The following is a 1075301-nucleotide window of genomic DNA, read 5'->3' on the forward strand; positions in this document are numbered from 1 at the left end:
TTAAAAATATGATCTGATAAAATGACACATAAATATTTTAGCAGGAATTTTGGTCCTAATGCCCAGGCTATTGCTGTAAATCTGCCTGTAATACAAAGCTTTCCTCCGTTTGACAACTTCAGAGAGCCAACTATTTGGGTATTAAAAGCTCCTGCCCAGATTACTATAAATGTCAATCCTGGTGGAATTGCTTAAAAAGCATGGCTGTTATTCTTTTTACAGTGTCATAGTTGTGTGAGTGTCCTGTGCATGTCTTCATTTCGACCGAGTACTGATTTCTTCCATCGTGCACGTGGAGAGAAATTATGGTCTATTTCATGTGCGGGTGGGCTTAGTTCTAATTCAGTGAACATTATAAAATAATCACTTCTTTTTAGTGAATGCCACTGTTGCGCCCATGTCCTTAAAAAAATTCTAAATTTTGTTTAGTCACAGAGACAGGGCAGTATTGTTAGATAAAAAAAATGAATGGTGATGAGAAACAGATTCAGTTCTGATCATCAAAGTTTCAATCACCAAAGTGGCTAAAGGATTTTAAGCACTCTCTAAAGTGCACTCATACCACACAACAGCAGTTGCTTTAGGAGAGGTGAAAACAATATAAACTTCCAGGAACTAGTGGGCCGGGATGAAATGTTCACAAATACACCAGTGGAGATTATCAGTGATTCTCCCCTCATCCCATTCCCACTCTCACACTTTTTTGAGTGAATAAAGGAGCCATTCTTTATTGTATCTTGCTGTCTGTGAAAAAAAAACACAGCATGTCATGTTTAGGTCACGGGTTATTCTGCAGATTAATAATCATATTAAAATACATTAAAATTTGTTCATATATGTTGAGATACAATGATAGTAATCCAGAGTGTCCAAATGCAATCATTGGATCAAAATGCCCCAGACCCAGTGCTTTCCTATTACTTTTCCATTAATCTTCATATTGCTTATGTGAGGGAGTAGAAGCTATGGTCTCCATGTGACAAACACTGATGCAAAGACAGAGCTGAAGATTTTCCAAATGTCACACACACACAAAAAAAATCTAGAGAAGAAAATGGCAGAAAAAGATAGATTTAAAGACTCCCTGAATCTTGCTAGGTCCATGATGGCACAACCCAATAAACTTTATGAGTGAATAATTTAGCTATCCAAGTAGAAATGGAATAGGTACTTTGGACTTATGTTGTCCTTCAGTGGGAATAATTTTGTTCTATTCTATACAGGGGACCCAAAAGTCTTCATTATGGAATCTAATTTTTAATTATGTAAAATATCAGCTTTTAGAGTCAAAATGTCCACAATTGGACAACTTAGGCAGTGTTGATTGTTAAGGTGACCCAGTGTGCATCCAAACCCTCATCCTTGCACCCAGTGCCACTGACCTCAATGCACAGAGTACCCACAGCTCCTCCAGTAATTCTTCTTAAACTGTTTCCAAGCTCAAGACCTTTTATAGATGGTTGATTGCAAAATGCTATGTCTTAACTAATAAATTTGGCCATCAGGACTCAGTAACATTCTTTGCCAAACTTCATTTTCATTCATTCATCCATTCATTAAATGAATAGTCATTGTCTGTCTATGTATTTGAGGTGCTGTGTTAGCTGCCTGTAATCCAAAGTCACATAAACCATCATCTTTTATCGCTTGAGGGAGTCACTCATTAAAATTGTTTAGTAAAAGACTAAACAATTATTTCACAATGTAAATAAGTGAAATAATGCATTGTGATATAATGAAAGGACTGTGCCTATATATTAAGAAAAAAGAATTAGAATTATCTTGAAAGGAATTTAACAATTGAAAGGAAAAAGGACTTGGAATAAATTTTAGAAATAGAGTTATCCATCACAGGCAGTTTGCCATAGAAAATCAGAAAAAAAGTATTGTAAGTAACTCCTACAATGGGAAATAGGTTAAATTATTATGATACATTTATAAATTGGAATATTAGGCAGTTTGAAATACACTGTTCCTGACCTCTTTACAACCTCTGTAGGAGTGAGGTGGAAGTTTTCTTCCCTTCATCTGGTACAACATATGGAGTGTCTGAGGATGGGTTTCTATGGGAGCTCTTTCTGGCATGCTGGACAGAGCCTTTCACAATGCCCCTACTTCCTACCTCCTTCCCAGGTGCTTTCTGGGAGTCATAGTTTTTTGACTGGTAGAAAGGTACTTAAGGGGAATCAGACATCAGGATGCACTGTTCTTTCCACACAGATACACACACACGAAGTATGTGGAGCAAGTATAGTTACTCAATTTTGTGTTTGAGTGTGCTTTATTTAGAGTGGACTGATAGTGGAAAACAGGAAAAAGGTCTCTTATTGACTCCTAGGTAGGTACAGCTTGATTATTCTTCCATCTAGTTCCATCAATCTTCTAATAGGTGGATATTCTTTTAAAATTTTGATAATAATACTGTTTGAATGATAGTACTGTTTTTTTCCTTTTACCATAGTTGTTTGTTTTCACATTGTCTTCCTCTTCTGAACCACCGTAAGTATTTAAAGGGAAGTTTAGGATAGTGTTTTCAGGGACCCAGCAATATTTAAAACCCACTGCTTTATTCTGTTTGTATAATTTTTTAAAATTCCTGCACATTAGACATTTATTCTCTGCTTCGTCACAGTTTCTACCACTTCCTACTATCTTCAAATGACTTAATAGCTACTTTTTAAAGTTCCCTTCCTGGCCATTAGTGCTGTATGTGTTTGCCATCCCATCCCTGTTTACAGGCCTAACAGAAATGGGGGTGGGGGCGGATCACCTGGACAGGGAGTATTCTGCTCTCAGGGACTTCTAACATTTCCGACTTAGAAATCAGCAGGGACCAACAATTAATTAATAGAGGGAATGCTAAATAGACCTTAGCAATTTCCCTTCATTCCTAGATACAGAGAGGGAACTCTTTTAGTCCTTGTAAAGTTTGTCTTTAGTACTTTTAGTACTAAATGGGAGAGAGGAATACGAGGCCTCAGAGAAGCGATGTATGAAGGGACTAGGAAATGCAAGCTGTAAGGAGTGACATGTAGCAGGAATCTGGCCAAGTCATAAAACATTTTGAGCTAGGCACTGGGCCCAAATCAACTAGCTGAATCCTTCATGGTTCAGATCCTCTTCATTTTCTAACTCTCCATCTTGCTAGTCAACTCTGATGTGTTCCAAACTTTCAGAAACTGGAATGAAATCCCAGAATGTGAGGGATTTCCTATGGGCAGTGACCTTAATTTTGGAAAGAAGCAACATTTGAGCTTCACACCCTTTCCTGAAAAGTCCGTTTAATATTCCTTTCTGAGAGCCGAGGGGAATGCAGATGGCACTGGGGAAGAGCTAACTCATCATGCAGAGGAACCCCAACAGTGAGCCCTCTGGTCTCTTTTGCTAGGATGTGTATTAGATTGAAATATTTAGGGAGGAACAGAAGACTCTATAATCTATAGTGACCAAATAATTCATTTTTATCTAAATTATTAATTCGGATAGGCTGTTAAAAAAAAAAACCAGAAAGCTTGGGATTTGTAGGTATTAGACAGGACCTGGTAGTGTGCACTTTTAACAAGAACCTCAGGGGATTCTGCTGCAGCGGGTCCACAAACTACACCTTAAGAAGCGCTAGAATTTATTCACACCTGAAATGTATTTTCAAACTTTTCACCATGACCTTTTTATTATCCTTGATTAAAGGGGACTGGTAATGTAAGTTTTGTAATAATTCAGACTGTATTTTACCCTTCAATTCCAACGTTTTCCCAAATCTCCACCCTGACAGAAAGAGTTCTTCCCTTGGACAAGGATCAGAAGCCAGTCTCATTGACCATCCATCCATCAACTGCATAATCAGTCCAAGTTCACTACTGATGTCAAGTTAGAATTCTTTGGTGTTAGAGTTTCAAAGGCACAAAAATGCAGAGGGAAAAATAATTTACTGAAATGCAACTTAATTCAGAATTTAATAAGTGGGAAAAATGTAGAAAGTAATTGGGGATGTAGTTTATTTGTTATAAAATTAGAAGAACAACAGCAAGAGATATATTACCTCTATGAAATCTGAGAGATTAAGTGGATTAAGTAAAACCACTTACAGAAATGTAAATATACAGTTGCCAAATGTATTTACACTTCCATGAAACTTGTATCAGTCCATAATGAATAATGCTGCATCCTAAATATAAGTATTTTAGAATAATAAAAACATTGCTCTTACCAAGGTCAATAAGGGCTGAAGTTTTGAATATATCGGATATTAACATGGTGCAGGTTAAAATTATTATTGTAACTAAATTATAATAATTAAAATTATAATTATAATTTTTGGAGTTTTTCTCAGTCTGTGTATTAATTTTGTTTGGAATCTTAAGGACCGAGCTCAAGAAGAAAATGAAATCTTGTTAAAATGTATGTGGAAATGTTTACAGAAGTGCAAATGTTGCTTAAATGAGCAAATTCCTGAAATAATTTACAACTTTTCCCCTTTTATAAGTATCTCTACAAGCCTCATACCTTATTTTCTCAAATAAGTCTAGAATTCACTTAAGATGACTGTTGGTAAGGAGATTTATAATCTCTGATAAGACTGTTTAGACTTTGAAAAGATTCCAAAAATGGCTCCATCAATGACTAAAGTAATGTGCCTTTGTTTGCACAGCCAACACTATAATTTGCACATGTAGCTTGATGAATACATTCATGTACTTTAAGTAGCAGTATCTGAGGCACAAATGTTTCAGGAGGTGCTGTTTGCTCTGTATATTTGCTCAGAAATTTATTTTTTTTCTTTTTCCCTTTTGAAAGAGGATGGAATCAGACAAAAATAGCATTTACTCCCAAAGTAAAGTTTTTGTATATCAGAGTTAAATAAAGATTGGGAGTTTAATATGTGCCTCCACTATATTTTAAAGTTATTCTCACATAGTGGCAAATAATATAAAAGCTTAAAGGCAAAAATGAAATCTAGTCTGTTCTCCCCCCGCCCCCGCATAAAGGTTCTTACATGAAAAAATTAGACATCACATTTCTGTAATTTACTTTCTAATTAATTTCTTATATAATTAAAAGACCGTAGCTAGTCTTTGTCTTCTGAAGTCTAAGAACTTTCTGAGTTCTTGGGCTTTTCCTCTCCATTTCTCCTTCTCCCCTTCACTTGCTCTCTGCTTCAGTGAATATGAATAAGCACCTCGTATGTGCCAGGCACCGTGGTTTGTTCTGGGGATGCAAGTGTGAAAAGATACAATTCTTGCTTTTGGGGGGCTTATGGCCTAGTTGGGAGTAAAAGAAGACAACAAACAGTTACAATCAAGTGTATGGTGGGCACCATGACGGGCTGGTGCAGGAGCAGAAGTAGAAGCGGAGTGGGAGCACCTGAGAAAGTGCCTAACCTTGAGCTGGGGGAACAGGAGGTAAAATACTGTTTTGGGGAGAATCTCCTTTAGGCTGTTGTTAATTTAGGACTATTTCAATATTTTAACTTTAAACAACAACATCATCCCTTGCTCTTTATAACAATGTTTAGTTTTCGCTGAAGGGATTTTTCACATATTTTAGTCACCATGGTATTAAGCAACATTTGCCTATTTATCTTAAACAGCTATTGTGTTATGCTGTTGAGATTTGGGGCTTTCTCTGTTCTAGCTGTTACAATTACCCACCCCTTGATTCTGATTCAGGCCAGCTGTGGGCCCCCCGTGGTACCCCTTTAACAATGAACACAGTGGAATTCCCAGATGAAGTCCTAGGACAAGACTCTTCTTCCCCTCCATTACCTATGCCCTTGGTGAGGGTTAAAATTTGCATTTCTTATTTAATTTATCTTTTCCAAACTTTAATTCTGAATTTATTCCTGTATGCCTTTGAAACACTTGAATATACAATATAAAGAGAAAAATACATATAGCAAAATTCTTGAATCTTATAGAAGATTTCAAAAAAAATTGCTACAAAGGTAGACACGAGGAATCACGATTATAGTTTCCTTTATTAATTATACTACTATATAATTTTCTCTGAATAACTATGTGCTAGTAAACCAGAGGGCATATGTAATTTTCTCAAGGCCCATAGTGCTTTGTCTACGCAGTGAGTCTGATTTTTTCCCAACATATGGGCACTGTAATTTATCAGGTTTCATGACTGCTTCAAAGTTGTGAGCCAAATCTGTGACTATAGCTTGTTATGGAATGTGCACTTGTATTAACTTCATCTCTGGCTCTATTTTAAAGCCATATCCTTGTTTTTCTTTCTCATCCAAATTTTTTCCCAAATGGAAATATCTTTATTGTTTAATTCAATAATGAAGTCAATTCATGCTCCAAGTACCAACACTCAAACATTATGGAAAAGCAAAGTAGAACCTGAAATATCCCAGTAATCTCTACCCCGACCCTTACTCCCAGAGAATGTTAATGTTTTCACCTAACCTTTAATTAGAAATCTCGATCTATCTTTTTTAAACGTATTTTAGTAAGCTGCCTGAAATTCTGGAACATAGCAATATACCCTTAAAGAATAAACATGCTTTTACTAGTGCTTCACAGTTTACAAAGCACTTTCTACAAGCTTTAGTTCATTTAATTTTATGGGCAAAAATCAACAGTGTATTCTGAAACATGTCCATTTTATTGTTGCCAAAAATTTTGTTGATTTGGTTGAATTTCAGTTTTTACCAGTGTCGTTTTTTTGCAAGTCCAGGAAAAAACCCTGTAAGTCATTCTTCAAACTTGGTTTCCAGTCTTCCCAGTGGATAGCCAGATCATTGGTAGTTGTATCTCAGAACAGGAAGACAAACAGGTATGAATGCATTAAGCAGTAGAACAGATAAAAGATATATGTCCTTAATTGGGAGTCGAAAGTAACAGTTACTTTCAAATTATGTTTTACATCACATTTTTAAAATTCTGCTATAAGGAATTGTTTTACTAAGTTGTTAATTAGAAACAAACAGAATTCTGTGTTCCCATGTGTTTATTCTCATGGTGTGATTTCCAGAGATACACAGAGATTAAGGGTTGTTTTCCATTTTTTTTCTAGTGAACTGAATTGTGTCTACACATACACTGCTATTTCTTTCAGAAGGAACCAACTAGAGGTATAACATCCCTCTGCCTTCTGTAGATACCTCTAGGGAAACAGAGGATGATAATACCAGGGAAAAGAGTGTGTTTTCCTTTCATTTGGACACTGGTATGAAGTAAAAAAAAAAGAAGGTGGTTGTAACAGGGAGAAACTCTTAATATTCAGCAATAGGCAACAACAGAAAAGTGGAATGTTGCTTTGTTCAGAGATGAAAGTACTTTGCTTTTCTTGAGTTTGCTAAAGTGATTTTATAAGACATGGAAACCCAGCTCTTGGGACTCACTTTGGAGGTTTTGTGACACAGACAAGGAAACTGAGGTGCTGAAGCAGAATAAGTACTGTACTTCATCCACCAGTGTTCTAGAGCACCTGAAGCGCCTGGGAGCAGAGAGAGCGTGACTGCGGGGTGATGGTGAAGTGAAGCAAAGGCATATCCAAACTCACAAAATACTTGAAATTCAAAAGGGCATCATTTTATGTGAGAACAAACTCCTCGCATAAAATATTGAATTAGCTGACTGAGAGCTACCTAGTAAATCACAAGTACTATCTTTATAATAAATTATATTTCAGAGTCTGCCATATCAGTACTTTAGAGAAATAAGGAAGGATTCTGATTATTGAAATATGCTGATAGGAGCTTTAGGAAGCTAGTTATAACTACAGAAGCAGTGTTCGCTTCTCATGATGCTCATTGATGTGGTTTGCATTAAAATATGTTCAGTGCAGTTCAGCAGACATTTATTGAGCACCTACTGTATGGCAGGTGGCAGGGATGCAAAAATGTCTGCAACAGGATACCATGTTTTCAACAGGCTTATGAAATAATAGAGAACAACTATTTTGGAGATATAAATAAATGGATTTTGCAAAACTTAACTGTGCATTTTAAAAGAACAAGGGAGCATATCTTATACATATTTTCATAATGGCTAAAACAAAATGAAAACTGAATATGATTGTTGACAGACTAACTGACTTATGAAAAAATGTTGCCAAGTTCAGGTAAACAGTGTCTGAGGTCTCCAGAGACAATGAATGGAATTGATATCTGTTTCTAAGTGTAATTTTTTTGATTCCTTGATAATCACTGTTGTCCTTTGCTGTATTATTTGGACAAATCCTTCAACACATGGAGAAAGAATGACAATTTTTTTAAAGGTTATTATTATATAAGATTTTCTGTGTGATAAAACCACACCCAATGGGCCTCACCCAGAGGAGCTTATATATGTTATTAAACTCAGGAATGTTAAGTGTGTTAGATTCGGTCCCTGTTGGGCAGTCATATGACGCAAATGGTGACTCTGAAATGAAGCCATAATATATGGTTTAACCTCTTAACAGTTTGTGATGTCATTTTTTATGTGGTAAGAAAAACAAATGCTGTCACTTTTTATATTTGAGACTCCCACAAGCCAACATCAAGAGATTAAGTATGTGCATTACTAACACACTATCGTGAATGCAGTTAGACATATGCCAGGAAATCGGAGTGACCTCAAACACTCCTCAGGAACTCAGTACTATAGAATAGATAGATAAGTCCGCTGATAAGTTATAGCCCTAATGAGATACTGAGAGTTCCCCTTAGAAGGAAATAGGGGTAATTTTAAATAATTTGATCTGAGTGTTAATTTATGTTCATCCAGTTTCAGCTCATTTGAATGTAGATAACTTAAAAATCCAGAAATACAGTAGCTAATGCTAAAGAAAAGTCTGTATTTTCGTAGAAAAGATAAACTAAGGACAGAGATTAAATTGGGGCAGAGATTCAGTAAAAATGTTGGTTTCTAGTGTTTACTTTCTTGAAATATGGTTTTGAGTCATTTCTGTGAGATATAAACATGCTACTTTATGTTTCCTATCATTTTTTATTATGCACATAATTTAACAGTTTGTAATAGTTGAAGCCACATGTCTCTATGGACTGGGATATTTTTGAAACAACTTCACTCAAGCAAGCAGACTTTTAACTGTATAATTCAGGTATGTATATTTTCTTTGAACAAAGTTTGTGACATTCAGCTTGTCAAAAAGGAACCTTTTACTCGACTGAACAGCTTTGCTCTGTGTTTTGCTTGTCTACTGAGGCAAATAAAGGCCAACAAGAAGCACATTCCCAACTAGTTCAAGAACGAGAGAAGAATGAGGCAGGATTTGAGCCAGTTATCAGAAAGTTGCTTTCTTACTGAACATTTGATAGAGTATACAATATGCTAACTAGAAATAATTTAGGTAAATCTTAACTCTGGGTAACAGAATGTGCATCTCTCCCCTTCCTCTTGTGTATGTATCTAGTGAAAAGTATAATTTGTATTGTAATGATTAGTCTATATAATATATTATTTACTTTTTGATTTCTCCTTATTGGGGAAACATCAAGGGGTTAATGTGGAATGTAATTGGCTCTATACTAAATTTCATTATACTCTTAGAAGAGGGAAGAGTTGTAATGTCTTATTGTCTGTTCAAGAATTATATAGCTTATATTTTTTATTTGGAGTTTGACTAGGAATTTACATGAGTAGAGAGTTGCCCATTTTTGTTAGTGGATTCTGTCCATTCATACAATCAGTCAGCTGGTCATTTATTTTTCTTTTAATATCTTCTGTGTTCCTAGGACTTTTGTAGAATTTGGATGAAGGTTGATAAAATACAACATCTTTCCTCAAAGAGCTTGCAGTTTGTGTCTTACTTGGTGGCTAAGTGTCTGGGTCAGTTCACTGAAAAATACAAAGTATGGTATAAATTCATCTGTTTATTAATTCAACCATTTTTATTTGGTCAAACATGATACACTAGACATTTGGGGTAGGCAGTTGCTGGAACCCTAATGGTGAACTGCTTTTATAGAATTTTCAACCTAGTGGGAGAGGGAAAGATGTTTTGGCAAATCAATCATGTTAAAAATCCAATTACAAGTTAGAATCAATTCTATGATGGAATATAATACAGATACATAATAAATGCATATAAATAAGGAATTCAACCCAATTATAGAAGCACTGTAGGAGTTAACTAGACAAGGAGATTGGGAGAGAAAGGGACAGCATGTACAAAAGTAGTGTTCCTAGGAATAGCATGCCAGTGTCTGAGGAACAGCCAAGAAGCAAGGAATGACTGCCCCTGCCACGTGGCTTTGCTGGGCAGGACAAGAAGAAAGGGAACCCACCAAGGTTCATTGGACAGGACAGAAAGGAGAAAACTGGTGACTGGAGCAAGTTCTGTCCCTGGAGAGTGATGGTGGCTGGATTCTGAGTGGAATGTGCTGAGGGTTAATTAGGAAGGGAAGAAGGCAATAGGGAGTATAAATAAAACCTTTAAGAATTGTGGTTGTAAAGGGAAAGAAGATGTAGGTGGTTGAAGGAGAGAGATTCATTTCTTTGTTTATTTATACATGGGAGAGGCCAGAGCATGTTTGAATATTGAGAGATAGGATAGAATTTGCAGGGAGCTGTGGACTCTACAGCAGAGACAAGGGAAAATTGTAGTAAGGTCTACTAGTTGAAAGCAAGAGGAAACTAGATTCAGAGCAGGTGGAGGGAGGGCTAGCCTTAGAAAACAAAAGGTGAAGATGGTTGTGGATATAAGTAGACTTGGTGGAAAAGGTAAAGCAGTAGGTGTTCCTATTTAACTGATTAGGTTTTCTCTGAAAAGCAGGAGTTCTGTATATTTGTTAAAAGGGTGGCAGAGGCGCTGGAGGTTTGAAGAATCATTGTAGAGGGTCAATAGCAAGATGAGAGAATGGACCAGGGAGATTGATGGGGAGTGTTGAGAGCCTGTTTGAGGCTGGTGAAAATCATGCATGGTGACACTTATCTAGTCTGATGTGTAGCTTCCCCAGCAGCATTTGGCTCCTGTAAGAGAAAGCAGCCATGGGCACTGAGAAAGCAGATCACAGTTTGTTTCGAACAGAAGAGTCAAGAAAAGATCAAGACATAAGGGAGTGTAGGGTATTAGAAAGAGTGTTATTGAAATGATGGGTTCTGAAAAAAAAGTATTCTGGATAAAAAGGGATGGGGAGAAAAGAAGGGGCTGAAGAAAGGATTGGGACAGAGTGAGCAGTCAATGGAATAGAAGTGCCACTGTCAACAACAGTTAGACTCAGAGTTAGCCTCAGAATGGTGCGTTCTAATATTTCAATGGAACGATACTTTCATAGGTGTGATTTGTGATGCTGAGACACATCCGATGCCAGTCTCAGATGAAAGGGTTTATGGTCCAGAGCAGAGGCTCTGGCAAGACTGGGACAGGGGTTCGATGAAGAGCCATCAGTGGTTACTGGAGTATTCTGATACTCCATGTGGATTCTAGTACCTGAGGAATGTGACATTTCTTGGTCCTTGTGTCACGGTGAGGTCATTAAGCTGTTAACTAAAGCCATCTGTTTTAAAGCATCCTCCCTCTGTTTTTTGCAGCACTGAGGAAACTTGATCTTCGGTGGATAATGACAATACTTTCTTCCACCTCATTTGTTTCTTAAACTCTCAGCAATGTATATTATTTGGAAGGTAGTTTAAGAACCTGTAGATTTATAAGCAAACAATGCACAGCCAACAAAACCAGACTATTTGGTAACATTGGAATCTGGTGTCAAACACGAGGATCTGGAGGTGGACCTCTGGCATGAAGATACTGTAAGATGGTGCCGTCTTCCCCTATAATATAGAATAAATAATGCTTTCCTTCCTTGCTCTGGTTTTCCCAACACCTACTTTGTTCTTTGGTAGCTAGAGCACATCTCTAGTAATGGAAGTCTTCATCCTCGTGGCTGGTTTACAGCAGCATCTTCTTAGCTGGTCTCCCTCCTTTAGTTCTTTCTACCCCCTTTCTACTCTACACTTAACTGCCCCATTAATTAAGCTTTAAACTCTTGTTTCCTTTTGTCACCTCATTGTTCGACGAATAGAAGCTCACCTTTTCCTTACATTGAGGTAGAAATAAAGTCCTCTCTGTGTTAAAGTGTGAGACATTGGACAAGTCAGTAATTTCACCCATTTATAAATAAAAGTGTGGCTACTGAACTAGACTGAAATCCTCTTAAAGGTTTGGAGTATATGGTTGGGCTGGAGTTCCCTTCCAACCCTGAAATTCTGTTACTACGTTCCCCGCCAGGGCCTTGTTTCAATTTTTGTGATAATGCCCTTGAGCCTCAGGATTCTTGAATGTTAATTAATTGGGGGCGATCTGTACCTATTTTGAGGGTTGTTTGAAGATTTGATTCAGCTGATGTTACCTAGCTCTGCCACCTGGCACACCTGTGTGGGTTCCTTTCTTCCTTCCATCCTGGTGCATTTTCCTCCCCACCCCACCAAGCTCAGCATTGCCTTTTGCTGATCAATGTTGTGGCTCAAATGAGACAAGCCATTTGCAATCCTCCAAAGGAACACTTTCCTATTTCCAAATCCTGCGGTATTTATTCACGTTTTAAGGGTAATATCTTACCCTTTCTTCTTTACCAATTCAAGTTGGAAAATTGGCCTAAGACCCCTTAAAAAATGTCTCTAAAATTTTGACCTTTCAACTTTGACTTACTGGGAGTTTAAGATCAAAGGGAGATTTACTTTTTATCTACTTTTTTTTCATTTTTGTTCACACTTTAGGAATTCAGTAATTATGCACAGAATGAGTAAAAGGAAGACTTCTGAGAAGTAGCTCCTTTACCATATAGAAAAACAAAACCCCCCTATTCTGGACACAAACGCTGCTGCTGGCAATATATACATTCACTTTCTGAAAACATTTCTGCCCTGACTGTGCCTCTCACTGTCAGCAGACAGTCTGTGTCTGTTCTGTTTACGCAATTGAAATGGGCAAGATCCACCTCTGTCTAGGTCACTGATGGGCTGCAACGTTTAAGTACAGCATTTGGCTTTAGGAATATGTGGACTGAATGAATGGTTGCTAGGGAGTATGGCGGCGTCTTCATTTTAGGCTGGGCTCACTCCAATGCTTGCACGTGGGAACTTCACAAAAGTTATTTCACCAGCGCTGCGCTGAATCCTCTTATCGTAAGGAGTTTACTGAAGTGGGGCCAGCTCCCCGCCTCTGCTTGCTTCCCTGCCAAAGTTCCAGAGGGGTGGAGTGGCCGGGAAGGCCGTTGGAAGAAGGGTGGGGTATTTGCTTTCTTATAAAGATGCTTTGGGAAACTGGCTCTGGAGCGCCAGGTTTTGACGAAGAAATAAGCTTGGGTCCCAATGGCAAAGAAAGGGGCATGAAGACTTGTTTGCTGTTAAGGAGAAAGCCTGAAAGTTCCAGTATAATTTATAAGAGGGTGGCCCACACCCAGAGAAGCGGAGCCCCGGCTTGCCCCAGAAACTCATTGGCACAAGACATCAAGAGAAGTCAGTCTCACTGAACCCATTTCTTGGTTTCCCTATGCTTGGCGCTGACTCCTGGTTCCCTGCACCCTGCTTAGCTGTCATAGGTCCCCGCTGATCGTGAACGAAGTCCTCTTTCCCTAGATTCAGGTTGTAAACAAATCATCTCACAGGAGAATCTGTGCGCCCAAGGGACTGGTCCCCAGGGACAGACTCACAGAGCATAAAGTTCAGTTCTGCCCCACTGTATGGGGTCGCGAGTTTCCTAGTCATCGCCCCCTCCGCATGTGCACACACTCCCCCCCCCCCCCAGTTGCTGTAGGCCTTTGCGTGGCTTCCAGGGCTCCGAGTTCCAGGCAAAACGCGCAGGGAATGGCCCCGGGGACTCATTCCAGGGAAAGCTCCAGAGTCCTGGAAGGGCTTTTCCTTCTCATCTGGCATTTACGCAGGGCAGGCAGGATGGCATTCCAAAGGCAAGTGAGATGTGTAGCACCGGACCCTTCCTTTTAAAAAGTATAAATAAAGAGAAGCCAGCAGGTAGCCCCGGTCCCCAAAAGGCGCAATGCGGTCCCTGCCCGGGCGGGCGGCTGGGTGTCTGCGCTCTCCGCCTTCGCTGGGCTGACCCAGGAGGGGAGGAGCAGGAGCCGGAGCGGGTGCTGGGGGTGTGGGGGTTGGAGCGCGAACCATCCCGAGCCAAGACAAGCAGCACATTCACAAATAAGGCCCCCACCCCCAGCGCACGCGCTCCCATTTAAAGCAGCCGGACTCCACCGCGGCAGGACAGTTCAGAGAACACTGCTGCCGGACACAACCCTGCCCCGCAGGCTCAGGTCAGGAGTCCGTTCCCGGCAGCAGCCACCGAGCCTCCGCAGCCTCCCGGGAAGCGGCTACAGCCTTCAAGAAAAGGTCCCGCCTGGGACTGCCACCTCTTCCTTCGGTGGGGGACCATGGCACGGCGACTGGCTGCGCCCTGGCACTGTGCACTCTTGGTTCACATTTTCGGCAGCACCTGGTACCTGCTCTTTGTCGCCGGACAGGTAGGGCATTAAGTGTGGCTTGCGTCCCTTCCCTCTCCCGGCTCTTTTCTAGTCTGTGCCAGAAAAGCACGCAATGGAGAGCGCTAGAGTTGGGGTGCGCCCTCTCCAGCAAGGGACTGCCCTGCGACTGCGCTGCCATCAGAGCTAGGACAGGTGGCACGGGGTTGGGGTAAAGGCGGCCCCTCGCGGTGAGCTCTGGGCCGGCTGGGTCAAATCTGCGCCGAATCTCATCGCAGCCTCCTGGGGCCCGGTCCCACCTTCCCACCCTCGCCGGGTCCTGCCTCCAGCTGGGCAGAGTCAAGGCGTGTAGGCGGTGCTTCAACCGGGGTGCGGCCTTCTCCCGGGGAGCCGGAGACCCTGCACCTCTTCTCTCCTCCCCCGTCGTGGCTTGGGCGGCACCGGGGAAGCTCCCGTGCTGGTACACTCCCCCTTACTTTTGTCCTTTCCTTGACCGGTGAACTCTGACATCGTCACCTCACGGCCCGTGTGGCAAGTCGTGGCGGAGCATCCTAAGACGCGCAGATGCCGGATCAGGTGGGCGCTCTGGTGCCTCTGCAGCAGAGCAAAGGGTGGTTCTGCCGCTGCTCGCTCGAAGTCTCCTCCTCAGCATGCCCCCTTTGAATTCTCCTAGGGGTGTTTCTGGAGCCAGAAGAGGGTGTGGGTATTAGGGAGTTCTCCTTAGTGGGTGGCTCAGGCCCCAAAGTGGCACAGCAGGGCCCTGGGAGAGTCTCTAATTCACAGTCAGCTTGGCTACGGTTTATTCCTGAAGGACTCGGGAGGGAGCTGCTCGGGGAAGGGGCAGGTGTTAATCAAACCCACGATGCACGTGGTGTCTTTGGCATTCAGACTTTTCAGAGTCAGGTAACTTTTGATTAAACCTCACGATTTAGGCAGTTTGTACATCATTTAACCTACATAGATTTGCTGTTCGCAGTATTTCTTGGGTAATTCTGGCAAAGTGCCCAAATCCTCTTGGCGGGAATTATCACCAGATAGCCTCCCTTTCCTCTGTTTGCTTATGGAGGCTTGTTCAAATCAAGGTATTTCCTTCTCTTTTACTTAGTGTTCGAAACTTGTTTTGGATCTTTATTTTAGTGGTCATTTTGATTGCAATGGTGTACTTTTTGACACTGAGCGAGGATCAAGAATCGTGGTTAAGAAGGGCCAGGGCAGGCTGACCAGCAAGAAATGTTCAACAGGGAACACCTGCTTAGATTGGAGTGTGGAATAGCATTGCAAAAGCTTGCCTTAATCATCCGAAAACTGCATTCCCAATATGCTCTGCTCTATAGCAGAGCTTCTCAGAGGTGGCCGCACATCAGGGTGGCCTGGGGGAGCTGTAGAACTCCCTGTGCCAGGGCCACACCTTAGCTCCTTTGCATCAGAATCCTTGGGGGCATGGGGTGAGGCTCTTGCACCAGAATTTATAAAGCTCCAGGTGATTCTACGGTGCAGCTGGGTTGAAAGCCCCTGTGCAAAAATCTGTTCTTGTGGAATCATGATCCTGGAAAGAAACTCAAAGGAGAACAGTAGAGAGAGCCCGAGAGAAAGGCTTGGGAGACCATCTTAACATGGAGCTTCCAATGTGACTCTGTCCCTAACTAGCTGTGTCATATTGGTCAGGGCTCCCCAAAGCTCCATTTCCTCATCTGTAAAATGAGAGTGTTGGCCTATGTTCCTGGAGGTACTGCCAGCTTCAAGAACACCAGGCAGGTTGATATCGAACCCAAATCAAGATAGAGTGCCTCGCCTTGTTTTTAAATATCTGCAGAGGTAGAAATTCTCCCTTACCCTTGAGATTTTGTTAAAATATCTGGTAATATTTAAATATAGCAAAGATGCATAATGTAGTTTCTTAGACTTGTGGGGTATTTTTGTTTTTTATTATACTTGATAACTCTGCCTTTTCAGACCTATTTCAAGTCACTGGGTACTTTCTGGATGTTCAGGACAAACTGATTTTTGTAGCACCACACACCTGTTCTTCCTTGCTCTGCTTGTCAACCAACTTTCCTCTGGATGAAGATGATGAAAGCAGGTTTGAGCTGTGTGTGTGCGCGTGTATGCGTTGGAAGTGGTTTATTGTTTAACTCCAAATGACTCTTTCTAGTTCATTCGGCAGGGCTGCTCTGCACATGTGAGGAGTCTGACTAAATTTGTCAGGGAAGGGATAGAAAAGAGTTTAAAGTGGTAGAGGGTTCTGTCTTCTGATAGAAGACAATACAGTTAACTTACTCAGGTGTTGGTCAGAAGCCGCTGATCTTGCAACACTTTCTAATGTCCTCGCTTTGTTCGTTTTAAAACCCCATGTGTGTTATATATCTAATCAGTGATTTAACTGACCAGAAACTTGAGGATACTTAATGTCAAGAAGAAGTCATTATTTGGCAATAGCCGATGCCAAATAATTTGAAATTGTTTGGAATTTATACATTCTTTAAACAGTTTTTAAGTCAAAGCATTCACACATGAAGTCATGGCTACCAGAGACATCAGACCATGTACATATATCAGTTATTCTAAAGGGGGGGGTCTGTGTCTAAGAGTTTCTGGCTCCCTCAACTGAATTACTCCTGAGCTTTAGTCTCCAAAAGTCCAAAGAATGATTTAAATGCAAATAAAACTCTCACCACTTCTCCATTCTTCTCACTTTCTGCTTTGTTCTGGCTAAATTACACCCTGGCCACTCCCAACTTGTAGGATTCTTTTCTTTCCTTGTGAAACTTGAAGGTAGCTCAATGCTTAGATTCTTATGAAACTGATTATTTTATTGATATCAAGTTCAGTCCATCAGCTGCATCCAAATCCATCCTATTGCCCATATGGCTCCCAGGTAAGGAACTAGATAATTAGGGTTTTAAGCACTAGGAGTTATCACCTACTCAATGATGCCTATAACCCATCTGTAGCAATCCCCTGTAAAAAAATAAATAAGGTTATAGGAGAGAGTTGGGGCTAGATCAGTGCAAAGCCCCTGCTAGCACTTAAAAAATGTCACTCAGTGGCAATTCATGTTCTTTTGGTGAGGTATCAGTGACAGCTCATTCAAACATTAAGGTTGAATATTTTCACGTGCTTTGTATTCTAAATTGTATTCTTGTTAGGAAATCAGTAATGAAGTAAATTGTTTTAGAGTGGCTAGAAAGAATTCATGCCCTTACAGGCACTGATTTTCAGCTAAACATTTTGAAGAAAGGAAGCCTTGTTTGTTTTTGTATGTTCTTGCTCTCATTTTATTTTTATTTTCAGTTTTCATGTGATAATTATGCATGGTTAAAAAAATCTAAGGAAAAAAATTAAGGGCTTATGAGGAAACAAACTTCTTGTCCTGCTGTTTCTTCCAATCTCAGATATACAGCCCCCGGGCAACATTCTTTGTTTGTTTGTTTGTTTTGTGTTATTTTGAGGTATACTTGACACACAGTAAACAGCATGTATTTAAAGTAAACAGTTTGGTAGGTTTTGACATATGTAGACACATGGAAGCATCACTCAATTTTCTCATTACCCTTTGCAATCCCTTCCTGCCCTTCCTGGCACACAACATCACCAGGCAAACAGTGATGTCCTTTCTATCACTGTAGATTAATGTATCTTCTAGAATTTTATATAAATGCACTCATACAGTAGGTAATCCCCCCTTTTGATTTTTTTCTTTCATTCAACATAATTATTTTGAGGTTGTCCATGCTGTAGCATGTATTAATTTGTTCCTTTTTATTCCTGAGTATTACATTGTATGGATGCACTTGGGTTTGTTGTCCATCAACATTCCCTATTGATGGACAGGATGTTTCTAGTTTTTGCCAATTATGAATAAAGTTGCTCTGAAGGTTTGTACACAAGTCTATATGGACATGTGGTTTTATTTGTTTTAGGTACATACCAAGGAATGGAATAACTGGATCAAATAGGTATATGTTTAACTTTTAAGAAACTGTCAGTTTTCAGAAGGTTGTACCATTTTATTTTATTTTTTATTAAATTGAATGGGGTGACATTGTTTAATAGCATTACACACATACATTTCAGGTATACAACTTTACAGTACAACATCTGCATACTGTGTTGTGTGCTCACTACCTGAAACCTGGTCTCCTTCCATCACCACGTATTTGATCCCCGTGACCTCTTCACTCTCCCTGCAAACTCCTTCCCCTCTGGTAACCACCGTTCTGTTTGTATCTCTAATTTTTTTCATTGTTGTTTTCTTTGTCCATTTGTTGCTTTCTGTTTTTACCCCACATATGAGTAAAGTCATATCGTTCTTGTTCTTCTTCTGATTTATTTCGCTTAGCATAATACTCTCAAGATCCATCCAATCACAAATGTCACTATTTCACCTTTGTCATGGATGAGTAGTATTCCATTGTGCATGTGTGCCACATCTTCTTTAAACAGTCATCCATCAAAGGGCACTTAAGGTATTTCCATTGTAAATAATGCTGCAACAAACACAGGGCTACCTATATCTTTATGAATAAATACTTTCAATGACTTTCAGGTAGATACCTAAAAGACAGATTGCTGGGTTATATAGTAGCCCTATTTTTAATTTTTTGAGGAGCCTCCATACTCTTTTCCATAGTGGCTGCAACAATTTACATTTCTACCAGCAGTTTGTGATGGTTTTTTTTTTCCACATCCTCTCTAACACTTGTTATCTTGTCTTATGGATCATAGTTATTCTGACAGGTGTGAGGTGGCCCACTTTTCATTGTTACTGGCAGCATATGAGATTTGCAGTCCCTCTGTATCCTTGCCTACATCTGGTGAGGTCAGTCTTTTAGGGTAGCCATGCCTTTATGTATAGTAGTAGCTTTTTCTGGGTGTTAATTTGAAGTCCTCTGATGATTCGTGATGTTGAACACTTTTTTTTCATGGATTTATGTATAATCCATATATCTTTGGAAAAAATTTCTATGAAAACATTTCATCCATTACTTATTGGGTTTTTTTTTACTGAGTCCCTGAGAATTCTTTATGTATTCTGGTTTTATCAAATGTATCATTTGCAAATATTTTCTCCCACTATTTGGGTTGGCTCTTCATTTTCTTAGCAGTGTCTTTGGATGGGCAGGAGTTTTTAATTTTGATAAAGTTGAACTTACTGCCTTGTGGGTTTTTCTTTTCGTAGATTGTGCATTTACTCTTATTTTAAAGAACTATTTGTGTAACCTGGATCACAGAGCTTTTCTCTTAGGAGTTTTACAGTTTTATGTTTTACATTTAGTCTATGATTTATTTTTAATTATTTTTTGTATGTGGTACAGGATATGGAACAAAGTTGTTTTTTTTTTCCTTAGGATATTCAATTATTTTAGCACTTTTTTTTTTTTTTTTGGAAAAACCTGATTTTTCTCCATGGAATTGCCTTTGTGCCTTTGTTGGAAATAAATCACCACACATGTATGGGTCTTTTGGATTCTCTGTTCTATTCCAGTTGACTGTGTGTCTACTGCTCTGTTGGTACCACACTCTCTTTAATACTATGGCTCTACAGTGTGTCTTGAACTTAAAAAGTGTGATTCCTCCAATTTTGTCTGTCATTTTGAAGGACATTGATTTAGCTTTTCCATATGAGGTTTAGAATCACTTTGCTGATTCAAAAAAGATGTGTGCAGGGATTTGACTGGGGGTATTTTAACCTATATATTTAGTTTGAGAGAATTAGCCTCTTAATATTGAGCCTCATGATTCCTGAACATTATATAACTTTTTATTTAGGTCTTCTTTGATTTCTGTAAGCAATATTTGGTAGTTTTCAGTGTTTAGGTGTTACATATTTTGTGAGATCTATACTAAGTATTTCATATTTTTGATGCTTTTTAAAAAGATACTTTTTTTTTAAGATTTGTTCCTGATTATTTCTTGTCAGTATTTAAAAACAGTTGATTTTTATATGTTCTTATTTTCTTCAACCGTACTAAACACACTTATTAGTTGCAGTAGCTTTTCGGTGTATCCCACCAGATTTTCTACATATCTGGTCATGTCATATGGAAACAGAGTTCTTCTTTACTAATCTGGATGCTTCTTATTTGTTTAATAACACTGGCTAGCATCTCCAGTACAAGGCTGAATAGAAGTGGTGTGAGTGGATATACTTGCCTTGTTCTTGATCTTAGGAAAAAATAATTTGACTGTTTCACCATTAAGTATGGTGTCAAGTTTAGGTTTCTTTTGAGGAAGTTCCTTTTATTTTTTATTTCCTGAGAGTTGTTATCAGAAATGGATGTTGGATTTTTGTCAAATGCTTTATCTAAATCTAATTATCATATATATTTTATTATTTATTTATATTTTTATTATTTTAAAAAAAGATTGTATTTATTTATTTTTAGAGAAAGGGGAGTGGAAGGAGAAACAGAGGAAGAGAAACATCAATGTGTGGTTGTCTCTCTCTTACCCTCTACTGGGGACCTGGCCCACAACCTAGGCATGTGCTCTGACTGGGAATTGAACCAGTGACCCTTTGGTTTGCAGCCCTGCACCCAATCTACTGAGCTACACCAGCCGGGGCCATGTTTTTTTTATTATAGTTTGTTAATATGGTGAATTGATTAATTTTCAAATATTAAACCCACCTTGCATTCCTGGGATAAACTCAATTTGGTGATAATACATTATCACATTTTTCTACATTGTTGTATTCAGTTTACTAAATTTTGATTAGAATTTTTACAACTCTGTTTATGAAGGATATTGGTCTGTAGTTTTCTTGTGATGTCTTTGTCTGGTTTTAATATCAGAGTAATGCTGGCTTCATACAATAAGTTAGGAAATATTCCTTCTTTTTCAATTTTCTGGGAGAGTTTGTAAATGATTTTTCATGAAATATTTGGTAGAATTCATCAGCAAAGACATCCTGGAGTTGGCATCGGGTGAAGATTTTTAACTATAAATTTAAATTCTTGAATAAATATAGGATTATTCAGGTTATCTGTTTTGTCTTGAGTTAGCTTTGGCAGTTTGTGTCTTTCATGAATTTTTCTGTTTCATCTAAGTTGTTGAATTTATTACCATAAACTAGTTCATAATAGTTCCTTATTACCTTTTTAATATTATTAAAACATGTACTTATATCACCTGTATCATTCTTGGCATTGGGTGTTTATTTATTTTTTTCTGATCAGTCTGCTTAGGGGCTTATCAATTTTATAAATCTTTTCCAAGAAGCAGTTTTTGGTTTTACGGAATTTTCTCTATTGATTTGTTTTCTATTTTATTATTTTTCCCTCATCTCTATTTTCTTCTTCCTACTATTTCATGTTTTACTTGGTCTTATTTTTCTAGTTCCTTAAGCTGAGATCATTGATATGAGACATTTAATGTTTTCAGATATAAGCGTTTAATGATATAAAATCTTTCTCAGTGCTGTTTTAGTGGCACGCCGTAAATGTGTGTGTGTTTTAGTTCAATAAAACTTATTTCCCTTTGACTTCCTCTCTTACCCGTGGGTATTTTCAAATGAGTTGTTTAGTTTCTAAAAATTTAGAGATTTTCCAGATGTCTTGGGTTAGTTTTTTCTAATTAGTTCCAATGTGGTCAGATAAGCCAGTTTATATAATTTGAATTCTTTTAAATTTATTGATAGTTGTTTTATGGCCAAGAGTATGGTCTATCTTGATAAATATTCTATATATATTTGAAAAGAGTTAAACTTTCTACAAATTACTGTCTTCTAAATTTTCCTGCTCAGTTTGTTATTGAGTATTGTATGAAAGTTAATTAGGTCAAGTTGGTTGAGAGTGTTTTAAAAATATTCTGTTATTTAACTGGTTTTTGTCTACTTTATCAATTATTGAGAAGGGATCTTTCAATTTCCACCTACCATTGTGAATTTGTCCATAGCTCCTTGCAGTTCTATCAATCTTTGCTTTATTTATTTTGGCTCCATAATTGGATACATAAACATTTATTGTAGAATTATGTTTTTGGTGACTTGACCTTTTTTCATTATTAAATAAACTTCTCTATTCCTGGTAATCATCTGTGGTCTCAAATTGACTTTGTCTTTATTAATATTAGGTAATGTTTTTAATTCTTTGAGATTTTTTTATGAGATAGGTACTTCCATAGTTTTTTTTTCTTTTTGAATTGAGGTAACATTGGGTTATAACGTAAGTTTAAGGTACATACCATTGCACTTCAACATCTGTCTACACTGTAGTGTGCTGGCCACCCAAGGAGCAGTTTCCATCTGTCACCACACAACTGACCCCCTTTACTCATTTCACCCTCTTTCATAGTTCTTAGGACACATGCTTAATGCAATTTATCCTTTCCCATTAGATTTCCATTATAGTATGATTCCCTAAGTTTCTTTCACAGCCTATTTTTGTCAATCTTTCATTCTTTATCACATTATAAAGACTCAATAGTCGGTATTAACATACTGTAATGGCTACAGTGTGCCAAGCAATGTGTTATTATTCTATTTTTTCTAGTGTATTTTCTTTTTAAAGAAACAAACAAAAACTAAGACAACATTATGGTGATCACCAGAGGGAAAGAGTGGTTGGGGAAGGTAGTAAAGAGTAAAGCGGGTCAAATATTTGGTGACAGAAGGTGATTTGACTTTAGGTGATGAGCACACAATATGACATTATGGAATTATGGAGATATGTATTATGGAATTGTACACTTGAAACCTATATAATTATATTAACCAAAGTCACCTTGATAAATTTAATAAGAAAAGAAATAATAAAAATAATAAATAGCTTTCTTGAGATGTATTTCATATATCATACAATTTGTCCATTTAAAGTACACATTTAAGTGACTTATTATATTCACAGGTCTGTGCAATCACTACCACAATATTAGAAATGTTTTTCACTTCCAAATGAAACATTTACTCTTTAGCTATTACACTGCTTCTCTCTACTCACCCCTGCCCCAAGCTATCACTACTCTCTTTCTTTCTTTCTTTATAGATTTTCATACCCCAGATATTCATATGAATGGAATCGTGCAATCATGTAAACTTTAAGGATTGGTTTCTTAGTGTGTTTCCATGGTTCATCCAAATTGTAGCATATATCAGTACTCGATTCCATTTATGGCTGAAAAACATGTCATTATATGGATATACCACATTTTGTGTATCCATTTGTCTGTGGATGGACATGGGGATTGTTTTCACTCTTGGCTGTTGTGAGTAAGGATGCTCTTAACGTTCATGTGTAAGCATTTGTGTGGACGTATGTTTTCATTTCTCTTGGGTAAATATTTTAGGCTTTATACTGTACCTGTTACAACTCTGCTGTTATAGAACAAAAGTAGCAATAGACAATATGTAAATGGTTTAACCTGGCTGTGTTCCAATAAACTATTTACAAAAAAGTATTGGGCCCAAGTATTTGGCCCCCTGGACATAGTTTGCTCTGACCTAAAGTGTCCTGATGCTGTGCCTTGGTGTGGGTAATTTAAATTCAGTATGGTAAGTCCTGCATGGACTTTCAATGGATCTATGTTCTCTAGTTCATGGCAGATTTATTTTCAAATGTCTTTGATAATTTCCTTGCCTGCATTTTATATGTTTGCTTTTTGTGAAACTGCTGTTAGTAAGTTGTCAACCACCTATCTTTTCAAATCTTTTCTCTTGTTTTTGTTATATTTTGTAAAAGATTTTCTCAATTTTATTTTTCAAGTGTTCTTTAGACTGATTTTCAATGAATAGTCCTAGTTGTAGGTAAAATGTCACACACCCCTGCCCCCTTGTGCAATATCAGGGGCTCCAGGTCTGAAGCCTTTCTGGACTTCACGGACCAAACGGTCTTGCTTCTCACCATGATATCCCCCATGTAGGCACTATGCTGTTAAGGCCGGTACAGTTCTTGCACCAGTTTTCCACATTCTAAAAATCTATTGGCATCTTCTGTCTGTTGTCTCTGTTCCAATTCTCATCATCTTTATTTACTTAGTGTTATTTTAGTAGATGTTTGGGGGAGAATAGAGAAAATATGGCATTCAATCTGCCATGTTTAACTAGAGTTTACACTATTTATTCTTTTATTATTTCTATTTTCCTGTCTTAATTCATCTCTAAATCTCATTAAAGCTCTTTCTGGGTATTATGCACACTTTTCAGATAGTTATACATCCCCCCCAGAGTAAATGTAAATGTTGTTCTGTTTTACAAAAAAGACACAAGACTTGGATTCTAAAGACCTTGATTCTAGTTCTGGACTTACTTACCTTCTGTGCAATTAAGAGTTACATGTTCTTCAACAAAGGGGGTCGATGCTTACCACCTGCTCACCAATTGCCAAACATAATAAGTACTTTCTCTAGCCCCACTTTTGTGTTCTAGTTTTAAATCTTCCAGTAACTGTTTTCTGTTCTCTGCTTCAGTAGAGAGAGTCTAACCTATTTGCTCACAAATACAGCACAAAAACATTGTTCTACAAATTTTGATGTTAATATTTGGAAACAGTTTTATGAGAGAACATGGAGTTAACATGATGTAAAAATCTGGCCATAAAATATCATATGTGGTCTTAACATTTATTCTCTAAGGTGTGATTGAGGTTTAGGCTTTTTTGTGGTAAAATGAATGAGGAAATAATTGTGAATAGTTAGTAATTCTGTATCAGTTTTAGTATTTTACTTTGTAGTAGGATGATCTCTAAGTGGGGAATTGTGCGTTTTGGGGAGGGGTGGAGTGGGTGGTGCAGGAGCTGCAAATTTTCTTTTCAGCTCTGCTCATGACTAGGATTATAGAGCCAGAAGGAGCCTTAGAGATTCTTTAGTGTTTTGGTTCATAAACTTTACTGTGTGTAAGTCAGTTTGGCCATATCACACAATTCCAAAGGTCACCAGAGATAGAGCTGTCCAACTAAAAGCTGAGAAGCTTTTAAATGGCCCCTTTCATAGGAATTCTGACTCAATAGGGAAAGGATGGGTCCTAGGAATCTGCACTTGTTAGCTATCCCTTGCCCTCATCCACATATCCACAGAAGATTCAGACACAGTTGGACCACAGATCACATTTGGGGAAACACTGTCCTGACCTATCTTATTTATGGGTGTGAGAAATAATGTCCTAGGAAGTTGAGCGACATGTCCCAGTTTGTTAGTGGGAGAGGTGGGAGTGGACCACACGTCTCATAACTCTGTTCGGTGATTTTTCCCACCAGAGTATACACTGTTATTTTAGTGTCTAGTTACATCATGAACTAAAGATACGAACCACCAGCTTAAAGTGTCTGTATTTGTAGTAACCTCAGTTTTTTATAAATGGTTTTCAGATGTTTGCGAATAGCTTTAGCTCTCAGTCACTCTGCCTGCAGCAGAGGAATGATGGGGGGGGAAGGGAAGGAAAACCCTTAGCTTTCACCTCACCCCCCCTCACACACATAACCTGCTGGAAACTGGCTTCTGTGTATTTTCTTCTCGAGTCATCATGACCCTGGAAGATTAACAGATACTTATTTAGAAAACTGTCCAAGTCATCCAGAAACTTGACACTTGATGAAAGGGAGAGTACGTGCCGCGGAACACCTTCTCTCCTCAAGTGCGATGTAGCAACTGTTGCTACGTTCTTGGAGGAAAGGAAGGAAATGTTTCGTGTGCCTATTATTTAGATGTTCTCCCCATCTCTGTCACAAACCAGCCAAACAAAACACATGCTGTCTTCTGAGTCATGCACAGTCTACAGTGCAGGACTACTCATGGGAAGGAAAGTTTTCTTTATTGCTAATAGTCATTGTTAAACATCGTGTACATTGTATGAAAAATGATAATGGTGAATTTTCTTTCAGAAGCCAGTTGCACAGAAATAAAGGTCTTTGACGATTAAAGAGTATTTATAAATATAGGCTAAAATTCAAACTGTCATATTCTCATGTTCCCTTTAAAACTCTGTATTAGTCAGGATGGGCTAGACAATGCTGTAGGAACAAACAAGCCCCCAATCAGCGTCACTTACAAACAGCTTATTTCCCCATCGGGCCACATGTTCAGTGTGGATTTTCAGGAGGGGCTTGGCTCACTGTGTGTGCTCAGGAATCCACCCTGACAGCAGCTCCTTCTCAGCCCGTGTGCTCCCATAGCTGCCAGGGCAGGAAGGCCACCCTGCCCTCCACAGGCTGTCACATTCTTCTACTCAAAGTGGCAGGTATTATATCTGCTCACATTTTATTGGCCAAATTCAAGAGGGTTGAACGTGTACTGTTATCATGAACCCAGAATGTTCTCTTTCTTGCCTCGGTTTAAACATCCTTAGCTTTTCCAAATTTCCAGCCTTCCAAGATGTGGCCTGGATGTTTACCTTTTCTGACTGTGTGTATATATGTGAATAGAGGTTGGCTGACATTTCTGTAAAACAATTTAACATTTTCTTTGACTTACCCACTTTAATTTTTTAAAAGTTTATAATTGGTAAAATGCACATATAATTTACCACCTCACCCTTTTTTAGTGTACTGTTAATTAGTGTTAAGTGCGATGACATTGTTATGCAATCAGTCTCTGGTACTCTTTTCATCTTGCAAAGCTGAAACTCTATAGCCATTAAAGAATAAGTCCCCATTCCCCTTACCCCTGGTGACCACCATTCTACTTTTTATGAATTTGGCTCCTCTAGGTACCTCATTTAAGTGGGTTCGTAACAGTATTTGTCTTCTTGAGATTGGCTTATTTCTCTCAGCATAAGGTTCATCTATGTTACAACATGTGTCAGAATTTTCTCCCTGCCCTGGCTGGTGTAGCTCAGTGTTTTGAGCATGGGCTTGTGAAGCAAAGGGTCGCTGGTTCAATTCCCAGTCAGGGCACATGCCTGGGTTGCAGGCCAGGTCCCCAGTAGAGGACACATGAGAGGCAACCACACATTGATGTTTCTCTTCCACTCTTTCTCCTTCTCTTCCCCTCTCTCTAAAAATATAAATAAATTAAAAAAAAAGAATTTTCTTCCTGTTTAAGCCTGATTAATACTCTTATTTATTAGCAAAGTATTATATTAGTAATTATTACTAATTACCATTATTAGTAAATATCAACATATTATATTAATATGTGATAAGTAACAAAGTATTATATGAGTAATATGTCAGAATTTTTCTGTTTAAGGCTGATTAATACTCTTATTTATTAATAAGAGTATTATATTAGTAATTATTAATACAATAAGAGTATTATTAGTAATAATTACTATGATAATACTCTTATCATGTTAATAAGATGAATAAACACATGTTGTTTATTCATTCATCTGTCCATGGACACTTGAATTGCTTTTACTTTTTGGCCATTGTGAATAATGCTGCTCTGAACACTGGTATACCATTATGTTTCACCTGGGCTTATTCTGTATAAAAGAGAAGCAATACGTTCTTCAGACGTATCTGGTTTTACTATCTGAGAGGCCCAGAAAACAGTTATTTAAACGATGGACTAAGAGGCTCACTTTGGAATTCTTCTGCCAATGGTTACAATAAAAGTTGAGCAATATACCAGCCCCCTCCTGTGCATTTAACTATATCATCAGAGCCAATGGACTCTTGTGTTTGGTCTTGTATGTAACCTGCAAATCTTGACCTTTTCTAAGAAAGGACACAATATGTAGTTAGCACATTGATTTTCCTCTAAAGATCCAAGAGCATGGCAAAAAGAAATAATTTTTTTCCTCTTTTTACATCTGACTCAAACACTGTGTGAAGGGGGGTCAAATATGGATCAATGTGTAAAATGCAGGCATGCAAATTAATTGCATGCATAGCACAGATGCGTGGAGGGGCAGGGTGGAATTTTGGGAACAGTGTTGAAAGGAAAGGAAGTAGACCAAGATCCAAACCCTGCTTGCTACTTGCTAATTGCATAGTTTTGGACAAATTAGTTACATAGCCTTTCTGAGTTTCATCCCTGCCCCCCTCCTCAACCTCTGAAATGAAGAGCTTGAATTACATGATCTTAGTGGGTTAATACCACTCAATCATAACTTCTAAAATGAATAGGAGTTTCCAACCTTTTCTGATGTGAATGCTCTTTTAACACAGAAAAATATTAATAGGTCTGTTTGATGGATTTTTTAGAAGTGAAATCAGAATGTGGAAACTCCCCTGCTTAACGCCTTCAGCGACTTTCTGTTGCCTTTAGACTTGGATTTCTAAGCCTTTTTTTCATTATCGCCTCTCTTTTTAGACATTTTAAGACAATTTCCCCTAAGCCACTCCCACCTCCATGAGATTTTAATGCTGTAAACTGTTTACATGTGGCCCTTTGAAGGGCCTTAAGCCATTGTTATTTGAGCCCTCCCCTCTTGTACAAACCAATTTTTCAGCCCCTCTAGAGTATGGTCGCCCACACTGAGAATGTATGCGTTTAGACCAAGGTCGAAAATCCTTACTGGTCTTCAGGGCCTGGCAGCTACATCACCTGTTTAGCCCTCCATAGTCCCCGCCCCTCCTCCTCTCACTCACTACTGTCCTCTGGTCCACTGGCCTCCTTTCTGTTCCTCAAGGGCAAGCATCAAGCTTGTTTCTACATTGGGGTCTTGGTACAAGTTGTTCTTTTTGCTGGAGGCCCTTTCTGTATTTTTAATTAATCAGTTGATGCTCATCCATCCGTCCTCCAGCTTAAATATCACTTCCCCAGAAGAACAAGTTCCTCTAGCTCACCCTGCCCCAGTGCACATTAGATCTCTTCTAAGAGGCCCAGTTCCCTTTGAGCACTGGTAATTTGTAATGATAAACGTATTCGTATTTTTATTATATGTCTGCCATCCCCAATAGATTGCAAGCTCGAAGCCAGAGACTGGCTTACTTCTCGCTCTACATGCCACATCTAGTTCAGTGTCTGGAATTGTTGAAAAAAGAATTAATGAAGTGTTTTTGGGAAAATATGCAGTGACAAAAATTGCTGTGAACTTGGTATTGCTTTTTCAATGAATGTATACACTCATGTTAATTGTTTTCCACCAAGTAAAAGAAAATACATTTATACATTGCTAAGCAGAATAGCACATATGTTACATGGATTAGGTAAGGAAACACTAGCTGTTAAAGCAATAAAATCCTGAAATATCAGTGTTTTGATGAAATCGTTTATCTCTCGTTCACATAAAAGTCCAATTGGCAGAGCTGCAGTGCAGGTGAAGGATCCACTCCCAGTGGTTGTGCAGGGACCAGCCTGAGGAAGACCATCCTGTCTTGACCCATGACTTCCAGGGTCCCCCTGGTGCTGTTTCTGGATGACAGAAGGGGGGAAAATGTTGAAAATTGCCTGCAAGGTTTTCTTGGGGGTGGTCTTGGGAATGGAACGCATCATGCTACCCACACCCATTTTCTGCATTTCTGACCAGACTCAAATCTCCAGTTGGGTCCCAATTCCTATTATCCTACCACAAAAACTCAGTCACATAGCCTCACCTCCTCGCCAGGGAGGCTGGGCAGACTGCTGTGAACTCAGGAGGTGAGCTGGCTTCTTCCATAATACCCTTGGAAAGTCAGACACATGTGCGCAAGTTGATGTGTAGATGTATGTGAATTTACAAATCATCTTCAGTTGAAACACAGGCCCTGTGGAGTTCAAGACCCAGAGAATGGGAACCACTAAAAATAGGAGTATGTGAGTTTTATTTTAGGAGAGGTTTTTGTCTAGCTCATCATTTCTGATATTAAAAGGACAAAAAAAGGTGGACTAAAGTTGATGGAGTTTGGGAGTGGGATGTGCATTAAAAGTGCACTATATTTATCTATCTGAACAAAACAAATAATTGCCATAAAACAATGAATCTTCCCAGGCTCTTGTTGTGTGGCTATGTTCAGACAGTGCAGATTAGCATCTTGTCAACTGAATGTAAGCCCAGGTGGGACACTGACCGGGCTGCTGGCAGCACTGTCATTAATAAAAGGGAGTCTTTTTCTTTTCTTTCCCTTTTTTTTTTAACACCAATGGACTGTTTTCAGTTCCCAAATCACCTGATAAGCCCTATTCTTTTGATGAACTACAAATAAAAATGAGTCCTCCATCCCACGGGGTTGTTAATCAAATAGTGTCTGTTTGAAGAAAAAAAAAAGGCCTATTGCATGTCTGGCTCATAATACTACAAGGCAGTTGTAATTGAACTATGAAATCATGATACTGTGCTTTTACCTGGGCCAAACCTTACCTGGCCATCCTTCTGGTTTGTCATTCTCCCCTATGCTGTGGATGGGAGTGGAAATATGAGCCTGGGCATTTCTTTGTGCACACTTTGTGAGCCTTCTCAACTCCGCTCCTTAGCAGAAGGAAAATGAATTCTAAGCTTGGTGGGTTAGGTGGGCTGCTGTATTACTTCTCTTTCATTGTCTAAAGGAGCTTTTGAGACTTGCCCCTTTCTTTCCCCTTCTGTCATCCATCTAACTGTAATCTAGCGATCGCTTTAGAAAAGTTGGGAGAAAAAAATCAGCATCTGGTGACCGATGGTAACTATAAGTAGAAAAATGTTGTACATTTTAAACTCTACAATTTCAAATAAGTTCATTGGAAAAGTGGATTTTTTCAACAAGTATAAACATTTCCCACCCGCTGCCCCTTTCAGTTCTCTTGCTTTGCATTTTGCACAAGGTATGGTTTCAGATCAGTGTTGTCCTACTTTCTGTGCCTCTGATGAAGCTGAAAAGTGTTGGGTTGACATTAGCAGAAAATTGTGGCAGTTGTGAACATAAACTCAAAGCAGATTGGTGAGGTCACACTGGTGTCCTTTTTGGTGCCTTAGTAGAAATAGTAAAGAGGTTTATGCCAGTTCCAGCCAGGGCCAGAGCTGGACAAGGGGCCTCCCCAGGGCAAGAGCCTGCAGCTTGGCAAGCTTCGGAGTGGTGCTGACTTGCAGCAAACAGGATAATCTTCTCCTGTGTATTATGAAACATGGTCTTATTTACAGCAAGATGGCAATGTAGAAGCTGGGCAGAAACAGCTCTGCGGTACCCCTGCTACGGGAGCAGTATTGGAGTTACAATGCATTCAAATCCTCTTATGAAGAGCTTTAGGTGTCCCTGTATTTGGCAACATGGCAGTTCCTGCTGGATTTTGTGCTGGGTCTTCCCTCAAGTAGAAGATGGCTGTTCAGAGGAATGCTTATTGAGTGGGAATTGGGAACCTGTCAGCCAAGCGTGAGCTCAAGTACTTCTGCTTCCTTGCAGCTGGAGTTGATTATGTTTTTAGCTGCCACTGTTAATGAGTCAAAAGCAGCATCTGTGGAGAGCGGGGCTGGCACTTTCAGGGCGGTCTGCCACCTTGCCTTCGGTTGTTCCAGAGCGAGTCCTGGGTGTAGAACAGATAAAACTGGATGTTTGGTGGGTGGTTCTTTGAGGCTGTTTTTTGAGGAAAAATGGGAAATGATGGAATCTGACACTGAGTGACTTGCTAGTTCCAATTTATACCACTTAAGCTTTTTGTGTTCTTGTGGCTTTTGTTTTAATTAGAAGGTCTTCTAGTGGTAAACTTAGTTTTGGTTGAAGGTACAGTAGAGTTCTCTATAAATTTTAAAGGCACTTCCTATAGGCATCAATTTTGGGTGGTGATTTCTGAAGCTGAGACTCGAATAGATGACAGGAAGCCCTTCCATTCAATTTATTTCATTCATTTTGTAAGTATTTTCTCTGTGTTGGGTGGGAATAAATATATTCCCTTTGGTGCAGGCAATCCCAGAAAACATTCTTCTTTTAAATACAGTGATCTAAGTAATCAGGTTATTACAACAGATTATTCTCCATGTCGTATTTTAAAAAACAAATATAAGTAACATGCAAGCTCTTTGGAATTTATTTGGGAATCCATAGTCCAGATCATTCCTCTTTCCCCTGATACATGATCTTTCCCCTAAATTTTAGGACACATGTTTTCAAATGGGTTGACTTTATTTTCTGGATTTGACCAATCACTCCTTTCAGATCAAGTAGACTAGACAGTTAAAACCTTCAAGGAAAGGACTAATCCCTAGACATCTTAGGTTCTCCCCAAAGCTCAGTGTATCCATCGCCCTGCACAGTAGACTCTCCTTAGATTAAGTTGGATGCCTTTCTTTTGGCTGCTGTAATCAAGTACTACAAACCAGATGATAATTTAAAAGAGAGAAATTTATTCATTCACAGTTCTAGAGGCTAGGAATCAGAAATCAAGGTATCAGCAGGGTCACGCTTCCTCCAGAGGCCCTGGGACAGTATTTGTTCCTTGCCCCTTCTCACTTTTGGTGGCTGCCAGCAGTCCTTGGTATTTCTTGGCTCCAATCTCTGCCTCTGTCTTCATATTACCTTCTGTGTTAAACCTCTCTGCCTCTGTCTTGTGGTGGCAGTTAGAACTCACCTGGATAATCCAGGATAATCTCCTCATGTCAAAACTTAGCTTAATCACATCTGCAAAGACCATTTTCCCAGACATTGGGCATGGCATAGCTTTGGGAGTCATTATCAAGCCTACCATACCCATGTATGGTTTCTGCATATTCCTGTGGCCAGTCATTGGAGGTTCATCTAAAGCTCTTAACTGCAAGCATATACACTTCTGTTTTATTTTTGGAGGATGTTTGCTTCAAGTCACTTCTATTTTCATACCTGCTTGTTCTTTATTCTTTGCCTTTAGGGTATCAAATTATTTGCAGTGAAAATGGCTCTCACTGCAGTAAGAATGGCTTTGGCCTTGGCAGTCTGTGTCATTAATAGTGAGTTTCACATGCTGTTTGGGACTGAGGACACAGCATTATAGCTATCATCATTGAAACTAATGAAAAGCTGGGTGTGGTGTCCAGGGCAGGTTTATTGTGCCTACATAGGTTACAGAACATCAAAATCTTGTTAATAATATGTATAGTTCCCCCATTGTCTTAGTTATGAGCACTTTACTCTAAGATTCCCTCTGAGTTTTTTCACAATTCACTTCTTTTAGGATACCTAATTCATAATTCCTCAACTCTGCTGGGACCTACAAGCCATATTGCTACCACCTTTTCACTTACCTCACTCACCTTCCTTTCCTCCGTGGCCAGCTTAAATGACTTGGCCAACCACTATAATCATTCCCTCAATTTCTTTCTCTCCCTCTGCTTGGTGTCCTCCCTTGACTAAACCTTAACCAGAGTTAATCCCACCTATGCAGTTGAATGCAGTTACTCTAGATTCATGATCACTGTCCTCAAACAGGCCATTACACTGCTCAGCAATCATGCGATGTTTTCCTAGTGCATGCACTCTCTCACTGAATATTTTCTTTCTTTTCTCTGATCAAACCTCCCACTCACAACTTCTTATTTGAGAGGAAAAAAGCTTTCAGAAGAAAACTCCACATTTTCCCACTTACCTGCACCTAGTTCACATGCTCAAACTTCTCTCCAGTTATGAAGGGTAAACCATCCGCTCCCCTAACAACGGCCAATCTTTCCACCCGGTGTCCCAGACTCTGTCCCTGTTCGTCTGGTCAAGGATATTGCTCCTGAATAATTCTTACCCCCTTTTCTGTGCCCTCTTTAACCTTTCCCCTTTCTCTCCCGTGAATACTGAAATTTTGCCATCAGCCCACAAGCATACTCTCATTTCTGTTACCATAAAAACTTCTCTTGATACCATTTGCCCCTTCGTTTACCACTCCAGCTTTCAACTCTCTAATACACTGAAACTCTTTGAAAGAGTAGCCTATATTTGCTCTAATTATCTCTTGAATATAGTGTGCTCAGGCTTTTATACCAATATTCTTCTGACATCATTTTTATCAAGGCCATCAGTAACCTTCATACAACCAAATCCATTGGACAGTCCTCATTTTACGTGACTGACCACTTAACACAAATGGTCATTCCCTCTTCCTTTCCATGACTCGGCCTCCAGAATGCCACACTCTCCTTCTCTCCTGCCCTGCAGGTGGCTCCTCTTTTGTCTCCCCTGCTCCCCAAGGACCAGTCCTTGGACTCTGGGTTTCTCCACACTCAGTCCTTGGTAACCTCACTCAATATCAGGGTTTTAAGTACTCATTAGACTCTGATATCAGATTTGTATCTGCAACCCAGAACTTTCTAAACTCCAACCTCATATATTTATTTCCTAATTAGTATTCCTACATGGATATTGAATAAGCATCTCAAACATAACAGGTAAAAATGAGTTCCTGACTCCCCCCAAAACAAACTAAAAACAGTTTTCTCTTGTGTTATCCCCCACTTCCTTGAAAGGTAATTCAATCCTCCCTTTGCTCTGGCCAAACATTAGAGTTGTTCCTGATTCCTCTATTTCTGTCACACCTTATATCTAATTCAATGGCAATGCTCCAAGCTCCTCCATCTATAGGTACAGAAAAAAGCCACTTTCTGTAAATCTTCAATGTCACCATCTTGGTTCAGATGACCTACTTCTGGTCTGGATTATTGGAAAAGTGCTATCCAACTGATTTCAGCTTCTTTTATCTCCCTTTAGTTTGCTCAGTACAGCATCCTGGAAATCCGGTTAACCTGAGTCAGGTCACAGGACTCCCCTATTTAGTAACCTCCGATGTGGTCATCATTTGCTCCTTTTCTTCTTAAAGTAAAAACTACAGCTTTAAAATGGCTTAGGAACTGGAAAGCATTACGCTGAGTGAAATAGGCCAGGCATTGAAGGACAAATACCATATGATCTCACCTTTGACAGGAAGCTAAACAACAAAATGAACAAGCAAACAGAATAAAAACAAAGACACTGAAATAGAGAACAAGTGGGCAGTGACCAGAGGGGAGAGGGAAGGGAATTTAAGGGGAAAATGGGGAGGGATTTTGAGGAACAAGTATGAAAGACACAGGGATGAGGACTGGGGGGGAGGAAATGGGAGGGAGGTGGGGAGCATGGGGCGGGGGGGGGCTGGGATGGGAGAAATAGACAAAAAACTGTACTTGAAAGATAATTAAATTAAAAAAAATGGCTTATAATGCTCCATAAATATGGCCGCCTGTCTGACCCTCTCTCCTCTGGTCTCCTTACTGTGCACCAGCCGCATCAGCCTTCATGCTGTTCCTGGAACATGCCAGGCACGCCCCACCTCAAGGTTTTGCATTTAGTAGTCAGTACTTTGTAAAAACAAAACAAGATAAAAATGATATCTTTATATATGCTCATTTCTGCTCTAATTTGGGGGCCAATATGCATGTGGTTCTTCTAATCATAATTTCCTTGCTATTTGCCAAATAAAATCTAATTTTGTGTGAAATGAGTTTACATATAAGAACTGGTGCTTCATGTCATTTTACAGAATTGTTATCTCTCCCTTTTGCATCTCCACAAAATAGTTGAAATCCTCATTGTCTTATACATTTTTTAAAATGCTGTGGCTGATCTCTTAGGATTCTTTTATCTCTAACTACTGTGGTATACACAACACTCACTGGAACTATAGACTTAGAAGAGTGAAGTTACCCCTGACCTAAGTAGAAGCTCAGGGATGATAGATGACTTGTCTCATGACAAGGGCCTGTGAGGGAAAGAACACAAGCTGGGTGCTACCTCTACCACATAATTGGCAGCATGATCTCAGGCAAACCCAATAATCTCTGTGGCCTTTGTTTCCCTTCTGACAAGGGAAAGATGTTGAACCAGTGACTCTCTGAGGCCCTGTGTAGCCCTAGCAATCTGTGAATGTAGACAGGGGCACCACACAGGCCATAAATACCTGCTAGATTACTAGTACATCAGTGTCTTTCCCTTTTCTTACCTTTTTTTTTGTCAGCTTTCATGTTAAAATTTCCCAACAAACAGCAATACCAGAGGCAGAGGGCTTACAGAGGGTACCACCCCTGATGACGGCCAAATATCTTCCCAGCTTAGCCACTGCCCGCCTGGATGGACTTTGGCTAGAAATTGGCCAGCTTTAGTCCCCTTCCACAAATAAACTTTAAAGTACTCCCTTGAAGAGTGAGAAGCTGCCAGTGGTACTGGCAGTGAGTTTTATAATTATTTTTTGATGTTTTCCATGTGAGTTTTGGTCTGAGGGCTGTGCTTTTGGTTGGGTTGTATTGACAGGTTTCCCATGGACATGCTTCACACCTGCTGGCCATGCAGGCACGAGTGTGGTAGAATAGCTCCTTGCATCCCCAGGCCCTCTGCTAGCATCTGTATGTGTCTATTGCTCTCTCTGCAGCTGTAACTTATGCCAACCTGTCCATCTTGTGCCTCATGCATGGCTGCTGCCGAGGAAAGCCTGGGATGCCTCAGCTTAGACATGCTGAGTCAGGTCTTGGCAAGCATGTTCCATAAAATGCTGTTGCAGATAATGATGAGGGATAACCACACAAGCTCATTGCTGTGGGTCAGCCTCTGGCCCTTCCAGGGAGCCTTTATCTTCATGTTAGGAATGATGAAAGTGACGTAGGTATTAATTAGCAACCAATAAAGAGTTGAGATAAACTGGAACCCAGACCTTTTCCCACATCACGGTATGTGTTCTCTGTGCTGCTCGGAACTTTCTCTTAGGTGTAGCTAGTGCCAGTCCTACATCCTGTGTGGTCAGTAGGTTTTGACCAATTGATCAGAAAACCAGAGTTTAAATCCATATCATTGTTTTATAGATTTAAAACAATTTCTATGTTTAAACTAACTTAAAAACTTTGGTAATATTAACCCATTTTAGATTGGGGGGCTTGGACTTAATTTCACAATTACTTGTGAAATTACTTGTGAAATTAAGTGCCATTTTTTTTGTTAGTTGCTCAGATCTCTCTTATATTGAAAGATGAAGACAATTGAGGTTAGTTGAGAATTGGCCTCCTGTATATCATTGTCCATGTTATATTATCTTACAATAAACACTAAATCCTTACTTCCACTAACAAAATCACACAACTAGAAATTAGAAGAAAAAAAAGAAAGCTCTAATGCTTTCTTTTAAAACATGCATCTTGAGGTTTGAATCAAAATGATAGTGTTTTATAGTTCATATCTGTTTAATCGTGACACAGTGCACCTGCTTGCTTTTAAGGAGAGAAGTGATAGAAGGTTTAAGGAGGAGGGAAAGTGACATGGACACCCAATAACTCTTCGGTGGTATCCTGATGAGTTAAGCATAAATGAATCAGAAACAGATGGACCTTTTTTTTTTCTGCTTGAAATACACATGGGTTTAAAAACCAAGGGAAAATATGCTTGGGGAAAAGTATTTTTTTGTTGTTGAAGCCCAAATGTTTGAATTAAAACTGAAGATTTTCATAAGTTCCAGCTAATAGTTGTGTGCACTCATCTCTAATTTAGATGGGTGTGTGCGTAAGTTGAGCATTTAAACTATTCTGTGGAGCTGCTGTCAGAGAGGCATAGCAGTCCTATAAAATGACATAAGGCACAAGGGCCTTATGTGCAAACTCGTTTCACATGGGTTCTTGGGTATTGAGTAACACAAATTTCATGTAATTTGATTCTTGAAAATTTCATAAGGTTTACCTCAATCTTTGTGTGTGAAAGTGGAAACAGTTTCAAAGGGATACCTCCAGGTGCTGTGCTGGGCATCCGTACTCTTCATCCTTCTGCCAAGGGCGGAGTGTCATCTCCATGACCTTGTGCTTAACTGACTCTCCCTCAGTTTCTTTGGTCATTGTTTCAGGTTCCATCGAAGCCAGTATTCCCCATAATTTGTTCCACTAGCTGCAGGTGTTCCTATGAACTTTGACTTAACTTTGACTTTACTGTAAACTGGAAAATTGGAGAGAGGTGTTAGTTGGATGTCAGGAACCCCCTTGGCCATGCAAAAGCTGAGTGAGGACTAGAAGAGATTACCCAATCATCTTCCTCTGATAAGATCCTTCCTTGTTGACTGGCTTAACTTGCTGCGGTGTCTTTGAGGAACTGTGGGAATGGTGACCTTTTAAGAGCACATTTTTTCTGAATTATGAGTCTGTTAATGCTAAGCACACCCGTTGCTTTTCCTAGTGTCTGCCTGGTTATCTTGTCACCAAAATCTCTGTCTTATGCCTCGGTCCCTGCTAGGAAGGAAAATCTCACTTCTTATGCTTATGCTCACTCCACATTGAACTCTTACCAAATCCTTCCATTTTTTTCCTCACAAGTAGAGCTTGGTACCTTCTGTACATAGTTTAGTAATTTGGTTTCACAACTAATGTTTTACTTTAGTTCTATTTCTAGAAAATTCTGCATCTCCAAACAATTCTTATTTTGTTTCCTGTTACTTTTCTCTGGTAAACTTTTTTTAAAGCATAAATTTGATATTACCCAAAGTCTTCTCTCTACAAAGTCAGTATTATTACCCCATTTTACAGGAGAGAAAACAGGCTCGGGTAGAATAAGTACCTTATTTGGGACCATATAGCTTCTTAGAAACATCTGTATTATTCTAGGCTTTTATCCCACTATAAATCATAGCCATTCTAGTAACTGACAATCTTAAGTATACAATGAAGGTACAACGTTCAAGATGTTTGCTGTGAGATAGATATCTAACTAGTTTTTTTCCTGAGGAAAATTCAGTTAGTCCAACACCATTTATTGACTAGTCTATTGTTTCTCTCCCATTTACGATGCTTTCTCTCTCCTGCCCGAATTCTCACACAAGTACAGGATCATGTCTGGACTTTCTATTCTGCATTGATCTGCTTGGAATGTTCCTGCACAGGAACAACCATGTCTTCTTAGTCACTGCAGTTTAACGTGCAGTGATGTGTGGGTCTCGTTGTCTGAAAACAGTTTCCCTCCTTCACACTCTACTTCCTCCTCCTTTTTACTTTGGGATATCTTAGTTGTATTCAAATCTTGACTCTTTCCAATGAATTTTATTATCAATTTGTTTATATCCATAAGTTGTTTTGATTGGAATTGCACTGACTTATTTACATTAATTTGGGTAGGAATGACATCCATAAGGCCTTTTACGATCTTCTATATAGATTTGTAATTTTCTCCAAAGGCTCTTATACATCTTTGATTGGATTTCTTCCTAACTGCCTTATTATTACATTTGAGATGGGATGCTTTTTCTCCTTACATTTCTATTTGGTTGCCATCACTGAGGAGGAATGTTATTAAGTAGTTTAGGGAATGTTACATATTTTATCACTTTTGTATCAGATTATGTTACTCTTTGCTCAAAGTCTCTTACAGGCTATACCCAGGTTGTGGGTTTGATGCCTGGTCAGGGCGTATATGGGAAAGCAACCAGCGATGTTTCTCTCTCTCTCTCCCCTCCTGTCCTTCTAAAAGCAATGAAAAAAATTGTCTTCAGGTGAGAATTAAAAAAAAATAGGCTCTCACAGGCTTTCTCTCTGACCTACAGTGACATCCAAGGTCATTATGATGACCATTGCAGCCCTACTGTGATCCGGTCCCATGAGCTCCTTCTGCATTTGTCCCCTACCCTCAGCTTCCTTGTTCCCCTCACACATCTAAATGCCACCCTTGGCCTCACTTTCTCCTTTACTAAACTTTGAGTTCCTTCACAGTGCTTGTTACTAGTTGGCATTTTATTCTTTTCTAGTTCTTTTCCTGCTTCCCCACATTATAATTAAGGTCCATGACAAGGATTTTTGTTTTATTTACTATTGTGTTTTTAGTACCTAGAACATTGCCTGGCTCAGGGCAGGCTTTTAAAAATAGCTGTTTGTGTGAGTGAATAAATGAGTACAGCATGTTTGCTGAATTCTCTATTAGAAAATCCAATATAAACTATTAGAACTCTGTTGAAAGTCTGAAAATCATGACAGTATTGGGTCAGATGTACCCTTTAACATGGCCCCTTGTCCCCAAGACTCTGATGTGAGCACCCATTGTTGGCTAACAGGACACCTAAGTGGACATATCATGTTACTCCTGCATGCTTCTTCTCTAAAGTCTTCGAGCTTTCTTGCGTACTCCGGCCTTCTCTTGCCATCTGGTGAGCTTCTCCCCTAAAACTCCTCAGCACAGTGTGAAAGGACATCCCCGGTGAGCTTCGGTAATTGTCTTAAATGTACAAGGTCCAGCAGAAGTAAGGCCTGCCTGAGTGTGGTTGGTAGGGCAATAATATGGGTGTAATAATTCATGGTTTTAATTTGAACATTTCACCTAAAATGTCATATGTTATGCTTGAGTGTGACATTGTTATCTTACAGAATTACATGCTTATGATTTTGTAGTAAAATATTTTGCAATAAAAAGGGGTGTTATTTGTGCTGGACCCTGTATATTGTAGTCTCAGCATGTTCTTTGATTGTAGCCTTTATAAGCACTGAGCTATATGGCAATTTGGCCAAGAAATAAGAGCTACCCTTGAGAGAAAGCTTTGTCTAGTGACTTGCCACATGGCTAGGAGTTCAGCTTATTCTTACCACTGCTATTGGTGTTCACAGTACATTTGTCACATTGTGTACAAGCACACTTGTCCATGCATTCATTTATTCATTCCATAAGCTTTGATTGAACAAAAGCATACTTAAGGAACTCTGCATGGTGGGGTACATTGTATGACATCTGTGGCAAAAACCCTCCCCTTGCGGGGCTCATGCTCTACTCAGGGAAACAGTTAAAACACATGGTGCTCAGGGGTATGGGCAGAGGAGTAATACATTCTATCTGGCAGAGCCTTGGGAGATTTCACAGAGAAGGTGGCAATTGAGCTTGGTCTTGTTTATTACAGGATAGATAAGTTTCCTAGGGAGCATGAAAAACTAGCTTTAGGAAAGTGAACTGTTTTTAATCTAGACATTTTACTGATGGTAACTTGTCCTACAGATATACATGTACATATGTATAAGGATTTATCCATGAGAATGTTCATTTACTATTATTCATAAAAGCAAAATAATGAAAATTCAATGTTCATTATTATGGGGACTGGTTTAATTGTCTTCAAAGTAACAATGTTAAGACAGTCTGTATGCACTGCTTTAGATAGATATAACATTAAATTTGAAAAAAAAACTCGAGGCTCAGAATGATACATGTAGAAAGAAAGGAAAAGGGATAGGTTTATATATGCATAGGAAAATTCTGGAAGGATGTTTTAGTTATCTATTGCTGCAAAACAAACCAGACCAAATCGTAGTGGTTCAAAACAACCAAGCTGGGGTTTTTTTGTTGTTGTTTGTTTTAATGCTCTTGACTTTGTGCATGAGGAATTTGGTCAGGGTATAGTGGGGAAAGCTTACTTGTGCTCCAGAATAACTGGGGTCTCAGGTGAGGTAGCTTGAATGGCTGGAGATGGCTGGATTACTTGAAGGGGCCATATGTCTGGCTGTTGATTTGGTTTCTTGCTTCATTTCCATATCATATCCATATTTAACATGGCTTCTGCAGTCACAAGTCTGGTGCCTGGATTGGGAGAGTTGGAAGATCTGGGGCCAACCAGGGGGGTGTCTCTCTCTCTCCTCCCAAATGCCTCCAAGTGATATCTTCCTGTGGCAGGCAAGCATGGGCTTCCTAACGGCATGGCAGTCTCAGCGCAGTTAGATTTATAAGGCAGCCAGCCTCCTCCACAGTGAACATCCCAAAAGGTCCAGGTGGAAGGTGCAAGGCTTCTGACAACCTGGCCTTCCTTGGAGGTTCCAGAACAAAACCTCCATCAATCATGCAAGTCACTAAGACCAGCTTAGTTTCAAGGGTTGGGTACCACTTCTCAATGATGGGAGAGTGAAGAATTTGCAGGTATCTTTAATCTTTTTTAAATCTACATAAATTCAGATATATCAGAAGTTTGTTAATAGTAATGGCTTCTGAAGAGGAATTAAGAGGGATACTAGGGAGACTTAGAATTCATTGTGTATTTCCTAGGACTGTTTAATTAGGAAAAAAATCAACGTTGTATTTGTATGATGTTTTCAATTTAAAAAAAGCCTCCACACTTAGTTGTTATCATCAAGGTCAGGGGGCATAGAACTGTATGGCTTGTGGAGGCATGACAAGCAGCTGTGCTCATTTGTCTGAACTGTCCCTCTGTGTGCCTGGGAAGCATTTGCTCTGGCACAGGAAAGGGGGTTAGATCCGGAGAACAGGGAAAGTAGAGGGCTAGGCCTGTAGTCTAAGTTCACAACCTTAAGTTCTAGCAGGGGAAAAAGTTAGACACAGGTCTGTTTAGGGTTTTCACTTAAAATGGAAATCACTCTGTACAGGAAGGGTTCATATTTCCTCTAAACTTCCTGAATTCCCACCCCTTCCACTTGAGCCATCTGATGGTGCTAGACCTGGAGTCTGTCAGCAAAGGTGAAAGGTACTGGGCTGCTCTCAAATGCCTGAGGCCCCTTAGGAAGTGCGGCAGCAGCATCCAGGGGTTAGATGCAAATGGTTGTGGCCTCAGGCACAAATAGGGAAGAATGGGTAAATATACATATGCACATGTCTATTTTATGTCATATATGTATACTACATCATGTGGACAGAGTTAACATAAAAAACCTTTATCTGATGCCTTGCATATACGTGCCATGGCTTTGTCTTAACACTACAGAAGTCACCTCTCATGTGCCTGTAAAGCCATCTAGTTCTTGGCAACCTTTCCAGTTGTTTGGTCACCAAAGTGGCTCATCTCTTCCTAGGACCCAGAATAGAACCAGCAAAAAAAAAAAAAAAAAAAAGGAAGGCTTTTGTTTTCTTAATTTGCTTGGTTTGATGAAGCATGAGTCTATTGAAAAGTTCCAAATTTAGGTTCGTGGTTATATTATCTTGCAGGCTTCTTATTTTGTGTTTATTCAATTTTATTTTAGGATTTTTTTAAATTTTCAAGCTTTCAATAGAGAAAAGAACTTGAAAATACGTGCTGAAGTTCTTGTAAGTGACAACGAAATACCATGGAAATCTGAATACTTTATTTTTTAACCCAAATATGCAGTTATCCATGAGACTAATATGGTAAATCAAATATTTTATTAAATGGAAATTTTCATTATGCATGAATACACTTTAACCTATGTGTAAAAAAACAGTTTGAACAGTCAATTCTGATCTTGTTTGTTTGGCTAAACTTAGTGGTATAAATGCTATTGAAGTAATAATATTGATGGATTATTGGTAGTATTGCTAGAGTTGTCAGTATTGTTGGCAGTGTGCTCTTCTTTTGATATGAAATAATTAGAAATTCTAATGAGGTTTTATGTGATTTAAGCAACTAAAAAACACTTGAAAGAAAGTTTCAGAGAAAGTTTCAGAGTAAACTTATGACTGGAAACCCAGATGACTGTAACAGTTTCAGGGGGTTTAGGTGCTGGCAGGCCTTTGTGTCTGTAGCCTGACTCAGTTTCCCTGATCCTTCTCCATTTGGACTGCTGAAAAGCTCAGTGAGCTGTTGTCCTTCCCTTGGCTTGTTAAATATCAGGTTCACTGCTTTTCTTTATCATTACCCTTCAACAATGAAAATTATCCTAGTTCAGTACCTCTTAATTGTTAAATATCAGGTTCACTTCTTTTCTTTATCATTATCCTTCAACAATGAAAATTACTCTAGTTCAGTACCTCTTAATTGTTACCGCTAACATGCATGTTACAATTGCATAGCTCTCAGATGATCCATAATCTATATAATGAAAATAAAGAATGAACAAATGCTCTAATGGTTTCAAGAAAACCAGTATTAGAAAGATTGATTTTTGTTCAAAGATAGATCAAATGTGTATATGTGTGTGTATATATAATTCAATATATAAAAATATGCATACATATTTAAACATAGATTGATTTGAATTCAAAGATATACAGGGACTAGCACAAATAGCACTCCCTTTTTATTATAAAATTTTTTATTATAAAATCATAAGCACGTAATTCTGTAATATAACAATATCACACTCAAGCACACCATATGGCATTTTAAGTGAAATGTTCAAATTAAAACTATAAATTATTATACCCATATTATAACCCTACCAACCACACTTAAGCAGGCCTTACTTTTGCTGGACTCTATGTGTATATATAATATATAGTCTGTCCAGAAAAGGTCCAGCTGTTGTTAATATGAGAATGGTTTGTGTGACATCAATGTAACCTGGCAGCCAAGGAGAGTGGACTGGAATGTGCATGTGTGAACAATGATGACTTAATTGTACTCGTCAGTGGGGGCAGTAGACGACCTTGAGTAAGCCTGTGTACTGTGTGGCTGTCACATTCAAAATGACTGAGGGAGTAGAGCTTTGAATCTGCATCAAATTTTTCATTAAGTTTAACATTCCTCTGTAGAAACTATTTGGATGATTCAGAAGACCATGGCTATGGGCAACTGGTGATTGGCAGCTTCATCACAACAACATGCCTGCCCATGCATCATGTCTCTGTAGTTTTTTGGCAAAACATTAAATCACCCAGGTGACTCAGCCCTGCTACAGCCCAGATTTTGTGCTTTGTGACTTCTGGCTTTTCCCAAAACTAAAATCACCTTTGAAAGGGAAGAGATTTCAGACTGTCGATGAGATTCAGGAAAATATGACAGGGCAGCTGATGGCAATTGGGAGAACTGTGTGATGTCCCAAGGTGCCTACTTTGAAGGGGACTGAAGTGTCCTTGTTCTATGTACAGTGTTTCTCGTATCCTCTTAAATAAATATCTCTATTTCTCATATTATGTGGCTAGAAACCTTCTGAACAGACCTCATATATTTCCATATATATATATACACATATATACATATATACACACATACATACATATACATACATACTTAAAGATTTTATTTACTTATTTTTAGAGAGAGGGGAAGGGAAGGAGAAAGAGGGAGAGAAACATCAATGTGTGGTTGCCTATTGTGTGTCCCCTACCAGGAACCTGGCCTGACACCCAGGCATATGCTCTGACTGGGAATCAAACAGGCAGCCCTTCAGTTTGCAGGCTGGCACTCAATCCACTGAGCTATCCAGCCAGGGCTGGATATATATTTAAACATAGAAAAATAAATGGAATGTTCCAGAGAAACTCACCCACATACCTTCAGTTTGAGAAATGCTGGGAACACAGAGGAGCACATTGTAATTTCCTTAGAATTTTGTCCTCATTCCATTTCTGCCTTCCCGATACTGTTGTTGCTTCTTCTCTTTAACCCCATACTTACTGTTGCTGATCAGTGCGCCTTAGACACGCATGGACCCTGATAGATAATATGACCATGTCAGTGCTGATATCATCATCTTTACAGCTTTGAAGGCTTCTGACACCTCCGTCCTCAAGCTTTCTCATCATTTCTACTCTTCCAGCTACTGCTCTCTTGCAAACCTACTTTTTGGCTCTGCTAAGATCCATCTCCAATAGGAAGGGAAGCAGTCCTCAGATTGGCTTTGGTTCCCTACTATAGTGGGCTGAATAGTGTCCCCCACAAATTCATGTCCACCTAGAATCTTAGACTGTGACCCTATTTGAAATGAGGTCATATTCTTTTAGGGCAGGTCCTAAATCCAGGGACTGGTATCCTTATAAAAAGAGAAAAGGACAAAAGAGTCACAGAGAGGATGGCCATCTGACGAAGGAGACAGAGATTGGAACAATGCAATTACCAGTCAAGGAACACTAAGCATTGCTGCAAGCCCCCAGCACCTAGGAAAGGGACAAGGAGGGATCTTCTCCTACTTTCAGAGGAAGCATGGCCCTGCCAACACCTTGATTTCAGACTTCCAGCCCCCTGAGAGAATAAATTCCTGTTGTTAAGCCTCCAGTGTGTGGTAATTATGGCAGCCCTAAGAAACACATACCTACTCACCAACCAAAATGTAATGACATTACTACTTTGACTCTATTATTCTGCTTTTATTTCTAGTTCTCCTTACAACTGTCTTTCCTTTCATTATTTTTTCTCAAATCTTTTTACCTCCTTCTACTCAAGCTCCACTATTTAAGAAGGATAAATAAAATTTAACGGTAGAGTACAAGCCATACTTTCAGACAAAACCCCCTTCCTAGTTCCTATGAATGACAGTGTAGGTAATAGAGCCACAATAAAGGGTGTTAAGATTGTTTTTCCCACTAGACATTCAGATGAGATAATGGGGAAAAGAAGCAACTTGTAGAAACATTCCCTCCATCTTGGGAAACATTTAGCTGCCTTGTGTTCCAAAGGCTCAAGTTTTGTAAGTTTATCACATTAATTTTTGTTACAGGAAGATGATTTTAGCTGATGTTTTTCTTCCAAGTAAAATTCATGGAGTGCTAACGTTGTCTTAGGCTGGATCCTGAGCCAAAATAATTTGCTTATCCCTAGATGAAGAATGGCTCATTAAATGGGCATTGGGCGAAATGTTCTTTCCCTCTCTTTGTCCTTAATTACATTAAGTAGCTACGATTTCTGTGGCATTGTATGCTTGGCACATAACACATTCTAGGTCAGTTCAAACGAGGTGACTTTGGATTTGTGTATCAAAACCAAAAACTAAACCAAAACCCACATTTCTGCCATGCCAATGAAAAGGAAAGACTTAAAAATTACATTTGATAACAGATGAGATCTTGCTTGCTATAAACTGTGTACTTTTATAGAAAAGTAAAATTAAATTCCACAAGAAATTTGGATTTCTCATAATTCCAGGCAGAGGTTGAGGGGCAGGGCCCATATTAGTTTGTTATTAGTACTCTCATATTTTATTTTTTAACTTTTTTATTGTTGACAGTTCTACAGTTGTCTCCATTTCCCCCCCTTTTCCCATATCAACCAAGCCCCTGACCCTTCCTCTCTCAGGCCATCACCCCAGTTTTCTATGTCTGTGGGTTATCTACATATCTATTTTTGACTAACACCTTCACCTTCTTTCAAACATCCTGCTGCCCACCCACCCCCCATAGTGGTAAATATGTTTCATGTATCCATGCCTCCCATTGTCATATTTCAGATCAGGGCTAAAACAAATTCTGACTAGGGAGAAATTAATTTTTTTATTTTATTAGGACCCTAAACATACTGAGTTGAGTACTTTATTTATTTATTTTTTTAAAGTATTTATTTATTTTTAGAGAGAGGGGAAGGATGGAGAAAGAGTGGGAGAGAAACATCAGTGTGTGGTTGCCTCTCATGTGTCCCCTGATGGGAACTGGCCTGCAACCCAGGCATGTGCCCTGACTGAAAGTTGAACCACAATCCTTTGATTCGCAGGCCCATGCTCTCAATCCACTGAGCTACACCAGCCAGGGATGAGTTGAGTACTTTACAAATAGTTCTTTATTTCAGAGACTTTCTGGAAAAATTTCTTTTAAAACTATTGTGAAGTTTTCTGTGTGTGGGAATGTTAAAATAGTTACTACTATAATACATCATAATATTCCAGTTATAAAAAACTGTATCCCTAGTTTAAAATGTGGAAGGGAACATGACAGTGTTTCTAAACATCTTGACTATGTTTAAGTTCTTAAAGAAGTTAAAGAAAAGTTAAATTCATGTCTAGGATTTTTGCCGAACAGCATTAGATTTTTACTTATATATGATAAATGTTATTTTTCATTTAGTATATGACTTAATGTCATACTCTCTCATCTTGTACTTGCTACCTTTGGCTTTTCTGTGTGGTTACCTATTTGACACTGATAACAATGTCACCCCCTCTTTCACCACCCACAACTTTACCAAGTATTGAAATATATCATAGTCATGGTTAAAATTTTAACCTGACTTGTTTTTCTTTTCTATATTTTCTTCTTTCTCCTACCCTGACTCCTGCATCCTGTCCTAGAGTATGACTTTCTCAGTGTGATTTTTCCAGGTCCACGCTACCTGACCTATGAAATGGACCTTTTTAAAAAATATATATATTTTATTGATTATGCCATTACATTTGTTCTATTTCCTCCCTTCATTCTCCTCCACCCTGCATACCCCTCCCCCCATTCCCCCCTTTAGTTTATGACCACGTGTCTCAAGTTCTTTAGATTCTATATTTCCCCTACTATTCTTGCCCTCCCCCTATCTATTTTCTACCTACCATCTATGCTACTTATTTTCTGTACCTTCTCCCCATTTCTCCTTCTCCCACTCCCCTGTTGCTAACCCTCCATGTGATCTTAATCTCTATGGTTCTGCTCCTGATCTAGCTGTCCTCTTTGTTAGCTTTTGTTTTAGGTGTGGTTGTTAATAACTGTGAGTTTGCTGTCCTTTCACTGTTCATCTTCTTTTTCTTAGGTAAGTCCCTTTAACATTTCATATAGTAAGGGCTTGGTGATGATGTACTCCTTGAATTTGATCTTATCTGAGAAGCATTTATCTGTCCTTCCATTCTAAATGAAAGCTTTGCTGGATAGGTCAATTTTGGATGTAGGTCTTTGGATTTCATTACTTGGAATACTTCTTTCCAGGCCCTTCTTGCCTATAAGGTCTCTTTTGAGAAACCTGCTGACAGTCTGATGGGAAGTCCTTTGTAGGTGACTGTCCTCTTATCTCTTGCTGCTTCTAGAATTCTCTCCTTCATTTTAATCTTGGCTAATGTAATTATGATGTGCCTTGGTGTGTTCCTTCTTGAGTCCAACTTCTTTGGGACTCTCTGAGCTTCCTGGATTTCCTGGAAGTCTATTTCCTTTGCCAGATTGGGGAAATTCTCCTTTATTATTTGTTCAAATAAGTTTTCCACTCGTGGCTGTTCCTCTTCCCCTTCTGGTACCCCTATAATTTGGATGTTGGAACGTTTAAAGATGTCCTGGAGGTTCCTAACCCTCTCTTCATTTTTTTGAACTCTTGTTTCTTCATCCTTTTCTGTTTGGTCATTTTTTTCCTCTTTCTAGTCCTCTGATTTGAGTTCCAGTTTCCTTTCCATTACTATTGGTTTCCTGTGCATTTCCCTTCATTTCAATTAGTTTAGCCTTCATATTTCCCTCTAATATGTGACTAATATCAACCAGTTCTGTGAGCATCCTGATCACCAGTGTTTTGAACTGTGCATCTGCAAGTTTGGCTATTTCTTCATTGCTTAGATTTATTGGCTCTGGGGCTCTGAGTTGTTCTTGAGCCATGTTTTGATCTGTTCTCACCTGTTATGTATGAGGGGCGGAGCCTTAGGTGTCCACCAGGGCGGGGCTACCCAGGTTGCTGGTTTGTGAGGCTGTATGTGGGGGCGGGGTCAGAGAGGGAAAATGGTAGTCTCCTCTGCCGCTTCCCACCACTGGGGCCTGCACAGTCTGTCTCACCGCTCGCTTCTTCACTGGTTTATCTGCGTGCGAATGTGTGACCATGGTCAGCCCTCAGTGAGTCCACCGCCTTGCACCCTCAGTGGGTCTGCCTGCTGCTACTCCACACCTGGGATCCGCCCACTGCCTGCGCACCTGGGTTGGGCGCCTGGGTCCATCCAATGGATCTTTCCTGCCCGACCCCACCCTGCTGCTGATTCTGCCCCTCTTACCAGTTTGGCTGAAGGGTTCGTTGTTGCCAGACTTCCGTATGGTTCAATTTTCTGTGGTTTGGCTGTGTTTTTGTTGCTAAAACTTTGTTTTTAAACTTGGTTGTGCGAGAAGGCACAGTGCTTCCACCTATGCCTCCATCTTGTCGGAAGTCTCTGAAATGGATCTTTACAGCCTCTACTACCAGTGGTCTAGACACTGCTTCCCTTGTGGGGCCATCACATGAGTCACCAAGAGAAAGAGGAGTGCTTGTATTGAGATTAATTTCAGCTGTGACAGAGAATCCAAAGTTACAGAGCTTTAAACAAGATTCAAAAATGCATTTTTCTTTCTCATCAAACACTGATGGTCCAGGTCGATATCTGGGCTGCATGATTTTTGGCTTCTTCTTTCTTGATTTTCCTATGTATTGTCTTCAACACAGTTTTCAGGTTTGGTCCAACATGGCTGCTGTAGTTCCACACTCATGGCTACATTCCATCCAGCAAGCAGGCACAAAGGTATGAAGGAGGGCACGCTCCTCCCATGAAGGACACTTAGTGAAAGCTGTATGTATCATACCTGTTTGTGTCTTATCCGCCAAATCCTAGTCACATGGACACATTCAGCTTAGAGGGAGACTGGGAAATAGTCTTTACTCCAGGTAGCTGTGTGCCCAGCTAGTTGGAGTTCAATGACTATGCAGGAAGGGGAGAGGGAAAACAAAACAAAACAAAACAAAACAAAAACAGTAGCTAGTAGTCTTGGTCACTGTTATAGAAAGAAAAGTCAAGATGCCTTAGAGAAGGTCTCAAATTCTTTCATTGACTACGTGACCTTCTGAATGACACCCACTCTTGGTCTCAGTTTCTAATCATTATTCATTTGATAAACATCCGTTGATGTCTGCTTCCTGCATAGCACTGAACTCAGTACTAAGTGGATAAGAAAACACATAGTATTATCTTTCTCTCAAGGACTAATCACCGAAATAGATGAGAATGATGTTCTTTTCTCTCCATCCCCATGGTCATCGCAGATTTGTTAACATCCCATCTAGTGATACATCGCTACCTCCTCCTATACTTTATAGACTTTCTTTGCATTTTCACAGAGACCTTTACTTCCATTCTACAACCAGAGCTTGCACAGTGCCTGGCATGGTGTGAATATGCAGTGAACAATAGTTGTCAGGTATCTAATCTTTTCATCCCTTTTTTTTCTTCATCCTAAATTAGTGTGATTCTGGTTTACTTGTAGAAATCTTTACTAAGTTAATATTAGTCTGGAGATAAATAGTTCAACCAGGCTAGAAAATGGTTTTAAAGTGTACTTTAAATCACTTACTTTCCCTGTGTGTGTTTTAATTACCTTTGGAATTCAGAATTTCCAGGCAACTTAGCATAATACATCAAAAGTGACTTTGGAATTGTGTGGTCCCAGGTATGTCCTTGGGCTCTGCCAATTTCTCACTAAGCGAACTTAGACATATTTTCAATTTCTCTGAGCCTCTGTATTTTCATTTTTCTATTGGGTATAATAATAACTTTTCATGGATGTTGTAATTACTTATAAGAAGATAATGAAGGATGCTGGTGAAATATTCTTGCTATTTTATTTTATTCCAGCAGTTTTCAAATGATTACATGAAGTCTGCTCATTTGGTTTGAGCTGCAGATATGTTTGATCTGCAGCACCCTTTGTTGTGGTGTGAAGTGCCAGCAGTGAAGGAACATGCTCTGGGAACTTGCTCCATCGGCCTGTGACCCTTTGGAGGCTGTTCGCATTTCTGCCCTGTATAAGGGGGTCGTAGGGTGGTACAGCATGGGTGTGGTTACTCTGGCTCTAGACTACCCTGAGAGCCCCAAGAATTTGGGTTCCTTTTCAGCATTCCCTAGAGACAGAAGATTTAAAGTAGAATTCCCATGCTAATCTTAGAAACACAGCAACTCACTTTTATATGAGGCTTCATTATGTAAGGACAGGTTTCCTTGCAGCAAGGAGATTGGTTATCTTTTTATACAGATGACAAAGAGAGTTATCGTGGTTAAGTGAGGTAGCCAGGGGTCACAACTAACGGGCACAGATGCACATTGGATCCAGGTGTCCTAATTCCCAGTTCCACTTTATTAAGTGTGCCTGGATCTTCTGTTGGCAGACCAGGTGGAAATGAAAACCCAGGTGAGGCCTTACCAGCCATAGCTGGCACCTGAAGGACAATCATGAGACCCCAGTCTAGGGGAGGGCACCGAGAGTCTAACCCGAACATTTACTCTTCAAGTGAAGTTTCTTCACTGTGCATATTACAAGATACCTTCTGAACACTGTGCTCTTAGTCTTTTTACATTTGCAGCTTCTTGGTCTTTTTGTTCAATTTCAAGTGTTATGATCTTTGTCTAAGGGAAAAAGCCCTGGTTAGTGTCAATTTTCTGGCATTTCCCATGTCTTAGTAGTACTGTGCTTTACCTCATACTTCTGATGTTAGGGCAAAAATCCAGGACTTGCTTTACATGGGTGAATAAAACCTCTTACAGGGAATGTTATCTTAATCATTAGTGGCTGTAACGGTGACACTGCAGAAAATTATGAGCTCCTGGCACAAACAGTCTTAAAGTTCAGAAATTCTGAGTTCTAGAGCTGCTGTTGATCCTTTGTGGAGCTTCCTTTGATTAATTATACAATTTCCACCATAAAATATCATTTCCATATGATATTTTTTAAAATAATGATTCTTGATATAGTTGTATATTTTCAAATTTCAAGTATGTACTTATCTATTTTTTTAAAGAAATGTGTTCAGTTTCTTTTTTCCTTTGAGGTCAACCTTGCACAACATGTAGTTTCATTGGCTCAACAGTGATGTCATACCCAAAGTACACAGCCTTGTAGCCAAGTTTCCTGGTGAAGTCATTGTTGGTTGGTATTTAAGAACCCACATCAGTTGAAACTATTTCTCATGATGTCATTCTGCGTCAGGGCAGGGGTCCAGAAAATAGGATTCCCTCTGACCTTCGGGGCACAGAAATATGCACTTAGCTACTTTTTGGCAAATGCTCTTGGAGATAAGTAAATGAGGCCCATTTGAACAATTCTATAAAAAGTACTTTTTAATTTTAAAATTAGGATGATATTCCCAATTCTATCTAGCTTCCTTTCTGAGGCTGAATTTTTTTTCCTGTTAGTATAAATAACACTTTATACACACAAGAGTCAAACGTACAGGAGAGCACTGTGAAAACCCAAAGACCTCTGCATAAATTCTATAAATATAACATTGTGCCATGTTTGCTTTATCACAGATTTATTCATCTACCCATCTGTATGGATGGAGTTTTTTTTTTAAGCATCGTGAAATACTAAAGAAGCCTAGCTTTTAGACTGTAGACGTTTGGAAGTTTTAAGGGGAAAATTAGAACATGGCTACAAGTCCTTCAAGAAGATGCTTCATTAAAGAAAGTGATTTAAAGATAGTTATTGTTTAAGGAATAAAATATGGCAGCAGTTGTTGAAATTAAGATTAAAAGTGGAAAAAGTTCCATATGACAAGTAGTTGGGGGGGCAAAAGAAGAGGATGCATTTCGAGGGAGTCGCCATACTCTGATCACCTGCCTGTTGTTCCCTGTGGAGGGAAAGGCACTCAGTGCAGGGAGCTCACTGCTTTTTACCCCTGGTAAAAATACCTGGTAAATGGAGTTGAAATAAAGTAAAACTAAAAATTTAAGAATGGCATGATAGTTTTGACACGTAATGTTTCATCAGGACAGCCCCATTTTCATTGTGTAACAGCAAGTAGTCCAGACCGAGAGCCAAGTTGAAGGACACTAAGTGTTGTGGGTCTTTAGCCCTGTGGTCTAACAGAATCTTTGTTAGTAGATCCCCTCAGTTTTATTGTTGAAATATTCCCAGGAATAACAGAATTCTATACTCTGTCTCCTTATTTTCCTACTTAAGAGCCAAAATTTTAAGAAAGGAATCCTTCGTGATAGCCGAATAGTCATGCTGGCTCTCACTCTTCAATTCCCCTCAGTGATATTTAGCTGTGCCTTTGACATGCTAATAGATTTATGTCCCCTAAATTGTTATGTTTTAGTTTAAAATAAAAATTAGACAAACTTTTACAAAGTGTGGTTAAAAAAAATTGAAAAGAAAACTAAGAAAAGCGTGTTCCCTTGACTGCCTTGGACTTAGAAAATTGATCAAAAGGTTTACAAGGTTCATTATTAGTGACATAATGCAAAGAAAAAGAGCTCTTTCTGGGTAGTAAAAATATTTTGTTCATCTCTTAATGTGACACCATACGCTCTGGTGCCTTTAGTTAAAAATGGCTGCTGTCTTGTTTACCAGATAGGTCATCCCTCAATCTTCCTTCCCTAGATTTTTGCCTACGACTTTAAAACTTTTTACTGGAACCATATATTCTCCAAATTCTAAACACAATATTCCATATTGTATGATTCCATTTATATAACATTCTTGAAATGACACAACTGTAGAGATGAAGAACAGACTAGTGGTTGCTAGAGGCTGGGGAGAGGGAGAGAGGCAGGAGGCGGGTGTGGTTATAAAAGGGCTGCACAAGTGATCTTTGTGTGGTCATGAAAGTCTCCTGGGTCTCACTGTAGTGGCAGAGACATGAACATAGACATAAGACAAAATTGCACAGAACTAAATACACACAAATGATTATGAGTAGTACTGTGGGAATCTGAATAATATGGGTGGATTACATCAATGTTAATACCCTGGTTATGATATTGTACTATTGTTGTATAAGATGTGGGATATCTCCATTACCATATTTTGCCATGTATAATGCATTCCCATGTATCATGCTCACCCACATTTTTTGGCCCAAACTTTCAGGGAAAAAATTTTCCATTTTGATTTTTTAACTCAATTATTTACTTATTTATATTTAGAAACAAAACCAATGATCATATTCCAGGGTATTATTTTTCATGCAGATATTTTTATTGCTTTCTAGAGTTATACTTTTAACACATAAGCATAAATAAAAGAATTAAAACATTTATATAGATATAGAATTAGCACTACCCATGCATAATATCCATCCTTATTTTTCCCTCAAAAATTTGGGCAAAAAAGTATGCATTACACATGGCAAAATATGGTATTTCTTACAACTACCTGAGAATTTACAATGATCAAAAAATAAAAAGTTAAAACATTTTATTCAGTAGCTTTCTTTGGGGGGAAAGAATTCTCTTGTTTAAAAATAGAATTTAAGCATTCATTTCATGTAGCTTTTTTCCACTTAGCATTTTTATAATTACCATGCCATGTATAGGACATCTTAAAAATTAATTAGAATAATGATAAAGTACAACTTAAAATTTAAGAATGCCATGGCAATTTTTATTTTTTCTATTTTTGATGTGTAATATTTCATTAGGGTAGTCCATCTTTGCCTATAAACATTTCATAGTTGAAAATTTTATATCAGAAGAAAAGTGAATAACTTATTTTTAAAAAGAAGAAATATGATATAACTGAAATTTAGCATATTTTGTAATCTGTATTCATAGATATGAAATGGCAATGAATGATTATAGACCATAAAGGCATGCATATTGATCTCATTGATTAAATGCTATATTTTTTGAATCAGGAAATAAAAATATCTCATCCATGTTAATTACTAACTGATGTGCTATGTATAGCCTGATTTTTTAGAAAAATATATTCAAGCTAATCACATCATTTATTATTTTAAGTTTATCTAACCATTAGAGACAAACCAGATGAAGTCCTGGTATTGATTGCTATGGCATCCTTAAAGAATACTTCACTATACATGACAAATAGGGGTATTCAGGGTTTTGACAATTTCTATGACTGAAAGCAAATTATTTTCAGAACTTTAATTCAATGGGGCTTGAATAATTGATTCTGTGAGCGTTGGAGGCCCCAAGGAAATGAAAGTTACCCATCCAAGTACATGTGGTTGACTGTGCCTCCAGCATAGGAGATGCTAGATCGTTTTGGTCTGCTCAGCACTCTAAGATATCCCAGCCCTCTGGGTGAGCGGATCCTACAGCCCAGAACTGAAGCCAAGCAGATTTTTTTCTGATGACTGCACATCTACTAGCCAGGGATTGCTGCCGATCCAGTCATGTTTTTTGTCTGCTTTGTTCTTGTCTTGCCAAATTTTGAACTAGCGCAAAGAAGCGAATTACTCTCGTATTACTGAATATCAGTCCAGTAGGGTAAAAGTTGTTTGTTACATTGTTGCAAATGTAGTGTAAAGTATACACATTTCAGGCATGCAGAGGCCCATCCAGAGTTTGTAGGATAGACCCAGATTGAGATGGGTCCAACAGGCCTTGTGGGCATGTGAGATGAACACTGCAAGGCACAGTTTTTGCTTTAAGGGAAAGGAGTTTATAGAGAAGTCGGAGAATGAATAAGTAATTATAGTCATTGCCACATTAGTGTGCTATGATGGAAAAGGTTTATTTACTTATTGGCTAATTTTTGGTCATTGTTTTAACTTTTTACTATAACCACCCTTCCCCATGCCTGCAGATATATAAAACCACAGGAATCAAATTTATGGCTTAATAAACTTTTTAAAAGATTCTATTTACTTATCTTTAGAGGGAAAGGGAAGGAGAGAAGGAAAGAAATATTAATGTATAGTTGCCTCTTGTGCACCCCCTGCTGGGAACTGGCTTGCAACCCAGGCATGTGCCCTGACAGGGAATTGAACCACGATCCTTTGGTTCGCAGGCCTGCACTCAATCCACTAAGCTACACCAGTCAGGGCGGCTTAACGTGAACACCACCCAAGTCAGGAAATAGAATTTTGCCATCTGCTCAGAAGGCTCTTCCATGTGCCACATTCTTTTCTCAACCCCTTCCCTTCTCTAGTAAGTAACCATTATTTTGCCTTTCTGTAGTATTTTTTCTTCTTTTTGTTTTCCTTTTATAGTTTTATCATCCAAATGTGATTATGCAAAATGCGAGGTCTATCCGGAAGGTATCTGACCATGGAATATGAAAAATAGAGACATTTATTGAAGAAGATACAAGATACAAGAATTGTACATAGGATAATGATGCTTTAGTCCCCTTCAAAGTAGGCACCCTGGGACCGTGACAGTTCTCTCAATCACCATCAGCTACCCCATTGAATTTTCCTGAATCTTACTGACAGTCTGAAATCTCTTCCCTTTCAAAGGTAATTTTAATTTTGGGGAAAGCCAGAAGTCTCAGGGTGCCAAATCTGGGGTATAGGGGGAATGAGTTACCTGGGTGATTTGATGTTTTGCAAAAAAACTGCAGAGCCATGATGCATGGGCAGGCATGTTGTTGTGATGAAGCTACCGATCACCAATTGCTCATGGCCGTGGCCTTCTGAATCATCAGAATGGTTTACTCAGAGGAATGTTCAAGCTTAATGCAAAGTTTCATGCAGATTTTTTTCTCTGTCCACTCAGTCATTTGAATGCTAAGGCCACTGAGTATGCACACTCACTCAATGTCATCTACTACCCCCACTGATTAGTACAGTGAAGTCATCCTTGTTCATGCATGCACATTCCAGTGTATTCTCCTTGGCTGCCAGGTTACATCAGTGCCATGCAAACTGTTCTTATTGTGTTAACAATGGCTCAAGATTTTCCAGACAGACCTCATATGTATCCACAGATAATATAGTTTTTGGTCTTGCCCTTTTAGTTTTCTTTTTTATCTGTACATCCCATCCCCAAACCCCCACTCCTCTTATTTCCTTTCCCTACAATTTTTCATTATAAAACAGAACCATTTGACCAGAGAGTTTCTCACAGCTGGGTTGTATTGATTGCCCATTCATGATATAACCCACCATGGTCCTCTGTCCTTGGTATTTCTGCAAATTGAACACTAGACCCAGAGACTGGATCAGACTCTGGTGCTATATTTTTGTCATGATATCACTAGGAACCTACAACATTTTGTTTTCTGTTTTATAATTTTAGAAAATGTTGATATTTAAAGCTTATATGTCTTCATTCATTGAAGGTTACAAATGGTGATATCCTAATTCTAGCATTTCCTCCTCATTTATTACTCATATTACTTTTAAGAGAAATATTTTCTCTCATTCTTTTGTTTGATTACACAGTGGTACTGTTCATGCAAGAAAAAAAGTGTTTAATATTTCATTTAGCAGTTACCAAAATAATGGTAATTCATTATCTATTTTTAAAGTGATCAATATTTTCAAGTATCAATATGCACTCATGGATTTAAAGGTATTTGGGTTTCAATGCATTGAAATGTGTATTATTGAAATCCAGATTGACTGAATTCTGATATTTCTCTAAAAGCCCTGATTACTTTTAGTGAGAACGCTATTTCAGGATTATAATATAGGCACTAAAGGAAGCATATTGCTATGGGATTGATCTTTTTTTTTTTAGACTTTTTAGTAGATATAAGAAACAAATAAATAAAAACGCATACATTTATTCCTAGATTTGAAATTTATAGGAACTCCTTGTGTATTCCATTTTAAGACTCTATTTTTTTGCCAATTTCTTTCCAGACAGCTTATACCAACTTAGATTTCTACTACTACATTATTTATAATGCTATTGTAATTTGTTTCAATCATTTTGCTAAGTAAAATTGCCATGATTTGGCATTTTTAAAAAAATTTTATTTTAATAGTTGTTCAACTACAGTTTTCTGTCTTTTACTCCCATCCCAGCCCACACCTGCCTCAGTGCTCCCCACCTCCCTCCCAAATCCACCCCCTTAGTTTTTGTCCATGTGCCTTTATACTAGTTCCTGTAAACCCTTCCCCTTTTTTCCTGAAATTCCCTCCCCTCTCCTGGTCACTGTCAGCCTGTTCTCTATTTCAGTGTATTTGGTTATATTTTGCTTGCTTGTTTGTTTTCTTGTTTAGATTCCTGTTAAAAGTGAGATCATATGGTATTTATCTTTCACCTCCAGGCTTATTTCACTCAGCATAATGCTTTCCAGTTCCATCCATGCTGTTGCAAAGGGTAGGAGCTCCTTCTTTCTTTCTTGCTGCATAGAATTCCATTGTGTAAACGTACCATAATTTTCTTGCCAATGTTCTCCTCTAGGACTTTAATGGTGTCATGGCTTATATTTAAGTCTTTTATCCACCTTGAATTTATTTTTGTGTATGGTGTAGATTGGTACTCAAGTTTCATTTTTTTGCACGTAGCTGTCCAGTTCTCCCAACACCATTTGTCAAAGAGGCTATTTTTACTTTATTTTATGTTGCTGTCCCTTTTGTAGAATATTAATTGACTGTAGAGACCTGGTTTTATTTTTGGGCTCTCTGTTCTGTTCCAGTGGTCCATGTGCCTGTTTTTATGTCAGTACCAAGCTGTTTTGATTTCAGTGGCCTTGTAATACAGTTTGGTATCAGGTATTGTGATTCCTCCTACTTTGCTCTTCTTTCACAAAATTGCAGCTGCTATTTGGGGTCATTTATGATTCCATATAAATTTTTGAAGTGTTTGTTCTATGTCCGTGAAATATGTGATTGGTACTTTAATACGTATTGCATTGAATTCGTAAATTGCTTTGGGTAGTATGGACATTTTGATGATGTTAATTCTTCCAATCCATGAACATAGTATATGTTTCCATTTGTCTGTGTCTTTTTGATTTCTTTCTTCAGTGTTGTGTAGTTTTCTGCATACAGGCCTTTTATGTCTTTGGTTAGGTTTATTCCTAGGTATTTTATTTTTCTTTTTGCTATATCAAATAGAATTTATTATTTTTTTATTTCTGCTTCTACTGCTTTATTGTTAGTATTCAAAAATGCCTTTGATTTCTGGGTATTGACTTTATATCCTACTGTTTTGCCAAATTTATTTATTAGGTTGAACAGTTTTTGGGTAGAGCCTATAGGATTTTCTATGTACACTATTATGGCATCTGCAAACAGTGACAGTTTTGTTTCCTCCTTTCTGATTTAGATGCCTTTTATTTTGTTTTCTTGTCTGATTGCTATGGCTGAAACTTCCAATACTGTATTGAATAGAAGTGGTGAAAGTGGACAACCTTGTCTTGTTCCTGATCTTAGTGGAAAAGATTTTAGTTTTTGCCCACTGAGTATGACGTTGGCTGTAGGTCACTCATATATGGCCTTTATTACGTTGATGAATGCTTCCTCTATTCCCACTTTGTTGAGTGTTTTTATCATAAATGGGTGTTGTACCTTATCTTATCAAAAGCTTTTCCTGCATCTATTGATATGATCATGTGATTTTTGGCTTTGCTTTTGTTTATATAATGTATTACATTTACTGATTTGAGAATATTGAACCATCCTTGCATTCCCTGGGATGAATCCCACTTGGTCATTGTGTACGATCTTTTCAATGTAATGTTGGATGCGGTTTGCCAATATTTTGCTGAGGATTTTAGCGTCTGTGTTCATCAGCAATATTGGCCTGAAGTTTTTTTTCTTTGTTGTGTCTTTATCTGGTTTTGGGATTAGGATGTTGGCGGCTTCATAAAAAGAGTTTGAGAGTCTTCCATCATTTTTGATTTTTTGGGAATAGTTTGGGAAGGATAGGCATTAGCTCTTCCTTAAATACTTTGTAGAATTCTCCTGTGAAACCATCTGGTCCAGGGCTTTTGTGTGTCAGGAGTTTTTTGCTTCAATTTTGCACATTGAAATACTACTTCAATTTCATCTGCTGTTATTGGTCTGTTTAGGTTTTCTGCTTCTTCTTCATTGAGTTTTCGAAGATTATATTTTTCTAGAACTTTGTCCATTTCACCTAGGCTTTCAAATTTCTTGGCATACAGTTCTTCATAGTAATTTCTTACAGCCCTTTGTATTTCTGTGGTATCAGTTGTAATCTCCTCCCTTTAATTTCTGATCATGTTTATTTGGGTCCTGTCTCTTCTTTTCTTGATGAACCTGCTTAAAGGCTTGTCAGTTTTGTTTATCTTTTCAAAAAAAAACCAGCTCCTGGATTCATTGATCCTTAGAATTGTGCTTTTAATCTCTGTGTCATCCAATTCTGCTGTGATCTTGGTTATTTCCTTCCTTCTACTTGCACTGGGCTGTCTTTGTTTTTGTTCCTCGAGTTCTTGCAGGCATAGGGTTAGGTTGTTTGAAATGTTCCTATTTTTTTTTAATAGGCCTATATTGCTATGAACTTCCCACTCAGGACTGCCTTTGCTGTATCCCATAACTTTTGGGTTGTCGTGAGTTCAATTTCATTTGTTCTTAGAAACTTTTTAATTTATTCCCTAATTTTATTCTTGACCCATTCATTGTTTAATAGCATGTTATTCGATCTCCATGATTTTGAGTGTTTTGGGTTTTTTTGTCTTGGGGTTGGTTTCTAATTTCAGGTCCTTGTGGTCAAAGAAAATGCTTGGTATGATTTCAATTTTCTTGAATTTGTTGAGGCTTGTTTTGTGTACTATTATGTGGTCTATCTTTGAAAATGTTCCATGTACATTTGAAAGGAATGCATATTTAGCTTCTTTGGGATGAAGGGCTCCATATATATCAGTTAAGTCCATTTCATCTAGGATGTTGTTCAATTCCACAATATCTTTGTTGATATTTTGTTTGGAAGATCTGTCCATTTTTTTACAGTGGGGTGTTAAAATCCCCTACTATAATTGTGTTGCTATCAATATCTTTCTTGAAGTCCTCTAATATTTTCTTTATTTATTTGGGTGCTCTTATGTTGGGTGCATATATATTTACAATGTTTATGTCTTCTTGGTGGATTCTTCCCTTGAGTATTATGAAGTGACCTTCTGGGTATCCCTTTATGGCCCTTTTTTTGAAGTCTACTTTGTGTGATTTTGGAATTGCTACCCTGGCTTTTTTTTTTCCTGTCCATCTGCTTGGAAAATTTGTTTTCAGCCCTTCACTTTTAGTCTGTGTAGGTCTTTTGTCCTGAGGTGGGTCTCTTGTAGGCAGCATATGTGTGGGTAATACTTTCTTATCTATTTAGCTATTCTATGTCTTTTGATTGGAGCATTTGATCCATTTACATTTAAGGTTATTATTAATAGGTACTTATTCATTGCCATTTTTGTGCCTGTGTTCCTTTCTGTCTCTCTTTTCCTTCCTTTCCTTAGAGCAGTCCCTTTAGAATCTCTTGCAGAGCTGGTTTGGTGGAGGTGTTTTTTTTCAGATTTTTTTTTTGTCTTGGAAGCTCTTTGTTTGGCCTTCTATATTGATTGAGAGCCTTGCTGGTTGTGGCCTCTGCTTCTCATTATTTGAAATATTTCTTGCCATTCTCTTCTTGCTTGGAGTGTTTCTATTGAGAAGTCACCAGCTAACCTTTTCTGGGCTCCCTCGTATGTTACTTCCTATTTCTCCCTCGCTGCCTTTAAGATTCTCTCTTTGTCTTGGAATTTTGCCATTTTAATGATGATGTGTCTTGAAGTGGGCTTCTTTGGGTTCCTCTTGATTGGGACTCTCTGTGTTTCCCGGATTTGTGTGACTTTTCCTCTCATCAAATTAGGAAAGTTTTCTATCATTTCTTTTTCAAATAGGTTTTCTGTGTTTTTCTCTTCTTCTTCTCCTTCTGGTATCCCTATTATATGAATATTAGTACATTTCATATTGTCTTGCATTACTCTTAATTCCTCTTCGTTTTTTCTGAGCCTCTTTTCCTTTTATTGTTCTTTCTGGGTGTTTTTTTCTACTTTTTCCTCCAACTTGCTGATCTGATTTTCTGCTTCATTGATCCTGCTTTTGATTCCTTCCACTGTGTTCTTCAGTTCACAAATTGTATTCTTCATTTCCTCTTGGCCCTTGTTGATAGTTTCTATTTCCTTTTTCATGTTTATGTAGTTTGCAGTGAGTTCATTGTAGTTCCCCTGTAGTTTCTGGTAGCTCATTGTGAGCTCATTGAACTTCCTGATAACCAGTGAATTCAGTATCTGATAGCTGACTTGCCTCTATTTCATCTAGCATTCTTTCTGAGGCTTCCTCCTTTCCTTTCATTTGGGGATTGTTTCTTTGTCTCCCCATTGTTTGTGAGACTTTTCTTGTTAGCCTCAGCTTCTTAAATTGATCTGTTCTGACTCCCTGGGTGTATGGTGTGAACTTCTGTGGTATAATACCTGTGAGATTCAGTGGTGTAGTCTCCTCGATCTCCCAAGCTCATTGGTCTTGGGCTTTCCTTTACGTTGGCTCTGTATTTATCTTTGGGTTTTGATTGTTGTTTGGTCTTTCTTTGGTGGGTCCTTCCCACCAGTGGTTAACTTAGGGTCACTCTGTCCATCACCTCTTGTAATTTGTTGTGCTGGTGAGGGCAGGTTGTGTTGAAGCTAGTTCTTCCATGTGCACAAGATTCTGAGGATTCTCTTTTGCTCTTCTTCAGTTGTTTGTACTGGGTAGTTTCTCCACTATTTAGTTATATTTCCAGATAGGTCCTGGATTGAGGTTTGTGTGGTTTCCACTCCCTCCTTCTTCTATTTTTCACCTTCTTCTGTTGTTATCTCTTGGTGGTTCTTTTGTTGTTGCGTTTCCTTTTCCAGTGAGTATCCTGGTGTTCACTGCTTCCACCCACTCTTTTTTTTGTGATCAGTTGGAGGGGAAGGCAAAACGGTTTATGACAGGAGGAGAGTATTCAATGATATTTACAGTAGCATCTGGTAGAGTAGAGATAGGAGATCCTTTGGCTATGTATAGTGTTAACAGTGATCTTCAACCCAACTAGCCACTTTTAAGAAAGGATGGAAAGAAGGTAAGACTCTTGTTGGGGAGGGAAGGATTGTGAGTTGGATCTAGAAAGCAGTGAGGTTGTGGGAGGTCAGATTCTGAGATAAGGTGAGAGTAAAGGATAGTAAATAGGTGTTATGTGTGAGAGAATAGAGTTAACCCCTACAGTAATAGAGTTCAGGAAACTGTGAAGGGGGCTAAGATCCAGGAGGGGTATTGTGAAGTATTTACAATTGTGTGGAACAGCTATTATTTACAATAATATTAGAGCAAAAATCATATGACAGCATTTATGTGATCTGGATAACATGAGTAGGGGGTATAGAACTTTGAGTAGTGTGCTAAAGGTACACAAGTAATGTGAAGGATAGTAAATTATCAATACACTGTGGAAGAGAGAACAGGGAAAACCTGTCAAATGATACAATATAACCAGCCAAGCAAAGAAGACTATACAGAAAGAAGAGGGATACAAAATTACTATTAAAATAAAAGATGTAAGAATCATGAAAAAATAATACAAATATGCAGTAATTTGTCGTTTCTCTGCAATAGCAAAGTGAAATTTGTCTCACTGTCTCAACTGTTGGGAGGAGAAGAGATAAGATTGGAAAGAAAGGAAGAAGGGATAAAACAGGAAAGAAGGAAATAGAGGAAAAAGGTATTGAAATATAAAACAATAAAAATTAAAAAAAAATAAAAGATTACTTAAAAAAAAAACAAAAACCTCTTGTTGGTTTCAAACTGGCAAACTGGTTTTTCTGGTCTTGCTGGCTGAGGGGCAATTGGTGTGGCTTTTTTCCCTTCCCAATAGGTGCTCAGCCAATCTTGCAAGCACTCTTCTAAGAGCTAGTCTGGTGCCTGTCCCCAGAGCTCCACATGGAGATCCAGGTCTTCTCTAGAGCACTCTTTTCCTGGGGGTCATAGCCGTGGGCTGAGGTGCGGGTGCATCACCCAACCAGGCTTCCTCGGTCCTACAGGTTTGGGTGTGAACCCTCCCCAGTGCTATGGGGAAATGCAGGGCCTTCCACCAAACCTCGGGATCACTGCCGCCTGGCTGGATCGGGAGTAGGCTGGGTGCCTGTCACAGGAGAATTCCCCAAATAGTTTTACTTTTTGAGAAATTATTCCTACTCAAGCCTGCTGCTCAGTACAGCCCAAATCTCCAGCCAGACCCATGACTATCAGGGTCAATGCATTTCACTCTGGGGCTCTCAAGTCTCCCAAGCCAGTGTCCACAGACTCCGTGGGTGATCACATCCCTGTGTGTTTGTCTCTTTGTCCTTATTCCCCTCTCTGCAACTTCAAGCATCTGGGTCTCTCCTGGTGCTGCTCAAACCCTGCTTGGCTGGAAAGGGAGGGAGCAGTTGATTCAGCTCTCTCCCAAGGACTCTGTGGCAGGCCCACTGTTCCCAAGGAGTCCATGGTAGACCCAGTGCCGGGCTCTGCCTGAGGCCACAGCCACCTCTGTCCCTATGATGGTCCCTGGGACCTTATTGTCCTGTAGCAGCCTCCTTACTGTCTGGTTTTTCAGTATCCACTACAATTTTTGTTCTCCTATTTTCATATATGCTAGGGAACTGTTGGCTATCTGCTCTGTTCCTCCATAGATCGGCCAGGTTTTTCTCCCGTATGTAGGGGAGGTGGAATCTTCTCCCTCCTACTCCGTTGCCATCTCCAGGATCTGATTTGCCATTCTTATGTTCTTAGTTGAGATTTATTTCTAAGTTTCTCAGTAAATTTGCAATTCTTTAAACATAGACACTACTAGTAATAATGACAATGAGAACTAATTTTTCTTCAGCAACCACTATGAATCAGGTACTTGTGCAGCACTTTGCACACAGTCTGCAAAGCAATCCATTTCAGTAAACATATAAGGGTGGACAAAACTAGGTTTACAGTTATAAGTGAAACACAGACTTTATTCTTATATTCTTATATTATTTATTTGTACTATAACTTTGCCTACTCCTGCATTATATTGACTTTCTTGACAATGAGATTTAGGGAGGTTAAATACTTCCAATGTAGTTTAGAAATTTATAATTGCCTTTTTAGTTTTCTTGTCATCCTACTTTATCCTAGTTTACTTTTTTAAAATCTCAGTTTTTTCTTTCCTTTTAGATTTCAGTTCCTGATTCATAGAGATCTTTTTGTGTGCTATTGAGGACATCAACTGGTTTCCTGAAATACTCTTTTTTTCCTGTAGTAAATAATTTTTACATGTGTACACTTTCTACATTTTCTCCAAATGTCTAATTTTACCAGTTTTGCCAAATTCTTTTTATCCATCCTAGGACAATGAACATTCTATCTAGCCTTGGTATTTGCCAACAAACTGGGTGTGTAGCTTGTTCTTGGCCTTGCATACTGACCACTTGTGAACTGTCAGGCCTCTTAAAAATATATATGAATAAAAACCAGGGGGCGAATTGCCATGCACTGCTCTTACTGCAATCTTTATTGAACACACTTTTGTCTAATGTGGCTTTAGTTGTATGAGGAGGAATCTCCTCTTACTCTCTTCCTGGTTCTCTGAAACTGAACTGATTGCACTGAAGACCACAAACCTTACTGTGTCCCGACTTCATCATGTCTCTGCCCTACACCATCTCATACTGTGTGTATTGATTCTGCCTCCCAGAATGCACATGTCACCAGCAGTTCTATCCTTTATCTGACACATCTCTGTGTGTTGTCTCTGGGTGTATTTCCTTCCTGAGTACTGCAGTTTTTAAATACATATCAGAAGAGAAGAATGAGAGGATGGAATGAGAACAGCATGTGGCTATTTCAGATTGCTTACTCATGCTATAGAGGGATGGCTGCCCAACTTTCTGATTAGTTCAAATGGTAGGTCTCCTAGCCAAAGGCTAGGCAAAGAGGGGCAGATGAAATTATATCTCTATATTCATTAAAATGGGTGTGTGCTTTGTTTCAGATGGTAAAGCAGGCGTTGACTACTAAAGTTTGGTTCTTCATTTACCTCCATTAGTAATGATGTTAGTAGAATTTTCTTCAAGATTCTGGCAATGTGTTATTTTTATTTACTGGAGCTGGTTTGACTTCACTGTTTTTGAATCTTTATAGAGAGTTTAGTATAATGTTAGGGAAGTCTGAGTTATATACTAGCTAGCACTATGCCACTTTCAAACCAATATCCATAAATAAATTTTGATTACTAATTTTTTTTAAAGAGCTTTGGGAGATTTTAAATATAATGCCAGTTTTTAACTTGGGTTTTAGACATAATTTCTTCAAATAAAGAATGGTGTATAACTACCTCAGTGGTGTTTCAGATAGGATTCTTTTTTCTATTCTAAGTGCTACTAGTACTGGCTTTTGATTGCAGGGCCCCATGAGATAGTTCTGATGTGCTTCAAAGATCTGTTGTTCTGGGGCCTGTTTCTGAATCCTACTTCAGGAATTCTGTATGGTAAAATTCATTCCTCCTGCCATAGCGTCAGGCACTTATATCCTGATCGGATTATATTACTCACTGCCTAGAAATATTTTCCTTATGTGTGTGTATTAAGCCCAACTTTAATAATTTGCATAGACATCAACTCTGCATAAACATCAAGGAACAAATAAAACAGAAACATTTACTACATTGCCAGTTAAAATCAATTTCTCTCTTCTAGAGGAAGAAGTAAGCTTTACAGGAAACAGGAAGGAGATGTGATGTAAGAGAATGGTATTTGGTGGGCAGATTTTACCCTTCCTCAGCATGGAAGACAATGCGACTGTGCTTCCTGAAGAAGTCGATGACCCTGAGCGGTGGGAAAGGAAGCTCTGAGGCAGAGGCTGACTTTGCCTTCATGAGGTAGCTGGTCCAGACACACCATTCAGCCACATTGTAGTAAACTAAAGGAGTCAGTAAGTAAATTAACACTCTTTGGAAGGATTTAAGGTCTTATACAGTAATACTCTTTCCTTTACATGTTACCTTTTTTTTTTCAGACCTAAGATAATGTACATGAAATTCTTTTGAGTATTAAATGCTGTTTATTATCTAAGAAGATCAGAAAAAATACTTGAGTGCTATACTAAATGAAGTAGAACACATAGTTCTAAAACATGTTTTTAATTACACATGAATCAGTTATTAGAGTGTTTTTAATAAGCTGGTAGAGAGATTTTTGAAGTCTAATATTTATAAGAGTAATACAGTAGGATATAATTTTATAAAGAACTTATTTTAATCATATGCAAACTTTTGTTTGCATTGTGTCTTTATTATATGCTGTGTTAAAAATAAAAAATGGAATTCTTTGTAAAAGTAAAATCATGAAAATAATTCTTATAGCACAGCACTAAAATGAAGAGTCACAGGGCTCCATACTGGTATATGAAATAATAGATATGCTTCAGCCCATGGATAGTTTATATGGTTTCTGATAGAGCTCAATCTGGGTTCCAGTTTTATTTGTTGAATTAAAGGCACAATCACATACTCTTTTGCAAATGTACTTTAGAAACTATAAAACAATACAACAGATGATCATTCTATGTTATATCACACTATTACATTGTAAAGTACTATGTAAATAGAAAATTGGTAGGTGTCTAGTTCCTCAAATGCTTTTTAAAAAATATTTTATTTATTTATCTTTAGAGAGGAAGGGAAGAAGAGAAGGAGACAAATGTCAATGTATGGTTGCCTCTCATGGGTCCCCTGCTGGGAACTGGCCTGCAACCCAGGCATGTACCCTGACTGGGAATCCAACCTCAATCATATGGTTCACAGGCCCATGCTCAATTCACTGAGCTACACCAGCCAGGGCTCAAATGCCCTTTTTCATGCCTTTTGGTGAAGACCATTATGTTAACTCAAGGGCTGATCTCTTTTGTGAGCCCTCGAACCTTGGCTAATCTCCCAGTGGTGTATTCAGAGGCCTGTATAGATTTCCACATGGGTTTTCAGACTACTCAGACTAGTCTTACTGAATATGGCTTCATCATCTTTCCCCAGCTCCCATTTTAGGCCATTGGTGTTTTCTATTTCAACTAATATTTTACCATCTGTCTAATGACCTCAATGAAAACTATGGGAGCCATCTTAGACTCTTCCTACATGGGCCTATAATATCATATCAACAGGTACTCAAAACCATGCCCTCCTGGCTGCCCTGTCAGCTTTTACTCAGAATATGGCAATATCCTCCTTACCTGGTTAAGGTATTCACAGTGAACATCTGTGCCATTTTCCTGTTTAAAAGAAAAGGTGAAATCAGAGCACCTGGGCATTGAGTACAGGTCTCTGGTGACCTACCTTGTGCACCCAGGACAGCATGTCCTCCTCCCTTACCACCTTTAATTTACTGCTTCCATGTTTCTGAGCTGTGTATGTGTTCAGGCTACTGTTCTGATCTCCTTTCTTGGCTGTTGCTATTTTCTGTGTAGAAGATGAAATTCCCTTTTCTAGCCAATGTGCTCCTTCTCACCCTTCACGTCTCAGCTTCTGTATCTTCTCCAGGATGTTGTCCTCTCCACACCTTAGATCGGATTAGGCATTTCTGTGTCCAATAATACCAAGTGTTTAATCCTGTCTTTGCAATTGCCTGGATGTACCTTTAATTATATCATCTGCTTATATGTCTCCCATGTTTGAGGGATGAAATAAAATCTAATGTGTCTAGTACAGTTCCTGGAGCATAGAAGATAATAAGGTGAATGATATATACAATTATAAATGCACCATTCTTTAACTAATGCTTTACTATGAATCTGCACATATATTTTCTCTTTGGTAAATTTGGTTATTGGTACATGTATATCTATTTGACACATGCACATGTACACATCAATAACTAATTCTGTATATATACTAAGACTTTGATTTATAAAATATGACTTTGCTGCGTGAAGGGCAATCAGGTATGAGTGAATGAAAATGTACCATTAAAATACTATTTCCTTCAATTGGTCTTTTGGTGGATGGGGTACAGGTATAAAAACATAGTCAAACAAACTGCCAACTATCTTTTGAACATTAAAATAACCTTTTCTAGAGCTGGCTTTTGGCTTTGAAGAATAGGGCCTTATCTTCTCATCTGAAAAGAGAAAAACTTCATGATCTCCAAATTAGTGATATAAGTGTTTTAGCCTTTTAGCTTCCAAATGCCTGGTAACTATCAATGCTGGTTTAACTGTGACTTTAAATGGTCTTTTAAATCTAGCTTATACAAAGTCATAGATACAGACAGCCATAGATAATTAGAACCCTTAAGGTCTTAGAACTGGTCTGTAATGAAATTAACCTATGAGTATGAAATTTTAAAAAGAGAAAAATTTTCAATTCACAAGATAATTGTGCTGTTATTGGATAGGCAAATACTTACATGGCTTTATTTATTAAAGTAATGTTTTTCCATGTCAGTGGATGTTTTGAAAGTGTGACCAAGTGTAAGTAGCTCTACAAATTAAAATGGGACTTAAATTTTATTCTATAAAATTTACTTATATTTTAGTGCATACTCAAGTTTTGGACTGCATACTTAAATATGTCTGTCCAAAGGATACATTTTAAGTACTTAAATACGAACATTAATCAGGAGGAAATAATTTTTTGTTGCCTATTTCATGGGGGGAAAAGCCACTTCAAAGCATACTCTTATGCACTTTTTTCCTCGATTCTAACCAGAACTAGGTTAGACCTTTTCCCTATATCTTTCATATCTTTCTGTATTCTCTATTTTTCATCTTTTTATCTCTCTGTGCCACATTCTGGATAGTTTTTTCTGATTCTTTTTTTACTTTTCTACCTTCCAATTCACTCATTCTGTCCTCTCTTACCAAGCATGGCTATTGGATTTTAATTTTGATCTCTATCTTTTTCATATCTAGCACTTGCACTTGACTGTTTTTGAACCATCCACGTCACTTTTTGCCATTCTCTGTTCTCTGAAGACCTTTTCAAGCTTGTCCTTTATTTCCTTGAACATGAAACTCATGCTTATTTTGATAATTTTAATATTTTAGGTCTCTGCAGGACTCTTCCTGCTTGTTTTTTTTTGTTTGTTTGTTTTGTGCTGGGTTGTACTTCATTAATATTCACTGCTTATATGCCATCCACCTGGAAGTTGTCAAAGTTTATGGTATTCTTAAGAATGGTTATTAAAGACACAAAAAGGCCATCTGTGACTACTTTCAAAAATAATATTAACTAAAATTATAAATAAAAATTTTTAATATTCCTTAAGCACTTAAACTTATAAATCTCATTATCTACTTCTAAACCACATATATAATTTTAAAAGTCACCTTCAAGGGAGGATTTGGTTAGCACTTAGTCTCATTTCCAAATTGGATAATTAACCTCCTTAAACAATAAGGCACAAGTCAAAGGAATGAGAAGCAAGAATGTACACTTATATCATTCACTTCTGGTTGGTGGGGACAACTGGACTTCTAAGGGCCTGCTGACTCAGTGGTCAGCAGGTAGGGTTGTGGGACAAGAACAGTGGGTAGTTTTGGTTGGCTGACTCAGCAGGCAGAGTCATGGGATATGGCCAACAGTTGGAGTCATAAGACATGGTGAGCAGGGGAGGAGTGGGTCACAAGGCAGAGGCCAATGCCTCAGTTTCCCTTGGAGGCTGCAAAATAAACTAGTAAACAAGTTCGTAGTGAAATGTACAATGCAAGGAATGCAGTTTGTCAGGTAGCCAGAGTCAGAATTTAAACTCCTAGTCAACTGGAACAGGGGCAGAGACCAAATTGCAGAAGGTTCTAGATGTTCGATTACAAAATTTTGGTACTAGAATCTTCAGCAGCTAGGTGTTTTCAGATAACTTGGGTCTTTTTATTCTTTGGAAATAAGTTGGTGACTGTATTCTATTTAGTTCTCATTTAAAATATGCCTTAGTGGTAAGAGTCTGGAGGCCTGGATCAAACCCCTAGGATTCATCCCATCTACCTTTGTTATTTTAATTGCCACTTAAATTCTCAGTTTTATTTCATAAGATGAGGGTAATATTCATGTAAAACTATTTTTGTGAGAAGATAGTTTTTTGAAAGTAGCTAGAATAGAGAGCCTAACAAACAGGAAGAGCTCAGCAGTGTATATTAATTTTCATTACATTTGGACACGAAGAGCTGGAATTCAGCTCTTCCTAGTTAGCTCCTCCTAGTTCCATTACTCTTTGAATGGCATAAGGGGTACAATTTAATCTTTCAACTCTTGCTTGAGAATTCACTCTGACATTTTTCTATTTTCAGGTAAATGATATTTAGTACAATTTTGAATAAAGAGAAGTAATCACCCTATTTACTATAGAAGCTTCTTACATGTTTTTCATGACTGAAATGTATTTTCCCCATGTTAAAATTTCATTTGAAAAGATAACTAGCAAGACCATTTAAAATAGTTTCAACAGTATTTCATTTCTTCCATATATCATAAAGTTTAAATGGGCAGATTTGACCACAGGAAAAATAAAATCTTGAAAAACACTCTAATTCTGAGTATTGCACAAAGAAGTATTTGGGCTAAGATATCTGACAAGGATTGACTGGAGAAGCATTTTGCCTTACTAGGTTGAGTAGATGCAACTTAGGGAAAATAATTTTTCCTCTCAATGAACAACTTTACATTGTATAGTTGACACGGGACCCTATAACCTCTATGTATCACGTGGGAAGCAAGTTTAGAAATCACACAATCCATTCCTTCCATTTTGTAAGTGAGCAAAATGAGACTCAGGGAGGTTCTGATATATATTTGATAGTTTCTTTAAAGAGGAACTTCTGAATTTTTTGTTAGGATGAACTGCAGACACCAGTTTCTTCATTTCATGTGAGAGGAAACATACCTGGAGCCTCTGAAGTGCTCCGGCTGTGATACGCCAGAACCCAGGCCTCGGGGCCTCCTGCCAGCATTCCTCCGACAGAGGTCAACACACGTGCTAAATGGGCAAGAATAACATACAGCTTTTCTATCAGCCTGCAAATTGTGAAGGGAAATTGAAAATCATTTGAACTGTATAGGAAAGCAAACAAATAATCAGTCTGGCCAACACATAATCAGTTATTTGCACACAGTTTTGTTGATCCTTGGCTATTTCTTGGAGGCTCTGCGTTCTTGAGTGAAGAGAGGTTTTCATGGATATATTTTAAGGAACATTAGAATGTTAGTCTCACATTCCCAAGTGTTTCAATCTAAGGTGAATTTGTCCTGACAAGAGACACATTTCTTTAACTGCCAAGCTTCAGTGACTGTTGTCCTTAGAGACTCAGCTGCCAGCCCTCTCTGCTTCTCCATGTAAAGGTTGACCCATTCATTCAGCTCGCTCTCCACACAGTTGCAAGACCAGGAATCTGGGAAGAGAAGAACCCAAAAGGAATAGTTCTGAGTACTTACTATTCAGTAAAAAAGCAGCAGATGAAAGGGGAAAACTCAATGTGAACAAATATCAGGAAAACAAGAATGATTCGTAACCCATTGTCATTGTGTAACTCAGTGTCCTTAAGTCTTCTCTACTTTCGGTTACCTGGACTTTTCAACGAAAAGATGCATACCTAAGTTAAGACTATGTTGAATTTAAAGTGGATAAACCAGGAGAGACATTTAAAATTCTGCTGGTTGTCCCTTCAGAGGTGTGAGGTTTCAGGTGAGCCCTCCCTCTTGCCTGTGCTAGCAAACCCTAACCAAGAATGCGGCACTGCAGCATAATAACTTATTTCAAACTCCAGGTGTGTATGCAGAACCAGTATTTGGCCTTAAAAAAATTTATTACAGATGTCTGGAATCGAAGACTTGACTAGCTGCAAACATTACCTCATACTTCATTTGACACTAGCACAGTTGGGGGGAGATTATAAAGGTAAATAAAAATGTGCTAAAATGTAAACGTGTGCTATTTCTTTAGCAAATTGGGTTTTCTTGTTATAGCCATTTTAGTGTTTTATGAGTCAGATAATAGAAATCCTGAAATTAGGTACAGATTTACAGCTTGTTAGGGGAACAGTTCCCACTAATCCCTTGAATATTGATACTCTCGGTCTCTTTCTTGGACTTAATGAGAATAGCTTCTTTTATGTCATGTCTCTTTTAGAGTTTTCAGAGTCTGCAAGTTTTGATGACAGACAGAGACTAAATGCCTTGAGTTGAGATTTAAAGAGTGACTGTAGTGAGTGCACCAGGGCATTTAATAGATTGGTGTTCCTCTTGTGTCCATGTCATGTTTTCCTGCCCTGAGGACAGGTCCCCAGGTGGTGAGCACCAGACTGTAATTGTTTGGGGGGAGGCCAAGAAGGCAGAGCACAGAGAACAGTCAATACCGTTTGATGATTATCAGCAACAAGAAAAAGTGGCTAAAGGGAATGAAATATCCGAGCAATCTGACCTTATTGTCATATTAACTGGGTTGAAAAATGACATGCAGACCTGATCTGTGCAGCAAAAGCAGAGAGTATTTAAAAGAAATATTTAGATGAGGGAAGTGCTTGGGATATCTGGGTCATTTTTGGACTTGTGGACTTAGCATGTTTGTAATAGGTTACTAGGCAGCCTTTTTAAAGGGCTGGGCAAGGAGAGCTTATCCTGACCAATGAAACCACCTGAATGTGCCAGTAGAAGAATCTGATCATGAAATAATTGATTAACTATCAAATCCTTATAAAAGTCAGCTAGCAACACACTTGTGAGAGTTCCAAATGCCCTGCTTTTGCTTTGGGGCCATTGCAAACTTTTCTTGTCTCTATTCCAAAGGTCAGAATCAAGTTCCCTAAACATGTTTCTTGACTTTTGGAGTCAAGTGCAGACCCAGTCACCAAGAGTTGAGACAAGTGGCTCTTGAAAGAACTCCTGTATTCTTGTTAACTCTCCATGACAGCCCAGGATATACCTGCTTATCTGTGTGGAGAACCCAGGATCCCGGTTCATTTTGTATCTTTTTTTCAATTCACAGGCTCTGACAAGTATGTTTTGGTCCACTAGAACAGTCATTGCAAAAGTGTATTGTTAATTCAGTTCTGGGATTTTTGAATTGCTGTTGCCTAGTGTTAACTATTCTGACATTTATGGCTGTGTTTCATCTGGGAAACCATGTGCGGTTGTAACGGGGAGTTGGCAGGTGCAAGAAAAGCGTGAGTGAAGCTTTATTGGCATTGTTTAATTCCTCAAGACTCCTTTTAGAAAGTGAAATAAGAAATATTGACTGAATTGGAAGGACTGGCATGTTCAACCCTGTTAAAAATGTGACCCAATTCTGAGTTCACATGTTACTCTCTATTGACATCATTGCTGTAGAGACAAATACAATATTGGGTTTCAAAAAATTATTTTTTACTTCACCTCAATAATTATTTTTTCCACAATGAAGAGCAAGTAACCAGTTAATAAATAAATAGAGATCAGATGGCCTCTAACTGAATATATCATACGTTTCCCTAAGGGTTACTACACTGTTGTGAAAAGTCACAAGTGTTCACACCAGTCCATGTGTTATGAGTTACAGAATTCTTCTATATAAAATCCCTTATTGGTCTTAAAAAAATCAATTTATTGAAGAAGATGGCCAAGAGTATCATCATTTTAAAGTAAAATATCTGACTTCACCTGCCAACAGGAGCCAATTTGATATCAAGGTCTGTCAGTGATTTAACTTTTCTTTTGCTGATGTCAGTGTGAGTGTGATACTGCTTTCAGTTATCGGTGAGATCTTTGCATTTCTACAGAGTGAGAATATATACACACACACACACACACACATATACACACACATAAATATATAAAATATGTATAATATGTATTTTAGAATAATGACTTTGGCTTTTATGAATTATGATTTTATACTTCATGTGCATACATGTAATAGTTTCATGTTAGTCTACTTCAGTGTCTCTCATTTTTTTTCATGATTTTCACTAAGTAATTTATTTTTAGACATTTTCCCTCCTAATTGCTTCCCCTTCCCCTTGTTTGAAATTAAATACTAAAAAAAATTTCTTGGGTAGAGTTTTTTTATATGCTTCAAAACCCAATTTTTACCCTGTTGGGAGTAACATGGTCCTCACTGAAAATGAATAGTTAGTTTATTTAGAATGAACTTATGTATAATAAACTAATTTCTAATTTTTTACTTATTATAATACAATTATGTTCAGTGTAGAAAAATCAGGATACAAAGCAAAGATAACATAAAAGCTACCCACCAGCTCACTCTCCCAGACACACAATCACTGATAATTCTTTGATGTATACCCTTGCAAATATGCCTTGATATATCATGTTCAGTATTTTAGATAAACCAAAAACTAGATTGTTCCATATATATTGTTTTGTAACTTGCTTGACTCATTGAATAATATTCTGTGAACACCTTTTCAGGCCAAAAGTAGATATGTACAATATCATTTTCATTGCTTCATCATAATTTATTTAATTAGTATTCTATTCTTTCACATTTTGGTTATTTTAAAAATCATTTCATTGTTTCAAAGTTATTTGAAAAGTTACTGTACTATTTTGTAACTAAAACTATTTTGCACATTAATTCCTTAAAAATTTTCAGAAGCACAATTAAAACCCATGCACACTCTAAAGACTTTTTGCAAGAATTGTGTACAAGTTTACATTGCAACCAGCATAAGTGTCCCTGTTCCTGTACCTTAACCAACAAAAAACATTATTGATTTTTAAAATATTTTCCATTTCCATTATTATTTTAATAAGTATTTTATATTAGTTTCAGTTTATAGCATAATACATGGATTTTCAACCAAAGTATCACAAGAATTTCTAAAACATGCAATACTTGACTATTTAGTCAGGAGCACCAACCTCTTTTCTGTTAGGTTGTTAAATTAAAAAATGGCAACAGCCAATGCAACAATAGCTGTCCAGTGTAAACAAATAAAAAAATACTGCCAAAATGTTCAGCAAAAAATATATTTTTTGTTGTTCTGCAGTATGTTATCAATTAGTTTATATGTGCCATCAGATGAAAAAGGTTGAAAATTGCTGGCATAGTGGTTATATTTATCCTTTTTCTAACTTATAAAAATGAGTATCTGATTTCTTTTAACATGCAAGTGTACAAGGTCAATACATAAAAATTCTCGAAATGAAAACAAGCAATTTCTGAATATACATTCACAGTAAGGCAAAACTACTATTTGTATTTAAGATATAGACCAGTTCTAATCCTTAAGTAGGATATAGACACATGCTCTCACAGTCCGAACCAGGGCCATACCAGAAGGGAAGAAACTTTACCTTCATTAAGTCTTTCTCTTGTGCCAGGCGCTGTCATTATTCAGGTGCTCCTTGAATTTCACAGTTAGACGGCTTCACGTGCATGCTGCCCTTCCATGTAACTTCCTTTACTAAGTGGCGTGTAGTCTAATGAATGATTCAGCCACCTCGTGAGGATTTCTTTCTTACTTTTGGAGGTGCTATGATGGGAGCATGGGCAGGCCTCTACATCTCCAATGTCCCATGTCACTCCTCTCCCTGCCATTTCTCCATTTGGAAATGGAACCTTCACCTGACCACTCTGTGCTTTGTCTCTATCTCTGGAGAGGTCCAGATGCTGTGTTGCTTTTCTCTGTCCAGCTTCTGTGACACCAAATTGATGTTCATTCTTGCCCTTTCTATGGCATGAGGCCCCACTTGCTCACAAGATGGACAGATTGGGCATAGAAAGACCCTTTCCTTATACCCTGTTCTAGGTTATCCTTCCCTGGTTATGTTCTAGAAACCTGTGAAGAAGTGGGGAGAGCAGAGATAATGGCTGAAGGTGGCCACTTTCTGGGGGCTGTATCCTCTGAGAGTTTATCTCTACTTGCTGTGCTGTCTGCAGTTCTCGTTTTAAAAAAGTAGATGCCTTCTAGTATTTTGATGCTTGTATAATAAAGTACATTGAATGTCACTGATCTTGTTTAATCTTAGTGATTCCTTTTTTAAATGCTTTAAAATTTTTTGTCAGTTTTGGTTTTGCTAACTTCATCTATTTCTAGCAAAAATACTTGTACTTGGTCCCTTTAACCTATAGGAACTAAATGTTACTCTCTCATCTCTTGGGAGCACTAGACTGAGAAGTCATGTGGTCAGGGAGTGAAGGCAAGATTAACACCCAGGCTTGTGTAATTCTAAAGTCCTACTGGTTGTGTTGTCTGTGCTGCTCTCCCACATTTTACATGGCCCGTCGCTGGACTCGAAAATCAAATAGAATGGGAAATTCCAAATAGGGAGAGAGGGATATTTACTTATTTGAATTTACATATGATAAGTTTACTAAAGTGAAGAGCCAAGTAATGTGCCATAAATAATATATTTTATACCGATGTTATATTTTAAAGATGACAGAGGCAAATTATACATTCTTTCCAGCACTGGATTTGTTTCTGTAGAGATTTACATAGTGGCTCTTGAGGGAAAGGAAGAAAGACCGTAAGAATTCGGATAGGTTATCTCGTTGGGTGGGGTTGTGAGAATTATGAACTCATGCAGAAGGGTGCAGCACACATCTGGCTTTTTATGAAGTTAGGGGAAAGTGTGACATTCATTCCTATTCACATGTTAAATGACATATTTTGTCATGAATTGTTTCTCTGTTGTTTTAAAGATTTTTCTCCGTGTGTATTTTCTAAGGAGACATGGGTACCTGGAGTACTCTAGGGGAAGTAGTGACTGAAGTTGATGCCTTTCGGACTCCATGAATAATGTAAGAGGAGCCCGTCATAGCTCTGCGTACTGTTCAGATAGAAATTCTCTAGCTATTAGAAATGTTTACATTCATGTTTGTTGGTCTTAACTTTCCATGTTGGGGCAATCTGTTCTAATCTAATGATAAATGTCATGATTGCATCATTGTCAGCAATTTTAACTTGGTTGCCATTAGCCTTTCTCTTAGTTAATTTTCTCACAGGAATTACATAGTATGCTTACTAATGGTTACTCAGGGTATGGTTGATTCTTGAAGTTTTCTAAATCATAGTGCTGTTTAGCTCATCATTTTTATTAATGAAATTGACTGTAAAATGTGTTGAGCATCTTCAAGTTTCTGTTTCCTCAACTTCATGGTTAGAAAAGTGCACTCACATCTTTGGGATATGGATATGCCTCTGTTGAATGATTGAGTCTAAGATGTTTCCTAAAATGTGGATCTCTGGGTTAATGAGGAGTCATGCAGCCTTGTCTAACTTATCTTTGTCTATTTTTTTCTGAGACCTCAGAGAGGTCTTCAGAAACCAACTAACATTTGGATGAAAATTTTTTTAATTTGATTTTTATTTTGTTTCCATGTTTAGTCCCACAGTGTAAATTTTTGTCATGCTTCCTCTCAGATTACTGGTATTTCTCTACCTTGGCAGAAATAGCCTTTAAAATTTCTTTAAAATTTTTTGTCATTTTTTGTGGTTGGCAGGGGTGATACTCAAAATGTTTAGCCACTGGTTCCTCAAAGGCACTAGCGAACCTGCACAGCCACTCTGGCCAAACGCAAGGGACACCGGCTATTAACAGTGGGGGCGGCTGTGTTCGCACACAAGGACTGAGTGGTTGCTGGTCAGGGATATTTGTGGAGTATCTGTCCCAACGTTTCTGTCTTTTTGCTTTTTAGTCACTGCTCAGTTGATATCACAGATTGTCAAAAACATTGACAGAGAAACTGTTGTAGTAGCCATTTAAAGTGACACTGATGAAGGAGTAATTAGAAAACAGCTTCCATGCCATTTTCATGTGGACTGGTAATAATTAGGGGGTTCAGGGCAATTAAAATGTATTTATTATATTTCTGATGTGTTCATTTTACTTTTGTTTTATCCTTTTTCTGTGAATGCAACATACATCACAAATATTAATTTCCAGCATTTGCACCTACTCTGTGGGAGTTCACTCTCCTATATTTAAGATGAAGTTAACAAAGCAGAGAGATGAAATCTGAACACTGTCAGGTCAGTGGTAAAATCAAGGTCAAGGCTGAAAACAGGCAGTTCATTTCCAACCCTGATTTGTCATGTTTCTCTGAAGTCCAGGCTTGGGCCCTTCTAGGTAGACAGGCATGTTTATTTAAATACTTTCAAATGATTTATTAAAGTAGACATATCAGTATTTTCTCTATGCAAGTGAAATCCTTAAGAGATTACACAATTAAAAAGGCAGTAGATGAGACCGCTCCCTTTACAGGACCAAAATTCCCTTTAGCTGAAGGCACACTTGGAGAAAGAGAGTCACCATTTTTAAAGAGGAATGTAGTCTGTTTATGTTTGTTGCTCTTCTATACCAGAGATTTTTTTTTCTGACAGTCAAAATGTATTGCTTAGCATTATCCAGGGAATTGCATGCTCTTCTCCCTCCATTTGCTTCCTTACTTCACAGAGAAGGGAGAATGAAGTTAAGGGACAAGGGTGTCTTTTTAAAAATTAATTCATTAATTTAAGCTACACTTTGCATTAGGACTTGCCTCTCCCCTTTCTTGGTTAAGCCACAGGATGCGGCTTCTTTACCATACTTTCTTTCTGAAGGGCAGAGAAAGAGGAGATGAGAAACATCATGTTCAGGTCATCCTCTGTCAGGTCTGCCCAAGACATGGGAAATTGGAAGATATTCTTTGGATATCTTTGAATATCTGCTTTGACCAGATATATGCCACTAAGAAAAATATTATGTCATCTCTGTTGGCGAATGAAGCCAGCTAGTAAATGTAAGACAGCTAGGTTGAAGTGAAGAATTAAAATGAGCCAAAACACTCAGGTAAAACTTGCATTATTTTTTTGAACAAAAGGAAATTAAGTGCTTAAATATTGCAGTAGTATCACAAAATAATTTTATTGTAGATGAATTAGGAATAGTTTGATCTATAGGAATTAAAAGACTGAAGATAAAATTTTAAGTAATTTCAGCTTTATTATTTAAAAAATTGTACTAACTTGTCTTAATTCTTTTTATTCTGCTAATTCCTTGTCAAATTATTTCTTGACAGAAGGCATTCAAGAGAAAGCCTTTCCAGGAATTCTTAACTAAATAGAAAACATACTAGCAATATTTATATAATAGGAGTAGAGTGCTGAAAACTTAAACATGCCCTATTACATATAGCAGAGCAGATAAAAGTGCTGGTTTTGGAATTGAATGATCCAGGTTTCAATCCTGGCTCTCCACCTACTGGACTTTGGGCATGGATTTAACCCATCTCGGCCTCAGTTTCCCCATCTCTAAAATGACATATTACATATAGCTAAGTCACAGGGCTGGGGTGAGGACTGATGTCATGTAAGTATCTCAGAATAGTGCCCGGCCCAAAGTCAGTGCTCTAGAAATGTGAGTTGTTATTACTGAATACACATCAGACTCTTTGTACTGCTAATAATTTTATCACTCTCTCTCTTAAGGGGAAAACATTAGTCTCCTCTACATTAAATTGTCATCTTCTCAATTATTAGCGTCCAAAAAGTTTTTTTTCTTAACAAAATCTTTTACAAGCTCCACGTTGTGTTTCAACTCTCTCCCACTCCCCACCCACCTCAGCCCCCCAGCCTTCATTAAGGGATCAATTATGATGATGGGTACAAATCTTGCCTTGTTTTTCACTTGATTGCTTTTACTTCCCTGGCACATAAACCAAGATGTTAGACAAGATGAGTTTGGGGATAGCAGGGACCCTTTTACTGTAAGGTGGAGGTGATACTGATTGCACCACAATGTTATTTTCAGTTTAAGTAAATACCTGTTTTGTTGCTTGTTCAGAATGGGCACCGAGATTAAACACAGCAGTCATTGGGCAAGGCGGAATTAATTCTTGGGGAACTTTATAACACGCTGCACCATAGTTTTAAAAGGCCATCACAGTGCTACTTAATATTGTTAATGTACGGGGTATTGTTTTCCATATTGAATCCCAAAGTGCTTTCAGCTGCTTGTTAGCTGCCAACCCTTTTTTCCTCCCAGTGTTTTCTGTTCCTTTGCCTCCCTCACTGCCCCCACCCATCTCCTCTGCTTTATCCTTCCAGATCTTTGAGCTCCACATCTCATTCCCTGTGCTCCCCTCTTACCACCCCCCCCTGTTGTTTTTTTTAATGCTAAATAAAATAATGGTGCAATGCAAGCCTGCTGGGGGTAATGTAACATTGGTCTTTGCATATTTTTTATAACATAAGCCAGAGAAGGATGATGACTATTCTCTTATTTACAAACAATACATATATATAATTCCATTTAACTAAAGATAACAGCTTAGGCTGCCTTTTGATTTAGCCTACTTGCTACTTTAGATAAAGGACCTACACAGGCTTTCATTTGAGCGGGCATTTTGCCTAAAAATTGACCCTTTGATAGCAGAGCCTTGCAGGGCAGTTCTGCATTCCACTGGTGCCATTAGCCTTTCGTATGCATGTTGAGAAGCAGCATACAGAGTTGGATTTATCCCAATCAGTTTAGAGTCTAGCTGAAACTTGCACCGAGTATAAAAGAAACAAGTTAAGCCAATTGCTCTAAAAATAGGCTCCCCAGTCAGAATGTGCAGTTTTGGGCTAAGGGCCTTGAGTTCTGATATTAACTGTAACAAACTACGGTGTCAGTTACAATTTTATAGAGTCCAATTATCTTGTTGAATAAAGAATGGATTCGGTATTGGTTGTGATAAAGAATTACTGTCATATATTGGGTTGGCCAAAAAGTTCATTTGATTTTTAAGTAAAAATAAGAGACATTTTTCATTTTCACCACTAACTTTATTGAACAGCAGTAAAGTATTCACTGTTTTGTTCCACTACCTTCTGCCACCTTTGAGGCAACTGTATAATTCCGTCTTCCCAGAACTTTTCATCTTTCTGAGCAAATAACTGTTTCAGGTACCTTTTACAGTTTTCCAGGGAATTGATAATTTTTTCATTAAGAGAATTTTGTAAAAACTGAAATAAATGGAATTATGAAGGTAAAATGTTTGATGAATATGGTAGATGAATCAGAACTTCCCAGCCATGCTATAACAGTTTTTGCTTTGTAATCAAAGAAATATACAGTCTTGCATTATCCTGTTGGAAGATTATGCATTTTCTGTTGACTAAATCCAGACACTTTTTGTTGAGTGGGGCTTTCAGTTGGACTAATTGGAGAGCAGTGCTTTTTGGAATTATTTGTTTGGCATTCCAGAAGGAGCTCATGATACAAGACTCTTTTCCAATCCTGCCATATACACATCACTTTCTTTGGATAAAGACCAGTCTTTGGTGTGGTTAGTAGTGGTTCATTTGCATGCCCCATGATCTCGTCCATTCTATGTTATTATAAAGTATCCACTTTTCATTGCCCATCACAATACTTTTTAAAATGGAACATTTTCCTTACATTTAAGTAGAGAATTGCATGTAGAAATAAGGTCAAGAAAGTTATTTTTGCCTAACTTATGTGGAACCCAAACATCAAAGTGATTAACATAATCAAGTTGGTGCAAATGATTTTCAGTGCTTGATTCGGATATTTTGAATGTGTTGGCTATCTTCTGCATGTTTGCTATCTTCTGCATGGTATAACATTGATTGTTCTCAATTAATGTCTTGGTTTGATCATCATCAGTATCAACTGGTCTACCCCACCATGGAGCATTGTCCAGCAAGAAAATCTCCAGCAGGAAACTTCGCAAACCACTTTTGATACATTCAATCAGTCACACCACCTTCTCCATACACTGCAAAAATATTTTTTTTGCATTTCAGTTGCATTTTTACCTTTCTCAAAATAATAAAGCATAATATGCCAAAAATGTTCCTTATCTTCTTCCACCTTCAATATTGAAATGGCTACACAAAAATTTACCAGAGAGAATACATTGCCAGATTATAAATGAGAACAATTTGTCCCTCCAAATTAGTCTAGGCAGAAGACTAATTCATTGGAAATCTTATTTACACGTATGTTGGTAATGTGCATTACTTGTTAATTTTATAAGTGGCTCTACTTTTATTAAAGATAGGAACCTATTTGAAAAGAAAACTATTTCTCAGTAGAGTCTTCATCTCAGCAATGTCTATGCTTCATGAGCTTTATAAACAATTGCTGGCTCTCGAATTAATACATGAATTTTCCACAAGAAGTGCTAATATCTACCTTTAAGGGTTCTTTTGAAGAGCATACCTGTGATAATACATGGTAGAGGCTAGCACTTCACAAATGATAGTATTATTTTAAGAAAACAGATTTTCTGTAAAGATAGAGACTCATGTTGACAAAAGAGGCCTGTACAGAATTCTTATGAGTCTATTTGAGCCAAACTGATATGTAGTGGGGAGAAAGATCTCAAATGCAGTTTCTTTCATGCATTTGAGATTAGGGGGGCAATGTAAGGAAGATTACAAGAAGGTGGAAGAAAGCAAGGCAGGAATTGGATCACAGAATTTTTAAGATTTTGTGCTCTCTTGAGGGAGGTCATAACTTATTTCAAAGGTGTGTTAACCTAGATTCGCAAAAATGATGGGCAAGACTTGCTTAAGGCAGAGATAACTTTGACTGAAAAAGTTATATGCCTGGAGCATGACTATCCACTGGGACCTCCCAGTTAAGAATTTGTGATCAGATCACCCTGTGAAGTTCACTTTCCCTAGAACTCCCTTTGTCTCATCCATACATAGAAAAATCACATCTTTTATAGTGATCTCTGGTTTTCAAGCTCCTAATACTCCTTATATGTGCTGCTTTGAACTACTATCCCCTACAGAAAATGCCATACTAACATCTGTGCCTTAATGTTATCTGAGTGACTAGTACCATGGTATTCCCCATTGATGATTAAAATAGTATTTGCCATTGATAAAAATTGGACCACTTAGGCATCTCATGGAGTCTTAGCCTTTCCATTCTTAACAAGCTGAAAAAGTTGATTTAATCCAGTGTGTGGAAGCAGACATATGTTAAAAGGATATTTACTTATTATATGCACATATGCTTACAAACTTATGCCAACACATGTCCACATAGACCTATGCCTGTGGGAATTTAAGTACCATGGCATTTATTAATGGAAACAAATGTCTCCAGCAAAGACAAAGCATAGTACTAAAAAAGTAGTAAAAATGAGTAATGATGAAAAGAATATTGTGCACATACACACGAAAATGATAAGGGAGTCAGGGCTGGGGAACAAAGCTAGGTACATAGGGGAAGGCTGAAGAAACGAGAGGCTTGCTAGCAAAATCACTCAGACTGCTGGTTTGTGAAACCAATATATATGTAGGAATGGTAATAGACTCAGAGATGAAGCCGTAGTAACTGCAAGGCCTATTTTAGAAGGGAAGAAAGAGTCTTCTACACACTGAGGATTTCAGTAACATCAGAGTATGCTGAAATTATATATATAAAATCTGATATTCCCAGGTCATCTGGAGAAGAAAATACTTTTGAAAAGAAAGTGGCAATGAGAGGGGAAAGTCTTAGAAAGTCAGATTGTGGAGTGGGTTGGTGGGTTCATTATAAGTATTTAATTTTCAGTCTAGGAGGTAGATTTCTGATTTTGTGTCTTATGAATAAGGTGACCTATCAAGCTATAACTGTGACGTCCGCTGCTTTCCTGCCCGTTTTATCTCCTGGGTGCCTGGAATAATCTGAGGAGAGACAACAGAAAGCAAGCATATGTTTAATACAAAGGCTTCATGAAATCTGTGAGCCTGCTGTGCATCAAGTCAATGTAATTCATTTACTTTTTAAAGCGGTGATGATACACTCTTTCCTCTGGATGACAAATTACAGAGCACATCTGAAAAGCCCTCTCTTTGGGGAAAACATTCTGCCTCTTTTTTCCCCTGCATAGCATCTTTATTATGTATGATGAATAAAAAAGGCAACATTGACTGAATAGCACTAAAAAGAAAAAGAAACAGATAAAAGCAGGCAATTTGAATATGTGATTGTAATAATGAACACAAAGATAATACACATAGTGTATACATGGCTTTGAGCTAGAAGTAGTTCATTTATAATTTTTTGCTACTGTCTAAGATATAAATTTTGGCTCAGTCCTATTGTCTTTTCACTGTATCGGGACACGAGACTAGAACTGGCAAAGTCTATTGTAGCAGGGGCCACAGTGAATGATGATCTCTGTAGGCCCTACTGGATTAGACGCAAATTGTCATTGTTCCCTAAGAAGTACACCAAGAAAATACCTTTACTCTCATCAAAGAATGCCTTTACTAGTTATTACAAAGATTTTTGTTAGTCACTGTAGATTTTTGTTATACCTTCAATGGGAAAGATTTACCACTGATGTGTCAATATTGTGGTATAGTTATGTTTGTCTTCAAGTTTTTCAGTGTATTCCCACACATCCATTCCAGATACTTTCCTGTCTCCTGAAAATATCAGTATTGCTTTCTTCATGTAATTCTTTCTCTAATAGAAATCAAGGCCATCTAGCTTGCCCACCCCCATCTGCTTTTTTTGAGGTTAAATTCTCTCTCCTATGGACCCAGAATCATAGGAAAGAGAAGGATGTCTCCCCCTGAGCCAAGTCCTTTTGTCACCTGTGACTCAGGTCTTCTTTTTACCTGCCTCAGGAATCTTTTACGTCAACATCTTTCTTTCTGGAGTTCTTTGTATGGTATATATTTTCCCCAAACTATTATGCTTCTAGGAATTTCTAGCTCCCTTTTAACTTGGGGAAAACGTCCCTTTGGTTCAAATACTCATCATCATTCATCCAGTAAACATTTGTGAATACCTATGTATCACTTAGTGTTGGTTGTTTGTAAGTGACAAAAACAAATGTTGGTTTCCTAGAACAAAGAGAGAACATATTGGAAGGCTATGACAGTAACCCATGAAAAAATTATGGCTCTGGCTTTGGAAATGGCATAGGTCAGGACATCTCAGGATACTCCAGGTGGCAAGGACCATGTAAAAAACTCTATGGGATTAATCAACTTCAACCACTCTCAGCTTTACTATCACTCTTTCTGAAGTTTAAATTCCAGGGAGTGACTGTCTGATTGGCATGGAACACAATCCTATCCCTAGGCCTGAGAAGGGTATAAAACTTGAATTGACAGTCTCACTAGGACTGCACCCAGTGGGGAACGGAGGGTGGGTGGTTTCAAGATGCTTTTCCTAGGAGAAAGATAATGGGTATCAGTGATGCAAAAACAGTAGCAAGCCACTGAAGCCTACCATATGTCAGGCAGGCACCATGCTGGCCTTTAGGATAGAAAGACAAATAGAGGAAAGCTAGCATTTACTAAAGGTAAAATAGTATGATCAAAGTGGTAGAACTGAATATGATTGCATAGTAATGAGTCTAAAGACAAAAAGCTATTGTACACATATCATGAAATATATAGGAGAAATAGTCCCTTTTTAAAGATAAAGGAATGTAGCTGCCAAAACATGAATTATGGCCCATCAAACTATCTCATCCCAATGAGAATATAAGAGAATGGAACTGGCCCAAGATGAATAAGATAGTACCTGTCCTCAAGGAGCTTATAGTCAAAGTGGAGTCTGGTGTAGTAAGAGGTGATTTTTAGAAAATATAGAAAGCTCTACTGATAGGGGGACCCTGAGAGGGTACACCTGATCTTAGGATGGGCTGATTCTCTTTTATTTGTTTTTTACTCATTTGCCTTTGTTTTGTCTTTCTTTATTTTTTTAAAATTTTATTTACTTGAGTGGGGATGGCTGATTCTGAGGAGGCTTCCAGGAAGAAAACTATCTCTCATCCAGAATTTAAGATCCAGTTGTCTATGGTAGGTGGCATGGTGGAATGGTGGGAAGTGCATTTGGAGAGAATAGTCAGAGGAGAAGCAGAGGGGTGAGAAACAACATGTGTGTAACAAGAACTGTGGCAATTGTATGGAGAAAGAATTTGAGGGAGGAGAGTTTGGAGGTAGAATCTTTGGGGCACTGTTATACCGCCAGCTAGAGACATACTATGAGGGTTAGTAGAATGAGGACTGGGAAATGCCTGTTGGTTTTGGTAGGGAGGTAGCCAGCTGGTGAGCTGGGAGAGGGCAGTTTGAGGACAGCAGGGCAGGTGAACACCAGATGTAGTGACCTAGGAGTGAATTGGAGGTAAGGAGGTTGACAGGAAATGGAGGCTACTGTGCAAAGAGGTGTAGATGAGAAGGAACAAAAGCTGAGTGACTCACAGCTGGAGAGAATTGTGGAGTGAAGGCTTTCATACACTGCAAGGGTGAAGTCAGTAGAGAGGAAAAAATTGATCTTACAGAGGGAGAGTGATACTTAAAGATCAGAGAAAGAGGAAGGAATGTTGGCTTTAAATAGAAGAGATGACATTTGATACTAGAGGTCGGGACATAAAAATAGGTGTCAATATATGGAAATCTGTGAATAGGAGGATGAAGATGTTGAGGGAGGCTTTTATGGATAATCTCAATAGGTACTAGACATAGTTAAGAATTTTTAAAAAACTTGGTTCAAATTTTGGTTCCAAAATCTAATAGCTGGGTAACCTTTGGAAAGTTACTTAACCTTTCTCAGTTTCAGTATTTTCACTTGTAGAATGGAAACATTAAAAACTATCTCAAAGGATTGTGATAAGATTACAACACTGAGTATTGTCTCTGATACCGAGTAACTGTTTAATAATGGTTTCTATTTTTATAATTACTAAGTATATATGAACATAGCATTAGTGGTTTATGTTATAATATACATGATCTCATGTTTAAGAGAAGACTCTGGAGCTAGTGAGTCCTAACTTTGCCATATATCAGCTATGTGACTTTGCCATATATCAGCTATGTGAGGATGATAATAGTTTTTTATGCATATAAAACACTTACTGAGGATTCCAATAAGTGCTAGCAGTTATTAATATTTTAATTTTTATTCAAGATCCACAACAGGATTTTTAAATATATATTGTTATCCCTATTTTTTAAGGGAGGAACTCAAAGTGTAGATGAGTTAAATGACTTACCAGAGCCAGAGAACTAGTAAGTGGCAGAGCTGGACTAAAACCCAGATTCCTTGTGTCTCCACATTCTACCCACTTTGTATTAACTATGATTTTGACGAACTGTCTACCTTTGATCTTCAGTATTCACTGTTTCCTCAATTGCTTATCGCCACATACTCTGAGTTCATTTTGACCATTAGCTTCAAGATTCAACCTTGGGTCTAGCCAACCAATTTTTGGTTTTGCCTTTGTGAGCTGCTGTTCACATTCCAACTACTGACAGTATGTCTGTATTTAAAGAAGTGTGAGGGTAAATATAAATTAGCTTAATCCAAAGGTTTTCTAAAATTGCATGATGGAGGTTGCAAACATGTAAGAGAGGGAAGATGCTATAACACCTACAAATACCAAATGTTACATTTGTTTCTGTGAGTGTAGTCAAGGAAATTTGCCCTGCCAGTTTCAAAGATGCTGCACATCTGTGCATGTCTCTACTTACACGTGTCTGCATTTCTTTCTCATCAGCCAGCCCAGCCAGTTGTTTTACTGCAGTACGATTCAGCATGTTGGAAACACCCAAAGACTTACATTTGGACTGTAGTATATGGATGCTTGATGATAAAAGTCTGACCCTGTTTCTGCTCTTGTAGCAAATTTGATGGGAACCTCAGTTCCAAATGTTATATAACATCATGACCTTTCTTTGATGTATTGTGGTGTGGCAGACAGATGTACTTAAGCATCGACATCCAGTGTATTTCAAACTACCCTCATTCTTCATAACAGGATTAGGAGAGAGAATGGGCCTTCTGTGCAAGCCAGCCTTACCATATGAAAGAAAATGTATGTGAAAAGCAGATTCTCCTTATTTAGAAATGAGGTTCTTTAGGGTCAAGTTTTATTTAATTTAAATCCACTTAGGATTTACATTCAAAATGTATTCCCACTTCAAGCCTTAAAGAGTCAAACATTAAAGATTAAAAGAAGAATTCCAATAGCATTTTAAAACAATTAAGCTGCAAAGTGTCAATATTTGGACACCTCAGAAGAAATATTTCTTTTAATGAGTGTTAATGTAATCACAATATACTAAAGAAGGGGTTCATAGAGATCATTGAATTCACCAATGTTTTAGAGAAAGGCAGTTTTAGTTCAACTGCTGAGGAAATGTTTTATTTTGGCTAGGAATAAAAGTGTTTTATATACAAATGAAATGATTTTACAATATGAGAAGGATTTAGATAGAGCAGGAAAAATCCCACAGATCAAAAACGTTGAATAGAGAATGTGAAGCAAGGGAAGGGAGGCGAGAAAGAGGAGGGTGCTACCTGAAGGGGTTTTGTTTCAGATCTTGGGCTGCTTCTGTAGACTACAAATTGGAAGTTTCTTCTGTAATGGGTAAGGGGACCCACACAGATAGCCCAGGGACACCTCATACCTTGGTGTGAACCCTGAAAAACACAGGGCAAGGTAAAATAACAAAGTCCCTTCTTTAAGGCCTTCTTTGCAAGAGCTAGCCTGACTATGTAAAGCATGACTGACTTGTTTTAGCAACCTCTATCTCAGGGCTAGACAATTACTGGAAGCGCCTTGAAGGCTCAGAGATTCTAAGAACTTACAAAACAGGGCATACCAAATCACAGTGACTGGACCCTGCACCTAAAGATAACATCAAAGCAAACTGAACCTACCCAAAAACAACTGAAGCATCCTATTCTGAAAGTACAGTTATCACCCAACTGCAACCCTCTTGTCCTTTACAACCCAGTAAAAGCTCACAGCCCCAACCTTGTGGCACTAGTGCATTTCTCTATGCCTGGCCCCTTTCCTCCCTTGGAACGTAAGTAAACAGTGTTCTCTGTACTTCTCTTCCATTGTGAATTCTTCTATTGTGAATGTCACCGACTACCCTAATACAAGGAAAGACACAAAATGATGGGCAAGCAGAGCAGGGGACCTGCCACATGCTAGTGGAGAGCAGAAAGGTTCCTAGAGGTAAACTGCACATGTTCCACTTTTTAGGATATTCCATGATCTCAAACCCATAGAATAAGATGCCAGTTTTAGGCCAAATTTATAACCTGGAGTCCTAGGATTTTTTGACACCCTTTTAATCACCAGCAGGGAATTTTGGTGTTTGTTTATCTCAAAGGGGCTATGGAATGGTATGTTTCTGGATTACATAGTATGACTAAGGATTAGAACTTGGTACTTATGTTTTTTTTGAAAATGTGGAAAACTAGTAACATTTGTTAGAAGAAGGAACACTGAGACAAGAGGGCTTATAAAAGCATTGATTCAAGGAGAAAGCAAACAGAAACTTGGATGCCAAAAAGTGAAGAGATATACCAGTCTGTCTAAAAAGATCTAATAAGATTTTTTTTACATAGCACATATTTTTGAAATACCTGCTATGTGCTGAGCACTGAGCATTGTACTGGGCCCTTCATATACAATGGCAAGTAAGATAGGCATAATTCTAAACCTCATGATGTTTGATCTGTTTTCTGATGGAAGATTTTACCATTATGAGGCAAAGAGGAAGAGAACCTGACTCTATAGTGTTTCCTGGATGACTTCTAAGGGAATGGAACACTTATAACTGAAGGAGAAAAGATAGCCAGGGGAAAACAAGTATATCTGAAAGATGGCATGGCTGAGACCTACAGAATAACCCAAAGGCCTGCACAGTTCACTAGAGAAGTTGGCAGGAAAGGTAGTCCATTACTGTAGGAAGAAACTGAAGGTTGAGAAGTAACATTTATTGAGTACTCATGATGAGCGATTTGCTTTATATACATTATCATATATAATCTTAAAACATATTTTGCCTTATTTTTAAAGTATTTATTTATTTTTAGAGATAAAGGAAGGGAAGGAGAAAGAGAGGAAGAGAAATGTCAATGTGCAGTTGCCTCTCACACTCCCCATACTGGGGACCTGGCCTGCAACCTAGGCATGTGCCCTGACTGGAAATTGAACTTGTAACCCTTTGATTTGCAGTCCAGTGCTCAGTTCACTGAGCCACACAATCCAGGGCTATTTTGCTTTCTTTTTACCAATGAAGAAAAAAAGACATGAAGGGAGACTAAGCAACTTGGTCAAGGACATGCAGCTTAGTGAAAACCCACCTTTAACCCAGCTTTAACCATTTTGGTCTCTTAAACTCTGTTTCCTATGTACTACCTTGTCTCCCTTGGAGTTAAGGAAACAACAAGATATTCCTTGAAGATAGCTGTTTAAATTTCAAACCAAAGTGCTCCTAATCTTTAAATAATACCATTTTTTTTCTGTGAAAATTTTCATGTCTGGTACACAGTCACACCACCAATGAGTGATAAGAATATGGAATACATGGTATAAGGAGCACAAAGACAAGGATACACTGGAAACAAAATGGTCTTTCGTTTTGTTGGGTCTTCAGCATATCAACTCAGCTGTAGGTGAATTTTCTAAATCCAGATCAAGTAGCTTCTTTTTGTACCCTCTTAGCTGCCACGAGAATTCTGTGCTTCCTGCTTTGTTTATCTTGTGACCATAGGAATATTTTTGTATTATAGTTTTGCACAGGTCTGTGTTTTCTATGAGTCATAAAATCTGTCTCACAGACTTATTTGGAAGATTGTATGAGATTAAAGTATATGTGAATTCCTGCTCTTATAAACTACATGCCACAGTGAAGTGCCCTCCATGTATATTAGTTGAATGCAGTGGTGAGGTGGTGAATGTTGAACAGCACCTTTTAGAAAAAGAAAATTGCTCTGTGGTAGAATTCATGATTCCATAGTGTAAATGCTCCCCTGACTTCAAACTAACAATGTGATATCACTGAGTGTGAACTCGAGAAGTGAGGTGCCAGAGACTTTTTTACCTAGTTCTCCACTGTACACATATGCTAGATTTAAATAACCTCAGTAGCATAGAACTGTAGTAAGATAATTAGAAAGTACTGTGTTTGAGTACTTGTTACTTTTAATTTCAACATAATTTATTTAATTGCAATTTTATATAAATTAATTTTTACTAATGGCCATGCTTAGTAATTGGCTTACCAAGTTCCCGAGAATTTAACAATCAGCTCTTCTGAGCTGGTAACAGCTGGCTCCAGCACTCAGACTCATGAGCATCTAAGGCAGGACCTTTTGTAGTCACCTTTGTGTTTTCAGTGCTCAATCCATGCCCTGGAACTCAGATGTTTAGTACATCAATAAATAAATTTTAAAAATTAACAAATAGCTATATAAAACCAAGTTACGGCTGTACATAAAAAAGATCTTAGACATAGCCTGTAGCCTCTCTTGGCCTTGGTTAATTCATTTGTAAGGCAAGGAGCTTGGATGATTTTGACTGATACAAGACTCCCCTGGCTGTTCCAGTGACCAGAAGCAAATTCTGAGATTATGTCAACTATTTTCTTAGCTGTGTGATTACATTGTGATGACAACATTATAACTACCTCATTTAGGACTCAAGCACTAAGTGAATGGAAGGTTCAGAACTCATTTACTTTCTCTTGAACAAAAATTAAGACTATTAATTTGCTTTGGTACACTGCTGAATCATTAGACATTTGTCTAGATTTACTGTAACAGCATCATCGTGTACTCTTCTACATTTGGATTTAACAAAAAATGACTATTTCTTTAAATGATAGAAAACTAAAAACAGAAATGCCTTATTTTCAAATGTTTTATAAGGCTTAAGTGCCAACTTTTTGGAGCTGTGAGTTTAAGATTAATTTTGCCAAGCATTTCCTTTAAAGAGGAGATCAGAATAAACACTAAAGATAAAGTCTTAACAGAGTCATAAGACCTGTTCCTTAAACTCATTGGATTGTGCTGTAGAATCCCTTTTACCCGAAAAATGCAGTAACACCTCATGGGACATTGGTGGTTCATGGAACCCAGTTTGAGATAGGCTGCTGTCAATGCTTCTTTTTGACAACTAGCCCTGTGTTGGATCAGAAACAAATAACATCACTATTTGATTGTATATGTTGAATAATGTGTAATTTTGAAGTTTTATGTTTTCAATTATTAATTTAGAATTCCACATTTCCAGGTATCATATCACCAAATCCATTAACCTGATCTGTAGTAAAAAGCAAAAACTGATGGTATATGCTGTATTAATGTCAGAGTAAGGTCCAAAAGGCTAAGACATTTCCTCTTCCAGATTTCCTGAAGATGTTCAGTAAAACTTGTCACCTCAGTCACCTTGTTTGTAAAATGAGGCAGGTGGATAAGCCCCAGAGTCTATGATTTATGCTGTTAGCCCATGTGACCACTGCCTAGGGAGCTCTAGACATGGAGAGAATTTTGGTCCTAAAGGCTTAAACACGTTCAAAGAAGTGAAGGGGGACCAGAGAAGAGTTTAATTAAGCTAAATGTTCTGATGTTTGAATGTTGACACACTCAGTCATACTTAGGTCCAAGAGAATTTCTAAAAATTTCCCCCTTGGGAGAATAGACTTGATTTACATGGGACTTCTTTCATTAAATTCAGTGAAGCCTGCAAAACTTGCTAATGAAGGAAAATTATGAAGTATGCTGGCTCAATTTACTTGCTCTTTCCATTATAATTTGGCCTCAAACCATCTTACATAGACTCTAAAGCAATCAGATTTCAAAGAAATTTGCCTCACTCTTTAGCTTAAAATTCAGAGAAGCATGTTTTGCTCTTATCAGAAAGATTATGAAGATATGGCAAAACTGGATTGGTAATTTCATTGTGAGATAGGTTATGCTAGTCATGAGATTTTAAACATATTTAAAAATATTCTTAGATATCTTCATAGTACTTTTTAAGTTTTCTAAAGCAAGTTATTATTGTGTCAGCTCTTAGAAAATAGGTCTGGCCTTGGCCGAGTGGTTCCGTTGGTTGGAGGGTCATCCTGTACACCTAATGGTTGTGGGTTAGAACCCCAGTCAAGGCACATACCCATGTTGCAGGTTCAATCCCTGGTTGGGGAATGTGTGGGAGGCAACTGAATGATGTTTCTCACTCACATTGATGTTTGTTTCTCTCTCTTTCACCCTCCCTCCCTCCCTTACCCTCTCTCTCCCTTCCTCTCTCTCTAAAATCAATAAACATATCCACTAGTGAGTATTTAAAAAAAGAAAGAAAGGGAAATAAAAAAACAGGTTTGGATGAGATGCTATTCAGGAATTTGAGATTTTCATATCACCCCCTCCAATCCACTCTGGACTTTGCTGTCAGAGTGATCAATGTTAACATGTAAATTTTATTAAAACCTTCCTTAAAATCATTTAAAGCATTCCAGTGCTCTCAGCATATGATACATGCTCCTCAGCATGGCTAGGGGCATTTCTTGCCACTCTCATCCTGAATATGTTAGGACAGGCTTCATTTGGGTTGTTGGTTACTCCATATCAACAACCTGCACTCTCAGGAGTTCAACACAACACAAATGAATTGTCTTCCAAAAACAACTCAGCCTAGCAGTGGGGGTTTGCTCATTGTAGTCCACTCAGGACTCAGACTGCCTGGACACCTCCATCACAAGTATTGCTTATTGTCCAATCAGAGAGAAAAAGAGCTCTGAAGTGTCACACCTCAGCAATTAAGTGCTCTCTCCTGGAAGTGACACTTCAGCTCACAACTCATGACCATAACTAGTTATGTGGCTGCATCCAGCTACTGAGAGCCAGGATGACAACCCTGCTGTGTGTCCATGGGGAGAGAGGGGGACTGTCGGTGAGCAGCACTAATAGCTACTACAAGCTTCAGGTCTCTTGCTGTTTACTCTGCCCTGAAGAGCTACACTCCAGCTTCATGTATATTGACATTATAGCATCATTCATTTAGTCACTCTTGCTCTCCTCATGTCACCAGATTTGTTCACCCAGGCAGTTCTCTCATTCATTCATCTCTTTTCCTTTATCCTCCTCTACTTTGCACTGATGCTCAGAACATTCTTCCCCTTTTTTCCTTCATCTTTCTTTACAATTCAGTATTTTCATCACCTGGTTCAGGAGGTTTCTCTATCTGCACCCTGCAGGGCTGACTTATTGGTCCTTTCTCTATCTAATGTAAACCTTAACACACTGCATTATAAAAACTTATTTACCCACCTCTGCCTCACATCAGAGAGTAAGCTCTCTCTCTTACTGTTTTACTCTGAGTACCTTGCATAGTGCCTTGCAATGAGTCAATTAGTCGTGACTTAATTACCATTTGTTGTTTGAGTGAATTAGTTAGAAGAGCTTTTTCACAGCAGAGAACTTAGTATCATTATGGACATGAGAAATGCATTTTCCTCTGGTTTTCAGACTATTGCTCTAGTTTAAAAAATATGCAACTATAGGTCTAATGGTTGAATTTGATGAGAACAATTCAGAGAATGAATTTTGGATTGCTAAGTGGCTGACACTCTATAAGTAGCCACTGAAGCAGCCAAATAGGAAATAAGGTTGAACATCAATGTGCAAGACTGATTTTATTCCATTAATCTGTATGTATGTTCTTGTGCCAGTACCAGGCTGTTTTTATTACAGTGGCCTTATAGTGTAGTTTGATATCGGGAGTTGTGATGCCTCCAGGTTTGTTCTTCTGTAAGATTGCGGTGACTCTTCTGGGTCTTTTTTGGTTCAGTATAAATTTTTGCAGTGTTTGTTCTAGTTCTATGAAATATGCCATTGGTATTTTAATAGGTATTGCATTGAATGTATAGGTTGCTTTGGGTAGAATGGCCATTTTAATTATGTTGATTCTTTAATCCATGAACACAGTATATGCTTCTACTTATTTGTATCTTCCTTGATTTCCTTCTTTAGTAGCCTATAGTTTTCTGAGTACAGGTCTTTTATTTCCTTGGTTAAATTTATTCCTAGGTAGCATATTTGTTTTGGTTTTGTATTAGGAAATGGAATTGTTCCCTTAGTTTCTCTTTTCAATAGCTCATTATTGGTGTATGTAAATGTCATTGATTTCTGGGTATTAATTTTGTAACCTGCTACTTTGCCAAATTCATCTATTAGGTCTAGTAGTTTTTTGGTTGATTCTATAGGGTTTTCAATGTACAATATTATGCCATCTGCAAATAATGAGAGTTTTACTTCTTCCTTTCCAATTCAGATGCATTTTATTTCTTTTTCTTGTTTGATTGCTGTAGCTAGGACTTCCAGAACTATGTTGAATAAGAGTGGTGAAAGCAGACATCCTTGTCTTTTTTCTGATCTTAAGGGGAACACTTTTAGTTTTTCTCCCATTGAGAATGATGTTATCTGTAGGTTTTTCATAAATGGTCTTTATTATGATCCCTCTATTTCCACCCTGCTAAGAATTTTATCATAAGTGCTTGCTGGATTTTATCAAATGCTTTTTCTGTATCTATTGATATGATTATATGATTTTTGTCTTTCATTTTGTTTATGTGATGAATTACATTTATTGATTTATGAACATTGTACCAACCTTGCATCCCTGGGTACTGGCACAAGAACAGACATAGGTCAATGGAACAGAACAGAGAGACCAGAAATAAACCCACATCTGTATGCACAATTGATGTTTGACCAAGGTAGCAAAAGCATACAATGGAGCAAAGACAGTATCTTCAATAAGTAGTTTTGGGAAAACTGAACTGGTAACATGCAAAAAAATAAAATAAAACTAGACAACAAACTTAACATCATACACAAAAATAAACTCATAATGAATAAAAGACTTAGATGTAAATCATAAAATCATAAAAATCCTAGAAGAAAACATAGGGAGTAAAATCTCAGATATTTAACAAAAAATATTTTTGATGATATATCTCCTAAGGTACTGTAAATACAGCATAAAATAAACCAATAGGACTACTTTAAATCAAAAAGCTTTTGTAAAGCTAAAGAAACCATCAGCAAGATGAATAGGGAAATTACTCTATGGAAGAACATTTTTGCCTTGATATATCTGACAAAGATCTAATCTAAAAAATATACAAAGAGTAATATGACTCAGTGCCAGGAAGACAAACAACCCAATTCAGAAATGGGCAAAAGACCTGAATAGACACTTCTCCAAAGAGGACATATAGAGGACTTGTAGACATATGAAAAAATACCAAACATCACTAATCATCAAAGTGATGCAAATTAAAACCCTGATGAGATATCATCACTTTACACCTGTCAGAGTTGCTACCATCTATAAATCAGCAGATAGGTGTTGGTGAGGGTGTGAGAAAAGAGAACACTTATGCACTGTTGGTAGGAATGCAGATTGGTGCAGCTATTGTGGAAAACAGTATGGAATATCCTTAAAAAAATTAAAGATGAAACTCCCTTTTGACCCAGCATTTCCACTTCCAAGAATATACCCCAAAGATCCTGAAATAGTGATACAAAAATATATATGAACTCCTATGTTTATAGCAGCACTATTTACAATAGCCAAGATTTGGAAACAGCCTAAGTGCCCATCAGTAAATGAGTAGATTAAAAAACTGTGGTACACTTATACAGTGGAATACTATGCTGCAGTAGAAAAAAAGCAGAAACTCTTACATTTTGCAACATCATGGATGGACCTGGAGAAAATTATGCTAAGTGAGTTAAGCCAGTCAGTGAAAAAAAAACACATGATCTGTCTTGTGTGGAATATAACAAACACAATAAACTAATGAACAAGATAGTAGCACAAGCTTGAATACATAGAACAGACTGACAGCTGCCAGAAAGGGCTGGGATACAGGAAGAAAGATGGTGAAGAGATTAACCAAAGAATATTTATGCACAACCCAAGGACAGAGACAACAATGTGGAGATAGCCTGTGGTTGGGAGAGGGTGGGACTGGGAGTGAGAGGGGGAGGGGAGAAAAGTGGGAACAAATGTAACAGTTTAAACAATAATAAAAAATAAATAAAATAAAACTGAAAAAAGGAAGATAAAGTTTAAAGGTAAAATGTTCTAACTTAATGGCTCATAGGTACATAAAGCAAAAGGTCACCAAATAATCCTGCTTATTATTAAAATCCAGCCTTGAAAATATAGGTCCTTATCAGAAACATGTCAATTTTTAAAAATATTCCATTCATTTATCTTTAGAGAAGAGGGTAAGGGAGGGAGAAAAAGAGGGAGAGAAACATTGATGTGTGGTTGCCCCTCACACACCCCCATTAGGGACCTGGTCTGCAACCCAGGCATGTTCCCTTACTGGGAATCAAACTGGTGACCCTTTGGTTCACAAGCTGGTGCTCAGTCCACTGAGCCACACCAGCCAGGACAGAAACATGTCAATTTTCTTTAAATATTCAATTGGCCAAAAAATTTTTTTCTGTACAGTGGCTCTAGTAGTGCTTAGTTTTCTTTAACCTCATTAGAAACAACTTTGCTAGATTGCATTGTGACAGATGTCATATCAGTGTGTGTTTAAAAAAAGTTATCAAAATTGTTGAATTTTTGTGTAGCCATTTTAATACTGAAGATGGAAGGAAATAAGCAACATTTTTGGAGTATTATGCTTTATTATCTCAAGTAAGGTAAAAATGCAACTGAAATGCAAAAAAAAGATTTGTACAGTGTATGCAGAAGGAATTGTGACTGATCAAACATGTCAAAAGTGGTTTGTGAAGTTTCTTGGTTCTATTGACACTTTGGCCAAATAATTCTTTGCTGTGGGGCTGTCTTATGCATTGGAAGACATTTAGCATCTCCTCTGGCCTCTGCCCATAAGAAGCCAATAGTAGGAGATAGCCAAAATATTCAAACTATCCAAATCAATGAAGTTATTGGTGAAAATAAAAAAAATGTGTCTTTTATTCTACAGAAAAAAGTAAGTGGACTTTTTGGCCAACCCAATGCATTGTTTTTCTTCCCTGAATGTATAGAAAATGGAATAGAGAAAGAGTTATTACAAACATTTTTTTTTGCTCTGAACTTCACATTCTTCAAAAGAAACTTTCCACCTGTGCATCAATTATATGGGAAATTTTAACTCAGAGTAAGAATAATTCTGTTTCTCATATTCCATGATGGACATTATATGTGGTTAAATTCCCCGAGGGGATCGTTCAGAATGCCAGTCACTTACACTGGCCTGTTTTTTGTTTTTGTTTTTGTTTTTAATTCTGTCTCACAGTTTACCAGGTTTCTCAGATGAGGCTCAAGCAGTTCTGAGAATTAATAAAACTGCTAAGGCTGATTCTTACAGTAAAGCATTAGAGATTAGTTTTGAGCCTTATGTAGAAAATTCATCAGTAATCTAAGGGCATAATGGCATATAAGCAGAAAGTTAAATTTTCTCACTGTGTGCATGCATACATACAATATTATTTACACATTATATGCTTTGAAGTCTGGAGAGATTTTTATAAAAGCACTAAACCCTGAAGAAAGTAATTTTATGGAAAAGAATCACATCCAAACAAAGGATTAAAGAACAAATTGTCTAATTCTGTAGAATACTCAGATTGTGAGGATCTGTACTGGTTTCCCTCAAAACTGGAACTGTGAGCGATTAATAGTAAACTATAGTAGATAAATTCAAAGGCCAGAATTTAAATCTGCTAAGGATAGGTGTCATTTCCATGGGATGTTGTTGAAGAGGAAACCCCTGAATATCTCCAGTGATGCTTCTCTGTTTTCTCAACCCAGGAAATGCATGCAAACCCACTAGGGTGGGTGGAGAGCTAGCTTAGCCAAATAGGACTCCCAGGTCTACAGTTGTTCCATTTGGTCAGCATAATCCTAGACTTGAGGATATTCTCTGAATAATTACCAAATCTAAACACCACTTTGCAATGTACCCACATTCTTTCAACTTTATATGTCATACATAATAATGAACAATTAATTTTGCTGAAGAATTTGATGTGATCATTGGATCTTGATATATGGTAACTTTTGTATATCACATTTGCTTCAATTATTTTATAAACTCTTTAGTCAGTTCTTGAGGACATGGAACATGTGCAAAATGAAAACTGTAAAGTTTTTTAATAACATAGTATCAAGTATCTTATAAATAGTAAAAACATGCATAAAATAATAATGAGAAAAAATGATTAAAAAATGACATGAAAGTGCTGAAAAGTTCTCAAGAGTTTGTAGTAGCCTAAAATTAATGTTTGATTTGGGGACAAAAAAGAAACAAGTCAGAAAAGATATTTTCTCACTATGAAATTAAATTGAAGGTAATTTGAGAGGTTATGTTTTTGAAAAATAATACCTGAACTTTTGTTTGAATTATTGTCCCAATATAATCATCATCTCATTCATATATTCTCTAAGGATTTTACCAGAAAAGTGTTCAAAACTTAAATAAGCTCCTATTGAGTCAGAGAGTGGGATGGGCAAACAGCCTCTACACCCAGGGATGAGGAATGCTATACTTACTCCCCGAAAGGGGTGAAGGGATCACTTCCACGCCATGCGGGAAAGATGGGAGATGACAGACAGCTGCCCCTAGTGTTGAACTTGAATTCTCACAATGAAAGAAGGCAGATCTAGATGAAGTCACTGGCTCTGGGAATCAGATGTCTCCCTCTCTTGACTGCTTTGCTGCATAGATCCTGAACCTGCCAGAGTCCAGGACCTGGGTGATGCTGTCAAATAGGGAACATAATAAAAAAGCAGTGAAAATTCAGTGTTTATAACTCAAAGGAGTAGTCAAGTTTACTGAGCCCAACTCTTTCATTTTACAGATGAGAAACCTGAGGCCAGAGGGGATTCTGTGACTTGCCCAAGCTCACACAAATAACACAAAGCCAGACTCTTGATTTCTAGCCCAGTGTATTTTCCGTGACACAACACAACACATGAGCCATCTGGAGAAAGCAGCCTAGAATTATGAGGGTGGGGTAGTAATTGAAGAGAAATTTAGGTATGTAGCTTTGGCAGAGGGCTCCCTCTTAGACAAAAGGGCCCTTCTTGAGAAAATGTCCCCAGTGTTAGCACTCAGAAATCCAAAATACCCATTGTGTTTAAGCCATCAGGGTAAGAAGGTTCTCTCCTAGAGAAAGAAACAAGTTTGCCCTGGCAGACATCCATGCATAGCAGATGGTTTCTGTGGGACCTTGTTCCCAGAAGCTTGCCTTGGTTTGTCAAAGAGAACCCCACTGTGCAAGGATCTCCCAAGGCATCTGGCCTGTGAGCCCTTGTGGTACTTAAGATGGGTGGCTTTGGGTAGGGTGGTGCCTTGTCACAAATGGCTCCCATCTGACCACCAAGTGAGAGCTGCCTTATGAAAAGGCCACTGCTTTCCAGGGTTTCTAGCATGTGCATTCCAAACAGGATCAAGAACATCTGCAGAACTTGGAACCAGAAACACACTGAGGTCATGGCCTCTAGGCAAGTGATCAGCAAATTGAGTCACTGAAATCTCTTATGAAGCATTAGCTGTAGGTCTGGAAACAGCTCTTAGGCGAGCCCATGACAGTGGAATCGACTTACCTCCACCCATTTCCCTGGGTTGGGCTTGTAGTGGAGCCCAAGTTTCATATGTGAACTTTGCTTTCTCACTAAGGAGTTGAAAAGCATGAGGAGAATAGGCATGGATTCATGGGGGATGCTGAGACAGGTGGTAGAAGACCCAATGCTAGAGTCCTTACAAATGTCTGTGATGGGCATTCTGGGGGGAAATGTAGGGTGTGGGCTACTCCCAAGGGATTGAGAGTCCTGTGGAATACTTTGAATCTTTGTAGCATCTTCCACAGTTCATCAAATAAAAATCATGAAGTAGGGGCTTGTATTTCTTGATCCTCTTTGTATTTTCTATGCCTGGAAAGAAAGGAAAAAAGAATGACAGGAAACTTTATGTGCATAACATAAATTTTACTCAGAGATGGCATTTGTAGAAAAATATCTTTACAGTTAGGATCTGGAAGGCAAGATAGTTAATCTTAATCCAGGATAGCTGCCTACCACCAGCATTATTTAATCACACACCAGCACATGTGTGCGCACATATTACTTTGTGATTTTCTATTTCCTTGTTTCTGTGTCCCTTAGATTCTTAGGGGCTTTACTGCATAATTCTCTCATCCTGTCCCCTCAGCAGTTGGCATTGTACTTACTGAAAGAAAAGAAGTAATGAGATCAACAAAGTAATAATTTCCAGTGATGGTCACAATTAAAATAACAGTTATACATGTATAGCATTTTATATGTAGTTTGCAAAAGCATTTTCACATATATTATACCATTTTAAACTTTGACTAAGCCCATGAGGGAGAGAAGGATGGTTTCTTTTGAGGAAATTGAACCTCAGATGGAAGAACCTGCTCATGGGCTCTCCATTAACAATAGATGGGACTTCGATTCTAGCCCTGGTCATTTGACTCCAGATCAGATGCTTTTTTAATGGTCATTAGGTTATCAGATATCTAAACAATGTGTTCATCGGAGTATAGACTGACCATCACTGATAATTTTATATGTATGCATCATGAGAGATGGACATGTATACAGTCCTACTTTGAATATTAAGTAAAATTTAAGAGCAACAGACTTTTTGTGTTTATTTTTGATTTTTTGCATTTAAATTATTTTCATTTTTCAACTACAGTAGACATACAATATTATATTAGTTTCTGGTATACAACCCAATGATTAAACATTATATAACTTACTAAGTGATCATCACAATTTCTAAGTTTTTAAAGGAAAGATTTTTTATCATAGTAATTCAAAAACCAAACCAAATACACAAGAAGCAAAGGGACTCTAAAACCTTAAATGAGGAAATTTTTGAGTAAAAGATTGGTTTTCAGTCCCTATTTTAGTGGCACAAGAAATTGTGTGTTTAGCCATATCACTTAACTTTAATTTTTTCATCTGAGAAATGATAAGTTGAACCAAATTGTAGCTCCTTCACTTCTCTGAGTGTGTTCAGGCCAGTACAACAGAAACATCACAGACTGGGCAACCTAATGAGCAAACACTTATTTCTCGTAGTTTTGGAGGATTTGAAGTCTAAGGCAGCCTTGGTACCTGGTGAGGGACCTGGTTCATAGATGGCCATCGTCTCATTGTGTCATCACGTGTCAGAGTGTGAGAGCTCTCCAGGAAATTTTTTAGAAGGACACCAATCCCATTCATGACAGCTCTGCCCTCATGACCTAGTAATTGTCTTCCATAGTCTAGAGGCCCCACCTCCTAATACCATTATATTGGGGGTTAAATTTCATCACATGAATTTGTTGGGGGGGTGGGCACAAACATTCTGTCCATAACACTTCCCATGACAAAATTTCATGCTTCTGTTATTCTAATTACAAGAGTGGGAAGGTAAGCATTTAATTATAGCTATACAAAGCACAGTATTCATTTCTAGTTGGGAACTCACCTTGCCACCTGAGCACAGAGTTACTAAGATGCTGCTAATTAGGACTGAACGGGTAAAGTACTCCATTTACAAAATGGTTAGGAATTAGGAGCCAGGGTTTGAAAGGTCGCGTTTCATCAGTTTATAATTATGGAAAATAGAGAAATTGAAGATGTGTTCCTTAAGCATTTAAAACTCATGCCTCTAGCAAGTTTTCTTGTACTGTCTTCCACAGATTACCATCAGTCAAGGACATGGTCAAGGATATTTGGTGAAACTGAATTGAAGATCATATTCTAAAAAATAATTAAGTACACTTTTTTTTTACATTCTATTTATGCTATTGCCTCTCCTGAACCCAAGGATCTGAGGCTACAGGGCTGTGTGCCACCACTTGCCAATCAATTCAAGGAATCCACTTATAAGCAGAACCAGTACTTAATGGGCAAGACATAGTATTAATAAATCCCATGCAGAAACTGAAATCCAATGTCATGTGAAAATTCAGTACTGTTTGAGTAACCCCACAGAATGGATTTACAGTCCTATCATAGCATAATGTAGGAGTGGAAGTCCTGGTTATCTAGGAAATGTAAGCATAACAGTGGTTCTTGTTCACTCACAGAATTTTCTAAAGAGCATCTATTTAAATCCTCTGGTGAGAGAACTCAGAACCTAAAATTATTCTAACTATAAAATATTAAGATAGAATAGTGAAAATGAGGGCTAATACCTCATGCATTCAAAACTCAACAATTTTAAGGCATCCTGGGTGTATGCATGAAAGACCCAGAAAACTGCAGGCTGAGATGTTGACACAATCATCTCCGCATGCGATATCTTTTTAACTGTAGTTTTAAAAGCAAACACTGTTAATGCTAGAGGATCATGTTGAGTCAGTGGGAATTGCTTACAGAGGAATATAGCAGGGAGGCTGAGGCCATGGAGGCTGATGACAGCTTGGGCCGAATCATCCAGAATGACATCAGCAGATGTACCCAGATACATCAGAACCATTTTCTCTGAGTTTCAGAGTCATTTCTAGCAGTGTGTGGAGCTTGTGGAAAAATCACTTACTCTGTAGGACGTTCCCTTCTTTGTTAACATTTGTAGTGAATAAAACCCAAGTACAGTGAGCATCAAGAAAAACCAAGATAAAATTGATACAGGAACAGCCTGTATGTAGGTGGTAGTGGAACGAAAAACAGAAGCATCACACAGTGAATGTTTACTGTGATGCAGAAAGTATGTTGAAATATTATTTAATTTAACCTTACAACATCCCCAGTGGGCAGGTATTAGCGTTTCAGTTTTGCAGAATTCAGGAGCCGAGACTGGGAGAAAAGGAGCGGCATGCTCTAGTACCTGTGCCAGTGCGCTGAGTGGTCAGGCTTGGAACCCACATGTGTCTGTGCTGTTGTCTCACTCTCTTTGCTGGGAGGGATCTAACCAAAGGATGGTAAACAGCCTAAGGAACTTTCTAGCAGAAAGTGGGAAATTTACATGATAATGATGATCTCATTTCATATGTTAATTAGTTGAATTAAATTTTAGCTCCTATTAATAGCCCCCCTTTTTTCCTATTTGTGCTACTGCCTTGGGGTCCCCCAAAGCTTGGACATTAACTGTGGAGCAGAGGCCTTTGGATCCTAGAGCACATGTTAGTAGTGCCATTTATTCCAAACTTCTAGTGGTTCAAGGGACGTGTCTTTCACTGAACATGTGCTGTTGCTGGGAGCCTCACTATGACCCCAGAATGGGTATGGTTCCCATTTTATGGCTGATAGAACAGCCTCAGAAAGTTTACTGTCTAACATCCTGCACTGTTTAAGTAGTGAAGCAAGATAAGGACTGAGGGTTGCCAGACTGAGAATCTTCCCATAGCGTAGGGCATAGGACTGGTGCTTCTCAACCCAGGCTACTTATTAGAAACACCTAGGATTTCATAATAAAAATGCTTGCATCCCTCCCCAGACTAGTCAATTAGAACATCAGGATATTTCTCAGTATTTTGCAAAAGCCCCACAATAGATTCTAGTGTGAGGTCAAAATTGAGAATCATTGTCATATGTAGCCACTGATAAAGCTATTTTGCAGAAAATAATAATGTCATGATCTCTTTAAAAACTACAGTGACTGAATAATTAGCTATGTTAGGTTAGCTTTTTTCTAGCTACTATGACAGTTCTAATTTTTTCTGCATTTCCTGATATGCCACATAAATGGTATCTGATCATTGATATAATCTAGTAAATTCTTCAATGATTTGAACAGGCAGGAATTTTCCTGGTGTAGGACAAACAGAGGAGTCAGAAGAGGCACATCGAATGTCCACGCATTCTGATGGCTATTTCATCTCTCTAGCAGAAGTAGAATGAAGTCTTTCACCATTGAACTCAGGACTCATGTCCCTGTGAATGCCAGAGTACCCAGGTCCTAGGGCAGCTCACAGAACCTTAGGTAGACTGAGTTCTTGTCATTGTAAATGACCTTTTGCATCAGTGAGCTCCTACTCTTGATGTCAGTAGACACAGGTAACTCTTGTCATAGTTTTGAATATCAGTCTTCCTTCTGTAGGATGGTCTACATGGTATGGCATGGCCTTGGCATAAACTCTCTTAAACGCATGAGATTTTTAGAATCATGGAACAAGGCATCCTATGGGTAAATAATAGCCCTCAACAACATTTGCAAGATGTACAACTCCAGAAACTCTGATGTGCGCAGTATTTCTGCTATATCTCCCTTCCCACCCCTGACTCCCTTTACAACTCTTTAGCTCATAGCAAGTAATTATAAATTGTAATAAAAATTCTGGAATAAAACTATTCCAGAAGAGACACAGTTGTGGTTTTAAAGATTCCCTGAGATGATTATCCCATGTCCCATAAAAGTGCCATGTGAAAAATGTACCTAGTAGCCCTGGCTGGTGTAGCTCAGTGGATTGAGCGCGGGCCTGCAAACCAAAAGATTATGGTTCGATTCCCAATCAGGGCACATGCCTGGGTTGTAGACCAGTTCCTAGCAGGGGCCAGTTCTCAGCAGGGGGCACACCAGAAGCAACCATACATTGATATTTCTCCTCCTCTCTCCTTCCCTTCCCTTCTAAAGATAAATAAATAAAAAAATTTTAAAAATGTATCTCGTGATTTCTGTTGGTAATTATGGTGTTAAATTTAATTTTAGATTGGTCAATGGCCAGTAGAATGTGGTCTCTGAGTTTAAATGATCACTATTGTGTGTCAAATTTAAAATCAGCATTCTCAAACTGTGAAAGCTGGCTTTGCAGTAGAATTTATGATTGAAACAATAACAATTTTCTTCTGCGAATTAAATATAAGTATGTTGGAGGAAATAATTATACTGCACTTTTGCATACTAGTTGGATGGCAGCAGATACCTGGCATGTATACCCTGATTCCATGCCCCTGGAAGATGTTACAAATTGATCCTGGTACTTTATATCCTCCTTTTTGGGTTAAGCACAAGCATGGACTTGGAAACTTTTACCACACTGTGACTTATGCAGCTACTACCAATTGATCACACTTGGCACAAAAGATAAAACCTATTTTCCATCTCCATTAGAGCAAGTTGCAATTTGCAAATGATATTCTTGCCCAGTATCTTGTTAATATTGCTCTTTGCAAAGTTAAAAGCCCCGTGAGATACAAGGTGGTGGTGATTGTTTAAAAGACACAGAGTTCCTCATACTGGTTTTGAATGATAGGTGGAAACTGTAAGTTTCCTTGTTTTCGAACATGTGGCCATGTTCCTAAATCCAGCAGGGGGAGTATCCTGCTTTTCTAGACCCTGCTTTTAACACCTGCTTAGTTTCAGTGCTGACAGTTTATTTTATAATCCCCTAAAATTGGAAGAGCCAGTTGGGAAAAATCACATTGAGGCCTTACCGGATAGACCATCAAGGAAATTAGAGCTCAATACCTCACAACTCACAGAGTCCTACCTGCCGTACCTCTCACTCTTCCCATGGATTTGGCACCAAAGCCTCATACAGGTCTAATAATGTGGGCTGAAAGCATTTTTGTTGGAATTCTTGTTTTTATAATTGAATATGAAATCAGGATAAAATTTTGTCTTGAGTCTAGTAGGTTGCCTGACATTCTTCCCACCCCACTCCCTGTGCTGGCTGAATTTCAACTTCGGTAATTATATCCAACTTCCCAAATTCCATATAGTTTATATGGTTCTGTTTCTTTACTTTCTCCCATTAAGGCTGTACTGGCAAGGAAAGAGTGCGGCATTCCTTACAGGAACTGGCTGGGCTGCCTTCCCCTGGCGTGTAAAGTAATGTCCCTTTGCTAAATAGCATTATACCTGTCAGATCAGTGCACAGGTAATGGCATGCTGTATAACATAATCGCATGCTATGTAATACCAATCCCTCTGTAGCCCTCAAAATTGTGCCTTAATATCAGGAATTAGCAAACTATGGCCCATGGGCTAAATACAGTCTGTGACCTCTTTATGTACAACTCTGAAGCTAATAAAGGATTTAATATTTTAGAACATTGTTAAATAAAACAGGCACATAAGTAAGAATATGCAACAGACTGTATGTAGCCTGCAAAGCCTAAACTGTTTACTAACTAGCTCTTTACAGAATAAATTTGCTGAGTCTTGCTTAAGATGAACATCATCATCATCATCATCATCATCATCATCATCATCATCGTGGTATGGATAAGAGCCCACTTACAGAGTACTTCCTATGTACTGTCTTAAACATTTTTTATGTTTTAACTCAATTAATATTTACAGAGACTCTGTGAGGTAGTGTAGTAGGCAAGACTGTCTGCAATAATCCCTACCTCTGACATTCATGCCCTTAGTGCGATCCCTTCTCTTAACTAAGGGCTGTATTTAAGGACTGCCTTCTAATAAACAGAGATTACTCTCCTGGTGGAATATAGCATGGAATAAAGAATGTGTAGAAAATGATGATGGGATGTTGCATTGCAGGTTTGGTTCCAGACCATCCCAATAAAGCAAATCATAATCTTTTTGCTGGTGGAAGGTCTTGCCTTTAATTTATAAAAATCATGACATCCATGAAGTACAGTGAAAGAAACTGTGCCTGTACTGAGATTCGATTGCAGAAGACTGTGGCTTTTTTCCTGGATTTTCTCTTGGGCTCTCCCTTCTTTCCTCTCTCTCTTCCCCTTTCTCCCCCATTCATCTGGCCTCCTCCTCGTCTCCTTTTTTCCCTCTTGCTTTCCCCCCCCCTCCCTCTAATTGTCTGTTATGGGAGAAGCCATACACCATGTAGAGATGCCATGTGGTAAGGGACTGAAGCTTGACAACCCTCCGTTGTCAGGAATCAAATCCCTCCCTCTCTCACCTCATTTAAGCCTTCTGATGAGTCGCAACTTGACTGAAACCTTATGAGAACCTTGAGCCAGAGGTAGCCAGCTAAGTTGCACCCAGATTCACAGAAACTGAGGTAAAATGTTTGTTGTTTAAAGTCACTAGGCTTTGAGGCACCTTGGTAGGTAGCGATAGTTAAATACAGATTCTCATACCTAGAAGGGGGAGTATTGCTATAATGAATCCATAAAATGTGGGAGTGGCTCTGGAACTAGGTAGTGACAGAAGTTAGGAAAGATGTAAGATTTTTAGGAGAATGTTAATGAAAGTTTAAAGTACCTTGAATACATGAATTTGTGACTTTGAGGACAGAGGGTGAAAAATTGCAGGAAAGTGAAGAATATCGGAGAAAGGGAGCCCTTTGTTATTTAGAAGTCAAAATTTTTACAACACTTGGCCCAAAGTTACATGGACGATAGAAAAATATGGCTAACAAACTGGCTGATTGATAAGCAAAATGTTGAAGATGCTGCCTCATTTCTTCTTGATAATAGTAAACTGTGAGAGGAGAGACATAAATAGAGGGATAAACTAAAAGGAGTTAGGGATTGATGGTTTGGAAATTCTCCATCTCTTTAAATGGCAGAAGATTAAATTAAGAAATGGCTTCTAAGCAAAGATCAAATACAGAGCAAGAAAACATACTCCAAAGATGAACCTGAGGGTGTGACTGTAACCTTTTGTTAAGGCCTCAGAAAGATACAAGGTCATAGCAGAGCCTCAGAGTACTATTCAGCTACACAGAAAGCTCTTTAAAGAAGGTAAGGGTGTACCTAACACATCCTCTTAGTTAAACAATAGGGCTTGTGGAAACTTTAAGGCACAGTTGTCTCTTAGCCATCTCAGTAAGAGCCCAAGGATAGAGAGGGACTAATTTGTAAGAGATTTGTAGGTGTAACTTTTGTCTAGTGGAGTGAACTCAGATTCACAGGAGGCTCACTAAGTTCTTATAACAGTTACATATGCAGAAACATGAAAGATTGAATGGAGGAAAGACTAGGCAGATTGAAGAAAAGTCTTTGAATCCTCAGAATCCTACTGGCAGGAATCAGGAGGGGTGAACTCTTCAGCTGCAAACACATCCTTCTTTCCATTAATAAAAGGAAGGACGACTTGAAGACTGGAGCCAAAAGCCTGAAGGACATAGCTGAGAGCTATGGAGAATTATCCTCGGGCCTTGAGAGCCGATCTCAGAACTCTCAACAGTTTTTTGGCTAGATTTTAGAATTCCTATGGACCAGTGACCCACCCACCCCAAGCCTCCCAGTTATCCCCATTTGAACAGGAATGTGTATGGGAGTTATCCTCTGCTTGCCTTATCACTGCATTTCGGAGAGGAAACTTTGTGGGTTTTGAGGCTGGCATCTACACATGAAGAGCTGTACTCAGGAACTACATCTGAGGAAAATCTTCTGCACCTGGATCTGATTTAGATAAGATTCTGGGCTTGAGTTGATGCCATCATTAGATGACATTTGGGGGGTTCTTGGGAAGGGATGAGTGTCTTTCTATGTGGAACATTCACATCTGTTGGGGGTCAGAGAGTGGACTGTGATAAGCAGCTTCTAAGATGGTCCCTGAGACTTGCATTCATGCTCTTGAGTGTAAACAAGATTTAGTGACTTACTTTTAACAAATAGAATATCACAGAAGTGATGGGGTGTCACTTCTAATTAGAGGTTATGATAATTGTTCCTTTTATCCTGAGTACTATCCTCTTATTTTTTTTTGCATCACCAGTTCTGGGGAAAGCCAACCATTGTGAAGGAGCCCTGTGTGGAGGGGCCAAGGCCTGCCAACAACCAGCTCAGTGAGTCTGGAAGCAGGTCTTGCCCTTCCTCAGGGAAGCCTTCAAATGAGACCGTAGCCTAGACTGGCTGCTTGCCTGCTGAGTGACCATGAGCTAGAAGCTAAGTTAATAGCAACTGGATTGCTGACAAAATGAAACTTGCATGATCATAAATGTTTTTCTTTAATTGCTAAATTTTGAAATAATTTGTTACATATCCAAAGATAACTAATGCAGATAGGTACAATTATTATCTATGTTTTATAGAAGAACATGTTTCTATGTTTCTATGTTTCTACATTAGATATAGAAACCTATCCAATGCCATAGCACTAATGAGGGGTGGAACTCAGATTTGAACCCAGACCGTCTCCAGAGTCGGCATTGTTGAAACACAAAACTCATCAAGAGGCTGAAGTAGATGAGAGATGATGATGCATGTTTGTTAAATGAGTGAATAGGGCACTCAAGTGTCAAGAGCCCTTTTGCTGATGTGTGTTGTACGAGGGCATGTGAGCACACATGCACGGATAAGTCACTGTGAGCATCCCTAGAAAGCAGGATGCTGCCTTCTGGGAACTTCTTTTGTTGCCAGGTGGTGCTGGGTGTAAGCAGATCCTATTAAAATGGTCCTTGCTTTCTTTCAATACTTACTGAAAGTTCAGGCTAGCATTCTGCTGAAGCCTGGGGATTCCTGAAACAAGTCTTTGGCCTCAAAATTTAGGAAGAATATATGGGAGTAAGAAAGCTTAAAACACAGGGATAAGTCCTCTACCTGAGTCTTCCCCTCATCTCCCCCTTTTATATATATATGTTTATATAACATTGTAAACATTATAATGAGTAAGATATGGACTTCAAATTAGCAATTTATGTAACTTTTTGGCACATTTCAAAGATGATTGTTGTGAGGTATTGACTTGCTTTAAAAAGGAAGTCACAACATTAATCACGTTTGTATCTTTAAAATATTTTACTATAAACTTTATTTGTTAGTGCAGGTCTGGATTCACAGCACAACTGAGCAGAACATACGGAGGTTTTCCTTAGGTTTCCTGCCCCCTCGCCCCCGCCCCGCAGAGGCTCCAATTAATATCTTTTGAAAATAAAGTTGAGTCACCAAGAAATCTCCCTAAGAAATCTCCAATGGTACCATTGCATACAAATAATTCAGTCAGTTTATCAGGTATTAATATGCCAGGGACACATGTATTCTCTTTGGTTCCAGAGCTACAATAAACTGCTAGGTGATAACTTCAATTTGAAGAATTTAACAAACCACACTATTTTACTTTCCACATTCTATGTATTTCCTTTTATTTGTACAAAATGCTACCAGGAGTCCAAGATTTTGTAGACTCAGCTCCATAAATAGTTACACAGTTCCCATTCACTTCTCTTCTGAAGAGGTTGAGGGTGGGGGTGGCCAGCTCCTGGATGGGAATCAGGGGGGACACGACTCTTCACTAGGGGAGGCTGTCTCTGCCCGACCTCTGTGTGATATTAAAGGTGTGTGTCAGTTTTCGGTGAGCTTTCCCGGATGCCTTAGAATGCGTGTTGACTGACATGGAACGGACCACATGAAATGTGTATCTAGCTCACTATTGCTCCCGAGACAACATTGTGTTTGTATGCTGTCCAGGTACTGGTGAAGGAGTGAGCAGGCAGAATCAGTGTCTTTGAAACTCATTTGCACTATCACTTTTTCAAGGTCATGATTATATTAGAGAGAGAGGTACAGATGCTCCTGGCAGTATGACTTTGACCACAGCATGTCTTCTCAAAATGCCTAGTCAGCAGGATAGGTTCTTTGATGCTCAAAAGGAGGAACATACATCAGGAGTGTCCCTATCACCTGTGAGCTTGTCAAAAAAGCACAAATTCTGGAACCCACCCCTCCCCACCAGGTGTAATGAATCGGGATCTCTGGGGCTGGGACAGACAAGCTGTGCTTTAACAGGTGTTCGACACACAGAAGTTTGAGAAGTAAACTAGTGAGTCTGGACTGTAGATTTGATTCACATTGTCCATTTTCTGAAATCGAAAATACATGGTTTTAGTTCTCTGGCAAGTGTTCCTTTGTTCACAGTAAATTTCTATCTTAACACCTCATCTTTTCTCCTGTGTAGTAGTGATGCTTAAGATGTGGTTTGCAAGAAATTGTTTAAAAAGAGGAAAACTCCTTAACAAGTCAATACTCATATAACTCTATTTTTCCCAGTGGACCATCCTATAATGTTTTGTCTGCCTAGAGATTAATTTTTCTTTTCGTTTGGAAAATGTTGCTAAGTTCACTAATTGAAACAGCTTCAGAATGTAAATGTGTGGTTAGAACTGAAATCTCTCTCCTTAAATCCCTTCTTTACAAAACAAGCGGTTGTTGTCATGGTTCCGTGGGGCCAGCGCAAACTTTCAGGGCCATCAGAAAACAGTTATTAGCAAGCTCTGATAACCGTCTATTATAGATAAAAAGTCCTTTAGCTGTATAACTTCTCAGATAACTCTATTTAAAGGAAAGTAGAATCTCTTAATCGCTCTGGGGGTCTTCTCATTAATTGTCAGTTGAACCTCGCCAGGAAATTATTCTGCCATTTATTTACTATTTTAAGCCTATTGCAGATGTGGAGCCTCATGTCAAGGCTGGAACATTCTTAATCTTTCCTGTCTCCTCAGAACAAGGAGATAATAAACATTTCTGACAAACTGTAATCAGGAACTGGCCTGGTACTTAATGAACAGGTCAGAGGTGGCCATCAGGGAAGTTTCTTAAGAATGTTCATAACGAAAGCTTTTGGCCTGGACCTACATCTCCATAAAACTGGTGATAAAAGGCTTTGGGGGGAGGATTAAAGAGGACAGGATTTTACGTAGCCCCTAGAAGTCAGAGTACTCCCTTTCCTCTCATTTCACTCTCCTGATGTTGTAGAGGGGATGTGTTTAAACCACCCTTCCTGCTCAGTCACCATCTTGGAGAGAGAGGCTTGTTTCAGCACCTTCTCTGTGTCCCTGCAGAAAAGGCCACCTTAACTAGAAGGAAAGAATCTGAGGTTATCTGAGGTTGCATTTGGATTTAGGTAGCAACTGTGCCTCACAGTGACCTTCGGGAAGTCATAGGTGTCCGAGCAGCTAGCTGGCTGGGAGGGCTGCAGCACCTGGGCCCCGTAGGAGACAAGAGCTTTTGTCCTGCATTTTCCTCTCTTTAGCAGTCCCATTGCTGATCACTGATGCTCTGCTCTTTAACAGAGGCAAGCAGATAGTTCTACCATCTCTGCCTCCTAGGGCGGTCTTCAGTCCTGCAATATTTCCTGCTCCTTGCCCCACTTCCTGCAGATTGTATGTGATGAAGTCTGAATACATGCTGAATCTGATTTTTATGTATGTCACAGAAGGCTTATGAATTTCAACTACATTACATAGAAAAACACTCATTTACTAAGGGACATCATAATGTAAAAGCAATTTTTAAAAGCTAACAGACATTATAACCAAAATATGCACAGAACATGATTAATGCATATGCTAAAATATTTCCTACAGTGAACATGAACTAGAATTGTCTACTCTATTCATGTTTACTCTGAAAATATTTATTGAGCATCTACTAATGGACTGTTTTGGTTCTGGACTACTGCATGATTTGGGGAGATAGAAACTGATCAAGGTCATCAGTTCACAGTCTCCCCAGCCTCCTTGCCCTTCCTCTGTCCCCCTTCTCTGGTCCTCTTTCCCTCTTTCTAGAGCTTGTGTCCTTCACATCTTTTCCTGTGACTTAGTCAGTGATGTGATTGGTTTGGAAGTCATTCTAGAGTGGCTGCTTCTTGAAAGTAGTTCTTACACCCATAGAGCTCTAGACCTCTGCGTCAGGATAACTAACTGTGAGTGTAAGTTAGCAGTCTTTGTAGGACAGTGGCTCCCACTTTTCAGGGTGCATTGGAATCACATGGAGGGTAGTTAAAGCACACATTGCTGGGTCCCACTCCCAGAATGCCTGATTTAGTAAATCTGGAGAACAGCTCAAGAGTTTGAACTTTTAAGAAAATCCTCACCCAAGGATAAGTTTTTATTGATTTTAGAGAGAGAGGAGGGGACAGGGGATGGGGGAAGATGGAGAGGATGTGTGTTGAAGGAAGAGGGAGATAGAGAGAAACATTGATCGGTTGCCTCCCATAATTGAACCACATCTTAGGTATGTGCCCTGACCTGGTATTGAACCCACAACATTTTAGTGTTTGGGAACAATGCCACAACCAACTGAACCACCTGGCCAAGGCAAGACTTTGCTTTTCTAATAACTTTCCAGCTAATGCTGATGCTGCTGGTACTGGGACCACACTGATTGATTCCCAGTCGGGGGTCAGGGAATGTTGGAGAGGCAGCCAATCGATGTTTCTCACATTGATGTGTTCCACCTTCTGTGTCTCCTTCCCTTCCAGTCTCTTTAAATAAATAAATAAAATCTTAAAAATTAAATTATCATTTTTGTCTGATTACATCTTAAATTGATCAAATACTTTAATGTAGTTTACTGCTTAGTTTGTTATTGGTAAAAATGGATTGGTAATGTTCTTTGTCTTCATCATTGTTTTATGATTTCCATGGTAATTAAAACAAGGTAATTTTGTTACAATGAAAACAAAGGAAGAACAATGCTTTAAAATTGTACGAATATTATTGTTTCCTTATTCCCAATCCTCATAGCCTGTGATAAATTCTACATTTGACCCCTCCAAAATTAGTGAATAATATTCTTTCAGATTAAGTTAGCTATACTCTTCTCATGACCTAGGTCATGGTTTGGTAACAAGGCGGATTCATTCATATGGTACCACATTAAAGATAAGAAATCACTTACTGACATTTACTAAGTGATGCAAATGTAATTTTGGCACAGTTTCCTCTTCTTTCCAAAACTTCTTTAGTTGTCCAAAGTTGGCTTCATACGAAAGGAAAATAAGATTTTAGGGGAGGCCCTTTGCTCCTGCCTATTTCCTGGACATAGGACTAGAGGTACAACTCTTAACACTAACCACCTACTGAAGAAGAAATGAAAACAACCTCTCAACATGGTGTCCCAGGTTTGAACTCTGAGACAACCAAATTTCATATTTAGTCCTCAGTTATCTCTTTTTTGTTTAGTTATTTTTCAAGTACAGTTTTCTGTCTATTTCTCCCATCCCAGCCCACCCTGCCCTGTGCTCCCCACCTCCCTCCCACCTCCACCCCTCTTAGCTATTGTCCCTGCGTCTTCCATACTCATTCCTCCAAATCTCTCCCATTTCTTCCCCCCAAATTCCCTCCCCTCTTCCCTATGGTCACTGTCCCCCTGTTCTCCACTTCAGCACCTCTGTTTTTATTTTGCTCGCTTGTTTGTTTTGTTGTTTAGCTTCCTGTTAAAGGTGAGATCATGTGGTATTTGTCTTTCAATACCTGGTTTATTTCACTCAGCATAATGCTTTCCAGTTCCATCCATGTTGTTGCAAAGGGTAGGAGCTCCTTCTTTCTCTCTGCTGCATAGAATTCCATTGTGAATATGTACCACAATGTTCATAGCAGCACAATTTACAATAGCCAAGAGCTGGAAGCAACCTAGGTACCCGTCAGTAAATGAAAGGATCAAAAAATTGTAGTCCTCAGTTATCTCTTATTCTGTTGACCTTTGTTCCATCTTTGTACTTTGTACTATAATAAGCATTTCTCATTTGAACCTGTTACACACATCTATGAGCTTAAGTTTCTTTAAGGGGAGAGGCTAGCTTTTACTTATGTCCATATCCTTCATGTAGCACAGTGTAGGTGGGTTCAGTATGTTTTTATTGGTTATTTTCTTTGTTTCAATTCCACACAGGTTATCATAGGATTTTTCTCATCCAACTCATGCTGTGTCTGTGTTTTCACTTTTTGCATTTCTCTCTCAGAGTAGGAAGCTGGATATCAAAGCTATCAGCTCTTACAGGGTCCAGAGCACTCCAGTATTTTGTCTTTCTCTTCAATTGTGTTCTTATTTCTATCATTTATTTTTCTTTCCCACCTCGAAACAACCATAGAAACTTTTCTTTGACTCCCTAACACTTTCAGTTAACACTCCTATTTCTCACCCCTTTGACTGCCAATCCTCTGGAGAAAACAGCCTCCACTTTCTTACCTCCTGACCCTTCCACACTTCCACGTCTGCCACATGTCTCCGCTGAAGCTACTGTTTTTAAACATTGTTCTTGACTTTCTCATCCCCAAACTGGACTCTCTCAAGCCACTTTTTGTCTTTGTTGAAACTTCTTTCTTGGTTCTTTGGCATAGTGCCATGTTGATTATTCTCCTCTCTCTACAGGCCATTCTGCCTCTGATTTCATTGTCACCTTCTTTCTCTATTATTTAAATGTGAATGTGCTTCCAGCGTGTGCCTCCCATCTATTTCTGACGTTTCTTTCTGTTCTTTTTCTTCTGTTCATTTCATGTGCTCCCACAATTCAACTTTTTTTTTAATTTTTTAAATTTTATTTAGTTATTTTTCGATTATAGTTTCTGTCTATTTCTCCATCCCAGCCTACCCCGCCCCATGCTCCCTACCTCCCTCCCATTTCTACCCCCCTTAGTTATTGTCCCTGTGTCCTTTATACTTGTTCCTCTAAATCCCTCCCCTGTTTTTCCCCTTATGGATGGAACTCAACTTTTTCTTTGTAACAACTTCCACATCTTTATCTCAATCTCACAATTTTGTACCAAGCTCCTGTTCTCTATTTCTATCTGGCTCTTAGAAATATCCTTTGGGGTTTATCAACAGGATTTTCACTTAAGCATATATACCCAATTTTTCAGATAAGATGCACCTAGGTTTTAGAGGAGGAAAATAAGAAAAAAAGTTGGAGCAAAAAATGTGGCAAAATATTTAAGAACATAAATAACATAGTTTTTCACCAATATAAATGTAAACAGAACTCAACAGTAGCATTAACAACCATTATTCCTCCCAAATTTTGGGGGAAATGTGCATCTTACAGTCTGAAAAATTCTGTAGACATAAACTCATTATTTTTCCCCTTCCCTTCAACAGTTTTTTTCTTTTTGACTTCTATACATCTGTGAACAAATTGTCATTCTTCAAGTGACCTGCATTCAGAAGTTTAGTACCATTTTTGACAACTTCCTCCTCTTCTTCATCCAAATCAAGTCCTAGTAGTTTTCCCCTTGTCTCTCATGCCTTCATTTTCACTCCCACTCCTGGCCGAGTCCCACATTAGTTTACATTTGAAATATTGCTACCAAGATCGCATATGTGGTTTTGTTTCTATTTTGCCCTATTTTATGTTCATATGAGCTGTCCTGAAGACTTCTGTTGATTTTACTTTTATAAAATGACACAAAAGTAATATTCTGTGCTGCTTTGAAAGTGTTAGTCTCTAAAGACATTTGTTCAAAGGGCCACCTTCTCAGTTATACTTGCCATGGTCATCTTCTTTAAAATCACAACTTTTCTCCTTGGGTACTCCTATCCCCCTTCACCCTGCTATATTCCCCCCCCCCCACAGGCTCCCCACCTTGTAACATTCCTCACAGTTTACTTGTGTATTATGTTCATTGTCTGCTGTCCCCACTATTGTTTATGCTCCATAAGGACAGGTGTCATTGGCTATTTTATTATTATGATGCATCTAGAATAGATGCCTGACATCCAGTAGGTACTCAGTGAATATACATATATTGAATTAAGTAAGAACTTAACTTGTCCAACAAATAATTTTTGTCATGCCATGTACATGCTAAGAACTGTGCTAACTATGGGGACCTATGGTGGAAAACAACAGACTTGGTCTCTGCCTTTGCCTAGCTTCCAGTTTAGTCAGGAAAACCTACACCAACATGACAATGAAATGAGATGAATGTTTTGCTCTGAGAACACTGAGCTACCTTGTCCATACAAGGGACATTGTATGAGAGGTCAATGAAGACATCCCTAAGCCAATGTTGACCAAACTGTGACCTGAGAATGATTAGGAGTTGACTAAGTAAAGAATGACATTAAAAGGAGCAGACCTATTCTAGGCATAGTTTAAAACATTACTAGTTCAAGGAATTGCAATAAGCAAATGGCTGGATTACAGAAAGTGGAAGGAAGGCTGGTGCTGGAAAGAGAAGCAGGTAAGCGGTTGGAGAGTCTTTCTAAGCCCTTCTAAGGAGTTTTCACTTTTCCCAAAGGCCAGGGGGCTCTGGACACACATTCCATTACTGCATGTAACAGAATGCATTTTAGAGTATGAGCATCCTCCAGTTGACCTTCCTTGTCAACAGATTGGAAAAATACTTTGTAAAGAAGCATGCACTTGGTCAAAGTAATTCTAGGTATAATATCACATTTTTATTTTTAGCAATTGTGGCTGCAGAGCAGTCGCAATTCTGAGTATGGTATGTTTGCTTTGGCATTAGCCAACAGCTTGTTGTTTAAATAATATTCACATCTTGCTTGAAACAGCATAGCACAATTTAACATAATTCTCGGGAGTAATCAGTTCAGTGACACACATTGGGAAGGCAAAGAAAATAGTTTTAGGAGGTATCAAGTATCTTTCTTGGTAAAGATTTATTGTGATATAGGTCTCCTCTAATTAATTATGTGTTAAAATCCTGCATTCAATACATAGGCCAAAGCCCAGACAGTATTATTGACATGCGTAGAAGTTTGCTTCAAACTTTTTCCCTATTGCTTTCCTTTTAGACCCTTTCTCTTCTTTTAGAATTCCCTTATGGACACATTATTATCTTTCTTTGACTTTCTGATTTCCTGTAGGGGCACTCAATCCCCATCATTACATGGCATTATTGGTTATTCACCTGACTACTAGTCTGTGCTCTCTGCCACTGATAACCTCACAACTTACTCCCCTGTCCCATCCCTTTTGAGTCTTCTATAGGTGGTTTGTTAACTACAGTTGACACTTGAACAACTCAGGCAATAGGGGTATCAACTGCTCCTCTAGTGGAAAATCCACATGTAATTTAGCCCAACCCTGGATGATGCTTGAACATCTTGTTTCAGCTGAGTGGGTCAATTGAAAAAAAATCTGCAGATAAGTGGTCCCACAGAGTTCAAACCCACGTTGTTTAAGGGTCAACTATAATCTCCAGTAATGTTAATTTATTTTGAGGCTTTATGACTGCTGCACCTTTTGGAACTATTTACATTGTAAATGATGAAAGATGTGTTAAATCAGTTTGTACTGAAATTCAAGCTTCAGTGCTGCTGAGTTGGGTAAATCTTGTTTCTAGGGGAGAAATAAGAATACAAGGTGAGACTTGTGCACCCTTTAATTTGATCCTTGTGTGTCTGATGCTCGGTCTATCTCTAACACCTGTCAGTTCCCGAAGACTCCTATCTAGGTGATAAAATGTCACAAGAGCTTTATTGTCTCCTGAGTGTTTATGGCAAACTGCCCTATTTTGAGTGAGACTGCTTAGTTGTATAGAGCAAAAACACCAGTGTTGAAGGTGGAGGAGCTCTTGTGCCTGACAATCACAGAAATTATGTTGCCTGATTTCTTAAAAGCTTCTTAATTTTTCCTCCTTTTCTAAAATGCACTACTTCCTGCACAGAATTAAATAAGTATTAAATAATTATTAAAATATTTCAAAACTATGAAGTATATACAAATAGGCAGTGTTATCTAAATGCTTTCTTGTAGAATTCCAAAGCTTTTATTTGTGTAAGACTTAGGGTAGCAGCACAAATGAAGAATTCCAGCCTATTGCAACTCAGATACTGATATGTACAATTTTAAAGACATATATTTTTACTTATTTAACTGGAACTCACAGTTATAACTTCTTACTTGACTGAAGGAAAATTGTTTCATATAAGATAAATATATCCTCTCTAAATAGAATGTGCAGAAATGGCAACTGAAGATTTATTACAGAAACAAAAAAAATGGTACACAATGAAAATAATTATGTTCTCAAGGCGAATGTCCCTAGAGGTCTCAAAACTCTGACTCTCCTTTTGCATTTGTTTGGTCTGGTATATACAAAGAATCTAAAGTATTTTAAGGTAAGACAATCTTTTATTTTAGTGATCATGATATATGAAATCAAAGAGAACAGGAGAGTGTGATTCAAAACCTGGTCCAATAAGAGGTAGTGTCCATGGATGTCAGTGACCTTGCCTGACTGAATTCCTGGGTTGCCACCATCATGGCCTTAATCATGCCTATCCATCATTGGATGTGGCTGCCACACCTCTGTCATTGGGTAGACCATCTGGCCATGCTACTTGCCCATGTGGGCCTTGGTTATTCATTCTGAGGCAGTTTCAGGACATTTATTAGTGTGATTATTAATGGGTCAGCAGCTTAGGGACATTTCAAAATTGTGTTTTTGACTGTTGCCCTTTTCTAAGCTTCTGCGGTATCCTAAAATAGTCCATTCTTCACGCACCCCAAAGCCAAAACCAAAATCAAAACCTAAACTATTCCTGCCAGCATTTCAATTAATTAGGAAATCAAGAAGGCCCTAATCTCCCTGAAAGATCAACTTGGAAAGAGGTTTTTTTTAAAAAAAAATACATCTAATTTCAAAAGTATTAAATGCATTGGTAATCATAATAGCTTTCAACCTGATGGCAATTTAATATTTTATAGTAACCTGTCACTTTTATATCTGATATCTTGCCTACAGGATTTCAAAGTGAGGAGGTATAGAGGGATGCCAGAGAATAGAGAAGTCAGCTGAATGAAGTAACCTGACCCAGAGGAAAGAGAACTGGCATGGGGTCTGCCTGCCTTGGATTTGAACCCCAGATCCACTAGTTCCTAGCTCTCTGACATGAAAAGTTACCACTAACTTTTCACATCGAGTTTTGGATAGGATTGATTAAGTAAGGCACATAAAACACTTTACCGCAAGGTGTAGAATACATGTTAATTCTCCCTCTTCATAGGAATAAAAATGTTATGGAGAGAGAGGTCACTGGTTAACATTTACTGATACCATCACTTCCCACAGAGCAGAAGATCAGGTTGTGACAGTAATTGCTAATGGCAAAGCTGTGAACACATAAATTAAAGAGTAGATGAGTCACCTGCTATAAAACTCAGGAACTTCTCTTCATAGAAATAACAAACCACTACCCCTAGAGCCTAAGCAGACATTTGTGAACAGAAAGTGGAATCCCAAAGCCTCCAGGAGAACTGCAACAAGGAAAAGCTAACACCACATGAGAAAGAACTTTGCAGAAGAAAATATGACACCAAATTGTCTGGGTCATCATTTTAGGAAAAGTGTGTTGCTAAATTCAACAGAATAGTTTTCTCATGTCACTGAGAGAAGACAACTATGTTTAGTATATTTATTTTATACTATAATACCACGAAGAGATAAAGATTTGGGCACATAGAGGGTGGGGAAAAGAAGGTTCACAGTCATTCATATGAAAATAATACAAAAATTAGTGCACAATATAAGAATAAACTCTGTGGTTCATGTCCTCAAAATTGTAAACCTACTTTGCTCCACACTGTTTTTCTGGAAAATGTCACCATGTGCAACCCCACATTGACAGACTAATGAGATATTACTATATTTTATTTTTCTCTTAATGACAAATAATGTCTTCCTATAAGTTATATAAAAAATATTTCTCCCTCAAAGAATCATAATGAGTCAATAGAGCCTTCCAGTAATTTCTCTGGGTTCAAGAATTAGCAAGAGTATATTATATTTTATGAACTTTTCTTGTTATGGGATGGAGTTTCTGTAGAACAAACATTTCTCACAAGGAACTTTTCTTCTTATAATACATTGAGCTAGCTTAGTTTCCAAGCTATTACTGGTGGGAATTTAAAAAATTTATACTGGGAAAACTGTCAAGTTAACCCTATGGAGACACATACACATAAACACCCAGAAAAAAAAAAAACTTGATCATTTCATCCCAGTTCTCATAATTGCTGCTATAGATCAAATAGTCTTGTTAAAATTAAGATTTCAGGATGCCCATTTTAAAAAATAACTTTATTCCTGAGTCAGTGTAAAGATTAGGGAAGGAAGGTTGATTCTGAAGATGTTTGTATATTTAACTAACTAATCAGATATTAGAGTATGATTTTTCACTCTTCTTGGCACGTGGAAATGGGCGATTCCCCCCCTTAAGCATATGCTGCTATATATTGCTATGACAAAATATACATGTAAAGGGTAGGGTTACCATGTTCTTCATTTCCCTAGGGCAACCCTGATTTATGCCTTATGTCTTGGCACATAAGGCATTTGTTCAGTTTAGCATTTATGCAGAGTTTATTTTATTTTTTAACTGTTATTAATGTTATATTAAACATACACCAGGTTGGGTCCTACCACAGTCTAATTCAGTAGTGCATGTGATGCACTTTAAATTCTCCCTTTAAATTGTGATAAAATCTGAAAGACAACCAGTGAGGACCTGCTTCTTTTTCCCAACCCTTTTCAGAAGCAAGGTGAGTAAAATTTTCCTTTTAATGACAGAACAATCTGTGGTGAAAAATAAGACCTCATGGACATGCAGCTAAGGGCTTCTGCTTAACCTGTGATGGAAGAAATGCTGATGCTACCTACTGTCCCTGTTGGTCACTTGGTTTTCCATCTAGTTGGGCTGTAGCCCGGGCATGCAAAATACACACACTTTCAGGCCACCAGTATCCCAGGTCAGTGGGAAACAGAGTAAAGTACACATTCGGGGTACATGAAATATGTGTGGGAAATAGAGGTCAAGCAGTTCTGTCATAGAGTGTATAGAGAGAAATCTGAATGCTTCTGCTAGAGTGATTTTGTCATTTATTGTATACAACTCTATACCTAAGTGTTTGCTTTTTCCAGGTATTCAGAATTATTTTAGAGTAATCAGAGAAAGTTCCTATAACCTGAATAGCTCATTGTTTTAACCTTATTTGGTTGGTGTTTCTTTGTGGAAATCAAGTAAAATGGAAAATTAACTTTGGGGAGATTGGATTCATGAAAGCCTGAAAATGTAATTTCTATGTAGGTGTCAAAGGACTGCCCAATGAGATAATGCAAAAGTCTGAGGTTCAGTTTATGCTGTCATTTTGCTGTTGCTTTAAAACACTTTTATTTAAAATATTTCAGAAAATCATTTGACTCTGCTGAGTTTTAAGTAGAGTAATGAAAATATCAATTTCTCAAGCAATTCATAGTGAAAGGGAAACATATAGGAAATGCTTATTGACATGTACTACCAACTACTGGGACAGTAGTGATAGTTCAGTAACCACATGAAAACCAAAGACACAAATTTGCTGAAGGAGCATCAGAAGCTATTTCAGAAATTATTAGCTAAGAAGATTTAGCACATACAGCTGTGAGAAGGGCTTTTATCATCAGCCTGTGAAGTCTGCACTTTCATTTGGAATAAATGGCTGTTTTCTGAGTTAATTTAGCTCATTTCTTTCAAATTTCTTTGTGCAAAAAGTGAAGCAAAATGAGTCGACAATGTGTTAATTCCATCACCCAGAGAAGAATTTTTCAAATATTAAATGGTGCAAATTTTATATCAATGTCATCAGTTGCTTTAAATAGGAAAATATCAATTTAGTTAATTCTAGTAATGGTTTGATTATTTTCATTTGACTTGTGGAATAGAGATAATATTTGGAAATTCATTCTTTGAAGATCAAACACTTGACACTATTGTAAATACTGTTGTAGATTCAGTTAAAAATACAAACTTAGTAATGAGATGATTTTTCCCACTGTAATACAGTCACACATGTTGATGGGGGACTGAATCATCCTCAAAATGGCCTTGTCAACATCAGAAGCCTATGGAGCAAAACTAACTTGGAATTATCTGGGCATTTATATAATTCATAATCACATCCAAACAAGCTGATATTCTACCAGTTATTCTAGTCTACCAATTGATATGAAAATTGTAACTTATAAAAATATACATTTGTACATATCGAGTTAGAATAACTTGTATACAAAATCAACTAATGTTGAATAGAAAAAAACCCAAAACATTTTAGCATGGTACTACATGCTTTCTCTCTGTGCTGTCCATAAATCATAATTAGATATGTTAGAAACTTTGAAGAACCTTTTTGCATATCAACTTTAGGGTCCTATAATCACAGTGAAATTTTTTTGTAACTGAATATTTTGTTCAAAGTCAGTTTAATATAGCCTTTGATCAAATTATTTAATACATGAAATGCTATTTTTTACCTTTAAAGCTTTAAGTGAATTCCAATTACTAAAAAAATTAACTTATAAATAGAAGAAATCAGAATTTATTTTTCCACAAATATTGGAGGTACCAAATAAATTAAACCATGAAATAATATACAATTTATTGTTCCAATATTTGTAGCAATAGTTACAACTCAGAGGCAAAAGTCTATCTCTGTTGATCTGAGGAAAATCGCTTAATATAGCAAATACTAAAAACATTAGAATTCTCACTGTGATTAAACTTAGTAAAATCAATAAATTTATGACAAAGAAAACTAAAAAAATAACATTTACTGAGTATTTATTATGTGCCAGCAACTTTTCACAGACCTGCTCATTAATCCTCATGAAAGCTCCCTGAAGTGGGTTAACATGATTTTTCTCAATAAACACATGAAGAGTTGAGAGATCAAGTCATTTGTTCAAGATCATCTTAGATATGTGGTACCTGAAACCAGATCTGCTTGATAACAAATCACCTCTTTCCATTACTACTCTCTGCTACCTGTATTAGGATTATATCAGTTATCACAGAAAGCTGTTACAACCCCAATGGTTCACTGTTGTGGCACTAATTTAGTCTGTATTTCTTTCTGGAAGTTATGTTTTAGAGAGATTGGACTCATGAGAGGCTGGAACTATAGCTCCTACTTAGTTGCCAAAGATGTGACCGATGAGGGATCCTTTAAAACTTAGTTTAAGTTATGGTTAATGTGTAGTATAGAGGGATGAGATTGTGAGGTGACATCTTTCCAAGTTGGTCGTGGTCAAGGTCTCCTTAGCCTTAAAAATCTGGGGGGAAAAAAAACAGGAAAAAACCCTCACAGGATACCCATGTAACTGTTTTGTGGTAAGGAGTGATTGAAGCCAATGTTCATAGCTGGGTAATTATGTGAGAATTCCTTCTCTGTGGCAAAAACAGGAGAAAAGAAAGTCATGAAATAAGAACTTTTCCAGTCTAGAAAACTTGAGAGGCTGAAGGTTGTCATATTGGCCAGTCTTTTTCAAGTGATGTCATACATCACTTACCTGGGGCACTTCACAGTTCAAAACCATCACGTTTTGTACACATTCATGATGTCTTCCCCCTCCAAAGAAAACTGTGTCTAACCTTCTGTCAGTGGGATTTATGTATGTTTTAAGTGCTTCTAAGGTGATTTTATCAACCAGGGTTGGGAATTACTAGGTCAGAATACTCTCAAGTTGCTACACTTTGATTAGATGGGAAAAAAATAATTACCCTTGAAAAGTAGTTGAGCTCCTCCTAAAAAATGTATAGACTTTGGGGATATTTAGAACCAGAGAAACTTTCTAGACTAATTAGATAATTCAAATTATTTTGTCCCTTGTACTAGAGCAAGCAAAAAATAATTTATATATAATAATAATTCCAGATTTTAGTTAATCACCTGAATTATACATTTCAATGATAGATAAGAGAGGAATATAATTTAATGGTGATGAACCAGTTCACTGACACCAATACTAAGTAACCTAATGCTCATCTTCCTCCTTCATCCCCCTTCATCCTCCAGTCTCTAGTGAATTTTTACAACTCTATGATGCCTATCTTCACGTATGTGCCTCCTCCCACCCAGTAGCTGCCTATTATTTCCTCGATTTAAGGGTTCCTCAATGGTACCCTTGGGAACCACTGTTATCATCATGATCAACAACAAATATTTATTAGGCACCTGCTATGTGTAGGCTATTGCACAAGGTATAAAAATAGGTCTAAGTTATTTCCTGTAGAGAGCGGACTTTGATCTAGCTTGGGACAGAGGGCATTCACCAAGACCAAGTGCCAGGTGGCTAAGGACCAAACAAACAGTTGGTCCTCAGTAAAAAGAGATCGCAAGCATGAGACAGATGCAAGTGGAGGAGCTGGGGCTCACGTTGGGCCCTCAAGGAAAAAACAGCTCTTATGTTGATGGAAATGAAGAGGGTATTCAGCAAAGACCCAGAAGCAGGGAAGTTTATTGTTCTCTATGAAACAAGTAATAAACCATGTGGTAGAATGGTTTAGTTGTTTTCCTTAAGGGGAGGATCTGAGCTAGAGGGTTAGGACTAGGCTTTATAGCTTTTGATCTACGTTTTGGGTTTAGGGAGTTTAAGGTAAAGAACACTATTGATCATCAATTCAGCTAATTGGATTGGCTTTTTTATTTCTCTGCCTCTTTCTTTAGCATCTTATTACCATGTAGTGAAAGATTAGAAGACAGGGAAGATGGATAAATTTGAATTCAAACTGCAAGCCAAGTCAGGGTGTTCAGGACTCTTTCTCCCAATTCTAGAATTATAGAACCAGAGCATGTTAAAGGCCTTTAAATAGTAATCTGTCCCTTCATTTTACATTATTCGAACTGATCTAAGTCAACGTGGAAAGTTATTAGCAGAGTTATTCCTGGAAGAGATTGAATGGCTCACATTTCAAGGCCTTTCCCTGTGCAACGTGTAGCTTTCCTCAACTATGAACATTAGAAAGTTTTATTCTTTTTCCAATTGCCAAATTGTGATTAATGTGAAAATTCCAACTCATTTTTACTCATTGCATTTCTTTCTTGATCTTGAACGTAAAGCAGAGGGGAGTGGAGTTAAGAGCTCTGCTGTGACATGAGATGCTGGACTCCACTACGGGTTCTTCCTCCTGCTGGCCAACAGTCCCTTAGCTTAAGTCCCTACAGCCACAGAGGCTCTGGGGGCCTCATCAGCAAAGAAAGGAGGTTATATATGAAGGGCATTAAAGTACTATGAGTCTTTATTTGCTCTGAATTTAATTTTTTTTCATGTTGGAAGTGTCACTTGCCAGAAAGTTGGATTGTGTCACAACTGAGCATATGTAGTTTGAAAATTGCAAGATTTATTCTCTTGCTAAATGTATTCTGATGTGGTAGGTTATTCTACTACTTGTCAAGTATTTCTTAAATCAGCAGTTGGAGTTGGCATAAATGAAAGGGGCACCAATAAGTATAGCTCTGAAGTCTCAGCACAAAGAAAGCGATTTTGCCTTCTTTTGCTGACTCTAGGAAAATTCAGAAAAAAAGAAAAAATCTGCAGAGATGGTTTTGACGAAAACTTGGCATTTTGCTTCATCGGTCCACAAAGATACCCATTCATGATCAATGAATGCTTATTAAATTAGATGAATGGTTAAGTCCAGAGGGAATTTCATCGCCCAAATACAAAAGCATTGCCCTTCCAAGGAAATTCTCACGTGTAGTGATAGGTTGTAGCTTTTTAGAGTGAATTTAACTCTATTTTACCCTCATACATTGTTAGTATCATTTTGCATGGATCAGGCTATCTGCCTTTTTCTGCCTTGAATCTTTTTTTTATTTGTATGTTGCATTGTTCTTTGCTATTCTAGGTCCTGACACTTGGCTGTCACACTTATTTTCTCTGTGATGTCAATATAGCTAAGTTCAGATATGTTAATACTTCATCTCAATCAACTATTTTAGAGCCAAAAAATCCCTGTGCTAAAGAGAAGAGAAAAAGAAAACATAGAGATATTGGGGATGCCATTTGTAATTAAGGGGGTACTAATACCTAATAGCCATTGTGGAAAGAATCATCTTGTTCCTGGGTGATGATTCCTGGATAATTCTTTCTTTGTGTGTAATCCACCAAACAAAACTAACCACAACACAATTTGAAGGAAATGGCAAATTAAAGCTAAACCATGGGAGGTGTACATCATAAAGGAAAGATACTAGCTAAGATACAAGGTTGGCTGCTATAATGAAGAGACTCAAACAATAGTGGCTTAAATAAGACACTGATTTATTTATGTGTTACATAATAGTCAGATGGTTTCAGATTTCTGTGGTGGCCTCACAATCCTGAGGGACACAGGCTTTTTCTATCTTGTTGATCTACCAGGTTGACCAAAAAGTTCGTTTCGTTTTTTCCACAAAATAAAATACACATTTTTCATTTTCACCAATAACTGTTGATTTGGATATTTTGAGTATGCTCGCTATCTCCTGCATGGTAGAACATTGATTGTTCTCAGTTAATGTCTCAGTTTGATTGTTATCAACTTCAACTGGTCTACCCAACCAAGGAGCATTATCCAGCAAGAAATCTCAAACTTGAAACCTCGCAAACCGCTTCTGACATATTTGATCAGTCACACTACCTTCTCCACATACTGCACAAATTTTTTGTGTGCGTTTTCAATTGCATTTTTACTTTTCTTTAAATAACAAGGTATAATATGCTGAAAATGTGGCATATTTTCTTCCATCTTCAATATTAAAATGGCTACACAAAAATTCACCAATTTTGGTCAGTTTTTTTTTGAATATACACTGGTATGACAGCTGTCACAATACAGTCTAACAAAATTATTTTGAAAGAAGTTAAAGGTAACTAAGTGCTACTACAGCCATCTTATAAAAAAATAAAATAACTTTTTGTCTAACTAAATACAATACTCAAGGATTGACTTCCATCTAGTGGTTCAAGACAGCTGTTCTCATTCTGGTCATAACTTTCACACCTTCTCAATCTACAAAAAAAAAAAAAGCAGGCAAGCTTTTTCCTATTAAGAACTAGACCCAAAAGTTGCACTATCACTTTTATTTTTATCCCATTGGCTATACCTAGTGACATGCTTATATCTTGCTGCAAGGGAGGCTAGGAAATGTAGTGTTTAGCTGAGTAATTATATGATAGAAACAAAGCACTGTAGTGTCTGCCATGGGAAATAAAATTTATTGGACCCCTATTTTTTACATTTAGTTATTGACCTAAATAATGATGAAAACTAACAATAGAACCTACTATTTTAGAACCTACCTGCACCTGCTTCATTACTTACACTATATCTATTCTTACAATCTACAAGTTAGCAGTTATCTTAGAGAAAACTGAAGCTTGGAGAGGATAATCAATTTGCTGAAGAATACATAGCTACAGTAATGTCTATGGAATTGCAGGGAAATTCTTTGATTCCTGGGATTACCTCAAGGCTGAGTTAAAAAAGTTGGATTTTCTTCTGTACAATGTCAGAAATCACAGAAAATTGGATCAAACTTAGGTGAGGGATGTATTGTGGGGTTAAGATGGATTGCAGAAATGGAAGGCAGGAAAAAGGCTGAGGAGCTGACTATGTAGAATCATGACACTTAGGTCCAATTGGCAAGGATGAAAGTGAAGATACAGGGACGAATGCAGGACATGTTATTATAGAACACTCTGGTGGGGGGGTGGCCATAAAACTGAAACTACCCCAATTACCTGAGTGAGAGAATTTCATAACAGAAGTGTTAAGTGGGTACAAAATTATTAAACAGGCAACAAAATAGGTAAAAAGAAAAGTCTAAAATAGCGGTTCTTTACCCAGCGTGACTTTGCACCCCACCCTTATCCCCTCAGACATGTCTTTCAGGTTATGAGGAATTTGTGGAGTAGAGTTATTGGTATCCTGGGGATACAGGATGGGAATGCTGTTCCACATCTAAAAATATACAAAATGAGCCTCAATATCAAAGAAGTCCTGTGTTTTGCCACGTATAATGTGTATTTTTTGCTCAAATTGTTGAGGGAAAAATAAGGATGTGCATGATACATGGGTAGTACAAATTCTGTACCTATATAAATCTTTTTAATTCTTTTGTTTATGATTATACATTAAAAGTGTAACTCTAGAAAGCAATAATGACATTTGTATGTTCAAAAGAGAATCCTAAAATTCCTTTATGATACAAAAAATACATATCTAAATATAAATAAGTAAATAAATTAAAAATTTAAAGCAGTAGACTTTTTTCCTGAACAGTTGGGCCAAAAACGTGGGTGTGTATTATACGCCATTATACATGGCAAAATACAGGTATCCAGGCAAAATGTCAGTAGTGCTCAGGTGGAGACACCCTACTTTAAGGTATCAAAAGGTAGTGACTGCAGGAAGCAAGCAGCTACTATTCCTCGAGCTTTGGAAATAAAGCTAAAGGACTGGAATTATTACATTTAGGAGGTTAGAAAATCGGCTGTCTGTTGTAGAAACTTGGACCTTTGAGCAGGGGTCATTGGTTAGCTCATGTCTTGAAGGTGCAGGTGGGTCCATGGGGTTAATTTCCTAAGTGTTTAAGAAACTACCAACTGAATCCAGCTGAACTGACAGACTTAAAATTACATACCAGTATGTAATCAGAAGTGGGATGAAGGTAAAGGGGGATGAAAAACAACTTTGACGTCTAATGTTCAATATTACAATACTAACATTGAGAGAAGTATTTCCCTTCTCTACTTGATTTGGGTAAAAAGATGTGTTTAGTTTTTAGATTGTTGATTTTCAAGAGGAATCATCCAGCAGGCAGTGGGAAGATTGTGCAGGATATGGAGTGAAGATAAAGACATGAGTCTTTAACCAAACTTGAAGCCCCAAGAGGAGATGAGATCAGCAAGGGAAATGTGGCAAGAGGAACAGAGTGTTGAACACATGATTGTCATAATTGCTCCATTTAAGAACAGGGAGTAAACATCATGCTCATAGCATCATTATCTTGGAAGAGTTGATAGAATTTTTTTATTTAGAAATGTGGCTGCTCTAATAATGATTATTCTGTTATATTATGGTATTTTCCAGGGCACTAAAGCTCTTGTTTTTGAGTTACTCTTGGAACAAAAGTTTGTTTTCACATCCACCTACATTTTGTTTAGTTGTAGTATGTACATTCTTTTTGTGATCCCATTCTGCCTGTTTCTTTTATATGAAAATGTATGAATACACAAATGTCATGATAATTTTTATAACTATGTCTCTTCATTTTACAAAGATATTTAAAAATGGGTGGATTTCCAATATAACTATTGTTTACTGGAACAGAAAAAAAAGATATTAGGTAAAAGCTAAGGAAATCTGAATAAACTATGGGCATCAGATAATAATGTATAAATATCGGTCGATTACTTGTAACATTAATATAAGATGTTAATAATAGGAGAAACTCAGTATGGGGCATATGAGAACTTTTTGTACTACCTTCATAATTTTCTGTAAATCTACAACTATATTAAAATACAATATTTTGAAAAGGAATATTAGATGGAAATTCCTGTTTGAAAAACAGGAAGGTGTCTATCACAGCCACCATTAGTTGCCCACCTTCTTTCTTACCAGCTTTGTTCATGCATCCACTCTCTTCCATGCCAACATGTTCTTTAGAAAGGCTAGTCCAGCCCCAGAGGGTCAGTCCTGTATGTCACTTGCTAGGGCTGCTGTAACAGGGCACCATGAACTGGGCGACTTAAAATAATGGAAGTTTATTCCCTGATGGTTTAGGAATCCAGAAGTCGAAGACCAAATTGTTGGTAGGTTTGGTTCATTCTGGAGGAAGAATTCATTCTACCTCTTTCTTCCAGCTTCTGGTAGTTGCTGGGATCTTCAGTGCTCCTTGGCTTGCAGCCGTGTCACTGGATTCTCTGCTTTCATTCTCACTCGCCTTCTCTGAGTCTCTGCTTCCCCTCCTTGTTCCCTTAAGGACGGTAATCACCGAGTTTAGGGCCCGACCTAAATCCAGGATGATCTTGTCTGGAGATCCTTAACTTAATTATATCTTCAGGACCCTATTTCTAAATGTGGTTAAAATTAATAGTAGTGGCCAGTGATAAGATTCAGCTTGTACTAGTGAACATTTTCATCATTGGAATTTGTCACAATTCAGGCCGGTAAGATGGAAAGTGTGGGGTTTTCTAGAAACAATTTTACTGCTCTTAAAAAGTAACAGAGGTTGAAGACAGCCCCTCTTTTTCTTTGGGCATTGGTATGTGTGGATACAATGACTGGAATTACACAGCCACTTTAGGACCATGTGGGGATGATAAAGCCACAGTGTAGAGAAGGGCAGAGGCCAGAGTTGGAAAGGAACCAGGTTGAGTCCTGATTGTGCTGTACTTGAACCCTCTGATCCTTAGACTTCTTATTCTTTAGGAAAAAATGTTTTTATTTTGTAAGGCATGTGAGTTGGGAGCTTCTGTCAGTTGCAGCTAAAGGAAGGGCAACAGATACACATTACCTATATTTATACACTCCTCTCAAAATTTAATGGTTTTAGTCATCTCTTGAAAAAGTTTAGATAGTGTTTGAGTTTTTCTCACAACCTAATATGGCATTGAGTACAAATTAAATTGATGTTAAGATCTTATTATACAGAAGATATAAAATATCCTGTTTATTAAAACAAAAGACATGGTATCTTAACCATTCACTAGTAGATTTTAATATAACAAATACTTTAAGTTTGCCTTTATTATTTAAAAAAGTTTTTATTTATTTAACTTCAGAGAATGGGGAAGGGAAGGAAATAGAGAAAGAGAGATACATCAATGTGTGGTTGCCTCTTGCATGCCACTGACTGGAGACCTGACCTGCAACCCAGACATGTGCCCTGACTGAGAATTGAACCAGCACCCCTTTGGTTTGTAGGCTAGCACTCAACCACTAAGCCACACCAGCCAGGGCACTTTCATTAACTTACTTTTAAATTTTCTGATAAGTGGGTAATCCTTTCTGAAAGCAGTTATGGAGATCCATAAACTACTTAAGTTTTCTTATGTTCATATCAAATTATTAAGTACTTGGGTTGAGAGTCAGTGAATGCCACCTTCCAAAAGTGACTTTTTAATATAAATTTCAATGTAAGAAGAATGAAAGACAATTCCATTATTATCTAAAGGGTCCCAGCATCAATTTAGATGAAAAACCTCTAAACTGGTTCAGCTGCTTCCATATTGGAAGGATCTCCTTATTCCATAAAAATCAGCCCTCTGTAAAATGACACTGGAACTTGAAATATGTTTTCCCTAAATAAGATCGTTGCCCCAAAATGTTGCTTCTGTTGCTTTGGGGGAAACATGAGGCCAGTACAGCCTCCTTGCCGTGTTGTCCTGAGGAGTAAAGATGATCACATAGAGCAGTTTTCACAGTAGAAACTGAACTAGCATTATCATTTTCGTCACTATTTGTTTTAGTTAACCTTTCGAGGGATCTGCTTCATATCGTTTCAGAGTTAACCCAGTCATGTTTTGTACTGATGTCAGGGGAGTGGGGTGGGTGTCTTTTTGGAAGTCAGAGCAGGAAATCCTCTGTATATTTTGAAAACTATTAGAATTAGCACAAATCAAAGTAAAATCTTTACAGCTCTGTCGTGGCTACCTTTTAAGGATCTAATAGGTTTGAACATGGGAATCTCATGGAGAAATGGATTTTCCTTCTGCAAGCAGTATCCCTTCTGTTTCTTCAATCTTTTGAGTAAACTTTAATAAAACATTATTGCTTTGATTTTTGCCTTAGCACTACTTGGTCAAAATCAAAACTTCTAACACTAAGGGAACACCACATTTGCCATTCTGTTCTTGCACTTCTGAGTGGAAACGGGGCTTCGTGAATTTGCGGCCTGAGTGTGCAGACCCACCTTTATGGGGAGGGTCTTCGTGGGGGAAGTCGCACCTGCAGCGAACACTGCCCTGATGAGTACAGTTCTTGCTCTGAATTTTTAAAAACTTTCTTTTATTGTTGTTCAAGTACAGTTGTCTCCATTTTCTCCCCACTCCTCCACTCAACCCGCCTTTATCCTACCCCGCTTTGGTTTTGTCCATGTGTCCTTTGTACATGTTTCTGAAAACCCTTCCCCCTTTATCCTAGATCTTACCATGAGACGAAGAGGGCAGGAGAGGGAGGAGGCATCTACTTCATTGCTCCTTCTATTGCACTTCTATCTTCTAAAAAAAGTCCTTTCGGCGATTGAAACTTTTCATGCTCCTTCACAATAAAGAGATAAATTCACTCCCAGAAATTATAAGGAAATTGATTCAGTATGTTTCATGTGACACTATCTTAATCTTTAAAAATATGGGACATTTTCTGATTTCATGAAAAGTTGTATATAGTAGCAATCATATAATGTACTCCACCTTGATTGCCAACCATTCTTTTTTTTTACAACTTTTAATTAATTTTATTTAGTTATTTTTCAAGTACCATTCTTGACTCATTCTGAATACATTTCTTTGAACATTGCTTGTCCAAGTCTTTTTGTTAACAAGAAAAATCAAAACACAACACAAACCACTAAAGCCATTATGATTATCCATCACTCTCATGCTGCATCCATTTATCAGCTCTTTGAACAAATATTTACTGAGCATGGACAATATGCTGGCTCTGAGCAGGCTTCAGGGGTAAAACATGGCCAGACTCTGGTTACTTTGGTCTGTACCTTTTAAGTCCTAACATTTATCAGTTAATGTTTTTGGAAGTGGAGGTGTCTGTTTTTCCTTAAACTGTTGGTGTACAGTCTTCCGTATTTTTGACATTTTGGAGAATGTTCTGAGGTATTAAAAGTGTGAGATAATGGTATGCTCCCTGAAACAAGTAGCAGGTATATCTCCACATACAAAAGGGCACAGACATTTATAATAAAACTTTTTTCTTTTAAAAACATTTCAATTACAGTTGACATATATTAGTTTCAGGTGTACAACATAGCGATTATACATTTATATGCCTTATGACAGGGGTGTCAAACTCATTTTCACTGGGGGCCACATCAGCCTTGTTGTTGCCTTCAAAGGGCCAAATGTAAATTTAGGACTGTAAGAATGTAACTACTCTTTAACAGTTAAGTGAGGGCTCAGCACTGCCACTGGGTAGAAACCAGATGCCAGAACAGATAAAACAAGGTGGAATGCAGAATTTGGCCCACAGGTTCGTGTTTGCCACCTGTGCCTTAAAAATAATCACTCCATTAAGTGTAGTACCCATCTGACACCATTCATAGTTATTACAATATTGACTATATGTCCACATCTTTTATATAGAATTTTATCACACAAGATGTGTACTTTGTATACATGTAGATAAACAAATACATACACACATCATAGATAATTGAGAACTTCTGAAAAGTCCCAAAGAATACAATTCCATGCAATTCTATTTCCAAGAGTTATCCTCTTTTAATATTTTGGGTTATATTCTTCCACATTTTATTGTGTGCATATGTGTTATATGTATGTTGGGGAGAGGAACAAATATCTATTGAGTGTTTCTTACATTTTAGGTGTCATTATGCTACCTATGCATGTCTTCTCATTGAATTATTCCGACCACTGTGGGAATGCAGGAGCATTGTTGCAGCTAATATACAGATAAGGGGATTCTGATTTACCAAGAGTCTTTCAGCTATTATGTAAAAGAGTTGGGGTGGAGTGCATATAGGTAATATTTTTTTAAAACCCCTTTCATTATGTAGATAGTCCCATATGTATCTGGATGCTTGGCAGATTGAGGATAAAATTAGAAGTTGAAATGTCCTGGTGTTCACGGCAGGGAGTGCTTTAGAATATGTGAAGTTTTTCTGGGTTTTTGTTTGTTTGTTTGGTTGGTTGGTTGGTTGGGTTTTTTGCTTCCTTTTACTTAAGGAAGCTTTTTTTTAAAAACCAAGTTCTTCCACAGCAAAGGTAATGACACTTGTTCAGTTGTTATTTGGAACTTCCTACAAAGTTCTGAAGGACGTTTATATTGGCATCATGCCTGGTCCCTGCAGCACTGCAGAGGAGAAGAGAATGGACTGCAGGCGTGGGAGGCTCCAGAGCCCCACACCCCAGTGGGCTGGGGTCTGCTCTGGAGACCTGTCTCTCCCTGCCCCAGGGCTCAGATGCAGCCGTGTGTATCCTATGAATGGTCTCTATTGTGCCATTTTGCTAAAAAGCGCGATAAAAATGACAAGACTTTTGCTATGTCACCCCAAATCCTAAGGTAGTAACACTGTTCTTCTTAGCACCTATTTATAGTTAGTTTAATAAAAGCAGTTATACAGCTATTCTTGCACAGTTATAAAGGATAAGGCTTTGGGTCTCATCATCTCAGGCATTTTTATTGGTTCTGTTTTTAAAGCATTTGTTTATAATCATTGTACTTGTATTACCTTTCCTGCACGTGCTAAGTGTGGCCACACCCCAGTCAAAGGAAGTGTGTAAAAGTAGGGTCAGTCTCACTGTGCTTTCATGGATTAACATTTTTCTCATAGAAACTATAAAGGCTCATCTAAAAACCCTTCTATAAACTAGAAATGAGCCCTTAAGACCTACTTGGATGTCTACACATTAAATGCTTAATGTACGTACAAAGACCGAAGTGAGTTTTGCTTTTCTAATGTGCCTTCTAAAATTCTGCAGTCTTTCAAAGTTACAACCACAAGGCACCCTAGATGTATGCTTCACTGGTGTGTCACCTAATCGTGGGGGTGCTGTTTCTTAGAGCATGCAGTGCACGAAGTCAGTGAATCCACACATGCTTCTAGCAGCCTACAATATTTATGGTAGAGAAAGATAAAGAGGTGGATTAGGACAGAGCTCTGGCTTTGGTTTTAAATTTTCTAGATTTTACAAACCCAACTTATTCTTCACCATCCTGACAGGGTGTGTTACTCAAACATCAGCTTGAAGCCCTTGTGAGAGTAATCAGATATTATACCTATACATTCATGTTTAGTTCTTTTTTAATAGTCTTTTTTTCCTTTTTTATGTTTAGTTCCTAAAGAGTTTAAAAATGCATCCAGTAATCTGAATTGCTACTATAGCAACATACATGTTTTGAAAGTTTTACTGCCTGAGGTATTGACCAGGTAACCCTGGCAAAAGCCGGGTCCCAGGATCAGCTGTACATTTCACCCTGTAAGGGGAACAGGGCCATAGGAACTGTTGAATATTGAGGAGGGGGTGACATTTTTTTTTTCTCTCAGCTAGAGAAAAGAAAAAAAACCTCTTTTCTCCTTTGCTTTCCCCCTAAAATATCAATATTTAAAGCAGTCTCTTACACTTAAAAAAAGAATAAGACATTTTTTCAACGTTATGGAATGTTGTTGCTACGGAGATGAAATTTTTAGTGAGGAAAGGAAATGTAAATGTCTTCTTTTGCAAATATGGAGGCAGGCTTGGGTTCACTGGTTTTGATGGCCCGGACACGAGCTCGTTTTGGCTCCATCAGGGCTGCCTACAGCAGCTCAGAAGTTAATGTTACCCACAGCCTGGCTGCGAAAAGCAGATGAGTGATTCCACCTTCCGAGGGTGACCTGCTGGCACTTCCTCACACATTCTCAGTATAAACAATGCACAGGGAGCTGTGTTATTTGCTGGCAAGGTATATTTCTGTGGGAGGTAAGGAGTGAAAGAAGAGGCAATAAAAAGAGACTTAGATAGTTGAAAACTTCAAATCTCAACATGGCAAGCAGTTCAGAGCATGATAGCTGGCCAAGAGGAGGAATCTTAAGTGTAAAAACACACGTCTAATCTCTGAGACCCTCCAGGTAGATCTATAGCAGGGCAAGGTCCTGCTGTGTTTCATCTAGCATGTTCTCTAGACCCCACAGAGGAAACACCTCTGGGTTTCTGCTCATTTCTGCCTTCACTTCTCAGCCGTTTCTCTAATTCCCCTTCTCCACTTTTCCTCTGTCTCCCTATGGAAGACTGGAGCCTGACCTAGACACACCATTACTTTCTGATATGTGTGATTTTCTTTCCCATCTACTAGGAGTATCTCATGATGAACAGCTCTGAAGGGCATCTGAAAACACCCAGGGAGGCTTCACACCACTTATGCAGGGGAACTTTTACATCCATTAGAGGAGAGCCACCCCCTTGCCCCCAAATCAAAGGCAGGCAGTGGCCTCTCTAGAAATGCAGTATTTTTGAGAGCTTGCAGACCACAGACTTTGCATTTCTCCAATTAGTTTTCCTGTGTGTGGTACTAATGAGCAGTATTGAGTCAGATGATTTTTCCTCCATGAAGGAAAATCTTCTCAAAATACCATAAAGGAGACTTAACTATTTCCCCAAGTCGTTTTTTGGGAAATTTCATTATATGATGTTAGTCTAAGAAATGGTTTCACAAACATCATGTATGAAGTAATAAATTACATTTTTTTAAGAAAGAGCAGAGCTCATTCTGCTCTCCTGGCATGACAGTATGAAGCATATTCCTGTGAAGCATATTCCATGAGCCTGTGAAGACTCAGTGAGCATCAGCTACAGGTAGATTTGCAAATTCCTCACCCCAACAGAAGGGAATTTGGGACTCATGTATTAAAAACAATGGAAAGATCGTATAATCAAATTCAGTACCTTATTTCCTGACAGATCAGTTTCAGCAATATTTTTTAAGTGAAAATCTGATTGTGACCTGACCCTGGTCTATAGATCCTACGTGATTTAATGCTGGTTCAGAATCACATCTCATCACCACCACCCATGTTCTCTTGTACCTGCTGAGCCCACCAAGTTCCACGGCAGCTCAGATCCTTCACTGATATTGTTTCTTTTGTCCCTGATGGTCTTCCCAGCCACCCTTCATCTGCCAATTCTTTCTCACTACTGAGGATTCAATTTTAATATCACCTTTTTAAGCAGGCCATTTTATTTGAAACTTCAGTCTTGTTTAGATTCCCACATTATCCATCTTTATTGCCTACAGTATTTCTTCTTTAAAATATTTATCTCAGCTGTGAAGGCATGGCTGTCTGGGTGGTGGTTTTTTGTTGCTTCCCTCACTTGGCTATAATTATGAGGGCAGGGATCCTGACTCCTTGCCCATCATTGTGTCTTTAGCACACAGCACAAAGTATGGTACATAGGAGTACCTAAGCAAATATATACTGGATGAATGGGTAGAAGAATGAACAGCTGGAATAATGGATGGTTAGAACAGATAAATGGAAGAATGGGTGAAAGAATACAGGCATGTTTAGAAAAGTAATTTAGGATAATGCTTTGGTTTCTACCCAGTTAGCAGTCTGAATACAACCACCTTAATTACAGATTGGGAGATAGACCCTCCCATTTCTAGATGCCAGATGCATCTATCTTCTGGGTGCCTGAAAATAACATTTCTACAAAGAAAAGAGACCAAATGGGCACACTGCCTTCCTGGGAATCTTAGCTTAGTATATAATGGCCCTATTTACTTTAGTAATTGTTCAATCATAAGATTAGCCATTGAAGAGAAAATACCACATCTCATTGGTATGCATGCCATTTGTTACATTTTGGAATGTAATACTCCAACATTATGAATGTTGTGAATATATATTTTTTTCAATAAAAAGAACTATAAATGAGGATTTGGGGATGAATGGTCTTTCACTGATACACTATAAATACTGGCACTGCTCACATGAGGAAAACTATGTAAAACCCCACATCTTTGACCCATGAAATGGGTCTCACTGATTCTTTCTGAAACAGAGAACTTGCTTTGTCCTTGTGTTGTGAATGCACACAGAGACTATATGAAAACATTTTTGTCTGTTCATCTATTGTATTTCGGCACCATTTTATTTTATGAACAAGCCAAGGAGGGATGTTTGCCTCTCATAAATCTTTTACAAGAACAATTTCAGCAAAAGAAATTGCAGATGTATCTGCCAGTTTTAAGTTTCTAACAAATTACTCTGCCAGCCCCACATGAGCTTCCAAGTTGAAAACTTGCAATGCTGGGAAACCTCATGGAGATTCCTGCATTTTAGCTTTGGGGTGAACTTTGCCAGTGGTAAAGTCATGTTCTCATTTAAGCCTAAGGAATGACAGTGTTCAATGTTAATTTAAGATTAACCTCTGCTACTTTGGCCCTGTTCATTATCTTGCCCTACTTTGCTTCCTTCTCAAACATACCCAGTTTTCCACTAAATTCTGTGCTTCATTCTCTTGGAGGGTATCCCAAACACAAGCCCTGATATCAGATGGAACACTCACCATCTAGTCTCCCCAAGGTTAATTTTTCTACTGTACTGTCCACTCCTCCCCAAAATCCAGCACACATCACCTTTGCCCCTCTCAGTGCTGGGACAGTGGCTGGTGTCGTAAGGATGTCTGTCAAAAGTTTGTGGAATGAAGCTAACTTGAGTATCTTTTTTTTTGGTTGAGTCATTTATGGTACTAAGTTTGTGTCATATAGTTTGTAAGATTTTGACGTGTATGAAATTTTTACCTCTAAACATAGCGCAGACAATAGTGATGTAGAAGTGTGTTAAGTTTGGTAACATTCTGATATATTCATACATTGCGTACCATGTAATTTATGGAATGGCTTTGATAGACTTCAGCAGAACATGAAAATTTTTCTTACAGACAGTAATAAAGAAGTAGTTTTTCTATACACACACAACACTAGGTTCAAGGACTATACACACTAGGTCTACTCTTAAACGATTTCTCTCAACCTTGTGAAATCTTACCAAGAGATGTTTGTGTCCCATGTTTTTATAATTTTAAGCTATAAAAGTGAATTTCTACCTCACCTCATTAAATTTTGAAACATTACAGTTTGGAATTAAATAAAAATACAGAATTTGGCTCGATTTTTCAGCCTGTATTATAAATCTTACTTTGGTACCATTTTAAGTTCTTTATGTGCATTTTTTCCTCCTAACTGAAGGTCCTTAACAAATCTTTAAAAAAAAAAAAACTTCAATTTTATTCATTGACTAGCTAATTCAATCCCATAGCACAAAATTTAAAAGATTCAAATAACATATGAGTATTTCTTCTCATCTGTTGTCCCCCCCACCCCCAGCTGAGCATTTGGGAAATAACCACTGTTGACTGGGATCTTTCCAGAGCTGGTTGTGCGCGCACACACACACACACACACACACACACACACACTCCACGTGGATGAGGGTGTGCATGCATGTCTGTGCATTTTGTAAAATGCAAGTGGTAGAATAACATATACCCTACTCTGCTCTCAAGAGTATGTATTTAGTCCTTTTTTTAACTGTCAAATATTTGTGTTTACAAATGACTTTTCATTTGGGGGTTCATGCGAATGTTAGTTGCATGTCAGTTCAGTCACTGTTGAATGTAACTGTAAAATCTGTAAAATGACTCCACGGTGAACCACCTGGGATATTTTATTTTCTTTGTTTCAAAAATAAAAAGGCATCAGGCTTCTATCCACTGGGGGGTCACAGTCTCTGTGATTATTCTCATTACCACTTCCAGCTTCTGATAAGTTGGACGAGACTAACCACAAAACTACTTTAGTAAGCTGCCTGTCAAAGAAACAAGAAATGCCTGCTATTTATTTCTTATTATATTCTACCACCTTAAAAATATCTCCTTTTATTTTTGCTCTGATGTGTCTACCCTGATTTTAGTTACATTAACTCACTAATTCTTCTCACCACCTCCTTCCCTACTTGCAGAGGTCTTCTGTTTATGTGCTTAGAATCCCACTGCTGGCCTTTTCACACACTTTGTATATGTACATATTACCTTATTTATTAGCTTTCTGGATTGTGCTTGCTGGACTAGAAAATGTCAGTGATGGAAAAGCATGTCATTGTTTTTCTCCCTTAAATTTCCTTGCCACTGAAGTTCAACAGTTATTGTGTCACCTAAGATAACGACAAACCCAACTAGAATAGAATTCTAGCTAATTAATAATAATTAACATAATAACAGTTCTTTTGCAATGAGGGTATCCTAAGAGTGACTGTGTTCCTTTTTTCTTGTTGTTGTTCAGGAAATCCAAATTCTGTACCTCCCAAGGAAGGGAGTGGGGGTATTAGAGTGATGACTTAACAGCAGGAAGTCTTGATCAGATCTAAATAGTTGCACTTAACTAATTGTGTGATATCAGGCTAGTCAGTATCTTTGATGGGAGCAGTGTCAACTATTACAAGCAGAAGAAGGGATATTAAAGTGTTTATGAAATGCTTTGGTGGTTAAGGTGGGAGGGTTTTTCTTTCATGTAGCTTTCATAGGTTTTCTGTTAATTTTTCATTTTTTTATGATCTTCTGCTTGCACCAGAAATCAGAGTAGCTTCGGTTTTTACCCCCATGTAGAGTGGTGCCGCTAGTCCTTTCCCCGACTCTCTCACAGAACTGCCATGGAGATCAAACAAAGACAGTATCTGTTGAGATTGACCCATAACCTGCAAAGTACTCTGCAGATGTAAAGTATTAGCATGTTGTTTCCTCGCACGTGGACTGGAACTGGGTTCTGCCTGTTTCCTGTGAACCAGTCTTGTTTCCTCCATGAGGATCGGGTTAGGAGCCTCCAGAGAAGCTGGGATTGTGCTGGATGCACTGTACTCTATGCATTCAGTACTCTTTGAAATGAACTTGTCTGAAGTCGGTGACGTATCATTTGAAAACAAATTGCAGTTTTAAGTCTCTTATAAATCATTCTTTTTTTGTATTTCAAAGAGATCAGTTCCTGGTCAGTCTAGTTGAGTCTCTGCATAGATAAAATACATTAACTGTTTCAGAGTCTCTGATAACAGAAATGCTTCGAATTGTCAAGTGGCGTCTTCAGTATTCACTAGAAAAAGTGGCCAATCATTCATGGACAGAATCTCAGGACCAGTAAAAAGCTACACATATTTGCTTTGTCATTTACCAGGAGACCAGATGGAGAAATGCATGTTACAGAGAAGTGAGTCAGGGCCAGCCACAGCAAACACACAGCAATTTTATTCACTGCTTTTAGAACACCATCATGTTCTATGGTGGGTTTATAAAACAGGAAGAATGGGCATTTTATAAACCATATAGGCTCCCCAAAGAGACATGGTGAAGACAGGCTTCGTAGGGGTATCCAACCCACAGCCTACAGGCCACATGAGACCCAGAATGACTGTGAATATGGCCCAACACAAAATCGTAAATGTACTTAAAACATGAGATTTTTTGTTTTTGTTAGTGTCTGTGTATTTAATGTGTGGCCCAAGACAACTCTTCTTTGAGTGTAACCCAGAGACACTAAAAGTTTGGATAACCCTAGAGAGAAAAGCTAGTAATTTAGATTACTAACATATAAATAACACATAATAAATAATAAATAACATATATTATTTCATCCTTATTTTCTGAATATCTTAACCAACTGACTCCTCTTCTGAAACATTTCAGTTTTACAACATTTTCTTTTGAATGAAAATGTCTCAATTGGTTTGTGTATGAGTGTTAGAGGATATGTTCATTGTATGTGTCTCTTAGGATAAAAGCAAATCAAAATTTAACATTGGGTTAAATGATCAATTGCTGAACATTAAAATAGCTTGCAGAGCCTTGGTCAGCATGGCTCTGTTGGATGGAGCACTGTCCTGTGCACCAAAAGGTCACAGGCTGGATTCCTGGTCAGGGCACATACACCTAGGTTGTAGGTTCAGTCCTTGGTCCCTGGTCCCCAGTCATGGTGTGTATGGGAGTCAACCTATCGATGACGTGATTCTCTCTCATATTGATACTTCTCTCGCACGTTGATGTTTCTCTCTCTCCCTCCTCTGTAAAATCACTAAATGTATCCTTCAGTGAATATTTTTTTAAAAGCTTACACAATATCATAGTGTGTAGTTGAATGCTGTTGTTAACTTTATTGAATAAATACATAATAGACACAATATATAATATAGTAGGCAAAAAATAAAAATATGAGGGAAGTTTTACAATCAGTCCTTTTAGTCTATAAATACTTAACATTTACCATGTACAAACAACCTAATGTGCCTTAAGCCGTCTACCCTTAATTGTAAATGAATTAAAAAAGCAAGTAAGAATTTAATAAGAACAATAAAAGATGATTTTGGACAATCTGTAAGAAGAATCACAACATAAATATTTGGAATCTAAAGAGTTATACAAAATTCTAAACATGTATAGTGTCTAGTTGAATAATTGTAGTTTATTTCATCTACTGTGTATAGTGAAGGCACTTAAAAACAGTTCTTATGCTTTAAAATATTTAATGTTTAAAAAAACAAATTTTCAAGATTTTCTTGTTATTTGTGGCCAGATACCTTGATGAAATATTCCATTAACAGATACTTGTTAACATCACTTCCTCCTTGATTTTGCTAATTTTCTTAAATTTAGTATTATTTTCTTCTTAATTTGTCAACAAGAAACTATATAGCACATTATGCCAAGAAAATTCACTTTAGTGAATAAATTCAAATACATACTGTATTCTTACATAAGATTTCATGTTTTTAAAAAATAGGATGGTATGTCTATCACTTTATTTTCAAATGGTTAACTAAAGGCTGCCTTTAGAAACCAAGAGGAAAATAGTATATTCTGAAATGAATAATTTAAATCTGTTTTCTCTTTTATCTAAACATGTGTGTGAACTATTTTTTCAGTCCTTGAAGAGGCCACAGGGATACAAAGTGTTCAAAACAGGAAAAAATCAGTGTTCTTTTTTGTTGTGGAAGCCAGTGCAGGGGAAGGGCCGAGTTGAGTGGGTCGGGCAGAGTGCTGGGCCGTCACTCGAGGCAGGACAGCAATCCTCCTTCGTTCTGCCATGGGAAGAACTTGTGGGCAGTGTGCACAAATTGCATGTCCTCATCTTGTTCACTGAGATACATAATTGGAGAAAGTAAACCAGAATCATCTTCTGAGTATCCACTCAGGCATAACGTCTGTGGGCTGAGTGGTTTGGCTCTCACAAAACACCCTGTTTTCTCCCAGCTCCTGCCTGCCTCTGGCTGTTGCAGCCAGGCTTGACTCCGCACCACCTTCATGAGCGTGTGTTCCACGCCAGAGCCAGGACTCCAGCTTCCGTCCAGGTTCAGAATACGCAACTCCAGGACTCATATTTTATTCTTCCTTGCCTCCCTCCTGCCTTTTCATGTACAGTCTCATGTATATTTTTATGAGTCTTCTCCCTTTTTAAAGGTTAAAAAATAGGTAAGCACAGATGCTTCTGCTGTAGCTCCATATGGAAATCCACTTTCTGAATGAGCAAGCTGTAGATCTGGGAAGTGCACTGAGCCGTCTCAATCTTTCCCTCCTCGGGAATGTACAGCTGGAGGGGATTCTTAATTCAAAAGAGCAAAGACGACATTGTGTGCGTTGCAATGGAATGATCAATGTAGCCTGTAGGGACATGCAGGAGAAATCTGCAAAGTGTTCATCTCCATCCCAAATGGTTTGCAGCCTATCCAGTTTTAAGTTTACAGTAGCATTCTAGAGACACATGGAATTTGAGGAGTCATATTTAAATGAACTTTATATTTCTTTTAGAGTTCACAGTTTAGAAGGTCCATTTCATCAGAATTGACTCCAAAAGGCTATTTGTAGAAGCATAAAGTGAAAGTTCTTTTTTAATTTCCAGAGTTATAATCCTTTATTTTTTTAAAGTATTAAATGTATTGGAGTGACATTGGTTAGTAAAATTATATAGGTTTCAGGTGTACAATTTTATAATATTTCTATTATCCCCTTCTTGATCCATAATTTCTATATTTATTTTTAAGAATCCAATGCATTGATATAGATCTCTTCCCTTTTTATATGTCCTTTAGCATAAACCTCATAATACTGTGAATATTCATGAATGAATAGATGGATCAATTAAAAATTATTATACATTGCTTAAAATTAATGATCACACACAGTATCTGTAAAATTTTATTAGATTTTTAAAATTTATATGTTCATGCCCTTTTTAAGGTTTATAAGGGCTTAATTTTAAATCATATAATTTCAAGTATATATATGACATTTAATTTCAAATATCTACATTATATACACAATTTCAAATATATGTACATTTGAAAACTTTGTGGACATTAGCTAGGCTAATACTTCCTGGAGATATCTTTGAGTCATGACATTGGCACAAAATATCAAATGGCATTGTTCATTCCCGGCAGAATCGCACTGGTATTCGAAGGTTGATTTGTAAAATACTACTTGCTATAGATTTTGTTTGGTGGGTTCAGAATAAATCTGGGAATAAGGATAGGGTTGATAATAATAAAGATTTTTTAGTAAATATTATTGAAGCAATTCAGTACCTTGGGGAAAAAACAATTTCAAACTTCCAAGAGCTTCTCTGCAGCTGGGAAAGTACATTCCTATAAAACCTTTGTCATGGTTAACTCCAGAACACGAAGGCTGGCCCTCCACACTGCACTGACTCATGTCTTACCCGGAGGGACAGATTCCTATTTCTGTTGAGATGTGCCTGCAGGGATTTCCTGTGCACAGAGACAGAATAGCTATTGCCTTTGCTGGCCATTCTAAACACAGAGTAAGGAGACTGTATGTCTTTAAGGATTTAGGTTTTCATCCTTAATTACAGTGGGTTAACCATGGTCTTCATCGTTCCTTTCTCAAAGTTCAATCATTTGAATACCCACTTTATAATTATTGCCATTTTCATTGTAATGTTGATATATTTCATTAAATCAGATCACTTTGTAAATCAATTAACTTAAAAGTAAACTTTATGTCACTCCTATAAATGGAAAGTCAGCACCGCAGGCCATAGATCAAACGTAACTTAAAAACACACACACAAAAAACCAAAGCGATGTTATTAATTTCTACTAGGTACTGTCATCTGCCCAAGTCTCTGTGCTTGAGATCTGTTCACTGTACTTTTTTAAAAATAAAAAAAAATATTTATTAAACAATGAAATATTCGCTCTGTTCAATGCAAGATTACCAGTGTCTGAGGAGTTAAAGAAGAGGACCACCAGAATGACTCACTCACCTTTACTTCATCCGGATGCCCAGAAGAGATAGAAAAGAAGTGAGCGTATGTAATGTTATTTCCTACGGTCCTACAGAGTTCTTTCACATCATCTCGTACACTCACAAAACAGTAGGAGTGTACCTAAAGTCCTGGGCACCATCAGTGGTGAGGCATCCCGCATCCTGGGAAACACTGCTCTGTAATAAAGTAAGGATTTCAGCACAGAAATGGAAGTGGCAAAAATGAAGTCACTGAATGTATTTTTCTCATTTCCTGGGAGGCTAGCATCATTACATAACTAGTTCTGAGTTGCACTGAGACACAGAGGTACAAATGTTCATAGATTTAATATTCAGAATGTAGAATGAACTCTGATGAACTTTAAGATATATATACACATATACACATAATGATTTTATCTTAATTATTTTATGTATCTATACTCCATACTTTTAAAAAATAAATATGGTATCTTTACATAATATGTACCTATTGTACAGAATACATATGATTATTAAAAGAGTAGCTCTTTACTGAAATGCAGTGTCTATATTTTTAGGTAATTAGTGACTGCTATTCTTAGTAGGTATTTTGTTGGCGTATTTTGTTGGTGTTTATTCCTTTAATTTCAATAGCAATTGGAGATAAAATAATATGGCTGGGAGACCCTGATAAGCACATAGCAGTGGGTTCAGTAAACAAGCTGTCAGGTTAGAACGCAAAGTGTTTTTGAGTAAACCAGGTTCTTTGGACTCTAGTCCCAGATCTTCTACTTAATTACCATGTAACTCTGCTCAAGTCACTCAATCTTTTTGTTCCATTTTTTCAGTGGTAAGGTAACAACTATACTAGCGTCTACCTCATTTGTTTTACTTAAAGAATTAATACAAAGAACAGGGGTGTCAAACTCATTTTCGCCAGGGGCCACATCAACCTCGCGGTCGCCTTCAAGGAGCTGAATGCAATTTTAGGGCTGTATACATGTAACTACTCCTTAGCTAGGGGCAAGGAACTCAGCACTGCCGCCAGGCAGAAATAAGGTGCTGGGCCAGATAAAACAAGGTGGAGGGTGGGATTCAGCCCACGGGCCTTGTGTTTGCCCCCTGTGACAGAACGTGTGGAACAGTACCTGGCATGCAGTAAACACTCAAAAACATTAGCTGACATTACTGCTGCCAGTGCTCCTATTCATAGTAGATGCCATTTGCTATGATGGCAGATGATAAAAATGACAGCATAAAATACCACACATCTCCATGGAAACTGTACTCATTGTCATCCCATTACTGTCACATTTTAGTGAGCCTAAGCAGTGGGCAATTTAGGCTAAACAGAAAAAATTCCTGGTTTTGAGAACTGCCCTCACACGAGTTCAAGCTTTCTTGATGGCACTACATAATATGAAGAGGATGTTATTCCTGGTAAAGCTAGAGTAACACTCCGTGCACAGAGCTGTCGGCAGCGCTAAGCTTTACAACAGCAGCAGGACATCGGAACTTGGAGAGTCTAGTCTGGAGGCGAGCCATTGTGGTGATTAAAAGCTTGTAAAATAAGATCTATGGAGGAAGGCTAAAGAAATTTGGATTGTTTACCCTGGAGAAGGGAAGACTTACGAGTGATTTAATGCTGTTATTGAACCGTAAGAGGGTTCTTTTTCAGAGTCTCATGGTAAGCTCCTCCGTAGCTTTCCTGAGTCCAAACAGGAGGAGGTGGGCTGACATTGAAGCACAAAAAATTTAGGGTAGGTACAAGAAGCTTTTTAATGTTTTTTTTTAATCTGAAAGGAAGATTGTGCACATTTTTTCCCCAGAGGTGTTAATAATCATCCTCTAGAACCGTTAGGTCAGGTCCTGTGTGAGGCATGGTGGTGGGGTATGTGGCTAGAGAACATACCCTCTGAATCAGTGAAGGGCTGGCCCACCTGACTCTCAGAAATCGCTACTGTGGTAAGAGAGCAACTCTTTCCATTAGGAAGAACATAAGGAGAACCAAATAGTGAAGCCCACAAGGGAGGTCTGAAACCCAGGTTTATTAAGTAGAAATACAAACATATCAGTCCTGGAGACGATGGCTCTCAATTCAAGCCATGGCTTACTGTGTTTTCCCCTGGATCTTTCTATAAGTTTTCCATGTTATGAATCTAGAAATTTGAGAATATTTAACAAGTTTTCACTGAACAACCTCCATGTGGCAGGAACTGCGCTAAGTTCTAGGGATTTTTATAAAAGAAGTAAGATTCACTCTTTGCCTTCCAGAAGCCCAGACTCTAGGTAGGTGAGGCAGCATGTAAAAAAACAATGGCAGTACAGTGTAGCATTAGTGCCTCCAGAGCATTTTTCTCGAGGATCCTAGAGGACAGTGCCTTATTGGGTCAAGGCCATCTCCAGTGGATGTGGTCCTTAAGGCAAATATAAAAGATGAGTAGGAGCTACCAGATGGATTTAAAAACAAAGGGACAACACTGAAGGAGATTCCAGGCATTAACGAGCAGCGTGTGCAAAGACATGAAGGTATAGGGAACTACGCACTGGTTAATCGGGTGACTGTGTGTCTAGAACACACAGTCTATTATCGCAGCAGTCCCTAACCACATGTGGCCAGTGAGCACTTGAAATGTGGTATCCAAATTGAGATGTGCTTTAAGTGCAACATACACACAGATTTCAAAGACTTAGTACAAGAAAATATATTTCACTAATTTTTAAAATTTATTATGTGTTGAAATAATAATATTTTAGATATATTGAGTTAAACTATGTTACTAGAACTCATTTCACCCATTTTGTTTTCCTTTTTTCAAAATGTGGTTGGTAGAAAAATTTAAATTACACATATGGCTCACATTGGTGGTTTGCATTATATTTCTGTTGGAATCGCCTGGTCTAGAATATAAGGTTTTGGAAGAAGTAAGGAAAGTGGTGGGAGATGAAGCTGGAGAAGTATCCATGAATCAGATGACTTCAGAGCAGTAGACTTAGAATTCACTTTTTTGCTCTTTGCTACACTGTGACCTATTAGACATATAGATACATACATGCACAAGCATGAACATACATGGAAACATGAAAAAACTGAAAATGTTCACAAGTTTACTCTTCTGCATTGCCATGCACTCTGATATTATCTATTCTGCCCTATTTCATACTCTTTTAATGCTGGTTAAAACCTATTAAACTGATCTCAAAATCTACTAATGGGCCATAATTTACAGTTTTAAAAATACTGAAACACAATCTTATCTCTTAATCTGAGTTTTATCCTTTAGTTACTAAAATGTCTTCCTCACTATTGTGATATTATTGGATTTATCTTTAGAATTTGTCTATATGTGTAGGATGTATCGGGTAGAAGTAAGGAGATGACCAGAATGAGGACATAGATCTTTCCATGAGGAGGGCCAGGAGTCTTTAAACCACAGCTGTGGCATCGTGGTAAGAGAAGAGAGTCCATAAAAAGATGGGGAAGAGAAAGAGGAAGCTATTTAAAGGTGTATTAATTTGAGATTTGGTGAGTAATTGGATGTGGGAGAGGAGAGCATAGGAGTCTACAGCTGAGTCTTTGGTTTCTGGTTTTGAATAATGAGACATAGGTGGTACCATTTGCAGTGAGAAGGAAAGTTAATAGAGCCAGTATGGGAAAGGTGAGGAGTTCAGGTTGAGAAATACTGATTGGCGATGTCTACTTGGCATGTAGAGTAAACCACTGAGCAAAATCATCAGTGTTTAGCTTACATATGAGACTGAAAGTATAAATGGATGATCCAAAGAGAGTGTGTGGAGTGAGGAGACGAAGAAAGAGAACTGAATTCTGAAGAATATGAACATGTGAAATGCCAGGAGAGCCATCAACAGGATGGGGTAGGAGAGCATGGTCCCATAAAGCTAAGGAGGAGAGAGTATCAAGAAGGAGTGGACATGTAGTCATTCTACAGAATGGCCAGTGGTTGGAAAGGCTCATCTGACTTGATGTAGGAAGATATTGATAAGAAATGCTTCCATAGAGGCAGAGCAGGGCCTTGCATTTGGTTGAAAAATTAAAAGAAAAAGAAGAGAGATGATAGACTCTTACATAGTTTTTCAAGAATTTTGGCTGGGAAGGGAATTTGAGATACAGAGAGAAAAAGAGGTAGAGAATAAGAAAGTATAACAAACCAAAAGAGTGGAGAAGGTGGAAGATGCAACTTTGAGCAAGTGTTTTGGCCATTATTATTAATTTTTTAAGGAGAAAAAGAGTTGAGTATTTGTGTAAGCTGAACTAAATGAGTCTGTGGAGAAGGAGAATTTGAAGACCAATCATGGGAGAGGATAATGAAGCAAAGCCTCTCAGGAGATAAAGGGGTGTTACTGTAAATTAAGCAATGGAGTTCACTCCAGGTAAATGAAGAGTGAAGGTAGGACTAGATAGCAAGAAAATGAGAATGGGATGTTTGTGGGGATGTGTGATGGGCTGCTGAGCAGAATAGAAGAACCTCGCCCCCACTCTGGGCATCAGACACTCTGAACAGTGGTGGCATTAGATACAGAGATGTGCCTTTCTTCACAGGACTCATAGTCCAGGTTCAGGGGCAGAGAAGAAAGGGTGATTCAGGATGAGTGTCATGTCAGAGCTGTAGTACCTGAGCTAGACAGGGTAAGAAGGAAAGCAAAGCAAGAAGAGAAGTGAGGGGGTCATGGTACTAAAGACCTTACAGAGGTCAAGGATGAAGTCTTTTCAGCCCTGGCCATTGTGGCTCAGTTGGTAGGAAGGTCATCCCAAAACTGAAGGGTTGTAGGTTTGATTCTCCTTCCATGCACGCGTGATGGGAGGCAACCAATCTATATTTCTCTCGCACATCAGTGTTTCTCTCTCTCCATTCCTCTCTCTCTAAAAGCATTGCAAGAAAAAAAAGACTCAGTGTGTTTGGAATAAAAGAGGAAGAGAACAGAATGGACAAAAAATTGGTTAAGGAGAAATGCATGTGTACATCTGTGTCTGTCAGTCTGTCTGTGTGCTTCTCATTCTGTCCAGATACTTATAATGAAAGAAACTCCCGCCTTGTACAGAAGATCTCCATGGTGAAGACATAGTGAACTATAGTTCAGGATTCATTTAAAATATAAGTAATCGGTAGTGTTATTTTTATAAATTCTCAAAAATGACAAGTACTTCGTAAATTACTGGAATATGATAAAATGTAAGGAATGTTAATGGACTCAGAGAGCAGTAGCGATAAACCTAGTAGCAGGTACAATTTGTCAACTGCATTCTAATTTAAATCATTCACCTAGCAGAGCACAGATGAACATGTGAATGGAGTTTTGTCAAGAAGTGTTTCTATATCTGAGCGTTTCCTCAGAAGTAGGGCACTGTTGTAAGTATGTGCCCATACCTCAGAGTGCAGCCAGTGAATTAGTTGGTATACTCTGCACTCTAGGATAACTCAGTCCGAGAGCTTGGGAGTCAGTGCGGGAGATCTGGTGACGGTGCTGAGTAGTGAGACTCATCAGTCTCAGGTCCTGTGGGCTCCTCGCTAGAACATGATCCTCAACTTCCCCATCTGAGAAAAACAAAAAACAAACAAACAAACAAAAAAACCCTCTGAGTTCTGTTTTAATACAGAACAGTCTTAACAGTTCCAAGTCCCTGACAGTGCCAGAAGCTTCCTATGCCTCTTAACTATTCTGGCAACTGTGAGAAAGAGAACATTGCCCCTCACTTTGCCAAGCTTGTGTTTTCCGGGTGGTCCAAAAGCCATGGCCTTGGGAATCTCACTTTTGTGCTGTTTATGTCATTTTTTCTTGTTTTTCAGAGAAATGATAGTTGCAAAAGAAAAAAAGGACTCGGTGAAGGCTTTCCTGAGTATTTTTTATTTCTTTCAATGGCAACTGGTAGATTTTATGTTTTTAGTTACCGTTGTGCAAAGCATGATTTCAGTCACTCTGCTGAATTTGCAACAACAGGGATACAAGTAAATGTCACCCTCAAATGCGAGTTGCAATAGAACAAACCAAGCCTGGAGTGTTACACTGTTAGAAAATTAGCCCAAATTTTGTAGAGGTTCCTGGGTTTGTATTTGAGGAACTAAGTCCTACAGCTCTTGGCCCATTCTTCAAAACTAACACAGTGTGCTCGTATACCATGAAAGCTGTGCACAGTAACTCAGCCAGAGTGTGTTTTGTTTTTGTTTTTAAAGTAAAGAATGTTATTTTCCACCTTACAAATGATATGCGTTAAACATTGGTCACCAAGTTGATCCCTCAGAGTCAATATTGCTCAGCCAGGAAAAAGTAAAAATCTTAGACTACTTGTATGTTCATTCAGACAATTGTACAAAGTCCAGTTCTCTTGGAAAGGTTGGTAGCTATTAGGCTAATTTTCAGTGCCTGTGGGGGGCTAAGAAGGGTAATGAATAGAGCAGTCCCCCAGTTCAGTCCTCTGGATTACACAGTATCCTTTTCTCTTTTTTAAAGACAAAGGAATATTTTTCCTTTCCAGGACAAAATTTATCTGTTATCCCTTTCCAACTTTGGGCCAACGAAAAGGATATTTTTGTGTGCTGTTCAGTTCAGTGTTTGTTCCCTGCTTAGGACCTGAGATAATGAAGGTGATATGTAGATCATTGCCTCCTGGGGAAATTAATAGACTTGTCATCACAGTCACTGTTATCTTCATCAGTTCAATGTCCTTAAGGTCATTACATTAGAAGAGGTATGGGATAGGCAAACCTTGCCTGTTGCCATGTTATTTGTTCTTTTAACTTTTCAGATTCCTTGGAATTTATGGATTAAATATACTCACCCTTAACACATGAAGGTAACCCACAAAGTTCATGGCAAACAATTCATAACTTGAATTTGTGGGTTGTGTGGAGAAGGGTGATTCAGAGCCATGGGCTCCTGGAGTGATGAACTTTGCCATCCCCACTGGTTTTGCTGCCTTCTCCTCGGTTGTGTGAGGTCTTTTTGAAGAATTCCTTTATAAGTCAATGTAGGTGATATTCGTAGGGCCATTAAGATCTAATGGATTCATGTGTATTTTTCATTTGTATTTTGCACATTTGCAAAGGAAATTACCTGCCAGAGTGCTATTTGCAATCGGAGTGTTGCTGTGTCCAGAAGCAGCACAGTTCTGAAGAATATAATTGTTTTTTTCCTGAGTAAAAAATAGGAATACTTCACCCATAACTAAATTACACCGTTGTATTTTGAAAATATGCATGCATTTTTAATACACACGGGACCGTACAGAGATGAGAGACAACACAGTATACTTGAAAAAGCCCTGGCAAGGAACTAAAGATAATGAATGCTGATTCCCACTAAGTGAATGAACTTAAGGAAGTCATTTAGCTCCTAGGGTCTGGTTGTGTCATTTGCTAAATAAGGTAGTCTTAGCTATAACTTCAGATTATATTTGGGTACTAAGAATTCTACATCAGAAGCCTCAAGCTCTATTTTAGGTTAGTGCTCTAAGAGGTGGCTTTACAAAGGAGGTAAAGCTACCCTGTTTCATGCCTGGCTCATAAAACTCTGAATTTCTAACATTAAAAGGGGTGAGGGTGTAGGAGGAAGAAGGCTCATTTATTTTTTAGTGACTGGCATAAGTTTTTAGATTCCTTTTGCATTTCTTGGAGCATGTCAGAATTCCCTAAACTTTGAGCATTGGTGTCAGGAGATTAAAAGCAAAGTTTCCTCATTCTGGTGCAGGTCCCAGGTGCCCACCAGCTGACCCATGCCACACATGTTCTGTTGAGAGACAACTTGGCTTTCCTTTTGGGTTAATAAACAACTTCTGGAATCCCTAGGGTCATTTCCTTTTATAAAACTATAAACACAATGCAGGAAGCACCATCCAGGATGTCCATGGGCTGCCAGAAAATGTGATGCTTGAAAATAGATGTGACATAAGCAGAGAAACAAAGAGGAGAGTGCTCACCAGCAGTTGTAGGTATGGGGGGAAGGGCGCTGTTGGCCTTTTGGATGCCATGTCTCATGCGCTGCCCTTGACCTTGACTTGCAGGCTCTGGAGTTCATCCCTGGGCTCTGATGGTTCCTTCTTTGCTGCTTGCATTGCACAAACTCAAATTCCTCAGGTTCTCCAGGGTTCTGCTGTGTTTTCACAAGAAAGGTTCAAAGTGGCAATTAGCTTCCTTCATCTATAAGCCTTCTTTTGCCTCTTACTTTGGTCATATTTTTTTCTGGTCATAAATTTTTGGCAAATTTATTTATTTGACTCCTTTTTGTGTTCTCCATTTTCAGAGAGGGATATTATTCAGCCTGGCAGAATAAATTTATTTGACATGAATGTATATTTCTTGTTTCCCTCCCTCCCTGAATTCCTTCCTTTATAATGGTTCTGAGACAAAAATGTACTTCCCTCTGAGCCCTGAGACTAATGTCTTTACTATGGTAGTAATTGACATTTGTATAATTTCTTACTTATTCTAATGAAAATATTGCCATAGCTGTTACTATACATTAAATAAAACTCCTGTAACATGAAGAAGTATGTCTGGTACCCTTGTATGCATGGAAAAAAAAAACCTGCACCAAACCTGAGGTCATGGTCAATGTCCAAAAGTTTTATTTGATGCAAAAAGCCATGACAGTTTGACCTTCACAGAAGCCACTAAGAATTTGGGGCCCATGCTACCCTACCTCATCCTTCTCAAACTGTGTAGTTTATAGTTTATTACTATATAATAAAACTTGTTTAATGTGTTTAGTTTGAAGAAGTCAGTTTCAATATAAAGATTTTATAAATGTCAACTATTACTTTATAGCCCACCAAAATTATCAAGTTTTGGCATATACCCTCGTTGATTGCACTGATTATTTAAGAAGGAAAATAGTTTCATATCTAAAGGAAGAAAAGGCAAAATCATAGCCAGTATCAGAAAATGGGGTAGGGAAAGAGAGCAACATCCTTGGCTGTGAGCCCACCTGGGAGGCCTGTGCGACCCCACCAGGAGCCCATGGCTCTATAGTGCTGACCCAGCCTTTGAAGTGGTTGGTTCCAAGCTGAGGGCTGAGCTAACATGGGAAGTTCCCACTGAGGGTATCCTGTGCATATAAAAGGCGCTGATGGAATATTTATTGATCAAACTATTAATTAAATCCAAGGAGAACTAAATTGGCACTCAGTCCATCTGAATTCCAAGGGATGTAGTATAATGTTTACATAGATAAACTGACCTAAGTTATGAGCAAATAGAAATGTTGCACAATGTAAACATCACCTCAAGTTGAATTTGGACTCAAGTATGAGGATATTAGTTTTTCTCTCTTATTAGGTTTTATTTAAATGCCTTCAAAACAAAGTATGTTCTCATGGTTTGGCCTTTTTATTTATATCTTTTCCCCTTTCTTTATGTGGATGGCTGAGTCCTAATGCAATCATTGCTTAAGGTAGAAAAGACCTAGGCTATTTTATAAAATTGAGGCTATGGCTACCAGCTTAATATATTATTCTGCACATATGATTGAGAGCCTTCCATAGGCTGGTATTGGGCAGACACAGGTAAACAATACTGACACAGTCCATATTTTTAAAGGGCTTCAAGCTTGTAGGAAAAGGTAAGTAAATATATGCAGGCATGGTTACAAGTGGTTGTAAGTGCTATGACAGAAATGGTGGGGCACAGTGATAAAAATTAGTGCCTAGATGTGGTGATCAGGGAAGGCCTCTCTGAGGAGCTGGGAGTTAGGCAGAGTCTTGCAAAAGAATCGGAAGTAGCCTGTGTTTGGAAATGAGTGCTTTGACATGTGTTCCAACGAGAGGATGGGACATTTTGAGGGCACTGACAGGAGTGTACTGGCAACTAAGGTTGGCAGCATGGCTATATCACATGAGCAAGGATGTGAACTTGTGCTGGGAGACAGAATTTTGTTGAGTGAATTGAGAGCCTTTATGTGTGTGGTGAGCAGCTGGAGATATGTTCATTGTTGAATATCACTTTTGATAATGGGTGGAGTGTGGATCGGCAGAGAGTAGGAAGAAAATACAGGGGTAGTGAGGAAGCTTTTGCCCTAGTCCAGGTGAACTATTCCATGACAGGACTGATGGAGATGAGTGGCTAGGGGGTTGGGTAGAAAGGGGAGTGGATTAGGAAGTACAAATGGCCAGTTATAAAAGTAATCATGGGATGTGAAGTATGGCATTGGGAATATAGTCAGTAATATTCTAAGTGTCTATGGTGTCAGATGGGTACTAGACTTCTCGGGATGATCACTCCATAGATTATACAAATGTCTAGTCACTGTGTTGTATACCTGAAACTAATATAATATTATATATCAACTATAATTGAAAAATAAATAAATATTAATAAAAAAAGACATACTTGGAAAGCTTTTGATAGATTAGCTTGATAGATTGATATGGGAGATGAAGAAAAGAGAGAAATACAGAATGACTCCCAGTTTCCTGATATTTAAATGGTGGTGACATTTACTAATATGAAAAGTGTGAAAGGGAAGCAGTCTAGGAGGAAGAGGAGGAGGATGGAGAATCAGTTGCCTATTGTGGACAAGTGGAATTTCGCATGCCCGTGAACTGTCCAAATGGAGGTATAAAGTGGCTGTTTGCATATTAAAGTCTGAACTTTGCAGGAGAAATTTGAGATAAATGTTTTATTTATTAATATGCAGATGACAGTTAAAGTCATGGAGAGAAAGAGAGGGCAAAGAACAAAGATGCAAAGGCCCAGAGGCAAGCCCTGGATTCTTCCACATTAGGTCAAGTAGAAGAGGAGGAGGTTGCAAAGGAGACTGAGAAGCAGCAGCCAGAGAGTGAGGAGAACTAAAAGACAGTGATATCATGCAAGTCAATAGTAGAGAGTGTTTTGTGATTAGTGAGGAAGTGGTAATATCGTGGTAATGAGTCCCATGAAGTCAGTCACAGGGACCTTTTGAAGAGGGGAACAGTGGTCAGAAACCAGAGGGGAGGGGCTGAGGAGTAAATGGGAGGTAGGGAAGTACAAACATCAAGTAAATCCAGATTTGTGAGAAGATGAATTATGAAGAAAAGCCAAGAAATGAAAAAATATAGCTGAGAAGTAATAAGGGACCCAGGGAGGATTTTAAAAATGTGTTTGCCTTCAGTAGCTAAAGTGTGGTACATCCAGACAATGGAATATTGTTAAGCACCCAAAAGAGATGAGCTATCAAGCCATGGTAAGATTTAAAGGAACCTTAAAGGCATATTAGTAAGTGAAAGAAGCCTATCTAAGGAGGCTACATTCCGTAAAAGCCAAAACTATGAAGACAGTAAAAAGATCAGTGGTTTCAAGGTGGGGGATTTCAGTGCTGACTCGAGGCTGTAGAGATCCCTGGAACCCCTTTCTCTGTTGGGAGGGACTAGGGTCAGCATCCCAGCAGTTCCCACCAAACAAGTCCTCTCCTTACAATGCATTCTCAGTCTTTTACTACCACCTTCAGAGATGTGGAGTGTTTAAATGTCATGAAATCACTTTCACTCTTTTCTTTGAAAACTTGCATTGTGGTTAACAATTCACTTTGGAATTTTCAGTTCAATCATTTCCTGGTATCTCACATTAAAGTTCCAATTTTATATTTTTATATTCATCTCTTTTAAGGGGTGGACTTAACATTTTAAGTGAGCCTTGGCACATAACTGAGGCTCATCATGATGGAGAGCATCCAGATTTTGATTTTGTAGGCAAGTAGTAAAGGCACATGAGAATTGGATGTTTCCAAAGAGATGACTTTATGGAGGAGTTTAGGATCTCAGCTGGACAGTAAGAATGATTGAAGACAGAAGAATTCTTCTGGGATGTGAGGAAGTGAATGCATTAAAGGTCACAAGGAGGTTGAAGAATATTGTGATGGACTTGACCAGATAAGCTAGTTAGAGAGGAGGTGGTGGTTAGAGAAGATTGTTTATTGTTGATGGTATGGGCCAAAGGATGACCATAGGAGGCATGGCAGAGACAGAATCAAGAAAAAGGTGGTCAAGTAATGAGAAGCCAGAGTGATGGATGGCTCAGCTTCAGACTGTTGCAGTTGTGTGATTGCTGTGCTGGAAGTAAATAGAAAGACTGAATCAGAAGTAAACGTCCTGAGTGAACAGAGGTAGAAGCCACAAAGTTGGTAGAAACACCGAAGAGGTATGGGGTGGAGGATAAACTATTATTTACATGATGTGAACCTTAAAGGAGCATTGGCTTTTGTAAGGCTGAAGGGGAGAAATGATAGAAGTGAAAACAGAGGTGTTAGAGAGATACCAACAAGATGCCTCTGGAGAAATATTTTAAGATGCAATTATGCATTACAAATTGTGAAATGAGTATACAAAACAAGAGAGAAAGGTCCACTGTAGTGGAAAGGTCATGGATATAGACAGGAAACGAGATTACTACAAATGATGCTGTTTCTGCCAATAACTGGCTGTGTGTGATCTGAGACAAGTCAGTTAGCCCTGAATGCCCAAACCTTACATTGAAAGAGCAGCCTACAAAGCATTTTCATAGATCATTTTGTAGGAATAACTACCCTATGTGTTAGGCTCTATTTTCTCCTTTTTTCTAATTAGGAAATTAAGGTACTGAAGCATTAACTGATTTACCAAAAAGATGGGATTACACTTGAATGTAGCTATTTTGGTTCCAAGTCATGTGCCAACCATTTCCATTCTATGGCCATTCTGTTACCTTTCACTCTAGATCCAGCAATGCCCATTTGGATTAATAAAATTTGTCTTTGAGTGAAAAAATATATACCTTTATATTGTTAGCCCTAAAACATGTTTAACTGAAGTTTAAAAATACCTATTAATGATAGAACTGGAGAGCATTATGCTAAGTGAAATAAGCCAGGCAATGAAAGAAATACCATATGATCTCACCTATAAGTGGAACCTAATAAAAAAACAAACGAACAAGTGAGCTAAATAGAACCAGAAGCATTGAAATAAAGAACAAACTGACAATAACTAGAGGGAAGGTGGAAAGGGACAATGGGGAAAAACAGGGGAAAGTCCATCAAGGAACATGTATAAAGGACACATGGACAAAACCAAACGGGGAGAGTTTGAGGGTAGGAGGCAGGGATGGGTGGGTCAGAGGGCTGTGGTGGGGTGAAAATGGAGACAACTGCACTTGAACAACAATAAAAATGTGGAAAATTAATTTTAATTTTTTAAAAATAAAAATACATATTCATATTTAGTGTATTTGTGAGTCAAACTTTTTATGTTAATGATTTACCTGATCTTGTTCCTTGCACATGTAGATTACTTGATATCTTGAACTTACCACTCTCATGGGAAAAAGGAAAACTTTGCACAATTTGCTCATACTTCTGCAGCTTGCAGCTTTGAGTGTGAAGAAGGACTTTGAGAAGTCTAGTCTATCGGGATTAGTGGGCAGAGAGTTAATGTGGTCCCAGGGTAGAAACTGCTCTTCTAATTCTGAAGAGTACTGAGATGCCAGCCAATCTAGTGCTCATGGCTGCATGCCCCCAAATATACTTATCACTGTTTTTTCCACATTTACTGATGCTTTATTGTGAAAAGAATATGTTTCTCTTCAGTCTGTAACATGAATAATTCCTTTCCATTTTTCTGCTTTATATTACTCTCACTTTATAAAACATTCCCAATCTTTAAGAACTGTTAACCATCCCACAACTGACCTTGCACACAATAGTACTCAGTAGTCCTATTAGACATTTAACAGGACTTCATGAAAATTGTATACAGGTGGATCAGAGCAAAACTCCTTAAAATCAGTATATCTGAATTACACATTTTTGCATATTTTCTTAGACCCAGTGCGTTTGTCATTGGATCAAACTCATCTTTTTAAAGTAGCTAAAATAAGAAATAGAATTTAAAAAATGAGAAAACTACTTTATCATTTTGTTCCTATCTCTCCCAAACTGAAGAACAAAAATAAAATTTCTAATTTTTGTTTATTTGCATTTTTATGTAAGTTTAATCATCTCATATTTTAAAATTATGAAACATGATTATTTAAGTGATATATGTATAATTTAACCAATTGTTCTAATTCAGTGAAAAAAACTATACATCTGTGAAAATACAAGTGTATACTTGTCATGGATAAACTCTGGATGCATTTACTGAGTAAGTACAAGATTAGGATTATTGAAGAGTTTATTATATGGTAAAGTTTATAAAATGAATAACAATATATGTTAAACTGCTTTTACTGTCTTATGATATAAATCACTCTTTTAAAATACATTCATTGAAGAATTTTGAAACAAAAACATAATATGAGTAAGCACATTTTCAATTTTAGTTAATGTTGAAATTAAATTCACATTTTTTAGGACAGTAGGCTTGTATAAGGGCACAGAAATACCTTTATTATGTCAGATAACATATAAAGAAGAAAAAGGATAAAACTGAATATGTGCTCATTATAAGTTTTGAAGAAAGAGAAAATGCTTGGATACCAAGGTGGAGATTTCCAGTTTGATTAGTTCTGTTTACCTAGAGAAACCCCCCATTTTCAGCTTTGTAAGCACGCCTAAGACACACTCCAGCTTCACTGGCCCACTCTTTAAGCCTCCCCACAGCAGATGACCCTCAAAGTTGTTCACAAAGCTCTGCACCTCCACCTTTTTTCTACAAGGTCTCCTGCTGTAGGCTCAAACAGATGTTGGACTTGTTTTTCCAATGTCCCTCTGCTCTCCGAGGTGCAGGGGTGGCAGAAGAAGAGAAAGGAAAGAGATAGAGAAGGGAGAGAAAGAATGCTAGATTCCCATTATCTACAAATTTTTAAATGACTAAGGACATGGTAACATTGTGATAACAAAGGTAGAAGAGCCCATAATTAGGAGTGAAAACCAATGTGATCACTTGCAAATGAAAATATGTCACAACTTGTATTGCCAGGAACTTGGACTTTGATACAATCAAATACTAAGCAAAATATTAATTAATGGTTGAATAAATTGAGAAATTAAATGCATGTTTTTATTACAGTCATGTTTTATATAGATAAGTATATGTAACATAAGACTTGAGACCAATAAAAAACATTTTTCAGAGGGATTTGGGGCCAAATATGAAATTTTTTATTTTTTAGTTCAACTACTATTCAAGTCAATATATGAAGTCCTCAGAACCACTGAAACAATGATATTCTGAGGAGCCTGTGGGAATCTGAAAGACCTGAAAAAAATAAAACTTGACCACCAAATTACACCATAAACAACAATAAACTCAAGATAGATAAAAGACTTAAATATAAGCTACAACACCATAAAAGTCCTAGAGGAGAACATAGGTGGGGAAATCTCAGATACTCCATGTGACAATATTTTCACGGATATGTCCCCATAGAGCAAGGTATATAAAAGAAAGAATAAACAAATGGAACCTCATCAAAATAAAAAGCTTCTGCACAGTTAAAGGAAACACCAACAAAATGAAAAGGGAACCAACTGTGTGGGAAAATATATTTGCAAATGATACCTTGGACAAGGCTTTGATCTCTGAAATGTGTAAAGAGCTCATATGACTCAACACTAAGAAGACAAACCATCCAGTTAAAAAATGGGCAAAGGACTGAATAGACACATATCCAAGGAGGACATAGAGAGGGTCCAGAGACATATGAAAAGATGCCCAGCATCACTAGTCATTAGAGAGATGCAAATTAAAACCACAATGAGATACCACTTCACACTGGTCAGAATGGCCATCATAAACAAATCAACAAACAAGTGTTGGAGAGGTTCTGGACAAAGGGGAACCCTAGTGCACTGTTGGTGGGAATGCAGACTGGTGCAGCCACTGTGGGAAACAGTATGGAATTCCTCAGAAAACTAAAAATGAAGCTGCCTTTTGACCCAGCAATTCCACTGCTAGGACTATTCCCTAAGAATCCTGATATACCAATCCAAAAGAATGTATACACCCCAATGTTCATAGCAGCACAATTTACAACAGCCAAGTGTTGGAAGCAACCTAAATGCCCATTAGTAAATAAGTGGATAAACAAATCTATGGTACATTTACACAATGGAATACTATGTAGCAGAAAGAAAGAAGAACCTTCTATCCTTCATGACAGCATGGATGGATCTGGAAAGCATTATGCTAAGTGAAATAAGCCAGGCAGTGAAAGAAAAATACCCTATGATCTCACCTGTAACTGGAACCTAATCAATAAAACAAACAAGTGAGCAAAATATAACCAGAGTCATTGAAATAAAGAACAAACTGACAGTAACCAGAGGGGATGATGGAGGGAAAGTGGGAAGGGTTGTGAAGGAACACGTATAAAGGATACATGGATAAAGCCAAAGTGGGGGTAGGATTGAGGGTGGGAGGTGGGGATGGCTGGGATGGGGGGAGTGACAGGGGGTAAATGGAGACAACTGTACTTGAGCAACAATAAAAAATATTTTAAGAAAAGAATTGGAGCCCTGACTGGTGTAGCTCAGTGGATTGAGCACAGGCCTGTGAACCAAAAGATCACAGTTCGATTCCCAGTCAGGGTACATGGCTGAGTTGCAGGCCAGTTCCCAGCAGGGGACGACGCATGAGAGACAACCACACACATCTTTCCCTTCCCATCTAAAGATAAATAAATAAAATCTTTTTAAAAAGAATTGGAAAGACAGGGGTAACTGTAGGTTCAGGTGCTTTGAAAGCAGATTTTCCTTGTGTCACTTTAAGTCTCAAGAACTCTGAGACCATGTCTTAAGATACTCTCCTAAAACTCTCTAAAGTCATTGAAGATGAGAGTTACTGTGCTAGGACATTTTTCAGTGCCAAAGGGACTATGCTTTTCTGGATAAAAATGCCCATAAGCTTCACTAGGGCATACATCACCCAAGAAAAATCTATGTCTGGTTTTAATGTTGATATTTAGCCTTTGGCTTGGTTCAAATGCTGTAGGTAATTTCAGGCTTAAATCCTCACTTGTGTAAAGCTCTGAAAAATCTCACAGCACTTAAGAGTTATATGAAAGACAGACCTGCAGTCATATGGAATTCTCATTTTAAACCTGGTGCAACCAGGGCTCTGTATGAGAATCAATTTGCTGTTTTGTGCCTGCTATTTAGAATTGCGTGAATAACCTTGTCCATAAGACATTCATTTGAAACCATGTTTCTGGATATTTGGAATAACATGTAAATATTTTCCTGACATTAAGATTAATTTCTCCTCCCACTGAAATACAACATTCTTGCTCTAACTCTAATATTTGGGTCATCTCTTCTTTTTTTGGAGTGTTCACTACCTTAGATAGTGATTCTGAATTCTCTGTACTCGGAGAATTCTGCGTGGGAGTCAGTGAAAATGAAATAAAGCATTGTGAAAATTAAGGGACACCAATTAACATATTTACCATGGAAAAATACTTGCTTCTGATTCCTAAGGAGACTTTTCTCCTCCCATTTTCTATGAGTACCCCGCACCCTGCTTCCCTAACCATTTGACAGAATGAGTTCCAATACCTTGTTTTTGCTAATCCCAGGAGTCTTTTGTTGTTGTTTGTTGCTTTATTGATGACAGCCATTCTGACAGGTGTGATGTGATATCATATTGTGTTATCTTGTTAAATTTATTGGGATTACATTGGTTAATTACATAGGTTTCAACTGTACCACTATATAATACATCATCTGTACATTGTATTGTGTTTACCATGTATTTTCTATTCTTCCATTGCCATTTCCCTTTTACCCTCTTCTACTGGGCCCCACCGACTTCCCTCTGGTAATCATTGCACTGATGCCTGTATCTATGAGTTGTTTTTTTGTTTTGTTTAATCCCTTCCCATATTTCACCCACTCCCATCCCCACCCCCATGGACACCTGCCAGTCTGTTCACTGTGTCACTGAGTCTGTTTCTACTTTGTTTGGTTATTTTGTTCATTGGATTTCACATGAGTGAAATCATAAGGTATTTGTCTTTTTTTCTGAGTGGCTTATTCCACATAATACCCTCTAGGTCCATCATGTTGTCATGAAAGGTAAGATTTCCTTCTTTTTATGACTGAGTAGTATTCCATTGTGTAATCCACTCATATACTGATGAGCCCATAGACTGCTTCCAAATCTTGGCTATTGTAAATGCCTCTGCAATGAATACGGTCTTTGGAATGAGTGTTTTGAGTTTCTTTGGATATATTCTCTGAAGTGGAATTGTTGGGTCATAAGGCAATTCCATTTTTAATTTTTTGAGGAAACTCCAAACTGTGTTCCACAATGGCTACACTAATCTGCACTCCCACCAACAGTGCATCTATGTTCCCTTTTCTATGCATCCTTGCCAACACTTGTTATTTGTTGATTTATTGATAATAGCCATTCTGACCGGTGTAAGGTGGTATCTCATTGTGGTTTTAATTTGCATTTCTCTGATGAATAGTGATGTTGAGTATTTTTTCATATGTGTATTGCTCATTTGTATGTCCTCTTTGGAAAAGTGTCTGTTCAGGTAGGTCCTTTGCCCATTTTTTGATTGGATTTTTTTCATGTTGAGTTGTATAAGTTTTTTATAAATTTTGAATATTAACCCCTGATCTAATGTGCCATTAGCAAATATGTTCTCCCATTCAATTGGTGGTTTCTTTTGCTGTGCAAATACTTTTCAGTTCAATGTAACCCTATTTGTTTATTTTTCTTTTGTTTCTCTTGCCCCAGGAGTTACACACACACACACACATACACACACACACACACACACACACAAACACACACATACATATACAAGAAATATCTTGGAATTTACTGCCTGTATTTCCTTCTAGAATTTTTATGGTTTCAAATCTTACATTTAAGTCTTTAATCCATTTTGAGTTTATTCTTGTGTATGGTATAAGGAGGTGGCCTAGATTCATTTTTATCCAATTATATTTATCCAATTTTCTCAACATCATTTTAGACTATCTTTACCCCATTGTATGTCTTGCCTTCTTTGTCAAATATTAATTGACCATAAAGGCATGAGTTTATTTTTGGGCTTTCTATTCTGTTCCACTGATCTATACACCTACTCTTATGCCAGTGCCAATCCGTTTTTTATTATAATAGCCTTGTAGTATAGTTTGATATCAGGAGGTAGTGATACCTCCACCTGACAGTGTTCTTCTTTCTCAAGATTGCTGAGGCTATTTGGGTTTTTTGTCATTTCATAAAAATATTTGGAGTATGTGTTCTAGTTCTCTGAAATATACCACTGATATTTTGATAGGGATTGTATTGCATCTATCTATAGATTGCTTCAAGTAGTGTGGATATTTTAATTATGTTAATTTTTTCTATCCATAAACACAGCCTGTGCTTCCACTTATTTGTATCTTCCTCAGTTTCCTTCTTTAGTATTTTATAATTTTCTGAGTATAACTCTTTACATATTTGGTTAAATTTATTCCTAAGTACCTTGATATTTATCTTTTTTTTGCAATTGTAAATGGGATTGTTTTCTTAGTTTCTCTTTCTGATAGTTCATTCTTGGTGTATAAAAATGCCATTGATTTCTTAATATTGATTTTGTATCCTACTTTACTAAATTAATTTATAAATTCTAGTAGTTTTTTTGGTAGCACCTTTAGGGCTTTCTGTGTACAGTATATGTCATTTACATATAATGGCAACTTTACTTCTTCTTTTCTGATTTACAGGCCTTTTAGTTCTTTTTTTGTCTGATTGCTGTGGCTAGAACTTCCAGTACTAGTTGAATAAGAATGGTGAAAGCAGATATATGTGTCTTATCCCTGATCTTAAGGAAGACATTTAGTTTTTGCCCAATGAGTATGATATTGGTGTTGGGTTTGTCATATATAGCCATTATTATGCTGAACTATGTTTCATCTAATCCCACTTTGTTGATACTTATCTGGCAACACTACTTCTCATACAGGTTAGGTGAATGTGGTCAGCTCTTCATAGTCAGGTCAGGAGTCAGTGATGTGGTCCTAGCTTCTCATTAGTGTTCAATTCATAAACACATTGAAGTTTTGAAGAAAATTGGTTAATTACAGTATACAATTCAAGCTGTCTTCCTCACTCACTTATCCCACTCTCCTTTTCTCCCCCCTCCTGCTTTCCCTTCTTCTTTCCAAGTACCAAACACTGTTCTAGGTGTTGGAGATACAGGAGTGAACAAAAAATACAAGGTACAACCATTATGGAAAACAGTATGGAATTTTCTCAGAAAAATAAAAATCGACCTGCCTTTTGACCCAGCAATTCCACTGCTAGGATTATATCCTAAGAATCCTAAAACATCAATTTCAAAGAACCTATGCACCACAATGTTCATAGCAGCACAATTTACAACAGCCAAGAGTTGGAAGCAACCTAGGTGCCCGTCAGTAAATGAATGGATCAAAAAATTGTGGTACATATACACAATGAAATTCTATGCAGCAGAGAGAAAGAAGGAGCTACTACCCTTTGCAATAACATGGATGGAACTGGAAAGCATTATGCTGAGTGAAATAGGCCAGGGGTTGAAAGACAAATACCATATGATCTCACCTTTAACAGGAAGCTAAACAACAAAACAAACAAGCAAGCAGAATAAAAACCAAGACACTGAAATAGAGAACAGGCAGATAGTGACCAGAGGGGAGAGGGAAGGGAATTTAAGGTGATGGATTTGGAGGGACAAGTATGAAGGACACAGGGACAAGAACTAAGGGGGTGGAAATGGGAGGAAGGTGGGGAGCACAGGGCAGGGTGGGCTGGGATGGGAGAAATAGACAGAAAATTGTACTTGAAAAATAACTAAATAAAATTAAAAAATACAAGAATCTTTACCATCATGTAATTTACATCATCAAGAGGTGAGGCAGAAATATACACAAGTAAAATATGTATCTTGTCAGGGGATGATAAAATAAAAATAAATCAGGCAAGAGTAATGGAGAGTGAAGGGAGAAGAGGATTGAAGTTACAAATGGGGTAGTTCTCTAAGTCTCTACTAACAGCCTGATATTTGAGAAAACCATGCATGGAGTAAGAGTGTTCAAAGTTGGAGAAACAGGGCCTGCCCATATACTAAGCCAGAAGCATGCTGGTGTGTTTGAGAAAGAGCAATAAGGTGGTGAGACTGGGATGGATGAGAGGAAATTAATAGAAAATATGTTGATGGAGGGCCAGATTATATAGGACCTTGTAGACTTCGTTTTTCTCTGAATAAGATATGAACCCTCTGGAAACAATAGAAGAACTAGTGCCCAGACTGCCTGGGTTTGATTCCCAGCTTTACTAGCTGTATGACCTTGGGCACAATACTCAACTTTTCTTGACCTCAGTAGCCTCCTCTGCAAATAAGGATGATGATAGTACCTTTTTCATAGACTCATGATGATGAAATGAGTTAATATAAGTAAAAATACTTTGTATAGTCCCTGATATATCATAAGCATTCTATATGTGTTAAGTAGTTGGTTGGCCTTTGGAATCACTAGCTGCTGTTTAAAGAAGTCGCTACAGGGGCATCAGTGACAGAATCAGGGACAGCACTTAGGAGACTATTTGTGTAATGCAGTCAAGAGATGACAAAAGCTTACACCAGGGCAGTAGGAGGGGAGGTGGTAAGAACTGACTAGATTATGGATGTGGTTTGAAGGTAGACTCAATGAGATCAGCTGTGAGATTGGATGTAAAGTGGGAGAGGAAGAGCGGAGTGAAGGAGGCTCCAGGCTTTTGCCCGCAGCAAACTATCATTTACCAAAAGGGAGGAAGAATATGTGAGAAACTATTTGGGGGGGGCGTATGGGAAATTCCCTTTATAGGCACATTAAGTTTGATGTGCCTATTGATCATCTAAGTAGAGTTGAGTGGACAGAGGCTGCCTTTGTCACTAAGTAAAGCAGGCATCTTGTGGAGTCTAGACTGATGGAAGAGTGGATCTCCCCAGGGAAGAGGAAAGCCTGCAAGCATTTGGAAGCTACAGTTAATTTGAAGGAATAGAGTCTAACCTTAAATAAAACACAGTGACCAACCAATTGAATCCATTGCCTGTGGTTGGTACAAAGGAACTTACAATGAATAAAAAAAGCAAACAAACAGCCAAAATCAATTTCTTTAAGAGTCATCACCTAACCCTAAATCTCATTAAAAGTTAGATCAGAATCTCCCTAAGACTGCATCTCTGAATTCCATGACTATAATAACTACATTCTTCTACCTTCTGATTTATTGTTGTAAAAAGACATTATTAAATATTAAGATAAGAACTTGTACTGTATACTCTGATACACAGCATATTAAATACAATCTTAAGTGATTGGTAACTATGTTCCTGAATTGATTTATTTGTACTTTAGAAAGTTTTTAAATGACTTTATACAATAAGAAAAGCTATTGTTGATTAAAATGCTGCTTACAATTCTTTCTGTAAAAAGTTGGGAATTGGCCCTTAATTAGTGTTGACTATGTTATATTTTAATTTTTTATGTTTCAGCTTTATCTTTTTTATTTGATTTCAAGCACTTTAAAAACATTGACTATATTTTTCATATTCAGGACTTAAGATTTTGATGTCTCACAATTGTCGATTGCTTGCCATTTTAAGAAAACTCAAACACTAGCCTGTTATATAACTCTATAATCATTACCCAGTCAGAATTCTCTTGGAGTTATGCTATTAATTTTGCTAATAGATATTTCATTCTTGCCTTGCTTAATTTAGATTAGAGGATGCCGGCCCCAGCTTATGGGGTCTGCAACATTGTGAATGAGACAAAATAAATACACATGGACTACCAAATCCTATGGAGGACAAGGGATGGCATGGCTGGTCTCTAAAGAGGAGAAACAGCCTTGGCCCTTGCCTTGACAAGCTTTTAGTGCTTTTCTGGGTAAATGACATGATGGTCCCCATTTACTATGCACAGGTTTGCTTTAGGAGGTTACCTTTTACAGAAAACAAAGGGGAGGATGCCACTAATCACAGAAGAAGGATATTTGCAAATGCAAAGGGAAAACTGGTTGAACTGGTTATACTCATCCTTAGAAGGTTTAGCACAGACTTTAGGAAATTACTGTAAGCACTTTCTGCCTCAATTCAGGGTGAGGGAGTTTTAGCAAAAAGCAAGTCTCAAAGTGGCCTAGGTACAATGCAGGTCTGATTCCCCATGGAAGAACCTATCCATGGGTGTGGGTCCTATGCATCTCTGAGTGGGAGCTGGGCCCGTGCCACACAGAACAATCCCCTATAATTAGATACTTTGTTGTTTAAACTTTATTATTTTGCTTTTTTCTCACCATGCACTATAGTTCATTTCAGTCATAACCTTCTCTTCAATCCCTCCTGGAATATGTTAAAAAAAAAAAACCAAAAGGCTTTTGGCCCTAAATTGTTTTATGCTTAATTTCATCTCAAGACACTGTCTTCAGGAAAATTTTAGCAAAGTATGTTTAGCAGTGGGTATATGTTATAGAAGAAATACACTTTTTTAACTTAAAATATTTTTAAAGCAATTAAGTTTGTGCATGGAACAATTCTCAAATTGATGAACTATAGATTGAAAATATCCATGTGTTTGGATTGGAAATATCCATGTGTTTAGCTAATTTTTAATAAAGAATTGTGAGTTAGTTAAAGTGGAAAAATATGAAAGTGGTGAGTTCTACAAATTAGCCTGAAGTCACATAAATACCTATAAGAGGAACCTATGAACAAAATAAACTAACTAGCAAAATAGAACCAAAGGCATGGAAACAAGGAACAGACTGACAGTGAACAGAGGGGAGGGGGAAAGAAGATAAAGATGGAAAGAAGTGGAAAGGACTAGTCAAGGAACACGTATGAATCACTCATGGACAAAGACAGTGGTGTACGGATTGACTGTGGGAGCAGTGGGTGGGCTAGAGAGGAAGTTAAAGGAGGAAAAATTGGGACAACCCTAATAAAATGACAATAAAGTATTTAATAAAATAAATAAAATAAAACATTTTTACACATGTTTTTATAAAATGCACTTCCTTATTAATAAATGTAGAACTATATGTTATATAGTTTTTGACTTACATTTTAGGGTAGAAAATTTAAAGTGATGTAATGGTACAGCTTTGGAAAATGGTATGACAGTTTAAAAAAACTTAAATATAGAATTACTATTTAACCTAGCAATCTGTCTGAATATATATCCAAAACAATTGAAAGTAGGGATTCAAATAAATGTTTGTTCACCCATATTCATGACAGCATTATTCACAATAGCCAAAATGTGAAATCAAATCAGTGTTCATCAAAGGATGAATGGATTAACAAACAGTAAAATATTATTCAGTCTTAAAAGGGAAGGAAATTCTGGCTCAGGCTACAACATGGATGAGCCTTGAAGGCATTGTGAAATCACAGGAAAGAGAGAGATTATCTCCCTGGGGAAGCCAGGGAAGGCTTCAGAGAGGAAGCTACATTCATACTGGGTCATAAAGGGTGAGTGGGCATTGTCAGGCAGATGATAGTGACAAATCTTCCCAGGCAGAGAAAATGGCTTAAACAAAACCTGAATAGGGGAAATGCGTGTATGCACACACATATACATTTATTCCAAAATCAAACATAAATAATTTTGGAATTATTTGCTACTGTTGGTCCATACAACTAGTTTTTTTTAATATGGATAATTGACAAATGATTCTAATGACATAAGAACTTTCAGAACAAGCTTTATGCCTGGCATTCATATGCTGGATTTTCCCAGCCTTTCCCCAATGCTTATGGTCCAACAAGCTCCTAATAAGGAATTTTTCATTTGCTCTAGAATCATCCAGTCCACCTCCCACAAAGATGGTCTGGTCAAGATACTTTGGGGCCACCAACAGAATAGCAGGTTGCCAAAATAAATGTTTTCCATCAAGATTTCACACTTGTACTTAATGAAATAGACATTTTCCAAATGGTTTCTTTAGAGCTAAGTTTTTCTTTAAGATTTGTAATGAAAATATTTCATGACCTGTTGACATATTCATATGGTGATTTTCAAAAGGCAGATTTCGTTTACAAAATGGACTTGGCAACAAGTAGGAATATCTGGTAAGTTGAACAAGGCTGTTGACAGGGAAAATTAGGGCTGAATCATAACTGACATTGTTTTGCAGCTGTGCCATTTTTAAGACTGACCAATGAGACAGGCTTTATGGAGTCCTTGTGGTAATAACGACTAGATTGGCAGCTAATGGCCATTCATAATGGAATTTCATAGGTAGTAGCTGACAAGTACAGAAAAATTAGTTCCTGTAACTGATTTTTCTTGGTAAATGCCAAAGGAAAAAATTATTCCATTTAGAAGAATGATAGTACAGAAAAAAATTTGTAGTATTTTTCAAAGGAACTGATTAAAAATTATAAAATATTCTTTGTATTCTTTGTTCTATATTTTTTATATTGTGTTATCTCATTGTTAGCTCTTTTCCTGGTTAAACTAATTTACTGACATATATAATTTAAATTTATAGTTGCAATGAACTTTTCAGTCTAATATATTCTGTTCTCTCCTGTAGCTGAAGATTAATAAGTAATATTCAAATTCAGATCATATAAGTCAGTGTTTCCAATTAATTGCTTAATCAGTTTCATTTAGTCTTTTAGGCTTATGAAATTCATATTAGAGCTAGTGTCATTTTTATACGTTTCTGCTCCCCATATCTATAGGCTAAGAAGATATAAGAAAAATACAAATATACTTACAAAAATCTAATTAAATTCTATAGGGACTAAAAAACAAGTGTGTCTAAAGCTTGTAGTTATTCCTGAAAGTGGTATCATAAGATTTTGCAAAGAATGTGATATTTGAGCTTGGTCTTGGAAGAGAAAGGAATCATTCTTCAGCAAGAAAGAGATCATAGACAGCTTCTTGGAGAAAGTGGTATTTGAACCAGGCTTTACATGGGGAGAGTGGGACCAGGTGATGATGGGATTTACTAGGGAGAGACAAGAGAAGGTCACTGTGCAGTGTGGCAATTCCAAGAGGAAAGGAAAAGAGGCAGGTAGTTATAAAACATGAAGGGTAGCTGAAAAGGTAAGAAGGTCCCAGTTGGAATCTCAGGTTTGGACATTGATATAGTATTTTATTTTGTCAGATACTGGGGGATTGCGGAGAGTGTAGTTTTTCATTGGATAATGTACACAGTACATTTCAGAAGTTAGAAACTGGAGGTTAGGAAATTTATGAGTAATAGTTACCGTTTTGTTTGGCTATTAAATATCACTCACTGTGATACAAACTTTGAATGCATTTTTAAAAGCCTTCAAAGAATTTATTTTGATTTTACAGGTGAAAAATTTAAGGCCTACAGAGAATAGATCTCTAATCTATGGTCACTCAGCTAGTAGCTGACAGGCTGAGAAAGTAGCATTATCTGACTCTGTTGCCATGTGCCAGACTACCAAACACACAGAACTGCTTAGTTGTGAGCCGATTCATACTTCTCTGCTTACTTCCTTTCTTCTTCTCCCAGACATTTTTTACCTATCCATTTCATTTTTGTCCACCTGATTTTTTCCTAGGTTACTGAGATACAATTGACATAGAGCTTTGTATAAATTTAAAGTATACAGTATGATTTATTTTGTATATGTATATATGGTGAAATCATCACCACATAAAGTTAGTTAAATCCTTCATTACCTCATGTAATTTTACCTTTTCTGTGTATGTGTGTGTGGTGAGAATATTTAAGATGTACTCTCTTAGAATATAGAATATTTCAAGTATATAATATAATATTAACTATAGTTACCCTACTGTATATTATATCCTCAGAATTTACTCAGAATTTTATTTTTTTTAATTTTAATTTTTTATGTTTGAAAATACTGAGAGCAGCTTTATAATAACCAGAAACTGGAAACAACACAAAGGTCCATTAATACGTAAATGAACAGTCCATTTGGGGTATATCCATAGAATTAAATATTCTTTAACAATAAAAAGGAATAAACTGTTGGTATACCCAACAACATGGATGATTCTCAAAACATGTTTAGTAAAAGAAGATGGACACGAAAAAATAAATACTCTATGAAGTCCAAGATAAGAATAATAATAGAAATTTGATCAACAGGAGGAGGGAGACAGAGGATTGCTGGCTGTTGTTGACTGCTGAGGAGACTGGGGATGAGGGAAGTGTTCCATTTATTTATTTATTTGAATTTATTGGGGTAACATTGGTTAATAAAATTATATAGGTTTCAGTTGTATACTTCTATAGTGAGTCATCTGTATATTGTATTGTGTGTTTACCACCCTAAATCAGCTCTCCTTCCATCACCATTTATTCCCTGTATACCCTCTTCTACTTTCTTTACATCCTCTTTCTCTCTGGTAATTACCATATGCTGTCTGTGTCTATGAGGTTTTTTTTTTTTTTTTTTGTGCTTAATCCTTTACCTTTTCAACAAGCTCCCCAATACCCCTCCCTTCTGACAGCTGTCAACCTGCTTTCTGTCTTTGAGTGTGTTATTTTGCTTGTTAGTTCAATTTGTTCATTAGGTTCCACATATTAGTGAAATCATATGGTACTTCTCTACCTCTGACTGGCTTATTTTACTTAGCATAATACTCTTCAGGTTCATCCATGCTGTTACAAAGGGTAACATTTCCTTCTTTTTTATGGCCACATACTATTTCATTGAGTAAATGTACCACCGCCTCTTCATCTACTCACCTACTGATGGGCATTTGGGCTGCTTCCAAAAGTTGGCTATTGTAACTTGGCAATGAACATAGGGGTGTATTATATTCTTTTAAATTAGTGTTTTGGATTTCTTCAGATATATCCCTAGAAGTGAAATCACTGGGTCATAAGGCCATTCCATTTTTTAGGTTTTTGAGGTACATAACTTCAAACTGAGTTCCACAGTGGCTGCTGTACCAATTTGCATTCCCCCAACAGTGCATGAGTGCACTGTTGTGGAATCTTTAGATTCCATATAACATGAGTCATATAACCTTTTTTATCTTTCTCTGTTTGAGTTAACCACATTCAGCATAATGCTCTCGTGGTCCATTCATGTTGTCACAAATGGCAGGATTTCTTTCTTTATATGACTAAATAGTATTCTATTGTATATATATTGTACAACACATGTTCTTTGTATATTCATCATTGAATATACATATAAAGTGTTGAATATACATATAAACAACACTTAGGTTGTTTCATGTCTTGGCTGTTATAAATAATGTGGCAGTGACCATGAGCATATGGATATCTTTTCGAGAAAGTTAATTTCCTTCAATTATTTACCCAGAGGTGAAATTTCTGGGTCATATGGTAGTTATATTTTTCATTAGTTGACAAATTTCCATGTTTCCATAGGCATGGCAGCAACTCATATTCTGTCCAACAGTGCACAAGTGTTCCTTTTTTTCCATAGCCTTGCCAACATTTACTATCTTTGACTTTTTGATAATAATCATTCTAGTAGGGATGAAGTGACATCTTATTATGGTTTTGATTTGCATTTCCCTCATGATTAGTGATGTTGAGTACTTTTTTGTGTACTTGTTGGCTATTTGTATGTCTTTTTTGGAAAAATGTTCATTTATGTCCTTTACATACTTTTATTTGGGTTATTATTATTATTAATTTGTTATTGATTTGGACAAGATCCTTGTATATTTTGGTATTAGCCCCTTATCAGGTAAATTGTTTTCTGATATTTTCTCTCATTACATAGATTGCTGTTTCATTTCATTGACTGTTTTTTTTTAATATGCAGAATATTTTAAGTTTGATGTACTCCCACCTGTTTATTTTAGCTTGTGTTGTGTGTGCTTTTAGGGTCATATGCAAAAAATTTATTTCCAAGATTTGTGTCAAAGAGTTTTACTCCTATGTTGCCTTCTAGGAATCATGGTTTCAGGTATTAACTTTAAGTCTGATCCATTTCAAGTTAATTTTTGTGAGTAGTGTAATTTAGGGGTCCAATTTAATCTTTTTGCATGTGAATATCTAGTTTTGCCTTTGATTATTCTTGGCTTACTTATCAAATATGTGGGTCCTCAATTCTGTTCCATTGGTTTATGTGTCTATTTTATGCCAGTGGCATACTGTTTTGCTTACTATAGCTTTATAATATATTTTGAAATTAGAAAATCTGATGCCTCTAACTTTGTTCTTCTTTCTCAGGATTGCTTTGGCTAATCAGGGTCTTTTGTGACTCCATATTAATTTGGGGGTTCCCTTTCTGTTTTTTTTTAAATGCCATTAGAACATTGATAGAGATTACATTGAATATATAGATGGCTTTGCCTTGTATGGACATTTTAATAGTATTAATTCTTTAATTTATAAGGACAGAGTACTTCCACTTATTTGTGTCTTCTTCAGTTTCTTCCATCAATGTCTTATAGTTTTCAATGCACAGGTCTTTCACTTCCTTAGTTAAATTTATTTCCAGGTATTTTATTCTTTTTGATTATATTGTAAATGGGATTGTTTTCTTAATTTTTAAAAAATAGTTGGTCATTAGTGCATAGAAACACAACTGAATTTTTAATCCTAAAATTTTAATGAATTTATTAATTTAAACTTTTTTGGGTGAAGTCTTTTTTATGCCATCTGAAAATAGTGACAGTTTCACTTCTTTCTTTTTGATTTGGATGCCTTTTATTTCTTTTTCTTGCCTCATTGCTTTGGCTAGTACTTCCATTATTGTGACAAAAAAGGGCCTCCCTGTCTTGTTCCTAGCATTTAAGGTGAAGCTTTCAACATTTTACTATTGAGTATGATGTTAGCTGTGGGTTTTTCATATATGACCTTTATTATGTTGGGTATATTTCTTCTATTCCCAATTTGTTGAGAATTTTTAATCATTAAAAGATGGTGAATTTGTTAAATGTTTTTCTCCAACTAGTAAAATGATCATATGAGTTTTATATTTCATTCTATTAATGCAGTGCATCACATTCATTGGTTTCCATATGTTGAATCAACCTTGCATGCCAGGAATAAATCCCATTTGATCATATTTTGTGATCCTTTTAATGTGCTGTTAAACTAGATTTTCTAGCATTCTGTCTAGAATTGTTTGCATTTATATTCATCAGGAATATTGGCCTGTAATTTTCTTTTCTCTTAATGTCCTTATCTGGCTTTGTTATCATAGTAATGCTGGCCTTGTAAAATGAGTTTTGGAGTGTTCTGTCTTTTACAGTTTGGGGGAAGACTTTCAGAATTTCCATTAAATGTTTGGTAGAACTCACCAGTAAAACCATCTGATCAAGAGCTTTTCTATCTTGGAGGGTAGTGATTACTCAATCTCCTTACTCATTAATGGTCTGTTCAGATTTTCTATTTCTTTGTGATTTATTCTTGTTAAGCTGTATGTTTCTAGGAATTTATTCATTTCTTTAGGTTATCCAGTTTGTTGGGGTTTATTTTTTCATAGTAGTCTCATGATCCTTTGTATTTCTGTGTTACCAGTAATAGTATTTTCTCTTATGGTATTTCATTTCATTATTTACTTGAGTTTTTCTCTTGCTCATGAGAACAATAGTTCCCAAGATAAATTTAATCATTTTTTGAAGTATTATAAAATTTCATATTAAGAATTCATTTTAATGAGTTTTAACAAATGTATATATTGTATAATCTCTACCAAACCCAGGTTAGAAAATCTTTGTCACTCCAGAAATTTCCCAAGTGCCCCTTCCAACTAATTTCCTTTACCCTTGCTCCAAATAACAACTGATATGATTTCTATCACTATAGATTAGTTTTATCAGTTTTAGAGCTGTATATAAATAGAATAATATGGTATGTACTTATTTTGTGTCAGCTTCTTTTACTCAGCTTGTTTATAAATCAACTTTGTTGGGATATAATGTATATATAATTAAAGGCACTCATTTTAAGTATACAGTATGGTGAGTTTTAACAAATGTATCTACTTGTCTATTAAATATACTATTGAGATATATAACACTTCCATAATGAAAAAATATTTCCTTGTTCACCTTCCTAGTCAGTTACCTTTCCCTACCTAAAGCAAGCACTGATGTGTTGTGTCATTCTAGATTAGATTTTTTTCTAGAATTGCATATAAATGGAATCATGTGATATGTGTACTCTTTTGGGTCTGACCTCTTTGGCACAGCATAACGTTTTTGAAGATTATGTCTATCAGTATTGCTATGTAGCATTCCACTGTAGGCATATATTACAGTTTATTGATCCATTCACTTGTTGATAGATATTTGTGTGTTTTCTCATTTTTGGCTATTATAAGTAACACTGCTATGACCTTTACAATATTTTGGTAGTCATATATTTTCATTTCTCTTGGATAAATCCTTAGGAATAAAATTGCTGGGACATATGAAAATAGTGTATTGATCTTTATAAGAAACTTCTAGACCACTTTTCAAAGTGAGTACGTGATTGTATACTCTTACCAGAAATGTATAAAAGTTTGCTCCATATTCTTACTAACACTTTGTTGGTAATTCTTTCAAATTCTAGTCAAATTTTATGGTATTTCATTTTGGTTTTAGTTGGCATTTTCCTGATTAATGGCATTGAGCATTTTTTTGCATTATTATTTGACATTCATATATCTTTTATTAGTCTTTTACAGACTTTTTAAAATTTAGGGGTTTTTTCAATGAATAATTTGTAAGAATTCTTTACATATTCTGGATACATCCTTCATCAAATATATTTTGTATTTTATCTTTTTTCTTTTAAGATTAGTACATTTTTGTTTACTGAGAAATCTTTGTATACTTTCAGGTAGTAAAGTATTTCTCTTATACTTTTTCCATAAGTTTTAGAATTTTAGTTTTTAGATTTAGGTCTGTGATCCATTTTGAATAAATTTTTATATAGGATGTAAAGTACAGGTCAATGTTTATATTTTTCTCCCAATTGATATCTAGTTATTGCTAGATTTATTGAAAAGATTACCTGATCTCATATTGAATTACATTAGTGCCTTTGTCAAAAATTGTGTGGGTTATTCCTAAAGTTCCTTTTGCTCCATTTACATTTAATGTTCATCTTTATTCAAATACCAAACTGACTTGATAAATATTATTTTATAGTAAATCTTGAAACAAGGTAATATAACTTCTTCAACTTTGTTCTTCCCTTTTCAAGATTATTTTGACTACTCTAACTGTTACCGAACAAGAGGTCTGAGGGAGGGGCAATACAATATTTGGCCCACCTAGGAATGCCAAAAACTGCTATACAACAGGGGCCCCTCCCAAAAACAAAATACTAAAATCTACTGTCCGCCGCCAATTGGAAAGACATCTCTTAATGCCAGAGATTTGTGAAAAGGAAACAAAATGTTTATTTAATGCTATTCAGGCCTAATGCCACCACTAAAATATCAAAGTCCTTTAGGGTATACACCTACACCCACACAGCGCTCCCTTCTCCCACTGTCCCAACTCCGGGTACCGTAAATCAGGAAAAGAGCACACGTCTGTGTTGCAGGCCGCTGGCACCGTCAGCTGTGTCACCGTGCAGGCAGGATCTCGAGTTAATCCAAAGTACTGTGGTACCCTCTCATGGTCCACTGGCAAGAGTTCTTTGTACCCAGTTCCAGTCAAAGTCTCTCTTGCTTTTCCAGGCCACGCAGCCAAAGGGGGCACCCCAAAGCCACGTGGGCCTCTTCTACCAAAGCTGCGGGAGTCCGCACTCCACCAAAAGCATGTGGCTTTCTTCTTCACCTGGCTGCAGGGATCTCCATTCTGGCAAAGCTGCGTGGTTTTTCCCTTTCACCTGGGAAAGAGGGGGTCCGCACCCTGCCAAAACCACGTGGCTCCCTCTTTCACCTCACCAAGAGGGGGTCCTCACTCTGCTGAAACGGTGTGGCTCTCCCACAGGCCTTCTCACTCAGGAGCGCAGCCCCTCGTTACATCCTCCTGAGTCCCCAGCTCCGTCTTGAGTTTCCAAGCCCTTCTCACTCAGGAGTCCAGACCTTAGTTACATCCTCCTAGTCCCAGCTCACTCAGGAGTGCAGCCCCTAGTTCCATCCTGAGCCCCTAAGCCCTTCTCACTCAGGAGTGCCGCACCTCCTTACATTCTCAGTCCCAGCTACCTTCTCCCTGGCTCCAAACTTGGCCACTGCTATTTAACATATCTATGAAACCAGTTAAAGGTTATAGATATGTTAAATAATCATTCCAGAGGTTAGCTCCAAAACTGTTGCTATGCAAAACGGCTCTCAATGGCCTGGCTCTATTCGTTTCTTCCCCCTGGGGGGAGGTGTGAGGACATCTTATATGTCTCTCCAATATTCCTATACACTTTGAATTCTGGACACCATTCCAAATCTGTTTTTTTGGGGGCCTCCCCCTGGCTGCACCCTGTATCATAACTCTTTTGCATTTTCGTATAAGGTTTAGTTAGAATCAGCTTGTCAGTTTATGTAAGTCCTGCTGAGAATATAATTGGGATTGTGCTGAATCTACTGATAAATTTAAAGGAAAAGTATGTCTTAATACTTTTGAGTCTTCTAATTCATGAAGGTGATATAGCTATCTTTTAAAGTAGACCTTTAATTTATTGTAGTATTATATTGTAGTTTTCATTGCAGAGAACTTGGATATATTTTGATAAATTTATTCCTGATTATTTATCTTCGATGCTGCTATTATAAGTGGTATTGTGTTTTAAATTGAATTTTCCAGATGTTGTCGCTAGCCTAGAGACATACAACCAATTTCTGTATATTGACCTTGTATGATGCAGTTTTGCTGCATTAGCTTATTGAATCAAATAGTTTATTTTTATAGATTTCCTTGCTGTTATGCAGTCAATGATGTTATCTGCAAACAGTGACAGTTTAACAATGTCGGTTTTTAATATGAGCCTTTTATTTCTATATCTGGACTTATTGCATTGGTTGGAACCTCCAGAGTAGAATGTTGAATATTAATGTGGAGAGTAGATCATTCTTGCTTTGTTCTTTATCTTAGGGGAAAACAGTATTTCATCAAGTATGGCATTAGTTGTTGGTTTCTTTGGAGATTTATCAGGCTACAGGAAGTTTTCATTTATTCCAAGTTTGCTAGGATGTTTTTCAAAAAGAGGCATTGAATTTTCTTCCATTTTCATCTCTGTAATTGTTAAAAACGCTTTATTGAATTCTGATATGGTGAATTATCTAAATTAATTTTTAATTACTTTGCTTTTGTGCATTCCTGGGACAAACCTCATTTGGTCATGATGTATTTTTATATATATATAGTAAATTGTATTTACTAATTTTTAAAATATATTTTATTGATTATGCTATTGATGCAGGCACTGTCCCACAGTGTCATTATGGAAGAAATGAGACATTCACACAGACAACTGAGTCTAGTGGAGGAAAAGGGACAGCATGGCTTTTCTTTGAAGGGAAGCAAAAGCCATGGCCCTTGTGATGACTGGCCCTTATTAGGTTTCTCAGCACATTACGTGATAATCCTCATTTACTATGCACAGGTTGCTTTAGGTGGTTACCTTTTACAGAAAACAAAGGAGCCAATGCCTCTAATCACATCACAGAAGAGGGATATTTGCAAATGAAAAGGCAAAAGTGGTTATATTCTTCCTTAGAAGGTTTAGCATGGATTTTAGGAAGTTACTTTATAGTAAATGTTTGCCACTGGGGGTGGGGGCCCACACCACACAGAATGGTCTCCTACATGCTATTACAGTTGTCCCATTTCTCCACTTCATTCCCCTCCACTATGCACGCTCCCTCCCACCCACATTTACCCCCTTTAGTTCATGTCCACGTGTCATACTTATAAGTTCTTCGGCTTCTACATTTTTAATACTATTCTTACTCTCCCCCGTCTACTTTCTACCTACCATCTATGCTACTTATTGTCTATACCTTCCCCCTTCTTTCCCTCTCTGACTCCCCTATTGATAAACCCTCCATGTGATCTCCATTTCTGTGGTTCTGTTCCTGTTCTAGTTGTTTGCTTAGTTTGTTTTTGTTTTAGGTGAGGTTGTTAATAATTGTGAGCTTGCTGTCATTTTACTGTACATGTTTTTAATCTTCTTTTACTTAGATAAATCCCTTTAACATTTCATATAATAAGGGTTTGGTGATCATAAACTCCTTGAACTTGACCTTATCTGGGGAGCACTTTATCTGCCCTTCCATGCTAAATGAAAGCTTTGCTGAATAGAGGAATCTTGGATATAGGTCCTTGCCTTTCATGATTTGGAATACTTCTTTCCAGCCCCTTCTTGCCTATAAGGTCTCTTTTAGAAATCAGCTGATAGTCTGATGGGAAGTCCTTTGTAAGTAGCTGTCTTCTTTTCTCTTGCTGTTTCTAGGATTCTCTCCTTCATTTTAATCTTGGATAATATAATTATGATGTGCCATGGTGTGTTCCTCCTTGGGTCCAACTTCTTCAGGACTCTCTGAGCTTCCTGGACTTCCTGAAAGTCTATTTCCTTTGCCAGATTGGGAAAGTTCTCCATTATATGTTCAAATAAGTTTTCAATTTCTTGCTCTTCTTCTTTTCCTTCTGGTGCCCCTATAATTCGGATGTTGGAGTGTTTAAAGATTTCCTGGAGGTTCCTAAGCCTCTCCTCATTTTTTTCAGTTCTTGTTTCTTCATTATTTTCTGGTTGGATATTTCTTTCTTCCTTCTGGTTCACACATTGATTTGAGTCCCAGTTTCCTTCCCATCACTATTGGTTCCCTGTACATTTTCCTTTATTTTGCTTAACATAGCCTTCATTTTTTCATCTAATTTGTGACCAAATTCAACCAGTTCTGTGAGCTTACCGATTACCAGTGTTTTGAACTGTGCATGTGATAGGTTGGCTACCTCTTCATCACTTAGATGTATTGGCTCTGGATCTTTGGTCTGTTCTTTCATTTGGGCCATTTTTTTCTTTTGTCTTGATGCACCTGTTACGCAGTGAGAGGTGGAGCCTTAGGTATTCACTGAAGCGGGGTAACACACATCACTTTGTTGTGATGCCGTATGTGGCAGGGTAGGGGGAAGCAAAAAAAAAACAGTGGCTCTTGCTTAGCTTTCTGCCGGATTTCAGTCACCTTCCCTGCTTCCCACAAACTGGGCCCTTCTGATGCCGATTCCTGGGTGTGTGGGCTTGTGTACATTCTAGGACCCTGTGGATCTCTCCAACAAACTGTCCTGTGAGGCTGGGAGTTTCTCCTGGCTCCTCAACCCCCACAGGTGTTTTCAATTGGTGTTTCGAGGCTTTATTTCCCCATGCTGGGGCCCTGGGTTGATTGGTCTGTCCCACTACCCAGTTTCACCTGGTTTATCTATGCACAAATGTGGGACCGCCTGGTCCACCAGCCACCTCAGTTCTACACGCCCATGCCCAGTTCTACAATCTGCAGCTGCTGTTTGCATACCTGGGTCCGCCCCTCCTCCTGGATGTATGTGGCTTTTTTAACTCCTTGGTTGTCAGACTTCCATACAGTTCAATTTTCTGTCAGTTCTGGTTGTTTTTTGTTTTTAAATTATTGTTGTTCTTGTTTTAGTTGTTCAAGTCAGTATATTAGGTCTACCTATACCTCCATCTTGGCCGAAAGTTGTATTTACTAATTTTCTTAACTTTCCAACTCTTTTTTTTAAAGATTTTATTTATTCACTTTTAGAAAGAGGGGAAGAAAAGGAGAGAGAGACGGAGAGAAATATCAATGTGTGGTTGCCTCTTTTGCATCCCCTGCTGGAAACCGGCCTGCAACCCAGGCATGTGCCCTGACTGCGAATCGAACCACGGTTGTTTGGTTCACAGGCCTGTGCTCAATCCACTGAGCTAACCCAGCCAGGGCTGTATTTACTAATTTTTAAAAGAATTTTGTCATTGTTGTTCATGAGAGATATTTGTCTGTACATTTTATTTCTTTGCAGTGTCCTTTTCAGATGTGAGTTGGGATCCATCTCCTTTATTTTCTAGAAGAGTTTATATAAAGTTTAAGTATTTTATCAAATTCACTATGAAAATAATCTGGACCTAGAGTTTTTTTGGAGGAGCTCTTTGATTATGTGTTCAATTTTTTTTAGTAAATAGGGTTTGTATTTACTTCTAAGTATTTTTGTGTTTTCTCTTTCTTTTTTATTAATCTTGCTAGGGTTTATTAATTTTATTATCACTTTCAAATAATCCACCTTTGTTATATTTCTCCATTGAACTTTGTACTGAGTTCTGCTCTCATCTTTATTATGTTTACTTTTTTATGTTGGTCATAATTTGCTGTTTAAATTTACTGTCTAGTTTTTTATGGTAGCATCTTAAAAAGTTAACATGGAGATTATTAACTTAAAACTTGCTTTTCTAATATAAGTATTTTATAGTATATTTTACGACATGCCATTTTAGCCATGTCTTAAAAGTCTTGGTATTTTCCATTTTCATTAGGTCAGAATATTTTCAAATGTCCTCTATGAATTCTTCTTTAACTCATAGTAGAAGTATGTTATTTAATTCCCAGATATTTGAACATTTTCTATATACCTTATTTTTATTGATTTCTACTTTAATTCTGTTGTGATCAGAAATGTATCAAGACTCCAGTAACTTAAATGTATCAAAGTTACTGGATCAGAAATGTATTAAAAGTCCAGGAACTTAAAAAGCAACCAATGGGTGTTTCTCATATTTTAGGACTCAGCATATGGTCTATCTGGTATACATTCCTGGGCAAGCCTCATATAGTTTCTCTCCACACATGCACAGTGCAGCTCTTGGCCAAGAATGCTAGAGGAACCCCCTTCCCACCCCACCCCCACACATATACACCACATTTACAGAATTTTCGTCACCATCTTTGTGCCTCTCTCTTCTCTCTGGTTTTCTGCCTTGCAGATCCCAGCCAGTTTACCTACTGTGAACTCTGATCTCTATCTTCTAGTCTCTGCAGGACCCCAGTACTCAGCTGGGACTCCAGGTCACTGAACTGTAATAGGAAATTAAGAAATGTCTAAACAGAGTCAGGTCAATTCTGGGTCCATTGTCACTGGATAATGCCTGAAAATTGTTGCCTTATATAGATTTTCCCACTTTATTCTTTATTGTGGGAGGACTAATTCATTATTCCATCATACCTGGAAGTAGAAGTTCACTCATTTCACAACAGTTTTGTGTGTGTGTGCCCTTTATATTTGGAAGTCAGTTTTGCTTTATATGAAATCCCAGGCTCATATTTTCTGTCCTTGAGTATTTAAATGTTACTCCACTTTATTCTGGCATAATGTCTTGCTCTTGAAAAAGGTCTCATGATAATTTAATTCCCTTTCCCATATAAGTCACTGGATGTTTTTGCTTTGATGTCAAATGGATTTTTAACTTAAAAAGTCCAGTAATTTTATAAGTATATATCCTGGTTATGTTCATTCTGGAGTTTGATATTCTCCAATATGGGATATATTCTTTCAATATAAAGCTTCTATATTTTCCCTTAATTTCAGGAACAATTTTTTAAAGTATAGGTTTAGTATATTTTCTGTTCTTTTGTTCTTACCAGGAACTCATCTGCATTTTGGATTTTCCTTGTCTATCATTAATACTTGTCACTTTTTCTCAAATCCTTTTTATTTTCTTCTTTCTCTGTTTATTTTTAACTTTTCTCCTTTTCTCCTTCCATTTACATTAAGGCATTTATCTCTTGCAATTATATATTTGTATTCCTTTTAACTTATTTTCATTTCTGAGAAAAATTTTTCTCATATTTATAATTTTCTGATGTAATTTTATCTCTGAGTTTTTCTCATTCTGATTTATATTAACCTTTGTGTAGTATATCATTTTCTTAACATGCTTCAGCATAGTTAAATACATAGCCTTCTTTGCCACACAGGATGTCACAGTTTTAAACTGCTCTATGGGTATGTCTCCCAGGAATAATTTTTTTTGTTGGAGTGTCATTCAGTTCCTTTGTCCTTATTTCTATTTTCAATAACTGCATGAATTGACCTTAATATTTTTATAGTATTCATTTTCATGTGAAATTTATTTCCCCAGGCTTTAAAAGCAGCATCAAAGGCCTCGGCTAGTGTAGCTCAGTGGACTGAGGATGGGCCTGTGAATCAAAGGGTTGCTGGTTCAATTCCCAGTCAGGGCACATGCCTGGGATGTGGGCCATGTTCCCAGTAGGGGGTGCATGAGAGGCACCCATACATTGATATTCTCTCTTTCTCCTTCCCTCCCCCTTTCTCTAAAAGTAAATAAATAAAATCTTTTAAAAAAAAAGAGCATTGGGGTAGTCTTTCTAACCTCCAACAGCTCCTTCTTCTTTTTTAATGTGCTATTTACAAATATGGCAAAAGTACAAGTAATAGACAGGACTAGTAAACTGATCTGGGAGTTATTTACATAGAGGTATTGGCTGCAATGCTTGGGATGGATGGATGGATGCAATCTCTAAGAAACATTTGAAGAGAAGGAATAAAGTTCCATCCCTGGCTGGCATGACTCAGTTGGTTGAGCATCCTGAAAAGCAGAAGGTCACTGGTTCGATTCTGACCAGAGCACATATTTGGGTTGTAGGTTTTGTCCCCTCATCAGGGCACAAGTGAGAAGCAACCAATGGATGTTTCTTTCTTAGATGGATGTTTCTCTCCTTCTCTTTCTCCCTCCTTTCCCTTCTCTCTAAAATAAGTCAATAAATAAATATTTTAAAAGCCAAAAACAGGAATTGCTGAAAATCTACACTCCTTGGCAAAAGAAGAAAAAAAAAGCTTGAGAAAGAAAGAAGGCAGTCCTAAAGTTAAGAAGAAAAATAGGATGGTGCCCTGGAAGTTAAGAGAAGACTAAATAAAAAGAGAAGGCAATAGGATTTAAAAGGCCAGACAAATTAGGAAAATTAGGCTTCAGTAAAATCACTGATCTTGGTGATTACAAGAGGTGAGAATAGCAGATGTGAAATACTTATTTGACAAGTTTAGGGGAGGAGTTAATGTGAATGGGAGAGTTGAATAAAGCATTTTATTCCAAGATAATTAAAACCTGACTGTTTGAAAAGTAAAAAGACAAAGTAAGTGAGAAACAAAAAAAAGGGTGAGGAAATTTAGGGGAATTTTTTTTCTTTCGAAAAAAGGAAGAAAAAAATATACGAAGGGTAAAGTTACAATTAAGAAGAACAATAAAAACATTGAAAGATGCTTAATCTAAGAAAAATAGTTGAAAACTTAATTTTTGAAATTTCCTGACTCTTCCCTTCCTTCCCTTGTTCAGTACCTTCTCTTTTCTTCATTTTGGTTTTCCTTTTCCTTCTCAATTTTGATTGCACTCCCATTATTTTCTTTTCAGTATGGGGTCATGTCCTAGAAGGTAGTACTGCTGGTTGAGTGTTACATGTTCACAGGGGTCAACCTGCTATACCACCTCCTTAAGACTTTACAATGGGCCTCTGTACTCACTTACTTTGGATAGGCCAAACCTTTGTCAGTATCAGATTGTGTCCTCAAATTGACCTGCCATCTTTTACAGTAAATACCTGTTGGATATTTTGGAATTTTTCTCTTCTCTTGTATTTTGAATATCCCAATTTTCTCTCTGCTATCTCCACACAAACACTAATACCACGCCAGGTTTTACTGTTTTTGGTATCTTGTCATCTGCTTGTAGTTGCGGATTCATGGGGATTCCTTGTCTCCGGCATTTGTTGTATATGTTCTTTATGTTCTTTCTCCTTCCCAACCTCCCCCTCTCTTTCCCTCCCTTCCATTTGTTTCCTGTCTAGATTCATTGCCTTTTAAGACCACTATATTTTCACCATCTTTCTAGAACTCATTCACAGTTCTTTGATTTAAAAATGAATAATAGATTCAAACTAAAATCAAATACAGAGAAATTTATGAAATGTAGACTATGTTTCTCTAAAAGTTTGAAAACTTCTTGCCCTAGGTAGGACAATCCCATCAAAATCTGCTGCTTGAGCCCCTTTTCAGGGTCTCTATTTTGGTCCCACATAGGTCCTTGGAAGGAGAATCACTCTGAACTTGGATTTAAGGGCAATGGATGGAGGTTTAAGAGATGGCAGAGAGATGAGGCAAGGTACATAGGTATTATAATATATATATATATATTATATATATGAATACATATATATGAATATATATATGAATACATATTATATATATGAATTAATATACTACATTCAAGTAAGAAGCCATAGTTGAGATTCCAGCTGATCAGAAGAAGAAAGGAAGAACTAGCTGGGCCATAGTTCTTGAGCTGATATAAAAGACTATATGCCCTAACTGTAGATCTGAGAATGGGGGTCCTTGTCTCACATTGTTGTTTATTCGTATTAAGAAAGTTGTTTCTATGTATAGGTTAGATAGTAGCAATGGAGAGGTCAGAGGCACGTAAGCAAAACTTAAAACTTACTGTATTTAGGGAAAGGACAGAAATTTTCATTTAACCTCAGAATATATGGGAGTGTATTTTTATGTTTATCTTGCATTGTTCATTGTTTTTTGGGAAAGGTGTTACTTAATAGATTTCTAAAATGTATATTTTTAATATACTAAAAAATCATCTTGAAAGAATGCTGTTCTAAATCCTTGTAAATATAATTTGCTACCTTCTAACTTAAATTGGTCTTCTCACACACTCTGATTTCCTAAAGTGTTTGTGGATGTACACTGTTTATTTTTAAATTACTTTTTACTGGTACATGTTTTTATTGATTTTAGAGAGAGGGGAAGAGAGAGGGAAGGAGGAGAGAAGGAGAGAGAGACACACATAGAGAGAAAGAGAGAGGGAGAGAAACATTGAGCAGTTGCCTCCTGTGTGTGCCTCGACCAGGGATCAAACCCTCAACCTAGGTATGGGCCCTCAGGGAGTCAAACCACAGTCTTGTTGGTGTAGAGGATGACACTCCAACTGAGCCACCTGGCCAAGGCATGTATATACTGTATTTGATACAGAAGCCTTGAAATTCATTTACTTCTGAAAATATATGCCAAGTGCCTGAGGTAAAGACATGATATATCATGGTCTTTTTCCTATGAATCATATACAAACAGAATAGGTAATAAATGCTTCAAAAAAGAATTCAAATTGGGAAAGGAATATGGGTTCTGTTAGTTAGTGGTCACATCTGCATGAAGGAAACACTTCATAAAAGAATTATAAGTGAGGAATGCTTTAGATGATGAATAAGGTTTTGACCGGCAGGATATAAAAATGGGGTCTGAAGGAAGAATAGAGCAGCCTATCTAGCAAGAGGGGCTGGCTTGAGCAAAGCTACAGAAGAGGAAAGCATGGGGCATGCTGGGGCAATACCAAATGGACCAGTTTGGCTGGCATATATGCCATGTATATAGAATTTGTGAAAACTAGCCTAGAAAGCATATTCATGTTATTGAGGGATGAATGGAAGGTAGAGGACCCTGTACTCAATTTTGTAGATAAAGGAATTCTTCAAAAAAATTCAAATAATTAATGTTATCAGAGCTAGCAGATGACTCTGTGTGAAGGGTGGGTCAGGGAGCAGAGTGCAGGTAAGGAGCTCTCCCTTATGATATCTTTGGATTTGATTATGACAAAGCTGAATGTTTTCCTTAAATCTGAGCTGACACCCTTGACTCGTGTCCTCTTCTCCCTGTGCATACGTACATATGTCACTTTTACGTCTGTTGTCAGAAAAGTAGACTATTTAGTGAGAAATTGTTTCTATGTATCCCTAGGCCATTTCACAGTAAGTAAAGATGCCAAAAAATTTCCAGGATAAAGAGGTCTTTAATGGTATATAACAATTTAGATTGCAAGAAAGTCAGGAAAATACTTTTTTTTCCATTGAAAATTAAATACATCTGGGCTTTTCATTGTAAATATTTTATATGCTGAGGACTAGGCTAACTTATGATTTTGGGGACAATCTGAGGTAACACACAGGACATTTTAAGCTCATTACATGCTGCATATATTTTAAAAATCAGAGTTGGATGCCTTTAACTATGTTCTCTCCAGAGATGATAATCTTTTCTGAGGATTTTTATGTCAAGAACATGAATGTATTTTGAGAAAGAATCTAAGGAAGAAAGTAGACCTCAATGTTTTTCCCTTCTCCCTTAGGGCAATATTATGAATTTCTTAAAAGCAGAATACAAGATCATTCTCAGATTACCATGGAAAGTAGGTATTACAGGGATATATTCTCTGCTTGATCAGTAGTTTTAAAGTGGGACAATTACATATTTTAGGCTTATCAGCTATAAAATTTTTATCATTGTAGATTTATGGTAGCATGTAAGTGCCTTCTATAAAAAGAGCAATGTTGTATGTGATGTGGACATTTTTTTGAAATGCAGTCTGGATTCTTCAACCTACATTTACATGGAATAATATTTAAGAATTTAAGAGCTGGAAGGGACATTAGATATCTTCTAGGCCAGTGTTGCATGGAAACCGGTCCCATAGGTCATCTGTACACAAGAATTTCTGAGGGAAATTCCTGCAAACTACACCCCTCATCTTGGGGATGCTCATGCTTATTAACATATTGAATACTGGGATTTTCCTAGTGATGAAGCCAGTTCAATTTTTATAACCTACAGTTTCTCAAACTCATTTGATTGTATATGTATATATATATAGATGTATATGAACACATGCGTGTGTGTGCATGCATTCAATATATATTAATATCCTGTGGAACTTACATTGACTAAAATATCCTTTGGAAAATAACTGTTCAATGTCTTCGTTCTGGGGAAAACTGAGACCTAGGAAGATTATTCACTCTGTAGGTCACACAGCTCTTGACAGACTGTGTTTCCCCATTCCCATATTACTACTTCTTCTTTCAGGAATCTCATTGGTCCATATGTGATGTGCCATTAACAGTGTTATAATTTTCCTTTTTCTTTTTCCATAGTTCATATAACTTCCCTTCCACTGACAGCTTTTTCAGTAAAATAGAAGGTTGAATTCAGGGATGAGCAACTCCATCTTAATGACAAAGGCTTTGACTTGATTCCACAGTGCTTAGTGCTGAGGAGACTAGACTCTATCATCTCCATTTTGGTTCTTTTCCTGATCTGCCCTCTTCCAAATACCACCTGTACCCTGCGTGTGATCATAGTCACAGTATTGGGCTGCTTCTTTAATTGCTGAAATTAATAATCCACACCTTGCATGTCCTGTTTGTGAATCACCAGTACCCCATGCTTTCATTCTCCTGTGCCTGATTGTTATTTTGTCACATATATAATACTTCAAAGGAATGGAGAATAGGAGTTCAGTAAGGCAAATTAGTATTCCTAATTTGTACACTTGAAAGGATGTGTTAGGATTGACTCAGCAACTATGCCCCTAAGAAATTTTGCTCTTGGGAAAGAGGGCAAGGTTGTATGCTAAAATGAATGACTGAATGAACAACCTGTAAAAATAAGTAATGGGAGAGAGAAAAAATAGAGAAGTAAACTGAGGCAGAAACTCTATTCTAGGCTCTACCCCTTATTAAATATATAAATTTGTTCAGGACACTTAACCTCTCTGACCTTGGTTATCCCACCTGCAAAACATATGAATTGGCCTAAATGCCCCCTGACTCCCTGTCTAGCTTTAACTTTCTGTGATTCTATGATCTCTGAGTGTTAATTAGCCATGACTTGATTACTATGGATAATTAAGACTTGGCTGCCCTTGTTCAAACTGACAGTCTCTTAATGGGATACTCTGGAAAAAGAAGGAAAAGGAGAACCTCTGTTCATATTTTCACAGCCTTCCAAGCTATGCATTTTGACATTTCATTTGATATTATAAAATATCAAATGAACATTTGATAGTCCTTTATTTTAGAAGAACATTTTAAGCCCTTTATCTTAGAAGGTATTATCTTCTTAATTTTTGTGGTGTTTTTACTGAGAGAGACAAATATGGTGCTTGAAAGAATATTGTTGTACAGGCAACATCACATAGAAAGCAGAAAGTAAACTGGACTCCCAAATAGTTCTTTGCAGACCTCAGCCATAAGGCCAAGTGTAATAAAGGACATGGATTATTTCTATGGGGAAGATGTAGAAAGATACAACCCCAGTAGAATGTATACATAGACATAATTCTATTTAAGTTAGTGACATCTTATCCTGCATAGTCATTTTCTTTAAACTGCACTGACAAATTAGTCAAGTAATCCTCCCTGGAGATTAGAACAAAAACACAGGCCCTCTGGACAATGTCAGGGTTGTAAAAATTAGGGAAACTCATCAAACCTGTAGGTCAGGTTTTGTATAGCAGTCGGATGCTCATTTCCATAACCAACTCATGCACAATTCTGTAACATCGTTCAGGAGGTCCTTGATTTATTTTCTATCCAGGTATTTATCTTGGAAAATATCTAGGAGAGTTACTCCTAGGGTAACTCTCATTGCCCCTTTTTGGGAGGAACTTCTTGCAGTGCTTGTTCTAAACTGTCTGGTCTACCCATGGCCAGGCTAGTGGTGACAGGGTTGTGCTCGCAGGGAAGTGGAATCGCACTATTTATGGCTAGCTTCTCACTTGAGCCCCCTTGCTCCACATCTAGTTCTCCCAGCTCCTCAATGAAAGCAGTTAACTAGGAAAGAGAGTGAGTCTCACATGAATAGGCATTTGTTTTCACAGAGAATGCTAGACTGGAATTGCTGGCCCACACTGTTTTGCATCAGCGGATGCTTTAAGAACGCAGTGAAAACATCTTATAAAGTGAAAACCTATCATTTGTAAAGCTGCAAAGAGAGAGCTTTGTTTGCCCACACAGCATTTCTCAATGGAACCCCTGAGGCCATGAGTTTTTCAGGACAAGTTTCAACTCTGCTTAGTGCACATTCATTGTGCTAAGGAGAAAAGGCCCAAAGAAGCAGGGCTACTATTGTGAATCTTGTAAAGACTGCATGAGTTTAAGATCTCTGTCTGTCTTTGAACTAGAGCCAATTTATAATTACCTGTGATCAAAAAGAGTGTAGACAAATTAAAATGGAATCCACATAATCTCTTCTTGACTTTGAAAATGCCACCCTCACCTTTGCTTGTTAAGTTATTTGCAACAGAGCAGCTTGCAAGTAGCAACAATTGTACATTTGAGTTTTTGGATGAGGTTCTGGCCAACAGGAAAAAAGGTCTAAGTTTAGATAATAAGAATGGTTCTGGATATCCAATCCAAGTATAATCAAACAAAGCATATACTACCAGGGCCATTTTTTTAAAAGGAAGAAATTTCACAAAGATTTCTTGATTGGATAGCAAGAATGAGTTGTACACTACCTAGATTTGGAACTTTTTAATACAACTTCTCCCAGCCACTTAAGAATAGAATTTTATATTTGTTCACTATTTTTGTGCATGGTTTCTTTTATTTTTTTTGAAATATAAAGAAAAAAAATTATCGAAGATTTGAAAAACAACTCTTAAAAGGTTGGCTTTTTCAGAAAACTCTAGCTACACAATGTGTTGTGTCTATCATGTTAGAATGTTCATTAGACACAAATACAAACACCATAAACCAGCCACCACTCTTCAGTCTGAGAAAAGATAAAATGCCTAAGGAACAACATGGATGACCTGCAAAGGATAAACTCTTTGCTTTAAGCACCAATTTAAAAAAAGAGTCCATATGGATGAGTGTGATCAGTTACATACAATGAATTGAACATTTGGCACTAGGAATCAGAGCATTATTTTGTCAAAGGAATAGAACCAGCAGCATTCAAAAACAGCTTTGTCAACTAGGAAATAGAACATTCTGCAGTGTGTCTCTTTCCATTGTTCATTGATATGCTGGTAGCAACTTTGAAGTAAAAAAAGGGGGGGGAGAAGAAAAGAGCTATAGCCCCCTTTATTTTCTTTATTTAAAATCAGGCAGAAAACAAACATCAATTCTGTTACACATTAACATTTCCATAGTACATCATTTGTACAAGAGAAGAGCTAAGAACAGAAATCTGTTATAGAGATCCAAATGTAAGTATAAGTAAGTCCTCACACAGCTCTCTGGTGGTACCCAGGCGGAAACACTTCATAATTGCTGGTATTAAACAAAGTTGTAGAATTCTTGGTCAGGCATTTTAGGAAATTGTGAAGACAATTTGATAATAAAGCAAGGTTCTCCTCATCCAGAGGTGTATAGGGCAACACCACTCCAATTCATACCAATAATCCCAGTAGATGTTGTACTCCATACAAGGTACACCTGGAACACAGGTGCATCAGGGTGATCTGTGAGAATTTTCAGCATACAGCTCTCCCAAATTTGTAGAGTAGCTCAGTGCCTAACATTACATTGAAGTATTCCTTTGTCCCTACCACAACTTCATTAATAGCATACTCCTTATTGTCTGTGTTTCCTGAACATTTCTTGTAATTTGCATAATCCTCCAGAATGGAATCCACATTTAGCAGTAAGATAAAAGAGCTCTTTCTGCCCTAGCTGGGTGGTTCAGATGGTTAGAGTGTTGCCTTGTACACCAAAAGGCTGTGAGTTCAATCCCCAGTCAAGGCACATACCTAGGTTGTGGGTTTGGTCACTGGTTGGAGCACACATGGGAGGCAACTTATCAATGTTTCTCTCTCCCTTTCTCTCTCTAAAATCAATAAACATATCCTCGGGTGAGAAAAAATATAAATAAATAAAAGTTGTTTCTGCTGGGTGATTAAGTCCCAGTCATCAATGAGCTGTGGTTTTAGTTCTTCAGGAATCATTAACTTCAACTCTGTTCATGAATGTCTCCTCACTGTCAATAGTAGGAGCTACTTGAGCTTTTATGAGGAGGCTGAGGTGTCCCACTGGTACTGCCCCCTCTCCATTTCCAGGGGCTTTCTGTTTGTTCTTTTTTATTTTCACTTCAACATTTCTCTGTTGCAGACCAGATGTCTTCTTTCCTGGATGGCCAGTCTCATCTTTCCCTCTGCATACTCCTCCTTATTGCTTCCTGAAGTTCTCACTGTTTCTGCAGATTAGCAACCATGTGTTTGAGTACTCTGCTTTCTGGGACCAAGTCATCTCAATTTTTATTCTACTGTAATATATAAAACACATTTCACTTGTTTTTCCTTTATGGCAACCTTTACACACTTTGCTTCCTAAAGAAGAGGCCCATGGAAGCACAGCACTCACCCACCCTCCTGGAATTTAGGCTTCGGGTCCTGCTTAGGCACCATTTATAGGGATTGGCTGCTGCCTCCTCCTTCTCCCAACACCTGACTCCACCCCCCACTTACCATCCCACCCAGCTCTGTGTCAGATGTGTGGGCAACCTCTTCTATCCTTTATTAACTTCATATCTAATCATTCTTATATAACTGCAGTGTCATACCTATTCTAAATGATTAGATATTTGTAAGTTACTCTTGTGACATGGAGACAGAATTGATCCACACACATAGTGCTATGATACTTCTTTATTCCCCTTCATGATCTGCAAGTTGCTGACTCCCAGTCTAGCAGTTTTACGTTGATTGGCTCCATGTACATAAAATGCCTGTCTTTGAACATGTCTTTTGCAATTCCCAGGATCTAAATGCAGACTTGAATTATAATAGTATGAGAATTTACCTCTAACTCTCTGAGTAGAAGCATTTCCTTTGCATGCATCATGTTGAAACAAAACTTACTAATGAAAATTCACAGTGGGAGACACTATTAAATGAGATCAGTATTTTGCTGTGGCACTGAACATGGCAGTAACTTTGGACAAAAAGGCACTTAAGTTCTAGATGGATATGAAAATAATGAGATTTTTAGAGCCAAACTCTGGGACAGTGTGATTTTTATAGTCAAACTCTGGAACCTGAGAAGACTGTAGAATAAAAAAAAAATAATGACTAGAGCCCTGGCTGGTGTAGCTTAGCGTAGAGTATGGCCTGTGAACCAGAGGATGGTGGTTAGATACCCAATCAGGGCACATGCCTGGGTTGCAGGCCAATTCCCAGCAGAGGACACATGAAAGGCAATCATGCATTGATATTTCTCTCCCTCTCTCCTTTCCTTCCCTCTAAAGATAAATAAATTTAAAATCTTTATTTTTTTTAAACATAGTCACTATCTGACTCCCAGCATTTACTTTTTTTTTAAGATTTTATTTATTTATCTTTAGAGGGGAAGGAAAGGAGAGAGGAAGAGAAACATGACTGTATGGTTGCCTTTCGTGCGTCCCCTGGCTGGGAACTGGCCTGCAGGGAACGGGCCTGCAACCCTGGTATGTGCCCTGACTGAGAATTGTACCGCGATTGTCTGGTTTGCAGGCCTGTGCTTAATCCACTGAGCTACACCAGCCAGGGCATAAAATCTTTTAAAATATATTTTAAAAATGACTAGAAAAGATAATAGTCTGGAGACTCAAAATAATTTAAGCAAAAATATATAAAAACCCATTTCCTTGAGCTTCAGACCAAATTCACGAGGTCCAGACTATGTTCATGTGCTGCTTTCCCAAAGCCACCCCAACGAAAACATTAAATTATTATTGTGAATATGAAGTCTGTAGCATGCCTTATGACAATAATGGCAAGGCAATTATATCACCTGGTACAAATAAGAAAGTTTGCCATCAGGTATCAAATGGTGTGAGTGTGACTAGCCCAGCTCTACATACCCACAGTGCCAAGCTTCTGGTGCAGTTTCTGGCCACCAAACCACTGCCGATTCCTGGTGGGCAACAGAGTAAATTGATGCCTGAAAGAGCCCTGTCTCTAAAATACATAGGGAGTGGCTTTATACTTAGTGATTTTAGAAAGTTGATCTTTATTAGACTAGAACAAAGGATTTCCATAGCTAAAGCCTCTTTTGAAGAAAGAATTTGGGGTGTTTACATTCCTCCAAAGCCTCAAAATCTTAACTTTGAAAGAAGTGTGCAAAAAGTATTCATGTTCTCTTGAAGGCACGAGGTTTGAGAATAGTGATCTTACAGATTTTTGGAGGCCAGGTCATGGAGAATGTGAAAATAGAAAATATTGGTTTGTGTTTAGTATATAGGAGGTTGTAGAGCCCCTGGAGTCTACTCTAATTTCTTGCACTTATTTAAAAAATGAGTCCTCGATATCTAAGATATTTAGAGCTATTTTTAATTTTGTTCTTAAAATCTACTTGAACATTGAAAAGTAACAGTCAGTGGGGATGAGCTGTTTAATAGCTCCTGTCATAGACTTTGAATGAGAGGATTATCTAGATTTTTCTATCATATAATAATGTATCTCTCAAAATGAAACTCTTTCAGTATTAAAACAAAAATTGTAAGAAAGCATTTGCAATTTAAATTCACCAGCTACCCATGAAAGCATTGGTGTGTGCAGGTGGATAAGGGGGTACTTTTTATTGTTTTCCCTGACAGTGATAGAGAATTATTAAAAGTTTGAGGGCATGATTATTACTTTTAAAAGACTTTATTTATTTATTTATTTTAGAGAGACAGAAAGGAAGGGAGAAAGAGAGGGAGAGAAACATCAATGTGTGAGAGAAACAGCAGTCAGTTGCCTCTCACATGGGGACTGAATCCCCAACCCAGGTGTGTGGCCTGACCAGGAATCAAAGCAGTGACCTTTTGCTTTGCTGGAGGACAGCCAACCAACTGAGCCACACACAGTCAGGGCTTGAGGCCATAATTAATTGATAGTGCTCAATCCTGCAATCTTCACAACCCACCACCAATTTTATAAAATGACATAAGAGGGTGCATCATGAAAGGCTCTTCTCAATTGCCTACATAGAGTTTAGAAGTTTAGGGCTTGTTAAACACAAAATAAATTTTTGGGACACATTTATACCCCTCACTTAATTTGCAGTTTATTGGATGAAATAAATTCCTATTATAATCTTTTCTTTCTTATATTCTTAGATGTCTATTCCTATGTCTTGTACCTGTGTGTTCTCTCTTTCTCTTTTTTTAATCGGAAGAGGTCGGTGACTCCGTAGTTGCATAGTCATTAAGCACAGCTAGGGGTCACTTGGAAACATTCAGTTGTTTCCTCTTACACAACAGGTCATCCAGGAAGAGTTTGGACCATGGGCACATTAGCTTGGGCCACAGTTGACTGCAGTCTACCTTGAATCATATGGTTGGCCAATTTGGGGACAATCAAGAATGTAGGTGCCTTCGGTAATGAATCATCCTCCTGCCTTCTTTCATCTAACTTCAGTTTAGGACTCCTACTTCCTCCTCCCTGAGGGTAAATTTGAGGCATAGCCAGGTGGCCTCTTGACCAGGTCTTTAAAATTCAAAGGGTATGAATAAAAGGATGTGCTTGTCTCAGAACTTGGAGTCCTGGGACAAAACAGATCCTTGATAATAACAGTAAAACACACATCTGAAGTTTATACTGGACAATCTTATTGCCCCCCTTCACTAAAAACATGTAGCCAATTATGAGGCACTGTGAACCCCAGGTCCTACAGAATTCTTAGCTGTCGGCAGCATGGTACCGCTCTTGCAATTGTACAGTGTCTACAGTCCTCTGATATGTCAGTGGGAGATATGTCAGTCCTCTGATATGTCACAGTTGTTACTGCTTGTCCCTGCCCATAAACCCAAAGAGCAGAGTGAGTGATAGACTGATATTATATTTTCTCTCATTAGCAGTTTTACCTTTCACTGCTCTGTGCAAATTAATTTGGTTTATGAAAGGAGTAGAGAATAGTCTTGAAGAGAGAAGGAGAAACACGGGCAAGGGAGGAGGTTAAGCTGCTCCCCACTTCCAGCCAGTAAAGGCAGACAATGAACCCTGGCTTCCAAATGCCTTTTCTTTGTTCATTAACACTTTACTTTCCTCTTTTCCTAAAGTCTACTTTCAGTTACTGAGTTTTCCTTGAATTATGTTCTCCCCTTTGGTGTCTGAGGGCTCTATTTCTTTGAATATTTTCCACAGGCATTTGTTGTTTGTTTCTGACCTGGATCAAAGGATAGTTGGCCATAGAGTATCTAGTTCTCAGCTCCAGGCATCTCAAGGCCAGTGAAGACTTATCCATGATCATTCAATCTTCTTCAACTCACATTGGTTCTGGGTTGGTCAGAGGATTCTCAAGAAGGAATTGGTGCTGAGAACTGAGGCCCAGGAAATGCTGAAGGTAGGGAGGGTATTATTAGACTAAGGAGATGTAGAAAACCTCTGAGGGTCCAGGACACTAGGGTCTAGGATTAAAATCAAGATCCTCAGTTCAAGGGATGAAGCTTAAAAATAGACAACTTCCTTGGACCTCCTTCCTTTGCACTGTTTTCCAAACAGCCACAACTTCAGCTGGGACATCCTAAGCCAGAAGCTTTTAGGGGTACAAATGTGAACCAGACATTCTGTTGCAGAAGAAACACCCCGATGGAATGGAATTATGGCAGCGGCCATATTTTTCATGCCAACTACAGAGCTTTAGCACAGGCTTGAGGAGTCTCTAGGCTAAATGGAAATAGGCTCTTTATGCTTTTCCCAAAGCTACTAGTTTACATAAAAGCCACTTAGCCAAACCTTAGATCCCAGTTTATCTTTTGATCTTACTTTTGCTATGTTCACTCATAGGTTATCGTTAAGGAGAAAAGTGAGTCTGGACACCCATGAACAGGACAAGTTAACCAACACAACCCTCCCATAATGGGTACCAGTTGTTGACTTGGGGGTGTGGTTAACCTTAGTTTTTTTATCAACTTTGTTCAACAAACTTAAGCAAATACCCCTTTCATCTACTTCTAGAGTATAAAGTGAAAAAGGTAGCAACAATAACAGTTTCATTCTCTAAAATGATGCCCTTCCATGTGTTCATTTTTTTGGAGTGAAGTACAAAATATGTTCCTTTAAGCTTCCCTGGCTAAAAATAACATCTGATCTTTCTGCTTTTCAATGAGGAATTTTCTCTTTCCTAGGTCAAGGTTCAGTTCTCATAACTGTTTATCAATACTATCTTCTCTATCATTATGGGACAAGCATTATTTTATAAACCAAGAGCTTATACTCAAGCTAGACACACTGAATTGCAATGTGTTTTAATATCCAAATCTAAAAATAATTTTTCAGTGGGCAAAACCCAGATGTGTTTTGTCAGTCTCTTTTTCACTTAATGTCTAAAGCTTTATGTTTTTAAGGAAAATGTTATCCATGTGTTTCTCATTTATTTACACTTAACTCAGTATGTTCAGTATGAGTTATTTGATGTTCAAGAAGCCTTTTTAACTATTTTATGTGCTTATTGTATGCACCTATGAAATGGGAAGTTACTTATGCCAAGGAAGCAAACTATGCAAAGCTTATCACCATCACTGTCAACAACTATTTATCCTTAAGATTTCAAGATAGATTTAAAAACCTGAAGAATAAAATTGAGTTTTTCTAGACAAATCAGTGTAAAATTTAACAACTGTTTACAGGTGTCATTGGTGAGCCCATCTAACCCAGTAGTAGGAATTTTTTCAATGTGATTGTCTTAGTTGGGCTGGGCTACCAAACCAAAATACTTTACACTAGTGGCTTAAACAACTGAAATTTATTCCTCACAATTCTGGAGGCTGGAAAATCCAAATTCAAGGTATGATAAGATTGGCCTCTGATGAGGCCATTTCCTGGCTTGCAGACATCTGCCTGCTCACTGTGTCCTCACGTGGTAGAGAGGGAGCCAATGCAAGCTCTCTGGCATGATGTCTTATAAGGACACTACTCCTATTGGGTCAGAGCCCACCACTTTTATGACTTCATTTAACCTTAATTACCTCCATAAAGGCACTCTCCAAACACAGTCACTTTAGGCGGGGAGGTGTTGGAGCTTCAACATATTAGTCGGGGGACAGTACACAAATATTCAATCTGTAACAGTGGTCACTGGTTAGAAAGAAGAAAGGAAGGAAGGAAGGAAGGAAGGAAGGAAGGAAGGAAGGAAGGAAGGAAGGAAGGAAGGAAGGAAGGAAGGGAAAAAAGAAGGAAGGAAGGAAGGAAGAAAGAAAAAGGAGAGAGAAATAAATAAATAAAGAAATAAATCAATCAATAAATAAATAAATCTTTTCAGGCATATAATCAGTGAGTTTCATATCTTGTATTTCACCAAGAAAACTTACCTTACATGTATCCTCTTAGCCCTCAGTGTTACAGAGCAACAGAACCTGATGAAAGTATTTATTTTATCATGTTGATGTGGTGGAGATTTGTCTGTTCATTCAATACACTTCTCAAGCAGACACTGCCCTGGGTACTCTGATAAGTCCTCCAAATAGGAAGACTGGTAACATATAATTCCTTTGTTGCTCAGGCTGGTAGGGAAACTGGACAGTGCAATAGATGTTATTGAGGTCCCAACCATTGTTGCCTTGGCCTACTTGAATTGACCCACATGCAAGTGCAACCTGGAAATGCAGTGACCCAAGAGGTCACACTGGACTAGTAGAGATGGGGTGTGTCAGTTCTCATTTCATCTGGTCTGATGATTCTAAGATATGTTCCACACAGTCTCCCATAGAGATTCACAGGGGGTTGCCTGCAGCAGCCATCTACTTGTTAACATAGCCCTTATTGTGCTTCTTCCCTTGTCTTAATTCCCCTCATCTGTGCTTCCTGAGATCATCCACCAAATAACCACCTGCACTCAGATCCTTGCCCATCATTGGTTTTGAGGACAAGCCTAAAGCACACAGAAAGCCAGGAGTGGCAGCATAGTGATATGAGCTGTAACAGAAGTATGCACAGTAGGAAAAGGCAGTAGAGGAACACAGACTAGTTATTATTATTATTATTTTTTGGTAGAGACTTGCCAGGAATTTATTATTATTGACTTGTTGACTTAGCTCAAAGTCAACAAGTCACCATTCCCCCTACAGTACAAACCTTACAAAGGAAGGGGTACCATCTACTTAATATTCTATCTGTAGACTCTAGCACAGGTCTGGCATATAAGAGCTTAACATTTATTTGTTGACTCAATGATCCTTCTCTGACAGAGGAAAAATTAAGGGTTTTCAAAGGGTATTAAATCACACTTGGTCTAATGTTCAGTTCAGGTCTTATCCCCCAAACAGCTCTAAAATGAAAAAGAGTTAGCTTGAAGATTATGGGTATTAGAAAATGGGGTAAGATGTACTACGGCTGAATTCTGAGCTATTGTGGCATACTTGGGAAAAGAAAAGTCATTTAGATATGGTTGTATTGTAGAAGGTGAAGATTTGCTGAAAAAAAAAACAGAGATGAAGGACAATAAGTAGGTCAAGCAGGAGGACATGGTAAACCATGCTAATGCACATGGGGTCTCACTGGAAAATGATAGTGGTGGAGGTGGGGCATCAGGAAAGAATTTTCATGGGTGCAACATCTGATTAGAAAGAAGTCTTAGAAAGAAAACTCTAAGTTTCTTCCTTTGCAGTGAGGAAGATAGATGGGATTAGAAAATATTGGAGATACCGGGATGGAGTCCAAATAAGTCTAGGAAAATGAACGAACAGCATTGATGGTGAGATGTATATATTGAGGTAGAAAATACAGCCAAGGACTATGTCCTGGCATGGGCAGCCGGGTGCCAATTGTTGAGACAGAGCAGGTAAGGAGATACGATTATGAGAGCTGATGGATCTTAGTGTTTATGGAGCCTCCAGGTTAGAATATCTGGGTTCAAGAGAAAAAGATTTCAGTTGAAAATGTAGGTGTGGAGAGTCATCAGCTCATGGGTGATAATTTGAGGCCATGAGATTTAATGAAAAAGAAAAAAAACTTTAACAGTGGTTACCATACGTCAATCACTGATCTGAGTATGTATACATATTAACTCCAACTATTAAGTATACTTAATATTAAAGACTTAGTATTAAGTATTAAATAGCTCTACTTAACTGTTTATACTTCAAGATTAAGATACTAAATATTAACTCAGTATCAAATGGAACAACCTTATGTGGTAAATACTGTTATTCCACTTTGTAGATGAGAAAACTTAGGCACAAAGAAACTAAATAACTTTCTCAAAGTCACACAGCTACTAAGTAATGGAGCTGGGATTGCTCAGTTTGGTGAACTGAGAGAGAAAAGACAAGTGTCATAACTATAGGAAATCAAATAGGAGCCTGAACTGAGATCAATTAAGAACAATAGGGAGATTCAAGAGTGGTAAGAGAAATACGAGGGAAAAGGTGGAATTTTAGGAGCTCAAAAAGGGGAAGGCTTTACTTAGGTTACATGCCACTGAGAGATGAAGTTGCGAGAAGGCTAAGAAATATGCATTTTATTTCACATGAAAAAAGTCAACATTGATAGCTGTTTTAATGAAATGATGCAAGTTGGTCATTGAGCTGAATTACTCTGCATAGAAGATTTGATTCTAGAGAATGGTAAATTTTTGCTGCAGATATTGAAGGAGGAAATTAAAAGGAAGCCAAACTTTCTGGAGGCTGGAGCTACCTACCCTTGCTCATTTAATAACAAGCAAGTCTTAAACAGCAATAATGCTAAAAATGAAGGAAGAAGGGAGGAAGAAAAGGACAACCTGAGCAAAAAACACAGTAAAATATGAAAATTGAAGATTCTCCCACAAAGAATATTCTTAAAATTATTATTTTGAAGAACCCCCTTTTTTTGCATTTGATGTTGCTTATATGTGGAGAAATAAAAGTGTTACATCAGACTCTGGAGCTCAAAGTATCAAGAATACAAAGAAGATTCAAGTTAAGTCCCTTGCTGATGGGTATTGGCAGCCTACAAGAAACACGTGGGAGAAAGTTCTCAAGCTTAGAGTACAAGTGGAATGACTTTTGCACATGTCATTTGTCAAGCACGTCCAAAGACAGTGGTGAAGGCTGAAGGGACTGAGGGAGTTAGAAATCAGAGTAGGCAGGCCTAATGAGGTGGAGACAATTCTTTCCTCAGTCATGTTGGAAGGTAAGTCAGAAGTGTTTGGATGTAAGCTGCTGTGGTCAGCTCCGTCCGTAAGGGACTTTTGCTGATACCTACAGTGAATTCATTAGTTGTCAATGATAATTGAATCAATTTGGAGTGTTTGCCTGGAAGAGACTCCACTTTCATTCTGACTTGCCAGATTTTATAAAACGAAGCTTTAAATCGGTCAGCTGAAATTGGTTTATGAATTGCTGGAAATCCCTGGACAGATTTCCATCAATTCAAAACATCACAGACAATCCTGTATTTGCAGTGGGCTTTGAGTTATTCATGAAATCCTATTGAACATCTTTTTTGCATTAATTTAGTGATATTTCTCACTGACGTCAAGGTGATGAAAAATAACACTAAACCTTACTTGGCGGACTGTGGAGAACTTGGAACCCCACCAGGCATGCTGCAGGCAGTTTCTGGAAGGCAGGCAGAGGACCGGCATGCCTCGGAAACTACCTCAGAGATGAGCTGCAGAGAAGAACGAGTCTACAATTATGGGAATGAAATTCAGAAGTATGTAACTGCTGCCGGCAGTTTCTGAAAAGCTATAAAAAATATGAAAAACATGTACCAATGGCAGCGGTAAGCAGAAGGAGGTACACTTTCAAAAAGAAGAATCAGCATTTTACTTATGTATTTATCAAAAAGTTCTGTAGGGTTTACTGTTTTCCATGAACTTTTTAAATGACTTTATCAATGCTATTTTGTTTAACATTCTCAGCAACACTTATGAGGTAGGTTCTGTGGTTATACTCATTTTACAGACAATGGTGGTAGAGCACAGAGAGGTTAGGCAGCTTGTTCATGGTCACACAGCTGGTACTGAGCTGGCATTTAAACTTAGGGAGTCTGGCTGCAGAGTCCCTGCTTTTGGCTCCTAGACATGCTCCCCGTCAAAGCAAAGGAAACAGCTTTTCCTTTCAAGAATCTAAACCTATTTTCTCTAACAATACTCAGAATGACTTTCACACATGGTAGCTTCTCCTCGATTCTAGTTTTACTACACTGTACCTTATAAAACTGTTCTTGGTGGTGTGAGTTAGCCATCTACGACATCACACCAGCACTGCTGGAGACAGCAGAGACATGACGTTGAAAATCTTACTTAGTAGGGGGTCGGGGCTTCCCCCTCTGTGCAGTTGTGATCTTGACTCTAGGACATGTTGAAAGATTATGAATAGGAATAATTTCCACTGCATAAACTGTGAACACAGACATTTATGGACCATTTATGTACTACATAGTTCTACCAGATTGCCTTCAGAGAATCAGTAACTTCAAGAAATGGTAAAAAGCAGAAATTGAGAGAGGAAAAATTTAAATTGCTTCTGCGTAGCATTTTTCTCTTGACACACACATTTTTTAGGGCAAACTCACTTCATTTGCATCAGTTATATTGATTACTTTGAACAAAATTTGTGTTTGTGATATAAAGCCTATTGGTTAGTAGGTTTTTGTTTCACACAAATATCTGTCTATCTGATGGACACACGGTTAGAAACTATGCTCTTTATATGAAGTCTTTATTATAATCTCTATGAATTAATTCTTTCCATCCAGTGTGGTTCCCCCAGGAGTCATATGGCTCACGTGGAGAAGACTTACACTTTTCATGTGGATGTCTTATCTAGTGGCCAAAAAAATTGTCTATTTTTATTAAAATACCCTATTTCCAGTCCAGACTTCTCTCCTTAGTCTCTGGTGTCCAACTGTCTATTCAGTTCCAGTTGGACTTCTAACTGATGTTTCAAATTTAAAATGTCGAAAATGACCACCCTTTTACCTGCAGCCTTCCCATCTTAACTGAACAAAACTCAATTCTTCAGACTGCTGAAGCCTAACACCTTAAGATGCCTAATTGGCATCTTGATTTCTCTTTGTATCACACACATCAGCTAATGCAGTGAGTGCTGGCTCTACTTTCAGAAAGTCTAAAGCCCACTCAATCTTTATTTTACCTTGTGTACTACCTGTTTTGAATTACCATCTTCTCCACTTTGGATTGCTCCAATAGTCTGCTAATGGTCCCTGTGCTTTTCCCCATCTCTGTACAGCAGCCAAAGTGATCTAGTAAGAATACTTTTCTAAAAACCCTGTGGTAAGGGCCCCTTCAGAGGAAAGGTGGAAGTCCTTTGAAAGGCCACTGTTGCCTGCTCTTGGACTGCTGCCCCCCAGCTCCCCTGCCCCAGCCACTCTAACTCATTGCTGGTTCTCATATATCAGGCACACCCTTGCCTTGGGGGCCATGCGTTAGCTGTTTTCACCAACTGAAAGTTCTTCTGTCAGCTATTCCTACAGAAACTTCCTTCAGCCTCTTTTAAATCTTACCTGAAATGTCACTTTCTTAATAAGACTGACCATCTTATTTAAAATAGAACTCCTTCCCCCCTTTCCACCATGGCACTCGTCACCTAACAAATGGTAGAATTTACCTATTACATTTGTTATTTAGCATCTGTCTCCTCTGACTAGAAAGTAATTTCTCAGGGGCAGGGATCTCAGTCTGCTTTGTTCACTGAAACATCCTAAATGTCGAGAACAGAGTCTGACATGTAGTATATACACAATAAATACTTGCTGAGTAAATCAATGAAAGGATGAATTGAAAAATGCATATTACATTGGACCTCGCTAATGAAACCATCCTTGTCTACCCTGCTTCTCCATTTCCCCTCAGTGAGCCACACGAGTATTTCAAATATATACTAACTATGCATTTTGCTTTAAGACTTAACTATTTAAAACTTTCCATTCTTTAAACTTCCATTTAATGCACTTATTTACAACAGAGTCCTAAAATAGCACCCACAAATTTAATTAAATCCATCACAAATGTATCTTTTGTGATACAAATGTAAAACCTCAAAGTAAACTCTTAGAGAAACATCTGGCAGGTAGGTCTGGGTTTGCTATCACTGCATGAGTTTCCTAAATTGTTCTTCTATTCTGAGAGTCAAAAAGGATCATTTGCCTCTTGAATAAAATAAAAGAAGAGCTATCCCTGCTATTTAGAAATAGAGGAGATGGACAACAATTCTGGTCCACCTAATGATTCTTACTGAAGAACAGATTGGCTGTGAAAGCATTCTAATCTTACCTAAGGAAATGTGCACTGGAAACATAGTACCCAGGATAAAACCTCCTTCTATTTTGATTTAAGATGCTGAGCAATAAACAGTCGAAGCTACCAGTATCCAAGGACACAGATCTAGTGTTTTCCACCTTGTTTGAATGTTCAGTTTAGGCAACACATGGCAGCTGGACTCCATCCTGTTGTTAGTTAGGAGCTTCCCTGAAGGCAAGTGCCCAGTCATTATTCATGATCTGACTGGTATGCTTAGTGAAGTGAGCTAGCCAGTTTTCAGTCTGAGATCACCTTTAATCAGGGAGAGAGAGAAAACTTTGGAACTAAGAAGCAGAAAACAAAGATAAACATAGAAACAGCATGGCCAACTGTTAAAATCACAAAATGCAGATGGGACAAGTTTATCTTTCTATGCTCAGCACTTAGGACTAGGTGGGACTCAGAAAGCCACAGTGTCATTTGCACTGTCAGTTAGACACAGAGTGAAGGCAATTGCTCATAAACCCTCTGAACTCCTGTGCCTTTCTTCAAAATTGTAGTTGATCTGAAGGCATCACTATTCCCAAGATGTCTAGAATCCCTATATTTCCTAACAAAGAGAGTAAATAGTGAAAGCATGTCACTTCGACTTCACCTTTGTTTTTGAATCAATAATTGGTAAGGTAGTAGGTATATTTGGAGTTAATGACCAGTGTAGAGGGGTTGAGAGCTGGACTCTGGAGCCAAACCAGCCCCATCACCTAACCAGAGGTGGGACTTTGAGCAAGTTGTTTAACTCACAGTTTCTTCATCTATAAAATGGGAATGATCACTGCTCCTACTTCATGAATTTGTGAGAATGACTGGAGTTTATATATAAAAAGTAAAACCTTAGCTAAGCAGTTGATATTATTCCAATGAACAAATATCATCATAATCTCCCACTTTTGATGTATGCTAAACATTATTATTATTACCTAAGAATTAGGTCTTACCTTTATTTTATTTTTTAAGACTGTATTTTATTTTTAGAGAATGGGGAAGGGAAGAAAAAAGAGAGGGTGAGAAACTCCAGTTTGTGGTTGCCTCTTGCATACTCTCTACTGGGGACCTGGCCTGCAACCCAGGCACATGCCCTGAAGGGGAATTGAACCAGTGACCCTCTGCTTCATAGGCCCATGTGCAATCCACTGAGCTACACCAGCTGGGGCTACCATTCTAGATGACTTGAACATAAGATGGTTTTCCTTCTTGGTCACACTTTCACGGATAAGTTGGAGTGATGCTTCCTACTACATTAAGTCACAGTTTAGTTTCCCAAAGGGAAAGTGCAGACTGCTGAGCTGGGAGAAAGCACAGTGATAACGTTGCCAGGTGTGGAACTCAGGGCATGTGTGTGTGAGGAGGGGCTGGCTTCCCTCTCACTTTCTTCCAACACTGCTCTCTCTGTGAGTGACAGAGACAGACAGAGACTGAGAAGTCATCCATTAGATAACATGTTTTTTAAACCACAGGATGTCAAAAAACTTCCTAATCACTTTTTGATGACTTTAGTTTAATAATCTGTGAGTTTAGAAACACCAATTTTCTGTGGATTCATTACTCTATACATCATTTTTACCCATGTGTTTGTTAGTTATTGCCATGTAGGTACCCTACAACTTGGGAGCTTAAAATAACACATTTTCATGAACCTAAAGTTTCTGAAGGTGAAGAATCTAGCAGTAGCTGGGTGACTGTGGATCACAGCCGAGATGTAGGCTGGGGCCGTAGTTGTCTGCACGCTTGACTAGCTGAAGGATCTCCCTGCAAGTTCATGCATGTGGCTGTTGGCAGGAGATCTCAGCTTCTCACCATGTGGGCCTCTCTCCCTTGGACTGCTGATACCATGCCAGTTGGCTTCCCCCAGGGTGGGTGGTCCAGAGAACATGCAAGAGTGCCCAAGGTGGAAGCCCCATATCTTTTACAACCCAGTCGAAAAATGACTTAGCAGCAATTATGCTCCATCCCATTGATTGTGTACCAATCCTGCTACCATATGCCAGGGGACTACAGGAGGGTAACAGAGGCAGGGATCATTGGAGACTGTGTGCCACAGACATATTTAACTTTTTAAGAGGAATTTATATCTCCTTTTTTTAAATTAATCTGTAGCCATTGAATAGTCTGCATTAAAAATAAAATGGCAATACTTATATCTAATCCAGGTATTCTTCATTGAACATGACAATTTTGTCTGTATATGCATAACACTGTATATGTACATGTAACTCACACAAACTAGAAATGCAGAATATTAGCCCTGCCCAGACTTACTGACTCAGAATTTACATTTTAATCAAAGTCCAACAAGAGTGATAGGGACATTACATTTGAGAAACATCACAGAATATATTTTAAACTTTTTCAATCATAAAACCTAATATATCCTAAAAACTAATAAGGAAATGGCACTAACAAATTTGCTTATTTAATTAATGTTTGATACTGAAGCTCTCTGTTCTCTCTTCTTTCCGCTCAACCTACATGTTTTTTTGCTGTACCCACTCTATATAGAAACACAGTCTGCCCCCCCCCAGAACATGGAAGTCAACCAAAGCTTTGGGTTGTTTGTTTTTTTTTCCCCTTCACAGGATAATAGGTGGAGTACTGTAATGACATTTCAAACAACCATGTTTTGAGATAAGTTTTTTTTTATTGATGGCAGATGGGGATAGACTTCCAAAGAATACAGTTGGCTCTAGGAAAAAGAAATAGTTTTGAAAATCATCAACTGGTATTTGCAAAATGTCATCAGAGACTTTCTTTTCCCTTTGCCTAAAACAAATACAGACAATTCTACACAAAGAGCAAGCCTGTGTATAAAATTCAGCAATGTGTTTGAAATTATTCCATTTTTATAAGACAGCTCAAAGCACCGTGACAGTTGTGCAGACAAAAAGCTCAAACTAATTGGTTTTTGTGGTATTAATGAATTTGTATTGGTCTTGTTGCCATTGGCATTAATGCCCACCCACCAGTAAGTTCGAGTTCATCTCTAGAGGAGGGACCTTGAAGTAAAAGTAATTATGCAGCTTTCAGCTTGTTCAAAAAATCATTAAGATATATTTTTTCTGACTACAAAAAGAATACAAACTATAGAACATTTGAGAAGTACCCCAAAAAACTATAAGGAAAACAAAAGTCATCTGAAATCCCACTGAAAGATAACTACTGAAAAAGAGATAACTTCTGTCTTTCTTCCCTACAGTCTTTTTCTATGGTATACCTCCTATACATGTGTAGTATAGATGACTACATGTGTAGTATGGATGACATGTACACTCTGTACACATGTCATACAAGAAAGAAATGTGTAAGACTCCTGCAATGAGGAAAAACCTAAAATGATAGTATTTCTTTTTACATCTAAAACTGATGGGTTTCTGGGTGACCATTTCTTGCAATCTGCACACTGCCTGCCCACCTCTGCATACACCGTTGCAACCATCACCACTCTCAGAATTTTTCACAACATTTTCTTCACCTCAAAAAGAAATCTCATACCAATGAACAGTCATTCTCCACTGCCTGGTTCAAAGTAATTGGTAACTTGTTTTCTGTCTTTGTAGTTTTGCCTGTTCTGGACATTTCATTTTAATAGAATCGTGTGATACGATCTTTCATGTCAGGTTCCTTTCACTTCATGTGATATTCCAAGTTCACCCAAGTTATACCATGAATCAATGCTTCAGTCTTTTTTATGAATATTACACTATTGTATGGGTAGACCACATTTTGTAGATCCATTCATGAGTTTGTGGACCTGCAGGTTATTTTCACTTTTTTGGCTATCTAAAAAATAATGCTATGAATATTTATTTCTAAGTCTTGGTATGAGCCTAGGTTTTTAGTTCTCTCCTGTATATGCCTACAAATATGATGACTGTGTCCTACTCAACTCCATCTTTGAAAGAACTCTATGTTAAACTTCATGTTTAACTTTAAAGGAAACTGCCAAATTGTTTTTCCAAAGTGATTGCACAATTTTGTGTTCTCATCAGCAGTATGAAGTTTCCTATTTCTCCGTGTTCTTGCCAAGATTTGTTATTTTCTGTCTTTTTGATTTTAGCCATTCTACTGGGTATGTGGTATCTCGTGGTTTGGTTTGCATTTTCCTAATGACTAATTATCTTGGGCATCTTTACATGTGCTTACTGGCCATATGTATATTTTCTTTGGAAAAATACTGATTCCAATCTCCTACTGAATTTTATTTGTGTTTTTATTGTTGAGTTGTAATTGTTCTTTATACTATATTATAGATTCTAGGCTCTTATCAGATGTATGATTTGCAAGTATTTTCTTCTATTCTATGGAGTGTTTTTTTATGTTGATAGTAGAGTGGCCTTTAAACATTTTTAATTTTGATAAAGTTCAATTGCATATGCCTAATATATATAATATAGCATATGGGTGACACACATACATGTATATAAAATCAGGACCTTTAAAAAAGTAATTATTTTATTGAAATTAAGAACAAACTGACAGTGACCAGAGGGGAGGTGGGAGAGGATAATGAGGGGAAAAGGGGGGAGGGTTTTCAAAGAACATGTATAAAGAACACATGGACAAAGCCAAAGAGGGGTAGGATCGAGGGTGGAAGGTGGGGATGGCTGGGGTGGTGGGAAGGAGGGGGGGGAAATGGAGACAACTGTACTTGAACAACAATTAAGAAAAAGAAAAAGTAATTATTTGAAGTGAATTTCTGAGTGCTCTAAACTTATTTCAGAGAAAAAAATGGAAAGCCATTTTAAGGCAGTGCATACTTGATGCCTTTGCAATGCAAAAGGCAATTCAGTAAGTTCAAACATTTCCTAATTATTTCAATTTTTTGAAATAGTTTCCTGGTCCTCTCTCTCTCTATTCTCTCCTTTGGGTATATAAAAAGTAATTCCTAGTATCCAATGCTGAAAACACTGTTGAACTCCAGACAGGATATAGAACTTTCTTCTTTCTTACAAATGAGTTGGAGAGACTCATTATCCAGTTTGGTACTACGTGGAGAGAAAAATGCTTCAAATTATCAGAATAGGTTCCATCTCTTATTTTAAAAGAAGCAAATGGATATGTGAGTTATTTATTATTTATTTTGTTGCTTGTGCTTTTGGTGTCATATCTAATAAAGCATTGCCTAATCCAAGCTCATGAAGACTTACCCATATGTTTTCTTCTAAGAGTTTTATAGTTTAGTTCTTTAATCTATTTGAGGTAAATTTTCTATATGATAAGGTAGGCTTTCAAGTCCATGCTTTTGCATATGGATATTCAATTATCCCAACATTATTTGTTGAGAAGACTGTTATTAACCCATTTAAGTGTCTTGGTACCTTTGTTGAAAATCCATTGTCCATAAATGTAACTGCTCTTCTGTATTAAGTATTTTCTCCACACTGTTGCCAGTGGTTATTCTAAACTCTAGATGTGATCATGTTTTGCTGCTACTGAAATGTCTTCAATGGCTTTCACAGACTATAAGAAAAAGACTAAATCTGGCTGTGTGCAGTGTGCTAGAGAGAACAGGGGCTGCAGAGTTGGCACAGTTAGTTTTGAATCTGGCTCAGTCTTTTATGAAAAGTTTGACCTTATGGGACAAATTACTCAATGGCAGTTAGAGTGTGAACCTTACACTAGCAGGAACCTTGCCTGAATTGCTCTCCACCAAAAGTCTAGCATGATCACAGAGTCCAATATATCACCCACATCCAGATAATATTTGTTGAGTAGTGAATGAATCTCAGTTTCCTCATCTACAGAATAAAGATTACTACAACTATTTCATAATGTTCTTATCAATGATAAGTGTCAGAAGATACCCCAGTGATCTTTTAAAAATGTTTTTTACATGTAAAATACCTTCAGAAAACTACCTAAATCACAACTGTGATGAATTAAGTCAAAGTGAACACACTCCTGCCACCACCAACCACATCAAGCACCCCTGAGTCTCTCCCATAGACCCCTCTTATTGTTCCTCTTATTTCTCCTCTTATCCCTCTTTCCTGTTTGTAGCCGGGTACTTTTAAGATTTAGGTCCAGCATCATGTTTCACCTGGACATCCTTTGTGAGCTTTCCATATGGAGCACGGTACTTCTTTACATGCTTCCCAAGCGCCTTTGGCGTTGTCCTTATCACTCTGTATTGCAGCCATCTGTGTACTAGTCGGTCTCCCCAACATATTGTTGCGTTCACCACACACAGCAGAGTACCCACCCGTTATAGTAGGTATTCAATAAACACTTGGGGAGTGAAATCAGCTGATGTCATTTTGAGCCTGGGGACACAAAAACTATTTAATTTCAAGCTGTTATTATAATATTTTAGAAAACGTAAAGTACCAGGAGTTTGGCAGAATAACATAGAAATGGAAGAAGGTTGGATGAAATAATGATTTGGGTAAATCTAGTATTAACCAGTTATCCAAACAACTCATCATGGATTTTAATTAGTTATCTCTGAATCTTCTTAAAAATGTGTCTGTGGGGAAGCCTGTGCATGCACAAACAGCGCGTTGAAAGTCCAGATTGCAATAAATAGTTACAGTGTGAGAAGAGAGAGGGAGTTTCCTACATAAGCAATTTCAGTTTATCATCAGCAGCATACATGGTCATAACCCGACTGGCTTTTGCCAACCTGGGTGGGGAAGGCGGAGTGACAAGGCAGAGCTTCTAAACTGTGTGTCCACCAAAATGCAGTGCAGCCAGCAGGGAGGCATCTCTGAGTCGTAAAGACAGCTCTTTAGTGCGTAACCATCATTGTGGATAATGTGTGACACATGACACAGCTGTGGCAGTTTTTGTGCCAGGCAGGGTGAGTTAGTGGGAAAGCGTGTGGAGCAGCCAGACCATTTAGACCTGAAGGGAAGCCTGTGCAGCTAGTGGGAAGAAACAGGTGATAAAGCCATTTTCCTTCACTTTGTGATTCACTATCTAGACCACCAGATGGATTATACTGTACTTCTTCCCTGAGACAACATGTTCTGATGTAATAGCAATGTGAACTGGGTGTGGGTGTATGTGAATGGTGTGGGAGTAGACTGAGGAAAAATTGAGGGGGATTTTTAACAAATAGAGTGTGTGGAGTGTATGAAAATACACACACTTTAATAGAAGGAACATACAAACATTTCCACCGGAGCCAAAATGTTCCTCTAGGTTGGTGGGCTTGAAAAAGAATACATCTAGCTCAGAAGCTTGGCGTGCTGCATGTGGAAAGTTTTTACAGTTTGTCATCCTTGTTTTAAGGAGTCTTCACTGTCAACACTGAGAAGGTTAGTGACCTCGTGACTGCGTGGGGAGTCAGGAGAGGTGCCTGTCGGTTTGGCTGTAGACAGAGAGTACAGGAAGGGTTCCCAGGAAGCTCTCCATGGTCTTAGAAGTGCTGTTTAAAGAAAAGACTCTAACCACACCACCATCTCATTTTCTTTTTTCCCCCCAAAATGCAGGAGCCTTATGTATGTTTCCCTGGTGTTTCTATGGCAATAGTGTGGCAATTCAGTCTAGTAGAACTGGACCTTCACCTTTGTTTCAAAGAGGCATCTGCAGCTAGATTAGGGCTTAAGCAGATGATCGATTTGAGATGTTTTCATTAAGAGCTGACAAGTTGCCTGATGATTGCTGAGTCTGATGTAAATTTTTGGTCTATTGGATGACTAGATACATAAAGTTGTCAAGTGGCTTGTGTCATGGCAGAAGTTTAGTTAAGTAGAAAGACATCTAAGTATACAAAGTCTCAAATAGTGTTTAAATTTTGAGAGAATTCTATGAGGCTATGATTTTAGTGGGATGTGATCATGGAAAATCAGAAAATTGCTTTATACTTTCTGTGAAGCTATTAATGGGCCCCAAGAGTAGTGGGATTTGCATATATAAACACAGCGTCAGTGATAGTTTTCCTGGATATCTTCTGGGTTGGTAGAAACACACTCAGGTTGTAGAATTTGAACTAAAATATTGAATGTGATACATAAACCACTATATCTAGTGAAATCAGGAATCATGGGATTCCACAAATTCAGAAATTTAACTGTCAACAGAAGTTAAGGATTTCCATCTTTCCCTCTCCCCCTCCATCACTCTCCTTCCTCCCTTGCCCTATTTTCCTTCCCCAAATCCTAATCTCTCTTTCCTACATTGCCCTAGCAAATAACTAAGAGAGTGGGTATTTAGGCTACACACAGATAACCTTGACAAACAAGAGCAGAAGGAAGGTAACCAGAGATGACTTTTGTGGAAATTATTTTTAAAATGCCAAGTACAAAATAATTTATTTTTTAAAGAGAGAAAGCTACATTTTACATGAATTACAATAAAAACATAGAAATGATTTATACAAGTTTTTATAAAACTTACCACAAACACGTTAGGATTAGAGGTATGTCTCGCTATTGTTTTTTTCCCCAAAATAATGTGCAAATTTTTTCTTATTTTAATAATGCACTATTCTACTAGTGGTATAATCTGTTTTATATCTATATCCAGGGAAGAATAAATTCTGGTCAGCCTAGCATAATATTGTGATTAAAGGAGACAAAAGCTCACCTATAAATGTATTTTTTATTTTGAATGCCTTTCTTACTGGCGTTTAACTATGAAATCCTACATGCCTCTTGATTGCAAACTTATTTCCGCAAAGTTCATACTAGCACAGAAGTCAGACTGATCAGAATCACACACTGATAGAGCTAGAGGAGAATTGGATGCCTTTCTGCACTACACCCCTTTTACAGATGAGAACATTGCAGGCCAAAGAAGGAGGGTTTGTCCTGGGTCACGTGGTTTTCTGGGGCAGAGCTGGGTAACAGTTCCCTGAAAAAACTCAAAACATCCACAGAGACCTTCTCTCCTTTTGCATGTCCTTCCTCATTATCTTTTTAATCTCAGCCCTTTCCTGCCTGTGTTTGTCTTTTGCTCGGGTCAGTTTATATGTGAGGGCTGGGCCCATAGGCAAGAAAATATAAGGATGAATACAGTTTTAAACTTTTTAATTTTTATTAAGTTAATCTCATTTACAGTAAAATTAAATATATCATAATCAGAAAAGCATCTATCCTGCATTTAACACCAGCTTTTTATAAAAAAGGATGGATGACTGTGAGTTTCTTTTCAACCCTGGGATCCTGAAATTCTGCATCTGAACTGTAAAATGACTCCAGTACAGGATATCATCTGGTGTGTGGTTCACAGCCAGCAGGAACTGATTTGAGGTCTAGAAATCTTTCCTGTTCCCCATGGAAACAGAGAGAGGAAAGGAATGTTTATCTGAGGAGACACTTCCAGGTACTGTTTCTTATCTACACTCGTTACTCTGAGTTACCCCATTGCAGGTCCACATTGGCCTCTGTAAGTCCCATGCACTGGAGGACGTTGACAAGGCAGTGAGTGTGTCCCTGAACTTAAAGTGCTTGTACCCTCATCCTACCATAGGGCACTGGCTCGGAGAGAGGAACAGCCTCCTACCCTCCTGTGGAACTAACAGCCTCCTGCTAACCTCTCCCCATCAGAATAACCTGCACGGCTTCTCCCATTTGGCCTCATCTGGTGTATCTTTATCTTGTATCACCTCTTCTGGGAGAGCAGGAAGCAGCATGGCCAACAGGCAGCTTCTGCTTCTAGCCATCTTTTTGAAATAGAGAAAAGAAGTTTTTCAAAGAGAACAAACAGAAAATATTTAACAAGTGCTAGTGCATTCTCTTACTCTGCAGCTTTTATTTTCTTGTTTTAACCAGTTGTCATGCTGTACTCCTTATGAAAGCCTAACCAATTGTGTACATGTGCATACATGCCCTACTGGGTGGAACCAGGCTGACGGGCTGGTAGAGAGCATCATTCAGGTGTCCAACGAGGGTCCAGACTTTCATAGATCTAATTACATGATTTTTTTCTACTTCACAATTTATGTTTACAGAGAGAAGCTATCGTGTTTTTAAGGGACACTGGTTAAGTGGCCATTTTAGATAGTCAAGAAGATACATTGTTAAAGTGTTCAGAGAAATTAGGAATACAAACTGGTAAATAAGATATGAAACCCAGCACTGCCTCCAGACACATAGGGAACATTTTTCTTCCAATAGACAGCAGTCTTCTCCAACTCCCTTAGGCACCATGACTAGTGAGTTTCTCTACCACAACCTTAGACTGTGAGCAGAGATAGCACAAGCAAGGGCAGGCCCCCTATGGTTGTGCAGCTTCCATATCCATCAGCAACTTTTCTGGACTTTCTTGAAAAGTAGTTGCCATTCCTGGCTCATAGGTTTCCTCTGTTTCATCATGGGGCCTTTTAGTGAGGACACCAAACCCTGTAAGCCTCATGAGCGTGTTAAAAAAATAGAGAAACCAATGTCACCAAGGTGTAGCCAATCATAGAGTTAGAAAATGCCTTCTAAAGGGAGTTACTCTGGCACCCTGCCGTCCTCAAGAAAAGGCCCCTTTGGCTCTAAATCCTATATTCTATCCACAACACCACTTTACCTAAGGCATAAATCTTTACATCTGGCAATTCTGGGCTCTTATTTATTTTGACTAAGTTATTTAAGAAAGTTTTGATAAGTTATTTTAACTTTTCTCCCTACATTTTATGGTATACTGGTCATTTGGGGGTTCTCTGGGAACAAAACCCAAAATTATACCAATATTTCTATGGGAAAATGGTCTCTGAATAATACTGTTTTAAATAAACTGACATCTCCAAGAACATGACTGCAACATTATTAACATAAAGATTGTGTGAGTGCTGAGGGATCCTGAGCAGGGGTGTGGCCATCTTTTGTGAAGGCTTCTTGGAGAAGGGCAATGTCATGTGATGTGGTTGGCCACTGAGTGACTGCAGGGGTAGTAGACATGAGGCAGGAGGTTCTTTCCTGGGCTTTCACTTTGAACACCCAAGATCACTCACTTCAAGTTCTCTCTGCTAGTCTCCCATAGGTGCCCTAGGGTTTCTCATTCCCTCTTATCTTTCAGTGGCCTCTGAGGTGGGTGTTCTATATAGTGATTGTCACCTTTTCCATTCTCTCTATCATCTTTCTCAAGGAGTTTATGTTCCTAGCTAATCTAGGATAATCAGTCCTGAATAAACAAATACATAAACTAGGCTTCGGAAAGCCTAGTTTACCTGAGTGAACCTGTATGAGCCAGCTCATCTCCATTTCTTCATTTATAAAAATGAAGAGAGAAGATCAGATGACCATAATGAGTTCTTCAGGAGGAAGGTGAAGCATCTCAACTCTAGGCTTCCATTTTGTAACTTCAGTGATGATTTCTGAATTCCTAGAATCATTTCTGGTCCCCACTTTCATTTCCTAAGGAATAGGCGTGTTTTCCTTATGTGTCCTCCCAGCCCTAAATTACGGAATGCCCACTGTTGCAATCATGTTGTTCCCCACCAAACAAGATACCCCTGCTCACTCCCTAGTGGGGTGACTTCATCCTACAGATGGGATGAGTTTGATAGGAGTAGGGTAAGAGATACCTATAATATTAAGAAAAGAAGCAAATAAACAAAAATAATTCCTTAGATGATTCTAATGGTCAACTGAAATTGAGAACTTGGCCTTCATCATGATGCAACAAGTCATCTCTTTGGATCTTATTCAACAAATGCCTGATGTCCTCATCTATGAATGAAAAAGATATTTGTGGATAGGGTGGCACCTTGGAAAGGGTTAGGAGAATATTGAATAATAGTAACAATGTTGTACTGTTGAATACTAAAGAATGAAAATGGGACATGTAATTCTTTAAGTAACCTACATTTGCAAGCCATTATTTGAAATATCTTTGCAAGCCTAATTTGGTACAATGAAATAATGATCATTTAATAGGAACTCCACACATGGAAGTAAGTATCTGTAGGGAAAGGAAATAGACCTATGACCTGAGAGCTTTTAATGTAAAGATATGTGATGCTCTGAATGCAAGAATTGACAAGGACGTCCAGTGTGCAGCTACTTATTTGAACATCTGCAGGGGCGAGTTTGTTGTTGCTGCATGTCATGGGTATCACTTTATTATTAATATCATTAAGTTGATGTCTTGGGAGCACAGCCATTATCCTATTTTGGCTTTAGATTTAATTCTGGTTTTTGACAAATGGTGGGATGGGAGCAGAGATTGACTTCGCTGTAAGAAAGAGGCCAAAAAAATATGATGTCTTGAAGTGCCCTGAAAAAGTGCAGTTATATAATTTGTTGAGATGAGTTAAGTGGTAGTCATCTTAATGCTTGACGTTACAGATTCTTCCCATAGTACTAGATGTTCAATTTAAGCACACTTTTGACACTGAGGAAGTACTGTTCTGTGTAAGGTACTCAAAACTTGTCAATGTTTGATGGCTTTTTCCTTAATGTAATTAATTACCTGAGATTTACCCAAAGCCATTATAGAATACAAGGGTATGAATTCACTAAAGAAGTGAAGCCTGAGCATCAGAAATGATACTTGGATATTCAAGATAGAAAGCTGACTGGCAGGGTTTGTTGTAGAGACAGAGGCCTCTTTCAGCAATGACAGCAAGGGCATCAGCCAACATAGGGAGACTTGTTGAGGACAACCAGAAAGACTAAGTATGCCACAATCACACCAAAATCTGTAGGGAAGGCAGTGTCAGTATAAACTCACACCAATATTTCATCTAGTTAACTACACCAGTCTTTTCACCTAGAGAGAAGTCATGACCAGACAGAGGAAACAATGACATTTGTTCTTGCCTTTCCTATTATCATCACTGGGAATACCTGGTTTTCACCTGGGGCACATTCTGTCTCTGTTTATTGTCTGGTTAAATGAATATTTCAGTACTGCTGATTATGAACATCTGCCTTAAACCTGGCCTGCATGGATAACTCCATATATGGAATCTGCTCTGATTCATTGATAAAAATACACAGGAGGGAGACAGGTCACAACTGAATTGTTATGATGGAGCACTTCCTACATATTATACGTTCAGATCAAGTTTTCTAGGATAAACTTCAATACAAATACAGTGTTTAATAAGGTTCACAAGACTATCAGGAAAGCAACTATTGCAGAATATAATATCACAGACTAAAAATGTCAAGTGCCTCTGAAAAAATTTGTTTTCTAAGGAACTTTATTGTTTAGGAAAGAAAGGAGGGCAGTGCCCACTAGTGAGAATTTTATTAAAACAGTATATACAAGCAAATATCAGAAATCAGCTACCATTGAGATGGTTAAAAATAAACATCATTTAAAAACAGAATAGTGCATGTTTAAAATAATGGACTGAGTTTAAAGAATGCATTGCTTATTAACAGCATCTTACTTGATATTTTTTCCACTTAGGGGAAAAGCACTTAATCACTGCTTACAAAAATTTAAGATGTATTTTAGTTTGATTTGGGTTGTTACATTTCAGCTTGTCTTGTGGACTCTCTGCAGCTTATTAATGCATTTTCAATAGGCTTACCTGCAGTCTAATAGTACCCCATGCAGAGATTCTTGTTCACAGACAGGGGATAGTGGCAGCTGGGCCAGGTGACAGTATGGTCCTCCTTTTCCTCCTATTTTCATTGTCCTCTTCTTTATCTTCCTCTTTCACCTCTATCATCACTGCCTTTGTCACTTCCAGCTCTTGTATTATGTACAACTTTGTCAGATTTTACAGAAAATGTTACAGAATGAGACTGTCAGGGAAGCAACTATTGTGGAATACCACAATATTGTGGAAAACTATTGTGGAAACCAGTGACTCAAAATTCCATGCTTTTGAAAAAATTTATTTGCTGTGAGCTGTATTGTTGGAAGAAAGGAGAGTAGTGCTCACTAGCCAGAAGGTGCACCGTTACCACCTCTGTTACACGCCAAGAATGTAGGGCTTTCGTTTATATGGAGAGACCTTTCATACATATATAACCAACAGCAAAGCAGCAGCCTCAGTCACTCAAAAAAGGAAAGCTAGTGACACTCAGCAAGGGGGTGAGCATGGGCACACCTGGTGCTAAATTAGTACATCTCTAACAGTGTGATGAAATAATACATTTGAAAAGGGTGATTATGTTTGTCCATTAAAATGTTAAGGATGTATTGTTTTGTTACAACTTCCACTCTCTTTCTCTAACCATGGACATGTAGTGCTGTTCTCCAAAGGAGGGACCAATATTGTCAACACAGGTTACATATAATCGGTGCCCTCTATTTAGGAGATGCTACACTAAAGGCTGTGCCCTCACCAAAAGTCCCCTGAGAGATACAGAAGTTTTCTCATTTACCACAAAGAATCAGCCCTGGCTGGTGTGGCTCAGTGGATTGAGTGCCAGCCTGCAAACCAAAGGATCACTGGTTCCATTCCCAGTCAGAACACATGCCTGGGTTGCCATCCGGGTCCCCAAGTGAGAGGCAACCACACATTGATGTTTCTCTCCCTTTCTTTCTCTCTCCTTTCCCCTCTATCTAAAAATAAATAAACAAAATCTTTTAAAAACTAAAAAAGAATCAACGGCACAGATTAGTTCATTTATTTTCCCAGGATCACATAGCTAGGATGCACAGAGACAAGATTCAAACTGTCTGACTCCATAACCCAGCAGTCCCCAACCTTTTTAACACCAGGGACCAGTTTCATGGAAGACAGTTTTTCCATGGACTGGAGCAGGGCAAAGGATGTGGGATGGCTTTGGGATGATTCAAGCACATTACAGTCAAGCTCACCTCTTACAGTGCCTCCTCCTTCCTGGTTTCCAACAGGCCTGAACTAGTACCAGTCCATGGCTAGAAAGCTGGGGACCCCTGTTGTTATCCATGCCCTCCCATGTTATATGGCTGCTTCCCTCAGCCATATAACACGTACTGATGTAGATAAAGGTAGTAAGAGTATTTATAGGACTCAGCAAATTACGTAAGTTGCGCAGTGGTTCGCAAATCAGGCTACATCAGAATCACTTGGGAAGCTTATTAAGAATGAAGACCTCTTTCAGCAATGACAGTAAGGGCATCAGCCAACATAGGGAGACTTGTTGAAGACAACTCAAAAGGTTACCCTTAGAGAATCTGATTAAAAAGGTGGGACATCTGCCTTGGGAATTATTTTCATAATTGCTCCCAAGTAATTCAGATGTAGGCCATCAGCTCAGTATTCAGGAAGTTCCAGATTAGATTGTACATGTAAGCAAAGTGCCTTTAGGCAAGGAAACTGTATTCTTTAAAACTACTATATTCAAAAAGTATGTCAGTATTAGAGATATAAAGAGAATACTGGAAACAGCCCCTGACATGATAGTATGTTAGGAGAGACAGGTTGGTGAACAGAGAACCAGAGTGTGCAGGTAAAGTGCTTTAATGGAGGTAGACAGTAGCAAGGAAGACAGCCTGTATGTGTGGAAGTGAGCAAAGGCTTGGCAGAGAAGGGTAAGATTTAGGTAAAACTTTACATTGTCTCTCTATAGGGGAGAAAGGGAAGGAGGGAATGGCATTTGAAGCAGGAGGCTATGATATTTGGCCAGCAGCTGGGAGATGTAGTGTGGTCGGCCCTGTGTGCTGTGGCAAGAAGAGAGAACTTGTGGTATTAGCCAACAAACACTGGCATATTTAAATGTGGTTGTGGAGAAGAATGGCAGCATTTGAAAAATCGCTGATGGCTTAAAGGAGGTGAGGCTGGAGAAGTGGCAAATCAGTAGTTAAGATAAAAGAGGATATGGCTCTAACTGAGACAGGATGGATGAGTGTGAAGAAAAGGGCAGGGGTTAGAGCAACAATCTGAAACAACATATGCAGAAAGTGAGAATGAATTGGATGGGGTAGGAAGTGGAAAAAATAAGTAGGAGTCAAGGATGAGGCGGGGATTTCTACATCAGCACAGACAACACTCTTAGCCAAGGTTTCTGGGAAGAAGACCTGTTGTTGGAGATGCCAGGTCTAAACCTAGGGGGAGGTTTCTATTTTATTGTCAGAGTTCATCATTTCAAATAGAAAATTAATGTGAATTTGAGGACAAGTGAAAAAATAAACAATTTTATTATAGAAATAATTATAATTATTATTGAAAGAAGTGTGGTTCTTTATAATTTTATTCATGCTAATTTGGGATGGTGAAAGCCTTAGGCCTTTAATATCCACCTCTTAAAAATACATGGAGATATTTTTTAATTTTAGATATTTTCTGATAGATTAATATTGAAAACCCAGGCTCCATTAGTCCCAGTGGTCAAACTTAAATCTCTTAATGTGTAAGTCTTTCTGTACTTGCTTTCCAGTAATAAAGTGGGTGATGGAATTTTTAAGAAAACACTTTATGGCTCTGCAATAGATGAATTTGTCCACTGGGGTTTATATAATGACTTTGGAGAAAGCTAAAACAATGTATAAAATAAAACCCTGTGCAAGAAAAAATAATTATAAAGAATTCCCACCTGAAATGATGGAATGCCTATAGTTATACAGTTCTGTATTTTGTTTCAATATCTATTTAATAACAAAACTTATTAAACCCTTTAGTAACCAGAAGTCCCATTTTAAAGCACTTTATTCTAGGGTGTTAAGAATTCCACTAGTGGAGAGCAATAACTTTTTCCAAACATAGGGAGAGAAAGAGGCAAAAGAGGCATCCTTGGTCTGAGACTCACTCAAGTGAATAGAGACTGGGGGGGCGTCTTTCTTGTTGGATGGAAGATTTCTTGAGGTAGGATCACCAAGTGGACAGCTGGACCAAAAATCAGGAAGTTCTGATGTGCAAAACCTATGGCTCTGATTTGAAATACTAGAGTAGGACTTGGGTCCTTGCACTGCTACTTGCTGCCTACATGTTCTTAGGCAATCAGCTTACATTTTCTGAACCTCACTTGCCTAATGGGAGTATTGTCAAAACTATTAAATGAAATGTGGTAATGGTCAAATTGCTTTGTAAATTGGAGGGACTTATGTAATTTTAATTATTATAGTTTAAGAACTCTCTTAAAGTAAAACTGGATCGTGTTTATGTTTTTAAATACAAAACACACACACAGAAGAAACTCCCAAGTGTTTTTTTTTTAGCTGGATACTTCCCTGATTATTTCTTTCCCATGTACTTAGCAGCTAATGTTCTGCAGGCAGGGTATGTTCAATTTTGGTTTTAGTGCACGGGAGGAGGCTTTTGGTTTGTGTTATTTATTTTGCAAAATAAGTTATTTTCAATTTTTAATATAATTAGCAACCTCCAGCACTACAGTATATGAAGAAGCTGGTGTACTACCATGTATCTGGCTCCTAATGTGGACCATAGCTTCTGCTGTGCTGTTCCACCTATGGAAAACTGACTTTGAGAACAAGTGTTCTCATATTATGCATTTTCAACATTACCTGGAAGAAAAAAGGAAGCACTGGAGGGATGCAGCAAGCCAGTTAGGGGTCCCAGAGGAAAAAAGAGGGTGGAGTTGTGCTTTTTGCAGCATCCTCCTTAAGTCCTGCTGGAGTGCCAGCATTCTGATAAGATTATTTAGTTTAAAGTGATCTTGTCTGGGGTGGTGAAATTGCCAAAATTTAGACCTAACACTTTGCCTCAAATGGTTTGCACCATAGCCACAGGCCTCTTATATCTCCCCATGAGTATGGGGTGTGTTGATGAGAGTGTATAAGTGTGTACATGTGTGTGAGTACATGTAGTTATGTAGGGGCACTAGAAAGCCAGAGAATCTGGAGAAATGGACCCTACTGTAATATCTGTCACTAAGAAATCATGAGACCTTGGGAGAAATCATCTCACCTGTCTGAATCTCGTCTCATCTCTTCTCTCACCTGGAATATAAAGAGCAAGATAAGATGCCCTAACATTTTATGGTCTTTTGATCAACTGACTAAGTGTTTGATTCAGCAAATCTTGGACCTTATGGTTTTTTCATTCTAAGTGTATTATTGAAAGGGCAAACTTCTGTCAAGTGGGTTTCTGTGTTCTGTGTTCAGTGTTCAGAAGCCATAGACTGTTCCCTTAGTATTAGTCTCTCTTTTCCCTCCCAAGGCAGTAGAGGGCCCACTATGGCATATATACCTGATTCTACACAGCCCTTGGCTCTTCAAGCAAAACTGATGACATCACTTGTCAGAAGACTTAAAAGCATCAAGAATGTCTTCATTGTGATGGAGGAAAGCTTCCTAACTTGGCAATAGAAAGTAGAGTCAAATAAAGGTGAAGCTCACTTTTTTCTGTTGCCTTCTGCTTATCTCCCTATTCTGATAAGCCTCTTGAAAATCCAGAGAAGAGTGTTCAGTCCCGTTAGGAGAGAATCCTCCTAAGGAAAGAAATTCTGTCCAATTTTACATGACCAGGAAGTCATGATTTAATAGATAATGAGTGTATGTTACATAGCCTTTGTAAAAATGATAAATATAGTCACCTTATGTAATTGCTGTGTGGATAATACCTTAATGATATAAACTTCATGACTTAAGACCAGATCTACTCAGAAAATCACATTTTTTACCCACTGAGATTGGGCTGAAGTTTAAAGTTGAATTCTACATTAAAAATTTTAAAAACTATATCCTGCATTTCTTCCTCTAAATTGAAATATGATTCTTGTTGGTTTCTTATGTTCTTCAGCCCATTATGAAAGTTTGTATCTTCCTATGTCTCCAGAGACTTATGAAACTTTTAGGTTCTCAAAGTTTAGGGGATGCTAATTATCTCACATTCAAACAGATCAAATAAAAGTGTACAATATTTTGAACCAAGCATTATAACTGCAATAAATATCTAAGTGACATTCACCTATTCATGTGCCAACTTTTACTAGGTATATTATTTGTATAAGGCATTGGACTTGGTGATGCAAAGCTAAATCAAGGCACAACCTACTCTTAAGGAATTAAGAACCTTATAGGGAAGTTAGACTTAGACAATAATGACCAAAGTAAATTTGCTAAAGCCAAAGAGGAACACAGTTGACTCAGGAAAAGTTTCTAAGATTTTTAAAAAGTTGTAGTTTTTACCCTATGTATTGGGACTTCCCAACACCACTGTCAGATCTGATGATTTGCTAGAACTCACAGAACTCAGTATTTGATCATACCCACAGCTGTGCTACAAGTAAAATTAAAAAAGAGAAAAGGTGCATGTGGGAAAATCCAGAGGAAGTTAGGAGCAAGCTTCTAAGAGTCCTCTATCCCAATGGAGTCACACATGAGCTGAATTTGTCCAGCGACAAGTTGCAAAAATGTGAGATGTCATCTGCGAGGGAATCCCAGTAGATACTCAGTGCCAAAGGATTTTTACTGAGGTCTGGTCATGGAGGCTCCCTCTGCCTAGCACATACCAGAATTCCAAAGTCCCAGAAAGAAAGCAAGTATTCAATATAAATCACATTGTTTGTATAAACAACTGGGGCACAGTGAGCCCATTCTATCATGGCAGGGGTACAGCAAATCCATGATGAAATCTTGGGATGCCCAGCCTAGAGGTGTAACTCTTCTCTGTCTTTCAGACTGAAGCTAGGATTATGGTGATCTCTTATGACACAGTCCAGCCTTCATCCCTGAGAATGCTAGAGTTGTTTTCTGTTCCACTTGCTGCTGACACAACCAGCTTTTCCATGAGCAGGTGGATTAATAAATGGTGCAATCCTAGTTCATCTTCCCTGCAATGGTTCTCTATATAACCTAGAGAAGGAGATTGGATCCTCCAGACTGGTTCTGTGTAAGCATTCTTTTTTTTTTTTTTGCCATTTAAGAACATTTTTAATTTTAGTTTTTTTATTGTTGTTCAAGTTGTCTTCATTTTCCTGCCACCACTTCCCCATGTCCCACTTATCCCTACCTCCCACCCTCGATCCTACCTCCCTTTGCTTTGTCCATGGGTCCTTTATATATATTCCTTGATGACCCTTCCTCTTTTTCCCTTTTATCCCCCTCCTCCCTTCCCTCTGGTTACTGTCCATTCTTTATTTTAATGACTCTGGTTTTATTTTGCTCGCTCATTTGTTTTATTAATTAGGTTCCACTTATAGGTGAGATTATATGGTATTTTTCCCTTTTTCACCACCTGGCTTATTTCACTTAGCATAATGCTTTCCAGATCCATCCATGCTGTCAAGAAGGTTAGGAGCTCATTTTTTCTTTCTGCTGTGAGTATCACTGTGTAAATTTACTAGTTTTTTGGACCCACTTATTTACCGATGGGCACTTAGGTGGCTTCCAGCACTTGGCTATTGTAAATTGTGCTACCACGAACATTGGGTTGCATAGGTTCTTTTGAATTGATGTTTCAGGGTTCTTAGAGTATAATTCCAGCAGTGGAATTGCTGGGGCAAAAGGCAGTTCCATTTTTAGTTTTCTGAGGAAGTTCCAGACTGTTTTCCACAGTGACTGTACCAGTCTGAATCCCCAACAGTGTACTAGGGTTCCCTTTTCTCCACAACCTAGCCATCACTTATTGTTGATTTGTTTATGCTGGCCATTTTAACTGGTGTGAAGTGGTATCTCATTGTGGTTTTAATTTGCAGTTCTCTGACAGCTAGTGATGTCAAGAATCCTTTTCTCTCTTTGGTCCCTCTGTATGTCCTTGGAGAAGTGTCTGGTCAGGTCCTTTGCCCATTTTTAAATTGGGTTGTTTGTCTTCCTGGTGTAGAGTCATGTGAGTTCTTGATATATTTTGGAGATCAAAGTCTTGTCCAAGGTATCATTTGCAAGTATATTTCCCCCTATCATTGGTTCCCTTTACATTTTGTTGATGTTTTCTTTAGCTGTGCAGAAGCTTTTTATTTTGAGGAGGTTCCATTTGCTTATTCTTTCTTTTAAATCCCTTGCTCTAGGGGACATATTGGTAAAATATTGCTGTGTGGAATATCTGAGATTTTCCTACCTATGTTTTTCCTCTAGGACTTTTATGGTGTTGTGACTAATATTAAGTCTTTTATCCATCTTGAGTTTATTTTTGTATATGGTGTAAGTTGGTGGTTGTGTTTTATTTTTTTGCATGTAGCTGTCAAGATCTCCCAACACCATTTGTTGAAGAGGCCATTTTTACTCCATTTTATGCTTCTTCCCCCTTTGTCAAATATTAGTTGACCATAGAGGCATGGGTTTATTTCTGGGCTCTCTATTCTGTTTCATTGGTCTATGTGTCTATTCTTATGCCAGTTCAAGACTGTTTTGATTGTTATGACCTTGTAATACAGTTTGATATCAGGTATTGTGATCCCTCCTATTTTGTTCTTCTTTCTTAAAATTGCTGCAGCTATTTGGGGTTGTTTATGGTTCCATATAAATTTTTGAAATGTTTTTTCTATATCTGTGAAATGTGTCATTGGTATTTTAATAGGGGTTGCATTGAATCTATTAATTGCTTTGGGTAGTATGGATATTTTGATGATGTTTATTCTTCCAATCCATAAACATGGTATATGCTTCCATCTGGTTGTGTCTTCTTTAATTTCTTTCTTCAGTTTTATATAGTTTTCTGAGGACAGGTATTTTACCTCCTTGGTTAGGTTTATTCCTATGTACTTTATTTTTCTTGTTGCTATAACAAATGGGATATTTTTTCCTGATTTCCATTTTTGGTACTTCATTGTTGGTATACAAAAAAATGCCTTTAATATCTGAGTATTGACTTTGTATCCTGCTGTTTTGCCAAATTCATTTATTAGGTCAAGTAGTTTTTTGGTGGAGTCTATAGTGTTTTCTGTGTAAGCATTCTTAATCACAATTATTTGGGGGGGGCACTTGAGGCAGAGGGAAATGACGGGAAGAACAAGTACTTTGTTAAAGCCAAATTGGTAATATTTGTGAGCCTGCATGTATGCTTATCTTGATTAAGATAAATAAATAACAAACTAGCATGAATGTTACTTTTGGTTCAACTTGACCCAACAGGTGTATTTTTATGAATGATTTTCTGCCTCTCCTCCCCCAGTTTGATGTGTGACTGACTGGCTGTTCTTAAACATAGCTGGAATACACTCAAAAGAGAAGCATGACTCAAGAGGAAGAGGAGTGATTGAGCATTGGGAATTATGGGTTGTGTTTAGTCTAACTATCCATTTAACCTCTAAGTAAGTTACTTAACCTCTTGTCCTGAGGAACTCTTCCCTAACTCTTGTATAATAACTCTTGACTAACAGATGTTTTAACAACAACATAAATAAATTGGCCAGACAATTGACTGGCTCCAAATTGATTGGCTGTGTCCACAAGCATAGCTCAAGACTGTCAGACCTTCAGAATAATGACATGACAGATCTCAAAGCTGATGCTGGTATTTTCTAATGTTCTGTGAAATCTGTGCTTTTTTTTTTGGTTCCCTCTCAAAAAGCCCTGAGTGCCAGGAGTGATTTTTTCTGCTTTGCTCTGACATATCCCTTCTTCATCAGACTTGTATAAGGTAAGCAATAAGAATAAACACTTCATGAGGGCCTTCTCTGTGCCAAGTGCCCATCTAATAGCTTCAAATTTAGTCATTCATTGCAGTCTCATGTACAGCTTATGAAGTAGGTGCAGCTTGCCACTGAGGAAACTGAGGCACAAAGAAAATAAATAACTAGGCAAAGTTCCTCAGCTAGCAAGAGGCAGAGCTAGGTTTTGAAAGAAAGAAGTTGGAGTCTATGAACTTACCTATGACACTGTACTGCATGTCTAAAAAAGAAACAACATAGCCTTTTCAGGAAACCACAACAAAGCCACATCACCAAATCACCTTCCTAACAAGTGACCAAGGCCAGGTGTTCATGTAACAGTTATGCATGAGTTCAAATCCTGCCCTAGGTAGCCCTTACCCTAAACTTTCTGAGGATCAGTTTTGCAATCTACAACTAATGCTTACTTCTGGTACAATTTTGAAGATGAAATGAGCTAAGGTTCATGAAGCATTAGACTGAGTTCTGGAATCCAGCAGGGGCTCAGTAAATGCTAGCTGGGGTGAGGATGATTATGGTCTACACATGGCAGTTTCACTTCAACTTTGGGTAGCACTGAGCCTCGATAAAGTAGAACTGATGTGGTCAATCAAGCTGATCATCAGAGGGTTTAACCACCATCCCTTCTCTGCTGCCATCTAAGAGAATGGAGCCAGAGCCACAAGTTCACACTCATTATTTTCGTACTCAAGATTGCTGTCCGTCTTTCACCTACAGGGTTCGCTCAGAGGAACCCCTTGGTGCCTTGGGAGTAAGTTCCCTTCTCCTTCATTTAGCAATTATGGGCTTGCTCGGGTCAATGGGCTCTAAGTGAAAGATTTTAAAGGGCAGGTTTGCAGCTTCTCTCCATCCTCAGTACATCTTCTTTTCCCACACTCAGTAACTTCCACATCACTTTATTTTTTTATGGTGATGTGTGTTAGGGGCTGTGGAAGCAGGACAATGTTGCTTAGCAGCAAATCTTGGAGCCGTTGTGTGCTTTTGTGTTTTTTCAAGCCAGCATTTTGTCACCCTGGCCTATGGAATCATATTGGCCTTCTCCCTTGTCAGAACCCACAGGTCAAGTGTAGGCGTGTGCATGCTTTACAGAAGGGTCCCGTTCCTGCCTGGTGCCTGCTCAAGAGGATGGTTGCTGCTGGTTTTGTTTAACAGACACTTCATGCTGCAAATTCTCAAGTGCAAATCACCTTTTGTTTCTTTTATCCCTAACAATAATGAAGGGCTGAACTGGAGCTTAAATAATTCTTTCAATGAATACATTAAACAGACTCTTTCATTATAGATGTTAGAGGAATGAAAATAATCTGCACAAAGCCACATTTCCTTCACAAAGTTTTAAAAGAAGTGAGGGAACTGCCATTGAGGGAACAATTAATTTTGTTTCTGTAGGAAAATGGGGAGGGAGTAGATGAAATATGTTTCAGGACTTTCAAAAAGGTTTCTGGTGGGAACATTTAACAACTGAGTAACACATTCCCTGGGGAAAGACAGTGCTATTTGGATCTGTGTTTTGTGGCAATTTCTTATTATCTTGTAAGCAGATGAAGAATAGAATTCCTGCTGCTTTTGAGAGCTAAAACTTACTACAAAGACAAATTTTGACAATGGCTTTTCTGTAAAGGCTGTGGAAGTGACTTAACATGTCATAATATTGCATATATCTCTTTATGGCTGAACTCAGGCAAAGTCAGCTACTTAAACCCTCTCTCTTTTATTTTAATGTCATTTTTATCCTTCCTCCTGTTTTTTTTTTTTACTCCCCAGGTGCTTTACCATTATTTCCCTTAATTTTTAGTTGATTTAAAACTAATTTTTGAAAATGGATTAGCTACTTCAGAAGCAGAGAATTTGAAAACTTTGTCTTAAATGAATTAAGACTGATGAGTATAAAGTGCCTGCCACAGAATCACCCAGCTCAGACTGGTACCTCAATATCTTTCATTTAGTTAGTGCTCCTTCCAAGATATCAGGCCTGAGGATGGTCACTGTGTTTAAAAACGATGGGACTTTGGTGGCATTACATGGAGATGAACTCTGACTCAGCATGATAATGAAGATAATATTCCCCCCCTGATATTTGGAACTGTCAGGTCAATAGGCTGCCTCATGAGGAAACACCCCCATTGGTAATAGGAGTGTGTCCCAACAGAGGCTGTGAGAGTTGTCCTTCAAGTTAGGGAGGACATGAGCCTCATACTAGCTCATGTAGGGTTTACAAAGGGTTTACAGTGCTAAGTCATGTAGGTATATCCTAATTATTCTAACAACCAGAGAGGCAAAACCACTTGAAGTGGTAGGTGTATGTTAAAGGTGATTTATTGAAGATAAGAAAAAAAAGACTCTAGAAGCCAAACAAAACCATAAAGTGTAGTAGTAACAAAAGAGCTGACTCTAGAAGCCTGTCTGGTGTAGCTCAGTAGACTGAGTGTAGGCTTGTGCACCAAAGAGTCATTGGTTCGATTCCCGGTCAGAGCACATGCCTGGGCTGCAAGCTACAACCCCGGTTGGGGTGCATGAGAAGCAACCACACACTGATATTTCTCTCCCTGTCTTTCTCCTTCCCTCCCCCTCTCTCTCTAAAAAATAATGTAATAAAATATTTTTAAAATAATAAATACAATACTGTTGTCTTCATCACTCTGTAGCTCTCATCTCTAACTGCCCATACCTTCATAAAAAAAAAGAGCTGAGCCTTCCTGAATAATAGTCCATAGATACTATGTATTATGTAGAGTTACTGCTGCCATTTTTTCAGGTATTTTTTTTTAAGATGATGTATGGCTGACCTTAGTAAAACTATATTTACTGCGCTTCAGTTTCTTTGTAAATGGCTCATGTTAATGTCTCCTTCTGCTTTGCAAACTTAATGGCATTTTAATCATCATGTTGGTTTTATTTGTTAATCCATTAATAACCACTATAACCTACAACAATCTGTTCATTTTACTGATACTATAATTGCACAGTTATGGAGCTGGTACAATTATATGTCCATATGCAGCAAAGTGAACCCAGACACAGGGTTAATTTTTGAACTCACAAAAATTAACTCTAAAAGGGATCATAGACCTAAATGTAAAATGTAGGACTACAAATCTCTAGCTTAAAACTTCCAAGGAAATCTATGTGAACTGTGTTTGGTGATAAACTTATTATATATACAGAAAAGCATAGTCCATGAAAGAAAATATTGATGAGCTGGACTTTATTAAAATAAAAACTTCAGCTCTGCAAAATACACTGCTAAGTAAATCTAAAAGCAAGCTGAAGACTAAGAGAAAATAGTTTCAAACCACACATTTGGTAAAGGGCTTAAACCTAAAATATGCAAAGAGTACTTAAAACTCAACAATAAGAAAACAAATAAATGAGTCAAAAGATCTAAACAGACAATTCACAGAAAATGTATACAAATGGAAAATAAGCATATGAAAAGATTTTCGAAATTATTGGTCATTGGAGACATGCACATTAGAACCAACAAGTTATCACTACACACCTATTAGAATGACTGAAATCCAAAAATCTGACAGTACCAACTCTTGAGGAGCACACAAATCAACAGGAGCTCTCATTCTATGCTAGTAGGAATGCAAATATTAACAGCAATTTTGGAAGACAGGCAGTTTCTTACAAAACTAAACAGAGTCTTACTGTATGATCCAGTGATCATGCTCCTAGATATTTACCCACCAATCTAAAAATTTATGTCCATATAAAACCTACAGGTGACTCTTTACAGCAGCTTTACTCATAATTATTAAAAACTTGGAGCAACTGGTAAGTCCTTCAATAGGTGAATGGAAAACAATTCAGCAATAAAAAAATGAGCTTTTAAGTTATGCAAAAATATTGATGACTCTTAAATGCCCATTAGTAAGTGAAAGAGGGCCAATCTGAAAAGGCTAAATATTGTATGATTCCAATTTTATGATTATGCCATTCTCCAAAAGATAAAACTATAAAAATTGGTAGACAGATCAGTGTTTATTAGGTTGGAAGAGGAATGAAGGTTGAATAGGTGAAACACAGGGGATACTTCAGGGTGGCATATCCTATATAAAATTATAATGGTGGATATATTACATTGAGAACAAATATTTCCGATTACATGCTATGTGCAAAGCATGTGCTCAAAAATATTTGTTGAACATTTTAGTCTTTAATGTGTGTGATATTGTGCTCTTACAATAAAGATATAGGATTCAGGTCTTTAGGAGACTTTCATTTTATACTCTCTATATGCTTCTATATTATTGAAAACAACTTATAAGAATGTCTTCACATATTATTTAAAACAAAATTTAATATGTAGGTTTTAATGGTTATTTAGTACAAAACAAATTTGTAACAACTCCTTATCCCCCTCCCTCTATAGATTTGAATTCTTTAAGGGCAAAGGGATCTTGTCTTGAATTATTTGCAGCTTCTAGCAGTGTTTTCAGGTACTTAGATGCTCAGGAATATTTACGTGAGTATCATGCCTTAATTTCAAGAAAACATACTCCTGGATCAAATCCAGCTGTACTATTATGCAAGGTATATAACCTTTCCAAAAGTTGGTTTCATGAACTATAAAAGAAAAATAATAATAATGAATTTTTTTGACTGACTTGTGAGGACTTGAAAAGATTCTAATTGTACAACACTCAGACCAATTTTTGATAAGTTAGGAATCCAATAAATGAACTTGAAAAAAATAATGGCTAAAGATTGATAAAAATAGAGATGGCAAAGTATTTCATTTAATCAGGAGTAAAAAAAAGGTTCAGTAATCAGAATAAGAAAGATGGTAAGTAGTGTGGTGAGGGGGTGGATGGCTCATCTTGAAGCACCTATTGGGCATAGTGTTGGTTTCCATCAACCTACTCATTGCTTGTGACCAAGTTGTAGCCAGTCTCTCTCCATTATTGTAGGATGTGCATAATTGTTGTGAATTTCTTTTCATAGCTGCTGTTGAAACTGGTGAAGGTTCCCCAAAATGGAGGTAGTTGACCTTTTATAGGTCTCATTCTCACAGCCATCCATCAAGTGGAATAGGGTTTCCATAGAGCTTATGCACAGAATGGAGACTCAGTTGCTATATGTTGATTGATCCATCCCTGAGGTTGTCCTAAAAGACCAAAGCCACTGAAGAAGGCTTTGTCTAGAGGCTGTTATTTTTATAGACTGGATTCCAGGAATACTCATGAGCAGGCCTGAAAATGAACACAAGTTGTCCGCGGTTCTCGGAGCACATGTCACCATACTTTAAATTACTCTAATTCATTATTGTATGCAGATCTAAGGCATGGTGCTCACATCTCCATATAGCAGACATTCTTTCCTTTTTCTGGCATTTTGTTATTACTACCTTGCCTTAAGGAAATACAAATGAAAACCAATTTGTATTTCATTTGATATACAAATGAAAACCAATGAAATACAAATGAAAATCAATGAACTTCCTTCCATGGTCACCTACTAGGCTTTTTTCTTCTACTAGACTGTAAGGTTATGAAGATCGTGGTCCACCCCCTCCAGCACCTGGTGTAGCTCTCACAACATAGAAGAAGCTAAATAAATATTTGTTGAAATAAAATAAGGTAGCCAAAAACCAAAACCTGTTTCATCAATGCAATGAAGGCTTAAAAACCTTCAAAATATCAAATGTTTTCACAACAGCAAACCTGACAGACTTTAAGTCTAAAAAGTATAGTTTTGAAAGTGAAGGGAATGGGCTGCTTGAAACTAAAGGGGAAAAATAGGTCACAGTTTTTTTTTATGTTTACATAGTATAAACAAATGGAACATCCTATTTTCAGTTTGCATTTGAAAAAGAATGTTTACTTAACATTCAGTCACCCATACTTCACTAACAGAAAAAAAATGATTAACGGACTTCAGAAATTTATTTGGTAGTTATAAAACAAAAATGTCTCTTAAAGTCAAGATCAGATACTAAAGTTAAGTCAAATGGGAATCTGCAAAAACATAATCAAAATATGCAACATTTATGAAGAGCAAGCAAAATGTTGGAAGCATCCATGAATTCTGCTAGGAAAGACAAGAAAGGAAAGTCATGAAGTTCTAAGGAATCTTATTTTTAATAATTAAATATTTACTTTTTTATCTTTTTCTTGGATATTGATAACTGTTGATGATTAGGTTCTAGGCAATGAGGCTATAACAATTAATAAGCAAATCTGACTCATTAGCTAATCCTTCATTATTATCCATTTTGTAATGGATGACACATTTAACACATTTAGTAATATACTCAGGGGGCACATTTAAATGAAGAGTTTGATGAAGCAATTTGAAAAACCATGAAAATACTTTTACCAGTGATAAATTTGTCTAAATTCCAATTTATTAAATATAAGATGGGATCTAACTCTATGTGCAGTATGTGTTTATATTGTAGATCTTTTCCCCATCTACTCCCACTTTAGAATTTGTTTTACCTCTAAAAGGAAAAAATATACTTGTGTCACTGGAGCTTTTTAAATGATTATTAGCCAACATGTTCTCCACTAAGAATCATTTAAGGAGCAGTGGGAATTTTAAGAGGCTCCTGCTGTAGACAAATAGATCAAGTACTAGAGACTCATGCTGCTGGGCTGAGATACTCTACTAGGTTAGATCCTTGCATATGAACTCTGAAGGATCCTCTCTCAAGGATCTCATGGTCTGGTGGGGAGACAGATTTACCAAGTCAGAGTTCAAATGAGTAGGACTTAACCAATAGACTTCTGTAGGTGGGCATCAAAGAAGATGGAACTCACACTGTAGAGTCATAGAGGAGCAGATGATCATGGTGTGTTTGAACAGCCCCAAGCCTTTTACTGTTCCTGGAACATTAAAAGCAAAGAAGAGGATTGGAGAAGAGGCTGATGTGGTCATTACATGACAAACAAAAAGGCTTCATGGGACTTTAAAAGGAGGTTGGGTTATAATCCATAAAACTTGCTGAAACTGTAGTCTCAGGACCACAGAATCAAAATCATCAGATAATATGTTAGAAATACAGGACCTCAGGCCCCAACCCAGACATCCTAAACCTCCCATATTATAATGAGACCCCTGACTGACATTAAAATTGGAGGAACTACAGGTAGAATGTAAGGAATTGTGAAGCATGTCATGCCAGAGGGAAACATGCTCAGACTTGCAGGTGTTGGACTAAAGAAGAGATAAGATTAAAAACACAGAGACTACTGAGAACAGTGCTGTGGTAGTCTAGGGGGCAGGTAGCCAAAACTGGGGGTGGAGACACCAAGTAGGGAAAGACATTCACAAGACAGCAATGTCAGAATTTGGCAATCAGAAAGAGACATAATAAATATCTCTGAACACAGGAAAGAGTCAATTGGAGATAAATAATGACAATATGTATGGGCTAGGGGAGAGGAGAGAATAACAACTAATGGAACACAATCCCTACAGGGACTCCAGAGGTTGGCACTCAGTATAAGTGGAGGAGAGTCTTCTTAGCCAGTAGGAAAGACATGCTAATGAATGAGACCAACAGGGGCAAGGAGAGGGGTGCATGTAATTTTGGGAATGCAGTCATTTTACAGTATTCACATCTAAGGGACTTAATTTTTTTTGAGTAATAGGAGACAATGGCATTCACATAGAAGGGACAGTGACTAGTAGAAATGGGAGCCCCAGAGGAGAGAGAAAGCTGAGCAGAAATGAAATATGGGTTCGGGGGCCAGCATTAAATTACTCAACTCAGATTCTTTGAGTATAGAAAATGTATTATAGTAATATCTGCAATACCAAGTCCATGTATTTAATAAATAAGTAGATTCAAGTGTGTGCGAATTATCCATCGTGTGTGATACTAATGCATAATCAAAGAGGTCATTATTCAGATGCCTAGGAACTAGTATGTACTCCAAAGATGCTGAGAACAAACTAGAAGACCTTTGCACAATAGTTGTGTAGGGCAAGTAAATGTTGCCACCTGTTGCTAAACATCTATGCCTATTATTATAAATGAGGTAGGGAATGACAGCAAAAATAATAGCATACATTTCTGCTAATTAATCCACAGGTTTGCAGAGTGAGACTCTCAGAATTCACCTAGATGCTTTCTTCAGCTCCTATGTGGATGCTTATAGTGCTCATATTTGTAACTTAACAAGTAGTGAGCTCCATGCTCAAGACACCATATTTAATTGTTTGAAAAATCTATTTTATCAGGGTAAATTATGGCTGAATTTCATTTCCCTAAAACTAGATGTGCCAAATTTATTTTCATTCAACTCAGCAAATATTGTGCAAGTTTAAGGTATTGCTCTTGGGCTTGCATGTCAATCAAATAGGTCAGGATTCTTGACCTTAATATCTTTACAGCCCAGTAAAGGATGTAAGACAAGTTCCCAAATGACCACAGAGAGGTGAAAATGCATGCCATTTCAGAAGTAATAATATGCTGTTTTTGTTTAAAAATGAGGTGCCAGGACTCATATCTCAATAAATTATGACATGTGTCTCCTGCATCCCCTCCCCAATTGTGTTTATATTGGAATGTCCACATGTTTTTCCAGCCAAGTGAGTCATTCAAAATGAAAATGTTAATTTATTTGACTGGACACACTCTTCTAGCTCATACTGTCAAAAAAAGACAAACAAAAACCTTATAGAAATGATACTACCAAGCTTTGTATAGCAATTTATAGTCTACAAATCACATTTCCTATGTTAGTCTAGATAATAATCACAACTCTGTAAGATAAGTAGTAATGTTCTCCCCCATTTACACATGAAGGACCTAAGTCCAAGTTTAAGTAATTTACCCAGATCACAGAGCAAAAGGGTTAAGCTAAGACATTAATGTCTCATTATTCCATATCTCAACGACAAGAGCAGGACCTCTGTGGATTCAGTGGGATTACAGGTACTTAGAGGGGATGTGGAGGATGCATAAAAGAAGTCTTTAAGGATTGATGCAATTTTAGTACAAGGAGATGGAAGGAGGACATTCCAAGTAGAGGGCACAGCAAATTTCAAAGTATAGATGTAGGCAGTGCAAAACATTCTAAGTAACAGCCATGGTTCTATATATGGGTTTGAGATCATCTGTCCAGAAGTGATGGCTGACTCTCTGAGACCTAATCAGAATCCCAGGGCAAGAAACAAAATAGGGAAGATAAGATGCCCACAGACAGAACCCTGGGATCACCTATGATTACTGGGTGGGAGGAACAGAATGAGACACCAAATGAGAAAACAAAGGAATGACCAGCAGGTTAAAATCCAATTATCATAGAAACCAAAGGAAGAGACTTTCAAAGAGAACACATCATCGTAAGGGGTGAAGACAAGGAAAAATGGGTGAAAGAGCAGTGTTGGTGAGCTTGGAGAGAGCAGAAAATTCAGAAGTCAGGATGTAAGGAGCAAGTGAGTAGGAAGGAAATGAACCTGGAAAGTGAGTAAGGAAAACTGGACCTAGGCAAGTAAGTTTCCTGTCTCAGAACCACCTTTCAGGTACTTGAAGACAGCTCTCAAATATTCTCTTTCCTTTTGTCAGGCAAAATGCTCTTAATAAATTCAGCTAATTATCATATGTTTTACAGATAGTCACCATTATGTATTCTTTCTTTAGAAATTGTTGGTTTGTCAGTTGTCCTCTTAAATTTAGCATCTAAAAATTAACTTTATACCCCATGTTTGTGGTCTTTTGAGCATGCAGAAGAAAGCTATCATATGCTTTGTTTCCTGTACTGTATTTTTAATTGCAGCCCACATTTAAATTAGCCACATTTCATTGCTGATTTATTGAGCTTGCAGTCAGTTTTCATTCTACACGATTCCACATGATTCCAGCACTTGCCAATATAAAGGGAGATGACCCAAACAGGGAAAAGGACAGTGGAGCTATGAGGTGGAGAGGGCGCGGGACTAACACCCAGAAACCTATATTTTAGTCTGGGCTTTGACACTTATTAAATATATGTTCTTGGGAAAGTAAGTCTGCTTCTCTATGGGCTCCAGAGGGGGAAAGATTGGATGATTTCTAAGCTTCTTTCTAGATCTAAACATTCTGAAATTAATAAGCAAAAAAAGACCTTCATTAATTTACCACTCAGATATTTATAGAACTCAATCCTGTGCCAGGTATGGCTAGGATTTCAGGATATAGTTGAAAGTAAAACAGAGGTGGTCCTGATCCATGGGGTTAAATGGTGATATTTTCAGGCTGAAAAGTACTTGGTTAAATATAGGGAAGAGTAAGAGAAAAACAAAGTTGCAGATAGTACTGTCAAAGTATTACCTGCCAATAGGTTTGTGGAAGAGCAGTGGCTTGAGGACTTTTAAAATATGGAATGAAAAATAAAGTCTCTGTGTTTGTAATTATACCAAAAAGTTATCAATTTATGTCATTTTATAACTATAAAATTATATGTGGAATAACAGTGAACAAGAGAATAGAAGAGTATGGCACTAGAGCTTTTAATGGAAACTGGAGTTATGTCTATTGAGGAAGAAGAGGTTAATAAATACACCATCAGTGATACGGCAACATCATTATCTGATTTTTATGTTATCTACCCTACACATAAAATTAATGAAGCATACAAGAAAATTCTATCAGCAGATAATCTTGAAATTTATAGCCTGACGTAAAATTAAAGGGGCCAACTAAAAGATCATTATTTTTCCCCAAGGAGTGTCATTTGGAGATTAACATCTATGATGATCTTAAAATTCCATTTTTCGACAGGATGGCCAACTTAAAAAACAGCCCTCCCCTTTGTATGTTTCTGGAAGCAAATATAAGCTATGAAGATGAATTTCTCCCTTCCCCCTTTAACCTATGCTACCACAGCATTTCAGTTACCCATTGCTATTGTAATAAACTAACCTGAAACTTAATGGTTAAAAAGAACTAGGTTATTATTACTTCTCAGAATTTTGTGGATTGACTGAGCTCAACTGAATGATTTTCCTACTCAGTGTGATATCAGCCAGGATTGCACTCGTCTGGGAGCTTAATTAGCTAGAATGTCCAAGACAGTTTAGTCACATGTCTAATACCTTAGCAATGGCAGCTAGAAGACTAGGCTTAGTTGGGACACTGGGACACCTCTCTACATAAGGTGTTAGGACTGTTCCTATCTCATGTGGATTCTCTGTTTGGTTGCTTCATGTAGCCTCTTTAGCTGGGTGTTGGGCACTATTGTTGGTCTATGTCTGACATTTTACTACTTAAGGGCTCAGAGCTCCTACCTGGTGAAAGGAAAAAGCAGGTTTCCATGCTCTGTTAGAGGGGGTTTTAGCACATACCTTTTTCTTAACTTAAAGAATCTCCCACTGGCTGTAATCTGAATAATAACAACTATACTGAGGTAGAATTGCTCTTTTTTTCTTTGATATCCAAGGTTCTAGGACTAGACCAAGCTGGCATGGGTTCTCTTTCAAGAGGGCCCCCTATACCCTCATGCAAATAGACCCATCACCTAGACATGCCTAGTTCTCACAATTTAGGGTCACATTGGGATTTCCACTACTCATACAAACACTTACACACATACACATTCATATACTGATATACATGTACACATGTGTGCCTATAAAGTACTTTTATAAGATCATGCTTCTTTAACAGGAACAAGTTATTATTAATATAAAAGAATGACAAAGTAATAATACACAAATATATTCAGCATTCTACTTTTCTTTCCCCAAGAAACACTTGGGCCAAATTTGAGAAATAACTAGGAGTTGAGAGACAAAAAAAGTCTTGAAGAACCAGCTGCCCTCTGTGTGAAGTACATCAAGAATGACAGAAATGGGTGAAGAGGAAAGAGTGAACATTTAAGAATGCTAGCTATGCATTAAGTATAAACCTCCCCACTTCTTGGGCATTTTCTTGAAATACTGAGTAAATATTTGAAATTCTTTAAGTTACATATGAAATTTAAGTACTGATTACATTTCTCCCCAGTTTTTATGTTGACATTTTACAGAGATGAGGCCATGGGGTATGTGTGTTGGGGGCACAGGCATCGTGAGTTCACCTACATCTGAGTTCCATTGCTGATCTTATTAAAGCACTAGCTAAGCTATAGAATTGTACTTTGGATATTTTTAAACGGGCAATAAATTTTCATGGGTCCAAACTATTCTATTTTTTTTCTTTAAAATATTGGCCTATTTTGGTAAGCTCCAGCCATAGAGAAAAGAAACTTCTAGAGTTTGTGAAATAATAGAAGTTAACTTGCTAACTTGCCCATGAAATTATATAATTTATTACCTTGACTCTTTTGCATTTGTTTAAAACCACTGGGCCAACTGAAGAGAGTGAGTGTGTGATGTACATCTGCATTGCAGTGTTAGGATGAAGAGGCGTGCTAGGATAGGGGTGAATTTGGATTGAGGTATGGACAGTCTTGGCAAGAATCAAGGGAGCATATTCATAGCTATCTCTCAGCCAACATTTCTGACCACTGTTCCCCAGTACTGTAAAGAATTAAGAGAGATGTCAATGCAGAGAGAGGAGAGAAATGCACTCATGGTGTTCTTATTTCTTTGGCATCATGGAGACTGGGTGGCCCGTTGGTCAGTTAAGCTCCCTGTAGCATGAAATCTCGGTGGTACATCTTTATGGAGCTAATGTATATTAAGCAAGGGTGCTGAAAAAGCCTCCTGCCCTAATTAATTTTCATTCTAATTCAAAATATGAGAGGTATCCTGACTTCCAATTCTTCTTAGGTAAGCAACTCACTTTAGAAAAGATTAGACAATAATACTGATCTATGCAAACATTTGCCAACTATACAATCAAAAAAGGTTGATTTCTACCACTGCATGTGTACCTGGACATCTTTATGTTCTTCTCCCATTTTTTCTTCATCTCAAAATTTTCTAACTGTATAACACCCTCCCTTAATTTTTGACATTAGTGAGCATTTCATGTGGGATTTAAAGTGTGTACTCATGCAAGCATTTCTGTTTCTCTTTGTCATTAGAACATGTGACAATAATGAGCTCATCTATCTAGGAGCAGAGCACAAAGGATTGCATGTTTTCTGTTTCATATGTTCTTTCTTTGTCTAAGTGTAGATCTGAACCACAACTGTTAGGGGCTTTCTGAAGCTGAGTGTCTTTAGAACTCTGTTCCCCTTTTGATAGGAATGGTGTAAAATGTGTCTTAAAATACTTGAGGAAGACAAAGAAGAAGAGAATTGGATATATAGTTTGGGAAAGTTGCCACTTTGCTTGAGTTAGTTGGCTGCTTTGTCATCTAGGGAGATGTCTTAAAACCCACATGTTTTCTCTACCTATGCCTAGGAAGGCGTAGTTTGTTCTCCTTCATTGGAAAATACCAGAGCTTGGTGAGGAGTCTCTGAAGTTCTACTTCACACTGTCACTTCATTGCCTGTGTTTATGACACATTATGGAAATGCTACAGCTTATCTATAGATCAAGCCCACATTATACACAATGCTTACACTGATGGAATTCCTTTTGCTGTTTTATACATTGTTCTGTGAGGGTAAGCTTCTCTGTATGTTTTTTATTTTTCTTCATTTTCATTATTTTTTAAAGAATCTTTTTCTTGTCCAGGTAGCTGTCAATCTACTTTAAGGATAAAGTAGATATTTTTTAAGCATGACTCCTCCTCTGACCTCTTAAAGGTTTTTTTTGCTTGGGTAATGGAGTTTCTTTTCATTGACATTCTGGGACAAATCTTTAAGTTCAGCTACATCTGGTCACCTTGCCTCAAACTGTATTATAGCTGTTTCTCAAAATCAGACCTGAACTAAGCAGGAACATCTGTACCAAGAGTAATGGGGCCCGGCTGAACATTTTGGACCAGCATGTTCCATCTCAGTTCTTTCTGCTCCAACCCTTTAGCAATTATCTTTACAATCCTTAGAAATGGTAATGAAGGTTGGTTCAAGAACAAAAAGAATACTGAAATGTTTTCAAGCTCCAAACACCAGGTATATAAATGTCAGTGGCTTAAATATGGTTATAAGAATGTTTTTATTAACGACCCTCACCGATCTTCTGGGGGATCATATTCAGACTTTCCTACAGGGAAAATAACATTGCTAACCAGCTTGCAGAGTTGGTAGCTATTACTTGTGGACACATGAAGCTACTTCAAGAATTTTGTTACTTTCCCAATCAAGCCTGCTGAAGCAGCAGGTATGGATAGGTATATTGGCATTACAGACTCTGTCTAAAAAGATTTAGTCACTCACCAATACAACAACCAAAAATACTTTCAAAGATAAGCAGATAGTCTAAGTGGGTCCTTTCAACATTGAAAGCAGTTTATTCAGAGAATCCGCCTCTTAGCTCTCCATAAATTTGTGAATGTGTGCAGAATGGTTTGCTGATTCTCACATATGGTAAGCTGATTGAGCCTCTTCTGACTAGTGACTGTGAGTTTAGAGACATTTATAAATATTTTGGTACTTATTTTCATAAACCTCTGAAATACTTTTCTCTGCATTATAATGAAGAAATTTCTTTGATAAGATTATATGCTCATATTTTTTGCCTTTCAATTTACATTCTGGGACAAATCTTTAAGTTCAGCTAAATTCTTTCAATTTACAACTGAAATACTGTTCAATTATTTTCCATCTCATTACATTAGAAAATTCCAACTAGGAATGAAGAGTTCATGGAAAGGAGGATACTGAGAGCAGACTGAGTTTTTGTTTTCTCATAGTGCTTGCGTTCATTAGAATAGCCCTACTGGGATTATTTTCCTTCCAAAATTCAGGGACCCTTTTTTATTGCCAAGTGTAATTTACTAATATTAGGCAAATCAATTGTTGGGCCAAACATCAGGGCATTTAACAAAGTTTAAAGTATCTATATTTATTCTTTTTATTTAGAATCTATTTTTAAAGAAATTTAGATAATTAAAAAATTTCTTTTGGGACTATTCTCATTTTTGGCTTAGTATATCAATACTTTAAGGGCTAGTGATGCCATTTTGATACTTTGACTCGATTTCCTTCAAACCAGAAGTTACTTATACTTTCACATTGGAAACAGATTTTCTCTCCTTCCCTTAGTTTCTGAGTCACTTTGATTTTTAGGGTATGGAGGTAATGATATTGAATGGCAGGGCTACGTTTGAGCTTTTCAATCCCATATGAGTTCTCATCGTTTCCTCTTACTGTGTAGTAGCAATTCTCAGAACTGAAGCTAGAGAGTAGTTTTGGCTCCAAGAAAACTTTCTGTTCAGCTATTTATTCAATAAACATTTGATTGTCCCCTTGAACTCATAACTCTGACATCAATCATTTCACTTCCACTGGTTCTTAAATGTAGGTGTATATTCAAGTAACAGTGGCCAGTTATTTAAATTGTTTATTTTTTCTAATCTCATGAGCATTTACAGTTTCACAATCTTAATTCTTAGTAAACTATGAACCAAAATGTAGGCATAAATATACCTTTCAAAGCCCTTTGGCAGGAAATAAATTAACGATGTGGTTTTCAGCACTATACTTTGTTAAGTAATATTGAAACCTAAGTTCTACCCCGGAGACCTAAGCTTGGCTATATTTCAGTTTTCACAGAAAAACTAAATGAAGAACGAAGAACAATGAACTGATAATTTGAGGGCATGTTTGTTTAAGCTTCTATTGTTTCTACAGCCCTTTCATCCAGCCTGGCAGTAAATGGCCACTTCACCCAGAGTTATAAGAACATTACAGCTGCTGGAAAGCACCAGCCATAATCCATTTCCATCATCAGCATTACAATTTCTCTAGAAATTATGACTCTTCCTTAATGATAAGTAGAGATTCCAAAATATGAACTAGCTGCTTTGAATTTTAACTTTCCAAATTCTAGCCATGCATCACAGAGCATGCTCATAAGAAGTAGAAAATTCTGATGCATTTTTCTCTTTTCTTCCACCAAACGAGTTCACTGCGAGTAGATGAGTCAGAATCCTAACCAGTGTTCTCTGAAGCCACTCAAAGTCAAATCAATGAGGGAACAATTGGTGCCTTGTCATGACAGAACAAGTGTAAAGTAGAAGAGGAGACTGTTTTGTAGACATAGTTTGAGTTTGTGACTGTCTCCCAAAGCCAAATGCAAAAGCTTTTCTTATCATTCAGTGGCTTTTGTTTTGCTTTAGTTTTAAACTACTTTTGCCTGCGAATGGGGTAGAGAATAGAGAGTTATTTGAAAAATTCCCTTGTTTTCCTGTATTTACCTACATCCTTTTCCAAAATTTCTATATGGCTGATTGCTCGGTCCCATTAGAGAGAACATGTACCACAACAATAAATTGCTTCCATGCCTTCTGGAGTTCACAAGATCCTATTCTGAGATTGGGTATTTCTACATTCTTGGGTTGTCTAAGGAGTACTTTGGTGTGCCAGTGATCAAAAAGAGGAGCCACTGGTTGAAGCAGGATATCAGACTTTAATTGGAGATGCTATGTTCATCACAGGGTACAAATTCTCGCACATGTCAGTTTTCATGATTCCTGGTGAGCAGGCCTTCAGAGTATAGAAATCCTACAGAAATAGGTGTCTCGGTAATGATTACTTGTTTCTTGCTCTATTCCTATGGGAGAATATTTGGGTTTGAATTCAGCGGGGACTTTGAGTTTTTAAGAGGCACTGTCTGTAGTCACTAACATTAGAGCCACTGGCCATGTACAAAATCCCACCACTTCTCATAGTTCTGCTTTTCTATCTAGAAAACTAACACCACAGAACAGTAAGACACAATGATGGTGTTCTGGTTTTGATTCATTTTTATGCTATCCTAACTACCATATAACTGCAAGGGGAGTTTTGACATATCAAATGTAAAGTAACCAGGTCAGAACCAAAAGTCAGAGAACCAAAAGTCAGAAAACCTGGTCTGACCATGGGAAATAGAATTTTTTAAATCTAAGTTATACTGGAAATTTTCAAGTTTTAGTCAAAATTTAGTTGAATTCAGAGATTTCAACTGGGGTTAGATAGCCCCATGGGCCATGGTCTCTGTCTTCAGGCAATTAATTGCCTGGAACATATTTGCTGTAATGCTGTCATGAGTGTGTTTTCATAGGAAAACAATAAAAAGAGGACTAAGAATGATGAAAATCAGTGTAAGTCTGGGTTCTTCTTGTTAATATTTCCTGTCTGCATGAATAGGCCATTAGAGATGGATCCATGCTGTGTGCTCAGTATCAGTGCTCCCCAGGGTTCTCATATCTTTTCAATCTTCTTTCTTTCCGTTAGCAAATGTGCTCATGCCAAGTGTCATGTACTTCCCATGTGATGTTAAAACTTACTCATCATCTTGATAGTAGTCTTTTTTTTGTGCTTGAAACTCACCTTTCTCTCCTGAAAGCACTTTGGACTCCACTTCTCTAAAACCAAATTCCTCATCTAACCCACATACTTGTCCCTCCTCCTCTATTTCCTGTTTTGTGGAATGAACTACTGTTCACTCTGCTCTTCTACTCAAATCCAGGCAGGAAATATAGGCATAAACTGAGACTTGGCCCTGCATTCAGTTGGCCACCAAATCTTACAATCCTTTCCTTCCCTGTCGGCCCCTTGGGTTTTCACCTGAATAATTGCAGTGATCTGAAAACTGGTCACATCATCTCTAGTCTCACCTTCTCAGAACCACCAGAGTACCCTTCCAAAGTCACAAATCCAAGAAGAACTCTGGCTAAAGTCTTTCACTGACCCTGGTTCATAATCAGGTGCCTGCTCAGTATACAAATTCAGTTCCCTCACTTGTTCTCATGAACTTGGCAGTCTTGCCACTATAGACTAACTGAACACACCAAACAAAAGATGTCTCAAGCCTCCATGCCTTTGCCCCGGTTGTTAACCTCTCCCCGGAACAGCACTCTTCCCTTCCCTACTTATCTAGCTCCTCTTATCCAGCTGGTAAAGCCCACTCTCTCTCTAACCCCACTTTAAAGCCTTTCATAATCCTTCCTGGGAGAGTTAATCACCCTTGCTCTGTATTCCTGTAGCATTCTGCACTCACCTAGATGGTTTCGTTGTATTAATTGGAGCAGTTTAACTATAAACAAAGAGTCTCTAAAATAGATAATGGTTCAAACACAGAAGACTGTTACTTCTTCATCACTTAACAGTATTAGGTAATTGAACAGGCCATGGGGTCGCCTCTCTGTATGCAGTTATTCAGGGAGCCAAGCTAATGGGGCCTCTTCCACCTTTCACAACTGATTCCTGGATTCCCCTGATGCTCTCTTCATCCAAACAGACCTCGGGGCAAAAGAGCATGGGGGAGGGGATATGGGAGATTGCTATGGGCCAGGCCTGGTAGTAGCACCCCTTACTTCCACTGAGCTAACACTCAGTCTTGAACACCTTAACTGGAAAGGAGGCTTGGAAATCTACTTACTCTAGATGTACACCAAAGATAATGAGAAAACTATGGCTTTTGTTGAGCATCTAGAAATATGTCCTTATACTAAAGCTCCCAACAATTGATAGGAATTCAGTAACTATCTATACATAGTACTGAATAAAAGAATGAATGGGTAAATGTACTACTGTGGACTTAAATAATAATTTTTTTAAAATATAACAAATACTTTTATATATTTGTGTATCTTGACATCTCTCCTTTATTATAACAGTGTTTCTAAAACATACAAAATTATAGATATAGGTATTCAAAACTAACTTAATAGTGAACAAAGTAATTTGGGTATTTTAAATTGCCTAATTAGTAATAGTGTTCATGGATAGAAATTAAATGAGAAACAGATATGCATAAGGTATCCAGAGGGGTAAAATTGTTATAATTACATTAATCTAACTTTCACATTCTTATCTGTTTTCAGGATTAAATTAAATTTAGTTTAATTAAAACCTTCTGCCTTGATATTACATAAAGGTATTTGATAAATTGAGCATTTGGTGAGAATTGTGGACCTTATAAAATGTCAACATTCTTTGGAAAAACAAACAGGCAGAAATATTTTAAAACAAATACACGGTATGATTGAGAATTGAAGTATACACCAAACAGACAAAGTGCTGATTATCTTTCATTGTTGTGAGGGTCAGTGAGCATTCACTCCTTATATTTGACATCTTCCTATCTCTTCTGGAAGAGATTTGAATGATTTTTGTCTATTTCTCTAATCCAACAAAACATGTTTTCCACAGGCACAAAAGTTTTCACAAAGAAAATGCACCTAAGTTTATTAGCCTACTTTTTAGACTTTAGCTTTTAAGAACTCTGGCATTGGATGACTAAAGGTGACTATCCACCACTGTAATTTTTGGAGGAATGATTCATAAAATGTGATATTCAATAGTAATCACATGTTACTCCTTTTAAAACAACAAATTCCCTTGTTGGCAGACTTCATTTCCTCTCACACTTCCCACCTCTGTGGGAAGCCAGTGATGTGGCAGGTCAAGTCTTTCTCTGAATCCCTCTGACTTCCTCTTCTGCCTCTACCCCACTGAAATTTCTGCTTTTAAGGCCACATGTGATTACATTGGGCTCATCTGGATAACCCAAGATACCCCATCTTGAAGTCAACAATTAAGTCTGCAGAGTCTCTTTTGCCATGTTAGGCAGTATATTCACCAATATGATAATAGGAAGTAAAGGGGCCCAAGATTCTGTCTACTACAATGACACCAACTATACTGTATATCAACAGAGGCCATTTACTTATGAATTACAGAAAATTATATTCCTTTACAAAAAACTTAGGGTTTAAAATAATTTTAATTATTATGAATTAATGGTACAAATTAATGTGATGAACACCCACACAGTCATTATTTATATTACCAATACCATAAAAAGTATAAAATTAAAAATGTATAAAACTTGAAAATTAAAACAATATAAAGATAATGTGAAAATAATATAATACCTATTTGTAATATCCATTGAGATATAAATATGGTCAAAGAATTTTATATGTGTTAAAAGCTTAGATTTTTACTTGTTCCTTGAGCAAAATGTGCTTTTGTTAATATTGGCTACTATTTATTGAATACTTACTATATGCAAGGCACACACTAGGTACTTTACATATGTTATTTCTGTTTTTCTCAGTAACCCAATAATGCTGGTATCATTCCTATTTTATGATGAGTACATCGAGACTCAGAAAGGTAACAGGAGGCCTGGGTGAACTGATTAGTCCCTGAATTTATGGGAGTTACTAATAGTTTCTCCTTCACCAGAGGAGGTTTGAGTAGTTCAGTAGCAAAATGGTATAATGAAAAGGAAAGGGGTTTAGAGTCAGACCTGTATTTGAGTGCTGATTTCAACACTTACTAACTTGGCAAATTCCTGAAACCCTTTGTGCCTCCAGTTCCTAATTTGTAAAGTGTGACTAACAATAGACACCTCCTGGGTCTGGTGCAAGATAACACGTGTAAAGAACCTGTATGTGATAAGCTCCAGATAAAAGTTCTCCAGTATCTCCCTCCAGAGTAGCTAAAGTGCCTGTGGTTCTAATGCACTTGAATAACTCAGGACGTCAGTTCTGGACTCAGGCCAGCTCCCCTATCCCAGATATCCTATCCTCAATATTTAATAGGACATCAGGGTCCACCAGATGCTCAGATCTATGGGACTAGGGTTAGAGCCCTGTGGACCCAACGCCCCGTGTGATGCATCCCTATGGATAGATAGCCCAGTGGAAAGAGTCTAGGAGTCTGACCACACTGGACCTGGCCACAAAGATAACTTATAATCACCAAATTTTGACATGTGCACTAGTCAATTAAGAGGCACCAACGTAGCAGGGGACTTTCCTGGCATTCAACCAAAGCATAGCCACATGTCAGAATATTTTAGTGGCTCTCACATTAATATGTATTTGCACACATTGTTTTTGATTGCCCTAATCAGACTTGAAATGAATCCAAGGAGTCTCTCCAAGTCTGAGACATTAATTCTTCAATGCCCCCTCCCTCCAGTCTCTGTCTGAAGGCTTAACTCAGCTATTTTATCTCTCTAGGTACTTGGAGACCAAAATGAAGAGCTTGTTTTCCTGAGGGAATTTCCACTGATTCGAAGAGAGAACTCTTACGAAGATTTCCTGTCTGAGCTGTTGAATAGTCACAAAACTGAAGACCCGGTACAGTGTCTCTTCTTTTAATTCTTAGAAACACAAAAGTTAATTGTGAATTCTGACTTGTGGCGGTGGTTGGTTTGAGCAATTCTGAACAGGTTTGGATGGTATTACCTCTTATCTGTGAGGAGGGGGAAGCAATGTGATAAGGCAGTAGGCAGACTGTACGCGCACCTTTCTGACTTTTCCTGTGTCTGGCAAGCTTCAAACATCCTCCTCAAGCATTAAAGTTTGTTTGGGGCAGTATGTGGAGGATTCACATTAAAATAACTGATGTTTTGTCTGTGAGTCTAAACATGAAATGGTAATGATTTGAATGAGTGAAAAAAGTTGAGATTTGTATGTAAACCCAAAGTTGTTTTATGGGTCAATGGAAATTCAACCATCTTCCAATCCTAGCTTCTTTGTGGATATTTTCACTTCAAAGTGTTAGTCATATTTGTTTTATGAAAGTTTGTTTCTCTGGCAGTGGTTTTGAGGGGAAAACTAGAAAAATGAGCTCACAAATAAAAACAAGCAGTATCATTGACTAGAGAGGTCAAGATGCAGTTCCCTGTTACAGGCAAATGAAACTGTGATTTGTAATTTGTACTTCACTGTGAGAATCGGATTGGGGGTAATGTCTGAAAGTTCTACATGTGGCTCTTCATGGTGATGACCTCGTGCTCAGAAGTACTCACACTGTAATTAGAGGACATGTATTCACAAGAGAGTGGATTACTTGTCCAACCATGAAATGGTAGAACCACAGAAAAGACTGCCTTAGAATACTTCAAAGCAAACACATGTGTCTGTATTTATACCTCCTCTATTCTGCTTCTTTATAGTCCTCTCTCAAGTGGTTTTTTGCATATTTGTCTCATAAACTTCTCTTACAGACACTGAGTAAATTAGCTTTCTCAGACATGCACAGGCTACCTCTTACAGTTTTTGTCATTCCCATCCTTTCTGTGTTGGACATTCACATGCTTCTCTGAGTCTGTGCCCAGGATGAGCAGGAGCAGTGGCAAAGGTTCCTAAGGGCACCATAGTTGATTTTCACACAGTGTGTATGTGTGTATATGTGTGTGTCTATTTTCCTCAGTAAACTCTGGAAATGCAGAGCCTACCTTTTAAACTTTTGTTGTTCATTCAAGGCTTTTTTTGTGATTTACTATGGTACACACACATTGTCACCTAAGTTTTATGCCTCCTTTCTGTGAATAGTATTTTGTAGATATATTTTAATTTTTCCCATTTGATGTTATACAAAATCTGAAATATGTTAGTTCATTTTGGATTTGGTTTATTTAAAGTCCTGGAAAGTGCTGCTCTGTGGATACAATATTCAAACTTCATAAGCAAGTCTAATTATTGCATAATTTACACACCATGAAGGAAACTGAATAATATGAACTAATTATGAACATACTGGAATTGTTATAGTGGTGCCACTAAAAACAATTTTTGTCATTTGGCAAGCATTGAAGGGTGCCACAAATGTTGTTATTATGTAGTATTACATTGATTTACATCATAGTAAAAAACTGCATGCTGCTGAACTTCCTGAAACCTTCTGAGGTCACAAGAAATTGAGTGGGTAGAAGCATTAAACCTGAAAGAGGAATGACCTACCAACACAGTCAGAACTGGGGTGATCGGAGATAATGTGGGGGGGGGAAGATCAAAGCTTCCTGAATACCAGAAGCTAACTCAGCCTCCTAATATGTTTGTGAAATTCTAAAAATTTCTGTGGTAGGTGTGTCTCTATCTGAGCACTTCATTTGGGCCAGAGGATAGAAAACTTTTAAAGTGTAACTTTATTTTTTAAATAGACTTTGAAAGATGATTCACCATCATCTCTGTATTTGTCTAAGGGAAAGAATTTAAATATGAGTTGTTACTTGCATTAATAGCCAGAAAAGTGGAAATTCCTTTTGTGCCCCTTATTTGTGAGTTCCTGCTCTACTGGGAGGAGGCTCTTGAGCAGAATGGGAGAATCATCAAGAAACCTTCCTGGTATAGGTCACACAGAGCACTTGGCAAGTGCAGGTGGGGGAGAGAGGAAAAATAGTTGAGCAACATAATCTGTTTGCACAATTCCATCTGCTTTCAAATAAGTCCTCTCTAGTATCCTAAACATTCATGCACTTCTTTTGCCTCTCCTCTGCTCCGTGAGGTGGGGACCCATGTTGATTCTCACTTTCCTAGCAGCTAGTCCTGACCTTGAATATAATAGACGCTCAGCTGCATTAGGTGCATGGTGAAGGAAACCCACCATGACTATTCTCTGTTGCTCTGTTGTTGTTATTTTAGTTTGAAAACATGTAAGAACTCCTTCATATACTATGTATGAAAAGGAATTTATAAATGTGAAAACCCTTTTAAATGCAAATTATTATTGTTAAAATGGTACAAAGGACTTGTCTGAACAGAATATTGGGGATTATCTCCAGGATGTCCTTTCAAGGTAGGTTTATAGTAAAGCAGGTAAATTTGGGGCTGTTTGCCTACTTGTATAAGTAACAAATTTGCCACCAATACATATTACATTTTGGACAGAAGTAGCATCAGCTATAGGAAACATTTTGTCACATTTCTGGGTAAAATTATTATCCTCCTTTTAGATCTTTAATTTATCTTCTTTATACCATTTCAAGTCATTTTTTAAAAAAAGAACAGCCTAACTTATTTGTGAAATTCTCCTAATAGTTCAATTTTGGGGGGTTGGGGTCTTTTTTGACCTTTGAGTGACACTTCTTCAGCTCTTTCTTAATTAGGGCCTTTTGGCACAAAATTAACTTTTACATTGCATTAGAGAAACTTTCTAGTTAGCTTCCTCTCAGAGGGCTAATTCCATCCATTCTCCACACTGTGAATAGCAATATAAGTGAGCCATTTGTCTAGAATCCACAGCAGGCAACTGAACTTCTAATCATTGCCTGACACTCTGCATGTATATGATTTGCATTGTTCACCGAAATAGGATGTTTGTCAAAGGCTGTTATTCATTTTTGGAATAGTCAAGAAACAGATCACGTTGTTTTTGGTTGTCAGCCAGATACAAAATCAGGGTAATAATTAACATAAAATTCATTACAGAATGGAGTTTTCTTCAGTATGTAATTAGCACAAACTTCATTTGTCAGTAGCTTTGTGGTTCACAAAGCGGTTATTTAAGCCACAATGGTACTTTGGTAGAAAAGTTATTTAAATATTTATTCCAATTGGGAGTAGAGTGGTTCTTTCACTGACTGGTGAAATAGAAGTGCCCTTTGTGGCACTGAGGTGAGCTTTCAAGCATGGATCCTCAGAAATGCCTGACCTTAAAGGTTGAATATGAAAAGATAGAGTTTGTCTTCAAGGTCAAGTCAGTAATTCTCTGAAGTTCAACTAAAACAAAACATTCAATTATTAAGAAAGATGTTGCTTTCACTTGATTTTTTTCTCCCTTAGTTTTGTGTGGGGGGGGGTGTTGGGGGCAAGTATTATTTCTTTGAACTGAAAAATTAGTTCAATCAACACACATACACTTTTGTAAAATGGAATATAACTATTTCCATATGTTTTTGAGGTATTCACTAACCTCCCTCAGCAATCCTGCCAAGGGAAAGAAAACATTGGAACATAACTGATAACACCTGAAGATAATAACTTAATTAGTTTAATTATACTTCAGTGTTGGCTACTATATTGGAGTATGTAGTGGACATAAACACAAAGAAGTAGCAGTGTGTCAGGAACATTTATGTTACTGAAGAATGACTTACCTTGTTGCTCTCTCATTAGCAACTTCTCAACTGAACTCACTCAGCACACTGTCGACAGAATTACCTTCTCCCAAACAGAAGTTTGATCTATTTGTTTTTCATTTTGTAGAATAAAGAAAAGGAATTAACTTTTAATTGCAAAAGCACACATGCTGCAAGCCACTGAGAGCTTCATAAGCCTTTATTGATTAGTGGCCACTACATTTTTTATTAACTGACTTCATGAAAAAAAATGTGCTGCAGGTAATGAAGGAGGCAGATATTTTGAAAGTGAAGTACATTGTAATTCAGTCTTTGATTTTTGTGGCACATTTATAGTTATAACTTGAATTCGCTTCCAAAATTCCTCCTTGGGAAAATACATTGAGACAAAACTAGATTTGGTTTCCAGTACATTCGCTACTTCAGTTATATATCACAAATAAAAAAATCAGGGCACCCTACCAGGTATATATAATATGTCTGTCACTCTGTAAGGATTTTAAATGTCTTTACTTGCTTGTGTTTATAAGACTTTTCAAATGTATTATGACTCTACCAGCCACAAACTATTTTTTAAAATACTTTGGCATATAAATATTTTATATAAGTTAGATTTTCTGATTATCTTTTGGTACTTTAAAGTAAAACTCTACATTATTCCTACGTGTCTGTGGAAAGGACACAAGAAGCTCGGAGTGGGCCTAACATGCACCAAGCACTTACTAAAGTGTTTGTACCGATTTCTCAGAACAGCCCAAGATAGCCCATGATAGCTCCATTTGTAATAATAATCAATTGTACTAATAATCAATTGGAAATATAATTTTTGAAAGATCTCACTCATAATTATAACAAAACAATAAGAATGTATAGGTCTGAAAGAGGTACAAAATCTGAATGTGGTATCAATGAGTAACTCAAATAAACAAATATCTCAGGGCAAAATGATAAATCTTGACTAAAGGAATAAAAATGACTTAAGTGAGGCCCCGGATGGTGTAGCTCAGTGGATTGAGTGTGGGCCTGTGAACCACATGATCGTGGTTCGATTCCCAGTCAGGGCACATGCCTGGGTTGCAGGCCAATTCCCAGCAGGGGACTCAGGAGAGGCAACCATGCATTGATATTTCTCTCCTTTCCTTCTCTCCCCCTCTAAAGATGAATAAATTAAATCTTTTTTAAAAATGACTTAAGTGAAGAGACAGACAATGTACATGAATGGGAAATCATAATTTCATAAAGATGCCAACCTCCCCACAAATTAGTCCATGTATCCATATAAGCAGAATAATTTTGAAAGAGAAAAGAGATGGAGATGTACTCTACCAATAAAGATTTGTCACAAAACTATAAGAATTAAACAGTGTGATTTTAGAATATAGACAAAAAGACTAACATAGATGAATAAAGAACCTATAAAAAAACACATGTAAAAGAGAACTCAACATGTGACAAAGGTAGTGTTACAAACAGTTGAGAAAGGATGAGTAAATGGGTACTACAAAGAAAAATAAATTCTAGATGAATTAAAAACTTTTATGAGAATGGATAACTTTAAAACTTAGAGAAGAAAATGTAGAAGACTCCGTTTACACCCTGAGTTGGGCAGGTTTTCTTAAGACATAAAGAGTCCAAATTGTAAAGGAAAATATTAATTATTTAAATTATATGAAAATTTTAATGTTATTAAACATTTCATGTTTAAAAATTCCATGGACAAAGTAAAAATATAAGACACAGATGGGAAACATCATTTGCAATGTATAACTGGGGAAGTATTCTATACTATTTAAAGAACTCCTAGAAATTATGTTTAAAAAGACAAACAGCCCAGTGGGGAAAAAAATGGGTCATCAGACATAGATGGCTAAGACTAATTAAAGACTAATTAACCTTACTAGTCATCAGGGATTTATGAATTAAAATAATAAGGATATGCCATTGAATGACCATCTGGTAAAAAAATTAGAACTGACAAAAACAAGTGTCAGTGAGGGTGAGAACTAGTGAGAGACACTTCTTTGTTGCTGTTTAGTATAAATGGGTAGAACCACTTTAAAGAACAACTTGCCAATGTCTATGAAGCTGAATACATATGTGCGTGTCCTAAATCCCACCAGTGTTGCTTCAGGAATATATCCTAGAGAAACACTTACCCATATGTATACATTCAATGAAGGATTAAATGCTGTAGCCTCAAATTGAGAGAAAATTTTAACTAGCGATTAGAAGATAAATGGATAAACTTATGGTTTATTCATATAATAAAATATTATATAAGCAATTAAATAGCTATGTCTATATGCATTAGTATAGACATGTCTCAAAAGTATAATTTTGAGGTGAAAATGATACCATATTATAATATAGAAAATTTGTATCAATTTTAATATTATATATTTGTTTGTAGATAGATTACAGAAAATGACTAAACATAGAAATGGGTAGGAAAAATATGTTCCAGCTTTTTAATATTGGTTACCCAATGGACAGGCAGAGAAGTAGAGAAACTGGATTGGGGAGATGTACACAGTACACTCTAACCATATCTATAGTATGTTTTAAATATATGGTTAAATGTTAATAGTTTAAATAGCTAGTCACTACAGAAAAGTTTATTATTTACTGAGTTTTTTATGATTGCAATATTCTTAAATACATGCATAGTAAAACTTTCAGGTTAATGTCTGGCAAATAATCAGCACAAAATAAATGCTAATTTTATTAGTAGTGGTTGAACTGGCATAGAGTGACAACACTCAGTGCCCAAGATTTAGTACATACTCTCTTCACATTTTTGCCTCACAGAGTCGTTAAGGCATAGTCAGATGTCTGACAACAGAACACATGATCACGGGGCCTCCTATCAGTTCATGAACTGCAATTCTAGTAAATAATGTCAGGATGATGAATCTCAGTGTTTAAGGAGAGGGACTACTTTTTTACACTTGACCTTTTGGAATTTACTAAGAAAACTACTATCCTTTAAGAGGAAAATTTTTTTCTTTATCAAGTTCTAATTTCCTTACAAGCTTAGACAGTTCCTATCTGTTGTTTATGAGACATTCGCTATTTGCTAGGATTCTGTCATTTCCTCCAAATAACAAATAGATATCAAGATTAATTGTCTAAAAGACACTGGAAGTAATAAAATGTGAAGCATTAAAACTCCCAGCACTCATGCAAGTAGATTTTTAAGGTCAAACAATCTCTTAAAATATGTAGTTGTTAAACATTTAACATCAGTTAGAAATATATGGATAAACACATTGAATCTTAGGACTCTTTTTGAGCAGATTTTCAGGCTTCACATTGTGAGGTTCTGCCCAAAGAGAACTTTGTCAGTGATGGTGAAATTTCAGTACTGAACAAATTCTTTCTAGGTAAGAGCTCCAACTTTGTTCCTTTAAGTTGCCGTTTAAATTCCTGAGATAGTCCCCACTTATAGTTATCCTAAGGTAAGCTAGCATACTTCAAAGTAAATGTTGAATATCTTCAGTAAAGGTTATGAATATGAGGAGCTATTTGCTGCTTAACTTTCAAACTTTCCTAATAAGAATAAACTAACTCTAGAGATTGTGATTTAAGATTCATGTACTTTTCTCTATATACATTATACTTTGATAAAGTCCAAAAAATTATGCTCAGAAAATCATTTGGAGCTACAAAGAATAACTTACTGCTTCCTTGTACTAAATATCCTTAATATAAAGAACTAATTCGTCTCATGGAAAGACAAATAACTTTCAAAGGAGTCACTTAGTTGTTTACAAGGCAGAGCTGAAACGATCAGCCTTTGTGAGGAGTTTAAACACTTATGTTTAATAGGCCATTTGCAGCTTAGCTGTGCACAGAGGCGCCGTCCATCAGTAGCTGAAGGTGGCTGGAGAGAAGTGGTTGCTGACAACTCCAGCTACTAGCCAAGGCCATTTGGCACCTGACTTTGGGTGCCTGAATTTAAGAAAATGTAAGAAGGTATTATGGGTTGTAGGCATGGCAAAATGTTCCTTTGAGGCAGCACATTCTCTTAGAGTTAATTTTTTTAATCTTCTAATATGTACATATTATTTAATTTATTAATATGGATATATACATTTTTAGAGTAGGTGCTATTTCAGAGTAGGTAGAAATTTAGGCCTCTGAACTGAGATTATAATTGGGTTGGCTAATTGAAGCAAAACACTGAAAAGACATTCTTTACTTGCATAATATTATTAAATAGATATAATCTCTAAATGTTGATTTCAAAATTCTGTATGCATGTAAACTTTGTTAGTAGGAACTTGTAAGTAAGAAGAAGAATATCATATTTTGGTTCAGTTAAAAAAGTTATAGCATTATCACCAATGGAAAGTTTTGAAAAGTAGCACATTTTAGGGTTTTTTTTTCTGTTATTTTATTAAGCTTGATGTTAACTTGACTTCCTCAAAGAAGGAAATGACTATTTAAAAAGAAAGAATAAATATCTGGATTAGTTAAATATGCATATGTAACTTTTGCTAAGAGAAAATATCTCTATCTGCAATTAAGTTGTTTTACCAAAACTAGAAATGTGGGATCGGGTGTGAAACAGTCATCTGCAGAGCCTACAACCCGAGGAGGGTGGTGCCGTCAGGTGGGGGCTGTGTCTCCAGTTGGCTGTGAGATTTCAGGACAGTCGTACAATTGTCTGAATCTTATTTTCCTAGCCTTTAAAATAAATACATTCTGGATGATCTTACAGTCCTAGAATACTGTCTCGAATTAGATATTTAACAGAAACTCAAATTCCATAGAGTTACTATTTGATTAAACTTTTTGATTTCTATGCAAGTTATATTTTTGTTAAAACCAATTATATATGTTCCTGAAGTTAGGTCTTCCTACCAAAGTAGACTCACCTTCCTTTTCAATTCTCCACAAACATCGATTGGCCTCCCATTCATTCTATATGGACCTGTACTAACATAATGTTCCTAAAGCTCCACTTTGCCCTTCCTACAATGAGTGCTTGTATGTCAAGTCCAAATAGGTGTTTCTGGAAAATCACATTTCTCAAACAGTTTACTGTCAGAACCCCTTAATCTGGCCCCTATTTAACCCCAACCTTGTTTCTGACATCCACTTAGACCTTCTTCATTCCCACTTGCTGAGACCACACATTGTTCTCATATGAAATCACCAAGTCACAGGGCCTCTTCCACCTGGCGTATGTCTTCCTTTTCTCTTCTCTAAACCTCCCTTTATTAAGCCAACTCAAGTCCCACCAGGTCCATGGAGCTGCCCTCAGGCTGGTCCTGCAGGTGAGCTTGTCTCTCTGAACTCCTGCAGCAGCCACTGGCTTTGCTCAGGGAACCAGCCAGTGTCCTGCCTTCTTCTGCTGCCCAGAAGACCCTCCACAGTTGTGGACAGTCCAGCACTAGGCTCTTAATTTACAGAGGTGATCAGCTAAGAATGGAATATTAGAGAATGTCTAGGAAAGGAAGTGAGATATCAGAGGGTGGAATATGGTGGAGGAACCAAGAAGCGGGGACAAGGCAAGTAAGAGTGTGGATGGAGCTGCAGTGGGGGACAGGCAGTCCAAAAATTCAGACTAGGGATTCATTCTGGGGTCCTGTTCTAAGAATGTTGTGCAGTTGTTGTGGTATCTCATTCTTTCCATCTTTGTTTATCTTTTTATGCATATACACCATCTTCCCTGGACATTTTCACGCAAAACCTATTTTATTATACTTTGTTTTCCTAGTGTACAGCATAGACTCTTAACCAGAGCAATAATAATAATAATAATAATAATAATACCAACAATTGTAACAAGAATAGCAACTTTCATTTATTTTCTACCTCTTCTGTGCCAGGTGCTGCTAAGATATTTTATATACATATCTCATTAATCCTAGAAAAAGGATGATATCCCCTGCTAACAAATGAAGAGATAGAGAAGATGAGTTATTTTTCCTAGATCAAGCAACTAATTTTTACTTAAATTTTTTACTTTACTTAAAATGTTTTTGTTTTTACTTGAAAACTTAATTTTTTACTTAAATTTAAAACATTTAAAGAATACTGATTTGTCTCAACAACAATTTACTAAGCACCTATTATTTTCGACATACTGGTCTAGCTAGTAACTGAGGATATGAAGATACGTAATGTCTTTGCTTTCCAGTAGTTTAGGATATGAACATTTTAATTCTCATTGTTGAAATATTTTTGTTTTTATGTAAGTTTACCAGGATATGGCAGAGTATGTAGCTTACAAGTACCCTTTTTAGGATAGCTCATTCTTTTAATAGAAAATTCTTCAGAAATACCTTCTTTCCTTCCTTCCTTTCTTTCTTTCTCTCTCTTTATTTCTTTCTTTCTTTTCTTTTTTCTTTCTTCTTCCTCCCTCCCTCCCCCCTTCCTTCCTTCCTTCCTTCCTTCCTTCCTTCCTTCCTTCCTTCCTTCCTTCCTTCCTTCCTTCCTTCCTTCCTTCCTTCCTTCCTTTTCAGAAGGTTTAAATTGATTACATATGAAGCAGGTTTAAAGGAGCTGCTGAACACACTTCAGGTGGGCCTTATTTTACTTTGCAGTTAGATTCCTATATGAGTTATTGCTTTGCGCACTGCATTGATCTTCCATGGATTTAAGTGTGGATACATATGATCACCTGGCTGCTTGTCACCAATTTGAAATTACAAGTTAGTAGATTGGTTTGAAAGTATGACCAGTTGCCCCATAGGGAAGTGAGTGTCCCAAGTTCTTATGGGGATGATTGGTTATCATGAGTGGGTGTATAGAGAATATATGTAAGAAACTAAGTTACATAAATTGCTGAAACCTATGGCATTCTGTGATGAACTCCAATTTGGTATAATTCTTAAAGAGAGGGAAAAATTGGTCTTGGCTTTTCAAGTACTCTACCTTCTTGGTAACTCAAAATGTAAGGCACTGATGGGAATGTGGCTAACAGGTTATGCCATTTAGTATTAAGTCCATTGTGTGGGGCTGAAACCTCACCAAATAATGACATAAACACAGATTTTTTTATTTCTCTCCTATGTAGAAGATGTTTTCCAGAGATAGAAATTTCAGGGCCAGTATGATGAAAAGTTCTAGGGACCCAGGCTCATCCTAATTTTCTCGTAATTCATTCTAGCCTCTGACTCCCATTCTCAAGGGCACCTTGTGATCCAGAGTGGCCACCAGAACTCCAGCCATAACAGCCCGTTGCCTCGGCAGTGGGGTGGAGAGAGGGACCAATGGTAAGGGAGTAATGAAGAAAAAAGCAAATATCAACTGGCTTGTGGAGCTTTCCTGGCAGTAGTCACTCAGTATATCATTTAATAGTTCATTGGCAAGACCTTACTTACATAGCCATGCCTGGGTTCAGGGGTACCTGGACCATGCAGTTTTATCCTGGGTGGCCACATACCTAGTTTAAGGGAGAAAGGGGAGTAAATTTTGGAGTGAGCAGCTAACAGTCTCATCCATGCTAATAACTGCAATTGAACTAAATCCCCAAAGTTTGTATGCTGAATACAAAATTCATTTCCCAGTGGTTTGAAGATTTTGGGGGTGATGGAGGTGTTCTAGAATTAAGTAGTGGTGATGGTTGTACAATATACTGTGAACCATTGAAGTGCATACTATAAGAGAATGAATTTTATGGTTTGTGAATTACATATCAATGTAAAGAAAACAACTCTATGGTCCTACGAAGTTTCAATCTAAAAGAAGAGGACAGGATGCAAAAATCTTTCTTTTATTCCCATGAATGTAGAAGGATAGATCAAAAGAAAGAGTGAAGGTTATCATGACATATTTCAGTGGTTCTTTCATGTGAGGAGAACTGCCCCACCCATGCTCTCTGCTGATGCTGGCGTGTACGGGGAATGAATGCATGATAACTGGTTAGGCTGTGGAGCAACTGGTCATGGCAGTGAGGGCATGAGTACAAAAGCAGCAAACATTTACCATCTACTAAATTGGTTGCCTAGATGATAATTATAATAGCGAACACTTCAGATAATATCGAGATAATTTTATAAGAAAACTGAGGCACAGATTGGTTAATTAACTTGTGAAGGTCGTGCCCTTTGTAAGCAGTGGAGTCTGGCTATGAATCCAACAGTATGGCTACAGAGTCCATGCTCCTAGCTGCTCACTATACTTAACAGACTTTCTCTTACTATCAAAAGTGACCTCTCTGATTGGGAAGTAATAGTCATCTTTTATGGATTTTGTGGGCTTTATAACATGTAAATTTAAAATTGTTTGATTATAGTTATTCAAGTGATGTTATGGAGTAAGACTGGACATCTGTTCCCAGATTGCCTCATTCATTCACACTAAAACACTTTCATGGACTAATTGAAAACATAATGTCAATCATCAAGCCACATATGCACACACACACAGCTGAAGTAGGCAACCTGCTTCCTTAAGCTTACTTTTATTTAGATATTTAAAGCACATATTTGCTTTGTCAAATTTAATGTGATGCAATAAGACAAATTTCTTTCATTTTCCTCCCAAATGATCCCATATGGTCCTGGCAAGTATATGGCTTGCTTTTGACAGGCATAGCTTCTTTTTAAAAACTGGATTGAAGTTGTTTGCAGTTTTTGATCATTTAGGGGTATAGATGTTTATGTCACTCTCAATGTTGTAATTAAATAATACGTGTGAATAGGAAGAGTTTATTTTTCAAGACAATTCGAAGCTCGGGAAGTCATACCTTAGAGCAGAAATACGCTTTGTCACAATGTGTGTACATTAACCTCTGCATGTGATCAGTGCACATGATTTGTACATTGGAACTTAGCATTTGCCTGAATTTCCTCATTAAGCAAGTTCTACTTTATATCCATGAAAATAAGATGTTTTTGTGTAGTCATGGCATGTCTGATTCTATACCATTCTTTTACCTACTCTGTGACTATGGCAGGGTGGATATTGAGGCAAAAATCGTCCAAATCTTTTCATTGAAAAACCAAAAAATCACTCAGAGGAACATGTGGTCTCCAAAAGAGATGTAATAAAAGGCTGGTTTTAATGGGAAGACTAAGAATCTACCTGGCTTCGTAAAGTTTTATGAATATCCATTATCTCCAGAGAGATAGGACTGTTAGTGTACACTTCAAAAAGTCTTTTTAAAATTTTGTATTTCAGAATTTATAGTTTTGCCCACTCATACATAAATATGATGGATATAAATGTCACAGTCACACAATTAGTCGTGCAAAAGAGTGACTTTGGTGCCTTTTTGTAATCAAATATAATCTCTGTTTCACCCTACCCCCTGCCCCATTTGTCCTGATGCAGGAAGTTACTTTAGTTCCTTCCAGGTAAATTTAATCCATTAGTTATTTGGTTTTAAGATTGTTTGACTGTTGTAGATGCTCCTCACCAGCACCCCCACCTCCGCCACTTCTCTGGGAAGCATATGTAAATGCCGCCAGACAGAAGAGGGGAAAGGTGTGTGATTCTAACCTGGCCTCTCAAGGTGTTACTGATCCCACTCATTCTTGGCATAAATGAGATTTATGGTCACTCAAAAGGGAACTTGATGTGAAGGAAAATGCAGCTTGGACTTCCTGCCAATGATAACAGAGCTCTGGATCCTTGTTACCACCTACCTGCCAAGAAGCAGCCTCACCCATCAGACTCCTGGTGGGAACTGTCCAGGTCTTGTCCATCTGATCAAGCTTTATCAGCCATGCACATTCCGGCAGACAGGCTATCATTTTCTCTTTCTTTGATAATTCCTGAGTCACTCTAGAATCCATTGACTATCGCAAGCCAAGGGAAATCAGAGCTGAGGGTGTGGGCATGTGAGTTTGGAGTCTCTTTCATGCTAGATCCATGTGTCATGCCACCAGGGCACTGTAAACGATTTATCTCTGAAGCTTGATTTCCCCTTCCACTCATACAAAGTAGGTGATGTCTTCTCTACGATCCCAAAACATAAAACTTAAAGTAGGGGTCCATACTTTCCTTTTTCCCAAGAAAGACCCTTTCTGGTGAGTGAGAAGGGCGTATAGTTTCTAGACATACGGGGTCTGTCTTGAACCCTTTCCATACTCTACCACCTCAGCTTCTGTAGGTTCCTAACATGAAGGTAGTTAGGAGAAATGTGTATGGGGGAAAATGGTGTCATGTATCATGTCTGCTTTCAAAGAATTAATTTTTAAGCTTTTCCACATTTGAACTTGGAACTCAGTAATTCAACTTCCTTGTTCTCTGGCCTGGTCTGATCATCTCTTACTTGTGATTAATGGTGAATCCCATGTCTTGTGGAGTAAATGAAAAAAAAAAATCAATTAACATCTTAAATAATTACTCCACCATACTAACTATGTGCTACATTCAGTAAATTATACAGAAATGAATAATCCAGCCTTTCTTTACAGATTGGGTGACCTTGGGCATAATTTCAGTGTTTAAGTTGCGGTTTTGAAAATTTACGTACTGCTAAATTTTTAATCAGTTTGAATCTGCACTACAGAAATAAATTTTACATAGTTGTAACAAGCACAAGGTAATTAAATACAACTACTTAGGGAAAAATGTTTTAAGCATGATTTAAAATAAGAGCTATTGTTTTTCAGGTAAGATTTGGTCATAGAATAAACTCTCCCTCTTGCCTTATATCCCAGTGCTTTCTAAAGGAGGGAGAGATTATTTCATCATCCAAAAAACAATTCCTAAATGTAAGAAATGCTGACAGAAGTGACAAGCATTTGGTTTTCTTTGAATGGATTCCAAAGTTCATTCCACTTGCTGCATACATTTCTTGTTCTCCAAATAACTGCTCAAAAGACCTTAAATTCCGATTGCAACTTGGGTCTAAAGTAGTTAAACACACTAAACATGATGCCTACAACCTCTACTCACCCCACATCACTGAAGAAGGCATAGGGAGCTGACCTTTTGGTGCTCGAAAGAAGATACTAATTTAAACAAGTTCCAAACTAGTGGATATAGTGAAGGACATACGCATTTTGTTCAAGTTTACCTAGGATTGTAGAAGTATTCCCTATGAAGAACTTTAGCGAAGATTTTTAAAAATACATCAATATCAAAATATTCTATATGCAGTTAACCAACAGCACATGACTTAAGAGGATAAAGCTTCCTTTTCCCCAGGAGTCAGAGAAGAAGGAAGGTTCTCGTTTTCACTTTGCCTATCACCATGGGAATTTCCCCACATGAATGCTTAGTCCAAAACTACTCCAGGGGTTAGGCAGCCTTTAGTTATGGAGCAGTAGCCAGAGACAGACTCAACCTACTTAATAACAAACTATTTTAATGTAGGAATGACAATGAGTTGGCCAGCATTTTCCTAACCCGTCTAGAGACAAATGAAAAGAGGAGGCATTTTTATGCCTTGAAAGTTGCAACTTCTGGCTTGAAACTCATTTATGTATTTAAAAATCACATATCCAAGAGCTTGAACTATCCAGAACATGGCCAAAGTTCAGAAAGTGATTAAAATGGAACTCATAAAAATAGTTACAGGAAACTCTCAAAGGTCCCTTGGTCTCTTGTTCTGGGTTTATTACTCTAACTGTCATTCAGATCTATGTGAATTAGTATGGCTGACAGGTTGTAAGTTAGTCCCCCAATTCCCCACCCTCTGGTGTTTATGGGCTTAAATTTTGGGCAGAACCTGTGACTTGCTTCTAACCAATAGAATATGGTAAAAGGGAATGGGTGTCATTCCTGTAATTTCATTATGTTAAACTCCATCTTGCTAGGATATTTACTTGAGAGTCTTGTTTTTCTTCCTGTTGGCTTTGAAAGACAGACTACTGAGTCCTAAAGACACAGGAAATGAATTCTGCTAACAACCTCATAAGTGTACCCTTTCCTAAATGAGTCACCAGTGAGAACCCAGCCCTGGCTGGCACTCTGCTGCCTTGCAGAAGACCCAGATGGGTGTACTCAGACCCCCAGGTCTATAGAAACTGTGCAGTAATAAATGTGCATTGTTTTTTAGGCTTTGAGTTTGTGGTAATTTATTATGAAGCATAAATAATTAATACATTGGTTTTAAAGTATAAAAGAGAGCTATTGCCACTTGAATCAGGTATTGATTCAACAAGAAGAAGCAACAAGAGAAGATACTGAAAAGAAGATAGCTATGTTGTTAAAACAGAATATGTGAGTTAAAAAATCATATAGCTGTCTAAACCAATTCAGCATAGACACTAGTAGCTTCATATACCAATATAATCTCTCAGAGCATAGTCAGACAATAAAATGGTGCTCATAATTATGACTGAGTCCACAAGCAGTGGATATATCAGACAAAGTACATTCTGTGCTAGAAGGAAGAGACCTATGTAATACAACTGAAAAAAATTCATAATTATTGAGTTAGCATTAGACATGCTTGACCTTGCATCTTAGAATTGAGAGTTTGGTATTTATCCTATAATTAATTCAAAGGGATCATAAAATAACTAAATATTTATGATCAAAGGTTATACATGCCTTTCTTATAATGTCAGAATACTTATAGTATCTGAAGTGAGAATTTTTCAGTTGTAAATAAATACTTGCACTGAAAATTCAAGTATCACTTACTTCCATGCAGCTTGTAACAGCTCAGCCTCTGCTTCTGAGCAAGAAAGGCACCTAGAATTGGAAACAAAGAATAGCTTATAACCATATAAATATGCTTAAGGTTTCTTTTTCATGGTCTTCTCTGCATTTCATGAGGTTCAGAGTAGGAAGGGGTTATATGAGTAAATACTGGAAATGCCCTGGTTGCTACAGAAATTTGAAGCCCTATTGTCTAGTTCCAGTTCAATACTAGTCACAGTCATGTCACCTGCCCGAGACTTTGTTTTACCCATTGTAAAATGGGAATAATGTTTCTCACTATAAAAGCAGACTATGTACTATCAATCCCTTTGATAGACCTATTTACAGGAAAATTTTTTTGCAATAGTTTTTGTGACTGGTGCTGTTAAAAAAATATAGCTACCTAACATGTTTATGAGGTCCATAAGATTCTTTTTATGTGATTCGGATTTGGGATTTCATGTCACAATTTATGAATCACTTTTCCTTGCACGCAATTATATTATCTTCCTGGTCCTCCTGAGAGGTAGGCATTAGCATGTGTCAGCAGTACCTGCTCATTGCTATGCAGTACACCCTGTTCCCACATTATTGATCATTGAAAGACAGAGTTGCCCAGTGTCCCATAGCTGGTGAATGGCAGAAACAGAACTGAGGCCAAAGACTTTTTCCTCTAAATCCCATATTTAATTCTGTAATATTTTGATGGAAAGATACTGCTTACCTAGATGTAGCAGTAGACATCTCTTGAAAGCCAAGGTATTTCTGAATCACTATCCTGCCTTTTCATCAGCAACTATTATGTCATGTCCCCAGTAACTGGCTCCCATTTGGAGTGATGCAACAACTCAACAGCCTAACTCCTTTTTCACATTGAGTTCTAGGTAAACAAGGAAGCCCTTGTCCTCATCCACTTTCTAGTAACTCTTCTTAGTGGAGTCAATTCCTCATAGTAGATGAAAAAACATGGTTTTTATTCTTGTGTCTGGAGTCTTGAAGCTAACTCCTATTTAAAATATTGTTACTCCATGAAAAACTGCATTCAACTTTAAACAAAGAACAAAAGCTTAAACACAACCTGTTCGTATGTTCATATTGGAGATTATTCATTCTTTAACTTGTTTATTTAAAGATTTAAAGGTTTTAAGTAATAATAAGAAAGAAAGATAGATGGCAAAGAAAGAAAAGGAAAAGGAAGAGGAACAATCATTCTCACAGTGACATGGACCTCATTTGCTAACTCAGATATAATTTATTTGTCATTATGAAGGAAATAAGAATATGTTGTATATAATTATAATATTGTATCTTTATCCTGTACATAAATTTTTAAAATGTCATATACTTTCTGTGATATTCATTGCTTATGTTACCGAAATATGAGAATATGAGGTTTGGGTCAGTACTGGGGAATGTGTAAAATGTATGATAAAGCCATTCATTCATTGATTCAAGCAACGAGGTGCAAGGAAACACAGGATGGACACAATACAATCCCCATATCTTTGAGAGAAAAATGACCTAGAAGAACTCACAGGCTGTTTAACAGGGATGGTAAATAGTTGGCACTCTTACCACCTCCGCATGCCCACCCCTCAAGGAGAAGTCTCTAATTGACAGTGTTACTCTTCACAGCTGAGCCAGCGTCCGTCAGCTTCCTTCACCCTGGACAGGAGCAATTGTCAGGACTTGGTTGGCACTGGCATTCAGTCTGTTGTAGAATTTAAAAGTTCTCAGGAACTTGAAGTCTGCAGAGTCTTTTTGTTTGGCTTCTCACTGTTTTCTCACAGACACATAAAAACATAAGCCATACAAGTGAACTTCCATGAGAAGATATCTGGGAACAAGGTAACTGTCTACCAAATAGCCGTAATGTGAACAAATTTGACTTTACTGGATGAAAAGGGAGGATGAAAGGGTAAAAGTCAATAGAAGTTAACTTTTAGAGAAATTTACATTTTATTTTTAAGCAAAATAGTGAAATAATTAGAGCTGGCCTATGAGGTAGTAAGGTCTTTTTTGCCAAAGACATTCTAATGGATTCTGGTGATGCACTGCCAGGGATGTTGTAGAGGTGACATGAGGCTTAACCCTCCTTGGTTCTTTCTCTCTATCTTGCCCATACCCTTTAATGTGTCCTTATTTCCTTGTTTGGTAATTGTTTCTCTATTTACTTGTCCATTACATGGTAAAGATTAATTCACTGAACACTGTTATGAGCCAGTTATCCCTAAGTGTTAATGGCACATTTTTTAAATTTAACATTTATAGTAAGAGTGTAAAACAGAAATGATCCCTATTTGACAAGTGAGGAAACTGAGGTGCAAGAAGGTTAAATAACTTGCTTAGGTCATGATGTTGGCAACTCTGTGCTCTTGACACTGCACAGAACAGCTTCCCAAGACAATTAGTGGCTGAGTGATGCTTGGATGAGAATGGTAATAGGCTTGAATAAGTGGGAAAAGCTGTCTCTTAAGTAAATCATTTCTATTTCCCACCAGCTAATTGGAGACAGGCGTTAAGAGGAAGGAATTAGTTCCACTCCACAGTTCCAGGCTGAGCTCTGTTTTGCCTCCAACAGAGATGGGGTGTGGGGGGCATGAGAACATTGTTCTAATTGAGATCCTAGAGGAAATTGCTCTTGAAATGGCTGTGAATAGTTATATTGAAATCCAATTTGATATAACTTTGTTAATTAACAAAGCATAATTATTAGGTAAATTTTGCCATTGTAATTCACACAGCAGCAAACTTCCCAACTGATCCAAGCTTGCCTCACAGTGGACCAGGTGATGTCTGCATACAGTTTTCCTCAGATGCCAACCAAATACAAGTCTTTATATCAAGCCAGGTCCTGCAAACTAAGAAGTCTTTATACCACTCCAGAGGGCAGGCTTGAGTGCCTGTTTTTCCCCAATTTTATTTTATAAATCAATAAAAAAAACTAATGGATATGTCATAGTTCAGAATATGTATGCCTGTATCATTCCCCGTGCACACAAGTCCCTGCAACTCTACAGAGTAAAAGCTTGATGTAAACTAATTTTTGTTAGGAATTAACTCCTTTGGCTCCCTGAAGTAGCCATGGCTTTTACTCATTTATAGAACTGTTGGCAAGCTAAGTTGTTTTTTTTTCTTAACTTCTCAAGTTTCTTTCTTTTTTCAATGGAGGCTAGTTTTGTGGACTTTTCAACTCTCTGAGAACTGCCCCTTGAAAGGTTTTGTCCTCTTTCTCTATCAAGTATTATTCAATAAATCATTCTCAACAAGTTAGTCAAATAAGCATATTAGTCTATGTGTCACATATAAGCAGGCCTGTTAAGCTGGCTGCATTTTGGCAGTTTGCCCAATTAAAGGTTGTCATAATGCATCTATCTAGAACAGAAATGAGCCTGGTCAGGTTTCAAATGAAATGTATGTTTTTGTGTAAGTAACCTCTGAGGGACTCCAGCCCTGCAAATTGCATAACGTGATACAACAGTCACAGAAGCTCAGAAATTGAGGGGAACGAAGGGCAGCATAGTCTTCCAACTATGTCATATATTAATCACAATGGTTTAGTGTCAGCTTTGGCTTTCAAATTCCAGTGACTAAAAAGGCAGCTTATTTTCATAAGGATATCATGATGTGTATGTGTATTTTAAGAGGAATGTTACATGAATGAGTTACGCTTGTCCGACCAACTCCTTCTAATCCTTGACCGTTTAAATGGAAAATCCATCTAAGCTGACTTTATTCCATGGAAGTCACTTTTCAGTGAGGGAGATTAGGAACTGTCATTGTGACCAGCACACTCTTGCACTTGAAACAGAGAGCTGTTGTTATGCTGGCCTAAATGTTATCCTTTATTTTGTTAACTAGAGTAGCTATTTCAACCAGATTTCAAGCCTGGCTTTTAATGATTGTTCTCAAACAGGGAGAAAATTCAGCTATTTACAAACTAAGAATCCATTTCTGGTCCTGAGTATAGCAACAGCTTTCTTAGATTTGACCTCGTTAAATAAATTGTGAGGGTCCTGATGAAGAATTACAATTGCTATTTGAAATTTGGCCATAGGAATTTTTATTGCATGTTAATTTTTTTTAATTAAGCTTACTTTATTCAGTTTTCCCAACCCATCTCTGTGGTTTGAACAAACTACTCATACTTCTCATCAGTGTTCATAAATTTCTTGACAAAACTGAAAAAAAAAAAAAAAAACAACAGTTCTGATAACCTACCACGAGGTGGCGTTATGTCTTTGCCATTCCAGAGTAGTGGGTTTTGGTCTAACACACCCCTAGGGCAAATGAGCCTTCCCATTTTCTCATTAACCTGCCTGCAGGTGTCAAAATAATCCAAATTTCCACATGAAATCTGGGATGATGTTACAAATAAGCAGATGAAAATTATCCTCTTATAATCGTTTTTACAGTGGTAAAGGGAACAGGGGAGGATGCCAAAAGAAATATTTAGGTCATATATTTCTACTGGAAGGTGCCAGTTGGGGACTGGGTTCAGTGAGGAATGCTTATGAACAGGCCCTAATGGTTTGCCTGGGTGGCTGCCCGCCAGGCAGTCACCTGGCCTGACAGATGATGGTGAGAAGAAAAAGAAATTCGCTTGACCCTCCCTTCCATGAACCCTCTAAAAATTGCTAGTAGGAGCTTCTGTTGATACGCGTTGGAGCTCCAGAGTCCCTACTCCTCTGCTGGAGACTTCTTTGATAAGAGCCTCAAACAAGCCCGCTGAGAGAAAGGTGGCTTCTCTTAGCAACAGGGTGCATTAGTACAAGACCACTGTTTTCATTCCATCCCCAGAGGCACAAACCTCATGAGAGAGCCTGGCAGGTTTGGCCCACAACCCAGAGAAAGCAGACTGTTACCTGGGACCCTGAGCTCAAAAAAAGCTCCTTAATGGCTCTGCAGGAAGGCTTCTATTTTGAACCTAATTACCAGCTGAAAAGACACTTGCCAGCCCAAAGATCCAGCCTCTGTGAATTTCCAGGGCTGCTTATTAAGATGTCACTTCAGACTGCAAATAACTGTGGTAACTGGCATCAATTCTTAGAGGGCTTTGTGAAGATTATTATTCCAGAGCCTTGTCTTACTCTATTTCCTGACATATTTTATTATGCTCATATTCTCTTTCCATTTCTTAAGGTTATAATATACCATTTCAACGGAGGCTTTGAAAGAAGAAAGTAATAAAAAGGATTCTTAGGATCTTGCAATTGAAAGTTTATTATTATTTTAATCATAATTGCATGTGGGCCCTATGATAAATGCAATTAAGATGCACTTGTGATGAAGTAAACTGAGTATTGGAATCATGATGTTTGATATTAATAGTTTAGTCTTTCCTGAAAAGACTAAATACACCATACACCAAAAAATGGTGTCTTTTTAATGGTAATTTTGTTTTCTTGCTGTCTTCATGTTTAATATTAATTAATCCTGTTTAACTTTTTTAATAGGAATACTTAGATTCTTGATTACTGCCCTTTCTACTCTTATCATGATTTATTCTGTTGCATATCATCCTTCTATATTTTAATAAATTGATGCTATTCCTATAACCCTGTTTCCTCAGATTTGATTTGCTTGATGGTACCAGTTGGAGTATAGCAAAGAGACTAAATTCTAAACTGAGTTGCTCTCTAATCTGGGCAAGAACTGTTTATACTTCGGTTCCTTCAAATGCACTAAAGAAATAATATCAAGTTGACTGTCTGAATTATGATTATTAACAGATCAAATGTAATACAACTTGAGCATGTCAATGGGGAGGGCTCAGAAATTCTTGCTGTCATGTGGAGCTAATGTTGAGTAGAGTGTTAAGCTTGCTGAACCCTTTTACCATTTAATTTTCATAAGGATTTTGGAGAAAAAAATACAATTTTACAAACTATAATATTCTCCAGTGCCCTTCCATGATAAATGACAAAGACCTGTCATGATTGGAGAAGACATTTCTATATTCCTTTCTTGGTATAAGTTATGGATTACAAATGTGTGATGCTATGTTTTTACAAGCATAAGGAAATATTTAGAGTACTGTTTTGAAGACTCGATACAGAAGAAAATATGAAAACAAATAAAAATACTCATTTCAGAATTTTAAATAAAGGAGGCAAAGCTTGACCAGCTTAGTTTGTATGACTCCATTTCTAAGAGTTTTATTCATTCAATATACATTTATTGAGCACTGTACTAAGCACAAACTATAAAAGCAGAGTATTACTGATTTCTATAATTCTTATTTTAATGTTATATATAATATACATGAAAATTATATAGCTTGAGAAATAAAGCATATAAAGAATATGTAGACCAGATGTGCTGAAGAACTTGTAGTAAAGTAGGGTCAGTGGCCACTGAGTCATTGTACCAGAACTGGACTGCCTTTTCCAAGGATTTTGTTGAACAAAACAAATAAAACTACCGTTTAGGATATTCCTCTCAGAGCACATTCCCAGCAGATTCGAACTAACAACAATATTGTATTTGAACCTTACCACTCACTGTAGATTTCTCAAGTCAAAGTGAGAATGGTCTTAGGTTTCAAAATGGCCTCTCAAGAGGGAGCTGTGAGGTTCAGATAGACTGTGAGGTGACTAGGAATTGCTAGTGACCCAATCCTGAGTGGGTTAGGATAGTGGGGAAGGATCATACATGGTTGGCAAGAGGAGGTTTACAGTTGTTTGCATGGAAAATACTACAACAATTAATAAATAAGAGAAAAATAAACTCTGTGTTTTGCATACTCACAACTGTAAACCTACTTTCGCCCCACCCTGTAGAAACAGTGCATGGCAGACAAAGCAAGGGACCTGCTGGCACTCCACGTGCTGCGCAGAAGTAGTTTGGAGCAGTTGCAGGAGAGGTGACGGCGCCTTTGCCGGCAGTGGAGCTTCTGGGAAAACCTTCCTTGCCTGAAATGAAGCATCTCTCCCTTTCCTACACTCTACTACTATTCTTTTTACCTGTTAGGTTTCAGATATTGCTATCATGTCCAAATATAAATGTGAGGAACTAAAAGGAAGAGGGGCCAACATAACCGAAGAGTTGCTGGAGAAATAGAAGGAACAAGAGAACCACAATTGATCACACACCTCAAAAGAGAAGGAGCAGGCCTATTTGGACAGTCCTCTTGCACAGCAGCTTCCACAAGTTCCCTACCATTGTCTGGGGAGCCCCAGGATGGGATTCTGAAAGCAGCTCACTCTGCGCCATCACCCTATAGGATTTGGGGGGAAGGACTAACATCCCGTCTTCTTTTGCTCCTAATCTCACACTGTTTCAGTCCTGTATTAAAATTGTTTGCACTCACTTAACTTTTATCATCTCATTAATGTGAAAATGCAGAATATGCCTGAGTATTTGTTAGTGTCTCCTTTACTGAATACACTGTGTTTAATAGTATTCAATGGTTATACACTAGTACACTGGTATACTGGCTAGTATGATCCATAGCAATAAGTATATAGCCATACTAGCCACCATAATTATAGGTATTGGATCTGGCTAGGAAAAAGTGTGATTGCTAAATCTAGTGAAGAAAATAGTTAGAGAAATAGTGAAATTGTAATTGGAAAAAATAAGTTGCTAAGAAGTGAGGTGAATGGAAAGAAAAAAGACAACCATTCCTTTGACCATAGATTTCCACTTAGGTCAAGGTGGGGAACACACACACACACACACACACACACACACACACACACATCTTGGTATAAAAGGAGTAGAAGAGTCAGGCAATAATTTTAAAATAAGAGATTTGAGCCCTGGCTGGTGTAGCTCAGTGGATTGAGCATGAGCCTGTGAAGCAAAGGGTTGCAGGTTTGATTCCCAGTCAGAGCACATACCTGGGTTGCAGGCCAGGTCCCCAGTAGGGGACACACAAGAGGCAACCACACAATGATGTTTCTCTTCCACTCTTTCTCCTTCCCTTCCCCTCTCTCTAAAAATAAAAATATTTTTTAAATGTTGGCAGGGAAGTGAGTGGGTGTTATAGTGGGAGATGAACCAAATAGAAATTTAACAGCAGCAGCAAGCATACCCCCTAAGGCACTTCCTCTCCCTCTGACCCCACACATACCTAGTCCCTCTTTTGGGGCCAATAGTAATGTTGACATGTCTTGCTCTCTCACTCCACCTAGCCCCTCCCAAAATGCAGGTGGACAGGGCATGCTGACGGGGTGGGAAGCATGAGTTCAAAGGGATGAGAGAGTCCTGGAGAGCAGTAATGTTGCTGCCCCTGCTACAGAGGTTGCCCTTTCTGTGTTCTTCCTTCTCCATGCTTTTCCATCAGCCCTGGAAGTGTACAAAAATTATGTTGGTAGGACTAGAACCCTGGCACCTGAGCCAAAATGGCAAAAGAAAACCATGTTTCCCTTGTCCATCTTCCCTCTTCCCCTCTCCACCCCTCATCCTACACTGCCCACTCAGACTTCCCTTACACCCAACTTGGGCAAGTTCCCAAGTTGTACTGAGTTTACTCCCTGCCAAGTCTAAGTTTCTTTTTTTTTTAATTTTTTAATTCAATTTTTTACTTTTTTTTAATTAATTTTATTTAGTTATTTTTCAAGTACAGTTTTTTTGTCTATTTCTCCCATCCCACCCTGCCCTTTGCTCCCCACCTCCCTCCCATTTCCAACCCCCTTAGTTCTTGTCCCTGTGTCCTTCCTATTTGTTCCTCCAAATCCCTCCCCCTTTTTCTCCTTAACTTCCCTTCCTTCTCCTCTCTGGTCTCTGCCCCCTTGTTCTCTATTTCAGTGTCTTTGCCAAGTCTAAGTTTCTTATGACTCTCTCAGTGGGGGTGTTATTGGATTAATGTCTGACACTAAGAAGTGGGTGACAAATGAGCTTAATCTTCTCAGGAGTGAATGACTTCACCAAAAAATGACATTGCTTCTTCTTCACAGTGTCCAATTTTAGGATGCATAGAATACTAATAAGTACTTCATCCCTGTTTAACAATAGTACTTGTAAATTGTGAGAATTAAATAATATATACAAACACTTAATATGGTGCCCAGCATATAGTAAGTGCTCAATAAAAGTCACCTGTTATTATTTACATTACTATTGTTTATTTTTGGAGGGAGAGTGTTTAGCCATGGGTATCAGTCAAGGAGTAAAATACATAGTCAAAATACTGCAGTTCACTGGCTCTTCACTATGAAAGTGGTTCTACTCACCAGTAGCCTGTCTAGTCCTTTCTGTGGTTGGAACACACAACATTCAAGTTTGAGTCAAGAGGCCTCTGTTCAGGGACCACACTACCTTGGCTATGGTGCTCAGGATCAAGATTTCCCCTGGGAAGGCCTTCCATGCACCAGGCTGTGTGCCAGGCTGTGGCTCTCATGATTTCATTTTGTCCTCCTGACAACCTCAGCAACAGGTCTTCATAGCTGCATTTTAGGGATGAGGAACCAGGGTCAAAGGGCAGGGCTGGGAACAAACACAACTTTTCTAACTCTAAGTCTCATGCTATTTCTAAATGCATGGTTGAAAGTTTAAAAATGGTTCAGAAGAAATAAGGATGCATTCTCATGGAGACATTTGTCTCAGTGGTGTTTACTTTGGCTTTATAATCTCAAAAGAGCTGGTACTTGTTGATCTTTGTTTGATAGTTTAAAATCCATCACCATAAGACAATTTATGTACAGGCAAATGCTGCGAGCCATAAGCCTTATTTGTAGTGGGCATGAGACTTTAGCTTCACACTTGAAAACTTGTTTATCTCAATACCCTTTCAAGTTATTTCTATCTACTTTGCAGAAATGGAAGTCATATGTTGACTTGTTAAGATGTTTAACAGATTTTTAATTGAATGTCTATACAGGGTGATTTTTTCTGTATATGTCTGTCTTTATTCTTGGAAACAACTTTAGCTGATTCACATTTTCCCATAAAAAGTTAAAAGCATGTTTTTGAACCCTAGGAGGAAAAAATCATATATAACTTTTCATTTTCTATTTAGGAGCAGTCCAGTAAGTTTGTGTATTTTGGGGCATTGAATGTAACATGCCCCGGGTGTAAGTTTCGGAAAAAAAATCAGAACTCAGGGACTATGCCTTTCATAGAGCTTCAGTTCAGTTGCATGTTGTGTGAAGTCAGAGAACTGTCCAAATTTGCACTCCTCTTTCCACGCATCCCCTTTCAAACCAGCTCAGATAAATTCAGGCAGCTTGGGAAGTAGATGAACTATGGATGTGAATAACTTAAGAAATAATTTAAGAAATAACACGAGTTTATTTGCATTGCAGGTGAGCATGTGCATGTGTGTGATTTTATTCTTTGCTTTATCATAAAAGAAGAATTTGTGAAGTTAGAGTTCTGAGAAACTAAGCTCAGCGGTATTAATGGAATAGATGTACTCAAGCTCAAATGTAGAAACCTGGCTATGAAAGCCAACCAAACGGAGAAGATGGGCCTCTTTGGGGATTCCTTGAGAAAATTTTAGGGGAAGCAAAAAATGGCATTGTTTCCATCCCTGGAGGAAAAAAAATCCATCCCTGGTGGAATAGGAATGCAGAACTCTGAAACTGTAGAAAATATCTGTATGAGTGGTTCTGAGATGGTTTTCTTAAATCTTTTTACAAAACACTAGTGTGTATTTCATTTCAGTTTCTTCAACAGTCAAGATCTCTTTAATTACTCCTCTTAAAAATTTATAGAGGTCAGTGAATTATTTGTTAGTGTATATATATTATAATGAATGTTAATTTTATGCTGAGAAGTTAGCTATCTTGAGAAATAATAATCAAATATACCAAAAGTTATACCAAGGAGAACAAGTCCATATGCCTTTCTTGGTCTGAACTATTGTTTAACTTGAAGGAAGCGAAGATGGCTTATAGTACACATCACCTGACTTTGAATGATAGGCTACAATAATTGTTCACTCAGGTAATATTCCCTCTTTCATGCTCTTCAGGTAAACATCTCAGCATATAAATAAATGTAAATTAATGGAGTACTGCTTCAGGGCAGTTTCCAAATGAGTTATGTTTAAGTTGAGAATTTATAGGTTTAATGTATATAAAAATGTTCAGATAGCTCTTTTCCCACTTCTTCATGTGATCCTAGCAATAGAATAGAAAAGTAAATAAAATAGAAGAGCTAATTAAGGAGGAGTCATCATGATGTCTCCTTTCAATACACTTCTCTTATTCCCTAGAAATAAACACGATGGCCCTCAGAACCACATACTCTGCACAAATTGGAACCTATGCTATCTCTGATGCTAGAGTTGTAGTCTTCACCTCTGCTGATATTTTTCAACACTGAGAAACTTGACCAAACTATGAAATATTTAATCTGGAAAAATTCCTGATTGTGTTGTGTCCCTCTGAAATTTCATCTTTGTTGCTTGGTATACTATAACTTAAGATGTCTTTTTTTTTTTTTTTACTGAAAGCATAGACAGTTCATCAAACAGTGTTTTGGAATTTGAGGAAAGAAACTGATTTCCCACAGAGAGTAAAATTTGGTCCAGAAATGAATTCAGCACATTGGCTTTGTTAAGAAAATGCTTGGCCGTATGCATTTGGGAATTTCCCTGAGCAATAAATTTGATGATTTAGCTATGTACCTTCCAGTGTGTCTACTGTGTTGGATGATGTTGAGTTATCTCTGATTAAGGGGAACATGCTTTGTTATGCTAAGTTGCTTTCAGCATCATTCACTTTTTAACTGCTTTCATGTATTCTCTTGATAGTTTCTCATTAATAGCAAGAGTCAACTTGGATTTTGCCAGACATTTTTGGAAGTTTCCTAAAAGTGAAGGAAGGACATTCCTCCCTCACTTTTTCTCTGCCCCACCTTTTCTACTAGAGAATATACAATATCATATCCTTAGATAGAGCTGTGAACTCAAAATCTTTTCATCTTTTTAAATTAAGATAAGAACAATAATTCAAGGCTCCAGCCTAGGGCTCTGTATATATAAAATTAATCTAATAGGAAGAAGAACAATTTGCTCTACCCCAGTCTTGTTCTTGTAATGTAATATGCAACTATACGGGGTTTGGAATCTTGAAGACCTCAGTTTGAATTTTGGTTTTGTAACTTATTGCTTCTATACCTTGGGAAATGTTGTCAAACCTAATAATCCTTAGTTTCTTCATCTGTGAAACAAGAATAATAATATACATATCACTATTTTGCTTTGAGAAGTTACTGTAGAAAATATAAAAGAATTGCCTAGGAATACCTGACAGGTACTAATTTATCAAAAGTAAATTTTTTCTTTTTTGAAAATCTCACACATTAAGTTGATATACTTTCTAAGACTATTTTGGTTAGTGTGTGTAAAAAAATCATTCAGTATGATTTGCTGTTGCCATATTGTCAGGACCATGATTGTGATTGTTGGGTAGTTTTCAGTAATTATTACAATAGATGAAACAAAGTGGATTATAAAGAAAAATTAAAAATCCATGTGTTTCACAGACATGAAGTTATAGAGGAAAACCATGAATGTAGGTTCAGATAGAACTGGGTTAAAAATCTGCTTCTAACATATTATAGCTGTTTGACCAAGAGAAATTTCAACAGGTTTCTGCATTTCAAAAGAACAAAAAAATATAAAGCTGACTAAAATTCATTGAGTTGGTTTAAAGATAATGCATGTTCAACATCCAGTATTTGGGGTGATATTTGAGACTTTGTACAGAGCTCAGTTAATGTTAACACCCTTTCAATATATCCATTCAATCTTCAGTGGAGCCAGAATCTAGTCCTACAAATATGATCCCTAAAATATTTTAACTATCTTTCAAGATGGCCTCATCATTGTACTTTATATATTGCTTTAGACCCATCTTCCCACCAGAATATTCTCTGTTTTTCAAACTTCTCTTCATGCCCAATCTGCAGATACTACCTTTTTCATTAAGCAGACTAAGGCTTTTCTGACTCCCAATGGAATAGATGGCTCCTCCTCTATGCCTTCACTGTACCCTAAAAATACCCTGTTCTAGCACTTACAACACTTTTGGCCCTTATTCATTTGCATATATGCTTCCCTTCTCAAGGCTGAATGCATTCCTTGGAGGTCAGAATTATGTTTTATCTGGTTTTGGTTCAGGTGCTGGGCACAGAGTAGACATTCAGTCTCCTATTGAGTGGGTTAAGTGGATGGATGAATGGACCGATAAGTGCAATAAGCAGATTGTCAGTTAAATGACCCCAAGATCTCTTTCTATAATGCCTACAAATTAGCTAAATGGAACTTAGGTTGCTGCCTCCCAGCAGGAGTAGTGGTACACAAACTCAGTTCTCATAGTACACAGAGCTCTGGGGTAGCCATGGTCTCCAATTGGCCAGATTTCCCCTGACCAGGTTATATCTAAGCTCAGACTTTGGTTCTAAAGAAGTCCTTGAATTTCAAAAGGCCATACCAATCCTTGTCCTATGGAAAGAGGACAGTGAACTCAGCTGGAGGGCCCCTCCTAAAACATGGCACCATAATGCATCCAGCTGCACCTCAGCTAAGGTGCCTCTAATGATGCCAAGAGAATGAGGGAGACACTGGATTTGCCTGCCAGTGCTTCTTGGCAGACATAAATTCCAATCCGTACTAAGTAATGCTGTTGGTGCCCTCACCAAGTCCCTTTAAAGATGGACAAGTTGGTTTGACAAAGATGTACATAGGACATCTATTGAATGATAATTAAAGAATATAGGGTCTATTTAATTAAAGGGTTTGGGTAATTGTGTAGCAACCACTCAAGACCTGAAAGGTTCATGAGATTTGGGCAGATGGAAGAATATTCGTGAAGCCACGGGGATACTTGACATGCCTTTATTCATGGGTGGGCGAGCCACCCATGCTGTAAGCCATGTGTCCTCCTGCATATTTATGCATGTCTCTGCATGTCACCTGTCCCCTCTGTGTGGCACTCAGCATGGAGTCCCTACCCCCTTAAATACTAGAGACAAACAAAACCAGGAGGATGCCAACAGATCTTATGCAGCAGAGCTTCTTACCATGCATGGGAGCCTATTCAAGGCTCTGGGAACACTTTATCAGACTCAGTCTCAAGGCTATGAGAACACTACTTACCAAGCCCATTCAAGGTTATGGGAAATTGCTTCCTGTAGTTATTCAGACACCTGGGTAAGGAAATCCCACTGCCTCTACTTACCCTACAGTAATATGGAAAGGCAGGCAGATAATTGTACAAAAGAGCATAGACTCAGGATGAATACTAGATTGGAATAGAAATTTAAGCATTGGGATCCCTAAAACATGACGTCTAAGAGCTGAGCCCTCAAGAAAATGAAACATATCAAATTACATACTTTTTCACAGACATATATATTCACAAACAATTGGAAGAGGCTCACAAGTTGACATATACTAAGATAGAAAAACATGAAATAATAGAGAATCGACAGGAAAAGACCATTCTGAAAGGTAAGTATGGAGGAAATAAGGATGGAGTTCTGAAGGCCACAGGACCAGAGGTGACTCAGATCTGGCTCAAACTTCCCAAAGATTGTCAGTGGAAGAACATGACCTAAAAGGAGACAGTGTATTATTTACAGGTTAGAAATACTATTGAGGGAAAAGAAGACCTCTGTGTCCTCCAAGGTTGCCACATTAGCCAAAGAGACCCTGAGAATTGATTCTGGCAGGAGGGGAAGAGAAGCAGTGTGACTTACTGGAGGATTCTGTAGATGTAAGTAGGAGAATCTAAAACCCTGTCATCTTGGGATGGGCATTAACTATCATGTCATGTTATTTTAATAGAACACATAACAATATTAATAATACTATTTATTGTTTACTGCAGGCCAACTGTTCTTTGAAGTTTTCTCGTGTGTTCTTTAAACAGTCCTATGTGATAGGTGCAATATAAACTTGAGAAACTTAAGAAGTCCAGTGACTCCTGTGCATAGCAAGTAGATGTATAGAGATCTGCAAGACCATCAAGCCTTCCTGTTCACCATCATACCACACTGCTTCCTGGTAGACCCATCTGAATATCTAAAAATTGATTTGCCAGGAGCCTTATATTGCATAGCCTGATATAATTGGATTCACCCAGAAATTTACCAGGGAAAGAAAATCTAGTAGTGGTGTCCAACCTGCAGCCTGCGGATCACATGCAGCCCAGGATGGCTGTGAATGTAGCCCAACACAAAATCATAAATTTACTTAAAACATTAGGAGATTTTTTTTGTGATTATGTGTCATAATGAATTTAATGTGTGGCCCAAGACAACTATTCTTGGGTGTGGCACAGAGACACCAAAAGGATGTATACCCTTGGATGGGCTATAGTAAAACAAATGATGGCTAAAGCCAGGAGTCTGATTGCCCTGGACAATAGTCAACAGAAAACTTTAGAGGTACCATCTGTTCAAGCTTGTTTGTTCTAGAACAAGTTTATGAGAACATCTCTGTCCATTTTTATCCACTGTACATTGTGGCAGTGGTGAAGAGCAGTGAGTGTGGCAGGGCTGAGGTTGGAAACGGGCGTTACAACAGTCAAAGTGCCACAAGCACAGTCATGCCAGAATCATCTCTTGTAAGGTTCCCACAGGCTGAAGAGAGTGGATCTGAATCCACAGTGGAGACACCGACATGACTTGTGGACCTGCCTTGCCTCTCGTCATAGGGCTCTCTTCCAAAGAAAGATCAAGCTCAGGCCTGTTTCATAATGAGATCTGACAGAATTATTGCCTAGGGTGGTATATAAATACTGATTTTATTCTTTTAAAGCAATTAAAAATCCATCAAGAGACTATAAGCATTAGTTATAATTATATATACTGTAATGCTCTTAGAAATACGATTTACCAGTTTAATTGATCTCAGAACTAAAAAAAAAGTGAAAAAGAAAATACACAGCAACTTCTTAGGATATGATTTTACAGTTCCCAGAATTTGTATTTTCAAAACAAACTTATCTTTTATTGTTCTTTTTAAATAAATACAATAATGGATTTAGGTCCTCCCTTTCTGTTTTGAGTTAGCCTCAATGAAATGTTCTAGTGTCTCTTACATTTCATCTCTATTAAATGATTTACCATTACTGGACTTAATTCTTATGTCAACCTCGAGAAATCTGAGGCATAGAGGGGTCATGGTCCCACAGGGTAAAAACAAACCCAGGTTTCTCTGGTTCCAAAGCCCGTACTCTCTCTACACTCTGTTCTCTTCTCTCGTGAATTCACTCACATTTTCTGGAGCAAGTAAATACTGGCATTTACTTCTTAAATCATAGTCTCATGAGACTTGGGATCATGAGGCTTCTTCACAAAAGCCAAATTCTCACATTTTTACTTGAGAATAGCCCAGCATTAGTTTTATATTATCTTAGTGTTTCCAAAGAATCCCCTTTCCAGTGCAGAAGCCAAAAGGTGGAAGGAACATCTGTTGAGGAAAGTATTTGTCTGCACACACATTCTGTCCTTGACCTTGTCTTCTTTGGTTCACATCATTTGCATGCACACTATGTGATTTACTTTCTAAGAGCTATAGGTGTGATTGACACGAAGCCAAGGGAGCTGGGAGTCCAGGCGTGTGTTTGCTAGTCATGCATCCTGTGTTGCCCTCTTTCCTCCTCTCTGTTTCCTTCCCTCCTTTCTCAAGCCACTTCTCTTTAATAAAGTTCCCAGTAAAAAATCTTCTTTGTTCTCTTTTGACTTCACTGAGTTAAAATTATTTTATTTCCTTATAACTTTCTATCATCCCTCTCATCTCCATGCTCCAGAAATATTCTGTGAAGACTTAGCCTTGCATCCACTATATTGTGTTGTCAAAAGAATCTGTTCCCCAGGGTCTCTCTTTATATTGGTTTATCCATTCTCTTATTTATTTATTATAGGCATTAAAATTATATATATATATATATATATATATATATATATATATATTCACCCACTAGTTCACCCACTCTTTGTTAAGAACATAGATTTCTTTTTTAAAAGGAATTTTGCCCACTCTTTGTTAAGAATATAAATTCCTTTTTTAAAAAGCCATAATTACATATTTTACCCCAACTTTTTCTTAGATAGTATTTGGCTGTCTTAGGTAGTACTTTAAAGTCTATCCCTAAAATATTTAGAAATCTCTTCATCTGGGTGGAATTGAAATAAATCTTGAAGGTAACTAGCCAGGAAGGGAAAAGATGTAAGAGGAAGGGAAAGGAAAAAGGTGGAAGAGGGAAGAGAGGAACAAGAAGGAAAGAGAAGGAGACTTCTGGCCAAGATGGAGGCATAGGTGGAAACACTGTACCTCCTCACACAACCAAGTTTAAAGACAACAAAGTTTTAGTAACAAAAACGCAACCAAAACAAAGAAAATTGAACTGTACGGAAGTCCAACAACAATGAACCATTCATCCAGACCGGTAAGAGGGGCGGAGTCAGCGGCTGGTAGAGAAGGGTCCTGGCAGGAAAAATCAGTGGCTGCTGGACTGTCCCAGGTGTGCAGGCCGCGGTTGGCAGATCCCAGGTGTGGGGAGGCAATGGGCGGACCCGGTGGGGGCACAAGGTGGCTGGCTGACCGTGGTCACACATTCACACTCAGATAAACCAGGTGAAGAAGAGAGCAGTGAGACAGACTGCACAGGCTAGGGCCCCAGCGATGGGAATTACAGCCTAGAAGCACCAACTGGAAGAACTTTTGGGGTCAAGGTGCCAGAAGAAGCTCCTAGGCTCACAGAGAGTTTGTTGGAGAGACCCACATGGTCTTGGAGGGTGCACAAGCCCACACACCCAGGAGCTTGTACCAGGGGGGGCGGTCTGCTTGTGGGAAGCAGCAGAGGGGACCAAAATCTGAGAAAGAACAGAACAAACACCATTGACCCTCTCTGACCCCGCCCCCACATACAGCATCACAACCCAGTGACCTTGGTCGGCCCACCCTGGTGAACACCTAAGGCTCTGCCCCTCATACAGACAAAAGCAAACAGACCAAAACATTACGGCTCAAGAAGAACAGCTCAAAGCCCCAGAGCCAATAATTCTAAGTGACCAAGAGATAGTCAAACCTGTCAGATGCACAGTTCAAAACACTGGTTACCAGGATCCTCACAGAATTGGTTGATTTTAGTCATAAATTAGAGGGACATATGGAGGCTAAACTAATTGAAATGAATGGAAATGCACAGGAAACCAATAGTAATGGGAAGGACACTAGGACTCAAATCAAGGGAGCAGACCAGAAAGAGGAAAAAAATGACCAAACAGAAAAGGATGAAGAAACAAGAATTCAAAAAAATGAGGAGAGGCTTAGGAACCTCCAGGACATCTGTAAACCTTCCAACATCTGAATTATAGGGGTACCAGAAGGGGAAGAGGAACACCCACAAGTGGAACACTTATTTGAACAAATAATAAAGGAGAATTTTCCCAATCTGGCAAAGAAAATAGACTTCCAGGAAATCCAAGAAGCTCAGAGAGTCCCAAAGAAGCTGGATCCAAGAAGGAACACACCAAGGCACATTATCATTATATTAGCCAAGATTAAAATGAAGGAGAGAATCCTAGAAGCAGCAAGAGATAAGGGGACAGTCACTTACAAAGGAGTTCCTATCAGACTGTCAGTGGATTTCTCAAAAGAGACCTTACAGGCAAGAGGGGCTGGAAAGAGGTATTCCAAGTCATGAAAGGCAAGGACCTACATCCAAGACTACTCTATCCAGCAAAACTTTCATTTAGAATGGAAGGGCAGATAAAGTGCTTCTCAGATAAGGTCAAATTCAAGGAGTTCATCATCACCAAGCCCTTATTAATGAAATTTTAAAGGTACTTATCTAAGAAAAAGAAGATAAAAAAGATGAACAGTGAAAGGACAGCAAACTCACAGTTATTAACAACCACACCTAAAACAAAAACAAACTAAAAGGACAGCTAGATCAGGAGCAAAGCCACAGAAATGGAGATCACATGGAGGGTTAGCAAAAGGGAGTGGGAGGAGGAGAAGGGGGGAGAAGGTACAGAGAATAAATAGCATAGATGGTAGGTTGAAAATAGACAAGGGAGAGGGCAAGAATAGTATGGGAAATATAGAATCTAAAGAACTTGTGGCACATGGACATAAACTAAAGGGGGGATAGTAGGGGAGGGGTGTGCAGGGTGGAGGGGAATGAAGGGGAATGAAACAACTGTAATGGCATAATCAATAAAAAGAAAAAAGAAAGAGAAGATGAAATAAGAAATTGCAAGAATTACCATGATAACAATAGCTATGAAATACTGAGTTTTTAGTATGTTATTTGTTAGACAGTATACTTTACAATATGGTATCTCATTTAATGCTGTCAGTCACCATGTGAGATAAATATTAGGTGAAAAAATTAAACTTTTAAGTTCAGTAACTGCCTAAAATTACCCAGCAAGGTACTAGCCAAATTGAGATTAGAACTCAGGGTTTTTTTGGCTAATTAATGGTGGTTTTTTAATAATTCAATACCACTCTATTCAACAGTAATTAGTATGTGCCTAAATATATATCACCTTGGGGCTGTGCATAATCTTAATTTTGCATGATTCTCCCCCAGTAGAGGATAAGAAGTTAAACACTTGAATGCTGATGAGAAGTTAAATTCATGGCCCTGTGCCAGTCATTTCACATCCCTTATAGCACGTGTTTCTTAGGGTAACTTTTTATCTAGCCAAAATTCTACTTTCTCTTTCCTATTTTCATGCCCTTAAAATTTTTAAATTTAGTTTACATATTTGTTTAAGAGCTCTGAATTTGCTTTGAAACAATATAGAGTAAAACAAAACAAAGATAAATTGGGTTTTGTTTTAGGATAAAACAAGATAGGATATACAAGCATTGCATGAATGGGCCCTGGGAAGAAGCAGTGTGTGATGTCATAAGCCTAAGTTTTAGAATCAGACAGCACCTGTGAGTGATTTGAATGTTGCTTTTAGCACTTGCTCTGTGTCTCTGGATAAAGTAACTTCAGAATCTCACTCCTTAAATGGAGGTAGTGATGTATATTCTTTGTGAGGAGTATAAAAATTGTTGAACACAGCACAGAGTTTTGTGCATAGTAGGTGCTCAATAAGTGGTAGCTGCTGTTATTCACAACAAACGGAAATATAAAAGAATGTTGCTTCTTGAAATATAATCTATAATTATTATGCCAGGTTAGAAGAGACACAGCCTCTGTGTCCAAGAGACACAGTTTCTCTCTGTCCTGGGGTAGGATCCCATGAAATTGCTTGAAGAAATGTAGAGGAGGGTGCTCCCTAACCCCTGGGGGCAGGATTCCCTAGGACAGTGTGGGTATGGGTGCTGGGAGCTCTGCCCTATTGATGTGTGGGGTTTGCACCTGCAGCCCACAAGTCATCAGATGCATGGCCTTGAGCGAGTGTCCAGGCCATCAAGCAGGCCTGAGAATGCTAAGCTAAAATTTGAAGAATTTTACTTTTATTTGCTAAGTGACAGCCACTGTTTTAAGTGATTCATAAATCTTTAACTTCTTATGGCAATGCTATGAGATAGGTGATATTAGTATCCCCAGCACAGAGATGTCAAATAACTTGGCTAAGGTCACACAGCTAATAAGTAGTAGAGCTGGGACTTTTTCCAGCTGCGCAAATTGTTTTCATTGCAATAATGAATACCATATCATAATAATTTTTGTTTTACCTGGGTGAATTATATTTGAGAATAAAACATGAAAATTGGAAACGGAAGAACTGGACTGTGTTTAATTTTGCCTCTTTTCAGTTCTGTGGCCTCAAACCAGACTTCTAATTTTGATTTTATTATCTATAAAATGGGAATGGTAACAGTGGTGGATTGTTAGGGATGTTAGGAAGACAATGTACTGAAAGATGTTTTGCGAATTGTGACATGCTGTATAAAGGAAAGTATTACTTACTACTTATAATTTAGGTGCATGTTATGCCAAGATGTGTGTGCCTGTGTATGTTGCAAATTCAAATCTGCACTGTGTAAACTTTTAGGAACATTGCACGAGTTCCTTTTCTTTGCCTTTTTAAAATGCTTGTTACATTTTCTTACAATTGAACAAAATCTGTGAGATAAAAATGCATATAAAATTCATGCTAGACAGACTTGATTGTGATGACTGAAAGAAACCACTTGGGTCTATTATCATGCATTATATCATCATTAGAATCCTCACTTTTGTTCTGCTGAATATGTCACATTTATGCATTGTATGTCACTGCTGGAATGTGTAGTCTAATGCCTTTTGTTACTGACTCACCATCTATTCCTCAGAGGTATGTGAACACTCATTTGAGGCCTGTTATAAATATTTAGAGCATGGAAACAAAATGAAACTCTGCTCAAACTCTGTGTCCAGATTTAGTAAATGAAACTTAATGTTAGAAAGCTATAGAGCAGCCCTGGTTAACCTAATTGTTGCATCTAAATAAACCTCCTAAATTCAGTTTAATTATCTTAGCCATTCTAATTAATATAATAGGTTGGTGATCTTTCAGAAATGCAAATTTTAGCTTTGCTGATGTAATTTTTCATTGAAAGATATTCTTGTTCATTTAAACACACTTCCAGTTGCTTTTTGCTGGGCAATACTGACTTTTCACTCTATTACTTCTTCTATGCTCTATCTGAATGACATAAAACAGATCATTCATTTTGTTAGCTGGTGGTTTTGATGGTAACTGCACAGGGACACACACCAGTCTGCAAGTTGGCAATGGGGAAAATGCCCCCCACACACAAACTGAAATAAATATTTCACAAAATAACATCCTTTGTATGTGAGATATTCTCAGATATTTTCTTTCTATTTGTTATTCCCCCACTATATTTCATTCTAAAAATACCAATTTGAAGACCTACTAAATGGACTTCATAAACCAAATGGGCAGTCATTTAAATTTTGAACACCACTGTTCTAAAACGAAGGTTGTATTTTTTTTAATCTTTTAAAAAAACAGCAAACAAAACAAAAACCACTGTGGGGTCCCATTTGAACTCCGCCCACTGGTTCAGAGACTGAGAATCTTCTGATCCCTTACTTGCCAGTGTCCAGGCTGGACTGCCAAACTGAGCCTTCAGGCACACGTCACAGTCCCACACCCTGAGGCCAAAAATCTAACCTCGGTGCTGAAAGACCCTCTTTTAACTTTAACTTCCATTCCCCAGTAGTCTATGTGTATTCAAACGCCTGTGCGTGTGAAGGTGCCCTTCTGCTCTCCTGGGCCCTCCCTACCTGTCATCCCAGAGGACAGCTTCTACTCTCCCCTTCAAGTTCCAGCTCAGGTGCCTCTCCCCGCAAGACATCAGCTCCCTCTCGGATGCTCCTTCTGCCCTGTTGTAATAGAGCATCAGAGCCACCTTAATCTTCTACCTTAGATGTCAATGGGCAAGTTGTCTCCCTGCTAAGAGTTCAAATTTTCTGAGGACAAGAATCAGACCTACGTCCCAATACTATGGGAGAGGGGTGGGATGAAGGTCCCCTGGGCCAACCCTCACCAACTCGAAGGGTTTTAAATGACCTTGTAATTAACTACTGAGTTCTATACACAGCCTTGGAGATACAGTAGGAGAACTGAATGGTGTTAACAAAGTAACTGTAGATCTGTGCCTTTTACTAGGTAGGTCACACAGCCTTTTAGGGCACTTTAAGTTAATTTTTCTTACATTCTGTAATTTTCCCACACATAGCACAATTGCATTGTATTGTGTTTTTATACTTTTAATTTATGAAATGTAAAGACTTGAAATATACCACAATTTTGACATTATTCTTATTTCTTTATTTTTGAAAGTAGATGTGGGAGCTAAAATAAAAAGGTAGAAGTGGGCTGGGCCACTGTTCACCTTCTAACAGGGAGCACTATTGACTGATTGGGTGAATGATACATAGACCATATCAGTCTGATGTCAGGCAGAAAGTAAGGATTAGGGCAAAGATAGAGAAACATTAATGATGTTAACTTTCCTCTTTTATATATATGACAACATTTCTATGTTTTGAGGCTTATGGTTTGACCACCTGGACCAGTGTTCCTTGTCTGAGGTGACTAAATTCCCAGTGTAACCAAGATTTTAAACTTAGCAGAGATCCTATTTGACAAGTGTAGTGATGATTAACTCATGTTGGCCAACCAAGCTATAGAAGTAACATTTTACCTATCAATTTTCTCAAACATCAGATTCATCCTTCTTGCCTCAAAGAAGATTGGATTGATCAGGCTGAAGTGAAACTTAAAAAGTTGTCACTGTAATCACCCAGTCTAACCCTCCCTTTGCAATTTTACATACAATTGCAGTACACCTACAAATCGGCATTACTTCTTTTAAAAATGTGTGCATATCAAAAGCTCAAGAGGTCCTATCTATGCATTTTCTATAGCACGTAGTTAGTGAATGTGAGTCATCTTCCACTCAAACGGAAGACAACTTCTGGCTCTAGCGTGAGCTTCACATTCGTGATGTGGACGCTGCCCCTCAGTCAGGCCATGAATGCTGAGACCAGCTGAGACATGCTTCAACATTAAAGAAAAGTTTTACATTAGCCATAACACTAGAAAGATCCAGAAAGAATGACATCTGAAAGTCATAGTTCAATTTTGCCTTTTTTAAAATAGAATTTACAGCTCACGATCTAAGTGCAGTTTGCAGCTCATGATCCTAAATGCCCTTAGAGATGTTATTATCATGGACTTTTCTCTATGTATGCTAACAGTATTTCGAAACATCAACTCAGCCTGACTTTAAATAATGCAGTACTTGACATTTGCAAATGTGTTTAAAGGAAAATGACTGTGGCATTTTGGCAATAATTCTCTCTCTCTCTTCCTCTCTTCCTTTATCACCACACCAGAAATTATCTAATTTGCATGATTGAACGAAAGAAAGTGTGAACTATAGCCTCTGTTATTGTCCCTTTGCTCTTCTTGGAATCTACTATCTTTTTTAACCGGTTTGGATGATAGACTGTGAGATTCTGGTTCTCTCTCCTTCTGGGTTCAGGGAAAAAAGGAAAATACTTATATAGGTTCATGAGCCTGTTTCACTGGAGCTCTGGTGGTAAGTGATGTCTGGATCTGAGAGTTGATGTCTATCAGATAAAACAATGAATGATAAACCTTTAAATTGCAAATTGCTGGCGCCCTCTAGTGTTATTTTCCCTCAGCACTCTGCAGGAGAGAAAGCTATTGCTTTGACAAGATGCTGGAAAGGAAATTCCGGCTTGAACTCCTGGATCCAGTGGCTTGATAACAAAACATAAAGGTATCTTCTAATTTTCTGCTACTTCGTATGTACAACTAGAAATTGAGGGTATTCTTTTCACTTTTTTTGAACTGTAATGAGTAAAACAAGCTTTGTTATGTCCGTAAAAACTTACAAGTTTTAAAGAAAATACAAAGGAACACCAAGATTAGAGAAGGTTGTACTTGACAGACCTAAAAGATAGAATCTGGGTGCAAGGAAATTTAACTGGCATTTCAAATTTTTAATTTATTTAATATATTTAGACTATATTAGAAGACACATAGTTAGCTCTTAACGATCTATAGGCTAATTTTTCATGGTCAAATGATTCATCTGTATTTCCTTTTTCTTTTTATAACAACTAACTTCCTCTATTATGTCCATCAGTCAACCACAAGTCTTTACAAAGTAGATGTTAAGCCCTGGTCAGGGGGCTCCACTGGCTGGAGCTTTGTCCTATGCACCAAAACGTTACAGGTTCAGTTCCTGGTCAGGGCACATGCCTAGGCTGCACGTTCCACCCCAGTTGAAGCATGTGTGAGAGGCAAACGACTGATGTTTCTCACGTCACTGTCTTTCTCTCTCTCTCTCTGTATCTCTAAAAAGCTTCAATAACAAAACATAAAAAGAAACCCCAAAAAGATAATTATTAAAAAAGTAGATGTTAAATTTTAAAAATGAAATTAATGATGAGCCACAGTTGTATTACATGTTACCATAAAATATATTCAAAATTAAACACAATGTATTTTTAAGTAACTTTTTTGACATTACTTGGGTTATTTGTTATTGGCAGTTGTATCTTCTCATGTGCTCATAGTGGTGATAATCTTTGGAAAAACTCAGAGATAATGTATCATGTTTTTTGGATCTGTTCAAATATAGAACATCTTGCTGAAATAAACACCAAAGTTGACTTTCAAGCCATTTTTAGGTACCCCATGTCTGGCAGTGCAACTCAGCATTATTTAAATATCTAGGTTAAATCTAGGGAAAATACACTACAACAGTTGTGTGCCATCCCAAAAGTCCATGAATGAAGAGTGAATCATGATCTTTTGCAGAAACTACTTTTGAATTTTTTCTACCATTTGATGTGAACTGTTGCTAGCTATTAATAATGTTTGCACAACTTTTATTCCATAAAACCCCATTAATGTCAAAGTTTGAGTTTTCATTTGATAAAGGACTTAAATATTTGAAGACATTTTAGAAAAATGGTTTTACTAAGTAAAAAGAAACTAGGAAACAACAAAAGTGTCATTCCAATAGTGCCATAAACACTGTAAAAAAGCAGATTTATGGTATGTAATCCTGAGACTAATTTCTGTAGATACTTTTCCTCGCTACCATGGATCAAGCAGTAGTCATTACTGAAAGAAGATTTTAACAAATCCAGCAACATACTGCTGGTTTTTATTTTGTTCATAATAGCTCATTAAAATTTTTGAAAGAAGAAATCCTAAATGCTTTACAGATCTAGCTATTACTTTAAGAGACAGTGGAAGTTGAAATATGAGGTGGTGGTTTGAATTATGAAATTAAAATATTGCTGTTCTACACAAATAAAAAAGATCTTATATGATTCCATTACATTGTTTGAACATTAAAGTAATATGTAAAACTAATAAATCATTTTAAAATTTGTTTTACTGTAAGAATTTTATTAGTAATTCTAAAAGTTATATTGTATCAGTAAAAGGAAGTTGATCTAAATTAAAACTAATGACAAAAATATAAAAACTATGATGACTCAAGAAAGATTATCTACTTTAGCATTGCTGTCAATATAAGAATATCTATGTGAAAATCTTAACTATAATAACATAATTATTTTACAAAAATTAAGGCAAGGAAAATTAATTTTTTATGAAATTAACATATAATATCTATAAATTAAGTATGTATTTATTTTATGAGTCATCTAAACATTGCTGGCCTATCAACAGAAGCCTGATGCATTCACAATTATAATTAACATTAGTCATCTTTGATGTTCACTTGCTATAATTCATTAAAATAAAATCATAGCTTTATGCCTTTTTAAACTTTGGGGTCATGGAGGTTCATTCATTAAGGTGAGAAGGTAGACAATTTTTTTAACAGTTTAGTAACTTGACTTATAACCTTCGGACTATTTAGATTTTTGGCGTGAGAGCCCCAGGTGTGCCTTTGTTCCTGCTCTTGCAAACGCTGATCTGCAGAGAGAGGTACTGGGAGTGGCCCCCAGGCGGGGCACCTGCACCTGCTGCCCCCGCGGGGAATTCTGATTCACCAGTGTCCACATGAGAGAGCTGTCTCAGGAACGAGAGAGAGGCCACTTGCCGGTTTTGTCAGTTCACTGGATGTCCAGGCTTGTGACTGCTCTTCTTCCTGAGTGCGAGAGAGTCAATAATGGAAACAGAGCGAGGACCTCAAACCTGCATAAATACTAGGAAAAACTCTGACAGAGTTGTGTGATAGCTCCCGTCATGAAAACAGTACTCCGGGTAACACACTCTAATTTATATTTAAATACATTTTCGCCACATGTTCGATTGATTACTTGAACCGAAGGTTTATCTCTTTGGTAAATGGATACTCAATGCCACTACGTAGAAAAAAATACTAGGCTTGTACTACGTGAAAAAATGAGATCCAACTTTGGTTATTCCTTCTTAGAATTCCTTACACACCCTTAGGTGTGTCCTCTTTTGTAGAAAAGGTTGACTTTAATCTGAGCCAGGAACTTAGCACGAGGTGTAGTCCTACAGTATTGCCTTTTAAGTAACTGGCAGGTAGGGCTGGAGATAGAAACTTTGCCAGGTTATAATTGTTGATTGGGTGGGCAGTTTTCATCGCAACTAATTCTTTTACATTTGTGTTGGATGCCTCTGAAAGAAACACATACAGAGTATTAATAGGAGAAGATATTAGCATAGGCAGAAGAGGAGCAAACAGCATGCTGATTAGAAGGTTGGCAGCAACAGGGGCTTCACTCTGACAATTAAGACTCTAAAGCCAAGACAGTGAAGCCCGGACAAGCCAGGCCGCAGCAGGTGGTGGCAACCCGCTGTTTAACCTCTCAGGTGCTAAATCTGCATGCCCTCCCTTTTTAGAGTTCTTTTTTTTTTTCTAAGAACACAAGCATTTCATAATTCTTTTCCTGTTTCCTTCACTTCTTCTACCCCACCCTCTTGGTGAATGATGGGTCCAGATATTAACATTTTTGTTTTTGTTCATTTTAGTTTTTATTCAAATTCTAGATCATGTCGTGTAGCATGGGAGTTATGAGCAAGGGTGCTGGAGCCATGCTGGCTGGCTTTAGATCCTGGCTTCATCCCTTACTAGGTGCGTGGCCTGAGCTTTCCTGGGGTGCTGTTTTCTCACCTGTAAAATGGGAGTGCTGTAGCACCATCTCACGAGATTTCTGAGAGTTACGATAGAGCTCTGAGAGGAACAAACAAAAGGGCAGGTAGAGAATAGCAGAATTTACTCCAGGTAGGTGATCAGGGAAGACTCTCCCAGGAAATGATACTTAATCTGGGTCCTAATGGAGAAGGGAAGGGGCCAGTGTATCTGCCCTGAGGCGTTCTTGTCACCTTTCTGATTTTTTTCAAATTGCAAAGTTAGTCATAGAGCTCCACAGTCCTGAGAGCTATTAGGCTGCTTTCACATTATACCTGTGCACCATTTGTTCTTTCTAACAGCGCTGCGATGCTTAGAGGAGGAAGCTGAAGCTGAGAGTAGCTTGCTGATGTGAGCATGTGTCACTTCCATGACACCAGCATTGTAGTGAGGGAGTGCTCGCTTGCAAACGCTTCTTCAGGTTCTAAAAAAGCGGCACCACCCTCACTTCCCCTTCCCTTGTTTCACTTTAAAAGTCTTGGGATCTTATATTTTCTTCCCTGTTTTGGGGAACCAGCGAAGGATCCCATGGCTTGCTCATTTCAAAAGACTCAGTTGATCTCCAATCTCCCTACTTCTTACCATCACTTATCTCTGAGGACATGTGTGGACATGACCGGCGATGTCTAAAATGTCATTTGGGGTCATATGCATTCAAGTCTTGCTCTCTCGCCTAATCATTTGCACCTGACCCTTTGGTCATAACGCACCATGATCTTAGCCAAGATAGGTGATGGCTTCACTAGAAAAAATGAGGTTTCCAGAAAGTGTGGCTGATGACTGAATTCTTCACCACAGAAAAGGCTTCCCTTTGCTGCAGACACAGGAAAGGTTTCTTTCCTGTACCCTAAGGACATGCAGTGCTGAGAAGCATGGGGAGACCCTCAACTTCAGGGAATCATAATTGCTAGTGGTGGATGGATATTAAGGCCACTTATTTAGCTGGTAATTAAAAATTATTATAATTTTTCCATTACTATTTAGTCCCCTTATACTCCCTCCCACCACAATCACCCACTGGTGTCCATGTCTGTGAGTCCTTTTTCCTGTTTGCTCGGTCCCCCAACTCTCACACCTCCCCACCCCTTGGCTGCTAATTTTTTTGGAAGCATTTTTCTGTCACAAATATGTTGACAACTTGCTAAATTTTATGATAGAAATTAATCATTCCTGCAGTTTTTCAAAAAAGGTTCAAATGTTACAGAATGACATGAAATGAAAAGTGAACCTATAAAGACTTTCTTTGATTCCAAATGATGTCAGGAATTTTTATGACCATTTTCATTTGTGTTTTGGATTGCTTGTTTGTACCCTTTGCCTGTTTTTTAAATTACATTGGTTGTATTTATCTTAGTGATTTGCATCTACTCTTTATGTTTTCTGGGCACTAATCATTTTATCCATGCAAGATAGTTGTTTTAGGCTATGGCTCATTTTCTTTTTTCTTTGTAGCATTGGGTTATACAAATATTTCTAAATTTAATGGACTCAATTTTCATTCATTTCTCTTTTTTTGTCATTTTTCCCATTGAAACTTTGGTTTTCTTTTTATTTTTTAAATTAAAAAAATTTTTAATTAATTTATTTTAATTGTTGTTCCATACAGTTTTCTGCCTTTTACTCCCATCTTATCCCACCCCCTTCCAGTGCTATTATATTTTATGCTTTTATGTCTTGTTTGCAAAAACCCATCTTTAGTTTGGTTCATAAAAACATTCTGTATTTTCTTCCAAAACTTTAAAGTAGTGATTTTTACATTTTAATGTTCAATTAATCTAGAATTTACTTAATGAACAATTTAATATAAATATTTAATTTTACCTCTCGTAAGATACATTACCAACTTTCCTATCTTCTTGTCCACAGTATTATGAAATTCTAAATCTGTCAAAAAATAAGTTCCATATGCATATTTTCTGTTTAGTTGCATTATGCTATTAGTTTGTACTTATACCAGATTTACATAGTTTAGATTGCTATAGGTTTATTAAGTCATGCTATATTATTTTTTCTCAAATTTATCTCATCTCTTTACTGCTAAGTATGGCTTTTCAAGTTTTATAAAAACCCTGCTGTAATTAGCATAGGATGGCCTTTATCACTTAATATGTGGGTAATTGATATCTTTATAATATTTTATCCCTTTATCTATTAATCTAGCATATATATTCAGTTATATAAGATAATTTCATATCTTTTATCAACATTTATTAATTTCTTTCTATAATGACTTTGAAAACTTTATTATTTTGAAAAAAAGAAGATAGGTTGCACTTGAAATCCCATCCATCTCCCAGGGATAAGTGTCATTTATACCCTGATGACTTCCTCTGGCCTTTTAGCCTATGTGTGCTCAGTCTGCATGTCATTGACCTTTTGGGTGAGTGACAGGAAGAGTGAGCACTTCTCCCAGCAGACTGAAGACATCCCTCGGAGTCTTGTCAACTATAACACAGGACACCAGAAGATGGAAAATCTGTCCTTTCTGAAGCCATGGTGTTACCGAACAAGAGGAGGGGGTCCGAGGGAGGGGCAATACAATATTTGGCCCACGTAGGGATGCCTAAAACTGCTACACAACAGGGGCCCCTCCCGAAAACAAAATACTAAAATCTACTGGGCCCTTCTGTCCGCCGCCAATTGGAAAGACATCTCTTAATGCCAGAGATTTGTGAAAAGGAAACAAAATGTTTATTTAATGCTATTCAGGCCTAATGCCACCACTAAAATATCAAAGTCCTTTAGGGTATACACCTACACCCACACAGCACTCCCTTCTCCCACTATCCCAACTCCGGGTACCGTAAATTAGGAAAAGAGCACATGTCTGTGTTGCAGGCCACTGGCACCGTCAGCTGTGTCACTGTGCAGGATCTCGAGTTAATCCAAAGTACTGTGGTACCCTGTCCACTGGCAAGAGTCCTTTGTACCCAGTTCCAGTCAAAGTCTCTGTTGCTTTTCAGGCCCCGCAGCCAAAGGGGGCACCCCAAAGCCGCGTGGGCCTCTTCTACCAAAGCTGCAGGAGTCCGCACTCCACCAAAAGCATGTGGCTGTCTTCTTCACCTGGCCAAACGGGGGCCCTTCATGTCTTGGAGCCAGTCTTTTCCAAGCTCTCACCCAGGCGCTCTCACTCCGGAGCGCAGCCCCTAGTTACATTCTGAGTTCAAGCCCCTCTCACTCAGGAGAGCAGCTCCTAGTTTCCATCTTGAGTCCCCCAAGTTCCATCCTCAGTCCCTGCTAGTTTCATCTTGAGTCCCCATCCACTACCTTCTCCCTTCTTAGGGGCGCCGACCCTAGTTACATTCTCCTGAGTCCCCGTCCACTCAGGAGCGCAGCTCCTAGTTCCATCTTGAGTCCTCCCAGTTCCATCCTCAGTCCCTTCTGCTTCCTTCTCCCTTCTCCCTTCTGCTCCAAACTTGGCCACTGCTATTTAACATATCTATGAAACCAGTTAAAGGTTATAGATATGTTAAATAACCATTCCTCCAGAGGTTAGCTGCAAAACTGTTGCTATGCAAAACAGCTCTCAATGGCCTGGCTCCATTCATCCCTTCCCCCTGGGGGGGGGCGGTGAGGACATCTTATATGTCTCTCCAATATTTCTATACACTTTGAATTCTGGACACCTTTCTAAATCTTTTTTTTTTTGGGGGGGGGGCCCTGGCTGCACCCTGTATCAATGGTTCTTTCCACAAAGTAATCATCATAAAATGTATAAATAAGTGGAAAAATAATTAAGTCAATGGTAGACTCGTATGCTGGCAGGTCAAAAGTGCTTTTTATATTTAACTCCAATTTCCCAGCTTCCTCACAGTGTTCTTTGTAGTGCACTTCCCAGACCTTCCTGTGAGGTAGACTCCCTAGGATACAAGTAGTCGCTGCTCCAGTTACTGCCTTATTTGCATATGCACTTTTCTCATTATACATGGTCACATTCCTACTATTGGACACTGCATATAGTTGAAATGTTGCCACATTGACTGTCTTTTTACCTACTTTTAAAAAATTTAACAATATGTGACATAAGACTATTACCATTATAATTATTTTAATAAACATGTAGCACTTATTGTAGGTGTTCCATAATTTATTTCCATTTTCTTTTTGTTGAAATTTCCCCAATATTTTTACTATTGCAAAAACCTCATCATGAATATCTTCATGCACAAAACTTCCTCTAAATTCCAATCTCTAACAAATACGTAAAACAGTTCCTACCAACTCCTCATTTGCTGCTTCTCAGCTGCTCTGGAGTGGGAAACCTGGTAAAGAAGCTTGTTAGCAGTAAAAGTGGTTAAAAGTTAATACTCTTTGTGGGAAGAAGAAATCCATGGACTTTCTGCATTTTGAGTCACAGAAGCCTTTTGAGGGTTTTTTTTCCTGCTGTGAGGCTGGTCCATATGGTAAATGTGGCCTAAAATACCTTCCACCAAAAATGAGACACAATGTTGCTGTACACCTGGCTGAAAAGCAAAGGACATTTTGTAACTCAGATTGTTAATGTGATTTAGCAGAAACATAGACATAAAATGAAACCTCAACTGTAGAGATCCTATTATAAGGTCACTATTTATAAATCATTATGCTAGGCAGATATTTGCCTTATCCTAACAAATATCTTCATAATACAGATAAATCCTGTAAGTGAGAATTTGTAAAACTTGGTATTTGAAAATGGTACACATTTATCCCTTAGATTTATCTTTGTTAAACAACCTTCTCACCAATTACTTGTGAGCACAATTTAAATTATACTTTGTATTTGGAAGCAATAAAATCACATTTTCCTAAAGTGTTAAAACTTGCTGAACTATGACCCATTCAGATGATACTCAATTATTCTAATTACTGAGTTTCTATAATATTAGATTGGTAGAAAGATTACCTTGTTCAGAAACACTTTTAATAAAGCTGAGAATAATTAATGAGGAAAAACTGTTGAGTTTGGCTCCAAGATAGTTAAAGTTAAATATGATCATTTATGGAACAATTATAAATTTGCATAGCTTAACTAAAATCCCTAGATAGTTATTTTTGTGTGAGATATATGTTAAAATATGGATTTGTGAATTGAAGGAATACATTTCCGTTCTGTTTATGTCTGATCCATCTCCATTCTTTTTCTCTCTGCATTTAGTTGTTATCCCAGATAGGTAGAGGCTGATTTCATAGTAAAAGTTATGTTTTGAGAGTAAAAGTTGATGTATGGTAGGCATATACCTATGTTTTCTTTAGCGGTACCTGCATTTTATAAAGAGAGTGAAAGAGAGGTCAAAATAGCAACAGGAGCTAAAGAGAGTATTATTTTCTTTTTTAAGCATACTGTTTTCCTTTATTCCTTCTTTCTGTGGGCACACGCAAACAGTGAATAGAAGTTGAGAGGTATTTTTACTATTGATATGAGTGTTTTTTTCAAGGCAATGTAAATCAATAGTGTTTTTTTTTTATTTTGGAAATATATTTATACCCTGTATCATAGCAGATCCCTCAAATTCACTCATCCTCTTGTTTTTCTTCTCCTGACCTTGCTGTTCTTCCAGTCACCCAGGTTTAAATGACAGTTATCTTCTGACCTTTTGCCTTCTCACCCAGCCAGGCTTCGGTTGGCTCAGAGTATATCTCCTTCAAAATTCTTCTGTCCAACCTTTTCATACCATCTGCCCATGAAGGCTCTTTTACATCCCTGCTGATGGCTGCAATCCTATCCTAGTTAGTGGTTTTGTTTCCAGAACCTCCTATTTCTTTCTCAATATTTTCATTTCCATCCTTCCTTCTCGTGGTTCTGATCATGCCACTCCTGTCTGAGAACCCTTTATCTCCCACCTTTTGACCTCAGCCTGGCAGAGGCCAGTCCGCCTTTCTTTGTCTCTCCAGATTTATCTTCTCCTGATCTATTTACCCAGAGGGCCAACTTATCAACCACATGTATAGCACAGTGCCTTGGGCCGAAGCTATCTTTAAGAGTTTATTAATGTATTTCTATTTTAATTTTAAAATCAGAAGAAAAATGAATACAATTATAATAATGAATGATCACGAATCTAGCCTGAATGTATTTAGCTTTATACCTACACAATTACAAAATATAATTTTAATATGCTTTAATGGAGGAAAGGGTTCACAGATGTGAAAGTGCCAAGGGCCCATGAAAGTTATAATCCATCTCAACTTCAGTGTTAAATTCAAACCTGATTAGATTTCTCACTGTTTTTCACAAGCTGTCCTGCGTATTTGTTTTCATCACTGTCATTCTCTTTAACTGGAAGGCAAATCCAGACATAACCTGTCAATTTTTTCTAAAAAAAGCTGTACCCATACTTTGAAGCACAAATGGCTATTTTTCCCTCATCTTTCCTAATCTCTTATCTGTTTTATATCTATCCCAAATGATATGTATTCTTCACTGTCATCAATTTTTTAACTCAGTCATTATTTATTGAATGCCTACTATGTGCCAGGCTCTCTGCAAGACACTGGAGTCCCAGAGAAACAGACAGCCCTCTGGCTCTCCACAGTTTCTCAACAGGAGCAGCAGGACAAGAAAGCGGATGATAAATTATTAGGAGATCACGTGACAATGCTATAGGGGAGGAATATCTAGGGTGTTCCTTTTACGTTTTTGTACCTTTTAAACTCACCAAAGCAAGCCCGTCTTATTCATCTGGGTGGAGCTGGTCCTTACCCTGGAAACACTGTGTTCCAAGTTATTGTTAAGCCCCTACCTGGTTTACGTACTGGGCCTGACTCTATAGTAGGTGGCCTCTGTCCCCTGAATGGGCAGCAGATGTGCCTGTATCTTCAAACCTCTGTGTCCTTTTCATGCAGGAGTTTATACCTAAAATACCCTTCAGGTCCTTTACTGCCTATTAAAGACTTAGCTTGAAAGTTTCTTTAAATCCTGCTCTGACACTCCAGGCAGCAGATTGCTCCATCCCCTCCACTCCCACAGTAAGTTATACGGCATGTGTTGTAATACATTAGTCTGTCATGACTGTTTCAAAATGAGGATGAAAAAGGTGTGGTTAGTAGCTCCTTGAGAATACTGTATGTTCCTTCCGTTTTAAATCACTGAGCCTGACCTGTAGAGGGGGCTTAAGGCATCTTTATTAAGTAAGTTGCTGAAAGCATAATAAGGTCAGTTGTTTGGAACTCAGAATGTATTTTTCTGTTTATCTATAGAAACACATTATGCAAAGAGTTAGCTCTTCCAATCCAGTTTACAAGTGACCAACCAATAACAACCAAAATACAAAGCCAGTAGTCACGTTCCACCTGAATACCATGGATTGTGTAATAATGTTTCTATATGAAGGTTATTCAAAATGTTGGTGGAGAATACAAAAATCCATCATTGTCAGAGAGAGGATATTGGCTCCAGCACTTGCTATCTGGTGGAAGAGGAGAAATGTCTTCTAGATTTCCAGGTTTGATGACTGTTTCTGTGTGGTCTGGACCCAAAGTCTAGAAAGATTGGCTGTAGGAACAAGGGTAAAGAAGGAACAGAATGCTACAGTCTTGAAAAGGAGAAAATGGTGGGACATGAGACTCCTGTTATTTTATAAAAAGTCCCATCCCCACCAACAATACCACAGAGGCAAAGGTCAAGTCTCCTTTCTGCTCAAATCTGTGTTCTCAGATAGATGTTAATTCTACTGCTTCCATTCTTAGATCTCAACAGATGTATAATTATAATCAAATAGTTCCATTTTCCCCATGTTTTCTTAAGATTAAACCATCTGCTTCAAACAGCAAGCATTTGCCTCTTTCTTGGGTTACTTCCTTGATCTCAGCATAACAAATACAAAATTTTGAGTGTTCTTAGCACATTTTTGTAAATCTTAGTCATCTTTATGTGCTTCTAGATCCATGCCTGTTTTATGTACTCATATTTGATTATGAAACCCTTCTTCCATCCTCATTATGTGCCTCTTTGTATTAAGTTAACCACTGCCTCCCATGCCAGTATGTACTGGTTGGCATCACTGTTTTCACCATTAGAGCTGTTGTTTATGATGTGCTTACTGGAGACCCATGCTTAGCTGCCCAGCAAGGGTTCCCAGTGTGCCCTCTCATTTAACCCTCACTTCACAGCACAGACAGGTGTCCATTTTCTGGACAAATGTCAGCTCCCCTTAAAACTTTTCATAAGCCCCACACCTGCTTTATAGATTTATGTTTTATTGAGATATAGTTGATAAATAACATTATTAGTTTCAGGTGTACAACATAATGGTTCATTTTTTGTGTATCTTGATCACCACAATAAGTCTAGTTAATAGTCATCGCCACATGTAGTTACTTTCAAGATTTACTCTCTTAGCAATTTCAAATACATGATACAGTATTGTTAATTATAGTCACTGTGATACACACTACATCCTTAACACTTACTTACTCTAAAACTGGAAGTTTGAACCTTTTAACCTCATCCTCTGCTTTATATTTATCCTAAAGTGCTTATAATATTCTGCATTGTCATCCATCTTCAGAAAGTATTGCAGACATTAAGATTTAACGCACTCTGGATCTCAAAGTCTAGAAAGATTGATTGTGGGCACAGGAGAATAGAAGGGCCACGCCTTCCCGGGGCCTTGCTTGGGAAGGAGAAATGATGAGGACCAGTGCCTAATGTTGGCTTGCACCCCTATTCTTCTTCTCCATGCCAAGGACAAGTTCTGTCATCCTGGATGAAACTTTCCAGAGTTAGTGATGTTTTCATAGAGTCCAGGATGACAGCTGGAAGCTGACTGGGAGAAGACTGGAGAAAGGGCCCCTTGGGCCAAGGAAGAATGTGAGTAAAGTTCTGGAAGCCAGAGAGATAACATCATACTTGGGAAACTCCCCTCACATGGCTGAATGTAGAATCCAAGGAAGAAAATGGAGGTGGACAGAGTTCTGGCACACAATGGTAATGGGTGCTCAGTAAATATTAATATGAGTATGAATATATGAACATATAAATGAGAATGAAGAGAGACGACGTACTCTGAAATCTGCCTTCTTGACATCTAGGAGCAGTTATTGCAAGTGGGATCCTTAGAGCCATATGAATACCAAATGTTATCTGTAGACTGAAAAAATAATACAGAATGTCTCAAATGCATACAGACTGCTTTTCTTCCAGCAGTATTGTGATTAGTAAAACACAAATTCAAGTAAAAGAATTACTGAACTCAGGGTAGCTTTTTGTCATAAATTTTTAGGCAATAGATGTTAAAATTACATCTAGTTACCCACAAGGGACTGGGGGGTATATTTTGTATTAAACGAGAGTTGAAAGGCTGAAATTTACGAATCCATTGAGGTAATTTTCTTCTATTGCTAGTTTGTTGAGAGTTTTTATGATGAAAGGGTGGTGAATTTTGTCAATTGCTTTTTTTACATCTATTGGGATGATTATGTGTTGGGATGATATTTTATTTTTTCATTCTGTTAATGTGATATGTCACATCAATTGTTTTATGTATGTTGATGAAACTCATTAATCTGGATTATGCATTTGTGTATAATACTCTCCATCTTTGGGGCATTTTCTTATTTAACCATTTATCAATTTGTTTAAGTAGCTCTCTGCTTAATATACCACTTCCTTTCTCATATTCCTCATCCGGGCAGAGCTTTCTCCCACCAGACTTCCCATCACCAGCTCTACCTTCCTTGATGTCTTTTTGCAACCTCCAGACAATTTTGCTGCTTTTTGTCAAGGAAACTACTTGGAAACGACCACTGTCCATTCCACCCACTGTCCCCTTCTCTGTTCCCTTTGATACCAAACCTTCCAAACATTCTCTGTTCTCACTATTTTCATTCTTACTCTCCCCTTTCTCTCATCGCATTTTAGTCAGTCTTTCGCCCCCATCAATCCACCGCAACTGTCCTTGTGAGGTCGCCAATGATCCCCCATGCTGTTAAACCTGATGGACACTTTTAGGTATGTGTATTCTGTGACCTGGAGGTGTCCTTTGACCAGGTGACCAATAATCCTTCCTCTTTGGAATCCTTTCACACTTGGCTTCTAGGATGACACATTCTTATGGATTTTCTCCTCCCTGTGTCTGCTCCTTCAAATTTTCTTTTGCTTTTTCCTTCTCATATTCAGGGTTCAGAACTTGGATTATTTCTTTACCTATATTCATGCCTATGGGATCTCAGCCATTCCTGTGGCTCAAAATATGATCTATACAGTGAGATTCCTAAAATGCCTCTCTGCTCTGGATCTTCCCCCTGAGCTCCAGGCTAGCTCGCACACCTGCCTCCCTACCTGTCTATCTCCATGGGATCTCCAAACAAACCAAACTCTGGGCCTTCACTCCATGTCAGTTTGTGGCTACTTCTTCCAGTTACTTAGGCCAAAAGCCTTCAAATGATCTTTGACTCTTCTTAGCCAAGTCTACAGCAAATCCTGTTGGTTCTACCTTCAAAATATATCCCAAATCTTGCCACCTTTACCCATACCACTACCACTCTGGTCTAAGCCAACATCATCTCCGCTAGAAGGCAATAGCCTCCTAACTGGTTTCCATGCTTCTGCTCTCACCTTTGACTGCAAAGCTTGTTCTCAGTACCGCAGCAGAGTGTGACAGAGAGACGTTGTCAAAACACAAGACAGATCATGTCACCTTGCATCTCTGTTTCACTTAAAGTAGAAGCCAAGGTTGGAACCCTAGTGATAGGGCCATACAGGGGCTGGTTTCCTGTTTTCTCTCTGACTTTTCTTTCCTCCCATTCTTCCTCAGCCCACTCGGCTCTACCCAACTATTTTCTTTGATATTTTTTGAATGTGCCTGCCACTTCTTTTATATTTGCTGTTTCTTCTACTTGGACTACTCTTCCCCAGGTAGCCACATAGTTTGCCCCCCCTTACCCAATTCAGATCTTCTTTGGTAAGTCACCTTTTTGGTAAGACCCTCTCTGACTACTGTGTTTAAATTGCAGCTTCCTATCCCAGGCTAGAACTCTCCATCTCCTTACATTGTTTATATTTCTCTGTTTATCACTTCTGTATAATTTACTCAGTTATCTTGTTTACCCAATGGAAGTATAATGTTTGTACATTTTTTAAAACTGCTATATTTGTAGGGCCCAGAAAAGTGCCTAGTGCATAGTTAAAACTTACTAAATAAATATTTGTTGATTGAATGAATGAATTAGACAAAATAGATATTTGTAGTCAGAACTCTAGGGTTTGATGCATTCATATTCTTTTTATTTCTACTCTGAATCATCTTGCCAAATAAAATTTGGGGGTCTGCAAACCCATTTTTCTCTCTGAAAATTCATGACAGCAGCATCATTATTATTTATTTGGAGAAAGAACATTTTGCTCAAATGTATAGTACTAACTAACTGATGAAATAGCTTCTCTGGTTACAGAGAAAAACTTCTCTCTTAATATTTCAGTATATTAATATATTTTATATACAGAATATATTTCATTTCTTCTGGAAGATTTTGGTAGCATACAGAGTAAGCCAGAAAAGAATTGTAACAACTAAATTTTATTGTATTTTATAATTCACCAAAGACAAATATAGGGCAAGCATTATTATTGTCATCTTACTTGACAACAATCAAGTGGACTAGTCTGGTGGCAGGGCAGATGGAGAGAAGTGGGCAGGCCTGAGAGACATCTCCCAGATAAAAAAGAACAAGGCTTGCTGAAGGATCAGATGGCGCAGAGTGAGAGGGAGAAAAAGGATGGAGTCGAGGATAATCACTCCTACATCGCTGGCAGGAGCATCTGGGTGGCTGTGGGCTGATGGTCCATTTACTGAATCGGGGAAGTTTAGGAGAAAAACATGTTAGCAGGAGGAGTGTGTGAGGAGGCGTAAGATGAATCAGGAGCTTAGTTTGCAGCCTGTTAGATATGAGATATATGGAACACATCCAAGCAGAGATGTCAGAGCGGCAATTGGATGGTAGCAGCTGAAAATAGAAGTAGAAAGGGAGGAAACTGACATTTCTTGAGTGTCTGCAATGGTGGAGACTGCATGTATGTTATGTAATGCTTCTCAGAACCTTGAGAGATAAGTAAACCTGTTTAATAGACAGAGAAACGAAAATCAGAGTGGTTGACCGAACTTGTCCTAAACAGGACAGTGTGAGTGCCAGGGCCAACGCTTGGAGCCAAGCTTGCCTGGCTCCCAAATCCACTCTGTTTCCGCCCACCAAGATTGGCAGTTGTTTTTGTTTCATTAACATTTTATTGAACTAGCATTCACTAGGTGGACATTTAAGTAACCATGCATTAGGAGTATTTAAGAATATAGCAGTATATGTATTCCTTTAATACAGCAAATTATAACATGTCTGTCACATGTCTGTCTGTGGCTGATTTAGAAACAGATTCGTCCTCAGGCAGGTTTGTCACTTCACTTCCTGATCTATGATGGGTGTGAACTATGTTGCCACAATAGATTGAGCACCATATTTTTCATGGGGCTTATTTTAAAATAAATGTTTTATTTTAGAATAGTTTTACATTAATGAAAATGTTGCAAGTTAATACACAGTTTTAATATACCACACACCCAGATTCCCCTATTGTTACCACCTTCCATTTCTCTGGTGCATTTGTCACAAATAAGGAACCAACATTGGCTTATTATGATTATTAAATTTTAAACTTATTGAAATTTTAGTCATTTTCTTCTAATATATATATATTTTTCTGGTTCAGAATCCCAGCTAGGATACTACATTATATTTAGACATCCTCTTTCCTTAAGTTCCTTTGTCTGAGACAGGTTCTCAGACTTGCCTTGAGTTTTTTTTTTTTTTTAATGACCTTAATTGTTTTGAGGAGGATAGTCAGGTATTCCATAGAATTTATGCACTTTCGGTTTGTCTAGTGTTGGTGTTCTTGGAAGAAGACCACAGAGGGAAGTGCCCTCTTTATTACATCGGATCAGGACCTGCTACCAACAAGAATTGCCAGATTACATTCATTCTGACCATGTGGCTGAGGTAGTGTTCTCCAGGTTTCTCCACTGTTAAGTTACTACCTCCCCCTGATGGGGAATATTTTCATTGTCTTGAATTTTCTTTATGTGCTTCTGGAGCTGACATGTTGCATCTACATAGCTCTAATAATTAACAGAATATTGAGTACTTGTCAAGTACCTGGTGTTAGGCTAAGGGCTTACCTTGGAATATGTACCTAGGTGGTGTTGTAGACCACTCTGCCTGGTTCTAGGAATTGTATCTCGCTCGATCCCTTGTGGGTAAGGGCGAGGGATGACCTTTGGAATTAGAGCCACAGGAGACAAAGCTTGTCTCTGGTAGCAAATGCTGCCTCAGTTTCCTCTCCCTGCCCCCAAAGCTTGGTAGGAAGTCAATGATGGGTAAGACCCCTCACAGCGGGGGGCAACCTAAGCCAGACTCGATCACTTGGGAGGCCTTCATGGAAGGACTCGGGAGCTGCAACAAAGAGCAATGGACTCTCACCCCCGGCTTTGACATAGCCCGAGTCACCACGTTCTCTGGGAGAAGCGCTTCCTGGCTCTAATCCCCCTAAGCCTGAATACCTGTTGGGGAGGGGCGCAGCTCCTTGCCTTGCTAGAGCATGCCCTGGGGAAAAATCTGGCATCACAAAGATTTCCTGATAAACCTGTGAAATCTGCTCTGCTAAGAGTGCTTTCATTCATATGTTAAGAGTTCGAGCAAGAAATCCTAAAACTCTGTTCCTGACAGACTCTGACTCATAGTAAGCCCTCAGATTTCTTTGAAATGTTACCTACTGTTTGATCCTTGCCACCCTGTATTCCTGTGTATTACAACCCAATAAAAGGTCCTGGAGGAGGGGGCTCGAGGCCTTTTTCTCCTCGGAGAAACTGGCCACTGCTCACTTCTCCTCCCCAAACAGATCAAATCAAGTCTCAATCATATTTACTCTCATCCGTGGCACTTGGCGGGGCTTGCAAGGAAAGGGGCCCCACAAGGTGGTATTAATAGCTCTAGTTTAGATGTGTGGAAAAACACTTGCCCAGTTGCACAGCTGTCAGCTCCAGGCAGAGGGGCTCAATGCTGGTCTTGCAAGGGTGGGGCTCAGCAGAACCCAGGAGAGAGTGGAAAGGCCAACCGGAACATCCTGAAGACTTGACCACCCTCCTGCTGGGAATTTCTCCCTGTCTTTGGGGGAGTCTTAGCCTTTAGTTCTCTGTCCCTTTCCTCTTAGCTTCCCTTATTCATGGTCACATTGCTAAAAAGTAACCAAAAACGTGCACTCATGGAGGAGATGTAGTTTTGCTGGGCTTCCACTTTTGGAAGTCTCTTTCACATCTCTCTTCAGATTCTAAAGGAAATGATCTTTCAGAAGCCCCCTACATCTAGTGATTGTCACCCTTCTATTTAAATTCCAAGTAATCAGTACCTTCACCCCAAACCAATCAGTTGTGTTTTGACAGTCTTGTGCCTAGCTACTTCTATACATGCCAGATTCCAGGGCTCTGCTGAATGTCTCTGAAAAGGCTCACACTGTTCACATCAATTCTATTTCATCCTTAGCAACATGAAAACCTGCTTCCTTTTCCTGTGGTAACTATGGAAAATATGTTTGCACTTTTCATCAAGCTTGGGGAGAAATTCCATCCAGTTGTTATTTTTAGGTTTCTAAAAGAGATAAGAAGCTACAAGTCTCTCTACTAAATTCAATACCTATTCATACAGCCAAGATCAGATCTATTAATTTAATTTATCACAGCAGCACAGGAATTAAAGTTTTGATATATTTTCAAAGGACCGTGAAGATAAACACAGCTCATTTATATATATTCCTTTGGAAAATGCAATACAAATAATCAATATTCTTGACATTCCAGTGCTATTTGGTTTCTTATAATGTAATAAATCTCTTATCTTAAATAGTCATAAAGGATATGGTTCAGAAAACTTCCAGATTTACATGCATCTATAATTACAGAAATAATTTTATGTTGTTAAAATTTTCCTATTTTACTCCAGTGTGAGTGGTAGAATCTTCATACAGTTCATCTTTCTTCCAGAGGCTGACTCTTGCCTATACATTTTTAACTGCCTAAAAAAATATTTAGTAACATTTCAGTACATTCAGGTGGAAACAGGTCCAGATAGTAAACACATATCACTTTATGTTCATCTTTGACTTCGTACTCCTCAGATTTCCGAAATGATGTCAGGGGTCAGAAGGTGTACCCTGCAGGGCAGACCCTAAGCCCCTGAATCCATCCCTGGAATTGCAGCATTTTTCTCGTATCACTGCGCATTCCAGAAGAGTCATCCGGCTTGGCGTGTCTGTTCACTAGCTCAAAAGTGACAGTGTGACCGTGTGTTCACAGAGACTCTGTGCAGAAGGGCTTGATTGACTCCATGGTGCCTTATTTAGATCTATTTGAATCTACATTTCTCTTCGTATGTTCTCACTGTTCTCATATTCCGGGCTCTGCTGTTTACCTGAGTTGCTTTTGGCATTTTAGGAAATGTTTGGTGTTTTTTATATAAATGTTATGAATAAAGAAAGCACTTTTAGCTCTTAAGGAAAATCCCTATATAAATCTAATAAATCTAAAATATCCTCTTGTACTGAAACCTAATACAGACCACCTCTGAGATACATATATTTGATTTATTTCTTCAATGTCATATAAATAAAATGCAGATATTAGAAAAACCTAAGTAATCAACTGAATCTTGTGTTGTTGTTGTTGTATCCTGCTTGCTGCATTTGAAAAGATTCTATATAACTTCTATAAAGATTCTATAAAGATTCCAATAACTTATTTATTCCACTTTACATGGGGCATCGGTATTTAATAGTATACTGTTTTCTTCCTTTGTGAATATTTTTTATTTTACTTGTATTTGATTTATCCTTTGGTTAAAATAAAGCAAGATTAAATGTAATTGTTCTGACAAAGTTATAGTTTTCTTCCTTCCCTCATCCATTCTTTGAAACTTTTGTGCTCTAGGCTGTGAGCCAGACACACTAAAGCCTGTGTGAGAAGTGGTTGGAACGTAGGATTGGACCATTGCTCACACTGTACCTCCCTCTAGAGGCCAGAGGAAGGAGCTTCAGTCACCTACCCTGAAGAATTTACTTTTTCTCTAGGTTCTAAATTATTTCTCTGAAGAAAGTAGCTTTTCATCTACAATTCTGCTTTAGATTCAGAAGCCTAAGAGGTGGTGACTGTAGCCCTCCATGGGGATAAGTTTCACGCTGGTTGTTTAAAAGAGATGTTAAAGGAAGAGTTTTTAAGATTCTGTGTGAATTCTCTGAGGTATTCACATGTAATTTTGAAATGGGGTAACTGCAATAGGGAAGGAAAACAATTAGGACCCAGTCATTACACTCCATCCTCTACTGTTGGCGGTAAGGACGTGACTCATTTACAACACAGCACCTCTGGCGGGGAGGATGTGCACTTTGAAACCTGCCCTTTAGTGCAGGCAGCAGAGTGCAGGGGAAGGCGCTGGGCTTTGGAGCCATACGTGGGTGCCAGTCTTTTCTCTGCACTTTGGCTGTTAATCTCTCTGGGTGTATTTTTTCCTCTGTAAAATGTGGGTGAAATGGGGTTATTAGGAATGTTAGCTGAGATCTGTCAGCACAGTGCTTGATTAAAAAATTGATACTTTTCTTTCCCATCCCTTCTCTAATATTGTAGAAAAAGAGGGGGGAGTAAAAGAAAACCAATGATATGACTCTCTAGTGAAGAGAAACAGGGGAAAGGAGGCAGAAAGCCCCATAATGGTTGTCTTGAGATTACCAAGGCTGGACGTGTTCAGTGAGAAGCACATATTTGGAGAGAAGTTGTGATTGCATCAAGTGATAGAAAATATTTGTTCCAGATAAATCAAGTTTATCTGTATTGTTCCCTGATAACTGGTTTGTGTTTTGGAACTGGTCACATAGTATGAAATGATTAAGGAACACTTTGGGTGAGTATAGTTTTCTAATTCATTAAAACTTTAACACATTTGACTTTTTTAAATTGAGGTAATAATGGCTTATAACATTATAGAAGTCACAGGTGTATAGCATTATAATTTGATACCTGTAGCACTGTAGTATGCTTACCCACAAGTCTAGTTTTCATTATTAACCATACATTTGACCCCCTTTACCCATTCTGCCTCCCCACAACCGACCTTTTTAATTCTCAAGAGAGATAATAATTTCAGATAAGAATAAATGTCAATATTCTAACATAAAGGAGACAGAGAGGAATGTTCTGATTGAATTTAGGCAAACATTTAAAACATTGATCATAACTTGATAATAATGTTCATGTTTTTTTAACATTATAGATAAGTATGTTCTCCAGAGGAGCCAGGCAGTTACAGTAGAGTTGGTTAAGGCTGCCTTAAACCCTTGTGGAGTAAGTGATGATCCCAATAGTAAGATTTTAAGAGAACCAGATATGGCCTCTTTTTTCTATTATCTCCCCAAGTTAGGTATCAGAGTTATTTCCATTAGAGTCATTCCCCAATTTTTTCTTTTTAGCATACATTAAAAATGCAATAATTCTAGTGGGCATCAGTAAATTAGTGTAGAGCAAACTATTAGTGTTGGTGAGGAGTCTTCCAACTCACTTTCCTACAGCAAGTGAGATAGGGACCAGGAGTGGTCGACGAGACACACTTCAACCAAATAGACAAATGCTTTGTTAAAAGAGATAAAAACATCAAGATATTAAATTCATATTACATTGTGGAGTAACAGAATTGGCTCCATATAAACTCATCTGTTTTTACCTATAAAATTATTGCAAATAATTTCCCTTAGTCGTGTTTAGTGAGATAGCTCCTACATAATGTTCTTACTGCCAGTAAGTTTTATTGTTTTTACTATGAATAAAATAATATTCTGTTCCAGTGTTGCTAATAAATAGAAAATGTTTGGGAGAAGAATGGAAGAGAATTCATTATTCTATAATGTTTTCATTGAGCAGTATTTAAAACATTTTTAACCCATAAATCTTTATTTTCACCACCCTCCCTCTGAGAGCTATACAAGTTTCGTCGGCATGAAGACGTGGGTGGTTACAGCTTGAAACAAGCTGGTGAAGTAAATACAGTGGCGAAGGATAGACACGTTGAACTGAGCTCTTTTTCGGTCTAAATTATCATTTAGTATTGTAGACGGTACTTCCATATCATGTTCATTCTTTAAAAATTCAACAAAGTAGTCTGCCTTTTTGCCACACTTGGAAGCCTACGTGAAGCCACATGCTTTTGCTCACCAGGCAGTCCCGTGACTCAGCTGTGTTCAGGTGCTAGCTGATCATGTGCCAGGTTGGGCCCTTCCACCTGGTAGTCTGAGTAGGCCGGGGGCCTTGGGCCAGAGTCAATGGCCAGCATTTTGTGTGGCCAAAATGAGAAACCATTAAAGAATGGTATTTCCAGTGATTAATGAGTATGTTGCCCATTTTCCTATAACTTCTACATCTTAAGTATTGCACAATATGAACTGATATCCACTGTGACTTGGTCATTCATTAATTCACATACTCAGCAAACATTCATTTCTGTCTGCCGGGCTCTGTGACGGGGGAATGCAGTTCAGACCCCTGAAGACTAAAGGTAATGGCCATGAGCCTGGGTTTTAGAGCCAGGTAGATCTGAACTCGAGTCTCGGCTCCCAAACTTAAGTAGAGACAGGTGACAAGTTATTTACCTTCCCCAAGTTGTTAAGTATTCCTTTGTCATTATTCCCCCTTTCTTCCTTCATGACTTGTTCAGAGGGTCCACCTTCTGGCCTCCCCCAGGTTCGTCCCACTTGTGCCCTTGATCACATTCTCTTAAGCGTCCTGAGTCTTGCTCTGTCAATGACACCGTCTCCTGCTTAGCATTAACCCTGTTCTTCACAGCAAAGCTTTCCTTTTAGCCAATCGGTATACCCATTTGAAGTTTTCTGTTGCCTAAAAAAATCCAAAATGTAGTCTTCCCTATAACTTTTTCAAAAATAATACTCCTTTTCCTGTCCTTACCTATGCTCACTGTTTTTGTGCCCTTAATAATCACTGCATTGTAGACTTCCTTCCATTCCCACCATCTCTAACTCTGAGGACCCAGAGATTACCAGTGATCCCAATGAACGAATTGGATTATCTTTTTATCACCTCTATCCACCCTCCTGGCCTTTGAAACAAAGCACTTTATTCATCTTAAAATTCTCCTCTCAGTCTCTAAGGCTCTTTATGAGCTCTGTTCTCTCCGGGCCTCTATTATCTTGCGTATACAACCTCCACTCCTTCAGCTGGCCACGCACATGTAGACATGCTCTAAACTCTCTTCTCAGACCTTCCCCTTTGGCTCAATGTCAGTCCATGTCTTAAGAGGCTATGACTTTTGAGTAGAAGACTTTCCAATCAATGCGTTCTGACCATCTGCTTTCCACAGCTCCAGCTGCACATCCCAAGGCTTCCTGGGATTTCCTTCCTAAATTATCCACCATTAATTCATATACAACATGCCTAAGTCTCTAAGGGAAGACTGCAGTCTTCCTGAGGTCTTCTGTTTTGATCAGTGGCACCACTGCCATCCCAGTCCAGCAGCTGTGAGTGCTTTGGGCAAACCTAGTCCCTCTCTCCAGTAGGCTGCCAGATGATTACATGCCACCTCAAAGAGGATTTTGTATTTTTCCTCCTCTGTGAGTGTTGATACCACTCTAGTAGGGGTTCTAATACTTTTGATAACTGAAAGATAGAAAAGCAACTTTCTTCCTTGTGTTCATAGCCTTTTGCAACACTGTGTTGAGAGGAATTGAGAGATGGCTTTTGGGGAAGAACATGGTGACTGGCTGACGATGTGGACCAGGAGAATGATGGTCTCTCCAGCACAGACTCTCCCAGGACTTTCCTACTGGCCACCTCACTTCTAGCCTCTCCCTCATTTAACTTCATTCATAAAATATCATCGGTTATCCTCTTTAAAGCATAGAACTGATGGTTCACTAATGCCCAGCACATTAAATAAACACCCCCAGGTGGGGATCTAGTGTTCTCAAATTCTTGTGCCCTGAGCCTCCATCTGCCTCTCCAGCCAAACTCCATTACTTGTTCTTTCCTAAATACTCTCCACACCTCCCTGCCCCCTCCTTCACCTCAACTTTCAAGCATGAACTCCTTTATTATTTCTTTCTGGAGACTCCTCCTGATTTTCTTACTGACCTGGGTTTTCTCTCACCTCTAAATTCCTGTGGTACATTATGACTTTCTGATACAAACAAGCAGGGGGATAACAAGGGGATGTGTAACAACGAAGTCACCAGCTCCCTCCTGTGAAGCCTGCCTCCCTTCTCTCTGCTGGCTTAGCCCACTTGCCATTCCCCTTCCACTTGACTGTGAGCTCATTGCAGGCAGGAGCTGTACCCATACTGGTTCTGCTTCCTTGTAGTCCATGTGGTGTCTTGCACAGTGCATTGTGTGATGGCATTAGATTGAACTGTCACAGACAACTATTATAAAATAACACTGTGTTTTGCTTTTTATTTGCATTTCATTTAGACCATATGAAATGGAGCTTGCATCTGGCAAACAGCCTGACCATCAAGGTGGGAGTGAAAAATTGAGGTTGGGCAAACGGCAGGAGTCGGACCAGGGAGTTCCTACCAGGGAAGCACACAGCCTTAAACCATATGGAGAACTGAAATCCAAAATGCCGTTAAGGGGGTCTCGTGCAGAGCGGTCCAATGGAAATATAATGCAAGCCACATATGTAATTTAAAATTTTCTAGTTGATATGTTTTTAAAAAGTAAAATGAAACAAGTGAAATGAATTTTAATAGTAGGTTTTATTTAACCTAGTTTTAAAAATATTATTTTGGCATTTAAGCAATATAAAAACATATTAATGAAATATTTTATATTCTTCTTTGTCATAGTAAGGCTTAGATACCCAGTGTGTATGTTATGCCTAACAGCACATCTCCATTTGGACCGGACTCATCTCAGATGCTCCACAGCCACATGTGTCTTATGACAGCCTCGCTGGGCCATGCAAGTCTGGAGTGTCACACAACCAGAGGCGCTCTAGGTTAACCTAGAAACTGCAGTTCAGAACTAGGAGTCCGGGAATTGTGGGCATGTGAAAAAGCAGGTCAAGATATAATGGCGTCCTCCTAAAAAAGTCAGGGGCAGTGGGGGGAGAAGTGCGTAGGGTCTCACAGGCTCAGCTGTGGTATCTGAGTAACAGTTTGTTTTAGAATTGATATAGTGACCACAGAAGCAGCTCATTTGACTTTTGAGAGTCAAGAGACAAAATGGATCCCAAGCACCAATTGCAAAATCTCAGGCTCAGGGATGCTGCAGAACCAACCTTTTTGCAGCACTGGAAGATTGGAAGATTAAAGAAATTCAGTAGGCCATCATTATATGGGTTTCAGGGAACTTAGGACAGAGAATTTTTACAAGGGAACCTGGCCAAATCTTTGGTTGATTGGTTGAATTTTTAAGTAATTTAATGTATTGATTAATTTGCTTGTTTTGTTGCCAGCATATATTTATATATGATTGTAAGTCAGATTAAGAGAAAAGGAAATTCATTAAGGGAAATGAAAAGCAAAACCTTCATTTTTTTCTCACTACTGCCACTCTCTTCTTCCTAGCCCTCCCAAGTGAGGGTACGAACATCAGCTCTCCAAGGACAGAGCACATCTGTTTGTCTGCTCTCCACTGAGTCTGCAGGACCCAGAACAGTGTCTGGCACAAAGAAGAGCACAACCTTTTAAAATATATAAACATATATATATATATATACACACACACATATACATATATGTGTGTGTGTGTGTGTGTATTTAGTGAATGAATAACAAAACAAAGAAAAAACCTGTTCTAAAGTTCTTTCTTAGGCCACATTCTGAGTAGCAGGATGATTTATCATTCTGAGTTTTTAAACTTTCAATTGAGCATCTACAAACAAAATTTTATTTATCTCTTGTGCTTTGACATCAATTAGCACTCACCTTAGAAACCTGGGTGTCACCATCTTTTTGTTCTATGTTGACATCTTCAAATCTGTTTAGACTAATAACCCAGAGTCTTGTTCTGAAAAGAATGGCAAATTGTTGCTATTACCATAAATTAAACCATATTTCACTCCTGTGTCCCTCAATTGGTTGCTGTGGGTAAGTCACAGACACAGATTAGACACAGATTTTGCCCTTGGGGAAGCTATAAACAATCAGGACTTTAATTTTTCTTAATAGCCATGTTGCCCTAGAGCCGTCTGGTGTATATTTAAAGTAATGTAATTTCTACTCTTGTTTAATGATATTGATGTTATGAGGCAAATATATTGCCATTTTGAAGGATAATTGGGTTAATTTCTCCATGTAATGCAACAGTGATTTAATCTTTCATTCGTTGCGAACTGCAATAAATTCTGAATTAGTTCCATTTTTAGAAAAATCATAGAGAAAAGGGCACACTGAAAGATCAATGTGTATCATTACACAGCAACACAGAATGACCTTTAAAATAGGTTCACCTAGTAAATTGGCTTGAGTTCCCAGAGAGGAGGTAGGTGGGAACATCAGATTTAAAAAATGGTATCTAAGCAAAGATAGTAATAGTTATCTTTCGTTGCGTGTTTAGCTACACCAGGTACACAGTACCAAAGAGACTCTACCTACGTCTTCTTTTTTTTCTTGTAACAGTGCTCCAGTGTATATGTTATCTTCCTCTTGTTAAAGATAAAGAAAATTATCAAAGACAAATTACTGGCCTGCAGTCTGATGGCTGCAGTGACATAAGTGCCATGCAATCCAAGGCCCCCACCACTTCCCCATGGGTTTGAGTAGGTGAATCCTACAGGGAACACACATTCGCACCACCAACACCATGGCCGCCGTCATCAACCATATCAGAACACAGTAAACCCTCCAGAAATGGAATGAGTGATTCAGTAGTTTCAGCGTAATGGATATAGAGGGTTGTGGAAGAAGACTTTCTGCTACCTCAGCCAGACCATGCTCAGCCATACATATACCGCTCTTTCTAAAGCTCCAAGACAGAAACATCCTGCCTAAGCTATGGGCAGGGTGAGGAGAGTTCACGAACCCACACATGTTCTAGAGAATGTAGGTGTGTATGTATTTTTCTGGGTATAGAATCCTGTTGATTTAATCAGATTCTCAAAGAGACATGTGACAACAAAAAGATTAAAAACAGCCATGTTGACAAATGTAAGGAATGGAGAAGCATCACAGGCATGAGACACATTGCATGGCTTTTCTTGCCAACACAAAGTGACAAGGTATAACATCAGTTATCCCACGTTGTGATATTAATAGTAACTATAGTATCCACTGTAGGATGTTTAGCTAAGGTAGTTACTTACCTACGACATTTATAAAATGCTTTTTGGTGCCCTAATGGGAAGCAGAATATACTAATTATATTATTTACCTAAGTTTTGAGGAAATAGGAAGAAAAGGCTATTTATGCCTATTTCATTCATTTGTTCAGCAAATATATCCAGAGTGCTAATGCCCTAGGTGTTGGCAGCACAGTCCTCTCCGAGTTCTCTCTCACGTGCACTTTACGGTGGGGGAAGGGACTGGTAAAAACAATGCACAACTAATGACTGTTTGGTGGGAAGTGCTGAAATGGAAATCGAGCAAGTGAGGTGCAGAGTGTATGGTGAATGGTGGCTGAAACCATAAGTGTAGGACTTGCCAACTTGGTAAGAGATTTGTATTTTATGCTAAAAGAGGAAGGTTTCATGCAGAAGGATGGCTTGACCTGTCAGACTAGGTAGTAATTTTATTTTTCTTGGGAGATATTCCACAGGTGAGTTTCTTATAGGTGGATCATTTCAAAGGTTTCTCATTTGTACCGTGGGTGGGTGTGTTTTGGCTACAAGTAACATGCTCCTGTATGTAAGCCTCAGTTTAATTGAATAGAAAATCCAAGGGATGCAACTTTGAAAATCTCTAGATGCCACATGTCAGCGTTTTCAAGAGTAGCAAATCTAAGTACTCACACTGCTCACCATGGGCAGCAGTGCCACACGAAAGCTACCACTGTAAGGGCTGGGAGGCAGAGGCCAGCATGGAGCTGCCCCTTCTTTCTGAAGGCAGCGTCAGGATGTCACTGGTGCAGGACCACGGACTATGTCATATATAAAAGCTCAGCTTCCACATTGGCTGTTCCAGGTGGCTGCATTGGGACCAGTAAGCCAACATGTATCCAAAAGCCTGCAGGCGGTTTCCCAAACACTATTCTGTCTTATACTCAGAAATGCTTAATCTGAACTTTAAGGAAAGGCCTGACGGTGACAATGATGACCTTTAGTATGAAAAAGAAAACGTGGCAATTAACTCTTTAATTAAAGGGAAGGAAAGAAAGTGAACCAGTAGGATGTAAATATCACAGTTAGAAGGCTTCAGAGCAGCCGCAGGGCCTGGACTCCTTCACCATTCCATTGGGTTCCTGAGCTGCAGCAAACCTCCTCCAGTAGGGGGTGGCATGACCCTGCTGGGATCAGTGTGCCTTGCCATTACAGAGGTTCATGTTCATGTTCTCCCTCCCTCCCCACTCCCTCTTCTCTCCTGCTTCTCTGTCTCCTCTGTCATTGAAAAACAGGTTAGGAAGTGTGTGATGCGTATATATGTTTTCCTACATGGTTGTGTAATTGTCATCTTTTGAACAAAGAAAACGAAGTACTAGGTGACACCACAAGGAAAAATCATGAATGTGTCACCATGATCTATATGGTCTTACAATACACATTTATACCGTCATTGTTGACATGATCTCAGTACGGACTGAGAGATAATGAACTTGCCAGAGGAGCCTTGGGGACTGTAAGGAGCAGAGTGCTTGGGCCCCAGAGGGGCCTGACTCTAGGGTGGAGAGCCTCCCCTACCCGCTTCGCCTTCAGACACACGGCCAGGAAGCCACCTAAGTGGTTGCTTCATTAATCCTGAGATAAGCAGAGCGAGTCAAAAGCAAAAAATATAAATGATAGAATGTAGGTAGGACACTGAAAATATCCCTGTTTGCTCAAATCAAAAATGCACATTCTGACCCTTCCCCAGTACAAATTAACAGTTTATAAATATATCTTTAATTGTTTGATCCTCAGCTTATGACATGAGTCGACAGGAAAACACCACTTCCATCAGTAACAGCCTTTTAACTTAACACAACATACTTTAAACCAATAGAATAATATAGACAGGAACATTACAAGAACCAATCTAGCTATCCCTATTTAACAAATCTTACCATATTTTTAATATTTGTTTTAGATTTTCTTTTAATAAGACAAGGTTTCCAGAAAAAAATAGGCTACTTTGGCCTACTGCTAATGTTTCATGCCTAGTTAGAAGATTTTATATTTACTGGAAATTCTTATGTGGTATTGCTAAGGCACTGTGAATCAAGAGTAATCGAACATGATATTTCTTGAAAACCCTAAGGATGTATAGGTCTCAAGGCTCCTCATGTTACCCTTAACCAAAAGCCAAAACCAAAATGCATGCCTCAGAAACTATTAGACTGAAATATTCTTTGGAAGGAATAGTTCAGGCCGAGAGGTTGGCCTAGCTTCAGTGAGTAGTGAGGATGTAATTCACGGTCATGGCTGGGAGTCTCTCAGGGGCAGCTGCTGAGCTATTTGGAATCCATGACATAGACTCTGACAGATTCATGTATTGTGAGACTTCTCAAAAATATATACTTCTTACAAATAAAACAGCCTGCCCAGATGTATCTACATTAAACACTTAGCATCTGATCTCCTATCCATTTGTATAAAAGTATGAAATAATCATGTAGTAGAAAAACGTTACAGCTTAGCCTGTGTAAATTATCATTCCGTTTCTCTGTACCTGGAAGATAACCATCTGACAAGTAGCATAAACGTTCCCCATTTGCTCTGCTCAATTCCCGCAATGGGGCATGTGATAAAAGGACTGAATGCCCCTCCCTGTCTCGCTCTGCAAAGAGGGCTTGCAGGGTGATTCTGAGGGCTTGGTTTTCTTGGTATCTGCAGGGACTAAGCAGGCAGAGTCACATGGTTGTTCCTAGTGCCTAGTGACACTTAAAAACTGATGCAGAAGAAAAGAGCGTCCTCTCTTTTCTTCTGGCCTTAGAAACTACCTTCTGGGCCCCATGGAGCCTGAGGATTCTCTCACTTTGAGAAAAATCGTCATCTATGCAATTGCTCCCTATGACCTGGGAAGCGACACCAGAGGTAACCTCACTGGAAGAGAGAAGTGTGCCCAGGTCTAACCGGTGGAAAGAGAGCTGCCTGCCCTGGGGAGCCTGCGGACTGGAATGGCAGTTCTTCCTGTTCCTCAGAGTTAACTGTGCACGAACTGATTCACTGGCAGATAGTAGGAGAAGAAACTGTATGTCTTCCAATGCTGGCTGGCTTCTCACGCCTCAGGAGACTTTAAAAACTTGAGCCTGTGAGAGCCGAAGGAGCACAAAACCTGGTCAAGGGAGAAACATGACAACTCACTAAAGAGGAATACAATGTTGACAGCGAGTGACCACCTTAGAACCCCAAGTCTCAGTGAAATAGAACTGATGGGACAAATAGGAGAGAGCCTTATCAACAACAAAAAAGAGCAGAGAACCGTCAGGAAGATGTAACCAAGGTATCAAAATTAAACTTTAAAACAAACAAACAAGTGACCTGATTAGGAGGTTGGTTATTGCAGAGAACGGAGTTCCTTATGTAGCTGATCAAGAAACGGAAATCCCTTGTATGGAGTGAAGGCCTAAAAGGAGTGAAGTCATGAGAAAACAAATGGGAAACTTGGAGGACATATCTAAGAGACATAACATGCAATAATAGAAGTTCTGGAACAAAAACGGGGAACAGAAGGCAGAGAAATAATTAATAATAGAAAAACGTTTCCTGGGCTGAGGAATGTATTGAACATCTAGACTAGAAAAGTGTTTTGAATCCTGAAGGAAGGAATGTCTCAACATTTGCTAGTAACTTTCTAAACTCCATGGAGCATTAAGAAATCTCAAAATAAAACAACAACAACAACAAAAAAATAAATCTCACAGTTTTCCAGGCAGAAATCATAGGTCACTAACAATGGCATGTTTCTAAATGGCAGAAGATTATTATATGTGCTTGTACTTTTTAAATTAGTGTTTAAATTGAATTTATCTTTGGGGGGGCACTGGGCCCACTACTGGGGAAGCAGGGGGTGGTGGCCCCGAGAGGTGTGTAGTGGGGAGGGCACTGGAGAGGCACTGGGCGCCGTTAGCAACCTGGTATTGCTGTTTTGTTATTGGGTCATGAGTGTGCTTCTCTGCACACAGGCGCCACCACAGCCCAGGAGTTGTGTGGAGAGCTGACTTTTGGAGGGCTGAGTTGCAGGTGGAGGGCACATCCCAGAGATGGCGGGGCAGGGAGGGAGGGAAGGAGGGGAGCGGGAGGGAGGTGCAGATTTGCACAGCTGGCCTCAGCAGGAGGCATGAAAATGCAAGCGGAGCAAGCCTGTGTGAAAGCTCGTGAGGCTTGGCACCCCAAAAGACGACCCCCCCAGCTCAATCCTTGCCCCCATTGCCCAAGAGCTACCCCTCTTCCTCTTCCTTCAGCCATCCCACCCCGTTACCCACGGGGCTGATCCAAATTCAAAGCATTTTAAATAAATGAATGAATGAATGAATGAATGAATGAACAAACAAACATATATATATATATATTTTTTAAGTTAAACTTATTTTCTAGTAGAACATCACTTGGGGCTTTGTTTTGTTTGTAGGAAAGGGGTGCATAAATGATGCCAAGACTAACATAAAAGAAGAAGGGTGCAGCCCTGGCTAAGGGGTTTGGTAGGAGGGAGCCTTGTCCCATGCACCAAATGGCTGAGGGTCGACCTCCGGCCAGTGCACATACCTAGACTGCAGGTTTGATCCCCAGTTAGGGTGCATAGGGGAGGCAACCAATCTATGTTTCTGTCTCACATCCATGTCCCCCAACTTCCCAAAAAGGGTGTGAGAAGAACCAAGAAAATGATGGAAGAAGGAGTATGAAGGAATGCATCTCACTGGACATCAAATGTTTCTGTATAGCTACTAAAACCCAAATAGATTTGGTGTGGGCATAGACAGAGATGTTAGTGCAATACAGTAAATGTCCAGCAATGGACATGAACATATGTGAGAAATCACACTTGACAAAGGTGGCAGGCATTTTGGTTCAGCATGAAATGTGTGGTTCAGCTAGACGAACCTGGATGCCATGACACCATCCCTGGCATGACTGAGTGTGCAGCATCGGAGAACACGAAGGCTGAGTGCTGATCCATTGCACAAAATAAATCCACGGTAAATTAAAGGCTTAATTATAAAATGTGAAATAATTTAAATGTTACAATTTTTCCTAGAAAGACAGGAAACCCTAAATGCCCCCAAAATTAGACTGTGTGAATTTTATATTATATGAAACTATATTATAAGAAGAAAAATAGAAAAATGAGAGACTGGGAGAAAAGTTTCAATGCATATGAAAGAAGAAAAAGGGCTAATATCCCTTATAATAAAAGAATTTCTAAAATTAAAAATATATGTAACACAATGGAAGAATGAGCAAAGAATATGGATGCAGAATCCAAATAGCCCATAGATGTGAACATGCTTCACATTGTAGAAGAAAAGGATATTAAATAAGAGGTATTTTAAACGGGGTATTTTAAAGTCTGTCACATTGATAAAACTTAGAGTAAAATTACCCATTTACTGACAAGAATATTCAGAAATTGGAAGTCTTATACATTTCTGGTTGGATATCCAGTTGTAACCATTTTTGAGTTACCATGCACTATCAACTAAAATTTAAAATATACATATGCTTTGACTAAGCCATCCACTTGGTGGAATCTCTGGAAAGCAACACCAGGGGGTAGAGCTGTATAGTACAAGTCAGTTGCCTCAGTGTCTTCTAGGACTATAACCTGGAAACCCATACTATGGATTAGTGTGGTATAGTATGGAATAGTGTGCAGCTATTTAAAAACTATATTTGATTGGTATCTGTTTTCTTGGAAGGATACTCATGATGTAGTGATGGGTGAGAAAAGCAAGTTGCAGAACAATCCCTATAGTATGCTTCATTTTCCAAACATGAGATTTTGCATATTTCCGTGTATGGCTGCCTGGTCCAGAGAAAGAGGGGAAGATAGACATCGGATGTTTCTATTGGTTATCTTGGGGAATAATGGAGACTCTGGGTTGGTGAAGATGACTCATTTCCCCTTTATACATATATCTTTTGATGATTTTACTGACAACAATGACCGTGTATTAGTTTAGTAATAAAAATAATAATAAGTTTTTAAAAAATAAAACTGTCCAATTCTACCAAAGATAATATAAAAAGCTAGGCCTTTTTTTCTGGAATAAGAGCTGGGACTCTCACTTTCTCTATTACTATAGAAATTTGCATTGATTGCTCTAAGAATTCTAAGAATAGAAGTGGCGTACAAAGAAAAATCCAGAATATTCTCAATGATCAGGTCCATTATCTCTGGCTGTTCTTTGGCAAATCCAGAGAAACTGCCTATTTCTAGAGGCTTTCAAGCCTCTTTGTAGGTAGGGCTCAAATCTCCTCAACACAGGTAACGCAGGTCCGGCTGGCCCTTTGTTTCTAGCCAGAAAGGCCTGCTGTTCAGGCCTTTACATTAACCTGATGTTCTGCTTTAAAAATGCTAGCTGGTAGAAGCAGCCCTCAAATTTCCACAGAGTTCTCCGCCTAAATTACCACCCCACTGGAATCTCACCTTCAACAGAGCATTAGGGGAAGGGCCACAGCTGGATTTCTAGGTGGCGGATGAGGCAAGTGCCAGTGTACATAATGGAACCCCTTTTTGAAGGCTGATGTTCATGTACAACTTTTCAAACACATTAGCACCTGTATCAGGGGGCCCTGATAACAAAACTGCATGTCAGTTCACGTGCTGACTGATCTGTATAATCTTTCCCTGTAGACTCTATGTCGTTCAACTGCCTTTGAGAGACAGCATATCCCCAAGTGATTCAGCTCTAGAGTCAGACTCTCTGGGTTTGAATCTTATCTCAGCAGCCTCTGTGAGCTGTGTAGCCTTAGACTGAATTCTGTTCCCTATGAACTGGGGTAGGTAATATTGCCTCCATTACCGGTTTGTTATAAGATAATCTCTATAAAAATTCATGGATAATATGTAAGTCATCATCATATTCATCATCACATTCATCCTCCTCCTCCTCATAATGATTATTGTTATTTGAGGGCCAATATTCATTGAGAGGCAATGAATTTTTCATTAGTGTCTTAACCTGCTTCTGCTCTTATACTGTTATCTGCCAAAAATGTCCCAGAGACAGCCATACCCATCCTGACCTTACTCATACAATTTAGGAGAGAGCATTTTTTTATTCATTAGAAATTATTTCTTAATATCTGCAACTAATATTCCCCTCTCTCTACAGAAATGAAAAATAGATTATTTATATGTATAAAGTAACTGTAACTCCCTTTCTCCCCCTTCCCCAGCCCTAGTAAAGTCCATTCCACTTTTCGTTTCTCAGTTTGGCTGCTCTAGGTAGCTCTTTTAAGTGGAATCATATATTTGTTCCTTCAGATCAACCTTATTTTACTTAGCATAGTATTTTCAAATTTTATCCATGTTGTAGCACATGTCAGAATTTCATTCCTTTCACAGTCAAATAATATCTCCTGGGTGCATATACAGCTCATTTATTCATCTGTTCATGTGTCTGCCTTTTGGCTACTGTGAACATGGATGTGGAAGTGTCTGATTGAACCCCTGCTTTCAGTTCTGTGGGTATATACCTAGGAGGGGAACAGCTGGATTCTACGGTAATTCTGTTTAACATTTTGAGAACCCTTTAAACTGTTTTCTATAGTAGCTGCATCACTTTATGGTCCCACCAGCAATGCGTGACTGTTCCAGTTTCTGCACATCCTTACCAAAACTTATTAGCTACCCTGTTTTATAGGGGAGGAAATTGAGTTACGGACCTACACTTGACATTCTGATTATGAACTTGCAATAAGAACAAAATACAGGAAGAAGAAAAATGTGAGAGGAGCATTTTACAATCTAGCAGCATGCCTCATTTTAAAAATGAAAACAATCCATGGAGAAAACTGTACTTGAACAACATTAAAAAAAGAAAGAAAATGTTTAAAAAATTTAAAAATAATAAAAACAATCCACTTATAGATGTAATGTCAGTACCTCTGTGAAAAGAAGGAGAAAGTTTGATCAGACCTACTGACTGACTCTTTAATAAATTTAACTCCAACACAAAAAACTGAATTTATTACATTGCTTAGAGCAAGAATTAAATTCACTTGCCCTCTCCTGGTACCAGGGGCCCACTTTCTAAAAGCGACCTCACATTACCTCAGGTGTATACAGGTATGTGTTGCTCCTGTAACCCAAGTTTAACCTTACTGGGTCTGCGAGTGACATTGCATTGGCCATCATTGCTACAAAGTATTAGTAATTAGAGTGTTTAACTGGCAATGCATATTTTTGATTTGTATTCACTTTTTCTTTGAATAAAACTTCATCTTGTGTGAAGTTTGCTTTGGAATTGTAATGTTGACAAGACCAAGCTTTTGGTGGTTTGGTGCTCAGGCAGTCTAACAATGAAACTGGAAAGTACCATCTAACTGCACATTTGTGGACTGTAACTGGACTTGATGAACACCAGGGGGCGCTGCTACACTCTTTACCCTGTGTCGTGCCAGGAGGAGTAAGCTAGCATTTTTAAGCTTACAGCATGATGTGTGTATGCACATACTTAGACAAAAAGAATGAGGCTTTCAGAGTAAAAACAGATGAAACTCTCAGCAGGTTTCACATGTCAGTACTTAATTTTTGCAGAGTCAGAAAGAAGGCTTTGTGTTTTAGGCAGTACTCCTGTGACCAACCACTTATGTTAACTTCGAGCAAAGCTTTGAGCTTTTCTGAGAATCCCCAGTGCATTTTGCATTTCCGATGTAATAAGAAATAGGCCTTTTACATTACAGGATATGTATGAATAAAGGTGTGAAATATGAACCAATCATAAATATCATTGTTTCCTCACTAAAGGAAATATCTATGTTTGCAAATCCAAAGACAGGTGAAGATGAAGACTTTGCCTTTTTGTATTGTTATTAAATCTTATTTATTTGGGCACAATTCATTATTCTGCCAAAATCCCCCTGTCCCCCTGCCTAATCTCTCGCTCCCTGACCCTTTTCTGATCTCCTGAAAGCCTGACCATGCACTGTATTTGTCAGAAGACCTGTGAGTCTTTGACAACAAAATTGAGGAGAGATTATAAACTGTTTCTATATCTGTGTGTGGACTTGTTTCTCAGATGCCACTGACTTTTGCTTCATCAAAGGGTCCTCTTTTTTATTTTTCAAGTGTGGATAACTTGTAGCATTCTCTTTGGCCTTCCTCCTTTTCCCTATGCTGAAATGTCCTTCCAGCCAGACAGTATGATTTCTCTTGCTCTTATCATAAGATTCCATTTCTTAATTTTTCCTTGGTGACACTAAGCTTCTCTAACATAGCCTACATTCTGCATCTTTGTATTGAAGGTCCTATCCCCATCCAGCTTTTTCAAGTTCCATGTCAAAAAATGGCCTCCAGGATGATTTTCGTTGAGCTGGTACAAGGTCAGAATGTATCATGCAAGCTGGGAGATTTTGCTGAGTGTGAGGAGTTTGATAAAGATGGAAGATTATACAGAGGCAAGAAATTAGTTGTAACAAGAAGGAAGGACTTTAGCCCTTGAGATCTTGACAGGTTTCCTAGGAGTTCCACAGATGTAGGATGTGGACAGAAAGGAAGCTGAGTGTAAAGTCACATGGGCCACAAGGGTGGAGTATAGAGGTGCTTGAAGGAACTTCCAAAAGTTCATAGGGGACGCCTATTCTAGATGGTCAGTGATGTAATAATAAAAACGAGGTGGGCCTAGAAATGAAGAGAGCATGGTCCCTGACTTCCGAGGCGTTAACCCAGTGGGGAAGTCCTGAGAGCTGATACAGTGGGAGAGGAGGGGCAGGGAGGCTGAGAGCTGACTCTGAAAGCTACCGGCCTCGGGCAGTTTCACTTCTGGCCCCAGGACTCATTGCTTTCATGGGCACCTGATGGGCAGCGATGGTTCCCAGGAGCCACAGGAATGTATAGCTCGGGGACTGTGATGGTGACAGGTCCCTGCCAGCACTGCCTGTTCCCTGGAAATATTTTCTTTGATTCATCTCACTGGGAAATTCCATTCAGCCATGCCCAAAGTAAAGGAATAACCTCCCACTGACTTTTGGCCCACTTCTGCTCTTATGCTATACCTGAAAAAGTGTCCCAGAGACGGCTGTCCCTGTCCCGACCTTACCTGTACATGTTATGAGATGGCATTTTTACTCACTAAAAATATTTCTTGATATCTGCAACTTGTTTTGAAATGTACCCACAAAATAAGCTTTATTGATAGTAGATTGAATAGATTATGACAGGTATGAGATAAGTCAAATGTAATAATGTATTAAGTATAGGAACTAGGTATTAAGCAGAGTGATGTTCATAATATAATTGTTTCAACTTTTCTGAATATATGAATTTTTCATAACATCTTCGGAAAAATCAATTTTAATACTCTCATTTATCAAGAGCACCTTGCTATGGAATGAATGGGATCCAAAAAGGTAATGCAAAAGGCAAGGAGATTCACCAAAAAACAACTCAATTCAAACATGGGCAATGGACTTGAGCAGACAACTTCCCAAAGAAAAGATGTGCAAACAGGCAATAAGCACATGAAAGGATGCTCAGCATGATCAGTCAGTCAATAGAGAAATAAACATCAAAACCACAGTGAGGTGCCACTTCATGCTCATTACCACAGCTCTTTTCCAAAATCACAATACACAATAGTGATAACAAAATAAATTTTGGTGAGGATATGCCAAAACTAGAACAGTCACACATTGCTGGTGGGACCGTAAAGTGATGCAGCTACTATGGAAAATAGTTTAATGGGTTCTCAAAATGTTAAACAGAATTGCCATAGAATCCAGCTGTTCCCCTCCTAGGTATATACCCACAGAACTGAAAGCAGGGGTTCAATCAGACACTTCCACATCCATGTTCACAGTAGCCAAAAGGCGGACACATGAACAGATGAATAAATGAGCTGTATATGCACCCAGGAGATATTATTTGACTGTGAAAGGAATGAAATTCTGACATGTGCTACAACATGGGTAAGATTTGAAAATATTATGCTAAGCAAAATAGGTTGATCTGAAAGAACAAATATTATATGATTCCACTTGCATGAGTTTCCTAGAGTAGACAGATTCTGGGAGACAGGAAGTAGAATAAGGCTGCCAGGGCTGGGGGAGAGGGGTAAAGAGAGTTATTGTTTAATAGGCTCAGAGTTTCTGCTTGGGGGGGGGTCAAAACTTTTTGAAATAGATAATGGCTATGGTTGCATGACACTGAATTAATATACTCAATGTCGTTGAATTATATACTTTAAAATGGTTAAAATTGTAAATTATATGTTACATATATTTTACCACAATTTGTTAGAAAAACAAGGAGTTCCTTTTCCAAGCATAATGTGCACCTAAGAAAAAATTAAATAAAAAGGCAAGGCAATATGCTGTTATGCAAAATGAGGTAAATGAGTAATTATCTGTAAGATAGAAAGGAATTTAACTGGAGACACAGTGAAATACTGAGGAGGAGATGGTCCCATGCCAGTATCCAAGCAAAGGAACGGGACTGGGAAATGCAGGGAGAAACTTGCCAAATAAGCTTTTCATCTGCAGCTCTCCCATGTCCTCTTCTCTTCCCTTCATCTGCCTATTCTTGCCTCTTGCCATCCAGAGATCACACCTGGCAAACAGAAAATCCCTGTGTGTGGCCTGGATCTCCACTCAGTCCTCCTTAGGACCTTGGGCCCTCAGTGATTCTCTCCCATATCATCAGTTTCTCCTGCCTTCTGGATTCTTCACAACACTAAGTGGACTAAGGTCGCTCTCTCAAATGAGCAAAGCAGCAAAGCCTGCAAATCTTTTCTGGTCCCCACCTACCTTATTCTTTCATCATTCTTCTCCCCTTCATAACTCAGCATCTTCACTCGCCACCTACACTTGCTTAATGTTTAAGTATCCCGTAACCTATTCTAATCTGGTTTCTCCCCTGATCAGCCAGTGCAATTCCTATTGCCCAAGTCAGCAGTGACCCTCACCTCACTAAGTACAGTGAAGCCTTCTCAGTCCTTATCAAAACTGCCAAGAGTGCTCAGCACAGGTGATTACTCCCTTTTTGAAATATTCCTTGTTTTTGGCTTCCTGTGAGCCTCCTATCTTTCCTCTTGACTTCATTGCTAGCTTTTGTTTTCCCACATTTATCCTGGATCAATATTATGTCCTCTTCTCTCTACATTTACTTCACAGGCAATTTTATCCCCTTACATGGCTTAAAATACTATCCATATGCCTGCCAAAGTCATAGTCCCAACCCAAACCTTGGGTTGAATATGAAGCCAAGTAGCCAAACTGCCTGCTACCCACCTCTGTTTAAATCGCTCAGCTAACACCATGAATTCAGTGTACTCCAGTAAGGAAGGGCTGGGACCCCAAGTGAGCACAGCCCCACCCTTTCTGCCCAAGTCCTCCTCCATCACACCTTCCTGCACTCACTGGCTTTCTGCTGCCACGCCCATTCTCAGTCCCAAATGTGCCCAAGTCTAGTTGCCTTAGTAGAAGGAATCTAGTAACACCTAACCTGTATGATTTTGTTCAATGAAATAAGATAATATGTGGGGTGACAAAATTATTACTATTATTATTCAGTGCTGGTCTACTCTGGTAAAAAAAAAAAAAGTAGAACAATTAATATACCAAATCCATGATTATGAGAGAACAGATATTCTTGATAGCTACTTGGCATTTTTAACTCATTCAAGGAGTTGGAAATAATGTGTTCATACTACCCACTCTGCAAATCTTGGACATAAGTTTTTATCCATATTTTAAAATTGAGAAAACTGAGGCTGGCAATTAGGCCATCAAAGGAATCAGCCAACTCAGGGCACATAGTCACGCTATTATGTATTGTTTAGCCTTGGGAAAAGCTTTCATTCCATTTTGGCTTTCCAGCGAGCAATGCTGGCATTGTGCAGACACCACCGCAGATGCTAAAAATGGTGACTGGCCAATTACAGCCCCCTGCTGAGTCTTCCACCCACTGAACTAGATTCCTGACTCTCTCATGCGGCACAAAGCAAAAATGTTTCAAGTATCAAATCATTTGGCAGTCTTCAATGGCATTAAAAAACAACAACAACTGTTTGTATAGCAAAATGTTTTCCAGAGGTAGAAGCCCATAAAGATTATTGCCTTCTTTTTAGTACACAGAAATATTCCACAAACATGACTCTCTCAGCTTTTTGCGATATGGCACCCCGAGAGGAGAAGTCCCTCCCCTCCTCCGTGGTGGCACTCTCTGCTTTGCCATCTGCTCTTAGGCTCCTTGGGTCCAGGACCCTCCACGCTGCCTCCTCCCTTAGAACCCATCCTCCCACCAGTTGGGCCGCCTGCTGCTCATCCCACCTTAAGGGCAGAGAAAATCCAACTTGACGAGGTTGGCCCCTCCCTGCTGATGCTGGGGACTTGGCATTGCTTTTGTTGCCAGTCTGGTTGCTTCCTTGTTGCCTTTGGAAGCCTGTACTTTCTCTGTGGCTTTTGTGGTCGTTTCCATCCGCCAGTGTGGTCCCTCTCAGAGGCACTAGCATGCCAGACCAGCCTATTTGAATTGGTGCCAGGCCACTTACTGGGGAGGTGAAGCCAAACCCCATATATTTAAAACTGTAATGCTTTGCTTGTCCACCTAGCTCCTGTCTCCTGAAGTCATTAGTTGTGGTTTTACTTTACTGTTAAAACACTCTTCTTTTTTTTCCTTTCTCTCAGCTCTGGCTATTTTCAGCTCTATATATTTAGCAAGTTGTATGTAGGTAGAGATTCTGCTGTTCTACTTAAATCTCTTTGTTTTTTCTTTCCTTCTTCCTTTTGTGTGTGTGTGTGTATGTGTGTGTCCTAAGGAAAGAAAATGTGTTTCTTATTAAATGAGGGAGGAGGGGGAGAAGACAGAGAGAGCTGACATTTGACTAGAATAGAAAGTGAGACAACAGTGGCAGCCTGTCCAGTAACATGAGAGGAGGGGAAGCCCATTTATTTGGCCACAGGACAGATGTCATACCTTATCTTGAATTCCTTCAGGAAAATTGGCTGTGGTTGCTTGAGAGAGAAGTCTTTTGTGCTTCATTCCGCTTGGCAGATTTTCAGATCCTTAGAATGTCATGGGATTCCCTTTGCATCATGCCACGTCTAAGGCTTTGCAAAGATTGAGCATGATTGTGCAATTTGTAAATTAAGTGATTTTCCTGCAATCCCCAAGGAAGCTAGAGACACATCTAGGAACACACCATGTGGATTCTAGGTCTCAGACCTTTCAGCCATGGCCCCATCTCTCTGTCTTTATTTGCTCTAGAAACTGGCACATATGTTTTTCAAGTAAATATTTGGTTCTGGGAAGACTTAGGTTGGGACAGTCTCCTAACCTTTGCCAGTGGCAGGTGCTGGATTAACAGTGCTGTACACCAGAGTCTGCCATCCATCAATACGTAGCACAGTTTGACTAGCGGCTGTCCCAGCTCTCCAAGGGCCTGTACTGCAGTTCAAACAGAACACACATTTACCCATTTACCAAAAGCAAAATAGGTTTTCTGGAAGCACTCTCAATCAAGAATGGAACTCAGAATGTGAAAAACTACCATTCTTAGGGTAATAAAAAAATTAGTTTGCCCTTCATGGGTAAATGTGAGTGCTCCATAGAAAAAAGGTGGATTCATGAGTCTCTAACATAAACCTCTGAAACCCATCCTCATAAAAATATGTGACTCTTCCACTTGGCTTGAAAGATACCGTTACAATACATGTGGTAGTTTTAGACATGGCAGAATTTATAAAAAGTGAGAATGTGACCAATGTGTTTCATGATAAAGTCTAGCGAACACTACAATGTCATTTTGGATGGATCTTCCCAGAGTGAGGGTCACAAACCCAAATATTTTAAGAGCCCAGTAAGAACCATATGAGAGTAGTAGCTGGTAGAGTATGAAGTAGCTGTGAGCCTGATGTTAGGGAGTGGTGGAGACTGTGGCAAACTAGAGCACCTGGGATCCTTGCAAAGGGTGCAGTGCCCACAGCTCTAACCCATACTCATCAGGCATAATTGCAGACACAGTGTGATCAGATTATCTGATTTTTTCAAAAGAACATGGAAATTAGATTTTTATGTAAAACTACCCCAACTTTTAAATGTTATAAACTAATTTTAAAAAAATTTACAACACTGTCTGGCCAAAGAAAGCATATTCTACAAGACACATTCAATGACTAGACTGCCAGTGAATTTCTTTTTACTCTTAAAGGTGACGATTTATGTGATGAAATACGGGAGCTTAGGGAAGAGAGTAGGGAGTCTGAAAACCAGGGGAGAAAGGGATGCTTTGATACAAACCAGAGATTCTCATTTGACACCTATAAGAGTAGCGCATTGATGCACAAATAACAAATCCACCAAAAATACTTCACATAGAGGAAGAAAGCAAGCCCAGAGGAGCTCATCAAGGTATTTAGGATCAAAAGGCATACTGGTTTTGGCCAAGTTCTGCAGGTAGGAGAGTGAAAGACCATCTGGCATATTCAGGTGACTATAGAGAGACTGCTTTCCACCTGGGTACACCTGGGATCCATACTGAAAGAGCATTTTATTTGAGCAGGTTAAGAGCAAAACTTGGAACTAGGAAGTGAAATATTAGTCACAGCCTGTTATACATCTGATTAATGAGTTAGGCTGTGCCAGGCTAGTGAAACCAAAGACCCTGGGTCCAAGCACTGCAGCAGCACCCACAGATGCGAGCTCCGAGCTTTCTGACATCAAACAAGAAGGTGTTTCACTATTAAGATCTTTGAAAGCGAATGCTGTTTACCTTTTTTAACAGTGCCCATAGCTCACTGGTTGGATCAGGAATAGTTCAGTAAATGACTTCTCAGGAAAGAAACCAAAGCCACAGGACAGCACACACTGTGCTGAAGGGGACACAGGTTACCAATGACTCACTTGGTGCCAGATTGAATGGCCACTTCTCTGCACACGTACTACTCAAAGGAGGAGTTTTAACATCATTCTATTTCCAACCATCCTGTCCTTGAACGTCTTAGTGTCCCTTTATCCCAATAATACCATCACCTTTCTGGGTTTTTAAATTTTTTTCTTAATCTAATTTACTGGCTCCCGTGGCTTCCTCCACATGCTTCTTCAATGGTGGTGTCAACTGGGGTGTAGATTGTATCAGCTCTACTCTCTCTACGGTGACTTTCAGTAATCACATCAACTCCAACTGGCTCAGTTCCCATGGATATGTTGGCATCCCATATTCCAACCCAAACTCAAATTCTAGAACCAAATTTTTAGTTAATATTTTGAATGGTTGTGCCCTCCACCCACTTCATAGGTTGAAGTCTTAACTTCAGTGTGTCTGTCTTTGGAGATGAGGCCTATAAGGAAATAATTAAGATTAATTGGGTTATAGGGTGAGTCTCTGATCCACTAGGATTAGTACCCTTACAAGAAGAGACATCAGAAAGCTTGCCCACTCATGTGCACTTGCCCCACTCTGTCTCTGTCTCTCTCCCCTTGCACTCGTGGAGGAGATTCTATGTGAGCACACAGTGAGGTGGTCACATAGAAACCTACAAACCAAGAAGAGAGCTCTACAAACCAAGAAGAGAGCTCTCACCAGAAACCAAATTTGCTGGCACCTTGATCATGGACTTCTAGCCCCCAGAACTGTGAGAAAATAAATATATGTTGTTAAAGCCTCCTAATGTGGTATTTTGTTATAGCAGTCCATCTATGGGGCTAAAGTTCCCCGTCTATGTTTCAGGATCTCATTATTGCTTGCCTGAGATTTCTCTAAATTGATCACTAAGCTCCATTCTCTTCAGGTTCAAGTTCATCTTCCTTCCACCTTGTCTCTAGAGTTACCCTTCCAAAACATCTGACTATCTACAAGTCCTCATTAAAACACTGTCATTCCCACCTAAGTCTAAATTTCTTGGTGCAATACAGGGCAAGTTACAGTGACAGATGTGTGTCATCCAGAAGGAGTAACTGAAATGGTGGGAAGTGCCATCCACAAATGGAATGTGGAGTAAGTTGAAAGCCAGGAGCATTGCCTGAGAAATCCCCTTCCCAAGGAGCTTGAGGAAGTGAATGTTCCCTATTTCCTAGCCAACAGGCATGAGGTGATGGACACTAGAAAGTAGGATACTTGATTGGCATGGGGAATTTCCATTTCTAATGTAAGTGATAATGTTTTTGGATATTTTTCAAATGTTAATAATATTTTTATTTCACATAAAGAATTTTACTAACTTAAAAAATGCATCTTGTGGTAAGAATATTTAACATGAGATCAACCCTTTTGACAAATAAATTGTCTACATACAATATTGTTGACTATAGGTACAATGTTCATCAGGTGTCTGGAATTTATCTTGCATACCTGAAACTTTATGTCTATTAATTAGTAACCCATCAATCTTCCCTTCCCTGGTCCCTGGCAACCACCATGCTACTCTTTGGTTCTGTGATTTTGACTATATTAGATACCTTGTAAGTGAAATCATGCAGCTTTTATCCTTCTGTGACTTTATTTCAGTTAGCATAGTGCCCTCGAAGTTCACTCATGTTGTTGAATATTGCAGAATTTCCTTCTTTTTAAAGGGTGAATTGTATACCATTGTATGTATAGACCACATTTTCTTTATCCAGTGATGGACAATTGACTTAATGTTTATAACAGCTTATTTCATGATGATTAGCAAACATAGATACCAAAATTGACCTTGGCATACAAAGATAGAAGTGGACAAACTTTGAAACCTCTGTTTAGTACACACACACATACATACCCCCTAAATACAGAATATTAATTCAAATTTGAGACTCTGGACTCAGATTCAGACTGCCTAGGTTTAAATTCTTGCCCCACTACCCACTGTGTGACCTTGGGCAAATGAGTTTATTGTGTCAAACCTTTGCTTCTCTACCTGTTAAATGGCGATAATAATAGTATGTTTTGATAATAGTAATACAGATTAAATAAGGCAAAGTAATACTTAGCATAATGCCTGGTTGGTAGTAAGTTCTCAGAAATGTTTACACTGATACTAGTGATAACAACAGTCATAGTATTTTCTAATACTCCTTTAGCAAAAGTGCTAACAAAAGGCACTTTAGAATTCTAAGGCTCAAGGAACCCAGGTTGAAAAACACTGACTTAGGCTCCAGACACACTGGTCTCCTCTTGCTCCTTGAACATGTCGGGTATGCCCTACCTCAGGGCTTTTCCCCTTGCCATCCCTTCCTCCTGGATGCTCTGCTTCCAACCATCTGCATTTCTTACTCTCTTAGTTCATGTAAGTCTTTACTCAAGACTCACCTTAGAGAACTGCCTTGACCATCTCATCTGAATTTTAATACTGCTGCCAAGAGCAAACCTCTGTATCCCTCTTCATGATTCATTTCATTCATTTCTTCTCTGGAATACTGATTACTAGCATGTTATTTAATTTAAATACTCATTTTTGTCTTACCCAGTACAGGAAGCCAGGGATGTTTATCTATCTTGTTCCCTTGTATTAATAGGTTCTTAGTAAATGTTTATTGAATGATTGAATAACTAAGCTCTAGTAAAATATTAAACATAGTTTCGTATACTCTGTAAACATAATAAATTCATTTAACATTCTGCTAAAATAACTTTTTGCCATTCATTTAAAAACAAAAATAATATGCTAGCTATTGTATTTATATGAACACTGAGAAATTTTTGCCAAAATGCCTTTTAAAATAATCTAATATAGAATGATTTCACATACAGGGTGCACAACTCTAAAAGGCTGGAGGACACTTAAATGTTTAAAAATATGTAATTATGGAAAAACTAGGTTAAATTGTAACTTATTAGAAGTTTTCAGACACAGAACAGGACCAATCATGTTACCTGAACCATCACCATCAGCCAGAATGAAAACTCATATGGTGAAGGTGAGACCTCGTTGCTACCAGCAAGGACACTAGGAAGCTCGCTATGTTTTTAGAGGATTCAGCAGAAGTTAACACCTGCTTGAGTGTGGTTGGTAGGGTACATGAATGTCTCTCACAGGATGAACAGCAATTTGAGCATTTCACCTAAAATGTCATACGGTGTGCTTGAGTGTGATATTGTTATGTTATAGAATTACATGCTTATGGTTTTGTAATAAAAGACTTTTATGTAATAAAAAGGGGTGTTATTTGTGCCAGACACTTTATTTGCCATTGAAGGGAACTAATTTAAATTTAAAATAAACCTAATTAAAATTTGAAGTAAAAATAAGGTACTCATTTTATCATTAAAAACATTCAAATTTAAAATAGAAAAGCCTGGCTAATTGAATTATTATATTAGACATTGATATCCCAGAAACATAATTGATAAGGAGAGTAGGAGCCAATGCTATCTCTAATTGTGTGCTTTTAATTATCTCACCTTCCACCTAGAAAGCATTGATTTTTTAATTTGTATTTCTTTGCTAGCACAACTGTTACTGAGCTAAACTGTGATTCAGTGCGAGGGATGTTATGAGAGAGGTTAGGTTTGACCTTAGTGAAGTCACCGTGGACCATGGTCTGGTCGCTGGTCCAAAAACAATTGTGTCTGGTAATCCAATTCAATCGTCCAAGAGAACTAAGTGAGATTTACTAATCAAATTGATTTAAAGAGACAAAGATGAATGTAGCTATCTATTCAAAATAAATTTTAAAATAAACCTGACACTTCGTAAGTTCCTGGTGTCATAGAAACTACCAAGTAAGGGTCAGTTACTCTCCCTCTGGGAATGCTGAAATTAGAACCAGAGTTTGCTGAGTTTTTACAAAATAAGAAGCCAGGAGGGAAGAATCAGCTCTCCCTAAGGAGTCACCCTCAGGGAGGACAACTTGCTTCCATCTTCTCCACGGTGATGAAGGTCTCTCTTCAAGGGCCATTGTAATTGACTCCATTGGCCATGATTGAGTAAACATGACCAACCTCTGACTCTTTAGAATTTTTTCATATCTATGCTCCACAACACTGGTTCTCTTTTTTTTATTTTCTTTTATTTTGATTGTCAAGTTCAAGTACAGTTGCCTCCATTTTTCTGCTACCACTTTCCCCTGCCCCACCTACCCCCACCTCCCACCCTCAATTCTACCCCCTTTGACTTTGTCCATGTGTCCTTTATACATGTTTCTTAATGGACTTTCCCCTATTTCCCCCATCACCCCCTTCCACCTCCCCTCTGGTTACTGTCAGTTTGTTCTTTATTTCAATGTCTCTGGTTGTATTTTGTTTGCTTGCTTGTTTTGGTGATTAGGTTTCAGCTAAAGGTGAGATCATATAGTATTTCTCTTTCACTGCCTCACTTATTTCATTTAGCATAATGCTTTCCAGATCCATCCATGCTGTCACAAAAGGTAAGAGCTCCTTCTTTCTTTCTGTTGCATAGTATTTCATTGTGAAAATGTACCATAGTTTTTTGATCCATTCATTTACTGATAGGCACTTAGGTTGGTTCCAGCACTTGGCTATTGTAAATTGTGCTGCTATGAACATAGGAGTGCATAGGTTCTTTTGGATTGGTGTTTCAGGATTCTTAGGGTATAATCCCAGCAGTGGAATCACTGGATCAAAAGGCAGTTCCATTTTTAGCTTTCTGAGGAAATTCCATATTGTTTTCCACGGTGGCTGTACCAGTCTGCATTCCCACCAACAGCCCACTAGGGTTCCCTTTTCTCCACAACCTTGCCAGCACTTGTTTTTTGTTGATTTGTTTATGATGGCCATTCTGATTGGTGTGAAGTGGTATCACATTGTAGTTTTAATTTGCATATCTCTGATGACTAGTGATGCTGAGCATCCTTTCATATGTCTCTGGATCCTCTGTATGTTCTCCTTGGAGAAGTGTCTGTTCAGGTTCCCCCTCCCCCACTTTTTTTCATTAAACCTTTTCTCTGGACAAGTTAAATACAGTTGATTAAGCTTGAGCTCACTTCATTGCTCTCACACTCCAGGCACAGGATTCTTGAGAAGATGACCCCTGGGCCCTCACCATCAGAATTATTGGATTGCCTCTAATTTTTCCCAGTTTCTCACCTGCAGACACTTTGCACATCAGAAATGAACTTGCTCACATATGGATGGACTGCAGGTTATGGTATCTTGCCACTACTTCCCTTGGTCTGACTTCTATGTGCTTCATTGAAAAATTGCAATAGCATCTAGCTGGCCTACCCTGCAGAACCTTGTGATGTCACTTTATATTATAATACTAGTTTCCCAAGTATATTGAAGTTATTTTGAATCATGTCTGGGCTCTCAAGGCCAAGTTAGGTGCAGTGTCATTTGGGGACTGTTTTTAGAGGCAATATAGTCAGTCATGCGGTGATTTCTTACCTCATAGTATGGGTATCAGCCAAGCTCAGTTCCAGATGGTATTTAAAAGGTAATGTTTTGAGCTTTTATCTTTTATAGTTCTTACAGGTGAGAGAGCTGGTAAACAGAAGACCTGAGTCTAACAAGTGGTCAAATTGAATTCAGGTTATTTCATACTCAGAAAGTTATCAGAAACATGTTTGTCTTGCCACCAGAAGAGAGGACAAATGGCAGGAAATGTAAAATTTGTGCATTACCATGCTTCAGCACATGGCTTACAGAAATGAACCTGTCTTTGTATTCAGGTCCACAGGAGTTCTTAGTTAAGGGGCAAGCACTCTAGGAAAACTGAAGAAAGGATAGACAAAATTCAATCTACAAATGTAATAAATGTGAAGAACTCAATTCCTAAACCATCTTTTTTAAGCATGGTTGGTTTTTAAGTTTAGAAAAGTAGCAGGAAATTAAATTATGAATTTTAATTGCCTTTTTCAGATAAAGGCTATCTACCTTTCCTTTTTTATTTTATTTTAATTATTGTTCAAGTATAGTTTCTTGTCTTTTACCCCCATCCCAGCACCCCCAGCCCTCCCTCCCTCCCTCCCATTTCCACCCCCCTAGTTTTTGTCCATGTGTCCTTTATACTTATTCCTGTAAACCCTTCCCCTTTTCCCCTGAAATTCTATCCCCACTCCTCTCTGGTTACTGTCTCATAGCAGCACAATTTACAATAGCCAAGTATTGGAAGCAACCTAAGTGCCCATCAGTAAATGAATGGATCCAAAAACTATGGTACATTTACACAATGGAATTCTATGCAGCAGAAAGAAAGAGCTCCTACTCTTTGCGACAGCATGGATGGAACTGGAAAGCATTATGCTAAGTAAAATAAGTGAGGCAGTGAAAGACAAATACCATATCTAGCTTCCCTTTTAGAAAAAATTAATTCTGGAAAAGTAATACATTGAATCCAGAAGCCAAGATATTTCTTGTGATTTCTCTGGTCCATTCATTCCTCTTTGACTAAGGTTCCTTAGAAGTCTTTTGCCCTGAGTTCTGCTTTCTCATAACTTTCTCTCTCTCAAAGTAAATTCTGAAATCACTTTTATTTTTAAACATTTAGATTTAGCAATTTCTAAATTGTATTTTACAGACAAATGTGCAGATTTAAAAAATTATGTATTGTGCTGAGAACTAAAATTTATTTAAATAGGAGAGAGATGTTTTCATTAAATAAGAAAGCCCCAGAAATGTGAATCTTCTGTTGGTATAAGTTGTCCCATTAAATTATGTATCTTAGCATAAGCTTTGGAAGCTGAATATTCTGCTCAACATTTACAATGTAGTTTACTAGATGTATTCGGTTACTGTGTTTATTTTGACATCTCTTATTTCCTGTCACTGATATTTAAGAGATTAGGGTTGGAGGGACTGATACTTGTATTGATTATAAAAGCATACCTCATGAATAAAATAACTTTTTTGGTATATATTAATTCAAGGATTATTGACTTTTGCCCCTGTTGCTAGTTTCTACTTTGATTTAAATAATCAGTTTAAATGACAAAATCACAGCAGCTCCACAGATATATACAAGACAGGATTTCAGAATTGCTCTCTTATGTGATTTGGTAAAATATTAGTCATTTAAAAATATTTTGGGGCAGAAGGAGGAGGGGACTTTGAAAAGGAGTGGTACACGTGTGAAGCATTCTTCTCCTCTCCGGGTTAACAATGCCTCTATTCACTTCCCTGGGCCCTGGGGAATGTGTTCTTCCTTTCTTCTCGGACTGTGGGTTGGCCAGAGAGGAAGGGGAAGACAAAAGCGCAGTTGAGTCCTCTCTAAACCACCAAATACCTTTTCAGCCGACACACCAGCTCATTGTCAGTGTATACTTCAAAAGAAAGAAAGCTGAACTTGGTTCTTTATAAATAGCACGCGCTGATTCCTCTGCTAGTTAGATCTTTTCTCTATTCTTGACATTGTAAAACAAGGCAATTTGGTGATAGTTCACTAGGTATTTTCTCATGTTCTTTTTTTCCAGTGGTATATAAAATTGAATGTTAAACTGTCAAAATGGATACCTATCCCTTAATAAGCAAAACTTACAGTACCATCTCAAATGTCCAAAGGCCCCATAACCAGAAAATTTTCCACCTAAAAATGCTATAATATTTCTTATAATTCTGAGATTCTATAGAAAGCATTGTATATACTCTGGGCTATCTATATTATTACATAAATACAGGAGTAAAAGAAAACCAGATATGTGTTTAAGTGTTTTAGGTCAACATTTATATAACAATGATAAATCATCTTTCTTGTACTGTGAAAAATATTGTACAGAATGAGATAATGTGATTGGATATTATGCCAAACAAAATTTGTAGAATTTGCTTTACAGTTATTCCTATAAATATCATCCCTCTCCAGATATACTGTAAATTACTTGAGAGAAGGAATTTAGTTTTGTGTCTTTCAAAGACCTAAGCATAGAGTCTCTATATCCTAAGAGCTCAAAAACCATGTACCAAATGAAGGAATGAAATTCTAGGATCCCACTGCATGAATTTCTTGAGACCCTCTCTATAGGTACTTCCGAGAAACTTGAAACTTGGAATTCTATGAAAGTACATAAAATATCAAATAAAAATTCCTGACAATTAAATTCCAGTAAAAAAAATAACACCAAAAGGAGACTATATTATGGTTTTCTAAGAACCGATAAATGAGGTCTCATTATTGATAAACTTGGCAATGATTTCCCTTTAAAAATAGAAACAATTAGAGCATAATCATCTTGGTCACTAATTGGTTTTGAAAAAATGTCTCTTTTCATTTTATAATTGAGCTGTTTGAAAACGTGGTAAACCATAAAGGGCCATTTCCTTGGAAAGGAGTGTGGGTAAGCCCCTGCAGTTTTGTTTGGGTGATGTTCAAAGCCAAACCCTAAACCTTCCCCAGAACTTGAAACAAATGTGAATACTACCACAAACCAAAGTGAGAAAATTTGAGAAGAGATTGTTTTCACTTCATCTTCATCTTTTTTTAATTTGTGTGTTCACACTGCTTATCTAGATGTGTCCTGCTTTCTCACACTAGCTCCGGACGGTGAAATCTCGGGGGTCAGGATTTTGGAACAGCAGCTTTTGAGAGGTTTATATTCTGGTGCTGTCTACACAAGACTCCTTCCCATAAGAAGCCAGAGAGACTTTCAATGGGACAGTTTATCCAAAATAATAAAACCCACACAGACAGAATTATCTTATTATTCTTCCCTAGAACCAGAAAGCCTTTGTTGCTTAGCTAAATCTTTGATAAGATCTTCCTAGGATGATAATTGAATGGAATGAATGCTAGCTAAGAAATGAGTAGTAATCTAAGAGTGATTGACTCCTAGGTATTCCTTCTTAATATTTCTATGATGATCCATTTAAATTATTGCTTTGTTGGGTCTTTTATCCAAAAATACAAGATTGTTACTGTAATTACCTAAAACATACATACTTTTTAAAGAGGCACCAGGGACAAGTGGCTGACAATCAGAGTTTAGCATTCCCCTTTTACAGTATGGAGCTGTCATGGGGAGGTAACTGTCTGTCCTGCCAGGGGCCAGGGTTTCCAGCTTCCTTGCATCTGATTATGACATTGTGACTTGTTCTGCTGAAAGGAAATACGAGTAGAAGTGACACCTGTCATTCTAGAAAGTGTTGAAGAGTCAGATGTATCTTTTCCATGGTCTCGTTCCCTGCTCTAAATGAGGAAGGCTCCAAACCCTAGAAAGGGGAGGGATGCTAGAAGGAGCTAGTACCCAAGTTTCAAAATGCCCAGGTGGTGAGTAGGGGGAAGAGCACCAAACTGGGAGCATCTACATTAGTCTGGATCATACATGTTTATTGTGTTAATGAATTTGGGGGGGGGCTCATATCTGTTCTTACTACCACTTTAACAAATACTGAGATAAATAAAAACATCCCCAGGAAATGTCATTGTGAAATGGCAAATTTGTTTCTATCCTCTACTTATGCTAAAAGGTTAGGATTTGTACAGGTGAAGGCATCAGTTGAGAGTCATATCAAAACTGCAGGATTTATAGACAGAGAAAACACACACATTCTGTGAATGCTGACCCATTCCTATCTGCCCCTTCCCAGACAATGGTTTTCCTAGAAATCTTTAAGGCCATCCTAGATGCTCATCTTGCTTTAACCTACCTGTTCTCTTGCCCATATTTCCATTCAATTCTCATCTCTTCCATGAAGCTTTCCCTTATCACTAATGGGATCATTCTTTTCTTTGAGCTGATAGCAATTAAAATCTGTACAAGTCATTGTTCTGCCTCATGTGCAGCCTAATAAGAATGCTTCTTACATTATTTTTAATTACTAAAGGCATTATTTTTGTAAATTGTAAGTTAATGGAAAGGAGAGATAAGTTGTTTCAAAAAATAAATTAAGATACTGGAAATAGACACATTTCTGCTTTTATTTATAGCAAGATAGTTGCAGAGGGAGAGATGGTTTCAGGACATATCCCTCACTGTAATATTGACCTCTGTTGTAGAACGCTGTTTGTTTTATATCCCAGAAGGGACGTAGCAGTTACTGATCCTTTTACTCTCCCACAGTGATTAAGACATTTATTCATAAGTAGAGAAGTAGAAAATTGTTCAGGAGTAGTGTGGGCATCACCAGTAATTTTGGTTATTCAGGCCCCCTGGTTATAGTCATCTTACAAATTGGAGAGCATATTTTTAGCTAATTTAGTTCTTGGCATCAATCTTATTCTACCAGCAAGAGTGTCAATTGCAGTACCATTAGGTTGGCAAGTTTTATGCGTTGATCCTACCTGAAAGTTGAAACCAGATTCATTCCACCCACAATGCCAGCCATGTGGTAAACCCCATTAGTCTTAGATGGGACCTAGATTTCAATGGACAAAATGTAATGTGAAGGCTACACATCCTGTTACCCAATTCTGAGTGATCAGTTCTCCACGGTTGAGTATCAAATGTCTACATTTATCATACCAAATCTTAATCATTGTCAACTGTGCAGAAAGATCCTTAGAGACTTTTATATGCACTAAATTCAGGAAATTCTCATGTGTGCTTTTCACAACACTGTAAGCCATGTCCCTTGTGTGCACACATACAAATCACAATTTGAAAAACAATTTTACATTTAGGCTTAAATAATTTGGAGGGTGAGCCTAAGATGAAGCCATGGAAGAGAATCTTTGAGTGAAGGGTTTAAGGTATCTTATACTTGTATTGCAAAAGTAAGAACAATGGGTTCTCTTTCATGCATTTTAGGCCAATTATTTCAAGTAGTTATGGAAAACCTTGAATCATTAACCCTATCTGTAGACATGGTTTATCTGAGGCATTTTAAAAAGTGTACATATCTAGTGCTCTTTCCTTTCACACATTAAGCTTCAGTTTAACATATGGTAATAATGCAGCATCATTTAGTTGCCCAATTCTTCATATAGCATGAAATATAAAGTACAAAAGCACATACGTGCAAACCAAGCTAATATTTCTTTCCCACAAATAAATAAGTTATTCAACTAGATTCTTTTCAATTATAGAAATTGATGATATCTTCATGAAAGAAACTAGTAGTTTAAAAAGAATTATGCAATGCTTGAGTTATTTAATAGGACACCAGAAATGGGGCAAAATGAAAAGAAAATCTTTACTTGATGTAAAAAATGCCCATGTAAAGAGAAAAAGTTTGAAAATTTTTAGCCCCAAGGTTAATTTTTATTACATACTGAGTGTATAAAACAGAGTTTGGAAAAGATGTTGTTTTCAGTCACTTTTCTAGTATAATTCTGCAGTAACAACAAAAACTAAAGTGAGTTGAATTGTTGCAAAGGAAGGAGACTCTCAGAAGAATAGTAAGTGGATTTACCCACCATTTATTCTATCATCTTGTTTTCAGCGCTACATGCGTGACTGTGTCAGTACTTCCATTATAAGCCTGTACTTTAAGGAATTTGGAATTTGGCCAATAAAAGATCATTCTGAACTAAAAGTTGGCACAGAAAGTTTCCTCCCATGAGCAAAAGTTGTTTTCATTATTTCTTCATTTTTGTCTTCTCTTTTCCCCTCCTTTTACAAAATTCCATAAAACTTCATCTGGTTGCTTTTAAACCTGGATATTTGAAGAAAAAGTTAAGTAGAAGAGAGCCAACTCAGTGGTTTGAAGACAATACATCTTTTGTCCATCTGGGCAGAATTTGTATTTTGTATTTTATATAAAGAAACCAATACTCTTCAGTTGGAATGTTTTACAGAAGAGCAAAAACTAATTTCAAAAGACCTCTTAGTCATTGACTCTAATAATGAAGTTAAAAGCAAAGAAATGAGGGTGAAACAAAGCTTAGATACTCATTCCCATTATTGTGTACATTACTTTCTAGCTAGTTATGAAGACTGTTCTTCAGAGTATTCCTGCATACTTTCATGTCCATTTATAGCTTTATTGATGTATAATTTACATATGATAAAATTAACCCATTTTAAGTATAGTTCTATGAGTTTTGGTAAATGTATGTAGTCATTCGACTACCACTGACCACAATCAAATTTCAGAACAATTCCATCACCATAAAAACTTTTCTTGTTCCACTTGACCATTGTTTCCCACCCCTGGCCCCAGCCCAACCCCAGACAACCACTGATCTTCCTTCTTTCACTGTAGATTTGCCTTTTATAGAATTTAGAATTTTAAATAAATAGAATCAACTGATATATAAATTGTTGTACTATATCTGACTTTCACATAGCATGAAATTTTTCAGGATCATTCATGTTCTTGCAAGTATCAGTAGTCCATTTTTTATTGCTGAGTGGTATTCCATGGTATGGATATACCAGGATTTGTTAGTTCACTCATGAGTCATGTACATTTGACACTGTTTCCAGTTAGGGACTATTATTAATAACATTTCTGTACATATTTTCATGTAGGTCATTATGTAGGAATGTTTTCATTTCTCTTGGATAAATTCCTAGGAGTAGGATTGCTGGGTCTATGAAATTTGTGTTTAACTTTCTTTGGATTAACTGTGTTCCAAGTTGGGTGTGCCATTTTACTTTTTCACCAACAATGTGTGAGAATTTCAATTTCTCCACATGCTCACCAGCAGTCTTTTACTTTGAGCTGCTCTTCTGAGTATGTACTGATATGTCCTTGTGCTTATTTGCCATTTATATATTTTCTTGGGTGAGTTGTTTTTTCAAATCTATTCCCTCCCTTTTATATGGAATATTTGTGTTTTTGTTATTGAGGTATATATTTTGAAAGAGAATTCTCTGTCAGATATATGTTTAGCAGGTATTTTCTCCAAAAATGTGGTTTGCCTTTTTATATATGAATGGTATTTTTGATGAGCAAATTTTTTTTCATTTGAAATCCAGTATATAAATATTTTTTCACGTTTCATTTATCTTTCTCTCCTAAGAAACCTTTTCCTAACCCAAGGTCTCTAAGATTTTTTTCTATTTTTCTTTTAGAACTTTTATGGTTTTAGATGTGAGGTTTGGGTCCCTGTTCCATTTTAAGTTAATTTTCATGGTCTGAGGTAAGTAAGGATTGGAGTTTACTTCCCTCCCCATATGAACACACAGTTATTTCAGCAGCATTAATTGAAAAGACTGCCCTATCAACATTAAATTACCTTGGCATCATTCTCAGCAAAAATTTGATATAGCAAGTCAGCATGCATCTATTTTTCACTCTAATGTCTATTTCACTGATCTATATATGTCTTTACTATAAAGCCGCAGTGACTTGATTATAGCAATTTTATAATAAATCTTTAAATCAGGTAGTGCAAGTCCCCTGCCTCTGTTCTTTTTAAATATTATCTTGACTAATCTTATCTTCTGAATTTCCATATAAATTTTGGTCAAGTCATTTATTTCTACAAAAAGAAAAAGCCTCTTGGAATTCTAATTGGGATTACATTGTATCTGTAGATTAGTTTGTCAAGAAATGAACAATGTTGAGTCTTCCAATCCATGAATGTGGTATAACTTTTATTTATTTAAGTCTTTAATTTATCTCATTGATGATTAATAGATTTCAGTGTTCAGAGCTTATGCATCATTTGTTATTTATTCCTAAGTTTTTTGTTTGATGGTGTTATGAATGGATTTTTACATCTTTTTATCAGCTTGATCTTTCCTACTGGGTACAAATACTAGTGACTTGTTTATCAATCTTATATCCTGTTACCTCGCTAAATTCACTTGATAGTTCTAGTGAGTTTATGTTGGATTCCTTAAGATTTTCTAATATAAGCATTTAAGCAATATATTTCCCCACAGACACTGCTCTTGCTGAATAAATACCACAAATCTGATTTGCTGTTTTATATTCTGTCAATTTAATAATTTTCTTATTTCTTCTTTTCCCTATGGGTTAGTTTGAATTGGTGGAATACATGGAAATTTCCCAGATTTATTTCTAATTAAATTCTATTGTGATTAGAGAACTTAATTTCAGCTCTTTTAAATATATTCAGGCTTACTTTATGATCTAGCATATGATAATGTTCCATGTCCATTTCAAAAGACTATTTGTTGTTACCCGAAGTTTTCTACAGATGTCAGTTAGGTCAAGTGGTTTATAGAGTTTTACATCTTCTGTAGTTTTATTGACTCTCTGTCTACTTGTCCTAACAATTGCTTATAGAGGTTTGAAATATACAGCTATAGTAGCTGACTTAACTATTTTCATTTTATATTTGGTTTTTGCTTTATTTGTTTTGAAGCTCTTTTTTGGGGGGTACATAGGTGCATATACACTCAAAATTGGTATATGTTTAGTTGGCACTTTTTTATTATTATAAAATATTCCTCTTTTTCTCTAGCAATATTTTTTGTCTTAAAGTTTATTTTGTCTGATATTAAGACAGCCTCTCCAGCTATCCGTGCTTATCCTTTACATGGTATATTTCCCCATGGTAATCTCTTTTACTTAAAACGTGTCTTTTTTTTTATATTTAAACTATGTTTTAAACAACTTATATATGAGGATCTTGCTTTATAAAAATCCAGTCTAACAATATCTATTTGTTGGTTGAAATGTTTAGTTAATTCACATTTATATGTTATTACTGGTATGATTAGAGTTGTCTGACATTTTGATAATCTCTTTTATTGTCCTTCTGTTCCTCCTTCATATAATGTTTTCTGTTAAACATATATTTTTAGTTCTTTGATTTAGTTTTTGTGATTGCTCTAGAAATTATAATTTACATCTTTACTTGAAGTTAACTGACTTCTGCTAGAATACAAGAACTGTGGATCAGTATAGCTCTTCCCTCACTTTGTGTTATATTTGTTATTTTACTTCTATATAAATAATAAACCTAACAGTACAGACTATACTTATTAAACAGTAATATATTTTAAAATAAGCATTCTGTATATGTATGGATATACATATACATGTGCACACACACCCACACACATGCCATTTCTAGTGCTTTTCCTTCTTACCTGTAACTCTAAGTAACAATTTGTTGACACTTCCTTCCATTTTGAAAAATTCCTTTAACATTTCTCGTAGCACAGGTCTGCTAGTGACAAATTCTCTTATCTCGAAATGTCTGCATTTCACCTCCTCTTTCTAGGATGGATTTAATGAATACATTGTAGAATTCCTGGTTGACAGTTACTTTATCCTTAAGCAATTTGAATATGTAATTGCTAATGTGTCTGGCCATTGTTATGTCTGATGAAGAGTGAGCTTTAGTTATGTCATTGTTTCTTTTATATAATGTATTACTCTTCCCTACATGCTTCTAAGAACCATTTTATAATTTTTACTTTCAGAATTTTGCCTTCAGATGTCCAAATGTGTTTTCTGTTTAATATGCTCTTCTTGGGGACTGTTAGGCATCTCAGTTAATATTGATTTAACCAATTAACGGATATTATTTAGTTAATTAACATAGTTGATTTTATTCATTTACTCTTAGTTAATATTTTATAACATACTTGATAAGTTTTAGACATTTCATCAAATATTTTTCTGCCCCTTTGTATATATCTTCTCCTTTTGAGATTCCAATGACATGCATGTTGGAATACCCCAGGTCTGTGTTTGGTTTTCTTAAATATTTTGTCTCTGTGTTCTTCGAGTCAAATACTTCCTATTGCTGTGTCTTTAAGTTTACTGACCATTATTTTTTCTCAAATCTATTATTTAGCCCATTTAGGTTCAGGTTTAAAGTTTCTATTAGATTATTTTTATAATTTCTATTTCTTTTTTAGCACTCTTTGTGATTGCTTAGTAATAGCATATGTTTCTTTAATTCTTTGAATATATTTTTCTTTAAGTCTTTGAATATTTTTATAATGGCTGCTTAAAAGTTTTTGCTAAATCCAACATATAGACCAATTTGGAGTCAGTTTCTGTTGAGGGATTTTTTTTCACCCCTGATGAGTATGAATTGTTCTTTATGTTTTCTTAGAATATCTAGTGATTTTTGGTTGGGATGTAGACATTATATATGACATGCTGTAGAAATTCTGAATTCTATTTTGTATGTGAAGGATGGAGGTGATGGGTAGTTTTGCTTTGGTTGGTAAGTAATTAAATCCCCTAGACTGAAATATGTCTGAAATGAAATCTGTCTCCCACATGAGGTACAGTTGTTGATATCTCTGCTCAGTTTCTTTTTTTATACTTCTTTTTTAGCATGATTTCCTAAGCATCTCCCTTGTGCCTGTGCAATTTAGTGGTCACCCAGAGATAACTAGGCACAGGCTATGCTCATGTAGGACAGTAAAGTTTTTATTCCTGTTATTAAGCTGCAGGTGGTTTGGAGACAAACTCAATGGCACAGCATATTCTTATGTGTTCCCAGGATTTTAACTTCTGTCAGGCATGTATAGTTTAGCAGCCAGCCAAGTATGTGTGGGGAATGCATCATCACAGCACTTCAATAGCTCTCCCACTTCTAAAATCCCCTTTTTCTTAAATTTCTAGCTGCTCTGTCATCTTTTCCAACTCAAGTCCATCATCTTCAACTAGTAAAGCTCTGGCTTTTTAACCACCTAGCCTTGAAGGATATGGGAACACTTTGAAGTAAGGAAGCTACGAATTTGTAGTTCTTAATCAAATACAGTAGCAGGTTTTCATGAATAAACACTTAACAAACTGTTGCCAGCTTTTGGCTATTCCTGCCCCTGAAATGGCTGTTTTGAATAATTTCATCCAACTGCATACTTATTTTCCACTGAGAGAAATTGTCCAGCTTTATTACACTGCCTGTTCCCAGGGGCTGGACTCACATCTATTCTATAAAGGAAAGTAAAGTTAAGCAATCTTATCCTTTCCTTGATATTATTAGAGAATATTACACAGAAAAAAAGAAAATATATGCCTACTGCTATGTGAGAATGCAGGGAAACTGTAATACTGTACATGACTTTGACAAACTTTGTGAAGTTTTTTTGATATAGCCTTAAAATTTTATTTATACATATATATCCTTTGAGCTGACTTTTAGGTTGTAAATACCATTTAATCTATCTATTCCACTTCCAGGAATTATCCTAAAGATTAATTAGAAATGTGTCCCAAATTATAAATACATATATATTCACTATTTGGAACAGTGAGAAATTGGAAGAAACACAACATCCAACAATTGGGTTTTCAGTGTATCTATGTAATAAAATATCACTCTGTCAGTGTAAGTAATGGCATTGCAGTAGTAGATGTTTATTATTGTATGAGCAAAGCAGAAAACAATGAAACATATCAAAATTATTGTAGCATTATTCCACTTTTTAAAGTTCATATAAATAACATTGAAAAAATCTGAAAGAACATATATCAAAGGTTATTCTAGATACCAAGATTATAATCACCTGTTGCTAGTTTGCTGTTGTATTTTATCTGTATTTCATATTTATTTTCTATAATGAACTTCATTTATTGTATAATGAAAATGGTGACTTCACTAGTTCTATGATGTACCTTGTGGTTATTAAATCTTATTAAGTATTTAAATAGAATATCTGCTTGGTTTGCCTATTGTCTCAGAGTTGGGCTCTTCCTTGAAAGATGCTGTGCCAGAGGACTGACTTTGTCTGGTGCTGTGGAGGGTGCGGATATAGTTTGAAGAACAAAATGGCAAAGTCGTAATAACCAATAGCCAAGAGGAGGCCTGCACATCACCATTTGATGTGTTGAGGCTATGTAAGTTCACCATAGATTGTATGGATACCAAAGAAGATGTGTGCGGTTGAACCATCTTGCAAGAATCTCTTCTGCCTGCCTTAGTGGAGGCTTGGGATAGGGTAAGGAAGAGATCAAGCCTAAGATGGATTTCTCATACAGGGGTTGTGGAGCACAAAGCCAAAAGAACATCTTCAAAACCAACACACGCACCCCATAAAAGAGCCAGGATTCAGAAGCCAACCACACAACTAAAATCTATGTCATTCAATGTTAGAGCCGGAAATGATGACAACCAAATCACAACAAGCAGTGTTATCCCTTCTTCATACTCTACCGTATAGAGTGGAATGGGCCTGGAGTTGAAAGTTGATTTGTGAATTGAGTGAGAGATCAAATTTACTTCAGTCGTCGAGCTGAGCTATAAGGAAAGGTAGAAACAGGAGAACAGATCTTAGAACTAAATGAGTCTCAAGTTCTAAAATGAATGAGCCTAAGTTCTAAAAACCAGAATAAAGCATTGTACCCATGGGTAGTAATTACTAGAAAATTCAAACTGATTTCATTTATCTCTGAATAACTCTAGATGCTTCAATATCAAGTGGTTCCTCAGCCGACAGAACCCAGCTTACAAACCAGAGGCCCTTATGCTGTCGTCATATATTTACTCGGCGAATATTTACTAAGCACCTACAGTATGCCAGTCACTTTTTTAGGGGAAGAGACAGCAGCCAATATGGCTCCTAAGGACTGTCCTTATCAACTTACTTTCTTGAAATACCTACTATAGCCCCAGTGAGCTCAAACCATTTCACAAGCAGTTTATGTGGACCCTCTGTTTCCTGTCTTCATACTCACAAGTATCTGTGAGTATCTTCATACTCACTGAGTATCTGTCTGCTGGATTCTTGCTACTCGTACAGTCAAGTCCAAAAGACAACCTCCCCCATCCTCTGACAGTCAGGCACTTCATCTCTGAAGGAATATCATTAAAGTAATACCCATACCTCTAGATACTAAGAATTACTTTACTTTTCAGATGAAACTGTGCCTTCACACAGGATGTAACTTTACTCTTTACACCCAATAAGTATTGATCATACAAGATCTTGCATTCATGCTTCAAGAATGACATACGTAAAGTAGTATTAAGAACTATGAGAGGTAAGTTGTGGGCCAGGGAAACTGGAACAAATAGAAGAGAACAGTGGGGCTGAGACTCAGAAGCAGGACTTGGTCTGCTTAGGCCAGGCCAGTGTCAGGCACTGGAACATTATCCAAGGCGAGAACTGGTCACTTGATATGGTATATTAATACACAGGAAGATCAAGATTTAGATGAGAAGTCTCAAAAGAAGCTTTAATAACTCCCCAAGAACCATTGACTTAAAAGATCAAACCAAGTTCAGATCCTGGGCAGGGTTAGAGCAGGTGAATTGCAGGTAATCAGTAGACATCTAGCCCAGCTTGCCTTCTTGGGGGTTAGAGTTCCCTGAAAGAAGTAGGGTGCATAGCAAAATAATCAAATGGTAAGCAAAGCAGATAACAGGAAACCAGGGTAGCTGGCAAGTCTTAGGGATTCAAGGCCAGTCATTGTTGTTGAGGAACTGGAAGTGTCAGAACTGGGGTAGAACAAGCTGGAAAGAGAAAGTATATTTATTGAGAGAATAATAAGTGCCAGACATTCCCTTCTAACTTAGCTTATTTTTATCTTTCAGAAACTCTGTAAAGAAAGTGCTGTCATCCTTTCTCTCATCCTTTCTCAAACATGGCATAACTATGTGCCAAGCACTTTCTTTAGGGATGAGCAAACTGAGGCCCAGAGAGGTTACTAACTAAACAGAGGTCACACAGCAAGAAAATTACAGAGTCTGGAACAAAATTCGGGTCATTATGACCCCAGAGCCAATTTTACCACTTTACCATTCTGAAGAAAGATGAAAACAGGATGTAACTATCCTGTGAGTTCTTATTTTATGTGGATGAAAATGACACCCAGAAACTAGGACCAGACCATTCCCAATGGTGTCTAGGTTCACAGGACAGCATGTTCAGGAAGTGGGCAGGTTATTATAATCATATTACCGCACCAGCCTTCAAAGATGTCTACAGTTTCTGCCACTGGAATCACTCCTTTGAGTTGAGATATAGCAGGTGGTACACAGATATATTAGTGGGGAGGATGTACTGGTGAGGACAGAATCAGCTATGACCATCAAAATGCCAGATGGCTCCAGTACACAAAAAAGGAACAGAAGTTGTTTTGGATCACCATCGGCAGGGTTATTTTTTCTGTAAAGGGCCAGAGAGTAGGTATTGTGGGTTTTACAAGCCACGTGATATCTCTGACACAACTACTCATTCCCATTATTATGAAAGCATGAAAGCATTTCATTATATTATGAAAGCATATAGTATGAAAGCATCCCAGACAGTTTGTAAACAAATGGGTATTCCAATAAAACTTTATTTTTAAAAAATCAAGCTGCAAGCTGGATTTAGTCCACAGGTTGTAGTTTATAGTTTCCTCATCTAGAATGCCTACAGTGTCTGCCACAGTGGAAGCAGATGCATTTAATAACTAGGGACTAGTTAACTTGTAAAATGTTAATTTATTAGACAGGCAGTCATCATCTCAAAAGGAAGGTTGCCTGGGTCAGCACAGTGCACTGGGGCCCCAGGTGCCTGGCTCAGAGGGAAGCACTGAAAGGCACACATAAAGGGCTCTGTGGCTAAGAACGTGAACTCTGCTGACCTTACTGGTTTTCTCAGGTGGTGCCAGAGTGAGCAAATGAAGAATCACGGGGAAAATCAGATACAGAGAACCTCATGTGGTGTTTGGTTTCTCTTCCCCTGTCCAGGATTGTAATATGGGCTCTGGTTCATGCAGAGAGGGAAATAAACTTCTGTTTAACTAGTTATTGTCAAGATGAATTACCTTCTGCCCAGAGGGTGGGTCTTAGTTCTAGACACTGCATGAGTTACTTATATAGACTGTATAGCTGAAGGATTTTCAAGTACTAAAAAAGGAATAAGGCGCTTCCAACCGACTCCAAAATGGGTAGGGGTAGAGTGGAAGAGGAGGTGATATATTGTAATAGCCATATTAAACTGTACTAAACTTGAAATAATGGGGAAAATATTTCCTTAAAGCTAATAGGAAAAATCAGTTACCAGATTCAGAACAATGAATCTAAGTTGTCATCCAGCTGCATGGACTTAGGAGGAGAGTTCCTGTGCTGAGGTTTTCATTATAAAACACAGAGGCATTATTGGGGATAAATGAACCAATATGAATGAAATTCCTGTAATTGCCAGCTTGAAATTTCATGCCAAAAATCATCTGATTCCCAGGTTGATGTGGAGTGGTTTTTTTCTGAAAGTTCAAAAAGAATCCATTTTATTAGTGAAGTGGGATACTTAGCAGGAGTATGTTTATAAACTTGGATTCTTCAGGTTTTCTCTAATATTGAAAACAGAAGGAAAGGGAACTTCTTCATTGAATTTTTTTCCTGAATCTACTTACTGTGCTCTTTTTCTTTTGGGGGGATGTTAAAAATAACAGTAGTGGTATCCAACCACCAATCAGCAGAGAGCCAAGATCCTGCCAGGCTGTGGTGGCCAAACTGGGAACCAGTGGGACTGTCTGCCCAGGGTGTGCACTTTTGTCCAGTTCATCTGCTCCAATGGGTTGCCTTTCTCTGGATTTGTGCAAAGGAGCCTCATAGTTTTGTGGTAACTCTGCCCGGTGGTGACTGTTGGAAGGGTTGGCCTGTTGGACTTGCTCGGAGGGGAGGAGGCCATGGGAATGTTTGAGGCCTTTCTGGTGAAACCCCCCAGGAATAGTCACTGAGATCCAGAGGGGCATCTGAATTGAGCTCTGCACCCCTTTTCCCACATCCATAGAGCAGAACTTCACAGAATGATGTCACAGGATAAATAAGACTCAATGGAAGACTAATGACAGGATGAAGCTAAGCAAGTGTTTTTTGGGGAATCCCCTTCTCCCTTCTTCTGCCCTATTTACTTCTCCCTTCCCCTGCTCAGTGCCAAGATCAGCTTAGATCACAATATTTGGCTGACTCTCCCCCTCCTACTCCCCTCCTCTCATTCACTCACACACCCTAACTCCCCTCGATACATGTGTCATATTTCTGTTTCAATTAAGCTTTTAAATGACTTTATAAAATGTCAACCAATATGCTGTGCTATATATCATGGTCACAGTAAGAATGGGTCATGTAGCTTTATAGTCCAAGAGTGAGGAGTTCATTAATTTGGCCATCAGTCCTCATCAGTAAATCATTAGATTTATCGAAAGGTCCCAGTGTGGGGATCATCAAGTTGCCACAGTAAGAAGAGGGCAAAATGCGCAATATAAAAATATCACTCAACAACGAAGACTTTGGCTTAGTTGTTCTTCAGTTACTTTGTGTCTTTATCCCCTTTGAAAACTGCATGAATTTTATCTTCCTAGGCATAAGCATATATACACATAACATTTTACAAGCAATTTTAAAGAATTCATGTGCATCCTACAAGCTCATTCACAGATCTAAATTTAAAAATTCTTGAGCAATATGAATTTATAATGACATATATAATAAGTAACATCAAAATAGGTAAATTTTTAATGTGGTAAAAAGGAGAAATATACTTATCATAGGAATAGCTGTCATTTATCACTTAAATAAATGATTAAATTTATTACCACTAATAGTGATTCAACCTGGTATTATGTGTCTTCTGATAATGATGTAATATGAAGGCTATTGCATAACCAGTGAGGAATCCCAGCCAAAAATGTTTATTTACATCTAAATGCCCAGTTGACAGAAAATTTAGAAAATAAAAAAATTAAGGGATATTTATTTGAAGGAAACAGTCACACAAATTCAAAATGTGAAACATTCTAAAAGACTAGTTGGCCATCTTGAGAAAGCGAAGCTCTCTAAAAACAACAAATTCTTCAGCCTGACTGGTAAGAGGGGAGAAGCCAGCAGCTGGTGGAGCGGGGTTGCACAGGAAAACTCGGTCAGATGGACTTAGGTGCACAGATCCCAGGCATGGGGTTGCATCAGGCGGACCCAGTGAGCGACCCAGTGAGTGACCCAGTGAGCCACCGGGGGACCCAGCAAGTACGCAGGGCGGCAGGTTACTGTGGTCGCGCATTGGTGCGCAGATAGACCTGCGAGGGAGCAGGCAGTGAGATGTGACCGAGCAGGCCCCAGCTGTATGAGGCAGCAGAGGGGGCCGCCATTTCCCCGCTCTGACCCCACCCCCACATACAGCATCACAACCCAGTGACCTGGGCGGCCCCACCCTGGTGAACATCTAAGGCTCTGCTCCTCATACTTAACAGGCACGAACAGACCTAAAAATGGCTCAAGAAAATCTCAAAGGCAGAGCCCATAAATCTAAGTGACGAAGAAATAGCAAAACTTTCAGATGCACAGTTCAAAACACTGGTGATCAGGATGCTCACAGAACTGGTTGATTTTAGTCACAAATTAAAGAAACATATGAAGGCTAACTAATTAAAATGAAGGGAATTGCACAGGAAACCAATAGTGATGAAAAGGAAACTGGGACTCAAATCAAGGGAGTGAACCAGAAGGAAGAAAAAAATGGCTAAACAGGAAAATACGAAGAAACAAGAATTCAAAAAAGTGAGGAGAGACTTAGGAACCTCCAGGACTTCTTTAAATGCTCCAACATCCAAATTATAGGGGTACCAGAAGGGAAAAAGGAACAGCCACCAGTGGAAAACTTATTTGAACAAATAATAAAGGAGAATTTCCCCAATCTGGCAAAGGAAGTAGACTTCCAGAAAATCCAGGAAGCTCAGAGGGTCCCAAAGAAGCTGGACCCAAGAAGGAACACACCAAGGCACATCATCATTACATTAGCCAAGATTAAAATGAAGGAGACAATCCTAGAAGCAGCAAGAGATAAGGGGACAGTCACCTACAAAGGAGTTCCCATCAGACTGATTTCTCAAAAGAGACCTTACAGGCAAGAAGGGGCTAGAAAGAGGTATTCCAAGTCATGAAATCCAAAGACCTACAACCAAGATTACTCTATCCAGCAAAACTTTCATTTGGAATGGAAGGACAGATAAAGTGCTTCTCAGATAAGATCAAATTCAAGGAGTTCATCATCACCAAGTCCTTATTCTATGAAATGTTAAAGGGACTTATCTAAGGAAAAGAAAATAAAAAAGATGAACAGTGAAAGGACAGCAAACTCACAGTTATTAAGAACCACACCTAAAACAAAAGCAAACTAAAAGGACAGCTAGATCAGGAGTGGAAACATAGCAATGAAGATCACATGGAGGGTTAGCAACAGGGGAGTGGGAGGAGGAGAAGGGGGGAGAAGGTATGGAAGATAAGTAGCATAGACGGTACGTAGAAAATAGATGGGGGGGGCAAGAATAATATGGGAAATAAAGAATCTAAAGAACTTGAGACACATGGTCATGAACTAAAGGGGGGGAATGTGGGAGGTGGGAGGGGTGCAGGGTGGAGGGAAATGAAGGGGGGGAATAGAACAACTATAATGGTATAATCAATAAAATCAAAAAAACAGAAAACAAAAAACAAAAAAAACCCAAACTAATAAAACATCTTTGAGGACTGTTCTAAATTAAAAGAAACTATAGGAACCAAACAACCAAACACCCAATATGAACTTTAATTGGATTCTGGTTCACATAAATATACTATAAGCAAAGAAATATTTGGATAACAATTATGAAAAATTTAATGTCTAGATATTAGTTGATATTAGGAAATTATCATTATTGCCTTAAGTGTGGTAATGGTAGTTAATATATTTTATAATAAATATATGTATTTATATATTTGGTATATGTTCAATACAAGGAAGCAGATACAGGTTGGGCAAAAGTAGGTTTACAGTTTTTTGTACAGAAAATAATGTATTAGTTAATAAATAATAAGAGAATAAATTCTGTTTTGTATAATCATAAATGTAAACCTATTATTGTTCCACCCTGTACATATAGATAAAGTACATATGGCAAAAATCTTAATATACTGTTTCATTCTTTCAACTTCTCTATATATTTTAAATCTTCAAAAAATAGAGAAAAAAGAATTAAGTGTGAATTTTTAGAAAGGCAAATACTACAAGGAGTTATAGTTCTTAGTTGTGTGCTCTATCAACTTAAAATCTTTTGCAGGAATACTTGATTTTGAATAGCTTAGCTTCACAAAGCCAAGACTGAGCATTTTATGGCAGGCCATCCTTGACCAAGATATCAGTGAAGCTTCATCTTTGTTGCTCTCACTCTTACAAAAGTAGATATGATTAAGAATCTGTACTTTTAACACTAACATGCACCATTGCTTTGGGGAACTTTGCATCTCAGAGGCTTCAACAATGCTTTCTGGCAAACACTATTGTTGAATACTTTTTAAAGGAAAACACACCAGAACTGCCACTGGCCACCATGGTCACCACCACCAGCACTACCAGTCTGCTCTGCCGTAACACGAGGAGATATGGTATACTTAAAACTTAAGGAAATGTTATCACCTGAGATCATATTTTCCAACTGGAATTCATTGAGAAATAAGGAAGTTAGACATACAGAGTCACGATTTGCCGGCATCACCAAGTCTAGTTAAGTCAGCCCGTATTATCTCATGTCCTGTCTGGTGCAGCAGTATATAATGCTGCAGATTGCTGGGGACTGCCAAGAACTTACTGCGCAGTATTAAACTGTATAGATAATGGCTTTTGGCATTTTTGTTAGTAGGGACTGGTTTCAATATAAAGTAAGGAAACATCATTTTACTCTCAATGGTTAGTTCATCACCAGCTATTTTCCCCCTCTCTTTTCTTTTTTTTTTTTCTTAAGTCCTGAAAATAGCTTACCAAAGATTTGTCATTTCCTGCCTGAAGAAAGTTCTGGAGCATTTGTATTTTTATAAATATCAGATGTATAATCTCAAACATGAACTTATTATAACTGGCCCCAAGGCATCATGAGCTGCAAGTTGCCACATGAAAATTAAAGGGGTCAAATTCAAAAGGGATGTGTGTCAAAAGGCTCTGGAAAAAGGGCAGGAGCGTAATAAGCATCCCTGAGATGAACCTGTGATTGCCGTGGAAACTGCCATCTGTCTTTTGCTCTTGGTTAGATTCCCAAATACCTTTTATAGCCCCCCAATAGTGAATAGGGTCCTCTGGGCTCAATTGGAAGAAAAATATATTAAGTTGGCTTTTCTTAACTGAAGGAGAAGGGAGAGAAGTGTTTAAATGACTTACTATCTCTTGGGCTCTATTTATTCTGTTAAAAAATATTGTACCTAGTATTTCAGAAATGGCAATTCTTTGAACCTCAGTGAAAGCCTTTGGGAGATAATTTGGTATCCTTTTGGAACAGGGGACTTGATGCTATTTGTTTTATTGGCAGCATTTATCATCAGTCCCACTTAGTATTCTACCTTTTTCTGTAACATGGGGTGATAAAGTAGCATCATAAAAACAGACCTGCAGGTTTGAATTAGTCTCTGTTCAGCTAACCCATTGTTTCCCAATTGGAGTCTGCCACAACCAGGGACAGGGTCTCTGTGCTGGAATACATTCCCAGGGGAGTGAGCAGAGAGGATTTAACAAGCTGAGTGAGAGTGGTGATTAGAATAAAAAGCAAACTCCCAAGCAGCTGGAATTGAAGGAAGGGCATAGAGAACAACCATCAATTACATGCAGGAAAGGAGAGACCAACCACCAAAAGGGTCAAATATAAAAAGCATAAAAATAAAGAGATATGGTCCATGAGTCATCAAAAGAAACAGATTCTTCTCTTTTAATTAAAAGGGACACCAGAAAAAGATTAGATTACAAAAGGGGTCTTATCTAAATCCAGTGCCTTAGACCACTCGACCACGATACCTCCCCAAAGGGGACTTACCTAAAATAAAAGAAGGATGGAGTTTGCTTTGAAGCCAATAATCATGGGGCGCTGACTTTTGTCTGAATTTGAACTGAATTTTGTCTCTAAAGCACAATCTTGAGCCGGGTAGGTCAGCTCAAAACATTTGACTAAGGAGTAATGTGTGTGTGTGTGTGTGTGTGTGTGTGTGTGTGTGTGTGTGTGTGTGTGTACCTAAGTAACTTTTATTAAGTGCTTAATAGAAGTGCAGTCAGTGAGCAAGTGCTTTGTGATCATTTAAATCTTTGACTTCAGAATCACACTATGAAGCAAGCTCTCTATTCTCATTTTCCAAATTAAAAAAAAAAACAGAAGGTGAGCAATTTGCTTAGTCATGTAATTAGCAAGTGTCAGCTAAGGACAGCAGCGATAGCTGCCATTTGTGCATGCAAACCTCATTTCATCCTCACAATCATTGTATGATAGAAGTATTATTACTATCACTGTTTGACAGATGAGGAAACTGAGGCTTAGAGGAGCTAGGTAAATTTCATGAGATCCTGCAACTAGTAAGTGTGAAAGCCAGAACTCAGACCCAGGAGATTTGACTAGAGTGCCTGGCCTCAGAGCCACTGTGCTATTCTGTGTCTTTATGTATCTTCTAAGACACACAATATCTGTGTCTTCTCCATTGGTAGAGAAAAGGACTTTTGAATAAAAGTGTTTGGTACTTGATGTCTAAAATTAGTTAGGTTTTAAGGGAATACTATAAAATAACTACTGTCATCATTTAGAATGAAAATTAATGCTGCTGAGTAGAAAAAGGTATTAATAATATTAAAGGTATTGATAGACTTTATTACTATGAAATTATGAACTCCATAGATGAGATGAGGGATTTCAGGGACAGAAGACTGGTTTATTTCTGACTATTTCCATATTTATGTTCTCTTTGGAAAAGAGAAATCATGGGGCCATGTAATAAACTCATTATTTTCAAACCTGGAATTCTTAACTTGCATCAAAATTGGCTGAAAACCAAGGCTGCCAAATCTGGGAGATGGAGCAGAGTTCAAGGTGTGAGCATCTCCAAGGTTCACAGGTGACGGACCAGAAGCTGCAAAAACAGGTCTGTGGACACAGACCCAGGCCAAGAATAGTCTGAAAGTAACAGAAATCTGGGACCCATGAAATGAAAAAGAAATCCACACCAAAGCACTCTATCTGGTGGTATTTCAAAATAACAGGGAGATTGGAATAATTCCAAAGTAATTCAGAAACCTGAGAATCAGAATTATCTCAGACTTCTTATTAGCAACATTAGAAACTAGAAGACAGCAGAACAGTGCTTTCAAAGTTCCAAATGAAAATGATTTCTAGGGAAGCTATTAGTGTATACCACACACACACACAATATGAGATCCAGTGAGTAGATGACCCAATACTGCAGAAAGAAAATTTTTAAGACAGAGTCAAAGAGAAGTCCCAGGATGAGAGAAGAATATTAACCCTAGAACACCCAGCCTAGAGTGGAACAGGTATGAAGGGTTCCAGAGGGAAGCTTACAAAAATTAAACTAAAGATTACCTGAAAGTTTGGACCATATAAGGCAATTACATTGATAGGCATTTTGCAGATGTTTGGGATGAATTACATGTAGGTTAAAAATAAGCAAACACAAAGACTGAACAATTATGCAGTGGAGGAGAAAGTTGAAGAAAAGTGTAATCAGGTCACCACTTAGCTTCATAGCAAATACTATTTTTGTAATTATAATAAAAAAGTACTGCATATGGATTCCATCAAAAATTATCTCATCAATTCAATACACCTTGTAAAATGTACTATTATTTCATGTGTGAAAAAAAGCTGACACACGTTCATTATAAAGTGCATATCAGTTGCAGGGATATTAAACTGTGTAACACAGTGCATCTTACAACTGATGAAATACAGTTTATTAGAATAAAAAGAAGAAGGAAGGAGAAACTCATCATCTAACATATCAGAAGCCAATATATATTATTTTAAGTTGATGATTCTGGAGATTGCAAAACACATATCATTTTTTAAAATAGAGAAAATATCAGAAGAACTTGCTGAACAATAATGTTTGCCTTATTTGAGGAGAGTAGAGAATAAAGGGAGCTAACTGCTAGAGACTTTGGTTTGGGTTATGTCTCTAAGCACCTTTTATTGTTTTAAATGCTATACATATGTTATTCTTATAAATATAATTTCAATATTAACTGCTTTATATCCCACATTTCTGAAAAAAAGATTCTCATCCTGTGCTATTGGCAAGTCCCCTAAACTTCATATACGTGATTGTGAGGCCTCAGATTATGTTCCGAAGGAAAAATATGGAAGATGGTATTTATTTCCAAAGAGGTAAGGCTGTACCATCTCTGAAAGTTCCACAGAAGTCCCATTCATTAAAGGCTGTCTAAGCTCTTGACATTATGAGACCTCTCCATTTTCTGAGATCCTGTCTTACCTCAGCCCTTCCAGCAATTCTTCATGCCCGTGGCGGAGGGCAAAGTCTAGGCAAAGGCAGAGGGAGCTCCTCCTGCTGTAATGTGGGGGCTCTCTGATCACCCGTGGAGCATGTTCAAGCTATAACACTACCTGAATGAGATATTAATACTCTTCCAAGAGGATACTCTCCACCCCACCCCATCAGGGTCCTGCCATCTTCAGGCACTGCCACTGTTGCTGATAAAAATATTTCATGGTCCTCTAATATGCTGAGGTGGAAGAAAGTTGAAAGCCATACCACTTAGCCCTTCATTAAATGAGTTTCCTTTCTAAGTATATGAATAGGGAACTATTTCTCCTTTTTCCATATGTTTAGGTCTTTCCTCTGCAGCAAAACAGTAAAGTATTTGAAGGTCCTGACTTCTTAACGCTGGTACTAAACAGAGTGCTAGGCATATAGCAGGTACACTATAAAGATCCACTATTTTATTTTAATATAATTTAAATGCTTTTTCTTGCTTGAGGCTGATAAGAGTTAACTGCATACATAATACCCAAATAAATTGTTTATCCATATTGCCTTTTAATGTCTTTTTGTCAAGTTTCTTACTACTAATTAATAATAGCTCCATTTTTAAGCATCTTTTAAGCCCTGTACTTGGAAGGGTTTATAATGGGAAAATACTCTTTGAAACAAGACAATTTAATTTTTAACTTTAAAAGCTTGCTAGATACTTTTCTATTTTGGTTCTCACTTTTGTAATTGAGTGTGTGTTGTATATGTGAAGGAGAGAGATCCAGGTTAATGAGATGTCTTGGGCATGAAGTTCTCTGAATAACTTTCCCAAAATAATTGAATTAATAAGGCTGATTGGATACAAAAGGAAAGATACATAGAAACTCACACTTTTGTCTTCTTTATTCACCAAATATCTTCAATCAAGTAAAAAGAATAGAGTATGGGAAGTGTCTTGCATGACCTTGGTAGACAGTAGACACTTATGTAAAGGAAGTTATAAAACAGATATTGAATACCAGTTTTGACATTTGAAAGAACCAAGAAACAGTCAAGAAATGTGCATGTGCAAAGATAAAAAATATTTCCATTTCTTCTTTTGAGAAAGTTGCCAAGTTGCTCATCATAGGTTGGATTGCTTACCTTAGAGATCTTTTCCCAAACATCCACTCCTCTCAGGAGGCACAGCTTCTCTCGTATTCTAGCCCCTGCCAGGGAATGATACAGGCCTTCTTTCACTAATAAGCTCCCCCAGAGCATCATTGGTCTGGGATGCCCACTGTGAACTGTGAGTATTGGCTGTTGCTCTTTGTAGTATAAACAGTAGTGGTTTGTTCTGCTCAGCTCAGCCCTGAGGCCCAAGGCAGGTTTCTGCAGCTAACATGGTTAACAGAATCACCAGGGGTAGGTTTTACATGTAAGTACCTCTCTGTACTTCCTAGAATGTCCAGCTGAGGGTGCAAGGGAGCCCTATGGGATTTCAGTGAATGACAAGGAGAGGAAATGTCAGTAGAGGAAGAGAACTCCAGAGGCAAATGAGGGTGTGAAATAGCTGACATTGATGACACCAAAGAGTATAAAGAACGATCCTGTCTAATGAGGAGAGTTGTGATGTATTTATGACCATTAATGGATTTAGCAGCAAGACTTCACTTTTTAATAATCATGGAATCTATTTGCAATTTTGACCTGGGCTTCCCGCTTCCCCCCACCCCCAGCTAAGCTGCCTTCCAATCAGCCTACAGCCCCTAAGCTCTTCCTTCCTCTGCGGTCCTTCTGGAAGAGACCCATGGGGAGGTGGCCGCTTGCTCCCCACAGCTCTCTGCCCCTTGAGACAGTCACATTGCTCCACACCAGTAAAATGCATTTAACCTTGACCTGTGGAAGATGTAAATCTTTCAGGGTCTATTTATGAATCAGTTTAATATTTTTATTTTTCTGTCTAGATAGCTGCTATGTATTTGTCAGTGTAGTAAAACTGGCTTTCCAGCTTCTTTCCTGTTGTAGAACACTTTGTTCACACTTGTTCTCACATGGAACCCAGTGTGTTTGTACAGGGACATGAACCTAGGGCTCTCTGAAGTGATGGGGGAAGAAGGGGGTCTGGATGTTGGTCCACTTCTTCCACTCTCAGCCCTACCTCCAGCTGGTCACAAGAGGCCTGGAGGAGTAGGGTTTTGTAAAAGAGCCCTGAACATAGGAAATGTCTTATTTCCTCTGTCCTGTGCCCAGGGTTGCCTGCCACGTGCTATTGAAACAGCAAAACCTCAGCTGAAATGTGGAATTAATGATCCTTCCCAAAGGCTACAAGCTCAAATTTCCTTTACTGTCAGCAAAGCAATGGACTTCTTTTTTTCTAAAAACCCACAATTAAAAAATATGTATACAAGCAGACTGTTTACCTATAGCAAGAGAATAAACTACTTCCAAACACATTTGACGCTGCTAATATAGGTAAGCTTGATATCACAGGGCCTAAACTTTTGTCTTTGAGGACTCTTCAGTATGCTAATTATAAATCTTTTCAAATAAATAGCATAATTCCAAAATAGTCTTCTCTCTATTACTTATATGGATTTTAGAAACATTTTGTAAGTCATATTTGCATTAATTTAAAATGACTTTCAATTGAGTCTAAATTAGTGAAGTTTTGAATTACCTTTATAGGAAACATTCAGGAAAATATTTCTCTTTCATACATAATAAAATGTACACTATAAAAGTATAATCTTCCAGAATGGTATAGTTTTATTATTCTCTTTTTTGGAGCTGGTGGAATCAACCAGCATGCCAGCGTGTTTACTGATTCAGGCTATCAAGTTGCACAGGATAACAAGTTCTGTAGCTGTCACTATGCTGGGAAATAGCAGATGCTTTCAAAGCAGTACTTCCTGGCTTTCCCCTCAGTTCAGACCAAACTCAGCTCCAACATGTTTATTGTGTTGATCTGAACCCTCAGTGTCTCCCCAGCTCAGAACTACTGAACACCATAGCCAGTTAAGAATTCTTCTGAAGTCCAAGAAGACCACAGACCTAGATTCCTAATGGGATCCCATGCTGGAATCATTCACTGATGGCATCGTATTAAGGAAGAGTTGGTCCCTGCCTTCAGACCCTCACAGTCCCATGGGGGAGGTTACAATGAGAATACGTATAATACAGCTCAATAAAGAGCTCCCTCTGCCTACAGCAGGCTGGAAATATGACCTGAAGGCCAAGAAGACATTTGCCAATTGGGCAAGTGAGCAGAGTACATTCCAGGGACAGAACTGAATGAGGAAAGGCACAGAGAACTACGTATTTATTGAATGCTCTAATAGAAAACAGCAACTGAAGCCAAGCCCTAGCTCCATGAAGCTCACATTCTGGTAGAATGAGATTTGTGCCGTATCGGAGGGTGGCAGTTTAGTGTAAATGAGGGAAGTGCTGAAGATGAGGTTGGTGATACAGTTTAGCTCCCATTTGAAGGGTCTTGAAGGACAAACTTAGGAATTTGAACTTTAACCTACAGGTGGTTCCAGGAAGTGTGGACCACTTTAGTCTCTGGAGGACAGGATTGATGATGACTTTCTGTAGATGAAATTAAAACCACATGGTGTGTCGAAAAGCTCAACAGTGTTCATCCTGGCATTTGCTTCAGCGAAGTCCATGAGCTGATTTCATATCTTCTGTTGGGTGGGTATTAAACTGCCACACCATTGCACATAAGAGGATTTTAAAAGAAGAAAAACTAAAATGAGGGCAGGAGTCACAGGAAATGGATGCAAAGTGGTGGCCTCGTGCACTGGCCTTGGATTTGAACCTGAATTCCTGCAGCCTGCCAGTGGCTTGGAGTGTGCACATGGCTTCACCTGAGGTAGCCAGATGAATAACATAAAATGCCATGCCAAGATGTTCCCTCTGGGTACTTTAAACATTCCTGGAGTAACATAAGGCTTCTGTGCAAAGCCTGAAAATGTGTAATCTGGGAAAAAAATTTTCACCCTCAGTTTGAAAATACGATTCAAATGTGTTGACTCTTGTCTGCCCCCCTACACTGTAGTCTCCCCCACTGTCTTGAAGTTCCTTGAAAGTGACGCCCACACAAAGTTTGCAAGGAAATTGCAGTCCTCTAATAGCTTCGTCTCTACCAAAAAGAGTGTTCTTAAAGGTATTTATATGAGCGATGTGCTGCTTCTGGCCACCACCCACCAAAGCATGCACTTCTGTTCTTTAGAGTAGTAAAAAAGGGCAGTGATTCATTCAGGCTGCCTTTGACCAAAAACCTGGATTAACAATATAGCCTGTAGCAGCAGACACAGTGAAGGATCTTGTTTTATGCAGATTGACCCCATGACTTTGACCTGACACAGCTCCCTAACTGGGGGCTCTCACATTTCTGCTGTGCATCAGAATCACATGGGAATTTCTAAAACACAGATTGCTGGGCCACACTCCCAGAACTTCTGATCCAGTGGGTCTGGGGTGGGGCCCAAGAATTTGCTTTTTTAATAAGTTGTCAGGCAACGCTGATGCATTTCTGAACAACACTTCGAGACTCACTTACCTTGTATCCCAAATTTACCTGACCTACCAAAACAGAATCTTTGGAGGAGGGGCCCTCAGGTGTTTTTGTTTTCCCCAAAGTGTCTAGGTAATTTCAGTCACAAGATAAATTTGGAAAATAATGTTAACTCACTCCAGGTTAATCACATGATCATTATGTCTAACAACAACTTACTGTAGCAATCATTTACAGCAGGTGTGTCCAACCTGTGGCCCTTGGGCCACACACACCCCAGGATAACTGTGAATGCAGCCCAGCACAAAATTGGGTTTACTTAACATTATGAGATTTTTTGTGATTATATGTCACAATGTATTTAATGTGTGGCCCAAGAAACCCTTCTTCCTCCAGTGTGGCACGGAGACAACAAAAGGTTGCACACTCCTGATATGGAGTAATGGTTCTCAATTTTGGATGCATATTAGAGTCACTTGGGAAGGTTTTTAAAAGTACTGATCTCTCTGTCATATTTCAGGAGATTCTGAGTCAACCGGTCGAGGAAAACACCACCATCTGTATTGTTTAAAAGACCCCCAGGAATTCTCCTGTGTAGTTAGGGTTTGGCTGAAAGCCTATGAGAAGGCTGTAAGTCCCCTGCTTTCCTGGACTAATTACTCTAACACCCGGCCTGATCCCCTCCTTGGAAAGCCCTCCCTTATACCTCCATTCCCAGGGAGGGGACATGCAGTAGGTCTCCTCCTCTGCAGAGTCAGCAATTCCTTCAAAACAGCTGGCACAACCTTTATAATCATTGTGGACTTAATCAGCTTCCACTGTGAGAAAGCAAACTTCTTGGGGACAGACACCAGGTCTGAATGTCCTCTGCATCCCAGTGCCAGGATAATAGGACTCAGTCATTGTTTGAAAACAATGAGCAGAACTGTTATTTTCTTGATCACAAGAAGAGCAGAGGAGCAGAGGGCAGACCTGGCTTTGCCACTTAAAAGCCCTGGACATTGAACTTGTCATTTAGCCTTGTTTAGACTGTTTCCTTCCATGTAAAATGGACACCTTATGTGGTAGTTGTCCTGTTGAAATGAGATAACAGATGTAAAACATATCTCACAGTGCAAAACATGTAGTAAGAGATTTGGTCAATGTTAGTGATATTTATGTTACGCTCATTTGCATTGGTGAATTCACTTTATGTTCTTCAACATTATTACTGCTAGACCAGGTCATATTTCATTCATACCTAGCGATACTTTTGTGGCCCCAAAGTGTGCTTTATGGATGGACACACCTATTTTCATTCTGAAGTTTTAAGAGTTTAGTTCTCAAAGAGTGGTCCATACCTGGACTAGCAATATTAACTTCACCTGGGAACCTGTTAGACACGCAAACTACTGGGCATCACAACAGACCTACTGAATCAGAACCTCAGAATCAGTCCCAACCATCTATGGCCCCACCAGCCCTTTAGCTGGTCTTAATATACTTTGAATTTGAGAAACATTGAAGAATGACTGCTTAAAAACACTTTTAGCATCCTGCTACACATTCCTAGTTTACATGAACCTCTGGCTCCTAAACAGAGGGTAGAAGAATGGCTGGTGCCTCTTCGCTATGGTGGTGTATCAGCTTTCCAAGGGGAATGTGTGAGCTGAAAAAGTAATCCAGAGATTCTTAGTCTAGAGATTCTCTAGAGGCTGTGTTCCCTGTAGAAAAGATTGTTTTGTTTTTTTAATTTTTTTAAGTTGTAGTTTTGGAACTGATTCAGTTTCAGCCAATGTTTATATAAAGGATATTATATGTCAAGCTTTATGCTGAATGCTTTTACAAGTATAATTTTATTTAATGCATATTGATAACCTTATTATTGACACTTCACAAATAAAGAAACTGAGAGTCAGTGAATATAAGTCATGTGCACACTACTTATATAAGTATTTTGTATGGCCTTTGTCCATACACAATAATGATGGAGCTGGGGTTTAAGCCCTTTCTATTATTAATCACTTGGAAATTTCCCATTCAATTCTATTTGTATTTTCGATTTCTTTCATATGGCCTCAGTATATTGGTCTTTGGAATGAATTTATTTAAAATATAAAGTAATCTAATCATCGCATTATCACTACTATGTCTATAGCAGTACTATTTCTCTAACTTTAAAACTAAGATTAGAGAAAGCAGAAGTTCCAGTTCTTATAGCAGCAGACTCTCCCAATGATAAGTACATAAATCTCAATAACTATTTTTTAAAATCAAATATATAAACCTCCCCACAAATTAACAAGGACATATAAGATTCGATCAACACTATCAAACACAGTTAAGGAAAAAAATCAATATTACAAAAAATTATTCGGAAAATAGAAGAGAGAGTGCATCCCAATTTGTTTTGAGGGCAGCATAAATTTGTTTTTTGATATGTAATCTTTATTATACATTTTTTATCACCATTTAGTGCCCAGCAGTCACCACACTATTGTCCATGTCCATGAGTCCTTTTTCCTTTGAGACCAGTGCAATTGATACTAAAATCTGAAAAATGATATAAGAAAAGGAAATTGCAGATACATTTCCTAAATATCAATGCAAAATTCCCTAGCAATATATTAGCATATCAAATTGATCAACTAGATCAAGGGCCTAGAAAAGGCAAAAGAATTTGAAAAGGAAGAACAAGATTAAATACGACTCTTACTACATGATTTCAAGACTTATAACAGGCCACAGTAATAAAGACAGTGTGGTGTTGGTAAAAAGATATGCAAATAGATGAATGAAACAGAATTGAGACCAGAGATAGACCTGCACATAACTGGCTTTGACAAAACTGCCAAGTCAATGCAATGGAAAGTTTTTTAAAAGGTGTGCTAGAACACTGAGAGAAACACATGAAGAAAAAAAAGAACCTCAATTACTACCTCACACTACACACAAAACTTAATTCAAAAATGGATAATAGATAACCTTAGAAGCTAAAAATATAAGGCTTCTATTAAAGACATGCAGAAAATCTTAGATGTCTTTATCATCTAAGACCCCATCTGTCTTTGCCCCCTGGAGCGGGCAAAGATTTCTTAGGGGGACACAATACTACATGTAAAAAAAAAGAATGAATGATATTTTATCAAAGTTTTGATTTCATCCTCATCAAAAGACACCATTAAGAAAATGTAAAAGCAAGCCACATGCCAGGAGGAAATATTTGCAATACACATCTAACAAAAGCCTGACATCCAGAGTATAAAAAGTACTTCCACAATCAGTAACAAAGAGGCACTCCAGTTTTTCAAGTGGGCAAAAGGACTTGAACTGGAACATCACAAAGGGAGACATATGAATAGCCAATAAACACAAAAAAAGTTCTCAACATAATTATTCTTGAGGGAAATGCAAATTACAACCATAATAAAATATACTACGTACTTAGTCAAATGGATAAAATTAAAGACTTAGACAACAGTTGACAAGGATGTGGAGCAACCAGAAGCATCATCTTTTGATGATGACTGTAAATGAGTCAACCGCTTTGTAAAAGATTGGGCAGTTTTTTATAAAATTAAACACACTCCTACCCTATGACCCAGTGATGCTACTTCTTTGTATTTACCCAAAAGAAATTATAATATCCACAAAAAGATATGCACAGGAATATTTCTACCAGCTTTCCTTAAGCTCACTAACATGTAATCCTTTCAAATGTCCATCAACAGTAGAATGGATAACCATTGTGATATATTCATACTATAAAATATTACTTAACAATTTTAAGAAAACAAATACTAGCCCTGGCTGGTGTGGCTCAATGGACTGAGTGCTGGCCTGAAAACCAAAGGGTTGCCAGTTTCATTCCCAGTTACGGCACATGTCTGGGTTGCAGGCCAAGTCCCCAGTAGGGGGCATGTGAGAGACAACCACATGTTGATATTTTTCTACTTCTCTTTCTCCTTCCCTTTCCCTCTCTCTAAAAATACATAAATAAAGTCTTTTTAAAAAGTGAAGCAGTGTTACATATGACAATATGGATGAATCTCAGCATTATTTTGAGTGAAAGAAGTCAGACACAAAATAGTATTTGCTATGATGTAAAAGAACAGGCAAATCTATCTACCATAATAGAAATTAGAACAGTAGTTATATCTAAGAGGAGGGCTTAACTGGAAGGAGGTGTGGGGGAGTTTTCTGGGGAGATGGAAATGTTTGTATTAATCATGATGTTTATATTGGTATATTCTTTTATCAGAACTTAAGAAATTATACACTAAAGATGTGAGCATTTTTCCTGTATGTAATTTTCTACCTCAAAAAAAAAAACAAGGCTGGTTGCTAGATAATTAAAAGTTCATACTATGCTTTGAATTTTACTAACTCTAATAAAATATATTTTATTATACATTGGATATTTCATATAAATCGAGAATCTTACACGTTAATCAAAAACTGATTTAAAAACATTAGACTGTCAATATATTCCTCTGGTATAATGCATCTTCACACATTGGCCCTTCGCGGTTCCACTTGCCCCTTTCGTTTTGGTAGTAAATAAGTGAAGGCTATGGAGGCTTTTTGCAGATTCGAGCTCCACTTTCAAAATACTTGACCTGTTTATAGTGGTTCATTATTTCTAGAATGCATTTTTCCTTATGTGCAATGTTTATGTAAGCATGTCTCTAATATATAGAGCTACCTGTCAGTATGTAAGTTAAATATGACCTGTTGCTTGCAGTTGGATTTAAATGCAAAGTCAACCTTGAACAAAATATTGAGATTAGTCGATTTTTACCAAAAGCCCTATTTTAGCCAATACAAATGGGAAAAGTGGGTAAACAAAATTATATATTTAAAGTGTTTAGTAAATAAGGAATTTTTATTTGGTTTGGAATGTAGAGAAAACTTAGTAAAGCTGGTAACAACTTCAAATTACTGATCCTCCATTTTTACTGAGTTCTACAGTAGGTCGTTTTTAATTATATGCAGCTTCTTTCTAAACAGCAGTGACACTTCTGTTTCTATTATAACTGACTGGGCAAAAACCTTTGCTCTTCTGGTATTGCATTTTACAAAATCGACTGAAACATTAATGCAATTAGACTTACAGGTGTTAAACATGATGTCATAGTGTGGTTGTGTCGTGCTTGACTTGAATGACCTGTTCCAAACAGTGAACCAAAGAGGCCCACTAATGACCCTGTGTGGAGTCAGGCCCTATGGGTATACTTTCTCTTTTTACTTTAGGGATTTAGAAACTAACTCCCTAACCCAAAGCAGGGAGTTTGGACTCTTTCCTCAGCAGAATTGAAAGTAATCAACCTATATAAGAACTTCCCCCTCACCCATGGAAAATAGGATATAGATAAAAAGTTGTCTTTTTGTTTTTTGTAGATGCACATACTAAAGAGCCAATTGGCAGTGTGGAGTTTACAAAGCCACAGAACAAATCAGAGATGGGCAACAATTATACTTCATCTTCCTTGCTATCTTATTTTTCATTTTGTTAGGCAAATGTATTCTAGTCTGTTGATATGAGTGCCTTTGGGCTAATGTTAAAATCATTATGAAAGGTTCTGACCCTGCAATTAGAAAACAAGGAAAAGAGGTATATTTTTAGTTCAAATAAATGCAATGCAATTAGAAAAATGAGTGATGATATATATATATACATATACATATATATAACTTTCTTACTAATCAGGTTGACTTTTCAAACTATCACTCAACGAGTATTTTTAAGATGATCTTCCTGTTTTAAAGTAACTTTGAATCTAGTTATAAAGACAAAATATACACACTGGAGATCTTAAGTGAAGTTACAGTGTGAAGCTCAAATAACAGGACACGTCTGCAAAAGAGGTGTTCCTGATCAATATATGTGCAAAAGGTCGTCACTAATTAAGATGATCGTGTAAAATTTGAGAAGGAAACTGAAAATCTAGGAAGAATTGACTCTTGTTTTTAACAAGTGCCTGCTTAGGTGTTAGTCAGTTAACCAGTGTGTGAGTTTCCACTCTTGTGGAAAGCACACGCGTGCTCTCGGCAGTCTATAATAAGCTACAGCTCTTTTGTGAGTACACATGCTTAACCACCAAACCTACCTATAACTCTGATCCCAATGTATTTTAATCAGTTCTTTTCCTACTTTGTCTCTCTTTACTCTATGACTCTGAGGACATGAATTGTGAATTAACAATAATCAACTTTTATTAAGCCCTTGCTAATACCAAATATTTTAAATTTCAAGTTCTTTCCATAGATTAACTCATTCAGTCCTAGTAACCTAATAGCATAAGTATTACCCCACATTTACAGATGATAAAACTGAGGCATAAGGAACATATTCAGAAGGTGTATGTGGCAGATATGAGATATGAAAAGAGGCCATCTGCTTCTAAAGCTCATGTGTCAATCCTTACACTATACCATAGTTTGTCTTAGTATCATTTGTACCTAAAACAGTGGTCGACATAGTATCGCTGGCTAGATGAACACATGGATGACGAATAATTTCTGTAACTGTAAATTTTCTAGAGAGGTGTACCAGGATTAAGCCAACCATTAATGGAACAGCTCCAGAAAGAGTTACTTGATGCTGAAGGATACAGAATACAGGGATGCCCCCAGAAACTGCAACACATCCCCAATAAGCAGATGCCCTCAGACTTTCTGTCCCTCCTCTGTTCCCTCCGGTAGCTATGTCCTACCCTGTATTTTAGCCTGGATGATTGTTGAAGCTCCTTGAACGTCATAGAAACTCCTCAAACTTGCTCAAGTATTATTAACTTATCAAGAGAAATCTCATGGATACAAAGAGAAGAAAATGTATTGGGAGTGTAGGAAAAGCCAGTTCCCAGAGAATGGAGTGTGGCCCACAGAGTCCCCTCAAATGCGTCTGCTGTGAGGATGTTGAATTTATACTTTTAAATGTTATAAGGTAACTGTCACCTAAGGATTTATTTATTTGATCTTCATAAGAAGATGAATAGTACTCACAATGAATCAGTGCTTATAACTCCTCATTCAAACAGGCAGTAGTAGCCTGCCGGTGTCAGCAATACTCATCCAGTCGTGATCCCAAGAGCTCTGACCCAAACCAAAACTTTGTGCCTTTCTTTTGAATATGTTAATCATTGATTCATTTATTTATTTTCATATATATATATATATATGCATTCATTTAGAAACCTTCTGTTCTTTGCTTTCTGTTTGCCAAGGCAAGTCCTGGGCAGGGTACACAGTAGGAGCAGACAGGCTCAGACCAAGACATCTTGAAGTTTAGAGTTTAGTGATATCAATATATAAATGTGTCTTAGTGAATATTCATATATGTCACATGTAATTCTTAGGCCCTTAATTACTGAGAATTACTGAGGCCTGTTTTCTCATTTGTAATTAGCCTGGCCTTTCTCATGATGAAATGACACTTAATGTACATAAAGACCCCCTTTTTAAGTCCAAAAACTTAACTCAGAAATAGTTTGCAGTCATTTGCTCAGGTAACAGAAATAGATAGTGATGGTGGCTGGAGCAATGGAATTTTTCGGCAGCATTAGGAGGCAGTCTGGTAGGGCACAAGGGGCATGGCTTTTCAGAGACCGACATCTGAGTTTGAATTCAGACAATACCACATGCTAGTCAGGTCTTCTTGGGCAAGTTACACAACTGCCTTGAGCCTCATCTTCTTCATCTCTAAGAAGAAGAAAATCATACCTGCTTTGCAAGTATTTTTGAGGACCAGGGTGAGTTTGTAAACTACCTGACATAGTTCAGTCTTCAATGAATGCTGGCTGCTATTCTCAGACTCTTGAGCTATTCAGGAGTTAGGTATTAAGACTCTTAGCTTTCCTAGGCTTCCTCCTTCTTTCCTTTCCTCTCTTCCCCATGGTCTTACCACTCTCTGCATCTGCTTTGCCATTGCCTGGCCTTACAATCATCCACTACTGCTACACAGTCAAGGTGTGTCTTCCCAGCTGGTATTCTACATTCCATTGGTAGCCTTCTTGTTTTTTCCAATAAAAACCAATGTCTCTCATCCCATCCCCATGGGGTCCTATTTTCTGTGTGGGTGTGGAGGCCTGATATTATAATCCCAGGAATAAATCCAATTGGTTTATTTTGTTGAGCACTAAGCACATGTCAGGTATTTTATCACTACAATATTCCTACAAGGCAAATATAATTTCCATTTTATAGACAGGTATGTTATCCCAAATTCACAGAGTAGAAAGTGGTGAAACTGGCATCTGAACTCTTTCTGCCAAATCCAGCATCTAGTGACTCCCTACAGACAAGGTGAACCCCAGTTATAAAGAAATACAACCCTTCAGTTGTAGCAAGCAAGGATTTTTTAGAAACTTTAAGAAATGCATGACCTTGCTAAAAGTAAATTCATAAAATTTTCAATTAACCAACATTTACTGAGCACCAACATTTATGGAACAGTTACATGCCAGTGACTGTTCTAGATGTTTAGCATACACAGATGGATAAACATGGTTTTGACCAAAGGTGTTCATGTAAATGAGGAAGGGGAAGTAGGGGGAATAGGCAGGTGATTATGAACAGAAGGAAGAAATAGAGTGTTTTGGGTCTGTGGTCGGGAAACCACGTATGCGGAGGGCCGACTTAAATTATACATGGATTTTCTACTGCATGGGTGGTCTGTGCCCCTAACTCACTGTTGTTTAGGAGTCAATCCTAATTAGTTCAGACTGGGTAGAGGATGGCATAGTCAGGGCCTAGTTACATGTTGGCTTTGGAGGAACATGTCCACAGGTAGGAAGTGGAAGAGAGGTACATCAGATATAAACAGCATGATGAGGTGACAAAGCTATAAGAAGATAGAGGTTATTTGAAGGGACCCCAAGAAGGAATGTGGCTAGATAGAACAAAATATTCATGGGGAGAAATGAGAGATGAGAATAAGGAGGTGTGTTGGGATGAGGCAAGATGGTAGAAGTGTCTTCGATGCTATATTGAAGTACCTGGGCTTGGGCCTGTAACCTGCGAGCAGCCATAGAAAGTCTGTGTTTTCCAGTAATGATTCTGATGATGGATATGTTAACTCACCTTATTGTGGTAATCATTTTTCAGTCTCTATGTGTATCAAATCATCACATCATATACTTTAACTCACACAAGGTTACATGTCAATTATATCTCAACAAGACTGAAAAAATAAAAATGAAATAATGACTCTATAATAGTATCAGTTAACCCCATTGTGTTACTTTATAGTTCCTAAGATACCATGGATCAAATAATGGCTTTCTCAGGATCTGCCATAGGTAAAAGCTTGGTATAGTTCTATCTAAATGAATGACAGGACTTAGTTCTGAACCAAAGCTTGGTGTTATAAGGCACCATATTATGGACCCATAAATAATATGAATGAATTATTGTGGTCCCTATGCTAACTTTATCTATATTGTAGAAGTTGAACTATCCATTAAAGCAGTCCTAGAAAAAAAAAACAAGAAAGTCCCATTTGCCACAAGACACCAAATTTTCTTCCCCACTGCCATCAGTTTTTTTATTCATCACAAGTTCTATTTTAAGCTATAACTTTCCTAAATCAAATGCTAGTTTTAGGAGCTAAGCATCAGTAGCTTTGGCATGGCCTGGAGTCTTCCTCAACCCAGCAATGGAACTGAAATGAAAATAGAATTATGGAAAGGGCAGATGCAGTATCTTATATCACTTTTATTACATTATATTTTAGCAGCTGAGACAGGAGGGGAGAATATTATAGAATCAGCTTGCTGCAGTCGCGCCTATAATTATATTTTTCCTTGATAAGGCATGGGCAGGGGGCCCACCAAAATATTGATGTGAAACTTGATCTCCCAGTGCTGTGGAATTTCTCCAGGCCTTGGATTGAGACTGAGAGGTTTTGGAAGCGTTTGGCAGCTGCAGTAAATTCAGGAGCTGGAGGCAAGAAACAATTCCTCTAGCGCAAGCCCAAAGTCAATATATTATATAACTACAAAAGGCACACTCCTCACTGTACTTTTATACTCTTGATCGGCTCCTGTCCAGCACATGTGTCCTCTGTAGGTGTAAACATACACTTTATACAATATTTGGGGGGAAGGTTGGGAGCCCTATAAAGTTTTCATTTTTTTTATATATTTAAGGATGAGTATGTTCTTTCTAAAGAGAAATGCTCATTTTGAAGATCTCCATAAACAAGTGGCAATAAAAACTGTGTGCCCCATGTTATCATATATTTTGAGTTTTTTCTCTCTTGCTATCTTTTTTATAAGCACCAGTCCAATTTATCTTTTTCAAAAAAATTTGCTGCAATATGGACATATGAGGTAAATCCAGAAGGTATCCAGCCATGTAATATGAAAGACAGGAGCATTTATTGAAGAAGATACAAGGTACAAGAAACACTGTACATAGGACAATGATGCCTCAGTTCTCTGAAAGCTGGCACCTTGGGACATCACACAGTCCTCCCAGTCACCATCAGCTACCCTGTCATATTTTCCTGAATCTCATCGATGATCTGAAATCTCTTCCCTTTCAAAGGTGATTTTAGTTTTGGGAAAAGCCAGAAGTCCCAGGGTGCCAAATCTGCACTGTAGGGAGGTTGAGTCACCTGAGTGATTTGATGTTTCACCAAAATGCTCCACACAGGACATAATGCACAAGCAGGTGTATTGTTGTGATGAAGCTGCCAGTCACCAGTTGCCCATAGCTGTGGCCTTCTGAATCATCCAGATAGCTTCCCTGGAGGACTGTTCCAGCTTAGTGCAAAATCTGATGCAGATTGAAAGCTCTACTCACTCAGCCTTTTTGCATGTGATGGCCACACAGTGCACATGCTCACTTAATGGCATCTATTGCCCCCACTGACTAGTACAGTGAAGTCATCATTGTTCACAGATGCACATTCCAGCCCACTCTCCTTGGCTGCCAGGTTACATCAATGTCACAGACACCATTCTCATAATATTAACAATAGCTGGACTTTTCCCAACAGACCTCGTACAGCAAGAGCAGAGTTTGCTGAGGACTACACAGAATTATTACAAATTAGAGCTTCTATAGTTATTTCCGTAGGCAAAGCTATAAGACATTGTACACTCATGACATCATACAGCACATGGAAATGCTTGAGTTCACTGTGACAGACAGGAGGTTGCTGGCAGAGTGAAAGGAGCATAAGCTTAAGAACCAGACATACCTGAATTAAAAAATCCCATTGCTGGCACATCTGAGCTGCATTAGTTTTAATGAGTATCTGAGTTTCTTTCATCATCAATGAGAATGTGAGGAATAAAATGAGATTACACAGGTTCTGGCACAAATAATATCCCTTTTTATTACAAAATCTTTTATTACAAAATCGTAAGCACTTAATTCTGTAACATAACAACATCACACTCAAGCACACTATATGACATTTTAGGTGACATGTTCAAATTGCTGTTCACCTCCTGTGAGACATTCGTGTACTCTACCAACCAAACTCAAGCAAGCCTTCCTTCTGCCAGACCCTGTATACATGAAGCACCCAGCCACAGCTGGCACCTAGCAGGAGCCTCAGTAATACATTATTTTCCCCTAGCTTCCCTTCTTTTTTCCACCTGAGACTATAATTACTTATGCATGAATGGACAGGATGCCAGGAAATTTACATCACAAATTATCTAGCAAGTAAGGGATCTGGTTACTAAGGTTTATAATTAGCTTCAGGTGTGATTTTAAAAAATGTTGCCATCTGTTTATAGCATGCCATTTTTGCAAAAACAATTTAAGATAGCTTTCCAAAGTAGGTATGGAACAAACTTGATCAAATGATAGTAGAGAGAAAAGATAAGGAAACATGGACCAAATATTCTTAGTCACTATAACTGAGTACAGGATTTGGCCAGGAAAGATCCTTGGAAATTTCCATTATATGTACCCTCCATTATCAGAAAAAAGAAAAGATGAAAATTCATGCAAGGAGACAGGGGTTAGCCTGGTATTCAAAATTTTTCTTATTTGGGTAATTTTATTTAGAGGCATTGTTGATTTTAATATAATAGGTGACATTTTTAATTCATACCTTTGAGACTCCAGCTAGTTCAGTTAGACCAGACCAAGACAGTAGGATATGTAGACTCTGTGCAGATCCTAGATTGGAGGTCTTAACTCTGAGAATTAATTAGCTTCCTAACAAACCCATGGAAGACACTCTAGTAGAATGGAGATTTCCTATGCTTTGAAATGAAACCAACATATGTTCTCATATTCAGCTCTGCTACCTGTTATTCCTTGAATCCTTGTACATATTTGGTTAAGCTCTCAAATCATTGTAAAAAGGGAATAATGATACCTAATTCTTAGAGTATTAGTGAGTATTTAGTAAAACAAAATATATTAAAGGGAGGGGAATGTACCTGCCTCTGGTCCCAGAAGTGCCATTGCATTTCTTGTCTAAGTTTGTGTTGTAAACCCCTGATTCAGGCTCCAAGTGTCCTTCTGTTGGGGATCCCTCAAGACAGAGGTGCTGTGAAGTATTACCTCCTTAACAAATACTTATACAGATGCATACACACACATGCACAAAATTAGTCCTTGTATGTTCAAATCATGAAAATTTTATTTCTTTAAAATATTTTTTATTCAATTACAATTGTCCCCATTTCCCCCCATTACTCTCACCCACCCCCACTTCCCACATTCAAAAATTTATTTCTCTTTTTTTGTGTTATTTTTTTCAAGTACAGTTTTTTGTCTATTTCTCCCATCCAAGCCCACCCCCTGTCTCTTGCTCCCCACCTCTCCCCCCATCCCCACCCCCCAGCCCTCGTCCCTGTGTCCCTCACACTTGTTCCCCCAAATCCCTCCCCCCTTCCCTCTCCCCTCTGGTCACTGTCCCCTTGTTCTCTATCTCAGTGTCTTTGTTTTTCTTCTGCTTGCTTGTTCATTTTGTTGTTTAGCTTCCTGTTAAAGGTGAGATCATATGGTATTTGTCTTTCAACACCTGGCCTATTTCACTCAGCATAATGCTTTCCAGTTCCATCCATGTTGTTGCAAAGGGTAGTAGCTCCTTCTTTCTCTCTGCTGCATAGAATTCCATTGTGTATATGTACCACAATTTTTTGATCCATTCATTTACTGTTGGGCAATAAATCAAAAATTTATTTCTATTCTGCCTGTTTAAAGTGATGCTGTTTCTACTTTAATTCTGAAATTATACCCTGTATCATTGGCTAGTTTGTAACTTTGAAGTTCTTAGTCCTAATACCAGTAAATATCAAGTCAACATTTTGTTTTTTTAACATTTAACATGTTGACAAATTATTTTCTAAATAAACCAGTTTATCCAGCTAATTTCTTCTAAATCCACACTGCAGTCAGAATAATTTTTAACAAATAGAGTCTGTTATCAATTTGAGTTACAAGACTAAGGCTTAAAAAAACACAAGTCCAATAGAATTATATCACTTTGCTCTTTTATTTTTTATTTTGTTGTTATTTAAAGCTACTACTGCTAAGTGTTCTCTTCTCCAATTTTTTATTTAGAATATTTTCTATTTTTCTATTAGCCAAGGCAAATCCTCATGCATGTAACTCCACCTATAGATTTTACAGAATTGCTTATATATAATACATAATAAAAGATCTTAAATAACTGAAAAGATAACTTAAATACTCAGTAATCTGAAATTTCTATAACACATTTTGAAAATCTGTCAAGAGGTGATTCCCATAACAGACTTATAGAAGAAAAAAATTATTTGAAGCTGTGGTTCTAATGAACAATGGAATACATATTTATATATTTTTTGTGTTGAACATATTTTTGAAATTGTTGTGTTATTGGTTACTACAGCACAGTGAGAATATTCTAAGCAGATATTCAACTCACTTTACACTAGTTCTATGAGTATATTTCCTGAGCGCCTCGTGGTTACTGATTAGTTCCGAAGTGGGAATACAATATATTCCAGTCCTCATAATGGAGTCACCACACATTGTAATCTGTACAAAAGTGTTGCACAGGTTTGGTTACTGTAACCAAATTTTCTGAGGGCAGATGACCCTATGATAAAAAGAACAGATTCTGGACCCTTTGGGCATTGTAAGACCTAGTTCAAAGTTCACTATTACTGTTAAATAACCTCATAGCTTTCCCACTTTAGAACCAGGTATTTCAAAAACAAATCTTCAAAAATAAAAATCTGAACTATTGATGCTGTACCTCTCTGAGGTGGTATTAAAAATGCATCAATGCTATTAGACTTTCAAAGTATTTAGATATACTGCCATATTTTAAAAGATTTTTTGTACCTTCAGACTTTTTTAGAGTATATTTGATTGATTATACTATTATAGTCATCTCGTTTTTTCTCCCCCTTTCTCTCCTTCCACCCTGAACCCCCCTCCCTCCAGCATTCCCTCCTCTCTTAGTTCATGTCCATGGGTTCTACATATAAGTTCTTTGGCTTCTGCATTTCCTATACTATTCTTAACCTCCTCCTGTCTATTTTGTATCTACGAATTATGCTTCTTATTCCCTGTACCTTCCCCCCCATTCTTCCCCCCTCCCTTCCCATTGATAACCCTCCATGTGGTTCTGTTCCTGTTCTACTTGTTTGCTTAGTTTGGTTTTGTTTTTGTCTTTTAGGTTCTGTTCTCAATAATTGTGAGTTTGTTGTCAATTTACTGTGGATATTTTTGATTTTCATTTTCTTAAATAAGTCTCTTTAACATTTCATATAATAAGGACTTGGTGATAATGAACTCCTTGAAATTGACCTTATCTGGGAAGCACTTTATCTGCCCTTCCATTCTAAATGAAAGCTTTGATAGATAGAGTAATCTTGGATGTAGGTCCTTGCCTTTCATGACTTTAAATACTTCTTTCCAGCCCCTTCTTGCCTGTAAGATTTCTTTTGAGAAATCAGCTGATAGCCTCATGGAAACTCCTGCACCTTCAGACTTTTATAGAGTAATAGGATAGTTGACTGGAAGGTTTGCCTGAATAAATTTGGGAAGTTACAGAAGTTTTTCCACAAAAAGAAAATTCTGGTCCCTTGATTTTACCATCTGTAAAAATGATTAAATTGACTATAGATATGTGGTCAATAAGAGAGACCAGTCATTCTAGCATTAATGGGAAAATGTGTAAAGTCTTTAAGACACAGTCTCATATGATAAACAGGTTCAAGTTTACTACATCTTACAAACCATAATTAACTAGAATTTAGCAATTTACCTAAACCTTATACCAAAACTTATGTTATACAGTTTAAATAAATTCTGGTAAGATGCCTAAAGAATTTATGTTCTGGGTAGCTGGATCTGGAAAAGAATTTAGAGTTACCTTTGGAGAGATATTGTTTTATTTTGTAAGACAGGCTTTAGGAAATTTTAAGCAGCTTATAAGGATTAATCAAGATGTTTAAACATTTTGCTTTTAGGAGGAAGTCATAATTTCGCTTTTTTTTTTTACCACAAGCAACAGGTTTTCTGCTCAAAGAACTGTCAGCCTTGTGCACATTAACTAGACCTAAGCTGAAATGGAAAACAAATGGTTTGGATAACTGAAGTTATTCAAGAAACATACTTTGATATTTTAATTTTTAAAGTGTAATAAAATGGCTCTAGAATGGTCAGAAAAAACAGTACAAAATTTAATAAATTATCTGCATGGTTAAATATTTACAAGCAGAACCAAGTGGTTTATACCAAATTCTGAAGATGATACCATCTTTTATATCATAGAAGTTTTAATTTCTAATGCAGCTAAAGATCTCTTTTTATAGATAGTTGAAGTGATTTGACCAGACTTGCAAGTAAATGCAAATATTGGACTAATTTTATATTTCTAGCTTTGTCTATTTATAAATAAATAGAAGCCCTCGCTGGTGTGGCTTAGTGGATTGAGAGCTGGCCTATGAACCAAAAGGTCACCATTTCAATTCCCAGTCAGGGCACATGCCTGGGTTGCAGGCCAGGTCCCCAGTAGGGGGCAAGTGAGAGGCAACCACACATCGATGTTTCTTTCTCTCTCTTTTTCCCCTCCCCCTCTCTAAAAATCAATCAATCAATCAATTAAAAAACATAAATAAATAGGAGATTGTGTTTGTACAGATGCCTATCTTGTTGGAAATGTGTAAGAGCAACAGAAACTCTAATAATGTTGATAACACCACCACTTATATAAATCTCACTGTATGTCAGGCACTGTATTTCAAGCCCTTTATTTTATGCTTTTATGAGTTGAGGTAGAGGTTATACCCATTATTTCTCCTCTGTTAGTGTCCTCATTTTACACATGAGGAAATTGAAACACATTGAATTTATATAGTTAATCCAAGGTCACACGGCTATAAAGTAGCAAAATCAAAATTTAGACCCAGCCCAGCAAATTTTACAGTCTGTTTCACTCTTAACTATCATACTATGAGCCAAAGTTTAGAAACTGCTTTATAGGATGAATATACTTAGCAAATAGTTTTAGTATGGTGCTAATCACAGTGCTTCAGTTCATAGAATAACTTCCCTTTGGGTAGTTTGATTTGACTATAGTATCTTAGAGGGACATCTGAAAACATAATCACAGAGAGTGGTAGAAGTGCTGAGTATATTATTGAACATTGGGAAGTGACCAAATGGAAAGGTAGACTCCACCTGGGCTGGGCTCTAGAAACTCTAAGTGTGGGGATGGGCAACTCCCGATGTGATTTGGGGAGTGTGACAAAGGTGTGAGCACAAGAAGAAAGATTATTCAGGATACTGAGTCCCAATGGCAATAATCATACAACTATAATCACTATAAGTACAGGATTGACTCCCTCAACTGGACCCTCAATGCTACCTAGTGACTTTGTCATTTTCCATGGTCAGCTTTGTGTTCTACAGTGAGTATTTTGTTCTTTTTCTGATCTCTTCCAACTATTGACCCCCAACTCATCTACCTCATTGTCAGCACAGAGAAAATAACCATCAGCCAGAAACCCCATTGGTTTCTCGCCACCAACCCACAGATTTCCTCTACGAGTGTTCTCTCCAGCCTGTGTCCTCCCTCCTGTCAGCACCTGGCTTTCTATTTCCATTACCAATTCCTTCCTGCCTCCTCACAGACCTCATGTCGCTGACTATGCATATTTTCTTCTACCTAAATCTCTACTCTCTGCTGGCTCCTTCCCATCAGCATTTAAAGATGTTCAAGACTCTCTGCTTGTTTAAAAAGCCATCCCTTCTTTCACCTCACAGCTTCCTCCATCATATGCCCCAGAGTCTATCCATCACAATCAGAAATTTTTAGAGAATTGTCTTCACCTACTGTATCCACTACCCCACTTCCTAGCAGTAATCAACCCTTTAAAACCTGGATTTTCCCTCTCCCACATTGCTGAAATCCCCAAGCCAGGGTAGCAGTGCTCCTGCTTGATTTACCCAATGGGCATGTCAATGCTGATGTTACTCATCTTCCCTTCATGTGGCTGATCACTTCCTTTTTGAAATATATCAGTGACCTTGGAAGACAGACAAGTAAGTGGGAGTTTTACGCTTCCCAACACTACTGATTTCTTGATTTTATTCTGGTTTCTTCGTTGCATTCTTCTCATGTTATTGGCAGTAACTTCTTTGCCCCATTCTGGAAGAGCTTCTTAGATTCTGTCTGAGACTTCCTTCTCCTCTTACTCTACACTTTTCTTGTGTCAGTTTTATAAAGGTTTAATTATCACCTAGATGCTTATTATTCTTGAATCTATATATTTAACCTAGATATTGACCCTGAATTATAAATCCAAACGTATATCCTACCGACTCACAGTTCTAAGTATACATCACACTCATATATCCCAACCTTAAGTCATAATCTGCTCATACCTTTTTAAATCTTCTTCCTCTTCTGGTTTGCTATAACCCTAGTATTTAGCAAGTTCTATCAAGTCTAATTACCTGTCTTTCAAATCTGCTCACTTTTTCTCCATACCTACCATCTTTACTGTCATTACTCTAGGTCTGACTCCCACCATCTCTCAGCTGGCTGACTACTACAGTCTCCTGACCAATGTGGTGTGCTTAGCATCCATTCCAGCATTGCAGCCAGGACAGTCTGTTCGAAATACAAAATAGAGTATTTCATTTCCTATTTCAAACATTTTAGCAGCTGCAGATTGTCCTGCAGAATAAGCCCGTATTCCTTACATATTTGCAAAACTTCTCATGAGTTGATCTCTGCTCATGTCCCTGCTTTCATTCTCAGTACTCTTCTCTCAAGCTCTGCAGTCCAGTGAAAGCAACAAATTTTCCATCGTTGGAAGTCACATTCTGTTTCCCTATCTGGACTTTTGCTTATGCTGTTCCCTTTGCCTCTGCAATACTCTTCCCCATATTTTTTTTATTTTAAAAGATTTATTTATTTATTTTTAATATATTTTATTAATTATGCCATTACAGTTGTTCTATTCCCCCTTCATTCCCTTCCACCCTGCATACCCCTCCCTCATCATTCCCCCATTTAGTTTATGACCACATGTCTCAAGTTTATTAGATTCTATATTTCCCCTACTATTCTTGCCCTCCCCCCTATCTATTTTCCACCTTCCGTCTATGCTACTTATTTTCTATACCTTCTCCCCCCTTTTCCTTCTCCCACTCCCCTGTTGCTAATCCTCTGTGCTTCTCAGATAAGATCAAATTCAAGGAGTTCATCATCACCAAGCCCTTATTATATGAAATGTTAAAGGGACTTACCTAAGAAAAAGAAGATAAAAAAGATAAACAGTGAAAGGACGGCAAACTCACAGTTATTAACCACCACACCTAAAACAAAAGCAAACTAAGAGGACAGCTAGATCAGGAGCAGAACCATAGAAATGAAGTTCCCCATATTTTTTATCTTCTAAACTCTCATCCATCCTACAGGCTCCAGAGTCCAAAGGACTTCCTTTGGAGAGTATTTCTTGGCCTTCCACAATCTTCATAAACCTTTTGACTTTTTGTATCTTGGAATTATGTTTAAACAAATGATTTATATATTTAATAATAGTTAAATAATATAAACTGAGTAACATTTTATATTTTATCTCATTATTTTAGAAATTATGTCAGTTAAATGTGTCATCTATCACATCACAAAGTAACCCTGAACATGTTATAGTTTTGCATAATTTCATTCTGTAGTTTAATAGACTTTAATGAATAAGTGTTTCCCCACTGCTTTTATAGATATAGAACAAGATATACTAATACCAAAAGGGAGAAATAGCTGAACTAAGTGTACATAAAAGCAAACTGTGGTGAATGAAAAAAACCTCAATACTAAGGGGATACTAGGTACAGTATATACTTGGTTGAAGTCCATTTTGGTTCAGTTAATATTTATAGAGCATAGAACCATGTGATGCCATGCATGTTCTCTCTGTACTGAACTCTTTAGTGTGAAATACATATTGTATATAAAATAATGAAGTAAAATTCTATGCTGCCATACTTTCCTCCCTGCTGCCTGTGCCCAATTTTACTTTCATTCCCTTCATTCCTATGAAAGTCTTCTTCCTGAAAGTAACCAGAGGGAAGGTGGGAGTGGATAATGAGAGGAAAAGGGTGAAGGGTTTACAGGAGCAACTCTAAAAGACACATGGACAATAACAAGGGGAAGGGGAGAGAGATGGGGATGGCTGGAGTGGGGAGAGTTGGGGAAAGACAGACAACTGTACTTGAACAACAATAAAAAATAAATTATATATTTTATATTTAAAAAAAGAAAAAGTAGAATTGAAAATATTGACCATCTAGAAAATGTCAGGCAATACAAGTTTCAGTTTAATTCCAGTTCATTTTAAGAGTAAGGAATTTAAATAGCTAATTATATATGATTATAATAATAACAAACATCTATATTCCTTAAGTTTAACTTTTGTGCAGCATTTTCCCAAAATTTAAGCAATTTCTTCTTTCACCCTACAAATATCTATTCTTTGGTGCTTTGCTAATATGCCATATTTCATGAATCTCTAGACTCTTCCACTTCTTGAGGGCAGGCTTGTTCTCAGTACTACAAGAATAAGTTGTTGTTGAAGAAACAAAAACAAATGTGTTTCTTTCTGTGTGTCTGTCTACCTAGTCTTGGTCAAATCTAAATAAACTAGTTGCAGAGGAAAAAAACAACAACAAAAACCCTCTTATTCTAGTATGTACACCTAGGGTAGTCTCCAAAGGAAACAAGAGAGAAGATAAGGCATAAGCCCAGTAAAATTATAAGCTAATTACAACTTGGAAAAATTAGGATTTTTTTCTTTGATCTTCCTTTGAATATTTTTTATTACAGTGTATCTGTTGGTCCCTTTAACTCTTATCTCATGACTTTTATATTGGCTTAGTAAGTTTCAGACACTATTCACAAATATTACCTCAAACGGTAGTGACCATTAGGGCTATGGGAACAGCAGAGCAGAATCAGAATCATACGGCAAAAGGGACCCAGGAAGCAGGCACTTGTTTCTGCAGCTTATCTCCCTTTAGCTGTATCTGTTTAACTTAAATATTTATATTAGCCAATATCATCACTTTTTAACTTATTAAATTATTTTATATGTTTCAAGCTTTTATCCTTTAACCCTTAACAAACCTGACTATGGTTTGTGGGCTGATGTTTTTTTTGGTTAAGGAAGTGGCGAACACTGCCAGTCCCAACTAAACGTTCTCTTGCCCAAGTGGTTGTGCATGTTTGAAGATGTTAAGACCTCTGAAAATATGTGTACTGATTTTTTTCCTGAGCTGTCATCTGCTTTAACTTAAAATACTTAAAATAGTCTCAATCTTTTGTTAGCAAAGTTAGCTAGATATTAATAAAAGAAGGGAGCAAAGGGAATCAAACATTAAGAAGCCTAATAAACTGGGAAGTTGAATTCAATACTGGTCCTTCTTCACTAGGAAGTAATAGTGTCACAAACTCCCCAGGGCATCCTCCACCATTGGAACCTAATACCCTGAAGTAGGCAGAAAGGCTCATTACCAGGGGAGGAACAAAACATCAGGAGAAATTCGTTTGCTGAGTGCATGTCCAGTAAAATCTAGGATGGCACAGGTGGAGGTACTTCTATCAGGCATGCACAGAGAGAGTCAAGGTGGTGATCATAAAGGCCAGTCTCTCTAGCCTGGGAAAATGACCAAATTTCATAAGGGCCACAGGACCCCAGTTGATCTAGGAAGTGGATTGGTTAGGGAAAGACCTAGCAAGACTGTGAAAGATTGGGAAATTAATTGGTTAGTTTGAAAGAAGCATCTGGTCCTTCCCAAGACTGAGATAATATAACCCCAGCTTAACAAAAAAGTGCTCTCTCTTTCTTTCCTTCTCTCTCTCTCTCTCTCTCTCTCTCTCTCTCTCTCTCTCTCTCTCTCTCTCTCTCTCTCTCGCAGTCTTATGGCCCTAGTATCTACCTGAGGCCTATGGCAGACCATGTGGTCCTGGGCACAGAGCTACCTAGAGCATAGCCAAGCATACAGACTAAGCCAGCTGGATGGTGACAAAGACTGGACTGGAATGACCAATGGAAAAAATGTGTGGACACTGGCCCTATTTGTGGGTCTGATGAAGAGAAGGTTGACCTTTTTCTATGGTGAGATGGTCAGAGGTGGGACATTGGGAACCTGGGAATAGTCTTCTATTTCCATAAAAAAAATCTTACCACCAGACCTCATTCTCTAATGGATGAGTCTTCTGAAATGCTTTTCTTGTGACTCTGTGAAAAAGCCCCATTTCCACTGGCAACACCTTGACATACAAAAAATCCAGGACTAAGCAGGCTGAGCCTGAGAGCAGGAGCTGCTGTGTTTCAGGATTTTCTACCCCAAGTACTGCATCCAGTTATCAACTGAGAATCAACATCTTTTCCTATCATACGTTTAAAAAGAATTGCACTCAAGGAACATTAACATTCCACACTTCTGATCTCTAAACTTCTTCCCAGGATATCAATTATTTTCTATAATATGGTCACTGGAGCAGAGATAGTAAGCTACACTTACATTTTAATGGAAATGAGCAAAATTTGTATTAGAATGAACAACATTTTTCATTCTTTTTCAAAACATATTTTTCTTTAATATGTACATCAGCTGGGTAGATGGATTTGTAGGTCTTATGGATTTCAGTTCTTTTCTAAGAAAGTTTCCCCCATATAAATTTTTAAATAATGTTTCTTCTCCTTTCATTTTTCAAACTTGATCCTAAGCTTTTATTTCTTTGCCCCCCTTCTTTTTTCTCCCTCTTTCCTTTTCATGCTAATATCTAGAAATGAGGTTTCCTGCTCCTCTATCTGAACCCCAACAGTGATCAATGAAGTGAGTATCAGTTACAAGCACTCATCCAGCAGGAGCCAAATTGGCTTAAAATCAACCTCCCTGGGTAAACCAAGAAAATATGTAATCCTGATTGATTACTCCCAGAGAATATATTTGTGTCACTGACAGTCTGTGCAGTTGAACTAAGATCATTCTTAATTCTAAATGCTCCCTTGTATTTTTACCTTCTCACATGTCTATGCCACAGGTAAACAGTTTGGGTAAAGAATGAGGAGATGAAATTTTATTTCAAAGCTCTGTATGGTAGTGAATAGGTAACACCATCTGAAATCCTTAAGCTTCTTCAAATTTGTCTTAAAGGATATAATAAACTGTAATGCATTTGATCTGACCCAGGATCTTTGTGCATTTGTGCTTGAAAAATTTCACTTATTGAGACCTTGACTCTAATTCAGGTACTTCAAGCTCAATCTATTACTAAAACAGCTTTACCTCTGAAGGATGTGATGAACTTGGCTGCTCTTTGGGGAAACAAGGTTCATAATTCCCTGTATGGAAGCCTCTCCTGAGCCCCACTGGAATCCAACTTTATTTCTTCGTCTTCAGTACAGAGTACTAAATCATCACCTTCTGCCTAGAATTACATCATGTAATTCAAGGAAACATTAACTAACAGCCTTTAAGAGTGTCTATGTAACCTAGAACCCACTGTCCTTGATATGAGAGCAGAAAGTGACCAGAGGGGAGAGGGCAGGGAATTTCAGCAGAAAAGGGGAAGGGTTTACAGGAACAAGTATAAAGGACACATGGACAAAAACTAAAGGGGATGGAAATGGGAGGGAGTTGGGGAGGGCTGGGGTGGTGGGCTGGGATGGAAATAAAAGACAGAAAACTATACTTGAAAAACAGTTAAACAAATTTTTTAAAAAGTGTCTTAATAAAACTTAGGATTTTCCCTCAAAATACTGAATTTCCTTTGTTCAAATAAAATATATGAGGCTATAATGATTTATTTTTCATGTGTCCTTCTTATAATAACTTTTAGACCCCCAAAGGGGTAATCTAACTTGTCCTGACTTTCACTGTTTTATAACATTTTAATTATTTCTATTAACATCTTCTGAACCACATCTGAATATGTTTTTTTTAAGATTTTACTTATTTATTTTTACAAAAAAAGGAGAGTGAGGGAGAAAGAGAGGGAGAATAACATCTATATGAGAGAGAAACATCAGTGGTTGCCTCTCATACATGCCCCAACTGGGGACTGAACCCTCAACCCAGGCATGTGCCCTGACTGAGAATCAAACTGATGACCCTTTTGCTTTGTGAGATGATACCCCACCAACTGAGCCACAGCAGTCAGGCTGTACGTGTCTTTTAAATATGGAGCCTTTACTTTTAAATGCACGAAGAACGTGTGAGAGTCACAAAGAGGTTTGTGACTCACAAAGAGATCGAGAGAGTCAACAAAAGGTTTTGTTGATGTTACTGATGGCACAAACTTTGGCATTTGACATGAGGGGACCAGTGCTGAGTACTTTGGGTAATGAGGAATGGGGAGTGCTGAACCTCAGACTTTCCTTTGGCCATTAACAATGATGTAGAAATAGCAAGGTAAAAGCCAGGGAAGACAGAAGTGGATCCATAAGGCTGGAGAAATTAATAGCAGTGAGGTAGGGGTGGGAACTGCACCAATAGCAGCAGGTGCCAAGTCTGAGCACACCACATACTTGAAAGCTAACATCCAAGACTTGATCTGAGTTCAGAACCCAGGGTGCTGAGGAGGAAGCTCTGTAGACAGAGTCCTCTTCTGGAGGGCCTCTTTGAAGGCCTGGAGAACATGTCTCCACTCAGCTCAAAGCCATTGTCCTGGCTTCTGAAAGACATGGTAAGAGTGGCCAGGTGACTCAGACATTCTTTTCCCATCCCTGGAGATTTAGTCTCATCATCCAAAGATAGTGCTGGACTTTCCTCATGTACAACTTTGACTGACCTAGGTTTCCATACAGATCTGTGTCCCTGTCAAGAATATTCACAGGTCATGTGACACAATGACCACTGCTTAAATAAGGAGGACACACAAGTTAGTGAATGTGTATCTCAGAGGTGAGAGAAAGCTACTTCCATACTGGACACATGCAGAATTGGCCCCTTACCTCTATAAATCCAAGTGGTACATGAGACCCCATATCAGTGATAAGGAGAAAAGCCAGGAGACCCAACAGTACCACCTGCCCTGCAAAAACAAGTGAAGTCAGGGACTTCAGACTACTCAACAGCAGTTGGGCTGGTCCTCCCGCTTTGTTCCTATTGTACGTGTCTTGTCCTGCCCTGTTCTCGCACCCACCCAACTTCCAGTCCCCTCCCATCTGTATCTCCCCTCTGACTCTCTAAGACTACACATCTGCTAGCCTTCTGCTCCTTACTTATTGATTTAATTTAACAAACACATCTGTACTATTACCATGTGCCATATACTGGTCTAAATACTTCACAGGTATGAACTACTACTTTTAAAGAGGTCATCCAATCATTACCCCACTTTATAGATGAGTTTGTTCTCATTTTTGGTTTTTGTATTCCTGGACATTGTGTATGCCCAGCCCATTGGGGACCCAGCATGGCCAGTGTCAGCATTATCAGTACCCCGACAGTCCCTGTCTTAGAGCAGGGTTGGACATTGACCATTGTCTGGCAGCTAAAGGACTTGGGCTTTGCAGTTGGACAGTTTGAATACACATTCCAGGCCTGCCTCTTTCTAGCTGGGCAACTAGGCAAGTTAGAGTTTTCTCATCTGTACAATGGGAACCGTATCTACCACAGAGGATTCTGGGGGATTGGAGATCACACAGGAAACTCTAGCAGATGTTCAGGAACAGATGGCATTTAGGGAGTAATAGCCACTCTTATTCTCTCTGATTTCCCTAAGAGTGTAGAAAAGTTCTGCTTGATTAAACTGCATCCAGCAAAAACTTTAGAAGTGGATGTGACCTTAGTGTTTGGCTATTTGGAGCCTCTCCTTTATGAGTGAGGAAACTGAAGCCCAGAAAGCTTTAGATTATCTTGAAGTCTTCTAGTTAATTAACAAGAGGACAGGAAAACAACTGAGGATTCCTGATTCCTACCTGGGTCTTTAACCACAACCATACCCTGCTGCTTAAAGGGCCCGACCTAATACTGACAAAGCCTGGGACCTGAGATGATCTGTCAGAACACGGACCCCAACACATTCTTATACTTCCAGTCATTCCCAATAGAAGCAGCTTTTTCTCTCAGACCGCTCCCTTCAGGTTTCTAGAATAAGAAAACTATTGTTCACACAACCCCTGCTGGAGAAGCCTGCTTTTCAGCAGCAGTGGTTCTTTTGATTCAGTTCTTCTAAGTTTGTGGAGAATCAGCTGATTTGAAACAGAAACACACTCTAGGCTCTTTTGTCTTCCCCCCCCAACCCCCCTTCTAAGGCAACAGCATATATTCGGTATAATAGCATACTACATTAGCTAAGATCACTTTTAGTCTCTGCTGATAATGTAGAGATTAAAATTTACTCCTTAGGAAAAAGAAACTGTTCCTGGGTGGGGGGCTGAAACTGAACTATTTGATGTCTCTGGTAGCAGGAATTCGGTCGCAGTGATATTGTTACCATATGGATGGATGCGTAGCTATTGAACACGGGGATGAGAATTCCAGGGCACTTGACCGGGACCACCAGGATGATGAATGACATGTTTGATTCTAAGGAACTCATGTGAAGGAGAATTTCACATTTTAAATCTGAATATCATGTCAAAATGAAAACCTTATTATGAATAAAACTACATCCACACACAGGAACAGGGTCCCTTTGGCTCTGGGAAGGATCCACATGACACTGACACAGTTGGAATGTTTCAGAATTATTTTGAAAAACCAATGAATCAGCAGAGCTGTCACCATCATTTATTCTTTTCTTCCTCGGTTTTGCAGCACTGTTCTTTTTTCTTCCCTAGATGAAAATCGGTTGCCCTTCCTTGAAATATTGAGCGATTTGGGAGTGTTCAGGTCTTTTTGCTCATGATATTTATCACACTGGGGCCACTGATTAGTGAGCTGGGCTCATTGTACTCTGAGTAGCTTTTTGTTTCAAACCCTGCTTTGTTTTAAGCTAGGTGTTGAGCGCAGCATCAAAGGTAGGCAGGCAGACATTCAGAGGCAGATGTGGGCACGTTCCCAAAAGCTCAGTGCCAAGGGCCTTGTGTTTCTTAACAGAGGTGACCTGGAAAGGCTCCAAAAACAAGATGAAAAATACAAAGTTGAATTTAGTTAAAGGGAAGGAGAAAGGAAAGCATTGAAAGCTCGAATCCCGTTAACTTGAAAAGTTGAATTCTGGCCTTTTAAAAGCTTCCTTCCAAAATAGACGTGTGTTGGTTTAATCTCTGGCCAGTTGTAGATTTAAATTGAGCTTCTCACACTTATTAATCTTTTTAGGAGTGAAAATGGCCATTGTTGCTAATAGGGAGCTGATTTAGCATTTTCTGTTTATAATGGAGTTTTACTCTCTTGGATGGTTAAAACAGAGACCATCGAAATTATTTTTTATTAAGCGGGTCCCTGGCCAAACAGCTCCAGAGTGGAGCGCAGGGATCAGGGCAGCAAACGGCGTCAGCGCGGCCTGAAACCCAGCGTCCAGCACGGCCACTTGGGAACTTAGAGTGGCAGGCCAGGGGCTTAATACCTCTAAACCTCACGCCTGTCACCTATTAAATGGAAATGTTTTGTGACAGGTGAGTGAGCAAATGAATGTTATGTATAAGGCTTCCTACATAGTAATTAAATTCTATAGGTCACGAACCCATGACACTGAAAATCTTTAGAAAGAGTTGGAAGTGGTACCAAGTCTAACTGCTGACTGTGTTCATGAAAGAGCCTAGATAGAGCCGGCTGCCTCACCTGGCATCCGTGGCCCGGAAGGTGCAGAGCCAACATGAGAACCCCTGTCTTTACCTTCTCTCCATTGACGCTACTCTGTGTAAATGTAAAAGGCCATTTTAAATTTAATTACTGCAAAATAACAGCTCTATAAAATAATAACCATCTTATTAAGCACACATTGTTTTCCAGTCATTCTATTAAATCGGTACAGATATTATCTCATTTAATCCTCTGTATGACCTTATGAGGTTAACAACTGCTGTTGCACCTATTTTTTGAAGTTGAGGAGAGCCCAGCACAGGGAGTTTAAATAATTGGCCACATCCTACATTCACCAGAGGCAGAGGCAGGGTTTGAATGTAGGAAGTCTGTTCTGGGGTCAGCCCATTAAGCTCCACAGTGGCTGCACTTTAATAACTGTCCCAAGTAAACAAGACACACGCAGTCACCACTCTTCTCTCCACAGGCACCTTGAAAAACAGTGAGACCATGTCGCAAAGAGTGGTGAACTTGGACAGCCACACCTTGCCCATCACAACTTTATGCATTTATACAAATGACTGCCTAGAATATATACATAGATATAACTAATAAGAAAAATCATAAGTTTAGACGTCAGAATCTGTGTATTTCTGTTGCATTTCTGTGTCTTTCTAGAAGGCTAAACTTGCACCCTTGCCCTTGCTGAGCCTCAGGTACCTATTTTATTAAATGACAATGGTGACCTTCAAGGTACTGTTTTAATAGGGCGTACATGCAGTTACCTGCGGTCTAAAAGGGCCTCAAAAGAGGCCTTCGCTTCAGTGGAAAGTGCAGGTATTGACTATGTAGTACGCTTTTCTAATTTCTTCTATCAGCTTTAGAAAATTAAACTTAGCCAAACATTTACACAATTCCTTCTAGATGGAATACAATCATTGTAAAATTGTTCTCAGGTCAGCCTGCCCTGGGGTACAGGCCCTCTATACACTCCTGCAGACCAAGGACATTCACTGGGTTGACTTAACTCAGAGAATTGCTGCCTACGAGCTCCTTGGTGCATTGAGCTTTCAGGAGGATGCTGGGCCCAAATTTAGTCTGAGAGAAACTTTTGAACTCTCTATGAGCTTAGACCTCTGAAGACAGAAAGGTACAACGTGGGTGTTAGCCTGCAGCAACCTGGGCCCCAGCACGACCAGAAATGGAAAAATGCCCCCAAAGAGTTGAAAGAGCACATTTGCAAAGTTTTAAACTAGTGTGGCAAATGGTCCGTCACACACTCTCCTCTCCTAGTTTATTTTGATACATCCCCACCTGGTCCCCAGGTGTGTGAGAACCACACAACACTGTTCTTGCTGCTGCTGTGGACCAGACGTGTGCAGTGGAAGCAGGGCTGTAAGCCTTGGAACAATGGCTTTATTCTTTCAGGTGCCTGAACAGTGTATGGAAGGATCTGCTGCTGAAAAGGGCAAAGGAAGGAAGAAGGAAAGAAGAGAAATAAAAGAAATTGTACACTTTGAGGAATTGGTCTCCATGGAAAAGACCAGAAAACAGAAAAAAACTTTTGGGAAAATGTGAGGACAGTCCTACCCCTTTGACCCCCAACCTGTACCCGAGGCCTGAAAGAAATATCCAGGTGAATGAGCCGAATAGTTAGAAAGGAGAGGAGCAGGAAGAAATGTGTTTTCTTCGAAAACCCAGGAGTTTAAGTCTAGAAATACAAGACATTTGCCAGAATGGAAAGTTGGGAGTGTTCTTGATTACACATATGGATTTGTAGGGATAGAGAAAACTCCGGAGAGTTTGTTTTGGCGTTAATTATCTCACACTGGAAACCATTATAACAAAATGGTAAATTCTGGAATTTCCACTTTCCCTTCACCTGAAGAGGGTATACATTTTTGCTTCAGCCAGACAGAGACCTCACATTATATTAAAGACACAAGTGAATTGGAAAGAACAGTTTTCCACCTCGCTCTTTTATGGAATTGGCAGGAAAACTTTACTAGTCTCCAGGCGAAAATGCAGTCTGTGATATTCTCAAATTTTTCTATAAGGAGAAAAGGTGGCAAAAACTTCATAGAATTCTGTCTGAGGAGAATTGGCAAAGCACTGTTACGTACATTGATATATGAAATGAAATTTCTTATATGTGACTTTTAGCAATGGAGAAACAAGTCATATCTTACATCCATGGGATGAGTCTTATTAATCCATTTATAACCTCGTTGCCGTGAAATAACGAAAATTGAAAAAAGACATTAAGTAATAAGCATCCTGCTTAAACGCAGATTTTCTGGTTTGAAATGAATGCTTGTATCTAGATTAATAAGGTGATGCAAGACACTACATCATCTGGCAGAAGAAGATTTAGAGCAGTGCAGGTTCCTTGAAAGAAGAGAAAAATAACTTTCAGGATGAAAGACCAAGAAAGAAAAATCTGTGTGTGGTCCAAACCACTTTTATTTATTTTTAAAAACAATTTGCCAAAGATTTTTAAGCCGCATGGTGATAGTTTTCTTAAAGATTTAATGATTCACTTGCAAGGTATGATTAGTCATATCTTTGACCAGTTGAGATACACAAAAATAAAAACTTTCTTATCGTTGTTTGACTCTATGAGTATTGGGGAATTTGATGAAAGAAGGTGCACTTAATAATGTCTGCTCCCCATTATAGTTGTAAAACATAATAATAAATACTTAATAAGGTTAAACCAAAAGGGGAAAGAGGTCTGGCTGAAACAGAGGTCAGACCTCCCAGAAAGCTGAAACTTGACCTTCTATTTGTCAGCTCTTTCTAGTTCTAGACTTCCAATGGGCATACTGGGTTAACCTGTGGCTCAGTCAAAGCTTCTGAAAAGGAATATTTGCTATATTTATTGTCTTTTAAAAATACGTGTGCTGATCTTCTTGACAGCACATTCTGTGAAGGAACCAATGGAGTATAGGGTACCTTTGTCACAAGAAAATTAGATTGCTTTTAAAGAAAGAAATTTGTATACATTTTTTTAATTTCCCTTGGTAGTTAAGGGTCATAGACAGTGGTTTCAAATATCAAGGATTATGTAGTTGTTCAGTTATAGTCATCCTGTATTTGTAGCATCTGTGAGAACTGTGAAAAATAATGGACAAATTTCTTGTCCTGGCACCTATATACTTGGCAGGGTTTAACAATATCTTTTTATTATTTTGGTGAGAACACTTGCATCTAATATAAGATCTACCCTCTTAATTTTTTACATATATAATGTACAATTCATTGTTGTCATCTACAGGTGCAATGTTGTACAGCAGATCTCTGGAACTTACTCATCTTGCTTAACTGAAACTTTATATTCATTGATTAGTAACTCCTCATTTCCCCCCACCCAAGGCCCCCACCTCAGCCCCTGGTAACTACCATTCCACTCTTTGATTGTATGAATTTGGCCATTTTAGGTATTTCATGTAAGCTGAATCATTTAGTACTTATCTTTCTATTTCACCTAGCATCCTGTCCTCACGTTTCACCTATGTTGTTGCATATTGCAGAAGGTCCTTCTTTTTGGAGCTGAAGAGTGAGTATTCCATTATATGTGTATAACACATTTTCTTTACTCACTCATTCATCAATGTATCTTTAAGTTGTTTCCACATCTTGGCCATTTTTAATAGTGCTACAATTAACATGGGTGAACATGGGAGTGTTAATATCTCTTCAAGATCTTGATTTTCATTCTTTTAGATAAATACCCAGAAGTGGGATTGCTTTATCACATGGAAATTTAGTTTTCACTTTTTTAGTCATATCTATACAGTTTTCCATAGTTTCTGCACCATTTTGCATTCATACCAACAGTGAACAAGGGTTCCAATTTCTCCACATCATAGCTAGAACTTGTCATTAAGAAAAAAAATTTTTGGATAATAGCCATCCTGACAGGCATGTGGCAGTATATCACTGTGATTTTGATTTATATTTATGATCATCAGTGACACTGAGCATCTTTTCATATGCCAGTTGCCTATGTGTATACCTTATTTACAAAAGTGCCTACTCAAGACCTTAGCCCATTTTTTAGAATTTGGTTATTAGGTATTTGCTATTGAGTTTGCTATATATCTTGAAGATTAACTTTTTATCATATATATGGCTTGCAGATATTTTCTTCTGTTCCATAGGTGGACTTTACACTCCATTGATTGTTTCCCATACTGTGCCACCGCTTTTTAGTTTGATATATTCCCTCTTATTTAGGCTTGATTTATTACTTGTGCTTTTGGTGTCATATCCATAAAATCATTGTGAATGTCAATGTCATGAAGCTTTTTCCCTGTGTTTTTTTCCTGGGAGTTTCATAGTTTGAGGTCCTATGTTTATATCTCTAATCCATTTTCAGTGGATTTTTATGTACAGTATAAGAAAAAGATCCAATTTCATTCTTTTGCACATAGATATTTAGTTTTCCCCCCCCGAACCATTTGTTAAAGAGTGTAACCTTATCACTAATGATTCTAGATGTAAATGGATTAAACCTCCCAATCAAAAGATGTAGAGTGCCTGAATGGATTAAAACAAAACAAAAACCAAAAAAGCAAGACCCAATGTGGAGGCAACTTTGCCAACAAGTCCCCCGGTTTGCCATGGATGAAAGTAACTCTATCAAGACATAATCTGCTTAGAGGGGAGAGGTGGCCAATCTCTCAGAGGAGAAAAGGCCAAGAGCCCCTTCCTCCAGGGGATTTTATTGGGTTGTAATACACAGGAATACAGGTGGTAAGAATCAAACAGTAGATAAGTTATCAAAGGAATCTGGGGCTTAGTCTGAGTCAGTGTCTGTCAGGAAAGGTGGTTGCAGAAACTTTGGGAGACGTACTCATTTCCTGCTCAGACCCTTATCATATGAATGAAAGCACTCTTAGCAAAGCAGGCTTCACAGGACTTTGTGAATTCTTTCTTATGCCCGATCACCCTGGATCCCACTCTAGCCTACAAGGGGCTGCACCGCCTCCCCCAGCACAGGTTTTCAGATTTAAGTGAATTAGAGCCAGGAAGCACTTCTCCCAGAGGACCTGGGGACTCGGGCTGTGTCAGAATAGCCAGGGAAGACAAGGGTCTATCACCCCTCTTTGTTGCAGCCCCCCAAGTCCTTCCATGATGGCCTCCCAAGTGATCATGTCTGGCTTAGGTTGCCCTCCCTATGAGGGATCTTACCCGTCTCTGACTAACTGACCATGCATTGGGGGTTGGGGAGGAAGCAGAAGCAGTGTTTGCTACCAGAGACAAGCTTTTTCTCCTTAGTGGCTCACAGTCAGGAGGTCGCTCACTCAGCCTTAGCTATGGGGGGCAGTTACAACTCCTGAAACCAGGCAGAGCAGTTCCCAACAACCCAACATTTTCTTTAAATCTCAAGTTCATAATATATAAAATTGGATTTATTCTCTTTTTATTCTTATTTTAAAATATATGTTCTACCTTTTTGTCTTTAGTGCATCTTTAGAGAAACAAATAGCATACTATAGAGATTGATGCTAACCACATTCTTTTAAAATTGTAAGAGATGTTTGGAGGAGGAAATCACAGTGGACTTCATGAGATTGCAGGTTTTCCTATGTGAGAGAAATGGCTCAAAAGGTACTATAAGATTCTGAAATTGTTTATAAATACCCTATAAGGATATTGTTCTTTCTGCTGTCTACCCATGTCACAGATTAATATCCAGAGAGTAACATCCAGGTGCTAAGTCAGGTGGTTCCTCATCTGTACCATTCCCTGATAGGCCTGGTCATATGGTATATATTGTTACAGTGTCTGTCTTCTCTGGGCTGCCAATTTCTTTGGTCAGAGATTATGTTTAAATTTTCTTTATATCCCAGTACTTAGGGTAATTTTATGTGCAAGTCTTCAAGCCCCTTTGCCTTGTCCTTGGGTAATATAATACTCTACTTGCCATCTATATCTAAAAGTGTACTTCATATTAAGCAATTTCTATTCCCATAGAAAACCATGAAAATGTTTATTTTATTTTTGATCAGTCATAGGTACACAGGGTAAAAAAGCAAAAGTTAAAAAAAGGGCGTACAGAAAAAAAATAAGTCAAGTTTCACTACTATCCTTCAGTGACCTAACTTCCCTAGCAATTTGGAACCTTCATTGGATATCTTATTTCTTGTGAATGTTTTCCAGAGGCATTTAATGTATATATAAGCAAACACATATATTTAAAGCCTATGACCAATCACATAATAGGTCCTTAATGTGGGGAGAAATCAAATATGACAAGCTAATATTTCTTGTATGGTAGTAGATTTAACCCTTGAGTTTTAGCATGAAGTGGCCACCAGGCACTCCCAGAAAAGTAAGTCCTACGTTCTGGGTTCCTCTGATGTAGCAGTACTTCACTCCGTGGGGCCATCTCGACCACAGAATGTCAGACATGCTTACCTAGGGGGACAGAGAGATACCTTTACATTATATCATGGATATCCTTTTCAGTGCTTCTTTATCACAGACATAAAAAGAATAGAAGTAGTAAACTAGTTAATATTTATATAGTGCTTGCTACATACCAAACATGATTCCAAGGATTTACTTTCTCTGAACTAATTTACACTAATGTAACATGCACCTTAAACCTTGACTTAAGTATATTTTCTCTTTAGTGGCCAAATCAAAAGTAGACCTGAAGGTCTAACACACTGGCTGTAGGAATTTATCCCCAAGTGAGCAGGATTGATAGCTTTATATTAAGAGTTTGGTAAGTTTATGTATATTCATAATTGTTCACTAAGGATAAGGGGATGTTTCTTGGCATAATCCAGTAAATTAGGTTAGGGTGAAATGGGCAAGCATGCTTTTGATCATGAAGCTATCACTTACCTGACTTTAGATTTGAATATTTCATGGGTTGGATTTACCTAGCAAGGATGCCCATAAGATTCTTACCTTGCTCCACCAGGGGGCAATAGAAAGTCACAGTCATAGCTTTTGTTTTCACTGGTTGTAAGGCATAAACCAGTGGTTGCCATCTTTGTGTGTGTGCGTGAGTGTGTGTAAAATTCAATTTCCTTTTCCTCCAAAATAAAAACAGCCCTATTATTTTTCCTGATTATAAAAGTAATGTTGCCTATTGCAGAAAAACTTAAAAGATGTAGTCAAATATAAAAAAGTATTGAAAAATAGTTATAATCTAACCTCATGAAAATGGATATCACTGTTAATAGTTTAATGTATGTATGTCTTTACAGAGTATTTTCTGTACATGTATATACCTATAAATATTGATTTTCTCTTTTTATTAAACTAGGATAATATTTGGCATAATTCTCCTTCACAATATATCATGTACATCTGTTCCTATTATAAATAAATGTGTGCATTACCTTTTAAAATGGTTGTATAGCCCTGACTGGTGTGGCTCAGTGGTTTGAGCATGAGCCTGTGAACAAAAGGGTCACTGGTTTGATTCCCAGTCAGGGAACATGCCTGGTTGCAGGCCAGGTCCCTAGCAGGGGCATGCAACAAGCAACTACACATCGATGTTTCTCTCCCTCTCTTTCCATCTCTCTTCTCCTCTAAAAATAAGCAAATAAAATCTTTTAAAAAAAGAAAAAAGAAACTCTGCCTTAAAAAAAATTAGTTGTATAGTGTTTCCCTCTATGAATGTACTACATTTTAATTAGATAATTATCTACTGATATGCTTTTAGCTATAAAGGTTTTGATAGTATTTATTTATATTTGTATTACTATACATACATTTAAAAAACATTTTATTTAATTATTTATTTAGAGAGAGGGGAAGGGAAGGAGAAAGAGTGAGAGAGAAACATCAATGTGTGGTTGCCTCTCACATGTGCCCTACTGGGGACCTGACCTGCAACCCAGGCATGTGCCCTAATTGGGAATTGAACTGGCAACCCTTTGCTTCACAGGCACATGCTCAATCCACTGAGCTACACCAGCTGGGGCTATACATACATTTTTATATCTCTAGTAGTTTAATACGCATTTGGTTAACTTGTTAGACACATTCTTTAATGATAGCAAAACACATATTCCATAAGAAAGTTTATGTCTTCAGATGGAAAGACAGTTCAGAAACCTTGCTTCTGTGATGAACAGTTACTTCTTTCTGTTTTAAATGAGAATCTATTTCTCCTAACATAATGAGATTATTGTTACAATATAATATCCAACTTTTCACCATTCCTGTGTTCATTTTTGAAGAGGAATATGGAGGATAAAAAGTGATTGCAAAGAGGAGGCAACGCAGACATAAAAAGTAGGAAGTGGCATGTGTCTAATATGATTACGAGTTACAAATAGATGAGGGAAAGAGTCAAAGAACATTGTTATCGCTTCCTTGCCCATGCTGAGCTCCACAAAGCTCCAGGAAGACCAGGTTTGGAAATCCCTGGTTGAGAGCCTTGGCCTGGAAGACCCTCACTGGAGAGATCTCTGAATCCTGGTCTTTCACATCTTTGGAATTGCTGTCTATTTGTAGTATGGTAGCACTTCGCCATCTTTCTCAGGTGGTGCCATCAACATGAACTAAAATACAGATGTTTAAGCATTTTTTATTTATTTTTATTGTTTATGCTATATAGTTGTCCCCACATTTTTCCCCCTTTGTCCACCTCCACCTGCCCCTCTCAGTTGTCATTCCATAGCAAGAAACATTCCCCAAATCATAAAACCCCTTTTCAAATGTAATTGTGAGTGTGCTTCCAAAGCTATTTTGATATATTTCTGTAGTTAAGAGAAGACACTGATAAGATATTTATACAGTATCCAAAAATCTATTTTACTTTAGATAAATCTACAAATATTTCAAAAGGGGAACATTTCCTTAGCTTATTCAGTAAATGTTGAAATTTCCACTGTTGGCTCACCTTGTAGCACCAGAATTCAAAAGGGTTGTTTGGATTAAGCTTAATTTCTTTTACTTTCCCTAACTACAGTAAGTAATGGTTCACACTAAAAAAAAATCTATTATCTGAAATCTCATGCATCTACTCATTGCATATTTCCCATTAAAAAATTCTTCTATGCTCATTTATACTACTTTCCAGAGGTGTTAAATGAATCAATAAAACTGACACATACTAAGGTTAGGAGGTAGGGAATAAACTCCATCTACAGACAAAGTGACAAGAGTAGATAAAGAACTTAGTACCAGCTACTAATTGGCCTAGTAGAGAGAGAAAGATCTGTGACCCATTTATTTATGTTCCACAAAATAAAAAATTTTCATATAGTACACACATCACAGACAACTTAGTTGAGATGTACTTTGAATTTAAAAATCTGCCACTCAGAGCACAGTTTGCCCTGGTGATTCCTGCAACAATTTCTCAGTAATGTTCACATAGAGCTCTTTGAATACTTATCAAATGCCATTCCCAAAGCTGAGCAGTCTTAAATTTGCCATTGCCCCATCTCCCAAGCCTACATACATGTCAACCATACCAGGTCATTTTCTATCCAAATTAAGAAATTTGTTGAGTGTCTGAAATGGGTAAGGGAATGCATTTTATTTTTGGAAAAAATATTTTAATTGTTGTTCAAATACAGTTTTCTGTCTCTCACTCCCATCCCAGTCCACTCCCCTTCCCCTGGTGCTCCCCACCTCCCTCCCATTTCCACCCCCCTTAGTTTTTGTCCGTGTGTCCTTTATACTTGTTACTTTAAACCCTTCTCCTTTTCTCCTAAAATTCCCTCCCCTCTCCCCTCTGGTCACTGTCAGCCTGTTCTCTATTTCAGTGTCTTTGGTTATATTTTGCTTGCTTGTTTGTTTTGTTGTTTAGGTTCCTGTTAAAGGCTAGACCATATGGTATTTGTCTTTCACCACCTGGCTTATTTCACTCAGCATAATGCTTTCTAGTTCTGTCCATGCTGTTGCAAAGGGTGGGAGCTCCTTCTTTTTTTTCTGCTGCATAGAATTCCATTGTGTAAATGTATCATAGTTTTTTGATCCATTCATTTACCGATGGGCAGAAGGAAACCTGGAATACATGCCCTAATAAGAAAACTCACTTTTGGAGCCTTTTAATTGAAAATCTAAGTAGGGGCACAAAAAAAAATATTTTTTTCAATTAAATCAGAAGAAGCCTGTTGAGAAAACTGGAAGTTTTGATTAAGTGCTTTAATTAAAAATATGTTGAGATCTGACAGCTGGTAATCCCTTTGATATAAGCATTATTAACATATTCCATTTTACTTCAGCAGAAAGTTGAAAAAGGACAAGGATTGTGTCCCATGCCCCACGGATTACCAGAGGGAAGTGGTTCTAGATCAGGATTTTCTTGACCAGAGAGTACCTCAAATGCTTTCTAGAGTTTTTTGAGGTATCCTGGGGCATTGCTGGGTCTTTTCACTACTTCAAGTTCCCATAAGGATAATATTTCAAAATCTGAACCTAATTATCTTTCTTCATCTGCCTTTTATCCTCTAGTTATGCACATGTTCCTAAGTGTACTCAAATCTGATGACAAAAGCTCAAAATGTAAGTATTGCCAACTAGAGATAGAATATACAATTCATTTGTTTCCCCAGAACACAGAATAGGAAAACATAAAAATGAAGAATTGTCATTATGATCTTGCAACCTTCATCTCTAAGTTTACTACTCTAGTAGAATGACGCTGCTACCATGCAGACCCTAAATCCTCCCCAATCCCCACCCTCCCCCAACCCCAATCTATTGGACTCCAGAGAAGAACACATTTTCCTTCATTGTTGCTCAGTCTAAACCTCCCTCTCACTCTGTTTTCCATATTTAATAGTTAATGAGGGCATTAGGCTCTGGACCAAATAGACCTAAATAGTTCAAATCCCAACTCTGTCATTTACTAGAAAAATAATCTCGGTCACATCAGTTTAAGTTTTTTCATCTGTATAGTGAGGTTACCAATAGCACATTTAGAGTGGTTGTAGGAATTAAATGAGAAACGTATTAGGTACACTAGAGTGCCTCACATACAAAAGAGCCTAACAAATACTACTGAACCTCAGAACTATTATTCCTACATATTGAAGAGTAAAATATTAAAAAAATCATGGTTGACTTCAATGTTTTTTCTCTTCTTTGTTCCTGCTGTGGGAAAATTTGGAGGAATAAAATTATTTTTAATAACTTTTTATAAAGTTAACATAACAACACTTGCCATTTTAAACTATGAAATTTGGTGGTTTTTTAATATATTCCATAGGTTACATAACCATCACCACTAATTAATTCTGGAATGTTTTTATCACCCCAAAAGAAACTTCATGACTATTAAGTAGTCACTCTCAATTCCTTCCCTCCCCTGCCCTTAATCTACTGTTAGTAGCCTATCTCTATGAGCTGGCCTGTTCTGGACATTTAATATAAATAGAGGCATGTAATATATGGATTTTAGAATCTGTCTTCTTTCACTTAGCATGATAATCTCAATGTTCATCCACATGTCAATACTTCATTTCTTTTTATGCATGAATATTCATTGTATGCATTTACTACATTTACTTTTCCATTTATCATTTGATGGATGTTTGATTTGTTCTATGTCTTAACTATTATGAAAAATGCTGCCATGAACATTCATGTACAAGTTTTTGTGTGAACATGTTTTCAATCACAACCATTAAGAATTTGCTTACCAATATCACATGCTGAATAGTATAGATTATTGTAATTGTCTAAAGCAGATATTCAGATGTGGGGGGTATATTAAATTTCTATGACCTTTTTAATCAATATAAAATGGTAAAGTTTAACCCAATCACTATTTCATTTTTACAATAACTATATACAGTTATATAGAATGCATACTCATATCCATGCACACATTGAGATGTTGTGACTTTTCTAGTACAAAAATAAGGCCAAGCTGAGCTGTTAAGGAGTTTTATATGTGCCCTTTCCTCCATCTGAGCTCTTTCTGATTTCTTTATCTCCCACCTCTTCAATTCCTCTGCATCCAGAATCCGATGCTGACCTAAGAATGTTTGGCCTCCCATAATCTTTGATGAAAAGTCATGTGACTAAATCATTTACTGGTGATTTATAGCTTGACATTTGTGCTGCTTTTTCCAGAGATACTTCTACATTTGAGGACAACTAAGAGTAGGACAGTGTTTAACACAGAAGATGGTACTAATAATGGCATTTCACTCTGAAACAGATATTTGAATCAGGCTCCTTGTCACTGTTCACAGCTTTTCATCTGGGAAGTGACAGCATACTCTGCTTTCTTGTGCACCCATATTGTGTTTTCAGGACTTTTTTCATATTTTGGTGCCTGTAGCTATTCCAAATATGTATGTATGATATAAATTAAGCATAATTTATACTATTTTAACTATCTTAAGGGTGTTCCTCATTTACGTGTTGGTAATATATCAAAAGTCCCTAGCCAACAGGGTTAACATATTCCCACACCCTCTGTATACACCTTACTTTGACATTGGATATACCATGGCTCAATTGAAAAAGGTACTTCTCTGAGCCTTGGCTTTCTCATCTTTAAAGCAGTAGTCATAATAATATTACTCCTCTAGAATTATTGTGAGGGTTAGAGATAAAAGCATCTAGGGAAGCTTCTAGCAATTGATTAGTGCTCAGTAAGTAGTAACTTTTATTGTTGCTGTTCTTCACAGTGAGGGGAAGATGGACTGTGGTTTCCTAGGCCCTGTACTTCCAGGGATGGCTTACATATCTGGTGTAGCTTTCCTAGGACATGCTCTGCCCTCTTCTTAGCTCACTCCATGGTTCTAACTCCAGAACGAATTGCACTGAATTTAAGTAAGGTTGAAATAATAGTAACTTGAAGATGTCTAATCTAGGAGATACACGGAAGTATGTTGAAGAAATAAGAAGCCCATTTTAAGATTCCTGTTGTAGTTTCTATTTAGTGGGTTGTAGGGATTCAGAAACCTGGGTTCCAGTCTGGTTCATTTCCTACATAAAAGATTCCGAGCAAGATGATTAAACTCACTGGTCTTCAGTTTCTTCTATTGTGAGATGGAACTAATGATGTTGACACTATCAAGATTTCATGTTTTGGGGTAAATAAGTGAGAAACTGTATTAATAATATGCAAAGGGAGGCAACTTTAAAATTAGTGGAAATATTCTGCTCAATTTAGTGACTGGGAAGAAGGCAATACTGGTACTTTAGCAGGTAGGAGCAGGAACACTGAGCACTCTGCAGTAGGGCAGTCCCATGAAACAAACAGTCGTCCCATCCAAATGTCAACAGCACTGCTATTCGGAAACACTGCACCTCATGAATATGTTTTGGAGAATTTAACATCTAACATGGAAAAGTCACACTAATGCCCATTGATTAATTAGTGGATCTGAGTGATAGGAAATGGGTTCCACTTTCTATGCTCTGTGACTGGCAAGTCTTGGACATAATCCTAAACTTTTTATTTGCTCTTGGAAAAAAGGACAAGAAAATACAACATCTACTTTTAAATTTTCCATATTCTGCTTTCTGTGCCACCAATGAAATAAATCAGTCTCAATCGGAGTAAATCAGAGGAGTTAACAATTGATCAGAAATGTACCTTAGAAAAAAGTGTTTAGAATTATGAAGTTAAGCTTATTCAGTGTGTTTTTGCCCTTTGGAATGCAGGAGTTTCATACAACACAAGATGGTATTGTTTTTTCCCTGGATTTAGTGGCCTATACAAGTCATACTGTCGACAGGTTTACATTTTACAGCAGTATGTGAATGGCATGAGAAAAAATGAAACCATCTGTAAAATATCTAGGGTTCTTTTCCAATAAATGTATTCTTCTGTTATAAAGAATATTAAGGTCACTTTTGAAAATTTGGAAAATAGAGAAAAGAACAGAGAAATCATCTGTAATCAGTCCACTTCCAAAATAACCACTCTTAAAATGTTGGTGGATTTCCATTTGCTTTTTTACTTGATATATTCTCAATTTTTTAACTATCTTGTAATTACCAATGTGTACTTCTTTTTTTAAACTTTTTTGACTGTTATTCAAGTACAGTTACTTCCATTTTCCCACCACCACTTTCCCCTACCCCTCCCACCCCACCTCCTAATTTTTTCCTAAAAGTTTTTTCACTGAACGTTACATGTAATATTCACATAATTACTTTTAAAATTAGAAGTTGTTTTTCATAAATGTTTTTGTGGTTGTAGGCTTTGGGGTTGAGGATATTTTAGGGTCTTCCATTTAAATGACTTTGAACTTAATGATGTGTTGCTCCTTGAAGCAAATAATAAGGGAAATTTAATTTTTCAGCATCTAGAATTGTTTGTGTTAGACTCCAAAGCCACTTCTTTATATCCAGTTTTTAATCCCCTAGCGTACCTCAAGGAGCGTAACTCTGAAAAGCAACATCAAACTGATTTAGTTTTCGTGCAGAGAAAGATTCTAGTGCTGGACTCAGAAATTTTTTTGTGTGAGCAAATAAAAGCTCTAGAGACTTTGTAGCTTAGTGAATAAAGGATTGGACTCCAACCAAACCCAACTAAATGATTTTGGTGGTCTCAGCTGAGTTTCCAGCAAGTTTTAGGCTGCATTACAGATTCATCATGCACAATTATGTGCAATTTGGCACAATTTTCAATCCTTGCTTAGGAGAGGCCCTCTGTTTGGGGCTGAAGGGGAGAATAAAATACTTCTACCTAGAGAGAACAGTTCTCTTAGGTCAAGGTTGGGTTATAAATGAAAAGGAAAGGGGTAGAAGTGTGATCAAGCACAAAGAATTTCGGGGTAAGTAGGTACAGGACATCAACTGCACTTAGAATTTGAAATTCCTTACTCTAAGGGTCTTCATTCAAACAGATGATTTTGATAATTCCAACACTGATGGACATATAGATTCTCTCCTACCTGTAATTGGCACAGGTGAGTTAAGATCCAGGCAAATGTTCTGCTCACTTAACCCTGCAACATAGGAAAGGATGAAAATCAGTTTTGAATGTAGTTGGGGGAAAAATTTACAGACTTGATGAGGTGCCTAATAAGTTGGAACAAATACATTATGAATCTCTAGAAATCTCAAATATTTCTACTATTGCAGTAATGCACAATAATTGTTTGATTGAACATAGGCCAACTCAGGAAATGAAAATTCTAGCAATTAACTTTTTCTTTCCATGGTCCACTCCTCTTACATTCCATATATTCAACTTGGATTTGTTTTAATTATTTGGACAGAAGTATGCTTAACAGCACAACGTTCCTTGCTTTGTGTTCTAGTTTTTAAGAGTTGGCATTTTACTAGCAAGTTCAATATGTATGAGATGAAATAATTAGATTCCTGAACAATAATTATTATCCATAACCAGAGACTGGGCTATTAGAGTTCTTCCAAAGTCATTTGTCAGTTAAGTTTGAGCAGCAAGGTAAATCCAGGAGTTGATAAAATATCCAGGAGTTGATAAATATTGGGAGTTGATAAAATATTTTCTTATCCAAGTGAGTCCTGAATCAGTGGTTAAATTTACCAAAATGCTGGAACTACAGTTTGTTCATTTTTGGATGTAACCTAAAATAGCCCCTACTTATTGCCTTATAACTAATTAACACTTAAATAAATAAAAGCCACCAAAATGTGAATAAATCTGAGCAAAGAACTCTAACCAAGTAGCTAAAGGAAAATAACCAAACTAAACATGATGTTGACATTTCAATTCATTTCAAGAAGATACAGCATGGATATTAAACCAGATTGTCTTTCTAATTAAGAACAAAAGGGCTGGTGCCAGCCAGGGGTGGATAGGTTGATAACAGAACTCCCTCTCTTCAGCCTCCCACCTGGAAGTGATATTGGAGACCAAACAACTGATGATGGGAATATCCCATCAAAAATATCCCAGAGCAATGGTTGAATGGGAGCTCTAACCATTTTCTTTAGAAAAGTCAGCATCCTTCCTGTCTAGATGAGGTTTGGACTAAGGGAACCATACCACTCCCACCAACTCACTCCTCAGGCATCCCGCCACAAATTGTTGGCAAAAGCTGCTGTGATTCTTATGAGGTCTCTCCTAAGTAAATGATCATAAATTCAGTTTTGTAGGCAATCCAGTTTCTTATTTGCCTGTTAGAAGCCAACTAACATATACAGAGATTAATTAATTTTTGTTTGAAGGCAGCATAGAAATAACCTGGACTTAGAAATCAAATTAACATTCACTTTTGATTTGCCTCTCCCAAGCCGTGTGATTTTAAATCAAATTACTTAAGTTTTTGTCATTTGGTTTGTTCATTTGTAAGATAGGAATAGATAATGCCTCATGTTTTCAATAGAATGCCTATGAACCTATTAACATAGAACTTGGCATACAGCTGCGATTAACAGCAGATGATCTTTAAAATTTTACTATGGCACTTGTGGCGAGCCTGCACTATAGTTAAGGAAATATGTGACAAAGTCCTCCTGATTAATGCTTGAACAAGGAGAAAAGCAGAGTTAATGACTCCAATTTTGTAACATGTTACACCTCCAAGTAATACCTAGCTGCATGGATTCAAGAGCAAATGAGATGGGAACTTAAAGGAAGAAGTGAAGAAGTGTAAAAAGCAACATAAGGAGAATGCAGATGTATCTTCTGGAAACCACAGATAGAGGAAAAGCAGAATTAAAACCACCAAAAATAAAAGAAGGACTGTAGTTTCTAACAACATGGTGGTTTAGACACCCTAGATGGGATGCCCAATATACTAAAATTACATTTTTAAAGCATATTTAAGCTGAAATTAAAAGAAGTTCTTAGAAGCTAAAAATGAAGAGAAAGTTTTTATCCAGAGAAGAAAGCATAGGCTGGAGCCATCTGCCAAGTTCTGATGGTCATGTGTGCACTGGAAGGTGAGACATAGCCTGAGCGCCAGGGAAGAGATGGAGGTGGGAGTAGTCTCCACAATTCCAGGAAAGCGCCACCCACCAAATGACAGGACCCTAAGTGGAAGAAACCACTTGGCATAGAGATACCTTAATTCTCCTTGTCTTTACCTCGACTCTGAATTAAATGGGTGAAAATAATTCTCTAAAAAATATCTGCTTACAAACACTAATATGGGATCCCAAATAAAAACTCAGGTGACAATTTAAAGTGGGTCTCTGCTGATAATGCCCCAGGATAGAAGCAAACTTAAATTCTCTCCCAAATAATAATGTCAACCTCTGACCTTAAAGAATTCCTGAAGAGAAAGCTACAAGGAATATGAGTTCAAAGTCAAAGCTCTCTAAAACCATGTCTGTATCCATGAAGCATAATAAACAAAGACAATAAACTATGTTAACAGACCCTAAAACCCTACAGATAATGGAAATTTCAGAGGCAGAGTAACCTTCCCAGACTCTCTGGCCCAGATACACCCTCTAAATTGGCACTGGCATACACCCCCCAGTGTGGATATACAAGAAATTAATAGCAGCAATTTCTTTAATAGGTTTAAACTGGAATCAACCTAAATTTTCCATTAACAGTAAATGAGATAAGTAAAGTGTGGCATATTTATTCAATGAAATACCATAAAATCCCCTAAAATGAATGAATTATGTTGTAATTATGCTTATCAACATGGTTGTATAATAAAAACATTAAAGAGAAAAGGCAAGTCACAGAAAACTGTATCAAGTATGTTTCTATTCATATAAATTTCAAAAAGCAGGATATTATTTAGGAATGCATTCATATGTGTGTAAAAAAAAGGCAATGAATTGATTAAAACAAAATTTAGTGCAGTGGAAGAAAATCTTGGAGAAACCTGTAAGTCTGAGCGGAGGTACAGAGGTGTTCATTTATTAAGCTTTATTCAAACCATACATGTAATTGTATATATTCTTTAGATTTATGGTAATTTCAAAATAATAGGTAAATGCAAATAGCAATTAGAAGAAAAAGCCAAGAGAATTAAGATTTAGGCTGACTTTGAGGAAGAATTTGAGGGTCTTCTAGTGAAAAGGTAAAAGAGTTTGAGAGAGAGCAAACAGGATTTGACTTTGAGTATTCCCAAGTATTTTGAGGGTAATTTCTTTTTGGCATTTTCTTGGGAAATGACAATGATGTAATATATTCTTTATTTATTTTTGTTTGCTGAGTGAAGTTGCTCTGAATACAACCAAACAAGAAACAAGGAATTCAAATTTATATGGATTTGTGTTTTGTATTTGTTCACTTGCATAACTTTTTCATGGAAGGAAAAAATTGAACTTCTATCAGCTAGTTACATGCATGTGACTGAAGATATCACCATGGTTCCCCATTCCATCATGTTTTTGTTCTTTTTACATCTCATTTCTGTTCTCTCCCCTCAGTAGTCCTATGTGCTATAATTCTATAATATGCACATTCTAGGTTTCACCGTGTACTATTTCCTCATCCCTGAGAGACAGGTTTCTCATGTTATAACTCTTCAGAAAGTTAGTGGCACTGCATAATTAGCATGCACTTTCATTGTGGTGTAGTACTTTTCCTCAAAAAGTGAAAACAAAAACACCCTCTATGTTTAAATTGATGGATGGTGTCTTTTAAATCAACAACCATTGAGAGTAGAGAAAAAATAAGGAAAATCATTAAGTAACTCTTATTCCTTTGTCTGATTCAAGTGTGGATGAAGGCATTTCTCTTTCCCTGGATTCCCTGAGTTTTGAAGTGATGGCACTTCTTTATGTGAGCAGCCTTTGTTTTTGGACATTTTCCTTTTTAACCCTCTATTTATTCTACTCAGAAAAGTCTTTTTACCTGCCAGTGGGATCTCATTTAAAGACTTTTACCAAACTGAAAAGGTAACATCCAAAAAATTGAGATATAATAATTGAGTTATAACATATAAACATAGAGTTTTGTTTAAAAGAGATAGTTCCCAGGAATGCATGAAGTTCATGCTTATCCACTTATAATGAACCACAATGATTTAGTTATTGGAATTAAAGTATTTTGGGATAACTGAATCCTATAAATAATAGTCGAGTTTTTTTTTTCCCCAAGGAGATGGTATGAAAAAAACTACTGGGTCCCTAAAGCTGCCATTTGTTAGCAGTGAAACTTTGGGAAAGTCATAATAATTGAGTCTACTTCTTAATTACTGATAGTAATACTTTCGAACATTAATAAGTTAATGTAAAGTTACAAGGTACCAATCACAACTGTTCCCAGCACTTTACATGTATTAACTCTTAATTCTCAAAATAACCCTAGGAGTTGGGCACTCTTATTATTACCACTTTGAATGGTTACAAAATGTAAGCATGAAGAGTAAAACACTTTCAGAGACACAGGTGCAAGTTTAGTGTTAGAGCGAGGTTTTGAATCTAGGTGCTGGGTGAGTGGGTGGATGCGTGAATGGACGGAGAGGCAGGTCGTTTTTCTAAAATGTATCACATGCATTCCTATTCATAGATATGAAAGATCAGTTCATTTTTTTATTAACACTGTAGGATAGTCACCATGAGTGCATGTCATTGAACAGTACTGTACCATGGCACTACTCTCAATGGTGACAAGTTGGAAATGGCCTCCTAATCCCATGCTGTGCTGTGGTACTAGAATATGCCCTTGCAGAGAGATAGCTGCAGACCATGACTTGGAGAAAGGGCAGTGGAACTTATAGTTGTTCTATATGTATGACATATATGGCAGTGACCATTTTTCTATGTTTATTTAGGCAGATTTTACTGTCAGCATTTTATACAAGAGGAACTTGAGATTCAGAGAGGCAAAGAGATCCACCCAGTGGGATCAGAACTGGCTGCCTCCAAAGTTTGCCTCTGTTCTTTATGTCCAGATGGCACCTTCCGGGCCAAGGCCAGGCCTCTGGATGGAAAGAGAAATTCTTAATGATAAATGTGTTTGATTCTACTAACTATCAATATATAAGCCCATGCTGCATGGTATTTTGGTCACATTCATGTTATACATATACAGTAAAATTACAAACTTCAAGTAGAATGAAAAATTATTAGTACTCAGATGCTACAATTTGGCCCAAAATTTTATAGGAAAAACCCAACACAATATTTCTTTAATAGTTCAAACTGATATGTGTTCTTTGCACTTTACATCTGGACTAACTTTGTACCCCGAACAATGATTGCATTCCAAAGTTACTGTTCTTTGGTTGGATAAAAGGTCTAAATATGATTATGAGAAGCACTAAAACTGTGTTATGTCATAGGGTAATTTAGAAACTGATAAATTAACTGTAGTTCTGTGGAAGAGATAATTTCTAAGTCCAGTATTTTAAAAAGAGAGTTAGAAACTATTTTAGAAATAGTTCTGAATTCTCAGTACCACTTACTATTCATGAGATCTTGAGCAAGGTAACTGACCTCACTAAAACTCAGTTTTCTTAACTGTAAACTCAATATAAAATTGCATTTATGTCACAGTATTATTGTATTGAATGACATGTAAAGCACTTAATACAGCATGTGAGGGGCTTAGTAAATGATAGCAGCTTATATCAATATTGATAAGGTTCACAATAGAAATTTCAATATTCTTTGTTTTATTTCTCATTACTATGTATCTAAGCAATATTTCCTCTTTTGGGGGTGTGTGCATTTGTGTGTATTTCATACATAAATGCCATGTTTGTTTCAAAGACAGTACAGCACTTTCACATTGAATTCTGCAATGCCAATGTGAGCCAGAAACAGTTTTTCTAATTGGATATAAATGGAGATACAGGATATTGTTCTTTGTTTTTATTTCCAGATGCAGAAATTGAGGTACAGTGACCCCAATTTGTTATGTCAAGTCACAAGATTAGTATATGAGATAAGTACATGGTCTGGTTGGTACAGATGCTGCACTGAAGCTATTGCTTAAGAGAATAAAGGCTTTTTACAGGAGTTCCTAGTTGCCTTCATACATAATTCCTTTTATATATGTTATACTTGGGTAACATCATATTTAAATTTGGAAAATAATTTATTGCTTTCAGCAATACATTTATTGGATGAAATAAAGCCCTTAGCTTTGTAGTGCTCATAGAATTATTTTTAATTTTTAAAAATTTTATTGCATTTTGTTTCTATTATCATTCATCTCCCTTGTACCCTTTTCACCTCCACCCATTCCCCATCTCTCACAATCACCACACTGTTGTCAGTGTCCATGGGTCTTCGTCTTTTTTGGCTCAGTCCCTCCTTTCCCTAACGTCCCCTACCTCTAGAACTTTATGCTAAGTGAAATGAGCCAGTCAGAGAAAGACAAATACCATATGATTTTACTCATATATGGAATCTAATGAACAAACTGAACTAAGAAGCAAAATAGAGACAGATTCATACATAGAAATTTTATTCATGTTCTGATGCTTTGTATTTTGAGCCATATATGTTTATATGCATTATCTACACAGACCTTGGTCAAAGATCTTGATTTAAGTTTACTTTTTGACACAGCATAGCTATCACACATTCCATCATTAGAATAATACTTTATGACTATACAATAAGTGGCTTTTTCCTGAAGTTGGTATTTTAATAAGGGTGGAGTGCATCTAAAACATATATCACATTGCAAACTGCATATATTGCCAAGCATTAAGAACACACTAGGCACAAGAGGGAGGTTTTTCTTTTTAATGGAATATGATATTATCTGAATTGTTACTCTTAGGTTTACTGGGTATTTTTATTTGCTTTATAAATATATGTTTGCTAAAGCATTTTAGTTTTATTATTGTAATAGGTTTATGTAGTTCTTTGAACATACATTATTAAACACAAAAGGATAATAAAATCATATGAAATAGGGTTTTAGAATTATGAAATACACGTAAAATTTGTCAACTTTTTTGCATGCTGTCTGGAATTTTGGAAAATGTATCTCACAATCATAAGTACATGTGTGCATGAAGATGTGAAAGGCAAATCTTATTCTAGTTTAGAATCTCTTTCTGGAGCTAGCTGCAGTTTTGACAAATCCCAGAACTGGAAGGATAGATAGGTTATGTAAACAAAGCTAAGCTCCTTCTCCACAAGGGCTCTGGATTCAGCTCTAATTTCTGGACCTGTATGACCTATTCTCACCATCAGGTTCCACATAGGGAATGAGATTACAGATAATTCTAAAATAGACAACATTAAAAAAAATAAAAAAATAAAATAAAATAAAATAGACAACATTAGTTATATATTACTGACAATGGGAACTTTTAATCAACACAAGAATAGGCCTGGACAACAAAGCAACTTAAAAATCAATAACTAATCTTTTAATTGTACTTGCCCTATGACCGATTTAGGGAGCAAAAGTTAGGAATTTAGAAGTAGCAAAATAAGATTTATCTGGTATATAGCATTTAAAACAAGAGGGACTGCACTAAATAAAATAACCTATACCTGGCTGGTGTAGCTCAGTGGATTGAGCACGGGCCTGTGAACCAGACAATCGCAGTTCAATTCCCAGTCAGGGCACATGCCTCGGTTGCAGACCAGTTCCCTGCAGGCCAATTCCCAGCAGGGGACCCATGAAAGGCAACCATACATTGATGTTTCTCTCCCTCTCTCCTTCCCTTCCCCTCTAAAGATAAATAAATAAAATCTTTAAAAAAAATAACCTATAAACTGACTTAGAAATGGCAGCTCTCAGGAAGCTGTGCCAGCAAGAAAATTACTAAGTGTCATCACTGCAGTTTGAAGGAGAGAGAAGAGGCATGGGGAAGAATAGTAATGGGTAATCAGAAGATAAATAGCATGCCATGGCTCAGACTCTTTTTGGAATAATAATATTGCGTGTGTAAATAGCTCTTTGTCATTTATAAAGCCCATTCAAGTATCTCACTTGACTGCCATGATTACCTTATGAGAAGTAGAGCAGGAATTACCTATATTTTATAGCTTACAAAAAACTCGGGGAGAAAGAGGTGATACAGGCTGGCTCAAAGTCATGGTAGTGAACTTGAGGTCTTCAGATCCCTAGTCCAAGGCTCTTTCCATTACTACACATTCAAATTCCAAATTTCACAAGTCTCATTTTCCTATGTTTAAGTATGTTCACCAACACTATAAAAACACAATCACTAAGCACTATTATCAAGGCTTTTTGGTTTGGCTCTCAATGGAAGGCTTGCTCCCATCTATTACAGATATAATATAGTTCTGAAGGGTTTGGTTACATGTGGAGCTCTCTAAAATATATGCTTTCTGTACACACAACCACTTCCTGATTCCACATTGGAATATGGGACAAATCATAAGAAAACTATAACCATAGAAAAATAACAAAATGGTACAAAGCAGAAAACTACAGAACCATCTCACTTGCTTATTCATAATGCTTGGGCTGGAGGCATATTATAAATAAGATCCTGCTGGGGCATGTGGTGGTTTCTAAAGTTAGAGTGGACCTTGCAGTCAGGAATAGCCTGAAGGTTGTCAGCATGACCCTCATGGAATCCTTTGTCTTCTGAACTTATTGCTGTGTGTGATTTCTAAAATTAGAGGGTTACATTGGATTGCTAGAATCCCTCCCCAGCCTACTCTAGGATTCAATTACTTTTAGTTGAGCCTCTCATATCCCCCAAATTGATCATCATTTATTGTGTCACAAAATGAATTTCGGATTAACTGTCTCAGCTGCCATTTATTGAGAATTGGGTCTAGGCTAACCACTGGCCAAAGAGCTCTCTATTTTTCTGTGGGGTCTGCATTTTAACCTAGCATATATATGCAAAGAAAATGTTTTATGAAATTATTTAATCTTGACAATAAGTCCTCCACTCTTCTGGTATTTTATATGCGCCTTGTAGTACCCTAGTCACCTCCTTTCAGTTTACAACATTCATATATTATCTCCTTTTCTTCCCAAAATAATATCTAAGTGCAAAGTGGTTTAGCTCTGTCTTTGTGGGATTAGCAGAGGGGTCAGAAGTTTTGCAAGTTGATTCTCAGATTCCCATTGTTTGTTATTAGCCACCTCCACACTGCCAACAGGGGGTCCTCTAGAACCAAGGAAGGATTTGGGGATCTAAACTCAGCATAACTCCCAACCCCATTCTAACCAAGGTGTATGTGCACAACATAGCCAAGAATTTCATCATCATGCTCATGAGATAAGGTGAACAAGACATTCCTTAGCACCCCAAAGGCTGCTGGGCTGCCCCTACTACCATCATAGCATTCAGTCTGCAGTGAATCCCCTAAGTGGTGAGAGCATGAATCTTTCCCAGGAGAAAGGAACTTCTTTCTGCTCACATCAAAGCCCAATTAAATGCGAACAGGAGTTTGCAGCAAAGAAAGTTAAGGTATATTTAAGGAAATTGTGCCAAACCTGGAGTCACAGTTGAGCTATGGTTCTAAGCCCTGACTCCACAATGGCTTCTTGGACATGGGTTATATAAGGGAAAATTCATTAATCATAGTGACTAAGGGAGTTAGGGTCATGGTCTCTATTTATTGGTTTACACCGGAGTAAAGGGTAATTGATCATTGCATTTGGCCCTGATGTCAGCCATGGTGTTGCTCTCTCTGGTTTCACAAGGGGATGGTTAATAGGCTCATCCTCCTTTTCTGGGTCTGTAGCTGAAACACAACTGGAGCCTAAGTGTTATCTTTTGTTTGGCTAAATTGAGAAGCATTGTTCTTCGGATTATTCCATGCTGATGAGAACTTCACTGTCCTGAGGACTTAATGACTGAGGGAGTAGACATGCAAGGGAAAGGGAGGTGGCTGAGTCAGTTGCACTCTTAGGCTGAACAAGACCAGTTTGAATCAAAAGGAAAGAAGGAGAAAAGGTCAGATTAAAGTAATGAAGTTTCTTCATGGTTACATGCTTCTGAATGAGAATGATGAGAGGAGACAATAAAGATTGCTTTTGTGTGGGGGGCACACCTCAAGTACCCAGCTTGAGTGATAGGGGAGGCTGTGCCACTGGACCCTGCAGGATACCTACTACATGAGGCCACGCTACCAAGACCGGGAGTAATAGCATCTCTACCTAATACGTAGAAACAAACACAGGGAAGCTGCCAAAATGAAAAGACAAATAAACACAGCTCAAATAAAATAACAGTTCAAAACTCCAGAAAAAGAACTATACAAAATGGAGATAAGCAATCTATCAAATTCAGACTTCAAAACACTGGTTACAAGGATGCTTGAGCAATTTAAGAGGATCTCAACAGCATAAAATGATTCAGCCAGAAATAAGGATACACTAATTGAAATAAAGAAGCCAAGAATCAAATCAATTATTCAGAACATAATGAAGCAAAAAACAAAAAAAAATGAGGATAGTGTAAGGAGCCTCTGGGACAATGTCAAGTATTCCAACATTTACATCATAGGGGTGCTGGAAGGAGAAGGGAAGGATCAAGAAATTGGAAATCTATTTTTTAAAATGATCCTAATTTGGTGAAGGAAACAGACATGCAACTTGAGGAAGCACAGAGATTCCCAAATAAAATGGATTCAGTTGACCCACTCCAACACACATCAAATTAAAATGCCAAAGGTTAAAAATAGAGAATCTTAAAAGCAGCAAGAGAAAAGCAATCACCTACAGGGCCATTCCCATAAGGCTGTCAGCTGATTTCTAAATTAAAAAAACACTTTGCAGGCTAGAAGAGATTGGCAAGAAATATTCAGTCATGAAAAGCAGGGACCCACAGCTAAGAGTGTTCTACCCAGCAAAAATATCATTTAGAATTGAAGGGCAGATAAAGAGCTTCCCAGACAATAAAAAATTAAAGGACTCCATCACCACCAAACCATTATTAGATGAAATGGTAAAGACAGTTATTCAAGAAATAGAAGATCAAAACTATGAACAATGAAATGGCAATAAATACATATACTATCAACAACTGACTCTAAAAAACAAACTAAGCAAAGAAGAGCAGTGACAGAATCATAGATATGGAGAGGGTTTTGATGGTTGCCAGTTGGAAAGGGTTTGGGGAAGAATGAGTAAAGAGGTTAGGGGGTTAAGAAGTACAAATAGGTAGTTACAGAATAGCCATTTGAATATAAAGTATAGTATAGGAAATTGAATAGCCAAAGAACTTATATGCACGACCCAGGAACACATACAAAGGTTTGGGAATTGCCTAAGGGAGTGGGGGGTGTTGCTGGGGGGAGGATAGCAAAGGGGAAAAACTGGGACAACTGCAATAGAACAATCAATTAAATATAATTTAAAAAGAAAAGTTTGCTTTTGTATATGCATATCTGCTGACTCTGCCATATAGACATGGGGCCACTAAATTAGAAGATAAGGAACCTGCTTTGACTTCTGTCCTTTTGCCTAAGGAATGAATCTTTAACCAAATAAAAAATGCAAGGACTTTGATTTGAGGATTAAAAAACAATGTTTATGAAGCTCAGGTGTCAGGAATGTAGTAAATACTCAGTAAGTAGTGACTGTTTCAAGCTGTTTTTTTCAAAAATATAATGAGGATATGCAAGTAGAGACCTTGAGTAAAGAAATCTTTCCAGAATCTTGGCGATATAGCCAGAGAGGAATGTAGGATCAAGGTGGCTTTCTAAATTTTGTTTATTTTTGCTTTTATTTTAAAGATGGGGAGATACAAGAGTATAACTTCATGAAAGCCACATCTCACACTCCAACAAATTGTTTTATGTCACAGAAAAAGAAGCACATTCAAAAGAAATGTGTCTTTACTGACATCTTTTCTGTGATGTTAAAGCAGATCCATATCAGGCCTCTGGTACTAACTAACTCATTACTCACTGCCCATCCTCATTAGAACAAACTTCCCTCCTTTACCTTCTCTCTTAGTACTGTTCCTCCCTTTATCTCCCTTGTACCTCACTCAAGTTCTTTATCAAGTATACAACCTTCACCTCTTTTCATTAAGTCCTTTCCTTTTCCTTCCTTTCAGGTCAGGTCATCTCAACAATCCATAGTAATATATTTTTTTTCATCACAAAGGCTAGGAGGATCAACACAGGAGTAGGGGGTAAAAATAATTGGTGGAGCAGGGTCCTTGGAAAAACGAGATTGAGAGTTCAGGTGAAGAAATTAGCTTTGGGTGCAGAACACTTGGTCCTCTGAGACAAGAGCAAAGAAAAGAGGTAGCAGCTATTCACAAGGGGGCTGAGAACTTGAGGGGGCTGGTGACCAATGCCTCTAGTTTTTTCTGTGATGTTAGAGGCAGGGTCTTTTTAGAGAGTAAAGATGTTGATCACTGAGGTGAGAACATTGATGTGGATGAATTGAAGGACAGCCATAGAGAGCATGGAAGAGGAAGCTGATGGAGCTGCCCAGGAATAGAAAGCCTGCCCTGAAAACTCAGAAATAAAAAAAAAGGAAACTTCATTATAAGGGCTAGGAAGATAAGAACATAGAAAATGATGAATATGGGATAAAGGCAGGAAAAAAACAAAGTACGTCATAGAACAAAAAAGAGAAGGCATGGTTATTATAAGGAGTTGTAATTGTGAACAAGGAAATTAGGAAATGAGCAACATTTCCCATACTTGCATTCTTGGGCATTTCCTTCATCCCATCATTCTTTAAGGGATTAAGTGCTTTCATGTAAGTCCACCTTTCCATTTTCCCATTCCACTGACATAAAGAAATAAAGCACATGCTGAATGGGATAGCTTAGTATGGGGAGTACCCAGGGACTGCTGAAATAAGACATGGTAACTGTTTCCTACTTTCTCATTCTTCTTTTATCCTTGCTATTTTCTGTCCTTTTTTTTTCTTACTTAAAAAAAATAAAAATTTAATTTTCAATTACCATTTACATTCAGTATTATTTTATATTAGTTTCAAGTATACAGCATGGTGGTTAGATCATCATATACTTTAAAAAGTGTTCCCCCCAATATTTCCAGTACCCACCTGGCTCTACACATAATTATTACACTGTTATTGAGTATATACCCTATGCTGTACTTTACATCCCCAGGACTATTTCGTGACTACAAATTTGTAGTTCTTAATCTTTTTGCCTTTTCCACCTAGCCTCTTTATGTCCATGGAATGTTCTCTGTATCTGAGTTTGTTTCTATTTTGTTCATTTATTTTCTTCTTTAGATTCCACATATGAGTGAAAATATATGGTAGTTTTCTTTCTCTGTCTGACTTATTTCATTTAGCATAATGTCCTCTAGGTCCATCCAGGCTGTTGAAAATGATGAGTTCAGTCTTTTTTATACCCAAGTAATGCATAAGAATATATGCACCCCTATGTTCATTGAAGTATTATTTACAATAGCAAATATATGGAAGCAACCCATTAATAGATAAGTAGATAAAAAGTTGTGGTACATGTAAACAATGGGATATTACTTTGCTGTGTCCTTACCTTTTTACCCATTGTGTCTATTTTAAGATTTCTCACTATCCGTTTCTCTAATAGCCTTTCTCCATTTACTCATTCCCTAAATTTCTCTTTTTACTTACATTTGTTAGTATAAGGGTTCAGAAAGAGATATGGGGGAAGATAAATTGCAAAAGACAGAAAGTTATAAGAAATTAACTAAATGAGAAGTTTTAGATCGAATGTACAATCTATAAAACAGAAAGAGGCTGTATAATAAATTGGTTTGGTCCTGGCCAGTATGGCTCAGCTGGTAGGAACTTTGTCCCATAACCAAAAGGTTACGGGGTTGGTTTCCAGTCAAGGTATATACCTAGTTATGGGTTTGATCACAGGTTAGATCAGTACAATATCTGGTCCAGACATGTTCAGAAGGCAACCTCACATCAATGTTTCTCTCTCTCCCTCCTTCTCTCTCTAAAACAGGTGTGTCAAACTCATTTTAACCCGGGGGCCACATCAGCCTTATGGTTGCCTTCAAAGGGTTAAAATAATTTTATGACTGTATAACTGGAACTACTCCTTAACTGTTAAGGAGTTGAAATTACATTCAGCCCTTTGAAGACAACCACAAGGTTCATGTGACCCCCAGTGAAAATGACTTTGACACTCCTCCTCTAAAAGCAATGAAAAAAATTAAAATTACAATGTTCTCGGGTGAGGATAAAAATAAATAAATAAATTGGTTCAGGATTAAAATGAGTAAAAGAGATGAGATAAAGGTAGAAATAAAAACTTATATTAGGAAAATAAGGGAATGAGAAAGTTAAGGAATATGTGTTCTTTAAATTGATGCTATAAAGCAAATTTGGGTTTTATATTCCCATTCTCCACCAATAACCCTAATAGTTATTTTTCAATTATAAATAATTTTTTAATTGCTGATTTTACTTTTCTGGTTATCCCTTCTGGGACAAGAACATAAAATGTTGCTACTTTTTACATTAGACAAAGAGGAGTTTAATGAAAAACTTGGGAGAGGAAGAAAGTGTAGATTTTCATGATTAAACTTCCAAATGACTCAGACAATTTGGAAGGTTCACATTTTCTCTATTAGCTCTTCATCTAAAAACAAAAAGAATTTTCATGCTTTTCTCATTAAGGCTAAATTCACCTCTGTTACTATTCATCCTATTTTCCTCACTTATTACAGTGCTTCAGGTGAACACATACCAGGAACAAATGCAGCCTGAGCTGTTACCAAATAAAGTGAGACAGGTTGGTCATTTCCACCAAGAACAACCTTTACTCTGAAACAGCTCTAGACGTCCCCATCCGACTCGAGGGAAAATCCGTGTGGATAGCACATGGTTTCTGCTAGTCCAGCTCTTTGTCCCACAAAGTGTGCTAGCACATTTGAGTATTCGTTTAATATCCTCTGGACTGTTCAGTTCTCTACCTGGCCGAAATTATGTAAGTGGAATACTTGAATGGGTGGAGATCATTTGAGTGAAATGATAATGTTCATATGTTTAGCCTAAATAATGAATGATTACACTAAGCTTAAGTAGTTAAACATTTCCTAGAGTTTGGCCTTCAGGTCATCTTCTGACTAAAGGTTAATTCAATGTACTTCATATAAGTGGTTATAATATGTGAACAGGATAGAATACATGTTTAGGCTAGTCAATAAATTGTTATTTTTGTTTATTCATTCATCTTTACCCTCAAGCTTAAAGATTTATTTTGTTTCTGATGTGAAAAATTAATCACTTTTTGTGTCTGGTGTTTTATTAATAATAGCTACAAAATATTGAGTGCCTACTTTGAGCCAGGTACTATTTTAGATATCTTTTGTTTACTTTTTAAAGCAAATTTTGAGGCAGATGTCATTAGTTCTATGTTATAAATTATAAAGCTGAGGCTTGGAAAATTAAGGTTCTTGCCTAAAGTCACATGCTTACCTGGAATACAGCCATATTTGAATCCAGACCATTCTGACTCCTTCAACCCATGCTGTCTCTCCATGTGATGCAATCCCACTTTGCTGGGTGACAGTGAAAAGAGGAAAGAAGGCATCATATGGAAAAGAAAAAATGTTCTTCTCCTTCACAAAAAATGTGAAATTTCCTTTAATGAAATGTATGCAGAAATCTGGAACTTAACCTTGATGAAGGACTATGGTATTATTGGCTCTGTAAAGAAGGGAAAGAAAACTGAGCTCATTACAAAAAAAAATAACTGTACAAGTGTATCACAGAGCCTATTGAGAGTAAAGGAGGAGAGAATTGGACCTGGACTGTCTTCCCGTTCTTCTGGTGAAGTATTTCTCCATAATCAGTAAGGATCTTTTTAAAGACAGCCAAAGAATGAAAGAAAAGACAAGACATCAATGTTTGCACCTTTTATTTAAAATGTAGTGGGTTTTAGATGTTTCCTTTTTCCCTCCCATAGCCTGTAAAATACTATTTCTAGACAGCTCAATGAAATATTTTTCCTGTGCTATATCTTGGCTCCTTCCTGAGGGCTTCTGCTTTTCCAATGATTGCTGGCATATAAAGGCAATAAACCAGATTCAGGCAATGATTGTGTAGATTCTCAGCCTGCTGCCAGAGAAATGTGACAGGTGGCAGGTAGTTTGCTCCTCCTTACAAAGTGACTTGGAAAGGGACTGGCTTTTAAAACTAAGAACTTTCCATGACTGTGTTTTCTAAACTGGAAAATACTAAAGAGTAGCTCAAATTCAGAGTCTGTTAAGTCTTTAAGAAACTAGTGGAGAAGACGTCTCCCTGCTGTAAACTCCAGTGACGCTCATATTACCAGTTGCCACGCATCCTGCCACATAGCTCAGTCTTACCACATGTGACTAATTCAGAATTGTTTGGAAACTTTAATTATGCCAGAATCCTGGCGGGTGAGATGACTCCAAAACTTGTGTCTAAATTTAGCTACTTTCCCTTTCAACTGTGGTAATTGGCTTCTTCTTCTTCTTTTTTTAATAGCAAAAACTGTTTTAGATTGGGAAGAGTGGGAGGAATGTTTGTTTTGGAGAACCTCTATAGGCACATGGAATCTTACAGTACAGAAAGGAAAGAAATATCAGTATCTCCAAAGACACAAAGGAGCCATAAAACCCAGAGCCTGTTTAGGGACATGTTAATGACAGGAAGGAGATACTGCTTCTACATATAACCTGAATATGTGTGAAACTGGATTATGAACAACATCATAGTGCTCTTCTTGTGGTTTCCTTGAAATTACCTCCCAGCTCTGCTGAACACCAAGTAGGTAGAGATCTCCACTTATGAAGTTCTAAGTTATGAGGAACGGTGCTCATTATCACACAACTCTGTTAGGCAGGACCTCTTTATAGGATATATTTCTACCAGATGGTCAGATGCCAAGTAGAAGGATGGCAAATAATAGGCAGGGAGCATGTGAGACTGCAGTGGATAGGTACTTGAGAAAATCAAGCAACAGAACATAGATGGCTGAGGGTAAAAGCACAATTATAACCCTTGTGTTTTATCCTTAGATATTTTCTTAACTGCAGTAGAAAGGGCAAACTCAACTAGGTCTTGCTTCTGGTCCCCTCATGTACATACTGATTTGTGGGAAGGTACTTAACTAATACCTATGTTATACCTATGTAATACCTATGTTACAGGGTTGGAGAGGTTTTTTGGTGAGAGTGTATTAAATAATTTATGTTAATTTACAAAGTTATTGGGATGTTTTCAAATATTAAAATGTTGATGTTCTCCCATACTTCCATACATTCTTCTATCCATTGTCTTTCCCTCACTCTAAAGGCAGCTTGCTTGCTTGAGTCTTTTTGTTTTGTTTTGTTTTTTTCTTTTCTTTTCTTTTTTTTTTACTTTGAGAACATGAGGAAGGCCCTGAAATTGTGTCTTTTGCAAGAGCTAGGCCCAGGAGGGAGAAGTATTTGTCTGGCCATACGCATCAGATGACCAGAGTTTAGTTAAGCTACTCTAGGCTAGAACTGTCCAGTTGACTCAGAATCATCAAAAAGTACTAAAAAGTGATAGTTCATTTAAGCCACTGAGTTTCAGGGTCATTTTTCACTGAGCAATAATTAACAAATGTGAGACTTTAAGATGACGGAACTACCCTGATTGACTGTCCCATTTAACTGAGGTGGAACCTTGAATTAACCAAATATTTGTTCCCAGAAAGACTGTTTTAAACTGAAAAATATTGTCCCAAGTGACAATGATACATGTAAAGTAGCTATCATTTCCACCAGACCGAAGTTGAGGGCTTGCGATGCTGCTGAGTTCAGCTACAAAAGAATAAAGAAAATTACATTCCTGTGTTCCTCAAACTTCAGTGTGCTCATGAATCACCTGGGGTCTGGTTAGATGCAGATTCCCATTCAGTTAGGCCTAGATCTCCAGATCACACTTCAGATTCCACATTTCTACCAAGTTTCCAGGTATTGTGGATGCCACTGCTCAGTGGGCCAGACTTTGTGTAGTGTGATTACCAAGTGCTTGGTACCTGATCATGGTAAATGATAGTCAACAAATGTTGACTCCTTCTTCCTTCAGTGCCCTCCTCTCTCTTTATCCCACCTCCCCAAGAAATCTCAGATAAACAGATTTGACCCCGCCCCCAAATGCCCTCCTGTCCTTTGGGAATAAGTTTCCATCTTTGTCACATGTTTCCTTCCTCCAACCTTTGTAGTCTCATGAGCATCTCTGATATCCCCTAAACTGCTAGGATCTCTGATATCCATCTGGTCAAAACCAATGGACTATTTTTTCACTTCTTCCTCTTTTTGACATTTCTGCTCCATTTGTCAGCACTATTTCTTTACTCTTGGAATGTTCTCCTCCCATTGTTCTGCTAGTTGACTTCTGTTTCTGCTTGCACGTCTCCTTGATTTCATTACTCTCTCATCTTCTCTACCTCTCCCTTTCTCTCCATACACTCTTTCTAAACATCTTACCAAGACCCCCCTGTATTCACATCTAAATATTGCTTTGGGCTTTCATCCCCCACCCCACCCCTTTTTTGTCTACTCAGTAGCAAACATTCACAGAAGCCCCCCCCTGTTGTGCCAGACCAGGGAATACAGATATAAATCCTGCCCTCTAGGAGCATACATTCAGATGGGGACAGGCTGAAGGCAAAAGTTGGAAGGGGAAGGTCATTTAAATGATGATCTTATGGAGATTCTGGGTTATTATTCTCCTCTTTACCCACCATAAACAATATGATCCAACAAATTTCCCACCTAAAGGTTTCCTCAAAATCGACCTCTTGCCGGCATTTCTTGGGCAATTCCCTGGCCTGTGGCTTTATCATCTATCCAGATTCCCACATTCGCCTCCAAGATGTAGGGTTGCCAGACATCAATTGAGGGTGGGGATGGTATGACTCACTCTATGGGGAAATGAATCAAGTGTCTCCTCTGTAAATAATGAGGAAATTTCTTTCTATGGGTTTAAAAGATTTTACTTTTCTTTTATGTTACTTCTTGAATTTATTTTGAATAATGCATTAGTACAATGAAATTTTTAAATGTTCAAATGTTTTATCTGAATAACATGTAACAATAAATAATGAAGCTTCTTTTTAGCCTTTTATAATACCTCTTACATATAGGAGTCTCAAAAGCTTTTAGTAATGTTAGCTGTAATTTAGTAATGTTAGCTGTAAAATGAATGTTAAGTTTTAACTCCAAGTATAAAAAGAATAATTATCCATCTTCAAAATTTCAGCCTTTTAAAAAGCACAAAATTAATTTTCAAATTCTCGATATATGATGAACAGTGGTTTTCCCAACTCCAGTAGTACTTGGCTGACATTTCACTTTATGCTTGTCACATTTATAGGCCTAAACTAGCAACACATGGTGCAGGAAGGGAGTTATAGGCAACTGGTGGCAGGATTTGTTTTAAATGATGTGAGAATGTCATTTACTCATTCCTGTTCCTCAAGTAGCTTTCCCCTCACCTGTATCCTCTTTATTCCAGGCTGAAATGATAATAATAATTTTATGACAGCACATAAGTGCCAGTGAAGTCAAGGAATATATAATAAAACAAGTGTCTGAAAACCATTAATTTATAAGAGGTGTGCTTAACTATTATAATTTTTAAATCAGCAAAATATTATTTCAATTTTAAGTACTTTCCCCTAGGTTGTAGGAATAGTCTTCTTTTGGGATTCACTGTCTAAAATAATGGATTGAAAGAGAATGCTGAGAATATTATTTTAAACGACGTTGAATATAACACTGTTGGTTCGTGTAAGATGATCGCTAGTTCTGCCATTTCACAGTAATGCCAACAAAATGACACATTGCTGAGTGTTGAATCTTCAATTTGATATGGTTCCGCTTTTTAGCCTTCTGTGGTTTCTCAGCTATGATGGTTAGTGGTGAGGTAATTACCGAAGTCAGGAATAATTAGGGACTATATTACAATAAAGGTTCTGGAATACTAGGGTTCAGAATTCTTTCTCTGTTCCAGGGTAACAGTGTCCCTCCGCACAAATTTGCTATCAGACACGCTTATGACAAATTAAAATTTTTTTTCTTTCAGAGAATATTAAAATGTTTTTTAATTTAATAAAAGGCCTCTCTTTTCTCTTTTGGTTTTTATGGTGGCTACATGTTTATCTGAGCTCGTTCAGTAATTTTGCCTAACTTTATCTGAATTGGCTCTTACTTCTTATATACCTAATTCATAATCTGATCTAGTTCAACATTTCTTCTTCACTTTGTGGTGTTTTACATTGAATTATAGTGTACTCTGCATGCCGTCATTATATTTCCTTTGATATTTCCCTTTTATTCATTTTAGAACCCTCCAAACTGATTTTATAGGATTTCTTTGTTATTTCACACTTATTTTCAATAATGTTTCTCACTTATTGTTGAGCTGAATTAAAAAAAATAATGTTCTTAAGTACTTACCTTTCTGCTTTGTACGCCCCAAATACCTTTTATTGCACAGTTGCCCAAAGTTTCTGTGCTTCCATGAACAAAAACCAAGTTATCCAAAAAAACAATGTGTCAGCACACATCCAAGCTCCTATAAATTATGTGGGAGACATATATTTATTGATGTGGAAAGGATGTCCAGGAAATATCATTAGGTGAAGAAATAATTTTCTAAAACCAAAATATACAGTGGGATCTCATTTTTGTGTGTTTACATAGAACCTGTTAAATATTTTATATTGTGAATGTAACATGTAGAACGAAAACCCTTTAAGGATTGGCACCAACATAAAAAATAATTTTGTAAAATATTTTAAACATGTAAAATGTATAGAGTTAATGTAATATAAATAAATAGTATAATGGCCACATATCTCTGTGCCCACTACCAAGTTTCTTCAGCCTTAATATTTTGCCATATTTGTTGGAGATATAGTTTTAAGGATGTATAGCAGTGTTACCATTGAAGCTGCCTGTACAGCCCTCCTATATTGCATTAGCCTTTCTTTCTCACTCAGGCTATTCTCACCCATGTTTCTAAATTATTACTCAATTTGTAGACATCTGTGAATCACTTTAAATTTTATTTGAAATGTTTCAGGTCCTTTGCCCATTTTTAAATTGGATTATTTCTTTGTTTGTTTGTTTTGGTGTTAAGTTTTGTACGTTTTTTATAAATTTTAGATATCAAGCCCTTATCAGATGTATCGGAGAACACGTTCTCCCATTCCATGAGCTTTTTTATTTGTTGATGGTTTCCTTTGCTGTGCAAAAACTTTTTAGTTTTATGTAGTCTCATTTGTTTATTTTTTCTTTTGTTTCCCTTGCCTGTGAAGATATATCAGATAAAATATTGCTATGAGCAATGTCTGAGATTCTACTACCTATGTTATCTTCTATGATTTTTATGATTTGGGGTCTAATATTTAAGTATTTAATCCATCTTGAATTTAATCTTGTGTGTGGTGTAAGAAGATGGTCTAGTTTCATTTTTTTCTGCATGTGTCCAATTTTTCCAACATCATTTATTGAATAAACTATCTTTAGCCCATTGCATTTACATACAGATGGCCAATAGACATATGAAATTATGCTCAATGTCACTAATCATCAGAGAAATGTAAATTAAAACTACAGTGGGATATCACCTCACACCTATCAGAATACCTATCATCAATAAATCAGCAAACAAGTACTGGTGAGGATGTGGAGAAAAGGGAACCCCTTTGCACTATTAGTGGGAATGTAAATTGGTACAACTACTGTGGAAAGCAATATGGAGATATCTCAAAAAAATTAAAAATGGATCTGCCTTTTGACCCAGTGATCCCACTTCTGGGAATATATCTAAAGAAACCCAGAACACTAAGTCAAAATATCATAAGCACGCCTATGTTCATTGCAGTATTATTTACCATCACAAGATATAGAAGCAGCTGAAGTGTTCATCAGTAGATGAGTGGGTAAAACAACTATGGGGCATTTACACAATGGAATACTAGTTGGCTGTAAAAAAGAAGAAAATTTTATTCCTTGCAACAGATTGGATGGACCTGGAGAACATTATGCTAAGTGAAATAAGCCAGTCAGAGAAAGACAAATACCATATGATTTCACTCATATGTGCAAGCTAATGAACAAATTGAACTAACCAGCAAAATACTGACTGACTCATAGATAGAGCAGGATAACAGCTAAGGGGGAAGGGTCTGGGAAGGGACTGAGCAAAGAGGTAAAAGGACTCATGGATATGGATAGCAGTGTGGTGACTGTGGTGGGGAGGGAAGTGTAAGAGGAATAAATGGTGATGGAAAAATAAAATTTAAAAATTGTATTTTTTCTTAATGTGTCTCTCCAATTTTCCCAACATCATTTGTTGAATAAACTATCTTTAGCCTATTGTGTGTACATACAGATGGCCAATAGACATATGAGAAGATGCTCAATGTCACTAATCATCAGAGAAATACAAATTAAAACTACAATGAGATATCTTTTTTAAAAGAACTTTCCAATATAAAAAATAGTAAATAAATAAAGTGGTTCACTTAGAACATGATATTATACAACTTGCTTTTTTCCCTCTTAAAATTTTATTTTTTATATTTGTCCATGTTGACACATCATTTTAGCCCACTTATTTTAATTTCAGTATAGTATTTGAATGTATGAATATATGTTAGTGGTTTATCAGTTCTCCCATTGACAAGTATATGGGTTATTTCCAGTGTTGTGTTGGTTGTAAACATTGCAAATGAAGTTTTTAAATGTTAATATGTGTTTTTTATTATCTTTTTATTGATTTTGGATTTAATTGCATTATTGTGAGAGAACGTTATCTGTGTTATAATAATTCTTCAGATTTTCTCTGAGCCCTATTTCATGGTTATTTTCATAACTGTTCAATGTAGGTTTGAAAAGAATCTGTTAACAGTCTAGAAGTTGGTTGCAGGGGCATGAATTGGTTGTTCACATATTGCCTCTTCTACTTCTTTAGTTTGATTTATTCGTTAATGACATATTTTTAATTTTCTCCTAAAATTCTCAATTTCTAATAATTATGAAAACTCCTACTTTATATATTTTGAGGCTCTATTATTGAGTACATACACATTCAGAATTGCTATATCTTTCTACTAAAGAACTTGTGTTCTTTTTTATATGTAATGATCCTTTTCATGCCTATAAATAAATGCTTTTTGCTTTATTTTATCTAATGTTTATCATAACTAGGCCTATCTTATTTTGGCTAATACTTGCCAGCTAGTTTCTCATCTCTCTACTTTCAATCTTTCTATGTCCTTGAGTTTTACATGTCTCTTATAAAAATATATTAATTTATCTAATTTAATATCTGTCCATTTAATAAGTTTAGTCTTTATCATTTATTTTTATTTTTATTTATTTATTTTTCAAGTACAGTTTTTTGTCTATTTCTCCCATTCCAGCCCCCCCGCCCAGTGCTCCCCACCTCCCTCCCATTTCCACCCCCCTTAGTTCTCATCCCTGTATCCTTCATATTTGTTCCTCCAAATCCCTCCCCTTTTCCCCCTTAAATTCCCTTCCCTCTCCCCTCTGGTCACTGTCCCCTTGTTCTCTATTTCAGTGTCTTTGTTTTTATTTTGCTTGCTTGTTTGTTTTGTTGTTTAGCTTCCTGTTAAAGATGAGCCATTTATTTTTATTAATGACTTATTTGTACATATTTTTACACTCTTAATTTGTGTTTTATCTCTAATAGAGTTTTTGATGTGCTGCCTGCCTTTTTTGCTTCAGCCTTTTTGTTTTCTGCCTTTTGTTTTTCAACACTTTTACTATTCTCTTCCCTCTCACTGGTTTAGAATTTAAATTTTCTAGTTCAATTTTTTGTTGAGTAACATTAAATATTAACACTGACATTTGATTTCAATAAGTTAAAATTAATTAATAGTTTGATGCTTTGCCCAAGCAATACAAAGACCTTAGATTTCTTTTTACCCTAAACTACTGCTGCTCCTCCTCTTGTTCCTCCTCATCCTCCTCCTTCTTTTTAAGAAATTGAACAAAACTTCTTTTTTATTTTTGGCTTACTTACTAAGTAGAAAGACTTCTTCAGGGCTGCATGTTGGCCATGTCAATAAGTTATTCCAGGAATTGCTTTCTATGCATCTTCTGAGTAATTTACATAACCCAGTTGTAATCTAGTCACAAAATTAAAAATTTGTATTAAGCAACAAGTATATTTCCAGCAACAAGCCAACTGTACTGAAGTGTGAAATGAAACTACTCAGTTTTTTTCTTCTATCCTGTCAAAATAGATACACTACATTTTAATTGTGAAAATAATTTTGACAATCAGTTCAGCCAGTTCGTACTATAGTTCTTGTTAAGAATCTTAAGCTCTATAATTTTTATTACTCCACTTATGTCTTATATCCTAAGTCTGGGAGATTCATATGCACTATGTAGCAATAAAACTTTGGCAAGCCCTCATAGAAAAAAGATTTCATATTATACATTCTCCTCATCAATATATTAACTTTTGAACATAGGAGTTAATTCTTGGTGAGTACTTTGTAAATACAGATACAGATGAACACCGTGTTAATGTGACAAGAAAAAGTAAATGCTATAAGGAAAAAATGATTGAAATTATAACCTTTTATGATTGATTTTTAAGAGCACATAATTACAGACAGGTATAGCTAAAGATTCCCACTGAGAGGCACAAGTCACTTCTCCACAGCAGTAACTCTGACTTTCACGTGCATGCATAGTGTGCACTGTTCGAGAAAGGGCTTTTTAAAAAGAATACAAATGAATATGTGCAACGAAATACATTATAAATAAGTGGATAGTGAAATTTAGGTAAGTGAAAAATTCACAAAAAAATGTATTTAATTTAAAACAGAATTTAGCAGAATTTCTGCCATGAGCTCTTGTATACTTATTAGACACGGGGTGTAAATGTGGCCCCCTGCTTCTTAGCAGCTAACATAAAGTGGGGAGGGTGGATGGTTAAGTGATTCATAGTGTCCAAGAGATTTTTTAAAAATTGCTCAATGGAAGCATACCTCCTCTGGCATGGAGACCAAAAAGTAATTTTCCCTGTGGGTATTCATGAAGCCTGAAATGCAGGGTACAATAGTCTTGACAACAAGCATAGTCAATCCCATGATGAGATGCACAGACGTTTTCAGTGTAGGTGAGTACCATCATAAATCAGCAAATATAGTTCATGGTATTGAGTTTTAAAGTGATCTGAATTTTTGAACTATTCTTCATGCAACCTAAACGTCATTTCTCTCCATTAGCCTTTGCGTATGTACTGTATTGCAGTAAGCATGACATTCTTTACCCTGGTAAGCATCTGGAGTGCAGCTAGTCCTCCCTCTTAGTGATAGTGCAGAACCACATGCTGTAACAATCAGCTGCATTGGGTCTGGCCAATATCCTCTCAGAAGTGTTGACAAACTCCCAGCAAGAAAGCCTGAGAAGTCTTCCTCACTTCCCCACGGAGGAAACCAAGATACCTGTGTTCAGGACCAATATTTTCTCAGGAAGCAACTTGACACTCACTTTAGCACACAGATAAACACAGAAAAACTTCAAAGAACTCTCAATTGAAGCACCTACAGAACATGAACCTTTACTATGTAAGTAAGCCTGTCCCAGGGAGTTCTGCAAGATAAACAGGGCTGCATAACCGTAGGCTGAGATAACTGGAGGTGTTAATTTGTTTATGGTTGTTAATTATAGGCTAGATGCTGGGGTCATCTAGTGAAAACGATGGCTGATTGCTTTCCCTGTAAAGTGAGTGATCTACATGAGCCCTTCTTCCTGGCAGTGGTGAGAGAGTTGGGTCTTTCATCCTCGTCCACACCATTGCTAATTAACAACAGCAAAACCATGCTCAATGCCAGGGGATGAGAATCTCATTTATTCTATCGGATCTGAAACATGGTGTGCACTTTTGATAATTAGTCTCTTGTTTGATATCTTTCTCTGTCAAAGGTCTGGCATTTAAAAATCTGCTTTCTTTGCCTGTTCAGATTTTAAAAAGCCTTTTCAATATAATTCTTATCAAAAATACCAAAGAATACATTTTTATCGCAAATGACATTTTTGCCATATTTGCTAAAATTTATAAATTACACTGTGTTTATTTACTTTATAACTCTATCATTCTAATTATTTTAAATAATTAGCACTGAGAAAAATGTTACAAAGTATAGTTGGTCATTTTTTTAGAGATCCTGAATGTGGCATTTTTAAGACCCTATGAGAAATTGTTCTTGGTCATTGTATTTGCATGATTCAGTGTTAACATTTTATTTATACTGGGATGGAGAAGCTGGTTTATCAGGGCACCTCTAACAAGATATTTCTTTTATATGTTGCTATTATGATTAATGAAACCTTAACTGAGGTGCCCCTATAAGACAAACAGAAAACATTTTATTGTGTGCAAGCTGGAACTGTTCAGTTTTACTAGGGACTGTGATTTGATGGCCCTTCTTCAGAGAGGCGCACAATGTCTTCAAGAAGTTTTAACTCCAGGTCTGTATTTCTTTAGCAAAAGTAGAAATATTTTCTTAGAAATATTTTAATTCCTACCCAAACTTTAATATTAACAGGATTTTCTCAGATTTGCAGAAAGGAAAGTTACCCTGGGGTGGCTTGGATGAGAATATTCAGAAATTGTCTCCAACATAATCATATTAAAAAGTCAGATAATCCTGGCCAGTGTGGTTCAGTTGGTTGGAGTGTTGTCCCATAACCAAAAAGTTGCAGGTTCAATCCCCAGTCCAAAAGCATATGAGAGGCAACCAGTTGATACTTCTCTCTTGCATTGATATTTCTCTTTCTCTCTCTCTCTCTAAAAGCAATGAAGAAACAATGTCCTCAAGTGAGTGTAAAAACTAGTCAGATATAAATAATTGAAATATGGGCTTCTCTGACCATCATATTCATTGGCATAGTTATTACTTGCATACTTAATACTTTATGCCTCTTCCAAAATCTGTCCTATAAAAAGTACTGTTACTTTTGCATGCCACTTAATCATCCATGGATATATTCTTTTCTCTTCTTGTTCAGGACAGACCATGATGACTTGAACCTGGTAGGGATTAAAGGGCATCTGAAGGAGTAATAGGGTGAGCCACCTTCTTGACTTACTCAGGAGTCACCCACTTGTAGCATTAAAAATTTCACGCCTTGGGGAACCCCTCAGTTCTGGGCAAACGGGGGTGTTTAATCTTGTAGATAGTTGTCTTGGTCATATTCTTCTATTTTGCACCATTAAAACTTAGTAAAGATAACAGAGAAGAGGACATGGTGATCGCTGAGGTTGACTCCTGACACCCATTTCACCCCAGTATTCTCTCACCCTTTTGCAAATTTCCAGTGTTTGGTTAGAGGTGAAAATGTCTAAGCCAATTTGGGTAAAAAAAGACTTTAAAAAAAATTTGCTGGGGGCTTCTGGAAATGGCAGTTTCTTACTTCTAAGAGAAAAACACTTAAGAAGAGAGAGAAAGCCTCTCTCTCTTATTAAATGCCCTGATGTTCCTAGCAGCCACCTTACCACTTTGAAAGGTACAAGTCTTAGAATCAAACCAACCATGTAGACAAACAAAAAGAAACTGGGTTCCCTTTTGATATTGCTTAGCTTTAAAGTAAAGTAACCCTACCTCTGTCTACTGTTAGGTAAACAGATAAATATTCTAATGTAGAAGCCAGCTTTAATCCAGTTTCTGGTTTTTTTCCAGCTGAAGAAACTGCAGTGATATTTAATTCCTTACCTAGTGGCTGTCCTGGTCGAATGGGTGAAAAGGTTAGCTCATTGAAAGGCAATGATCAGGGAGGAGGAACAGAGCAGCCATGTACAGAGAAGCGATTTCTTCAGCTTTGAAAATACCACTAGGACAAAGAATTTTTTTAAAGAAGAAAGTGAAACAATTGGATGGACCACTGAACTATAAAAAATCATCTGGTGTTGCATTTTAAATCTGCAAGCTGAGTGCTAAAAGGAGCAAAAGGCTTTTAAAGTTTATATGCTCAAAGTTAAGATCCTTGACTCCAATAGCTGAATCTATCCACAGCATTCTTTTTAGTCCTATGCCGCAGGAAGTTCCGTTTTGCTTCTCAGATGTTACTTATTGAATGACTATAATGTCTGTGACATTAGAAATGTACAACCAGATAAAAAGATAGAAATATAAATAAAGGTGCTCATTCTACATGCATGTGCATGTGTGTGAGGGGGGTTTACTTTCTGTAAACTTATTACAGAAAGTTCATTTTATATTCTCAAGTTACAAAGCCAACAGGCTAAAATAATGGTTAAGAGGTAAAGGAAAGTTGATTAGAAAATCAACATGAATTTAATCATTCTATGTCTCCAGATTACATTCATCACAGAGACATACCAATCCAGAAAATAATTACCAAATCTTTTCTAGACAGCATGAGACAATATGAGAACAGCAGGTCTGAAGCAAAAGAAAGAATTCTTTGCATTACACTATTAAATGGAACACTTAATCAGCTTTTTTGCCAAGAAAGAACTTCCCATTATGTTAAGTTATAAATAGGGTTGTGGGAAAATATCTACAAACTGAGAAGATGTGGTTCTGTGTCTGTTGACATTGGTTGTTTTATAAAGTGTTATAGACTCAGTACTTGTCAGAAAGAGTAACTCATGAAGACTTTTGGAAATCTTGGTTTTAAGTAATTTCTTATTACTTAGTCTAAGGTTTGATGCACCAACTTGGTAAACAGTGTGTTTTTCAGGGCAGGTCTCTCAGAGCTTTCTCTTACCGCCACCCTCCCCTACTCCTGCTTTATCCATTTCCAGGTATGTGAGTATCGTTTCAGCTTTCCTGCATCATGGCATGGAAATGCAACAAGTTTTGTAAAATGCATTTCAGAGTAGTACTCTCCAGAAACCAGACTAAATTTGACTTAGGTTTTAAAGAAACAAGTATATGTTCAACAAGCAGTGGCTTTAAATCCTCCTTTTTCCACTAGAGATAAAATAAAAATGAAAAATATGAGTATTGGCTCTTGCTAGGCCAGACCATGACCTGAAGTGTATAGCATTCAGGATAGAATTCAATTACCATGCTTTATTCAGAAATCTTATCCATCGAGGAATGAGGTCATTTAGGTAATGGGACTAGTGGACTATACTTATTCTTTCTCCAAAGGAAGACTTTTGGAATTTGCACTTTAAGTTACATAATGGAAATGGGTCCTCTTTTTAACAGAGCATTTGGAAAAATTAGGTAAGTAGATGGTGGGAGAGTCAGTGCGGGATCAGTTCTGGAGTTTCAGTAGTAGCCCTAGACTAAATGACATTCTGATTTGGATCCATCCAGACTCGCATTTCTCAAGGGCAAACGAGCAAAGAACTCTGAGCCTATGTATAGAAACTCTGAGCAGTGGTGGGAAGGGCAGTTCAATTTGTTTTAATCCAGCTTGGTTGAAGTGGACCACATTTTAGTTTCTTAGGGTCTGTGACACAGATGCCTGTTGGATGCACAATATGCTAGAAGCTACACTAAAATTTACAAATGTGCCAGTTCTCTGAGGAGGTGATGTGTACATCAAAGAGAAAATGAAAGATGCCAATATGTTGTCTTCTGCTCTCCAGATGTTGCTGAAGTGACTTCCTTTCATAGTGGCCTTTCTCTAGAAGGAAACCTTTGCTGCTAATCAGCATTTGATCTAGACTTGAGGCTGAGAATTTCTAAAGCTGGATCTTGCCTCTGAGGAGGTCATTCATAGGTCATCTGTTCTAATCCATGATGCAGGCAGTATTGTTCTTTGTCCAGTCCTGAAAAAACTATTATCCTGTTCATTAAGCACTTGTCCTGTTTCCCAGGTGTTTCTGCCCTTGCAGAGTCTCAGGTGATGCTAAGACAGTTGATTCTTATGGCTGAGAGAATTTAGCTCAGTACGAAATTAGCCAGGAGGTTGACTGAATCCTGGAATGTCAGGTTAGGTCCTGGACTAATCCAACATAAACTTAGATTCTGGTTTAGACAAAGGAAATTTGCTGTCACTCCTTGAAATCTAAAACTCTAATGCTGAAGTTTTTAGTTGTACATTAACATTGTTCAGTGCAAATGTACTCATGCACTGCGTAATAACACAGTCAACGATGGACCGTGTATATAATGGTAGTCCCATAAGGTTATATTGGAGCTAAAAAACGTCAATTGCTGAGTGACATCATAGCCATCATGATGTTGTAGCACAATGCATTATTCACATGTTTACCATAATGCTTGTGTAAATAAACCTAATACTTGATCATGAACAACTATGTTACTGGTTTATGTATTTTCTATACTATACTTTTATTGTTATTTTAGATTATACTCTTTTTACTTATAAAACATTTGACATAAAACACTATGTGGTATTGTGCCAACAGCAACCTCATATATCACATGTTTCCTGAATCTCTTGACTACATCATTTTCTCTTGTGTTTGATTTAATCTCACATTATTTTGTTCAACACAGCCCTTAAGCATACAAAATCCACTGCTAACCTGGCCAGAAAGAGGCCACATAAGGTTACAGGCCTGGAGACAAAATTAAAAGTGCTAAGGACTATGAAGGTGGAGAATTAGGAATAGTAATTGCCTGCTAGTCAGGTATGACCTGTTCCATAGCTATGATCTTGAAAAGCAAAAACACAGTGACAGGATTTGTTAAAAAATCTGCTTTGTTGAAGGTAATGAGAGTAACAAAAATTTGAGAAGAGCCTATATCAGACAAGGAGAAACTTCTAATAACCTGAATTGAAGACCAGACCTAGAAGCATATCTGACTCAGCACCATGATGATCACGACCAAAGCAAAAAGTTTGTCTAAATTGTTGAAAAGAAAAGCTGGAGCTAACTATGATATTGAATTTACTGCTAGGTCTTGGTGGTTTAAATGATTCAAGAATCATTTTTCATTACATAATGTGAAAGTGAGGGGTGAGTCTGCAAGTGCTGATGTGAAGACAGCTGAAGAATTTTTGGAAACTCTAGATAAGCTGATTGTGGAGGAAAATTACTCCAGAGCAAATATTCAATATGGATGAAACTCCTCTATTCTGGAAATACAAACCTAAATGGACTTTCATCCATAATGAGGCCAAGTTCATGACAGATTTTAAGGCTCTCAAAAACAGGATAAGAGTCTTGCTTAGGGTCAATGTTGTAGACTATAAGTTGAAACCCTCTGCGTTCCGGCACAGTGAAAACCCCAGGAACTTCAAGCATTTCAATAAGCACACACTCCCAGTGCAGGATCAGTAAGAAGTCATGGATAACTCAGCTCCTCTTCAGATTTCTTCCTGAATTTCTATGCCAGTGAAATGAGGAAGTATGGAGAATAACATACCTTTAAGATTTTGCTTGTGGTAGTTCTATTTTTTAATTTTTGAGGAAGCTCCATGCTGTTTTCCATAGTGGCTATATCAGTTTAAATTCCCCCAACAGTACACAAGTGTTCCCTTTTATTCATTCACATGTTCACCAACACTTGTTATTTGTTGTCTTTTTGATACTAGCTTTCTGGAAGGTGTGAGGCGATATCTCATTATGGGTTCGATTTGCATTTTTCTGATGACAGTGGTGTTAAGCATCTTTCAATGTGTCTGTTGGTCATCTGTATGGCCAATGGAGAAATGTCTATTTAGAACCTCTGACCATCTTTTAATCAATTTGTTTTCTTTTATGTTGAGTTGTATAGATTTTAAATATATTTTGGATATTAAACCCTTGTATATCATTTGCAAATATCTTCTGCCATTTGGTTTTGCTGATGCCATTTTGTTTTGTTGATGGTTTTCTTCACTGTGCAAATTTTTACTTTGATGTATTCCCATTTACTTATTTTGCTTTTGTTGCCCTTGCCTGAGGAGATATATCCAAAAGAGTATTAATAAGACCAATGTCAAAAAGTTTACGACCCATGTTTTCTTCTAGGTGCTTTATGGTTTCAGATCATACATTTAAGTCTTTAATCCATTTTGAATTTATTTTTTGTATATTTGTGTAAGAAAGTGGTCCAGATTCATTTTTTTTGCATGTATCTGCTCAGTATTCCCAACACTATTTATTAAAGAGACCATCTTTTTCCCATTGTATATTTCTGCTCTCTTTGTCATCAATTAACTTACCATGTAAGTGTGTGTCAATTGCTGGGCTTAGTATTCTATTCCATTGATCTATGTGTCTGTTTTTATTTCAATACCATACTATTTTGATTTTATAGCTTTGTAGTGTAGTTTGAAATCACAGAGCAGATTACCTCAAACTTGTTCTTCTTTCTCCATATTGCTCTGGCTATTTAGGGTCTCTTGTGGTTCCACATAAATTTTAAGATTATTTGTTCTAGTTCTGAAAAATGCCATTGGTATTTTCATAGAGGTTGCGTTGATTCTGTAGATTTCTTTGGATAGTATGGTTATTTTAATTATGTTAATTCTTCTAATCTATGAACAAAGTATACTGTTTCATTTATTGTGTCTTATTCAATAAGAATAGGTTCTTATTTTATCAGGTTCTTATAGCTTCCAGAATTCAGGCATTTCATTTTCTTGGTTAAATTAATTTCTAGGTATTTTATACATTCCAATGCAATTGTAAATGAGATGGTTTTCTTAATTTCTCTGCTTTATAGTTCATTGTTAGTGTACAGAAACACCAAATCCTATATATTAATTTTATAGCCTGTAACTGAATGTATTACTTTTAATAGTATTTTTGGTGAAGTTTCTCAGGTTTTCCATATGTAGTATTGTGTTATCTGCAAATAAACAGTTTTACTTCTTCCTTTCCAATTCAGATGCCTTTTGGTACTTGTGTTCAATTAAATCAGTGTAACATATAACCCAGGTGTTTTTCAAACTGCTGCCTCTGCACTAGAACTCAGAGCAAGTGAATTTGTGTGAGTCCTTTAGGGTCATTCTTAACGATAATTGCTGTATATTTAGTTGTAGCTTTGGTGTGTCCATGGGAGAACATGAGCTTAGGATCATCCTACTCCATCATCTTGACTCCTTCTTCCTGCCATAATCATCTTAATTGGCCAGGTTTGAATCACTCACATTTTTCAAACCTTCATTTAGATTACTTTGTCATTCAAACCACAAGCATCGGAACTCAGCGCATTTCTAAAGACGGGTTTTAAGAAATGCATGTATTACTGTATTTGTAACTATAACTATTTGTATCTTAATATTGATCTAGCTCTTGTACATTCTCATAGAATCCCTGATAATACTTTTTATCTTTTGGCCATGTCATTCACTGTGATCTTGGGATCTCTTAATTTTTAACCCATATGAATAAATTATCATTATCACTAGGTTCAGGTTTGTTTAGATTTCTTATACAATATTTATTTCTCCCCTCTGATCCACAAATGTTGTTCTAAAATGATTTGCCAGTGGTCTATGAGGTTAAATTATAGACTTAGCCTGAGTGAAGAGTATCTTGCTTCCTTTACAATATGATGTCATCCCTCCAAAAGGAAATCCTGCCTCTGGTATTTACTGTTTCCAGGACAAGAAAGGGGAAAATTCTCTGTGCTTTTTAAGTATTATATTCCTTGAATCCATGATGTTTTGATGAAAGTTACACCATTCTATGATAGGCAACCCAAAAAGATTAAAGCTCAAGACAAGAATGTAATAATAATATAATATACTAATTTAAGAGAATTTAGTAATATAAGAGTTTCTTATATACAAGGGCTACATCCTTACTGTATGAGTAAATGAAAAGACAAACAAACAAACAAACAAAACCACTATATAAAAAAGGACAGCCAAAAAAGCTTGCATTTCTCAATGTTAGCACTGAGTGGAAAAAGCAAAAAAAATTTTCCCCTGATTATTTGAACTAAAAATCAATACAAACACTGGTTTGCCACCTGAATTCTCAAAAGTGATTGTAAGTTGCTATTGGATAAGACATATCTAAATTTCAAACATGTTAAAATATATTTTAAAAGTTTGCTTTAGAAACAGTGAAAGGAATTAATTGAAATTGTTTAGAGAGTGGTATTATTTATAGGTTTGCCTATATTTTCTTATCTTCTAATAAGTTTGGGAAGCACCTATATCTATACCTCATTGTTCTCCAAACAGCATTTCCAGATATCTCAAGGTCATTTATCACTGGATAAACCTCTCTGGGTTCAACTCCCATCCTCCACAAAGATAGAACAAGTTAGAGGCTAATATCCATGATGAGGTGTGTACACTTTAAAGACCCTCAGAGCAATACAGTATTGCCTTGCTCAAAGTAGTGTACATCAAAATGTAATTGTCAGATGTAAAATGACACCGAAAATATATTCAGGTTAACAGCTGGCTTTATGGTATTGGTTTGTAGCACTCTCTTTCCATCAGATACACAGTAGACTATCATCTTACTAAATTTCTCAAATTAAGTGGAATCATACTTCACATTCTCATTGCATGGTTGACTCTCAAGAAATACCCTGATTTTTCTTGTGATATATATGCAGTGGAATTACTTTGTCACTGACTCATATATCCTCCCATGGTGTTAGAAAAAAAATAATGTTGTCATAATGACAAAATAGAAGTATGAGACCATATGGGCTTAAAATACTTTGAAATGATTTTTTTCTTTACACTAAAAATGACCTGGAAGCTGTATTCATTAGGTACTAGTTATATGCAGATTTTTCTCAGATTGAGTTAGATCCGTTGTTTCTACTCCAGAGCATTAGTCCAGTGATTAATGTTAATTAAGTCTGGAAAACTCTGCACACTCTGTTCCTCTCTTAAAAAGTCACAGCACACGTTTGAGAATTAAATGCTCTGAGTGGCCTGGCAGTGCGGAAACCTAGTCAGCTTTTTACAGCCACTACCAAGAAACCATGACTTTCATATAAAATCTATTCTCCTTTGCACTGCACAGTTTAAGATTCTAGAGAACTGTCATTCATTTTGATTCTGTTAGCAATGATTAGAGAGGCAGACAGGATGCAGAATGGGTAGGACCCTATGGGCTGTTTTAATGGGAAGCTATTGAAGAATTTTAGGTAAGAGAGTAATCTAATTGGATGTGCTGTAGAGATGAAGAAATCAAATTTCCTTCATCAGTAAAGAGTTTATTTCTTTATTCAACAAATATTAATGAGTATATGTTATATGCCAGGCACTGTGTTAGATGCTAAAGAGTAAGATTCAAGAGATAAAGTGAATGTTAAATTCTAACATGACAAAATGATGGTCATCACCAGGGCCAGAATCTTAAGATAATATGTAGGAGAAATGTCATGATAGGGAACTTCAATTCAACACACATTCACTCGGTATTACTTGTGTGCTAGACAGCTGTTCCCTCTTAAAGTAACAGAGGTGCATCTAGTATATTCCAGGCTGCTGGGGAACCTATAAGATTGTGGGAGGAGCTACCTCCATTTGTTGTCAAGTGTCAAACATTTGCAGAGCAAGAACTAAAGAAAGCAGAATGTTCTTTCCTTTGCCCTGAGACACTTCATAAACTCCAGGATTGAAGGACAGTCTAGTTCCACTCTCCACTTACAATTGATCTAATATGTTTAAGTTTCCATTTTAGAATATACTATTCCATAACTAAAAAATAATGTAATGTATTATCAGAGACAATAGAAAAACATAAAAAATAAAATGTAAATTAGTCATAGTCATAGAGATGGCTCGCTCCAAGCCAGAGATCGCAAGGTTTTCTAGGGGTGTCTTGGTTCCTGACAGATTCCTACAGTTGCTCCCAGTCCACATATGTTCTTAAAATAAACTCTTTAATAAGCAGAGAAGTGTATCTGTTCATGTAGTGACAACCACGATAACAACAACCAAAAAACCTGATTAGTTGCACTATGGCAGTATAAATTAGGGGTGATCAATAACAATGGTTTACTTGGGAATGTGTTTTTTAGCTGTTGGTGCTCAAGATGGTGTTTTCCACTATGTTCTTTTACTTAAATCTAACTCTAGCAACTTCATATTTTCAAATTCTTGAAGTTATGATATTTTTATAACAAAGAAATAATACCTTCATTATTTATTGACATACTTCTATAAGACTTTTTCCTAAATGTGTGACCTATATATTATTTGATCACCCTATTGTATTTCAGCCAGTTGATGATATTTTTTATAGCAAGCGTAGAGACAAAATTTAGTCTTTTTCCCAGTGTGATTAGTCAGAACAATTTTTATTGATACTTTTAAAAAGCTTCTTTCAACTTCACATCTCAGTAGTGGTGATATAATGGAAGCTTTTGTGATAGTTGTCAAATGTGGAAAACCTTTATCAAGCTTCTTTCATATTGTGTTCCTGCAGGATACTTACTATAGCGTTGTGCCATCCAGGCAGAGGAATTCAAATAAAGTCTATTTTGTACTTCCCATAAAAATATATGATGTATTTATAATTGTATATAGAATATATTTCTAACAGGAGTGAATTTTCATTTTGACTTGGTGTCAATGAAAACCAAATTCTTAGCTTAAAATTTTTATATGTCTAATGAATAGAAGAATTCTCCACAAACAAGTTTCTGGTTGCATACATTCCAAACTTTGTTTCTACTCATTATTCACATACTTCTGGTGTTAAGTGCCCCTTACATCAGACTAAATCCCAGTGGGACCTCTGGCCTTGCACTTTGGCATCATGATGCTGGGTGAGTCAATACAGTGGGTAGTCAGAGTATTCCTGGAAGCCACTCATATACCAAGGCAGCTAGCAATAAGGGAACTATAAACAACATAAATACACCTCACTAAGTACAAACTAAATCTACCTTAATTTCAACTTCCCCTTAGCTGCGTTTCAAAAATGTTCTTGATCACTACAGTGAAACTTGACCAGAGACAAGTATAATGAAGGGGAAATTGAAGTGGAGAGAGGCAGCAGGCTTAACCAATTGTGGTTTGAATATTTTATTTCTGTAATTTTTTTGTAAAACCTAAACTCATATGAACACATTGGTAGGGCCCCTCCCAGGATCTTGGAAGGGGCTCAGCAGTTGAAGAATCTGAAGCTTAAATTTCATTAGCTTTCTACCTCTGAGTTTTATTTTTCTCTTGTTTCCAACTGACTTAGGCTTTTTCTACCCAACTATACCTTTTTTCTATTGCATGCCTTCCTCTTACAGTTTCTGCTGACTCCCATGAAGCCCAGTTCTACTTTCTAACTTCTTTTCCTACAGCCCTTCAGCTTCACTGCTTGCTTCTTTCCCCTCCAGAAGTGGTTGCCTTTGGTTTAAGTACCAATGCCTAGAACAGTTGCCTAGGGCAGGGCAGGGAAGACTGGAGAACAGTACCACACGTTTTGAATGGGACTGCCCCAAGGTATCACCAGATTCTGGCATCAGGAATGTGAGTCAAGGAAGTAGGCCCGCTGGGTGTTGAGACCCACCACTCTTGGTTAGTGGTGGATAGAGCACATTTAAAGAAATGCTACCTGCCCTGATTGGTATGGCTCTGTTGGTTGGGCATTGTTCTGTGAAGGGAAAGGTTGCTGGTTCAATTCCTGGTCTGGGCACATGCCTGGGTTACAGGTTCAGTCCTCAGTTGGGACACATTCAAGAGGCAGCCAAATAATGTTTCTCCCCCTCTCTTTCTCCCTCCCTTCCCTCCTCTCTAAGAATAAGTCAATCAAATCTTTAAAAAAATAAAGGAGTGCTACCTACCTCTTGATTACTATGTTTCTCATAGTCTTTCTATCACAATCAATTCTCTTCCTCAGAATATTGATTTATCACCTTTAAAATTCTCATAAATACACTACTTTGGAATAGTGTGTTCAGGGAGAGGGACATCAGATGTGCTCCTAAGGAGCTTCCCTTTAACGAAAAACAGAGGAATTTAGGGGGCAAGCAGGATCCATGACTGGCATTTCTAGTACAAGTATTTAATTTTGATGTAATATATGCATATGTAATATGGAATTTCTCATTTTTCAGAGTTGTTTACCTTTAAGTGAAAGCAGTATTACTACAAGTTATCTGGTGATAAGTGAAAAGTTATTCTCATTTGCGTGGACCTTTTGACAGATCTTTGCCTCCACCCAGATCCTCCTCCTCTTCCTTTGAGCTTCATGTGAAACCATGCAGAAGACCCACTTTTCTGAAGCCATCCTTACTCCAGATCTACTTTTGCTCCACTATTTATTTTCACAGTAAATACTACTACGTATTTCACCTGCCAGCTTCCCAAGGACAAAAAGATGCCCTTTGAACTTGATTTCTGTGTTGTCCTTCTCATGTAATTGGTCAATAAAATTTATCAATCCTAAGCTTGAATATCTCTCAATTCCTCCACTCTTCTCTGTCTTGCCACCATTATCATCAATGTGGCCCTCACTTCATGGTGAGCGAAGGCATCAGCCTCTAAATGGCCACTCTTTTCCTCATTGCGCCTCCCTCATTTCTGGTCTAAATCTTTTAAAATCAGTACCTAAATCAGCTCTAAATCACTAATCCCTTCTTGTCCTTCCTCTGCTTAGAGTTCCTCAGGATGAAGTTTAAATCTTTTAGTCCTTGTTTGTCAGCTTTTTCAAGCCACTCTTAACACCTTTCAGTCTATGACTGAATGTCATGCTCCTTCTCACCCTTAGGTCTTTGCATCTTTTGGCAATGCCCCCCAAAACACCTTTCTGCCATTCATTACTTAGCATGTTAATTGCGGTTGTTTGAACTTCATGCATGGTCTGGGGATTCCAATGTCCCTGAATATCTGGTCTCCAAACTGTGGGTTTTCTTTGCCTTTTAGTATGCCTCGTAATTCTTTATTGAAAGGTAGATATGATGTACTGAGTAAAGGGGACAACTGTAAGTAGGCTTTTAGAGATGTGATAGTAAGATATAGGGGAGAGGAAGCCTTCAACGGCCCTATAATTGGATCTCAGTCTTTTGGTGAGCCAGTGCCTCTGGACCCTGAACTCCACACATGCTTCTCAATCCTCCATCTCGTGGAATAGGATGGCTAGAGTGGGCTGGAGTAGGGTATTTTCCTTCCTCTGGGTCAGTTAGCTCTGATGTAACCTCAGTAGTTACTCCTGAGGGCAGATTTTGTTAAGAACAGAATGCTCTGGTATATTTTTATATGGTTTCTTTTTTTCCTTCCACCTCCAGAAGCATGAGAAGATTTTTCTCTGCTATTCATTATGAGGATCAAGATAAGCTTCTGGAGGTAAAACTCACAAAAGTGTGGGGACCACCCTGTGACTATGTCTTCCTGGAATTGTTGACTCTCAGAATTGTTCACACAGAGCCTCCAGCGAGTCTTCAGTTGCAGTTTAGCTCATCCTACCCTGGTTCTCGTGCTCATGGGTGTCTCTGCTCACAGATTCCTGTCCCACTCACTGAGCTCTGTCTGATTCTCTGGAACCACCTGCCTGCCTGTCTAATTTTGGGGACAGCATTTGCCCTTGACTGCACTTCTCTTACAGACCTAAGAAAAGTTGTTGATCAGTTCAGTTTGCTCAGCTTTTAACTTTTCAGGATGGAGTGGCAACCTCCAAACTCCTTACTTTGAGCTGCTCCTTGAGAAAGAGGGCCTTGCTTACTTTCTCTGCCTCACAGTAGCCCTTAGCAAGCCTCACACACAGAAGCTATCACAAAATGTGTTTGATACCTGGTTGCTGAATAACCAGTTAATGAATTAATGATGTTTGTAGTCTCACAACCTTGAGTTGAGGTCTGGACGTAGGTACAGCTTGCCTCTGTCTACCACACTGTCTTCTCCACCTCAGACTCCTATCTCCCAAGTTCACTGGCTCCAATCTGATCTTTATGTTGCTTCTGACAGTTTTCTTTCTTTACCTGCAGTTTAAGGACATTTATTAGGTTACCCAAAAAGATCTTTAATGAATACTTTTATTTTTACATGTATTTTTTACGTGTATTAACTTTGAGTGGTTTGGGGTTTTGTTGGTGGGGAGAAGTGATGATGGTTGTAATATCTAAGCCTTTCATGTAAAAATAAACTTCCAAGTAATTTCTCAAATGTAGCTCCCCATGAAAAGATCAATAGAAAGAAATAATGATGAGGTTATGGCCTTCTGTTCCATCACTTTATGGGTTGTAATAAAATCATGTCATATAATTTTCATAAGGGTGAGATTATTGTATTCTGTCTTTTCTCATAGGAACTTCTTTCAAGAATATTCTACTCTACCACAGTCTAGTTTTTCTCAATCTAAGTCAAGTAACTTTTCTTTTGTGTACCTGAGATAAGTTTATGCTTTTTTAAGTCATTATTATTTTATAAAAAACATTTTATTTTTTGCCTTATTCTTCATTTTTTTACTTGGTATGAATAACTCTTTAATATTTCAAAGCCCATTTCCCCCGCACTACCAAACAATGAAGTATGACCATTGCAGTGAACAGTTGTGAGGGATTTTGTGAATATTCGAATCTAAAAAAGCCTCATTCTCCCGTAGCTCAAAGGATGCAAATTTCATGTGTTTCTAGCTGCTTTGAACCCACAGGAGCCCAGGTCTAAATCATACCAGGGTTTTGTGCACCAGGCCCCTGTCAGCCTCTGAGGAGGTACCCTGCTGATCTTGACCTCTTTCAGAATGGCCAGATGATGAATGCACCCAGGCTTTCCTTTGCAGCTTCATTCCTCTCAACCCACCTAAGCACCTTTCAACAAATAGACTGAGTATCTTAATCAGTTGTTCTCCTCTCTCATCATTTCTCCTGTCAGGATCCTGGACTTGTGCCTAGTAGAGGAAATCACAGTAAATTTCCATTTACTCATCAGCGGGATTTCCGTTAGATTTCTAGGTGCCACCACTGAGAGTTGTGAAGTCTCCCATTACAGAAGCTGAACAAACTAGGTGTTCTCAGCACCCCTGCCTCCCTAGAATGGAAAACCATTTTTCACCTCTTTGTTCCACTTCTCTCTTTTCCATATTGTCTCCAATTGCTCTACATACCCCACTCCCATCTTCTTCGATTCATCTCTGCCCCACTTTGCCTTTGGCCCCTGGATTTAGTCTGCCGTCAAGTCTTGCCAGCTACTTTCCCGAGTAGAATTTCCTGAATCCCCCCTATCTCTTTATTTCCAGAGCCTGATTTCCCCTCCAGCCCCTAAGTGCCTCTAGTGTTTCCTCTCCTTCCAGCCTCAAGATGGAAGATTTAAGACTCAACTTTCATATTTTCTTCTTTTTCTCATGATCCTTTACACTTTCAACTATATTCAAACAGTGACAGAATTATTGTTTTTCATCTGAGGGCAAAGCTATTGCCTGATTTTCCAGTTGTATCAAGTACACCGAACACTTCTGATTCACTGGCCTTCAGCATTTGTTTCTCACCTTCAGATGCCTCCTGGGTTTTCTCCATTTGCTCACATAGGCAGCAGCTCAGCCATCTCCAAACTTTGGAGTTCAGGAAAGGGTGGACATGGAAGATGTTGACAATGACACAGGAAAGCCAGGCAGCAGATGTCAGGGACACTTTTCCAAACCTCCATGAACATGTACACTTTAAATGCCAGGATTAACTTTACAGTTTTGGCCTTGGACCACTCTGTGTGCTAGGATTGCAAGTGCCAGTCAGGCTAAGGAAAAGATGAGGGAAGAGAGGAAGGATTCTTCTTAGAAAATTGAAGCATGGAGAAAAGAGTTACATATGGCTCAATTTGACTTAAAACTGGTATAATATTATGAGTTGCCTTGAAGTGCATTTCTAGCAGTGGCTAAAATTTTTTTCAAAACAGTGTATTTCGTTTAGATAAAGGAGACTTAGAGAGAAAGAGGCAAAGTAGCATTTGTGTCCATTAATGTAATCTTGTGGGTATTCCTCCTTGCCTGATAATTTCATGGGCCCAAATAGCTGGGTTTGGCTCTATTTCTTTCTGAAAAATAACTGTTGGAAAACATTTTTGCTTTCCCTAAAAAATTATAAGCAGAAAAAGTTACAGAGAAGTTACCAAAATAATTTATCATATATCTTTAAACCTGGTTGTCTAGCCCTTGTTGGGAATGTTAAGTCTTGAAAAAATTATGTATCTGTTATCAAATTGACAAGACAAACAGATCGAAAACAACCCACTCATGTTTTAGATATTCCCTCAAACACTTCTTTTCTACACCAACTCATGGAGGTTTGGGTTAAAGAGCAATCCCCTTTTCCGTTACTGACAGCTCACTGAGGAGAGGAATCACACAGCCTTGGGTGGAGAATGTCCCATTCAGAGAGTTTGCTCATGAGAGTGACAGGGAAATGGCTCATTGTTCATTTCCATCCTCAGCAAAAAAACACTGTGATTGCCTTCACTCTTCCAAACGATCTGAAGTTGTTAACATTGGTATCTGTTGTATTATATTCGAGGTGCTCCATTGCATTGTGTCCCAATACAAGCACTAGGACCCTAGAGATACGGAGTGAAGGTCTGGGTCCATGTCCTTAGCCTGCTGTTTGGTAAATGCATACTAATGGGAAAGTTTTGTTTTTTTTTCATATCTGTAAAACAGAGGTCATAATACTAATAGCCACTTCTCAGGGAAGCTGTGAGAATCGAATTTGAGAAGCAAAGGGAAAAAGAAGATTTGAAACAAAAACAAAAGATTTATCTATTTACCCATTATTGAGTTCCTGATACGTATCAAATTTTCATATAGATACTGGAACTATAAAAATGGGAATTGAACCCCATCTCTATGGTTTTTTTGTCATCCAGTAGAAGCCATATTCAGACATTTAAACAAGGAGATAATTGCTTTAATTAAAGTGTATACAAAGCAAAAGAAGAGTGGAGAAATAATTCAAAGCTGCCTTGGGGAGTGGGGAAGAAAGCTTTACAGAGGAGAACAGCATTTGGGCTAACTTGAGGGTTGAGTAAAATGTTGCCAAATGAGCAAACAGTGGGAATTGATCCAGGGAGAAAACCCTGTGCAGACACAAAGGCTTGAGAGAGCCTGGCACATTTATAATCTGGAGCTGAAGGGAAAGAGCTGAGCTGGAAAGATTTGGAAATTCTCGTCTTATAGGAAACGAATCCACGATAGCATGAGAGGAGATGAGAGCTAAGGATGGTTTCAGGTGGATGACAGATGGGAAACCCATGAATGAGGAGTAGCAGCTAGAGAAGTGGATGGAAAAGTAGAAGAAACAAAGATTTTAAAATTAATGGGGAAGATAATTTTAAGAAGGTGTGGTAACAATGTCATATACAATGGACAAAGGTATCCACTGGATTAAAAAATCCCAGAGATCCTTAAAAATTCTTAGTGAAGATCAATGAAGAGATAGTTGTGAAAGCACCAGTGCCATGTTTTGAGGTATGGATAGGACGTCTGAAAATAGTAAGTATTTGCCCTTCATTGGCTGAGAAGAGGAAGAGAGGAACAGGACCATTGTCCAAGAAGAATGAGAAGGTCAAAGGTTGTCTCCTTTCCAGCAGCTAGGCAGGAGCTGTGTAGAGTTGTAACTAAGGAAGAAAGAACATTTTCTGTCTGCAGGGAACATTTTAATTTATACTCAAAAGACTGAAATTTTTTCTTGTCACTGTTGTTTTACATATATATAGCATACATATCTACACAATTTAGAATTTTGATTGGTGGTTTTATCAATTAAAATGTGAGTGCACTTATTGTAGGGTATGGCTAAAAAGTAAATTCTAGAAACATGAGTAATTTTCTTAAGCTGGGATGAAAAGCTAAAAATTCCTTCATTTAAGAAGTAAATTGAGCAACTAGTACGTGTCTGTCACTGCACTAGGCCCTAGTGATACAATCTGGGCAAGGCAGCTGCGGTTCCTGCCATGTTAGAACTGACAGTCTAATGAGGGAGTCAGACAATGAAAACAATGATAAAAACAGATATTAAAGCATAATTGTGTTTAATTTTTTCCTATTTAGGCAACCTCATGTTTTAATCTTTCACTTTTCTAATACTGCTGCCATCCACAAAGCTTCCTCATCTTATTGTAACAGGCAGTTTTCAGGCGTTGAATGCTATTGGGCAATAGACTAGGCATGAGAGGAAACAAGGATTTGGAAGAGATACATTCTGTCACGATGAGCTTATAACTGATTGTGCAAACTGGATCTAAGCCTTTTGAGTATAAAACATAATTTTAAAAATCACATATAAGTTTAAGTGAGTGATAAAACACTTTTTATAGGAGTTCTAAATTTTCTATTTCTAAAAAATAGAAATGGTTAAAAAAGCATACATTTTAATTAACTAAAATTATATGAAGTTAGAACTGTAAGGAATCCTAATTATCAGGCAGTCCATAAATTTGTTTTATAGTTGAGAAAACTGAGAGCCTGAGAAATGAGAAATTTGCCTAAGACCCCACAAACCTAATTTAAAAATTGTAAGTCTCATCAAATGCTTCCATTTTTGGTCATCAAACATTAATCAGAAGATATTTATGATATAGAGTTAAGATTTTTATTACCAATTTTCTGCAATATTCCTGATCCAAATGTTTTATTTCCTGTACTCTCTGTACCTGTGGTAGCCAATTCGTCTAAGTAGACAGTGATAACTTACACATGTGTATAACGAGAATGTGTTTCTTTCTTTCCAATTCCTCTATCTTACTTCTTTGACTCTTTTCAAATTGTACGGACCAGGACATACATTATAACGAGCTACTGATAACAGACTCATCCATGATTATTACTCACATGTATTTTTCATTAGGAGTTGTAAATTTTTTAAGTAAGAATGATTTGTTTCTATTATTATTTTTTCATGTGTTTAGAACTAAAGTCTTTTTCATAGAATTTTTTCTTATCAACATTTTAGAAACCATACAGAAAAGTCAGGATTTCTTACCTCTAATCAATGTTCAGACTTTGAGTTTTGGTCTTAACAACCACTGTCGATGATCAACAGGGTGGTTTTTTTGTTTTGGTGTTATCGATGTCGTTATGGACCTCTGGATTTTATATTCTTGCAGTATTTCAGTCCAATATGGTTATTGTTTTTATTCTCAAATTTTCCCAAATTAGGCCAGAGGAAGCCCCTTTACATTTTATGCTTTATCTTTTTTGACATGCTTTTATTTATCTTTAAAAGCCTCCTTCCTTTCTGACACAAGATTTCCCAAGCTAAGCTTACTTATTTCCTTCACTAGACATGCAATTAGCTATTTCTCCAAGAAACTCTGATTCCTTTATTAGCTAAGATTCATTAACATTTTGAATATGAGTTTTGCATCTATTTTCAAAGTGTAAATTTGGTCTTTTACACACACACACACACACACAGTACATTGTCTTGTTTTATTAGAATTTTAGTAGCCACACAGAAAATTTAAGGAGTGATTTATCTGTTTCTATACAGTAAAATAATTTGTGAGTGAAATTATTCATTCCTTAAGTATTTGGAGTACATTGAAAACCTTGTCAGGTTGGTAGTTTCTTTGTGTAAACATGTTTATCTAATAATTCCATTTAAAAAAATAATTAGTTTACCACCAGCTCAACAGTGATTTAAAGTATGAAAAGTATATTCTTAAAGAAAAAAAGTATGATTTTAAATGTTTTCTTATAGCATTTTTAGATGTTTTCTATTGGAAGAATTATCTCATCACATCTGGTCACAATATATTGACTCAAGATTCTTTTTTTCAAGTGAGGGAAAAATGGAAGAAAAAGTTTCAATTACCCCAGAGTCTAATTCTTCATCCCCTTTTATTATTGAAATGTTGCGGCTTCAAAGTATTGATTGTAAAATCTCTTTCCTCACAAAACTGCCTGTCCCATGTTCTTGCTTTCCATAATGGCAGAATTATTCAAGACATGTTTATGGGATTTCCAACAGAGCTTTAAAATAGAAGATTGGCCACAGTGTGATATCCTGGCCAAACATTTTGTTTCTCAGATACTGGTTTTAAAAAAATGGCAAAATTCTCTCTAAGCTACCAATTTTTTTTCTACAATTACAGAATCTGAAGTGTTAGAGCATTACAGTTAGTGGCGAAAAAGAAGAAAGAGTTGCTGGTTGATCAGAGTACTGAGATGTGAATACAGTTGGTATTTTTAATTAGTTTTACAAAACATATTCTCTCTGCACTTGACTATTCAAGTGTAAGTTCAATAAAGTCTCTAAAGCTTGTATCATAACATTCTGTCACCTCATTAATTTCAAACTCTATTTCTTTGAAAGAACTTTATACTTCAAAGAAACTAAATCTTAGATGTCACATAAAATATGCTGATTCATGCATTTATCGGCATCTGGAATATATAGCATATTCTCCCTATTGATTGGTTCTAAAGAGTTAAGTGTAGTCGAAACATAACTTTTCAATAAAATGAGAAATTTCTTTATTATATCCAGGTAACACATTGATTTTTAATATATTTCTTTAACATAAGCAGCTTCTATTAAGCATTTTTAAAAAGAAATAAGGACTTCTGCTTCTGGCCAAGATGAAGTGATGGAAGATGATTTACTCTCATGCCTGAACAACCCCAAATCATATAAAATATATGAAACAGCTATTTTCAAGACTAGATATCAGATAATGAAGGACATTGAACTCTCAAAGATGGTAAACAAGTTAGGTTTATTTGAGTTTGCTCCAGTTACCGCCTTGAAACAATTTCTAGGCTGTGGTGCAGGGAGAAGGAACCTGGGCAAAACCAGGCAAGTCCTTTGAGATGACCTTTGAACTGGGAAGACCAAGAGTGAGTTCACTGGACAGAGTACCAACGAGGTTAAAACTACATAGAGAAAGAACTCCAGAGACTTGCAGGGGATCCCCAATGTGTACCCAGCAGAGTAATGATGAAGGCATGCATATGAGAAAACCACTCCCTGGCAGGGAAAGAACTCCCTGAAAGAATTAGAAAGAATACCTGGCACTTATATAGGGTGGTTAGTCCCACAAGCCAAACTGAAAAACCTCACAATTTGCAGGGTTTTGGATAGAATTCTGGAACAGTCTTGCTTCAGTAATGGAGAATAGCTGACCCTAGGGGATGTAGAGCTCTTGTTCTTATATCTCAGAAGCAAGACTTAGAAGGAGCAAATAATTTCCAAGTATCTTAAAGCCAGAACAAAGCCTAAGAATGTAAGCATAAATACAAACATTTCGAGTACCCCGAAAAGTAAAATTCACAACGTCTGGTATCTAACAAAAAATTATGGGAAAAGGGGAAGGGTTTACAGGAACAAATAAAAAAGACACATGGACAAAAACTAGGGGGGTGGAAATGGGAGGGAGGCGGGAGGGTTGGGTGGTGGGCTAGGATGGGAGTAAAAGACAGAAAACTGTACTTCGAACAACAATTAAAATAAAAATTTTTAAAAAGAGAGAAAAAATTAACAGGTGTGGAAGGAAGAAAGAAAATGTAGTCCATAAAAGGGAAGCAAAATCAATCAATCAAAACTAATAGACAGTTGACACAGGTGATAGAATTAGCAAACAAAGACATTACAAGAATTATAATTTTACCCCTTGTGTTAAAAAAGTAAAGCAGACATACAGAAAATATTTAAAAGGAACTAAACTTCTAAAGATAAAAACTATGACATTCAAGGTATGAAATCCCCAGATGGTAACAGATTATGTATTGCAGAATAAAAGATTAGTCAATTTAAGATAGAAAGATCCCAAATGAAATATAGAAAGAATCAAAATTCAAAACATAAAGCATCAGTTAGCTGTGAAACAAATACTATTAATTGATTTTCCCTATGTATATGTGCAATTTTTACAAAATAAATGGGATTATTAAGCATAGGTTATTTATAATCTAATAATGCAATAATATATTACAAACACCTTTGCTTATACATATACAACTACTACAAAATATTTAGCAAATTTTACATTTTAACAATGTATAATGCCACATACCATGATAAAGTTGTTTTTAAAAATATGACTAATACCCCAGCTATGCTTACAAAATATATGCATGATTTCAAGAATGATGCAATAACACCTTTACTTCCCTCCCCAAATAAATGGATCAGATGTAGCATGCAGAAAGGTACCTATAGAATTTCCCAAGGTGCGTGTAGTTGGTAGTGGGGTGCCTGAGGACATGTGTGGTTGGAGGTGCAGAGAGCAGGGAAGGGAGGTAGGGAGATAGTAAAGAAACTGTGCTCAATGCAACCGAGACCCAAGGAGAAACAGAAGGTGGAATATGTGAGTGAGCTGGGTCAAGACTTTTGAAGCTTAAGTTCCAAGTGATAAAATTTAAATTCATTGCTACAAAATCCTTAGTTTGGGGGCAAGGAACTTGCCATTACAGAAGTGATGCTTTAAGACGAATCAACTGACTATATGTCCATATGTTCATTCATTTAATAAATATTGAGTGTCTAAGCTATGATGATTATAGTATGAGCTGGAGAAGAGAGTCCATTACAGTTATTCATGTGTATTATAAGGACTTGAACTAGAGTAGTTTATTGACCATGACTAGACCACTGTAGTCTCAGGATTAGCAAGAGAAGTATATGGGTAAAAATGATTTACATAGTGATAGGGTGGACTCCTGTGTGCTGACCTGGCCTCTCTATAAGCCTAGGTAAGAAAGGCAGCAAGCCAATAGCTCTGGGTTTCTCTGACCTGGTGGGTTACTTCTTTCTCTCAGACTGGAAGGACCTCCCAATTTTGGACAAGCCTCTACAAGAAACTAGGGAGGCACTGGAGAGAGCATCCACTCACCTGTGCTATTTGGTGTATATCAGCAAGTGCCTGATATTTGCTGGTTATCATTGATAGCAGTGGACATATTAAGTGGGAGAGGGTTTGGAGAGAGAGGATGTTGCATTCAGCACTCAGTACACAGAAATTCTTTATTGTTTGCAGAATGAATGGGGGAATGAAAACTTTTTCAGTTACGTATAATGGTGCATTTCGTAAGGTGCTTCAGAAGAAAGGACTAGATGCAGAAAAGAGCAAGATCTCATCTAGAATACCAATGCTTCAGTGATAATGACTGCCTGGAGCTCTGGGTTGAGAGAAAATTTGAGGTTGTGTCTGGGTTCTGTAAGAAACTGCACTGGACATCATCAATGTCTGTCTAGATCAAGGGAGAAAGAAGCCCCAGGAAGTGAGAATAGAGGGGTAAGCAGAAGTTGAGGAAGAGGGTAGACTGGGTACTGAGACCTTTTCAGCAGAGGTGAAGCTGAAGTCTAACAAATAGTTGCGCACCTGGAAGAGGAAATGCAGAGAGTGGTCACGTATCACTGAGGCTGTTCCCTGCCCCTGCACCAATTCCCAACCACCTTTCATCTGCGCTGCATGGGAAACGTGGCTGTAGCATATCATTTAGATGTATTTAGTATTATGAGCACAGACTGCCATTGATAACAGAAATAGCATGAACTTAGCAGTCCTAGCTTTGAATCCTAGCTCTACCACTTACTAGCTGTGCGATACTGGACAACTTTCTTAACCTTTTAGAGCTGGTTTTCTCACCTTCAAGAGTAGAATGATAGTAACCTGTGAGATTGTCATAATAATACAAGTAAAGTGCGTAATCAAATAAGTGTTTGATAAATGATAGTTATTAAAGTATCGCACAGGTGAATGCAGTATTTACCAATGGGATCCTACTTTATTATGAAAGTAGATTATTATAAATGGTCAAGGATTTGAGAATGTAATATTTGCAAGGTGTTCCTTTCTTTCAAATTCACTACATAATACTAGCAGAGTAATTTTAGTATTAATTAGCTGAATACTAAACTGGTGATAGCTTTGTGACACAGAACCAAGCATAATAATGGTAGCCACTTAAACATTATGCTGCCTAAATCTGTTAAACCGTGTCATAAAATCAACAACTTATAACTGCATCCGGCTCATCTCCATTTCATTTCTCCCTGGTCTCCTATAAACTCTCCCTGGTGGATTTTTTAGTTAAAAGTGCAGTATATTCTGGCTATTCGATGAAATCTTATGCACACACAAGTAACCTTAGGCACTGAAAAGTGTTTTTGGGATATTTGCCATCTTCTGAGTTCTGGTGAGGTCCCTAAAATTTTCAGTCCCATCAAAACAGTTTCTCTCTTCCCTAAAGGTAATCTCCTTGTGGATAAAGTCGTGATCCTTAACACCTACACCAGTGTTTCCTCAGAACAGATAGTATTTAAATGCTATTGAGAGACCAAATGAAATACCTTGCCCCTAATATTTATTGAAATATTTATTTCAATATTTCTTTATTTGACAAGAGTACAGAGTTATTAAATAGTGCCAATGGTAGAGTCTTCTGGAAGACTCTTGTGCCTACTAGACTTTGGTGCCTCCCACTTGTGCCTACTAGACTTTGGTGTGTCCTGGGCATACAAACACTGCTTCATGTCGTGGTGGCCAATTTCTTTACCCTTCCTGGAAATCTCTTTAATTAAAATTTCCAAGTCCTTTTGCTTTCGACCTGAAGGCCCCAAGGAATTACATGTGTGGAAACTAACCTGGCTTTGAGCCTAAAAATGGTTTATTGCTTCGGGGAGAGAAATTACTTTCCGGACAATTTAAACTGGATTTTCTTTCCATGTATGTTTTAGATAATAATGGGAAAAATCATAAATTTACCAGAACTTAGAAAAGAAGGCTTTTAACTTGTTGTATGGTGTAGGTCACCTGTATAGTAAATGTGCATTTTAACAGATGCCAACAAAGAATTGACTACCCTATATGTGGTCACTGGTCTGACTGACACCCCATAGATCCTTACTCCTGTCGCCATTAATAATTACACATGTAAACACATACACTAGATCTCCCTTTTTCTTTGATATTTCTTGAGAGAGACAGAAGTAACATCTGCAAATACATCAGTTTTTCATTCAACACACTTTATCTGAGAACCCGTTAGAGGTAAGGCCCTATACGAGGCACTTAGAGAGATACAGTTCCTTAAGGACAATATAGCTGTAACTACCAAGATAAGAAATATTTCTTTATTTTTATTTTTTAAAAATTGTTGTTCAATTACAGCTATCCCCATCTCCCCACTACTCTCCCCTGTTCTACCTATCCCCCACCTCCCACATTCAATCCTACCCCCACCCCCATTTTCTTTGTCCTTGGATCCTTCATACATGTTCTTTGACTTGACTCTTCCTCTTCTTTCCCCTGTTATTCTCCCTTCCCCATCCCCTCTCGTCACTGACAGTTTGTTCTTTATTTCCACATTTCTGGTTTTATTTTGTTCACTTGTTTGTTTTGTTGATTATGCTGCACTTATAGGTGAGATTATATAGTATTTGTCTTTCACTGCCTGGCTTATTTCTCTTAGCATAATATTCTCCAGTTTCATCCATGCTGTTGCAAAGGGCAGGAGTTCCTTTTTTCTTTCTGCTGTGTAGTAAAAAACATTGAAAAAACAAAGTAGAAATTGTGTTATGCCTTATGAGAAGCACAGGGGTGTGCTTTTGAAGGTCAGAGAAAGGGAAAGGCACATTTGTGAGCTGTATCGTTGAAGATTAGATGCTGAAACCAAATCTTGTTGCAAAATGAACAAGAAATCCATGTCTTATTTACAATGTAGAGACCAAGATCTGATGGTTTCCATGACCTTTTAAAAGAATTTAAAAATTTAAAACATACATGTCTTCGATCTTAAATCTCATATCTTCATTTTTCTAGGATAAGGTTAAGATAAACATATCCTTTAAGAGCATTCGTCTTCCAAGTTTTTATCCCACAGGCTAATGGGTACAGTTTGGTATGTTGATAATGCTTCTGAGTAAAGGGCAAAAATGTAGCTCCACATGAGAACATTGGAAGTCCTCATTCAATGATTTGCTAAATTTAACCTCAAAGAAATTATTACTTCACTGGTATCTCTGAATGTCTTCTAAAATAAGATCAATGTCCCGCAGTCTGGCATGTTTTAGATATGGCCTTGCTTAATGGTGAGGGAGTAAACAAGAAACTGAGCTATTAATGACCTTCCATTTCCAACACATTCAGCCAGTCAAAAGCACAGGAAAGTGAGGGTGAGAACAATTGTCCTGTTGAACTCCTGCTATGAGAAAATTCATGCAATGCCCAGCGACACATAAAGGGAATACCCAGGGCTAAGGGCTGTGCTACACTGAGGGACCTGAAAGATGAATCTGGTAGTCTCCAGGAGAGCATTAACTGTCTAGTGGTACAGCAGTGAGCAAACACTACCATATAACTTCATAAGCTCACAAAAAAAAGATGAAACAATTACTGTATAGTAGGTAATTCTTTGCGAAGATTTGCACAGAAATGATGGCACTAAATAGTATTGAATAGCAAGCCTTAAATCAGAAAACAAAAAATGGAAGAATCAGAACACCAAGCCTATATGAAGGGAGGATTGTCCTGTTTAGTACAAAGAACTAAGATGATTCACTCACTTATGGTCTAGAAAGAGATGCTTTTAGATTGTCTTTCTCGAGGTGGTTTTTCTTGAACTATTTAAGCACACCTACCCAGTCGCATGTACGGCCAGGGCTGTCCTCATTTTCAAGCAGGGTCTGGAGGTTTGTGAAGTAGTCTGTTGCCATCTCTTTCTGACCCACAATATTCTTTCACACTGTCATGATATTTGAAACTCCATCATTCAAAAATTATGCTTTAACCTTCAGATGAACTCCTATCCAAATATCCCTTCAGAAAATATCTGGTTGAACACCATGGTTTGGATATTAGTTGGCAACCACCTGAAAGCAAGGCTGAGGCAGACAATAATGTTAGAAAAGGAACTGCAACCTATGAAAATCACTATACTGTACAACTGAAACTAATATAATTAATATAATATTGTATATCAACTGCACTTAAATCTAAAAACTAAAATAAAAAATTATAAATGAAATAATGAATAAAAATTAGAAAGTGCTAAGAGGAGAGATGGGGGCTGAAACTGGGAATTGATAATATCTACTTTACATTTTTACTTTAGGGGTTCGAATTTGTGCTTGCTTGTTCTCTCTCACTCTCTCTTACCTAAGAAAGGAGTTGTAAAATGATTAGAGCTAAGGGAGTTTCCATACTGGAGTGGAATAACCTGGGCAAATATGCACACATTTGACCCTACTACTGCCCTTTCTTAACCAGATTTGCTACCCGATCTAAGAGTTCTCTTTTGCCAGTACCCTTCCCCAAAATATACTCTCACCCAAGCTCCAAAAGTTTATTAGTCCCCAAACATTGTCATAATATCTGAGAGAGATTCCAATGCCTAGGATAATTTGGAGAAGGGGGGAAAAAAACAGATACTTACCTCACTATGGTCCTGACAATGGTTGAGTATGGTTCTTAGTTTTATAGCAATATTTCTGTATGAGTTTAAGACTTCATGATTGATAGATTCTAAATGAAAAGAAGTAGGAGAAAAATGATTAGTACTGGAAGAGGAGACTATCACAAAAAATTCCCAGAAAAATTGTTTCCTATCTGAGATAGCATGAGCTTCACCACTGAGTGTGGGGATATGAGTATTTTCCCCTAGTAGACCGAGTGTATTCCATCAAAGTTGTGGCTACAGAAATCCTAATTAGAATGCTTTGGTGGAGCGATACTGATCCCTAAATTTCTGAGAATCATAGATAGATCATATAAGATAGCCTAATTCATGGCACCACTTGAGTAAGAACAAAAGCCCATAGATGGGAGGGGTGGTCCCCTTGCTGACCATGATACACCCAGGAACTCTTCATTACCCAAGATGGTAGAGAGCTAGAATAGAAGAAAACTTATTAGATAAAAACTTTCCATTTTTCATTCAGGTTATTTGACCTTCCTAAAGTAATACCTGCATTTTCCACTTCCATCACTATTTTTTATCATTTTTACTGATTTTATTAAGGTGACATTGGTTTATAAAATTACATAGGTTTCAGGTATAAAATTCTGTAATATATTATTTGTATATCATATTGTGTGTTCACCACCCAAGTCAAGTATCCTTTTATCACCACTTATCCCTCTATTATCCTTTCCAACCTCACCCCACCCCTCCAGTAATCGCCATACTATTGTCTGTCTAGGAGACTTTTTTTTTTTGCTTAATTTCCTCACCTTTTTCATCCAGCCCCTCAAACCATCCCCTCTGACAGCTGTTAGTCTGTTCTCTGTATCTGAATTTGTTTCTATTCTGTTTGTTGGTTTATTTTGTTCATTAGATTCCACATGAGTGAAATTACATGGTACTTCTATTTCTGATTGGCTTATTTTGCTTAGCATAATGTTCTGCAGGTCCATCAAGGCTGTTGCAAAGGGTAAGACTTTCTTCTTTCTTAAAGCCAATTAGTGTTCCATTGTGTAAATGTACCACAGCTTTTTTATCCACTCATCTACTGATGGGCATTTGGTCTACTTCCAAGTCTTGGCTGTTTTAAGTAACAACACAATGAACATAGGAGTGCATGTATCCTTTCAAATTAGTGTTTTAGGTTTCTTCAGTTAAACTCCCAGAAGTGGAATCTCTGGGTCACAGGCAGTTCTATTTTTAATTTTTGGAGGTATCTCCATACAGCTTTCCATACTGGCTGCACCAGCCTGCATTCCTACCAACAGTGCACAAGGGTTCCTTTTTCTCCATGTCCTCACCAACACTTGTTGTTTGTTGATTTTTTTTGGTGATAGCCATTCTAACAGGTGTAAAATGATGTCGTGTTGAGGTTTTAATTTACATTTCTCTGATGATTAGTAACATTGGGCATCTATTCATGTCTGTTGGCCAGCTGTATGTCTGCCCTCTTTGGAGAAGTATTTAGTCATGTTTTGCCCATTTTTAACAGGAATTTTTGGGTTTTTTGGTGTTGAGTTGTATAAGTGTTTTATAAGTTTTGGGTAAAGGAGGAAAGAACATTCAATGGGATAAAGATACTCTATTCAGTAAATGGCATTGGGGAAATTGAACAGATACATGCAAAAAAAAAGAGACTAGACTATCTTCTTATACCATACACAAGATTAAACTCAAAATGTACTAAATAGTTAAATGTTAGACTCAAAATCATAAAAATCCTACTAGAAAATATAGGCAGTAAATCTTACACATTTCTTGTAGCAGTATCTTTTATGATATGTCTCCTTGGGCAAGGGAAATGAAAAAAATTAAAAATGGGACTACATCAAACTACAAAGTTTTTGCACAGCAAAGGAAACCATCAAAAAATAAAAAGACAACCTGCTGAATGGAAGAATATATTCACCAGTGATACATCTGAGAAGGAGTTAATATCAATGTTCCTTAAAGTTAGATTGGTAAATAATTCCCTATGTATAAGAAAAGACCAGGGCAAAGAGATATAAGGTATTCAGTGTTTATTCTGCATTTTGGGACTCAGCTTCTTGATTTCCTGTTAGCAACTGTAATTGTGAAATTACCTACTAATAAGAGCTACTGTTTGTTGATTGTTTACTATAGTTTTGCTAAGTATTTTTAAACATATTTTTCTTTTGCCTCTGAGAGAATGATGATAGTTTAGGTAACCAGCCAAGGGTCACCGAGTTACTTAATGGAGGTACAGAGCTCTGAGCCACACTCGGTCACAAAGTTATGCTGTCTCCTGTGAGGAAACAGAGGCCCAGAAACATTTCCATCTGCCCAAGGTCACTTGACTAGCTGGATTCATACTCAGGCCCAAATCTAGAGCCTGCACACTTTCTTCTGATCTGTGCTGTTCGTCTGTCTGGGCAACACCAGGGCCTAACCAAGTGGAGAACGGAGAACAGTTTTTCTCTACTTTTTTCAAGGAGGCTATTCCTTAATCAATCAGGTCAGTACAATAAAAGGTCTTCTTACCAGGCTTGGAGAACAGTTGTATCTTAGAAAAATTTTTATTGCTTGATAGATACAACTGATAGAAGGCCTAGCACTGAAATTATAACTCTCTTGAAAAACTTTAAGCAAAACATGTTAATGCTTCCACTATTATTGTTCCCAAAAGGCTTTCCTCCACCAGCTGATCTAGTCATCTAAGACATATTTTGAAGCATATTAGAAAAACTTGGAATTAAATAAATCCAACTAAACCCCAATGCATGCAATTCTTAATTACTTGAGAATGGATTGGGTGACTATCAGTTTTGGTTTGTAAGATTTCAATTTAGATTGTATCAGTTGAGTTGCTGAATTGCTGAATAGGGATACACTCAGTTAAATATGCTTTCAGTAGATATTTCCATGGATTATTCTAGAGATAGTTCCTATATTTGGGGAGGAAAGCAATTTAATATGTAGCAAAAACAGGTTATCCAGTTTTCATATAAAAGGATGTTGATAAAATATTAGGGAGGTTACTTTTATATCAAAGTAAATAATAACAGTTACTGTAAGCAGCTATTAAATGATAGAAGGTTAAATAAAACAGTATACAGCAAACAGAAATGTGATTTCCAAAAATCTCCACAATTTCGTGCCTGTTGTCTTGGAAACTTGCTTCTTTTAGATCAATTAAACTGGAGTAGCTAACTGGCTTTGCCCACATTCTTCTCTTGTTTTCTTAAAATCTCAAGAGATGTTCATGCTCAGGGAGATGCCCAGGACCTGCCATGAGGCTTGAAGCTTCCAGAGCTAAGCCTTCCAGGTTATGTTTTCCTAAATTTTTCAATTAGCTAAAAAGTTTTGCTTTGGCTTGTGTCTGAAAGTTGCTTCTCCACTCGGGGACTGCTATGCTCTTCCAGATGGATTCTGAGATGAAACCCTCTCAGTCGCCACTTGTTCCTCATGTTCAAGTGGATGTGGTTGACATTTAGTAAACCTTAGTACGTGGTGGAGTGCAGAGTCCCTCATCCATCTTCTGTCCTTGTCCCAGTCTTTAATGCCTGCCATTGCATGAGCTGTCAGCCACTTTGCTGTCCTTCTGCTCTTGCCTGTCCCTGCCAAATTATACCATTTCTTCAGGGTCACCTTTTGTTTTCAACATCTTACAGTCATCCAAGCATGGGAAAGCGATTTTAGATCATTATATAATTTTCTCACAAAATTCAACAGGCTTTTATAAAGTCTGTTTTGTACCTGGCATTGTACTTGGCACTAAAGAAAATATATAAAAGTATGTAACAGATCCCCAAAGACTGCAAGGATTTCTCATTTGCAGAAGAAAAAAATCATATAAATACAATAGCAAAGACAACGTAAGTCAGAGCACAAACAGTAACAGGTAAACAGAAAGTAAAATGTGCTGTGTATAAATATGAGGTGATATTCATGATTTTTTACCATTCCCACTTATTTTTCTTTAATGTGCATAAGTCAAAAGTTTTAGGTTTTTGAAATGTCTTCTTTCTTACTCATTCTGATTTTTAGTGTGGAATCCATAAAAGGCCATTGCTCCCTCCATAAATCTTCTTTAATTCAAAGCACAATTCTTAGAGTTCAAGAAATGAGTGGATTAGCTTTTGCTGCTCCTCACTGAAACTGTCAGTATATCAACCTCTCCCTGGAGTCAACTACAGTTGGTGTCAAAGCAAACCAAGAGTCAGCTGCAAGTTCCAATGATTATCAATGAGTTCTTTAATGGTGTGTGTTAAAGCACACACCGTTATAGCATTATAGCATTTTTGCAAATTCCACCACAAAGTGCTATTTTCATTAGTTCATAATGTTTTTAGAGTTTACATATGTACATAAATATACATACACGCATGTGTATTTGCATCTGTAAATTTTGAATTTTATAATGGCATATTCTTTGCTACTAGATCAGCTATACTATTTTTGGAAACATTACGCTCTTTACTTGGAAATTATAACCTCTTATTCAATCTAAATATGACTTCATAACTTTTATAGCTTTTACCCCATGCTTTTGCAAAACCTTATTGTGATTGCAAAAGAGCTCTGTGTGGTTAAGAAAAAGAGGGGCTTCTCACAACATTCCCTAAAATGTGCTTTGGGTTTTGGTGTTGGAATCCTTAATGTGGCTGATGTATTTGTATATTAGCAGAAAAATCTAAAAGGTTAAAGGAATGTTCTTAAGTTAAACTGAAATTTTGACTCTCTTACCTCTTTAGTCACTAATTAAATTAAAGTTGAATCACCCAGAACAATGCTTGCAGGATTCTCTGTACCCTGGAAAAAAGATTAACATTAATTTAAAATGCAGGACCTCATTAATTTTATTCATTAGGCATAAGTAATTCTCTTACTAATTCATCATTCCACATTGGAGGGAGAAAGTCTAAAAAATCCATTCCTGTTTTAAAACACAAATTTTGTTTCTTTGTTTGTTTTTACTGAGTGAAATTTCATTTCATTTTAATTCTCTCTTGATCTAATTGTAGTAAGTTTTTGAGCAAGGCTTCTTAAAATTTTATATACATAGGAATCACCTGGGGATCTTATGAAACTGTGCATACCAGTTCAGAAGGCCTGGAGTGGGGCTTGAGATTCTGTATTCTTTCAAATCTCTAGGTGATTGGCCCCTGTGACCTGTCTGTAGACCACATTCTAAACTGCAAGATTTTAATGTATTTTAAGCATGTGTTATTCCAAGACTTAACCAATAGTGCTGTTTTTCTGTGAAACACAATGGATTCCCACAGTATATTTACCTGAGTTTTCCTCTGATGCTAGGTTCAGCATTTCTTACTCTTTGGGTTGCTTGTACTAGAAGTTTCCAATCCAGAAGAATATCCAAAAAACCTTCTTCGGTGTGTGTTTATATAGACTTTGAAAACATTCTAGCTGTGTGTAAAAACTAAAACATAATTTAGATATAGACATTTAAATGAAGTTAATATGATGCTTGCGGTCTCATTCCAATCTTATCTCCACGGTTTCTGTGGCCTCCAAGCATCTCAGAACTAAAAGCAGCTCAGCCAACTAACAGGAACACTGATGCAAGGCCAGACCATCCTCTTTCGGCTATTCTAGTCCCCAGAAACTCCTTGGACCAGGTGCACCACCCTCCAGCTGAAATGAAAAGTGTACATCTCAAAGGGAAAAGTAAATGTTTGTTGATTGAACTTGAATAAGAGAAACAAAAAGTTGATGTCACTTGTACCACTAACCAATATTTATAAATACTTTGAGTTGGGGAAGAAGGTGAGTTAAAATGGTTAATCCTGTAGTGACTTAGCTATAAATTATCTATACAGACATAAAACAACAGGCTGAATGGGCCATGTGACATTTGCATATTTTAGGTCCCCACAGAGATGGTGGGGAAATGCTGCCAAACTGTCCGGGTGGGTGCACTAATCATTGAATGCCAGGTGGGGTAGGCCAGAGATGCAAAACCATTATACCATGTATTGAATAGGTGTACAAACCTGTCCTACCTGTTGCCACTGGGTCCTAGTCACCTATTGGACAATATCAAAGAAGTAGATTTCTTTTTTAAAATAAATATTTTATTGTTGTTACAGTTGTCCCAAATTTTCCCCTTTGCTCTCCTCTGCCCAATAGATTTTTAATCAAGACAGACTTAATGTACCAACTCAGGTTTAAAAAGAACTTGAGACACATGGTCATAAACTAAAGGGGGGGAATGGTAGGGGTGGGGGGGTGCAGGGTGGAGGGGAATGAAGGGGAGAATAGAACAACTGTAATGGCATAATCAATAAAATAAAAATTTTTAAAAATGTCCCAGAGGTGTTTTTATTTGTTGAAATATTAAATTTATAGGTTTAGAATACAAACACAAAGGAATGCTGCTTAGATGACTTTCAAGAGTCTGGCTCTGTCAGAGGCAGATCCCATAAAACATCCCATTTGTGGAAGGAGCCAAAAGTGTATCAATGTGGCTCATTATTCACAAGTCTCTTTTGGACTAAGCTTGGATGTGTTCATTCAAAGATCATTATGAACATCCTCTGAGATATTCGAAGACCCAGATTCCTGCAATTTGGAACAAATTTCACAGGGTATAAGAATTTGTGTATAAGACACTGTTCTAAAAACTTCAAATCAGAGTTGGAAGCAATGTTAGAGGTCATTAGTCCAAACTCCCACTCAAAGCTGGAATCCTCTCTGCCACATTTCTTGGCAGATGGTCATCTTGCCTCTGCCTGAACATTTCCAGGGATGGGAAACACACCACTTTGAGAGAAGAACCATCCCCTAATGTTCACACATTCTCCCTAATTGAGTTCAACTATGATTTTCTTAAATTTCCACACATTAGTCCTATTTCTGCTACTTGGAACCATAAAGGACAAGTCTTCACCTTCTACCTTGATGAAGAAAAGTTCTCAGCTACCCCCAAGTATTCTCTGCTTCAGCTTACCAGCCCATCCAATGACCAGCCCTTACCCATGCAAGTGAGCAGATTATCAACACGCTGAAAATGTTATCCCTAGATCAGAACACAGCACTAAGAAGTGATAAATAAGTGCAGCCACAGCAGAACTAATGTGTTCATAAGCTGGAGTTTAGGTTTTATTCATGAGGCATATAATTGCAAAATTGTTCCACCAGCCACATGACCCTGACTTATACTGAGTTTATGGAAAACTAAAACTCCACAGCTCTTCCATATGAATAATGAGTAGTAAAACACTGGTCTCTTTCCCTTTCCATATTGGGTGATACATTTTTCCATTTAACCTAAATTAGGAATCTGACGTGTGTATAGAGGCCAGCTCATTAACTTTGGTCTGTTCTAGTTGATCAAAAATTTTTGATCATCACAGTACTCATCTGTTCATCACAGCTGAGTATTAACCACAGGTTACATTTTAAACAAATCTTCAAAATATTAATGAAAATGCCAAAGATGACCCAGTCTTTCACATCTCTCTTTGTGCTGGCATTGATTTACTATTTTTACTAGACCCAGCAGAGAGCCCAATACATAGTAACTGCTCAAGAAATGTTTGTTACCTTGAATTATAGGTTTTCAACCTCTTATGTTTCAACCAGAATCTCTCTTGCCCATTGAACATTACCAAATATTACCAAATGTTTTGCTAAAATCAATCACAGTGAAGAGTGAAAACAGGCACTAGACTGAGCAGACTTGATTCTAGTACTTACTTGCTATGGGCCTCAGATAACCATTTTTAGTCTTTGTTTCCACTTGTTTTTTAAATGGGAATTATTAGTATCTTCCTTGATACTCATGCAACTATTGTAAGGTGCAAATATAATAATATACACAAAGATAGCCTATAAATTACTAAGTCTTAACTACACATATGTTAGGGGTCATGAGTATATCAGGCCTGTGAGCTATCAGTCCACCTAGTATGGCTGAGGTAAAAGACAAATGACTGGTTCAATATCACTTATCCTTAATGGAGCCATGCTGGGTGCTACTGACCAGTACTTTATTTTTCTACAAGGTCTCAAAGGCTCTCACATATATTAAGTCTGGATGGGAAGATAGCTTTTACTGTGTCCTCAAGGCTAACTCTGATTTTAAAGCTTTTCTTCTTAGAGTCTTCCACTGCTTCTATTCCTTTCTCAAAACGTATGGTGACACTCACAGTTATATGTATATGAAATTGCTCAAGCAATCCGAGAAAGAACGCCTTATTTTACTTCTCTGATAATGCTTATCATTTGTACCATCTTCGATATCACAGTTTTCTATGAGTTGAAACAAATACCAGCATCTTTAGTTGTGAGGCTTAGTGTCTTCAGATACTAGTATATGTCCCTACCTTCCTTTTTCCAAGTCTGACTTAGCATCTGAGACTTTAACCATACTGGAAAATTGTTTTTGTTTGCATTTACTACAAATGTGCAACACTGTTTAGTGATCAGTAGGATTAGAATAAAAACATTTTTGATTTTTTACTCATAAATATTTCAAATATTGAAAAATAACTTTGGCTAAATTTTTTGAAACAGCAAACCTGCTGTTAATTATTTTTAAGATGAGGAAAGCACGAATCACACAAAATGAGACTAGTTGAGCAGGCCCTTGTATACCCTTACCATGCTGTCCCTGAACAGCAAAAACAAAAACTACATTTGTATGATTTCATCACCAAAAGGTTGGGAATAATTTTAATGACCATAAATTAGTTCTTAATATAGACTCTATTGGAGGACCATTCTAATAAATATAGTGTCAGTATATACTTATTTCCCCTAATAGTACAAATATCTTTGTGAAATGAAACATAAGATAATTTTTCTTTATTTCCTTTGAACTAAACTGGAGAATTTTACCCATGGGTTAAAATCTAAATTACTGGCATGTATCAAGGACAGCAATGAGTTGATTTAATTTAATACTGCATTACAAAAAAAATTAAAAAACACTTTGAACTTTGCTGATGGTGCTGAAATTAGGGAAGCCAACTCACTTTTAATAGCCCTGGTCTGGATGTGTGTACAGATGGTGATGCACCTCAGGAGAAACTGGGTAACTACTCATACAGGGCAACTTAAAGTCCCAATTTGAAAATGAAGCCATGATTTTATAACCAATTTTACATGAATCCCAGAGATCTGAACAGAAAACTCAATTTATTCACAGAAAGCTAATGAAGCCTGAATACTGGCTTGAATCTAAACTATATGTTTATAAGTAAAGGAGGAGAACTTTCAAATACTTCAAGTTTCAACAGAATAACTCATAAAACTCGAGCAGACATGCATCATAGCTTGTGTATGTCCTAACATGTAGAACACAGACTTCCCATGGGGTTCAACACAACATGTGTCCACATCATGCTTTGCTGTGTCAGGACTGTTGATTGCCATTCTCATATCTTCCTACCATACAAAGAATGGTTAGAAATGATAAATTTCAGTATTTCACACAGATTGGTTATGATAAGTTGTCTGGCAAAGAAACACTAAACCTTTATGTAACTTTTCCAACTCAGGAAAGGTAGTTGGTAGACCAACACTTTAGTAGCTTAGAAAAGAGTAATCACAGAGAAATGGTAAATTTATACTTAGCCCCATTGGTTCCACAAAGACAGAGCTTTTAAGAAGTTTGAAAAATCCCCTTGTTTAAAAATGTTTAGTGTCACAAGAGCTTTGGGCAAAATCCTATAAACCCATTTTCATGGAAAAACCAGGAGACTATGCTACATTGGTCAAGAAGAAATGACATTATTCCCAGAATCCTGAGTACATGTTGCTTCTGTCTCACCTCCCAGCAATAGAACTAAAAGTCAATGTTGGCAAAAGTTTATGGGCATCTATCATGTGCCAGGAACTATCCTGTGTAATCTATGGTAAAGAACAGGATAAACAAAGTTTCTGGCCTTCATGGAGCCTACAGTCTACTGGAGGAGAAGGTGGGGCAGGTGAGAATATAAAATTAGAAAAAATGAAAGAATATTCATTCTTTTGGATACTTTTCAATATTCAAAGGCTTTACTGAAAATAAAATAGGGTGATATAGGAGTGTCTGGGAAGTTTCTGTAAATTAGGGAGTGGTCAAAATTCTGTGAGGGAGGTGTCTCATTTCCAATCCATTCCCCTTTCTGAAGACAGTGATAGTTCAGAAATACAGTTGGTTAACATCACTTCCACCCTGACTCAAATGACTTCCCTTTACTAATAGGACCAAATCTGTACCTTTAACATGACCCTCTGGCTCTGCAATATCTGGTTCTACCTGTCTCTTCCACCTCACTTTGTCCCCTGCCTTGATGTGTTGTCATCACTCCATTCAGTACTCAGGTCTATGTGTCTTCATAATCATAGCATTGGAATTTTTCATTTGTTCACAAGATTCTTTGATTGGCATCATAGTTCATGACTAGACTGGAAACCCCATGAAGACAGGAGCTCATCACTGTATCCCCAGAACCAGAACAACTTCTGGTGCATGACAGACACTAAATACATGTTTTAGAATGTATGGATGGGTGAAAGAGTCTTGCAGGTTTCTCCAATATCCTGGCACAGCTGTCTCGGCGACCAGCCAGCCCCATGATCACAGTGATGCTTTGCAAATATAGTTTAAAAACTGCTGATTGCTCACTCAGCTAAGGTGAGCAATGGGTGACTACCTCCTTATATGTATGGGGACATGCACTAGATATTTAGGAAATAAAAAGATGTGAATTCATAGTCTCTGTCCTAATGTAATTTATTTAGTCTTTAAAATAGCTCTAAGGTAGACTGTCGCAGGCCTTCATTTATTTATCCAACCAAAAAAAATGTTCCAGGTACTACTCAATGGTGAGTCCCTGATCTTGCAAATTTGTAAAATATGGTCTAACGAGAACACCAGATTTAATCAAATATTCACAGAAATACATAACGGCTACTGTAGTATGTGCTATAAAGGAAAACACTACTATGAGAATGTGTGAGAGAACTTGAGAATAAGGGATCTGATCGATTGGGTTAGCTAGAAGAATTGAAGTCCAGGAAGGCATTCCTGAGGGGGAGTATATTACCTGGTGGTGGAAGTCACTTTCAACTTGAGAAGAGGTCTGTGAGGCCAGGACAGAGAGAAAAGAGGAATGTTTCAGACAATATTTGACCCTCTCCTTTGAAGAATAGGTAAAAATTTAAAAGCAGGTAATTATGGTTAAGTCCAGACGAGCAGGCTAAGCAAATGGCAAAGAACAAGGTTCAGTGGTAATAGGATTTGGCGAACCTTGGAGGGTTTGTAAGTGGTCTGGCCTGGTTGAAGATTGCAAGTCTGAAGGAAATTCATGGAAGATAAGAAATGGAGGTCAAAGAAGATCCTGCGGGACCTTAAGCACTAAGGGAGGGACTGGGGGTATGATGATGTAGGAGATGGCTGGCATACAGCCACAGCTGCCTCTTCGTTCTCCTCCACAGTTTCCTGCAGCCAGGGAACGACATGGCCCTAGATCACGTCCTATCCCTCCTCCTCAAGTACATCACTCCTTTAGGACTCTGCTCTTTCCCCAGTAACAGCATCCTCTTTCTTTCCATTAGCTATTTCCATTCAGCCCAGTTTTTTTCTATTCAGGGGAACCTTGATCTTGTAGCATTCTTTAACTTCCACAACCTTGTCTCTCTCTCTATGTCCACTGACAAGCTTCTTCAAACAGTAGCGTATACTGACTCTCTCCACTTCCCCATGTTACTCATTAGGGCTTCAACCCATTGCTGTGTTCTATGCTATTTTTCCTCTAAACTGCCCCTGCCATCATTTCCCACAGCCTATTGGTTGTTCAGAGCACAATTTTCAGCCCTTATTTTACAATGTCCCTCTTTGTGGTATTTGATACTATTGACTCCTGCCTGCTCCCGGAAAACTCCTCTTACATTAGTTTTCACAACCATATCTTTTCTGTTTTCTTAGCCATCCTCATGGAATCGTTTTCCTCTAACTATACCTTCCATACAGTGTTCCCTGGAAACAGACTGATGACGGAAAGGGCAATGTGGAGAGTTGCCTGATGAAGGATTGTTGGGATGTACTCTTGGGAGATATACCTGGAAGGAAGGAAGGAAGGAAGGAAGGAAGGAAGGAAGGAAGGAAGGAAGGAAGGAAGGAAGGAAGGAAGGAAGGAAGGAAGGAAGGAAGGAAGGAAGGAAAGCAGAAGTGAGTGAAGGGAAAAGCTGACTCATGAGGCTGTCGCTGAGCCCAGGGGAGCTCTAGAGCTGGAATAACCCTTCAGAGTTGTATCAATTTGAGACTGTGGAGCAGGCCTTTGTATCTGGGTCTCAGCCAGTCACTGGCTGTAGGCCCCCATCTGGGAGGGTTGTAATTTTGGGCAGAACAATTCCCTGTGGCTGAGAGAGGTTCCCACTGCAGGGGCATTGGCTGTTATGGGGACCTCACACTCTGCACATCAAAACCGAACTCACTACCTTCACTCCAATCCTCTTGAAAACCTACTTCTTAATTCCCCCATCTTTTTTTAATGGCAGTAGCATCCACATACCCAGGATTCTAGGGCCAGAAATGTTCTCCTTCTCCTCATGTCCCATTTCCATAAAGTCACCATGTCCTGTAAATTTTACCACATTAATATCTCTTGCATCTTTCAATTTCTGCTACTCATTCTTTAGTTCAGACTCTCATTTCTCCTTCCCATTTCCCCCAAGGGTACCTCTTTTTGCAGTTACGACAGCTTGCATTCTATTACTCTGTTTTGTACAAAGCTTAATTCCTCTAGCTGCCTTTTCACTGCTACAGGGTCAAGCCTGAACTTCTTAGGATGTCACAAAAGTCCTTTCTTGATCTGCCCTCCCCATCTACTTCATCCCTTTCTAAATTCTCCTTGAATACTCTTTGTAGCTAACTAGCTCTCTAGAGTCTGATTTAAGATAATTCCTGAGAGTTTAGGAAAGCAACTCACAACAAGGATCACATATTTAGAAGGGATTTCTTCTCAGTCAGAAATAAAGCCCTTCACCCAGAACAGTGATAAGGAAAGCATTTCATTAAATGCCAGTATTAATTCCAGGGGGGTCATGCGACCTTTTGAGCTGCCCAGTCTTGGCAAGAAGACAGCCCCTGCCTGCTGGCTGGGTTAATCTGAGATTGAATGTTGCCACTAAATCCTTATTGAGCATGATTTATGCACCCAGCTGTTAACACTGATACACACACAGTGCCAAGACCCAGTGCTATTCCTGGGCACTTACACATCTCTGCCTGCTAATCCCTGCCTGCCTTCAAGCTGGAATGGGAAGAAGAGGAGCAATGTCACCCCAAGTCAGTGAAGGGTAGTGCCACTCTTGCTACTGTGTGGCTGGTGATGGTATGCTGTGTCTTGTTTATTCTCCACATCACACCAGATAACATTTGGCAGAATATAAATTCTCTTCGTTGGCCTTGTGTGACAGGAAAGCATTCATTGCACATTTCTGGTCTTAATCACGTGTGGAGGAAAAAGGAGGAAGGGAGAGGGGTGGAGGGAGGGAGAAAGAAAAGAAAAAAGGAAAGGAAGGGGAAGGGAAAAGGGAAAGAGAATAATAGGAAAAAGAGAGACACTATCACTCCAAACTTTGTTACTTTTAAAAATAACTTTTGGTGAAAACAGACCCCTCTCTGAAAAGTGTGTGCCAAGTTTTGCTTTAAGAGTAGCAAGTTCCCCTTTTGATCCTTTGTGAGGAACCCAACCCCACCAGGGCAGCTACTCCCATGGATAGCTGAACTCAGCCTCCCAGCTCCTCAGGTGGTGAGGGATATTTTTGCTTTGGTGTCAGCAAGACCTGACAGCAGCATTCTGGAACCAAGGCTGGCTGGCTTCTTCCTCCTCTCCCTCAGCCCCAAGTCTTCGCTCGGGTTTCAAGCCCTGTCCCTTCCCAGCTGCCCTCTTGCATTTGCTTTCTTCTTGAGCTCCTGAAATGTTACCCTAGAGGGGGCTGCAGCACCGCAGGCTTCCTCCTAGCCGCCACCATTTGCTGTTGTTGGCTGAGAGTCCTGTGCCCGGTGCCAGCTCCTCGGCAGCCAGCGAGGACCCTGCGCTCAGCTTACCTAAACAGACAAGCCCGTGGCAGAGAGAGTCCGGGCGCCCCTCTCCCAGACCGCCCCTCCCTCCCCCTCTTCGGCATTCTGAATCTGATTTTTGCATTTCACCAAGTGTGCTGACCCAGGGCACCCCAGTAGCTACAAAGTCTCCAGAGCTCCCTGCCCCCTTCTCCCCCAGCCCTGTGCCTTGTCCCCCCTTCTACACACACTCCCCAGCTGTACATGATGGGGGTTGGCAAGTCTTTTTCTTCTTTCTTGCTTTTAAATGGATCCATATTGTTTTGCTGCAAAGTTCCTTTTAGAAGCTCCATGGGCATTGCATTGTGAAAGCATCCGAAGAAACAGTGTCTTCCTCACTAAGTCATGACCAGCCATCCCATCCAGCAAGGGCAAAGCCTATGTGCTTTAGGCAACATGGTCACTCCTGTCGTCACTTTCGTTAATGATCTGTTCCAGCAAGGCAGTGGAGAATACAATTTCCTAATGACTGAATTTGCTCATTGTTATTTCTTATTGAAGAAACTCAGTTTTTGGAAACATATGGTCGGTATAAGTACATGAGAAATGCCATCCTAAGAGCTAAAGTTTTGGGAAATTGAATACCTACATTGTACTTTGTTCAAAGCTGTATATTCTCAGACTTGCAAGCAGTGCTTGGCTCCCAGACACTTAATCAGTACTCACTGAAGAAGGCCAAGCAAGATGCGAAGCATTTACATTATTATCCCATTTCATCTTCATGAATAACCTATAGGCCTATAATTTGATAGATAATGAAACGGGATGTAAAAAGGAGAATCTGTATACCCAATGTTATATAATAAGTGGTCCACCTTCTGACCCCCAGTGTGGTTTGAGCCAAGACTTTTAATCATTACAGTATGCTGCTTTGTACCATACAGTAACATGCTATTTGTATTCCATTATAAATGTTCCCTCAAATCCTGAGATATCTTCATTGTAGCATCGACTAGCTAACCACCCCTGATCATCCTCAGAATTCTCTGTTTATAATATTCTCAAGTAGCCTTTTCCCCATTATACTTGTTATGCTCTGACATTTACAGGCAATTCTCCTATAGAGTGATAGGCCTCTCTGAAAAAATCTTGCATCCTGGGAAACATGCACTAAAATGAACACAATTTATAAGAAAATTTGATCAGAGCAAGCCACTGAACACCTAGGAAACTTTGTGAGCAGAACACCCACAAAAACAATAACAAACCTGTAAAAACACTAGCACCATTTCAAAGTTGTGCTAGATTCCTAACAAATACTACTAGCAATATAGAACTTTACTTTTAAGGCATGAAGTAAAGCTTAATGGAAGGGGAAATGTGGAAGAGTTGAGACCGCTGAGTAATGGAGAAAAGGCAAAAGACACCCAGATCAGAAAACCAGCAACAGTTTCTTTCCAGCAGAGCACATAGCCTGATAGCTGAGAGGAAGAAGATGGGTAGAATGGTGTTTGGCACAGACCTGCCATCCTCCACGGCTGGTCAACCACAAATGTGTTAGCATACCTTGTGTATAGCAAGTGTTGGGGAAATTGGATATCCACCAGCCAACTTCCATATGATTCTGACATCATTCCTCCACCAATCAGAGGAACATGTCTTACAACAGAACTCTTTCCCCCTCAAAGAGGGACAGAGAACATATTTTATTCTTTCTATATACCCAGCATTTAACACTTTCCATATTCCTAGTGCCTGGCACTTACTACCTTCTTCAAACATGTTAGTTTGCATTTTCCTCTCTCACCAAAGAACAAACACATATGCATATTTATGTACATGTTACTCTTATTATAAAAGTTTTATACATATTTTACATATAGAATTTATATAACTGTCTCTGATAAATATTTGGGTCCTTTCTTCAGAAAACATACAAGAGTTAGCAGTAGTATATTTTCCCTATATACTTCATACTTTGTATGTAGTGTTACTCAAAAAATATTTCAAACCATGACATAATGTATTCATATCACCACTAAAGATTACTTACTGTTAAGAGAGGCTATAGTTTGATTTCTAAATCATTATCCATCCATCGATCAATATATACATCCATTCATTCAACAAACACCTACAATGGGCTGGACACCACACTGAGAATTAGGCTAGAGGGATAAGTTTAATGGATTTACTTCATGAAAAATATCTGAGGCTAAATTTTTGGGATGAATAAAAATGACACTTTATGTTAGTAAACAATAGACTGTTTCAAAAATACCTTGTCTTTTTTTAAAGTACATTTTATGGATTATGCTATTACGTTTTCCCACCTTTGCTCCCTGTGTCTGCCTCTGCCCAGCACCCCCTCCCCACCAGCAGTACCCCCTTAGTTTATGTCCATGGGTCATGCATATAAGTGTTTGGCTTCGCCATTTCCTATACCATTCTTAACCTCCCCCTATTTTGTATCAACCAATTATGCTTCTTATTCCCAGCACCATTTCCTCACATCTTCCCCGTCCTCCTCCCTGCTGATAACCTTCCATGTGATCTCCACATCTTTGAATCTGTTCCTCTTCTGGTTGTTTGCTTAGTTGTTTCAGTTTTTATTTTTTTAGATTCAGTTGTTGATAGTTGCGAGTTTGTTATCATTTTAATGTTCATAGTTTTGATCTTCTTTTTCTTAAGTCCCTTTAACAGTTCATATAATAATGGTTTGATGATGATGAATTACTTTAATTTTTTCCTGTCTGGGAAGCTTTTTATCTGCCCTTCAATTCTAAATGATATATTTTCTGGGAAGAGCAGTCTTGCCTGTTGGTCCCTGCTTTTCATGACTTTAAATATTTCTTGCCAGTCCCTTCTAGCCTGCAAAGTTTTTTTGTTTTATTTTGAGAAATCAGCTAACAGTCTTATGGGAACTCCCTTGTAGGTAACTAACTGCTTTTCTCTTGCTACTTTTAAGATTCTCTCTTTATATTTAACCTTTGGCATTTTAATTATGACATGTCTTGGTGTGGACCTCTTTGCATCCATCTTGTTTGGGACTCTCTGTGCTTCCTAGACTTGTATGTTGATTTCCTTCACCAAATTAGTGAAGTTTCCTTTCATTATTTTTTCAAATAAATTTGTAGTTTCTTGCTCTTCCTATTCTCCTCCTGGCATCCCTGTGATTTGGACGTTGGCACTTTTGGAGATGTCCCAGAGTCTTCTTGTACTCTAGTCTTTTTTTTCTTGACTACTTGTTTCTTCTTTCTGTTCTGATTAACTGTTTATTTCTTCCTTCCTTATGTTCCAAATTGTTGATTTGAATTCCAGCTTTCTTCCCTTCATTCTTGGTTCCCTGTGGATTTTTTTTATTTCACTTAGTGTAACCTTCATTTCTTCCCTTATGCTTTTGCCATACTCACTGAGTTCTCTGAGCATCCTAATCAGCAGTGTTTTGAATTCTGCTTCTGATAGGTTGGCTGTCTCCATGTCATTTAGTTCTCTTTCTGGGGTTTTGTTCTGTTATTTCATTTGGGCCATGTTTCTTTGTCTCCTCAATTTGGCAGCCTCCCCATGTTTGTTTCTGTGAATTAGGTAGAGCTGCTTTGACTCCCTGTCTTAGCTCACCTGTTAAGCTATATGAGTTGGAACCTCAGACATTCACCTAAGCAGGATGGGGCAACCTGCTTCACTGCTTTGTGGCTCTGTGTGGTGGCAGGGGTTGGAGAAGAGACAATGCCACTACCTGGCTTATGGAGATTTGTCCAGCACTTGGCCCATTTCAGTCACTTCATCTACTTCCCATATACGACTGGCACCCTTCTAGCAGTTGCCCTGCTGGTGGGTTTGCATACTTCTAAGTCCATGAAGGCCTTTAAAAAATGGACTCTATTGAGAAACTGGCAGTTTCTTTCACTACCTCAACCTCCACTGGTTTTTATAGCCAGAAGTTAAGAGGCTTTATTTCCTTGGTACTTGAGCTCTCTGTGGTCTGGCCTGGGGCTGGGATCACTCACTCCCATGGTATTCCTCCCATTTTTTTCTACCACATGTGAATATGGGACCCCATTCTGCCACTGCCACCACCACCTCTTCATGCCACACTGGGTCTCTCTGCTCAGACAGAATCTCCACAACTCTGCCCCTCTGCCTGCTGGATAAATGTGGCTCCTTTAGATCCTCGATTGTTGGACTTCTATCCAATCTGATTTTCTGGCAGTTCTGCATGTTTTTTGTTTTGAGATCAGTTGTAATTCTTCTTGTGACTGCGTGAGGAGGCAGAGCATGTCTACTTATGCCTCCATCTTGTCTAGAAGTCTCCAAAATATATGTGTTTAATTCAAAGTCAAATGTTTCTTACTTATTGTATAATTAGACCTACCTTAAAAATGCTTAAAATTTAATATTAGACTTACCACCTTGAAAAGTTATCATATTTGGAGATTTTTCCAGTGAAAAGTTTTGTGGGTTTTTTTTAATCATTATTGAGAAGGTGAAATTAAAAGAAAGTTTGTTTTTTTTTAATTTACCAGGATGCTAGGAATTTTTAACTTCAAAATTAATTTCATTGAACTATTAATATTTTAACATGTAGTTTTAATATTCTCCACGAGAAAATTCAAAGAACCAGATTAGCTTCTCATGGGCAATTACAAAAGAAAATGTTGGAATACTATTGAGCCATAAAAAGGATGAGGTACTGATTATGCTACAATATGGATGAACCCTGAAAACACTATGCTAAACGACTGAAGCCAGACGTAAAAGTCAATATATTGTATGATTTCATTTATATTTAATGTCCAGAATAGGCAAATCTATAGAGACAGAGTTAGATTAATGGCTGTCAGGGGTGAGGTTAGGGAGGGAAGAATGGGGAGTGACTGCTCACATGTATGGGGTTTCTTTCTGGGGTGCTGGAAATATTCTGGCATTAAATGGTGGTGATAGGTGTACAGCATTGTAAATATAATAAAAACTACTGAATTACATACTTTAAAAGAATGAATTTTATATATGTAGATTATGACTCAATTTTTTTTAAAGAAAAAGAATACTGGTTACATTCATTCCTCTAATAGTTAAACTGTACGGTGGGGAAATCCAGACTAGCAAGGGATTCAAGTGGGATGGTGAATATTAGTTCTTACTCACAGGCTGCTATACATGTCTTGCTCCTAATCAGTTTTAAAATAAGACAGAATTTCAGACTCCATGCTTTCTTTTTGTTGGGGATAGAAAGGAAGATCTGGGAAATTCACCAAGGACTGGAAAAGAATTCACTACAGAAAATAAAAACAAATCTAAAGCCTCATGTGTAATGTCAGAAGATGAAGAATGGCATGATGCCTCTTCAAAGACCTGCTTAGTTTATAAAAGAAATCATTTTTTCTATAATAGGAGATGCTAAGAAGATTTTTTAAAAACCAGATATGCATGTCCCATGAGGCTTGGAGTGTAATGATCTCAGGCTGGGCGGAATAACATTTGAAATACAGTTTCTCCAAATGGCTGAACGTAGAGCTTTGAGTTATGTTACCTGAAACAAAAGGTCCTCAGTTCATTTTTTAACCAAGATTTTGGTACTGCTCAAGTATACAAAAATTTACTAGGAAAAAATGTAATAACAAATTTTGATAACCAATCAAAATCTATTCCAGTAAGTGGCTACTTTGGAATGGCTGGACAATAATGGACAGCCAGTAAATGGACAGTAATGAACATTATGTTAATATATACACCAATTGTGAATAAAATTTTTGCTATAGGAAGAAAGCTGCTGGCTTTTCTCGTGGCCTTGGGTATTAAAAATATCCCTTTCCTTAACACTCTTCATACATAGGACACACAATATATTTTGAAGGCATAGCTAAAGCCTTTTCTAAAATAAGCATTTTACCCAAGAGCTGGTTTAAATTTTACAGGGACTATTATACCTGTTAAGATGTGTGATAAATGTGTATTTTAAATCTTCAGAGCAGAATTTAAGCTTCAATCTTCTACAGTATGATTTCCAAAGTTTGAGGAAAGTAAGAGAGGAAGAAAACAAATATAATTTGCCATTCTCTGAAATTTTGCCAAGTGTTTATTAAAGGTTTAAGTCATCTCTGCCATGGAGATTTTCAAAGAGAGTTATTAAAGTTCAAAGTTGGGAGACACTGTATTTTCAAATGACTGCAGACATTAGCAGCTCAGTTGGATGCATGCTTTGTACTCTCTGAGAAGGAGGAAAAATCCTCAATTTAGTTGTCTTTTCCTTTAATAGATATTAAATCTCTGAAAGTTGCTAGATATTTGTTTTTACAGTCTCAGAGGAGGAGCTTAACTACACAATTCCAAAACAGGTTTCATAATTTACCTCCAGCTGCTGTGATAAGGAGAGGAACCTGACACTTCATTCTGTTCCCTTTAAACTTTTTAATAAGATGGAGCTCCTGACAGGTGGCTTTGCCATCACTGTAAACTTGGTAATACAACAAGTGCCCCTAGTGGCATGCCAATCATTTGTTTGAGGCTGCCTCCCAACCAGGGAAAAACAAATAGGAATTGTGTTTCGACAAGGCCTTCTCCTTTATGCCGCAAGTCAGCCAGAGTACCTGGTTTTATAGAATGGAGTAGTGTTTCTGGTTCCTTCCATGCCAGCCTCTCCATAGTCAGGCTGGTGTTTAACAGTGTCTTTACAAGCCTGTGCTCGCAATTTCTAACCTTGCCATTGACACAGCCATCTGCTTAAAATGAAGGCTTTGGGGGGCTGGATATACCTCTTCACAAATAGCCAGCTATGCAGGGCTTTGAAACTCTGGTCTTTGATGTATTTTATAGGGATAAGGAAACATATATTAAACTTAGCTCTGCTCTACACACTGGGCCACATAACTGAATCAATACTGAACTTGTAATTTCATCTTCAGTTTTTGTGGAGCTTAAATTAACTGTTCTAGCTTTTCTGTTGCTGATGACCTCATAGGAAGTCACTGATGAGCTGACAACTTTTTATGATCTATCTGAAGATGTATTTCTTTTGTCTTTCTCTTCGGTGTATAATGAATACCAGTGCCTGTATAAATGTTACTTATCTGCAGAACACTGAACCTTCTTAGAGTAGATTGAAGCCAAAGCCAATGAGCTATTCTTCCCATGGTTTTCTGTTTTGCTATTCAGCCATGCAAGTTGTAGGTATAGAACTCAGAGTTGGAAGGTGGACTCAAGGGAATGTTAGTAAGCAGATGATGACTGGAGATTGTGGGAAAGAAAATTAACTTATCAATGAATTTGGGGTAAATCAAAGGTCTGGTTAATTTGAAGTTGGTTTTTTTTTTCAATCTAGTTGTATACTGATTTTGAGTTTCTTGATGAGATACAAATATATATGTGCTATATATTTGTGACCCAAACTACTATGTTAAGGGGAAAAGTGCTAGGAATTTCTCCCTATATTGCCAATATTCATTTGAATACATTATCTCTCTATGCCACAAGTAGAAATGGCTCTGAAATATAAAGCAGCAAACTCTTTTTTCCTCACTAATGGATTGTGGCTTAGAAATAAATGGTTGGGAAATGGAGGTCATTTTGTGTTCTAATGACAGAGGTGTACTTTCAAATTTAGGGAAGAAGAGAAATTGGGTAACCTTTTCTGTTGAAATTATATTCTTAAGCAGGAGTATCTAGAAACCATTCTACTTGAGGATAAAATGGATTAAGAAAAGTTTGCAGGGAGTTACCATGGTATCAGTCATACAGGAGCATGGGTTCATGGTTTTAGAGAATTCTTATAATCCTTATTTTCTTGGTTATGCAGTTAATACAGGAAGGAAAATTACTGAGTACCTACTAAGGGTCAGTTACTGTGCTGAGTGCTTTACAAATGCCATTCCATTTAACCCTCACATTGGTTTTTTTTTTTGAGTTAACAGATAATATTTCTCTTTTGTGGAAAAAAATTAGAACACACAGAGACTTGCCCAAGTTCATGCAGCTACTGAACAATGGAGGTGGGATTTGAACTCAGTTATTTCTGATTCCAAAATCCATGCCCCTTCAACAATAATATAAATGCAAACAGAAGAAAAATATTATGTATATGTAAAAATCTACCAATATTCACCATTTTGAATTTTATTTAGCCTTAATGGATTAAAAAAAACTAGTTTTGAGCCTTGGCCTGTGTGCCTCACTTGGTTGGGCATCATCCTGCAAAGCAAAAGGTCACCAGGTGAATTGCTGGTCAGAGCACATGCCTGGATTGAGGGTTTAATCCCTTGTTCAGGGCAACCGATCAATATTTCTCTATCACATCCATACTTCTCTCCCTCTCTAAACATAAATTAATAAAATCTTTTTAATACAAGCTTTGAGGATTAGCCCTCCAGCAGATTTCCAGAATTTTACCTGTGTATACCTTTTCTCTATTGAAAGAATATTTACTCCCTGAGGCCAGGGTTATGGCTTGCTTCCTTTAGATATTTGGGAAAAGAAAAACAGATATAGGTTATGATGAAGAACAAATATAGGTCGCTGAGTGACAGCCAAAAGATATACACAGGCATGAGGATAGACAAATGTCCTTAAATTTTCATCCAAATGCAAAATACAATATTTAATGTCTTTCCTCCCACCAACTAAAAATAAAACTCTGAATTTTACCATGGGACTAATAATATCAACTGCTAATATTACTAAATATGGTCAAAAATATTATTGCATATATAATTAGCAACTGCTAATATTATTGAGTCGTTTCTTTGTGACAGGCACTTCTCCACTTCCCTTATATGTCTGACTTAATTTTCTCTCTATAATACAGTAGGGTGGGTACAATGATTAACCTCATCTGACACTCGAGGAAACTGATTCAGAGAGTCTAAGTAGATAATTTGCCTAAGGTCAGATAGATTGTTGTATATCCAGGATTAAAACCCATTCAGTTGGATTCCAAAGTTCAAGTTATTAAAAACTGTGCTGTTTGTCAATAAAATAAATGTATGCACTCATTTTCCTTGGTGGGGAATAGTTTATTCTCAAGATTAAAATTCTTATAGGACGGTTCTGATAGTTGATAAATACATTTTTTATTCACTGGCTCAGTTTGATGGTACCCAAACATATAAACTTTGTTTCCAAAGCTCGCCAATGGGTCACTACCATTAAGCATTAGATTTGTCTTTTCTCCTCAGGAAAAAACAATTAAAATTACCAATAATGAGTGCTTTGACCATGATTCTCTAATATGCAAAAATAAGTTGAAGGTTGGACTTGATAAAATCAAGTCTTCATTCTTCTACATTTCTAAGTATAAAAAAGATGTCCTTGGGTGTACATCTTTGAATCACAGAATATCTAAAATGGTTCACCAACTTCCATTATTTACATAATGGACAGTTAACAGTAATGTTGATATTGCTTTATTCTATGGTTTCAAAGTTGTTTTCTCATGTCATTTTATTGATGGGGAAAACTGAAGAATTAAGAGGTTTGCTATTAACAAACAGGTTACTGCATGATACCAAAGAAATATACTAACTCAGACTCATGCAAAATATCAGAAGTATTAGATGCCCTACTTGATTGGAGACATTTTGGGTTTTTTTGCTTTAGTTGAATTTTAATAAAACATTTTGCTTTACCATTACTTGCATTTATGTGAAAAGTCCAATGTTTTTCAAAACCTGCATTAAAAATTACTTTTATAAAACAATCAGAACAATGCACTAAGTAAGAATAATAATAAACTGCTTACTATACACCCAATACTCCATCAAATACTTTTAGACATTATTACACTTAATTCTTTTAGTTACTTTATGATATAAGTATTATTTTCCTTATTTTGTAAAAGAAACTGTGTTTGGGGAAAATCAGTAATTTACACAAAAGCATCAACCAGGGTAATGATAGAGCTGGGCTTTGATATCAGATGTAATCTCAAAGCCCCTAATTCTTTTTTCCTACTATACAACACTCAAATTAGCTCAGTCATATAAGCACTCTAGCAGGAAGGCCAATGTGTTATAAATGTCCTTTAAGGTAGAGAAAGAAAAAAACAACTCAAAGTGATCTGTTAGGATTAAAGTTCCAGACTCTAGATGTGGGCTTAAGTCTAGGACAGAAACTAAATCTCACTCTCAAACTCTCAGTGGGAAGATATGTCCAGAGGTTGAAGGGGGTGAGGGGCGGGGATGTTGACATAAATATTAATCTGGATTTGTGCCGGCATACGTGATTTTCTCAGCATTTAAAGATGTTCTGCTACTCGGGATTGATTTGTCTTTAAAAAAAACCAAAATGATAGGGGGTTTATGGGTGAGATTTAAAAATCAATCAAAAGTCTACCAAATTACAAAAAGTATTCATCACAAAATGTTGAAGAGCAAGGACACAGACAGCCTGGACTGACATGGTTTCATAAAATGCAAATGCACACACTACACCATACAGGAGGCTGAGTGGGCCCATTTTAAGTCTGGACAATCTTTCAGAGCAAATTTAAGTATACAAGGCAGGTTGGTCCTGGAACTAAATGTAATCAGCAAAGCCAGCTTTACGTATCTAAATATAGATAAAATGCATCTGGGCACACACACATTTCTAACAACACATGTTCTTACCCATGTCAGCTAAAAAGGAGCACTCTTGATGTTTGGGGCAATACTGCTTGCCTTAGAGCAGAATTAGACCTACTTTGGACTTTATCCAAAGAAAAGGTTTAGTTCCAAAAGTACCTTGAAAAGACTTCATTGTGAAATGACTTCCCATAAAAGGCAATCACCAGAATGGACGAAAGACAGTCCTGAGAGGAAAAAGTTGCTTTAAAATTTAAAATTGACATGAACTTAAAAAAAAAAGAAAAAATTTTTCTTTTTGCTGGAAAAGGAGGTGAGGCAATCACAAGATCTGGGCCACACAATCACTATGCTGATTGTTTACATAGTTTTTTGACTAGTTTGGAACAATGGTAGTAGAGAGTGTTTTGAACTCTGTTTACCACAAGTAACAAAAATCAAAATAAATATTCAGTTGGCTTCATAATGCAGCAAATATTTTCTGTATTATGTAGTAATAGAAGTCAGTGTGCACTGTAAATAAAGTTTGCTCAAGGTCTCTGAGAAAAAAAGCCAAATGTCTAATGACAGCCAGAATTCTACTACAGAGCACAGAGAGAGCTTAGAAATTAGTCACAATCCCTGAAGCTGACTCTTGCAGCATATTTGGGTTGGTTCTTCTTTATTTTGTAAAAAGGGGAAAGCATAAAGCCCTGGTAGGATTGGTGTCTTTACTCATTTAAATAATGGGGAAAATGAGTGCCAAACCTGTGGGAAGGAAGGGAGGATGGAGATGCCATTCAGACCTTAGTCCAGTATTTTAAAAAGGTAGGAAATAGTATCAAGGAGGAAAAGAAAGCAAAGGCATTTTCCTGAGGATCATCAATAAGAGGAACCAGCTGTTTGTTTCACCTGATGGAAAACAAAATGCCCTACAACGTTAAGTGTATTTGGGGGTGCTTCACAAGTCACGGGGTAGATGTGCCTATGAAGTGCTTTGCTAGACCCTCTCTGAATGTCTTTCTGTTCATTCTTTCTTGAAATAGAGCACCTTCATCCTAAGAGTTCGACACACCTCTCTTCCAAAGGAGTTTGCTTCCTTTCTCTACATGCAAGCCCTGGGGGCAAGGGCCGATGGCAGGAGCTCTTCCAATGTAGAAGAGCCCAGACTTTGAAGTACAAAAAAATGTAGGTGTCAAGTACACATGGTTGTGCATTTGTGGGATGTGAGCAATTCAGTTTCATTTATAGGTTTTAGTCCATAGCTTTGAAACTTTTGGAATTAAAGCTTTTCAAGACTCCAACCAAAAAAATCTCTGTCTCGCTCTCTCTCACAGAATTTGACCAGACAACAAAAGAGAATAAAAATTAATTAATAAACAAAACCCCAAGCCTTAATAATAAATCCTTTTATAAATCTCTGAATGCCCAGTTAAGAGTCACTCCGGGTGCTTTGTTCCATTATAATGCTTTTGTTGAGCTGCTCAGGAAGAATGTCAAGACTGAGAGCTCTGGAGAAAGAAGTTTGGCATGGACAGCTGAGGCTTTGCTGCCAGCCAGTGTGGGAAGGACACAGGGCACTGGGTGAGCGAGTCATCTACTCAGTGGCCCAGGAAGATTGTTGCTCTTGTAATTGCAAACTGAGAAGCTTCCAAACAAGAACAATGAGACCAGGGCCACATGTCACAACTGCCAGGAAGAAAGGGGAAGAAATTATAGAGGTCATGACCTTTCTTTCCAAATTTTTTCTTTTAAATGCCTTAAGAGAATTTAGAAAAATTGTCTATAATAGGCACATTTTAAGTTAATATTTAAAATTTATCATCATAAATTAAAATAGTTGCAAAGTATGTAATATCTGGAGAATTCTAAATAATGACAATTCTAGATGTTTCTACTGGAATCTTTACACTACACCAATTAGAGAGTCATAATTATCCACTCAAACATATACTGGACATTTATTCCATTCTCTTTTTTCTTTCAACTTATATTATCTTAAGATATTTTATGTTGTATTATATTTAAGATAAGTATAATTATCTTAATATATTATATTGTTAATATAATATATTGTGTTATCTTAATATATTTGATTCTTTTCTACAAAATAAAAAAGAACCAAAAGTATGATGACCAACAATCATATTTTTTCAAAAAGTTATGTTTATAAATTTTAATTTAATTTTTATTACATTTTTATGTTCACATGTTTAAGTTTTGAAAGAGAAGTTTTTCTGTGGGATGATATTATTTCAGTTGCTACCAATACACTAACATTAACACAAATAATACAAATTTTGATAAGTAACACACTTTACTGAAAATATTTCTCTAAATAAAACATAGGTGCTTTTTTACCCCAAGTAGTCCATCTATCATGGATAACATCATTTATTGCCAGAATATGACAGGGTTACTCATAAATCCTATTTCTAATTTCACATTTACTCATGTAAGTGCTAAGAAATGGTGATTATATAAAAGAAATGAATTTGTGGGTTAAGGTAAGTAGTTTTAAAATAGTGTAATTCAATTCTTTGAACTCCTTCTGAGTTATATGCCCAAAATCACTTTGCGATTAATCATCAAAAGTTATATTTAATAGTTTATCAGGTAATAACTCAAATATATCTTAAAAAACAGAAAGTATAAATAGCTTAGCCAGCAAAATGCTTCATAACACAATCACTGGAGCCATTTATCTTCTCTGTTTCTGCTTCACCAAAACGTAGCAAATGTCTGTTAGTTATACCTGTTGCTCTTTCTCTTGGTGATACCTCATTTAGCTTACTCAGGAGAATTTTGCTTATTCAGGAAAATTTAGGAAACTTGGAATATAGTTGTTAATATACCTTTGCCAATACAATATATTTTGATAAAATGGTATCATAAGCATCCCATGTTTTAAATGTACTTTTGTCAAAATCTTGTAATTGCAAAATGCATATCTGGTAACGGTCCTGTGTCCAAAATATATAAGGACCCCTCAAAGCTCAGTAATAGGAAAATAAATGACTCATAAATGGGACAAAGTATCTAAACAGACACTTCACCAGGGAATAGATACAAGTGGCATATTGGCACATGAAAATGTGTTCAACATGATTAGTCATTAGGAAAATGTATATGAAAATTGTAATGATATCTTACTTCATACCCAGTAGAATGACTAACATTTTAAAAACTGATAATACCAAGTGCTGACATGGATGCCGAGAAACAAACTTTTATGTTGTTGTAAAAATGCAAAATGGGACAGACACTTTGGAAAATAGCTTGGCAGTTGCTAATGTCGTAGTAATAACATATTTATGATAAAATGTAACAACCCCATTCCTGAGTACTTATGAGAGAAATGAAAATATATATTCAGGCAATTTTATGTACAGGAATGTTTGTAACAGCTTTATTCATAATCATCAAAAAACTGAAAACAACCCAAATGTCCATCAGCCAGTGTATGTATAAACTAATTATGATACATTCATACAATGGATATTCAGTGATAAAAAGTGGGAAGAGGATTAACTACAAAAGGACAACAAGAGAACTTGATGGAATGATGAAAATAATTCTATAAATCCCATTTGTACGGTGATAACACAACTGTATATATTTCTCAAAACGCTTAGAATTGCATATCTACAATGCATATAAGTTAAACCTCAATAAATGTGAAGTTTAAAAAACACAAAAACAGAGCATTTTATAGCTGCAGATTGTTAACTCAATCAACAGAAAAATATTTGCCATGTAATATAACCAGTAAAATAAGTCAGAAAAGTCCTGACTTCATTTTTTAATGGAAATGGGGATATACTCTACAACATCTAAACTGTATCACTTTTTAATTCTAAAAGACATATTAATACATATATTCATTTATTTATACATTCATACATACATAGATACACGTACACATACAAACCATAAAGAACTTTCTATGGACTTGATAAAATAAGTTGATGCCCTTTAATATTTCTTACTGGACTCTGTGTTGCTCTTGCTGAATGCCCTAGGAACTGATTCAGTCTTTGACAATAGCTGGAGAATGGAAGAAGCAATAATGGCTTAATGCTAATTATCATCACTCCCACTGCCCACTCTCGGTATATCTAGATTCAGAACAGCTTTACATAGACCAAAATATCTGTTGCTAAAGCCACACTTTGTCTTTGCAGAAAATAACATAAAACAGGGAAAGATAGCAATGCTAGTAAAGGTTTTATGGTGGCTTAATCAAAGGAAGCTTCACTGAAACCTATATTTTGAATCATTCTTTTGTTTGGTTCCCTAGTTTTATGCCATAGGGAATAAAACTTACACCATGTAAGTTTTTAATGCTTTTGAAAAGTTATAAAACATGCTTTAGAAAGGGGAACTGGGATAAGAGACCATCAAAACATTACAGATGCATAGGCATTTCCACAGTTTAGTTTTAGAAAAAAGTAAATATGGTTGAGAATATTCTCCCACTTAAAACAATCATGTTTGCATATACCTTGGAAAGGTTTTGTGTACCCTCATGCATAGGCATATCTCAACATGAAGGTCACACAGTGCATTGATTTTTATGGTAAAAGAACCCCATACAATAACCTGCTATGTTGTATGTGTGTTTGTGTGTAAAGAGAGAGAGAGAGGAGAAGAGAGAAAAATATATATATATACATACTGTCTGTGTTTTTATATATAGGTGTATGTGTGTGGGGGGCAAAAGTAGGTTTATAGTTATTCATATGAAAAATAATATAATAAAATAATAATACAAGAATAAACTCTGTGTTTTGGATATTCACAACTGTAAACCTACTTCTGCTCTACTCTGTATATATTTTTAACCCAGTTCATCATCAGTTCAGAGTTGATTTTATGTCTGTAATTTCCACTTGATTTTACACCTGTAAAATGAAGTAAAGCTTTACCAGCCTCAATAATGCTGTGTACCTCTAAGATGGTGATGTGAATGGGTAAAAAACAGGAATTATGCTACTGAAACCATTATTTGAGCAAATTTTGGAAAAGCCTTGCCACTTAGGTATGTACTAGCTTAGAATTTGTGTGACTGAAACAGCTTTTGTGTAAATACATTTGTTTATCTAGCCACCCCAGAAATAAAACCTTAAAATTTTCAGCTCCATGTGTTATTAATTTACTGTATCTGAAATCATTCTTTCATTGCATGCGATTTTTTAAATCTGAAAAGAATAGAGACCAAAGATTTCATGCTTATGTCTCAGATACGCTGCAAGAACGTGCACCTACCTCTCAGTTATTAGTCTGTTGACTGAGGCTGGCATTTCGTGCCACAGACCAAGAAACCAGAGAACAGAGCTGTAATTTCATTTTACTTCTCACTGTTTCTGGTTCTGTTTTGCTACTAGTTTGTCTGTTCCCCTTCCTTCATTATAATGGAACCAGAACTAATGAGAATTTAAGATTCTATTGTGTTTTATAAAAGAATTATTGCATACAAAAATAAAGCAAAAAAATAATAAAGTGATTACTGATGAGCAAATAAGAAAAACATTTGCAAATTTATGCAAAATCACATTTACTAAAAAAAATACACATGAGTTTTTAGGCTTCATAAACTTTTTACTTTTTATTACTGATTTAACCATGGAGGTAAGAACAAAGCAGAATTTGGGTTTCACCTGTTTCACTAATGCTACAATTTTTTCTGTTTGCACAATTCATAGGGGGTATATATGTGTGGATATTATCTATATGCTGATTGATTAGGATTTTTATTACATCACTTCCTGTGGATCTCTGAAATCTATACTATATTGAAAACTGTTTAGTCCATCAAGTTAAAATTACTGTTCTTTGCAAAGTAAGCTCTGGGTAAGAGAAATTTAATATGGAACCTGATAGCCCTCTACTTATTAACATTATGATTTCTTTCAGTGTTTTACTACTTGCTTATAAATACATTTTTTGTTAAAAAAGAATAGTGCATTCATAGTCACGATTGTATACAGGTACAAGTTGTTCACTTGTCTCAAATATTTGGAAGAAATACAAACAAAAACCATATGTTTTAAATATTCCACAGAATACCTTTCTCCCATTTGCTCATATGCTGCAAACATTTTTTTTCAACTGGTACTATTCCCAAGGAGTACCACTTGCCCTCTGGTTTTATGACAAGAGTGTATGTGTGTGTATGTATTCATAAATGCATTCTTCACTTAGAGGTAATTTTTAAATAACCAAACATTAAACTTCTAATATACATATTAGAAGTTTATAAATATATAATATATATAAATATATATATATTTAATCTTTACAGCAGCCATGTATGTGGGTCTCAAAGTCTTCTAAGTAATGTGTAAGATGCTAGGCAAACTAAAAAGGGCTTCTAGTTCATTTTTCTTCTTCAAACCAAAGTGTTCTTCAACTGATCCAAACAGATGAAAATACAATTGGTTTCTTAAAAGCAGTGATTTAAAAACATTTTTAGGCATCAACCCAATCTAATAAAAGCTGCCAGTCTTCTTCCCAGAAAAAAAATTACATGTGTATACATATACCCACAAAATTTTACATTGAACTTGGCAAGGATTACCAAATCCATCCATGTGGAATGGGTTCAAAGACCTTAAGTTAGTAGCCCCTATTGTAAAGTTTAAAGAAGGAAACACAAAATGCTTACTAGGTAACTTACATTGTTTTAGATATTTTATAAATCAAAAATTCTTATCTCTAAATAAAAGCTCTCCCATTTCAATTTATTCTCTTTGTGGAGGTCATAAAGAACATTTAGTCACCATTAGCTTTCACATTCTTGAAGGCTATATTAAGCCATACCTTGGATGTGTCCCCACCAAGATAAATAATTCCAGCTAAGTAATTCTAGTTTGGCTATACCTTTTCTCAGAGGCCGCATTATTCAATTCTTAATCATCTTTGTTGACTTCCTCTGAATAGTCTTCAAGTTTTTCATAGTCCTCTGAGGTTATTGAGCCTATAATTATTCCTTAGACTATAGCAAAGGTTCCCCAAATTGGCCTTAGCGCTTAACAAGACTTTTTAACCCACTGTTCTACCCTTTTTCTGCCAGATTGGAAATCCTGAGTTAACGAGATGCTGCAAATGGTATCACTGGTGCTGTTGAATGCTTGGTCTATCAAATTTTATCACAGATACTCTTGAATGCTTAGCCCACCAGATTTTATCACTGGTGTTCTTCAATGCTTGGTCTACCAGATTTTCCTTTTGGGATACATGGTATCTCAAGGTTGCAAGCCGCACCATTTACACATTCCATTTTCAGAACCCCAGGGTCATTATTTACAGCCCGTACCACAGTAAGTAAGGGCCCTTCCTTTAGTACTCAGTGGATCCACTGAAAACAAACTTGGACTTACCTGTATTTCTTTTTCTTTGGTCAACAGATCTCTATTCCATTTTCTTTTCAGGCCAGGAGATTTTTAAATACCAGCTAAGCAGATTCCAGTGCTTACACCTACTTACTTTCTTAATTTCTTAATATTTTCATTGAATTTACTGGGGTTACATTGCTTATAAAATCATGTAGGTTTCACATGTGGAGTTCTATACTTAACCTGTATGTCATATTGCGTGTTCACCGGCCCAGTTTCCTTCCACCACCACTTAGCCTCCCTTTACTCTCTTCAAACTGCCCACACCCTCCTTTCCCTCAGTAATCTTACTTTTGGCGGCAGCATGGATGGACCTGGAGAGCATTATGCTAAGTGAAATAAGCCAGTCAGAGAAAGACAAATACCATATGATTTTACTTATACGTGGAATCTAATGAACAAAATAAACAAATGAAATAGAAACAGACTGGTAGATACAGAGGACAGACTGACAGCTGCGGGGCGGGAGTTCAGGGCTGAGCTGGGTGAAATAGGTGAAGGGATTAAGCAAAGGAAAAAAGAACTCACAGACACAAACCACACCTACTTGCTTTAATCTCCCTGGAAACTCTGGCTCTTTTCTTCTTGTTTTTTTCAGATATTGGTTCAAAGGTCACCCTTCAGTAACTACCCCAGTCACAGTTTGTACCCCAGCTACACCATGAGGTCACTCCCCTTTTTGTCAGAATACTTACTACTATCTTAAATTACCCTTTTTACTTATCCATTTTATTTTTCTTTATACCTTCCTCCCTGACTAGAGAAAGCACCACAGAATCAGAGATCTTATTTGCCTGTCTCATTCTTTCCTATAGCATTCAGGACAGCTCCTAACATATGCCAGCCCTCAGCATACATAATATATTTGTGTGTGTGTTTTAAAAGAAACTGTCTCATCTCTCATTTATCAGACTTCAAGATCTTTAAACCCCATGTCCTTATGAAAAACTTTATTTTTTTTGGTGCATTTTACGCACTTAATTACTTATGTTAAAGTGCTGTGAATTGTCCAGTTATTGAACTAACTTTGAGGTTTTACTTTTAAAAACACCAAAAAAATGTTTTGATAAATGAAAGGAGATGAAAATACTGACTCATCCATTTAAGTAAAATCAAATTACAGGGGGAAAGAAGTTCTATAGACATAATCCAAGAAGAAAAGAGAAACCTTTATATAAGGTGTTTTCACTTCTAGAACACCCCTCCCTGTCCCCCAGAAGCCATAGTGAGTTCTGAGAAACCCCTTAGACAGAAATTAATGCAGGACAAAGACAGAAATCCTTTAGACAAGATGCCAAAGGAGGAAGAGGAGTTAGAGAAAGCTACAGTCCTCTCAGAACAGAAAAAGAACTCCTAGTTGCACTTTTCTGTGTGTATATTATGCTTCAATATTTTTTGGTAGATCCCTTGGCTGGCTCTTATTCTGTCTTAGCTCAGGCATAATCATATTTAGATGTAGCTGGCAGCTACTCCCCATCAGGGACAGAACAAGGGCTGTGCCTGTGTCTCCAATCAGATCCATTAGATGAAAGATGTTGGACTCATGACCTTGGCTTCTGATGATCAAAATCACTGGGTGACTTGGGTGCTGCTTTCCTTTAAAGAAAGAAACCTTCCCATTCAAATCCTACCTCTTTTCTTCATTCGTATAGGATGCCCATGAGAGCGTCAAGATTTCATAGAAATAATTATAGATTTAAATGGATTTTGAAAGGCCATTTTCATTTAAACCAATAGTTTTCAAACCTTTTTAATGTGTCCCACAGGAAAAAATACATTGTTTATTGATGAACAAGTATGTGTATACCTATGCTGAAACACACACACTCAATTACTCTTGAAATAAAACTTTTGTCAAACAATATTTGCCCTTACCATATGGGATACACTTGATATTTTCTCTTCTACTGTGAATGATTTCTTTTTTCCTTTTGTGTTTAGTGTTGGTTGTTATACGCTAAATTGACCTCTGGAGCTGTTAGCGAATGACTACCCACAGTTGAAAGTAATGCTATGACCATTTCACAAAATGGAGAATGTTTGATCTGAGCGCTTTATCTAGTTTTCCCTGACCTTCCATGACATTTGGTGTCTTCCCTCATTGGGGCACCAATCCCCAAACTCAGCTATGTTTCATGACAGGCTTTTCATGGCTTATCACACAAGATTTCCATAATGTCATTAAAAGAAAAAGACTTCATCCAGCTTAATACACTGTGAACAATATTCAAGCCAGAATATTGCTGAGTCAGTGAGAAGTCTCTGTCCAATGACAATGACAATTCTGAGTTACAAAGACACTGCTTCCCCATGGATAGATTTTTTTTAAGCCAGGGTCATAAAATTTTAGAGCCGGAAAAAATTTTAGCAAATCTAGTTCAGCATTTGGATTTGATGACAAAAATATTCCCATGCACATTGGGGGGAGTTCAGAGTGTGTGTTTGTTTCCTTTTCAGCATTATTTTTAAAAAGCAGTATTTACTGCCATGAGCAGATACACGTTGAATAAACGGAACTTTCATATTTTAAGAAATAACACAGGACTAATGATTTTTTTAGTAGTGTAGAAAGTACTGGAAATATTATTTCAAGTATTTAAAAGGGGAGAAGGTGGTATGTTAGCTATTTTTTAGAAGTTGCCATAATAACTGAGTTGTGGAAGCTTTATAATTATGACCCACACATCTGCTTGAGAAAATATTTCTGTAGGCATGGGCTTTCCATTTAGACATTCAGCAAATATCATTTGAGAACCTAGTATCTGCTCTCAAGCAGTTTATATTGTAGTGAAATACAAAATACTTGTTTTTCATATTACAAATTATGTTGTCCAGGAAATAATACATCATAAACAATGTATATTCCATGGTCAGACTCTATTGGTGCTGTATTAGGTATATTTGATCTACCACTCTGGATCCTAGTTTCTTGGTAGGGATCTAGATCTTTTGATTTGAGGTCCTGTTGCACTCAGCACCCTATCTCACTAGTTATTTTATTCATTCATTCAATAAATAGTTCTTGAATACCTAACAAACATTATCCTAGATACTGGAGTTTTCCAGATGTGGGAGGGGAAGGAAGGATAGAAGGAACATGGGAGGAAGGCAGGCTGCAGGGAAGGAAGCTATACTCAGAATGAGGGAGCAAGCAAGTTTAAAATTCAGGATTTACTGATTATATTTTCAGTGTCATGGTTAGACATAGTAATGACAAAACCTACTAATACTCCCATCCTGACTGGAGTTGAATCCAGCAGAAGTGGAAAAACTCTTGGCACTCTCCTTCCAGAATCGCATTATTTTGATGTTCTGACTCAAGTCTTAAGCATGACATTTCATGAGGGGCTAAGCAGTGGAGCAACCACACCCTATTCTTGACGAAAGTGCAGATCATATTACATTACCAAGGAAAGAACAATGGAAAGTTTTAAAAATAATAAATAAATAGCATATCTTATTTATAAATCTTGTCAAGATTTTCAAGGACTTGCCTAGCTCCACCGTGAACCCCCTGTTTGTATGCTGTGTAAGATGCCACATGCGGGGCAACTGCTTGAACAGCAGGCTCCTTTTCAATTTCAGCCTCTTCAGCCCTAACCATGGGGGGACTATCCTCTTTAGCAGTAAAAGTAGATCCAGGTTTTAGGTCTGGACAGAGTCCAGGGCACTCAAAGTGAAGCAGACGGTTTTGAAGAATTATTTATGACAGATTTTGTGATGCCTATGTCGTACTCTGATTTAATAGGGGGAAAAGTGAAATTTGAAGCAGAGTGAATTCAATTTCCAAATTTTACTAGGTGTACAGGCAGGTTTTTACACTGGGGTACTGTTGCTACACCCAGCTTCTTTTCATGGACTTCATTCTTTACACAAGTCAGTTCTTCCTTGAACAGACCCATGAAAAGACTACACTGGGTCACTCACAAGTAGCCTCCAACTAACACCTTGAAATCCACCCAATGACCTATTCTACCATAACACACACAGTGTATGCTGCCTCTGTCTGTGATGAGCAAACTCACATTTCAACAGAAATCACCCCACCAACAGAAGGGGAAATAGCTATAGAATTCTTAAGCAAATGGTACCACAGATTACTTTTATTGGTTGTTCATAAAGATATTATAGTGGCCTGTGGTGACACTGACCATTTGAAAACATCAAAACACTGTCATTTTGTAAGATAAAGTAAATACATATGTTCAATCAAGTTTTTAAGAAGTATAACTTTTAAAGCAAGTCTTGATTATTTTTTCACACCTCATCTTCAAAGAGAATATTGTGAATCCAAGAAAGCTGAATAGTTAAAGAATAAGCTATATAAATCTAAGAAGTATAACACATGACTATACAGATAAACATCAGTATCAAATTTTATTATAGATCAGATTTTAATATATATCCAAATTTTATTGTTGATAAGAATTTTGTATGCATCATCTTCTCTTTAATTTGGTAAGCAAATTATATCATTATATTTTTTAAATTGTTACATATAAACATGTTAAGTACATCACTTTTGTTCATGTGTAAAGCAGATGTAGATAAATTTCCCTTGCATTTTTATTTAATCTACCCAACTTCTTTCATTATTAAACTGGTATCTCAAAGTAAAATTTTTAAAAAAGAAATGAAATTGCATTTACTTGCAAAGCAATAAACTACTGGTACTTGCCTTACCTGTCTAACACAGACTTTTGGAATGAGAAAAGGGAGAAATAGAACAAAATGTTGAACCAATACTGGTCTTTGAGAAAGCAGGCTGGAAAGGAATTAGACATAAGGAAATAACATTTGACTTCCTTAGTCCATCTGGGAAATAATCACAAATACTATTTATAGATAGATAGATAGATAGATAGATAGATAGATAGATAGATAGATAGAAGGTCTCTCTGCATTTAATGTATACATGATATAATTTATATATGTGTGAATATATATAAAGTATTTTAAAAATAACAAAACAACTATTATCCATGACCTAGCTTAAGAAATTAACTGTTACCAATGTCTTTGAAGACTTTTTGTTTAGAAATTAATTTACTCATTCAACAAATATTTATTGAGCATGCACTATGAGTTTAGATCCTGTGCTAGACATTGGATACAGTAGTTAACAAAATTTTAACTGGCTCCCAGACTAATGAGGGAGGGAGACATTGAATATGCAATCACAAAAATGTAAGGACAATTACAAATGACTCACAGCTATGACTTTTGACACATTCTGTACAAGAAGGCATTGAAAATAAGTGACAAGAAAGGCCAATTTAGATTGACAGATCTACAAGTCATCTCCAGGGAACTCCTAAGATGAGACACAAGAACTGCTGTACTGTAATCAGTAGAAGCAGGAGAAGGGAGTGCATTCAGGGCAGCAGGAAGAGCTAGTGCTAAGCCCTGGGAGCATGGTCTCATTTACATATTAGTTGAAAGAAAGACATCAAATCTACATATGTGAATACTTAATCCAGAGAAATACTTCTCTAATGTTTGATTTCCTGTTGAGTAGGATGGCATTGTTGACATAACATGGTAAAAGTTTATTTATTTTTAACTTGTAAGAAATGTAGTCATCTGACATGGCAGCATACCCATTATCACAGGGAGTTCTGCAACTATTTGGCACAAGGACTACGAGTTCACATCAAGGGGTTTCATTGGGATTGCTTTTACACCGTTAAATTACTTATTTTATGTTCTCTTTCACTTCCTTAAACTTTTATATTGTAGTAAATATATAGTACATAAAATCTTACCATTTTATCTATTTTAAGTGTACAGCTCTGTGGCATTAAGTACATTCAAATTATTGTGCAACTATCACCACTATCCAACTCCAGACGTTTTTAAAATTCCCCAACTGAAACTGCATACACATTAAACATGCATTCTGCATTCCCTTTCTCCCCCAATCCCATTCGTATAGAAAAATTAGCTCTGTCATAATCAAATTTAAATACTAAGTAGAGTTCATATAATAATATTATAATTTCATTTGTATAGGCTCCATTAATCAAATTTCTAATTTATCTGCAGTGATTTTCACTTCAAGTTACTATTTCAGATGATGTATGTGAAGGGAGGTTGGAGGTGTTCCTAAGTCGCCTGATTTACAGGACAATGTGCTGTTTCCATTTGATTCTGGCTGACTCACTCGGAGCCTCTAGTTACTGAAGCTTAGAGTCAGGAGGGCGCTTTTGCCATACACTGTACACATATATTAGTTATCTCAAGAAGACTGGGAAAGGGAGTTAATGGATCAACTACAAATCATTACTACCATCAAAAAAGAGAATAGAGGGGATGGATTTCCCCCTGTGGCATCAGGGGGGAAAGGGGAGGGATTTACAGGAACTAGTATAAAGGACACATGGACAACAACTAAAGGAGGTCAAATGGGAGGGAGGTGGGGAGTACAGGGGGTGGGCTGGGATGGAAGTAAAAGACAGAATACTGTAGTTGAAAAATAATTAAATAAAAAAATTTAAAAAGAATTTAAAAAAATAGAATAGTAACACACTACTCAAATGTTAGACTGGAAGCCTTGAAGGCCATTTCTGTGTCTTGTCTGTTCATTCCCAACCATTGGTGTGGTTACCTGGCACACAGCATTAGCTGAAAGTATGAATTTAAAGAAAGCACAAGCTTGATTCCTTAAAAAGTTAAACATAGAATTACCATATGATCCAACAATTCTACTCCTGGATATATACCAAAAGGAATGAAAACAGAGACTCAAACTGATATTTGGATGCCCATGTTCATAGCAGCGTTATTCACAATAACCAAAATGTAGAAGCAACTCACGTGCCTACTGATGGATGAATGGATAAATGAAATGTGGTATTTAAACACAGTGGAATATTATTTAGCCTTAAAAAGGAAAGAAATTGTAATATATCATGGATGAGCCCTGGAGACTGTATGACTCTACTTATATAAGTAAGGTACCTAGAACAGTACAGGTCATAGAGACAAAGTAGAATAGTGGTTACTGGAGCTGGTGGGAGAAGGGGAATGCAGAATGCATGTTTAATGTGTATGCAGTTTCAGTTGGGGAATTTTAAAAACGTCTGGAGTTGGATAGTGGTGATAGTTGCACAATAATTTGAATGTACTTAATGCCACAGAGCTGTACACTTAAAATAGATAAAATGGTAAGATTTTATGTACTATATATTTACTGCAATATAAAAGTTTAAGGAAGTGAAAGAGAACATAAGATAAGTAATTTAACGGTGTAAAAGCAATCCCAATGAAACCCCTTGATGTGAACTCGTAGTCTTTGTGCCAAATAGTTGCAGAACTCCCTGTGATAATGGGTATGCTGCCATGTCAGATGACTACATTTCTTACAAGTTAAAAATAAATAAAGTTTTACCATGTTATATCAGCAATGCCATCCTACTCAACAGGAAAGCAAATATTAGAGAAGTATTTCTCTGGGTTAAGTTTTCAGATATATAGATTGGACATTTAAGAAAGAATAATCCAGTTTGAATACCTTTTCTTCAATAATTTTAAAGTTTCTCCAAATACCTAAAGATATCCTACTCTTAGCAAGGATATGTTAGGCTTGGGAAGTTTAATAAATCATGACAGCAATAAAAATGAGTTTAATTACAATAATAATAAAGAAAAATAGTGTTTTCATCAGTATGAAATCACTCTTTTCTTTTTTCATCTCCTTCATAGTGCCTCACAGCCAGCTCCCTTTTTATGATTAAGATGTTTTATGCCCTATCTTCATCCAAACATATTGAATGTTGTTTAGAGTAAAATTGCAGTGAAAAACAAAAAAACTGAACAACCTACATGAATTAAAAGGATGTGAAAATTAAGAAAGAGTGTAGAATTTTTTTAAAACCACAGACTAAGAGAATTTTACCCACTGAGCACAGACGTTTGTTCTGAGCTTCCTGGTAGCCAAAGCAAAGATGAATACTCAGAGAAATCTATGGTTCTCCTTCTATAAAAGACAAAACATACCAGCCTGTCAAACACATACTTTTTGTATTCAATTATTATGTCCTGAGAATTTGCCATAGGTATTCTTATATAAATGATTTACATAAGCAAAATCATTCTAGATAATTTCACAGTATCTCAAAAGTATTTCACATGCACATATTTCTATGTTGGCCATTACTCAAAGCCAGGGGCATAATGTTTATTCATAGATATGCTAAGGGAATTCTCTGAGAGGCCAGTTTGAAATGGGCTGGTCTTATAGCTTCCTAATGGTCTAATGTTGTTAGAGAAACATATAGCTTGCCTATTTAATAGTTTTGCTCAGTCTGGCCACTCATATATTATGTTAAGACACACATGTTATATTCAACACCTGTCTCTCATAAAATTCTGGAGGCAGGTAGTCCAGTAACATCATGATATTCCAGAGTGCCAGATGGCCGAGGCCCTTTCTGTGGTGTATAAAATCCAATTTCATGTTAGTTCATAGTAAAATTTGGCTGCTCCAGACTTCACATTATCATTATCAAGGAAAGGAGGAAAGAGTGAAGCAAGACATGTTCTTTTTTTTTTAAGGACATTTTTTGACATTGTATCTATACCATCACTTAAATTTCCTTAGGGAAAACTGTCATATGGTCATCACACATAGCTGCAAGAGAGTCTAGAAAATGTCTGCCTTCTGGGTGGCCACGTATGTATGTTACCTAGGCAAAAAAAAAAAAAGAATGATAGATTTGGGGAGACGGTTAATATTTCTGGCACAGGTATGTTTTTAAAACTTTTTTTTTCTTTTAAAATGCAAGCATAAGTTTAAAAACCAAGCTGTCAAATACAAAAAGTAAATGCACATGATTATAGTAAGCATTTTATGTACAAGGACATTTTGAGGCTGACAAGACCATTTCTATCTCAGTCCAGGTGATAGAAAAGTGAGGGGAACAAACAGGAAGAGATGGGGAGATGCAGAGGAAAGATTTGTAATCAAACACTGACACCAAACGCTAGGTCTGTGTGATTATTTGGACCCAGGTATAACTCTCTAACAAAGACCATGAGAAAACCATCATAGTCACATGCCTCGGGCTTTGCACACTGCAGACATGCCTCCACTGGTATTCAACCTAAAAGTATGCTCAGGTGATGCACAGCAAACTTAGCTTGCTGGACTTAAATGGAAGAAACCTCAAGGCAAGGACTTGTATCCCACCCAGCTGCTCCCCAAAGGTTTTTGTGATTGGCTCTGACCCTATAATCACATCTGAGGGCCAGGGGTTCTTCTCTTTATCCTAGGAACCTTATGCTTTCTATAACTACCAATTTCTGTGCTGTGAAACCAATATTTGATTTTAACTCCTAGGAAATGTATGTGTAAAAAAATAAATCTCTGGATTCTTTTACCTAGTTCTTGCAATTATACCTCATGTTTCCCCCTCAGGATACCTGCATACTGGTAATGTTTTTATTGTTGTTGGCTTATATTTAATCCTTTATGTTTTTATTCAATATAAATTTTCCCTTTTGCCATACTTACCAATTTCAAAATTTCTTCATGAAGTCTTTTCGAAAGAAAAGCCTACTACATGTTTGAATAAAAAAGATAAAACATCCAGTTTTACCCACAAACTCCATGTCCTTTTATGAACCTAAAAAAAAGCTATACTATACTATAAATTATTTTTAGTTGCAGGGCTTTTCTTCAGGATTTTATTATTTGACAGCTTTTGATATTTTTGACAATATTTATAATTGTGATATGAGATAATCTTTCTAACTTAACAGGGAAACTATTCATCCAGCTGGTGTTAGCAAATATAACCAGCATATAACAGGAATAAAACTGCATGCTCACAATGATATATTTTGTTTTAGAGTAAGAGAACTCTGATTTTCCATGGTTTAAGTGCTAGTTAAAAATTCAAATTTTATTTCAATTTCAAGTCACATTTTACCTTAGTTTTCAGAGGCCATGTTTTCTTTTGCTTGCTTTTTTTCCTCTTGCTTTTTTCCCCTGCTGCCATATCTGGCAGCAGGGAACACGGAGCATATGTTCATTAACTCATATGTTAATTTAACAAGTATTTAGCTAATGTCATTTATGTACAAGGCTTTGTGGAAGAACTGACATTAGAGCTACACTTTGAAGGTTAAAATGGACTTTAGTAAAGCAGAGACGGCAGGGAGGACCTTGCAGGCAGAAGCGACATGATGAACAGATATAGAGAAGTGAGGGGACTTGCAGTACTGGGACAATATCAGGTATTTCAATTGGGCTGGAGCGTGACTTTCTATTATCCTGGGACTGGAGGCAGATCTCGGAGGTCCTTGAATGCCAAGCTGAGGAATTTGGCTTTTGCATTTTAATCCCACTCTCTCTGTATTTTCTATAAATCTGTTAACACCCCTTCACCTTATTGTCTGGCTCTGGTATAATTATTTTATCTGTAGAGGGTGATGTCATGGAAATAGTACTCAACTAAGAATCAAGGGCCTTGGATTTATATATTCCATTTGGGTTTAATATATGAATATTGCAACCATAATTCAAACCTCAACATTTAAATTGGTGTCTCTCTATGTCAAAATGTCTACAAAATGCAGTTTATCTATTGCCAGAATTTTCTCCTTATCATGCCTTGCACACAGTAGGTGCTCTATATGTTTTTGTTGGATGTATTTCAATAAAAAAGTTCCAAGATCTGTGACATAACAGCCACAATGCAGAAAAATGGACATGGATCTCCAGTTTGAGGCTGGTGAACAATTCTGTTCTCCCAGTGTAGTTCAGGGCTCTGTTATATGTTTGTTTGTTTGTTTGTATGTTTATTTGTTTGTTAGTTTCTCTAGGAGAAGAAAAAGTTCTACAATTACCATCTAAATTATGGCAACGTTTTAAGGATTTTCCAGCACACAGAGACGTTGAAAGATGAGTGTAGTATACACTCACATACCCACTGTCTATCATGGTAATGATTTATTGATCTCTTACTTAGTATCAGGCTCTGAGCTACACTGCTCACACCAGCCCTTTGGTATTAAGCGTTATTCTCATCATTTAACAGCTCATAGCAAAAACAAAACAAGCAAAAGACTGGGCTCAGAGGCTTCCAGCAATGTATTCTTTTAAAGTTTTTCCAATAATCTGGGAAATGTAGAAGCTAAAGAACTTATGACACATAAATATGAACTAAAGGGCAGGGGGACTGTGAGTGGGAGGGGGTGTGCAGGGTGGAGGAGAATGAAGGAGGGGAAATGGGACAACTGTAATGGCATAATCAATAAAGTATATTTTTTAAAGTTTTTCCAATAACCAGTGGAACAGCTAGGATTTGAACTGACTGGCTCCAGAATCTGGGTTCTTTGCGCTACACCAAGCAGCCTTCAGAATTACTCTCTGCTATCAGCCAGCATCACAGATTCCAAGCAAGTATCTACAGTGTGAGAAGTCTTGAGTTAGAAATAGCAGGCACTAGGAAATAATGTGAGTTGAGGTTCTTAGTGCTTTGAGCAGCTAGACAAAAATCAAATCAAACCAAAATTTAAAACTTGTTGCGTTCCTTCCCTGTGGAACAAGCAGTGCTAAACACTTTGTAGGGAATGGGAGACAGTGGGACAAAGAATTTAAGAACATGCTTTCCCTCCCTTAAGTAGCCCAACATAGTGGGGGTCAGGGTGAGTAAAAGCTTAGGTCTCAAATGTTCCTGCTTTCTCTTTGCTTACTTTGTTCTACACACTTGCCGTCTTTCCCCTTTTCATCTCCTAAAAGACTCTGTGTAGATCAAGGTCTTTTTCAATTTCTATTTCTTCCCCTTGGGTCCTCCTCACTGAGTCCTCAAACTGGCAGCGACCTCTCCCTTCTTTAAATTCCCATGGCCCTTTGTTCTACAAAGAGGCAGTGTAGCATAATAGCTAGGAACACAGATGGTCTAGGTTCAGATCTTGGCCTTTCTCCTCTCTGGGTATGTGAGCTTAGGAAAGTTATTTAAATCTCTCGGCCTCAGTTTTCTCCCCTGTTAAAGAGGATATATCAGTCAAGGATTCTGTTGCAGAGAACAGAATTTATCCTTGCCATCTAAGCATAAGATGTTCTATTATGGGGTATTAATTAACTAACAAGAAATTGGAATCGCCAGTGGAAAAAGTCTCTAGTTTGAGCTTTCTGAAGACTCCCATGCTATTCTACAGCAACAGCTCACCACAGGGGCTGCTGCCTCTGTCATAAGCAGGAAGTCACCTGCTGAATGGAACTAGAAGGGCTGCAAGAACCATGCCCACATTCTCTGATCCATCCAGTCAACGGTGTGCCCCACGTCTACCTCTTGACACCCACAAAGGTAGTGGCTAGCTAGTATGGCCGCTGACAAACCATAATGCTCTATACAGTTATTTTTTAAAGATTTTATTTATTTATCTTTAGAGGGGAAGGGAAGGAGGGAGGGAGAGAAATATCAATGTGTGGTTGCCTCTCGTGCATCCCCTGCTGGGAACTGGCCTGCAACCAAGGCATGTGCCCTGACTGGGAATCAACTGCAATCCTCTGATTCCCAGGCCTGCGCTCAATCCACTGAGTACATAGATATTTTTACAAGCACAAACAGCAAAGTGTGGTCTCTAGCTCACTTCCACCTTCCAAATTTTATGGGAGTATCTCTAAGTGGCCAAACCTAATTTGTATCTAGTACCCTAGCTGCAAGGTGATCTGGGAAATGTAGTCCCCCAGTTTCAGCCTGTTTCAGGAAGGTGCTGGTTGGTATGAATGTTGATGGTGAATCTGTCGTAAATAACATTCATATGAGGTTAATAAATGTACCTACTCTGTCAGGTTGTTGTAAGAATTAAAATAAATAATAAATATAAGACTCAGTCATTGAGAGACTCAGTAAATGTAGCTATTTTCATTAACTTTAGAGAGTTGTACAGGGAAAAGTCAAACCACCTTAGATATGGCTCCAATTTTTTCACCTGGTAATAAGTAACTTTGCTGAGCCCACTTATTTAAAAAAGCACTAGTTTCCTCATCAGTAAAATGAGGATAAAAATTACTCTCTACCCTATAGAGTTTCTGTTCACATCACATTAGGTTAGGTGTGAGAGATGATTTGAAAATTTTAGCAAACACTCCAATCACTGAGATGTTACATGGGTATTAAGTGAATTAGAGAGCTAGACACCTGCTCAAATTCCAGCTCTGTCCCTGAGACCAGCAGTCGGCTTCCTGTAGTTTTATATTATTCATTCTCACACCACTTTTCCTCCCTTTAATTTTCAGAATTAGCCAGGGAAATCACACAACTTCCACATATGCTGGTGAGGATAGTAAGGCCCAGGCACCGCCATAACCACCTCTTTCAGGAGGGGAGATGAGGCCCAACCCAGAGCTAGTCAACACCCCCCACCCCTGAGTTACTTTCAGGAGACCATCTGTCCTTTCGACCCCAGTTCAACTGGAGGGCCACGCAAGAACGTCCAACCTCAGGAGGAGACAGGTGGCTCCATCGTGAACACTGTAACCTACTCTCCCCAGGGAGAGAAATTCCAAGAGTTTAGCTCACTCTTTCCTGCCATAAAGTACACTGAATGTTAACAGCTTGCTCCTGTCCAAGCTGGTGTTTTTTAAATTAAGTATTGTTAAATCCATACCATTTGGAATGATGCTTCAGACAGCCCTGACACTCTTGCTTCTGCTTTTATTTCACCTAATATATTGTGCAGGGAGCCGGTAACCAGTATTACAGCAGCCGAGGCTGCTGCTGCTGCTGCTGCTGCTCAGACACTGGCAGACAGCTTTAATTTAGATACCTGAAGAGGGAAAAAGGAACCCGACCAACGCCCTGCTCAGATGCCATAAGAGGCCTTTCCCAGCCTGCTGTTAGTATGGATCTAGATTACCTAGAGTTTGATGCTATTTGTCCTTGGCACTGATAAAGGTTTTAGAAATGGGCAAATAGGAGACAGAGAAGCTATATGCTGATATAAGATACTTTCCACTGTCAGGTAACATATACTCATAGTAAAACCTGGGTAGCCTGCCTCCTGCTCCTTTGCTTCATTATAAACTTCCCCTTTAACCACTATGACATCACTACCAACATCTGAATGTGTGTGAGTATGTATGCATACATATATATATACACATAGAAATGTGTGTGTGTGTGTGTGTGTGTGTGTGTACATATGAGACAAGAGTGACTTAAAGTCAGAAGACCTCGTTCAAAAGCCAGTTCTAGCCAGTGGTGCCTGAGGCAAGTCACTGCATTTCTCTGAGCCTCAGTTTTCACATAGCTAGAAGGGGGTGAGCTACTTAGCCAGCTTTACAGAGTGGTCACAAGGTCAAATGAGATTGTGGATGTAAAATTTTGTAAACTTTAATGCTATATCATATAAACTTTGCTAGTTATCAAAATTAGCTCATCCCCAAATTTTACCTGGATCACTCTAACCCCACTTGACCTTATTGTTCTATTTCTGAAGTTATGGTGAGCATGGGTTTGCCCTGCAGAGCGTAATGCTTGACTGCACCACTGACTTCCCTCGGTCCTCGGGCATCCTCAGCAAGAAAGGAAATGCTACCAGCATAGGGACCAGAAGCATGAGACACTGCAGTGGTCATCCTCCGGGCATTCAACAAATGATTTAGAGCTTAACTTAACAATAATGCACCAGTCAGTAGCTTGAGGTGACCAACTCGCTGTACACTGACGTGTGCTCAAAGCTCCAAGGCAGAAGTCTCAGACTCAGCATACCTAGACAGCATCTGTTTCCAAAGCAGGAAGGAACCTAGACTACCATACAAGTGGCTACCAGTTATTTTCTTACCAACCTTTTTTTTCCTAGTCTTCTACAAATGGTATTGTGTCATCACCATTTTTACCATTATTGCTTCTCCGGCATCTGTTCTTCCTTTTTGACCTACCCAATGAAAAATTTATGTGTGTGGAAGGAGAAAGTGGTGTGAGATTAAATATTCCATATTTTTACAGAACTGGTTGGAACTCTTCAGTTAATGACTCTGATAAAAGGAAAAAAACCCGGTAGCAGAAAACTCTAATGTGTAAAAGGGAGATATGCAACATAAATGAGGGTTTATTTCAATCAAATCATTTTTTAATATGATAAAGATTTCAGATAACACCAGTGAAGCGTTTTCACAGATAATCATGAACACTCTAGCTTATGAGCATTAGGGAGTTTTGGAGAGATTTGTTAAAAGAATCTCTGTGAAAGAGAAATGAATGCTTTAGGTACAGGCCTTCTGTTATGGATTTGTACTATCTACTTCTCTAGGTGAACAAAAGCTGGATTCTCATATGCTCTTGACTTTCCTCACAGATTTAAAATGGGAATTTTAAAGCTCTTCTGTCTTTAATTGCTATGCCATATGAAGAAAATAACCTGAAGTTGAACAACCTGCTTTTCTTCACCTTTTTGAAATGGAGCACTGCAGATACATATATAGGCAGACCTGCCTGTATTCACATGCCTGTATGGCTTCATCAGGTTTTCCATATTTGTGTGCTTCATGCCTCTTGTTGGTATTTTTTAATGAAAGGAAAGAACATTAATTGTAAGTATCTTCTACCTCAACCATATCTGTTTCTCAATTATCAGGAGACCTATAAAGAAAAAACTTCCTGGTGACACACCTATGGAAATGTAAGACCAAGTTTGCTCTTTCATTCTTTCAAAAACTCAATGATTTCCTTAGCAGATAAGGAGAAAGACGTCTTTGTTGGACGCTTGACACTTTTCTAGTACTGGAGTTAACTCCTCCTCTGGTAGAATGAAATTTTTGCTTGCTGGAGGGTTAACCTGACTCAGAAGCTCCCTGACCTTCTTTTGGCCTTGTCATCATTTCACTGCTCATTAGCACTTCCTCCAGGGCCGGGCTGGACCTGGGAGGTCATCTTTGCATCCAGCCCTGGCAGCAGTGGAAGGAAAACGGAGGCAAAACTCACTTCAACCTTTTCTGCTGTGGTGTAGCAGCTCTGATAAAGGACATGAAGAAGGAGGCTGAAACTGTCAGTTAAAAGGTTTGGGGATTAACTGAGGATTTAATTCACCCTTTTTTCCTTCTCCCCCGCTAAAGCAGATACTTGAGAGTTGGCAGTGTGTCAAAACCAGGCTGTTCCTCAACCCCAATTTTCAGTGCCACTCATCCCGAGTCTTTGTTAAGGGCTTCTTTTAAAACTAGTGGATTTAAATGTCTAATTGTGCATTTAGCCTTAGTAAACCTTGGATGTTTTAAATTGTCACTTTAGAAAGAATCAACTTCCCTTTCTTACAGATCAAGCCATTAATATACCAAGTAACTTATGCCACTATTCAGGTTTAGTGAGTAACTTTCAAAAATTTATATGGTCTCCCTTTTCCAAGTCAAGGGGGAAAATAAAGAGCAACTTTATGGAAGAGGAATAAAGCAGTTGTACAGAACACATTTAAAGGGCACATTAAGTCAGGTTTTGTCTGTGATTCTTTCCCTTTATGGCATATGTTATATATTGACAGGGATTAAGTTTCTCTCCTGAATGGAACAATACAGAGTCACAGGGAGCTACTGTACTTTACAAAGCAACAGGCATCAGCACACGTAAGTGGCAAAGAGAAGGATCTCACAAAGAACTAACCAGGTTAGTTAATAGCACAGGGCTTGGCTTCATCTCCTGCAAATCTGCATCTTTTGCATTTCTCTCCTCGCTCTGCTGCGTGCTCTGGTCTCCTTTCTTTTTCGTCTCCCCCCCCCCTTTTTTTTTTTTTTTTTTTTTTTTTTTTGCTCGCACTGTTACACTTTCTCTGTCCCCCTGGCTTTGTTATTCAGCATGTCTGATTAGCAGGAGCCTGATTGGCTGGCTGCCTGCTTTGAGAGAGATTCCATTCAGCTTACCCCCCACCCATCCACCTACCCACCCACCCCTAGTCAGGAAATGTGAGCGGGGCTGATGGAAGCTGATAGGCAGGGCTGGAGTGTTAGCACCGGGACTGGATGTGACAGCAGGCAGAGGAGCACTTAGCAGTTTATTCAGTGTCCGATTCGGATTCCGGCAAGGATCCAAGCATGGAATGCTGCCGTCGGGCAACTCCTGGCACACCGCTCCTCTTTCTGGCTTTCCTGCTCCTGGTAAATGCCTTTTCCTTTCTATACATTGCTATTGCCATGTAGTCTGGGTGCTGTGTATGTGTGCGGGGTATATCTTTATCTTCAAACTCCAGGTAAAATAGCCTACATGATTAAAAAAAAACTCTCTCAGAACTTTAATCCCAACTTCCCAAGCAAAATGAAGTCTGCCAGACTTTGTGGGATTAGTTAGAAGTCTATGATAATATCGAGACATGAACTTTGGGACAGACTGCACAGAGTTTCTGAGCTGGGGACTGTATAAAGGGTGGTGTGTATGCTTGGCATTTGGGTGACAGGCGTCCTCAAATCAAACTCACCCTCTGTGATTCCTGGAGTTTTTTGAAGAATGGGCTGTGAGGGGCTTTTCCCCACCGCCTTTTAAGAATTCTTCTCCCTCCGTGAGCATGTGCTATGGAACCAGGTAAAAGAGGGAATGAGAGCCTCTTTGCAGCCAACCCGGATTATAGCTCATAATTACTGCGAGTCATCTATGGATACAAGTTAATGCTGGTATTTATGAATTGAGGATTATGGTCTTTGATCTCAGATCTGCTTTTGAAGAAGAAGAAAATGCTGACTTTCTGTATGGCTGCTTTCCATAGTCACAGTGATAAGATGCTCCGCTCTTGAACATCAGCACACACTGCATTTTTGACTCAAAGTAAATGTTCCATTGTGACTCATACTTGGTTTTATGGGCAGAAAATGAACATTCACTGTCCAAAAAAATCTACACTCAAAATATTAATAGCAATGCACATTTTTTAAACCAGAGTGTTCTGGGCAGGCAGCTTAGTAAACCTCATCTGCAGGTTTGATTCCAAAACTTGCACACGCTGATTCCAAACAAACGTGATTGTAGCTCTCCCTGTCACATCGTGGCATGCCAGCACTTCCTCGGAAGGCGACCAGGCAAGAAGGGGACAAGGTAAAAACGCAGCAAATGTATAGGTTGCATTGATTCGTCAATAGTGAAGGAATGTTTTGTTCTGATTACACTCTGGCAAATTTGATCTGCACCATAATTATGAAGAAGGGAAGTAAGCCATTTGGTACAAATTGAAAAACTCCAGGAAGATTCATCAGATAGAGTAATCAGACAGTGATTAACTATTTTATACATTCCCACTTATTTGCATCATTGTAGCCAAGAAATCATAATGCTACATTGCAAATGCTGTAAATATAGAAATGTATTTTGTAAGTTTTCTTGAAAATTTAAAGTGAACTGAATTTTAGGCATGAATGGGCTGTGAGTCTTAGTTGCTCAGAGGAATATAAAAAGTAGAATGTTTAGGTGTGCTTTATGACTGACTACTAAAGCAAGCAATTTATGAAAGGCGCCTCATTTTTTCCATATGGGACGTGTTACTTATGTATAGACCATTAGGTTGCCTCATCTTTTTTTCTTTATGATTTAAAAAAACTGTGTGTTATTTTCCCATCTAATTATATCATAAAGCAAATTACCAGTGCACATGACTTGTTTGGTATCTTCCAGATGAAGTATGATCTCATTTTACTTTGGGAAAACTTCCCCATTTGGGAGCAGGTGGTGGTGTTACCCGTTTGGTAAACGCATCAACTCCCTCTGATATGTTGACTCTTCGTATGGGTATGTGAGCACAAAATGAGACATTTCAGATTTAAAACCTAAAACATACTCGGTTTAAATTACAATAATTGTAGTGAGGATAAAAGGAAATCAAACCCAGGTTTGTTTCATGCCTGTATTTAGATGAACAGGGATTCTGAGAATTGTGTTATGCTAGTAAAGTAAGAGAACAAGATACCAGTCCTGTGCAGAGTGATAACAGCACTGATAATACCTACCACGTGCTGGGTGTCCGGAAGGACCCAACATGAGGCCATTTGTTTGAAGAGCGTTATAAATCATCCACACAATACCCTTGCAAATAAGACATTTTTATACCCATTTTACAGATAAGAAAATATTAAGCTCATATTCAAGCCCCCAAATCAAATACATAATGAAGAGAAAATAACTTGTCTGCTTTGCACTGTGATTATAAAATATTTAGCAATGATGGAAGTAATGGCATAGGTTGGTATGCGGACTGTGAGATAGTTAGGCTTTTTGCATCATTTTGGCCCTTAAGGATAGGCACATATTATACGTAATTGTTACACTTTCTCATTAACTTTCACTTTAGCTTTGTAGCCAAAATTAAATTACTGGCCTAAGAGAAAGTGACCTTTAGTCTGTTCAGTAGTTGACTTAGAACTAGAATGTGCCTTGGCCAGGGTGGCTCAGTTGGTTGGAGTGTCCCTTACACCAAAAGGCTGTGGCTTCAGTTTCTGGTCAGGGCACATACCTAGGTTGTGGGTTCGATCCCTGGTCTGGGAGCCTACAACAGGCAACTAACTGATGTTTTTCTCTTGTATCAGTGCTTCTCTCTCTCGCTCCTTCTCTGTCTCTTCTCCCACCCTTGAACCTTCAGTCTAGATAGAGCAATTGAACTGGTCGGCTTGTTTTTTCTCTAGTTCTTTTACACATTATAAAAGTCTGTCTACTTCTATAATTAATTTAAGGAATTTTGAAAGATCTCTTTAACTTAATTGGAAAACATCCTGTTTGCTTAGTGGCAAGCCAGTTGCAACTTCAAAACAACCTTCATATCACTGATGGCCGAATCATCTGTATCTGACTTGGTTCGTGAGTGTGTACGAATATCTACTGTTGTTCACCAAAGTCTTCATTTGGAGCATTATTCCTGAGAAAAATGAGGTCCCTTTGTCTTCTGTAAAGCTGCCACCCATATTTTTATGCAAAGCTCACACCAGAGAGCTTTTATTTTTATTTTGGACACCTAGTAGTACTGATTGAGAGATTTTCACCCTGATATTCAGGTCAAATCAAGCCACATAACCCCAGTTTCCACATCTTCCCACCCCACTTCCCCTTTTCATTCTCCCCTTTTTGTCCCAATTGTTTAGCTCAAAAGGAATGTTGCAGAAACCATGACCAGCCATTGACATATGTGTCCATCCACATTTAAAGTCAAATCACTTCTTGTCAGAAAGGCATTTCATCAAATTTGCATTTGCTTTTTGTTTCTTTTAAGTGGTTTTAAGCTCTTTCTCCTGCTATTGTGGAAGTTGCAAGAGTAACACTTGGAATTATAATAAAGTACATGTGTTTTTCTGTTGAATTTCTTTTTCTTCTCTGCACTAATTTATACATGGAAACTAGTCAAACACAATAGCCCATTCCCTTCAGTCACTCTGGCAATCTCCTCCACTATTATCTAAGTGGATCTGTCTTGGATGGAGAAAAGCACCATTAGCCTGTGGAATGAATGTTAAATCCCTTATTTACAGCAGAATGTGGCCTGCCCCAAGGAGAGTGAGTGTTTGCATGTGTGCATGTGTGCATGCATGTGCGTGTACACACAGCACCTTTCTCTAAGTTTTCATTCTGCATCTTTTGTTTATTATCATGCCTAGATTGTCTTTAAATCAAACTTAAGGATCCTTTTACATAAATCTGCAAAGCATAGTGAGGCATTTCTTTTAACATTATTTTCTTCATGCTTTTGTGCAGTTTCTTGTCTAGACATGGTCAGCTGCATTTTTGTTTTCTCAGGCTCCTGTTTTTAGTGTTTCAGTCTGTTCAGGACCATTATCTGGCCTCCGTTAATATTTTCATGTGAGCCAGTGCTATTGCTTTATATAAGTTGAGAGAAGTATGTCCAATAGTGGTCACTAGTGAACTACAAAAGAATCCTGTTACACCAGGCATTTTTTTTCCTTGAAACACTACATGGATATTGAAGACTTTTCAGAGAAAGTGAGAGAATGAACATATGAATGCATTTGTGCATTTCAATGAGTGTTAATACATGTTGATTCATTTTTATCAATAGGTTCATAAACCAGAAAATAGTTCTCTAGCACATCACGGGATAAGCTGTTAGTCACATGTAGTAGTTGCACAAAGTTCATTCTTATATCCTTATAACTACATTAAAGGAGACTTGATTTGTGTAATTTTAATCAGTGAAGTGTGGTTAACCTCTGTACTCTGTACTAATTTTTTTTTAAAGAGAAGGAGAGAAACATCAATGTGTGGTTGCCTCTTCCCACACAACCCAGACTTTTGCCCTGACTGGGAATTGAACCCACGACCCTCTGGTTTGCAGGCTGGCACTCAATCCACTGAGCCACACCAGCCAGGGCTGTATTAAATTTTTTTAGCACAGTTATCTTTTTGCACTTTGCATAGGGTTCATGTTTGGATGAGAATCGATCTGGTGTTTTGGTTCTCCCCTTTATTATGACTTAATCATAATACAATTTAAAACTTTTTCAGGAAAATACAATTTCCTGTAAATTTCTGCATTTTCAGAAACATGTAGTAGAATGCCTCATATTCACAGGCACCATAACTGTTTGCGAACTAAACTAAGAGAAGAAAGAACTTCCGGAGACCATCACAGTTCTCTAATCCTCCATGTATGTGGTGTTTTCTAACTTCATGCGCCGAGTCTGGTTTCTCTGGTCAAGTAACAGCTCTGCTTTAAACTTGTCCATTTCAGGTTCCAGGTCTAAGTTTCTCACACCTAATTATTTTAAGTTCAATTCTACCCTTCCATCATTATGCCTATTCTACTGGATCTTGTGTTTTCATGAACCAGGTAACTCAAAAGTGACCCCTCCATAACATAAAAAGTGCACCCTTTTTTTCTTTTCTATTCTTTTTTTTTTGAGTGAGAGCATTCCTTGACTCATCCTGAGCTGAGATAATCACAGGAAAATGTGTCTAAGTTTTACAGTCTTGTCATTTTTACTAACTTTCTTCTTCTAGAGAGCTGGCTTCAAACTTTGTGTTTTCACCAGAATGAGACAAATTCATGTCATTTTCTATCTATATCATAACAACCATACCATGTGTTTGAACTTGGGCTTGATTGGCAGCACTGGCTCATAAGTAATGGAAGACTGGCATACCAGGGGTGACATCAGTCCTGAAGGATCCTAACTGAAACAGGCCGCACAGCTGTGGAGGGAGCCTGCCTGCTAACTGGGGGAAGCTGTTGCTATCAACCCCTTCTTTCCATGAGCTCAAAAATAAATGACTGTGTCTCCCCAATTCCCAAACTTCAAGATTAAAATCTACATTGAATAAAGCTTAACTGTTCCGATTTCCCCTCCCTGGGACTTTGCTGACTGGAGTACCCAGCATGCAGGACAAGTAGAGGTGTTCAGGCCATGTCACAAAGATGCCCCAATGGTAGCACCAGGTCACAAAGATGCCCCAATGGTAGCACCAGGTCACAAAGACGCCCCAATGGTAGCAGCCTGCAGCCAACAATGACCTCCGACTCTTTATTTGTTGTATTTCCAGAAGCTCAGTATTTATTAATCAGTTCAAATGTTTTCCTGTATTTATCAATGCCTCTACTTCAGTCATAGAAATATATCTTATCTTGTTAATTATTTAACCTTCATTAAAAGAAATACTGTAATTTCTCTGTTTGACTACCCCACCCCAAATTCCACCAATAATATATAGCTACATATAGTTAGCATTTAATAATTGTTTTTCCGAGGCATAAGTACTTAATTATATTCTCTATACTATTTCCAATTGTAACTTCATCCAATCCTTGTGCTTCCTTGCATTTCTCTGTCACTGTGCTTCTCAGACTGTGCTTACATGTCTGTCTGCCCCACAGAGTTGTGGGTGACAACACAAGGAATGACCTGTTCCTCCCACTTCTCTCAGACTATCTGGTGATTAGATCCCGATAATTTTTAATGAGTGTATGAATAAGAATAACTTGGCAAGAGAAGGTAAAGAGAAGGTAAAGTACATGTAACAAGGGAAAATGTGAACATGTATTTCACCTGAGGCATTTCACTAACTCTGATGTTGATAAGACCAAGTCAATAATCCTAATAAATTCCGAAGAGCAGACAGCTACTTTGCTTCTCTCTCTCAAACATACCCATCCACACAATGGACAACAACTGAACAACAATTCCTTCTGCTATCATTAATTAGAATGAATTTTTCACATTTCATATATTTTTAAAATTTATTTAGTTCTCAACTATTTTTTTATAAATGGATCCTCAAGAAAACAATGATATTTACATTAGCCGCAGTTTTATAGAAGTGGAAAGTAGTTATAAACTCTCATTTTATCAGAGATAGTACAATGAAATCACAAAAACTCACTTCTTTTTACTGCTCAGCACAAAGATAAACAATATTTACCAGGCTTCCCTATGAACGGATGCAGCGATATGAGTGACTTCTAGTCAGTGGATTATAGGTAGAACTGAAACACTGCACTTCTAGGCCTGATGTCTCTCATGTAATCCCCTAGGCACAAGGCACCCTTTCTTTTTCTGCCTGCTGAGTTCAGAGAATCCAATAATGAACTTCAAGGCCTTAGGGAATGGCAAAGTCACCAAATGGAAGGCCTCGGTTCCTGAATGACTATGTGGAACAGAGCCCCACACTGCATCTCTCGCAGAGTTACATTTGTGAACATGCATTTTACCATGAGCAAGAAATCAACCTTTGTTGTGCTAAAACACTGAGACTTGCAGGAAGGTGTTATTTGTTAAACTGCAAACCTTTTCAAATAACATATGCTTCCAATTTAGATAATAAGCATGCTAGTACTTCTCTATGCACTGATAAAGAAGTACTGATACTACTTTCCATTTATTATGTGGAAAAATTGAAATAAGAAGATGCTATGTTATCCTAATGGTGTTCTAATCTTTGTGGTTTGCAACTTATCACAGACCTAGAACATGTTAAGTACTTGGGGGTATGTGCCAGTACTGCAGGAAAAATAGGAAAATGGGTTCATTTCCATTTGTTTTAAAACACAAGGTCCAGAAGTGAGTGGAGCAACAAGAAATGAGGAAAGGAATAAAGAGAAGCAGGACTGTGGTGAACACTTCGAGTCTAATCTCCTGGAGCAGAGCAGGACACACCACCAACCTGGTCAAGGACACAGAACCATACAGACCTAAGGGGTGGGCAAAGAAAAAAATATGAAGACACAGGCACTGAGGCACAACACCCATGCAGAGACAGCTGTCAAAAACTAAAGGAGTGAACACGTGACAGAGAGGGAAACAGACTCACACAACCAAAGAAGACAAATGTTTCACACAGCAGCATGTGAAGTAAAATGCACTTCTGGAGTATCCCTAATCTCAAACCGTCTTTGATCCATTTTTCTAGGAGGTCATGAAAGTGGCACTAGTTTCAATGTGTAACCTATTTGGGTTATAGACCCGAGTCCCGCGCTGTGGTGGTGGCCCAGTCACATAACTCACTCCCACTTCTGTCTGCACATCCATGCACCGTCACTCATCCCTCCTGACTCTCCCAGATGCCGTGAGAGGCAAAGGCAGCATTCGATGTCGAAGTGTTTTGTAGATTTCCAAGTACTACAAAACTTCAAGTGATTACTTTAATTCATGTATAAAGCATTTATCTACCACCAGCTGTGTACCCAGCACAGAGCCAGGATCTGTGGAAGATAGATTAAGACACAGTCTTTACAATGAGGAGCTTGGTGGTTAATTGCACACTGTGGTGTCAGAGTTATTTTTTAGATATTTCAGAAAACTACTGTGCAAAGAATAGTTCTGTGATGGCTACTATTTTCAATTGTTCCACAAAAAGGCTCTTCTAGTAACTCTGCACCCATGCAGATTCTAGCTCTTTAATTCTCTTATCTATGTGTAAATGTGAATTATGGCTTCACACAGATTATTAATGTGTTATTTTATCTGTCAGTATCTGACTTCAAACATTAATGTTTTCCCAATTTCCATAGTTCAGAAAATCAATTTTTGCAACATAACACACTAGAATAATTTCTTACTTAAGATAAATTATTTAGGAAAAATTATCTCAAGGCAAATTCTTATCATTGTGAGAATTGCCATTTACTGTGTGTGGCCAATATCTAGGGTCCCCCTCTGACCCTTCTCACTGGGGTGCCATGCTGGCAAGCTTCAATCTAAGGCAGTTTCTACTATACTGTTCTTGCTTTGTAATAACTGAGCCATAAAAAAAACCATATTCCATTTGAAATTATGTTTCTGCAAGCATGATTACTGCAAGCATTATATTTCTGAAAGCATAGTAGGTTGCATCTCCCTTCATTCCTAGATTTTTCTCTAAAGTTCTTATTAAACATTAATTAATTACAATAAAACTCACAAGGCCTTGTCCATAGAAAGGGGGATAGTGGAGAGAAAGGAAATAGTAGAAAAATCACATGTATGAGCATACGCCATTTTTAATACAGGAGATTTATTCCACTTTTGAGGCAAGAAATTGCAGGACTCTAATAGTTTCACCACCTGTGAATTATTTGGGTGCACCTCATAAGCGGGTTCTTTCTTCTATTTGTTTAAAGAAATAAGTGGTATGTTCGCCAATTCTACACTACATTAATTTTCACAGAGTTTCCATTTTCATCTTCATTGCTTTTTCAGATTTTTTTCCAAAGCTTCTGCCATTCTTCAGCTAAAGCTTTGGGTAGTTTCCCCGTCAATTTTTGTCCGGGGACTTTCTCTAAGTCAATTCAGTCTGTTGGCATAAATGCTGGGACAAAGGAGGGACGGAGTGTGATAACCTAAGATATCCTGGCGTAAATTCCAAGAGCCCTGAAGAAATGAGACAGGAAATTATGAGCAACCTATAATAAATTCAAACTGTACAATAAAATAAATACACCTTACTTTGTTCTCGTAGTAAGGTGCAGTAGGGTGTCCGGTTTCTTAGCCTGCGTGGCCGCCTGTAATCTCAGTCACCATTTGAAATCTGCCAGAATATTGCTCAATAGTGTACCTCACCAATAGAACCAGAACTGAAAAAAAGGGTCATGGAAACAATAAGCACTCCTACTGCTCAGGTGCTGAAGTGAGATTTAAAGGAAAGATTTTAGAAGCAGTCTGTTTTTTCATTATAGTTGTTATTTATAACTATTGGTCATTGAGACCCAATATAATTCCCCTCATGTGCCACACACTCTTACTTTGGGGCTTGTTGCTGGCCTGACATGGCAAACATGGCTGGAAATGACTGTTACTGTAAGTTTAATGGACATGTGGAATCCCGAGATATACCTTTGTAATGTTTTAAAATTAAAAGGAATTTTTGAGGTAGCATAAAAATGAGATATCAATGAACTATAATTGCTTTGAAGGCAGGAGTTTGGTTTTGTCCTGTATTGGATATCTTTATATCTCCAGCACTAGGCAAAAAGGGGAATAAGTAAGTTAATTGCTTATTCCAGCCCTTTAAATGTGCAGATAACTGAACTTAAAATATAAATGCATGCAAAGAGACTTGAGACATATTTACCAGGAACACCTAAAAAGTAGGATCCCAATCCTGGAAGCTGGATCTCTCTCCTTTGAGTCCATACTCCTTTGAGAAAGAGTTTAGTCTCTGTTATACTGAGTAGATTCTAAGGCCCTTTATGTAAGAGCCAAAGGAGCTGGCCTTGGTGGAAAAAGGTTGAAATGTTGAAATGCCACATGCAGAAGCAACCAAGGGACCAATGAAGCTGATGAAAATCATCTTGAGTTAGAACTCAAGGACAGTTGTTGGCTTACCAACCTCAGGGTGACCAGGCAAGAACAAGAGACTGAACACTACGAAGCTTGTCTTTCATACTATACTTGTGTCATATCAATAAGCTTCATTTCTCTTGCTTTCCATATCAATGAAAATTTTAAAAATTTTGGTGATGTATTGAGTTGGCCAAAAAGTTCATTTAGTTTTTACTGTACTATGGCTCCAGTAGTGCTTAGTTGTCTCTAACTTCATGTGAAATGATTCTGTTAGATTGAACTGTGACAGCTGTCATATCATTATGCATTTAAAAAACTTACCAAAATTGGTGAATTTTTGTGCAGCCATTTTAATATTAAAGGTGCAAGGAAATACACATTTTTGTGTATTGTACTTTAATATTTCAAGAGAGGTAAAAATGCAATTGAAACACAGAAAATGATTTGTGCAGTATATGAAGAAGGTGCTGTGACTGATTAAATGTGTCAAAAGTGGTTTGCGAAGTTTCTTGGTTCTGTTGACTTTTTGGCCAAATAATTCTTTGCTGTGGGGCTGTCTTAGGCTCTGAAAGATGTTTAGCAGCAGCCCTGGCCTCTACCCACTCAAAGTTGATAGTGGGAGATAGCCAACATACTCAAAATATTCAAATCAATAAAGTTATTGGTGAAAGTGAATGTGTCTTTTATTTTACAAAAAATAAAAAAACAAACTAATGAACCTTTGTAGGCAACCCATATGTGTGACAATAACTTTATGCAGGACATTGCACAAAATAGGTCTCTGGGAAGTGTTCGCTTTCTTCCACCTGTGCAAAATAGCATATTTATTGAGAGTCTGCTATGTATGAGGCACTATGCTAAGTACTGGGTATACTGTGTTGAATAAAACAGACATGGTTCTAAAGATGGGTCTTTTCTACCTTTAATATCAGAAAGCACACGGGACAGGGAGCTAAGGAGGAGGCACAAATTAATTGGCTAGTACGTTCCACTGGTTTCATATTGCTGTCATGATATTACTTTCTTCAAACATACACAGTTTGAAGAAATAGTTAAGTATACCTTAACTATTGCTGATGTAAAGGGGTCTCTGCCTAAAAAAATAGACACATTATTCATTATTTATAGTGATTCAAGAAAGAATGTGTTAGAAAAACTCTAAAGCTCTAAAGATTTATATTTAAGGTCACTTGAGTTATGCTATTTTTTTCCTGGAATCCCTTTTTTTAAGTAATACTAAAAGCTAAGCTTAATGAGCATATTACTTTGTCTCTGTGTTTACTTGATACATAAACACCTGTCTTTTCCATGCAGGACTATGCTTAAGTAGTGTAATCTTTAAGCCGGCCCCTCATTCAAGAGAAAAAAAGGCCTCAGTGGCATATAGAACACTAGTGAAGGTAGGGTTTTCCTTAAAAGGCTTAGCTGGCTCTGTAGAAATCATTAGTAGGTAGGACCTTTACAATTTTTTGATCATCATCCCGATGACCATCAGCATGTTCTCAGCTCTCTGCTACGAGAGGCTCTGGTTTTTTAACACCTCTGCCATGTCTCTGTTATCCACCCCAAGCTGTCTTAATCATGGCAAGCCTTCCTACCCCCAGAAGTTCCACCTTGCTAAGTTCAGTTCAAGTATTGCTGGAACTCATATTGGTGAGACTATTTGGCTATCGACTCCAGAATCTTGATTTTGAGCAACCCATTTAGTGGTTCATGTTCACTTCAGAGCTCCAGAAAACTGAAAGCAGTGATTCCTGGTCTTTTGGATTTCACAGACAATTAATATTGCAAATGTAAACAAAGATATGTTTGCAAGTAGGTAGGAATTATGGAAAACATAAAGTTTCTAATTTTTCTACTGTTAAGGCAATAAGATAAACTTCTATCACCAGTTTTATGAATGAAATAATAGTTAATGCTCCAGGGGGCGTTTGCTTCAATGTGAGATGCACTTTCTATATATTAAATTATCTAATTCTCTAAACAACCCTATGGAGTAGTTATAATTATTGTCCTCATTGTACAGATGAGGAAACTAACGCGCAGAAAGGCTATATCACATGTTTCAGGTGGGTCTAGCAGTGGCAGAGTGCAAATTCAAACTCAGGCAGAGGTCAAGTCTGGTTCCCAGCTCTGCCATTTTGTTTCACTGCTGCAAATGCGAGGTTTTATGAGTAAGCCAAAAGTTTCAAGTCTGTAATTTCAGAAGATTTTCTAACTCAACACATCTAGCTTTATAAAAAGTTAACCTTTTTCCTCATTTTTCTCTTTATTTCCTCTTCGTGACAGTAGAAACTTTGTCATGGACTGGCCTGCTCTGTGCCAGAGCATTGGAACAGGAAGCTAGGCAAAACACAGTCATACCACCTAGGAAACTCACAGAGTCCAAACAAAGTTCTAAAAGGTAATACAGATGGAGGCTGAGTGTAGGAAATAAGATGTGCAGGAGAACAAGGAATGGCCCAGGTGAAGGAAACTGGCTTTCATTGTCTGCAGAGTCTCAAGCTCTGGGCTAGGCACAGAAGAGCTTAGCTTTGAGGTGGGTCACTGAAAGTGACACGAAAGTAGGGATAGCTACAGTGAGCCTTACAGGATCAATGGAAGTGCACCAGGCACACAAGAGAGGGAAAGGGGACCTTCCTGGCAGAGGCACCTGTGTGGGCAGAGGCACAGAGGAAGGAAAGGAGGGTGAGTTCACGGAGCACTGAGTAACTCCCATTGGCAGGAGCCTTGTATGCCATGCCCAGGGGCTTTAACCCAAGTCTGTTTTAGAAAGACTGCTATGGTGACCATGTGGAGTGGAGAGGCCCAAGACTAGAAGGCCAGTTAGAAGATTCCTGCTCCTCTCCCAGTGAGATGCCATGAAGACAGAGCATCTACAAAGTCCTGTGCAGGAAAAATTTCTTCATGTTACATCTTGCAGCCTCAGAGACTCTTAGAGCACTGGTTTTATACTGGGCTCTTTAGGTCCCACTGCTTAGTATCCACCTGCAGCCTTGCACTGAGTAGGTACTCAGATGTTTGCTGAATAAACATGTCATCAAGTGAATACTTTTATTGAAGACCTCCTTGTTCAAAATTGTGACCTACAGTGAGAATTCCCCACCCCCGCCATTATGGCAGGCCTTCTGGAGCAGCATCTTTATCAATATCCTAAAAAGTTAAGAACTTTCTGTCACTCTCTCAGGAAAGAGTTAATACAGGCCCAACCCTTCTAAAGAGATCGCTACACTGTGCGACTTAACCTATAGTGGCTATTTCAAGTGGGTTTGCTTGTGCTTTTTCAAAGCTTTACCACCTTCATGTAATACAAAGCCTATTGCATGGAGTCATTTGGGGATCTGGGGTGGTTATTGTAATCAGAGAATGCAGTATTTTCCTGTGGTTATTTATCTATCTATCTGTTTTCTCACCCAACAGTGCCCTAGTCAGCTCTTCAGATTCATGTCACATGTAGGAATCTTTCCATGAGAAGCCAGAGAGTATCTTTGCCCTAATTCTCGCAGTGCTCCACGTTGTATAATATGGACTCCACATGTGAAGTTCCCTTTGAAAGCAGCTGAAACTCCAATAAAAGATGCAGCATGAAGGGCCTAAATTTAAGTTATCTGCCCTGACCAAATATTAACTGTGGTCTCCAGAAGTAATCAAGCCATATCTAAAATCCATAAATTTAGTGTTTTATATTAAAAATACAACGCGACCCCCAAAATAGGCCACAAGTTTTATTAAAGAAAGTGGAAGTTAAATGTTATATTTTAAAACATTTAAGTTTTTTCTTTATGAATCCAAATGCTAAGGCATCAGATTTTTAATCAGGCATTGGAATCCTGCGGGTATATAATTTCTTCATCTCCTAATTATGAATAGTCTCCAGTGTGCACGGAGCTCTTTACTCAGCATTAGTACAAAATTGATTATAGCTTGGCCTCACCTCATAAAGTACATTTGCTTTGGAACAGCATCAAACAGGTATTTATGTCTGAAATCATATGGTCCTTCTGACTTTCATTCTAATTTTGGACACCTACCCCTTTAACTTTTCCTTCCTTCTTCTCCCAAATTGACTGCATACAACATAAAAATCTCTTCAGACTTAGTGAAGGGGAAAAACTGATTTTCAGTCTCCTTCTATGTGCCAAGTACTGAGCTATTTATTTATTGATGTTACCTCAGATAAGCCTTACCACAACCCATTTCACAGATAAGAAATCTGAGTACCAAAACCTAAAGGGCGGCATGAATTCCTCTGCTTTTAGTGTATGTGTATTCAATTTTCGTAGCAAACAAATCATATTAAAATATGCAGTACAGACTTTTTTTCCCATGTTGTTGGAACTGTGTTATTTGGACTCTGTCAGCAGGAACCTCCCCAATGTGCTGAGTGATTTCCACAGTTTCAGAACCAAGTTCATTAGAGTTCACTGCTTGTACCGTATTTCATCGATCCTAAGATACACAATTTTTTTCTTATTTTAGAAACTTGGATGCATCTTATAATTGATAGCAGGTTGCAGTTTAATGGGTGGCTTTTGTTATTCTTCATGGTACATAAAATAGCATGACTTCATTCTATGGCATCTTGGATTCTATGAAATACTGTCAGGGTCTCTTCCATAGCTGACCAGTGAGAGCACAGGTAGGCTTGAGAGTCAGCTGCAGAAACATGATTTATGGTCTCATCTCCTCCCTCCTTCCATCCATTCACCATTCCCTGGTGCAAATAGTTTCTGCCTTTGTTTGCCAATCTGCAACATTGCAAGTCTGTATATTGAGCTTACTTGCCTTCCAACTGGTCTGCGCCATAACCAGGTCAAATCCTGCTTGCCCAGGACCTTCTTTCTTTCTGTGTGTGTGTGTGTGTGTGTGTGTGTGTGTGTGTGTGTGTACACAGCTTTCTTATTTACAAGCATTACAGCAGTTGGCAAAAGTAAGTTTACAGTTGTGAGTTCACAAAACAGTTTATTCTTGTATTATTATTTATTCATCACATATATCCATATGAACAACTATAAACCTACTGTGCCCATCCCCTGTAGTATAATGCAGTAGTTCCCTATTTTTGGTCAGGATCAGGATCAGCTGAGAACTTGTTAAAATTATAAAGGTCCAGGCTCCCCCTACGTCAACAAGCCTGTGTCCCAGTGTATTTTATTAGCTCTGCAGGTGATTCTGATATACACCAGGTTGAGAACGTTTCTGGTGTGGTTGTTAAGAGCAGGAACTCTTGAGCCAGACTGCCTGGACTCAAATCCTGGCTCCTGCAGTGTAAACTTTCCGTGTCTCAGTTTCCTTGTCTGCAAACCAGGGACCAATAATAGCATCTACCTCAAAGGATTATTGTGAAATTTAATAAAACGAGTCATGCAACATACTTAACACAATAGCTCACACACGTAGCAAGTGCCCAATAAACATCAACAGTTATTACTCCCCTCCGACAGCCTAAATTCCTCTATCTCATTCCCAGAAACCAATCTGTTATCTTATCCCAGATTCAAGGCAGCTGATAGCTTTGTCCGGTCACTGAAGTCTCCCATACAATCTCACAGGAAGGAGCTGGGAGAAAAACTGGGATTTCCTTTTAATTTGGGTGGCGGTAAGGCAGATCCAGAGCCACTGAAGTCAGGGATTCTAAAACAGATAAAGGCTGGTTTTAGAAAGTCACCCAGTGAGTTCGCTCATAACCATTGTCTAATTTGGGATTCTAACTGTCCTCTGCATCAAAATCACCTTCTAGAACTTGGCACTGAAAATATCTGGGCAGCCACCAAACTCCCTCCCAGAGAGGCCCGACATTGGTGATTTTCTCTGAGTTCCCAGGTAATTTGAGAATGTAGCCACAGTTGATAAGAACTGATTTAACTATTGGAAAGACTCTAAACACCTCTCAACCTGTTAGGGATTTGTTTCATCGTTGAAGATGATTTATATAACACTTCCCACCTTAGCAACAACAACAAAAAGAATTCTTTTTAAAAAAAATAGAAATATTACTATACCAGTTCCAATACTCATATATTGATATTAATGCACTTTCTAAATTTTAAGTGTGTATGTGTGTGTGTGAGAGAGAGAGAGAGAGAAGAGACAGAGATAAAAGAGAGGGAGGATTATAGTGCATAATATGAAGATGATTATATCATTGGTTAGGTAGCATTCACAAAGTGTCCCGGAACTCTTTCAGTTAATAGTATGTAATGTAATCTGAGGTATAAGCTACCAGGCATTTAAATGTATGAACTTTTTATTCAAAAATAGGAACCATGCACATTTTCTACAAGATAGAAATTAGAACCATTCTGAGCCTGATTTGAAGAAACAAAATAAAACAAAACGGATACTCTGTAGATGTCCAGTCTTCTGCATATACCAGTCATCTAATCTTTTATTTTCTTTTTCTGGATGGTGATTGTGTCAGATTAAATATTTGGTCGTATTTCCCCCTGTTTTCCTAAGACAGCCGTGTTTAATCCCCATCCGGATGAGTGACATACTCTTATCCATCCTTACTTACCCCACTGACTTATTTAGTCATAAAGAGACTCTAAATTCCTCTTATCTGTTGGGGAAGTGGTTGTAAGATCAGTTCTTCTCTTGTCCTTTTTATAGCCACACTACTTTTTTCTGAAATGCCCATAAACCTGCTGTGTCTCATAGGGATATTATGAGGATCAAATGAATATGTGCAAGTACTTTGAAAACTGTAAAACTCAAATTAAATCATGCCCTGCTCCACAGCCTTCTTTGGCTTCAGCTATCAGCCTACTCAAGAACTAGCCCCTCAGCTGGAACTCAAGGCTCTATCTCAGAGCGCCAGCCCAACCTTATTGATAACTGTTGGGAGGCGCTGAGAGCTGAGCTACAGAGGAACCGACTGGCCACAACTAGAAGCACAAGGGACACCAGTTTTGTATCACGTAGGTGATGCTAAGAGTTCTGCTTAGGGCAGCAGATGGGATGGAAAAGAGGGAACAGAAAAGAAAAACACTGCAGAAGTAAAATAGAGTATCTAGTACAGGTGTGGGTCTGTGTGTGTGGATGGATGGCTTGGGGTGAGGTGGAGGACAGAATGGTTGGAGGGAGGGGAAACATTTCCTAGAAATGTTTATACAACTATGTCAAAGGAAGGACCGGTAAAGGGTTGGAGACCCAAACATTGAGTTCGGTCTCAGACATGTTGAGTTGAGGGAACTAAAACAAGCCACTCATGTGAGGGGAAATGGAAGCCTGGAGATTAGGGTGGAGATTGGTATTTTTGTCTATCATCTACAAAGAGAGGAGTTTGAGTGAGGAGAAGTACATAAGAAAACAGGACAGTAGAGAGAAGGAGCAGGAGCCCAAGGACGGAGTTTCGAGATTCCAGAATTCACTAGTCAGGATGAGTAAGACAAGGCGGAACAGAACAGGCCAGTAGTCACCGCCAGAGGAGCCAGGGCGGCATATCCCAGGGCAAGGCCGGAGGAAAGGTCATAGGATGTGGTGAATTCCAGGGTCCTGATGAATTTCAGAGGAGCTGTGTCACTCAAGTGGTAGGGCAAAAGCCAGATTGCAAAGCATTCAGGAATTTGGGGGCATTAAGGAAGTGGGTGCAGTGGATGTGGATTAGCCTTTCAAGAAGTTTAGAAGTGAAAGGGAAGGAGGCAGGAGACAGTTTAACTCTCACCACTGACACAGTGGAAAGTAAAGGCAGAAAGCACAGAGTGGGAGCTGTGAGATAAAAGTGGCCTTGGTCTTAGTGAAAAGAGGAGAAAGTGCTCTCTTCTCGACAGCTCAAAGAATGCTGATAGCAGCCGTGTGTGAAATTGATTTCTGAGGCCCAGCACCTGAGACAGAGGGCTGAGAGGCAAATGGAGCAGTAAACCATGATTTAGCACCTCCACTTTCTCTGCTTATTACAAAACAGGCTGGAAAAGAGACGCCTGTGGTGAGCCTCCACATTCCTGATAATGTCTGTGGCCAAGATTCATTTTAATTCATTCCCGAAGCATGTCAGTGATTATTTCGTTAATTTAAACATCAGTCGAATTACTTTTACTATTGTAAAACATGGTGGATGTGATGCGCAGAAATATTATTTCTACCATTAAGTAATATTAAGTGATTCTGGAGGAAAAAAAATTCTTCTTTGCTAAAACCAAAAGGGTGACAGACTCAAAATGCTTGCACATTGAAAGCAAAAATTAAGTTTTATTAATTCAGAGAGAAACAGTATTTGCTTCTACTTTATCAGGCACTGAGAGTCAGAGAAGGGCCCATAAAAATCACAAGAAAGATTTATATTTCACATGCTAATGAACACTTAATAAGTGCTTTTGCTAATGGCTCTTTGACATTGTTGTTTAATTTACAAATGAATGGAAGATGGTATTCTGATATGTAAAATACTGAATGATATTTTTCAACTATGATTTTAAATGCTAACAGTACAGGAAATTTAGCAAGGTCAAAAATATAAATACTTTTCATGAACTTGACTGGTGTATGTGTCTAATCACCAATATTATTTCCCATCTCAATACAAGTAGATCTGCACTATTTATGGTAATGATGAAAAATTATAACTTGCCGAAAAAGACCAGTTGTTTTAGAAAACCAGAGTCTTTCCTGCATTGTTTTAAAATAAGGACTTACACTATGGTCTATGCTGCACAATAGTAAAGAAAAATGCAGGCTGTTTAATTTGTGAAATTAAAAAATAATTTACAGAGTTCTTACCCTGATCTCTGTAGTTACAACACTACTAAAGCAACTGGCCCTCAAATGCTACTAACAAAGAACATAATAGTTTGAAAATATATCTGGAAATCTGAATATTTTTAACAATAACCACCGTAAGCTTTACCAGTAAAGAACCATAATAGCAAGAGTTTCTGTTTTGCTACAAAAGAAATGATGTCATGAAAATTATTGATATACCTACGAGTAGAAACATCATAAGACAAAAACATTCTTTATGAACACTTGGATAGGAAACAAGCCAAAATAGAAATTGAAAACCATTACATGAAGCAAACTTTTATTTATCATTTGGTAAACTTTTGCTTATATATATTCACTGATTTTCAAAGAATCAAATAGTACACATGTATCAATAAAAAATACAGAATATTATTTAGCATTTCTTTTTTTAATTCAGAGGCCCCTAGATTTGACAGAGTTTGTGGATGCTGGCAATTGTATTAGTAAAGAAAAGGAGTCCCATTACAGATTCTTCATTTCAAGAATTACTTTTTAATTAAACAATTCTTAGAGCTGAAGCAATAGGATTATCTCTACTTGAATTTCATTTAGCAATTGTACTAGTCAGCCCTTTCATATTTCAGCACTTTTATTTTTAAAATAATCACAAAGGTTCATTTCTCATTTTACAGATTAGAAATTGATGTGGTACTATGCTAATGAGATAAGGTAATTTAGAGTCCAGTCATAGACATTTTTCTGGCTAAAAATACCTTAGGAAAAGATCAGACCCAAGTTCTTTCCTGTAGAAGTGGCTGAACTGAGGCACAGAGAACTAAGTGGCCTAAAGTTACGTAATGGCCAAGTCCTGATCTCCATCCAGCCTGTGCCACTTTTTAGAAATGTTTGCCATCAATGTGATCCATGTCCATTCTCCAAAATATTTTAAAAGTAAAAATACAAAAAAAAATCAGTTAAACACTAAACATTCACTGAACAATGATCTTTGTATCAAGCCCTGTGTTAGATGTTAGGGGTATAAAGCTGAACATCCCATTTTCCCTATCTTCTGGGCTTGTGTCAATATTTTGCCTCTGTTAATTTTTTTAAGTACCAGAGCACTATGCTTTGATTTTTTAGATTTATTTTTATGTAGAATCTAATGAAAATATTCTACCCAGTCTAGAACACTTACTTTCAAACCTGTATTAAAACTTGCTTGTATTAAGGCATTTTTTCCTGATTAATTCTGCTCAACATTAAATTTTTCTGTGATCTATGATTATCTGTCCTGTACTTATATTTTTTGCATTCATAGAAATATGATTGGATAAATATTCTTCGCTTTTTTATTGGCAGTGAGTGGCCTATGCCTTTAAGTCAGGGCTTGCTCACCAGCCTATCTTCATTCCCTCCTAATTGCAGCACACGCATCTCCACAAAGCATGCTTCCCAAGAGTTGGAGAAGGACTGTTGTTTATTCAGTGCTGAGGGCTCTTTGGCAGATAGACATCTAGGACTTGGGTTAGGCTTGATTAAGGCAAGATGTGACAGGTTAAGAGTCATCTTTCAGCTTTAAATATTTGGGCAAATTTAAAGTTGGAATAAAACAACATGTGAATAAGCAGAAATCTGCTATTTTTATTTTATGCATCTGATTAATTTTATTCTCTTCTAGTCCCTGGCTTCTCTACAGCTTTTTAAAAGTATTTTTTATTGATTATGCTATTACGGTTTTCCCAGTTTTCCCCTTTCTATCCTCCCTCCATCCTGTACCGCCAACCTTCCCGCATCCCCCTCTTAGTTCACGTCCATGAGCTGTTCATGTCCATGGATTGTTCATGTAAGTTCTTTGAGTTCTCTTGTTTCCTTTACCAATTTTTATCTCTCCCCATCTATTTTATGCCTACTAATTATGCTTCTTCTTCCCTGTACCTTCCCCTCCCCATTCCTCCCTTCTCCCTCCACACTGAAATCCTTCCAAGTGATGTCCATTTCTCTGATTCTGTTCCTGTTCTGGTTGTTTGCTTAGTTTTTGTTTTCATTGCTTTTCTTTTCTTTTAGGTTCATTTGTTGATAGTTGTGAGTTTGCTGTTGTTTTACTGTTCTTATTTTTTATCTTGTTTTTCTTAGATAAGTCCCTTTAACATTTCATATAATAATGGCTTGGTGATGATGAACTCCTTGAACTTGACCTTATCTGGGAAGTACTGTTACTGAACAAGAGGTCCGAGGGAGGGGCAATACAATATTTGGCCCACCTAGGGATGCCCAAAACTGCTATACAACAGGGGCCCCTCCCAAAAACAAAATACTAAAATCTAGTGGGCCCTTCTGTCCGCCGCCAATTGGAAAGACATCTCTTAATGCCAGAGATTTGTGAAAAGGAAACAAAATGTTTATTTAATGCTATTCAGGCCTAATGCCACCACTAAAATATCAAAGTCCTTTAGGGTATACACCTACACCCACACAGCGCTCCCTTCTCCCACTGTCCCAACTCCAGGTACCGTAAATCAGGAAAAGAGCACACATCTGTATTGCAGGCTGCTGGCACCGTCAGCTGTATCACTGTGCAGGATCTCGAGTTAATCCAAAGTACTGTGGTACCCTCTCATGGTCCACTGGCAAGAGTCCTTTGTACCCAGTTCCAGTCAAAGTCTCTCTTGCTTTTTCAGGCCCCGCTGCCAAAGGGGGCACCCCAAAGCCGCGTGGGCCTCTTCTACCAAAGCTGCGGGAGTCCGCACTCCACCAAAAGCATGTGGCTTTCTTCTTCACCTGGCTGCAGGGATCTCCATTCTGGCAAAGCTGCGTGGTTTTTCCCTTTCACCTGGGAAGGAGGGGGGTCCGCACCCTGCCAAAACCACGTGGCTCCCTCTTTCACCTCACCAAGAGGGGGTCCTCACTCTGCTGAAACCGCGTGGCTCTCCCTTCATCTGGCCAAGCGGGGACCCTTCATGTCTTGGAGCCAGTCTTTTCCAAGCTCTCACCCAGGCCTTCTCACTCAGGAGTCCCTTGTTACCTTCTGAGTCCAAGCCCTTCTCACTCAGAAGAGCAGCCCCTAGTTACATCCTCCTGAGTCCCCACTACTCCCTACTCCCTCCCAGCTCCAAACTTGGCCACTGCTATTTAACATATCTATGAAACCAGTTAAATGTTATAAATATGTTAAATAATCATTCTAGAGGTTAGCTGCAAAACTATTGCTATGCAAAACAGTTCTCAATGGCCTGGCTCCATTGTCCCTTCCCCCTGGGGCAGGGGCGGTGAGGACATCCTATATGTCTCTCCAATATTCCTATACACTTTGAATTCTGGACACCATTCCAAATCTTTTTTTTGGGGGCCTCCCCCCCGGCTGCACCCTGTATCAGTACTTTATCTGCCCTTTCGTTCCAAATGAAAGCTGTGCTGGATGGATTAATCTTGGATGTAGGTCCTTGCCTTTCATGACTTCAAATACTTCTTTCCAGCCTCTTCTTGCTTGCAAGGTTTGCTTTGAGAAATCACCTGATAATCTAATGGGAACTTCTTTGTAGGTAACTGCCTCCTTTCCTCTTGCTTCTTTTAGGATTCTCTCTTTATCTTTGATCTTGGGTAACTTAATGATGATGTGCCTTGGTGTATTCCTCTTTGGGTCCAACATCTTTGGGACTCTCTGGGCTTCCTGGATTTCCTGGAAGTCTATTTCTTCCACTGACTTGGGGAAGTTTTCCTTCATTATTTGTTCAAATAAGTTTTCAATTTCTTGCTCTTATTCTTCTCCTTCTAGCACCCCTATAGTTCAGATATTGGAATGTTTCAGGTTGTCCCAGAGAATCCTCAGCCTTTCTTCATTTTTTTTATTCTTATTTCTTCATTCTGATCCGGTTTGATGTTTGTTTCTTCTTTTCATTCTGAATCGTTGCTTTGAGTCCTGGTTTCCTTCCTGTCACTGTTGATTCCCTGAATATTTTGCTTTATTTCATTTTGGGTACCTTTTATTTCTTCTTTTATTCTTTGACTAAGCTCAATCAGTTCTGTGAGCATTTTGATTACCAGGGCTTTAAATTCTCCAGATAGGTTGGCAATCTCCTCATTGCTTAGTTCTGAGGTTCTGCTCTGTTCTTTCATTTGGGCCATATTTCTTTGTCTGGGTGCAGCTGATAAATTGTAAGGGGCGGGGCCTTAGGTGTTCACCAGGGCAGGGCAACCCTCCTTGCTTTGCTGCTGTGCTGCCTATGTGTGAGGGGCCAGAGAGGGAACAGTGCACCTTGCCTACTCCTCTCTAGTGCACTTTTCAACAAACTCTCTCGTGTCAGACTGGGAGAAACTCCCACCGTGGCAGCCCAAGCCTTAGCCCACAGGCAGCTCGAGTCTCAATTTCCCCCTTAAGTCAGCCCCTCCTCGCACAGCCCACCAAGCTAGGCAGTCAGCCCCTCCCCTCAGCCACCTCACTGAGGTTTTTCTGAGTCGGCCCTCAAGGTCCGACTTACTGGTCTGGTTGTTCTGGTTGATTTTTTCTTTAATTCCTTGGTTGTCAGAGTTCCATGCAGTTTGATTTTCTCATGTTTTGGTTGTTTATTGATTTTAGTCTGGTCATTATCTTCCTTTTAGTTGTACGAGGACCTGAAGGGTTTCTACCTATGCCTCCATCTTGGCTGGAACTCATCCACAGGTTTTTATTCCTCTTCCTGTCTTTAGAGAATCTGAATGTATATGAACGCTTGAGAGTGACAGCTGACAGTCATTATGAATTAGACACTCAGCTACAACTTGCCCTAGCCTGCCTTGTGTTAATTATTTACTCAGTGAATATGCACTGAGATCTGGTGTTCTACAAGGCCCTGAGTACATCTTTGTCATGGCCCCTAAGAAACACAAAGTCCACTTCCTGGATAGATGTGTAAACAAGCAACTTCAGTACAGGGACTGACCAATTCTAAAACAGCCATGTGTAGAAAGTCCTAGCAACATGCTCAAAATACACAGGAGAGGCAGTGATCGATTCTACCTGGAGATTAGGGAGTGTTTCACTAGATGACATTGGAGTTGCATTCTAAAGCAGAAGCAGGAGCACACAAGACAAAGAAAGTAGAAAATGTGGGTGATGGAGAGGAGGAAAATCTAGGCAACAGCAGAAAGAATCAGGAACAGAATATCATGCAGCCTGTTTTACTGAGCAGTACCCAGTCACTGGAGTGTAGAGGACATGTGTGAGCATCAGCAGCAGAAATTAGTCTAGAATGTTAGGAAGGGTGTTGTATGACACCCTGATAATTTGGACTTTATCCTGTACCCAAATGGTTCTTAATCTTTTTTGAAGAATCTGACAAAAGCTATGAATCCTCTTTGCAGAAGTATGATAATAACACACATAAGCCCAAATGTTGCATGATTTCTGAGTCCTCGGAGCCCATCTGGAATCCATTACCAGGTACTACCAGCTAGAGGAAGTGGAACCGTAGAGAGTCTGTTAGGGAGTAAACAGTTTAGCTCTGTATTCTAGAAAGATAACTGGCAGCAATGTGGAAAATGCACTGGTGGGAGGAGAGGCTGCAGGTTAAAAAAAAGAAAGAAAGAAGAGAAATCAGATGAGAAGCCTACTGCAAAATGCCAGGCATGAAATCCTAGAACTTAGAATTGAGCCCTTGAGAGTAAGGATGGAGAGAGTGTGAATAAAAGACAAGCATTTCAAAATGGAATTGATAAGACTTACTGTGTGATTCAAGGTAGAGGATGTTGAGCAGTCAAGTATTTTGTTATTGTTTATCTTTATCTTATTTCCCCCATTAAATTATAAAAAGACTTGGAAAACTAATAGCATAATCAATGAAAATACAAAAAACCAACAAATCCTTTAAACAGTGTTGCTGCATCAGGCTGCACTCAAGGGACTGAACATAGCAGAAAGGTAAGGATTGAGGTATTAGACCTCAATTTTCATGAGAAAGCAACAAGCAGTTCCTTCTCTGAGCTGAAAGGCAGAATGCTAGGGGGCAGTGAGCTCTGGAGCTGATAGGCAATTACCAGTAGACACTGAGAATCAAAGAAGGAACTGTTCAAAATGGCAAATCTGGATGGGAGACAATCATTTCAAAGCAGCAAGTCAACTTTCTGGTTGCCATCTGTGCCTTACAAGGCTTCCTGCCCCAGAGCATCTAGCGGGGTATAGATACTAAAGAAATCTGTTACTTACCAGCATGAGTCTACACTAATCAAGTGGGATACTTCTGGGTTACTGGGACTCTTGGTTGGTTTGTTTTACATTGACGATGGGAAAATATTAAGACCATAAGCAGACCCTTAAAATGATCTCCTGCCAAAAGGCAAAACCTGTACAACTGTTTCAATTGTCAAGCTGCTGCCTACAGCTACAGCTACAGGTTTAAACTAGAGAGAAATGTTATCTACTGAAGACAGAGATATGGTAATTGAGAGAACTGTTGTTTTTTCACAAAATTTACCACCTAATAAGAAGGGGGGTGATACAGATTGTTGTAGAACCGGGAAAAAAGGTCTCAGAACTTGAAACTACTTGGAAATTTTTTTTTAAGATTTTATTTATTTATCTTTAGAGGGGAAGGGAAGGAGAGAGGGAGAGAAACATCAATGTATGGTTGCCTTTCGTGCGTCCCCTGCTGGGAACTGGCCTGCAGGGAACCTGCCTGCAACCCTGGCATGTGCCCTGACTGGGAATCGAACCACGATTGTACTACTTGGAAATTTTAAAGAACTAAATCTCCCTCTCCCTCTCTTCCTCTCTTTCTTTGCCTCTCCCACCTCACCATACCCCCGTGCTTATTCCATGACCCAGATATGTTTTTGAGAAACAAATGACAAACTTCTAAAGCATTTCACTCTCTAGTATATACAGAGTGGGGCCAAAGTAGGTTTACAGTTGTTCATATAGAAAGTAATACAATAAGTAATAAATAATAAAGAACAATACAAGAATAAACTGTATTTTGCATACTCACAACCGTGCCCCACCCTGTATTTGTCTAAATATATTCATTTTCTTCTAAATGACATGCATAAGAATAATTGTTACACACAATGACAATCCTGAAGAGTGACAAAGTTCTAAATTTCATTTATTCTGTACTACATCTTGCTACAGGATACAATTCTCCTGTAATTCCATTCTTCCTTCATGAAAGAAATGGAATTCTGGTTTCAGCCTTCTAAGTGAGCAGCCCCAAGTTTTATGAGCTTGGCTGTTATTGTTAATATAAAGCAAATTATTATAGTGAAAAAGCAAAACCAGGCTGACAAGCTATTTCTAGTATAACATTTCTAAATCTTCTAGACTAGGTATGTAGATAGATAGAAAGATAGATGATAGATAATAGTCTGTAATATATACCCCCCACAAGCATGTATAGATACCCAGTCATATATGTATGTATGTGTGTATATATATATGTTTTCATCCAAACTTGGAGTTTGAAATCTCTATCAGAAAAATGTATGGTGATATTTACATTAATATTCTATTAGTATTACAACAAAGTAGAGTATTTCTATTTGCTAAGTTTATGCTTTTAAAGTAATGGAAACTGACAGTGATAGAATATTTTACTACGCCTTTCCCTGAGATAAGCTAACTCAAAATATTCCATGGCCAGTTGCAAATTTCCTGAATACTAATCTTTGCTCATATCAGCAATTGATTTTAATTCATCTGGCTGTGGAATTATATTCTGGTGGAGCTCTCTAAAATGCCAGGAGGTTTCTTAGCAGTGCCCTTGATGAGCTATAATCCAGGCTTGTCCTTGGATAGAGTACAAAAAAAAGTCATTATAGTTCTGAAACGAAAATCTTACTGATGAATTTGACATTGAGCAGAGTCAGGTTTTTGTTTCCTAAAAGGTTATGAAGCTGTCTTGATTCCATGTCCAAGTAGTTACTCCTAGACTTGGGAAAAATTCTGAACAAAGTAATTTTTTAAAGAAAAAGCAGCAACATTTGTTGTTCTATTTTTAAAAATCATGTCCTGTTTAAGATGGAATGGAAAGTCAAAATTTGAAGGTAGGCAGCACAAAGGATTGTCAAATATGGGTAGAAAACCTGACTCCATCAGGTAGCAGCTGTGTGACAGGTGGGGGGTGGCTGTGGCATGAGGAGAGAGAGAGAAAAACTAATGTGCTGGAAACTATACCAAGTACTTTACATGTGCTCTCCCAGTTAATCTTCATAATCACCCTAGTAAGAGAAGTATCAATGTTCCCATTTTACAGGTGAAGAAACTAGCTCAGAGACCTATCAATGTGCCTAAGTCTAGTTTACTGGTATATGACTAGTAGGTCTGTCTGACTCCAAAGTCTGTGCTCTTCCTCCTGCACCATGATGTAGGCTGTTCAACTTTTGTTGTATGTAAAATTGGGGGGAAAATTCTAAGTTGACCTTGCCAGTATTAGATATGATAATTTGTATAAATTCTACATAATTCCTGGCACATGGGTCCTTAGTCAATCCCAGAATTTTTCCCTCATCGCCAGCCCTCCAGGTTTAGTGCCCATTAATTAGGTGCCCGGACAGGAATGTGAAGGGTGTGCTCATGTGCGCGTGTGCAAACACAGTGAAAGGGAAAGGAAGACAGGTACCCAGAGGCCTTCTGTGCCCAGAGAGCTTTTACACCGTGTTATGGGATTGACTTTTCTCCTCAGTAGCAAGGGACAGGCTTCAGGCAGTGGCCTCTGAAAGATCGTGCACTGTGTCACTGGCAGTTCATCATATCCCCCAGCAGTGCAGCTGTGATAAGAACCAGATGATCCGAATTTCCTCAGCAAAGCCAGCAGCAAATATCTGGGAAGGCTCATGCCTCAGTATCCATATACTTTGCTCTTCCAGAAAGTACATCAAAAAGCTAATGGACTTTTACAAGATCCCAGGTCCTGCTTAATGTCTGTAAGCTCTCAGGAGCAGGGAATCACAACCCCTACTATGTTTAGTTGGCAGCAGAACCAGTATTCCAAGTTGTTAAAGAAGCCAAGGATATAGATAAGATTTATAGAGACCTGATGTGTGTGTAGGGGAGCAACAAATGGAATCTGCAAATTCATTTCCAAAGCTTGGTCTGTGGACAGGATGTTTCTGTGAATAGATTTCTCCACCTTGCCTGGGCACACCGCAGGGAACACGGTTCTCTCATCACTGCAGGACTTGCCCCTCTCTTTAATTTAGAAGCGTGTGACATCCATTTCATACCGTCACAAGCACAGCTCCAGATGGCTTAGGCTAAATGCTGTCTGTCTGGGTGAGGAAAAAAGCCAGAGACTCAGGTGCCTTCTTGCTGATCTTGAAATAGTAAGAACGATTCCTTGCTTCTTCCCATAACCTATTTTGCTACCTTTGAGGATCTAGTGATGTCTGAAAAACACTTTGCTTGTAATATAACTTCATCTGTTGTGTGATTTCAATTTTACAAAACCTGTCATCCATTTCTTCAGCACCTACTTTCATGCTCATTTAGTTCTATGTAGCTTGACCTCTTGTTACAACATTTGGAAAAATATTTTCCAAGTGCTCTGTATATGTGTGTATGTGTGTGTGAGAGATAGAGGAAATATAACTGGAGTCTTTTTATTGCTAATTTGTCCTTAATTCTACAACCTCTTTCACAAGTCCTTGATAACCTGTCCAGGTGCCAGTGAAAGTGGTTTCTGGATAAAGTGGTTCATAAGAGGTCATTCTAAGGTTAAGTGTCTGCTGGGCAGTGGGGTGCAGGCAAACCATTGCTTCACGTGATTACTCAAAGTGTTTAACTACTTGTAGCTGTCAGGCTTAAAGCTGATCATCTGAGACTTAGTTGCTCCATTTGGCTCTGAAATCAACCACAAAACTATCAGATGAAAACCACGTTTAGATAAGCCAGTAATGGTGAGAAAATGACACCATTCTGGGGTTGATGGATTTAGAGGAGTTCTTTTAATCCTCTTTTAATATTCCTAGGAGGTATTTAAAGATCTGTGGTCACAGTCTTTGGCATACCTCATAGATACCTCAGTTCCAGACCATCTCAATGCAAAAGGTATGGCAATAAAGTGAGTCATAATCTTTTTGCTGGTGGAGAATCTTTTCCTTAATTTGCAAAAATAAAACAAAAACATCTGTGAAGTGCAATAAAGCACAGTGCAATAAAATAAGACATACCTGTATATTGCATGCAATTGTCATTGACTAAGGTATAGAGAGAATCTTACCTGACCGGGAGCAATGGATGGCTGAAACTGGGGAGTTGATTGAAGAGTTTTTAACAAATAGTTGATTTAGAAGTTGTCATCAGTGCTACATTCAAAGATTGTCATGTGGCACTAAAGACCTAAAAAATAGCTACACTCTTTCTAAATTGAATAACTCAAGGATAGTATTCAACTAAATTTTAATAGAATTTTAGAACCAAGACTCAGGCCTTATTTTCTCTCGGTGTTTGTTGGATTTCTGATGTGCTGGCTCAATGAGTTGCCAGGTGTCTATTCTAACCCATCCAATGGCTGTGAAGTAAACTAAGTGCTGCATTAATGTTACCGAATAAGAGGAGGTCCGAGGGAGGGGCAATACAATATTTGGCCCACCTAGGGATGCCCAAAACTGCTATACAACAGGGGCCCCTCCTGAAAACAAAATACTAAAATCTACTGGGCCCTTCTGTCCGCCGCCAATTGGAAAGACATCTCTTAATGCCAGAGATTTGTGAAAAGGAAACAAAATGTTTATTTAATGCTATTCAGGCCTAATGCCACCACTAAAATATCAAAGTCCTTTAGGGTATACACCTACACCCACACAGCGCTCCCCTTCTCCCACTGTCCCAACTCCGGGTACCGTAAATCAGGAAAAGAGCACACGTCTGTGTTGCAGGCCGCTGGCACTGTCAGCTGTGTCACTGTGCAGGCAGGATCTCGAGTTAATCCAAAGTACTGTGGTACCCTCTCATGGTCCACTGGCAAGAGTCCTTTGTACCCAGTCCCAGTCAAAGTCTCTGTTGCTTTTCAGGCCCCGCAGCCAAAGGGGCACCCCAAAGCCGCGTGGGCCTCTTCTACCAAAGCTGCAGAAGTCCTCACTCCACCAAAAGCATGTGGCTTTCTTCTTCACCTGGCTGCAGGGATCTCCACTCTGTCCCGGAGCCAGTCCTTTCCAAGCTCTCACACAGGCCTTCTCGCTCAGGAGTCCCTCGTTACCCTCCTGAGTCCAAACCCTTCTCATTCAGGAGTGCAGCCCCTCGTTACCATCCTGAGTCCAAGCCCTTCTCCCTCACTCCGGAGAGCAGCCCCTAGTTCCCATCTTGAGTGCCCGCCACAACCTTCTCCCTCGGCCCCAAACTTGGCCACTGCTATTTAACATATCTATGAAACCAGTTAAAGGTTATACATATGTTAAATAACCATTCCAGAGGTTAGCTCCAAAACTGTTGCTATGCAAAACAGTTCTCAATGGCCTGGCTCCATTCATCCCTTCCCCCTGGGGGGGGGCGGTGAGGACATCTTATATGTCTCTCCAATATTTCTATACACTTTGAATTCTGGACACCATTCCAAATCTTTTTTTGGGGGGCCCCCCTGGCTGCACCCTGTATCATTAAGACTGGGGTTTATAATGGACTCTTCCCTCAAGTTCAATATCAGTTGCAGTTTCTGATATGCCTCCTGCTGATGAAACATTGGCTTACATACAGAATTTTATGGATACTTTTTGTTCTTGGTCAATTAATAGGTCAGGACCATCACCTTCCCAGACACTGTCACTGGAATTGCCAGGAATGGGGTCTGGGGTGATCGCTTAATCACTGTGTTTTTATAACACCTGTGACTTTGTTTCTGAGCTATTGAGATTAGAATATTACATTTATGTGATGGAAATTAAATAGAGAAACATTGCCTTGGATGTGTTAGAAAACCTTAGAATTTTGGATTCAAAAGTAAGCATCATTGCTTTTAGACAACTCATTTTCCATTTGTTATTTTCTCCTGCCTCAGTTTCTCTTGCTAGATGCAATTAAGGGTTTACACTTTTAAAAAACACTACTGTAGAATGAAGAGGAGTGTGTTCCACCTGGACCAGGCACAAACAATGTTTTTATTGAAGGCCCTCTTAAAAACTGTAATAAACAAATACTTTTAGGTCTTCGATGACCTGAAAGGCATTGCTGAAATGTCTTCCTGGGTTATCGTTGTAAAAATCTGGCACACTTAAAGAGGAAGAAAATCACTTTACTTTCTCTGACATTAACCATAGATTTAGTTAGAATGAATTGTTTGTTCCAGTTTGGAAAATAGGTCCATGACTTGCTTCTGGATAGTGTGCAATCTCTTTCAGAGAAATGTGGGCCTTTGATATGTGTAATGGAGCTGAAAGTTGTAACTTGTGATGAGGTAAGATGTTTAGGCAGTGACATCTCACCTTGGCCATTTTAGTGCCTCTTGAAACAAGGCACATGAAAGATTTCAAGCAACTTTAGCCCAGAGTTTGAAACAATTTGGTTCTCTAGAAAAACAAGATCTCAATTATACATTTCCCCTAAGCGCCTTATCCACAGAGCAGCCAGAGAGAAACCTCCCAAGGATTTGGCCTCTGGTGTTCTTACCTCACATGGAAATGGGGCTCACATGTGAGTGCCTCATGTGGGATGTTTTTTGCAATTGTAGTAATTGGACAGTACCCCTCATCTTGTTCATTTTAATTACTTCACAAATTTTTGCATTTGTGATGTTGGTCTTCATCTCAATCGTATTTATTTTTTTAAGCATTTTATTTATTTATTTTTAGAGAGAGAGGAGGGAGGGAGAAAGAGAGGGAGAGAAACATCAGTGTGTGGTTGCGTTTCATGTGCCCCCAATCAGGGACCTGGCCCAAACACAGGCTTGTACCCTGACCAGCAATGGTGGAATCAAACCAGCAGTGACCCTTTGATTCACAGGCCAGCACTCAATCCGCTGAGCCACACCAGCCAGGGCTCAGTCGTATTTAATGTAATAAAGTGAAGGAAATTGTATTTTACAATGTATGTTTGTCACAAATAGGTACTATGTCAGGCAACTAGTCACTCAGCAGAACCATCTTCCAGTCACGCAGTGCGTGATTGTAAGGGAGTCAGGAGATGGACTATAAACTTTTTTAATATCTGAGGAATGATTTAATGGGTGTATGGAAAAGAGATTTGGTATACTTTGATGGCGAAGAGCTTTTCTTTTTGTCCAACTATTTAATTAAGCTCCAGAAACAGAGTGCCCCACATTGCCATGATTAGAGATTGATTTTATAAATCTTAAAAACTCAATAAATACTTCCTTTACAAAGGACAGACTTTGCAATAACCAATGTATTTCTGTTACCAATTCAATGCCACCCCAGCTTACTGGCAGGTCTTGTTACCAGGCCAGCCAATGTGCCAGGTTCCTGGGAGGTTCTGCTGCGGGAAAGCCAGTGTTCGCAGGGAGGTGATGCCTTGAGAGTTGAGTCTCAACTGAACTCAGCAGGGAGAAAAAAACACTTGCACCTTCCCACTACATCTCCTGGAACCTATCAAAGCCCATATATGTTTATAAATTATGTTAATAAGGAACCCACTGAACGGGATAGCATATATATTTGCCAACGATACATCTAATAAGGGGTTAATTTCCAAAATATATTAAAAAATTTATACAATTCAACACCAGGAAGACAAACATTCCAGTTAAAAAATGAGCAAAGGACCTGAATACACATTTTTCCATAGGGGACATATAGATGGCCCATAGACATATGGAAAGATACTCAATGTCACTAATCATCAGAGAGATGCAAATAAAAAACAAAATGAAGTATCACCTCACACCTGCCATGAAGGCTATCATCAGTAAATCAACAAACAACAAATGCTGGTGAGCATGTGGACAAAAGGGAACTGAGAGCACTGTTAGTAGGAATGCAGACTGCTGCAGCCACTGTGGAGTTTCCTCAAAGTTTTTAAAATGAAATGGCCTTCAACCCAGTGATCCCACTTCTGGGAATATATCCTAAAAATTCAGAAACACCAATTTGAAAGAATGTATGCACCCCTATGTTCATTGCAACAGTATTTACAATAGCCAAGATCTGGAAACAGCCTAAGAGTTTATCAGTAGATGAGTGGATTAAAAAAAGCTGTGGGGCATTTACACAAAGGAATATCACCTGGCCATGAAAAGGGGGGCAATCTTACCATTTGCAACATCAGGATAGACCTGAAAATTATTATGCTAAATGAAATAAGCCAATCCAAGAAAGGTATATGCCATATGATCTCACTTATATGTGGAATCTAATGAAAAAAATAAGTTGACAAAATAGAAACAGGGGCATAGACACATGGAACAGTCTAATAGCTGTTAGAAGGGGTGAGAGAAGGCTTGGGTGAAAGGAAATGAAGGGGTTAGTGAAAGATCATATATGCATAACCCATAGATACAGACAACAGTGGGGTTATGGCCAGAGGGAAGGGGCTGGGCGCTGGGTGGAAGTGGGCAAAGAGGAGGAAAATGGGGACATCTGTAATAGTGTCAACAATAAAAATAAAGTTAAAAAATAAGTAGTTAAATAATGTTAATAATAACTATAGCCACTGCTTACAAAGTGTTTATTATTTAGTCCCTATGAGCTTTTTAAAATGTATGTATTTACTTTTTTATGGTAGTATAGTATGCATAACATTAAATTTACCATTCTAATCACTTGTGTATAGTTCAGTGGCATTAAGTACATTCACACTATTGTGCAACCACCAAGCCCTTCTATCTCCAGCATTGGCTTCTGTTGGGAACCGCCCTGCCTGGTTGCAGGGATTGTAACTGCCTCCCATGGCTGAGTGAGTGAGTGGCCTCCATAATGTGAGCCACAGAAGACAGAGCTTGTCTCTGGCAGCAAGCACTGCTTCTGCTTCTTCCCCTGTCCCCAAAGTACAGTTGATGTCCATGGCAGGTATGACCCCTCAGAGAGGAGCAACCTAGGCCAGACATGATCCCTTGGGAGGCCATCATAGAAGGACTCAGGCTGCAACAAAGAGGGAGAGATGGACCCTCGTCCCCCCTGGCTATTGTGACACAGCCCGAGTCCCCATTTCCATCTGGGTGAAGTGCTCCCTGGCTCTAATCCACTTAAGCCTGAAAACTTATGATGGGGAAGGTAGTGCAGCCCTGTGCTAGAAAGGATGGCTATTGGGGTAGATCAGGCATAAGAAAGAATATCTAAAAACCCTGTGAAACCTGCTTTGTTTAGAATGCTTTCATTTAAATGATAAGGGTCCAAGCAAGAAGTTTGTTCCTCAAAGTTTTATGGCTCCTTAGCTATCTGACCCTGACTGAGAATAAACCCTCATAGTTCCTTGAATGCTATCTATTGTTTGATCTTTACCTGTATTCTTGCGCAAATGAGCACAATAAAAGCCCCTTGAGTGGTGGTGGTGGTGGGGAGGGGGGGCTCTTGGCCCTTCCTTTTTGAGGGATCGGCCACCTTTTCTCCCCAAGCAGATCATGTCTTAGTAATGTTTACTTTCATCCCTGGCACACAGGGGTACTTGCGAAGAAAGTCACCCCCACAATTTTCATCTTCTCAAACTGGAACTCTGTGTATCCGTCCCCTTTCCTCCCTTTTTCCAGCCCCTAGCAACCACCATTCTACTTCCTGTCTTTGAATTTGACTGCTCTGTGTACCTCATACAACTGGAATCATACAGTCTTTGCCCTTTTGTGTCAGGGTTACTTCCCTTAGCATAATGTCCTCCAAACTTCAGTCATGTGTAAGAATTTTCTTCCCTTTAAGGCTGAATAATATTCTTTTATATGTATATACCACAATTTGTTTATTCCTTTACCCACCCATGTACATTTGGGTTGTTTACATCTTACGCGCTTTTTATATATTAACTAGTTTAATTCTCACAATGTCATGGTGATGTTGGCGTCTTTATTATCCCCATTTCATTTTTTTTTTAAAAAACCCTGAATTGTAAAGAGATCTCAGCTAGGGCACTCTGGAGTCAATATTCCACCCCAGGCTGAGTAGGCCCACACTCCCTGCTCTCAACCACTATCTATCCCACTGCCCTTTCAGATGACTGAAGAATCTCAATACAGCATGCACCAATTAGCCAACCTTGATACAGCACTCTGAGGCCAGGTTTCTGACTTAATTTGTACCAGTTTTAAAACTTCCAAGAATTCATCAGTTTGACAACTGATTTATAAAGCCCAATAGCAATTGATTTATAAAAAATCTATTGGCCCCGGCTGGTGTGGATCAGTGAATTGAGTGCTGGCCTGCAAACCAAAGGGTTGCCACTTTGATTCCCAGTCAGGGCACATGCCTGGGTTGCAGGCCAGGTCCTTAGCAGGGCTCACTCAAGAAGCAACAATACATTGAAGTTTCTTCCTCTTCCCTCCCTTCCCCTCTCTCTAAAAATAAATAAATAAAAATCTTTAAAAATTTTTAAAAGAACCTATTAGTGCAAAATAAATAGTTTTCTGGGGACAAGAGTGTGTAATTTTCTCTTCCAGAGGTCCCTCCTGCTTGAATGATGTGACCCTAAGTATGACTATGTTGGGCATGAGAAAGTAATTTAAAATGCCAGTAAGAGCTACTGTTTGTGAGCCTTCTATATGCTGGTGACTTGCCTTACGTCGCTGCAAGTTTTCTCATGTTTTGGGAGAGGCTGCCCTTCTGTGGCTCCCTGTCCCATGCCTTCCCAGTACCCCACATCGCCTATGCTCTTTCTTTAGGGGAAAAACTGAACATGAAATTGTCATACTGCCTAACATGCACATTTTCTTAATGGTTTATTTTTTACAAACATTATTAGTTTTGGAATTTTACTACTTGTCATATGTATGTCTTTGATTGGCATGAGAAGATACCACCTTTAATCTTTAGATTATCACATTTGGCTCATTCGGTAAAATAATTTAGCCACAATTTACATCAGCTATTTGTGGAACTATTGCTATGGATGAATTGTGTCCCCCTTTCCCCACCTCATTCATACGATGAAGTCCGAATTCTCAATATGATAATATTTGGAGATGGAGCCTTTGAGAGGTCATTTGGTTTAGATGAGGTCATGAGGCTGGGGCCCTTGTGATGGGATTAGTGCCCTTATCAGAAGAGACATCAGCGTTTGCTCCCCCTCTTTCCTGCTATCTCAAAGTAGAGATCATGTGAGCACAGTGAGAAGGCAGCCATCTGCAGCCCCAGGGGAGAGCTCTCACCAGGGACTAACCACGATGGCACCTGAATCTTAAACTTTTAGCACTGAGAACTGTGAGAAAATTAATTTCTGTTGTTTTTAAGCTACAAGTCTGGTATTTGTTATTATAGCCTAGCAGACAAGTATAACTATATAAATACATATATGACATATTCTCAATTTATAATAACATAGTACTTATAGATAATATTTATTATTGTGTTACTCTGGAACCAGTCCTAGACCAAGTGCATTTAGCTAATCCTCCTATATGGTGTGTATATATGTGTATGCATGTGAGGTAGTGTATTTATAACATTATCTCCATTTTATAGAAAGAGAAATTGAAGTGTAAGGAAATATTAAGGTAATTGTTCAAGGACACATAGTAACAAACAGATTCCATACCCAAGCCAGATAGTTTCTAATTCTAAAGCCTGTTCTTTTAACTATGGCACAAAGTTTTTCTTCGTCTCTTCCATGTGAGAAGTGTGAGGCCTGTACGCAACAACTTTCCTCACAGCAGACACAGTTTTCACTACAAAACCTGTCGATGAAAAGTATGTCAATCTGTGTAAACTCAGTATCTACTAAAGTTACTTCAGGCAGTTATTCTAATGAACAAACCTGAAAACTGGGAACGATGTTGCTTCATTAAAAAAATTATCAATTGTGCCCTGGCTGGGGGGGCTTATTTTGTTGGAACGTTGTCCCATACACCAAAAGGTTATGGGGTTCTTTTCCCAGTCAGGGCACATACTTAGGTTATAAGTTCAGTCCCCATTTGGGGACAGGCGCAGGAGGCAACTGATTAATGTTTTACTCTCACATTGATATTTCTCTCCTTTACTCTCTCTCTTTCTCTCAAATCAATACACATATCCTCAGGTGGTGATTAAAAATATTGTCAGTTCAATAAACTATTGTTCTAGAAAACCATGCTGGTATGCACATGTCAATTTTAACAGAAAAAAAAGACATCTCTGAGAGCAGCTTCTTCCTTCACAGAGATAAAGAGTAGACTCCTAAACTGGGAAAAATAGTGATTTTATTGCAATTTCCTTTCCACCAACCCAGATTCCTATTTTGGGTCCCCTTCCCATTTGCTCCACAGTGCAATCCCTTACCACCATCAGTCGTGGCCCAGAGTCCTTGAGCTTAAATATTCTTCTCCCCACACATGCATACATTATTAAATTAGAAGGAATCCAATGAGTACTTTCATTCCCCCAAAGCCCACCATGTACAAACATACAGGCCATCGACAACTTAGGACATGTGTTTCAAGGTTCTCTGGGAACGTGATACTGACCATCCTCTTGTTTCTCCCAGAGCTCCAGGACAACGCGCTCTGAGGAGGACAGGGACAGCCTGTGGGATGCCTGGGGCCCATGGAGTGAGTGTTCACGCACCTGTGGTGGAGGGGCCTCCTACTCACTAAGGCGCTGTCTCAGCAGCAGGTAAGTCCTACCAGGGGCTTTTGTAAGACCCACACATAGCATGTTCAAGACCTGCTCTCGTAGTTGGGACTATGCAGAGCATTGTCTTGCATACAAATCTAGATGAAGGGAAGAAAGGAAGGTATAAATAATTAAATATGTGCATCTCCAGATAGGTATTTTATGCTCTTATATAATAAGCAATATTGAATTTATCCCTTTTACCAAGCAAATTTTGTTATGTTTTCACATTAGCACTGAAAGGAGAACTTATTAATAAAAATGAATCTAGTAGCCTTAGCCCCATAACACACCTTTTGCAGTGTCTTAACAATTATGATGACAATAACAATAATATGAGCATTAATAGCATATTGTTTACATTGAATTCCAGTGTTACCGAGACCTTTGCAAATGATTGGTATATTGGTTTCATTTTTCAGCTGTCATAATGGCCAGAAGGCCCCTAAGGCCATTTATTTTAATGACAGATGAATTCTGACTATAAGATTTTGAAGAGTAGACATGGATTGGGAATCAGTACATGAACAGTAAGAGTAATGATGAAGGTGGAAGAGTGGTTAATGGTTTCTAAGTTGAAGAGAAAGGCCTGAGGTGTCAGAATGGAAATTCTCTACTAACAATAATAATTCTTAACAACTTCTTCAGTTGTGTGATCTATGACTAGATTTTTCTCAAAACTGAAAAAAATTAAGTACCTGGGTAATACTTTTTGTTTTTTTAATATATCTTATTGATTATACTATTATAGTTGTCCCATTTTTTTCTTCCCTTGATCCCCCTCTGACCTGTACCCCAACTCCCACCAGCATCCCCCTATGTTAGTTCATGTCCATGGGTCGTATATATAAGTTCTTTGGCTTCTCCATTTCCCATACTATTCTTAGCCTCCCCCTGTCTGTTTTATACCTACCATTTATGTTTTTATTCCCTGTATTTTTCCTCCTTCTCCTCCCCCTCCCACTGATGACCCTCCATGTTATCTCCATTTCTGTGATTCTCTTCCTATTCTAGTTGTTCGCTTAGTTCATTTTTGTTTCTGTTTTTTTTTAGGTTCAGTTGTTGATAGTTTTGAGTTTGTTGTCATTTTACTGTTCATATTTTTATCTTTTTCTTAGATAAGTTCCTTTAACATTTCATATAATAAGGGCTTGGTGATGAGGAACTCCTTTAACTTTACTTTATCTGAGAAGCACTTTATCTGCCCTTCCATTCTAAATGAAAGTTCTGCTGGATAGAGCCATGTTGGATGCAGGTCCTTGCCTTTCATGACTTTGAATACTTCTTTCTAGCCTCTTCTTGCCTGCAAGATTTCTTTTGAGAAATCAGCTGACACTCTGATGGGAACTCCTTTGTAGGTGACTGTCTCCTTATCTCTTGCTGCTTTTAAGATTCTCACCTTATCTTTTATCTTGTGAAATATAATTATGATGTGCCTCAGTGTGTGCTTCCTTGGATCCAACTTGTTTGGGACTCTCTGAGCTTCCTGGACTTCCTGGAAGTCTGTTTCCCTTTGCCCGATTAGGGAAGTTCTCCCTCATTATGTTTTCAAATGAGTTTTCAATTTCTTGCTGTTCCTCCTCTTTTTCTGGCACTCTTATGATTCAGATGTTGGAATGTTTAAAGTTGTCCCAGAGGTTCCCAAGCCTTTCTTAATTTATTTGAATTCTTGTTTCTTCATTCTGTTCTGGTTGAATGTTTATTTCTTCCTTCTGGTCCAGACCATTGATTTAAGTCTTGGTTTCCTTCTTGTCACTGTTGGTTCTCTGTACATTTTCTTTATTTTACTTTTCATAGCCCTCACTTTTTCCTCTACTTTGCAACCATACTCAACTATTTCTGTGAGCATCCTGATTACCAGTGTTTTGAACTGTGCATCTGATAGGTTGGCTATCTCTTTGTCACTTAGTTGGTTTTTTTCTGGAGTTTTGATCTGTTCTCTCATTTGGGCCATTTTTTTGTCTTGGTGCACCTGTTATGTAGTAAGGGGTGGAGCCTTAAGTGTTCACTAGGAAAAGGCCACCCAGGTCACTGTGTTGTGGTGCTGTATGTGGAGGAGGGGTCAGAGAGGTAACAATGCCACTTGGTCAGCTCTTAGTTGGCTTTCAGTCACTTCCCTAACACCCATGAGTAAATTGGGCCTTTCTGGTGGTGATTTCCAGGTGGGTGGGTTTGTGTCTGTTCTAGGACCCTGTGGATCTCTCTAATGAACTCTCCTGTGAGTCTGGAAGTTTCTCCTGCTGCCTCAACACCCACAGGATTTTTTAATCACAGGTTTTGAGGTTTTATTTCCTCATACTGGAACCCTGGGTTGTGTGGTCTATGTTGCTTCCCAGTAGTTCCTCTTGGTTTATCCACATGCAAATATGGGACTGCCCAGTCTGCCAGCCACTGCCTCACCTGGTCCTCCGGCTGCCATCTTGCCTACCCTGGTCCTCCAGCTACCACCTTGCTGGGAATCCTCTCTACCCCTCCTACAAGTCTGGGTAAATGTTTCTTCTTTAATTCCTTGGTTGTTGGACTTTAGATTTTCTGGCAGGTCTGGCTATTTTCTGTTTTTAAATTTGTTGTTGTCCTTCTTTTGGTTGTGCAAAGAGGCAAAGTATAACTACCTATGCCTCCATCTTGGCTGGAAGTCCCTGAGTAATATTTTTAATAAAAGATTTTATTTGACTTTGCAAATAAAAGGTTTGGTCAAAATTATTACATATTATAAAACATGAAAAGAAAGAAGGAAATAAGATATACCTCTGATTCTTATGAACTTTTCATAAAGAGCAGAAGGTGGTGAGATGTACATTCACGAAAATGTCAACTTATTCTAATATAAGTGACTATTTCTTGAAATAAGAGTTTGAATCTTAGGCCTTCTGTATCTCCAGACCTGCACAGAGTCTGACAGATACTAGGAGCTCCATAGATGTTTCTTCACTGAATCCATTGATAACTACAGACCATTCTGGTTCCAGACACAGGTCTCAGTGGAATGGCATATCCTGGTGAAAATGGCCAGAGGGCATATCTTACAAGAAACCAGAGTGATTCTGGTATTTAGCTATTGCAGTGTTTGGTCTGCACTGAGGATGCATCTATAGGATTGTATTCAAGTTTGTTTATCATCTTTGAAAGCTAGCTTCATTATCAAACCAGATCCCTGAGCAAATAAGATAGAATAGGCCTTTCATTTTTATGTTTCACCTGTTTTCTTAACTTGAACATCACAAACTTTCTAAATCTGCATTACATGATGCTACATGGTGATAGCACTCTGAGGCATAACTGATAATAAACATACATCAGTAAAGCCAAAATGTACAAAACTGGAATGTTCCTATTATGCAGTTTTCTTAAATTAGCATGCTTGAGTGTTCTTTAGGGATGAGCCAAAACATGTGTCTCACAAAACTAGTAAGAAATGCATGGGAACCTTGAATGTTACATTGTGAGAAACTTTTATTGAGTGAGAGACTGAGAAGCCACTTAAGGAATAAATTAATATTACAAGTAAAATTCTGTCATTCAGCATTTTACCAAATATTGATGTTGTGTGAAATTTAAAAATACCATTTTTGTGACATGGCAAATTAAGGTTCCAGTTGTTAAGATTTTATTACAATACTACAGAAGATATCAGTTTTTACCTACTTATAATGAATTGCTGAATAGTATATAAATTTAAAAGTGTAAATGTATAGAATAAATGTCCCTGATCAACTTTCTAATACATTTAGTATACACATACTGTGCTGTAAATAAAGCTAAAAGATGGGGAGAGGGGTCGACCACCCATTTCTTTAGGGACTTGATGAAAGAAGGAAGCCTCCCAAAAGAGGGCATTTCCAAATCCAATGAGAACATAAAGAAGAATTAAAACAACAGACTGAGCCCTGGCCAGGTGGCTTAGTTGGTTGGAGCATCATCCTTTATACCGGAAAGTTGTGGGTTCAATCCTGGTCATCAGGTAACATACCTGAGTTGGGAGTTCAATCCCCAGTCAGGGCACATGGGGAGGTGACTGATCCATTGATGTTTCTCTCTCTCCCTCTTTCTCTCTTCCCCCACTTCCCTTCCTGTCTCTCTAAAAATCAATACACACATCCTCTGGTGAGGATTAAAAAAAAGAACAGACTGAATAGCTGAACTGAAATACCATATTTTTCCATGTATAATGCACACCCACATTTTTGTGCACATTATACACAGGATTAATACTCATGTACAATGCACATCCTAATTTTTTCCCTCAAAAATTTGGGCAAAAGCATGCATTATACATGGCAAAATATGGTATGTGTCATTTGCCTCAAGAGAACCAGAATAATACAGCTAAGCATACATTGACCTCACAATACTACCCCTATTGAAGAATGGTGCCAAAACATTCTGGGACACAGATTAATAATCCTGTCATGATTTTGGAAGAATCTACATTAGCCAAAGTAAGTCACTTGGCCAACCCTAGAGTCAAAGCAGGAAAGCAAAATTGTTACATGGAAAAGCATGCCATGTAGGGAGGGTGAAGAACTGGCATCATTTTCTGCAAATTACCATCAGTGGTCTTCTATGACTTTCTTATATTTTTTTAATGACTAATGAACTTAATGGGTTCCCCCTCATCTATGAACTGCAGATTTTGGTATCTGAATTCAATTCAGTCACCTTATACTCTTGGGAACGATCAGAGGCTATGAATGTGTATGTTCTTAGTACCCCATGGGTGACCAGGATGTATGTGTGGTAGTCTAATAGCAAGCATTCAAATTCAGCCCAAATATACCCCATTAACCTGCTGAATGAACCTGCCAGACTAATTTCTTAGTCCTGGTCATATGCTGTCTTAGGTAACATTTAGGTCTGATATATTTTTAAGTATATTAGCTAATAATTATTTTATTTCCAACATGATAGAACAGTACAGAGAGCTGAAATGCCCAAATTTGATTGAAGAGATAATGACTCAACTTCTGGAGTTAGTTGTTTCCTGATTGATCAGGAGCTTGTAAGGAGGCTTGGTTAACCTGAGTGGAGAACATCTTTTCTGACTGATTGTTTGATGGATACAGAGATCGACAAACAGTAGGGGCAAAGCAAAGTGAAATTACAGACAAGCATTAGATGTTAAATCCTTCACTCTCAGCAGGCAGTGCTGGGTGCTGGGGAAAACACGCTGATACAAGGAGTTACTGAGCAGAGCTCTTTCCTTGGCTTCTCCCCCTCTTTTTTTTTCTGAGGTTCACAGAAAGTAAGCAGTGCTTGATTTTCTGTTTCTGGTATTAGAGCATTGATAATTGTCTTTACCTACAATCTTGGTTTGAGCACTGAAGGAAGGCATTGTACAAATTTTTTTTCTATAATGTTTACTAACTTCTGTAACATTATATTTTATTGCATAACTCTGCTAATGCAACTATGGGTAATCTATCACTAAGTGGTACGTAATGTCTGCTTTTATTTTTTCCCAAATAGAAAACAGACTACACCTACTTGTACTTTATGATGGTTCCTTATTTCAAGTGAATTAAGTAATGTACCCACTACCTGAAAAACTGCTTCTTCTTTTTCCAGCTCTTCACCTTTGCCACTAAATATTCTAAAATAACAGTTTTAGCAAATTAATATTTCTAGTTAACCTATCTAGTGTATGTTTTTTAGTGGGAACCATCCTTTTCCAACCTAAATTACTTAAGAATATTTTAAAACATTTGATACTAAAGATCTGTCTCTGAGAGCTCTAGGTTTGTCTCCAACAGCTAATTTATTTTTGCCCATAAGAAGTTCCAGATGCATAAGGCACTTAAGAGCAGTGTGCTTTAATGTGACATATGCCCCCATTATAGGGCTATGCCAAGACCAAGGTCAAAAGGAAAAACTGCCCCTTATCTGAAATGGCAACTGGTCAGACCTCCAGAGGCTCTTAAATGTGATGTCAGACATAGCATTGGTGGCTGAAGAAGATTTTCTATTTTCTGAAATGCCTAGTTAATCTGCAGGTTAGTTAATAGTATAGATTAATAGATTCGTTAGTACATTTAAAATATAAGTATTTTATTAAATCCCAATGGATTAAATGAAGGGCTTGTCAAGTTTATATATATCCAAATAGCAAAAAACAACCTACCTAGACAAAAATAAAAGCACTTTTATAAAGTTAATACATTTTGAATTAAGTAAAATTTTTTGAGTTGAATTATTAGATAAACAAAGATAAACTCGGCATACTATGAAGGTACCTTAATAAAGTAAGATTATGATATTATTCCAAAGGGATATGACTGCCACAGTGGCATTGATATAAACACAGAAAAATTAAAATTACCGTAAGGAGTTTCATCTCACAGGAGTAAGGAAGATTATTTTAGCCATCTCATTTCATAATAATTGACCTAAGGGAAAGTGAGCTATAATCTCTGATTTTTTTTATTGCACATAATTTTTCTCCCATAAAAATATTGATACTTAACATTAATATAAGCTTTGGTTAGCAATTAATTTCTATACCATATAATAACAAATACCAAAAGAAAAATTAATTTTAAGATTTAGCTTATTAAAGAAACATTTTTTTCTTTTAGAATTATCTCATCTCTATCATAACATCTAATTAAGGCTCACAGAACTTGTTTTAAGACATTTTAGAACTTTCAGTTCAAGTGAGCCCCAAAGCAAGATTTATCTGTTTTTCTTCATCTGGTATTGCATGTTATCAGCCTTGTTTTCCTTGGAGATGTTTGAGTTTTTGTTTAAAGGAAAGATATACAAGTTTAGAGTGGGTCTGACTACTCATGCCTTTTATATGAGGTGGTCTTTTCATTGTGTTAAAGGAGAGTTCACATTTTGGGATTTATGTTTGAGAGTTTGCGGTTGCCTTCCTTTTACTTTTTGGGTCAAAGCCTAGACTAAATGTATTACAGGGACTTCTAATATTCCAGGTCATATATCTTAGAGGAATGTTTTGTTCCAAGATCTAATCTCCTTTCAAGGAGAAGAATTCACGAAGGCCAGTGACTGAATGTTTGGGACCAGTTTATGGCTTGGTTTATCCAATGAACCTGTGTGTTGGAATGAAAGATGGTTAAAAAATATGTTTGGTGTCCATAATCTTTAGTGGCCACATTGGGAATTTGTAACTCTTGGCTGTATTTTTCTGTTTACTTAAAAATTCCTTGTTTGGTTAGTTCAGTTGCCTTTCTGAAGTTTTTATTTCTCCAAATATTTTTTTCATTTTACTGCTTATTGAGATATCTTGGAAGTGTAAAAGTTATATATAGGGCATATAATTTGATGTTTTGATATGTGTGTACATTGTGAAAAGATCACCACAATCAAGCTAAATAATTTATCATCTCTTCATAGTTTCTGTGTGTGAGTGTGTAATGAAAAGATTTAATTTAAAATCTGTTTTCTTAGCAAATTTCAAGTATACAATAGTGTTGTTAACTATTGTCACTAGGCTATATATTAGATATCCAAAACTCTTTCATCTTGCACAACTGGAACTTGGTACCCTTTCACCAGCATCTCCTCATTTCCGCTCTCCTCTGCTCCTGGTAAACCACCATTCCACTTTCTGCTTCTATGAATTTCACAATTTTAGATTCTTCATACAAGTGAGATTATGCTGCATTTGTCTTTTTGTGTCTGGCTTATTTCATTTAGTGTAATGTTCTCCAGGTTCCTCCATGTTATCACACATGGCAGTATTTTCTTTTTTGTTAAGACTAAATAATATTCCATCTTTCTCTGTCTCTCCCCCTCTTCCCCTCCCACACCAACTATTCTTTATTCACTCATTTGTTGTCAGGGTGCATTTATGTTGTTTCCATGTCTTGGCAATAATGAATAATGCTGTAGTGAAGTTACTGGATTGTGTAGTTTTTAGTTTGGGGCAGGGGAACTTTAATACTCTTTTCCATATGGCTTTACAAATTTATATTTCCACCCACAGTGTGTAAAGTTTCACTTTTCTCACTATTGCTAGTTAATTAGTTTCACATTATCACTAACAAGTTGCCTTTGGTCTTTTTTACAGTAGCCATTCTAACGGGCATGAGCTGATATCTCATTGTGGTTTTGATTTGCATTTCCCTGATGCTTAGTGATGTTGTGCACTTTCCATGTGCATGTTGGCCCTCTGTATGTCACATTTGGGAAATATCTAGTCAGGTCCGTAGCCTTTTTTAATTGGAATATTTGAGTTTCCAACCATTGAAAACCCAACCATTGAGTTGTAGGAGTTTCTTTTATATTTTGGATATTAAGCCCTTATCAGATTGTATGGCTTGCAAATATATTCTTCCATTGTATAGGTTGTCTTTTCACTCTGCAAATGTTTCCTGTTGTACTTTTGCTGCCTGTGCTTTTAGTGTAATCACCAAAAGAAAATCATTGCCAAGACCAACACCAAGAAGTTTTTTCCACGTTTTCTTCTGGTAGTTTCACAGCTTGAGCTCTTCCATTTAATCTTTATTTTTATTTTTATTTTTATCATGACACTGTTAGAGATGTCCCCATTTTCCCCCATTTGCCCACCTCCTCCCAGCCCCCACCCTGCTTCCCTCTGGCTATCACCACACTATTGTCCATGGGTTATACAGATGTTCCTTGGCTAACCTCTTTTCCTTCTTTCATTCTGTACCCCTACCCCTCTGACAGCTGTCAGTCTGTTCCATGTATCCATGCCTCTGTTTCTATTTTGTTCATTAGATTCCACATATAAGTGAGATCATATGATATTTTTCTTCCTCGGACTGTCTTGTTTCACTTAGAATAATAATCTCCAGGTCTACCCTATCTGTTGCAAAAGGTAAAAGTTCCTTCTTTTTTTATAGCCATGTATTATTCCATTGTCTAAATGTACCACAGCTTTTTTATCCATTCATCTACTGATGGACACTTAGGCTGTTTCCACATCTTGGTTATTGTAAATAATGCTGCTATGAACATATATATTCTTTCTGATTAGTGTTTTGGGATTGTTAGGATATAGTCCCAGATGGATTACTAGGTAAAAAAAAACAGTTGTTTTTTTTCTTTTATTTTTATATTTTTATTTATTTTTTATTTTTTTAAATTTATTTATTTTTTTAAATTGATTATGCTGTTACAGTTGTTCTATTCCCCTCTTCATTCCCCTCCACCCTGCCCCCCAACCCCACCATTACCCCCCTTTAGTTTATGTCCATGTGTCTCAAGTCCTTTAGGTTCTATATTTCCCATGCTATTCTTGCCCCCCCATCTATTTTCTATCTACTGTCTATGCTACTTATTTTCTGTACCTTCTCCCCCCATCTCCTCCTCCCACTCCCCTATTGCTAACTCTCCTTGAGATCTTCATTTCTATATTTCCACTCCTGATCTAGCTGTTCTTTTAGTTTGCTTTCATTTTAGGTGTGGTTGTTAATAACTGTGAGCTTGTTGTTCTTTCACTGTTCATGTTTCTTTAACTTCTTTTTCTTAGATAAGTCCCTTTAACATTTCATATAATAAGGGCTTGGTGATGATGAACTCCTTGAATTTGGTCTTATCTGAGAGGCACCTTATCTGTCCTTCCATTCTAAATGAAAGTTTTGCTGGATAGAGCAATCTTGGTTGTAGGTCTTTAGATTTCATGACTTGGAATATTTCTTTCCAGCCCTTCTTGCCTGTAAGGTCTCTTTTGAGAAATCTGCTGACAGTCTGATGGGGACTCCTTTGTAGGTGATTGTCCCCTTAGCTCTTGCTGCTTCTAGGATTCTCTCCTTCATTTTAATTTTGGCTAATGTAATTATGATATGCCTTGGTGTGTTTCTTCTTGAGTCCAACTTTTTTGGTACTCTCTGGGCTTCTTGGATTTCTTGGAAGTCTGTTTCCTTTGCCAGATTGGGGAAATTTTCTTTTATTATTTGTTCAAATAGTTTTTCCACTGGTGGTTGTGTCTTTCCCCCTTCTGGTACCCCTATAATTCGGATATTGGAGCGTTTAAAGATGTCCTGGAGGTTCCTAAGACTCTCCTCATTTCTTTGAATTCTTGCTCCTTGACTCTTTTCTGTTTGGCCATTATTTGCTTTCTTCTGGTCCACTCCATTGATTTGAGTCCCAGTTTCCTTTTCATCTCTATGGGTTTCCTGTGGAATTCCATTCATTTCCCTTAATTTAGCCTTCATATGTTTCTCTAATTTGTGGCTATAATCAACCAGATCTGTGAGGAAGCTGATGACCAGTGTTTTAAACTGTGCGTCTGAGAGTTTTGCTATTTCTTCGTCGCCTAGATTTATCTCTGGGGCTTTGAGGTCTTCCTGCGACATTGTTGGTCTGTTCTGGCCCTTTAAGTGAGAGAAGCGGCGCCTTGGAGTCCCAGGTCCCTGGGTTGTGACGCTGTATGTGGAGGCGTGGTCAGAGCGGGGAAATGGCGGCGCCCTCTGTCGCAGCCCCGGCCAGTCCAACCGCCCACTCCCTCGCTAGCGCGCAATCAGGCAACCGCAGTCAACTCGCTGCACCGCCTCCCCACTGTCTCCTCTGCAGTCGCTCACCCGGTGGGTCACGGTCGCTCACTAGGTCCAATCCTGGGTTTGGAACCCGTGCGTCTGGATTCGCGTGTCTGGATTCCGAGCCCGGGTCCGACCGAGCCCTCCTTTGCAACTCCTCACCAGACGCCGGTTTCGCCCCTTACCGGTCAGGCTGAAGAATTTGTTGTTGGCGGACTTCCGAAAAGTTCAGTTTTCCGTGTTCTGGTTGTGTTTTCTGATGCTAATATTTAGTTGTCCCTAAACTTGGTTGTGTGAGGAGGCACGGCACATCCACCTAAACCTCCATCTTGGTGGAAGTCCAAAAAACAGTTTTATTTTTTGAGGAAACTCCATACTGTTTTCCACAGTGGCTGTATCAGTAGTACTGGAAGTCCTAGCCACAGCAATCATATAAGAAGAAGAAATAAAGGGCACTAAATTGGAAAGGAGTAAGTAAAACTGTCATTATTTGCAGATGACATAATATTGTACATAGAAAACCCTAAACACTCCACCAAAAAACCTACTAGATCTAATAAATGTATTCAGCAAAGTAGCAGGATACAAAATTAATATTCAGAAATCAGAAATATTCAGGCATTTTTATACAACAATAATGAACTACCCAAAAAAGAAACTGAGAAAACTATTTCATCTACTATTATAATAATAACAACAACAAAATAAAATACCTAGGAGTAAATTTAACCAAGGATGTAAATGACCTGTACTCAGAAAACTGTAAGACATTGAAAAAAGAAACTGAGATAAAAACAAATAAGTGGAAGCATATACTATGTCCAGTTAATCTTTCATCATTTTTTAGTTCATGTTCATATTTGATGTGAGAGAAGGGTCCAATTTCATTCTTCTTCATGTGGATATCTATCTTCCTGACATCTTTATTGAAGAGGTTATCTTTTCACAATATAAATTGTTGATGCCCTTTTCAAAGGTTAGTTAACAGTTACATATTAGTTAACCTAAACATATTTCTGGATTCTCCATTCTGCTCCATTGATCTGTATGTCTGTTTTTATGCAGTACCATACTGTTTTCTTCGCATCTATACTATATCTTTGCATCTTTTGCCATCAGGAAGTGTGATGCCTCCCTTTTTATTCTTCTTTCTCAGGATTGGTTTGGCTATTTGGGATCTTTTGAAATTCTGTATGAATTTTAGGATTTTTTTCTATTTCTATACATAATGTCATTGGTATTTTTGATAGAAAGTGCATTAAATCTGTAGATCGCTTTGAGAATATGGACATTTTAACAACATTAACTCTTCCAATCCATGAACATGGTGTCTATTTCTATCTATCTGTATCCTCTTTAATTTCCTTCATTAATGTTTTATAGTTTTGGGGGTATAATATATCTTCTACCTCACTGGTTAAGTTTATTTCTAAGTATTTAATTTTTTGATGCAATTATAATTGAGATTGCTTTCTTAATAGCCTTTTCATGTAGTTTGTTGTTAGTGTATAGAAATGCCACCAATTTTTATATGTTAATTTTTTATCCAGCAACTTTACTGAATTCATTTATTAGTTCTAACAAGTGTTTTATTATTGTTGTTGAGTCACTGTGGCTTTTTTGTATATGATAATGTCATCTGCAGAGATCATTTTTTTCTTTTCAATTTTAATTCTTTTTCTTGTGTAATTCTCTGGTATTATGTTAGATAGAAGTACTGGTAGCAGGCCTCTTTGCTTGCAATGGATATTAGAGAAAAGCTTTCAGTTTCCTTCCAATGATTATCATGTTGGCTGTGAACTTTTCACATCTGGCCTTTATTGTGTTGAGCTAAGTTCCTTTTACACTTATGTTGTTGAGAGTTTATTTTTTTAGTCATAAATGGATGTTGGATTTTGCCAACTGCTTTTTCTGAATCTAGTGAAATGATCAAGCATTTTTTATCTTTCAGGCTGCTAATGTGGTGTAACAGGTTGAGTGATTTGCATGTGTTGTATCGTCCTTGCATCATTGGGATAAATCCTGTTTGGTCATGGTGTATAATTCTTTTAATGTGTTGTTGGATTCATTTTTCTAGGATGTTATTGAAGTTTTTTGCATCCATGTTCTTTAGGGATATTGGCCTGCAGTTTTCTTTTCTCATGGTGTCTTTATCTGACTTTGGTATCAGAGTGAAACTGGCTTCATAAAATTAGTTTTGAAGTTTTTCCTCTTTTTGTATTTTTAAAAGAGTTTAATAAATATTGGTATTTCTTCATATTTAGTAGACTTATCAGTGATACCATTACGTCCTAGCTTTTTGTTGTTGGGGGTTTTGATTACTGCTTCAATTTTCTTACTGTTATTGTGTTATTCCTTTTTCTCATTGTGTGTTATTGGTCTGAACTAGGAAAAGAAGACCAAATAAATCCCAGAGTTAAGATATGGAAGAAAATAATAAAAATTAGAGTAGAAATCAAATAGGGAGTAAAAAAATGTTTTTAATCAATTAAACTAGAATGGGTGGTGGTAGTTGAAAAGATAAACAAAATTAACAAACCTCTGGCTAGCCTAAGGAAAAAAGAGAAGAGATACAAATAAATAAAATCTGAACTGTAAAATGAAAAGTTAGAATGGATAACTCAGAAATTAGAAAGATTACAAAGGACTGTTATAACAATTATATGCCAAAAAATTGGATCACCTAGAAAAAATGGATAAGTTCTTAGAAACACATAGCTTTTCAAGACTGGATCTTATCAATTTTTGTGCATTTATTTGATAAGTATTTCTTGAACATCAACTATGTATTAGGCAGGTTACCAGTTATCCGAGGATAAAAAAACCAAAAGGCAAGCTTCCGCTCTTGAGAATTTACCAAATTATTAAGTTTTCATAGATTTTTCTAAGTTTCTACAAATTATAGTAGAAACTTAATTGGAAGAGTTTTCTCCAGCTCTCTAAATAGATGATACATCTATAGCCATGATTCTCAACCCTTGCTGTACTTTAGAATCAACCTGGAAGCTTTTTAGAAAGTCAATAAAAATATCTGGGCCCCACTGAAAACCAGTTAAATTAAAATTCCTAGGTTTGGCTCCCTGACATCAATAATTTTTAAAAAGCTCTTCCAAATGATTTAAATGTGTATCTAGTATTAGAACCGCTGCTCCATTGGAGAGGGTAATAGTGAAATGATGAGGCTTATCTCTAGTTCTCTGGACATGTAGAGGTTTAGATAATGAAGAAAAGAATGTATCTTCTGATTAAAAACCTCTTTATGTTTAAATTTCTCACACTTCTACATAAGATGATCTGCATCCCGGGTGCCAGGGTGTAAAGATGTAGAAGTGCAGATTGCCCCTATACTACTGGGAGCCATGGCAGTAACTTTTCTGAGTTGTTATCCAATTGCCTAATATTCATCAAGGTCAGTCCTGCCCAAATTGGCAAATGGAGTAAGTGACTTCTGAAATTTTCTTCCATTCTATCATCAAGCCTATATACATAGGAGTAGGCAAAAGCAGATTTATAGTTGCGAGTTTGAGAAACAGAGTTTTTTCTTATATTATTATTTATTTACTAATTAGTGTATTGTTTGTATTACAGCTATAAACCTACTTTTCCCACCCATGTATATGACCCTCTAAGCCTCCATGTTGTTAGTAAATTATTAAGTTGATGCCCAGTATCTGAGGTGTTTAATGCAAATTCTGTAATATCCAGCTCCCTTCAAATTCATTAAATTTCTTATCCAGAGACTGGAGTTTAACTTTCCACCTTTAGTTCAGCATCTGTCATTACCCCTGTCCCTCTAAAAAAAGCAAATCTTCCTAATAGTACTTGAATTCTGTTATTTTCTCTGTTTGGGCCCAATTCATATAATAGAGTAGGAGTGTTTATCCAACCCTAACTGTTTTGCTTGGTTTCAACCACTGAGGTGTGTAGTGGTGTGTGGAGCCAGGAGAGAGAGAGCATGAGAGAGATTAAAATTATAAACAAGGGACACTAGGTATTGAGAGCTAAAAAAGAAGGATACCAGAATTGCATATAGTAGGGGGTAGATACTTTACCTGGAGGCAGAAAGAATAAGTATAGAATGCTAAGTACCATCATATTTCTGTGCGATCATCAGCCAAAGCCTGTGACTACCAGTGCCCACCTCGAATAGCTTCAGAGTCAATCCCTTCTTCTGGGCTTCAGTGTAGGACCCAGTGGCCAGGAAAGAGGTTCTTTCCCCATGGGAGAGTCACTGTTTGGGAACCAAGCTAACGGTGTGTTTCATTGCCTCTGAGAAAAGCCTGAGAAGCTTTTTGCTATTCTATGTATTATCCTTTTTATTATTTATCCAATTACTAAGTTTGAATCTTGCCCCTACTCCATTTCCTAACTTTGTTACAATTGAATGGGTTTTAGTTGCTCTGGGATTCTGTTTGCTCATCTGTGATATCATGTGGGCAGTACCTAGAACAGAATAGGTGTTCAATAGAGATTTATACCGAACAAATGTCAAATGTGCCCTTCAACTCTAAAATAGCATGTGTGACCCTGAGAGAGAATGTGTGTCTTTCTCCTGTACATATGCATTCAAAGCCCATTCTGCTGCTAGATAGGAAGAGGAGCAAAAGTTACTCTTAATATGAATGGTTTTCAAAGAAAAATGAGATTCTCCAGGCTCCCATTTTGCAACGGACATCTGGATGATATGGATGGATTGAAGAACTTTTTTCTCTAGCCAAAATAATTCATAAATTCCCAGCTCCAGGGTTGTATGGGGTGAGGTTGTGAGAGTCCTAGAGTTTCATAATATACATTTTCCTCATGGGGAAGATGGAAAAGTTGGACTTGATGTTGCTAAAACACATTTGTTTTTATTCTCATTCTTTTCCTCTTTTGGCTACTGAGCATATGTAAGATCATTTGCAAACCTTATGGCAGAGTGTATGTATTATAAAGTGCATGTCCTTCCTGCTGGTGGATCTTAAGCCAAAGGCAGCAAGTCCTCTGCCCCCACCCCTCACCATCTTTCAGAGGGACCAAATGCAGTGCCATGACAAATGCAATTTTGAGTAAACACGTGAAAATAAACACGTTCTCAGTGAAGAGCCAAAGTTTCTTTCCTTTGGTAGCTATTTAGTTTCATTTTAAACTGTTCATCTTTGGTTTATTATAGAAGGATTTTAACCCACCCTCAGGGTTCAAAAAGTAGAGCAAATTTGAGACCAGCAATTCTTCGTGGCCTGAAATTATTCTTATAGCATTTCCTTCTGGGTCTGTTGCTTCCCTCTTCTTTTGACCCTTCCTTCTTTCCTTCTCTCCCTCCTTTGTTTCCTTCCTTTTCTCCTGTTCACAATAAATAATTGTGGAGTCCTAGCAGTAAGCCAGGTACCTTGCTGGGCACTGAAGCTCAAGGATCAAACAAAAAGACTGTAGGAGAGAAAGGCAAATAAAGAAAACTATGTTTTCTAATAACCACCCAGTCCTGGCAGGATAGCCTTATACCATAGGTGTCCTGTGGGGCCCAGGGGCACAGTCTCCCTGGTCGCATGAGCCAGGTGCTCCAGGAGTTTCTTGTGAGGGCTGTGTACACCCTCCTGTTGTAGCTGGGCCTTGGTTGCTAATGGCCCAAAAGTGGGTGGGATTGCCCCTCAGGCTGCCTGTCTGTGAGGACTGACTGTGAACACAGCTGATGAGCTGACTGACATGTAAAGGCCGATCCCACAGAGCAGAACTCCCTGAGGAGGGGCTCTGGTGCCTGCCGAGACCACCCTGTGGGTGTGTCATTGGTGAAGCTAATTGGATAGTGTTCTGTAATTGAAATTAAAAAAATAAACTATAGCTGCGTCCCCATCAGATGGCATGAGAAGGGTGATGAAGATGTGTTTATACAGTTTGGCCCGAGCTGAATTTTAAAACTTATCTTTTTTGTATTCACACACATTTTGCTGAGTGAAATAAACCTTACATGAAAGAAAAGAAATGTTTTCTAAAAATGAAAAGAGTCCTGGGCAGCTACAGGACTGTGTTGTGGTTTGTCAAAGCACTGAGCTCTTGGCTGACTCTGTGCCTCTTCTCCTCCTGAGCCCTCTGCCCACAATGTCTCTTGCTGCCCACATCAGCCTGTCAGAATCCTAAATGTTATTTAAAGTTGCTTCCAGCAGGGGCCCTTAATGTCACTTTGCTGTATTTATAAGACATTTTATCCACACCAGTTTTAATCACACTTACATAGTCTCACTTGTGTTACAGTTATTTACATGGCACTGGCCCCCATTAGACTATCAGCACTGTGGATTCGGGTTTTATCTTTCTTTTTTTTATACCTCCCCACCTTGCACATAATAGGTACGTACCCAGTCAGTGTTGAGTGAATTGGCTGAATTGAGTACTAGGGCCAGGAACCTACTGTAGTACTTTGGGAAGCAGGAGTAAGAAGGGAAGGAAAGCTGTTTCTTGAATTCTCCTTTCTTCTATCACACTCTTGGGGCTCATATGGCCTGCATGGGGCACTCCACCTAAGATATCACTTCATCAATTACTTCCCTCTTATCCACCTGCCCCTTTATCCATTTCCCCCTGTTTAGTGCCCGGGCCGTGTGCAGCAGCTAACTATGTTTTATGCTGTTGCATGTGGTTTTTGGATCCATGTAGATTTTTTTCCAACTAAATTTTAACTTCGATAAGGGTACAGAAAGTCATTTTGTGTCTTTCACAATGCCTTGCTTAGTACTGGTTCAGATCTGATGCTCAATAAATGGGCTAAGTGACTGTAAATCAGAAAGCATTATGCAAAAACTTACCACAAAAGCCTGCACAGGGATTCATTTTCTCTTTCAGACTGTACCTACACATTGTCTCATTGGATTGTTTGAGCAGTACTCCCAGAAAAGACTCTGGCTTATTACATGCCGGGCATGATTATGATGGTTTGCAATGTCATTACTCTTGCTTTTCTCTTTATTGATTCCGTGAGCATAGTCCTCATTTTCCTCAGTCCATATTGGTGAGAATGTGATGCTCTGTTGTAGCATGTCTGTCTTTGAAGAGCAGGCAGAGATATGTAAAATCATACTTGTTTGGGGGAAAAAGTTGGCAGTGAGTTTTCTAGTTATAATTTAGAACACACCAAACACTCAGAATAGCAAATAAACCAATTTGAAACTCACAGAACAAACTCCAAAATTCGATCTGCAATATCCTTACATAGGTCTAAATTTTAATTTACCAGCTCTGCAGCCTCTTAGCTGATGCAAAAGAATCTGTAAAAGTACAGAGAAGCTTTCTTTAGTTACCTCTTCAGTTACCTTTGGTCGAGAGAACATCAAACAACCAGAAAAGATGTCATCTTAGAATGTTTTCCCTAAACCTACATTGTTTCCATTAATATCAAATTTGGTCTCCACATTAAGCTTTAGGAACTCTCTCTGTATACATAAATAAGAGTCTCCAAGCTGGGACAGCACCCAAAATGTTTTTATAATGAGAGATTAGTATAGAGCAGAGGTGTTGAATTATAAAACGGAGGTTACAAAAATATGTTACCTGTGCCAAAAAAACTCTTTTAAGTCAAGACCTCAACTTATGGCATTGTTTTGCAATGGAGGCCTCCACTAACCTGTATTCTGTTTCAAATTGCTTTGAAAATGCAGTTTTAACTCTCTCTCTCTTTTTCTCCCCCCCCCCCCGCACCTCTCAGCTGCCTCCGCCACGTTAGAGCCTCCGGCAGACTGAGAAAGCCTAGTGCGACACCAGGGTTAAGTCTGTTCCCAGGCAGCTCACCTACTGATGGATGATGCCTGGCAGCACGCCTCCTTGTTGTTTGTTGTATTATTACAACAGAAAGCATTTTCAAAAGCTACATTTATCAAGTTGTCATAATAGTTTGGCTTGTGTATCTATTACCCAGAAAAAAAAATAAACCTCTCCCTGAGCACTAATCTGAGCCACGTGACGCATCCCATGCAGAAGAGACTGTGCAGACGGAATGGGCATCCTGCTTGGGATTCGGGGACCTTCTGACTAATTATTTAAGGAGCAGAGGTATTGTTTATGTGTGCATCTGAAGTCCCGTAGCAGCAAAGCCTCTGTCTCTTCCTTAGTACAAAGGTGCTTTTCCGCTGGTGGTTGTATGTGCTGGGGATGCATTACTCCTAGCATTTTGGTGGCTTTGTCTAATGGAGGAGGTTTAAGCTCAAATGGGAAAAACTGTGAAGTTTGCCACAAAGAAGGTCAAAGACACCTTTCAATGTTAAAGATCAGGTTTTCACAGGCAAGGGTTACCAGATTAAACATTACTCGTTATGGAGAGTCTTTTTTTTTTGAATTTTTAAATATATTATATTAATTATGCCATTACAGTTGTTCTATTTTCCCCCTTCATTCCCCTCCACCCTACACACCCCCTCCGCCACCATTCCCCCCCTTTAGTTTATGACCACGTGTCTCAAGTTCTTTAGATTCTATATTTCCCATACTATTCTTGCCCTCCCCCCACCTATTTTTTACCTACTGTCTATGCTACTTATTTTCTGTACCTTCTCTATGAAGAGTCTTGTAAGTACCTTTTTACTGTTGAGGAATGGTGCTTGTATGGGAGCACTTGGCTTTGCTGAGGAGTGGAAGGGTGAAGGAGGATTCAAAATCATTGTCCAGAGTAAATGTATTCCCATTAAAGGCTTGTTAAAAAAAACTTCAAGTCTATTAATGTTAGTAAAGTTAATGCATACTTAAACACCTCCAGTTATGTAGAGGTGTAGTATATAATAAATATACAAAATACATATGGTTATCTGTCAATATATTTTTATTGAAATATAATTGACATATAACATTGTGTAAGTTTACACTGTAAAACATGTTGATTTGTTACATTTATGTATCGCATTGTGATGACACTGTAGTGTTAGCTAACGCCTCTATCACGTCACATGATTATCATTTCTATTTTCATGTAAGGAACAATTAAGACCTAGTCTCTTAGCCACTTTAAAGTTTATAGTACAGTATTGTTATCCATAATCACTATGCTATGCATTAGATCTTCAGGAATTATCTACTAATTGCAAATTTATGCCTTTAAACATCTCCTGATTCTTCCCACCCCTTCACCCCTGGTAACCATACAGTTTATGTGGATGCTTTTTGATGAAGGGACAGAGCTGAATGGACTTCTCTTGTTAGGAACAAGTACCATGCAAGTAAAGTTTCCAAGTGAACAAGGCTCATTTGATTCTCATGAAAGACACACTAAATTAGAATTAAAGAGTAACTATTTTAAACATGGAGTAAAATGCGGAGAATTAAAGGATGACTTTCTGAGCACAGAAGTAAAACAGAGAGCTAAGAGAAAGATGATCACACTGCACTTGCAAAGCCCACAGGGATGGCAGATCATCTAACTCCTTTCTTCTCCGCATGCATGGCAAGACCACCACTCACCGCCTGGTATGCATGGACTCCAGTTCTCGCCCCTAGGTTTTCAGTGTTCACTTGCACCCATGAATGAGGACAGTGAGCACCTGAGGATGGTTTTACACACAGGGTCCGGAGGTTTATATAACTTCCTTGTTGATGGTGAAGTTGATTGGTGTCAAGTGTTTCCTGAAAGAACCTCTCACAATAATGCATCTGTGGGAAATGAAAAGCAGCCCAACAATGCATTGGCATTTGGTTCTCTCAGGTTTTCTCAGAATTTGTTATTCCTCTAGAGGTCTTTGTAAAAAGCCCCAGAAATGTAGAAGTGTTTACCTGGCTCTTTAGGGATGTCCTCCTGCTAGATAACTCCGGTGAGCAGGACAGTGTGCCTTTCAGGTGAGGGAGGAAAACCGCACTTCAGTGCTACACAAAAGCCTGGCTGTGGCTGTAAACCCACTTGTCTAATTCATGATCATTTTAGGACCCATTCTAAAGGACCCTGGGTCCTTCTGGCCAGAATTGCTGATGTGATTTTATGTCTGCTCTCATAAAGAATTTGGTTCGCTTTTGGATGACTAAAAGAAGGGAGATTTATAAGCAGATGAACTGTCCTATTTTAGAATTTTTTGCCCATGAGTTTATATTTAAAAATAGGAGATATTCAAAGAAATACAAAAACTTGTTCTTACTTAGCTGGACTCTTTGCTTTTTTGGAAATCAAAAGCAAAGCTTCCTGAGACTAATACAAGTACAGTTGTCCTTAAGAACTGGAGTTTTAGAACCGTAGTTATCAGATTTTCTTAAAACTGTTCATTGACACCAAGGATGAGTCTAGATATGTTCCAGAAGGATATTTGTTTAGGCATGAAATGAGGAGAATTTTAAGGTAAAAATTGATGTTAGTTTACCAGAATCTTTTATTCTTAATTGGAAAGTAAATATATTATGCTCTGCTCTTTTAAAGATGTAACATATAAATAGGGGTCCAAGGGGTGGTGATGAAGCCAACAAATTGCTAAAGCCTGAAAAGAAAGCTATTAATTTCTTATGACAATTCATCTCTTCTCATGTTGTTAAATTATGGCAATTGAAACTAAGATAATATCAGGACTTAGGTATTGGAAGACTTTGGATAGCTTGTTACGTGTTGAGAGACCAATAAAAATGCCTTAATCCTATGGTGATCTTATTAAGAGTGAATTAAAGTCTGGATAATTCACAAAAAACTTCTGATTGAGGTGATTTCCATTTCTGAGAGGTGGAATTAGTCAAAATTAATAAGTGACTGGCTATGAGTAAAGTGCTGAAAAAATAAGGAACTTTTTGTACAAATTTGGTTTGGAATATATTTTTATTTATATCTTTTTCTTTCATACTTGAACCAGTTTCTGAGTCCTTAATTAGTATAGTGCTGAACTCTCTAAACACAGTGCTGTAACTATTTTACAGTTTTCGCTGAGAGGATACATTGACTTAAATTCTCTGTTATCATGGTCTATAACTTTCCTCAGAAACCATCTTGGACTAAAATTTCTAATGTTTGCTTTAATTCCCAGAGGCAAATTTTATTTTGTTTAAATGTGAAGGAAACTATTCAGCTGTTTTATATTATGAAGTATTTTAAAAAGAAAAAGAAGAAAAAGAAAATATATTTTACTGCTTAATTCTCAGTTGAGGCTTTTGTGCTTAAATAAATGCCTTGGATGAAGAAATTCACACTTGGCAAGAATTAAAATTCTTGTGGTGGAAGAGTCACTTCATTTCTTAAGTAAAATTTATATTCAGATTTAATAAACTTGAACTTTCAAAAAATACGAGCTTCTCTGCCCTGAAGTTCTTTCACATCACATTTTACTGACAAGTGTGGTTCTCTTGGAGATGGTCCAAGTGTACAATGTCTGTCTAGGTATCCTTTACTTACCAGAAGTGGATTTACCAGAACTGAGAAGCAGCTGATGTATTGATGTAGTAATAATAAAGTACAGTTAACCCCCAGGCCAACTCTCTGCCCAACCTCCCAGGTTTAATGCAGTGTTGGTATTTTACACATCTTAAGCATATCTTGTTTCTTTATTTTTATTATTGTTTTATATGCTTTGGAGTTAGACAAACCTGGGCTTCGATCTGTAGTTCTCTCCTTTCTGTGTATGATATTAAGCCTCCTAATTTTTCTCAGCCTCAGTTTCTCATCTGTTAAGTGGGAATAATAAAAACTTGCAGAGTTGTTGGAAGATGAGCAATAATGTACACAAAATAGTTGACACTGAGCTGTGCATCTACAGCAGACACATAATACAAAGTAAAGCCTGATCTTACCATCATTATCCACAACTTGTTAATGTCTTTCAATAATGAGAATCTTTCCAAGCTCAAGCACTTCAATATGATATTTCAGTCAATTAAATTGCATAAGCTCCCACTAACTAATACAATCTAGCAAATGGAAGAATTAACTCAGGGAAAGAATTAAATTATTGGCAAATTAGTGCTAGATATTAGACAATTACAAGACAGTCTTTGGAAGTTGCAGCAAGTGTTTCTCTTTGCTTCTTTTATTTTACTGGAGCATTTAAATCAGTATTTTAAATTGTATGCTTACATCTCCTATTATCTAAGGGAGCTTTTCAAACATGTAGGAATTTATAATTCAAAATATTTGGCAAAGGCTCATTTAAATGATTGATGCAGACATTTTTCTGCTTTTGAGGTTTTTGATCATTTTTGTTTTTAGTAAAAAACATCTCTGTGCACGTACCCCTAGGCACATGGACAGAGCTTTTGTAAATTATCTCATTTGTGACCATAACCTTATGCACTGCCGTTCCAATAGCTATTTGACTGATGAAAAATCTAATACTCTCCTGAGAAGGCAAAAGGCGTATTCAAGGAAAAGAGCAAAATCTAGCACCAAGATCTCCAAACTCCAAATTCGGATTTCTTTCCATTCTTCCTTTTAGGGGGATAAGGTTAGGAAAAGAAAGTAAAAGAAAATGAAATACAGGGATTTCAATCATTAACACCGTGGTTCACTTTTTATTTATTTATTTATTTTTATTTTTTTTAAGATTTTATTTATTTATCTTTAGAGGGGAAGGGAAGGAGAGAGGGAGAGAAACATCAATGTATGGTTGCCTTTCATGTGTCCCCTGCTGGGAACTGGCCTGCAGGGAACCTGCCTGCAACCCCAGTGTGTGCCCTGACTGGGATCGAACCGCGATTGTCTGGTTCGCAGGCCCGCGCTCAATCCACTGAGCTACACCAGCCAGGGCCGTGGTTCACTTTTTAAAAGCAAGAAGTCATCATTGTATCTTCTCTGCTTTAAAACCTTCATTGGGTTCCCTTGGCCTATTGCCAAGTTCAAATTTAGAAGATATTTAATCTCATCTCCTACAATTCCTCATATAAACCCAAAACTCAAAAAAAAAACAAAGCTGCTTGAAAATTTGCACATATATTGTATCATTTTATGCCTCTGGGACTCTGCCTACAATTTCTTGTCCAAATATTCTTTACCCCCTTTCAGAATCTATTATATTGCTACATCTATTATGCATTTAATTAATGTCAAACATCTACACAATGCTAACTATGTGCTAGGCACTGTTGGAAGTGTATCATAAATATTGGCTTGGCCAAAAAGTTCATTTGGTATTTTAGTAAAAAGATATTTTTCATTTTCACCAATAACTTCATTGAACAATGTACTCATCATTTTGTCCCACTACCTTCTGCCATTTTTTGGGCAACTTAATAATTCAATTTTCTCAAAACATTTTATCTTTTTGAACAAAGAACTCTTCCAGGTACCTTTGGCAGTCTTCCAGAGAATTAACATTTATTTCTATTAGGAGAATTTTGTAAAGACCAAAATAAATGGAGATCCAAAGGTGCAATTTGGTGAATATGGCAGATGAATCAGAAATTCCCAGCCCAGCTGTAACAGGTTTTGCCTGGTCATCAAAGAAACATGCAGTGTTGCATTATCCTGATGGAAGATTATGCATTTTCTATTGACTAATTCTGGATGCTTTTCATTGAGTGCTGCTTTCAATAGGTCTAATTGGAAGCAGTATTTGTTGGTATTAATCATTTGGTTTTCTGGAAGGAGCTCATAATAGAGGACTCCCTTCCAGTCCCACCATATACACATTGCCTCCTTTGGATGAAGACCAGCCTTTTCAGTGGTTGGTGGTTGTTTGTTTTGATTGCCCCATGATCTCGTCCATTCCACATTATTGTAAAGTATCCACTTTTCATTGCCTGTCACAACTTGTTTTAAAAAATGGAACATTTTCATTGGATGTCAGTAGAGAATCACATACAGAAATATGGTCAAGATTTTTTTTCACTTAATTTATGAGGAACCAAAACATCAAAGTTATGAACATAACCAAGCTGGTGCAAATGATTTTCCAGGCTTGATTTGGACATTTTGAATATGTTGGCTATCTCCTGTGTGGTATAACGTTGATGGCTCTTAATTAATGTCTCAATTTAATCACTCAGCTTCAACTGGTCTACCCAATGCTGGAGCATCATTCAGTGAGAAATCTCTAGCACAAAACTTCACAAACCATTTTTGACATGTTCTATCAGTTATAGTACCTTTTCCATATACTGTACAAATAGTATTTTTGCATTTCAGTTATATTTTACCTTTCTTGAAATAATAAAGTATAGCATCCTGAAAATGTTGCTTATTTTCTTCCATCTTCAATATTATAGTGGCTACAAAAAATTCACCAATTTGATGTTTTTTAAAATGCATGCTGATATCACAGCTATCACAATACAGTCTAATAAAATTGTTTCAAATGTTGTTAAAAACAACTAAGCACCACTAGACCCATCTAACAGAGAAAAACCGAACAAACTTTTTGGCCAATCCAGTATTAACTAATAATCCTAGAAGATAAGTAATACTGTCCCATTTTACAGATGACAAACTGACATATAAAAACAGAGGAATAGCCCTGGCTGGTGTAGCTCAGTGGATTGAGTGCGGGCCTGTGAACCAGAGTATTGCAGTTCGATTCCCAGTCAGGGCACATGCCTGGGTTGCAGGCCAGTTCCCAGCAGGGGACGCATAAGAGGCAACCATACATTGATATTTCTCTCCCACTCTTTCTCCTTCCCTTCCCCTTTCTTGAAAAATAAATAAATAAAATATTTTTAAAAAACAGAGGAATAAAGTCAGAATTGCAGACAGAGGATTCTAGTTTCAAACTATGTACTCTAATCCATTACACTATGTCACATATGCATTTGGAATTTCAAAATTAAAAAACATATCACATTCTGCCAACACTGATGTCTAAGTGGTACGCTATTAAAGGCCTCTGGGTTGTAGAATTAATTACCTGTGTACCATCAACTGGTAGGCTCCAACCTACCTTGAATCTTTTCAGAACCAGAAACTGATATTTTTCAGCAATCACACCAAAAACAGATCCTTGTCTTGCAAGTGGACTCACGATTACTTGGCCCATGACACTAATGTTTCAAATTAAATGCCAATTTATTAACTTACAGCTAATAATAGAACTATCTGTCACATGGACCAGAATATTCATGTCAGCATGACCAGGACATTAATCTCTTAGCAGTCATGAAAAGCCAGATCTCTCTTGGCAAGATGCTTAGTCCATATGTTATCCTAATGAGGGGTATTTCTGGGATGAGCAGAATGTTCATTGGCCTCATTTCAGTTAGTGTAAGACATCTGTACATCGTGGGAGCAAAAGTCTTGCCAGTGGGACCTGGAGGACTTCAAGTTTATTGGTCCCTTACCTGGGACACTTTTGGGCTTGGCACTGACAACTACGTACTGTCATTCTTCTCTTTTCCATGATTATTTTCTTTGCTACATTTCATGTTTAATGTATATATAGTCAATCTTAATATCTCGATTAGGACCTTTCTATCTCTTTAAGATAGGTTTTTTCTGCAATTTTTTTCAGACAACATATTTGTTTAGATAACATTCTCAAGACTGAGCACAAAATCTATCTAGTATTTCTTTCACTGAATATAATTCAGTGATTTTCTTAACAGCAAAAATGAAGTCATATTCATTACCCAAAGTAAATGCATTGCCCAGCATGTAAAGAGAGCTCAATGAACATTTCTTGAATAAGCAAGTGAATTAGGAGGCAGTAAAGCATTATAGTTATGAGTGTAAGCACTGAACCCAGATTGTCTGGTCTCAAATCGTAGCTCCATTACTTAATAGTTGTGTGATTTTCACAGTTTACTTAACCTCCCTAAACTTCAGTTTTCTTATTTGTAAAATGGGCATAATGATGGTACCCTGTCTCCCAGGGTTGCTGAGATGATTAAATAAGTAAATACGATACAACAAACCTAAAAACGTACCTTAAATTTCATAACTATTTGTTATTAGTGTAATCATTCTCTCAGAATTTTGTATTGGATTTTACTCATTTTTTAAAATGTAATTTATTTCTTTGTTTTTTATTGAATATATTGAGATGACATTGGTTAATGAAATTATATCAGCTTCAGGTATACAATTCTACAATACATCTGTGTATTATATTGTGTGTTCACCACTCAAAGTCAAATCTCTCTCCATCATCATTTATTCCCCCCATACCCTGTTCTACCTCCCCCTTTTGCCCTTTTCCTCTGGTTATCACCATGCTGTTGTGTCTATGAGGTTTTTATTTTTCTTAACCCTTCATCTTTATCACCCAACACCCCAACCCCCCTCCCCTCTGATAGCTGCCAGTCTGTTCTCTATATCCATGAGCCTGTTTCTATTTTGCTTGTTAGCTTATTTTGTTCATTAGATTCCACATGCTAGTGAGATTATATGGTACTTGTCTTTCTCTGACTGGCTAATTTCACTTAGCATAATGCTCCCCAGGTCCATCTATACTGTTACAAAAGGTGATTTCCTTCTTTTTTGTGGCCAAATAGTATTCCACTATGTAAATATATCACAGCTTTTTATCCACTCACCTAGTGGTGGGCACTTGGGCTGCTTCCAAAGCTTGGATATTATAAATAATGCTGCAGTGAACATAGGGGTACTCATGTTCTTTCAAATTAGCGTTTTGGGTTTCTTAAAATATATTCCCACAAGTAGGATTGCTGAGTCATAAGGGAGTTCCATTTTTAATTTTTTGAGGTAACTTCATAGTGCCTTCCACATTGACTATACCAATCTGTATTCCCACCAACGGTGCACAAGGGTTCCCCTTTCTCCACATCCTTACAAACACTTATTTGTTGATTTATTGTTTTTTTGTTTGTTTGTTGTTTGTTTGTTTTTTGTTTTTTAAATTTTTTTATTGATTATGCTGTTATAGTTGTTCTATTACCCCCTTCATTCCCCTCCACCCTACCCCCCCATCCCCACCATTACCCCCCCTTTAGTTTATGACCATGTGTCTCAAGTCCTTTAGATTCTATATTTCCCATGCTATTCTTGTCCCCCTTCTATTTTGTCCCCCTATGCTACTATTTCTAAGTAGCATACTGTCTATGCTACTTATTTTCTGTACCTTCTCCCCCCTTCTCCTCTTCCCACTCCCCTGTTGCTAACCCTCCTTGAGATATTCATTTCTATGTTTCCACTCCTGATCTAGCTGTCCTTTCAGTTTGCTTTCATTTTAGGTGTGGTTGTTAATAACTGTGAGTTTGTTGTCTTTTCACTGTTCATGTTTCTTTAACTTCTTTTTCTTAGATAAGTCCCTTTAACATTTCATATAATAAGGGCTTGGCGACGATGAACTCCTTGAATTTGATCTTATCTGAGAAGCACCTTATCTGTCCTTCCATTCTAAATGAAAGTTTTGCTGGATAGAGCAATCTTGGTTGTAGGTCTTTGGATTTCATGACTTGGAATACTTCTTTCCAGCCCCTTCTTGCCTGTAAGGTCTCTTTTGAGAAATCCGCTGACAGTCTGATGGGAACTCCTTTGTAGGTGACTGTCCCCTTAGCTCTTGCTGCTTCTAGGATTCTCTCCTTCATTTGAATCTTGGCTAATGTAATGATGATGTGCCTTGGTGTGTTTCTTCTTGGGTCCAACTTCTTTGGGACTCTCTGAGCTTCCTGGATTTCCTGGAAGTCTATTTCCTTTGCCAGATTGGGGAAGATCTTTTTTATTATTTGTTCAAATAAGTTTTCCACTGGTGGCTGTGCCTTTCCCCCTTCTGGTACTCCTATAATTCAGATGTTGGAGCGTTTAAAGATGTCCCGGAGGTTCCTAAGACTCTCCTCATTTCTTCGAATTCTTGCTTCTTGACTCTTTTCTGTTTGGCCGTTATTTGCTTTCTTCTGGTCCACTCCATTGATTTGAGTCCCAGTTTCCTTTTCACTGCTATTGGTGTCCTGTGCATTTCCATTCATTTCAATTAGTTTCGCCTTCATATATTTGTCTAATTTGTGGCTATAATCAACCAGTTCTGTGAGCATCCTGATCACCAGTGTTTTAAACTGTGTGTCTGAGAGTTTTGCTATTTCTTCCTGGCTTAGATTTATAGGCTCTGGGGCTTTGAGATCTTCTCGCACCATTTTTGGTCTGTTCGAGCCCTTTAAGTGTGAGAAGCGTGCCTTGGACTCCCAGGTCGCTGGGTTGTGACGCTGTATGTGGGGGCGTGGTCAGAGCGGGGAAATGGCAACCCCCTCTGCTGTTTCTCACAGCTGGGTGAGGAGCAGCGCGTTAGGTGGTTCCCCTGGGCTGGGCCACTCAGAGTCGCTGGGTTATGACGCTGTATGTGGAGGTGGGGTCAGAGCAGGGAAATGGCAACGCCCTCTACTGCCGCTGGCGAGGGGACCCGCAGGGCCCTGGTCCAACTGCCCACTCCCTCGCCTGTCCACCCGCGCACAAATGCGTGACCACAGTCAACACACAGCACCACTCCCCCGCTGTCTCCCCCGCAGCTGCTCGCCTGGTCGCTCACTCGGTCGCTGACTAGGTCCAACCCTGCGCCTGGATTCCGTGCGTCTGAGTCTGTCTGCCCGAGACCTCCTGTGCAACCCTGCTTCACCAGCCGCTGGTTTCACCCCTTACCGGTCAGGCTGAAGAATTTGTTGTTAACGGACTTCCAAAAAGTTCAATTTTCCGTGTCCTGGCTGTGTTTTCTGTTGCTAATATTTAGTTGTCTCTAAACTTGGTTGTGTGAGAAGGCACGGCACATCCACCTATGCCTCCACCTTGGCGGAAGTCCCCTGATTTATTGTTGAGAGCCATTTGGACAGATGTGAGATGATATCTCATTGTGGTTCTAATTTGCATTTCTCTTATGAGTACTGATCTTGAACGTCTTTTCATATGTCTATTAACCATCTATATGGTCTCTTTGGAGAAGTGTCTATTCAGGTCCTTTGCCTATGTTTTAATTGGATTGTTTGTTTTTTTGGCGTTTGGTTGTGTGAGTTCTTTATACATTTTGGATATTAACCACTTATCAGATGTGTCATTGCTGAATATGTTCTCTCATTCAGTGGGGTATCTTTTCATTTTGTTGATGGTTTCCTTTGCTGGGCAAAAATATTTTATTTTGATGTAGTTCACTTTTTCTTTTGTAACCTTTGCCCAAAAAGATATATCAGAAGTTTGACACTTTACTGCCTCTATTTTCTTCTAGAATTTTTATGATTTGGGGTCTAATATTTAAGTCAAAGTGACTTATTTTGAAAAGAGCAGAGTACTGCTGTTCTTGTGTCATCACTGAATGTTTAATCAAAAATTGATTGTTTTTGTTCACAAGAGTTCAGTGAAATGAAAACTCCCATGTATGGCTGGTGGGAGTATGTAATGGTACAAATTTTGTGGAATGTAATTTATCAAGAGCTTATAAAAGTTCATTCCCTTTAGCCCAACATTCTTCTAGAAATTTATCTATCCTAAAGCCATAGTCAGAAATTTGGATAAAGCGTATGCATGGATATGGTTCATTACACTCCCATTTATCAAACCTCAAATTGGAAATTACTTAAATAAGTAATAGAAGGATGATTATACAAATTGTATTCTTTGATGGAATATTAGTTAACTCTAAAAATGTTAACATTAAAGGTATATAATAGTGTGGGAAAATACCTCTAAAATTATAAGTAGAATAAAACAAGCTACAAAATTGTATAAGTAATGTGATTTTTTTTCCACATTGGAGAGAAATCAGTAAATCAAAATAATAGTGATTATCTTTAGATGAGGTAACTATGAGAGATTTTTTTCTTCCTTGTAGTCTCTTTTCTAAAATTTCTACAATGAACATGTATCTCAGAGACAAAAATAATTCTTTCAGAATTATGACTTTTTATATCCATTTTGTAATTTTATAAGACATTGAGTATTAAGTCCAATTTTTATCATACTCATGATCTTTTTTTCTATAAAATATCTCCAGTTTTAGAGCAGAAATAATTGAAACAAGATTCACTTAATGTTAAAGTTCCAAAAAACCTTGGATTTATATATTTGGTTAAATAAGAACTAATTATAAGTACTTATTTTGACAACTTTAGAAGCAAAATAAATGCTTAATTTCAATCTTCATGGAATAATCAATTTATGTGTACAATTTTAGATCTCAATTTAGTATTTGATAGTAACTCTTTTAAGAACATATGCAGAAGAAAGAAAGGCTGTTATATGAGTATTAAGAGAAAATTCTTTTATAAGAAAATAGTTTAAATATTGAGCCTTTCATTAGTACTAATGAGGTGTTTCTTTTTTTCTTTTTGTCACAGGAGCTGTGAGGGAAGAAATATTCGCTATAGAACATGCAGTAATGTGGTAAGTTTTGAGGTTATATGATTGTAGTAATGTATTTTTAATTGTTTTTGTATATTTGTTACTTATTATTTTTTGATCCTTTTGTTTCCTTTTTATTGAATTTATTGGGATGGTGCACATTAACAGATTTTTACAGGATTCATGTGCACACTCTGCAACACATCATCTGTGCACTGTATTGTGTGCTCACCACTCCAAATCAAGTCTCCGTCCATCACTATTTATGCCCCTACACTCTCTTCTACCTCTTCCCACATCCTGCCCCCTGGAAATCACCACACTTTGTCAATGTCCATGAGTTCATCTATTTATTTTTTTGCTCTATCCCTCTAACCATCCCGATTCCCCCAACCCTTGATGGCTATTTAAATAATGCTTCAATAAACATAAGGGTGCATATATTCTTTCAAACTAGTTTTTCAAGTTTCTTCAGATAAATGCCAAGAAATGGATTCACTCGGTCATAAGGCAGTCCCATCTTTAGTTTTTTTAGGAAATTCTGTACTATTTTCTGCAGTGACTGCACCAGTCTGCATTCCCACCAATAGTGCAATGAAGGATCCCTTTTCTTCACATCTTCGCCAGCACTTGTTTGTTGATTTATTAATGACGGCCATTTTGACAGGTGTGAGGTGATATCTCATTGTGGCTTTAATTTGCATTTCTCTGATGATTAGTGATGTTGAACATCTTCTCATATACCTATTAACCATCTGTATGTCCTCTTTGGAGAAGTGTCTTTTCAGGTCCTTTGCCCATGTTTCCTTTGGATTGTTTTTGTTGTTTTGTGTTTGAGGCTATTTTTGGGTGGGGCGTTGAATTGTGTGAATTGTTTCTAAATTTTGGATATTAAACATTTATTTCCCTTTGCTGTGCAAAATAAATTTTTATGTAGTTCATTTTTTCCTTTGTTATGCTTGCACAAGGAGATATATCAGAAAATAATACTGCTATGAGAAATGTTCAAGATTTTATTGCTTATATTTTCTTCTAGGATTTTTATGGTTTTGAGTTTAATGTTTAAGTCTTTAATTCATTTTGACTTTATTATTGTGTATGGTGTAAGAAGGTGGTTTAGTTTCTTTTCTTTCTTTTTTCTCTCTTTTTTTTTTTTTACCTGTATGGTCTAATTTTCCCACCACCATTTATTGAATAGACTGTCTTTACCCCATTGTATGTTCTTGCCTTCTTTGTCAAATATTAATTGACTATAAAGACAAGGATTTATTTCTGAGCTCTTTATCCAATGTCATGGATGTATATGTCTGTTTTTATGCCAGTACTATGCTCTTTTGATTACTATGGCCTTCAAGTATGGTTTGATATTAGGTAGCATAATTCCTCCAGCTTTGTTCTTTCTCAAGATTGTTCTGGCTTTTTGGGGTCTTTGTGGTTTCATATACATAATATATTTTTTCTATCTCTGTGAAATATACTCTTGGTATCTTCATAGGAATTATATTGAATCTATAGATTGCTTTAGGCAGTTTGGACTTTTCTAAAAAAAAGATTTTTATTTATTTACTTTTAGAGAGTGTGGAAGGGAAGGAGAAAGAGAGACAGGAAAATCAATGTGTGAGAGAAACATTGGTCATTTGCCCCTCACACATCCCCAACCAGGAATCAAAGCACTCACCTTTCAGTTTACAGGCTGGTGTTCAATCCACTGAGCCACCCCAGCCAGGGCTGGGTAGCAAGTACATCTTAACAATGGTAATTGTTCCTATCCATGATTATGGTATATGCTTCTGCTTATTTGTGTCTTCTTCAATTTTTTTCTTCAGTGTCCTATAATTTTCTGAGTACAAGTCTTTTACATCCTTGGTTAAATTTATTCCTAGGGTCATCAGAAACATATAGAAAGGACACATGGACAAAGCCAAAGGGAGCTAGGATTGAGGGTAGGAGGTGGGGGTGGCTGGGGTGGAGGAAAAATGGAAACAACTGTACTTGAACAATAATTAAAAAACAGAGAAAAGTATTCCTAGGATTTTTAATCTTTCTGAAGCAATTGTGAGTGCTGTTGTTTTTTGAGTTTCTGTTTCTGATAGTTTATCGTTGGTATATAAAATGCAACTGATTTCTGGATATTTATTTTCATTTATCATAAAATACTAAATTCATTACTTACGAAATTCATTTATCAGTTCTAGTAGTCTTTTGGTAGAATCTTTAGTTTTCTATATACAGCATTATGTCATCTGCAAATAATGACAGCTTTACTTCTTCCTTTCCAATTTGTATGACTTTACTTCTTCTTCTTGTCTAATTGCTGTGGCAAGAACTTCCAGTACTATGTTGAATAACAGTGGTGAAAGTGGATATCCCTGTATGGTTCCCCATCTTAAGGGAAATGCTTGAAGTGTTTAGCCATTAAGTATGATGTTAACTAGGGGTTTTGTCACATATGGCCTTTATTTTGTTGAGGTATGTTCCCTCTTTCCCAATTTTAGTAAGTGTTTTTATCATGAACTGTTGCTAAATTTTATCAAACACTTTTTCTGCATCTATTTTTATGACAATGTGGTTTTTATTCTTAATTTTGTTTATGTAGTATATCACATTTATTGATTTTTCCCAGGTTGGGAAGGAGGGCATGATAGCCAGTCCAAATGGAAGAGGCATAGTGGGCAACTCTAGAGACAGAAATATTTAAGGTGTGTACTGAACACTAATTTGAATAGATTGTGCTTAGCAGTATAGAAGAGAAGAATTGAAAGATATTTTGAGATTACATCATGAATAGATTTGAATGCCATACTTCCACGTTGACATTATTTCAATGAATAATGGGGGGGTCACTAGAGGCTTTAGAGCAAGGGTATTATATTATAGTTTAACTTTAGGAATGTTAATTATGTAGTGATAGGTGGGGATGCACTAAAACAGGAAATCAGTGGGGAGCAAGAAGTAATGAGAACGTAACCAGGAAGAAATAAACACTAAAGAGATCAAAATTGAGAGCACGCTGCAAGACTCAGGTGATTAAAATTAGAGTGATGTTAAAATGGGATTAAAGAAAACAGAGGCATGTTTATATTTACAGCTCTCACACTTGCTGATCTCACTGTTAGAGAAGCTCTTGCACAATGCATATTTTCTTTCGTCTACTCTCAGCTCTAATGCCACCTCCTGAAAGAGGTTTCCTGGGTTGTTTAATCTAATTTGGTTGTGCCACTGCCCAAACTCATCCCCCACAATAGTATCAATCCCATTTTACTCTTCTTATAGCCCTTATCTCTACCAAATTTATACAATATAATTACTTACTTGTTTTCTGTTTTTCCAGTCTAGAATGTAAATTTCACAAGGACAGGAGCTTCATCCATCTTGTGCACTCCTGTATCTCCAACACCCAGAACTATTAACTTACATATAGTAAGCATACAGTAGATATTTGCCAAATGCAAAAGAACTATCCAGCTTTGGGGGAGAATTTCAAGTGTCATTGTCAAATGTAAGAAAGCTGGGAGGACATTTGGAAGAATAAAATAATAAATTTGAGTTAGGGATACCACTGAGTTAGACTTGCAGGCTGGGCTTACACATGATATATTCAACTAGACAATAGGTGTTTCATCTAAGGAAAGAGATCGGCACGCAATCCATAGTTACCCAAAGTAAATACAGAATTTGAAGATTTGGTAGCAGCTTGTTTGGTAGAGTGTATAGAATGATGACAGAAGGGAATCTCAAAACTCTGGTGAATGTCTGCATTCAGGAGGAATGGGAACACAGTGTCAGGTAAGCCATCAAAGTCACCATGACAGAAGTAACAAAAGAAATAAGAGAGAATTCCTTAAGATACTCAATAGGATAAACATTGCAGAGGTTTAAGTATGAAAAAGGGCCAGTGGGGAAGTAGTTTTACAGTATATTAGGAACAGAATCATGATTGCAAGGGATTAAAGAAATGGATTCATGAGGAGATGGGTATAAACTCTTCTTATGAAGTATTAACAGAGATATCATCACTCTTGGGGGTCACAGAAGGATGGGTAAACTGTTTGTTTACAGTGAGAGACTCTTGAGAGTTGAGTTGATCGAGAGCAGCAATTTGCAACCCTTTTCATCCATGGCGCACATAAACTACCCAAATTCTGCAGCACAGTAAAAAGTATATTTTTTGCCATGCTGACAAAAAATAGGCATAATTCTGATTCATTCACACTGAATAACTACTGTTGTGTTGGCTTTTGCCATTTTTTAATTTGGCAATCTAAGAGAAAAAAGGTCAGTGCCCCTGAGAACATAGTCAGGTATTGCACATTTTAAAAATTCTTGCAGCACACCAGTGTGCTACAGCATACCAGTTGAAAATCACTAAACTACTAGAATAAGGACTTGATTATGGGAAAATTATCCTTCCTCCTATAATAGGTGTGGCTCTTGGTTGGAAAAAGGCCCTGCATTCAGGCTTCTGACTGACTCTTGCAGTTGTTATTTATTAAGGCATCACACTAGTCAGCAGGGGTATTTTCACTGGTCTGAATGTTGTTCCAGCAGCTTTGTGTTTGTGTGTGTGATTTCAAGTTCAGACCAGGGAAAGTCAGTAGTAGAATGTTCACTCCTTCCATGTGTTGCTATCTGACTCTTGAAATAAAGCATAACTCTGCCCTGACTTTGTGCTGAATGAAGGCCCTATGAGAAAAAAATGGATATAGGAGTCAAATAGGAATCTATCTTGTATCAACCATTAAGAAAAATGTGATGAACTCTATGATGCCATAAACCTTTACAACCTCAATGATGAGAATTTCTGATTAAGGTAGATGGTCAAGGTCTGTAGCAAGGATGGGAACTTCACTTCTATCCACAATGGCTGTCTTCACTCTGACCCTGTTGCTGATGGCAAATCTTTTCACTAAGTGTTGCCAGTTACTAAGCCATCATAGATATCTTCATCGGTCTGTGTTCAGATCCAAATCCAGTATAGACTAGACATAATACTTGTGAAGAAGTACAGAATTTTAGAGCTAGAAGGGACCTGTGAATTATCCAGTTCACCCTCTCATAGTCTGGGCGTGTAAATTGAGCCCCCCTCCAAAGAATTATAAACTTGCCCAGGATCATTCTGTTATTTCTGGCCATCTGTCTGCTGCCTTTGTCTCTTGTTGGAATGCTGCAACCTAGAACATTCCATAATAACAATGCTAGAAATCATAAAAGTGAATTGTATCAAATTGAGAATGAAGTGAAGTAGCCTAAGAAAAGACATCATACTTTTAAAACGCATCTCCAATTTTCTCACCAGTGCCAGCAACAATTAGCACCCACTTGAACTACTGCTACAGCCTCCTAACTGGCATTTCTGTTTCCACTCCCTTCTTTGCCACCCATCTGCAGAGTATCACTGCAGACAAGTCCATCTTTTGTAATGAGTCCAGCTTTCTTCTCTCTTCCTCAAAGTCCTCCAATAATTTCTCTTTGCACTTAAACTGTACCACGCTACAATGTCTGCATGATCTAGCTCCTTCTACCTTTGGCTACATATTTTCTTATCTTCTAATACCCTTCCATTTGCACACTATACTCTAGACATACTGGGCTTTATTTTCTTTGAATACACCAATTTCCTTCATAGACCAGAGCCTTTCCAGTAGGTGTTCCTTCTCTCTAGTTTGATCACCCTGTGGTATTCACAGAGCTGGTTCCTTCCTGTCATTCGAATGTCACTTCACAAGTGAATTTCCCAGACCATCCATGTCAGAGTCGCCACTAATCATCCAGTTCTCTGCAGAGCACTGATCACTACCTGATGTATATAGATACAAATATATTTTAAATAATTTGTTTGCGTATTTGTTCATAATCTAGTTTCCTCCACTAGAATGAAAGATTCAGGAAAACTAGGTCCTCACCAGTCTGTCCCAGTACTTAGAGCAATTCTTATGCTCAATTATTTTTGAAATGAATGCAGAATCTTTTGCCTCCATGTGCTAAAAACATTTTTAGTTGTTTCAACCATCCCTTAGCAGACAGAAAAACCTTGCCCACTCATCTCCCTTGGAGTTCTAGAAGAAAAATAGAAATCTGGCCAGCTTTTTTTTTTAGAACAGTAACATTTTATAGCGGAGAAATACAATCTTTTTTTTTTAAATTACTTTATTGTTGTTCAATTACAGTTGTCCATATTTTCTTTCCCCCACTCTCCCCCATCCCAGCCAAACCAACCTCCCTCCCTTGCGTTCTCCACTCCCCCCTGGTTTTGTCCATGTGTCCTTTATAGTAGTTCCTGAAAACCCTTCTCCCTACCTTTCCCCTCTGGCTATTGTTAGATTGTTCTTAATTTCAGTGTCGATGGTTATATTTTGTTTGCTTTCTTCTTTTATTGATTATGTTCCAGTTAAAGGTGAGATCGTATGGTGTTTGTCCCTCACTACCTGGCTTATTTCACTTAGCATAATGCTCTCCAGTTCCATCCACACCGTCAGAAAGGGTCAGAGCTTATTCTTTCTCCCTGCTGCATAGAATTCCATTGTGTAAATGTACCATAGTTTTTTTGACCCACTCATTTACTGATGGGAACTTAGGTTGCTTCCAGCACTTGGCTATTGTAAATTGTGCTGCTATGAACATTGGGGTGCATAGGTTCCTTTGGTTTGGTGTTTCAGTGTTCTTAGGGTATAATCTCAGCAGTGGAATTTCTGGGTCAAAAGGCAGTTCCATTTTTAGTTTTCTGAGGAAATTCCTTCCCGTTTTCTACAGTGGCTGCACCAGTCTGCATTCCCATGAACAATGCACTAGGGTTCCCTATTCTCTGTATCCTCTCCAACACTTGTTTATTGATTTGCTTATGATGGCCATTCTGAGTGGTATGCGGTGGTATCTCATTGTGGTTTTAATTTGAATCTCTCTGATGGCTAGTGATGCTGACTGTCTTTTCATTTATATAGAACTATAAGCAACCCCAAATAGCTGTGGCAATTTCAAGAAAGAAGAACAAAGCAGGAGGAATCACAATACTTGATTTCAAACTGTATTACGAGGCTACTGTAATAGCCTGGTATTGGGATAAAAACAGACACATAGACCAATGGAACAGAACAGAGAGCCCAGGAATAAAGTCTCGACAGTCCATTGATATTAGACAAAGGGTGAAGAGGCACAAAATAGAATAAAAATAGCCTCTTCAACAAATGGTGTTGGAAGATCTGGACAGCTACATGCAAAAAAATGAAACAGTCACCAACTTATACCACACACAAAAATAAATTCAAGGTAGATAAAAGACTTAAATATAAATTGTGACACCATAAAAGTCCTATAGGAAAACATTGGCAGCAATACAATCTTAATAAAGAACCTAAGAGCACCATCAGCTACCACAGGCACCTTGGCCTATCATGTTGCTAATTGTGATGACTGTCTCCTGAATCTCAAATCTTGTCAAGATTAAGGACAGTGACCAAAAACAAAACAAACAAACAAAACAAGTGTATGAGTAACAGCATTAGTCTAAACACTTTGGAAGTCAATTTAAAATGCCTAATTAAGATCAGGGGGTTCAGGTTAGAGAATGAACATGAAGATGTGACCTAAGGAGAGCTTTCTCAGGGGCCCCAGGGAAGATCCCTGATACCTAAATGACTTGTGTGATTGGTTTGCCAGTTCACATGTATTGCTTCTCCTAACAGTATCTTTAGTATTTACTTCCAAAAAGAGAGAAACTTGCAACTTTCCTGAAAAAAAAAAGCAAGGAGTGTAAATAAGGAAATGTTAGATGAACTGTGTTCTTAAGAATGAAAATATCTACTTGGACCAGCTAGAAATAGTATAAGAAAGTATTCTGGCTATAATAACTATGCAAACATCATGGAAACTTTAATGTTCTTCTGTTGATTTACTCTGTAGAATGATAAACAATAAAATCTTAAAACTTATGAACTAATTTTTCAGGCAAGCCAGAAAAACTGGGAAAATGAGATGTGTTCTCCTCCTTGGCCTTGATGAATAAGAGCCCCCTGACATGTTATACAAATAGTAGCCCTACAAATAGAAAAACTGTGGCCCTGGCTGGTGTAGCTCAGTGGAATGAGCACAGGCCCGAGAACCAGACAATCGCGGTTCAATTCCCAGTCAGGGCACATGCCTGGGTTGCAGGCCAGTTCTCATCAGGGGACACATGACAGGCAACCATACATTGATATTTCTCTCCCTCTCTCCTTCCCTTCCCCTCTAAAGATAAATAAATAAAAATTTTAAAAAAAAGAAAAAAAAACTGTGAATCTTTGGGAGATGCAGTTTAGAAGAGCCCAAGGAAGCTCTCCAGGGATTATGGAGTGACCCTGGAAGCTTAGCTAGCAAAAGACCCTTAAGTTGGGACTTCTGCCAAGATGGAGGCATAGGTGGAAGCACTGCATCTTCTCCCACAACCAGGTTTAAAGACAACTAAGTTTTAGCAACAAAAATGCAGCCAAACCACAGAAAATTGAACTACATGGAAGTCTGACAACAACGAACCCTTCTGCCAAACCGGTAAGAGGGGCAGAGCCAGCAGCACAGCAGGGTCAGGCAGGAAAGATCCACCAGACCAACCCGGGTGCATGACCCAGGTGTGCCAGCAGCCGTGGGCGGATCCCAGGTGTGGAGAAGCGGGCGGACCCACTGAGGGGGCAAGGCGGTAGACCCACTGAGGGCTGATCGCAGTCACACATTCACGTGCAAATAAACTGGTGAAGGAGCTAGCAGTGAGGCAGACCGAGCAGGCCCCAGCAGCAGGAAGCAGCAGAGGGAACCACCATTGTCCCTCTCTGACCCCGCCCCCACATACAGCATCACAACACAGCGACCTGGGTGGCCCCACCCTGGTGAACATCTAAGGCTCCACTCCTCATACCTAACAGGCACAAACAGATCAAAACATGGCTCAAGAACAACTCAGAGCCCCAGAGCCAATAAATCTAAGCAATGAAGAAATAGCCAAACTTTCAGATGCACAGTTCAAAACACTGGTGATCAGGATGCTCACAAAACTGGTTGATTTTAGTCACAAATTACAGGAACATATGAAGGCTAAACTAACTGAAATAAAGGGAAATGCACAGGAAACCAATAGTAATGGAAAGGAAACTGGGACTCAAATCAAAGGAGTGGACCAGAAGGAGGAAAAAAATGACCAAACAGAAAAAGATGAAGAAACAAGAACAAAAAAAAAAAAATGAGGAGAGGCTTAGGAATCTCCAGGACATCTTTAAACATTCCAACATGCGAATTATAGGGGTACCAGAAGGAGGAAGAGGAACAGCAACAAGTGGAAAACTTACTTGAACAAATAATAAAGGAGAACTTCCCCAATCTGGCAAAGGAAATAGACTTCCAGGAAATCCAGGAAGCTCAGAGAGTCCCAAAGAAGTTGGACCCAAGGAGGAACACACCAAGGCACATCATCATTACATTAGCCAAGATTAAAATGAAGGAGAGAATCCTAGAAGCAGCAAGAGCTAAGGGGACAGTCACCTACAATGGAGTTCCCATCAGACTGTCAGTGGATTTTTCAAAAGAGACCTTACAGGCAAGAAGGGGCTGGAAAGAAGTATTCCAAGTCATGAAATCAAAAACCTACATCCAAGATTGCTCTATCCAGCAAAGCTTTCATTTAGAATGGAAGGACAGATAAAGTGCTTCTCAGATAAGATCAAATTCAAGGAGTTCATCATCACCAAGCCCTTATTATATGAAATGTTAAAGTGACTTACCTAAGAAAAAGAAGATAAAAAAGATGAACAGTGAAAGGACAGCAAACCCACAATTATTAACAACCACACCTAAAACAAAAGCAAACTAAGTGAACAACTAGATCAGGAGCAGAACCACAGAAATGAAGATCACATGGAGGGTTAGCAACAGGGGAGTGGGAGAAGGAGAAGGGGGGAGAAAATACAGAAAATAAGTAGCATAGATGGTAGGTATAAAATAGGGGGGAGGGCAAGAATAGTGTGGGAAATATAGAATCTAAAGAGTTTGAGACACATGGTCATAAACTAAAGGGGGGGGAATGGTGGGGGAGAGGGTGTGCAGGGGGGAGGGTTATGAAGGGGGAAAATAGAACAACTGTAATGGCATAATTAATAAAATATATTTTTAAAAGACCCTTATGTTTATTCAAACAAGTATCTAAAATGAGAATATTGAAGAGAATATTTTAGAAGTTCTTAGTTTGAAAAATGGGAATGCGACTATGAAAATATCCTATCTTATGAGATTTTTTATTTGTGTTTTTGGCAATATTGTTTCTGTCATGGCCAAAAGTGAGAAAAAAAGCTTCAAATTACTTAAAGCCTCTAGTTTATCAAAAAAAGAAATAAGAACTCAATGTCAGTTTGATTCTACAAGTTATGAAGAGTTGGCTTGTGTAATGCCATTGGTTTTAAGTTGTATTAGGTCAGAGGCTTAGCCTGCATTTATTTGTGAAAATTCTCAATGATAGCAAGGAATTGTGGGATGTTTCTGAAGAGCTTTAAGGAAATGGCAGACAAACATCTGTTCATGATGCTTTAGGCATTCATCCACTTAGTATAGCTTAGACCCTTCCACTATTCCAAAAGCTCGAAAGAAAAGGATAAGTTAAAAAACTCTTTGATAACATCATGGAGTCTTTTTAAACTAATATGTAAGATATCATTATAATAAAAAAAGATAGTAAAGAAAACCAATAGGCTAAAGTATATTTCAATCAAAAAAGATTTTTATAATATTTATGAAGCAAATTTGGTCAATACCATTTTTAAATTTTAAAAAATCTAAGCAATGTAGTCCTTTTAATGAGCTACAGTTGAGTGAGGGTTGTGCATGTGTGTGTGTGTGTGTGTGTGTGTGTGTGTGTGTGTTGAGAGCAATGATATGCCACGTTACCTGACACCTAGTGTCCCAGATGTAAATAGAGAAATGAACTCTAAAATGGCAAATTTTTCCATTGAACAAATTACTCTTATTTTCAGTGATTATGCTTTCTAGTTCCTTATGTTCTCCCTGGTCAGGTGCTAAATAATGTATACTTTCATTTATTTTAGGTTTGCTTATCTGTATTCTGCCCATAGATCCCTCCCGTATCCATTTTATCTATTACTGCTTCACTGCAAGAATGACCAGACTAAGTCCTAACCCCCGTTGACCATGAACTCGGTCAACCTAAGCTCTCTAACCTCAGTCAGGTCCTTTTGGCTACTCTAAAATTCTTGTGCTTTGTTTCCACTCAATTTCCTCAGTGGTTCTTCTAGTCCTCTATGTTGACTTTACCAAGTCCAACTCCCTTTCTTCACTTTCAGCAGATGAGTCAGAAAATTTTTCACAGAAAATCTTGAGCCTGTTCTTCATGTGCAGTCTCAGCTTTTCTCTCCTTCAGAAATCTTTCTATACCCTTGCCATTTCTTTCTCAGTTTGTGTCTGCCTTCTAAGAATAAAGTATAGTTGTATGTCCTTTTCCTTTATCAAGATTCCTCTTCTTGTCACCCACAACCTTCTTTGACATCAAGCGTATGCTTGCCTCCACCTATCTTCAGTCTCTCCCTCTAGATCAGCAATTTTCAACCGGTGATCCACAAGACTTATTAAAACTTTCACTAACTGACTATTTAGTAAGGGGCATTGACCTCTTCCCCTTAATATTGTCAAATAAAAAAATGACAGCAGCCAACACAGCAACAGTCATCCAGTGTGAATGCTTAACAATTCTACTTATTTTTGTCATATTGGTAAAAAATATATATTTTTGGTATGACACATAATTCTAGTAATTAGTTTATGTGTGTCATGGGATAAAAAAGGTTGAAAATCACTGTAGTAGCTGAAAATAAGCCATGGTGCTCCTTGTCTGGGCTATTTATTTGCTCACTTATTCATTCTCTTGTTTAATTTTTCAGTTATTTAACAACCAACACTTACTGAGCACTCAGCTCTTATTGTGCTTTAAAGATGTGAGGAGCTGCTTCTATTAAGAGATCAGGGTACCATTGCCCAGGGAAATGAGAGTCTAGTAGAAAATACAAATATACATCACATAATTAATTAAATGTGGTGAACACAGTCAGGGTGGAGGCGAGCACAGAGTCCTAAGAGGTTGTGAAAGGATCATGTCTGATTCTCTCACCACAGTACCCCCAATGACTAAGATGAAGAGTCCAACACTGTGCTTCTGAAACCGCATCCGGGGAAACACAGCAAACACACATGGCAGCTGTGGGATGTTTTAATAGTCACAGCAAATACAATACTTGCATCTGTTGGACACTCTGTGAGCTCCGACATCATGCTGTATTTCTTTCCATGAGATCTTTATGAACTTGGGTTTGCTTTGATAAAAAGGCAAGTGCTCTGAGGAAACCAGTATAGGACAGGAAGTAAGGGTGTCATTGTCCAATTTGACTTCAGGCTTTAAGAAGTGTGGACCAACAGGTCCACACATGCCATTAGTGAGTAAAGATGATTATTTATGAATAAAATAAAATTTTATTCTTCTTTCAAGTCATATGTATTTTTCTTTCATATTGCTGCTAAGTTGCTAGAAAACAAACGCTTATTAAGTTGTTTGGAACTAACTACTTGCTAAGTGGAACTGGTAGACCTAAGGGGCACCATAAGAATAATGACTGAGACTTTAAAAGGGCTGTGAACAGATGCAGTTTGATAAACTCTTCACAGGGTAAACATTCAACACACATGATGAATTAAAGAATGAATGACATCCTAGGTGAGGCGCCATTTGAGCAAAGCCTTTCAAGATGATAGAAACTTTTTTCCCAGGCTACGTTGAGAGTGTTGTGAAAAATAGAAATGGCATTCATTCATCAGTTTCTATTTGGACCTACTATGTACCCGGTACTTTTTCTTAGCACTGAGGTAAAATTGTGACAGAGAAAGAGAATGTACTGGTCTCAAGAAGCTTATATTCTCATGGCAAAAGGCAAATAATAAGTAAATAAAGAAAAGTATGACAATTTCAGGTACTGAAGGATTCTGAAGGAAACGAGGCAGGAAAATGGGAGGGAAAGCAACACCAGTGAAGTTCCTCTATATGGGGTGGTCAGGAATTCTCTCTGAGGCCACAATGGGTCCTCTTAGCGTGTGTGAAAGCTAAGGCCATTGAAGTAGCCTGGCTTACCATATAGGCCCTGGTCGGTCATCTTATGAGGTGTGGTGTAAGGTATGTTTTGGGGAAAGAAGTTTTTATTTGTGCAAAACATATGAACTTAACCCCAAATGTCATTTCGTAAGGAGCTTTCTCAGCCTCTCAGAAAGGGTGGTGGGCATCCTTTGGAAGAACAGAGGCTGACAGGAAGCAGGCCCTCCTACCCCTGTGTCTGTGCATTTCTCTTCTCTCATTTCCACAGACTGAAATGTACAAATTGCAGGAGAGAGATTTCTTAACCTCAAGTAGGAAGTCTCTTAAATGGGAAAAATAATCTGAGGGAAAGATGATGATTTCTTCTTAATAACTATTCAAAATCCCCCACCTACTAAAGGGGGCTTTCTGAGGACAGCCTAGGCAGCCTGGGTGTGTCTCCACAAAGCTGATTCAGCTCTCCATTAGTGCTTCTTGCCAGAGCTACCCATGCCTCTCTCCTTATTGAGCCATCAATCTGAAAACCATGAATTCTCCTTATACTTTACTTTTCACTGAGAAAGAGAGTGCTCCTGTTTTAACATCTGGTTGGACATGTCTTTTTCATGTAACTTTATTATGACTTCAATTTGCACTTTTGTGTATGAAAGGGAAACCCAAAAAACTAAACTTATTTATAAAAAATTATGTATTTATTCTTACATGTTTAAACCTCAGTCACCTTCAAAGTACCCTCCATTTGATGCAATACACCTATCAAGATGATTTTTTTTCGCAGCTCAAAACAGTTTTTGAACTCATTGATTTTGATGCCTTTTAGTGCTTCTGCTGTTTTTTCTTTCACCTCTTCCACATCAGCAAAATGTTTGTCTTTGAGGACTTTTTTCATCAGGGAAACAACAAACAAACAAAAAAGTTGTTCAAGGCAAGATCAGGTGAATAGGGAGGGTGGAATATGAGGTCACAGACTAGGATAGAATAGAGTAGAATAGAATAGAATGGGGGGGATTTATACGTATAACCTATAAAGTTCTTCCAAGACACATTAAGTACAAAAAGAACAGTAAGTTGTGGAGTAATATCGTTACTATCACAGTCAGTTTTATCAAAACCCTTACAAGAAGTATATCTGTCTGTGCGACATATCACAAGCCTTGAAGGACACACATCGCACTGATCACATTGATTACATATGTATGCAAGTCATTGAGTAATATTTATTTTATAAATTGAAAAAATATTACCAACTCACAGGGCTTTTTCGAGGATTAAATGAAAAAATATAAAGAATGCTCAGCCTGGTACCCAACTCAGTCCCTTTCTTCAATTTTCCCCTTTTATGGCAAAATGCTCTTTCTAAGAGAATATACTAGTTGAAACAAAGTAAAATTAGATACTAAATTTTGGAAGGTCAACCTTACTGTGTGGCATCATGGGATACTCCTCCTGATTGTTTTACCAAAACACAGGTTTCAGGTATTTTGGAACAAAAACATTGCACCTTGTCTCTAGCAGAAGCGCAGGCTTATAATGACCCTTCCTTTGGATGAACTATAGAAAAACAGACTTTCTATGCAATGCCCAGTCCTTAGTTAGGTCTCTGGCAGCTATAAAGCTTGACTGTACTCTGGCCAGACAAACCCTTGGTCAGAATGGCTATATATTCTCAGAAACATGTCCCAAGAGACCAGTCAATATCCCCCATAATGAGTCTAACTTCTAACAAAGCCAGAACGAATGTAGGATGGTGACTTAACTACTTGAAGGGTTATGTGGTTTGCGTGAGTGTGTTTTTCCCTTCCAGCTTTGAGAAGAATTGCTGTTGCTATAATAAAAGGATGTTCTTTAGGGAACACATTTTCAAAAGCATCCCAATTTCCCTGACTTGGGCCACGGTTCTTTTTATCCATACTGAAATTAGATGACAAAGAAAAATAATTTTTAGAGAGTAGGAAATGATAAATGACTTTTATTGTTTCTCTGAGGACACAGTTCCTCTCCAACCTATGATAGCACTAACACTAACTAAGCTTGAACCATCTTGCAAATAAATTAATTTCTAAATGCAAGTATACAACATGCCATGTGGATAACCGTAGGTTGATTTTGGTTCAAAATACATTATTTCTTTTTTAATAGTTAAACACTGAGCATTCAGAATAATGGTTTAAAATATTTCCAGCAATTATTCTGGGAAAACAAAAACCCTCATATTTTATGACTAACTGTTTTATCATTTGTGGCATAAAGAAATAAACATTTTTTTAATGATTCACAGATTCCTTCATTTGGTGGATCTGGTGGATATAGATCTCTCTACAGTGCTTGCTGCCAGGCAGCTGGCCAAGTTTTTTGGTTTTTTTCCTCCCCAGTGGGTTGGGCCCTTCTGCTTTTCTTCTCCCCTAGGCCTTTTTCTGACTGCTGCGCACATTTCTTTTCTGTTTTAATGCTTTTTCTGACATGTCTTTATTGGACCCCTCCTAAGTCTCTCTGCTTTTTCTTTCTCCTTAATGTGTTCTCTATTTCTTATCCTCTGCCTCAACTTTTTACTCTCTTGGGGTGGTGTGTCATGGACATGACTTTGTGGAGAGGACACGGGCTTGCAAGCTCTGCTGCTCACTCACTTTGTGGTTGGGCAACCTCTCTAACTTCCCAGAGCCTCAGTTTCCTCAGTCATGAAGGGGAGGCAAGAGTAATACTCACTTTACAGTATTCCTTTACAGGAATCGGTACAGAGATGTAAACACAGGGAGGGCACTGTATTTCACAGTTCCTTCTCCCTCCTTGGGCAGAGATAAGTAAGGGATGGTCTTCTGGAAGAACCAAACTCCCCAGCTAAGGACACTTTTACCTTGTCCATTACTCAAATTGATGAACTCCAGATTTTTGAGGAAGATAGAAAAGGAGATATATTTGATATATTTCCAGTATGTTTAAAAGTCCATATGGGATTTTCACCCAAAGTTGATCATAGTTTTTTCTAAGCCAGCATCATCCCATGGAGAATGTCAGCGAGAATGTTGGCAACACTTGTAAATGGCCTTTGAGTGATGTGAGCTGGGCTTCCTGAACTGAAGAGTCACATGGTCCAGTTCACACATGTGATGTTGACTGATAAGAAAGCAAATTGCCTCACGCAACAGCTGTGTCCTTTTCTTGTCGGTTGATAGCTAATGTCTAGCAATTGCTTTCCAAAGGCTGTTATTATGAACAGGAATACCAACTTGGTCAACCCAGAATTTGTTTCCTTTAATGTTACCATGATCATTGCTGTTTCAAAACTCAGAAGAAAAAGTTCAGCTAGACTTTTAGTGAGTATATTTTGTTAATGACACAGTACTGCCTTGACAGATTTTTAAAGAAAAAAAATCCTGCATTGATTCAACTGATGAAAAGGATTCAGGATGAGTCTATCATTTTCTAGAGTATTAGGACTTTTAGATGGAGAAAAGCTGAGACTCCCAGCTAGTTCCATGACCTTAGACCGGGGTGTCAAACTCATTTTCACTGGGGCCACATCAGCCTCACCATTGCCTTCCAAGGGCCAAATGTAAATTTAAGGCTATATAAATGTAACTAATCCTTAACTGGGGCAAGGAGCTCGGTGCTCCGTGCTTGGTGCTCGGTGCTCGGTGCTCGGTGCTGGGTAGAAACATGGTGCTGGGCCAGATAAAACAAGGTGGGGGACTGATTCCGCCCACCGGTTTTGTGTTTGCCACTTGTGCCTTAGGCACAAAAAACTTTAACCTCTGTGTGCTAAGATCCTTCCTATTGAAGATGACTAGAATGCTGATCATATAGACTTCTAAGGGAGCCTGGCAAAGTCATAGACTTACAGAATATTAGCATTAAAAAGGCACTAGTATATTCTGAGTATGTCCTGTGCCAGGCATGGTGGTAATGATGTAAGTCCCTAATTCATTTGGTTCTTACAATCACCTGTAAAAGTGAGTATTACCTTGATTTTAAAGATAAAGAAATTTGTACATTTAAAGAGATGAAATACTTTATTTAGGTTAACAGCTAAAGACTGGTGTTGTATAAGCTTGTATAATACCTAAAACCTATGCTCATTTCTCCATAACACAGAGGGTTATAGATTATCTAACCCCTTTAACAACTAATAAAACTGAGATACAAAAAGTTGAAGGTGCAAAGATCTTTACAACATATGCTTTTTTAAAGAAAAGAGATATTCCAATGAGTTTACTGTAGCAATTATAATTTTTCCAGGCTAGTAGTGCATGGATTGCTGAGAATTTTAATTGTATAATTAAATACCACAGAAAAGGCAAATCCAAGAATCCTTCCTGAAAACATCACAAATTCCCTCCCCTTTGAGCTTCTCCACTGTTGTGAAGATATAAATTTACTGAGTCAGTAGTCCTCAAATGCTACTTTCCCAAGTCCTCATTCCTGAATTGCATAAAATGTATGTTGGCCTCTAGTGACCTAGAAAGAAGCTTGCAGCAGGGATCTGACAGTGACTTTGAAAGAAATTACTGCCGCAGCTCTTCCCTTGGCAGAGTGCCCCTTGGAATGAAACCAAACGAGCTGCCATGCACAGGCTGCTAACGTGAAAATACTTGTCTACATTCAGCCTTGTTTCCATGAAGCTAGAAATGATAGGCAGCATCAAACCGTCCAATTAACACCAAGATGTGTTGAAACTCAGCAACATAAACTTATATGTCTTTCCCTCTAAGAAATCACAATCCTTTGTGCTGAGTCCTATGAGCTTGGGCCATTATTTGATTAGTTAACTCACTTTTGTACTATATTGTACTTCTAGGAATCTTGTTCTATGTGTGTTTTTCTTTTCATTTTAAACATTTTCTTACTTTCCAAAGAAGATTGTAAAATTTAAAGAGGTTATCTTTGAGGTTTGGTTATATTTTTCTTGATAATTTTACCATGAGCAGAAGCTACACATGGCTCAGAGTATATTTAGTTTGGGTTTCAAATTTAGTTTAGTGTTTTAAGTGAAATATGATCATTATAGGAAGAAGGGTAAAGGTCATTATTTAGGTTTCTTTTCCTTTGAATGTTCACTGAGCAAATATGCTTCAAAACGTATTCAACACCAGTGCTATATTGATATAGTGCACCATCACACTTCTCCCCAGACATATATTCATTACAAAGCTCCCCTTCCCAAACAGCAGTTTCTAAATAGCATCTCCATTTCATGCGTAACTTATAATGTGTTGGTTTTTATTTTTCTTCATTTAAAATGTTGCTGGGAATGGTTTACTTTGAGTTTTTAAAGATATTAAAAGTATTTCAGACAAACCTCTCAATTCATATAGGACTTAGTTTGAAAAATGATTATTAAACTCCTTTCTCTGAAGCCACCTGACATCGTCACTGGGTGACGAAGGCTAAGCAGCCAGGACTCCAGGTGCACCATCACCGCTTTGTCCAGAACTGCTCTGCTCTTCCTGCTTTATTAGTGAACACCCATTTAACAATATTTGAGGGGAGGATAGTTCTGCAATAAAAAAGCTTGAAAACCCCTCTTTATCTTATCCCTTCTAAGAGGTCTTCTAGTTTCTGCCTGATTATTTCTAGGGAAGACAATTCTCCATCTTATATATATTTTTTATATAATGTTAATTGCCAGGAGCAAAACAGAACCAGAGACATGGAAATAAGGAGCAAACTGATAGTCACCAGAGGGGAGGAGGGGATAATGTGGGGGAGAAGAGGAAGGGTCAAGTCAAGGAACATGTATAAAGGATCCATGGACAAAGACAACGAGGTAGGGGAAGGATAGAATGTTGGAGGTGAGGGGAGGGTAGGGCAGGGGAGAGTAATGGGAAGAAAATGGGGACAACTGTAATTGAACAACAATAAATTTTTTTAAGTGAAAGCAAAAAACCCCAACTAATGACATAGCCAAGTTCAAAAGCAAGATTAAAATGTCCATGGACCAAAAATGGAGTATAAATGCAAGGTGGTAAGCAGTGCAGATATCACAAGCTTTGGGGCTCCATGATTAGAAGTAAGCAAAAATTAGCAGCAGGCCAGCTCCTCTGGGATAACGAGCACTAAACGTAGGGGCGCCTGAGTCGGGTAGAGAACTCCATGTCAGGGACTTGGATGGGGCTCTCTGTGAGTAGAGAAGCTGAAGGTTGTTGTCATTGTTGTTTTAATAAAGACCATTCTGCTGGGACGCGAGCTTCATCTTAAACAGTGGGTCTAGAGAGGCTGGTAGACATAGCACATTATGAACAGATGGACTTGCAATTTCCTCATTATGAATTAAAATAAAAATAACAGTATAGTAATCTGATTCTGAACTGGGAGCTGTGTAAACCACCTGGAGGTAATCACAAAACTATTAGGTTACAGAACTTAAAACAGGAAACCCTGGACTACCCAGGTGGGCCTTATCTAATCATGCAATGCCTTAAAAGCAAAGACCTTTCTGCAGCTGGAGACAGAAAAGACATGGTAAATAAAAGTAGAGAGACTTTAAGCATCCAAGCCCAAGAAAACTTTCATGCACTATTTCTGGCTCTGAGATTGAAGGAGCCATGGGTGAGGACCAGAGAGGCCTCTAGGAGCATGGTGGTTCCCAGCTGACAGCCAACAAGGAAAGGGGGACATCATCCTGCAACCCCCCAAACTGAGTTTGACCAACAACCCAAATGAGTGTGGGTTCATCTCCTGACTCCTGAAAGCAACCTAGCTCTTCTAACTCCTTGATTTTGGTTGGCCTTGTGAAAGAAGCTGTAAGCAAAGGACCTAGTTGAGCCACAGTGTATCTGGACTTCTTTCTGTCTCAGAGAAATGTGAGATCATCAATTTAGCACTTCAGTTTGTGGTAATTTGTTAAGGCAGCAATGGAACACAAATAGTAAACCAACTATTGACCATAACTTTGTTTTCATTTAATGTATTATATTAATAGCATTTTAATGTTTTAAATGTACTAAGATCCATGGTGTATTTGGGAAGAGGACATGTTATAAAGTGAGATTTTTAGAAAATTTAAAAAATATTTTTAAAACTTAACATCCATTAAAAGAATAAAAATACAATCTATACTTTTTAAACTAGCAGAGGAAATAAAAGACAATCTTACCAATTTACTAGAAGTTAGATAACAAAGAAATAGGATAGTAAATAGAAAATGCAAAGTAGTGTGTATTCAAACTTTACAAGATAATACCAAAATTTTCTACAATGAGCATTTCAGTTCACACTTCCACCACAATTATATCTGTTCTCTGTGCCATATCCTTACCAATTGTTGCTGGTATAAGACTTTTTAATTTTTGTCTAATTTTGCTGGTGCACTCTTGGAATATACCCAATTTGGTCATATATATTATATTTTTTGCATACATCTGGTTTTGGTTTGCTATTTTGTTTAGGACTTTGCATCTGTGTTGATGAGTAATTTTCATTCCTTTACAATCTTTATCTGGTTTTAATAGAATGAATTGGGCAGTATTTTCTCTTTCTAGTCTTTGAAAGAGTTTATTTTAGACTGTATTGATAGTATTTAGTGGACTTTGCTTATAAAATTATGAGAAAGTTTTTTTTCCTTCATGGGGAGATTTTTAACTACTGGTTGGGTATTTTAAAGGGCTATATATACAAAGTACATCATAGTGGGCATCTATGGAGCCAAACTATTCAGATTCAACCTCAACTTTGACTCTTGTAAAAGTCATTTAACCTCAGTGTACCTCAGTTTTCTCATCTGTAAAATGGAGCACAGGATTGTTTTGAGTAGTAAATTAGTTAATATATGTAAACTTTAAGACAATGCCTGCTAAATAGTCAAGTCTATGTACATATTTACTTTCATTGTTGTTACTTGTGTTTCTTCTTGAATGGTTGTTTATTTTCTCTTGAATAGTTGTTTCTAACACTGTTTTCTAATTTGTTGTCTTAAAGCAGGTCATACTTTTCTGTTACTATCTTTTCATCTCTGGCTGTAACCTGCAGCTGTCTCCCTTTTGCATCATTAATAGTGTTTGGGGTTTCTTTTTTCTTAATATTATAATTCAACGAAGTTTGTCAGGAGTTTATTTTAATAGTCTTTCAAGTAACCAACTTTTGGCTTTGTTGAGTCTATGGTTTCTGTATTTTCTGTTTCATTGACACTTGTATTATTTTCTTTTGTCTACTTCAAATTTATTGTACTTTTTTTCTAATTTCTTAGGTTTGAGGCTTACTATATTAAGATTTAGCTTTTTTTGCTTGCACATATATCATTTACTTTTTGTTTTTGTTGATCTCGACTTTTTACTGATAGGTTATGAATCTCTGTACATAAGGTCTTGGTTTGAATGTTTTGCATGATGTATAAATGTTAAACTAAATACAACTCTGCTTGAGTCCCACAGTATGATAGAGAGAATTTTTATTATCATTTAGTCCTAGGTGTTCTAAAATTTTTATTATGATTTCATCAAGTCATAAATTATTCACAAGTCTGTTTATAAACATCAAAATATATAGCATTTTTTAAATGATTTTGCTTTATTAGTGGCTAACAATTGCACTGTGATTTATTAAAAATTCATTTTTCATTCTATTTTTTGGAAGTTTGTTGACACTTGCTTTATGACCTAATATCCATGTGATCTTGGAGAGAGTGTGAGTATAGCAGGCATTTAAAATGTGTTTGTCTAACACTCTTCTTCAATGATTCTTTTAACCTGCTTGAGAAAAGGATTTAAAAATATAGTTTATAAGTTAATATGCCAATTTTACTTTGTGGTGTGTTGAACTATTTGAACCTGTCTTGTTAGATAGATAGACATTTTATAATAGTCTCATCTTCCTAGGAATTTAACCTTTATAATGTAGTGACCATCTTTATCGATAGTTTTTTGCCTTAACATCTGTTTGACCTGATATTAATATAGCTAATCCACCTTTTATTTAGTTAGATTTGTTTTATGCATCTTCTGTACTTTTACTTTCAACTTTTATGTTTAAGGTTAGAAGTATATAATACAAATATTTTTCTTTGCAATCTGATAAACCTTGACTTTGTTCATCTCAATTGCATTCACCATAATTATTTGTCCTGCTTTTCCAGTGTTTCTTTTTTCCTTTCTTGACTTCTTTAAATTACTTAGGTCCTGACTTTCTTATTATATTTTGTCCTCTCCTAGTGTTAAAGTTATACATCTATTTATATTATTTTAATGTTTATTTTAAATTTTAATATGTGCACTTGAAGTCTATATTTCAGTAGTATCTCTGCTTGCCTATCAAAGAAGTCAAGCCTCTGAGAACTCTTTAGTTATCATTACCCTCCTTCACTCACATGTACTTTTGCAGTCAAGTTTTTTAGCTCTATTTTTATTAACCCCCCAGATTAGATATTTTATATAGTCAATGCTTTATATAGTAAGTTCATGTTTATTAATCCCACAGATTAGATACCTTATATGATCATTGTTTATTTAGAAAAACCTGAAAATATTCCATTTTTGTCTATTTCTCTCTTAAACTATAGATTATCTTCAATGTACTTTTTCCCCTATTTGGAATACATCTATTAGAAGTTCTTTTAGTGAGAATTCAATGAAAATAAGTGTTCTTGGTTGTTTATTTTTGTAGAATATCTGTATTTGGTTCTCTTAAAAGTTAGTTTTAGTGCGGAAGAAAATCTAGAGTGATAGTTACCTTCTCTCAACACTTTAAAGGTAACTGTTCACTGACTTCCAATTGCTGTTATTGCTATTGAGATGTCAGCTGTCATTCTAATTGTGCTTTGTCTTTTCCTTTATGATTTTGTCTTTATCACTGGCATTCTACAGTTATCTATGATCTGTGTAGAACAGATCACTTATTTATTCTGTTTGATTTTCATTTGACTTTTTGACTCCAGGGGTATGTATTCCGTATTATTTCTGGAAAATTATTTTTCTCTATATAATCCATATATTAGTCTGTTCTTCATATTTTCTATAGCTTTGTGTCATTCCGCTATGTTTTAAATAATCTCTTATTTGTCTCTCTCATTGTACCTAATATGCTTTTTATTTCACCTAGTTTCTAAAGACATTTGTATTTTATTTATGTAAGTTTTATTTGATTTTTCTAAAGTACACATTATTATACTTGTTCTTTTAATATACTTTCAGCATCCTTTTTAAACATTTTCTTAAGCACATTAAATTTTCTTTTTTTCCTGCACCTGACAATTTCACTTATATGAGTTTTATGTAGGGCTGACTTTGGTTTTGCTGTCTCTTTTTCATTCTATATTGTTTCCTCATATGCTTCATGATATTTCTACTTACTTTTATGATTATTGGAATTTAAGAGAGAGTTCCTTGAACCTGAGTTTATATGTGCACTTCCTGGGGGAATTTGCATTTGCTTTTGAGGAAGATTATGTTGTGACGTGGTAGTGATCTGTACTAATCAAGACCATTTTAAACTAGATTTTCTACTGTTCACATTCTGTGAATTGTGTCCCAAACTCCCATGAGTCCTGTTAAGAATTCTGAAGGAGATTTCTTTCCCCACGCTTCACTCATAGCCCAACCAAGAAATAATAATAATTTCCTTATTATTTCTCTCTATGAAGTGTAGTGGGTGTTATTTTGTTATCATCCTACTTTATTTTTTAAATAAACTCCATTTTTATAGCAGCTTTAGATACACAGCACGATTAAGCAGTAAGTACAGAGATTGTTTTATATGCCCCATGTCCACCACATGCATGGCCTCCCCCACACTTAACTTCTCCCACCAGAGAAGTACATGTATTACAATCAGTAAGCTTACATTGACACATTGTTGTCACCTAAAGTTCATAGCTTACATTAGGGTTCACCATTGGTGTTGCATATTCTCTGGGTTTGGACAAGTGTATAATGATACATATACACCATTAAGGTAGCATACAGAGTATGATAGTTCCTGCCTGAACTGCCTAAACGCCCTCTGTGCTCCACTTTTATTCCTACCTCCACCTCCCAGAAACCACTAATCTTTTTTCTGGCTCAATTTTTTGGCCTTTTCCACTAGCTAATTGCTTTTTCTCTTCCTGCTTTACCCTTAGGATCTGGGTACTTTGAGGGGATCTTAATCCTTGTTCAAAACTTGCAGTTTATAGATTTTACTTCTTGTTCCCTGATCTTATGGACTGTAAAAATGCAAAGCTCTGAACCACTAGGAACCAGCAGATCCTTCTAGGAGATTTATCAATTTCCTTTCTGGATTTATGCTTTCTCATTGTTTTTGTCTCTGAGGAAAGATTCTTGCCAGATCAGCTGTGCATGCAACAATCTTTTAAATTTTTATTTTTAGTTCAATGTAGGATTTTCAGATATTCTGTAGTGGGAAGCTTTTTGAAAAGTCTTTGGTTCTACATCTTGTTGCATGTGAAGGTCTCTCAATTTATCAATAATTCTTAACATATATTTATGTAGCATTAATGTTGTGTCAGACTTGTACTAGGCCCTTACATGACACTCTCCTTCATGTTTTCCTCATTTTGGAGGAAACACACCAAAAAAACCAACAAACACTATGCAGTATGGTAAGTCCAAGAATGAAAGTATATACAGGGTGCTATGGCGCCTCAAGGGAGTTGCCTCCCACAGGCTGAGGATAGGAAGTTGTCTGAGAAGAAGTCAGGAAGTGATACGCAAGCTTTAAGGATTCAGCCAGGTGAGAACAGGAAGGCCATATGGGGTAATGTCAGCCAGAGGAGTGAGGCATTGACAGAACAGCAAATACTGTGATGTCAAGTGTGGTGGGTCGGGAGAAGTGGGGAGAACCGAGGATACAGAACAGGCAAAAACAGGTCATTCCTTACATTGCCACACCACGCAGAAGAGAGAACACAGTCTGACATGGCTCTATAACAGGTATGTCACTCGGGGTGAGAAATAGTCTGGGCAGCCCTTTTCCTTTACTATTCTACTTTGTTTAGATTCAGCCTTAAAGAGAGACAAAATAGGAAGTGAGGTCACCTCTGTTCAAAAATTATCCTCCAATTTTGAATTGTCTTCCTTTCTTCCTGTAATCCCATTGTTAGAATAAAATGGCCTCCATACCTATCTACCCCCTTTAAGTTGAGAAAATCATGCAGGCAGGAAGTGTATCTGACCGCACTATTGCCTAGTGTTTGGCAAATGCGTCTCTTATCAAACATATGTAATTACAAGTTAATGAGAGTGATTAAGTAGAAAACACTGTCAGCCATTCAAACCTTATTCTAGATAGGTTGAATGAGTTGGCTTTCTTCTCTCCTCTCATCTCGTGCAGCCCATTGAAGGAAATGGAGGTTTTCCTGGAAGACGAAGGGAAAAGCAACTTGGGAGCAAACCACTCCTCAGGATGAGGCTGCTGCTCAGAGGCTATGCTTTAAGTTGCAAAGGACAACCTGAAAGCACTTGGCTTTTAGGGGTCAGAAGATAAATTTCTCTAATTCTTTTTTGGTTTCTTAAAATATGTCCATGGTCCAAGATCAACAAACTAAGAAGTATGAGCACATATGAACTAAGCTGAGTGTTGTCATCCATTAAACTTATAACCTAGTAAATTTGGCACATGATATTCTTTGATTAGACTCATATGTTAAGACATTCATATAAGTCACTTTAATTAAAATTATGTTCAAACAACTAAATAAAGTACTCCTAGAGGCAGCAAGGCAGTGAGAAAGACAGAACTAGATGAAGCAAGTGCAGTCTCAGATTCCTCTGAAGGCCCCTAGAGCGGTGTAACTCCAGCTAGCCCCTCTGTGGCATTGGTAATAATAGTAATACCTCACATTTATTGAGTGTTTACTATGTGCAGTACTGATTTAAACATTTCACTTATATTAACTCATGTCATGGCTCCACAGAGCCACCACATAACAATGCCAGGAACCTTTAAGTCAGGATGACTACTGAGGCCCTAGAGAGGTCTTTTTCTCTTTTTAGGAGTTGACTTCTTTCACTGTTGTCTGAAAGTAGTACCCAGGAGTCTGATGTATGGCTGTAAGCTGAAAGCTGGTGGAAGTGGTTACAGACCCATTCCCTTGTGCAGGGTTAAGAGGAGGTGTGACTAGGGATATCATGTAGGTTTTATGCCCCTAGGAAGGAGAAAGCGGGAAAGGAAGGAAGTTTAGAAAGGGATCTGGGAAAAGATAGCAAACAATGTCTAGGTCCTGCTCAGCCACAGGACCTGGATGAAAGGAAGGGCGGACTCCTTTCTCTGGTTATGTAAGGGAAGCTTTTACTCTTCCCTACAACAAACCATGGAGGGTCTCCCTTCCACACAGGTCCGCTGCCTGTACCCATCGGAGGAGAATCTCCCTCTACTGCTTCTTTGTTTTACTTGCTGCTTTGTTCTGGTTCCATGGCTATCAAATTTTTCTAAAATAATCCATTTTCAGTATTATCCGGCTGTTACCATACATACAGCCGGATGGTATGAGTACAGCTCTAATTTATCAAGTATGAGTTCTGATGTTTGCTTTGGAAAGTTTCACAGCCATACCCATGATGAAGCTTCCAGAAACCTGAGGATACTTCTTTTACAGGATTGGTTTATATAATATCAACCGTGAAGTCGGTTGTTGCAATAGGAATTCTGATCTAGAAGTTGAAAAGAGACTAAGTAAGGAAGAGAGAGGGTCATTAAACTTTTCAAACATTTTATCTACGGTAACCCCTATCTCTTTCCCCTCATTCCAAAGTCTTTAGGGAAAGACCCACGTAATCTTTGCTGATACTGTGGACAGTCTGAGAACACCTTGTTTTCTCTCTTTGGAAATTGTGACACGAGAGCATCGTGAATATTGCCAGGATGATTTACATTAGTGGTCAGGGTCCCCCATCCAGAATCCTGAGAGGAGGCTCTATTCCATTCCATTGATTGAAGGACAGACATCTTCCTTCTTCACCCATTGACCTGGTGCCCTCTCCCAGTGCACAGTGCTTTCAGCCCTGCTATCATTCTTCAGTGAACTGCCTGGATAATCAATTCAAGTACAAGCCTGACCTCTGCTCTGCAGGAGAAACCAACTGGGATGAACCTTATATATGAACCTTATAAGATCAAAAGATCTTACCAAAAGAATGCTCAGATATATTTCAAGTCATTTATGGGACTGTATTCCATGCCTCTGAAAAGGAACACTAATTAGATACAGTGCCAGGAAAACAAACAGCTGTCAGGATACAAAGAGAGCCAAAAAGGAGTTAAGCCTGCAGCCAGCGTCGGACAGTTGGTTATACACTAACAGGGAGAGAAGGTGAAGAGACAATGCTAGGATCCTCTTTGAATCATCTGACGTGGTATTTACCTTTGAATTGCTTAGACAGTGTCTCTTTCCATTTCCCTCTAAGCGAGCACCACATGTTCCAGGAGACAACTTCAGTCCACATATTTGTTCCTTTATAATATGTCAAGCTTTATTACCCTTTCCCACTCATAAATAGAAACACAATGAACTTGTTATGCAACAGAACTAAGCAATGGTAACAGTTTAAGAATTAATATGCTAAAATATTTCTTCTATACTAGTCCTTCCTCTAACCTGGCTCTCCACCACCATTATATTGGGAAATGCAGTCTGACAACAAACTAAGTGGGTAATTGTGTGCTTATAAATTGAAATTGTATGCCATGCTTCAAAAAGGACTACAAATTACCACTTTAAATATGCTAATTTGGGGAAATGGCTGGACATTTATTTTAGACTAGACGAAAAATAATGAAAAGTCATAAATGCTGATTTCAGAAAAGATACCGCTAAATTGGAACTAATTCAAGGAAAGGGACTAAAAATAATAAAAGGCCTCAAGGAATGAATATTTTCAAAATTGGGAGAATTTAATAGTCTAACATGACAAACTCAACCAATCCTACAAATACCTCTGGGGAATTAGATTCCAAACATCTACATTGTTCAAAAGAGAAAAAAAATGAAGTCATAGCTATCCCCCCTCCCGATAAATGAACTCTTAAATTGTTTAAATGTTTTTACTTAGGCCATCTTTCAGATGCCAGGAGATATTAAAAACTAGCCAGGCAGAGCATTTATTTTCATATAACAAGCTTATTAGGTAAGGAGGGTGGGGTTAATGATTTATTATATCGTACATTTTGAATCTCTTATGTCTGGACCTGAATAAACACATCAGAATGGTTTGGAGCTGTTTAATATTCCTGTTACCAGGTATATTAGTAGGCACAGAGAAGGACACACCTGAAGTTGAATAAACCAGAGAGTTGCATATTATTTTACAGGGTCAAAAATCTATAAAGATGTTATTTCACTGAACACAAGCCTGATCCATAGGAAAGTGTTAAAGTGATTAACAATTAATTTTAATGGGCACTTATTTTCCTTAAACTTGTTATTTTCCACAAGTATTTACCATTTAGAAGGAAAGTAAAGAAAATCTGTGAATCTATTATAGCAGGAAAAAAGGAAACAAAAAGAAGGACCCTTTAATATATCTCGTATATGTAAAAATGAAGTGTCCCAACAACTAACTGTTCCAACAACCAGCTTCACGGTTAATGCTACATAAACTGATCCCATCAAACAGGAGGATGACGAGCCAAGAGTGACTGGCACCACCCTCCAAATGGACTCCGCTTTTTGTTCTTTGCACTTACAGTGATGTGTTAGAGATTTAAATATTACGCTCTTGAAACATAATAGAGTTGTCTACACATAGACTGTCTAGACAGGGCAGGGACTATGTCTGTTTCATTTCATTTTCATAGCAGCTAGCAGTCTTGCACAAATAAATGCTTTTGATGATGATGATGTTGATGTTAGTATAAGCAGGTGGCCAAAATTGGGAGGATAAAGCTTGATACCTTAACATTAGTGCTTGATAGTGTATGCATGCACTGGGTGTTGTATAAAATTTATGAATGTCTGGCTGTTTATTGAATAATAAATTATTTCAGCATATTTGATATTTATGAATATTCCCCTGTTAAACTTGTTTCCATGAAAGAGAAAATATCAATCTGCTTATTGAGAAAGTAGGCAAGAATCCCTACTCAACTTTCCTAGTGTGTGAAATGAAAAGTTTTCTTGTAAATCTGTATTTTAGAAATAGAAACAAATTAGATATCCCATTAAGATTTTCTAAGATTTCTTGCTTAGACAGCTGTCAAGATTCAGATTTCCTGCAAAATTTAAGAAAACAGAATTGGCATTTATACGATGGAAACATGACTTCTGTTTCATTTATTCAATGTGTTAGTTGTTCGTTTTCAAAAATAAATATTGGAGTTAAAAACTTGTATATAACAGCAAGCCAAACAATCAAAGATCTTTGTCCTCCTGGAGCTTATGCTTTAGTGAAGAAGACAGAAGATGAAAAAATACAAGTATAAAAATTAAGTTATATATTGTACTTGAAGGTGATTAAGTGCTATGGAAAAAAAAGCCAAGAGGATAAAAAAGAATTCGTATGGGAGTGGTGTCACAGCGGTACACAGGGAAGTCAGAGTGAGAAGGTGTATTTGAGCAAAGACTTGATAGAGGTGAGGTCATCCACCACTTGGAATCTGGGCAAAGAAAATTCTGAGCAGGAGGGATTTATAATGCATGTGTCCCAAAGTAAGTGTATTCCTGGAGTCTTTGAGAGGTAGCTGGGAATCCAGTGTGGCTGAAGCCAAGTGAACAAGGAGGAGACTAGGAGAGAGCAGGGCCAGTCTTTGCCTGTCTATTTTAGATGAGGATTTTGCTTTTAATCTGAGTGAAGTAGGGAGCCATTGCAGAGTTAAAGCAGAAAGGTGACAAGATCTACCTTGTGCTCTAATAAGATCAGTGTGGCTGCTTTGTTGACAGAAGTCTGTGAGAGAACAAGGGCAGGAGAAGGAAGATCAGGCAGGGGGCAGGCAAGACATGATAGTGGCTTGGACTAGACTGTGGTCAGATTCTGCATACTTTTGTATGTAGAGCTAACCTTTCCTGATGGATTGAATATAGGAGGCATCTTTCATTCTATAGCAGTGGTTCTCGAAGCATGACCACCAAAACATCAACAGCAGCACTGTCTGGAAACTTGTTATAAATGCAAATTCTTGAATCTCAGTCTAGATCTACTGAATCAGAAATGAGACAGTGGGGCCCTAGCAATCTTGAATTTTAATAGGCCTTCAGATGATTCAGATACACATTCAAGTGTGAGGACTACTGCTTTAAGGTTGGGGGCCTGAAAGGATAGAGTTGACATTGGCAGTGATGGGGAAGGCTGCAGAGAGAGCATATTTGGGGAAGGGGGAGGAACAAGGGTTCACGTTTGGAAATGTTGAGTTTGTGGTACCTTAGGTATCCAGATGGTAAGGAAGCAGTTGTATATATGAATCTGGAGTTCAGGAGAGAGGGTCTGAGTTGGAAATAAAAACTGAAACATTGATTATGTTTCTGAGAACAAAAATTATATCAGTGAATATTTACGGTTCAGTGGTTTCACTTAACTTTGAATAAAAGAAGCAGAAAAACAAGTAATAAAGGCCAAAGCATATAAAAGAGGCAGCCTGCCTTTTACTCAAGTGTGCTAAGAGATTTGAGAGCTTTAGGAAGTCTGTTTCCAGAGCCTTCAGCCATTTATCATATAGAAACCTTTTATGGTAATCTTTTCCTATGTGATCATCAGTACAGAGAGTTTCTAATATTTTGAGGGTAAAACTTAGAACCAATAAGATTTTTTAAAGTAACCAAGAAGCTAATAAATGTCTAATATATTTACATCATAAACTGGCAATCCAGATTGCTGGAGGATGGAGTAGGTGCCTTACTAAACAATTCTAATTTTGTTTTTTTTGCACAGTAACTCTTGCAGAGGGTGACCGATAAGGGCAGGATCGAGGAGACAGAAATTAGAACAGTGGTAGGATGGGGAAATACAGGGAGCAGAATAGATCCTCTTGTTACTATATGTGGTCTCCTCGTATATAATGTCCAGTGTTTTCTTAATACTATCAGATATTAGTAGCTACTCTACAAATAGAAGTATAGAATCAGAATATGACATTTATACCAAGGTACTCATAATAATTTCAACTGAACAGCAAAATTAGCAGAAAAGACCAACTAGTGAATATTTAAGAGTATAGGTAAAACAGAGGGACATCCCTCAGGAAGGAGACTGTCTTCTTCAAAAAGAGCAAAAATAAAAAGTAATATTTCTTCTGACCCTGAATTTACATTCTGTATACTTTTTCAAAACCATTTTAAAGGCCTTTCAGATGATGCCACTTCAGCTGCTGAGTGAGATATAGTCTTCTACATTTCACCCAGAGAGTCCCCTTTTGCCCCACAGTGTAATCTGACCTACCTGTCATCATCAGGGGACATCTGGGACCCATCTTATCTTCCCCACTGGCTAGTTGATTAACCAGAAAATATTTTGAATTGGACTCATATATGGCAGGACTCCACAGATTTTATGAATTATAAAAAGAGCGTATAAAAGGTCAGATTTATTTTTGTGTTTTTAAAGAAGATACTCTGACACAGTTAGGATAGAGTTCTTGAAATTTGGAGATAAAAATATTGTGTCAAATGGCTAAATACAGTAAGAAATGGGATCATATGACTATTTTAAATAAAATATATTTTTTTCAGAGTGAAAAGTCCTAGCTCAGTAGCCTGACACAGAGTTCTCAACCTACAGCGCTATAATTATTAGTTGGAAATAGACAGAAAGCCAATAAATATTTTTTGCTTTCTCTTGCTCTATTTCTGCTAGATGGTATATCTGGAGATGTATGAGAGGCTGGAAGTTGGGATCTTTAGTCCAGTACATCCTTCCCACAGCATGTTTTCTGCCAGGCTCTTGTGAGGGGTGGGCGGTGGGGAAGAATGTGTTTGGTTCATTCTGCATTTGCTATACCCTAAGGAATACCACCTGTCTTAGTCAGAACTGATGACATGGTATCATAAATCATCTCTCCAGAAGCTGACATTTCGAAGATGATGCCAGGACAAGATCCAAAATATTCTTCAAAGCAGTTAGGACATCATTTTCTAAGTATGACTTTTAGGAGGATCAGGAAGCATAGTGGTTTCATGGGCAAAATTATCATTAAAAACTTTGTACATGGTGAATCACTATACAAATAAGAGTTTTTCTGTTGTAGTTACTATTATGATGAATGTTGGACAAGAGTCTATGATGACTTTGCTTGAGTTTCCACCCCTGCAGCTGGGTGATCCCAGATGCATCAGGAGTTTGGTGAGTGTCATGAACTATGCTTGAGATGTTTTGGATTCAACAAAAAAGAAACTTTGCCAAATCCTCTCTCCTTAATTTTTAAACGTGTATTTTAAGGGAAATTTGATTCATATGTTTCTAATTCATTTACACTTAAATCATCAAAATATTATTTTGTAAGAGCCATTTGATGTCCAAGAAGCTTTCTAAACTCATTTTATAAGTCTTCATAAGTCCTTTTTCTTAAAACAGGAAGTTGCATTTTGCCAAGTATAAATAAACTCAAATTTTAAAAAGGTTCAAGTTCAGTTTCTGACTTGGAACTCCAGGTTTTAAGTACATTCTCAAATTAGCAAACTATAGTTCCCCACCCCTATAAAAATACAGGTGGAAGAAAAGACAGTAGTGACAAAGGTGAGTAAAAGTATTCAAAAAATTATTCTCAGAAATATATGTCCAGTTATGAAAGTTCACAAAACCTATAACAGATGTTCTTATAGCTAGTAGATACAGGTGAATTTTGAGCAGGTACAATCTGCTTGCTGTTCTGTGTGATGTGTTTAAATAAGTTTACTGCTTTTGTCACAGAAAAGAAAACCTAAAAGTTCCAATATTTAACTTCACTTTTTACTGATCTTACCTCTGAGTCTCATGTATTTTAGTAAAGATGGGAAGACTCGTCACATTTTATTGCACAGAAAGGACTCATAAGAGACTCTGGGAGTTCGTCTGCACTAAAATGATGTAACATCAACTTAAAAATGGAATCAACCCTGTTTTCTTCTAATTGGGTAAATGCAGGACATTACCTCTGATGCATACTAAGACCTCTCTTAATTATATATTGTCCATATCATTTTAATGCAGAGGCAAGTCAACCTAACCCTGAATTCCCTGTAGTTGGTTCACATATTTATAATGAAGGTAAAGGTAATTATGAGAGGGGTGTGAGACCACTCTATATGATTTGTTCAATGTTATGTTTTACTGAGTCCACTGCAGTATTTCTTCTTTACCACTAAGTAATCAAGTGACTCTTGTGATGAAGGATAATATACACCTGAATACACTTTATTTAAACATCATTAATAAAGCTCTCAGTTCACTGTGGAAGCTCTCTCTGTGCAATGGCCAGCAGGGAAACCTGCTGACTGTGTGAAGCTGGCTTTGTTAAACTAGCTAAACAAGGGCGAGCAGCATCTTGACAGTCTCTGTAGAGTCTCAGATGGCAGAATTTCGGGAAGAGGATGGGTAGCATTTGAGGGCTGTGGTTAGTCATAGGGTTATTTTAGGATGGAAGCTGGTAAGTGAGGTCTAGGAAATTTGTCACCTAGGAAAGTTGCATTCTTTTTTTTTAATTTTATTTAGTTATTTTTCAAGTACAGTTTTTTTTGTCTATATGGGATGGGAGAAATAGAAAGTTGCACTCTTATTTTTGGAATGTAAATCCAAGAGTTAATGTTAAATCAGTTTGTTTGTACTTTTATGTTGGAACACATGGTTTGAAAGCAGCTGTATTAAAACATTTAAGTTCATAGTTGTGTTGCCTATCTCAGAATTTTTTTTAACATTTTTTATTGATTACGCCATTACATTTGTTCTATTTCCCCCATCCATTCCCCTCCACCCTGCACACCCCTCCTCCACCATTCTCCCCCCTTTAGTTCATGAACATGTGTCTCAAGTTCTATAGACTCTATATTTCCCCTACTATTCTTACCCTCCCCCTATCTATTTTCTATCTAATGTCTATGCTACTTATTTTCTGTACTTTCTACCCTCTTCTCCTTCTCCCACTCCCCTGTTGCTAACCCTCCATGTGATCTTCATTTGTATGGTTCACTCTGATCTAGCTGTCCTCTTAGTTTGCTTTTGTTTTAGGTGTGGTTATTAATAACTGTGAGTTTGCTGTCCTTTAACTGTTCATCTTTTTTATCTTCTTTTTCTTAGGTAAGTCCCTTTAACATTTCATATAATAAGGGCTTGGTGATGATGAACTCCTTGAATTTGGTCTTATCTGAGAAGCACTTTATCTGTCCTTCTATTCTAAATGAAAGCTTTGCTGGATAGAGCAATCTTGGATGTGGGTCCTTGCCTTTCATGACTTGGAATACTTCTTTCCAGCCCCTTCTTGCCTGTAAGGTCTCTTTTGAGAAATCAGCTGACAGACTGCTGTGAACTCCTTTGTAGGTGACTGTCCCCTTATCTCTTGCTGCTTCTAGAATTCTCTCCTTCATTTTAATCTTGGCTAATATAATGATGATGTGCCTTGGTGTGTTCCTTCTTGGATCCAACTTCTTTGGGACTCTCTGAGCTTCTTGGATTTCCTGGAAGTCTATTTTCTTTGCCAGATTGGGGAAATTCTCCTTTATTATTTGTTCAAATAAGTGTTCCACTCGTGGGTGTTCCTCTTCCCCTTCTGGTACCCCTATAATTCAGATGTTGGAGTGTTTACAGATGTCCTGGAGGTTCCTAAGCCTCTCCTCATTTTTTTGATTTCTTGTTTCTTCATATTTTTTCTGTTTGGTCATTTTTTCCTTCCTTCTGGTCTGCTCCCTTGATTTGAGTCCTAGTGTCCTTCCCATTACTATTGGTTTCCTGTGCATTTCCCTTCATTTCAATTAGTTTAGCCTTCATATGTTCCTCTAATTTATGACTAAAATCAACCAGTTCTGTGAGCATCCTGATCACCAGTGTTTTGAACTGTGCATCTGAAAGTTTGGCTATTTCTTGGTTGCTTAGATTTATTGGCTCTGGGGCTCTGAGTTGTTCTTAAGCCATGTTTTGATCTGTTCATGCCTGTTAAGTAGGAGGAGAGGTGCCTTAGGTTTTTACCGGGGCTGGGCCACCCAGGTCACCAGTTTGTGACACTGTATGTGGGGGCAGGGTCAGAGAGGGAGCAATGGCGGTCCTCTTTGCTCGCCCAGTCCGCCTCACTGCTCGCCCCCGCCTGCTTATCCAAGCGCAAATGTGCAAGTCTGCAGCCCTCCGCCAGTCACTGGGGACTGGGGGATCTGTCTCAACGCTGGCCTCTTCACTGGTTTATTTGCGTGCAGATGCTTGACTGAGTACAGACAGCCAGCAGCGCCTCTTCCCTGGGTTTTGCCTATAGCTAGCCCACACCTGGAATCTGCGCCCTCGGCTGCCTGTGCACCACCAGGATCTTTTTTGCCCGACTGGCTCTGCTGCTGGTTTCACCCCTCTCACCGGTTTAGCTGAGTGGTCCATTGTTTCTGGACTCTGTATTTGCTTTTCTGTGTGGTTTGATTGTGTTTATTGCTGTTAAAACTTTATTGTTTTTAGATTGGGTTGTGCGAGGATGAAAAGTGTTCCCACCTATACCTCTATCTTGGTGGAACTCCCTATCTCAGAATATACATGTTTTCTGATTCATAGGATAGTTTCATAGGCTGTGGTTTTTGTTTTATTTCTTACAACAAGCAAGTGAACATCACAACAAAGTATAACATGTGTTTATTATTATTCTTTTAAAATTTAAGAAATTAATAAGTAATATATTTTAATTTTGCTTTTTCTAACCATCTTCAAAATCACATAACCTTATTGGGTACCTATATCTATGTACATATCTATGTTATAGAAATTATTCTTTTCTTTTAATACTATGTTTTAACTCTGAGAACTTATAGAACACTAACAATAAAATGCCTTTGAGAGTTTATGATTGTATTTGGGAACTATTTGTGTTCATTCTAAATAAGTGTTTAATTTTTTATATTTCATCTTGTTGAAAAAATTATGCTTCCCAACTACTAGAGCCTTATATGCTACTTATGTACCACTAAAATTGGATAAAGTTGTCGGAAATTCTATTTTATAAAATAGAGTAATGCTATTCTCAGGATGCTTACTTAAATGTGAAGAGATTTTCAGAACAAGAAAATTTGTGTAAGAGAACTCTCAAAAATAATGTGTAGTAACCAAGAATTGCTAAAGGCCATATGCTAATTCTTTATTTGAGGTAAAAACTATAATAAAAGCCTTTCCAAAAATAAATATTCTATGTAATACATCCTAATCTGAACACATGGCAAAAAAATAGACCTATCAAAAACCCCATACAAGGGACAGGATGTATTTGCCTTTTTGAAATGAAGTCATATCTGCTTTCACTGAAGCTTATTATTCATTAGATAATTGCCATGTTGGGTACAGTTTTACATTTCAAAATGCCTTTCATGAAATGTACATTTAAAGCACATTCTTCTTTTCCACTGGTCTCTGCCAACATTATTTAAAATTCAAATTCAGAAAATCTCCTTATTCTCCAACTCTTCCTCTTCAGTGACTTTGTTAAATTGTAATATCTACCAGGTACTACTGTGTCAGTATTTGGCTGACATAAGGTCATGAAATTCTCACCTGGAGACCTTGAGAGCTGGATGTTATTCTTGCCTCTGCTCTAGACATAGGCAACCTAGGCTCAGAGAGACCCACAGCAGGGCAGCCACACTCCCATCTGCGGAGGAGATCTGTACTGGACCGTTCCCCTCAGCCATGCTGCCTTAAGCTAAAGGAATTCATGTATAAATGCTGTTTTCTCTTTTTTGTCCCTTATGTTTAGTTCTAGATACTGTGGTCCTAAGTTTTTTTTTAAAAAAAACCTCATGAACAACCCCACAAAAACTTTTTGAATGAAATCGTCATAATTATTTGCTGTTGTTGGCTAAAATATTGTCATCAACAGAGATGCTATCAACTAATCCTGTGATTTTACTAAGTTCTATTTAAGTTATAAGGAGATAAAAATGATATTACAATGTGGACCATTAAACATCTTTCAGAAAATACTTCTTTCAAAGTTACTTTCTCAAATATATTCATTCTGAGGACCAAATAATCATGTGGCCTCTCAGATGACATGGGAGAGTCCATGTGTAATGACCAGGATATTTGCTTTGTTTTCTAAGACCTTGAAAGACCACATACCTGTTCTTCTCAACCTGTGTTTGTCCCTCCCCACTTTCTTCTCCAGGACTGCCCACCAGAAGCAGGTGATTTCCGAGCTCAACAATGCTCAGCTCATAATGATGTCAAGCACCATGACCAATTTTATGAATGGCTTCCTGTGTCTAATGACCCTGAGAACCCATGTTCCCTCAAGTGCCAGGCCAAAGGAACAACCCTGGTTGTTGAACTTGCACCAAAGGTCTTAGATGGGACTCGTTGCAACACAGACTCTTTGGATATGTGCATCAGTGGTTTATGCCAGGTAAGTAATGGCTTCTTTTCATTCTGTTTTTCCAAAAGGTCTTAGTGTCTTTCTATAAATAACTTTTCTATCATTCTGCTCTCTGAATCACTCAGTGCTGCTTTTTATTGTGCTTATAAATAATGACAGATTCTAGAATTGAGGTTTAATTTCAGTTAAAGCTACAAGTGTTGTATTTTGTGTTGGAGAAAAATAGGCTAGACTTTTTTTTTCCTTTCCTTGAGTCTCATCAAATACCGAAGAATTAAAATCCTTGAATATTGTGTATCATTTTTTAACTATACTCTGAAATTATCTCTACCTTGGTTGTCCCTGAAATGTGTTTTATGTCTGTGTGTATGTGCATTCAGAAGCATCTATTTTCATTTACTTAGAACTTTCATTTACTTTGAGTCAGATGAGGTTGACTCTAAAATCACACTGTAGAGAAACTTGTTTCTTTATCATATCTGTAATTTTGTTGAAAGTTCATACAGACTGTCTGAATGACATGGCAGTGTCAGCGAGATCAGATTCCAGCCAGTAAACCTTTAAAATAGGACAGCAAAAAGTATGATTTCTGATAACTATTATTGTCTACTTTGGGAAGGGAGTTAGTACATTTGCCATCTTGATTTTAAATTCTATTTTTTATTGTTGACACCTTTTCAGGTGGCCCCCATTTTATACCCCCTTTGCTCACCCCCTGCCAGCCCCACCCCAGTCTTTACCATAGTATTGTCTGTGTCTATGGGCTATGCATATATATTCTTTCTCTAATAGTCTTCACCTTCTTTTATTTAGTACCCTACCCCCTACCCTCTGAGCTCTGAAGTCTGTTCCATGTATACAATCCTCTAATTCTATTTTGTTTTTCAATTTATCTTTTTTTATAATGTATTTTATTGATTATACCATTAAAGTCATCCCCTCTTCCCCCCTTCATTCCCCTCCAACCTGCACACATCCTTCCACCCACATCCCCCCTTTACTTAATGTCCATGGGTCATAAGTTCTTTAGCTTCTACATTTTCCATACTACTCTTGCCCTTCCCCTGTCTATTTTCTCCCCACTGTCTATGCTACTTATTCTCTGTACCTTCTCCCCGCCTCTCCTCCTCCCACTCCCCTGTTGCTAACCCTCCATGTGATCCCCATTTCTGTGGCTTTGCTCCTGATCTAGCTGTCCTCTTAGTTAGTTTTTGTTTTAGGTGTGGTTGTTAATAACTGTGAGTTTGCTGTCCTTTCACTGTTCATATTTTTATCTTCTTTTTCTTAGATAAGTACCTTTAACATTTCATATAGTAAGGGCTTGGTGATGAGGAACTCCTTGAACTTGACCTTATCTGAGAAGCACTTTATCTGCCCTTCCATTCTAAATGAAAGCTTCTCTGGATAGAGCAATCTTGGATGTAGGTCCTTGCATTTCATGACTTGGAATACTTCTTTCCGGCCCCATCTTGCCTGTAAGGTCTCTTTTGAGAAATCAGCTGACAGACTGCTGTGAACTCCTTTGTAGGTGACTGTCCCCTTATCTCTTGCTGCTTCTAGGATTCTTTCCTTCATTTTAATCTTGGCTAATCTAATTATGATGTACCTTGGTGTGTTTCTTCTTGGGTTCAACTTGTTTGGGACTCTCTGAGCTTCCTGGACTTCCTGGAAGTCTATTTTCTTTGCCAGATTGGGGAAATTCTCCTTTATTATTTGTTCAAATAAGTTTTCCACTTGTTTCTTTTCCTCTTTCTCCTCCTGGTATACCTATAATTCAGATGTTGAAACATTTAAAGATGTCCCGGAGGTTCCTAAGCCTCTCCTCATTTTTTTGAATTCTTGTCTCTTCCTTCTTGTTTCTTTCTTACTTCTGGTCCACTCCATTGATTTGAGTCCCAGTTTTCTTTCCATTGCTATTGTTTCCCTGTGCATTTTCCTTCATTTCACTTAGCATAGCCTTTGTTTTTTCATCTGATTTGCAACCAAAATCAACCAGTTCCATGGGCATGCTGATCACAAGTGTTTTGAACTGTGCATCTGATATGTTGGTTATCTCTTGGTCACTTAAATATACTGGCTCTGGGGTTTTGATCTATTCTTTCATTTGGCCTTTTTTTTTTTTGGTCTTGTCGAGCCTCTTATTTAGTGATGGGCGGAGCCTTAGGTGTTCACCAGGGCAGGGCAACCCAGTGGCTGGTTTGTGATGCTGTATGTGGGAGCAGGGTCAGAGGGAAGAATGGCACTTGTTTCACTCTCTCTTGGATTTCAGTCCCCTCTGCTGCTCCCCACAAGCAAATTGGACCCTTCTGAATCTGGTTCTCTACCAGGTGGGCTTGTGTATGTTCTAGGACCTTGTGGATCTCTCCAGTGAATTCTCCTGTGAGGCTAGGAGTCTCTGCCTGCACTTTTTCAATCAGTGCTTTTAGGCTTTATTTCCCAGCATGGGAGCCCTGGGTTGCCTGGTCTGTCTCACTGCCTGTTTTTGCCTAGTTTATCTGCACGAGAATATATGGCCGTGGTCAGCCCTGGGCTGCGTATACTCTGGGTCTGGCAACCACCACTTTTACCTGCTGCAACCCCTCTCCACCAGCTGCCAACTCCATCCCTCTTACCAGTCTGGTTGAATGGTTGTCAGACTTTCGTACAGTTCAATTCTCTGTCTATTATGGTTGTGTTTTTGTTCCTATATTTTTGTTGTCCTTAATTTTGGTTATGTCAGGAGGCACAGTATTCCCACCTATGCCTCCATCTTGGCCAGAAGTCTGTTTGTCAATTTATCTTGCTCATTAGATTCCACATATAAGTGAGATCATAGGGCATTTTTCTTTCTCTGACTGGCTTATTTCCATTAGGATGACCAGCATAGGTTTTGAAGCAAGCAGTTGCTATAATTTCCTGTGTGCTATATCTCCATATATTTTTATATCTCATAAAGTAGACATTTTAAGAATTTTTGCATCTCCTTCACAAGAAAACATTGGTGGGAATTTATCTTCCTTCAGAATCTCTAATATCACAACTAACAATATAAAAATGAACATAAAATTAAAATAAAACAATACAAAAATTAACATGTCTCAGTATTTTTCCAATTCACATGTTTATTTAAAACAAATCTGTATTCAGATATAAAAGAAATAACTGTAGTGTGAAGTACTACAAGAGATGTGATATGTCCTGAAAGTTTTTATGTCAAGAGGGAGGAGACATTCTCAACCTTCATGAAGTCTAGAATCATGAGACAGGGAAATTTTGGCATGTCCAAGCACTTCTCAGTTAGGAGGATGGGATGATATTTACATATCTGAAGTTTTCTTTACATATAAAATATGTGAATTTCAGATATAAATTTGAATTTAGAACCTTACTATTTTTTTATTTAATCTTTTTTTAGCATTTCTTTATTTTTCAGTTAGAAAATTAGAACATATTTGTTTTTTTTTAAAGGTAACAAATCCAAAATTTTAATAAAACTTGGCAATTAAAAATACTGAAATAGCTCTTTATTGTATTTTTCCATTACCATTTAGTCCCCTTATACTCCTCTTCCTGCAGCAATCACCACACTGTTGTCCATGTCCATGAGTCCTTTTTCCTTACTATTTCAAAACTAAGAAGGCCTTAGAGATGATCCAATCTAAAAGCAATATATTTGAACATTATTTGTGACATTTGGTATTTGCTTCCTTCTGTAGGACTCTCAGTGGCATTGAAATGAAATCATGGAGTCTTTAAAAGTTTTGGGCATCATAGAAAATTTAAAAACAAATAGATACAGAAAAGGTAGTATGTTGTAGGGAATGGCAAATAAAATAATAATAATTCTTTATGCATGTATACTGTTTGAATGAAGCAAGACAGAGTTCCTTTTTATGAAGAAAATGAGGACAGAGAAGTTGTATGATTTTTCTGGAAGTTATATGGTTGGGTGTGGCAGAAATGGGACTAAATTCCAGGTATCTTGATATCTACTTTAAAGTGATTTGTACTATATGTTACACTGAGACGAAGGAACCAAAACAAACAAGACAGGTCTGCAAACTAGGTTTCATTTGTTTCTGTTGTGTGGCAGTTCAACATGGCCTGTTTTTTTCCCTTGTCCAATCCTGCCAGCTGGCCTCCTGTACCTTGGCAACTAAAAGGAAATCCTATATCAGCAGTGAAAGAATAAATTATATATATATATATTAAATATGAAATGACAGTGCTGGATTTTTGGTTATAAGTACAAGCATACCTCCTTAAGTTACATTGTTATGTGTGACTTGTGAGATTTAGTGGCCAATGTAAACTCTATAATATCTGTAAAGAGTTGTGGCCTTTTGTACATAGAAATTGTATGTGGTTATTATTATCTTCATTTATCTGTCTTATTAGAGGCAACAGTATGGTAAAAAAGATGAAAAGCTCAGATTTGACTTGGTCACTGACAAGCAGTTGGGCTGGAGAGCAGGGTACCCCCAAGCATACAGTAACAAGAGTGGGTTCATGAGAAAATCATGGAAGCTTGAATGGTACACAGGACTCTCATAAAGTGAGTGGCTGGGAAAAAGTTTTGGGGGAGAAGACATAATCATAGGTCTGCTATAGAAAAATTAATATAGGAGACTTCCGTCAAGATGGAGGCGTAGGTGGGAATACTTTGCGTCCTCACATAACCAAATCTAAAAACAATAAAGTTTTAACAATAATAAACGCAACCAAACCACACAGAAAATTGAATACGGAGTCCGAAAACAACAAACCGCTCAGCTAAACCGGTGAGAGGGGTGAAGCCAGCAGCAGAGCGGGTGGGGCAAAAAAGATTCTCTGACCTGGGCGGTGCACAGGCAGCTGAGGGCGAGGTTCCCAGGTGTGGGCTAGCTATAGGCGGAACCCAGGGAAGAGGCGCTGCTGGCTGTCTGCAGTCGGTCGCGCATTTGCAAGAAGATAAACCAGCGCTTGCTCAGGCAAGCGTTGAGACAGATCACGTGGGTCCTGGCAGCCGGCCCAGGGTGGTGGGCTGGCACATTTGCACTTGGATAAGCAGGTGGGGGCGAGCAGTGAGGCAGACTGGGCAAGCAGAGAGGACCACATTGCTCCCTCTCTGACCATGCCCCCACATACAGCATTACAACACAGTGACCAGGGTGGCCCCACCCTGGTGAACAACCAAGGCTCCACTCCTCATACATAACAGGCACAAACAGATCAAAACACGGCTCAAGAACAACTCAGAGCCCCAGAGCCGATAAATCTAAATGATGAAGAAATAGCCAAACTTTCAGATGCACAGTTCAAAACACTGGTGATCAGGATGCTCACAGAACTGGTTGATTTTAGTCACAAATTAGAGGAACATATGAAGGCTAAACTAATTGAAATGAATGGAAATGCACAGGAAACCAATAGTAATGGAAAGGAAACTGGGACTCAAATCAAGGGAGCAGACCAGAAGGAAGGAAAAAATGACCAAACAAAAATATGAAGAAACAAGAATTAAAAAAAAATGAGGAGAGGCTTAGGAACCTCCAGGACATCTTTAAACGCTCCAATATTCAAATTATAGGGGTACCAGGAGGGGAAGAGGAACAGTTACAAATGGAAACCTTATTTGTACAAATAATAAAGGAGAACTTCCTCAATCTGGCAAAGGAAATAGACTTCCAGGAAATCCAGGAAGCTCAGAGAGTCCCAAAGAAGTTGGACCCAAGGAGGAACACACCAAGGCTCATCATCATTACATTAGCCAAGATTAAAATGAAGGAGAGAATTCTAGAAGCAGCAAGAGCTAAGGGGACAGTCACCTACAAAGGAGTTCCCATCACTGTCAGATTTCTCAAAAGAGACCTTACAGGCAAGAAGGGGCTGGAAAGAGGTATTCCAAGTCATGAAAACCAGAGACCTACAACCAAGATTGCTCTATCCAGCAAAGCTTTCATTTAGAATGGAAGGACAGATAAAGTGCTTCTCAGATAATATCAAATTCAAGGAGTTCATCATCACCAAGTGCTTATTATATGAAATGTTAAAGGGACTTACCTAAGTAAAAGAAGATAAAAAAGATGAACAGTGAAAGGACAGCAAACTCACAGTTATTAAGAACCACACCTAAAACAAAAGCAAACTAAGAGGACAGCTAGATCAGAGTGAACCATAGAAATGAAGATCATGTAGAGGGTTAGCAACAGGGGAGTGGAAAAGGAGAAGGGGTGAGAAGGTACAGAAAATAAGTAGCATAGATGGTAGGTAGAAAATAGATGGGGGGAGGGTAAGAATAGTAGGGGAAATACAGAATCTAAAGAACTTGAAACACGTGTTCATGAACTAAAGGGGGGGATGGTGGGGGAGGGGTGTGCGGGGTGGAGGGGAACGGATGGGGGAAAATAGAACAAATGTAATGGCATAATCAATAAAAGAAAAAAAAATTAATATAGCTGCATTTACAGGATGCCTGCATTTATAGGATGTCTGGAGACAAAGGGACCAGTGAGAAGGCTCTCAGAGCAGCCAAGGTGGAGGCAACCATGTGCCCTGGCCAGGCAGGGACAGCAAGAGCAGAAAGGAAACTAGGTCTGGAGCCAGGGGAGAGTTTTTGTTTTGATTATAACTGAGGCAGAGGGTAGGAAGCAATCAATAAAATTAATCATGCTCAGGGGATCAAAAACAACCTTTTAATATGAATGGATAATGGGTATAAGTTTTAATCCTTGCTCCTATTACCATAATAGCCTTGTGTTTTCCTGATTAAAACCTACTTGAATTTTATAAAACAATGGAAGGAACAGAAAATAGCAAGATGAGAGTGGAATGAAGGTGGACTACTTCAGTACAACTTTTTCAGAAGGACAAGAGTGAAGTCAGTCACCAAAAGAAGAGCACTCACTACTACCCTGAAAGGGTTTAAATGCATACATTTTATTCTTAGAAAACTGTCTATGTTTAAGTTTTATCTGTATATTAGCAATTAGTATGTTCCATCTTTGGTAAAAATATTAAGAAAAAGCCATATTTTCATATTCTTAAACTGCCAAAGAAATCTTCATGCTAGCTTAAATGTGCTATTTTAATGAATAGCTTTTCCTAGTTTCCTGAAAAAAACTCCCTGTCCTATTTTTTTATCTTTTCCATTTCTACTCCATTGTTGGGGATTCTTAGCTTTTTTTTTCTGGCTTTATTTTAGTCATCTTATAATTTTTTTGTACGTTGCATTCTATATTTTTGAAGGAGTATATAACACAATTTTTTATAATTAGCAAGTGGCTGAACACAGTCATCAGTCAGCACAGATGAAGCTTATGGGAAGTGTACAGCTGGTCTGTTGGCTTGTGATAGCGGCACGTGAAGAGTGCCATGGTAGACTGCAATGCATGCATAATAACACACAGACCAAAATCTGGAAGCAGATATCTCTGAGTGTTATGTGTACTTCAGGGGCATTAGGTATCATACATTTCTGCATTTGAATATTGCTTCAAATATTTTTGAGGCTAAGCAGATAAAATCATACACTATAAAGAAGCAAATGTTTAGCTTTGGACATAGTCTGACCTTGATAGAAAATGACAGCATAATTATAGAGATCTGTTAGTTATAAGTACCAATTATTTCAATATACATGTTTAATACTCGACTAAGAACCACTATTTCAAAAATGGGCTTTTAACTCAACCAAAACTATGGAGCCCTAGACTTTCAAGCCAGGAGAGACTTTAGCAATAAATGGACACAGCTATTTCACAGAGGAAGTAATTGAGACCTGGAGGCCATCCCAGGGTCACAAATGAGTGTATTATCTGTATTTGTTGTGAAGGTGCTTCAGGAACATTCTAGACTCATCGCTATTTATAATATAGACCTTATTATTATTCAGTAATATTAGAGAATCATATTAGGCAGTAAAATAGGTTCCATTGTTTATTCACATAAAACATCATATTAGTTTCAGGTATACAACATAATGATTCCATATCTGTATATGTTGCATAATGACCACTATATCTAGTTAATTCATCACCACACATAGAAAATTTTTCTCTTGTGATGGGAACTTTGAAGATATACTCCCTTAGCAACTTTTAAAGTACAATAAAGTATTGTTAACTATAATCATCATTCTATACATTACATCCCCAGAACTTGTTTTATAACTGGAAGTTTGTAATTTCATGCCACCTTCACTCATCTTCCCCACTCCACCCACCACCACTCCCCACCTGTATCAACCTCCACATGGCTTTCACAGTGACATTGATTTACATTCCACAAACAGTGCACAAATGTTCCCTTTTCTCCACATCCTTGCCAACACTTCTTATCATTTTATTCATAGCCATTCTGACACAATAAGGTGATTGACATCTCACTGTAGTTTTGACTTGCATTTCCCTCATGATTAGTGATGTCAGGCATCTTTCATGTATATTTTCCATTTGCATGTCTTCTTTGGAAATATGTCCAATTAGGTTGTTTTCTTTGCTATTGAATTATATGAATTCCCCATATATTTTGAATATTAACCCCTTATCAAATATATGATCTACAGATATGTTCTCCTATTCTGTAGGTTGCCTTTTCACTTTGTTGATGTTTTCCTTTGGTGTCAAATCCAAAAAATCATCACCAAGACCAACATCAAGGAGATTTCCCTCTATATTTTCTTCCATGAGTTTAATGGTTTTAAGTCTCACATTTAACTCTTTAATCCATTTTGGGTTTATTCTTGTATATAGTGTAAGATACAGGTCCAGTATAATTCTTTTGCATGTGGCTGTCCAGTTTCCAACCCCATTTATTGAAGAGACTGTCCTCTCTGCATTTTATATTCTTGGCTTCTTTGTTGTAAATTACAGTAATTGACTGTATTCATGTGGGCTTATTTCTGGGCTCTCTGTTCTGTTTTTATGCCAGTAACATACATTGTATTACTGTTGCTTTGTAATATGGCTTGGAATCAGGGAGGGTGGTACCTTGAGTTTTGTTCTTCTTTCTTAAGATTGCTTTGGCTCTTCAGGATTTTTTCTGGTTCCATACAAATTTTATGATTGCTTGTTCTATTTTTGTGCAAAATTCTACTGGAATTTTGATAGGGATTGCATTAAATCTATGGATCACTTTGTGTAGTGTAAACATTTTAACAATATTAATTCTTTCAATCCACAAGTGCAAAAATATCTCTCCATCACTGTGTGCTTTCTTCAGATACTTTTAGGAAGGCCTTATGGTTTTCTGTGTACAGGTTTTTTATCTCCTTGGGTATTTCTGGGTATTTTATTCTTTTTAATGCAACTGTGTAATAAATGAGATTGTTTTCTTAATCTGTCTGATAGTTTGTTATTAGCTATAGAAATACAGAACATTTTTCTATATTGATTTTGTATTCTGCAACTCTATTGAATTTATTAGTTCTAATAGTTTTTTGTTGGAGTCTTTAATGTTTTCTATGTATAATATGGTATCTACAAATAATGATAGTTTTACTTCTTTCTTTTAGATTTGGATACCTTTTATTTCTTTTTCTTGCCTAATTGATTAGGGTAGAACTTCCAATAATGTGTTGAATAAAGGAGGCAAGACCATGCATCCTTGTCCAGCTCCTGATATTAGCAGAAGTGCTTTCAGCTCTTCACTACTAAGTATGACATTAGCTGTGGGATTGTCATAGATGGCCTTTATTGTGTTGAGGTATGTTCCCTCTTTACCCACGTGGTTGAACATTTTTATCATAAATGAATGCTAAATTTTATAAATGCTTTATCTGCATCTATTGAGATGATCATATGATTTTTTTTTAAGATTTTATTTATTTAGAGGGGAAGGGAAGGAGAGAGGGAGAGAAACATCAATGTATGGTTGCTTCTCATGCGTTCCCTGCTGGGAACTGGCCTGCAGGGAACTGGCCTGCAACCCAGGCATGTGCCCTGACTGGGAATCGAACCGCAATTGTCTGGTTTGCAAGCCTGCGCTCAATCCACTGAGCTACACCAGCCAGGGCAAGATGATCATATGATTTTTATCTTTCATTTTGTTAATGTGGTGTAGCACATTGACTGATTTGTGGATATTGAACCATCTCTGCATATCTGGAATAAATTCAGCTCGATCAAGGTGTATGATTCTTTCAGTGTATTGTTAAATTCAGTTTACTATTTTATTGAGCATTTTTGCATCTGTTCATCAGAGGTATTGGCCCATAATTTTCTTTTCTTATAGCATTTTTGTCTGGTTTGGCTATCAGGGTAACTTTGTCTTGTAGAATGAGTTTGGAAGTATTCCCTTCTTAACTCTTTTATGGAAGAGTTGGAAAAAGTAGGTATTAATTCTCCTTTAAAAGTCTGTAGAATTCACTAGTGAAACTTTCTGGCCCTGGACTTTTGTTTACTGAGACAAAATAGCTTCCAATTTTCGATGACTACCATATCTAGGCCCTTTACATGTACTTTTTCTAATGCTTACAACTCATTAGGCAGCATTAGCCTCACTTCGCAGATGACGAACTGAGGCTTGGGCAGATTATAAGACTTGCTTAGAGATGCCCAGTTATGTGTGACTTCAAAGCTTTTATTTCTTCTAGTGAGTCTGGGTGGACAGAAGCAGGTACTGTTTGGTGTTGAGCAGTGGTCTTCAAACATGTCTGCATACCAGAATCATCTGGAGAATTCTCAAAAGATAAAACTCTTGTCCCTCAGCCCCCAGATATCAGATTTATTAGTTCTGTGTTTTGAGAACACTCTCCTTATGATTATGAACCACTTATGCATTAAAAGGCAGATAGTATCTGAAGTCAAATGACACATATTGGAATCTAGCCGCTCTTTAATGATCTGTACTCTTGAGCAAATTACTTAACCATCCTAAATTCCGTTTTTCAACCTGTGAAAAATGAGTTTGCCTCATAAACTATAGAGCAGGAAGAGAGAAAATCATATGAAAATGCTTAAGAAACTGTAAAGTGCTGTGGTCATGTAAAAAAAAAAGCCTGAACATTTGGACTTCCAAATATATATTAAAGTAGTGGTTCCCTGTGTGGGATTTCATAACCCTGTAACAATTCAAAAAAGTTTATGGAATGAGCTAAAGTAACCAATCTATTCTGCTAAGTAAGGACATTGAAATTTATTTTAAAAACCTGCTGCCATGGACTTTTACCATGATCATTTTGTTACTGAAATATTAACAAGAAAGAAGTAAAAACCTGATTTTAGGAATAAAGGACAATTCTCTAAACTGGATTCAGCTTGCTTAATGAGAATGTTGCTACCCTGTACTTATCTTACTTTTTTTTCTCCAGAGTATAGAGATTGTCACCACTAGCGTTTCACAGACCAGCATATCTGGTCCAGCCACGAGGAATGTTGCTGCTTTAGGTTGTGCCATTTCCCCCAGGATCTTACAGCTAGTTGATGACAGACTAGAGGTCAGAGGATGTCAATGTTTATCCACCTTTTCTAACTATGCCTCCTACGTTATTTCTTTGCCATCACCCATGGGACAATATTTTTGCCCAGACTTAACTCTGCCATTTATATGTGAAAACAAAAGGTTTGGTGAATATATCTTTTCCTACAACATTCTGTCTCTTCTCTCCCTCTTGGAATCTGATCATTGTCCCCAGAGGGTACTGTATCTCTCCCCACCTTTGGTAACTCAGACTAAATGGGGATTTTTACTTGTTCATTATTATATAGCCTAGGTGAGGCTGGTGACAAGGCTGGTGACTAGGAAGGCAGTTTGTCACAGTAGGACTAGTTAGGAGCAAAAGCTTTGGAGTCCTGCTACTCATTGGAATCCAAAGTTCACCACTCATTGACATGTGACTTGAAGCAAGTCCCTAAACCTCAGCTTCCTCATCTGAAAAATGAGGTTAATATTTTTAACTACATGATAGGATTGATGTGATGATTAAATTAAGTAATCAAATGCATTAAAGTGCTTACTAGCTTTACTAGTGCATACTACTAGTAATACCCAAATTACTGCTTTTCTTTGGCTTTTTCTCTTCATGGCCTTTTTGAGTATGTGACTCAATGTGGTTATACATTCAAAAGGGGATACTGACTTCTCAATGAATGAACAGCCCTTCTGTTAATTTCCTATTGAAACCTTCTTTTGCTAATAGCTCCATGATGTACCATTATTAACCCTTGATCCAGGGTAGTGAATTGCATCCTGTAGAGTTAATGAGCCATCACAAGTAGGATCAGCTCTATTAGTACTGCTGTTATTCATTTATTCTGATTATCCAAATTGCCCCATTTATATTTGTTGTAAAGCACAAAGCTGGTTTCTGTTTTAAATATATATAAAAAGAGTAGCATAAATTTACAGGTAGAACATGTGCTGCTGATAAAAGTAATTCTGAGGTTATTTTGAAGTCAAATACAGAAAAGTGTGTTTTATTTTTATACTTAATGCAATTCGTCAGTTGATACATTAAATGTTGATGAAAAAGACCAAGAACAATTATAAACCACATCTTTTGTAACGAATCTACATATTTATAACAATACTTACCGCTATTTCAGAAAATAAGACATTTCAAAAAGGAAAAAGAGTCTTCCTTTCTAGTAATTCTTTACATATTATTGTTTTAAATGAATAATACAATAAAAAATAGGCAACAAATTGCATCATGGAGTTTTTATATTAATTCCGCAGCAACATTAAAATGAACCATACTTCTAACAAAGAAGGTCTTTCCATTTTTAATAATTCTTGTGGTGAGTAGTTTGAAATGAACTGAATGGAATAATTATTTCTCCATCTCTGCCTGTGACCTAAGTCACTGGTATCAAATATCTCCCAGCGATTCTAAAGGTGGTGATGTCAGAAACAAGGAGTCAGCCATTTTTCCTTCTGTGTTTTGTAATCTAACTGCACATGGAAGCATATGTTGCTTATAAGATTTAGTGCACAATCTTTTCTTTCTTTTTTCCATGATAAAGTAAAGATGAAATAAAGTATTAATACTTTATAGTTGAATTTTGGCAAATTACTTAGTCTCTAAACATTGTTTATTTGTTCTTTCTGCTGTGTATTGGGTACCGAGGATACTAAGTTGAATAGGATCCCTCAGGGATGATACATTTACTAGCATCATTGTCAAAAATTCATTCATTCATGCACTTAACAAATATTTACTTAGCTATTAGCAGTGGTGTACTAAATACCGAAAATACATGAATGGACAGAAAAATGCACAGTGCTTACCCTCCCAGAACTTACACTCTGATGAAAGATAGGACAAGTATACAGGAAAGTATACTATCTTCACTGTGCTACATTCCTGTCACCTGAAACAATAAAGTATACACTGTAGTCACTATGCTATATTCTCCTTACTGTAAACAGAGTGCTTTTTCTAAAATACAGATTTACTTTATTTTTACCTGCTTGAATCATTCCAACTGCAGTCTTTTTTTTTTTCAGGGTAAAAAAAGCCCAAATTACTTTACATGGTGATTTCTTTACTGGATAGGTTTAAAACAAGAAAAATGTATTCTCCCACAGTTCCAGAGGATAGATGTCCAAAACCAATGTGCCATCAGAGCCACGCTTCCACCGAGGCTCCTGGTACAAACTTTCTTTGCCTCTTTTTAGCTTCTAGTTGGAGGAATCAGTCCCTGCTTTCACCCTCACATGACCAGCTTCCCTCTGTGTCTGTGTGTCTCTATGTCTTAACATGACATTTTCCTCCCAGTGTCTCTTCTCTTCTTACAAAAACAACAGGGATACTGGATTGGAGCCCGTTCTAATTGAGTATGACCTCATCTTAACTTGATTATGTCTACAAAGACCCTTCCAAATAAGATCACATTCACAGGCAGGTACAGTGGGTTAGAACTTTAGTGTATCTTTTTGGGAGACATGATTCAACCCACAATAAGCATATATTCCTGTTTATTTGCAAATAGTACAAATATGTATATTTGTACTATTTGTACTATAGATACACACACACACACATATGTGTATAAATATATTTTTGAGTTGTGTGTGGGAGTCACTGTGGAAGAAATTTAGACTGGTAAATCATAGGACTGTTGAACTACGACGTGGGATCAAAAATGTTCAGAGGAAGAGAGAGCTGGAGAAACCTAATTGTGCCTGGATTTGAAGAGAGAGAGTGAAGAGATGGCAGGTTAAAGAGGCTGTCAGGGCCCATGTCATGAGAAGACATGTAAGTTATATTAAGAGTGTTGGGGACTTGGAATATTGAGGGCAAAAAAGTGCTGTTGAAGAAATTCAAGCAGATGAACGATGTTAAGATACTTAATTTAGAAAAGTACTGTGCAATGAGGGCAATGGATTGGAAAGGGCAAAACTGGGAGTGGAATGAAAAGAAGAGATTTGCAAACAAACCAAGGTACGGAATCCGTGGATTTGGTTATTGCTTAAATGTAGTAGGAGAGAAAAATTGAAAGGTAAAAATGATGCCCAGGTTTCTCATTTAAGCAAAGTATGGTGCTACCATTCCTTGGGATGCAGAACATAGGCAAAGGGTCTGACTCTGGATTGGGGGAATGGTGAGGGATGAGAAGATAATGTATGTACAGTGTACTGCCAACCACCACTCAGTGAGTTTGTATCCTTTCTTCCTCATTATATCTGTCTTCTCAATTGAAAGGTGTGTTTCCAGTAAATTCGTGTAGTCACAGGCCGACTTATGTATGATTAATATTTGTCAATTTAATCTTTTCTAAGACCATGTTCCTGTTAGATAACAAGCCAACTGAAATGTTTTTTTCTTTTAGGAAAAAACTGTATAGTTTTAAAATCTTTGAGCTCCTCTCTCTCTTTGAAATAGCTAAGAGATCTAGAAAGTGACATTCCATGAGGACTCTTCCCCCCACCTTTTTGCTCAGACTGAAACACTGGAATGTTTATTTTTATTTCCTTCTCTGCTTTTCAGTGGGAGAACTTTTTTTCTATACTTCTCGTAGAAAAACTTTTTTGAAACTTATATATATATATATGTTTCTATATATATATATATTAAAGTAATCATGGGTTGGGATGGACAAAATCATTGATTTTATTTTCCCAAAGAAATTCAGTAAAGTGTATAAAGGCAGAGTGAATCTAATTTAGAAATTTTTATGAATTTTATTAGTTTTCATGCTGCATAGTTTGCAGAAGGCACTATGCATATTATCATGTGCTTCTTGTGCCAATCCTTTGGGGTATCTTTATCATTTGCACTTTATAAATGAGGAGACGGAGGCTCACAGAAGGTCCTGCAACTAGAGAAAGGCACACTACCATTCAAATCCTATAATGTTTATTATATGTCACCCTTTCCTCTGGGAAAAATATGTTAATAATGAAGCATGAGTATCAGTAAGCACAACACCTCTTTGTTAATACAAGTATGAATAGTTAATAAAACTAGAAGTAGCTCAGGAAAGGAACTCTGTGGCCTAAGATTTTCACATTTGATTAAATGAAAGCTCTAGCAAGATCCAACAACTTTCTTGATTTACTCTATGATTTCTTATCTGATGAATGATTCTGTAGGCCATTTGTTTGGAGAAATACTGAATGTGCTAATTTTACTTAATTATCTTTAAGAATGTTTGACATTGTTAGTAACTACAAACTTTGAGATCACCTAAACCACCCTTACTTCTGATACTAACTTCAAGTTCAAGATCTCCAAGGTTTCTCAGGTTTGATAACTCACTAGAAGGACACACTATTATACTCACAGTTACAGTTTACTGCAGCAAAAAGATACTAATTAAAATCAGCCAAAAGAAGGTGCATAGATTAGGGTCCAGGAGAATTCAAGTGCAGATCTTCCAGCTGTCCTCTACCTGTAGAGTTGTGTGGATTGCACTTAACTTTTCCCAGAAGCAATGTGTGAAAACATACATGGAGTATTGCTAACCAGGGAAACTCATCCATGTCTTGGCATCCAGAGTTTTTACTGAGGCTCAGTCACATAGGCATATTTGATTACCTGCAGGGCTGACCTTAGTGTCCATCCTCCCTAAAGATTGTGGCCCAAAGACTTCAGCATAAATCATATTGTTAGTAGACTATCGGACATGGCCTAAGGCCCTCAGACAAACAAAGACACTCTTATTGGTCAGGAAATTATTTACAAGGGCTCAGAGTTACCTCCCAGGAGTCAAGGGCAAAGGCCAGACATGTCTTTGAGCAAAGTTTACCCTTCACTGCACAGTGACTTTTGGGGGCTTCTTATTCACTCAACAAATATTGAATACTTACTATTGGTCATTAGAATATCCTGTGGGGTATATAGCAGTGAACAGGACTCAAGTCGTTCCCTCAAAGAGCATCATAACTGAAGAAAAAAGATGCTCAATTTTTTCCTCATTTACTATTTCTAACTTTGGAGAATCACCTTATTATCTGAGAGGACTGCATGAGAATGGCTGCAACAATAACACCAAATAGTCATTCTGTGTGTGTCTGTGTGTGTATGTGCCTGTCTGTCTGTCTGTTTGTCCATCTCTTCTTAAAATGTGCATAATGCTGCAGCTGCTTTGGAAAATAGTCTGGTAGTTTCCCAAAATGCTCAACATAGTTAACCTATGTACCAGCAATTCCACTCCTGGGTTTATACCCAAGAGAAATGAAAGCATATGGTCCCACCCTCCCCAAAAAAACTTGTGTTCAGGCATTAATGTTTGGATATTCATAACAGCCAAAAGGCAGAAACGACCCAAATGTCTATCAACTGATAAATGGATAAATAAAATGTGGGCTATCCATACTACGAAATATTATCCCACAATAAAAAGGGATGAAGAACTGATACATGAATGAATCTCTAAAAGAATATGCCAAGGGAGAGAGGCCAGTCACAAAAGGCCACATATTCTATTATTTCATTTTTATAAAATGTCCAGAATAGGCAATTTTCTAGGGACAAAAAGTAAGGGAATAACCATTCCCTTACTGGGAATGGTTGCCCAGGGCTGGGGGTTAGAGTGGAATGGGAAGTGACTGCTAATGAGCATGAGGTTTATTCTGAGGCTGACAAAGATGTTCTAAACAGATTTTGGCGATGATCTCACAATTCTATTAATATACTAAAATCAATGAATTATCTACTTTAAATGGACATATTTTATAGGATATGAATTATCTCAAGGAAATTGTTTTTTGAATGAAGTACAAAGTCTCTGTACTAAATCTGAAGACTGTTTTAGCAGACTGTTTTAGAGTACTCTGAGAATACTCTTTGACAAAGTTACTGTGACTGACCCACTGGTTTAGGTGAGTGTCCTCTTTATTCACTATATTCAAATAACTCATTTCCGACCCTAAATATTTGTGTGTATTAAAAGTGATTTAGAAACCAATACACAACAAATCTTTACTGAATATATGCGGAATGAATGGATAATGATAACAGAAGTTGAACATCTTTTTTTAAGGGAAATAAGTTTGAATTTGAGAGGTTTTTTTCCCTACTATATTAAATTCTCAAAGCATTATTTATTTAGCTACATTATATATTAACTCTGTACTTAATTCATTGAGTGATTTCACAGAAGACTGTTTTGAAACGGAGAAGGGAATTTGAAGTCTTACAGTTGAATCCTTTCATTTTACATTTGAGATATTTGAGGCCTAGATAGTTTCAGTCAGATTTTAAAATAGGGTTGCCACATGGTTCTGAATTAGACTCCATGGGGATATGAAAGTCAATGTGATGATCCCTGTCTTCCAGAAGCTTATGGTCTTAGTGAGATGAGGCTCAGACACAAATAACTGCGTATAATCAGCAGCATGAAATGGAGAAGGACCTTGAGTTTTGGACTCAGTTTGATATCTGACTTCTAAACTTACCATCTGTGTGATCATGGACTATTTGGTTCTTTAATTCTCATTTTTTTCATTTCTAAAAATAGAGGTAAAAATACCTAATATTAGTAGTAATATCTGATCTTTATTGAGCACTTATGTGCCAGCAACTATGCTATATAAACATTTTACATATGTTATCTTCTTTAATCCTGACATGAATCCATGAGAGGTTGTTAATATTTTTATAGAGGAGAAAAGTGAGGTTTAAAGAGATGAAGTACTGTAGATTCATTCATTCAACAAATGTTTACTGAGCATTTATTGCTAGGGATTATGCTAAGTACTAGGAATGCAACTCTAAGTACAGGGCACAGCCAGAGCAGAGAGGAGGAGCACTGTGATTCAGTTCTGGGGGCGTCGGAAGTCTTTCCTGTTCAGCTCTCAGATCACCCTCTTCTCCAGAATGCAGTTTTTCAATGAAACTCCCCAGGGCAAGTAATGCTCATTCCCATCTCTTGTACCTGTTTCTCTCTTGTTTCCTTTGTCTTATGTTAACTTCCATGACCACCTAGCTAACCCATTTGACTGAGATGTCTTGATTGGCAGAGACCTCATTTTACTTGTCTTTAGTTTCTTTATATTGAGTTGCACATCAAACTGTTTCATGGATGCATCAAGGCATCAATACATCTCTCTGCTATTTTTGTCTCTTGATGATTGAGCCCTCTCTAAATCAGATAAATGATTTATCCTAAATGTCTTTTTCATCTTTTAATCTATTTAGACCTTGTTCTTTTTTCCTTCAAGCTATAAAACAAAGTCCATTTATGTGCATTTAATTATTTTGCTATTGTTTTATGATAATTGGCCAGAAATAATTTAGAAATTTGGATCTACTGCTGTCTACATTTTTTAATTTTATTTTTCAATTAAAGTTTACATTCACTATTATTTTGTATTAGTTTCAGGTGTACAGCATAATGGTTAGACAATCATATACTTTACAAAGTGGTCCCCCAGATATTTCAAGTACCAATCTGACACCATACATACTTATTATAATATTATTGATTATATTCCCTATGCTGCACTTTACTTTCCCTGGGACTGTTGTGTGACTACCAATTTGTAATTCTTTACTTACCATGGGAGATGGCTCAGATCAACCTAGAAGCCTCTCCATCAAGATAACTGTTGGTTTGCTCAGTGTATCAACCAGATTCTCTGGATGAACTCTCATTGCTGAAGCCATTAGATCCTTCCTGGGATTAAATTCAAAAAATGCAAAGTAGGTTTCCAAAGGCCATAAATATCCATCAGGATTCCAGTGTGATGTAGTTCCTAACTGTATGTTAGAAAATGGATCTGGACCTTGTTTACACTTACAGGATGTTTCATGGTTAAATTGGATGATCTTCAGATGTGTTTTTAATTAGTTCGACTTACTCCATAATTCACGTGGTTATCAAATTTTGGGCCATAAAATACTAGTGTTCCAAGAAACTTGAAATGCAAGGGTTCAGTGTATCAGGAATTGAAAGATTTGAAAGTTTGCTTTAGGTTAAAAAAAATAAAATACCATAGTCCAATTAAAATAAAGTAGGATCGAGCTAACATTTTTCAAATTGGGTATCTTAAGACACTTCATATAATTGTTTTAAAATGTTAAAAATCAAGTCCAAATATAAAAAATAATTAGTAAGTAATTATACATTAACTGATTAGCATATTTCCAAGAAAATACGAAATTAGGTAAAGGGGTCAGATTTTTAAATGTTGTAGCTATTTAACTGTCAAATTCTTAATGAAAACAATTTAAAGCATCATGTACCTTCCAGCTTTTGAGCCATGAACATACTTTTACCCAACTTTTAACACACTCATGTTTACCAAAGACTCACCTGGAACACTCTGAGGGAGAGCTGCTTGCCAGCATCAAGAAAATCTACCCAAGCACCTAAAATTAGCATAATAAACCCCACCTGTCCTTCCTATTGCCTTTTGGTTAGACTTCCCTGAGGAGCTCAAATCAAGAAGGAACAAAGTGTTTTTGCTGTGGACTGATTACTTGTGATCCATGAGGACACTTAAGAATCTGAGACAGAACAGGGAGGCCAAGACAAATTCAGAGACCTCAGGAGATATTTTGAACCTCTTTCAAAGCTAATCATAAAATAATGTCTTCAGAAGGAACTTGGGGATCACCAGCTGAGTCTTCTTCTTCTATTTCTAAAGACACTGAGCATAGAAGTATATACTCAAGGTGTCTCAATTAGCGAGCAGCAGAGCCAAAAAAACCCCAAACTCAGTTCTCTGGCGCCAAGTCCTGTACTCTAATCTGTACTAAGTGCAAATGCTTTTTGTATGTGTGTTTTTAAGAACCTGTAAGAGGAGTTTAAAGTATTTTCTTTTGATTAGTATTATTTATTCATTTTGTTAGTCTCTTTCATTATTACTAAGTGCATTTTAGTCCCTGAGCTAAAGTCCCCTCCCTTGAGGCTAAATTATCACAAGCATTCCATTCACTTAAAAACAGTTGTACTATAAAAGAAAATACAAGTGGAAAACCTTGCCAACAATAAACATTCTAAAAAACTTAATATACACCACTTTTATTCCTGCAGAAATGCCAAGCGCAAACCTGCTGCACCTGCAAGCTGTGGCCAGGAGCGGGTGGCTGGCTAGCCCACGTGCACTTAGGTTTATGACTGCACTTGGGTACCAGCTTCATTTCTTTGCCGGTGGAGACAGGTGATTTAAAGGAACAAACAGATATTTCAGGGAAAGGGGAACAGCATAGGGAAGCCTGGAATAAGTAACCAGTGATATTAAAATGAAAGAACAAAGACAGTGTTTTGTTTTTTCAAGTTGTCAACTGTATTTGACTACTGTTCTTCTTCCTGTCCCCTAGGTTCTCCTGGTGGGGAGGAATTCTTCCCATTGGTTGATTCTCAGTTCCTCAGGAAGAAAGCTTAGTATTCCTGTTGGCTGACAGAAAGATATGTTAATTTGCTGATTCATTCATCCACACAATGATCTTTTATTGAACGCCATGATATGATGTCTGTGCAGCCATTAACACTCTTGACTTGTATGTGATCTAGCTTGGGATGAAAGTCTGTTTTCTCTTTTTTTGAATAGAGTTGTCAGGGATTTACATACTTTACTTGGGTGAAGAATATAATCTGGCTAGTTAAGGTGGTCACACTCGGTGGCTTAACGGGTACAGCTCTTCTGGCACCTGTGTTTTCCCTCCCCAAGGTATGCCCTGGGTCAGCATATGTGGTGTGTGCAGAAGCAGTGAGTGTTTAGAACATTCGTTGGGTAGGGCATAGGAGCACTGAGTCTCTTTGGGCTTCTGATTTTAGTTCACAAAAATAATTTTATGCTCATTTAAAACATACCCTCATAGGCAATGTATGTGTAGAATGGCTCCATCAAGGATTCATAGCTCTAGCCTTCTATATTTTTCCCAAGTATTCTTCAAGTTTTCTGTCCATAATTCAGAGTAGAGAGTTTTTTTGTTTTGTTTTGTTTTTTTAATTTTTGCCCCAGATGTGTTTCATGGCTCTAAGGCAGAGGCTGCAAACCAGCAATCCTTCAGCCAACTATATCCCACTGACACTTTTGTTTGGTACCCATAGTGTGGTTTTGTAAAAATTTGAATCAGTTGCCAGTATTTAAAAATAATATTTCCAGTAAAAATCCAGATTTATAACATATCCTTTAAAAAATCAGATCTGAAACATTTGGTCTGTACTTCGACACAGCAATCATTTGATAAAGTTGAACAAGTCACTGTAGCCTTGAGATGGTGTGAACACTTTCAAGCCCATGTCCTTACCTACACCATTTGGATTCTGTAGCTCTTAGCATTTCTGACCCTTCCCCAAAGGATATGTAGGCTAGGTGATTCCTTAGAGGAGGAAGAAAGAGTTAAAGTTATCATCATGGTAATGATAAGAATAATAAAGTAATACACTTCATACAAGGTCTGCCCAAGAAAAGTCCAGCTATTGTTAATATAGTGAAAATGGTTTGTGCCACATCAGTGTAACCTGACAACTAAGGAGATTGGACTGGAATGCTCATGCGTGAACAATGACAACTTCACTGTACTAATCGGCGGGGTGGTAGATGCCATTGAGTGAGCATATGTACTGCATGGCTGTCATGTTCAAAATCACTGAGTGAATGGAGCAATAAATCTGCATCAAATTTTCCATTAAGCTCAAACATTCCTCCATGGAAACTATTCTGATGATTCAGAAGACTGCAGCTATGGACAACTGGTGATTGGCATCTTCATCAGGACAGTGCACCCACTCATGCATCATGTCTTATGCAGACGTTTTTGGCAAAACATCAAATCGCTCAGGTGATTAAGCCTCCCCTACAGCCCAGATTTAGAGCCCCGCGACTTCTGGCTTCTCCCAAAACTAAAATTACCTTTGAAAGGGAAGAGGTTTTAGACCACCAATGAGATTCAGGAAAATATGATAGAGCAGCAGATGGTAACTGGGAAAATTGTGTGAGGTCCCATGGTATGTACTTTAAAAGGGACTGAGGTGTCAAATTGTCCTCTGTATAATGTTTCTTGTATCTTGTATCTTCTTTAAGAAATGTTTCTTTTTCATATTCCATGGCTGGACAGACCTCTTATATTAAATGTTAACCATGCCAGGTACTTGACATACCTTTTAAGCCTCACAGGAACCTCATCTACAACCCAAAAAGTTATATTTGCTTACCCAAAGTCATATATCTTGTATGTGGCTGAGTTGGAAATTGAACTCCAGATCCATCTGACTCTGAAGCCGATACTTTTCATTTTATTCATATTCATATTGCCTCTCAAAATCACACCTCCTCCCAAGTAAGCTCCCTGAATCTTAGGCCTACAAGAATCTATGATTAAGTGCCAAGAATTAGGGCCCTATTGCCCACTGGTTTTTCAGCTTCTGTCAGAAGGAGGAGAAGAGAGAAGCTTGGTTATCATTGGTGAGGCTCCTTCTACTCTGTCTTATCCTCCAGCTGAGGACCTGCTCTAGGTACTGATGCGTATAGCCATTTTCCTGGGTAAAAGGAACACTTGTGAAATATTCTAAATCAACTAGAATCAACATGAAAGTTTTCTAAAACTGGGTAGAAAAAATGAATAGAGTTCAATAATTGAAACAGCACATTGCAGGTATAATAATACTCAGACTAATGATAGCTCTGAATCAAACCAGAGGATAAATAATCCCTTACTGTATGAAAAGGGTAAAATTCTAAAGCAACAGGGAATAATACTTTATTTAATAAACCTGACCAATGTTCCTACCAAGGGCAACATGAGAATGAATAAATGAATGAATAAATAAATAAATAAATATGAATATCAGGTGAGGGGTAACTCTTACTATGTAAAAATGTAAAATCTTGACCTGTAGGCAGATGGTTATTGTAAAAGGGAAAAAATGAAATTCCTTATTCTTGAAATTATATATTTTATTATCATTTTTCCCTTTATCTCAGCCTTGTACTATGTTTTGAGCCTAGTGCTTTTCAAATCCAGAATATTGTAGATTTACTGTTGGATTCCTTTGGCATTATCTCCTTCACTTCTGTGTCTTTTCTTCTGGACTTCTCAAAACCTTAAACTAAATCCTTTGTTTTTTTCCATCTCCTTTAAAAAATGCTGGGAATACCAAGAGTAACACAATCTTCTGTACATTTCATTTTAGGGTAGGAAAATAAATGCCCCTCCTAGCAAAATACATATGCTGTATGCTAAAATTATTTTGGTTTCAAGTAATAGAAATGTAACTTGTTCAACAAAAGTTAAGAAGGGCAGATTAGTGAAAGGATAGGAATCAATGATGGAAAACTCAACTATTTGTTTAGAAAACACCTACTGAGTGACTAGAATCAAGGGACACACTAATGGGCCAGGCTTCACACTAATGGGTCAGAGAAACTAGGGCAGCTTTGAGGTCCTCCACTACAGATGTGCCTAGATCTTCAAAGATAACTCTGCTCCAACCATATTCTGTCTCTCTCCATCTCCAGGCAGTTTTCAGATCCCAGGGAGGACAATCTGGCTTAGTCTAGGTGTCTCTACTATTGAACTCATTAGCCATGGCCAGAGGGTGGAGCAACACCCACAGTCATGGACACTGGGGCAACTTTGGGCTGCTGTACAGGACTCTGAATATGACAACAGGCTTGCAATTTTTGGTTTACTTGTATATTTATTTCTAAATCAAACCTTTAGTGTATGTAAAAGTAGAGTTTATTCAGTGTGTGTAGTTTCCATGAAATATAGCAAAATTATTTGACAGAAGCATTTTGAACTTTTAAAAGCCTTGAATTTCAGTTGTTTAGAGATTCAGCCTGAGAAATATCCCAGACCTTTTCCTGTAATTGGAAATAATTTATAATGACAATGTTTGTAAGTTGCATTATAGTCCTACTCTCTTCATGATTATTAATAGTTGTAGCTAGGTATTGCAGCATGGGCTCATGGTTAAGAAGTGTCTTACTGGTTAATAAATGAATATGATACTGCCTGCTGTCTACAAAAAAAGTGGTTACATCTTGAGTGGTTCTTCTCTTCCCTGGAGAGTAAGCAGCATCATTCATCCTTTGGTGGGTGAATCTTGTGGCCTGGGAATGTTCAGAAGTTAATACTGATAGACAAGCCATGGAAAACTGTCTTGGTTCGTACTAAAATCTTTTTTGTACTAGGACAAGATGAACTTTCTGCTGTGAGCGTGAGCCTTCTCTCTTCTTCAGCCAAAAGTTCACTGGGGTCCAAACAATGTCTTAATGGATTCCAGCAAGATTTTTGTGGGGCTGTAAGAAAGAAGCTTCTCCTTTGCAAGCCAGAGGAATGTATCCAGCACAGTGCTAGCTCTGAAATCAGTGCCCCCCTGGATTCAAGCCCCCAGCCAATCTTCTAGTCTGCTTCCGATTTGGGGCGACTTGGCAGCCTGCCTTTATTGTTCCAAAGTGTTGCTGCCATTTCTTAGTGGACAGCTCACATCTCACCTCCTCCATCAATCCTCCCCTGGTTGATGAGGAATTCAATCCCATCTGTACCCCAAACCTGGTCCATAAGACCCTTTCACTCTCCCATTCAAGCAAATAGAGACAGACAATTCTCAGTTCATATTGCTAAAGGAGTATGTTCCTATAGATAATCTGCTATTATATCTAGCCTCTTGAGACTTTTCTTTCTCATAGAGAAGTGCATGACACATGGAAATAACTAGCTCAGATAGTGAGAAGTGGCAGGAATGGAAGGCTGACTTAGAGTGCAGCCAATGTGATTGTGATGGTGAATTCTCTTTGAATTTTTGGTGACTACTGTCTGAATAACCTCATGTTTTCCCCTTATTTTAGATCAGTGAGCAACTTCTGAAACGGCATTTAAGTCATTTGAATAATAAGTAACAATTTTTATGTAAAATAATTTCATTTTTGAGTTTTTAAGAACAGAAAACAATTTTTGTTGTTCAAGTACAGTTTAGCACCTACTTCCTTTTTTATTTAACTTCCACAGTTGTACTTGTTATTATAATTAGAGTAGTAATAGCTACTCCCATTAGTAAACTGCCAGAATATTACATTCTTACAATGCTCACATTTGGAGGTATGCTTGGTACTATGTTACAGAAGAAACCAAGGCATCCAAGAGTTTCATGGACAACCTCATACAGTAACATAGCCTGTATTCAAATTCTGACCCTTCTGTCTCCAAAGATGTTATGCAATGCTATGCCATGCTTTACTATGCTACTCTATAGTACACTGTTCTATACTACACTACACTACACTACACTACACTACACTACACTACACTACACTACACAATGCAATGCAATGCAGTATGGTTGCAGTGCTTGTAACACTTGCTTAGTGGAAGAACAGGAAGTACAAATGCAAGATACTTCACCCATGTCCAGATAGAAGGAGGCCTTAGGGCCAGCTGGTGTTGGAATAATGACATCATGACAAGTCCCTCAACAACAAAAAACAAACATCAGAGCATACATTTAGTTATGTATTTCTTATCCAGCTCCATCTATGTGTTAATATCTGCATATATTCTTTTTCTACCTCCTATTTTTCATGTTGTGCTAAAATATATATAACATAAAAATCAGCATTTTAACCATTTGTAGATCTATAGTTCACTGACATTAAGAACATATACATGATATGTAAGCATCACCATCATTTGCCAGAACTCTGTCATCTTCCTAAATAGAAATACACTCATTAAAAAGTAGCTTGTAAGTCCTGCCTTCTCTCGGCCCCTGGTAACTCTTTTTCTACTTCCTGTCTCTATGAATTTGACTATTTTAAGTACCTTATATAACTGGAATCACACAAAATAATTGTCCTTTTGTGGCTCATTTATTTGGCTTAGCATAATGTGTTTAAGTCTGTGCCTGTTGCATTATGCATCAGAATTCCATTCCTTTTTATAGATTGAATACTATTCCCTCGTAGGAACTATTAAGATAAACTGAGGCATATTACAAATTTTAAGAGTTTATTTGAGCATCTGTCAACTACAACAGAGCAGCATCAAACTGGAAGTAGTTAGGAGAGCTCCCCCAAGGCCCGGGAAAGACTTATTTAGAGCAAGTGCCAAAGCAAAAAAAAGATCATTTGATTGGCAATAGCTTAAAGCCTAGCTGGCTGGCTGTAATTGGTTGTCCTTAATGTTTTGATTTTGTAACCTCGAGGCATTTACGGGTTTGGATTTTGGTTTCCTTACCTAGGGCCACAGTGCATTAGAGCTACATCAGTCTAATGGCCTCCTTGATTAATTTAACAGTATGTATTTTATTTATTCATCTGTTGGTGGACACTTGGGTTGTCTATTGTGAATACTGCTAGTGTGAACATGGGCCTACAAATATTTGTTCAAGTCTTCACATTCAATCCTTTTAGCTATATAGCCAGAACTGGAATTTCTAGATCATATGGTAATTCTTGGTTTCATTTTTTGAGGAATCTCTCTATGGCTCTCCACAGCAGCTGCACCCTTTTTCTTGCCCACCACCTCTGCCTCTTCCTTTTACACCCATACTTACAAAGCCCTCCACAGCCTGGCTGTGACTTTTTCACTCAGTCTTTTGTCCTCTATCAACTAGTACAATGCCATCCACATGAAGGATGTTGAATTAAGGACTTGATCATTGTGATGGAGATGGTGATGCTGAAACTTTTTCAGAAATTTACAAATGTTTGGACATGAAATCCTCTAGTCTGTATTCTTTCCTACTTATTCTCCCCTTGCAGCTCCTAACCTCAGAGAATGACCATGAAAATAGTGAGATGCTGTCTGCAGGAAAGAAAGAAAAGTGTAGCTATGCTTCTTTGCATAGCAATGAGGTGTTTCAGAGAGTGGCAGCCTGCTCTGTATTCGGGTGTTGATTTGTGATGGCAAGTACTTGTTTGGCAGGCTAAATCCACATCTGCAATTTAAATGACTACTTATAAAATACAGCTTTTTTTCCCCTTAATAGCTAATTAGAACCAATGGCCAGCATTGTAGTATTGTAGTTGAAAAAGCAATTACGTCCAGAAGTTCTAATTCCATTGCAAAAGAAGTTATCACTTGTGGAGCTATCAAAAGACACTTGGTGCAGGAATGTAACCTTGACAGTATACCCATTGTAAAGCAAAGCGTGATCACATTCAGCATTGGATTCTGCCTTCACTTTCGGAAATTTGAGCAGAGCTGGGTAGACAGCTTTTGGTTCAGGCCGGAGACAGAATTGCACCTTCAGGGATACGAACTTCTCAGACAAGATCAGGCGCGTTCAGGATGGTATGGCCGAATGAGCTCCTCAATAACTCTTCCCGTGGTCCTGTGTTGTATTTGCATCACTCCTGCTACTATCCCTTGAACAATTTTTGGAACCAAATCTGCAAATTTTCCTGCTGTTTACAATTTATGAGTTCCTCAAATAAAAGCTAATATGAAAATATTCTGTTCACATGCTTTCCAAACGTTTTTCTTTTACCTTTGACAGAGAAAGTCAGAGGTGAGTGTAAAGGTTCTTTGATATTGGTCTACACTCTTATTGTCGCTTGCCCTGGCCCTCAACCCAGGCTGGGTGGAAGAAGCAGAGGCAGGTACTATTTGTAAGAACCATGTGATGAAGTCAGTGTGGTGTGCAGTGGAACTGACGGTGTCTTATTCTGGGTTTTCTTCTCCTTCCTGATGCTGCATCGTGCAAATCAGAAGTTCATGTGGAGGTCACAATCCCTGGCCATTGGCTGGGTTTGTAAGGTCTCCGCTGGGTCAGGCTGCCCAGATGTGAGCTGCGCTTAGGCTGAGTTCCCTTTGTTTCCATTTTCTCACTCCTCACTCCTCCCTTCTCCTTAGTCTTGCCAACTGCTACTGGAGATGTTTTTCCCTCTGCTTTAGGTAATAACTAACTTAGTGCTGAAGCCAAGCTACAGACAAACATTGAAAATAAATTTGCAGGGGCTTATATTCATACCATTAGAAAAAGGCTTGGAGGCTTTTTTGGAAGTTCTTGTCTCTCAAGAAACTGTTTCAGGAGCATCTTTATCTCTAGACTGCACTTCACTGGGTACTAAAATACGAAAAGTGATAACGTTATTGAGGTATGTTGGGCTACGTTTGGAAGCCAAGTGGTACAAACATTCCCTCCAGCACTATTTCTTACAACAGTGTGCTCTCGAGTGAGTGGCTGCTGCATACATGTGGCACGACTCCACTCTTCTGAACACGCACACTGTTGACTTCAAAGTCTCCAGGTACGTTCAGACGATTCGGAGTGATAAGGATGACGATGTACTAGGAAGAGGCTGGCATTCCAATTCTGTCATTTTTTACGTAGGTGACATAGGACGTTGCTTTGGTGTTGTCATCTGTGCAGTGAGTGTGTGTGCAGGCTTCACGAACTCTGCACAACACAAACAGTACTTGGCCCATAGCATGTGCTTCACAAGAACCGCAATTCCTTTCCTCTTCATAATTTATTACTGCCTCCTCCTGATTTCAAACTTGATAAGGGAGAACTCTCTGTTGCCACAGTCTATAATTTCCTAATAAAATTTCCCACCCTTCAGAATAACTGTGGCTAAGAGTATTTACTTCATACCTTCCTGCCGATTCAGTGCAGCTGTCATTCACTAGCCACAACAGTGGGTGAAGGGGGTCAAAGGGGGAAAAATTGGGACAACTGTAATAGCCTAACCAATAAAATGTACTAAAAATAAAAAATTAAAAAAAATTTTTTTAAAACAGGAGGCTTCGTGGACTTCAGCGGGGAAGACCACACCTCGCTGAGACGAGAAACAACTCTTAGAAAAATGCATGTGTCCTTACTTGACAAATTTGTTAGGAATAATTAAATCATGGTTGAAAATCACCTGAGAACTCAATGTACAGATTTCTGGGGAGCACTATGTTCATCAAAATTCTCATGTCAATACTAACAAATGTTTTCATCTTCTCTTTGATATATACCCTAGTAAGGGAGTCCTTGTAACACACCTGCTCCTAGAGAAAATAGTTGACTTCAATTAGTGGAATTTTAATGTGGAAAACAATGGCATGAAGACTACATCATAACCATGTGAAGAATTCATTTGAAAGGACAACACTTAAAAACCTTAAAATCAAAAGTTAAATCATGTTTTTTTTGTTTTGTTTTCTAGCAAATATAGTGTTGATAGAGCCAGCCTTGTAAAATTGGGAACTTTTCTGTTTAGATTCACATAAAATCTAAATCTATATTGACAAGGACATATTACATATTTTAAAAAGATAAACTTCTTATCTCATATTACATGCCTCATACATAGTACATGCAAAAGAAATGTTACATAGTTTAGTATAACCAAGTTATGATTGTTGCATCAGCCATAAAAATTTCTTCTCTTCTTTGTCAATGGTCCACCAGGAAGTGTTCAGGTGAGGGCAATGAGGCAGGTGATGTGGGCACCTGACAAGAGATCAGAAGGTAGCACATATATCATCATTCTGTCTTAACTCTTTTTAGGTAGTTTTAGAAAACTGACTAAAATTCAGTTATAACTATCACAAAAATCTAAATTTTAAAATATTTCTAAATTTAAATGTTAATTTTATTCCAAAATTAGACATATACTGAGTATTGAATTTTTTTCATCTTTGAAATTTATAGTTTCAGCTAATTTTAAACTAGGACTATGATAGGAAAGAATAAGAATTCATTTTTAACTATGTGAGTGGGTGACTAGTGGAATTTTCCCATCTTTCTGAATGGGAAAAATGCATGCAGTCAGTTCTTTTTATCTCAGGGCCTTTGAGTGAATGTGTTGTTGTCTAAAATGAAAGAAGCAGCAGTTCCTTTTGCAACTGTCAATACTGCAGTGATTCAGCAAAATGCAACTGATTGCCCTGCAGGCACAAGCCTAGAGATTGAAAGGGTGGCCAAGGTGGTGGGCGTCACCCTTCTTCCAGCCCAGGGCAATCACCAGATCCAGCATCTGGCTTCGGATTTTTTTGGCCCGTTAAAAATCATCCAGTCCACTTTTCTCTTAGGACTTTGTTACTACTTTGACTGGTTTATTGCAAATTCTGATTAATAAGCAATTCAAATTCCCAGTTTCAGCAAGGTTCTATTTTTTAAAAAAATTTTTTCCAGGGCTACACTGCCCTGGCTGGTGTAGCTCAGTGGACTGAGCGTGAGCCTGTGAACCAAAGGTTCGATTCCCAGTCAGGGCACATTCGTGGGTTGCTGGCCAGTTCCCAGCAGGGGATGCACAAACGCAACCATACATTGATATCTTTCTCTCCCTCTCTCCTTCCCTTCTCTTCTAAAGATAAATAAATAAAATCTTAAAAACAAAAATTGAACTGATTAGTTTTCATCTTACACATTCTGATTCAAAGTCTCCTCCTCATTAAAACAAACAAACTTTGAATATTCTAACAAAGATGGATTTCCTAAATACTTACTTTTTTCATTAAATTCAACTGTTATGTTAACACATTCATAGGGGTGCAGGCTTCCATGGCAAAAACAGGACCCCAAGTTCTTACTCCAGCCCTGGAAAACATCTTTTCTCAGACTTCAGGCATTAGAAGAATGACTTTGAGAAATCTTTATCTTGTGTTGATAAATATATTTAGAGATTTTTACTAATATACACATATTTGAAAGTGGTGCATAATTAACTCTGAATTAGTGGTCTAGAATTGGAGAGCTAAGGAATGATATTTTAAGAATCCTAAGCATTCCTCTCTCATTTGAGTGGGCTGCAGAGGAGATGATTTACTACAACATAATGATTTCAGAGTGTTTTTTTCAATTCTAACGGAATCCTTAGAAACGCTCCGCTGTCATTTCCCAAAGAGCAAAGCAGGTGTACCTCCATTTCATTGGCTACTTTAGCAGGATAGAGGGCAGTTAAAAACTGTTCCCCAGTGAAGCTCCATCCCTTCTTAAGGAGTCTATTTTTTCTGCAGTCTACTTTTACTTTGATTTGCTGTTGTCAAATCCAGAGGAATTGGAATAGATCTGAACTTTTGCAAACCTGAGCCTGCACCTAGAGCTCTGAGACAAGCCTCTAGGGGCTCAGGTCACTGAGGCAACCTTTACAGATCCAGATAAATTTTCATGTTTAGGAGCCAATACCTCCTATTTGCACAATGACCACATACCCCGCTGAAGTAATTGGCATATATGACCTGACAGTTGTGATGACTGTGAAGTAGGTTTGAAAATAGAATTGTCCCAGAAATTCCAGAATATGTGGTCATAGTTCTTATATGGTAGGCCCTGTACTACACTTTTTAATACTCATGCAAGATATCACATCAAATTCTTACAAAGAGTATATAAAGTAGATCTGATTATCCTCTTGTAACTTATGAGAACTGGATCTCATACTGACAGTGTGTGAGGTATTCAAGCAAATGGTAATAAATCATCACATCCAGGTTGAGCTGTGTGTTCAGCCCACAATGTTATGCTGCCCCTTTCATGGCCTAGTATAAGGGCTGTGAAAATCATAGGGCCATATACCTAGTAAATAATTTTTTTCAGTAAAAGATGTTTACTATCCCACCCAAATGTTTTATAATATGACTTATTCCTCTGGGAATAATATTAAATTAAACCTTTCATTTCTTAAACTAATCTGAAAATTTTCCACCTAGAGCAGGCATTAGGGCCACATGGAACAGAAGTTTGAAGTTATTTTACCGATGGTATTTTTGCAAAAACTCTGTTTTGAGCAATTTTCTCAGACTGTACTCTGAGACGGAAATGGCAGGAAAGAACTCAGGAAAAGAAAAGAAATACATTAACTGAGGACATCTTTTACTGACTTTGAGGCAGAATGATAATAGCACCAATAGCTTTGTATAAAAAATAGCAAAGTATAAAGTAGTATGTTTGGGGAAATAACTAGGAATTGACTTGAGAGCCAGAAGCCCTCCTGGTTTGGTGATCTGAAGCACTTGAACAATTGCACTGAGAGGAGAAGGACCCAGAAGACGATGCATCCCTCTTTACCTCTGCTTTTTCTTCACTTCTAGCTTGACACTCACATACAGCCAGCATACTACTGCTTTGGGAGTATTGACTTCAGATAACATGTTCAGACAGGTAAATGAGAGCTTTACTATGTGCAGAAATTTGCTGACTTATGGCCCATATCTGAATTTTGAACTCTTTAGATGTAAACTTTACAAAGTTTTCCAGAGCTGTGTGTGTGAATGAGTTCCAGCATTGTAGCAGAATGGCTACTTTGTGGTGACTTACTGAGCAGACACATTCCATGCAGTCCATGTTTGCACCAGGGCAGAAGACCAGCTGCCATCCTTTCTTCTCAACAAAGGACTCTTGTGTTTGCACAAAAATGATGCACTGTATGCCCAGCAGCAGAAGGGAGTCTGAACAGTGATGTCAAAGTATACCATGATGTCACCACAATTCACAAAGAATTACAGTTAATGCCATGTGAAGTAAGGCCAAGTTCAACACTTTCCCTCTTGGGTACTTCATAGTCTGAGAGACAGAAGCAAGGGCAGAGGTCAGGCCTTTGTATAATTTTGTTTCACATTCTCCAGACACCCTAATTTTGGAAGCAGGGAAGGGAGAAGACAGCTTGTTAAAGAAAAGTCTCCTGACAATATGCTGAGAATGAATTCTAGTGTCTGTATGCACACATTTCTATACGAGGTTAATTCTTAGGATTTCTGCTGAAGACTACCAGACAAACACATTTAACTAAAAACAGACCCTGAAATAAATAAGAAAGGAGCAAAAAAATCAGACTGGTAGCACCTAAGAAGTTTAATATGTGAGTTAGAAATAAAGACTTAGCAATTCTCCTTTTCCCTTTTAAGGTATTTATCCAGCTATTAAATAGATCAGATTCTCAATTTCCAGGAAGGCAGCACTGGAAAAACTCTTAAAAATGTTTGCAATCAAATAAGTTCACTGCTTTTTCTATCAGCGGTCTTATATCCCTACCATTGGCATTTCCCTTTTCTCCCATTTACTTTATAATATAAAGAGAGAAGAACCACAGAAGAAGGGGTGATCCCTCAGCATCTCTAGAACTGCAGGGTAAGCAAGCTAATGAGGAGCACGGGAAATTATCTCTAGCTCAAACGATAAAAAAGATAGAAATGGTCCCCTTTTATAAAGCACCTGGTAAAATCTCATTCCTATGGAACCAGGTCCTTCTATAGACTAACCACAGAGGTGATTGAAGTCCCTACCCTTTGGTGTAGGGGTAGGTAGGGAAAGACCATGGCTCTAGTCCAGACAGATGACCAGCCAAAAGGCTAAATCTCACACAGAGGAATGGGAAGAGTCAGGCCAGGGGGCTGTCCAAACTAAAATCCCTTAGGAAGAGCCAAGAATCAGGCACTAAGGAGATCAAGTACAAAGTAAATTTCCAGGTCCAGAGTTGGTGTCAGAGCTAGGGCGTGATGCCCAGAGCACTGTGCCTAGTGGAAAAGAGGTCAGAGGGAGACTTGCTTGGAAATGATAAGCATTTATACCCCAAGGCAGTTCTGGAGTAATGGATGAAGGACTAAAGACATAACAGGCAAAGTGACAAGTAGAAGTTAAACTCTCAGATTACAGTGCTAAAAACTGATTCACTCAGAGATTGTTTGTTTGTTTGTTTGTTTCACAGAGAGCTGTGTTCTGGTCTTTGGAACTAGTGGCAGAGAGTTTAAGTGGTAGAAGCTGCGATGTTTTAGATTGGGACAAAGGGGAAATTTTTTTTGAAATTATGATAAATCATAATAAATCATTTGTAGCAGTACCTATACAGTGGGCCCCCCTTATCCACAAGGGATATGTTCTAAGACCCCCCAGTGGAGGGCAAAAATCTCAGATAGTTCTGAACCCTATACATGCTATGTTTTTTCTATATAAACATGCCTGTGACAAGGTTTAATTTATAAATTAAGCATGGTAGTAAGTTAAAAAAAGTAAATAATAAAAAATATAATTATAACAATATACTGTAATAAAAGATATGTGAATGTGGTCACTTATTTCAGGGGACCCCTTGTTGAAATCTTCATGTAATCTCAATGCTTTCTGGTGCAACACATTGTCATCAACAGGAGCTCCTTTCCACCCCAAAATTTGCTGCCTTTTCCATCTTAACTGAGCACTTATCACACACTAGGGCCATAATTTTTGCAGTTTGAGTTGCAACAGCAAAACTAGCTGTTTTCTTTTCCCTTCTTCACGCTTTCATGAATAAAAGATTTATTCTTACCCTATATCATAACAAACTCAGCCTATGATTTTTTTCTTTCCTTATTAACTTGATAATATTCATCTTTGGTCTTAAAGACAGCACTTCATGGCTTCCATTTGGCATTTCTGAATTGCCAGCATTGTACTTTAGGGCCACTATTAAGTATGACAAGTGTTACTTGAACATGAGCACTGCGATATCTGGATAGTATCTGATAGCTGAGCTGGCTAATGGGTAGGAAGCATTTTATAGGTTGGAGATGCTGGACAAAGGGGTAACTGATGTCCCAGGTGTGACAAAGCAGGATAGTGGGAGATTTCATCACACAACTCAGAACAGCAGGCCATTTCAAACTTATGAATTGTTTATTTCTGGAATTTTTTATTTAATATTTTCAGGCCACAGTTGATTGTAACTAAAACTGCAGAAAGTGAAGCAGCAGATTAGGTGGAGGTAACTATACTTCATTCATTCATTCAACAAATTTTTACTAGTCACTTGTTTTTAGATATTTATGGTATTATTAGTATATCAAACATAAACGTCAAACTTAATAACTAGGTGAATTTTGTTGTATTATAAAATAAGTGTCACAGAATAATAGGACAAAAAGGGACAGAGTAAGAGAACTTGGATCTGGGGAGGGAATCATGCTTAAATAGTTTGGACTAAGTAGGCCTTATTGAGAAGATGAAAGTTTGCCAAAGACTTAAATCTGCTGTAGAGGTGTCTAAGGAAGGAAGAATGTTTCAGTCAGAGGTAACAGCTGTGCTGTTCTGAGACAAGAAGGTGCTTGTTTGAAGACAGCAAGGAAAGTGAGCCAGAGGGAGATGAGGTCAGAGAGGTAATTCAGTTAAGTGATACAGGTCCTTGTGGGCCATTGTAAAGACTCCGGTGAATCCAGGAGGAAGCTGAGCAGTACTACCAGGGGAGGGCAACCCGGCAGTGGAGGAATGTCATCTATGGGGAGCATTTCTTTGGAAAATCATTGCCTGAAGGAAAAGGAGTTTATGCTTTCACATAATTTTTTTTTCATGTTGCGGTAGATTACACAAGTAACAGAGCTACATCTCATCATCTAGCCTAATCATGGTGGGTGTTTACTAGAATTTCCCTGTGGCATGTATGTACCTATGGAACAAAAGTAACTAATTTTTTAAATACATTCACTTGCTTCCTAAAAAAAAAATAAAAAGCCTGTCTATGAGGACATACTTTCAAAGCTCCCGAATGCAAAGATCCCGCTTTTTCCTGCTGCTCAATCTTAGTACCTAGAACTGTGAGACTGCTGTTGCTTTGCCAACAATGTATGGCTGACAGAAGCATGTTCATCCTCTTCCTTCTTGTCTCTTCACTGCACTGTAACCCCCAAGAGACACATAATACATCATAGACTTAAGAGATCACTCATCTATGCCAGAGCCTGGATTGCAACTCCAGCACTGATTGCTGGTATGTGATCTTGGGCAGGTTGATGAGCCTTTCTGAGCCTCCATTTTATTTTTGTGAAATAGACATAACTGTAGCTAATTTCCAGGGATATTATAAGAATTAATTGAGAAGATATGCATTGTACTCAAATAGAGCAAGTGCTTGGCAAACACTTCTTTTTTTAAAAACGTATTTTATTGATTATGCCATCACAGTTGTCCCATCCCCCCCCTTCATTCCCCTCCACCCGGCACACCTGCTCCTGCCCTCATTCCCATGTATCATAAGTTCTTTAGCCCACACTACTCTTGCCCTCCCCCTATTTTTCTCCCCACCATCAATGCTACTTATTTTCTGTACCTTCTCTCCTCTTCTCCTCCTCCCACTCCCCTGTTGCTAACCCTCCTTGTGATCTCCATTTCTATGGTTCCACTCCTGATCTAGCTGTCCTCTTCAGTTTGCTTTTGTTTTAAGTGTGGTTGTTAATAAGTGTGAGTTTGCTGTCCTTTCACTGTTCATCTTTTTTATCTTCTTTTTCTTAGGTAAGTCCCTTTAACATTTCATATAATAAGGGCCTGGTGATGATGAACTCCTTCAACTTGACCTTATCTGAGAAGCACTTTATCTGCCCTTCCATTCTAAATGAAAGCTTTGCTGGGTAGAGCAGTCTTGGATGTAGGTCCTTGCCTTTCATGACTTGGAATACTTCTTTCCAGCCCCTTCTTGCCTGTAAGGTCTCTTTTGAGAAATCCAGCTGACAGTCTGATGGGAACTCCTTTGTGGGTGACTGTCCCCTTATCTCTTGCTGCTTCTAGAATTCTCTCCTTCATTTTAATCTTGGCTAATGTAATTATGATGTGCCTCGGTGTGTTCCTTCTTGGGTCCCACTTCTTTGGGACTCTCTGAGCTTCCTGAACTTCCTGAAAGTCTATTTCCTTTGCCAGATTGGGCAAGTTCTCCTTTATTATTTGTTCAAATAAGTTTTCCACTTGTTGCTGTTCCTCTTCCCCTTCTGGTACCCCTATAATTCAGATGTTGGAGCATTTAAAGATGTCCTGGAGGTTCCTAAGGCTCTCCTCATTTTTGTGAATTTTTGTTTCTTCCTTCTTTTCTGTTTAATTGTTTCTTTCTTCCTTCTGGTCCACTCCCTTGATCTGAGTCCCAGTTTCCTTCCCATCACTATTAGTTCCCTGTGTATTTTCCCTCATTTTGCTTAGCATAGCCTTCATTTTTTTCATCTAATTTGCTACCAAAACCAATCAGTTCTGTGAGCATCCTGATCACCAGTGTTTTGAACTGTGCAACTGATAGGTTGGCTATCTCTTGATTGCTTAAAAGTATTGGCTCTGGGACTTTGATTTGTTCTTCTCATTGAACCATTTTTGGTCTGGTCACCCCTGTTATGAATGAGTGGCAGAGCCTTAGGTGTTCACCAGGGCAGAGCAACCCGGTGGCTGGTTTGTGATGCAGTATGTGGGGGCGGGGTCAGAGAGGGAACAATGGCACTTGTTTCACTGTCTCTTGGATTTCAGTTCGCTCTGTTGCTTCCCACAAGCCAGCACCTTTTCAATCAGTGCTTTTAGGCTTTGTTTCCTGTCACTGGGGCCCTGGGTTGCACGGTCTGTCTTACTGTTTTTGCCTAGTTTATCTGCACATAAATGTGTGACCACTGTCACACTGTCAGCCCTCCACCACCTTCACTCCTGGGTCTGGCTGCCACTGCCTTTTCCTGCTGGGATCCCTCTCTGCTGGTCACCAAGTCTGGTTGAATGGTTGTTGAACTTCCATACAGTTCAATTTTCTGTCTGTTCTGGTTGTGTTTTTGTTTCTAAATCTTTGTCATCCTTAATTTTGGTTGTAGGAGGAGGCACAGTATTTCCACCTGCACCTCCATCTTGGCCAGAAGTATGTATAAATTCTTTAGCTACTTCTTTTCCTATACTGTACTTTACATCCCCAAGGCTATTCTGTGACTGCAAATACTTCTTTACTTTCCCTTTTGCAGGTGGCTTACCACTCTGCTTTCTCCTCCTCCATGCCATTTTGACCTTTAGTCACAGTACTTTCTTTCTGTTCCCACCTATTTTGAGGGAGTGATCTGCTCAAGCCCGTTCACCCTCAATTGGGACCATGCCCACTACTACTTACGTGTATTCCCCATAGTACCATAATGGCCAGCACAATGCCTCATGCTTCCTTGATTTGATTTAATTTCAGTATTGTATAATCAACAGTTTCACGTGTTAATCCTCCCAAAGGTATTTGAACAACAAACCAAGGACTATAGCAGTGGTTTGCAACTTTTTCAAACAAAGAAGTGCTTTATTATTTTGTTCCTGTGGGCCTTATGTTTTGGAAGTTTCCATTCACTCATAACACTGAATGTATTAAGTAATAATTTGCTCTCCCGTTTTATGGCTTGAAGTCCTGAGTACAATTAAGAATTAAACAATAAATATTAGGATTCAGCTTATTTGTATGATGAGATGGTTGGTGTGTTGGTGACCTTATGTGGTTTTATTATAGATTAATATATTTCCATTAGGCTTTTGAAATACTAAACATAGCCTATGGACCACTATTGGCGCCTTTGTGAATGACCAGAGATCTTGTTTTCTCATATTGAAAACCATATTTGGAAAGAAACAAGTCTCTAAAGGAGGAAATTTAGGCATCCATAGCAAACCATGAGAGACATAACTTACATATACGCATATGTAAGTGAGGGTGGGGGAGGGGATACTCAGGGAGGTGTGGAGCAGAGGTATAGATGATGAGTGATACCTTCTCATTTACTTTCTATATGTGATTCCAAATCACAATGCACAGATGAAGCCATCTGTTCATCCCTGGGCATATGTCTGTCTCTAGTGGTAGAGATCTGGATAGAAATATTCAACCTTGTTATCACTGTTCCCCATTGCCTTAATAAAAACTTCATAGTGTGTTTTCATGATTCACAGGCATCCTAGTATACTTAGGAATCCCAAGGTAGAATTTTGGTTGTGTTAGTTACCAGCTATGTAACCTTAGGTGAGTTGTTTATATTCTGTAAACCACAGTGTTATAATCTGTACTTCAATCATTCATATCTTAAGAGAATGTTAATCTCAGGAGAAATACTGGAGAATTGCCTAAAAGATAGTCAGCCAACTCATTTCTCTGACTCTGGGATGGTATATTGGTTTAGTCTCCTTGTATGATAGCTATCATCTATTGGATTTGGCTTCAAGGGCAGAATGTAGTAGAGGATCTGGGGCCACATGAAATCTCAGTGGCAAGGAGTGCTGCCCTTGATTAGCAATGTCTGCTGTGGATCCTGCCAGGAGAAGCAGCTGAATGTGGGCCGTGTTTTTGCCAGCACAGCTCTAAGTTTATCCTTTTTAAAAATCAAACTATCACCACACTCTATGCCTGGATGATTTGCTTTGGCTTCTTAAATTTGCTTTTACCCAACGTTCCCTGACCATTAGGGTTCATAAAAGGTTATTGAAAAACAAGTTATTTAAAAATTTTTGTACTTATTTGCTCAGATGTTATTGAGACATTGCTATGTGACACTCTTTCAGGCATCACAGCACTTGTATATCCAGACCTCCAGTACTCTCTGTTCTCCTGAGCCACTTTGTCATTTATTAATTACATAAACATTTAATATGCATCTACTGCAATGAATGCATTACCCTATCCAAGTACATTTTCTGAAAGATCTGGTAGGTGCTACCAGTCTTGTAAATCCTGATGTTCTCATTTCTAGGAAGCTCACATCAACCTATGTGACCCCCTTTAGCAAACATATAGGACTTTACAGTGTGCGTTCTATGCCATTGTCTCATTTATGGCTTTATTCATCTTTCTTACCATCATATTCTCTTTTCCTCATTTTTCCATTTCATTCAAGAATTACATCATATTACATCATATGTATATGTTAGAAACCTTCTTACATATACATAAAGTAAGGCATAAGCAAATCAATCAATATGTAAATCTTTTGAAGATAATGTTGGAGATATACTATCTTCTCTGTTAACAAATATAGTGAGTTATAATGTGTGTAAAAGCACACTCTTCCCCATAAAGTTCTATCTGAATTAAATAATTATAAATAAGACCAGCTGTGATCAGATTTGCAAAGTTTAGTTTCCATATTTGTCTTTCCCAGTGATGAAAATAAAGGGATTTAAAATTTTCTTACCTCATGGTGTTGGACCAAGAAAAGCTTGACATCACTGGCTCAGTATTTAATGCTAGAAATTGAGGTCCTTATGGGAAACCATTTGAAATGTGGCCAGTGTGAACCTACCGAAGCATGTCAGTCTGGGGCATGGTATCTGCTTATGGGTTGTGTTTATTTACATTCTCCAAATTATTTATGTGATGATCCTTTCTTCTCCTGTGGCTCTTAGTGAAGACATTTTATTATACATATTTCAGTGTCTAGAGAGTTTCCCTCTTGTGTTCTGCCTGTTCACTTGCTATCAGCTGTGTGAAGTGAAGGAAGAAAGCCCTATCAGCACATACTGCAGGCCTGATGCCTGAAATCTGCACGACATGCTAAATGTCTGTGAGCCAACTTGGACTGGATGTGATAGTCCTACTTTTCTGTTTGGAGAGAGGATTTTCCCCCTACATATAGTAAACCCTGAAGAAGAATGAAGGAAAATAAGCACTGCTAAGTGTATGTGTGTTCTGCTCAAAAGACAGAAGAGAGCATGTCTGTGTGCATATATGTATGCAAAAGGCATATATTTAAGATAGAAAAGCAAAAGTTGATGTCCTTGCTAAGGGTGTTTAAGCCATAAAAACATCTTAGAGTTTCTCACATTTTATGTTGCCAGAGACAAAAACTTTGTTGAAGGAAGGAAAACAACACTGTGCAATCATCTTAAATGGGTGTGGAAGGGGTTAGACCACAGTATTGAGCCGTCACCCAACAGCAGAATACTAATGAGCTGCATTAGGCCAAAACATCCATATCCAAAATATCCAGTTAGTTTTCCATTCTTTACAAAAGAATTCTATGCAATTGCCAAAGTTATGAGTGGTCATTATCTCACTTTAATGTTTGGTCCAGAGTGGGGTGGGTTTGGGAACTCAGTGACCTCAACATTGCCTTCCATGACATTTCACTAGTAACAAGCGTAGGTGCTTCGGAAATAGTCTCTTAAAAAGTGTACCTCTTCACAGTAATTCTTTTCTGTAAGATTTTATTCATTTACTTTTAGAGAGAAGGGAAGGGAAGGAGAAAAAGAGGTAGAGAAACATCAATGTGCGGTTGCCTCTCATGCAGCTGCTGCTGGGGACCTGGCCTGCAACCCAGGCATATGTCCTGACTGGGAATCAAACTGGCAACCCTTTGATATGCAGGCTGGCACTCAGTCCACTGAGCCACACCAGCCAGGGCTCTTCACAGTAATTCTTGTTCATGCATCAGGATAGAGAGTCAAGTATGTCTCCTTAATGATATATCTGTTTCTCTGTGCACACAGATACAAGCAAACACATATAAACATACAACATATACATTTCATATACATGTGTGTCATCAGTGATTGCAATCTCAGGTCACCTCTCTGTGGCCTTCATTGAAATTATTAGCAAATTATTCTATTTGGTGTTATGTTTTCCTCTGATTCAACAACATTCACTGTGCATTTCAAATGACAAATGCTGATTAGTGGCAGAAATAACAAACATTAATACAACAGGGGCTCTCAGCCCACAATCTTGTGCGGAGACAGACATCTTAATAGATTAAACTCAGTGTAAGTTATATAACTATTTGTATTGAGAATATATAAATGAAACCCCCAAAGAATACTGGCTTACAGAATTTACTCTCTCACAAAAGTCAAGGCAAGATATGATCAGTCCAAGAAGGGTTCTAGTACCAGGCTCTGTCTCTTTCTGCTCTGCCTACCTTAAAGCAAGGTTCCGGTTTCAGGATTGTCTCATTCTTCCAGACAGCAACTGGAGTCAACAGGAAGGGAGGGACAGAGTGAGGAAGGGAGGTGAAAGACAGAAGAGACCTTCCCCAGCTAGGTTGACTTGTGTAAGTTGCCTTCCCAGGAATCCCACATACTTCTATTTTTATTTCACTAATTACACTTCATCACATAGTCAATGAGCAATATATTCTTTTTTAATATAGTTTATTGATTATGCTATTACAGTAGTCCCATTCCCCCCTTCACTCCCCTCTAACCTGCACACACTCTCCCACCCACATCCCCCCTTTAGTTCATGTCTGTGTGTCATGCTGTTAAGTTCTTTAGCTTCTACATTTCCCACACTACTCTTGCCCTCCCCCTGTCTAGTTTTTACCTACCATTGATGCTATTTATTCTTTGTACCTTTTCCCCTCTCTCTTCCACCCCCTCCCCTGTTGCTAACCCTCCATGTGATCTCCATTTCTGTGGTTCTGTTCCTGTTCTAGTTGTTTGCTTAGTTTTTCTTTTTGTTTTAGGTATGGTTGTTAATAATTGTGAGTTTGCTGTCCTTTCACTGTCCATATTTTTTATCTTCTTTTTTTAGATAAGTCCCTTTAACATTTCATATAATAAGGGCCTGGTGATGATGAACTCCTTCAACTTGACCTTATCTGAGAAGCGCTTTATCTGCCCTTCCATTCTAAATGAAAGCTTTGCTGGGTAGAGCAATCTTGGATGTAGGTCCTTGCCTTTCATGACTTGGAATACTTCTTTCCAGCCCCTTCTTGCCTGTAAGGTCTCTTTTGAGAAATCCGCTGACAGTCTGATGGAAACTCCTTTGTAGGTGACTGTTCCTTTATCTCTTGCTGCTTCTAGAATTCTCTCCTTCATTTTTATCTTGGCTAATATAATTATGATGTGCCTTGGTGTGTTCTTCCTTGGGTCCCACTTCTTTGGGATTCTCCGAGCTTCCTGGACTTCCTGGAAGTCTATTTCCTTTGCCAGATTGGGGAAATTCTCCTTTATTATTTGGTCAAATAACTTTTCTACTTGTTGTTCTTCCTCTTCTCCTTCTGGTTGGTACCCCTATAATTCAGCTGTTGGAATGTTTAAAGATGTCCTGGAGGTTCCTAAGCCTCTCCTCATTTTTGTGAATTCTTGTTTCTTCCTTCTTTTCTGTTTAATTGTTTCTTTCTTCCTTCTGGTCCACTCCATTGATCTGAATCCCAGTTTCCTTCCAAGAACTATTGGTTCCCTGTGCATTTTTTTTTGTTTTACTTAGTGTAGCCTTCATTTGTTCATCTAATTTGTGGCCAAATTCAACCAATTCTGTGAGCATCCTGATCACCAGTGCTTTGAACTGTACATCTGATAGCTTGGCTATCTCTTCATCATTTGGTTGTATTATTTCTGGAGCTTTGATCTGTTCTTTCATTTGGGCCATTTTTTTGTCTTGATGTACCTGTTATGTCGTGAGGGGCAGAGCCTTAGGTGTTCACCAGGGCGGGGCAACCCACATCACTGGGTTGTGATGCTGTATGTGGGGGAGTGGTCAGAGAGGGACCAATGGTGTTTGCTCTGCTCTCTGCTGGATTTCAGTCACTTCCGCTGGTCCTGCCAAGCAAACTGGGCCTTTCTGGTGCTGATTCCCATATGGGTGGGCTTGTGTATGTTCTAGGACCCTGTGGGTCTCTCCAATGAACTCCCCTGTGAAGCTGGGAGTCTCTCCTGGAACCTCAACTCCCCACAGGTGTTTTCAATTGGTGTTTTGAGGCTTTATTTCCCCACTCTGGAACCCTGAGTTGTGCATTCTGTCTTGCTCCCCAGTTTTGCCTAGTTTATTTGTGTGTGATGTGGGACCACCTAGTCCACCAGCCACCTTGTGTGCCACGCCCCTCCATGATCCACTACCTCACTGGGTTCACCAGCTGCTGCCTTGCAGGCACTGGGTTCACTAGCCACCACTCTACCCTGAGTTGTCTCCACCCATCTGGCCAAGTCCGCCCCTCCTACTGGGCTGGATGAGTATGTCTTCTTTAAGTCCTTGGTTGTCAGATTTCCATACAGTTCAATTTTCTGTCAGTACTGGTTGGTTTTTTGTTTCTAAATTTTTGTTGTCCTTATTTTGGTTGTGCAAGGAAGCACAGTGTGTCTACTTACGCCTCCGCCTTAACCGGAAGCTGCAATATATTCTTCTAACTGGATATATCACAACCCAAAATAAAATTGAAGTTTTATTACTGAGAAAAATAAAGAAGATGGGTATTGAATAGCAACCATTATCTCTCCCACATGGAGTTATGAGCAAAAGGCTATAAGGGATCATGAAGCAATAAAACAGTTAACTTTGGAATCTGGAAAATGCTATTTTGAGATGATTTGAGGTTTGAAGGATGGATAGGAGTTTGCCAAATGCAGAACTGGGAAAGTTTGCCAAATAAAGAATTCTTTCCAGGCAGAAGTATTAGCATGTGCAAAGGTACAGAGGGTCTGACATTATACTTGCTGATTAAGCCCAGTTCTGTGTTTCTATTTTTTCTCTGTTATTAATGATAGCTGTTAAAATAAATTCAATTAGTTTTTAATTAATCTAACAGTTATACAAAATCAAAAGATTAAGATATGTCAACAATAATGTTCCTGATATAACTGCAAATAATTTTCCACTTGGACCTAAATAAGAACACTTTATCTGATGATAAAGTATTCCACACTTTAAAAGTAATTAATTGAGTGAGAAATTTCTGGCATCTTCAAAAGGAATTGATATTGGGTGGGAGGGAGGAATTGTGTCAGGGTGATGTTTGTCTTTTCAATTCTGAAGTTAAACAAAGCCCAGTTAGAACTGATTTGGTTCATGTCCTGAGGTCCACAAGCCTGCATTGAGAGCTGTTGGTGGTCTGCCCGAGTCAACCTTTAAATATGTCACCTTCTATTTAGCTATCCCTAACATGACTGTTACTTTGGATCTGTGCAGCTGGATTGTTCTTTTCTTAAAAGAGGTTTAGAAGCACAAGAAGTCTTTGGGATTAGAGAGATTTTCATGATTATCTTCTTTGGGGCTCCTTTAGAGACATTGAAACCATTTAAAAACTTTCAAAAAAAAAAACCTTACATCTTTTGAGAAACCTAAAATTTTTTTAATTAAAAAAAAAAACTTAGCTTTGAGATACCTAAGAGTTTGTTCCCATGCCCACTGCCCATCTCATCTTGCTCAGAGTTGAGTATCTTGTAAGATAAAGTTCATCTCTTTCCAAATCCAAACAACAACAGCAGAGTGAAAGATTCTTTGATTTCTGCTTAAATTAACATTGTCATGTTTCCTCTAAGGATTTGACCCCACTAAGGCACTCAGATGATTTAATTTTCAGATATTTTGTTGTGATTTTTTTTCCTTTGCCAACTTTGCTTTTTGCTTACTTTCTAATTAGCTAGAATCTAGGCAAGACTAAAGTATGCTCTAAACCTCCCAGCAACACCTCCCCTTTGCCTCATTACCTCTGAGTCCTTATTCACATGTCAGCTCAAGAGACACTTCCTTAGGGATATCTCTTCTGGCCTCTGAAACCAGATCAAATTCTCTATATTTTATATCCAATTCTCTATATCTCAGACTACCACATATCTTGTTTTATAGCTTGTATAATAATTATTGTTTTACATTTACTGTGTTTGATGATTGGAGTGATAATGACTATCCGCCACTGGACTCAGGAGAGTGGGCCCCTGTGTGCTTAAACTCACCATTGGATTTTGTTCTTTGCACAGTGCCTGGCCCATAGCAGACCTTGAATCATTGTTGCCTGAATAATTAAATGATTTTTTGTAAGCAAATTACTTCTGCACTCCCATTTCACACTGTGCTCAGGACATAAGAGTGAGTACAGAAGTTGTTCAGCTCAGGTGTGGGTTCTTTTTGAAAACGACTTTATTACAGTCATCTAGAAGCACATCAAACAAGTCTTAAACCAGCATGCGCTTGGCTCTGTGTGGATGAGTGTTGGTTGAATTCTGACGTGGCCTCACTTCAGCCTCTGAACCTGCTGAGGGGCGTTGCTGCTTCACCACAGTGAACCTTTCCAGATGAAGTTAGCCTACCTTTGCTCCCGACCTAAGAGCTGGGCACTGTGTTTTCTAAATGGCATCTTCACATTTCAAAAAAGGAACAAGTGTTGAAGGAGTGGGTGCTTTGTCAGGCTATTTTAAAAGCCTATGTGCTTTTAATGAAAAAAAATACGCATTAACACTTTTTAAAACATTGTACATTTAAACATAATGTTAAATAATTGTATTTTCTACCCTTTGTCTAAACATTTGTTTGCAATTATTAAAGGTACAGAAAGGAAAAATCAGGCCTCAAAGAAAGGTCATATTAACAACTAAATTTTTGAAAGGACAAATTATGGGGACTTTGTGGAGATAAATGTCATTTGTCTCCCTTTAAATGTCATTACAGTTCCAGTTTATTTCATCAAACACAGTAGTTCAAATAGGTTGGGAGTGAAATCTCATTCGATACTAGACCGAATGAGAACTAGAGAGACACAATGGTAGAGTTTGGATCAGATTTGAATCTTTTTTTTAACTTGAACATTGGGAAGGAAGGAGTAAAAATATAAATGAGTTTGCCCATATACTTGATAAATGCTTGTGATTTTGTTAAGCCTGACTTGAACTAACTATAAATATTTTGTTAGATGCATTTAGAACTTGACTGCTTATTAACTAAGTGACCTTGGAAAGACAACTAAGTGACCTTAGCAGCCTTCATGACCTCACCTATAAAATGGGGCTATCTTACATGACTTTTGAATTAATGAGCTACATGCATTGTGTCCGATACAGTGCAGGCACGTAGCAGATTCTCAGTGTTGGGTATCTCTGCTGCCCTCCGTCCCAAGCCCCCTGGTCTACCACACGCATGTACAGCAACCTTGTTTCTTTCAGCTGATTGTGTGATTCTGTTTCTCTTCTTGTAGCTAGAAAAAAAGAAGTATTTTCATTACCATTCAGAAAATATTTATTAAGTCTTACAATTTGCTGGGCACTGTTCATCTTCCCCCTGTGCATCTTACATTCTGAGGAACATTATGAAACATGGAGATTATTCATTAAGTTTTTCCTGTAACAGTTACCTCATGCTGTATTTGTGTGTGTGTGGTGTGGGTGAATCATAACTATGAACAATGGGAATTATTGTCGAATTAAGTTTCTACACTATCAACAGTGCAGTATCCTCCTCTCTTCTTCACCTTCTCACCCTGTGTGTTTCCCTTATTCCCATTCTCTTTCTCTGCCCTCCCTCCCCCACCCCAACTATCTTTCTGTTTGTGTTTTTGAACTATAAAACACCTTTACCCCTGCTGTTTCTTTTCTTCAGCTTGATCCAACTAAATGCAGTGCCCTTTATGGGAAACATGTTTTATTCCTCTTCAAGGATGATGGGGAGATCTGTGGTCCAGCAGCAGGGACCTGGTTGAATTACACATCTTTGTCTCTTTTTAGATTGTTGGCTGTGATCACCAGCTTGGGAGCATCGCCAAGGAAGATAACTGTGGAGTTTGCAATGGAGATGGGTCCACCTGCAGGCTGGTCCGAGGGCAGTATAAATCCCAGCCATCCGCAACCAAATGTAAGACACCACAGAGATAGGGCGATCTTCATGCCTTTTGACTTATCTCCTTTCCCTCCCACCCATGCTTAGCTCCCCTCAGCAACTAGTGAATAATACCTTCACCAAAATGAACACAAACCTGAAAATGTTGTGGAAAAATTCATGACCCTGCTTTGTGGATTAGTTTAGGCGGGGCAAGTCAGGTCCACATTGCAAACCCAAAGTGGAAACCTTTCCTTTTGAGGCACATTAGGACTAAACTAGACATGGGTCTACATGCAGGCATGAGCTTCTTTCCCGGCGTGAGGACAGACTGCATCCCAGCTGCTACCTCGCACGTAGTCAGATGTGTGTGGTGGAATACAGTAGGGAGCCTGGGCAGATCCGAGGAAATTCACTCACACTGTGGTGAAACTGTGTGGTCTTCATTATACAAACTGACCTTGGATCAGTGCTGGTCACAGGTTTTTTTCAGAATTAACATCAGGCGTGATTTTGGAAGCCATTCAGTGACTTTTTGTGCTACACCAGCACAATAAATGTATGCTTTCTGTGTTCATGTATGTGCTGGAAACTGTACATGATCATCTCATTTAATCCTTATACCAATCTTTTAGCGAGGTCCTGTTTATCTCCATGTTACAATGAGATAACTGAGACTTAGATTATGTGACTTGCTCAGAGTCTTACAACTATAAAGCAGCAGACTCAATATGTAAGCTCAGAGTCTGATTCCAGAGCCTAAGCACATATTTATTCCTCTGAACTGTCCCACAATTCCATCCACGGTGGGATATTTATAAAGCAGCTAGATGGATCAAGGCAAGGTAGCTCATATATATCTGCCTAGCTGGGTCCTGCTAGGGTGGCATATGTTCTCATAGTACCTAACCCAACAGTGGAGTCACATATCAATCTAGTTCACTTTAGAACACACTGTTCTCTGTGACAGTCACTGTGCTAGGTGCTGCAGCACATGCAGAAATAAGACAGCCCTTTGTAACCAAGGACCTGAATTTTTAGAATAATTTGACTTTGCTTGGCATATTGTCTCCAGATTTTGCCAAAATCCAGAATCCTTCAATAGGTCCTTGATTGAGGCTTCTCTGCTTTGGAAAATGAGAATGAATGTCTTTACTGAATGTAGTTTGTGCACTATACTTGGTGAGAAGATGAAGGAAAACAATTGACATATGAGAGGTTTGTGGCTTTAAATGGACTTGCAGGTCAAGAAAAAAGGCAGTGTGTACTAGAGAACTATTCCGAGAAGTCATGAAAAGCCAACTTGCCGAAAAAACTAGGCTCTAGGGGAGAAGAGGTGGCAGGAGAACAGGCGAGGGCCTTTTAAATAAACGAAACATTGGAGGTGCCAGTTTCGGGGACTCTCCACATTCTGACACCCCTGCAGGCAGTGAAAAATGGGATTGTGAGAAAAAAAATTTTAAATACTCTGGCAGAGAGAGTGAACAATGAGGTAAGTTAGACATTGATATAGTACATTCATGCAAGATTTTTTCCTTTGGTCATGTGTCAGTAGTGTTTTCTGTAAGATGAAAAATTAAAGAATTTAGACGATGGAAACCAGAAAAGGCATAATTCTTTCATAAATCTCTGAAATCATGGTGGGATATATTTGAAAAATGATATATTTAGAAGGTCACTTTTATAGAACTCTTTAAGGAATACTGGAAGGGTTAATTTTCATTTACTTATTTGTGTCACATAACTGAGTAAGTGCTCTTCTCTAGGAATCTAGAATTTTCCATTAGTCACAAAAAGATGGTGGGCACGTGTGCAGTACCTGCTGTATCACATCTTCTGAGGGCCTGTTTTTTCTTTATTCCTTCTCATTTCCCACCCCCTACCCCCATTCCAGTCCTCATTCATAGAGGAGCCTGAACACACTGCTCCAATAGAAAATATCTATTACCCTCTTACCCTCCTGTTGGAGGGTGACCGGGGACCTATGGGGCCTGAATCGCTGGAGGAAAGGTGGAGAAACTATGAAGGAAGAGACTGGAGCAAATTGAGAGTCATAAGTCATCTCAGGGTCTGTAAATATGATAAATACCTCAGTGCAAAGTGCTCTATTCAAAACTGACAGTGGGTAAATTATAGAACACACAACCTGATGATTTTCCCTAATGACAAAATGCAATCGATTCATTTACCTTAGTGCTGATGATGCCTCATGACAAAATGATTTACATCAATAAAGCCCAGCATATGCATGCACCTCACCACAATCTATAGCAGATGCTGAACAAACTGTCTCGTTTATGTTTTCTCCACCCCAGAAGAAACTTCCACCCAAATTTACAGACTGTGGGGTGACCCACAGGCTGGGAAGATTAGGCTGCTCTGCGGGGCCCAGTGTATGAGCCAGGTGTGCAGCCCTCCACCCGTGAAGGCCTGGAGGACCTCTGCCAGGTCTCCCCCCAGGCTCTGCCAAAAGAACTGTGAGCCAGCCACATGCTCTTTCGAACTCCTAGCACTCTGAATCTCCACATTGAACTCATTTTCTGCTAAACTTATATCCAACTTTTTTTCTTATGTTATCAAGACTTGGGGGAACAAAGGAAAAACAGGAGAGTGGAGAAAGACCATGCTGGAAAGTGCCAGAAGGAAAGGAGAGTAGGAGGAACTTATCAAATGGCTGCCATTCACTGTCAAGTAAAAAAGAGACCATCTTTCTATTAACAGACATTATTTTTGCCTAATACAAATACAGACAACAGAAAAGAGCTCAATCCAGCCCTTTCTCCCTTTTTAAAATAAAAAGTAGTCCACCAATAGCACTCACTGTTTCCATTTTCCTCTGATCACTTCATTTCTACTTCCCCAACCTAATATCAAATAATCAAATTTAGCTAACATTAACCAACTTTTGATTCTTGGTATTAAAAACTCATTTTCTCCTAAATTTTAGTGGTTTGTACCATATTGCATGTTTTCTAAATCTATAGAGACCTACTCAAATGTAGAGCCAGCCTATTTGCTCTCAGTTTGGTGTATCCAGCTTTGCAAACCTCTTATATGTTTCTGCGTGTTTTGAAATTTCTTGGGAATCCTAAAGCTCTCTCTCTACCTCTCTTGAGTGGCAAGAGCTGGATAAATGAATTTATATTAAGATAAAATGAAGTTCTTAATGCTTGGCTTTGCTTCTCAGACTGTGGCATATGCTGATTTAGAAGAAGTATGAGTAAATATATTCCTGGACTATTATTCTGCCTCAAAGATTTTGAGATAAAGGATGTTCATAATAAAATATAGATATGCATATATAAAGTGAATAATACATATGCATACTTTAAAGAAAGCACAAAATTTTAAAGAAATTTTTACCTTGAACTTCAGGTTGTACTACAAGCTACTCATCAATCCATTCATTTATTCAGCAGCAGTTCACTCATTTATTCAACAACAAATATGTCTTGGGTATGTGCTATGTGTTGAAGACCTGTTTTAAGTACTGGAAACACAGGAAAGAGCAAAACAGATAAAAATCCATTTTTCTCATGGGGGTTACATATTGGTGTAAGGGAAAGACAAATAAAAGGACAAAACACACAACTAAATAAAATATATATGTATCATATGGGGACAGGAGAAAAGTAAGGCAGAGAAGAAGATTGGAAAAAAGTAAGGTAGGTTTAGAATGTCCCAACCAACCCAATTAAAAAATGGGAAAAGGACTTGAACAAACACTTCTCCAAGGAGGACATACAGAACATTCAGAGACACATGAAGAGATGCTCAATATCGTTAGCTATCAGAGAGATGCAAATTAAAACCACAATGAGATACCACTTTACACCAGTCAGGATGGCTATCATAAACAAAGCAACAAACAACAAATGTTAGAGGGGTTGTGGGGAAAAGGGGTCCTTAGTCCACTGTTGGTGGGATTGCAGACTGGTACAACCATTATGGAAAACAGTATGGAATTTTCTCAAAAAAATAAAAATCGACCTGCCTTTTGACCCAGCAATTCCACTGCTGGGATTATATCCTAAGAATCCTAAAACATCAATTTCAAAGAACCTATGCACCACAATGTTCATAGCAGCACAATTTACAATAGCCAAAAGTTGGAAGCAACCTAGATGCCCATCAGTAAATGAATGGATCAGAAAATTGTGGTACATATACACAATGGAATTCTATGCAGCAGAGAGAAAGAAGGAGCTACTACCTTTTGCAACAACATGGATGGAACTGGAAAGCATTATGCTGAGTGAAATAGGCCAGGTGCTGAAAGACAAATACCATATGATCTCACCTTTAACAGGAAGCTAAACAACAAAACAAACAAGCAAGCAGAGAAAAAAAAAGACACTGAAATAGAGAACAAGGGGACAGAGACCAGAGGGGAGAAGGAAGGGAAGTTAAGGGGAAAAAGAGGGAGGGATTTGGAGGAACAAATAGGAAGGACACAGGGACGAGAACTAAGGGGGGTGGAAATGGGAGGGAGGTGGGGACCAAGGGGCGGGGGAGGCTGGGATGGGAGAAATAGACAAAAAACTGTACTTGAAAAATAACTAAATAAAATTAATTTTTAAAAAAAAGGTAGGGAAGAAGAACCAGAGGTTGGGCTGCTAGCCAAGGACGTTGGAAGGGAATTGCAATGGTAAATAGGTTATAAAGAAAGATTCACTTATTGGATGACATTTAAACAACCATCCAAGGGAGTTACAGGTGGCACACCATGCAAAAGTCAAGGTGGAAGAATTTCAGACATCAAGATCAGCAGGTGCAAAAGCCCTGAGGTAGATGCATTCTAAACATACTTCTTGGAAAGCAAAGAAGCTGGTGTGTGGTGAAGAACAGCACAGATATTGCAGGATTTTGTAAGGATTTTGGCTTTCAATCTCAATGATATAAATCACAGGAGAATTTTGAGCAGGGAAAGTACTTGATTTGATTTACTTTTTAAAGGGATCACTCTATTTACTATGCCGAGAACAGATCACAGGGGTCCAACTGTGAGACTAAGAAAAGCATGTAGGAGGCTATTACACTAAGCCAGGGCAGGGATAAAAAGGGCTTGGACCACGGTAATAGCCCTGAATGTAATGAGAAGATCCAATCTGGGATATGCTACATGTCTTTGAATCTAAGACATCATTGGCTGAAAGATACACTATTATTTCCCACTAAGAGAGAGAAAAAGAGAGAGAGAGAAGCTGCCATTAAAATTAAACTACTGACACAATGCCCTCTGACCACTCAGGGCTTTTACTTGATAGCTATTAATAGATCTATTTTAGACATAGATATATTTTTATCCTACACTGCATTACTCTTACACATCCAGAAAAGGAAAATAAAACTGAAACAAATTGATAAATAAAATTAAAGTTTTTCTCAAACTTTGATTTTTTTTTATCATTTGGATTCATTCTATTTCCACGTGTCATCAGAGTACTTATGATACAGGATTTTTTTAAGAATTCACAAAAGAAATAAAATCCCATTGGTATTGGGCTCTTTTTTAACAGCTCTGTTGAAATATAAATGATATAGCATAAGCTGGATATTTAAAGTGTACAGTTTAGTAAGTTTTAACATAATACATACACTTGTGAAACCATCACCATGGTCAAGATCATGAACATACCCGGCACCTGCAAAGTTTTCTCATTTCTCTTGTAATCCTTTCCTTCTGTTCCCTCCTGCCCTGTTTCTGTCACTATAGATTACATTGCATTTTCTAGAATTTTATACAAATTCTAGAAGGTAGGGAAGAAGATTTATAAGGTATACATGGATTTATAAGGTATACACTCTTTTTCATCTGTTTTTTTCATTCAGCATAATTATTTTGAGGTTCATTAATATTGTAGCATGTATCAGTAATTTATTTTATTACTGTGATAATTGCACTGTATGGACATACCAGTTTGTTTATTCATCCACCTGTTGATAGATAGTTGGGGTATCTCTACTTTGCAGCTCTTACAAGTAAAGTTGAAATGAACATTCATGACTTTAGACAGACAAATGCTTTCATTTCTCCTGGGTAAATTTCTGAGATTAGAATGGCTGGATTATATAGTAGGTGTATATTTAGCATTTTAAGAACAGACCAAGCTGTTTTTCCGAGTGTCTTATTATATTGCATTTCCACCAGCAAGTCTGAGAGTTTCAGATGCTCGGCACTCTTACCATCACTTGATATTGTCAGTAAATTTTTACTTGAGACATCCTAATTGGTGTGTAGTGGTATCTCCTCATTGCTTTAATTTGCCTGTTTCCCATTGCTAATGATATTGAACCCCTTTTCATGTTGTAGTCCAGTTGCTGCCATAGTAAATTACCACAAACTTAGTGGCTTAAAGCGATGCATTTATTTTACAGTTCCAGAGCATCAGAAGTCTAAAATGGGTCTCCCTGAGCTAAAATCAAGGTGCTGGTAGAGCTATGTTCCTCCTGGAAGCTTTGGAGAAGAATTCATTTTCTTTTATTTTGATTGTCCAGCTTCTGGAGGCTATCTTCTTTCCCTTGACATCTTCAAAGCCCAGCAGCATAGCATCTCCAGATCTCTGTGACTCTAACTTCTTCCACCTCCCTCTTCCAATTAGAAGGACGCTCATGACTACACTGTGTCTGTCTCGATAAGCCAGGGTAATACAACATATTCATGGGTCTGGGGGACATCTTTAGCAGGAGGAAGGAGGTAGGAGTTATTTTGCCTATCATGTGTGTGTTTATTTCATTTTTGGTGTAATGTTAGATCAAGTATTGTGCCCATTTAAAAAAATGATTATTAGGTTTCCTCCTGTGGAGTTTTGAGAGTTCTTGATATATTCTGGGTGCAAGTCCTTTGTCAGATACATGATTTGAAAACATTTCCTCTCAGTAGGTAACCTTTAAAATGTTTTTTAAAAATGTCTTAATATTATCTTTCACAGAGCCAAAACTTTTTACTTTGATAAAGAACAGTTTCTTTTTCTTTCATGGATTGTGCATGTCCTTGCCTAACCCAAGGTCACAAAGTTTTCTTCTATGAAATTTTCTTTTAAAAGTGTTGAGGTTCTACATTTTACCTTTAGACCTATGACCCATTTTGAGTTAATTTTTGTGTATCTAGGCTAATTTTTATAAGGATGTCCAATTTCTTCAGCTCTACTTGTTTAAAAGATAAACTTTCCCCTCAAATTGCCTTTAAAAATGTCAAAAATGCATTGGCCATTTCTGTGTGAAACTGTTTCTAGAGTCCATTCTGATCTTTCATTGTACATACCACATTGTCTTTGTTACTTAGCTGGAAAGTAAATCTTAAAATCAGGTACCTTGATTCCTCCAACTTTATCCTTCTTTTCAAACTTATTTTGGCTATTCTATTTTAAGTTCTTTGCCTTTTCACATAAGATTTAAAATTTGTTGTTCCATATGTACCAAAATTCTTGCTAGGATTTTAATTAAAATTATTATAATTCTACAGGTTGGTTTGGGGGGGGGAATTGACATCTCTTAATATGTTAAGTTATTCAACCTACAAACACATGATGTGTTTGCATTTATTTAGGTCTTCTTTAATTTTTTTCATTTGTCTACATTAGTTTTATTTTATTTATTTATTTATTTATTTTATTCAGTTATAGTTGTCTTACCTTTTCCCCCATTGCTCTCTCTTACCCTAGCCCCCTCAACTCCCACAGCCAATCCCCCCATTGTCCATGCCCATGAGTCCTCTATTTGTGTTCCTTTGCTTTCCCCTTTCCCTTCTTTCCCCCATTATCCCCCTACCCCCTCTCCTCTGGTCATGGTCAGTTTGTTCTTTATTTTCAAGTCTCTGGTTATATTTTGCTCATTTGTTTGTTTTGTTGATTAGGTTCCAATTATAGGTGAAACTACATGGTATTTGTCTTTCATCACCTGGCTTATTTCACTTAGTGTAATGATCTCCAGTTCCATCCATGCTGTTGTGAAGGGAAGGGGTTTCTTCTTACTTTCTGCTGTGTAGTATTCCATTGTGTAAATCTACCACAGTTTTTTAATTCCCTCATTTACTGATGGGCATTTAGGCTGTTTCCAGCACTTGACTATTGTAAATTGTGCTGCTCTGAACATAGGGGTGTATAGGTTCTTTTGATTTGGTGATTCAGGATCCCAGCAGTGTGATCACTGGATTGAAAGGCAGTTCCAGCTTTAGTTTTTTGAAGAAATTCCATCCTGTTTTTCACAGTCACTGCACCAGTCTGCATTCCCACCAACAATGTACTAATAGAAAGGGAACCAACTGCACGGGAAAACATATTTGCCAACGATGCCTTGGAGAAGGGTTTGATTTCCAAAATATATAAAGAAGTCACACAACTCCACACCAGGAAGACAAATAATCCAATGAAAAAAATTGGCAATGGACCTGAACAGACACTTCTCCAAGGATGACTTACAGAGGGCCCAGAGACACACGAGAAGATGTTCAACATCACTAGCCATTAGAGAGATACAAATTAAAGCCACAATGATACCATTTCACACCAGTCAGAATGACCATCATTAATAAATCAACAAACATCAAGTGCTGCAAGATTGTGTAGGGGAAAAGTCTTTATAAGTTTTAATCATACATACCCCATATGTTTTAATTGGATTTATACCTCTTTCAAATGGCATTGTATTTTTATTTCAGTTTTTTTGGGAATTCCTGGTTTATTCTTGGCCACATATTTTGCAAAATTGCCAAACTCATTTATTAATTCTGTGAGGTTTTGGATTTTCTACATAAACAATCATGTTATTTATAAATCAGGATGATTTTGCTTTTTTTTTCAATTTATAAACCACTTGTTATTTTTATGGCTTTACTATACTGGCAAGGATGTTAAATACAATGCTGAACAGAAGTGAGAGTGGATATCCTTGCCTTATTTTCATTCTTAGGAGAAAAGCATTCAATTTTTCTTTATAGAGTATGATGTTAGCTATAGGTTGTTTTTTTACAGATACTCTATCACCTTAAGGAAGTTCTCATCTATTGTTAATTTGCTGATAGTGTCATAAATGGATGTTGAATTTTGTCAAATGCTTCTTCTGTCTCAATTGATATGATCATGTGGTTTTGCTAAGACTTTTGTGATGGATGATATTAATTTCAAATAGCCTTGCATTCTGGGAGTAAATTCTACTTGATCATAGTGTATTATTCTTTACATATATTCTTGAACTTGATTTCTAGCATTTTGTTGGAGGGTTTTTTACATCTATGTTTATGAGAGATAGTTGTTTCTAGTGTCCTGTGCTTATACTGTCTTTGGTTTTCATGTAGGTATATTATTAGCCTCATACAATGAATTGGAAAATGATTCTTCTCTGTTTACTGAAAGAGATTGTATAGAATTTGTTGTTCTTTAAATTCCTGGCACCACTCATCTGTGAAATTTCCTGGGCCTGAAGTTGTTTTTTTCTGTTTTGTTTTGCTCTGATACTTAATTTTTTAACAATATAGAATATAGCTGTCACTATTTTAATGTTTATTCTGTGTTTTGATTACTTTTTCTCTTCAATGTGGGCTTATTTTTGCTGCTGCTATTGTTGTTGTTTAATTTGCATGTCTGGTAATTTTTGAACTGGCTCCAGACATTGCAAAATTTATCCTGCTGATTGCTAGATATTTTTGTATTCCCATAAATATTCTTGAGTTTTGTTCCAGAAGCAGTAAAAGTACTTGAAATCACTTTGATCCTTTTGGTTCTTAAAATTTGGTGGCAGGAACCATAGTCACGTTTGGACTAGTGCTAAATGGGCCTTGCTGCTAAGTCAAGACACTTCTGAGCACTCCATGTCCAATGATATGAAGTTTTCCAGCCTGGCTGGTGGGGTAAGGTATTATTCAGGCCCTGTATGCATGGCAGATACTCATCCCTATAATCCTTTTATGTGACGTGGTTCTTTTCCTAGCCTCAGGTAGCTTCTTCAAATAGATGTACTGATTGATTGGTGTGAGTGTGCTGCTGGATATCTGAAGGAAGTGTTACAGGAACAGCCCCCCACCCCGGGGTCTTTTGTTACTCCAGGTTCTTTATGCCCCCCACTATATTCACTGTGGCTCTCAATGCCAGAATTTAGTAAAAAGAAAAGGAATTATTTAATTAAAAGTTATACAGGTTTATAATAATGACTAAATTCTACCATTAAATCTTACCCATTTAGAAATAAAGATATATCCACAAACACACCATCCTGCCTTTCCACCTTTGCCCAGTCAGGCCAGTCTCAGAGCATGCCAGTAAGAAGCACTGTCCTCCAGAAGACAAAAAAAAAAAAAAAAAAAAAATCAGACGCCCGCAGCTCACCTCCCCTGGTTCCTCTCAGTAATGAATGCTGGACTGGACAGTTCTCCTGTGCTTCCCAACACCATCAGCTGTGTCACTGTGATCTCTAGTTCTTAATCCAAAACCATGTGGCACCTCCGCATGGGCAGCCAGTGAGAGTCCTTTCACCCCTTTATTTCCTACATGGTCCCGCTGATCCCGCAGTCTCCCATTGTCCCACATTGTACCACATTGCCTCCTATCCCACATGGCTGCCTGCCTTTTTTATTAAATCCGAACCTGGAACCTTCTCCGTAACCTCATTTCCAAATCCTCCCACAATTGGCTACACATGCTAGCACTCCCACATTTTCTACCTTTCTTGGCTGCCATAGTTAGTCCAGGCAGGTGTGGCTCCCTGTTTCAGAAGCCAGCACCAAGCCACTCTCACAGGTGCAGGAAGCCCCTCCAGCTACAACACATCATGGGTTAGAGTCACACCCATCTCTCTGGCTCCCAGCACAGGTGCAGTGTTTTAACATTATCAAAAGACTGGCCAGGTTCTTCAGATGCACCCTGTTACAGAAGCACTCAAATCTCTAGAGTTGTCTCTTTGTGCAGCTTTTCTCTCTGTGGTAATTTGTCCTCCTTCTAACTCTAGCCACCTTGATCTCCTTGAACTCTTAGCTTTGCCTCCTCAACTCAGGGAACCCAGAAAGTTCCCACTTTCTGAGCCACCACCTGGAAAGCCTTACGAGGCAGTAAACTGAAGCAATGTTAAGGCATACCAACTTTGTTTCCATACTCTCAAGAATCGCTGACCTTCTTTGCTTTATATCCTGTGTCTTTAAAGCCATGGTTTCATTTTTTTTCTGACCTTTTGTTTGTTTGAGGGAGGAGATTAAGCCTGGACCCTACTACTCCATCTTGACAGAAAGCAGAAATTTTAGTGCTGGTCTCTTAATTCAGAGTTCCAGTTACATAGACCTAGCCAGCTTTTGACTCCCATTTTGATGTTCTATAGCCCTTTTTCACACATCTCCCTACAGCCCTCATAACAATTTGATTCCCAGCAGTTAAATTAGTGTGCTCTACTATTATCTTGGAATTTTCTTCCATGTCCCTGCTGATACCAATTTGCAAGTTTGATACTGGGTGTTTTGGTGTTAGTGCCTGTGCAGTCAAAGATAACTATGGCAGGGTTACTGCCTTGGTGAGAAAGAATGTAAGGCACCAGTGATTGGGAGATGCATTCTGATTTTACATATCTTAAAATATGAAATATGGTAGAATCAGTGAAATACAACTTTTAAATTCAAGTGACAATAGGACTTTCAAATTGATTGAGTGCAGGCATGAAGTCAAGGATGGCTCCAGGGTTTCTGATCTATACAAAATGGGGGCCTGGGGCCGGGAGGGGAAGCATCTTATCTGACCTATTCAGTATACATCCTCCTTTGTGCAATTACTGATAAACTAGGGGCAGGGGAGGTGGGAAAGGCTCATCTTATTTTATTGGATATATTTTAAGAGTAATAAAGTTGGCATGAAGATTTTAAAATATAGCATTTTTATTGGTATATTTGAGGATACCAGTAAAATCTTGAGAATACCATATATCCTCAAGATTGGTGGACTATTTTTATATGTAACCAATTGCATTAACAATAGCTCTTTCATTTAAAAAATAATACTAATGATAAGACTGAGTATCAGCCCCAAACTCTTAGAGCAAAAGAGATTTTAAAAACATGAACTTATCAACAAGTCTAAAAATAGGATAAGTTCAGGTATCAGAATAGATAACCCTGTCTTTTCAAAATTTATCATTATTATTCTTACCTTTATTTGATACAGCAATGAATCACATAGAAAAATTCACATATGACAAGATTAAAAATTGAATCTAAAATGCTCAATAGAAAGATGTGGAATATACATTTATATGTATGTATATGTGTGTGTGTGTGTATGTGTGTAGAGGGAGAGTATACACACTGTAGACTTTTTTTGACAAAATCCTGTAGGTATAATTCTTGAGTACAATTTTCTTGAAAAATGGAATTTGCAAACCACATATGTGAAATAACAAGATTTATGATTCCCATGGAAACCTTGTCATTTTAACAGAGAAAGAGGTTACCTGATCTCTGAAGCAGGTCTTTTAGAATTGTTGATTCATAACCTGGAAATATCTCTTGAAGATTGACATCCTGGTTGTGTCAAGAAAGCCAGAATAGATGAGCACGGATGCGCTTGGTCACAGAGCAGTGTGTCTTTGTGGGAAAGGGGTCCTAGGGGGTTGTGCAGCACAGCAGGAGAGGACATGGCCACCTGCCTTGCCAGCCATGCCCACTGAATTAATTACCAAGGGGCAAGTGATGAAACCAGACTGCTTGCACATTCGTGGTGTCTTAAATGCCTCGCTATGCACAAGTGTAGTAGTTCCAAATAGAAGACTCCCCAACCCATCCCTAGTCACTGAGTGTTTATCATCAAATGAGACAATTTCTAATACATATACAGCTCAAAAGCTGGCTTTTTATCAACTTTCAGAAAGTGAAAATAATTTTTTTCACCTTTTTGTCAAATTATAAGCGTCATATATTGAACTGTATTCTGAGGTGTATCTTCTGGTGTTAACAGATGATACATAAGAAAAGTTTTCCCTGCATGAACACATTGAGGACACACTGGGTTAAATAGAGTAAAGTGGGTTTTTTGGTTCAGGGCTTCTAAGAAACTAAGTAATGTGCTTTGGGAATTTCCATGAACAGGGAATAATATGCAATATTTTCAACACTTTTAATTGTAGTCCCTTTTTCAGGGGCCATCTGTAGGACTGTTTTTTTTTTTTTGTCTTGTTCGTTACTGAATCTTAAGTACCTAGTATGGAACCTGACACTAGGAGACATTCAAAACCGTTTGTGAAATAAATGAATGAATTTGCTGGTTGCCTGGTGACCTGCCAGTTGTCTGTTAGCCCTTTACAGAACCATAGAAGAATAGGTCATGACTATCCTACCTCTGTTGCTATGTGCTGCTGATGGTTCAGGTTTGCACCAGCTCAATTTGCTTCATATTTTTCTTTGACCAGGCAAATGGACAAGGGCATCAGGAGACATTCCATTCTTGCCAGGTCTACTCTCTCCATCCCACCCTCTTCCCCCAACAACTTTGGCAGTTCTTCCCCATCTTCCTCAGGGAGCATGCAAAGGTTACTGCATCAGCCAAAAGCTAGATCAATGCCCCAGCATGTGGAATGTGAGTCACTTAGCAGAACAAGAGGGAGGCCCCCTGAGCAGTGTGTGGGTCAGAAGACTGCCGGAGAGCTTTGCAGACCAAACAGAAAGCAATCCTTTTTTTTTGCTTGCACTTTATTTGACCTGTGGATAAACAAAGACTTTCTATTTCTAGAAATCCCATTGTTTTAACTGCTTTGAGTTACTTTTGTAAACTTAAACATCCATGTCTTTATGCGAGGCCATTAGAGGTCTGTGGGCCCGGTCTGAATATTCTTTGTCCCTTTTCTATATTCCCTTTACGCATTTTGTTCTCACAAGCCACAAACTCTTAGCTATCTAAAATTCAGCCTTTTCTTTAACAATGTATGACATTAAAAACAATGAGAAGGTTGTAGTGTGAGTAGAATATTCAATGTTATAGAGAACTTGATAAATGTAACCTCTTTGGGGAAGAAATTGAGGGCATGTGATTCTTCTTTCTCATTCAGCTGGCTACGTGGAAGGGGTCTTGAGGTGTTAAAAAACATCATAAAAATAAATCTTTGTTTTTTAAAGAGATTTGGAATAGAGGGAAGAAAATAATATTTACCAAATACTGTGTTCCAGGCTGTACATCTATCTTTATATCTATATCTGTAGCCATACCTATATCTCTTCACAGCAATATTATGAAGTGTTTTTTTCCCATTTTACAAAGAGAATAACTAAGGATCAGGGAAGTTACAGAACTTTTGAGATTCATTTATTGAAATTAAATTCACCCCAAAACAAGATCATACATTGCAATTCAGAGAAATTGGCTGCCTTTGGAGAATCTTTCATTTAAACTACATTTTTTCAGTGATAGGATAATAATGTACAATATTGAAAATATATTTGTGAAACAGGGGATCCCTTGGAGCTCCTGAATATGCTGGTGAGTTCAAAATACCTGCTGTCCCTTGTCTTTTGTTCTTTGACCTTGGACTACTCATTAAGCTTCTCAAAGACATCATTTATTCATAAAGTGGAGATTGTAGCAAATTCTTTGCCTATATTAACAAGTTTTGAATGAAGGAATAAATAGTACAATTTAGGTGAAAGTGAAACTTTTCAGTGCCATGTAAGTATGAGGTACTGTTGTCGCAAATGGGGTGCTAAATGTCAGTGATGTGTTTGGGGTACATGCAATATACCTTCAATGTTTTTAATGTAGGTTTTGGGACTGCTTCCAATGAGTTGAGGCTCAATTTTAAGCACAGTAGAAAGTAATCTATTTATAAATGATCTGCAATTCAGCCATATTTTTTTCAAAACATGCAGTATGGGGGGGATATAAATAACCATTTATGGGACACTCACTATACATAGGATTTAATGCAGAGTAAAGGATATTGAAGAACTGAAAGACAAGATTTTTGCTGTAGAGAGGCTTAAAGAACATAAGCAAATATTTATTTCCTCTATTTTTATCTGTCCTACTTATCCAAGACAGTTACTTTGCTAGAAAGAAATCCAGACTTTGATATAATAAAGTCATCCTTGGAAGATCAGAATTTCCTTTTGTAATGTAACACAGTTGCTCTAATTTAAAGAAATGTGGCAATATAAGCCCAGGACTTAAAATTGGAGATGAAAACTTGCAAATCCATTTTTTTCATATATCAAAATTCATGTATTTTTTAAAGATCAGGTTCCTCTTGAGCTAGCTAGTGAGTGACCAGCTCTTTGGGCATATTTTATTTTGAGGAAAGTAAAAATTTTGATGCCCAAATATTGGTGTTCACATTTTAAAGACCTAAAAAAAAAGATTTTCCCAAAACAGTAATTCAAAAGAACCTATGTACCCCAATGTTCATAGCAGTGTATTTACAATAGCCAAGTGCTAAAAACAGCCTAAGTGCCCATCAATAAATGCGTGGATCAAAAAACTGTGGTACATTTGCACAATGGAATACTATACAGCAGAAAAAAAACCAGAAAGAACTCCTACCCTTTGCGACAGCATGAATGGAACTGGAGAGCAGTATGTTAAGTGAAATAAATCAGACAGTAAAAGGCAAATACCATGTGATATCACCTGTAATTGGAACATAATCAACAAAACAAACAAGTGAACAAAATAGAACCAGAATCATGGAAATAAAGAACAAGCTGACAGTGAGCAGAGGGAAGGGGGATAACAGGGGAAAGAAGGATAAGGGTCAAGTCAAGGAGCATGTATAAAGGATTCATGGATAAATACAATGGGGGAGGGGAGAAAGGATTGAATGTGGGAGGGGGAGGGGGTAGGACTGGGGAGAGTAATGGGGGAGGGATGAGGACAACTGTAATTGAACAACAATAAAAAAAATGTCCTTTTGCAGAGTTAGGGGTGGTATTTCAGTGCCTGTATAGGAGACAATCAGTAACTTTGTATCAAACTATGTGCTTTTAAGACTTTGCTTTGTTTCTCTCTAGTGGATGACACTGTGGTTGCTATTCCCTATGGAAGCAGACAAGTTCGCCTTTTCTTAAGAGGAACTGATCACTTGTGTAAGTAAACTTGGTTGTTTTCCTTTGGGTATTGAGAATTTGGGGCATTATTATTTATTTACTTCTTGCTCCCAGAATAGATTAAAATCCAGAAGTACAAATCTTTCCACTTCATCATAATATATTTTGAATGCTTCCATTTATCTTTTGGTTGCCTGATAAGATAGCAAAAAACTGTGGTAATTATCTCTAACCACAGTCATCCTGAAAGAAACACAAAATAGATGCTCCCTATAGATTGTTCATGAGTTAAACACATGTTTATGCTTTTGTGAATATTATTTCTCACTTCTTCTCTTCCAATCAAACTCAATCTTTTTCTTGCCTCCCTCTCATTTTTTTCTTCCTTCCAAAATTTCCTCCCTCTCCTTCCTTCTTTCTTTTATTCTTCCTACTTTTATGTTTCCTTATTTTATCAATTCAGAAGATCATATAGAAACACCAAACAACTTCTAACCATGTGGCATTTAATGAAAACCATTTTGGTATAATTAAGCATCCCACATACTAAAGACAATATAAGGTCCTAATGTCTTGAAGATAACTCTTGGATTCAGGATCACTAAAGGGATGATCATAACCCAGAGATCAAAGGGTAGCATGCCCCCACCAGAGTTTGTAGACTAACTGACCTTCAGACATGCCAAGTCAGCAGTATGCAGCCATATCTTTTTTTAAAAAAATACCATTTAGTGCTGCTTAGACATAGGCCTGTAAATTATAAACAAAAAAATTATGGGCTACGAACCAGAGAGGAGGTAGGAGAGGATATGCATTTCCTGCAATAGTCAATTTCCCTGAAACATTTCACTTCAGTTGATCCCTTGAGCATTTCTGTGATTTTTCCCTTGAGCATTTCTGTGATTGTTCCTGGGTTTCTACAAAGCTATCTAACATCTTTTGCTCTTTTTTATTTTTTCCTCCCACACATACCTAAGAAACCAGTTTAGGTAGCAAGCAGTATCTTTTGGAAATTGGATTATGACTGAAATCATTCCAGAAAGACAAATAAATGAAGACAAATTACAGCCTGGGAAAGTTCAGATAGCCTACTATAGTCTTTCTAAAAATAAAAATGAATACATTTCATGGGAGAGGTGGGGTTTGAAGGGTCATGTGAAGTAAAGGAATAAGTAAGGTACAGTTCAGGCAAAGCCAAAAGATGCTGATAAGACACCTTATATGGATCCAAGTTCTTTTCTGGCCCTGAACAACCCCCCAAATATAGTATTCACATGTCAAAGGATGATATATGTGTGTACACTATTACCATTTAAGTGATTCACTTTTCCTCTTGAGAACTGGACCACGGTAACTGCTGGTGTAACAACCCCACTCAGAAACAGGGGCAGGCTACAGTGGAACATTAGACAGACCATCACCAGGTTGAGGACTGACTCCTCATTGCCGAAGAAAGAACCCAAAGGAGTGTAGATAGATACGAGAGAAAAATCACCTTATAAATTTATTAGCTTCCCAGACTTTCTAATTGTCCCAAGGATTTGTAAAATCGCAAATGGTACTCATAGATGAATAAAAAGCAAACTGGAATCTGTTTTCCCCCCCAACAGACATACTGTTCATAACGTATGTATACCTAAGGAAGTTTTTGTTTTGTTTTTGTATTTGGAATATAATTCAAAATAAATGTGTGAGTAAATGATACCTAGATTCTCTTGCAACCCTTTTGTCCTTCACTCCCTGCATCTAGTCCAATGTGGAATGGATCCTAAATAGTTAGGGCCAAACTAGAACAAGGCTATGCAGTCTGGTGCAGCTCATCTTTAATCAGAAGCACCTTGCAACGGACACCTGGGAGACATGGAGATAAAATTGAATCACATGCTCAGGTTAGGCTTTGATCTCCAAAATTTTTTCAAAACTAAATTAACTTATATTCTGAAGAGATCTCCACAAATTCATGTAAATACATATAAGGCAACCAGAAGAATGAAGCCTAGAGGAAGGAGATTCAGGGCTATTATGTTTCTCCGATGACAACAACTGGTTCGCACACTCAGATATTTCCTTGGTGTGGCTTTGCTCTTCTGTGAGGTCCCCACGAGTCTGGGAGATGGGAAGGAAGCCTGACCTACCCCCACAGAAGGGCTGCACAGACTTCACCTGAGGGTCATGGGCACTTCATTAAACACCAATATTTCCACCTGTTGCTATTCCTTGTCATAGAGAACTTGATTTAGACAATATTGAGAATAATTTATTACAAATACTTGAGGCACTTTATTACCTCCAGGGACCTTAAAATTATCCCTAACCACAGAACCACAATCTGTAAAACATAGGAGGGGAGTCAGTCTCACTAAATGTAGGAAGGAAGGCCTAGGGCTTCACCCAGGCTCCCCATTTTTCTTCTAAAGACCTTCACCAAAATCAAGGGCTCTGGTTAGATTTCTTCTTTCCTCTATGCAGGGACCAGTTACTTTAAACTATCTCTCTAGCACATGAAAAATTCACGTGCTCTGAAATACGCATTATAATTGCCATCTTCCCAGCACTTTGATTTCCTACAACAAAAGATGCTTCACAGGCTTTGTCATTGGCCAAATTCAAATTGGAATGTTCCAGGAACCAGAAGTTCCTCTTTCTGTCTTAAGTTCTTTTTTTTAATTTTTTTAATGATTATGCTGTTCCAGTTGTTCTATTCCCCCTTTCGTTCCCCTCCACCCTACCCCCCATCCCCACCATTACCCCCCCTTTAGTTTATGAACATGTGTCTTAAGTCCTTTAGATTCTATATTTCCCATACTATTCTTGCCTCCCCATCTATTTTCTATCTACCGTCTATGCTACTTATTTTCTGTACCTTCTCCCCCCTTCTCCTCCTCCCACTCCCCTGTTGCTAACCCTCCTTGAGATCTTCATTTCTATGTTTCCACTCCTGATCTAGCTGTCCTTTTAGTTTGCTTTCATTTTAGGTGTGGTTGTTAATGTCTGTGAGTTTGTTGTCCTTTCACTGTTCATGTTTCTTTAACTTCTTTTTCTTAGGTAAGTCCCTTTAACATTTCATAAAAAGGGCTTGGCGATGATGAACTTCTTGAATTTGATCTTATCTGAGAAGCACCTTATCTGTCCTTCCAGTCTAAATGAAAGTTTTGCTGGATAGAGCAATCTTGGTTGTAGGTCTTTGGATTTCATGAGTTGGAATACCTCTTTCCAGCCCCTTCTTGCCTGTAAGGTCTCTTTTGAGAAATCCGCTGACAGTCTGATGGGGACTCTTTTGTAGGTGACTGTCCCCTTAGCTCTTGCTGCTTCTAGGATTCTCTCCTTCATTTTAATTTTGGCTAATATAATTACGATGTGCCTTGGTGTGTTCCTTCTTGGGTCCAACTTCTTTGGGACTCTCTGAGCTTCCTGGATTTCCTGGAAGTCTATTTCCTTTCCCAGATTGGGGGAAATTCTCCTTTATTATTTGTTCAAATAAGTTTTCCACTGGTGGCTGTGCCTTTCCCCCTTCTGGTACCCCTATAATTCAGATGTTGGAGCATTTAAAGATGTCCTGGAGGTTCCTAAGACTCTCCTCATTTCTTTGAATTCTTGCTTCTTGACTCTTTTTTGTTTGGCCATTATCTGTCTTAAGTTCTTATGAAATATAATATATGTACACAATACTGAATGAAGTACCAAAAATGATTTTAAAGTGAAAGAGGATTAAAAAGACAGTTAGTTAGTTCTCTGTCCTTAAATCACTATACTTTCTTCATTTTTAACAATAGCACACATGCAATAAGTAACCAGAAAGTATAAATAAATGCAAGGCAATGCATAAATATGAAGTCGCACAGGTGCTAAGGAAATTCAGACCTGCACCCTGGATCTCACAGAGCAAAAAGAAAAGTATAGGGTATTCTAGGCCAAGGGCCATAAACACTGAAGTCAGTAAAATGTGTATGGGAGGTTTAGTCAAGGGAACAGGATTGTGATAAAACAGTCCAGGGAAACAAAGATTCTTTGACAGGGAGGTTTGAATGTTTGGATAGTAAGTTCTAAAACAATTTCATCCGCAGCATAAACTCCAATGTGATCCAAAGTACCTATGCATTTTGTTTACATCATAATTTTAATTGTGTCACATATAAAGAATTCTTATCTCTTACTTATATAGTTCTAGACTCTGTTCCAAGGAAAGTACTTGCATGTGGTCTGTCCTAGCCCTGTGAACATCTTTCTCTTCTCTCCATATGTTTGATTATATAGATCTGGAAACCAAAACCCTCCAGGGGGCTAAAGGGGAAAACAGTCTCAGCTCTACAGGCATCTTTCTTGTGGACAATTCTAGTGTGGACTTCCAGAAATTTCCAGACAAAGAGATCCTGAAAATGGTTGGACCACTCACAGCGGATTTCATTGTTAAGGTAAGCCCATTTAGTTACCTTGTTTTCAAACCACCTCCACATTGGTGGTATTTATATCTCCTAAAGAGAAAGACTTTAAGTTTTGACATAGATTTGGAAAGCCTATTATCCAAGATATGTTAATTCAAGGGTGTTGAGCTACATCCCAGGACTTTACAAGAACACATGATTTTCTTTAAAGATCCTAGGCAAAATCCTAATTGTGTGTGTATTTAATTTAATAAAAGGACCCCAATTACAAAGCCAATGTATCATTAGTTATATATGATATAAACATTTTTTCAAACAAGTTAGGATGCAGTCACTGGCTCATAAAAGGTGTCCTCAGTCAAAGAGAAAGACAAACTAATGATCCATAGAGTTGGTCGTGCTTCCTTCCAATTCAAGTTCTGTTTTCTCTTGTACTGGCAACAAGACAAAGTTGTTTCCTTCTATCAGAGCTTCCCTTACTCTTCAAGGTAATATAAAACACATTGCTGGAAGCAATATACATATTCTGTAGGAAAAAAATGTACACACTAGAAGAACATTTGGGAATCACAATAAAATAAAACATATTTTTTCCCTCAGTAGGTCAGAAGGACCTGAAAGATTTCAGCTGTAAAGCTGTAAAACTTGTAATGTGTCCAGGACTCCATAAATTTTTCATCATGGGACCTGAAGCCAGAGGACATTTGATTTAAGCTAAGGCTTGATGACCCCATGGCAGCTGGAAGTAAGAATGCATATAGGAAAATGTGATAGGCAGTGAGGTAGGATGGAAGAAGGGTTCCAGAATACTGTTCTGTCTCCATCTGCATGGTAGTTTTTTTAATCCAGTCCACCTGCCAGCCACATGAACATGAGCAAGAAGCTATAAGCCATCAGAGATAGCTCACAATAGAGATGATGCTGTGGGTAGTTAAGTAATTTCAGTTAAGCAAACAAAGGCATGCCTCAGAGATATTGCTGTTTTGGATACAGACCACCCCAATAAGCATTGCAATAAAGCAAGTTGTAATTCTCTTGCTGGTGGAGGGTCTTGCCTTCAATTTGTAAAAAGCACAACACCTGTGAAGCAAAATAAAGCAAAGCACAATATAACATGGTAATGCCTGCATAGTAAAAAGTCAAAAGATGTCTTTTTTGTTTTTTTTTATTTTATTTAGTTATTTTCAAGTACAGTTTTTTGTCTATTTCTCCCATCCCAGCCCCCCCCCTGCCCTGTGCTCCCCACCTCCCTCCCATTTCCTCCCCCCCAGTCCTCATCCCTGTGTCCTTCATACTTGTTCCCCCAAATCCCTCCCCCCTTCCCCCTTAAATTCCCTTCCCTCTCCCCTCTGGTCACTGCCCCCTTGTTCTCTATTTCAGTGTCTTTGTTTTTATTCTGCTTGCTTGTTTGTTTTGTTATTTAGCTTCCTGTTAAAGGTGTCTTTATGTTTTGAAGCCCTTAGCATACTGTTGAACAAACCATTTATATTAATTTCCCTAGTGCACTAGGGACCTTGCAAGAACTAATATACATACTAATAATATACAATTGAATTCAAGCAATATTATTCACATTTGAATAGATCACTGCATTGTTGGATGCATTTCATAAATCCAGCTGCCTTCTACACATCACCACTTGGATGTCCCACAGACACAATGAGCTCAACATATCCAAAACTGGACCTGTCTGTCCCCAGACACCTACTTTCTTTTCTTTCTTTTTTAAACCTACCTCATTTTCTTTCATATCTTGTGAAATAATACACTGTTTACCCTACCAAGTCAGAAAACTTTGATTCACACCAATTTCCCCATCTCCTGTACATCCCTCATTACACATTAAACTTTGTCAGTTCTACCTCTATATCATCTTTTAAAACTATTCTTTCTTCTGCATCTTTAATCCTTTTTATTTCTCACCTGAACTAATGCCATTGACTCAATTCGTTTCTCAGCCTCTGATCCACTGCCCATGTTGCACTCAAAGTAAGTTTTCTAAAACCAGAACTCTTCTCCTCATAATGCTGCATTGCTCCTCACCTCCATCCATTGCTTTGGGGTTAAAATGCAGATCTGTAGTACAGCATGCATTGCCTTCAATAATCTGGGTTTTTCCTACCCTTCCAATCTCACCTTTGACATTTCCTCTCCTGTTTCAATCACCGGAATGGCTCACAGATCCCCCAACATCTTGCAATTCCATGGCTAATTATCTCTGCATAACGCCATGCCCTCTGTCTGCAATGCCCTTATCTTTTCTTCTTCCATTTACTTCACTAACTTATCATTGTTCTTCAAGATTTTCTCCACCCGAAAGCATTCTGTAACTCAACCCAACATTCTTCTTTACATTACACCTTCGTACTGTGTGTCCCATGAGGGCAGGGACAGAATCGTATTTGTCTTCATTTCTTCTTAAGAAAACACAATAGACACTTCCAAGTGTTAGATGAATAACAAATTTTAGCCACAAGCCAATTGCTGAAGTGAGACAGATGCTGACACCTTCATGTTACCTCCAAGGAAACTGAGCTTTAGGGAAGTTAAGGTAGTTGAGTGATGGGACCAAGCTCATCCTGATGACAAACCAGGACCAAAACCACATCTCTTTATTTCTGGCCCAGAATGCTTTTCAGTATTCTCTGTTGCTTCTAAAACTATTTTTTCCTTCTCCATATAACACACATATTTTTTAAAGATGGACTTTAAAGAAGGTTCTTATACTTTCAAATGCCTGCCACCTGTAAATATTTTCATTCAGAAACAAGCTATCATTTTAGTGATTTTTGCATTATGTGTCCTGTTTGATGACCTAATTTCAGGTTGCAGCTGAGAGAAAACTAAGGTTTCATTAGAAAATATCGGGATCAAATAAATGTAAAGTTATTCTAAAATTGATTATATAATTTTAAAAAAATCAGTATTCACTCTTAAAAAATGAGTCAGGTAGTTTAAGAAGATAAGAAAAAATTACCTTTTTTCTAGTGATTCATAATGAAGCAACTTTCTCTTCCCTAATTTTCCCTAGGAAATAAGTGAAAATAAAAGATTACCATTTGATTTATTTGTCTTTTATAACTTAGGTGCTTAGAATTTATACACGTAGTTTATAATTCATTTTCAGCATCAAAGTATAGTCTCTTTTGCATAATATATATTAATTTAAGCAATCACTTCCTTTTTGAATGAGATACATAGGAATCAAAATAGAAATGGTTATTCATCAACATCTTTATGAAATTTTATTTCCAAAATACAATTTTTTTATTTAAAAGGGAAAAACCATTTTTTTTGCATGAAAGGAAAATTTTTCACAGTGAGAATCATTATATATTGCCATTGGTTCCAAAATTATGTTTTGAAATCTTCTTTAAAAGTTAAAACCAGACTAAATTATTATCTTGCTTCCTAGGAAAGCATGTCTTCCAAAAATTTAAACTTTATGCATTGGCTGTACAAAAATTTTTGGCAATGCTAGCATGGAGTGGTACAAAGCACTTCAAGCTCTCTAATGTTTGGTGTTCTGTCCTACTTACTGGATATGTAACCTCTAGCACATTGTTTTACCTCACTGAACCTGTTTAATCATTTGAAAAAATAGTAATAAAATACTCCCCCATAGTCTTTGTGAGGAATTAAGTCAGATAGTGTATAAGAGGTCTGTCCAGAAAAAGTCTAACCATTGCTAATATAACAAGAATAGTTTTCACAATATCAATGTAACCTGGCAGCCAATAAGAGTTGACTGGAATGTGCATGTGTGAACAATGCCAACTTCACTGTACTAGTCAGTGGGGGCAGTAGATGCTGTTGAATGAGCATGTGTACTGCGTGGCCATTGCATTCAAAATGACTGAGTAGAACAATGAGTCTGCATCGAATTTTGCATGAAATTTGAACCTTCCTCTGCAGAAACTATCTGATAATTCAGAATGCCACAGCTATGGGCAACTAGTGATTGGCATCTTCATCACAACAGTGCACCTGCTCATGCATCATGTCTCCTGCAGAATTTTTGATGAAACATTAAATCACCACCCTGCAACTACAGCATGGATTTGGTGCCCTGCAACTCTCACTTTTTACAAAACTAAAATCACCTTTGAAAGGGAAGAGATTTCAGACCATTGATGAGATTCAGGAAAACACAACAGGGCAGCTGATGGCAATGGGAGAACTCTATAAGCTCCCAAGATGCCTACTTTGAAGGGAACTGAGGCATCATTGTCCTATGGTCAATGTTTCTTATATCTTGTATCTTTGATAAATGCCTCTATTTTTCATATTACATGGCTGGATACCTTCTGGACAGACCTTGTATAAAAGCAGATAAATGCAAATCATTTCCTTTCCATCTTTTTGAAATGCTTTAACTTCTGGTCCAATTTATCACAATACTCTATTCTAGAGCATAATGCAGCTTCTCTGAAGATGGTCCATTTACAAATTGTATATCCAAGAACAATTTAGCAGGTGTAAGACAAATGGCTGTGAAAACATACTGGCTGTGACATCTGTCATCACATTAATTGTAAGGGGCAATTGGCTATTGGCTGAACGACTGACTGGCTTAGTATCTTCTTCCTCCTACCATGCCATTTGCATCTTTTGGACACAGCTGGCCCAACAAAAGATAATGAGAAGATAGAAGGGAATGAGGAGAGTGCAAGAATTTTCCCAGATAGAAGAAGGTCTTTTTCAGTTATGGTTGGGGGTGGGTAGGGCAGGGGAAAGTGGTGGTGGGAAAATTGAGACAATTATACTTGAACAATAAGAAAAAAATATCACTTAAAAAAAAACCTTCCAACTTAGCTCTGCTTGTGCAAGTTACTTGGATATATTTATACATGTTCAGTTTGTGCCCATGTTTAAAATTTAAGAAGAAAGCCATATCAGATAGATAGAGAAGTGACTGCTGAGAGTACCTAAGCCACCAGCGTAGCAGAAATATTCAGCAGAATAGTAAACAATAAGTGTACTTAAAGCTTAGAACACTGACAATTCATGCGTACATAACTGGAGAAGAGTTATTTTCTACAGAGGATAATTTACTAAATACATTATATTTTTATAGTTGAGGAATTTGGTTAGAAAGATTGGCATCATTCTAATTGTTGCATGAGTAGCTTGTCTGAGCAGTCTCAGGAATAGAAATGCCATGGTTTCCATTTGTATCACTTAGAGTGTTAGGCAAATATGATGCCTTCATATTTCTTTTTGGACATCCTTGAGGATAATCCTGTACATAATTCTACACCCAGTAATGGTATCTGCCTTTTTCTATATTATAATGCCATTTGAGAGATAACACACTGGATAGGAAATGTTGAAATAGTGAGGCATATTATGCAGTGTAAAATAAAACAGAGTAAAATCTATAGATACTTGCTACAGGCTAATGTGATTAAGAAAGCCTTTGTGAGACTTGGGCAGCCATGAATCTTGGGTAGGATTCAAACAATCCATTCTTTTCTCCACTGGAGGCTGAGCTTTGGCAAACATTTCTGCCCAGGTTGGTTTTGCCTCCCTCCCAGCCTCACTGTGCCAGTCAACCCGTGCTCGTGCAAAGGAAAAACCATTGTAAGGCCAACATTCTTGAGAGGAAAAGTTGAAATTACTGTAGGAAATACAAGAAGCATGTAATACATAGTGATTCTTTTTCTTACCCAACTTTTACAGGTAGCGATTCACCTAATACATATGCTTCTTTATGCTGATAGAGTGCAAGAATTTAGGACTGGGTTCATTACCATATACTGACTTTCTAATTGGATTTCTTATGTGGGGGAGGGAGAAACTTTCCTCTACCCTCCTAGTTTTTGTCAGCTGGTCTAATAGTTAAATCTGCATGAGGTAGATTAGATTAATAAGAGAAAATAGACAAGTTTAATTACATATGTACACATGGGAACTTCACTTACATGAGATAGCCTGAGGCCCCCCCACACATCAGCAGAGACAGGAAGTTAAAGTGAGGTACGTGGCATTCTGAACTAAGGATCAGATAAGGCATCCTGGGGCTTTAGAGAGGAGAGCAGTCATTTCGGGATGAAAAGAAGAGCAGATGTTCAGTAACTAATAGTTTTTCCTGCTATATAGATATGTCAAAAGGTTATCTTTGATAATCTTTTATTATGGGCATAGCCCCTAATTTAAACATTTTGAAGTAGTTGTGGCAAGGCACAGGAGTTTCTCTTGAGCTTGCAGGGTTTCAGTTACCTTTAGTTCAAAATAATCCATATACCACAGACAGACATCTTGGGGCAGCTCCTTCTGTGCCCCGACACCAATTATTTTACCAACTGCACAGCTAACTTAAAGATGCAGAATCAGAGAACCAATGTTGAGAGTGGCAGACCTTTGCCCAATCCTAGCCCCCATGGTTCCACTCTCATCATTTGTTTTCTGCTGTCCTTTTCCCCCTGATACTGAGGTCATCCTTCCAGCAGACTCAAGCCTGCTCAGCCTCTCAGCACGTCCTTCCTGACATACTCTTCCATGTTTTTGTTCCTTAGCCAGCATTATACCCATAGGGCATCTCTGATCTACTGCCCTACTCAAGGGCTGTGTGCAGTAAAACCATAACCAACATCTCTCATGCAACCCTGAGCCAGGGACTGAGGGGCTAAACTGCTGAGCTCCCAGTATCAATGTCTGGAATTCTAGAAGGACTAGAAAACCCTATAAAAGTATAAATGTAAAGTTACATGTTAATAATTTTTTATCATTATTTTTACTGAATAATGCATAATCTTAGTATTTCCAACTGTTGAAAGTATTAGGTATTTCAAACAGTAGAGTGGTTGAATTTCATTCCAGTAGTAACTAGCAATTTTATAAGCCCTTTCCACTCTACTGTACTACTATACCATCAAAGGGGGGTGGAAAGTGCTATTGGGTAAGTGGTATAACAGTACTGCTTCTTTCCATGAACTTTAGCAGCATTGTATTAGCATTGTCAATTTTATCAATAAGAAATGGTCAATAACATCTTCAAGAAAACTGGTAGATATATACAAAAACATGCAAATTATTCTAAGGATTTGTTACAAATAGTATTTGAAAGGGCCTTATCATTATATAATGCATTTGTTCATTCAGTCCTGGGTTCATTTACTGAGCATTGTTTGAACTCTTATTATGTGCCAAACATTGTAGATGATGCTGAAGAAAGAGTGGTGAGCAAGATAAATGGTACCTGCTTTCCTGGAGCTTTCGGAATATGGTAGAGAAAGGCGATGAAATAACAATTACATCAATATTAATATTTGTAAATATTTAACTGCTCTAAGGAAGACCTTGTTGTTGCTGCATATTTTGAAAGCCCATAAAAGCATTTTAAAATGTTTTTGCAGTTCCTTCAGGATTCACCATCACCACCAAAAACCAAAACAGCCCCAAATTTACTATAGTAGACTGAGATATTTAATAAATAAATTCACCTGTTTTCTGTTTTATTCCCTTCTGAGCCGGCATATTGATTGATTTCTACCGTCTTTGAGCACAACCTGGTCATGACAATGCTGGCGGCCCTGAGGCCTGTGTGTACAAGGTGAATACTGTTGTGGATCCAGCTCAGAGGCTCTAGGGGGCAGGTCACCCCCCAGCCCCCTTCTGTCGTCCTCAGGCCAGAGCAGCAACTTGACGGTAGCCAACGGGAGGTGGGAGGGCCTCTGAGCACCAGCCCCGCTGCCCACCCTTCTAGGGGGACAATTTCTATATCAGGGAGAGAAAGGAACCTGGTTGAAGAACATTCCAAGGTTCACAACTGACCCTCTTCCCAGATAAGAAGAAAAAGGTATAGCATTTATTAATGTTTCATGTGGGAGAGGCTTTTTGTTCTTGATACCTGTCATGTATTCGAAATTTCTCCTTAATTCCTTTGATTTTACATGGACTTAAAGGCCATTACCCACATACGCACTTGTACTGCCCTGCAGTTCTATTATGACAGCACAGTCCCTCACTATGGAAAGTGACCGCTTTTTGTCTCCTTCACTTTCAATGTGACAGGTGATTAAATCGAATTAGAAACACTGAATCATTTTAGGTACAGGAAGAAAAGCTTGGTTCAGAACATTCTTTTTGCTTATTAACTTAAGGAGATCAAAATTGCATATGCCAGATGTACTTAGCTCCTTTAAACAAAATTCTAATCTGTCAAACTGAAGCTTTCACACTAGGACATGATTAATATTTAAGTATTTAAGGTTCATGAAGCTTCAAAACTAATGATAACAATGGTCTCAGCATCCCAGAATTAATAAAACCTGAATTAATTAGTTGTGGCTCACCTATGTAAACAATAATTAGGCCATCTAAGTTAGACATTAGGTTAGCCTCTTTTTTATTTTTAAATGTTTTTTCAATGTTAAAATGAAAAATTAACACACTGAGAAAAGAGGTGCAAGGATACTGCTCAAGATAAATGCCTGTATCTTTACACCACTACTAACAAAGACAGTTTGGTACCATGAGAAGAATGGCAGCTTTAGAGCCAAGCACACCTGCATTCAAATACCAGCTGCTTTTTTCCCAGCTGTGGAGCCTTGACCATGATGCTTAACCTCTCTGAGCCTCATTTTTTCTCATTTTTATGCTAATGTGGAAGATAATATGAAATAGTGTTTAGATTTAATATAAACAAAATGTACCCTGAACCAGGTAGGAATGTGTTTATGCTGATTCCTGGGGTTGGTGCAGCTGTTATTAAAGGAAGAAGATGGTGACAGAGAAGCAGACGCAGGAATGTTACCTGAGGGAACACAATACCAGTCTGGGGCTTCGGACCTGTCTCCCATTTTTTCAGGGTTCCTGTTATCCTCCACATCCTAGGAGTTTAATCCAGTTATCGATTTCTTTTCAAATCTGAACACACAGTCTCAGCACTTGCTGTCATTATACATCACTTTCATTGAATTCATTAAGAATAATATTCTTTCTAAAATGATGGTTCTTTTTTTCTTCTTGCTTCAACATGGTGTTTAGTTACCCTCTCTCTTGACACCAGATCTTCCTGTCATTCACAAGGTGCTTTTACTAGCAACCAACAGGGAGCTGAAAAAAGACTTGCTCCTTTTTTTTTTTTTTGCCTCCTTAACTGTCCCCAAAAATCAGCCCAAACACTATACAAGTATTCTGAACTTAGGTATCTGCAAGTACTTTGGTGTTATACCCTGCTCATTTTGGTCCCCACCCCCCAACTTTCTAGGACTTACTTTAATTTTTAGCATCCCAAAAGGACCCCTGCTAAACAATTCATCTTTCAGGATCTAAACAAATTTCCTGGCCTTTTTTATTTTTCATGCAGTTTTTGTTCAAATGAGAGCCTTCTTCTAATAGCTTTCCAGCATGATAACCACACATCCCTGGAGAGCTATAGACTTTATAAGCTTAAAAAAAAACTTTCCTAAGAATGTGATTAATACTACATCCCTAAGCAAGCAATTAGATATCCTGTATCTGACACACTAGACTGAAAAATATTCATCTGTAGGCCACGCTTCCCTTTTCTGAAAGACACTATATTGCTTCAGCTGTTTTTGCTTTAAAGTAGGGAATTGTATCACCGTTTATTCTAATTAGGAAAGACCTGGATGCACTATGGGTCAGAACCCCAGCATAATATGAGATATTCTATAGATTTTCTTCTTTCTCCTTCCCAGCTTTTCCAGATTACTGAGGAGTATTTCCATATTCTCATCAAAACTCTAAACACCATCTAGGGGCTAGGATCTACTCCTATTTATTCGGTGTCCCTGTTATCCTGTACATTCCTAGGTGCTCAATCCACTTGTTAAATTCAGCAACAGAAAAATAAGGCTCTCTTTTCAAAAAATCTGAAGGCCAAATCTATCTCTTTCCCCTAGATAAAAGGAAGTTGGGACAGTGGTAAGGCCTGAAAACATTAATAAAGGCTTTGACCACATGATTCAGTTGATGATACTCCTCTCATTCCTGTAATGGATTTGGGGTGAAAGGTGGTCCTCTCAATTGTGCACGGACCTTCCTTTAGTGCAATAAATAGACCCTGCTTTGCCCTTACCCAACTGTCTAAATGTTGTATCACATGTCAATCTGTCTTCATGAGATCAATCCATTGTTCCTCTTGGGTACTTTTTTCTTCTTTCAGTTTATGTTCTCTCATGGTGTACTCTCTCAATGGTTCTCTCAATGCTGTACTTTTAAGAACCATTAAAGAATTATTGTCTCACATCTTCTCTTTAAAAAAAAAACAAAGGAGTTAGAATTTCCATAAGCACATGTTTTATTTGATGTATTTTATTTCATACAGTAAGTTGGTGTTTTTCAAACTTTGGTTCTTGGACTATCGACATTGGAACTGCCTGGATCTCTGGACTTGAGCCCAGGAATTTGCATTTCAGCAAGATTCAAGTTGGTAACTTTGCACATTAAACTATAGAAATCATCAAGTTGTCAGGAAACTTCATGTATGTCTCTGAGTGAGAAGAGCTACTTAATTCTTTAACTCTTATGTTTCTTTAAAAATTTTTTATTTTAATTGTTCAAGTACAGTTTTCTGTCTTTTACTCCCACCCCAGCCCACCCACCCAGCCCTCCCCACCTCCCTCCCATTTCCCCCGCCCCCTAGTTTTTGTCCATGTGTCTTTTATACTTGTTCCTGTAAACCCTTCCTCTTTTCCCCTTAACTCTTATGTTTCTTAACCAAAGACAATTATCTTTCACTTTTTGCAGCATATGGCATTTAAAATTTTTTTAGAACAAGTTGTCTGTTTCTGATCCTACATTTTAAAATCCACATAATTTTTTCTGTTCTACCAGAGAGGATGGAAATAAAAGCGGGTGAGGGACTAAGTGGCTTGGGATGAGACTGTACTGGAATCACAACAGAACTAGAAAGGTGATGATAGCCACAGTTTATGCAACGAACATTCACTGGTAAAATGGCAAGATAGATGATGTGGCTGGTGCCACTTCTCTCCCAAAGCATCCTTCACACAGCCAAAGACCACCAGTGCTACCACACTTTCTTGTTCAAAGTTACTAGGGACCCATCGAGCCCCTCTCTGTCTCACTAGTTCCTCTCTTTTGCTATTGTCTCCTACAGATCCGCAACTCGGGACCTGCTAACAGCACAGTCCAGTTCATCTTCTACCAGCCTATCATCCACCGATGGAGGGAGACAGATTTCTTTCCTTGTTCAGCAACCTGTGGAGGAGGTAACTGTGTTGTTCACTTAACCTAGGAACTGCTGGCTTCTATGAGGGAAGCCTTGGCTATTATAAGGATAGAGTCACTTCAGCATAGAAGAAATTTAGTGCTGTGGTGGATCAAATTCTTCTGAATGGGGCCAAATCCTCAAGCTCTTCTGTAAGGCAGCTACATCAGCCTAGATGCACCATAAATATTTTCTGGCTTTATGGAGTCCCATTAAAGGCAGCAGTCTTTACTCCTTCCCTTGATTCCATGGAAAAACAGGACAAGAAATATTACAGCTTGGCAAGAGCATGGTCTGGAATAAACTACTCATCTGGTTGAAGTAAACTTCCTTGTTCAAAAATTAAGTGAAGAGTATGTGGCCTATGGGTCCAAAAAGGACCAGAGATTAATTTAATTTAAGCAAGTACTTTATTCTCAGGGGGGAAAAATCACTCTGCTGTAGACTTAAGCTCAGTTATTTTTCAGCTCTACCTCCTCATCCATGCATTAGAAGGAATGCCATTTGCCTTATTTATTCATAAAAACATCTCTTTTGAGAAGTCACCAAATGAGTTTCTGCCTCTGTGCCATTGCATCCGTGATATGAACAACATTGTGTGCTACTGTACAAAGCCCCCCATTTTCTGTTCTTCAGAATTATAAAGGTTACACAATAATTTCTTTGAATTATTTCATAATTATTTAGCCATATCCCTATAAATAATAATTTAGTTCATCTAAAATTCTCTATTATGATGTAAAGAATAACTTAATGCCTAAGTATTTTTCTCCTTTGAAATTATTTCCTTGCAAATAATTTCTTAAGAGTGAGTTGCAGAATTTTTGTGGCTATTGGCATATATTACCAAAATTTTTTCCAGAAGTATGATAACCAATCTACAAATATTTTAGTTTTATTTCCAAATGAGCCAGTATTTTTGGATTATCATTTTTTTAAGTTTTGGTAGTTTATTGGATATAAAATTATATGTATATTTCTTTTAAAATGGGCACAACAAATAAATTATGGCTCCAGCTTCATGGAAGCCTGTTAATTGTCTGGCTTTAAGTAACTAATCCATATAGGTCTCACTAGATTATATTTTGACAAGTGAAAATAATGATGGTACCTCAAAATGAAGACAAATGATTACCCATTAATTCTTGTAAAACGGTGAAGAACACGTGTATTTCCCCTTTGGCTGTTTAGTCTGCATCCACATAATGTGAACAGACCACGGAGCATGAGGTTTTCTATACAGCAGTGTTGGATTTTAGCTTAAAAGCAATTAATCAAAAATAGATCAAGTGCTTTTAACTTGATTATTAAATAACTATTCTCTCAACATCTTAAGCATTTCAATAAAATAGTGTTTCCAGTTGTTCCATATGCCCTGAATTGAAAATCACTTTGTTTAAGAGTGAACTGCCAATTGTGTTTATGTATCATAAGAATATGTTATTTTGAGTCACCTATGAATGACTGTCATAGGCAGTGGTTTCAAAAAAATCAGAGAACATATATTTTTATTCTTTCCATTTATGTGGAAACCAGGTTTTGAGAGAAGTAGCAATTCAACAATAAGCCCATGATGCCAGTTTTTCATACAGCTGCTGTTGGAATGTATTTCAGTAACCTTGACAATGGATTGGTATATAATAAGGGAATTAATGTTAGATTCTTGCACATCCCACCCCCTTGGGCCTTAATTTGCTTTCACATCCAAGGGAAGAAGTAGAACCATCAGAGGTTCTCCAATGTTTTGAGTTATGAAACCCTTTCTTTAAAAAAAAAAACTTCCTTGGAAGCCCAGATAAAAGGAATACATACTACTCAGAATGAAGATGTATGGGATATGGAAACCAACCTTCATGGACCACAGTTTAAAACTACTCAAGAAATGGCCCTAGCTGGTGTAGCTCAGTGGATTGAGCATGGGCCTGTGAAGCAAAGGGTCACTGGTTCGATTCCCAGTCAGGGCACATGTCTGGGTTGCAGGCCAGGTCCCCACTAGGGGACCCATGAGAGGCAACCACACATTGATATTTCTGTCTCACTCTTTCTGCTTTCCTTCCCCTCTCTCTAAAAGTAAATAAAATATTTTAAAAATTAAAAGAAACTACTCAAGAAATTATCTCTAAATTCTTTTTATATTTCTGGTTCCAAATTTAACTGGTTAACCATTTTCCTAAGTGCAAAATACCTTGTGAAACTTAAGAAAACACAATTATCTGATGACTTTGGGTCATTTATTTAATATTTGTTCTAAACTTTAATTTCATATGCTCTAGCTTCAAAGCAACATTTTATGCTGATAAATTATGATTTTTAAAAATCACAATCTCTAACTTATAATGTATGACTTGTGCTCACATTTTAGTACATGATAATTCTGTTCCTGAGCCCAAATTATTTCATGGAAAATTATAAAATGATTAGCTTATCATGAACTTATTGCCATTTGAGTATAAAGTAATTGAAAATTAAAGCTATATTTACTTGTATAAAAATCATTTTTGCTCTTTGATTTTCTTGTAAAGCAAAAAATTAAATGCAACATATGTTCTTACCCATTAACTTTTTGTGCTTTTCATCTTTACAGTAAAAGTGTTAAAAGATTTTTTTAGCTCTTTAATGAACATTTAATTTTTGTGGGTGGTCTGAGAAAATAGCCTCAAGCCAGTAAATCTGGTCTATAAACCTCCCGCTGATTTCCTAAAATTTTTTGCAAGACTTTTAAATACTCTAAACCTACCTTTCTAACACATATTTAGCAACAATATTCAACCACCTGCTAGAGGGCATATATCGTGGTGTTAGTTAGGGTTAGAATGATACCAAAAATCTAATTTTTAGAAAAATTCTCTATGTACATTTATTCTCCACCCCAAGAATCTAAGTACTCATCAGCACCCCACCAGAAATCCATAAGACAAGAAAGAGACAGGTAAAAGTGGTAAAACACATTATAAATAAAATTAAGTATTACTCAGCGCCACTTCTTTTTCCAACAGGATTCTCTAAAAAGTGGAAATTAATGCATGACAACTAAGAAATATTGGCTAAAAATTTAAACAGAAGTTATGGAGGATTTGGGGTGAAGCAGAAATCACACAGTTGGAGAGTTTTTTCTTTCTGTTTACTTTTTAATTGGTAGGAGACTTTGGGATTCATGATGGCTACTGTTAAGGCCTTAATCATCCATGCATTCAGTTTATCCCCGTCTGGGTTGAATTTCAGCAAAAATAATGTCAGGCAGCTGACAGGACCTGATCCCGCACTATATTCCATTGTCCCCATTGACCACGGGGAGCAGTACTGGGATTTTTTTATTATTTACTTACTCACTTATTTATGAATTTTTTTCTGGTGCCTTATGTACCATAGAGTCAATTTTGCATCCTTGCATGAGAGAATCAGTAAATAAATAACTGATGATCTCTTTGGGATACAGAATCGGTGTTAGATTTTTAGATTTTACAAAACAGATTAATAAGAATAGTTCTTATGACAGTTTCTTAGAAGCTAGTTGTGCCCTTATGTAGTTCCAGCTCTACAGTATAATTTGAGAGGAAAAACACAGTATTTGAGGCCTGTAAAAATCAACGAGCCTTCCATTTATGTCTTTTGTCTTCAAAATGAGTGGCACATTGGGGAAGAATTTCCTTCATGTGAGATAGCCAAAAAGCATAAAGAAATATATTGACATGTATCTTTAAACTCACCTGTATGGTTTGATACTGCAGGTTACCAGCTGACATCGGCTGAGTGTTATGATCTGCGGAGCAATCGTGTGGTTGCAGATCAGTACTGTCACTATTACCCAGAGAACGTCAAACCCAAGCCCAAACTTCAGGAGTGCAACTTGGATCCTTGTCCAGCCAGGTCAGTCAAATTTACCACTTCATCTATCGTAAACATAAACAAGTTTCAAATAAGCTTCTTAAATTAATTTTTCATTAAAAGTAAGTAAATGTTGTTATCTAGTGTCCATTCCTAACCATGTGTTATTAGTAGACATGCTCCTTGTTCTTGTGGCGGTCTAATGCCATCCCATAGTCTACAGATTTTCCATCTGCAAAGCTACAAATGAAGCACTCTCAGTCATTTTCTCTCCTGACTTTTCTCATCGTGGTTACTTGTTTCTCTCCTTAATAATGTCCAGGCCAATGGACCTTACAAATGTGGTGGCATAATGTTCTCAGGATTCTTTCCATTTCAACTTGGTCACCTAATGGTAACCTGATCACTGCAAACCCATTCAGAGTCACAGCTGACCCATTTTCCACACTGTTTAACTAGAATCAAAGCCAGTCTTAGAACAGTTCTACATTTCAACAAACTCAGCCCTTGTTAAAGAGAAGGCAGGACTCATTTCCAACAGCCAAACATTTTTAAGGCCTTTTCAATTAGGAGCTTTGAAGAGACACTTGATACTTTCACATATTGTTTGCTTTTTGGAAACCGTAATTGGCCCTCAGCTATTTGCAGGATCAAGCATCAGACTGACAAATGAAATATCTCAGAGGAGTAGTCATTGTAGTACAAGTCAAGAATCTTATCATGAATGTAATATGTGCCTTTGTAGTTGTAACACTTCCTGGTAAATCTCTTTTTTAGCTTATTCATCCCCAATATATGAGAGAGGATATAAGAAAATACTTCTCCTACAAAACTAATAAAAACCAAAAGACAAAGAATTCTTTCCCAAGCTCCTTCAATTTCTGAGAAACACCTCAATGTTGTTTTTTTAAAGCATGGTTTACCAAATGCATATGCATAAAACAAAACTTGGAATAGTTAATACTATGTGAACAATGCGGATGAAAATCATTCTATCTTTGAACTATAGCATTGAAAATATAGGTTTTGCTTTTTGTTTTTTAAAGTTTACATGTGCTCTCTCTGCCTCACATTCATGAATTCTAAATTCTGCATGTGAGGTGAAATTGTTTCATATACCTAACTCATGAATATGAACTCAGAATGACAGGTTTTTATGCAAGAAACAGAAAGAGTAGATATTTTATAATTATATAATTCAGGCACAGATTAATTTAGCTCATATGACACCAGAAAATTATGTATTAAAAATCATATATGGTATAAAAATTGAATGAGGTATCAGAAGTTTGCTTGGATGTCTTTATTTTGTAAATATTAAGGTATGAAGTATTATTAATGAAGATAATTATACCTAAGGTAATTCAACCCTAGTTTAAATCATTCTACCTATTATACATCTTTATGCATATCTATACCAGAAAGACTGTGCATGAAAAGCGTAATTAACCCAACTCAGAGAGTTGGCTCACCTGTAGAGAGATTTTGAAAGTCTTATACACACTTCCATAAAAATGTGTGTGTGTTTCTAGGAGAAATGAGAGATGCACCCCCATAACTGTATAAAGCTTTTCACTATTGGAAAAAAACAAACTTCAACAAAGAGATGACCATGAAAGACAGTTGTAAAATAAAAACATTATGTTAGCCATCTTAAGAAAATGTTCATAATCAGAAAAAAATGATTTCTGGCTTTTGATTTTTTACTTATATTCTCTGTTAGAATAATATTTCTGGCCTATTTCTTTTATCTAAAAGCAAAAGGCCATTCTGCATTGAAAGACATTTGCCTGTGAAATGTGTGCTTTTTCTGCATCCCATGTTATTTTAAAACATCTAATACAGCACATGTGTAAATGTTGGGACAGGTGGCTATTTAAAAAAGAGAGAGAAAATAAGTTAGAGGCACATGTCAAGAAGCTGGTTTTTTATATCACATGTAATTAAACAAAGCTGTAAAGATTATTACTTAGCAGTAGGCCAAGTTTGAGAGGAATCTGCTTTAGGAAATATAGATACACTAAGGTTAGGATACTTCAGGATTGCTGTGACACTCACTGAACTCATTTGCATGCCTGCAATCAAAACAGCCTTTCTGAATTCAAAGAGAAAATAAGAAGTGATGGTCTGAGAAAAGAAGATAAATAGACTATAGAATGAATAGGTCTGCCCTCTAATCAGACAGAGCAGAATCAAGCCTGCAAGGAACTGTTTGCTAACTACAGATTTAACTAAGTGAACTCGGGAGTGACACAATGATATTAAAACAGTGCCTTCATGTCCAAAATTAGAAGTTCCCTAAAGGGAAAACATAGACAACCTTAGTACAAATAAAGTCACATATATTTGAATTTGGAAAGAAATTTATTTTACCTAGCCAATAAAATATTCACTTTACATCTACTAGACTAGGATTTTGAGACTATTACATATTATTTGAGAACAAATGTCACTCAGATAGCCACGTTTATTCCCTGTCAAGATTGGAAGGACCACAGACAACAAAAAGGTCCCTAAGTAATTAAGTTTGTAACCCTAGGTTTATTATTTTACCCTTGTTGGCCTCATTTTTCTCTCCCACAAAATGAGGGTAAGAAGATTATTTATTGCATTAAGTTAGTGGTTTTCAAACTGTGCCTTCAGAACCTGTTGTTCCACAGAGTTTCTTTGTTAAATTTCATTTTATATACTTTGAACTACCTAAGCAATAACTCATAACATGATTCAAACATGTCAAACTGGTGTTAACTTATTTGAGCTAAGTTTTGAAAATTGTTGTAACTGTAAAATGTTTTACTATCAAACTAAGTACTTTTTGCCCTCATTGTTAAGTTCTTCAATTACATCAGTTTAATTGAAAGATTAAGTGTCCTAAGATTGCAAGGTGAGCTGTGAAAATTATGACCATTAGCAACTCCTTCTCTGTGTTAATGAGAATTTTTCATTACTACGTGTCTAAAACCAAAACTAACTGGACATGACAACTATTAACCATAATCCTTGATATCCAATTTTCTATTTACCAAATAGCCTCGCTGTTGTCATTAATTTTCGCTAAAATAGGTAAGGGTTATGTATTTGAACTGATAAATGACATCAATTACTCCTTCATCACCAACCACATCCACTGGCCTTCATGGTTGTGGATTGGTTTATCTAGAGGTTCTCAGGGCTAAAAAGATCATTGGCATCTATCTAGCCTATTCTTTTCCAAGTAATGTCTATGTTTTTATGGCTTTTTTCTGATTCTTAATGTTAACTTAGAAATATTGATGTGTTTTTAAAAAGCTATGTTGAAAACAGTAAAACTCACTGATAATCTCCAGTGCTCACAAATAACTCTGGTTGAGGCTTTTGCTATATTTTTATACTGTCTATAGCTCATAACACAGATGAAACCACACTGTGTACAAACCACACTGTGTTCATTTGGAATTCAGTGACTTAGTGTTCTTCGTTTCTACTCCTCTAAAGTGAGCTTGCATGTCCACGACAGGTAGTGAGTTGACAGTTTGCTAAGGCAGGAATGTGAGTCCCTTACACTACAAGACGAACAACTGAGCCTACCTGGCAGCCAGTAGTTCCACCCCAGAGAGCTTTGTTCCTCTTTGCTGGTATCATATAGGCAAGTCATTTTTATGAAGTGATAAAACACTTCGTTTCCTAGCCAAAAAGGTCTCAAAAAAGAAACCAAAACTTAATGCTTGTAATGGGAAGAAAGAGAAAGTTAAGTTAACATTTATTGGCTTTTAGCTAAAATTAAGAATATTTTCACTGTTGACTTGGAGCTATGACATCATGAATCCCATCATATGATCTGTCTACACAGTGTAGCATGTATTCTGGTGGCATGCCAACTTGGGCACTCCCAGAAGTCCAGAGGCGTGCCCCGGCCCCGCATGTCTGGGATCTACAGCATGTTTAACTTGTTTTCTGCTTCATTAATTTAATACTATAGTAGAAGCCTTTTCCCAAGTAGCTAAGTCACTTGAAATCTAATCAAACATAATATTCCCTTCTTGTGCTTGCTGCGCTACAGTCATAGCTCTGTCTTACACTGGGAGCATGTTTTTAATGCAGCGCCTGCTGTTTTGTGCAATTGTTCGTGTAATTTTTGCCTCTTGGGTGAAGGGTAAAGTCCATCATGTGGCCAAAAAGTCTCAAAATGCATGCCTTTGCCTCAACAACTAAACAGGCATAGCTGTAAGTCAGCTAATAAGCACCTTGCATTTTCGGAGTGGCCCCTTTTGGCCTTACGTATCTCAGTCAAGGAGGCTGGTAAGATGGTTCAGGCTGCCCCAGGAATAATAGTGCAGACATTGTTCGTGAAAAGACCAGAGAACCGCCTTTTCAGATTTTTTCCGAAGAGGGCCTAAATTGGCAAGGGTTGGACAAGTGAGGAAAGCTCTCACTCATCACACTATCATGGTATCAGTTATTAGCAAATAAATCTGTTTCTAGCAAAACTGCCTCCAGGTTCCCCCTGCCCTCAAGGAACTCAGAGCTTCAGTCCTAAGCAAATGCGCACACTTGTATGCCCCACGTGGCAGTGCGTTGGGAGTTCCAATGGATTTATTTCATCCAGCTATATTTAATTTGACAGAAAATTGTATAAATCATCCTGGCCAGGGACCAAATCATGAACAAAATCTCAGAATTGAATCCTAATGGAACTTCAAGGAAATCATCTGCATCAGGAGAGGCAAGATGGGTAGTGGGCACAGATCAACAAAGACCTGGTCACATTCACTAGGTGCCTAGCTAGTCCAATGGTGATGCGGCCTGGTGGTTAGGGGGGGAGCCTTGGAGTAGAGCAATCTGGCTTGGGATCCTGGTTCTGCCGCTGACTAGTTGAACAGCCTTTGGCAAATTGCTTTTCACACTAAGCCTCAGTTTTTTCATCCTATAAACTGAGGATAATAGCAGTTCTTACCTCATAGAGTTGTCATGTGGAATAAATGGCACAGTACATTTAAAGAGCTCAGCAGAGGGCCTGGCGCATGATAAGCACTCAATAAATGTTCATTGCTGCAGCGATTGTGACTAGAATCATGATTATGATAATGTTACCTCAGAGAAACTTCTAAACTCCAGAAATCGGTTTTCTCCTCCATGAAAGGAAAAGATAAAACTCTAGAATTACCTACGGGTCTAAAAAGGTAGTTCTTTAACTCTCGTTTTTACAATAAGAGACAGGCATCCCTAGGGAATATCTATATGAAAGTAAATCTCACTTATCAGATTTTTAAAATACATATAATACCATGAAAAATTAAGAAAATTACCATCTCCTGAAATCTCAGGGTGCAGTTGTCTATATCCCCCTAAATCAGCTGTGAGACATTGTCATGTAATTCACATGGGGTCTATGCTATGTCCTCTCCCAAACAGGAGAACTTGATGTAAGCTCTAGAATATGGTTTTCAGTAAAAATACAATAAAATATTTTCCTAATCACAGAAGCCTTTGTGTGTTATTATAATAGGTGAGTGATCAACCTCAGTTAAATATACTGCTTTGAGCAGCTAATGAGTAAACAATAAGAAAGACCACCACAAAACCTCATTTCCCCTTTCCCACATTATTGGTATTGAGATAAACAAGGCAGAGTCCTGGGGCTTTTTAGAGTGCATGGTCCTATCCCTCCTCAGTATGGGGACCTGACATACATTATCAGACAATCAGTTACTCAATTTGGGAACTCAATTACTGGGGAAATTCAGTTCTTCTACCAAGCTAGCTCATCACTAATAATAGTAATCACTTGTTATATTACATTTAAAATAGTTAAGTATAATTATTTGTGCAATTCTTTTAATGAACATGTGAGTTAATAGGACAGATATTAACATCATCCTCATTTTTAACTTCAATCTATCAGTTTGACTTTTCTACCTAAGTAACTTCTTTACTTAACATCTCTAGGCTTGAGTTTTTCCATCTATAAAATGAGTCAGAGAGTAGCTATTAAGTGAGAATTAAGTGAGATAATGTACATAAAGCTTTAGCAAAGTGGCAAACACTCAACAAAAGTCAGCTATTATACTTAACTTAGAGCCAAACCTACAAAATGACTTTTCCACTGTTACTTCTATTTGAAGCTTATAAAGGGCTTTCACATCCATTATCTCAATTCAGTTTTACGATCCCGAGGATGTTAGCAGGACAGAGATCATCATCTATACTTACAGGTGAAAAAGCTGAGCCCAAAGAGGGTAAGTGACCTGCTCCAAGTTACTCAAGGTGGGCAAAAGAAAGCCAGCTCATGGACTCAAGTGCTCCCAATTCCAAAGCATCTCTGATGCTATTACATGAATGCAGGTAACCTGATCCCTGCTGCGGCATTTGTGCCACAGGTACCTTTGCCTTTCATGATGCCTTCAGCAATGTGTGAGATCTGGTTTAAACCCAACTTAGACACCCTGGGGCAGCACAGAACTACCAACTATATCACTGCAAAGTAGGTGCCACAGGTCTTTGAATTAACCCCACACCCAGGTTAAGCAAGCCCCTCTCGTATAATCGTAAATACTGATGTTTACTCAAACCAAGCAATGACCAAATCCCTTGGGACAGTACAGGAAGAGATAAAGCTCAAGGCTACTTTAGTCCCACTTATTTAAAAGCAGTTCAGAAAGTACATTCATTAACATTAAGAATGTTTAACTATAGAAATACATATGTGAGGATATTTTAACATTTTGGGTCAAATGATCAAAAACTCTCCAGTAGTCGGTGTGTAGCAAAAAATAAACATAGGCCTTAAAAAATGTTTTCAAACCCTAGACAATAAAAGCAGGGTTGTTGTAGTCTGGTTTCAGAAAGATAAATGAATTTATCATAGTTGCCTAGTAAGTACTATGGTTTAAGAAAATTGTGCCTTACTTACAGAATATTTTCTCATTTACTGGCTCCCACCTTGGCTCTTTAAATAATAGGGAAACTCACTGTGTTTCATCAAGTCACCAAATGTTAGAGTTGGAGAGCTTTCTAGATGATCACCTAGTTCAGTGGTTTTCAATCCGTGGTGCATGGACTCTGAGTTCCGTCCTCAGCAGCCACTTGGAAGGGGACAGGTATGACAGAGCTCCATGAGATGGTTTTCCAGGCACCCATTCTTACTTTATCTTAAAGCTCCCGATTTTGTCCAATGCTTGGATTTTGCTGGAGACCAAAGTATAAGTCCTGATGCGTAAGTACCACACTCAAGGTCACGCCGCAGGAGACTGGCAGACAGAACTGACCTTCCACCTCCCAGCTCCTCATTAGGTCCTTTTCCTCATTAGCCCATGAGCCTTTGTGCTCTGCCACTCATGAAAAAGCAAATGCCTATGTCTCTTCCAGCTTTTCATTAGTTCTTTCTTCCCCCTTTTTAAACCATTGCTTAGGAAGAGACTAGTTTCTATTGCCCTGGAGTTGTCAAAAGAAGACGAACTACTCTTCTGTACCACAACTGCTTCCACCACTCACAATTTCATTCATTTTTTAATTGTGTACCTACCCTGTGGCAAGTTCAGTACTTGGTACCATGGCAAAGACAAAGACTCAGCCAGAGTCTGAGCCCTGAGACTGCCCTGGAGAAGTTGGGTTGTACAGTTACCAAAAAGCCTGGTATCTGAGAGACACATGAGTCAGAAGGGGAAGAGATGGTTTTTATGAAGCTGTCATGGCTATTTCTGGGAGATATCCAGTGGAAGAGATGCAGAGCTAAGCCAAGTACACTAGAAGCACAACTGCCATTAATCCTTCCTTTTTCTGCCTCAGATCAGCCAAACCACGTCTGTCTGCCAGGGCTGCCCTTCCTAAACTGCCAAACTACCCTCCCTCGCACATGTCAGAGCCAGCGAAAGGCAAGCAGGGGAACTAAAGATGTGCACAGTGGGGTGCAATTTGGGAGTTTCTTTAACTTTGTTTTTGTTTGTTTGCTTTATATCTAGATGGTAGTTGTACTGCTTGGCTTTGAGTCTGCACAGCAGTGACATGCCTTTAATGAATGTTTACTAATTGCCTCTGTGAAGAGCAATGCATCAAGAAATATGGTAAAGAACCAATATGGATTCTGTTGCTTAGTGTTTAAAGAAAACATATTCATAGTTAGAAGTTAATGTAGAGTTAAAAGTGATGAGAACAATTAGTGTTATGGATGTTTGCAAGGGGAAGAGAGAGTCTCTGGGTAGATGTTGAGAGGGAAAATAATAATGACAGGCTTAGAGAAGGGAGCACTTGACTAAGAAGTTTCACTGGGTATTACAGAGCCACTGAAGACTTGTGAGTTGGGAAGTAATGCATCAGTTGCTATCGCAGCAAAGGGCAGCCTGTACTGGAGGAGGCAAGGCCTGCAGGCAGGGAGACCTGTTGGGAGATGGCTGCAAAAGAGCCCAAACTCAGGTCACAAGGAGCAGTGCTTGGCAGACATTGCAGCTGGAAGAACCAAGTGCCTCTCGAGAACACAGGAAAGAGAAAAAGCCAAGTCCCATGGTATCTAGCTGGTGGATGGGAGGATGGCAGTGCTCTGAACAGTAAACTGATCACAGGAGAAGCAGCAGTTTGCAGAGGGAGACAATGAGCTGTCTGGACACTGAGCTTGACAAACCTGGAGCTCGTCCAGCTGCCAGGAAGTCGGAAATGAGGCTCTGCAGCCCCAGAGAAAAGGCAAGTGGTCCTGAGAAAGTCACTAAAAGGGGCAGCTGAAACCAGGAAAGGGAGTCTTTATGGTTCATCCCCAGTATAAAAAGAACCCCACAAATTAGGCATCCATATAGTTATAGTGGGATTTTTCTTGGAGAGAGAGATGTATCACTGTATATAAATTTCATAGCTGAGTGGTGTCAGCCTGCACAGGGCTTGACTTTTAAAGTTGGGGATATTGTTCTAAAGTAACTCCTGAGATGATTTTAGGACAAAGACTCAAGAGTCTGTAAGCGACACATAGAATTTGAGGTGACAGACTCTTTTATATTTAGTATTTCCAAACATCTCTTCTCATACGTTCTCTGAGTTGAATTTTTATTTTATCTCAATATTCTAATTTCTGTGACTGTACATTATGCAAAAGTTAGAAAACAGAAACATTTAAAAAAGAGAGAAAACCACCAGTAATTTAAACACCAGGAAGTAACTACTGTTTTTGCCCTTTTTCCAATATATCTGTCTATATATACATGTACGTGATATATATATATACACACACATAAACTTGATGAAAAGGGTACAGATAGTATATGAACATATGATGTGATATGCATATTCTATTTTATATTGAATTTTTTTAAGTTGGCATTACATATGAACATTTTCCGTGTCTTTAAAAATGGTCCAAAAGGCTTCAGGTTTATATGCTGCCTAGTATTTCACTACATGAGCCTATGAGAACTGAAGTGCTCTCCTGCCACTGGGCAGTTCAGCAAGGCGTGTGCTGTGACAGGATCCAGTGTGGTATCTTTCACCCACTGACACCGCATGAGCGGAGAATGGCCATTCATCGTCATCTTCTCTGCTTCCCACTACAGCCCCTGACATTAGGGACTTAAAGGGAGTCAGTTTGCTCCTCGGTGTAGAAAGTGCATGAGTAGTCACAACAGTTAAGGCAATGGAGGAGCAGTTTTAGCTCCAAACCACCGTATCTTGTGTCTTCCCTTTGTAACTGCTTTTCAAGTCATTTTTGCCTCATTCATCACTCTCACACATTCAGGCACATGTAAGAATACACACATGTGCATACACGTACAAATCAAGGATTAAACATGGGAAGAACTTCTTAAAGTCCCTGAATGACTTTTTTTTTCATCATGATTCACTGTGTACACTTTGCCTAAGATAAAAGACCAGTGTCTGAAAGGCAGGCAAAAGAAGGTTAAGTTTGGGCAACATTGCCTGGCCCTCGGTGACTGCATGGTGAAAGGCCAGGGTCACGGCATGAACCCCGGGAGAGAGCAGAGCCCATGCACAAGAATATGCATGAATAGGACCGGACAGAGCACCACTGTTTTGATATCTTTCTGTTTTTACAGGTGCCATAGAGTCACTTTATGAGTCTTCGCTATGACCCATGCCACAGAAAGACAAATATAGCTATAGTTTTGCTGAGCCCAGGTTTAAACCTCCTTGTTTAAACAAAAACGTAATTTCTAAATCAGTTGAAAGCAAAGCCCAACATCTTGAATTGTATATATTCCCTTTTCTTTTCTAGCCCATCTCCTTCAGTATGACTGCCTTCATTTTAAATATCATCAGCTGATAAATCAGTTGGCAAAGATCTCCAACAGTTCATGCTAATATTGAAAATGACAAATTATAGCTATAAATTGTTTCAGAAGAGAAGGCAACCATATGCATTTCTGCATTTCAAAGTTGATGTAGGCATACTAGGGTTAGCTAAAACATAACTGCAAAGTCAATTTAATTTATTTCCTAATTAACTACTAGTAGGTTATGTCCCAAGTTATTAGAAGAACTTTGGAAGGTTGGAATTCATTAAAATACAGTTCTTTTAAAAAGAAATTTTCTTTAATTATTGAATGTGAGAATTGTTATAAAGACATCACATGATTCTGATAGCAGACAGGATTAGCATTTCACATCTGATTTCTTGTCTCTTAGAAGGTAGAAAACGACAAGAAATTTCTCTAACTTGGAAATGGGGAGAAAAGTTTAATTTTGGTATTCACTCCATTTTTAAAGGTGTGAGATTTTTAGCTTCTTCAAAAGGCAACAGTTAGTCTCATGAACACTGTTACTTAAGGATCATACACATAAGCATAAAAATTGAGTCATACAAATGAGTACAAAAACTTTATTCATACATAGAAAATGTAGTCATATAAGATAAATAAGTAAATTAGTACCCCTGTAGTTGTCCCTCCTGGGAACAGAAATTTATAGTCATAGTTTTGTTTCCCACTTTCTTCCAAATTTAATTTTTCTCTAGTAGCTCCTTACCTTTCAGTAATTTCTTCAGGAACTACCTTCTTCTTTTTTTTTTTTATTTTCACCCAAAGACATGCTCACTGATTTCAGAGAGAAGGGAGGGGAGAGTGAGAGAGAGAGAGAAACATCAATGTGAGAGAGAAAAATCGATCAGCTGCCACTCCTATCCATCCTGACTGGGGACCAAACAAGCAACCTAGACATGTGCCCTGACTGGGAATCAAACCCCTGACCTTTTGGTTTATGGGATGACACTTTAACCAACCGAGCCACACCAGCCTGGGCAAGAACTACCCTCTTCATTACTCCCTTTTCTCCTATGATCTGCATGTCCTCACAATTGCCATTTAGTGCTATTTTTTTCTTTCTGATCCTCAGTATAGCCAGTTTACTTTTTCTACCCTCAAGCTTAGGTTTATATGCCAAATATTTTTTTAAAAACATACTAATTCAGCCCTGACCAGTGTGGCTCAGTTGGTTGGGCATCATCCTGCAAGGCCAGTTGGACTCCCAGTCAGGGTACACGCCTGGGTTGTGGGCTTGGTGCCTAGTTGGGGCAACATGCGAGAGGCAAGTAGTCAATGTTTCTGTCTCCTATTCATGTTTCTCTCATTCTCTTTCTCCCTCCCTTCCTCTCTCTCTAAAAATAAAAATTTAAAATACTACATCATTCTATTTCAGAGAATGGAATCAAAACAAAAGTCTTATTTATTTAATATAAATATAAACATTTATATTGGGTATCGATATACATGCCTAGATATATACTCATCCATCCAGGAATACATATAGAACGCATGAGTTCCTTCAGCATTCAAAAGAGGGACTTCCTGTCATTTGTCATTTGCACATTAAGCACCTGCTGCTCCCTTGGTACCATGGTCTGTCCCAGGGTAACAACTTTGTATTGAGCTCTGTGTCCCATTCTTGATGGAGGGTCTGTTGTACTATCCTTTTTATCTAAGCCCCATGAGTCATGAATCTTCCACAAGCCAGGAGACTCAGGAATAAGAAAATCTTGCCAATTGGAGACTTTAGTTGAATTCATTGAGGTAGGCTAGTGTAGTTCCTTGGAGTCCTGAAGGCCTCAGCTGCCTTCTACACAACCTATAAAATTATTTCTTGTGAACCCATTATTCGTGCAACCTGTCATGTCATTTCTAATAGTGTCTTTAGTTTCCATCTCTAAATCGTACAGGTTTCCCAGGGAACCTAGTGTTGGTACTAGGTATACCAACACCAGTCACGAAGATCACAACCACCCCTGTAATAGCAGTTAAGACCATGTCACGTTGTATAGACCACAAAAAAGAGCTTTCATACTTGTCTCATTTTAACTGCCCTACCTTTATTTTGGTGGGGATCTTGCTTTTGTGGATAGTTGCCTACTATATTCACCAGTTCTCCTTCCTTTTATAAAGTAATCAAGTGGCTGCTTTCCAGATATTATTAAAATCTTTAGATCTGCCAAGAGATGAAACCTATTTATGTATCACATTATATAGCATTGTCAATTCCCAGGTACATGCTTTTATATATAGCTCTCTCTTTCATCAGAAGGGATACAGTAACTATAATTGCTTGGTGAGCATCTGGAAGTAACATTAATAATGATGATAATAATGACCTCATAGGATATATAATTTGGGGGATTAAAGAACATTTACAAGCTTATTTTATCATAGTTAATGATGAGGTGCCAAGTTTTCTTGCCATCACCCTTTCCAATGGTATTTCCTGCTTGGATCAGAGAACTAATTATAGTAAATGGTGCCCTTTCAAAGAACTTGCCCCATCCTAAACCATATGCTAGCATAAAGATGTTGAACTGTTCTTGTGTTGTTTTCAGAGGTAATTTATTAATGTTGTTTTGCATTTGTCTAAAAAATGTATAATGTCATTATTTAGTGTTTATTTTATTGTGTGTACCTTCTACTCAGAGGGTTGGCATTGTTGTTCCTAACAGTGACGGATACAAGCAGATCATGCCTTATGACCTCTACCATCCCCTTCCTCGGTACGTAAATCAATCATCCTGATGCTAGAAGTAGTCAATCAGTCTCTTGCTTCTTGTGTATGTGCATAGAGATTTTGTGTTTTGCTGTAAAAATAAGACAGTAGATAGTATATTTTGCAGTCTACTCTGAGCTCTGCTTTTGAATAATACTGGCGTGCTCAGACTGGAAGCTTGTCATTCAAAAACCGTTCTTAAGATTGGGTCATATTACATTAGAGTGGACACAGCAATTCATTCTGATTAGATACAGTGTATGGGTTTATGTTATGTCTTTCACTCTCTTTGTCCTTTTCTATGTTTCCTCTGCAATTGGACCCTAGTCATTAAAGCACAATTGGTAACTGTTAAACAAACACTGCCTGAAGTATTATCGCAATACCATAGATGTGGAATTCCAGATGTGCTATTACTCTGAATAGGGCCTTGAGATATTCTCCTTTTGTTCCAAAGAAATTTAAGTACAAAAAGGCAGGTTTTTTTTATAACCTTATTGTTCAAAACATTTGGGGGAACTTTTATACAGAACATTTTAAAATTCCATACTGTGTTGCTTTTTTTGTAAAATACAGTGTTCTTTAAAACTAGAAAAAATAAGGAAAGTTCTTTTAAAATAACTTGTTCTCTTTATTAATATATTTATAAGAAGTCTGGAGAAGCTGAAAAATATGCTAGCCACTGAGAGTATTGTCAGCCACACTGGAAACAGCTCCGCAGAGAGCAGAAATTAGAATTGGGTCTGAAATAACCACTGTGCCGAGGGACAGATTTGCTCTATTCTCTGGACTCACTAGGACTTCAGGGAGTCAGCTATTTGGAACCTGGGTTTTAAATCAGATCGCAAACACAGTAGTTGAAATGAATACACAATAGTTTGCTCAACCTCAAATTAAACAAAGCTCAAAAATTAATTTTGTTCTAAACTATGAAGTAAAGCAAAATTTAATTGAAAATCTCAATGCTTGATGAATTGGAATCCAAATACAGGCACTGAGGTCATGTAGTTCAGCTTCCCAGTGATGCTTCATTCTCCCATTCCTTCCCCCCAAATCACACCAATACGTATGTACACGTGTGTGCTTATACAAATGTGCATATATGTATATATAATGTGCATGTGTTCACACATGTATATACACACATATAGATATTTGTATAACCTGTATACAAGTACACTAGAGCAAGTTTTTATTCCATCTCTGCTTAAATACTTCCAGTGATTGACAGGGAACCCACTTTTCCCCATTCTAATGGGAGGTGTAGAGAGGGGCCTTTATACTATACACAGTTGTTTGTTTGTTTGTTTTTAAGTTCTTCCACTAAATGTTTACCTCAGTAGTCAGCGCCCTCCCACTTTCCTATAACTGTAATGATAATGGTGAATGACTGTAGAAAGCTACTGATGTATCATTTTGCTGGGGTGATCTAGAACCAAACTTACATAGTAAACGCTTCTTCTTGAAAAAATAATGGAATGAAAATATAAAAAGATCATTTAACTGAACCACAATTTCATTTGATTTCAGTTTCTGTGTCTACAAAATAAGTATCAAGATAAAGGCAAAGCCTGGGTATCAGGGTGGACAACATCAAGTTTATATTCTTCCTGTAATGGCACTTTTAAATTTCTTGAAGATCTATGACCTCTTTTGTTCATATTTCTGTGGTATAACTAATGCTTGTCTTAGGTTAAACTTGATTTCCTCTGTATTCGGCTTTCCCCCAAATGCCTGAAGCCAGTATTCCCAACAACAGATTGCAACAGGCCTCCTCCATGTCCATTTGCACCTGTCCTGCGCACACACTGGCCATACCTGACAGTGGGAAAGGATAACTAGCAAACAGCTATACATTTCTCACTCCTTGCACTTCTGTTACTGAACTACTTCTAAGGTTATTCTGCTTCATAGATAAAGTCTCACTAAATGGAAGCTACTTCAACAAATATGTTTTATTTTTTAAAGATTTTATTTATTTATTTTTAGGGAGAGAAGAAGGGAGGGAGAAAGAAAGGGAGAGAAACATCCATGTGTGGTTACCTCTTGTGTGTCCCCTACTGGGGACTTTGCCTGCACCCCAGACCTGACTGGGAATCGAACCAGTGAGCTTTGGTTCGCAAGCCAGCACTCAATCCACTGAGCCACACCAGCTAGGGCAGATGTGTTTTTATTTTATTAAAAGAATTGAGGCCCAAAAATGGTTCTCAAATGTCAGCTACTACTGATCAAAGCAGAAAGCCTTAGTTACTGAAATTATTTAAACGAGCTTAAGACCACAGTATAGATATAAAACACAATTAATGAATTTTTAGATTGTTTTTTCTTGCTTTCCATTTTGACTATAACATTTTATGAATATAAGAATGTAATCTGATAAGTTATCTTTAATTCATAATTAATACATGCAGATTTTTCACATCACTCTTAATTTTAAGAATTTCTTTTTAAATAATTTTTAGCATTTTTATCCTCACCTGGGGATACATTTATTGATTTTTTTATAAAGAAAGAAAGAGCAAGAGAGAGAGAGAGAGAGAGAGACACCAATCCGAGAGAGAAACATCAATCATTGCCTCCCATATAAACCCTGACTAGGGATTGAACCCACAACCTATATATGTGCCCAAACCAGGAATCAAACCTACAACCTTTCGGTATACAGGATGATGCTCCAACAAACTGAGCCATCTGGCCAGGGCGAGAATTTCTTAAACTAAACTCATGGTGTATTTAAAAATTAAAAGCCAAAGGAGTTAAAATATATGATATGTGAACTCATTTCTTATTTTTCCAGGAAAAGATTCTTAGATATGCTTTTTTTTAATCCAAGCACTTACCTGATCCCTGTATAAAGATATCCTAACTGATGCCCTGTCTCATCTTTTGTTACACTTTCTGTAAAGCTCACAGGCATGTTTTGCTTTGCAAGTCCTCAGAACCCTATTATTATGCAAGGATTCATGTGATAATTTTTCACATACAGAACCAGAGTTGCATGCTGTTACCATACTATAAATTCTTTGAACAGTATTAGCATCATTTGTCTTTCTGTGATTACTGACATGAAAAAACATACTTATTACTGTTTATGAAATTACACCATGGGTCAGGCCCAAGAGTGAGACAAAAATTAATCACTCTCTCTTTGGAAGGGTCAAGTTTAGGGATGTTAAAGTACCAATTAAAAAATGTGCTCTTTTTATGGCATCTTAATGTTCTAAGAGATTAAAGTACATTCAGAAACATATTCCCACTTCACTGTCAGGTCAAATCCAAGGCAAGTGTGTATTTACATATTCATCCCAGTTTCAGTCTGAAACTGTTCTCCACCCCCAGAGGGAAGCTCTCCAGAGGTTTGTGGAGACAAAGGAGAATCGATCTTACCTCTCTGGAAGAGAAACACTCTACAGAGCTGCTTCGTTCTCTTGAAAGGGATCAGAAAGTTGCCTAAGGGCTAAACAGAGAGCCTCAGTTTCCCCATAATAATGTTTTCTTTTGTGTATCTCCTGGGGGAAATACGCATAGGAAAACATTGTGTTTGGCAACAAGCTTGGATTGTTGGCAGTGGAGATAACAGTTGTTGCCTAGACCAAAGCAGTACAAAGAAAGTGTGGAGGAAAATTCTCAAACTGTGAAGCACACATTATACAACCTTGTGCACAAGACAAGTCGGGATCACGATGTACACGAAATCCTACTTACAAAAGAATTACTGTCTCCATGGTACACCCGTGCAATATTTTTAAATTGAACTACTCAAATGGATCAACTTGGTGATACTTTTCCTGTCATTAAAATGATATCCCTCCTAACCCTAAGAGAAATCTTAAACTTCCTCAGCGACCCTCATCAACAAACAGAACATATGCAAGAAAGACAAGCTCATTTCCAATGTTTCTATTTTATAAAATTCTACATTCACTAAATTTGTGGGAGGAGAGAAAAGAGTCAGGCAAAAATACCTCTCTGCACCTTCCCCAAATGCTTCAGAGCTATGTAGAGATCTGAAAAAATCAATGGGATTCCCTTAAGTGTTATTGATAATATTGTCATTTTTCTCCCTTAGCTGTATTTCTGGATTCTAATGCCATTAGCCTTCCAACCAAAACCAAACTTCTTCACAATTCCAGGAGTTCTTTATGGGGGGAATGCTAACCAATAATCTCCCTCAACATTAGGGAACAAGTGGGTAATGTCTGTACTGACGTGTTTGTTCCTTAGTGTAACAATGGCACGGTTTGAACTGCAGAATTGTGCTGAATCCACGCAGTCCCAAAGCTGATGATTGTAGAAGCAAAAGTATCCACAAACTAAGTGATAAAGCATTGCATTGAAAATGAAAAGTATCAGCCCAGGTGCAAACTATTAGTGTTAACTGACTAAACAAGTTTTAGTCTTGACATAATATTTAATGATTTCATAAAAAACATATATGTAATATTATATATGCAGAATATATATTTATAAAACATAATATACACATACAAAGCATGTATGTATATTAAAACTAGATGAAGAGGGATTGAACAGCCTTTTTTTGAGTAAGTTAAAGACAGCACAAATATCTTTGTGGACAGCTCTCAAAACAGTAATTTCTCACATTTGTGTAGAGCTTCAAGGTTTCCAGAGCACTTTTGCCAACGCTGACTCCTTCTCTCTTACTCATCAGGTTTCAGGCAATAGATGATATTTAGCTCTATGGACAATAGCCTCTCAGAACCTGATGGCCCCAATAGGCATGCAAAGGGGTTGGTTTGGAAAGGTCACTAAGGAGGTTTGGCAATGTGCATGTCTGCCCTGATAACTCCCCTTGCTTCTGTAGATGGGATGCCACCCCGTGGACTGCGTGCTCCTCCTCCTGTGGGGGGGGCATCCAGAGCCGGTCAGTTTCCTGTGTGGAGGAGGACATCCAAGGGCATGTCACCTCCGTGGAAGAGTGGAAATGCATGTACACCCCGAAGATGCCCATCATGCAGCCCTGCAACATTTTTGACTGCCCTAAATGGCTGGCGCAGGAGTGGTCTCCGGTAACTGTGCTGTCTTCCTTTGTTCCTTAGGACAATAAGTCCACTCTTGCCTCTCATCATCATGCCCCCACCAGCTATCCTGTGCAGCTCCCTGCTTCTCCTCTTGAGGTGTCTAGAAGTCTGCCAGTTTAGCTCCTGGAGTAGATGTGTCCCGTGATGGCCAAACATCTGAGTAAACCTACCTCCACTTCTCTCTCAGTTTTCTTCAGGAAGCTTTTAGCACCCCCACCTTCCCTCAAGGACAAGGGGAGGCCCATGTCTGTCAATTTTGGTCCATTAGTTGAGGCCAAATGATTAATCCTGAATCTGTGAAAGGTCCTCTGGTGCTCTGGTGATAGAACTCAGTAAACTGGAAGTTGGTTTCATTTTTTATTCCTGATTCTTTCTCTATATCCAAAAAGGGTCTGAGTAGATTAAAAGTAAAGCTATGTATACTGTTCACTGAAAAAAAAAAAAAAGATGCAATGAAACCACAAAATAATTAGAATGGGATGAAGTAAAATAACTAAAACTAACACATTCTAGACTTTAGGGGAGCTGCTGCCACAGCTTAAACATAAAATGATTTTGATTTCAGATGTCCTGCCTGCCAGTGCAAAAAGTTTTGAAATAGCAAAGGAGATAGATGAGAAGAAAAACATTATGTCCTCAGCCACAGAGATGGCAAGAGAATTTCCACTTTGGCTATGCAGCCATCATTAGCAAAGTGACTTAATAGTATTAAAATGTAGTGTTGGTCATCAAAATTGAGCACACTCTCCAGTTTCATTTGGTTTCTTCTTTTTGCTGTTTGGTTTGGGATTTCACACATAATGGGTGTTGAAGAAACACTGATTGTGTAATCCAAAACTGAGAAATCAGAAGTGATTTAATTTTCAGCTAGCTGCACCCTAAATAGTCAAGTAGAAGAAAGATCCCATGATGAGTAAGGAGTGGTATAAATCCATCAGGAGTCCTCTTATGCAAAAGCAACCCCTCAAAAAGTCTCAGGCAGGAAATGAAGAAGAGTGAACAAAGCTTTGCCTGTGAGTTTCCTCTCTCTTTCGTTCCCCTTCTAGTGCACGGTGACGTGTGGCCAGGGCCTCAGGTATCGTGTGGTTCTCTGCATCAACCATCGAGGAATGCACACAGGAGGCTGCAGCCCCAAAACCAAGCCCCACATAAAAGAGGAATGCATCGTACCCACCCCCTGCTATAAGCCCAAAGGTAACTTGGCATGTGCTCTGTTACCAGGTTTTTTATTATGTGTACTTGGGTGCTGTTTTAACTCCTTAGAAAAATTTTAAGTATCCCATGTGTTCTTAGCAACTTTTCTTAGATTCTACTAAATGGACTTAACTTTGCTTTAAATCTTTCAAATAGGTTTGCTTGCAAATTGTTTTAAAGCACTACATATTTATATGATGCTCTCCTGAGTTATAAAGTTGTTTGAAGCCTGTTGCTGAAAAATATTAGATATATCTGCATGAAAGGAGATATTACAGAGATACTGTAGAGGTATTGAATATACATGTGATTGACTATCCACATTTCTTGCTGTTAAAAACAAGGCAGTGACTCCAAAAGTGTCTGCTCTGCAAAATATGAAATGTGTTGGAAAGCCTCATATCTCAGACTGATGAACCAGAAAGCTGTTGCTGCTTATACTGAAAATTAGAACAATATTATGAGGCTGGATTCCAGAAGCATGATTTCAAATGAAGCATTGAAATAAACTAGAATTTAATAGATACTGCAAATAATTTTTTTTAAAATAGACTTTAGAAAAGTTCTAATTAGTGAGCAAGATTTATTTTAATTATGCTGGGCCTCTCAGATTAGCATAAATACTAACCCCATTTCTCTGCTAATATTGTTAGAGTCTATGTCAATGAAACGGAAAATTCCAAAGTTACAAACCGTTCAGAAGTACTTTTATTATAAGCTTTCTCCAATTTTTAATATTCACTATGATTCCTATTTGCTTCTTAACTTACTTTCTTAAACCATTAAATTTCTCCAAAAATCAGCCACAGTATAGCTCTTTATTATATTGTAGTGTGCCCTGGGTTAGAGTGAATGGCATAAATCTAAATTAATAATGTAAAAATATCTAAATTAATAGTGTAAAAAATCTAAATTAGTAATGTAAAAAAAAAGGGCATACCAGAAATCCTGGTTAATTTTAATGTGTTATATATCTCTCTAGTCCTCATTTTCATCATCTGTAAAATGGGAAAAATAACAGTAACTCCCTCAGAGATCATGTAAAGATTAAATGAGATATCATGCAAATAGAGTACCTAGCATATAATAACTTTTCCCCAAATTTCATCTGGACTATCATTAGCATCCTCAAATATGGAAGAGGCCACTGGTACATCTGACACAATTCCATTCAAACAGACAGTCAAGTATTACAAGCCTACTCTCAGAGCCAAGCTGGATGGTTTGCTTCCAAAAGACGGAGATGGCTCGTGCTCTCAGCAGTGACACCATTGAGTCAAGGAATTGGGAGAGGGGGACTAGTTCTAAAAGGATATCTGTGGGTACCGTATTGCTGTGTCTAAATGTTAGTGAACCTATTTGGCTTTGGCAGGTTTATATTTCACACTCACTTTGTTTTCTGACTATAAACAATTGCCACTCATAGAAGACATAAGTGATGCCCCTAACCCAAAATAGTCAATTATTCATTAGTTCTGTCTTTATCAAACCACTTCAGAAAAAGAAAAGCAGTTTGTGGTTAACTATCAAAAATACAATCTGGATTTTCACAACCAAGTAGTGAGTCTGGCTCTACTTAAACATCATTAAAATGCCATATAATCCTATGGTGTATGCGTACATAGACATATCTCTTTCATCTTTGCAATTACATGTTATAAAATGGTGATAGAGCTTCACTGGCTTATACTATAAAGCAAATATGCCTGCAAATGACTCTAATAAAATATGTCAGAATGGAAATCTTGGCAGTTAATTCTGTAGGAGCAGTTATAATCTACCTCTTTCTTTTTCTCCTCCACTTTTTTTCCAGGAAGTAGTTAGGAAGCTTGTTCTGAATTGTTTGGCCAAAGCTACATAAATAGGTGAAACAAGTCAAATTATGGATTATGGGCCTTCAGTTGCTCAATCTCCATTGTCAGTGAAACTTGGGGTGGTATAGTGAATAAATCAGATATCTAAAGCAATGTTTTACAAATATCATTAAAGGCAGGTTTGTTTGTTTTGGGCAATATTGCATAGACCACACTCAGCCGAAAGTCAAAGGAAAAACAAGTTGGAATTTATGACAGTATCACAGTATAATGCTTGTTTTAAAAGGTAAACATTGCTGTATCTTTTTAACAGGAAATACCGAAAAGGTACTTTGATGACATATTGAGCTAGTGCTCCCAGAGTTATAACTTTCATAATAAAAAGACCTTTTCTTGCTCTTCAGCATAATAAAGGGGGAACCAGTTTTATTAAACATATTAAAGTCTCATTCTTTGTTTTCTTGGTAGAGTTATCATCAGAGGCAGAAATTTACCTAAAAACTTATTATCTGCAGTTATCAACAGAGCTGATAGGTAGCACAGGAGCAAGAACTGGTGAGGGCGTCGGGGGAGAATTTCCCTGCAACCCCACATTGATTCTAACCTCTTCTCTTTTATGTGCATGCATTTAATTCTCAGAGAAAATTCCGGTAGAGGCCAGGGGGCCACGATACAAACAAGCTCAAGAGCTAGAAGAAGGAGCTTCTGTGTCAGAGGAGCCCTCGTAAGTTTTCAAACCACAAGTTGTTTTCCTTTTGAGGGTGATTGGTTTAAAGAAAGCAGTGTCTCGCTGGTTGTGCTTTCACAGGTTCTGAACTAAGTACAGTCCTCTTACCAAGGGTGAGATGAGACTTGGTGACTGTCACATTGGGGATTTAAAAGTTTCAAAGTGCTTCTCAAACCCGACTGCTCTCCAAACACTTTTCAATTTTTAAGTAAGAAAATGAAGGTGTATGCCTACTCTAATCTCCAAAAGCTGATGTCCTCTTTTCTAAGAGGCCAAAGGTGAGCAGGCCCAGGCTGCATCTGATGATGATGTAGATTTGATGTGGAAGTCTGGGCACCTTTTCACAGTCCTCATCTCTCAGCTTGGCAATATAGCCACTCACAAAAGTAAGAGGGTAAGTAAAGTGTATCTGAGGGCAAAATTTCCTACTGGAATTGGTATCAGATAGATACCAGGTCTTTGCCTTACTTAATCATGGTCTCGTAGATGCTCAGTTTTACCAAGGCTGTGAAATTTGTAACAGCACTAGGCACAGATTTTCTAGATGCTTCATAAGAAGAAACAAACATAGATTAATTGACTGATCGATCAATAATTCTATGTTGATTCTACTAAAAAACACTGATAGATGTCTCTGTTACATCACTTTAAAAAATAAGGGAATGCACTTATTGGTGAATTTTATTTATGAGCAAAGCAGTTTCTCTTATTTCCTACATTAATTTATTTACTACTAGTACTAGGCTCTGTGCTATGTGTTGGTGCATGTAACCCACCCTCCAGGAGCTCAGAACGCAGCATGTAAGATATGAAATGGTTTCCAACTTCAGTCCATAGTCTAAATTTTGAGATATAAATTAACAATATAATCTATATATTCAAAGGCAATTTACAATTTTCTCTGACTCATCCTATTTGAATCTAAATGTGGTATGGTTTCCCAGAACACAAATCCTGTTCCTGAGTCACACCATAACCAACAAGAATTGAAAAAGAAATCCAAAATACAGCTAGGTACAATGACCAAAGCTCATTTGTAAAGAAACAGTATTCAGTCACTTGGCTTCACAGAAAAACAGCTCGGACATTGGGTAACACGTTTCATACTTAACAGGACAAGAAGCAAAACATAGATTATTTCTGTACTATGGAGTCACACCAGCACCTTTTTCTACTCCTGTGAGAAAAGCCTTTAAAAAAAATGACTAACCATTGCAGAACTTTGGGTGAAAGGCAGTGGTTAAAGACCACGGTGCCACGTTCACATGAACATATGAAGGCGTGAAACTTCTCTCCCCCCAGCGCCTGGCTTGACAGGCCTCCTCGCTGCTGGAGAGGGAGTAAGCGTATCAGATGGGTGTGAACTCACTAATCTACTAGGGTCCCAGTCAAGACACAGAAAGATGCCATGTAACTGGAGCCAGTTACTCTTTCTATGTTTAAAACCTAATATGTGTTATTTACCTAAAAAACTCTGTTCCCCCATACACTACCTTTTGTTGTCTGGTCTAAACCGTAGCCCTATTGTATTTTGACCGATGTTAAATAATACAACAAAGTTAAAATTAAATCAAAACATCTTACACCGGTAAACATCTTTCCCATTATTAGATGCCCCTCAGATAAAAGCTGTTTAAGTGGAGTTTAATGCTTCTGCAGGAACATTACATAGACCACAGTCAACCATATTTTGTAGTGAGGATTTTCCAGTAAAAGTCTGATTAAAGTACATTATATTTAACTTTAATCTTACTAAAATTTCTAAAGCAGTTAAACACATACTTTCAGCCACTGAAACTATAGCCATATTTTGGATTATTAAATTTTATTCTTGGTGTAATGGAATGGCCATCTTGGCATGATTAATCTGAACTGAAGTAGGTTGTAATTGGAGCACTGGTGCTGGGTAAAGGACATGTATACCATTATGCTCAGAACAATTACCTTTATACCAAAATGAAATAAATGACAGCTTTAGAATAATGTAATGAAAGGTATATGGTTTCCACATTTTAATACACTTTACATGTTTAGTGCACTGAACCCTAGCAAAGTCCTACATGTCATATTATATTTTTTTATTGATTTTGAATGTAAAAAACATAATTCTGCATGGTCTTAATTCTGTCTTTTTTTTAAACCACATAGACTAGTTTCTAAATGTATGTAGCAACCTATAATTATTCTCCATAGTGTAATGAAAAAATGATAGACTGTCAGCAAGCCTTTTCTTCTCCCACTAGAGCAACTCACATTGCTTGAATTAAACAGTCATGTTTAGGAGCAGTGGCTGTCACTTCTGAACTGCTTCAGAGAAGCAGGGACAGTGGCCCAGAACTATTATCTCTCACTTTGGCTCCAGATAAGATGGAGAGTTGTCTAGTGAAACAGAGAATATCATTTATTTTCCCCTACTTAAAAGAAAAGCATTATCACTAGCCTGTCTCATTAAATAAGATAGGAAATCAGGAGCTTAAAGTTTTTAGCATATGGTGATACTATTACTGAGTATTAGAAATTTTTGGTAACCCCCAAATGAAAAAAAATAAATAACTGGTTAGCACTCTGGCCAAAAATGTGTTGGAAAGCAACTACTGTAAAATATGTTTAGAAGAAAACCATGATATTAAAGACCAAAAACTGACCTGCCAAGAAATAACGAAAGCTTTTAGCACAGAAGTATGTACTGGTGGTATGGTTTCACTAAACTAAGTGCTATACAGAGGATACAATACAGACATCGTCTCCAAATGGCTGGAGCAAGTATTGAGATTGGGTCGCCTTGTGGTAAGGTACTTAATACATTGAGATTCATTGTGTAAACCTGCAACTTTATTTGGAAAGTCTTTTAGATATTGGTTGCTTTTTTCTCAGCAACAAACTGGTTTATTTATGATTTATTTGATTTATGTGATACCAAGGTAGGAGTATAGTGATGAATATATTTTCTTGTTATAAAAATTGATTTTCTAACCCACTTGCGGGACTTGTACCCTCTAAACTGATTTTTTACTGGCAGCCATGGTTTGTCTTAATTCTGGCACATTTTTACCAGGTTTTCCTGACACCCATCACCAAGAAGTGTTAAAGTAAGGATTTTTGTCTCTCTCCACTGAACAGGATCTAACTCAAACCAAGCCTAAGCAATGTGGGGCTTTAGCCTATAAAGTTCCTTAAGCACAGACAATCTTCTAAATAAAGTCAACTTGCTTCCAAGGATGTCAGTTGAGGAATCCATAGAAATCCCTATTATCCAATTCACACAGAAAGAATTATGATTAGAGATACATTACTAAAAATAATCAGATTCTGGAGAGTTGCATTTTTCTGAAGGAAAGAGCATGCCATGCTAGCTCTAGAAAGAGGGAGATGGAAAATGACTAATGGAATTCTCTTCTGCTGGTATTTGATCTGTCTTTCTGAATTTGCCTCCAGCTGATGACAGTGTTGTTAGGTCAGAACGAGTCCTTTAAATGCCAGAATGAGTCCAGTTGTCTGCTCCCACCAACAAATGTATGGGAGTTGCTTTCTAGGTATTTTTTAAACCCTCAAAATTTTAGTTTTATTTGGTGAGGGATCAGAACTACAATGCAGTGGCAGAATTTATTAATCAGGTAGATGGTAAAGAAATTATCAATGTGATTTCCAATCTCCTCTTTTTTTCCTTACTTTCAGTCTTTGTTGAGATGTATGTGTAAACATCCTGACCACTTCAAGAACATTATGAACACTTTGTGTGCTTAATTTCTTGAGCAAACATGATACTTTGGTGACCCCTAGGACATGTAAAGACAGCTCATCTACAATTGCTATATAGGAAGTTAATAAACTGGTCTTCTCTGAAAGCCTGATCTAACTTGGAATAGAAAGGAAATTATTCATTTCCTTAATTCTTCAGACCACTAAAAGGCCACCCAATGCCCTAGACAGTGTAATCTGTTAAGAGAGGTGGGCATAGAGAAAAGGTGTGGCCTGCATACCCAAAGGCTCTGCCTCTCTCTTCCTAGACTTTCTGCTCTGCCAGTGAGGTCACTCAGGGAGAGGAAGGGAGAACTGAGAATCATTGGGCATCTAGGGTAGCAAGGTTCTCCCCAGATTTATTTCAGTTGCTGGGAGTTCTGCTTGGATGGCTCTGAACAAGCAACAGGTGATTCCTTTGGGCACTGCATGACCAACAGAGCCATTTTAACCAAGTAGCATCCCTCCACCGAACCCTGGCACACAGGTGGGGAGCCTAAATGGTGCTGCTCTCTCAGAGGTAGGATTGGGTGGTCCTCTGTGCCTTGACCCTGCGTTTAAGATATCTTGAGTTACCTTATTCAATTTTCAGTTAACAACCTTATTACAGGGTTAAGAAAACATTTCATGCTTTGACACAATACTCAGGCCTTAGACATAATACCATAAATAACCTTGGTGTAAACCATTTCAAAAAGGAAGAAGGAGGAGGAGAGCAAGCAGTCAGAAAGCAGCAGTAATATCTGGATGCCAGATGGCATCAGCTTAGTGATGGGGCTGATTCAGTAAGAAGCAAAGGGAAATTCCTGTTATGGATCTGTGTCAACAGAACCCACAAAGAATTAGGTACAGAAAGAAAAGCCAATACAAGTCACCACGGTGATCCTATAGTCACTAAATGCCTTGTTTACCTTGTTGGAAATAGTATTTAGATATAGAATATTTAAGAATATGTTTATATCTATATCCAGTAAGTTTTCTGAGAATATGAATGCCTTAACTAAGTGCTTGAGAATGTGGATTCATATTTTAAGAAAAAAGTGGCTAGAAATGTTAATTATATGACGTGTTTTTCCCTTAAAGAATACTTAGGGAGTCAAAGAGCAGCAATGGATCAGATAGTTTCGTTGTTTATATCCTCAATACAAGGTGCCCGAATTACATTCGTATGTGCCCTTTGTGTATTTCAGGCCACAGGAAATAAAAGGAATATCTTGTGTGTATGTGTATGTATGTGTATATGTATATGTATATGTTTGTATATATACATATATATATTTCTTTTTTAAGCATTTTTTATTTAATTATTATTTAAGTACAGTTTTTGGTCTTTTACTCCCATCCCAGCCCATCCCCCCAGTGCTCCCCACCTCCCTCCCATTTCCACCCCCCTTAGTTTTTGTCCACGTGTCCTTTATACTGGTTTCTGTGAATCCTTCCCCCTTTCCTCTGAAATTCTCTCCCCTTTCCCCTCTGGTCCCTGTCAGTCTGTTCTGTATTTCAGTATCTTTGGTTATATATTTCTTAAGAATCAAGAGTCATCTCACCTAAGATCGAGAAATTTAAACACTAGTTGCCAATCATTAGATCAGTATAAAGGATGTTTGAGCAGAACAGGGTTGAACATTAGACTTACAAGATAAAAGTACACAAAAGCATTTTATTTGAGACCTGGCACATCACAGAGCTAAAGCCTCCCACTGGCCACGATGAATCAGCCTTTATACCTACAATCATTGTGACCTCTCTCTCTTCCAATGCCTTCCTTACTGGCCTCCTCCTCATCTACTCAAATCATTCTTATCCAGTATATCCTGGGCAACAGTAGTATGCTTAGGATAAGTTCTCTGGCTGATAATGTTTTAGATAACTCAAGAGAGTCACTGGACCTGCTAATTGTTCACGCCTCCTAATGAAAGAAGCCAAATTTGCTCATATGTCACCTGCCCTCTGCCATGCTTTCTGCCAGGTGCAGATACTATAACAATAAACCCAATAGTCCTTGTCCTCAAGAAACTGGAGTCCATTCTGACCCACAGAATGATAGGACTATGATGGAAGTGTTGAGTGTTGGGCAGTTATCTACAGGTGGAACAAATGACCCAGTTGTTTTTAAGAAATGCCATTTGATGTTTCAGTATGCACAGCATGATCATGTTATTAATTTTAAAAAGAATGTGGAAAAATTATTTATTGAATTTTCAAATTATCTTCATTACAATATATCCTTCTGAGGTAAAATATCAGGATAGTTAAGCTAAAACAGGGTAATTCACACATACAAGAAATAAATGAGAGAAGAATGTAATACACACTGAGAGGGCTTAGGAGAGATATTCATGTGAACTGATGTTCAGCAGAATGTGATAGAATTTATATGAATGTGACTGATTCCAAACCTGGCACTTGAGGAAATCGTATTGGGTCTTTTTACATAGTAAATGATGAAATATTTTGTGTCAATACATGTACCTCAGTGATTCCTACCTATCTGTCGATTGTGGATACTTTCCTAAATTTTGAATTTTTTTTTCAGATACACCCACCTGCCAGCTCTGTGAGTTGGTGAGGGATGAGTCTGTGTGTTTGTGTGCTCAGACAAGGAGACAGCCCCACCGGGATCAAAGTAACACGCAGTGTAATGGTAGATCACACCTGCACACAGGGCAGCAGTGAGCACAGTGGTGAAAGTGTGGGTCCCACCCCCCCACGGTCACTCACTCCTGCCGTCACCACACAATGCAAGATGCAGATGATGTATCATAGAACTGTATACTGCAGGCCTAATATCACCTCAAAAAATTTAGTAAAAAATTTAAAAAGAGCTTATGTAATATATCCAAGACATTTAGATATTTAATAATTTCCTTCATAAATTATTTTTATGAATAAATAAGTAATTTGCTTGAAAAAAAGTGTGGGCTTCAGTAACACACTGCCTGGGCATTAACCTCAAATTCCCCACTAACAACAGGGGACCCTGAGCAAGTTGTTTAACCATATAGGCTACAGTTTCCTCATTTGTGAAATGAACATAATAGTGCCTTCATGATAGGCTTAGTGTCAGAATTAAGTTAATATATGTAAAATGCCTGGCATGCAGGAAGCTCTCTCTGTGTGTTAACTGTGGTTATGATTGAGCTCTTTCCAGCAGCATCTTCTTAGAGAACTTTTAAGGCAGTAAAAATGTGTAATAATCACCAATTATAAATGATGCAGTCAAAGCAGATGTACCTTCTTCACACATATTGTATGTAATGGCATGTGAGAGAGAAGTATAATCAATTTAACCCAACAGTTATTTAGTAGTTCCCCAGCTAATACCACCACCCTGTTTTTCTTCTATACTTCCGAGGGTCTTCAAAGACCCACTTTTAAGGATCACATCTTGAATTTAGCCCATAGGTGGTTCTAAGGGACTAAGGTTAGTTTCCTTCATTAAAATAAAAATGGATCTATAGGTAAGTATAAACATTAATAAGGAAAGTTTAGAAAATGCTTGAGCGGAAAGGCATCCTCTTAACTCTGAGTTAAATACAGTTGATCCCCACAGATTGCTCCCAGCATGCACCAAGACAGAAAAATCAATCAAAAGCCCAAGAGAGCAGACAGGGCCATTTTTATGTAGTCATTAGAAAAGCCTTTAATGCAAACCAAAAAGTTCTAAATTTGTCAGCCCCTCCTACTGTCTCCACTTATTGCTCATTCTTTAGCTACTTTCAGAAAGCTAAATCTGAACTATTGCTCAGCTTAGCCCTAAAGAATGACAAAGACAAATTAATGGGATCCTTGTGTGCCAAAATAAAGTATGGACCCTGTCACCACGAATATATGTTAGGTCCATAAGGTCATTTTTAATGAACTGAACTTTTCATTGCGAAGCTTTGCCAAACTTGTTGAATTAACAGAAAGGACCCTTTACTAAGTTGCGAAATAAACTAATTTCACTCCATGCCAAGAAGAAATGGTTCATTAAAAGTATTGTTTATAATGTTTTAGATTTTTATCAAAGTCAGGGGAAATGATATGCCTTAAAAAAAACTACATTACGAGTTTAGAAGATATGGATTTAGACATTACCCTAACCTCCTCCCACGACTAAACTGGAATTACAACTAAAATATGGAAAAATCAGCCTGCATAACCAACTGAAGACTAGCTGAACAGAAGTCTTATAACCAAAGATTTATACAAGAAGCCACATCGAGACTGGTAAGAAGTGCTGAGATGCAAAAGGGACTGGCCCTGCTCCCACAAGTAACAGCTGAGAATTTTTAGGGATATCTCAACTACAAATATTCTTCCTGAGAAGCAAGAGGTCTCAACTCCACACTGAGATCCCCAGCTAAGAGCACCATCACAGGAAAGAGGTGCCCACATAACATATGTCACTGAAAATCAGGGGCGTGGTTCTGTCTGCTGGAGAGAAATAGGCACACTGTTAAAGGGCCAGTGTACAAAATTTCATTCCCAGGCACTCACCCTGGGCTTTGACAGAGGGAGGGTGGAGTGGACTAAAGTTCTGTGAGGAGACACTGGGATTTGTGACTCCAGGGAGAGAGCTGAAAGGACAGCTTGCCCAGGTCCCTATGCCGACTCCCTCTCCCACACCACAGACACTATCTTTCTTGAGCGGAGCATTCCCCTCCTTATAGCATCAGCCTGGGGGAAGGCAACGGCCACACCCCCAGACTCTCTGTGCTCCCGACCCTGGGAAGCTCACACCTCACCAAGGAGTCAGCTGCCTGGGCTCGAGGTATATAAATCAAGGCAGATTAATGGGGCATCAGTGACTGAGGTGTGTGGTTCTGGGGCAGAGGCTATCCATCCCCACTTTTCTGTGCCCCTGACCAGCGCCTGCTCCTCACTGATGATTCTCTAGCTAGCTCCACCCTATGGATACATGGTGGCCCTGCCCAGTTGAGCTCAGGCCTTCCAGGAGGTCTGGAAAGAATCCAGAACAGATTGAGTTGTGTGGCTCTAGACCATGGCCATTTATCCCTCACACACCCAACTGATGCAAAGCCCTTCCTTCACACAGCCAAATCTTGGTCCGTCTGGGCCTGATAAACTCTGTTGACCTCACCCTGACAACTCTCTGAGACCCCATACCACCACAAAGTCTACAGGTACCCAATGGGTGGCAGCTAGCTTTGATATGCCCTGGAACTGTTGCTGAGTGGCAGTGAGTTTGAACCTGTATCAGTCTGGTGAACACCACTTACCTCTAGCTGGTGACTCCCTGAGAGCCTACCTCACGCAACTCTCCATTCACCAGAGGCTCTTTCAGTGACTGAGCCTAAAAGGCAGCCAGCAAGCAGAAGCAGGCTAAGGCAGATCTTGGGGTTCCTTGAGCCTTGTGCTGACCTGCTGCTCCCTGGCTCAGTGCTGGTTAGGGATAAGGTGGAGGGAATGAAGGGGGGGAAGTGGAACAACTGTAATAGCATAAACAATAAAATACTTTTTAAAAAGAAAATGAATAAATTGAAGAAGAGCTTCCCAGACAAGAGAAACCTGAAGAAATTCATTGCCAACAAACCAATATTACAAGAAATGTTAAAGGGTCTTCTTTAAGGGAAATAAAAACTGGAATATAGTTATAGAGAATAAAATAGCAACAAATACATACCTATCAATACTCACTTTAAATTTAAATGTCTTAAATAAATACTTCAATCAAAAGTCATTGAGTAGCTGAATGGATAAGAAAACAAAACCCATATATATTCTGTCCACAAGAGACCCAGTATTGAATGAAAAACACAGACATGCAAATGGAAAGAGGAGAAAAAAGCTGGGGCAGCAATACTTAGAAAAAATGGACTTTAAAACAAAGACTTCTAGCCAAGATGGAGGCATAGGTTGAAACACTGTACCTTCTAGAACAACCAAAATTTAGGACAGCAAAGATTTAGAAACAAAAACACAACAAGAACAAAAAGAAAACTCAACTGTATGGAAGTCAACAACCATTCATGCAGACCAGTAAGAGGGGCGAAGTCAGCGGTCAGCAGCGAGGGGTCTTGGCAGGAAAAAGCAGTGGCTGGCTGACTGGGTCACACATTCGCATGCAGATATACCAGACAAAAACTGGCAGCAAGACAGACCTTGCAATGCAGGGCCCCAACACCAGGAAAGAAAGCTTAAAAGCACAAATTGAAAACACTTGTAGGGGCTGAGGTGCCGGGAGAGACTCACAGCCTCACAGGAAAACTCGTTGGAGAGACCCACTGGGTCCTAGAACATACACGATTCCACCCACATGGGAATCAGAACCAGAAGGGCCCAGTTTGCTTGGGGGAAACAGCAGAAGGGACTGAAATACAAGCAAAGCAAGTGCCATTGTTCCCTCTCTGACCCTGCCCCCACATACAGCATCACAACCCAGCCACTGGGTTGCCCCAACCTGGTGAACACCAAAGTCTCTGTCCCTCACTATGTTACAGATGTGACCAGACCAAAAAATTCTGCCTCAAACAGAAGAACAAATCAAAGCCCCAGAGCCAATATTTTTAACTGACCAAGAGATAGCCAACATATCAGATGCACAGTTCAAAACACTGGTGATCGAACTGAACAGCTACATGCAAAAAAATGAAACTTGAGCACCAACTTACACCATACACCAAAATAAATTCAAGGTGGATAAAAGACTTAAATATAAGCTGTGACACCATTAAAGTCCTAGAGGAGAACATTGGCAGGAAAATCTCAGATATTTCACGCAGCAACTTTTTTACCGATATGTCCCCTAGAGCAAGGGACATAAAGAAAAGAATAAACAAATGGGATCAAAATAAAAAGCTGCATGGCTAAAAAAAATAGTATTAAGATAAAAAGAGAACCAACCATATGGGAAAACATATTTGCCAATGATACCTCAGACAAAGGTTTAATATCCAAAATATATAAAGAACTCACACGACTCCACTCTAAGAAGACAAGCAACCTAATTAAAAAATGGGCAAAGGACTTGAACAGACACTTCTCTAAGGAGGACATACAGAGGATCCAGAGACACATGAAAAGATGCTCAATATCACTAGCTGTCTGAGAGATGCAAATTAAAACCACAATGAGATACAACTTTACACTGGTCAGAATGGCCATCATGAACACAGCAACCAACAACAAATGTTGGAGAGGTTTTGGGGAAAAGGGGACCCTAGTTAACTGTTGGTGAGATTGCAGACTGGTACAACCATTATGGAAAACAGTATGGAATTTTCTCTGTAAAATAAAATGAATATGCCTTTTGACCCAGCAATTCCACTGTTAGGAGTATATCCTAAGAACCCTGAAACACCAATCCAAAAGAACCTATGCACCCCAGTGTTCATAGAAGCACAATTTACAATAGCCAAGTGCTGGAAGCAACCTAGGCGCCCATCAGTAAATGAATGGAACCAAAAATTGTACATTTACACAATGGAATTCTATGCAGCAGAAAGAAAGAAGGAACTCCTACCCTTTGCAACAGCATGGATGGAACTGGAAAGCATTATGCTGAGTGAAATAAGCCGGGCAGTGAAAGACAAATACCATATGATCTCACCTTTAACAGAAAGCTAAACAACAAAACAAACAAGCAAGTAAAATATAACCAAAAACATTGAAATACAGAACAGGCTGACAGGGACCAGAGGGAAGAGGGGAGGAAATTTCAGGGGAAAAGGGGAAGGATTCATAGGAACAAGTATAAAGGACACATGGACAACAACTAAGGGGGGTGGAAATGGGAGGAAGGTGGGGAGCATTGCTGGGGCAGGCTGGGATGGGAGTAAAACACAGAAAACTGTACTTAAACAATAATGAAAAAATGCTTTATAAATAAATAAATAAATAATAAAAACACTGGTGATCAGGATACTCACAGAATTGGTTGATTTTTGTCGCAAATTATATGAAGAAATGAAGGCTACACTAAGTGAAATGAAGGAAAATTCACAGGGAACCAATAGTGATGTAAAAAAAAAACTGGGACTCAAATCAATGGAGTGGACAAGAAGGAAGAAACAAGAATTTGAAAAAATGAGGAGAGGCTTAGGAACCTCCAGGACATCTTTAAATGTTCCAACATCTGAATTACATGGGTACCAGAAGGGGAAGAAGAAGAGCAACAAGTAGAAAACTTATTTGAACAAATAATAAAAGAATTTCCCCAATCTAGCAAAGGAAATAGACTTCCAGGAAGTCCAGGAAGCTCAGAGAGTCCCAAAGAAGGTGGACCCAAGGAGGAACACACCAAAGCACATCATAATTACATTACCTAAGATAGAAATGAAGGAGAGACTCCTAGAAGCAGCAAGAGATAAGGGAACAGTCATCTACAAAGGAGTTCACATCAGACTGTCAGCAGATTTCTCAAAAGAGGCCTTGCAGGCAAGAAGAGGCTGGAAAGAAGTATTCCAAGTCGTGAAATGCAAGGACCTACATCCAAGATTGCTCTATCCAGCAAAGCTTTCATTTAGAATGGAAGGGCAGATAAAGTGCTTCTCAGATAAGGTCAAGTTAAAGGAGTTCATCATCACCAAGCCCTTACTATATGAAATGTTAAAGGGACTTATCTAAGAAAAAGAAGATAAAAAATATGAACAGTGAAAGGACAGCAAACTCACAGTTATTAACAACCATACCTAAAACAAAAGCAAACTAAGTGGACACCTAAAACAGGAGAAGAGCCACAGAAATGGAGATCACATGGATGGTTAGGAAGAGGGGAATGGGAGGAGGAGAGAGGGAGAGAAGGTACAGAGAATAAGTAGCATAGATGGTGGGGAGAAAATAGGGGGAGGGGAAGAGTAGTGTGGGAAATGTAGAAGCTAAAGAACTTATGACACATGGACATGAACTAAAGAGAGGGAATGTGAGTGGGAGTGGGTGTGCAGGTTGGAGGGGAATGAGGGGAGAAATGGGACAACTGTAATGGCATAATCAATAAAATATTATTTTAAAAAGCCTATAATAACAAAGAAGAACACTATATAACAATAAAGGGGTCAATCCAGTGAGAAGATATAACCCTTGACAACATCTATGCACCCAACATAGGAGCTCTTAAATACATAAAGCAAATTTTGATGGACATAAATGGAGATATCAACAGTAATACAGTCATAGTAGGGGATTTTAATATCTTTTTGACATCAGTGGATCTTCTATACAGAAAATCAACCAGGAAACAGTGGCCTTATATGACACATTAAATTAGATCAATTTAATTGATATCATCAGAGCATTTCACCCCAAAGCAGCAAATACACATTCTTTTCAAGTGCACATGGAATATTTTCTAGAATAGATACATGTTAGAACACAGTTTCAATACATTTAAGAAGACAGAAATTGCATTAAGCATCTTTTCTCACTATAATGGTATAAAACTAGAAATGAATTGCGGGAAAAATAAAACTGAAAAACACCCAAACACATGTAGGCTATATAACGTGTTACTAAACGATGAATAGGTTAACAATGAGAGCAAGAAAGAAATCAAAAGATACCTTGAAACAAATGAAAATGAGAACACACAACCCAAAACCTATGGGACACAATGGAAGCAGTCCTAAGAGTGAAATTCATAACATTACAGGCCTAACTAAAGAAACAACAACAACAAAAGAACTCAAATAAGTAATCTAACCTTACACTTAAAGGACCTAGAAAGAAAATAACAAACAAGGCCCAAAGTGAGTAGAATAAAGGAAATAATAAAGATCATAGTAGAAATAAATGAAATAGAGTCTTAAAAAAACAATACAAAAGATCAGTGAAACCAAGAGCTGGTTCTTTGAAAAGATAATCAAGATTAACAAACCTTTAACTAGACCCACCAAAGAAGAAAAAAAGGACTCAAATAAATAAAATAAGAACTAAAACAGGGGAAGTAAAAAACACCACAGAAACACAAAGGATTTTTAAAAAACATTATGAACAACTGTTAATAAATTGGACAATCTGGAAAAAACTGATAAATTTCTAAAAAACATACATTGTCTCAAAGCCAAGTCAAAGAGAAACAGAAAATCGAACAGACCCATTCAAACTAATGAAATTGAATCAGTAATCAAAAAACTTCCAACAGACAAGAGTCCTGGACCAGGTGGATTCATGGGTAAATTCTACCAACATTCAAAAAGAATTAACACCTATTCTCAAACTATTCAAAAAAATTCAAGAGAAAGGAAGACTCTCAAGCTCATTTTATAAGGCCAGCAGTATCCCAATTCCAAAACCAGATAGATACACTACCAAGAAAAAAAATTATAGGCTGCTATCCCTGATGAACACAGATGCAAAATTCCTCAACAAAATATTAGCAAACTTAGTCCAGCAATACGATCACACATGATCAAGTGAGATTTATTCCCGGGATGCAAGGTTGGTACAATATCCACAATCAATTAAAGATACATACCACATTAAAAAAATGAAAGATAAAAATCATATGATCATATCAATAGCTACAGAAAAAGCATTTGATAAAATCCAGCACCTATTTATCATAAAAACTCAGCAAAGTGGAAACAAAGGGAACATATACAACATAATAAAGGCTATATATGAGAACCCACAGCTAACATCTTTCTCAATGAGAAAAAACTAAAAGCATTTCTCTTAAGATCAGGAACAAAACCGCGATGGATGTCCACTTTCACCATACTTACTCAACATAGTACTGGAAGTCCTAGGCACAGCAATCAGACAAGAAGAAGAAATAAAAGGTATTCAAATTAGAAAGGAAAACTAAAACAGTATTTGCACATGTCATGATACCATATATAGAGAACTCTAAAGATTCCACTAAAATACTATTAGAACTGATCAATGAATTCACTAAAGTAGCAGTAAACAAAATAAACACCCAGAAACCAGTTTCATTTTTATACACCACTAATGAACTATCAGAAATGGAAACTGAGACTTCTAGCCAAGATGGAGGCATAGGTACATATACTGTCCCCCCTCACACAATCAAAAGAAGGACAAAACAAACTTAAAAGCAAAAAACATCCAGAAATGCCAGGAAATCAAACTGTATGGCAGTCTAACAACCAAGGAATTAAAGAAGAAACATCATCCAGACTGGTAGAAGAGACAGACATGGGCAGCCGGGGTGGAGAGGACTTGAGTCAGGGTGGCGGCTGGAAGACCAGGGCAGTTAAGGTGGTGGCTCACAAACCAGGTGGTCCCACATTTGTGTGCAGATAAACTAGGAGGCACAACTGGGGAGTGAGACAGATTGCACAACCTGGGGTTCCAGCATGGAAAATAAAGCCTCAATATCTCTGACTCAAAAAACCTGTGGGGATTTTGGCAGTGGAAGAAACCCAGCCTCAGAGAAGTGTTCATTGGAGGGACCCACAGGGTCCTAGAACATACACAAACCCACACACCTGGGAATAAACATCAGAAGGGCCCAATTTGCTTATGGGTAGCAGAGGAAGTCACTGAAAGCCTGCGAGAGCTCAGCGAGTGGCATTGTTCCCTTTTGGACCCCTCCCCCACATATAGCACCACAACGCAGCAACATGGGTTGCCCTGCCTTGGCAAATACCTAATGTTCCACCCCTTCCTACATAACAAGAACACAAAGACAAAAAAAATGTGGCCCAAATGAAAGAGCAGATCTAAGCTCCAGAAAATATACAACTAAGCAATGAAGAGATAGCCAACCTATCAGATGCACAGTTGAAAACAATGGTGATCTGGTGATCAGGATGCTCACAGAAATGGTTGAATATAGTTGGAAAATAGAGGAAAGAGTGAAGGCTATGAAAGGAAAATGCACAAAGAACCAACAATGACAAGAAAGAAACTGGAGCTGAAATCAATGGTTTGGACCAGAAGGAAGAAATAAACATTCAACCAAAACAGAATCAAAAATCAAGAATTCAAAAAAAATGAGAGGCTTAGGAACCTCCAGGACAACTTTAAAAATTCCAACATCTGAATCATAGGGATGCCAGAAGGAGAAGAGAAAAAGCAAGAAGTTGGAAATTTTATTTGAACAAATAATGAAGGAAAACTCCCCCAATCTGCCAAAGTAAATAGACTTCCAGGAAGTACAGGAAGCTCAGAGAGTCCCAAAGAAGTTGGACCCAAGGAAACACACACCAAGGCACATCATAATTATATTACCCAAGATGAAAGATAAGAAGAGAATCAAAAGCAGCAAGAGAAAAGGAGACAGTTACCTACAAAGGAGTGCCCATAAGACTATCAGCTGATTTCTTAAAATAAAACTTGCAGGCAAGAAGGGGCTACACAGCCATATTCAAAGTCATGAAAGGCAAGGGTCTACATCCAAGATTACTCTCTCCTGCACAGCTATCATTTAGGATGAAAGGGCAGATAAAGTCCTTCCCAGATAAGATCAAGTTAAGAGTTCATCATCACCAAGCTCTTATAATATGAAATGTTAAAGGGACGTAGCTAAAGAAAAGAAGATCAAAAACTATGAACAGTAAAAGGATAACAAACTCACAACTATTAAGAACTGAACCTAAAAATGTAAAAACTAAGCAAACAACTACAACACGAACAGAATCACAGAAATGGAGATCACATGGATGTTTATAAGCAGGTAGTGGGAGGGGGAAGAAGGGGGGAAAGGTATAGGGAATAAGAGGCTTAAATAGTAGGTACAAAATAGATGGAGAGGATAATAATAGTTGAGGATATGTAGAAGCCAAAGAACTTATATGTATGACCCATGGACATGAACGAAAGCAGGGGAATGCAGGTGGAAGGAATGGTGCAGGGTAGAGGGGAATAAACAGGGGAAAATAGTACAACTATAATAGCATAATCAATAAAATATATTTTTAAAAAAGAAACAAAAACCAAGGGATTAACCAAAGAACATATATTAACTGAAGAATAACAGTGTGACGATGGCCTGAGGGAAGTGGGCCAAGGGCCGGGTGGAGGTGGGCAAAGTGGAAGAAATGAGAACATCTGTAATAGTGTGAACAATAAAAATAAAGTTAAAAAACATGAATTGGAAAAAACACGAATAGTTTAATAAACAATTCTATTCATAATTCCATCAAAATAATACCTAGGAATAAATTTAACCAAGGAGGTAAAAGACCTGTGCTCAGAAAACTATAAGACACTGAAGAAAGAAATTGAAAACAAACAAATGGAAGCCTATACTATGCTCATGGATAGGAAGAATTAACATTGTTTCTTTAGAAAATTTTTTCATCTTCACTCAACACTTTTTTTCATTGTTTTTTAGAGAGGGAGAAAGGGAGGGAAAGAGAAACACTGATGCAAGAGAGGTACATGGATTGGTTGCCTCCTATAGACATGCGGACTGGGTATTGTATGCATCTGGACCTGGTATGGAACCTACACCCTAGGTATATGCTTTGACCAGAAATTGAACCCACAACATTTTGGTCACAGGACAGTGCTCCAACCAACTGAGCTACACCAGCTAGGGCTAGAATTATATTGCTAAAATATCTATACTATCCAACACAATCTATAGATTCAGTGCAATTTTTATCAAAATACCAATGGCATATTTCACAGAACTAGGTCCAATAATCCAAAAACATATGAAACCACAAAAGGCCCTGAATAGCCACAGCAATCTTGAGAAGGAAGAACAAAGTTGGAGGGATCACGCTTCCTAATATCAACAAGGCCATAGTAATCAAAAGGGCATGGTACTGGCATAAAAACAGACATATAGATCAATGGAACAGAATAAGGAGCCCAGAAAAAAAACCCACACCTATTTGGTTAATTATATTTGACAAAGATGGCAAGAACATAGAGTAGCATGAGCAGTCTGTTCAATAAATGGTGTTGGTTAATTTGGACAGATACGTGCAAAAGAATGAAACTAGACCACCTTCTGAGAACATATAAAGAATAATCTCAAAATGGATTAAAGATTTAAATGTCAGACTCAGTACCATAAAAATTCTAGAAGAAAATGTAGGCAGTAAAATATCAGATGTTTCTTAAAGCAATATTTTTCTTGATATATTCCCTAGGGCAAGAGAAACAAAGGGAGAAAAGGAACGAATGGGACTACATCAAACTAAAAAGGTTTACACGGCAAAGGAAACCATCAACAAAATGAAAAGAGAATCCACTGAATGGGAGAATATGTTCACCAGTGATACATCTGATGAGGGATTGGTATCCAAAATTTGTAAAGAACTGATACAACTCTATATCAAAAAACAAACAATCCAGTTAAATGATGAGCAAAGAATCTGAATAGACACTTCTCCAAAGAGGGAATACAGATAGCAAATAAACATGTGAAAAAATGCTCAATGTCACTAATCAGCAGACAGATGCAAATTGAAACCACAGTAAGATATCATCTCACACCTGTCAGAATGGCTATCATCAACAAATCAGCGAACAACAAGTGTGGGCAAAGATGTGAAAAAAAGGGAACCCTTATAAACTGGTGGGAATGTAGACTGGTGGGACCACTATGGAAAACACAATGGAGTTTCCTCAAAAAATTAAAAGTGGAACTGCCTTATAACTCAGTGATTCTGCTTCTGGGAACTTATGGATAGGAATCAAAATTTTTGACAAAATTTGAAACACTAATTCAAAAGAACATATGCACTCCTATGCTCGTTGCAGCATTATTTACAATACCCATCAGTAGGCAAGTGGATAAAAAGTAGTGATGCATGTATACAATGGAATATTACTCAGCCATAAAAGGGAATGAAATCTTTTTTTTAATTTTTATTTTTTTAATTGATTATGCTGTTACAGTTGTTCTATTCCCCCCTTCATTCCCCTCCACCCTACCCCCCCATCCCCACCATTACCCCCCTTTAGTTTATGACCATGTGTCTCCAGTCCTTTAGATTCTATATTTCCCATGCTATTCTTGCCACCCCCATCTATTTTCTTTCTACTGTCTATGCTACTTATTTTCTGTACCTTCTCCCCCCATCTCCTCCTCCCACTCCCCTGTTGCTAACCCTCCTTGAGATCTTCATTTCTATGTCTCCACTCCTGATCTAGCTGTCCTTTTAGTTTGCTTTCGTTTTAGGTGTGGTTGTTAATAACTGTGAGTTTGCTGTCCTTTCACTGTTCATGTTTCTTTAACTTCTTTTTCTTAGATAAGTCCCTTTAACATTTCATATAATAAGGGCTTGGTGATGATGAACTCCTTGAATTTGATCTTATCTGAGAAGCACCTTATCTGTCCTTCCATTCTAAATGAAAGTTTTGCTGGATAGAGCAATCTTGGTTGTAGGTCTTTGGATTTCATGACTTGGAATACCTCTTTCCAGCCCCTTCTTGCCTGTAAGGTCTCTTTTGAGAAATCTGCTGACAGTCTGATGGGGACTCCTTTGTAGGTGACTGTCCCCTTAGCTCTTGCTGCTTCTAGGATTCTCTCCTTCATTTTAATTTTGGCTAATGTAATTATGATGTGCCTTGGTGTGTTCCTTCTTGGGTCCAACTTCTTTGGTACTCTCTGAGCTTCTTGGATTTCCTGGAAGTCTATTTCCTTTGCCAAATTGGGGAAATTTTCCTTTATTATTTGTGCAAATAAGTTTTCCACTGGTGGCTGTGCCTTTCCCCTTTCTGGTACCCCTATAATTCAGATATTGGAGCGTTTAAAGATGTCCTGGAGGGTCCTAAGACTCTCCTCATTTCTTTGAATTCTTGCTTCTTGACTCTTTTCTGTTTGGTCATTATTTGCTTTCTTCTGGTCCACTCCATTGATTTGAGTCCCAGTTTCCTTTCCACCGTTATTGGTTTCCTATGCAATTCCGTTCATTTCAATTAGTTTCGCCTTCATATGTTTCTCTAATTTGTGGCTATAATCAACCAGTTCTGTGAGGATCCTGATCACCAGTGTTTTAAACTGTGCGTCTGAGAGTTTTGCTATTTCTTCATCGCTTAGGTCTATGGGCTCAGGGATTTTGAGAATTTGCGACATTTTTGGTCTGTTCTGGCCCTTTAAGTGTGAGAAGCGGCGCCTTGGACTCCCAGGTCGCTGGGTTGTGACGCTGTATGTGGGGGCGTGGTCAGAGCGGGGAAATGGCGGTGCCCTCTACTGCTGCTCGCCGCGGGGACACCGGGCCCCGGTCCAACGGCCCACTCCCTCACCTGTCCGCTCTGGCACAAATAGGTGACCCCAGTCAACACGCAGCACCGCTTCCCCGCTGTCTCCTCCGCGGTCGCTCGCCTGGTCACTCGCTCGGTTGCTCACTAGGTCCAACCCTGCGCCTGGATTCCGAGTCTGGATTCCGCGCCTGAGCCCGTCTGATCGAGTCCTCCTGTGCAGTCCCGCTCCACCAGCCATTGGTTTCGCCCCTTACCGGTGAGGCTGCAGAATTTGTTGTTAACGGACTTACGAAAAGTTCAATTTTCCGTGTTCTGGCTGTGTTTTGTGTTGCTAATATTTAGTTGTCCCTAAACTTGGTTGTGTGAGAAGGCACGGCACATCCACCTATACCTCCATCTTGGCGGAAGTCGGGAATGAAATCTTACCATTGCAACAGCATGGATGGATCTAGAGGGTATTATGCTAAATGAAATAAGTCATTCAGAGAAAAGACAAATACAATATGATTTCACTTAAGTGTGGGATCTAAAGAATAATATAAATGAAAAACAGAAAAGGACTCAACTATACAAAGAAAAGATTGATGGTTCTCAGAGGGGAGAGGTTTGGGGGTCTGGGTGAAAAAAGCTGAGAGATTGAGAAGTACAAATTGGTAGTTACAAAAGAGTCGTGGGGATGTAATATACAACAGAGGAAATATAGTCAATAATATTATAATTTGGAATAACTATGTATGGTGCCAGTTGGGTACTGAAAATATCACTATGCTATACACCTAAAACTAATACAAAATAATATTGAATATAAACTGTAATTGAAAAAATTAATTAAAAAGTAAACTACATTTTTGTATTAATCTTAACACTACAAATGTACTAATAGAATTATAAGCTATAATGGCATTTTAGTCCCTGGTATGTGGCTATTTAAATGACCATTCTAGCCTCAATGAAAGATCAAAATTTTAAATAATGTTTCCTTCACATAGGCCGGAAAAGCAATGGGAAAGAAAGATGAACTGAAACAAGTGTATATTCCCACTTTTCTCTTGTGAAGAGTAATTTGGTTCCATTTGCATCTGCTACATACCATTAGTGATTTCTCTTTTTCCCAAAACTCTGTGCATATTGAGTTTTAAAGAGCAAATAGAAAAAGAACTCTCCTTGGGTGTCTCAAATGTAGAAAAAAATCCAAATGCTCCAGAGCCTTTGCTGTTGGGTAGCTGCTGGTTTGATAAGGCAATGCTAGAACAGAGTCATGTATAAGTTACTGAAGGCAGCCTCAGGCTCGAAGTTGTCTGAAAATCCTTTTCTTTTAGAAAATGTCATTTTTATTAATATTAAGTTGAAGTGTGATGGACACAGTATTTAAACTCGCCCTAAGCTACATTTGTTTTGTAATAACCCAACACCCCATCAAGATGAAATGAGGCCAGCACATCTGCCTGAAGACAGCTATAAAAAATACAAAACAAATTAAGTCCACCACACAGTTACTAAGTTTTGTCACTTAAAGAATTTCATACAACAGGAAAAAGGGTTTGTTTTTTCATGCCAATGCTCAGAACTAAGAGGCATGATTTAACTTCTTGGAGTTTCAAAGCCATTGCCTCCTTAGCTAGCTTGCTTTCAGTCTTTGAGCCCAAGAAGAAGCCCCATACCAGCCACTGATAATATTAACTTTTCCCCTCCTGTTTATCCATTTCGGAAAAAAAGAGGTTTATTAAGTATTATGTGAAGTTCTATCTTCACAGAGGTTTGGTCCACTGAGGGAGACAATTATTACAGAAAGATTCACACGGTTCTCGAAGACTAATAACAGCTATCAGAAAATTAAGAGGTACTCTCTGAGAGTCTGATGGGAGCCCCAGTGGGTCTCAGGGCCAGGGAAGTTTTTTTTAGAAGGGACGTGTCAGCTGAGACCTGAAGGACAAGTGAGAATTATCCCAAGCTGAGCAGAGGGAGAAGCGGACCCCCCACATGCTGACATCTTGGGTCAGGAAAGAATGACACACATTTAAGGAGGTGAAGGAAGACAAGAGGCTGGGGATTAGGGGCTGCAGTGGGAATGAAAGATGGAGATGGAGAATGGCACAATTTTACCTTGGTAAGGAGTTTGGCTTTTTTCTGGCTATAATAAACAATTAAAAGCTTTACATTTTAAGAACCCCCTGACTACAGCATGAAGAATGGATTGGAAAGGGCTAACAGAGAAAGAAAACTGACCAGCAGCTATATGTAGTCCAGGAGAGAGAGATAAGCTTCAAGGATCATAGCGCATGTGGCAGCCTGAGAGGTAGGATGGTGAGGGGGTGGAGAGCATGGATTCTGGAGTCGCCACCATCTGAAATTTGACTTTGCCTGTGTGAGCTTGGCAATCTGTGTGTTTCGATTGTATCATCTAGAAGTCAGGGTGGAAATAGTACTATTAATGTTTGCCAGCATAGGAAATACAGTCAGTAATAATGTAATAACTATGGACGGTGCCAGGTGGGTACTGGAATTACCAGGGAGAACACTTTGTAAAGTATAGGGTGTACTATGCTGTACACCTGAAATTAATACAAAATAATACTGTATGTAAATTGTAATTGATAAAATTTTTAAAAATACATTTCAAAAGGGTAACATCAAGACTCATATAAATATAAAATGAGCACACACCAAAATTTTTATTTAATTCATAAATTATTGAGGGACCCAGTTAGATCTTAAAAGTAGTACAAAGGAGAATTGCATTTAGAAAAGCCTATATTTTCTACCACACAAATTCATTTCCATTGGCATGGACAGAAACAATATTTCATCACTATCGACAAGAAACATTTGTGTCATCACTGTCCCTCTACAAGGAAACTTCTCTCTATATGAAGTTGCAAAATAGACTAGCCAAAGACAAAGACTCCACTTCCACTGAGTGAAACAAGGCCTGAAAGTCTGCTGAGCAATGCCAGCCTTCCATTTGAAGGAATCAGTAATCTCTTCCACCCATTTCAGAATATTTCTGACAGTACTCTTTCCTAACTACAGTATAATAAGTTAATATATTCAAAGTGCTTAAAACACATAAGTAAGTATTAGCTGTTATTATTTTTGTATCAGTGTGATGGTACTGGAGATGGAGAAAAGCAAATAAATTTCCGATACATTTTTGAGGGAGAATTGATAGAATTTGGGAATCCTTTAGGACTAAGCAGTCGGAGAACAAGGGGTTGAGAATAACTTCTAATTTTCTACCTGAGCAATTGGATGGTCAGTAGAATAATGTGCTGTGATGGAATAAAATACTAAGGAGGGAATCGAGAGTTAAATTTTGGACATTTTAAGTTGAATATACCTTTGAAATATCAAAGTAAAAATGTCAAGCAGACATTAAGAGCATAAAACCTTACTAGTTGTGTGACTGACTTATACTTCACTTTCCCCAACTATACATGAAATGAAGATAATAATAGTTCTTATCAAATTGTCAAGATTTAACAACTTTTTATAAAGATTTTATTTCTTTATCTTTAGAGGGGAAGGGAAGGAGAGAGGGAGAGAAATATCAATGTATAGTTGCCTCTCATGCATCCCCCCACTGGGAACTGGCCTGCAACCCAGGCACGTGCCCTCACTGGGAAGTGAACTGCAGTTGTTGGTTCACAGGTCCATGCAGATTTAATAACTTTTTATCTAAAGCACTTAAAATAGTGTTTGGCACATAAGAAGCACTATATAAGTTTTTGATAACTAGATTAATTAAATTAGTGTTTACTTTTTTCAAAAAGTAATATACCTCCCTAAGTAAAATCTTAACAACAATAGCAAAAACACTGCTTGGGTGTGAAGCTCAGATAAAAGGTCTGGACTGAAGATTAAATACAGTTGTCCCTCAGTGTCCACAGGGAACCGGCTCTAGGACCTTTCACAGATACCAAAATCCATGAATGCTCAAGTTCCTTACATAAAATGGCATAGTATTTGCCTATAACCTACCCGCAACCTCCTGTATACTGTAAATAATCTCTAGATTACTTATTATATCTAATACAACATAATTGTTATATAAATAGTGATACTATATTACTTAGGGAATGATGACCAAAAAAGTCTGTACGTGTTTAGTACACACGTGACCATCATAGACCTAAGTACATAGTACATGCCATCAAAACTTAACAATGTTTTTCAAATATTTTATATCCACAATTGGAAAAATCCATGGATTCTGAGAGTTGACTATACTTAGAAGTTACCTTCACATTGGCGGTATTTGAAACCAAGAATCATTGATGAACACATCAAAAGAAAGCACAAAACTGAGCCCAGGGCACTGCAATATATAGTTTGAGGAGAGGAGAAGGATCTAGAAAAGGAGACTGATAAGGAAGTGACCAGAAAAGAAAACCAGGAGAGTCTGGTGTCGTGTAAATCAAGATGGGGAAGTAATTCAAGAAGAAAGGTGTGGTCAGTCCCACTGAATACCACTGAGAGCAAGGGCGGTGAGGGCTGAATTTGTTGGGAATAGCAGACAATGTGGGGCCACCACTCTTAGAAACTGATTATTAGCTATCATCCTGTTGGCTCCTGTCTTAAAGAGTGACACCATTGTGTTGGTCAACAGGGTCCCTCCTTTAGTAAGACTCGTTCTAATATCTTATCTGGAGCCATATCAGACAGAGCTAGGTCAGAACTGCAGGATGAGTTTAACAGAGAATCAAATTAGAGCACCTAGCTCTTAAAAGAGCCAGTAGTCTGACTCATTGAAACAGTGAAAGAACTTTATTTTTTTATTAAATTTATTGAGGTAACATGGGTTGATAACAGTATATGAATTTCAGTTGTAAAGCTTTATAATATGATATAACAGTCCATATACACCATTATCTCCTATGACTATGTATTTGAGTTTTTTACCCTCTGTGTTCTCCCCACAAACCCTCCCCCACCCCAGCCAATCTCTTTCCCCTCTGTAACCACCATACTATTGTGTGTATCTATGATTTGTTTTCTTTGTTCATTGGTGCTTTTTGTTTAATATCTCATATATAAGTGAAATCATACAGTTCTTATCCTTTTCTGTCTGAGTTATTTTACTTAGCATGACTCTCAATATCCATCCGTGTTGTGGCAAATGGCAGTAATTTCTTTTTTATAGCTAAGTAATATTCTATTGTATGTATGCACCACATCTTCTTTATCCAGTCATCCCCTGAAGGACAATTAGGTTGTTTCTACTTCTTGACTATTGTGAATAATGCTGAAGTGAACATGGGAGTACATATACATTTTATGCATAAAAGTATTTTTAAATCTTTCAGGTAGATTCCCAGAAAAAGGATTGATGGGTCATTTTATAGTTCTGTAATTAATTTTTTGAGGAACTTCCATACTGTTTTTCATAGTGGCTGTACCAATTTACCTTCCATTCCCACCAACAGTGTGCAAGGTTCCCTTTTCTCCATATCCTCTCCAGCACTTGTCCTTTCTTGTCTTATTGATAATAGCCATTCTAACAGGTGTGAGGTGGTATCTCATTGTGTGGTTTGGATTTGCATGTGTCTTATATGGAAAGTGTCTATTCAAGTCCTCTGACCATTCTTAAACAAAGTATTTGTTTTTTTGTTTTTGAATTTGTAATATATTTTGGATGTTAGCCCCTTATCAGAGGTCTCATTTGCAAATATCTTCTCCCATTCTGTTGGTTGCCTTTTTGTTATGTTGATGGCTTCTTTTGCTGTGCAGAAACTTTTTTGTTCGATATGCTCCTGCTCATTTTTAATTTTACTTCCCTTGCCTTTGGGATCCAGTTCACAAAAACTCCCATCTAAGACCAAGGTCCATAAGTCTACTGCCTATGTTTTTTTCCGTGATTTTATTATTTTAGGTCTTGTATTCAAATCTTTAATCCATTTTGAGTTAATTTCTGTGTATGGTGTCAGATAGCAGTCTAGTTTTATTCTTTTACATGTGGCTTTCCAGTGTTCCCAATAGCACTATTGAGAGAATTTTCTCTTCGTTACATGTTTTTGACTCCTTTGTTGAAAATTAGTTGCCCATCTATAATAAGTGTAGGTTTACTTCTGGGCTCTCAGATCTGTTCCATTGGTCCGTGTGTCTGTTTTACTGCCAGTCTATACTGCTTTGATTATTGTAGCCTTGTAGTATAATTTGAAGTCAAGGAATGTGATACTTTCGGCTCTGCCCTCTTTCTCAGGATTGTTTTGGTTATTCAGGGTCTTCTGTGGTCCCGTACAAATGTGAGGATCTTTTATTCTACAATATTTCTGTGACAAAGGCCATTGGAATTTGATAGGGATTGCATCGAATCTGTAGATTGCACTGGGTAATGTGGGCATTTAAACAATATTTATTCTTCCAATCCATAACAGAATATCTTTCCATTTCTTTGTGCTCTCTTCAATTTCTTTTAACAGTGTCTTCTAGTTTTCCGTGCACAGGTCCTTCACTTCATTTGTGAAGTTTATTCCAATGCATTTTATCTTTTTTGATGTAAATGTAAATTAAATTGTTTTTTTTTTCATTTCCTTTTCTTAAATTTCGTTGTTCGTGTATGAGAACACAACAGATTTCTGTATGCCACTTTTGTATCCTGCAACCCTACTGTATTTGTTTATTGTTTTATAACTGCACTATTCAGTTTATTTCCTCCTCTCTTCTTACTCTGAGATAATGCCACCACTTTTATACACAAACATATGCCAAAGGAAAGAGAAAAAATCTAGAACCTCTGTTGACTTGTAACTCATATGTGATGAGATTGAAAACTAACCCAAAATTAAGTATCCCTAATTAATTTTCTGCAAGTTTCAATTTGCATTTTTGAAACCAGAGCATGAGGTGAGGCTAGTAACAGCTTCAAAGTAACAAACCTATAAAGCTACCCTTATTTTGAATAATCCCATCTACGGCCATACCACCCTGAACGCGCCCGATCTCATCTGAATAATCCCAATGATTTTTTTAAACAAATATGTATGTAAGGGGAGAGGGACATAAAAGGAGAAAAAGAAAAGTTAAATATCATAGTCACAGACTATGTAATGGTGGGTTACAATCAGAGCCTAACTCTGGCTCAGATTTGCAGTGACATGAGACTAATGAACCCAAAGTGAATTGGGTCTGTTAACATTATACAGAGTCTGGCAGAAGTAAGGCCTGCTTGAGTGTTGTTGGGAGGGTAATAATATGGGTGTAATAATTTATAGTTTTAATTTGACCATTTCACCTAAAATGTCATATGGTGTGCTTGTGTGTGATATTGTTATGTTACAGATTTACATGCTTATGATTTTGTAATAAAAGATTTTATGACAAAAAGGGGGTGTTATTTGTGCCGAACTCTGAATTTTAAAAAACGATTATTTTTATTATTTTAGCCCATGCTCCTGACTTTGTAATAGCCACTAAGAAACTAAACCACTTGGGGTTTTACAAGTGAATTTCATTATCACTGTTTTCTATTTTGTGTAAAGGACAATGGTAACAACTAAATAAAGAATATACTTTTTGTTAATGAAATGAACAATTAAGCTTAGAAACCAAAGGCTACACAGAAGCATAAATTATTTGCTAGGATTTTTTTAAAATTTCCTGGAGATAAAAAGATTAAATGCAGAAATCCTATCAGTCCTTTCTGAAGTTTAAGCCTATCTTTTAAAGAACTCACTTCTCTAGCCATTTTTATTCATTCCACAATAGTGCTGCTAACAAAAAGAATTTTTAAATTACTCAAATTAAACTTCAGTAAGAGTTTTTTATTTATACTTGTATATTAAAATGATTTTTAAATACCTATTGACTTCACTTTTAAGACCCCCATGTTAAAGGGTCTAACTCAGTAAGTACTGTTAAAATTGAGTCATGGAACCATCACACTGAAACCTCTGAGCTCACTTGCCTGGCCTCTCCCTGACCTTGTTTCCTCCACTTGTGGCCAGAAAGCTCAAGATGGTAAATACAGAGTTGGGAGACTTTGGTGTGTGGGGGAAAGTTTCATATGAAAAAGTTATTATTCATTTGACCATTTGCACTATTATGTATTTATCTTTTGAAATATAATATTGTGACTTCAATGAGAAACAGTATATTATATCATACAGTGTGTGCATTAGAAAAATTAAGATGATTGCTAGTCGACAGCACTGCCTAAAAGCCAAATTGTTTTTAATTGGTGTGAGCTTGATGAAGACTTTAGGGTAGAGGATTGGGAGATAAGCCAGCAAGGCTACTTGACATTTGATAAGACTCTCACTGGGGAGACATAAAGTAGATGTTTATTGTTCTTGCTATTAACCCTGAATATTCAGATAGTCAAAACTGCACACATATATATATATGCATACTCACTTTCATTTTTCATTTAGATGCTTTAAAATAAACATTTCAACCATTGTATCAAGTTCATGGGGCTTCAGTAGCATGCCCTTTCTACTTTGTGGGTTTTTGGCATATCTTCTTGGTCCTGGAAAGAGATCAAATGCAAAGTGATTCACGTTATATGCAAGGAGAGCTGAATGTTTAGTTAGTTCGTGTATATTCTAGAATTTATCTGGGACTCACTCTGGAAGATAAAATGTAGATCAGTGTAGCTACTTGTCATTTCCATAAGCTTCTATATGTGGGCAAATATGGAAAGTAACACATAAAATGAGTTTGGAGATTATTTATGAATCTCAGTGTGTTTGGCATCTCCACTAAATGTTCTGAAGCAGAAGTTGGTAAACTATAGCCCACAGGCCAAATTCAGGCCCTTCTACCCCCTTTCCCACCCACAGCCCCAGTTTTTATAAATAAAGTTTTATTGGAACACAGCTGAATCAATCTGTTTACATATTGTCTACAGCTGCTTTTACACTATATTGGCAGAGCTGAGTAGTTGCAACAACAAAGACCTACAATCATGGCCCACAAATTCTAAAATATTTTCCATCTGGCCCTTTACAGGAAAAGCTAGCTGACCCTTGTCCTTTCGTAATGGTTACTAAGGAGGACCATGGTAGGTGATAGAACAATAATCCTTACCACACAGGAGCAGCTAAGAGGGTGAAGTTCTTTTTGAGAGCTTGTCATCTTTTCGTATCTGAAAACAAAATTCAGCACATTATTAAAGAAGCATTATTCATCACATACGGTCAACTTGGCACATCTATCACGTGCTTTTGGTTTTCCTTATATACAAAATAGTTTAGTATTTTGCATTAGTTTTGCATTTTCCTTTACATTTACACCTGGATTGTGAAATTCAGTGTTTGTGTGTTTGTCATGATTCTTGTTCCAGGAGCAAGGCGTAATATATGGATCTGTAAGAAGAGGGATAAGATTATTTTGACTGCAGATTTTGGTTTCATCTTTCTAACAAGTTTTTATAGGTAGCATTATTTAAAGAGACAGAGACTTTTTAAATGTTTTAGGATACTGTTTTCTCCCAAGTTCTCTAGGTGCCAAAAGATGAAGTCAAGAATTCAAAAACAAGAGAGGGAGGTAACAATGTAATAAGAATTTCTTGGGAATAATCCTGGGGGGCCCTTCCTCCCTCACCCACCTTCCTGACAAGATTGTGTGTGACTTTCAATCTCTCCATGAGGACAACTCCTCAAGGGTAACAGATGTCAGACCTTCCCTGAAGGGACGTCTTCCATGCTTCAGACCCATGCCAGACCTTCTGCTCCACACACAGCCCAGGCTCAGGCCCGGCAACATCTTGCTTTATTCCTTCCAGTTTGAAAACTGTGATTGGTTTCCTATTAGAATTTCAATCTCTCTAAACTAGCTATGAACCATTTGCACTTACTAGAGTTTAATGCTATAACTGTCTTATCAGTTCTTTCGTTTTCTGCCAAAGTCAAGGTTAAGGAGCCAGGTTTGCATGCCTCCTCAGCACGATTCTCTGTGAGAAAGCAGTAGGATCATGGAAAAATAAAAAAGTTTTAGTCTGTCTTCAGTTTATTTTACTAACTTTTTGAAAATGTTAGTGGTTCCTTCTGGGCTTTTTGCCCTAGGCCTCCTCAAGGTCATTGCAGTTATGGCCATTGTTGATTAGTGGGAGAGGGAAAAAGTCTTTTTTTTAAAATTTGGAAAATTCTAGAAAAACTTAGAGGAAAACTAAGTTCTTACTATTGTGGCTTTTCTCTTGGGGGCTAGGGAGTGGAGACTGTCGGATAAAGTTATGTGAATGTCCAGCTTCATTTACTGTCACATGCCTGCAGGCTTAACTTCGTAGCACAGATTTTCCTCTGATATAAAAAGAACTGTAGTCCAGACTAATTCAAAGAATGTGTGAGGAATAAGACTTTGCTTCATTTGTGGAAACTTAAAAAAAAAAGAGCAACAACCAAACACAAAACTCTTTCTACATATAAATAAATCTTGGGAAGCACATTGTGCAGAAAAGCAACAAAAGTTACAGAATATGAGATCCAGACTAAAAAGAAATACTTCCTTAAATATCTCCAAGGGCTTGTTTGTTATAGTTTTTAGTATCAGTATTAGTCTGCGGCAAGAATAGCCAGCATTTTGCAGCAGGCACAAGTGCTGGGATTTAGAGAGAGAGAGAGAGAGAAGAAACCACCAATTCCCTGTTCCGAAGAGCTACCACTGTGGGTGCGAAGCAGGGGGAAAGCAGGTGGTCTGTGGCTGGAATGTCTTACAGCTGGGAGCTCCTACGACACTAGAAGAAACCAATCCAGAAACAGTGGCAAATGAGCTTATGAACTACACTGAAGCGTGCATTAAAGGACAGGGTGGCAGATCCTTGAGCACATCCTGGGACAGCACTGGGCCATGCCTGCAGGTGGGATGTGGCCCCTTACAATGCCCAGGCTCTCCTACCTGGGGCTTCTCATTCTGTCCTCTTGTTTGCTTGCCGACTGCAGGTTCATCCCCGAGGCCTGGTCGGCCTGCACAGTTACCTGTGGTGTGGGGACCCAGGTGCGAATAGTCAAATGCCAGGTGCTCCTGTCCTTCTCTCAGTCTGTGGCTGACCTGCCTGTGGACGAATGTGAAGGACCCAAGCCGGCCTCCCAGCGAGCCTGTTATGCAGGACCGTGCCACGGAGAACTTCCTGAGTTTAACCCGGGACAGACAGATGGCCTCCTCGGTGGCCTGCAGGATTTTGATGAGCTGTATGACTGGGAGTATGGGGGCTTCACCAAGTGCTCTGAATCATGTGGAGGAGGTAAGAAGGGGGAATCTGGCTCGGATCCCCTCCATCTTCTTGTCCTTTTTCTGCATCCTCTCTCCTTGTGTGCAACTGTGTCATGTGACTGCCTCTTGTCCAAGAATGATAAGCAGGGGGAGGTGGAGGAGGGGAGGAAGCCTTTCTAAATGTAAAGCATACGGAATGAAACACAGATGTATTTCTCCTGGGGCTTGAGCAGCTCGCAGACTGTCAGCCGTGAGTGGCCAACACAACTGATTCTTTTACTTTCAGTTGTGATTCTGGTGTTTTGCAGTGTATCCTGGTGTTTCTGACCGGGAAACACAGTTGACACTGACCCGGCCATGCCCACAACGTTCAGTTTCATTTATCCATGCCTTTGCCTTTGCGCACGGGACGAGCCAGAACCCAAGGTGGCAAAACGCTCTGCTATTCCGTAGAATAAGTTATAGTCCCGCTGAGTTACTCAGCTGATTTCCCGAAGTGATATCTATTTACAAAGGGAAGATGTGTGTAAAGGGCAATTAACACTGTGGTTACCCAGGACTGGAAAGGAGTTTAAAGATTCAAGTCTGGCCCTGCCACCATTTTACAGATAAGAAAACTAAGATACAAAGAAGCCGAGTGACTTATTCAACATCACACGACTAGTGAGTGACAGCTGGGACTAGGCTTGCCGTTTATTTACTTCTCTGTCTAGAGACCTAGGGAATTTCTGAAGCTTTCTCACTGTGAATGTTATTTAGCTCATGTTCAGTGTTCTGTGTATTTTGACCTGGTTCTCATAGGTGTATTCCACGGTCATCACACAGAGCCAATGATTCTGTATTGCAGGTGGGATCTGAACAAGACTGCAGTGGGAGGAAAAGGCATTTAAATCAACAATTAAGCCTTTGAGAAGATTACAGCCTTCCTTCCACCGTAGAAAACACATTAGATTGGTGTTGTCACGGCCTCCGTGTGCCCGCTCCCAAGGGAGGTTCTGACGGGGCGGAAACACTGGCTGATTTGCTGCCAAGTGCCCTCACTGGCTGGAGTGCCCCTTCAGGCACGATAAGGTTCCACATTCCCGGCAAAGCTTCCTACTTAAGTGATATAAAAAACTATATATACATATTAAAATTATTTCCCGAAGCTGTTTTAGAAAACTTTTAAAAAGGCGTTTTTGTCATTATTGAAAGTGTACAGATAAATGTGCTCGAATTGTTCCCATGGAGTTGAAAAGGAATGGGTAGTGGAGCAAGTACTAGTGAAGAGTCAGTTTTCCCCATCAGGTCTTTTAGTAAGCATTTAATAGTTCTGACCTTGAGGTTCTTGTTTGTTTCTAAGTTTTCCAGTTTCAAACTGTGAAATTCTTAAGAGGTTTAATGGAGAGCCCTGTTCTTTTAAAACCTAAATTTTTCCATCTGATGCTGTAAGAGTTTCCTGGAACTAAGCTAATCTGCATTCTTATGGTGTTCTACACTCACACTGAGGACACCTTTTCATACATGCTTGGTGAGAGAGAAGTGTCAAAAAAGCTGTGGTGGTCTCTGAGTGGGGCAGGAGCTCTGAGGTCATGTGGAAAGGCCACAGCTGGTGGCTGCAGTTGCTTCTTTCCAACAAAACAAATGACTCAAGAGTTCAGACCGTGTATGTTTATCCCCAATTTCCGTGATCACCTGAACTGAATGATCATTATCTCTAGTCTAAAACAAATGTGCTTTGAAAAAAGATTACTTATGGCCTCTCGGTTATGGTTCACAGTTATAAGTCAAGCCTGGAACTTTAGAAACAGATGGAAAAAATAGATGCAGTAATGGAATAAATAAATAAGCAGATACCTTTATCTTTAAGGGTCTAACTATTCTGCTGATCAGCCAGGGGTATAAAATTCAAAGTGTAGAGAGTACATAGAATGTGTTTCATTTAAAATGTTTTCAGGAGATATTGACTTAGAAATAAGATCTGGATGTTTGAAAAACAATTGATCTTTGCATGTAGGAACTGAGTATCTTTGCACAACACAGATTGCACATCCTTTATATCCAGGGCAGGATGAAGTTGCTGAAATGTTTTAGGTCTTAACTGTCAACAACTGTGCATACTTACCTACAGTGAATGTCCCTGTGCCAAGGTCATATATTTACACCTAAAATGTTGGAGTTGAAAATTCCAAAGTGGTGAAAATATTCTTGGGATATATGGGGCCATATGATGCCCATATGCACTAAAAAATTATTTTGTCACATGGGACATGTACATTTTGAAGTCAGTGTTTGGCAGTAATATTTCACCATATTATCAACTTTGATCTTTCACCAAAATACACCCCCACATTCTATATATTTTTAGTCATTCTTGCTGAAGGCTACCAAAGTGTGCAAGATTAACGGATAAATTTTAAATCAATTTTGGATTATAAGGCTAGTCAGGCTAAGTTTATTGTTTTTGTAATCTCAAGAGACGAAATTGGATAGGTTACAAAAGTAACCTTTCACCTAGCAGAGGTAGCAACCAGAAGGAACTGGTTAGTAGTTTAGGCTGTAGTTGGTGACTGCAGTTCCTCAAACTGCCATCGAATGTCATGGAACCATGGTGCCGTCCTGAGAGAGATCAACGATGAAAATCCTGTGTTCTGGAACATTAAAAGTGACCCTAACTTGTTTGTATCTGTGTCCTGTGTCCTACTCTCACCTTCGTTGCATTTTAATTTCCTTTCTGTGCACTGATGGTGTGGTCCAGGAGAGCAGTTTTGAACTGAACGACTTTATGACATTGAACTCCTAGATGGTAAAATTAATATTAAACCCTAGCTGAGGGAAAACTGGAAATTTACTTCGGCAAGAGTGAAGAATTCTTGTACCTCTTATTCCCTTTTCCTTATGACTGCTCTTTCTTTTTGCTTCTGTCAAGAAAGGAAAACTCGAAATCATAAAGTACTGTACTTAAACATATGTTCTGTGTTGGTTTAGAATGTCCTTCTAAGTGCATATATTAGCCTGTTTGGAAAGAGCACAAACTGGATGAGCTAACTTCTCACTTCCTGGCCTCACTCCCCTGGGCCAAGTGGACTATGAACTTGCAGGTGAAGTCCTCACATTTCCTCCCTGCTCCAACTTCCCGCACTCCCTATTCCGAGGCAGCTCCCTCGCTCCACTTTCCTCCCTCCAGGCATCCCTTCCCACCTCCCCCTAGCCTGAATTGCACACTATGCTTAAAATGCCCTGCCCTTTAGGCATTTCATTTGTCAGGCCACAAAAATGTATTGTGTTGACCACAGGGCTGGTCCCAGATACTTCATTATGACAGAGCTCTGTCCTTTGTTTCACCCCCCACCCGAACCCCACCTAAAAACGTTGCTGGGACAACTGGCCCCTCTGGCAATAGACATTTAACTCATAGTGTCAAGGGGGCCTAGTGTATTGTTTTATAATATACTAACTTAAAACTGAGTAACTCTAAAATGCTGCTTAATCTCAGCACTTAACCATACTGAAGGTGATTGTTATCTTTGAGCTATTATTAACATTTTAGTTTAATGTAAATTTGTGTTCTACATATCCAAGAAAGAAGATCATTAATGTTTTTGTAGAAACCTTAACCCTTGCTACACCCATTCCTTGAAGTCTTAGAGGGACCTCAGTTCCACAAACAAGGAGTTCACAAAGTGAAAATGGGTGACTTTCTACATGCATACCCCACACAAAAACACACACCTGAAATATTTTCAAGGCAAATGATAATGTGTGTATAGATCAAAACACCAAAACATATTTTATTGTAGAGCAACACACAGTATCTCTTAAATATTACACCATAGGTGAATGAATTGAAAACTTCATTTCTTAGTGTACTTTTTAATATAACCACAGCTCTAGATTCTGCATGAAATAGCCTCATCCAGTGCCTTGTGGTCATTATCTTAATAATGTCAGACTATTCCAGTGGGAAGGATCAGTGATGATATCAACCATTTCTTATGAAATGTTTTGCTATCTCATCATACCATGAATTTCAAAAGGCTTATCCTAGCTGGAACCCAGAGAAACACCCTGTAGTCAGCATTACAGAATATAACAGAGTGGCTTGAATGTCCCCTATGCATCCCAAATTTCCCACTCCGAACTGGCCATGATATATTTAAATGAAATTTTGGAGTTCATAAAAAGCTTAGAAAAAAGTCAATTTACATTCATGGCCACAGGGTAAATATTGTAACTGATTTTTTTAAATGTTTGATTTATGAAACTAACTAGGAAAAAAGAAAGGTGATATAGATTCTGGCTTTCAAATGTCACTTTTTGACTGATGGTCTTGCTGAGTGACCTAAGCCAGTACTGCATCATCTTAGGAAGCATTAGCCTGTTGATTAGGTTGATAACTTCTTGGAGAAACATAGGTAGACAGGAGGGGGAAAGCAACAGGGCTAAGAAGTGACAGGTCAGTTGTACTATATCAGGTACTAATTACAAAGCAGAGAATAAAAATAAGAAAATATATGTGTATTTATATGTAAAACAAATCATATCTATTGTCCCACACTCTGCTGTAACTATACAAATATTTAACTACAGATTGGTATCTTTAGATGTACGGATCTTTATATACATAGCTATGGATGACTGAAAACATATCACCAAGAATGTCTCGCCTGTCCCTTAAACTGAACTCCGCTGCAATGACTCCTGACAAATGTCTGAGCTATTTCTGCAGATCTCCAGCAGATGTGATGGCCTGTTCGTATTTTTAAATGTTAGCACTGCCAGCCATTAAAGCCCCAGGGTTAAGGCACCACTTCACTGTTTGTTCAAGTGACCTTAGCAAGTCTTTGCAGCCTTTTAAGCTTCCATTTTCTTAGCTGTAAACTGAGGATAAATATAGTACTTTCCTCATGGAGTTGTTGAGAAGATTGAGTGGTATATTCCAAGCTCTTAGCCTTATACCTGGCAATAATGTGAACCTGTGGATTTTGACTATCATGACCAGACAGTCACGACATGACTTTCGGAACCAGAATGAAAAGTCTGGTCATTTCCTTACCCAGTTAGATGCTTCCTTGCTTCATGAAAGGCAGTGGATCCTGCCCACCACCCCATAAGGCCTGCCAAGTCATCTGTGCCCATCACAGCTACAACTCCTGTTTTCCCAGCTCTGAGTCAGGGGCATGCAGATGTCAGTGGGAACATTGTATGCAGGGATGTAGAGAAAGATTGTCTGCTGTTGATGTGGTCATTATGCATCTTGTTCTCTTTTTTCTAAAAGAACTGCCTGAGGTCACTAAAGAAATGAACCCAAATCCAAAGGGAACCAACCAGAATAGGAGTCCTGGATGCAAGGCCCCAGAAGAACAGCAGTGTACAGATTGTTGAGTATTCAAACATGGCTCTTGGCCTCCCTTCCAAATACAACAATCTCCTGTTGATTAAAATGTAACATGTGAAGATCTTTGGGCCATTTTTTTCTGTCACCCTGCTCTCCTTCTGCATTAAATTATCACATGTCAACATTGGCAGCTATAGACTTGGTGGTGTTTTTTTTTAAAGCATTTCAACAGTTCTGGTACCAGCCTGTCCTCTTGAAAAAAAATTGTGCTCTTCAAGGGGCACGCTTCACCCCAGTTCCAGCGATGTTTGACAAGATGGGCAGTCCTGGACTGCAAACTGCTGTCTCTGATATGCAGTGAGAGTCCTACCAATCACAGAGACCTCCCACTAGCTGCCTTGTCTACACTTCATCACCCCTCACACGCCCACTCTGGCCTGACAGTGTGATTTGTATGCAGGTGTCCAGGAGGCTGTGGTGAGCTGCCTGAACAAACAGACTCAGGAGCCTGTTGATGAGAACCTGTGCGTGACCAGCCGTCGGCCTCCGAAGTTCCTGAAAACCTGCAGTTTGGATCCCTGCCCATCAAGGTAACAGGCATGTTGCCTGCCCTGCTCCCCAGGAGCATGTTCGGAACTGGGTGCGCCTGCCCGTGGGCAAGACCAGAACGCTTATTGTTACACAGTGTTTTGAAAACCAATTAGCATCAGTTCAAACTTTGAGTCAAATCCACTTAAATTTAATTGAAACCAGGGCTTTGGAATTCCAGCCCAATGGTCATGCACAGGGTCCAGAAGGCTCCGTGCACTGAAGCGAGTCTCATAACATGGCCGGTATGTGCACATGCCACACGGCTGCTTTCTCCAGAGGGAGTCTGAACTGACCACAGACTTCACGGTCTCTGCCACCCTGTAGCCTATGCCCCAAGCCCTCACGGCACAGGAACAGACTGGCTCGTGGGGCATCTGGGTGGTATAATTGATCCAATGTAAACCTGTATGCAAAGCACGCAGATTCATTAGAGTGTTCTCTGGGGTATGTGTGTGTCATTCCACTTGCGTAAAATCAGTTAGAGCATTTTATTGTTCAGCCCTGCCTGGGTCTCATTATTACCCAACCTTGAGTCTTAGCTAACCAATCCAATCACTCTTTCAGTCCACACAATTTTATGGTGTCTTGAGAGATTTGCCTTCAGACACTTCTTTAGAGCAAATCTGTGTAGAAGCTAAACCATCTCATCTACGATTCTGGTTTCAAAGGGAGGTGTTTAAAGAACCAAAGCCAGATTTCCAAGTCGAGTAGTGGAATGAAGACTGTTTCCAGATAAGGTCAAAGCTTAGATGTAAAGGGGAATGAATGCTATTTCTGAATGATATCTCTTCTGTTTCTGCAAAGTATCCTGTACGAAGCCAGTGTCGCCTTCAGGCATTAACAATAATTTGCTGGTCAAGCTGATGCTCCTTGTCTTATATATTTCTCAGCCAACTAGATGCCTTTCTTTGGGACTTAGATTAGAGGCCTCCTCCAATCAGATCAGAGTGTAATCTCACAGTGACACTTCTGCTCTAGTCACCCAAGTTGTTCCATATATTGATCTGAATGGTGGTCCTGGCTTTACTTTCAAAGGCAGAAGTGAGGAGGGCCACCAGTGCCATATTCTCTAATGGAACCAGAGAGTTAGTCAGTCACTGCTTGGAGCAGCACCCCACCCATAAGAACAGCAGCCAGTAACACAGAGAAAAGGGCTGGACCCAGAAAAGCTAAATCCAGTGCATGGAATACTGAGAAACCCCTTTTCTGTTTCTGTCTGACCCGATTTTCATCTTTGTCCTCACTGTACTGTTCAGTGGTAGGGCGAACCCAAGACCCAATTACATGGTTAAGGGGCACAAACCCCTTCTTTTTGACAGTGCTGTCCCCGTATAGGAAGAAGCTGAGTGGTTGCAGCATGGACGGCCTGCTAGGGCCTTGGCTAAGAGGCCCAGAGGCCCAGCTTCCCGTCCTAGGTCGGTCACCACTAGCCGTGTGGCATTGGGCAAGGCGCCTGCCCTTTGTATTTCCACATCTGCGGAGTGATCTGAGGTCACCACATCCTGCTCAAATATCCCCTGACTCTTCGTTTTCCCGACTCTTCTACAGACAGAAGAATGAGGACTACTACTGCTGCTTTATTGTGCTGATAATAGATGTCATTTCTGTCTGCTTATTTACTATTACTTTAAAAACAAACATAAGAGCCTTCCTAACCACAATCTAGTATTGTAATGACATGCAAATGCTAGGATGAGTGGAGGCAATGTCGAGGAGTCAGTACCTGGGACTAGCTCAGAATCTCCTGGGGTTTGAAGCCACTAAACCCATTCCTCCCTGGAGGAATAGGACCCAAGGTGTTACTTCTCAGCCTCAAGGTATTGACAATGGCTAAGTTGGATGAGTTCAATTTACTCTATGATGTTTATGTTGACCCTGGGCAAGGACTGTTTTTAATGCTTAGTTTTGTTTCATTGCTACAGAGACACTCACTGCTTTGATTTCGCACTAGCCAGTTGTCAGACAGGCAAGACCTCCCTTACTGGGTGCAGCCAAGGATTTCTTGGGCCAACCATAAACATATGCACATTTGTAGGTTGACGCTAATTAAAACAGCAAAGTGGGCACATGTACAGTGGGTCGGTATGACTAGGTCTCTTCACCCTGCCAAAGAGCCACAGCAGATTTTCATGTTAAAAATGAGAAATGTATGGAGGTGAAGTCCTATGGAATATTTCACTATGGTATCAAGGGGGAAAATATATCCTTTGTAAAAGGTTGGTGTAAAATGTATAGGAAAGAGAAGGTGTGTTTTTGGTAGAGGTGTAGTAGTGTGGTAGTGTTTTCTCGTGCACCCTCTGTTTAGGTGGGAGAATTTAAATTTTTCATTCACAGAAATTCTTATTGTGCATGGATCAGTGTTTCCCACATGTTTTAGGGTGTTCTCTGCTCAGACTCAAGTTTCTATACACCGGGCCCTTGGTCTGTGCTGATGTCCATGTGTTCAGAAAGCAGCGTTTTTCATGGGACATCAGAAATGATGTTCCAGGTCTTGGTCCCTGGGCTTATATGTCTCTGAGAGGAGGCCGCTGGTTACATAGCCTTTCTGGACAGCAGTGAGTTCTACTGAACACCAGTTGGGGAGTCACTTCTCCTCTTATGTGTGGTCAGAGTTCTCAGATCACCGGGTGAATACCAGAGGCCCCAGGGCATGGCCTACCCAGGTGGTCTTTCTAGCATTACACGTCCCTTCTGCTAACTCAGACTGTGTGAATGGCAGAGCTGGTATCAGAAGCACACGTCCAACTTTCACCACGTCTACACAGATATGTTCTCGCGCTAGCTACTCACAGCGGGAAGGGCATCTTCTGAAGCTAGAGAGACTGTCCTATTGTTCCCATCTGTGTTCCCATTTATGTCTGTATATGTTCATGAGCAAGAACTGCCTGCATTTTCAAAGGCGCTTAAAAAAAATACTAGTTATCAACTGAAGAGAACTATATTTTAAAGTCTTTGCTATCAGCTTTATGTCTTCTCCTCCGTCTGCAGCCAGTGCCTAGTCTGATGTCTGACACAGAGTGGGCTCTTGTTTAGTGTGTACTGAACTAATGAGTATGAAAGACGAGGGCCAAATGTATAAGTATTAGTGTGTAGGCCCTGTTATTAATGACAGCTGGGAGGACCCTAGTGCTGTCTGCTCTCAGTCCCCCTAACCCCTTCTGTCCCACCTACCCAATGGTCCTAAAATGCTAGAGTCCTTGCCTTAAGTTGAAGCTTTAAATACCAATTTAAAATATAACTATCCTTCGGATAAGTAACCCTTTATGTTATCAGTCACATATGGCAAAGTATCCTCAAAATAAGAACAGGAAGGCAAGCTGTAATACAGGGGATGTAGACAGGATTGTTGAATAAATTGTTAGCCTTGTCCAGAAAGGGGTTTGCTCACTGGGGGAGATGGAAGGTGGTGTGCATCATGAGGACAGGTATTAATCCCTTATTAACCTGGCCTAAAATTGGCCAGAAGAAGTCAGGATGATTTTTGCTTGTGAGCAGACAGTGAGAATTTTGCATCAAAGTGGACAGCAAAGAAGTTATCATCACAAGGAAGAAAAATCAGTATAGGCATCTCTACCACCACCTGAGTGATTTGCATCTGGAAGCTTCACCACCCTGCCAATCTTCACTTGTGGATTAGACCAGTTTATGGGAGAAATATTCAAAAATGAATTAAGAACAGTCATTAAGAAAGAGGTCAGCCTCCTGCTCCCAGCGAGGAAGCTTTCTGAGTAGTAACTACACAAGCACTTCATGAGTATTCTCATTCTTTGAGTCAGGCCCAGCAGAAGCAATCAAGGAAGAAAGGCACCAGGCTCTACAGCTCCACCCCCTTCTTCTGCACAGAGATAACCACTGTCAGTGGGTTGGTATGTGCCTTTCCAGACCTTCATTCTAGTAGTTTATATACACACATGAGCATATGTAAATACATAAGGTTTTCTTCCCTTTTACACATGGGGATCATATTTATATCTTGTTTGGCAACTTGATTTTTCACTTAATTAATATGCGCTAAGCATCTTTCCCATCCCTAAGGCCACTAAAATAAAGCCATCAGACAGGTTTATACCTATGTTCAAATTCTGCTCTGTCCCATTTAGCTACGTGATCTTCAAGAGGTCATGTACCTTTTTGGGTCTTCCGATTCTTCTTCTCTAAAAGAGGATCATAGTAGGTGCTCAAAAAAATTAATTTTCTCCTCCTCCCCTTTCATTTTGTGGTGAGGGGGAGATATTTTTAAAATAAAACAATGTTTTATATTGGGGACTTAAATTTGATTAGATTTTTCTCTCTTATTCAACTACAGCTTCACTGACCATCTCCCTGGTTTATAGTAGCAATGACATGAGCAGCCCGAGGAAAGCCAGAAACCACTACCTTAAAAGAGAAAAAAAAAAGGGAGCATGGCTGTTATTAATTATAAGCATTTGATAGCTTGGCCAGTGTGTGTTGAAAAGATTTGGTAAACGTACCTGGAGGAGGGGAAAGAAGTAAGCAATGAAAGCCAGATGGCTGAAAATGAAGGAAATTCCAGGCAATTTCTGCAGCTTTGTTCTAACATACTTTTTAAACTAAACTTTTATTTCTCTGCAACAGAGAACAGCTGAGTGGTGCAAAACAGATAAACAGTGAAGGGGAGGGGAAGCTCATAATTCCAGGAACAGTACTTGCCCCAACCCTAGGCTCTTTTCTCAGACCTAGGGTGGTTCCTAGAATTATCAAGAACTATAAAAGAAGTTTGGGAATCCTAATTTGAGAGGAGAGAGTTAAGAAAATCATCTTAAAGGTCACAGAGTCTCCTCTTTAAAAGCAAACTTCAGAACGCCTATTTTATTGTACACTAACAAAAGCCATGCGCACGAGCACCAAATGATTTCCAATTTCCATTTTTTAATATTAACCTAAAATGGCTAGAGCAGAAGGTGCTGCCTTTTTATACAGCCACATTTTAATTTATTTGTTGGAACTTTCAAAGCTTTGCAGGCATCTTGCCCTTTGACAACTTATTTTAAGGTTACTGTTTCAACATGCTCTCTAAATATTGGTTTATCTTCTGCTGTGTTTCCAAAGTTTCCATATGCTGCCTTTTGGCTCTGTCCATACTAACTTTTAAGTGCTAAAAGCAAAGCACACCAAAGCTCACTGGCGTCCACAGAAATTGAGTCCAGATTTGGAGGCCATACTCAGGCGCCGTTGGAGAACTAATGCTATTACTACAGTCATTCTTTTTGGTAAATCCAGATACATAATTACATTGCCTCTCTCTTTCTTCCACTGATGGACAAGTTACAACAGAGGAACCTGCCAAGACCTGTTTCTTAACTCTTGGACCTGATTGGCCCGGTGGCAGCCTCTGTTCTTTCTCTACCCAGGAATGTGTTGGCCCATTGAGCAGAATTGTCCCCAGCAGCATTTTGACATCAACAAGGGTAAACGTCACATGTGCACTTGCCTCAGGCCTTAAATCTTTATTTCTCCTAAAGACAGCCTTTTCCCTGGTTACACATCACCTATCAGATCAACTCAAACCTCTGTGAAGTCAGCTTTGATCATATTAGACACCACTTTGCAGGCACAGAGTCGGCTGTTGCACGAATCTGGGGTAAAAATCAAAGGGACTGGATCTACCTTCCCATCATGTCACCCGAAAGCACAAATGACTTGTTCTAAAAAGGTAGAAACATCAGCCTTGAGGCAAACCCATTCAATTAAGTCCTGAGAGGGAAGCTTTCCTGGTTTTTAACACCTATGTAAGGACCGACAGCCCATCACATAATGCTGCCTGGACCCTGGGAAAGTCCTTACACAGACCATTGACTGAAGTTCAACCTATGCAGAAAAAATATGGCAGGAAATGTTTTACATCTCAATTCAGTAAAAAGTAAAAATGCACTGGCATTTTCATGTGCACAGTCTGCTTGTATTTGGTTCTCTGGTGTGCTTAGAAGACAAAACCCTGTTCTAAAGGAGTTTGCAGTTAATGGAGAAGGAAGATTTCAAAATAGTAACTGCTGTAAACGAGGCAAGCACGGGACTCTGTGGGAGTGTGAGGCTGAGGGAAGGCTTCCTGGAGGAGGCAATGACTGTGCTGAATCAAAAGGCAGAAGCAGGGGTTCCCCGGGTGAAGAAGGGAGAGGACTGACTCCCATTGCAGGAGAAAAGAAAAGCATGAACACAAAGGAAAGGACAAGAAGTGGAAGCTTGCGTCAGAGGGTGGGCAGGGACCAGATCAAGGGTAGCCCAGTATGTTAAATTACGTTATTTGGGCTTTATGTCCTTTATGACAAACCATTGAAAGGAGTTAAACAGGGATGTGGAAGAGCAGATTTGCTTGGAGAACGTTGCCTCTGGGTGCTCATCCAACAGAGCTACAGTGGTAATGGTTGCTAATTCTCATACTGTAGGCATCCACACTTTTTCTCACGCAGAGTCACAGATAAATAGTGTGCTCTGTGTGATGCACACCATTATATTTTCATTGACATTAGTAATGACTCTTGCCCTAGGTATGCTAGCATTTTGTGTGCTCCCACAATCAACCCAGTGTGCTGTGGACTCGGTCTGTCCACCTGGCAGGAGAAGGGAGCCCCCAGGAGGGTATCACGAAGGAAGTAATGAGAGGTGCAGCTGGATGATCCCTGGGGCCTTTCCAGCTCTAATATTCTGCAATTCTTTGAAGGTAATGATAATTATCTACAGAGCCAAAGCTTTTCAAGAGAAAAAGAAAAAGCAAATTCTATTAGAAAAATAGCTTGAGTCAGATTTAAGTCCTGAAGACAAAGCACCTCTATTAGTCACAAAACAGGAACTGGCTTTAACTATAAATTAAGAAGCCATGAGAAGTCTACAGGGAACCAGACTTACATTTTCATAAGAAAATTTTAGGCAAGAGCATTCAGGCAGCAGGGATAGTAAAACATTGAAATGATGGACGTATTTATAATACCTTAATAGTCTTGTTGACATGTAAAAGGATACAGAATATTCCGCATCTCTCGATTTAGAATTTTATAGTGCCTTTAATACTGGAATTTCTCTTCATTCAGCCTCCATTGAACAAATATTTATTGAAGGACTACTTCGTTGCCAGGCATTGTGCTGGGGATTCACTGATAAACAAACCCACTTTGTTCCCTGAATCAGGGTTTTGGGGATGGTCCTGGAGAAGACATTGCATTTTTTATCATGGACGCTTTAAGTGCTGCCCTTATAAAGACAGTTATTGAACTAAACCACCCCCTGAGCTCTTCGCTGCCCCCAAAGCTGACACCTCTGTACCATGCATCAGTGCCCTCACCACAGGGAGGGAAACAGCCCCACCACACAGCTTTCTGCTGTGGATGTCGTGAGAAGACATTGGCGTCTTACAGTTCAAAAACCTTCCAGCTTACAAATCAATCAACAGAAATGGAGTGGAGACTCCCAAAGTAAATCTTCTCTACTTTTTTTGTTTTACTTTCTCTATAAGCCAGTGTTTCCGATGTCCTGAAGTAGTGAGTTAATGGCAAATAATGGCTTGGCAAAAGCTTTGAGATGAAAATTATTGCTGCCTAAGTGTACCCAGTGACTTGTTTGGAAATGGTGAAGGAAGGCCTCATGCACACTTTGAGATGTAGAGCTTTTCTGGGACTTAGTGTGAGGAATCTGCTATGTTGCTAAGTGCCTTAAACTTGAAAAACAAGGAAGGAGGAAAAAGACTTGAGAAAGATGAAAAAGAGAGAGATTTAAGAAGCATAAAAGTGAGGGAGGGAAAAAGGAAGTGCTCTACTTTGTGCCCAATAACCTGAGGATGCAGTTCAGAAGCAGTTCATGCTTCTGAAAATATTATTCCTGTCATGGTGCCAGCCTGAGGTCAGGCAGTTCTCAGGTTATCTGCCACGGTGACAGAAAGATCTGTCACAAAGCAGAGCCCAGCCAACTGCTGCCTTTCCTGTGGTGAATCAGCATTCTCCCTTTATTCTTGTCCTTACTACTTGTGTGTGTGTGTGTGTGTGTGTGTGTGTGTGTGTGTGTGTGTGTGTGGTTTTGTCTAATTATCTTTACCAGGGCTACAGGACACTTTGGGGGTTGTGTTAGTGGCACAATAAAGGCCTGAATGATTGCTGCTAGATTAACGCAGCTCCCAGACCCACCAGATGCACTCTGCTTTCTCAAGGGACTCCTGATTTCACTTGGGGCCTAGACAGACGTGGACACGGGTCAGAGCCTGTCTGTGAAAACAGCTGCAGGTGGCACATTCTCTGAAATATCCAGCTGTTGACTCTGATTCCTGAGTGGGTAAAACATAACCACCTTTCCCACTGGCCAGATGTAGCTGTTCATGTGACTCAAACAGCTAAATGTGGTCTTCTATCCCTGGTACATAGAGCTGGACAGGTCACTATTAGCAGCGGTGTGATACCGAAGCCATTGTTTACTTCAATGGTACACATGCCTCTGGGAGAGGTAGCTCATTATCATCTTAGCATATTTTTTTAATGAGGCGCCATATTTTTCCTAATAGGAATCTTGGCAACACTTGGAAATAGGGCAACTTCACAACAAGAACCTAAAGGGGGCTTGGCAATGACAAAGCTAAATATTCCCCACCAAGAATAGGGCCTATTGCCCAGAATAAAGGAGGAATCATGGACTTTGAAGTCAAACAGATAGTGGCTCTCCCAATTGCTTTGTGGCCTTAGGCTGGCTACTTTAGCCTCTCCAGGACTCCACTGTCCTTACCTGTAGAACAGAGACAATTGTTGGAACCACACAGAGGGGTTGTAAGGATGATCATGTGAAGTAAAACCCTGAACCAGTTCCTACCTCATACAGTAGCTGCTCAACACAAGAGGAGTCTGCCATCCCTCTGAGTTCACGAGGCAGGAAACCACATGACAGAAGAAGACCTTTATATTCATTTCATAGTCATTGTACCTCATTCCTAAATTTTCATGACCATCTTGTGTGGGGGTGGAATGAAGGGGAGGCCGTGGACAGAACCTAGCTTTGAGCCAGAGTCCTGTCCAGCCCGCCAGACCCCGGAGGCCATTGTAGCACAGGAAGCGGAGCAGCTGCTTCCCTTGGATTCCAGCAAGCCTGTAAAAGGTAGCTGTTGTTGGGACACTCGGTTTGACTTTAACACCTAATCCAATAAGGTGTGTTTTTTTTAAGAACAGTAATGGGATGATGAAGTGGGATCGAGGGAGACAAAGTCCACATATTCCTAGAAAGTTAATATCCTGTGTGACATGACTGAAGGAAGTCGGGCCCGTGGGCAAGTGAGGTGTGAGTCCGAGAAGAGAGCAGCTGTGTCTCCGGTGGTCGGGAAAGCCTGCGATGCGTCAGGAAGAAATCAGAAAGCTTATGTAAATAATGTTATTCCTAGCCAGTTGTCTCCTCAAATACTTGCAAGAGAGAGGAGAAAAGGGAGGAAGGAAAGAGGTAAAATCCAACCCAGGTGCAGATAAAATCTAGGGCATCCTGCACCCACACTCCTGCTAACCTTCGCAGGCCGTCTTTGAGCAAGGTAGGGTTTCCTTAATAGCTTCCATTTATTGGGAACTCCTAACATGCCAGTCCCTTTACACACAGTATTCTGTTTAATCTTCCCCTCAGTTTCTGAGGATTTACTATTCCTATCCTAACTTTATAGCTGAGGAAGCAGAATCTTTAAGGGGATCATGTAATTATCCAGTGGCAGATGCAGATTTGGAGTAAGGTATGTTTACTTGTAGAGTTGTTACTAAAGAGTTTGTGTTTCAGTCTTTGCCTCTGTTGATGTATTTATACATCCTCCCTCCCTTCTTCCATCCCTCTCTCTCTGCATCCCCTGTCCTAGGCACCAAACTCAAAGCATGGGGATTACCACAGTGAAAAGAACAATCATCTTAGTCTCTTGGTAGTGAACAACCTAGTGAAAATCACAAGCAGGTTAACAGGCTCTTCTTTTTTTCATCTCCATCAGATAAGCTTCATTTCATACTCTCAGTTGCCGAGAGTAGCACTAGACTCTTGGTAAAATCTAGTGCTTAAGGGATAGTGAAAATATCATTCGAGTACACACCTTTCAGGGCAAAGCCAAGCATGTAGGAAATGAACTGTGCTAAAAGACAAACTGAACAGACCTAAGTGAATGTCTTAAAACCCAATGCTGAGTCATTAGGCAAAGCACTCAGTTCCTAAGAAAACATTGTTATAAAGAAATACTCAGTCATCCAGAGAGATGTAGCCTGGGCTTATGAATCTGGAAGACGGTGGTGGTTGTCCCGGAGCTTTGCATCGTTGCCACTGCTAACAACCAGTGGCTTAGTTTTGGCCTCACTGATGACCTGTTTATGTTGTAAATTACAAACACCACTTCTCCCCGCCACACACACGTACACACTTCTCTTTCCCCAGCTTCCCCAGTGCAACCCTGGGCCACTGCCTTCTTTATTGTGCCACACTATTCTCTAACTCTCCTAGTACCCCACTTCTCTGTGCCTCCGAGACTTAATCCTAGTCACCTTGCCCTCTGACTACCCAAATTCCTTACTTTCCTACCACTTGAGCAGGACCCAAACTCTTTCAACCCTTTTTCTCCCACCTATCCCCCATTTATTCAGTTCAACTCAATTAAGAATTAGGAAAATGAAACTACCTAAGCACATTCACTCTAAGGTGTAAGAGATGATCCCCAGTCCTTCGTTCCAACCTTAAGAGCATGGGCTTGGCAGTCATACAAACCTCGGGTAAAATCCAGTTCATACAATGTCTTTGTTGGTCTTGGGGAGATGGTTTAACTTTTCAGAGCTTCAGTTTCTTCATCTTTAGCACTGATAATTCTTGTGAGGGTTTGTCTCTTAAGTGCTTGGCATATTACCTAGTACATATTAAGTGATCAGGAAACACTAACAGGTATTAGCTGTGATTTTTGTGTGATTTTTTAAAAAGTCTTTAAAAAGCTGTGCCTGGGTCGAGGGTGTGGATGATTTGTGTACACTTAGGCAGCTGCAGCTCTTGACTTTTTTCCTGAAGGGAGGAGACACAAGCTCCATGACAGAGGAAAGGGGCAGCCGGTCTCAGCCAAGGACAACTGGCCCCTAATTATCTCCTTCCGTAAATGCTAGCCCCTGGCAGAACCAGGGGGCACAGGGGCATTTTCTACTGGTTAAGGGAAGATCCAGCTCAGCTCAGCAAACATTTATTAAATTCTTGCTGTGTTTTAGGCTCTGAAGAAACAAATCTAGTACACAGATAGTCACAATGCATAGTCAAAATGGCCATAGCAGATACCAATGACTGTCTCCTGGAAACACTGAGATGAGTCACCTAATACACATGAGGGAAGGGGACTCAAAGAAGGTGATTACTGGGCTGAGTCTCTTGTTATTATAAATGTCAAAGTATTTTCCCTAAAATTCTAGTCAAATGTGCTACTACTTACTAATTCCTCCCAAGGGCTCAGACCAAGTGTTTCAAAGGCCCCTGGGGCAAGTTTATATCCTGCCTTCTGTCCCTTCTCAATCTGATGAGCCTGAAAATGCTTAACTCCCCTGTATTATAAGAGTACCTCTGGTTGCTCTCAGTTAATTTCTAGGAAGCTGATACATTTATGTCCCTTAAGCACGTAATCCAATAACAATTGTGACAACCATTTTAAATGGGTCAGATTAATTTACTACCAGATATATTGGATCTCTGTTCCAATGGGTTATTCTGAAACTCAAAGTCTGATCATTCATCTGTAACTTCCCTGTCCTCTCCAAGGGACCATGCTGCCTGCAGGCAGCTCTGATGGCACAGAGCTAGGAAAATGAAACTACCTAAGCAAATTCACACTATGGCACAGGAAATTAAAGAGGGACGTGGAGTATGGGGCAATGTATTGTGTTGCATCTTCAGGCAACGCTGGAGAACTATGGAAAACAGAAGGACCACTTGTCTCATACATTCCCGATGTCCTGCCATTTCCCTCATCTGCAAACTTAGGGTCAACAGCTCTTAGGCAGTTTTGTGAGGGTCTCTGAGTTCTGTGAAACTTAGTGGTTTGTAAATATAAGATATTGAATAATTACATTTACTTCATTTCTCCTTTTAAGCTATCACTTCATCTCTTGCCACATGACATACTTCAGAGGGTTGGTTTTCAGGGCCGCCCTCTCTAATCAGTCTTCCAAGTACTTGCTCACTGCGCAGACATCGTTGGAAGATTTGCTTAACACACACAGGGACAGCACAGAGAAATCTCAGCTTGGGCACAGACATACAAGTTGTTTTGAAGTTTAAAGATTAAAAAAAAATGGAAATTTATACTCTGGCCTTGGTAAAAGCCCCACATGTCCAACACAAGTATCTCTTTTCTTAAAGTCAAAGTGTGTGGGAGGATTCTGTAGGTCATTGCTGAATGTGCCCAGGATGCTCTTTGAGAAATGAATTAAAGTTGTTAATGATAGAATATAAAGTGTATGGTTCACACATGCATTTACTGGGGAAATTTTCTGAAATTTTATATGTGTGTATTTTATATTTTATATATTTATATATTTTTCCATGGGTAGTCTACTGCCCACCACACTCCCACCCATCCGTGACCCTTTTCCTGCCCCAGCTCCTTTCCCAGAATAGCAAGCCTGCAAAATGAAAGACTGTGATGCCCAGAGCTTATATGGTTTTAAGCTTCTCAAGCTCTGGAAAATCACAGAAGGAAACTGTTATAAGCAAGGTATTTATTGATGTAGAATCCACCACAACTAGACAGATACCATTTATCAATGCTCTTTTTGTAAGGGAAATAATGCCAGAATTATGATGTGGGGAGAGGCTGATAGTGGAGCCAGATCTTCCTCACAAGGTGCACCCCACTGTCAAGCTTGCATTTGTGGCTTTTTTGGCACTAGTGGTGGGTTGTTTGTTTGCAACTGAGGGGAGACAGTAAGATGACACTTTGGGGGCCAGAAAAGCTTCCATTCTCTCCTCTTTACTGTCACCTGCTAGGCACTTCCATAGCCCTTCCCAAGGCACATTCTAGGGACACCTAGAAACACCTTATGTGAAAATGGGCACTGTCATGTACTTTATCTTTCATTTAATGGAGGTTGACGATATAACTGACCCATAGCGGAATGAAATGAAACCACATGTAGGCTGGATTGACCTTCCCTTGATCTAGAAAAGACACTTGTGCTTTCCAGCTCACCCTTGCATACTTAACTCCTCCAGGAGGGCAGTTCTGTAGAACAAGGTTGGCAAGAAGTAGACTGCTTTCTACCGCACATGGTCTTGCTGCAGCTGTGTATCTATCTGGGTCTAGAAAGTAGACCCATTCATTGTATTCCTTTCTTTTGACATATAGAATGATAGTTGTGTTAAAGTCTTAGGTACTTAGTTGTGGAGTCTTTCTGCATCTTTTCATCCTCAACTCTAAAATTCCCCTTCCATTGTCTCTCCAAGTATAGATAATCCCTAAATGTAAGCCTGTCCCAACACTGATTCCAGTTCCATAATTGTTTGTGTGTTACTTATCACATTTGGGACCCCCAAACCCTCCTCTATAGACAGACTATTGTTTGAAACAGATGAATTTTCTGTACATCAAATGTACCTATGTGTTCAAGAGAACTCTCTCTACCTGAAAAGTCAATTTAACAGGTGAAGCACAAGGGGATTTCCACTCCAAATCCCTATGCTTGTGTCCATTGAAAGATAATGCTGATGGATGAAGAGACTTCACCTAGAATCTACAGTCCTCAAGTAGCATTGGGAATCCATGGTTTGTCATGAGCAACAATTTTGCCAGCCAGTTACTGCAAGCTGGATTCATTTACTTCTGGTGCTTGATAGATCATGGCCACATGAAGAACTTGGATACCAAATTCTCATCACTTCCCTATCAGCTCTATCAGCACTATTAATTTACTACCAGATGTATTGGTAGTGCTATGAACAACAAAAGATCATAGGGATTTATTCTTTACACTCTAAAAAGCCAGGGATGGCAAGGAGTTTGGCTGACTGACTTGCCTGGATTCTAAAACATCAGTACATGAATCTCCCTCAATGACTGCGGTTGTAGAATCCCAGGATGTAACTTTGTCTAATTCTCTCATTTTATTTTTGAAGAAAGAGAGATACCTTTCTTCAAATACCTTTTGAAAAAAGGTATTAAGTGACTTGCCCAAGGAACCATGGCTAGCAGAGCTCAAACTAAAAGCCTAATAAGTAATGTTCTGCAGCTTCAGTATGTATCGTAAACGGTGGACTCTAGAACCTTGTATAGTGAATCAGATTGTGGGATCTGAAGCCAGAGCTCCTGAGTTCAAATCTCGGCTCCACCATTTATCAAGTGCGTGTCCTTGAGCAAGTTACTTAACCCCACTTTGTCCTTGGTTCCTTATCTGTAAGACAGAGATTGAATAATATTTTCCTCCTAAGGTTTCTGTGTAGATTAATGAGTTAATATAGGTCAGGCACTTACATGCGTGCCTGGTTATTGAAGAATATACTCTGTATCAAAGTTTTCCCATGGTAAAGAGCTGGAATCAGGAGACAGGATAGGGGACCCAGTGGCCAAAGCAGACATAATATACTCTTAAGGATAAGTAAGGATTTTCTTACCAATACTGAAAGATATTTTTATAACTTTCTCTATACCTCATTATCACTATAAAAATGAATTGAGTATTTTATGTACAGCTGGCAAGTACAGTTACTTCAGGTAGTTTATCCTTCCCAAAGATATGCGTGTTGATCAATGAGAAGAGCATGTCTTACTCTTTAAGAGTGAAGAGTGGGAGGTAGGAGGTCAAGTAGGACATGAAAGGGAAAGATGCATTCATGGAGCATGAGAATTTTTCTAGTAATTTACTATGAATAAATGATAGTCAAGAATTAGGAATTCAGCTGACCTCCATGTGGCATGGGGTAGAAACCATCTCCACAGTTTTTTGGAAGTCATATGGATTCCACAGTTCTTGTTCAGAATTACCAGTAAGTTACTGCGTTGCTACACTGTTTCTGTGTGGCTAACTGGGAAATGGATGATGTGCTCTGAGGATAAGTGGGCAGCTAGAAAGTTTTCTGTGGCTTGGAGAATGTTGGGCTACATGAAACTAAACTGCTCATTATTGTAACTATAAGAGAAAACAAGCAAAATGGAATAGCAAAACAGTTCCCCTAGTTTTGGTATAATCATAGCAGTAATTCCAAGGAACCACAAACAGGAGAAAAGGAACCCCAGGGACCCACACTTTCTGTTGGCCTCTCTTGTATATGAGAAATCATATACCAACAATGGCAACAATAATAATGATGGCAGCTGCCATATGATACTTTGCTCCCAGAACATATACAAGGTAGAAGCTAGCAGGTAAGAACACAGTTAAGAATTCTGGAGGCAGACCACTTAGGATTGAATTCTGGGTCTCTTACTGACTCACTGTGTGACCTTAGTCACATTACTCCAGTTAACCCGTATGGGAAAATGGCATAATAATAGTACCTCTATCTTAGGATGGCAAGAGAATTAGTACATACCAAGTTCTTACAATACCTAGTACTTAACAAGCATCAAGTAACTGTTGGAAGCTATTATTGTAATTGTCCCATTTTTATAAATAAAGAAGTTGACATGCAAAGTAGGTAACTTTCTCAAGGTTATAAAACATAGGTGGGAGTAGATTCCAGTCCTAGTCTGTAGGAATCTAAGTTCTGGGTCAGTCTGACTCTTCAATGTCATGCTCATGTATCTCCTGCTTGAGGAACACAACTTAGGGATTTAGAGCACTTCATCAGTATTATTCAGATCCAACTGTGTATAAAATAGTGTTCCAGAGTTAAAAGTGCTAGCAATAAATGAGCATCATGGATAATCAAAAGCAAATGAGAGATTTAATAAGGCAATATAAATGCTAATATGAAGGTTTAAATTTATTCAGACTTTAGCCTGCCAATAATCCCCCAACTCACCCTGAGATAACAAAATATCAAAGAGTAAAACATTAAAGAGATCTTTGAACCTAATTTGAAAAATAATTTTAGGTCATTTTTGTGTAGTCACATATGAAAACATTTGTGCAAGGCCTCACTCTTACTCCTCAAACACCCTCAGGACTGGAGAGTACTGGGCTGCTGCTCTCCATGTCCTGTGGATAGAACATCTGTGTGAATAGACTCCTAGTCTGTGAAGAGCAGGTGTGTGTGTGCACATGTCCCGGCACTGATGGATGAATCACACCCTGCATCAATAGCTAGCTTCTCTCTCTGCTGACACCACATATCAAACTCTTGAGACTAAGACAGGGAGATCTCTCTAAGAGAAACAGTTCTGTCTTTTGTTTTCCTCTGCCAAGCCAGGTTTGGATTGAATATATGGTCTGATTAAACATAGTGGAAGACTTGCTTGAAGCATTGTGTCTCCCTTTGCCAACGACCTATTGGAATTCTCACCGAAGCCCAGAACCCCTTGTGATGGACAGGATGGGAACATGCTGAGCATTCAGCCCTCACCTGATGAGAGGAGTGCCACTCAGCAGTGTGCTAGGGACCATGAGTTTGAACTGTACTAAGCTTAAGTGACCTTTGTCATTAGAGCTTTGACAGCCCACAGTGCCTCTGTTTCCAAGGCTCCCTTACCCACCCATAATTACATTAAAGAAAACAGAGAGGAATGAGAACCAGAATTTTCCAAGGTCTTACTAAGCTTTCTACTCAATATTCTTTCCAGCCTCAAGCAGGGAAGTAGATAAATTAGAATTCCCCAAATGCCTCTTGCTTTCTTATACTTCACTCTGTCTGATACCTTCTCTTTATTATTTCTTTGCCTTGCCACCTGTTAGTGACCCTTCAGGACTCAGACCAGATGTTACCAACTCCAGAAAGCCTTCCATGACTGTAACTCCTTCCTCTTGACTTGTGGTCTATGTCTTTATGCTTCCTTAACACCTCATGCTTATCTGTCCCATAGACTAAACTGTAAGCCCCACAGGAATGGGTTCATATCTGTCTCATTTACTACTCTGTTCCTCCTTCACCCAGAGTCTGGCCACAAAAAATGCTCAATAAACACTAGATGAATGAATAAATAAATGAATGGAACTTACTACAGTGTCTTGTAGTTTTCTCTGAAGGCCCTTACAATCAAGAATTTTTCTTAACAATCTCTGGGTCCCTATCATTCAGTATACTACTTGGTGTATAGTAAATGTCCAACAAGTCAGTGAATGGTTGTGGGCACATATACATATATGAGTGGCTAAATACACAGGTGTATGGAAAAGTTAAGTGTACAAAGCTGCAAAACAGTTACCTTGCAGGAGATAACAGAATCGGATCTGTTAGGGCTACAACATATCTTTCTGGGAGGACATTATCAGTCCATAACAAGGAGAAATTCTTAGGCCTATAGGGTTTCTGAGGAATGCCACCTGCAAATCAACAAGTAGATGGAGCTTTTAATGGCTTTATTTGATGGATGCCAAACAATTTCCTTTTAAAATTTGATCCCACCCTGGCAGAATGGCTCAGTTGGTGGGCTATCATCCCATACACCAAAAAGTTTGCAGGTTCAATTCCAGGTCAGGGCACATACCCAGGTTGTGTGTTCGATTCTGAGTCAGGGCATGTGTGGAAGGCAACTAATTGATGTTTCTCTCTCACATCTAAGATACTCTAACCTTGGCTTAGAACAGCTATGTGGTCAGTGATGTACAATACAAATACAATCCAATAACAGTAAACCAAATAGAATGACAAAGAGGGTGTAGTTAATGTAGGTTAGATGTGAGGGAAACCTTCATAGAAGAAGAAGGGCTTGAATCAATCAGATCATGAGGTAGGAACACAGAGAGCATTCCAGGCAGGAAAAGTTGGAATCAAATTCACAGATGTGGAAAAGAGAAATGGTGTGTTGGGAAGCCAACAGTAGCTGAGCTTGGCAGAAGCTTCCTCTGTTTGAGGAAGTTGATTCTGGAAAAGGCAAGAAGTTCATTTAGTGGAAGACCATTTGTGTGAGAATGCTAGTCAGTTGGGATAAAGTGGACTTCTGGCCAAGATGGAGGCGTAGGTGGAAATACTGTTCCTCCTCTCACAACCAAAATTAAGGACAACAAAGATTTAGAAACAAAAACACAACCAGAACAGAAAGAAAATTGAGCCATATGGAAGTTCGACAACCATTCAACCAGACCAGTAAGAGGGGCAGAGTTGGTGGCCAGTGGAGAGGGATCGTGGCAGGAAAAGGCAGTGGCAGCCAGACCCAGGAGCACAGGGGGTGTGGGGCTGACTATGGTCACACATTCGCACACAGATAAACTAGGCAAAAACAGGCAGCAAGACAGACCGTGCAACCTAGGGCCCCAGGGACAGGAAATAAAGCCTAAAAGCACCGATTGAAAAGGTGCTGGCTTGTGGTAAGTGGCAGAGTGGACTGAAACCCAAGAGAGAGCAGAACAAGTGCCATTGTTCCCTCTCTGACCCCACCCTCACATACAGCATTACAACACAGCAACTGGGTCACCCCATCCTGGTGAACACTTAAGGCTCTTCCACTCCTATGTAACAGGTGCAACCTGACTAAAAATGGCTCAGACAGAAGAACAAATCAAAACCCCAGAGCCAATACTTTTAAGTGACCAAGAGATAGCCAACCTATCAGATGCACAGTTCAAAGCACTGGTGATCAGGATGCTCACAGAACTGGTTGATTTTAGTCACAAATTAGATGAAAAAATGAAGGCTACACTAAGTAAAATGAAGAAAAATGCACAGGGAACCAATAGTGATGGGAAGGAAACTGGGACTCAAATCAACGGTGTGGACCAGAAGGAAGAACGAAACAACCGAACAGAGAAGAAGAAAGAAACAAGAATTCACAAAAATGAGGAGAGGCTTAGGAACCTCCAGGACATCTTTAAACGCTCCAACATCCAAATTATAAGGGTACCAGAAGGGGAAGAGGAAGAGCAACAAGTGGAAAACTTATTTCAACAAATAATAAAGGAGAACTTCCTCAATCTGGCAAAGGAAATAGACTTCCAGGAAATCCAGGAAGCTCAGAGAGTCCCAAAGAAGTTGGACCCAAGGAGGAACACACCAAGGCACATCATCATTACATTAGCCAAGATTAAAATGAAGGAGAGAATTCTAGAAGCAGCAAGAGATAAGGAGACAGTCACCTACAAAGGAGTTCCCATCAGACTGTCAGCAGATTTCTCAAAAGAGACCTTCCAGGCAAGAAGGGGCTGGAAAGAAGTATTCCAAGTCATGAAATCCAAAGACCTACATCCAAGATTGCTCTATCCAGCAAAGCTTTCATTTAGAATGGAAGGGCAGATAAATGGCTTCTCAGATAAGGTCAAGTTCAAGGAGTACATCATCACCAAGCTCTTACTATATGAAATGTTAAAGGGACTTATCTAAGAAAAAGAAGATAAAAAATATGAACAGTGAAAGGACAGCAAACTCAGTTATTAACAACCACACCTAAAACAAAACCAAACTAAGTGGACACCTAAAACAGGAGCAGAACCATAGAAATGGAGAGCACATGGATGGTTAGCAACCAGTTAGTGGGAGGAGGAGAAGGGGGGAGAAGGTACAGAGAATAAGTAGCATAGATGGTGGGGGAAAAATAGAGAGGGGGAGGGCAAGAGTAGTGTGGGAAATGTAGAAGCTAAAGAAGTTATGACACATGGACGGGAACAAAAGCTGGGGAATGTGGGTGGCAGGGGGTGTGAAGAGTAGAGGGGAATGAAGCAGGGGGAAATAGAACTGTAATGGCATTATCAATAAAATATATTTTTTAAAAAGGAAAGATTAAAAAAAGATAAAGTAGAGGAAAACTAGAATAAAAAACAAAAAATGGTGTTAGAGGGAGAAAAACAACAGATGACACAGATTTATCATCGACATCATTTCTTCAATGATCTTGGCCATAAGGAGAAAAAACCTGCAACTATTTTTAACAAGAAATTTTCACCTATAATTCTAGGCAAGTCAACTAAAATCTTGACTTCCTAAGGGCAAAAGTGATTTTGCATATTATCTACCCTACTATCAGGATGTTCATATCTGAATTCTAATAGCCAGTGGGAATTCCATATCATTTTAATGTGCTGTCATCTAGAAGATGGGGTGATTAGAAAATAGGAGCCAGAATTTAAACATTGTAATTAAGTCAAGCTGCCTGTAAGTAAACAGGCATCTGGGTATTTGTGCCAGTGAGATGTCACAAAGAAGAGGGGGCAGTGGTGAGGGAGGGAGGGCAGAAGATATTCTGTATAACTACGCCTAGTTTTGTTGTCATTCTGCTCTTTGACATGTTCTGTGAAGGAAGTAGGCTTAAAGCAAATGGATCAAAAAGATAATAGATAAACAGTCTTTGTGCACTGCAATAAGTCACAACAATGCAAGTACTTGGAAACACACTGCCTGCTTCTGAAATTCTCAGCACTCATTGGTTACTTCTATATCTGTCACAGTGCTTAGCAGTGAATGCTTAAATAGTAAAGTTAACATGGATGTGCCACAGATGTTTTCTCCCAGTTTCCATATACCATAGCTACTTTGTCTGACTCAGTCCAAAGAGAATTCTCACCCTTCTCATCTCACCCTTCTCATCTAATCTCCTCATAGTAATATCCATGGATTTAACAAATATTTACTGAGTGCCCAGGAATAACACTTCATATTAGCTAATGTTATAGAGCCCTTAACCTGTGCCAGGCACAGTGCTTCAGCCCTTGACCTAGATGTTCTCACATGAGCCTCATAACAGCCCTTTGAAGTAGGTATTGTTATTATCCCCGCTTTAAATGTAAATGTTAAGTAGCTTGCCCAGATTATGCAATTAGAGTGGCAGAGCACAGTTCATTCACAGATAATTCAATTCCAGAGCCCAGGGTCTTCCACATTATGTCACAGTGCCACCCAGAGCATCTGTGATGGGCCAGGCACTGGAGTAGGTGCCAGAGATAGGAGGACGAATAGGGCTTTGCTGCCCTTGTGGGTGCAGAGTCTAGTGAGAGAGACAGACTGTAGACCAGTAACTGGAGTGTAATGAGAGTGAGCCTGAGGGGAGAAAAGAATGCCCTTAGGAGGAAGGAGAGGGTAGTGTGCAGAGAGAAAGGTCTAGCTTGGCTTGGTGGGAGGGAATCAGAGAAGTACTCAGAGAGAAGGGAGGTGTTTAGGATCCAACCTGAGAGGCAGAGGAGTTTACAAGCCAGAGAAGTGGGATACTCTTCTGTTGGGTACTCAGCCAAGTTGAATATATGGGTGACCTGAGATTAAACCAGAAAGATAAATTCAAACTTTGCTCTGAAGCACATTACAGGCCAGCCAAGGATTTGAACCTTGGCCTGTGGGTTACTAGGAGGCAATAGATGTTTTTTTCATAACCTTTATCTTTTTTTTTTAATTTATTTATTTTTTTGAATTGATTATGCTGTTACAGTTGTTCTATTCCCCCCTTCATTCCCCTCCACCCTGCCCCCCCAACCCCACCAATACCCCCCTTTAGTTTATGTCCATGTGTCTCAAGTCCTTTAGGTTCTATATTTCCCATACTATTCTCCATCTATTTTCTATCTACTGTCTATGCTACTTGTTTTCTCTGCCTCTCCCCCATCTCCTCCTCTCACTCCCCTGTTGCTAACCCTCCATGAGATCTTCATTTCATGTTTTCACTCCTGATCTGGCTGTCCTTTTAGTTTGCTTTCGTTTTAGGTGTGGTTGTTAATAACTGTGAGTTTGTTGTCCTTTCACTGTTCATGTTTCTTTAACTTCTTTTTCTTAGATAAGTCCCTTTAACATTTCATATAATAAGGGCTTGATGATGATGAACTCCTTGAATTTGACCTTATCTGAGAAGCACCTTATCTGTCCTTCCGTTCTAAATGAAAGTTTTGCTGGGTAGAGCAATCTTGGTTGTAGGTCTTTAGATTTCATGACTTGGAATATTTCTTTCCAGCCCCTTCTTGCCTGTAAGGTCTCTTTTGAGAAATCTGCTGACAGCCTGATGGGGACTTCTTTGTAGGTGATTGTCCCTTTAGCTCTTGCTGCTTCCAGGATTCTTTCCTTCATTTTAATTTTGGCTAATGTAATTATGATATGCCTTGGTGTGTTTCTTCTTGAGTCCAACTTTTTTGGTACTCTCTGACTTCTTGGTTTCTTGAAGTCTATTTCCTTTGCCAGATTGGGGAAATTTTCTTTTTATTATTTGTTCAAATAGTTTTTCCACTGGTGGTTGTGTCTTTCCCCCCTTCTGGTACCCCTATAATTCGGATATTGGAGCGTTTAAAGATGTCCTGGAGGTTCCTAAGCTTCTCCTCATTTTTCTGAATTCTTATTTCTTCATTCCTTTCTGTTTGTTCATTTTTTTTCTTCCTTCTGGTCCACTTCATTGATTTGAGTCCCAGTTTCCTTTTCATCTCTATGGGTTTCCTGTGGAATTCCATTCATTTCCCTTAATTTAGCCTTCATATGTTTCTCTAATTTGTGGCTATAATCCACCAGATCTATGAGGAAGGTGATGACCAGTGTTTTAAACTGTGCGTCTGAGAGTTTTGCTATTTCTTCGTCATTTAGATTTATCTCTGGGGCTTTGAGTTCTGCCTGCGACATTTTTGGTCTGTTCTGGCCCTTTAAGTGGGAAAAGCGGCGCCTTGGAGTCCCAGGTCGCTGGGTTGTGACGCTGTATGTGGGGGCGTGGTCAGAGCGGGGAAATGGCGCGCCGCCGCCGGGCGGTCCAACCGCTCACTCCCTTACTCCGCGCGCAACCAGGCAACCACAGTCAACTCGCTGCCACTGCCTCCCCACTGTGTCCTCTGTAGTCGCTCACCCGGTGGGCTGCTCGGTCGCTCACTAGGTCCAATCCTGGGTTTGGAACCCACGCGACTGGTCTGGATTCCGCGCCCGGGTCCGACCGAGCCCTCCTTTGTAAGTCCTCACCCAACGCCGGTTTCGCCCCTTACCGGTAGGGCTGAAGAATTTGTTGTTAGCGGACTTCCGAAAAGTTCAGTTTTCCGTGTTCTGGTTGTGTTTTGTGTTGCTAATATTTAGTTGTCCCTAAACTTGGTTGTGTGAGGAGGCACGGCACATCCAGCTAAACCTCCATCTTGGCGGAAGTCCATAACCTTTATCTTGAAATAATTGCAGATTTTAAATAGTTGCAAAAGTAATACACAGAGCTTCCTTATCCATCCCCTCAATTTATAGTTGTTAATATTTTTTAATTTTTTAAATTTTTTAAAATTTTTTTTTAATTTTTAGACAGAGAGGAAGGGAGAAAGAGGAGGGAGTGAAACATCAATGTGTGGTTGCCCATTTCTGGGGACCTGGCCCACAACCCAGGCATGTGCCCTGACTGGGAATCAAACCAGCAACCCTTTGGTTTGTAGGCCAGTGTTCAATCCACTAAGCCATACCAGCCAGGGCCATTTTGGGACCAATTTAGAGAATAATGTCAGGAGATAACCTATTGTATCATAACACTTCAGTGTGTATTCCCTAAGTATGAGGATGCTGTCATAAAAAAACGCAGTCTAACCATCAAAATCAAGAGATGATATTAAATCAGTATCACCATCTCAACCACAGACTCTGTTCAAATGTTTCCAATTGTCCCAACAATGTCCTTTGGAAGTCCAAGATTTGGTTGTCATTGCTTTTTAGATTCCTTCAATCTGGCAGTCTTTTCTTGTCTTTCATATATCCTGGACAGTTTTGAAAATATAGGTCAGTTACATTGTAAAGTGTCACTCAGTTTGGGTTCGCTTAATGTTTCCTCATGAGTTTTGAGTTTTTGACAGAAATACTGCAGAGGTATACTATTGATACACTCTTTTAGTGCATGTATCAGGAGACAATGAATGATGTTCTGTTCCATTCACTACTGATGACATTCACTCTTCTTACTTGGTTAAAGAGATGTCAGCCCGTTTTTCCACCGTAAAATTATTGCATATGTTGCACTTATTAATAGTAAGTAACAGATAAGTATTTTATGGGGAGATAATATGAAATTAAGTAAATACCCTATTCCTCATCAAACTTTGACCTAGTGTTTGCATTCACTGATGAATCTTGCCTGAATCAATTTTTATTATGGTTGACAAGTGGTGACTTTCTAAATTCTGTCATTTCTTCTAGATTATTAATAGACATGCTACTACAGGGCAGAGAGCTTTCTTCTTATTTATTTATGCATTTCTATTTTCCTCACAGTTAAAATTCATCACTATCAAATTGTCCCAGATGTGGCTAGTGGGAGCCCCTTCAAACTGGCCCTTGTGTCCTTTTGACACACACCTCGTTATTTTTTGAGAAATTCCTAGTTTTTTGGTACAAGGTGTTCCAGGGTTGGTTTTCATTTTCCCAGCCCCTGCTATAGCCATTTCTACCAGTACTGGTTCCTTAGTGGAGAATGATATTTAGAATTCAAGATATGGGTACTTGATATGCTTGGTTCTATTGCTTTTAGGCCTCTCAGCAGAGAAAGGTAGGAAATCATATATATATATATATTTATTTATTTGCATATAACCATTTATATCTGTTGATATATGTATGTCTGTCTAGGAATCTGTCTATTAAAAACCATGAATTCACAGAGAAATGCAATCTAAAACTACAATGAAATATCACCTTACTCCCATCAGAATGGCTACTATCAGTAAATCAACAAACAACAAGTGCTGGTGAGGATGTGAAGAAAAGGGGACCCTCATGCACTATTTGTGGGACTACAGATTAATGCAGCCACTGTGAAAAACAGTGTGGAGTTTCCTCAAAAAATAAAACTAACTTATGACTCAGCAATTCCACTTCTAGAAATACATTTGAAGGAATTCAAAACACTAATTTGAAAAGATATATGCACCCCTCTGTTCACTGCAGCATTTTTTATTATGGATAAGATATGAAAGCAACCTAAGTGCCCATTAATAGGTGATTGAATAAAGAATATGTGGTACATATACACAATGAAATGTTGCTTGGACATAAAAAAGAATGAAACCCTACCATTGGTGATGCATGAATGGACACAGAGGGTATTATGCTAAGTGAAATAAGCCAGACAGAGAAAGAGGGTATTATGCTAAAACTCAATCGAAGAAAGACAAAAAAGGGTACTATACTAAGTGAAATAAGTCAGACAGAAAAAGACAAATAAGTGACTTCACATATATGTGGAATCTAAAGAACAAAGTAAATGAACAAACAAAACAGAAGCAGTCTCAGTACAGGGAACAAATTGATGGTTGGCAAATGGGAGGGGGGTTGAGGGGCTGAGCAAAAAAGGTGAAGTGATTAAGAAGCACAAATTGGTGGCTAAAAAATAGCCATAGGGTTGTAAAGTACAGCATAAGAAATATAGTCAGTAACATGTATGGTGCCAGGTGGGTACTAGGCTTCTTAGGGGGATCACTTCATAAATTTTATAAATTTCCAACCACTGTGCTGTACACATGAAACTAATAAAAAACAATATTTAATCTCAATTATAATTGAAAAATTAAAAAAAGAAAACACAAGTTTACACTATTTTCTACCAATCTAATTCCACTTTCTGACGGTAAGAAATCTGATTCTCATTATTCTTCATATATTTATATTTGTTTAATCCTCCCTGAATGTTTGATTCCCAGCTACCCTGGCCCTGTGCTGAGCCTTGTCACATCCATGGACCGTTGCCCATTGAGGCTTAGGCTACAGTTTAGTCTACAAAGGGAAAGGAGGAAGGAAAGGGAAGGGAAGAAAAGCAAATGAGAAAGTTCAGCTGCAGCCATGCAAAGCCCCCTCACCCCCAGTGGGTGCCCTGGACCAAGTCTGGGCCCCAGGCACACTGGTCCTCACCCTCCTGAAAACTCAGCTTGGACTCCAATGGGGGTTTGTAATCAGAGGAAGTAAAATGACCAGATTTGCATTTTGCAAGCTTCAGGCCATGGATAAAATTGGAAACGTGGAGATGTAGAGATAAATTGGGAGCTACTAGCAATGATCCAAAAACCTTAAAGTGGAACAGAATCCTAGACAGTGTCCCAGATGCCCTGCCTCAGGCATCCCAGGGCTGGCTGTGCTCCATGGTGTCTGATTGATTTTTGCCTGATTGCTGTCTACCTCCTGACCTCAGAGGCATTCTAAAGGAAACAGATATCTTTGGAGGACTTGAAAAAATCATGGGATAGAAATGTTGGGCAGAAATGCCGGGTTGGAGGATTAAATGCAAGTTTTTAAAGCATGCTTCTGATAAATAACTGAAATTTACAGTGGTGTTTTGCCTCCCAACAAAAACTCCATTTTAAAATTTTGAGTAAAGCAACAAGCTATACTTTGCTGCAAAACCCAGGGTAGGCGAAGGTTCTTAGGGCAAATAACTTGGGGTAGGAGGAATCTGCCTTTAGAAATTACATACATTTATACCGGCAACAAGCAGTGAGTTACTAGAGACAACAGAGCACTACCTTCTCTGAAAAAGTGGGGGAGGAAAACCTTCGCAACTCACATACTGAGCCCTCAGCCAAAGGAAGGCAAGAATTCCTCCTTGCATGTAGCTAATGCAAGCACAAGCTGCTAATGAAGTGCCAACCACCACGAGTTCTTGATTGACCACATTATCTCTGATGGCCACCTTTGCAAAAACAAACCTGCCCTTGGAGGGGAACCACACTCTGCCTTTGCCCATTGGACTGTCAAGTACCACTGCTATGTTACTGAAATAACTCCAAGTATATTTCTAGCCTTTGATGGCATCTGTGTGTGTGTTTCTTTTATGTCAGAACAGAGCTGTCATTTTGTCATTTGTCATTTTCTGAAGTTGTAAGCACCAGAGATCCTAGCATGTGCCTCTGAGATATACTTTGTACTGCTGTATCCGCCATCCTGTCCTGATGAGGCAGGACAATATAATTAAGCATATAGGAGCCAGACCACCTGAATTTGAATCCCAATTCTCTTGTTTACTAGTTGTGTGATTTGGACAAGCTGATTGGCCTCTGAGAGCCTCTATTATGTCACCCTCATAATGGGGGAGCTTTCCCTGGCTGGTGTGGCTCATCTGGTTGGAGTGTCATCCCATAGCCCAAACGTTGCAGGTTCAGTTACAGGACAGGGCACATACCTACATTGTGGATTCTGTTCCTGGGCGGGCACCTATGATACCCAATCCAGGCACACTCAGGAGGCAACCAATCAATGTTTCTCTCACATCAATGTTTCTCTCTCTTCCTTCCTCTCTCCCTTCCTGTCTCTCTAAAAGCAATGAAAAACATGTCATTGGGTGGGATATAAGAAAAGGAGGGAGCTTAACAGTGCCCTCTTCATAGGGCTGATGCAAATACATATCCCATGCCTTGTATGAGCCCTGAGTTTTTCTGGAACTCAGGGATGCTGAGCTGGCACTTATAAATCCACAGCACTGGCCTCTGTGATATGGAGTAACACCATTCTCAGCGCCCATGCATCCAAGTCTTAGTAGGCTTGGATATGATGCCAGTGGAATTGACATCTGTGTGAGTGTTGGCAGCAGGCATTCTGGGCCGTGACTAATTAATCATTTAACTTCTCCAGACATTAGCTCCTTGTTGGTGAAATGCAAATAAAATTAGTGTCTATTTCCCAGGGGTGTAGAAAGGATTACAGAAGACAGTGCACACAAAGCAATTAGCAAAGTATCTGGCTCATTGTAAGCTTCGTGGAAATGTCAGGACTACTATTTTCATTAGCAATAATGTGTGGTGTCAGCTAGGTTGCTGTCACATTATAGCATATAGAGCTCAAGGCTAAGGGTCTCTGCCAAGCCCAAGGCCAGGGGCTGGCCAGATCCAGACAGAGTGACAGGGTGACAATCTAATAGGCTTGGCTTTGGGCAGAACTCCAGCACCATCGGGAAATTGGGAATTCAAGGCTAAAACCTAAAATCCAGTTTTAAAGACAAGCCAACTTGAGTATACCTGATGCTGGGCAAAGGGCAAAAAGATTAATCCCAGCCTTGGGGGGTGGGAGGCAACCCTCTGTCTCCTGCCTGCCAGGGATGGAGAGTCAATCACTCAGGACCTGGCCAGGGTCCAGCCTGAAGCTACAAAGCATCAGCCCTGACCTGTCAGCTCAAAGAGCCTTCCCTGAAAGCAGGTTTTGACAAAAGGGACAGGAATGTGCAGAAGAATGGCTGGGGGGAAACAAAGCAGTAGAAAGAGAATTCTGAGGGAACCAGAGTCTCCCTAACATTCTGGCCAAGGGCCCAGCTGTAGAGCTAAACACCTGAAGCCTAGAGGCCAAAAGAAACCATAGTGATCGTGTTTACCATCCTCCTAATGCAGCACCACGATCCTTTAGCCAAAATCACTGCGGCACATGTGTTTTGGAATTCAGGACTTTGGTATTTTAGGAATATGTTCAGATTACTAAGACATAAGTTGTATAACACCCCTAGTTAGTTCACAGCATTGGGGGAAGGGGATGCCATAATCCAACAGGCTAATATTATTGTAGTAAAACGTGTGAATATTTACATCAACCGGGACATGACCTATAAAGGCATGATCTCACTTAGGGTCCAGTGTTGTCACCAAGTAGTTTACCTGACACTGAAGAAAACTTTGTGGTGTTCAGAGCTTTTTGGTCTTTGAAAGTGGTGGTGGCGGTTCTTTAGTGGACATGATTGACATGGTTGACCGGTCAGGTGACTAATCCAAAGGCGCCCGCACAGTCGGCGGGGTCCCACTCAGTCTGAGCCACCTCGTACGCATGGAGCACCGGCTGCGTTCCAGGCACCGTGATCGGCACCGAGCTTACAGGGTGTGTTGGCTTCCTGGCACTGCTGTAACAAAGTACCACAAATAGGGTGGTTTAAAACAACAGAAATGTATCCTCTGTGGTTCTAGAGGCAAAAATCAAGCTCAGTGTCAAAGTGTCAGCAGGGTTGTGCTCCTTTTGAAACCCGTGAGGAAGAATTCCTCCTCACCTCTTCTGGCTTCCACCTTCTGCCGACCACCCTTGACATCCCTTAGCTTACAGACACATCACTGCAGCCTCTGTCTCTGCATTACATGGTGGTCTCTCTGGGGTTTCCCTCCCACCTTATGAGGACCGCAGTCATATTGGATTAAGGACCCACCCTACTAGTATGACCTCAGCTTAAGTGATTACGGCTGCAGTGACCCTACTTCCAAACAAGGTCACATCCTGAAGTACTGGGGTTAGGACTCCAGCGGGAGATCTGTGCCAACCCATGACGAGTGGTAAACCAGAACGGTCACAGCCCCATACTCTCCTCCGCACGTCGATTACCTACGCTGAGCACAGCAAAGGAAACAACCACCAGAATGAAAAGGCAACTATCTGATAAGGAGTTAATCCCTAAAAGATATAAGGAACTCCTACAACTCAATAACAAAGAAAAGAAGAGAAGAGAAGAGAAGAGAAGAGAAGAGAAGAGAAGAAAAGAAAAGAAAAGAAAGAAAAAAAGAAAAGAAAAGAAAAGAAAAGAAAAGAAAAAGAAAAAGAAAAGAAAAGAAAAAAGAAAAGAAAAGAAAAGAAAAGAAACACAAAACCGTTTTTAGAATTGCAACATGGTACAGCCATTACAAAAAATAATATGGTTTCTCAGGTAGTTCCTCATAAAATTAAGAATAGAGTCACCATATTTTCTAGGAGTCCCACTTCTGGGTATTTATCTAAAAAAAAAAAATGAAGTCAGAACCTTGAAGGGATATGAGCACGCTCATGTTTACTGCAGCACTCACTATTCACAATAGGAAGACCTGGAAATAACGTAAAAGCCCATAGACAGATAGGTGGATAAAGGAAATGTGATATATACATACAATGGAATATTATTCAGCCTTAAATACAAACTAAATTTGCAACGTAAGTGAAATAAGCCAGTCACAGAAGAACAGATACTGCATGATTCCACTTATGGGAGGTACATAAAACAGTCAAATTCATAGATTCAAAGGGTGGAATGGTGGTTGCCAGGGGTTGGGGCAAAGGGAAATAGGGAGTTACTAACTATGTGTTAGTAATTATGTGTTCAATGCACATAAATTTTCTGTTGTACAAGGTGAATAAGCTCTAGAGATCTGCTGTACAACATTGTAACTATAGTCAACAATGGCATATTATAGTAAACTTAAATTTTTGTGAAGGGTAGATCCTGTGTTAAGTGTTCTTACCACAATAAAAATAAAGAAAAATAAAATAATAAAATGGTGTGTTGAGAATTTCCAAATGGGAAAGTATTAATGGGACCATAAAATTAAGGAGGATTTTTTCCCAGCTGAAGGCTTCCTCCCTTAGGAAGTACCATTTCCAATGATAATGAAAAGATGAGTAAAAGTCAAGCAGGCAAAGTGGGGGAAGAAACACTAATGCCCTCACCCTCTAACGCCCCGGGCAGAGCTCCTGTCCTCCTCAACGCAGGGCTGACATGGCAGCTGGGCCCCAGAATCCCAGGGAAGGCCCGTAAGTGTCTCATTGCTGCCAGCCATGGCCAGTCTTGCCCACTCAGGCTGGCCCCACCCTGGGCTGCGGTCCTATCCTCGTAAACAGCCAAAGGCACAATTATCAGGGAAGCCCAAGGCTCACATACCCAGGCTTGATGCAGGAGAAGGTAGGCAGGGAATCTCTGCTTTCTCTTTTTATGCCTAAGTTAATTTAACCCCAACTATGGATGGTGAAAGGTGGGTACTGGAGATATCAGGGTGAACACTTTGTAAAGTATATGATTCTCTAACCCCTATGCTTTATACCTGAAACTAATACAAAATAATATTGAGTATAAACTATAATTGAAAACAAAATAAGAGTAAAAAAAAGTACTTTCAACCCAGAACCAGCAAAGTGTTTCCTACACAGACAGCTTCTGCTGACCTCTGCCCTTGAGAATGTAATGTACTTTTATCGTGGGTAGGCAGCTATATCTGTTTACAAGTTTCTCTGAACAGTGTTGAAGTGGCTTCAGGGCTGGCAAATTACCTCTGCTTCAAGGTCTCAGTGGCTGAATTTTCCAAAGGTGGGTGCAGGGAAGGGACAACACAGTGTAGAGCCTCAAGTGTGACACATTTTAACCTTGGGACAGCATTTACTATGTAGGCATACACAGAAGGTTCATAGCATTGGGCATAGTGGTTAGATTTGGTTTCCCATCCACAACATTTAGTACTTCACTTAGTACAAGTGGGAATGAAACACTCTCTTTCGAAGTATAGCAAGTATAGAGAAATGTGCACAAACTCTATGTGTCTGGCTTTGTTATTTCTCACAAAGAGAACCCAGATCCAGCACCCTGATCGAGACCTCATCCCAGAAACTTCCCCCTGTGCCTCTCTTCTAGTTACTGCCCACCAAGGGTACCACCATCCTGATCTCTAACACTATAGCTGAGTGTTGTGTTTTGAGCTTTAGATCAGTGAAAGCACGGTATGATTTTTGCCTTTGTAATTTCTTTTACTCAATTTTATGTTTGTGAGATTCATCAATGTTGGTTGTTGTTATAGTTTATTCTTATTGTTTGATAGTGTTGTAGAAACATATAACTTTTTATCCGTTTCATTGTCGATCCACATTTGTGCTATTCCCTGATGGAGTATGTAGAGTGCTGCTTTGGATATTTTTCTACATGTCTTTTGGTGAGCATGTGCACACTTTGGAAGGAGAGTATATTCTTGTATTAGTTGTCTACTTTTGCATAACAAATTTCCCCCAAAACTGGTAGCTCACAACAAAAATGAACGTTTGTTACCTCTCATAGTTTAAGAATTTGGGACCAGCTTGCAAAGCCATTCTGGCTCAGTCTCATGAGGTCGGAGTCATCTGAAGGCTAGACTGGGCCCAGTAGATCTGCTTTCGAGGTAGTCCACTCACGTGACTGGAAAGATGGTGCTGACTGTTGGTGACCAGCCTCAGTTTCTTTGCATGTGGATTTCTCATGCGGCATTAAGTGTCCTTACGACATTATTATTGTCAGGCGAGCAATCAAAGTGACTTCCTCCAGAATGAGAAGTCACAGAGAGAGAGAAGTGGAAACTACATTCTATCATTGAGCCTTGGAAGTCACATAGCATCACTTCTGCCTCATTCTCTTCATTACAAGTGAGCCACTAAGTTCAGCCCTGACTCAAGACTCCATCTTTAAAAGGAAGGAGTGACCAAGAATACATGGATATAGTTTAAACCAATAACCCTATGGCATTTTAAGCTTGGGTTTAACCCATACTAGAGATTGAAAAGTGAGTTTATAGAAATTTATACAGTATCTAAAAGAAGTATATTCAACCCACCTTCTCCTCTTCTATTGATTTAAAATGTCATGAATGTTGATAGGGCAATTGCCAAGGCATTTTCTGGAGACAGCATGGTACAATAGAAAGCACAAAGGCTTTGGAGAAAGACACACTCAAGTATGAATCCTGGATTCACTAATTACTCATTGTGGGTATTAGGGCAAGTCAGCCTCTTGCCCAGCTGGGATATGGAAAATCAGTAGAGCCTGTTTTATGTTGTTACAGAGGTAGTTAATGACATAACATGTACAAAGCACCCACTATGATGACAGGTCCCTCCATTTGCTAATTTATCAGGAAATAGTTAACCACAGACATTAACTATTCAGAAGATGCTGTGATGAACCCTATGAGAGATACAAAACTGACTCACACATAGACCTTGCCTTTAAGAGGTGCATCCTTCTCTATGGCTCTTAACAGGCAGAATAATTGTAATACAGTTGAGAAAATGATAAATGTCTGCTGCAATTATAAATATAATCCTTAAAATATGGATCAAATTTGAATATATACAAATGGAATAATTTTGATGGGCAAAAAAAGGACAAAAATTATTCCAAATCAGGAGTAACGACTTGAGTAAAGACAGAACTAGAAAGCCAGGGGTGGGCATGAGTTGAGAATAACAGTAATTCACTACAAATACAGCTTAAACATAGCATAGACAGAAGGAGGTTGTGGAAATGAGGGCTAGAAAGGTAGTTGCATATCAGAGTGTCAGGAAAAGATTGAGTATGCACTCAGTTTTACAGTCTGACAAAAAAGAATTTAAACCAATTTTCAGAGCTGGATATGGAAGGTAGGGGGCCTAGGTACTGAAGAATCTACTTGTGATGCTTTTCTTGGCTAGGTCTTATTTGTAGACTCTTTCTGCCTTGCATTGTAAACAGAACTTTCTAAAACTGATCACTAAAGAACACTTCTGACTCAGAACCCAAGCAACAGACCTTTTTCCTTATTGTTTCCATTTAGGAGGCTGCAGCAATAGAGAAATGCAGTGGGAATGTTTTTATAGGCCCTTAGCTGACTATAGATGTACTTCTCAAGACTGGGCCATTTGGAATGGCCGATTTATGCATGCAACTCATCTGTCGGTATTTGACTTCCACTTCCAGATAATGAGCAATTCTCTCCACTTATTTTCCCTCAAGCAGACTGATCTATTTAGGAACTGTTACTTTTGTTACATTCTCCAGTCCCGGGCAGTGATAAGATTTATACATAGGACAGAAATGTTTCTATGCTATAATGGAAGTTTGAAAGGATTTGGAGCCAATGACCTATCGCTTTGAAGCCAAAGAAAAGCAAGCACAACTTTGTTCAGTCTTGCTAAAAATGGTTGCTGGAGAGATGAGCAGAAAGGCTTCTTCTAAACCCACTATTCAGTATGTGGTGGCCAAGGCCATTACGCGTTCCATCTATGTCTTACCTAGCACGCCTTCTTTTTTGATGGAGTTTATGTTTCATCAAAATAAACATGATTGTGTCCATTCTTGATGATTTTGTGGATAAAAATTGGATGTTCCATTATATCACCCCCTTTGTTTTATCTGAAATAAATGCTAGCGCATAAAGGGAAAGGATAGATTTGAAGCTTAGGATAGAACTCCTAGCCAATCTTATATTGGAACTTCCCACATTTCCAGTTAGGTGTTTTTACTCTATTCCCAGTTAGATGTTTTACTTCAGAACATTTCATATCATGGGAAGTGTTCTCTGCACAGGTGCTCAGGGCATCCTCTTTCTTCTTTGATTTCTTCCCAGGTGGGAAATTGGCAAGTGGAGTCCATGCAGTCTCACCTGTGGAGTTGGCCTGCAGACCAGAGATGTCTTCTGCTCCCAAATACGCTCCAGAGAGATGAATGAAACAGTGATCCTGGCTGATGATCTGTGTCGTCAGCAAAAGCCCAACACAGTGCAAGCTTGTAACCGCTTCAACTGCCCCCCAGACTGGTACCCTGTGCAGTGGCAGCCGGTGAGTTCTGAGGTTCTCAGCATTGGAGTTTGTGATTTCATCAGTGGTTCAGAACAGGGGACACTCTCTTCAGGTAGTTTTGTCCCCTTAAAGCAATGTTCAAGTTTAGTTCATTTTCCCTTCTTAGTACTCCCCCACCTTATTCAAATCCAGATGTTTTCATTACACACCATGTTTTTTCTACTGTGCCACGCCATGTAACCTCCAAAAGCAACTCAAATGAACCATCTAGTAACCTGACAAAGTTCATCAGGCTCATAAAAAGTTCATCAGGCTTCATGACAAAGTTCATCAGGCTCATAAAAAATTTTAGAAATAAGGACAATGTGGTAGGTTTTTTATAAAGCTAAATTTGTTCTGAATTTGTGCCATCTAGACTTTTGCTAATTAAAATTCTAAGAGATAAAGGTACTAAGCAATGATTTTTTTCCTTTTTTAACCTAATTACTTAGTAAAATAAAAATTTATAAATCTTGAGTTTATTTCAGACTTTTTAAATTACTTTTTTGGACATACAAATTCCAAAAGTCTGGGAACCATTGTTTTAGAGCAGGGGTTGGCAACTGCAGCCCAAAGCCCAACCCAGCGCATGGCCAGGTACTATAACTGAAGTTTAATTGGGACACAACAACACCCATTCTTTCATGCGTATTGTCTATGGCTGCTTTCACCCTGCAAGGGCAGAGCTGTGTGGTTGTGACAGAGACCATGTGACCCACCAAACCTAAAGTATTTGCTCTGTCCTTTTACAGAAAACTTTGCACTCTAAAGCACACATAATAATAAAAGCAAAACTATTTTATGATAGTATCTTATCTAAAATTATATTTATCAAACTTAATGTTTATGCCTTTAAAAATGCAGAATAATTTTAGATTATTTGGGTAGAATCTTATTTTGCAGTTTCCTCCCCAATGGGACATTATACATAGTTCCAGCCCCAGGACCTTTAAGTGACATCAAAGGTCACAAAAAGTAAGCCTGAAATGTGAGGGGGACATTGATCCCAGTTTCACTGAAACAGTGTTTTACTCTCAAAAGTGTCCCAATGAGAATGATAAATTATGTGGTTATCCAGCTGACAGGGGTAGAGGACAGCGGCTTCCATCCCCTTCCTCCGTGCTGCCCTTTCCACACGTCCTCTCTGCTTTTCACAATCAGGTGCCGGAGCCCCCGCCTGCTCCCAGCCCATGTCGGGGCTGTGATTTAGCAAAGTGCTCAAAAAAAATCAAATAGTAATGAGTGAGCAAAATGCTAAAATGTAAAGCATCTGGAAACAGACATTGACTATATATTTTCTTTTAGAGCTTAAATGTCTATGGCTAAATTCCATGCAATCATGTAATGGTTTATGGAAGTCAAGAGGATGTTACATATTTTGAACATCAATGTAACAGCATTCTATTAAGAAATATAGTACAGCCCGGGCCAGGTGGCCCAGTCCATTGGAATGTCATCCATGTACCAAAAAATGTTACAGTCTGATTCCTGGTCAGGGCACATACCTAGGTTGTGGGTTTAATCCCCAGTCAGGGTGCACATGGGAGGCAACCAATGTTTCTCTTTCACATCAGTGTCTCTCTCTCTCTCCCCCTCTCCCTTTCTCTCTAAAAAAAATCAATAAGCATATCATTGGGTGAGGATTTTTTTAGAAAAAGAAATATATATTATATACCTCATTGAATCCTCACAGCAATCCTTAGAATCCAGTGAAAAGTAGATTTCATTATCTTCATTTGGGGGTTTGAGGAAACTGAGGCTCACACAGCTAGCAAATTTAGGGTTGACCATCAAGCCAGGTTTATGTGATCCTTCCCACCATACCCCTTTGTTGGAGATCACCATGACCGAAAGTGCCCTCAAGAACTGTGTATGAGCCCTTTTGTTTTACAGATGAGGTAGCTGTGGCCTAGATATGGCCTTGCTCAAGATCATAAAGCCTGGTCTAGAAACCCCTGGTTTCTAGTGTATTTATACTTTTGCCTTTAACCAGAGTGAATCCATGGTCTAAAACTGCACCAATAACCTATGCCAACCCTCAGATAAGATGGAGAATCAACCAAATGAACCTTCACTGGTGATACTATTAAGTCCCTGTATTATTAGCTTGTTTTGCCATTAAGTACATAGTAAATTCTGGATAGAATGTTTATTGAATGACAAAATGAATAAATAAATCAAGAATACTGCCCACAAGCCCTGAAAATTCTGACTTTATGTCTTACTGCTCTGTTTGTTATGTGGTTATAGGTCACACTGACCTAGCAGTAAGGGCGTGTGAAACCCCAGCCTCTTTTCAATGGCCACATGTGTTGGAGAATAATGGCGGTAACCTCTGGTGCTCTAAGTTTTTAGAGCACTTCCACATGCAGGATCTTTATTGGTCTTTTGCTACCACCGCCACCTCCGTGTCCAGTCTCCCTATTAAAAAGAGTGAATTTCCAAAGATTTAATTATTCTTCCACTTTTCATCTACCTCAGGCCTGTTAAGACATGTATTTATTTTAAAAACCTCTCATTTCCTTCCATTAGTCAGAAGCCTTTGGGATAAGTTGGGTACAGGTACACCTTGTTCCATTGCATTTCACAGATAGTGTACTTTTTGGTTTTGTTCTTCTTTTTCTAAAACAAATTGAAGGCAAAGCCCTCCACCAGCAAAAAATATTACAACTTGCTTTATTGTGGTGATCTGGAATGAAATCTGCAATATCTCCAAGGTATGCTTGTATAAGTACAGTTTTCAAATCAGGAAACTAATAAACAGCTCTTTAAAATTCATCCAGTGAGCCACTGACTACATTTTCATTAGGACCTTTAAAAATATCTTATTTCCTACTCAGTACATAATAATTGTGGAAAATATTAAAACATAACAAGAAATAAAGAACATAGAAAGTGAAAGCCACCAGAGAGTCTATCCTCTGGGGGGTGGGAATGCCCTGTTAAATATTTGGAGCACAGGGTCTGTTTAAAGGATCTTTGGTCACTTCTAGGAATCTCTCTGAACCTAGTGGAAGAAATAGACTATTTTTCTTACATTATTTTATAGAACCCTACTTCTTTGGTTAAGTTTTTTAGGCAAAACCAGCTATTACTACCACTTATTAAAAGAAAGGAAGCCATTGTTTATGCTACATGGACTAAGTCAAGAGTAACATGTGCCTCCAGGCCAACTGACTGTTGCCTGAGGAAAGTAGTCAGTCAGGACAGCAGCTGTTGATCAGTCCATCTGCCCGGTGAGCCCTGGTGTTCTTGGCAGTCCTGCTGAGACAAGGAGACCTGCTGTGTACTCACAGGGTCTTTTCCATTTAGCTGCTTGAATCTAGCAGAGGATGTGCTGAGGTCTCTAATCCTTCAACACCCAGTTTTCAGTCTTTTTTCATGTGAAAGGAAAGGAGAATGGGGACCAAATGCTTCATTTCAAGAAGACCCGATTACCCTGTAGATGGTGGATTTGGGCCCACTCAAAGGCAGAAACTCCCCCTCTTCCCTGTTTGAACTGACTTCACGCAGTATGCTTTTCTTTCAGGGGGAAAAGGGCATAAGTAAGTTTAATCATCATTTACCTGCTAAGAATGCAACCTTCTCTGTACTTTGTAGAACATTTGCCTGACAAATGGCAAATAGCCAATATTTACACATTCTGCAGGTCTGAAGGGGCTTAGCATAAAGTCCAAGTACTTCTGTTAAAATTTTATTTTAGAAACAATTAGGCAGATATGAAGCAGAAATCTAATTCTACGTTTGGTTTTCAGAGGGCCTTTATTTCAGTTCTACCTATTAGTATTTTGTCCCTTGTTTTTTAACTCTGGTTTTATTGAAGGACTCATTAAATACTTAGCTTTACCCATTTAGCTTTAATATATTGTTGTTTATTGTTCAGTTTTCTTTTGAAACACATATTTAGTGTATTAGTCTCCCGAATCTTCTCTAAAAATTTTTAAATATACTTCATCATCATTAACGTATCACATACACCTCACAAGGGACTCTCTCACACTGGTGTGTCAGACTGGTGTGTCACAACACCATAATTGGGGACCACTTTATATATGTCAAAAGTCAGTCTGACACACCTTGACCATGACAATCTTGTACTAGGATTTATTTCAGTGATACTCTATGGTCATGTAATAAAACCCAGTGGTTTAGTCAGGCCTCCACCCCCCTGCAACCTGCCCCTGCCCCTGCCCATCTCCAGTCTCACTTCTCCCACACACAGTTCCCCTCCCCTCTGCCCGTCAAAGTTGGGCAGGACTCCTATCACTTCTACCAGGACTCCTCCACTATTCTCCACACTGAAGTCCTATGCTGCTCATGATCAGTGCTGCTCATTTAACAGTCATCTACCACCATACCTGGACAGGTGCTTTCCTGTGACTTCTGAGTTAGACCATCACCAAGTTTCGGTGAGACCCCCATATCCCTCGGTGCAGGTGTGGAAAGCATACAGGGTGGTGCTGAAAGGTACATGGGAAGACTGCCAGTCCACTTGTTGGGTACCTGCTTCATTTCAGGAGCTGCTTCTCTTTAATAAGAGCAGCACTCACTATGTACCAAACACTATCCTTAGGGATAGTTACTACGATCATCCCCATTTTACTAATGAGGAACCTGAAGCACTTAGAGGCTGAATTTATACTTCATATGGTAGAACAAATTCTACTACTATTTCATTTTCTCTTATAATCTCCACAGCAAACTGATGCAGACACCATCAGTGTCTGCATCATTATGGATGAAATGAGACATTCACACGGCCTATCAAATCCAGTGGAGGAAAAGGGACAGCATGGCTTTTCTCTCAAGGGGAGCAAAAGCCTTGGCCCTTGCCATGACCAGCCTTTTTTGGGTTTCTTGGCACATTACATGATGGTCCTCATTTACTATGCACAGGTTCCTTTTATAGAAAACAAAGGAGCCAATGCTGGTAATCACATCACAGAAGAGGAATATTTGCAAATGAAAAGGCAAAAGTGGTTGAACTGGTTACCCTCTTCCTTGGAAGGTTTAGCATGGATTTTAAGAAGTTATTTTGCAGTAAATGTTTGCCACAAATCCAGGTGAGGGAGTTTTTAGCAAAAAGCAAGACTCAAAGCGGCCTAGGCATATTGCAGGCCTGATTCCCACAAGAGAGAACCTATCCATGCGTGTGGGTCCTGTGCATCTTCGAGTGGGAGCTGGGCCCATGCCACACAGAACAGTCTCCCACAGCAACCCTGTAAGGAAAGGCTCAGAGAGGTTGTGCTTTCCCTGGGTCACTTAGCCAGTGAATGAAACAGGGGACCTGTATGCTTCAAGAGCCCTTCTCTTTTCCCTACACAACGCAGCTTTCCAAGACCTGTTTACCATGTATGTACATTTAATGCTTTGCTCTAAAGCATTAAATTGTGAGGAAATCTGATGCCAATTCCAAAATAAGCCATTTACATACAATTCAGTATTTTCTGCCTATATCCAGGGCAGTTAACCTGTGTATTAGTTTCCCATTGCTGCTATAACAAAATACTACACAGAAAGTGGCTTGAAACAACACAGATTTACTGTCTTATAGGTCTGGAGGTCACAAGTCTGAAATCAGTCTCACTTGGCTAAAATCAAGATGTTTATTAGCAAGCCTGAATTCCTTCTGGAGATTCTAGGGGAGAATCTGTTACCTTGCCTCTTCCAGTTTCTGGAGACTCCTTGTTTTCTTGGCTTATGGCCCCTTCAAAGTGCTTCACTTCAACCTCTGATTCTGTCCTTACATCCTCTCTGGCTCTGAACTTCCCACCTCCCTCTTATAAGGTCCACTGTGATTACATCAAGCCCACATGGATAATCCAGGTCATCTCCCCTTCAAACTGCTTAACTTAATCACATCTGCAAAGTTCTTTTTACCGTGTGAGGTAGCATACCCAAAGGTTTCAAGGATTAATTCATAGATATCTTTGGGTATATCTACAAATATAATCTGCTATATTGTGGGATGACTAAGCATCAATCTCTAATAACACAAGGTACTTGAGATTCAAAATCTGCCTTCTACCATCACATTCCTCATCATTGTCTATGAGCTTTGTATGCATCAATCTTTCTGTGTTCATTTTTATTCTAAAAATCTTAAGAGAAATGAGAAAAAAGAGAAAGGTGATAGATAGATAAGTTAAACTGAAAGAAGTAGAGAGTCCACTCGGAAACATAACTTATATTTCTCTACATCGCATATGTCTTATGTTCAGAATAATGTGCACCCAACTGTACATACATACCACACACATCTGTGCAGAGACTGCAATATTCACCACAGCCCCTATTTTAATCCTTGCTTAAAACTGTGGTTATGCAGCCATTTCCCTATATACCTTATTTTTTAAATCAGAGTTATAATTCAAAATGCCTGTAGTTCAGCTGCATAAAAAGATGTATGAGAGAAAAGTCCCTACCGGTAATATTAAGAAAAACAGATAATTTTATGACAATTATAGATGCTTAAGTATCAATACCTTCATTTTCTAGATTTAAACACACACATGGAAAAGAATAACTTTGGTCTAGATTAGAGAAGTGACTTTTGGCAGGAGTCAATTTAGCCATCACTTTTGTTATATTCCAGTGACTAAAATACAAATCCTCAGTAGATAGAGACCACGTTTATTTAAAATACTGTATCAGGAAAGAAAAAAAATCTCTTAGGATGTTTATCTCAGTTTCAGTAGTATCTTTCATAAGAAAGTGGGGACCTCATCCTACCTTTAGAATCAACAATAAATGTAAGGAAAACAGAGATCAGAAGTCAACTTTCACATTGGCAGGGCTTTTGCTGTTATTAACGTTACTAGCGGGAAGCTTTTTGTAAAAATTGCTCTGAATTTTAGTGGGTTTGCAACCCCATGCTTCACCTAGTAACAGGAATTTTAAACCCAGAAGATATCTTCTGAAGCCCTTGTACTTCCTAATTTAAGCAATTAGATGATTGAGGACATTCTAATCCACAAAATTGTGGGCTGGAAATTTTATTCCCATTTTTAACTTTACTTAGTGAGATTCAGTCCTCATTTTCTTTGTGTCTCTGGGCCCTGATTTGTTTTGGGCTCAGTTTCCACTTCTGTTATATACCAAGCACTGCCTCTGACTGCTGTTTGAATCTCTCAGCCTCAAGTACAGCATGGTTACCTCAAATTCCAAAGGTCTAACAACATGCTTGGTAACATGCCTACCTGCCACTTTCCCCAGCAGACCCACCCCTCTTCATGGCTCCTACGGTTTGGGTGACAGCACTGTCTGCCTATTCTGTAGCTAGTAACCAGAGCCATTTCAGCCTTGTTTGTCCTTCACACTCAGTCACCTCAGATCCTGTGAATTCCACCTCCTATACCTCCCCAACCACAAGTGTTCTCTTCTTTACCAGTCCTTCTCCTACTGGGTTGGTTCTAGTCTTCACAACTAACCAAACCACTACAAACAGCCTTTTTACTTGGTCTCTCTGTGTTGTCTTGGCTTCACCCTCATTCACTGTTTCCCAATCTTGTATGGATGGTTTCTGACTATAGGCCCTCTGTCGAGTCTTTAAAATATTAATATGTGCTGAGAATGAGGGTGAAACCCCCAAATAGGAGTAACATGTGTGGTGTTATTTAAACTCACTTGACCTGGAAGGCTTTTCTCCATGGCACAACTATTAACATCTCAAAGGGCAGTTGTCTTTGGAACCCATTGGCCTTTGCTGCCTGAGTCATTTTGTACAAATTGAATCACATAACCCACCCCTTCAAAACTCTTAATGATGCCCCATAGTCTTGAGATTATGCCCAAGACCCTTCATAGTCTGCCTTTTATCTGCCTTCTCAGTCTCATTTCCCAAATACCCTTCCCTGTGAAACCTATGCTCTACCTTCTCAGGACCCCTCAGAGTTATTTAACATGACATGTCCTCCATACCCTGGGTCTATGAACATGTAACCTGACTCTGATGGACTGCTTATCTCCCTGGCCAACCTCCTCTGTTGGGCCTTCCCCAACTTTTCTGTAAAGACTTAATTTAGAGTAATTTTTCCCCCTAACTGGACTGAATAAATACCTGAGGCATAGTAACCATTTATTAATCATCTTAAATCCTCAGCACCTAATAGAGTGCCTGGCACTCAGCTAGTGCCCAATAAAATGTTTAGTGAAAGAATGAATGAGTGAATGAAAAACTGAATGAAATGAGTTAGAAGCTATAAGCAAGAGCGTATTATGTTAAAACCGCAAAGTTGACCTTAGAAAGAGAACATAAATGTCACTTTGCATTGGGCTCAATATTATGACTTGAGGTATCAAGGAAATGAACTTGGCTCTCAGTAAATTAAACTACCAAGATGAGACCAAAAGTGTCAATATGAGAAGAATTTATTAATGTGATGATTACAGGAAAAACTTAAAAAATACAAGTCCCTTGAGCCATTGTATTTTCGTATGGAATCATAACTTTTAAGCATCCTCCTTATTGTATATATTTTTTTACTTTTCTTATAAGACTAATGAATCCATGACCTTATATAATGAACATGTATGGCAGCTAAGATAAGCAATATAATACTATTTTTGTTATTTATTCTGTTTATGGCACATATTTAAAAATAATACCCCTTACCAGAGATCTACTTTTATATACCACAATATTATTTTAAATGATTTATAAAGGCAAACATTTTTATTTATTTTTATTAAATTTCTCTTGCTGTTTCTTTTAAAAATTTGTTCTTTGCAGTCTGCCTCTCATGGCAGAGCTTTCACCCTGACCAGGGCCTCTCAACGGGTCCACAAAGTCCTCACAGACCTCGGAACCTTTATTAACTTGAAATTTCATCTTCTACAATACGAAACATCTAAAAACACCTTTTTACCAGTATAGGGTGGGTCAAAAGTAGGTTTACAGTTGTTTGTATGGAAAATAATACAATAATAAACACTAATACGAGAAAAAGCTGTGTTTTTAGTACTCATAAGTGTACATCTACTTTTGTCCACTGCTATATAAACACACCAGGGAAACTTTCTGAGCAAAGATGAGAGAGGCTTTTAAGAAACACTGACCAATATTCCTGAGAATATTAACTCAGCTAGGAGGTTGTCTACCATACCTGGAGGGTCAGGGCACCCAAAGGAGCACATGCTGCCCCAGCTGAAACTCACTGCTGACTTACTTAGAAGTAGGTTCTGGCTGATGATAAAACAGCTCAATAAAAGGTGAATGTTCAGCCCATCATCTGGATGTTTGTTTTACGTGTTTTAAACATCTGGATTTGGGGCTCTTTTATTCATCCAATCATAGATTCAACAAACATTAATGAAGTGAATGCTCTTTGGCAGAATCTATACAAAACACTGGGGAATAGAAAGATTAATACATCCCCTTTCTTCAAAAGATGCCTAATTTTGCGTGCCTGCAGGGAAGCAGAGAAAGATAGCAAGACACAAACAACTAGTCCTAACAAAAGAGAGGCAGTGCCTTTCCAGGTCCTGGTGGGTGGGAAGTGACTGATTGGCCATGAGGCAGAGGCTCTAAGGAGGCAATCCTGAAAAAGCAGCTTTTGAGTTAGGCCTTCAAGGATGTCTTAGGAGTTTCTAGATGGACAAAGAAATGCAAGGCATTGCTCACAGAGTGAAGGCCTGAGCAGAGAAGGCATCTGTGTGCCTAGAAACAAGTAAATTGCATTGCATTGTAGCTAAAGCTCTGCCCATGGCAAGTTGGCAGGGAATGAGTCAGAAGTTCCAGACACCGAGGATTTCCTAAGGGCTTCTTGTGTATAGTAGCCTCCATCATTAGCAGGGGATAAGTTCCAAGACTCACAGTAGACCCTGAAACTGCAAATAGTGCTGAACTCTACAAGGTGGCACCCAAAAAAGGGAATTTATTTATAAAACATTGTGTATTTATTCTTAAGTTTAAACTTCAGTCACCTTCAAAGCACTCTCCATTTGATGCAATATACCTATTGAGACATGTTTTTCCACTGATCAAAACAGGTTTTGAACTCATCGATTTTGATGCCTTTTACTGCTTCTTCCATTTTTTTCATCTCTTTCACATCAGCAACATGTTTCCCTTTGAGGACATTTTTTCATTCAGGGAAACAAAACAAACAAAAAAAAGTCACTCGGGGCAAGATCCAGTAAATAGGAAAGGTGGGGCATGGAGTCATGCCATTTTTGGTCAAAAACTGCTCAACACCCAGTGCAGCGTGGGCAGGTGCACCCTTCATGAAATGGGCAAATGCTTTGAAGGAGCTTCAAAAAAATATTCACTGAAGCTGAACGCAGACTCTCACCACAGTGCCAGCTGGTACACTTGATAAAGATGGGTTTCTAGAACACTCACTTAGTGGTAGAAGCCTGTACTACAAGGGTCCCACCCTCAGAAGATAATTCCAGTTTTGGGGGGGTCCCCCCCTCATATATACACTATGTTTTTTCCTGTACATACATACCTATGATAATGTTTAATTTATAAATTAGGCACATTAAGGTATTAACAATAACTAATGTTAAAACAGGATAATTATAATAATATACTATGAGAAAAGTTATGTGAATGTGGGGTCTCTCTCTCTTCCTCTCCCTCTGTCTCTCTCTCATTGTATTGGTCCCACCTTTTGACTTAAAGGAAGCACTTTATAGTTTCTCTTTGGCATTAAGTAAAACAAGGATTACTTGAACACAAGTGCTGTGACACCACCATGGTGAGTTTGATGACCCAAATGCTACTGGGCAGGGAGTTTATACATCATAATGAGTCTGGACAAAGGGATGATTTACATCCCAAGCAGGACAAAGTGGGTCGTGCAAGATTTTATTATGCTACTCAGAATAACAGAAAATTTAAAACTTATGGATTGTTTATATCTGGAATTTTCCATTTGATATTTTTGTAGCATTTCAGTGAGTAACTGAATCTGTGGAAAGTGGAACGGCAGATAAAAGGAGACTACTGTAGATCAAACTTCAGATACACTGGTTTTTGGTTTTGTTTTTTGTTTTTTACTTTCTGGCAGCTGTTTTGTCATCATAATGTCACAGACTTTTGTACCATTTCAAGCAATTATCGAAGGTCTGTCCCTTAAGTCAGATCCTATCTACAAGTCAATAACCCAGCTATGTTATTTTAAGTGAGTGGTCACACTCTATAGCACAATTTTATTACATCTCTACCCTTGAAGTAAGACCAATTATTTTCGTCATCTACTTCCTCAATTTGAAAGAGAAAATTAACCCCAATTTTTCCTTATTGACACATTTGTTAAAGGGCTCTAACTGACAGCTTGAATTTGAGAACAGTTTTTATTCAACTACTTGTTTATTTTTTGGAGCATTTATTCAAACTGAATAGAAGCCCATGTGCCTCAGAAGGCACTTTTAGCCATCAAGCACTGAAGAGATCTGTACTACTACAAATCTGACATCACTAGTGAAGTGTCTAAAGTGTCAGTCACAGGTAACAGAAACTTCAAGAGCATGTTCTTTATGCCTAACAAACTCAGTAGGACCCACGGGGGAATTTACTATGAGTTACAATCAAAGAATTAGAAGAAAAGTGGTTTGATGTCATTTTGAGGTTTAGGGGATAATGATTTTATGAACCAGTCATTACTTCTGTCATAGAAAAATACACTGCATTTTCACTAGAGTGTATGTATTTATGGATCATTTCAAAATATCACATACTTCCAGCATCTGTTATGAAATGTCATTCTATAGTTTAGCTCATATCCTGACCATTTCTTTACTGGGAAACAAACAAATCATTAACTTTAAAGAGAAAAAAATGAGGAAGGATGTGGATTAAAAAAAAACTAGAGATGAAGTCATCTAATCTTAAAGTCTCTTATTAAAGATGTAACAATATTATACTGGGGGAAAGTTTTGAATGTTATTCTTAAACACTAATATGAGCTATAAGAGAAGCAGAATTGCTTCCTTCATAGAGCTAGTAAATTACAACTTCTGAAAGAGATGACAGCTACTTGAAAGGACTATTTTAAAAATAAAATAAAATAAGGTAAACAGATAGAGACTGCTTTGGCTACTCTAGGGAGGAGGTTAGAGATGGCCTCTCCAAGCATGAGAGAATAGAATTGAACCTGAATGATAGGAAATTCTCAGCTACATGGAGATATAAGAGAAAAATAGTCCAATTAGAGAGAAAAGCAAGTGTGGAAGGTTCAGTGGAGAAACAAGCTTGGCATTGGAGCAACAATGACAGCAGGGAAGAAGAATTGTATGAGACAAAATTGGAGAGGTGTGTGAGGCTTCTTGTTCATTGCTAGAACCTAGAACCCTACTTGGTACATGATTGGTATTTTATAACTTTGTGTGGAGTGAATGAATGAAGTTGGAAGGATTTGAGTTAGTGTTAAAGGTCCATCAGAGCAGAGACTAGAATATGTAGGGCTTTGCAGGGTGGGGTTAGAGGAGTAACATGTTATTCTAATCACTAGGGGAAGCCATTGGAGTTTTTTAAGGAGGGGGTTTATGAAATATGATTTATGCTTCAAAAACATCACTCTTGCTAACAAGTGGAGAAGAGACTGTAGGAAATAAGATGATATGCTCAATATCTTCCATTGTTTCTCTACATCCCCTCTCAATCTTTTTCACCTGTGTCCAGGAAGCTGACCTAGGTAGACTTTCCACTCTGGCTCCTCGTTGTGTTCAGCCAATGGGGTTTTCATAAGACCATCAGGGAGAGAGGGGAGCTCTGTCCAAATTGAGTACGCTATCTCTACCGTGTGAGGAGCTAACTGAAAAAACTGGAAACTGAAAGACCCATTAGGAAGCTTACTAATAGGGCTAGACAAGAAATGATGGTATCCCAACTTGTTACTTATTGTGGAGAAAAATCTTCCTTATTTTAGAGGCATATCTGAAAGTATTTCTCACAGATTGGGCATCAAGGGCAGAGGGAATGAGAAAAAAAGAAAAATCAAGAACTTCTAAGTCTTTGTCTTGAATATAGCATCATTAAATGAGTGGGGGAGACTGAGGAGAGAGAAGATTTGAGGTGATATTGGAGGGGCAGACTCATAAAGTCCATTTTAGACATGTTTAGGTCAAGATGCCTGTTTGCATGTAAGTGGACACGTTTAGTATGGATAGGGGAGAGATCAGAGCTTGAGATTTAAAATTTTCAACTCCTCAGTATAAACTTCTTCAGAAAATAATGATTTAAACAAAATTACATTAAGTTCACGAAAGAAATTTAGTAATTCATGGAATAAAAAGAATTGTGTGGAACACAACCCCAGAGTTTAAGGAATCCTTAGGAATCAGTAATCCACATGGTTTGTTGTCTAGTTATAAAAGAGTTCTGAAGATGGGCTGAACAATGAAAGTTATAATGAATCTGATAATAGAATAACTGGTTGGTTGGAAGTGAGAATTTTACAGAAATAAGAAAAGGCTGAACTTAAGAAATCATGCAAAAGGCTGTAATAACAAGAAGGGTTATTCTAAGTAAATGGAATTCTTACCTGTTAATTTAAATTTCCTCCAACCCACCACTTCAATTCAATCCCACAAATATTTATTGAGGGTTTACATTCACAGAAGGCACTGTGCAAAACAGTGTGGGTACGAATGCATTCAAGATAAGTTCCTTTAAGAGTTTATTGAACTACTGCTAAACAAAAACTAAAATGAAAGTTGGTGTCTCTGATAAATAAAAAGGCCAGGGAATCAACAAAATGAGACAGAGAAGCCAAAAGCCTGGGCCACTCCAAGCTTGAAGCATTAGCTTCAAAACCATAGATTTCTCCTCAATTAAGGCTAAATGACATGCTAGGCAAATCTTTGGAAGAAACTGTTTGAATCTGTGATGAGAAACAATTGGCTGTAGAGCACTGCATGTAGTCTACCCACCCACCTGACTTTTGGCACAGCCTAGAAACTACATTGAGATGTAGACTTGCAGCATAGAAATCCAAGGGTCTAGGGAAAAGACATTTCCAGGGCCTCCACAATGCAGAGAAGTCGTTTTAGATAGTTGGCCCCCAACCTGGATCATGGGCTGGCTCCTACCAGTCAGGGACAGTCACAGAGTGGAGGCTGAGGATTGAACTTCAAAGCACTGCCCCTTCAGTGAGTGTGTGAGGGAGACCAGGCTCTTTGCAGGCTTAGGGCTCTCAAGGCCTGGAGCCCTCAGCATGAAGCAGCAGTCAGAGTACCCTCCATTGTAAGCAAAGAGTGGTTCCCACGAGCACAGAAAAGAGAAACCAAGTTTGGGCTCATTCTTCAGCTGTGTCTACCACCCCACCCAGACAACATGCTCAGCATGGGACCCTAATTCAGGAACTTCACCTGTCTAGCCTCAGCTTCTTCATCTATAAAGTACGGACAAAACCTACCCCATAGGGTGGTTCCACCTCATAGCCTTCTTTTATTTAGTGAGTAAGTAGTTGAATCCAGCCATAAGAAAAATACATTTTTCCCTTATGGGACTCAATAAGGTTATTTTCATTTCAAAAATTTTTAATTTAAAATGCCAATGGGGAAAAGGGATTGAACAAAAAAGAGAAGGAAAAAACTCATGGATACATACAAGAGTGTGGTAATTGCTGGGGAGAAGGGAAGTGGGGGAGGTGGAAGAGGGTATAGTGACAATAAATGGTGATGGATAGAGATTTGACTTGGGGTGGTGAGCACACATCACAGTGTACAGATAATGTGTTGTAGAATTGTGCACCCAAAACTTACATAATTTTGTTTTGTTTTTTAATGTAGTATTATTACGGTTGTCCCAGTCCCCCCTGCTTTATTCCTCTCTGCCCTGCACACCCCCTCCCACCCATATTGACCTTACTCCCCCTTAGTTCATGTCCATGGGTTCTACATATAAGTTCTTTGGCTTCTACATTTCCTATACTATTCTTAACCTCTCTTTGTCTATTTTCTACCTACCATTTATGCTACTTATTCCCTGTACTTATCCCCCTTCCTCACTCTTCCCCTGCTGATAACCCTCCATGTGACCTCCATTTCTGTGATTCTGTCCCTGTTCTAGTTGTTTCCTTAATTTGTTTTTGTTTGTTTTTTAAGTGCAGTTGTTGATAGTTGTGAGTGTGTTGTCATTTTACTGTTCACAGTTTTTATTTTATTTTTCTTAGATAAGTCCCTTTAACATTTCAAATAATGAGGGCTTGGTGATGATGAACTGCTTTACTTGACCTTATCTGGGAAGCACTTTATCTGCCCTCCCATTCTAAATTATGGCTTTGCTGGATAGAGTAATCTTGTATGTAGGTCCTTGCCTTTCATTACTTTGAATATGGCTATGCAACCCCTTCTTGCCTACAAGATTTCTTTTAAGAAATCAACTGATAGTCTTATGGACACTCCTTTGTGGAGATAGTTACCTACAAAGGTAGGTAACTTGCTGTTACCTACCTTTTCTCTTGCTGTTTTTAAGATTCTCTCCTTATCTTTCATCTTGGCTAATGTAATTATAATGTGTCTTGGTGTATGCTTCCTTGGGTCCAACTTCTTTGGGACTCTCTGAGCTTCCTGGACTTCCTGGAAGTCTGTTTCCTTTGCCAGATTAGGGAAGTTCTCCTTCATTCTGTTTTTGAATAAGTTTTTCACTTTTTGTTCTTTCTCCTCTCCTTCTGGCACCCCTGATTCAGATGTTGGAAAATTTAAAGTCTGTCCCAAAGGTCTTTAAGCCTCTCCTCATGTTTTTAAATTTTGTTTCTTTATTCTGTTCTGGTTCCATGTTTATTTTTTCCTTCTGGTCCAAATCATTGATGAGTCCCAGTTTTTTTCCCTTCACTATTGATTCCCTGCATGTTTTTCTCTATTTCACTTTGCGTAGCTTTCACTTCTTCCTTTATTTTGCAACCATACTCAACCAATTCTGTGAGCATCCTGGTTACCAGGGTTTTGAACTCTGCATCTGATAGATTGGCTCTTCATTGCTTAGTTCTATTTTTGGAGATTTGATCTGTTCTTTCATTTGGGCCATATTTTTTTGTCTCAGTGCACCTGTTACATAATAAGGAGAGGAGCCTTGATATTTGCCCATGTGGAACAGCTGTGTTGTGGTACTGTATGTGGGGGAGGAGTCCAAGAGGGAACAATGCCACTTGCTCCGCTCTCTCACTAGTTTTCAGTCCCTTCCCCCACTACCCACAAGCAAATTGGGCCCTTCTGGTGCTGATTCCAAGGTGGGTGAGTTTGTGAACATTTTCAGACCCTGTGAGTCTCTCTAACAAACTCTCCTATGAGGCTGGGAATTTCTCCCACCTCCTCAACCCCCATAGATTTTTTTCAGTCAGAGGTTTTGAGGCTTTCTTTCTCCACACTGGAATCCTGGGTTGCGCACTTTGTCTCACTCCCCAGTTGTTCCTCCTGGTTTATCTGCATGCAAATGTGGTACTGCCCACTTCACCAGCCACCACCCAGCTCCGAATCCTCTCCACCCTGTTGCCTGTCTTCACCCCTCCTACGGGTCTGGATGAATGTTTCTTCTTTTACTGCTTGGTTGTCAAACTTCCATATAGTTTGATTTTCTTTCAGTTCTGATTGTTTTTTGTTGTTTTTTTTTAATTTGTTGTCATCCTTCTTTTGGTTGTGCGAGGAGGCACTGTGTGTCTACCTGTGCCTCCATCTTGGCCTAAAGTCCTAACTTAAAACCTGTATAATTTTGTTAACCAGTGTCACCCCAAGAAATTCAATAGAAAAAGGAATGAATGAGTGAATGAATGAACTAATAAATAAATGCAAATGAAGGTTGTTCACCATTGCCTTGAATGGCTTGAAAGGTATAAGCTTAAAAGACCTAACAAGTCTAAGTTGATAGCTTCTCTAACTTTATTATTGAGAAGCTCTGTGATCTCAAGCCATTCACAACTGCAGATAAAAGGTTCTTTTTCTCCAGTGGGATCCAAATAACCAGCGGTCCTGACAGAGTCCTCCCTGGGTCCCAGGATGTCCCCTCTATGTTTACCTTATTCCCATTGGACATGGTTGAGGGACATTCTTTAAAAGATGGTTCTCAACCCTGGTTTCAGAATTCCCTGGGAGAATTTTTTTTTTAAATTTAAAAAACTGATGTATGTAACCCATCTCCCAGTTTCTGATTGGGCGAGATTCTGACTGTACTCAAGGACATTGTATCAACATCCTAACCTGAGCCAGAGTCACGAATGTTCCTTGCAGTTCTGAATAGAATGTGTCAGCATTCACCACTGCCTCATAAGTTAGGGATATATCCCCCAACTAATATGTTTATCTAAGTCATTTTGGTTCTAAGAGGCCGTTGCTGCAGCAGGCACAGTACTTGGTCACCTGGGCATTTCTACCTTCCAGGGAGGTGGGCAAATCTGGTCTATGGACTAAAAAGTCATGTACCCAACTAAAAATTGAAGGCCTCTTTGCTATTGTAATGGAGGGGGCAAATATTTGTAATAACAGCCAACACTCTGTGCTGCTGCAGGCCTCTCTCCCTCCTCATGCAAGTGGATTATAACTATTAAGTTACAAGTAGACAGTGTGTTTGGGATCCTGCTGAAAACCACTGAAATAGGGCTATTTTTCTTGTATCCCAAATTTCAATGGCTCTTGCTCCCACTGCCCTAAGAAATCACAAATTCTGTAAGAAAAGCATTCCAGAGGAGTTCTTCAGAAAACCAGGCTCATATTTAATGCCCCTCCGACGTGGTAGAGTTGGGAGTTTACACTTAGAGAGGGCTGCCTTCTCTGCAGGTTAACTTCTCCAGACTTACACTGATGGCAGGGGCTCTCTCTTGTTCATTCAGGAAACAACACAGACTTATTTCACTGGATCCTAAATATGTTTATCACTCCATTATACTAACCTTTTGAATGAGTTGTCTTGGGTGGCTGCAAATCATCATTTAGAAGCAACTTTCTAAGATTTCAATGCTCTTGAAATCTTGAGCACTCTAGTTAAATACTTGAGATTAAGAGTCATGGTTATAATAGGTCTTGCTACAAAATTTATTTCAAGAAGAAAAAGCAAAATCCTTTGGGGTGGTTCCTGGTTTTTCTTCTTTTTCTGGTTTTTTTTTCCTTCTCCTTTTTTCACTCTTTACTCATGAAGGTGAAGGTAAAAATTGGCACTTAAACACATGACTTTCTTACTTTGGGTTGACTTTCCTTCCTTCCCCAGTGTTCCAGGACCTGTGGAGGGGGTATTCAGAAGCGTGAGGTTCTTTGCAAGCAGCGCATGGCTGATGGCAGCTTCCTGGAGCTTCCTGAGACCTTCTGTTCAGCCCCAAAACTGGCCGCCCAGCAAGCCTGCAAGAAAGATGACTGTCCCAGTGAGTGGTTTCTCTCTGAATGGACAGAGGTATGTATGGTCCTCAGGAAGAGTTAATAAAAGAGACATAAATAAAGATGAAAAGAAGGCACCCTAAATGGATATAGACAGAAGGCAAGAACAAAATGAAATAATCCTCCTAACATTATGGAGCAGTATTTTTGTAACCGTTTATACCATACCATGTGACTAACTTTTAACTAGGCTGCAGGGACACAAGTTAAGTAGCCAGCCCTTATTCAGCAATCCAAAGCATGTGATTGTAAACAGGTTCCTCGTGGAACAAAACCAGGCCTTGCTCATGCTATTTGGGCCCAGGATTCTTCTTGGAACACAGGGTTCTTCTCCCTCTATCTCCAAATGTGCCTTCCTGACCTCCCAGAACCTCTTATTCCCAGATGTTTCTAGTCTCTACTTAGTAAGGGCCAAGCCTCTCAAGTTCTTCTCTTCCAAGTTACTGGACAATAAGGAGCATGACTTATGAGGAAAAGAAGGCCAAGGAAATCTTGCCTCTTTACTGTCAGTTTTCTGGCTCCAAAACTTCAACAACTTCCCAGCAAGAGAGCTTGATTTCCTCTCTTGTCTTGCATGTAGGAAGATGATTGTATCAGCATTCACAGTTGCCTTATAATTAGGGATGTATGACCCAACTAATCTATTTGTCTCTATCATTCCCATTCTAACACTAGCATCAGTTCATTCATTTACATCAAGCTTCAGTTGATTAATTTTCAGCCCCTACACTTTTCTGAATTACCTACATATCTTCCATAGAGAAGCCCCCCCCACCTCCAATTATTGCCTCACAAACCAATTTAGCCAAGAACAAAATCACTAGGCCTGAAGTGATGTGTCAAAACCAGATTCAAGACCTTCCCTAGCATATGGTAGCATTCAAACTGGCTTTGCTGATTCCACTGCCTTCACTGTTTGATATACAGCTCACAGAATGGACTGCTGCTTGTTGAAATACAACACAGGACACTTGCTTCCACAGAGGGGGAAGCTGCCTCTGAAAATTAAGATGCCAGCTCTATCAACATAGATTCTTAGAATTCTTGTGCAATATTTAGAGGAGCTCCATCAGATGGGCCTGCTAAGGGCATTGCAATCGAGAGTTAACTTACATTGTCATATGTTTTATTTTTTATTATTTAATTGTTGTTCAAGTATAGCTGTCTCCATTTATCCCCACCACTCCCCCTCAGCCCAGCCATCCCCTCTCCCCACCCTTGATCCAACCCCTCTTTGATTTTGTCCATGTGTCCTTTGTACATGTTCCTGAAAACCCTTCCCCTTCCCCCCTTTATCCCCTCCCACCTCCCCTCTGGTTACTGTCAGTTTGTTCTTAATTTCAGTGTCTCTGGTTGTATTTTTCTTTCTTGTTTGTTTTGTTGATTAGGTTCTACTTATAGGTAATATCACATGGTAGATTTTATAATTTAGCAGTAAAATTGCCTTCTAGTGGTATCTTACCCCAACATGTCTCAGAAGAGTAAATGTCATGTTTCAGAAACAGGATAAAAGAAAAAAGTGTGTAGAATGAGCATATGTGTGTGTGCATGTGTGCATACATGAACATGGCAGTGACAGTTTTTTCATGGAATGTTGATTTGGGGTATGGCATTATATATGAAAACAAAACAAATATAGCAGTGCAGGATGGAGCCCACATGTATTTAGCAAGTAAGTGGCTCTAGATGAAGACCCCCTCCCAGGGTGTATTGCAAAAGGCATTGCTTTCCCACATCCACCGGTGATAGTCTGCCATGAGTGGGATGCTGCCTGTGTGATTATAATTGTCCTCCCCTATTCCTGGACTTTGTAATCTCTGAGCATATGGGACACAATTGAGAAAACATTATTCTTGGCCTGCAGATTTGAAGGATGGACGCTTATGGTTAGGCATTCAGGAAAGGAGACTGCTGGAATGAGGTCCCATGGGACCCATTAAGTAAAGCAGACCCTTAGTACAGTGCCATGTCTGGTGAAGAGTTGAGGCTGACAGGCAAACTTAGGTTCTAATGCTGACTCTGCTCCTGTACTTACTGGTTGTACTATTTTGCATTCCCACCAGCAATGTATGGAGTCTCTAATATAACCTCTCAATCATTCCTGTTCCTGTTGGCCTAGTTACTTGACCTTTTTGAGATAATAATAATGTCTACCTTGACGGTTATCAGGAGGCTTAAATTAAGTGATGCATATAAAGTACTTTGTGCCTAGTAAAAGTTAACCATAATTATTGTTATGATTCTCTTCCATCCTCCTGCTCCTTGTGAGGGAGAGTTCATAAAAGGAAGACTTATCTTAATGGGCCGGAAGCAGGGTCCTGATGGAGACCGCCCCAGCCTTTGCCAGTCTTCCTAAGAAAAGGAACTTGCATTTGAGAAACTAGGAATAGTTAAGCCCTTACCCAAGGAGTGTTATTATGTTTTGAGTTATCTGGGTTGATGACTGGAAATTCCAAACACTGTTGAGGAGCTGAGAATGACAGGAAGTAGCATCACTGATTTGCTGGGATGAAACTCACACTGGTGCTGGACGAGAGTGCTCCTGCAGAGGTTCAGAGGCTCCAGTTGGCCCTGTCATCCCAACAGCCCTTCTCTGGGCCCTGTGGCTGAGATAAGACATGCATTCCACACCCCCACAAGACCCCTTGGAGAAAGGAAGACCTGGATGATCTACGAGCACTTTTATCCTCCACTATCTGGCTCAGTCTCATGGTTACTGCACAGAATCCCTGAGAGACAGAGTTAAGCCAAAGGTTTAGACACTTCAAATAAAATTACTCTCAGATTCTATTCTGAGCGTAAGACACTCAGAAGACCTTACATTTTTTAATTTAAAAGAAACCCTCCCATCTCCCGAAAGAGTTGCCTAGTAAATATTTTAAGTCATATATTTAAGAAAGTTTTCCCCCACCAAAAAAAAAAAAAGAAAAGAAATTAAATCCTAGTAGTAAATTTCAAAGCTAGAAGGAACATAGAAGCTCCTATAGCCTAGTTGTTCTTTTAAAAATTAAAGTCACAGAACTTTGTTTTAGGTTGACATGTTACTGTGAAGCCAAAATTCTAAAGCATATGAAATCAGAGTTGTTTTGGTTGAAGTGTGGGTAGGGAGGTCCCAGATTTCCAATGGTTGAGTCTTCAGCACCCCTGAGAAGCCCCTGAATCACTTCCTCGACATAGTTATGGAACACAGTTTGAAAATCCCTGCTCTCACTTTGTTTCCCTATTTTAGAAATGTGGACGTTGAGCCCAGAGAAAGATCTAGACTTGAACAAAATTATATATCAATCTCCTGACATGTGCTCTATTTTCCTATTTTTCTACGTAGCAGCACTAACATGACCACGCTTTCAAAAAGCCCAGGCCCTTTACCTCCTTCCCACCTGACCCTTGGATTTGTGCTGCCACCCACAATAAAATCAGGGCCAGTGGGTCTGGAGTCTACGATCAGTGGGGAATACCACCACTGGGTTTGACTCTCGTCTCTGTTTTTTGCATTTTAAATGTCTTCTAGGGTAGTGTGTATCATAGAACTTTGCATGGACTAGTTTGTTTCAACAGGCTAGCATATAATACTTTAAAAGGTAATATTTGGGGGGGTTACTGTCATTTTTCAAGTTAACGTGGCACATTGCCATGACCCCAGTTCAGGCCTTTATCATCTCTAGCCTGGACTACTGTGGCAGCCTCCTTAACTGATAGCCCTACCTGCCATCCATCTCCTTCTCCCATCCCTCCCAGACACTGGTGCCAGATTAACCTTCTCAAAACACCTCTTTCATCATTCCCTTCAGTGGCTCCTCATTGCTTTATGGACCAATTCCAAACCTCCTGTCTGAAAATTAAAAATCTCCAATGTCTCTCCCAAACTACCTCTTGAACGCCTGACACTCTCCATGTGATCCTTCTGCTCTAAGAGGTTTAGCTCTGCTCCCAAACCTGCCCTGGGCTTCTGCACTGAACTGTTCTCTTTGTTCTGGATGTCCCCCTGACTCCCGTGCTTACTCCTGGTCCTCTACACCCATCCAGACTCCACCCATCTTCAAGACCTAGTAGGAAATCCCCAGTGTACCAGAAGCACTCAACAGCTGTTAGTATTAATTTTATAATACTTCACTTGCCTTTTAGTTTCGTATGTTTACTTAAATTTTTATTACTATTTAACTCTTTAAACAGCTTCACTGAGGTATAATTTGAATACTATAAAATTTAATTTAGCATAATGTTTCCAAGGTTTATTGATGTTGTAGCACATAGACCTAGATTCCTTTTTATAATAGAATGACATTCCATTGTACAGACACACCGCATTTTGTTTATCCACTTGCCAATTGGTGGATATTTGAGTTATCTCCCCCTTTTGCCTGTTATGAATATGCTGCTATGAATATTCACATACAAGTCTTTGTGTGGATCTGTGTTCTTATTTCTCTTGCATAGCTATTAGGAGTGAAATTACTGGGTCTCATGGTAAATTTATATTTAACTTTTTAAGAAATACTAAACTGTTTTTCAAGCGGGCTGTCCTGTTTATGTTTCTACCAGCAATATATGAAGGCTCTAATTTTTTCTACTTCCTCTTCAATACTTATTATTATCTGTCTTTTTTATCATGACCATTCTGGTGAATATGAAGTGGTATCTCATGGTTTTGATTTCCATTTCCCTAATATACTCTTTCATTTAAATAATGCACTTGGATTTTTTCCCTTCATTTGATAACAGTTCCTTATCATAAGGAACTACCTTGCACATCTTTTTTCTTTAGTATTTAGCACCCCACCACAGACAAAATAGATATGTGACAATTATCTGAGGCTTGACATTAAAATATTTTATTTGTGAAGAAAGGAGCCCTGGCTGGTGTAGTGCAGTGGATTGAGCATGGGCCTGAGAACCAAACGATCGTGGTTCAATTCCCAGTCAGGGCACATGCCTGGGTTGCAGGCCAGTTCCCAGCAGGGGCGCACAAGAGGCAACCATACATTGATATTTCTCTCCCTCTCTCCTTCCCTTCCCCTCTAAAGATAAATAAATAATTTTTTAAAGGAGAAAAAATTGGCATTGTCATTTCTGTGTGTAATATTTAAAACATATGATCTCATTTAATTCCCAACCTTTCAAAGCACATGAAGTGAAAATAGCCTCCAAGAGTTTAAGTAACGTGCCAGGTACTGAAATACTGAACTACATGTGAACACAGGACTCTCCAACCCTGCACTCTAGAGCCTAGGCAATACAAGTAAAACTAGTACAATATCTACGGGAAACCTAGAGTAGAATGTGGCCACATTATAGACATGTCTTTCCACATTGTCAAGTAATGAATATTTCTCTAAGTGGCTGCTTCTTTTTCATACAGCTTTCCTCAGTGATTTTGAGAACTATACAAAAGCCCATAGTCTATAGTGTCCTGCACTTACATGCACTTGGCCTTTCTTTCCCCATCAGTGTTCCACGACCTGTGGCGAAGGCACCCAGACGCGAAGTGCCGTTTGCAAGAAGGTGCTGAAAACCGGGGTCTCAACTATTGTCAATTCCTCCCTGTGCCCACCCCTGCCCTTCTCTTCATCAATTAGGCCATGCATGCTGGCAACCTGTACAAGTGAGTACCCCAGAGCTTTTGGGATGGGCAGATGAAGCCCCATGGAAGCAGGCGTAGCCACACAGGAACCTTCCCTAAACCCAGGCCAGTGGGAGATTGTTAAGCCCTGGAGGGCAGGCAGTAGGCTGGTGAGCTCAGCTGGAGATGGAAAAGGAATCTTAATTACATGTGACCAGGTGGAATTCTCTTCTCTCCTGGAGAAATAGTTTGCGAGAGGGAGAGCAGAGTTCACTTGCTGGCATATGGAGGTCTGGAAGCTGGAGGCAGCATATTACTAATGAAATCTAATGTTATCCACTCTGGGGTTTTAAACTACTCTGAACAGATTTGTTCTCTCCAGTTTTAATCCCTAGAATTATAACGCTTCTGGGCTCTCCTCCCCAGTGTAACCAGGGCCCTGGTGCTCTGCAGATGCAAAGGACAAACATTGAAAGGGGGATATTTTCCTTCCCTTTGTCCTCTGCTTCTTTTTTATGATGCTGATTTTATTAAGTCCTTTCAATGAGAGGAACTGCCTTTCCCCAGGGACCTCCCTTCATCTACAACCTTGCATCTCAGCTGCTTAGGGGCAGAAAAAGCCAGCAGGGTGAAAGCAGGTTGTACTTTAGTTTGGGACTGTGGCAGCACCTTGATGGCCCATAGCTGGTAGCCAGCTCCTCCAGGAAAACACAGGAGGTCAATGAAGGCCCAGCCAAAATCAACTCTGAAGCACTTCCATCCCCTCTTCTGCCCCTTCATCTCTCTTCCTATTCTCTTTCCCCTCACTTTTTTCCCTCTTTCTTGTCGCTGCACCTCACTCTTATTTTTCTCTTCTCTCCATTTGTCTGTCTGTCTGTCTGCCTTTTCATTCCAGGGCCCGGGCGGCCATCCACAAAGCATAGCCCACACATTGAGGCCGCAAGGAAGATATACATCCAGACCCGCAAGCAGAGGAAGCTGCACTTCGTCGTGGGTGGGTTCGCGTACCTGCTCCCCAAGACTGCTGTGGTGCTCCGGTGCCCCACACGGCGCTTCCGCAAGCCCCTCATCACCTGGGAGAAAGACGGCCAGCACCTCATCAGCTCTGCCCACGTCACCGTGGCCCCTTTTGGCTACTTAAAGATCCACCGCCTCAAGCCCTCTGATGCGGGTATCTACACCTGCTCTGCAGGACCAGCCCGGGAGCAGTTCGTGATTAAGCTCATTGGAGGCAACCAGAAGCTTGTGGCCCGGCCCACGAGTCTAAGGAACGAGGAAGAGGCCCTCCGGGTGAGGAAGGCCAACCCCAAGGAGGCCCTGCAGACCCACAAACACCAGAACGGAATCTTTTCTAATGGCAGCAAGGCTGAGAAGCGGGGCCTCACTGCGGACCCAGGGAGCCACTATGACGACCTTGTCTCTCGGCTGCTAGAGCAGGGGGGCTGGCCTGGAGAGCTCCTGGCCTCCTGGGAGGTCCAGGACTCTACAGAGAGGAACACGTCCTCGGAGGAGGATCCGAATGCTGAGCAGGCCCTCCTGCACCTGCCCTTCACCATCGTGACTGAGCAGCAGCGCCTAGACGACATCCTCCGGAACCTCTCCCAACAGCCAGATGAGCTTCGTGATGTCTACAGCAAGCACCTGGTGGCCCAGCTGGCCCAGGAGATCTTCCGCAGCCATGTGGAGCACCAGGACACACTCCTCAAGCCATCTGAGCAGAGGATTCCCCCCGTGGCCATCCCACCTCGAAAACCTGTGTCCAGCTTTGCCAGCATGCTCCGGTCCTCCTCCTCTGGAGAGGCAGGGGGTGGCTCCCGCCGGCCACACCGCAAGCCCACCATCTTGCGGAAGATCTCAGCTGCCCAGCAGCTCTCTGCCTCAGAAGTGGTCACCCATCTTGGGCAGACTGTGGCCCTGGCCAGCGGGACGCTGAGTGTGCTTCTACACTGTGAAGCCATAGGCAATCCCCGACCTACTATCAGCTGGGCCAGGAATGGAGAAGAGGTTCAGTTCAGTGACAGGTAAGCCTTACAGTTACCTGGCCTAGGAAGGGAAGGGGGGAAAAGGGCCACATCTTTCCAAGGCACCTTATTCACTCTTCTTTCAAGGTGTTTCTGAGGGTAGGACTCAGAGCCCTGGGCTCAGGGATCACAAACTGGGTTTCAAACCCTCTGTCTGCAATTACAGACTGTTGGAGCAGACAGGTATTTAATTTCTCGAAACTGTACAGTCCCATCTTTATAAGGAAATAGCAACAATGCCTACCCACCCTGATCGCTGTAGGATCCCAAAGATTAATGAGATACTCATGGGATAGCTTTGAACTTTTGGTAGAAAGTGATAGTTTCAGGACAAGGCATTGTTACATTGCCACCTTGTGAGATGAACTACTGGGTTGGCCAAAAAGTCTGTTACATTTTTTTCTAAAAAGTAAAAGACACTTTTTTATTTTCACCAGTAACTTTATTGATTTGGATAGTTTGAGTATGTTGGCTATCTCCCGTGATTGGCTTTTAGTGGATAGAGCTCAGGGCTGCTGCTAAACATCTTCCAATGCATAAGACAGCCCCACACCAAAGAATTATTTGGCCAAACTGCCAATAGTACCAAGAAACCTCACAAACCACTTTTCACATGTTCAAACAGTCACACCACCTTCTCCATACACTGCACAAATCTTTTTTTGTATTTCAGTTGCATTTTTACCTTTCTTGAAATAATAGGCATAACACACCAAAAATGTCGCTAATCTTCTTCCATCTTCAATATTAAAATGGCTGCACAAAAATTCACCAATTTTTTTAAATGCATGAGGATATGACAACTGTCACAATACAATCTAACAAAATTGTTCCAACTGTAGTTAAAGCAACTTAGCACTACTGGAGCCATCATATGGGGGGAAAAATGCAATGAACTTTTTGGCCAACCCAGTATTGTCCATCCAGACCTTGTCTTCGTGTGTGTGGTCTCCAGGGCTGGGGAAAGTGCAGCCAGCACTTGCTGCTCCTCATGGGTGAGCCTGTCCTCTGTTCGGGCTGGGCAAGGCTGTTTGTTCCAGAAAGCTTTTATTCCCATCGGACCTGTGGTTAATTATCTTGGTATCTCTTGGTGTCTCTGTTCTGATGGGGTGACAGAATGTATTACTTATGGGTTTCCTTGAGCCATAGCCGTTGGCAATGTAAGGTCAAGAGCAGTGTTAGAAGTAATGATAATAATATTTTTGAATACCATGTGCCAAGCACTCTGCCATGCTTTCTACATATATTGCCTCTTTTAATGTTTACAGTGACCCTGATGACAATAATTATAGCTACCATTAATTAAGTAGTGATTACCTGCCACACAAGTGTGAACTCTTTTTTTTAAGATTTTATTTATTTATCTTTAGAGGGGAAGGGAAGGAGAGAGGGAGAGAAATATCAATGTATGGTTGCCTCTCCTGTGTCCCCTGCTGGGAACTGGCCTGCAACCCAGGCATGTGCCCTGACTGGGAATTGAACCTGGATACTCTGGTTCTCAGGCCCATGCTCAATCCACTGAGCTACACCAGCCAGGGCAAGTGTGATATGTGCCCCATGTCACTGAATTTTAACAGTAGCCCTGAGTAGTGGGTACAATTTTTATCCACACTTTACAGAAGAGAACACAAAGTCAAGCAACCTGCCAAAGATCATATTTATTAGTTGGTAGAGCCAAGATATATGACAAAAGTAGAATAAATAATTACTTGAAGAACCATAGACTATGGATGGAAGAGGAGCCTTTAAGGTCCTCCAGTTCAGAGTCCTCAATTCAACTTCTTATTATCTCTGAATCCATATAGAATGCTCTTTTCATTAAATATATTTCTAAACACTATTGTTTGGCTACCCTCTTCTCTGGTTTGCTAGCTTTAGGTGGAAAAGGAAACAAGCCAGGATTTATGGTGCCAGGCAATGTGCTGGGTTTATTTCTGTGTAACTGCACTTGTTATTTCAACAATCTGCAACATTGACATACATTATCCTCTGGTTTTGCATAGAAAACCAAAATACAATGACTAACCCAAGATCATGTTAGTCTGACCTTAGAGCCTGACTGAGGATATGATATCAAGTTTATATGATTCCAAAGAGTAGTGATTTGATGAACTAAAGTGACGTCTACCCTGACTGCATCTTTTGTGCCTTTAATTTGTCAATATTGCCTCTCTGCCTTACTACTTACAAATAGCTTTAATAACAATGCTAAGTGTTTTTCTATGTGCTCTTACTATATACCAGACCACTGTGCTTAGTGTTTCTAAGACATTGTCACTTAATATTTTTTTTAAAGCCTATGGAGCAAGTCCTACTATTGTTACCACACATTGATAAGAAAGCTGAGGTGCAGATGGTGGACCCACACAGAAGCACAGAGACAAGGCGGGAACACAGGCAGCATGTTGGAGAGCTTGTGCTCCTAACATCACCATTGCTTGTAGCTGGGTCCTCCCCAGCTCGTACTTTCCGTGATCAGCTTAACTGCTATGATCCCTGCAATTCTTTCCAGAAATCTTTATAACAAATTTGTGGGTCAAGCTAAAGTTGCAGTAGATTCCCCAGAGGCCACTGGGACACTGAGAGGCAGCTCATGTCAGGTCTCCAGAATGATGGGGGCTGGCTGGGAGTGGTGCCCTGGTGCTCAGGGTGGAGTCCGGGGGTGGAACTCCACTGGAACTCACCTCTGTCAGTGCACTCGTCTTGCCCAAATCATGTCATGTCCTCCACCAGCAAGCCAGTTTCTCAAGTGTAAGTACCATTTTATTCATATCCCCTGGGCTTGTTGCCCAGGTTTGCTGCCAGTAGGATCGAAGGGAGTAGTGACTGGCTATGTAGGGAAAAGGTGAGAATTAACATTTCTTGACTAAATATTGATATGCACACTGTGCCTCACAGGTTAGCAACTTTCATGGCCATCATCTTAGTTAATGTCTGTGTGAGATATAAGCTGTGATCCCTACTTCAGAGATGGGGAAACCAAGGCCCCTGGAGTTAAGAAACTTGACAATATTAGATAAACTAGTGAAAGGCAGAATCTAGAGGTCAGATTCAAAGCCAGTTCTGCCCAACCCAAGCCCATGCTATTTGAGCAAATGAGTACATTTATACTTTTATGTATCGGTACTTTGCCAGAGATCCCAAGTTTCCTCAAGACCCTTGTTGATTTCTGTCCTTTATTTTCAGGACCCTTTCCTTTGAATAGCACCTACCTCCTGTTAGAAAGCTGTAGAACAAGACAGGCCATTAGGAAGAAGGAGTGGGTCCTTCGGACTCCCCTGTGCTGTGCCTGGAACTGCAGGGCTGACTCAGAAGTCCCGACAATTCCCTTGAGTGCTGCAGAATTTTTAATGATTTTTTTTTAATTTAATGAGTTTTTAATGAAATCCAAAGGTCATGGCCCATTTAAGTCATCTGGTGACCAAAGAGAAGATATGGAAGGAGCTAGATGAGGACTGAGGGCTTCAGGCTGATCTTGCCAGGGCCCTTCTCTTTCCATGACCTTAGTCCTAGTGTTTCAGAAATGAAGGGGGTTGTCCCAGATCACCTCTGAAGTCCTTTCCACCACCTCCTTCACTCACTCGCAGAAGGTCGCAGAAGGTCACAGAAGGTGAAAACCCACATGGCGACAGGGGACGGGGAGAGCCCGCAGTGCAGTAACTCTGAAATTGGCTGCACACGTCGTTTCCGAGTACCCCACAACATGGGCTCATTGATCGCGTGAGTTCGGGACACGCTCACTAAAAGCCAAACAGACATATTTACTGCTGGGCTTTACTTCTATTTTTCATATAGTGCTCGTTTTTTATTATAAAAGTAAGAAAGCGACCATAAAACAATACAAATAATACCTAAATCTATAAAGTGAAAATGCCAAGTCTCCCTCAGCCCCCTGTTTCCCAGAGGCTGTCAGTCTTCATAATCTGGTATACATCCTTTTAGAATTTTTATATGTTTCATTAGAGTATGTATTATAAATGTACACAAATAAAGTTTGGGTTTTTTTAATGGGCTATTACTCATGCTTAGAAATTTGATCTAATTGTATGCACCAACATGTCAGAAGAACATTTCAGAAGAGTATGCAGAAATTTATATTATCTTTTTAAACAGGTGATTACTGTTCTTAAAGGCAGTTAACTATCCCCCAAATCAAAGCTATTTTTGTTTTTCCCTTTTCTAACCCTTCAAGCATTCCAACATGTTGTGACTTTCCAGGTAGACAATATAGTATGAGTGTTTTCCAAGTAATTCTTTGATCAATGAAAAATTTTTTGGCCTAGTAATCTCAGGAATACCAATAATTGTTGAAGTAGGACTTAGAAACACTATTATGTCTTTTAATTTTCACTTTAGCAGGCATCGCAAGCCTAACTGTAAAGACTTTCAGATTAAAAAAAGTTTCAGCAGCATCTTGCTAGAGAAAGATGCAGGGCAGCCAGGTTGGAAAGGTACTGAAGGTGTTAGGCCTAGGACAGCAGAGGGCAAATTCTGCCTCTTCAGTCACTGGGTCACCGGTGGGGTGGGAGTGGGAGTGAGGAGCAGCATTAGGAGGGAAAGCACATGAGGAGCATGGCCAAATAGAGTTTTACAGTAGCTTCCATTGTCAAGATTTTTTCTAGACCTGTCCTTGACAGAGCTTTTTAATGCAGGTTAATGCCACGAGGTAGGAAAAGACAACAGATTTTTGTTTCTGATTTTTGACGTCCTAATTTTTTCATTTTACTTAAAAGATGAGTAAGAAATTTGGCTGGAGTTGTGTTTCTATACAGTTTTCCAAGTACTTTTTGAGAAAAGAAAGGGAGTGAATCTGCACAGAGCATGCACAAGGCTCAGAACTGCCACTGGGACAGCTTTGCCGTGGGCTGTTTGTGACCTCTCTTGCGTGGGGTTTCAATGCTTGTCACCGTTACTGTGTTCAGCAGTGGTTCAGAAATGTCCATTTGTTTTCAAACAGGGAAGTGCCGAAACGCCCCGTTTGTAGTTCAGTTAATCTGGTTTTGCTTAGTACCCAAATGTGTCTTTCTGAAAGAGTCTGCAAGACCCAGCTGGCTGTTGGTTGGAAGGACTTTTGCAGTGTATTCACAGATACTCTAAACAGCCTGAACCAGAAAGCTAGGTAGAGTTAGGATTGAGGATTTATTCTGAGTACCACAGGGACATTTTGGAGGCCGTTAGACAAGAACTTAAACAATCTGATTGCCATTTTTATAGACTCACACTGGCTATTTTGTGGCCAGTGTAGAGGAGCATGAGTGGAAGCGGGTTGGGGGCGGCTCTTTGCACTCATCCCTTCAACCCCACAAATACCTGCTGAGTGTTAGATAGCATGAGAGGCACCAGACAGTGAGAGGTTAAATAAGGCAAGATCCCTCCCGTCAGAAACTAAGAGACACGCAAGTGCTGGTGGAGGATAAAGTCACTTAGGCCCCAAGTTTGTATTAAACTCCAATGGGCAGAACACTTCTCTTCTAACTTTTAAAAGTGGATAGGGGAGGGGTTCTCAAATTCAGCATTACCAGGACATGTTAGAAATGCTGACTGCTCTATCCAACCCTGCCCCAGAAATTCTTTCTGTGGCAGAGCTCCATAATTTGCACTTTAACAAGCATACCCAGTGACTCTGAGACCTGAGGTTCAAGGACCATCGTTAAGAAGTGCTGAGAAAGAAAAAGGGAGGAAGGTGAACCTCGGAGTAGAATTATACACTTGTTATTAGTTATTTTAAAAGAGTTGGTAGATACCCATTGAAAGAGAAGTATTCTAGCCTCGCTTCATGGGCCTGGCGCCTTAACAGTGCCTGAGTGGCTTAAAATATTATTCTTATAGCCCTAAAGCAGCCAACTTACACCCTAGAAATATTTCACATGTAGAAGGCCATCTTAGGTACCCTCTGCCAAGGTTGTTAATTATGAAATTTTTAAAGTTTTACTTAACAGTTCCACTCAGTTTATAATAAAATTGGCTTCTGTTTGCCCACCTTGTAGTCCACGGCTGCACACAGCATACACTTCTCCTGGGAAAAGGCTCCCAGACCCCTCCCCCAAAAAACGTTATTTCTTGTTTGTTAAAAAGAAGCAAGTTGTCTCTCCCAATATTCCTTATATAATCTGGTCTGTCAGCATTCTACGGAGACTAAGCACTTCTTCCTAAAAACAAGTTTCTGCCACTTTAGAAACTACACACACTTGGTTTGCTTCTTACTTCTCTGGATATTTTTTCTCAGTCACCTTTGTGAGTTTCTCGTCCTCTCCCCAACTCTCATCTACCTGCTTAGGGGTCTCCCTGTACACATAATAATGATTCTTGTGGCCCACACTTCCCCCCATGTGCCATTGATTCTCATATATCGAACACCACACCAAGTCTCTCTTCTGACTCAGGTGCAAAACTGTCTACTGGATGGACATCCCAACCCACATGCTCCACACATGGGTCAACTCACTGTATCTAAAACTAAACTCCTGCCCTGGCTGGTGTAGCTCAGTGGATTGAGCGCAGGCCTGCGAACCAGAGTATCGTGGTTTGATTCCCAGTAGGGGCACATGCCTGGGTTGCAGGCCAGTTCCCAGTGGGGCACACGAGAGGCAACCACACATTGATATTTCTCTCTTTCCCTACCCCTCTGAAGATAAATAAATAAAAAATCTTTAAAAATAAAAAAATAAAAATAAACTCCTAAAACCCTGTCTCAGTAAAGTAAACCCCATCCATCCAGCTTCCTGAGCCAAAATATTTCGAGTCTGTTCTAGCTTCTCTGTGGTTCTTACATCCTTTCACTTTTCTCTGTTCTCACTGACTTACTTTGGTTTAGCTGTGTCGGCTCCAGATGACTCCAACAGCCCCCTAATTCATATTTGATTTCTCTAGACCAGGGATTGGCAAATTATAGCCAGTGGCTTTTGCACTTTTTAAAGGGTTATTAAGAATGGCTTTTAAAGAGTTATTTAAAGAGCCATTGAAATTGAGCCCAGAGCTGTTAAGTTAACTGACTCAAGGTCTCACACTTAGTAGGTGTTACAGCCTGGATTTGAAGCCAGGATACTTAAGCGTTATTAAAAGAATAAATTTTAAATTTTTTAAAACAGACAAACAAGAAGTAGAATATATAACAGAGACCACCATAGGTGGCCCTCAAAGCCTAAAATATTTACGATTTGTCCTATTACAGAAAAGATTTACTGATTCCTGCTCTAGATCACCTGACATCTACTGCCAAAGCATCCTTCCAGAAAACCTGTCCATGGAGTAGTCATGCTTAAAATGTTTTAATAGTTTACCATCACATGAGGATAAGTTCCAACTGCCTTTGAATGATACAGAACGCCTGACATCTACCTGCCTCTGTCACTTCATATCTCACCACGCCCCCACCTCACCCCACTGAGCTCTGCCCTTCAGTGGTACCCAATTACTTGCTGTTTACAAATGTGCCTGGAGCCTTCTGACCCACTTTGTCTGCCCAATTCTACCCTTCTGTACAGGAAGGGGGGTCAGATGACCCCCTCCACCACCTATGTAGTATCCTGTGCATAGTAGTCTATCTCAGCCCTAGCACTGTGTATCAGTTAGCTAGATGTTCTTCCACATAATCATCTGCATTATGTTCATCTTCCTCAAGGACAGTTTAAGAAAGTCTTATTTTACCTACAGTTCCAAGAACATAATAGACACTCAACATACATAAACTAATGAATAGAGGAACAGACAAACGATGGATCCCTGTAATGAGGAGGGAAGTTTCCTAATTGCTGGAGAATGGAGTTTGCATCGTTTTGCATAATTTGGATTTCCAGTATTCAACATGCAATTGTGGCAGAGTTTCAGAGGGGTCCCCACTCCCAGCTCAACCTCTCTGCCTGGCCCAAGTGTTCTCCTCTAGCGAAGGGTCAGGAAACTCTGAGCATCTGTGGCTCACAGCTGTACAATCTGAAAAGCACTGCATCGGAGTGAATAAGTGCAGAGAGTAAATACCCGAGGGCATCCTTTCTCCCATAACATTCAGGCCAGTGGAGAAATCACTATAATCATCACCAACATTTAACGAGCCCTTGCTTTGAGCTAGGCACTGTCCTAATTGTTTTACGGGCATTCATGTATTCTTACAATAACCCTTTGAGGTTACTATACCAATTTTACAAAGGTTGAAACTGAAGTGAGTGGTGGTTGCTGTGGGGAGGGGCATATGAGGGGACTAAATGCTAATGGAAAAAATAATACAATAAAGATTAAATTTAAAAAAAGAAATAGAAATTCAGAGATGCTAGGCTCACTTCATAAGTAGTGGCAGAAGTAGTAGAATTGGGATCTGAACTCAAAGCAGTCTGGCTCTAAGGACTATTTCTTTTTATCGATTTTAACCTCAGCTGAATACATGGACTTGCCACTGTTTTTAAAAGAAGCCACTGGGGTCAGCTAGACCAGCATAAATTAACATTCCATTTTCTGGCCAGCTGGCTTCCATCTATGAGGCTTTTGTTTTTATTTTGGCACATCTGTTTGAGGGAGAGCCTTTTCTTCTATTGAGTGCTGTACCTTTACATATACACACCCAGCTATAAGTATGCACAGTATTAGGCACATAATAGGCACTCAGTAAACATTATGATTGTTGCATCTGTGTTTGTGTCTCTTACTGTGTATGTTTACAGTGTTGATGACCTGCACCTGTATGTGTGAGCATATGCATGTTTACAGCCCTGGACCACAAGCAAAATGAAACAAACTGTTCCTTGCTTTTCAGTTACACTGTGTAAACACTGAACACTTACTCACTGGGCCATCCTACTCTCTACCACATTTGAGTTCAGACTCAGGCAAAAGCTAACACCCATTTGCATTGGACAGAGGACAACACTAGCCTAAGAATCTATGAAGTAAGTTCTCCCCACTTCTAATACCAGGAGGCTCACATAATACAGACACATGCACAAGGTGGGGCGAAAGCAGGTGTGCAGTTGTTCGTATGGACCATGATGCAACAATTAATAAATATTAATGCAAGAATAAACTGTTCCATGTATTCACAACAGTAAATCTACTTTGCCCACCCTGTATGTACAGTGCCCCTAGATCTGAATCCAACTCTAGGAATAATGCTTGTAAGGACACTGCTGATTTCACTGGAGAAAAGAAAAGCCAGATTCCCCAAATTTGGCACTAGACATTGAGTTGCAAATTGGAAAGGAAAGCTGAATGAAGATTGATCCTTTCCTCCCAAAAGTTTCTACCTTGTGATTCCTAAGCCCTTTTCTATTTTCTTCCTATCTGCGTCTGCCAGATTCCTGCTGATCATTTCCGAACACCCACTTGGTCAGGAGGAATGACCTAATGGTGCATCAGTTAGCACAGAGGACGGCCAACAGTGGTAGAAGGACAGGACGGCCAGAATCAGAGCACCTGAAGCTCAAACTCCAGTTCAAATGATTATACCTGCCCTGTAGATGAGCAAGGATATGAAGAACAGATATATCTGCGAACTGCCAGGTTCAAAATGGACACTCATTTATCAGTATCCATGTTGTCAGGCGGATCAAGGGCCAATATATCACAGTGTGCTCCAGCACATCACAAAATCAGGAGCTTTATTCTTATTTTGAGGAAAACCTAGGCAGTGGTTCTAAGAGCTGAGATACAAAGTTATCTCAGAAAACACAATGTGATAGAGAATTACCAGCCTAAATCCAGGCCATAGAAGAGGATGCTTATATTCTACTGACAGTTTGTGCTATCATTTCAGGTCTGGTAAGAAAGAAATCTGTATGTTTTAAATGCTTATACTTTCCAGAAAGCTTTGGACAACGTTCCAATGTGGTGTTGAATGGGAGATGAATTAAGGAGTGTTTGGAAGGCTCGGGAAACAGAGTATCCATAGATGGAAACTTCTCAGCCTGGAAGAGAGCATCAGATGCAAATTGCCTCTGGGGTCAATTTCAGCACCACAGTTGTGAATGATGCTAGATGTATAAGGCATAAGTACATGAAATGCAGTTTCCAAGTTCGCAGATAATATAAATCCTGGAGGCAGGGCATATAGGGAAGGAAGAATAAACCAGTTTCAATTTGGTTTGGCTTGTTTCCATTATAGAACTAAAGGAAATGGGGATGACAAATGTTTTTCCCAGCTGAAAAGTATAAGAATAGCAAGTGAGAAAAGAAAGGGCCGCATCCCAGTGAATACATAAACCTCAGCAAAAGGAGGTGGAGAGGGCAGGGGTCAGTGAATGCAAAGGTCACAGAATGACCAGCCTTCATCCGTCAGCAGAGAGCATCAGGGGACGTGAAACAATAGTGTCAGCTGGGCGGCACAGGTGGAGCTTGGAGTCAGTTACTGTCTATTCTCTGAAAGCCTAGGAGGTCTCAAAATGTCCCCAGAGCAGTTAACTTCTTCTTCCTAGAAAAATGGTCCGAACAAATGGCAGGGTTCCTAAGAAGTAATTAACATTTTTGTCATAAATGAGGAAAGCACTGAAACGAACCACAGGTGAAAATTCCTCCATGTTCTAGGTCAGGGACAGCAAATTTTTCTTGTAAAAGACCAGAAAGTAAACACTTGAGGCTTTTTAGGTCATCCTAGCTCCAGCTCAGCAACTCAGCTCTGCCACTGAAGCATGAAAGCAGCCATAGAAAATACTGGAACTGGTGTGGCAATGTTCCAATAAAACTTTATTTGCAAATGCTGCTGACAGCTGACTGAAGTTTGATGATCCCTGTCCCGGAGTCAGAGTCATTTTATGCCGAGGTTTGTAGTTTGAAATGAACTACCCAGTAAGCAGATAAAACTGCCCATATTAGCAAATGCACGCCTTCATGAATTTCTGAACAGAATGAAACCAAACAGTTTGGCAAGAAGTATTAGAACAGGGTTAAGAATGTGTGGTCAGGTGGCCTTTCCCATTCCAAAAATATTTTCTATACTTCCACCTGGAGCAATCATGAAGCTTCCAGCATTAAATAACTTTTAGTTGGCAATTACATTAAAAACAGCAAAAGTTTTGAAAAGTTGCCTTAGCCAAATGGTGATATGAAACTCTTCATGAACCTTAAATCTGCACCCCAAAATATCTGTACAAGAGAAAGTTCTCTCTTGCAAGTCTCTGGGCTACTATAATTTGGGGGTTCAGGAAAAAGTTTTGCTCATAGAGAAGTTCTGATCATAACATTTTTTCCCTTCAACCTCAAGTTCTTTAAAATCTAAAATATTCTTATTAGTGATTGTCCATTTCCCCAAGCAACTACAAACCTTGGCACAATTGCCTCCACCAAAATGAAGCCAAGCCACATGACTTCTTATTAGGCCCCGGTGAATGCCTTGAATATAGTCAGTTTTTTAAAAGGTCGGAGGTCACTCCCCATTCCTGTTTCCTCCTTGTGCACTAGCTGAACAAGTTACTTCACTGAGCTGCTTTTTTTCTCTCTAAAATGGGAGAATAATGTCAATCTGGTAATACGATAGAGTAAAATTATATAAAGCTTATATACTTGCCTAACAAATATTGGTGCCTGCTCTCCCTTTATGGTAGATTTCATTATCCTTATCTAAGGAATCCCTAAAGGGGGGAAAAATCTGCATTATACAGTAGAGAAAGTCCCCAACAGCTGCTCCTGAGAGTTTGGAGCTCATGTTCTTTGCACAGCCTCCCTTACGTTGGCTTCTTTGCTTCTAAACCTACCTTTTTCCAACTCTTTTTTTTTTTGCTCTTATTTATATACATTTGTGCAATTGCAGGTTTTTCTTTCTTAAATGTTTTCGCATTCCAGTATCTGGCTAATAGTGTTAACACAGTTATGGAAATAAATAGTTGTCCTCATTCAGAGATTCCTGAGTCAAGAGTAGAAGCCAGTCAGTGAGCATCGTGGCCACAGCCCTCTGCCCCCTTTATCACTCCCAGTGCTGGGGGGAGGGATGTGCATTGCTCACTCCCCGCTTCCTCACACAGCAGACCCCTTGCTCCCTCCCCATACCCATGATTGGCTTCCTTCCTTGAAACCCCTACAATTCTCAGTTATCACCTACGTCAAAACAATGTCTCACAACATGCAGAATAGATAGGCTCAGACATGAAGAGTGAATGACAGTGCTGACGGTGCCATCAACAACCTGCACCTGCACAGTTTTTTACCACAGCTCAGGCACTTTTCTATGTTCTTAGAGTACCTGAGCTCATGCAGAACATTCCCAACAACCCTAGAAAGGTACTATAATTTTTCACCTTCTATAAATGGGGAAACCGTGTGACCGAGAACCTACATAAATTACCATATTTTGCCATGAACAATGCTCACCCACGTTATTGGCCTGAACTTTCAGGAAAAAAAAAATCTCACATTTTAACTTTGTAACTCAATTTCTATTTATTTATATTTACATACTTGTTTTTGTATTGTAAAGGAATTTTAGCACTTATTTTTGAACATATGGATATCATCATTGCTTTCTAGAGTTACATTTTTAACACATAAGCATAAATAAAAGAATTTAAAACATTTATATTGATACAGAATTAGTACTACCCATGTATAATGCACATCCTTATTTTTCCCTCAAAAATTTGGGCCAAAAACTGTGCATTCTACATGGCAAAATATAGTACATGCCCAGCTACAAAGTGTTGCAGCTAGGGCCGGAAATCAGCCGCATGCTCTTCAGTCTGGGCTGTTAACCACTGTGCTACATTGTCAGCATGATTATTTTCAGTTCTGTTATTCTGAAGGTAACTGAACAAGTGTTCATGTAGAATTTATTCAGCATGCCAGCATTTTGCTGAATACTGAAAAGGGGAATATGAAAGAAGTAAAAGGACTTCCACCAAAATGGAGGTGTAGGTGGAGACGCTGTGCCTCCTCCCACAACCAAGTTTAAAAACAACAAAGTTTTAGCAACAAAAATGCAGCCAAAACCACAGAAAATTGAACTTCACGGAAGTTCAACAACAAACCCTTTAGCCAAACTAGTAGGAGGGGCAGAGCCAGCAGCAGAGTGGGGTTGGGCAGGAAAGATCCACCAGACCAACCCGGGTGCATGACCCAGGTGCATCAGCAGCCATGGGCGGATCCCAGGTATGGAGAAGTGGGCGGACTCACTGAGGGCTGACTCACTGAGGGCTGACCATGGTCACACATTCGAGCACGGATAAACCGGTGAAGGAGTGAAGTGGTGAGACAGACCATGCAGGCCCCAGTGGCAGGAAGCGGCAGATGGGACCACCATTGTCCCTCTCTGACCCCACCCCCACCTACAGCGTCACAAACCAGTGACCTGGGTGGCCCTGCCCTGGTGAACAACTAAGGCTCTGCTCCTCATACCTAACAGGCATGAACAGATCAAAACATGGCTCAAGAAGAACTTAGAGCCCCAGAGCTGATAAATCTAAGCAACGAAGAAATAGCCAAATTTTCAGATACACAGTTCAAAACACTGGTGATCAGGATGCTCACAGAACTGGTTGATTATAGTCACAAATTAGAGGAACATATGAAGGCTAAACTAATTGAAATGAATGGAAATGCACAGGAAACCAATAAATAGTAATGGAAAGGAAACTGGAACTCAAATCAAAGGAGTGGACCAAAAAGAGGAAAAAAATGACCAAACAGAAAATGATGGAAAAACAAGAATGAAAAAAAATGAGGAGAGGCTTAGGAACCTCCAGGACATCTTTAAACATTCCAACATCAGAATTACAGGGGTACCAGAGGGGAAGAGGAACAGCCACGAGTAAATAACTTATTTGAACAAATAATAAAGGAGAATTACCCCAATCTGGCAAAGGAAATAGACTTCCAGGAAATCCAAGAAGCTCAGAGAGTCCCAAAGAAGTCAGACCCAAGAAGGAACACACCAAGGCACATCATAATTACATTAGCCAAGATTAAAATGAAGGAGAGAATTCTAGAAGCAGCAAGAGCTAAGGGGACAGTCACCTACAAAGGAGTTCCCATCAGACTGTCAGCGGATTTCTCAAAAGAGACCTTCCAGGCAAGAAGGGGCTGGAAAGAGGTATTCCAAGTCATGAAATCCAAAGACCTACATCCAAGACTGATCTATCCAGCAAAGCTTTCATTTAGAATGGAAGGACAGATAAAGTGCTTCTCAGATAAGATCAAATTCAAGGAGTACATCATCACCAAGTCCTTATTATATGAAATGTTAAAGGGACTTACCTAAGAAAAAGAGGATAAAAAAGATGAACAGTGAAAGGACAGCAAACTCACAGTTAACAACAACCACACCTAAAACAAAAGCAAACTAAGAGGACAGCTAGATCAGGAGCAGAACCATAGAAATGAAGATCACCTGGAGGGTTAGCAACAGGGGAGTGGGAGGAGGAGAAGGGGGGAGAAGGTACAGAAAATAAGTAGCATAGATGGTAGGTATAAAATAAAATAGATAGGGGGGAGGGCAAGAATAGTATGGGAAATATAGAATCTAAAGAACTTGAGACACGTGGTCACAAACTAAAGAGGGGAGAATGGTGGGGGAAGGGGTGTACAGGGTAGAGGGGAATGAAGGGGGGAAATAGAACAACTGTAATGGTATAATCAATAAAATATATTTTTAAAAAAAGAAAGAAGTAAAAGAATTCCAGTCCCTTAAGCATTTAGTTTACAACCTAACTGAAGAAATGAGACATTGTAGAATGAGAAGGGCTTTGTAGTACAACTCAGAACAACTCTGCCAGATCGGAAATGGGAGGGACTCTTCTGGACTGTGGTCACCCAAGAAGGAGAATTTGAATTCATTCCGAAGGGATGGGGAAAATTTGGAAGGATAGACAGGAGGAGTAAGAACATGAATTCTGCCCCAGAGTAATGACAAGAAGAGTCAACAAGGCCATGTTAACTAGAGAAAGAAGTTTGTGTGGGGATGTGGGACAAGTAAGTAAGTTTTAACAGATGAGGAAGATACTGTTAAAGGAAAAAAGGGTATATCTGTGATTTCTGGCTTCCAATCCTGTGTTGAGGCCTAAAATGCATGTAAGAATGCTTGCCTGTTAGGATCAGAGGCCTGTAGTGGTACAACATCCCCACTTATGTAGCAGATGGATATTTCTGTGTCCAGAGCTTGAAAATTCCTGACAACTGGAAATTTCAAGGAGTTCCAAGATGGTAACAAAGGTCACTACCATGTGTACCGTTAAAAATAGATATATATTAATTTTTAGATGCATTTGACATTTAAGCCTTTTTACTTAGAAAATAGTGAGAATGGGTCAATATACTCCTTTATTTGATTTCATAAGAACTCTCTAAGGTCAGTATTATCCTAAATTTGCAGAAGGGACGTAGAGGCTCACAGGGTTGAAAGGCTCGCCCAAGGCTCCCCATGACTCATGTCTCTTGAGTGACATCAGGCGGCTTCCCCTCCATGGCAGCTCCCACGGTTGGTTGTGGAGGTCACTTTGAGAGGTGGGCCTGCGTAAGACAGTGATGTTCACAACTGAGCCAAGGACTCACAAGGCATCATGATGCACCCCACTCATGTAATTGCTAGAAACTTACACCCAGCGCTGCCTTATTTTCAAATAAGAGTACTTTCTCATTGCACATTGCAAGTGCAGAAGAGATAACTTTATCTCAAGAAGTTTGTACCTGGTAGTACTGGACCATAAACACTTTGTCCATATTCTACTCACATGGATGATGAGAGCTTTACTTATGTAACTAAAACAATTCTTTATATTCTCTCAACTGTTCTTTACTTAATTGGTAGAGTCCTTGAGAAAACAGGCTTAGAAGCCTACAAGTAAAAGCCACCAGAAAAGCAAAACTTCTCCTTTATTTTCAGGTGAAAAGTATGACCAAAGAAAGAAATTAAGCGTGAAGTTTTAGCTCAGTAAACCAAAAGGAAAGTGTGGCGTGGATATGAGAGGAAAGTGGAGAGTATTAATATACCTAATATGAGTCCAGTACCATTTGCTGTGTAGGTTTTAATTATGTCCCATTTCATGCCCCCCAGTCCTCTGATTCCTTAAATTCCAAAAACACCCCAGAGAAATCTTTATGGTTTTGCTTGGAAAGCAACACTATGTTTCTGTGCCTGTGTGCATTCTAAAACAGTCCTGTCAAACTTGAAACCTAAATACAAGTTGACAGAAGTCAGCTACTAACAAAAAATTAAGTTAAATTAAGAGTGTAGGTACCTGAAGTACAAAGGAAATGTTTTTTGTTTTGTTTTACCAGGAACCCCTCTCCCTAGTTGCCAGGCTAGATAGAGAGCCTGTGGCAAACTTCAGTCTCCCTGGCAAACCCTTTTCTTTGGCTTGTCATGTTTCCTAGGAAGCCCTGCTTGGATACCCTCCCCAGAACTATGGGTCCCACAAGCGGCAGCTTCCAAACCCCTTCTACCAAGTTCACGGGCATATTAAAGACATGATAGGTTGGAGGAAAGTGCTGGCTCAAGAAACCCTATTTCAAATCCTGACCCTGCCGTCAAATAACTATGGGCTCTTGAGCTAACGAGTTCAATTTTATGAATGCAAATAATTTATAAGTACATACAATGCATGACAAATTTAGATTTTGTCTTAAGACAATTTTTAAAACTTTTTTTATGAAGGCAGATATTTGAGCAATTTTATCTTTGTATAGACGGTTTATGGGATAAAAGAATATATAAATGCTGGTTCTCAAAATCCAGGTTCCATTCCATTTCTGCTATTCCCATCCTAATTCAGACCCTAATGGCTTTCTACCTAGTATGGTGGATCTCCTCCCAGCTCTTCACCAACTTTGTGAGCATCTTTCTCCAGGCTTTAGACAGGCAGAAATCACTGTGGCTCACTCAGTAGCACCAGTGTCTGGAGAAATTCATGTAGCCACAAAAGCTAATGCCCACCTAAAGAAATAGTTGGTTCAAGCCCAGTGGGGAATTGGGGTTTACATCCTCTGCATGAGATCAGGCAAGTACAGTAATTCTGTGGGGAAAAAAATGATCTGAATATGAAGATCTAATAAGTTGTCTGGAGGAAAATCGGCCAATATCATGTGCTCCTCTTGCTTCCTTCCTCATCATCTTCTCATTCCCTCTCCCCACTTCCTCACATTTAGTTGTCCATTCAGAGTGCCCAACATTATCAATAGGTCATTGAAATACCAAAAGATGGTCTAGAAGTACCTTATCAACCTCATTTTTAGAGTTCCCTCTGCTGGGTAGGCAAACATACTTCAACTCAGTTTTAGAAGTTGATAAGCTGAAATTCAGGAAGGTGAAGGGATTTACTAATGGTGATTACTTAAATCATAGCAGGACCAAAGTAAAGTTCAGTAGACCTGTCTTCTAGCCTCCTGCTCTGAATGTTTAATTCAAGAAATCTTTGTGTAGAGAAGAGAGAAAGAATGCCAGTTTTAGGGAGGCACCTGTCCCAGTGGGCTTTAGAACTTAGCAAAGTTTAATCCATGCCTTTTTAGTGTGGTAAACTGAAAAATGATCAACTAAGTTCAATCGTTCTGAGTGGTTAGTTCTATGGAAATTGAATTTTTTATCCTCTCCCCAAGTACACTTTTTATTGTTTTTAGATAGAGAAAAAGGGAGAGAGAGAAGAAAAAAACATTGATTGGTTGCCTTCTTGTATGCACCACAGCCAAGCATGGAACCCACAACCTGGGTATGTGCCCTGACCAGGAATCAAACCTGTGACCTTTTGGTCTACACGAGGACACCCCAACCAACTGAACCATTTCAACCCAGGCAGTTCCACTGAAATCTGATTAAGCCTGCTTTCCTTATTTTTATTTGGAAATTGTTATGGAGACATACATGATCCTAGGATACCATAAAGATTTAAACCATAAAGTCAATTTGTACTTTTTCAAATCTAAAACAGCCTATATATCTGCAGAGATTTGGTAATGATTATTATATCTATTAAGATTCCTTTAGAAAACAGTAATATTATTACTTAATTATCGTATGGCTTACCAAAAATAAGTAAATTATATAGCCGTCTTTCTTTTTTATTTCTTTGAAGTAAACTAACAAACTAACATGTAGTTGTTTGACTTTGAGAGAAAACACCCAATATCTGATGGATGAATGATTGAATGAATGGACAAGTTCTGTCACAATCTCTCACAGCCCCTCTGTCATCCCTCACTAAGTTTCAGCTCTGGTTTAATGACACAAAAGTTTGTCCCCAGAAATAGCAGTGATGGTCTGGAATGGCACTGAATCAAACACAAACCATCCAGAAACTTCCCTTTGGCTACAGTTTTCTATTTCCTTCCTCATTTTTTTTATTACAACTGCCCATATGTAACTAGATTAAAGATTAATTGGTGTAAGCCTTTCATTTTTTTCCTGCCTTTCCTCTGACAGGAGGTAAGAATAAGCAATGAATTAAAATATTTCATACATTCTAAAAAAAAAGAATAAGCGATGCAGTAGGCCCAAGGCCAAAAGCAGTGTTCAGAGGGCCTGATTCATTGCCAGACTCCTCACCCACCTCAGAATAATTAAGAGCTGACTAGAGGCTGTGCTGAACTGCAAAGGCCATAGAGTCTAAAGAAATAGTGAAGAAAGAAAAGAATTGTATAGTGGGAAGAATGTGTTGCTAAGGCAAAAGAGCTCACCTCTAGTTTTAATTTCATCACCAAGTCTTGTGAGTTCTCCTGACATTTTTATGGGTTTTTCCCCTTTCCTGAAAAATAACCCCTGCTACCTGCTTGTCTTCTGAGAATGGATATTAATATGACATGAAGGGACTAGATCTTTGGGCCTTTTGAAACTACCAAGTTGGAAATAATCACAAAGAGAGAAGTGACTGACTATAAGAATCCAAAAACCAACTCTAAACCATTTCTTTGCTGTTGAATGATTTTCCCACCTAAAACCCCTCCAAGTCTGAACACTGAATCTCTGAGCTTCCCACTCTCCTCCCCCATTGCCCTCCTGGATTCTCACCTGGATTCCACAAACACATTCCAGTTATTATCAGCCTCACCAAGTCACCAAGACATCAGCTTCAAGTCATCCTTAGTCATTAATCTGCCTGCTGCCATGATGTAGCATGTTCTTATAAGTGGCCTAAATTGAGAGAAGAAAATACAATAAACTGAGTTTGCAGTCGGTTTTGAAGTTCTTTGTGTAGGCACCCACAATTCTATTCTTATCATTCTTTTCAAGTAAAGCAAAGTATCTGAACTAGTGATTATTCTAGAATAGTCTTTACGTGACCCTAAAGGGTAGGCCTTGCCTTCATTCTATTGGGTACCTTCCCTGCACAGGGGCCCCCTGCCAAGTATGGTAGAAACTACAATAATAAATAAGAACTGAGTTTTGTGCCCCATAATGTTTATAGAATAATGAGGACAGTAGATGTACATATGACTACCTGGGATTGAGAGGTAAGTACACATACAATTGCCTTCAAATATGTGCATCAAGATTCTCTTATTGATATTGATTTCTGGTTTATTCTCTTCCCTCCTCCACGCCTCTTCATATCTGAAAGCTCTGCTTACTTTCCCCTACACAACCAAGTCCCATTCCTCCTTTATAACTCGTTTCTCCCTTCATAAGGATTTCCCCAGATCCATCTGTACCATTCACCCTGCCCCACTCTCACCCCTGAAGTATGTGTTCTATGTATTCAGTGCACTTAGGCTGTCTGCTCCAACTGGTAGCATTTAGGTCAAGTAATCAACAAGCAGTGTAAGCAGTCAAAAACCTCCTTACCTGAGGTTGCTACCAGAATCACACCAAGCACAGTGGCAAGAGAGTTTGGGTTCCTGAGTGACATTGTGGCTGGTTTGTCCCTGTTGTTAAAACAGGATTCTGAATATCCCTTGGGCTTCTTCCTGCTTGACCAACATTGATTGACAAAAAGGACTCAACTGACCTGACCGAAAGTTTTGTTCTGTTGTTCCAGGATTCTTCTACAACCAGATGATTCCTTACAGATACTGGCACCAGTGGAAGCCGATGTGGGTTTCTACACTTGTAACGCCACAAATGCCTTGGGATATGACTCTGTCTCCATTGCTGTCACATTAGCAGGTAACATGAAAAGCCCTGTTCATTTCCATTTAGAGACCATCATTGGGTAGATGTCTACAATGTGCCAAGCAGGCCCAGGAACACACTGATAAATGAGATCCATACCCTACCTTAAGGAAGCTTATAAACTGTAAGTTTATGTTGCATGTGTTTGTATTTATTCAATTGTTACTCCCATCAGATGATTCAGTAGATGCTAGAAAAGCCAACATCACCCCACACTGACCTCATAATTAAATGGAGATGATGTGTAGTATGAGGTAGAATGATGCTCTAAGTGATAACCAAAAGGTGTGCAAGGACATTTTATTCCATCTGGGAGATCTTAGAGTTGGGATGAGTGGCATTTTGATAAGCAGAGATTGGGGAAATACTTCAGACAGCAAGAACATGAGAAAAGGAGACATGTACAAGTAGCATGTTGGGAAACATAATCATGACCTAAGGTTATTGAATGCTCCTTTGGGGCCCTGTCATTTCTCCTTGTTACACTCATTGCAGAAAAGACTTAAACACCTACAGGGAATTGGAATTCTGCGGTCATGTTTTGAAGCCACAGAGTGTTCTCTCTGATTCTGTTTTACTTCAACTTCTTGCTCTAGTGCACCTGCCAATGCTTTGCCTTTACCCATTGGTGTTATGTAAAACATTGATGACTTTAAAAAATTAAAATTCGGATTACAATGTATTCCAAGGTCATGGTCTTGTAGTAGAGTGCTTTTATAAAACCTCTCTTACAAATCCTTGCCTTTGAAATTAAAAAGAGACCTTAGATACATGCCAGTTGGACCAGTGCCCTTATTTCTCAGAGCTCAGTCATCCTGATGTCACACAGCTGCTCAGCTAGTGGTGAAGAGAAGAAGCAAACTAAGGTCCACTAACTCCCAGCTCATTGTTCCCTCCATTTCCCCACTGATCCTACCAAAATAGGATCCTTTCCCTCAGATCCAGACCAAGCAGCTTTGTGTGGGTATGTTGCATGTGTTTGTATTTATTCAATTGTTACTCCCATCAGATGATTCAGTAGATGCTAGAAAAGCCAACATCACCCCACACTGACCTCATCAGTCCATGCTGGGATTATGTTGTCACATTGTCTTCCAGTCACACATGCTACTCCCTTGCATATCTGTTTAGCAACTGTATTTATGCCCTTGTGACCTAAAGCTGATCTGAGAAGGGCCCTTTAGCAGGAGGCTTTACAGAGAGGATGAAAGTCAACAATGAATAAGGCAAGCTAAGGAGCCCTGGGGTGGATTAAAGACTGATATTATTAATGCCTATTTTTTGTGAATAGAACATTTGCTTTTCTCCTAATGTATTCCAGTCATAAGCTTTATTCCCCTCTTTAATACAGAGTCCAGATGCTCAGCACCGGTATTGTTAACTCTCTTCTGCCTTCCACCCTCCAACCTCCCTTAGCAAGGACAGTGCTGACATTTCTCCAGTTCCGGGCAAATAGTGGCTCTTACAGGATTAAGTCTCTTGTTTATATTTATCCAGATACCATTCAGCTCTGTCACAAACTAAATACCCTTTGTTCACCTGAATTTAATATGATTAATGGAAACCTGTCTGGAATTAAGCAAAGCAATTGAAATATCAGGCTTGTCTTCGGCTCTTTGAAGAGAGCTATTGGAGGCTGCCAAAAGGTTCAAAGCCAGGAAAGAGAGACAGCAGCCAGAGAGGCACCGGGGAAGGGGGGGAGAGGGGCTGCCTGCTGAGGTAGATCACAAAATACCACACCCAGGGCTTAAGGAGCTTTGTCCCATGCTTCAGTGGTAGGGTTTGTTCAGGTCCACTGACATATCTGCCAAACAATCCCTCTAAAAATTTAGGCTCAAATGTATTCATTGCCTTAAGATTGTATTTGTGTATTTACCTGGAGTTATCATCTATCCCTGTGTCAATGTCCACATTCACAGTATTAGGGTACTCACTAGCTACTGTTCCGAGCTTACCCTTTGCCAAGTATTGTTGAGACATAGCAATAAGTGAGGCATGAGTTTTGTGCTCCATAATGTTTAGAGGTTAGTGAAAGCAATAGATGCGTTCATCACTACCTAGAATCCAGAGGTTAGAACTTCCTTCAAATGCCTACATCAAGATCCTGCATGGCACTGTATAAGGTGTAACCTAAATCAGGGGTGTGGATTGAGGAATTGGGCATTACTAAATTTGCTTACCAATTATCCTGCTTATAGCTGTGTAATCACAAACAAAGTGTAAAACCTCACTGAGTCTTTGTTCTTGTCTATAAGAATGAAATTAATAATATTTTAATGGATCGTTGTGAGGTCAAGGAAGATTGCATTCATGAAAAAGCACTTAGCCCAATGCCAGGCACATAGTTCACACTCAATAAATGTTTTCTGTCTTTTCTCTAGCTTTTCTAAAATGAAACACATCCTGAAAGCAATTCTAAAATGTGTAAAACATTAGCCCAACTTTACTTCCATGTATTTTTCACTATAAGTCTTCACACTGAAATTTTTCAAGTATGAACTTAGGAGCTGATTCTGCTCACTTACAATCAATTCCTTATGGTAAATCTCAGTGCTTCTGTGCTTTTAAAGATATTGCAGAGATTTTTACCTTCAGTTCAGTGTAAATATAGGCCAAAAGGGGAAAAATGCTTTGAGGCTCGATGTGCTCAAGTGCTCCCATGATTTCATTAGGAATGTATGGGCTTCGGTCTTGCCAATACACCTGAGTTGCCCAGATGCAGGAAAATTTGCTATAATAATTCCCAAGCACAGGCAAAGCATGGCAGTTAAACCTGCAGGCTCTGGAGCCTGTGCTCTGGATTTGAATCCTGGCTCTGTCACTTCCCAGGTATATGACTCTGAGCAACTTCTTTATACTCTGACTCAGCTCCTTTATTCGTAAAATGGTGACGATAATAGCGCTTGACTCAGAGGGTTCTTGTAGAGATTAAATACATTCATCATGCAAAATGCTTATAATTGTGTGGGGCGTATAACAAGCACTGAATGCATATTTATCAGCTACTATTATTGTGAGAATAATGCACAAAACAAAGCCAAAATAATTTTACAGTGAGGAAGATTCTTTTTCAGAGACCAGAATGTTCACAAACCCTTTGTAGGGCACCTCTCTGTGTCTCGATGTTTCCAGGTCTCCGTGTCAACTGGAAAGACTGAATTAGTCATCTGAAAATTGGTTACAGCAAGGGAGGTCACTAGTGACAAAGCATATGTCACATGGACCACAGGAAGGGAGACCTGATGAACTCTCCCCGGTCCACAGCTAGACCCCTCCCATCAAATTGCCTCATCTTCTGAATTGAGTGAGTTTTGCCATGTCTGTCTCTCAGATGCATTGTGGGTCTATTGCTACTCTGTCTTCAATTTGTACGATATTTAAACATGTAAACACGTTTAGTTTTAGCTATACCGCTATAGTTGAGCCTTCCTTTCTCTGCTCTCTTGGGGCCTGTAAAATTTTGTCTTTTGTGCCGTTTGCTTCTCCCCAAACTTATCCATTATGTATTAATTTTATCTTTTAAGTCACAGAGCTTCGAGAGTACTTGGCGAGTGTCACTTAGCAAGTGTCTCTCAGTGTGGAGATGGCCAGTATTTCCCTTTCCACCTCCCTGGTTCCCAGAACTCATGGCCATGTAGACCCAGTGGCACAAAATTCCTTTCTGTCCCAACTTGACTTAATTGGGTACCTGTTTCACTGCTCAGGATGTAGATGAGAGTAACATACAGTTCAGTAGAGGGGGGAGTATAAGAATATCACCAAAACGTCACCTTCTAACATTTTGAAGTAGTGATTACTCTGCATCCAGGCAAGAACAGCACTCAGTAGAGGAGAGCTTCTGATGCACACACAGATGGGTACAAAGATGGGAGAGCCACCTTGACTAGTCCGATTCAGCACTTGACCAGGTTGCTCAGAAATCTTCCAGATCTGAATGGTGTGGGCAGCATTTTGAAGGAAAGCAGTAGTTTCCCAGTAAATTGCTTCAGTCTGGATCAGTGGAGTTTAGCTCTACTTACCAATGCAGATGAGACCTGTCCAGGTGTGGACCACTGATGAAGTCATGGCCAGAAGGGAAACATTTGCGGTTGTCATTGATTTTATAAGATCACAAAAGAGATACTATAAGGCCTGCCTGACATCATCAGTGGAAAATGAGAAGATGAGGGCTGAGGGATGCGCATCTCTTCCATTGAAAGGAGAGAACACAGATGAGCTCATTCAGAGTTTTCATGGGAAGGGAGAAACAGAAAATATTTCTCCTTTCCTGGCATGTTTTTCTGGTTTTTTATGAGTCGAATAGCTGACACATATTGTGTCTAATAAAGAGATCACAGAAACCTCTCTGGGAAAATAAAAATAAATGGTAGTTGTTTTTGAAATTCTTTTTTTCCCTTTCCCTTTCCCACTATGATTTATTAGCTGCAATAAAAGACAAGCAGGTTCATAAGCTATTTATAATGTAAGTCATTTCAAATTGGCATTTCTGAATTTTTTTCTTCCAGCAATTCTGTTAACCAAGGAAGGTTTGGCTTCACAGAGCATTTGGCTCAGAGAGGGCCTTGTCATCGGTGGCAGAGGCTGACAGGGGAAGGTTTACTCCAGGGCAGTAGATCATAGGCAAAGACAGACAGGTTTGGCTGTGTTCCTAATGGCACTCTGAATAACAGGGTAATTAATGGCCATTGACTGATTCAAGCTGCCATCAAGGGACCTTATTATCTGATAGAATACTGAGTACCAAGGCCCTTAAGTTTTCCTCAATATGTACACATGTGTAGCATGCCCACTAAGGACTCTTGGCTGTTACAGAAGTTAGATTAAATGGATAAAATTATAGCAAGAAGGTCCAACTTGCTCTATTTCCCAGTAGACTGGAAACAAACAGGAAAAACAAATGGTCCAAGCTAACTCATCTCAAATTCTGAAAGAGCAAATCCCACAGCCATCCGATAGAATGAGGGAAACTTGGGTGGTTGGAGAGCAAGTGGGATATTCCACATCCTCAGTTAATTGCTTCTAAGAGAGGCTGTGGCACCACACAGCTGTGTGAGGTGCAGGGTCTCTTGTCCAAAACTCTGCAGCAGAACATGCAAAAGAAGTTGTGACAGCACCACTTGCTGCCTTAGTCTCTTGAAAAATAATCGACTTCAAATGAATAATTAGAAGAGATAACCTGAGTAAACTGACCTGTGCCATTGGCAAAAATTATCTTGACAAAATGGATGGAGAAGAGGGAAGCCATGCAGCCTGGGAATGTTCAGAGAAGGGCAGTCTAAGCCCTACCTACCTCCATGCTACTAACGCATGGCCCTGTAATATAAATACTGCAGGTGCACTGAAAACCCGAATCACAAGGGCAAAGAAATCCCAATTCCTTCTCAATTTTTGTGCAAAATAATTAATGAGTACTCACAATGTTGACCCTGAATCATCAAGGAAAGATTAAATCAGATTAAAACTACTCTTTCTGTTTTATTGAGGAATAATTTTCATACCATAAAATTAACCAATTTAAGAGTGCAATTCCATGATTTTTTAAGTTGTATACCAATCACTACAACCTAAGGTGATCATTCAAAAAAACTTTATTGAGGTATCTTGAGGTATAGTTCACACACTATGACAATTCAGCCATTTAAAGAATACAATTCAAGGGCTTTAAGTACATGCAGATTGTGTATCCATCACCATACTTAATTTCAGAGCATTTTTATTTTCCCATAAATAAAATCCATACTTCTTAGCCATCACGCCCCACCCCACCCCCACTTCCACCAGCCATAGGTAGGCTACCACTAATATACTACATCTCCATAGATCTGACTGTTCATCGTGTAATACATGGGCCTTTGTTATTGCTTTCTTTCACTTCGCACAATGTGTTTCAAGGTTCATCTGCACTGCATAGCACATATGCTACATTACTGATTATGGTGGAATAATAATTCATTGTGTGAATACGCCCCATTATATTCATCACTCATCAGTTGATGGGCATGCAGGTTGTCTCCACTTCTTGGCTGTTAGGAATAATGCTGCTGTGAATGTCCACGGGCAAATTATTATGTGGACATATGTTTTTCTATTTCTCTTGGGTATATATGCATAAAAGCGGAATTGCTGAGTCATGTGACACATTTATGTTTAACTCTTTTGAGAAACTGCCAGTTACGTTCCAAAGTGGCCACACTGTTTTGCTTTCTGCCAGGGACATATGAGGGTTCCAGTTTCTCTGTATTCCACCAACATTTGTTGCCATTTTCTTCCTATCCATCCTCAGGGATATGAAGTGAGAGTTCATTGTGACTTTAATTTACTGTATTTTTCAGACTATAAGACACACCTAGGTTTTAGAGGCCAAAAATAGGAAAACAAATTTTTGAAGCAAAAAATGTGGTAAAATATTTAACAACATAAATAACATAATATTTCACCAATGTAAATGTCGATGTTTAACAGCAGCATTAACAACCATTATTCCTCCCAAATTGGGGGTGGGGTGCATCTTATAGTTCAAAAAATACAGTATATTGCCTTAATGGCTAATGATGTCAAACATCTTTTCCTGTGCTTACTACTCATGTATATGTCTTCTTTGTTGTAGTGACAACTTTGGTGATGTAGAAAGGGCATATGGCCTGTGCATTAGTTTTTTATTGCTGCCATAACAAATTACCAAAAGTTTAGATTCTTAACACAAATATATTATTTTTCAGTTCTGTGGGTCAGAAGCCCGGTACAGTCTCACCAGGAAAAGATCAAGATGTCAACAGGCTGCATGCCTTTCTGAAAGCCCTAGAAGAGAATGCTTTTCCTACTCATTGGGGTTGTAGGCAGAATTTAGCTCCTTGTGACCTAGAACTACGGTCCCTGTTTTCTTTCTGGCTGTACCTGAGTGTCATTCCCAGCTTCTAGAGACGACTGCTTTCCTGAGCTCTTGGTCCTCTTCCTCCATCTTCAAAGCTGTCAGTGGTGGGTGGAGCCCTTCTCAGGTTGCCTCCCTGACAAACTCTTCTGTCTCTGTCTTCTGATTTCAAGAGCTTGAAATAATTTTTTTTATTTTTAAAAAGAGCTTATGTGATTAAACTAGGCCCACATAGATAATTTAGGATAATCTCTTTATGTTAAAGGAAGCACATTAGCTATCTAAATTTCATCTGCAACCTTAATTCCCTTTTGCCACATAATCCAACGCAGTCACAGGTTCCAGGGACTGAGGTGTAGGCCTCTCTGGAGGGTGATTATTCTGCGAACCACACACCCTGCCAGCTCATTTTCATCTGCCTGTTGCCAAAGAAAAATGCAAATCTAATGTTGATAGACCAAGTAAGTGAAACCCAAACACACCCACGCACTGTTTTTTTAATCTCTCCATTTTTAAGTGGGCCCAAGTAGGTTACATTTTTAATCATTCTTTTCAGGCTTTACATGGCTGTGCTGTGAATATAAACTGGAAAAATAGCCTCTGGTTAAATCTTACATTTTCTGTATTCTCTGCTCCTATATTACCTCTCATTTCCCAGATATAGTCAGTGTTACTCAAAGTATACTACCAATCTATTTTACTCGATTACACTAACTAAAAACCATGTGATGATTTGGATAGGAGAAAAATATTTTTACTATTACTAAAAAAAGGAAGATTATTATAATAATAAAATAAGTAAGATTCTAGGGAAAGTATTTGCCTCGTCGCAAAATTTAGAAGCAGATTCAGAAGTACAAACCTGTGTCCTTACTGTACATAGAGGGTTTCATGCGGACACACAATGGGGTCTCCTGCAACCTGAGTTCTACAACCTCTTACGTACGACACATGACGCACAGCCATCATCCCCCCTTACCTAAAACTTTAGCGTTTGCAGATACACTTACTTTATATTTGGGAGAATAGATGACTAGATGGCAAAGCACAGCTTTTGCAATATCTTCAGAAAAATAACCAATGAGAGGAAAAGTTCTCCATAGACTAGTGGGGAGAAAGAGCGCAGAGTGCACACAGCTGACTGACAGGCCAAGGCTGACTCAGGAGGCAGGCGGTGGACGTGAAGGGGACCTTGTGAGAGAGCAAGCGGGACAGGATGGAGTTAAAACTTCTGAGCTACAAAATGGGAAAGGCATTTGGAAGGAGAACCAGACTTTTAAAAAATTATGCATTTTAATATGACTATTATCTGTAACAAAGCCACTCTTGTTGAAATCTCCGCGTAGCCAGATCCCGAAAAGTTTCTGGCCAGCAAGAAATGTAACTGAACATTAACAGTATCCATCATTAGTGACTCAGTTGTATAAGATGTAGTTATTGTTGATAAGTGTTTCATAGGTTTACAATGATCATAGTTCCTTAAACTTGTGAGGTTTTAAATTCTTTACCTGGCAGTGGACGTGAAGGGGACCTTGTGAAAGTCTCCTTTCAGGGAGTTTTCACAGGTTTAACTCCAGTGGCCCTTGTGAGGGACGAGGGACCTATCCTAATGAATTATATTATAAGCAGAGGCTAACATTTCTTAAGGCATTGCTTTGATATTCTTACTGATTACAGAGCATTATCCATTGACTAAATCTGGATTCATACCATTTTATAAATTTGTACAATGTATGCAATTAAATCTTGATTTATAAAATTGCTTAGTTTTAGGTTATGAAAGTTTATGAAATTTCTAACACCTCGTTGCTGTATAGTCAAATATGTTAATTAATGACTATCACTATCTTATTCACTTTTCTCTTGAATTGACATTTGGGTCACAACCTCAACCAATTTGCCATTTATCGATTCTTTCTGGAGCTCTCAGTCATCTCTGCCTGCTGCGGTCCTTGTGTCTGCCACTGCCCAGTGTCTGGTCATCTCCGACAAGTCCCCTTGCCCTCCTGCGGGATGAGCACACATGCACACTTCCTGGCCTAGATTGCCTCCAGCTGAACAGTGGGAACCTGAAGTTTTTGAAATACAATTCTTTTTTTAAATTTTTCTATTGTTGTTCAATTAAAATTGTTGCCATTTTCCCCCATCACTCTCCCCTGCCCTGCCTACTCCCCACCTGCCACATTCCATCTTCCCCCCACACCCCGTTGTCTTTGTCCTTGACTCGACCCTTCCCCTTCTTTCCCCTGCTACCCCACTTCCCCCGCCCCGTCACTGTCAGTTTGTTCTTTATCTCCATGACTCCAGTTCTATTTTGCTCGCTGCTTTTTTGTTGATTAGGTTCGATTTATTTTTTACGGCTAAGAACAGTGAAGAACTACTTCACTGGACCTTTGTGACTTGTTAGGAGAATTAAAAGAAGACCCATTTCACTCATTCCTTCACTAAATGATCAAATATTCATTAAACCTCGATTAATTATCACTGGGTAACTACTGTAACAAGAAAAATCATAAGTATAAGATGGCTAAAATATGATAGATAATTTCTTCCTCACATAAAGCCTAAAATGACTGCACAGCAGGTCTTCGTGGTTCAACTCAAGCGGCACACTTCATTTCTGCACACTTTCCATCTGCAGGAATGCAGTGCCATTCCCACACCTGAGCAAAGGGGCTGGGAAACGCCCCAGCCGTGGGCCCAGGAAGAAGAAGAAAAGGGTTTGGTTAACAGCAAATCAGTCTCTGGCATGGCTTCTAAAATGGAAGGCACCATGCTGTTGAAAACAAAGTTTCTGTCAGCAGAGGCCTGGACTTGGGCCCTAAGAAAAAGTTACTCCTAATGCTGTCTGTTCTTGGCTGCACTGAAAAAAACAAGCCTTTGGTTTCCTCTGTCTCCTCTCTCAGCCACCTTCACACCGGGCCAAAGATATTGCACAAGCACGTAGGTTCAGAGGTTGTCCCACTGGACGTGGGTTTACCCAGAGTCACGCTTAAGGGAGAGGGGTGTGAGCCAGAGCCCAGACTATACACAGGAATGTGTCTCTGTGCATCTGCTCCAGGGGCTGCTTGTCCGTCCCTGCCTGATCAGGACCACCCTGGTGGACTTGATGCCTCTGCCGTAAGGCCACCACAAGATGACATGTCTTCACATCACTGGGTAACTGAGACTCATGTTTCAGCTACATCTCAGGTTTGCGCCTTGTCCGGGGTCATCCCTGCTTACTAGTGAGGCTCTGTTTTGTCCTGTTCCACGTTGCTGCTTTTGGAACCAGAATCCAAAAGCCAAGAGGTCTGAAGAAACCGAACAAAAATGATTCTCTTAATACTTCCATTTTCGGGCCTGACTCTCTGGGACAGGTTTGATTCCTCCTATCAAGCCCGATAAATGGAAAAGCTTGCCTTTCTTTCCATTTCCTTGCTTTTCTTGAATTTATACAGATGTAAAATTAGGGATAATCTGCATATAGCTTTCATTCCATGATAACACAGATTTACAAATTACCTGAAAGAGTAATCTACAAACCCTGTCCATTTTCATAAGTGAATTCAATGGGCGGCCTCAGGCTGGTTTGCAGAAATGGGCCGGCGACACGTACCTACCTGATGGTGGAGGCGCTGCTCACAGGGGCTCCGTGACCGCGGCCTCACACAACCAGCACTTGTGTCTGTTTTGTTGCACGTGAAAGAAAGCCTTTTTGGTCGGGCATATCAAGACCTTTGTTTAGCAGTCTCTTAGTACAAACATACTATTTAGTACAAACATACTATTTATCACTTCACTCCCTCTCTGCATCTCTACTTTTTCTTTTTGGTTAACTTCCATTATTAAAGTAATACTAGTTAATGTGATTACACTTGAACACAAACACAGGCATGGCATTACCCAGCAGTACTCATTAGGTGACTATAAAGGTGATCTAAAATGGGCTTATTTTTGTTGTTGTTATTTTTAGTTGGCCTTTAAATGAGAGTTCCAAACTGAAATTTTCTGACAGAACTAGAAAAAGAAATCTCCTCAGCTCTCACCAGGCATCAGAGGAATCAGGTCAAGAAGAACTAAAACAATACAATCCATTGATTTTTCAAGCCTGGCTGCTTATCGAAATCACCCAGGAACTTGTTAAAAACAGAGATTACAGTGGCCACCGTGCCACCGAGATTCAGCTTTAATAGGTCTACAGTGGGACTCAATAATGCACACAAGCTTTTTCTAGTAAATGTGAGAGGGTTGATTGATTATGAAACACTGTTTCCATTACAAATTTCGATGAGTTCTAAATCCTTGGGTAACTCTGTGCTTTGTCTGGACGATGGGCCGTGAAGGTCAGAACATAAAGCAGCCTGTGCTAACAGCAGCCCCTCCAGTGACAGGACAAGGGGCCATTACTTTTCAGCTAAAGCTCATTGTAATTAATTAAGTGCTGGATTTAATTCAGTGACATTTGAATTTTATAGCTATACACTTGCAGCTATAAAAACCACCTTTATTATTAAAATTCCTATAGGAAATATAACTCAGTAATTGTGAGCCTGAAACCCTCTGGTCCCTAACCTGCTTCTCCCCATTGGCACCATTGTTTTTATTACATTGCGAGGCAACTATTATATTATAACGGGACAGATTATGTTTTTAACAAGTGCCCTGGGAGTCCTGAGGCGGCCCGTCCACAGACATGGGTTTGGGATCCTCAATTATAAGCACCGGACTTTAGGTCAAAGTTCTGGGGTCTCGTTCAGGCCTATACTTGTTTGCCCCCTCTGGCCTTGGACAAACCATGGGCCTTTCTGAGCCTTGTCTGTATAAAAGACAAAAAGTCATTGTCTCCCTCTCAGAGTTGTTATGAAAAAAAATCAGATAATGCACAGAGCACAGCATATGCACACATATATGCATTAACTGGATATTTATTAAGAACCTCTTGTGTGCCATGACCAGGTGATAGGAAGAAAGAAGTAAAGGAGAAAGGTGTGATCCCTGCTTTTATGGAGGTTACATGGTAAGGGGCAGGAGGCAGAGAACACACAAATAAATCAGGTAAATTCTGATAGTTCTGGTGCTTATAAAATTGGCGATGACTGGCAGGGAGTAAAGGGTGCATGTTTTCGACAGGGTGGTTAGGAAAAGCCCCTGTAGGAGGTGGTATTTGCACAGACACATGAACAATCAAAGGAACAGAGCTGTGTGGATGTCTGCAGGTGGATGGTGTCAGGGAAAGGGCACAGCAAGGACAAACATGCTGATGTTCTGGAAAAAGAGACAGATGGCCAGTGTGGCTGAAGCACAGTGGTGGCTGGGAATATGGCTTCAAGGTTCCGGGGAGGTACAGAGCTGGGCCTGAGCAAGTAGGGAATGTTTGGTCATGAAGAGGAGCTTGAGACAGTGGGCTAATTGCACTGAAAAAGCTCTGGATAATTCAAGCAGAAAAATTCTATGATCTGATTCAGTTTTAGAAAGATCATTCTGTCTGTCTCAAGAAGAGATCATGGTGGAAGAAGAGTAGAAGCAAGGAGGCCAGTTAGGGTCTGCTACAGTCCAGCCAAGTTTGGTTATAGCAACACAGACTGGCTAGTGTTAGGGTCTAATAGAAGGTAACGAGTTAGAGCTGGGGAGCTTCTTATGGGTAGAGAGGTAAGGTAAACATGTCGATATTAATTCACTGTCATTCCAGATGGATTCTCACATTATTGCCCTGTATTATTCTCAGAAACCATCATAATGCAAAACCACTCATCTTCACATAAAGTCACACATAACCTCAGGTATATGGAATGTAAGTGAAATAAGGGGGAAGACCACAAAACAGTCAAAACAGAGATAGAGAGCCAATGCATATGTTCACAGGTGAGCTCCTCCAAACCTTACTCAAATTTCTTCCTTTAAACATAGTGCTAATGAGTTTAATACTCGGTGCCTAAAGACAAGTTAAAAGGTGAAAGGGGAAAAAATAACAATAAAAGTAAATTAATCAAAAATAAAAAGTTTCATAATACACTGTGTTGGTAAGGATGTTGGGAAATAAGCACTTTTACAAACTATTGGACAGAATTCATACAGAAACTCTTTTTAAGAATGAATCCCTAAACCTTCAGGCTGCTCAGCTGATAAGCAGATATAGGGAGAAAGACAATCACTTGCATCTCTTTATTTCAAGGGCCTTCTTCTTCTTTATTAATCACCATCTGAGGATGCGTTTATTGATTTCAGAGGGAGGGGTAGAAAAAGAGACAGAGAAAATCTATCAGTTGCCTTTCGTATGCACCCCAACTAGGAATGGAACCTATAACCTAGGTATGGGCCCTGACAGAGAATTGAACCCACAATCCTTCAGTGTATGGGACAATGCTCCAGCCAACTGAGCCACCTGGCCAGGGCTCCAGGGGCCTCCTTTTCTTTAGCCAGTCTCACAAGATGCTGGATATGGGAGTTATCCCAGTAGCCAATGCTTACTGCAAACCTAGAAAAAATGAAGATAAGGCATATGAGTAGAGATGAGTAGGTTCTAACCAATGACCATGGCCAAGTTCTCAGGTACCAAGTCAAAGATCCAGAAAAATATCAACCTCGGAAGGCCACCAAATGCACATTCAGTGCTCCATTGTACAATTAAACAGACTCTTCCATCCATCTTTATATTCACATACACTGCCCATCACATTTCCCACAGTTGCCATTTATCACCTCTATCTTTTCTCATATGGCCAATTCCTTTTCCAGGCCCTAAACAGTAAATAACCCCACCTCCTAATTCATACAGAAGACTTGCAACCATTCATTCCTCAGCAAACTCACTGGCCAAAGCTTTTAGTCAGATCACTCCACTCAACCAAAAAGTTCTGCGTCCAGAGGAAAGGAAATCTAGAAATACTTGGCTATCATCTCTAATAATGACCTTAGTACTTCTGACTCTGTATTAGGTGCCAATCATTTTACATCCCTTAAGGCAATCATAGTGGAGAACCCAAGAACAAATAAATAAAACAAATAACTACAACTTAGAAATTGCTACGGTTGCTACACTACTCCTTGTAGTGTACCCTGGGAAATCTCTCTACCCCAAGCTACACCACCAGGAGTTAAAGTTTTAGTGTCCCGAGTCTGGAAGCTGGATCACACAGAAGTCTTCTGGCAACCATGCTCCTTAGGATGAGCCTTAGGACCACTGACAAGTCACAGCAAGCACCTGGATCCCTAAGGCCATGTCGCCTCACTGTGGGCCTGGAGCTCTCCACCTCTCAAAGGACATTTTGTGAGGTGATAAAGGCTTTCACCATTTTTTTTTAAAGTAGGGGAGAAAAAAAGAGGGCCAGCTTTGAATTATGAGGCTATGTAACCATGCAAGCAGGAATAAAGGAAAAAAGATGATGGGGAAAACAAAAAGTATAAAAAGCAGTTATAAGACTCCAAAGGGCATTGTTGAACTGTGGGTTTCTTCACAGTTAATGAAGGCACAGAAGAACAAATACCATTGTAGAATGTCCTGACTGTAAAAGGACTGAAACAAAATTAAATCCATTTGACTCACAAAAAATATTAAGCTTTAGGTATACAAAGATGATCTCATGTGGACCCTTATTTCCTCAAGGTGCTCAATAAATGAATTTTTCATTGGATTATGTGGTTGTGTACATGAAATACTAGATTTCTATCTGCAGCTGATAAAGGCCTATTAAAATGTAACATACACAGAATTTCCACTTCCAGGAAGATGGCATAGATATACTTTTTTTTATTCCTCCTGCTAAATACAACTGAAATCCATGGACTATTAATATGTATAAAATAAACTTATGAAAATTAAAGAGTGGGAAGAGAAAGTGGACTGGCTGGACACCTTGAGAACTAAGGAACAACACAATTATGACTTCCTTCATGTTTCTCTTTGCCTCCTGCATCCGAACTTTGGAGCTGAAGAAGCCAGCTGCCAGGAAATGAAATAGGAACAGGAAAAAAAAAAACGAGCAAAACCAGCTCTTCGGAGCCAAAGGACCAGGAAAGAGTCAGCCTAGCAAGACAGAAAACTTGGAAAATACCACTCTACTCCAAACACCACAGAAAACATCGTAGTCCGCTGCCACCCACACCAACAAAGGCTGAGTGGGGGGCCTGGACTCCAACCTGTTGTACTGACGTGAGGTTCCCAGCAAACCACCTCACAGAAGACAGATATTATCTCTGCCCCCAACCAGGACAGACCACACAGGCAGCCTGGAGTTCCACCCTCACTCTGCGGGGCCCTCCTTACCCTCATACCTGGGGCAGGGTTAGAGAAGCCCTCCTGCAGGACTTTCCCCACCACCCAGCGGTAACAGGGGCCCTGCCAAAGTGGCGTCAGTGGAGACCATGTGGGAAGCCAAAAGCCCCACTCCTGCCCTGCAGTAATGCACGTCCCCCATGTAGCTGACAACGCAGGCCAAGTGTAGAACCTGGACTTCTACCTTCACTGGATAGAAACGACATGGCACCTCCCACCCCCACACCACTTGAGTGGTTTCAGAGAAAGCCAGCTAAAACAGAAGGTTTAAATAAGATCCAGTGTTGCATAACATAATATGAAAATGTCCAGATTTCCATCGAAAATCACTCATCATACCAAAATCCCACTTTCACCACTCATATTCCACATGGTGCTGGAAGTTCTATCCAGTGAAATAATGCAAGGAAAGGAAATACAAGGAATACAGATCAGATAGGAAGAAATAAAACTATTTGCAGATGAGATGATTGCCTACTTAAAAAATACCAAGGATCTACCAAAAAAAAAGTCCTAAAACTAGTATGTGAGTTTAGCAATGTCACAGGACATACAAAAATGAACTGTTTCTATATACTAGCAATGAACACATGAACACTGAAGTTGAAAATACAGTATCATTTATCATACCTCAAAAAATACAAAGTAATTAGATATAAACCCAACAAAATATGTACAAGACTTGTATGCTGGAAACTACAAAACTCTGGAGAAAGAAATTAAAGGAGTTATAAATAAACAGAGATAGACAGGGTTCATTGGTTGGAAGATTCAACACAGTAAAGATGTCAGTTCTCCCCAAGTTGATATACAGGTTTAATGTAATTCCTGTCAAAATCCCAGCAAGGTTTTATAGTTGTAGAGAAGATTAATTTAAAAGTTATGTAGAAAGGGAAAGATAATACAATATCAAAAATTATAAAGTAAGGATAATCAGCCTACCCAATTTCAAGATTAATTGTATAGCTATAATAATGGAGATCATGTGGTATTGAGAGAGACACAGATCAATGGAACAGGAGAGAGAACACAGAAATAGATCCACAAAAATACGTTCAACCAATTTTGACAAAGATGCAAAGCAATTCAGTGAAGGAAAGATAGCTTATTCAATAAATGGTGACAAAGGAGATTTGACTTTAGGTGGTGAACACACAATATAACATACAGATGATATATTATAGAACTATACATCTGAAACCTACATAATTTTATTAACCAATGTCACCCCAATAAATTCAATTAAAATTTTTCTTTAAATGCTAGAATAAATCAAAAACATACATATAGCTTAAAAAATAAATAAGTAAATGGTGATGGAGCAATTGGCCATTTATAGGCAAAAACCAAATGAACAGTGACCTAAGTATCTCACCTTATAGAAAAATAAATGCAAAATGTATCACAGACTTAAATGTAAACTGTAAAACTATGAAACTTTTAGAAAAATCTTCAGCATCTATGTCTAGGTAAATAGTTCTTAGACTTAACATCAAAAGCATGTTCCATAAAGGAAAATGTGATAAATTAGACTTTATCAAAGTTAGAAACTTTTACCCTATGAAAGATCCTGTTAAGAAAATGAAAAGGAAAGCCACAGGCTGAGAGAAAATCTTTGCAAACCTCATATCAAAAAAGTATGAGTATCTGGAATATGAAGAACTCTCAAAACTCAATAGTAAAAAATAAACAACCCAATTAGAAAATAATCAAAGGACATGAAGAAACATTTTACCAAAGAAGATATAAGGATGACAAATAAGCACATCAAAATACATTCAACATCATTAGCCATTAGGGAAATGCAAATTAAAACCACAGTGAGATTTCACTACACACCTATCAGAATGGATAAAACTAAAAGTAAGCAGAATAAAAACAAAGACACTGAAATAGAGAACAAGGGGACAGTGACCAGAGGGGAGAGGGAAGGGAATTTAAGGGGGAAAAGGGGAGGGATTTGGAGGAACAAATATGACGGACACAGGGACGAAAACTAAGGGGGGTGGAAATGGGAGGGAGGTGGGGAGCACGGGGCAGAGGGGGCTGGGATGGGAGAAATAGACAAAAAACTGTACTTGAAAAATAACTAAATAAAAAATATAAAAAATAAATAAATAAAAGTAAGGACAACACCAAATGCTAATAAGTATGCAGAAGAGCTGGATCATGCATTACTGAAGGGAATGTGAAATGATACAGCCACTCCAGAAAACAGGTTAGTGGTTTCTTTAAAAACTAAGCATGCAACTACCATATGACCTAGTAATTACACTTCTAGGCATTTATCCCGGAGAAATGAATACCTGTGTTCACACAAAAATTGGTACAGCATTGCTCACAGAAGCTTTATTTGAATAGTCAGAATCTGGACAACTCAGATGTCTTTCAGAAAGTCACTGGCTAAAAAAATCTTGTGGTACACCCACACCATAGAACACTACACAGCAATAAGAGGGGACAAATTATTGATGTATACAACCATGGGACTGTGTGAGACCTGGGAAAATCTCCAAAGAATTTTTCTGAATGGAAAAAAAAACACCAATCAAAAAAGATTACATACTATACAATTGCATTTATATAACATCGTTGGCATAACAAAATTATAGAGCTGGAGGCCAGATTAAATGGTTGCCAAAGATGAAGGTGGAGTAGTCAGGGGCAACAGGCGGATCCTCATGGTGCTGGAATTATTCTTTCCCTTAATTTAATCAGTGTCAGTGTCCTCGTTATGGTGTTATGCTCTAGTGTTATAAGACATTACCACTGGGGTAAACTGGGTAAAAGGCACACAGGAATTCTCTGTGTTCGGTCTTACAACTGCATGTGAATCTACAATTATCTCAAAGTAAAAAAGTTTAATTTAAAAAAAAATAAGCTCTTAAAATGGAATGTATAGGGTTACTTGTTAATTTAATAATAAAATGTACAAATAATTCACCTTGTTGATACCATCCTCTATCATCATATTCTTCAATCCTTGTTGTTTTTTTTTCTGACAGTTCTATGATAAGTAGAAAGGTGGGTGAGTGGATGGTTTTTATATTGTGTAGTTATAATTTCTTCAAAGGAAAACATGGTTAGTGGAATAAGGCTGGGTATACCAGTTGTTCATTATCCCATGATTCAAGGGAATGCCTCAAGTCCACAGCCACTGTACATAGTAAAATTTCACATTTCTTCTCATCTTCAGGAAAGCCATTAGTGAAAACATCACGAACGACTGTGATCAACACCAAGGAGCCCGCTGTCACCTTGGATATAGGAAGCACCATCAAAACAGTGCAGGGGGTGAATGTGACCATTAACTGCCAAGTTGCGGGTGAGAAATTTATTTATGTGTTCATTCATTTGTTCATATATTAGTGGAGCCCTGTGCTGAGATGGGAATACCAAAATAAACATCAATTCTGTTCTCTGGCATTCAAGGATAGAAGGAAAGGCATAAACCTCAGTCACTCTGAAACTGCAAAGTGTGACAGAAGTTTAGAGGAGGAGAGATTAATTCTGACTGGGACAGATGAGATAAAAATCAGTGGCTTTTAGCTCAGCCTTGCATACCCATAGAATGTGAACATGCAAAGGTGGGGCAAAGAGTGTTCCAAGTGGAGACAAGTGTGTGAGGACATTCATAGAAGTAGAGTAGCCCCAGGACTAGCAAAGAGCAGCAGTATGTGCTTTGGTCTGACCAGAGCCCAGAGTGCCAAAGTGATATGGAGGGGCTTAATGTTTAGGAAGGTGGGTTGCAACTCCACCATGGGAGACCTTGAATGCTTAGCCAAGGAGTTTAGACCAAGGCAGAAAAAGAGTGACATTTGGGAGCTATACTTCCAGAGGAGTCAGCTGCCAGCAGTGCATAAAGTGGGTTGAAGAAAGGAACTACTAGAACAGGGAGGCCAGTTAGGGAACCATCATGGTAGTTTAAAGGACAGATGGTGGGGCCTGAACTCAGAGCAGTGGTGGTGGACAGGTAAGGGGTCAGTGGCAGACGTAAGACTGACAGGAACCTGAAGCTTACTCACATAAGAAGGGAGCAGGAGGCATTAAAGAAAATGGCCAGTGCTGTTAGAAGTTGCAGATAGGCATTGCCCTTGGGTTGGCTTTGCCAGCTCGAGGCCTATAGGGACCAGAAAGTCACAGGGATTGGGAGGAGTAGTGGAAAATAGAGTGTGGTAGTATGCTCTGTGTAAAGGTATTTGCAATTCCTTTAATTGGAAAACAAAAACACCAACAAACAAAGCCTGCCAGCTATTTCCCGCTTGCTGTGGACCAGAGCTTTTGCTGCCTACTCTTAAGAGTTTTCACTTCCATGATGCAAAGAGGAAATGAATGTCTCTTGTGCCAGGGCCCAGCTGGGGTCCCCTGATTGCTGTCCTCATCAGATATCCCCTACTGTGGCACAACCCGACCCAGGCTGCCCAGTCATACCTGGTCTGCAGAGTGGGACCAGGCAGGAAATGTTCTGATAGCTCCAGGAAACTAAAAACATAAATCCATATCTTTCACTGTATATTAATTTCTTTGTTATAAAGCTTCCCTAGGTCTGTACACCTAAACTCATGAAACCTTCTAGAACCAAATCCCTTCAGGCCCAGTCCTCCCACATGGGGAGCAAGATAAAACCCTCGATGGGGCTTCCCATGACTTAGCTGTCCACTCACACAGGGACTGATGATGCAGGTGGGACCCTTTGTGTAGAACCATCACTCACCACGTGATCACTGTCCTTAGAGATGGAACAGCACCTGGAGATATAATGGGCCACGTTGGGTCTTCTCTTGAGATTTGGGGTTAGTAGGAGGAAAAGAATGGGGAGCAAAAAGCACCAAAACAAGGAATTAGGCACTTGAAGGAGATTGAGGGACCCAGAATTCGGGTGGGGAAGCCTTTACCCTGGGGAGCCCAAGACACTAAAACCGGCTTGGGCCAACTCCTCCTTGTCACCTAGGGCCCTGTCTCCCCAGCTTCATCCAGAGACTGACTCTTTGTAAACTTATAACCAGATTAGAGGTTGTCCTGTCCAGGTTGTGCCTGGCCTTGCACATTAAATTCTTTATTTTTATTCATAAAACCAGTCCTATTAATCATGGTTAACTAAAATAAATCTGTGTGTTTCTGCCACTGTGCCTTATATTAAGACTTTTTTTTTTTTCAAAGTGGGTGGGAAAGAGCCTGCTATTTTTTCCAAATTTTTTAAATTTTTCAATTACAGTTGATTTTTAATATTATTTTGTATTAGTTTCAGATGTACAGCATAGTGGTTAGACAACCATATATTTTACAAAGTGGTCCCCCAGATATTTCAAGGACCCACCTGGCACCATACATAGTTATTAAAATATTATTGACTATATTCCCTGTGCTGTACTTTACATCCCTGTGACTATTTTGTGACTGCCAGTTTGTACTTTTTAATCCCTTCGCCTTTTTCACCCAGGTCCCCAACCCACTTTTGATCCCACAGTTGTTCTGTGAAATTACTGAACAAAGAAAATGGCCTTAAACTGAGTCTCCGGTCAAAATGCTGACAGCTGTAATGCTAAATGGTGGCAGGAACTACAGGAACCACCATTACTTTGACACTACAAGTGGCTCTTATGGCTCTCTCATTACATAATTTTAATGACTATAGAATAGTCTATTTTAAGAATATTGCATAGTTTACATAGAGTAACTCATATCCTTACATGTTTCAGTGGTTAGTAGTTTTTCATTAAGTAGCTTTTGCACACATATGCTTTCAACTTGTAAAATGCAGCCTCAAAAATTCTTGCCAACTCTTAAATACAGAAATCTTTAAGCAATGAATATGATGAGGCTTTTTTCTTGAAAAAGGATCCAATTTATTGTACCACCCCTCCATACTGGTTCTCTGTTTGAGAGCCAGTTTGAGAGTTCAGGAAACTGAGTGGAAGATAAAAAGTTGAAGGAGGAGGGAGTGTTTCAGTCATTGGGGACAGAATGTGCAAAGGGCCTGAGGCAGAAAGAGCATGCTACATCTGAAGGAGTGAAATATGGTTGCTCTGGCTGTAATATAGGAGACAGAGAAGGAAGTATCATGACATGTGGCTGGAGGATGGCAGAGAGTATCCAGGAGCTAGATCTTACACAGTTTCATAGATTATGGTACAATTTTGGATTTTGTCCTAAGGGCAAGGGAAGCTTTCAAAAGACTTAGGAGATAAAATTGTCAGGAATAGTGATACAAACATAACTAGCTGAGAAGTCAGTGATGGGCAGTATATTAGGGAAAGCTAGACTCTGGTAATAAGTAGACCCTCAAAGGTACAATGACTAAAATTCAATAGAAGTATATTTTTGCTTACTGAAGGGTCCAAAGAGTATGCCTGGTCAGCTGGTGAGGATGTACCCCACAGTCATTTAGGGTCACGGAATGCTGGTGGCACTGTTTTCTCAAGCACATGCCTTCCAAGGTCTCCCCAGTGGTTATCTCTGTGCTCTCAGCCAGAAGAGGGAAAAACACATGTAGGGGATGGTTAGGGAGGCTTTTAAGAGCCCCACCTGGAAGTAGCATGCATCACTACTTTTCACATTCCCTCCTAGTTACATGGCCACTCACAACTACAAGGGATGCTGGGTAGTGTCGCCTAGCTGGGTAGAAGATTATAGGTCCTGTGAACAGCTGTCAGTGACTGCATGGTCATTATGGAGAAATGTGGAGGCTGAAAACCTCCTTTCCAGGCTTCCTTTGTTTTTCAGACTTGCCCAGGCCAACACTCAAGTTACTGTATCCTTTCCTTTTCTTGCACCAGGCCATCACCCTTAGCATGTCAAGGTACACCTTTCCATGGATGCCCACCTTGAGATGTTGACAGGCGCCATGGTGCAAGCAGCTTTCCAAATACAACAAGTAGTCCAGTTAAGAATATCCTGTCTGGGTTTTAAAAAAGAATATTATAACATCACCCTACCTGGCAGCTCAGTGGGGATTAAATGCACTAATCCTTAGAATCATATCAAATTATAACCCATTTGGGCCAGACTCATTCACTCATTCTTTCGAGCAACAGGAAGAGCATTGTATGGTTGATAAGATGTGCCAGCAAGAGGAAAAAGTAAAGGTAGCTTATTTTCCTTCCCTTTTTTAGACACAAATTATACCAGAGAGTCCAGAGTATGAAGCTAACCAAGTAACTTGTCAACAACATAGCTGCGGACTTTGTCATGTAGTTGAGTGTATTTTCTGTCATTTGTCAGAAATGTCTTTCTGTAGTGAAATTTGGTTCTAGAAGGTTTCACTGACATTTGTCACTGACAAAATTTTCTTTCTATAGAATATGCTCTCACATCACAACAGGCTAGAAAAAAAAAAACCCCACAGCCTGACCAAGCTTCTCAACAGAAGAAAACTAACAAAGCCAAACACACATGGATTCGAGAAAACTCCCTTCTTAATAATACCTCCATGTTACAGTTATAGTAGAAAGGTTAATTCTGAGAGTAGAAAGTACTTAAGGATTTGACACCAAAAATAATAGTGCGGCAAATTCAGATCCTCTCTCGGGAGTCAGTCTAGTACAATGGCAAACAATATTGAGTACAGCAGGGCCTCGAATAATATCATTTCATTCAACGTGGTTTCATTCTAATGCTGATGAGATGCCTTGGGGACTCCTCTTGTTTATATCAATTAGCTTATAGTAAAGTTGGTTTTGTTATACTTTTTTTAATTTCAAGTCTCTGAACCCATCCACGATGTTAATTGAGGATTATGTGCTTGTTAAGATGGAGATCTGTGGCATCAAATGTAGGCGTTTAGCTCTGGCTGGTGTATCTCAGTGGATTGAGCGTGGGCCTGTGAACCAAACATACCTGGGTTGCAGGCCAGTTCCCAGCAGGGGAGGCACGAGAGGCAACCATACATTGATATTTCTCTCCCTCTTCCTTCCCTTCCTCTCTAAAGATAAATAGATTTAAAAAATTTTTAAATGTAGGAGTATAGACCCCCACCCTGCCATTTGCAGGTCACTGATTGGCTGCAGGCTGAGTTGGGGGACAGGGGCCCTGTCCCCATATAATCATTCAGGGATCCAAACTAATATGACTTTAGGCAGCTTTCTTAATCTCTTTCAGCCCCTCCTTTCTCATCTGTAAAATGGGATCAGTAATGTCCTCATTAGATCTTATAAAAATGTGATGATGTTTATGAAATATTTATCTTCCAGTAAATGCTCTTACTCCCTCTAACACGTTCAGGATATTTTTGCAAAGCTCCTGACCTCAGTGCACTCCCGGTCCTAGTTGTTCTGAACGTCGGGATTCAGCATATGTATCTGGAACCCTTTTTTTTAATGCTTGAATTGATTTATTTCTCTTTTATTTTTATTTTAATTGTTGTTCAAGTACAGTTTTCTGCCTTTTATCCCCATCCAAGCCTACCCCCAAGCCCTCCCCAACCTCCCTCCCATTTCCACTCCCCCACCTTGTTTTTGTCCATGTGTTCTTTATACTTGTTCCTGCAAACCTTTCCCCTTTTCCCCTGAAAGTCCCTCCCCTCTGGTCACTGTCGGCCTGTGGAACCTTTTTTAAGGAACTCTGGCACACTGAGACCTAGTGGATTTTTCTAAAGTATCATTGTCATCTTCTTGAGAGAAAAAGAAAACATAACTTTATGATGCTTTGCTTTTTTCCCCTCTTCCCTTACTGTTACTATATTTGTGATATGTCAGAGTTAGGCACAGAATGACTGGCTGTCATTTGGAAGCATCTTTTTGTTCCATTCTCTGCCTAAGACCCACATTCTCAGACAGGAAGCCCCCAAAATGTGGCACCAGTGATGACACACCCATCAGCAAGCTCAGGCTGCAGGTACCTGCTTGACTGAGCCTGACAGAGATTTGCTAATAAACATAATAGAATGATTCCTACATAATTTATCTTCCCTTGGCACTGTGGCCATCTCTATAGCTCCAGTTTTACAGAGACTGAAGGTTATTTCCTGCTGTCCTTTGCTTTCCTGAGCATCACCGTCTCTCCCATGAACCTGAGGAATTCGGCCCTTTCAGGTATAGACCCAGTTTCATGAGGACAGGAGGCAGAGTGAGGAAGGGAACAGACAGGGCTTACACCCCTTCCTTGGGAAGTGAGCAATGGCTTCCAGGTCTGTCTCCATCCTGGGGTTCGATCCCTTTTCTACTTCTTCCACTTTCTCACCATTTCCCCTCTCATCTCCTCCTTCCTCCTCTGGCTGCCCTGCAGGAGCTCAGGTCCTGAGCAGAGAAGGACACATTGTTGAGTCATGGGGCTCCTCGCTGCAGGAACTGCCCATGCTGCACACAAGGAGCCTACAGGTGCTGGCTCTGGAAACATACACATCACAGCTCATCTCCCCAATGGCACAGTCATGGAGACAGAATGTATGCTCCCCCGTCCACTTGGTCATCTTGCTTCTGTGGGAGTAACTGAAGTTCCTCTGCCTACTGTACCTGAATGCTTTGGTTCCCCTAAGAGTCATGTGCTGCCCACAGCCCTCCTTGAGGAAGGTGCCAGTGGCAACAGTGCTACTTGCGAGAAATTCATTTCGAGGGACATGCATGTAGAAAATGGTTTGTGGAACCTCATTTTTTGCTGAGGACAGAAATGACTGACAGTGTTTTCTCCAACTTACTTTCAGGGGCTCTCTTCTGAATGCTGTGCATTTTTTTTAATATGTAAAAACTGTGCTCAGGGTTCAAAGTCCACCCTGGTATGGCTGGGCATAGTGATGCTCTTGCTCTCCCTAGTGGTGCTGCAGTGAAAAGTACCTGCATCTTTTGTCCAGGTGTATTTAGAGATGATGCTTGCCTGACCCATCTCATGCACTTGACTATCAAATAACACCTGTGTGCCTCTCCCTGCTGGATCAGGGGTTCAGCATCCAAGTCTCCACTCTCCCTCTTCAGTCCTGCCTCCTCCTTCTAGTCAGCATGGGGGTCTGTAGGGATTCACACTGAATTGTGGGTAATATGAATACAAGACCAGAGAGTCTACTCCTGTGTTCCCCATAACAGGGAGAGAGAGCCGACAGATTGGCTGAACACTGTGGCCACCTACCTTAGGCCACCACTCCAGGCCTGGAAAACCCCACCTGAGGCAGCAGAGCACCTGGAACCCCAGTGAGTTCACACAAGGCAGCTCATTGTTATCGAAAAAGTGTGAGATCACCTTCCTACCCCATCTCACTTCCTCCACCCAGAATTCGGGAAAAGAAAATGCACCCAGGCTGTAATAAGGGCTCTTCAGCTGGGTGGCATGGACTACACTGAGGATAAATGTTTTCATCAGATTTGAGGACAAGTATCTGTATCCTAAACAGTAGGCTGCCCATTAAGGACAAAATCCAGCCCCAATTCAGGGAAAGCACAGGGCAAAAGGTCTGACTCTTTGACTCTTCCTGGTTTGCCCCTGTCTACCAGTACTTGACATTCCAAATATATACTGAATATATGGCCAAGAATTCTATGAGTAAACTCTCTGAGCTGAGTCGGCAGGCTGGGGCTTGCAAGGGATGTAGCTTTCTGTTCCCTGGAGATCTTTGACTTAGTGCCACAGACTTTCTGTCTCCCAAGTCAGTGTTCGGACTGCTAGGGAGCCTCCTGTACAGATTATGGCAGAAGGCTTGTGCTAAACTGGGGCCCGCTAATCAGCATGTCAACTGCTAGGAAACTTCCTGATGAGTTAAGGCTGCCCCTGGTCTTAGTCTATTCAGGCTGCTATTTATTACGCAGTACCACACACTGGGTGGCTTAAATGACAGGTTACTTCTCACAGTTCTGAAAGCTGGAAATTCCTAGATCACAGTGCTGATCCATTCAGTTCCCGGTGAAAACCCTCTTCCTGGCTGGCAGACAGCTGTCTTCTTGCTGTGCCCTCACCTGGTAGAGAGAACTAGCTCCCTGGTCTCTTATCAGGGCTCTAATCTCAGCATGAGGACCACCCTCTGCCCACCCTAACCTCATCTAAACCTAAACACCTTCAAAGTTCCCATCTCCAAATACCATTACGCTGGGGTTAGAGTTTCAACATATCCATGGGTGGGAACATAAGCATTCAGTTTATAATACCCCTAGAAGACAAAGCCTGGCTTCCAACATCAGGTATGCAATCCCAACTCATCCGCATACATCCTCCCTGACTCTTTTTCACAGACAGTACACTCAGACTGAGGAGAGAGCAGAGTACTTTCTATCTTTCCTTTTCTGTGGTATTAATGATATTGTAGTTCCATGTTCATTTGTTCTAAGAAAATACATAGGCTTCAAAAATTCGGCCATGTTTTCTACCTATAGTCTCAGCTCTGGTGGCAGCTTTCCTTTGTCTGGCTCATGAATGTATTAACATTGTGTGGCTTTTCACTTTTTGCTAATATGTAATCTCTTGACAGAAAAGTGCACATACAAAGCTGCCAAACTCACCAAAGCAGTCCCCAGGTCAAAAACTAGGGCACTACCAGCAACCAAACCCTTTCTCCTTCTCTCAGTCACAGCCCTTTCCCACTCATCCCACCCTCAAACAAACTATCACCCTGACTACTAACAACTAGATCAATGTTATTTACTTACAGAAAGGAAATCGTATAGTATATACTCTTCTGTGTCCAACTTTTCTTACTCAACACTTTGTTTCATGTAGCTGTTGATCATTCATATTCACTGATAGATATAGGTTTGGTTCTTACATTTTTATAATATGTTTTCTCCAAAGAATCTTTGTCTTCTGCCTCGGAGGCGCCCTTGGCCAGCTGCGTGCCTCCCCTTCCTTTAACCGGCCTCCCTCTTCCTGCCTCATAAGTGTAAGTTCGAAAGGTCAAAAGATCTCCAGACAACTGAGAGGTCTGAGGCATTATGTACTTTGGCCAAAGGGTGATAGAAGATGTCCACACTGCCCGAAGGAGTACCCACAAAGAGGTTGTAAATGGCTCCAGAGTACCTGAACCCATTTGGCTGATGAGTTTATTTCTTTTCCTAGGTGTGCCTGAAGCTGAAGTCACTTGGTTCAGGAATAAAAGTAAACTGGGCTCCCCTCACCATATGCACGAGGGATCCTTGCTGCTCACAGACGTGTCCCCCTTGGATCAGGGCCTCTACTCCTGCAGGGCAGCCAACGTTCATGGAGAGCTGACTGAGAGCACTCAGCTCCTGATCCTAGGTAAACAGCTCCAGGGTGGTTGCCCCACACTGGACTCCGCTGGGAGTGACTAACTACCCTCCACTTCCTCTTTTCCCTGACCCAGTTAAGTACACAAAGGTAAAATCAATATCCCTTCTCTTCTCCCCACCCCAGGGCCTTCCAATAGAAAGAACACAAAATGTGGGGCCAGGCAGACATCAGCTTGAACCCTGGCTCTACTGCATACTCACTGTGTGACGTTGAGCAAATTACTTAACCTTGTTAAGTTTAGATGCTGGTCTCTGTGTAGAGACCTGCAAAACAAGGGCTACCCTCATGGGTGGAGAGGGTGGGGGGAGCGTGTCAAATAAAGGTAACAGACGTACAGCAGTTATTCTGAACTCCTGTGTTAAGGACTTCTTTGAGAATCAGATGGAAACTATAGGTTACTCCCTCCAGAAAAATTCATACATGCAACATTTTTCATATAACTTAAGAAAGTTCATAGTCTAGTCTACATGAAGGCCACACAGGTACCCTCCTGTCTTAGACCATTCGGACCACTATAACAGAATACCAAAAACTGGGCAACTCAAAAACAAAGAAATGTAGTTCTTACACTCCTAAAGGCTGGAAATCCAGGATCAGGGTGCCAGTATGATCAGGTTCTGGTGAAGGCCCTCTTCTAGGCTTCAGTCTGCTGGCTTCTTGCTATGTCCTCATTTGACAGAGGGATAAACTATCTCTCTGGGGTCTATTTTATAAGGGCACTAATCCCCTTATAACATAATCACCTCCCAAAGTCCCAATCATCCAATATCATCACCTTGGGGCAGTTAGGATTTCACCATATGAAACTGAGGAGCCACAGACATTCAGACCATAGCATTCCCAAACATATGAACCCCTGATTAAAGAGTCCATCACAGTTCCTGGCATGAAAAATGTATTTAAAAATAACAATTGCTTAGACACGATCCAACACTTGCTGTGGCCCAGTGTTGGACGCAGCCATATTATAAACTATAACCCCTTATCCCTTGGACTAAGGACACTCTGTTCCTCTTCCCCACAGAGTCTGGAAGTCGGTGGAATAAATTTTAAAAAGGTTGTTTTTGTCTTGGTTTTTTAAGGCAATTTTTAGGGTACTTTCTCTTGGTGAGAAAGCTATAATTCTCAGAAGAAAATGAATAATATGACTAATTACACACCATGACTTCCTCAGGAGAAAACAATTAAATTATACTTGCATTTTCACACCCCAAATTGATGGTATACCACAGCATAGGATCTCTGGCCCCTGCCAACTCGGATTTCAGACAGGCCCAAATGGGTTTCCGTCTCACCAGTGGCTGCGTACACCTCCAGTCATCGTAGGAAGTCACAGCAAATCAACTCAGTGAAGGATGTCATTTGTTTTGTGGGTTTCATCAGCTGAGCTGCTAGCCTGGGGTCAGTGGCCCAGAGACTGCTGCCCCACACTGCGTTACGGTGCTTAGTGTGGGCTTTCCCTCCCTAGCAACCCTGCCTTGTTGCCTCTGCTAACAGAGATGAAAGCCTAGGGTGTGTAGCTACTACTGCAGCTTTGCCAATGGAGTGTGCATGTTCTGGGAGCCAGTTCTTGCAGCATTTCAACTCTAATTCGGTGTGACTGTGAACATGGGGCTTGAAGACTGTAATATCTCCCATTTTCATCAAGCTTGATAGGAAAAAAATGTCACTATTTAGATTCTTAAGTTTAGGGCTTTTTTTGATCATAAGTCTTGGTTTATTAATCAAAGCTTGTTAGTTTCATAGGTAGTTTATGAACACAGAAGTAGTATCTTCTTTCTTTATCAGCCAGAAACATGCCTTCATTTTTAAATCAGGGATTTTGTGTGTAAAGCTGAGGTTTTATGCCAAGTTCCATGACTTAACCTGTAGCATGGAGACTTGAAGTGTAATGAGGTGGAATTGTATTCACGTATTCATGTAGCCACTGGATGAATATTCATGAAATGTTGCCTCTAAGTTCCATGTAGGATAAATATAAGTGGTGACCTCTGTCCTTGGAGAATTCACAGTTTATCTAGGAAGATCAAATGTGCATGCACCAAAAAAGAAAAATATGATAGAAGCAGTGAGGACATTAGAAGGTGCCAACATTTGTTTCCAAGGAAACCTGCTGGTTTTGGAGATGAGACATAACCTAGCCCTTTTAACTTTTAGTAAATAAGCAAAGGCTTCCTGAGTTTTAATATTCTTAAATAAATATTCAGTTGAAGTATGGAGGGAATTCAGTTTGCTTCAATATTCAATTTCAGTGCTCTTAAGGGAATATTTAAAAGGATGAGATGAGGAAAGTCTAGGTTTGAGTAAATTGCCAACATCAATTCCTAAAACCATGGTGTTTTAGAATAGAAATAAATCTTGTTTATGATGAGGTTCCATTTTATAGTTGAGGAAACTAAGGCTCAAAAGGACTAAGTGACTTGCCCAAGTCAGTGAATGACAGAGCCGCTGCTCAAACTGAGGATTCTGGAACCCAAGCATGATGTTTTTCCCCTATTCCATACAAAGAATGTTTAAGTTATTTATATCTAATATATAACATCTTTGTAATTTTTAAATATTATATATAAATTATATACAGGGTCTAGCAGAAGTCAGGCTTGCTTGAGTGTAGTTGGTAGGCAATAACATGGGTATAATCATTTATAGTTTTAATTTGAACATTTCACCTAAAATGTCATATGGTGTGCTTAAATGTGATATTGTTATGTTACAGATTTACATGCTTATGACTTTGTAGTAAAAGATTTTGTAATAAAAAAGGAGCATTATTTGGTCCAGACCCCTTGTGCATATCAAGGTCATCATTGTTTTGTTGTACACAATGGTCTTTTGCAGAAGTGTGTTTCTGAAGTAGACTCTGGCACCATCATGACTTATTTGTCATACCTAACAAGTACCAAATGAGGTGACAAGCAAATAGTAGGCCCTCACTGAACACTGCTGAAATGACCATCAGTTTCCAAACAACACTCCTGTTTCTCCTTCCGCTCCAACAAGGGCTCTAGAGGAAAAAGTGGGAGTCGGCCTTGGGAGTTGAATTGCAGGCATCAGGAGAGGCCGGAAGCCACTATATTTCCAATTGTGTCACTTTGGCTCCGGTTAACTGTGACCCCTGGTGACTTCAGCCCTGACTCCTTATCAGACTTTAAATATAAATCATCCCTATCCTGCTTATTTGTCCTACTGAGCGTGAAAAATTCATGCCACAAATTAAATTATCAACAGCATAAATGGACCTTTTTCCTCATAGAAAAAGTCACTCATAGGCTCCATTTAAATGAGAATTCCTGTGGTATATTCTTATCTGTAGAGATAATAATAAAGTTCCTCCATCTAAAGGATGTTATAAATAAAAAAAGAAACACTATTTAGCACAAGACTTCACATTTAGTAAATGCTGAAGAAATGTTGACTTTCTAAAAATGTCTTTTTAATATAGTCTAATGTACCTACACATTCATAGGGACCCATGGGTATTGTGGTATAAAGTGGTATTAGTAAGGATCTCCTGAAATCTACTTGCCTGAGTCTTATTATTGACCTTACTGATTGAGGCATCAAATGTTAAGTTTAAAATTGAGGCTCAATTTGATAAGCACACCTTGCTATAGGAAAAGAAATGTTAAGAGGAAACAAGAGTAATGCCTGCCTAACAGAAGACACACTTGCATGCATCCTTACCTCTCACTCCCCTTGATAGAGCCTTTCCACTTTAACCTGCATGACTGACCATCTGCCTTCTCACAGATCCCCCCCAAGTCCCCACACAGTTGGAAGATATCAGAGCCTTGCTTTCAGCCACTGGACTGAACCTTCCTTCAGTGCTGACATCTCCTCTGGGAACACAGCTGGTCCTGGATCCTGGGAATTCTGCTCTCCTTGGTGAGTCCAACCCTCTGGAACATTGGGCAGAAATCCAGGGCTGGACAGGATTTATGGATGGGTGACTGCTTGCAGGTGGGAAAGAAGCAGCAGTGGGGGTGGCCAACAGGAAATCACTAAATAGCCTACAGAATCCAGACTCACCAGTGGAAACTTGGCTGACTTTCCATGTGAGGTGAGTACATTTCTTAGGCAGGACTATAGCTTGTCTAGATTCCAACGTGGCTCCTTTCTGAATCCTCTTGGGCTGATTCCATAGTCCAGATCCTCTAAATCAGTTTGATTCACTGAACGATGAGTAAAGAGCAGCTCCTGTATCTCCTCTCTTCTTGCCAACCATACCCCAGTATTCCCCCCTGACTTCCTTCCAACTAAACTAGAACCATAATCAACTTTCAAATAGAAAGATGAAATATCAACATCCCCCAAAAGTCGATATATTCTGTTTAAGCTAGGCTTCTATCAGTAAGGGCCTAAACTCAATTCTGACAGACTCCACAAATCAAATGTCTAATAACTTCACCAGGTATAACTTCCCTGGCATCTGTCATTGGGACCTTCACCAAGTTAATGCCACATGGCTGGTGGCCTCTGGTGGTACAGAGATGTACAAGGGTATCCAACTCCTCAGTCTCTCACACCTATATCATGAAGATGCCAGAGAAACCTCTGCATTTCCAATGATTTCCAAAGATATTAAAGGCAGAGAAGAATACTTCTGCCTTCAAAGGCCTTAAAAAAAAAAGGCCTACAAATGGAGAAAATCTTTATGCTTACTCTGTGTGGTGTCAAATATTGGTAATGGCAGCTAGAATTACTCCTTCGGCTCAAAGTTAAAGTTTCTATACTCTTCTTCCCACCAACTCACTATGACCAGCAGGCCAATGAGTTTCCATTCATATTACTGATGACTTATCAACATGACCACGGGGTCTGGTATCTTTAGGGTTACAGCACAGAAAGAGTAGCTTCAGTTTTCATTATCATCTGAAATTAGCAAAGAATATTCCTTGTATATGGGCATATGTGGAAGGCTTTTGATTTCTCTATTTCTGATCTGGGTAAAAATAAGACGTAAATACAGTAACAAGTGGCCCTATTCTGTTTCCTATACTTGATACAGCTTGGTATTGAGTTCTTCCATATCATGTTGATTAGAATTCATAGAAGTTTTAAAATGCATATTTTCTTTGGCTTATTATTGGTAAACTTATTCTAAATTAAATGTCTACATTGTAAACTTTCGTATTTTACTGAGTTGGTTAGAGCATCATCCCATATACCAAAAGGTCAGGGGTTCAATTCTCAGGGCAGATACCTAGGTTGCAGGTTTGTACAGGAGGCCACTGATCAGTGTTTTTCACTCACACCAATGTTTTTCTTTCTCGCATTGATATTTCTAATCTCTCTCTCCTTCTTTCTCTCTTCCTTCCCCTCTCTCTAAAATAAACAAACATAACCTCAGTGAGGATTTTTAGAAAATGAACAAGGCTCAGCTAGAACTCGTCCACTCAAATTTGTCTTGGTCCCTTACCCCAAGATTTCTGATACCTTCCTCCATCCTAAAACTCCCAACTATTGGCTCGTCCTGATCTCTTAATTTAGTTGCTCCCATCCTTGACTAACTCCCTTCTCTGCTGCTGTTGGTGATCCTTTTAGACCAGAGTGTGTGCTCTGGGTACAAGAAATGGGTCAGGGAGGTGATTCTGCATATGGTTGCTGATATTAAATGGTGTCAAATTGTGGATGACTCTGATTATTAGACTAAGGAAGTAGATTTACTATGTGGAACATGGACACAGACCTTTAGAGTATTTTTAAGTAGGAGAATGACGCAGTAAAAGTAATATTTATAGAATTACTCTGACATTCTGTAAGAGTAATCAAGAGTGAGAGAGATTTAATGAAAAAAACCCTATTTTGAGCATAACAGATATTCTAGACAAGGATGCAAATGATACTGTTAATTGACCCTTCCACAGCCAAGACATCCTTGATGAACCATGACATTCCTTTGCACTTAGTCCAGACACTGCCTTAGGATATATATTAACATTCCCAGCAAGCATGGCGACATTTGGTAGATAGGAGGAAAGCTATTTGCCAACACTGTTATAGCCAGAGGATGTGAAATTCCTCTGTATATATTTCTCCCATCTACAAGGTAGGTTGGCCGCAGCAGATTCAGAGAACATCATGGTTCTGTGGCACAGAAACAATAATTCATGGACCTTGATTCTCATTTTCATCAGGGGAAGGGAGAATGGGAGATTTCAGATTTTTAAAAGCCATATAGCAGATCTAACTCTCCCCCACTAAAGCTCATGTGTTGAGATTCCCAGTAGGTGCGTCTATGCCAGAAATGGTTGTTTTAGTTACCAGACACTTCGGCATTGATATGTCACTTTAAGCCACTGCTGCAACTTTCAAGAAGGAAGGTTGATTGAGCAACACATGCCTGGGCCCATCTGGACCTCACTTTCCATAACATTAAATGAAGACCAGGAACTAGAGGGTCCCTTGTTGCTCATAAGCTCTTTGATATATGACACAGACATGGAAATGACCAGTAGAGACTTGGCCAACCAGAGTAAACCTGACCCAACTGGATCTATTGTCCTAGGCAAGACAGGTACTAATTTTTTGTCCTTGTTTTACAACTGTCCTTTCTGCAGGGAGGCTTAAACTGTGCCAACTGTCCTGGAGGGCAAGGCTCATGCCCCCATCCTTACTCGTCCAGGTCCAGGTCTGGTCGCAGGGCTCCAGTTTTAGAGCAGCTATAGCTCATGCCTCCTTGCAGCTCCTATACATTTTTGCAGCCTTCTGAGACCCAAGACTAATAGCTCTCACAGTATCATTTATAGGGTATTACCTTTGATATATTTTGAAGAATAATTTTTATTGGAGTTTTTATTATAGGAGCAATACAGACTCATTGTAGAATGATTAAAAATAGAAACAAAAAGAAGAAAATGAAAATTATTTATAATTACCTAGCTCATAGGAAACCAGTGCTGACATCTTCTTCCCAACCATTAATATACATATTATACATATCTTTTGTCTAAAATGAATTCATACTCTATATACTGCTGATAACTTTTTTCACTGAATGGTATATAATAATCATCTTTTCTGCCTCTCAGTATTCTTCTACAGCTTTATTTTCAATGGCTGTACTGATAGGAGGTACCATTCTTATTCAGCCTTCTCTCTAATGTTGAACTTTTAGATTCTTTCTTCTACTCACTTGGGGCTTTGTTCTTCCTTTACTGGCTCTTTTAGGTATAAGATTAGATTGTTTATTTGAGATTTTTCTTATTCTTGGCTGTGTCTCATAGATTTTGGGTCATGATGTTTTCATTTTCATTTGTCTCAAGGCACTTTTGATTTCTTCCTTGACCTCACTGTTAACCCATTCATTGTTTAGTAGCATGTTATTTAGCCTCCACATGTTTGTATGTTTTTCAGTTTTCTTCTTGTAAATGATTTCTAGTTTCATACCATTATGGTCCAAGAATATGCTTGTTATGATTTCAGTCTTCTTAAATTTACTGAGAAGAAGCATGTCCTTACTGATTTTCTGTCTGGATGATGTATCCACTGATGTCTGTGTGGGGTTAAAGTCCCAGACTATGACTGTATTATTGTTGATTTCCCCTTTCACATATTTGCTTTATGTATTTAGGTGTTCCTAAACGGAGTCCATAAATGTTTACAAGAGTGTATCTTCTCATCAAACCGATCCCTTTATATTATTAAAATACCATTTTTGTATTCTATGACAGCCTTTGTTTATAAAGTATATTTTGTTTGATGTAAGTATTGCAGCCCTAACTTTTTTCCCATTCCATTTGGATGAAATATCTTTTACTATCCCTTCATTTTTTTATCTGTGTGTCTTTCCATTTGAAGTGGGTCTCTTCTAGACAGCATATGTACTGGCCTTGTTTTTATATACCCTTTCAGCCACCCTATGTCTTCTGCTTGGAGCATTTGCTCTATTTACAGGTAAAGTAATTATTGATAAGTATGTACTTTTTGCCATTTAATTATTTTTGTTGTTTTTAGTAATTGTCTTCTAGTCTTGATAATCATGTTCTAGAATTAGTACATAGGTGCTTTTAAGAGAGAATGTTTCACAGGTTGGCAAACAAAGACACATAGACAAAATCTAGTTCACTATCTGTTTTTGTAAATAAAGTTTTATTGGCATGTAGCCACACCCATTTATTTACCTATGTATTGTCTATGGCTTCTTTCACACCATAATGGTAAAGTTGAGTGCTTGCAACGGAAACCATTTGGCCCATGAGACTTAAATATTTCCTTTTGGCTCTTGACAAAAAAGGCTTGCCAATCACTGATTAGTCCATCCCCCTCATTATGTGGAAAGGATACCAAAGGCTGTGGTGGTGATCATACATCTCCTGTGTCTGAGCAGAGGCGTGCTTTTCACTGTGTCACTCTGCCCTTTATCCCATTACTGGACTAGGCTTTCTCCATAAAGTAAAAGAGCCTGAAAAAAATAGAGATCTTTCTTAGAACAGTCAGGAAAAAGAGAAAATCTGTGTTGCAAAGGTGATGGATTTTTGTCAGAATTAGATGACTTCAGGTGCCTCCAGTAACCAAATATGAACCAAATATCAGCATATCCTGTTTTAGCCCAGGCCCCATCAGAATGTTTTGCAGAGTATATACATAAGGTTGATTCCACCCCTATAATTAGTCACAAACTCTCCTTTGTGAGGAAGCAAGTGCCAGTGCTTCAGTCAGAGGGACTCCTCATGACATCTCTGCCAGAGGGACTCCTGCCATGTCATGCTAACCCTCAGAGAGCCAAACAGCACAGCCTTTCTCATGGCTTGTGACTTACCAAGAGGAGACAGATTCAAGCCTTCAAACCTGAGTTTGCAGAGTCAAGTTTTTCCATGAAAGAAGTCATTGTGCTTGGCCCCTCTCCCTAGCCAGGGACTCGAGGGTCACAGCCAACACACACAGCAGCATCTCACCACATCAACATGCTCCCCAGGGCCCTGCCTGTGTTACAATTTCACTTCTCAGAGCCCTTCCAGCCCTGGAGAATGCAGGCAGTGAGGCCAAAGCCCACGGTCAGGCAGTGGCGTTTTCCTTCCAACCACCTGAGACAAGCAGCTCGCACATTTTCTTCTCTGCTTGTTGAAAATGCTGAGAATTGCAGAGCCTGGCTGGCATGAGATCCAGTTCCAGATATCTCTGCTAAGAGCACCAGTGATTTTGTTGACCGCAAATATCATGCCAAAAGGCAAAAATTTATTTCTTTCTCCAATGCTGAAGTTACAAATCACATCACACTGATGAGGAAGCTATAGCTGGAATCTCAGGTGGAGTTTACGGTCATTGTTCACATACGAGGATATAAACTCCTCAAGGTAGGAGAGCATATCAGAAAGCCATTGAATAAATATGAATGTTCAAAGCTGAAAGCCTCAGTAGAGGGCCTAAGAAGGCAATATCAAAGATCAATTTCCCCATTCGATAAGAATTTGTTGAGTGCCTATTATGTGCCAGGCACTGTGCTAGGTCCAGAGATACACAGTAAATAAGACAAGCAAACTTAGCCCCTAATTCATTCATTCAAGAAAAAAATCATTGCACATTTACTATGCAGTAGACACTGTTCTCTAGATACTAAGGAGACAGGCGTGAACAAAACAGATTAACATACCTGCCCTTGTGCAGTCTGAATTCCAGTAGGGCCACCTGAGTCTGGTGGGGAAAGTAATTCAAACAAGAGAGCAGTGGTAAAAAGAGGAAGAAGTGGATGCTGTGGGAACATGAGATAGAACAGTACTCCTGGTCTGACTTTTAGACAGGGTTTCTCTGAGGAGAAGATTATTTGAGCTGAGATTGGGAAAGTGAGAGGAGATTATCCAACTGAAGGTAAGGCGTTCCAGGCAGGGGAACCAGCAGAGGTAATAACCAAGGGGAAAGTGGCCTAAGATGAGGCTGAAGAGAAAACTGGGAGCAAATTGCTGGCACTCTGTACGCCATGATAAGACTTTCTCACTTTGGACTTCTGCCAAGATGGAGGCATAGGTGGAAACACTGTACCTTCTCGCACAACCAAGTTTAAAGACAACAAAGTTTTGGTAAAACAAATATGCATCCATAATACAGAAAATTAAACTACCGAAGTCTGACAACAAGGAACCCTTCAGCTAGACCGGTAAGAGGGGCGGAGCCAGCGGCTGGTGGAGTGGGGTTGCTCAGAAAAACTTGGCCAGACCGACCCAGGCACACAGTCGGCAGTTGGCAAATCCCCAGGTGTGGGGCTGTGATGGGCGGACCCAGTGAGGGTGCAAGGCGGCTGGCTGACCACAGTAACACATTTGAGCGTGCATATAAATCAGTGAAGGAGTGAGCAGTGAGACAGACCAAGCAGGCACCAGCAGCGGGAAGCAGCAGAGGGGACCGCTATTGCTCCCTCTCTGACCACTCCCCCACATACAGTGTCACAAACCAGCCACTGGGTGGCCCCACCCTGGTGAACACCTAAGGCTCCCCTCCTCATACATAACAGGCAAGAACAGACAAAACATGGATCAAGAAGAACTCAAACTCCCAGAGCCCATAATTCTAAGTGACAAAGAAATAGCCAAATTTTCAGATGCACAGTTCAAAACACTGGTGATCAGGATGCTCACAGAACTGGTTGATTTTAGTCACAAATTAGAGGAACATATGAAGGCTAAACTAATTGAAATGAAGGGAAATGCACAGGAAAGAAATGGTGATGGAAAGAAAACTGGGACTCAAATCAAGGGAGTGGACCAGAAGGAAGAAAAAAATGACCGAACAGAAAACAATGGAGAAACAAGAATGAAAAAAATGAGAAGAGGCTTAGGAACCTCCAGGACATCTTTAAACGCTCCAACATCTGAATTATAGGGGTACCAGAAGGGGAAGAGGAACAGCCATGAGTGGAAAGCTTATATGAACAAATAATGAACAAGAATTTCCCCAATCTGACAAAGGAAATAGACTTCCAGGAAATCCAGGAGGTTCAGAGAGTCCCAAAGAAGGTGGACCCAAGAGGGAACACACCAAGGCACATTATAATCACATTAGCCAAGATTAAAATGAAGGAGAGAATCCTAGAAGCAGCAAGAGATAAGGGGACAGTCACCTATAAAAGAGTTCCCATCAGACTGTCAGTGGATTTCTCAAAAGAGACCTTACAGGCAAGAAGGGGCTGGAAAGAAGCATTCCAAGTCATGAAATCCAAAGACCTACAACCAAGATTGCTCTATCCAGCAAAGCTTTCATTTAGAATGGAAGGGCAGATAAAGTACTTCTCAGATAAGATCAAATTCAAGAAGTTCATCATCACCAAGTCCTTATTATATGAAATGTTAAAGGGACTTACCTAAGAAAAAGAAGATGAAAAATATGAACAGTGAAAGGACAGCAAACTCACAGTTATTAACAACCACACCTAAAACAAAAGCAAACTAAGCAGAGAGCTAGATCAGGAGCAGAACCATAAAAATGAAGATCTCATGGAGAGTTAGCAACAGGGGAGTGGGAGGAGGAGAAGGGGGGAGAAGGTACAAAAAATAAGAAGCATAGATGGTAGATAGAAAATAGATGGGGGGAGGGCAAGAATAGTATGGGAAATATAGAATCTAAAGAACTTGAGACACATGGTCATAAACTAAAGGGGGGAATGGTAGGGGAGGAGTATGCAGGGTGGAGGGGAATGAAGGGGGAATTAGAACAACTGTAATGGCATAATCAATAAAATTTTTAAAAAAAAGACTTTCTCACTTTGTGCTAAGTACAATGCAAAATCTGAATGGTTTAAAGCAAGGAAGAGACACCATCTGATATGTGATTTTATTTTTTATTTTAATTTATATTTAAATTTTATTTTATCATTTAATGATTTTATTTTTTTTTAATATGGAACACTTCACAAATTTGCGTGTCATCCTTGCGCAGGGGTCATGCTAATTTTCTCTGTGTCATTCCACTTTTAGATACATGCTGCTGAAGCAAGCCCTGATTTGTGTCTTTAAAAGCTTGTTGTGGCTCACCCTGGCCTGTGTGGCTCAGCTGGTGGGAGCATCATCTCATAACAAAAGAGTTGCGGGTTCAATTTATGGCTGGGGCACATACCTAGGTTGCAGATTTGGTGAGGGTGGCCTATCGATGCTTCTCTCTCACATTGATGTTTCTCTCTCTCTCCCTTCCTCTCTCTAAAAGCAATGAAAAAATATATCCTTGGTGAGGATAAAAAAAAATAAATGAAAGCTTACTGTGGCTGCTATGAAGAGGGTGGTTTCTGGGGATGAGACTACATAGAGTATAGCATTTAGCAATGTTTGTAGTATTCCAGGTAAGAGATAACTTCAGCTTAGACTAGAGAGCAGGAGACAATGAAAAGAAGTGAATAAATTCAAGGTTTTGTAGGAAGTAGCCTCAACAGGACTTACTAAATAGATTAATGAGGGAAGAGAAAGATAGTCCACATAAACAAAAGGTTTTCAAAAGCATCAGATTCTTTTTAAGCTTTTTTCATTGAATTTCTTGTACCTTCTACATACTAGTGAACCATTTCAGACCATTCAAGTCAAGATGTTAGAATAAAATGGAGTACTATATAGGTGTGCAATACAGAAAGTGTGGTTACAAGCAAAAGACTAGTCCAAGCTTGTGTTGCCAAGTTCTAGCTCATTTCCTGAACATAGACCTGTTCAATCTAGATGCCAGGTCCTATGCCCTCTCCCAGACTTCGTGGAGGTCAGAAGCAATAGGGGAGAAAAAAAGTCAATAATGCATGAGAAAGCACTGAACAGTTTCAAAAGAAGCCAAAGCAAATGCAGGAGGGAAAACTTCTTTCTTTATCAAAAGGGGAATCAGGAACAGTTTACAGAGGAACTGTTTGAGCTCAGTCTTAAAGAACCAGTAAAGCATTCTCAGCATTTGTGTAATAGACATACTTTTTGAATTCCTTCTATGTTCCAGTCACCACTGAAGGCACTACAGATACAGAAGAGAATAAAATAGATAAAATCCCTTCTCTCATGCAGCTTACATCGTAATAGGGGAAATAACAAATAAGCATAACAAAGTAAATGTCATGGTATGTTGAAAGGCAATAAGTGCTTAGAGTATTTTAGCCTGGCATTCAAGTACCTATGTGAGAAAGAGGATGTGATTTTAAATTACACAGATGGTCAGGAGAGGGCTCAGGGAGAAGGTAATCCTTGAGCAAAGACCTGACTGTGAGCTACTGAGCTTTGCACATGATTGGAGACGAGAAGAGAAGAGCATCTGGGGAAGAAGAAAAGCCTGTGTGGAGTCCTTAAGACAGGAACTTGCCTTGTGTGTTCAAAGAACAAGAGGCCAGTGTAGTGGCAGGAGGGAAGTCATCTGGGTTGTATGTGGAAGAGAAGATCAGAGAGGTAACAAGGCCAGGGGCACATTGTGTAAGGCCTTGTAAATAGCCATGGTAAAATAACAGTGAAAGAAAACTCTATAAATGCCCAAATGTATAAACAGACTCAATATTGCATTGAGCATCATGGGCTTTTCCAAGACTAGTCCAGGGCGGGCAGAAGTGATTTCTTTTATTGGAAACCATGTGGCCAAGTGAATGTGATATAACCGACTCTAGTAAAACCGAGGCTTATCAGGCTGGCTCTGGAACAAGCCAATATTGCTGATTTAATTTGATTCACATGTGTTGGACACCTGCTACATTTACCTGGCCCTGAGCTTGGCTTTTGCAGGCACATTCCTGGCTATTTCCTCCTCCTAGGAAGATGTTCCCAAATGCAAAATAGAGTCATTGGGGAAGTTTTTCACAAACAAACAAAATTTAATGACCGTCTTGAGACCAATTAAGAAAGACTCTCTGGGAATGGGAATAGGCATCAATGCTTTTTTTAAAAATTGATTCTTACAGCTCAAATGGACTTGAAAAGTCCCTACTACCCATGTAGAGGCTTCTATGGGAACATGTATTTTTTTTTAATTTTTTTTATTGATTATGCTGTTACAGTTGTTCTATTCCCCCTTTCATTCCCCTCCACCCTAGCCCCCCATCCCCACCATTACCCCCCCTTTAGTTTATGATCATGTGTCTCAAGTCCTTTAGATTCTATATTTCCCATGCTATTCTTGCCCCCCCATCTATTTTCTAGTTTCATCACTTAGAGTATTTTAGCCTGGCATTCAAGGCTTGTTGCTGTTCAGACCCAGCCTCTTCATCCATCTTTGCATCTTATTCCTATTCAAATAATCTCTCCACTCCTGTCAAACTTTTCCCTAGTAATTGCCATGGTCTTGAGTCTTCCTTCCCTGGAGTACCCTCTCCCACACCATCCTCTCTAGTCAAACCTGGAAGTCTCTGAGACATAGTTTAAGCCCTTATGTGAAGCCCTCTTGTAGTGTTCCAGCCTGGAGTGATCTCTCCCTACAGTACCCACAAGGCACCCCAGTCTAGATCAGGGTTGAACACACTTTGTCTGTAAAAGTCGAGGTATGAAACACTTTAGTATTGAGGGCCATAAGGTCTCTGTTGCAACTGCTTCACTCTGCAGTTGTAAAGCAAGCATAGACAATAAGTAAATGGATGTGGCTTCTGTCTGATAAAACTTTATTTATAAAAACAGGGTCAGATTTGGCATTCAGGCCATAGTCTGTCAACCCCTGCTGTAGACCACTAATATAACACTTCACCTACCACACCTTGTAACATTAGTGATATTTCCCATCACTGTCATGTCTACTAGCTAGATTCTAGGTTCTGAGGAGAACAGAGGCTGCATAAATATTCTCAGGTGTTTTGAAACAGGACTAGGTAGTCAGCCCTTGGCTTGAAAGTCCTCTTGAGTCATTTCCATCTTTTATGTCTATTATAATTCTAGCTTTATCATCTTTCATACGTACTTCCAGCATCACCCCACCCTGTACACTTCCTTATTCTTCTGATGCAAGCTGGATCAGACACTTCCTGAACCCAGTATGAGGAAATTCACTCAGCAATAGTCAGTGAGTAACTTAGGCCACATCTGCTGGGAAGTCACTTTTCATATGATAATTTGGAAGACTAAGATCATCAGAACTTCCTCTCTAAAGATAGCTATGAGAACAACAAGTTCTGATGGTCAAAGGTTAGGTAAAAATTAGTCCACAATGGTGGCCCATCCCATCAGAAATTGCAGGTGTGGGAAGGAAAGTGATGCACAGGAAAGGGAAAAAAGCGTAGGAGGGGGCCAGCGTGCTTGATAGGGAGGCAAAAGAAGAGGAATTTATCCTCACCCTTTTCAAAGAGACATCACTTGGCCTGTTTCCTCATTTATATTGGGCACCTGAAGTTTTATATCACAAGGAAAATGCTTTTGATTTTCTATATTTTTGCCCTCAAAGAGAATACACTTTGCTATTAAGAAGAAAGATCAACATTTTGTGGTTGTTTATGCACTTTTGTCTATTTTTACATACAATCCAAAGTAAAGAACAGACACCCCAAAGGGACTTCAGGAAGTTCTATAGTACATACAGTGTAACACTAAGTCAGTATTTCACAGGACATTTATGAGAAAGCCACAGGAAGGAGTACAGAGGTTCTCTGAAGAGTGAACAGCCATAAATTTTAAAAGACACTACAGCATAAGTGACACTTAAAATAGTTGGACACAGAAAGCAAGGCAGTAAATCTCCCTGCTTAGCCACTGTTCCAAGCCACAGCAAGCATCCAAGCACAGGCTTATTTTAAGCCTCCAAATGGTCAGGAAAGGGGAACCTCGAGAAACTCACTGACACTTGCCCCTGCACTTTGCTGGCACCAAGACACAATTCCCAGGCCTGTTTCTTCCCCACCATGTCTAAGAGGAATGACATGAATGAGTTGGTTGCCCCCGAAATAGACAGGTATTGAAAGTCCATCGGTGGGAAAATGAGGACCTATACACTTTCCCTAATAAATCCTTCCTTAATCCTGCATTAGCTCTTGAAACTACCCAGTCTGGTTCTATGCCTCCTTGTGTCTGTGTGGCACCAGAGGCAGTGTGACAGAGTCCCAAGGCTCAGAGGCAGATGACAGAAGGAAAGAGAGGATCATGACCACTTTGTAGAGTGGAGAGGAGCGAGGTACCTCAGAAGATCTTTTCTAAATCCTCAGCATCTATTTCCTCATTTGTAAATAATTATTTTAGTCTGTTCAGGCTGATATAACAAATGCCACACAGTGAGTAGCTTATAAACAACAGAAATGTTATTCTCATAGTACTGGAGACAGCAGCATGGTTGCAGTCTCATGCAGGCCCTCTCCCTCACTCATGGCCAACCCCTTCTTGCTGTGTTCTCACAAGGTGGCAAGGGCTAGAGGTTTTTTTGGGGGGGTCTCTTTTATAAGAGTATTAATCTACTTGTGAAGGTTCTACCCTTATGACCTAAGTGCCTCCCAAGGCCCCATGTCCTAATACCATCACATTTGGCATTAAAATTTTAACATATGGATTTGGTAAATGGGTAGGGGGAGATACTAACATTCAGACTGTAGTATATGATATCATGTAGACTTCCAGTCAAGCTGGCAGCATAGGTAAACACAGCTCACCTCCTTGCACAATCACATCAAAATTACAACTAAGCTATAGAATAGCCATCACTCAGATCTGTCAGAAATTGAGTTGAGGGGAAGTGGACTGACAACTACAGAATTAAAGAAACCACAGCTATCCAGACTGGTAGGAGGGATGGAGACACAGAACAGGCTAGTCCCACACTACATGTGGTAGATAAAAATTTGGGAGGAATATCTCAGGAGCAAAGTGTCCAAGCCTAACACCAGGCCCCTCAGGACTGGGTTCCAGTGCCAAAAGAAAGCCATAACATCTGGCTACAAAAGTCAGTGGAGATTGAGTCAGTAAAAGAAATGTCAGGAGTCCCAAGAAGTTTCTCTTAAACAACTCACACATGAACTTACTCAGACTCAGTCCTTCTTATTCCAACATTAGGATATCAGCTTGAAAGGCACCAGTGGCATATGGGGAGAAACTGAAGTGTCTAGTGTCAAGGTAAGAGCTGGGGGACAGCTTTCTACCAGACATAAAGGAAGGCAGAGGCTATCATCCCTCTCCTGAACTCTCCCCCTATTGAACCACAGAGCAGGCAGATGGGGACCATATCTGAGACTCCATCAACCTGGCTAACACTGTTTGTCCCCCTCTAGAGATCCCATGAGTCTCCATCCCACCCATCTTGAGGGCCCACTCAAGCTGTTGATGGTGGCTTTTCCATGTGAATGACTAGTCTTGGTTCATGCTCCACAACTTTGTAAATCCTCTCAAATAAGCCACAGCTAGCCTCAGTGAACTCCCAGTCCCCATACCTCTAGCTAAGTGGCCCCAGGCGCATATGGCAACAGCCAGCTTAGGTTCACAGCTTGGCTTCACCTGGAAACTTCCAAGCACAGCAGAAGTAGCGGCAAACTCAGATTGCTTTATAGTTCAGATAGGTATCCCTGAGCAGAACACAGGTGGGGGCTGACCTTGCTCTTCACCCTAAAAACCCCAGGGTCAATACACCCAATGGATAGCTACCGACCACATCAGAGTACCACTACCCTGCACCTGCACAGACCATCACTTGGTGATAAGTGGTCACAGCCAGTTCTTGGAGCTGACTGGCCTGGGTAAATCCCTCCCATTGACCTGCCAACAGCATTCAAGCTTCAACTAAAGAGGAAGGTGTACCCAGCCCACATGAAGAGTGAACCTCAAGGACCCAGTTTCGGTGATAATGGTGGCTGTGCAACTGGAACCTATAGGACACCTACTATATGAGGCCACACTACCAAGACAGGAGGTCATAGCAGCTCTGCCTAATACATAGAAACAAACACAGGGAGCCTGCCAAAACGAGGAATCAAAGAAACATGGCCCAAATGAAAGAATACAACAAAGCTCTAGAAAAAGAGCTAAACAAAATGGAGATAAAGCAATCTATCAGATGCAGAGTTCAAGATATTGGTTATAAGTATGCTCAAGAAACTTAGTGAGGACCTCAGCAGCCTAAAAAAGATCCAGTCAGAAATGAAGTGTACACTAACTGAAATAAAAAATAATTTATAGGGAAACAGAAGTAGAGTGGATGAAGCTGAGAATCAAATCAATGATTTGGAACATAAGGACACAAAAAGAGCCATTCAGAACAAGCAGAAAAAAGATTCCAAAAGAAGAGAATAGTGTAAGCAGTTTCTGGGACAACTTCAAGAGGTCCAACATTCACATCATAGGGGTGCCACAAGGAGAACAGAAAGAGCAAGAAATTGGAAATTTATTTGAAAAAATAATGAAAGAAAACTTCCCTAATTTAGTGAAGGAAATAGACATGCAAGTCCAGGAAGCACAGAGAGTCCCCAACAAGACAGATGAAAAAAGGCCCACTCCAAGACACATCACAATTAAAATGCCAGAGGTTAAAGATAAAGAGAGAATCTTAAAGGTAGCAAGAGAAAAGTAGCTAGTTACCTACAGGGGAGTTTCCATAAGACTGTCAACCGATTTCTCAAGAGAACCTTTGAAGGCTAGAAGGGACTGGCAAGAAATATTTAGTCATGGAAAGCAGGAACCTACAGCTAAGATGGCTGTACCCAGAAAAGATATCATTTAGAATCAAAGGGCAGACAAGAAAAGGCTAAAGGAGTTCATCATCACCAAACCATTATTTTTTTTAAGATTTTATTTATTTTTAGAGAGAAAGGAAGAAAGGGAGAAAGAAGGGGAGTGAAACATCAATGTGTCATTGCCTCTAGTGCACCCCCTACTGAGGACATGGCCTGCAACCCAGGCATGTGCCCTGACTGGGAATCAAACTAGCAATACTTTGGCTCACAGGCCCATGCTCAATTCACTGAGCTACACCAGCCAGGGCCCAAACCATTATTATATGAAATGTAAAAGGGAATTATTTAAGAAAAAGAATAAGATCAAAACTGTGAACAATAGAATGGCAATAAATACATATCTATCCACAATTGAATCTAAAAAGCAAACTAAGCAAACAAGAACAGAGACAGAATCATGGATATAGAGGGCATTTTAATGGTTGCCAGATGGGAGAGGTATATGGGTGAATAGGTAAGAGGATTAAGAAGTACAAATAGGTAGCTAAAGAATTGTCATAGAGATGTAAAGTACAGTATAAGAAATGAAGTAGCCAAAGAACTTATATGCATGATCCATGAACATGAACAATGGTGGGGGGATTGCCTGAGGGAGTGGAGGTTGCTGGGTGGAGAGGGGCAAAGGGGGAAAAATTAGGGCAACTGTAATAGTAAAATCAATAAAATATAATTAAAAGAAAAAGAAGACCACCACAAGGCCATCGGTCACCACACCAATTGCAGAATAGTCTGCCTATGCCATTATAAATCATGCATATACTGCTATACTCATTGTATATATGCAAAAACCACATCAGAGTTTTATGTACATATACACACATATACAGAGATAATATAGATCTAACCCTTGCATGAAAAAAAGGTATAAACAACGTGCCCTATTTAGTATTTGGTACAAAGTGAATACTAATACTCGTAAATTTCTTGCCTCTATTTCTTGCTACCCTGTTGAATCTACAAACCAAGAAATTCATTCTGTTCTTCACTCCAATTTGCTATAAGTTGGATAGGATCAAAGTTTTGGTAGTATCAAAACTTATGCCACAATAAATATGAATTACCAACTGAAAAATCATTCAGGATATGGGTACCTTACTGAAGGGTTCACTCTATGCCATGTTCTGAGTAGAAGCAGAAAAGAGGTATGTCCTCTGACATCAAGGAACATTTTATCTTGTTACAAACGTCAACGCAGAAGTCTACGTACTTGAGAAAGCAATCTACATACTTGAGGAGGGAGGTTAAAGAGAGGACTGAATTAATAACAAAATATCACAAATTTAGGGGTTTCAGTTCTCTCCTGAAAATTCAATTCCCATCTCTCCATCTAAGTTTCATGTTGACTATTGGGCCCCTTCCCATGCACATTAGGGCTTGCATAGCATTATGGAAGTGTAGTGTCTAGAGCCAGAATGCCTGGCTTTGCTACATGCTTAACAGCTACATGACCTTGGGCAAGTTCTGGAAATTCTCTCTGCCTTTGACTGTAAAATAGAGGCAATAACTGCATGTACCTTCAGGGATTTTGAAAAGGGTAAATGAGGTAATATATGCAAAGTGCTTACAATAGTACCTTGGCACACAGTAAATGCTCAGTTAATGTTAGTCATTTTTATCTTGGTAGTATATGCTCTTGCCCCAACCCTCCCATCCTTAAAGTGGAGGAAGCAGGGAAACTTAAGAATGCCCTTGGGTATTGTATTATATACTTGAAAGTTGCTAAGAATGTAGATCTTAAATGTTCCTATCACAAAAAAGAAATGGCAATTATGTGACATGAGGGAGGTATTAGCTAACACTATAATAGTAATCATTTTGCAATATATAAATACATCAAGTCAACACATGTACACCTTAAACTTACACAATGTTATATGTCTCAGTAAAGCTGGAAAAAATATAGAATACTGTTGGGAACCAGGTCCTGGACACACGGATAAAGAAGGTAGATTCGAACTTCCCTCAACTCACCTTTTCATCAACTTGCCAACTTCATGCTATTTATATTTTTGTTACATATTTGATAGTTAATTTAACATTCTTCTTAGTCATGTTATCTTTGGAAATTTTAGCCTATATTATATAAATTAAGCAAGAAAAAGGTAAGGGCTTTTGCTCATTACTGAACCCAAAGGGCGAAAAAGTGTGAACTTTGAAACAGGAGTTGAACTGTGGTCATGTCTCATAGCCTTTATGAGTCTTCCTTTCTCGTGAGTAAAATGAGTTAATAACCTGTTTCTGAGGACTGATTTTAGAATCAAATGACAGTAAAATATAAAAGCATTTTGTAAACTCCTGGAGTCGAAAGCAAGGATGGCTGCAGGGTAGGATGTCTAGGACCCCAAGGGGAAGGCAGAGTCTCAGGAGAGATTCTGGACCTTTTGTAAAGCCCCGTTCTAGACGAGAACAGTGCCCCTACTTGTTCCTCATTGTGACACACTGGAATAGGGATTGCTTTATTGGTTTTCGAAGGAACCTTTGAGGAGGACGCCGACTGTCCTGGAGAGTCTCACTCATAAAACACAGAGAACTCCAGCATCTGAGTAGACATGATGGGGAAATGGGTCCAAAGCAGCACCAACAAGGATATATGGGATTAGATAGGCCAAGAAAGAAACATAGGTGTGAATAAGACACCCCTCTATGGGAGACAGGGAGGAATGTGGCAAGGACAAGTCCTGTTCTTCATCCAGTACTTGACCTATGGGGTCCCCATTCCTAGACTCAGTTTCTTTTTAAAGAAAAAATATTTTACTTCTTTCTTTTATTTTTAGGGAGAGGGGAAGGGAAGAAGGAAGAAAGGGAAAGAAACATCAGTGTGTGGTTGCCTCTCACATGGCCCCCACTGGGGACTGGGCCTGCAACCCAGGCATATGTAATGACTGGGAATCAAACCGTGACCCTTTGGTTTGCAGCCCGCGCTCAATCCACTGAGCTACACCAGCCAGGGCTAGACTCAGTTTCTTGTACAAATAAATGTTGGAATCAAAATTAAAGTAGGGTCTTGTCTCAAATCAGTTACCTATTACCACTTGAGGAGGCTTGCAGTCTTTCACCTTTTCATGTGTTATATACCTGCTGTGTTTTGGAGAGATTGAATTTGGCAAGTATTATGGAAAGTTTGTTTAACCTCTTACCATAATTACCTTCAATTCTTTCTATCTTTTGTGGAGCAGAAGAATTACTAGCCAGCTTTATTGTACCTTTTTGTCTTCTGCATAAGAGTTTTGAAGTCAGTCCCACAACACACACACACACACAGACACACACACACACACACCCCTATCTTAAATTCCTCTCCTTATTCTCCTTGGGTGTTTTGGCATTACTGACATTAGAACTTTTTAGATTTCTTAGACCTGAAGACCCCCAGAGGTAAAAAGCAGACCACTGAACTATATTTTACTCTTGAAAAGGAAAAAAGTGGAAAGTATGGTGTTCTTTGGGGCATCAGCTTGAATTTCTTTTTTATGTCCAAAAACTACCCTCCAGATATACAAAAAAAGTTGTCAGGAAGGAGAGGAATCAGGTGATTGAGGGAAAGAGGTGTAAGAAGAACTTCACAGAATTCCTTTTATTACCACTTAGATTTTGAGTCATGTGTCTATATTAATTACTCAAAAATAAATGAATAACATCTAAACTGGACACCTAGTTCAATTCCACAAATATTTCTTGTACCTTCGTTATATGCCAACAACCCCATGGTATCTTCATCATCACACAGTCCATAGAAACAGGACTAACAGCTTGGGAAACACCCTCGATTTGCTGGTAGAAAGGAGAGCAGAGGAATGAGCCAGAATCACAGTTCAGTACCCTTAAAATCACAATAAGGAACTCACTGCTGTAATTGGGTTTTATTTTTGTTTAAATGTTTCTGTGAATATTCTGGAAGAGACAGCTGGCCAGGACATCCCCATGCCAGTATTGCTGCAGGTAACATTGCTGAAAATAGAAAAGGATTTATATACTCTGAAAACTTACACAGCTAAAAAAAGGGTTTTGTTGTTCATTGGCTGTTCCCTATCCACCAGAGCTTATCAGAGCAAGTCTTGGAAAGTAGACTTGGCCAGAGGTAGGTTAGGACAAATTTTTTTAAAATGATGATGATGATAATTGTACCATAATTCTAGAAATAGAACCTAGTAATATGTCTATATATGTTTAAAAGTTCAAACTCTTTTATCCTTCACCTTTAATACTTTATCTCTGAAAGTTATGTAGAAAGCAAGTTTCATTCCAAAAATATCATTCTGTCAAGAATCTTTTTATGTGAAAATTCATTATAGTTATGAAAGTCTCCATTTCTCTGTTGGCAGTTGTCTGCTCAGAAATAATGAACTCCCTGTACCTTTGTTGTTACCAAGGGCATAAGACCAAAAATTTATTCAAGGCTCTTTCTGGAACATGGCAGGAACCATTGTGTCTAATGTGTCACTCTTCGAAGTGGTATCAAGAGAGACAAGCCAGCACGGGCCTGCATGTCTGTTGTCCTGCCATCCTCCTGAGCCCAGAAAAAGAATGAAGGCCCAGAAGAAAATGACCACAGTGTTCCTACATGCACAGTAAAGATTGCACCTCCTCTTCATTATTCTCCTTGTAATCCCGCTGTTCTCAACCTTAATGAACTTTTCATGGCATCTCAGACCTTTGCTCAAAGCCACGGTTCAGAGACTGACTCATCACAGTTCATTCAGAAATGCTTATCAGAGAGACAGAAGAGGGCCTCGAGATTGTGCTACAAATTTTTCTGCTAAGCACACTGGAAGTATTTCTAGATTGGTATAGGTTGCAGAGGGAAGAAATATAATGAAAAGTTAAATTGCAGATAAAATAAAACAAACAAGACTTTTGTTGCGCCATCTTTACAGAGCTTAAATGTAAGCTTTTTATATTTAGTAAACCAAAAACCTCATTCTGTTCCATGGCTTTGGAAGGATTTTTCTTCCTTTCTCTAACCAATGTCTCTGAAATGGCTTCTCTGTTCTTTAAATACTACAGATAACTCAAAGTTTATAACACAGTCACTTTATTTCATTCAAAAGCAGATGATTTCTCCTCAGATGTTTAAAAACAAAACCCCATTTTCTAGGCCATCAGCAGTTTTGCCACTTTGGTTGCTCATGTTTCTCAGCTCTCCAGTCCTCCAAATACTGAGGTCTTAATGGATAGAGTGGGTTTCCCCTCTCCTTTCACATGCTGTTTTATTTCTTGATTTGGTATAAGAATCTATTTTTTCTTTACCATACTTTTATTTTGAAGTAATCTCCATTATACAAAAAGGTTGTAAGCTTAAAGAAAAGTTGAAGGAACTTTTTCTACCTGATCCATCTGAGACTGAGTTGACAACTTGATACCCTATCACCCAGTGTATATTTTCCTCAAGCTTTGCCAGTTGTCCCAATAATGTCCTTAATAGCAAAAGAATTCAGTCTCATATTATACATTGTATTTAGTTGTCATGTCTCTTAGGTCTTCTTCGATCTGGAACCATTCCTTGGATTTCTCTTGACTTTCATAAATGACCTTAACAATTTGAAGATTATGGGCCTGTTGTTTTAAAATATGCTCCTCAATTTGGATTTGTCTCATATTCCCTCATGATCAGATTCAAGTTAATGCATCTTTGGCAAAAGCATCCTTATTGCACCCAATCACATGACCATGATTTCCATTGTACCATTACAATTGATGCCAATTCTAGTGATATCTGCCAAACTCCTCTATTATAAAGATATTTTTCTCCTTATAATAAGTATTTTATAAAGAGGTGCTTTGAGACTATGGTATATATCTCATTCCTCATCGAACTTTCAAATTATTCATTTGTTTATATCTTCATGGTCTTGTGGATTCCTGTCTGATTCAGTGGTCTATAATCTATTGCTCTCCTTTTTTATTTAGTGTAAAAAATATTTCCCAGTTTCAGCCAATGAGAGCCCCTTTAAGATGACTCCTGTACCCCTAAATGTCTATATAATTCTTTGAGAACTTCATTATTTTCTGCCACAAGATATTTCAGGCTCATCTTAAACTTTAGCAACCAAGATCTCAATGTCAGGTCTATTTATTGGTATTGGAGTTTACTACTGTGAGGCTCTCTCAGTGCACAGAACTAGAGATATCTGTATATGCATGTGCATATGTATGTATGTGTGTGTGTATATATATATATATATATATATATATATATGCATACACAAATATGCAAACATACTTGCTACATTTCTAAATTTATCTATACACTGGGACCCAGGAGTCCTTTCTTATATCTCCAGTTCTTACTGAACACCACAAGATTTATTCTATTTTTCACCTTTTCAATATTTGTAACTCTCTGCTGTCTGCTATCTTTAATGTATCTATGCATCTACTTAGTTAATAAAACTATCTCTATATAAGCAATCTTCTATCACCACTGCCTCAAAGTCCATATGGATTTAGTCCTCATCCCATTCAGGTTCTGACAACCCTCACTGGATCGTCACCATGACCCCTCTTCACCCTGTTCAGGCTCCATGCCCCATTCTCATTTACCATGACACCCCCCTTCTTCCTACCCAACTGCCTTCTTTGGCCTCACAGAATGGCTTTTGGACTAAATTATTTAAGAAAGGAAGGGAAATGAGGAATTGGTGGTGTCAAAGTTTCTAAACAGAAATCAAATTGCTTCCAGGCTACAAGCTAAAGGGCAAGATAAGTTATTAAAAAAAAGGACTGGATGCTGGGCAGTGCCCAGCCTTTGTACTTTGTGTTGGAAGGAGGAAAAGGATCTCTTGCCAGGCAGGCCCCTGATTACTGCCCTAGATATAGGCAAGATACTTGTTTACAACATTAAATCTTAAGTGGCCAGGGACTCAGACTCTCACCCTGACCTTCTGTCCTCCTATTATAAGGACCTTTGTGATTGCACTGAGCCTACCTGTATAATTCAGGATAATCTCCCATCCCAATATTCATTTGTAATCATACCAGCAAAGTCTCTCTTGCCCTGAAAGGTAACATAGTTGTAGATTTCAAAGATTAAGATGTGGATATTATTGGGGTGTTTATTCTGCCTATCAACCAAAATATCAAAGAACTGATTAACATGTACTATCATGCATTGTTGCCCAAAATATAAATTATTATAACATTTCTGGAGGCAATTGGACAATGCATACCAATATTTCTAAATGATCTTAATGCCACCTCAGTAATATAAACTAAGGAGATATTTGGATACAGAGATATATATTCCAAGAAAGTCACCATACTATGGTTTACTTACTGAAAAGTTAAAAACAATGTTATTATCTAGAGAACTGATTAAACAAAAGTTCTGATATTCATATAAAAAATCTTACGCAGCAATTTAAAAGGGCGATATACATCTCGATGAGGAGACTATCCAAAATTTATCAATCTATCCAGCAGTATATGTGCATCTGTGATTGGAAGGAACAACATTTGTAGTGGTCAGGATTATTTTATCTTTGTATTTTCCTGTCTAACTTGTATTCAACAATACATGTCGAACATGTATTGGTGTTTTTTAAAATAACAATTTGAGCCTATTAATTAGCAAAGAATGTATTGAATTAATCTTCTCTTATAAAAACAGCAGTTGTCTTTGGGTGTAAAAACAAGTTTTCACAAGCACTTAGTAGTTTTACTACAGTGTATGTTCTAAGTGTACAGAAACCCTAATGATCTTACACCCTAAACCAGTGGTTATTTCTGGGGTCAAGTCTAGATGACCACCTGTTTGTAAGACTTTATTGGGCACAGCCACACCCACCCACTTCATCTCCATTTCATTCACATATGGTCCGTGCCTGCTTTCACATTACAATGGCAGGGTTGAGTACTTGTGACAGTGACTACACAACCTACAAAGTCTAAAATAGTTGCTATGTAGCCTTTTTAAAAAGTTTGTCAGCTCTTCTTCTAAGCTTTCTTACCAACAGTGACAAAAATCTTTCTACTGCTTAGTTTTTAAGAAGTTATTTTGACAAAGCAAAGAGTCAAACAGCAATATGTGAGTACTTATTGTAAATACTTTTTATGCATGTTCCTCCATCCCAAAATAATCATAATCCAAAAGTGAATTTTAGTGAAAAAAATCTCATTGCTATAAGAAAATGTTGCCTTCTGTTTTCTGAGATGTCTCACCCTTAGTATTTAGGAAGACCTGGGAGAAAAACTCTAGTGAATGCTAACTGCAAATTTTAAAGTGGAGTACGGGTTCCCAAAGAGGTTACTGAACAATAGGCATAAGCCTTCCCATCCCCATACTGAGTGGCCTGGCTCTGCCCAAGCCCAGACCTTTATGCTTTTCATATCTCTTTGAGGAGATTAGTGGGAACATTAATTCTCACTTCTATCAGTTATACAGAGTTAGGTAAATGTCCCCTGTTTCAGAATACATTTTCCATTCTAGACCTTCTACCTTCAGCTGATGTGAATGCTTTGGAGAATCCTCAAAACAATAAATTTAATCAAGAACTTATCTATTCCCAGCAGAATATTCCATGTGCTCTGCCTCACTTGGAGACAGCATTGGTTTTAGGGCTTTTAAGTCCAAGTGATTCAAAGATCAGCACTGGCCCTACAGTTCTGAACCTACCTCTCCCTAAGCCTTCAGGGAGTCCACCGAATGTTCCAAGGAAGTCTCTGAAAGATAGAACCAAGGCAGATCTAGGAACCAAACTCAAGGAGGATTAAGAGCCAAAAAAAATCGGTATGAAAACTGTATGTTGCAAGACAAAGAGAAGGCATTCAGACAGCTCCTCTCCTTCAGATGCACATTGCTGCGGTGGCCTTTCCAGTCACAGCTGTAAGTCTCTGTCCTCCTCTTCACAGGACATCTCTATTTATGGGCCCTTCACAGACCACACACTCTTCAGGCTTGGCTGCCAGCGGCCAGACCATCGCTCCTGCCAGAATATATTATTACCGAAGCAGAAGTTAGCTAGCAGCATCCTTACACTCACTACCGCCACCTCTCCCCACTCCTCATTCTCCTTCCACATGGCTCACGTCCCACCTTCAGTTCGCCTGCTTAACTCTCCCCCTTATTCCCTTCACTCACATTGTTTATTATTTTCTTTACTTTGTTGAGAAGTTTCTAGAACCTCAAGACCCAGGAGACTTATATGGGAATAATAAATTCAGGGAAGGTCTTCGTGCTCCTCCTCGTCACCCCCCAGTTCCACCCCTACCGCTCACTCTGGAACTCCTCGTCAGCAGTTGCTCCTTCCTGTGACTCACTGCTGAACTCTGTGGCATGCCCCAGTGAGGCCTCTCAGGATACCTGCTATGAATATTAGCCATTCTTCATATCCACTGCTGTTCTGTGGCTTTGGTTCAGCAGAAGAGAACTGAAATGGGGTGTGTACAGGGCTGCGAGCAGAGGCTCTTTTTTTTTTTTTCCTGTGGGGGTTTTTATTTCTTTTGCAAAGGCTTTGGCCCATAAACAGAGCCAAACCTAGGTTGAGTTCACAAAGGCATGTTGGCTCTGAGCTGCTGCTGGCTTTGGTTTTTTTCCCCCAACTTAACATGGATATTTTCTATCTTCCCTTTCCATTGGCTAGAGTGAGGGGTGAGAATGGCTCTATTATTACTCAAGGGAAGAGAATATGCACAGAGTCCATGGTTTTACTCTACAACTGTGGTTTCCTTCTATAGCAATTGTACCTTGATTATTACCGAGTACTTTTTGAAAGTCCTGAAATATTGCTTCACTTTGCACCAAGTGTGAAAGAAACATCAGTCTCATTCCTTACAGAATCTAGACACAGTGGCTGTAATTGATAAACATACACACAGAGGGAAGTTCTGACTTAGGACCTCCAAAAGTATGGTATGGCCTGAGTGTGATCCTCATGCTGGAGTTCATTAAAAGTCCATCTCATCAGTGGATCGAAAGCACTTCCTCAGCTCCAGGCTGCCTGCAGCCAGGCCTCCTCTGGGGTCAGCCCAGTCTTCCCTCCTGCAGGCCAGGTAGCACCTGCCAGCAGCCTGAGGGGAGAGTCAACCAGGGACTTATAAACCCAGAAATTTGAAACTTTAAAAAAACGTTCATGTGTTTTTAAAGGTGTGTTTAATGCCAAGAGCCTGCTGGCAGAGGAGGACACATGGGAACTCTGTGTATTATCCACTCGAGATAGCTTCCATCCCAATCAACACTACTGTGAATTTAAAGAAATCAGACCAATTTCCTCAGGCTCCTTCCCCCCAGCATCAGGCAGCCCAGTTAACCCTGGATAAGCATGGGGGTCAGCACTGCCAGATGCTAATTTCAACATTGCACTCAGATGTTCACAGCCAGCATTGCGCATGCGTGGGCATCACCAGCGGCCTCTCACCTTCTTACGAGAATAACCAGGTACCTAAACGTAGAGGTAAGGGCAGTAACCAAGCCATAACCATCTCATTTTGAAGAAGGCAAGGCCTTAATCTGGATGGAGCTGCTTTCATGCTGAGAAATATATCAAGTTCTTCCACCAGATGCCCAGGAGCATGGAGACATTAGCAAACCCCCTGCCAATGGAAACCCAGAGCTTGCCCTAGGGGTAAAAAGACATTTGGGGAATGGAAAATGGGCTTGTTATAGTTCCTTTTTTCCAGGAATGTTTTAAAGTTAGTTTTCTTTGGGCAAATGTATATGGGAATAATGTTGGCCTGGTTATTTGACCAGCTTTTTGGGAGGTCCCAGAAACTGGAGTGAAAGTCAAAGTTGCTTGTCTTCTCCCGCAGCCTTCTGGGGTCCAGCTGACAAATGGGGAGTAAGAAACTGAGTTTTTTTCCGATGTGAATTAATCACACCTCTCAGCCTGCTGCCTGGTGCCAGTTCTCACTCGTTCAGTGCTGCTTTAGAGACCATCTCTGTCACCCAAGGGGACACCAAACCTAAGAGGAGAAGAAGCCAGAAAATGCAGTTTCCCTGATTCTATCCAGTCACCCCATGGCCTTAGAGTGAGGCCCATACACACCATATACTAGGCACAGAATGGAGATCCCTCCATAAATTTTAAATGGCTGAGTGTTTTCCAGTTGTGTAAAATTAAATTAAGGAAAGGACTCCCAGACTGACTCCACCGAGTGCCAAGTTTCATCCCAGCACACATCATTTTTATAGCCAGTTTTTACTCTGTGAAAAGTATGGGATTCTAATGGAAATGCTGACAGGCCTGGAGCCAGCTCATGAAGTAATAATGCCACGTCTTTAATATTTTTACACAGCACGTCCTAATCTGCCACAGCTTTAGATAGCAGTGAAATCAGTGAAAACCCTCAGCACACTACTTTTTTCTCCTCCCTTTCCAGATTATGTTTCCCTATTTTCAAACCATCCTTTCTTGCGACCCTCTTTCAGTCCATTTACATTTTCACTTTGTATACTCCATTTATCAATCTCAGCTGCCTTTTTCTGAGCAATTTGGCTGGGAGGGAAAGAGAGGAGGGAGAACATGCACTCTGAACTCTTGCCTTCTGCTCATTAAGGCTAAGAACTCATAAAAGTGAACTCTGGATGTGTGGCTCACTCAAGGGGCGAGCAGCTAATGAATGTCTGAGTTGGCATGATCTATCCTATAAGGAAGTCCACAAATCAAGCTGTTTGCCCATCTCTTAGCAGACCAGAAATCTTGCTGATTTTGAGCCCTTCAAATGAACAACAACATTCATTGAATAATGACCATGGGGAGTTCAGAGCTTCTTTCTAGGCAGGTGCTTCAAAGGCAGCCCGCCCTCTCCCGATAAAGTTAGCCAGCCTCTACTGCAGAGGGTATAGAAGCCAGGGCACCAGGCTTCCCGGATTTCTACTCCCGATTTCCCTCACCTGTTGAACTCAGGCTGTTTCCCTGAGTGATGCTATTTCAGTTACAGAAACCAACATGAAACAGGAGACAAAAGTGAAGAAAGTCAGTGAGGTCGATTTGACTTAATCAGGGGTGTCAACTAGTGGCAGGTTATAGCTAAACTGACTCCCAGAGGATACAATTTCACATATAATTTATTTTTCTTATTGTACATATCTCCTCCATTCTAAACTTTTACCACTCTCCAGTTAATGTGGTTTTAAAAAAAATTAAGTGAAACAAGGAGGAAAACTCACACATGTGAATCACACCTGGCTTTGGCTCAATTTAGAGCCACAGTGGACCTAGGAATGGAAGCCTAAAGGCAATATTTTCTTTCACTGGTTAGAAGGGTTGATAAAGAGAGGCTTTCAGCTGCCAGAACTCCCATTAACTCAGCAGCCTTCCTGAGCACCGCTTCCTCCTCAGCCACCTAACCAACTCAAGACCTGTAATAACTGAGGGCTGAGGAGAGACAGCACTGTCGTTCCCTGCTGACTGACCATTTCCTGGGGTGGGCCTTGGGTTTGCATGCATATAACTGGTCAACATTCACGTAGCTCGGAGGGAAACAGAAAAAGAGATGCTAGCCCCTGCATGAAATACTGTTAACGTCCTCAGTGAAGCAAAGGGCCAGGGGATGGGTTCATTATTTGGCCTCTCTTGAGGCATGGAATACATTAGCACATGGTTTTTGGTGTCCTTGAACATGGCACACACAGAGATTGCTCACCTTCCAGAAATGATTGATATTTCTTTTACTTTAACAAATGAGAAATGTCCGTGACAGGAAGGAGCCCCTGTTACAAGCCAGGTTTTCTCATTAGCAAGGAAACGTGGATAATTATTCACTGAGAACATGCACAGTGGGAATTCATGTTAGATTCCTTATTTTGACTATTGCTGTTGGCAAACCTCAGTGACCACTGTGCACATACAGCGACATGCACATAAACATCTACATAAACACACAGCGGCCTGCACTCCATGTGCTGAGGAGGGTACCAATTCTGAGTACAAAGTAAACCTTTCAGTAGAAAAAGCTATGTATTCAGTTAAAAACCATTGAAAGATATATTGATGAGAGAAAAAGGAGAAGATTGGTAATCTTGTTCATTTACTCAATTACTATTAGTTTATTTTGGTCTTTTCTTTTATTGTGGAAAGTAGACTTTCCTAGAGCATTTCCAATCCAAATGACCAGTCACACTTATACATCCTCTATGGTCATCATTCACATGTGAAGGGAAATACAATAACCTATTTAGCGGATACGCACTGCCTCCATGAGGAAACAATATTGGATTGTTATAGTTAGGATATACATTCAGCAACCTCTAACACCTAAAATAACAGTCAACAAGACTGGAGTACATTCCTATCTCCCATAGCATTTCAGAGGAAGATGGTTCAGGCATGGTCTGGCAACCAACCACCATCTAGGGACCCAGGCAAAAAATTTCTAAACTCCTGTTGTTCTGAAATCCCAGAGTATTACCCTGGTCCACCTAAACCAGGATGGTTTGCTCTACATACACATTCTCAATAGCAGCATGGAGGAAGGGGCAAGAAGAGCACATTCTTTTCTGCGAAAGACATGTCCCGGATGCAAACACATGACATTCCCTCTCATTTCGTTGAATGTAATCATATGGCTCACACCTTATTACAAGGGCATATGGGAAATGTCTCCATTCCAGGCAGCTATGCACCTAACTGAAATTCAGGGGTTCTTTTACTATAAGAAGGAAAGGATGGGTATGAGGGGATAACTAGCAGCTTCTGCTGTACATAGCAACCAAACTAAAGTTGTCAGAATCAAAGGTGACGGAAGTACAAATAAAGTGATCTTCGACTTCCGCAGAGCTAAATGAAGGCCAGCAAGAATTTTTTTTAAGTTAGGCAGATTATAAAATATTTGAGGAAACATCTGCAAATCGCAGGTTGGAACAGCAACAAATTTTTTGTTGTTGAAATATAACTTTTTTAATCATAGAGCTGAATAAGCAGAATATGTAAAAAGCAATTGTTTAGACACCCAGTCATTCATGATGATCAGTGATTGGAAAACACAAATATATTTCTTCCTTTTTATTATAAAAAACTTCATATATGTATGAAGTAAACAGAATAACACAATAAACCCTCATATACTCATCACCCAGCTTCAATAAAAAACATTCTGCCATTTCTACTTTATTAGTACTTCTACCTATTCTCCACCCCCTCCCTACTAATAACTGTTTCAGGTAAAATTTGCATACATCAAAATGTACAACTCTTAACCATAGACTTTTAACAGATGTACCCATGTAATTATATCCTTACCTAACATGTGTTTGACCACTCAATTATTTTTTTCAGTCTTTTTTCTCTTTTGTTTCACTTTGGATTTCTTTACCAGACCTTCAGTTTCAAAAATCTTTTCCCTATAGTATTAAGTCTTTTATCAATTCTATCCCATGATTTTTTTAAAGATTTTATTTATTTATCTTTAGAGGGGAAGGGAAGGAGAGATGGAGAGTAACATCAATGTGTGGTTGCCTCTCGTGAGTCTCCCACTGGGAACAGGCCTACAACCCAGGCATGTGCCCTGACTGGGAATCGAACCACGATCGTGTGGTTCGCAGGCCCGAGCTCAATCCACTGAGCTATACCAGCCAGGGCAGTCCCATGATTTTTAAAAATTTTATAAAATATGCTTTATTTCTAGAAGTTTATTTGATCCTTTTTGTAACTTCCATTTCCTTCCTCACAATGTGCATGTTTTCCCTTAAATACTTACCATATTTTAATGCCTTGTTTTAATGCCCTTGTCTACTAATTCCATCGTCCTTGTCAATTTTTGAAACAATTAGTCCATTGTTTCCATTGACTAATTTTTGTCTTGGTCATCAGTCACATGTTCCTGCTTCTTGGCTTATCAAGTAATTTTGTGGTACTTTGTTATTAAGAACCTTAAGAAACTAACATACCCTCTGTACTTCACAGTGAAGAAAGTGACTTCAGGGAATTTGCAAGGCTCACCTAATGTTTCTCTTTTCAGACATCACTGTCCTCTACGGTCTGTTGCCCAATGTCTGAAAACAGTCATTTCATACATTTTTGCCTAGTTTTCTAGTTAATAAGGCAGGAGAAGAAACCCAGCCATTTTGCTCCATCCTGGCTTTTGAGGTTTGTTTTTTTTTTTTTAATTAAGTTCAACAGTTTGACTATAGTGTACCTAGATGGTTTGTTAACCTTCTTGGAGCTTTAGTTTTTTCAAAAATTTGAGAAATTTAGTAGTTTTATTTCTTCCAATATTTTTCTGTCTCATTTTCTTCTTTCCTTCTTAGACTTTAATTAATTTCATATGTTCTAATATTTTAATATTTTTCTATAGATCCATGAGACTGTTTATTTTCCTTTAATCTTTTTCCCTCTGTTCTTCACATTGGATAATTTCTGCTTAACTATCTTCAAGTTTACTGACATTTTTTTCCTGCTATCACCAATTTTATATTAAGTTCATCTAATAAATTTTTCATTTCATTTTTGTACATTTCAGCTTTAGAATTTGCTATATTCTTTCAACTTTACTACTGAGATATTCCATGTGTTCATTTATTATGAGTATATTTTCCCTTCTGTTACTGCATATTTAAAGCTGCTTTAAAGTTACTGTCCACTCACTATAGTATCTGTGTCATCTCAGGATTGGTTTCTATTGACTGCTGTTTCTCTTGAGTGTAGGTTACATTTTGTCTTGTCTAGTGGGTTTTTTTGTATTCTGAACATTATAAATGATATATTGTAGAGACTCTGGATTCTGTCATGTTCCTCTGAAGAGTATTTTTATTCCTACTGGTGGGTAACTTGATTAGACTAAAATTCCAACCTCTTGTCTTCCCGTGAGGGGACACAAGCTAAACTTTCTACTCTAAATCAGCCTCTAGCTGCTGATCTTTTGGTGGGTTCCCCAGATTCTGCCTATTAAGAATTTGTGCAATACTTTTGCATATTTTGAACTTTATCACCTCTTTGAATCATCCAGGATTTTCCCCTTAACTTTAAGGCTGTTCTAAAAGCTCTCAGACTCTGTCCTCTGACATTTCAAATCAATAAAGCTGTAAGTTTCCCAGCTGCCTGTGCCATGTGGGAATTGAGCAGTTTTCTCAGGCAGAAAGCCACAAGCTGAAAAATCAGACCTGTTGCACCTGGGTTTTTCTTGAATAAGTTCTCCCTCCTGTTTCTGCCACTGCTTTTTATTACTCCTCAGTGTTTTCAAACAGTTGTTGTTTCATGTGTTTTTGTTCATTCGTTTATATTTTGTGATTGTTATCTCAGGAAGAACAATTCAACCAAGTTATTTACTATTACTGGAAGCTAGAATCGACAGTCAAATTGTTTTATGAGTTGTCTGGTCAAGGTCTAGTCTCTTCCTGTTTTGCAACACTTGAGGCATTCCCATTCTCCCTCCTTTGTAATTCTTTATCTTCTTAATAACCTAGTTTTTGGTCCACTTCTAAAGATAAAGACCCAGAGATAAGTTCTCTTTTAAATTAAACAAAGAAATAGGTGTGCAATGCATTAAATGGAGTGTTCTGATTATACACTTATATTTCCAATTTCATTAACAGGATTATTGACCATTCAAACATGAGTTGTAATGAATTTTACCATTTATCATATGTGAAAAGGGGGGGTTGTTTGATAAGTTTTTTCATAAACTAATGAATGAAACCACTCATTAATTTCACAAGTTCTCATTAATCACTTATATGCTTGCAACAGGTTTCTTAATCAACATCCTTTCTGTATTTTCATGATATTACATAGTCTGATTTTCCTCCCATCTCTCAGACCTCTTCTTCTCAGATTCCTTTACTACCTCTTCTTCCTTTTTCACTTACCAAATTTCAGAGTTGTCCAATTGATTTGTCCTGAGGGCTGATCTCTCCTCATTGAAGATTTTATCTACACATATATATGTGACTGGGTCCCAAAAATCTATGCCTTTAGCTCTTGTCTTTGACTTCCATCTTTATCTTTATCATCTCAATAGATTTTACATCCTGAATTTCCATAACAACCTTTAAAATCAATATGCTTAAAACAAAACTGATAAGAAATAACTTCTCCTCCTGACTACCTATATCCTTTAGTAGTACCTCTAGTATTACAGTATCTTTAGCTTCTCCTCTTTATTTTGACCACTCTCCTCCTCACATCCGGTCAGAGCTACCTTTGCAAATATGTCTCAAGTTCTGCCACATCAGAACTCATATCCTAGACTCTCCTTTCTCTTGGCCCAGTGCATTTTTCTTTTTTTTACAATTTTTTAAATAAATTTTATTGATTATGCCATTACAGTTCTATTTCCCCTTCATTCCCCTCCACCCTGCACACCCCTCCCCCACCATTCCCCCCTTTAGTTTATGACCACGTGTCTCAAGTTCTTTAGATTCTATATTTCCCATACTATTCTTGCCCCCCCTATCTATTTTCTACCTACAATCTATGCTACTTATTTTCTGTACCTTCTCCCCCATTCTCCTTCTCTCACTCCCCTGTTGCTAACCCTCCATGTGATCTTCATTTCTATAGTTCTGCTCCTGATCTAGCTGTCCTTAGTTTGTTTTTGTTTTAGGTGTGGTTCTTAGTAACTGTGTGTTTGCTGTCCTTTCACTGTTCATATTTTTCATCTTCTTTTTCTTAGGTAAGTCCCTTTAACATTTCATATAATAAGGGCTTGGTGATGATGAACTCCTTGAATTTGATCTTATCTTAGAAGCACTTTATCTGTCCTTCCATTCTAAATGAAAGCTTTGCTGGATAGATCAATCTTGGATGTGAGGAGCATGTGTGAAAGACACAGGGATGAGGACTAGGGGGGAGGAAGTGGGAGGGAGGTGAGGAGAAGGGGCAGGGGGGGGCTGGGATGGGAGAAATAGACAAAAAACTGTACTTGAAAAATAACTATATAAAATTAAAATAAAAAAATAAAAATAAATTAAAAAAAAATCTTGGATGTAGGTCTTTGGATTTCATGACTTGGAATACTTCTTTCCAGCCCCTTCTTGCCTGTAAGGTCTCTTTTGAGAAATCCGCTGACAGTCTGATGGGAACTCCTTTGTAGGTGACTGTCCCCTTATCTCTTGCTACTTCTAGGATTCTCTCCTTCATTTTAATCTTGGCTAATGTAATGATGATGTGCCTTGGTGTGTTCCTTCTTGGGTCCAACTTCTTTGGGACTCTCTGAGCTTCCTGGATTTCCTGGAAGTCTATTTTCCTTTGCCAGATTGGGGAAATTCTCCTTTATTATTTGTTCAAATAAGTTTTCCACTCGTGGCTGTTCCTCTTCCCCTTCTGGTACCCCTATAATTCAGATGTTGGAACATTTAAAGATGTCCTGAAGGTTGCTAAGCCTCTCCTCCTTTTTTTTGAATTCTTGTTTCTTCATCCTTTTTTGTTTGGTCATTTTTTTTCTCTTTCTGGTCCACTCCTTTGATTTGAGTCCCAATTTCCTTTCCATTACTATTGGTTTCCTGTGCATTTCCCTTCATTTCAAGTAGTTTAGCCGTCATATGTTCCTCTAATTTGTGACTATAATCAACCAGTTCTGTGAGCATCCTGATCACTAGTGTTTTGAACTGTGCATCTGACAGTTTGGCTATTTCTTCATCACTTAGATTTATTGGCTCTGGGGCTCTGAGTTGTTCTTGAGCCATGTTTTGATCTGTCCGTGCCTGTTACATATGAGGAGGTGTTCACCAGGGCGGGGCCACCCAGGTGGCTGGTTTGTGACGCTGTATGTGGGGGTGAGGTCAGAGAGGGACAATGGTGGTCCCCTCTGCCACTTTCCGCCACTGGGGCCTGCATGGTCTGTCTCACCACTTCGTTCCTTCACCGGTTTATCCGCACTCGAATGTGTGACTGTGGTCAGCCCTCAGTGAGTCCACCGCCTTGCACCCTCAGTGGGTCTTCCCACTGCCAGCACACCTGGGTTGTGCGCCTGGGTTGCAAGCCCCGGTCGGTCTGGTGGATCTTTCCTGCCTGACCCCGCTCTGCTGCCGGCTTTGCCCCTCTTACTGGTTTGGCTGAAGGGTTCGTTGTTGTCAGAGTTCCATGTAGTTCAATTTTCTGTGGTTTGGCTGAGTTTTTGTTGCTAAAACTTTATTGTTTTTAAACTTGGTTGTGTGAGAAGGTGCAGTGCTTCCACCTATGCCTCCATCTTGGCGGAAGTCGAGCCCAGTGCATTTTTCAAACAATCACCTTAATTATCCATTTAAAGCCCATCTAGATTATATCACTCCCCCTCTTCAGTTGCTCCCCAAAGACTATATTCTAGCCCTCAAGACCCTTCCAATTGCAACTCCCTCTCACCACGCCAGCCACATCTGTGTTTCCACATTCCAGTCAATTAGCCTTTTCTCCAAGTTACACCAATACTCCTCTCATCCTTGCACCTTTGCTCACACTACTGCTATCTATACTGCCCTCCCCTTCCTACTCTGTGCCCCTTGTTTCTCCTTATCTTAATCCTAAGTAACCTCCATACATACTATCTCTTCTATGAGCCCTTCACTGACATTGTTCAATTTCACTATATATTGATCTGAGCAGTATAGATTGAATATAAGTCTTTGCCCTTGGCTGCATGAGAGAGGAAAGAAGATGGGTTTGAGATGATATTGAGAAATCTTGGAACATAAAAGCACCTTAAAGATTATCTAATTTATTACTAATGGTAGAATCTTATTATGTAGATGCCCAATATCTACCCTATTTTGCCATGAATAATGCACACCCACATTTTTGTGCACATTATACATGGCATTATTATACCTATGGTGTATCATTATACCCATGTATAATATGCATCCTTATTTTTCACTCAAAAATTTTGGCAAAAAAAAATGTGCACTACACACTACAAAATACTGTAATACTGCTGTAATTAAAATATGGATAGAAGCCCCAAGGCCCCACTTATACAAAATCCCTCTCAAGATACATTCCTAGGTACCTCTGAAGAACTCTAGGACTTCAGAAACACTGATTTGAAAATCATTAAGTCAGAAGCTCTCATTTAGAGTTTAGAAAACTAAATCCAGGGGACCCCATCAAAATTTAGAGTTATAGTTGAGTATCATGAATCTGTATAGCTGCATTTGAAAGTAACTAATTTGCATTCCTTTCTAAAACTTTCTACAAAGCTGATTTTCACCTTGATAGATTTCAGAGTGAGAGGCATTACTACAAATGCAGGCTCTCAAAGACATTTGCCATAGTTACTGCTCCTCACAGGTCTTCCTCAAGATGAATTTCAAGAACTCCACATCATGGCAGCCTTCATTCCTGTCCTTAGAAGGACCCCGGCCTCTTCCTCATCCCCACTAGAAGCACTAAGCTAAATAAAGTATGGTAACCTGTCTAAGACCCAGTTTCCAGGTAGAACAAGAGAGGTATCCTGGCTGCTCACAATGGCCTCTAATTCCAAAAAGGGATTTCTGGCCAAGATGGAGACATATGTAGATACACTTTACCTCCTCACACAACCAAAAAAAAAAAAACCACAAACAAAATTTAAAAACAAAAAATAAGCAAAACTGCAAGAAAATCAAACTGTATGGAAGTCTTACAACCAAGGAGTCAAAGAAGAAACATTCATTCATACTGGTAGGAGGGGCAGAGAAAGGCAGCCGAGGTGGAGAAGACAAAGGGCAAGGCAGCAGTTGGAGGACCAGGCAGGCAAGGCGGTGACTGGTGGACCAGAACAGGCAAGTGGGCAGTGGGAGGACCAGTGCTTCTACATTTATGTGCAGATAAACTGGAACTAACAACTGGGGAGTGAGACAGAGCCCATAACCCAAGGATCTGGAGTGGAGAAATAAAGTTTCAAAACCTCTGGTGGTAAAAAATTGTTGGGGTTGCAGTGGTGGGAGAAACTCCCAGCCTCACAGGAGAGTTCACTGGAGAGACACACAGGGTTCCATAATGTACACAAAACCACCCACCCAGGAATCAGCACCAGAAGGGCCAGATTTGCTTGTGGGTAGCAAGGGAAGTGGCAGAAATCAGCCAGAAACCAAGGAAGTGGCATTGTTCCTTTGAAGACCACTCCCCCACATACACCACCACAGCACAGCAATGTGGGTTGTCTAGCCCTGCCCAATACCTAAGGCTCTGCCACTTACAATGTAACAGCTGCACTGAGTCAAAAAAAAAAAAATACATCCCTAATGAAAGAACAGATAAAAGCTCCAAGAATAGAACTAAGCAAAGAAGAGATAGCCAACCTATCAGATGCAAAGTTCAAAACACTGGTAATCAAGATGCTCACAGAAATAGTTGACTATGGTCACAAAATAGAGAAAAAAGTGAAGGCTATGAAAAGTGAAATGAAGACAAATGTACAGGAAACGAACAATGAAGGGAAGAAAACCTGGACTCAAATCAACTATTTAGAGCAGAAGAAACAAATAAACATTCAGTCAGGACAGAATGAAAAAACAAGAATTCAAAAAAATTGAGGAGAGGCTTAGGAACGTCTAGGATATCTTTAAACGTTCCAACATCCAAATCATAGGTTTGCCAGAAGGAGAAGAGGAAGAGCAAGAAATGGAAAACTTATTTGAAAACATAATGAAGGAGAACTTCCTCAATCTGGCAAAGGAAATAGATTTCCAGGAAGTCCAGGAAACTCAGAGAGTTCCAAAGAAGTTGGACCCAAAGAAACACACACCAAAGCACATCATAATTACAGTACCAAAGATTAAAGATAAGAGGGACTCTTAAAAGCAGTAAGAGGAAAGAACAAAGTTCCTACAAAGAAATTCCCAGAAGACTATCAGATGATTTCTCAAAACAAACCTTACAGGCAAGAAGGGGCTGGAAAGAAGTATTCCAAGTCATGAAAGGCAAGGACCTACATCCAAGATGGCTCTATCCAGCAAAGCTTTCATTAATGGAGGAGCAGATAAAGTGCTTCTCAGATAAGGTCAAGTTAAAGGAGTTCATCATCACCAAGCTCTTATTATATCAAATGTTAAAGGGACTTATCTAAGAAAAAGAAGAAGATCAAAAATACAAATTGTATCTCCTCCATCGAGGCTATCATGGCCACCTCCTCCTTCCCAGGCTTTTCCACAGAAGCCTTGGCTGCATCAGCTGCTATCAGTTCAGGCTCAGGCTCCAACTCAGGTTCGGGTTGTGGCTCTGGGTCACCACCACTGCAGGGTCTATGAAACTCAGCCCAGAATAGCTCCAGGAAGTGCTGGGAGCAGCAAGATGGCAGAGGAGTGAGTGGAAGCCACACAAACTTCCCAGGACCAATCTGGAACTACAAATAAATTGTGGACAAATCACCTAGAACAAACAACTCAACTATAGCAGGAGAGAAGTCTTATAACCTCGGACAGACAGAAGAATCAGCTGTGGTACAACCTGTCTGCACCTGCACAAAAGCATACAAGACTTGGTGGGCAGAGTGACCCTCAGTCAACTGGCTGGAGGGAATGAACCACTAAAGAATGATCCAACAACAATTGAAACCCAAGTACATCAAGAGAACCAACATAAATGACATCCCAAGAGTAGCAAATTCAGGAGATCAAGGAGATTGCACCACTGAATCTCACAGGTAACCTACCATAGAAGTTCACACCACAAACTCAGGGGACCAAAACAAATCAATTTAAGAATCAGAGGCTAACAAGAAGAGTCTCACAAACAATGGGAAGACAAAGAAACAAACCCCAAATGAAAGGAAAGAAGGAAGCCTCAGCCTCAGAAAGAATGTTAAATAAAATAGAGGCAAGTCAAGTGAGAGACCGAGCAGCCCACCGGGTGAGCGACTACAGAGAAGACAGTGGGGAGGCGGTGGCAGCGAGTTGACTGTGGTTGTCCGGTTGCGCGCGGGTGAGGGAGTGAGCGGTCGGACCCTCGGCGGCGGCGGGCGGCAGCGCCATTTCCCCGCTCTGACCACGCCCCCACATACAGCGTCACAACCCAGCGACCTGGGACTCCAAGGCGCCGCTTCTCTCACTTAAAGGGCCAGAACAGACCAAAAATGTCGCAGGGGGACCTCAAAGCCCCAGAGATAAATCTAAGTGACGAAGAAATAGCAAATCTCTCAGACGCACAGTTTAAAACACTGGTCATCAGCTTCCTCACATATCTGGTGGACTATAGCCACAAATTAGAGAAACATATGAAGGCTAAATTAAGGGAAATGAATGGAATTCCACAGGAAACCCATAGAGATGAAAAAAAAAACTGGACTCAAATCAATGGAGTGAACCAGAAGGAAGAAAAAAATGATCAATCAGAAAGGAATGAAGAAATAAGAATTCAGAAAAATGAGGAGAAGCTTAGGAACCTCCAGGACATCTATAAACGCTCCAATATCTGAATTATAGGGGTACCAGAAGGGGGAAAGACACAACCACCAGTGGAAAAACTATTTGAACAAATAATAAAAGAAAATTTCCCCAATCTGGCAAAGGAAACAGACTTCCAAGAAATCCAAGAAGCCCAGAGAGTACCAAAAAAGTTGGACTCAAGAAGAAACACACCAAGGCATATCATAATTACATTAGCCAAAATTAAAATGAAGGAGAGAATCCTGGAAGCAGCAAGAGCTAAGGGGACAATCACCTACAAAGGAGTCCCCATCAGGCTGTCAGCAGATTTCTCAAAAGAGACCTTCCAGGCAAGCAGGGGCTGGAAAGAAATATTCCAAGTCATGAAATCTAAAGACCTACAACCAAGATTGCTCTACCCAGCAAAACTTTCATTTAGAACGGAAGGACAGATAAGGTGCTTCTCAGATAAGACCAAATTCAAGGAGTTCATCATCACCAAGCCCTTATTATATGAAATGTTAAAGGGACTTATCTAAGAAAAAGAAGTTAAAGAAACATGAACAGTGAAAGGACAACAAACTCACAGTTATTAACAACCACACCTAAAACGAAAGCAAACTAAAAGGACAGCTAGAGCAGGAGTGGAAACATAGAAATGAAGATCTCAAGGAGGGTTAGCAACAGGGGGAGTGGGAGGAGGAGACGGGGAGAGAAGGTACAGAAAACAAGTAGCATAGACAGTAGATAGAAAATAGATGGGGGGGGCAAGAATAGTATGGGAAATATAGAACCTAAAGGACTTGAGACACATGGACATAAGCTAAAGGGGGGGTAATGGTGGGGTTGGGGGGGCAGGGTGGAGGGGAATGAAGGGGGGAATAGAACAACTGTAACAGCATAAACAATTCAAAAAAATAAATAAATTTATTTTAAAAAAAAATAGAGGCAAGTCATCAATCAGATATTGAGTTCAAAGCAGTGGTTATAAGGAACCTCAATGAGCTCACTGAGAATTAACTACAGAGAAACTACAATGAACTTACTGCAAACTATATCAACATGAAAAAGGAAATAGAAATTATCAACATGGGGCCAAGAGGAAATGAAGAATACAATTTCTGATTGAAGAACACAGTAGAAGGAATCAAAAGCAGGCTAGATGAAGCACAGGGTTGAATCAGCAAGCTGGAGGACAAAGTAGAAAAACCTTCCAGAAAGAGCAAAATGAAAATCGCAGAAAGAACAAAGACGTGTTTGGGGAACTGCAGGACAACATGAAACGTAATAGTATCTGTATAATATGAATACCATAAGGAGAAGAAAAGCAAGAAATAGAAAACCCGTTTGAAAAAGTAATGATGGAAAACTTCCCTAATTTGATGAGAGAGAAAAAAATCACACAAATCCAGGAAACATGGAGAGTCCCAATCAAGAGGAACCCAAATAGGCCCACTTCAAGACACATCATAATTAAAATGGGAAAATTCCGAGATAGAGAATATTAAAGGCAGCAAACAAAAAAAACAGGAAATAACATACAAGGGAGCCCTGATAAGACTAGCAGCTGACTTCTCAATGGAAACAATCCAAGACAGAAGGGAATGGGAAAAATTGTTCCAAGTAATGAGAACGAGAGGCCTTCAACAAGGCTACTTTACCCAGCAAGCTTCTCAATTAAGATGGAAGGCCAAATAAGGAGTGGACAAAAGAAGTCTCAAAGAATATACCTCCTCCAAATCAGCTCTGCAAGACATGCTGAAGGGTCTACTTTCAGAAAAGGAAGAAAAAGAGTGAAAGAGAGGATGGCAATGAAAAATGGCAATAAATAAGTACCTATCAATAATAACCTTAAGTGTAAATGTATTAAATACTCCAATAAAAACACAGAGAGTATCTGAATGGATAAGAAAACATAACCCACACATATGCTGCCTATAAGAGACCCACTTCAGGACAAAGACCCACACAGATGGAAAGTGAAGGGTTGGAAAAAATATTCCAAACAAATGGACAGGAAAAAAGAGCAGGGGTAGTAATACTCATATCAGACAAAATGGACTTCAAAACAAGGGCCATAAAAAGACAGCCATAAGGTCACTTCATAATATTCAAGGGAAGAATCCATCAAGAAGACATAAACATTATAAACATATATGCAACCAACAGAGGAGCACCTAAATATATAAAGAAAATCTTGGAGGACTTCAAAAAAGGTATTGACAGCAACACAATTATAGTAGAGGATTTTAACACCCCACTGTCAAAAATGGGTAGATCTTCCAAACAAAATATCAACAAAGATATGGTAGCTTTGAACAGTGTCCTAGATCAAATGGCCTTAACAGATATATAGAAAGCCTTTCATCCCAGAGAGCAAACCACATGATCAGACACAAAACAAGCCTCAAAAAATTCAAGAAAATTGAAATCATATCAAGCCTTTTCTCTGATCACAAGGGACTGAAACTAGAAACCAACCTCAAGGAAGAAACTCAAAAACATTCAAATTCATGGAGATTGAATAGCATGCTATTTATTAAATAATGAGTGAGTTAAGAATGAAATCAAGGAAGAAATCAAGAAGTTTCTGAAAACAAATGAAAATAAACTCACAACAGTCCAAAACTCATGGGACACAGCAAATGCAGTCCTGAGAGGGAAGCTCATGACAATACAGGCCTACCCAAAAAAGAGAGAACCCTACATCTACAAGAACTGGAGGAACAACAACAAGGACAGCCCAGAGAATGTAGAAGGAAGGAAACAACCAAGATCAGAGCAGAACTGAATGATATAGAGACTAAAGGAACAATTCTTTTTTTAAAATACTTCTGAATTTTATTGTTCAAGTGCAGTTTTCTGCCTTCCCCCCACCACCCCACCCATCTCCATCTACCTCCCCTGTTTCCACCCCACCTTGTTTTTCTAAGGATCAATAAATCCAGGACCTAGCTCTTTGAAAAGATAAACAAAATTGACAGGCCTTTGAGCAGACACATCAAGAAAAAAGAGAGAGGACCCAAATAAACACAATCAGAAATGAAAGGAGAGAGATTACAACTGACACCACAGAAATAAAAAGGATTGTAAGAAATTACTATAAAGAACTATATGCCAAGAAATTTCAAAGCCTAGGTGAAATAGACAAATTTCTAGAAAAATATAATCTTCCAAAACTGAAGAAGAAGCAAAAAGCCTGAACAGACCAATAACAGCTGATGAAATTGAAACGGTAATCAAAACACTCCCAGCACACAAAAGCCCTAGACTGGACAGTTTCACAGGAGAATTTTTACAAAACATTTAAGGAAGAGCTAACTCCTATCCTTCACAGATCATTCCAAAAATCCCAGAAGGTGGAAGACTCCCAAACTTTTTTTATGAAGCCAGCATCATCCTAATCCCAAAACCAGAAAAAGACACAACAAAGAAAGAAAATAAAAGGCCAATATCATTGATGAACATAAATGCTAAAATTCTCAACAGAAGTTTGGCAAACTACATCTAGCAATACATTAAAAAGATCATACACTATGGTCAAGTGGGATTCATCCCAGGATGCAAGGATGGTACAATATTCGGAAATCAAGAAACATAATACATCACATAAACAAAATGGAAGACAAAATCACATGATCATAGCAATAGATGCAGAAAAAGCATTTGATAAAGTACAACACCCATTTATGATAAAAACACACAGCAACATGGGAATAGAGAGAGCATTCTTCAACATAATAAAGGCCATATATGAGAAACCTACAGCCAACATCATACTTATTGGGCAAAAACTAAAAGCTTTCCCGCTACAATCATGAACAAGACAAGGGTGTCCACTTTCACCACTTCTGTTCAACATAGTATTGGAAGTCCTAGACACAGCAATCAGACAAGAAAAAGAAATAAAAAGCATCCAAATTGGAAAGGAGGAAGCAAAACTGTCTTGTTTGCAGATGACATGATAGTATACATAGAGGATCCTATAGACTCCACCAAAAAATTACTTAACCTAATAAGTAAATTTGGCAAAACTTCAGGATATAAAGTCAAATATTCAGAAATCAAAGGCAGTTTGTACACCAACAATGAAATATCACAAACTGAAATCAGAAAAAAACCCATTTGATATACCAACAAGAAGAATAAAGTACCAAAGATCCTAACCAAGGAGATAAAAGACCTGTACTCAGAAAACTATACAATACCAAAGAAGAAATTAAGGAAGATAACACAAATGGAAGCAAGTACCAGGTTCATAGATTGGAAGAATTAACATCATCAAAATGTCCATACTACCCAAAGCAATTTATAGATTCAGTGGAATCCCTATTGAAATATCAATGACATATTTCACAGTATAGAACAAAAATTTCAAAAATTTATATGAAACCATATAAAGACCCCAGATAGCCACAGCAATTTTGAAAAAGGAAAACAAAGTAAGAGGGATCACAATACCTGATTAAACTGTATTACAAGGCCACTGCACTCAAAACAGCCTGGTACTGATGTAAGAACAGACACATAGACCAGTGGAAGAGATTAGAGAGCCTGGAAATAAACCCAAATCTCTATGGTCAATTAATATTCAACAAAGTGGGCAGCAGTATAAAATGGAGTAAAAATAGCCTCTTCAACAAATGGTGTTGGGAGAGCTGCACAGCTACATGCAAAAAAATTAAACTCAAGCACCAACTTACACCATACACAAAAATAAACTCAAGGTGGATAAAAGACTTAAATATAAATCATGACACCATTAAAGTCCAAGAGGGGAACACAGGCAAGAAAATCTCAGATATTCCACACAGCATTATTTTCAATGATATGTCCCCTAAAGCAAGGGACATAAAGGAAAGAATAAATAAATGGGACTTCACCAAAATAAAAAGCTTCAGCATGGCTAAAGAAAACAGCATTAAAATGAAAAGAGAACCAACTGTATGGGAAAACATATTTGCTAATGATACCTCGGACGAGGGTTTGATCTCCAAAATATAAAAAGAACTCACATGACTCCACTCCAGGAAGACAAACAACCCAGTTAAAAAATGGGCAAAAGATCTGAACAGACATTTCTCCAAGGAGGGCATACAGAGGGCCCAAAGACATATGAAAAGATGCTCAGCATCACTAGCCATCAGAGAGATGCAAATCAAAATCACAATGACATACCACTTCACACCAGTGAGAATAGCCATCATGAATAAATCAACAAACAACAAGTGCTGTCGAGGATGTGGAGAAAAGGATATGTGCACTGTTGGTGGGGATTTAAAGCGGGGCAGCCACTGTGGAAAACAGTATGGAATTGCCTCAGAAAACTTCAAATGGAACTGCCTTTTGACCCAGCAATTTCCTTGCTGGAACTATATCCTAAGAAAACTGAAATACCAGTTCATAAGAACCTAACCACCCCAATGTTCATAGCCGCACAATTTACAATAGTCAAGTGCTAGAAGCAACCTAAGTGCCTATTAGTAAATGAATGGATAAAAAAAATACAATACATTTACATGATGGAATTCTACACAGCCAAAAGAAAAGAAGGACCTCCTACCTTTTGCAATAGTGTGGATGGAACTGGAGAGCATTATGCTAAGTGAAATAAGGCAGTGAAAGACTAATACCATATGATCTCACCTATACGTGGAACCTAATCAACAAAAGCAAGCAAGCAAAATATAACCAGAGACACTGAAATTAAGAACAAACTGAGAGTAACAAGAGGGGAGGTGGGAGAGGATAATGAGGGGGAAGCGGGGAGGGTTTACAGGGACATCTGTCAAGAACACATGGACGAAACCCAAGCAGAGTAGGATTCAGAATTGGAGGTGGGGATGACTGGGGTGGGGGAGTGGTAGGAGCAAAATGAAGACAACTGTACTTGAACAACAATAAAAAAAAAGAAAACAATATGAATAGTAAAATGACAATAAACTTACAACTATCAACAACTGAACCTGAAAACAAAAACAAAAACTAAGCAAACAACTAGAACAGGAACAGAATCACAGAAATGGAGATCACATGGAGGGTTATCAGCTGACTGGGGGAGAATTGGGGAAAAGGTACAGGGAATAAGAAGTATAAATGGTTGGTACAAAATAGGGAGAGCTTAAGAATATATGGGAAATAGGGAAGCCAAAGAACCTATATGTACAAACCATGGACATAAACTGAGGCAGGGGGAGGGAAATATGGGTGAGAGAGGGGGTGTAGGGCAGAAGGAAATAAAGGGGGGAAATGGGACAACTGTTACAGCATAATCAATAAAATATATTGTAAAAAGTAATTCCAAAAAGGAGGGAGGATTTTTAACATAATTGTTATGCAAATGCACATCTTATTTAGTTTACTAATATTTCTGGCCCCCAAATAAGTAACTTTATCAGCCACAGAAAACAGCCTGAGGCTGCTGCTGCCACCACTCCTTTTTCTGCCTAAATATTCTCTCCTAAATGAATCCTAAAAGAGTTGGAAAGATGAAGGGTAGGGGTAAATATGAGAGATTCCCTGGCCAAATATCTGCTGTTTCTTTGGGAACAGCAAGGTTCTTACACATCAAGTTAGAATCTAGTCAGCCTCACCAGAGCTCTGTCCACACTTACTAACCAGAATGATTTATGGAGCCAGCATCTCAACAGTGTAGGCACCTTTTGTTTTTCAAAGCCGACATGTTTGGGAGACAACACATGTGCTGTTTCAGTAGTCTGAAAAGCTATACTTATTTCAGTCTTCACTTTTCAAAGCATGCTATTTGCCTGAATAAATGAGCAGTTTTCCTGCCTATTATTAAACACTGAAAACTCCATCTAACCCCAGACTCATTTGAGGTTGCAGAACATTAGTACTGTCAACCCCAGGAGATCCCCAGTGAATTGATTTCTTTGTTGGCAATAAGAACAGCACCGGGTGTTAGACCAGTGGGGCCAGATGGACCTTGGTTCAGCAACCTTGGTACTTGAGTTCTGGCTAGGAAAGAATTCAGAGCCAAGACTCAGACTATTTGGTTGGCCAATAAGTTCTTTTTTTTTTTTTTTCCATAAGATGGCTCTAGTAGTGCTTAGTTGTTTTTTACTTCATTTGAGACAATTTTGTTAGATGGTATTGTGATGTCTCTCAGCATGCATGTTTAAAAAACTTACCAAAATTGGTGACGTTTTTTAAAGAGTTTTTTTAAATTTTATTTTTTAGAGAGGGGGAAGGGAGGGAGGAAAAGAGGGAGAGAAACATCATTGTGTGGTTGCTTCTTGCACACACCCCAACCAGGGACCTGTCCTGCAACTCAGGCATGTGCCCGGACTGGAAATTGAACTGGTGACCCTTTGGTTCACAGGCCAGCACTCAATCCACTGAGCCACACCACTGAAGGCAAAATTGGTGAATTTTTATGTAGCTGTTTTATTTTATTGATTATACTGTTACGGTTGTTCTGACATTTCCCTTGTGCTCTCCCTCCATGAGACACACCCCACTCCCTCAGGCAATCCCCCCACCATTGCATATCAAAATAAGAGAAAATGATCATCACTCTACATTTCCTGTTCTGAAGTTTTTCTACTATGGATTTGTTTTTCTTTATAAAAGGTCATGAAAAGGGATTCATATGGTATGTTCTCCTTGTGTAAAGCCTCTTTCACTCAACATTGTTTTGAGATTCATCCAACATCTGGTAGTTTGTTCCTTCTTGTTGAGTAGCAGTTCATTGTATGCCACAGTTTATCCATTCTATTGGTGGATATATGGACTGTTTCCAGTTTTTGGCTATTATGAATAAAATTACTATAACCATTCTTGTAATGTATTTTGTCAACACATGTTTTTGTTTCCCTTGGGTAAATAACCTAGGAGTGGCCTTGCTGTGTCACAGGAAAAGTATATGTTTAATTTTAATGGTCAGACTGCATTTGAAAGCGACTGTACTATTTCACATTCTGACCAGTGAAAGGTGAGCATTTCAGGTGCTCCACAACCTCACCAATATTTGGTGTTGCCATTCTGTTTGTGTAAAATTATATTTTATTGATTATGCTATTACAGTTATCATTATTTGTCTCCCTTTACCCCCTTCCACCTAGCACCCCCAACATCTCAGGCAATACCCCCACCATCATTCATGTCTATGGGTCTTGTGTATAAGTTCTTTGGCTACTCCATTTCCTATACCATACTTTACAGCCCCATGGCTATTCTGTAACTACTCTTTGTACTTCTTAATCCCCTCACCTCTTCTCCCCCACAACCCTTCCATCTGGCAACCATCAGAATGTTCTCCTCACCCACAATTCTGTCTCTGTTCTTCTTGTTTGCTTAGCTTATTTTTTAGATTCAATTGTTGATAGACATGTATTTTTTGTTTTCTTATTATCAATAATTTGATCCTTTCTTCTTAAATAAGTCCCTTTAACACTTCATATACTAATGGTTTGGTGATGATGAACTCCTTTAGCTTTTTCTTGTCTGGGAAGCTCTTTATGTGCCCTTCAATTCTAAATGATATCTTTGTTGGATAGAGCAATCTTGGATATAGGTCTCTGCTCTTCATGACTTTGAATATTTCTTTTTTTTTCTTTTTATTGATTATGCTGTTACAGTTGTTCTATTCCCCCTTTATTCCCCTCCACCCTACCCCCCATCCCCACCATCACCCCCCCTTTAGTTTATGACCATGTGTCTCAAGTCCTTTAGGTTCTATATTTCCCATACTATTCTTGCCCCCCCATCTATTTTCTATCTATTGTCTATGCTACTTATTTTCTGTACCTTCTCCCCCCTTCTCCTCCTCCCACTCCCCTGTTGCTAACCCTCCTTGAGATCTTCATTTCTATGTTTCCACTCCTGATCTAGCTGTCCTTTTAGTTTGCTTTTGTTTTAGGTGTGGTTGTTAATAACTGTGAGTTTGTTGTCCTTTCACTGTTCATGTTTCTTTAACTTCTTTTTCTTAGATAACTCCCTTTAACGTTTCATATAATAAGGGCTTGGTGATGATGAACTCCTTGAATTTGATCTTATCTGAGAAGCACCTTATCTGTCCTTCCACTTTAAATGAAAGTTTTGCTGGATAGAGCAATCTTGGTTGTAGGTCTTTAGATTTCATGACTTGGAATACCTCTTTCCAGCCCCTTCTTGCCTGTAAGGTCTCTTTTGAGAAATCTGCTGACAGTCTGATGGGGACTCCTTTGTAGGTGACTGTCCCCTTAGCTCTTGCTGCTTCTAGGATTCTCTCCTTCATTTTAATCTTGGCTAATGTAATTACGATGTGCCTTGGTGTGTTCCTTCTTGGGTCCAACTTCTTTGGTACTCTCTGAGCTTCCTGGATTTCCTGGAAGTCTATTTCCTTTGCTAGATTGGGGAAATTCTCCTTTATTATTTGTTCAAATAAGTTTTCCACTGGTGGCTGTGCCTTTCCCCCTTCTGGTACCCCTATAATTTGGATGTTGGAGAGTTTAAAGATGTCCTGGAGGTTCCTAAGACTGTCCTCATTTCTTTGAATTCTTGCTCCTTGACTCTTTTCTGTTTGGCCATTATTTGCTTTCTTCTGGTCCACTCCATTGATTTGAGTCCCAGTTTCCTTTTCATTGCTATTGGTGTCCTGTGCAATTCCATTCATTTCAATTAGTTTCACCTTCATATATTTGTCTAATTTGTCCGTATAATCAACCAGTTCTGTGAGGATCCTGATCACCAATGTTTTAAACTGTGCGTCTGTAAGTTTTGCTATTTCTTCATCACTTAGATTTATTGGCTCTGGGGCTCTGAGATCTTCTTGAGCCATTTTTGGTCTGTTCATGCCCGTTAAGTATGAGGAGCCTTGGACTCCTAGGTCGCTGGGTTGTGATGCTGTATGTGGAGGCGGGGTCAGAGCGGGGAAATGGCGACCCCCCTCTGCCGCTTCTCACAGCTGGGTGCGGAGGAGCAGTGCCTTAGGTGGTTCACCTGGGCCGGGCCACTCAGAGTCGCTGGGTTATGACGCTGTATGTGGAGGTGGGGTCAGAGCAGGGGAATGGCGGCGCCCTCCACTGCCGCTTGCCATGGGGACCTGCCGCCCGGTCCAACCGCCCACTCCCTCGCCTGTCCACCCTCGCACAAATGCGCGACCTCAGTCAACACGCAGCCCCGGGCCCGGCTGTCTCCCCCAAGGTCGCTCGCCTGGTCGCTCGCTGGGTCGCTCACTAGGTCTGACCCTGCGCCTGGATTCCACGCCTGAGCCCGTCTGACTGAGTCCTCCTGTGCAATCCCACTCCGCCAGTCGCTGGTTTCACCCCTTACCGGTCAGGCTGAAGAATTTGTTGTTAACGGACTTCTGAAAAGTTCAATTTTCCGTGTTCTGGTTATGTTTTCTGTTGCTAATATTCAGTTTTCTCTAATCTTGGTTGTGTGAGAAGGCACGGCACATCCACCTATACCTCCATCTTGGCAGAAGTCCTGAATATTTCTTGACAATCCCTTCTAGCCTTAAAAGTTTCTCTTGAGAAATCAGCTGACAGTCTGATGGGAACACCCCTGTAGGTAACTAACTGCTTTTCTCTTGCTGCTTTTAAGATTCTTTCTTTATCTTTAACCTTTGACATTTTAATTACGATGTGTTTTAGAGTGGGCCTCTTTGCATCTATCTTGTTTGGAACTCTCTGTGCTTCCTGGACATGCATGTCTATTTCCTTCACCAAATTAGAGAAGTTTTCTTTCATTATTTTTTCAAATAGATTTCCAATTTCTTGCTCTTCCTGTTCTCCTTCTGGCACCCCTCTGATATGAATGTTGGAATGCTTGAAGTTGTCCCAAAGGTTGCTTAAACTATCCTCCTTTTTTTGGATCCTTTTTTCCTTGGTGTTTTGATTGGTTGTTTTTGTGCTTCTGTATGTTCCAAATCATTGATCTGATTCTCAGCTTCATCTACTCTATTGCTGTTGCCCTTTAAGTTGTTCTTTATTTTAATTGTGTATCTTTCATTTCTGACTGGATCTTCTTTATAAGGTCCTCACTAAGTTTCTTGAGCATTCTTCTAACGAGTGTCTTGAACTCTGCATCTGATAGATTGCTTATCTCCATTTTATTTAGCTATTTCTCTGAAGCTTTGTCGTGTTCTTTCATTTGGGCCATGTTTCCTTATCTCCTCATTTTGGCAGCCTCACTGTATTTGTTTCTATGTATTAGGTAGAGCTACTTTGACTTCATGTCTTGGTAGCATGGCCTAATATAGTAGATGTCCTATAGGGTCCAGTACCACAGCCTTCCCTTTCACCCAAGCTGGATACTCAAGGTGCACCCTTCATATGGGCTCAGTACACCCTCCTCTTGTAGTTGAGCATTGGTTGCTGTGGGCAAATCAATGGGAGGGATTTATTGAGGCCTGTCAACTTCCAAGATCAGCTCTGATCTCACCAACCTCCACCGTTCATGGAGGATCAGCTATGCAGGGGAAGGGTGGTGGTGCTCTGATGTGGTCTGTAATTATCTACTTGGTGTGCAGGCTCTGAGGTTTCCCACGTGGTGCAGGCCAAGGTCAACCCCAAACGGTGTTTTGTCTGGGGCCACCCTGCCTGTACTATAAAGCAATCTGAGGTGACTGCTACTTTTGCTAGGCTTGGAGTTTCTCAGGTGAATCCAAGCTGTGAATTTATGCTGGCTGCTGCTAGTGCCAGGCCTGGAGCTCAGAGACTAGCTGTTGCTTATTTGATAGGATTTAGGGAGTTGTGAAGTCTAAGCCAAGACCACCCCTTCATATGGAAAAACAGTTTGGGTGGCCTATAAGTTGGGTGGGGCAGAGTCTCGGGGATCTCCAAGGCAGAGCAATCAGTGTTAGCCAGGTTGATGGATACTCAGATATGGCACCAGCTTGCTGGCTCTCTGAGGGGAGGGTTTAGGAAAGGGACAACAGCCTCTGCTTATCTTGATGGCGGACACCTCAGTTTCTCCTGGTATACCACTACCTAGCTGCTACCCCAGTGCTGGAGCTCAGAGGTGAGTCTATGTGTGGGTTCTTTAAGTGAAACTGCTTGGGGCTTCAGAAGTTTCCACCACTGATTCAATCCCCACTGGTTTTTGCAGCCAACTGTTTTGGGAACTTATCTTCCTGGCACTGGAACTCTGAACTGGGGGGGCCTGCTGTAGGGCTGGGACTCCTCCCTCCTGAGTTATCCTTCCTGAATTTTTACCCACCACCCACATGTGGGACCAGCTCATTCCGTGTCTGTGCCCCTCCTACCAGTCTGGATGGATATGGTTTCTTTAATTCTGTAGTTGTCAGACTTCCATTTGACTCTATTTCTAATGGTTATGAGTGATGTTTGTTTTATATTTTAGTTATAATTTTATGTAATTGTGCAAGGAGGTAAGCTGTGTTTACCTATGCCATCATGTTGACTGGAAATTCTGTGTAGCCATTTTAATATTAAGGATGGAAGAATATATGGAACATTTTCTGGCATATTATGCTTTGTTATTTAAAAAATACAACTGAAATGCAAAAAGGATTTGTGCAGTGTATGGAGGAGGTGCTGTGACTGATTGAACACATCAAAAGTGGTTTGCAAAGTTTCATGCTGGCGATTTTTGGCTGGACAATGCTCCATGGTCAAGTAGACCCAGTTGAAGTTTATAGTGATAAAATTGAAACATTAATTGAGAACAATCAGCATTCCATCACACAGAAAATAGCCAACATACTCAAAATATCTAAATCAATAAAGTTATTAGCAAAAATGGAAACATGTGTTTTTTTATTTTGCAAAAATAAACAAATGGACTTTTTAGCCAACCTAATATACGCAAAAGTTTATTTAGAAAGTCACAAGTAGGTGAGGTGAGCTATAGAAGAAATAGGTTCAGGAAACAAGTTACAAAAACAAAAGAAGGGCCTTTGGAGCTTAGGAAAGAGAGAGGCAAGGAAAACACACCTTGGGTGGAAGGTAAAGGGGAGGGGAAAGGGGCTACCATGTGCATGCTCCTCGGAGGAAGAGTCCACTGAGTGCTAAGGGCTTTTAAGGGTCTTGATAGAATATTCACCAGCTTTCCAGGTGTGTCCTTTCAGGCTCGTGGTCTTCACTGATTAGTTAGCACCAGGGCAGGGATTCATTAGTCATCACAGCTGGTCCTGAGATCAGCGTGGCATCACCTGTCTGATTTTTCTGCTTTTTTGGGGCTCGTGCTGAAACAGTACTGAGGCCTAGATGTTATCCCTAGAAGTTAATGCTTAAGGGACTGGTCATGCAAGGGCTTGTATGGAAGTTCTATGAGGCTATTCCCCTGCCCTTTGGTCCTCCTCTAAGGGAGTCTACTACATGACTAGTGACATGCCAGGAGAGGAAAGGACAGGGGAGGGTCCAAACTGCATGACCAGCAATATGAAAGGTCATGGGATCTAAACCACATGACTAGTGACATGCTAAAGGAGAAAAGAACCTGGGGTGTGAGATCCTTGTTTCCCCAGTTTTGTCCGTTGCTAGGCACCCAGGCCTTTCCACCCTGGTCACCTGTACCTGGCCTATTGTCCTTGCTCTGCTCATATCTGACTAATTGCCTACCACATTGCACCTCTCTCAAGGCCACTCCCACCACTGTTGCATGACAGGAATGTGATGACACCACAATGGAGCATAAAGATGCCTAATATCACTGAGTAGTATTAGATGTAGAAAATGTGAAAAACTCACTTTTTGTGTGTACCCAAATAAGACACAGGTCAGGTAACAGCTGGGTCAGCACTCAGGTAAAAGCTCTGCCCAGAGCTTGGATCTGTGGACCAAGAAGAACTAGATTTACTTTCTCCTAAGTGTATCAGTTAGCTAATGCCATGAAGAAGAAGGAGAAGGTAAAGAAAGAGAAGGAAAAGCATTTTAAAAGAAGGAGAAGGAGAAGGAGGAGGAGGAGAAGAAGAAGGAGAAGGAGAAGGAGAAAGAAGAAGAAGAAGGAGGAGGAGGAGGAGGAGGAGGAGGAGAAGAAGGAGAAGAAGAAAGAAGAAGAAGAAGAAGAAGAAGAAGAAGAAGAAGAAGAAGAAGAAGAAGAAGAAGAAGAAGAAGAAGAAGAAGAAAGAAGAAAGAAGAAAGAAGAAAGAAGAAGAGGCTGCATTTAAAAAGAAAAGGACTCAGTGGCCTAAAATAACAGTCATTCTTACTGATCTTATTTAGTTCAGCTTATGTAAGCTGGGTTTGACTAGGGTGACTGGGCCACTCTCCATGTTTTTCTCATCTTCCTCTGGGGATCATCAGGCCAGTCCAGGGATGTTCTTCTGTTGGCAATGGCAAAGACACAAGAGCACAAGCAAGAACTCACAAGGTCTCTTGCAGGGGGTCTCCAACCTGGGGCCCAGGGGCCGCATGAAGCCCAGAATGGCTATGAATGCAGCCTAGCACAAAATTGTAAATTTACTTTAAACATTATGAGATTTTTGTGAGACTACTTGTTGCATATATTTAATGTGTGGCCCAAGACAACTCTTCTCCCAGTATGGCCAAGAGACACCAAAATGTTGGACTCCCCTGGTAGACTCAGGTTTGGAGCTGGGACATCTGCACATCTCCCTTATGTCTTTTATCATAGCAAAATCCATACAACATAAAATTTACTATTTTACCATGTTGAAATACACTGTTGTGCGCCATCAAATACATTCATATTGTTGTATAACCATCATGTTCCACATCTGCACAACTTTTTCATCATCCCAAACTGAAACTCTGTGCCCATTAATAGTTCCCCACTTCCCCTTCACCCAGCCCCTGGCAATCATGAATCTGAATTTGACTACACTATGTACCTCATATAAGTGGAATCATATAATATTTGTCCTTTTGTGTCTGGCTTCTTTCATATAATGTTTTAAGGGTTCATCTATATTGTCACATGTATCATAATTTTGTTTATCCACCCACTGGTGATCATTTGGGTTGTTTTCATCTTTTGGCTATCATGAATATTGCTACTATGAACATTGGTATAAAAATACCTATTCAGGTCCCTGCTTTCCAGTTTTTTTGGTACATCCAAAGGTGAAATTGCTGAATCATATCATAGTCCTGTATTGAATGTTTTGAGGTACTGTCATATCGTTTCCACAGTAGCTGCAGCATTTTACATTTCCACCAGCAATGTTCAAGGGTTCTAATTTCTCCACATCTGTACCAAAACTTTTTATTTCCTGCTGTTGGGGATTTTTCTCTAATAACCATCCTGATTTCTATAACAATTACTGATGTTGAGCATCTTCTCGTGTGCTTCTTGGCCATTTGTATATCTTCAGAGAAATGCCTATTCAAGTGTGCCTATTTTTTGATTTGGTGATTTATGATTGTTGTTGTAGGAATTCTTTACATATTCTGGATATTAATCCCTTTATCAGATCTATGATTTACAAACATTTTCTTCCATTCTGTGGGTTGCCTTCTCAATCCACTGATAGTGTCCTTTGCACAAAAGTTTTCAATTTTTATAATCTTCAGTTTATCTATTTTTTCTTTTGTTGTCTGTACTTTTAGCTTCGTATCCAAGAAATCTTTGCTAAATCCAATACCATGAAGCTTTGCCCCTATGTTTTCTCCTAAGATTTTTATAATTTCAACTGTTTGGTTTAGATTTTTGACCCATTTTAAATTAATTTTTATATGTGGTATAAGGTAAGGATTCAACATTTTTTTGCATGTGGATATCCAGTTTTCTTAGCATCATTTGTTGAAAATACTGTCCTTTCCTGGTTGAATGTTCTTGGCACCCATGTTGAAAGTCATTTGACCACATATGCAAGAGTTTATTTCTGGTGTTTCTGTCTATCCCATTGGTCTAACTATCTTTATGCCAGTACCATCTCCTTCAATTACTGTGGCTTTAAAAATTGTAAAAACAGTAGGTATGAGATCTTCAACTCTGTTCTTCTTGTTCAAGATTGTTTTGCTATATGGGATGTCTTGAAATTCCATTTGAATTTTAAAAGGGATTTTTCTATTTCTGCAAAAGAACATTATTGGGATTTTGATAGGCATTGTGTTGAACCTTTAGTTCACTTTAGGAGCTATTGTCATCTAACAATATTAAATCTTACAATCCACGAACATGAGATATCCTCTCATTTATTTGTTTTAATTTCTTTTAGCAATGTTTTGTAATTTTTAGAATAACAAGTCTTTCACCCCTTAGTTTATTCTTAAGTATTATATTCTTTTTGATGCAGTTATAAATAGAATTATTTTCTTAGTTCCCTTTTCAGATTTTTCATTTTTAGTGTAGCATCTAACTCATTTTATCCGCCAAAGCAGTTACATGGCCAATTCCAAAGTCAGGAACGGGGTGGGGAAGTACTGCCCACATGTCATGGGAGGGCACTGCAAAGTTGCATGACAAAGTGAGTCTATACAGGGAAGAATTGGATCCTGTAACACTACATCCCACACTGAGCTTCCTACACAGATTTTAGCATTATTTCTCCAGGGCTCTTTTTCAAAGTTGCCTGTTCCAAATCCTTCAACCTACACAGTTACAGTGAAAATATATTAAAAAAAAAAAAAAGAAAAGAAAGGGCAAAGGGATGCTCATTTAAAGAGTGATTTTAATCATTTAAAGAGTGGGTAGACAAAGGACATAGGTAACAGGGTGCAAGGTAAATCACTGGTACCCAGTTGAACAAGTTAGTACCGTAATTTGGGGACTATAAGACACACTGGACCATAAGACGCACCTAGGTTATAGAGAACAAAAATAAGAAAAAAATTTTAAAGCAAAAAATGTGGTACAATATTTAATAACCTGTGACCCCCCCCATCATGACCCACCCACAGTGAGCTAGGTAAGCTCCACTTGGACTATAAGACACACCCCCATTTTCCTCCCAAATTGGGGGGGGGGGTGTCTTATAGTCCAAAAATATGGTAGGCATGGAGATAAGAACACAAGGTAAGGAATCTGAAGGCCTGTTTCTTGATCTTGGGAAGATCTTTTAACATCTCAGAGCCCCAGTTTTCTCCTCTGGCAGTGGAGTAGGTGATCCCTAAGGGTCTTTGCTCTCTTAACTCAGCATCTTCTACCAATTCTAACAATGCTGCCCCAAAATAGGAAACAGTCCAACACTGGAAAATCCCTTCTCTTCACAGATCCATTAGCACACACATCCATGCAGGTGGTCACTCATCTGTCTCATCAATTTCATCATTTTTTGCTTTACATCACAATTTATTAGTGTGCTTTTAAAAATCATATCACTAGGTATTTCCTTGCAAAAGGAAAGATAATTTTAACTATCCCAACTATCCCGAGAACAACAGTCACTAAACAGATATTTTTAAACTAAGCTGAAGGAAAATCTAAAGTACTTTTAATTTTTAATTATTTCTCATGCATTTTAAACTTCCAAGTAAATTTTCAGTGGAAGCCAAGTTGCTGGGCACACAGCAGCAAATTCAGCAAGTACCCTGAATTTAAAGAAAAATCATTATCTTTCTTTCACAACTGAAATCAGTTTATTTAATAATTCTTTGCTACAAAGTCTTTAATAGGTATAATATCTTAGATAAATATTGGGGAATTTTTTTAATTTATTTTTTTAAATTGATTATGCTGTTACAGTTGTTCTATTCCCCCCCTTCATTCCCCTCCCCCTGCCCCCCCATCCCCACCATTACCCCCCTTTAGTTTATGTCCATGTGTCTCAAGTCCTTTAGGATCTATATTTCCCATGCTATTCTTGCCCCCCCATCTATTTTCTATCTACTGTCTATGCTACTTATTTTCTGTACCTTCTCCCCCCATCTCCTCCTCCCACTCCCCTGTTGCTAACCCTGGTTGAGATCTTCATTTCTATGTTTCCACTCCTGATCTAGCTGTCCTTTTAGTTTGCTTTTGTTTTAGGTGTGGTTGTTAATAACTGTGAGTTTGTTGTCCTTTCACTGTTCATGTTTCTTTAACTTCTTTTTCTTAGATAAGTCCCTTTAACATTTCATATAATAAGGGCTTGGTGATGATGAACTCCTTGAATTTGATCTTATCTGAGAAGCACCTTATCTGTCCTTCCATTCTAAATGAAAGTTTTGCTGGATAGACCAATCTTGGTTGTAGGTCTTTAGATTTCATGACTTGGAATATTTCTTTCCAGCCCCTTCTTGCCTGTAAGGTCTCTTTTGAGAAATCTGCTGACAGTCTGATGGGGACTCCTTTGTAGGTGATTGTCCCCTTAGCTCTTGCTGCTTCTAGGATTCTCTCCTTCATTTTAATTTTGGCTAATGTAATTATGATGTGCCTTGGTGTGTTTCTTCTTGAGTCCAACTTTTTTGGTACTCTCTGAGCTTCTTGGATTTCTTGGAAGTCTATTTCCTTTGCCAGATTGGGGAAATTTTCTTTTATTATTTGTTCAAATAAGTTTTCCACTGGTGGCTGTGCCTTTCCCCCTTCTGGTACCCCTATAATTCGGATATTGGAGTGTTTAAAGATGTCCTGGAGGTTCCTAAGACTCTCCTCATTTCTTTGAATTCTTGCTCCTTGACTCTTTTCTGTTTGGCCATTATTTGCTTTCTTCTGGTCCACTCCATTGATTTGAGCCCCAGTTTCCTTTTCATCGCTATTGGTTTTCTGTGGAATTCCATTCATTTCCATTAGTTTAGCCTTCATATGTTTCTCTAATTTGTGGCTATAATCAACCAGATCTGTGAGGATCCTGATGACCAGTGTTTTAAACTGTGCATCTGAGAGTTTTGCTATTTCTTTGTCGCTTAGATTTATCTCTGGGGCTTTGAGGTCTTCTTGAGACATTTTTGGTCTGTTCTGGCCCTTTAAGTGAGAGAAGCGGCGCCTTGGACTCCCAGGTCGCTGGGTTGTGATGCTGTATGTGGAGGCGTGGTCAGAGCGGGGAAATGGCGGCGCCCTCTACGCCGCAGCCGGTCCAACCGCCCACTCCCTCGCCTGTCCGCTTGCGCGCAAATAGGCGACCGCAGTCAACACGCAGCACCGCCTCCTCACTGTCTCCTCTGCAGTCGCTCACCTGGTGGGTCGCTCACTAGGTCCAATCCTGCGTTTGGAATCCGTGCATCTGGATTCACGCGTCTGGATTCCGCGCCTGGGTCCGTCCGACCTAGTCCTCCTGTGCAACCCCTCACCAGATGCCGGTTTCGCCCCTTACCGGTCGGGCTGAAGAATTTGTTGTTAACAGACTTCTGAAAAGTTCAATTTTCCGTGTTCTGGTTGTGTTTTCTGATGCTAATATTTAGTTGTCCCTAAACTTGGTTGTGTGAGAAGGCACGGCACATCCACCTATACCTCCATTTTGGCAGAAGTCCAATATTGGGGAATTTTAATGCATCAAAATATGTTCAATGACTGTGTAAATAAGTGTAACATCATCCATGTCCAGATAACTCTTACCATGTCTTGGTAAGAGTTATCTGAAAGCCAAGGTTCTTGACTTATAGAGAAATGAAATGAGTATTTAAAATTATTTTTCTAGTCTCTGTTAAAATTTTTTGGCTTGAAAATTATTTAAAGAGTAAAATGAAGGCAGATATTAGGCTTTTAACAATTAAAGTTTGAGTCTTAACTATTGCTACATAGTATATATTTTTCCAACTCACTGCTTTGAAGAAATAATTTCTTTCATTATATAATTACTGTAGGAAATAATTAACTCCAAAAAATTCAGTGACTGGATATTAATTGCTTCATTTTTTTTAAGATTGTGCCACAATATAGATAGAAATATTCACTTTGTGTCCTCCAAAAATTTTTACTTAATTGAATAAATAATAGCCACCCTCCCAGAATCCCTGAGTATCAAAACATCTCCTGTTCACTTGGGAATGCAAGCATAAGGAAAATGCCAAGGGGAAGGCCATACTGTATGCACAGCCTCTAGAGCCATGTAGACACTAACACAACTTTTCAGGGATGTATCCTTTTGGCTTTACCAATGACTTAGATCTCCTCTCCTTTCCTTCTAGGCTGCCCCATCAAAGGTCAGCCTACCCCCAATATCACCTGGTTCCATGATGGTCAGTCAGTTGCCACTGTCACAGGATTGTCACATCATATCTTGGCTGCCGGACAGATTCTTCAGGTTGCAAACCTAAGTGGCGAGTCTCAAGGAGAATTCAGCTGCCTTGCTCAGAATGAGGCGGGAGAGCTCATGCAGAAGGCCTCTCTTGTCATCCAAGGTGAGAAACCCTTTGGGCTTTGGGTGCTGGGCTTATTTCTTAAGCAAGTGAGTCCTCCTAAAAATCTAATTCTTTAGTAGACCAAATGATTTCTGATCTCCAGTGGTTCCCAGAGCATGAAAACTGAAGCTGGACCATGTTTCCATATAAAGAGGCCCTTCAGAAGAGCCTCCAGGCCCCACCCCAGCAGAACCTGGAAAAGTCAGTGCCGCTGTCCTAAGTAGGCTTTTCTGCTCATCATGTTGCCACTGCTCAGGACCAAGGAAACACCGCTGTATAGCAAAGTCCACTGTGTTTCCTTTATGCTGGGTTAACTGGTAAAGAACACATACACACTCATGCATGTAAAGTAGCCTGTTAAGAAAAATGCAAATTTTCTCTGTTGGTTCGGTTCCAAAATAAGTCATAATTGGAACCCTTTGATTATTGCCTCCTGCCCTGGAGAATCAAGGCTGGTGCCCATATCTGCCCATCACCAGAAAGACTCTTCAGCTGCAGCCACGTGTCAAGTGCTTTCCAGGCCCCTTTCCTACAGCTCCGTCAGAGAACAGACTGAGAAGCCTGTGTGGCTGGGTACATTAAACCTCCGGGAAAACTGACAGGTTGGAAAACACTTGGCTAGGGCCCAGCATTTGCTGCACCAAGAAAGTTACAAATACATCCAAAACAGTGGTAAAGGAGCCACACCTGACCTTGTGATAGAAACTAAATAAGTCTTTTGGGTTTTCCACAGGCCCACTGTACCTGTGGCCTATGGGTGCAACTTCAGGGAAAGTGAAATTCTGCTGTGTGCTCTAAATGGAGGATTCTGTGGGAAGGGACTTGCCTTTGTGCCAATATATCCCATGAGAAGGGCGACCTCTGAAAAATAGAGTTTTTTCCTTAAACATCCTTCCCTGCCATTTGACTTTTCAAACAGGAAAGTAAATGTTCCATTTTCTTGCCAGCCAGCCATTCTCTGCTGAAAAGCAGAGCCTATCTGTGAGATTTGTGACACTCAGCTTTGGAAATAGGCACTCATGGTTTATCGACCCAAAGTTATTTTAACGGCTTTCCTACCAGTAAGTCCCAGACCCCCAAATAGAAAAATCCAAAGAAAGTGCCTTACTTCCTGACATCAGTGTCTCATGTAATTGAGTCCTCTCTGGATAGACTGGCTTTTTTTTTTTTTACTTTTCTTTTTAATCCTCACCTGAGGATATGTTTTTATTGATTCGAGAGAGCGAGAAACATCAATCCATTGCCTCCCTTACACACTCTGGCCAGGGATTAAACCCGTAACCTAGGCATGTGCCCTGACTGGGAATCAAACCCACAACTTTTTGGTATATGGGATGATGCTCCAACCAACTGAGCCACCCAGCCAGGGCTAGGCTGGTTTTTTATAACATCTACAAAGTGTAACTTGAATCTGCACCTTTAAATATGATTGTTTACTATCTCTGGTATTTTTATAGCTTTTTGTTGGGGAAAAAAGTCACTTTCGGGTGAGCCAGTCTGTAAAAAAAAAAAAAGCACTTTAGGAAGTATGCTTAAAACTAGTAAGAGCTCTAGCCTCTGGTTAAGTACTCTCTGCGCCAGGCACTGGGCTAGGCTCTTTGCCTTCGTTACACCCAGGCCTCACAATCACTTGTTGATGTAAGGGCTATCATGCTCATTTTACAGAAGAGCCAACTAGGGGCTCTGGAGGCCACATAACTTGTCTAGATAAGCTGGGAACAGAACCCGCTAAAGGGCACAGGCTCATAACACCACCCGCCACCTCCCCAACTGCCTGGCTCAGAAGAAATATACAGCATGGGCAATAATATTCTCTGCTTTTCACCTCTGATCCTCCTTCTGTGACAGATTACTGGTGGTCGGTGGACAGACTGGCAACCTGCTCAGCTTCCTGTGGTAACAGGGGTGTTCAGCAGCCCCGCCTGAGGTGTCTCCTGAACAGCACAGAGGTTAGCCCCACTCACTGTGCAGGGAAAGTTCGCCCTGCTGTGAACCCCATCCCCTGCAACCGGAGAGACTGCCCTTCTCGGTGAGTGTGGCAGAGGCTGGCTCAGGCCTCTCCAACCCCCTGTACGCACCCTGACTTTTAGCCAAGTTGGTGACCAGCCTTCCCTGATCAGCACTACACAGGGAAAGACTTCAAGTGCAGGGGAGAGGGCCTACCCTCAAGGAGGTGTTCTTTCCTACAGGCACAGGTTTGTCAGGACTCCCCACCATGCGGAAAACATCCCTCAGAATGAACCTCCTCCCTCAGCCCTGTTGTTTCCCCAACCCTCAGGAAGTTAAGGGCTTTCCCAGCATCCCAAGTGCCTGAAAGGCTCTGTTCAGGGAGCAGAAACATCGCAGGCTCTGGCAAGAGATAGCTCCCATCCTGCAAAGAAATGGTCTGTAGAAGAAGAAATGTATTTGCAGTTCAAGTGCTGAGGGGATGGGGATTATTGGCCTGTGCCACTACCCTTCTCTTTTCTTCTGATTTAAAATACCTGTGCTAATCAGTACTTCAGCTTAGTTAAAGAAATCTTATCCTCTTTTCTACAAAGGGTAGTAGCATCCTGCTAAAGTTGAAATTAGTCTTCATTTCCTGCATCACCTCAATGCTGCATAATACTCCCTGCATCTGAGTATGTTATAGAGCCCAGATGATACCCACACCTTCTCACGCCTCCCTTGAGCTCTGAGATGCTGAGTCCCACTGAGCATGCCCACTGCAGTCTTCAGTCAGTAGCTAAAGTGATAATAGATAGGCTTAGAGTTGGCACCAGCATAGTGCTCTGAGCCTGGGGGGGACTTGGCTGGTCCCTGAAATGACCCTTTACTACCCTATCTGTAGGACTTTCACACACCACTTGGGCAACTGCTTTGTGTTTTGCCAACTAAGTCATAAGGAACAGCTGAAACCAGGAGAGACTCAATGAAATATGAAACACACTCATTAATATCAGCAGTTTGACTTGCTGACGGGAAGGTTTCCGTGGGAATGATTAATGTCCTTTTATACCCTTCCTGAACTGTAACATAGCCTGTACCTCTCCTCTCTCAAACCCCTCACCCCAGCTCCTGAAAAATTGCTGAAATGTATATTTGGAAATAAAAGTTGATTGAAATGCAGGCCTGACATTCACCAGGGATATGAGAGACTGGAAGACTGCCCTTGCCAAGCTGTGTGAAATGAAGAAGAGGCCTTGGACATGCCAGGGACTTACTGATTTGCTGGGGTGATGGTCAGAACCAATCAGCCTCATTTACTTCTGCAGATGAAATAATGGCTGTGTCTGCTTGAGTTTCAGCAGCCCTAGGAGCTTTCAAACACCCCCTGCCTGCTTCCTAAGTGGCTGTGCCGCTGTGGGTTGGAATTCTGCATGCAGTCCTCTCTCAGGGCAAACGGAGAAGGGAAGTTCCACCAAACTAAACAAGCCACAGATCCAGATGCAGCAGGAATTTGCTCCAACCTGCTACTTGCCTCTCCTGAGAGCCAGATATGACATTCCTGGACTAGGCAGTAGCCACAGGTTCACCTTTGACTGGTTTCCACACCTTGGACACTTTGGCAGCCTCCTTTGCTGCCAAAAAGCATGGCCCTGGTCATCTTCTTGAACAGCTGTGGGCAGTTTTGTTTTGACCCAGATAGGGCCATTCCATTTATCGCTGTTTTCCCTCAGGCAATAGAACCAGTGAATGATGTTTTTCCCCTAGATTGAGTGAAATGGCTAGATATTTTTCTCAATGTTTTCCCCAAGCTGCCCCTCTTTCCCTCCTCTTTGAGAATTATCCCAAGGTATAAACTGCCAAAAGAACTCCTATGTGTTTGTATATGGACCAAGGATTTCAAAGTTTCCTAGCTGACACCTTAACTCTCTGAGAAAAGCCATTTGTCACTATCTTGGTCAGTGTCACTTCCAAGGATGCGGTTTGTAGTTGGATCCTAGCATTCTGAGAACTACTTCTACTCTCAGGACTCTAAGAGGTATAAGACCTATGGCCTGTGACTCACAGAGGTGGGAAGTAGTTCAAGAAAGCTGGAAGGGACTTTGCCTGTGCCTGAGGAATTAAACAAAATCAAATGAGACATGAGTTAAGGAGACATAGAAAATACAATGTTGGTACTAGCAGACAAAATGTTGGCTTAAGTGAGATATAGATTGCCTCCTAGGTCAGGAGGTGACACAGATTTGGACCTGACTTCCCTAGGAAATCACCTCTCCTCTGCCACACACTTGGGTACCATTAGCAACTACCAGAACCGCAGTGCAGTGTACCTAGCTCAAGACTGTTTCCCCTACAGTGTTCCATCTGCAAGCTCACGGCTTTGGGGGCCAGGGTCAAGCTGAAGCAACTGATCTTCAGGATACTCTTTCAAGATGTACCTTTTAAGTTCATTTCCAAAGGGTGTTTGTTTCCTGTGACTGTTATAACAAATGACTACAAACGTGGTGGCTTAAACCAACAGAAATTTCTTCTCTCACTGTTTTGAAGCCCAGAAGCCCTTGATTCTGAAGTTCAGAATCAAGGTGTAGGTGGGGTTGTGCCCCCTCCAAAGGCTCTGGAGAGAATCTGTTCTGTGGCCCTTGCAGCTTCGGATGCCTCTGGTCCTCCCCTGCCTTGTGACCTTGTCACTCCATCCTCTGCCTCTGTGGTCACACTGTTTCCTCCCATTTGCTGTGGAATCTCCTTCTGCCTTTCCCTTGTAAGGATACTTGTGGTGACATTTAAGACCTATCCAGATAATGTAGGATAATCTCATCTCAAAATCCCTAATTGTGAATGCAGTGTTCTTTTGTCCAAATAAAGTAACATTCACAGGTTCCAGGGATTTGACATAGGTTTATTCTGGGAAGTTGGGGGGGGGGGGCATTTTCAGCCTATCATTCCAAGTATACACTGTAAAAAGGGCCATGGCCCCCAAATTTGCAGCTGTGTGGTGGGCACAGTGCGATAGGTGGGACTCTTGTTCTGAGAGCATGCAACATCACTCCTTTCCCCAAGGCTGCCCCTTTGTAGCTGCCCTGATTCCTCTTCTCTCTGCAGGTGGATGGTGACCTCCTGGTCCGCCTGTACCCGGAGCTGTGGGGGAGGCATCCAGACCCGTCGGGTGACCTGCCAGAAGCTGAAAGCCTCTGGGATCTCCACTCCCGTGTCCAATGACATGTGCACACAGCTTGCCAAACGGCCGGTGGATACCCAGGCCTGTAACCAACAGCTCTGTGTAGAGTGGGCCTTCTCCAGCTGGGGCCAGGTAAGAGGATTTTCTCTGAAAGAAACCTAAAGGTGCTGACCCTGCTACAGTAGGATATGCCTAGTTGTGATCCACCCTGGAAAATGTTCTACGTGCACTGAGAAAAATGTGTAGTCTGCAGTTTGGGGATAAAATGCTCTATAAATGTGTATTAAGTCTAACTGGTCTAATGAGACATTTTATGGCCATTATTTTCATATTAATTTTCTATCTGGATGATCTATTCATTAAAGTAGAACAGTAAAGTCCCCAACTACCCTGTACTACTGTTAATTTCTGCCTTTATTTCCATTAACATTTGCTTTATATATTTGGGTGCTCCTGTGTTGGGTGTGTAGATATTTGCAATTGTTACATCCTCTTCTTGAATTGACCCCTTTAAACGTGAGTAATTCATCTTTGTTTCACTTTATGTTCTTTGTTCTAAAGTCTAACTTGTCCGATATGAGTTGTAGCACAGGAGCCCCAAACCAGGGAGCTGCGTAAGTGTTCATGATATTCAAAAAAAAAAAAAAAACATCTGGTGGACTAGCTGGTGTGGACATGCCATTTATTACTCACACTTACAGGAAAGTGTCCCGACGGTGGCAGGTCAGTGAGAAGCTGCCCCTCCTCCAGTCTGAGGTTCTTTATAAGGGGTCACAGACAAAGGAAGCATGTGTACTGTGCATGACTCTAAACTACATTACCTCAGTGTATGTGCAGAAAGAAAGGTCAAGGAGCACTCACAAGACCAGAAGTTTCTCCCAAAAGGAGATAAGGTGGGAGTTACAATACATTCCCGAAACAATACACATTCATTCCCTCTGGCCAGGGCCCCCCTAGCCAGCCCTCATCACAGGTGGTGGAAGCGGCCATGTCTTGAGCTACCCTACATGAGGACTGCTACCCCAGCTTTCTTTTCACTTCTATTTGCACAGAATATCTTTCCCATCCTTTCACTTTTAGCCTGTGTGTGTCTTTCTATCTGAAGCAGGAGTGTCCAAACTTTTGGCATCTCTGGGAGACACATTAAATACACAAACACCAACAAAAACAAAAAATCTCAATGTTTTAGGTAAATTTACAATTTTGTATTAGGCCACATTCATAGCCATCTTGGCCACATGCAATCCATGTGCCACGGGTTGGATTCCAAAGTGAGTCTCTTAGAGGCAGCATGTGTACAGGTCTTTTTTTCTATCCATTCTGCCACCCTATGTCCTTCAGTTAGATCATTTAGTCCATTTGCACTTAAAGTAATTATTGATAGGTATGTGCTTATTGCCATTTGCTAATTATATTTTGGTTGTTTGTCTCTGTTCCTTTTTTCTGCTCTTGATTTTTTAAAATATATTTTATTATGCTATTACAGTTGCCCATTTCCCCACCTTTATTCCCCTCCACCCTGCACACGCCCTCCACCCACATTCCCCCCTTTAGTTCATGTCCATGTGTTTTAAGTTCTTTAGCTTCTACATTTCCCATACTATTCTTGCCCTCCCCCTGTCTATTTTCTACCTACCATCTATGCTACTTATTCTCTGTACCTTTTCCCCCTCTCTCCTCCTCCCACTCCCATTGCTAACCATCCATGTGATCTCCATTCTTTGGTTCTGTCTCTGTTCTAGTTGCTTGCTTACTTTGTTTTTGTTTTAGATGTGGTTGTTAATAACTATGAGTTTGCTGTCCTTTCACTGTTCATATTTTTTATCTTCTTTTTCTTAGATAAGTCCCTTTAACAATTCCTATAATAAAGGCTTGGTGATGATGAACTCCTTGAACTTGACCTTATCTGAGAAGCACTTTATCTGTCCTTCCATTCTAAATGAAAGCTTTGCTGGATAGAGCCATCTTGGATGTAGATCCTTGCCTTTCATGACTTGGAATACTTCTTTCCAGCCCCTTCTTGCCTGTAATGTCTCTTTTGAGAAATCAGCTGACAGTCTGATGAGAACTCCTTTGTAGGTGACTTCCCCCTTATCTCTTGCTGCTTCTAGGATTCTCTCCTTCATTTTAATCTTGGCTAATGTAATTTTTTTTTATTTTAATTTTTTTATTGATTATGCTGTTACAGTTGTTCTATTCTCCCCTTCATGTAATTATGATGTGCCTTGGTATGTTCCTTCTTGGGTCCAACTTCTTTGGAACTCTCTGAGTTTCCTGGACTTCCTAGAAGTCTATTTCCTTGGCCAGATTGGGGAAGTTCTCCTTCATTATTTGTTCAGATAGGTTTTCCACTTGTTCTTCCTCTTCCCCATCTGGTATTCTATAATTTGGATGTTGGAACATTTAAAGATGTCCTGGAGGTTCCTAAGCCTCTCCTCATTTTTATGAATTCTTGTTCCTTCCTTCTTCCTTCTTTTCTTTTTTTTTAATATTTTATTTATTTTTTTTTTAGAGAGAGGGGAAGGGAAGGAGAAAGAGAGAGAGAGAAACATCAATGTGTGGTTGCCTCTCATGTGTCCCCTACTGGGGACCTGGCCTGCAACCCAGGCCTGAGCCCTGACTGGGAATCGAACCAGTGACCCTTTGTTTCATAGACCCATGCTCAATCCACTGAGCTACACCAGCCAGGGTTTCTTTCTTCTTTTCTGTTTGGTTGTTTCTTTCTTCCTTCTGGTTCACTCCAATGATCTGAGTTCCAGTTTCCTTTCCATCACTATTGGCTCCCTATGCATTTTCCTTCATTTCACCTAGTATAGCCTTCATTTGTTCATCTAATTTGGAACCACAATCAACCAATTCTGTGAGCATGCTGATCACCAGTGTTTTGAACTGTGATCAGATCTGATCAGTATTGTGAACTGTGATGCATCTGATAGGTTGGCTATCTCTTGGTCACTTAGATGTATTGGCTCTATGGCTTTGATCTGTTCTTCTATGGCTTTGATCTGTTCTTCCATTTCACCATTTTTAAGGGGGAAGGTCCGGTCATGCTTGTTCTTTCATGAAGGGCGGAGCCTTAGGTGTTCACCAGGGTGGGGCAATCCAGTGGGTGGATTGTGATGCTGTATGTGGGGGCGGGGTCAGAGAGAGAACAATGGCACTTGCCCGCTCTCTCTGAGATTTCAGTCCCCTCTGCCACTTCCCACAAGCAAATTGGGCCCTTCTGGTGCTGGTTCCCTGGTGGGTGGGCTTGTGTACATTCTAGGACCCTGTGGGTCTCTCCAATAAACTCTCCTGTGAGGCTGGGATTCTCTCTCGGCACCTCAATCCCCACAAGTGTTTTCCATTGGTGCTTTTAGGCTTTATTTCCCAGTGCTGCAGCCTTGGGTTGCACAGTCTGTCTCACTGCCTGTTTTCACCTGGTTTATCTGCACGAGAATGTGTGACTGTGGTCACCCAGCTGCCTTGCTCGCCTCAGTGGGTCTGCTCATTTCCACCCCACACCTGGAGTCTGCCAGCCACCTGCATGCATGAGTCTGCTAGCCACTGCTTTTTCCTGCCATGACCCCTCTCTGCAGGCCACCAACTCTGCCCCTCTTACTGGCCTAGAAGAATGGTGTCAGACTTCCATACAGTTCAGTTTTCTGTCAGTTCTGGGTGCTTTTTTGTTTCTAAATTTTTGTTGTCCTTAATTTTGGTTGTGCAAGAAAGCACAAGTGTGCCTACCTATGCTTTCATCTTGGCCAGAAGTCTGCTCTTGATTTCTTTCTTTTGGATTTGTTAGTTTTCTTTAAGATTTTGATTTAATTTCATTCTCTTCATTTTTTGTGTATTTTTTTGGTTTTGGTTTATGGTTACCATGAGGTTTATATATACACCCACTCATACCTATAGTTGTCTATTTTAAGCTGATGGACGCTGAAGTTCAATTGCATTCTAAAAGTACTACATTTTTGCAACTCCTTCATTCTTTATTTTTGACATCATGTTTAAATCTATTTGTTTTGTGTATCCCCTAATTATTTATTGTATTTATAGTTAATTCTGCTACCATTATCTTTTAACTTTCATATTAGCTCTTTAAGTGGTTGATTCAATGTGATTATTGTGTATTTGCCTTTGCCAGTGAGATTTTTTTTCTTTTCTGTATTTTCTTATTTATTTATTTATTTATTTTAAAATATTATTTTATTTAGTTACTTTTCAAGTACATTTTTTTTTTAATCTATTTCTCCCATCCCACCCCACCCCCCCGCCCGGTCTTCCCCCTCCCTCCCATCCCCCCCCCCCTCAGTCCTCATCTCTGTGTCTTTCATACTTGTTCCTCAAAATCCCTCCCCCTTTTTCCCCTTAAGTTCCCTTCCCTCTCCCCCTCTGGTCACTGCCCACTTGTTCTCTATTTCAGCGTCTTTGTTTTTATTCTGTTTGCTTGTTTGTTTTATTCTTTAGCTTCCTGTCAAAGGTGAGATTATATGGTATTTGTCCTTCAATGCCTGGCCTATTTCACTCAGCATAATGCTTTCCAGTTCCATCCATGTTGTTGCAAAAGGTAGTAGCTCCTTCTTTCTCTCTGCTGCATAGAATTCCATGGTGTATATGTACCACAATTTTTTGATCAGTTCATTTACTGATGGGCACTTAGGTTGCTTCCAACTCTTGGCTATTGTAAATTGTGCTGCTATGAACATTGTGGTGCATAGGTTCTTTGAAATTGATGTTTTAGGATTCTTGGGGTATAATCCTAGCAGTGGAATTGCTGGGTCAAAAGGCAAGTCAATTTTTATTTTTCTGAGAAAATTCCATACTGTTTTCCATAATGGTTGTACCAGTCTGCACTCCCACCAACAGTGAACTAAGGTCCCCTTTTCCCCACACCCTCTCCAACATTTGTTGTTTGTTGCTTTGTCTATTATAGCCATCCTGACTGGTGTAAAGTGGTATCTCATTGTGGTTTTAATTTGCATCTCTCTGATAGCTAACGATATTGAGCATCTCTTCATGTGTCTCTGGATATTCTGTATGTCCTCTTTAGAGAAGTGTCTGTTCAAGTCCTTTTCCCATTTTTTAATTGGGTTCGATGTCTTCCTAGAGTGGAGTCGTGTAAGTTCTTTGTATATTTTGGAGATTAAACCTTTGTCTGAGGTATCATTGGCAAATATGTTTTCCCATACAGTTGGTTGTCTTTTTAATTTAATACTGTTTTCTTTAGCCATGCAGAAGCTTTTTATTTTGATGAGATCCCATTTGTTTATTCTTTCCTTTATATTCCTTGCTCTAGGGGACATATCCGTAAAAATGTTGCTGCGTGGAATATCTGAGATTTTCTTGCCAATGTTCTCCTCTAGGACTTTAATGGTGTCACGGCTTATATTTAAGTCTTTTATCCACCTTGAATTTATTTTGGTGTATGGTGTAAGTTGGTGCTCAAGTTTCATTTTTTTGCACGTAGCTGTCCAGTTCTCCCAACACCATTTGCTGAAGAGGCTATCTTTACTCCATTTTATGTTACCGCCCCCTTTGTCAAATATTAATTGACTGTAGAGAGTTGGGTTGATTTCTGGGCTCTCTGTTCTGTTCCATTGGTCTACGTGCCTGTTTTTATGCCAGTACCAGGCTGTTTTGATTACAGTGGCTTTGTAATACAGTTTGATATCAGGTATTGTGATCCCTCCTACTTTGTTCTTCTTTCTCAAAAGAGCAGCTGCTATTCGGGCTCGTTTATGATTTCATATAAATTTTTGAAGTGTTTGTTCTATGTCTGTGAAATACGCCATTGGTACTTTAATAGGTATTGCATTGAATCTGTATATTGCTTTGGGTAGTATGGACATTTTGATGATGTTAATTCTTCCAATCCATGAACACGGTATATGTTTCCATTTGTTTGTGTCTTCCCCTGATTTCTTTCTTCAGTGCTGTGTAGTTTTCTGCATACAGGTCTTTTACCTCTTTGGTTAGGTTTATTCCCAGATATTTTATTTTTTCTTTTTGCTACATCGAATGGGATTTTTTCCTTGATTTCTGCTTCTGCTGATTCATTGTTTGTATACAAAAATGCCTTTGATTTCTGGATATTGACTTTGTATCCTGCTCTTTTGCCAAATTCATTAATTAGTTTGAGCAGTTTTTGGGTAGAGTCTATAGGATTTTCCATGTACACTATCATGTCATCTGCAAACAGTGACAATTTTGTTTCCTCCTTTCCTATTTGGATGCCTTTTATTTCCTTTTCCTGCCTGATCGCTGTGGCCAAAACTTCTAATACTATATTGAATAGAAGTGGTGAAAGTGGACATCCTTGTCTTGTTCCTGATCTTAGTGGAAAAGCTTTTAGTTTTTGTCCATTGAGTATGATGTTGGCTGTAGGTCTCTCATAAATGGCCTTTATTATATTGAGGAATGTTCCCTCTATTCCCATTTTGCTGAGTGTTTTTATCATAAATGGGTGTTGTACCTTATCGAAAGCTTTTTCTGCGTCTATTGATATGATCATGTGGTTTTTGTCTTTGCTTTTGTTTATGTGATGAATTACATTTACTGATTTGCGAATGTTGAACCATCCTTGCATCCCTGGGATGAATCCCACTTGGTCATGGTGTATAATCTTTTGGATATATTGTTGGATGCGATTTGCTAATATTTTGTTGAGGATTTTAGCGTCTATGTTCATCAGCAATATTGGCCTGAAGTTTTCTTTCTTTGTTGTATCTCTATCTGGTTTTGGAATTAGGATGATGCTGGCTTCATAAAAGGAGTTTGGGAGTTTTCCATCCTTTTGGATTTTTTGGAATAGTCTGTGAAGAATGGGGGTTAGCTCTTCCTTAAATGCTTTGTAGAATTCTCCTGTGAATCCATCTGGTCCAGGGCTTTTGTGTGATGGGAGTTTTTTGATTACTGCTTCAATTTCTTTTGCTGTTGTTGGTCTATTCAGGTTTTCTACTTCTTTTTCATTGAGTTTTGGGAGATTATATTTTTCTAGAAATGTGTCCATTTCCCCTAGGTTCTCAAATTTCTTGGCATACAGTTCTTCATAGTAATTTCTTACAATTCTCTCTATTTCTGTGGTATCAGTTGTAATCTCTCCTCTTTCATTTCTGATTGTGTTTATTTGTGTCCGTTCCCTTCTTTTCTTGATGAGCCCACTTAAAGGCTTGTCTATTTTGTTTATTTTTTCAAAGAACCAACTCCTGGATTCATTGATCTTTAGAATTGTACTTTTAGTCTCTATGTCATTTAGTTCTGCTCTGATCTTAGTTATTTCCTTCCTTCTACTTGCTTTGGGCTGTTTTTGTTGTTGTTCCTCGAGTTCTTGCAGGCATAGAGTAAGGTCATTTGTTTGAAATGTTTCTATCTTCTTTAGGTAGGCCTGTATTGCTATAAACTTCCCTCTCAGGACTGCCTTGGCTGTATCCCATAAGTTTTGGGTTGTTGTGAGATCATTTTCATTTGTTTCCAGAAACTTTTTGATTTCTTCCCTAATTTCATTCTTGAGCCATTCATTGTTTAATAGCATACCATTCAGTCTCCATGATTTTGGGTGTTTTGGGTTTTGTCCTTTGGGGTTGGTTTCCAGTTTCAGTCCCTTATGGTCAGAGAAAATGCTTGGTATGATTTCAATATTCTTGAATTTGTTGAGGCTTGTTTTGTGCCCTATCATGTGGTCTATCTTTGAGAATGTTCCATGTGCATTTGAAAAGAATGTGTATTTAGCTTCTTTGGGGTGAAGAGCTCTGTATATATCAGTTAGGTCCATTTCATCAAGGGTGTTGTTTAATGCCGCAATGTCTTTGTTGATATTTTGTTTGGAAGATCTGTCCATTTTTGATAGTGGGGTGTTAAAATCCCCCACTATAATTGTGTTGCTGTCTATATCTTTCTTGAATTCCTCTAAGATTTTCCTTATATATTTTGGTGCTCCTATGTTGGGTGCATATATATTTATGATGTTAATGTCTTCTTGGTGGATTCTTCCCTTGAGTATTATGAAGTGACCTTCTGGGTCACTCTTTATGGCTCTTTTTTTGAAGTCTATTTTGTCTGATATGAGAATTGCTACCCCAGCTTTTTTTTCTTGTCCATTTGCTTGGAAAATTTGTTTCCAGCCTTTCACTTTTAGTCTGTGATGGTCTTTTGTCCTGAGGTGGGTCTCTTGTAGGCAGCATATGTGTGGGTCATACTTTCTTATCCATGACGCTATTCTGTGTCTTTTGATTGGAGCATTTAATCCATTTACATTTAAGGTTATTATTGATAGGTACTTATTCATTGCCATTTTTGTACCTGTGTTCCTCTCTGTCTGTCTCTTTTCCTTCCTTTCCTTAAAGCAGACCTTTTAGTATTTCTTGTAGAGCTGGCTTGGTGGCAGCAAATTCTTTTAGACTTCTTTTGTCTTGGAAGCTCTTTATTTGGCCTTCTATCTTGATTGAGAGCCTTGCTGGGTAAAGTAGCCTTGGTTGTAGGCCTCTGTTTCTCATTGCTTGGAATATTTCTTGCCAATCTCTTCTTGCTTGGAGTGTTTCCATTGAGAAGTCAGTGGCTAACCTTATTGGGACACCCTTGTATGTTATTTCTTTTTTCTCCCTTGCTGCCTTTAAGATTCTCTCTTTGTCTTGGAAGTTTGCCATTTTAATGATGATGTGTCTTGAAGTGGGCCTCTTTGGGTTCCTCTTGAATGGGACTCTGTGTGATTCCTGGATTTGTGTGACTTTTTCTTTTGTCAAATTAGGGAAATTTTCTCTCATTACTCTTTCAAATATGTTTTCTATCCCTTGTTCTTCTTCTTCTCCTTCTGGTATTCCTATTATTCGGATATTATTACGTTTCATATTGTCTTGCATTTCTCTTAATCTCTCTTCATTGTTTCTGAGCCTCTTTTCCCTTTCCTGTTCTTTCTGTGAAATGCTTTCTACTTTGTCCTCCAATTCACTAATCCGATCTTCTGTTTCATCCACCCTATTTTTAATGCTTTCCACTGTGTTTAATTCAGAAATTGTATTCTTCATTTCCTCTTGGCCCTTGCTAATAATTTCCATTTCCTTTTTCATGTTGATATAGTTCACAGTGAGATCATTGTAACTTCCCTGTAGTTTCTGGTAGCTGATTGTGAGCTCTTTGAAATTCCTGATCACCAGTGCTTTGAATTCAGTATCTGATAGTTGACTTGCCTCTGTTTCATCTAACATTCTTTCTGAGGATTCCTCCTTTCCTTTCATTTGGGGATTGTTTCTTTGTCTTCCCATTGTTTGTGAGACTCTTCTTGTTAGCCTCAGCTTCTTAGATTAATCTGTTTTGACACCCTGGGTTTATGGTATGAACTTTTGTGGTGGAATGCCTGTGAATTTCAATGGTGCAGCCTCTTTTGGTTATCCTGTTGTTCTCTGCTTCCACCTACTCAAATATGCAGCAGCTTGTGGCTTCTCTCCTACAACAATGTGCAATTTGTCTCTCTGACTCTACTATTGGGAGGCCTCTTCTATGGGTCCAGCTCTGGTCTTTTTATATTTTCAAGTTGATTGTGACTCTTGTGGGTAAAAGAAAGAAATGATAAGGAAAGAAATAAAAGGAAGAAAGAAAAAATGGTAGGGAGATGGAAGAAAGAGCAATAAGTTTAGAAAGAAAAGAAAAAGAAATAAAACAGAAAATCCGGGAAAAGAGGACAAAAGTATGGAAAGATGAAACAGTAATAAAGTTTAAAAGAAATAACAGATTACTTTAAAAAAGCAAAAAGATAAAGAAAAGGAATGGAGAAGGAAGAAAGGTAAATAAAAAAAGAATAAAAATAAAATAAAGTAAAAAAACAAAAAACGCACCAAAATAATCTCTCAAAAACAACCTCAGAAAAAGGAATGTCACTTGTTGGCTTCAAACTAGCCAAACCGGTTTTTCTGGTTGCAGTTGGCTGAGGGTCGATTGTTGTGATTTTTTCAGCCAGCCCCTCTCAGGATCCAGACACTTGGCGCCTCTCCCCCAGCTCCCTACAATGGGGAACTAGGACTTTCTCGCAGTGCTCCCCTCCCAGGGGTTACTGCCATAGTCTGGTTTGCTGTGTTTGCAGGCACCTGCACCGGCCTAGTTGCCTGGTTCCCTCAGGACTGAGCACAGGCCTGCCCCCATTCAGTTGGGAGGCCCCAGACCCTCTGCCCAGTCCTGGGCTCGCTGTCAAGCTGGGTGTGAAGCAGACCAGGCTGCCGTGTCTACTGGATTCAGAGCCCCAGGCTGTACCTCTGAGTTCTCCTGGGCTGGCAACCACAGAGTCTTTGGTTGGGGCCCTTTGTCCTCCGCACCCTCTCTGTAAACTCTATCAAACAAGTCTCTCCTGGCCCCCCACCTTGCTTGGCCAGAAAGGGAGGGGGGTTGAGGGTCTCAGCTCTTTTCCCAGGACCCCTCAGCGTCCCGGGCTTCCAGATAGTCTGAGGGGGGTAGACTGGAAGCCCGGAGCCGATCTGAGGACTGGGCGCAGACCTAGAAACTCTGTGTGCTCGTCATGGCACGCTGTGTGTTGTATATCCCTTCTGCTGCTGTGTTTGTCTGGGTCCCCTGGCCAACCTCTGGCAAAAAAAAAAAAAAAAACCCTAGGGATGTAGCAGCACCACGCCGGGTGCTGGTCCCAGAACTGTGTGCAGGCTGAAATCACCTCTGCTCCCCTCTGGTTGGGCCACTTGGCAGGTCTCCGGCCCAAAAATCCTAGGGAGGGAGCTTTCTGGGCGCTGAACGTTGGCCTAGGCGCCCTCAGGCACTTGCCCAGACACCCTGCGTGTGGAGCTACTAGTTCCCCAAATTGCGCGCAGGCTGAAATTTCTTCCACACCTCTTTGCCTGGGCCACTCGGCCTGCCTGGCAGAAAAATTCCAGGGAGGGAGCCGTCCGGGCGCTGAACGCTGTCCCAGGCGCCTTTAGGCACTCTCCCAGACACAGTTCCCACCAGGCACCGAACCTCCGAGCTATGCACAGACTGAAATCACCTCTGCTCCCCTCTGGTTGGGCCACTTGGCAGGTCCCCGGCCCAAAAATCCTAGGGAGGGAGCTTTCCGGGTGCTGAATGTTGGCCTAGGTGCCCTTAGGCACCCGCCCAGACACACTGCATGTGGAGCGACTAGTTCCCCAAATTGCGCGCAGGCTGGTTTCTTCCACACCTCTTTGCCTGGGCCACTCGGCCTGCCCGGCAGAAAAATCCCAGGGAGGGAGCCCTCCGGGCCCTGAAGGCTGTCCCAGGAGCCGTTGGGCTCTCGCCACAGGGCGCTGGTTCCCCTACCCTGCACCGGCTGTTTCTCCCTGCTCCGTCCCAGAGACTACTGTACCGCTGCTGTCTCCCTACCGTCTGGTTCCTCCGTGACCGATGAGGTTTCTGGTCTCTTATTTTCATATATGCTTGGCAACTGCTGGCTTGCTGGCCTCACCTCCTCCGATCGGATAGATTTCTGTCTCTTTTGTACTAGGAACTGGTATCTACTCCGTCCTAGTCCACCGCCATCTTGAAACTTCTTATTTCTGGTTATGGCATTTCTACCCAAAGAAGACCCTTTAACATTTCTTATAAGGCTGGTTTAGTGGTTGTGAACTCCTTTAGTTTGTCCATGTCTGGGAAATTTTTTATCTCTCCTTCAATTCTGAATGAATTTGTCAGATATAGTATTCTAGACTGTCAAGTCCTTTCATTTAGCACTTTAAATATTTCCTGCCACTCCCTTCTGGCCTGTAAAGGTGCTTCTGAAAAATCAGCTGATAGCCTTATGGGTTATCCCTTGTATGTAATTTGTTTCATTCTTGCTGTTTTTTAAGATAGTCTCTTTAACTTTTGCCATTTTAATTAAAATGCCATTTTAATATGTCTTGGTGTGGGTCTCTTTGGGCTCATCTTGTTTGGAACTCTCTATGCTTCCTGAACCTGGATGTCTGTTCACTTCCCCAAAATAGGAACATTTTCAGCCATTATTTCCTCAAATATTTCTTCTGCCCCTTTCTCTCTTGCTTCTCCTTCTGGATTCCTACCATACAAATGTTAAGGCACTTAATGTTATCCCAGAGATCTTTTATACTATCCTCATTATTAAATTTTTTTATATTTATTTTCTGATTGGGTGATAACTATTCTGTCTTCTAAAACAATCTGCTGTCAATTCCTTTTAATGTATCCTTCATTTCAGTTTTTGTATTCTTCATCACTGATTGGTTCTTGTTTGCATTTTCTATTTCTTTGTTGAAGTATCCTCTAAGTTATTCTATTCTATTCTCAAGTTTGTTGAGCATCCTTATGACTGTTTTTCTCTGAATTGTTTATCAAGCAAATTACTTATCTTTGGTTCATTAGGGAGTTTCTCTGAGTTGCTTTTTTTTTTCAGTTCCTGAACTTGGGGAATATTCTTGTCTCCCCATTTTGTTTGACTTTCTGTATTTGTTCCAATGAGTTGGATGGAATAGCTATGTCTCCCAGTCTTGAAAAAGTAGTTTCTGTGTAGATGTGTGTCAAACAGTTTAGGCAGGCCAGTTGTCATCAGGGAAGGTGCACATGGTGCCAGGTGTATCCTCTGGCCTGAAGGAGTAGGTTCCAGGAAGCCTAGTGTGTGCATGCTCCCTTTCCTTCTAACCTGGGTGGGGTTGCCTGGCGTAGAGGCGGCTGCATAGTGCATGCTTAGTGTGCCCTGTTGCTTTGCTAATCTGTTGCCAGAGCAGGGTCTGGGCAGGGTTGCTCTGCATGCTTGCCTCTCAGTGACCTACTAGCTGCACCCTTTCTCTGGGTGGAATAGCATGTATATGCACACAGCTGTATTTTACCAGTTCTATACTCTCTCGCAGCAGGGAAGCCCTGCATGCACATACAGAAGCTCTAAATTCACTGTACTTGGGTGAATTTGAGTGGGTACCACACAGTTTTGCTAGCTATGAACTTTCTTCAGGTAAGGTAGTCCCACATGTGTGTGCAGCAGTGCCACACTATCTCTGCACTTTTTCTGGATGAGGCAGACCTGCCTGTGGATACCACAGCATTTTGCTAGCTCCACACTCTCCAGGAGGGCAGCCTCATGTGAGCACACTGCAGCACCCCTTTATCTCTGTACTCTATCTTGACAGGGTAGCTCTGCAGAATTTTTCAAGCTCTGCACTCTCTCTCTGGGAGGAGTCCTATGTGCTTATGTAGACCAATGGGTTTGTAAAGCATTATCCTGCTGTACATGCTGGATCAATCTCTGGGTATAGGGGCCTCTAGTATGCATGCTATCATGCCCTTCTGTTCCTGCTGCATCTCCCTGCAGGACAGGTGGCTGTGGACACACTGTAGCATCCTGCATGTCTGGGAGAGAACCTGAGTAGAACTCCTGCCCATTATCCATGTGTAGGAGAAATAAACAGTGGTGCTCAGTAGCTCCTCTGATCCCAGGTTGCTCCTTCAGCTCCTTCAGCTTTGGGGGAACTGTGAGAAAACTGTGAGAAAACTCTCACAGTTCCCCCAAACTTCTCTGTACAGTTTCTCTCTTTTGTTTATTGTATGGAAGCTGTTCAGTTGGCTGAGTTGTCGTCTAGGAGGAACTGCTCTAAATATAGGTGTATATTCAATGTGTTCTTGTGAGGGAACAAGCTCAGTGTCTACTTATGCCACCATCTTCAACCTGGCAGAATGTTTTAAAATGTATGTACTGTGTTCCAAACCTATTTGGAGAACTACTGAGCATCTAAGGACTCTCTTCCAGGACTGATAATTAGCTGGAATATCCACCACTGTGGTGACAATTACTGTGGTTAGTCAGTGGCTGGGGCTACTTGGTAGAATGATCATTATGATTGGTCAGGTATAGCTTCTGATTGATTTGTGTCTGAAACATACCTTTAAGCTTGACCAATTGGGACAACTTAAAACAACCATAATATGGCTCTTAATTTTTTTAAGTTCCTATATGAACTAATAGGACTGAATGCTCTTGGGCAGTTAGCAACTAAAAACTTGTTGGAACTGGCTATCTATACCTGGCTGCATCCATGTCCTCCATCCCCACCCTGATGTGTGTCCTTTGGAGATCACCTGGAATTGTAGCTAGTTAATACACACAGCTGAGACTATTAGTCAAGGTGGAGGCATAGGTAAACACAACTTACCTCCTTACACAACCACATCAAAATTACAACTAAACTATAAACAACCATCACTCAGAACCGTCAGAAGTAAAGTTGAATGGAAGCCTGACAACTACGTAATTAAAGAAACTACATCCATCCAGACTGGCAGAAAAGGTGGAGACATGGAAGAAGCTGTCCCACACTCACATGTGTTGGATAAAAATGTGGGAGGGATATTTTGTGAGGAAGGAGTGCCAGCCCCAGTCCGGGCCCCCAGTCCGGGCCCGCAGCCCAGGGTCCCAGTGCCAGGAAGCTAAGTCCCCATAACTTCTGACTGCAAAAATCAGTAGGGATTGAGTTGGTGGAAGAAACTTGTGGAGTCCCAAGAAGTTCCTCTTAAAGAACCCACGCACAGACTTACTCAGCCTCACTACCTCTGATCTCTGGCACCAGTGGCATACAGGGAAAAACTGCAGGGTCTGGCATCAAGGCAGGAGCTAAGGGACAACTTCTCCCAGACAGAAAGGTGGACAGAGGCCATTTTCCCTTTTCTGAATCCTCCCCCACAGAGCCACAGAGCTGGCAGTGGGGGTTCCATATCTGAGACTCCATCAACCTGGCTAACAGTTTGTCCAGCCCTGGGGATGCCCTGAGACTCTGTCTTCCTGACTTATGGACCCACCCAAGCTGTTTATAGTGAGTGCCTTTTCCATATATAAATGGGTGGTCTTGGCTCATGCTTTACAACTTCCAAAATCCCCTCAAACAAGCAACAGCCAGCATCAGTGAGCCTCCAGCCCCATACCTCTTGATAAGTGTCCCCTGCCCAACACTAACAACAGCCAGCCTACATTTACAGCTTGACTTCACCTGGGAATCTCCAAGCCCAGCACAAGTAGCAGCCATCTCAGATTGCTTTATAGCTCAGGCAGGGTGGCCCTGGACAAAACAGAGGAAGGGGTTGACCTTGGCCTGCACCACCCAGGAAACCCCAGAACCTGCACACCCATTGGACAGCTACTGACCACATCAGAGCACCACTATCCTGTCCCTGCACAGCTGATCCTCCACAATAGTCAGAGATTTGTGGTCAGTGATCACAGCCAGTCCTTGCAGCTGAATAGCCTGAGTAAATCCTTCCCATTGACCTGACAACAACAATCAAGGCTCAACTACAGCAGGAAGGTATACTCAGCCCACATGAAGAGTGCACACTGAGTACCCAGCTTGGGTAATAGGAGAGGCTGTGCCACTATACCCTATGAGACACCCACTACATTAGGCTATGCTACTAAGACAGGGTGTCATAGCAGCTCTACCTAATACAAAGAAACAAACACAGGAGACTGCCAAAGTGAGGAGAAAAAGAAGTACGGCCCAAATGAAAGAACAGATCAAAACTCCAGAAAAAGAATTAAACAAAATGGAGATAAGCAATCTATCAGATGCAGAACTCAAAACACTGGTTAGAAGGATGCTGAAGGAACTTAGTACCTCAACAGCATAAAAAAATATCCAGGTGGGAGGGGGTGTAGGGAAATAGATGAAGAAGTGAGAGGAGTAAGAAGCACAAATTGGTTGTTACAGAATAGCCATGGATATGTAAAGTACAGTAGAAAAAAATGGAGTAGCCAAAAACTTATACCCATGACCCATGGACATGAGTAAATGGTGTGGGGATTGCCTAAGGAAGTGGTAGGTGCTGGGTGGTTGCAGGCAAAGAGGGGAAAATTGGGACAACTGTAATAGCATAATCAATAAAATATAAAATGAAAAAATATACACTGCCATCTCTATTGAAGATCAAATGTTATTTGGGGAAATGTGGCCACAGAATATGCTTGTAATACATAAGTCATTTGTGTCCTGGGTGAGTCAGCGTACAATGCTCAGTACTAGCCTATTAACACATTCAGCTAAAAGCTCCTTTTTGGCACCTCTACCAACCCCCCTTATTTCCAGTGACCTAATGTGACCTTATTTCCAATGACCTTATAAGTGACCTTAAGGTCACCTAAAGTGACCTTATTTCCAGTGACCTAATGCTTCATAATAAAAGAGGCATGAGCTCCCCCTTGCTCCTGTGCCTTGGGAATATCATCTGCCTCTTACCTGCAAAAGTCCACTTCTGATACCTCTCATTTAGGCAGCTCTACTTTTAGGCCTCAACTTATTGGCAGCTTGTGAAATTACAATTGGGAACAGATCTGGCTACACATGGGAGAAATTTCTGCACTGTATCATTGAGGTCAATCAAGGGGACATACAGTGCACATTGATCATTCTCAGTAATTATTTTTCCTAGAAGAGAAAAAAATAGGTCTTTCCCATCAAACACTTTCATCGCTGTTTTATTTCTTCTAGAACCCTCTAAGCAAGCATGTCTCAAGCTTTGATGTAAATCACCTGTGCATCTTATTAAACATGCTAATTCTGATATGGCAGGTCTGAAGTAGAGTTTGGCTGCTTATTATTCTATTGAGGTATAACTGACATAACATTATATTAGATTCAGGTGTACTACATAACAATTCAATGTTTGTATACATTGTGAAATAACCACCACAGTAAGTCTAGTTAACATGTGTCACCATATGTATTTATTAAAAAAATATTTTTCTTATGGAAATTTTTAAGATCTACCCTAAGCAACTTTCAAATGTATGATACAATATTATTAACTACAGTCAGAAAGCTGTACATCACACCTCCCTGACTTTCATACTGGACGTTTATAACTTTCACCTCCCTTCTCTGATTTTGCCTGTGCTCACCCCTACCTCTGAAAACCACCAATCTGTTTTTCAAGTGTGTTTTGTTTTAGATCCTACATATAAGTGAGATCATTTAGTATTTGTCTTCATCTGGCTTATTTCACTGAGCATAATTCCCTCAAGATCCATGTCGTTGCAAATGACAAGATGTCTTTCTACTTTATGGATGAGTAATATTTGTGTGTGTGACATTTTCTTTATTCATTAATCCACTAATGGACACTTAGCTTGTTTCCATATCTTGGATATTGTAAATAATGCTGCAGTGAAATGGTAGTGCATGTGTCTTTTCAAATTAATGCTCTCAGGTTTTTTCAGATAAATACCCAGAAGTGGAATTGCTGGGTCATATAGTTCTGTTTTCAATTTCTTTTTGAAAAACCTTCAAACTCCTCTCCATAGTCGCTGTACAAATTTACATTCCCACCAACAGTGCACAAGGGTTCCCTTTTCTACACATTCTCACCAACACTTATCTCAACTGGTAACAGGTGTGAGGCACTAGTTCATTGTGCATTTGACTTGCCTTTCCTTGATTATTAGTAATGTTGAACACTGTTTCATGTACCTGTTGGCCATCTGTAAGTCTTCTTTTGAACAAATGTCTACTCAGATCCTCTACACCTTTTTAAATAGCTGGGGTTATTTTTTTCATTCTTTGCTCTTGACTTGTATGAGTTCTTTATATATCTTGGGTATTAATCCCTTATCAAGTATATGATTTGCAGTTATTTTCCCTCATTCAATACGCTGAATTTTTTACTTCCAATGGTTTCATTTGCAGAAGATTTTTCATTTTAGGTAGTCCCACTTGTTTACTTTTATAAACAAAAGTCTTTGCTTTTGGTGTCAGATTCAAAAAATTATTGCCAGGACTGATGTTAAGGACATATAGCTTATGTCTTTGTCTATGAGTTTTATGGTTTCAGGCCTTATGTTCCAGTCTTTTATCCACTTGTGTTAATTTTTGTTGTGCAAGATAGTCTAGTTTCATTTTTTTGCATGTAGCTGTCCAGTTTTCCTAGCACCATTTATTGAAGAGACTGTCATTTCCCCATTGTATATTCTTGGTTCATTTGCTGTAAATTGGCCACATTTGTGGGTTTATTTCTGGGTTCTCTATTATGTGTCTGTTTTTATGCCAGTGCCATATTTTGTTGATTATAATAGCTTTGTAATACAGTTTGAAATATGGGAGTGTGATTGCTTCATCTTTCTTTTTTCTCAATATCACTTTAGTTATTTGGGTTTCTTGTAGTTCCATACAAATTTTAGGGTTATTTGTTCTATTTCAGCAATAAAAAAAGAAAAGAAAAATTAGAATTTTGGAAAGGATCACATTAAATCTGTAGACTGCTTTGGGCAGTACATTTTTTTTTTAAATACATTATTTCTTCAAATCCATGAGCATAGAATATCTTTTCATGTAATATTTAGATTTTCTCGAGGGTGGGAGGGAGGAATTGCTGGGGTGGGGTGAAGTAGTGGGGGAGAAATGGATACAATTGTGCTTAAACAACAATAAAAAATACTTATGTTTTCTTTTATTTCTTTCATTAATGTCTTATAGTTTTCAGTGTACATGTCTTTCACCTCTTTCATTAAATTTATTTCTAGGTATTTTATCCTTTTTGATACAATTGTAAGTGGAAAGACTGGGTATCCTCCAATTCCTGCAAGATCAGCTTTCAGCTTTTCACTGTTGAGTATAATGTTAACTGTGGGCTTGTCATGTGAGAGTTTTTTATCATAAATGTTGTATTTGTCAAATACTTTTTCTACATCTATTGATATGATCATATAATTTTTATCCTTCCTTTTGTTACTGTGATGTATCACATTGATAGATATATGGATGTTAAAACATCCTTACATCCCTGGAATAATTCCCACTTTGTCATGTTGTATGATTGTTGGGAACCACTCTGCCTGGTTTCAGGAATTGTAACTACCCGCCATGGCTAAGGATGAGTGAGCAACCTCCGGAATGTGAGCCACAAGGAGACAAAGCTTGTCTCTGGTAGCAAACGCTGCCTCTGCTTCCTCCCCCTGCCTCAAAAGCGTGTTTGGTTAGTCCAGGATGGGTACGACTCCTCAGAGAGAGGGGCAACCTAAGCCAGACACGATCACTTGGGAGGCCATCATGGAAGGACTCAGGGGGCTACAACAAAAAGGGAGTGATGGACCCTCGCCCCCTGGCTATTCTGACATAGCCCAAGTCCCCATGTTCTCTGGGAGAAGTGTTTCCTGGCTCTAATCCATTTAAGCCTGAAAACCTGTGATGGGGGAGGTGGTGTAGCTCCTTGCCTTGCTAGAGCAGTATCAGTGTAATCAGGCATAAGAAAGAATTCCTAAAAATCCTGTGAAATCTGCTTTGCTAGGAGTGCTTTCATTCATATGTTAAGGGCCTGAGCAGGAAATGAGTATGTCTCCCAAAGTTTCTGCAACTCCCTTTCTTGACAGACACTGACTCAGACTAAGCCCTCACATTTCTTTGATATGTTATCTACTGTTTCATCCTTACCGCCTGTATTCCTATGTATTACAACCCAATAAAAGCCCCTGGAGGAAGGGGCTCCTGGCCCTTTTCCTCTGAGAAATTGGCCACCTCTCCTCCCCAAGAAGATCATGTCTTGGTAGCGGTACTTTCATCCATGGCAGACAGGTGGACTTGCAGGCAAAGTTGCCCCCACATATGATCCTTTTGATATATTGTTGAATTGGGTTTCCTAATACAGTGGTACCTCAGTACTCATCATTAATTCATCCTGGAACTCATCACAAGTGCCAAAACTTACAAGTACTGAGCAAGCAACAAGTGATGAAGCATTTTTCTCTAGTGGTGTCATGACTCACACAAATTCTAGCAAGAGCACTGAGTCCTGAGCAAGCACTGAGTGCTGAAACTTTTTTTTCTCATAAAAATGCAGTGAGTACAGGGTTTGGTGAGTTCTGAAGCCAATGAGAACTGAGGTGTGAATGTATTTTGTTGAGGATATCTGCATCTATGTTCATCAGGAATATTGGCCTGTAATTTTCTTTTTTTGTGGTTTGTCTAGTTTTGGTGTTGGGGTTATGCTGGCCTAGTAAAATGAGTTTGGAAGCTTTCCTCTTCTATTTTTTTGGAAGAGTTTCAAAAGAATTGGTATTAACTCTTTTAAAATGTTTGGTGATAGAATTCCCCAGTGAAGCCATCTTGTTCCATACTTTTGTTTGCTGAGAGGTTTTAAATTACTGATTGAATCTTCTTACTAGTAATTAGTCTGTTCAGATTTTCTATTCATGATTCAGTCTTGGTATGTTATATATTTCTAGGAATTTATTCATTTCTTCTAGGTCATCCTATTTATTGGAATATAATTGTTCATAGTAGTCTCTTATGATCCTTTGTATTTCTTTGGTATCAGTTGTAACATCTCTTCTTTCATATCTGATTTTAGTTGAGTTCTCTTTTTTCTTTGTGAGTATAGCTAAAGATTTGTCCATTTTGTTTCTCTTTTCAAAGAACTAGCCCTTAGTTTCATCAATCTTTTCTATTGTCTCTTTAGTCTCTATTTCATATACTTCTGCCCTGCTCTTTATTTCCTTCCTTCTACTAACTCTGGGTTTCATTAGGATGTAAACTAGGTTGTTTGAGATTTTTCTTGGTTCTTAATATAGGCATGTATTGCTGCGAACTTGCCTCTTAGAATTTCTTTGCCATATCCAGTAAGTATTATTATGTTGTATTCGTAATTCCATTTTCCCTCAGAAGAAATTACAAGGGAAATTAGAAAATGCCTTAAGACAGGTGAAACATCAGGTGCAGGTAAGACAGTGCTAAAAAGAAAATGTATAGTTGTAAATAACTACATTAAAAAAGGAAGATCTTGCATCAACAACCTAAATTTATGACCTAAGGTGGAAGGAAATAAAAATAGACTGAAGATAAGCAAAATAAAAAATAGAGCTGCAGTAGAGGAAAATCAATGAAACCAAAAGTTGGTTTTTTCAAAAGATCTAAAATAGAGCAAATTCAGCTACACTAAGAAAAAGAGGAGACTCAAATTATTTAAATCTCAAATGAAATTAGCAATATTATGCATCTTACAGAAATAAAAATGATTCTATGAGAGTACTTTGAGCAATTATGCACCAATAAATTGGATAACCTAGATGTACTGGAAAAATTCCTAGAATCACATAACCCACCAAAACTGAATCATGAAAAAATATATATATATCTATAACTAGTAAACAGAATGAGTCAGTAATCAAAGATCTCTCAACAGAGAAAAGCCCTGGGTGAGACAGCTTCACTGATGAATTCCACACAATACTTAAAGAGTTCACGCCAATTCTTCTCAAACTCTTGCTAAAAATTGAAGGAGAGGGAACCCTAATACTTACTAACTCATTTTATGAGGCCAGCATTACCCTGATACTAAAACCAGACAAAGGACATACAAGAAAAGAAAACTAAAGACTAATAGCCCCTTCTAATTATTGATGCAGAAATTCTCAACAAAATACAATCAAGCCAAATTTAGCAACATACAAAAAGTATTATACATCATGAACAAACAGAATTTATTCTTGGAATGTAAGGATGGTTCAATGTATGAATATTAATCACTGTGATATCACATATTAGCAGAATAAGAAAAACTCATGGTTATCTCAATTGATAGAGGAAAATCATTGGACAAAATTCAACACCCTTTCATGATAAAAAAAAAAACATTAAAAAAACTAAGAATAGAAAGAAACCACCTCAAAATAACAAAAACCATTTATGAAAACCTACAACTAACAACATACTCAATGGTGAAGACAAAACTTTTCCCCTAAGATGAAGAACAAGACAGGAACACAATGTCTGCTACTTCCATTCAACATAGTATTGGAAGTTCAGAGCATTAGGCAAGAAAAAGAAAAGTCAGGCCATCCAAGTTGGACAGGAAGAAGTAAAATTATCTCTGTTCTTAGATATGATTTCACATATAAAAGCCTAAAAATCCTAGTAACAAAAAAAAGTCTTAGAATTAATAAACAAATTCAACAAAGTTACAGGATACAAAAATTGATACATAAAAATCAGTTGCATTTTTATAAACAAATGATGAGCAATCCAAAAAGAAAATTTAAGCAATTTATAATAGCACCAAAAATAATAAATATTAAGGAGTAGACTTAACTAAGGACACAAAAGACTTGTACAATAAAAATTATAAAACATTGACAAAAGAAACTAAAGAATACACTAGTACATGAAAAGACATCCTGTATTCATGGGTTGGAAAACTGTATTCATGGGTCATCACTGCTCAAATTCATCAACAGATTCAATTCCTATCAAAATCCCAATGACTTTATTTGCAGAAACAGAAAAATCTATCCTGTAATTCATGTGAAATGTTAAAGGATCCCAAATGGCCAAAACAATCTTGGAAAGCAGAACAAAGTTGAAGGTTTCACACTTCCTGATTTCAAAGTTACTACTAATTAAAATAGTATAGGGCTGCCCTGACCCATGTGGCTCAGTCGGTTGGACATGGTCCCACAAAGCAAAAGGTTGCCCATTTGATTCCCAGTCAGGGAACATGCCTCAGTTATGGGTTTGGTCCCTGGTCAAGATGCATGTGAAAAGCAACCAATCGATGTTTCTCTTCCTCTTTATCTCCCTTCTTTCCCCTATTAAATAAATAAAATCTGAAAAGAAAACAGGATAGTGCTGGCATACAGACAGACACATAGACCAAAGCAATGGAATAGAACAGAGAGCCCAGAAACAAACCCTTCATATATGCTCAGAAGTGTGCCAAGGTCATTCAATGGAAAAAGGACAGTCTTTTCAACAAATGGTACTGGGAAAATTGTATATCTAGATGCAAGAGAATGAACTTGGATGCATACCTTACAGCATATACAAAATGAATCAAAGACTTAAACTTTATAAGAGTTAAAAGTATAAAACTCTTGGAAGAATACAGGGAGGGGAGAAGTTTCATAATAACAGATTTGGCAATGATTTCTTAGATCTGACACCAAAAGCAAAGGCAACAAAAGAAAAATTATATAAGGTGGATATTATCAAATTTAAAAGCTTTTCTTCATCAAAGGGTACTATCAACAGAACTTTTTAAAAGGCAACACACAGAATGGGAGAAGATTCAGATGACCCTTGAATAATGCCAGGTTTAGGAGTGCCCACTCCCACACAGTCAAAAATCTATAACTTTTGTCTTTGGCAAAACTTAAGTTGTTCCTCAGTATATACAGGGTATTGGTTCCAGGACAGCCCCTCTCTCCCCCTTTCCTGCAGATACCAAAATGCGCAGATGCTCAAGTGCCATGTATAAACTGATGTAGCTCAGTGCATACAGTCAACCCTTCACATCCATGGACTCTCAACCACAGATCAAAAACAGTGCAGGTATTTATTGGAAAAAATCTGCATATAAATGGACCAGCACAATTCAAACTTGTGTTGTTCCAGGGCCAACTATATTTGTAAATCATAAAATTGATAAAGGATTAATATCACATTCTCTTAAAGAGAACCACAACTCAACAAAAAAACACAAAGCCTTGAGTAGACATTTCTGTAAACAAGATATACAAATGGTCATTATAGAAATGAAAATATGTTGAACACCACTAGTAATTAGGGAAATGCAAACCACTTATCTTCCTTTAGGATTATTAATATCAAAGAAACAGAAAATAGCAAGTGTTGACCAAGATGTGTAGAAATTGGAACCCTTATGCACTGTTAGTGAGATTATGAAATGGAACAACTGCCATGGAAAATAGTATGGAAGTTCCTCAAAAAATCAAACACAGAATTACCTTAAAATCCAGCAATTCTACTTCTAGTATACATGCAGAGCTGAAAGCAAATATTTGAAAATATATTTTTGCACTAATATTCACGGTAGCATATTCACAATATCCAAAAAGTGAAAACAACCCACATGTCCATGAAGAGATGGCTGGATAAACAAAATGTGGTATATACTTACAATAGTATACTATCCAGCTGTAAAAAAAAGAAATTCTATGTATGCTAAAACATGGATGAACCTTGAAAACATTAATTTAACTGAAAGAAGCCAGACATAAAAGGACAAATACTGTATGATTCCACTTAAACGAGGTACCTAGAGTAGTCAAAGTCATAGAAAACAAAAGTAGAAGAGAGGTTCCCAGGAACTTAGAGAAGGGTAATGGACAGTTAGTGTTTAACCGGTACAGAGTTTAGGTACGGATGATGAAAAAGTTCTAGGGATGAATAAATTTAATGGTGTACAACAATATGAGTGTACTTAATGCACTGAATTATAAACATAAGTTCAAATTATAAATTTTAACATTATGTATCTATTTTTTCACATTTTTTAAAAACTCCCAGTTGTTGGTGTCAAGGGGCATTTTTATATTTCCCCTAACCCTCCTGTGTCTTTGTGAACAATATGACACTGGACCTTCAGAGCCCATTTCTTTTCTTTTCTTTTTTTTCAAGTACAGTTTTCTGTCTATTACTCCCATCCCACGCCACCCTGCCCCGTGCTCCCCACCTCCCTCCCATTTCCACCCCCCTTAGTTATTGTCCATGTATTCTTTATACTTGTTCCTCTAAATCCCTCCCCTATTTCTCCTTAAATTCCCTCCTCTTACCCCTCTGGTCACTGTCCCCCTGTTCTCTATTTCAGTGTCTTTGTTTTTATTTTGTTTGCTTGTTTGTTTTATTGCTTAGCTTCCTGTTAAAGGTGAGATCATATGGTATTTGTCTTTCAACACCTGGCTTATTTCACTCAGCATAATGCTTTCCAGTTCCATCCATGCTGTCACAAAGGGTAGGAGCTCCTTCTTTCTTTCTGCTGCATAGAATTCCATTGTGTATATGTACCATAATTTTTTGATTTATTCATTTACTGACGGGCACCTAGGTTGCTTCCAACTCTTGGCTATTGTAAATTGTGCTGCTATAAATATTGGGGTGCATAGGTTCTTTGAGATTGGTGTTTTAGGCTTCTCATTTCTTAATGGTCTGAGTTCACACCTTTGAGCATCACTTGATCAGACAAACAGACAAGACTCTGGTACATTCAGCTATAGCAGAAGGAGCAGTAATTGGCTTTGGCCATAGTTGCCTGACCTAAGAGACAACCTTTACCTAAAATCTTTTCCTTCAGTGGTCCTTAATCTTTGAAATCCTTTGAACATCTGATAAAAGCTAGAGCCTTTTGCTAGAAAAATGTCAATTACACAAGACTTCTGCTTATAATTTTAAGTGTTTACAGCTTCCCTGTGGTCCCCTAGGAAGTCCAAAGACCCCCAAGTTAAGGACCTTTTATTCGAAAGTGACCTCCAAGGGATATCTATCCTCTTACTCAAATAGCAGATGTCAGCTAAGGGTCAGCTGTTTTTCTATTTTATAGACACTGTTGTTAGGGGTATTACTATGATGGACTCTGGCCCTGCCAACTCCAGGAAAAGCTTAACAATCTCTATGAGCACATATCAAGAGACTATAAGCAGGGATTAACTATACATACTCAAGTCTGCTTTTGTTCAACCCTCCTGGATTTAACCTTGAGAAAATGAAGCCAAAGGAAGGAAAGAAATAATGGACCTGGTTACTTGAAGGAATTTAGCAAGAAAACAATAAACCAAATGACTCTTTGGACTAAAAGAGGGACTGAGGGACTTCTTTAGAGATCTTTACCTCTAAAAGTCACCAACACATTTCTGGCACATTATGCCAAGAAATCCTTCAAATGTTTCATCTGGGAGGGGCTGACGTTCTGACCGGCTCCACATTACCATCTGCCATTTTCCAGCAGGATGCTCACAGACCACAGGAAAGCTGACCATTCCACTGTGGCATGAAGAAAACATGCCAGTGAGCATTTTTAGTTGGCCCCAAAATAGGCGTGATGAATGATCTGAAAACCTCACACAAGACCCTGAACTTGTGTCCCATGCAGCCTGAGGACTGCAGCCTCCCTCTTGACTTGGCTAATATTACAGGTACATATATCACACTTTTCTCTTTCCCAGTGTAATGGGCCTTGCATTGGGCCTCGCCTAGCTGTGCAACACAGACAAGTCTTCTGCCAGACACTGGATGGCATCACCTTGCCATCAGAGCAGTGCAGTGCCCTTCCGAGGTAAGAGAAAACCTTGGGCCTCCTTTCCCTGGCCCCTGTGTCCATAGCATGGAAAGATGATAGAAAGAATAAATGTTTGTCCCCCAATCTCCCACAGCCCCAGAGTTCACATGCCCTTCCTTTCACCTCCATTCTTCCTAGGCTACTGGCCTCCTTGCTCTTGCCAAATGGGCCAGGCTGGGCTTTCCTTTCTTGGAGATGAACAGTACACAAGACCCCAACTAGCCCCAGGGTGAGCAAAAGGTTAGGTCCATAAAGTGACCACCAGACCTTAAGGGCTCCAACAGCCCCTCACTCTTGTTGACCTCCCTCTAGAAGTTATGTTGCTATGAGGGCCTTTGTCCCTCTGTCTCTACCTATTGTCCCTATCTAGCCCCCATTTCCTGTCATACCTCCTTGTAAGTGTTCCCCTGGGGTAAGGCCCCAGCCCCTGAGACTAGCTCCAGGCTCTGCCTCTGCCAATCCACATTCTGGGTAGAGCTTGTTCTCAAGTCTTGCAGTGAGGCAGACATTGTAGAGACAAGCAGAGTCCCAGTTAGAGGAAGTGGCCTTCTGAGATATTACAGCCTTTAAGCACCCAGGTCTGGTAGCACTGGAAGGAAGGTCTTGAGTTACCCATAACTATTGGTTTTGCAGCATTGTTTTCACACCTGCCCCCGACCCTGTCTGGCTCCAGCCCACACAGAAGCAGGCTTTAACCCTGCCCCCCTCCTCCTACAGGCCTGTGAGCACCCAGAACTGCTGGTCAGAAGCCTGCAGCGTACACTGGAGAGTCAGCCTGTGGACCCTGTGCACAGCGACCTGCGGCAACTATGGCTTCCAATCCCGGCGTGTGGAATGTGTGCATGCCCGCACCAACAAGGCAGTGCCTGAGCATCTGTGCTCCTGGGGGCCCCGGCCTGCCAACTGGCAGCGCTGCAACATCACCCCATGTGAAAACAGTATGTCCCAATCCCAAAGAGCCTTCTGCAAATTCACCACGGGGCATCAGGTGCAGAGAATAGTCCCTGGGCCCAAGCCTGAGCAGAGGGCATTGGATCAGGCTTCCCAAAAATTGTGAGCTGGGGCTAGAGTTAGGTATTTTCATGGTGCATGGGTGTGTGCAAGGATGTGTGTACACATATTTAGGCCACAAAAGATGGCTGGGTGTGCCCTAAAGGCTAGAGAGCGCCAGGTGCTGCTGGCCAAGTGCCAGGTGAAATCAGCCTCCAGCTTGCTGGCAGTCGTTTTGCTGGTGTCCACAGGTAACGACTAAGCAGCAGCTCTTTAGAGGGCAGCCTGCTACAGAGAAAGCACTGTTCCCAGTAAAGTACCACACAGAGTGCCTTCCGCTTAACAGGCCCTGCACCCATCACAGCTCTGCTTCTCACAGAATAAGGACCTATGGATAATCTCCCTCCTCCCCTGCCCCATGGCACCGACCAGACTGAGCCCTGCCCTGAGATTGACACTCCTTCACACTCTCCTCCCTGAGGTCTGATCCTCCTCAGCCTAACGCCAGCATTTATATCCCTGTTGGGTAGGGATCTACTTTTTTCTTCCTCTGGACCCAAAACAAATTGGGGGTGTTTCCCCACAAGGAAGGCAAAGCATGAGGCAAACAACAGGTTGTTGCAACACTGTTCTCCCAACAGGGCCTCACTAAGCATCAGAGTCCCAGGGCTAAGGCAGGTGCCTGGGAGGCGCACAGTTCTGGTCGCTTTCTCTACACTGGGAGGGGTGCTCTTTGTCCTCCTGTGTGGCGCTGACCCATCTTTGTGGTAGGAGTTCACCGCACTCAATACCAATGTTCAATGAAAGTAGCGGACTCATTATGTCACTCAGAGGTGTCCACAACCCAGATCAGCACCAATAGTGAGGAGCCATCCAGCCCTTGCCAATACCAAACTAGAATGCCATGGTCTTCTTGTAAGGCCTGGTGAGGGGAAGGTGTAGAGAGGCTTAGGTGGAGAATACAAGAAAATGAAGCTTCCCCAGGAAAGGAAAGCTCTCACTCTGGGGACGCAGCCATCAACTAGGGCCTCACTAACGTGCTACCACAAAGTGAAACGAATTCTAGTCTTTCTGAGAACCATCCCAAGAAGGAAAGTCACTTAACTAAAATACCATGTGAGAAAGCAAGCTTACCTAGGACGTGAGGCAGTCCTACAGAGGGAAATGACAGGCACCCTCAGGAAGGGAGGGAGCTATCAGAAAAATAGCAGATAGCGGGCAGGGCGCCAGCATTCACCATTGCCATTCAGCAGCAGCTGCAGCTTGGCAGCCTGGGGTAAGTGACTGAGGCCCACTGGAGTAAGGTCAACCCAAAGGAGCAGGACAGCAGTGGCCTCTCCAGGAAAGGAATCTGGTGTTCAGGGCAGACCGGGTGCCCACAGCCTCTGTTTCATGTTACCTTTCTGTCCCCTTCCCCAACCCTGCCCTTCTTTCCCAGTGGAGTGCAGGGATACCACCAGGTACTGCGAGAAGGTAAAACAGCTCAAACTCTGCCAACTCAGCCAGTTCAAGTCTCGCTGCTGTGGAACCTGTGGCAAAGCGTGAAGACAGGGCACAGGGAAGAACTCCACCCTGGCTGCACAAAGGACTCATGCAACCACCTTGAACAGAACTTAAGCTTTCTTCGTTTTATTTATTTATTTCCTCCCTCCCCGCCCCCAACCACACACCCTCATCCAACCCCTTCCCCCCAGCACACCCCCAGACATGAGGACCTCAGCATATCTTCTCTTTCAGTTAGATGGAGGACAGGATGTTGGGAAAGGACAAGGACAGAGGTCTAAAGGAGGTTGCAGAGCTGACCAAGCCAGACAGCAGGGGCTTCCCTGCAAAGCTGGCTTCCTCCCAAACATGGGTCTTGAAGAGACCTAGGAAAGACAGGCACAGCCCCTGGGGACAGCAGGGAGCCAGAGCTCCCAGCAGGCCGGAGGGCAGGGTCCCAGATGGTTTGCAAAAACATCGGTCCAGACGTTGGACAAGCAACTGGATCTTTCCCGGTGGTGCACTGTTAACACAGAAATGTGCTGTCCCTGTCTCCTCCTCTGCATTTGCCCCTTGGCCTTGGGAAGGGCAAGCAGGAAGCGGGGACACAATGCTGAGGCAGAACCCAGCTTAGAACTCAGCTCTTCTAGTAGGGGGTGGGGGACACTGAGCAACAAGAACTCAAAGCTCGGACACGTAGGCATAAAGGAGGAGTCGATCCGAGTAGGCCTAAAGCGCACAGTGTATAGAATGAGGTAGCAAGGGCAGAGGGGACAGAAGCAAAAAGAAGCCTGTGTATGATCCTCAATGGGGCAGTGGAGTGAGACAGAGGAGGATGGAGCAGGCAGGAGGCTTGCAGAAGGGCTCTGAACCCTGCCTGTGTGCATGGCACTCTGTGGGCTCAGGAGGGGATGGAGCTCTGCTGCCTTCACACAGGCTCAGGCTTTAGTGAGAGACTTACCCTCCATGGGTGGAGAGGAGTCTCTGCTCCCCACGTCTCAGTGAACCTTCTCCCTCTATACCCATGGCAGAACCACCCCTGGCATCTCTTTATCTACATCTAGAACCCCCCCAGCCTGGAACTCACTGCTAATGTGAGCCAGGGCATTCTAAACATGAATAGGCTGGGTTTTCTGCCTGGATGGCCTATGCTGCCCCACTTAAGGAGCCAGGGACTAGAGTCAGTCTTCAAAAACCAATTCATTAATCGGCTAGCAGGAGAGCAGCCATCGGGTCATAGTGACCACTCCATTCCAGAGCTGGCCAGAGTGTGAGGTGGACAGTGGGTTTTCACAGCAAGAGTTGCCCTCCTATCTATAGAGCAGGCTGGGGCCCCGTGATGGGACAGGGTGATGGGGTGTGGTGGCAAAGCCGAAGGATAACTGAAGTTTCCAGGACCGTCAAAGGCTTTTCAACCCATTTCCCCCACACAATGAACTACTAGACATCAACATATATCAGATTGGATGATTTGGCAAATGACTCACTCAGCAAGTGGCTTTGGACAAGTGATTTTGGCCACCTCTCCCTGAGTGGCCACAGTTTAATAGTCATGGCAGGACAGGGTGACCAGAGCCACTCACCCTTCAGGTGAAGCACCCTCCACATACCACACCTGTGAAGCACCACTCCCTCTGGGGCCGCTACTGACACCTGACACATTTCCAGCCAGCCTGGGAGGGAAGAGCTGAGGGGGAGAGACATTGCGCTGCGCCCTCCCCAGGTGAGCTGTGGACCATGAGGCGAGCTTCTTTCTTCCTCAGCACAAAAATGGGCTCTAAGAAATCATGTTACTAAAAAAAAAAAAAAAAAATCAGTGTAATGTTTATTTAAAATAAAAGAGAATGTTTTCTATGTATATCTTTTGTGAATATTTATTAGGATTTCTTGTGTAAAAAAAGTGCAATATTAATAATTGTACATTGTCATCCAGAAAACATAGTATTTGGGGGACATTTTAGTAACTTTCTGCAGTTGTGTTCCTGTAAACTCAGTGGTGATTATTGTATTGTTCCTGTTTTTAATAGAACCTGATGTTTCATTCTGGATCCATTCACTGTGCAGAATACATTGTGCAAACTAACATGGGATGATGGGGCAATAGGAGGAAATTCACTTGTGAAACAGTAGTTACACACAGAATGAAGACAGACAAATTCTGTACTACTCCTACTGTGGCTGATTATTTCTAGTTCAATAGCTATTGAAAACCAGTGGCCAACAGTCACATTTCCTACAAAGCAGGTGTCCTCCATCTCTGCCATGTACCAGGTTGGACCCTTTGAAAGTGGGTTTCAGAGCAAGCTTTGAGGACCCGGGTTTGGGGTAGGAAGCTGCATGCTCCTTGCATGAGATGAATGTTCATTTACTGTTTGTTCTGTGAATTGTGACTCAGCAACACCCCAAGATTATTAGGGCTGCTGAATAATGTAGAAGGAGGCACTTCCTCCTCTAAAACACAAAACTGTATTTATATTTTTTGTACAGATAATACAGCTTATTTATTTAAATTGTGTTGTCTGACTCTCTCTTAAGCTCAGCCATCCCCTCCTGTTTTGTGCAGGAGGAAAGGGTGGTGCCCAGCCACTTATGTGTGTTTGGCTAAAAAGAAAGAATTGCAGTTTTCAGCTTCACATGGGGGCAAGGGGCCCGTGCCTGGAGGGGCCAGCTCTATAAAAGGATCCAGAAGAGCTCCGGTTGTAGGTGTTCACAGTCGTAGTGCTGCCCTTTGAGAGTTGTCTTATGTATGACCCTATGTAGTGGGAAGGTGGGAGCCACAGTACCTTTAGGGAGAAAAGCAAGCACAGGCACATCTAGGTAGATGCAGACTTGGGTGCAGGAGGAGTCTCACTCCAGGCTTCCTGGGTTTAAAGACTTCAGGATTCAGGTTTGGAATACATGCCTGAAAGTAACCACATGCTGAAGTTGTGGATGTGCACTATTGACAGGGACTAACATTTGAAAATCACTGCTACATTTAATCCTCATATCAACCCCATGATTATCCCATTTACATATAGGTAGGTATATAAATGGAGATAAGTCCAGAGAAGACCAAAGTCACCCAGCTGGTGGACCAGATTTAAACTGGAGTAGTCTGGCAGTTTGGCCAGAGCCCTGCTCTTACCCACTATGCTATCTCCAGCTCCTCCAAGCAAGAGCCAACCACATGTAGCCACCTTGGCATGTGCCCCTCTTCTTCCCTACTGCTTGGAGTTTGGTAGAGATGACAACAGTACATTTTACTGGAGTGGTCATTTTCTCATCCCCTGAAGTCAATTATGACATTCTTGAGCTCCGGGCTCCTTTTTTTAAATAAAGCCACTGCAGAAAGTGTTTTTTGAAAAAAAAAAAAAAGCATATTACAGGGTTCTTCATAAACAGGCTCTGGGAAAAGGGGCAGCATGTTTCCAGGCCCAGGTGATGGCCATGCGTGGACCCCTGTGGGAGATGCACCCGGGACCTCCAGCCTGAATACCACCCTCCGGCCTTTTTCCCAGCAACTGACCTCAGCATGTCACACCCTGTTGAGCAGTACAAAAATATTCCAGAAAGCACCTCTTGAAATTCCAATTATTTCCTAAGGCATTTTAGGTTTTGCTTTAAAGAAAAAGCCAATGCTAGAACTATAAATACATACCAGCAACCAAAGTGCTACAGAAATGCCAGTGGAGGGGAATGAGTCAGATTCCAGACCAAATTCCAGGAAGGCTAAATGGTGGGAACAGCTCGAACAGATCATATGGAAAATTTTCCAGCCAAAATGACAGCAGAGTAGAGAGTGACAGAGTCCTACCCAGGTGCCACCAACCACAGTGTGAAAGTTTGGGATATTAACCACAGGCCAGTCCTCATAACTGCTCACACTAGAGTCCTCTGCTTGGCCTCAGATGTTTCCAGGACTTCGGCAAGATGAGCCCAGGAAATCTGTGAATCCTCTAAGACTGGAATAGTGTTTTAACAATCACCAAAGGTCATTTATGCCTCAGCTTCTTCACTTTTAAAAGAGGATACCTCACAGGATAGGGCTGTTGTGAACAAACTATTACTTCATGTTGAGGAAATATAAGGGTGCCTAGCATATATCACTGAAGCACTCACTGAATGCTAATTGCTATTATCATCATCCAAGTACCTTAGAGAGATGAAGAAATGAAGGACAGAACTGGCAGAAATATCACATTACTTCCTACTGTCAACATTGAAAGATTCCCCCATGTTTCCATTTTTTATTAAAAAGGACAGCAGTAATGCCTTGAAAGTTCATTACTATGACAATAGTGTAAACAATAAAGACATTCAGGAACTAAGTTCTGTATTTTGGAAGAAAACAGATCAGTCCATGTAGCCAAGTCAAAGACTCAGCAAAATACTGGCAAACTTCCAGAAATGCCTCCAAAGACAGATGTTACCTTATGGTCCAAATGTACAGCCTAGTCTCAATACAAAACACCCAAATGTACACATAAGTGCTATTTTCTTTCATTTACTTTTTTAGAAAATGGAGAAATACTCATGAACAAATATACAAGTGAAGTAAAAGCTAAAATAAAGGCTATTTCACTTACCAGGTGATATATTTTCTCATAAACAGCATGCTATTATCCACTCACCTCAGGTATTATCCTGCAAATAAACTCAAAAGAAATATTCCAATTTTATTAGCTAAAACTTGACAAGTTACGTCTCACTAATCCATCTGTGGGGCTTTCCAAAATAGGTAAACGCATCCACAAAGGATAAGGGAAAGCTCAGGTAGAGAGAAGGATGCAACTCTTGGAGAATAACCTGGTGAAAACTCTTTCAATTAAACCACAGAAGGATAAATTAGTAAACAAAATAAGGTGACATTTCCTTGCCTTTGTCTTTCTATCCTTATTTTATTCAATGAACCAGTTATGATTTAAGGACCTCAGGATTCAGGTTTGGAATGCATTGAACATGAGTTAAATCAGGGAAGGTTACCGACCCATCTCACATACTGCCAATTAAGAAAATATTGGTGTTAATACAAACCTTGAAGTAAACGGTAAAGAACTGTTGGGTTGACCAAAAGTTTTGTGGGTTTTTTTCCTCAGAAGATGGCTCTAGTAGCACTTAGTTGTCTTTAGCTTCATTCAAAACAATTTTGTTAGATTGTATTGTGATAGCTGTCATATCAGCATGTGCTTAAAAGAAAACATCAAAATTGCAGAAATTCATGTGGCCATATTGAAGATGGAATAAGCAACATTTTTGGCCTATTAGGCTTTATTATTTCAAGAAAGGTGAAAACACAACTGAAACTCAAAAAAATATTTGTGCAGTGTATTGAGAAGGTGCTGTGACTAAGCAAATATGTCGAAAGTGGTTTGCGAAGTTTTGTGCTGGAGATTTCTCACTGGACGATGCTCCATAGTCAGGTAGACCAGTTGATGACAATCAAATTGAGACATTAACTGAGAACAATCAGTGTACACCATGTGGGAGATTGCCAACATATTCAAAATAGCCAAATCAATAAAGGAACTGGTGAAAATAAAAAATGTCTTTTACTTTACAGACAAAACTAAGCAGAGTTTTGGCCAACCCAATAAATACCCAATTAATTTTTAAAGGATATTTTATTGATCATGCTATTCCAGTTGTCCCAATTTGTCTCCACCTCCCCTCTCTACCCAGTACGCCCCCCACCATCATTACCCCTCCTTAGTTCATGTTCATGGATCATACATATAAGTTCTTTGTCTTCTCCATTTCCTATACTATTCTTAACATCCCCCAGTCTACTTTGTACCTACCAATTATGCTTCTTAATCCCTGTACATTTTCTCCATTATCCCCCTTCACCCTGCCCACTGATAAACCTCCAAATAATCTCCATCTGTATGATTCTGTTCCTGTTCTAGTTGTTTGCTTAGTTTTGTTTTGTTTTTTAGGTTCGGTTGTTGATATTTGTGAGTTTGTTGTATTTTACTGTTTGTATTTTTGATCTTCTTTTTCTTTAAATAAATCCCTTTAACAGTTCATACAGTAAGGGTTTGGTGATGATGAACTCCTTTAGCTTTACCTTATTGGGGAAGCACTTTATCTTCCCTTCTATTCTAAATGATAGCTTTGCTGGATAGAGTAATTTTGGTTGTAGGTCCTTGCTTTTCATCACTTTAAATACTTCTTTTCAGCCCCTTTTTGCCTGCAAGGTTTCTTTTGAGAAATCAGCTAATAGTCTTATGGGAACTCCATTGTAGGTAAGTCTCTGCTTTTCTCTTATGGCTTTTAAGATTCTTTGTCTTTAATCTTTGGCATTTCAATTATGATGTGCCTTGGCATAGTCCTCTTTGGGTCCAACTTGTTTGGGATTCTCTGTGCTTCCTGGACTTGTATGTCTATTTCATTTGCCAAATTAGAGACATTTTCTTTTATTATTTCTTCAAATGCTTTCAATTTCTTGCTCTTCTTCTCTTTCTGGCATCCCTATGATTCAGGTGTTGGCACTTTTGGAGATGTCCCAGAGTCTTCATATATTCTCTTCAGAGAATATGTGTTTTTGTTTTGTTTTGGTTTGGTTTGTTTTGGTTTGGTTTGGTTTTGAATTCTTGTTTCTTCATTCTGTTTGACTGTTTATTTCTTCCTTATGTTCCAGATTGTTGATTTGAACCCTGGCCTCCTTCCCTTCACTGTTGTTTCCCTGTGGATTTTCCTTTACTTCACTTAATGCAGCCTTCATTTTTTCCCTTATGCTTTTGCTGTACTCAATGAGTTCTCTGAGCATCCTTATCACCAGTGTTTTGAACCCTGCATCTGCTGGGTTGGCTAGCTCCATTCACTTCATTCTTTTTCTGGGGTTTTGTTCTGTTCTTTTATTTGGGCCATATTTGTCACCTTGATTTGGCAGCAGCCTCCCTGTGTTTGTTACTGTGTATTAGGTAGAGCTGCTTTGACTCCCTAGGGGTCTTAGCTCACCTGTTATATTGTATGGAGCAGAGCCTTAGGTATTCACCAGAGTAGGGCAATCTACTTCACTGTTTTGTAACTCTGTACATGGGGGAGGGATCGAGAGCAGACAATGCCACTGACTGATTGCCGGAGGCTTGTTTGGCACTCATCCCACTTCCAGTCACTATACCCACTTCCCATATGCAATGGGCACCCTCCTAGCTGTTTCCCTGGTGTTGGTTCCCAGAGTGGGTGGGTTTGTGTATGTTCTAGGACTATGTGGGCCCTTTAAACAGACTCTCCTGAGAGGCCAACAGGTTCTTCCAGCACCCTAAACCCCACTGGTTTTTACAGCCAGAAGTTTTGAGGCTTTATTTTACTGGCACTGGAACCCTGGGGCTCAGGATCACTCATTCATCAGTTGTCCTTCTAAATTTTTATCCACCATACATGAATGTGGGACTCTCATTCTGCCAGCTGCTGCTGCCACCACCTCACCACCAGCACCTTGCCACCGCCACACTGTGTCTTTTCCACCCCTGCTCCCCAGTTCCACCTCTCCTACCCATCTGGATGAATATGGCTTCTTTAAATCTTTGGTTGTTGGACTTCTATACAATACAATTTTCTGGCAGTTCTGAATGTTGTTTTCATTTTTTTTTATGAGGTTAGTTGTGATCCTTTTTTAAAATATATATTTTATTGATTATGCTATTACAGTTGTCTTATTTTCCCTTTATTCCCATCCACCCTGCACACCCCCTCCCACCTTCATCTCCCCCCTTTAGTTTATGTCCATGGGTCATACATATAAGTTCTTTGGCTTCTACATTTCCTATACTATTCTTAAACTCCCCCTATTTTCTACCTACTATTTATGCTACTTATTCTCTGTATCTTTTCCCTCTCTTCCCCTCCCATTCCCTCAGTGATAACCCTCCATGTGATCTCCATTTCTGTGATTCTGTTCCTGTTCTAGTTGTTTGCTTAGTTTGTTTTTGTTTTTGTTTTTGTTTTTGTTTTAGGTTTGGTTGCTAACAGCTGTGAGTTTGTTGTCATTTTAATGTTAATATCTTTGATCTTCTTTTTCTTAGATAAGTCTCTTTAACACTTCATATATTAAGGGATTGGTGATGATGAACTCCTTTAATGTAAACTTATCTGGGAAGCACTTTATCTGCCCTTCTATTCTACATGATAGCTTTGCTGGATAGAGCAATACTGCATGTAGGTTCTTGCCTTTTATGACTTGGAATACTTCTTTCCAGCCCCTTCTTGCCTGCAAGCTTTCTTTTGAGAAATCAGCTGATAGTCTTATGGACACTCCTTTGTAGGTAACTGTCTTCTTTTCTCTTGCTGCTTTTAAGATTCTCTTCTTCTCTTTAATCTTGGGTAAGGTAACTATGATGTGCCTTGGTATGGGTTTCCTTGGGTCCAACTTTTTGGGGACTCTCTGAGCTTCCTGGACTTCCTGAAAGTCTATTTCCTTTGCCAGAGTGGGGAAGTTCTCCTTCATTATTTGTTCCAAATAAGTGTTCAATTTCTTGCCCTTTCTCTTCTCCTTCTGGCAACCCTATGATTCGGATATCGGAATGTTTAAAGATGTCCTGGAGGTTCGTAAGCCTCTCATTTTTTTAAATTGTTGTTTCTTCCTTCTGTTCTGGTTGAATGTTTCTTTCTTCCTTCTGCTCCAAACCCTTGATTTGAGTCCTGGTGTCTTTCCTGTCACAGATGGTTCCCCGTAGATCTTTATTTCACATAATGCAACTTTCACTGCTGCCTGAGTCTTTTTTATGCTTTTGAAGTACCTAGAGAGTTTCTGGAGCATCTTGATAACCAGTATTTTGAACTGTGCATCTGATAGGTTGGCTATCTTTTCATTGCTTAGTTGTATTTTGTCTGGAACTTTGATCTGTTCTTTCATTTGGGTCATTTTTTTTTTTTGTCTTTGTGTACCTGTTACATAGTGAAGGGCAGAACCTTAGGTGTTCACCAGGGTAGGGCAACCCACATCACTGAGTTGTGACACTGTATGTGGGAGAGGGGTCCAAGAGGGAACAGTGCTGCTTGCTCCACTGTCTGCCGGTTATCAGTCACTTCTCCCACAAGCAAAGTGGCCCTTTCAGTGCTGATTCCTGGGTGGGTGGTTTTATGTTCTAGGACCCTGTGGGTCTCTCAAATGAACTCTTCTGTGAGGCTGGGGGTTTCTCTCATGGCTGCCTCAACCCCCACAGGTGTTTTCAGTTAGAGATTTGAGGCTTTATATCCCATGCTAGAACCCTGGGGTACATGGTCTCTCTTGCTCCCCAGTTGTTCCTTCCAGTTTATCTGCTCACAGATGTGGGACCCCCAGTCCTCCAGCTGCTGCCTCCCCACGAGTCCTCTCTGCCTGGCTGCCCATCTCTGCCCCTCCTACCAGTCTGGGTGTTTCTTCTTTAACTCCTTGGTTGTCAGATTTCCATATAGTTCAATTTTCTGTCAGTCCTGTTTTTTTTTTGTTTTTAAATTTGTTGTTGTCCTTTTGCTTGTGGGAGGAAGCACAGGGTGTCTACCTACTCCTCCATCTTGGCTAGTAGTTGTGATCCTTCTTATGGTTCTAAGCAAGGAGGTGAAGGGTGCCTATCTGTGCCACCATCTTAACCAGAAGTCCCTAATAAATTTTATCAATCCCCTAAGTTTAACCTAAAATTTTTGTCTGCCCCCACATACCCATCCTGTCCACTTTAGCTATTTTACAGGTAAAATATATATGAGTTGATCAGAGTATTTTATCTTTGGCCAAACCTCAGCTTTGTAGTCATAGCACCCCAAGGTTTCCAACTATTTTTTACCACCCCTAAAGTAGAAAATAGATATAGTTAATCAAGCCTTCCTTAACAAGAACTGGGCTGTCACCTTGCCTGTCAACTAGAGGTTTACAACTTCACTCAGATGAAGTCTGTGAAGCACCTGGTCCCAATCAACCACATGTCACGCTTCTGATAACACAATATACAGATGTCACTCACCTCTGTGTTTTCCAAAGGCAAAATACATCTCCAACCAAAGATTTCCCAGGTTGATCCTAAAAACATGGTTTATATATGTGTAAACAGAAATTAAATGTGCAGTTTTAGGTAAGTGAAGAGAAAGCAGACAGTGGGGAATGGTCCTCCTGCCAAACATAAAATATGTTTGTTTAAATAATGCTTAGGAGGACCTGAGAGATTGAACAGTCATGATTTAGACCAGAAAGCATGCCTGGGAAACTTGCCTCCTTCTTTAAGACAACATAAACAGCCCTCCTCCTCGTCTTTCTGACAGCCAGGGTTGACCTCGTTAAATCCCTTGAAAGATAGTGGACATACTATGAACACTTAGTTACCGGGTGAGAAACTCTAGGAAATGTTTAATGATCAAGGCAAGGAGTGTGCAATGAGGTGTGTCATGGCTTGGTTTGCTTCCCCCAATTCACCATCATTTTTTAAGTAACAATGAAAGGACCAGGAAATGACTTGGCTGAGGTCATCCTAAGAATGATGAAGTTTTTCAGTCATCCAGGTAGCTCTGTCTCATTGCTGGTGTTTAGCACGTCACAGTGCCAGAGCACAGAGCAGATGTGGTCCATGGACCATTTGCTCCTGAGTTGAATGTCTTCACCTGCACAGGTCCTCCCCATTGGAATGAAGATACTCAAGGTAAACCCTGAGCAAGCCTGTGAAGAATTTGCCAAGTTGCTTAACCTCTCTGACCTTCGATTCCCGACCTAGACAGGAAGACAACAACCCAGAGAGAGTTGTCTATGAATAAAGTAAAGTGAAATGTGCTGGTGAGGTCAAACTTGACAGAACACTACATTATACACTTTTATCTACTGTCCAGTCAATGAACTTTCCCAGGCTCCCTGCACTCTGGCTGTCCCCTAACCTACCATTATCAAGAAGTCAAACAATGTCAACCATCAGTGACCAGGTTGTTTCAACAGAGTCCACCCTGAGGGACTGCAGGATGAACTGAGGTTTCTAAATCACTAAAGAAAAGTTCAACCACATGTTTGCATGCATGTCTTTTATTGTATTCTAAACTTATTTGAAAAAATGTATGACGAGCACTTGGCAGTATTTCTCCAAATGTGTTCCAATGGGTTTTACACAATAAAAGGGCTCTATTGCCAGAGTTGGAAACCGCTGTTTCTGCCTGCTCGGCATTCATCCTTCCCTGCCCAGTAACTACACCTCAATTTTTCTGTAGAGACCCACCCACTCTCAGCCCTCCCATAGTTCACATGGGACTGACCCCAACATACACACTGCTCTGGCCAGGTGTAGACCTCCATTGAGGCCTGACAATGCACATTTTCTATCTCCCTGGCCATGGTGATCAGGTCAGGGATGAGCACAAGACCCAATCCAGGCAAAAGAAACCAAATTCAGGGATTTTTGCTGGAACTACTAGAAAGAAGAAACCCTTTAGTATTAACTATTAAGGGCTTAAAACATCCTATTACTACCAAAACATCCTATTACTTCCATTTGGTAGTGCCAAAAACTACCACATGGAAAAAGTCTGCCTAAGAAGGCAATGCAGAAAAAATAGAGCCAAAAAATTAAAGGTTAATCTCCCATCACAGCATTCAAGCTCCTGGATCCAGCTATGCCTAAAGCCCACAAGCTTTAGACTCTTCAATTGCCTAAACAAAGTCCTTTTTTTGCCTGAGCAGTTGTAATTGCAAGAATGAGGTAACACAATGAGTTATACAATGTTCCTTTCCTATAGGGTTTCACAGAGCCCTCAGAATGTTAACATGTAGCGTGAATCTTCAACAGGAGGATACAGCATGCAGCCTTTCCCAAACTTACGTGTCCAGTGAACTTTTTTGAAGATTGTTTCACAGGGCTGGTATAGCACAGAAAACACCTTGGGAAAGGTTGACACACATTACCTATAGGTTAACTTCATATTAAAATGCTCCAAATCCCCATTCTCTTATTATTACAGATAAATGAGGCAAGTGGGAATTCATTTATCCAACACTGTTGATGTATTTGTCCAGATTTTTTAAATGTGCATATAATTTTTATTCTTTTTACTAAATTGAGATCATGAGCACAAGCCACGGTATATTTTTCTGTCTTAATAAAAAATGTATGCATGTGCATGCACACTCACATGTGTGTGTATGTATTCTTTTTTATTACATCGGGATCACAATTCCCGAGCTGCCATACTTTTAAGTTCTGTATTTGTTTTAATTTTGGGGGCCTCTGTCTCACTGCCAAGCTATCAGCTGTCACTCCTTTTTGTTGTAAATGTGTCTGCTTCTAACAGCAGCCCCTCCTACTCTTCTGTGGGCTAGTAAACCAGATAATAGACATTCAGTGGAACTGTGTGTGTGTGTTTTTTTTAAATGTGGCGGAGAGGGGCCAATATGCTGAGACAGCGCCAGGGTAGGGGGTGATCACTAAGTAAAGTACCTAAGTTTCTATACATGAGATGCATGTCAATGATTTTGGCAACTTAAAGGCTGCTTATTTCCAGGATCTTGCCTTGGTTTTGGACAGCCGAAGTTTCCAAATAACTGACCTTCAAATATGGGAGGTGTTGTAATACTTAGCCAAGAAAAGAGCTACTCCAAGTTGATAGTAAGCACTGAGCTTTGCTTAGAAACTTTAAAATGAAAAGCATTGGGTTTTTTTTTTTTAACCCAGGAGAACCTACAGTCCAAAAAAATTCCAATTTCTTAGTTTATAAGTCATTTACTGGCATAGATGTCAAATCGCAGTCATTTTTCAAGCATTTTGTCTGCTGTAACCCTCAAGTAGCTGCTTGCCTGTTTAAAGGGTATTTGTACACTCCACTGTTTAATGATCCTGTAACATGAAATGGATGGGGATTTGGGACAATGGTGAAGTAAGCAAGCTTCCCCCTTATCACCGAAGCAACATCTGTGGCCCTGAGTAGACAGGCCGGGTGAAGTAGGCAGGCAAGCAGCCTGGCTGACTGGTCTGGCCAGTAAAAGCCCAGGAAAAATCAGCGTTAGGTTCAACCACAGGAGCGATAAGCTCCTCAAATTTTTGGTTAACATCAGGCTGGGTGTGTTGCCACACTCACAAGCCATCAGGAATCCTTATGTTGGCATCCAAGGATCCAAAAACAGGGACTGGGGCACCTGGAGCCCAGAAGTATGGCTTAAAGCAGAGCCCAGGATAGCATTGCCTTGATGTCTTTTCCAGAATCCAGAGCATATGTTCTGGAAGGGTCACAGGCTCCCAGGCTCCCACTGCACCCCAAAACTGAGGAGGAGCCAAGCACCTGCTCAGCCAGCCATGTGGAAATTCTGAGCCTGTCCTGCCAAAGAAAACACCCCTGCCTGCCCTCCACCCCGAGCACGTATACTCAGAACAGCCTCTGTCTTTCCACTGCAAGGCCTGCTGACCAGATGTGGGCCTTGGTGATGGCAGGGGCAGGCCAGAGAAGCCAGGGGGGCATTTAATCTGTAATTGGGACCTGTGAACACCCCCAACTGCCCCACCTACTTCCTCTTGACAACTGCACAGCTGAAAAACACTTTTAGAGGACCCTCAGAATTCTTCTTCATGCCCCGAATGACAAGATTCCAAAAAAGTGCGTCATTTTGAAAAAGCTTTGTTGTGCCAATCCCATTGCCGTGAGCTGTTTGCTTCACCCCTGTTTTAGAAACAGAAGCCTGAGGTGGGGAGGAATGATATTCCAACTACGTACATTACTACAAACATGTTTAGAACAATGAGACTACAATTAAAAGGTATTTGGGGGACACCACATGAAAGCATCGCCATGACATGTAGCAGGGAGTGCTTGTGCCCCTGGGCACCCCAGCACAGGCCCCGACCAGGACGGCTGCTCTGATGTTACAACTGGACTGTGGTCTCTGCTCCGTTGAGTGCTGTCTATGAACCCCTAGACCTTCCTCCATGAAATCGTGGGTGATGTATGTGCAGGGTAGGAAGAAGGATGGCTGGTCCCAAGGATAGAGGTGGGAGAGCCCTGGCTGGTACTGTCTGCACAGCCTGGGGTTCAGGCTCCCTTCACCTGCATGCACTGGTTAGCCTCATACTTATTCTGCACTATCTAGGCTTGCCTTTCTTTCCAGTCAGAGGAAAAAGTCACCCTCCAGGTGGACATTCCACTTGAGAAGATGCTAATGAAATCCCATTAGTGCTTCTTCACCTGCAGCTGGCTATATCCCAGGTCAAGTGGTAGGCTGCTGTGCTTATCTCCTTCCTACTCCCTCACATAGGCCATTAAGCTCTAATAAATCACTAATAACAAAAAGCCATAGTAACCTAGAATGAGGGTCATCGATGGACAAGCGTTTTCAAGAATTTTGAAGGAGAAACACAGCAGATGGTGGAACAATGATGGACAAGTATAGAGGGGAAGCCATGGCCTGAAACAAAAATACAGCAAGGATGCTAGAGGTGATCAGGAACAGGTCTGCCAGGCAGAACCCAGCAGAGGTTCTGGATCTTAAATATAGGTACCATAGAAAGCAGAGTGACAAATGGTGCAAAAACTGGGGATTGCTAAAAGAATCACTAACAGTGGGCCCCACCCTCCAGCCATTATCTGGCAGATGGTCTTAGAGCCAAGCCAGAAAAGGGGGACTCATCCTTAAAGACATTGACCCTTGTGAAAACACAATGAGTAGTAGAATGGAGAGTCCTTTAAGCTGTTCTTGATGCTATAATTATATCTCATTTGGAGGACAAACTAAAGATGGGTTCCTGATCACCAAAAGGAGTGATGTGCCAGGGTCTTCGCCCACACAGGTGGCCCCACTGTAATGAAACCAAAGAATAAGACCCAGCCTGGCCACCAACCCTGCTAACATGGAGGCTGTTCTGTACACAGCACAGGCAGGGAGACACCATCGTAGGGAGTGGGATCTCATCCCAGATGCCACCCCCTGGCACCATGTCCCAAACCAGCAGACCATGTCCCACCAGCCCAGAGCTTCCATGCCAACTAATCCCACTATCTCCAGCCCATCAGCCTCGCTTGGAAACTCTGCTTCCCTCTGACAGACTAGTCTGTCACTTCAGGGCTTACAAAGCCCTTATCTCTTTTCTTCTCCAAGAACCTCATCCACAGAGCATATGAATTCTGAACTAGAACAGGTAGGTTCCCTACCTAGACACGTCTTTTCCCTTTGTGTCCTGTTTTTGGTCTCTAATAATTTTCTTTTATAACATGCCTAAAGCCTTGAGAACCCTGAGCTGTGGTAGGTGACTAAGCTCCCACTTCATTCTCATAAATAAAAAATATGACATAAATCATGGGTGCATATTTTCAAAAGAAGACAGTTTGTTTGAAGCCTTTTGTCATCACGGCTTATGGAACAGGATCATGTCAGGTGTTAGAGCATTTTAACAGAGCAGACCCCTTTTCCAACCAACTCTTATATAAAAGCCCAACACACAGAATTGATCAGCAAGCTGCTGCTATGACAGAACAGGGGAAGGGAACCAAAGCCCCATCTGCCCCGCCCAGCTTCTCTTTCCCTCCCCTTGACCCAAGTACCTCCTAAAATGACACTTCCAGGGTGGGCAGTTAGCAGCCTTGACTCAGAAATAAAAACTTAACTGTGTGGAAAAAATGGTAAATAGGTTACTTTGTAAAGTACATAAAATATAAAATACGAGCAGCTGTCCTTCCTTGCATGCTTGTAAATACTTACCAATAAAATCATACGTAGATTCAACAAGGCAGAACTGAGCAGCCATCTTCATCATCATCACCACCATCATCCTACATTTAATGAGAGTTAACCATGAGCCAGGGGTAAGTGATTGATATATATTCTATCATTCAATCCAAACAACAAAATCATATAGCCAGTACTGCTAGTGTCTGTATGCTAAGGAATTTGACCAAGGTCTCTTAGCAAAGGCCGAGATACAAGCCCATGTCTGCTGGACAGTCTCCCTCTATGCTCTCAGCCATTGTGTTCCACTAGTCCCCATAACAGCTATTTGTATCCTTTTTTTTTATATTTTCTTCATTTTTCACTTGTGTTAACAATGTTAATTATAATAAAGACATTTTAATTCAAGACCACAACAGGACAGACAGTGGGCAGAGAGCTGGCTCCCGAAGCCCAGGAGTGGGAAGGGCAGGGATGCCCTGGAGAGCTCATCCAGCCTGGGGTTGCCATGGAGGTGACCTTACATGTCACAAAGGAAGGGCTCAGAAGATACTCCTCACCCTGAGAGGGCTCAGTGCTCCTTAATCAGGAAGGTTCTCCGTCATTCTTCATCTTCTTCCCTTTCTGCTCATCAGAGACATTAGAAAAGCTTACTAGTCTTGATGTAAACAAGTATTGTCAACAACAAAATAATTTTTAAGTATTGTTATATAAACATTTTGAAAAGAAGGGAGGGGGTACGGGAAGTGTAACAGAACCAAAATAGACTGTGACTAAAATCGACGAGTCAATAAACAGCAGTACCAGGTACATTATTTGGGAATGTGAAAGGAAACATTAGCAGAAACAGAACAAATTACAGTTGTTCTCTAGGGAATTGATAATGGCAGTGGCCAAGGGCCTGGGGAATAAGAGATTGCTGAATTTTTTGTAAGCATTTTGGCACTATTTGGCTTTTTAAGTGCAAATATTTCTTTGATTTGTAAAAAAAAAAAAAAAAAAAGATGAAACAATAAAACCTACCCTCCTTAGTGATCTCTGTTAGCTTAACACTCCAGGAAGGGCTTCAGACAGACAGAATATGGTTTGATGTGGCTTGGAGCCTGGACTCTGAGACACAGCAGACAAAGGTGTCTGCTGTTGTGGGAAAAGCACTGGATCTTGAATCAGAAGACCTAGGTTCCTATCTTGGCCTTATTGGTCCAAGCTCTGTGGCCTTGGCCATTATGTGTCATCGCCCTGAGCCTCTTTACCCCATAAGGGCAGGTATCCAGACCCTGTCTAACCAAAAAAGAGAATTAAACAATATAAATCTCAACCCAATGATGCAAACTAACCTCATGGTAAGACTAAAAGGGGTAGGGACCTGAGCAGTCTGGGCTGGATGGGTAAGAGCTGTGGGAAGCCTGAGCCCTGGCTAAGGGATGCAGGTTTCTCACCCATGAACCAGGTGTTGAACCTAAGCTCACCTCTCTGGACTTGAGCTGAAATTTTCTTTTACCTGTATTGTGCTTACAAGTTCTCTGAGAATATGGAATATATGTTAAGTTCTATGGACTCAAGAGAGAGGTAGTATGCCAGTCTGCATCTGCCTGTGAGAGACTTACACAGATCATGACCCTGGCATTGGACCCTCTTGAACAAAGTCCTTCTTCAATTTTTCTCAACTTAAAATAATCTCCAAATTGCTTAGCTTTAGAATCAAACTTGGCAAAATCTTAGTGAAATCTCCCACCCTTTCTCCAGGGCAGGGTCCAGCTGACTACTAACTCAAGCTTTGTCACAGATCTGGCCAGAGTTATCATTTTAGGATAAGAAGGTCCAGCCTTCCCAGGAACTACCCCAGCATGGGGCCATTTTTTCCAGGCTCTGAGTAATTAGAACTCGCAATCCAGGGGCTAGCTGTTGAATGTGTGGTTGTCAGGGTCCCTTTGTCCCCCTGTTCCCTCTGGAATCACAACCTGCACTGGTGTAGAGGTGGGAGCGGTCTGGCAGGTCCATGCTCCTGTCAGACTGCTATGTCCTATAATCAGAGAGATCCACGCACCATCAGACAGCGCTATTCCCGCTGGTAAGTCACAATGTGAAGAGGTAGAAAGACACCCTGTGCAGCAGCCCTAGAAAGAAAGAACCTGAAACAAGACTCCCGACTGGACACAAGGCACTGCCACCAGGACTAGAACACAATGGTGGGGATGCGCGGGGGTGGGGGAGGGCAGGGCTTGACCCCGAAATCTCTCCAAAGGTCCCAAGGAACACAGCCTGCTCTGTGCACAGAGAGCGCATGGGGGGGTGAAGGCACAGACCCACACATTCATTCCCCCCCAAATAAATTTTATTTTTTGGTGTTTTGTCTTTGGCAAGGGTTAATCATAATGTGAATTCATACAATGATTAAACAGATAACATACATCTGGTTCAGAGAAAACCTCATAGAGACCAGCCTTGATTCCATGAGCACAAGGTAAGTGACCCAAAAGGGGAACACAGCAAGGGCGGGATAAGGAGTAATTAGTCAGGACTAAGTGTCATTTTCCTTGAGTCAAGTGATTCTCATTTTATTTAAGTGTCCTGGAAATGATGATGAAGTTATTTTTTCCCTATTTGGGGAATTCTTTTCTGTCTAATGAGTAACTTTCAATCATCTGCTTTTAAAAGTATTGTGCAATTTCTAAATAATTTTTTTAAAAAATCAGGCCAGCACTGCCAACTCCTGCTGTTTGGGGTTTTCCGAATCACCTGCAGAAAGAGGACTGTTCCGCCGAGAGCATGTCTGGGAAATGGGCCTGTATATCCTGTGCCCTGAAGCATCTGTTTCTTCAAAGATGTAGCCAGGAGGCTCAGGGTATGAAGCCAGGCACCTTCCTATATCCTTGGGAGTAAAGCTGATGGTGTATGTGGTCTGGCCCTCCACAGGGATATTTCCTCGGGGACCAGACCAGGAGGGCTTACAGCTTTTGGTATTAATGGGTGGGTGGGGTACATAGTGGGCCCTAGTGGTGGTCAGGCAGTCCAAGGGCTCAGTGGGACGGTTCAGTTGGGGAACGGGCTTGACTGGCTCTGTGCGCATGCTGGCCCACTGCTTGTAATCATCCTTGGTGGTGGTGGAGCTTTCGAAGCGGCCACCCTTCTTGACACAAAGCACTGGTCTGCAGGACTGAGCTGGAGCACCCTTAGGGTATGTGTAATGGGACTGCACTGTTGTCAGAAGGTCCATCTTTTCTTCAGGAGGCGCGTAGGGAACAGGAGGTTTGGAGAACACCTGGGGCGTCGGCCAAGCCTGGAACTTATCTTGAAACTCTGTGGTATTAGAGAAAGGTGTGTCTAGCCCACAGGACCTGGCTGGAGGTTTCAAGCTCTTGGCTGGCTCCCCCTTCAGGCCCCGGTAGGACTGTTTGTGGGTGGTGAGGCTCTCAAAGGGTATTTCACAGGCTCTAAACTTCTCCGCCTCATGCACAAAGCGCTTCTCCATAGGGTGGGCCACGTAGCTCATTTTGTAGTTAGTCAGATCCTCCAGGGGGATGTTACAGACCTTGGGCATGACTGGTGGCTTGCAGCTCATGGTGCTCACAAGGCCCTTCATACAGTAATCATCCTGGTGTGTGGTTCTACTATCAAACCTAGTTGATTCTGACCAGGAGTTGTGTTCTGGACGAAGCAGCTCTCGTCTTGGTTGGTTCCAGGGTAAATAATCAGCTGAAACAAACAGAAGTGGTTTATTTACTCATAAATCAGTTGACTCAACCTGCATGTATTCCAAGGGGCCATCAAAGCCCGAAGCCAGTCTCCAGTGAGATGTTCTTTGGACAAAGGAAAAACAGAGTGGATCCCTTCCATCACTTTAAGAAGGGCTTGATGTTTCAACTTTACGGTATCTGGGAGTTACTGTGCAGAAGAGAAAAATTTATAGGAATCTTATCGCACCCTACAATGCTACACACAAGGATTTGAGTGGGTCCACAGCCATGGTAAGATCCAGGGAACCAATTCCAGTAGGGTTGTCCTACCACTGACTTAGCCTTATCCAACAACAGTTCCATTCCTCTGTGGGGGAGGTGTCCTCTCTGAATCAACACAGAGTGACTGGAAGATGCATGTGCTACAGTGAGAGAGGGGATTCACAATCCACCACTAACGGGCTGCCAGCCAGACCAACCCTGGTGTCCCTGGGAAGACTGCTATTGTGTCCCTATAACCCACACATCTAATCCATATAAATCAAATAGACTGCTCCAGGGGAAAAAGGGCATTGTATTGGCTGGTGATAGAATAATAGCAGCTGCCTTTTGTATTGACCTTATTATGTGATAGGCAATATTCTAAATGCTTTTGGTGTTAACTCTTTTAACCTTCAAATAGCCCTAAAGAGGTAGGTACCATCAATATGCCCATTTTACAGGAAGACAGGCACAGAAAAAGTAGGGAACTTACACAAGGTCACATGGCTAGAAGTAGACAAGTAAAGAATACTATGTGCCAATCAAATATACTCAGGGCTTTTCTTGTTTTTTAATATTTTATCTTTAGAAGAGAAGGGAAGGAGAGAGGGAGGGAAATATCAATGTATGGTTGCCTCTTGTGTGTCCCCTGCTGGGAACTGACCTGCAACCCAGGCATGTGCCCTGACTGGGAATCGAACCCCGATCCTCTGGTTCGCAGGCCCGCACTCAATCCACTGAGCTACACCAGCCAGGGCACTCAGGGCTTTTCAAACACAGTTTTGTTTCATCTTTATAATGGGTATGACTGTCTCCATTTCCAAAAGCAAGGCTCAAAGAGACTAAGATACATGACCATAAGTCTCATGGTTGGTGAGTTAAAAGTTGGAATTTAAGAAGGAGCTACTACCCTTTGCAACAACATGGATGGAACTAGAAAGCATTATGCTGAGTGAAATAGGCCAGGCATTGAAGGACAAATACCATATGATCTCACCTTTGACAGGAAGCTAAACAATAAAACAAATGAGCAAACAGAATAAAAACAAAGACACTGAAATAGAGAACAAGTGGGCAGTGACCAGAGGGGAGAGGGAAGGGAATTTAAGGGGGAAAATGGGGAGGGATTTTGAGGAACAAGTATGAAAGACACAGGGATGAGGACTGGGGGGGGCGGAAATGGGAGGGAGGTGGGGAGACGGGGGCGGGGGGGCTGGGATGGGAGAAATAGACAAAAAAAAGTACTTGAAAAATAATTAAATAAAAATTTTTTTAAAAAGTTGGAATTTAGTTCCGCCAAGATGGAGGCATAGCTGGAGACACCATGCTTCCTCACACAACCAAGTTTAGAGACAACTAAATATTAGCAACAGAAAACAGCCAGAACACAGAAAATTGAACTTTTTGGAAGTCTGATAACAACAAATTCTTCAGCCTGACCGGTAAGAGGGGCAAAACCAGCAGCTGGAGGAGCAGGGTTGCACAGGAAAACTTGGTCAGACGGACTCAGGTGCACAGAATCCAGGCGCAGGGTTGGACCTGGTGGGCAACTCAGCAAGCAATTTCAGGGAAACAGCGAGGGAGCAGGGCTGCGGGTTGACTGTGGTCTTGCATCCGTGTGTGGATAGACAAGCGAGGAAGTGGGCGATTGGACGAGAGCCAGCAGCCCCAGCAGCAAACAGCAGCGGAGGGCGCGGCCATCTTCCTGCTCTAACCCTGCCTCCACATACAGCGTCATAATCCAGTGACCTAAGTGGCCCTGCACCGGTGAAAAACCTAAGGCTCTGCTTTTCACCCACCTGCGAGAAACAGCAGAGGGGGCCGCCATTTCCCCGCTCTTACCCCGCCTCCACATACAGCATCACAACCCAGCAACCTGGGAGTCCAAGGCTCCACTCCTCATACTTAACGGGCATGAACAGACCAAAAATGGCTCAAGAAGATCTCAAAGCCCCAGAGCCTATAAATCTAAGCGAGGAAGAAATAGCAAAACTCTCAGACGCACAGTTTAAAACACTGGTGATGAGGATGCTCACAGAACTGGTTGATTATAGCCACAAATTAGACAAACATATGAAGGCAAAACTAATTGAAATGAATGGAATTGCACAGGAAACCAATAGCGATGAAAAGGAAACTGGGACTCAAATCAATGGAGTGGACCAGAAGAAAGCAAATAATGGCCAAACAGAAGAGTCAAGAAGCAAGAATTCAAAAAAATGAGGAGAGGCTTAGGAACCTCCAGGACATCTTTAAACACTCCAACATCCAAATTATAGGGGTACCAAAAGGGGGAAAGGAACAGCCACCAGTGGAAAACTTATTTGAACAAATAATAAAGGAGAATTTCCCCAATCTGGCAAAGGAAATAGACTTCCAGGAAATCCAGGAAGCTCAGAGAGTCCCAAAGAAGTTGGACCCAAGAAGAAACACACCAAGGCACATCATCATTACATTAGCCAAGATTAAAATGAAGGAGAGAATCCTAGAAGCAGCAAGAGATAAGGGGACAGTCACCTACAAAGGAGTCCCCATCAGACTGTCAGCAGATTTCTCAAAAGAGACCTTCCAGGCAAGAAGGGGCTGGAAAGAGGTATTCCAAGTTATGAAATCCAAAGAACTACAACCAAGATTGCTCTATCCAGCAAAATTTTCATTTAGAATGGAAGGACAGATAAAGTGCTTCTCAGATAAGATCAAATTCAAGGAGTTCATCATCACCAAGCCCTTATTATATGAAATGTTAAAGGGACTTATCTAAGAAAAAGAAGTTAAAAAAACATGAACAGTGAAAGGACAACAAACTCACAGTTATTAACAACCACACCTAAAACGAAAGCAAACTAAAAGGACAGCTAGATCAGGAGCGGAAACATAGAAATGAAGATCACCTGGAGGGTTAGCAACAGGGGAGTGGAAGAAGGAGAAGGGGGGAGAAGGTACAGATAATAAGTAGCATAGACAGTAGATAGAAAATAGATGGGGGGGGGGGCAAGAATAGTATGGGAAATATAGAATCTAAAGAACTTGAGACACATGATCATAAACTAAAGGGGGGGTAATGGTGGGGACAGGGGGGTAGGGTGGAGGGGAATGACGGGGGGAATAGAACAACTGTAACAGCATAATCAATTAAAAAATAATTTTAAAAAAAAGTTGGAATTTAAATCACATGGTTAATTGAAAATCCATGCTCTTTGGACAGCCCATTCACAGTTAGGACCATTACATTTCTAGATAGACTGAGGGTTAAAGAAAGAAAAAAATTGCTGCTAATAAATAATCAGGGAAGATTTGGGGAAGAGAAGAATGTCAAAATGTTTAAAGAATGAAAAGAATTGGCCAACTGTATTTAGGGGATGTTTGTCTACAAGGAACTTCTGCTGTAGTACTGCTGTCATTGTTTCCATAATACTTGGTTCAAATCCAAGTTCTGAGCCTGTCAATGTCAATTTCCAGTTCTAAAGTAGCCAATATAAGATTTCTGGTCAAGATGGTGACATAGGTAAACACTGTGCTTGCATCCTCCTACAACTAATCAAAATTACAACTAAATTATAGAACAACCATCTTTGAGATCCACCTTCAGACTAGCTGAACAGAAATTCTATAACTCAGAATATAAAGAAGACATGACGAGACTGGTAGGAGGGGCAAAGACACAGAACAACCAGGTTCCATACCCACAGTGTGGCAATTAAGAAAGGGCAGAAATATCTCAGCTTCACAGGTCCTCCCCTGAAGAGTGAGGGACCCTAGCCCCATGCTGGGCTCCCCAACACAGAGATCCATGCCAGAGAGAGGAGTCTCCACAATATCTGGCTCTAAAAAACAGCAGACTGCATTCAAGTGAGAGATAAAGCTGCAGAAGTCCAAGGTATTCCTCTTCAGGGCTGAGCATAGATTCACAGCTTACAAATTCACACACTCTGGTCTCCAACATAGGATAAGCAGCTAAAAATATGCCAAGGACATATGAAGAGGAACTGAATTGCCTAACTTCAGGGTGGAAAATGCAGGGGCAAGAGACAAGACAGCTCTCTCTGGGGACAGAAGTGTGAAGGCACCACTGTTCCTTTGTTGATTACTCCCCCCATCTAGCCAGCTGGTGCAGGAGGACACTAAATCTGAGCTGTCCATAACCAGGCTATCAACATTATCCTGGTTGGAATCACCACCCTGGTGATTCCCTGAAACCCCACCCCATCCAACTTGTGTGCCCAACTAAACCTTTTCAAGTGGCTGCTTCACATAAGTGGCCTGGCTCAGTTCTTGTTGCAACTTTTCTAAAATCTCTCAAAGACCCACAAACCCAAAAGAAGCAGCAGGTGGCCTCAGCATGCCCTGTACCACATATTAAATGGCTCCAAACCCAGCATAAGTAGTAACCAGTCTCAACATGCTTTGTAACTTCCATCAGGTGGTCCCAAGCCTGGCATATGCTGAGGCTCGTGTTGACTTGGAACATAGCATCAGGAAAGGGGCCAAAAGTCTGGCACAAGTAGCAGCTGACCTCAGCTCACATCATGATACCCGCCAAGGGCCCCAAGCCCAGCAATAGTGGCAGAAGGCCTCAGTTCACAGCAAAGCTTCTCACAAGTGCCTATAAGCTCATCAAAAGCAGCAACCAACCACAGATCACTTTGTAGTTCCCACTAGGCAGGACAACCAGCAGCTACACTTGACATACCCCAGAGTCCCTCCCAAGAGGCTACAGAACCAACACACCCAGTGACCAGGCTCAGACCAAACCAAAACACTACCCAGTAAGCTCCACAAATGACACATGTGAAGGGCAGACTAGCCTGGCACCAAAGCCCTGCTGAAGCAACTCCCACTCTGTGAGATCAGCCTCTGTACAACAGCTCATCTGCTGTATTCATGGTCAGCCCTCACAGACTGAGGGTCAGCCATTCAGCCTGAGAACAATCCCACCCACTGATGTGACAAAAGCAATCAAGGCTCAACCACACCAGGGGGGCATATACAATCCACATGGAAAACATCCTGGAGCATCAAACTCAGGCAAACAGGGAGACTGCACCAACAGGACACCAACTACACAAGGCCACTCTGTCAACTCTGGGAGACGTAGCAGCTCTGCCTAATACTGTGTTGGCCAAAAAGTCTGTTTGGTTTTTTTTTCTATAAAATAAAGGACATATTTTTTTTATTTTCAACAATAACTATTCATTTTGATATTTTGAGTATGTTGGCTATTTCCTAGTATTGGCTTCTAGTGGGTAGAGGCCAGGGGTACTGTCAAACACCTTCCAATGCATAAGAAAGCCCCACAGTGAAGAATTATTTGGCCAAAATGTCAATAGTACAAGTAAATTTCACAAACCACTTTTGATACATTTGATCGGTCACAGCACCTTCTCCATATACTGCACAAATCTATTTTTGTGTTTCAGTTGCATTTTTACCTTCCTTCAAACAATAAAGTATAATACATCAAAAATGTTGTGTGTTTTCTTCCATTTTCAATATTAATGACTACACAAAAATTCTCCAATTTTGATGTTTTTTTAAATACATGCTGATATGACAGCTGTCACATTACAATCTAACAAAATTGTTTCAAATGAAGTCAAAGACAACTAAACCATCATATGGGACTGAGCCATCAAATGGGAACAAATAAACAGAGATTCAGCCAAATGAGAGACAAAGAAACACATTCCAAGTGAAAGAATAGTAAAACTCCACAAAAAAGAACTAAATGAACTGGAGACAAACAATCTATCAGATACGGAGTTCAAAAATGCTGGTTATAAAAATGTTCAGTCAACTTAAGGGAAGAATATATAATATTAATTTAGTGAGAAATTCAACAGAGAGAAACCATAAAAAAAGAACTAGTTAGAAATGAAGAATACAAAAACTGAAATGAAGAGAACACTAGAGGGAATCAACACCATATTAGATAAGCAAAGGACCAAATCAGTAATCTGGAAAACAAGGTAGCGAAAAACACCCAACTGGAACAGCATTAAGAAAAAAGAATCATCATAGAAAGACATGTATCATATGATCTCACTTATATGTGGAATCTAATGAACAAAATAAACTGACAAAGAAAATAGAAACAGAGTAATGGATACATACAAACTGAGAGCTGTCAGGGTTGGGGTGGAAGAAAGCTGAGCTGTCAGGGTTGGATGAAAGAAGGTGAAGGTATTAAGAAAATATATATATATAACACATAGTCATGGACAAAAGGATGTGGGGAGTAGGTGAAGGTGAGCAAAGGGTGAGGGGAATGTGGATAGTAAAAGATTTTGCTTGGGGCCATGGGCACACAATGCAGTGTACAAATAATGTTTTATTGAGTTGTACACTTGAAACCTGCATAGTTTGTAAACCAATGTCACCCCCCAATAAATTCAATTTAAAAAGAAAAAGGAATAAAAAATGAGAATAGTTTAAGGGACATCTGGGATAATACCAAGTATACCAACATTAGTGTTATAATGTTAATAGAAGGAGATAGAGCAAGGGATTGAAAACCTATTTGAAGAAATGATAGAAAACTTCCCTAACCTGGGAAAGGAAATAGACATGCAAATCCAGGAAGTGCAGAGAATCCCAAACAAGATGAACCCAAAGAGGTCCACACCAACACACGTTATGATTAACATCGCAAAAGGTAAAGACAAATAGAGAATCTTAAAAGTTACTCACACGTATGGGAGGTCCCATCAAAAGAAACTTTGCAGGCCAAAAGGAATTGCAAAAAAAAATGTTCAAAGTTATGAAAGACAAAGACCTACAACCAAGATTACTCTATCCAGCAAGTCTATTGTTAGAATTGAAGGAGGGCAAGTTTCCCAGACAAGATAAAGTTAAGGAATTAATCACCACTAAACCAGTATTATAAGAATTGTTAAAGGGGCTCCTTTCAGAAAAAATAAAAAATATGTTTAAGGAAATATAGGAAAGAAAAAAATTCTTATTGACAAAGACAATCATTTAGTAAAAGCAGTAGTTCAACAAACTATAAAGCTGGAACAAAGATTAAAAGGCAAAAGTAGAAAGATTATTTGTAATTACAACAATTAAAATAAGGGATATACATGAACATACACAAAAAAGTAAAACATGATGACAAAAACAAACGTGGAGGGGATAAGTAAAAACTGTAGTAATTTTAGAATGTGTTTCAACATAAACTTAAAATAGACTGCCATAAATACAGCTTGGTACATAGGAAGCACATAGTAACCAGAAATCAAAAACCTATAAGAGATATACAAGAAATAAAGTGAAAGGAATCAAAACACAATACTACAGAAACTTACCAACATATATGACAGAAGAGCAAGAAAATAAGAATCAGACTAGAACTACAAAAACTATCAGAAAAGAATGAACACAATGACAATAACTACATAACTAGAAATAATTACTTTATATGTTAATGGACTGTATGCCAATCAAAACACACCTGGTGACTGAATGGATAAAAACACAAGACCCATATAACTGTTGCCTATAAGAGATGCACGTTAGATCAGAAGATACACACAGACTGAAAGACATGGAGTGGAAAAAGATATTTCATGCAAATGGAAATGAAAAAGAGCAGTGGTAGCAATACATATAGGAGAAATATAGACTTTAAAATAAAGGCTGTAAAAAGCTAAAAAACATTTCACAGTGGTAAAGGATCAATCCAACAAGAGGTTATAACTCTTACAAACATCTATGCGCCCTAGGTAGGAGTATCTATAATGCAAATACTGATGACCATAAAGGGAGAGATTGACAGTAAGACAATAATAGTAGAGGAATTTAACACCCCATTGACATCATTCAGACAGAAAATTAACAAGGAAAGAGTGGCCTTAAGTGACACATCAGACCAGGTCCTGTTAATTGATACATTTAGGAAATTTCACTCAAAAGCAGAATATGCATTCTTTTCAAGTGCACATGGAACATTTTCCAGAATAAACCACATTTCACACCACAAAACAAGTTTCAATAAATTTAAGAAGATTGAAATCATACCAACCATTTTCTCTGATCGCAATGAAACAAAACTAGAAAACACAGGAAGAAAACTGAAAAATCATACAAATATGTAGAGGCTAAATAACATGCTATTAACAATGAACGGGTTTACAATGAAATCAAGGGAGAAATCAAAAGATACTCTTGGACAAGTGAAAATGAAAATACAAAGCATTCTAGGAGGAAAATTCCTAACAATACAAGCCTACCTCGAGAAACAAGAAAAATCTCAAATAAACACTGTAACCTTACACATAAAGAACTAGAAAATGAAAAACAAACCAAGCCCAAAGTAAATAACAAAGATCAGAGTGGAAATAAATGAAATAGAGTCTATAAAAACAACAGATGAGATCAGGGAAATCAAAAGCTCATTCTTTGAATAGGTAAAAGAAAAAATGATAAACCCTTAGCCAGAGTCAAAAAACAAAAGAGTGACCAAACAAATAAAATCTGAAATGAAGAGGAAAGTGACAACTGACACCACAAAAGTACAAAGGATTATAAGAAAAAACTACAAACAATTATATGGCAATTATACAACCTGGAAAAATGGATAAATACCCAGAAACACATAATTTTTCAACCCAGAATCAGGGAGAAACAAAATCTGAACAGGCTAATAATTACTAACAAAATTGAAGTAGTTATCAAAAACCTCCCGGCAAAAACCTCCCTGGACCAGATGACTTCACAGGTAAATTTTACTAATTATGAAAAGAAGAACTGATATCATCAAACTGTTTCAAAAAACTGAAGAGAAGGGTACACTACCTAACTCATTTTATGAGGCCAGCATTACCGTGATACCAAAACCAGACAAAGACATTACAGAAAAAAAATGCAAATGTTCCTGACGAACATATATGTAAAAATCCTCACCAAATAATAGCAAATCGAATTCAGCAATGCATTGAAAACATCATAAACTCTGGTCACGTGGACTTTATTCCTGGGATGTAAGGTTGACTCTGTGTTTGTAAATCAATTAGTATAATACACCACATAAACAAAATGAAAGATAAAAATGTCAGAATAAATTTGAAAAGAAATAATAAAGTAGCCAATATGGAATTCTCATAGACCCTCTGAATCCACAGGGAATTCTCTAGCTTACAGCTCCATGGTTAGAAGAAAAGCCACTTCTCCTGAGTGCATATAGCTAACACCAGTGGAATCCCTAGACACACTCATTTTTTAACAGCTTCATTGAAATATAATCTGTATAATATAAATGAATGCACAGTTTAGTAACTTTTACAGAGTTGTACAATCATAATCAAAATCCAGTTGTAGAACATTTCCATCACCCCAAAAATATCAGTGTAGCCCATCTGTAGTCATTCTTACATTCTTATCTCTGGGGAACCAAAAAGCCCAAATGTGCCTTTTCTGGATATTTTGTGTAAATATAAACAAACAATATGTAGTATTTTACATTTGGCTTCTTTCACTTAGCATAATGTATCTGAGGTTCAACCCTCAGTACTACAGTACTACATTATATGGATATAACAAATTTTATTGATCCATTTATCAACTGATGGACATTTGGGTTGTTTCCATTTTTTGGCTGTCATGAAATTTTCCATTTGTGGACAAGTCTTTGTGTGAATATATGTCTTCATTCCTCTTGGATAAAGACTGAGAAGTAGAATTGCTAGATTATATGGTAAAGCTTATGTTTAACTTTAAGATACCGCTAACTTTTCCAAAGTGGATATGGCATTTTAGATTCCCACCAGCAATATATGGAGGTTCTTATTCCTTGACATCCTCACCAACACTTATTATCAGTTTTTTTTAATTAAAAACCTAGTTAGTATTTAATGGTATTTCATTGTAGCTTGATTTACATTTTCCTAATGACTAATAATATCTCTGCATGTGCTTATTAGCCATTCACATTTCTTTTTTTAATATATTTTATTGATTATGCCATTATAGTTGTCCCATTCCCCCTTCATTCCCCTCCACCATTCACACGCCTCCCCCTACATTTCCCCCCTTTAGTTCATGTCCATGTGTTTTAAGTTCTTTAGCTTCTACATTTCCCACACTACTCTTGCCCCTCATCTATTTTCTTCCCACCGTCTATACTATTCTTTGTACCTTTTCCCCCCTTCTCCTCCTCCCACTCACCCATTGCTAACCCTCCATGTGATCTCCATTTCTGTGGCTCTGCTCCTGTTCTAGTTGTTTGCTTAGTTTGCTTTTGTTTTAGGTGTGGTTGTTAATAACTATGAGTTTGCTGTCCTTTCACTGTTATTTTTATCTTCTTTTTTTTAGGTAAGTCCCTTTAACATTTCATATAATAATGGCTGGGTGATGATAAACTCCTTGAACTTGACCTTATCTGAGAAGCACTTTATCTGCCCTTCCATTCTAAATGAGAGCTTTGCTGGATAGAGCCATCTTGGATGGAGGTCCTTGCTTTTCATGACTTGGAATACTTCTTTCCAGCCCCTTCTTGCCTGTAAGGTCTCTTTTGAGAAATCAGCTGACAGTCTGATGGGAACTCCTTTGTAGGTGACTGTCCCCTTATCTCTTGCTGCTTCTAGAATTCTCTCCTTCATTTTAATCTTGGGTAATACAATTATGATGTGCTTTGGTGTGTTCCTCCTTGGGTCCAACTTCTTTGGAACTCTCTGAAATTCCTGGACTTCCTGGAAGTCTATTTCCTTTACCAGATTTGGGAAGTTCTCCTTCATTATTTGTTCAGATAACTTTCCCACTTGTTGCTCTTCCTCTTCCCCTTCTAGTACCCCTATAATTCAGATGTTGGAATGTTTAAAGATGTCCTGGAGGTTCCTAAGCCTCTCCTCATTTTTTTTTTTCATTTTTGTTTCTTCCTTCTTTTCTATTTGATTGTTTCTTTCTTCCTACTGGTCCACTCCATTGATTTGAGTCCCAGTTTTCTTTCCATCACTATTGGTTCCCTGTGCATTTTCCTTTATTTCACTTAGTGTAGCCTTCATTTTTTCATCTAATTTGCCACCAAAATCAACCAGTTCTGTGAGCATCATGATCACCAGTACTTTGAACTGTGCATTTGATAGGTTGGCTATCTCTTGGTGGCTTAGATGTATAGGCTCTGGGGCTTTGATCTGTTCTTTCATTTGGCCATTTGGGGGCATCTGGTGACACCTGTTATTTAGTGAGGAGTGGAGCCTTAAGTGTTCACCAGGGAGGGGCAACCCAGTGGCTGGGTTGTGACTTGGGGGTGCAGTCAGAGAGGGAACAATGGTGCTTGCTCCTCTCTCTCAGATTTCAGTCCCCTCTGCCACTTCCCACAAGCAAATTGGGTCCTTCTGGTGCTGGTTCCCGGGTGGGTGGGCTTGTGTACTTTCTAAGACCCTGTGGATCTCTCCAATGAACTCTCCTGTGAGGCTGGAAGTCTCTCCCAGCACCTCAACCCCCACAATTGTTTTCAATTGGTGCTTTTAGGCTTTATTTCCTGGTGCTGAAGCCCTGGGTTGTGTGGTCTGTCTCACTGCCCATTTTTTGCCTGGTTTATCTGTGCATGAATGTGTGTCCGCGGTCAGCCAACTGCCTTGCACAACTCACTGGGTTTGCTCATTTTCTCCCTGTGCCCAGGTCTGCCAACCACCACCTTTTCCTGCTGCAACTTGTCTCTGCCAGCAGCCAACTCCGCCCCTCTTACTGGGGTCTGGATGAATGGTTCGTTGTTTTTGGACTTTGGTACACTTCAATTTTCTGTCTGTTCTGGTTGTGTTTTTGTTTCAAAATCTTTTTTGTCCTTAAATTTGGTTGTGCGATGAGGCACAGTATTTCCATCTTTGCCTCCATCTTGGGCAGAAGTCACCAATGTGCAGCCACTCACATTTCTTTTCTTTTTCTTTTTCTTTTTTTGGTAAAATATCTATTCAAATCATTTGCCCATTCTTTAATTTTTGATTGTCTTGTTATTGAGTTATAATAGTTATTTGCATATTCTGGATGCAATACCTATACCAGATATGTTCTTTCCCCCACCCAGTCTATCACTTATCTTCTCATTTTCTTGCTGGCGTTTTTGAAGTGCATTAGGATTTTGAATTTTTATAAAGTCAAATATTTTTCCTTTTCATCAAAAAGGTTTATACTTTTAGCTCTTAAATTTAGGTCTCTTATCCTTTTTGAGTTAATTTTTAGTACGGTGTGGGGTAAAGGTCTAAGTTCATCTTTTTGCATGTGGATAGTCAATTGTCCCAGTACCATGTGTCATAAAGACAAATTTTTATCTATTCTGTTTTATTTGAATTTAATATACAAAATATAGGATCACCTTGCTGATTTGTGCAAAAAGAGGCTAATGAGATTTTAATAGGAATAGCACTCAATCTATAGATCAACTTGAAGAAATTCTCAACTTAAATGTATTCACTTCCAATCCATGAATATGAACCATCTTACCATTTGCTTAGATACTAATTTCCCTTAGCACTGTTTTGTAGTTTTCAGTATAAAAATCTTGTACTTTAAAAAAAATACTACCCCAAGTATTCTGCTCATTTTGAGGTTACTATGAAGAGACATGTTTTCTTCATTTTCAGATTGCCAATGGTAATATTTAGAAATATAATGTTTTTTTACATATGTCTCTTCAATACTGATACTTTGCATAATTCGTGTCTTATAGCTTTAGAAGCATTTTTTTTTGATTCCTTAGTTTTATTTGCATACAGGATTACTGTATTTTGCAGTGTATAATGTGCACTTTTTTGGCCAAATTTTTTAGGGAAAAATAAGGACACACATTATACATGGGCATAATGATTACATACCATGGGTATAATAATCCCATGTATAATGCCCACAAAACGTGAGTGCACATGATACACAGGAGTTCATTGTACACAGGGAAATACAGTACGTTGTCTGAGAATAAATTCAGTTTTACTTCTTCCTTTCTAATCTAGATACATATGTTTGTTTTTCTTGCATCATTGCACTGGTTGAACATCCAGTACAATATTAAATGGAAGTAGTAATAGTGGACATCCTACTCTTATTCCCAATCTCAGAGGAAATGCATTTAGTCCTCCCACACGAAGTATGATATCAGCTATAGGAGATTTTTTGGGGGGTGACTTTTATCAGGGTGAGAAAATTTACTCCTATTCCTAGCTTGTTAAGAGCTTTTATGCATACAGATCTTGTCAAATGCTTTCTCTGTGTCTATTAGTCATGCAGTTTTGTCTTTTACCTTATTAATGTGGCATATCACATTGACTTCCTGATGTTAAACCAACCTCACATTCTTAATATAAACCCCAGTTATATAATTATTGGTTCTTTAATTATAAGTTAATTAAGGGGAAAATACACATTTTCCTACATTAGTACCTTTATCAGTGCTCTTTATATGTTTCTGAGGATTTGTGTTACCATTCTATATTATTTTCTTTCAGCCTGAAGGACTTCCTTTACTATTTTTTTGTAAGGCAAATCAGCTAGCTAGAAATTCTTGCAGTCTTTATCTGGGAATTTTTTTTAAAGATTTTATTTATTTTTAGAGACAGGGGAAGGGAAAAAGAAAAAGAGGGAGAGAAACATCAATGTGTAGTTGCCTCTCAAGTGCCCTCCACTGGGAACCAGGCCCACAACCAGGCATGTGCCCTGACTAGGAATCGAACCAGCAACCCTTTGGTTCACAGCCCATGCTCAAATCCACTGAGCTACACCAGCCAGGGCTATCTAGGAATGTTTTCATTCCCCATAATTATTGAAGCATAATGTTTTACTAGTTATAGAATTCTTGGTTGACAGTTTTTTTTCTCTCGTTACTTTGAATGTCATCCCACTGCCTTAGGTTCTTCATTGTTTCTGATGAAAACTTAGTTGTTATTGTTTCCTTGTATATAATAATTTGTTTCTCTTTTGCTTCATTCTAAATATTTGGCTTTCAATAATTTGACTATTATGTGACTAGATGTGGACCTCTTTGTATTTATTCTATATCTATTGTGCCTCTTAGATATGTAGATTAATATTTTTTATAAAATTTTAGGAATTTCAGCAATTAAATCTTTTTCTACCCCTTCTTCCTCCTGTGATTTCTGAGTACATTGGTACAGTGATGGTATCCCACAAGTCTCTTTTTCTATTCATTACAACATTTTTCTGTTCATATTGGATAATATCTATTGACCAATCTCCATTTTCATTGATTCTTTCTTCTGCCAGCTCGAATCTGGTGTTAAGCCCCTCTAATGAACTTCTTGTTTAGGTTATTGTCCTTTCAAGTCCAGGGTTTCTATTTGATTTTTTAATGATTTCCCTTTAGTAGTGGTCTCTATTTCATAAACAACTGTCTAATTTTCCTTTATTTCTTTAAATATGGCTTCCTACTGTCCTTTGAATATGTCTGTAATAACTACTTTGAAATGTTTGCCTGCTAGGTCTAACATCTTGGTCCTTCCAGAGATAGTTTCTGTCAACTGCCTTTTTGTCTATTCACAGTTATACTTCCTCGTTTTCTTCATGCCTTATAACTTTTTGTTAAAAACTCACATTTTAGATAATTAGCTGCAGCAACTCTATATTCTGGTCCCCCACTGGTAACTGTTTTTTTGTGTGTTTAGTGACTTTCCTGCACTAATTCTATAGAGTTTTATCTCTCATGCAGTGTGTGATGACTGATATTTTTTGCTGAATATGGTATTTTTTTTTAATTTTTATTATTAATCCTAAATTCCTAAGAGTCATCCTGTATCAGCAAAGTTTAGTTGATCAGAAGTTATACTTAAGCACCTTAAACCTGTAAGGCTTTTACCTTTTGCTAATGGATCTGTGCGTGGGTTGGGGAACATGGTCATAGATCAGGCAATTTACAAATCTGTCCTGGCTTTTATTTTTTCCTGTGCTTTCTCATGTTGCATTTGCACCTTCACTAGGTACCACATTCAACCAGGGAAGATGAGTAGAGAACCAGGTCCTGTGTTTGATCTCTCTTCAGCCTGTACACTGCACCTTGTTCACTTGTGCTGTCTTCCAGGAGTATGCATAAGCTTAAATTTCTGGCTGATCTGCAACCTCAGACTAGCTGCATAAGTTGTCTTTCCTTATATTTTACCATTGAGATTGCCACTGGTTTTATTGAAGCCCCTGAGTATGTACTCTAACCCAGATCAAGTCAGCCCCCACAGGCAGCAGAACTTCCAGTTTCCACAGCCTTGCCTGCCCAGATGGAACAGGCAAGGCAGGAGCATGATGGAAGCCCCAGGATAAGATACCACAAACTCCCACTGTTCATAACCATGGTTTGGTAGTGTTTCTTGAATAAATGCTTCTCAATTTGCTGCATGCCTTTGATTTCCTGAGCCCTAAAATGGTTGATTTTTACTGTTTTCTCCAGTTTTATTGTTGCATTTGGGGCAGAGAATTTGCCAAGCTCTCACTTCACTACTCTGGAAGTTCTGACATCCCTGTTCCTTGCCCCCCTCCCCTTCCAGACGCACTCTTAAGTTTATTTTAGACTAATAATACTACCAACTATTTATTTTAAATTGGCTTCATTTAATTGAAAATCTAATCTTTCTCCAAGAGCCATTAATGGCTCTATCAGCATCTTGAAAGCATTAGGGGGCCTCAGAGGGAACCATCTTGCTGAATATAAACCACATGTTTTCCCGTCAGACTTCAGGCCTCCCTGAAATGGGATTATCTACCTGTAGATGCCTACACACTGCCTCAAGGTTTGTGGGGGTGGGAAGGATAGGATTTTCCTGACTCTCTTCTGTGATGGATGAAGTGATAAGAAAACAGGGTCCTAAGCTGAAAGTTGCCTCACGTGATTTCTGATAACCAACAATACAGTTAAAACCACATTATTATCCAAACTTCTTGCTTCCTCCACCCAGCATATATTACAAAAAAAAAAAAAAAAACCCTCCACAAGACCCTGAAAACCTCAGAATTCCATATGACAAACTATTCATAAGCATGAAAACCATCAGTAAAGCCCTTCAGGGCCAGGGTGTCATGTGGATAATTGGCAAGAGCCTCTTTAAAAGGGATTCCATTCAATAATGTGTCTTTTTTAAAAACCTAGCTAAACCTAAAGCTGAGCATCAAGTAATTACACTCTCAATCTTTCCAATTGCACAGTGTTTTGAAAATGTCAAAATTACAACCAAATGCTGCTGCAGCATATTTTACTGGTGGTTTTCTGGACCCTAGTGGAGGTGCTGGCCACAGGAGTGGAAAGGGAAAAGTTTGCATATTTTTCCTGTAGAACCATAGTTAGTGAAGCACACAGATATAATATAGATGGCACCCACTGAAATACACATATTTAATGAACTTGATCTTTGGTTCTATTCACTGCCCCTTCTGGAAAGAGAATCAAAATATGGCCATAAAACCATAAGGTTGCTATGAAAAAAATCTTACTAAAACAGCAAATTTCCACAAGAGGCAAGTAATTGAAAGGTGATGCTCCAAGAGATAAGGCAGGGTGTGGTCCTTTACAGATACAAGAAGTTGCTCAGAACTTCTGTAAGGACAGAATAAATGTAATGGATCTTCCCCAAGCTTCATTCCGGCTCTTGGCCAGAGGACCCTCAGACTAATAGGCTGATGAGGACTTGTGTTAGTCCAATGCCAAACTGTGTCACCTGGAGTACTTGTAAACAATGGTCCAGAACCACTCATTCGTGCATTTCCTCAGTAAAGAGACCTTTGTAATATTGCCCTTGGTGCAAAATGCTGGGACTACTTATTTGGCCACTCACAGCCCAGTTTTGGAAGCCATTATATATCATAGGGGAGGAATGGAACAAAGAAACCATTTAAATTAATAGAATATGGCAAATATATGTTATTTCAAAAAAAACTACTAAGACACATAGGTTGAAAAATGGCACCTATGGATCAAATCTAACTACATATATGTTTCCTTGGCTACATACTGACTTGTTTTTAAATCTGAATTTCAGAGAACTATGAAATCCAACCCAAGTGTATTTGTAGCCAGAACAAACCCTCTCCCTTTACCTAAGTATGCCTGGTTCTGTTGATACTTGAATAGTATTTGTTCATTAATTCCATGTAAGCAGGTGAACAGATGCCAGAACTTTAAGAAAAATGGAGAAGAAAATAGAATTTTCTCAACTTTAACTTTACCAGTAGGGAAAAGCCAGCCATAATTCCATTTCAGCAGTGGAATACTATGATCTGACTTTCAGATGTAACTGTTTGGAAAAGGTGAGGAATATGAAAGGGCTGGAGGTGGAAGAGATTAAAGTATATATATTATATTTTTTCCTTCTGTGTGTTTATTTTGAGTATTTTGCTGGAAGAGTGAGGACTGTCTTCAAATAACAATAGACCACTGCATCCTTGCTAACCCCTAAGGTAAGCAAGGAGACTTTCTCACTCCCAGACCCCTCCTTGCACCTTAGGGAAGGGTGGGGAGGGGAACTGAGCTGGGCATGCAATTGCTCTAAAGAAACTCTATGCTGATTTATAATTATAGGAGGGACCTAGGAAAGGTGGGGAGGAAAGGAGAGCTTGTAGCTGGAAGTACCTGCTCATGGCAGCTTTGTGTCTCCCTCCTGCCTACTCAGTGTCGGTGGTGCCCCATGTTTTGCCTTCCAATAAACACTGGATGAAAAGGGAGAATGAGCCCTTTGGAGGCAATAGCGCCACAACCATGTACCTGGTACTACTGACTCCTTTGTAGAGCATCTACAATGCTCTACATTGTTTTGTTGGGTATAACTGGCAGGGAAAGATAGATCCTTGACCTCTTGAAGCTTACAATCCAGCCAAGAAGATAAATGTTAAGTGAAAGAAAGGAAGAATAAATTATGCAATGAATTACATGACACTCTCAGAGCATATAACAGCATGTGTCTAGTCTGGCATGGTGGTGGGGGGAGGTCTGGAAAGGCCTTGAAGGGTTTGACATTCTGCTGCTCACTGAAAGACAAATGCTAGACTGGGCAAGAGAAGAGGGCTCTATAGAGAGGAGATAGCATGTGCAACATGGCTTGAGACAGAAAAGAAATGGAGGAAAGGGACTGAAAGAAGGTCCTGTGGCAGAGCAGAGGGGCACTGGCAGATGGCACCAGAATCTGCAAGACATCCAAGAAATTGGGAAAGGCTTAGGATTTTATCTTAAAAACCATAATAATTATTTGACACATTTTAAGCATAGAAGAGGTCAGATTAGATTGCCATTTTTAAACTATTATCACAGTCATTTAGAGATCCACAGACATGTTATGTGAATGGTTTGGCATGTATTCCTAGGGAAACTAGGTAAACCATAAGCAGGAAAGTTACTGATAAACCTGGCCTCCATTCCCAGGGTCTCAGCCTGTGGCTTTGCTCCACTGAGTGACAACTACATTGCTTGCACCACACATATGACTCTATATCCTGCATCTCCTACTAGACTAAAAAGACACAGGAGGTCACAACACTTCCTTCATAGTTCCTAATGCCATGCCTGGGATGTGTGTAGTTGATTTTTAATAAAGAATGAATCAATCCCATTTATACAAATTCAAAACTGTCAAAACTATTTATGGTGTTGCAAGTCAGCATAATGGTTGTATCGTGAGCAGAGAGGGTTACTGGATGGGAGTATCAATATTATTTCTTGATCCGGGTGCTGCTTACATTGACATGTTCAGTCAAAAATTAATTGGTATGTATGCAGCAAAGAAAACCATAAAAAAACCCAAAAGAATGACTTACTGAATGGGAGAAGATATTTGCCCGTGATACATCCAATAAGAATTAATATCCAAATTCTATCAAGAACTCACAAAACTCAACAACAACAAAAAATCTAATTAAAATGTGGGCAGGGGACCTGAATAGACATTTCTCCAAAGAGGACATACAGTTGGCCAAGAGACAGACATATGAAAAGGTGCCCAACATCACTAATTGTTAGAGAAATGCAAATTTAAACCACAGTGAGATATCATTTCATGCCTATCAGAATGGCTATCATCAATAAATCAACAAACCAGTGTTGGATATGGAGAAAAGGGAATCAGTTTGCACTGTTGGTGGGAATGGAGAATGTGCAGCCACTAGAAAACAGTGTGGAGGGTTCTCAAGCAATTAAAAATGGAACTGCTTTAAGATCCAGTGGTTCCACATCAGGGTATATATCCGAAGAAACCCAAAACACTAATTCACAAGAACATAAGCATTGCAGCATTATTTATAATAGCCAAGCTATGAAAGCAACCCAAATGTCCATCAATGAACAAGTGGATAAAAATGTTGTGGACCATATATACAAAGGAATATTACTTAGCCATAAAAAAGAAATAATCTTACCATTTATGACAAAATGGATGAACCAAGAGAGTATCATGCCAAGTGAAATAATTAAAAGAAAATATAAATACCATGTGATTTCACTTAAATGTGAAATCTAAATAACAAAATAAATAAACAAACAAAACTGAAACAGACTCATAGACACAGAGAACAGACTTATGACTGCCAGAGGGGAGGGGAGTTGGACGAATGGGTGAGAAAGGTGAAGGAACTAAGAAGTACAAACTGGTAGCTACAAAATGGTCATGGGGATATAAAGTACAGCATAGGAAATATAGTCAATAATGTTGTAATAACTATGTCTGGTGCCAGGTGAGTACTGGAAGCACCAGCAGGAACACTTTGTAAAGTATATGATTGTTCAACCAATATGGCATACCTGAAACTAATACAAAATAATACTGAATGTTAACTGTAATTGAAAAATAAAATTAAGGACTTCCGCCAAGATGGAGGCATAGGTGGAGACATCGTGCTTTCTCACACAACCAAGTTTAGAGACAACAAAATATTAGCAACAGAAAACACAGCCAGAACACAGAAAATTGAACTTTTCGGATGTCTGATAACAACAAATTCCTCAGCCTGATCGGTAAGAGGGGCAAAACCAGCAGCTGGCGGAGCGGGGTTGCACAGGAAAACTCGGTCAGACGAACTTAGGTGCATGGACCCCAGGCCTGGGGTTGCAAAGGGCTGACCCAGTGAGCGACTGGTGGATCCAGCGAGGGTGAAGGGCAGCGGGTTGACTGTGCTGGCGCATTCCTGCACAGATAGACCTGCGAGGGGGTGGACAGTGAGATGAAACTGAGCGGGTCCCAGTGAGGGGAGGAAGCTGATGGCTGCCATTTCCCGGCTCTGACCCCGCCCCCACATACAGTGTCACAACCCAGCGACCTGAACGACCCTACCCTGGTGAACACCTCTGGCTTCACTCCTCACCCAGCAGTGGGAAGCAGGAGAGGGGGACGCCATTTCCCCACTCTAACCCCCCCCACCACATACAGCGCCACAAACCAGCAACCCCGCCCTGGAGGCCCCACCCCACCCCTAAGACTCCGATCCTCATACTTAATGGGCGCGAACAGACGAAAAATGGCTCAAGAAGATCTCAAAGTCCCAGAGTCCATAAATCTAAGTGACGAAGAAATAGCAAAACTTTCAGATGCACAGTTCAAAACACTGGTGATCAGGATGCTCACAGAACTGGTTGATTATAGTCACAAATTAGAGGAACATATGAAGGCTAAACTAATTGAAATGAATGGCAATGCACAGGAAACCAATAGTAATGGAAAGGAAACTGGGACTCAAATCAAAGGAGTGGACCAGAAAGACGATAAAAATGACCAACCAGAAAACAATGAAGAAATAAGAATTCAAAAAAATGAGAAGAGACTTAGGAACCTCCAGGACATCTTTAAACGCTCCAACACCCGAATTATAGGGGTACCAAAAGGGGGAAAGGAACAGCCACAAGTGGAAAACTTATTTGAACAAATAATAAAGGAGAATTTCCCTAATCTGGCAAAGGAAATAGACTTCCAGGAAATCCAGGAAGCTCAGAGAGTCCCAAAGAAGTTGGACCCAAGAAGAAACACACCAAGGCACATCATCATTACATTAGCCAAGATTAAAATGAAGGAGAGAATCCTAGAAGCAGCAAGAGATAAGGGGACAGTCACCTACAAAGGAGTTCCCATCAGACTGTCAGCGGATTTCTCAAAAGAGACCTTACAGGCGAGAAGGGGCTGGAAAGAGATATTCCAAGTCATGAAATCCAAAGACCTGCAACCAAGATTGCTCTATCCAGCAAAACTTTCATTTAGAATGGAAGGGCAGATAAAGTGTTTCTCAGATAAGATCAAATTCAAGGAGTTCATCATCACCAAGCCCTTATTATATGAAATGTTAAAGGGACTTACCTAAGAAAAAGAAGATAAAAAATATGAACAGTGAAAGGACAGCAAACACACAGTTATTAACAACCACATCTAAAACAAAAGTAAGCTAAAAGGACAGCTAGATCAGGAGCAGAACCATAGAAATGAAGATCTCATGAAGGGTTAGCAACAGGGGAGTGGGAGGCGAAGGGGGGAGAAGGTACAGAAAATATGTAGCATAGACGGTAGGTAGAAAATAGATGGGGGGAGCAAGAATAGTATGGGAAATGTAGAATCCAAAGAACTTGAGACACATGGTCATCAACTAAAGGGGGGGAATGGTAGGAGTGGGGGAGTGCAGGGTGGAGGGGAATGAAGGGGGGAATAGAACAACTGTAATGGCATAATCAATAAAATAAAAATAAAAATAAAGAAAAAGAAATTAAAATAAAGAAAAAGAAATTAAACAAAATTAAAAAATAAATTATAACTAAGAAAACTAAAATAAATAAATACTTGTTAAATAGTTTTTAAAAATTCATTGGTCTGTATAATTATGATTTGTACATTTTTCTATGTTTCTATAATATTTTAAATTGATCAGTGAATCAACTATTCAATAAAAATGCTTCCCCAATGTACGATTTGAAGGGCAAGTTAAAGTAGGTGCTGGCAAATATTTTCTATAACAGGGAAGATATTAAATATCTTTGGACTTACAAGCCGTACAAAACAAAAGTAACCACAGACAATGTTGTAAATGACAAGTGTGGCTTTCTTCCAACAACATGTATTGGGTTGGCCCAAAAGTTTGTCTAGTTTTTTCCACACAATGGCTCTAGTAGTACTTTGTTGTCTTTAACTCCATTTGAAATCATTCTGTTACATTGTATTGTGACAGCTGTCATATCAGTGTGCTTCTTTAATAAAAAACTTATCAAAATTAGGAAATTTTTGTACAGCCATTTTAATATTGAATATGGAAGAAAATACACAGCATTTTCAGCCTATTGTGCTTTAATATTTCAAGAAAGGTAAAAAGGCAACTGAAATGCATAAAAGGATTTGTGCTGTATATGGAGAAGGTGCTTTGACTGATCAAACTTGTCAAAAGTGGTTTCAAAGTTTTGTGCTGAAGATTTCTCTCTGGATGATACTCCATAGTCGGGTAGACCATTTGAAGTTGATTGACTTGAGACATTGAGAACGATCAGTGTTATACTATGTGAGAGATAGCCAAAATGCTCAAAATATCCAAATCAATAAAGTTATCAGTGAAAATGAAAAATGTGTCTTTTATTTTACAGAAAAAAGCACACAGACTTTTTAGCCAACCCAATACTAATGAACACTGAACATCAAATTTTGTATAATTTTCACATGTCCTGAAATAGTCCTTCGATTTTTTTTAATCATTCATTCTTAGTTCTCCAACTGTACAAAATGGCTGCAGGCCCAATCTGACCCACAGGAAGCAGGTTGCCCGGCCCCTGCTCTAAGGAGGTGTGCAAAGAAAACACATATCCTGGCCTGCACACCGGCTCAGCCTATCCTCCCCCAAGCTGCCCCTCAAGCACTCCCCAACCTTTATAAGTAGGCAGACACTCCATCTTGTCACCACATGGATATTTACTGTCCCGAGGTTTGATGGGGTCCACTCGACAGACAGTATAGGGGTTGTAGTCTTGTTTATACGTTGTGAGCAGATCCATATTCTCTTTACTTGGGACAAAGTGGTCAGGCTGGTGGATCTTCACTGGTAACACTTTGTGAGGCCCAAAATCTCTCCTGTAACAAAAATAAACACTGCCATTGGGGCTACTGGCTCATGGTTTCCATTCAACACAATTCTACAAATGTTTGCTAAGAAGTTATCTTTTGACCTGGCAGTTCCACTGCTGGGATTATACCCTAAGAATCATGAAACACCAATTCAAAAGAACCTATGCACCCTAATGTTCATAGCAGCATTATTCACAATAGCTAAGTGCTGGAAATAGCCTAAGTGCCCATCAGTAAATAAGTGGATCAAAAAACTTTGGTGCATTTACACAATGGAATACTACACAGCAGAATGAAAGAACTCCCAGCCTTCACAACAGCATGAAAAGAGAGTATTATGCTAAGTGAAATAAGCCAGGTGGTAAAAGACAAATACAATATGATCTCACCTATAAGTGGAACCTAATCAACAAAACAAGCAAGTGAGCAAAATAGAACCAGAGGCATGGAAATAAGAACAAACAGAGGGGAGGAGGGAGGGTAATAACAGGGGAAAGAAGGGGAAGAGTCAAATCAAGGAATATGTGTAAAGGACCCATGGACAAAGACAACGGCAGGGGTGGGTGGGTTTGAAGGTGGAAGGTGGGGGTGGGTAGGGTAGGGGACAGTAATGGGGGGAAAATGGGGACAACTATAATTGAACGACAATTTTTTAAAAAATAAGTTATCTTCTACTCTATCCCCCTAACTGCTCTTCCTCCTCTGTTGCTCACTTTCGAGAAAGACACCACTATTCCCTTCTCATCTAAGTCAGGCACCCAGACACCATCCTGGATCCACCCTCTCACAGCTCCGGACCATCACTCACCAGGGGAGGCCCCCCCATGGTTCAGACCCTGACTCCTTCTCACCTAGATCATGTGACAGCCTAGCGCCTGGGCTTCCTACTTCACTCCTGGCACTTCTACTGCAGTCTCCTTAGTGTGGCCTCTAAAATGAAAATCAGACTATGTCACTCCCCAGCTTAAAACTCTTCCAGATTAGGCCAACTTTGTAGCATGGTTTATAAGCTTTGATGGACCTGCCCCTGCCTTACGGCTCAACCGCATCTCCCACTTCCCCGGCGCCCCTGCCCACAGTGGTCCAACCACCCGGACCACTGAGAAGGCCTCTCTTCTGTGCCTGCTCTTTCTGCCTTCCTTCCCCATCAACCCCTTCACTGCTAACTTCTATTTTTCAGGTACCACCACTTCCTTCTCTGCACTCCTGTTGCTCCTCCTGCTAATATTTATCTCCTTCATTTACCTGACCTTACAGAAAAACCCAACAGGGCAGAACAGTACAGTAACTAGAGACATAAGACATTTATTTCTCTGCTCTCTAGCATCAGTGTCCCCATTATTTCAGGCAGTATGAAAAAAATGGGACAGAAAAAGCATGATGGCCTTCACTAAACAGGAAGCACTCTCTTCCCTAAGCATCCCACAGCCAGAGAGGCCAAGAAAATAACTGCACCAGCACCAGGAACCACCTTGGTGACACCAGGGCTTAGCTTGAACTGACAGTCCCCACCAGGGAAATTCACAATTCTCGATGCAAACTCTCTTAAGCAAACACTTCCCCCAGGGCTTCTCCTCTATACAACAGCTTGGTTTTGCCTGAAACCCATTTATTAAACTGGACAAGGGGAAGGTAGATTTTCCCTGACGGTGCTTGCCAAAATAGCCTCGCCAAGGGAGGGGGAGGTTTCCGGACAGGAAAACATCAGGCCCAAACACCAATAAAACCTACTTCCCGGCCAAAATCTGGAGCAGCATTACTGAGCCACGCTTGACTAGCAAAGGTAACACACTCCACTATAATCTGTCTTGCATGAATTATATACATAGTTGTCAATAAACCCAAACCAGTGCCTGAAAATGCTTTGTGGGATGGGGGAGGGAGTTAGGAAGCAGGAGAATTAGTTTCTCTAGGGCTCTAAGGAGGAAATAGGAGATGCTTCACTTGAACTCCCAGTAACACCCTCTGGGTAGATTTAAAAACACATTTGGCCGCAGTTACAGGTCTTCAGCCTGGACTCTCTTCCCAAGGGCTCCATGTTGGCAAATGGCAAGAGGAGCTGACCATGTATCAGCTGGGGCTATGAAAGGAGCAGGCTAAACAAGAACCCAAGGGTGGGTTCCATACTTGCACCCTTCTTGGTATATCTCATGACAGCATCTGCCTAGCACTAAATCAACTGCAATAGCACACTAGGAGTGAAGGTCCTAGGTAGCAGAGAGAATTGAAAATATCTGGAAAACCTTGTCTGAAAACTGGTTAACTGCAAAGTGGCTTTTATCAGGATGTCTGTATTCTCAGGGGAGAGCTCCCAAGATCAGGTGAGCTCTCCCCATTCCAAAAGGGGTGGGGAGGGGTTTTGGAGGCAGTTGAGGCCACACACAGACCCATGTTCATCCATAGCTACCCAAGGGTTCAGCCCTCTTCCAAAGACCAAGATCAGGAGATACCAAGGGCAAGTGGTAAGAAACAAGGCCCAGTGACCAAGCTGTGCCCCCTTTAACCCCCTAACCCCAAAGCAGTCAGGCATGCTCTCCAGTTTCAGGCCTGCCATGCTCTGGGACCCTACACACAGGTCATGGCATCCTCCTTGCTGTTACTCCTAGCGCAGGATCCGACTTCTCCTCAGAGATACTGTGAGAGTTTCAGTATCTCCAAGGTCTTCAAGGGCTCCCAGCTCTCTGAGATTTTCAGGGTGCTTTACGCCCCTGCCTCCTGCTGCTTCTACAGAAGACAAAAAGAAAAATGCCCACAGCCAAACTCACCAGTTCATGGACTATCCCGAAGTTGGTTACCCAAAGACAAAAGCTGATATAGCAGTATCCTTGCTCACTATGTTTAGGGAAAGAAATTATTCATTGAATCTCCTCCTCCTATACAAAATGTAAGTTCCTTGTGAAAGTACATCTATGATTGAATATACTAATCAGCTATAACTAAGAAAAACAATCCTGAGAGGGGAAAATGAACTATTTCTGAAGAGGGGAAAGTTTTCCATTTAATTCATGTATACCCCACCCAAAAAATATTGACTGCAGCTTAAGAGTGAATTTAATCAGAATTTATGTTTCCTCATTATGTTTTTACATTGGGAACATTCACTGAAACCTGTCATTAACCACAACGCAACTGCACGTCCCCAATCTCACATAATCTTACAGCCTTTAAGTTCACATAAAAGTCTGTTTTATCCTTCCCAGAAATTGCTCCAATTTAGTAGCTTTTTTTTAAGGGCAGTCCCCCCTCTTTCTGTGTTACACTTCCTAGTCCCTGCGCCCATTGTGGCTATGAACCAAAGGAAAAAATTGGTCAAAGATGTTAACTTTCTTTTAGATGCAAAGCTATAAAAGTTATATAGTATGGAAGGCCAGGAGCTAAACTCTGAGTTAAGTAAAGGTTAAAGGGGCCCTGCTGGGAAAGTCGTAACAACCTGACTCCCAATCATTAGGCAAAGCTAAAGAAAGGTGTTAGACAAGAATCTGACAAAAGAAAAGAAGAAATAACATAGCCAACTAGCTTCCGGGAGCCTGGAAGTAAGGAAAAGAAGATTTTTGCAGCAATAAAGGGGCCATAAAATACTTCTCAAAAAAAAAAACTTTTATTAATGTTGATCTATGAAAACTTCAGAATTTGTTAGTGTGCCCAAGTAATCTATCACATTAAATGGAATCCATTTGAAGAAGTGTCCCTGCTCTTGCCCAAAGCCAGTCTCTTCATCCCTACCCTAAATTCCTTCCTCCTTTCTTGGAAACCTCATGGAATGGACCATCACCTGGTCTGTGATTTAACTTTCCTCTTGATGGCTTCTTTCTGTCCATATTTAAACATGCTAATCAATGAAACAAACAAGCAAGCAAAATATAACCAGAGAAATTGAAATTAATAACAAGTTGACAGTAACCAGAGGGGAGGTAGGAGGGGACAATGGTGGAGAAAGGGGGAAGGTTTTCAAGAAACCTGTAAAAAGGACACATGTACAATGCCAAAGGGGAGTAGAACTGAGGATGGGAGGTGGGGTTGGCTGGGGTAGTGGGGAGTGGTGGGGGAAAATGGAGACAACTGTACTTGAACAACAATAAAATAAATAAGCATGCTCCATCCTTTCTGAACTTTTAAGCAAAAAATAAAATATAACACAAGCCTTACTAGTGTTCAGCCCTCTCTCTTCCTCTTCTCTCTTCTAGAAATGGGTGTCTACAGGTACAGACTGGCCTTCCTTACCTCCCACTCCTGCTCCACCCATCAACTCTGATTCTACTCCTTCCTTGCTCTAAGGAGGCCTGCAGAGCACCACCTTGTTTCCGAATCCAGTCCCTGCTCCACAGGTCTTTATCCTCTTGCACCTTAATTCTATCCATCCTCTCATTCATTTTTTAAATACTCTTGCCCTTGATATTTTTAAAATATCTCTCCCTTGAGATACTCCTCATGATATTTCTTCTCAACCACCTGTATGGGGTTTTGCTCTTTATCAGTTGATTTGATTTTATTACTGTACACATAATTCTCAAATTCCCCAAGGTTAAAAGGCACTCTCTAAGGCACAGGTGGCAAACACAAGGCCCGCAGGCCGAACCCGGCCCTCCACCTTGTTTTATCCAGCCCAGCACCTTGTTTCTACCCAGCAGCAGCACTGAGCTCTCACTTAACTGTTAAGGAGCAGTTACATTTATACAGTCCTAAAATTACATTTGGCCTTTGAAGGCAACCTCGAGGCTGATGTGGCTCCAGTGAAAATGAGTTTGAGACATCTGCTAAGGAAACCAATATGTTGTTGCAGGCAGGTTGGGGAGCCCATCCCAGCACACTGAGAAAGACCCCCAGGCTGAGACCAGTGGTAATATTAGTGGTTAGTCATACCGCCAAAGCTACTGGCTGAATAAATAGACTGTTTCAATAATTACTGATATTGGGATTAGGGTTAGCAGGGTGCCTTGGGGTAAGAAATGTATTCAAAGGGCTCGATCCATGTCTCTGATCCTAATAAGAACAGACTGAGCCCATTTCTCATTTTCACTAGGAAAGACAGGAATCCAAAACACCTGCCTCCAGGATTCAGGTTACGTAGAAACTCTCTTGTCCATAACCCACACTAGACCTGAGGCTAACAGCTGTCAATGCTTCACATAAATTCTGGATAAAATGTAAAAACAACTATCTATAAGAACTAAAGAGTAACCAAGATAGGCAGATTCTGGTGCAGAACCAATGAGTAGAAGAAAGGAATGGCACTGGGTGAGCCTCTGTGTAAGTTTCCACTTTGTTTCAAGGCCTCCAGTCTGGGCTAGGCAAGGCAGACAAAATGTGACTATAACACCTTCCACCTTTCTAGACTGAAGAACCAAAGGACCAAATTTTGAGGTAACCACAGGCACCAGAAAGTGAAGAAGGAATCCCAGAAAGGAGAGAATCAGAGACAGAAAACCTGAAATTTTATCTACTAGACCCAAATCTCTGGCTGACCTCACATGTATGTCAGCCTTGAAGCAACGCTAAAGGTAAATAACTGAACTGAGATTTGAGCTGCTACCCAAGAGACAGTTTGCATTTTCAGTCCAATTAACTCCTATCTGCTCTTCAGGAAGGAAGAAAGGATGGGAGGGAAGAAGAAAGAAAAAGGAAAGAACTCTTCAGCCCCGACTAGCATGGCTCAGTTGGCTGGGCATTATTTCACGAACAGAAAAGTTGCCAGTTGGATTCCCAGTTGGGGCACATGCCTGGGTTGTGGGTTCAGTCCCAGGCTGGGGTGTGTATGAGAGGTAACTGATAGATGTTTCTCTTTCATATTGATGTTTCTCTTCCTCCCTCCCTTCCCCTGTCTCCAAAAATAAACAAATACATAATCTTTTTAAAGAACTCTTCAGAGGAATATAGAAAAATTTAGTCTCCATTATAGAACATTAACAATATACAGGATCAATCCAAAATTATTTGGCATACATACAAATCTAACCCACTCTAAAGAAGGAAAGAGATAATCATGAAGACGAATTCCAATCAAGCTCAGATGTTAGAATAAAGGAGCTGTTTGACTATGCTCGATTACAAAAAGAAAAATAAGGTCATAATGAATCAAAAGGCAACTACAGAGACAAACAGTAATGAAATAAAAACAACCAAATGTATATTCTAAAACCGAAATATACAATATCTGAAATAAAACATTCACTGGATAGGCTTAATATTTGAATGGAGGTGGAAGAAAGATTCAGTAAACTTGAACATAGATGAATAGAAACTATCCACTCTGAAGAACAAAGAGAAAAAAGATTGGGGGGAAGAAGTGAACAGAGACAGAAAAAAAAATAAATACTTGAAGAAATAATGAGCAAATTGCCCCCAACTTTAATCAAAGACACGCAGCATCAAAGGCAGTGAAATTGCTCAGGCCAGTCTAGTGTTGAGACCTATTTCTGCATGTCTTCATTAATTCTCAGATCCAGTATACAGAGGAGAGTAAGTGTATCCCCTGGGGTATAGCTCTGAATAGAAAGCCAAGTTAAGTATTTGAAAAGAAAATGTGTAAAATTCAATGGGTAGGGAAAGATTCAAGCCCACTACCTATTTTCTTGCTTCTTTCCTGGCTTTTGAAGAGATTACTAACTGCCCTTTATCTTTTAGTTCTTGCCTCCCTCACTCTCCTCAGTTTACCCAAAAGTCTTCTCAATAAATGAATAAATCCTTGCCACCAACTTGCTGCCCCTTTGCGCTTCGGCCAAACCCATGAAGTCTGAACCTGATTCAGTCTTCCCAGACACACGCACATCTCCAATGTACCCTAGCCATGGTCTCACTTCCTTCAGAATAAAGGTCTGGCACCATCTTGAAGTCTCACCTCTTCTTCTGTGAGGCTATCCACTTTGCCCATCTTAAAGCATCTGGTTTAGCTTACATAAATAATGTCACAAAATGGGTCCCAAGTGTTTTACAGAATGACATACCTAAGGGGAAATGAGGCTTGAAGTACAGACCTCTTATTCATAAACTGATCTCAGGTCTATCTGAACCAAAGGCAGACCCTATGTGAAAGAATTACTAAGAGCTGCAAAAAAGCTTCATACTCAGAAGGGCTGAAAATCACAAGCATTCTCTTTATGGCACCTGCTGTAAATCCCCAAGATTTACAGTCAGTAAGAGTTGTGTGCAGCTGTAATCATGCCTCATGCTGGCATGATAACCTTTCCAGAAACCAGGTGTTTCTTGTGTCTGGGCTTAATCACATAATCCAGCCAAGCCTTGGGCCACATGACTTTATCATGCAGCAGGTGGCAGCCCCATGTCCAATCTCAGAAACCAAGCCAGGTCAGCCTTTAGTTAGGGAAGTAGGTGGGACATTCTTGTAATAAGGGTCCTAAAGGCAGGGGAGTGACAACCCATGCAGACACGGGAGTGTTCAGACACAGGGCTGACCCATCCCTTCCCCCAGAAGCCTCTGGTGGAGCACTCAGAGAACAGTTTCTCTACATTTCTTGATAGAACATAATTCTATTGTATGTACACATATGTGAATCAGAATCTCTGCTGCATTTATAAGATTCAGAAAAGATGGTTGATAAAATATTGATTTCTTCTAATTTATCTCAATAAAAACTCACTGGAACTCAGAAAGAAAGGCATCCTGATAGGGACATAGTTTTGTTTCTGATCTATGAACACTATTGCCCAGTATGGAAGGCACAGGGCTGAGAAATTATTGAATTCAGATATAGAGAAGAGGAGAAATGCCCTCTGTTTATTTCTTCTTTAGTTCTCTTTCTGGGGGAGAAAATATAGAATAGGAGAGGAGTATCTCTGCTTTTTTTCCCCCATGGGTAACCTTGATCCTACCCCTTTTTCTTTTTAAGGCCCCTATGATCAGTAACAACTTGTTTCGGAAATTCTTTCAGCTTCTGCATCCCTCCACTTTGGCCACATCTTGACATGAATTACTATTAAGCTGGCTCTGGCAAGGACAGAGGGAACTTCTGGGTGATATGTTTATTGTTATAAGTGACCCGAGGCAAGGATAATTTAGGACAGGTGAGAGCAGAAGTTTTTGTTTTGCAGAACACCTTCGGGAGGCAGAAGGGCCTATAAGGGCTTCATCTGGGGGCTCAGTGTCAGGTGCCAGAACAGGACTCCTGGCCCACGGAGAGCGTTTACCCTCATTCTTCTAAGCCTGTGGGCACCAAACAGAAAGTATTCCTCAACACCCACCCTCAAACACCCTTCTCTCTTATCTCCAGGACATGAAGTAGATCCCTAATATGACCACCTTTGGAGCCGTGCTATACTTTATGTTCACAAGATGCTCTTCATTTCCTGCAAACTGGGGAGAAACAGATGAGAAGACCAGTCAGTATCTAGAGGCTGACTGTGGTGTTTGCAAGCCATTCCTCAGCATAAATCTTACCCTTTGCTACCAATAATTAAATATCTCATGCATGCGCTAAGGACTTTTCATTAGTGTTGACCTAAGTTTCTTAAAAAACAGAGAAAGCAATGCTCTGGAAGGGTCCACATCTCTTCTTATGGTCTTTAGACTCTTAGAAACTAAGAATGCTTTTTTTTTCTTGGTAAAATAAAGCCCAAATTTCAAGATTCATATTGTTTAATAAGTCAGAGGTTTAAAAATGGGTTGCATACATGACAAATTTTTTTCAAAAAGGACCTGGAAACTTTGTGCTTAAACCAAATCATTTAAGAAAACTTCTGGGCCTAAAAGTGACCTGATTCAAGTCAAGCATCAGACAGGGCACTCCACTCCCTCCCATGCAGTCATCCCCACCAAGCTCAGGAATCCTTTGACTTCATTCCTGCCCCTGTATCTCCCCTGATCAGTCTTTTCTGCCCCATAACTAAGACATGGACCTCTTCCTTTGAATCTAAAAGATAGCAGCTTATAGTAAAACTCTATCTCACAACCCACAATCTCAACAGAGAATATTTCCAGACCTATCGTGGGGGTAATTGGGTACAGAATGAATTAGAGCTGTTCTGCTTAGCCTGGGACATCTTGGACCTTCACTACAAAAACACAAAGTTATAAGGCACAGGGAGGACATTTACCAGGTTTTGGACGCCTATAATGTGCAGGCACTGTGCTGGTTCCATTTCACCTCCACCCCACAGCAGTCCTGAGACGATAAGGAAGGGCACAGGCGAAGAATGCATCCATCTTTCAGGTCTCATCCCAGGACTAAACTGTACAATCTGAAAGGCTGTCCAGCTGACTCACCAGTTACAAGTTACCATCTGGAGGTAACTGAGTTTGTCAATGGCAGGTTCTGTTAGATCCTTGCAACACACAGAACAATCCTAAGATTGATCACTTTGTCCCACTCCCTCATTACAAATAACCTCTGAGACCCAAATACACTGAGCCTGGTGGTTCAATCTCTGCAAAGACTGGATCTAAAGAATCAGAGTTTATAAAACAAGAGCAATTTTAAAAGAAATATTCTTTTTTTCATACTCTTGCAGAATATTAAGGGGACCCCAATTTAAAATTGATAGCATAATTTCAAAAAGCCCACTCTTGCTCTATCATTAAGTTCTCTTTCACCACTACCAACATCACCACTACCACCCAAGTTGACCTGGAGTTTAGCTGCCAAAGCCCAAAACTCCCTTTTCAATAGCAGCCTTCTAGTTTCTATCCCTTTATTACTTTGCTTAAACTCCAATCCTCTTCATATAAATCAGTTTAGTCTTTCCCTCCACTTTTTCTCCACCACCCCCACCCCCACCCCCCCCACACACACACAAGAATACTTCTTCTTTAGAAGAGATTGGAAAGAAATTCAACAGGCTAATATTGGGTTTGCCAAAAAGGTTTTTTTTTTCCTGTAAGATGGCTCTAGCAGCACTTGGTTGTCTTTAACTTCATCCAAAACATTTTTGTTAGATTGTATTATGACAGCTGTCATATCAACATGCATTTTTTTAAATTACCAAAATTAGTGAATTTTTGTGTAGCCATTTTAATATTGAAGATGGAAGAAGATGTGCAACAGTTTTAGCATATTATGCTTTATTATTTTAAGAAAGGTAAAAACACAACTGAAACTCAAAAAAAAAAGATTCGTATAGTGAATACAGAAAGTGCTGTGAAGGATTGAATATGTCAAAAGTGGTTTGTGAAGTTTCATGCTGGAGATTTCTCACCGGATGATGTTCCATAGTCAGATATACCAACTGAAGTTGATAGTGATCAAATTGAGACATTAATTGAGAACAATCAACATTATACTATGTGGGAGATAGCTGACATACTCAATATATCCAAATCAATAAAGTTACTGGTAAAAATGAAAAATGCGCTTTTTATTTCACAGAAAAAGCCATATAGACTTTCTGGCCAACCCAATACATGCAGGATTTTCTTTCAGAGACACAGGAAATAAACATTAAGTCACTAATAGCATATGTTGATAGTGCACATTAATGCATTGTCAAACATTATTACATTAATATTGTACATTAGTATCATACATTACTCCATCCGTGTTCTATGTTCATATATTCACACCTCTGCCCTCACCTCGATGTGGTCAGGCCTTCCATTGGTATGGACCCTTTCTGGTACGCCAGCTTGGGCTTGAAGGACTCTCTGGGCAGGTACGAGTGATACAGAGGGTAGTTCTCGGTGTATTCGGAGAGAAGACATGGTTTCTCGGTTCTATCAAAAATCTTAGTAGGAAGATGTGGACAATGATGCCGCCTATAAAAACGTGAAATTAGGTCAGTTACCTTCTTGAGAAGATATATTCAGTTTGTGTCCCAGACTATAAAGGCATGACAGCAGTCATTGAAAACAGAAATTTAACTCTTCCTTTTCTCTACTGAACTACGTAAGATTGCCAGAATTTTTTTAATGATCTGTAACTGCAGTTGGTTGTCAAAATTCCTGGGATCATAAAATTACACAAGCATGGCTGGTGTTCAGCTGTTACATATGTATACTGCTCATTTAAATACTTCCCTACCATAATAGTTAACTGGCTGCGGCCCCTGAACCCTCTGAGTACCAAACCAGCTGCCCCAGGCCCTCCCCCTGAGACCTCCCAATCACCCAGCACCTGACTGAACCAGGTGCTCCATGGCTGTGCTCTAGGCTGAGACTACCATTTTTCCTCACTGGTTTCTGGGTCAATTCAGAATATCATCCTGCACACAAGTGGTATAATAAATGCCAATGACTATGGGAAACCATTTTCACATTGAAAGTGCGGCTCCTTTATTCTTTCAGGTCAACTTAATTGCTGCCTCCTCAGAAAGACTTCTGCTGATCATTTTATACCTAAAATATACCCCACTACCCCACCCCCTCAGAGTTTCTCTCGCCACCTATATGCCTTTCTCAGCACTTATTGTTATTGGTAATTGAGTGTTTGATGGTGAATTTGTTTATTGTCTGCCTCATCTATCAAGCTCAGGACCTTCTCTGTCTTGTTCACTGCTTTTATCCCTAGTACTTTATATCCTGCCTTGTACACAGTAGGCATTCAGTAAACATTTATTGAATAAATGACTGAGAATATAAATGAATGTTAAGCTCTATGCCTCATTATGCAGGTGATAATAAATAAATACGTAAATTGCAGTTATAATTTACAATGAGCTTTTCATTTTACATGCAAGTAATTAATGAACCTTATCACCCTACTAATCGATGGACAAAGGGCAACTATTGGAGCTCTCAAAACCTAAGGAGAGCACCAATTATTTGTGTCCACATACAATCCTCACAAACCAACTGGGTGGGTCACTTCTAGTCATCAGACACCAGCAAATCATCAAAACTCCATTAGTGATTTCCAATCTGATTATATCAAGGAATGGCATGAAATTTTTGTAAAACTTTTACACTAAACTGATTTTAACTACAGAAACTAAAATACACAGCATTTTGAGGCAGTGTATAGAGAAGGAGAGAAATAAATATACAGAGAATGCATCACTCTCTAAAAATATTTAGTATGCTACTCCTGTTAATAAGTTCAACCCTCTACATAAATGTTGCTGCCTCAGTGTTGTTTCTAGGTACCTCTCTTCAACTCTCCAACCCTGTATTGATCTACAGGGTGATCTATACCTGTATTGTTCATATGAATGTAACTGTATATAAACAAGTACCTTTATAGATATCTCTATTTTCTTCTCATTTGTAGATTTCTGTTTTGAAAATCTGTAAGATGTTATAAACTTGTAACATTTACTTTTTATTTGTTATTATATAATTGTGTTATTGATTCATGATGAATATTTTAGGTTTTCCAAATTACAAGGAAATCCTCCATAAATATTCTGTCCTTATACTACAAATATCAGAATTTCGCAGTATTAAATATGCTCAGTAAAAGTTTAGTTTTTCTTTTTCAAAATGCACATTGTTGACTTTTGGCCAAGATGGAGGTATAGGTACATACACTCTGCCTCCTCACACAATGGAAAGAAGGACAACAACAAATTTAAAAACAAAAATCACTAGAACTGCCAAAAAATCAAACTGTATGGAAGTTCAACAACCAAGGAGTTAAAGAAGAAACATTCATCCAGTCTAATAGGAGGGCAGAGATGTGCAGCCAGGAAAGAGAGGACTCGAGGCAAGGACCGTGGCTGGAAGAATGGGCGAGTGAAGGCAGCAGGCAGACTGGGAAGTCCCACATTTGCATACAGATAAAGCAGGAGAAACGACTGGAGAGTGAGACAGACTATGCAACCCAGGGTTCTAGCACGGGGAAATAAAGCTTCAATGCCTCTGATTGAAAAAACCTGTGGGGGTTGCAGCAGCAGAATAAACTCACAACCTCACATGACAGTTCATTGGAGAGACTCACAGGGTCCTAGAACATAAACAAAACCACCCACCTGGGGAATCAGCACCAGAAGGGCCCAATGTGCTTGTGGGTAATGGAGGAAATTACTGAGACCCAGCCAAGAGCTGAGCAAGCAGGATTGTTCCCTCTCTGACCACTCCCACACAGACAGAGCTACAACGCAGTGACTGTAGGTTGCCCCACTCAGGCAAATACCTAAGGCTAAGCCCCTTATTACATAACAGGTACACAAAGACAAAAAAACAATGTCCCAAATGAAACAGATCAAAGCTCCAGAAAAAAATACAACTAAGCAATGAAGAGATAGCCCACCTATCAGATGCGGAGTTCAAAGCACTAGTAATCAGGATGCTCACAGAAATGGTTGAGTATGGTCACAAAATAGAGGAAAAAATGAAAGCTATGAAAAGTGAAATAAAGGAAACCATACAGGGAACCAACAGTGAAGGGAAGGAAACTGGGACTCAAATCAACAGTTTGGAGCAGAAGGAACAAATAAACATTCAACTAGAACAGAACGAAGAAACAAAATTCAAAAAAATGAGGAGAGGCTCAGGAACCTCCAGGACAAACTTTAAACGTTCTAACATCTGAATCATAGGGGTTCCAGAAGGAGAAGAGAAAGAGCAAGAAATTGAACACTTATTTGAAAACATAATGATGAAAAACTTCCCTAATCTATCAAAGGGAACAGACTTTCAGAATGCCCAGGCAGCTCAGAGAGTCCCAAAGAAGTTGGAACCAAGGAAACACACACCAAGGCACATCATAATTAAATTACCCAAGATGAAAGATAAAGAGAGAATCTTAAAAGCAGCAAGAGAAAAGGAGATGGTTACTACAAAGGAGTTCCCATAAGATTATCAGCTGATTTCTGAAAAGAAACCTACAGGAAAGAAGGGGCCGGAAAGAAGTATTCCAAGTCATGAAAGGCAAGGACTTACATCCAAGATTGTTCTACCCAGCAAAGCTTTCACTTAGAATAGAAGGGCAGATAAAATGCTTCCCAGATAAGTTCAAGTTAAAGGAGTTCATCACCACCAAGCCATTATTATATGAAATGTTAAAGAGACTTATCTAAGAAAAAGATAAAAAACATGAACAGTAAAATGACAATGAACTCATAACTATCCACAAATGAAACTAAAAGAAAACAAAAATAAAAACAAACTAAGCAAACAACTAGAATAGGAACAGAAACACAGAAATGGAGGTCACATGGATGGTTATCAGTGGGGAGGAGGAGAATGGAAGAAAAGGTACAGGGAATATGAAGCATAAATAGTAGGTACAAAATACACAGGGGAAAGTTAAGAATAGTATTGAAAATGGAGAAGCGAAAGAACTTATATGTATATCCCACAGACATGAATTAAGGTAGGGGAATGCTGGAGGAAGAGGGGTGCAGATAGGAAGGGAATAAAGAGGGGAAAAATGGGGCAACTCTAACAGCATAATCAATAAAATACATTTTTAAAAATGCACATTGTTGGCATTTAATACACAGATGAACATGTATTTATATCATACATATTTAATAAAGTTATCTCCTAATCATAGGAACATAAGTTGAGTGTTGTATTCTTCTGTTCTCAAGATATATTGTTATATTTCATAGTAAACAAAATAACCATCTCCTATAGTATAAAAACATTAGCTATTCTAACCCTTTCTGTTCTAGCAATCCATCCAATTACCCAAGATTTCAATTTGGGCCAATTAGTACACTATTATTTTAGGATTCCTACAAACCTCAAACAAAAGCCAAGAAGTGTGTTGACTTCCAAAAATATCTCTGCAGATATATTTACCCACACTCTGACAGAAAAGTCAAGGTTTTATTAAGAATAACAGATTCAGGCACTTGCAATAAAACAAACTCCACAGACATAGCAATATTTTTCCTCTCCAGTGCCCTTGTTTTTTAAGCCAGTAAAACTTTGCTTTATATAACTCCCCTTTCTATATTCTTACTTTTTAAAACTGTAACATACTGTAAAGCCTTATTCCAAAAGAAAAATAAATTTCATGGCAAAATACTGCATTGTGATTGGTATCATGAGAGAGGATTTTAGTATAGAAAACACTTGCATCCAGACATTGATGTTCCATTAAAAAGAATTATATTTAATATATATTTATAGGGCCGATTTTATTTATTTGACTTGTTGCTAGTTAACTAAAACCTTATCTTACATTGAAATATCAAAACTGTTATTTCAAAGTAGATATTTCATTGCCTGAGTTTGCTCCAGAGGCCACCTACTTTCCTTACCTGTCCCCACACACACTGAATATCCCTCTCAAGTCACCAAACACCATAGATTCTCTTTGCTGGTCTTTATCCAGGAGTTTCTCAACGATAAAGACAAAGTCTGTTCTGGAAACCAGCCCAATACCCGAAATATTTATTTAACAGATGGATAAACAATTAGGTAGTGTATAGGAAGATGAACCACTGAAAGAAAGATATTTACAAAGAAAATGAATTGTTCTAACATTAGTAGAGCAAAAGGAGAAAAGACAGATTCTCAGTTTTTATGGATCTAGATAGCATCTAAAGAAAGTTTATGGAATCACCATACCTGGGGTGTTTAAAAGTAGTCTCGCTCTGGCTAGTGCAGCTCAGTACATTGAGTGCCAGCCTGTGAACCAAAGGGTTGCTGGTTTGATTCCCAGTCAGGGCACATGCCTGGGTTTGCAGGCTAGGTCCCCAGTAGGGGACATGCAAGAGGCAACCACACATTGATGTTTCTCTCTCTCTCCTTCCCTTCCCCTCTCTCTAAAAATAAATAAATAAAATCTTTTAAAAAACAAAAATAAAAGTAGTCTTGACAGTCATGAACCAAAGAAATGAGGCCACTTCAGACTCTCTAATAGGTGTGTCATTTTAGGAGCTGCCTTGGCCACCCTGCTCAGGAGCACAGTCAAACACCCCTAGATAGAGCCAGTGGGCAGCAGGGGAAGGGGAGGAAGAAGGTGTATTAATCTATTAGAACTCTCTTAAGTCTTTCCACCCCAAGCTTTACTAAAGAACCACAAGAAAAGGGCGATAATCTTGATGTTTTCTGATATATGGTAAAGGGAGTAGGTAAAGGGAGCTCTCAATGGAACCTAGAAAAAGAAAAATAGTTGACTCCAAGCTAGAATCATAGAATTTTAAAATTAAGGGACCAGGAGAATATCTAATCCCATGTCCCCACTATGCAGATGAAAAATCTGAAGCTCAGAGAACAAGGTGAATGGCCTAGCCATGGTCAGAATCCAACTCTCTATCACATCTGAATGACCAGGTATGTTTCCTGACAATCACCTAGCCTAAAGCCATCTATGACTCAGGTAACACTAGAATGCATGGCAGAAATTTAAGGATATAACAAGTACCTATAGACTAGTACCATCCAACAGAAAGAGAATACAAGTCATGAATAAGAACTACCTATGTCATGTTAAATTTCCTAGCAACCACATTAAAAAGGTAAAAAGTGTGTGAAATTAATTTTAATATTTTGATTTTAACTCAATATTTTCAAAATATGATCATGTCAACATGAAACCAAACATAAAAATATAGAGGATTTTACTTCCTTACTATGTCTTCAAATTCTACTATGTGTTTATGTTAACAGCACATCTCAATCAGAACGACCACATTCCAAGTGTTCAGCAGCCACAGGTCATTGTAGCTTTCCTACTGGAAAGTACAGAATTAGAATTTGAAGGTACAGACAAAAGAACTGCAATCACTTAAGTGCTGAAAATTTTCTCTGCAAGTGGTAGAAAGACAAACATGCTTAGAGACACTTTTATTGATAATATGGTATTTATCTATTTCTTGAACTCTGACCTGCCTTCATGTGACAAAATCAGAGGCATTAAAAAGCATGAAAAATTACTGAAGTTCTACATACTCTCCTCACTCCACAGAGCTGAGCTTCAGCTTTATGCACCTGTATTGCCACCTGGAGCTTCTCTCTTTCCTGCCACTTTCACTTTTCCAAAGTGCATCCCTTCTTCAAGGTCCATTTTGAACGCCATCGCTGTTGCTGCCATTCCTCCATCCCCAAAGAAGCTAACCAATGTTCCACCACTGACTGCATGTGTAATGTTGAGAAAATTAGATACTCAACTCTTCTGAACTTTGATTTTCTCCTCTGGAATATCTTGGTAACAACTTCTATGACTTTAGTATTCTTATGTAGATTAAATCAGATACAGATTAAAATGCCTCGCCCAGTCCCAGGCAAGCACTCTGTAATTAAAAGACTATGTTTATTGATAAAAAAAAAAAAAACTATACACCACACAGGCTTAGATTTTTATATATTGTCCACTCTAATATTCACAGCAATGCTATGAAGGAAGCACCATTATTATTCCATTTACAAACACGAAAAATGAGGTTTTGGAGAGGTGATCTTGCCCCAGGTCATGTAAACAGAGGATGGTGAAAATAGGACTAGAGCCTAAGGTCTTCTGCCTGATTCCAAAGCCTGTTTATCACGGCTATATACAGTGTGGTTTGGTAGGACACTGGCCTGCACTACACACCTCTGTTTCATGCCTGCTTTGATAAACCTAAGGGCAGTCAGTTAATTGGCAGTTTTTAGGCTGGCCTCTTCCTCATTCCCTTAGCTACACTCAGAGTCTTCCAAGGCAAGACACTGTCTGCTTTCTTTCAGACCCTGCAATTATTCTAATATAGACCAACAAATACATACAACTCCAAAGGCTCTTTAAAACTCTGATCTTTCTACAGAACTCTGTTCACTGTCTAAACAAGAGCGTGTCATTAGATAAGTTATTAATAGCAACAACCAGGAAAACAAAGAACAAGGAATGCTGAATCTGGAAGGACCCTGGGGATCAGCCTGCCCTGCAGCTTCATCACACAGATGTGGACACTGAGATCAAGAGATGAGAGTTACTGCCCAAAGCCACACAGCTGGCCAGCAGCACTCACCCCAGGTCCCACATCACTTCCCACACAATTGACTGCCATTAACAATCTAATTTAAAACTCAGAAAGTTCACTCTTCAAGGATTTGCAGCCTGCTTTTCCTTTTTCCTAGTAATTGGAAGCCTGTGACCTGTCACAGCTGCTGTGTGAGGGAGGAAATGAGCAGAAAATGCACTCTTGGTAGAGAAAAGGGAAAGGCGCCAAGGATCACCAGGTCTCAAGTCCTAAAGGTCATCATTCCAAACCAATAGTTTAAAACCCTTCCAGGATGTCTGGAGGAACACTAAGATCCCAAAGGCAGGGTCTACCCAGTGGAAAACCCATGTCTCTGGAATGGCCTTCTTCCTGAACAGCTCACAAAGCCAACCCATTAGATTCTGGGGTGGGTAAAGCCAATGCTTTTTCTGAAGTACATGTGTACCAGCAGAGGCTTATAAAATGTTTAAATATTTACTAGAATTTGGCCCTGGTTGGTGTGGCTCAGTGGATTGAGCACTGGTCTGTGAACCAAAAGGTCACTGGTTCAATCCCCAGTAAGCGCATATGCCTGGTTTGTGGGCTGGGTCCCCAGTTGAGGGCATGTGAGAAGCAACCAATCAATGTATCTCTCACACATCAATGTTTCTCTCCCCCTCTTTCTCCCACCCTTCACCTCTATAAAAATAAATAAATAAAATCTTTTAAAAATGTATTTACTAGAATTTGTCCTTGAATGTATATAATGTACCCAGAGGTAAAGGGATAAGTGAAAATGCTTTTATGAACTACAAATTAAGACCTTTTTTGAACATACACAGATATATCTAATGCCAATCTTAAGACAAGGTAACTTGTACCTCCTATCTATCTCTTCTACATAGAGCTTTAAAAAATCAGACACTAAGAAATCTGAAAAACTCCAGCTTATAGTCTGCCCATGGTGCTAGGGAACTGGGCAGGGATTATAAACTAGAACCTTTGGTGGTGACTAATCCTTCAGGGTACCAGATCTACCAGATCTACCAGATCTACCAGATCCTGGGTAACAGAAAGCAGGGTCTGTAAATGTGTGAGGAGAACAAGCAACCTTTAAGACTATCTGGTACTAATATGACAAATAGATGCAACTGATATACCAACAAGCAGTGGCTGCCCTGGGATGGCGGGGGGAAGTGATCACAGTGAAAAAAGTCATAGGTCCAAGCAAGTTTAGTGAGAAAGATCATCTTGATTGATTAGCCATGTCTATCAAGGGTGTCAGGTTAGAGAAATTAGGATGGGTGATAAATGCATGAATGAATCAGCCAACAAAAAAAAAGCAAAGGAAGGAAGGAATTCTGGTGGAAATATCTACACACTATTGAAAATGTGAACTTGTAGGAATCACACATTTGAAAACCATTTATAATAACACAAAACCATAAAAATACAAAAAGTTGCTGAGAAGAAAAATAAGATCATGGTTAGGGAACCTGGCACCCTTGACATACATGGCTAATCAATCAAAATGAGGCAATAAGAAAAGAGTACAGACTGCCTTCTAGCAGTAGTAAGTGGAAGGGAGGCCCCAAAAGCCCTATGTGGCCCAATTTGAGGACCATCTAGCAGCGTTCAACTCTGAGGAAAGACGTTCTGGTTCAGCAGAATGAGAAGCTAAGAGACTTGCAGAATGGCAGGTACTATGGAGAACAGTTCTGTTGGCACCTGCAGCTCTCAGGCTGAGTGGGCAGGAGAAAAGTGAGGAGAGGCAGTGGTCCTTGGAGAAACTGAGGGCCTGAAGAGAGCAGGAAGGAATATGTTCAAGGCTTTCAGAGAGCTCCTCATAGGCACCTCCTTGGCAGGTGAAAGGAAGAAATCTTTCTTCCATGAATAAAGTATTTAAATTAATTGGAGAAACCTCTTCAAGTACCGCTGGTCAAGGAGATATAGGGTAGGCATTTTGGCGATGGACCACTGCATCTTGAAGAGACACCCAGAAAGAAACATATCAGTCACCAGGGCACCTTTTCTTTCCAACATTTAGAGAATTTATCCTGAGGAGAAAGGCAGGCACCACTCTGGGCTGTTCTAACTGTGCATGTCTCCTCCCTTTTTCCCCCAGGCCCTGGCAACACTCTCCCCAGAACCCTATTCCTACCCAACCTCTGTCACTTCCTTCAAGGAGGCCTTCCTGGACTGCCAGATAAGGTCATGTTCACTCTGCTCTTCTCCTATTCACACACCACATGCTTGTAGTGCCCTGTACAGTCCGACTTCCTGAAGATGGGTCTTGAATACCATTGTTTCCTGCATGGCACATGATGGACACTCAATCTATGATTGCTGAAAGCATGCGAGAACAGGGCCAAGAAGCACACAAGGGCAAGTTCTGTTTATTGTGGCCTGGTCCAGCAGCACACTTACAAGCTGTTTAAAAAGAAAATCCAGCAGCTAGACACATGTTTGTTTACCCATGCTGTGTGGTACTCCCTATGTAAACATAGGAATTGGATTTAAAAAACAAATCCTTGAATATGATATCAAATCACATACATACATAATTTGAGCTAGATCACAAATCTAAATGTGAAGGCTAGAATTATAATGTATTAAAAAATAACTTTTTAACTCAGGAAAGGCAAAGATTTCTTAGGTCACAGAAAGTAATAACCATAAAAGAAGGAACTGGTAAATTAAACATCACCAAATCCAAAAGCTCCAGCTCAAAGATACCATGAAGAAAGATTTCCAGCCAAGATGGAGGTGTAGGTAGATACACTTTGCCTCCTCACACAACCAAAAGAAGGATAACATCAAATTTAAAAACAAAAATAACCAGAATTGCCAGAAAAATCAAACTGTATGGAAGTCTGACAACCAAACAGTTAAAGAAGAAACATTTATCCATACTGGTAGGAGGAGCAGAGACAGGCAGCTGGGGTGGAAAGGACTTTCCCAAGTCAGGGACTAGCAGAGCAGGCGGTCCCACATTTGCATGCAGATAACCAGGAGGAACAACTGAGGAGTGAGACAGACCATGCAACCTAGGGCTCCAGCGTGGGGAAACAAAACCTCTAACCTCTGACTGAAAAAAAACCTGTGGGGGTCGAGGCAGCAGGAGAAACTCCCAACCTCACAGGAGTGTTCGTTGGAGAGAGCCACAGAGTCCTAGAATGTGCACAAACCGACTCACCCAAGAATCAACACCAGAAGAGCCCAATTTGCTTGTGGGTAGTTGAGGAAGTTACTAAAAGCCGGCCAAGAGCTAAACAAGCAGCATTGCTCCCTCTGGTACCCCTCCCCCATATACAGCGTCACAAAGCAACAATGTGGGATTCCCAGCCCTGGCAAATACCTAAGGCCCTGCCCCTTACTACATAATGGGTACACAAAGACAAAAAAAAAAAAAAAGACAATGGCCCAAATGAAAGAACAGATCAAAGCTCAACAAAAAACACAACTAAGCGATGAAGAGATAACCGACCTATCAGATGCAGAGTTCAAAACACTAGTAATCAGGATGCTCACACAGCCCACCGGGTGAGCGAATACAGAGGACACAGTGGGGAGGCGGTGGCAGCGAGTTGACTGTGGTTGCCTGGTTGCGTGCGAGTGAGGGAGTGAGCGGTTGGACCGGCCCGGCGGCGGGGGCAGCGCGCCATTTCCCCGCTCTGACCACGCCCCCACATACAGCGTCACAACCCAGCGACCTGGGACTCCAAGGCGCCGCTTTTCCCACTTAAAGGGCCAGAACAGACCAAAAATGTCTCAAGAAGACCTCAAAGCCCCAGAGATAAATATAAGCGACGAAGAAATAGCAAAACTCTCAGACGCACAGTTTAAAACACTGGTCATCACCTTCCTCACAGATCTGGTGGATTATAGCCACAAATTAGAGAAACATATGAAGGCTAAATTAAGGGGAAATGAATGGAATTCCACAGGAAACCCATAGAGATGAAAAGGAAACTGGGACTCAAATCAATGCAGTGGACCAGAAGAAAGCAAATAATGGCCAAACAGAAAAGAGTCAAGGAGCAAGAATTCAAAGAAATGAGGAGAGTCTTAGGAACCTCCAGGACATCTTTAAACGCTCCAATATCCGAATTATAGGGGTACCAGAAGGGGGGAGAAGTCACAACCACCAGTGGAAAAACTATTTGAACAAATAATAAAAGAAAATTTCCCCAATCTGGCAAAGGAAATAGACTTCCAAGAAATCCAAGAAGCCAGAGAGTACCAAAAAAGTTGGACTCAAGAAGAAACACACCAAGGCATATCATAATTACATTAGCCAAAATTAAAATGAAGGAAAGAATCCTGGAAGCAGCAAGAGCTAAGGGGACAATCACCTACAAAGGAGTCCCCATCAGGCTGTCAGCAGATTTCTCAAAAGAGACCTTACAGGCAAGAAGGGGCTGGAAAGAAATATTCCAAGTCATGAAATCTAAAGACCTACAACCAAGATTGCTCTACCCAGCAAAACTTTCATTTAGAACGGAAGAACAGATAAGGTGCTTCTCAGATAAGACCAAATTCAAGGAGTTCATCATCACCAAGCCCTTATTATATGAAATGTTAAAGGGACTTATCTAAGAAAAAGAAGTTAAAGAAACATGAACAGTGAAAGGACAACAAACTCACAGTTATTAACAACCACACCTAAAACGAAAGCAAACTAAAAGGACAGCTAGAGCAGGAGTGGAAACATAGAAATGAAGATCTCAAGGAGGGTTAGCAACAGGGGAGTGGGAGGAGGAGATGGGGGAGAAGGTACAGAAAACAAGTAGCATAGACAGTAGATAGAAAATAAAATGGGGGGCGAGAATAGTTTGGGAAATATAGAACCTAAAGGACTTGAGACACATGGACATAAACTAAAGTGGGGTAATGGTGGGGTTGGGGGGGCAGGGTGGAGGGGAATGAAGGGGGGAATAGAACAACTGTAACAGCATAATCAATTCAAAAAAATAAATAAATTTAAAAAAAAAAAAAAGGATGCTCACAGAAATGGTTGAGTATGGTCTCACAAAATAGAGGAAAAAAGTGAAGGCTATGAAAAGTGAAATAAAGGAAACCATACAGGGAACCAACAGTGAAGGGAAGGAAACTGGGACTCAAATCAACAGTTTGGAGCAGAAGGAACAAATAAACATTCAACTAGAACAGAACGAAGAAACAAAATTCAAAAAAATGAGGAGAGGCTCAGGAATCTCTGGTACAAACTTTAAACAATCTAACATCTGAATCATAGGGGTTCCAGAAGGAGAAGAGAAAGAGCAAGAAATTGAACACTTATTTGAAAACATAATAATGAAAAACTTCCCTAATCTATCAAAGGGAACAGACTTTCAGAATGCCCAGGAAGCTCTATTCCAAGATTACTCTATTCAGCAAAGCTTTCATTTGGAATAGAAGGGCAGATAAAATACTTCCCAGATAAGTTCAAGTGAAAGAAGTTCATCATCACCAAACCCTCATTATATGAAATGTTAAAGGTACTTATCTAATAAAAAGAAGAACAAAAGTAAGAACAGTAAAAGGAAAACAAACTCACAACTATCAACAACAGAACCTAAAAAACAAAAACAAAAACAAACTAAGCAATTAAAACAGGAACAGATTCACAGAAATAGAGATCACTTGGAGGGTTATCAGTGCAGAGGGGGAGGAGGGAGAATGGGGGAAAGGTACAGGGAACATGAACCATAAATAGTAGGTACAAAATAGACAGGGAGAGGTTAAGAACAGTATGGGAAGTGGAGAAGCCAAAGAAGTTATACATATGGCTGATGGACATGAACTAAGGTGAGGGAATGATGGTGGGAAGGGGAATACAGAGTGAAGGGAAATGAAAGGGAGAAAAAAAATGGGACAGCTGTAATAGCATAATCAAGAAAATATATTTAAAAGCAGATACCATTAAGAAAATAAATAAACCACACATTTTTTGCTAGATATCTAGCAAAGCACTAGTATCAAGGATATATAAATTTCATCCACAATTCAAAACTAAAAAGACAAAAATAAATAACAAAAGATTTTAACAGACACATCACAAACAGATATACAAATGGGCAATAACATATACAAAAGTGCTTAACATCATGAGTTATCAGGGAAATGCGAGTTTAAACCACAATGAAATACCACTTACACATACACCTCAATAGCAAAAGCTAAAAACACTGACAAAACCTAGTGTTGGCAAACAGGAATATCTGAAATTGTCATTCACTGTTGGTAGAAACATGAAATAACCCAAAGCAATTTGACAAAATGCAGGAATGGGCAAAAGTAAGATTATAGTTGTGAGTACATAAAACAGTTAATAAAGCTATTATAATAATCATAACCTGTATGTCTTTCCCATGTGAACAACTGTAAATCTATTCTTGCCATCCCCTGGATATGGCAGTTGCTACATGCTGGGCTACCTCCTAGCCCCGCAATTCCATTCCTAGGAATTTATCCAAAAGAAATTGAAGCACCATATATTCATTAAAAAGGAGTTGAACAAGAATAAACATTGAAGCATATTTATATAACCCAAAACCCATCAACAGAAGAATAAACTGTAGTATAATCATTCAATGGAATATTACTTAGCAATAAAAAGGAACTACTTGCAGCCACACAACATCAGACACACAAAAACATGGGTAAATCTCAATAATATTTTGCTGAATGAAAGGAATCAATCAAAAAAAGTGCATACTAAGAAAAAATTTTCAAGTGCATACTTTATGATTCTAATTATAGAAAATTTTAAAACAGAAGAAACTAATCTTGGGTGGAAAAAAATCAGATCAGTAGTCAACACTGGGAGAAAGAGAAGGGGACTTGGAAAGAGAGTGCAGGAACCTTCTGGGGTACTAGTATGGTTCTATATCCTGACAGGGATTTGGGTTACATGGGCACATAAATTCCTCAAAACTGAGCAAAAACACCTCAAGATTTTTTCATTTCATTGTATTACCTCAAAAGAAGAGAAGAGTATCCAATATCAAACTATTTTTAATGATATGAATGTTAAACTACATAGGGAAAAAAATTACTGATAGCGCTTTACTCCAAAAAACATTAAAAGGATGGCTGGCTGGCTGGCTAGCTGGCTGATGGGATGAAGAGCTGGAGAGATGTGTCTATGTTAATGATAGGATCCAGGCAGTGGCTTGACAGCTATTCACTTTGACATTCTTTCAACTTTGTTGTATGCTTGAACTTTGTCATGATAAAATGTTGGGGAGAAAAAAGAGCAAGTAAAAGTTTCTAAAAATCCCCAATTATAGCTTTGTGGTTAGGTAAGAAAATGTACATACTTTTAAGAAGCATAATGAAGTACATAGGGATGAAATGAGATGATGTCTGGAACCGATGGATGAACCAAATTTGGCAAAATCTTGGCAATTATTGATGCTGGGAGATGTATACATAAGGATTCATCACTCTATTTTCTCTTTTGTGCAGATTTAAATTTCTTAATTAGAGAAATATTAAAACAAATGTGTAAGAGGTAGGACCCACATGAAACAAGTATGCATCTGCTTAAGCAAGAGTTCCCTCAAGGCTAATACGGCTTTAGTCCAACCACCTGGGACAAAACAAGATTTTGATTTAAGCGGATGATAAGTGCAGAGCCAACAACCAGAGGGAGCTTCTCTTCTCACATGCTGAAGTTTGTGTCAGCTGCACTGGGCTTGTTCCCACATGGCCTTTTAGTGTCCTCCAGCCAAAAAGCAGCGAGCTCCCATGCTTAACTGGAGTTTCATTCTCTTCTCAAGAAATCTAGTAAGTACCCTGTGAATTTCAGATAAAACCCACCAGCTGTGCTAAACAAATCTCCCCAAGGCTCTCTTCCAAGCATTGCAAAAAACAACCAAAGCCCATTCAATCTTTATCTTAAAGCAGTAACTCCTTGACCTAGCCACCTCACCCCTACCCAAGACCAGGTTGCTTGCATAGCACTCCATGATTACTCTTATCACAGTCTTTAGCCCACAATATATTTTTGGGTTTTTGTTTTATCCCATGATACTTTTTAAAATGCTTGTTTATGTGTTGCCCAGACTAGGATACTCGGAAGGAGTGGGAGGGCTATCTCGTTTGCTACTAGAAAACCAGCAAAGCGCAATGCCTGCAACACTTACATGTTTACTAAAACGTTTTTGGATGGCTAGATGAACAATTTGTAAAACATGGACAGTTTACAGGGCTTTCCCATAGGGTCTCATGTTACTCTTCCTGCAGCCTGAAGACCTTCCCAGGGCAGAAATTACTAACTTCCCACCAATATTCAGGAAGAGAAAGCAAGGCCAGGGGGTTCAAGGCTCACTCAATCCCACAAAACAATCAGTGGGTAAAATCAGGAGTGCCAGTGTTGCTGACTCCTTGAGTTGCTCTTTTTATCCTATCAAATTCCTTTCCAAGGAAAATTCACGTTGATTACTCAGAATATGAGACACTTCTCTTCACACAATCACAGAGCTCGGAGTTGGAGTGTGTGCCCTCTGACCTACCACGTTTAAGAATAAACAGAACCCAATGAGCATGGATCTTACTTGGAAAGCAAGGGGAGTAAACAGTTGGATAAACGCCACCATCCATTAAACCCCAGATGTCTGGCATGACGTTTCAACACGTTAAATATCTCAGATAATTAATTAAGGTAGAAAGACAACAATTATGCTATATACCATGTTAATTTCCACCAGCCATCTGACATCAACCACTCAACATGTATTCATTTGCTTCATAATTTCTCCCTCCACACATGCCTTGTTCCTCATTTTGCATAAATAACAATGAAAGACCATGTTTTCACAGCCTCTTTCTTGGGAATAATCAGGGACTGGCTAGGCTTACCCTGAGCTGTCATCTATGAGCTGTCAGATTACTCCAAGCAGTAGTTCATAAAAGACAACTCCTCCTCTCTTTACTTCAAGTTTAGGAAAAGAACTGGAAGTCCTGAGTGTATCTATAAATAAAACGCTGGCCATCAGCTGAGGTGCACTCCCTACCCAAACCTGTCAGCTTGTACATCCACCACGGCCCTGGATTTCTGCTTTGAGTTGCAGCGGGTGCATGGTGACAGCTTGCATTGAGCCAAAGGTCCAAAGAGCAGGAAACACTCCAGGCACAGCTGCACTCCACCTTCCTCAGAAAAGTGTCCCAGTGTCCTAACAGCCCATCTCTTGGATATGGTCATGCTTTTGTCCACTACGGAGTTACTGAAATGCCTGGGAGCTGACAAGTGTCTTACGAACTAATGTGAATTACGAGGCACTTCACAGCATTTCTAGAGGTCCCATTGCCTTAAGCCCCAAAACTTGGTACTGAGGTATTTTAGCCTCCCTGTCAGACTTTCAATGCTAAGTTCTCTCTATGTCAAAATTTCTAGGGGCCTTTCCTTCTCTAAATATGAACCTGTCTCATGCTGTGGATAATGGAGAGAAAATAATTCCCATTAACTCTCCCCCGGCTCCAATGTGATCTGCCCCAGCCCTCCTACCCCGACACCATTTCCCACTTGACTAGCCACAGAAAGAAGCACTTTCGTTCTTCACAGGAACAAGTAGCAGTACAAAATGTGCAGACAGAAGCTCTAGGTCTAACTCAAACTGAGAATTTTCTCCCCACCTCACTCATAAGCTACCGGGGGCTTTACTGTCATAAACCAAATACTATTCCCTAAGGCCCTCGGCGCTTGCTTCAGTTCCTCACTGAAACCCTTGCTGGAATTTCAACCAATACTCAAATTTCAACAATTGTTATCATCTCCATCAAAAAAGGTTGTTCCAATGTTAATCCACATTTTTTTTTCTCTGCTTCTACCCAGCTCTTCAAAATTTCAGCCAAATCTCCTATAATGTCATTAAAGTGAAAGAAAAATAATTTACACAATGAGTGGAATGATTTTAGAAAAGTGGCCTATTGCACTAAATGTATTCCTTCGTGTACTATAAATATTTTAAACAAGCAGTTGATTCTTAGGAGCTGATGTCACTGTTACAGGACACCCCATGCTCCCTCCCAAAAAAAAGCAGGAGGCTGCATTTCAAGTTTAATTATTGCAGCTGAGCAGCTGGAATGAAATCACTTCACGATGCTGTGTGTCCCTAAGTCAGTATGTCAAAGTGGTCTCTGATTTCATTTAAAAATTTTTCTCTATTTCTCATCAGATGTTTAACTTAAAAAAATTAAACTACCTCTTTCCAACTATACTTTTAATGCAGTCTTATCTCTAGAAATTAAGGTTTACTAATAGTAACTGGAAACCCACTCATTCAATAAACTACATTATAAAATGTTAAAGGCAATACAATTCTCTTATCTCTGAACAAGTATCTTGCTTTATATTGATTGCCTAATAACCACTAACAAAAAATCCAGGTTTTGTTTCTTTACTTGACAAATACATGAAGATTTCTGGCATAAAGAACCAAGTTACAGAAAGTGTACTTTTTTTGGTTCATATGTTTTAGCTAAAATCAGAACTTGCTAAACCCCTTGGGCTTCTGGAAGAATGCAGAGGATTTAAAGAGCATTCTTACTAGACCTCCCAGATGCTGGCAAAGGTCTAGGGAATGAGGAGGTGTTAGCAGAGAACAGGCAGATACACACACACACGATGGGTGTTAACTCCATTCTGATTTCTGGTAGAAAAGAAACCTTCTTTACAAAAAAAAAAAAAAATCACAACAATAAGATTCTTGGTCCTCTATAATCTTTGTAAATTAACCCTCTTCTTTCTCTCTCCTCAAATCAGTGAATAAACAAACACCATACATTTCTATTGGACTGGCTGAAAATTGTTCTCTGTGGCTCCTTTGCCTTTTGTTCATAAGGTATAAAATTTGTACACCAATAGATTTGCATACCAGGGGTGTCAAACTCATTTTCACAAGGGGCTATATCACCTTTGCAGTTGCCTTCAAAGGACTGAATGTAATTTCAACTCCTTAACAGTTAAGGAGTAGTTACATTTATACAGTGCTAAAATTATTTTGGCCCTTTGAAGGCAACTGCGAGGCTGGTGTGGCCCCTGGTGAAAATAAGTTTCACACCCCTGTTGTATACTCTCAAAAACAGCCATATGAATAGTTAATAGTTATTGAGTACTGACTAAGTCCCAGGCACAGTTAACTCTTTATGTGTATTACCTCAGCCTTCACAGTAACCAGAAGGCATACTAAAGACTCAACACCTAAGGTTGTCAGTCATGCTATGGAAAGTCGGAGGCTGCAAAGGACAGTCCAGGAACAGCTCAGATGCAAAAGGCTCACAAGAGCATTCACAAGGGAGTGGACTGCAGCCCTAGTCTCTGAACCTCTCAGCAGCCTGAGATGTCAAAGGTAAGAATCCCCCAGCTTTGACCAAATTCCATCTCTTTCCCCATTCTCTCCCCTTTGCTCCTTCCCTATCTTTTTTCTCCTCTTAGAGCCTAACACTAAGCCTAGAGTCCTTCAGAATCTAAGGCAGAGACCATCGCCAACCCTGAATCAGGGAGGCAAAGTTCATTAATAGAGCATAGCATCAGCAGTCCCAGGTACTAGGAATCCTATGCTCCATAACCAGACAAAGAAAAAGTGAAAACCAGTTCCCATAAGCCCTCTCACTGATGAATGAGGTCATACAGCCATCCCCAGCTGCAAAGGAAGCTATGAAGTCAAGGGTCTGGCTTCTTTAGTCACCACAGCGGGCAATAGGCAAGACAGATAGAGCTTTGGAAGTAGCTGGAGTAGTCACCCAGTAGAATCAGTTCTCAAAATGATTCTAACACAATAAGGCATTTTTATGTATTGTCAATGCCTTATTGTGTTAGACAGGTACAGATAGTATACGCAGTTACCATGGTAAGGGTTAGTGAAAACTCCAAGGAGATGAAAACACGTTCTAAGTATCCACAAAACTAACATTATGCGTGCTTAGTTACAGCTACATGCTATTAGAGTGGAATCATTGATTTTAAAGCACTAGCACCTTTAGCTAGTGCCTCTGTGCCAACACAGTACACATCCCACTAGAGTTGGACAAGGATGTTGTAGAATACTGGAATCCAAATGGACTTTGAGAAAATACATAGGTGACTGGGAACTAACTATTCTGGAGTGTTGCCTTATATTAGCTTGCTTGCTCTCACTCTCACTCTCTCTCTTTCACACACACACACACACACACACACACACACGGAGATATCTCAAACAAAATGAGGCAACCAAAATTCAGACTGTGCCTTGCACTTGTTCTCATCATCACACCTCCTGAGTAAAGGGTCCTTATGTGCCTGGTGCTGTTCTGGATACAGACAAGCAGACTGCCTCATCTGTCAATCACTCAGAGCATTTTCGTTCGGCTCCTCCAGCTGCTTGGGCAGGTATTCCCAAGTCTAGTACCTTTTCTCTATAGCATTCCAAGCTGCTTGCAAGAGTGAAAAGAGGCAGAAATCTTCCTGGATAGAAAAGATGCTTTGATTGTATCTATTCTACTCTCATCCTCTGATAATCCCAACATAATAAATTAAGCAATACACAGTAACATTAATAAATTAAGCAATACACAGTAACAGTACCAGTTTTTTCACTCATTAATTTGTTAATTTGCCCATTTATTCATTCATTCACATGGCATTAACAAATCCCCAACTGCCACATACCACATCAGGTGTTAGGATTAGAGGGGGGAAAAAACACATATTCCCTGCCTAAAGGCACATACTGTATTTTTCAGACTATAAGATGCAGGGTTTTTGCAACCTTTTTTGCTTCAAAAATTTTTCTCCACTTTTCCTCCTCTAAAACTTTGGTTGTGGACCCCAGACACACCTAGGTTTTAGAGGAGGAAAATAGGGACAAATTTTTTAAAGCGAAAATGTGGTTTTAAAAAAAGTATGTCTTATAGTCTGAAATATATGGTACCTATTTCTTCCTGTCTTCACTTCCTGACACTGGTGCTCAGCATTCAAGAATGTGAGAAGGGACAGGGGAGAACCCTTCTGCCTCATAAAGACATTGGTGGTGGTGTGACAGTCAGGAAAGCAGACAGGAAGGGGTTGGAGGTGGAAAGAAAGGAGGCAGCCAGAACACTTAGAAAGACTGGTTACATTGCACAAATAAGCAAGTACATTGAAAATAAAAGTTGCCAGGTTTGTCACTTTGAGAAGGGATTTCCAAACATGAAAAGGTGGCTAAAAATACTTCTCAGTTGTTGAGTTGTAATTGGAAGTATTGATTTGAACTGATAGGCGTTCAATATATATTCCAATATAGAAATACTTAACTTTCTCTGTATTTCTGTGTGATATATACATACACATACATAAATACAGGGATAAGCAAAAGTAGGTTTACTGTGCCATTGCGACATTCTTTGGAGTCAGTAAAGCTATTGTAATAATCATAACCTGTATGTCTTTTTCCATATGAACTGTAAACCTACTTTTGCCCCCCCTGTGTATGTGTGTATTTCTACACAGGCATCATGGATGTGTGTATACAGGAACAACAAGCACAGTGAGCAATCAGTCCTTGGTTTCTCAATATCATCCTTCACAAACAAGGAACCAGAGCTGTTTGAAAGTTGATTTCAGGGTTGGAGCAGGGAAAATACAAGGTAGGCATAGAACATCTGTGTCAGAAAGTAAGGAAATGCTTCATAAATGATGGTTAAATGTGAAGAGCACATAAAAGCCAGCATGCAGGAGCTCAAACTGGGAAGAGTTTGGGGGTTAAAATAATAATAGTATCAGGTTAAAATCCACTGAATAAAATAGAACCAAGATTCCCTAATGAAATAAAATAAATAAATACATAAATGGAAGAGAAGGAATGCTCTTTCTTACCATGAGAAGCCAACTAAAAAACATACACAAAAATGGTGGAAATGGATCATCCCTATTTAGCAACCATGGTGGTGGTGGATGCAGGTGGGAGCTGACCATGGATACTAAGGCTGAAAAGTAGTGTTTTGATAAGGAACAGGATATTCATATAATATGAGAATATCTCCCCCATATTAGTCAAATAAAAAGGAAAAATTGTGACTCTACAGTGGAGACACCTGGCAGATCCCAACTCGATGGAATGAGGAAGGTTAACAGCACCAGCAATGTGATGGGTCGTCATCATCATGTGCCTCTTGATCTGATGCACCTGGAGGAGCACAGCATCCTTTCTGCAGCTTCCTCCCAACACTGCCTGGCCTGAGCTGATCATAAGGAAACACTGGCTGAACACAGGTGGAAGGTGGTCCTACAGAATGAAAAGCCTGTGAAGGGCACGAGACACTGGGAAAAGACTGAGGAACAGTTCCAGATTAAAGGATACTGATAAAATGTGGTTACCAAATGCAATACCATCTCCTAGATAGGATCGTGAACCAGAAGGCAAAAAAAGACATTGTTAGAGCACTTGGAGAAATCTGGGTGGGGTGCGTAGATTGTACAGTGAGTATTGTTGGATCAGTACTGACCCCCTGGTTGGGATGGTTTCACAATGATAATACAGGAAGCGGGACTAGGGGTGATGAGTCATCATGTAAGAAAAAATGCATGTGTTGTCTATGTGTCCACATGCATGTGTAGACAGAAAAGGTAAATCGAGGTAAAATACTAACAACTAGAAAAATCCAGTGAGGTGAAAGGGATACAGAATTTTTTTGTACTGTTTTTACAGCTTCTTGGTAGGTTAGAGACCACTACTATTTTTTTGTAAAAAACACATAAGAAAGAGGATACTGGCCCCAAAGTCACACATACCTGAGTTTAAATTCTGAGTTTAAACCTGAGTTTAAATTCTAACTCAGTAATTTAGTTGATATATGACTCTAAGGAAGTAATTTGAGGCTCAGTTGCAACATTAAAATAATTAACTCTTACTGAACCTCACAGAATTAGTCTAAAGATAAACTAGAAAACCAATAATAATAGTTTCCATTTATTAAAGAATATACTAACATTTTAGAAATACTATTTCTGAACCACTCAATAACCTGGCATAAATATTATGATTCCCAATTTACAATATGAATAGCCTGAGACTCAAAGAAATGACATATCTTCTCCACTGGTAAAGATCAGAAAGTCGGCTTCAAAACCTGACCCTCTTTCTACTCACTAGGCTTTCTGGATGGGTGGTGCCTTGTAGTTTTACAATGTTGAAGGATCTCAGTCAATATGGACTTTTCTATCAAGTAGTCTAGTAGGAGAGCTGACATATGATTAAATGATTATAATATAATGTTTCAATATTACTATATATATATATACAAAATGCAATGCAAAACTATAGAAAGAAGAAAAGGATTTTGTGAGGTCTGGCTAAGGGGCAGCTTCAAAGGTTATAATACTTGAATCTGGTGTTGAAGGATGAGGCGGCAATGCAGAAATAAGAGGCAAGGGATTTCAGGTAAGAAGTTCGACAGATGCAAAGTCTGTTGGTGTGGCGGACGAAAGGATGGACAATGGCAAGGGTGCTGGGGAAGCAGGGAATGGAGGAAGGATGCAAGGTGGGAAGTGCTAAATGATTCTGGACAGGCAGGCAGAAACCAGAAAGTGTCTCATGTGCCGTGCTTAGAACTTCACACCTTGTCCTCTTGGCTACGGATGACGTGGCACATCTGCTCCCACTGCCTCTACCCACACATGTTGGACATCACAAATCACAGCACTTTATTACACTTCAGACAGCCCATACTTCAGGCAGCCACCACTAATCACCTGGAATTGGCACCAGAAAAAGAACCATTTGCCATCCTTACTCTAGGTGATGGAAGGCTGTAGGGTTTTCAACAGATGGCTGGTAAGAGCGGTTCTGTGCATAACAAAGCTGAAGCAGCACAGCAATGAGGATTGATCAAGGGACAGGCTGCAGGCACAGTGACCCGTGAGAAGGAGCTGCACATCCCAGCAAAGTCAGAACTGGGTGAAACTTCAAGCTTTGCCCAGTCCTTCCTGAGGCATATTATGGTAGAGAAAGCATTTGCAGTGCTCTTCAAACAATGAAATCCAGCAGCCAGCACAAGCTGACAGTAGTGCTCAGGTGACAGTGAGACCAGGAGACAGGGCTGGAGTGGGAGTAAAGCAAGCGACCAAGAGAGACGTGAGTATGTTCACTGACCTTGAAATTCCTGCATACACAGGGGCAAAGTGACCACGCAGTACTGTAACACCCTAGGTGCTATCAGGCTATTAGTCATTTCCTCCAGCATTTAGGCACTCAGTGAAAGATTATCATTAAAAGTCAATTAGCCACAGTTTCTACATCATACAAAAGACATATGATATCTAAGTACATAAGTTAAGACACACGCACAGATATACCCACGTGTACACACAGACATATGACAGAGTTAGGAAGCATTCCAAATCAGAATAGGGGGCCAGAAACTGGTTTCTTAAGTTTGAAGAATAGCTGAGTACTGGGTACAGTGAAAGGAAAGGAAAGGGGAGGGGAGGGGAGGGGAGGGGAGGGAGGGAGGGGAGGGGAGGGGAGGGGAGGGAGGGGAGGGGAGGGGAGGGAGGGGAGGGGAGGGAGGGGAGGGGAGGGGAGGGAGGGGAGGGGAGGGGAGGGGAGGGGAGGGGAGGGGAGGGGAGGGGAGGGAATAAAGAAAAGAAGGAAAGAACTGGATTTTATCTCTCCTCTCAGCCTCGGTGGCCTTGACTGAAAAATGAGAGGACTGAAAAAAATCTCTTTTAACGTCATAATGCTGACTCTGAACCCTCCTCTTAGAAGAAAAAAGAAGAGCGGTCTGGGAGAAAGTTCTTGCTATGAGCTCAGGAAAGTCAAGCTAAATCCTTCCGTGTGTGGATCTGGGGAGGGTAGCAACATCACATTCAAAAAAAACGGTAACACGACTGAGAAAACTGAAAACATATTGTGAGTTTAGGCCTGGGGAGCATACACATTGTGCTTTAAGATGCTGACTGTTTTTGAAATAAAACTTTAAAACGTGTCATAAAAAGCAACTATTCCTTTGGGGGAAGAGTGGCCTAAAGTGTCTTTGATTGTAACGATGGGAAAGACTTTCATCTGGACTCTTTACAAGGTAAATTGTAACTTTCCCCCAAGCTCAGAAAACCCTTTTCTGAATCTTGTGGTTGTAATCCGACTCGCTGCATGATAAACCTTTGTTTTTCAACAGACGCATTCCAAAATGTTCAATGTAAGGCTCAGAAAGCAGTCAAAAGAGTAAAAGCTGATAAGCTGGTTTTGCTCACTAGTGAGTGTGCTCGAGGAGACACACACACACACACACACACAGCCTGCAGACCTCCAACACACACATCTGGTGGAAGTCCTTCATCTTTGGGACTTCTGCTCTTCTAAGTGATCAAGCTTCACCAGAAAGGATAACAAAATACCCACAGAAATACAGAGTGGGCAAAAGTAGTATTATAACTGTGAGCACACAAAACAGAGTTTATTTTTGCATTATAAGCTATTAATTATTGTATTTGATGTTATTATTATTATTATTATTAATACTTTTGCCCACCCATGTGTAAAGCACATAGCACAATGCTGGGCACTGGCACTCCCTCAGTAACACATTTTCATAAAAGTTATCATCTCAGCCTCCTTTTTCTTCATTACTGCTCGTGATTATAACTGTTAGTATTTAGCAATCATTGAGAAAGATTTATTCACTCCAGTGAGATCTTCTCCATGAAATATGTAACCACTAAAACCCCCTATGGAATGCTGTTGGGTTGCCTTCTTTCAGAAACAGTCAAGAGATAGTTACTGTCAATTTATTTGTTGTATATACAGATGGAAAACTCCACCACATTGTTTTTCACAATTGTTTAGATACAAGACCTCAAACGAGAACTGTGGTTCATATTTTCTTCCCAGATGCTAATAAGAATTAACTTCCTGCTATACTTCCAGTGCTCCCTCATAGCAGGCTCACTAATAATAACTGTTACCATTTATTGATCATTTACCACATGCCAAGTATAGAGCTAAGAGCTTTTCTGCTTATTAACTTCTTTTCCTGACAACCCCGTAAGATGCTGCTGCTATTATCCTCATCTCCATGAAGTGTCTGAGACTTGGCAAGGTAAGTTATCTAAGATCATTCTTCATGCATTCAGGGAGATATATATCTGGTAAGGACTGGGACACAAACCCGACTCAGATTTTTCTAAATCTAATGTGCTAATGTTTTCCACTAGACTGTAATTACTAAATAAAGGTTCTTAACTTAGGATTCTTAAGTGAACTTCTGGGGATCCATGAGCTCCTGGGAATTGTATATAAAATAATGTGTATATGTACACATTTTTTTTTACCATATTTTCAAAAAGAGTCCAGGACTCAAAACCAAAAAAGAAAAAAACACAGACTCAGGTGAGACTGTATCTTATTACCTTTGTAATCTGTACTACCACTTCCATCACTGTCCACAGCACCCAAAAGCAGTGCCTAACAGATGATAGGTATTCAACCACCAGTTATCCAACTGATCAATTCTCTTCTCTGGTCCTTTCTTTCTCATCACCCCTGCCCCCAAAATGGAGATGCCATGAGGGTGATGAATTTTTAAAGCTCTAATTTTCAGCCATGCTAATGTGAAAGCTCTGTCAGCACAGTCCCAGAGCCCAGACTTTCATGCGGTTGTATTTCACAGCCTCACACTGTGAAAGAGCAAATGAGACTCCATCCTGACCCCTCATCCCAGAAAGCTGAACATCTGCTTGTTCTGACCCAAAGAGCTTGCCTCCTAAGGAGGAGATGCCCAGCACCGTCTAGGCCAGCACACCTGGTCCTTTCTGCTAAGCCCCAGCTCCATTTTCAGGGTCAGCTATCAAGTAATCCTCTGCTTAATAAACAATCTCACATTTTCATGAAAGCCATTGTGCAAGGTGAGCTTTTGCAACATGTGATTTCAGTCTGCAGCTGCACTTACAGATGCCCCACCTTCTAACTGAACCATGTGCAATGACTATCAAAATAATGACCCATTATTGTACTTTTGGCATGCCTACTGTGTGCAAGGACCTATTCCAGATGCTTCCAACCCATTGTCCTACAATTGGCACAATAGCTTATACAGATATTGTCAATACTTTGCAGATGGAGAATGTGAACTTCTATCCGCGAGGTTAAATTTGCTCAGGACTTAAGATCTGACTCCATATTGGGCTGAAAGCAAAACTCTTACACCTCCCTCTCTCTTCATGCTTCCTTTCTCATAGAGCCAAAATTACTCTCTTCTTAAAGAAAGTCTACTTGAGTTGGAAAATAAGAAAGACTTCCAGGTCTCAGAAACTTAAGTGGTGCAAAACACTGTCATTTCGCAGCATTCCACTAAAATGGAATAGCATACAATTTTTCCTTTTCATTCTTCATGAATGAAAGTAAGAAAAATTAGTATATTTCTTAAACCTATTCTAGATGCTTCATTAAAGGCCATTTTTGAATCCCACTGTTCAACTACATTCAACAAATACAGGTTTCAAGGCAGTGGGCTAGACAGCGAAGAGACCCAAAAGGCTGTGATAGTCTTGGACCCCACCCAGTGGACCTTCCAGTGAATTGAGCAGATTAATATACAAGTTGTTTAGTATACCACTAAAACTACTAAATAAACGAATATACTACTAAACAAATATCCACTCTTTTTCTGTGCCTCCTGGTGTTTCTCAAATGTTTTGTCAAAACAAGAGAGGAAGCATTTCATAGCATGCAAATGGACCTTAGAGGAAGAAAATAAGGACACACTTGTTTTCACATGGGGATAGGATAGGAAGGTATATAATATATTCAGACTTCATAAGGAGATAGCATCAGAGCTGAGAAAGGGCAGGCTCCTGCATGTCAGGGATGAGTAGACAAAGGTGAAGGGGGTGTCTGAAGAGAAGAGAAGGATATGAGCAAAGGCTTAGGGATGAGAAGGCACAAGGTACTTTGTGGGATGGTCTATACCAGGAGTGTCAAACTCATTTTCACCAGGGGCCACATCAGCCACGAGGTTGCCTTCCAAGGGCTGAATGTAATTTTAAGACTGTATAAATGTAACTACTCCTTAACTAGGGGCAAGGAGCTCAGCACTGCCACCAGGTGGAAACAAGCTGCTGGGCTGGATAAAACAAGGTGGAGGGCCAGATTCAGCCATCAAGCCTTGTGTTTGCCACCCATGCTTGATACCTCTTTTGGCTAGAGCACTTGGCCTAGGGGTATGCAGGAGGCTGGAAATTGCACTGGGAAGGGCTGATTTATCTGCTTAGTTCACTGAAGGCATTTGGGAGTGAAATTAAGGTTTTGGTTTAAGAGACTGATGTAATCAGAGTCTAGAAGTGAGGAGACTGATTACAATTGTCTTGTTATTAGATGAAGGTCTACACTAGGGGATGGAAGAAAGAAAGTGAAAAGTTAAAAGACATTTCATCAAGACTTAGTGACAGACTGTATCAGAGGAATGAAAACAAAGGAAATTCCCTACCAGAGAAAAGCTTCCTGAAATGAAATAGAAAGAGACTTTGCTTGACCAAAAGAAAAAAAGGATTTTAGTTTTTTGAACTTTCTATTTGGCTCGTGTGTTTACACTTTAGGATTAACAAATTGGAATAATTACAAAATTTAATTTACTAGCAGTCCTGAAAACTGTGCTATCCTAGAGTCATTTTCATGCTTTGAGCTTGCTGAGCTCATTTGTAAAGCTGTTTTCTGGCACATTTTGGTTTAAACTCTCAGAATCAATAGTAGGAACTGAGGCACTGCTGGGAGTGTGTGTTTAAGCATACAAATTACAAGTATAGTGGGAGGGGATGCATGGCTGTGGTAGGTCATATTTGGAATCTGTAGTTTGAAAGGAAGCTTCAGGGGATGAAGAAGTTGAGTTTTAGCAGCTCATTAATCCTCCAGACCCACTGAAACTGTATGTGAGCTCACTAAACACTGAGTTCGCTCACTTGCTGGTAAGAAAGGCCTTGTCAGAAGAGGAGTCCTGTCCCCATTCCCCTACCTCTGAGCAGCTGAGGGAGAGGGAGGAGGGTGAGCTGGAGCTCAAGGTAAGTGCCTCATCCTGGCTGAGCCAAGCTTGCTTTCAGGGACTCTTCCAGATGCTGATAAGCAAAATGAGGAACAAACTTTTAAAATCTGTACTTTTTTTTCTAATATTAAATAATAGCACTACATTTGGTTTGTGGGAGGAGGTGCATGTATTTTTTTATTCCAAAAGCAAAACCGCTGTTGAAAGTACCAAAGAGTATAAAGTAAAAAACTAGGACCTCCAGCCAAGCTGTAGGCATAGGTACATACACTTGCCTCCTTACACAACCAAAAGAAGGACAACAACAAATTTAAAAACAAAAATCAACAGAAGTGCCAAAAATCAAACTTTATGGAAGTCCAACAACCAAGGAGTTAAAGAAGTAACATTCATCCAGACCGGTAGAAGGGACAGAGATGGGCAGCAGTGCAGAGAGAACTCGTGGCAAGGCAGCAGCTGATGGACCAGGTGAGGTGATGGCTGGTGGAGCAGACAGTTCCACATTTGCTTGTGGATAAACCAGGAGGAACAAATGGGGGCTGCGACAGACCATGCAGTCCAAGCTTCCAGCATGGGGAAATAAAGCCTCTAAAACTCTGACTGAAAAAACCTGTGTGGATTGGGGCAGTGGGAGAAACTCACAGCCTCACAGCAGAGTTCATTGGAGAGACCAACAGGGTCCTAGAACATAAACAAAACCACCCACCTGGGGAATCAGCACCAGAAGGGCCCAATTTGCTTGTGGGTAATGGGGGAAATTACTGAGACCCAGCTGAGAGCTGAGCAAGCAGCATTGTTCCCTCTCTGACCACTCCCACACAGACAGAGCTACAACGCAGTGACTATAGGTTGCCCCACTCTGGCAAATACCTAAGGCTAAGCCCCTTATTACATAACAGGTACACAAAGACAAAAAAACAATGTCCCAAATGAAACAGATCAAAGCTCCAGAAAAAAATACAACTAAGCAATGAAGAGATAGCCCACCTATCAGATGCAGAGTTCAAAACACTAGTAATCAGGATGCTCACAGAAATGGTTGAGTATGGTCACAAAATAGAGGAAAAAATGAAGGCTATGAAAAGTGAAATAAAGGAAACCATACAGGGAACCAACAGTGAAGGGAAGGAAACTGGGACTGAAATCAACAGTTTGGAGCAGAAGGAACAAATAAACATTCAACCAGAACAGAATGAACAAACAAAATTTTTTAAAATGAGCAGAGGCTTAGGAACCTCCAGGACAGACTACCAACACCTAAATTATAGGGGTGCCAAAAGGCGAAGAAAAAGAGCAAGAAATTGAAAACTTATTTGAACAAATAATGTAAGAGAACTTCCCCAATCTGGTAAAGAAAATAAACTTTCAGAAAGTCCAGGAAGCTCAAAGAGTCCCAAAGAAGTTGGACCCAAGGAGGAACACACCAAGGCACATCATCACTACATCAGCCAATGTTAAAGATAAGAGGATCTTAAAAGCAGCTTGAGAAAAGGAGACAGTTACCTACAAAGGAGTTCCCAGAAGACTATCAGCTAATTTCTCAAAAGAAACCTTGCAGGCAAGAAGGGGCTGGACAGATATTTTCCAAGTCATGAAAGGCAAGGACCTACATCCAAGATTGCTCTATCCAGCAAAACTATCGATTAGGATGGGAAGGCAGATAAAGTGATTCCCAGACAAGGTCAAGTTAAACCTCATCAGCACCAAACTCTTACTTATTATATGAAATGTTAAAGGGACTTATCTAAGAAAAAGAAGATCAAAAGTAGGAACAGTAAATGACAACAAACTCACAACTACCAAACCAAACCTAAAAAAACAAAAATGAACTAAGCAAACAACTAGAGCAGGAACAGATTCACAAAAATAGAGATCATTTGGAGGGTTATCAGCTGTGGGTGGGAAGGGGGGCAGAATGAGGGAAGAGATACAGGGAATAAGAAGCATAAACGGCAGGTACAAAATAGATGGGGGTGGAGATCAAGATTGTATGGGAAATGGAGAAGCCAAAGAACTTATATGTATGACCCATGGACATGAACTAAGGTGGAGGAATGCTGGTGAGAGGGGGGTGCAGGGCAGAGGGGAATAAAGGGGGGAAATGGGACAACTCTAATAGCGTAATCAATAAAATATTTTTAAAAAGAAAAACTCAGAACTCTGTGCACCCATCAGTTAGCATTTTGGTCTATTATTTTCCAGTCTTTTCCACCTGCATTTTTAACATAGTCAAGAGATTTTCACCTTTAAAATGTAGTTATCCTGGACAGCATTATTTAAGAGCTAAGGAATAAATTGACTCATGGACTTGTGAAATTCAAATCGGACCAGCTGCTCCCTCCACACCTGACAGCAGAGCAGGTGTAAAGTGTTAAAACAACTTCAAAGACTTTCCTAAGAACCTCTGCAAACGGATATAATGACACCTACAAGAAATCACTTTAACAGAAATGCTTCTCCTCTGTGCTTCAAGGTTCTTTGTGATGGTGTTAATTAATTAGACAGCTTGCTAATGGAAAGAAGGGAAAGAGAGAGGAAAAGACAATCCCCATTTACTCCCATTCTCTGTCACAAAATACCTTCTAGTATTCTCATAACAATTGCACATGTACATTACTAGAGACAAGCAAGGCTGGTCCACACCAATTTCTCCCAAGTCTGGACACTGAGGCCAACAGAGCGAGTGACTAATCTAAGGTCATATAGGACTAGAGCTCAGGTCTCCTGCTCCCTCCAACCCCGCCCCAGAGAGGGCCCCTGAGGAGATTTTCTAGGTAAGGAGACAGACTAGAGCTTCTCACACAGTCTGGAGCCCTCTCTGAGTCAGCGTGATCCAGTAATTTTGGCCTCTTCACTAGGCCAGCGGGTAAAAACATATCCACTCTCCCTTTTTGTGCCTCCTTGTATTTTTCAAATGTTTTGTTAAAATAGATATTCACAAATGAGAGCACTGGCTCCTGAGGTCCCAGTGTGTATTAGAAGCTCTACCAAATGCTGTATGACATTTAATCCTCACAGCAACCCACAAGGAGTGTGGGCCCTATTGTGTATGTATGAGAAAATAAAAGAAGGATCAGCAACTTGGCCAAAGTCCTACAGTAAAATGCCAGAATCTGGATTCTAATTCAGCACAACTCTGAAAACTTTTTCCTCAATATTTAACACACTCATAAAGTTTAGAGGCATTTGACTCCCGATGTCTGGGAGAGCTACAACTTGCCACCAGGGAAGGAGGAAACCCCATGACAGGAGACACTCCCTGCCACACAAGGTAAAGGAGGGGTGATGCCCATGACAGCCCCTCTCACACATCACCCTGTGTCCTCGCTGGCAGGAAGGCAGGGTAGCGGTCTGAAGAATGAAGAACCTCATTCACAACAGCAGCCTGCATGTTGGGGACGTAGAGTCCCCTCTGCCCAGCTCAGCCCAAACTGGACAGAGACCATAATATGCAGATGCACAAGTAATGAAGACACAGTTGCTCCCAAATGTAGAGAAAGGTGAAGCCTGTAACCCCAGCTGGTATAGCTCAGTGCATTGAGTGCCAGCCTGTGAACCAAAGGGTTGCCAGTTTGATTCCCAGTCAGGGCACACGCCTGGGTGGCAGGCCAGGTTCCTGGTAGGGGACACACAATACGCAACCACACACTGATGTTTCTCTCCCACTCTTTCTCCTTCCCTTCCCCTCTCTCTAAAAATAAATAAATAAATAATTTTTTTAAGGTGAAGCCTGTTAATATAAAGAACCAAAACAAGAAAATATCTTACTACCAAATGGAGATTGGGGGATTAAGATGTCACATGCCTTAGAATTCCAGAGCAATGTTTTTAAAGATTTTTATTTATTTCTAGACAGAGGGGAAGGAAGAAAGAGAGGGAGAGAAGCATAAACTTGTGGTTGCCTCTCGTGCGCCCCCCCACTGGGCACCCAGCCTGCAACCCAGGCATGTGCCCTGACTAGGAATCCGACCAGTGACCCTTTGGTTCTCAGGCCAGCACTCAATCCAGTGAGCCACACCAGCCAGGGCCCACAGCAGTTTTTACTCAATAATAATAAAAATGCCTCTCCCAGAGAGGGCACCCAAAGAAGACTGAATCTGGGGCCCTGGAAGTGTTACCGAACAAGAGGAGGTGGTCCAAGGGAGGGGCAATACAATATTTGGCCCACCTAGGGATGCCCAAAACTGCTGTACAACAGGGGCCCCTCCCAAAAACCAAAATACTAAAATCTACTGGGCCCTTCTGTCCGCCGCCAATTGGAAACACATCTCTTAAAGCCAGAGATTTGTGAAAAGGAAACAAAATGTTTATTTAATGCTATTCAGGCCTAATGCCACCACTAAAATATCAAAGTTCTTTAGGTTGTACACCTACACCCACACAGTGCTCCCTTCCCTCTGTCCCAACTCCGGGTACCGTAAATCAGGAAAAGAGCACACGTCTGTGCTGCAGGCCGCTGGCACCGTCAGCTGTGTCACTGTGCAGGATCTCGAGTTAATCCAAAGTACTGTGGTACCCTCTCATGGTCCACTGGCAAGAGTCCTTTGTACCCAGTTCCAGTCAAAGTCTCTGTTGCTTTTCAGGCCCCGCGGCCAAAGGGGGCACCCCAAAGCCGCGTGGGCCTCTTCTACCAAAGCTGCAGGAGTCCGCACTCCACCAAAAGCATGTGGCTTTCTTCTTCACCTGGCTGCAGGGATCTCCATTCTGGCAAAGCTGCGTGGTTTTCTCCTTTCACCTGGGAAAGAGGGGGTCTGCACCCTGCCAAAACCGCGTGGCTCCCTCTTTCACCCCACCAACAGGGGGTCCTCACTCTGCTGAAACCGCATGGCTCTCTCTCATCTGCCCAAGCAGGGACCCTTCATGTCCTGGAGCCAGTCTTTTCCAAGCTCCCACCCAGGCCATCTCGCTCAGGAGCGCAGCCCCTTGTTACATTCTGAGTCCAAGCCCTTCTCTCTCCGGAGAGCAGCCCTTAGTTACATTCTGAGTTTCTGCTAGTTCCTTCTCCCTCAGGAGAACAGCTCATAGATCCCATCTTGAGTCCCAGCTACTCCCTTCTCCCTTCTGCCTGGCTCCAAACTTGGCCACTGCTATTTAACATATCTATGAAACCAGTTAAAGGTTATAGATATGTTAAATAACCATTCCTCCAGAGGTTAGCTCCAAAACTGTTGCTATGCAAAATAGCTCTCAATGGCCTGGCTCCATTCTTTCTTCCCCCTGTGGGGGGGGGCGGTGAGGACATCTTATATGTCTCTCCAATATTCCTATACACTTTGAATTCTGGACCCTTTTCTAAATCTTTTTGGGGGCCCCCCTTGTCTGCACCCTGTATCACTCCCATGCCCTTCTGAAGCTTTGCTCATATTTAGTGATGCCCAAACCTGGCTGTATCCCAAGCCTTTCTGGGGACCAAATGCTCCCCGAGGCCTGATGAATCTGTCTACAGTTCTACAGTTTTCTCAAAGCCCCCCACCCCAGGAATTCAAGTTTAGAAACCACTGCACATTCATATGAAACACTCAAGAACTCACGAGCATCAATTTGATCAACTTCTAGAGGCAACAAGAGCACTTTCATCAAGAGTGAGACTCTCAAAGACAGAAACACATGAACAGATTCTTCTTAGAAAAAAGGAAAAGCATAATATAGTTTGGTGTTCTAAAAAATCACAATATTGCCTAAAACTAAAAGACAGTAGTAAAAGTAATTTAAAAGATAATGAGCTTAAAATCAGAAAGTTATATTAATAAATAAAAACATTCAAACAATAATGTTTGAATGATAAAATGACTATTTTAATGAAAGTTTTTCCTTTAAATTTTTCTAATCTGAATATCCAAACATACTCAAAAGCAGAGATAATAGTTAATCTCCAAAGCATCACCCATTCTCCACAATTATTCAGATTTTGCCACACTTGCTTCGTTAAACTTCTTTTTATCTTTGCTGAAGTACTTTAAAGTAAACCTCCAAAAGCACCCCTGTATTCTTTTTTTAATTACTTTATTGTTGTTCAATTACAGTTTTTTGCATTTTCTCCCCACCCCTCCCCACCCCATTCTTTAATATGCATATCTACGGAGGCATTTAACAAATTTCAACATCCTTTCTTGATTTAGGAAAAAAAAAACACTCAAGCTAGTAATAAAAGGAAACTTCACACCATAATAAAGCTATATATGAAAAATGCACAGCTAACCTCATACTCAACAGTGAAAGACTGAAAGCTTTACCCCTAAAAGCAGGGGAAAGACAAAGACGTCTTTCACCACTTCTATTCAATATAGTATTGGGCTGGCCAAAAAATTCATTTGTTTTTTTCTGTAAGATGGCTCTAGTAGTGCTTAGTTGTCTTTAACTTCATTTGAAACAATTTTGTTAGATTGTATTGTGACAGCTGTCATAACAGTGTGCATTTTTTTTAAAAAAACATCAAAATTGGTGAATTTCAGTGTAGCCATTTTAATATTGAAGATGGAAGAAAATATGCAACATTTTTGCTCTATTATGCTTTATTATTTCAAGAAAGGTAAAAATGCAACTGAAATGCAAAAAAAGACTTGTGCAGTACATGGAGAAGATGCTGTGACTGACGGAACATGTCAAAAATAGTTTGCAAAGTTTCATGCTTGAGATTTCTTGCTGGATGATGCTCCATGGTCAGGTAGACCAGTTAAAGTTGATAAAAAAAATACCAGGCTGACTTTTTGGCCGGCCCAATACTGGAAGTCCTAGACAGGTAAATTAGTTGAGAAAAAAATAGAAGTCAGCAAACTATGGCCCTTGGATTTGGCTCACAAATCAAATCGAGTATCTGAAAGGAGCAGAAAGTTATTTTGAAGCCCACAGTGAATAAAAAATTGGTCAGGGAAGGGGAGGTTCCATATTTGAAGAGTCGATTGTGAGAGAAAACACTAACTACATAACCCAATGCATATATTCCCCTTCTTCCCCAGCAACAGAATCTCCAGTATTCAAAACAATGGGCCAGCCAGAGAGTCTCGTGTGATAGCCCTGTGAGGTCTCCATAAAGGGGGTACATGATGTGGAAGGGTAGAGAGACCACTCCTTCCTGCTGCCTAGAAAGTGAATGCAATGACTGGAAGTTAAACAGCCATCATGGATCATTTTGCCTTCCTAGTCAAAGCACTAGGAAGGGGAAGACAGAAGGAGCCTGGTCCCTGATGTTGTGAGCTGCCCTATCATCCCTGCACTTCTTGAACTGAAGGCAAAAAAATTTATCTTGCGTAAGCCACTGTTATTTTAGGTTTTCGGACACATGCAGTCAAACTTTATTCCAAATATTGGGTTAGTCAAAAAGTCTGTTTAGATTTCTTTTTGTAAAATAATAGACACATTTTTCATTTTCAGCAATAACTTTATTGATTTCGATATTTTGGTAGAATATTGATTGTTCTCAATTAATGTCTCAATTTGATCGTTGTCAACTTCAAATGATCTACCCAACCATGGAGCATTTTCCAGTGAGAAATCTCTAGCAGGAAATTTCACAAACCACTTCTGACACGTTTGATCAGTCACAGCAGCTTCTCCATACACTGCCTAGATCTTTTTTCACATTTCAGTTGCATTTTACCTTTCATGAAATAAGGCATAATATTCCAAAAATGTTACATATTTTCTTCCACCTTCAATATTAAAATGGTTACACCAATTTTGATATGATTTTTTTAACGCATGCTGATATGACAGCTGTCACTATACAAGCTGACAAAATTGTTTCAAATGAGGTTAAAGACAACTAAGTGCTACTAGAGCCATCGTACAAAAAAAAACAAATGGACTCTTTGGCCACCCCAATACTACAGTGGTATAAAGAAATAAATGATAAAATTAATCCAAAAACACACAATTCTGAATGAGGTTTTTTAAGACAAATACATGGCCTATTTGGAGACAGCTAAGGGGGAAGAGACAGGTGGCCATTTGGTCAGGGCCTTACAGTAACAATGGGTAATAATATTGTGAAAGTCTGCTCCAATATGTAAACATATACTTGCATATTATAGAAAGTCTCAGAAAAGGTACATAAGAAATTTGAAAAAAAAAGAAATTTGAAACAATAGTTGGCTTTGCTAAAGGGTACTAGAGGACTATATGAAATTTTTAACCATGAACTTGTATTTTCTCTAAAATGTTTTTCTGGTTAAAATAAACATAATAAGTTAATGGTCAAATTCTGCAAACTTGAGCCTAAAATTCTTGTAATGGTTTGAGATAATACTGATGAAAGATTTCAGGAGGTCATTTCTATTTTAATATGGATTAGTTTAGTCAGATTGCTTTCCATCAATAGACTAAAATAAGTCTCCTCAAACTGTCACAGCAGAAAACTCTCCAAGATAATGTTGGATTTTAAGCATGGGGAACACCACCACTTCTGAAATTACAGCTTCAGTTGCAAGTAAAAACTCAACTAGGAATGCCCAGAGATATAGTGATGATGATATACACAGCTCAAAAAGAAGCCCCCAGTTTTAGAACGTGGCAAAGCGGGTGGGGGCTGCAGATGCTATTTGGCTCTGTACAAAAACTGAAATGTTTGACAATGTACACATCCAATTTAAGAAAAAAATTTGAAAACATATTTATTGAGAGCCTAATACATGCCATTGTTCAAGTGACTGGGAATACAGCAGAATCGGTCATCAGACAACTAACAAACAATTTTCAAATGGCAAAAGGGAATTCTGAAGTTAGGAAGCAGGAGAAGTAATCTTGAAGCCTGGGACACAAGGGGCAGGCAGGATTAGTGGTCTTTGGCCAACCACAGGACACTGAACTCTTGAGAGATGGGAACATGGAGAGCCAGCAAGCAGAAGAGATGCAAGGACCAAAGCAGGAGCTAGGAGAAATTTTCTTAGGTCTCATATCTGACCTCTCAGCAGCCAGCACACTGACCTTTCACCTCTTTTCAAGGCTGTCATTCCAACCCCACTCAGCCTGTTCACTGTGTCACAGGGTAAGAAGGGAAGGAATTAGAAGGAAGAGGGAAGGGTGCTCCAGCCACCACAAAAGACTTTTTTCAAGGACAGGCCAGTTCTCTGGCAAAAATGCATACAACTTAGCAACTAAGCTAAACAAGTATTGATCACAGCACGCAAAATTTATCAATCCCTAATTTGAAAGCAATTCACTATCCAGCTGATTGATCAATTTAGTCAAAACGGCCAAACTCATTCACACATGCAGCAAACTGTTATTGTCAAACAAAAATCCATATTTTCCTTCAAATACAGAGACACTTCATTTTAATCTGTGTCACACAGCATTGGCAGACAGAATTAAATCTATCTTTATTGCCTGTAATTTTCCTTCTCTGTGTTCAGAGAATAAAACAATGATGCTGACAAGATTGTTGCTACAGCAATTTTCTGTATCTATGGGAAAAATAATCTTTACGTGTGAAAAAAATCTGCCAAACTTAAAAATAAAGAAAATAAATCCCAGAAGAGATGAGAAAGGTAAAAAGAGTTTCAATATTAAGTCTCCCCAAACTGTCACAGCAGAAAACTCTCCAAGATAATGGTTTTAAAGCATGGGGAACGCCACCACTTCTGAGATTACAGCTTCAGTTGCAAGTAAAAACTCAACTAGGAATGCCCAGAGATAAAGTGATGATGATATACACAGCTCAAAAAGAAGCCCCCAGTTTTAGAATGTGGCAAAGCGGGTGGGGGCTGCAGATGCTTATTTGGCTCTGTGCAAACGCCTGAGACCACAGGTGGAAACTGTGAAGTAATAGAAGCAATTTGGTACTTAAGTCTGTGAGGAGAGGAATACACAGAATAAAATGGAACAAACATCAGGGAAAATTGAGATTTTTCGTGGTGTTATTCCCCAAGTGGAAGCACTCTGCCTACGAAAACAGCTGTGAGAAATCCTGACTTTTACACTCTTTCATTACCACAGCCAGTCAGATTTTCCTTCACGCATGCAATTTCCATCACCTCAAAAGAGAACAGCCACTCTCTAAGGAGGCAAAGTCCCTTAAAGTGTTTTGTTGGTTTTTATTTTTTTTTACAATTAAACATCTTCATTTTAAAACAACTTACATGAAGTTGAGACCTAACAAGTTCCTCTTCATTCATTCTTTAATCTCACTCTTCCCAAGAGGGTGCACACTGTTGCCATAACTGAAGACCTCCTCCGGCAGCCCTGACACATGGTCATGGCCTCAGTATGAAGGCTGGAACCCACATTTCCTACCTATGCATGAGTTCGTTTTTCCATCAAGCTCACTTCTGATGGGATATAAAGGTGACCCAGGGCTACTCGCTGTTTCTCTACACTCTGGTCCTACTAAGCAAACACTCCGTTTAGCCAGGTTCCACACTTCTAGAAACCCCAGTCCTTGACATGGCCAACAAGGTGGGAGCCAAAGGATTCTGGGCATCCAAGACACGGAAGTTGTCCCAGAGGCCTTATTTATTAGTTCTACTTCATGCCCTTTATTCCTTTATATATTGGATTGGCCAAAAAGTCCATTTGGTTTTTTCTGTAAAATATAAGACACGCTTTTGATTTTCACCAATAACATTATTGATTTGGATATTTTGAGTATGTCGGCTACCTCCCGCTATTGTCTTCTAGTGGGTAGAGGCCAGGGGTGCTGCTAAAACATCTTGCAATGCATAAGATAGACCTCCAACAAAGAATTATTTGGCCAAAATGTCAATAGTACCAAGAAATTTCACAAACCATTTTTGACACATTCGATAAGTCACAAAACCTTTGTCCATACACTGCATAAATCATTTTTTGTATTTCAGTTGCATGTTCACCTTTCTTGAAATAATAAAGCATAATGCACTGAAAATGTTATGTGTTTTCTTCTATCTTCAATATTAAAATTGTTGCACAAAAATTCACCAATTTTGATGTACACTGACAAGATCAGGTGATATAGCCATAGACCTGGGCAACATTATGCTAAGTGAAATAAGCCAGTCAGAAAAAGACAAATACCACATGATTTCACTCATATGTGGAATCTAATGAACAAACTGAACACGCAAAATAGATACAGACTCATAGAGGGAGAGCAGGATGAGAGCTAAGAGGGTGGGGTTAGGGGGTAGAGGGAATGAACAAAAAGGACAAAAGACTCATGGACATGGACAACAGTGTGGTGATTGTGGTAGGGAGGGTGTGTAAGGGGACTAAATAGGAATAGAAAAAAATACATAAAAAACAAATAAAATGCACACTGATATGACAACTGTCACACTACAATCTAACAGAATTGGTTTCTAATGAAGTTAGACAACTAAGCATTACCATCATAGAGAAAAACTAAATGAACTTTTTGGCCAACCCAATATATTGCTTGGTTAGCTGATTCTCCAGAATAGAAGCAGCCCATAAACAATAGGGGTACAAAAAAAGGGCAATTACAGGCAGGCACACTGATTTTTAAAAGGACTAGATCAATGGGTCCATATTTCTCTTACCAGGGAAAAAAGTTTATAAAAAAAATCAAGAAAGTAAATAATAGTATTTTAGGAAATAGTCTTTCAAAGAAAATAACATGAGCAGTGGCCATGGGACACCCTTCCTTTCTCAATAAAACTATGTAAAGGAACACTTTATAAGAACCAGTTCCTATGATTATCTATCAAACACTGAGTATTTAACCACATGCCAGACTCAAGGCTAGACACTCTGTATACATTATTTCATACCATCTGTACAATATACTCATCTTACATATTAAGGAACTAAAGCTCAGAAAGGTTAAAAAAAATGCAGGCCTGTCTAACCCCAGAGTGTGATTTAACCTTACCACCACACTATGGTGTCCTGCACTATCTGTGGTATGCACATGTTCCAATTCCACAGATTTTAAGCTCCTTAAAAATAGGAACTAAATCTTTCACTTACCCTAATAGCACTATAAAACCTAAGCAAAGATCGGATTATTAAAAAAAACAATTAAATATTATGTTGACTGGACTTCATTACCAAGTAATGTTAACTACCTGATGAGGTACTGGAGCTCATTGCCACCCTTCCCACTGGGAGAGGCAGGGTGAACACCACCACAATGCCCCCACAAAGTCAAGTCTCACTTCCTCCCTTTGCATTTGGGAACCCCAGGTTCATGGGTAATTCTAACAACAAAACAACTAAAGGGCATATGCCCTGGAGCCCAGGGAGGTTATCCCTCAACTAATTGTATATATGAATAAAAACTACCAAAAACTTTCCCTAATAAGCACTTATGTTTCTGTGTTCTACCCAGAGCTAAGTCTTAGATTATAAGTCCCACACCTGGGTCAACATAGTTCCTGACTGTAGACAAATTAGTGGAAACTAAGATCAAAAGTAAAATTCAACCCTGGCTGGTGTGGCTCAGTGGATTGAGTGCTGACTTGCTAGCCAAAGGGGTCACCAGTTCAATTCCCAGTCAGGGTACTTGCCTGGGTTGTGGGCCAGGTCTCTGGTAGGTGGTGCACAAGAGGCAACCACACACTGATGTTTCTCTCCCTATTTTTCTCTCTCCCTTCCCTTCCCTCTAAAAATAAATAAAATCTTTTTTTAACATGAACCTACCCTCCCCTCCCCCAAAGATAAATAAATAAAATCTTTTTAAAAAATAAATAAATAAAAAAAAATAAAAGTAAGATTCATAAGCTTGTAAATATATATATTTAATTCAGTATTAGCTTTACTTAATGAAATAAGAATAGGTTGTTCAACCCAAACTCATGGAGGAGAAAAAGTATTTTTGACAACCAAAGCCAGTTTAATTTTAATTAAATTTATTAGGATGACATTAATTAATAAGATCACACAGGTTACACTGATGCTCTTTCTCTTCCTTTTTTTTCCACATTTCCACATTCTTATTAAACCATTTCAAATCTTACCAGCATCAAAGACACGTTAAAAAAAAATGAAAGACAACCACATCAAAATTACAATTAAAAGAAAGAACAACCATCACTCAGAACCACCAGAAATTGAGTTGAATGGAAGTCAGACAACTACGGAATTAAAGAAACCACATCTATCCAGACTGGTAGGAGGGGTGGAGATATGAAACAGGCTAGTCCCACATCCACATGAAGTGGATAAAAACTGGGGAAGAATATCTCAGGAATATGGCATCCCAGCTCCATATCAGGTCCCCCAGCACAGGGTTCCAGTGCCAGGAAGGTAAGTACATAACTTCTGGCAGCAAAAGCCAGTGGGGATTGAGTTGGTAGGAGAAACTTCTGAAGTCCCAAACAGATCCCCTTAAAGAACTCACACGTGAACTAACTCAGATTCAATTCCTCTGAGCTCAGCACCAGGGTAGAAGCTTGAAAGGCACCAGTAGAATACAGGGTAGAAATGAAGTGTCTGATATCAAGGCAGGAGCTGGGGAAACTTCTCCTAGACAAAAAGGTGGACAGAGGCCCTTGTCCCCTTTCTGAGCCCTCCCCCCACAGAGCCACAGAGCTGGCAGGTGGGTGCCATATCTGAGTCTCTATCAACCCAGCTAACATTGTTTGCTCCACCCTAGAGAACCCCTGAGGGTCTTTCCCACCCAATTTATAGGATCACCCAAGTTTTTAACAATGACTTTTCCATATGAATGACTGGTCTTGGTTCATGCTTCACAACTTCCTAAACCCCATCAAACAAGCCACAGCCAGCCTCAGTGAGCTCCCCAGTCCCAGTACCTCTGACTGAGCGACCCCAGGGATAACACTAGCAGCATCCAGCCTAGATTCACAGATTGGCTTCACCTTGGAATCTCCAAGCCCAGCACAATTAGCAGCCATCTCAGATTGCTTTATAGCTCAGGGAGGGTGACCCTGAACAGAATGTAAGTGGGAACTGACCTTGGCCTGTACCATCCAGGAAACTCCAGAGGCTGTGTACCAAGTAAACAGCTACTGACCACATCCGAGCACCACCATCCTGCCCCTGAACAGCTTATCTTCCACAGAGGGTGGAGGTTGTTGGTAAGTGGTCACAGTCAGTCCTTATAGCTGACTGGCAGAGTAAATCCTTCTGATTGACCTGCCAAGAGCAATCATAGCTCAACTACAAGAGGAGGGTGTACTCAGCCCACACAAAGAGTACACCTCAAGTACCCAACTTGGGTGATAGGGCACCCTGTGCCATTATACCCTACAGGATACCTACTACATTAGGCTATGCTACCAAGACAGGGAGTCATAGCAACAGCTCTACCTAATGCACAGAAACAAACACAGGAAGGGTTCCAAAATGAGGAGACAAAGAAACATGGTCCAAAGAAAGAACAGATCAAAACTCCAGAAAAAGAACTAAAGAAAATAGAGATAAGCAATCTATCAAGTGCAGAGTCCAAAACACTGGTTATAAGGATGTTTAAGGAACTTAGTGAGGACCTCAGCAGCATAAAAAAGATCCATTCAGAAACAAGGATACACTAATTGAAATAAAGAACAATTACAGGGAAACAACAGTAGAGTAGATGAGGCCAAGAATCAAATCAATGATTTGGAACATAAAGAGGCAAAATACTAATCACAACAACAAGAAAAAAAAGAAGCCAGAAAAGGAGTATAGTGTAAGCAGCCTCTGGGACAACCTCAAACATTCCAACATTCACATCATAGGGGTGCCAGAAGGAGAACAGAAAGAGCAAGAAATCAAAAATATAGCTAAAAAAATAATTTTTAAAAACTTCCCTAATTTGGTTAAGGAAACAGACATGCAAGTCCAGGAAGCAGAGAGAGTCCCAAACAAGATAGAAGCAAAGAGGCCCACTCCAAGACACATCATAATTTAAAAAACCAAAGCTTAAAGATAAAGAATCTAAGGGCAACAAGAGAAAAGCAATTAGTTACCTATAGGGGCATTCCCATAAGACTGTCAGCTAATTTCTCAAAAGAAACTTTGCAGGCTAAAAGAGACTGGCAGGAAATATTCAAAGTCATCAAAAGTAGGGACCTACAGCCAAGATTGCTCTACCCAGCAAAGACATCACTTAGAATCAAGGAGCAGATAAAGAACTTCCCAGATAAGAAAAAACTAAAGAAATTCATCACCAAATCATTAGTATATGAAACGTTAAAGAGCCTTACTTACAAAAAAGATCAAAACTATGAACACCAAGCCCTGGCTGATGTAGCTCAGTGGATTGAGCATGGACTGCAAACCAAAGGGTCACCAGTTCGATTCCCAGTCAGGACACATGCCGGCATTGCAGGCCAGGTCCCCAGTGGGGGCCACATGAGAGGCAACCACACATTGATGTTTCTCTCTCTCTTTCTCCCTCTCTTCCCCTCTCTCTAAAAATAAATAAATAAAATCTTCAAAAAAACTATGAATAAAATGGCAATACATATTTATCAATAATTGAGTCTAAAAAACAAACTAAGCAGACAAAAACGACAGAAACATGGATACAGAGAGCTTTTTGATGGTTTCTGCATTGGAGGGGGTGTGCAGCGGGGGAACAGGTGAAGAGGTGAGGGGATTAAGAAGTACCAATAGTTAGTTACAGAATAGCCATGGGGATGAAAAGTACAGTATAGGAAATGGAGTAGCCAAAGAACGGGTTATACGCATGACCTATGGACATGAACAATGGTGTGGGGATTGCCTGAGGGAGTGGATGGTGTTGGATGAAGGAAAGCAAAGGGGAAAAATTGGGACCACTGTAATAACATAATCAATAAAATATCATTTAAAAAATTTTGAAAGACAAAAAATGAGGCAAAGATGAGTTGATTTGTTTTAACCAAAGGCAAGCAAAGAGACAAAAACCAATGGAGAAAGTAAAATTTGCAAACTTTGTTTTCACTTATCATATATTTAGTCAACATGTGCGCAATAAGAGTTCATTTTATTTTCTTAAACCTTTGAGATCTCTTTAGGCACTTACAGGTGTTTATGGAACTCACCCCAACCCTTCCAAATCCTTAGGCCTAAAGAATTAAAATCATCTGTAATAGATAAGACATAAACAGGACCTAAAATGAAAAATGCTACCCATTTATAATCCAATTGGTAACATTTGCTATTGACCTGTAAATCTGGCATGGACCATAGAGGAGAGGGGTGCCCAGACCCCTCTGGGGTGCCCAGAGTCTGAGAGGCAAATACAGCACAGCGCGCACAGCACGGCACACACAGGAACCCTGGCAGAGGTGATCCACCCACCCATCCCTTACTGCTGAGTGGGTGTGGGAGGGTCACAGTGGGATCTCCTTATGTGCAGATTTCTCCTGCTCAGAACTCAGACAAGGAGAACTTCCGGCCAAGATGGAGACATAGGTAGACACACTGTACCTCCTTGCACAATCAAAATTAAAGACAACAAAAATTTAGAAACAAAAAAACAACCAGAACTGACAGAAAACTGAACTGTATGGAAGTCTGACAACCATTAATACAGACCAGTAATAGGGACAAAGTCGGTGGCCAGTGAAAAGAGGTCACAGCAGGAAAAACCAGTGGCTAGCAACCCGGGCACGCAGGTGGCAGCCAGCAGACCCCAGGCATGGTGTGGCAATGAGCAGACCCAGTGAGGTGCTCAAGGCTGACCACGGTCACACATTTGCACCTAGATAAACCAGGCAAAATCAGGCAGTGAGACAGACTGTGCAACCGGGGCCCCAGTGCCAGGAAATAAAGCCTAAAAGCACCAATTGAAAACACTTGTGGGGGTTGAGGTGCCGAGAGAGAATCCCAGCCTCACAGGAGAGTTTATTGGAGAGACCCACGGGGTCCACCCACCCAGGAACCAGCACCAGAAGGGCCCAATTTGCTTGTGGGAAGCAGCAGAAGAGACTGAAATTCGAGAGAGAGGAGCAAGCACCATTGTTCCCTTTCTGACCCCACCCCCACATACAGTGTCGCATCCCAGCCACTGGGTTGCCCCACCCTGGTGAACACCTAAGGCTCTGCTTCTCACTAAATAACAGGTGTCACCAGACCCCCCCCAAAAAAATGGCCAAATGAAAGAACAGATCAAAGCTCCAGAGCCAATACATCTAAGTGACCAAGAGATAGCCAACCTAGCAGATGCACAATTCAAAGCACTGGTGATCAGGATGCTCACAGAATTGGTTAATTATGGTCACAAATTAGATGAAAAAATGAAGGCTACACTAAGTGAAATGAAGGAAAATGCACAGGGAACCAATAGTGATGGAAAGAAAACTGGGACTCAAATCAATAGAGTGGACCAGAAGGAAGAAAGAAACAACCAAACAGAAAAGAATGAAAAAATAAGAATTCAAAAACATGAGGAGAGGCTTAGGAACCTCTAGGACATCTTTAAATGTTCCAACATCTGATTTATAGGGGTACCAGAAGGGAAAGAGGAAGAACAACAAGTGGAAAAGTTATTTGAACAAATAATAAAGGAGAACTTCCCCAATCTTGCAAAAGAAATAGACTTCAAAGATCCAGGAAGCTCAGAGAGTCCCAAAGAAGGTAGACCCAAGGAGGGACACACCAAGGCACATCAGAATTACATTACCCAAGATTAAAATGAAGGAGAGAACCCTAGAAGCAGCAAGAGATAAGGGGACAGTCACCTACAAAGGAGTTCCCATCAGAGTGTCAGCTGATTTCTCAAAAGAGACCTTACAGGCAAGAAGGGGCTGGAAAGAAGTATTCCAAGTCATGAAAGGCAAGGACCTACATCCAAGATTGCTCTATCCTGCAAAGCTTTCATTTAGAATGGAAGGGCAGATAAAGTGCTTCTCAGCTAAGGTCAAGTTAAAGGAGTTCATCATCACCAAGTCCTTATTATATGAAATGTTAAAGGGACTTATCTAAGAAAAAGAAGATAAAAAATATGAACAGTGAAAGGACAGCAAATTCACAGTTATTAACAACCACACCTAAAACAAAAGCAGACTAAGCAAACAGCTAGAACAGAAACAAACCACAGAAATGGAGATCACATTGAGGGTTATGAACAGGGGAGTGGGAGAGAAAGAGAAAGGGAAAATGTACAGAGACTAAGTAGCACAGACAGTAGGTAGAAAATAGGGGGCTCATAAGAATACTATGAGAAATGTAGAAGCTAAAAAACTTATGACATATGGACATGAACTAAAGGGGGGAATGTGTGTGGGAGGGGGCGTGCAGGGTGGAGGAGAATGAAGGGGGAAATAAGACAACTGTAATAGCATAATCAATAAAATATTTTTTAAAACTCAGATGAGTAAACAGAAAGCTATATTTTGACTTGTTTTTCATTTTTCTTAAAGGAAATACACACTAGCCAGAAAAAAAATTAGTTTTTAGGCCACCTCTGCAAATATGTCTCATTTTAAACTAATAAGCAGGCATTTTGGTCAACACGCCCATCTCTGCTGGCCTAGTTGGTGTAACAGTATGCCAGTAGGGACAGGTGGGCGACTGCTCTCCTCGCAGGGTGCTGACGGGAAGCAAGATTCTGTGCCAATGAGAAGCACCACCAAGGAATACGAGGCTGTGAGGCTGTCTCTGCTGATCAGGCAATTCCCGACGGAAACAAGACTGCCTATCAGGACTGCAGCAAATTTCCACACCCTCCATCCCGGTCGAAGGCGGCTCCCAAAGCTAACTGGAGGCCCACTTGCATTAGTTTCCCTCAAACTGGCTCTCAGTGAATTGAATTAAGATCATGGAGGGAACCATGCCAAATGAAAGGAGTTTCTGAGAAAGTGTGACTAATAATAGCACACAGTATGCTAGACATCCATTCAGCACACAAAACAAGTGGGTGCCAAAAAATTTTTTTTACGTGATAGTAGAGTCGAGCTAGCAGCTTTTGCAATTCCAGTCCCCAATTTTACTTCTGGAGAAATTCTAATGCCCTCTTGTGGGAAATAGAAAGGTAAAGATTTACAGTATTTCCCTTTACATTCCTCCAAGCGCACTATGAAGAGAACATGCCCCACCTTGGGGCAAGAGCTGGCTATTTACCATTTGGAAACGTGACCACATTACTGTCACATCTTTTGATTTTTAAAAAGTCACTGGAAGCCCATGCTTTTAAAAATCAGATGTTATATAATGATAGCAACAAGTTTCTTTAATTTTTGTCAACAAAATACTTGGCAGGCACCCAGTTTGTGAACTGGATATTGCATATGAGCCTGTAGAACAGTCTGGTGAGTCTGGAATACAGGGCGTTAGTGCGGTGAGCACACAGAGAGCAAGTAGTCACGGGGTGCCCAAATGGTTTGGGGAGCCTGGAATCCAGGGCTCATGATAGGGAATAGCTGCAAAGGTAGGGTGGGGACTCAAATAAGTGTGAATTTTGTCCAGTGATCAATGGCTAACTACCAAAGGCTTCAAATCAAAGCCACAGACTCTGGGTTTTATTTTTAAAATGCTGTTGTAAATAGCATTGTGAGTAGTCCCAACTAGAGCAAGAGTGAAAGCAGAACCAAGTAGCTCCAGTAAGCCCTCCAAACATGGTAGAAAACTACAAGATGCTGTGTCACTGGATGGAATCTTCTTGCTTGGATTTAAGACTTTCTGAGAGAAGAGCATATTGGGAGCAACAGCTTTGTCGCAGGTATCAGCAGATGTATCCTCTGCCCCATGCACAGTTGGAATGTGGGATCTCTTAGCGTGGAGGCTCCTTGGGGGAAGTGAAGCCCGTGATGCTGAGAGACATTCTCTGCCCTTGTGGGGGCGAGGGAGTCAGTAAACAAGACCACAAAGCAGACCAGCAAGAACTGGAAAGAAAACATCCCTGCAAGTTTCAACCAATACTTGGGGCAAGGGAGTGAAAGGTGCTTTTCCAAGGAGGGTTGAGAGGCATGTGAGAGGTCAAAACAGAAGACACTTCTCGCTGATGGAGATCGGGGCAGTGAGCACTGGCATCACATGTCAAAGCTGGTTCCAAACAACCCTCGCCAAAAAACTCCTAAGAACAGACTGCATCTTTACCTTCCTTCCTTTTAATCAACAATTGGAAAGGTTTAAAAGCCTGAAAACTACGTCTCTTGCCATTGAAGAAACACATGCCTTTTGTTTTTTAGGTCAGTACTCAATGAAGTAGCTACGTGTCTCTTAAGGTGCGGTCCATAGCCCACCTGCATCAGAATCACTGGGGTTGTTAAAACTTGCAGATTCCTGGACTCAGACCCAGAGTCAAACTACACAAAGACAGGACCCAGGAATTTGTACCTTTCAAATAGTTCTCCAGTTAATTCCTAAGTGCACCTAAGTTTGAGAACACTGGAATTTCAGACCCTCAAGGGACAGGGAAAGGGCACCATCAGGGGAAAGGAGAAATCATAATCCATGATTTGAGAAGGCCTCTAGCCCATTGATTCTCAACTGGGGCAATTTTGTCCCCCAGGGGACATTTGGCAATATACGGAAATATTTTTTACCATCACAACTGGGTGGGTGCCCCCAGCATCTAGCGGTCAGAGGCCAGGAATGTTGCTAAACATCCTACAATGTACAGGACAGGCATGTGGGGACAGGACCCCACAACAAAAACATCAGTATGTGCCACAGCTGAAAAGCCATGCTCCAATCTGATGTTAGCCTTTTATTTTCATAAGTTAGTAAAGAAATTTAAAAATAAAATTTTACCCATTTTCTTTTTTTTAAGATTTTATTTATTTATTTTTAGAGATAGGGCAAGGGAGAGAGAAAGAGAGGGAGAGAAATCAGTGTGTGGTTGCCTCTAGCACACCCCCACTGGGGACCTGGCCTGCAACCCAGGCATGTGCCTTACTGGAAAGCAAACCAGCGACCATTTGGTTTTCAGGCCGGCACTCAATCCACTGAGCCACACCAGCCAGAGCCATTTTCTTTTTTAGCTGCCTAACATCTGAAGCCCTTCCCTTGTTTGAGTAATTCCCAACCATTTTCATTTTGTGAGAGGCAGTACCAACCTCCCACTATAGAAACCAAAAAGTAAGACACCCCTCCCAATACCCAATTTCACAAGGAGGTCTGGGCATGTGATTGAGGCCTGTCACTCAGAAGCTCCAGCTGAAAATTTTAATGCAGAATAAATGATGCAAAAAAGTTTAAAGTGGGGACAGTGAAGAATTCATTTCACGGGCTGGGACATCAGCAGGGCCAGGGCTGCGTCCAGCCACAGTTGTTACAGCTGCAGAATGCTGACTCACAAGGGCTGCGTCAGCAGCATCTTCACCAGGTGGTTTCTTTAAAGTGACTAGGACCCTGTAACTTTTCATTTGTTTAAACCTGCTTAAACCTGGCAATGTCCATTTCAGTGCTTTAACCAAGAATTCTAAGAGCTTTTTTTGTATCAACATCATCATTTCAAAATATCCACACTTAGTTCCTATACCTTCTTATACAGGAATTAGATGTTGAGAAACTAAGGACAGCAAAACGAAATCCTCAGATCCCAAAGATGGTGACTCAGATGCAGGCACACAGTGCGATGTTGGGACAGAAGACGTGGAACTATTGGGTTGGCCAAAAAGTTCATTACAGTTTTTTGGGGTTTTTTTTTGGGGGGGGGGGTAAAATGGCTGTAGTATGCCTAGTTGTCTTTAACTTCATTCAAAACCATGTTGTTATATTATATTGTGACAGCTGTCATATCAGCGTGCATTTAAAAAAATCAAAATTGGTGAATTTTTGAGCAGCCATTTTAATATTGAAGATGGAAGAAAACACAACATTTTTTATGTATTATGCTTAATTGTTTGAAGAAAGGTAAAAATGCAACTAAAACACAAAAATAGATTTATGCAGTGTATGGAGAAGGTGCTGTAACTGATCAAATGTATCAAAAGTGGTCTGCGAAATTTACTGATACTATGGCCAAATATTTGACATTTTGGCTAAATAATTCTTCACTATGGGGCTGTCTTATGCATTGGAAGATGTTTAGCAGCACCCCTGGCCTCTGCCCACTAGAAGCCAATAGCAGGAGATAGCTGACATACTCAAAATGTCCAAATCAACAAAGTTATGGGTGAAAATGAAAAATGTGTCTTTTATTTTATTGAAAAAACCAAATGAACTTTTTGGCCAAGGCAATATTTTACCATGTTTTTCTTTCTTATTGTATGGTGCTGCCTGAAGTTTTTTAAGAGTCTTGTAATTCCTTTTGGGGAAGAAAGAACCTTAGTAAAACCCATTTTTAGATAGAGGATTATAAGAGGAATGAGAGCACTTGGTTGGTTCACTGAAGTGTCAATTTTAGGAGCTGCCATGGTTGGCAGCAAGTAGCAAGGGGGGCTTGGAAGCCCCGAGCTCAGTTTAGAAAAGGTTCGGAGGTGGTGTGAAGAGGGACATCATAAGGAAAGAAAGAAGTATTCCAGCTTTGCAATGAATGGTTCAAAAGTCCATACACTGGTTGTTAGAAGTTTGAAATATATTTCCCACAAAAGCATTGCTTCACACGGTGGTTAGAGTCCCAAACTAGCCTTAAAAAGCCTCCTGAACATGAACTGCTCCATGTAGAAATAATCAGGGAAAGCCATGGAAGCAACAGATACTTTTTAATGCACCATCCAAAGGATATCAAAGGGCTCTCAGACAGGCAGGGACACCAAGTGAAAGGCAGGTTCCATAGGAATGGTGGATAAAGAAAGGAGACTGAAGTCTGCACATGGGTTTTTTTTTCCCATTAAATATAAATGCCTTAAAACCCCCCTTAATTTCCTTGGTTTTTCAGGCACATATGGATCTCAACTTATCTTCCTATCACATGTGCCCATAGTTCTTTACTCTATAGTAGTCTTTCAAGTACAATCATCACGTTAAAATAAATGCTCTTCCCCTTTCCCAGAAATCTGGGTTTTCATTGTTGAAAGGGACCCTAGAGATCACTTTGTCAAACATACTGTCCAACGCAGGAATCCTTTTCCACAGCATCCTGGCAGGCACACACCCAGCTCAAGGACCTGAGGCAGTCCACTTCAAGTCCCTATGGTTCTAACTGCTATGAAATACCTTTTTATTTATATCAACTCAAAACCAGTTTTCATGAAGTGACCTTTGGAGGTCTTAGTTCTACCTTCTAAACAACCAGGAACATGTACAGGCCCTCCTCTGCAGAATACAGACTTTCAAATACTAATTGACTGTTTATCCCCTGATCTTACCAAGTTGTCTAGCTTCCAGAATGTATTTCCCATAACTTGGCCCTCCTGGTCATTTGCTGGTATCCTTTAAAAATAAAGTTTCTAAATGGAAAAGCATCCTTCAGTTTGTGGTCTGACCAAGCCAAAATCCAATGAAGTAATTATATCATTGACCTGGACACCCTTCTTCCACTCTCAGCCTGAAACTAACTTAATGCTTCTGAGCAGCCACATCATATCATCAGATCATATGAAACTGCGGTAAGTAAAACCCAAAGACTTTTTCACAAACTATGGCCAAGAAAAACCTCTCCCATTATGAATATGTATAATTGATTTTTCATTCCAAATGTAGAACTTCATGTTTACTCTTAGGTTTCAGATTGGTTTGGAGCCCAGCATTCCAGACTGTCAAGATAACTTCGAATCTTGATACTATCATCTATCATTCTTGCTATTTTCTTCCCTGTATTTTCAGTACATTTGATAAGGGTGACTTCTATGTCTTCATCCAAGTTTTGATAAAAATCTTGAACAAGACAAGGCTAATGATGGAGCCCTGTGGCACAGTGCTAGTGATATTTTTCCAAGCTGGCAAAAAGCCATCGAATGACACTCTATGGGCCTGCTTGTTCCATGAGCTGGGTACTACCTAAATATGCTATCCTCTAATCCATCTTTCACCAACTTTATCTACAAGGATATTTTGGCAAGAGTCCTGAAGAGACAAATCATTTCCTCTTCTAATCATTTTCCCTGCTTACACCCCTGTTACATAAAGCAAGCCCCTCCTGCAGATGCCCAGTTTATATATACTTTGCAACCCCACAGGCCCAGGCCTCAGCTGACTGGGCCACAGGGAAGGGCCCTGGAAGCCAGAGGAACCACATCATAGACTGTCCCAACCAGGCCCTCTTGTCCTTGAAATGTGGAAACAGTGCACTTAACTCCAGTGAGTCTCTCTGGGTACCTGAAATGAGAAGTGGGCAGGGGCAGCCACACATAGCCAGTGTGCAGAAGAAGTCAGAGTGCAGAGAGGAAACTGGATCAGACATGCCCCCAAGAATTCATGAGGCCTCAAAAAGACATTCAGTCATCCTAACTGGCCATTCAACAACTATCAGAAAAGTCAGAAGAACATCTATCCATCTTCAGCTCTGTGACACTTCTCCACTTTCCCCTCAGTTCTCTAAGGTCACCAGCAGAGGGTGCAGAAGACCTCTGCAGATACCTTCAGAAGCCTGAGGTGGAAATTCTCTGGGCCTAGGAAAACACCATCATAGAGGACAGGGGCTATTTCATCATCTGATGATCATTAATTTTTAACTTTAATTTTATGTTTATATGAACACTTAAGATGAGATCTACCCTTTTAAAATTTCCAATGCACAATACATTACTGACTATAGGCACAATGTTGTACTGCAGGTCTCTAGAACTTATTCACCTTGTACAATGGAAACTTCATGCTTGTTGATTAGTACTCCCCAGGTTCCCCTGCCCTCAGTCCCTGACAAGCCACCATTCCACTCTCTGATTCTGAGAATCTGAATATTCTGAATAACTCAGGTAAGTAGACTCATGCACTATTTGTCTTTCTGTGCCTGGTTTATTTTACTTAAGGCTCATCCATGTTGTCAAATATTGCAGAATTTCCTTCCTTTTAAAACTGAATAGTACCCATCATATGCATATACCACATTTTCATCCACCAATGAGACACTTACTTTTCTTCCACATTTTGGCTACTATAAATAGTGCTACCATGAACATGGAATGTTAATATCTCTGAGATTCTGATATCAATCATCTGTATAAATACCAAGAACTGGGATTATCAGATCACATGGTAGTTCTATTTATTTTAATCCTCACTAAGGATATATTTCTTGATTTTTTTTTTTGAGAGAGAGAAAGTGAGAAACATTGATGGGTTGCCTTCTGTAAGTGTCCCAGCCAGGGATCAAACCCCTAACCTAGGTATGTGCCCTGACTGGGGATCAAACCCATAACCTTTTGATGTATGGGATCATGCTCTAACCAACTGAGCCACCTAGCCAGGGCTCTAATTTTTTGAGAAACCATCATACTATTTTCCCTAGTGGCTGCACCATTTCACGTTCCCACTAAAAGTGTAAAAGGCAACCTACAGAATGGGAGAAAATATTTGCAAATTGTGTATCTGATAAGGGGTTAATCTCCAAAATACATAAGGATTTCATACAGTTCCATAGCAAAAATAATAGCCTGGTTTTAAAAATGGGCCAAGGACTTGAATAGATACAGTACGTAAAAAAATATTCAATGTCACTAATCATCAGGGAAACACAAATCCACACCACAATGAGAAACCACCGCATGCCTGTCAGAATAGCCATCATCAAAAAACAAAACTAAACTAAAACAAACAAACCAAAAAGAGTCATTATTACTGATTTTTAAAAATCCAGAGATATTTAAAAACCTGAACAAGTTCACAAAGCTTAAAACCAGAATTAAATCGAAACACACTAACTCACTGCCCCACGATCTTTCATTAGAATTATTACCCATGACATTACCCATTGGAAGAGGGATAGAAGAATAAGGTACTCAATTAATTCCTTTCTTTTTATTTTGATCTCATGGTCACAGATAGTATACAGACTTTATTTGGAGAACATCATATTTGAAAGAGAAAATGAAAAGTTAAGGGGAAAAGTTTTGACTTTTAAAAATAATCATCACATAAAGGATAATGTTTCTAAAATTAAGTTACCGACCAGCACAGGCAGAAATCTAACTTATTCCTTACATCATAAACTCAGTTTGTTAACATTAAAATGAGGGACTTTTGGATATTCAGGATATCCAAAATACAAGGATATATTTGGCTAAGTGGTTAATTTGACAGCTATTTAGAAACTGTCCTTTCCTGTTAGAGAAACAATCATAGACGCTTCAAATTTACTTGGAATGAGCCAGTGAAGAGATGATCAAACAGAAGGGCAGAGTATGAAAGGCAGGGAGGACGCCTGGATTATCCCCAGGTCATTGTTTAAGACCTGGAAAGCTCTAAACTGAACAGAAACTTAACCTTAGCATTTGTTAATGTCAGTGTGAACTTGAGAAGTATAATCATGGCTGGACTCAAGTGTCATGGCTCTGAGAGGTCAGAGGGCCTCCCAGTTGTGTAAGGAGCAGATTGTCTTCACAGGCCAGCCCTATCCTCCAAACTTAATCAAGTCCCCCAAGCATTTAAGCACCTCACCCTGTTTTAATCCCTGCAGAGCGTTTTCATCACCTCCCATTTAACTCTCTTCCCTAGACTGCAAGCTCCTCATGAGAGCAGAGGCCTTGTTCACTCCTCCTAGGGCCTCGCTGCCTGGAACACACTGGCATCTTTGTATTTTATTCATTCATTAACACTTATCTAACCTCACCATGGAGGCCACCCATTATTCCACTGGCTTACTTAATACTGACTCAGTCCTTACGACAATGCTGTGAGCTGGGCTCTATTATTGTATCCGTTTCACAGGTAAGAACACTGAACACACAGAAGTAGACTCCACTGTGCTATGGTTCAACATGACACAGCTGGAGGGTGGAAAAGCTGGGATTTGAACCCTGGTGGCCTGGCTCCAGAATCCATACACTCCTGTAGTCAGCTTCCTCTTGTGGTAAATCATCACTAAATTATTTGTTGACTAAAGTAAGAAAAAATGACAAGAGTGCAGTGAAAATGAGATACGTTTAAGGAAATATTGGCTAACTACAAATCCATTCAGTTCTAATTGATTAACAGACTTAAAGTTGGCCTAATTCAGATATCGTGAATTTATCTTAACAGGGAAAAAAAGAGAAAGAGAAATGCTGCTCTTTTGAATATGTACTTCTGTGGGAGAGAAGACTGTTTTATCTGTCTTACTTGCCTGCTCAAATTCGGACTTCATGTTTGGAGGCATTTTCAGCCCCCATGCAGGCTGCCTCCACAGAGCTTCTGGCGAGAACTTCCTCTTCAGGCTCAAGCTCTCGTGTGGATGGGATGTTTCCATGTCTCTAAAACCACAGGCCTCTCTAGCTGGTATGGACAACCCTGCCCCGGCATAACCTTTTCCTTCAGAGCTCACTGCTAAATGCCAGGCCTGTGCTCCTCTCAGCCCTAATCCTTACACCTACCCAAAGAATAGGCCATTATTATCTGTCTGTCTGCACAAGCTCACATAGTTAAAAAGTGGCAGAGCCAGGGTCTGAAACCCAGCAGCCCAACCCTGCACTCACTGTCCTGATCACTCTGAGCACATTGTGTCCTCTCCTGCCACGGTCACTCTCACCTCGGAATTCCACATCACTTATTTTATAGCTCTCATCCATTTGAAGCTTAGCGTTTTTTCCCTCTTGAGGTATATCACCAACTCAAGTAAACTATAAATTACCTGAAGGCCATCTAAAATAGTTTATTTTTTAAAGGTTTTATCTATTTATTTTTAGAGAGTGGGAGAGGGAGGGAGAGAGAAGGAGGGAGAAAGAGAGAGAAACATGGATGCGTGAGAGATACACTAATCACTTGGTTGACTCTTGCACACCCCCAACCGGGGACCTACCTGGTCCACAAGTCAGGCACGTGCCCTGACAGAGAATCAAACCAGTGACCTCCCAGTCCAGAGGCAGGTACTCAGTCCAGTGGACCACACCAGCCAGCACTAAAATATTTTAATATCAATGGAGGGAATGATGTTTAAAACTTCACAGACAAGATGGAACTAGAGCAGGGGTAGTCTAAACTGACTTGTAGACTATAAGATTGAGTAGATCACCCTGGCTGGCGTGACTCGTTAGCTGGGCATCATCCCACAAACCAAAAGGTCACCAGGCACCAGTTCAATTTCTGATTGGGACACATGCCTAGGTTTTTTGTCTCTCACATCGATGTTTCTTTTGCTCTTTCTTCTTCCCTCCCCACCCCCCCACCCCCCACCAGCTCTCTTAAAAAAAAAAAAAAGAAAGAAAAAGAAAAAGGAGTACATCATTTTCACTACTGCAATTTGAATTGCTACCAGGTTGGACTCTGTAATTTCATAGTATCTGAAATTCAATTATACACACTAACACACTCATTTTACAAGATGAAAGGTATATGAACAATTAAATATTGATTCTGATATCACAAAAATGCCATAATTTTAAAGAGCGTATAATGTAACAACATGGAAAGTGCCTAAGGTATACAATAAATATAATTCAATGTTAAAGTGAAAGGGATTTCTTTTTTCCCTTGGTTTCTCTATCTAGAATCTAAAGATAAAAAATCACCAGCAAGCATCTATTAAAAGCTGCTGTTTTTTTTTTCTTAATCAGAATTTATGAAGTCAATTTTATTTAAATTAAAAACAAGAATTCTTCTTGAAACATGTAATATCAAACCAACTCCTTGATTTTTTTCCTTCCTCTTAATTTGTAACAGAGACTCAAAGAAAATAAAATCTAAGGTTAAGGAAATTTCCATCAATGTGAAGAAAATATTTTCCAAAATTAAAATAACAAGTTCCTCCCTGGTTAACAGAACTGATTTAAGTTGCAGATACACGGCTGCCCCTGAGATCACCTTCCTCCCCGAGCTCTGTGAAGGGCCAAATCCACATCCTTTTCAGCAATTTGCAAGTCCTCTATGGGACTACCTTTTCTATGAAATGCTGCACATACTACCAATGCTACATAAATATTTCATGATACATTAGCCGGTCCTGGAATTTCCTGCAAGACTGCACAAAGTCTTTAAAACAGTGCACTGCAAGCCATAAAATAATCAGATATAAAAGTAAGCTATATCAATTCCTTGATTAACTACATTTTTTAACCAGAATTTCAGAAAAAAAAAAAGGAGTGTTACTGCATTTTAATCTCAGGAGAGAGATTTTCCACTTATATTACCTTACTAAAAGGCTTTTAGAATTATACCCTCCCCCCCTTTTTTTATATCAGATACTATTTATCAGTCGGACGGGAACCTTCGTATTGTAATCTGTTGTCAAAAATAGCCAGTGTGACTGGAAAGCAGACCACAGACTGCAGATTGTAATATCCAGCAGAGCGTCTGGAGAGCTGAAGACCACTAAGAGCCCTCCTAGCTTTAAAAAGCTAATTAACATTTTGCTTTATCTACAGCTCTTCCGCAAACCTTCTCCCCATTTCAAATTTAGTAATTTGGGACAAGAACGACTCAGTAAACAGCAAACATCCCTGAGGAAAAATGGAGGCTAAGATTAAGGAGTCAAATTTCCAAACTAAGCAATGCTTTCCACGTTGAGGGACCCCCCAGTAAGATAATAATATGTGAGAAAGTGCTCTTAAATTTTTCAAGACACTACAGAAATGTAAGGTGGTTAATACAGAAAACTGTGAAGGGTAGCATTTTTCAATGATAGGAAATTCTGGGGGTATTCAGATATAATTGGAAATATTATCCTCACATACAAAAGTAGGGTCACCCCAAACCCCTCAATGTAGATCTGTTGGTTAGAGCAAGATAACTAAGTGGTAGCGTTTGATTTTTTAAAACTTCTCACCTTACCATATTTCTACAATTCATGAATATTTTGTTTACTGGATCTGACTGTATTGAAAAGAGAATATTTTAACATTTTTTGGTAATAATTTCAAGTGCCAGATTTTTATTGTCAAGTGGAGTGTAGCTGTGGAGGGAGAGCCTTGAACTTGATACGGTAAAAAATGTCTGTTTTTTAAAACCAGCAAAACTCATTAAAAAGTTTTATGAGTGGTTGAAATCTTTAGATTTAGATATCTGAAACACCTTCACTTTGTAATCTGTGATCTACTCCTCAAGGTATACCACTTCCTGAGTACTTCTGGACCCTAAACTCTGACTAATTGCTCATTTTAGAAAACTTAATAAGGTAACTCTATAAAAAAGTTAAACTAAAGGAAAACCCAGAACTCCAAGGGGTTGGGGGGGGGGGGGGTTGTTCTTTGTTTCTTTTTTTCTTTTTCCGTTTAGGCTGGTCTGATTTAAGACAATTGGTTGGGGAAAGGCTGCCATCTTGTGGCCACAAATAAGAACTTGTTCAGAAGCTCTATGGTTCCCAGCGCCTCTGACAGGTACTACCACAGAAAAGAGGAAATCTTCCTATGAGCTCTACCCGAAGCCCCCAACTAACAACAAAATTTTCTAAATGAAAGCGGAAAATTATAATTTCAGACTAAAAAACTAAAGTGGAAATAACACTAAAAACTTTTATCTTTTATATTTTTATTTATTTATTTTTAGAGAGAGAAGAGAGGGAGAAAGAGGGAGAGAAATCTCAATGTATGATAGATATATTCAGTTGCCTCTCACATGCCTCCACGTAGGGACCTGGCCCATGACCCAGCCTGACTGGGAATGGAACCAGCGACCTTTTGGTTTGCAGGCTGGCACCCAATCCACTGAGCCAGAACAGCCAGGGCTAAAGAACTTCTTGTCCAAATAAACTCTTAGGAGGAACACGAAGTGGGAGATAAGAGCCAGAGATATGGACTTCCCTCCTTCCTCAGAACCACAGGAGGAGGCAGGAGGTGACTGATACAAAGGGCCCCAGAGGAAGGCGAGCCTTAGAGATTTTGCCCATGGTGTGGAAAACTGCCCCTGGACTAAAATGCTGCTCTGGTCCCACCTAAAAAAATGTAAACGCAAGACCCATGATTGTAACATGAGCTAGTTCACTGGTTCCTGATCCTAGAAAATAGTCAGAATCGCCTCAAGACTGCTAGGTTGGCCCCCACCTTCAGAGAACAGGATTTAACCACCTGAGCAAGAGGTACTGTTTTAAAGCTTCCCAGGTGACTCTCATGAGCAGCCAGTGTTGAGAACCATCCATTGCTGCCAGAAATGTCTGAAGTTTCTAACCCAGTGTTTAGAATGCCCTTTCATTCTCCCAACTACTGATGCGATTTTTTTATATTCACGTAGCATACAAAAGTTGGCACACACTTTTTGCATATTTTAAGATGCTAACATATATTAAGCACAATCCCACATTCATTATCTCATTTAATGCTTAGAGAAGCCTGGAGTAGTTCAGTTGCCTGCCCAAGATCCCAGTTAGCGAGCTCTGGGAGCTGAGCCCAGAGCCAGCTCTCTGACCTGCTGCTCCTGTGCTGCTCCCCAGCCCACAGCTCCCCAGATGTCCTGGGGAGCAGGTGGGGAGACCACCTTAGACATTGTGAGACACAGAGAGAGAGGACTCAGCTACAGAACCATGATGAAAGCCAACGGGTTTGTCCCTGGGACCACCTGCCGTTACTGAGCTTCACTCAGGCGTGGTCCTCAGGGACAGTTGGCTGGGAGAGACACCTAGCAGAGCCAGGACAAGAAATTGAAAAAAATAATGTCCCTTCCTCTCGTATTCAACTCCACACCAGCCTGGAAACAAGTTTTACAAATACCTTACACTTCTCTGACAAAGGAGCAATAATTTCTGAGTGAGAAACTAGTTAGGACTCCTCTTTCCCATCCCATTCCCTTCCAAAAGAAGTCCAACAAAAGCAGCAATCCTGGTCCCAAGCTGACCGGGGGTTTTCTATCCTTGCCTGATACTTTGGGGGCTTCAAGGAGAGGGCCCTACACATTTGCAACCTCCCTGCAGCTCTGAAGTGAAGGAACAATGGGAAAGGCCTGACAGCCACCTTCACCGGACTAATTAAACCAGAATGCTGGCTGACAACACTGCAACCTAAAAAAAGGTCGACAAGCAGACGAATCCATCGTGATGTTGCGTGATGCAGCAGCACGGGATTAGAGCTCAGACTGGCTTTCGGAGTCGGGAAACCGGGCTCCAGGGTCCTCTGCCTTACCCGCAGGAGCACAGGTCGCAGATGCACTTCCTCTTCACCGGGGCCATCCGGAGTCCTGACTGTTGGCGCAGAGCATCCCCCGTGTCGCCGCCTCGGAGACCCCAACCGCCTCACTGGCGGCACACTAAGTCTTGAGGGCCTTAGCAAACGTTCTGAATATTTACTCCAAAGAAAACTTAAGTGACCCTTTAGCAAAGTCCGGTTGTCTGTTCCCTTTCTTGAGCTGGCCTTGCGCGAGAAAAGCACTGAGCGTTGATGGCGCGCCAGCCTGGTGAGCTGCCACTGCGCGTTGCCACACCAGCTCCTGCAGGCCCCGCTGCGCACCACGAGCAGCGAGCCCAGCCTTGTAAGCCACGCTGCACGCGGACCCCTGGGGGCCTCTGTGACATCACTAGGGCCAGGAAGCGCGCCTATGGTGGTCATGATGTCACAGAGGCCGCTTGTGAGTCCAGAAAGCTCCCAGCACCTCCCCTTTGTCCTGGGCCCAGGACAAAGATTCCCCATTAAAACTTGGAGAAACCGAAGAAAGGTGGACATGACGATTTTGTAAAATCGTGAATGAGCACATGAGCAAATGCCATGCTCACTTGGGCAAAAGAGCTGCCACCACATTAGGTGGCCATTTTCTACCTCTAGGATCCATGGTGCCCCTTCTTGCAGGAAAGTATCCCTTGACTTCCTGAAGGCTGGCCTTGAACACCATTTCAGATCTTTCGGCAGAAGTCAACTCTTCAGGCTCCACCCACAGACCCTGCACTCTTGAAAACAAAGCAGTTTCAGGGCACCTGGGTCTTTACTGCTCAGGTGCGTACTCAGTCACTTCTCCAGGTGCTAGCAATGTTGCCGCAGGGCAGTGGTTAAGTTTTAGCTGTGTATCAGAATCATCTGGCTTGAAAAAAACAAGATGGCCAGGTGTCACTCCTGGAGTTTCTGATTCAGTAGGTCTGGCATAGGCAGAGTATTTGAGTATCTACGTCGAAACCACACTTTAAGAAGCACAGCTTTAGAGATTTTTTTTTCCTCTCTAAGGAGCTTTCTGCTAATATAGTTTTTCAGCTTACCTAATCCCGAGAACCATTACAGATCCCACCCAGAAGCCTCTTGCTTAAAAGAATCTCTAGTCTGGACCCTAGTTTCCAGAAGTCATGTGACTCTGATCATGAAGCAAGCACAGGAGACTCTGGTGTGTTGAGTGGAACCACACGTTCCTGGTTGTGGGAAATGGGGGCTGAAAGTATTGATCATCCTTAGGCTTGTTTTTATTTTCCATGCTTCCTAACTCTTCCCATGAGTTTCAGTGAATCAGTATGTCAGTCAGAGGATTATTAGACTTCACGACACTTAATACTCAGAGTTTGTTATTTTTCTTCCCTGTGAAGCTTCAGAACAGACGTCAGCAAACTATTGCCAACAGGCCAGATTCAGCTGACCACCTGTTTTGGTTTGGTCAGCAAGCCGGGAATGGTTTTTACATTTAATAATGGTTGAAAAAAATAAGAGAAAATAATGAAATTCAAATTTCAATGTCTATAAAGTTTTGAATCTGTCAGGAACTGGTGGAAATATTCCTAATTTTGCTCTTGGCCCTCAAAAGCTAAAATATTTACTATATGATTTTTATGGAGAAAGTTTGCCAACCTCAGCTTAGAAAGTCAAAAAGGTGAATCGGTGGGAAGCAAAGCTTACTGATTGTTCTTAAGAGCAGTGGAGAGCAAAGCTGCTCCTTGTGGAGGTGACCTCTCCTCGAGGTCCCTCCTGGTGCCACGGACACGTGTGAGTGAATAAATATGGCTGAGA

General features: G+C 38.9%; 2 protein-coding genes, 1 non-coding gene and 1 pseudogene across 3 annotated transcripts; 1 reads left to right on the forward strand and 3 right to left on the reverse strand.

Annotated features, from left to right (window-relative positions):
• The first annotated feature begins 14208 nt into the window (after nt 1-14208).
• Nucleotides 14209-962827, forward strand: ADAMTSL1 (ADAMTS like 1). The gene is made up of 30 exons (XM_053656510.1): nt 14209-14431; nt 250427-250546; nt 547901-548028; nt 578610-578655; nt 615881-616117; nt 663475-663601; nt 679530-679604; nt 683820-683977; nt 695040-695151; nt 698879-699017; nt 711868-711918; nt 716737-716941; nt 718000-718147; nt 720601-720685; nt 751378-751679; nt 757426-757555; nt 791564-791774; nt 809920-810099; nt 815532-815685; nt 816539-817664; nt 837533-837660; nt 855985-856113; nt 864759-864938; nt 868701-868835; nt 926623-926835; nt 928684-928864; nt 931861-932068; nt 957804-957913; nt 958634-958854; nt 960345-962827. The coding sequence occupies exons 1-30, from the start codon at nt 14342-14344 to the stop codon at nt 960449-960451; spliced, it is 5436 nt and encodes a 1811-aa protein (XP_053512485.1). The 5' UTR covers nt 14209-14341; the 3' UTR covers nt 960452-962827.
• Nucleotides 194176-195354, reverse strand: LOC119044750 (mortality factor 4-like protein 1; annotated as a pseudogene).
• On the reverse strand, nt 876774-876877 carry LOC119044770 (U6 spliceosomal RNA). Its single transcript, XR_005081675.2, has one exon. It is a non-coding gene; the product is annotated as a U6 spliceosomal RNA (small nuclear RNA).
• A 15792-nt stretch (nt 962828-978619) lies between the features above and the next one.
• SAXO1 (stabilizer of axonemal microtubules 1) lies at nt 978620-1019756 on the reverse strand. The gene is made up of 5 exons (XM_037132349.2): nt 1019669-1019756; nt 1017994-1018093; nt 1013420-1013599; nt 1002701-1002903; nt 978620-979664 (listed from the first exon to the last, which is right to left on the reverse strand). Exons 1-5 carry the CDS (start codon nt 1019754-1019756, stop codon nt 978661-978663), a joined length of 1575 nt encoding a protein of 524 aa, XP_036988244.2. The 3' UTR covers nt 978620-978660.
• Between the last annotated feature and the right edge of the window lie 55545 nt (nt 1019757-1075301).

Source organism: Artibeus jamaicensis, unplaced genomic scaffold (assembly GCF_021234435.1).
Source record: "Artibeus jamaicensis isolate MK-2021 breed Jamaican fruit bat unplaced genomic scaffold, CSHL_Jam_final scaffold_1964, whole genome shotgun sequence".
Taxonomy (NCBI): Eukaryota; Metazoa; Chordata; class Mammalia; order Chiroptera; family Phyllostomidae; genus Artibeus; species Artibeus jamaicensis.

What these genes read in the sequence shown, in the direction of transcription:
- ADAMTSL1 (XM_053656510.1), top strand. Translation starts at nt 14,342, where the DNA reads ATGGCACGGCGACTGGCTGCGCCCTGGCACTGTGCACTCTTGGTTCAC. An exon ending in ATAGAACATGCAGTAATGTG is followed by an intron (nt 578,656 to 615,880) that starts GTAAGTTTTGAG and finishes TTTCTTCTCCAG; the next exon opens with GACTGCCCACCAGAAGCAGG. An exon ending in CGGAGAGACTGCCCTTCTCG is followed by an intron (nt 928,865 to 931,860) that starts GTGAGTGTGGCA and finishes TTCTCTCTGCAG; the next exon opens with GTGGATGGTGACCTCCTGGT.
- SAXO1 (XM_037132349.2), bottom strand. Translation starts at nt 1,019,756, where the DNA reads ATGGCGTTCAAAATGGACCTTGAAGAAGGGATGCACTTTGGAAAAGTG. An exon ending in AGCTCCAGGTGGCAATACAG is followed by an intron (nt 1,018,094 to 1,019,668) that starts GTGCATAAAGCT and finishes TTTCCAGAACAG; the next exon opens with ACTTTGTCTTTATCGTTGAG. An exon ending in TTCAGTGTGTGTGGGGACAG is followed by an intron (nt 1,013,600 to 1,017,993) that starts GTAAGGAAAGTA and finishes ACGTTTTTATAG; the next exon opens with GCGGCATCATTGTCCACATC.